At 40.0% G+C, this 1153433-nt stretch overlaps 3 protein-coding genes across 4 annotated transcripts; 1 reads left to right on the forward strand and 2 right to left on the reverse strand.

Moving 5' to 3' along the window:
- Positions 1-57667: 57667 nt before the first annotated feature.
- Positions 57668-96090, reverse strand: RpS25 (ribosomal protein S25). The gene is made up of 4 exons (XM_067135248.2): positions 96027-96090; positions 84448-84543; positions 73729-73912; positions 57668-57817 (listed from the first exon to the last, which is right to left on the reverse strand). Exons 1-4 carry the CDS (start codon positions 96027-96029, stop codon positions 57738-57740), a joined length of 363 nt encoding a protein of 120 aa, XP_066991349.1. The 5' UTR covers positions 96030-96090; the 3' UTR covers positions 57668-57737.
- A 173-nt stretch (positions 96091-96263) lies between these two features.
- Positions 96264-119766, forward strand: ZnT86D (zinc transporter 86D). 2 transcript variants are annotated; one of them, XM_067135250.2, is made up of 2 exons: positions 96264-96550; positions 111933-119766. In XM_067135250.2, exon 2 carries the CDS (start codon positions 111986-111988, stop codon positions 113036-113038), a length of 1053 nt encoding a protein of 350 aa, XP_066991351.1. In that variant the 5' UTR covers positions 96264-96550; positions 111933-111985; the 3' UTR covers positions 113039-119766. The 2 variants fall into 2 exon arrangements, with proteins under 2 accessions (XP_066991351.1, XP_066991350.1); XM_067135249.2 differs by lacking the exon at positions 96264-96550 and adding an exon at positions 96633-96802.
- A 115579-nt stretch (positions 119767-235345) lies between these two features.
- Positions 235346-726885, reverse strand: LOC136873743 (neurexin 1). The gene is made up of 22 exons (XM_068227470.1): positions 726873-726885; positions 726169-726318; positions 666046-666212; positions 592331-592357; positions 559458-559616; positions 503657-503809; positions 439678-439785; positions 412769-412961; positions 396043-396234; positions 376291-376434; positions 371635-371852; positions 364621-364729; positions 362194-362586; positions 354660-354908; positions 351308-351466; positions 331275-331394; positions 326501-326679; positions 326189-326360; positions 301735-301973; positions 290048-290162; positions 275872-276051; positions 235346-237799 (listed from the first exon to the last, which is right to left on the reverse strand). Exons 1-22 carry the CDS (start codon positions 726883-726885, stop codon positions 237192-237194), a joined length of 4047 nt encoding a protein of 1348 aa, XP_068083571.1. The 3' UTR covers positions 235346-237191.
- Positions 726886-1153433: the final 426548 nt, after the last annotated feature.

The following is a 1153433-nucleotide window of genomic DNA, read 5'->3' on the forward strand; positions in this document are numbered from 1 at the left end:
GGCTTAACGTCACCGTCCGACTCCATATGAGCACTGCGGACAGGTTTGGAATTCAATTCAGGCTTTTAGTACGCAATCTAGTGATTAGAAATTGTATACCACCATCACCATGTCTAGTCTAACTGAATTTAAGGAGAAATTCATAGCTAAATTTTGGAGTGAAGGTGTTCAGATTAGAGAAAGAGAGAGTAATATTTGGCAGGTATAATTCTAACGAGGGTGTTAGAATGACAGAATACTTTTTGGCTCACGTTTTGGTGTGAAGAAATTTGGAATGTATTGGACCTCAGATTGATATCGTTAGACTTATGGCAAAGCACCATCCCGATAGAATAAGATTTTTTTTTCTTTTTGCTAGGGGCTTTACGTCGCACCGACACAGATAGGTCTTATGGCGACGATGGGATAGGAAAGGCCTAGGAGTTGGAAGGAAGCGGCCGTGGCCTTAATTAAGGTACAGCCCCAGCATTTGCCTGGTGTGAAAATGGGAAACCACGGAAAACCATCTTCAGGGCTGCCGATAGTGGGATTCGAACCTCTACGCGCACGGCCAACTCGCCCGGTAGATAGAATAAGAGAAACCGTTTGTATGTAAAGAGCAGAGACGATTAAGGAAATGGAAATAATAGTAGGACATAAAATAGGAATGTAGAAGGAACGGGTAATCAATCTGATAATCAAGACAGGCCTATGTAAAATCGTAATTACAGAAGAGAATATCAGGAGAGACCTAACAGTAATTTTCAAAATTATCAAAATAGTTCGGAACATTTCAGAACTGGGAGACGTGAAAAAGTAAATACACAAAAAAACTGGGAGACGGGAGAGTACAGGATATAACAATCATAATAATAATAATTAAACTAGAGGTAATAGACAACAGGGGAGGCCGACTGAAGGGTGTAACCAACAAGTCGTAACCGAACCAAGTAGTTTACACGCGCAACGGGCTGTATAAACAGGTCACTGAGACAGTCCGAATATGGTGAGTTCACATATAAGGTACATAAGTCAGTTGATGTCGACCAGCCTATAGTTGTAAGTGAACATGATTGTGACCTAAGTAGCAATAATTCAAATGTTTTAAGTGACGACTTAATCGTAGAACATGAATTTTATAAGTGTAATTTAAATTTAGATATACGGCAAAATTCGTAAAGTGATCTAATTGTATGTCATGAGGATAATTTAAGTAGTTATTGTAACACCGACGATTGAACTGATGCAATGGGGCAGAAAGGTTAAGATTTTGTTGGACTCTGGAAGTGAGAAATCATTCGTAAATTCCAAGCTGTATGAGGAAGTACTGAGAGAGAAACATCAGCTAGCGGAAATTCCAGTGAGAAATACGTTCATCGTTACAGCTGTTGGAAACAAGTCTCAGAGGGTGAATAAACAAATTGCTGTCCCCATTATCATAAGCGGAGAATGTATTTTCCAAGCATGTTCAGTTGTACCCAATTTAGTTTATGCCGTTATTTTAGGTACCGACTGGTTAACGTGTCATAAAGGTAAATTAAATTTTGATCTACCAGGCGAGTTGGCGGTGCGTTAGGGGCGCGCAGCTGTGAGCTCGCATCTGGGAGATAGTGGGTTCGAATCCCACTGTCGGCAGCCCTGATAATTGTTTTCCGTGGTTTCCCATTTTCACACCAGGAAAATGCTGGGGCTGTACTTTAATTAAGGCCACGGTCGCTTTCTTCCCATTCATAGACCGTTCCTGTCCCATCGTCGCCATAAGACCTATCTGTGTCGGTGCGACGTAAAGCAAAAAGCAAGAAAAAATATTTTTGATCTATGTAATGTCAGTCTGATTTGGGAGAAGAGTAGCAGGGAAGTCAGGTTACCATATGATGTTGTGTCAGAAATTAGCGCGAATAAAGTGTGTTCCAATACCGATGGGTCAAATGAAGTTCCTAATATGAGGAAAAATATTTATGTCTGCCAAATGTCTATACAGAGAGATTCTAGAGATGAATTTTATGAGACAGTGGAGAAATGTAATTTAGCGGTAAGTCACAAGGACAAATTGTGTGACGTGTTGAAATCACATCGTGATGTTTTTTGTGACCGGCCCGGTAGAACACGTCTTTAAGAACACAAATTCAATGTTCATGACAGCTCAACTTTTGTAAAAATAAATTGAATGAATTTGAGCTTGGTGACAAGGTTTTACTAAGGGTACCACTTCCGTCATCTGCAGAGGCTGGTCAATTTTCTAAGTTTTTCTTATTATATCAGGGATATTTCAGCGTAGTGAAACGGATTGGTAAATGTGCTTATTCATTAAAAGACAAAGAAGGAAAGATTGTAGGCACATAAAATATAAGAAATCTTAAGAAATAATATATCATGTGAGTTTGTTGAATAATTCTCATTACTATGTTAATTCTCCATGTTTTGTGAAGCTGGCATTGTGAGCAGGACTTCAGTGCAATTAGCGTGTGTTGTGAGACAAAGTGAAGCACTACAGTGCAATAAACTCCAGTGTTTGGAGAAAGTGTATACAATGTACTGTCTACGAAAATGACTATTGGACACTAATGAAAGTTTTGGATTGACCAAATTGAAAAAGGGATGTAATCTCTTTATGTAAATAATATTGTATAATCAAGGTGAAGATGATATTTGATACATGTTTTTTAAAATGTGTAATAATGAACATCCAGGTGGATGATTCGAAGTATCCAATTTGTAAAGAGTGTTTTTATACATGTATCTATAGTGTACCCGATTTGAGGTAATGATATAAATATTTCATGAATCAATCGATTCATTTAATCGATTATTTAATGAGGGAGGCGATCTGTAACCGTACAACAAGGTTACAGATTTCATTCAGCATTTAATATTATTATTATTATTATTATTATTATTATTATTATTATTATTATTATTATTATCATTAATTAACCCGATTCAGTAGATTTTATATTCTGATTTTATAATTTAGACTCTAATATAATTATGTCATTTAACCATTGGATAAGGAAATTTTGTTTGTAATTATTCTGTATATTAATAAGTGAGATTTGTTGTTTTGAAACAGTTATACCTTAACTGGTAACTGTAGGCATATGAGCTAGCATGACATGTTGCAACCAAGGCCATGTTTAACCGAAGTGAAGAGGAAGAAGCTCTCCTTAAGAAACGGCTCTTTTCAGTGTTGAATTTTCAGTTGTTTAGTGAATTGTGATACTACAATTTGGAATAGGCCTACATTGTAATTGTAGACCAGGTCATACTACTACTATTACTGAGCCTCTGCCCAAGTGTGTACACTGCTCATTTAAAACAGCGCGTCAGAGTAGGGATGGAATAGCTGGAATACTATGATGAACCAGTGTGTTACGTACCAGCAGTATAAGAAAATGTATGAACCAGAGGAATGGCATGCTAAAAAAGAAAGTTATCTAACTCCCCAGCTATTTCCCGCCAATATTCAGCCAGGCTGTTATACTCGGTACGCAGCAGTATTCCCATCTATCGGAGTTGAGCGGCAGTATAAGAGACATAAAACACCACAACAAACAATGGTCAATGTAATGTTATTGTTGATCAACGTTATGTGCTTTCGATGTTGGAGGCCTTCACATTTAGTTTCCTTCCGACTCTGAAATACCACTCTTATCATAGTCGGTACGTAAAACTGAATAAAACATAAATGATAGGAAACTGTATTCCCTATAACTTTTGTTATGTAGTACTTCTCGATAGGACCAATAACATAGGTATTTAAAAATTAAAATTTAGGCGCCTTCCCCTAAACTACAATTTCAACCAGGGTGAATAAAATTGTTTATAGCCTAGACTGTAGTTTCTTATTCCTCGACTCTATATACCGATTTTCATTAAATTCTGTTAACCCATTTTCTCGTGGCTCGGCGTTGATATGGACTTAGTAACAAAAATACAATTTATGAATATCTGTGTTATCGTAGCCGGTACGGTAACAATCTATGACATAAATGATCGGAAATTTAATTCTATATAACTTTAGTTCACGGGTGGCTCAGATTGGTTGCGCAGTAGATGTTAGTTTTCCCTCGTCCTGCTCGTGACGTCATCACAGGAGCACCGTGACTGTGTAGCACACAACCGCACGTGTATCTTATTTCGTTGTCTGTCTTATAAAGAAAGGATTTCCACGTAATAACTATGCGTAATTTCTTTCCGCATATTGCTGTTGGTTTATATAGTGGCCTACTGTATTTTGCGTAATGTGTGTGTGTGTCGTAGTTCGTTTCTGTGAGATGCACTTATTTTCTTTTCGTTAGTTACGTGAACAGTGTAATAGTAGCTGGAGTGAAATTTGTGTGTTCATAGTACAGTATCATTGCGATAGAAAACTGTGCCGTTAATGATTCACCGGCCGAGCTCGATAGCTGCAGTCGCTTAAGTACGGCCAGTATCCAGTATTCGGGAGATAGTGGGTTCGAACCCCACTGTCGGCAGCCCTGAAAATGGTTTTCCGTGGTTTCCCATTTGCACACCAGGCAAATGCTGGGGCTGTACCTTAATACCACGGACGCTTCCTTCCCATTCCTAGGCCTTTCCTGTCCCATTGTCGCCATAAGACTTATCTGTGTCGGTGCGACGTAAATAAATAGCAAAAAAAAAAAAAAAAGATTCACCGCAATCTACAGCGACACCTGATTGTTCAGCAGAGGGTTTTCGGTACGGTACCTCGCCGGCTACATCGCCGACCGTGAAAGAAAATATGACAGTTCAATGCGAAGTCCCACTGCGGAAATGCTTTCCATTTCTTCTGGTACAGCCCCTGTGGGATGGATAGAAATGTTATCTCGGGGAGGTCTACTCGTTCCATCGTTAGAATGGTAAACCAAATAAAGGAATTTGAGTTAATTTTCAGGGACACTCACGGACGAGCTGAACTGTGACGCATACCTAATATTATACGCAAAGTGTCAAATAATTAGCAGTAAAGTCCCCGCTGTACCACCAGAAATATTAAAAATGTATGCTAGAACGAGCATATTTATACGCATACAACAAATGAACATTCGGACAAGAACTGAAAAATCCATAGCAGCTCATCGGCGAAAGGCACGACAGTGGATTTCATCTTCAAAAGCAACCACGTCATGACATCCAATCTCACAGGTAGGACAGTGTTCTAATGAAGTGTTTTTCCTATTCTTTCTTATTGTTTAATTTTTTTAAAGTTGACTATCTATGCGGAGCCTTCGTGGCTCAGACGGCAGCGCGTCGGCTTTTCACCACTGGATACCGTGGTTCAAATCCCGGTCACTCCATGTGAGATTTGTGCTGGTCAAGGTGGAGGCGGGACAGGTTTTTCTCCGGGTATTCCGGTTTTCCCTGTCATCTTTCATTCCAGCAACACTCTCCATTATCATTTCATAGCATTTATCAGCCATTAATAAATCACTTTGGGAGTGGCGACCCCATTGTAATAATAGCCTATATATGGTTCATTCATTACATCCCTGACCCGATCAAAGACTGGAAAACAGGTTGTAGGTTTTCCAGGACTATCTATGCATGGTTTCGAATATGAACTTACTTCTGCTGCTGTTATAATATGTGTTAAGCTTTAAACTCGATACCTGCGGAAGTGAGTCAGTATATCGTATGTTAACATACTGTAGTTCCATCACGGAATTTCTGCTGTAAAGATTTAATATGACAAAGATTTCATATCTCTTAAATATTTATGTTTACAGATTTGAAAGCGCGTAACCTTCCTCAAACTAAATAGAGGAACTTGGAAATGTTAATAAATTTCAAGCGTTGGTCAGTGTGCCATCACGTTACATTTACGCCTTATTCGTAATGGAAAATGATGCTGTACTCTTTTTCAATCTTATAACAGCAGTAATCTTTATGTCTGGTGTGCAATTAGTTCTGAGAAACGGTAATGTTTGCTGATATTATGAGATTCCTACTGATTTGCGCGCTCTGCGCTCGGCTGCTTTGCTCCTAATGTGACGTCATTTCGTTAACCAATAGCAGCTCGGCTCGCGTTGGGCCCAACCTTTAGTAGTGTTTAAGAACCTTGACTTTAGTTATGTAGTATTTATCGATAGGACCACTAATAAAATAAATATTTGAGAATAAAATTTTAGGCCTTCCCCTAAACTACCATTTCACTCAGCGTAAATAAAATGATTTATAGCCAAGATTGTAGTGGCTCATCCCCCGACTTCACATACCGATTTTCAATAAGTTCTCTTCAGCCGTTTCTCGTCATGCGTGTACATACATACATATAGACCGTTGCTTACGCTATTATACAAGGCTGGGAAATGAGCCATGAGATGTGGGGTCACGGAATTCAGTTTTCAGTTCTCTCGCTAGGATCGCCTTTCTTAGACACAAGTTTTAAATGTCTTCCTATGTTCAGCATGGATTTTGTGACAAGTTCTCGTGGAAATTCGCTAATATACAGCCAATTATGATACTTACGGAGAACCACGTGTTTTGAATGTTGCTCGTGATCCATTTTTGTTGTAGTGCAAATAATCCCGTCAATATGATATTAACGTGTCCTGTTAGCAAATTATTTACATCAGTATCCTGAGGTTATTAGTCGTCGTATTAAGGACCCACAGTCAACACGAATTTATACATATTTACAAAGGTGTTTTAAAGTGTTTGGGAAATATATAGTCAGTTTATACTCACGTAAAAGCTGTTACTTAAAATGTAGTATTTGTAATGGGTCTCCAGTTCAGAGTCACCATCACTGCCAAGCCTAACTTAATTCAAACACTTTTCTGTTCAAAGGTTTTCGGTCCAGATTCGGCATATTTTGGCACTTTGATGAATCATTCCTTGCAATTTTGTCCAACAAAGGCTTGAGTAATTTCTGCAGCAACAATAGTGGCAATGTTTCGTTATTGCAGGTCCTTCACATGAGTTCCCTTAAAAACCAGTTTTTCAGGTAGTGGGTACAGATCGGTAGATAGTGTTTTCTTTGGAGATAGTGTACTGCTTCAATAACGAAATCGTAAAACATTTGTATCACAGCCCTAAGGAAAGCGTTAGGGTACCTTAACCCGCGGGGACTTGCGCGCGGACTTGTTACGTGAGGAGTCGCGCGTGGTCTTAAGGACCACAATTACGCTTAAGTAAAATGCCACTTTAAAATGGGCTCATATTGATTTGTTCCTTTTTATAATATTTTGTTTTAGGCTTCTTTTGGTGCTTTTATGATATTTTACTTAATAATATTGTCTTTATTTGCCATTGCAACACACAGCATAAAATAAAGTAACATAAGGTACATAGAGAAATAACACAAATTAGATTAATCAGTATACAAACTAAATTAACAATGCTACATAAATTAAATCATCCCTGAAATTAAGGTGGATACAATAAATGAAATATATTAAAAACAGCTACATAAAACAAAAAAATTCTGAAATAAAAATGAACATAAGAAATTAAGTATATTGAAATGTACCGTAACTACTAAATAAAGCTTAAAATTTTCCAGACCAGATAGGGAAATATCTTTACATGGTACAACGTAACGTGTCGTCAAGGTAATATTAACACAGGAATAACCAAAAACTCCTCTTAGTCCTCTTCTTCGGGTTTTCCATTAGCACAGTCCAGACAAGAAAATACTGTGTGCTCCCTGCAAATGTAATTTGAACAATGCTCACACGTTGTTTTGGTCTTCCTGTTCTTTTTCCTTCCACAGTCAGCACACATTCCTCGATACTGCGGTTCTCTTTCAGCCGGTTTCGGTTCATTGACGATCCCTAGAAATTCCTGGATTCTCATTTTGATGCCCCGGGGAATGCATGCCAGTGATGCGCGATACTCCATGTAGTCTCTGCACAATCCAGTAGAAAGAGTCTTCAGAAACTGCCTTCGGTTCATCCTGTCGACTTTACTTCGGAGAATGACGTAACTGTTTATGCCTCCAATATTTAGAAGGGAGTAAAAAAGAGTTAATGACCAACGGTTGCTGACTCTTGAAACAGAGTAATTGTCCTTTAAATCATCAACGACGTCTACTCCGCCTTTCGTAAGGTTATAAAATGTCAACATATCAGGTTTATTGGCATCGCCTGATGAGGGGTCAATTGCGTCATCTCCATGCATGGACGAGTACAATAACACAACCTTGTTCTTTTTGGGGACGTATGATAATAAAACTCCTTCTTGGCCAAAACCAAACATACTGCTTTTTCCTAGTCTGTTCTTTGTTTCGAAGAAGATTGGTGGAATTTTCCGTTTATTTTTCCTGACAGTACCGACCAATGTATGTCGGTGATTGGTCAGCAGGCTCTGAGCAAGAGGAATGGATGTGAACCAGTTGTCTGTGGTAACATTTCTCCCGCTTTGTGAAATTGGTTCCACCAGCCTCTCAACCACACTTTGAGCACTGTTGTTCACTGAAAACCTTCCATCAGACTGCTTGCCTGCGTATACTTCCATGTTGCAAGTATAATATGTTCTTGCGTCTGCAAGGGCGTAGACCTTGGTGCCGTACTTCGCGGGCTTGTTAGCAATATACTGTCGAAATTGACACCTTCCCCGGAACCCCTCAAGTATCTCATCTATGGTGACGTATTCTCCAGGCGAATAATTTATTTTACAGCTGTCAACAAAACCTTCAAATATTTCCCGTATCGGAGCAAGTTTATCATCTTTCCTCCCTGGTATGGATGTCGTCAAACCGAATAGCTTGCAGAAGGAATTGGAATCTTTTCCGACTCATAGTAGTACGGAATTGTTCTACACCAGTTCCGTCCGTTGCCCATAAATCTCTCAAATTAGTGTGGGAAGATTTTAGTACCCCAGCTAAGTACAACAGTCCGATGATCGCTTTGATCTCGGCTCTGTTAGTATCGACAGCATCCCTGTCACTTTCATAATTTTCCCTTGCCTGCGCGATCCAAATATTGGTGTATGTAACAATCTGGTCCAGTAAACCATCCGGAAAAAAGAGCATCCAGGATTCCACAGGTGAGGTGACATCCTTAGCCCTGTTCGTAGGTCCAGGCAGGTCTGGTACGCCCGCGTCCACTGTTTGATCTGCAGTGCATGTCCCATACCGTAGTCATATCTCTTCCGGTATACTGAGGAATACTTAAGTGATTCACATTCAATCCATCATCTTCAGAGTCAGCAGATTCCTCGGTGTCGGTGTTGTGGTCACTACTCTCGACAAAATCTTCTACATCGTCTGCCTCTTCCTTCGAATAAAAGTCTTCGTCACTTTCACTTTCCTCGCCACCGAACAGATTTCTTTTCACTGCACCTAGTTCTCTTTCTAATTGATCATTACGTAACTCCTCTTTTTCAACACTTTCAAGCAACCTGAGAATGTTTTCTTGTTCAGTTGAATTCATGTTGGTAACAAATTATAGCACACGAGCACTCGCGCGTGGTCCAAAAGACTACAACATGCGTTAGGGTACGGCCATAGTGCACCGCTTCCCGCTTCCTGCTTTATCGCGGCGGGCGAGCGGGAAAGAAAAGATAGTGAAAACTGATTGGGGCGGCCATAGTGCACCCGCCTACCTGCGTTAACCAGCTCAAACCGCTTCTACCCGCTTTAACAGGAAATAATTTTTATTTCTTTTCCCCGCTTGAACCGCTTTACCGCCCAACACGCCCGGTCAGTCTGCTGTTTATCTTCCGACTGCGCACGTTGTTCTCACTCTTGCTTTTACAATATGGAAGCGGATAAAGATATTTTAATCTCCAAAGTATTTATGAAAAGTGTAATTTGGGACAAAAGGTTGCAAGCCCATGCCAACGTTGTTGACAAAGCATGGAAGGAAAGAGCTGCTGAAATGGGTGTTGAAGATGGTAAGTGAGAAATAGACAGTACTTTTATTATTATTATTATTATTATTATTATTATTATTATTATTATTATTATTATTATTATTATTATTATTATTATTATTATTATTATTATCAACAAAAATTAAATCGTCATTATTATATCAAACAACTATATTAGTAGTCACTAAACATTACTGCATTTCCCAGTAATGTGTTTTCAGATATTTCCTAATAGTTGAATAGTTTTGAACGGGACTTCAGATGATCAGCGAGTTATTAACAGTGTAAAACTAAGTAAATAATCAATCCATAAACTAATAATTCTGTTTGTTTTCTCAGATGGGGTTCTGAGGAAAAAGTGGAAGTATCTGAGAGAACAATTCGCCATAGAAATGGGAAAGTTCCCTCCCTGTCGTTCAGGTGATGCTGGCGGTCATCCAGAATCCAAATGGCCATATTCTAAATCACTGACGTTTTTAGTGGGCACCAAGAACTACATCGAGCAACTTGAAAAACAGTAAAACTCCAGCTCATCAGGAAAATAAGCATTCTGAAATGGTTGCTCACACTGCAGCTGGGTGTGGAGAGTATTCAGGAAGTGGAAAAAAAACCGCACAGCTCAGGAAACACAGCAGGATGAAACCATAGGCTTGCCAAAAAAAGGGAAGCGAGACGAACTAAGTTCAAAGTATAAGCTGAAAATGATACTGATTGAGAAAAAAACGCTTCTTTGTTGGAACGCGTCATACAAGAACGCAGATGTGACCGATGTGACGACAATGATGATGCATTGTTCTTTCGATGTGTTTTGGCTTATGTGAGCAAAATACCGCACCATTAGAAACCGCAACTCAGAAATAGAGTTCAGCAATTAGTTGACGAGTTCGTTTATCCGAATTTCCAGGATATTCCACACATTCCCAGCCCTAATTCCAGTCATGGTGGTACTTCATACTCAAATGAACAGACCGTTCAGACCGCACTTCATGGTGATGCATTTGAGACATTGTGCAACTGTTAGGTGAATTTGTGTTACGTTAAAAAGTGTAATGCTAAACATTTTCATTAATATTTACTTCGTATTCATACTCTAATAAAATTAGCTTTGAAAAAGTGTACTTTTAACGCTTCCGCCATTAATTTATAGTTTCAATTAAATGTTTTTATTTTGTTTTATAGGACGATTTACGTCGCACCGACACAGATAGGTCTTATGGCGACAATGGGACAGGAAACGTCTAGGAGTGGGAAGGAAGAGGCCGTGGCCTTAATTAAGCTACAGCTCCAGCATTTGCCTGATGTAAAAAGGGGTAACCACGGAAAACCATCTTCAAGGCTGCCGACAGTGGGGTTTGAACCCACTATCTCCTGAATACTGGATACTGGTCGCACTTAAGCGACTGCAGCTATCGAGCTCGGTAATTAAATGTTTATAGCCCAACTATTGTTATAAAATCCTGTTCAAAATTGCCACATCATCTCATTTTCCCTCTTGTATAAATAAAACAATCAAAACTAATAATTCAAAACTACTTTCCTCAAAGTTACCGTAAGACGTTCTTCTGGAAGAATTTTCTGTTGGTGAAAGTTACACCATCCTTTTCTTATCCGGTATTCGATTTTGTTCAAGATGTAGTCTGTTCATTCATTCGGAAATATTCGTAAAATTTCTCGGGGTGAGCTTTCAGTTGAGGTAACAAAGTACGTTATTCCCCTACTTTAAGGCGAGTTCTGTTTATTTCGTACCGCGCGAGTTGGCCGTGCGGTTAGGGGCGCGCGGCTGTGAGCTTGCATCCTTAATTAAGGCCACGGCCGCTTCCTTCCAACTCCTAGGCCCTTCCTATCCCATCGTCACCATAAGACCTATTTGTGTCGGTGTAACGTAAAACCACTAGCAAAAAAAGTGTTCATTTCGTGGACGTTTTTAATTCTTTCTTGTTTAATTTTATGATAAATAATATCTGTTGTCAACAACATACACATTAGATCCTCGCGTGACACCTCTATCTTGCCTACTGACAGATGCTTCCGGTCTTCCGCGAGCGGTGCACTATAACCACCACCAGCTAGAATCGCGCGGGTTCACCTCGCTGCTTGCAACTGGCGCGGTTTACGCGACAAAGCGAGAAGCGGGAAGCGGTGCACTATGGACGTACTGCACCCGTCCACCTCCCGAGTCCCAGACTAGCATTTATCTCAGGGGTGTCGGTTCATTATTTAAATCATCAAATATAAATATAACGGCATAATAGAACACGGGGATGAACGGAGCAACTTAAAAGGGGGAAGGCTCGATTGTAACTTGAATTTAAGGACTCCATGATAGGACTAGGAAGTGACTGTTACTTTAAAAAGGGCATTATCTAACTACAATAAAAAGATTATGAGAGTGGTTTCCTTTGAAATAATTTGCCAGAAGGAGCGGTTTATTACGCCATTTGACGTATAAAACTTTGATACACGTGGCAACAATATTTGAATTTACACACATGTTACATATATAAATCACTTGCCATACCGCAAGTGGTATCAATATCTTGCTGCGTTGCTTCTGAAATAAAATGACATTCGGAGGTATAATTTACGGATCGATTCCATTTGAATCGAACCGTCACTCAAAGATATAGCTTCCTTCTATCGGGAGCCCGAGCATAACCCATGTTACGGTCGGCTTCCCGATTTAACTAAGATGACGTACTCCGGCTATGTACATTTTTCCGAGACCGGTACTCGGACTGGGTAATGTTTCTCGTGAAGTGCGAAAACTGGATTCCACGGACAGTTCCTATCTTACGATATCCAGCTGATGCCATACCAATGAATTAGCATTTACATATTATTTACATGTGATCTGAATTGTTTCCAGTTAGCCTCAGTAGACTACTGACACAGATGAGATAACGAGAAGCGGTGGGAAATACCGTGGCCATGGCCCCCCTCGCATCGCGAGCGAAGTAAACAAACACGCAAGTATGTAACATCGTCCCATACGGAGACCGTACAATAAAGAGGTACCAAATGACTCTAATATTATCATTCTCATTGTTCAAACATACGAATAGAGGGATGTTGTCACCAAACAATTTAATCCACGAAATTATCATCCTCGAAATTATTATTATTATTATTATTATTATTATTATTATTATTATTATTCAACGGTTCCTGGCACTGTCACGTTTGATTAATATCATCATTATTATGCGGGATGCAAACACAAATGGTTATTACTGTTATTATTATTATATCCCTCTCGTGATTATTATTATTATTAATGAATAGGTGACTCAAGATATCATTATTATTCACGTCACTTAAAAAGGTTATTATCATTAATGAACCGGTCACTTCCGCCAAATTATATATTAAGATATCGGTCGCAATTACAAATTAATTCACTGATCAACCAACGACATCATTACAGTTATTATTATGGCAATTATTATTAATCTGACCGCGATGATTTAACATCGTCCTTACATTGTTATTATTATTATCGGTTGCATATTATCATTTAGATTCCCGTTTAACATCCTTATCAACGCTCAATTAATTAAGGCGGTCCAATCCTTTATCTGCAATATTTATTATTATTATTATCACGACATCATGATTGTCCTCACTCGTTAGTACAATGAATACAATATACGACCATTTCTGTGGAATCTGAACTCTCATTATCCTTAGATCCGTTGTATCTCAACGAATAACTGTGCAGTCTATTTATTTCGTACATGCTGTCACGGGTTCGAATTCTACCCGCTGCGTAACTCAGTATTTCTCTGTGACACTGCCCGTACATTTTACACTCATATCAATATCCTAAGTGTCTCTCGTACGGAATTTATTTTCCTCTCTATCTCAATATTCCTCGATTCATTTATTTATTCCTCACAGAATTATCAACTGACTTATTTATTCATTTCGGACATCGTACGACCTTTTATTATCTGACTGCAAATTCTTTCACATTTTCTATCTCATTTGGATCTATGCCTTAGTTCATTCTCCACAAATAATCGTAACATCTTGAAATTATATTTACCAAAATTTGACAATCATGGTCTCGTAATATTAGCACTACATGTTCCGGCTAATGAATCGCAACTTCAAAACGCGACATTTATACGTAAAAAAATATTGGACCGTAATTTAAACCACACGTTCATTAACATGTACGGATTATTAACACCGATCTACATTTCAATATTATTAGTCGATCAAATTAAATTATCACGCACTTTAATTCCAAATTAAAACGACCTCCCGTCATTAAATAATTCCCAATAAACTCAACACTTGATCACATAAATTATTATTATCTCCAAATCGTATTAAAAAAAATATCTTCACAAAAAAAGTAGTTATATTATTTATTTATTATTATTATTATTTAAAAAAAATAATATTTTCGCCTGTAACTCGGTAGTCCCCTCGTAATATGTTTAACGCATAACCCCTTTTACAAAGTCGATTTATTCTGGCACTAAACACTCCAGATATGATTTACTTGGAAATTATTATATTAATCGCATCTCACAAATTTAACAACTTCACTTTGAAAATATGACCATATTAATTTCAACAAAACACACTTGGTATGGCGAAGCTGGATTTTCCTTCCATGTCATTAAATGGCTCGTTAAAATGACAAAACATAAAAGCACATATCGGGTCTTATTTAACTAGCATAATCAAAATCAAATGTAAAGAAAATTATCGACTACAAAGAAAATATGAATGCATGCATGACTTAACGTACTACACTATATATACAAATTTACATCTCCAACAAACTGAATACATAAAAGACCCGATTATTTACATTATTATGATTTACTACTGTCCGTGCTACAAATTTAGGATGGGGTCGTTAAGCGACCCATCTTGTTACAGAAGGTAACCAAGTATGACCAAATTATTCCCATTTTTCCCATCACGATAACATTTCCCAAATATATTTTACAGTTTAGTACTCATCTTAGTTATCGGTATTCCATTGCAGCTTTGCAGACGAGAGGCTTCATCCAGCCCCTCTCTGCGTTTTACTCCTCCATCCTTGATGGCGTAGTTTCACAAAAGATTTCCTGGCACATTATTATTATTTTACACTCATATCTTGATTACCACAAACCTTCACCATTTACTACGTTAACACTGTATACTTTAATTTGGATACAACAAATTTCTATCCTAGACCCAAGAATTTAATATATTTACACTATTTAATCTTCGTCCACCTACCGCACAATGGACCTGGACACGTACGACGAGGTGTCAACTATTTCGCCCGTCGCGATACGCCCGATTTATACGGCATTCTTGACGTGTTCATTACATCGGTTCGGTATAGCTAAGTACAGGCTACTACTTCCTTAAAGTACTGTTCGTCACACAGTCTATTATGTACGTACTTATGGTGATATATTTTATACTACTCTCTTGCAGGATAATTACTTTACATCACTGATATTCACAAAGGACAAACACTGTCCTACGTTAACATTTTCTAATTCCTGATGCTTGAGCGCGATCACATTTTACAAACACCGGCGGATGCTCGCGCCATTAAATGACTGTACGTCCGTAGAATTCTAAGTTACCGGCGACCAACAGTTCAGCTCCCGATATTCAATTCACGTGTGCTGGCGACCGTCAATTCAGCTCCAACGATTCAAGACTAGTGGCTGGCGACCGTCAATTCAGCTCCGTATATATGGATGAAGCCTTTTTCCCGCGGATTTGTTGACGTCATGCCCCTTAGGGAGGGGGTGGATTTTTAATATCGGTACTTGCACTCCGAATTGGAAGTTAAAATTTACATCAAATTAATCCACTCCGCTAGCATATCTGCTGGATAAAATATGAACTCCAGGTGATCACAGATTTAGGAGATATGGATGGATTTCGCTCCTCACATTTCGCGCCTTCGTAAGCGTCCCTGACAACGTGGTCTCCTTTCAGCCAATGAGATTCAAGCTGTCCGGTTTCCAAGAAACCCAGCCTTCAATTTAATTAATTTGCCAATAAGTATTGATTATTTTTCCATGCGTGACATCTAATAAATTCAGTACATTCATCCGCGTACTCATATTAATTTATTACTGAATACTTTTGTAATTACGAAAATATCTCATCCATCATTCCTTAAGATGGTATCACTGAGTCTCCCATCAAATTTTTACTATTGGCCGGCAAGCGGTCACGTGATTTAAATCTCCACCTGCTCGAACTTAGGCTAGCGAACGTACACTCAGCCGCTGTAATTTTCCATGAGGTCATGGAATTTCCGTCCTACCAAAAATATCCCAAGGTCTTACTCATGTGGTGAGTTTTCTTTGTATGATTCTCCCCCTTCCTCTTTCTGACCAAGACTTATTTGTGGACTCTGTATTTCCTTGTACGCCAACTAATGATATTCCCTGCTGTGAAGTAGCTAAAAGTTGTCGGGTTGAGCTAATCCGTCAGGCTCCAGTCTGTCGTCCTTCCTTCGCTCTGATTTCGACATTACCTAAACGAAATATTTTCAAATACACTCCTCTGTATTTCAATAAATGTATCATATTACTTTACCGATCAAATCATGATTGATTATGGGCCTAAGTCACTCGGGTTCATCTTCCTCTTGCCCAGGTAAAAAAATCTAGTGAGCATCATGAGATTTTTTTTTTTATGATGTGTCCATATCATCACTATCATGATTTGACATTGGATCCTCTGTTCTGCGACGGCTATTGATTTCGTCTCTCAACATCTGGTTCCTGACCCTTAACTCCTCGTTCTGTCTTTCGATTTGATGGATCGTATTGACAAATTCCTGCACGTCGCTGTCTATCTCTCCACACTCTGGACATGGCCTTGCTTCAATTTGTGTATGGATTACTTGGACTTCTTCTTCCCTTCCGTCATCTTCTTCATCCTCTTCTTCGACCTCATCTTCTTCCGGCTCGTCATCTGCTTCCTCTCGTTCATCCTCTGCTTCTAGTCACATCTCTTTGTTTCCTTGTCCCGAATCGAACATCGGTGCATTCGGGTTCAGGTCGCTGCCCCCTTTCCTTGCTCTTTGGAATTGCAAGCTCTCCGCTCCTGTCGCTTCCTCATCACGGCCTCGATCATGGATCGCCTCCTTCCATTTTCTCTTGTTCAGCTCTTCTATATACCGCCTAGACTCTTGGTATCTGTCATCCTTCTCCTGACGAGATCCTCCCTGGTAATATCTCGGGTTCCCTTGATTCCTAGATGGATACGGCCTGTAATTACTTCTCTGGCATCCACGGTATCCCCTGTCGGCTCGAAAATTCCCTTGGTTTGTTTGCCGGTTGCCTTCCGCAAAATTCCTTGGTCTCGTCCATTGTCGCGGCTTCCACTCCGAATTATATGCTCGACGAGGTTCCGGATCCGTACTAGTTCCCTGGTTCTTCGTACTAGTGGTCTTCGGTTCGATTGTCCGTTCGATATTATTCACCTGTTGGTCCCTGCTCCTAATTTGTCTTGGGTTCGAATGATGCGTTGTGAGGTCTAATTGACGTAATAAAGCCTCCGCATCGACAGCTGTCTGGACATTTGACGCTATCATCATTCGTTGGACCTCGAATGGCAATTGCTTTCCAATGGCGCTAATCAATTCTGTTTCGCTCATTGGATTATCAAGCTCCCGTAGCTTGTGAAATTGTGCCACAAAGTAATCAGAGAATTTCGTTGGTGAAGATGTCGAATATCGTCTGGAGTATACTTCCAGCCTTAACTCCTGCTGTTCCTGAATACTCCAGAACTTTTGGAGAAAAGCCCGCCGAAATCCTTCAAAATCTTCAAAAGTATACAAGAAAGCCCTGAACCATACAGCTGGTGCTCCGTCTAGGAATTTCTCGACCGTTCGCAGTTGTCGCTCTACTGGTATTTTATTCTCATTTATATAACCGGCGATTTCCCGGATGAAACCTTTCGGGGTGACATGCCCACGGGCATCGAACTTTGGTGGCTTGTCATCAGACATCTTAATGACGTGTACCACCGATGTCGGGATAGCACTTGATGACGTAGACGACCCATCTCTGTTTTCAAACTTGAAACCGTGTGTATCAGCATGGGATAGGCCTCCTTTCTTATGAATCCCCTGGTTATCATGGGGTTCGTATTCGCGATATTGGAGGTTAAAATCTTGGCTAGACGCTGATGGTTCCAACCTAGCCTTCAACATCTCCAAGTCTTTTCGGATGTCATCCATTCCGTCGGGATTACAACTGGCTATTTCTTTTGTGCCGGAATTTTGCCCATTATACGCCTTGCGTTGTTCTAATAGGCGAACTTCCGTGTCGGCAAATGATTGGCCCTGTTCGATTAGATCTTCCGTCCGCTGGAATAACGCTAAGTTTGCGTCTTCGCACTTAGTTATTCTCTGGCTACGGTCTTCTAAATTTATAGTTAGTTCTTCGACTTTGTTTTTCAGTCCTGCTACGATGACAAGTGTCCGTGCGGCTTCCCCACGTAACTCGTTCATGCCCTTGTCATGCTTGTCCAAGGTGCCAGCTATCTGCGCGCATTTTTCTTCTACTTGTCCCCGGACGATGTCATTCTCCTTCCGACATTCATCCCGAATTTCCTCTATGTGTGATTCTATGTCTTTTCTGTCTGTTAATCGTAGAGCGGCGAGTTCCTTGACACTAGCGTTCAATTTTTCCTTAATTTCTGCGCGTTCCATTTGAGCCTCATCTCTAACGCGGTCAACCTTTTCATTAACGATGGTAATGTACGCATCCATGTGCACTTTTAATTCGTCTTTCGCGAAGTGACATGCTTCCTGGACTTGAGTTAATTGGTCCCTAAGTTCCTGTCCCATCGCTACGCTCGCGGCCTGAACTGCATCTATTTGTGCCTTGAGTTCTGATTTATTTATTTCACACGCAGCCTGTACTCGGTCGATCTTATTCTCTAGTGAAACACTCGCAGCCTGTACTTGATCAACTTTATTTATGATTTTGTCATTTGTCTGCTTAACTGACACGCTATCGGCCTGTAATTGATCTAACCTACGTTCCATGTTCAGAGTTAAGTTCCGCATTAAGTCCTCTAACGTGAGAGCTTTCATCTCTCCTTGTCCTTCTACCACTATGTCCTGGGATCGCTCCCCACCGTCGTCAGACATCATAACTTTTCTTGAGAAAGCAAAAGGGCCGATCGGCCTCTCACCTTGCTGCACACGAAGGAATACGCTATTGGGTCTAGGCCCTATCCTATAACATTATACCCCTACGCTAACTTTCATTTAACAAAAAAAATTTTGACTATAAAACTTGTTTACATTTGCCGGTCATTCAACTTGAATGCTGGCTTGCGCCTAAGATTTCACAATAAACCGCTCCAATATAACAACAACAACAACATTAAAAACAACGATGAAGTTGGAAATCTCCTGCCCTGAAATACGTTAATTTTAAATTTATACCATCTCAACCTCTTTTTAAATAATAACTTGAACTGGTGCTCAGTAAAATTTTTACCATCTCAAGCCTTCCTAAACACCTGTTTATAATATTCATCTCATGTCCAATGACATTTAAATGGAGTCCTGAATTACCAAAATAATATTAAATTTCATATGGGAAAAGAGAAACATCAAATCTTCGAGCTTACTGAATTTTGAATCATTGCCAAACTTGAAGAGATTAGCAATGGATTATATTAATACACTAGTCAAATCTAGCTCCGTTCGAAACTAACCTTACTCTAGCATGATATTACGTTACAAGTGAACACACACTTGACCGTGATGCGGTCATCAATTAATAAAAATCAAAAATTTAAAAATATAAAATTTTGAAAAAAAGTATAAAAATATAAAAATTGATTAGCAATAAAATTGGCCTCTCTGCCGTTCTTAAAGCAACACTTTGCCGTTCTTAAAGCCCCACTTTGGGCCAGCCATTTTGCACCCGTCCACCTCCCGAGTCCCAGACTAGCATTTATCTCAGGGGTGTCGGTTCATTATTTAAATCATCAAATATAAATATAACGGCATAATAGAACACGGGGATGAACGGAGCAACTTAAAATTAAAAGGGGGAAGGCTCGATTGTAACTTGAATTTAAGGACTCCATGATAGGACTAGGAAGTGACTGTTACTTTAAAAAGGGCATTATCTAACTACAATAAAAAGATTATGAGAGTGGTTTCCTTTGAAATAATTTGCCAGAAGGAGCGGTTTATTACGCCATTTGACGTATAAAACTTTGATACACGTGGCAACAATATTTGAATTTACACACATGTTACATATATAAATCACTTGCCATACCGCAAGTGGTATCAATATCTTGCTGCGTTGCTTCTGAAATAAAATGACATTCGGAGGTATAATTTACGGATCGATTCCATTTGAATCGAACCGTCACTCAAAGATATAGCTTCCTTCTATCGGGAGCCCGAGCATAACCCATGTTACGGTCGGCTTCCCGATTTAACTAAGATGACGTACTCCGGCTATGTACATTTTTCCGAGACCGGTACTCGGACTGGGTAATGTTTCTCGTGAAGTGCGAAAACTGGATTCCACGGACAGTTCCTATCTTACGATATCCAGCTGATGCCATACCAATGAATTAGCATTTACATATTATTTACATGTGATCTGAATTGTTTCCAGTTAGCCTCAGTAGACTACTGACACAGATGAGATAACGAGAAGCGGTGGGAAATACCGTGGCCATGGCCCCCCTCGCATCGCGAGCGAAGTAAACAAACACGCAAGTATGTAACATCGTCCCATACGGAGACCGTACAATAAAGAGGTACCAAATGACTCTAATATTATCATTCTCATTGTTCAAACATACGAATAGAGGGATGTTGTCACCAAACAATTTAATCCACGAAATTATCATCCTCGAAATTATTATTATTATTATTATTATTATTATTATTATTATTCAACGGTTCCTGGCACTGTCACGTTTGATTAATATCATCATTATTATGCGGGATGCAAACACAAATGGTTATTACTGTTATTATTATTATATCCCTCTCGTGATTATTATTATTATTAATGAATAGGTGACTCAAGATATCATTATTATTCACGTCACTTAAAAAGGTTATTATCATTAATGAACCGGTCACTTCCGCCAAATTATATATTAAGATATCGGTCGCAATTACAAATTAATTCACTGATCAACCAACGACATCATTACAGTTATTATTATGGCAATTATTATTAATCTGACCGCGATGATTTAACATCGTCCTTACATTGTTATTATTATTATCGGTTGCATATTATCATTTAGATTCCCGTTTAACATCCTTATCAACGCTCAATTAATTAAGGCGGTCCAATCCTTTATCTGCAATATTTATTATTATTATTATCACGACATCATGATTGTCCTCACTCGTTAGTACAATGAATACAATATACGACCATTTCTGTGGAATCTGAACTCTCATTATCCTTAGATCCGTTGTATCTCAACGAATAACTGTGCAGTCTATTTATTTCGTACATGCTGTCACGGGTTCGAATTCTACCCGCTGCGTAACTCAGTATTTCTCTGTGACACTGCCCGTACATTTTACACTCATATCAATATCCTAAGTGTCTCTCGTACGGAATTTATTTTCCTCTCTATCTCAATATTCCTCGATTCATTTATTTATTCCTCACAGAATTATCAACTGACTTATTTATTCATTTCGGACATCGTACGACCTTTTATTATCTGACTGCAAATTCTTTCACATTTTCTATCTCATTTGGATCTATGCCTTAGTTCATTCTCCACAAATAATCGTAACATCTTGAAATTATATTTACCAAAATTTGACAATCATGGTCTCGTAATATTAGCACTACATGTTCCGGCTAATGAATCGCAACTTCAAAACGCGACATTTATACGTAAAAAAATATTGGACCGTAATTTAAACCACACGTTCATTAACATGTACGGATTATTAACACCGATCTACATTTCAATATTATTAGTCGATCAAATTAAATTATCACGCACTTTAATTCCAAATTAAAACGACCTCCCGTCATTAAATAATTCCCAATAAACTCAACACTTGATCACATAAATTATTATTATCTCCAAATCGTATTAAAAAAAATATCTTCACAAAAAAAGTAGTTATATTATTTATTTATTATTATTATTATTTAAAAAAAAATAATATTTTCGCCTGTAACTCGGTAGTCCCCTCGTAATATGTTTAACGCATAACCCCTTTTACAAAGTCGATTTATTCTGGCACTAAACACTCCAGATATGATTTACTTGGAAATTATTATATTAATCGCATCTCACAAATTTAACAACTTCACTTTGAAAATATGACCATATTAATTTCAACAAAACACACTTGGTATGGCGAAGCTGGATTTTCCTTCCATGTCATTAAATGGCTCGTTAAAATGACAAAACATAAAAGCACATATCGGGTCTTATTTAACTAGCATAATCAAAATCAAATGTAAAGAAAATTATCGACTACAAAGAAAATATGAATGCATGCATGACTTAACGTACTACACTATATATACAAATTTACATCTCCAACAAACTGAATACATAAAAGACCCGATTATTTACATTATTATGATTTACTACTGTCCGTGCTACAAATTTAGGATGGGGTCGTTAAGCGACCCATCTTGTTACAGAAGGTAACCAAGTATGACCAAATTATTCCCATTTTTCCCATCACGATAACATTTCCCAAATATATTTTACAGTTTAGTACTCATCTTAGTTATCGGTATTCCATTGCAGCTTTGCAGACGAGAGGCTTCATCCAGCCCCTCTCTGCGTTTTACTCCTCCATCCTTGATGGCGTAGTTTCACAAAAGATTTCCTGGCACATTATTATTATTTTACACTCATATCTTGATTACCACAAACCTTCACCATTTACTACGTTAACACTGTATACTTTAATTTGGATACAACAAATTTCTATCCTAGACCCAAGAATTTAATATATTTACACTATTTAATCTTCGTCCACCTACCGCACAATGGACCTGGACACGTACGACGAGGTGTCAACTATTTCGCCCGTCGCGATACGCCCGATTTATACGGCATTCTTGACGTGTTCATTACATCGGTTCGGTATAGCTAAGTACAGGCTACTACTTCCTTAAAGTACTGTTCGTCACACAGTCTATTATGTACGTACTTATGGTGATATATTTTATACTACTCTCTTGCAGGATAATTACTTTACATCACTGATATTCACAAAGGACAAACACTGTCCTACGTTAACATTTTCTAATTCCTGATGCTTGAGCGCGATCACATTTTACAAACACCGGCGGATGCTCGCGCCATTAAATGACTGTACGTCCGTAGAATTCTAAGTTACCGGCGACCAACAGTTCAGCTCCCGATATTCAATTCACGTGTGCTGGCGACCGTCAATTCAGCTCCAACGATTCAAGACTAGTGGCTGGCGACCGTCAATTCAGCTCCGTATATATGGATGAAGCCTTTTTCCCGCGGATTTGTTGACGTCATGCCCCTTAGGGAGGGGGTGGATTTTTAATATCGGTACTTGCACTCCGAATTGGAAGTTAAAATTTACATCAAATTAATCCACTCCGCTAGCATATCTGCTGGATAAAATATGAACTCCAGGTGATCACAGATTTAGGAGATATGGATGGATTTCGCTCCTCACATTTCGCGCCTTCGTAAGCGTCCCTGACAACGTGGTCTCCTTTCAGCCAATGAGATTCAAGCTGTCCGGTTTCCAAGAAACCCAGCCTTCAATTTAATTAATTTGCCAATAAGTATTGATTATTTTTCCATGCGTGACATCTAATAAATTCAGTACATTCATCCGCGTACTCATATTAATTTATTACTGAATACTTTTGTAATTACGAAAATATCTCATCCATCATTCCTTAAGATGGTATCACTGAGTCTCCCATCAAATTTTTACTATTGGCCGGCAAGCGGTCACGTGATTTAAATCTCCACCTGCTCGAACTTAGGCTAGCGAACGTACACTCAGCCGCTGTAATTTTCCATGAGGTCATGGAATTTCCGTCCTACCAAAAATATCCCAAGGTCTTACTCATGTGGTGAGTTTTCTTTGTATGATTCTCCCCCTTCCTCTTTCTGACCAAGACTTATTTGTGGACTCTGTATTTCCTTGTACGCCAACTAATGATATTCCCTGCTGTGAAGTAGCTAAAAGTTGTCGGGTTGAGCTAATCCGTCAGGCTCCAGTCTGTCGTCCTTCCTTCGCTCTGATTTCGACATTACCTAAACGAAATATTTTCAAATACACTCCTCTGTATTTCAATAAATGTATCATATTATTTTACCGATCAAATCATGATTGATTATGGGCCTAAGTCACTCGGGTTCAGTACCCTTACGCGAGAGCACGCGCGTGGTCTAAAGCACCACAGTCTTAACAGTCTTCACTCCAGACAAGATTCCTGGCGACTGCTGTAACAGCAGATTTGCTTGGTAATACCCCCACCATGGATATCGTGCAGGGAGGAAACAATCCGTCAGCCGCACCAACAATGGCAGAGTAAAAGAGCCAGGATGTGGTCTTTTCCCCGCCGCGCGAGTCACCGCGGGTTAACCCTCCCCTGTCTTGAAAACGGATTATGCATACTGCAGGACTATCAGTTGAAGGTAAGGATATTATCTGTAGACAACTGTCACGGCTAATTTCTTCTGCTGCTACATGTATCAAATATCCAGCTGTCATCACCAGTGAAATTGATGACAGAGTAACTACAGATTCTGAAAACAGAAAAAGTTGTTATCACTGCTGAGTTAAGGATCAAATCATTTGTAAGCACTTTTAAAAACGTTTGTTTAATTAGCCTGTAGATGACCCGTTGGGCAGTAATATGCAGACCTTATAGTGTTCTCTCTGAATTTACACTTTTGTTTACAAAAAGCCTGAATCTGCTCAATCAAGAAATTTGCTTTTAAATCACCTTGTTCAGCTAGTCCTGTAATTTTATTTAGTTGACTGTCAAGTCCATGTTTATTTTTTATTTTATTTTTGAGTTGATGCGCCCTTTCTTTTAAAGTTGTAATAATATGTTTCTGCTTTGCTATAAGTGCTCTCTGTTTCCTAGATTTCCTGGCTATTCTTTGCAGTTTCAAACCTAATTTAGTGCAGTATAGTTTATGTTTAATAGAACACTGTGTGACTGTGGTTTTATATAATGGTTCACTGATAAGTACAGGTGGAGGGTCATTCTCTTCACTGGCTGTAGATGTGCTTGGTTCCACATGATGTTCAATTTTCTTGTAGGGTTTAGCTTCATTTCCCACTTCTAAAGCCTTCCTCTTAAGTGGTCTTCCTGTATGTGATTGTGTTTGTTTGTGTCCAGGAAAGTCTTGAAATACGGATGGAATGACGTTCGGAAGTAGGATTTTTAGTGCTGTGCTCACACTGTAATCTGAGTCCTTAAAATGCTTACTGCAAACAGTGGAATGTACACTAGGTTTCCACAGAGATCCCAGTCTATTTCGCTGACGAGAAATTGCCAAACACTATTTAGTTTTAAGTTTCTCGTCTTTCGAAAATCTATGAAATGAAATATCACACCCTTTGGAGATCTTTGATTTGCAATAAGGAACACTACAGTACACCATGTTTGTTAAGTTTATCCGATGTTCATATTACGTAAATACGGTGATTAATTCAATCACTCAATTATAATCACCCGCACTAGCACAAGAAGTTTCATAAAATACAAAAATACGCCTTGACACGCTCGTGAATATTTGAATGAGTACCTCGCCCGTGCAATTTTATGTCTAAGAAGAGCGCACCTAGCGGCAAAACGATGCGTTTCGCAAGCCCGAGCGGGAACTAGTTTCCAGACCAGCAAGGCCTTGTATTTCCCACCCTTGTATAATAGCGTAAGCAACGATATACACAGACAGAAATTACGGAAAAGTAAAAAGTGCATTTCCTTGTTACTGTGGACATGATCGACACAGAAATACTATTCTTTTCAAATTCTGAGCAATGTACAGACAAAACTCTTATTTTAAGATAAATGGATTCCTCTTCAGTGCAAAACAACTTTACAGTATATGTAACAATAAATGAAACTATGCCGGTACCAACAAAGGATAAGTTATTCCGACATGGACGGTCTGATTCCAATATATGTGAACATTGTCAACAAAGAGATACATTAATACGTCGTGTTAAGTCTTGTGTAAATGCGGACATATGGGCGTGGTCTTTTGCCAAAAATATGCAAAATACTTCACATGACTCCACATCCCATTTTCGAAAATCGACTCAGAATATGCATTCATCCCGGCCACGGTCAACAGCGCAGTTCTCTGGCTAACTGCAGCAACCATTCACGTCATTGTGGAACACCGGCGGAAACCAAGACAATTGAACCTTAGCCAAAGCCTGCTCACTCGCAGTGTTCTCTTCAGAAACATTGTCCGCCTGGCAGTGCGCGTCTTGACCGCTGCAGCGCTAGTATACCACCTCACATCAGCACTCAGTAGCATTGGTAACGGGAGTTAAAACCAGCACAAATTTACCTTTACACTATACTTCCTGTATATTATATTTTTTACTGAGCAGAATGAAGTAGAAAATAATAAATGTTCACCTTTTACCCCTAGGAGTTCAATTCAGCTGTGGATTTTTATTTCAGATAACACATAAAACTGTCGCAATTTATGTCTGGCATTTAAAAGGATATAAGTCTGCACTAGATATTTTTACTACCGCACCGTAGATTTTCAGTGAAAAGGGACGACTTTAACTATTTTCCTTGATATTTTCTTCTCATAAATTGTTTTTCTTCTCGAGAAGTATTCTCGGCTATATTCATCTGTCATGCCATTAGCGTAGTTAGTGACAGAGGGGTGCAGAAACTTCTGCAGTATTATTCTGCTTTGTTCCTCGGGATAATCACTTTTCCCACACTGTAGAATAGGATTTTTAGCAACACGTGGCAACAGTATTTCGGTTAATGTTTGCGCTATTCTTGGACTGCCCAGCGTTACCGATAACATTTCGTCCCTTTGCCCCAGTTTCATCAGCAGTGAAACAAAACTTGGCTTTGTATACCTGAGACGTGAGACCACCTCTGTCTTTGATTTTTATTAATGACGTTAGTGGAGATGGACTCTGGATCCTACTAATTTTATCAACCCACTCTTGACATGGCATGTGGTCTTCGACAACTCTTACCAAATACCCTCCAATATATACCATTGCAGCACTCGACGGAGAGGTCACTAGGGTTCCATAACTTATCCTTGGTACCACTTACACAACAGAATAAGAAAATTATTATCATAAGAACAGGAGCAATAATAATAAGTAACATAATTTTTGCCGTCACGTGGTCTGCGTATTTACTGTACCATACCTTGTCTGCTTATTGCTTTAATCCATAATTCCCTAGTTGGCTCTTGGCAAGGGAATTCATGGAAACTAGTTCCAGGAACTTTATTTCTAGAGCCTTGTTTACAACACGGTACGCAACAGTACACCATTGTAATATGATTGACGTATTTTAACAATACCCTTTTCCCATTTGGTCAGTGTGTGAATTAAGCCGAAAGTGTCAGGTTCCAATTCATCCTCAATTTACAAGAATTTACCCGTTTCACATCGGATGGTAAAATTATATTCTGCGACGTTTGCAGCAAGAGGTGAGTGAAACTGGTTTTATATTTCCCCATAACGAATTATTATCAATTTAGCAAAACCAACACGGTGTTTTAAATAATGCATAACAACGTTTTAGCACCTAAAAATCTGAGGTCTAGTAATCACTGTATCAACAAACACCAGTCCCCGAGCCAGAAGAATTAATTAGACGTGATTATAATCACCAATCAGGCTGGCAATCGAATCCGGGACATTCTGAACCGAAGGCCTCAGCGCTGACTATTCAGCCAAGGATTCGGACAAAACAAAATCATTTTCATTATTTCTATCAGTATTAACATTCAGCTTTCGTAGTAAACGTCACCAGTAAGCATACAACGTGTAGAAATACCGCCAACCAAGGTGTTCATGTGAGGTTGAATTGCAGCGCCTCTACCGGCAAATATAGAATCCACAGGGCGGACAGCTATGATTGGCTGTTGGGCAGGCTTTGTATTCCTTGTAGGCTAAGATTGAACTTACGATCATTTCAGCAATACATACAGATGGAAAGATGGACACACAAGCGCAACCAGATGTCAACAGGTTTTGGCTCATTATTATACCGTATCAGTTTTAATTCATGGCGTAACAGTGTTTGAGTATTGTAATTATTACACCAATATAAGGTGTAAATGTGACACGGAATACTTAATGAATTGACAATATAAAGAAAAAACAAAGTTAAAATGTGATCAGTGTTTGTAATATTTTTGTTTAGCATTAAGGACCCAGGACGATGAACTTCAGAGAGTGTATGTCATCAGTTTTTTGTATGCATTATACATGTTTATTGTAAAAGATTAATACGTTAACACAAAGTGTTAAAAATCACCTCAAAACACACCAAGACCTACATGTGATAAACGTAAACATAACGTCTACAGTAACACCAACAACTCCATGTTGCAATAGTCCAGCCGTTTACCCATATGTGACAATGTTGGCACAAAGCTCCTTTACGGCTGACAAAAGTATAACATGAAGTTATGCTGATGAGAAAACGTTTCCTCCGAAAGTAAATCCTCAAAACAAATTTGGGGATAAAAAATTCGCTATGATTGCCGATGAAATTCCCATGTTGGTGACATTGTGGGTGGTGTGGTACGGCTTGCCCTATTGGCGTGGGAAAGAAATTACAGTTGTGGGAGGAGAGAAAGCAGGAATTAAGTTGTGGTGGCTCCATCTACATCAAAACGACTCCAAAGACTTAGTGACCAATCTTTACGTTCTCTCTTTGCTCTTTTTAAATTTGTATAACCTCCTTGTGGAATGTATGTTTATGTGGGTTTGTTTATATCTGGTTGTTAACTGTGTGTGGTGCTGTCTTAACAATAAATCATTGCTTTTTACAGTTTTAATTCTTGAATAGCAATTTAAGAGCACGAGTCAAGTTAGCTTACTCTAACAGTGGTGACCCCGACGCGATGAAATAAAAACGTGCGCATTCGAGTGTTGTGCAGTGTAACCGGTGACTATTGTGTTTCTGTAAACATGCCTAACACTGAGAATACGGAAGGAACACTATCAACAGACATTTAGGAGAACAGAAATGCACATATCGCACGCGTCTCGGTAAAAAATACCACCCATTTGGCGAAAGAACGCAAAATTATGGCTAATGCAAATCGAAGCACAGTTCGCTACGGCTGATATTACGGCAGAATTGACCAAATTTAATTACATAATAGGATCCCTCGAGCCTGATGTCGCAAAGCTTGTAAGTGACCTTCTGAATCGACCATTATCCAACACACACATTTTACAGACCTCAAGTCTCGTCTTATAACTGAATTGGAGGAATCAGAAGGACGAAAGGTAACCGAACTTTTAACAGAAATCGAACTTGGTGATAAGAAGCCTAGTCAGTTACTCAGAGAAATGCGAACCCTTGCTGGAACACAAGTTCAGGATGACTTTTTAAGAACTATTTTCATGCAAAGGCTACCAGTACATTTAAGGTCTATATTAGCATCTTCCAGTGATACACTGGACAACCTAGCAACAATAGCAGACCGAATATTGGATTACTCGAGCCCTAGCATATCTGCTATTCAGTCGCAACCGTCAGCATCGCCCACCGATAGGATTTCTAGGCTTGAAGAACATATTGAACAATTAACATTATCAATAGTGTTCTGAATCGACCACAGTATCGTTGTCGCTCAAAGTCCTGTTCACCTCACCGTAAACATTATCAACCACGTGGTTCATTATGCTGATACCACTTCACATACCGAAAAAAGGCGAAGAGGTGTACTCCCTCTTGCAGTTTTACTCTTACTTCTTCTGATTCAGGAAATGCTCAGGGTCCTCGCTAGAGGCGGCACATAGTGACGTGGGCCATGTAAATTCTCGCCGCTTATTCATTACAGACCGCTCCTCTGGCAGGCGATTTCTGATCGATTCAGGAGCGGATTTTTCCGTTCTTCCTCCCACAGCACAAGATAAAAAGCGTGCTTGCAAACGTCTGTTATATGCAGCTAACGAGACACCAATCAAAACGTATAGCGAGCGCTTAATTCCACTTGACTTTGGTTTGAGACGATCATTTTTGTGGCCATTCACAATAGCTGATGTTCATCAATCTCTCCTCGGTGCTGACTTTCTTAATAACTATGGGTTGTTAGTTGATATAAAACACAAACGTCCCATAGATGACACAACTAATTTATCAACCCACGGACTACCAGTATCGTCCCCTGTCTCAGGAAGAGTACATTTACTTGACCCTCACAATAAATACTCTGTTCTACTCCAAGACTACCCAGGCCTACTTCGGGACAATCCAGCATTTACTGCAACCGACATAAATTTTTTCCAAATCATCTCCACAATCGGCCCACCATTCACTGCCAAAGCGAGAAGACTGCCCCTCAATAAACTTGCTCAAGCGAAGACGGAGTTCCAGAAAATGATCGACTTGGGTATCTGCAGACCTTCGAAGAGTCCTTGGTCCAGTCCTCTCCACAAGGTACAGAAAGAAGATGGCTCATGGCGACCCTGTGGGGACTACAGGGCCCTCAATGCCATCACTGTTCCAGACAGGTATCCTATACCTCATCTCCAAGACTTCAATACCAGATTATCAGGTAAAACCATTTTCGCCGGGTTGAGTGGCTCAGACGGTTGAGGCGCTGGCCTTCTAACCCCAACTTGGCAGGTTCGACCCTGGCTCAGTCCGGTGGTATTTGAAGGTGCTCAAATACGACAGCCTCGTGTCGGTAAATTTACTGGCACGTAAAAGAACTCCTGCGGGACTAAATTCCGGCACCTCGGTGTCTCCGAAGACCGTAAAAGTAGTTAGTGGGATGTAAAGCCAATAACATTATTATTATTATTATTATTATTAAAACAATTTTTTCAAAGATCGACCTAATCAGAGGTTTCCACCACATCCCAGTCCCAGAATACGATGTGGCCAAGACAGCTATTATAACCCCGTTTGGTTTATTTCAATTTGTCAAACTTCCATTTGGCCTGCGAAATGCTGCCCAATCTTTTCAAAAGTGCATGGGCTCCATTTTGAGAGATTTGGACTTCGTGTTTTGCTATCTCGATGATATCCTGATTGCATCTCAAAATGAAGAAGAGCATGGGCACCATTTAAGAATCCTCCTTGAACGACTGCATAAATACAGTATCAATGTGGATCTTTCAAAATGTGTTTTTGGTGCCTCAGAAATTTCCTTCCTAGGCTACAGTGTGTCATCTTCGGGCATTAAACCACTCTCCGACCGTGTTGATGCTATACGCTCATTCCCACAACCTAGTACTATTGCTGACTTGAGACGATTTCTTGGATTAGTAAATTTCTATCTCCGGTCCTTACCAGATACAGCTGCTACTCAACGCTTACTCTTTAGTCTTTGTAAAGACATACGCAAGCGTGATCGCAGAGAGGTTAACTTGACACCTGAAGCAGTACAATCCTTCACACAACTTAAGGCACAAATAGCAAATGCCACCCTTCTGACACATCCGTCAGGTGACTTACCGTTAGCATTGCTAGTTGACGCATCTGACTTCGCAATGGGAGCTTCATTACATCAAATCCGTGACACAAAGATGGAACCACTAGGATTCTTCTCAAAGACTTCCTCCTATACACAGAATAATTATAGCACGTATGACCGTGAATTATTGGCAGCTTATTCAGCTGTAAAGTACTTTCGTCACTTACTAGAAGGCAGAATTTTTACTATCTACACTGACCACAAACCTTTGACATTTGCTTTTCAACAACGCCTTGATAAAGCGTCGCCCAGACAACTTCGATATCTAGACTTCATTGGTCAGTTCACGACTGACTTAAAGGTACATACGTGGGAAAGACAATGTTACAGCTGACTTCTGTTCATGCATCTCATCCATTTCCATGCCATCACAACTATCATTTGATGAAATTGCCCAAGCACAGGCATCTGATGATGAACTTCGCCAACTACAACAATCCACAGAGTGGTGCAATCTAACGGGAACATTTGGAATTGTTTTTCGATAGGGGACTTGCTGGTCTCGTGCAACTCCCTAGGACCGATACTGGCGGGCTTGCTACCTCATGTTATACACTGTATACAGGCTTAGGCTTGTTCCTGATGAAATTAAATAGCGGCGCACTGTGCGCTAGGGAGTTGCCGTAGGAAAGTCAACTCCCTGAGTTTGATTCGAAGACGGCAGAGTTTAATGGTCCATTACGATGCTCTGTACATAAAACGACCAAAGATGGTTGGTTTTAACACATTTTAGAGTATATGTTAGACAAATGAAGTGTAAAATTATTGGGAGTTGTGCAACACTGCAACAATACTACGCACCGCCCTTGCAAGAGTGCAAATTCTCTTACCCAATTCTGATGTTTAAGGACATTTTATGCTATTTTTTCATTTAAACAATTTTTGTGAGGTTTAAGCAAGGTTTACGTCCATTTATACAAAAATAATGGATAATAATTGTCAAGTGTTAGATATATTTTGATTTAATAAATGTGTGTGCTGGAAATCGTATTACAAAACAAAGCCACAATTTCAATTTATATTCGTAACGCTGCTAAATCAGTACACTTTTTTGGATTCGTACTTTTTTCTTCTGATTTAAAGTAAACAGACCATTTGCCTAGCCAGTTCTTTTGTCTTGAAACTAAGTGTATGAAGAAATAAAATAAACATCACAAAGATTGTCACTTCGTACAAGTGTTTCATTATTCTAACAAGAGGACTGCAAAGTATTCATGCTTGGCTGTGAAGAGAGGAACAATTTGGTGATTCACAGTAACGGTGAGTATAAACTAGATTTAAAAACATTAGTTTTAACTAACAAATTATTATATTGTGTGTGCTATTCAAATTATTAGCCACGTCGAGGTTTAGGGATATTTCTACAGTTTACCATTTAACACAGGGATTTTGGGTTATTTCAAAATACCGGGTGGTCCACCAGCCACTTGCGATCCAGTTTTATGCATCCCTTCACATTTACTACAATTCTGAAAGACATCGGTCCCTCTCCCTAATCCGGGGTAATATAACGAGACGTGTGTTTACGGGCTAGGAGACAGCAGGAATCGTGAACGCCACTATTAATTAATTGTGGGTACCTCAAATGAACCCGTAAAACGAGTACAGATCCGTAGAATACGCACTTGAAAACAGGAGGTGGACGCACGGACCGGGAGCACGGTACTGTATATCAATAAATAAATCAATCAATCAATACTGGGCAGTCGCCCAGGTGGCAGAGATTCCCTATCTGTTATTTTCCTAGCCTTTTCTTAAATGATTTCAAAGAAACTGGAAATGTATTGAACATCTCACTTGGTAAGTTATTCCAACCCCTAGCTCCCCTTCCTAGAAATGAATATTTGCCCCAATTTGTCCTCTTGAATTCCAACTTTATCTTCATATTGTGATCTTTCCTACCTTTAAAGACGCCACTCAAACTTAGGGCCGGTTCTACCACCTACTGGTAAAGTAGCGCGTAACTTGCCCTCCGCGTAAAAGGATGTTTCCGTTCGATCACTCCCAGGTAGCGCTATCGGCAGCATAAATCGTAGTTACCCGGCGCGTAATTTATAGGCCACTTCGAGAGCCCGATAAGACTTTACCTGCCGGGCAAGTTTTGAAAGTTATACATTATTAGCTGTATTTCTGGTGACATACAACTTAAATTAGCTTAGTATACTGACAAAAGCATGATACCCTAACAGTGATCGATATTGTATCGCAGAATTTTGAACATGAATGATTCCCTTGAGTTGCAACGGTCACACCAGCCTCTCGCATCGATAGCGTATGGAACACATTTTATACGTCAAACTTTCGTAAGGAAACTTTAAAAGGATATAAAATCAAAATTATTTGGAAATCATTTCAAAAAGGCTTTAATTTTCTACTTTTTCAGTTTTGAGACACGAGGTATAACTTATTGTAAGCATCCTAACTATCGCAGATGTTCTCGTAGCGTGAAGGCTAACCCACTCGCTTCGTAATACGAAGTGCGCGGGTTCGAGTCTTTATTATGACGAATCATTTTTATATCCATTATTAGCGTTGTGTTAATCTGTATGCCTCTTTTCACACGTCCTTTTGTTAATAATATATTTCATTGAAATGTTTAATCACAATATTATGTCTAGTAGGAAATTGCTTTATATGTGTGCTACTTATAGAAAGTGATGTTATGATTAATATAGCATATAGGACTGTGGTCCAGGTAGCAGATTCCCTATCAGTTGTTTATATAGTCTTATTCTAAATGATTTCGAAGAAATTGGAAACTATTCCATTCCCGAATTCCCCTTCGTATGAATGGATAATTACCCCGATTAGTTCTTTAACAGTATCTTCCAACTTTATCTTCATAAAGTTAAACATTAGAATGAAATGCATTATCAATAAATGAAAGCATGTGGAACTAAACGAGGTCACTGAGCAAGTTGCAAATAGAGGATCGTGGAGATACTTAATCAATTCACAGAAGCCTGCAGATAGAAGGCTCAAAGGCTGTAAGTCCGTAAGGAAGATGTGTGTGTGTATACGTATATGGAAGCGCGTAAAAGTGAGTTAAGAACAACGGCAGGGAACGAAAATAAACTTTTAAATGTAAATTAGAAATACGATGAAAACCTGCGTACCTTCTATTACGGAGCGAGGACTTGACCAATCTACTACGAGAATACTTTTCAAGAACGCTGCCTTACATGACAGGTTATAACTGGCGTAAGAAAATGTAATCTCGAGATTTTAATCCCAATTAGGTATTGATATTGAAGCTCATAGATTAAATCACTTGACATAAATCGCTGTCCATAACTCTTAAGACTCCCCTTATTAGGCTTTTTTGGTGATAATTAGCAGATGCAAGAACAGGAAAATAAGACAATCGAAATGAGTTTCATACATCTGACGTCCCTCTGTGGGTGGGGGCGGTAGAATAACACCCACGGTATCCCCTGCCTGTCGTAAGAGGCGACTAAAAGGGGCCTCAGGGGCTCTGAATTTTGGAGCGTGGGTTGGCGACCACGGGGCCCTCAGCTGAGTCTTGGCATTGCTTCCACTTACTTGTGCCAGGCTCCTCACTTTCATCTATCCTATCCGACCTCCCTTGGTCAACTCTTGTTCTTTTCCGACCCCGACACTATTAGGTTTGCGAGGGCTAGGGTGTCTTTCATTTTCACGCCCTTCGTGGCCCTTGTCTTACTTTGGCCGATGTCTTCATTTTTCGAAGTTTCGGAACCCTTCCATTTTTTCTCTCTGATTAGTGTTATATAGAGGATGGTTGCCTAGTTGTACTTCCTCTTAAAACAATAATCACCACCACCAATCACTCATACATCTGACGATAGATAGCACCACACTCGAAAGCGAGGAGTCGCTGAAAATCAGTCTAGCCAACTCCGTATATCGGTGTCTAGCTCTGGGTAGCTACCTAGCGCTTGCGCGGAGGTGGTTGCACGCAAGCCGAAGTACCAGCCGATTTACACCCCCAGGTAGTTTGCCTCCCGGGCAGCTGTCAGCCACTTTACCAGCAAATGGTACTTTAGATGTACTGTACTTTAGATTTATTGAACATAACAGGCGAATTTGCCCCGATACATGTTCACATGGACAGCTCATTAAGACAAAATAAAATGAACAATAGAGGATAATAAAATAAAGCAAGAAATTATACAACCAAATACCAATAATAATAATAATAATAATAATAATAATAATAATAATAATAATAATAATAATAATAATAATAATAATAATAATAATAATAATAATAATAATAATAATAAACAGAAAACTAACTCAAAACTACTAATCTGGCCCTACCCTGACCTTGCATTCACCACATGACTGTACACTCCACATGACCTTCACAACAGATTATGCTGCAATAACCGCTGACTGTACATTACAACAGTTTCGGCTCACGCCCTTGTAATCACTACTGCTTACTCCGCATTATTTGTTTCATGACCTAAATTCCTCTGGATTCAAGTAAACCAAATGACAACAATTGCGTACCATCCTCCATATCGCAATCGGTAAGGCATCTACATTCCAAGATACCAAAACATTTACTCACTCACTACCTCGCCACCTCAACAACCTTTTTTATCACTTGGTCTTACTTAACCTCCATGCTCGAATTCAAACTACTTCACTATATCCACATCACTCACACTTCATTAACTTCTAAATTTTCCACAAACTCCAACGACTGAATATCCTCCTACTCTAAACCACTTCTCCTTTACATCCTGACATATCGTCCTATGCCCCTTCCTCTTCCATTTTTTCACACAGGAATTTTTCACCGCACATAAATACCTGTTCAGTTCTCCTCCGTTTTCCCATTCCTTAATAATCCACCTTATAATACCCTGCTCATCTCCTTTACCTAAAATTTTCCGATGTTTGGCACTCAGTAAACTATTTCTAATATTATTTGTTTCTTCGCACTCACCTAATAAGTGAAAATATCCGTTCTCCGCCCCACACAGTATACATACTACCTTATCCCTGGCTCTTAGCCACCCCGTATTTTTATGTAACCCCAACAACCACCACACCAACCCTCTCCTTCTCAACCTATCAACGTATCTAATATTAATCCCCGTTACTTCCTCAACTTTATTAAAAAGACTAAGGGAACTTCTTAATCTACTTTCGGTCACTAATTACTGCCTACCCAGATCTCTAATCCTCCTTACAGATAGAAGGGAAATGGGTCCTGCAGGGAGAAAGGTTGGAACAAGTAAGGAAGTTGGAATAATATGTAGTTATTATTAACAGCAAAGGAACCTGGAAGGATCAGATTAGTAGGGTGAAAACAGAGGATTAACAGCCCTTGCCTCAGTCAGAAACTTGCTAGCTAAATACACGGGTATTAGTTATAAAGCCTTGAGGCTAGTGTTAAGATCAGTGATTTTCGGGAGGGTATTGTATGGCGTAGAAGTTTGGGGGTTGGACGAGAAAAGAGGGGAATTAAGACGTATTATTAGTAGTTTTGGTATGGGTCTGCCGGGGTGCATAGCCAATGCAGGGGTGGAATTAATGTGTGGGGAGGATTTAGAATCGAAGGGTGTGAAAAGAATAGTTAAATATTGGATGATTTTAAAAAGACAGGAAGGTGGGAGGGTTTTACAGGCAGCGTATGAACAGCAACGTAAGAACATGTATAAGGGCGGATGGCTAGAAAAAATTAAGGGTTATTTGGAGATGGTAGGATTAGGGCATCTATGGGGGGAGATTTGGACGAAGACAGAAGTTAGAGGGACGAGGATGCCTGTGAGGAGGATTAGAGACATAGGCAGAAATTATTGGGGGAAAGTAGACTGAGAAATTCGCTGAATGTATTTATTAAAAGAGAGGAGGTAGTAGGGATAAATATTAGATACGTTGACAGGTCAAAAAGGTATGGGATGATGTGGTGGTTTATGGGATTGCATAGGAATAAAGGATGGTTACAAGGGAGGGACAGGACAATGTGTATACTTTGCGGGGCAGTGAATGACGATTTTCACTTATTAAGTGACTGTGAAGAAACGAATAAGATAAGAAATAGATTACTGAGTGCCGAGCATCGGAAACTATTGGGAGGAGAGGATGAGCAGTCTATTTTAAGATGGATTATAAACCAGTGGGAAAGCGGGGGCGTGTTGAACAGGTATTTATGTGCGGTAAAAAAGTCCTGTGAGAGCAAAATGAAAGAGGGAGAGTTAGAGGGTTGACAAGGGGGTACGTGTTTGGAATAGTGATGTATGTCTATGGGAAGCGTGTTTAATAATCGGATGATATGCAATGGATGGAGATAGTATGTAAAATTAATGGGAAGGGGCAGTGGCGGCGTGTGACTTTCGTCACTGGGGGTTCAACAGAAGAAAAAAATTGCACCCCCCCTCCACCTCTCCCGTCGTGGGCCGTAACCTCCCAAAATAAGATGACAGAAGTTTTGAAAATGTGATCGAATACGAGAGAAGCAGACAATAATGCCGATATTTACCACATGCAAAATTAGAAATGTTTCACAATCGACTTACCCTATGTAGACAGCTTATACAAAAAATCCATCCTGCGCTCCTTGAGGGATGCAAATTTATCTATAACTGCTTCGTTGAAGTCCACAGTGTCTCGAACCAAGTCCTTTTCAATTGACACCATAGCAAGAGCATTAAGTCTATCCTCGGTCATTGTGCTGCGCAAGAAAGTCTTTATTCTTTTCAGGGTTGAGAAGCACCTTTCTGCTTCAGATGTCGTCATGGGAATAGTAATAACTATATTTAAAAGTTTTATGCTTTCACCAAAGACACTCTGCAACTTATTTTCTAAAAGAAACTGCAACAAAGTCGTAGCCCCAGAAACAGTTCGAAAACCATTTCTCATGTATAATATTTCAAGTTCGATTCTCAGTTTCGGTTTGTTGAGAAATGGGTAGGCCTCACACGCTTTGTACAGAAGTGAGTGGGGAAACTGCTTCTCAAAGCTGCCGAAATTTTCAGCTTGAAACAAGTTTGCTGCAAGAAGGTGGTTTGTGAATTGAAACCGTTCCTTTGCTTGAAGAATGACTGTGTCACAAACTTCTTTTGCCGCAACTCGTTTCGAGGTACGCAGCGGCCCTCGTGATACCTTCACTGGCGGGGGCAGTATATCATGTTCGTCAGCGATGTGGTCAATTTTATTTTCCCGAACCATTTTTATAGCAGCCTCGAAACCTGAAAGTGCGCCTTTGACTTCCAACGGATCTGAATTTCGCTTTTGTAGCTGACTGTATAAAATGTCCACATGAGGCATTATCTGATGGAAAACAGCCAACCAGAACTGAAATAACGGGTGCTCCAATTTTAAACGCAAACCTCTTGCTTGCGATATGGTGTTAGGCTGTCGAGAGGTAGTTTCCAGTTGATCCAGGCATTCGATGAGGGTATCTCTGTTCTCGTAAACTACTTCAACGGTCCTTGATTTAAAATTCCACCTTGTGTTTGAAGCATGAGGTACTCTTCTACCAACTACTTCGGTCAATACACCTGATCGCTGCGGGGAGTTATTAAAGAAGCTGGGGATTTCACTTAAATCTGCAAAAAATATACGGACATCCGTATTCTGGCTTGTCGCTTGTGCCATGACTAAGTTCAAAGAATGGGCGTAACAGTGAACATAATGTGCATGCTTAAAATCTTCCCTGATGAGAGCTTGCACTCCTGAATGGCGACCACTCATTACATTCGCCCCATCGTAACTTTGTGAAATTATCTGGCCTATCAACAACATCGCTCAAAGAAGATTTTAAACACTCTGCTATTGTCTTAGCATCATGACTAGCGGGTGAGAGGAAACCCCAAAATCTTTCAACTGGCTTACCGTTGGGAAGAACGTAGCGCAGTACAATAACTAATTTTGCTGTAGTTGATATATCGGTGGTCTCGTCTGCGATTACCGAAATGAAGGGCGCAGTTGTGATTTCTTTCTTTATTTTCTCGCGACAATTTCAAACATGCACGAAAGCAGTTCATTCTGAATGTCTTTCGAGGTGCCTTTGAAAACAGTAGCTTTGGACAGATGGTCCTTTAATGCAACGTCAATTTCAGAACTAAAATTAACGAGGCCTCGGAATTTGCCAGGATTCGACGATTCACTTGTTTCGTCATGCCCGCGTAATGCCAACTCAAACGCGCCACAGAACTTTACACAGTCGATAATTTTTGACAGCACATAACGATTTTTCCGTACTTGATCGTTGTGTCTTTCAACAGACTGCCTGTAAGCACAATCAAGTTGCTGCCGGATATCGTGTTTTCCCAGAAGATCGAATTCTAACTGGGCAAGCATATGAGATTTAGAACTTTCGTGTTTCTTTATTTTTTGGGACAAATGTCCTAAATCTACCACTCCGACTTTGGTCCAAGTCCCTTCGCTTTCATCACTCACGAAGCATAAACACGGAAAACAAAACAACCTGTTAGTAACTTCGCACCCACAGATCCACTCGGTTCTTTTGTATATATCCATTCTGAATTTACGCACGATTTCTTTACTTTTACTTTTAGTCTGCCTCGTTATAACAAGATCAGGCATTGGGCGCCCGGCATTCTTAATCTCAAGTTTTCGCTCAAGAGAGAGACAAGAAAAGTTTGTCTTCTTAAGTATCTGGACACTGTTCAAACTCATTATGTAGCTCCTTACCTTTCCGGGGCACAAAGATTGTGGACGTAACTACAACGCACAAAAACACACACACGCACACGGACAAAAGATTGTAACTTCTTTATATCCTAAAAATTAAGTTTCAGAACGGCACAACGGTGCAGAAAAACACTCACACGCTTGCACAGCGTACAATAATGTTACGAATTATGATAATTGCGAAGTACAAACGTTTACAAACACTAGTTTCACACTTGAAAAACACGAGGAAACTATAGGAATGAATGTTCGCACTTTTCACAATGTTGGTAACTTAATTTTAAGAACTAGTGTGAGGTGGTCAATTAGCGTTTTCATTGGTATTACCTTCCCGCTACTCTTTGCCTCAATGATTTTTAAGCTATGTTTCTCTCCAAAAAAGTAATTATTCCAAAGAAGGCAAATGAATAGATGTTTAGTAAGTATTGATATATTTGGGACAAGGTATCAATTGGAATTTGGCAATTTAATATGACTTTTGGTAGTAATGATGTTGTTCAATACTAGCGCTAATTATGTGCACTATTCTCTGCTGCCTGGTTAAATTCCTGTAAGGGCAACAGATGGCAGGCACATACTATTATAGTTTTCTTACCCCAACAACACGACTTGCGACAGACTTGAGAGAGAGTGGCATACTGCGCATGCCTACACCACGGATATTCTTTTCTGCGATATCCAGGTCTTGCCTTAATGCTGACAGACTTCCCCCCGCACCTCACTGGTCCCTTCGCCTAAGTACGGACGGAGATGCCGCCTTGTATGGGGGTTCATTCCAGACGAGTCTCCAGCCACAGACTATGTGCAGCTCACATGAATTAAAAGCCAGTACGAGTATATTACGGACAGATGGGCTTAGCACGAGCTTTGAGAATGACAAGGGAATCGTGAAAATTAAGTAGCTGAGTACCATTTGATATAAACTGGAGGTGCATTGCTCCATTGCGCTATACCAGAAACCGCCACTGGGAAGGGGAGTATTGTGTTGAGTACATACTTAAGAGGGTGGAGTTGGGTAAATGATATGTGATTTCATAAAGGTAGGGACTTTTTGTTTGTGATATGGCTGGTTGGAATGTAATTGCTGACTGTCGTTGTTTTGGTATTGATCGGGAGTAGGTCAGGGAACAATGAATGTGACGCAAGTTGCTGAGCGCATAAGGACACGTGATGAGTTTGCTGGAACCATGAGTCGGTGACTGCTACAGCTAACTGTTATTATTTTTGTTATTATTTATTCCTATTATTATTAGAGGGGAAGGTGGTCATACAGGACGGGGTTGGAACATGGGACACATCAATTCCAGCTATTCTAATGGCGCAAGCATATTGTGGCGCCGCCATTTTGTTTCTGATTGTATATAGCCTTGTCAGAGAATGTAGCGATTCAGTCGCTTGAGAGCTGTTGTTGTGAGAGGAGGGTTTAGATTTTCAACGAGTTGAAAGTTTTTTCAGACGGATATTTCCGCTTGTGTTCTTCGGCGATTAGGTAAGGTACAGTTACTTCATTTCTGCTTTTGTACAGGGGATAGTAGCTTTATAGTTGTTACATGCTTTGACCTCTGAATAAACGTACGTTGGAATATTTTAAGGTTAAATACTCCTAGGCTATTGGTGGCATAATGGGACAGACAAGTCCCATATTACAACCACAATGTTTGTGTGCAGGTTTCGACCGCTCGCTGGTTCCAGTTGCCAAGGACAAAGTTGGGGCCTTCACCGAAGGCAATCCGTAAAAAGTGGAATGAAGACGACATAAAAGCAGCAATTACAGCCATGAGAACAAAAAAATTAAGTGTGCGACAAGCTGCTAATCATTACAATGTGCCAAGATCAGACAGGTGACATTGCTGTCAACGGATTCAAAGTCACAGTGATTTATCCTCTGGACAAAAGTGTTTTCATAGAATCTGGTTTCATTGATTGCCAACTCCAGTTCAACCAAGAATAGATCCTCAGGATATTGCACCTGTTCCCATTCTGAAGAACCAGACAAGTAACAGGGAACGGAAAGCATCAGTAGCCACAGTGATCACAGGTTCACCTTACAAGACATCACTTGAAATTTCTCGACAAAAGAAAAGTCCCAAAGATGCCCATCAAAATGCAAGACCTAGCACGTCAGGATACCAGATAACTTTGAACAACTCTTCTAGTGCTTCAAACAGGCAAAAATCAACTTCAAATGGAAACTCTGCTACATTGAAGATGAAGACAAGTAGACCTAAGCTACTACAACATCCATCCATCCATCCATCCATCCATCCATCCATCCATCCATCCATCCATCCATCCATCCATCCATCCATCCATCCATCCATCCATCCATCCATCCATCCATCCATCCATCCATCCATCCATCCATCCATCCATCCATCCATCCATCCATCCATCCATCCATCCATCCATCCATCCATCCATCCATCCATCCATCCATCCATCCATCCATCCATCCATCCATCCATCCATCCATCCATCCATCCATCCATCCATCCATCCATCCATCCATCCATCCATCCATCCATCCATCCATCCATCCATCCATCCATCCATCCATCCATCCATCCATCCATCCATCCATCCATCCATCCATCCATCCATCCATCCATCCATCCATCCATCCATCCATCCATCCATCCATCCATCCATCCATCCATCCATCCATCCATCCATCCATCCATCCATCCATCCATCCATCCATCCATCCATCCATCCATCCATCCATCCATCCATCCATCCATCCATCCATCCATCCATCCATCCATCCATCCATCCATCCATCCATCCATCCATCCATCCATCCATCCATCCATCCATCCATCCATCCATCCATCCATCCATCCATCCATCCATCCATCCATCCATCCATCCATCCATCCATCCATCCATCCATCCATCCATCCATCCATCCATCCATCCATCCATCCATCCATCCATCCATCCATCCATCCATCCATCCATCCATCCATCCATCCATCCATCCATCCATCCATCCATCCATCCATCCATCCATCCATCCATCCATCCATCCATCCATCCATCCATCCATCCATCCATCCATCCATCCATCCATCCATCCATCCATCCATCCATCCATCCATCCATCCATCCATCCATCCATCCATCCATCCATCCATCCATCCATCCATCCATCCATCCATCCATCCATCCATCCATCCATCCATCCATCCATCCATCCATCCATCCATCCATCCATCCATCCATCCATCCATCCATCCATCCATCCATCCATCCATCCATCCATCCATCCATCCATCCATCCATCCATCCATCCATCCATCCATCCATCCATCCATCCATCCATCCATCCATCCATCCATCCATCCATCCATCCATCCATCCATCCATCCATCCATCCATCCATCCATCCATCCATCCATCCATCCATCCATCCATCCATCCATCCATCCATCCATCCATCCATCCATCCATCCATCCATCCATCCATCCATCCATCCATCCATCCATCCATCCATCCATCCATCCATCCATCCATCCATCCATCCATCCATCCATCCATCCATCCATCCATCCATCCATCCATCCATCCATCCATCCATCCATCCATCCATCCATCCATCCATCCATCCATCCATCCATCCATCCATCCATCCATCCATCCATCCATCCATCCATCCATCCATCCATCCATCCATCCATCCATCCATCCATCCATCCATCCATCCATCCATCCATCCATCCATCCATCCATCCATCCATCCATCCATCCATCCATCCATCCATCCATCCATCCATCCATCCATCCATCCATCCATCCATCCATCCATCCATCCATCCATCCATCCATCCATCCATCCATCCATCCATCCATCCATCCATCCATCCATCCATCCATCCATCCATCCATCCATCCATCCATCCATCCATCCATCCATCCATCCATCCATCCATCCATCCATCCATCCATCCATCCATCCATCCATCCATCCATCCATCCATCCATCCATCCATCCATCCATCCATCCATCCATCCATCCATCCATCCATCCATCCATCCATCCATCCATCCATCCATCCATCCATCCATCCATCCATCCATCCATCCATCCATCCATCCATCCATCCATCCATCCATCCATCCATCCATCCATCCATCCATCCATCCATCCATCCATCCATCCATCCATCCATCCATCCATCCATCCATCCATCCATCCATCCATCCATCCATCCATCCATCCATCCATCCATCCATCCATCCATCCATCCATCCATCCATCCATCCATCCATCCATCCATCCATCCATCCATCCATCCATCCATCCATCCATCCATCCATCCATCCATCCATCCATCCATCCATCCATCCATCCATCCATCCATCCATCCATCCATCCATCCATCCATCCATCCATCCATCCATCCATCCATCCATCCATCCATCCATCCATCCATCCATCCATCCATCCATCCATCCATCCATCCATCCATCCATCCATCCATCCATCCATCCATCCATCCATCCATCCATCCATCCATCCATCCATCCATCCATCCATCCATCCATCCATCCATCCATCCATCCATCCATCCATCCATCCATCCATCCATCCATCCATCCATCCATCCATCCATCCATCCATCCATCCATCCATCCATCCATCCATCCATCCATCCATCCATCCATCCATCCATCCATCCATCCATCCATCCATCCATCCATCCATCCATCCATCCATCCATCCATCCATCCATCCATCCATCCATCCATCCATCCATCCATCCATCCATCCATCCATCCATCCATCCATCCATCCATCCATCCATCCATCCATCCATCCATCCATCCATCCATCCATCCATCCATCCATCCATCCATCCATCCATCCATCCATCCATCCATCCATCCATCCATCCATCCATCCATCCATCCATCCATCCATCCATCCATCCATCCATCCATCCATCCATCCATCCATCCATCCATCCATCCATCCATCCATCCATCCATCCATCCATCCATCCATCCATCCATCCATCCATCCATCCATCCATCCATCCATCCATCCATCCATCCATCCATCCATCCATCCATCCATCCATCCATCCATCCATCCATCCATCCATCCATCCATCCATCCATCCATCCATCCATCCATCCATCCATCCATCCATCCATCCATCCATCCATCCATCCATCCATCCATCCATCCATCCATCCATCCATCCATCCATCCATCCATCCATCCATCCATCCATCCATCCATCCATCCATCCATCCATCCATCCATCCATCCATCCATCCATCCATCCATCCATCCATCCATCCATCCATCCATCCATCCATCCATCCATCCATCCATCCATCCATCCATCCATCCATCCATCCATCCATCCATCCATCCATCCATCCATCCATCCATCCATCCATCCATCCATCCATCCATCCATCCATCCATCCATCCATCCATCCATCCATCCATCCATCCATCCATCCATCCATCCATCCATCCATCCATCCATCCATCCATCCATCCATCCATCCATCCATCCATCCATCCATCCATCCATCCATCCATCCATCCATCCATCCATCCATCCATCCATCCATCCATCCATCCATCCATCCATCCATCCATCCATCCATCCATCCATCCATCCATCCATCCATCCATCCATCCATCCATCCATCCATCCATCCATCCATCCATCCATCCATCCATCCATCCATCCATCCATCCATCCATCCATCCATCCATCCATCCATCCATCCATCCATCCATCCATCCATCCATCCATCCATCCATCCATCCATCCATCCATCCATCCATCCATCCATCCATCCATCCATCCATCCATCCATCCATCCATCCATCCATCCATCCATCCATCCATCCATCCATCCATCCATCCATCCATCCATCCATCCATCCATCCATCCATCCATCCATCCATCCATCCATCCATCCATCCATCCATCCATCCATCCATCCATCCATCCATCCATCCATCCATCCATCCATCCATCCATCCATCCATCCATCCATCCATCCATCCATCCATCCATCCATCCATCCATCCATCCATCCATCCATCCATCCATCCATCCATCCATCCATCCATCCATCCATCCATCCATCCATCCATCCATCCATCCATCCATCCATCCATCCATCCATCCATCCATCCATCCATCCATCCATCCATCCATCCATCCATCCATCCATCCATCCATCCATCCATCCATCCATCCATCCATCCATCCATCCATCCATCCATCCATCCATCCATCCATCCATCCATCCATCCATCCATCCATCCATCCATCCATCCATCCATCCATCCATCCATCCATCCATCCATCCATCCATCCATCCATCCATCCATCCATCCATCCATCCATCCATCCATCCATCCATCCATCCATCCATCCATCCATCCATCCATCCATCCATCCATCCATCCATCCATCCATCCATCCATCCATCCATCCATCCATCCATCCATCCATCCATCCATCCATCCATCCATCCATCCATCCATCCATCCATCCATCCATCCATCCATCCATCCATCCATCCATCCATCCATCCATCCATCCATCCATCCATCCATCCATCCATCCATCCATCCATCCATCCATCCATCCATCCATCCATCCATCCATCCATCCATCCATCCATCCATCCATCCATCCATCCATCCATCCATCCATCCATCCATCCATCCATCCATCCATCCATCCATCCATCCATCCATCCATCCATCCATCCATCCATCCATCCATCCATCCATCCATCCATCCATCCATCCATCCATCCATCCATCCATCCATCCATCCATCCATCCATCCATCCATCCATCCATCCATCCATCCATCCATCCATCCATCCATCCATCCATCCATCCATCCATCCATCCATCCATCCATCCATCCATCCATCCATCCATCCATCCATCCATCCATCCATCCATCCATCCATCCATCCATCCATCCATCCATCCATCCATCCATCCATCCATCCATCCATCCATCCATCCATCCATCCATCCATCCATCCATCCATCCATCCATCCATCCATCCATCCATCCATCCATCCATCCATCCATCCATCCATCCATCCATCCATCCATCCATCCATCCATCCATCCATCCATCCATCCATCCATCCATCCATCCATCCATCCATCCATCCATCCATCCATCCATCCATCCATCCATCCATCCATCCATCCATCCATCCATCCATCCATCCATCCATCCATCCATCCATCCATCCATCCATCCATCCATCCATCCATCCATCCATCCATCCATCCATCCATCCATCCATCCATCCATCCATCCATCCATCCATCCATCCATCCATCCATCCATCCATCCATCCATCCATCCATCCATCCATCCATCCATCCATCCATCCATCCATCCATCCATCCATCCATCCATCCATCCATCCATCCATCCATCCATCCATCCATCCATCCATCCATCCATCCATCCATCCATCCATCCATCCATCCATCCATCCATCCATCCATCCATCCATCCATCCATCCATCCATCCATCCATCCATCCATCCATCCATCCATCCATCCATCCATCCATCCATCCATCCATCCATCCATCCATCCATCCATCCATCCATCCATCCATCCATCCATCCATCCATCCATCCATCCATCCATCCATCCATCCATCCATCCATCCATCCATCCATCCATCCATCCATCCATCCATCCATCCATCCATCCATCCATCCATCCATCCATCCATCCATCCATCCATCCATCCATCCATCCATCCATCCATCCATCCATCCATCCATCCATCCATCCATCCATCCATCCATCCATCCATCCATCCATCCATCCATCCATCCATCCATCCATCCATCCATCCATCCATCCATCCATCCATCCATCCATCCATCCATCCATCCATCCATCCATCCATCCATCCATCCATCCATCCATCCATCCATCCATCCATCCATCCATCCATCCATCCATCCATCCATCCATCCATCCATCCATCCATCCATCCATCCATCCATCCATCCATCCATCCATCCATCCATCCATCCATCCATCCATCCATCCATCCATCCATCCATCCATCCATCCATCCATCCATCCATCCATCCATCCATCCATCCATCCATCCATCCATCCATCCATCCATCCATCCATCCATCCATCCATCCATCCATCCATCCATCCATCCATCCATCCATCCATCCATCCATCCATCCATCCATCCATCCATCCATCCATCCATCCATCCATCCATCCATCCATCCATCCATCCATCCATCCATCCATCCATCCATCCATCCATCCATCCATCCATCCATCCATCCATCCATCCATCCATCCATCCATCCATCCATCCATCCATCCATCCATCCATCCATCCATCCATCCATCCATCCATCCATCCATCCATCCATCCATCCATCCATCCATCCATCCATCCATCCATCCATCCATCCATCCATCCATCCATCCATCCATCCATCCATCCATCCATCCATCCATCCATCCATCCATCCATCCATCCATCCATCCATCCATCCATCCATCCATCCATCCATCCATCCATCCATCCATCCATCCATCCATCCATCCATCCATCCATCCATCCATCCATCCATCCATCCATCCATCCATCCATCCATCCATCCATCCATCCATCCATCCATCCATCCATCCATCCATCCATCCATCCATCCATCCATCCATCCATCCATCCATCCATCCATCCATCCATCCATCCATCCATCCATCCATCCATCCATCCATCCATCCATTCCATCCATCCATCCATCCATCCATCCTATATAAATTTCCCGCAGCGCACATCTCTAGGAGTTTCTCCCCCATAGCTGTTGATAATTTTATCCTCACTACTTCTACTTTTCAACATACACCTTCCATCCTCCCTATTCTAGCGTTCCAGTCTCCGAATAACAACATATCCTCTTCTCCTGCAAACTTCTCTCTTATCATACTAATATCGACCAATAACTCTTCAAAAAGATACTTATTTGCGTATGGTGAACTACTCGGATGGCAATATACGAACGCTAGATTTATTTTCTTCTTCTTTCTACCCCTCCCATATTCAATCTCAACCATATGGTTTCTTTCATATCTGTCTCTATATCCTCCACCAGTTCGCTGATTTCTTCCCTAATTAATATTATCATCCCTCCTGGTGCGCGCCCCTTAGTCCTCTCCTTTCTATATTTATATTTAATCACAAACCCCTTCCATGAAATCTCCCTTCCTGCTTCTAGCCAGGTCTCCAAGAGTGCCACAACATCGAAACTTTCTATTACTTCCCGAACTTTCTTATTTCCTAATTTGTTCATTAGTCCCTCAATATTCACACATCTTATTTTCCAATATAGTTATAAGTTTCCCTCGCTCCCTTCTAAGTTTCCTCCTCTAATCTTACTCCTTGTAGTTATCGACCCCTCATCCCTTGTCTCAATTCCTCCTTTCTTTACCAACCTATACCATTCCATGCCCTCCGTATCATCCATCCCTTTACATACTTTACCCCAGAGGTCTTTTAAACTCCTACTTCTTCCCTTGCTCATAACTGCTTTACCTTCCTGTCGATCAGTCTTCTCATGTCCTTTCTTGCTCACTAAACCACTGCACTCTGCTCTCACCATTTCTTGCTGCCCACTTTCACTCACTCCTTCACTGCTTTGATCTTCTGTACCCACACTGCACTGTCCGTTCTCACCTGAGTTGATCTCCTCTCCTTCCTCGTCTTCACTCCTCTTTATTGCTTCTTTCTTCCTTTCATTTCTCCTCTCACGGAACTAACGCATTCGTCCATCTCCTTTAGCTTCGCCACTGAGTGCTCCCTAACCCATCGCCCATTTGTCACCACCAAACTCTGACCTCTTATTCGGGCCTTTAGCCCCTGATTTCCCGCTCTCCATAGGTGTCTGTTCAAGATCTTCATATTTTCACTTCCTTCCTTTCCCATGTCTCTTTTCATCCCTATTTTCTGGCCCTGTAAATTATTACTGTTTCTTAACACAATTTCTGCCATTAGGGTTGAGAAAATTTTTACCCTAATTGGCCTCCGTCCTTTAGCTTTTCCCACTCTCTCCACATCGTCTATGTCCACTTCACTCAAGTTTACCTTCATCCTATCCCGTATAACCTCTACCACCTTGGATATCAGGTCAATCTTACCTTCCCTCTCACCTTCCTCCACACCATATAGAAATATGCCTTTCTTCATTCTCTCCTGCCTGTACCCCTCCGCTTCTCTCTTCATCGTCATCACCTCCTCTTCTAGATGTTTCACTTTCCCTCTTAATAACTCTATTTACTTCTCATTATTGCCCACTCTCCTGTTCGATTCCTCCGTCTTCGTTTCTAGCAATTTCTTCATGTTCCCTATCTCCTTTCTCTGCTCCTCCATCATGTCCTTTATTTCCTGTACCTTATCGCATTGACTTCCTGTATTACCTCACTCACTACCACCTTGAGTGCTGCCAAGTCCTCCATGCTAAATTTTCCGCTGGTATTTGGGCCTGGGTTTAATTCAACCCCCCCCCCCCCCCCCCAATAACCAGTAGCACCGCTATCACTGTCACTACCAGCACAGCTTCACCCATTTTTACTCCTTCTTTTCTTAACACCCGTCCATTCTTGGTCTCCTTCTTCAGCTTCACCTGCCATTTCCCAATCGCGGCCCGGTACTGCTCAATACCGACCATGTTCTCGGCACGCACTGCACCACGCGACTTCACTCCACGGCTGCTCAAGCCAGACTGTGCAGCAGATGGTAGAACCGGCCCTTATTCGTCTATTAATGTCATTCCACGCCATCTGTCCGCTGACAGCTCGGAACATACCACTTAGGGCCGGTTCGACCATCTACTGGTAAAGTGGCAGGCAGCTGCCCGGGAGTTAAACTACCTGGGGGTGTAAATCAGCTGGTACTTTGGCTTGTGTGCAACTACCTCCGGGCAAGCGCTAAGTAACTATCCGGAGCTACACACCGATATACGGAGTTGGCTACTGATTTTCAGCGACTTCTCGCTTTCGAGTGTGATGTTATCTATCGTCAGGTGTATGAACCTCATTTCGATTGTCTTATTTTCCTGTGCTTGCATCTGCTGATTATCACCAAAAAGCCTAATACGGGGAGTCTTAAGTGTTACGGACAACGATTTATGTCAAACTTTCTTGATTTTAATCTATGAGCTTCAAAATCAGTGACTAATTTGGGATTAAAATCTCGAGATTACATTTTCTTACGCCAGACAGGTCATGTAAGGCAGCGTTTTTGGAAAGTATTCTCGTAGTAGATTGGTCAAGTCGCTCGTTCCGTAATAGCAGGTACACCGGTTTTCATCGTCTTTCTAATTTACATTTATTTTCGTTCCCTGCCGTTGTTCTTAACTCCCGGTTTCGCGCTTCCATAGGCCTATACGTACGTATACACACACACACACACACACACATCTTCCTTACGAACTTACAGTATTGCCTTTGAGCATTCTATCTGCAGGCTTCTGTGAATTGATTAAGTATCTCCACGATCCTCTATTTGCAACCAGCTCTGTGACCTCGTTTAGTTCCACATGTGTCCATTTATTGATAATGCATTTCATTATAACGTTTAACTTTATGAAGATAAAGTTTGAAGGTAGGCCTATTGTAACTGTAAAGAACTAATCGGGGTAAATATCCATTCATAGGAAGAGGAATTCGGAATGGAATAGTTTCCAATTTCTTCGAAATCATTTAGAATAAGACTATATAAACAACTGATAGGGAATCTGCTACCTTGACGACAGTCCTATATGCTATATTAATCATAACATCACTTTCAATAAGAAGCACACAAATATAAAGCATTTTCCTAGTAGACATAATATTGTGATTACACATTTCAATGAAATATATTTCTAACAAAAGAACGCATGAAAAGAAGCATACAGATTTAATACAATGCTAATAGTGAAAATTTTTAAAAATCGCCATAATGAAGATCGCACCTATATAGCTCGTATTACAAAGCGCGCTCGTTAGCCATTGCTCTACGAGAACGCTAGGGTAAACGGAATACATACACAAACTTATACATAGCGTCTACAAATTGAAAAAGTAGAAAATTAAAGCCTATTTGAAATGATTTCCAAATAATTTTGATTTTATATCCTTTTAAAGTTTCCGTACGAAAGTTTGACGTATAAAATGTGTTCCATACGCTATCGATGCGAGAGGCTGGTGTGACCGTTGCAACTCAAGGGAATCATTCATGTTCAAAATTCTGCGATACAATATCGATCACTGTTAGGGTATCATGCTTTTGTCAGTATACTAAGCTAATTTAAGTTGTATGTCACCAGAAATACAGCTAATAATGTATAACTCTCAAAACTTGCCCGGCAGGTAAATTCTTATCGGGCCCTCGAAGTGGCCGATAAATTACAAGCCGGGTAACTACGATTTATGCTGCCGATAGCGATACCTCGTAGTGGTCGAACGGAAACATCCTTTTACGCAGAGAGCAAGCTACGCGCTACTCTACCAGCAGGTGGTAGAACCGGCCCTTAGTCGAGCAGCTCGTCTTCTTTCTCCCAAGTCTTCCCAGCCCAAACTTTACAATACTTTTGTAACGCTACTCTTTTGTCAGAAATCACCCAGAACAAATCGAGCTGGTTTTCTTTAGTTTTTTTTTCCAGTTCTTGAATCAAGTAATCCTAGTGAGGGTCTCATACACTGGAACCATACTCTAGTTGGGGTCTTACCAGATACTTATATGCCCTCTCCTTTACATCCTTACTACAACCCCTAAACACCCTCATAACCATGTGCAGAGATCTGTACCCTTTATTTACAATCCCTCTTTTTTTTTTTTTTTCTTTACGTCGCACCGACACAGATAGGTCTTATGGCGACGATATTTACAATACCATTTATGTGATTACCCCAATGAAGATTTTTCCTTATATTAACACCTAGATAGGCCTACTTACAATGATCCCCAAAAGGAACTTTCACCCCATCGACGCAGTAATTAAACCTGAGAGGACTTTTCCTATTTGTGAAACTCACAACCTGACTTTTAACCCCGTTTATCAACATATCATTGACTGGTGTCCATCTCACATTATCGAGCTCACCCTGCATACGCTCACAATCTTGTAACTTATTTATTACCCTATACAGAATAACATCTGAAAAAAGCCTCACCTCTGATTTCACTTCTTTACTCATATCATTTATGTATATAAAACATAAAGGTCCAATAATACTGCCCTGAGGAATTCCTCTCTTCATTATTACAGGTTCAGATAAAGCTTCGCCTACTCTAATTCTCTGAGATCTATTATCTAGAAATATAGCAACCCATTCAATCACTCTTTTGTTCAATTGCACTCACTTTTGCCAGTAGTCTCCCATGATCCACCCTATCAAATGCTTTAAACAGGTCAGTCACAACACAGTCCATTTGACCTCCTGAATCCAAGATATCTGCTATATCTTGATGGAATCTTACAAGTTGAGCTTCAGTGGAATAACCTTTCCTAAAACCGAACTGCCTTCTATCGAACCAGTTATTAATTTCACAAACATGTCGAATGTAATCAGAAAGAATGCCTTCCCAAAGCTTACATACAACGCATATCTGGGAAATGGACGCCGTTGGTCAAGTGCCGCAGTAGCTCACATGGCAAACGGACGGGCAGATATGTTATAGTGGATAGTGCTCGAGGTAGGAGGTTCGAATCCCACATGAGAATATTTTTTAACAACCAGTTGCCTGGGATGTGGTAAGGTTGCATACTTGACAGCTTACAAGGACTGATTTATTTGACCCTGTAAAAAACTGTATGTATCGTTGCATTGGGTATGGTGCTGGGTTGGACGAGGATGAGGGGATGATGGTGTGTGGCCAGTATAGGCTGGGAAGTGGACGCCGTAGGTAAAGTGTCGCATTAGCTCACATGGCTAGCGCGCGGTGGGATGTGTGATAGCAAAAAAAAAAAAAAAAAAAAAAGCTGACAGTGCTTGGGGGTTAGAAGCTTCAAGTCCCATGCAAGTATTTTTTAAGCCAGTTGCCTGGGATTTAGCAAGGCCGTATACTTATACCGGTATTTATCACAGACTGACTTGTTTATATGGTCCTGAAAAGGGCCGTTGGTATGGAGCTGGGTTGATAGAGGTTAGGAAACATGTGACAGGATTTCAGTTATCCACGTCCTTTAACGCAGCACCTGCTCGAACTGACGACGTCCGTGATGGATACAGAGCTGTGCGCGATGTTGTAAGGACCGTCTGGTCCATTGCAACATCACTGGCGAAACGGATTGGCATGCCTCGGTGATGAGCTAAGGTGACAATGACTGGCCGGCTCCTGTGCATACACCAGTTGTGTTACATCGCCCCACAGAAAAAAAATCAGGGGCATAAGATCAGGCAGGCAAGGGGGGCAGGTCCTCTCCATTCATCAGGATACGTCAAATGGTTCCGGACGACCACCGCTGCGTGCGGTGGAGATCCGTCACGTTGAAACCACATCCTACAGTGGTCAGTGAGTGGCACATGTTCCAAAAACGGTGGTAGTTCATCTTGGAGAAACAGCAGATTGCGTTGGCTGGTCAGAGGGCCCCTCCAAGAAATGGCGACCGATGAGGTGATCACCCATTACTCCACACAATACATTCCCGCCCCACTGTACTTGAAAAGCTGTCAGTCGCAACCGATGGAGATTATCCACACTCCAGTAATGCACGTTATGGCGATTAACGGTTCCACTGTTGTAGAATCGTGCTTCGTCCGTAAATAAGAGAGTCGCTAGAAAACCAGTATTATGCAGCCTTACCAGATCCCAGGCAACTGGCTGTTAAAAACATTCTTATGTGGGATTCGAACCTCCTCCCTCTAGCACTGCCCACTATCACATATCTCCCTGCCCGCTCGCCATATGATCTGCGACACTTTACGACCTACTGCGCCCACTTCCCAGCCTATAGAGTACCATGCTCTCACCTCGTAAGTACGTATTCTGCCTATCTGCATTCGTTTTACACGTTCATTCGAGGTACCTATAATTAATTAGTGGCGCTCACGATTCCTGCTGTCTCCTAGCCCGTCAACACACACCTTGTTACATTATCCCGGTTTAGGGAGAGACCAATATCTTTCAGAACTGTAGTAAATGTGAACGGTTGCATAAAACTGGATCGCAAGGGACGGGTGGACCACCCGATATATCCAGTTGTTGAGAAAATCGGCCAACTGCTTGATTTCTAACTTTTGGAAATACATGAATATTTTATTATTGATACTTTCATGGGCCTCAGTGCAAATGTTTTAATATTTGATGTATGGTATTTTACACACTGTTTAATACACTGTTATTTACTAATCCCCAGTGGAAAAGGTTTTATTTGTTGTCTTGTCTTTTTTACATCTATTAATATTCTCCTCTCATCTCTATAGAAATGATAGCCTTTATCTTTCACTGTACCCATACAAGACATAAAATGCACGCATGCCAATAAAGAGAAATAAAACCCAGGTCAAGTGTTTACATATAACTGTTAAATAATAATAGTATGGCCTCAGCTACCATTTGCAGACATTTCGATTTGACGCCATCTGGCTGTCTGCTCGTCAATTTCGACGTTCCGGTTTACTCCGTCTGCCATCTAGGTGGACCTAGAGTAAATCAGATCTCTCTTGGGCGTCTATGGCTGAGATTTAATTAATTTTGTCGGGTAAATACCAAATGTATCACCAGAGATCTTTTACATGCCGACATCGTACGACATGGAGTGTCGAATGGATTTTTTTCCGCCCTTCAAAAATCCGACTACCTCTGCCGGGTTTGAACCCGCTATCTTGGGATCCGGAGGCCGACACTCTACCACGGATCCACAGAGGCAGCTTTTATTTGTGTATTCAATAGTACATTTTCTCGCTTAACAATGTATCTTACCTTGTCCTCTGCAGAAGGATCCCAACGAGGTTTTAATGAATGAACTAACCTCTGAAATCAGCCACCCACTCGGTGCCGTATTTTAAGGTGTATCACATTCTTACTTAATTTCAATACATAGCATTAAAATTAAGCAACCGTTTATTTCAGCCTTTATTTCCAACAAGTTAACTACTACTATTGGCCACGTTTACACATTTTTTTTTTTTTTTTTTACAGAAACCGATTCTCTTTCATTTCAAGCTGTGTTTTCAAAACACTAGTTGACGAGAATTACTAATCGACACAGACATCGCCTTTGAGTTTGATCGTCGACAAAAGAGCTCACTTGTGCACGTAGGGAGAAAACTATACCGAAGATGATCCGATCCCTTTCAATGGTAGAATACCGCTTAACTGAAATGCTCTGGTAACACTGTATTTTAATATTTTGTTTTTACCCTCCCATTCTTAGCCGTCGATATTAGTAATACTCTTGCTATACGTGCCGCGAGCTACTAGGCAAACCCAATTTTAATATTATGATTTATGCCAGAACACAGTTTCTCACCCTCTAGTTCGTTCCATGATACATTTTTTCTTCAACAAGCAGGAATTTTTAATATTACTGTATTATTCGTCAAGAATATTATGCAGACAACTCCGACAATAGCAGCTCTGAGAATCAAGTTGCAGCAGATGATAGATTTGCATTAGAGGTAAGATTTATTTTGAATTTTTATTAAAATACAATACCACATGCTTTAATTACACTACTGTAATAAAATTACTGTATACAGTATTCAGTTCAGAAGTAACAAGTAACAGATGGCTTTGCGCTTTGTTAAACAAAGCAATGAAACTACACCAGTTGATGTACTGCTGATTAAACGGTGGCACAATGTAGCTGCACCAAGAAAATTCAGAAGAAAATCACTGATTTTATATGAGTGATATTATGAAAACATTTTAATGTTAATATATGGTATGCACCTTTGCTTAACAGATTTATGCATTTTTATTTCGACATTTAACTTTCAAAAATATTTGCCACGTGTCATAAAAAAAAAACAACGCACCAACCGAAGTGGCTCCGCCCCCTCTGTTTAGGATGAACGGGGTTCTAATATACAATAACCAACGCATAGTACAGAGTTTAATATAAGGATTCTCAAGGGACGGAAAAAATGGAGTTCTCGTTATATACCGTAGTCGCCATAGCGAACTTGTACTACATTTTTTTAACATGCAAAGGCAGTTTCGAATTAAAAGTCTGAATTTCGGTAATGGGACCAATATTGTTTTTCGAATTAAACAATTTAAATAAATGCAAAACCGTACCTCGTGTTTCTGGGAAGGAGTGCTTCGTCGAATTAGGCGAGATTTTGAATTAACTGATTTAGAATTATTGAGGTTCTACTGTGTTATTTTTTACAAATTAAAATATTGCACCATTCATTTTATGAATATGCACCCATAATCATAACAAACATGTATGGGGGGACAGAAACTTCAGGGTTCTAGTAAATATACTGAGCAAGAGAATGGAAATAAAAAACTGACAAAAAAGACCATAAGAATTTAATTACATTTTATTCCATACAAGAGAAAGTGAATAGCAAGTTAAATGTAACTTATGCTGGTGGATCATCACCCTTCGTAGTTCTGGTATAAATCACTTGGGCATGATGTTTAATTACTTGCTTGATGAGACCTAAAATAAAAAACACAATTTACAATTTATAAAATTCAACAGAATAGATATAAATTTTCCTGCAAAAGAAAGTGCTATTTTGGAAGAAATAATTCATTATTGTCAGGTCAGACATCTGCCATGACTAGAGATGTTAGTTTTCGTTAATGATAAAAAGAAAAATCAAATTTAGAGGTTAGGATGTTTTTTCCACATATTTGCATGTCCCATTGCCCAGGACTGAATTTAAATAGCGAAATATGCCAAATTTTCTTAACAACACAACACAACAATCTGAAAAATAAAAACATTTTAATAAATTTTTTCCCCTCATCACTACAAACATTCTTACCCACAAGCTGATATTTGAATTTCTTTGGTGTATATTCGAGAATGATCGACTACCGTTACACGAAGAGGCAATCAATACTATGACGTATTTTCAATGGTCTCGTTATACGGCGACTTGAGTATTGAAGCCTGTCTTGGATAGTAGTGGTGTGCCCGGTGGTGAACAGTTGTCATCTTGTGGCATGAATTGTTCGGTCGACTACCTCTAGAAATATATGCGATTGTTGATCCAATTGGGAACTACATTTGCCTCCTATTACACCGGTAGTGTGTAATTCGTAGTAGAGAATTCCACATAATTTAATAAAGTCTGAAAATTGTGCTTTACAATCCCAGCCAGTGCATTATCTGCGTGAATCAGTTGGCGATCATGTGTTCGTCGTGATAGTTCTTTTTTTTTTGCTAGGGGCTTTACGTCGCACCGACACAGATAGGTCTTATGGCGACGATGGGATAGGAAAGGCCTAGGAGTTGGAAGGAAGCGGCCGTGGCCTTAATTAAGGTACAGCCTCAGCATTTGCCTGGTGTGAAAATGGGAAACCACAGAAAACAATCTTCAGGGCTGCCGATAGTGGGATTCGAACCTACTATCTCCCGTGATAGTTCTGAGCTTAAAAGTAAGCAAAGATGTGACGAGATGTAATTTAAATATTATGAAAGGAATTCAGAAATAAATTTTGTGTGGTTGCAACTTTGTATGGTACTGGCACGAGACTACAATCAATCGTCTGATAACATTGTAAATCGCAGAAGCATTCAAAAGGCAGAGAAACTTTGCATCTTGAAGTTAATATTCCTGAAGTGGCCACATTGAATGAAACATCAAATGCTAGTCGCGTGAAAGCTAAATACCAGTAGAGAATCTAGACAATCCTACTACCGTATCCGTACTTGGCTTGATATGATCGCGAAAGTGGAGATTTACCATCAGCAAGTCGGATCAGTCCGAAGTACATCCCCATGATCGGCGAAAGGAGAGGAAAAAAAGGAAGAGCTAAAAGACGTTTCTGCTATGCGACATAACAACTTAAACTTTGTCCATCAGTACCATCAGCTGAAATGAACACCCGCCTGGCTGCCTCTGTTATTCTAGATTCTGCTGCAAAATTGCGCCAATGCCATATTAGAAACTTCAAATTCCCACGAAATTGAACAGGAGCATGTAGTGGCAGTAGTTACGGATCTGCATGCCACATGACAAAATGTGTAACTACTCTTCAAGAACTGACTGAAGCAGTAGGTCATGTCCAGTGCTGAGCCCATACACTCAACCTTGTCGGATGTATATCTGAAAACGAGGTGGCCAAACTGAACGTATAAAGAAAAAGAATACCTTTTTAAATACACAAAAAAAGCACCTACAATGCATTTCTAAAAGAGAAATATGAAAACACAAAACAAAAGGAAGAAATTCTGGATACAAGATGGAATTTCTGGTTTAAGGCTGCAATGTACATGGCCACACTTGAAGATCTGGTAACATCATTCAAGACACTGGAAGATTCAAATTCTGGGGTCAAATTTTTCCAACAAGCATTGACTTTCACAATACAAATAATAAAACTACAAGCAGTGTATGTTTCTGCTGTTGGAGCCTCTCTCATGGACTTGCTTAATTTCTTGGAGGGATCTATGTACCCAGCAAATTCATGTACTCGCTAGGAATCTAGATGACCTTGAGGTAAAACTCAAGCTATTAGGCAATGGTGGAGTATTCAATGAGACTATCCTCCAGCACTTGAAACAGATGATGATGGTTCAGTCCAAGCTTATGTGTGTTGCCCAGTTAACTCTAGTAAAAATAAAGACTTAAAGATCCACGAATCCAGCCAGGAAGGCTGTAGAAGCCATCGGGTCATTGATCCTCAGCATGCACGTAAGAATGCATCTCCTACAAAACTGCTCCAGTTTAAGAAGAATGCCCCATTCTTTTAATGAATGAACGAATAAATAAGAGGATGGGAGTCTCAAACAGTTTTTACAGGGTTCCAGCATTTACCTGACTGCCATCAAGAACCAGCAGCACCAAGAAGATTATGGGAATGTTCCAGAGATCCTCATTGGATAAAGGCTTGCACAATGCATTAAAATGTGTGTGGTACCCATGTTCAAATGTGGATTCTGATAGTTAAGTTTTCAAAATATAGTCTCATAGTACAGTAAGTGATAAATGAAATGTCGTATGGCTTTTAGTGCCGGGATATCCCAGGACGGGTTCGGCTCGCCAGGTGAAGGTTTTTCTATTTGACACCTGTAGGTGACCTGCACGTCGTGATGAGGATGGAATGATGATGAAGACAACACATACACCCAGCCCCAGTGCCATTGGAATTAACCAATTAAGGTTAAAATCCCCGACCCGGCCGGGAATCGAACCCGGGACCCTCTAAACCGAAGGCCAGTACGCTGACCGTTCAGCCAACGAGTCGGACACAGTACGTGACACGAGGCAACGATTGACAGCTGCAAACGTAACTTGTATTCATTTAAAATATGCATCGAGATGCTTCATGAAGCTAAACGCAAAATAAAAATATGACAAAGTGTTTTCTCATTCTTCCATAGCTACACTTAAAGGTTTACCTGCTATCTTGTTTTTTACTTTGTATTTTATTACCTTTACAAGTTTTTAAATGTACTTATTGTACAACACCTCTAGCCATGACAAATGAAGTAACAAACTTAGAATATAGCCTAGTTGAAAAATCTCTAGTTTGTCATTTCTTATATCAACGCAAGACATAAAATGAAATATTGCAATCACTTTTCAGAAATTCTCCCATGCAGGATTTTGATGAACAGTAGAGCCCTGGTAAAGGGAAGTACTCGATGGCAATACTACTCGAATTACCAGAAAAACGGAATTATAAGGAAATAAAAAAAATTAAGGGTAATACGTGAAAATGTGGATTTAATTTGAAAATGGAGCCTCATATTTGAGCAGCAATATGTCCCATCTTCTAAAAAGAATAGTATCAACAGGCATAGCTTTCACATGACTCTATGCACACTGTATCTAGCACTCTGTCAGTGTGAGTCATCACGTGTACAATCCCTTCATTGGTCAAGGTTAGGAGTAATGTACAGGAATGTGCACTACTGTTTGCCATAACACATCGCCTACCATAGACTAGTTATTTTTAGTGAAAACTACTGCTGGGTGGAGGCTATTTTTTTGAGATGAAAAACTCTTTAATCTAAAGGCAGCAGAACGTCAGTTGGTAAAAGGATGAACAAAAAATAGCTTGGGGTCTCCTAAAATCAGTCTAAAGTGCCCGCCAATCTGTTGTAGTGGTGTGGGGGCAAGGTCCGTTATGTACACACACTGGAGATGAAATATAGACTGCTCAGAGCAATCTTAACTAGCATTTTTCAGAACACCAAACAGCATAAACACCAATATTCACCACTTGTATGTTAACCCTTTGGGGTACAATTGATTTCCCGCCTCCATTCTGCACAGATCCAATTTGACATTAGGGAAGTATGCGAAGGAAATACTCATAAGTAAAAAGCTGAATTTTTACATTAACAATATGAACTGCAAATTTATTTATTATCAATCAAGTTAACCACATTATCAGCGATATTCTTTTAAAGTATGATACTTTGCAAGCATTTGTTCCTGGACAGGTCTAATTAAAAAATTTCTCCTTTCGCTTCCCTGTCATAACACACTGCACCGCCCTTGGTTTTTTTTGTCCTCATGAGCATCTAAGATGTGTAGCTTCCCATTCAGTCAAAATTCTTCGTCACAGCTGCTCCATCGGCCGCACTTGCAAGCATTTTTGTTCGTAACATCCCCAACAAGCCCCATAATAACTCGATCCCTGAAAGTCTTGTGATTCACCTCGGGCTTAATTTCTGCCCTTTGTTGCAAATTATATAGGTGAAAACTGTTCACCAAAGCTACCTCCAACATCCAGAAGTACAATTTCCTCCATCACTTTAGGCTTTTCACTATAAAATTGTAAGATGAACAGTAGTGATCAGCACGAACGACCCCTCCCATTTTGGCTGTGTAATCTACAATGGCAACAGGCTTCAAAATTCCTTCTCCTTGCCTATTCCAGTTGTATCTGACTACCTCCACCATTGCTGCGTTGTGCCATGTACTAAGAACTGACACAGTGCACGTTTTCCCACACAAATAGCATGAACTTCTCTTCCACAAAGCACAGACTTCATGCCTTTTCAGATTCAGTCTCTTACCTTTCAGCTGAGGTGGTAGTCCTGATTCAATAGCACAGTTCCATTTAGGTGAATTTTCCTTTGCAACAGTTCTCTTGCCAGTTCCATACTAGTATAAAATCAGTCATCATACATATGATAACCTACAGCTTGAGTAACTCGAAGTACATCTGTCACCAGCTGTAAAACCATTTTACTGCCAAATGTCAAACCAGGGAAATGTAAATTCAGCGTAGTAAACGAGTCAAAGTACAGAATCATGGACAAAACGTACCCATTCAATGCATAAGCGATAACATATACCGTATAATCTTGACGACCACCCCCACCGAATAAGACCCGCGCCCTTATTTTGAAAAAACAATTTTTTTTAAAAAAAGTCAAAATTATTAACATTCAAAAAAAATTTTTAATTTTCAAAATCTTTCTCCACTTGGAGGCTGCCAAAGACAAAGAATACACAAACAATTTCGTTCAAAAATAAAATAAGTAAATTATGTTTCAATCTGGCCAGTCTCAGTCTGGCGAGTATAGGTGGTGTCGAGTATCAAAAGAGAACCCCTGAACGCTTTCAGCCCCCAGTCAATGTACTCCTTGGTACTGATGTTAAAGATCTTCATCAGTTCTATCCTCTTCTTAGGGATTGTCCCTCTCGCACAGATCATGAGACCCCTCACTTCTATGTCGTCCAGTTCGTATTTGCTCTTATAATAGGGCACTGCAGGCTGGTAGATAGACTTCTTTTCTTGGTCCACTTCATCTGGTTGGTCAGAGTCTTTACTGCCACACATCAAATGATTAGAAAATACAAACAAGAATAAACAAACATTTCCAGAACGATATTCAACGAGTTCATTCATCATCATCACCATCACCTTCCCACAAAATGCCGTCATTGCTGCCATCCATAGCATTAGATATGCTACATTTCCTGAAGCTCTTCTGTACGAGGTCTCCAGGGATACAATTCCATGTCGTCAAAATCCACGAACAGAGCAGCCAAACTTCCGGGCGCTGAATGCGACCAGTTGGCGCCAGTGTGTGATTATCAGCCGCCATCCATTCTGTATAGAGCTGTTACAAGGCTGCTTTAAATGAACGGTTCACGCAGATATCCAGTGGCTGTAGCATAGAAGTCATCCCGCCCGGAATAACTGCCAGGTCGGTTTTCCCATTCTTGACAGGTTTCTTCACAGAGTCTGTTGTGTGGCCGCGGTAACTGTTGAGAATAAGCAAGCTATTTTGTCCCAATAATGCACTAGGGTGACGTTGCCAGACACACTTTACCCAGTCTTCCACAAGTGTGAACTGTCCATCCACCCAGAGTTCTGAGATCTGACGATAACACAAGTGGGTAGATTTCTAGGAAGCGTCTTTTGCTCGAGAATAATGATAGGCGGCAATTTGTTTCCGTCGGCGAGAATACACAACAATACCGTACACCGTTGTTTTTCATTACCACCTGTCCTAATGATAACACTTTTCGCACCCTTAACATTCACAGTCCTGTCGACTGGCATTTCAAAGTAGACTGGCGTCTAATCTGCACTGCCAGTTTGGGAAAGCAAATATGCATTTTCCTTCCGCAACCGAATTATGTGAAGCTGAAATGACATCTCATCATAGGCACCAGAAAAGGCTGTGAAATTGAGGTACGCCTTCGTACGCTCAACCCATTTCTTTTATAAAAGTTGCAAACCCATCCTCGGCTTGCCTTACAACCCTTCCAATGAAAGTTCCTTTGCGATCTCTAATGCCTTCAGCTGACACACCATATCCCAATTCCTGCCTTTCTGTCACATATTTATAAATATTTTTTCAATTTCTGGAAACTGTACACTGTCCACAAAAAGCTCTACGATCACCACTACATGTTAATAGCACATACACGTGAATACACAACTCATCAATAGCTATTTCCTACCAGCGGAAAGATTTCCAATACTTTTGGCTTCCAGAATTTCTTTCAGTTTCTCATTCGCAGTAAAAGATAGTAAACGCTTTGTGGAAATCATGTTGATGCTCCGAGAACATGCGTGAGACTGACGCAAGCGCGGAAGTAACTTATACTGAGAGCACTGTTGCCAAGCCATGCCGGCGATGCCCGATTTACGCGCATTCGGAAAGATAAATTTTCCAAAATTTTAAATAAGACCTGCACCCGATTTTGGAAGCGATATTTCCGAGAGAGAGAGAGAGAGAGAGAGAGAGAGAGAGAGAGAGAGAGAGAGAGAGAGAGAGAGAGAGAGAGAGAGAGAGAGAGAGAAAAACAGTGCGGGTGGTATTCGAGATTATATGGTATCCTAACCCCCCACTTTGTTAGTTTTTGTGGATTATACATTTTGAAAAGGACATGCCCCTTGAAGATTACAGTCGATTTGTCAACTGACAGATATTGACTTGGCCTATAAAATTCCAAGAATGACTTTCGTACATATTCTAAGGCACTTCTAACTTTACTTGTTCTTGTAAGCATTGTTGATACAAGTGACTGTGGAGGGGGGTGAAACATGAAAGCCCCAGAATAGCTGAAGAAATTGTTTCCGAGAAAAAATGTCCTTACGGAAAGGCCGATGAATAGACACAAGTCTGAAAAATGTTCTCTTAGAGTTTTCCTTTTTGTACGTGCCATATTCAGAAGAACACCATGAAATGTCATAATTTCAGCGACAGTAACATCGACCCAGTCCCACCATATGCATAGCTACCAATTTTTAGAAATCATTCTTGGATGTCGCCACATAAATTGTGCCAGGGCCCAAGTGAAAAAAAGGACAGAAAGGCATACATATCTACAGTCACAATGTGCATTGACCATTAACTTTACAATCTTAAACTAAAAAAACATAAAAATGGTTACAAGAAAATGTACCCAACCTCTCTCATTTATATGAAACATACCTACGAATAATACAGAAGAACCTCGATATATCAAACCTCCGTTACTCGAGTTTTCAGTATCTCGAAGTAAGTTTTCCGGCTGTCTGTCCTATTCTTCACGTGTATTTCTCTATTACTTGAAATTTGGTTCCACGAATTTTTCGAAGCAAACATTTCCTACCTTGCAACAAAAAATACTCTAACTCGAATTTTGTGCAACATTAACTGTGCAATATGGCATTTGTGGTGTGTGAGGAACTGTAAACAAGTATAGAAAGGGTTACACTGAAGCTGGGAACTAATATGACGGGGGAAAAAAAAACCGACTTCCTAGTGATCAGAAAATTGGCAAAGAAGGTCATTATTATGGTCTAAATCATCTGAAAATTCAAAGATATTGGCCTCATTCGGCCTTGAATATGGTCTAGTCATTGCGATAAAAAGATGACGCAAGCACGTGCAACAACGGAGTTATGAAAAGGAATAAAATTATAGTTAGCGAAGTACAGCGAACACACGATATACTAAAGAAACAAAATAAACTCTAAACTAAACTCGTAGTAAGGTCAAATTGTTGTATTCACAAGCCAACCAAAACAGATACACGCAATAACAACTTCAAATAACCATAACATACACATTCACGGTCAACAGATTTAATTTGTCGAAAATAAAAATATTTTGTAGGGATAGTGGATATATCTGTAGAGTAAAACGCAAATTCAATGCTTTAAGGTACCGTCACGATCAACAGCACGCAAACGACCAAAATCCCCAAGCAGGACAGAGCCGATGTATCGGCGCCGAGAGCTTTCTTGCCATAACCTCTCGCACAGATAGATCGGCGCACTGAGTGCGAAAGGGTTAATTATCGGTCATGTATGAAAGCAAGCCCAGAAGTCACGGATGACATCTCCATTTACGAAACTCTGCTGCGAGCATTGATAAGTTTCCACGTAAAGGGAGGAAAGATTAATCGCAACAAATAGAAGAGACTGACGGATTTTTTCCAAAGGCGTCAACGGAGCTAAGTTTCTTGTTTCACTACTGTATGCACTGTATCCGTCACTTGGCTCATGATGCCGAACTCATCACGTCGTCACAAGTCCCGCTCACATTTGATTATTTGCAAATCTTGGGAGTGAAACCAATTAAAGTAGTGTATTATTTAATTCTAAAATAGTCAAGAATAACTTTGTGTGCCCAGTATGTTCTACCCGTACATCCTTTCATTATAGACAAGGCTTTCTTTTCTTCCTTGTGGTGTACGCATTCTCGAAGATCCTGCATGAAAAGATGCTTTCTCTCAATCAGTAATCTGATTTGGAATGGTTGAAATGTTAACAGAAGGCAGAAGCTATGAATAACTGAAGCAAGATGCTAAGGACAGAGAACCATGGAGGCTAAATCCCCAGCCGTAAAGCACACATGCTGCTGTAGTGAGCAGGAAACACTATATATGAAGGCGACGGATGATACACTCGAAAAATAAAGCATCAAATAAATACGCTTGAAAATGAGCACATAAGAATTTATCCTTTATCGTAGGGGAAGATAATTTGACCGTACTGGAGGTTATATTGGTAAAAAATAGGAAGAATTAAGAATTAAAAATAAATAATAAATAAATTAAGAATTAAAAATAAATAGCAAAATCGAAAAAAGACGTAAAAAACGAAAAGTTTCCGGGTAAATCGGAAGGGTTGGCAGGTATACATGTGGAATGTTGCTCAAACGGCATACGTTTGTTAATACATCAAGATGAATCTACATCTGCATAATGCTGTACGAAAACTCGTACAGATTTCCTGAATTCGAAGCCGGTTAAGATATAGTCTATTATGGATCTGGTACCCCCAGCCTCCCATGTGTAGCGGTGAATAGCCTTATGCTTGAAGAATGTATTCGTAACTGCTAAATCCGTACTAGCACAGAGCACGGAAGTCCAGCAAACGCTTCCCATTCCCATTAGCTTCCATATCTTCCCCACATTTACCAATCACCCTTTCGTATCCTTCAGTTCTATTCCCAACTCTCGCACTGAAATCGCCCATTAGCACCATTCTATCCTTGCTGTTGACCCGGACCACAATGTCACTCAATGCTTCATAAAACCTGTCAACTGCATCCTCATCTGCACCCTCACATGGTGAATACACGGACACAATTCTAGTCCTAATTCCTCCAACTGACAAATCTAACCACATCATTTGCTCATTTACGTAGCTAACAGAAACTATGTTGCGTGCAATGGTATTCCTGATAAACAGCTCTACCCCAGACTCTGCCCTTCCCTTTCTAACACCCGTCAAGTACACTTTATAATCTATCTCTTCCTCGTTATCTCCCCTTACCCTAATTTCACTTACTCCTAGCATATCCAGATGCACCCTCTTTGCTGACTCAGCCAGTTCGACGTTCTTTCTTCCATAAGCCCCATTAATATTGATAGCTTCTCATCGAATTCCATTTCATTCGCCAAATCTGTCACATAACTGTTTCATAAATATCAGGCTCCATGCCGCGGCTGGTGGACACCATGTTGATAACGAAAGTAAACACAGCAGTGACATTAAGGAACTACCTCCAAAGAAAACAATTCACCTTAAAGAAATGAACAGCAGATGGCAGTAGGCAACAGAGAAATGCCAAGGCTGTATACTGCATGAAGCTCGGCGCCTTTTCTGTTTATTTTTTGCTAGTAGCTTTACGTCCCACCGACACAAGATAGGTCTTATGGCAACGATGGGATAGGAAAGGGCTAGGAGTTGGAAGTGGCCGTGGCCTTAAAGTACAGACCCAGCATTTGCATGGTGTGAAAATGGGAAACCACGGAAAAACATCTTCAGCGCTGCTGACAGCGATTCAAACCCACTATCTTCCGGATGGAAGCTGACAGCTCCGTGCCCCTAACTGCACGGTGCGCCATTTCTGCTCAAGCATACGAAACATATATGACCTTAAGGTTGTGTTGGACTAGGTCCGACATAGGGCGAACTGAAAATTGACGATGTCGGACCGAGTTCGACATTGGACCCCAAAGGGTTAAGTTCCCTGTGTCTATTCATTATACCTGGGGACAAAACATGACGACCTCGCTTCACACCACTACTCTTCAGTGGCAGCTCTATGTCTATCAGCGGCTTATAGGATTTACTACATCTACTGTAGCCGGAGTTGCTAAATCGTACACTGCACTCGACATCAAGAAAGGGTAAAGATTGGACACAGTGAAGAAAGTGGTCTGCCAACTTCTCCACACCAAACAAGGATCAATTAAAACTAGTTAACTCAGCAAGGTGCTGGCTTCCAGCTCTCTTCCAGGAACTGGGGCCGTAATGTTTTGTCCCCAAGTATACCTCTGTTGGTTTCCTTTGTTTGCGTCATAACATTAGCAACTTCACAATTGATTTCATTATAGTTTTATCAATGCCACGAGTTTAATCCAAATACCAGAGTTTGTGAAAGGTGTGTGTATAAAGTAAAATTAAAATAATCACATAGACTTTACGCGGTGTCGCCGAGCTGAAGGCGGTACTGAAGGTTACATTGGTGCTGGTATGTTAAGAAAACTGTAGTCTGGATGGGTTAGGTCCCGCTAGTGACAAGACCATTTAGCTAGGGACAAGCAAATGGGACCTGTAATAAAATTAACAGTGAAATTGCTAACATTATCAAAGGAAACCACCAGAGCAATAACCAACAAAGGTAAAGAATATTGAATAGACACAGGGGACTTACAGTGCTGTTTACCACATATACAAGTGGTGAATACCGTCAAGTGGGGTAGATTAGGCCATACAGAGTAAATCTGGCCATTGACAAATAGCAACACTTTCTTCTACCTTCTATAATGAAAAAGATGAACCACTTGCAACAACTAAAATGAACACACAATAGAATGCTCTATTTACACTCTGTAGTCCAAAGAACATTGGCAGGCTCGGCTATTGTCTTGTCTGGTAACAGCAGAAAACAAACTGTTCCCTAGCCCCAGCATTCTATTCTCCATTCCAGTGGCTTATGGGGTCAAAATGTAAGTACATCTGGTAAATGATCAACATAATTTGATGCATTTTATTTAAATAATGCAGGTTTTTCAGGGAAGAGTTTTGTGATAAAAGTTGTCCTCTTCCGGGGTCTTAGGCTATGATATAGATGTTGATTCCCATAGGGAATCTGAAATATTTGTCCTGAATGAGCAAATTTATAATACCAATATAAATGGTCCGTTATTGGACATTATAAATTTTCCAGCTAGCTCATTCTTGTTTGCCAGCGTTTCGCCCTCGTGTGCTAGGGTGGGCTCATCAGTTGGTACCTAGCACACCTACCAATACGCTGGCTAGTGCATACCGTGGAGGCCACTGCGTAGGCTAACTGGAGCCACCGGCAGTGCCAATGCACTATGAGACTTTGTCTCATCACTAAAAATTGATGCCTGCTTGGCCATCAGATGATATAGATGTTGAGCTAGCTGGAAAATTTATAATGTCCAATAACGGACCATTTACATTGGTATTATAAATTTGCTCATTCAGGACAAATATTTCAGATTCCCTATGGGAATCAACATCTATATCATCTGATGGCCAAGCAGGCATCAATTTTTAGTGATGAGACAAAGTCTCTTAGTGCATTGGCACTGCCGGTGGCTCCAGTTAGCCTACGCAGTGGCCTCCACGGTATGCACTAGCCAGCGTATTGGTAGGTGTGCTAGGTACCAACTGATGAGCCCACCCTAGCACACGAGGGCGAAACGCTGGCAAACAAGAATGAGCTAGCTGGAAAATTTATAATGTCCAATAACGGACCATTTATATTGGTCTTAGGCTATGTCAAGAACATACAGGAAAACATTATGCGGCTGTGGGTATTGTAATTACAAGCCTGTTAACATTAAAATAAGAATTAAGGGGAAGTTTATCCAGACAAGGAAGATCAAGACGGTTCCCATTTTCAATGATAAATGTGCCTGTAGACAGGCTACGATGCTGCACACATACCTGCCAACTTTACAAAATAAAAAATCAGGAGATTTGGATATGAAAATCAGGAGATACAATTGGTCAAAACTGCTTATTCTACATGTCTTGCGCAATACAGGAGTACTACTGGTACACTAACACCTATTGTCTCAAAACACGACTGTTGCTATACGAGGCTACAAGGTTAAAAATTACACATCTCTATTCCCTCACAGAAAGTATGTGAGTGAGGTGATCGACCTCTGATAACTCCTCACGCGATTATGCACAGCACTATGTTATTTTAGTAAGGTAAGGGTGTATTCTGCCCGAAGGCAGGTCCGAGTTTAAGTATGGAAGGGTGGCTAGTTCCTTTCCGCTCCTCCATTCCCTTACCCCCCTCCAACAATGCGTGGCAACCAATCCAAATCTTGACCACGCCCAATGTTGCTTAACCTCGGAAATCTCATGGGATCCAGTGTTTCAACATGGCTACGGCAGTTGGCTATGTTATTTTTATCAAGTAATACATTAAAATTCGCCAGAATTGTCTCTGACTGGCTCCTAAAATCTCTAGAAAAGTCACTAGTCACTATCCTTGAAATTCTGTCACTAAATTATTTAAAAAGACCCCAAACCTGGCGACTAATCTCTAGAATAGACTAGACTGATGTGAACGAACACGAACATAGTACGCGAGAACAAGAGATTGACAATCGATATACGCGTCGCGAAATACAGGCTTCAATAAACATCGCACATTCGGGCGCATTTCTCGTGCTAATAAACGCCGATATTTCATTTGAAAGCGGCAGTGAGCGAAGGAATTCCGGCCACTTGTATACAAAGCTGAAATGGCGAGATTTGAAAACAAACTTTTAAAATTCACAAAAAGGAAAAAAAAAGCTAAAATCGGGAGAAACAATAGAATAATCGGGTGGCGGGAAAAACTGTCCAAAATCGGGAGTCTGCACCCTAAATCGGGAAAGTTGGCAGGTATGTGCACAGATGGATATCAGTTAACATGGACGATACACATTTATTAACCTGACTGACGGCCCAGATATTTTCTGATTTAGAAGACAGTGTATTATGAGGAGTCTACAAGACTGCTTGTTTTTCGACCTTCATTTCCCTCCATGAAATTGGACTTGATGATTTTCGTACCTTTTATTTATTAGCTTATGTACCATTACAAGTATTTATGCAATGCAACATGTAATTTGTAATATCATACACTGCGTGTATGCTTAGGCTAAACAAAATAGTTCCTTTGGGGAAAAATGCGAACCGTTTGGAAATACAGTAAAACCTTGTTAATTCGAAGTCGTTGGGACTAAAAAAATCGGACTTCAAATTACGTGATTTCGAATTAACCGCCAATTCGCAATTCAGAAGTGCCAACCCTTGCCGCGTTACTAAATATTCTAAGGCCCGTTACTGCATGCAGTTAACCTTGATTCACAGTTTATACCTTTCAAATGCCATAAAAAAAAGAACTATTTCCAAAATGTATCCAAGAAGGTGCATTTAGAGTATTCAAATAATGCACTCGGATATCTCACTGGTAAACATAACCTCACGCAACAAAAGAAAGGAAAAAAAAAAAAAAAAAAAAAAAGCACGATTCAAAGACGAGGAGAAATCTATGCTGGCCCCCATGTGCAAATGCTTTATTAATCGGATTACTATACTGTATGCATTTTAGATGCCTTGTATTTACACAGAAAGTACCCGATGCCCTTAAAATCGAACTTTCCTATGACTCTATCCTTGTACGATTTCCCGCCATGGCACTTCTCTCGTACTTCAGAAATGTAAACACTTGCCGCATCAAAAAGTATTCTAAGACCCATTAATACATGCAATCACCTCGATTCACAGTTTAAACCTTTCAAATGCCATGGAAAAAACTATTTCCGAAATGTATCCAACAAGGTGCATTTACAATGTTCAAATAATGCACTTGGATAATTCACTGCCAAACATAACCTCACGCAACGAAAAATCGCACAATTCAAAGACAAGAATAAATTATGCCGGCTCCCCTGTGCAAATGCATTATCTTTTTGGATTTCTGTACTGTTTGCATTTTTAGATGCTTAGTACTGGCATGGAAACTGCCCGACGCTCTTAAAACATTGTAGCTTATCGAACTTTCCTATGACGAGGGGATAAAGTATCTCACGCCCACGTGCATTGCAACGCACTACTATGACCCCCATCCCTCACCCTTGTACGATTTTCCGGCTGGCAATTTCTCCTTTAAAACCATAAGACCGTTTGAGCTCGCATTAAAATAAAGCAATGCAGTTTTACCGGCAATGACAACATTGTTCGGTGCCTACGAATTTATTATATGAGCCACGTTTTTCGTCAACTGTCGGCATCGCCAGTGTACGCGGATTATGTTTACCCGCACACTGCCTGTTGCGTGATATTACGGAGTTCCTTAAAAGGTTGAATACCAAAGAATTCCGATTTCATTCAACTTAGCAATCATGAAGCGCACTGTAGACCCACCGAAGCGAGTGTAAGTGCGGAAAGCTACCCCTCCATGTTCCGGAACGCGCGTTCTATTATGAAGCGGAGAGGACAAATTTCGAGTTGAAACTACTCTGTAACATACTATTGTTTTAAAATGTAAAGGCAGTTTTGAATTAAAAGTCTGAATTTCGGTAATGGGGCCGACATTGTACTTCGAATTACAAATTATCCGTATTTCGAATTAAACAATTGAAATAACATGCAAAACTGTATCTCATGTTTCCGGGAACAAGAGCTTCTTCGAATTAGACGGGATTTTGAAGTAACCGATATTGAACTATCGAGGTTCTACTGTATCCTGTAAATATGATCACTATACATCTGTTTCACCACAAAGAGTTTCAATTTGTGATTGTTGATACTGGGTGTTCTGCAGGTTTATAAAAATCACTCACAGTGGCCGAAGTAACACTAAGGCGAAGAAAACTATTTCTTGAGTTATTTATATGGTGGATGAAATTACTCCAAACCATAGGGTAACTTTGGTCACTCTTGATAATCATAATTCATTACTGAATTAACAATTACAATTATGTTCATATTTAAAAATGTAGAATAAACATGACGGAAACTATATTTTTCAGAAAATCATAGGGAATACTTCAAGTTTAAAATATACAAAAAAGTGGCCAAAGTTTCCCCATTTTATGGTAACGAAGTTAAGCTGATCAGCAGATACGGACGTTTTGCTGATATGAAAAATGTTAGTTACGATAGTATTGCTCTGAACAGTCAAAATGTACTTGTGAGAAACACATTCAAAGAATGTTTAATTATCTTAAACATTAATTACACAGAATTTTAAACTAGCAAATTCTGCTGTAATCAGTTTTACCTTTCAGTACTAAAGAACAGTCTCTTAGCAACTGAACAGTCTCAAATTTAGTCCGAGCATTTTTGAAATTTTACCCCCCGTTGCTTACAAAGACAATTCAAGCCTGTTTAGAATGGTGAGTTATAGATGGTTACGAAAATTCAGTAGCACTACACAAATACCTTTCTGTAAGAGCTCATCCAAGGCCCTCCTGGCCAGGGAACCTCGGACCTTCAACCTCTCGCTGACAACAGATGGTGTGATCAGTTTATAAGCAGGAACCTCTTTCAGCAATTTCTCGTATGTTGCTTTGTCAAACAGCACCTGGTTGTTAAGTTTATCACGTACTTTTCCTTTGGACCACTTCTACAGACACAAAAAACAACTGGTATGAATATCAAAGAAAAAAACATCTGCATGAAATAATATGTTTTAGGATCCCATCAGCCTCATTAAATCAGTTTTCAACCATCACAGTCATTATAGCATGTACATTTATCATCATATGGGAACTTCAAATAATATTTATTCAACAAAATTTCAACATCAAAACCACTAAATTTCAATTACATAAATTATCTCTGAACTGCTGGTACGTGTAGAAAGTTCACTATTTGGGATAAACATACAGTGGATAATACAGGCCAGCTAATATGACATGTTGCACATAGTCATCAGGTAAGCATTCTTTCTGGTATTACGACATCTGCAAAATCACTAACTGGTTTGATAGGACTAGATAAAGAGGGTGATAATTTCTACAAAACAGAACTCAATTAGACTACATAAGAGAAAGATTACCTCATCCTGTAATGATTAAGGACCTGTATTACGATAGCCAGATAAAAGTGCGGTTTAAATTTATGTTGCAGTTTGCACATTTATCTGGACGTTCGGTTGGAAACGCATACTACGACTTTCACATATGTGCAATCTGGGAGAATATTCTCGAGGTTAGCTATGCCGAATTTGTAGAGGCAGTTAATGCTCTTATCTGGGACTTCGCTCCTATCGGGGACGCTACTGTAAAGAATCAACATGGCTACACATCAAGATGAATCTACATCTGCACGATGCTGTACGAAATTATACAATGTAATCTATGTATATATTTATAAACTATGTCATGCTTCCTGTTCAGCTATCACAGAATTCTTTAAAGATTTCCCAAGCTAGCAAGCTGTTGCTACTGCCTATATCAGTTGCACACAAGCAGTAGCCAGCAAGCTTCATGGGTAGGCGTGGTTGTTACGGCAACATCGTTTGCTGCTATGTAGTTTTTTGTGGGTTCGAGTACCAATAGTCTAAAAAAATTTTACCTTCTAAATGTTAGTCGGTAGGGTACTATAGGTGATAGTACATATTTCCTAATCATTAAAATGCGTGGGTTCTATTCCAAATCTATCCGCGACGCACATATGGAGTAAGGGTATACGATGTCGTTCACGGCGATTCGTCAGTCGAATGAGGTTGTTAAGGAAGTTATATTCCTTTGACTTCATAACAACTTGCTATTCAAGTATTTATGCTAATGTGAGATAAATGCTTGCCAGTTACTATTCTCACATTGTATTGAAAAGAAAGGAACTAACTACTTTTCAATGAGCAAACAAATTGAATTAATAATAAAATTAATGATGCTACGCTGCATCAGTGGCATTAATTACGAATATAAACTTTACTTTTGCCGTAACGTGCATCCTCGTAAATAGTACTAGACAAAAAAGATACATAACCTGAATCTTAACTTTAGCGTCCAGGTTTCATTTTCAGTCTTTTTATTTTCTATAACAGTTCCAGTTTCGTTATACAGTTAATTAATTTTAACATTCCTTCGTATGTGTATATTTCAGTCCTAATTCTGTTTTTGACCTGAACTTCCACATTATAGCTTAATAAGATTCTGATATTGGATTCTAGTAATACAATTTCAAAATGAATAGAGCTAAACAAACAAAAACACCAGGGAACACGTATACCACCGCGCTAAATTTCACTATATTTTCAGTAACTTTATTACCAACCAAATAAAAATGTTACTACATCTTCCACATTACAATACCGTCGTTAAAATCCATCGGTAGTACGCAAGAAACTATTTAACTTCTAGTTTGCAAAACTGCAGCCTACGTATCTGGCTGTTTACCTGACAGTCGTAGTACAGGCCCTAAGAGGGGCATTCTGCACCACAGTATTATTAAACTCTTAATATATTCATAAATCACAGTTATGGCATATTGTAGATCTACAGATCGTATGGCTTTTAGTGCCGGGTGTGCCTGAGGACATGTTCGCCTCGTCTGGTGCAGGTTTTTCTCTGTGACGCTCATGAGCAACCCGCATGTCTGGATGTGGGACGATAATCAGGTAGGGAAATGGTGAAACCCCGTGTCGGCATGTAGCCTACTCCTGTTGAATAACACCAAGGGATCTGCTCAAAGCTTTATGCCCCCATCCGACGGACAAATCACCATTTACATCATCATATGCCCTCACTCCATTTGAACAATGCGGAGGGGCTTGGAACTAAATCCCGGTGAGACGAGTTAGTAAAACACGAAATGATTCAACCATTTTAAACATGAACAACAAACATAACCATTTATTCTTTTAAAGATTCTATATATACATAGCAGGCCTATATCCAAGTTCCTGGAGCAAACAGTTCAATTATCTACATCCTCCCACCCCGAATAATCTCCATTGGGATGACCAGCTGCACGGGGCATGATCTCTGACGGCTTCTGGGAATACAAAGGAAAACAGTCCTGTTTTTTCATCCCTTCCTGAACGTAGTTCTTCCACAAGTCCCCTTGTCCACATGTGACATGGGCAACTGTCTTCCTCTAGTAGGGTCACGTTTCCAATGTGGAAATTAACTAAATTTCCGTTGGGTTGGTGGATGTAGTGGTAATTCTGCTGGTGTAGTATATAGTCTCTTGTCCATACTTTCCTGAAGTCTTCAGTGGCTTACTGCTGTAGTCTATAGTCCCTTTCCAGGTGCTTACTGGGAAGAGGTTCGGGCCTAGTTGGAAATGTGACAACTATTCCCATGAAGGAAGTATGCTGGTGTTGGAAAGGTAGTCTTCCTGCTGAAGGAAAGGACGGGAATTTACAGCGGCTTCAATACCGAATAGTGTGCTGAATAAGGTTTCTTGATCCACCTGTCTATGTCCAAAAAAACCTTCCTTACCTAGCAGTTTATATACCATAATACGCTTCCAACATCCTACCCACCAAGACGCCAGAGATGTGATGAATTTCCAGCGAATGCCATTTTGAGAGAAATATCGCAAAGTGTCTGTGCTTTGCAGAACTGAACAAATTTCAGGTAGTTCTCAGCGGTATGAAACAATGCTATTATCTGAATACACAGTGTGAGGTAGGCCTCTGCGGCTGACAAATCATTGAAAGGCCATATGAAATTGCTCTATGGACATGTCTGAAGAAAGCTCTAAGTGTACAGCTCTCATGCTATGCAGCTGAAATCAAGTAACTCTGGTTAGCTTCAATTTCCAAGGCTGCCAGTTCCCCGTTTTGTTTGTCATGAGAGAAAAGATTCTTTACCAAGTGAAGCAGCTCATTGTAAGATCTATATTAGTAAAAGGTTCATGAATAGTTACCACCAATGTCTGATGTGGTTTCTTTTCATCTGGAAGGGATGCAATATCAGTGTAAAGTTTTGCAGGCCAGCATTGTGGCAGATCGCTAAGCCATGTGTGTCCATGCCATCAAGTCATCTCAATTTTTAAATCCAGTGCTAGAACTCCTTTTGATAAGAAATCGGCAGGATTATCTGTCCCTCGACAAGGGAGGCATTGGGACGCGTATCCAACCTAGAGTGATGGCAGGATCGGTCCACTGTGACGACTTTGATACATCGATTCCTGTACTTTTGCAGAAGTAGCATGAAAGTCTTGAATAGAGATGGAAATTTGCCTATTTTATTCCTGTGTTCAGAAACATAGGCTTTTGAGATATAAATCTGTTTTAGGGTCTTTTTAGCTATATTTTGCTGGTTTTATTGTGCCTATAAATGCCTATTTCAGGGGTTTGTGCCTATTTGGAGTATAACTATTTGATGCTTTTTGACTGTATTAAAAAAAAACTATTTTATTCCAGTGCATTATATTGTAGCTAGTGTGCTCGACAGAATTATCTTCTCTTTTCACAAGATCTGTTTACCTCACCAACAAAAATGGGACTTCTCAGAAGTCACCAGAAAAAGTTCTAGGAAAATTTCCACCAGGAGAAATAAGGAACAATTTAACCTCGAAGCCTTCAATCCCTACAACCTCCTAAGACATATGCGAGAACCAGTCAACGCCAAATTATATTGCACAGCCCATATACCCTGTACCTCCCTTTCGATGCGAACTGTTGTACGTGTAAGCTTTATGTTCAGAACGTGTTGGGATTTATTGTGAAGTGAAAGAAGAAGTGTGTATGTTGTATTAGTCGTGAACTTACAATAATTTATATTGCTAAAATGTAAATAATCATTAAAAAGTACTGAACGAGGAGTTAGAATGCCAGTGGTCTCTTTTCGCAGAACGGATGAAAATTAAATCGGTATTTTCAACTATGATACATTTGAAAATAGTGAATTACAACTGAAACACAATTTTTAAAACTCCGTTTAAAAAATCGTGAATTCTATTACACTTCCGCTAAGCCTTCGCAGAACACAGGTAGCAGATCCAATGTAGCCCAGCTAGGATGATGCCACAACTGACTAAACCCGGTGAATAGAAACAAATAAAATGTTCACAAATCTGAGATTTATAGTGCCTGTGTTTTCATTCTTCTATATAAGTAAGAATACTGCGAGAGCCAGCTAGGTGTGTGCTTGGCAAGCATAAAGGACGGATCTCTCTTCTACGCTACTCCGGTATCGTTTCACATATTTTTTATTATATTTTTCACCCGATAAACTCGACACAATACTGCCAAAATATAACTGATAATCCTTGGGGGCATATTTCCATGTAAATTACCAATTGCCTTGTTCCTACTTTAAAGTTCTGTACTTCTAGAAACATCTCTAATAAGCTTATTGTATGAAACAAATGCAGGACTACCCATTATTGCTAACTAGCCCAACTGTAACAATTTAAGATGTAGGGACAATGCAATTTATGTCAATTTTATTATTTTTCAGATCAAATGTGAGAAAAATATAACATAGATCAACTTAGGAATACTGTGATGCATTTGATGCGAATACAGTCGCCCAGGTTGCAGATTCGCTCTCTCTTGTTTTCCTAGCCTTTTCTTAAATGATTGCAAAGAATTTGGAAATTTATTGAACATTTCACTTGGTAAGTTATTCCAATCCCTAACTCCTGTTCCTATAAACGAATATTTGACCCAATTTTTTTCTTAAATTCCAACTTTGTCATACTGTAATCTTTCCTACTTTTAAAGACACCAAACTTATTCGTCAAGTGATGTAATTACATGTGATAAAATTCATTTTTGGGTCTGTATTGAAAATTATTTGTATTAAATAACACTTATATGTTTTATTATTCATCTACATATTCAATACAATACAATTTTAAAAATTAGGACATTGTCCTTATCAAAATTGTTAACATAAAATTAATATATTATATGGTACATGTTTTGCCTATCAATAGTAGGCATCATCAGCCATATTTTTCACCTTAGGATAGATCAGGTACCTGATTGGAAATAATTTATGAATGCTGTTAAAAACTGTCATTTAAAATGTATTGGGGATTGTTAAACAACTATTACAATATAAAATGTAGTATGCTGTGACTTGACAATATTTGTGATAATATTGGAGTCTAAAAACATGATAATTATTTGAGGATTATGACATATTAAAAGATATTACAATAAAGATTAAAATCAGAAAACGCATTCCATTTAGTTGTCAGATGGCATATTGTTAAAAACTTATGGAAAGTTGAGCAACGGTAATGGTCGTTGGTTCTTGAAGTTAATAAATATCGATTTTCATTTACTTGCTTATAAATTTTGAAGAATTTTCATATGGCCTGGTTCCTTTTGAGATAATATTACTTGGAAATGTTGGTGCTGTAGGCTATATTGAAGTCTTTGTAGGCATCATTAGACCATCTTCTTTGATGTGGTAAGAGTTTGTAATGGGTTGGCTCTTTGCTGTTGGGCGTGTTGAGGTGAGCGTATTAGTTGGAAGGGAACGTTGTTGTCATTCGGTGGTTAGCCAAAGGTATGATGAGTTCTGTAATTAAAGAGTAAATTTGAAAATTTAATGAATAATCATAATTGGAATTAACTGGCAGTCGCCGAGCTCTTACTACGTATGTTGTATTTGTGAAGTCTTGGTGGAGGGGGTTGAGCTTGAGAAGGCATGGCTGAGGGCCCATTCGCTGCGCGTGAGGAGGAGTTGTCATCAGTGGGAGGAGGGGAGGGTGGTGGTGTGTGTGTTGGATTGATGGGCGTGTTTACTGATTTGGTGCTGAATATTTTGCAAAACTTATTTAGAAGGAATGGTTGTTGTAATAGAATTGAAATCTGTTCATAAAGAGGACTTTTGTTATCTACTACGTCATTTAAGTTCTTGTCTTTGTTAAACTGTTGATCTAAGATGATGTATAAATTTTCGTATTCTGTCATGAGCTTACCTTTTTCAATTCTTTTTAAAATTTGTAAATCCTGATCTATTGTAGTAAATTTGTGACCTGTTTCTTTCATGTGGTTACTCATCGCAGAGAACTTATGTTTTTGGGCGTTGTAATGTTCTGCATATTTAGTTGAAAAACAGTGGCCAGTTTGACCAACATTTAATTTTTCTAATGTTGGTTTCTTATGAATGTATAGAGCATACAAAACTATGTTGGGTAGGTGATAAATGAGCACGATTCATTTTTGATAACCAAGCTCGATATCTCTCTGGAGACTTCTCTAGATTGGGGAATCTGTGAAAACCTACACAGTCTTTTGAATTTTTCGAGCAGATTGCGTGGTTGCAACCATACACACCACAATAAACTCTGTTTTCACACAGGCATTGTTTACAGTAGTTAAATATGCAGAACCAACAGTAGCACTGTCTTGATTCTGCTACACCTACGAATGGTGTGAAGAAGGAACAGTGATGTCACTCGCTCAAATGATGTGGTGACTTTTAGCCTATATCTCCTGAACAAAATAAAATATAATAGGGTTTTAAAATTTAATCTCGCAGTGAATGAGTTAAGAAAATAAAACTCTAAAGTAAATTGCCTGGGTCTTTAAATACCAAATTTCATGAAAAGCCTCTATCCGTTTTTCTGCGATGCTGTAATCAACAGACATAGAAAAATTAAACTGAACCTGACACAGGTTATTTGCCCTGTCCAGCATAAAAACCAAATACAGTCAAAACTGGTTATGACATCCCTCTCTAGTGTGTTTCCCTGGTTATTAAGTCATTATTCCAGTCCAGTCCTATTAAATACATGCTGAAGACCTATGAATAGCACATTTAAGTCACTCTTTAGTACAGTGGAACTTCGATTATCCGTTTCCGGAAAATACGTTTTCTCGGAATATGCATTCAAATTACGTAGTCCTGCGAGCACCTTACTTAAATCACGCTGTAAAAGTTCCGCATTATCCGTTCCTCGAAGAAACGATTTCCCGGATAAACCGTCCAGAAATTCCAGTCCCATCAACGCTAAACCCTCGATCAATCGTTTTTTAATAAACTGTATCTCACGAAAGGACGGCTATGGCATACTTATGGATCTTGGTGTTCACGCCCCATCATTGCGATAATTAGAGCAAGTACTGTACGGCACAGGTACTGGAAAAGCGATCGGCAGTGAACTTGCATAAGGGATCATCTTAGCATTGCATTCGGGTAGTACTGTTCAGAGAATCTCGGAAAATCAAAGCAGAGAGTGGCCACAACAATTGTAACAAGACACGGTGCATTTCGACAGCTCTGCTTGAAGACGGAACAAGTTCCGTCAAATGTTCGCACTTATAAAACGCCCATATCATGTCTAGGGTTAGATGTGTATATTTTTACATTTTTTCGATCGTACTGCCGAACAGGTTTTCGGCACTTTACTCAGGGCACTGTAGAGTAACTGGGCTTTCAGGCAGGAGTCGAAACTGCTCCTTCTTAACACAAATTCAGTGTATTTGATATTATCGTACATGATTATGTTAGCGAGACCAGAACAGATGTTGCACCTTACATTAAAAAACAAAGCCATGGGAGGTCTTGGGATTGCCTATTACTGTTTAGGTCCTAGGTCCTAATGTAAGACTGGGAATTTTACGTTTTCGTGTTAAAATACCAAAAACCACAGTCATTTTATTTGCGCACGTTACATTTAAATGGTTGGTATCATTTCCAACTCGTACTGACGTGCAGCTAGCGCACTTTCCAGATGACCTCAAGGTCACAAATAACCGTAATTTCTGAAGTTTTGATGATATTTCTTTTATCTTTCTAATTTGATTGGATTTGTGACGGGCAGAATTGAATATAATGCATTCGAGAACTTTTAAGAATCGATACTTACATTCGAAACCATGTTTTCGAGTTCAACATAACCTTTAAAAGACAATGTAGGCCTAATTTGCGCGGTGCGAGATTTCCAGAAACTGACCACGAACAGTATGCAGGAGACCGAATTACAATGAAAGATTAAGAAATGAAGGGATTTCGCCATCATGTTGAGTGCTTTATTTTATTAGATGAGAGAATTAAAAACTACTTGTGGTCGATTGTCGTTTGGCTTGGCGTTATTAGATTTTTCGAAGAGTTTGGCTAGCCTAATCAAAGTTGCTGAACTGAAAGAAGTTTTCACAGGAAACTGACGAAGATTCCCCTGTAAAACTGAATATAAAGTATCGAGATTTTGAACTCGCGTACCGCTAATTAATGCGGTTTCGCGGTCTAACATGCCTGCCTCTCATCCAGAGGGTCTGGGTTCGATTGCGACCAGGTCAGGCAATTTTACCTGGATATGTCTGGTTCCAGATCCACTCAGCCTACGTGATTACCTTTAACTGTGGAGCTATCTAATGGTGAGATGGCGACCCCGATCTACAGAGCCAGGAATATCGGCCGAGAGGATTTGTTGCACTGACCATGCGTCACCTCGTAATTTGCAGGCCTTCGGGCTGAGCAGCGGTCGCTTGGCAGGCAAAGTCCCATCGGGGCTGTAGTTTGGTTTGGTTTAGGAGTTTTTGTAACATTATAACTATACAAATTTCATTTTTGTGATGTTTAGCCAAATTGTTGATGGTTTTCATTCATCCCCAGATTTTCCATTTCCCCGTGTTGTATGTTTTATTTTCATGGTCCGTCGGAAAATGGAGAATCGAGGTTTCACTGTATGTTCATAACTCCCACCATAAGAAATTTAAATTAGTGTTCCTGGCCACGTTGCACGCATGACGCATCAGCAAGCGACGATTGGCCTGCATAAGGATTTGGGAGAGAACTTAATTTCACGGCCCCAGAGCATGGCAGTGTGTCGGCCTACAGCTCCAGGGAGCATCAGTCTCAAGCCAGTCTTTGACGTAGCCGTGTGTTTGGATCGCACAATAGTAGCTCGTATGACGTGTTGCTTAATTTTATGTTCGTAAGTGAATTGTGTAACAACGTATGGAAATATTAGGCCTAGTCTGTACATATACAGCTGACGTGTTGGTGCTTAATTTCATGTTCATAAGTGAATTGTGGAACAATGTACATAAATTAGACCTACTTTACTTATGCACAGTGATAGCAGGTCATTCAATTATGGAGAAGAAGAAAGCTAGACAGTTTACAAATGATGAAAAATTGAAGTTTATTGAGAAAGTGGATGGAAATCCACACATGAAACGTGTGTAAATCGCCCAGATGTTGGACATTCCTATGACAACTTTAATAATTGGAAACAACGTGTATGGTTTGCATCTCTAAGAACATTTTCCCTTGTTTTACTATGTTGGTGTTCTTAAAATGTATTATTTATTTATTACATTAATAATAATTGTAAAAAACTTGTTTCTTTGTTTACTTCGTGGTTATTTTTACATTCAAACTCAACCTTAAATTTAACAGCATAATTGTTTTTCATTTTTTAAGCACCTTCCCTCTCTTCCCCACAAAAATGTCCTAATCAGTTTTGGTTGTATCAAGTTGATATTCAAGAAGTACAGGGAGTAAGATGATTTTACAAATATAGATCTATGGTAGATCTAATTCAGTTTAAAGAAATTCTGGGGCTTCAAAACCATACTGCAGATGAGTATACAATATTACACACCTATTCTCTGGAACAAGTGTGCAATGCATGATCAAAACGTTCATAATGTCAAGTTTTGCATACCATAAACTCGATCATGGGTACTGGAGGATAGTACTAGACTAAATTATGTTATTGGCTCTACATCCCACTAACTATTTTTACTGTTTTTTGGAGACGCCGAGGTGCTGAAATGTTTTCCGCAGGAGTTCTTTTACATGCCAGTAAATCTACCGACACGAGGCTGACGAATTTGAGCACATTCAAATACCACCGGGCTGAATCAGGATTGAACCTACCAGGTTGAGGTCAGAAGTTCAGCGCCTCAACCGTCTGAGCCACTCAGCCCAGTGACACTACTAGAATCACAGATGATGGCAAGGGTGTTGGGAAAAAAGAGTGTGCACAACCCATATTACACACAGAAACCTGAAACATTTTGAATAAAATTAAAAAAAAAAAAAAAAAAAGGTCACTACAGCTCCAATGTGCCGTGGCCTACCAAGTGATCGCTGCTCAGCCTGCAAATTATGCGATGATGTGGTCAACGCGCTGAATCCTAAGGGAAACTTCAAGAACACTGCAGTATAAAAAGATCAGAACACTGCAGTATAAAAAGATTACATGAAAATTTAAACATAAAAAGCATACCTTCTTCTTAGCTTTCCCTCCAGATCCTCCCTCTTTCTTTTTTTGGGTCTTCTGTGGTTGTTTTGAGGATGACCCCTTTGAATCCTTTTTGGGAGGCTGAAATAAAACACATTACAAATTATTACACAAAAATGAATGGCCAGAAATCAACCACCTTACAAATCACTCATCAAAAGACCCAACCATCAATGTCTCAGACTCATTAAATCAGTTTTTCCCATCACTGTCTTCTGGAAAGAGCTATCATCACAGACATTACGGTAATAGGGCTCTAGCAATGAAATTCATGGGAAAGGAATTTTTTAAAATAGAGACGTGCTTTCCTGTTTGATCCTGGCACTTAGAGAAGTCTAGACTACTACTCTGTTCTCAAGAGACTTGTATTTATAAAACAAATCATACACATTAAAAAAATATTTTTCAAACATCACTAGAGTAACCACTATGATTATCACTGCTGTCTTTGGCTTGCTGCTCAGCATACAGAAATCGACCTGTTGCTAAGAGATGTTGAACGGAATTTTCCATTTATGAATCTCATTACAGCTCCAAACTGTTACTTTTGGAAATTCCTCTTCAAAGAATCAAACTACGAGCTGACGCAAAGGTCACAGGAAAGCTGGAGCAAATTCAATAATTTATATTTTAAGAGTGCACAAATGTGCATTAAGTTTCACAGTATTCCAGAGAAGATTTTATTCTCTTGGTACATTTGCTAAAATGGTAATGTCCACAAAGGCTTTTACATAACACATATTGCACAAACAGCTTGTGATAACCTGCCCACATGTATATTTCATGATGAAAGCAGTGTGCTCCCAACCTGTTTAAGGCACTAATGTTATTTGATCCAGTCCAATATAAACAACCTGGAAACACTCCCCACCACCTCCTCGCTCAACGCTTTGCTGCAGGTAGACAGCCCGCTACAAGACTATTGTAACTGAAATGAGCACAATGGTGGAAGTATAGCAAAACCCACAATGCGCTTTCAGCACTATCCGCTCACTCCTTTCCCCTCCTTTTCAGTACTGGAGTAGCCTTCAACACTAACCCTTCACTACACCCTGAGCTTTTCAGTACTGGAGTTGGGCAGTGTTGATTATGTTGGGACACTATTTCTGTACACGCGTGTACATGGGAACAAGAATTCTGGTTTTCAGGTCTTCCAATAAGAAAGTCTCTGAAGCTAGTTCGTGAGCCAGTCTTGAGTGTTTGTTATAGTGGAAGACATTTCTTTTCAGTTTCAACACAATCTATGACTGTGAGCTGCTTCAGTCTGTCAAAATAAAGTAAATTCAGGATAAAATAAAATTAGAAAATGTCTGAAAAGAAAATCTTTATTAACAGAAGACTATGCCTGAAAAAGATAATTAAAAACAGCATGACCTGACTTGTTCTTGAATGAACACCAGATTCTATCACATCAAAACTTTAATTCAGTTAATATTAAAAGTGCGATTTGATACAATCTGATGTTCTTTCGAGAACAAAACATGTCATTATACATTTTTAATTAATGGTATTTTTTGGTATTATCCTTTATTAAATTTTTAATTTTCTAAATTTATTTCATTTCACCCAGTGGGTACGTATTTTACCACCTTGAGAGCAGCATTTTGGAGATCCCAAGCATTCTTTTAAGGAATCATCATCTGTAAATCTGCCAGGAGACAGATATAAACTGGACATCCTTCATGATTCTCTGTCCTGAGCACTTTGTTTCAGCTGTTGATGGCTTCTACCTTCCTCCTCTTCCATCTATTTTCCCCTCCATCACCCTCTATTGACTATTTCTGCATAGTATGTGAGCCAACCAGGACATTTTCATCTTATTTTCATTGGATGTCTCTTCTCTCCTATTCTTAGTACCTAATCATTTCTCACTTTATCTGTCCACATCACCTTTTCCATTCTTCTCCACAACCATACTTCAAAGCTTACCAAGTACTTTACATCTGTCATTCTTATACTCTGTATCTTTCACTCTTAACATCCACGTTTCAGCTCCATATTACACCACACTCCACACCAAATACTATGCAAATCTCTTTCTTAAATGAATAGGGATTGCCTTAGATATCACGGAATCTAGTTGAAACATTTTTCAATAGCCCATAGGTTGGACAATGTTAGATACTCCCTGATGAGTTCCAGCACTGGGAGGACCTCAGCATAAAAGAAAGTCACTGCCATACTTAAAGACAGTCTTGTATATTCCATGATGGCTGCCAAAGATCTCTCCCTTACATGGCTTCCGATATATAATAATGATATTTGTTTTACGTCCCACTAACTACTCTTTTGCGGTTTTCGGAGACGCCGAGGTGCCGGAATTTAGTCCCGCAGGAGTTCTTTTACGTGCAAGTAAATCTACCGACACGAGGCTGACATATTTGAGCACTTTCAAATACCACCGGACTGAGCCAGGATCGAACCTGCCAAGTTGGGGTCAGAAGGCCAGCACCTTAACCGCCTGAGCCACTCAGCCCGGCATGGCTTCTGAAAGGGCAAGTGAGGGTTGAAATGTGATTATATGAATGAATTCACAAGTTCTAGGTCCTCCCTGCCACACTGAATTCTGTCAATAGCCGTGATTCTTACCCCTTTTCGGAATACAATCCAAACAGTCTTTGTTTTTCTTAATTTCAAGGCTGTTGTTGATGGCATGTTTCTCAGTTTGCCCACTTAGTTTTGTAGCCCTTTTCTTTAATTACCAGAAATGACAGTCGATACAGTGTAACAAAACAAGAAAGAGGTCAGAGTGATAAAGTTAAAAGTAGGGGAAAATGCAGAGAAAGAAAAATAAAAGCACTAGGGAGGGGTACATTAGTGCAAACAGAAAGGATGTGGGAGAGGGAGTTTTTTTTAACAATCTGACTTATGTTGCACTGACACAGACAGTTCTTATGGCGACGATGAGACAGGAAAGGCCTAGGAGTGGGAAGGAAGGGGTCTTGGCCTTAAGGTACAGCTCTAACATTTGTCTGGTATGAAATGGGGGGAAAAGTGATACCTGGAACAGGGAAAATAGTGGTCATTCAAGGAATGATATTTTGAAATCTATGCCTAGCTATCCCACCAGCGACTGCTAAGACCGTGCAAAACTTCCTTTGGTCATAAAACTTGACCCAATGATATATGACATATACAAAATGTACAGCTCCAACGGGAAAATCTGAAGATTTTCAAGCAAAAACAAATGCATTATGTCATTTCTTTTAGCTAATTAACACAATACTTACTAGCAAATATGCTACCTCATTAGATAATGACCTTCCTAAAGGTATAAAAATGTGTAACGCTGTGAAAAACAATATGTCGGATAAGAAACAGCCCAAAGACTTGGAAGAGTGCAAAACATGTCAAACCCTTTTCCGATAACGACAGTTCAGTTGAATGCAAAAGTTGCAATTCTTGGTCTCATTGGAAATGCTGTATGACCAAAGGCGAGTTCGATCAGCTAATTAAAGACAAATGTAAACTCACCTGGTTATGTGACATATGCAAGCCCAAGATAAAAATAATAGGTGCCATGGAAAATACAATTCTACAACTAACTCAGAAAATGGATATTATATTAGAGCTTGTGACGAAGAATGATTCTAATATACAGGAAATAATAAATCGCACGATCCGAGAGGAACTGGAAAAATCCTCGCTAAAACCAAACCCAACTTTAATAGAAGACTCAAAATCAAACGCCGATTTGGTGTCAAATGACAGTCTCAAACGACCCGAATGTTTGAGAGGCACTAAAACTCCCTCGCACAACAAAAATAACCATCCATCTGAAATCAGACAACTTGAACCTCTCATACCGACACTGACGTGATAAATCCGGAAAAGCCCCAAGAACCTCATGAACCTGACAATGATCCAATGGCAAACGCCAATCAACTCTGGACCGTGGCCCAATCCAAAAGAGGGAAAAAACACTGCACACAGGCAGTAGTTGGAATGAAGGAAGTTGAGGACGGTCTACAAGCAGCTGACAAAACAGCGTGGTTATACGTAGGAAAACTAAAGAACAATGTCACCACAGACAAATTGAAGTCGTACCTTATCAAAAATGGTATCGAGGGACAAAAAAGCATGTGAAGAATTGAAGACCCTTGGCGAAAAGAAAGCCTTCAAAATTGGTGTTCCTTTCACTTACGTGGAAGAAACATCGGACCCACATTTCTGGCCTAAAGGAATACTAGTGAGGCGTTTTCGTTTCTCACGGAGAAGAAATGACGGGGCATCCCTGGAGTAAAACCAAGGCTCTCAATACTATGGAATGCAGAAGGCCTGAAAAATGCACTCCCACTAATACCACAAGAATTGATAAATCAAGCAGATGCACTGATAATTACAGAGACCTTCCTACTTCAACCAATAGACATCCCAGACTTTTATGGAATCCATGCTCTCGCAAAACCAACTGAAGGCAGACCAGAAGGGGGAGTTTCATGCTTTCTGAAACCTACAACAGGTAAATTAAAAGAAATATACAAAGAGGACAACACGGTAATAGGAAAAACAACTGACAACATAATCGGCGTTTATATCAGTCCTGAAAGTTCGTCAGGGGGCGTCAAAGAGAAACTTTCCACAGCTATATCAAAAACAAACACCAACATTATCATCATAGCAGGCGATCTAAACTGTCGTGTTGATAAACCGCTTCGAAAATCCGAGCTGGTTCTCAAAATGCTAACAGAAGGTTTTAATCTAATAAATAAGAGAAGAAAAGACCTACATTGCCTACAATGGATCAAGCACCATTGACCTCGTTTTCTATAAAGGGGATAGAATCGCCATAAAAAATCAAGAAGGACTGTAGACCACAGGTGCAGCTCGTTAAAGAAAACATATACCAATCGCAACAGATATCATTCTCCATTGTCCACAACAAACCTCAACATCAAGCAACAACAAGATAAAGTATTCCAGAAGAATAGATACAAGAATTATCAACCATGAAGACATTCTCAAGGCAGAACAGCTTGCAACTGAAGGACACGTAGATGAAGCACTAGAAATTGTAACTGACCAACTACATAAGGCATCACTACCAAACAGAAAACGAACAGCTCAACCTTGGTTCGACGAAGAGCGTTATCTCAAACAAAAGAAAACTCTAGAACAGCTACAGAATGCCCTACTGTTGGCTCAGACAATCACCATCTCTATGCACAAGGCAGAAGAGAGTACAAACAACTTCTACATTCCAAGAGATCTAAATATTTGGAAGCCAAAGCAAAGAAACAAGCTACAGCAGCAAAACATGACCCATTTTAGTCCTTCGAAAAAATATTGTACCAAGACCTCAAGAAATCCCTATGGATAAATGGGAAGAACACTTCAAAGGCGTCCTGAATCGGGAAAACAAAATCCAGGCGTTCCCTGCATTCAACAAGACTCAAGACTGAAAAATAATCCAGGTTACACCTGATGAAGTCAGAGAAACTGTGTATCAGTCGAAAGTCAAGAGAGCTCCCGGCCCAGATGGTATTCATACAGAACATCTCAAAGAAACTCAAGAAATGTTACTGCCTTTCTGGATGAACTTGCCTGTCTAAGATCTGGAACTATACCTGAGGAATGGAGAAGATCATCAGTGAAAATCCTATACAAGGGTAAATGACAGACAAATGAACCCAATACTTATTGAGGCATTGCATTGGAGAACAACATCCTCAAAATATTTATGATCATTACAAAGAAATTGCAAGATTCTGTAACAATCCCGGAATGCCAATTCGGATTTATGCCTGTAAGAAGCACAATTCACGCTGTAAAATACCTGCTACAGGAAATAGAAGAAGCATTAAGATTACCCAAAGGAAAATACTATGCAGTTTTCGTGGATTTCACGAAGGCTTTTGACTCTGTAAATCGAGAAATTCTCCTAACCAAGATAAAAAACATGATAAGCAAAGCTCATCCCGTTTTTAAGTTGCTAAATAACATCTTGATAGTGAACTACATAGAGATTGAATATGGAGTCGACACTTCGGACTCGATCAGACAAACAAATGGAGTACTGCAGGGTGACCCGATGAGCCCTTTACTATTCAACATCGCTGCCGACATTACGAATATAGTAAAATCTTCACCCGACACGACGGTCATCCTCTACGCAGGTGACGTGGTACTAGGGTCATCAAACAAAGACAGCTTACAAGCCTCCTTATTAGAGTTAGAAAAGTGGGTTAACGAAAATCACCTCACGATCTTCAGGAGACTGTGCAAATGACCTTCAGAAAAGGAGGGAGACTTTCTACAAAAGACACTCTTACCCTCTGTAACAACGATCTAACAGTAGTCAGCAAATTTAAGTACTTAGGAATAACTCTTCAAACCAAAGCTCTGTCCTTTAGTTACCACACAGAAGAAAGAACAGCGGCAACGATAAGGGCCACCTACAAGATAAAAGATCTCGCAGCACTATCTTTATCCACGGCAATAATGTTATTCCACACAGTAATATCACCTGTCTTGTCTTACGGATTGGAACTAATTTGGGACCATCTCAAACTCAGATCTCGAAAGGATAGAGAAAGTAAAAGCACACTTTCTTAAATGTACTTTACGAGTTGGAAAATCGGCTCCATCACGTCTAGTACAGTAAAACCTCCCTATAACGGACACCTTCGGGACCGAAAAAAATGTCCGTTATGAAGGGGTGTCCGCCCGCGAGAGGTTATGAAGCCGGTACCATTAAACATAAGTTGGAACACAATAACCCATGTATTGTATGTGTTAACAATTCTCGCAAATGTACCTTTAATTGTATACTGTATACAGTATTGTACAATATACTGCACTGTACTCACATGAGAAAGTTGTAGATGGGCTGCTGCAGCTGCGATGCACTGTATTAAAGAGACAAAAACACTTCTATGGAAACCTCTATTGAGCACACTGTACACTATTACCGTTTACCATGTTATTACGAAGAACGTATGAGTTTTTGAAACTTCAAATCAGTATGTAGATGTAGCAATATCTAGCACAGTACAGTAAAATATTAGCACTTGAAAAAATCCTTAATGTTCATTTGTTTTGTCCATTTCGGTTTAGCAATGATGTTTTCACTATGTGCAATTAAATCCTGGGTCAAATTTACACCTTTTTCATCGTTTTGTTTATAATAAAATTCTTTCAGTCGCTTAACAATGCCGAGAGCCTCACTGTACGAGGTTATTGGCAGCACATTCATTTCCGTATTTTCTTCAAAGTCGTCATTAGCATCACCTTCACTCCCGCTTTCGTCAGAATCTTCATTTTTGTCCTTCTTCCCTTGGATTGACTGAAGAATCGTTTTCGTGTCTCCACTCTCACACTCTGTTGGAATATCTGAATCAATTTCGATATAGGTGTTCACTTGTACACTGTAACCGGCTGCATTAATCAACTCTTGTGTTGTTTCCATGCTGTCAGGAAGGGTATCCGATTCTATTTTGGGATGTCCACCACTAGCGGGAAATCCAGCTTTCAGAAAGCAGTTACGAATTGTTGAGGCCGTGACGTTTTTCCATGCATTGGTTATCCATGAAATTGCTTGGAGAACATTCAGCCCCTTTGTCAGTGTTTGAAGGGTTACTTCATTCCCGTTAAGTTCTGATACTATGTGCTTCATCACTAACTGTCTGTACATAACCTTGAAGTTCTGGATCACTCCTTGGTCAAGCGGCTGAGAAACTGATGTTACATTTGGTGGGAGAAAGACTATCTTCACATTTTGCAACTTAATTGTATCCGGATGCGATGCTGCATTATCGAGGAATAATAACACTTTTCGCTCCTGGCGTATCATTTTTCTGTCCAATTGTCCTAGCCACTCTGTCATTATTTCTCTGGTCATCCACGCTTTCCTATTCGCTTTCCATTCAATGCCGAACTTTGTAACGTCCATATTTTTAAAACACCTTGGTTCTGCAGCTTTTCCTATCACAAGGGGCTCCTCCCGTTCTCCAATCATACTTGCACATAACAAGACCGTAAGACGTTCTTTCGCAACTTTTCCACCAGTACAAAGATTTCCTTTGAAACACAAAGTTTTGTCTGGTAAAGCACGGAAAAATAATCCAGTTTCATCGGCATTCAAAATATTTTCCGGAGCATACCCGTCTATGATTGAAGGTATTTTTTCTTGCCAGTTTTCAACAATCTCCATATTAACACTGGATGATTCTCCGCAAATCACTCTGAAGTTGATACCATGTCGCTTTCTGAATCTTTCTAGCCAGCCATTCGAGGCTTTGAAATCTGCAATACCTAATTCTGTCGCGAATTCTAACGCTTTTGCTTGTATCATTGGTCCTGAGACAGGGACATTCTGACTCTTATTTTAGCGAACCACTCTAGCATTGCCTTGTCAATGAGAGCTCCACTACCACTTTGAAACAGTTTAATGCGCTGTTCATTGCCATTTAAATGCCATTCTTTCACTAGTTCCTCTTGCTTTTTCACAATTTCAGCTGCCTGTGTCTTTCCAATCTTAAACACTTCGGACAGTTTACGCACACCACACTTCTCACGTTTATGATAGTCTATTATGCCTACCTTTTCTTTTAAAGTTAAAAACTTCCTCGGAGCCATGTTTACACACACTTACTAACGTAAAATTGAACACATCAAAAGCCCACGAGTCAATGAAACGTAACCTGACAGTGCAGGTACGAATTCCAGGGCTGTCGAGCATGTCAGATCACACAACTTCCGGAAGTGATAGCGTAGCTTAGTGTTGCCTTCCCAGAATGTGTACAGCCAGGATCAAAAGTTACGGTGTCTGTGATTCTTGGAAGTACCGGCTGTGCAAAAAGTAAGCGAATAGATACTGTACAGGACACAAATACAGAATTTTTTGAAAAAGAAAGTGTCCGTTAGGAGAGGTTTAATTGGAGTTTCTCGTGGCTATGGGGTGTCCGTATAAGAGGGGTAAATTACTCATACACAACATGGCATTTAATTACCGACCTAGAAAATCGCCCGCCAATGAGAGGTGTCCGTTAAGACAGATTTTACTGTATATGAATTGGCCAAAGAAACTTTTTACATTCAGGACCTCAGAATGAGACTCCATCTGCCATCTACTGGAGCTTACAACGAACATCTACGCAGAAGGGAAGAAAAGATAACGGAAATTGACCCCAACTTTTAATCCTCAGATGCCATGTTGGCGAAAAACTGGACCAAAGAAAATCAAGATCAAAGACATATCATAACACGACTTTCCATTCATGGTTTTCACCACAAGATATGCACAGTGAAGTCTTTTCATAATCCAGATGTTAACTGTATATACGTTTTGCGTGTCAAACAGTGTGACTTGCAACAAGAGAATCATGTTAAGTGAATATGGTAAATCCTAATGCCCATTCGGGTGCCCTTTCTAATAATAATAATAATAATAATAATAATAATATGAGCGATCGATATGAATTTTCTAAACCTTTATCTTAAGCCAACAACTGTGTCATACACACATTATAAAACATTTCTCGATGTGAATCTTGTTCCTAGCATGAATTCTATAGTTTGGCTTTGCTGTGTAAACAACAGTACTAGTAGGTAAAGTGTACGCCAGATGTCGCACAGCGATGCATAAGCGATTCATAGTTTGTGGTTCAAAGGTTGCCGATACGAATCTCAAAGATAACAGAGGTCAAGCGATTCAGCACTTGGATGTTTATGTATCGCAAAAAGGTGCGCATACTATAGTTTATGTTACCTTCTTATCTGTGTCAACACATTCACATCCTGGATCAGAGTTAGCTCACTACCTTCGATTTAAATTCTCAAGTGGAGTGCCAGACCTCATGTCAGCAGTTACAAGAGTATTTTTGTCAATGCATTTTGCGTGATCAGTGTAAGTAAAACATCTCAAATGACAGTTACTATAACTACAAATACTCATTTTGAGTACATTAGGGAACTACTAATGATAAATGTAGTGATATGGCTATCTCCTTTTGGCTATTGGAGATCACAGTCTGTAGCGCTTTCGTGTTGTTCAAGTTATACCATGAAAGCCCAGGTAACAAAAATTGAATGTTTGAAGTGTATAGCAAGTGATGAGGTGAAATGACATGTCAAAGAAGAATGATAAATGGGCAAGTTCGCAGAAAGATAGAGCAAGAATAAGCAACATTTTGCTCGCATGACTCTACGCCGCGATATGGAAGAAAAATTGAAGAAACAGCAATCTTGCCGTACCGGTACATGTCCAATATCCTTGAAGAGAAAGACAGCATATGCGTATTTTAAGTGGGAGTTGCCGATTTTTTGCAGTCTACTAAAAAGAATCTGCAACAGTTGCATCAAGGACAAATGAATATCACACCATCAATGCAGAACTTCAGTGCCGGAACGATAAGATTCCAAAGTGTGCTGCACATTTTCATTTATCATTATTTTTGTTTACGCTTGTGTTCTGTATCAGCGAAAAGTGATCTATTCGGTAAATGTATAATTTAGTGACTACAACGATCAAGGTGTAATTTAAGACTATATCTGTATACTGTGAATAAGAAAGCAAAAATATATCTGACTTTTGCATTATTAGATCCCACATATATGAGAGATTATTACGGTACATGCTAAATCAGATTAATCGAGATGGCTGTAAGTTTGCCAACCAGTTTTCATTTATACAAAACTTCTGCTAGTATAAGTAAAATAACACTAACAACATTTGCGTGGACATATCTGTTGGAGGACGAGAGATACTAAACATGACGATAACTGCACCGTTTATCGCTAGGGCTTATAAATTTGGATTTAAGTAACTTACAGGTAAATGTGGGGTACCAGAAACCGGCCATTAATGTCAACTACAGGATTCACTAGGCTATCGTATGGACTAATTGATCAAACACACAATTTAAATCCCAAAGATTTGGGCGAAAATTAGGTCTGAGTGTTTCGAAACTTTAAACCTAACATACGACGGAAAAAGAAGTATAGCAACTCGCTGTATCGACAAAATAAATCCAGATATTCTTGCACGAAAATTTGTATAATTCGGTGGCTTTTTTTTTCTTTTTTCCAATTAGATTTACGTCGCAGCGACATAGATAGGTCTTAGAGCGATGATGGGACAGGAAAGGGCTAGGAATGGCAAGAAAACAGCCGTGGCCTTAAGGGAGAGTCCCAGTATTTGCCTGGTGTGAAGATGGGGAACGGGAAACCATTTTCAGAACAGCCGACAGTGGGGTTCGGACCCACTATCTCCCGGATGCAAGTTCACAGCTGTGCGCCCCTAACCGCACGGCAAACTGGACAAGGCAATCATACACATAAATCTAGACATATTATGCTAAAGCCCTTCCCTACAACAACATTTTTGAGATACAAAAGAAAAGGCAAGGGTTAAAGCCAGAGATGCCTAGTATTCACATCATTACGATCACGTGGCGATACTATTCTTGTTACTACAATTCCAACTTTAAAACAACAGAGTCTGGGGAAATCATGAAATTATAGTTTAAAATGCATAGTGTACGCTGATTCAAGTTTCCATTAACACTAAATATTACTACTTCGACAGCAAATTGTAATCATAAAATTTGGCTAGCTACACTCACCATGATGGCAATTCACTAACAGAGGAACAGGAAACTCATGTGCTGCCCTCTTCAAAGCTCTACCGGCTCTACCTTTCTCGCAGTGTCTCGCAGCGCCCTCGCAGTAATAATGGTGACAACACCAGGCACAAAATTTTCCCCACTATAATTGCCAACATGACCACATATTCATTCAATTTCCCCCTCATTGTTGTTAAGTCCAATTATTAATCAGTGGATTTTGTTTATGAAATGCAATGAACTGAACATGAATTCGAGATATTTGCGAGTGAGGATATAATGGAAGATCTGTTTTAGTGTCCATCGTTGGTGGTACTTAAGTTGGCTGCGAAAATACAAGAAGTAACAAATGAAGCGCATTCATTTCCAATGTTGCACCCAAACTTCATTGTAAATGCCATGTGAGTGGCATGGCATATGGGTATTTAGGTAAATCTAATTAGGCACACACTGCTATGTCAAGAATGGAACAGATATATATGCACCTTTGTTCATACCTGTATAAGAGGACGTTACACAAAATGGTAGGCACAACCTTGAAAAAAAGTTACCGTTGAATGTCCTAACCATGTCAAGATGTGTCCACATCACACGTCACATTCTTTGGCAACAGCGGACAGCGTGTAATAAACATGGCTGCAAGTGTTACCGCTCGGGGACGGTAACATTTGTAAACATCTAAAATAATTGTTTTTATTTGTTGTAAATATTCTTGTGACATTTCTCATCCATACACCTGTTCTTCTTTTCTCACCTCTGGCGTCACACATGATATGGTATGATTCTCAATGTATATTATTTCGCTATAACTTTAAAATTCCTTTACTGATTGATATTGCAGGTGATATTAGTACTGTTATTTGCGTAATGCACGATTTACTTCTCTGCTTTCCGAAATTCCCATTTTCCCTTTCCAGCATCTACAAAGTTTTACGTTGTTTTACATGTTGATTGGTTCGTACTTGAATTTCAGTGATGACATATGCTTAAGACCTACGAAGAGAGGATCTTAAGGTGTGAAATAAGCGATGATTGCAATTGTCATACATCACTTCACCTTGTTTTCAAACATTGATTATTAGAATTTGAGAAATCTGTTGATCTACTTTAGGTTATAGTTCTTAAAGCTTGATAACTTTCCATTATTTTCTCATATGTCTGTATATGTATGATATTGCTCACTGATTTTCAATTCATGAAGGAAGCAGTGGCATTTAAATGTTATGTATGTTACAATCGTAGATACTAAAAGCCTGCCTCTGGTTAGACAGCATCCTATATATCCGCTGTAAGATTACTGACCTTGACCCATGCAAAAGATGCTGTCGACTGTCAAATCATCATGCATTATGGCTTATGTTGACTTGATAATGTAGGACTACTGTATTGTTAGCCCTGAGAGTGGTCATATGTTAGACTTAAGTCACCCAAAGCTTGATTTGTGATGCTTGGTTGTTTGACTAGTAATGAAGTATATTCAGTAAATTAGTAGGAGGCAGAAGTTGACACCATGCAATAATCACCACCACCTTTCTTATAAGGTTCTTACAGCTTTTAAAATTCCTGTCCATCTTCCAGCACATGATAGGATTGGAAATGAGATTCTGTTCCTCCTTAAGTGAGCATGATGCTGAATGCAGTCTTAGAATATATTCACTGTACTCCCAACCTCTTATAACAGATGACTTTAAGGGAGGAAACTTCCCTGAGGCTATCAGCCTGGTAAAGTTAGTTGATGACTACAATCCTTAAGCTGTGCTCCTTGCAGTCATCTTTTCCTACCTGACCTCCCTTGGTAAATTCTTGTTCTTTACCTAGGCCTATGCCATTGGCATTAAATTTACAAGACCTGGAGAGTCTTTAATTTTTATGACCTTCATGGCCATTCTCCTTCCCGTATGGCACTGGGTCTCATGGTTTTCTCGTATTTCATAGAGGCCGGCCAGCATTCACATCCTTTCAGGGGAACTGAGTGCACAACATTCTTGTAGACCTTGGCCTGCAGGTGATGAGGTACCTGGTGATCACATAGTAGTCCAGCAAACTTTCTGTATTTCAGCTAGCAGGCTAAGTAGCTCAAGCAGCAGAATGCTGGTCTTTTGACCTCAAGTTGGCAGATTCCATTCAACTCAGTCCGGTGGGCTTTGAAGGTGCTCGGATATGCCAGCCTTAGGTTGGTAAATGTACCAACAAATAAGATAACTCCTGCAGGACAATATTCTAGCACTTCAGTATCTATGAAAACTTTATAAATAGCTAATGAAACATAAAACTGTAATTCTTCTTCTTCTTCTTCTTCTTCTTATGTTTTAACCAGACTACTTTGACACATCTTAAGGCATCAGGCTGTGTGTTGCTTTCTGCAGAGTTGAGCAAGTCAAGATATTTGAAGTGATGAACTTAAATTTTGGCTGTTGACTTTGATGGATGTACATGCCTGGAATTCACACTTTGAGAACTCTATTTTTGTAATGTTTAGTCACAGTTTATTTTCTGCCAACTTAGCATCCCATTCTTGGACATGTTCCTCAAGACTGGCATTCTTCATTCCCCAATCAAATGTTGTCTTAAAGCTGCGCCCATGGGTATAATGCTCGAATGTCTCCCATCACCGTGTCCATAGAAAGAATGAAACATGCAGGCGAAAGAGCACACTCCCCTTCTTGATGAACACCAACATACCTGTAGAAAAGAGGTGAGCATTCAGGGAGACATCAAACCACATTGTTGGAGTTGTGGTAAAGGAGTTGTGTTCAGCAAATACTTTGTGCCCGCTGTGACTGGAGTATAGTGCCAGATCAGCTTGAGAGGGATCTGGTCTAATGCCAGACCTAAGAATTCAGTGTGAATTCGATTGGTCTTCCTCCAGTTCCTCTCCAAGAACAGTCATTAATGGCAGTGTTGTGTATTTTAACTTTAGCTACATGGTAACTATCTAGATGCTTGTACAACAAAATTTGTTTATAATAGAGTTTGATTAAGAATTATCTCAGTTCAAAGGCAGATATTTTGATGATACACATTTATTCAGAACTCAGCTGAACATGTACTAAGAAACTCTGATACCTGACTTTAAAATCTGGTTAGAGGGGTGAATTTCCACTCAGGCAAGAGGGAGATAGTAATTCCTCTTGTCAACCTGACAAAGATCATAAATATGCAGGAGACCTATTGTCTTATTAACTGTCCATGTAAACTGTTTGATAGGATGGTAAATCAATGATGTGTACGGTGTCTGGAGACAAGAAGACCTTTGCCTGAGTACCAGTGTGGCTTTCAAGCTGTTTGCTCCACAACTGACCACCTAGTACAACTGTAGAGTTCTATCCAGGATGCTTTTCTCCAAAAACAGCATTTAGTACCTATTTTCTTTGATTTAGACAAGGCCTATGACACCGCATAGTGATATGACATCCTTTCAGTCCTGCATAAGTGGTTTTTCTTGTGGAATTTTTGTCCCTCCATCTATTCCGTGTCCGAGTAGGGAGGGCATATTCACAATACCACGTTCAGGAAAATTGGGTTCCTCAGGGATCGGTTCTCAGTATCACTCTGTTTGTAGTCATCATAAATGGTATGGTTGCTGCTGCGGGGTTCAGCTGTTATACTATTCCTATGAGTGGTCTGACGAATCACGTTTTTGCCTGCATTCTAATTATGCACGTCCTCGAGTACACCGAAGATCAAATGAAACATTTCATCCTGGATGTGTGCAAGGTCGGCTTCAAGCTGGAGGTGGGTCTGTGATGTTTTGGGGGTGTTTTTCGTCCCGTGGATTGGGCCTGCTCACTAAGGTGACCACTAACGTGAACCAGCATGTTTCTTTAAACATTCTGGATGATCAGGTGTTGCCTTTCAGTCAACATCTGCATGATGAGTATGCTATTGATACCCCAGTTTTTCAAGATGACAACAGCAAAGTTCATCGGGCTGGACGCATATGTGATTGGTTTTGTGAACACCCCCACCCTATTACATCTTGATTGGCCTGCAAAATCACCTGACTTGAACCCCATTGAAAATCTGTGGGGCATGTTGGAAACAGCAGGTAAAACGCCAGCATCAGCATCCCCGCAATTTGTTAGAATTGCGCGATCAAATCCTCAACAAGTGGCTTAACCTGGGTGCAATGTACCTGCAAAACCTTGTTGACTCCTTTCCTAACTGAATCCAGACGGTTATCAAGTCTAAAGGCAGAGTTACACAGTGTTAAATGATCCTTTTAATGATTTCTCCAGGGGTGACTAATTTTATTGTCCGGTGAGCTTATGATGATAAGCAGGGCAGTGTTCTCCCCAAAAATTTTCATCAGCTGAGTGGCAAGAATGAGTAGCCAGGCAGGGTAAACAACATAAGAAATAAATATGGTAAAATTTAAATGAGTCCGCCTCTGTGGTGTAGTGGTTAGTGTGATTAGCTGCCACCCCCAGCGGCCCGGGTTCAATTCCTGGCTCTGCCACGAAATTTGAAAAGTGGTATGAGGGCTGGAATGGGCTCCACTCAGCCTCGGGAGGTCAACTGAGTAGAGGTGGGTTCGATTCCCACCTCAGCCTAACTTAAGGCCATGGCTGCTTCCTTCCCTCTTCCTTGTCTATCCCTTACACTCTTCCCATCCCCCACCAAGGCCCCTGTTCAGGTTAGCAGGTGAGGCCGCCTGGGCAAGTTACTGGTCATTCTCCCCAGTTGTAACCCCCAACCCAGAGTCTGAAGCTCCAGGACACTGCCCTTGAGGCGGTAGAGGTGGGATCCCTCGCTGAGTCCGAGGGAAAAGCCAACCCTGGAGGGTAAACCGATTAAGAAAGAAAGAAAGAAAAAAAATTTAAATGTATTCCCCGCTGGACATTGACAGTAATATCCGGCAGGTAAATGTTAACTGCATAATTCAACTATTTTGGTGTTATAACGAATGAGACATAACAGAGTATTTCTAGTGTTCCACAGCTCGTTCATAAACATGTAACACCGGGACTTACCACTCGGTTGCTGTGGAGTACCATACTGGTTTGAAACGTCATGCGGAATCGAGTGCTCACATGCGATTCTACGCTACTTTAGACATCGTTCGCGCACGACACAACGTGATAGTCAAGTTAAACTGATGCAATTACGCTGACAATAATGAAGAATTGTCATTTAAATAAGCCGTTTTACAGTATTTATGTTTTTATTTGGAACAGCCATTTACTCAAACATGCATTAATATTATGTACCGGCAACTGCACATATCTAGGTTATGTTAGCCGGGCGGTCTGTAAAAGTGGGAGGGCAGTGCGCCTTTTAAAAACGTCCTAGGGAGAACACTGCAGGGTTAAAAGTCAGGTTGTAAGTTTCACCCAGAGGAAATGTCTTCTCAGTGTTAATCACTACGTTGACACAGTGGAAGTACCTCGTGCGGATCACTGTGAGTACCTAGGTGTTGTTATAAGGAAAGATACATTAGGGTAATCAAATAAATGAAATTGTAATTAACGGTTACAGATCTCTTCATATGGTAATGAGGTTATTGAGGGGTTCCAGTATAGAGGTAAAGGAGAGGGCATGTAAGTCAATTAGAGTATGGGACCCTCAAGAGGATTACTTGATTCAGGAACTGGAAAAGATCCATAGGAAAACAGTAAGATTTGTTCTGGGCGATGTCCAATGAAAGGGTAATGTTACGAAAATATTGCTAGCTTCAGGATGGGAAGACTGGAGCAAGGAGACGAGTCGCTTGACTAAGGGTACGGTATGTTGTGATCTGTCAGCAGAGAGGTTGCGCGGAACGACATTAGTAGATGAATAAGCTTGAATGGAGTTTCTTTAAAAGTAGGAAAGATCAATATATATATATATATATATATATAAAGCAGAATGTCCGTCTGTCCATTCCTTCTACAAATCCATACTGTTCCACCAATCTGAACCAGCAGGTAACCTTGTCTACAAGAAATTTTAACAGCCCTCTCCGTTCCCTGTATTTAGGCCTTTAGGCACATTAACATAGGCTAATATATTACAAGTAACGGGCTTTAACAACTCCATTATAACATCCGTATTGACGTGAAATCAAGTTGAAAATATTTTAGAATAGACTCAAATATTATATTAAGGATCTGCTTGTGCAATACATGTTACCTTAAACTAGTACATGTTTCGTCTTGTAGAGGACATCATCAGCAAGAGTAATATACATACAGTATATACACCAGATACAAAAAATTAGATTTATAAAAATGGTGAGACAGGGTTTAGAAAATTCGATCGATCGTATTATTGATTCAATTCAGATTTCATTTCCATTCAGTTGGCATCAGATCATCAGAATCATCAGATAAAAACATAACATTTAAAACTGGATGATAAATTGCGAACGTTAAAATAGAAGGTCTAAGTCCACTTGTAGTTGAACTATGTTAGTTTTCATAAAAATAATCAATATTGGTGGATCCATAAAATTCTTGATTCGGGACTTGAAGTCTGTTGATTACATTAAGGTACTAACTGTGATGTGATGTTTACATTAGTGGTAAGAATAACAATATTGTTGATTAAATTTCTTCTGTGTTTAACATGTACCGGGTAGATGCTGAATACTCATACAAATAGCTTCTTAAAATTATTGTTGGGAAAACACTCCATAGGAATTTTAATATCAGTTTAAAGGATGAGTATCTTGTTCTGAAATCAAAACAAAATGTGTTGATAATAAAATGGGCCATGGCTCTTTGATCTAAGAGTGTTTCCTCTGTTGTTGGGCCCAGCGAAAAATGTGAACTCACCAATGTTGAGATGTGACTGAAGGGTGGCTACATTTCTAGAAAATAGATCCAGAGAATTATCTGATTTTGTAATTATAAATAATGGTTGGGGGGGGGGGTTGCAAGGCCGGTGGGTTCACCATTTTTCGTTGGGCCCAACAACAGAGGAAACACTCTCAAATCAGGGACCCACGGCCCATTTTATTATCAACACATTTTGTTCAACTACAGGAGGACTTAGAACTTCTCTTTTAATGTTCACAGTTTTATCATCCAGTTTTAAATGTTATGTTTTTATCTGATGATTCTTAGCTTGTATTTCACCATTTTTATAAGTCTCTTTTTTGTATCTGGTATATATATATATATATATATGTATGTATTATCTGCAAAACTTTTAGTGATACTTCAGCTCCCTAGTGCTGAATCGTCAGACCTCGGTTATCTTCGAGATTCGTATTGGCAACCTCTGACACAAACAATATGAATCGATTATGCATCACCATGAGACATCTGGCGGTATGATTGCAACACTTTAAATACTGTTGTTATTTACACAGCAAAGTCAAAATATAGGTTAAGCTTGAACCTGAGTGAGGAAAATCGAAGTACATCACAGGAACAACCTAGAACTCCTATACAGAAATGACGGTTTAGAAAATTCGTATCGATCGATCATACTATCGATTCAATTCAGATGATCATATATTTCATTTAGGCTTATCTCTTTCAAATTTTCTTCTTCAACTATTATTCTCTTCTAATATCAGCTTTAAATATTAAAGGGCTTCAAGAATTCTTTCTTAAATCCTTATGCTTTACTTTTTCATAAAAGAATGCAATTATAAGGCAAAAAAGTATGTTATTCTTCGTTTCACGACTAGAGAACCTTCTGACAAAAGCCATAAATCTGATGGGCGCACAGTACCAATTGGTGAAGGGACCGGCAAAGAAACTACAAAAGATCAACAGACTGTATATAATGGCTTCTCGCTCTAAACACCACTCATTGTTATTACTGAGTATTGAACTAAATTGTTGCCTTCTGGATGATCACATAGTTCATTGTTATCATTTCCCGTATTGTTCTGCTTGTTGGCTAGTCACAGGTCTTGTGGTATTGCTTTTCCCATAGAAGTTCTCTTTTTCCTATTATTTGCTTTACGTCGCACCGATACAGATAGGTCTTATGGCGACGATGGGACAGGAAAGGCCTAGGAATGGGAAGGAAGCGGCCGTGGCTTTAATTAAGGTACAGCCTCAGCATTTGCCTGGTGTGAAAATGGGAAACAACGGAAAACCATCTTCAGGGCTGCTGACAGTGGGATTCGAACCCACTATCTCCCGGATGCAAGCTCACAGCTGCGCGCCTCTAACCGCATGGCCAACTCGCCCGGTAAAATAGAAGTTCGGTTTTCTCAATGTATATGTGAACTACTGTACATATATGAATATTATGTCTTCCAGAGCAGAAAATATTTTTTTCTTAGCCGTAAAACATGGCAAAAATTAGTCTTGCCCAGATTTTTTGAAACTGTTGAATAAGAAATGTTCCAGCATAACAGGAATTATTCATAATGACAGAGGTGTTCATGAACCTCCTTAGAAAATGTTGCTTTAAGATGTTGAATAAATAGGCTGTGTAATTCTTTTAGAATGTCTAGCAGCCTGTGGAAGCCATTAAACTGGAAAATACTTTTCTAAGAAATTTTTGCCATCTTAGGCCAAATGCAAAGGTGAACCACAGATTAGGCATATTTTTAAGGCAGTGTCCCATGACATGAAATTGTCATGAAAAGACGCATGCCACACTTATGACAAGCTTGCTCTGGTCCTCATGGGAGAAAGAAAAGAAGACATAAAGGATCAGCTCCAGGATCACCATAGGGAAGCAAAAATTGCATATGAAATTAAATCAACCAATGAATGTTATTCAAGATGTGATTCAGAAAGGAAGTTGGTAGTTTTTCATATGAAGCACGGTCTGCTCACTCCTTCCTTGTTAAATTTTGTTGCATTTTGTAAGAAACAACTCTGGATATTCAACTTCACTATTCACAATTTTGATGAAGGTTAGGGTTTTTGTTTCATGTGATGTAAGGCAATTACCAGGAAGGGTGCAAATGATGTCAGCTCTTATCTCTGAATTTCTTGCCAACATCTTGAAGCTAGAGGTAAAACATAGGACCATGTTTTTGGACTCTGACACATGCTGCTGGCTAAAGGAAAACAGTTATGTCATAGCAATGTGTATGATGGGTTTGCAAGATTGTAAAACTCTTCACCCATTGATCATAAATATATTCTTTGTCCCCGGCCATATCCATATGGAATGTGACTGCAATCACGATATGACTGAGAAAATGAAGAAGAGGTTCATTGGAAGTATTGACAACCCTCATGATTGCCCCAATTGATTAAGCAGTCAGCCAATAAGAAATCTTTCATCGTAAAGGAATTCACCCGGGAAGATATTGTGAGATATCGCAGTGCTTTTGAGAGGTCCTCTGCAATGCAGAAAACGGAACAAAAATTGTAGTTGTCTAAACTGGAGTGAAGTTAAATGGTTGCATTTTGACAAATGTAATGTGGGCATCCTTCACTATGAAATAAAACTTGATGCCAGTGGCTTTCAAGAGGTCTTGCAGTTTGAGGAGTGGTAAGCATGCCAGCCTTTACCCACTTGTCGCTTACTACATTCCAGTGCCTATCTCTGACAAAAGGAAGAATGATTTAATGTATTTTCTCCAGTTCATCTTGCCATTATCCATAACCCCTATAAGGAGCTTCCCAAACTGAGTGCAATTGAAATGTGCACCCTGACACCCTTGATGATGGCAACAGTGAACAACATTTGACCAAACACCGGGGTTCGAATTACGTGTGGCTTATGTAAATAATGTGTTTATTAATATTGGATGTGATAATATTCATTAATAATAAAGTGTAGTGAACATAGGTTTTTGTGGCTCATTGTCATTCATTAAAATAAATACTATATCTGGATTAAAGCCACTTGATATTAACAAGTCTTAACAAAAAAGCCAATCCTTTAGCCAAGTTTCATTGGCTTTTATCAGGGCAAAGTATGTAAAAGTCTGCTGCTGACAGTACGCATACATATTCTTCAAGGAACGTGGAAGTCACAACCACATTATTCACGGCCCCCTATTAACTGGACTTGGAGATCGTGGCGCTGTGCTATGGGGAGTGGGGGTTAGTGATTCACTGCCCTCTGCTGACAGTTTCTGGAGTGTGTCGCGCTGTGTCATGGTGGTGTTATGCCTGTATTTCTGGAGTACCGGTCTCCATGTATTTGACAACTTGAAGTCATTTTCCCTGTTATTAAAGTTATTTGGGCACAACCCTATCTCTATGACTTCCCTCACAAGTTGAGCATGGAAGTCTTTTAAAGGTGTGATGACCCTCGCCTGGTCAAAGAGGATTTGATGGTCTGTACTGTAGAAGTGTTCTGCTATGGCAAACTGTCTTATAGCACTTTCTGTGGAAGATGAAAGAGTGACATTCTTCACTGATCTGATGTGTTCTTTCACCCTGGTGCTAACATACCTTTTTGTCATACTACACCGACCACAACCACATGGAACTTAACAAATGCCAGGTGTTTCAAAGGATAGTTTTTCTTTGAATGGTCAAAATGGGGATTTGAGCTTCGGGTCTGTGGTGAAAACTGGAATTATATTGTGTTTCCAAAGAATGTGCCCTATTCTGTCAGTTATACCTGCCATGTAAGGAAGGAATACTTTCTTCTGTAGTCCCGGTTTTTACTATCCCTGTTAGGTTCCTTGATCTTTATTGCTTGTGCTCTGTCTGCTGTTTATATTGCCGTTCTTCTTCATGGATGATGTTGGTTCTCCTAATGCAGTCAAGCGTTTATCAGCGTCTGCAACGTTATTCACCCTAATAAATAACGTTTGAAGGAGAGCTGCTTTTTGGCAGGAGTAATGGTGTGAGGACTTACGAAGGTATCTTTCAGAATGCATAGGTTTCTTGTACGTTGCATGAACTAGTGTACCATTGTTTTTCTTGTGCACTAGCAGATTAAGAAAAGGTAATTTATCTTCATTTTCTATTTCTGTTGTGAACTTTATCTTCCTGTTAGTGGAATTTAGGTGCTCGAAGAAGTCATCAGTACCATCTAAGCCACCATATTCTTGTACTGCTTTAAGAAATATAATCCACTTCATTCCTGGTCCAGCTCCAGTTGTGAGGAAGACAGAAACACATGTGGAATCTTTTGCTTTGTTTATGAATGATGGCCTGGGGAAAACAATGTATTATTGTCAACTACATGGAAGAATTTTAAAATTAACTGGAATCTGTTTCTGGAAAACATTTCACCAAACCATGGAATGTTCCTGGAATTTTTAGCCCAGTATGAAAATATAATAGGCCTACGAGTTATTCCCATTCCAAGAATAACTGCTACAAATGCCTTAATTTCTGCAACAATGACAGGTTGCCATTCCCTGGCTCTAGAATTAGGCGATAACTGCTGCACACAAGACATAAATTGACAGACATACCGGTTTGTTTCCTTGACCATCAGTTCCCACAGGGAGAGGGTGAAAAATAGATTAAAATACTGACTCGGTCTAGCATCAGAAGGAGGTGCATGTTTAGGGCCAGGCATCTCGAGGAATGTAGGAGAGGGTTGAGATTGTTCATTGTGATTGGACTGAATTTCACGGAAATCGGGAATCTGATCATCATCGTGATTACTGTCTCCGTCAACTCCATCATTATTCCCGTCACTAACGTCACTATCTGAATCGGAAATTTCATGCATCACTGTCACACGAGTAGGTCGGATAACATCACCACTATCGTCATTGAAACATTACCGGCATTATCATCACTCTCAGTATCATCTGAATCATCGCCTGATTCAACATAATCAAAATCATCACTCAATGAATTAATATACTCTACCGAATAATCATCATTTTCAAACACAATATGAGAACTCGTTGCCATTATTACAAACACATGGTCTACAGGTACGCGCCAAACAGCTGAAACAGAAAAAAATCATACATCAACACAACATGCCACACTTAGATTCTGGTGGTAGATTTAGAAACTACGTAGTTTTTACTACGGAGTAATGCCGACTGGAGCTGCCATCTGCCAGATATTAGCAAAGGAGCGCGATTGCGCTCCTGGCACTTTTCGCTAGCCTACAGAGGAGCGCGATCACTCTCCCCGGCACTCTAAGAGTTAAACATCATTTGCAAACAACTGGAGCCAAGAAGACTAGTGGAAGCCAGCAGATGTTTGCTGAGAAATCAAATTCAACAAACCAGGAGGGATATGGATAAGTACACCATTATTACTCTCAGTACTGAACGTTGGGCCTTGATAGACAAGATAACACATGAGCAGGCCAAGCATGTAAATGAGTATAGCAAAGCAACTCAAGGAAATAAATTTCAGAGAATGGTCCAATGTAAAACACCAGAATTAGATTATAGTAATGTCGTAGTGAATGTGTCTCATTACTAAACTAGAACTCAGTATTAGTGCTAAACACAGTTCTCAGCTCTGCTGTGGCACTGAGAATAATCCCAATAGAGATGATTGTCTGTGGGGTAGAGTGTACCTTCAGAGATTTACCCTTAAACAAGACGGAAGAAATTCGTTAAGATGTATGTTACGTGTTGAAAAATGCAAAACCACATCATCCCTTGACCAAAGGTGAACTTAAAGCAGCTGATGTGTTTCGCAAAGACGGTAGCATAATTGTAATTCCGGCTGATAAGGGTAATGTTTCAGTCATTATGATTACAACTGATTATGAAACAAAAATGAACAACCTGCTAGAAGAATAAACTTATAAGAAAGTAACAAATCTTACTAAAAAAAAATTAATACACAAGTCACTCGACTTGTTAAGAGCTCAACACTTCCAGAATACTTGCAGAAGATGAATTCAAATGCAGTACCTTCAGTCATTTATGGCTTTCCAAGAATACACAAGAATGATGTGTTACTAAGACCAATCGTGAGTGCTATTGGTTCTGTGACCCATGATTTAACCTGTTATATTTCATCACTGTTACAGCCAGAAACAGGTAAGACAGAACATCACTTTAAAGATTTGAAACAGTTCTTGCAGAAGTTACACGAACTATGGGTGAACGAAGGTGACATCCGGGTAAGCTTTGATGTTACGCTTGCTTACATCAGACAATACCTGTCTGTATACTTCTACTACTAAGGCGATTATTATGAACAGACAGAAGGAGCAGCAATGGGGTCACGTCTGTCACTATTGGCTGCAAACATTTTTATGAAACACTTACAGTCTGCTGCATTAATTACAGCGCCACTGGAACCTAAGTATTTCTGTCCTTGTGTAGATGACACATTTTTGGTCTGGCCACATGGAAAAGCAATTAAAGAATTCTTGGAGCACCTAAATACCATTAACAGGACTATGGAAAAAGAAAATGAAGGTAAATTACCTTTTCTTGATGTGCTAGTGTACAAGAAAAATGATGGTACACTAGTCAATGCAGTGTACAAGAAACCCATGCATTCTGAAAGATACCTTCGTAAGTTCTCTCACCACCACCCTTGCCACAAAGCAGCTCTCCTTCAAACATTATTTCCTAGGGTGAATAATGTTACAGATGCTGATAAATGCTCGAGTGCATTAAGAGAATTGACAGCATCCATGCAGAAAAACGGCTATACATCAAGAGACATAGCACAAGCAATAAAGATCAAGGAGCCTAACAGGGATAGTAAAAACCAGGACTACAGAAAAAGTATTCCTTCCTTATGTGGTAGGTATAACTGACATAATAGAGTGCATTCTTAGGAACCACAATATAATTCCAGTTTTCACCAAGACCGGAAGCTCAAATCCCTGTTTCGACCAGTCAAAGAAACACCTGGCGTCTGTAAAGGTCTATATTGGCATTACAAAATGGCTTGTTAGCACCAGGGTGAAAGAACAGACCATGGCACAGCGCGACACACTCCAGAAACTGTCGGCAGAGGGCAAGTGAGTCGGTAACTTCCCTCCCGACCCCCACAGCAAAGTGCGACGATCCCTGAGTCCAGTTAGTAGGGGGCCGTGAATAATGTGTTCTTGACTTCCACATTCCTTGAAGAATATGTATGCTTACTGTCGGCAGCAGACTTTCACATGCTTTGCCCTGATGAAAGCCAGTGAAACTTGATATAGATATTGATTCCCATAGGGAACCTGAAATATTTGTCTTGAATGAGTAAATTTATAATACCGATATATATAGTCCCTTATTGGACATTATAAATTTTCCAGCTAACTCATTCCTGGTTGCCAGCGTTTCGCCCCAGTGTGCTAAGTTGGGCTCATCAGTTGGTAAATAGCACACCCACCGAGACGCATGGCTAGTGCATACCGTGGAGGCCACTGTGTGGGCTACTTGGAGCCACCAGCAGTGCCAATGCACTACGGGAGACTTTGTCTCATTACCAAAAATTGATGCCTGCCTGGCCATCAGATGATATATTGATTCCCATAGGAAACCTGAAATATCTGTCCTGAATGAGTAAATTATTATAAATTTATAAATAATAAATTATTATTATATAATTTAAATATATATATATATATATATATTTATATAATATAATTTATTATTTATAATGTCTAATAACTGACCATTTATATGGCTATCAATGAAACTTGTTAAGACTCATTAATATAAAGTGGCTTTAATGCAGATATAATATTTGTTTATTTTAATAATAAAGTTTATTCATACCTATCTTACTGTACATGATTGCTTGCCTTATATTTCAGAATGTGGGCTTTAAAGTGCTTGAAGTTATAATTTATATGACACCTATTGTTTAGCTCCATAACTACTTGAATTGACAAGTTACCTCATCTTAGTGAACAGTATTATATTCTTCAAGACACATTTCAAATTACTTGTCTTCCTCTATTTTCAGTTTCTAATTGAACTTGTAAAAAGTTATTTTCTCAAAACTGACATATTGCAACTTAACACACTTTGCACAACCACCCACGGTATGCTATATTTGTTCTGTCGGGTAATAGGAATTGACTTTAGTAAATACTGATTTGTGATGGACTTAAGAATGGACTTATTGTTAACCATAAATAATGATTGTGATTTTTTTCTTACCTAAGAGATAAGAATGTTAATAAGGCACCCACCGACTTTGCTACTTGATAAGAACAGAGTAGACTGCTACAGATAATTATATGTAATGTTCAAGTGGCATCACTTGGCACCAAAAGAGTATTGTTTTTGGTTCAAGGAAAGCAACACAGCAAACTGTGACATTGTTACCCGTAAAGGGACTGAAGTTCAGTACCTTTAAAAATGGAAAAAAATATTGCTTTCGACCATCATTGAATGTCACAGCTTAAGGATTAACTAATATTCTTGTTCTTTAGTAGTGGAGCTAGCAGTCTCTTTAAACTGAAATATTGATTATCAAGTCAGTTGACTGTAAGCCTGCATTCTGGAGTTGGTGGATTCAAACCCTGCCATCGGCCAGTAGATATGGTTTTCATGGTTTCCCATTTTCCCACCAAAAAAATACTAAAGCCTGTACCTTAATTAAGACCATGGTTGCAAGATTCCCAGTCTTAGCCCTTTCTTATCCCAGCATTGTAAAAATGTAAAGGAAACTTTGTCATTGAAGCCATATGATATTTACTGTTAATGTCATGTTACCTGGCCTCCAATCTAGGGGTAGCATGCCTGCCTCTCACCCAGAAGCTCCAGGTTTAATTCCCAGCCAAGTCAATTATTTTTACCTGGACCCTAGGGTTGGTGCAAGATCCACTCAGCCTGCGTGCGTACAGCTGAGGAGCTATCTGACAGTGAGATAGCGACCCCAGTCTAGAAAACCTAGAATAATGGCCGAGAGGATTTTTCCCGCTGTCCATGCGTCACCTTGTAATCTGCAGGACTGGGCTGAGCGGCAATCGCTTGGTAGGCCAAGGTCTGTCTGTTCTGTAATGCCATGGGAAGGTTTGTTGTTGTTTGTTAATATCATGTTACTATTTTCAAATTTCAATTAGTCATCATAATAGTACGTTGAACCAACTTGTTCTTGTATGTGACTTTTATTTCAGATCTTCGTCTACTTCTGATATTTTGTTTTTTTATTTCAGGATGTGGCCAAGATTTGATATATTTCTACTAAAGAAGAGAAGTAACCGTCAAAATGCTTCCATTAACACGGAAGGATCCCAGCAGGTCGTTAGGGTCCCGCATCAAAGAAAAAGTGTATGGGTGGGTGCGGTTAATTTTCTCGGATAGAAATTCAAGAAATCTCTTTCTGTTCCTCCTACTTAATTTTTCATTTGCATTTGTTGAGTTAGCATATGGCATCTGGACTAACAGCCTGGGCCTTATATCAGATTCGTTCCATATGTTCTTTGACTGTACGGGCTTGTTAGCTGGTCTTGCTGCTTCTGTTATTACAAGATGGCGTGCTAACGAAAAATATTCCTATGGTTACGTCCGAGCAGAAGTTTTGGCGGGTTTTGTAAATGGTCTCTTCCTCCTGTTTATAGCATTCTTTATCATGTCAGAAGCTGTGGAACGTGCAATTGAACCACCAGAAGTCAAACATGAAAGACTCTTCATAGTATCTGTTCTTGGACTGTTTGTCAATTTAGTAGGTATTTATGTTTTCCAGCATGGCCATGGGCATTCACATGGTGGTGGAGGTGGACATGGGCATTCTCATAGTGGAAGTAGTAGCAATCATGGTCATTCTCATGACCACTCACACACTCATAGTCATGACTCCGGAGATTTTAATAGTGGTAATTCGCAAATAATGAAGGGGGTTTTCTTACATATACTTGCAGATACTTTAGGTAGTGTGGGAGTAATTGTGTCTGCTGTCCTAATGCAGATGTTTGGCTGGATGATTGCAGATCCTATATGCTCCATGTTTATAGCTATTTTGATTGCTCTAAGTGTTCTGGCTCTTATTAAAGAGTCTGTCATGATCTTGATGCAGCGTCAACCAGCTGCTCTGGACCATGTTTTACCTCAGTGTTATCAGAAAGTGATGCAGCTGGCAGGTGTATACAGTGTACAAGAACCACACTTTTGGACCCTGTGTAGTGACGTCTACGTTGGTGCACTGAAATTGGAAGTGTCTAAAGCAGCTGATCCAAAGTACATAGTAAGCCACACACACATGATCTTTGCAGCTGTTGGTGTCAAACAGTTGTACGTCCAGCTTGATTATGCCCCCATGTGATTACGTCAGAATATACAAGACACTACAATAATGAGCTTCTCTTCAAGACTGGTACCAGGTTTCCGATGTGGAGTTTGTCGCCATCGGTGGTCTGTTGTTGTATTTGTTTTTGCTGGATGTAAAGTAATTTTGAATGTATTAATCGTCCCCACCATGCATTTCATCTTATCCCTTCAGCGACACAGACTCCGGAAGTTGAAGACAAGGAATTATTTCAGTGGTGGTGCTATGGTTGTCTAAATATCTTTTTGCTCATTTGACAGTATTATAACATCTCTGGTTTCTATACAGTTACAGATGAAATCAGTTGTGTACATCTCATACATTCCTATAAGCATTTATTGTGGGAGATAAATGTGATAACGATTATTCAGAAAAAATGGCTTTAAATGTTTGTCATGACAGTTAAGGTCTCCTCATTGTGATTCTGCTTCTCTTCTTCATAGTGATGATTTGTGAACTGAAATTAAACTTAAAGAATTATTCTTTAAAAAAGAAAAGCAAAAGAAAGCTTCCTGTGTAAATAGTGGTATTAAAGTACTGTAATCCAAAGCACTATGACAAAAATATTGTTACAACTGAAATTATTGTGAGAAGAAACTAGTAACTAATTGAGGCAAGGCATCAGTATAAAAATAGATAGATATAAGAATGATAAAATAATATATACCAGTTTTCATTGGGAAAGAAAGCTTTCAATCCTGTATTACTTTCATTTAATCTTTCTTTGGTACTGTAGTTGTCAGTAAATTAAAATATTTGAAATATAAAGTGCCAGTTGTAAAATATTGATTACAATTCAGGATCAAGTACAGCTATTTCTAATGATACACCTAACTCCTGAATATTTTCTTACCGGTATGTATTATAATTACCTTGCTTTGCCTTAATAAATTACTTCTTTCATTTTCCTATTTAATTCTAAGTTTGTGTTTATTTTAAATACAGTAACTAAATTTGGGATTCACATATAGAAAGAAAATGTAGTTCTTCCAGAACATCACATGTGGAAATTTTTGAAATAGTTTGTAAGTTATTTGTTTTGTTTAAAACCAGTAACAGCTGCAGGAAGTTATATGTAAATTTAATATTTCATAGAGCTATTGGCATATAATGCAACACAAAGCAGGTTGTTTATTCTATGAATTCAATTTGGGTTGAATAATTATGAATGTTGCTTGTAACATGTAGAAAAACTAGAAAAAATATGTGATTTTCAACTTGCCAGTTTCTGTTTAAAAACAAAAAATGTTGGCATCGAAACGATAGTCATTCAAGTTTTCAATATTAAAACATTGATATCTGTGACGCTTAGCTGCCTGCAATAGCATTATTATGTTTGTAAGAGTAATTATTTGAGATATCACTGATAATGTTGAGTATAGTCTCTTGATTAGGACTTCAAATATTAATGGTATATGAGAGTTTTTTTTAGATATTCCGTCACATATTTTATGACTTTGATTCTTTTCAAGAAAATCTACATTTTCATATAATGGCATAGCAAGGAACAGTTTTTATTGACTGATAAACTACATGGACATTCCATTATAGTTATTTTAATGGAAGTTTTCTTCATATATTTTCACTTCACCTGTTCAGTTGGATAATTGTCTATGAACAGGGTGGGTGGAATCAACTGAGTAATAGGATGTAAAATATAATATAAGAATAAGCATTAATAACATAAGCACATATACATCATTTCCACTTTTGCCTCCTCGACTGTATAAGGCACTAGAAGAATTATGTATTTAATCTACTACCAAAGGAAATATTTTACTACCGGTGCTATTTCCCTTTTCCTTTCCATTTTTTTCTCCTAATATGTCCTGTCATTTTCATTAGTGATAACTGTTCTTTCATGCCTGCCCCATTGTCTAGGGGTAGCAAGCCTGCCTTTTACCCGGAGGCCCCAGGTTTGATTCCCGGCCAGGTTAGGGATTTTTACCTGGATCTGAGGGCTGGTTCAGAGTCCACTTTGCCTACATGAAAACAATTGAGGAGCTATCTGACATTGAGGTAGCAGCCCCAGTCTAGAAAGCCAAGAATAACAGCAGAGGGGATTCGCACTGACTACACGTGACCTTGTAATCTGCAGGCCTTCAGGCTGTGCAGTGGTCGCTTGCTAGGCCGAGATCTGTCAGGGCTGTTGCGACAACGGGGTTTGGTTAATGGTTATTTCAGATTATCGTACTTGTCAACTCTACTTCTTATTGTATGTGCATTTACTTATGCCGTATGTGTAATTAACTTCCTGTTATATATTTCTCCCTTTACCACTTCCTACTCATTTTCTAGTTGATTCCGACTATTCTGTATATTCATTACAGCTAAGAATGATAATTTTACTATAGGTAAACTTGTTGCATTAGTCTGAAATGCAAGTACTTCTTCACCATGCAAATATTGGATGAAAGTAGAAACAGAAGCTTTCAGCTACCTAATGGAATATATCTACTTTTCTTCTTACAAAATGACTGCAATATATTATCTGAATATTGCGGTCAACGGTGTTATTGATCATTGTAATTATTTCCCAGACGAGTTACTTTATGAAACCAAGTTCACAAAACTTTTAAGAAAGTAACGTATTGAAGAGAGATTTTGTTTTCATTATTAGAGCTGTGAAGTGGTGGTGGTGATTATTGTTTTAAGAGGAAGTACAACTAGGCAGTCACCCTCTATATAACACTAATCAGAGAGAAAACTAAGGTATTGACCAAAGAAAGAAAAGGGCCAGGAAGGGCGAGGAAATGAAAGACTCCCTAGCCCTCACAAACCTAATAGCGTTGGGGTCGGAAAAGAACAAGAGTTGACCAAGGGAGGTCGGATAGAAGAGATGAAAGAGGATCCTGCACAAGTAAGTGGAAGCAATGCCAGAACTCAGCTAAGGACCTTGGGGGCCCTTTTAGTCGCCTTTTACAACAGGCAGGGGATACCGTGGGTGTTATTCTACCACCCCCACCCACAGGGGGATCAGAGCTATGAAGCAGTGGAACTAGTTCTGTTGGCTTGTTTACAATATACAGTACTTCATGATCGTTACAGTGTAGTCCAAAAAAAGTCCCCATGTAAGATCAATTATTAGTTAGGTATAGTAGGCGAAGAAGTTGGGTATAACTTAAAATCTTTTGGTGATTGGAGTATGTGGTGGCGTGTTCTTTGCTGGGCTGAGTGGCTGGCTTTCTGAATCGAAGTTGGCAGGTTTGATTTCAACTCAGTCCAATGGTATTTCAAGATGCTCAGATACATCAGCATCATGTTGGTAGACATACCAGCATGCAAAAAATCATAGATATTTAGTGGGATTTCAAACCTGCAGTGTGATTATTATTTTTGTTCATCTTTTAAGGTAAGGGATGTGTAATTTGCACAATGTCTTGACCAGCCCTTACTCTTCTCTCATTGGAAGCCCCTCAGCTGGAAGAATTCCATAAAAAAGATTACAGTTAGCAAATTTTGCCTTTTCTTGACATTATAGATGAAGCTTAGGGTAAAACTGATTAGTCTCATCAGAAAAAATTACATTTTTGACAGGAGTCATATCTTCATTGTTGGAGCTCCTAACTCATACCATGGAACTTATTTTCATGTAGTTCCGTTTAGAAACTCTGGTTTATACAGGTCAGTGAGTATTTGATCACCTGATGTACATGAGATCCTTGGAGGATATGGAAAATGAAGTTCACAACTTAGTTGTGCTTGAGTTCATGTTGATACAACAGTTACAGTATTGATTGGTCATAGTGAAATCTCATTTTAAACAGCTGTAAATTAAAATTGGGTTTCACATTCCTAAATTTAATATAATTCATGTTATAAATTTCATTAAATTAATTTAATTGTATATGTAGTTCCTCTTTAGCTTTAGAATTCAAGAAGACCCTTAATGAAAATATTAATCTTTAAATCACAGAGTAATCCATATAGAAGTAGTGAAACTGCTGCAGCATCATTAGGAATTATTTAACATACTCTTTGTACTTATTCTCCAGTGTCAGAGAAAAATGTCCAAAACATAGGCAGCAACAAAATGGAGACCAGATTTGAAAAAAGGCCTTCCTTAAAAAGGTGGTGCCAGCAATTGTAACTTCGGTTTATAAAATGTAGATATTGTGTATGAAAAATCTTCCCTGAATGCTCTTCCTGATGCTGCTTGATTTTGGTAGTGAAAATTCAACATTTATAATCCAACAAGGATTTGAATCTCAACTTTTTAGATAGAAAACCATCGCCTAATCCCACTAAACACATACGATGAATGTGACAGTAAATTAACATAGATTAGTTTGATCCTACTAAAATTATATTGTGCAGATTAGTTGATTATTTCCTCACATTAAAAATAAACTTTATGGCCAATCTGAAATATCAGAAAGGTGTTTTTAAGATGTTACTTCCATGTACTAGGAAATATGTCCAGAACCTAATAAGAGTAACATGTTGTAGAAAGATCCAGTTTTCGTTAGTTTAGTGGTGAAACCTTATAGACATAGTTCTGGTGCCATTTTTTAACAAAACATTTCAGCATTCCTCTGAACACGGTAGAGGAAAAATAAAGAGGCTAAAATGTAAATTTGGTGATACGAATATCTAATGTTTTAATTCTACAACAATCCTAGTCATCATCAACTGGCATGAGATAAAATGAACTCAAGGGAATAGAAGAAATGAATATAGAAGAATGAGGATTTATGAGAGCAAACCAACCTAAAGACAACCACTGTAGAGAGTTCATTCTTTTTTGCTATTTGCTTTACGTCGCACTGACACAGGTAGGTCTTATGGCAACGACGGGGCAGGAAAGGCCTAAGAATGGGAAGGAAGCGGCCAGCTCCAGCATTTGCCTGGTGTGAAAATGGAAAACCATGGAAAACAGTCTTCAGGGCTGCCGGCAGTGGGTTCGAACCCACTATCTCCCGGATGCGAGCTCACAGCTGCGCGCGCCTAACCGCACGGCCAACTTGCCCGGTAGAGTTCATTCTTGTCCTTTTGGCTTTTCATATTCGTCCTTGTCTCCTCTTTCTCCCTCTTCCTGCACTAACTTGTCATTGTGTTGTGTGTTCCTATTCATTTTTCTGTTTTTCTGTGTATGACTTGATTTGTTACTTTTTTGTTCCATTCCAGTACATATACTGACAAATCAGATTAACTTGGCATGTCACAGTGAAAGGTGTATATATATATTTCAAGGTATGGCTTCCTTCCCAATTTGTATACATGCTGTACTATTTTTCATCCTAACAAGCCATGGTCAAAAATCATCTTAGCAATAAACCACTCATCTTCCCCAGTTATAATTTGATTCTAGAATCATAGGGCAACTCCAAGATCCTGTCAGTTATATGGATTACAGGAATGATTACTCTTGAAATCCGATGAAGAAACCAAACTTGCAAGATAAGCAGTAACTAAGAACAGCTGCTGTTGCTGAAACTAGTTTCAACATTGGTACATTAGAACTGGAGATGCCCTGATTTACCGTCTGAATATTGTAATCAGAACTTTTAAAGCATTAAATAGATAATAACATTAACAGTATTCTTCCTTTCTTCTTCCTTTATTCATTTTTTCTTCTTTTATACATCTTGAGAGGGACTTTCTATTCTCAGTTGTGAATAAAGTAAGCATTATGTTCCTATATTCTGTATCTCTGAAAACTATTTTGTTTACTTTCTTCTTTAATATAGCACATGAGAAAATCCGTATTTTGTGTAGTCATATATGAGTTTAAAATGCTTGGAAAAAGCTTAAAAGCTTCCTGTATTTGTGTTCAATCAGATATATGTTCATCAATCAACCATCTTAACATGTGATCCTAATTTTTGAATTATCGCTATTGAACCTACTTTATATAATGAGCAATTTGGTTTGACTATTACAAGCTTTTGGATGGAGAAGATTATCCTGGACATGCACATCCATAATGTGGTTGCCCTGATCAGGGAAAGAAGAGAAGAAAATAAACCACTCCATGATGGTTGCAAACTTGTGATGTTAAGGTACAATAAAAAAGGAAGGAGAAGAAATTACAAGCTTTACATAATTAATGAACAATTCATTTACCTATAAAACATAGGTGGGGCATTGTATTATTTAACTTTGATCTTCTTTCTTATGGTTCATCACCTGTGATGAAAATAATTTGCCAAATATCTTACATTTATCTTGTTGTTTCTTCATATAATTTTATATACGTATGTAACTGCCAGAGCAAAGCAAATGCAAATAATAACAAACAGTTTGTTAAGGAAGCATTTATGGTTTATATAAGTAAAAAAACTACTGGAGCAATCAATCACACTTTGTTACCTAAATAGTGCTTGATTCATTTTCATTCACCGTATGTGAAAAAGTTGTATGGTTAACAACAAAACATGGTTCAGGTACTTGACTTAGGGGAAATATATTTTTATTGTTTATAACTACCTCTACCTCTGCTTTATTGTATTTTTGAATTGGAAGAAAAATATATTCCGGCACTGTGTTCAAATATTTAGCTGTATACATCTTTCAGTATAAATTTGTCCATGAACTTTTAGTCTTCCTGTACGTCCAGTCTCTGTTTTCATCCATTATTTACATAGTGGAGTTTGATATTTATTTGATGTTGGTTATTTGGGGCTAGTGGTAACGTGTACAAACTATACCTTTTATATGTTTAGCTCAAGAAGAATGAGTGAGATTCCGTGTAAGGAGGTCCTGTGGTTTGCCTTTTTTTTTTTTTTTTTTTTTTTTTTAAGAGTGTCATAAGCATCTCTCATCAAAATATAGAACAGATTTCTAGGTACTAATTGAGATTCCAACCTTTTAGCATAGAGTCATCTTAATATCGTAGAGTTCTGAGGGGTTGTGCCTCCATTACTTCATTACTTACTTAAACTTTCCTACAGGAATGTAGAGTATGTGAAGGATCTCATAAAACTTTTTTGAAGAAGGTGGGAATTCACCGTAGTAGTGTGTGTGTAATATTCACTTCCTTGTCATAAGATATGAATTGAGTGAAGGTACGTACTGTCTGATATTGTCTTCAGTGTGATCTTCCGCATTCCTGTAAAACAGCGTGTTCATGTTAATTATCAATCAATACTGTCAATCAGTCAATACTGATCTGCATTTAGAGCAGTCGCCCAGGTGGCAGATACCCTATCTGTTGTTTTCCTAGCCTTTTCTTAAATTATTTCAATGACATTGGAAATTTATTGAACATCTCCCTTGGTAAGTTATTCCAATCTCTAACTCCCCTTCCTATAAATGAATATTGGCCCTAATTTGTCCTCTTGTATTCCAACTTTATATTGTGATCTTTCCTACTTTTAAAGACGCCACTCAAACTTATTCGTCTACTAATGTCATTCCACACCATTTCTCTGCTGACAGCTCGGAACATACCACTCAGTTGAGTAGCTCATCTCCTTTCTCCCAGTTCTTCCCAGCCCAAACTTTGCAACATTTTTGTAACGCTACTCTTTTGTCGGAAATCAAATCCAACAAATCGAGCTGCTTTTCTTTGGATCTTTTCCAGTTCTTGAATCGAGTAATCCTGGTGAGGGTCCCATACTCTAGTTGGGGTCTTACCAGAGACTTATAAGCCCTCTCTTTTACATCCTTACTACACCCCCTAAACACCTTCATAACCATGTGCAGAGAGCTGTATCCTTTATTTAGAATCCCATTTATGTGATTACCACAATGAAGATCTTTCCTTATATTAACACCCAGATACTTACAATGATCCCCAAAAGGAACTTTCACCCCATCAACGCAGTAATTAAAACTGAGAGGACTTTTCCTATTTGTGAAACTCACAACCTGACTTTTAACCCCGTTTATCATCATACCATTGCCTACTGTCCACCTCACAGCATTATCGAGGTCATTTTGCAGTTGCTCACAATCTTGTAACTTACTTATTACTCTATAGAGAATAACATCATCTGCAAAAAGCCTTCCCTCTGATTCTACTCCTTTACTCAAATCATATATATATATAAGAAAACATAAAGGTCCAATAATACTGCCTTGAGGAATTCCCCTCTTAATTATTACAGGGTCAGATAAAGCTTTGCCTACTCTAATTCTCTGAGATCTATTTTCTAGAAATATAGCAAACCATTCAGTCACTCTATTGTTTAGTCGAATTGCACTCATTTTTGCCAGTAGTCTCCCGTGATCCTCCCTATCAAATGGTTATACAGGTCAGTCGCGATACAGTCCATTTGACCACCAGAATCCAAAACGTGCTATATCTTGCTGGAGTCCTACAAGTTGAGCTTCAGTGGAACCTTTCCTAAAACCGAATTGCCTTCTATCGAACCAGTTATTAATTTGGCAAACTTCTAATGTAATCAGAAAGAATGCCTTCCCAAAGTTTACATGCAACGTATGTCAAACTTACTGGCCTGTAATTTTCAGCTTTATGTCTATCACCCTTTCCTTTATATACAGGGGCTACTATAGCACTCTCCATTCATTTGGTATAGCTTCTTCAACCAAACAATAATCAAATAAGTATTCAGATATGGTACTATATCCCAACCCATTATCTTTAGTATATTCTCAGAAATCTTATCATTTCCAGCTGCTTTTCTAGTTTTCAACTTTTATATCTTATTGTAAATATCATTGTTATCATACGTAAATTTTAATACTTCTTTAGCATTAGTCACCTCCTCTATCTGGACATTTTCCTTGTAACCAACAATCTTTACATACTGCTGACTGAATACTTCTGCCTTTTGAAGATCCTCACATACACACTCTCCTTGTTCATGAATTATTCCTGGAATGTCCTTCTTGGAACCTGTTTCTGCCTTAAAATACCAATACATAACCTTCCATTTTTCACTAAAATTTGTACTACCAATTATGTTTGCCATCATGTTATCCTTAGCTGCCGTCTTTACTAGATTCAATTTCCTAGTAAGTTCCTTCAATTTCTCCTTACTTCCACAGCCATTTCTAACTCTTATTTCTTTCTAATCTGCACCTCCTTCTAGTCTCTTACTGTCTCTATTATAATAAGGTGGGTCTTTACCATTCCTTACCACCTTTAAAGGTACAAACCTGTTTTCACGTTCCTCAACAATTGGTTTAAACCCATCTCAGAGTCTGTTTACATTCTTATTTACCATTTTCCACCGATCATAATTACTTTTTAAAAACTGCCTCATGCCTGCTTTATCAGCCATATGGTACTGCCTAATAGTCCTACTTTTAAAACCTTCCTTTCTATCACATTTATTTTTAACTGTGGCAAACACAGCTTCGTGATCACTAATACCATCTGTTATTTCGGTTTTCCTATAGAGCTCATCTAGTTGATTCTGTCACTTTCTGAATCAGCTGTCCTTCCCATATTAACTTATTTGCCATTTGTTGGTCATGCTTCATGTCGTTCACATTTCCTTCCCAATTGACATTTGGTAAATTAAGATCTCCCGCTACAATCACATTCCTTTCCATGTTGTTTCCCACATAGCTGATTATCTTATCAAGTAATTCTGAATCCATGTCAGCACTACCCTTTCCTGCTCTGTACACTCCAAAGACATCAAGTTGCCTATTATCTTTAGAAATGAGCCTTACACCTAGAATTTCATGTTTTTCGTCTTTAACTTTTTCGTAGCTTACAAATTCTTCTTTCACCAGAATAAATACTCCCCCTCCCACCATTCCTATCCTATCTCTACAATACACACTCCAGTTCCGTGAGAAAATTTCTGCATCCATTATATCATTTCTCAGCCATGATTCAACTCCTATTACAATATCTGGTAAATATATATCTATTAAGTTAATTCTATTCCTTTCTTTACAGTACTTCTACAGTTCAACACTAACATTTTTATGTCATCCCTACTTGACTTCCAGATCTCTGTACCCTCATCACCGCTCCCTAGACAACACCGTTTCCTTGAATGTACCTCCCTATTACCCTTCTAAACAAATTTCCTAACTTATACGTACCACTGCGATTTAAGTGAAGGCCATCTGAGTGCAGATCCCTATCTCCTACCCACCCATTAGGATATAGAAATTTCACTCCCAGTTTCCCACATACCCACTCCATAGTCTCATTTAAATCACCAATCACCCTCCAGTCAGTATCCCTCCTACACAGTATTCCAATGATAACAATCTCCACTTTCTTAAACTTTACCCATGCTGCATTTACCAGATCCCACACATCTCCAACTATGTTGGTACTTATATTAGCTTACCAATGTGAAAAACAACCACCTTCTTCTTCCCCTCCTCCTTCTCTTCTATTTTTCTCAGCATCTGCCTCAACCAAATTCCTGGATAACACTACCCTGGTTCCCTTTCCTCCACACACTTTCCCCACGTGTCTAACAATGGAATCCCCCATGACCAGAGCCTCAACCCTACCCACCTCCTTTGATCCCCTCCCCTCCTGGTCAGCCCTATCTTTCCTGATAACTGCAGAAGCTACTTCCTCCTCCCTTATCTTCCTCCCGTGACCCTGTTCCACCTGTCTTTTCCTATCCTCTACTCTCATTTTCCTTTCCTACCTTTTCCCTTCCTCCTACTTCCACACATCTCAGCAACAGTTCCCTGTTCCTCATCTTCCCTCTGTTGTTCTACCTGGAGTGGCTTGTACCGATTTCTAACAGACACCTGTCCTGAGTTCTGATCCTGAATAGAGCCCTTAGCCTGCAATCTCCTTCCCCTTAGAACATTAGACCACCTGTCTTCTACAGTTCCCCCTTTCCTTCCCCTCCCTCTTGTACACCTACTGTAACCTGTACATTGTTTGACGGAGTTCTATCTTCCTTCCTGTCTTCTGTGAAAATCCTAATTATCTCCTTCAAACTCTCCAACTCCTCCCTCATACCCCTCAGTGCCTCGCCACACCCACAGTTCCTACACTTGCACTCTTTAGCCATTCTTTACGGAAAAAATGAAAAGAAAAGGAAAAATAAAATAACTTGTTTTGTGCAAAAAAATTAATGAAAAGAAATATTGTCTACGTTAGTACTCAAAGATCACACGACAATTAGGTAATTAATATACTGCTACACTATTATACTACTTAGTCGTATTCTATCTTTATCCTACAACACCCTAACAGATAAAAACTACTGTTAATTACTGAATACCGAAAGGTATACACAAAAATTACACAATTCTATACTGCAGTTAAGCCTGTCTTAATTACAACAACAGAATTTTAGTAAGGGAGTTTCTACAGATACCTCTACTATACTACACAAAAATTTTACAATAATAAACTTTTTTTTTGCTAGTTGTTTTACGTCGCACCGACACAGATAGGTCTTATGGCGACGATGGGACAGGAAAGAGCTAGGAGTGGGAAGGAAGCGGCCGTGGCCTTAATTAAGGTACAGCCCCAGCATTTGCCTGGTGTGAAAATGGAAAACCACGGAAAACCATTTTCAGGGCTGCCGACAGTGGGGTTCGAACCTACTATCTCCCGAATACTGGATACTGGCTGCACTTAAGCGACTGCAGCTGTCGAGCTCGGTAATAATAAACTAAGCACACCTATTTCTAACAAGATATTCCTCGTATACTACTGTACAGTACACTACAATAATTTTAAACTAAGTTTAGACGTATCCTAATTACAATACCGGTACCGTATGTCACTACTAAGCACAAACAGAAATTGAAATTGCAAGTTTGAAATTTACATGAACTATTGTACTCGAAGATGACCAACAAAGCTAAATGCTTAGGCAAATTATTATTAGTACTATGCTCTAATAGATACACACACAAAGATACACACGAATATAGCAGGTAAGATACTGTACTGTCCAGATATACCATAACTGTACTACAATTCTAAACTGAAATGTGGTTATATGAATTTTACCGCTGATGGATTACTATTATTTTCCCTACTATGCGGGATGGAGAATTAATGTAAGAGTTTACTATTAGACCCTTTTTTTAAAGTGATTTATAGTCCAGTGATATTCTGATTGACTGTTTCTCTGATGGCTGAAGTACTGAGAGAGAATAATACATTTTGTAATAATGGAGTGGTGGGTGTATGATGTACAGTGGCATATTTTGAATTAGCTACTGTTACATATTTTCACCTTCTTCAGTAACTGACCAGTTTACAATTTTGCTGTGACGTATGATAAACAGGGAAGGTACCCTCTTCAGTCCAAAATATGCAACTGGAGGCATTTGGTACCATTATATATTGATAGTCTCTGTAGTGACTCGGCAGTTGGCTTGAGTACAATGGACAGTGACATGTGACTTTATGTAGCCTCTTCAATTGATTTCATAGAAGTAGAAACCTGAACTTTGAGACATATTAACATCCAGATGAACTCCTTTATAGAGAAGTATGAAAAACAATGGTCATGACAAAGGTATAATTTTCACAATTTATACCAGCTATACCTTTTTTATGTTAAGCCCCAAGAGAAATTGAGATTCCATGTAAAACTGAAGGTCTTCTCTTTTTTTAAAAGAGTGACGTAAACATTTCCCTTCAAATTATAGAGCTGATTTCTAGGACCCTCTGTACAAAATACTTTTAAGCCTAGCAGTGTCATTGTAGTATATTTTGTTGGTACAGTAAACACTCAATTTGATGGACTAATAGGGGTTAAGGGGGTGTCTTTTTTAAATTGAAAGTCTGTAAAATTGCATTTTTTAAAATAAGAGATATTCTGTAATATACTGAAATTATTAATATTAGCACCATAAAAGAAATTGTTTTACACACACTTTTAGATATATAAATTCTCCATTTTAGTGTGGTCAGCATTACTCACTACAGGATGGAGTAGAACGTACAGCCAGCAACTCAGTGCTGATTGTTTGGCGGAGGTAAATTACCCGACTCTAAAGGAGCCAATGGCTTTGAGTGGAGGAGCTCCTTTAGTTGGGTGCTGGTTCCCCAGAGGAGGAATTGCCACTGAAATAATTCTGTTCTCCAAGTTAGGGGCAACTTGTCTTTGGGTGTGGCGAACTCACTGGATGGAGTAGACCGTACAGCCAGTAACTCAGTGCTGGCAGCAGTAAAAAACCTGACACACTGAAAGGGCCGGTGGCTCTGGGTGGAGGAGCTCCTCTAGGTTAGTGCTGGTATTGCAGTGGAAGAAATGCCACTGATATCTAGCATGCATCATCTGTTTTCCAAAAAGTGTCTCTGTTCTCCAGGTTAGGGGTGAAATCTGGCAGTTAGATGTAAAATGGCCTTTGGGTGTTGCAAACTCACTGTAGTAATAGCCTATATGAAGTGTCAGAGAGTGGACCAGGACAAAAAGAAGGTGAAATGGAGGTCAATTATCTACAGTTTAATTCAGGAGCTTCCTAGATTAGTGTGGCAGAAGTTCTTTATATTGTTTGTTTCTGATAAAGTTTACAAATCGGTAATAATGACGCAACTTACTCGATGGATGAAGATTACTTTGAACAAGTAGGTTAGAAGAATAAATGGGTCTTCCACTGTTTCCCACTCGCAAGTTGTTTCTTAATAATTATATTGAACAAAACTGCCTAAAATGTTAATAATATCCTAGCACTTGTGGATCCAGAGATGCTCCTATCTACATGATATCATACATATGATTTCTAATAACTTTGGACAAAATGGAGCTAATTCTTCTTTGATATCATTGCAGTCTTCTTTCTTGCTCTGTAGAACACTTTCTGCTATCTCTTCTTGGCTTTGAATATGATAAACTGGATCACCATCATTACTGTCTAGCCATTCTTCCACTTCACTTTCACTAAGATCATCTCCTGCTGTCTTTATGATTACATGGAAAATCAATGTCACATAACCTTCAAAATCATTTTCAGGTTCTGTATCTTGCAACAAGTTTGTCCACCCATTGGCTAAAGTTGTGGTTTTCATCTCCATCCATGCAACAGGAAAATTAAAGATGACAAAATATCACATCTGCACAAATTTTGCTTTTCTTGACTCCTCTTGATTGTTTTCTTTATTGTCTTTGTTTTCCTACATGATCATCACCTCTTTTGTGCCTCCATAGCATTAGTACTATTAGCTGCCTTCCTTGGTGACCTGGGTTTTATTCCCATAGATTGAATGGCAGGAGGGCTGGTATGTAGCTAAAATGGTACATGGCTGTTCACCTCCATTGGGAATGTGTCTGAAAAGAGCTGCACCACCTCGGGATGAGGACACAAGTTTACTTCTACTTTATCACCTCTTCAAGAAACTTCTTGTATAACTGTTTGCAGGCAACAGTGACTCCCTGCTCTATCGGCTGTATTGCTGAAGTGGTATATTTGGAGGGTGGAAAATATATTTTGTTTTTTGATTCTGTTCCATCTTTTCAGTATTAGGATGGGTGGGCGCGTTGTCGAGAAGCAAAGCAGCTTTTATTTCTTGAGAGGGAATTTTGAGAACCTCTTCTTGATGTTGCTGGACTTCTGGTGCAATGCGATTGAAGAATCAGCAAGAGAAAAATACTACTAGACATTCCTCGGTCTTGAATAAATGACTGATGGTCGATTCATAATATTTTTTGAAGTACAAGGTTTTCTTGCATTCTAAACGATCATTGGCTTTAGACGATGGTACCATGAGCGGTAGCTCAAAGTAAGGTAGAAATGTGTTCCTTGTTCAGTTTATGACCTTGAATGTCGTAAGTTAGAGTATTTTCTGCTACAGCTCAAAAGAAAAGACTAGTCTCATCCTCATTGTAAACTGAGGTGAAATGAGACCCTCAGATTTAATTAGATTCTTCATTTACTATCTGAAATATTCACCTTGATCCATGTCTGTGCTTAGGAATTCACTGCTTGTTTTCCTGTTTGTGAAACTATGGTACTTACGAAAGCAATGACACCCGTGCCTGGCATACTATATCCATATCATTTGCTCATTTTTCTGTAGCCACTGGTAACTACGAACTATGATGCCAGTGGACTCCTGTTGAACAAACCACTTGTATGCAGCTTCCTCTAGGTCCTTATCCTGGGGTGACTTCACATGTCTTGTATCCCTCACTATGAAACCACTCTTTGAGCTTGTATCATAGTTGTATTTAAGTGAAAATTGAATCATTTTTCTTTACTTTTAGAAATGTCTGATACAGTTTGCTTCTTCACTTCAAAGTTCACAAGCACATGCAAATGATACACCACTTTCCAGGTTATCTATCGATTCCAGTTTCTGAGTTATGCTTATAGCATGCATTTTCGAATTGCTTGTTGTTTAATTTCATACTAACACATTGAAGGGTTTTCAGCAATACAAGGATGGAAAAGGGCTAGAATTGAGAAGGAAGTGGCCGTGGTCTTAATTGAGGTGTGTGAAAATGGGAAACCACAGAAAACCATCTTCAGGGCTGTTAACGGTGGGATTCAAACTCACCATTACGCGAATGCAAGCTCACAACTACCCAACCCTAACTGGATGGTCAACTCGCTTGGTGATGCATTTTCTCTTAACTCCTTCAGCTGTACCAAAATATCTCTACACATGTTGATTAAAAAAAAAAAAAAATGTAATGACAAAATGTGTAACAGTTACTGATGTTACAGTAGCAAACAGACCACAAACAATCCCAAAGATGAACAATGAGACTGAAGGTGCACATCAGCAGGTCAAGGAGAAGAATAGCAAGTATGTCCCTCTCCAATATTCTGTTTCCTATGACCTGTATCTGTTGCTGCTGCCATCTATCGATAACTTCATTCAGTTACTAACCAAGTGACAGCAATGTTCCAGCAGTAGATTTTTATAAAACATACATTTAGGGCTTCCTTTGAAGTTACAGGAAGAAAATAAACGCATGAAAATGTGTCCATTAAATCGAAAGTCCATAGAATCGAGGTCTGTCAAATCGTGAATTTACTGTGTATTATTTACTTATCTGTTGATATCGCTTTAGCAGAACACAACATTACTTTGTTGGGCAACGAGCTACCAAATTGGAATACTCTAGTTTGTAATGAGTGGTTAACTAAGGATGTCAGTAATTGAATTAGATTAGAGGAAGAACATCTGTAACAATATAGAATGAAATGGCCTTGGGACAGTCAGTAGAAAAAAGAAAATGTAAATATCTCTTGGATCACCACTTTACATCCTTAAACACGCCTCAGCACATTGAGAGAATTTACCATTTTTGTCAATTTTACAAGCTTGAGTTCATATAAATATATCTTAATATCTTCATTTAATCCAGGATGTAAGTTGAAGTATTCATCACACTTGTGCCATTAGCAACTGTGTATCTCATAAATTAACCATTTTAACAGAATTCCCACATTTTTTCCCCCTGGTTTTTCTCTTTGAATTTTCTATCTGTTCTTGTATTGTATATTTATTCCTGCAAATAACAAGTGTCACTTATGGTATTTGGTTCTAGTCTGTCATTAACTTGTCACTTCAAGTTTGTTATTCCCACTTCGATAGCAGTTCAGAAGAATGCCATGAATGTGTTCAGGGCTTTCCACAATCCAGTTATGCTCTGTCATAATTTTCAAGAGAAAAATAGGAATCCCCTTTAATATTAAAATCAATTATGTTATACTGGAGCAAAAGCTTGGTTGGGTTCATGATTTCTTAATTTCAAGATAATATTTTAAACTTTACAAAATCACTCGCCGACATATAAATGAGATTGTAATAATTTTCTCTTCAGACATGAGGGGGAAATCGGCAATGTCAGAGTGATATATAAAGTTAAAAACCTCCATGAACTCTCTATAAGAGCTGCCCTAAAACTATTCCATGCTATAATCAACCCTATTGCTACCTATAGTATTGAAATTATTTGGGAAAAAAGCTATCTTTGTCTGATCTAAGAACTGTCAAGAAAATAAAGGCAAGATTCCTAAAGCAAATATTATGGATGCTTTTGAATATGCATTCAAGATTAGCATATAAGCTCTGTAAAGTATCATTCTAAATTGAGGAGTTAAGACTACTCCTATCACTGCTATTCGCTAGGCCGAGTGCTCAGTTACTTGAAGTAAGGAGTATGAAATGGTTTAATGTATTGCTTGAATTCTATGCCATAAACACTCTAATAGAGCAGAAATGGACTGAAACAAGTTTTGAACCCTGACATGTAGTCATAAGGATGGCAGTCTGTGGATTGCACCATAAATTAGGTATGACACAGCTATTTCACAAAGCAAATGACAGTTGTGTGTGCTCTTTGGGGAAAAGTGTGATCGATATCGCAACGTGAAGTGAAAAAAAAAAAAAAATTAAAAATAACAACAAAATCAATTAATGAGACCAGTAAAGACCTGTAAAGTTTAATTTCTGCACATTTGTGTGCACTCCTTTTATTCATTATTAATTTCTGACTGCCAATAACCATTCCAAAAGTTAGTTTTATTCCACTCTTTGAATGTCTGAGAATGAAGGCTTCTTAATAAAAGTGTATAACAGTTTATAATAATGTCTACCTGACTGGAAAATGTGCACCTTGCATTGTTATTAGAAAGTGGATTAAGCTAATGATCCTGAATTAGATGGTAATGCAGCCTTCTAGTTCTAAAAGGTGTCTGTGCGCATGCTCCAGGCAGTGTATTAGTCTAGTTCAAATATTCACCATACATGACTTGCTCTATTAGTTGATCAAAGCAAGTAGAAATACAGTGAAGAGAATACAGTTTTTGATTATAAAATTGTTGTTTCATTGTCAGTTATGTATGAGACATCTGTAGAATTAAAATATTTAAAAATATTTTCAGCTCTGTAGCAATTTGACATTAAAATCCTAATGGTCATAATTATTATTTTATTTCCTCTCTGAGCAATGAATTCTTAAAATTGGTAATTAATTATTTCACTATTTTTTACTTTTTTTTTTTTTTTTTTTTCATTTCATTATGTACTAATCCACTGTCATGACAACTCTTCTCAGTACTTTACTTTTCTGCGTTATATTTCTGTGAATTACCATATCTGTCATCTGCAAGCTCAGTATAGCACTAGGAGCATGATGCTCCTTGGGACAGCAGATATTGTTCAAAGCAGTATGGTTGTGCATTACTTCAGAGGAGTTTACTATAGCTGCTCAGAAGCATACCACTTAAAATTTATTTAAAATACTGGTGTTGATGGAAAAATTCATACTGGAAGAAAATACTGGCAAGTTATGACCACGAGACAAAGAGTCTGAAAAAAATGGTGATAGGGTGTCATTATTGTAATGGCTGCAGGGTTTTGAGGGTTTTTTTACACTTATTAGAAATAAAAGACAAATATTTTGTGGATAATAAGTTTTATTCAATAGAACTTGGTACACTTGGAATGTAGGTAATAACTCTGTGTAGTATAAGTCTGATCCAATTGTGGAATTTTCAGATCCACTGGTTCACTTTTCTTGTCTTCTAACAAAATCATACTTTATGTAAATGCACCTTCATTTACTTCAAAGTAGTTACTTATTGTAAATTGTTTTCTCTGTTTCAATTTCTCATAGTAAATCCTATTACGCTCTTTCCATTTCATTTCTTTTATTCCTTCATCATTCACTTTTCTCATTTCAACTCTTTCTTTTGCCAGTTTTTGTTAAATCCTAATCAAATCTTTCTTTCCCATTATTAAATTTGTTATTCTATCCACCTGACCACGGCATGCTCATGATGATAGCTAACCTCCAACTGAGCGCGTGAGTCAACACAGTGCCATTTTATGACAGAGTATGCATGTGACATTACATATTTAGCACAAATTTCGCCTTACTTTGAAGCGCTATTTCATGAAAACATTTCAGGTATTACTTTTTTTGTAACAATTAGCCTCCTCTCTTATCTGTCAATTGTGATATTAAACATAATCGTAAATTAAATACTCTCAGCGACATGTGTTCTATTTTTTCCATGTACCCGTTGTTGAGCAACATAAGTCTTCATTAAAAGCAAGCATACCAGACCCTCAATTCATTGTAGAAAATTATATTAGAGTCATATTGTGTGTTGAAGGTGAAAAAATATTAGGAATGTCAGAATATTTGCTGTATTGGTTAGTCTCCTATTGGCATGGTAAATGGCACAAAATAGCCTGAAAAACATTTGTCAAAAGCAGAGTATAGGGAAAATTTAAAGTATTAATTTAACTGGGTAAATTAAATCAAGAACTCCAAAACCTTAAAATAAATAATATTGAAAATAATGTAGAGTTTGTTAAAGTAGAATTTCTCAGTTTTTCCTAGTATCCATTTGCTCTCTGACTTTGTTGTTGCTCTTTTTTCTGTGTGTGTAAATGATCAGATTTGACTCTGAATGAATACAATGCCTATTTTATTTTTTATTTATTTATTTATTTATTTTTGTATGCCAGCATTGCATTCTTACAGTGCTATCAGCCTCATCTTTGCCGAGGAAACAGGGATGTTTCACAAATTTAGTGGGGGGAATTTACTCTGTGTGTGTCACAAATTCTTACAAAGGAACACTTGAGATCTCGATAAAATGTTTACATAGGGAATAATAGAAGATCTCTGTGTGCTGTTTATAATATTTTATAAATATGCACAAAACATCTGTCAATTGGTTTTAATTGTGTAAGTTGTGGTATACCTTATACATATGCAACCAATCAATTACAAGCATTCATTTATACTGACTAAGACCTAAGGAGACTGGATGGGAAAGGAAAAACCATGACGCGAGTCGTGCTCACATTTCACAACAGCAAAATATTGTATAAATATTTACATTTAATTTATTTCACTTAAAGAAACAGATAGTGGTATTAGTGGTGATTGTTTTAAGGGAAAATACAGTGAGATAACCATCTCCTCAGATAAAGTCAGTAGCATAAACTTTGGGAACAGGAATATGATGTAAATTGTAACATGTAGCATTGATTGTAGTATAAATCTTTGCATATGAAATACATACCTGTGCATGGTATTGTAACTCCAGAGTAGTATAAGTAAAGTATAGATGCACATTGTAAAAGGTATGTACTGTAATGGCATCTTCCTCATACATTGTAGTACCACATCCAGAAGATACGGTAAGTTGAAATTAATGCACAAAATAATTTTGAAATGAATATTTAGGATATGGTTGCAATTTTCAGCCATAGCTATGCTTGTAAACACTACTGACTGACAAGTTCACCACTGTTGTGTCGTGGTGCCAAGTTCACCTTTTACTTCCTGATGGTCAGTACTCCTATACCAAAAGCAATTCTTCTTCTTCTTTTATGACCGCATAGGATCACTTTAGTCAGTCCATCGTTCAGATCTCTTTGAAGGGATTGTTCGGGCTTTGCGGTCCTCCCAGTACTTCTTCAGACGCTCCGATCTTTGTGCCCTTTCCTCGGTTATATATGTATAGTTATATATATAAAACTTTAACAGGTTTTGGACTATTGCTATCTTGATAGTTCAAAGTTGCTGGGTACTGGTGAGTGATGGGTTGTGCATATGTATCAGATGTTACTAAACAAACGTAGTTAACTAATGCAATGAAACAAATAATTTAAAATGTATTTCAAGTACGGTATCAGTGAAACATAATAAGCAAGATTTGAGCATATTGTATTGTTCACTGCATTCTGTCTTTTGAAGATATGAAGTGGTAAAGCCATAGAGATCCTTTATTGGTTGTTTTGAGAATATAAGAAGAAGAGTAGATGAAATGTGTGGAATATTTTTCTCTATTAAATTATTGAAAGAATATTGGCCAATGAAGTGTGTGTAATTAGTGTAAATACTACATGAGGCTATATAAACCATTTATAAAAGCCAGCTGCTGTTACTGTACTTTATTGCTAAAGAGATTTTGTAAAATATTATTTTCTATACTTGCAGTCTGTCAAGTAGATTCTTCTTATATGTTAGCTTTACTATAACTTGTTTTTCTGTTGAGTTTCCTTGAGTTGCATCTCTGTTGAATGAAGGGTTTTGAGTTGTGTTCATAGTTTGTTTTACTAAGCTGTGTGAGATTGTTATTCAGTATTTTGCATTTATGGGATGTGTGTGTTTTTGTTGCCATTGTTGTTATTAAAGATATTTGTTAAATTCAATCAAAATAATTATAATGACAAAATGTGAATTTGTGGAGAAATGTACATGTTACAGACTGTAGATTTCAGACATTTTGTAAAATCTGGAATTTTATAAAATATCTGATAAATTTAGGAAGAATATAGATTTTTGATTTATTTATGGAATGATTATTGTTATTACTTGTATGATTGCCTTGTGTATATCCTTCTTTAAAGTATTAGACTTCAGGACCATGATGGTCTAGACTTTCATAAAGAATTCTCATGATCATGAACATTGAAAAGTGTAGTCCTGCTTTATTTTACTTCTCTGTTTGTTGGATGCCATTCTTCAACTTCATTCCCAAGTGCATTTTTTAAAGTTAATGGCAGTGGTATTCTTTAAAATTTATCATGCAATACATGCTGAGTGACATAAATTATTATTCAGATCTAGAGATGCATACAGTTTGACCATTGTTGTCTTTGTTTATGTCATCCATTCTGTATTACCTACCTTTATTTTGTTATGGTACCAAGCTCACCTTCCTTCGGGGTGGGAAGAGGGATCCATTGCTTCTTATTCCATGAAAACAACAAAGCTAAAGTGGTATGTATGGGCATATGATGAGAACGGGAGAAGAGAGAGTGCCAACAAATGCTTTTTCATAGAAGTTAACAGGAAAGAAACCACAAGGAAGACTCCGAAAGAGGTGGACAGATTCAGAGGGGAGAAAAACCAGAAGACGTACTTAAAAAAAGGAGAAGAGTGGTGGAGAGACAGGCAGCGATGAGGTCCTTGATTCACAACCCGACCCAAGAAGCTGGAAACGGGAAATGAAGATGATGATGACCAAACTCACCTTATACTTCCTAATGGTCAGTAATCTTATACCACAAGCAAAGAATGGCTGAGAATTCCTGGAACTGTAAAATAAGAATCTTTCTTCTTAGTCTCCTGACATCTGGGTAATTCTTTCATCATTAGTATCTTTCTCTGTAGAGCATGGCATATGCAGTATATTGGTATAAAGTAATATCAGGAGAATAGTCCTGGTAGGGCAAATATAAAAGAATGAAGAGTGGTGGTGATCGTTGTTTTAACCCTTTTGCTTTCAATTTAGCTGATAGATGTGTGAAAACTGTCAGCCATATTTCAACACTATGCACACACTTCTTTTAAAATTACATGGAAGGCACACCAATAAAGATATCAACTTGAAAGTTTGTAAACTTATAGAGTATACATCACTTATTATCATTGCAAGTAAATAATGTCTCTAAACCAAAAGGGTTTATGGTTTTAAAAAAATGTGGAAACAAAGTTACAAGTTTCAGATTTTTAAAATTTTGAAGTAATTCTGGTAAATGATGTTCACTGCATAGGTTTGTGGTGATTTTAGTAGAAAGGCTATATTATTGTTTACTAGCATAATAAATATCAAGATTCTTTGTGTATTATATCCAAGGATAAATTAAAATGTGTAAAATGATGTATCACAGAAAATGTCGGCCATCTTTGCATAAAATAGGCCTACACATTTCGTACTGGAGGTGCTGGATTATCATCGTCATCTACACTTTCTCATTCAAACAATGAAACATCACCACTAGAATAATTGTCAAGATATTCCATGATATTGTCAGCTAAATGAACTCTCTTCGCCATGTCGCATGTAATAGGTAACTAGACCTAACCTAACTGAACTATATCTGATACTTCACTAACACTATGCACCTAATTACCTAAGAAAACTATTTAAATAATGAACTAACAAGTAAACTGAATATATTATCTATGGTATTGCTTAATAGCCGGTTCCATGGTGTAGGGGTAGCATGCCTGCCTCTCGCCCGGAGGCCCCGGGTTCGATTCCCAGCCAGGTCAGGGATTTTTCTCTCGACCTGAGGGCTGGTTCGAGGTCCACTCAGCCTACGTGATTAGAATTGAGGAGCTATCTGACGGTAAGATGGCGGCCCCTGTCTCGAAAGCCCAGAATAACAGCCGAGAGGATGCGTCGTGCTGCAGGCCTTCGGGCTGAGCAGCGGTTGCTGGGCAGGCCAAGGCCCTTTCAAGGGCGTTAAGTGCCGTAGGATTTGGTATTGCTTAATTTCACTATATAATCACCAACAAAAACAGAGAGAAATGCATGCAAGTTTTCTGCCAACTATGATGTAAACAAGACACAGAACTCCAGTGAGCACATTTGTCAGACTCTAAGAATATCGATAAACTTGGATTGTCGGCAGTTCCCGCGGATTATAACGCGAGTTAAAACTGTAGTTTTCTTATTCAATGCAAAATGCTGTTATCTGGTGGGTAAATAACGAAATAATAACAATAAAGGCCTGTAATGATGGATCGTTACCATGACAGTTTTTGGAAGAACCATGGGTAATGATCTATCGTACACCATGAAAGCTTAAGGATTAAGGATAGAAACATTAGGATCATTAAGCCCTCAAAAACTGAAATGGGTACTCAATTCTTGTAGCTCAAAGGCAACTATTGAAGCAATGGGTGAGTTACCTTAATTTTTTTTAATTATTGCAGAAGTTGATATATGAGGGGGGGTCAAATATAAATGGGATTTTATTTTTTATTTAAATTCATTTATTGAAAAACACAAGGCAATTACGATTCATTTTTTGACATAGTTTCCTGCTTTGGAAATGCATTTGTCCCAGTGTATGAGCAGCTTTCTGATGCCCTCGTCGTAAAAAGAACAGGGTTGTGTTACCAGCCAGTTTCGCACGAAGTCTTCCACACTCTCGTCATCTTCAAATCGTTACCCTCCTTGAGCTTTTTTAAGCGGTCCGAACAAATGGAAATCGCAGGCAATAAGTCTGGGCTGTAAGGAGGATGATCAAGTGTAGTCCAGTGCATTTCCTGTAGTTTAGAGACAGAGCTGCAATATGGGGCCGCGCATTGTCGAATCGGTTGGTCTCGTCTTTTGCGGCGATATGTAACCCTCGCCTTGTACAACAGCTTGCAGTAGTAAGCAGCATTGATTGTGCGTCACTCATGCAAAAAATCAATCAGCAAAATGCCTCATGTTTGAAAAAAAAAAAAAAAAAAATGGTTGCAAGAACCTTGGCAGCTGATAGTCGAGTCTTGGCTTTCACTGGTGCTGCCTCCCCTTTCCTCCTCCACTCCTTACACACGCATCCTTGACAATGTTTGATCATGGAACTGTGCAGTCAAATTCTGGCAAATTTCCGCTGCTCTAACTCCTTCACGAGCTAGAAATTTTATAATTATGTGTTGCGCAGTGGAGGGTTGCACCTGTTGCTCCGACATCGTGAGCATTACCAACGGAACGGCGGGAAATATCTAACAGCACACTCCCCCCTCTCCTAACGGTCCCACCTAAGCATAGCAGAAGCATTGGGCCAGTCCTACCAACTGTTGATGTCCAGGAACAAAAATCCTGTTTATATTTGATCGATCTTTGTACTTGTAAATAAAATTTAACATTTTTGAGTCTTGAACCAGGTGACTTTTGTGGAACAGCCCTGACCACATAAAGAATAAAAATGCAGTGTGCCACTGTGAGGGTCTTAACATTTGAAGCTCTAGAGAGAGAATGGCACGAGTTATATGAAGAACCCAAGGTACTGATAGAATGAAGACGGAAAGTTGCTCATTAACATTTTCTGGGGAAAGAATGCCATAGTTTCATATCGTTCATGTAAAAGAAATTTGTTATAGCATCCCCTTCGCTTCGATGACTGCAGCAGTGTGGCACGGCATGGAATTCAAAGACACTGAAAGCATTGGGGAGTCATATCCAGCGACGAGCAGAACGTTTAATTAACAGACACATCCCCTTAAACACAGCCAGGTCATTGCCACCAGTGAACTCGTTATGTACACAAATAGATGTAGCCTTCCTTAGGAAATCCCTGACAGATAACACACACCTCTCCCCTTTCCACCGCCTGCAGCTCAATTACCGCTCTGTTAAAAGAGGCCAAGGAGTTACTCTTGTCCCTCCCTTCGCTAGAACAACCTCATATTTGAATGGGTTTTACTCGAGGGCTGCTCGTACCTGGAACCTTATACTATCTGAGCTAAAGCTACTTCCTCCTCACTTCCTCCGCGAAGTAAAGAAAATGTATATGTAAATAGAAACATATATGCGATGTATATAACTTGTATAAATTAGAATTGTAAGAAGGATGGGTGCAAGTACAGATGTATGTGGGCGAATGTGTATGCGTGTGCGTGTGGGAGTGGTTGTGAATGAGTGTGTATACAGGGGTCTGAGTGAGAGTATAAATGGCTGGGTGTTCTTACTCTAATATTTTCAGGACAAATCAAGATAATTATTATTCTAAGGGTACAGTGTTTGTAGTGTAGATATGTAAATTTAAAATTGTCTACACAAGTTTGTATGTAAATATTCAGTAGAGTTTATGTACACATGTGGAGATGGAGGCACTTCCGTGTATGTGGGGCTTGCCCTTTCTCCATCTACCACCCCTAAATTGTACATGTACAATTTAAGGAAGATAAATAATAATAATTATAGCTACAAAGCCTCCCATAATCCACAGAGATTGATCGGAGCAAGGTCCAGCGTATGCACATCCCCCTTTCAACGACATCGTAGATGTGCTTAAAGGGATTGAGATCAAGGCTCCTCAGGGGCTAGACAAGCATCTCCACATCCATGGAGTGCTATCAAACCAATCAACCACAATTCAGGAGCAAAGGGCTGGAGCATTTTCTTGCTGTAGGTATAGGTCACATGTTGTGGTGAACAAAGGGGTGAACGTGATCTGCCAGTACATTCCTGTAACGTTTGCCGGTGAGGGAAATTTTCAGATATGGCAGGGTTCCCATTTCATCCCATGTGAACAGTTCCCATACAAGGATACCACCACCACTGCTGGCAGCCTGAACTGTACCCTGCTGGGAAGAGGGATCCATTGCCTCATGTGGTTGATAATGCACTCATACTCGGCCATTGGCGTGTACCAATTGGTACCTCGACACATCAGTCCAGGCAACCTTTTTCCATGCTTCAAGCATCCAATGGCAGTGTTCCTTTGCCCATGTCAGTTGTAGTGCTTTCTGGCGGGTGTAGAGGAGAGGTATCCTCATGGGATGCTTACTTCTGTATTCGATGGCGAGGAGATGGTTCTGGATGGTATGGCTACTCATATGTCGTCTTTGTTCAGCATTGAATTGATAAGTGATTTAATGCACCATGGCCTGTCTATTTACTCTTATGATGCAAGTTAGCCAGTGGCAATCCCTGTCATCAACAGTTCGTACACCATGACATTTGATCCTAGCGGCTGTGTTTTGCTGGTATCCACATACTCATGGTACACTCTTGATACGGTGGCCCTTGGAAAGTCCAGTGCCTGCATGACTTCAGAGATGGAATGGCCCATTCAACTGGTACGGACACTCTGGCCGCGATTAAATGCGCTGAGGTCTCATGTCTTACTCATCCTGTAGTTGATTGTTACTCATGCAGCTCATACGAGGGGTGCCGTCCTTGCTGTTATATGCCACACCCTCCTGTTACATTTCACCAGGCCAAGCACAGTGCATTTCCCCACTATGGAGGCTATCCGTAATTCAATTGCTCATCAGTGTAATTTACCAAGAATTGCAAGCAAAAAGAGCTGAGTGAGGTTTTCAAAAGGAAATGCTACTGACTGAAGAAAGTAGGTGTAATGTGCAGTGCAAGGGACTGGCAAGATTACTTGGAGAGAATGGGGAAATAACTGACTTTGTAACTTCACCCCATTTGCTCCAGCTTTAAAATTAATATATAAAATCATAGCCTCTACATTAAAGTTCAGAGATTTGAAAGCCTTTATGGTACATCAAAGTTTGGATAGACACAGAAATGAATTGTCCCAGCCTATTTGTTTTGGGAAGCATTGCTTCTTGTATAAATGAAAAAGCTACTTTGTAGTTCTAAGAAGTGTATCACTGCATTTAGAAAATAAGGGATCACTAATAGTCACTGTCTTCTCTAATTGTCTGTCAGAAGTGAATTGCTCTCTTGCACTTGTACTTGCCTATTAGGTTCCAGCATAATATTGCAGCAGATGAGCACTACCTGGAGGGAATGGTGTTCTTTAAAGGACAGTAGTCTTATTTCCTTTTAGTTGACCATACTTTTTAGTTCCCAGTATCTCATGCATGATCTCCAGGTTTAAACCACCTCTTAATTTGAATAATATTAAGAAACCGAGTGAGTTGGCTGTGCGTGCTAATAGGTTACGTAGCTTTGAGCTTGCTCTCGGGAGGTGGTGGGTTCAAATCCCACTGGCGTCAGCTCTGAAGATGGTTTCATGTGGTTTCCCATTTTCACATCAGGTAAATGCTGGGGCTGTGCCTTAATTAAGACCACGCCACTACCTTCTGAATCCTAGCCCTTTCCCATTCGTGCATCACCGAAAGCCTTCGATGAGTTCGTGCAAAGTTAAACCACTAGCAAAAAAATAATAATCAGGCTTTTGGTATGAATCTTTTCAGATGTGTAGGGCGATGATAAATAAATAGAGTCAGCTTCTAGCTAATTTTAAGATTATTAGCTGTTTCTGATTCCTGATTTTGTATTTCATATATAAACAGAGGCATGCATTGTGCACTCACCGCTCGTGCTAGCTAGTTCAGTTCTGGCAAGCTTGTGTTCATACAGTCACGTGCAACACAATACGGCAAGCTGAGTTGTAGTTCACTGAGCTGGACTAGCCTGTATGCATGGTATCAGAGCATCACGTGTTTGTTGAACTATGTAGTAGTCACACCACTCTACTTTGGTAGTAGTAAGAAAACGACCATCATCAAAATTGCTAAATTTTAGCAATCTTCTGCCAAAATAAATTTCAGCAAGGCAAGATGAAGTATCACTGGAAAAATTAGTACAATTATCCCTGAGAGTATAAACAAAGTACTAATCTGCAGTGGTTATATTTTTTAAAATATATGTCTAGGAAACAGGTGAAGAGTAGAGACTTACCATGTAAAAATGTGTGGAGTACACACAAAAGAAAGACATGGGTCCAAAATTTTTGGCTGTAGCCTTCATCAGTGGAGGATAGATTAATAATGGTAGTGGTCATTGCTGACAAGTATATGCTGTGTGAGATAAAGGGAGTGGGAAGACAGACAAGAGAATGGAAAACAAGAAAAAGAGCAGTTATCTAATGTTAAGGTCGGGTGCTTCCCCAAACCTGAGCATTAGTTGATTCCAACTCTGGGGTCTCTTAAGGGTGAGAGGGTGGAAAGTTGGGGGTAAATACTGTGTGAAACAATTATCAAACATGGTTTGATGGTGGTGGGTATGAATGGGGGACAGGAAGATCCCTGTTAGGGATTTTGCAGGTACTGTGGTGGTCACATATTTGTTTAGCTAGTGTGTTGTTAGTTAAGCCAGTGTAAGAAGCTGGGCAGAGTCTGCACTGAAGCTGGTAGATGTTGGACGAAGTGCAGTTATGACAGCCTTGTATGGCGTAAGACTTGTTGGTGATGCTGCTGGAAAAAGTGGTACTTGTTAAATGTAAACAGCAGGTTTTACAGCGGCTGTATTTACAGGGAAAGGAGCCGAAAGGGGGTGGAGATTGGTATGGTTCAGAGCGAGCAAGAATGTTTTTGAGGTTAGGTGCTTGCCTGAATGTAACTGAATGTAGCTGCTTGGAATATGATCATGGGTGTAAGGTGAGGATGAGAGAAGATTCAATGCTTGTTTTAAAATGTGATTGATTTTGTGTAGACCAGGATGATACGTAGTTATGGAGGGTACAGGTTAGTTATGATGCTTCGGGAGTCTGGAGACAGAGTTCATGGCCCAGGAAATCTAGCGGTCAACCAGTTGGATGGGGTAACTCATAGCAGTAAAGGTCTTCCTTAAGGTGTTATTGTAGGAGGCACTGCCTTTAGAGGTTGAACAAATCTGTTTGGTCCAGACGGCAAGGCCGAATGATAGAGATCATTTCATGTGATATGGATAAAAATTGTTTTAACGAAGATACTGTTCATGGTTGTTGGGTTTGATGTGTACAGAGGTTCGATTCTGCCATCCTGGAGGTGGAGGACAACGTCAAAGGAAGTGAGAGAACTGAGGGAGATCTGCCAAGTGATATTGTAATTAGAGTTGAGGTGGTGCAGGAATGAGTCAAGTAGGTTTGTTTCATGGTGTCACAGGAGAAAGATATTGTCAGTGAACCTACAACAGACAAGGGGCTGAAGAGGTTCAGGAGTGAGGAAATCCAATAAAAGTGTTGGTATAGGATGGAACATCTTAGTGACCTGTCACAAATCTGGTGGAATAATTGGCCCGTGAATTTGAAAATGTTATGAGTTACGTTGTATTGGGTGAGGTAAACAAGGAAAGTAGCATGGGGCAGAGCATTTGGGTTGTCATGTTTACAAGAAGGACTCGATGGTTCCTAAGTCCATCTGTGTGAGGAAAGTTAGTATGTAGCGAAGTGATGTCAGTAGAAACTAGAAGGCAGTCTGAGGGGAGGAGATTGGAAAGAGTGGCAAGATGTTCTAGAAACTGACCAATGTCGCGAGTGTAAGAGTCAAGGGAATGTATGAAGGGTTGAAGATATTAGTCAACTAGTGCTGAAATGGGTTCCGTGAAAGAACCTTGCCTGAAATTGGTGGGGCGTCCTGGATTATTGGCCGTATTTATATCGGGAAGCATGTGGAATTTAAAAATACGGGGCTGATCACTGTGTAACGCGTTCTTACACAATAAATTGCTGCTCTCCGTCTGTTTCCTAGACATATATTTTGCTCCTGCTAGCTTTCTTACCTGAGCATTAATGTTTCCTTTGTTTGTAAAATTATTGTTTTTTTTTTGCTAGGGGCTTTACGTCGCACCGACACAGATAGGTCTTATGGCGACGATGGGATAGGAAAGGCCTAGGAGTTGGAAGGAAGCGGCCGTGGCCTTAATTAAGGTACAGCCCCAGCATTTGCCTGGTGTGAAAATGGGAAACCATGGAAAACCATCTTCAGGGCTGCCGATAGTGGGATTCGAACCTACTAAAATTATTGTACTTCACTTTGATACTCATTTCTGCTGTGAATAAATGGCATATTCCTATAATAAAGCTATATGCACTGATTATTTTCAGAGTAAAGATGTGTGCGATAAGTACCAAAAACCTTCAGCTCACCCTAATTTTATTGTATTATGCCAAAAAAGGTGATGGAAATGCAAATCCAAGGAAGGAGAGGCCGTGGACGACCACGATTGAGATGGAAGGATACCATCCAACGCAGCATTATAGAAAGAAACCTGGACTGGGACACAGTGTTGGAGGAGGAGTGGTGGAAAGACTGAAGAAAGTGGAGAGGAACCATATTTGCCCCTACCTGGCTACAGCTGGATAAAGGGAAATGATGATGATGATGATGATGATGATGCTATAGCAAGATCACATTTGTATCTGAAATATGTTTACAAGTCAGAAAATATAAACATTTATAATTTAGAAAAAGGCTTTCTCCGTATCAACATCTAATTTGCAGTTCTGTTATACGAAGGGATTTCATTTATACAGAGGGACCCAGAAAAATGTAGACACTCTTTGATAGTTAATATCTTTGGAACAAAATGACATATTGTTGCTGTGGAAGCAAGCGGCCGTGGCCTTAATTAAGGTACAGTACATTTGCCTGGTGTGAAAATGGGAAACTATGGGAAACTATCTTCAGGGTTGCCAACAGTGGGATTCGAACCCACTATCTCCTGGATGCAAGCTCACGGCCAACTCGCCTGGTCTCTATTAGTTTTAACCCCCCCACTTCCACTTTCGTTTATGACATCTTTCCTTGAAAAACTGTCTCAAAGAAGGACTCATCCCTAATTTTTTATGCCACATCACAAGATTTAAAGACGTTTCATTAAACAATTTTAACATGTCCTCACCTTATTTTCAGTGTTTGTATGTGTGACTGAAGATGTCCCATAAGAGGATGAAACATGTATCACGAATATAGTCTAATGTAATTTCAATAAAGACAATTACAGTATTGTGAAGGTGGAATATTAAATTTAATTTTCACAAGTTGATACTTTTTGGCAATACAGGCTCTAATATGAACTTTATTATGTGCAATAAAAATGAGATGGTATATGTTTTGTTTGTTCTGGATAGGTTTGAAAACTACTGGACCAATTGACTTGAAATTTGGTAAGGATATAGCTTGAAATCCCGAGTCATGGAAGGGATACTTTTGATATTGATATATTACACGCAATCAGATTGATTAACATTGCTGCACAATAATATTTATACATTTATTTGTGTACACAATTGATGAGATACTAATCCTTTCTTACTCAAGTTCTTCTATATGAGCAAAAAGTGTAATTCTTTCCCAAGGGCTGGGCTGAGTGGCTCAGATGGTTTAGGCGCTGGCCTTCTGACCCCAACTTGGCAGGTTTGATCCTGACTCAGTCCAGTGGTATTTGAAGGTGCTCAAATACGTCAGCCTTATGCCAGCAGATTTACTGGCATGTAAAAGATCTCCTGAGGGACTAAATTCCGGCACCTCACCATCTCTAAAAATTGAAAAAAGTAGTTAGTGGGACGTAAAGCGAATATTATTATTATTGGGGTATTATCTTTCCCAGGGAGGGAATTCAACCCCCCCACATTGAGGACAGAAGGAGCACCTCGCCTACAGAGCTACACAGCTGTCTTAGCCACCCAAAGCAAGGCAACATAAGAATAATATTACTGTATTCATAATGTTGCATCAAACGTACAATTGTTACAAGGTACATGAGTACTGCCTTTAATACGTGGGGAATACTATGGATACATGCCTTCTCCTTTTCATAGCATATTATCATAACCTAACTCTTCTAATTTTATGGACAGCCATTATTCCCCACAAGATATATGCCAGTGACTGAATGTAGGAGTATATGACTGCACGTACCTTCATTATCAGTGTCATACGCACACCTGTCTGAGCGGTGCTTCACTTCATATGCTGTTTGCTTATCTGAACGTTTGTGCTGTAGCCCGAGTCAGACTCCGCCTTCAGTGACGTGATTGCTCGAGCTGCTTCGAACAGGCTTGAACCTCTGTGGGTAGCGGGTTGGCTCGATCCCGGGTATCGTTTGCCTGTCATTATCAAACAGTATGCTTGTGTTGTTGGTTGCATTCAGGACAACCCACTACCCAACGCTTGCTTTGTAGAACGCATACTGTGCTTCCAAGTTGAAAATCTTCAATTTAATTCTGAACAATGGAATGATGCGAATGCAGTGTTGAATTAGTCATTTTGACCTATCGTGGAAAATTACAAACGAAGGAATATAGCTTGGCAGCGGGAGTGGATCAAGGGACTCCTGCACTTAAAAGCTGTTTATGATAAAAAATCACCCAAAGACTCAGATTTTAGACTTCCGCACAATTGAATGACCTCGAATAATTATTTTGTTTATTTTTATTCAACATTATATTTTTTGCAACTGTTTTAAAATGAGAAACTGTTCGTTCTATTTGTTTAAATTATGACTGCTTTAAAATAAGAAAACTGTTCATTCTCTCTTATTTAAATTATGAGCAATTGGGTTATGTGATTGTGTACAATTTTTATTTAGATTTGCAAAACTTGCAGGATATGAGAGAAACATCTGAGGGTGAACCTAGGACATTAGGAATCAATCAATCAATACTGATCTGCATTTAGGGCAGTCGCCCAGGTGGCAGATTCCCTATCTGTTGCTTTCCTAGCCTTTTCCGAAATGATTTCAAAGAAATTGGAAATTTATTGAACATCTCCCTTGGTAAGTTATTCCAATCCCTAACTCCCCTTCCTGTAAATGAATATTTGCCCCAGTTTGTCCTCTTGAATTCCAACTTTATCTTCATATTGTGATCTTTCCTACTTTTATAGACGCCATTCAAACCTATTCGTCTACTAATGTCATTCCACGCCATCTCTCCGCTGACAGCTCGGAACATACCACTTAGTCGAGCAGCTCTTCTTCTTTCTCTCAATTCTTCCCAACCCAAACATTGCAACATTTTTGTAACGCTACTCTTTTGTCGGAAATCACCCAGAACAACACCTAATCTCTGGGCCCACTGCCCAGAGATTTTTTCACGCTCTCATTTGTACTTCACATTTGTATGGGCCAATGCAGAAAGTTATAAAACAGCAATTTCTATGGAAGATATATGGCTGCAATATCTAACAATGTAATTATTGAATTCAAACTTCAGAAGTTCTCTCCTCTCAGTTGTGTAACCAACACCTGAACCACTCGGCTAAAGCGGCAAGGGCAGGGTATGTATTTTTCTTTATTGCCGTCAGTTTCTTAAATGAGCCTATTTCATTGGTGATAAGTTTAACACATTATTTTATGTTGTACGGTAAGGAAAACAAACATCAAATAAGTCTTGTTAATTCTCTAACTGTATAAACATATAGACATGATATAGACTTTTGGGCTTATGCCGTGTCAAGAAAATAAGGTGAAATTCTTTACGTTTTGCAGAGAACTAAGTTCTGTGTCAGAAGAAAATCTTGACTGTCCTCGAGAAAGGCTTCTAGAACAATGAGCTTTGAATTTAGACCTTACCCAATAGAAGTGGAAATGGTACATTCATTCGTCACCAGATGGCTTCTTGGACATGATACAGTGCTAGTGTTCAAAGCGGAAGTTGATTGAACCATCAGAATCAGTCTGAGAGGGTCACATAACATAACAGGTGTACGCACATATGAAGGTATGACATTGATACAAGTCTGGAATGAAACATCTGGCGATGAGGAACGTACGAATTTGGAAAACACCAAAACGAAATAACAATAGCGAAGGGACAGGGAAGGGAACTACTTACATAAATTCTTAATGGCTGGCAACCAGATATTACTTAATTGATAGCCAGTGTCCCTGTTGAAATTGTTAGTATTTCTATGTATTTCTACAGCTTCCCGTGTAATCCTGGACCTGTAGTGTCTTGTGTGAGTAAGAGCTCGAGCATCTTGGAACATGACATCATGACCCGACGGTAGAGCATACAAAGCTATTGCTGATTGGTCTGGCTGGTTGAGACGAATATTACATTCATGTTCCTTGATATAAGTACCAATGGACTGGCATGTTTGGTAAATGTATACCTTACCCCAAGTACAGGGAATTTTGTATACCCTAGGATGTAAAAGTGAGGACAATTTGTCCTTGGTTTTACCCAGACTGTGAGCAGTTTTAGTGACGGTGCCAAACACTGTTTTTATACTATACACGAAACTTTTCTTGAGCCCGATTTTTACGGGGTGTGGAGTAAGGAGGGAGTGCTGACGGTTCCGGTTATGCCACCAACTGGATGGAAATGAAATCTGAATTGAATCGATAATATGATCAATTGATATGAATTTTCTAAACATTTATTATCTTACGCCAACAACTCTGTCACACATACATTATTTAACATTATATAACATTTCTCGATGCAAATTTTGTTCGTAGCATGAATTATATAGTTTGGCTTTATTGCTGTGTAAACAACATCAGTACTAGTTCGTAAAGTGTACGCCAGATGTCGCACAGCGATGCATAGTTTGTGTTTCAAAGGTTGCCAATATGGATGTCGAAGATAACCGAGGTCTACCGATTCAGCACTAGGGAGCTCAGGGGTCAAGAAAAAGTTCGCGTATAGTATTGTGTTTACGGAGGACTTTGGCAATTCATAAAACAATAAAGGTGTTTTATAATCCACCTATTCAATACTTTTATTTTCACTTATAGTGGTTACATAAACAGACTATCAGTTAAATGGGACATGATTTGACCTCAATTTAGGGCATCTTCAGCCTAAAAACAATCTTCAAGGGTACATCTAATATTAAATATGGAAGCTAAAAGTTTAGCCAGTTATTAAAATTCGCGATATAAAAATGTGAAAAATGATTTATTATACAAACATGTTAATGTATCATTTTTCACATTTTCAGTCAGGACAAGTTATTTTATATTATATAGATTAATCCTTCTAAAACTATATCATCTTTCATAAAACAGCATACATGCTTTCTCTTGAAATTACATTCAAATTTTTTTACTGTAAAATACCTAGAGTCAGGGCTATGAAGTTTTTAGGATTAATTCTTGACCGATTCCTCTCTAGGAGTGATCAGGTTTGGATTATCTATCCTAACTGACTGACTGACTGACTGATTCATTATCGCCGAGCCAAAACTACTGGACATAAAGAAATGAAATTTTGGGGATACATTCATATCAACATGTAGGTGCTCGCTAAGAGAGGATTTTTGGATATTCTGTCGCTAAGGATGTGAAAAGGGGGCTCAATTCTTAAAATGAGGATATCTATATTTCAAAAACTTAAAAGTTTACAGACGTAAAATTTGGTATTTGGGATCTCCTTTAAAAATAAAGAAACACGTATTTTTTTGTTTTCGTAAAATCCCATTAAGGGGTGTGAAAAAAGGAGCAAAACTGGTTGAATACCTTTTATGAGGAGACATATCTCAAAAAACAGAAGATGTTACAGTCGTGATAATTGGTATTTGGAAGCCCTTTTAAGGAACGGGTACTGTTTGTTTTAGGAAAATTCACTTGAATGGGGAGTGTGAAAGGAAGTAAAAAAATTGAATTCTTTTTCTCGAGAAACTTTTATCTCAAAACTGAAGGTTACAGACGTGGAAATTGGTATTTGGAATCTCCTTTAAAAATAAAGAAACGCCCATATTTCGGGTGGGGCGAAACCAACTTAACGGGCGGGGGTGGAGTGAAAAAGTATTTGAATTCTTTTCATGAGGATACTTCTATCTCGTAAACTGAAGATGTTACAGACATGATAATTGTATTTGGAATTTTCTTTCAAAGTAAACTTACTTACTTACTTACTTATCCGGCGCTACAGCCCTGTGTGAGCCTTGGCCTCTTCTACGATAGTCTGCCATCTACTTCGATCCTGAGTGGCTGGTCTCCATGGGCGGATGTTCATTGCCCTCAAGTCAGCTTCAACTTCATCACTCCATCTATTACGAGGCCTTCCTTGTCGCCGTTTTTTGTCTACTCGGGATTTAACTACTTTTCTTGGCATTCGATCTTCCTCCATTCTTTCCACATGGCCAAGCCATCGCAGTCTCTGTGCCTTAATAAATCTAACTGTATCCTCCTGGTCTAATATGTTTTGTATTTCAGCATTCGTCCTTATCCTCCAACCATTCTGGTCTTGAATTGGGCCATATATTCGTCTAATAATCTTTCTTTCAAATATCTTAATTTAATTGCGTCATCAACTAAAAGGTTCCAGGCTTCTGAGCCATATGTCACTACAGGTCTAATAAGGGTCTTATATATTTTGAATTTTGTAAGTTTAGACAATAGACGAGATTTAAATAATGTAAGATTAGCATAATAGGCCCTGTTTCCAGCTATTATTCTACGATGTATCTCCTCACTTATTCTATTATTATTTGTCAACATGGTTCCCAAATACTCAAAACTTCGTACATTCTCAAAATTATGGCCGTTTATTGTCAGATTATCTTGACTTCTTCTGCCCTCTATAACAGTCACATGCATATACTTAGATTTACTGTCATTCACCTCCAATCCCATCCGTTTTCGTGCTTCCTCCATTTCAAGAAACATTTCCTTCAAATATCTATCATTCCTGGCCATTAACACTACATCATCTGCATTTGCACAAATTTGTTTAGATTTATATACAATATTTCCTGTATCCATTATTTTTTCAAGGACTTGGTTAATTGCCAGATTAAACAAAGTAGCTGAGAGTGCGTCACCTTGTCTGACTCCTGTATTAAGAGCAAACTCATTTCCAATTCTTCCATCCACCATCACCTTTGCCCTTACTTCTCCTAAAGTGATTCTGAACATCCTAATCAGTTTCTGTGGTATTCCTATTGTCTCCATGTACAGTAGAGTCTCGATTATCCGACCTAAACGGGACCTGGAGTATGTCGGATCAGCGAAAATGTCGGATAATACAGAATTACTTTGAAACAAACAGGAAGGGCATACTGTAATACTAAAACAATAACATGTTTTACAGCACTCTATTTATTGAATTATCAATTCAATTGCACAGAACATGCAGTATTGAACGAAAACATTCCATATATCTTACGAAAAGAAACTTGCCAACAATCAAGGATGAAAGGAGTTTCCGCCTATATTTCCTCTTCAGTGTTTCGAGCACACCTTGGTCCACTGGCTGGCATAATGACGTCACGTTAGGAGGGAGGAACATGAATTTGATGTCACCACTTCTAAGTTGCTGTTCATTTGGGTGTGATGTAGCGTTGTCTAGTTGAAGAAGAGGTTTTCTAGGGAGATTGTTCGAAGCTAGAAATTTTTCTACATCTGGAACAATCTGTGTAACAAACCAGTCTTTAAAGATGTCAGCAGACGTCCAGGCAGCCTTCCGATTCGTGTAATAATAATAATTTCTTGTGGCTATTTCTAACCGAGTGCAGCCCTTGTAAGGCAGACCCTCCGATGAGGGAGGGCGGCATCTGCCATGTGTAGGTAACTGCTTGTTATTTATTTTATTTTTTTATTTTTTGCTATTGGCTTTACGTCGCACTGTCACAGATGGGTCTTATGGCGACGATGGGACAGGAAAGGCCTAGAAGTTGGAAGGAAGCGGCCGTGGCCTTAATTAAGGTACAGCCCCAGCATTTTCCTGGTGTGAAAATGGGAAACCACGGAAAACCATCTTCAGGGCTGCCGACAGTCGGGCTCGAACCCACGATCTCCCGAATACTGGATACTGGCCGCACTTAAGCGACTGCAGCTATCGAGCTCGGTCTGCTGCTTGTTATTGTGGTGGAGGATAGTGTTATGTGTGGTGTGTGAGATGCAGGGATGTTGGGGACAGCACAAACACCCAGCCCCCGGGCTACTGGAATTAACCAATGAAGGTTAAAATCCCTAACCCGGCCGGCAATCGAACCCGGGACCGTCTGAACCGAAGGCCAGTACGCTGACCATTCAGCCAACAAGTCGGACTCTGATTCGTTTAACGGACTGGAAGAGCATTAACAGAAATATTCTTAAGTGCCCTAGGTTTCTTTGCTTTACCAATCATAAAGAATTTTCCTTTTAATTACCCAGTAACATTACTACAGGCAAGAACAGTAAATATTTCCTTACTACGCTTGTAGCCATTTGCAGACGTCTCGGCTTGGGCTGCGAGAGTTTTTGATGGCAGCATCTTGAAATTTCGAGCAGTCTCATCGCAAATAAAAATATGATAACCGGTTAATCCTTCAGCAAGTATTATTACTCGATATTCCTTTATAAATTTCACAACCTCATCGGATGTAGCTGACAGTTTTTCTCCACAGATATTAAGCTGCCTAATGCCGTACCGTTTTTTCCACCGATGAAGCCACCCAGCACTGGCAGTAAATTTAGGGTCCCCTCCATTAAACTTCTTCTGGAAATACACCGCCTTTTCTTGCAGAATGGGGCCAGGTATTGGCAGGCCCTTTAGTCTCCACCAAAAGTTCAAAATTAAGTCTACCAGTGTCGGATAACACGGAATGTCGGATAAGTGAAGGACGGTTGAGCGAGACTCTACTGTATTCATATAGCTTATCCTTGTATATACTGTCAAATGCTTGTCTAAAATCTACAAACAACATATGTAGATCTATATTATGCTCATAGCATTTTTCCGTCGTTTGACGTACCACAAATATTTGATCTACTGTGCTCCTATTTCGCCTGAAGCCACACTGTACTTCATCCAATCTTTCTTCAGCATATGGAGTCAGATATTGTAATAGGATATTTGAAAATACTTTATAGATGATATTGAGTAGTGTGATTCCCCTGTAATTAGTGCATTCCTACTTATTTCCCTTCTTATATATTGGGAAAATTATTCCTGTATTCCACTCATCAGGTATCTGTTCTTCCTCCCAAATCTTAATAATCAGTTCATGTATCTCTCCTAGCATTTCTTTGCTACTAGTTTTAATCAGTTCACTTGTTATTCCGTCTTCTCCTGATGCTTTATGGTTATTTAATTTTGCAATAGCATTTTCTACATCTTTCAATGCATTTATCCATTGTTCTGGTCCATTCTGCTCCATATGCCGTTCACTTTCTTCCACATCTTCTCTTTCCTTGTTAAGGAGCTCTCGGAAATATTCGGTCCATCTTTCACTTATTTCCTCTTCATTCTGTAATAGCTTACCTTCTTTATTCTTACAGCCATTCAATCTTGGCTTATACCCTTTCCTGAAATAATTTTCATTATAGAATTCCTTTGTCCTCTTCTGTAACCTTTGTGTCTCTATACTCTCTAGTTTCTTTTTAATCATCTCTCTTTTCTTCTTCTTACAGATGTTATTAGCTTCACGTCTGCATTTCTCATAATTTTCCCGATTTGACTTTGTATCTCTCTGTAACATTTTTGCTCTTGCTGCATTCTTCTTTCCAATCGCTTCCTCACACTCCATATCGAACCAAATATTTCTTTTCTTTTTGGCTATACCCAGTGTTTCTTGTGCCGCATTTTGTATGCACTTTTGAACTTTTGCCCACCTTTCCTCTATTCCAGAAACTTGTCCAATCGTCTGTAAAGTATTATTCATTTTTGACTGGAATTCTTGTTTTCCTTCTGGTTGTTGTAGTTTTTCCAAATTCCATTTCTTTCTTTCCGTAGGTTGTCTCCTCTGTCCTATTGCCAATTTTTGCCTCACCATTGCTTTTACTAAATAATGATCAGAATCACAATTTGGCCCTCTTCATGTCCTTACGTCAATAATTGATGCTGCATGCCTCGTTGTCACTAGTACATGATCTATTTGATTTACCACATTGTTTCCTGGCATCTTCCACGTTCCTTTATGTATTTTCTTATGATCAAAGCAGGTGCTTTTAATTATAAGACCACTCATAGTTGCAAACTGTCCCAAGTAAAAACCATTCTCATTTGATTCATCATGTAGTGTATATTTCCCGGCTATTGGTCTCATACACTCTTCCTTTCCCACTTTGCCATTAAAATCTCCTAAAATAATAGTCATGTCATATCTTGGTCCCTCTTCAATGGTTTGTACTAACTCATCATAAAATTGTTCCTTCCTTTCCTCATCTGCATCTTCGATTGGTGTATGTGCTGATATAACAGTTATGTTCCTAAACTTCCCCTTAATCTGAAGCTTACATATTCTATCTGAGATCGGTTCAAATCCTATTACACTCTTCTTCAATTTCCCATGTGCTATAAATCCCGTACAGAACTGTCCTGTTCTTTCTTCCGGCCCACTGTAATAGAGGTTATAATCTTTCTTTTCAATACATCCTTGCCCTTTCCATCTTATTTCCTGAATCGCTACTAAGTCGTATCCAAATCTTTTTGTTTCATTTACAGTTTCTTGCATTTTTCCCGGTTTCAACATTGTTCTTACATTCTATGTCGCCATGTTTATATCTGCTTTCCTTACTCGTGTCCTTTTCCTAAGCTTTTGTCGTCTTCGATTTCCATCCGGTTTTCTCGTAGAAGTCTTCTGAACAATGCTTTTTTTACAAGGTGAGGCCGTTAACCCCACGCTCAACCCTATCCACTGGCTGGGGACATTGATTTTGGAGCATCCTACTCCTAGACAGGTTGTCTTCACCACGACTAAGGAGTCCCGTCTACCCCGTCTTACATCCTCAACTAATTAACCCCAGTGAGGATGGGTTGCCTCATCCGCCTTTTCCACCATTCCGAAGGTCTCCTTCTCTGCTGGATCCGCCGTTAAGGTCTTCACCCGTAACCCTGGGCAAGGGTTCCACGTTATACCCCGTGGGACTGGGTCCCCACCTGAACTTAGCCATTCTTTTACACCGGCCTACTGGAGTAGAGGATGCCCACCCCCGCAACGTGGATGCGCCAGGCAGGAGTTACTCAAGTGGAGAATAGGGAAGGTGGCCCTATCTCCCTTGAGTCGGGTTAATGGTTGTGTATGGTACCTCAACCAAAGGCCTTTCAAAGTAAAGAATCACGTAATCTTTTGTCTTTGAAAAATTCACTTGGGGGTGTGTGTGAATTAATTGAAAAATTACTTGAATTCTTTGTATGAGGATACTTATATCTCAAAAACTAAAGATGTTACCAACGTGAAAATTATTATTTGGAATCTCCTTTAAAAATAAAGAAACACGTATTTTTGCGTTTTTGGATAATCCGATGAATAGTGGGTGAACAGGAGTGACAAACGGGGTGAATTTAAAAAAGGACTATATCTGCAAATTATCTCAGACATGTAACATATTACAGATTTGACAACTGGTATTTGGAATTTCCTGTAAAAGTAAAGAAACATAAATATGTTTTTTCAGAAAATCCAGTTAAGGGGAACTGAAAAAGGGGGGTGAATTTTTAAAATTAGCGTATCTACAGTATATCTCAAAAACCTAACATGTTGCAGACGTGAACATTGGCATTTGGAATCTCCTTTAAAAATAAGGAGACACGTATTCTTTGGTTTTCAAGAAAAACCTTTAACGGGGGGGAGGTTGAAAGAATTGAAATATTAGTCAAATTATTTGTATGTGAATGTATATATACACCAAAAAATATAAAGATGTTACACATGTGAAAACTTATATTCGGAATCTCCTTTAAAAATAAAGAACCATGCATTTTGTGGGTGGGAAGAAACCAACTTAACGGGCGGGGGTAGAGTGAAAAAGAGTTGAATACTTTTCATGAGGATACTTATATCTCAAAAACTGAAGATGCTACAGACATGAAAATTTGTACTTGAAATTTTCTTTCAAACTAAAGAAACACATAATATTTCTCCTTTGGAAAATACACTTAAGGGGGAGGGGTGAATTAATTGAAAAATTAGTGAATTCTTTTTATGAGTATACTTATATCTCAAAAATTAAAGATGTTGCCGACGTGAAAATTAGTATTTGGATCTCCTTTAAAAATAAACACGTATTTGGTGGGGGGGATTGAACTTGGGGGTGGGGGCAGTGAAAAAGGAGTTTAATTCCTTTTTATGAGGATATATATATCTCAAAACTGAAGACGTTACATTCGTGATAATCATCATTTAGAAGCTCCTTTATAAATGAAAAACAAGTTTTTGTTTTCGGAAAATTCACTTAAGGGCGATGGTGAAAGGAAGTGAAATATTTAATTCTTTTTCTGGAGAAACTTATATCTCAAATACTTAAGGTTACACACGGGAAAATTTGTATTTGGAATCACCTTAAAAAATAAGGAAGCATGCATTTTTGGAGGGGGGGGGGAGGAAATCAACGTAACTAGCTGGGGTGGAAAAGGAGTTGAATTCATTTTATGAGGATACTTATATCTCAAAAACTGAACATGTTGGCATGAACATCTGTATTTGGAATCTTATTTCAAAGTAAAGCAACACATGTTCTTTTGTCTTCGGAAAATCCACTTAAGGGGGGTGAATGAATTGAAAAATTGGTTGAATTCTTTGTGTGAGGATACTTAACTAAAAATGTTAAAGACGTGAAAATTGGTATTTGGAATCTCTTTTAAAAACGAAGAATCACGCACTTTTGGAGAGGGGGGGAATCCACTTAACGGGTAGGAAGGGGGGTGAAAAAGGAGTTGAATTACTTTTATGGGCATACTTATATCTCAAAAACTGAAGATGTTACAGATGTGAAAATTAGTATTTGGAATCTCCTTGAAAATGAAGAAACACGCATATTTTTTTTTTTTTTTGAAAATCGACGTAAGGGGTGTGGGGTTGAAAATAAGTAATTAAAGAGTTGAAATATGTTTATGAGAATACTTTGTCTTAAAAACTAAAGCTGTGACAGACGTGAAAGTTGGTATTTTGAATATCCTTTCAAAATAAAGAACATGATTTTTTTTCTTCGAAAGTTCACCTAAGGCAGGAGAGGGGTGGGAAGAAGAAGAAGAAGAAGAAGAAGTTGAATTATTCTTATGAGTATACATTTATCTAAAAAACTAAAGGTGTTACAAACGTACAGACATGAAAACTGGCATTTGGAATCTCCTTTAAAAGCAATGAAACATGTATTTTTTTGGTTTTCGGAAAATCCAGTTAAGGGACTGAAAAGAATTGGAAAAGGGGGTGAATTTTTAAAATGAATACTGGTATATCTACATTACATGTCAAAAACTTAACATGTTAGAGACAAGAAACTTGGTATTTGGGAAGTCCTTTCAAAATACAGGAACCTGTACATTTTTGTTTTCAGAGAAAGCAGTTAACAGGAGTTGAAAAGAAGTGAAAAGTAGTTGAATTTTTTTTATGCAGATACTAAAAACCGAAGATGTCATAGAAGTGAAAATTGGTATTTGAAATCTGCTCTAAAAGTTAATAAACATTTATTTTTGTTTTCAGAAAATACACTTAGATATAGGTGGGGGAAGGACTGATCAAGGGGTTGAATTCTTATGTATATCTCAAAAACTATAGATGTTACAGTTGTGGGAATAAGTATTTGGAATCTCCTTTAAAAATAAATAAACACGTATTTATTTTTTCGATTTTTGAGAAGACTGGTTCTCACGTGTACAGTTCTATGTCGCATGGTCGTCTTAACCCCAAAAGGTAATAGCACAAACATGGTTTACAGAGATTTTCTGGGGTAAATGAAACTTAACTTTGTGGTGAGTTTTTATACTTAAGGAATTTTCAGATATTGTCTTAGTACAATGCCGAGGAACAATTACAGTACTTTGATCAAATTACGAAGTCCACGTGAGCGAAGCCGCGGGTAATTGCTATTATATATTAAAATAACATGTCCTGACTGACTGACATACTGATTCATCATCGCCGAGCCAAAACAACTATAGATAATGAAATGAAATTTTGAGGATACATTTATAGTACAATGTAGGTGCTCGCTAAAGGAGGATTTATGGATATTCCATTGCTAAGGGAGTGAAAAGGGGGGTTAAATTTTAAAATGAATATATCTGTATCTCAAAACTTTAAAAGTTTACAGATGTAAAAATTGGTATTTAAAATCTCCTTTAAAAATAAAGAAACACATATTTTTTTTTGTTTTTGAAAAATCCCAATAGGATGGGTGAAAAAGGGTGCAAATGGGGTTGAATGCCTTTAATGAGGATATTTATATCTTAGAAACTGAAGATATATAGCAGACCTGAACATTGGTATTTAGATCTCCTTTAAAAATAAAGAAATACTTTTTTGTTTGGGAAATCCAATTAATGGGAGGGTGAAAAGGGGGGGGGGGATATTTTAAAATGAGTGTATCTTTATCTCAAAACAGATGTAAAAATTAGTATTTAGAATCTCCTTTAAAAATAAAAAACACATTTTTTTCAGAAAATCCCAATAGGAGGGTTGAAAAGGGGTGAAAAAGGGATTAATGCCTTTAATGAGGATACTTATATCTCAGAAACTGAAGATACTACAGACCTGAAAATTGGTATTTGGGATCTCCTTTAAAAATAAAGAAATGTGCATTTTTTTTTGGAAAATCCAATTAATAGGGGGGGGGGGAGGTGAAAAAGAGGTGAATTTTTAAAATGAGTGAATCTATATCTCAAAACTTTAAAAGTTTACAGATGTAAAAATTGGAAGTTAGAATCCCCTTTAAAAATAAAGAAATACATATTTTTGTTTTTGGAAAATCCCAATGGGGGGGGGGGGGTGAAAAAGGGTGAAAAGGTATTGTATGCCTTAAATGAGGATACTTATATCTCAGAAACATAAGATCTTTTAGACCTGAAAATTGGTGTTTGGGACTTCTTTTGAAAATAAAGAAACACATTTTTTTTTTTAAAGATCTAATTAACGGGTGTTAAACAGGAGTGACAAATTGGGGTGAATTTTTAGAAAGACTATATCTACAGTATATCTCAGAAACATAAAATGTTACAGACATAAAAATTAATATTTGGGATCTCCTGTAAAAGTAAAGAAACATAGGTGATTTGTTTTTGGAAACTCCACTTAAGGGGAACTAAAAAGGGGGTGAAATTTCAAAATGAGCATTTCTGTATATCTCAAAAACTTAACATGTTACTGAAGTGAAAAATATTATTTTTTTATCTCCATTAAAAATAAAGAAATAGGTATTTTTTGTTTTCTGAAAAACCACTAGGGTGGAGGGGTAAAAATGACTGAAAATGGGGTTGAATTCTTTTAATTAGATTACTGATATCTCAGAAGCTGAAGTTGTTACAGACGTGAAATTTGGTATTTGGAATCTCCTTTAAAAATAAAGAAATACAAACTTTTTTGTTTTAAGAAATCCACCTAAAAGTGGGGGGCGGGGGGTGAATTGAAAAATTAGTTGAATTATTTGTATGAGGAAACTATTATCTCAAAAGCGAAAGATTTTACAGATGTGAAAATTGGTATTTGGAATCTGCTTTAAAATTTTAAAAACTCGAATTCTCGGAAAATCCAATGAAGGGGGAGGTGAAAGAATTGAAAAATTAATTTAATTAATTGTATGACGATACTTACATCTAATAAAAACTAAAGTTGTTACAGACGTGAAAATTGGTATTTGGATCTACTTTAAAAACAAAGAAAAAAGCGTTTTGGGGGAAATCATCCCAGTGGGGCGGGGGTGAAAAGGAGTTGAATTCCTTTTATGATGACACATATCTCAAAAATTGAAGATGTTTTAGAGTCATGATAATTGGTGTTTAGAAGATCCTCTGCTATTAAAGAAACAAGTATATTTTACCAGAAAATTCACTTAAGGGGGGGGGGGGGGGGAGAGTGTGAAAGGAAGTGAAAAAAGTGAATTCTTTTTAGGGGGATACTTATATCTCAGAACTGAAGGTAACAGACGTGAACATTGGTATTTGGAATCTCCTTTAAACATAAAGAAACGCCTTCTTTTTTTGGTGGGGAGGGTAAATCAAATTAACGGCGCTGGGGTGAAAAACGAGTTGAGACCAATTGATTTTACTGTTTATAATGTACTTATTCTGATCACAAACTGATCATTTTTCATCTTTCCTGGGTTCGTTTTCAAGAGCCATCTTTACCTTTGGAGAACATAAATTACAGTAGATTCTCCTGGCATATAAATAAAATTTTTAACACATTTGAAATAAACGATAGGAATTATATTGTCCATGCAATATAATAATATAATGATAATAACTATTTCAGATAATAACTAGAATAAGGTCAATAATGCACGGAAGTATATCATTCGTGTCGCCAGAAATCTCGCTGCAGTCACTTAAGTGCGGCCAGTATTCCGGAGATAGGTGGTTCGAACCCCACTGTCAACAGCTCTGAAGATGGTTTTCCGTGGTTTCCCATTTTCACACCAGGCAAATGCTGGGGCTGTACCTTAATTAAGGCCACGGCCGCTTCCTTCTCAGTTCTAGCCCTTTCCTGTCTCATCGTCGCCATAAGACCTGTCTGTGTCGGTGCGACGTAAAGCCAATAGCAAAAAAAAAAAGAAAACTCGCGCACTTGCCTACGTGTGACAATGGTGCTGGTCACATTGTCAATAATGACAATGGCAGCAGATGTAATTTACCACCAAGTAGCGGTCTTGCATCTTGCTGTGGGGTCTAGAACATCAATAATAATAATAATAATAATAATAATAATAATAATAATAATAATAATAATAATAATAATGTTCTGGACTGTCGTCAAAATGTGCGGACCGCGCTGGAAATGGGTCCTGGCCGGGTAATGACAACGATTGCAGTCCGGCCGCGGGTTCAGTACCGCCAAGGCACCCAAGATGACACCACACCGGATCTCCTTAAGGATTTGATCCATATTAAAAATGCTTATAGGAAAAAAATGGCAAAGATTTAATGACCCAACTGACCAGGTGGAATATCTGGTAAGTACGAAATCGATTGCTGGAAGGAAATATTGAAAAATGGGAGGAACTTTGCCGTAATCTCTCAGAATACGAGTCAGATCAGGAATTTTGGCGGATTCTCTCAGAAAACATGTCAGATCACAAATTTTGGCGAATTATATATAAAACATTAAGCATTCAATTATAAATTTCATTATAATACTGTTGCGAAGCACGGGTATCGTGCTAGTATGTAATAAAATAATACCATCTTGGCATTTAATAGACTTAAATACAAACTAACACATCATTAAATAATGTTAATCACGCTTTTATTCAAAGTCAACACTACTGGTATATATGGTAGATATTTGGGAATGTTGCAGTCAAGAGCTATTTCAGACTGCTGAAATTCTTCACAAGAGAGCATTAAAAGTAATATTTAAGCTACCTACATTGACACCAACAGCTTTTCTATACAAATATTGTAATATTCTTCCACTTGAGGCTTTAAGCCAAAAAGCTTCAGCTGTGACGGTCTATAAATTGAGAAATAATTTGGTTCTCTCCAATACTTCATGTGTGACAAAGAGTGACATTCATACAATTCTAGAGGTACTAATAAATTTCACATTGATTTTATTAACTCAACCAAATAAACAGCAAATCTGTATGGTACTACTCTGCACATGTGTATAACTCACTCCCTGAAAATATTTGACAGGCTGCTTTGTTTACTGTAGTTAAGGACATACTTGTAAAACATTTACATAAGATGCAATGAATATATTTGTTCTTTTAACTTTTGCAACTTAAATGCGGTAATTAAGTATAACTTACTTTCTGTTTTATTCCCTTGTAAAACATCAGTTTAGTGAAGATGATCTATTATCCCTTAATTCTGCTACTTGTGTATCTGATATATGTATTGCACCTATATGAGCCAGTTGCCCTTCACAGGAAATAAATAGGTTAGCACTGCCTCAGTGTTTATTGAATTCCATTAGGCCAACATGTTCTATTACACACTCAGCCTGTATTAAAGGATGATGTACCGCTATCGGAGGTAACTATGACATCACAGTACACCTGGTAGTTATTGCTTCCGCCGCTCAAATGTCACACTCCAATACTCGTGGGCCAAAGTATAGACTTGATGCCTTAATGAACATGGCCACCAGATAGGCTTTACCTTATGGTTGATGTTTAATGGAATCATGCATGAATCTTGGTGAAAGAAACACGCTGGTGAAGAGCATCCGTTGGCTTCAGTCCTCTTCCCAATACAACTAACCTATGTTTCTGTAGCTAAATTCATAATTCAATCTCTGTTCTGTGCAGTGGCATGCAGAGGTTTTGAAAAATGGGTATGCTGTCCAAAATAGGGTGCACTAATTATGATACTAGGTAATACAATTTAACGTACATCTATCTTTTATATATGAACAGAGTTTACTAAAAACAGCTTTGCTCCGTCCATCCGTTCATTCTACTGGACTGATTTGCTTCATTTTTGTTTTATTCTCTCCAGAATTAACTGCCAATAAAGCATCAGGCATTGATAGATTTCTAATTTAAGTCAACTTTGAGTAATCCTAAAAAAAAGTCATTAAATGATCACTCAGATGATTGCAGGAAAAGGCCTACCCTAGCCCGCAATACATTCTGTACCAGTGGTTTGCACACAGTTAAGGAACAAAGTCTTTACGTAAAGATTGGAAATGATGGTGCTCATAGGCAAACCAGCAGTTTAAACCAAACTGGGTACACACATGACTTAATACTATCTGTAGAGAAATACTGTGGGAATAAGACACGCCCAGCACCCCTAGGGGTGAAATAGGGAGGGAGTGACATGTAAAAATGCCGGCCCCATGGTGTAGGGGTAGTGTGCCTGCCTCTTACCCGGAGGCCCTGGGTTTGACTCCCAGTCAGGTCAGGGATTTTTACCTGGACCTGAGGGCTGATTCGAGGTCCACTCAGCCTACGTGATTACAATTGAGGAGCTATCTGACAGTGAGATAGCGGCCCCGGTGTAGAAAGCCAAGAATAACGACCAAGAGGATCCGTCATGCTGACCACACGACACCTCGTAATCTGCAGGCCTTCGGGCTGAGCAGCAGTCGCTTGGTAGGCCAAGGCCCTTCAAGGGCTGTAGTGCCATGGGGAGGGGGGATATATAAAAATAATTGGATGGATGGACGGACGGAGCGCGGACGGGCGGATCATAAGGGGGTGAGAAATAAAATGTCCCAAATGACCGAGATTATGTATTTATGTATGTATGTATGTATGTATGTATGTATGTATGTATGTATGTATGTATGTATGTGGGTTGTTCCAGCATAGCTGTTAGCCAAACTTGATACACGTATGACTTACTATCTGTAGCAAAATACTGTGGGGGTAAGACACCCCTAGCACCCCTACAGTTCGGAGATGGGAGGGAGTGACGTGTAAAAATCATTTAAAACTACCAATATTAGTGTCGAATCTATATTTTTGGGTCACTAAGATGAATTGTGACACGCTGGATGCCGTTTAAGTCCAATTTCAGCTTTCGTTGGCATGCAGGTTATAAGGGGTGAGAAATAAAATGTCCAAAATGACTGAGATCAATACTGAATTCACAGTTTTGAGTGTCTTTAAGCTGATTGGTGTCAGTCTAAGTGACAGTTGTTGGAATTATGTACATCATATCTGTAGCATGACATGTAAATAAATATAGTTATCACTTATTTTTATTATTTGAAAGGATCAATTACTGTACTTTCCAGACAATCTGGTTGACACAAGGACAAAGTTCTACACGAATCAAAGTAATCTAAAACTAAAACTTTAAATTAAACACCCAACAATATATCTAAACCTATAATATATACATAAATGTCATTGTATGTATGTATAAAAACTAACCAACCCTAATGGTACTACAGCCCTACAGCCTACCAAGTGACCGCTGCTCAGCCCGATGGTCTGCAGATTATGAGGTGTCGTGTGGTCACCACAACGAATCCTCTCGACAGTTATTCTTGGTTTTCTAGTCTTGTTTTTTTTTTTTTTTTTTGCGTCACACCGACACAGATAGGTCTTATGATGACAATGGGATAGGAAAGGCCTAGGAGTTGGAAGGAAGCGGCCGTGGCCTTAATTAAGGTACAACCCCAGCATTTGCCTGGTGTAAAAATGGGAAACCACGGAAAACCATCTTCAGGGCTGCCGACAGTGGGAGGATTCGAACCCACTATCTCCCGGATGCAAGCTCACAGCCGCGTGCCTCTAACCTCATGGCCAACTCGCCGAGTATTTTCTAGCCTGGGTATGTATGTATGTATTACATCTCCTCCTAAACCACTGGAGCGATTTACACCAAACTTGGTACACTTACGACTTAGTATCAGGAGACAAACCACGTGGAAGTAAGACACCCCAAGTACACTCTGGGCTGAGGTGGGGAGGGGGTTGGGGGCGAGGGGGGGGGGATATAAAAATCCTTGAAAGTAGTGTCGAATCCATACTTTTCAGGGTCGGTGAGATGAATAGTGACACTCCAAATTTTTTGTATCAGGTGACAAACCGCGTGGGAGTAAGACATCCTAGGCACCGTTAGGGGTGAGAGCGAGTGGTTATGATATAAAAATCATCAAAAGTAGTGTCGAATCCATACTTTTTGGTGCAGCTGAGATTAATAGTAATACTCCGGAATTTTTAAAGTCCAAGTTCAGCCCCCTTTTATGTGGGGGGCGAGGGGGAAGTGATATATAAAAATAATCGAAAATAATGTTGAATCGATAGTTTTCGGGGTCGCTGAGAAGAAGAGTGACACTCTGGATTTAGTATCAGAAGACAAACCGCATGGAGGTAAGACATCCCAGGCACCCTTAGGGGCAGGGGAGGGGTTCAGATATAAAAATCTCCGAAAGTCGAATCCATACTTTTTGGGGTCGCTGAGATTAATAGTGACACATAGTGACACTCCGGAATTTTTTAAAGTCTACCCCTTAGGGGTGATGGAAAAGTAATCGAAAATAGTGTCGAATCCATAGTTTTCAGGGTCGCTGATATGAATAGTGACACTTGGATTTTTTAAAATCCAAGTTCAGTCCCTTTTGGGGTGGGTGGCAAGGGGGGAATGCTATATGAAAATAATCAAAAATAGTGTCGAATCCACAGTTTTTGGGGTTGCTAAGATGAATAGTGGTACTCCGGATATTTTACAGTCCAAGTTCAGCACCCTTTGTGGTGGGGGTGAGGGGGTGTGAGTTTTAAAAATGAATCGATTATAGTGCCGAATCCATAGTTTTTGGGGTTGCTGAGATGAATAATAACACTACAGATTTTTTTAAAGTCCAAGTTCAGCCCCCTTTGTGGTGGAGAGCTCGGGGGGGAGTGATAAATAAAAATAATTGATAATAGTGTCGAAACCACAGTTTTCAGGGTCGCTGAGATAAATAGTAACACTCTGGGTTTTTTGAAATTCAAGTTCAACCACGTTTGGGGTGGAGCCGATGGGGGTGATGAATAAAAATAATCAAAAATAGTGTCGAATCCATAATTATCAGTGTCCCTGAGATTAATAATGACACTCCAGATTTTTTATAAGTCCAATTTCAGCCATCTTTTGCAGGGGGAGAAGAGGTAAAACAGAAATTGTCAAAAATGACCGAGATAATGGACGTAGCCTATGTATGTTTCAGCGTAACTATCAACCAAAATTGATACAAGTATGACTTACTATGTGGAGAAAGTACTGTTTAGGATTAGACACCCCGTGAACCTCTAGAGAAGGACGTGATTTATATATATAACTAAAGGCGAACAACAATAGTTTTCGGGACTACTCTGGAGCGATTCAAACCAAACCTGGTACACTTATGAGATAAACAGCGTGAGGGTTATGACAACCTTAGCACCCCTAGGGGTAGGTTTTAGAGGGGTTTTGATATAAGAATAATCAAAAATAGGGTCACATCCAAAGTTTTCAGGGTCACTGAAATGAATAGTGACACTCCAGTTGTTGTTTAAGTCCAAGTTGATCCCCAATTGGCGGGCAGGTGAGGAGTGAAGAAAACAATTATCGAAATGACCAAGGTTATTTATGTTTGTGTGTACGTTCCAGTATAACTGTCAACTGAACTTGGTACAAATCTGGAAAAAATACTGTAGGGGGCAGGGGGACAAAACACTCCTAGAAGCTCTAGATAAGGGGATGAAATATAATTATGACTAAAAATGACGAATATTAGTGTCGAATCCATACTTTTCGCGACTACGGGAGCGATTTCAAACAAACTTGGTCACTTATGACTTACTATCAGGAGACAAACTGCGTGGAGGTATGACAACCCTAGTACACCTACGAGGGGGTGAGATGTAGAAATAATTGAAAATGTTTTAGAAGTCCAAGTTCTGCCTCCCTTCGCATAGCGGTGAGAAAAGTGAAAAACAAAATTTTCAAAATAACCAAGATAATGGACGTATATGTGTATATTCCAGCATAGCTCTCAACCAAAATTGGACTTACTATCTGGAAAAAAATACCTTAGGTGTAAGAGATCCCTAGCCCCTAAAGTAGGGGCGAAATGTAAAAATTACCGAAAATAACAAATATTTCTGTCTAATCCATAGTTTTCAGAGTCGCTGAGATGAACTGTGACACTCTGGATGCTGTTTAAGATAAAGTCTAGTCCCAATCAGCAGGTTGGGGGGGGTGAGAACTGGTGAAGAAAAGAAAGTGGCCAAAGGGACAGACTTTCAGGACATATATGTGTATGTTCTAGCATATCTCTCAACCAAAGTTGGTATACACATGACTTACTGTATAGAAAACATTACCATGCAGGGAGGGTCAGATACACCTAGCACCGTAGGGGCGGGGTCAATGATAAGAAACACAGATGAAATATAAAAAATAATAGACAGCGAGAAATATTCGTGCACAGTCTATAGTTTTCGAGGTTGCTGAGGTGAATAATGACATTCCGGATGTTGTTGTTCGGCCCCCTTTGGTATGGACATGAGAAGGGGTGGAAAAGAAAATGTTCAAAATGACCAAAATTATGGATGTATGTGTGTTTCTTCCAACATAGCCCTCATACAAAATTGGTACAGGTATGACTTACTATCTGAAAAAAATACTATTGGGGTAAAACACCCCTAGCACTCTTAGGGAAGATGGTGAAATATAAAAATAAATGAAAATGACTGATATTAATGTCGAATACATTGTGGGTTGTCGTTTAAAAATAAGGGAAAATAACCTATATTAATGTTGAAATCCATTGCTTATGTGTCGCTGATACGAATTGTGATGCTCTGGATACTGTTTATGTCCACGTTTAGCCTCCATTGAGACGGGAGCTGAGAAGGGCTTAAAAGTAAATAGTCTAAAATGACTGAGATTAGTGCTGAATCCACTGCTTTTGGGGTCGCAAGACTGATTGTGACAGTCTCAATGACAGCTGAAATCATGTACATCATATGTAGTGTGTGATGTGTAAATACATAGGCCCTATAGTTATCACTTATTATTTTTTGAAAGGTTCAAATACTTCCCAGTCTATTCGAGCTTCCACAAGGACAAAGTTTCACTTGAAAATGAAATAATCTAAAACTTGAAATCAAATACATCTAAATAACTCTAAAACAACATAATAGGTCATAAAATCAACATCACCGGGAGGGTTGGCCGTGTGGATAGACTCGCGCAGCTGTGAGCTTGCATCCGGGAGATAGTGGGTTCGAATCCCACTGTCAGCAGCCCTGAAGATGGTTTTCCGTGGTTTCCCATTTTCACACCAGGCAAATGCTGGGGCTGTACCTTAAGTAAGGCCACAGCCGCTTCCTTCCCACTCCTAGCCCTTCCCTATCCCATCGTCGCCATAAGACCTATCTGTGCCGGTGCGACGTTAAACAAATAGCAACAACAACAAAAAAAATCAACATCTCAAAAAAGAATTCTATAATCATTCACTACACACTTAACTAACTGGTAATACAAGTATTAAAGGAATAATTCCAAAACTATCCGGGCAACATTGGGTACTACAGTTAGTAGTTCATAAAATTGGGCAAGTGGCTGCACAGTTTGGGTCAGATAGCTCTCAGCTTGCATTTGGGTGATAATGGGTTCAAACCCCACTGTCTGCCACTCTGAAGAAGTTTTTCTATGGTTTCCTATTTTCACATCAGGCAAATGCTGGGGCTGTACTTTAAGTAAGGCCACGGTCACTTCCTTCCCATTCCTAGCCATTTCCTATTCCATCATCGCCATAAGGTGATGTAAAACAAATTTTAAAAAGAAAAAAATGTTTGTAAATTATCAATCAACGTCACAATAAAGAAATCTACAAAAAATAATTAAGAGGTATACAACAAAAAAATATCAGGGCAGCAATTTTTTATCAAAAGACAATTTTTTTTTTTTTTTGCTAGGGGCTTTACGTCGCACCGACACAGACAGGTCTTATGGCGACGATGGGATAGGAAAGGCCTAGGAGATGGAAGGAAGCGGCCGTGGCCTTAATTATTAAGGTACAGCCCCAGCATTTGCCTGGTGTGAAAATGGGAAACCACGGAAAACCATCTTCAGGGCTGCCGATAGTGGGACTCGAACCTACTATCTCCCGGATGCAAGCTCACAGCCGCGCGCCTCTACGCGCACGGCCAACTCGCCCGGTAAAGACAACTTTATACCAAGGCATGTTATCTAATTTATTTATAATGAATACTGTAGAGCAGCACGGGTCCTCTTGTTATTATATAAAAAGAATGCAACCAAGCTGTAACAAAATTAAATGTAAGTGTAATCTCATGAAAATGAAAGGACTTCTAGCCAGAGAGCATCACGTCAAACACTTGGCTTTTCAGGAAACATAAAATACTTAGGTGGCAGAGAAAGTAAATTGAAATAATTTTTAAAGCTAGAATTACCCCATTAAGATGTATAAAAATAGTTTACTTTTCCTTAATGACAGTGCATAATCCGTAAAAAAAAAATGTCAAGTGTGACATGTTGCATTTATTGTCTGAAAATTGTGTTTATATATTAACTGTTATTAAGTTTCCTCAAGGCTGTACCCAGGGGGGCAGTTAGGGGCTCAATCACCCCTCCAGAATAAAAATGAACTTGACAAATAGACTGTGGTTCACTCCACCTACACTAAAAATGAGTACCAGGTTAATTCGTTGGACCAATGGTGGCAGGTCTTAGAGTTAACAGATAGTGGAAGTCTTTATTTCCACTCCCTCCAAGCGCCTACTTGGAATGTATGGAGACGACTTAATCCTGAATTGTTTTTGTGCAGTCAAGCCTTTAAAAGAAATTAATTATTTTTAAACAGTTCATAGTGATTATGAGGAAAGCAATGGAAAACTACCTCACTCCTCATCCTACCTAGTACGCCTCATTAGGGCTCTGCCGTTGGTTTTTGCGGTTTCCCTATAACTGCATAGCCATTGGTGGTGCTATTTGATGATCCAACCAGCCTCTGGGCTGATGACCGAACAGACAGACAGACAGACAGACAGACAGACAGACAGACAGACAGACAGACAGACAGACAGACAGACAGACAGACAGACAGTGATTACTAACAATTTTTTACATCATTTCAAATTTTCCTTAGAGTAATTGCATTTGCAAAACCCTTACCTAAGTCAGCCAATTAACAAAAGTCTTTTTCCTGATACAGGGTCAGGGATGAGATGAGATGAAATTATATGGCATGTTTTTATGGCCAAATGACTTTTCTGATGCCATCTTCAGTTGAGGATCTACTGAACATGGAATTAATGATGGTGAATGAAACTGGATGAGGAGATGGAAGGAATCGGCTGTGGCCTATGAATAGAAACTGTCCCGGCATTTGCCTGGAAGTGAATATGGGAAACCACAGAACTTTAGTGGAAACTCTTGGGAAAAATAAGGTAGAGTTACCTTCTGTCTTTCTTGACAGCAAACTGTCTTTATATAGGACTATGTTTGGCAATGGATGGGACAAGCTACTGGTATATTATGTTTCCGAGACATGCCCATCTAGGAATGTTCTTATGCTTTCGACAATGCATCATAGTGAGTTAATGGACAAGACTACAGACAAAAGGCTTAAGCCTGAGGTCTTCACCTTTTACTACTCTACAAAAGGTGGTGTTGTTGTTGATGGCTTACAAAGCCTATATACGACTGCAAGAGAAACAAATAGGTGTCCGCTTAGACTGTTTTTCATCCTGCTAGATATTTGAGCCTTGATCAGATATTTGATACTGAGGTTTAACTTAGGTGATGTAGGCCCAAGAAGAGTTTACCTGAAGACTCTCAATTGAGTTGTGTAAACCCTATACCCCATACGGTCAGGAGAGCAATAACTTGCCAGTTTTACTACAGCAGCAAATAAAGAGGAGAATAGCTCGGCCACTACAGGAAGCAGTTTCACAGGGAGCAGAAGGCCCTATTGGAAGTGGAAGGCAAAATTGTTATTCATGCCCAAAGAAAGGAAAATCAATAGACAGTCACGAAGTACAGTATACAACGTGTAACTGTCCAATTTGTAAGGAACACACCCTACAAGTTTACAGCAACTGTGGGATCAGACGACAATGAATTAACTATTCCAGTTGGAAAGAGAATAATTATGGTGAACTACTCTGGTTGGAAAAATCAGGATTGAAACAGTAACCAATATCTGTCATTTTCTTCTTAAGCTATAATATGTATAATTTTGATGGGCTATTTGTATTTATCATTTGTTCAGTACATGATTTTATTAACAGTTCCTTATATTGTATTGATTTATATTCTAGTTCTGTATTATTTACATTTGCAAAATAATAAGTCCACTTCAAGACAACAAATATAATACAAAAGAAAGGGGAAAAAAAGCAAGACAAATAACAAACGGAACAGATTTTAGCATTGGTTTTGAAGAGAGTGAAATGCTCGCCACACAACCACTAACATAACTGAACAAATGAGTGTAATGCTCATGATACGACACTTTTGTGTCGGAATGACACATCATAATTTTTAGACTGGAATATTATGCTGCAAAATAACGCTGTAATAATTGGTGAACTATTTGTGTTCATATTACATGATAAGGCACATCTCCATGAACACTTCCATAACATTAACAGATGCATTTCAGTAAACTGCTTATCATAAAAATATTAAATTTACCGGGTGAGGATAACCCTCAGACGCAATCACTAACAGCCACTACCGGGTGACTTGTACAAAGAACTGATTGTAGGTATCGTTGTCTGCTGTTAAACAAAATATAGTTCATGACTGCTTAATAAGAAGCAAATATGCTTATCAGGATAGCTACTGTCATTTCAAACCTCAGGTCTCCGGCCTTAATAATTTTTTATGCATCTTAAAAGCACTTAGTTATTAAGGTAGGTTATGAGTTAGAAACTTCTGACATATAATTTATCATCGTTCATGATATACCAGAACACGGCTCCCCTATACAAATATGCTCAGAAGGTATCCCTGAACAACCTTTGAACGTTTGTCAGTGGAGTTCGTGATCAGCTTGCATATGTACTACTTCAGCTGGGAACAAATAGAGCACCCAAATCCAGTAACAGAGTTAACCATGCATACCTTTACTACCTCAGCTAGGCAGCCCTGAAATATTATTCACAATGACTAAATTCTTGCAACTCAACATCGCCACAAAGAATCGAGACACCGGGCGAGTTGGCTGTGCGGTTAGGGGCGCGCAGCTGTGAGTTTGCATCCGGGAGATAGTGGGTTTGAACCCCACTGTTGGCAGCCCTGAAGATGGTTTTCCATTGTTTCCCATTTTCACACCAGGCAAATGCTGGGGCTGTACCTTAATTAAGGCCATGGCCGCTTCCTTCCCACTCCCAGGCCTTTCCTATCCCATTATCGCCATAAGACCTATCTGTGTCGGTGCAACATAAAACAAATATCAATAATAATAACAATAATAAAGAATCAAGACAGAGACTTAAAGTCTATTCCTAAGCAAAAGCAAAGAGTCGCCGCCTACAAGTCCACATACACAGGCTGAAGTCAAAATCAGATTGACATGCAAAAATTAGAATTGATCACAGGTTTACAGATAAAGATTGCATAGTCTCTGGCATAAGATTAACATCCTGTGTGAGTTGAAAATTATTTTCTATGCTAACACAGCCTGAAACAGTGTTTTCTTTTTTTATGAGGTTATCATTACAGATATAAACCTACTGCACAGCTACACACCTCAGAAGCAGACCAATGCTCGGGGCATGTGCTCAGATTATATTACGTCAGGATAAAATATGCAATGTCAGCATTCTGACCACCACATGTATGAAGACAGGATGTGCTGAGGAAGTTACTACCATGACCTTTCAATCACAGCTTCTAAGTAACCTATACAGACCTCCTGCTCTCCTGATACTGACGAGTTCCCTTAGTGTTGCACCTCCAAAACTTCAGGCAGGGCATACACGTCTCAACAATTCTTAGTTTCAGAAACTAGTATCCTCTCAACTTCCAATAACAAAATTATCAGAATCTAACAAGAATTGGAACTTTGAATTTGAGTCCAAAAACAGTCTTTGGCAGGGATCAAACCTGCAACGATAGATAAAAAAGGCAAACTGAGTGAGCTAACAATCTGAGGTATGGCATATGCACAGTGGTCATGTACTGCCTATAAGAGACTATAAGAGCAATGTATATGCATTAGCCTACTGTGCCAACTCCTCAGAGTTAGTCCTATATGAGCAATGTATAGTGCCCATGTCATTCAGTTGTCCTAGCACAGCTCCCTATGCCAGGTTCCTAAGCATATGCATTAGCTTACTGTGCCAACTTCCCAAAGTTAGTGCCATAAGAGCAATGTATCATGGCCATCTTCTTTAATATTCCTAGCATAACTCCACGATTCTGAGGTAGCTTTCCAGAATTAGCCCCTTAGGACCAATGTATCACCATTAGACCCTATGCCAGCTCCCTTGAGCTCGTCCGATAAGACCAGTAGGTCTTAAGTTACAATTTGTGAGACTCTGAAGTAGCTCTCTAGAGTTAGCCCCATAAGAGGAATGTTCAGCAGCCATATTGCCCAGTAGTCATGTGTCAACCCCTCAGATTTAGTCCAATCTAGTTGGCCTGACCCTCCCCTTCGAAGAACGGGATGAAAATCTGTCCTAGGGCCTCCACGGTATGCACTAGCTCCTCAGATTTAGTCCCATAAGAGCAATGTATAGCAGCCATCTTGCCCAGTAAGACAGTTAGGTTAAGCCTGGGATTGAATCCAAGCCCGTGAGGTTAAGCTTGCACTCTTATGCTGTTAGCCTTGGTGCCAAACTTGGGTCTATGAGGTTAGTGACCCTGTGAGGTTAAGGTAGGTTACGTGATGACGTCAGCTGTGATGTTAAGTTTCGACTCTTATGAGGTTAGCCTGGATGTTGAACTTGGCCTACCGGGTGAGTTGGCAGTGTGGTTAGGAGCGCGCAGCTGTGAGTTCGCATCCAGGAGATAGTGGGTTCGAACCCTACTGTCGGCAGCCCTGAAGATGGTTTTCTGTGGTTTCCCATTTTCACACCAGGCAAATGCTGGGGCTGTACCTTAATAAAGGCCATAGCCGCTTCCTTCCCATTCCTAGGCCTTTCCTGTCCCATTGTCGCCTTAAGATCTATCTGTGTCAGTGCGACGTAAAGCAACTAGCAAAAAAAAAAGAACTTGGCCTGTGAAGTTAGGGTTAGTCAAAGAGCGAATTCAGGCCTGTGAGATTAAGCTTACATTCTTCGTCAGCGTTAGGTTATGTTATCATAAGAGTTTAAGCTAGCACCCTTAATCAAAATATCATTGTTGAATAGCTAGCATGTATGGAAGTGAAGGCTGCCAAATCTGTACAAATCCACTATTACTATAGTTTTAAGCATTAATTTCACATTTTGCTATACCAGGTCACTTGAAACAATACACATATTAGACTGACGTATGGTAAATGATTGAAAAGATGTAATATGTTTTGAACGGTCTATAGTCACAAGGCAAGAATGATAATAGTGTTCAGATTTGTTTGCAGGATGTTCTTGCAGTGGATTAGTATCATATAGGATGCTAGGAGAGACATATAGACCTCACAATGATCTCACACCCTTGTTGGGCCACAAAATAATATATAGGTAGGGGCAGCTGTTTCACCTGGTGTAATGACTAGCCTCTAATATTTCCATATGACTGAGTTGAAAAATAGACATTATGTAGTTAACTTTCGATCATTTTAAATTTTAATTTTGGAAAGTGCTTTATATCTGACCAGTTCTTGCTCTCTAAACTACTTTATAAACTCAATTGAAATTTTTCTAATAATAATTTTGGGGGATTCTTGGAATAGGGTACTGGCAGTGATGGAATAGTATCAAGAAACAAAAATAAAGGAAAAAAACATTTATTAACACGTTTGGCAATGTACAATTATATCTTTTACCATACAGTATTCTTATTTTTTCAATTAAAGTAAACTATACGTTAATTCACATATTTGCACTCAACAACCTTCTAAAGAATTTTGTGTCAGACTCATTCATTATACAGTACTTCTTAGCTTCTGTATGTACTGGAAGAATATATATATATGATAGAAATATATGGCAACAGATTATGCCAACAATAAAAATAGGAATATGTAAATACATCCCTTGACAGTCTTCAAATTTTTTTGCCTTTCCCATGCTTTAAAATTTATAGCACACAAACTACTTGCGATTGTCGGTTTAAGATGGAAATGAAAGAAGAAGAATAAGAAAATTTTCTCTCTCTCACTACAAACCAATTGAATTGGTTAATGTAATGAATTTTTATAAAACTTTTAGTCTGATTTCTTGTTTTGAGTGTAGAAAGCACCAGAATATCCATTTAAGTTTTGGAATAGGCTACTATCTTTTCTGTTATCTATGTTTATTAGATAAACTGTTACCTTTATATGTTTTTCTCAGTTTTAAAGCTCAGTATTGTTGTTCTTAGAAAGCAGTAACTTATTACCTTAAGAGTATTGGTGGCTGACAACTTCAGTTGCTGATTGCAATTTCAGTTAGTGAAAGATAACCTTACACGATTCATTCACAGTATATATATTGTACGGTACCGTATAAAGAACATCTCATACATAGGACTATCCATCTCATAATTAAATGCATACCCATCATTCCTTTCTAGGCCATTTTACTAACAATTGTGATTTATATGTTTCCTTAAACTTCAAATTAATCACTTTTTTTCTTTCAAAATCACGTCTCTTTAGAGGATATATATACTGGACTGATGGATACCCATTTGTTTTAGTACAATACTGCCACGTTGGATTTTTCTTTCCTAGATCTTGTTTTAATTTCTTAACGATGTTGTTGTCAAGAGATTTTAGTTGGTAGACATTTGAATGTTTCACCTGAATGAGATTTTTACATTTGGTTTTTTCAATAAGGTAACAGAGGTGTTCTGTTTTTATACATACATATGTCCGGCTCCTTGGTGAATAGTTATCATAGTCACCTTTGGTTCTGGCTCCCCCCCCCCCTCCCCCCTCCCGGTTCCATTCCCGATTGGGTTGGGAATTTAAATCTTAAATGTTTAATTCCTGTGGCTTGTGGACTGAGTGTTTGTCCTGTCCCCAACATACCTGTAACTTATACATCACAACATAACACTATTCTCCATCACAATAACATGCAGTTTCCTACACATGGCAGATGCTGCCAACCCTCATTCAAGCGTCTGCCTTACAAGGACTGCACTATTTTACATCATATAGTATTATGCCTCAAGACTTAGGCTCTCCATGTTCTATAAACTAGTATTTTGATGTGAAGGCAATGTGAACACTGTAATCAGTTGCCATATGTATTCAACAAATGTTACAAAATTTGTTTATCTTCCTAAGGTCATAAATTTCAGCTTGATTTCAGTAAGCAAAACTTATGAGGGTTGTCTGCTCTTCATATGTTTGAGTATTGCTGGAGTCTAAGTTCAAACCATTAAAAATAGTGTTTGCTCTAGTTTCATTGTATTAATCAGAATTCTGTCATACTTTAGTACAAGTGCTTAACATGCGGTACTTAATTGTACATTCTATTTGCAAATTTTCTAAGTAAACCAAAGTGAAAAGATAAAAGAATGAATCTCGTAGTTCATAGCTATAGATATAATTAGGCCTACATTATGCTTCTTTTAAGAATAAATTTCAGAACTTTAACTTGGTTTTCCATTTCTGTGTATTTATTTGTTGTATTGTAAACTTGTGTTGAATTTTAGTCTTTGCTATATATTATTGCCATTTTAATTTGACATTTTACACTTAGGTAGGTTAATTAACCAATAGTTTGTTTTAGTTCAGAAACATGTCATCCTGCACTAAAGTTATAGCTTAACTTGCTGAATATGACAAGACCATGAAACAAAGGTAGACTATGGGCAGTATAGCGGAACCTTGATTACATGAGCCCTGAGTACCTACGGCTAATCTGAAAGGCTTCATTTCCAGACTGTTATTCTGAAAAGCTCTGCCATCAGTACTATGCCATCTTGAAAGCATAAATATAAAATTTGGTGATACTAATAAAAATAATCTCAAAGCAGTTGGTTCACATGTAATTAGTGATTCATTGTTTAGAGAAAAGCATTTTTCATAAGTCATTCACAGGCCAGGATCGTACATCCACACATCTTGACAAATAATGTAATGTGAAAATGTTTTATAATGCCTATTTCTACCCTTATGTTTGTTGTTGACATGAGCACTTTCATAAAGATGTGGCAAATGCCACGAAACATTTTCTTTGTAGAATAGTCAGTAGGAATATGAAGAGGGTATATTTCAATATCAGGACACTGCACCACAAGCCAATAACAAAAAGCACTTTGCCTAAACTTACGGATAAGAAGGGAAATATCCTAACAGGAATTGATAATGTATCATTGTTAAAGAGAGTTTTGAGAGTGTATCTGTTAGGTAGTGAAAAGGTTTTACAAAAATAAAATATTTTTTAAAAACCTTGCAAATCAAAGTCTGGTAAACTGTTGAACATAAGAAAACAATTACTATAATTGAAATTCATACAGTATATATCTGTAAACAATACACAAGGAATGAATGAATTAGTGATTCTTATTAAAACCGTCTAAGCACATTGCCCATGTACTAATGAATATGTTGCAGTACATGGAAACCTGCTTTGTCAATTTTTTCTCTGAAATGGAGCATGTCACAATTCTTATTCTGTCCTTCAAACTGGTTATATACCACCAATACAACACAGGTTCCAAGGATCTAGAGCGATCTTCTTGTATCAGGCTAATGTTTTTCATAGCAGAATGTAGTATGCTGAGATCTGGTCAGAATAGTTAGCAACCTTCTTTGCTTCATGATAGGATCACCTTTCCATAGTACATTTTCCAGAATTTTCCAGAGAAGATTACTATCCTCTATACCATGAAATTGCATGCACCACCAATGGTGCATGTGATTATCAAATGCTGCTGTATGCCACCGGTGGTGCACAAAATGTATGGTGTAAAATGTGTCTAAAATTGTTCTAATATGTACATTGAGCATTGGTCAAAAAGTTTTGTGTAAAAAAAAAAAAACAGGCTGCTTATAAAAAAAACTAAATGTCAGCAACAATGCTAAACACAAAGCAGTTTATTAGAGGTAATATTTTTAAATATGTACCACTGGTGGTGCACAGTGGGATGAATGTGTTAAGAGGGATGAAGTGGAAGTCTTAAGATGAATTCCAAACCTACTTATCAATCCAAATCAATCTCATGGCAGGCCAAATACTGCCACTGCACCGCAGTAGTAGGTCCTAAAATCTTACATTTATTTACCCACTCAAGGTCTCTATGAGCGAAGGTTCATAATATGCTGTTGAATGCTTGGCCCTCACTCCCACAGTGAGATAGAGAGGATTGAAATGAAAGGGAGGAAATTCCTTAGAAAGATCCCCAGCCCACATCACAATTCTGAGGGTGAATATCACCTGAGGTCAAATTCAGGGCTCTTATCTTTGAAAAACCCTCACTTGTTATGAGGAAGTGCCATCTTATCTTTTATGGTCATCTGTCTTGAATGCTTAACACCAGAACATTGTGAAGAATTCTTGATCTTCTCATGACTTGGAAATTTACCACTCCATGGACAACTGCTGTAAAGGAGGATCTGACCACCTCATTAAAGAAGTAAGTTCATGACTTGGGTACATGAATTAAAGGATCTTCCAGAAAGATTGAGAAGACAACCTGGTGCAGAGTGGTCCAGAGAGTGAAGAACTGCATTCTCCATCAAGATGGAGTAGTGGAAATCGAGAAAGGCTGATAAATGTTAACCATGGTCCTAAACAATATGTTTAAGATTTTTTTGTCAATTTTGACAGTTTGTTTTACACTGCCAGGTGGTAGAGAATACAGAACTTTACTGGGTTACCTATTCATGGATTGTAATTCATTTTGTTGGGTAAACAATGAATATGTCATTAGAGATCTTCCACATGTCAGCATAGTGTGGCATGGAGTGCTAAATGGACATTTTTATACCTTTCAAACATATACTGTATCTACATCTGCCAGGTTTGAACCTGCAATCTAGAGATCCTGAGACTGACACTCTACTGCTGATTCACTGGGGGAGCAACCCAGACAATGGGATTTTGTAAGAGGAGATGCAGGTACAGCTGTATTAAATAATAGATCATACAACTCATATCCTTTTTTTATGCTCAGAACAGCATTTGATGCTTAATGAGTGCTTATATCCTAGATATGGCTGGCTTCTAGACAAATACCATGTAATTATCAGTTAATCAGTTTACCTTATCATGTTGTAAAGTTGTGTGCTCCTGACTATGGTTGCCAAAAGTATGGTTTTACCCAGAACAATACATAGTTTTGTTATTTTGTTTCCGAGTATGGCGCGCCCTTTGAACTGTATGCTGAATGTTCCTCCTTTCAGAAAACAAAGTTATTGAAATAGTCAACCACCGGGCGAGTTGGCCGTGCGGTTAGGGGCACGCAGCTGTGAGCTTGCATCCGGGAGATAGTGGCTTCGAACCCCACTGTCGGCAGCCCTGAAGATGGTTTTCTGTGGTTTCCCATTTTCACACCAGGCAAATGCTGGGGTTGTACCTTAATTAAGGCCATGGCCACTTCCTTCCCAGTCCTAGCCCTTCCCAATCCCATTGTCGCCATAAGACCTATCTGTGTCGGTGTGACGTAAAGCAACTAGCAAAAAAAGTCAACCTGCTTTCTGGAGATGATGGTGAAAATCTAAGAGTAACTTTCCAAAATAAAATAATACCACAGATGGGTGAATTGTTTGTGTACGGAACTATGACAAGAATGGTAAGGAATTTTACATAAAAGTTTTGTTGAAAAAAAAAAATATGTTAAACATGGTATGTTCAAATGAGAAATATTTGTTAAGTATAACTTTACTAATGAACTAATTATTAGTTTGTAATAAATATTTTACACTGGTATAATATTATTTATTAGTTGATATATCCTTGATCCCTTCTTTCATTCATTAAATGGCTATGGTGTTTAGTTTTTGCATTCTAAGGTAAAGAAATCAAAGTGTCCCTTATTTGCCATCTGGAAATCTTGCTACCTAATTCCAAACACAGAGTAATAAATTCATCCATTTCTGTCTGTTCATTTGTCTTTGCCTATGTTTTGAAACAAAATATATCCAGAAGGAAAATGGCTGTGAGTATACACAGAGATTCATTGACATCTCTTTTTCCAATATGTGTGGTAGGCAGACAAAAAAAAAATGTTCTGGGGACACTGAAACAGTTCACCTAGCTCTGTGACAACTAATACATTGACCCAATGTTTTTCAAAAGAATATACTACTGGTAGACTCTCAGGCTGCCATCCAGGCAGTATCTTCCAGCACATACCTACTGATATCAAAATTTTAGAGTATTAATTTATCTCTGAAATATCTGAAATTTCTCCAGAAAAACTATAGTGCTCCAATGGACTCCAGCATTGAGTCTGCAGATATGCTAGCCAAGAAAGGCACTGAAGTCCCCATGGGTGTAAGTCGACTGGCTGTGTACTCTGCCAAAAGTCTCATATATCAGAAAATCTGAGAACCACTTAAAAAAAGAAGCAATAGAAAAGGCAAAAGAATAATCATTCAAGAACCAAGATCTACCAGACAGAAGAGTACATTATTTGTCATACTCCAGGTAGAACAATGGATACTTGTTATCTCCTACACAGCATTGGATAAAACCCTGTTTTTCAACAAGAGGCAAATTTAGCTGAGCTTTACTGGAATGTCAAAAAATATAAAACAACTGGAATAGATTCTAAGAAGTCATAGGCACAACATGTTTTGATACAGTTTACAATGTAACAGTCCTAATTTAATACCTATATACAGGATATTCCAAAACGTGTGGGAATTAATCAGGAGTTGGGTAGTACACCCCAAAATAACACAAAATGTCCCTATGAACATACATGCTTCAGTTGATCTTTTACGAGTTACAGTCTTTCCAACTTTATACAGGAAGTTTTGGTAATAGCCTTATCTGGCACATGCCATGTCGACTGGCTGTCGCCATATTGCTGCAGCAGCAAAGATATTACATTTTAATACAAGAAGTCCTCAAAATGTCCTCCATGCACCTGATTGCATGCCTGAACCCAAAACTCATTGATTGTCAGGCACATTCGAACACTCCAGGCGTTGTATGTATTCAATGGCAACTTTGTTCCACATGCTGGTAAAGTACTGCAGTGTCTATATTGGCATGCCTGACTCCAAACCTAACTCTAAATATCAGCTATCCCTTTATTCCAACTAATAAATAAAACAGGTGTAGCTCATAAATGATCAACTGTAGGGCATATGTCCATAGAGACCTTTTGTGTCCTTTTTTAGGGTGTACAAATCCACACGCTGATTACCTCCTATGTTTGGGAACATCCTGTTTAAGGGGCGGTCAAACGAAAATGGGTCACCAGCCAAAGTAATCACCAGAACTGTTAAGACACTGGGTGATGAGATGGTCAATCCAATTCTTGAAAAAAGTTGGCAGGCCGTCAACAAAACCACATCTGTACCCAGTCACACATGTTGTCGACTGATGCAGTTCAGTAAGTTGGGAGGCATAAGGGACAGGTGCTTTAGAGGGTAAGATTTTCAGTCCGAACTCCCAATGTGTCAGTAACCTATTTGCATAATCTGTGCAGTGGGATGATCTACTCTCGAGAAGCCTTGAGTAATGGAATATATAAACTAATAATCATTGCAATTTTGTTACAGTAAATATCATTTTATTTACAATATGTGTTCAAAATACCCATCCTCTTGTTCTGCTAAAAACATTGTACATCTCATAATGGTTTATTGTACCCTTGACGGCATGAAGGCTGTGACAATTTCACTTGCTACCCCAATCCTTCTCACAAGATTATCCCTGTTATCAGGTAATGTTGAGTAAATTATGTTGCTCTTGCAGCCTTACACAAAGAAATCTATTTCTTTGACTTTATCCATTCATATCCACCAACAATATTCAGTAACAAACAACATGCAATTGGAACAACCAGTATGCTACAAATACCTCTTCTCTTGTGAGCAATGCTTTAACCCTGATCTAGTGATCATAGAAAGACTTATTTACTTCTAATGTGAACCTGCAGCACACATAGAACAGAAAGGTTGTGACACCTTGGGAGTTTGGACTGAAAATTTACTTCTCCAAAGCACTTGTTACTTTAGGCCACCCAGCTTACTGAGCTAAAAGTACCTGTAGTACTCTTAACATTTTGGGGCTTCATTTCTCTTATGGTGACAAGTTACTACTTTCTGTATACATTTCCACTCTATTTTGTTTCTTCTAGATTACACTTCAGAAATCTACATCTAAACATACCAAACCTTCACCTCACCTTCCGCTCCAAATTGATTCTCATAATCAGCTGTTATTGGTGGAAGATACTGCTGCTCTTGATCTGTGGCTGCAAGGAGTGCAGCATCTGGTGCTGTTGGTTGGAAGCTCTTAGAGGCTTCCTCAAGCCTGTACTTCTCCCTCACACGACTCTTGTAGCGGAAGATGATCAGTATAAGTAGTATGATAGCAATCAATGCCCCAGTAATGACTGCAATCAAAAGTGTTGCTCTCTCTGCTGCCACAGCAGATGTAGCATCTGTTGGCTGAGCACTGCTTGATTTTTGGATGGTTGTGGGCTGCTTGCTGGTAGTAGTGACTGAAGTGACGAGAAGTGATGAGAGGGTTACTAAAGGAAGAAACTCAGTGATCATGTTACCAATTACAACAACACATGCATTAATAATCTCAAAACATTGCAAGTGATAGGGCTCTTAGGCAAAGGTCACATGCTAAAAGATTGTTGACATTTCATCAACGTATTGATTGACTTCCTCAAGAGGAATACTGAACTCAAGTCATACACAGAGAGATAGGAACATAAACGGAACATATAATAGGATGAATACAATAACAGGTCAGCAATAGAAAGAGGAGACAAGGACAAAAATGAAACTGCAAAAGAACAAGGACAATCTCCAAATCTTCATACCCTACTACCCTCAAACAGATAGGCTCTCCCCTCATCAGTTTGAGTTCTTCTACATCCATCTCTTCTCAGTGCCATCTTTCCATCTTCATCAGGACAGACTTCAGCACTCATTGAAGGGCCATCTTGATGGAAGAAGTGTAGGATAAGGAGAAACTCAAGTAAACATATAAAAAGAGAAGAAACATAAATACAGGTGGTAAAAGTTTAGGAGCACATAGCAAACACAAAAGGAGGAAAGAATTCCAATGGGAGAATATAAGTATTGGAAAGGAAGAAAAAGAGCCATGTCAAGTCATATACATTTTACAGAGAGATAGGAACATGTAAAGGAACACTTAATAGGATGAACACAATGACAGGTCAGTGTGAGAAAAGGGACACTTAGCTGTATGCAAAGTAAATAGTACTTCAATTTGACCTGAACCCAATAGCCCTGAAAATAATCACTTACCAGCTATTTACATCACTACATTAATGTTCCAATATTTATCATCATATTGTTGATAGGAAAGTAGAGGAGGTTATTACTTAGCTAGAACGACTGAATAAAATCAGAAAGTTTGAAATAATGATAAGGTGAAAATATTGTATATTTTCTTGAAGAAGGTCAAATGAGATTTCTTATTTGGAAGGATAATAATAATTTTAACTTCACATTATGCCAGGAATTGGATGAGCTTGTTGTGTGAATCGTATTTGCAGATGCACATGATAACATTAAACTAAATTAATAGAAGCCATTTGGAGGCTAATATTTATAAAGTGTACCGGTACTGTATGAAGATTTTTCCTTTTTTTCTCAATATGCCAGTCAATTTTACCATATTTTTTTAGAGATTTATGAATTCCTATCAGCTTATTTTCATACAAAATTAAGGAGAAATATAAATGAATTTGTAGTTTGACTCAGTGGCTTTAGAGGCAGTGCCTCCATGCCATGGCCCTATGCTTTAACTAAAGTCTTTAATAAACATTATAAAAATGTTGAAATTCCCCTTCTAATGATCATATAAAATTCAAATATCCTGCTAAATGCATCTATTCGCAATAATATGTATGGTTTCAGCCTTACTTCAATACAGTAGAAACTCTCCAATTCTCCGAGTTCTATGAACTGTGCCAAGTCTTGTTTGGCTTGGCTGAAGCTTGTTTTGGGCTGATAAAATATCAGCGAAAGAAAATCCTTCATGACGTGACTGTAAGACTTGTGCCGTTCTTCAATTGACACAGGCTGTCAAGCCAGATAGAGACCACCCACTGGGTTTTCAACCCTTGCAGAAATTCCTTAAAGTTGCAGCAATAGCTTGTAGATGGTAGAAAGTTATGGTTAGTCCTACTAGTACAACTTTAACTGTAAATAACTTCAGGGAATGAATGAATACATAGATTCTTTCTTTGCTGCATCCTTCACTGGTTTAGTTTGCTATTAGACTGAATGTGTGTAATGGGTTCTTTAGGGCACAGTGAATAATCATGAACAGTGTTAGTGGCTTATTAAGTAAACCTTATTCAGTGCTGTCATATGAAGAAATGAAGAAATGGTTGGTGACTGTAGCCATAGACAGTAGAGAAAATACACGACATCTCCCACTTTAACCTTGTTAAAATGGGAGACAATTCACAAGTAACGCTTGTAATTATGAGACTTGGTAACTTGCTGCCAAATTCGAAGTTCAAGTTTTTTCTGTACATCGCTCAGAATATAAAAAGAATGGTATTTCTGTATCGGTTATATCCACAGTAACAAGGAAATGTACTTTTTAATCTTCCGTCATCTCTAGCTATGGATGTATGTATGTACATACAAACATACTCGCATCACAAGAAAATGACTGAAGAGAATTTAATGAAAATCGGTATGTAAAGTCAGGGAATGAGGCACTAAAATCTAGGTTATAAATAATTTTAATCATGCTGAGTGAAATGGTAGTTTAGGGGAAGGCCTAAAATTTAATTCTCAAATATCTGTGTTACAACGAAAGTTATATAGAATGAAATTTCTGATCATTTATGCCTTATGCATTTTACTGTACTGGCTATGATAACAGATATTTATGAACTCCGATTTTTGTTGCCAAGTGCATACCAACACCCAAATATGAGAAAAATGGGTGAACAGAATTGAATGAAAATTGGTATTTAAAGTAAGGAAATAAGTCACTAAATTCTATGTTGTAAATATTTTTATTTACGCTGAATAAAATGGTAGTTTAGGAGAAGGTGCCTAAAATTTAATTCTTAAACACCTATGTTATTAGTCCTATCAAAAATTATTACATAACAAAAGTTATAGAGAATACCATTTCTGATCATTTATGACTTATAAAGTTTTACTGTGCCGACTATTCTAATAGACTTGATGAATTTAGACTTTTGTTGCTTAGTCCATATCAACACTGAGCATTGCTAACATTGAAATAGTGTTCAATCGTGATAACTGGTGACCGTTTTTGTCATGATTGTCTTAAGGTGTAAAATCATAGGGTCATCGGTCCATATCAATAAGGAAAATTGTGAACATGATTATAAAAATTATTTTTAAAATGTAAAGGAATGATCGCTTGAAGAATAAGACAAGAGGGAGTCATGAAAGAAGAAGGAATCCCTTTACATTAGATGCCTTCATATCACAGAGTTAGAATAGAACTAAATGTGAATACCTACAATATTGAAAGCTCATAAAACTAATCAACAATAACATTTAGAAGGCAGTTCAGGTTTAGGAAAGGTTATTCCACTGAAGCTCAACTTGTAGGATTCCAGCAAGATAAAGCAGATATCTTGGATTAAGGAGGTCAAATGGATTCTATCATGATTGACCTGTCTAAGGCATTTGATAGGGTAGATCATGGGAGACTACTGGCAAAAATGACTGCTATTGGACTTGACAAAAGAGTGACTGAATGGGTGGCTATATTTAAAGAAAATAGATCTCAGAGAATTAGAGTTGGCAAAGCTTTATCTGACCCTGTAATAATTAAGAGGGGGATTCCTCAAGGCAGTATTATTGGACCTTTATGTTTTCTTATGTATATAAATGATATGAGTGAAGAAGTGGAATCAGAGATAATAAGTTACAAGATTGTGAGCAGCTGCAAAATCACCTCAGTAATGTTGTGAGATGGACAGCAGGCAATGGTATGATGATGAACGGGCTTAAGTCAGGTTGTGAGTTTCATAAATAGGGAAAGTCCTCTCAGTTTTAATTACTGCGTTGATGGGGTGAAAGTTCCTTATGGGAATCATTGTAAGTACCTAGGTGTTAATATAAGGAAAGATCTTCACTGGAGTAATCACATAAATGGGATCGTAAATAAAGGGTACAGATCATTGCACATACTTATGAGCGTGTTTAGGGGTTGTAGTAAGGATGTAAAAGAGAGGGCATATAAGTCTCCGGTAAGACCCCAACTAGAGTATGATTCCAGTGTATGGGACCCTCACCAGGATTACTTGATTCAAGAACTGGGAAAAATCCAAAGAAAAGCAACTCGATTTGTTCTGGGTGATTTCCGACAAAAGAGTAGCATTACGAAACTGTTGCAAAGTTTGGGCTGGGAAGACTTGGGAGAAAGGAGACAAGCTGCTCGACTATGTGGTATGTTCTGAGCTGTCAGTGGAGAGATGTTGTGGAATTACATTAGTAGACGAATAAGTTTGAGTGGTGTCTTTAAAAGTAGGAAAGATCACAAAATGAATATAAAGCTGGAATTCAAGAGGACAAATTGGGGCAAATATTCATTTATAGGAAGGGGAGTTAGGGATTGTAATGACTTACCGAGGAAGATGTTCAATAAATTTCCAATTTCTTTGAAATCATTTAAGAATAGGCTAGGAAAACAACAGATAGGGAATCTGCTACCTGGGCGACTGCCCTAAATGCAGATCAGGATTGATTGATTGATTGATTGATTGATTGATTGATTGATTTGTCTCTTCTGCTGCCACTCATCTCCGATATATGATTACTGCTACATCCCGAGTAAAACAGCATGACTGAATATTGGCAGAAAGTAGCTGGGGAGTTAGATAACTTTACACATGCTATATTATTGTCCCATCAACAATGGTTACTACAGCTAGTGGATAAATCAATTATGTCTGGAAAGAAAGTGTTTTTAAGATATTAACTTCAAAGTTCCTAATGCAATATTCAATACAAGAATTATTTGGCAAAATATTATTTAAATACTGAAATAGGCATATTCAGGATATGAAATATTCTACTGTGGAAGGGCTTTATCTTTCATCGATACATTATTTTTATTTGTTTAGCTTCATGTCCAAAAGCTTACAGTTTGAGTTTTATTTTTCATAATTTAAAAAATGTTGTATCATGACATTAATCTATAAACAGATTGGCATATTTTTAACACAAATCATTAAACTGATCTTTATGGGCTGGGCAATCTTCCTTCTAATTTGAAGCCTACTATTAGAAATAACAATACATTTACTGTAGTCTCAAGAAGATTAGAAATTTTCTGATATGCAATACTTGCTGTTGCATTAGGGTAGAGAAAATCAGCATCATCAGACAGTTTTAACAAACTATGTACATTTCTTAGCACACCCATATATTCTCCCATGGTTGATAATTCATTATGGCATTCCAAATGGGGGTAATTTGGAACACAACCAGTACACACATATGCATATTTATTTTCCTGAACGAAATTGATCAATATCTTCACAGTTTTCTTCAGTGGCATTCCTTATAGGCAGTGAGAGTAGATATAATAGAGACTGTATATTTTATAAATCAGATTTCATTGGCAGCAATGTACTGGGATCTAATGTGTAATTACTGTCCTCTGAAGGGTGTAATAACTGATTTGTCATTTCTATCTTTAAGGCATTGACTGACTGAGCGAGTGGCTATCTGGTTTGGGTTACATAGTTGTCGGTTTGTGTTCACTGGATTCAAATTCCATTGTCAGCAGCTCTGAAGATGGTTTCTCTTCCGAAGACCATCACTTTTGAAAGGGGTGGTAGAATTCAAAGTTTTATTATTTGGGAGGTTTTGTGTTGGTACAGATCCTGGCTTTAATCATAGGAGAAGGAATAAACAAAAGAAAAGCATGGAAATGCTATCAGCAGTCATGTTTTGGAGAATATTTATGTAAATTTGAGCAAGAATTTAACATAACCTAAGTCACTGACTTAGAAATGAAGGAAAGACAGCAAATTTTTCTGTTCTTCATAGCAATTGCAGCCAAACACAGCACATGTTCACAATTACTTACTGATTTTAACTTACTCCAAATGTATAAATAATAACATAAACTTCACCTGCTAGTGCACACACTCTTATGACAGGGTAAGTTTCTCCATGTCCTACTGTTGGATAAAGCTGACATCGCTGTCCCTCAGTATCTTGCAGACTGTACTGTATTATTTAATATTTAGAGGATCTAGTTCTAGATCTGCACAAAGTTGCCTACAGGCCACTGAAATGAAGTTCCTTTGGTTATGTCAATAGAGTAAAACTAATGTATTATTAAGGTCCACCTTTTCAAAACAAAATGTACAGAGTTTAAATTACATATATGGTTAGGGACTAGTTTCAACCTAATAGTAGGTCATCATCAGCCTAAAGCAAAATAGAACATAAATACCGAAGAAATTAAACAATGTAAAGACACAGAAGGTCTCAAATTAAGGAATAAATAAAATAAGGAATGAAAGTATTCGGCAACAACTTGGGTTGAACAGGAGTCTGTTGGAATTAGGACCCCAAGAGCATACTATAAAAGGAATGTTGTTGGTAAGAGGTCCAGAAGGAGGCCTCGTGATGGTTGGGAAAAGCAAATTTTCAAACACCTTGCCAAACGTGATGTAAATTGGCAGCAAAAGGTAGAACACCAGCTGTGGTTGGACAGGATGAACTGGAAGAGGCTTGTAAACACCCACACCCAACTTGCTGAAGCGGATAATCGATGATGATGATGATGTTGATCAGAGGATCTAGTATCAAAATCTGCCAAATCTTTTACCGGTACTAGGCAACATCATGTTTATTTAAGAACATTCTAGCATCTTTGAGTTTAACTTAGGAGGTATGCTTGCAATTACTTCGGTAAAGATGAAAGAACACATCTCATTTACAGAACGACAAAATTCCTCTTCTATCCTTGAAAAGGAAATGTAGCAGTGTGACGATACATTCCCTTTGTGGCAGGACAACCTCGTGATTTTGTTGTGCCCATCCTGTTGGTTTTCAATTTTGGACCATTTTCCAGACATTAAAAGAAAATTTTGCAACATTTTGATAGCAGGTGGCTATGCAAAGTTTAATAACCTTGTATTATACATAAACTTGTTGGGTAAGAGAAGAAATTAGTTCTTCTTAAACTCCACCTTTTCTTTATTTTAGTGATTTTTTTTTTTAAATATCTGGATAATATTTTGAGTTGTGAATATTATTACTTCATCATGCTAATTTTTAATTTAATAGATTTTCTTGATATTTTGAAAAACAACATTGATATTTAACTTACTTTATAGTGCTGAAGGTTGGTGAATGATTTAATGTTGCTGAGTTAAGTGAAAAATTGTATGAAGACTTTAGCTCTTTGTAACTGAAAAATGAAAATAAATTACTTAGGACTAAGCTCTTTTCATGGTAACACATTAAAAAATATATTTTGAAAGATGCCTGTTTTGAACTTTCAGGAATATGTTCATCCTGAGTGTACTTGTATGTGGCAAACTTTATTGTGTGATACCTTCTAGAACATCCATTGTATGTTTGTTAAGCAATAATGAGATAGTTGTTTTACTTTTTGTGAAATGGTTATAGCAGAACCATGTAAATAAGTTTTTCTCTTTTTTCCTAGTGCATGTTTATGATGTCCTATGCCTTCACTTTTTATTTTCTTGGCCATAACCTCCATAATAGCTTGTATCTGCCACTGGTCTGACCCCATAGCTAAATGGTCATGTTCTAGTCTTTGGATTACAGGGATTTGGATTCAATTCCTGGCTGAGTCATGGGACTTCAACAGCATATGGAGCCACTGTGGCTGAGCTGGGTGTTTGTTCTGTTCCTAACTTATTTTTTTAGAAGTTGCTTTACATCGCACTGACACAGATAGGTCTTATGGCGACGATGGGACAGGAAAGGGCTAGGAGTGGGAAGAAAGTGGCTGTGACCTTAATTAAGGTGTAAAAATGGGAAACCACAGAAAACTATCTTCAGGACTGCCAACAGTGGGGTTCAAACCCACTATCTCCTGAATACTGGGTACTGCCTGCACTTAAGCGACTGTAGCTATCGAGTTCGGTTTTGTTCTGTTCCTAACCTTGAAACTCATACACATTTATTTGGCTTTCCTTTCATGGCAGTTTTACACTTCCTCATTGAATGGTCTGTCTTACAAGAGCTGAACCAGATTATAATAGCAGCAGATTATTTTGTCATTCATACAAATAAAATCAAGATGGGTTTTGTGGTTGTTCAGATATACAGTGTGATTCAGCAGCCCCTTCCAATATTGTTTGCTGCAGCCCAACTAACGTGAACACGGTTATAGGGGTGTTATTCCCCTGCAGCCGTACTGTATGGTACTAATGTTCAGTGAGCACATTTTGCACATGATTCTGAACCCTAGCGAAATGTTATATCATCCGTTCGCAAAACATGATGCCTTGAAATCATGTAGCAACGTCCTTTTACCATGTAACTATGTTAATGTGTCGTGCCTCATGATTGGGTGTAACAAAGAGGAGAATCAATGCATAAAACTAGGTAACAGTGCAGTAATTAATGTCTTAAACATTGAACCGGATGACGTATGTACTCTGCTCTCTTTGTACTACCAGCATGTTTCCAGTAATGTAGCGTAGCGGATGTGGTTAGGCATTCACCTAGCAATGGACAGAATATGTCAGCGGCGGTTCGAATCCTGCATCGTTAAAATATTTTTGCATCAGTATGATGTTTGAATACATAAACACAGGCCCATGTTTGCCACATTCAAACAGTAGAATGACACTGTTATTCATCTTGTGCCTGGTGCATACTCCGCTGGTTAGGGCCTAAATGTACTGTAATCTCTGCTTTCATTCGGCATGTTTTCCACAGAGGAATGCGTTGACATGCTCCTCATTTATGGGGAAGCAAGATAAAACTTGTGCGAGTCACTACGTCTGTACCAGGAACTGTATCCCGACAGGCGACATCCGGCTGCTGCGACATTCCGCCATGTTGAAAGACGCCTAAGGACAACAGGCATGCTTTCCAACCAGCCACCAGTTTGCGATAGGCCCGTTACATCGGGTGAAACAGAAGAGGTTGTTCTGGAGGCAGCTCGTAATAAGCCACACATCAGTACAAGGGCGATTGCACGACAGGTGAACAACAGCCAGCCGTCCGTTTGGTGAATACTGCATGAACATAAATTTCACCCATACCATCTTGAGCTACACCAAGAGCTCCATGGGAAGGATTTCAGAACTCAAATGGAGATCTGTCAGTGGCTATTAGGCAGGCTGGACAATGATGCAGCAATCGTATCGCATATCTTGTTCTCGGACGAATCGCACTTCCACAATAATGGGAACGTCAATCACCACAACATGCACTATTGGAGTCCAAACAATCCTCACTGGGTGCGACAGGTGGCCCAACAAGTATGATGGGGAGTGAATGCTTGGTGTGGAATCTTGGGGGATCGCCTGATTGGATCTTATTTCTTTGAGGGCCATTGGACGGGACCACGCTACCTTCACTTTTTGCATTAGGAACTTCCACTGCTTCTGGAGGATGTGCCCTTGCAAGATCATTTGACGATGTTTGCAACAGGATGGAGCACCCCCACATTTGACTTTGCCCGTTCGCAACCATCTGAACGAGGAACTGCCAGGGAAATGGATAGCACGAGGAGGCCCTGTTTCTTGGCCTGCCAGTTCACCGGATTTAACGCCATTAGACTTTTTCTTGTGGGGATATTTGAAGAACTTCGTTTACACTCAAGCGCTGGAAAACCCTGACCAGCTCTGGCAACTCATCACGGATGCCTGCCAAGCAATTACACCTGGAATGCTTCAGCACGCAAGACAATCTATTGGACACTGGAACCGAATGTGCATAAACCAAAATGGTCATCACATCAAGCATTTGCTATGATAAAACATTATCAGGGCAGTTGTGTTCCTATTATTTCCGGTCTGTATTTGTCTGGCCTGCTAACCAATCAGCCCTTCTTAGGGCCACAAACACATTTATTCACACACAGTTTGCATGAAAGCGGGTATTGAACTTTCAGTGTTTTATATGAGTATAATATTACAGTGTCCTATCATGGTGAGGCGGTAAATACCAAGATATCCAGTTGTGTTGTCTGAGCATACCAGCAGGGCAGATGTTTTCAGGAAGGAATGAATAAATATTATAATAATATAACAAATGCGCACATTTGTGCATTTTTAAATAGTTAGTTCTCCTTGCTGTACTCTATGAGAGATTTCACTCTTTTTGCACAACTGAGTAGATGGTATCTTGTACATGTTTTGTTGCTAAGTTCACATTTACACTTATCACCTGGCGTATGGAATGACTTGATCACCCATATTTTATGATGGAGGCCATTGACCGCGTAACGGGTTACCATATGCCTGAGCTCATAGTTTGCCATCGTCCAAGCTCTGTTCATCATGGCTTCAGTGCTGTAAAAATCTTCCTAAATACTTGATCTCTTTTCATATCTCTCTTTTATATGTTTCTCTGATGCAATCATGTATGGAAGTCCTAGTTTGGATTTGATATCCTCTATATAGAAAGACTCCTTTGCCAGTTCATATACCAGCCTCGTTTGTGTGAATTTTGACACGCACAGAGTGCGTTTGAAGAAGCTTGCTTTCACTCTTTCGATGACTGCCAGGTCTGCAGTTGTTAGATTATTCCATATGAATTGAATCCCGTATGTGATTATGGGCTTGGAAGATATGGCTGAATCACGTGGTATAGGTGGAAGTGGTGTTCAATAATAATAATAATAATAATAATAATAATAATAATAATAATAATAATAATAATAATAATAATAATAATAATAATCATAATCTATAATCCTTTCCTATTTCTAATTTTGTAATAATACAAAATCGCATGGTGCTACTATGTGCAAGCATTTTAATCTGATGCTATTTGGCTGCTTGCTCATTAGTTTTGTTGTTCTGTTTTACTTGAGGCCTACTAGATGGCAAAGTAAACCGAATCTCTCTTGGGCATCTATGGCTGAGTTTTAATGAACTTTTTCGGGTGAACACCAAATGTGTCACCAGAGATCTTTTACTTGCCGATATCGTACGACATGGAGTGTCGAATGGACTTTTTTCCACCCTTCAAAAATCTGACTACCTCTGTCAAGTTTAAATCCGCTATATTGGGATCCAGAGGCTGACACTCTCTAAGAATAGTAATAATTTTATTTTTTTACAATTTGCTTTATGTCACATCAAAACCAACAGGTCTTATGGCAACGATGGGTTAGGAAAAGGCTAGGAGTAGGAAGGAAGCAGCTATGGCCTTAATTAAGGTACAGCCTCAGCATTTGCCTGGTATGAAAATGGGAAACCACAGAAAACCATCTTCAGGGCTACTGACAGTGGGGTTCGAACCCACTATGTCCTGGATGCAAGCTCACAGCTGTGCGCCCCAAACCGCATGACCAACTTGCCTGGTTATTATAATAATAACAACCAGGTTATTATAATAAAACCAGAATGCTTATACGCCAGTGAATGCTTAGTACTCAATTATAAACTTGAAAGGTTTGAAGTACTAGAAAGAAGAATTATAAGAAAAATATTAGGCCCTCTAAAAACTACAAAATTTTGGAAAAGAAGTAATAACGAAATTTATCAGAACATAGAAAACATATCTATAACAGTACAGAAGAGGAGACTGCAATTTTTTGGACATATTTACAGAATGGATGACAATAGACTAACCAAAAAGATCTTCACATATCTTTGGAACAAAAAGTCAACAACCACCTGGATTCAAGAGATCAAAAAAGACTTGGAAAGAAACAACATCAGAGAAGAAGAAGAAGAAGTAACGGAAAGAGAAATTTTCAGAAAGAAAGTTTTAAATATGGAAGGATTCCAAGGGAGGGAGGCAAAGAAAACCTGCACAAAGTGGTCTGAAGAAAGATAAAAGAAACATAGTGAAACAATGAAAATATTCGAAGTATAGGAACAACAACAAAGGATGAAGAACTGAAATTGGAACATGGTCCCTAGTAAGCCCTAATGCAACAACAACAACAACAACAACAACAACAACAACAACAACAACAACAACAACAACAACAACAACAACAACAACAACAATAATAATAATAATAATAATAATAATAATAATAATAATAATAATAATAATAATAATAATAATAATAATAATAATAATAATAATAATACAACCACCAGATGCCCTATAACTGAGTCAGGCATTGGTTCCACTTACTTGTGCCACGCTCTTCACTTTAGTCTTTCTTATCTGATCTCCCTTGGTTAACCCTTGCTTTTTTTCAACCCTGATGATGATAGATATGTGAGGCCTATGGAGTCTCATATTCACATCCTTCATGGCCCTTCTCTTTCTTTTACTGATATCATTCTTCACAGCTTTAGACCTCTTCCTTTTATTCTTTTAATTACAATTAAAAGTAGTTGGTTCTCTAGTTGCACTGTCCTTTATAACAATAATCACCATCAACCTGGTGAGTGAATTCACTCCAGCAGATAGCAGCAGGTCATTTTGTCATCCATTCAGATAAAATCAAAAGAGTAAAGTGTTGTTCAGTCTAATTCACTTGTAATGGCTGCTTCCAAACATTCTAGACTATCACAAGGGCAAAGTTTAACTAAATAAAAAAAGGTAACAAAATTTAATCCGAACATACCAGGTGTATGCATCAGTTTTTGCCAGTTTTGTGGTAAAGAAAACACGTAATTTTCAAGGGAAATTAATTTTTTATTTATTCAAAATATTGGCCATCGGCTTCTACATACTTCGCCCATGTTTCAGGTAAGTTATGTATTTATTTATTTACTGCGCACTACAGGATTTCTAATTCCAATTACAGTGGCAACTGTTTACATGTGTATATTTTTCAGTGTTTTGAATCTGTCTAATAATCTCAAATCTAAACTATTCTAATATTATATTTACATTGAGAAATAATATTTCATATCTAAACTGGTCTAATATCCTAATATCTGAACTATTCTGATATTATATATACAGTGAGTTAGGAACAGTACCGTATTTAATATCTAATCTAATTTAATCATTACAAGAAAGAGTAAAAATAAAAAATAAGAAATGTAATTTTGTATCTAAACTCTTATTTTCCTCTAGTTGTAGCACTTATAATTGCATTTATAGATAGGGCCTTAATATAGAATGTTTGAAATATATTTTGTGGTTCAAATCAACATTACAAGTTATTTAGAGAGTTTTCATGGAGATGGTGAATTGTTGTAAAAACAGGTCTAGAGGAACAGAGAAGTCTAAAGAATTATTTTTCTGAACTGCACTGTTATAGATATTGCATAGCCTGTAGAATGGGGAATTTTTGTGAGTGGTTGTTCTGACTTTTTTAATATGAAAAGTTACACTTGTCCTTGCATTAAAGCAGGGCACGTGTAAGCTCTAGAGGCATAAAACGTGAGGGTTGTCAATTATGGAATTTACAGTTTTGTACAGAAACTTCATGTCATCTTTTTGTCTCCTCAGTTCCAAGCTTTCTATTTCAAAATTTAGGAGAAGTTTGTTGTATGCTATGTGTGGATAATTACAATTCTTTAAAAATATAAGCATTTTAAATATCTCTTTTGGATTTTTTCGATCTGTGCAATGTATATTTTGTTTGCTGGATTCCATATAATGCTTGTGTATTCTATTTTGGGCCTGACAAGATAGATCCTTTTCCAAAATCTGTACAGATATTCAAGAAGAGAATAAACAGGAACAGAGAAAATAAATGAAATGTTAGAGGGCATTCGACCAGTGCAGGTTAATGTAAATAAAAAATGTGTGTGAATAAATTACTTCCATCCCCTGGTCTAAGGAGTTTGGACAGCCAAAGTAGGGGACTGCCTGTAGGGGTGAAGTACAGTGGGGACTTCGAGGGCCCTGGGACCGCTACGGTAGCTGTAAAGGCCCATCAGGAACTCTGAAAAGTGATGGCAAAAGGGGCTCTGGTTAAGACGCAGCAGGTCGTTATGCTACTTAGGTTCCAGAATGGATAAAGAAAAAAGTAAATGTATGTAAATTTTAATCTTATACCAGTTGTATAGTATCATTAGAAGTAATTCCACATACTGTATATCAGTTGACTATATTTGTAAGTAGTACAGGAAATATTATAAGTAGAATTTTGTAAACAGTATAAATTTATTAAGGATGAGCTGTGTATTTAATAGAAAATATTGTTAGCGTAAATTGTATAATATTGTATTATAGCAAAATTTTCTTCTCTTGTTAATTTAATATTTAGTACTTGACAATGATGTATTTTAGTGTACCATTTGCCACCAAGGTAGACACCTCATTTGCAAATAAAGAGATTTTGATTTTGATACAGAGGTGTATACAGATTTTTAGGCGTTTACAGGGTTTTACATTCCTCATCACAAATCCTAATATCCTGTATGACTCAGCAACTACCTTCTGTATATGTGGGGTGAAGGTGAGTTCTCAGTCTAATAATATCCCGAGGTCTTAAACCTCATTTACTGGTTTCAGGTCATCGTAACCTAGTTTATAGTTAAAGAAAATACACGTTTTATTTCGGGTGAACGACATCGATACACATTGCAAGTGACTAATCTCATGTTTTAATCCGTATTGAAATATGTTATCTGTAATAACAAAGTTTTTATTCTAATCAACCTGTTCAATACATTATAATGTTGTCACATTTAAAATATCTTCATTAATTGAGAGCATCATCAGCCAGATCTGAATCTTGAATAATGGTATGTTCGTAAACAATGACTCCAGAACTATTGAAACATTTTTTCACAAACTTAAATCTACTCTATTAGAATATCATAAATTACATAAACCTTGATCATGCCTTATTAACATGACCTTAGTAGGAGATATACAATAAAATTGTGGTCGAATGAGTTACTCTAAAATACTTAAAACAAGTAGCATGTTTTACATCTTTGAAATAGGTGAAATTCAATCTTAAGAACTATATTTGAAAGTTTCTTTGTAATGAGATTTGGTAAAAAAGTTTGATATCCTTTAAGGATAAGAGTCAATAAAGATTCAAAGATCTCGTCAATTTTGAAAACAATGACTCAAGAACTATTAAACCATTATTTCATAATCCCAAAATTAATTTACTAGAGTATCATAAATCAGAATCTTTGGTGACATGTCTTAATAACTTGGGTTTAGTGGGAGAGACACAGTAAAATTGTAGTAGGATGAGTTGTTCTAAAATATTTAAAACAAGTACCATGTCTAACATATTAGAAAGACTTTAAATTTAATTTTAAGAACTAATTTTATAAATTTCATTGTAATGAGGTCTTATCCCTTATCCATTAAGCATAAGAGTCTATGAAGATTCAAAAATCTCGTTGATTTGATAATTGTACCTGTAGTAGGATAATATTGACCTTCATAAGATTTAAATGCTTGTCATCATTTGACCACAGCGAGTGCTGTTGAATAAATAGCTCTTGTTGATGTCGGTGACCATACGTTGAATTTGCAGATTTAAAAAGTGTGATTGAAAGGGATGTAAATCGATGATAGTGGTTAAAAGTTGTTAAGTAGTTTAGCTTGTTGTAATTCTGTAACAAGAAAAGGAATCTTGTAAGTAATCGGAAGTTGTGTTGCTAGTTAATTGTGTACTTCTCGAACTTTACTTAACCCTCCAACGGCCGTTTGAAAGTTTGGTGTTAGCTAAGGTTGTATGGCTATTACTTGCTCTTCTGTGTCTACTCCTTGAGTTGTATGAGTGAGGTGGTAGGAGTTGAGGGGAAGGAGTAGGGGTAGGAGGAGAACTGTTTGTAGGTGTGATTTTGGAAGGGGAATGTCTATTAGGGTTGCAGGGAGGGTTTGTGTTCTTTAGTGTTCCATGATTATTATTTGTTTTGGGGATGAAAACTTAGGCAAAATTGCTTTTTTCTAGATTAAGTGTTTGTAGAAGTTTAGGTAATTGTTCGTGTAAAGGATTTCTTATTTCGATTTTGTCATTTAAATTTTTAATTTTATTGAAATTCAGGTCTAAACAGATATAGATATTACCTAATTCTGTCATTAATTTTCCTTTTTCTATCTTTTTGATAATTTTTAGGTCTTTTTCTGTAGTTGTAAAATGGTGGCCTGATTCTTACATGTGAGCACTCATCGCAGAATGTTTGTTGTGTTTTGCAGCATTAACGTGTTCTAAGTATCTTGTGAGAAAGCTACAGCCAGTTTGGCCAACATAAGAACATTTACACTCTACACATATTAATCTATAGATGCCAGAATTTAGATAAGGGTTATTGTTAGAATTTATACTATTGTAGTTGAAAAAGATGTTTCTGTTTGTATTTTGTTTCTTGAATGCTATATTAACTTATAGTTTTTTAATAGGATTAGTTACGTGATAAACGGCTGGATTAGTGAATGTAAATGTTACGATTTTAGACTTCTTAGTTTTTTTGGGATTAAGATTAGTTGCTAACTTTTGTTTTAGTTTATCGATGATCCGACTGATCATATTTATTTTGTATCCGTTAATTGAGACTAGATACTTTATAAATTTGAGCTCTTTTCTTAAGCTAGTATCTGAGAGGGGAATTTTAAAGGCTCTATAAACCAAACTGAAAAAAGCCACTTGTTTGTGTGATTTTGGATGGAGTGAATCATTTTTTATCGTTAAAGGAGCGTATGATGGTTTTCTAAATATTTGAAGTTCGAACCTATTTCCTATTCATGTTACATTAATATCCAAGAAGTTTATTGAGTTGTTGCTTTCACCTTCTTTAGTAAATTTTATATTTGGATCAATATCATTTAAGAAATTTAGAATTTTTTCACTATGATTTTCTTGACTATCTATTATGACAAAAGTGTCATCTACATACCTGATCCAAAGTCCTTCTATGTTTGTTTTTATTTTGTTTTGCTCTAAATGGTCCATATATATGTCTGCCAGTATGCCCGATGTGGAGTCTCCCATTGTCAAGCATGTTTGATGATAAATCTTTTTATTAAATGTGAAATAATTGTTGTTTAAGGTAAATTTCAGTAAGTTAATGAATTCTTCTATTTCACATTTATTTAATTTACTGTGTGTAAGGAGATTGTGTTTGATGATATTGATAGTTTCTATAACCGGTATATTTGGATACATGTTAGTTACATCAAATGAAACCATTTTATGTCGTGGTTGCAAGTTGAATTTACTTAGTTTATTACAAAATTCTATTGAATTTTTGACTGTCAATTTGTTATTGAACTTGTAATGTCTTTTGAGGAAGTAATGTATAAATTTAGATGTTTTATACATAGGGCTATTTCTACTGTTAATTATAGGACATATGGGTACGTTAGGTTTATGTAATTTGGGTAACTGTTGGTAACTTTGGATTCATACTTATCATTTTTTTGTGTTCTTGTTCATTAAATAAAAAAGTTGAATTCTTAAGGATAATTTTTAGATTCCGTTGAATCTTATTTATGAGATCTTGGTTTACTACAGTGTAGGTTTTATCTGAAAAGAATTCTTCTGTTTTTTCAATATAGTCATTTTTATTTAAAAGGACTGTTGTTTCACCTTTGTCTGCTTTGGTAACAATTACGTTACTTTTGCTTAACTTTGTTTTTAGTGTCATTATTTGTTTTATGAGAGTAGGATTAGAACTTTCATTTATTTCCCTTACAAAATTTGGGAGCTTCTTTTTAACTTCAAATCTGATGTCATTTTGTAAATCTGGCATCAATTTATTTAAGTTAGATTCAACTTCTGCTACTTCATTGATCATATCTTCTACTTTTTGTGAGTTAGGCCAAATAAATTTTGAACCTTTATCGAATAGCTTCATTTCATTATCAGTGAAGTTTGTGTTTGATAGATTGATAGTGCTGGGAATGTTCTTTAGATCATAACTAGGATTATTTGCCCTATTGTTAATTTTGTTAGGAAATGGTTTGTTATCTTTTAAGAATATAAGTTTGTTATCTAGGGTTTTTGCTTCTTGTTTAAAATGTCAACAAGTTTTTCTGTTGTATAATTTTGGATAGACTTCCATTCTAAGGTAGACAGTTGTTGAGAAATTTCCAAGTGCATTTGGTATAATTGCAAGTTCAAAAATGATTTCTTCTTGTAGAGTGATTTAATTTCACTTTTCAGCCAGATCTCATTTATTTTGTTTTGAATATCAGCTACTTTTGAATTAGATAAGTTTTTTCTTTGTACAGACTTTAAAAATCTAGGTACTAACTTAAATTTCAAACATTATTTCAAGAACCAAATAATTTTGGATATCTTACTGATTTTAATTTTGAGATTCAGATATCTATTCTTTTTATTTGTATTAGCCTGGTTGGCTATTTCATTGCAAGTGACTAATCTCATGTTTTAATCCGTACTGAAATATGTTATTTGTAATAACAAAGTCTTTATTCTAATCAACTTGTTCAATACATTATAATGTTGTAACATTTAAAATATCTTCATTAATTGACAAGTTATTTGTGGGACATGTTTTGCTCCCTTATAGAGCATCATCAGCCAGATCTGCATCTCAAATAATGGTATATTCGTAAACAATGACTCCAGAACTATTGAAACATTTTTCCACAAACTTAAATCTACTCTATTAGAATATCATAAATTACATAAACCTTGATCATGCCTTATTAACATGACCTTAGTAGGAGATATACAATAAAATTGTGGTAGAATGAGTTATTCTAAAATACTTAAAACAAGTAGCATGTTTTACATCTTTGAAATAGGTGAAAATCAATCTTAAGAACTAAATTTGAAAGTTTTTTGTAATGAGATTTGGTAAAAACGTTTGATATCCTTTAAGGATAAGAGTCAATAAAGATTCAAAGATCTCGTCAATTTTGAAACAATGACTTAAGAACTCTTAAACCATTATTTCATAATCTCAAAATTAATTTACTAGTATAAATTCTAACAATAACCCTTATCTAAATTCTGGCATCTATAGATTAATATGTGTAGAGTGTAAATGTTCTTATGTTGGCCAAACTGGCTGTAGCTTTCTCACAAGATACTTAGAACACGTTAATGCTGCAAAACACAACAAACATTCTGCGATGAGTGCTCACATGAAAGAATCAGGCCACCATTTTACAACTATAGAAAAAGACCTAAAAATGATCAAAAAGATAGAAAAAGGAAAATTAATGACAGAATTAGAAAATATCTATATCCGTTTAGACCAGAATTTCAATAAAATTAAAAATTTAAATGACAAAATCGAAATAAGAAATCCTTTACACGAACAATTACCTAAACTTCTACAAACACTTAATTTAGAAAAAAGCAATTTTGCCTAAGTTTTCATCCCCAAAACAAATAATAATCATGGAACACTAAAGAACACAAACCCTCCCTGCAACCCTAATAGACATTCTCCTTCCAAAACCACACCTACAAACAGTTCTCCTCCTACCCCTACTCCTTCCCCTCAACTCCTACCACTTCACTCATACAACTCAAGGAGTAGACACAGAAGAGCAAGTAGTAGCCATACAACCTTAGCCAACACCAAACTTTCAAACGACCGTTGGAGGGGTAAGTAAAGTTCGAGTAGTACGCAATTAACTAGCAACACAACTTCCGATTACTTACAAGATTCCTTTTCTTGTTACAGAATTACAACAAGCTAAACTACTTAACAACTTTTAACCACTATCATCGATTTACATCCCTTTCAATCACACTTTTTAAATCTGCAAATTCAACGTATGGTCACCGACATCAACAAGAGCTATTTATTCAACAGCACTCGCTGTGGTCAAATGATGACAAGCATTTAAATCCTATGAAGGTCAATATTATCCTATTACAAGTACAATTATCAAATCAACGAGATTTTTGAATCTTCATAGACTCTTATGCTTAAGGGATAAGGGATAAGACCTCATTACAATGAAATTTTTAAAATTAGTTCTTAAAATTAAATTTAAAGTCTTTCTAATATGTTAGACATGGTACTTGTTTTAAATATTTTAGAACAACTCATCCTACTACAATTTTAGTGTGTCTCTCCCACTAAACCCAAGTTATTAAGACATGTCACCAAAGATTCTGATTTATGATACTCTAGTAAATTAATTTTGAGATTATGAAATAATGGTGTAATAGTTCTTGAGTCATTGTTTTCAAAATTGATGTGATCCTTGAATCTTTATAGACTCTTATCCTTAAGGATATAAAACTTTTTTACCAAATCTCATTACAAAGAAATTTTCAAATATAGTTCTTAAGATTGAATTTCACCTATTTCAAAGATGAAAAACATGCTACTTATTTTAAGTATTTTAGAATAACTCATTCTACCACAATTTTATTGTATATCTCTTACTAAGCTCATGTTAATAAGGCATGATCAAGGTTTATGTAATTTATGATATTCTAATAGAGTAGATTTAAGTTTGTGAAAAAATGTTTCAATAGTTCTGGAGTCATTGTTTACGAACATACCATTATTCAAGATTCAGATCTGGCTGATGATGCTCTATAAGGGCATGAAACATGTCCCACATATAACTTGTCAATTAATGAAGATATTTTAAATGTGACAACATTATAATGTATTGAACAGGTTGATTAGAATAAAAACTTTGTTATTACAAAATCGATACACATTTCTCTACATTTAGATGTAGTTGATTTTCAGTCGTCCAATGTAGTAAATTACTTATGAATTATGAATTATAAATTATGAATACCATGCCAGTAAATCTGCTTGTTTTTGCGGCAAACCATTCGTTGAGCCATTTTCCAACTTCCTCGAAATTGCTGAAGTGTTGCTCTTCGAGCGCTTGCCCCATTGATGCAAAGAGGTGATATAGTCAGATGGCGCCAGGTCAGGGCAGTACAGGAGGTGCGGAAGGACGTTCCATCCAAGCAATTTCAAGGTGTCTTTCGGTGGTTTTGCTGTGTGAGCCGGCATATTGTCGTGTAACAATGTCACTTTGCCATGTCTTTTGGCCCGTTCCGGTCATCTTTTGATCAATGCGTGATTTAAATTAATCATTTGTTGTTGATAGCGTTGTACATTAATGGTTTTGCCGGGATTCAAGAGTTCATAATACACAATACCATACCAGAGTGCGCACTGTCTTTCACATTGAAATCACCATGTTTAAATTGTTGAAACCATGTCTCACATGTTCTAATTGATGGAGTGTGTTCACCATATGTTTCTACCAGCAAACGATGACTTTCCACAGCCTTTTTGTTTCGATTAAATAAGAAAAGCAATGCATACCACGAATGTTCTTTTTCAGGCATAAACTTTAACATGATCACTGAACGATAGAACACAGATGCTTGTGTTTGGCGGACTCAACTTATGTATGTTGGTAGGTTAATGTCAGATGAACAAACTGACGTATGTATCAAATTTATATGCTGCGTACTGTTCACTGGCGCCGTCTCTTAGTTAAACCAGGAAAGACTTATGCATACACCTGGTATAATATTAAACATCATCTGGTAAATAACAGCTCTAAAAAACCAAAGACTAATAACACAATATATAGTCTACAGCATTAAAACATTGGAAATGTAAAAAGATCAAATAACAGTACATTTGGTATTAGACATATAAAAGGAACTATTGAGAATTTAGATGTGATTTCAAAATATACAAGATGCCCATAAAGTGGCAACTACCACAAGATGGATTGGAACTTCTTTAAGCTGAATCTGTTCCAGAAATGAATAAAAATTCTACTTATTGTGCCACTTGCCCCTGCCATAAAACAAAATACTTCCATCTCTCAATTTTAACCTCCTTAGGCTGGCCAGTGTGACTCCATTCTGTCTGTGGGATCAATTATATAACCTTTCTTACTGTCGTGTTTAAAGGCTGTCATGTCAGTTCTTCTGATACCCTCATTTGTTGACATGCCATGAACCTCTTTGTAAACAGTATAACCCTTTTCGATGAAGCTTTTCAGCAATGAATGATCTTACCCTCTCATGACCCTGCTCCACCTCCATCTTCCCATGTCTATTTAATACGTAGTCCTGTGAGTAAAATGGGTTTTCATTATTCTGTCAGAGCTGTGGAGTATAATACTCTTTGTTCAATTTTGGCTCTCTTCTTTTGTAGACCTTGTTCAGTTTGGCATCATCTCTTTCCATCATGTTTGAACTTCAAGATGGTCTAGTATTGTCAACCATGTGCATAAAAGATACCTTATAGCTTTCAAAGATTCTTAAAGAACCATTTCCCATTTTTTCAAAGTCTTCCACTTTAATTTCATCCTGCTATTCAAAGGAAGGCATCTGTCCTTTCATAACAAGGTGTCGATTAGATACAGGTACCTCTCTTCCATCAGATGTTTGAACATAAGATAATTAGGAATTACTTCTATAAATTGAACCTCCTCAACCAGTGGGTCAAACTTACTAGTACCAAGCTCGATAGCTGCGGTCGCTTAAGTGCGGCCAGTATCCAGTAATTGGGAGATAGTGGGTTCGAACCCCCCTGTCGGCATCCCTGAAGATGGTTTTCCATGGTTTCACATTTTCACACCAGGCAAATGCTGGGGCTGTACCTTAATTAAGGCCACAGCCGCTTCATTCCCATTCCTTGGCCCTACCTATCCCATCGTCGCCATAAGATGTATCTGTGTCGGTGCGACGTAAAGCAAATAGCAAAAAAAAAACTTACTAGTACAGTATATACAGTACATAAATATAAGGCCATTGTCAGCCATGTTGATGGGACAGTTCCATTTGCAGGGTATTTGGTGTGAGTAAACACACATTCATGAGGTGTTGTGTTAGTTGCTGTGCATAAAAGGTACCTTATAGCTTTCATAGATTCTTAAAGAACCATTTCCCATTGCATACCTGAAAGTTCTGGAGATTTTAAAGTCATTTCTATAGTTTTCCACGCTGTCTCATTATACAATACTTCTCAATGTATCCATTTTCTTGAGGAGTGTAAGCCACAGTATGAGTAGTAGTTACTCTCTGTAAACAAAGGTATTATTTAAGTTGCTGTGAGATGAATGCAGAACCTTGATCAGAATGGGAAAATGATGGTGTCCCAAATAAGAGAACAGGGTGTATAATCTTCTTATGGCATTCAAAGCCAAAATATCACTGCAAGGGAATGCAAATGGGGATCTTGAATATTAATCAATAATTTTGTAAGCAAGTTTCGAATACTAGTTTTTGAATGTAGCAATCCCTTGAAATCTATATTCAGACATTTGAAAGGTGATGTTAATTCAATGAGTTGGTCTTCTCTTTTATAGAAATGAGGTTTAATTTCTGCACACTCTGGGCATGATGCTGTCATCTTCTTGACATCTAAAGAATATGGAAAATTGTGAACAAAATGTGCCCTTTGCGTTACACGTGGATGATTGAGTGATTGATAAATCTAATAAAGGGTAGGAATTCTAGCAGATGAACAGATTCTGGACAAGATATCAGCTACTGTATTATCTCAACCAGCATGGTAGACAACATCAAATTTGAAATATGATAATTGTAACTTCCAGCATTTGATCTTCTCATTCTGAATTTTCCTATGCTTGCAATTAACATGAATGATGATAATTTTTGATCAGTTAACAGTGAAAATAGGTGCCCTACAAGGTAACGCTTCCATTTGTGTGATGGTTCAGCTATAGCATGTGCCTCTTTTTTTTCAACAGCAGAATGCAGATGTTCACTTTCAGAGAAAGTTCTAGTGAAACCTTAAGCATTGGTCTCAACCATGAATGGAACTTCTTCCTTGACGGCAGTTAAAATTGATTTTTCAATATTAGATTTTATCTGCTTGAAAGCAGTACACACAACAATAAGAATAGGAAATATTCTACATTATACTAAAGGTTGTATTTTATCAGAAAATATTTGCACCCATTAGGCAAAACGAAAGAACATCTCAGTTGGTCTGTTTAGTGATTGCTGATGCCTAGGAAATAGATAGATCTAGTATGAGTAAAGGTGAAATAAGATCAGAGTTAGATTTCATCACCATCATCATAATGAATTCCTTCCAGCAAGCCGGGTAGGATGTTTAAGAACAATGTGCCTCCATTTATTATGGTCCTGGTATGCTTTCTAGGGTATCCCATGTTTCTCTTCTCTTCTCTAGGTCTTCTCTTATCTGATCTAACTAACATTATCTAGGGTGTCCAATTGGTCTTTGTCCCAGAATGATCTTTTCAAGATACTTCCTTGCTGTTCAAGTCTCCTGCATCTGCTTAATGCATCCTAAGCACTTCAGGTTTGCAACACTCAGCATTTCTTCCATTGTCAGGTTCACCTGCAGGTCTCTTCATATCTGATCATTCCTAATTCATCCTTCCTTGTTTTCTGTACAGCTGATCTAAGGAACCTCATTTCATCAGCTTGCAGTGTTAGATTTGATGGCTTTGATAGAAAATTTACATATTTTCATTGAAAGTAAGATCATATTTCTTTACTGCTTCAAAGATTTTATTATGATCCATTTGGGTTGTACCGCAGACTGTAATATCATCTAAATAAGCATATATGCAATTGAGTTATAACATAATAAGAAGCTAGCTGAATCCCATCAAGACATGATGGTCAATGGGGTAAATATTTATTGAAGGATTGCCTCATATACAACATTCCTTATATTTTTTTATAATTTTCTTCATGTTGCACCAACACAGGTAGGTCTTATAGCAAAGATGGGATAGAAAATGTCTAGAAGAGTGGGAAGGAAGGAACCGTGGCCTTAATTAAGGTACAGACTCCAGCATTTGCCTGGTATAAAAATGGGAAACCACAGAAAACCATCTTCAAAGCTGCCAGCAGTGGGGTTCAAACCCACTATCTCCCAAACGCAAGCTGATAGCTTCATGACCTAAACCACGTAGCCACTTCCTCAGTGCATTCCTTGTACAATTATCTTTTGCCACTATTGCAACTTTATATCACTCTCTTGACATTGAAACATTTAACTGGCCATGGCTGGAAACTGGCTGAGATAAATAGAGACCTTCACGTCCAATGAGGTATTGATCATGATACAAAATGCCAAGCAAATTGGAAATTGATGTCTATTGATGTTTTATCAGACGTTGTAAATTCGATTCGAGGGATTAGAGCTCTCTGTCCAGCTTTATCTCCATTTCATATTTCCAAATCTAAACAGTTTTTGTACATACTTCTTAGAATTAGGCCCTAATTTGGGCTTCTGATAAGTTAACCTGCATACACCCCAGCATCATTGGGTAGGGTCTGACACATCCCACTCTGATGAGTCTAGTGTCAGACCTAAGACAAAATGCTGGTTAATAGAACAAATGCCTGAAAAGCCTTACATCTGATTTTTTATCTGATTTTTGATATGCTCTATTGGTGGAAAAATATCTAATTCCCTCAATGGAAATTTAAATTTCCATTCAGTTTAGGAGCCATTGGGAAATGTTCCAATTTCTAAGAAGCATAACTATATCTCCAATTTTTAGAATAAGAATATTTAGAGGCAAACCATTAATTCCAAGGAATTCAAGAATTATGTAGGAAATTGAAGTAGCTAGCTTTTGTCTTCAGTATTAATCTGTTGATGCTAGTGAATGGGTTTGAACCACCGGATATAAGCCTAATGACTTTCAAATTAATTAAGAATGGCAATTTTCTAGAAAATGATGACATCTTTCACAGAAGAGAACATTTTGCTGTGAATTTCAGTCATGATATCATCATGTGGTAAAATTCTGGCTGGTAGTTCAATAATATTAATATTTGAGCCATCACCATCTACAGAGGGGTAGTTGCCATTACCAATTTCTTGGGGAAAAATCAGTGAATTCTATTTTTTGTGGTTTTGACCACATATATTTATGTAAGCGATGTGTTTTGAAGAAGGGTTGAAAAGGAGAGTATTTAATACAATTATAAATAAATAATTGTTTAGCAATAAGCATGTGGCAAAACAGGCAAAACCTTTATGAAATCCTCCCCAAGAACAATCATTTTCCCACAAGAAGGAATGGAATGTTGTTAACTATGATACATTTTAGAAGACAATCCACACACATTAATGAATGACTATTTGCCATTGGGGCTTTATCCCCTATTGGGCCATGCTAATCGAATATTGTCAGCTGCTTTGGAACTTAATTTTTACCCAGACACCGAACACTCATTTAAATTTTGAAGAATTTTGAATGAAATGTGCACTGTTCAAGAAAAATATCTGACTGCGCAAGCATGCCTACTCCCTTCCACCTTCCCTATCGTGTTTCCTGCTCAGTGCTCTTACAGTTCAGGCGGCCTTGAAGTTCTGGTGAGCACTTAAACGAATCAGAATACTATAATATTTTAATACAGCAAGAAATGTTTATGCTTTTAAAGATGCTCTGCAAGTCTGCAGGCCAAGAGCTTTGATCAGAATGATTTACGATGTCAATCTGTTCAGCCGTTCTCTCAAAATCACGATTACAAAAATCAGGCTGGTGTTTTAAATACAGTATATAGATATGTTGAATAAATATTGTAATGATGTTACTAGTTATTCTAACCAAAATGTGGTTTTATTCAACATATAAACTCTGGGTGGTATAAATACATAAACAAAACTAAAGAATCAATTCATGTTATATGTTTACTGTATAGTAGAATCAATCATGTTAATAACAAATCAATTTAACTATCATAACTATTTTAATAATAATTCCAGGATCACGGCATTTTCATAAAAACATTCCAGATTGATGATGTGCTATTTATGCTGAAGGATGTACTGTATTTAAAAATGTTGGAGTTGTGAATTATTTCACATTATAACTGTAATGTCACTACAAAGTTTCTTTGTGAAACTTTCATAGAATCAGTGACAATAGGATGGCTATGAATTATTTGGTATAACATATTTTAAACAATTTTAAAAGCAGTAACTGCAAAGCCCTTGATTCAAGCACAAAAATGCTCTACAGTACAGCTAATCAAAGTACATAATATAATAAGCTTGTGAAGTAAAACAGAATAATATACTGAAACAAACTATGGTAATTAATATGTACTTACCATAGACGAGTTGAGAGTTTCCAAGGCCTACTTATCATGAAAAGGGGGTAACACACATATGAATTGAGTAAACTGAGATGCTATGGTGTCCGGCAACATATTTCATACATATGATCATCATTCAAGTATCTTTTAAAACACAAGATTTTACAGTTATTGATCTTTGAGGTGCTGTCAAGATTCTGAGATACCACAGGACCAGCATTTATATGTCCCCCTGTATATCAGGTTAATTGTAGATGATAAGTATCTAATGTACTTTGAAGATACGCTTTTCCTTAGTTTCCTTGTTGTTCTGCATTATTTTGTCATTCAAATTTAACTCTATTATTACCACCTTATCTTCAATAATACAACATAATGCTGTAGAACATCTGAATGACAGATGTTGGATACTTATTTTTGAAATATTTAAAATTTGAACAGGTTTTATTAAAGAGTTGAAAGTATTTTAATCTAAACATTTCTATAGCTAAAGGGGGGTTTCACTTATTCATTTGGTTTATACTGTCATATTGTTCAAAGCCAGCCCTTTGATATAGAGGTAGCATGGGTAGCATGCCTGCCTCTTACGCGGAGGCCCAGGGTTCAATTCTGGCCAGGTCAGGAATTTTTACCTGGATCTAAGGGCTGGTTCAAGGTCCACTCAGCCTGCATGATTACAATTGAGGAGCTATCTGATGGTGAGATGGCAGCCCCAGTCTAGGAAGCCAAGAATAACAGCCGAGAGGATATGTCGTGCTGACCACACAACACCTCAGAATCTGCAGGCCTTTGGGCTGAGCAGCAGTTGTTTTGTAGATCATGGCCCTTTGGGGCTGTTGCACCATGGGGTTGGGTTAGGTTTGGTTTGTCATATTGTTCAATCAGTAACATGTTAAACTGTATTTAGGAAATCTTAAATTAAACTTTAAATTCTGATACGGTATATCTGATGATTATGAAGTAGTACTGACATTATAAATTACATGTTTCAGTATTTTCTATCCCAAATTCACATGGCCTGGAAAGTTTATTGGAGACAAAGAATGAGAATCTCAAACCAAGACTAAAGTAACCAACACCTCTATGGAGAACTGGCTTGGTATAGTTACACCCATAGCTTAAAGCAATGTGTTTCTATGTGGGTTATACTAACCATCTCTTAGAGTTGTACAAGTAAATAGGCCTTCTGGAGGTTTATGGTTTATTAAAACTCAAGTAGGTACCTACTGAGATAGCTGGACCTCATAACATATCCCTGTGCTATATTATGTACAGTATATACTTCTTCAAAATGCTGTACTTATTTTATTTTTTATTTGCTGTCTCTTAGCGATCATCATGCTAGGAAACCGTCCACTGGAAAGTGTGGAAAACTTTACATACCTCGGCAGTCTAATATCTTGAGATAGACTAGCCACAATAAAGGTGGCAAATAGAGTGTAGAAGAGCTCTCACTTTTACCAGCAAGTACAGACACTCCTCTCGGATCCCAAAGTCCAACAAAATCAAAGCTGGTGATGTTCTATCAGTACTTCATGCCAATTTTAACCTATGGTATCAAAACCTTCACCCTCACTAAGAAGGAATCATCAAGGTTGCAGGCATCTGAGATGAAGTTCCTGAGTTCCACAATTCAAAAAACAAAACTAGAAAAGTTAAGGAATTGCATGGTTAGAAAGGAAGCTGGGATTGAGACAACTTTGTTAGGTCAGGTCAGCATGTCCAGATTGAGGTGGTTTGGGCATTTAATGAGGATAGAGCCAACAAGAACAGCTTGTGTTAACTTGGAGAGACATGTGGCAGGAAATCAGATAGTGGGAAGACCAAGAACCCACTGGATGGACATCGTAAAGATGGACATTGCAGATTGGGGAAGGACACCGGAGGACAACACTACCAACAGAATGTTCAATAATACAGAGTGGAACAGGCTCGCTAACAGTACCCGGGAAACTGGAACTGTAAAATGATGATGATGATGATGATGATTTGCTGTCTGTTATCTGTGTTATGGTGTCACTTAGCCACTAACACAGGCTAGCATACTGAAAGACTTAACAGTCAATAATGTGAGAAGATTTATGTTTAAATGCATGATTCATGGAATTTACTGTATGATACACCCATAATATAAGAAAGAAAGAATGCTTTTTAGCTTTTTATCCACACTGAATTTATAATGAGATATTTTGGACAGTTGATACAACTTTGGTTTTGATCAAATGCATACGTAGCCTTATATACCTTCTGATATTCCGCATAACATTTAATTGTCAAGAAATTAAATTTTATAATATTTTATAGATCCATTCATCATTTAGTTCATTAAAATATGATGCTAAGGAAGAAAAATCTACAATGTCAAAATAAGAAAAGGCCAAGCTTTTACTTTTATGCCCCCTTGTGGATGGGGTCGGTAGAATAACATTCACAGTATCCCCTGCCTGTCATACGAGGCAACTAAAAGGGAGCATGGGTTGGTGACCATGGGACATTTACCTAAGTCCTGGCAATGCTTCCACTTACTTGTGTCAGGCTCCTCATTTTCGTCTATCCTATCTGACCTCCCTTTGTTAACTCTTGTTTTTTGCTGACCCCAAGGGTATTAGGTTTACAAGGGCTAGGGAATCTTCTATTTACATACCTTTCAGGGCCCTTGTCTTTCTTTGCCAACACCTTAATTTTTTTAAGTGTTGGGCCCCTTCCATTTATTCCCTTTGATTAGTGTTAATAGAGGATGGTGGCCCAGTTGTACTTCCTCTTAAAACAATAATCACCATTACCTGCACTTTTATGCGATGGTTGATATTGTATCTTAGCTATGGGATCTCCAGTAGCAGGCTGCTGATTTCACACTACATGGACATGACTTTCCATTAAAAGAATCTCACATGCTTTGGCTGTTTTTTGAACCATGATTGCCTTGATGAGAAGCTAGTAACAATGTTCCTCAGCTTTCACATCCAACCTCAATGTCAGAATCACCTACCTGGATAAATAGTTTATTTGTAATCATCATCATCATCATCATCATCATCATCATCATCATCATCATCATCATCATAGAACCTGTCCAGCATGCCAGGTAGTGTGGTGTTGAATGAGTCTTCACCATCATTGCCTGTCCAGAAATGCCTCCTCTCTTACCGCTGACTCCTAATTCCCTCCTCTTCGGTCCACATTCACTCTCAGCTGGTGCAGCCATTTCTTCCAAGGTCTTCCCACTGGCCTTCATCCTTTAACCTTTCTGTCTATGCAAGCATGTGGTGTTCTTGTGCTAGCATTCGCTTTACATGTCCAAACCATGTTAGTCTCGACGTCCATAGCTTCTCTTCTATCAAGTTCACTTCCAGTTCCATTCTGATGGCATCGTTCCTTACACGGCCATGGCGTGTTTTTTGGAGGGTAGTTCATAGAAACTTTATTTTGCATGCCTGCAGTTTACTAACCTCTTTCTCTCTTTCAGTGTACATGTTTCTAGACTGTATGTGAGAAAGGACACAAAGTTTGACTTATACAGAGTCATCTTGGTTCTCGGGGACACAATTAACTTGTAATGTTGCTCACATTTTTTAAATGTTTGAGCTTCAATATTGATTAATTCTGACAACTGTGACTAACTAATATGAATAGTTATCCAAATGTGCTCACTTCTAACTCGGTCTTTATCACAGTTCCATCATCATAAATTCACATACTTAGTAGACTTTAGAAAAAAGGAAGTTAAACAAAAACTGTTGTAATATGTTCCATGTATGTTTAACACTATAATTTTTAATTGGTTGGGTTCTGATATGTAGGTCTTCACGGCTTTTAGTAAGCCTGAATTCACAATCTTGGACATTGATTGATTTATCCTGTTATGTGCTGCTACTCATATTCCTATCTTTCTATACAGACTATGCCTTGATTTATCACTTGTTTGTTTCATTTTCATTTCTTAAATTGACCCATTGGATTCCTTTTCTCTTTTTGTGTTTGTCCTGAGTTTTTACTCTTTAAGCACCTATATTCATCTTTATTCTTTCGTCTCTTCCCTTCTGCTATATTTATTCAGCTCTCATCTTATCCTACACCTCTTAATGAAGCCAGGTAGGAGAAACAAATTTTGTCAGAGTCGGAGAAGAAATGGATGTAGAAGGACTGCAATTAAGGACACTGTTACCTATTTGAAGACTGCAGTGCATGAAGATTGTCCTTGTCTTTTTGTATTTAATACTTATCCATGTCTCATTTTTCTGTTACTCTTTCTTCTGATGCTGACCCATCATTTTTGTGTATCCTGTTATATGTTCCTACTCATATTTCTGTCTCTTTATCTGTGACTCAATTGATTAATTCACTGACTGATCCAGAAAATTCATATTATTGAGCCCAAAAGCTCCACCATGAGATGTCATACATAACCTAGATGTCAGTGAAGAGGCATCATAGGGAAATGAGGAGTGAGGTAGATTTCTGTTACTTTCCTTACCAAACCAGAAGGTGCTGTTACATAACAGTATGCCAAGCTTGCTGAAGTGTATACACCAACTGACCCTATGGGGAACAATTTCACAACATTCATTAGAGGGATTGGCTGCATAAGCAATGGTGTTACTATCAAATTAATGTCATTATTATTTTTAAATTTTACTTATAAATTTAATATTTTCTTAAAAGTGAGGAAGTTTTTTTTATATTCACAGCCTGCACTGTTACTCTTTCTAGTTTTATACTTACTATAAAGTCATTATAAGAGTAAACTTTGACCTCCTTTTCTTTCTCTTATTCTGTACAGCTAAGTCTATTAGTCATGTATGTACTCCCATATTAGAGTTGCCAGGTTTTTCAGAGTGCAATATGGGACATTTTGGTGCTGTTACTGATTTGTGAAGCACAGTTTTTATGCAGAACTGTTAGCAAATGATGATTCATGTAGCTCTCTTCTCCTTGAGTAACAGAGAAGGCCCTGTTACAAACTGAATATTTGTCATTACAGGTATTGTATCCTGGGGATGAAAGACAAGAACATATTATTCCCCACTTCTCTCTCTTTCTCTCAAAGGAAAAAGCACACATAATCTCTTTGTTTATACAGAAAAGAATTACTCATTTTGATTAAAACTCTTCAGTCTCTGCATTGTAGTAAACACTACGCTTAATATTAGAGATTAACAAGCGAACAGTGACAATCGTCTCTGTATGAAAATTCAACTTCATTCTCAGTTTTTATAGTTTAATGTTTATATGTTGTCACTTAGTCATCTAGGTGATGCTATTAATTTCAGCTATTTGAAATACACTTTCAACTTACTAGGTTATGTTCAGTATGTTCAGTACATTTTGAAGAGATACTAAGTACGAAACCAAAATGGCCAACTAAGACACCGGGTGGATCTGAATGTTAAATATTCATCAATTTCATCTATGTTAACACTGACGCTTTCATGGCCCATACTTGTAGACATGATATGGGCTTTTGAGCTTATCCCATGTTAAAAAAACAAGGAGAAACTCTTCATGTTTTTCAGAGAACTTTGCTCCGGGTCTTCAAAAGAAAATCTTGACTGTTCAGAAACAATGCTCACGACACTCACCATGAGAGTAACACGAATTTGTGAGCCATCAAATATCCAGGAGGAGATGGGCACACTCATAGTCACATTCAAGGATAATAGTTACAACGTTGTACAGATTTATAGAGCCCTGCATCCCGGAGGGACAACTAAGCAAAGCTCACAGAAAGAAGAAGTGAAGGGAACTGCATACATGACTTACATCCATCATACCACAGACCGAATTGCCAAGGTGGTCCGCAAGCATAATATTAGAACCATGTTTGGCACCATCACTAAAATTGCCCACAGTTTAGGTAAAAGCAAGGACACATTATCCCCACTATTACATCCTGGGGTGTAAAAAATTCTCTGTATTTGCAGCAAGGTATACATTGGCCAAACATGCCTGTCCATTGGGACTCGCATCAAGGAACACCAAAGAAATATCCGTCTCAACTAGCCGGACAAGTCAGCAATAGCTGTGCATGCCCTCTTGTCGGGTTATGATGTCATGTTCCAAAATGTCCGAGCTCTTACCCGCACTAAACACTACAGGTCTACGATTATACTGGAAACTGTGGAAATACTTTAAAATCCTAACAGTTTCAACAGGGACACTGGCTATCAGTTAAGTAATACGTAGCCATTAGAGATTTACGTAGGTAGTTCTCTTCCCTGTCCTTATTCCATTCCGGTGTTTTCTAAATTTGTACATTTGTCACCACCAGTTGGTTCATTCTATCTATTAATGTCATACCTTCATAATGTGTGTACACCAGTTATGCCCCCCTCCCCCCTCTCACACCGTCTCACATCATCATCCTCTGGTTTTCTCCACGTACTTTCTTTCCATTATTGAGCTCTGTTCTTTTCTATCCTGGTGTCTTTCATTGCATTTTATTTTATTAGTTTCTATTTATTTCTTCTACCACATTCATCTCTGATTTATCTGATGTCCTCTCTGATACTTCTCATGCTCACACGGTGTGATAGAACATCTTAAGTGGAGCTTAATCTTGTTGTCAGCTCCCGCTTGGAGTGCTGTGCCAGCATACAGCTACGATTATACTGGAAACTGTGGAAATACTTTAAAATCCTAACAGTTTCAACAGGGACACTGGCTATCAGTTAAGTAATACCTGGTGACAAACGAGCAAAGTTCTCTGCAAAATGTAAAGAGTTTCACCTTGTTTCCATGACATGGCATAAGCCCAAAAGCCCATATCATGTCTACAATTTCATCTATGTTGTGCAGCCACATCCATGTAAAATAAAACTTGTTAAGAAAGTGCAGAAACACAGTTGTCTGTTACCACAAATACTGAATAATATGGTACCATATTTTTATCTTTGTCTATTCATCTTCAAAACATGACATGGTATCCTTACAATTTAAATGTGTGAAATAAATATGTGTGTGTGTTCTTTTTTTACTGGCTTTATATAGAGGACTTCCCTTACAGTACAGAACACCTGGTAAACCTGCTATCATTGTCTTAACTAACTTATATGAAACTATCCAAATGTGTTAACGCCTAACTCATCTTTATCTCTTCATATTCTAAAGCTTGACATCATAAATTCATATTGAGAGTAGGCTTTTTTTTAATAATAAAAAATGTGTTGTAATGTTTAACATTATAATTTATAATTGGCTGGATTCATGTACGTAGTCTCATACAGCTTTTAGCAAACCTGGATTTTATAAATTGAACAATAAAAGGGAAACCAATATCATTTACAAGTAATACTGATGCCCTACATCTGTAGGATTAAATGTCACAACAAATTGGTTACTGAAGTTCAAAATGTTGTTATAATTTTAAAGATTTTATCTGCTGATATTAGATCTCTGCCAATTTATAATGATCCTATAATATACAGGGTGATTCAAAACAACACCAACAAAGCTTAGTATATTATGCAGGTCTATGTGCTGGACAAAGCAGAGGCGAGACAGGTTTTTCTTCAGGTACTCTGGTTTTCCCTGTCATATTTCATTCCAGCAATACTCTCCAATATCATTTCATTTAATCTGTTATTCATTAATCTGTGTCCCAGAGGAGTGTGACAGGCTTCGGCAGCCGGCACAATTCCTATCCTCGCCGCTAGATGGGGCTTCATTCATTCCATTCCTGACTCACTCGAATGACTGTGGATTTTCATTTTCATATTGTGCGGGATACCAAACTGATCATTTATCAAGAGGGAGTCCATATCCAGAAATGCATGGTTTAGGCTCTGTGAGGTGTCAAAATTTGGCAATGCTTCCTCAGATATGGGGGTGGATTAGGGATGGGACAAATTGTTACTCTCCAGTATCATGTTCCTCTGCATCAGTTATACTGTAGTATTTGATATTAGGATATAAAGGTAACATAATACAAGTTGTAGGTCAGTGTTTGGGAGGAACAGTTACCGTACCTGTCTCTTGCAGCCACTACCTCACCTAATTAAGTACATAAATAACAGTACTCTATATCTTGTTTTATCTCTCCCACTGTCCCTTTAACCAGTTTGTCACCCACATTCTTAACTATTCCTAGAAAATGTTTGCAATGACCCGTTTACACTCCAAGACTAATACTTCGAAACCTTGATTTATAAAAAGCACTGTGACTGCTAGCTTGCTCTGTGTATTTCTAGATGTCCCAGGATCTGTAGTTAAACAGACACTGGGATTCCACATTATAAAATATGTTGATGAATGGGTCATACACTGTTCATATCCTGCTGGAATGAGGGATGAGAAAATAGTCCTTCCATCAGGCAAAATGTAAGCAGAGCTTAATCCAGTACTACTTTTTTGCTATTTTTTTTTACATCACACAGACTCAGACTGATCTCATGGTGATGATAGGATAGGACAGGACTAAGAAGGATGCGACTGTGGCCTTGGCCGAGGAACAGGCCCAGCATTTTTGCTTGGTGTTAAAATGGGAAACCACCGAAAATCATCTTCAGGGCTGCTGACAATTGGAGTTTGAACTCACTATCTCCAGAATACTAGCTAACAGTTTCGTGACCCAAACCATTTAGTCAACTTGTTCAGTAAATCCAGTATTAAAGGCTCCAAAATTTTCATCTTGGGAATATGTGGTAAACAGCCGTGTAAGTGGCTGTCCAGCATTGTTTTATGTATATCATTCAGTTTCTTTTGTACTGATAAAAATTGATAGCTACTGTTGCTGCACTGTCCCACAGGTTGCAGTCGATGACAACGTTTCAGGAGCGGTAGATACATGTGATGGCACTTGCATAGTTTTTCAGGTCCTGATATCTAAGTACCATGCACATTATCAGAACTACATGAACCAGTGGAATATGAGATTTAAAAAATTATTATTATTATTATTATTATTATTATTATTATTATTATTATTATTATTATTATTATTTAGCTTTTTTCAATGCATTTCTTCAAACTAAAAGCCATTTCCCTGTAATCGAGTTTTTGTTCACATAAATCATATCAGATCTTTGGTTCATTGTCCAGCATGAAACACGAGATTCAAAGAAGGAAGACTAAGAATTACACTTCTGTATGTATTACCACCAATAAGCCTAATACAATTCATTTCGAATAACTAAAGAATATCTGTAACTGGCCAGTAACAGAGTAGAAGTGCCAGAGTAGAAGTTGTTCACGCCTGTGCAGCTGCTTAAAGCGAGCTTCTATGCTTGCTGATATTTACTTTTGTATTTAGGTCTCTGGTGGAACATTATATTTCTGGAACAACTTACTGTGATGGAATAGGGTACATTATCATGTTAAGATATGTAACTCCCATTTCTAGGGTGGATGTGGACGTATATGCAGCAATGTAGTTAAAAAAAAAAAAAAAAAAAAAAAAAAAAAAAAATAATAATAATAATAATAATAATAATAATAATAATAATAATAATAATAATAATAATAATAATAATAATAATAATAATAATTTATAAAATCCAAGACGCTGAATTCAGGTTTGTTAAAAGCTGCATGAGCCTATATAGGCCTATATGAATCCAGCCAATTATAAATTATAATGTTAAACACACTGACTATGCTTATATATATTTTCACTTAACACAAATACAATAAGATAACATGTAGAAATATGAACAAAATAATTTACCATTGAGCTGCGAAGCAGTATCAGTATGTTATGACTGATCTACGATAGCTTGCAACATCATAATGTACCTGACAAGGGCATCATCCAAGGACTACAAGATATATGGGAGTGTTTTCTCCATTGTCTCTGAAAGGAATCCATGGGGTTTTAAGTGTGGGGTGCAAGTAAGCATCACTCAAGCTGTCCTCAAAGCAAGACAAACAGACAGTGCAATGAACCAAGGAATCCCCCTAGAGTGAAAGAGTGGTTTAATGCAGTTACGAGCCCTCAGACAGCAAAGAGGGGTTATTATATTTAGCGAGTGAACTCTCCAACCCCACGTTAAATAGTAGGACCAACTGTGATTTCTTTACTTATATTTAAATTTTCTCATTACTATGTCATGGGACATGAAGTCAGAAAGTTAGGATACTAATATTTGAATTTATAAGGACCCTTTACATGCTCTGTTGTACTACAAATGATGAGAATATGCATCTGTATGTTTATATAACATTGGAACTTTCCATAGAGCCATCTGTCAATTGTCCAACTGGCACTTCAGGCACAGGGGTTCACCTTGAAAAGAAAATGATGCTATGCTTATAATTCATTAATCTATGATTTTATTATTGTAAAATATTTGTGTAGTACTGGTGTAGTAGAGGTATCCGTAGAAACTCTTACTAAAATACTGTTGTTGTAATTAGGATAGGCTTAATTGCAGTTTGGAATTGTGTAGTTCTTGTGTATTACTTTCGATATTCAGTAATTAACAGCAGTTTTTTATCCTATTAGGGGTTGTAGGATAAAAAAAATAGAGCACGACTAAGTAGTATTGTAGTGTAGTCGTATATTAATTACCTTATTGTCGTGTACTATCCCAGACAATATATCCCTCCGTTCATTTATTTTTTTGCAAATAAGTTATTTTATTTTTAATTTAATTTTTTTCCCCGTAAAGAATGGCTAAGGAGCGCGAGTGTACTTACTGTGGGTGTGGTGAGGCATTGAGGGGTATGAGGGAGGAGTTGGAAAGTTTGAGGGAGATAATTAGGATTCTCACAGAAGACAGGAAGGAAGATAGGACTCCCTCAAACAATGTACAGGTTACAGTAGGTGTACAAGAGGGAGGGGAAGGAAAGGGAGGAGTTGTAGAAGACAGGTGGTCTAATGTTCTAAGGGGAAGGAGATTGCAGGCTAAGGGCTCTATTCAGGATCAGAATTCAGGACAGGTGTCTGTGCGAAATCGGTACGAGTCACTCCAGGTAGAACAACAGAGGGAAGATGAGGGACAGGGAACTGTTGCTGAGATGGGTGGAAGTAGGAGGAAGGGAAAAGGTAGGAAAGGGAAATGTAGAGTAGAGGATAGGAAAAGACAGGTGGAACAGGGTCATGGGAAGGAGAAAAGGGAGAAGGAAGTAGCTTCTGCAGCTATCAGGAAAGATAGGGCTGAACAGGAGGGGAGGGGATCAAATGAGGTGGGTAGGGTTGAGGCTCTGGTCATGGGGGATTCCATCGTTAGACACGTGGGGAAAGTGTGTGGAGGAAAGGGAACCAGGGTAGAATGTTACCCAGGAATTAGGCTGAGGCAGATGTTGAGGAAAGTAGAAGAGAGGGAGGAGGGGAAGGAGAAGGTGGTAGTGTTTCACGTTGGTACCAACAACGTAAGGCAAGCTGATATAAGTACCAACATAGTTGGAGATGTGTGGGATCTGGTAAATGCAGCACGGGTGAAGTTTAAGAAAGCGGAGATTGTTATTAGTGGAATACTGTGTAGGAGGGATACTGACTGGAGGGTGATTGGGGATTTAAATGAGACTATGGAGTGGGTAGGTGGGAAACTGGGAGTGAAATTTCTAGATCCTAATGGGTGGGTAGGAGATAGGGATCTGCGCTCGGATGGCCTTCATTTAAACCGCAGTGGTACGTATAAGTTAGGAAATTTGTTTGGAAGGGTAATAGGGAGGTACATTCAGGGAAACGGGATGGCCTAGGGAGCGGTGATAAGGGAACAGGGAACTGGAAATCAAGTAGGGATGACATAAAATTGTTAGTGTTGAACTGTAGAAGTATTGTAAAGAAAGGAATAGAATTAAGTAATTTAATAGATATATATTTACCAGATATTGTAATAGGAGTTGAATCATGGCTGAGAAATGATATAATGGATGCAGAAATTTTCTCACGGCACTGGAGTGTGTATCATAGAGATAGGATAAGAATGGTGGGAGGGGGGGTGTTCATTCTGGTGAAAGAAGAATTTGTAAGCTACGAAAAAGTTAAAGATGAGACACATGAAATTCTTGGTGTAAGGCTCATTTCTAAAGATAATAGGCAACTTGATATATTTGGAGTGTACAGATCGGGAAAGGGTAGCACTGATGTGGATTCGGAATTATTTGATAGGATAGTCAGCTATGTGGGAAATGACATGGAAAGAAATGTGATTGGAGCGGGAGATCTGAATTTGCCAGATGTCAATTGGGAAGGAAATGCGAACGACAGGAAGCATGACCAACAAATGGCAAATAAGTTAATATGGGAAGGACAGCTAATTCAGAAAGTGATGGAACCAACCAGAGGGAAAAATATCCTGGATGTCGTGCTGATAAAACCAGATGAGCTCTATAGGGAAACTGAAGTAATAGATGGTATTAGTGATCATGAAGCTGTTTTTGTTGTAGTTAAAAATAAATGTGATAAAAAGGAAGGTCTTAAAAGTAGGACTGTTAGGCAGTACCATATGGCTGATAAAGCAGGCATGAGGCAGTTTCTAAAAAGTAACTATGATCGGTGGAAAACGGTAAATAAAAATGTAAACAGACTATGGGATGGGTTTAAAGAAATTGTTGAGGAATGCGAAAACAGGTTTGTACCTTTAAGAGTGGTAAGGAATGGTAAAGACCCACCTTATTATAATAGAGAAATAAAGAGACTAAGAAGGTGGTGCAGAATGGAAGGAAATAGAGTTAGAAATGGCTGTGGAAGTAAGGAGAAATTGAAGGAACTTACTAGAAAATTGAATCAAGCAAAGAAGGCAGCTAAGGATAACATGATGGCAAGCATAATTGGCAGTCATACAAATTTTAGTGAAAAATGGAAGTGTATGTATAGGTATTTTAAGGCAGAAACAGGTTCCAAGAAGGACATTCCAGGAATAATTAATGAACAAGGGGAGTGTGTATGTGATGATCTTCAAAAGGCAGAAGTATTCAGTCAGCAGTATGTAAAGATTGTTGGTTACTAGGATAATGTCGAGATAGAGGAGGAGACTAAGGCCAAAGAAGTAATAAAATTTACATATGATAACAATGAGTTTTACAATAAGACACAAAAGTTGAAAACTAGAAAAGCGGCTGGAATTGATCAGATTTCTGGGGATATACTAAAGACAATGGGTTGGGATAAAGTACCATATCTGAAGTACTTATTTGATTATTGTTTGGTCGGAGGAGCTATACCAGATGAATGGAGAGTTGCTATAGTAGTCCCTGTGTATAAAGGAAAGGGTGATAGACATAAAGCTGAAAATTACAGGCCAGTAAGTTTGACATGCATTGTATGTAAGCTTTGGGAAGGCATTCTTTCTGATTATATTAGACATGTTTGTGAAATTAATAACTGGTTCGATAGAAGGCAATTCGGTTTTAGGAAAGGTTATCCCACTGAAGCTCAACTTGTAGGATTCCAGCAAGATATAGTAGATATCTTGGATTCTGGAGGTCAAATGGATTGTATCGCGATTGACCTGTCTAAAGCATTTGATAGGGTGGATCATGGGAGACTACTGGCAAAAATGAGTGCAATTGGACTAGACAAAAGAGTGACTGAATGGGTTGCTATATTTCTAGAAAATAGATCTCAGAGAGTTAGAGTAGGTGAAGCTTTGTCTGACCCTGTAATAGTTGAGAGGGGAGTTCCTCAGGGCAGTGTTATCGGACCTTTATGTTTTCTTATATATATAAATGATATGAGTAAAGGAGTGGAATCGGAGGTAAGGCTTTTTGCGGATGATGTTATTCTCTATAGAGTGATAAATAAGTTACAAGATTGTGAGCAACTGCAACGTGACCTCGAAAATGTTGTGAGATGGACAGCAGGCAATGGTATGTTGATAAACGGGGTTAAAAGTCAGATTGTGAGTTTCACAAATAGGAAAAGCCCTCTCAGTTTTAATTACTGCATTGAGGGGGTGAAAGTTCCTTTTGGGGATCATCGTAAGTATCTAGGTGTTAATATAAGGAAAGATCTTCATTGGGGTAATTACATAAATGGGATTGTAAATAAAGGGTACCGATCTCTGCACATGGTTATGAGGGTGTTTAGGGGTTGTAGTAAGGATGTAAAGGAGAGTGCATATAAGTCTCTGGTAAGACCCCAACTAGAGTGTGGTTCCAGTGTATGGGACCCTCACCAAGATTACCTGATTCAAGAAGTGGAAAAAATCCAAAGAAAAGCAGCTCGATTTGTTCTGAGTGATTTCCGACAAAAGAGTAGCGTTACAAAAATGTAGCAATGTTTGGGTTGGGAAGAATTGAGAGAAAGAAGAAGAGCTGCTTGACTAAGTGGTATGTTCCGAGCTGTCAGCGGAGAGATGGCGTGGAATGATATTAGTAGACGAATAAGTTTGAATGGCGTTTATAAAAGTAGGAAAGATCACAATATGAAGATAAAGTTGGAATTCAAGAGGAAAAACTGGGGCAAACATTCATTTATAGGAAGGGGAGTTAGGGATTGGAATAACTTACCAAGGGAGATGTTCAATAAATTTCCAATTTCTTTGAAATCATTTAGGAAAAGGCTAGGAAAACAACAGATAGGGAATCTGCCACCTGGGCGACTGCCCTAAATGCAGATCAGTATTGATTGATTGATTGAGATTCTTTACGGACTTATATTAATCTATATCAAATAATATGGGCTACCTAACCGCTGCACTATTTCATATGTAACATCCCGTGGATAGAGGTTACCCAGATTTGTGGATGGGTAATCGTCCAGGGTTATGCCATTTTTTCACCAATGTCATGCAAGGACCTTGTCACCCTTTCCAAAGACACTCAGCTATTCTACCTCGTGCGGGAGAGAAGTGTGACAGGTCTCGCAAACTTTTTCCTTTGTGAGATTAATTTATGGGGACATTGTGAGGGAGAAACATTATTTGAGTGATGCAAAATCATTAACCAGTACTGGTAAGGGAGTTGTATGCACAGAAGGATTAATTATTATTTTATCACTCTGAACAAACCATCCATACTGTACGATATTTGACAATATGCATTAATCTCTGCACCACAAATGTAGGTTTCGTAATCAAGTAGGAAGTCGACAATTTTGAATCTATTTTGGGATTTAATGCAAGATATGATGCTCTTGTTGTATTGGTGGAGATTTCTTGTCAAAATGTGGATCACACACCCTTCCCCATATCAGAGGTGTTACAAAATTTTTACACCCCACAGCGCCCAAACCATGCGTTTAGGGATGTGGGTTTCCACTTGAAAAATGATTCGTTTGCTGTCCAGAACAACATACTAATTGTTGTCAATGTTGCTTTGAGTCACACTGTATATTATGCAAGAAAGTAAGAACAGTTGCACTAATATTGAACATTAGGCAATCAGGATAAATAAAAGATTTGTAGTCATTAATATGGTTTTAGCTTGCCCAGTTTTAGAAAATAATAGCTAAACATGAACTGCAATAATGCCAACATTCAGCATCCACCATGCTGGCTGCCAAAAGTGGCAACATTGTGGTGATGGTGAGGTTAACCACCCACCATGGTAGCCCTGTAAAATGACTAGAGCCGAACTGTGATGATCATGAGATGATGACACTCACCACTCACCTTGAAAATAGGTAGCTGGTTAAAAGAGGACTTTACTTAAAATAGTCTACTTCAAAGCAATAGTCTTTTTAATGATGTTAAATTATTTGTATACCTTGTCATGGACACTACACTTTACTCCAAAAAATATAAAATGCTCTTTTTATCTGCCTGTCTACTCTTACTCAGCAAGCATTGACAGATATAAGGCACCTAGAATTAAATCAATGTTGAAAATACTTGTTGTTGTTGTTGTTTGAGTCATCAGTTCATATACTGGTTTGATGCAGCGTTCCATGCCACCCTGTCCTGTGCTAACCTTTTCATTTCTATGTAACTACTGCATCCTACATCTCCTCTAATCTGCCTGTCATATTCATATCTTGATCTACTCCTACCATTCTTACCGCCTACACTTCCCTCAAAAACTAACTGAACAAGTCCTGAGTGTCTTAAGATGTGTCTTATCATTCTATCTCTTCTTCTCATCAAATTTAGCCAAGTTGATCTCCTCTAACTAATTTGATTCAGTATCACTTAATTCGAGATTCGATCCATCTATCTCACCTTCAGCATTCTTCTCTAACCCACATTTCAGAAGCTTCTGTTCTCTTTCTTTCTGAGCTAGTTATCATCCACGTTTCACTTCCATACAATGCCACGCTCTAGATGAAAGTCTTCAGAAACATCTTTCTTATTCCTATATCAATGTTCGAGGTGAGCAAATTTCTTTTCTTAAGAAAGCTCTTCCTTGCTTGTACTAGTCTGCATTTTATGTCCCCCTTACTTCTGTCATCGTTTGTTATTTTACTACCCAAGTAGCAATATTCATGTACTTCCTTTAAGACTTCATTTTCTAGTCTAATATTACTGGGATCACCTGCCTTCGTTCAACTGCACTCCATTACATTTGTTTTGCAATTATTTATTTTCATCTTGTACTCCTTATCCAAGACTCCATCCATACCATTCAGCAACTTCTCAAGATCTTCTGCAGTCTCAGACAAAACAATAATATCATCAGCAAATCTGAGGGTTTTGATTTCCCCTCCTTGGACTGTGATTCCCTTTCCAAATTCCTCTTTGATTTCCTTTACTGCCTTTTCTATGTAAATATTAAAAAAGAGCAAGGACAACCTGCAGCCTCGCCTCACTCCTTTCTGGACTGTGAAAATACTTATAGTTTAATAATAATACTGTAGAACTTGGTTAATTTGAACATTTTAAATTTGAACTTGTAAATAATTCAATTTTTTCTTTTGATCCTTTGATATTCTTGTACCGGTACAACACAAAGTTAAAAAGGTGTTAAGTTTGAATATTGTTTAATTTGAAGAAATTATATTGTATTAAAACTCTCATATTAAGAAAAAAGTACCAATGATGGTGGAACACAGCCTGGATGGAAGAGAAAAATAGTGCAGAATTGTGTGGTGCTGGAAATGGAATTGTAGTTGTTCTGAAGCTAAGAAAAGGTTTAAGTTCTTTGCCACCTGAGGGTTTTCCTTGAATTGTCTTATAGGTAGTGAGTGAAATTTGAGTTTCGGTAACCAGTAAAATCTGCTTATTAGGCCTAAATTCACAACTCTACATGGAGTTGACAACTGTCAGCAGATTCCACTGGCTACTGAAGGCTTGAAGACAGTGCATGGGGATAATTGTTAAAATATCCACCATTAATTATAGATGTATTAAGTAACAACAGCTGTCTTTACTACTGACCCAAAACTAATAAGGAAATGTACACTGCTTTTGTTTAGACTACCATAAAGTGCTTGCAGTACAGTGTGTCACGTTAACATACTTGCTTTTGTTTTTCACTACACCATTGAGGCCAGCCTGGTTCACTTAAATTGTTGTGTTCTTGTGTTCAGAACTGTTTGCAAACTCTTCCATCATGTCTTGCTTAAAATTAAATGTGGTGAGCACAAAACACTTGTTCTAGCTTGAAAGGTCAAAGTTATAAATACAATGGGAAGGGTTAAAACGAAAAGCACAGATAACACAGGATATTATTGGCACTTCTCCAAATACATTATCGATGTATCTACACACTAAGAACATGATTTTGAACAGCTGGGTTGTGCAGGGTGTGGGAGAAAGGATATAAGTGAGAGGACCAGATAATCCTGTTATTGATGAATGTGAACTGAAATGGTTCAAGCAAGCTTTTGAAAACAACATTTCTCTTGTGGAACTCTAACTAGAGCAAAAGCTGAAGAATTTGATACCATACGAAATTAAGTTAAAGTGATTTTAAGGCCAGTACTAGTTGGCTTATTGGTTTTAAGAAACAAATTGCCGTAGTTTTAAGTCTGTTTTCATGAGCTCCTAAAAGATAGCTGCATGATTCAAAATGCATGGAATCAAGTTACATCCAAGACTATAGCCGACTGTTTTTGAAAAGCAGACTTTTGCTAGTTGCTTTACGTCACACCGACGGTCTTATGGCGATGATGGGACAAGAAAGGCCTAGGAATGGGAAGGAAACAGCTGTGGCCTTAATTAAGGTACAGCCCCAGCATTTGCCTGGGGTGAAAATGGGGAAACCATGGAAAACCATCTTCAGGGCTGCCGACAGTGGGGTTTGAACCCACTATCTCCCGGATGCGAGCTCACAGCAGTGTGCTCCTAACCGCACCGCCAACTTTCCCGGTAAAAGCAGACTTTTGGCACTCTAATGTCCAACCTGAATCTTTTTAAGATAATGGTGAGGAGATCACACTGTGTTGAATGCTCGGAGGATGTGTGTCATAATGTACCACATAAGGCTTTTGTAACATTTTATGACAATTTGGTTGTGGAGAGATCAGTGATGATGAAAGTTTGAATGATGCTGCCAATAAGATACCTGTGGTGCATTGGCTGATGAAGATACTGAACTGTCAGAACATCCTGAAGAGCCTTTTGCAACTGCTGCAGAAGCCTTGATTCATCTCTAGCAGGTAAGGAGGTTTATTGAGGGACAATAAAGGGATGTAATTATCTGTGGTGCTCCTATGAATGGTGAAATTAAATTATGGTCCTCCATTCGGAACTTAACTTTTGATTATGGAAGTCACTAAGTGGACGTACATTCTTCCCTAGTATACTATCACTGAATTGTACTTCAGAGGAGGCTTGCACTAGTATCACAATGGTGGAGAAGGGTGACATTGCAACTGATGTGCCCACTGCCACATTGGAGCTAAATGTTGGTTATTTCATGATATTTTTAATGTTTGTTGTTATTAAAATGATTGCTTAGTATTTTATAAATTTTTGAAATCATCACATCAAATTACATCTCCTGACTATTACACTCAAAATGCTACTGCCAGAATGAAAACATAATCAGATAATTTCATAATATTGGATTCATGTAACACACAAATGAAGCAAATTCAAAGTTATATTGTCAAAATTTTAACTTGCTGTTTTCAGCTGCAAGAATTTCAGTTTTCTATTTTGACCCTCCAAAAGTATGTCACCTAATTCATACTAAACACTGAACCACAAAGATAATTTCATTCTATAATCTGACTGGTTATGACAGTAACAAAATTAATAAGTAAACATGCATCATAAACACATGTTAAGCAAGTAGAAATATCTGTTTGTTATAGTAAAGAACTGTTTCCTTCAATCAGTTTGGTATATCAAAGTTGACTTCCTTTCAGGATTGAATATGAATTTGCTCATTCACTAATTTAGTCCTGGTATGATCCTGTATAGCCAAAATACATTTACTTCCATACCACTCTTTAGATTCTCTAGCATAGTAATATATTTTGTACTATAATACTAAATTTACAACATATTTTAATGAAAAATTGTTTTATTATACAGAATCAACATAATATAATAATATACAATAACGCTGTATATATCCTCCACAATTCTGGAAGGTCGGCACAACAGCTGCAAGAGAACACAGAATGATGCATGTGAGGTGTGTCATAGTATCAAGATGGGGAGGATGAGGGGTATAATTTAGAATGGGTTGGATGCATGGTGAGCAACTACTCCAAAACTATTGAGATTTAGTTGTTATGGACCTATGATTTTTAGATGACATATTCAAACCAAGACAATCAAATTTATGGGCGGACATTATATTTCACATACAATGTTGAAAAATTATTAGTTATCTGGTTGACTTTTAGGTTGAATTATATTAATCATAATAGTTGTTAAAGCTGAATTTATTTTTTCTTTTCATTATGAGATGGCACCTGCTTTTGCTTTGTAATGGAAGGGGGACAGAGGGTCAACAGTCATAGCAAGAAGGATAAGGCATTAAGGCTATATTAGGGAAACAAGGATGTTAAATACATGGCAGATCTAATATGTCAACAATTAAAACATTACTCTTGTCTCCTTACTTTAAGCAAATCACTTGCCATAATAAGTGATAGTTTGGTCTTATCGTTGCTTTTAACATGGAGTATTATAACACTTCTCTTCATTATAACTCACACCCATTCACACCAGCAGTTCAGTATACACTCACAACTTCTCTACTTCATAACATCCACCACAGTCAACAAGTTATTGCCAATTACTAGTTTAACATAGCTCTACAGGTAGGTGGAAATTTTTCTTCCAAGTTCTCTTACTGCTCTCTTGGAAATATCTACCTCCACACAATGTAATTAAAGTGGTCCACTTTTTTTACATCCCTAACTTGTGCTTTTATTTTCTTAAAAATGTAGTTAAAATCTTTAAGAACTGTTCACACCCCATAATAAACATATCTTCTATGCATCTATGATACATTTGCTTCCACAAACGCATGTTTTATTTGCAGAACTTAACAATTTTTTGATGTTAATCAGTTGCAGTGGTACCTGTAAATACAATGCCATTGAAAAGAGGAGCCTTCAAAACATTTTTAGGAACATAGTTCATCATCAGTATTTGGCATTTTTAATTTGATGAATCGAGTTTTCGTTTCTTCAAATTTTTATTAGTACAAAAGTTATAATCACTGGTTTGTCCGAATCATTGAGTTCATTAGCTTCATACACCACTGGTTCTTATATTGAACTGTTTGAATCTAGTTATTCAAGCCAAATTGAAATAAATTAACATTATAGAAGGAATTTCATGTACATCTTCCAATATAAACATTATATTGATCACAATTATTTTTTTTTGTAAATCATTAATTAGTGTAAAAGGCTGGGTGATCTGTTTCTTTCAGTACCAAAATGCAGCACTGTTGTTAGTGTAGTGAACATACACTCATCGTCAATTTTGATGACTCTATTAAATGAAACATAACAGTATACTTGGAGACAAAACATGACGACCTCGCCTCACACCACTACTCTCCAGCGGCATCCCGGTATCCATTATCGGCTTATAGGATTTACTATGTCTACTGTAGTGAAAGTTGCCAAATAGTCTACTGCACTCAATACGAAGGAAGGGTAAAGACTGAATAGAGTGTGAAGAGAGTGTGGCAACCTCTCCAGACCATAAAAAGATCACTTAGAAGTCATTAACCCAGCAGGGTGCAGACTGTGATTGACTGCTGGCTTCCAACTCACTTCCAGAAACTGAGACCGTCATGCTTTGTCCCCAACTATAACTGATACTGTAGTAAATATGTACAGAACTTTACCACATTATGATTATGCCCAAATGTGTTGTTCATGAATGGGCTGATTTAAACAAATTAGGGCTCCTGGATCTCTCTTACATTTAACCACATAAAGTATGCTAAAAGAATGTGTACATAATTTTATAGCAAATAGAACAGAAAAAACAAACAATAAACAGTAACTAAATGAAGTTACCAGGTAGAGTTAAACTTAAATTTCAGTCAATATGTAAATGCTGTAATATTAATATATTAAATCATCAGGGCTGAAACAACACTAGCACAATATACTAAATGTAAAAAAAAATATCCTAAATCCCTAAATGACCTAACCCAAACATATGTAACATTTGTTTAATATTTGAGGCTTGAAAAAATAAAATAATGATGATGATGATGTTTGTTGTTTAAAGGGGCCTAACAGCTAGGTCCCTAATGGTACAAGGTGCAACGAAATGACACTGTAATTAAAACTTCAAAATTTAGCCACTGACTAGAATCTAAAACGAATGATAAAAAATGTTCATGAAACAAAAACAATCAGTGGTTCCAGTTCACAATGCCTTAATTACTGGGGAAAATACACTTAAAAATGTTGTAATAATAATAATAATAATAATAATAATAATAATAATAATAATAATAATAATAATAATAATAATAATAATAATAATAATAATAATAATAATTTCGTGTGGCTATTTCTAGCCGAGTGCAGCCCTTGTAAGGCAGACCCTCCGATGAGGGTGGGCGGCATCTGCCATGTGTAGGTAACTGCGTGTTATTGTGGTGGAGGATAGTGTTTTATGTGGTGTGCGAGTTGCAGGGATGTTGGGGACAGCACAAACACCCAGCCCCGGGCCATTGGAATTAACCAATGAAGGTTAAAATCCCCGACCCGGCCAGGAATCGAACCCGGGACCCTCTGAACCGAAGGCCAGTACGCTGACCATTCAGCCAATGAGTCGGAAATAATAATAATAATAATAATAATAATAATAATAATAATAATAATAATAATAATAATGTTTGTTTGTTGAACCCTTGTCCTGTTTCTCTATGGAGTGAGATATGAGGTGATATGAAATCTGTTGTGGCAAATTTTTATGACCGGATGCCTTTCCTGAAGTCAACCTCATCAGAGGAATTAATGAGATGAAATGAATGACGTAATATATGATAGTAGGAAGGGAGAGGGTGAAGCCCAGTGCTGGCACATAGCCTACTCCTGTCAAATATCACCAAGGAGTCTGCTCAAGGGTTAACATCCCCATCTGACAGACAAATCACCATCAAGAACGTCAGATGGCCTCACTCCATTTGAACACTGTGGAGAGGTTTGGAATTTAATCCTGGCTTTTGGCACGCAATCTAGCGATTATAAATTGTATACCACCACCTCTTCTATCCTGCCGGCCAACATTCCGATGGTGAAAAATTTTCAACCAATGGGACTTGAACTGGCTAACCACAGTGTCAGACCATTTAGACTTCACAATGCCTTAACGATCATGGCCAATAGGCGGGCAATAATAATAATAATAATAATAATAATAATAATAATAATAATAATAATAATAATAATAATAATAATAATAATAATAATAATAATAATAATACATTATTAGTCATCAGCCTCATACACTACATGTGTACGTATATATTCAGTGTATCTAAATTATACTGACAAATAAATCAGGGATGATCTTTGTTTTTATAAAGAATGATGGCATGATCAGATTGGCAGAGAAAATGTTTATTTTTGAGAAAATGGGTTTACCATGTTACTTCCGGGCGCACGATTCAAATTGACAACCTCATTGTATTTGCTGTGCTAGAGCACAAACTGCTGCCCACCACTGTGCTTCAGGGAAGGGAGGGGAAATGGAGATAATGCTCGGTGCAAATGCACAAGTTTCTCCTTCATTTGGCGCAGTTGTTTCCCAGCTCCAATAGGCAGTATACAGCTGATTCTGTTCATATTGTCTACTAAGTTTGCAGTATAAATTGGTGAGAAAGGCTCCGGTTTGGTACACCAACAAAGAAATGGCTGATATGCACCTAGCCTATGGCGCAGCAAATGGCAAAGGGAGAGAAGCCGCACTAATTTATTATGTCCGGCACCCTAATCACCGCCAACCTCATCATTCAATCTTTGTGTCCATTGGCAGATGACTGCACGAAGAAGGGCAGAAGAAAACCCTCACATCAGTAGTGTGTACATTTCAGCATCAGTTTAGTGCCAATATTTGAGCCGGCATTGTTGGTGACTATTTACTAGCTTGGGCAGTACGTTCTTCCTCCTCGCCTGAATGGTGAGGAATGCTACTGTTTCTCAGTAGAATCACTACCTGGATTACTGGAAGATGTTCCCATGGGTATTAAGCAGTGAATGTGGCTGTGTCACAGTGGCACTCCATCGCATTTCACTCGCCATGTCATATGGTCATTTAAATGGAGGGAAATCGGTAGGCTATGGTGGGCCAGATAAATGGCCTCCATGCTCAGTCGATTTAACTCCCATGGACTTTTCTTGTTACATGAAGATCAAAATAGAAGGAGGGAATATTGAAGATCAAACCATTGGGCGTATTGTTTCTTTTGGTATTTCATTCCTTTTACAATATTGTGAGTAAAGGAATGCACGATTGTGTGACAGCAGTGATGCATCTTTGCGGATGTTAAATAATAAAGAACATTACTGAGACCAACAGACAAGAGCAGAAATGCTATTTGCTTTACGTTGCACTGACACAGATAGGTCTTATGGCGATGATGGTATAGGAAATGCCTATGAATAGGAAGGAAGTGGCCGTGGCCTTAATTAAGGTACAGCCTCAGCATTTGCTTGGTGTGAAAATGAGTAACCATGGAAAACCATCTTCAGGGCTGCTGACAGTGGGGTTCAAACCCACTATCTCCCGGATGCAGAGCAGAAATGATCGGGTACATTCCTTATCTGACAAGTGTGTCTTAATTACTGTGTGTATAATTATCACTGCTTAATAAACAAACTGTGGATGTCATCTTTAAGAGATAAGGGCAATTCTACATTAATCATAGGAAGAAACTTGTGCATTCATGCAGAGCATTATTTCTTCATACATCTCACTTCTCCTCCCTTCCCTGAACCACAGCAGCAGGCAGTGGTTTACACTCTTGCACAGCAAGTGCAGCGAGTTCATCAGTTTGAATTATGTGCCCAGAAGTAATAAAGTAACCTCATTTTCTTGAAAAAAAAAAAAAAATTTCTCCACCAATCTGATTGTGCCATTGTTCTTTATATAACATGAAGATCATCACTGACTTTTTTGTTGGTATAATTTAGATACACCCTGTATAAACTATCTGTATCATAGTGAGGATAGTAGTAGCATATGTGTGCATGTAAATAACTGGACTTAGGCTTGCTTAAATATCCTGGAGCTTGAAATAATGAGCATCATACAACAATCTGCCATTGAACAACAACAGCAACAACAACAACAACCATAAAAGTAGAATTTTATTCTACAATACAGATTATACTAAAAAAAATTCAGTTATCACTTTTATGCATTTTGTGACGAGCTTCAAGAGAAATTTTAAGAAAATTCTGCATAAAACTTTACATAAAATAAAATCATAAAATACTGCAAAACTGTGATTTTAAACCTATAAGAATCTAAGCCAATTCAAGGACTTCTACCTAGATCTTAGGAATGGTTTGAGATCCACTAAGGCTAAGTAAGAACAATTGAGGAGCTAGCTGATCGTGAAATAGGGCCCTGCTCTAGAAAGCCAAGAATAATGACCGAGAGGATTTGTTCCATTCACCAGGCATCACCTCATATTTTGCAGGCCTTTTGGCTGAGCAGCAGTTGCTTGGTAGTCCAAGGCCTGTCAGAAATGAAGTACCATGGAGTCTTCTTTTCTTTCAAACCAAAGCGCATAAAGGAAAGGTCACTCGCTGTTCTCTAGGATAAGGCTAGGCTTCATGCCTTTGGACAAATGTATACCAAAATAACCACTCATACTTTCACCAAAACTTAATATCTTTTAAAGAAATAATTTCTTGTATGATGTTTTTTTAGTGATGAATAATATCTTCTTATAAACTTTCATTAGAGGATTCAATTTTTATTTTGAATAAATTATTCTTTTACACTTATAAGTACAGACTCTTCTCAGACAGCAGCAGGAGTAGATCACTTAACAGGGTTCACACAGGACATGGAATATATACAGAGAACTTATTCAAGTGGGGTATCATTTTCTCACCCCAGTGCGACTGTACCAAGTACCAAGATCCAGACCATACAGTACACTGTGAAAGACAGCAAGCTGAGGGGCTGACAGGGATATCCTAGCAACTTTTATGCTGCCACATAAATGGCACTTCCATGGTTAGAGGGACTGGACATTAAACTCTAGTGTTTTCATTTAGTTCAATTTTGTTTGTTTAATATAAACAAACAAACAAACAAACAAACAAACAAACAAACAAACAAACAAACAAACAAACAAACAAACAAACAAACAAACAAACAAACAAACAAACAAACAAACAAACAAACAAACAAACAAACAAACAAACAAACAAACAAACAAACAAACAAACAAACAAACAAACAAACAAACAAACAAACAAACAAACAAACAAACAAACAAACAAACAAACAAACAAACAAACAAACAAACAAACAAACAAACAAACAAACAAACAAACAAACAAACAAACAAACAAACAAACAAACAAACAAACAAACAAACAAACAAACAAACAAACAAACAAACAAACAAACAAACAAACAAACAAACAAACAAACAAACAAACAAACAAACAAACAAACAAACAAACAAACAAACAAACAAACAAACAAACAAACAAACAAACAAACAAACAAACAAACAAACAAACAAACAAACAAACAAACAAACAAACAAACAAACAAACAAACAAACAAACAAACAAACAAACAAACAAACAAACAAACAAACAAACAAACAAACAAACAAACAAACAAACAAACAAACAAACAAACAAACAAACAAACAAACAAACAAACAAACAAACAAACAAACAAACAAACAAACAAACAAACAAACAAACAAACAAACAAACAAACAAACAAACAAACAAACAAACAAACAAACAAACAAACAAACAAACAAACAAACAAACAAACAAACAAACAAACAAACAAACAAACAAACAAACAAACAAACAAACAAACAAACAAACAAACAAACAAACAAACAAACAAACAAACAAACAAACAAACAAACAAACAAACAAACAAACAAACAAACAAACAAACAAACAAACAAACAAACAAACAAACAAACAAACAAACAAACAAACAAACAAACAAACAAACAAACAAACAAACAAACAAACAAACAAACAAACAAACAAACAAACAAACAAACAAACAAACAAACAAACAAACAAACAAACAAACAAACAAACAAACAAACAAACAAACAAACAAACAAACAAACAAACAAACAAACAAACAAACAAACAAACAAACAAACAAACAAACAAACAAACAAACAAACAAACAAACAAACAAACAAACAAACAAACAAACAAACAAACAAACAAACAAACAAACAAACAAACAAACAAACAAACAAACAAACAAACAAACAAACAAACAAACAAACAAACAAACAAACAAACAAACAAACAAACAAACAAACAAACAAACAAACAAACAAACAAACAAACAAACAAACAAACAAACAAACAAACAAACAAACAAACAAACAAACAAACAAACAAACAAACAAACAAACAAACAAACAAACAAACAAACAAACAAACAAACAAACAAACAAACAAACAAACAAACAAACAAACAAACAAACAAACAAACAAACAAACAAACAAACAAACAAACAAACAAACAAACAAACAAACAAACAAACAAACAAACAAACAAACAAACAAACAAACAAACAAACAAACAAACAAACAAACAAACAAACAAACAAACAAACAAACAAACAAACAAACAAACAAACAAACAAACAAACAAACAAACAAACAAACAAACAAACAAACAAACAAACAAACAAACAAACAAACAAACAAACAAACAAACAAACAAACAAACAAACAAACAAACAAACAAACAAACAAACAAACAAACAAACAAACAAACAAACAAACAAACAAACAAACAAACAAACAAACAAACAAACAAACAAACAAACAAACAAACAAACAAACAAACAAACAAACAAACAAACAAACAAACAAACAAACAAACAAACAAACAAACAAACAAACAAACAAACAAACAAACAAACAAACAAACAAACAAACAAACAAACAAACAAACAAACAAACAAACAAACAAACAAACAAACAAACAAACAAACAAACAAACAAACAAACAAACAAACAAACAAACAAACAAACAAACAAACAAACAAACAAACAAACAAACAAACAAACAAACAAACAAACAAACAAACAAACAAACAAACAAACAAACAAACAAACAAACAAACAAACAAACAAACAAACAAACAAACAAACAAACAAACAAACAAACAAACAAACAAACAAACAAACAAACAAACAAACAAACAAACAAACAAACAAACAAACAAACAAACAAACAAACAAACAAACAAACAAACAAACAAACAAACAAACAAATTTATTTTTACTGGTAGTAATATATGATGGCTTTAGTCAGTTATCTAACCCTGTATGGTTTATATCTCATTGAACAAAACCGTACACTCTTGTATGGAAAAATAGCTTACATCAAGGAGTACTTTACTATGAAAAGAAGACCTATGAGCTATGGACAAACCTCTAATCAAAGGTAAAGTAAGATAACCATTCTAGTCTGATGTATAAGAAAGTAAGATTTTATATTTTCTCTGAACCCTGGTGCTGAGGAGAAGGGTGCTGTAATCAGCACCATGTATGCAATTGGTCTTTATCTCTGGAGAAGTTTGTTGAGAAGGAAGCCATTCTCTTCCAATGTCAACTCAGACAATATAACCCTTAAGTTCTTCAGCCTGTTGAAGCATGGCATATAACGCTTAGAATCTAACATACCTGTATGAATGCATTCTTTTACAGGTATTTTAAAGTGTTCTAAGTGTTATATATTGTGTTTTGACAGACTGAGCAATTTGAAAGTTATACTCTGGAGAAGTGGTTTGAAAGAAAATCTGTAAAATTGTATTTAAAAAAATAACAAACTGAATTGACTCTCAGCTGTTTCATATTAGAGGACAAGGGTTAAACACCTTTAAGTCCAGAAGCCAAAATCACAAGTATACATTTTTTTGAAAAAGTTAGAATCACATTTAAAAAAATGAAAATAACTCATTTCTACATAATTTTGCTTGCTTTTATATATAGCATTATGTTTAAAAAAGTAAATACTACAGTTGACTATCTGTGCATTTGAATAACTTCCCAAACAGTGGACCGTATACTGTTTGATTGTGCCATATTTGGAAGGGCAAGATTTGATCTTCTATGTCACCTGAACAATTGTAATGTGAAACTCCCAGAGCCATTACACCATCTGTTCGGATAATCTTGATGTTACAAACAGTTCCTAAAATTCAGTCACCACATTTTCACACCTAATTTGGTTTAATCATTTTTTTTTGTTAAGGACAAATCATTTATTAACTGATTGTTCACCTAAAACCCTAATATACTCTTGTAAAATAAGGTCCAGCTGTTAGGATATTCAATAAATAAATCATTATAGAGACAATTTACTAATGCATTATTGTTGCTGTTATTTTCCAACTTAAGTTTTTAAACTTAATATGTGTGTGCAATTTACTGCAAATAGCAACACTGCTGTATTTTGGTACCAAAATTATAGGGTTGCCTCTCATATTATGGTAGGTTTAAATAAAACTAACTTATCTAATTTGCTGGAACATACATTTTAGTTTACTTTAATCTATAGGGCAAAAGTAACATCTGTGAATATATGAAAAGGAATGTCAATGTTATATTATCACTCCAGTAGTTTCCATTCAATCATTAGGGAGGGTTTTCAAAATAACTATCCAAATAGTGGTAATTTACTCACTTCAGCATCAATTTTTTGTGAAGTTATCAGTCACCACAAGTAACAGAGTAAGTGAGTATTACCATGTATTTATTTATTTACATTTTATGGCCTTCATTGGACCACTCTAGCCAATTACTATGTATTAGTTGATAAAATTTTCACTAAGGTAAATTTAGAAGTTGTGTATGACAAATTATGATAAAATTACATGGAATAATGGATAAATAAAACATGTCATGTCCTTTTCTTATTCACAGACTTCAAAATAAAATGTTTTCTTGTACGCTTATATGGGGCACCTTCAAGTTCTGCAACTGTATTCTTAAAGCTTGATTTTCTATTTTATATCAAATAATAGTATTAATTATAATAATAAAAATAATAATTATAATGATGAATTCAGTCTGATATGCTTCTAACGCAAGAGCGTTTTTGTACATGAGGTTTTTGAGGATTGAAGGTTACACGTACCACTCCTTAATATCTTTTATATCTCTTTTCTTAGTTGATTTATTTGCAAATTTATCAGCACCATTCTTGAGGTTACCATTCATTTGTTGTGGATGTGGTTGCCCATTCCCTGCTGCCGCACCTAGCAGGGCTGCATTCGGTCCTTGTGTCTGTTGATAATTTTTGCTTTCATCCACTTTATATGAACCTTCAGATCGGTTCTTAAACTTAAGAATAATTAGTATTAGCAATATAATGGCAATCATGGCTCCAGCAATGATACCAATGACAAGAGCTGTATTCTCAGCTGCTTCTGAGGAGATACGCACACGAGTGTTGTTGCGTCGTGGTGGACGGACAGTCTGTACAGGTGGAGGTGGTGGAGGAGGGGGAGGTTGATCTGTGATTTCACTAGTGACGACTGGTGTAGTAGTTGGGCTTGTTGTTGTTGAAGAACTGCTGCTATGGTTGGCAGCAATTACACCGGCTTCTGAGCTGAATGGAGAGTTGCTTGTCCCCGAACTTGCAATGATGATGCCTTCTCCTGTTACAGTACCTGGAGATTCTGATGTTATGGAATCTGTGATGTCTCCTTTGTTGGTTCCATCCGGGAATGTGACTGCCTCCGTTATTGGACCTTGTAGAAGATAACAGCATTTCACTCACTTTCTTATGTGCTTTTAGGATCATATAACTAATTAGTCATGCAGTTTTTGACATATCTCCAAATATATGCAAGAATTATTTGGTACACTTCATTAAGAATATTTCATGCATTATAAAGAGATTATCTGCTAACTTTGCTTATAACCCATGTGTTAAATTTATTTCTACATTTTAAACTGTGTATGATCAAGAAAAAACACATCTGAAAGATTTTAGTCATAAATATTACTTTTATGCCAATAATTTTTTCTGTTCAGATAAGAAATAAATCAAGAATTACATTATGAGCATCTATTAAAAGTATTCATGAAATACATTTCAGGACGCATATGATTTGGAGATAAATTTCATTTTCATTTTGTACACAATATAAACTAATGTGACGCATGCTTACGCAAGAGATGTGCAATGTTCTTGTTCTTCTTCTGTGTATCTGAAAGATTTTTGTTTACAGATAGTGCTGTGCTGTGCTGTGAAAGAGTGTTGCAGAAGGAAGAATACTTTTTGTAGCACAAACTTGTAGGCACATTCACGATTCGCAAAAGTTGAAAAAGGACGATGCTCCACTCATGGCAACATATTTTTATAATTTGACCAAAGAAGGTTACAGTGTGTTAGATGTACAGGTACATAAAAATATTATGGGTAAAATTAATAAAAACTCCTAATGAGGAATCACACGGGTAAAACAACACACATTCTATACTAATAATTGGGTTCTTGCTAGGAAATGGCCCAACTACTGCAAATTACTACTGAGATTAACCAATTATCTCATTTCCCCATGTTTTATTATTATAATAAGTTTGTCATTCCTAACTAAAGAGGACCACTTGTACATTCCTGCACCAGTAAAGTGTAAGGTTCTTTTTACAGTAATTGATCTTTACTGCTTTTAATTCATTCTTTCACTAAGATTTAAGTAAGATTAGAACATTTTGTATAGATTATAACTACTGAGGCTAGTAACTATTTGATAAGGAAAAAAAAAAGAAGGAAGGAAGGAAGGAAGGAAGGAAGGAAGGAAGGAAGGAAGGAAGGAAGGAAGGAAGGAAGGAAGGATATCACATGAAATTCTCTTAATGTTACTACTACAATCCCCCAGCATTCAAAATACCATAATAAAAGACTTTTCCATCAGAGTGTTGAGAACAATATTGTGAATCACTGATGTTAAGTGTTTATACATATATGAAAATACGTTTTTGGATACTGTTTTTATTTTTAGAATTTGCTTTATGTTGCACCGACACACATAGGTCTTATGGCTATGATGGGATAGGAAAGGGCTAGGAACAGGAATGAAGCAGCTGTGGCCTTAATTAAGGTGAAAATGGAAAACCACAGAAAAACATCTCCAGGACTGCCAACAGTGTGATTCGAACCCACTATTTCCTGAATGCAAGCTGACAGCTATGTGCCTCAAACCATACGGCCACTTGCTTGATATTATTGGATGCTTAGCTTGACAATAGATTGTAGGATAGTTTGTGTTATTCTGTTTGTTTGCATTATTGCCTACAAGCTTTCCCGGGAGATTGTTTGTAAAGATTTTTACTGCTTTTAATGATAAATACTCCTGTTAATTTCAAGGATGGAATTTGTCGAAGAGAGTCTGTAAGTAATAGAAATGAGACAAACAAATGTAAATTATCAAAGCTAGGACGATTGGGAAATATGTAAGGATAAACACAAGGATTGGCTAATGAGGGAGAAGGGAGGAACAGAAAGTAGAGACTAGAAAGACATGTAAACAAAAATCTTTCCCTACATATGGGTGGGCTATTCCTTCAACAAGCCCAGATTCTGCATATCTATTTTTTTCTCAGCTCCTGACAAGCTCATTTCTGCTTTCTAGCTTCATCAAGAAGGCAACCTTTCAACTAATTTTAGAGGACATTCTTGATATGGGAAGTGTTGTATTGGCCTGAATAAAAGACTAAAATTTTTACATTAAAATGTAATTAAAAATACCATAGTCAACTTATATGTGCAGCCTATTTAAAAAGACTCACTTTCATGAAGGTCTATTCATATCATTCCCAACTGTACTGGCTTATGCAGTGGGAGTCACCATGTATGTCACAGCATAGATCCAGGTTAGAAATCAATTAAAAGAATTCTCGAACTTTGATGAATTTTTCCTATTTGTGGCTTGTGATCTATTGGTGCTTGGCTTGGCTTCATTACATTAATGCATTCAGTTTTGGTCGCTATTCCACTCAAGGCAGATTGTGTGGAAAGGAAAGTATCTTCTTCACTTCAGTTAAATAAAGGAGAGATGAGAAGTTACGAAATATATTTCGAATGTCAGGTTTCACATGAGGTAAAATGCACTAATAACATATATTGGTATTTCCAAAGGTAACGCACAATTTAGGTAGGAAGATGAAGAAAAGTTTAAGAAGCCAGTACACCAAGAAAAGCATCCAAGAGGTCCAAAGACAAGAATCATCATCATCAGTTCTCTGCTTGAGCAAGCTGGCTGTGGATATTTATGAGCCTCCTCGAGGTGGTCTCGTCCATCCACAGCTGATGTTCTACTTTATGTTGCCAATTTACTTCACATTTGGCAAGGTCTTTGAAATTTTATTTTTCCCAATCATCACAAGGCCTACCTCTGGGCCTCTTACCAACAACATTCCTTTCACAGTCTTGCATTGTAGCATTGTAATCTGCTTAATTCTAAAGTTTCCAACAGACTCTTGTCCAATCTAAGATGTTGCTAGATATTGTCATTCCTTACTTCATCTATTTGAATACAATAACAGAGGAACTTCATCTCAGTGGCATCTAGGTGACTTTTTGCAGGTGCAGACAAAGTTACTGCTTCCAGTCTGTATGTTAGAATTGCTACAAGATATGTTTTGTAAAGTGTGACCTTTGAAGAATGCAGAAATGTGTCATCCCAAGAAAGGAATATTAAAAGAAATTGATTGGGTTGTTGCTGAGTTCATGCAGGAGAAACAAAACTAGGGTTATCCAATAAGTCTTGAGGTCATTAGAAGGAAAGTACTAGATGTGCCAAATAGTAGTTGAAGTTCTGGTAACTGAATTTAAGCAAGCTCGCATGGTGTAAATGAATGATGCAGTGTTTGGGAATGTGTTTACAATGTTGTACAACTATTGTGCAATCTCGACCAGCTGGTTACACCAATAAATTGGTCACCTATCATTATTACATAATGAATTTGAGGAAAGGCCAAAATTATCTCCTTGGTCAGATGGGAAATGTGGATCAAACTCCAGTATTTTTTTGACATGCCAAGAAATACTGTGGACAAAAGCAGTGATGGTTTAGATCTACTGGTACTGAAAAAGTATGTACTATGTTACAGTTGTAGGAGAGCTTGAATATGTGGTAATTATTTGCCTTCCAAGAATTCAGGGCAATCGTATACATGGGCCCATCTTATATATGGACTATTACAGTGTAGCATGAATAGAAAGATGGATAAATACAAGGAAACAGAGAAATAAAAAGAGACAAAAATACAGCTTTTAGAAAACGAGGAGTACGAGACAAACACAGAAGAAGAAAAGGGAATGCTCCCTCATTTTCACTTCACACACCGAAAAAGACAAATTCTCCATTCATCCAGATGAAACTGGGAAGCAGAAACAAGCTTGTCTTTGGCTGAGAAGAAACAGATCTGGAAAAACTGGGATTGATATGGGAGAACTCATGTATGAAAATGACTGAGTGAAAATGTGTAGTTTTTATTTTTGTGTTTTTAAACTCTGGCATCTATATTTTAGACCAGGTTTGTATTGTTCATGTTACCATTGTGTGATTTGCACCCTCCTCACCATACTTCACCTAATCCTAGCAGAAAGTTTCAGCAATACTTTCCCATAGTCTTGAAGCCCGCTGTTGCATGGTAAATCAAGTTACAAACAATTTATTTCAGCTCTAGTCTTTGGCATCATACATGACCTGTCAAGTTTTCCATTTTATGATGGATCCTGAAGAAGATAGAATTAGGAAGCTTTTAGAGAGTGCAGAAAAAAACATGAACACAACAGAAACATAGTGCTTATAGTTGAACAAGACAGAGTATGAGGGGAACTGTTCGATGTAGAACAAGAGGATGTAGGGCAAGAGCATGGTGGGGAGGAAGATTTCAGCAAATTTGAAGATAATAACAGTGAATGTTAAAAGGACAATTTGGATTGCGGTGAACAAAATACAGACTCAGAAGAATCATTGGATGAACAAGAATATGCTAACCTGGTGTATAATACAAATAAGGTACAGCACACAGAAAACATCCCATTTCTGTCCTTTACTGGAAGAAGTACCGGATGTCCACAATTAAAGTTATGGAATTCAGAATGGTACAGCACAGGCTGTAATGATCGCAGGAGTCTGAAATTTCACAAATATGCTAACTAAGCAATGCGCTTATGAATTATGCCACAAAAAATATTAGTTCCAAGTTTTGCCACCAGGCAAAAATATGGCACTGTAAGCAATGGTAGGGGTCACAGAAAAAGGCAGGAAAGATCAAACATGTGGTAACGGCAGTTCTGGGAAGTTTATTACCATTTATGGTTACAAACACTGTTCAATATGGCCTTTGAACACAGCAACATGCTGCATCCGTAACACGGCATGTTCGACAGTTGCCCACAGCATATCGGGTGAAATCAGAGTGACATTTCGTTGTATGCTAGCCTTTAGATCAGGCAGAGACCGGACATGTCCCTGATAGACATGATCTTTCAAATATCCCCACAACCAGAAGTCATGGAAAATTACTTGTAATAACGCGGTCATTACTGAAGGTTTCTCAAAGCAATTCTTTCACCTGGCGAGTGATATGTGGTGTTGCACAATCTTGCAAGAAAATAACAGTGTGGTCACAGTTGCGTTCCTGCAAAGCTGGAATCACGTGTTGCACAAGGAGATCCCTATAACGTACAGATGTCATTGTACACCTAACAGGCCCACGAGGGGTCATCTCATTAAAAAAAAAAAAAAAGTACCAGTAACGAAGGAGCTTGTAAAACCACACCAGTCACGTAAGCTGAATGCAATAGTTGTTCCTGCGCAATGTTTGTAGGAGTCGAACCCCATATGCGACAGTTCTGTGCATTCACTGTGCCTTCCAGAGTACAAAATATTCCCCGGCCACATGTTGTCTACTTCCATGCACGCCAGAAACCAAACAGCAATGTCATGGCATTGTGCAAAATCTTGGGGTTTCAATTTGTGAACAGTACGAAGTTTGTAAGGGATACCAGTGTAAAATGCGCCGCAAAATCTTGTGGACTGTTGTTCAGGGTAGCAACAATTCACGTGATACAGCTTGAGCCCTGGTTACAGAATTGGAAGAACGTGCTGCACGGTCTGCTACAGCTACAGCAACTTCATCAACAACATCCATGGTGATGGGCCGCTGTCCTCTCCCTGGTGCAACACCTGAATCACCTGTTTTCTCAAATTCCTTAATTTTTCTTAAGCCCGTTACTTGTCATATGACCTCTTCTGTGCTGTTTCTGTCAGTGATATTCCCACAATGCAGAGTTGCTATTGCTGTCATTCTGATAAAACAATCTCACTAGTAGTGCACAGTCTTTCTCTTCCCAATAGGCATTATGTTTCACATGGAAAAATTCAACTTTCTTATGTATAAATGAGGATTCACTTCACAAAAGGAATCAACATGTGTCACCAAGCAACAACCAAGGAACTGTCACAATGCAATTCTACCGGTAGGACATTATTTTTAATGTCAGAGTTACGGAATATTGCACGTACTGACCACTTACAGCGCCAGTTTTTTGCCTGGTAGCAAAACTTGGAACTAATACTTTTTATGGCATAATTCGCGAGCGCATTGATTAGTTAGCATATCTACAAAATTTCAGACTCCTGTGATCATTACAGCCCATGCTGTACTGCACTGAATTCCATAACTTTAATTGTGGACACCGGGTACATTTTATGCTGGTCCAGTATACATGGGTGAAGACGGTGGTACAACATGATGAGAACATCCCTCTCAACAAAGGAGAAGGATGCGCAGCTGAAAACAAATTTCTCAGCCACCTGGACTCAAAGGTGAAGTTCACAATGCCTCTCTCTCGTTTAGATCTTGGAGTATTTACTTTCTAGACTCAGAAATTGAAAAATTTGTAGCTTTTACAAATATGTGGATTGAACAAAGCAGAGAAAAAACTTCACATGAATGTGATACATGTTCAAGAAATGAAAGTAGTGTTCGGGCTGTTTTACCTTGCTGATATTTTTCATTCATCCCATCAAAATCTTGAAGACATGGATAACAGATGGGGCAGGTGTGGAGATTTTCAGAACAACAGTGAATCTGCCAATTAAGGCCAATATCAGGCACTGGAAGAAATGTGATTGTTGATGATCAATAACTTTATGTCCTATTCTTGATAACCACCCAGATCAGTAGTGATTGATTGATTGATCTAACGATGGTCAGAACTGTTCAAAAAAAAAAAAAAAATCAAAGAAGAGATTTCTCCAGTATTCGTTACTTCAAAAAAGCCAGTCAACAGCAGTATTTTTTGATTTAGTGATGACTATGTGTTACTTCGTTATGCATCCAGAAAAAAATAAGGTTGTCCTTTTTAATATTTACCTTCCATGAATTAACAACAAACCTACGTTGCTTCAAATTTCTGTTTAAAGTATGAGGTTTTGATTATATTTATGATGGAGACAAAAGAACTCAGTAAGATCGACTTTTTAAAATCCATGAGATATGTCAGGCTTTTAGACATGATACTGTATAGGCTTTTGGGCTTATGCCGTGTCAAGAAAATAAGGTGAAATTCTGTACGTTTTGCAGAGAACTGTGCTCTGCATCATCAGAAGGAAGCCTTTCCCATGGACAGTCGAGATTTCCTTCTGATGATGCAGAGCACAGTTCTCTGCGAAATGTAAAGAATTTCACCATATTTTCTTGACACGGCATAAGCCCAAAAGCCTATACAGTATCATGTCTGTAAGTATGGACCGTGAAAACATCAATGGCAACATGTCAGGCTTTTTTTGTTCAACAATGCTGTCAAGCATATTCACCTAGTGAATATTATACTGTTGATAAAATGCTGGAGTGGGAAATGCTTTTTATGGACTGCTGAATGTTACTGGCATAAACTTGCTCATCATCATAACTATCAGAAAACTGTATTAAATGATATTTTCTGAAGATGCTCTCCTTGTAACTACATTTTGAATATTTACAATTCTGAGAAATAATTGATGGTTTATCCAGAAAGATGAAGTTGAGGATACAGAGCATCATTAAAGAACTCAGAGAATGGGACCCATCTGCAGTGGAATACTAACAGCCTCCACTACTGAGGCTGGAAACAGGGCTTAGTTGTTGTGCCTACTGTGATTGGCGCAAACACAGGAAAACCAAGACACAGTGCAGCATAAGTCAATCATATGTCTGCAAGGAGCATACAGTTTTAACATGTGTTGCATGTGCAAGGAAAGGTGGTGATGAAGATGAATGAGTAGACCTATGAGGAACTGGAGTGCTTAATGTGTATGGTATACTTTTTGTGTTATATTTTTATTACAGTTATTGCTATACTTATTATTAGAAGTAGTTAATATGTTCACAGTATAATGAATATCCACTGACTTCAACCCTTCGTATCATTCAGCTAATTTTGCAATACATGAAATATTTTTTAAATTAGCAAAAATCATAAATTTACCATGTAAAATAAAATTAACAATAAAAATTAATTCAAAAACAACATATATATGTAAAAAATAATAGAGGACAAGTAAAAGTTTAGTGATGTATAGTAATGTCTCATTTGAAACAAGCTGGTCTAGAAGAGCCAGCACAACCTCTCACATCCAAGGAGTTAATACATTGTAGAGGACTGGGAATTTTTTTTCAGAATCAAAATTCTTTGTGAAAAGTCTGACAAGAAATCTGTTTAGCTTGGTAAGATATGAACAATCATGAATTCATATTTTTTAACAGTAGCAATACATGATATATTCTGTTTGCCAGATACTCTGCAAAGCATTTTGTAAAAGAAATCATGGGAGATTAATTATTGCATCTTTAAAATAATGAATATTAGCATGATTTTGAGAAACTAAAGAAATGAGCAATATATCTTGGTATGTAAGAATGTTAATGGATTTTCGGAATTAAGTCCTACATTAGAATGCAGCTCCCCCATTCAAAATAAGATATTTAAAAAATATATTGAAACTTGAACAACTACAAAATTAAGGACTAGTTTTTGATAAATATGGAAGTAAGGTTTCAAGACTGTGAAAAAGTGTAATTTATTTGCCTTGTTGACAACCATAGTATTCATATGTTTCATCTAGCATACTTGCAAGTAAGTTTACAGGAGATATTTGGACAGCTACTACCCAAATTACACTGCTTGAAAGAAAAACCTTGTTCTTTTGTGTGTTGATGAGATATACAAAAATATTTTGATGACAAAAGAAGAACTTGGCATCTCCTAGTCAGTTTGCACCTTACATACACAAACATAAGCTGACTTTCACTTGTATAAACATTATGCTAGGTTATTATGTATTCTAATGAACAGAGCTGCAACACTCAAACAAGTGGAGGGACCAGTGGTTTACACTTTCATAGCAATTGAAAAATTATTTCAGTTTTCTTTATTTGAAAAGAACATAGTAAAATAACAAACAACCCTAAAGAATTGATGCTACATATAATCTCATCTAATTGTTCTGAAATATAATTTGTTCCTTTAAAAATTTTTCAGATCATTGTCCTTTTCCCAATTCCCAATGTATGGGGAGAAAAATAATTTGCTTAGTAGATGGACCTTGAACCGTGTATGCATTCTTACAACAAAAAGTTTTCTATGTATAAGAGTTTAAATTTCAAAATGCATACAAATGCAATACATGCAACAGATATATGCTTGGATAGGAGACATACACAAGTGGTTATACAATATTTTCAAACTAGTAGATTCCATACAAAATATTAGACTGCAACACAGTGGTGCCCAAGACTCGCGCCCCTCATGCACTATTGCGCTCCAGGAGCGTGACCATGTCTGGCCATTGCTTCAGCTGACCCCCATCACTGTGATAATATTCAGTGATAGTGTGTAAGAGAGACAGACATATTCTGACAGTTGCTGTAGGTGGGGATAAGCGGGAGGTGTGTTTGTGGTGAATTTGGTCGGATGATGCAAAATCCATGTTCACAGCTTATGTAGCAAACATAATATGATGATAAAAATAACATTATGTACTTACAATAATTACACTTTGCATGTAAGCAAATGCATTAACTCTTTCCAGAAAAATAAAGAATGCTGTGGTTTGAGATGGAACGTGTGTTCATTCCTTTACATTTGGACTGTATAATATATTCTATGTTTAGAAGAAAGGTTTGCAATACAGTCAACGTCACAGAGTTGCACAGGTTAAAATCCATTAAACCTGGATGTAGCTAGGACTTGGTAAATTTTATAACAGAAACTGTTTGACCAGACCTGTGCTAATATAATGTATATTGACTATAGAACACCATAATTTGAGGAGTAATAGAACATAAGAAAAGTTCTAACTTCCTTTCAAATGGTTACAAATTATTTCGATGTATGAATGTCAGAGACAGGCAGTTAGAAATAAAGTTAATTTAAAATTTCAGTTGTATATTTGTAGTATTTGTTTAAACAGACTTGCAAAAGATAGTTCTAAAGTGTGAAAAACTGCAAAATAGCAATTCATAATTCTTTACTGAAGCAATTATGTTTTTGTTTCGTATTTCAGAGATAGCCTAATAAGTATCCCAATGCTACAGAGATCATGCTATATATACAACGTCCAGCAAAAAGATCAGATGGTTTCCTAGATAACAAAAGGAAGTATGTTGATATTTATTGGTTCATTGTAAAAAAAGGATTGTTGCAATTTAATAATGGCCAGACAGAAATGTCTTAGAACAACAAATAAGTTTTGAAAATAATACCCCCAAATTATGTCCATTGTTTCTCATGCACACCTTGAGCCTGCTTTGAAGTACCCCATAGCACACTGTACCATATCTTTTGGTATTGCCAAAATTTCTGGACAAATTGCTTCCTTGAGATCATTCATTGTGCAGGGTTTAGTCTTATAAACTCTCCCTTTAAGGTAGCCCCAAATAAAATAATCACATGCCCTGAGATCGGGTGAACGAGCAGGCCACGAAACATCACTATGGCAGGAAATGGCATGTGCAGGAAACATAGGCTTAAAACTGCCATTGAAGCTCTAGATGTGTGTGGTGTCGCACCATCTTGCTGGAACCAAACTTAACCTGTATCAGTATGGTGTCTGTGTAGTTCCGGTGCCAGAAGTTGCAGCTGGGAACTCGGCCATGTCGACTCACATTGAAATGTTGCACGTATCTTCGCTGCGTAACAGAGTCAGCCATCTTAAATATGTCTCCACAGCAAATGCCCGATGCATAGCATTCCACAGTTACATCATGTGTACAGTGGCATGGAGAGTGCAGTTCATCCCCTCCTCTACCATCTGCGTGCACCGTTCCTAACCAAAGCTACAGCCAGTCTAAAAATGTCAGATGTTTTTGCCGGGCCATGTATTATGTACACCAATCATGTGTGCTTGTGGGTGATTTCCCTCTGGATATAAATACTACAGAACGGGGTAACTTCGGCCATCCAGGGTAAATTCGGCCACTGACGCATGGCAACACTGATTTTCTCCTGCCTTCTATACTATAAAAGATGAATCACTTGCAACAACTAAAATACACACGCAATAGAATGCTCTATCAACACTTGCTAGTTCAAAGAATATAGGCAGGCTCACATTCGAGTAAAGTGATTTGTTTCACAGCACCAGTTGTTGTCTTGTTGGGTAACATTGGAAAACAAACTGTTCTCCAGCCCCAGCATCTGATTCTCTACTCCAGCGGTTTATGGTGTTAGAAAGTAAGTATGTCTGGTAACTGATCAACTGAATTTGATGCATTTTATTCAAATAGGTTTTTCATGGAATAGTTTTGTGATAAAAGTTGTCCTCTTCAAGGGTAACTTCGGCCATGCCAAGAAGATACAAGAAAGTTTTAGGCGGCCGCAGGTATTGTAATTACAATCCTGTTTACCTAAAACACACATTAGAGGAGATAAAGAAAGGCACAATAACGATTTGGCAAGCCTCGGAGAAATATGCTGTTCTGCGATCGACCCTGCAAGACAAGTTGAACAACAAGCACACGGGAAAAATAGGACGTCCATGCATTCTTTCAGCTGAGGTTTGCTTTGATGCTTATATGTATTCATGGACTTACTACGTGTGCTATATGGGGATATCTGGTTGAGGCACTGGCCTTCTGACCCCAACTTGGCAGGTTCGATCCTGACTCAGTACGGTGATATTTGAAGGTGCTCAAATATGTCAGCCCCGTGTTGGTAGATTTACTGGCATGTAAAAGAAGACCAGTGGACTAAACCATTTAGCCATGGAGCTGGACTATATAAACTGGAATTGCAGATAAGGCTTATAGTGAATGATTTTATACTGAATAGAGTAGTAAATAAGTTACAGGATTAGGAGCAAATGTAAAAAGACCTCAACAATATTGTGAGATGGACAGCAGGCAGTGAGATAATGGTAAACAGGATGAAAAGTCAGGTTGTATCTTTAACCAAAAGGAAAAGTCCTTTCAGTTTTAATTACGGTGTTGATGGGATGATTGTAATACGCCATGGGGATTATTACGTTAAGTGCTTAGGTGTTAACCCTTAATTACTCATACCTGGTCGCAGAGACCTTGAGTGTATTTTCTGTTATCCATTTTCTTTGATATATTATAATATAAATATTGCCAGTGCTATGTAATTTCACCTGCTTTTGAGTTATTTGTCATAGTGTGATAGGAGTCATTGTTGACAATCATTTCTTGCACATCTGCTGCTGTTATGAGATTTGACCAATGTTAGTATGTGTGTTCAGCTAGAAGATATATGTTGAACTGCCAAGAAAATTGGTGAACAGCTAAACAAATTCCTAATTTTATTCATAAGTGTTATTTTATGGCACAGCTGCAAGGCTAACAGGTTATAATACTGGCCTTTAGTCTGAGGATTTCCGAGTTTGATTTCCAGCCGGGTTGAGGATATTAACTTTCATTGGTTAGATTTTATCATATGTAGGATCCCATTTTTCACAGATGACCAGGTTTCCCATATTAGGTAACTTGAAATATTTGCATCAGGTCCCTCTAGAGGCCACATGCCAATATACTGTATATAAATATAAATAAGACATTATGGTATGTTTCTGTTGTTGTACATATTTTTCTCTTCCTTGCCACCATGTAAAGGATACAGCAGTTTCTCCTTATAGAATGCCAAAGTGTTTACTAATCAACAAAGAAATTATTATTCTAATTTCGATCTAGTAAACTCTTTAGGTAAAGAAACACTTCTAGACCAGGGGGAACAAAGAGGTACAGACAAACTTTCAGCAAGAGGGATCATGCAAAAAGAACTGCTTCCTAGTATGCAATCTGCAGTAAAACTTATCAAGACTCCACGATAAGCTTTTATTTTTTTCTTTGATGATCATGTTATAGATACCTTGACGATGTTTACAAATGTGTAATCCATTAATGTTTTCAGAGGAGTTGTGATGCTCAAGTGACAGATCGCGTTGGAATGAATGCATTTATAGGCTTTTTACTATTTGCCAGGACATGCAGAGCCTTCCAACTTTATTTCAAGGATTTATGCATCAAAGATGGTCCGGGGATTATTTCCATAACAAAGTCTTCTGAGAGATTCTTATTCTTACTTCGTGACGTATGATTTTATAATCTCAATACTAGGAACAACGAGATAAGTTTGGACAAACTGGCCACAGTTTGCGAAATTCTGACACTGTTAGGGAATAACTATGTAAAAGCAGAATATTTGACAGTTGATGAGCAACTTCATTGAAGCAGACCTGGCCAACATCTGGAAACTGCAGATGATGATTATGATGATGATGAGCAACTTCATCTGTCTTGAGTATTTTGTTGTTATTAACAAACTGAATGCCAGTAAGATGATACAACAAACATTTCTGCTATTTGGTGACCATGGGACAGGAAAGGCCTAGGAATGGGAAGGAAGTGGCCGTGGCCTTAAACATTCTGAAGAACCTTGGTGAACATTATTGAGAGAATGACTAACCTTCATACAGTATCTTGTGGAGCCTTAGAAATCAAGCTATTTCTAATGGACAGAGTTACTGAAGTAATAGTGAAACAGTATCAAAATAAACAAATAAGAAATGAACCCACACATCAAAGAAGGAAAAGATGTTATATATGCCCAGCACTGATGACAACAAGCATTCCACAAAATGTGCTGCTTCCATGGGACACAAATGCAAAATGCATAACAAAGTTGTCTGAAATGTGGAGAATGAGCAAGGAAAACATCACTGATAGGTTACTGAAAAGAAATACAGTAACATAGTTTTAAGATTTAAAGCTTTATTATTTTGTGTATTGCTGGTATGTAAACTTATTTAAATTAATAGTTCTGTGTAAGACTGTTTCACTCACATATTTCACCATTTTCCTCATATTTTTCCATGAAACCATGAATACACTTACATCTTTTCATTTGCAACTGTGGGTCAAAAGGATCCATTGTAAGTGTGTATGTATCTCTCTGTCATGCAAGTACTTAAGGGTTAATGTAATGAAAGATCTTCACTGTGGTAATCACATTAACTAGGTTGTAAATAAAGGTCAAAGATTTCTTCATATGGTTACAGTCTTCTGCATATTAATGTGAGCAAGCAGGTAAATTTAGTTTTGTAAGTAATAAAGAGGAACTGTAACAACTGTTTCCCACTAATTCTTAATAACAGTATGGATACCAAATACTTTAATACACCAATACCAGACAGCTTGCTATTTTCAGCAAGAAAGTTGATAGTGCTGCTACCTACATGTCTTGGTGTGATCAACTCTTCAATAACATACTGCCATCTGTATGATTCTTGGTGCACTGGCGTGTTGTTTATAATGTGTAAGTATTTGTTAATCAATTCTAAATAATCTTACATTGCAGTTATATTCCAAGAAAAGTGTTATGCGCTGAACAAATTACCCAGCAACATAATGGCATGGGAACTGATGAAGACCGCAAGTATTAAAGAAAAGGTAATGACCTCGCGAGGTTACATTCTATGCCCCTTATATTAAGAAATCAATTACTCTATTGAAATGTTAGTGGACATAAAACCAATAACATTAACAAATATGAAACTCTAGTACACTCAAACTTGAGGGTCCACATTGTTAAAGACAGTAGTACCATAAATTTCACAATTGAAAATTTGTGGACCTGTAGCATAATGGTTATCACGGTAGTCTTGAAATTGAAAATTGAAAGCCATGAGTTTTGAATCCGGTCAGCTTTTTCTTACTGTAAGAAAATAATTGTAAGCTTGTTTTTAAGTGATTTGATAGAATCTGAGGATGTTCTTGTAGAACGAAACATGTCATTCTTTGTATGTTAGTGTGTGTTTTACAGATATGTTTATAGTGTTTTAATTTACATTGTATTTGCTGTGTGTTTGACAGACTGAAAAGCCTTTGTTACAATTAACTAAGTCAACACTGGAAAACATGGCTTCATTTTTAACAAATTAACAAAATGTAAGAAAATAATAATAATATTTTTCTTTATGTTCCACTAACTACATTTATGGTTTTTGGAGATGCTGAGGTGCTGGAATTTAGTCCCGCTGGAATTTAGTCCCGCAGGAATTCTTTTACATGCCAGTAAATCTACCTACACGAGGCTGACGTATTTGAGCACCTTCAAATACCACCGAACTGAGCCAGGATCGAACCTGCCAAATTCAGATCAGAAGGCCAGTGCCTCAACCGTCTGAGCCACTCAGCCCAGTGTAAGAAAATGATTTCAGTGTATCATTGGCATAGTCTGTCTGGCCAGTTAATCTGCTATGGTAATAGAGTAAACCATACAGCCAGTGTCTCCACACCGGGTGTTGGGCAGCGGTAAATAGCCTGACCCACTATAAGGACCAACGGCTAAGGGTGGAGGAGTCCTTACAGAAGGGAAATGGGCCCTCAGTGGAGGAAATGCCACTGAAACTCCATATCAGCTGTAGCGTCTGTACTCCAGAGGAGCGGCTACAAAAGGCATCCATTCTCCATGTTAGGAGTGGCCTACAAGTTTCAGCTGGCAGTAGCTCTAAAATGCCTTTGGGAGTGGCAAACCTATCGTAATAAAAGCCTATATGATGACAAGCGTACTGAAGCCTCGGAAAATGCTAGGGCGTTCCCCACAAGCAATGTGCAAAATGCTAGGGCTTTCCCCACAAGCGACATGCAATTCTTGTGATGCTGGGAGAAATGTGAGAAATGGGTAACCAGCAACCAAATACATCAAGATAGCGACCATCAGTGTAGTGACACTAACAGGGAAAATGGAAGAAATTGTAGATTTTATGATTGACAAAGATATAGCATTAATGAACGTAAGTTTTCGTGGCTCATTGTATTAACATAAAGAAATAAATGAACTGGATTAAAGCCACTATATATATATTTATTAATAATAAAGCCAAGCTTTCAGCCAAATTGCACTGGCCTTCATCAGGGCATGTGAAGTTTTGCCTCCGACAGTGAGCAAAGAAATTATTTGAAGGAACATGGAAGTCATGCCCGTACTATCCACGGCCTACTCCACTAACTGGACTCAAGGATCGTGGCGCTGTGCTGTGGTGGTTGGGAGGGGAGTTACTGATGCACCGCCCTCTGTCGACAGTTTGAGTGCGTCCCGCTGTGCCATGGTGGTGTTATGCATGTATTTCTGCAGTACAGGTCTCCATGTATTTGATAACTTGAAGCCGTCTTCCCTGTTGATGTTATTTGGGCACAGCTCTATCTCTATGGCTTCCCTCACAAGACGAGCATAGAAGTCTTTTACAGGTGCTGGTCAAAGAGGATTTCATGGTCTGTACTGTAGAAATGTTCTGCTATGGCAGACTGGATTATAGCGTTCTTCGTGGAGGATGAAAGAGCGACATTCTTTACCGATCTGATGTGCTCTTTCACCCTGGTGCTAACAAGCCTTTTTGTCATGCCAACATATGAACATATGAACCAGTCAAAGAGAAGCCACGTCTTGAAACACCGGGCGTATATGAAATTTCATGTGGCTGTGGGTGTGGAAATTGCAAGAGAAGGAAATAAATGAAGAGTTCCAGGCACACATTAAAACAAGTATACCATACCTAAGGAAGACATTGGAAGGGTCGAAGAAGAATGGGCATACTTTAAAACAGTCATGGTCGAGTCTGCAGGAAAGACCTGTGGAAGAGTATCAGGAAGGAAGAAAGCTCAAGAAACTCCCTGGTGGAATGACAGCGAAAAAGATATACGCGACCAGTTACTGTCACCTACTATAAGACGTTTGCCTCTTATGTATGCTTTTAGTCCATAGTTCCTAGCTTTTACTAGGTGAAATCGCAAGACTCTCTGTTCCATGATTGTCTCTTTATCCATATCTCTTCTTACCCAAATCCTTTCTTCTTTCAAGTTCTTCCCATTGAGGATAATTTTGTTCGCCTTCAAAGCAGAAATCAACTTCACCTTAATAGGTCTTTTCCCATTGACTCTCCCCAGCCTATAGATTTCATCAATATCTTCTTCTTTGCAATTTATCTTTATGTGGTTATTTATGATATCCAACACTTTATTCATTAGATCATTCAAATCCTCCTTTTCCTTCTCTGGGATGCCGTATATGAAAATATTTTTCCTCTTAGCGTCTTGGATAGTCATTTTCTGTTGCCACTTTAATTTATCAGTTTCTCTTTCCATCTCCTTCATGTTTGACTTCAATAATTCTATTTCCCAAGAGTTTTCCACCACCTTTTCTGTCATAATTCTTCTCTCTTCTTTTATACAGTCTTTCATTTCTGTCATATCATTTCTCAGCTCGCAAATTAACTCTCTCGTTTGCTCACACTGGCAAGCATCTCTGACTATTTCTCTAATCTTATCTATGTCCTCCCAGCTCAATGAACCCGTTTGTCCAGGGTTCATTTCTATGCCTCCTATTATCAGAAGAATTGCCACCACTGCTGCTACCATCATAGATCCCTCAAGCCCAGATTTTCGTAAATGCACCTTATCACTTGGCGTACACACACACTTCACTCGCCCGTGCCATCGACCTATGGCCGCGCAATATTGCTCTATAGCAATATTCATACTTTTCACTCAGCACTCACTGCACAATACAACCTCACGCTTCGCTAGCTCGATTACAACTGGAAAAAGATATAGTTAAAAGGAAGAAACAAGCTTGGAAAAGATGGCTGAGAAACAGAACAACAGAATGCAAAACAGAACACAAGCACTGCAAGAAGGAGTGCTCCAAGGTGGTTCAAGAAGGGAAAAAGAAATGCTGGCAAAAATTCACTGAATCTCTGCAAGAAGATACAACCGGAAACAAAAAGATCTTACTCCAGTGGGTTAAAAAGAAGATAAACCCAGGTGAAAGTGCTAACTTCATTAAAAATGAACAAGAGGAAGTGATGACACAAAAGCAGGATATATTGCAGAGGTGGGGAAAATACTTTGAACAGCTTTACAATGTGCAAAATACCTTAGTACAAGGAGAAATTGAAGAACCAGATTTAGTGCAGATGGAAGAGAAGGAAAACGAGGTGTCTATGGCAGAGATTGAGTGGGCCCCTAAAAGAATGAAATGAGGCAAGGCAGCTGGAATTGATGAGGTCACCATAGATGTGATAATAGCAGCAGGAGTAGTTGGTTTACAATGGTTGTATAGACTCTTCAGAGTAATATGGAGAGAAAAGACTGTTCCAAAAGAGTGGACGAAAAGGGGTCATTATACTAATTTTCAAGAAAAGAGTTAGGAAGCAATATGAAAATTACAGAGGAGTGACATTGATATCTCATACAGCTAAGAACCTTAAGAATCTTGGATAGAGTAGAGGGAGACAGAGTAGAGGGAAAATTAGCAGAACACCAGTATGGATTCAGAAGAGGCAGGTCCACATTTGACCCAATATTTACATTGCGTCAAATGATGGAAAGGTATTGGGAATATGGAAAGGACATGGGTAGTAATGTTTCTAGATATTGAAGAGACATATGACAGTGTCTCAAGGAATTTGGTATGGAAAACATTGACAGAGGCACAGATTGGGAATGAAACAATGCAGATGGTAATAGCATTGTATAAAAATTGCAAAAGCTGTGTTAGAACCAAAGTGGGTCAAACTGAATGGTTCAGAGTTGAGACAGGCTTAAGACAGGGAAGTGTATTGTCTCCCTTACTCTTCATTATCATCATGGATAGAATTCTACATAATATCAAGGAGAAGATGATGGACGAGCAAATAAAGTCTATGCTCGTTGCTGATGACATTGTAGTTTGGGCAGAAAATGAAGAGGAAGTACAGACACAAGTTGATTAATGGAATAAGGAGCTAAGAAATTTTGGAATGAAGATTAGTACTGCAAAAAGTAAGACTTTGATTATGACAAGAGGTAACAGAAAATCCAGGGGAGTGATAAAAATAAGAAATGAACCTCTTGAAGTAGTGAGAAATTTTCAATATTTGGGCAGCGTGATATCATAAGATGGAAATTTGGATGGAGAAACTGATTTAAGAATACAGCAGTCTGCAAGTTTCTACCAGTGTGTGAGAGACATTGTATGGAATAAAGATATGCCAATGAAGTGCAAGAAGGTTTTATACTCGTCCTATTATAAATCTATAGACCTATACTTCAGCAATCTGGATATTAACTAAGTGGAACCAAAGTAAGATACACGCAGCTGAAATGAGGTTCTTGAGGAGCATACAGGGAAAGACAAAACAAAATAGAATATGAAATGAGGAAATAAGTAGAAGCGTAGGAGTGTGTAAACTTCAAGAAGAGATTGATATAGCAAAGCTTAAATGGTTTGGACACATGATGAGAATGCCAGGAGACAGAATACTAAAGAGAGCATTCATGGATACAGAGACTGGAAAGAGGCCTAGGGGACGCCCTAGAATGTGATGGAGTAGCACTGTTGTGGACTATATTGCAAATAGAGGAGTCGATAGCAATAAAGTACGGTACTAAAAGAGGAATAGTGGAAAGATCGAGTAAGGTAGAGGGCTTTGGTACACTACCCTACCCAGAGAGAATCTGGAAAAGGGAATAGAAGAAGAAGAAGAAGAAGAAGAAGAAGAAGAAGAAGAAGAAGAAGAAGAAGATGATTTGTATAGGCTTGAGCACCAGTCCAACTAATTTAATATGTATGGTAATTCTTCATGCATACATTTCTGAAAGAACTTCAGGAAATTCTGAACACTTCTTCCTTGTCAGGAACGTAACCCCAATATATATATAACTAGCAAGATACCCGTGCTTCGCTACGGTATTATACTGAAATTTATAATTGAATGCTTATTGTTTTATATATAATCCACCGAAATTCGCGATCTAACTCGTTTTCTGAGAGAATCCACCATAATTCGCTATCTGACTTGTTTTCTAATAGATTACGGCAAGTTTCGTCCAATTTTTCAATCTTTCTTTCCAGCAATCGATTTCGCACTTCCCGGGCTAGGTCCAGGTATTCCACCTGGTCAGTTGTGTCCCTAAATCTTTGCCATCTTTTCCTATAAGCATTTTTAATATGGATCAAATCCTTGAGGAGATCCGGCGTGGTGTCGTCTTGGGTGCCTAGACGGTATTGAACCCGCAGCTGGACTGCATTCTTGGTCATTACCCGTCCAGAACGCGTTTCCAGCACGGTCAACACATTTGACGATGGTCCAGAACATCATTATTATTATTATTATTATTATTATTATTATTATTATTATTATTATTATAGATGTTCTGGACCCCACATCAAGATGCAAGACCGCTACTTGGCGGTAAATTACATCTGCTGCCATTGTCATTGTTGACAATGTGACCAGCACCATTGTCGCGCGTAGGCAAGTGTGCGGGATTTCTGGCGATACGAATGACATACTTCCGTGCATTATTGACCTTATTATAGAGGTGAACAATTGGACGGTCAATCTCAATCCTATCGTTTATTTCAAATGTGTTTAAATTTTTATTTATATGCCAGGAGAATCTACTGTAATCTAAGAACGTTCTCGGAGGGAAAAGATGGCTCTTGAAAACGAACCCAGGAAAGATTTAAAATGATCGGTTTATGATCAGAATAAGTACATCGAAAATCTACAGCCAGTTTCCAGTCATTCGACAGGGTCAGGAATGTAATGAATAAAGCCCCCATCTAGCGGCGACAATAGGAATTGTAATACCAATATAGGAATTGTGCCGGCTGCCGAATCCTGTCGCACTCCTCTGGGGCAATGATTAATGAATGACAAATGAAATGATATTGGACAGTGTTGCTGGAATGAATGATGACAGGGAAAACCGGAGTACCCGGAGAAAAACCTGACCCGCCTCCGTTTTGCCCAGCACGAATGTCACATGGAGTGACCGGGATTTGAACCACGGAACCCAGCTGTGAGAGGCCGGCGAGCTGCCGCCTGAGCAACAGAGGCTCCTTATAAGTACATTATGAACAGTGAAATCAATTGGTCTCACCTCCTTTTACACCCCATCGCCGTTAAGTTTTTAACCCCCCCCCCCCCCAAAACAGGCATGTTTCTTTATGTTTAAAGGAGATTCCAAACACCAATCTTCACGTCTATTACCCTCAGTTTTGAGATATAAGTATCCCCATAAAAATAATTCACTTTTTTCTCACTTCCTTTCACACTACCCCGCCCCCCTAAGTGAATTTTCCGGCAAAAGATACTTGTTTCTTTAATAGTAAAGGATCTTCCAAATTCCAATTATCACGACTCTAACTTCTTCAGTTTTTGATTTATGTGTCCTCATGAAAGGAATTCAACTCCTTTTCACTCCCGCCCCCCAAGATGATTTCCCCCCCAAAACGCGTTTTTCTTTGTTTTTAAAGGAGATCCAAATGCCAATTTTCACGTCTGTAACAACTTTAGTTTTTATTAGATGTAAGTATTCTTATAAGTCAATTAATTTTTCAATTCTTTCACCTCCTCCCCCCCCCCACTTCATTGGATTTTCCGAGAATACGTGTTTCTTTACTTTTAAAGCAGATACCAAATATCAAATTTCACATCTGTAAATCTTCATTTTTGAGATATCAGTAGCCTAATTAAAAGAATTCAACTCCATTTTCAGTCACTTTAACCCCAACCCCCTCCACCCAAGTGGTATTTCCAAAAACTAAAAATACACTTTTCTTTATTTTTAATAGAGATAAAAAATGCTATTTTTCACTTCTGTAACATGTTAAGTTTTTTGAGATAGACTGTAGAAATTCTCATTTTAAAATTTCTCCCCCTTTTTAGTTCCCCTTAAGTGGAGTTTCCAAAAACAAATCACCTATGTTTCTTTACATTTTCAGGAGATTCCAAATACCACTTTTTACATCTGTAACATTTTACGTTGCTCAGATATTCTGTAGATATACTTTCAAAAAATTCACCCCTAATTGTCACTCCTGTTTAACCACCATGAATTGGATTTTCCAAAAAGAAAAAAAATACGTGTTTCTTTATTTTTAAAGGAGATCCCATATACAAATTTTCAGTTCTGTAATGTCTTCAGTTCCTGAGATAAAAGTATCCTCATTAAAGGCATTCAACCCCTTTTTCACCCCTCCTGTTGGGATTTTCCAAAACCAAAAAATTCATGTTTTTCCTTATTTTTAATGAAGATTCTAAATACCAATTTTTACATCTGTAAACTTTCAAAGTTTTGAGATATAGATACACTCATTTTAAAAATTCACCCCCTTTTCACCCTCCGATTAATTGGATTTTCCAAAACAAAAAGTACATGTTCCTTGATTTTTAAAAGGGATCAAAAGTACCAATTTTCAGGTCTGTAATATCTTCAGTTTCTGAGATAGGTACCGGTATCCTGATTAAAGGATTTCAACCCTTTTTTCACCCTTTTTCACCCCTCCTATTGGTATTTTCTGAAAACAAAAAAATACGTGTTTCCTTATTTTTAAAGACGATTCTAAATACCAATTTTTACATCTGTAAACTTTCCAAGTTTTGAGATATAGATACACTCATTTTAAAATTTCACCCCCCTTTTCACCCCCTTAGTGATGGAATATCCAAAAATCCTCTCTTAGCGAGCACCTACATCTTAATATGAATGTATTCCCAAAATTTCATTTCTTTATGTCTAGTAGTTTTGGCTCAGCGATGATGAATCAGTCAGTCAGTCAGTCAGTCAGTCAGTCAGTCAGTCAGTCAGTCAGTCAGTCAGTCAGTCAGTCAGTCAGGACAAGTTACTTTATATATATATAGATGTGTTCAGAGGTAAAAAAGAAAATTCAAAGTACAGCAAAAGCGAGATAGCAGTGTGAGGTGAGTTCCCCTGTGGAGTTCGGGAAGATTGGCCATACCAAAGAAGAAGAAGAAGAAGAAGAAGAAGAAGAAGAAGAAGAAGAAGAAGAAGAAGAAGAAGAAGAAGAAGAAGAAGAAGAAGTCAAAATAATGGACCAAAACTCTTGTTCCTTAATTACAGTTCCTCTTTCCTGAAATCTTAATAAATCATGGGTGTTGTTAAGTTACCTCCCCCCTCTGGCAGTTTGGCTGAATAGTTAGCGCTTCGTGGCCCTTCTCTTTCTTTTGACGATACCTTCATTCTTTGGAGTGTTGGATCTCTTCCATTTTCCTTCTGATTAGTGTTAATAGAGGATGGTTTTCCAGTTGCACTTCCTCTTAAAACAATAATCACCATCACAGAATGGTCGGCATATGGCCTTCGGTTCAGAGGGCCCTGGTACGATTCCCAACTGAGTCGGAGATTTTAATTGCGTTTGTTAATTCCTGTAGATGGGGGGCTACAGGTTTGTGTTTGTATTCATATGCATCTTCAAATATATACAACACATCACACGAGAAACAACCACAGAAACACTCAATAGTGAATATATATCCTTCCATGTATGATTGGTGTTAGGAAAGGCATCCGGCCACAAAACTATGCTAAGTCCATACAAAGTGCTGCACCAGGTAATTGGAAAAAGGCTTAAAAAAAAGAGAGTAGTTGTTAAATATTACTCCCAGAGGCGGGGTGGATCATCAGAAAAATTCTGCTTTTAATTTTTAAGACATACTGAAAGGCATCGCTAACACAATGCTCGTTTGAAGGTTTATGAAGGAGGCATTTCATATTTAAAAATTTCATCCTTAATTATTATGATTGTTCAATTATTTTAGCAAAAATACTTCCAATGAGTGTAGGTGATTCCTCTCAACTGTAGCACAGACAAGCATGCAATTCATACCAACACACCAGATGTCACCACCATCGCTGTTCTCACTCCACTCAATGCTGCTGAGATAGAGCTGTCCAGTATTGATGTATTCAAGTTTTTGTGGATACCCATTGTTGAGATAGGTAATTTTAGTTAATGCTCTTATTGTTTGTGTTTAAAAGTTCATACTTGGCATGTGTTTGTAGCTATTTGAAACAGCATTCAGTAAATTTTCCAGTGAGACCTCGCTGCTTGCCATGTAACGAGAAAAGTCAAAGACTTTATGATGAAGAATAGTTTTTAGTGTTTGGACTGGCCTGGAAATTCACCGGATATTAACCCTATAGAAAATCTTTGGGCAATTTATCAAGAAACAGATGAGGAAAATGGACTGCACTATCAAGGAAAGATGTTTCGTGACCAAGAAATTAGGAAAATATGTAAGAAACTCATTGACTATATGCAAAAATGAGTGAAAATGTTAATTAAGGGTGGACATATTAAAAACTACAAAAATTGTTTAATAAGAGGTAACCTTGATGATTTGTAAAATTATTTCAAAAAAATAAAAATGTATCTCTGTTCACATCAATATGCACAAGACTGTGTCAGGGTATTCAGGGGGAGGTTGTAAAGGGGAGGGAGTATAAATCTCTAGTATGACCCCAGTTAGAGTATAGTTCCAGTGAATGAAGATTACTTGTTACGAGAACTTGAAAAGATCCAAAGAAAAGCAGCATGATTTCTTCTGGGTGATTTCTGACAAAAGAGCAGTCTTTGTTTTGTTGTTATAATGGAAGCGATTTATCTTCACTTTAGACTTAGTTAATTTATAACTACTGGTATGAGGTTCTTCAGTCTACTGAAAATAATTCCGTACCTATAACAAAAATGAGAAAATACGTGAAAAAGAAAACCTTTATTGGCAGATTATACCTGAATTAATTAATGGTATCTTTCCCAGTATCTTTATTAGCAGACTCTTATACAGGTATAATCTGCTAATAAATGGTTTCTTTTTTCCAGGTATTTCCTAATTTATGTTAAACTGAATTAGTTAAGACTGTTTGAAGAACCTCATCATTAAAAAAACAGGAAAAGAAAAAAGGGAGTAGTGATAGAAAAATGTTGCAAACATTCTTTGAAATCATTTAAGAAAAGGCTAGGTAAATAATTGATAGGGAATCTGCCACCTGAGCAACAGTCCTAAATGTAGATCAATAATGATAAGAAGGATGAGTTTACTGATGTGTATATTTACTGAATGGTAATGATGTCTACATGTTAGAAACAGTGTAGTTGCTTGATAATGCTACAGCCCATATAGCAATTGCTGTCAAGGATTATTCGAGATGTAGGTTATAGTATTACATGGCTGATAGGCATCATAGCCACAATACCTCCAGTTTTATGTGGAATCTTAACCACAGTGACATGATTTTTCATTTAAAAAATTAAACATGCATTGGCTGAGACTCAAATTGTTGGTGAATATGCCACTTGGCTATCATACCATCTAGACTATTTACAATGCTTGAAGTGAGTAAAACTTGAGCACCAATCATACTGATTAGATCCTTTATGATGTGTCTATCCCTATGCTTATTTCAAAATTCTGGGAGTAACATTTTGTTGCCCAACAAAATGTGAAAATGTCTCTCAATTTTTATATTTCCTTCAGTACCTAACTAGCTACCTCAACAAATTGAGATTTGGTAGCAATATAGAATCAAACCATGTGATGCAAGTTTAATATATGTGGAGAAATGTGCCCATTTACTTAAGAAGTTTTCAGAAAATATCTCTATTCTTTGGATTTGAAAGCTAAATTAATTAATATGGATAATGGATTCTCAAAACCTTCATTATTTGTTTTCTATTCTCATGTTTCTAAATACAATTTAGCATTTAGTCAGATAATGTTTTTAATGAAGGATGATATAATTAACTTCATTTGGGACTGAACACTGCCTTTTGGATTATCCACAAAGTTCTAAAATTAGACTGAAACTACTATGATTGCCTGCTGTACAAAATGTTTGTTTCATACATGTGGAAGTTAATTACCCCCAGTTATGTTGAATGCTGTATTAGAAAAGGTACACTGTATTAATGTTTTTGTCAGGAAAAACACTATATTTAATTTTCTACCATGCACAGAAGTGCAAGGGAAGGGAATGACTAATGCAGTAAAGTATAAATCATGCCAGGTTTTAAGACATTTTGAGGTCCAAATGTGTGTTACAATCTATGATTTTCATTGGTACAATTACTGCACTGGTGAAGGGAAGCAAATTACATGCTAGGTCCAATTTCTTTAATAACAGTTATGATTATTACATCACACTACTATGTTCTGTGCACATGAATGGTGTGGAACAACAAATCTTCATAGGCTATGATTACTATACTACATTTTTCTTATTACAGTTGGCTTTACGTCGCACCAACACAGATGATGATAGGATAGGAAACGTCTAGGAGTGGGAAGGAAGCAGCTGTGGCCTTAATTAAGGTACAGTCTCAGCATTTTCCTGGTGTGAAAATGGGGAAATCACCACGGGAAACCATCTTCAGGACTGCCGACAGTGAGGTTTGAACCCACTATCTCCCGAATACTACACTACTAAAGGATGTATTCAGAGCGAGGTTGCATGAGTGAGTCTTCTCTAAGGCTTTGTTCTCTCATCCCCTGGCTTCACTATGTTATTTTAATACAGAAAAAGAATGAAAGCCACTTCCTGTTCTTTATGGAGTCATGAGCTACAAACCAATAGCTTATTTCTTGGTGCATTTGAAAGTATAATATGGTTATTAGGATACATATATATATATATATAATCAGTACCATTGGCAATGGGGGCTGGGCTCGCTACTGGGAGCACTGCTGATGTCGGCCTGGCTGGTGACGGGAAGTGCTAATGGAAGCCTTGTTCGCAGATGGATGTTAGTTTTACTATATGGAAAGTGTCAAAAGATGGAGCAAAAGGAGGACATTGAAAGTAAAATTGCATAACTAGCACTCTATAAATACCGGTGTAGGTATATAAGTACACTAAATTCTCATCAACTTCACTATGTCTGCATTAACAACACCTTCAAGCTGGATAGTGCAAGGCGCCAACCTGAGAGAGCTGTCGGTCGACGACCTCTCAATTCTGCTAAGAGGTGTTTCCCATCAACCTAACTGCAAGTTCGAAGTGCAGAGCGATGACACAGTCCTTTTGCACCTTCTGTACTCAACAAAGTGTGAGTCGATATATTATAAATTTGGTGAGAGGACAGGGTTCATCAGAGTGGTGCCACAATCGATTCACCTTCCAAAGGAGGACTCATGCTGGTTCCTGGAGCTGACATGGAAGCGACGGATTACCATGTCCCCTGAATCGGCGCTGGAGCAGCATCACCCTGGACCGTCACACCGAGCTGGGAGTACTTCGCCATCAAAAAGGTTCAAACAATATTCGTGGATCGTTAATTCGGAAGTACAAGGCAACGTCGCATAGTTTATTATATGATTTATGTACACCTGATGAGTGGACACTGATAACTGCACATTATTCTCAGGTTTTATCTAGGGAAATTCATAGTAAAATTTCTTGCTATATTAAAGAAAACCTTTGATAAGCAAGAAAGAATAGATTTCAGCATTTGTTAGCATGTGCTGCTGATGGCACCAGCTTTAGCAGAGATACAATATCTCAATTGTTTTATAGAAATAATATTGTTCCTATTAATTTTGTGTGCAACATTAAGAAAGTTCTTAATGAGGAACAACCAAAGATTAACTCGCTATTTGTCTATGGACCAAGTAACACAGGAAAGATTTTTATAGTTCAGTGCATTGCCGCACACTTCGTCACTGGTTATGCTTCTAATGTAGGTTCCCTCTCAGAGTTTGCTTTAGAAAATTTTCTCAATAAGTCACTTATTGTAATCGAAGAAGCACTCTTGGTAGAAACGACTTCTGAGGATATGAAATCTGTCCTCACGGGTGCACCCATGCTTCCATGTCAGCTCCGGGAACCAGCAAGAGTCCGCCTTTGGAAGGTGAATCGATTGTGGCACCACTCTGATGAACCCTGCCCACTCACCAAATTTATAATATATCGATTCACACTTTGTTGAGTATGGAAGATGCAAAAGGACTGTGTCATTGCTCTGGTTCTTATCAGTTTTGTGCTGGATAATTATTTGTTGTATCAAAGGTCTTCTCATCTTATCACAGAAAAGTAGTGAGGAAAAGCATGAATTCAGAGTAGAGATCTCCTCCACCAACTACCAAACCATATCAGTGGCTTAAGTCTTTTGTGCCTAGGAAATACCTAGATTTTGATAATATATAAGCCTTGAATATTTCTAGCATTTCAAATATAATTGTGATCTTCAAGTTCACAATTGTGAGACTTGAACCTAGGTCTCAAAATTCTAGTGAGCAATATTATCCATATGACCAACACTGACAGTGCCATATTATCAACTGAAGTTCAAAAGAGTAGGCAATAAGCATATCCATTATACAGTGCCACTAGATGTAAAAGAATTAACTTGTTACTGTTCCTATTCCTGGCCATTTCCCTTCACCTGCTTTTCTGAAGTGAAGTATTTTTTAAAGCTTTAATCATTTCAAGTTATTTACAGTTTGGCTATTGAAGAAATTCAGCATGAGCATAGTGAACAGAGAAAGCTTTGTGGAGAAGTATGTGCGCTGGCCATGTTAGTAAATTTTTTTCCCCGCCTTTCTTTCATGATGTTTAGCTTTTATCATTCAGTGTGAATAGAATAAGAGTGTTTAGTGTTAAAGATGTTTGGCTATTGTTGCAATCATTATTTAGATATAACTGTGTTTATTTCCTGCATTTAGTTAGTGTATTGTTTCTAATGGGTTGGGTCTAAGCCGAGGTATTTCAAATTGTGTCATAACTTGAGTTAATTGCTTGTAAATAATTTGTAAGAGTTTACCATTCAATTGTGTTATAACTTGTGTTCATTGTTTATAAATCATTTGTAAGAATGTAAGAATTTGTAAGAATGTGTTTGATAGGGTAGACCATGGAAGACTACTGGCAAAAATGAGTGCTATTGGACTAGAAAAAAGAGTGACTGAATGGGTGGCTATTTCTAGAAAATAGAAAGAGAATTAGAGTAGGCAAAGCTTTATCTGACCCTGTAATAATTAAGAGGGGAATTCCTCAAGGCAGTATTATTGGACCTTTATGTTTTCTTATATATATCAATGATATGTGTAAAGAAGTGGAATCAGAGATAAGACTGTTTACAGATGATGTTATTTTGTACAGAGTAATAAATAAGTTATAAGATTGTGAGTGGCTGCAGGGTGACCTCGATAGTGTTGTGAGATGGATGGTGGGCAATAGTATGATGATAAACGGGGATAAAAGTCAGGTTGTGAGTTTCACAAATAGGAAAAGTCTTCTCAGTTTTAATTATTGCATTGATGGGGTGAAAGTTACTTTTGGGGATCATTGTAAGTACCTAGGTGTTAATACAATGAAAGACCTTCATTGGGGTAATCACATAAATATGGTTGTTAATAAAGGGTACAGATCTCTGCACATGGTTATGAGGGTATTTAGGGGTTGTAGTAAGGAAGTAAGGAAGTCTCTGGTAGGACCCCAACTAGAGTATGGTTCCAGTGTATGGGACCCTCACCAGGATTACTTGATTCAAGAACTGGAAAACATCCAAAGAAAAGCAGCTCAATTTGTTCTGGGTGATTTCCGACAAAAGAGTAGCGTTACAAAAATGTTGCAAAGTTTGGGCTGGGAAGACTTGGGAGAAAGGAGATGAGCTGCTCGATTAAGTGGTATGTTCTGAGCTGTCAGTGGAGAGATGGCGTGGGAGGATTCAGTAGACAAATAAGTTTGAGTGGTGTCTTTAAAAGTAGGAAAGATAACAATATGAAGATAAAGTTGGAATTCAAGAGGACAAATTGGGGCAAATATTCGTTTATAGGAACAGGAGTTAGGGATTAGAATAACTTACCAAGGGAAATGTTCAATAATTTTCCAATTTCTTTGCGATCATTTAAGAAAGGGCTAGGAAAACAACAAATAGGGAATCTGCCACCTGGGTGACTACCCTAAATGCAGATCAGTAGTGATTGATTGATAGTGTGTATCTGCTAGATATTCCACGACCAAAAGCCATTTAAATTGTGCCATAACTTGCGTTAATTGTTTGTAAATAATTTGTAAGAGTTTATGTGAATCCAATGGAGGTAACAAAATAATTTCTGACTACGTTTCCCGTCATTAAAATTCCGAGGGATAATGCGGCACAAAGTACAACGTGGGCCCACTCTCGTAAGAAAGAAAGGCATACCTGCCAGAGGGTTAATGATAAGTGGTAGCAAACTTCCCCATAGCTAGTCTCAAGCCCTTGTTGAGGAAGGAGGATGGTATTAGGCTTGCACCTGAGGAAGCCATAGACTATTGTTCATCTCAGGAAGTATCTGCAATTGAAAGCTAGACAGAGAAGCAGCCAAATACCAAGCCTGTAGGTCATAAGGGAGCAGCCTTCCCATCAGGCTATGAATCAGTAGGCCAGAACCCCACTATTCAAAAACTAATTCAAACAAAAATAGAGAGAAAGCCAGACTGATTATTAAGATGATGAATTGGTGAGGACTATGGGCAGTGATTTTGAGGGTATGGAATGTTAGAGGTATAAATGGGGAAGAAATTGAACCTGAGAAGGAAATACAGAAAACTAGTGTGCATTATCTTGCTATGACAGAAACAAAGAAGAAGGCCAAGGTTAAGAGCAGTTTGTGGATGGCTTCCTCTTCTCTTATTGCAGTGTATGGAAGCATAAAAGAGTCAGAGCTGGTGTAGGTTTTGTCCTAACCAAAGATATTGTTAATGTGAAGAGCTGGAAATTCATAAAGAGAATAATGATAATAGATATTGAAGAACAGTAGAGAACATCCCTCATAAACACATATGCCTCAGATGATGATGAGAACAAGGAAGAGGGGGTTTAATTATTTTGGATACCTTCAGGTGTCACTGGATGAAGTTACCCATGAAGATATCATAATTATGGGTGATGTGAATGGAACAGGAAGGAAGGAAGGAAGGAAGGAAGGAAGGAAGAGGAAAGATAAAACTGAATGGTAAAATTCTGGAAGTGGTTAGAAGTTTCAAGTACTTGGGAAGTGTGATCACAGAAGATGGAAATTTAACTGAGGAAATTGGGAAAAGAATACAACAAGCAAACAGCTTCTACCAGAGTGTAAGGGGTATTTTGTGAAACCAAGATGTCCTGAAGAAATGTAAGAAAGTATTATATTCAACCTATTATGAATCCATACTAACTTATGCAGCTGTATCATAGACTACAACAAAACAAGAGGAGAATAGAATACAGGCAGCAGAGATGAAATTCTTAAGAGGTCTTGAGGGCAAGACCAGAAAGGACAGAATTAGAAATAAAGAGATAAGGAAAAGGACAGGAATAGTGAAACTTCAAGACAGGATAGAAACAACAAAGCTAAAGTAGTATGGGGCACATGATGAGAATGGGAAAAGAGAGAGTGCCAAAAAAATATTTTTCAGAGAAGTTAACAGGAAAGAGACCACGAGGAAGACCCCGAAAGAGATGGACAGATTCAATGTGGGAGTGCATAGAGAAGAGGGGAGGAAATCCAGAAGATGTACTTAAAAGAGGAGAAGAGTGGTGGAGAGACAGGCAGCAATGGAGGTCCTGATTCACAACCCGATCCGGGAAGCTGGAAACGGAAATGAAGACGATGATGAATGGAAGGGTGGAAACATGTAATTGAAAGAAAAGGATAGGACAGGAACAACAACAACAGGGAATGATCCTAATGAACCTAATTGCAAATTCCATCATAAGGGCATATATAAATATACTAGAATAATCAGTGAGAGAAAAAATATCAATAATTTATTACATCATCCTAAAGGAACATCAAATGAGGTTTGTCAGAGATGCCAGAGTGAAAAGAGAACCAGAAATAGAAAGCAACCATCTATTTTTGATTTTGAAATACATGGCTGAGAAGATCTGTAATCGGTGAGAGACAAGAAGTGTCAGAAGAAAAGAACACTTTTATTTTTTATTTTTACAAAATCCTGAAGAGTCTGAGGAAAGAGAAGAGATTAATGTCCTTTAAAATTCACCAAAGAGAGAATGGTGTACTGAGGAAAGGATTATGAACAGGTGGAATTTTGATAAACTCCTGGAACACACAGAGGAGCAGGATGGTAAAGAAATCATTGATGAAGAAGGAAAAATACCCGATATAACAGGTGAAATTATAAATGAAGGCCCAGAAATATCACTGAAAGAACTGAGAAAAGCAGTCAAAAAAGAGGAAACTTGGAAAAGCTGCTGGACATAATCAGATTACACCAGAAATGAACAAGTTCATGGGCGAAGTGATAAGTTTAGCCTGGAGAAGGGAGAAAATACAGAGTAATTAGATATGCTTTACTCTGGCACCTGCAGTGTTTTTCCAATGGGCAAACTCCCCGGTCATTCACTGTGCACAGGGAGGGGATAGCGCAGTATGCCATTACATGTTTTGTTCCTTTGACTCTGGCCTTTGTTTTGTGTGGACGCACATCCCTGCTAGTAGCCCAAAGTCAAGAAGAAGATGAGTACAATGATTATTGTACACATGTCCGATGCTGTAGTCGCATTTCAGCAGTTCCTATGTATATATGTTTTGTTCTTTTCTTAATTCTGTAATTAGTCATGAAAGGTATTATGACTCATGTGTTTTCAATGGCACAGCATGTCTTTATGTACAATTCATATCGATGGTGTGTTGCAAAACAGGCATTATCGACAATTTTGGCTATCAAGATATTACTAAGTTATCATTTAATTTGTTCTTGTTATGTTAATACAAATGGATTTCCAGAAAATTTCTGCTAATATTGATGTACAGAAAGTTGGTGAAATATCAAAAGATGATTTTGAAAACTTTTTGCAAAACACCATCGATATGTGTTAACTCAATCAAATCATGAAGTTCAAAGATTGTTCCAAGAAAGGTTCCCAGGTGTAGCTGTTCCAAGTCATAAAACAGTGCATGATCTTTATAATTCATTTCAGGAAACTAGAAGTATCCAGGCTGAGACACCCAAAAAGCAGCTTAGCATTCTTCATATGGGCCTGTGCAAAAGGTTACTAAATTATTATCTGTACTTAAAGCCATATAAAATAACTGTGGCACAAGCTCTTCAACTCTTCAACCAGGTGACCCTGTATGTAGGTGCACATTCTATGAATGAAATCTGGAAAATATATACAATGGAGAAATAGACCCACATTTAATACTTTTCTCAGATGAGGCCTAGTTCCACCTCCATGGTTATGTATGTACACAAAACAATATTTATGTGAATGCTGTTAAACTTGATTTCATATGTGATGCTCCTCCATGATGCAAAAATCAGTGTATGGTGTTTCATCAGTGGTGAAAGAATTATGGGACCAATTTCTTTTTTGATAATGTGGTTGATTCTGTTACCTATATGAATATCACACAAATCCCCTTCCATAGGGAGCATAATATTTTTTAACAGGATGCTGCCACTGCTCATACTACAAATAAGTCTATGAGAGAAATTCACAAAGTGTTTCCACTGATCAGAGTTATTAGTAGAGATTTGTGCCCTCTCAATTTCCCGATTTATCCAGTTGCGATTATTATCTCTGGGGTAAATTAAAAAATGCTGTATACAAGAGGAACCTGCAAATCATACAAAAACTGAAACATAATATTCACCAGAAAATTGTGAACTACAGCAAGTGATGAACAATTTTCTAACGAGGTGAAAAAAATGTGTGTAGAATGAAGACGGGCAGTTTCAACATCTCCTTTCAACACTTGGTAAGTAATGAACTTCTTAAAATTGTTTATCTTAATGTTGAATGGTTTAGGTAAGTAATGAACTTCTTAAAATTGTTTATCTTAATGTTGAATGGTTTACCATACCGCTACTGATCTTGGCGCATATGTGGCGAAAGGTGTGCACTTGACCATAGTGAAAATACCACACGCCAGAGTAAAACATATGTGATAACCCTGTATTTTGAGATTGGGAGCTTGCCATGATAATACCTATATTCATGAAAAGAGATAATAAACTCTGAGAGAACCTCTAGTAAGTCTATTAGGGAAATTATACTCCAGAATTCTAGAAATTAGACTGAGAAGTAAAGTAGAAAGCTATTTTGAAGGAGATCAGTGAGCCTTTTCAAGGAGGCAAAAGTATGCACGCCCAGATTTTCACCTTTCACTAGACATGTGAGAAGAACTTAGAGAACACAATAGAGATTCATACATCAGTTTCTTAGATCTGGTTAAAGCATTTAACAAAGTTCCATGGGAAGTAATGTGGGAGGTTATCAAGAACAGAAACATAGAACACTTGCTTCTACAAGCAGTAATAACCTTATAAAAAAGGTGCAGGAATCAGGAAAGGACATCCAATTGTAAGTCTGAAGTATTTGTAACAACAGCTGGAAGAGGGAATCTGCTACCTGGGTGATAGCCATAAATGCAGATATATTGTAAATGTAATGGAAAATAGACTGCATCAAGGAGACATACTGTCTTCACATTTGCTCATAGTCCTTTTGGATGAAATCATGTAGAGATGCAAAGAACAAACATATAAATTTAAGGTCAGCAATTTCAAGCTGAGTCCCGTCTACGTCACAGAGGTAGTATTTGCAGATGATGTTGCCATCTTAGCAAAGTCTCCTAGAGATCTTCAGTATAACCTGGATAATTAAAACCAGGAAATTAAAATGGTTGGTGCGGTTATAAGCATAGACAAAACAAAAATGCTGAGAAAAGAAGAGAACTGCACATAAACCTAAATGGCAAGGAACTGGAACAAGTATACACTTGGGGGCCACAGTCTCTGAAAATAGGAAGATGGATGCAGACAAAATAACTGCATTTCTGCAACAGGATGCCTTTACCATGCACTGTGTCACAGTTTAGTGAATAAGAGGGAAGTAAGCAAGAAGACCAACTGGCAATCAGCCTATGTGCCAACACTCACATACAGTTGTGAGTCCTGGACAGTAGGCACCCAACATCTAAGTAGGTTACAAGCTGCTGAGATGAGATATCTGCGGAGAACTGAGCAAAAGACCAGGAGGGACCGTGTCAGGAATACTTGGGTTGGACAAGAGTCTGTTGGACATCTTAAAATTAAACCAATTATGATGATATCGACATATGAGAAGGATACCTCCAATTAGGACCCTAAGAGCACACTATCAAAGGAATGTTGTTGGTAAGAGGCCCTGAGGGAGACTTTGTGATGGTTGGGAAAAGCAAATTTTCAAAGATCTTGCAAAATGTGATGAAAATTGGCAACAAAAGATAGAACATCAGCTGTAGATGGACAGGACAAAGTAGAAGAGGCTTATAAACACCCACACCTGGCTTGCTGGAGCAGAGAATTGGTGATGATGATGATGATGATGCTGATGATTGTAAAGTTATAAAGTTGATGAGATGGAAATAGCATATCTTTGAAGACAAAGATCTGCCTTCCTTCTTTATATGAATCAGCCCAAATTAAGGTGGGTTTTTTCCCTTTCTATATAGATTGAAATAGTCTGATCTCATTCTGCTTGAGAACATATACACTTAAATTTCTGCTGCATTCTAGTGGATGTGTGTTTCACTACACAATATTTCCTTATGTAAGATAAATCACAATATTTCCATTGATATGCATATTGACAAGCTCCAATGAGTATTTGGTTCTTATTTTTCTAATCAAATTTCTTAAGTGTCTGCTATTGCTAATGTAATGCTTTCTAGTAGACCCATGACTAACTACTTGAGAATTCAAGAATTCCTATAATACTTTCAACATCTTGAAACCATTTACAACTTTAATTACTTGCCTTGCTGACACTTTATATATGATATTACATGGCAGGATGCAGTCTGAATGAAAGTGAAGTAATCAAGTGTGAATAAATCAGATGATAACAGCACTACACCAGACTGAACTATTAAAACTAAGTTTATCCCCACTAAGCAAAGCGAAAGTGGATGCATAGCATAAGGAATGAGAGTGCATGGTGCGCGAGACCAAGAAATGTGTGATGAAACGTGCCAAAGTGCATGCCCTCTTCCTCATGAACTAATTGTCCCATTAACCTGAGATATGAGCTAAATGAATCTATGAACTATTGTTTTCAGTTCTTTTGTTCAAAGCTTCCAAGGTGGCAGTTACATGAGTTTTCATTGCATCGTGAAACAACCCAGGCAAATATAAAAATGTCACTATTATTCTGTCTGAAATATGACAGGTCTCTTCTCTATTAAGGAAAAAATAATATAAAGTCAATGAATGTAAACATAACATAATATTATCAGCTGCAAGTTATATAAAACAACTAATAATACTTAGGACTATACAAGCTATTGTAATAAGGGACTATATTTTTAAGTTTGTTATTTTCTACAATGTACCTTGTCCCATTTCTTTATGGGGTCGGATATGAAGTGAGATGAATCTTCGTAGTAAGTTTTTTTGACCGGATGCCTTTCCTGATGTCAACATCAGAGTAGTTAATGAGATGAAATGAATTACATGATACATGATAGTAGGAAGGGGAAACCTAGTGCCGGCACATAGCCTACTCCTGTTGACTGGCAACAAGAGGTCTGATCAAGGCTTAATGTCTGCATCTGATGGACATATGCCCTCACTTCATATGAACAGTGTGGAGAGGTTTGGAATTTAATTCAGGTTCTTGACACACAATCTAGTGATTAGAAATTGTATACTATCACCTCTCTTACCCTGCCGGCCAATGTTCTGATGGTGAGCTTTTATTCAATGAACAGGAGTTGTACCGGCTAACCATGGTGTCAGACCATATAGACTTGATGCCTCAATGATCATGGCCACTAGGCAGACTAGTGTTATTTTCTATAATGAAACACACTTTACAACCTTCAGTACTGTAAACTCTATATCTTTTTTATACCGGTACATAATTCTTTAATTTAAGTACCTATCTATGAGATATTATACGTAGGCAAGTCAATAAGTATCTGCAATTTTGCTCTAATTGTCTATAGGTTGGCTCTATGGCTATGTGTGCTCACCAGCCGTTAGATGGCACCATTGTCTACATCTGTGGTAGTTTTCAGTGTTATCAGATCAGTACAGCTTACGCTGTTGCAACATAAAGATGGCCACGCCACTCTCCGTTTACACCAAGGAAGAACATAGTTCCGTAATCTGATTTTTGTGGTCTGAGAGTGTACCAGGAGAGGAAATTCATAGAAGACTTCCAGCACAATACGGGGGACAATGTTTTGCCACAGCGAAGTGTTTACCAGTGGACTGAACAGTTCAAAAGTGGTCGCATGAGCGAGAAGGATGAGGAAAGATCTGGGTGTCCATCTGCAGCCGTAACTGATGCCAATATTGAACAAGTACGTGATATGATCCTGAATAACAAATGAGTGACTGTTGATGACGTGGCAAACCGTATGCTCTAAGAGTCCGTTGATTCAGATCCGATCAACAGGTGAAGGAAGCGGTGCATACGTGGCTTGTTGCACAACCAAAAACCTTTTTTGCAGAGGGTATCAGAATATGATGATACATATTTTTTGCAAGTGAAAAGTGGACAGTTGGGTTAAGCATATTATTTTGTCAGGAAGAAATTGTGTAATGCTGTGTAATTTCCACTGAAATAATAACCAGTGTAAATTTAGCTAACATTAATTTTAATTATGTGGACCATGTGTATTAAAAAGTAGGATGACTATGTTGAAAAATAATATCAATAAAAAGTATGTACTCTTTTTGTAATAAATTATAAAAATGAATTGACTTGCTTTCGTATTTGTTTAAAATACTTTTGAAATAATTCAAATTAATTTTAGCTAAATTTACACTGGTTCTAAGTTCTAAAATCAAGTAATTAAATGTTCATGGTATTGCTGCAAAGCTAAATTTATCTATGAAGTTGCTTTATCACAGAGTCACCCTATATTTGTAAGCAGTATCCATGTAGAAGCTGCAGAAATGTCAATTTTTGTTTGCTTCTTGTTTTCATTGCCCCTTCAATCATCTAGCATTTTTACTAGATGATGTAATATTTCAGTATTTTTACATGATATTCTTCTGAAGTTCTCACCAGTTTCACTAATTAATGTGGTTTCCTGGAGCCTTAGTAAATGTACTAAAGATGGAAATAAATTTTTAAATTCAAGAGAGAGAAATATCTTCACACAGGAAAGAAAAGGTATGTTCTATAATTATGAAGATTTACTATTAGTTTATGCCAAACTAAGACATCAGTCATGCAAGGATTTAAATTTAATTTCTATTAGCAATGCATTACCAAGGGCTTAATAAAGCAACATGCAAATCAACCTTCTAACTACGTTAGCTACTTGGGGTTAGGTGGATCATAAAAGATGCTGTTCTAAAGTGGTTCAAACATCAACAAGTTTGTGTAAATAATTGCATGTAATTTTGTTTGGAACACTTAATGCTGTGAGATGTATTTAGAATACGTGACTGAATAGTGCTCATAGGCCAGCATTCAATGTGCTGGGATATCTGTTGCAGTGCGTCATTTTTCAACTTTTATGATGATTACCTTTGACCCCACCAGTGGTAGGAGTATTATCCTCCGTTGAGATCTCACCTGACCCCGAGCCCGTGGATGGGCAGTCCTCATCATCGCAGGGCCGCTCAGTAGATTTTGGTGTTGTTGTAGTTGGTCGTGTTGGTGGCACATACACGGGAGTGATGAGATCATCTCCTCCTGAACATAAATATTTTTATGGTAGCAAAATATTTTCTTGGTCAGATTAAGAAATGGATACAGAAATATGGCATACTGGAGATAAATTGGAGAATGAACTGGTTTATAAGATGAAGGATAAAAGAGACCATATATTATGCTGCAGTTAAAAGTACCAACAAGACTACTAAGTTTTTTTTTTATACAAGTCAATAATATTCATAATATTCATAAATCCTTAGAGGAACTTTCACCACTATATTTTGAGTGATTAACCTTTCAAAGATGATTTATGTAAATGGCCAGCTTTCACTGGATATGAGCAGAACTTAAACAGGGCATTTAAATCTTGAGTATTCTAATGTGATATGCTCTTTAAACTGTTGTAGCTCTGGTGATGTTGGATGGATTTGGATTATTTTTCTTTCTTCTGCCAAAATTATATCACTCAGTAATTAGTATACATAATTATCACCATTTAGTAGAGTATGATGGATATAAATAAATATCCTATAATATAAATTCCTCAAATATGACCATCTTCAAGCATGAACATCATCTTCAAGCATGAACATTTGGATCTTTCAGTGCATAAATTAAGACACATTGAAATGCATTAATATAAATTAATTTTTCAGTTAATTCAGCTCATTCTAAAATGAATTTCCAAGTTAAAATGTTTCTTGTGATCACAGTTTCATAGTTTAGTGTTATGTACTTGGTACAAGAAAGCATTTCTGTAAATGAAACATGACTGTACCTAATATTATGAGGGGTACCTAAAATTGCATTTTAGACTGGTACACTTTGAAACAATTCTCCAAATAGAGGGCAGCCTTATAGTCAGGACACTAATAAACAATTCTCTTGTGAACTTTCTGCTGTTTTTATCTACATTAGGGGCTACCTGGCCGAGGCGGTAAAGGCGTGCTTGGTTTGCTTGGAAGGACGTGGGTTTGAGTCCCGGTCAGGAAGTCGTAAAATTTAAGAAACGATATTTCCACTTCTGGAGGTGCACATGGCCTTGAGGTTCACTCAGCCTACACAAAAAATGAGTACCAGGTTAATTCCTGGGGGCAAAGGCGGCCGGGCGTAGAGCTAACCACTCTACCTCATCAAGTGCCGAGGTTACAGATAGTGGAAGCCTTTACCTTCCACCCCTCCTAGGGCCTTCATGGTCTGTATGGAGATGACTTTGCTTTTTTATCTACATTGCCAATGAGGTCTTGTCTTCTCTGCTGGGGGAACCTTTCAATGAAGTATCATCCAGTTGACATGGCACAATATTGTGTGAAGAATGATGTCCTAAGACCTTTCTTTCTTCTTCAGACCCATGTTATATTAATAGGTGCTCAAGCATCACTTGCTCACTTATCATTACTTACAGGCACCATTTCTTAAAATGTACAAATCAAACTATTTCTTCTTCCTTTGCTTTAGTGTTTGCTCCACCTAGTGTATTGTAGAGTCTACTACAAGGGCGTGCTGTCTCCATTTCTTCCCCTTGGGGGCGATGTCAGGGTGGAGATTTTTTACTTTTGCAGTATTTATGTAGTGTATCAGCCCATCGCTGCCTCGGTTTACTAATTGATCTCTCTCCAGGAACTTCTAGGGTATGAACCTTCTTTGCAATGGTGTGTAATCCTGATTGCAGCTCATGCCCAAACCATTGTAAATGGCCCCCTCACATTTTCTCCTCGACTGGGAGAACACCAAATTGTTTCCTTTTCCTTTCACTGGAAGTGCTATCCATTCTGGTGATGCCAGCTGTCCATCTAATCATCTTCATCTTTCTGATGCCTAATAAAGATTCTACTTCTCTAGTGATCAGCCAGTATTCAGTACCGTGGAGTGCAATGTGATGAATGAGTGTACGGTAGATCTTTGATTTCAGGTGATCTTTCATCCGTTGATAACAGGTGATGCCCGTTATAATTTACCACTTCATCCATGCACCATGAATTTTTGTATTTATCTTTTCATCAGAAGTGGAAAATGCACTGAAGAGCGTGAGCAAAGGCAAATCACAAGGCATAGATAAGGTGAGTGTAGGCATGATCAAAGCTGCTTGGGTTCATAGACTTCAGTGGTTATACAGTGCTGAACATCATCTGGAAAGAAGGGAAGATTCCAGAAGACTGGACAAAAGGCATCCTTGTTCTCCCTCTTCAAGAAAGGAAGCAGGCAAAAATGTGGCAACTACAGAGAAATCACACTTCTATCACACAGACTTAAGTTGATGGAGAAAATTATGGAATGACTATTAAGGGCCATTATTGAGCCACAGCTTGAAGAGGAACAGTACAGGCTTAGAAACAACAGAACAACAACAAATCTTATCTTCACTGATAAGATGATAGTGGAAAAGCAATGGGAGAAGAGAATAGATATCATCTTTGTCTTCCTGGATATAGAAAAGGCATATGACAGCTTGCCAAGAGACAAAATATGGGAATGTCTGGAAAGAAGGAACCTGCCAGTATATCTTACCAACAAGGTAAAAATGTTGTACAACCACTAGCAGAGCTGTATCCAGGTAGGAGATTGTTCTTCTGACTGATTCACTACAAATAAAGGAGTGCAACAGGGCAGCACTTTTGTCACCTCTCCTGTTCATTATGGTGATGGATGTAGTAATGAAGAGAGTGAAGAATGAGGACTTCAATACATTAATCTTTGCAGATGATGTTGTGATTTGTGGAGGAACAGGGAAAGAAGTTCAACAGAAATGAAACACTTGGAACCAGCAGTTTAATCAGTTTGACCTAAAAATCAGCCACAAAAAAAATTTAGTGATGCCAGTCAGCAGGCAAGCCCTACAGGTTAACATTCAGCTGGACAGCGAGAAACTAGAAAACAATAACCATTTTCAATATCTTGGTAGTATTGTAACTAGTGATGCAAAGTCCTATGCTCAAATCACTAACAGAGTCCAAAAAGGAGCACAATTTTATCACCAAGTTAGGTCTCTTCTATGGGATAACCAAATACTTTTAAGTACAAAGAAAACCCTTTATCAGGTATATTTTGAGCCAATAACTACATATGCCCTTGAAACGTGTACGATCAACAGTAGAGATAGTAGCAGACCAAGTTCCTGAGGTCAGTGCTACAGAATACAAGAAGAGATAAGATCCAGAATGAAGAGATCCATCATAATACACCAACACAAGTGAAGCAGTTGCTAAGCAAAAACGTAAGAACATCAAGACTCAAATTGTATGACCATGTAAAAAGGATGGATCAAATGAGAATAACAAGAAAATGGCTAGAAAAGGAACTGGAAGGCAAAAGATCTAGAAGGCAGACCTACAAAATGGTGGATCAGTTAAGTAAAGTAGGACTTGGAAGGAAGAGGATAGGAATGGCACCAAGTTGAGAAGGAAGAAATGTACCTGGATAGACAAAGATGGAGAGTGCTCTTGTACCACAACCAAGTGACTGGAGACGATTAAAGGATGATGATGATGATGATGATGATGATCTTGGGTAAGTCAGCTATCATCAGTAGTTGAAGACTTCAGGTACCGTATGTAAATTTTGTTGTTTGCAGCACGTTCTCACTATCAGCCTGGATTGTTCAAATTTCTCTTTGATCTGACATCTTATAATTCATCATCTTTTTGTAAGCCCTGGTCCATATTTGCATAGCTGATCATTCCATTCCTGGATTTTATGTTGGAGACCCAGCTTGATTTTGGTGGCTAATATGATGTTGTCAGCATAGAGAATGGTCCAAGGTAAAGGTTAGTGCAGGTCTGCTATAAAAATATCGATCATAAAGATGTTGACTGTGACATGGAAGTTATTGGACACTCCTTCAGCAATTTGAATGTAACTTTTTTGTTCTGCATAAAGAGATGTACCCAGTTCATAAGGTATTCCAAGGTTGCCAGGTTGTCAGAGTTCTAATCCGATGAGGTCATGTGGTACATGATCAAATGCCATCTTGAGATCTAAGAAAACGAGATGTAGCGTCTTGCTCTTCTCATAACGCTTCCCAACTAAAAACCATGTGGTGTGGATTGCATTGTTGTTCTGCAATTATTCACAAATCTGGCTTGGTTTTTGGTTAACTGGATGATCTCATGATCTGATGGTCAAGAATGTTTCTTGAATTCTTTCATGGTGTGGTTCAGGAGTCAAATTAGGCAGTGATTGGTACTCTTAGTAGGACATCCCTTCTTTTTGTAGATAGGCACCACAATGCTTTGTTGTCAGTCATGTGGAGTTTGTCACTTTTTGTCTATTTGGTTGAAGAGCCTTGTCCATCAGTCCACTGCATCCCACCTTGATAGCACCACAGCTAGGGTTACCATAATCTAAAAGTCCTAAACCAGGACATTGTTGCAATTTAAGAGTCAAAACTAAGACATAATTAGCATGGCTGATATAAGGAAGTATTTATCACAAGTAAACAATATTAGTATGTTTCTATCAACATGTATTACTATAAATGCACTAAGCATTTGTATACCAATCATACTTCTTAGAGCAAAAAATAGAAGGAAAGAACTTGGTTTGGTTTACAATTGGCCCATGAAACTTAGGCCTACATGTTTCATTTATGGATAGTTCAATATTGTTTCCTTTGTTTTGACTTGATTGAATCAATCGATTACAAGCATTCGACTTACATCGAAGCTCTGTTACACTGACAGTTGTTCGTTTTGACTGACAATGCAGGAAGCACACTGGCTGTTGTGCTATGAGCCTGAATACTATATGCATGCACATGCCGATGACGTCACGGTTTATGCACAGATAACCTCCATGAACGAGGAACACGGTAACGTATGTGCCTTTCCATCTAAAACACCCTCAAACCAGAGATAGTATTACAGTTAACCACAAAGGTCCACCACCTCCCCAGTTACTGCTAACTAAAGCTTCCAGAAGTTACTATTGCAGTACATCGCCGAAAGATTTCGCCAGTAGGTGATTCTGAACAGGTGATCGTGATCGCGGGAAGAAGTTTGCTTTACATTATAGGTAGAGAATAGTTTTCAGTGAAATTAATTTGAGTATCGGTAAATGTAGTACCAGTATGCAAATATTTTTATGCTTGTTGTCATACCTAGGTGAACTTGGTGCTATGTAAAACCAAGAATAGTGTTCATATCTTTTAATATTCACTACAATAGCCTACAGCATTGTAGCGAAGTTGCTGTGAATTTTACTTTCACTGAGATGAGTAGCTTCAGGTAACAGTGGCCACGGCTTTACTGTGTCTTTCCAGGAGGTGGTGGGGTTGGTCTCCTTCTCCTGTCCGCTGTCCTGACAAAGGTTTTCCATACTCCTCTCCAAAGCGAATGATGAAATATACAACAGTTCCTTTTATAGGCCACGGTCGCTCTTTTCTCACGTTCTTCTCGCCTCAAATCACCGCAGCACCATCATGGTATGGAAAGAAAACCATTTTAGTAGTAATAATAATAATAATAATAATAATAATAAAACTAACTACTTTTATGGTTTTTGGAGAAGCCAAGGTGTCAAAATTTAGTCCCGCAGGATTTCTTTAATGTGCCAGTTAATCTGCCAACATGGGGCTGATGTGTTTGAGCAGTATCAAACCTGCCAAGTTGGGGTCAGAAGGCCAGCGCTTAACTGTCTGAGCCAGTCAGCCTGGCAGTGGTAATTTTAGATTTGTTGTACACTCACAGATTAATCTCAGAAAAATGCAGTGGTTGTACCATTATTTAAGTAAGTTGTTTTGTATTGATTTGCGTTCTACTTTGGTACATTTCAGGTGTGAACAAAAATTTTGCTATGAACCCCCTGAAAATTGTCACGAGCTGCCACTGGAACTACAAATAATTACTCCATTCAGGCCTTTTTCATCTCACATTTTCTGTGAGATTTTATAACACATCCCAGTAGTACCATCAATGAACAATTTGGAGACTGAGCCTAAGCAGGTTTTGAGGTGGTGATGTAGATATGAGTACCGGTTTATACATCCCATTCTATCACCATACTATCATGGTTTGACATAACATTTCATAGTTTAATTACTTTATGTACGGTAATATTTCATTACAGTCTGGCTCCTTGGCTGAATAGTCACCACTGTGGCCTTCATATCTGAGGGTTCCGAGTTTGATTTCTCTCTGGGTTGAGGATTTAAACTGTGTATGGTTAATTCCTCTGGCTTGGGGACTGTGTGTTTGTGTTTATATCTGCACACAATACACCACACCGCACCATTAACCCATTAACCCACACAGATACATGCAACATCAATTACATCCCATCACATAGGATTGGCATCAGCAAGGGCATCTGGCTGTAAAACCAGGCACCAGGCCAAATCCACACAAAGTGTCAACCACAAGGAATGAGGAAAAAGGAAGCAGAAGAGATGTAATGTTTCATTAACTTCACATAATTCATGAAATGTTAGTCCTCAGCCTGAAGACTTGTTGGGTACTCAATAAATCAGCATTTACTGTCGGGCATCAACCCCCTGTGGGGTCTGAACTTTGGAGCGTGGGTTGACAACCACAGGGCCCTTAGTAGCTGAGACCTGGCATTGCTTCCACTTACTTTTGCCAGGCTCCTCAATTTCATCTATCCTATCTGACCCTCCTTGGTCAACTCTTGTTTTTTTCCAACCCTGATACTATTACGCCCTTCATGGCTCTAGTCTTTCTTTGGCCAATACCTTCATTTATCGAATTGTCGGATCCCTTCCATTTTTTTACTCTGATTAATGTTATATAGAGAATGGTTGCCTAGCTGTACTTCCTCTTAAAACAATAATCACCACCATCACTGTCGAGCATCATGCAGAAATGAGGAGTGAGGTAGTTTCCCATTGCTTTCCTCACTGAGCCAGAAGGTGCTGTTATATATAAGTCTGCCCAGCCCACCAAAATGAATACACCAACTGACCTTATAAACAACAATTTCACTCTATTAATCACAGGGACTGCCTGCAGAAGAAATTGTGTTATCAGCATCATGATTACCTCAGTCACTTTCATATTATGTCAAAGCCAAGGATGAGATAGAGATGTTGGATTGAGTTTATTTTCTCATTTAAAAAACTATATATATATATACATCTTGTGTATTGTAGTTGTAAGAGATCTATATGAAGTTTACGTGTTGGTAGCTAGTGTTCATGTGTATCCATTGGAGTAGTTGAGAGTCATTCTTTTTTTGCATTCCTTTTTTGTACTGGTAACTATATGGAAAATAGTGACAATAAAATATATGTGAAGAAGCTATGGTGTTATTGTAATTCTTAGCCTGGAACTAGTATTTCATTGTAAAAATGAATAGAAATCAACAGGAGACAGACAAAAAATTGAACTAGGCCTAATAATCTTCATATTAAAATATACCACTGTTGGTATATGGTTGATTAAAAATTAATAAACCATTTCCTTTATCCCAATATTTGTATTTCAAGTCTCAGGCATAGTTTTGAGAGAAATTATCAAGAAATTATTTTTGATATTTTTTTTCAGTATTTAAGGGCAATTTTAATACTCTTAAGTACAGTTTAGAATGTGGGTAGTTAGTTATTTTATTTAATAGCACTCACCTACTTTACTGTCATGTAATTCTTGTATAATCCTTTCAAATTCATTACTTAATGTCAGTTTTAATTTCTGTTATGCTTTCTTTATTGTTGTTGATTGTCGTGTCATGTAGCCTAGACAATATTTCTTCCTTTTGATTTCTGTTTTTTAAATCGCACAATATGTTATTTTATTTTTGTTGATTTTCAATTTTTCTTAAAAGAAGAGTAAAGACTTGTTAAGGAGTGCAAGTATAGGTACCGTGGATGTGGGTGTGCATTAAGAAGTGTGATGGAAGAGTTGGAGAGTTTGAGAAAGATAATTAGGATTCCCATGGAAGACAGGAATCAAAGTCTCCCTCAGTGTACAGATGAACAATAAATAATTGTCACATCTCTAGGGACGTGAAATATAAGAAAGTCTACTTTGGCTATGTTTGGCTTTGTACAGTCAGCTGGATGCATTTTGCAACACGGTCATTAGTTCACACTCATTGTGTCAGTTGCTCTGACTCTACTCCCACCTCTCTCCCTTCTCTCCCTCCTCATAACATGCACTTACATACAGCACTATGAAATTATAAGCTTATGGCACGCTCCCATGTAGCGCAATGTGTCAGCTGTAGGCTAAATAATTTGTGCCTTACATAACAGCTAAGGTCTGAATCCTGGTGTGAATATTTTTTTTCTTTCACAAATGAATACACCACAATGACGTCAGGTAATGAAAACATCAAGACTGACTGAGCTAACTTTAATGCTAAATGCTTTACTCCATTCTGACATGGCACATTATTCACACATGTCAAGAATGCAAATTCTGGTTCTCATCCAACACAGCAATTTTAGGCAGTGATTTGGTGTGGCATTTTACCTAGGGCAGCTCAGAGGTTGATACAGCAGTGACAGGTGTCAGGGTTTCTGCTAGGGAAGAAGAAAACAGTTTAGTTAAAACTTCACAGGAGAACTTGCCCTTAAACTCGGTGGAGCTCATCCAGACCACCAATTTTCCTGGATATCCATACATGGTCTGTAAACAATTATGACAAGCCAGACTCCATTGCAGAAGAGCTACCACAAAAGTGATTCTCTCCGATGAACAGATGGTCGATCGGCGCACCTTTGCCAAGATGGAGTTAAATAGTAATTGGGGTCATATGATCTTCTCTGATGAGAATTCCTTCTATTGGCAGAGGTCAGGCTGGTTCATTTTTACAGATCACAGAGAGCCCGATGCGACAAAAGATATACAGCCAAGTGTTCACACAATGTCCGCATACCTATGTCATGTTATTGTCTGATGTGGCTGGAGTGCTTCATTGTTAGATGACCGTATCACAACGGACCAATTCTGGACATTCTGCAGAATATTGTCAGTTCCAAGTGTGAGAGAGCACTATCCAGATGAGGTAATACAGTTTGTGCAAGACAACTCCCCATTCCATGTGAGAAATCACGTTCAGGGCTGATTTTCTGAGCAGGATTACATTGATTACATTGGGCTCTTTGAGTTCCAGACTTCAACCCCATTAAAGGTGGAAACACCATATAAAGAAACACTGGCCTCACCTTCCCCCATGTTTGCATGATGCTTTGTGGGCCGTTAAGTTGAACACATAAGAGGTGATTGCACTCAACGAAGAATACTTTAGGAAGCTTGTTGACTCAGTTCCCCATTGGCTTCAACAAGTTGTTCTAGCTGATGGATACTGGATTGGGTATTAAGTCATGTCTCAAATAGTCCTTTTCAGGACTGACATACTTAAAAGCACAATGCCAGATTTTGCAATGAATACAAATACACACTAAAAGTTGAAGAAAAAGTAATACGCAGAGTAGGACTTGAAACTTGGTTCTCACCTTGACAGGCAAGTAAACTTCCTTGGAGCTGACTGGCACTTGCATGAACATGGTTAATATTGTAATGCTATTCCCTGCTGTGCATGACATGTAGCATATTTACATCTCTATAACAGTCCTTTGAAGTGATAATAAACATGTGCTCACTGCAAGCATTCAGAGTAGAAATTCAAAGACTGTTAAATGGTGCAGTTACATATTAGAGTAATGGAATCCACCAAAAAAAAAAAGGCCAATACCAGTATTCAAATCCTTGATCTCATTGGTTGTTAACTGAGTACTTTTCCCCTACACTAACAATTGTGCTTCACATTGAGCTTCACTTACCAGGTGTGTCCCCTCACTTCACATATTTATTTAACCATTGTGGCAGTATGTCATCCATTTCATTGGATTTTTTGTGTCATTCTGGTATGCAGACAATTGCATATTGTACTGACAGTCATATTTCATCAGGGACATTTTGTTAATAATAATTAGTGAGTTGCATCACTTTTTGTTATTGCTGCACTGTCTTAACCCAAGGACGATGTAACCCAATACAGGACTTTGAAACTTCTCGTGCATCAATTTTTGATTGTTCAACTCTACAGTAGCTATAAAGAGGTAGGGGAAAAAAGGGGGAAGTTGTAGAAGAAAGTTAGGCTAATGTTTTAAGGGGAGGGAAACTGAAGGCTAAAGAGAGTATTTAGAGGCAAAATTCAGGACAGGTTTTGGTGAGAAATTGGTATGAGCTACTGCAGGTTGAACAGCAGAAAAAAGATGAGAGAGAGGGAAGTGTTGCAGAGGAGTAGAGGATAGGAGGAAAGGGAAGAAAAGGTAGTAAAGGGAATTGTAGAGTAGAGGGAAGATAAAGGGAGGTGGAACAGTGTTATGACAGGGAGAAAAGGGAGGATGAAGTAGGCTCTGCAGCCATTAAAAAAGATAGGGGAGACCAGGAGGGGATCAAGTGAGGTAGGTGGCATTGATGTTAAATGTGTGGAGGAAAGGGAACCAGGATGGAGTGTTATCCAGGAATTAGCTTAAGGCAGATGTTGATGAAAGTAGAAGGGAAGGAGGAGGATAAGAAGAAGATGGTAGTTTTACATGTTTGTACCAACGATAAGGCAAGCAGGTATAGGTACCAACATAATTAGAGATGTGTGCGATCGGGTAAATGCAACATGGGAGACGTTTAAGGGAGCAGAGATTGTTATCAGTGGGACATTTTGCAGGAGGGGTACTGACTGGAAGGTGATCAGGAATTTAAATGAGACTTAAAATTTACAGTCTCCCAAGTCTTAATGATGATTAACTTTTTTAAAATATCAAACTTACCTCTTGAGCCATTTTTGCTCTCGTAAAAAACTTACTCGCTCACTGCGATTACTGAACTTCAGTTTCAGCATTTTTGACACATACCACTCTGATGAGTCTAGTGTCAGGCCTGGTTTTATAGAGAGCAAACGTCTGAAAAGCCTTACATGTAATAAATCTATGAGGGCAGATTGGAAAGTAACACACAATAATTTTTTTCCCAAAAAGTTTAATATGTACCAAAACCAAACAAATCAAAAATGAACTTACATCTTTGACGTACTTTTATACATAGTCACAAAGTTTCTCAACATATTTCTCCCATCGTGGTACCAGTTTCAATTTGCCTGTTCGTAGAAGTCCGTTTGGTTGGAGTATAGCTACCTGCGGACTGTTTATTTCACTTCCGCATTTGTCACAAGGTATTGGTCGGCCAGGAATTTCTTTCTGAGACCAAACAGATGAAAGTCTGACGGTGCCAGGTCCGGACTGTATGGTGGATGCTGGAGCACCTCCCATCCAAATTTGGTGAATTTCTCACGAACAGGAGCAACAACATGGGGATGGGCATTTTCATGAAGAAATTTGACACCGTCAGCATTAATATTGCGGCGTTTGTCATGAAGGGCATGATGCAACTTAACCAAAGTTTTAATGTAGGCTGCAGCATTCAGAGTGGTCCTGTGTTCAGCAAAGTCCACCAATAACACACCAAACATGTCCCAGAACATTGTCACAAGCACTTTCCTAGCAGACTGAGTCACTTTCAATTTTTTTCGGGTGTGTAGTGGTACACCCACAACTCATCACCAGTAACAATTCCTTTCAGAAAATCATGCCCTTCTGCAGTGTAACATGTTAAGTGATCCATGCTTGTCATCATTTGCTGGCCTTTATGGTTGTCTGTCAGGTTCTTAGGCACCCAGCGAGCACTAACTCCACAGAATTTCAACGTGTCATGAGCAATGTTGTACACTGCACCATATGAAATGTTGACCGTCTGCGATAAGGTTCGGAGGTGCTCATGCCGGTCGTTCAAAATTTTGCCTCAATGGTGCAGACATTCTGCGGACTTGAAGCAGCTGTTACTGGCTGTCTGGGGCGTGGTGAATCACTAAGTTTCATACGGCCCTCTTGGAAGACATTGCTATGGTCCAGACATTCGTCCCTATACACGCTGCTCATATCCCTGCGAATTTCACTCGGTGTATGCCCTTTGGCCCACAAATATCGAACTACACTTCTCTGCTCTTCACACGTGGACAACAGTAACATGCGCGCCATGTTTGTTTTGTGGTTCAGGCTTCTCTCGCTAGAGCTGCACATGGAAACAAAATACCCTCAGTAGCGCAAACTTCAAACTGTATCGTCGTGAAATTTCAACATTCCAACTGCAATACCAGGTGAGAAAAAATGATTGTGCGTTACTTTCCGATCTACCCTCGTATGTTTCGTTACAAGTTATGAATTTTGACTCCATTTGTATGATCCTAAAGTTCTTGGTGGACTGTGACATTAAAATTGTGGTCCTGCATATCCTACATAATTACCCATGAGGTGAACTTGGATACAGTGCAACACATTCCCACCTTTTCTGTCTGGATCTCATGAAAAAAACTAACAGAAATACTGTATTTCACTCCTCTGCCAATTTTCAGACTGTCAAATATCCTTTAGAATATATTATTCTGTTAATTATATTATTATGTGAACACCATGGTTGATGTAGAAGGGCATCCTAAATCAACATCATCATCAGCTGATTCTTGACCACTGACATACTATTTAGGAGTGGTTGCTTCATGTTTATACATATTCTTGTCTGTAAACGTTTCATCAAATTTGGTACAATATTTCGTATTGATACATTTCATATGGAAGTTACTCATTTCAAATTTTACCAGAATAGTTGTCACCATATAACATGTCTGTCTGGTATGACATAAAGTCAATAGCAAATGTATCAGAATGGTACAGTACTCAAGTCAACAATGAATGGTGAATACAACTCCCAACAGGCCCTCATCAAGATCAGACCGGCCAATCTTTCTTTTGCTATAACACTTGATTAGCACACAGTTAATAAAGTTCTGTAACATTTTAATAGGAGAATATACATCAAGATGTGTTCGTTGTCCAATATTTAGGGGTATGGGCATGATCTTTGCAGTACTGTTTGTTTTCTAGAAGTCAGTCTCCATGGCTAAATGGTTAGCATGCTGGCTTTTGGTCACAGGGGTCCGGGGTTCAATTCCTGGTAGGGTTGGGAATTTGAACCATCATTGGTTAATTTTTCTGGCACGAGGGCTGGGTGTATGTGTTGTCTTCATCATCATTTCATCCTCATCATGGCACGCAGGTCACCTACGGGCGTTAAATAAAAAAACTTGCACCTGGCGAGGTGAACCCATCCTGGGATCTCAAGGCACTAAAAGCCATACGACATTACGTTTCATTTTTGTTTTCTAGAATACCTTTAATTGAGCTACTAAATGAGACTTCAACACTGGTTAAAATGTTGAAGGATGATTGTAGTATTTAGTTATAATAAGTTAAAAGTGACTTTTTCTAATTTTTAATACTATATTTGGTCTGGACATTTCAAGCAGATGAACAGAGAAAGAATGCAAAAAGAAGCATTGGAAGGACAGATGATAGGGAGAGAGGGTGATGAAGACTGAGATCACGATAGATGGACTTTGTGAAGAATAGTGTAAGATAATGGAATCTGGACTGGAATACAATGTTGGGTGAGGAATGGTGAAGAGACAGAAAACAGGGGAGAGGAACCATATTTGCCCCCACCTAGTGTCAGCTAGAAAAGAAGAAATGATGATGATGATGGTGATGATGATGATGACGACGATGATGATGATGACGACGACGACGACGACGACGATGACGACGACGATGATGATGATGATGATGATGATGATGATGATGATGATGATGATGATGATGATGATGATGATGATGATTTGGGTCAATTATTCATTTCAGAAATATAAGCCTATAAAAATATTTTGTAGAACTCTGCCCTCTCCTCTTGTGCGATTACTCTTGTACAAATTATTTTTTTACCTATTCTATACAAACACTTATGCTGCATGCTGAACATATTAAAGTTAATTTGAAAGCTATTACTTCAGTCTTGTATCCTGGATAGTAAAGATATACAGCAACAATTCCTTGCAAGAAAGATGCGGATGAGAGAAGATACAAAAGAAATATCTTTCCTTTGTAAAGATCAACATCCACAACATCCCAAGCAAGGAGTCATGCTTTAAATCTCTTTACTCCTGTACAAGCTACTTGTGTAGTATATACCTGACCCACTGTCAAAGGCTGGAGTGCATTCATCCTCATCATCAGCATTGCATCCTGAGCCTGCTCCAGAAAACACCAGGTCATCCATGACACCAGGGTAGCGAGAAGCGGGAGTCTGTAAAACAGCAAATGAATTTAATAACTTATGCATATTTCAGACATAGAGTGGATAACATACCCTCATGCATATAGCTATAATTTCTATTCTACAAAGGCAGAGGTAGTAAATTAGTATGGTATTTAGGTTGTCATCTTGGTATTTACAAAATTTTAAAATATGAACATTAACAACCAATTAGTTTACAAACATGAAAAAGATCTGCACAATGAAATCCCATAATCCCATGTAATGCACACAGCCTGAAATTCAATTTAATCTTATTTGATACCATATTAGCATGCTAATAAACTAGTCTTAGGATTATTTCTGCCAGCATGCTGTATAAAATAAGGTAAAATCTCATTGAAATATGAAGGTCATTTCATATGTCACAGCAAACTTGTTATAGTCTATCTTTTGAACATTTAGGAACAGGATAAGTCCAATATACACATTTGATAACTTGTGTCATGGGTCACTGAAGATAGTCATCCACCCCTCGAATGAAAATAATGAGCTGAGCTGTGTCTGCAATGTCGGTTGATTCGTTGAGGGCGATAAAAAAGGATACAAAATTTGCTGCCTTCTCCATTAATTGCTGTTCCATATCAATGGCCATAACTTCTATTCTGTGAGCCACAGTTTGAAGAGAAAGAGAGATTTTGTCAAATTTCTCAACTTTCTCCGTAGGACAAATACATTCTGCCGCGTCCATTAGGCACTGCTTGATTAAATTCCCTTCCGTGAAGAGTTTCCCGGCTTTGGCAATTCACAGCAAACATTTGTAGCTTGCTCGTAAAATGGGTCCACCAACCTCACTCTTCTCAATCGCCTGTCAGATATGGCAAGTCACAATTTTAGTGTTCTTCAGATAATTCAATCATTTCTTCATTCCCGTTTGTAAACAAGCATTTTAAAATTAAAACAATAATACTTACAGAATAATGCTGCTTGAAATTTTCTTTCAATTCTTCCAACTTTGATTGGTGACTGGCATCTGTCAAATCACCGTAATCATCCCTGTGGTTGGCACTGGAGTGCCGTTCCGAATTGTGATTTTTTTAACACATTAAATCTTGGCGGCATACTAAACATTTGTCATGCCCTTTATAAGCTACACAGAAAAATGAAATTTCCCTTTCTGCTTTAAAGGCTGCTGCTTCACCACTCCTTTTTTTGTATGATGTTCAATCATGACAACTGCGAAACTGATTTAGTTACACGCTGTCAACAAAGTGCATTGGACTAGATTAGTGACTGATGGATCAGCTGCTTGTTTCAGCGTGGTGGGCATATCGCTTGGTCAGCCAGCCAAGCTCCTCCCACCACTACCAAAACTACCTTCCCCCAAAGCGCTCGGAGCACTGGCTTAGAGCGCGGCTAGAGTGCTAGCACTCGGGGAGCTGCTTTTTGGATGGCCCTGGTCTAAACCAACAAACATTCAAAAAGGTGAGAAAGTAGTTTGTATTACAGTTAACAATAGCTTAGAAAAGATGATTGCAATAACAAAGACAACAGAGTCTTTTAAGGTTCATAAATGCTTTGAACGATATAACAGAATCCAAGCTGATGGTGTTCTGTGGCTGATATTTGGTGCACTTATGCTAAAAATTATATTACAAGTATCACTCTTTGGATACCTAAAAAGAATGATTAAATACCGTATTTTAGTGTATAATAGATCAGAATTAACACATACTTGCAGCAGGAAATAGATCAGAAATCCAATAAATCTCAATTAAGTACCAGCTTCAAGAATATACTGTATAGAGAAATCCAGAGCTGAGTTTATAAACTTTTTGACATTAGTGTATATTTGAATATTACTGTTTGAATATTGAAATGTAGGAACATGAATAAGAACACATAACAGGAGTAATACAATGACAGGCCATCATTGGAAGAGGGAGCAGTAGGAAAGGATACAAGGAAAAACATGAAAAGACAAAAGGATAAGGGCAATCTCTGCATCTTCATACACTGCTATCTTCAAATAGACTGGTTCTTTCCTCATCTTTCTTAATTCTCCCACTTTCATATCTTCTCAACCTCCAGTGAGACAGTTTCTTCTTTGAAGCTTGAAAACTGTGATGTAAGGTGGGCAAAATAAAACTGATCCAGAAAATATTTATAAGACTGATGTGGAACTGACCCTTGTTAATGAACAGGAGAACTGCCCATCACAGAAAATGCTGGACAGCGTGATTTTGATGCACCAATTGGTTGCTGTCACATGTCTGCGCATGCGCATCTCTCGCATCTCCTGAGTACATTGGTATGTCATTACGTATGAGCGAGTGAGAGGAGCAGACGTGTTTAGTGACCGGTTGAATGCTACACAAAATGGTGCTCACGATTAAACAGTGCATATTGATTGTTGAGTTTTATACAAAGCATGATTTTATGGAAATCCTGTGCATAACTGTTTGCACAAGAGTTTAAGACTGAAAGTGTTTTGGCAAAACCTCCAGCAAAGTCTGCAATGCAAAACTTAGTGGCAAAACGGCATGAAATGGGCTCTGTGGCAAATAAGAACAGGAACTATCTGAAAAGAATTTGAACACCAGAAAACGTTGCTCCAGTGAAGAAAAGCCTGGAATGATGTCCAACAAAATCTCAACGCCATTTATCTGTGCAAGTGAGAAGTAAGAAATAGTCATGTTGAAACATTATCAAAAAGGACCTGTATACTTACAAATTTACTTTGTGCATGTGTTAAAGCATCTAAATAAACCTTTGCATGTTGAGTTCTGCCAGTTGTATCTGAGTGATGTGGAGACAGGACTTTTGGATCCTCAGTTTTTCATTTTTTTCAGATGAAACCATTTCCAGCATCTTCTGTCAATCCTGCATCGGTCCTATTGTAAATATTTTGTGGGGCAGTTGTATTTTGCCCACCTGGTATAAACATATGGAGATTGACCTTGTCCTGTAGTGTTTTCATGTTTGTCCTTGTCTCCTTTTCTATTGCTCCTTCTTTTGATGCTGACCTGTCATTGTGTTACTTCTATTTATGTTCCTATCTTTCTATATATTACATGGTTTTTCACTTGTTTGTTCCTTTTTATTACCTTTAAAATATCTGTACCATGATATTGGACATCCTAATTATTTGGTTATTTGGAAGTTAACTTCTAAGGCAACAACATATTTTCTTAGGGCTACTTTTTAGTGTAGGAGAAGGCAAGTGTCACTACTACCATGATTAGAAATGGAAGAACCAATTTTATCAGACCCTACCTGCATTTGCTTTCAGTACACTTTATTCGTAGGCTATTCTACAATTATACAGGAGTATACTGTGTATATCACATCAAATTTGATGAAATGCAGTGGATAGATTTATTTAAAACTAGCTTTTGCTTGCATCTTTGCATGCATGGAAATTCATATTTTGACCATTTATAGAACTGATGAAGACTGAAAAATGTATCAAAATGAATTCAATATATTTTTAATAATGTTGGAACAAGCATGTTTCTGTTGTGATGTTGGAATATTTTCTGAAAGAAGAGAGTAGGAGAGTAGGGAAACAATCACTTTGTTCTTGAGTCTGTCACCATCTGCACTCCAGCACTTTGACTAGGTAGCATTTTAATTTGAAATAGAGATACTAACTTTAACAAAGCATTTATTTACTACAACATATTAGGACACTAGAAAATAAAAATGTATTCTTTGATTTGAAATAGAAACAAAAATACTTTCATGAATTGGAAGATTGATTATATTTTATAGAGAAACAAACTACTTGCATGAATTGGAAGATTGATTGTATTTCATAGAGAATTGTTTAAAATATTATAACCTATCTTAACACCTTATCATGCAAGTAAAACTGTTTTACATCGCTTTGACCAAATTCACACACCATTCCATAAACTAGACTATTGCATGCAATAAAGGCATGCAGCATATTATGCATTTGTCTAAAAAAAAAGTTATGAGTAGGAACTACTTTTATCAAGGATTGAGGAAATTAGATCAGGACAGGATAATGTTCTGTTTTCTTGTTTGACTTGTGAGTCTTCCTATCCCAGTAGAAGTTTTGAAGGATTCTGGAGTAGTCTCAAAGAGATGCTCCTTTGTTTGCCAATTTCTTGTATCTCTGAAACTGTTCAAACTACCGTAGTGAATGCGTGTTTTACATGAGCGTGTATACTACAGTCCATCAGAAAGTAACCTTGATCAATGACAGAATTTAGTTAGCTAGGGAAACAGGCAGGAAGCATATATAAAATGAGAAGAGACCAACAAAGGAAAAAGAAACAGTTTTGGTAAAAAATTTACCCATTTTTTTATTAAAAGAATACTTCCTGGTTGCACAGATTGAATCAGACTGGTACACTTCCTTTTACAAATCTTCCCTATGATGACATAATGCTTATAGAAGAGTTTACTTAATCATTTAAGTCATTATTAGTATTATTGTCTGCTTTAAAGAAAGTACATATCCTCTTTCCTGAATCTACAGTTTTCAGTGAATTTAAAGTATGGTAATGCATTTGGGAGATAGTGGTTTTCCATGGTTTCCCATCCTCACACCAAGCAAATGCTAGAGCTGTACCTCAACTGAGACCACGGTCGCTTCCTTTCCACTCCTAGCCCTTTTCTATCCCATCATCGCCTTAAGACTTATCTGTGTTGGTATGACATAAAACAGCTTGTAAAAATAAATAATAAATAAAAGTATGGTAATGTTGAACAGGAAAACCTAACAAAAATCTTAAAATTCTTTCATATAATAAACTTCTGAATGCTTTCACCTTGTAATAATTTATTATATTCAAAAGAAATTGAACACTTTCAAGAAATTGAATCATATTCTTTGGTGATCAACAACCCATTTCACGGAAGCTTTTTCCCTGCTGTCTCTGGGTATATTCTCTGAGACTTTTTGACGTATGTAATGAACTCACTCTCTCCAGCATAGAAGATTGCATATCTGCTGTAACTATGTATACTTCCAAAATGCATATACGGGGTGTTACATAAAGAATGATTGGACAATTGGATTGGCTGAGAAAATGTTTCTTTTCAAGGAAATTATGTTATTTTGTTACTTCCAGGTGCACGATTCAAATTGAAGAACTCACCATATATGCTGTGCTAGAGCACAAACCATTGCCCGCTGCTGTGGTTCAGGGAAGGGAGAAGAAGTAGGTTGTATGATAGACAGAGACAGAATGCACAATTTTCTCTGTTTGACTTGTGTGGAATTGTCCTTGTCTCTTACAGGCAATATTCACAGTTTGTTTATTAAGCAGCCATAATTTCACACACAGTGCTAGAACATGCACCTGATCATTTCTCCTCTTGTCTGTAGGTCTCAGTAATGGTCTTTAATATTTAACATCTGTGAAGATGCACCGATGCCACCACATGATTGTGCACTTCATTACTCACCAACATTGTAAAAGGAATGCAATACTGAATAATAGAAACAATACACCCAATGATTACAGTAAATCTTCAATATTCAATATTCCCCCTTTTTACCTCTATCTTCATGTAACAAGAAAAGTCCATGGGAGTTAAATTGACCATGCGCAGACACCACTTAACTGGCTGACCATTGCCTACCCGTCTCCCTCGATAACGGTCATTTAAGTACCGTACTGCTTACTGGGGCTAGGAAGCGACTGCGCTAAACAAAGGAGAAACTTGTGCATTCACACAGAGCATTATCTCTGTCTATTATACACCCCACTTCCCCTCCCTCCTCTGAAGCACAATGGCGGGCAGCGCTTCACACTCTAACACACCAAATAGGGTTAGTTCATCCATTTGCATTGCGTACCCGGAAGTAACGAAGTAACCTGAATTTCTCAGAAAAACATTTTCTCTGCCAATCCAATTGTGCTCTTGTTCTTTATATAATACGAAGAACATCCCTGATTTTTAGGCAGGTATAATTTAGACACACTCTGTATCTCTAGCTAAAAGAAGATCTTTATCTGAACGGAAGTCTCCCTTATAACAAAGGGGAAATAAAAAATTTGGCTATTTAACTGACCCAATAAAGTGAATAACAACGAGATCACATGATTGACAAACTAGGATAGGACTTTTAAATGATGATTACTATGCCCATCGTTATGTTACTAGCCTGATGTAAAATGGTGAAATTTTATTAGTGAATTTGAATGTGTTTACTGTAAGCCTATTTAACAAGTGCAGAAATTTATAAAATTGTTCAGTACATATTCTGCAATAGTTTGTGAATTGAAAAGTATGAGTTTAGGCAGATGAAGAAATAAGTTCTGATATATATTTGTTTCCTCCCAAATATGGATAAAATTGTTTTCATAATTGCAGTGGCAAATGCTTATCATTACAGTACACAAGGACCTCATTTATCCAGCCCTCATTAATCCGGATCTCCGGTTTATCCAGATCAAAAATAATAAAAATATATTTTTACTTGTACAGTATTTCTTCTATGGAGTCAGCTCTTCTTGAGTATCTTTTCTGCCAAGGATAGTTCAGGATAGGAATTGGAACTAATTCTGCCATGGTCTATCAAAGGTACCATCTGGGTGTTCGCCTGGGATTGAAAATGGGAAAACCGAGCTCGATAGCTGCAGTCGCTTAAGTGCGGCCAGTATCCAGTATTCGGGAGATAGTAGGTTCAAACCCCACTGTCGGCAGCCCTGAAAATGGTTTTCCGTGGTTTCCCATTTTCACACCAGGCAAATGCTGGGGCTGTACCTTAATTAAGGCCACGGCCGCTTCCTTCCCACTCCTAGCCCTTTCCTGTCCCATCGTCGCCATAAGACCTGTCTGTGTCGGTGCGACGTAAAGCAACTAGCAAAAAAAAAAGGGAAACCGTGCAAAACCATTCCCTGGATGGCCGAAGTAGGATTCAAACCCATGCTCGTCTGAATGCAATGCACTATTAATTCACTGATGGTGAATTAAAAATGAAACTGATGCTCCACCAGAAGAAATAATGACTTATGAAGAGGCAACAATGCAACTGGACAAACTGATGGCCTATACAGAATCCTTGACTGAAACCACTACTGGCAGAACTGTTGTTAGTAAAACGTCTTCGTGATCATGTTGCAATATTTCCTGCCTGATATCATGTTGCACGCAAACACTATACAAATGTAAAACGGAAAAGAAACTCACACATTATTTTAGTGCATAAAACAGAGTCATAAATGTAAGAAAAGTGTTCTTACTTTTTTCTCAATTGTACAAAAATATATATTACTTATGTTAATAGATCATAATTATAACATGTACTGATTTTTTAAAGTTTTTTCAGATTATCTGGAGTTTCAATAATCCAGATCAGTTCTGGTCCCCCTTAATCTGGATAAACGAAGTTCTTGTGTAGTATAGTGTAATTTGTCAACTTTTGCTACTTTTATAAGGACTAAGAACAAGGGGAAGGTAAGTCAGATTTCTTTAATAAATGCATACTTTCTTTTAAAATGTATAATTTATCATTTGCTCATAAGTATGTGGTACATATTTTCTGAGTTTTGCTTTTACAGTCTAACGTACTGTAATAGAAATGATAGTCATTTGTATATATAATATATCGGTACCTCTCTTATTTGAAATAGAAATTTCTAGAGACACAAACTACACTTATTTCTGATTACAACATTTCTCATCCAGTAAATCTGGTATGTTATCATTCAATAATTTAATGTAATAGAACAATATACGAGGGGGGATCAAATATAAATGGGATTTTATTTTTTATTTAAATTCATTTATTGAAAAACACAAGGCAATACAGTTTATTTTTCCACATAATTTCCTGCTTTGGAAATGCATTTGTCCCAGCATATGGGCAGCTTTTTGAAGCCCTCATCATAAAAATAACAGGGTCGTGTCACCAGCCAGTTGCGCAGGAAGTCTTCCACACTCTCGTCATCTTCAAATCGTTGCCCTCCTAGAGCTTCTTTAAGAGGTCTGAACAAATTAAAATCGCAGGGCTGTAAAGAGGATGATCAAGTGTAGTCCTGTGCATTTCCTGTAGCTTGGAGACAGTTAGAGCTGCAGTATAGGGCCGTGCATTGTCGTGGAGAAGGATGACCTGCCGAATCGGTTGGTCTCATCTTTTGCCGCAATATGCAACCCTCGCCTTGTTCAACAGCTTGCAGTAGTAGCAGCATTGATTATGCGTCACTCATGCCAAAAATCAATCAGCAAAATGCCTTGCCGATTGAAAACAATGGTTGCAAGAACCTTGCCAGCTGACAGTGAAGTCTTGGCTTTCACTGGTGCTGCCTCCCCTTTCCTCCACCAATCCTTACTGGGTTGTTTGGATTGGGGAATGTAGTGGTGGAGCCATGCTTCATCGCAGGTGGTGATCCGACTCAAAAATGCATCACCTTCTTCCGCAAACCTTGCTGTAAGCCTCTGACAGACCTCTAAACATCTCAACTTCAGATTTTCGGTCAAAAGGCAAGGGACCCATCTGGAACACACTTTATGGAACTGTAGGTTGTTTGTGATGATTGCATGACAACTCCCATAACTGATTCTGACTTGTTCTGCAATGTCTGATATTCTCGCCCGTCGATCGTCGTCAATAATATCTATAACCTCACAAATGTTTTCGTCTGTAATACTGGTCCTAGGACAGCGACTGTGTTGCTGAATTTCCACACGTTCTCGTCCTTCCTTGAACTTTTTATGTTAGGCAAAAACATGTATCCTTGACAATGTTTGATCAATGAACAGTGCAGTCAATCTCTGGCAAATTTCTGCCACTGTAACTCCTTCACGAGCAAGAAATTTTATAATGATGTGTAGCGCAGTGGAGGGGTGCACCTGTTGCTCCGACATTGTGAGCGTTACTGACGAAATGGAGGGAAATATCTAACAGCATGCTCTCCCCACTCCTAACAGTCCTGTCTAAGCATAGCAGAAGCGCAGGGCCAGTCCTACCAACTGTTGATGTTCAGGAATAGTATGCACTAGCCAGCGTCTTGGTAGGTGTGCTAGGTACCAACTGATGAGCCCAACTTAGCACACGAGGGCGAAACGCTGGCAACCAGGAATGAGTTAGCTGGAAAATTTATAATGTCCAATAATGGACCATTTATATTGGTATTATAAATTTACTAATTCGGGACAAATGTTTCAGATTCCCTATGGGAATCAATATCTATATCATCTGATGGCCAAGCAGCATCAATTTTTGGTAATGAGACAAAGTCTCTCATAGTGCATTGGCACTGCTGGTGGCTCCAAGTGACCTACGCAGTGGCCTCCACAGTATGCACTAGCCAGCATCTTGGTAGGTGTGCTAGGTACCAACTGATGAGCCCAACCTAGCACACAAAGGCGAAACGCTGGCAACCAGGAATGAGTTAGCTGGAAAATTTATGATGTCCAATAATGGACCATTTATATTGGTATTATAAATTTACTCATTCGGGACAAATGTTTCAGATTCCCTATGGGAATCAACATCTATATCATCAGATGATGATGATGACAAATAACCTTCTTTCGATTCCCCTTTCTGTTGGCTCTAAGTTTTTTAACTAGTGTATTTTGTTGTCAAAAAGTTTGTTGGCTAGTTCAAGACTGATGTAATAATAGTAAGTAATAACTGTCCTTCCAGTATTCATCAGTTTTTCTGATAATTTCACATTAATGCTTGTAGGAACAAAGCTTCAAGCATCTTAATCTCTCTGCATACATCTTCATATTCCAAGTGTAAGCATTGTTGCAACAGCTTAATTCTGTATTTGTGAGTCTTCTGTGGCAGGTATTGCTTTTTGAGTAGGTGACTCCATGGTACTAATGATTCGTTGATGTAGAATTCAAGGCCACATGCATTCACATTTTGAAATTTCTCCATCAGAATGTCACCAAGCAGCTCTACTTGTATAAGCAATCACCTTCAGGACAAAGATCATTATCAGTGAAATGCCAGAACTTCAGTAACATTTCAAATCTATTTGTACTCATAATTTTAGAAACAATATTGTCCTTGTAAGAATTTTCTTTACTCCAACAATGGTGCAAACTCATATTCCCTACTTATCTGCATCTTCCCGCAAACATAAATGTGATAAACCAGAAATGTCATTATCTGAAGTAAGACACTGCATTGCATAAATATTAGTCTGATACACAATTAGGTCAAGGAAATTATCATCTATGAATAAAGAAACATAATCGAGTGGACTTCATTCTGGGAAAAGGGCAGCTGCTGCTGGCTGAACACCAGGTTGACCAGTGAATTAAAAATGTAAAATGATTTCCTTGTGGATCCAACCAACTAGCATAGGAACTGTTGTATTAAACCTACCAGAGCTTGACTGCCTATCATCAGTAGGTGAAGTAATGTTCATGGAAGTACTGCCCTTGAACATTACAAACTGAATGTTATGGTGTTCTCTTCTACAGAATAAGCAGAATATATTTCTTCAAAATAATAATTTTGTTATAGGTAATTTATAATGAAAGTTGGGTCTGCCACAGAATCAGTCTTCCTCTTCATATTCTGATTTGGATGAATCTAGGAGGAAGTGGATGTTCTGAATTTGATGGTTAAACACAGAGCACATGTTGAACGGGAGTGTGTACTTTGAATGTTGACAGCTGCCAGCTGTATTAGAAACAAATATGCTCTTGATTCATATTTTTTACAGTAATTTCCAAAATTCTTACCTGGCAATATTTTCATTGCCTTTTCCTTTGCCATTTCAACTACCGGTATTCTCTTGGAATGCTCAGACATTTTTATGATCACAATAGCACTAAATATCTGCAATACACAGAAATGCCATCCTTTAACAATGATTGCATAAAAGCGTGCGATTGCATATGACATGAAAGAACAACAATGATCTTATATCAGTACAGATGCTATCTTGCCAACTGATAAAGCACGAATGACCCAAAAATATTTAAATGTGAGGGAAATTTCCCCAGGCTGCTATGCAGGAATGCTGGTCCCAGCAGAATATTTTTTATCATGGGACCAACACAAACATTGTCAGATAAAACATATTATTTCATTTACGTGTATTTATACTTTAGCCCACAGTTTTGTACGGTCCAATGGGAACGTTTTAAAAATATTGTCTGCCATTCAGCGTGGTAAGATATGTTAGCTAGTGATTAAATTTTAATAATCATTAACTAGTAGTGTGATTGCCATGTACTATAAGTTTTAGCTAAGGTGAGTCCTCTCTTTCTCTTCAGCTGAAATTTCCCTAACATCCCCATTGGGGAAGTAAAGATATACATATAGGTCCTTGCCATGATGACTTCATTGATCTCAGGTTATGAGTGAATGTATACATGAGAGAGATCTGACTTTTCTTCACTTGTTCTCATATCTTCAATTTGGCTCATCATAAATTAAACAGCAAGAAGAATTAATCAATATGACATGGATCATGGTCATAAGACCATGTGAAGGAAACTAATACGGTACTGAAAATATATTACTGCACAATACGAAGCAATAACTTGGTGCGAAGCATTTACCTGTTGCAGTGCTGTCATACAGAACAATGTTATAAAAAAGGATGGGAGAGATACTTGCATCAGCGGCGGGTAAACAGGAAGCGGAGTTGTCTGTACAGGGAGCTGTCACCTGCTGCATCCGTTGTAGTGGCTCATGGATGCGGTCACGGATTCCACTCAGGAGCTGAACATCTCCTCGGACAGTTGTACGTGGATCCTTCTCTGCTGCAAGATCTAGAAGACGTTGTCCATTGAAGACTAAACCAGCCATCACACCAGAAAATGGGCGTTCCACTCGTTGTTTGGCTCGATTCCATTTTCCGCCTATTTGTATCTGTGCCTGACTGTTGAACACTGTTAGTTGATGGCCTATCAGAATAAATAATAGTACAGAATAGTAAGATCAAGGCTCCTCTAGACATTCAAATACAGGTAGATTCATTTATATGGTACAGATGACAAATCTTTTTTTTAAGTTAGTATAAAATTTAAATATTTTCAGTACAAAATTGATGTCTAAAATGAAAATGTTCAACACAACTTCAGAGTTTTTAAAAGTTCAAAATACAAAATGTGGGTCTAGTGAATAGACAAAACATTCAAACTAATTTTAAAAGAAAATCAGAAAAAGAATGAGTAATCTACAGTATGTAACCCCAAAGGAAATTTCATTTTTAACTGCTAATTTTAAATACTCATTTACTGCTGATGGGTTGTAATTATACTGCATATTTATTATTAATTTTTCTGCCAGAAATGACATGTTTCATTATAATGCAGAAATATTCAGGGTAGAGCAAATTTATTCTGTGTAACAGATATTTGAATTAAAGTTAATGTGAAATTTTTTTGTTCAATGTTCAATACTTTTTATACATGAAATAAATTTCATTTTGGATCTGTATTGACAGTTATGTTATATAAGTTGAAAAAAACTAGTATACTTGTTCCATCTAGTCAATACACACATGTTTATTTACAATTCAAAATTGTAAAAACGTCATATTAAAACAACAGTACATGTTTCAGACTCATAGGCCATCTTCAGCTGTATAGAAATAACTTTAACTTAAAATTAATGTATTGGAAATTGCAAAACATGCATAAAATCTACATTCATATGATGTATTTTAAAAATAAAAGAGGTGCATGCTAAAACATAATTAGATGAAAGAGATGCTTGATGTAGTATAATGGTAGTATAATGAAGTCAGAATGAGTCTGACATTTTACTGTTTTATGTAATAAATGACAATGATGATGTAATTAAAAGTTTCTTCTGTTCCTTAAAATTTGTTTCACGTAAAAATATTTACAGCTAATTTATTCATAAAAATTGTTGTTCCACTTCATATAAAAACTTCTAGAATGTCAAGTTTACAAATGTAGATTAAATTAATTTAAATGCCATCCAGACAGTTGAGTGGAAATGAACCGCTGTCAGGTCATGTTGCAAGATATGAAATCTAGAAGGAAACAAAAAAGATACTAAGATGAATATTAGAATGAGGGAAGCAAGAAAGAAGAACCATATAGACTAAAATATAGAAAAACAGACATCAAACTCATTTTCAACATCTCTGTGTTTGCATCATATCATGCCTGTGCGCTGGCTAGGTTGACAGTTAAGTCGGTAACACGTTTATCCTTGTGTGAGTGTAAGGAATGTAATCAGCAGAGCGGAGCGTGGGAGGGGAGTGGGAATGTGAACAAAGGGAGCGAGGTATAGAATACGTATGTAAGACCGACGTATAATATGGTGATGGCAATAAATTGAACTTATTATAAAAGTTTATGATTTCATCATATAAGACAATGACTTTCTCCAAAATTTCATTGAGGTTGGAGACTGCATTAAATCTTTGATCTAAGTAAATATGGATATCTTCCCAGATATTGAATAATTTGCCTTTCTGTAATATCTTCATTGTGTTCATGTCATTTTCAATGGAAGTATAGCAGTGATTGAAATCTTCCATGTATTTACTCATGGCAGAAAATCTATTGTATCTTTTTGCAGGAACATGTTCTCTGTAGTGGATATTAAAATTCCTACTTATTTGAGCTATATAACTTGCCTGGCATTGATTGAATTTCATTCTATACATCCCTGCATTTAGAAATGTATTATTATTATTATTATTATTATTATTATTATTATTATTATTATTATTATTATTATTATTATTATTATTATTATTAATTTATTAATTAAATTTGTCTTAAAAGTAACTTGAAGATTATGTTTCTTTAAAATATTAGCAACTTTTTTTTTTTGTTACTGTTGTACGTAAGTGTAACACACTTCTTTTTACTGTCAGGAGTATTTTTCTTTAAGGTGATGATAGGTTTATTTTTCACCTTGGTGATGATTTTATTCACGTAGTTTCTGTTATAGCTATTTTATAAAGCTGTTTCATAGATGGTATTAATCTAATAATTATACTTACAAACTGGAATATTAAAGGCTCTATCTATCAAACTATAAAAGAAAGTTTCCTTAAGAGAACTAGGGTGAAAAGAGTACTGTTTTATTATATTAATCATCTGAGTGGGCTTCCTATAGATGTCATAAGAAAGATGGTTGTGATTCCTAGTGATTTTATGGTCTAAATAATTCAAAAGATTTGTCAACTTCTGACTCTAATGTGAATTTAATGTATGGGTCTAAAGAGTAGAGAAAATTAACAGTGGCTTTTATCATCTGTTTTTTGTGGAAAGAGTGGAACAGTTTACCAGAGGAAGTGTGTGATCCTTTTCCAAAATCTGTACAGATATTCAAGAAAAGAATAAAAAGCAACAGAGAAAAGAAATGTTGGAGGGCATTCAACCTGTGAAGGTATTGTATATAAACAATTTTTGTGAATAAATTAATTCCATACTCTAGTCTATAGAGAATGAACAGCTAAAGTAGGGGACTGCCTGTAGGGGTGAAGTACGGGGGGGAGAGAGGGATTTCGAGGCCATGAGACCACTATGGCAGCAGTGAAGGCCCTTCAGGGACTCTGAAAGGCGGTGGCAAAAGGGGCTCTGGTTAAGACGCAGCAGGTTGTTATGCATGTTAGGTACCAATATAAATTTAAATCTTGTAGCAGTTGTATAGTATTAGTTGAAGTAATTCTATATACTGTGTATAATTTGATTATGTGTTTAGGTACAGAAGATATTATGAGTCGAATTTTGTAAGTAATATAAATTTATTAAGGATGAGCTGCGTGTTTAATAGAAAAATTGTTTGTGTAAATTGTATAGTACGTACTGTATATTAGGAATTTTTTTTTTGGTAATGTAAAATTTAATGCTTGATAATAATGCTTTTTCATGTATCATTTGCCACTGAGGTAGACACCTCATTTATCTATATATATAAAATAACATGTCCTGACTGACTGACTGACTGACTGACTGACTGACTGACTGACTGACTCATCATCACCGAGCCAAAACTACTGGACATAAAGAAATGAAATTTTGGGGGTACATTTATATTAGGTTGTAGGTGCTCACTAAGAGAGGATTTTCGGATATTCCATCGCTAAGGAGATGAAAAGGGGGGTGAATTTTTGAAATGAAGATATCTATATCACAAAAACTTAAAAGTTTACAGAAATAAAAATTGGTATTTGGAATCTCCTTTAAAAATTACAAAACATGTATTTTTTTGTTTTTGGAAAATCCCATTAAGGAGGGTGCAAAAAGGGGAAAAATGGGTTGAACACCTTTTATGAGGAGACTTATATCTCAAAACTGAAGATGTTACATACACGAAAATTGATATTTGGAACCTCCTTTGAAAATAAAGAAACACGCATTTTTGTGTTTTTGGATAATCTGATGAATAGGGGGTGAATAGGAGTGACAAACGGGGTGAATTTAAAAAAAAGATTATATCTGCAAATTATCTCAGACACGTAACATATTACAGATTTGAAAACTGGTATTTGGAATTTCCTTTAAAAGCAAAGAAACATAAATACTTTTATCTTTGGAAAATCCACTTAAGGGGAACAGAAAAAGGGGTGAATTTTTAAAATTAGCATATCTACAGTATATCTCAAAAACTTAACATGTTGCGGACGTGAAAATTAGTATTTGGAACCTGCTTTAAAAATAAGGAAACATGTATTCTTTGGTTTTTGAAAAAAAAGCCCTTAACGGGGGTGGGTGTGGGGTGAAAGAATTGAAAAATTATTTGTATGAGAATATAAAGGGTGAACCAAAATTCGCACACTCAGGTGTCGCAGCGTGACTCCTCACATGCCAACAATAAAAAAATGTCTCTCACAAAAGTTCGTCCTGCGAGTATATTCGGCATGAAAAGGACGTTAAAGAGTGGCAGTCTGGCAACACTGTAACCACATGTAGGTACAGTTAGTGCAGTGGATAGAGTTTTGGGTTAGCATGCAGGAGGTCAAGGGGTCGATCCTGGGTTGAGGCGTGTGTTTTTTATTTCGTAAATGTAGTCCAGGTGGTATGGTATCTGGCATCTTAATCGTCAACAGCGATTGAAGCGGATCCTTTAGAAACCATTTGCACTTACATACTACGATCCTAGAAACAGACGAACAATTGTTTTCATTGGTCAGCTTTGAAAGATGCCCTTTCCACGTCATGGGCCTGAAAATCCAATTAATGGGGGGGATGGGGGGGTGAAGAGGAGTGACAAATGGGGTGAATTTTTAAAAAGACTACTGTATATCTACATTATATCTCAGAAACGCAAATTGTTGCAGACATGAAAATTGGTATTTGGGATCTCCTAAAAATTTAAAGAAACTCAGATGACTTATTTTTGGAAAATCCACTGAAGGGAAACTGAAAAAGGGGTGAATTTTTAAAATGAGAATATCTACAGAACATCTCATAAACGTAACATGTTACAGATGTGAAAAATGGTATCTATTTAAGGGGGGTGAAAGAATTGAAAAACTAGTTGAATTCTTTGTAAGGGATATTTAAGTCTTAAAAACTAAAGATGTTGCAGACGTGAAAATTGTCGTTTGGAATCTCCTTTAAAAATAAAGAAACATGTATTCTTTTGTTTTCAGAAAATACACTTCAAGGGGGTAAAAGAATTGAAAAATTAGTTGAATTATTTGTGAGGATACTTATATCTTAAGAAAACTAAATATGTTACAGACGTGAAAATTGGTATTTGGAATCTCCTTTAAACATAAAGAAACATGCATTTTTGGAGAAAAATCAACTTGGGGGTGGGGTTGTAAAAGAAGTTGATTTTTTTAAAATGAGGATATGTGTATCTCACAAAATGAAGATGTTACAGTCATGATAATTGGTATTTGGAAGCTCCTTTATAAATAAAGAAACATGTATTTTTTGTTTTTGGAAAATTGCGTTAAGGAGGGAAGGTGAAAGGATGTGAAAAAATTGAATTCTTTTCTGGGGATACTTATATCTCAAAAACTGAAGGTTACAGACATGAAAATTGGTGTTTGGAATCCCCTTTAAAAATAATAAACATGAATTTTTGGGGGAGGGGAGAAATCTACTTAACAGGTGGTACATACATATCCCACGTCGTTCCATCTTAAGCGATGGGTCGGCAAACGAGGCTTCTCCACCAGTTGCGGTCCCTGAACTTCTGTCCTTCTTCAATGCTTTCCAAAGTATGTCCTCTCTGTTGAATGTCAATCTTCACCATGTCCTTGTACCTGAGTCTTGGTCGCCCTCTTGGTCTTTTGTCTTCAAGTTTTAGATCGTACATTTCTTTTGGTAATCTGTTGTCACCCATGCGTCGCATATGTCCATACCATCTCAGTCGCTGCACTGTTATTTTGTCCTGCAGTCTTACAACTTGAACCTGCTTGTGGATTTCCTCATTACGGACTCTGTCCCTCCGTGTTTTGCCGATCATGCTACGGACAAATTTCATTTCTGCTGCCTGGATTCTACTAACATCTTTGTTTCTCATGGTCCATGTTTCGCAACCATAGGTCAGGACTGGTACGTAATAAGTTTCATATATGACTCTCTTACATTTGGTTGGTATTTTCTTGTTCCATATTATGTCTTTAACTATTTTGCTACCTGCCTGAATTCTGTGGGAAATTTCCTTATCTATAGAACCAGTATCAGAGATAACACTTCCAAGATATTTGAATTGATGGTTCATCTGTAGCTGCTTCCCCTCCATTTCAATGTTTCCCATTAATTGCCCATATCTCTTCATGACCATAACCTCACTTTTCCCTTGGCTGAAGATGAGTCCATATTCTTTAGCAGATTCTGCCCAGGAGTTTATTTGTCCTTGAAGATCTTCTTTAGAGTCTCCCCACAAGCATATATCATCCGCAAACAATATAACTTTCATTTTCTTACCTCCAATGGTTTGGTGAACTTTTCTTTGAATCTCGTTCATCACAGTGATGAAAAGAAGAGGAGACAGAACACCACCTTGTCTTAACCCAGATTTTATATCAAAGGTTTCAGTCATTCCTACAGGTGTTTTGACCTTACTTCGGGTATCTTCATACAAATTCTTGATCCGGTGTATCATGTCATCTTGTATTTCAATTTTCTTCAGTGCTTCCCACACCTTCTCTCTATCCTCCTCAACTGTTCTTTCATCTGTCTTTGGTATCACTGTTTTGATGTTTTTTTGATATCCAGAAAGGCTAACCACAAATCTTGGTTTTGTCTTCCATGATTTTTCCATGATTTTCCCATTAACTGATGGACTGTAAAGATTAAATCAGTTGTTGATCTCCCCTTCCTGAATACATACTGTTCTTCGAAGAGGTTCTCTTCAATAAGGGGGCTGATTTTACGCTCTATAATCCTTTCATAAAGTTTACCAACTTGAGATGTTAAAATGATGCCTCTATAGTTGGAACATTTCTTTCTTCTCCTTTCTTGAAGATTGGAATTATGATGCCTGTTTTCCAATCGACTGGTATGTCCCCTTCTTTCCAGATCTTACGAAAGAGTCTGTAGATCCAATGTTTTCCAGAAATGCCCATTGCCTTGATCATTTCTCCATTAATTTCATCAGCCCCTGCTGCTTTTCCAGTTTTGATGTATTTCCAGGCATATTCTACATCATTCCATGTTAATTCTAACCTGTTGTCAGAGGCAGACTTGCAAGTAGTACTGGTACTGTCTTTTTGTGTAGGCTGCATGCAATTCACATTTAGTAATTCATCAAAGTAAGTCCTCCAAGTCTCTTTGATCTTCTCATCTTCAGTGATCAGATTTTCATTATCATCTCTTAGGTATTTGGAGTGTTCTTTATCTCTTTTTCTATTTTTCATCATCCCATATAACATTTTCTTATTACAACATCCTCTTTCAATTCATCACTCCACTTGTTCAACCACTTCTCTTGTTCTTCTGTAACAACTTTGCTTGTTTTTTAGCAGCCCTGTATAGTTCCTTACTATGATCAGTCCGATTCTTGAAATATTTTCTGAACATGTTGTTCTTGTTCAGGACAGCAGTTCTTGTTCTGTCATTCCACCATGGAGTTTCCTTCCATCTTCTTGTGCCACTGGTTCATCCACTGGTTCTCAGTTATCATTACTATATTTTCTTTCAGATCCTTCCATTCCTCCTCAACTGTTCTTTCATCTGTCTTTGGTATCACTGTTTTGATGTTTTCTTGGAACTCTATTATTCTATCATTGTCCTTCAGCTTCCAGGTCTTGAGTTTCTTTACCTGTGTGGTTCTTACTTCTTTTAACTTGTTAAACTTTAAGTATCCAATGAGGAGTCTATGATCACTTTCCAGGGAGACACTAGGAATCACTTTTACATTTAACAGTCTATTTTGTAGTTGTTTCTCGATCAAAAAGTAATCTATAAGAGATTCACTTTTTCCATCCCATCCATATCTTGTGACCTTATGGCTTTTTTGTTTTTGATACCATGAGTTCCCTATTATAAGGTTGTTCCTCAGGCAGAGGTCAAGTGGTCTAGTTCCTTCTGGGTTTCGTGGACCCCATCTATGTGCTCCTAGAATACTTTCATATCCATTTCTCACAGTTCTTACTTGAGCATTCATATCCCCTATGATAATTGTTCCATCTCCTCTTATTCTTTCCTCTATGTCTTCTTCAAAATGTTCTTTTTCTTCATTTTCACAACCAGTCTGTGGTGCATAGCACTGAATGATGTTGATGTTCTGGGAAGAATCCAATTTCAGCATTATGTGAAGAATCCGATCAGAAACATATTTTACTTCTACTACATGATCTTTCATTTGATGATCCATAACAACACCAACTCCATTTTTTGCTTGATCTCCACCTGACCAAAATAGATGGTATCCCTCTCTGAGTTCCTTTGATCCTTTTCCCTTCCACTTGGTTTCACTGAGTCCCAGTATGTTTATGTTCCTTGTTTTCATTAAGTCTACACATTCCTCTATTTTGCCAGTTAGTGTCAGAATGTTTAGCGTGGCAATTTTGATTTCAGTCTCATATCGAGTTTTGTGTGTTCTCCTCTTCGGTTGTGATGGAGCATCGGGTATTGAACCGTCATTAATATTATTACCAATGAGGGAACTAGAGTCATTATTCTGGTGATTACAATATTTCCATCCGAGGCCTCGTTTAGTTTTGAAAGCAATTCCAAATTATTCAGAAGCTGGCTTGCTGGGCCTATCACTTCCGAAGATTTTTCTGTCGGGGTTATCTCCCTTAGCCTTTAATAGTCCCCTGTCAACCTGCAAGGCAGAAGGCCCTGAGTCAGATCTCAAGGATCAGATATTGCCTCTTCCGCCAGCTCCGCCGTACCAGTGATTTTCACTTCCGCCTTCACTGCCGTTGAGGTCTTCACCCGTATCCCTGGGCATGGGTTCTGTGTTATACCCCACAGGACTGGGTCCCCGACTGAACTCAGCCATCCTATCACTCCTGCCTACTGAAGTGTAGGGTGCCCACCCCCGCGACGTGGACGCGCCAGACAGGAATTACTCAAGTGGAGGAAGGTGGTGCGGGGTGAAAAAAAAGGAATTGAATTCTGTTTATGAAGATACTTATATCTCAAAAACTGAAAATGCTACACACAGGAATAGATGGTATCTGTCTCTGAGTTCCTTTGATCCTTTTCCCTTCCACTTGGTTTCACTTGTTTATGGAAAATCCATTTGGTGGTGTGTGTGTGTTTGCGTGTGTGTGCGCGTGTGTGCGTGCGTGTGTGTGTATGTGAATGAATTGAAGAATTAGTTGAATTCTTTGTATGAGGGTAATGATATCTCAAAAGCTAAAGATGTTATAGATGTGAAAATTTATTTTTGCAATTTGCTTTAAAAATAAAGAAACACACATTTTTTTTGTTTTCAGATAATCGACCTAAGGTGTTAAAAGTATTGAAAAAGAAGGTGGATTTTAAAAATGAGTACCAGTATATCTACAGTATATGTAAAGAACTTACCATGTTACAGACGTGAAACATGGTAAATGAAACACACATTTTTTTTGGGGGGGGGGGGGGTGTACCGGGCGGTACACCTCCACGCCGCTAATTCAAAAGGTGCGCCAGTTGAAACTCCTCTGCTGGAGGAAGTCTGAACTTTATTGACGGTATTAATTTTCTACTTTCTCAGAAGATGTCACCACGTGGAAATTTTGGACTTTTTGAACTGTGTCATTTTTGATGTGTTTTTGTTTTGCTTGAAGTAAGAAGTGTGAACTTTCTCTTCTAGAGGACACTACTGAAGATCAACAATAGTGCACCCTAGTGCGAAGAAAAAGAACTGTTCTTTGGAGAAAATTTTATTTCAAAAGTTTGTTCTTTGTTAAATTTCTTTCAGTCATTGGTTAAGTTGGCAATATTACCCCTTTCTTTCCCCTTGTTTTAAATCTAGCCAATCCCGAATTTCTGAAATTAATTTTCCACCAATAATGTGTTTCTTCTTCATCTTGTGTAGGGGTTTCTCTTTATTCTCCAATAAAGTGATTGTGGGCGGGTGTTCTCATTCCCCCAACGCCTAGAACCTTCCGCGAGAGTATATAAACTGCTGATTTTAGGGTCTCTGCGCCACTTCTGTTCCATCTTTCAGTGTGTAAAGTACATAGCAGGGGGCGGGAAGCGCCTCTTTCTTCGGCAGCGGTCAACAACAAGGTAATGGCCAATTAATAACTTCTTTCTTTGCTAGCTCAGCAGTTTAACTCTCGGGGCGGGTCCGAAGCTTTTTCCATTATGTAACCTTCCTTAAAATGTAAAGAAACTTGTATCTATTTCATCTTTTAAACTGCATATCGGGATAGAGAGTGCTTAACCCTCTCGAGCTCCCAATCATATTGTTTTGAGGTGAACTTATTTTTCTCAACCTATTCTTCGTTAATATAATGTAAATTGTTCTTTTCTGAAGTCACCTCTGTAGTATGGGATTAGCCCTTGCATTAACGGCCTAGTGCCAAGTAGGTTTTAAATAAAGTGTATTAGGAGTGCGGAGAGCCTCCTTTCAAGTTGGTATTTTAGAGGCCATATAATTAACCTTTTCTCACTTAATAGGCCTCAGTAGATTGGGTATTTTACCCCTGTGTTTATGTCCGTTGAGGACAGCTTGAAGGTGGAGTTTGGTGTGGCCTGGGAGAGGCTTAAATTTGAGAGCGAGTGGCTCTTTTCCGGAAACTGAGTCTTGTATGCCTCGAGGAGGCTTTACGGTGTAATTTGGAGCAAGTGCTCTAGGGTTTGATTGGGGTCTTCTGCCCCGTTGTTGAAATTTGTATATCGTAAAGTTGGGCTAGTTGCTCAAGAATTGTGTTTACAGGGCTCGAAGCCCAAATCCTGTAAATACTGTAATTGTACTTTGTTGTCTTGCTACTCCGTACCTGCCATTCTTGTTATTTCCGAATTTTGGAAAGAAAATATAACCTTGTTAAATTTTACATTTAACTTTAACTCCGTAGTTGGAGACCTATTCACACCCGCACCTTCTTTCACCTCTACCTACCACGGAAATCTCCGTAACAGTTGGTAGCAGAGCGTGGTTGAATGGGTCTCATTTTAGCCCCTTTTGACGGCTAAATATTGTTCTGTTCCGAACTCTAACCATTTTCTCAGTTGTGGAATTTTTGAGGTTTTCAAAATTGTTCTGTCACCATGCCCGGCCCTCGCGATGTTCTCCATCTTAACTATTTGCGCAAAGAAGAGTTGATCTATGAGTTAACTATCAGAAATGTACAATCTGGAGGCACGGTTGCAGTAGACACAAACAAGCTTAGAGAGTCCCTAGATTTGCCCATTTCCATCCCCAATTTGGGAGAGAAAGAAATTGACGACTCTCTTTCCACGATCACGGAGAATACTACGGGGCTAGCTTCTGTAGTTAGTTTTTTTGATGAAAATTATCCTTCTCCTAATCAAATTAAGCGTGTGCAAGCTAGGCTGTTTCATTTTTCAAATAGAGTTAACGATCTGTTGTCTCTAAAGTTGAATGACGTTCAGAAGAAGGAAGCTAGTGCGCTGCTTGAAAATATTTCTGAATTATCTAGCAAGGTCACTCAATTGTTAACTGGGGAAGTTCCTCCCAAAACTGATCAACCCGCCACGATGAATGCTGGGAGTGAGGAAGAGCCTCCTAAGGGAGAAGTCAATAGGATAACCGTTGCTGCTCAAACTATCTCTGCCCCATTAGACAACGAGTCTGAACGTCGTAACTCATTGAATAATGTACGTTCTGAATTAACTTCTTTGCCACTTAAACCTTTACCGATTATGTCACCTGGGTTCAGTAGTTTGCCCCATCCATTGGCATTGTTGCTCAGGGGTATCTCTAAGTTTTCAGTTAATACCACCAGTGAAGTAATTTCATTTTTAAGATTTCTAGTTGAATTTCAGGATCATGCCCTTGTGTTTTCTCTTTCTCCATGTCAAATTTTGCAAATTATCTATCCTTATGCAATTGGTATTCTCTCTGACAAAATAGTAAGAGCCATAGCCGAACAGTCATCTATTGAAGATTTTCATGCACACCTGCTTGCAAATTTTATTCCCGCCCGCGCGAGGTCATCTCTGATTCAGAAGTACTATTATCGTGTACAGCGTTTGGATGAAAACTTGGCTGACTTCATCCAAGATATTAAATTCTATACTAGGGTGTTTGCTCTTCACTTTCCGGAGGACCAGATTGTACAAGCCATTGTGGAAGGCATTTCACCATCCTATAGGTCATATTTGTGTTTCGCGGCGTGCCCGCAAACCTTCTCTGAACTTGAGGCATTGGCCGTCTCAGCGGAAGGAGTTAGATACGCCGATTCATTGCGTGTCGCGAAAGAACCCCCGCCTTCTTTTAGTAATACTCGGCCTCCACCTCGCCGATCAGTCACACCTCGTAAATGCTACGCTTGCGGGTCGCCCGACCATCTTCGGAACAAGTGCCCATTGCTTAAGTCTAGTGGGACAAGGAATGGAGCTGGTTCATCACAAGGCTGTTTTAAATGTGGGGCTTTCTCACATATCGCCAAGAATTGTCCCAATTCGAATAGCACCCCCTCCTGCTCAACTTCTGGTGCAACTTCCAACAACAATATAAAGTGACTAGTGCCTTCGGCTGAGTCGATTAATCCATCTTCCCGAGACTCAGCCCCGGGTAAACAGATCGAAAAATCAGGGAAATTTCAATCTTCAAATCCATCCCTTGAATGCCCCAAGGAGTGTCTTAGGATTGCGGCGGATACCCCCGCACCGGTTCCTTTTCTTAAGATTGAGTTAAATAATGAACCTGTAACAGCTCTCTTAGATTCAGGCAGTGTTTGTTCGATTATTTTGGCTGAATGGTATTCTAAATTGAAATCTGTTTGTAAACTACCTGACTATGTCTCATCTCCTGTTCAATATGTTTCGGCTAATTCATCTCCATTAGAAATTCTAGGTTCCGTACTGGTCAAAATTCGTATTTTTAAATTTACATGGAAAACCAAACTGTTTGTGGCTAAGCATTTGTCTTGCCCCATCATACTGGGAGCGGACTTTATTTCTCACACTGGTCTTGTGCTCGATCTTCAGAGTAAGTCGTGCACATTCAAATTTGCGTTCAATTGCAAAATTCCCTTGTTAAAGTGTAATTCTGTATCATGCTCACCTATTTCGCCTACCCAGGATGAGATGTTGTTAGACCTTAGACATCTACCTGAGGAGCAGGCTGATAGTATTCGTAAATTATGTCAGTCATTTCCAGAGGTGTTCTCTGATACTCTTGGTGTTACTGACCTTATTGAATACAAAATCGAGGTCACGGATTCGATTCCTGTCCGTTTTCCACCTTATAGGCTTTCTCCACCTAAAATGAAGGCTCTGAAAGAAATCATCGATCAGATGTTGAAGGACGGTATTATTAGGCCCTCTAAGTCGGCGTATTCGTCACCTATCTTTCTAGTCCCGAAACCCCAAGGAGGCTTCAGGCCTGTCATTGATTATAGGGCTCTTAATCGGAAGGTGGTGTTGCAATCTGTGCCCCTTCCTGACCTTCATTCTTGTTTTTCATGGTTTCGTAAGGCCAAGTTCTTTACTATCTTGGACTTGAATCAGGCCTATAATCAAATTCCCCTTGCCGAAGAGTCTAAACATCTTACAGCGTTTGCCACGGACTGGAACTTGTATGAATACAACCGCGTGCCTTTCGGGCTCCCCACGGGAGCAGCTGTACTCACTAGGCTACTAGATAGGGTCTTCTCCGACATCAAATTTGAGTACTTATATCACTACTTGGATGATGTCGTCGTATTTTCAGAAACTTTTGAAGAACATCTAGATCATCTGCGAGAAGTTCTCGATCACCTTCGTAAGGCTGGGTTAACTGTCAAGTTGTCCAAGGTTGCCTTTGCTAAGCCCTCTATGTCATTCCTAGGGCATATTGTGTCACCTGATGGTGTAGCAGTCGATCATTCTAGAACACAGGCCATCCGTGATTTTAAACCTCCCAAGGACATTAAAGGTATCGCCAGGTTCATTGGTATGGTGAATTTCTTCAGGAAGTTTATTCCTAATTCGCTAATAGAGCGGCGCCCTTGAACCTTCTTCGTAGGAAAGGCATCAAATTCGAGTGGGGACCTTCTCAACAAGCCGCTTTTGAAGATCTGAAATTAGCTCTCTGTAATGCCCCTGTCCTTGCTATGCCTGATTTCTCAAAGAAATTCATCATCCAAACGGACGCGTCGTTGTCAGCAGTAGCTGCAGTCCTTCTTCAAGAGACTGAACTAGGGAAGGCGACCCATCGCCTATGCATCTAGGACTCTATCGGCTCAAGAAGCAAAATACTCCATATATGAGCTCGAAGGTTTGGCAGTCTTATTCGCCTTAGAGAAGTTCCGTCTCTATCTGGAACATGTCAAATTCGACCTGGAGACAGATAATCAAGCCTTAAGCTGGGTCTTAGGTAGGCCGCGTCGTACTGGTCGTATAGCCCGTTGGGCTATCCGTATTTCTGCCTTCCAATTCGATGTCAGGCATATCCGAGGTACCGAAAATGTTGTTGCTGATGGACTCAGCCGTATGTTTTCTAACGACATTGAGAACCATGAACCGGTCGATAGTTCATATCCTCCCGAGTCCATGTTATCTGATGTTAATGCCATCTTAACAGATGCCCCCATGCTTTTTAGGGATATCGAGAAATACCAACGTGAAGATCCAACGCTGGCTCCGATAATGGAAACCCTTTCTTCTGGGGAACGTGTGGTCCCTTATGTTCTGAGGAATGGTGTTCTATGTTGCCCTTCGAGGCAGGATAAGATGATGAAAGTTGTCGTTCCAGCTGTTCTTGTACCTATGATCTTCAAGTACTATCATGAGACCCCATTAGGGGGGCATCTTGGAATCTTTAAAACTCGTGAAAAGATTCGTGAATGGTTCATCTGGAAGGGTATGGACGGTGAAATCCGTGAACTTGTAAAAGCTTGTAAATCTTGTTTGCTTAGTAAACCCACCATGTCCACCAAGGTAGGCCTTCTGTCTTCGCATCAAGCGTCGCACCCCATGGAACGCCTGTATATCGATTATGTAGGACCCTTCCCCCAGTCGAAGGGAAATGCCAACAAATTCATCTTTGTATGTGTAGATGGTTTTACAAGATTTTCCTGGTTATTTCCGACTAAGCTGGCTACCGCTCAGTCCACCATTACTTGCCTAAATTCTATTTTTGCTTCTTTTGGTCTGTGCCAATATGTTGTGTCTGATAATGCTAAGGCGTTCACATCAAACCTTTTTCGTAAATTCTGTTTTGACTTGTCTATCTCTCATGTAACTACTTCTGCTTATTACCCTCAACCATCGCTGGCTGAACGGGTTAACCGTAATCTCAGGTCCGCGCTTATTGCCTATCATCATGAAGATCATTCCAGGTGGGACACGTCCTTGCATTGGTTAGCTTTTGCTTTGAATTCGGCGGTTCATGAATCACATAAGTTTACTCCAGCCTCTTTGATGTTCAAGTTTGTTCCCAACACGCCGCTCTCTAACCTCTGGTCTCTGAGTGACATTCTACCCGAGACAATAGATCCGGACAACATCAAAGATCTTTGGAAGAAGGCTAAAGCCAATCTTAAAGTCTCTCATGAAAAGGTTAGGGAAAGGTATGATCGTGGACGGAGACCCACCCCTTTGAAGGTAGGTGACCAAGTTATGGTCAAGAATTTTGTTCCCGCGGGCAAGCTTGCCCCCAGATTCCATGGGCCTTGTATCATTCTCGATTTCCTTACGCCGGTCACATTATTATTAAGTAATCCAGCCACCGAGAGGATATTTAGGGTTCACCTGTCCCAGGTGAAACTGGTGTAATTTCTGTGTTAACGTGCTTCATATTATCTTGAAAGGAATATGAAGGTTATATTTTTTTTGAGTTTTCACTTTTAAGGCATTCTGCCCCTTCTATAATATTTTCTATATTTAAGCATTTTTGTAAACCTCCCCCGATTCGTTAAACTGCCATTCTGTCCTTACCACGGCCATTACCACGCTCACGTCTCCTGCTATACACACTGTGGCTTGCTTATATTAAATGCCATGGATATCTGCACGCCGCTGGCCCCTCAACCTCTCCACAAAGTCTGTGCCCTCAAAAAGATGATGGTCCAACAATATTCTGCCGCCTAGCTTTAATGTTTCAGTGCCCCCGCAGCCGCGCGGCGCTGTGCCGCGACTGGGTTTGAGGATGGGCCCCCTCGACCCCAGCGAGGACGACATGTGCACGGCGAGCCGGAGCTCTCCTCCCGGCCAAGGCTGATGTGCGGCGCACGACCTGCTACTTGCCCGCAGCCTGTATATGTTCACCGCGGGCGCGGCGTGTTTCAACACCACTGCTCCCCTCATGGTGCGGGCGAGCGGTATCTCAGGGTACTTGAGGGGTCCGAGCGGTCTCTCCTGGACGCAAGCGGCAACGGCCGATCTGGCCATTCAACTTAGTCTACATCAACTACATGGACATTCCAGTTCGACATTACTACCTTCTCTTGGATTTTTCTGCAATACCTGGTGGACTTAGAAATATTTTTTTTTCTCAACTTTAAAAACTCAAGTTTATCTTCTGAATTCAACTTCTACAAGCATAAAGACTTTACTTCACCTGCAACAACAAAAATTTTGAAACTGAATCAAACCATATTAAGAAAATCTTAAAAATACTTCTGCAATTAATCTCCACATCTACATCAAAACTTGGACCTAGTTTTCAAACAAATTTCATGTGTCACCCCTGGAGGAACATTTGGGGAGGGAGGTCTGTACCGGGCGGTACACCTCCATGCCGCTAATTCAAAAGGTGCGCCAGTTGAAACTCCTCTGCTGGAGGAAGTCTGAACTTTATTGACGGTATTAATTTTCTACTTTCTCAGAAGATGTCACCACGTGGAAATTTTGGACTTTTTGAACTGTGTCATTTTTGTTGTGTTTTTGTTTTACTTGAAGTAAGAAGTGTGAACTTTCTCTTCTAGAGGACACTACTGAAGATCAACAATAGTGCACCCTAGTGCGAAGAAAAAGAACTGTTCTTTGGAGAAAATTTTATTTCAAAAGTTTGTTCTTTGTTAAATTTCTTTCAGTCATTGGTTAAGTTGGCAATATTACCCCTTTCTTTCCCCTTGTTTTAAATCTAGCCAATCCCGAATTTCTGAAATTAATTTTCCACCAATAATGTGTTTCTTCTTCATCTTGTGTAGGGGTTTCTCTTTATTCTCCAATAAAGTGATTGTGGGCGGGTGTTCTCATTCCCCTAACGCCTAGAACCTTCCGCGAGAGTATATAAACTGCTGATTTTAGGGTCTCTGCGCCACTTCTGTTCCATCTTTCAGTGTGTAAAGTACATAGCAGGGGGCGGGAAGCGCCTCTTTCTTCGGCAGCGGTCAACAACAAGGTAATGGCCAATTAATAACTTCTTTCTTTGCTAGCTCAGCAGTTTAACTCTCGGGGCGGGTCCGAAGCTTTTTCCATTATGTAACCTTCCTTAAAAGGTAAAGAAACTTGTATCTATTTCATCTTTTAAACTGCATATCGGGATAGAGAGTGCTTAACCCTCTCGAGCTCCCAATCATATTGTTTTGAGGTGAACTTATTTTTCTCAACCTATTCTTCGTTAATATAATGTAAATTGTTCTTTTCTGAAGTCACCTCTGTAGTATGGGATTAGCCCTTGCATTAACGGCCTAGTGCCAAGTAGGTTTTAAATAAAGTGTATTAGGAGTGCGGAGAGCCTCCTTTCAAGTTGGTATTTTAGAGGCCATATAATTAACCTTTTCTCACTTAATAGGCCTCAGTAGATTGGGTATTTTACCCCTGTGTTTATGTCCGTTGAGGACAGCTTGAAGGTGGAGTTTGGTGTGGCCTGGGAGAGGCTTAAATTTGAGAGCGAGTGGCTCTTTTCCGGAAACTGAGTCTTGTATGCCTCGAGGAGGCTTTACGGTGTAATTTGGAGCAAGTGCTCCAGGGTTTGATTGGGGTCTTCTGCCCCGTTGTTGAAATTTGTATATCGTAAAGTTGGGCTAGTTGCTCAAGAATTGTGTTTTCAGGGCTCGAAGCCCAAATTCTGTAAATACTGTAATTGTACTTTGTTGTCTTGCTACTCCGTACCTGCCATTCTTGTTATTTCCGAATTTTGGAAAGAAAATATAACCTTGTTAAATTTTACATTTAACTTTAATTCCGTAGTTGGAGACCTATTCACACCCGCACCTTCTTTCACCTCTACCTACCACGGAAATCTCCGTAACAGGGGGAATCTACTTAATGGGGGTTGGGGGGATGAAAAAGGAGTTGGATCCTTTTTATGAAAGGATATCTCAAAACTGAAGGTTACAGACATGAAAACTGGTATTTGGAATCTACTTTATAAATAAAGAAACACATATTTTTTTTGTTTTTAGAAAATCTACTTAAGAGAGGGTAAACAGGAGTGACAAAGGGGGAGAATTTTTAAAATGAGTATATCTACAATACCATATATCTTTTAAAAAAGTAACAAGTTACAGATGTGAAAATTGGTATATTGAATCTCCTGTAAAAGTAAAGGTGAACACATAATTTGTTTTCTAAAAATCCACTTTAGGGGAAGTGTTAAAGGGGATGAATTTTTAAAATGTTGATATCTACAGTGTATCTAAAAACTTAATATATTACAGACATGAATATTGGTATTTTTAGTCTGTTTAAACAATAAAGTAACATGCATTTTTTTGTTTTTGTAAAAACACTTAAGTGGGGGGAAAAGGACTGAGAAATGGAGTTGTATTACTTTTATTAAGATAATGATATCTCCAAAACTGAAGATATTACAGATGTGAAAACTGGTATTTGGAATCTCGAATGACTGTTGATTTTGCCACTTTTTGAGAATTTCACGAAAATGTGACATTGAATTGTCATTGAACTGATTCATCGCTCGCACTGCTACAGCCTTATTCAAGTGGTGTTCTTCTACAAAATTTTGCACCGTTTCCCACATTTTGCATTTCTCCCGAATCTCAGTTGTGGTGAGAGATTCCATTGACTTTCCCTCCTCCTCTTCCCTGGACGAGATCTCCATAACCTCCTCCTGTTGTTCGCGATGCAGATCCATCAGCACATTGGTGGTCAGTTCCTGGCTATGTTCTTCCACCAACTCTTGAATGTCCACGTCATTCACCTCCAGCCCCATAGTCTTCCCTAAGTACACAATTTCATCAACAATCGGCGGCTCATTGTCACCAACAATCCCCTCAGACTCATGTCCAAGAACACAGTCAGGCCACAGCTTTCCCCAAGCGAAAGTGAGACTTCTCTTGGTGACTTCATCCCAGGCTTTATCGATAATCTTCAGGCAGTTCATGTTGGGGAAATGATTTCTCCCAAACTCTCGGAGGGTAAGGTTTGTTTCTTTGGTCACTTCGAAGCATTGCTAAAATAGTGCTTTGGTGTATAGCTTCTTGAAGTTTGAAATGACTTGCTGGAGTAGTGGAGTAGTGTTGGGAGGAAGCAACTTAACCTTAAGGAACTTGAATTCCTCCAGTAAGTCGTCCTCAAGGCCTCAAGGCCTGGAGGATGAGCAGGAGCATTGTCCATGACCAGCAAGACTTTGAGCGGCAGATTATTTTCTGAAAGGTATTTCTTCACTACAGGACCAAAGACCTCGTATATCCATTCAACAAACGAACAGGGGAGGGTAAAACGTAGGCACACGTGACTCTCGTCGGAACATAGAAAGAATGATGAACTCTTCTCAGAAGAACTCTTAAGGTTTCACCTTACTTTTTCCTACCTGCTGGCTCTTTAGAAATATGTGCGCGTGCGTCTTGTATTCAGGAATCATTCAAGGCAAATATTTTCGCACTGCAAGTTGTGTGGTTAAACTTATTTTTAATATGTATAATTTTGGCTTTCTCAACGATGCATTTGTTTCTACATTCGTCCCTGCTTTTATCTCCTCGTAAGATGTGCATTGTTTAATGTAACACCTTGTGTAAAAAATTGGGTTAAATGAAGGAGTTATATTATATTCAAGATCATGCTTTCACGTCTCTGCACAATATTTAAAAATGAAATTTACTGTGGTCTTTATAGCTATTGTTGGAAGTGAAGGAGGATTTCCTGTTGTGCATGTTTATCAAGAACTCAAGGGAGACTTCATTAGTTAGTCGGAACATAAAAAATGATGAACTCTTCTCAGAAGAACTCTTAAGGTTTCACATTACTTTTTCCTGCCTCCTGGCTCTTCAGAAATGTATGCGCGTGTGTTTTGTATTCATGAATCATTCAAGACGAATATTTTCGCACTACAAGATGTGTGGTTAAGGTTATTTTTAATATGTATAACTTTCCCTGTTTTCATCTCCTTGTAAGATGTGTATTGTTTAATTTCCTGTTGTGTATGTTTATCAGGAACTCAAGGGAGACTTCATTAGTTAGTCAGATCATAGAAAGAATGATGATCTCTTCTCAGAAGAACTCTTAAGGTTTCACCTTACTTTTTCCTGCCTGCTGGCTCTTTAGAAGTGTGTGCGCGCGCGTTTTGTATTCAGGAATCATTCAAGGCAAATATTTTTGCACTGCAAGTTATGTGGTTAAGCTTATTTTTAATATGTATAACTTACCTTCTCAACGATGCATGTGTTTCTACATTCGTCCCTGTTTTTATCTCCTCGTAAGATGTGTATTATTTAATGCAACACCTTGTATTAAAAAACTGGGTTATATGAAGGAGTTATATCATGTTCAAAATCATGCTTTCACGTCTCTGCACAATATTTAAAATAAAAATTTTACCGTTGGTCTTTAGAGCTATTGTTGAGAGTGAAGGAGAATTTCCTGTTGTGTATGTTTATCAGGAACTCAAGGGAGACTTCATTAGTTAGTCAGAACATAGAAAAAATGAGGAACTCTTCTCAGAAGAACTCTTAAGGTTTCACTTTACTTTGTCCTGCCTGCTGGCTCTCCAGAAATGTGTGGGCGTGTGTTTTTTTTTTTTTTTTTTACATTCAGGAATCATTCAAGAAGAACACTTTCGCACTGCAAGATATGTGGTTAAGGTTATTTTTAATATGTATAACTTTTGTTTTCTCAATGATTCATTTGTTTCTATATTCGTCCCTGTTTTTATCTCCTTATAAGATGTGTATTGTTTAATGTAACGCCTTGTGTAATATAAATGCCTACATCTTGCCTATTTCCCACATTTTGGCTGATGATGACGCAAACACAGCGTCGAAACTAGTTCCAAGTGCAAATACATGTTATAAATAAATATAACATTTTTGTATTGAAAAGGTGGACAATTTTAAGTTTTTCCTAACATCCTTTCTCAGTTCAATACGGACAAAATGAAATTCCTATGTTTAAATGACTCTCGTATTGCGGAACCTCACTTGCTTATCAAGTTACAATTTATTTTAAATGTTTGCTCGTCTTGCAAAACACTCGTAGACCAAGTTACTTGCATTCCGAGGTTTCACTGCAACATGTATTTTGTTGTTTTGGGAAAACACTTCAGGAATGGGGTTTGTAAAACGGATTGAACAAGGGGTTGAATTAATTTTGTGAGGATACTTATATCTCAAGAACTGAAGATGTTACAGACATTAAAATTTGTATTAAGAATCTCCTTTTAGAATAAAGAAACACATATTCTTTTTTTTCAGAAAATCCAATTAATGGGGAGAGGGGATAAATGAATTAAAAAATGAGTTGAATTCTTTGTTTGAGGATACTTATATCTTGAAAACGAAGGATGTTGCGGACAAAAAAATTGGTTCTTGGAATCTCCTTTAAAAATAAAGAGACATATTTTGTGGCAAGGGGTGGAATCATCTTAAATGGGGTATAAAAAGAGTAGAATTCTTTTAATGAGGATACAAATCAGAAGTCAACTTAAAACAATACACCCCAGGGGATTTTGACTGAGGGGTGAGGAATGATGACAAAAACATGCATTTGTATGAAAGCGTTTGAATTATGAAGTTAAAATTTCAAATAATATCCTAGGTGTTAAATAACGGAAGGTTTGAAACAAATTTAACCACTCAGAGAGTTGAATGGGGTTAAGATATGAAAGTAAATATATTCATTCCTTCCTCTGAAACGGTTTAACGTACGAAGATAAAATTCCAAATAGTGGTATATAATTTTTCTAGGCATGAAATAGGAAATATTTTTTAATGTTCCATACCTAAAGTGTTAAATGTGGTTAGCTCCTTAAATGAAATTATTCATCCCTCCAAAATCGTTTGACATACAAAGTTGTAACTTTTACAAGAAGCGTTTTCTTTTATGTCCTAGGTATAAAATATTGTATACTTCAAATTATTTCTCCCATAAGGGGTTTATATGGTGGTTGACTCTCAAAAACATGAAAGTCATTCTTCTGAAACCATTTCAGGCACAAACTTATGAAGGGTGGTCTTCTATATCCTAGGTGATAATACAAATTAAAAACATTCATCCTTTAAAAAAGTACTCATTCCTCCATTACTATCTGACGTACAAAATAAAAATTTCACAGGTTGGTTGCTTTTACATCCCAGATGTTAAATAAGACAGACAAATTCTTCTGTGTGGGGTTCAAATGAGTGTTACATCAGAAAATAAATAATCATTCCCTCAAAACTGTTTGACGTACGAACTGAGGGCGTATTTTACAGGCTCAGCTGAAACTGGACTCTCCAAAATATAAAACTTTGAATAATAACTTTCAGTTTAAAACCATAGCAAAGCATGGGTATCTTGCTAGTTTGCAAATAAAGTGATTTTGATTTAATGTGATCAATGATTGTGAATATATTGTCCAAAAATCGGTAACAGCAAAAATTACCTTTGTATTTATTAATAATCTTGGTTTTTTGAAGTAGTCTATATTAATATCCGCAAGGATACCTGATGCTGTCAAGCCCCTTGGGATGTCCATCTTGTTGATATATGTGGTCATTGAAAATGAAAAAGTTATTCTCTAGGACAAACGTTTTGTTATGAATTCTTCAAATTCCAAGATTCTAAGAGTACTAAATGTATTCAAGTTATGTTTAACTAAATGGTGTTCATTATAGGTATATAGAATGCAATATTTGGCAGGCAAATTATATTGGTCAAACGGATGGGAATTTTAATATCCACTACCGAAGAACACGTCAATGCAAAAAGATACAATAGATTCTCTGCCACGAGTGAGCACATGGAAGATTTCAATCACTGCTATACTGCCATTGAAAATGACATGAACATAATGAAGATATTACAGAAAGGCAAATTACTCAATATCTGGGAAGATATCCATATTTACTTCGATCAAAGATTTAATGCAGCCTCTAACCTCAATGAAATTTTGGAGAAGTCAATGTCTTATATGATGAAATCATACATTTTTATAATAAGTTCAATTTATTGCCGTCACCATATTACACATCAGTCTTATGTACGCATTCTTTACCTCACTCCCTTTGCTTTCACGCTCCCTCTCCCCTCCCGCATTCCCCTCTGCTGATAACATTGTTCACACTCACACAAGGACAAACATGTTACTATCTTACTGACAACTTAGCCAGTGCACAGGCATGATATGATGCAAGCACAGAGATGTTGAAAGTGAGTTTGATGTCTATATGGTTCTTCTTTCCCTACATCTTTCTCCCCTCATTTTAATATTCATCTCTAGCTGCAGTCGCTTAAGTGCGACCAGTATCCAGTAATCGGGAGATAGTGGGTTCGAGCCCCACTGTCGGCAGCCCTGAAGATGGTTTTCCGTGGTTTCCCATTTTCACACCAGGCAAATGCCGGGGCTGTACCTTAATTAAGGCCACGGCCGCTTCCTTCCACTTCCTAGGCATTTTCCTATCCCATCGTCGCCATAAGACATATCTGTGTCGGTGCGACGTAAAGCAAAATAGTAAAAAAAAATATTCATCTCAGTATTTTTTTTGTTACCTTCTAGATTTCAAATCTTGCAACATGACCTGATGGCAGTTCATTTCCACCCAACTGTCTGGATGGCATTAAAATTAATTTAATTTACATTTGTAAACTCTAACATTCTAGAAGTTTTTATATGAAGTGGAACAACAATTTTTATGAATTAGCTGTCAATATTTCTAAGTGAAACAAATTTTAAGGAACAGAAGCAACTTTTAATTACATTATCATTGTCATTTATTAAATAAAATGGTTCAATGTCAGACTCATTCTATCTTCGTCATACTACATCAAGTGACTCTTACATCTAATGATGTTTTAGCACACACCCATTTTATTTAAAAAATATGTCATATGAATGTAAATTTTACTCATGTTTTGCAGTTTCCAATACATCAGTTTTAAGTTAAAGTTATATTTAAAAAATATGTCATATGAATGTAAATTTTACTCATGTTTTGCAGTTTCCAATACATCAGTTTTAAGTTAAAGTTACTTCTGGACAGCTGAAGATGGCCTAATGAGTCTGAAACATGTACTGTTGTCTTAATAGGACGTTTTTACAATTTTGAATTGTAAATGAACTTGTATGTATTGACTAGGTGGAACAAATATACTTGTTTTTACAACTTATATAACATTTCATCTTTAAGTACATTGCTCATAAATAATGAACAAAATGAGGAAAGACCAATTTTCTACTCTCTTTTCTCTCATGTTATCTCTAGAATATTTTAAGTCAGAAATGAGTTAGATAGTACCTGCAGGATGATTAGATTGGACATTGTAGTCATCCACTTGAATTGTTGAGTTGGCACCAGATCGAGTGAAGCGAACCACATGGTAAGCATTGTCATTCACTTTAATTCCTATTTCACCGATTGGATGGTCATTGGTGCCCATGTTGTACACCATGAAGATGTTTCCTTCCACCTATAAAGCAATACAGATTACTTGTTAATACTGGAAAGGAAATATGTTTTCTCTTTCTCTCATTTTAGTCAGCTATTGTTCACCTTCCCATTTCATATTACTGGTATATTTATTCTTTGTTATGCTCTGAATTCACTCACTATCTCAAGCTCCATGTAGTCATTTGATGTACCGCTGTCAACACGCAGAAGCACAGCATCTTCCTTGGTGGTAATAAATCCTAACGCTATGACATCACTCTTCATCTCAGGTCGTCTCTCTTCTGGGAATTGGAATGTGATGAGACCTCGGCTTGGACCAAACTCGTAAGCTATCGACTCTGGAAATATTAAATCAGCCATATTACTTAGCTCTGAAAAGCTGCAGAAGCAAGATAGTAATCCTACAAACCCAGATCTGCAGAACATATTCTAATATTCTGATGTGATGCACCTGACTTCTCTCAGCAGAGCATTATTTAGAAATGTTGGGTATTCAGGCCGAAGGTTGGTTTCATCCTCCACAGTTCCACCAACAGCTCTCATAGACAGCCTAGGCATCACTGAAGAGGCATACTAGGGAAACGAGGAGTGATGTAGTTTCCCGTTGCTTTCCTCACCGAGCCAGAAGTTGCTATTACATATCAGTCTGCTAAGCCCACTGAAATGCATGCACCAAATGACCCTATGAGTGACATTTTCACACCATTCATAACAGGGCCTGGCTGCATAAGGAATGGTATTACTAGTATCACACATACCTCGGTCACTTGCATATTGTCAAAGCCAAGGATAAGACTGAGACAGGTCAATGAAAGTAACACATTTGTTCTAGCCCATACCAGAAGACATAGTGCATCTTGCCAGCAAAGGCATTATTTAAAACTGTCACTTTTTATTTTCAATATGAAAAAGTTTTATTTTTACATTTTGACATGTTCTTTGCTTCTGGACCAACAGCCAAACATGAACTATCGATGTGTCAGGGTTGTATTTCAAATTTCTATGGGCCCTGATTCCCACACAGAGCTGTCCCTGTGTTTTTCCTGTTTATGTCTTTCTTTTCATGTTTCTGTCTCTCTATATATGAATGTCAGAGGTAAACTATTATAAATGCAAACCAATGATTTTGAAGTTTTCTTGACTTGTTTTGGTCGTGTCTTCTTATGTGTATGTTTTGCAGGAATGAAGATAAGCTTTCTGATACTGTTGTATGTGCAAAGAGAAAGTGACAAATAATGGTAAATAATCATGCAACAGATCAACTTTACGTTTGAACTCCCTCCCCCCCAATTCCTTATTGTATTAGCTCTTATGATAGTGGTAATAATGTTATTGTTTTTATGTCCAACTAACTACTTTTGACAGCTTTTGGAGATGCAGAGGTGCCAGAATTTTGTCCTGCAGAAGTTCTTTCATGTACCCGTAAATCTACCGACACGGAGCTGATGTATTTGCGCACTTTCAAATACCACCAGACTAAGTCAGGGTCGAATCTGCCAAGTTGGCTCTTACGATAGTTTACCTCTGACGTCCAGATATATGACTTTATTTGTCACTTGTTTGTTCCTTTCTAATACTTATATTATCCCATTGAGATTATTTTTCCTTTTGTGTTTGTCCTTTGTTCCTAATATTTTATCACTTGTATTCATTTTTATCTTCTTTGCATGTTTATCAATCTTATCTTTCCATCAAGACTGAAGATCAGTGAAGTTGGCCTCTTAATGGGTGTTATTGTCTGCCCTCCCTATGAAACTGAGAAGCAGAAACAAGATGAATGAGGCTGAGAAGAGTTGGATATAGAAAAATTGGGACTGATGGAGAGAGAACCTATTTGTTGAAGATGGCTATGTATGAAGATGTGCAGATTGTCCTTGGCTTTTCTGCTGATGCTCCCTTTCGCACACCCCAGTTCATTGTGTTCATCCTGTTATGTGTTCCTTTTCATGTTCCTGTCTCTCTCTCTCTCTCTCTATATTACTTGACGACAGGGAGAGTGACAAGGAAACACGACTGAGCTAGCTTGCTGCTGCATTGAGAGGACCGACAGGACATATTATCCCCTGTTTGTATTCAGGTGGCTGCTATCCATGACAGCCAAGTAAAGTGAACTAGCCATGATGGAAGCATCCTTTGTCAAAGACACATTCCAATTTTGAAAACCAACCTCTTTTGAATTTTTTTTATAGGTATAAAATGCTTAATTATAAAACTTTGTGACTGAGCTATGCTTCTGCTGCTTGATAAAATGTCAAGTTTAAGAAAAATAACTTAGGTTCCACAGTTTGCCAAAACTACTTTTGAATAAATACATTTATAAACTACCTGAACAAAGAAAACATATGGTAACAGAATTATACCTGAAAAGGAAAAAAACATTCTTTCCATAAATGTATTTATTCAAAATTAGTTTCAACACACTAACAAACCTAACAGTTATAACTGAAAAGAGATGGTAAAAAAAAGTCACTGTTAATTACATATTCATCTCAATTTGTTTTTGAAAATGGTAAGGAGTTATGGAAACACTTCAGTAATTGCCCTGTACAGTTCATTTATACCAGTAGAATGTACCCATCATTGATGAGGTGGTTGTTTGACCAACTGTGTAGTGGAAAAGAAACTTGACATCAAAACGTGGAGTGGTAAGGGAGAAGATAAAGTTAGAATTCATTTGGGGCAAATATTCATTTATAGGACAAGGAGTAAGGGATTGGAACAAATTATCAAGGGAAATGCTCAATTAATTTACAAGTTCATTGAAAATATTTAAGAAAAAGCTAGGTAAACAATTGACAGGGAATTCGCTACTTGGGCGACAGCCTGAGGGGGGAATTCAGGCAGGAACAAACTTTCTTTGGCAGAGAAGGGGACAATTTGTGCTGGAACTAAACACCAATAATAATTAAAATTTACACAATGCTGCATTATTTCAGGTCTTGGCATTCATGATAAAAAGTTATAATCTAAGTTACCAAATATACTCAGCACTTAGGCCTACATCTTTTGACTGTCCCAGACTAATACCAGATACTTCAAACTACAGAAATCTTAGACCAAATAAAAGTTGCTAAGAATTACATTAAAATTGTCTTTATTCTGTAATATTTCTTTGTAAACCCAATATCAAAGTGATAATTGAAATTTTTTGTTCCATGTTTTCTGCAAACCACCAGTCCATTCAATGATAGATTCAAGGAAAGATTTTTATCAGGGTAATCACATTAACAATATAGTAAATAAAGGTTACAGATCTCTTCATATGGTTATCAGGGTATTTAGAGGTTGTAATAAGGATGGCGAGGAGAGGTAATAGAGAAGGAAGGGGAAATATTGAAGTAAATGGAAGACTATTAGAAGTTGTGAAAAGCTTAGAATATTTGAGGAGTATAGAAGATGGGAAAATAAACAAAGAAATTGGAAAGAGAATCCAACAACTGGATGGGTTTTACCAATGTGTAAGATTTATAATGTGAGACCAGGACATCCCAGAGAAATGCAAGAAAATTCTGTACTCATTGTATTACACACCAATTTTGACACATGGACAATGATAAAACATGATGGAAGCAGAATCCAAGCAGCCAAGATGAAATTCCTTAGAGGGATATTATTGGGAAGACATGAAGTGATAAAATGAGAAACATAGAAATCAAAGAGAAAATTGGATTCCCTAAACTGCAAGACAAGGTAGAGACCAGTAAGCTGAAATGGTATGGAAACATGATGAAAATGGAAGAGGATAGAGTTCCAAAATGAGTATTTATGGAGAAAATAACAGGAAGAAGACAACAGGGAAGGCTTAGGTGGTGGATGTATATGATGAAGAAGAGTATAGGGAAGAGAGGAGTAGAAGTAGACAAAATATTGGAGGAAGGAATGGGGTGGTGGAGAGAGAGAAATCACCTTGATTCATTACTCTACTCAGAAGACTGGAAACTGGAAATGAAGAAGGAGAAGAAGAAGAAGAAGAAGAAGAAGAAGGAGGAGGAGGATGGAAAGGAAAGGGTGTGTAAGACACTGGTAAGACCCCAGTTAGAGTATGGTTCTAGTATATGAGACCCTTGCCAGGATTACTTGATCTGAGAACTAGAAACAATCCAAAGGAAAGCAGTATGATTTGTTCTGGGTGATTTTCCAACAAAAGAGTAGTGTTACAAAAATGTTGCAAACACTGGGCTGGGAAGACTTCGGACTAAGGAGATAAGCTGCTCGTCTAAGCGGTATGTTCCGAACTGTCAGTGAAAGGATGGCATGGAATGACATTAGTAGAAAAAGCTGCTTGAAAGGAGTTTCTAAAAGTAGGAAAGATCATAATGTGCAGGTAAAGTTGGAATTCAAGAGGGCAAATTAGGCAAATATTCATTTATGGGAAGAGGAATCAGGAATTGGATTAGCTTAATTTACCAATGGAAAACTTTGAAAAATTTCTAAATTCTTTGAAGTCATTTAAGAAAAGTCTAGGTAATGAATTGACAGAGAATCGCCCACCTGGGTGACAGATGTAAATGTAGTTGAGTGGTGACTGATTGATTGATGGCTGAAATAATATGTACAAAAAGGTATCTAAATTTAAAGTTTTGTTGAAATACAGGCAATAATTTTCTCATGCTAGAAACTGACAGGCACTCAGGTATGCAGGCAGATGAAAGGGATTAATTTTTTGGTGCAGTAGCTTTCAAACAGTCTGAAACATATAAAAATTGCCAAACATGGTGTTAATTCACAAAAATCAGACAAACATTGAATTTTAAATGTATGTGACTGCTGATATTATGATCATTTTGTGATCCAATTTTAAATGGATCCAAATTACAGCAGCGTGACTTTCCACAACTTGGTCAGGATTCAAACTACAGCCTCCTTGGTGAGAAACCCATGACATTACAATTTGGGTATCATATAGCAGAACAAACTTTTAACATTTACTTACCGTCTGAACATGTAGGTCCCGTATACGATGTCATGTCGCAGTCACATGCATAAGAGTTCCACTGTTGCACGCACACTCCCCTGTTAGCACATATATTGTGGCTACATTTTGTACTTGGACCTAAAACACAAGGATTTAAGATAATTTCTTCAACTGTGGAGACTATGTTGGTAAATTAAATTTGATTTTCATGAACACTTTAATTTTACAGAATATGATTAGCATATTGCTTAAACATGACATATATTAATCTCACTACACTGGCTGACTAAAGATGAATGCAGAAATGATGCATCATTACAGCAGGAAATGTAAACATAACTGGAAGAATTGCTTTATTGGTGCACAGTTTGAAGATACTGTAGTTTCCATCACAGATTGTCATCTCCTTTTGTGTATTGAATTGAGTCTTCTATCCTCCAAATATTTGATTACTTTATTATCTGCTAAACTGTCTTATGGTAGTAAAATAAAACTGGCCATGTCTTGCAATAACAGAATGAAAAGGGTGGGAAAAAATGAACATCCTGGTCAAAACTGGGAACTAACAAGAAGAGCTGCAAATAAATAAGCATGCAATGAGTTGGCTGTATGTTATGGTTTGTGTAGCTGTTAGCTATAAGCTATAAGGTGATGGTGGGATTCAAGCCTCACTCTTGGTAGTCCATTTTTTGTGGTTTCCCCATTTTCATGCAAAGCAGATGCTTGAGCCAGTGCTCTACCAACATACAAGTCCTTACAAGGGCAATTAACAATAAACTAAAACATTTAGAGAGATAATTGTAGAATCAACAGATTTGTTGAATCTATTTTTTTAAGACAACTTGAAAGTTGTATTTTAAAACTGTAAACTGAACATACCACTACCTTCCCACTCCTAGCACTTTCCCATCTCTGCATTGTCAAAAGTCTGCATGTGGTAGTATGACATTACACTATTGATTGATTGATTGATTGATTGATTGATTGATTGATTGATTGATTTAATTATTTACATTTATTTATTTATTTATTTATTTATTTATTTATTTATTTATTTATTTATTTATTTATTTATTTATTTATCACATGGCTTTTAGTGTCAGGAGTGTCTGAGGATAAGTTTGGCTTGCCTGTTCTATTTAACGGCAAAGGACAACCTGGACATCTGGATGTGACATGATGATAATGGGAAAGGGCAAGGGTGAAACCCAGTGTTGGCACATAGCCTAGTTGAATAACATCAAGGGGTCTGCTCAAGGCTTAATATTTCCATCCAATGGACGAATCACCATCAATAGCGTCATATGCCCTCACTCCACATGAACATGTAAACTGACCATAACATTTGCTGCAAAGGTGTCGACCTTGATTGTATTTTTCTTTTTCTGTATTTTAATGTTGTAGTGTACTGCAATCTGAATATCAACATAATTCACTTGTAGTGTCCGTATAATGGTAAGTCTTGCATACATGCATCATACACGCACAAGCACCTTCACTGTGTTCTATCATAATTTTGTACCTATACCCTCAACCCTATCATATGATCCTGGCTATGGGCGCCCATATGACAGTTTGTAGAGGGGGGCCCCAGACCTGGGGGTACATAGTACTTTTGATATTTTGGAAGTTAAATGGCGATTTGTATTCTGCGGCAGAATAACCCACGGTATCCCCTGCCTGTTGGTGGTGGATGGTATAACCGCTTTTACGTAATACTGACTTTTAAATAATTTTCTTGAAAGGAAAACACATGACTACACTAGATTTTTGCCTTTCCCTGAGAGCTAGAGGAGGGCCGCGGCCCCACCTTGCCCCCGGGTATGGGCGCCCTTGATCCTGGCTAAACTACTGGTAATTAGTGTGTACAAGTGGTCACTCATCCAGGTGCCCAATGTTGCTTAACTGTGAGCTTTAGTGATGAGAAATATGGAAGAAAATTTGAAATCCACGGAATGGAAAAGTGCATTTTAAGGTCATGTGATTATGGCTCATCTTGTGAGTGCCTCGGGGTTATGAATCAGTTCATCTGTGGTATGGGTAAGTGCAGATTATGTGTAAATTATAATAACGATGGTATTAGTTTTACATCTCACTAATTAGTTTTACAGTTTTATTACAAGTTGTTTTACGGCACACCGACACAGATAGGTCTTATGGCGACGATAGGATAGGAAAGGGCTGTGAGTGGGAAGCGGCCGTGGCCTTAATGAGCACAGCCCCAGCATTTCCCTTGCGTAAAATTGCAAAACCACGGAAAACCATCTTCAAGACTGCTGACTGTGGGGTTTGAACCCACTATCTCCCGAATAGAGGATACTGACCTGCACTTAAGTGGCTGCAGCTATCAAGCCTGGTGTTTTACAGTTTCCAGTGACACAGAGGTGCCGAACGTTTGTCTCACAGGAGTTCTTTTACATGTCAATAAATCTGCCAACTTGAGGCTGTTGCATTTCAGCAGTTTTAAATACCACCAGAATGAGCTGGTATCGAACCTGCCAATTTTAGCTCAGAAGGCCAGTGCTCTACCATCTGAGCTACTCTGCCTGCTGTGTGGATTATATTTGGTTCGTACGTATGTGGATGTTTAGGAGGGCTGTGAGTTAGAAGGGCTGGTTGCCAGTCTATAGGTCTTGGTTCTGTTGTTGACAGACTTAGTTTAGGTTTTGGAGGTCTTTAAAGATTAGTAAGTGTTTGGGTTTATGGTTCATGCTTTGCTGTCTGTAGTTTGAACTATCCCAGGGTGAAACCATTCTGTTTTCTTATTCTTGGGTTAATTTATAGAATTTTTCTGTCTGATTAATCATGTAGTCTAGTATGTACTGTGTGCAGGTGAAGTCATGTAGTTGTTTGATAATGGTCCTGTAGGGCATCCTAGCAGCTAGTCTTAACTTCCAGTTTTGTGTACGCTGTAACCTTAGAAGTTTGTCTTTGACAGCAGTGTTTATTGCAGTGAATATTGATCTAAAAAAGGTTGTGTGCATTATTTTAACCCTGTGGACTGAGGGTGTACTTTTAACATTGACCATGGAATATAGTAGTGATATGTGTGCCTTAGTTTTGTTAGTGTGTTGTGTCAGTACACAGTCTGGTTTTAAGCATTTCCCTAATAGGTATTTATGGTTGAGGGCCAATAGAATGTTGGTGTTGAATAATACTTTAAGTGCCAAATTGGCTATTTGTGGCTCTAGGTGAAGAATATGAAAATAATTTGAATGAGACTTGTTCATTAATGTTATTTGAATTCCAGTAACTTATTCAAGAGATCTTCATGAAATAGCAGAGTTGAATCATTTGATCTTTTCACGTTCTGGATACCAACAGCAACAGTATTTGCTTTACATACATCTACAGAAACTCTCTGTAGCTTTTCAAATAGGCCCATTGGTACAAATAAACACCATGTTATGAGTACAAAGCAGGTAAATTTATTTTGTCCATTTCCAGTTCCTGCATGAAGCAAACACTTCAGTACAAAGCTCAGAGTTCTTACTAAATGGTCTTCTTTATATTGGACTGTATTTCTATAATTGTAACAGTTGTGATACTTTTTCAGAAGACTATTTCTGTGTGATCCCAACCTGCTACGATCAGGTCCAAATCTAAAGACTACAAAATCTTGTGTTGTGGGGGAGCCCAGGTGCTTAGATGGCCCAAATGCTTAGGGATTTTCTAGGGTTTTATAGCAATGGCTTGTGGTTAGCTTGGACTTTTCCTATTTGCTGATGTTTTAGTGGATTTATTTCCGAACAGCTGGTCATATTGGAATTCATCTTGATTGTTTAGCTATAGATCAAATTTTTTCATTGCTGAGTTTCTTCCAATGCATAGAAGAAACCACATCAATAGTAAATATAACCAGCAAACAGAAATCCCTATGGATCATCAAGGAAGTAGTATGAGAGATTCAAAGGAGGGACCAATTGTAAAAAAAACAAAAAAAAAAAACAACAACAACCTCAGCCTATTATGAGTGGGGAAAGTTCAGGCTGGCTAGGAACAAGGCTAAACAATCTGTCGTGCTTTCCCATTTTCACACCAGGTAAATGCTGGGGCTGTACCTTAATTAAGGCCACAGCAGCTTCCTTCCCATTCCTAGGGTTTTCCTGTCCCGTCATCGCCATAAGACCTGTCTGTGTCGGTGCGACGTAAAGCAACTAGCAAAAAAAAAAAGGACATAAAAAACAAAAAAATGCAATCTGTCAGAGATTCCTATGATTCTTATATTCGCAGCCTCAACACCAACTCCAACGATCTGTGGGCTTTTCTCAGGAGTAAAGGTTGCAACAGATTTCCATCCATATTTAAGCATAATGGTACAGCAGTCTCACAGGAAGTTTAAAAATAACTTCTCCGCTCCATGTTCTATTCAAGCACATCTACCGCTCTCTTCCCTGCAACCAATCTGTACCTATTTCTCAACAAGTGAATGCAAAGAGAGCCTTCTGAAAACAAGACCACATGCCATGACTGGGCCAGATCGAGTGCCAGCAAGAATTCTGAAGAACGGTGCAGCCACCTTGGCACCCTCTCTTTGCATGCTCTTCAACCATTTTTCACATAAGTGGACTAACCACGGGGACTCGCACTATCCCGTGGTGTTCCTCACATAGTGGGTACTAATCATAGGCAAGGCAGAACCATGGTGTTGCTTATATAGTGTCGCACTGTTGCTACTAATCACAAACCTACTGTGTAACCAACATAGTGGTACTACGCACAAGTAAAAGCGACCCATGGTGTTTCCTGCGTGATAGTACTAATTAAAAGTAGTATCCTGGTTCTAATTTGATCATCCCTTGGTCGCCCCTTTTTAGTTGCCTCTTATGACAGGCAGGGGATACCGTGGGGGTGTATTCTTCGTCTGCGTCCCCCACCCACAGGGGTTGTGTGTTTGGTCCGCGAGAGGTATTTTATTTCCCTCAAGTTTGCCGGCAAGCCGGTTAGAACGTGCCCCTTGGGAGTATCACCTCTCCCCCTGATATGCCAGCGTAGTAGGTTCGTGGTGTCAAGAGATGGGGAAAAGGGCAATAAGCAAGGGGTTACTCAGTAGGGGACCGGAACGTGACCACCGAGATAACGGGGTCCACGGCCATAAACAGTTGCAAGCTTACAACGTCGTATCAGCTTTTGCACATCGGTTCCAGGAAACAACAATGTCCTAGGGATCCTGGGGTTGTGTCGTGGTTGAGAGATGTGCTGTGTTTAAGTTGCAGCATTGGGAAGACTGTGACAGGAGTGTGAGCTGCACGTTAGTTCCTCATTTTGTGCCAAATAAGTACCGTAACTTTTTTGAAGATGAACCGTTTTGTTATATAGAAGCCAAAACTATGTGCAGCTTCGGTAAGTTATGAACAAGTTTCTTTATTTTAACAGTAGCAAGACAGATCGCGGATGTGTGCCTAAGTTCTATAGGCAGGCCTACATATTTTGTCAAATGCCCGCGGACTGATTGGAACCTCAAATGGCACCATCAAAAGTGCGGGTAACTATTTTGTAATTAGCAGGCATGATAACCACTTTGGTACTACGCCCCGTGAAGGTGACTGCCTTCCAGGTCGTAGATATTTCGATTACGGGAGACTCAAGGCCAACTCTATTGCACCCATCCCATGCCTTTCTTAACTCTGTCAGTGCCAGGAATCGAATGTAGGATGCCTTAAGTCAAATTCTAAAACAAGGAGACCTAAAAGTAAACAGCCGGCACCGCGGTGTAGGAGTAGAGTGCCTCCCTCTTACCGGAGGCCCCGGGTTCGATTCCCGGCCAGGTCAGGTATTTTTACCTGGATTTGAGGATGGTTCGAGGTGCACTCAGCCCACGTGCTTATAACTGAGGAGCTATATAACGGTGAGATGGCGGCCCCGGTCTAGAAAGCCAAGAATATGGTGGAGAGGATTCGTCGTGCTGACCACACGATACATCGCAATCTGCATGCCTTCGAGCTGAACAGCGGTCGCTTTGTAGGCGATGGCCCTTGGAGGCTGTTACGCCATGGAGTTTGGTTTGGAAAAGTAAACAGAGAAGGAAGCGACATCCCTGCAAGGCTTTTTAGCTTCCAGCTACTGTAGTTCTTCCGTCCGGTCTCGTGCATTTAGGACAGTTGGAAAACGTACGCCTTAATACATGCTCCTCATAAAACCTTTGTTAAATACTAACTGCATCTATTTATAACAATAATGACAAATGACTCCTTTTCATGTGGCTCAGTTGGTTGAGTCGCTGTCCTTCTGAGCCAGAGTTCGCAGGTTGAAATCCCGGCCGAATCCACATGCGCGACCCCACTAGCGTGTGGAAAAAGTAACAGAAGAAGAACTGAAGACTAAATAAAAGAATATAATATATGGAATCGATATGAATGGCAACGCTACTTCTTATTAACCCTGAATAAGTTAGAACAAAAACACATCACATTACTGGAAATATCTTAATGGTGCTAAATTTTGCTTCTATAGTCGGAACTATTGATTTCCTCCATAATACACAGAGCCCTTGAATACGACATGATCAGTTACGTTTATAAACATGGAAAAAGAATTTCACGGTATATGGAGACTATTTTGTTCTTGACCACTCATGTAGTCCATTCTTGCTCTGAAAAAACTCCTGCAGAGTTCAGATTGCAGATTGACATCCATAGGCAGTAAGTGACCTGTGCTATCGGACGGCAGTAACGTTCCGTTACAAAAGAGAATAGTGAAGTGTATTTTTAATAATTTAAATGCATAAAAGCAATTTGTCATTTGAGGGCAACAGATACATTAAAATGTTACACCAAAAGATGTGCCAATCATGCGGGAGATAGGTGGTGTTGTTTAAAAAGATGGAGGGTGAAATATGTGAACTGTAGACACATTAACTACGATAATTGGAATTCTGTGAAGAATTAAAGCAAAATCTTAAAAGAAAAATCTAGTATTCCAAGTTTTAATTTCAAACAAGGATAGAAAACTGACGACTAACTGGTTTTAGGTTCAACCTTAGAATGACTTGCATGAGTGCTTTTCAAGAAAGAGTACAAAAGCCAAGAGCCTCCGTGGTTCAGGCGGCAGCACGCCGGCCTCTCACCGCTGGGTTCCATGGTTCAAATCCCGGTGACACCACGTGAGATTTGTGCTGGACAAAGCGGAGGCGGGACAGGTTTTTCTCCGGGTACTCCGGTTTTCCCCGTCATATTTCATTCCAGCAACACTCTCCAATATCATTTCATTTCATCTGCCATTCATTAATCATTGCCCCAGAGGATTGAGACAGGCTTCGGCAGCCGGCAAAATTCCTATCCTGCTGGGCTGAGTGGCTCAGACGGTTAAGGCGCTGGCCTTCTAACCCCAACTTGGCAGGTTCGATCCCGGCTCAGTCCGGTGGTATTTGAAGGTGCTTAAATACGACAGCCTCGTGTCGGTAGATTTACTGGCACGTAAAATAACTCCTGCGGGACTAAATTCCGGCACCTCGGCGTCTCCGAAGACCGTAAAAGTAGTTAGTGGGACGTAAAACAAGCAACATTATTATTATTAATAATTCCTATCCTCGCCAATAGATGGGGCTTCATTAATTCCATTCTTGACCCGGTTGAATGACTAGAAACAGGCTATTTTTTCAGATTTTCCGTAACCCAATTATGAAAGTCGCGTTTTAACAGGATAGGCCTATATGCCACTTACAAATATTGACAATTCCGAACAGCATAAAATTGAGACATTTGCAGAAAACATTAAGGCTGTACGAAGTGAGAAGACAGTGTGTAACATTTCCATATACCGTAAGAAAGCTTATCACTACTTTTCAAATCAAGAACTTCCTTGCATCCATACTCCTTTCCAGTTCCTTCTCTATTAACGCGTCAGGGCGCCAGTAGGAATTTCTACCATGTTGCAAGAGAGGCCGCGGCAGACCAAGAAAAAATATGGGCAGATGACTTCAGGCAGCTAATAGGACCACAATGGACCAAGAGAGCGCGATCCAGAACTGATGGGAAAGGGATGGAAAGACGGTGGTTCAGGTAAGATGTGGAAAGTGAAAGGGAAAAGTGGTAAAATAAGAGTTATGAAATAGATTTATAGACAGAAAACTTACATGAGTGTAGTGAATAGTATTGAAATAAGTACTAAATATAGAATTAGAGACGAAAGATCTCACAGAAGGGAAGGCGAAATGTTGAATGTAGATATAAGCTAAACCAGTGGAAAACGACTATAAAAATGTAGAACTCGGATTTCTATGCACTATTCTCAAAATATGCATGCATTCATGCACTATCATGTATCAAAACATGCACATTAAACTGGAAAATATGCACTATTAAAATTCAGTTCAATATGGCTACATTTTCAGTTCCTTTTGAAACATTGTACAACTGATTTCTTCTAATTGTCTTGATTTAAGCTCATCCGTTTATCTGTCAACATAGTCTTAACCTCGTCCCAAGAAGTGACAGGTGCATACTTAAATGAAGACATTTCGGCAAACTGAGGTCAAACTGTATGTCTTGCATTTTCACCATAATACGTCTTTTATAACCTTGATGAATTCAAAATCAGGATTTGAACGGACTACTTTGTTTAGCTTACCTCTAGTTGCCGCAGCTACTTTTCCGTGCGATGGTTTCAAATATATTTGAATGTCTTCAATATAACTGTTAACGATTGCCTGCTGCGATGACAAAGACGAGTGACGAGAGTACCGGGTAGGAAATTCCAGGATAACAACGGAAGAGGGTTCAGTTCAAAACCAAGTTTTGTAAGCTGCTATCTCGGTACCGCGGCGTCACAGAAGTATGATAGTTTTTTTCGTCTAACATAGACGAAAAAAAGGGCTGTCATTTAATTATGCACAATTTATAGGTCAATTTATAGCAATTTATAACTGGGACACTTTATTCCTAAAAAATACAGTGATTGACGTGAGGCCTTTCGACTTACGTCAATGTTTACTCAAGCAACAGATAAGAAAGTGCTTGGCTAATTGGATTATAGGACGTCTACCGTATGTACTAACTTTGGTTGTCAGTTAGGATGCCAGGAATACATTCTCTTTCTCTCCGTCTCTCAATAATAGACATACTGTGCCATCCAGTTTTTAAAATAAGCTTGATAAAAAGGAATTATATGAGTATGGGTTGTTTTTAAGAGCCTAGATTGTCTAGTAGTGTAACAGTACAGATGTTGACGGATGACAGTTAAGAGAAGACACCACTCAAGATGTGTCAAGATAGAAGACTGGTGGCTAAAGCTTGTGTTACGTGCTATCTCTCGCGCGCTCTGTTTAATGGCTTCTTTGAGGCTTTTCTCTTCTGCAGAGATGTGACAGAACACACGGGAAACATGCCATGAATAATAAACTAGATCGTTAATATTTCTACGGAAGACGAAAAGAACCTAGTGAGACAGCATTAAAGAATGAAGTTCGAGAATAGGCTGCTTTCTTCGAGATATATACCATCAGTGGCGGAAGACAGTTCATACGATATACACTGCAGGCTTTATGAAATAAATAAATAAATAAATAAATAAATAAATAAATAAATAAATAAATAAATAAATAAATAAATAAATAAATAAATAAATAAATAAATATCTTGCACCGTTGTCATTATATGAGCTGCTGAAGTTAGCCAATCAGATCGCTTCGCGGTTGAATTCAAATGGGCTCTTCGCGCACTGTTGCTAAATCTGTACGTGGCTTAACACCGACATGAGAGGACCAGTCGAGGGATAAATCTTCGCCAGGGGAGGGGTTTGAATACAGACCTCCGACCTGAGAGGGTCGTGCCTAAGCAAGTAACTACGGTGATACTGGCTGAAACCAACGGCGTGTTTTCTTTGATGCTGATTTCTCAGCATGGCTCTCAAGCGTTCTTACGCCATGTGCAGATTTAACAACACCGGCGCGCAAAGAACATTTGAATTCGCTCGCGAAGAGATCTGATTGGCTAACTTCAGCAGCTGATAACATGACAATGGTGCGAGATATCGAATTATTTCTTTCAAATTATTTCCAGCATGGCAAACCATCTAATGCCCATAAATACCCGGTTCACGTTGTGTCATGCGTGTGTGTGCACTAATTGGGTCATACCGGGCGAGTTGGCCGTGCGGTTAGGGGCGCACATCTGTGAGCTTGCATCTGGGAGATAGTGGGTTCGAACCCCACTGTCGGCAGCCCTGAAGATGGTTTTCCGTGGTTTCCCATTTTCACACCGGACAAATGCTGGGGCTGTACCTTAATTAACGCCACGGCTGTTTCGTTCCCATTCTTAGGCCTTTCCTTTCCCATCGTCGCCATAAGACCTACCTGTGTCGGTGCGACGTAAATCAAATAGCATCTTGAATTAAATTAGATCGATAAAACAATAAATATGAATAGGACAATGTTGTCATAGAAAATACTCATTGTTGCAAGTCGCTTTTACTTTGAATTCAAATAACATTTTATTCAAGAAAGTTATTATTAGAGGATGACTAATGCATTTTCTGAATGCCAATTGCTTCTCTGTTTGTTCACTATTGCAACTGTGGAAAATGGTTATGGAGGATGTTATCTCTTGAAATGACCGTTTAAAAAGAAAACTGAGCTGATAGACAGTTAGGACTAGAAGAATTTTTATTTATTTTTAGAACAATGTGCAACCCCTACATTCATTTATACAATCGTTGTTCTGTTAATAATGTACATTCCTTCGCTTCATTTTCGTTGGCATTCATTTGAGACTTTCAGTGTTCGGTGATGAATGTCTAGCGTTAACTGTCAACCCATAAGGCGCAATATTTGAAATCTTACAGTAGTTGTCTATTTACACAAACAAGTCACTGGAATTGACTCTTCCTCCATGGTCACCGCTCTCTCACATAAATGGTCTACACACAGTGCTCATAGAACAATTAATATTAATATAGAATATCTTTGTAAGCCAAAATACAGGGACAGTCAAGAAGGAAACGATGAACAAAATACATTTATTGGTTGGGAGGTCCCTAATATTATAAGTTTAGATTACATTACTTCAGCACTGCATCATTCTTAAAAAAAAAAAACAAAAAAAAACAACCCAGAGCGGACTTCTGTATGGAGGAATGAACGTCAAAGTACAGTAAAAACTGTATTAAACGGAATCGCAAGGGACGAGGACATTTTTCTGCTAAAGTCGCGTTTCCCTGTAATGAAGGTGTACTAGAAAATAGTGTACATTCTCCGTTTAGTCGCGCTATACACTTGAAAACACGTGAAACATTATCAGAATGCAGCAATCTGATCACTTTTCTCACCAGTAGAGAAGGCACTCGAATACAGGCCAAGCATTTTTAGAATACACAAAATTGATAAATTATCTTACCGGGGATGGAAAGTTTGGTAGGGATAGACAAGGAAGAGGGAAGGAAACGGCCGTGGCCTTGAGTTAGGTACCATCCCAGCATTTGTCTGGAAGAGAAGTGGGGAAACCACGGAAAACCACTTCCAGGATGGCTGAGGAGGGAATCGAACCCCCCTCTACTCAGTTGACCTCCCGAGGCTGAGTGGACCCCGTTCCAGCCCTCGTACCACTTTTTAAATTTCGTGGCAGAGCCGGGAATCGAACCCGGGCCTCCGGAGGTGGCAGCTAATCACGCTAACCACTACACCACAGAGGCGGACACTCGACTTCTACCAACATTAAAATACATAGCATGATTCAGCCGTCCCTTCCAATGTAGTTTTATGCAACCCAAAATATTCATTCCGTCCTGAAAACATCTGCCCTGCCGGTATGCCCGGACAACACAATGGATATCTTGGTATTTACCGCCTCACCACTATAGGACGCCGTAATTTTATACTCGTATTAAACACTGAAAGACATGCGTGCGCCTTCTAGATCATATGAACCTGACACGCCGGCGAAAGACTAAATTGATATTATGACCGCAGTAAACCTAATACCTGCTATAAGCTGCCCAGTGTGCCGTGCGGGACCGTAGTGTAGTTGGTAAAGGCGGAGCAGGATTGCATGTCAGGTGGGAGGTTCGAGTCCGGGGCGAAAATTACAAATTTTTGAAATATTGTTTAATACGCACCGCAAGCAATGTAAGTTCAATACCCGCTTTCTTGCAAATTGTGTGTGTGAATGAATGTGTTTGTGACCCAAAGAAGGGCCGATTGGTTAGCAGGCCGGACACATGCAGCCCGGAACTAATAGGAGCACAACTGCCCTGACAATGTTTTATGGCAGCAAATGCTCGATGTGTCCGCCTCTGTGGTGTAGTGGTTAGTGTGATTAGTTGCCACTCCCAGATCCCCGGGTTCGATTCCCGGTTCTGCCACGAAATTTGAAAAGTGGTGTGAGGGCTGGAACGGGGTCCACTCAGCCTCGGGAGGTCAACTGAGTAGAGGGGGGTTTGATTCCCTCCTCAGCCATCCTGGAAGTGGTTTTCCGTGGTTTCCCACTCCTCCTCCAGGCAAATGTCGGGATGGTACCTAACTCAAGGCCACGGCCGTTTCCTTCCCTCTTCCTTGTCTATCCCTTCCAAACTTTCCATCCCCCCATAAGGCCACTCTTCAGCATAGCAGGTGAGGCCGCCTGGGCGAAGTACTGGTCATCCTCCCCAGTTGTATCCCCAGACCCAGAGTCTGAAGCTCCAGGACACTGCCCTTGAGGCGGTAGAGGTGGGACGTGCCCTCCCATTAGTTCCGATTCCTATGAGTTCCGATTCCCACCAGTTCCGAATTCTTTCGCGAATTGGCTATCTGCCAATTGCACTACTTGAGCGAGTCCCGTCAGTTCCGAACACTAACTGAGCGAGTTTCAGCTTAGTTTTGTACAGCAAAATTGTATTAATTTGTTTATTACTGAAACAAATAAGGTCCATTGTTAGTGCCAGACGGGAGTGCGTGCCCTCTTTAATGAATTGGCTCCTTTAACAGAGGGGGGCGGGCAACGCCATGGACCGGTAGTCCCCATAAGCAGCTTTCGCCTTGTCAGTATCTGTATCAGCATGTGGCTCCGTCAAAATAATAATTTTTGAGTTATGTTTACGAAGTTCTTAAAATAGTATCAGCATGTCGCTTCGTCTTTGAACTTTTAAAAAAATCGTATTTACAAGTAACTTAGTAATCAGCACGTAGCTTCATAAAATTTATGTTTTAACTCAATTATTCTTCTCTTTATACTCTAATTAATATGTACAGCAAAAGGAACATTTCTTAAAAATACTGTTAAATCACCGGTCTCTTCAAACTGTTGAGTTGCTCTTTGGATTCTGCCATCTATTGCAACATACTCTCTTTTCCATTTTGTGGCTTGCAAATTCAACTCTGCCCGCATAATTTTTTCGTCTCAATTTTGGGACTCCTTCAAACACAACACCAAGTCTTTTACACGGGGATGTGGTTTTCCGCATTTCAAATTCAGCTTATGATTCCAACTCTGTACAGAGTTATTCGTTCTATGTCCCTTCCCACGGCAATTCCACATTTCAGTCGGAATATGCACGTTTTCAAGCCATTGCTCGACAAAGTAATTAAAAAACTCGATTAACTTTTTATTGTCCGGGACCGTGCTATGAATGTGCAGCCAACCGTCTTCTACTTTTTCTGGTTTGAGGAATACAAGTGCCGCACACTGCCTGCTGGTGTTTATGATTTCCTGGCTAGTTGTATACATACCCGAAAGTGAAATTTCTTGCACTTTTCTCCAAATACTTTGGCTTAAGTGGAAAAAACAACCTTGCACTTGGAATCTTGGAAATACTTCTTCTATCTCTTTGATAGCTCCAACCTCAAAATCCATGTTTACTGTTTCAGGTGACCATTCAGGTATTACATTAAGGATTTTTTTTGAAGAAGCGAACGTAAGTGGCTTTGCTCTTGTTTGGAAGCAGTGTGAAAACAGCAGGCGTTACATTTATCTCCTGTTTGCTGCTTCACATATCTACATGAATGGTGTACACTTTGCTACTGAGACTCTTAAATTTCCCATCCATTAAGAAGTGTTTTTGTTTTGTTTTAATATCTATTTGCCTCTACGGCTCGCAAATATCAGTAATCTGTCGCCTTCACAGACGTCAGGCAATAAGAAGTTTGTGACATCAGGCATAGCCTACATAGAGTTTCTTCAGCTAAATATACTTCATCTCGATACATTGGTTCTTTCTGCACTCCTTGTGCTTTACTCCGCTGTCTGTACAATGAACTCTTTAAACTTTGGAACTGGGGCATTCGAGTCACTAACTCGTATCCTGTCTGATGCAAGTGTTCGAATTCTTCGTCGTATATCTGAAAAAAAAAAAAAAAAAATACATGGCGTTAGAATGGTTCACTTTACCGCTTGTAATTATGTAATTCATTATTACAATAATGTTAATTTACAATAATTGTTAAATAATTAAGCATATCACATGAATAAGATCCCTAAGAATGATGATATTATTCCTAAGCATATAAAATGAAGTTAAATATTACATTATTTAATCATTGATGTTTTAATCTTAGCCTTATATTTAATATAATAATTTGAAGTGGCTCACAAGTCCAACAATCCTGTGTTCATTTTCTGTATTTGATTAATAAAATAGCTTGTAAAAATAAATAAAGAGAAGCAATAAGGAAGTTATATGAACCATCCTTACCTGTGAGACTGAGGAGTTATTCTTCTCGCGAGCTCTTTTCCTGGCCATGGAAGCTGCTTTGAACACTTCAACGCTGTCCATATCAGGAACAAAATCATGGTCCACTTCTTTCATCATTTCCCAATTTTTAAAAATAACTTTTCCGACACGTAGTTTTGCAGCACAAATCAACACTTCGCTTGATATGTTGTCACGTTTCTTATAAAAATGGTAACCATTAAATATAAAAATTTGGTTTCCTTTAACCCTCAACTGGTGACGTGGTGTCTGGCAGACTCCTTGTAGGAGATACATGTACACCCCTAAGCACACAATCGGAAGTGAGACTTTTGGTTTGCAGTACCTTTTTATCTCTCTGTCAACAAACGTTTCATCATTAGAAATTCGCCCTCCGTATTATCGTTCTCTCCTCAGAGTGTAGACAAGTTTCCAAGTGGCTTCGTAGACACCACGTCACCAGTTGTGTAACATTTTAATGTGTGGATTCTTAAGTTGTACGAAGTGAACTCATAGCTTTTTAATTTTTGTTCGTAATTCAACAATGGCAGACCGTGCTGGTCCATCTCGACCTATAAGGCCTGAAGGTCATGGGTTCGAAGATCAGGTAGCACAGTGGTTAGATACAGAATTTAGTGATGTTGAAAATGGTGTGGACAGTGACTTTGCTATTGAAAGTGATCATTGTACTGACTCGGAAGAAGGCACAGGTAGTGAAGGTGAAGATCAAGAATGCGCAGAACAGCATTATTACTATGGTAAAAAAACCCGTTATAAATGGTCCGCTAAAGAACCTACTAGAAATGTACGCACACCAAGTCACAACATAATTCGGTTACCTGCGTTACGTGCTCAAACAAGAATTGGCAATCAAATAGAACCTAAAACTGCCTGGAATTTTACATTTTCCAGGGAGATGGTGCAACTTATAGTTCAATAGACTAATGTCAAAATGCGGAATATGAGACAGAAATACAAACGCATGGATCGTTCCGAAATTGACGACACTGATGACATGGAATTTGAAGCTCTTTTAGTATTACTTCTCTACCTGCTTGTTTCAAATCAAACAATGAAGATATTTCTGCAATGTAAACAAGTTATCAAAAGTAATATTTCTGTTCGTTTACGAAGTTTCACAAGATATGTGTGGCATGTATATTGATCACTTCGTAATTTGAACACTTAGGCCACTTTTGCTCCAAAGGGTTCAGAAAAAGATAGACCCTATATGTATTTTCTTGAGATTAGTGAAAACATACAAACAAATATAATATGTGATTCGGGTGTGTACTGGACGAAAAAGAAATCAAATAAGACAAATTACAAATATTTGTAATATTTTTGAATATTTTGAAAGTGCAAAAATTAGTGCATTGCAGGTTTTTGTAGTTTCAGTGAATGTGTGATAAACTTAAGTTTTCTGAAATGATTATGTTTCAGTCTGTGTAGGAAAGTAGTTTTTGAGCCATTCGGATGCATATGAGGGACTATGATGCAATCTAAGTTGAAACCTAGATTTCTTCTTCATAAAGTGACATACACTTGGATTCAGAATTTTTTAAATTTTTTGGTGCAATGGAGTTGGTAATAAAATGTGTTAAACCATTCGTCAAGATATGCCTTTTCAATATAAAATGAATAAACCTCGCCTTAATGAAATGTGATTCCATTAAAAATGCTCAAATTATAGACGTCCCTCAGACACCATGTCACCAGTTATGTTCCTTCCGGAATACGTCACCAGTTGAGGGTTAATGCTAGTTTTGAACTCCATGTTTATCTGCTCCACTCAAAGACACCCTTAGGTACCTGGTGGTAAGGCCATTAACTCCTCAAGGTCGCTTCGTACTATTATCAGCCGGTCAAACCTCAGAACTGACAGCTGGGTTTTCCAGAGACATTCGGAACTAGTGGGACTCATTAGCTTATTTACTCAGGCGTGAATACGCGATAGGAACTCATGGGACATTTTTCCTAACCAATTTGTTTTCGGAACTCACGGGAATGGAATTCGTGGGACGGAACCGAGGTGGGATCCCTCGCTGAGTCCGAGGGAAAACCGACCCTGGAGGGTAAACCGATTACGAACGAACGAAATGCTCGATGTGATGACTGTTTTGGTTTATGCACATTCGGGCCCGATGTCCAATAGATCATCTTGTGCGCTACAGCATTCCAGGTGTAATTGCTCGGCAGGCGTCCGTGATGAGTTGCCGGAGCTGGTCGGGGTTTTCCGGCGCTTGAGTGTAAACGACGTTCTTCAAAAGTCCCCACAAGAAGAAGTATAATGGCGTTAAATATGTTATATGGCGGACGAAGGAACAGGGCCTACTCGTCCTATCCTCTTCCCTGGCAGTTCCTCGTTCAGATGGTTACGAGCGGGCAAAGTTGAATGTGGTGGAACTCCATCCTGTTGCAACCACATAGTCAAACTATCGTGCAAGGGCACGTCCTCCAGCAGCAGTGGGAGTTCCTGACGCAGAAAGTGCAGGTAGCGTGGGCCCGTCCATTGGCCCTCAAAGAAATAAGGTCCAATCAGGTGATCCCCCAAGATTCCACAATCATTCACTCCCCATCGCCCAGTGAGGCTTGTCCGCATTCCAATAGTGCATGTTGTGGCGATTGATGTTCCCATTATTCTGAAAGCGCGATTCGTCCGAGAACAAGGTATGCTATACGGATCCTGCATCATTGTCCAGCCTGCCTAGTAGCCACCGACAGAACTCCATTCGAGCTTCGAAATCCTGCCCATGGAGTTTTTGGTGTAGCTCAAGATGGTATAAGTGAAATTTATGTTTATGCAGTATTCGCCAGACGGACAGCTGGCTGGTGTTCACCTGTCGTGCAGTCGCCCTTGTACTGATGTGTGGATTATTACGAGCTACCTCCAGAACGGCCTGTTATGTTTCACCCGATGTAACGGGCCTATCGCGGACTGGTGGCTGTTGGAAATCACGCCTGTTGTCCTTAGGCGTCTTTCAACACGGCGGAATATCGCAGCAGCCGGGTGTCGCCTGTCGGGATACCGTTCCTGGTAGAGACGTAGTGACTCGCACGAGTTTTATCTTGCTTCCCCAAAAATGAGGAGCATATCAAGGTATTCCTCAGTGGAAAACATGCCGAATGACAACAGAGATTACAGTACATTCAGGGCCTAACCAGCGGAGTATGTGCAGGGCACATGATGAATAACAGCGTCATTCTACTGTTTGAATGTGGCAAACGTGGTCCTTTGTTTACGTATTTAAACATCATACCGATGCAAAATCATTTGAACGATGCATGATTCGAACCACCGCTAGCAATTTCCGTCGATTGCTAGGCGAATACCTAACCACACCCGCTACACTACACTGCTGGAAACATGCTGTTAGTACGACGAGAGCAGCGTACATACGCCATCCGGTTCTGTGTTTAAGACATTAATTACCGCACTGTCCGGCTCCATGGCTAGATGGTCAGCGTGCTGGCCGTTGGTCACAGGGGTCCCGGGTTCGATTCACGGCAGAGTCTGGAATTTTAACCATCATTGGTTAATTTCCCTGGCACGGGGGCTGGGTGTATGTGTTGTCTTCATCATCATTTCATCCTCATCACGACGTGCAGGTCACCTAGGGGAGTCAAATCAAAAGACCTGCACCTGGTGAGCCGAACCCGTCCTGGGATCTCCCGCCACTAAAAGCCATACGCCATTTCATTTCATTACTGCACTGTTACCTACTTTTATGCCTCTTCGTTACACCCGGTCACGAGGCACGACACATTAACATAATTACGTGGTAAAAGGACGTTGCTACCTGATTTCAAGGCGTCATGTTTTGCGAACGGATGATATAACATTTCGCTAGGGTTCAGAATCGTGTGAAAAATGTGTTCACTGAACATTAGTACCATACAGTACGCCTGCAGGGGAATAACAACCCTATAACCATGTGCACGTTAGTTGGGCTGCAGCAAACGATATTGGAAGGGGCTGCTGAATCACACTGTATAGGCCTACCAGAAGCTTACTGAATTAATTTACAACAGTTACTTAGATACTTGCTAAATGGCTACATTGCGTCATATGGACGAGTCAATTCATCTATCGACTCATTCTTGAATAATATAAATTCTTTTACGGATGATGTCGACTAGTAAAATGGTGGGCTCTGAACTGAGCATAATGTGTTATCTTAAAGTTATATAAATGCAAGTACAGATATTAGCCACAGTATGAAGTAAAATATTGACGTTACACAGGCGAGAATATTACCATTTTGAAATTCATCTCATCTCATCTCATCTCATCTCATCTCATCTCATACGAAAAACCTCACTTTCCACCTTATAATGTAAATAACGATCATGGTAGAGCATCATGGTTTGTAGAGGGTTGAGAAACGTGCCTTGCTGTGTCATGTCTCACCCAGACTAATATTTTTTATACTTCCAAAAATTTAAGAAAGGCAGGAGGGCTGGTATATGGTTAAAATGGTACGCGCAGATCACCTCCATTGGGAGTTTAATTGAAATGAGCTGCACAACCTCGGGGCGAGGATACGAATTCACTCACCTATAGAGGGAACAGCTTTGGAGTATTCGTATTATTATTTTCAAGTTTTTAGCGAACACTTATTTGATTGAATTTTCTTCTTAGTGAACACCATTTTGGAACATTTATTTGGGTTATTAAGCAACCCTACCTACTCTTCATTGCAATTTATAACACTATGCACTTTTAAGCGAAGTTCGATGATCCTACATATTTTCTCAGAATTTTTCCTTACTGATGCCTATGATGGTTCGTTCGCTTTTCCCCTTTTCATGAAGAAAGATACAGCATTTTACCAAGGAAACTTGTAGTTTTACGTGGATGTTGATATCGTGATCATAGCTACGGGACGTACAGTCTTAAGTGGAATTTGAAACATAAGGACATGACATTTTGTTTCAAAAATTTCACATACGTTGGCTGGGATACAAACCGTATCCATCTCGGTGAGAATCCAGTGGCTATACTAATTGGCTATCACTCCCCTCCCTGTAATAAAATGATGAATGTATCCCAAAATCCGTACCTAGGCACTAACAGCTTATTTATTGTCATTACGGTTATAATAATAATAATAATAATAATAATAATAATAATAATAATAATAATAATAATAATAATAATAATAATAATAATAATAATAATAATTTATTCACCTTTATTATTATTATTATTATTATTATTATTATTATTTATTATATAATTATTATATAATTTATTATTATTATTATTATTATTATTATTATTATTATTATTATTATTATTATTATTTCTTCTCCGATGATTTTCCGCGGAAACTTTAATTCTTCTCCTATCTAATCTAGATTATTTGGGAGAGAGTGTCTTTCATAATATTCAGCATTCATTTCATGACCCTTCATGCATGATACCAACCAACTAATATTTAAGAACCACTAACCTTCACAACCGACGGCAAGTTGAGTGCTAGGAACTACAGCGTCAACCAACAGGTTTGGTGATTCCCCGTTCAAATCGAGACTGGCCAGACAGCCCTCGTACCCATGTCTGGAATGGATCATCTTAGGGAGGGACTGATACATGTCCTTGCGTACACCACCTGGAAGAAAAACAAGAATAATTGTGGCTTTTACACATGTTTTGGTAGCAGTGCACAGGAGTGAAGTGCGTAACTTCGTTCTTCACGCAGAAGAGGAGTTTACTGCGCGACCAATCAGTTTATCTTGGCTTCTTGTCGATTGCCACCGTCTTTCCAGTGTACTGTAGTTGCCAAGAAATAGCAATACCGATCTAAACATGTTTGGATAATAGATAGTGTGAGGGTGGGACGGTTAATGCTAAGAAGAAAGCTCAGGATCATTGTTCAGATCAGCCAGAGATAGTTCCGCATTTTGAAATACTAGTGTCTCAGATTTAAACCCAGCAAATAAATATTTTATTGTACGGTTAGGTAAATCAGAAAGAAAACATTTCCAGACCCATGTTAGTAACATAGATGTTTATTTTTTCATATGAAGAGTCCGTCCACTGTTATTTTACGTTGCATGTTTCTCGCACTTGATACACTATACGCATTCCTTGCAGCTCAGTTAAGATTAAAACTAATGTTAATTACAGAGAACGGTTGAAAAGTTTACCGACAAATTTAGGAAGTGAATGAAGGTGACAGAGAGTGGCTTATGATTGTGATTCGGAGCCAAGTTCTCTGACATGACATACTGGGACGTCAAAGGAATTATAGCATTCTAGCGTATGCATGAATAGCAGGAAGCTATTGATCTGAAGAGACGCTAGAATGCTGGTATCTTCTCCGTCCTATTCCTTACCAATAGCTAAGTCTAACTGATATTATAGTCCGGTTTCTTGGCTGATGGCAGCGTAGTGGCCTTCAGCTCAGAGGGCCTCGGGTTAGCTTCCCGGCCGGGTAGGGGATTTCAATCTTAAATGGTTAATTCCCTTGCCTTGGAGACTGGGTGTCTGGGCTGTGTTTATGCTCACCCCACATCCATGCAACTCATGTACCACACACGATATTATTCTCCACCATAATAACCCGCTGCACCAGGTTAGCAGTAGCCACGCGAAATTATTATTATTATTATTATTATTATTATTATTATTATTATTATTATTAGTGGACCCATGCTGCTCCGCCGCATTCGTTATAAATAGGTCAGGTAACTCCTCTTGGTATGCCCGCCATAGTCATATTGTTTTGCCTGCCTTTTTCGATAGTTTTACGAACATTTAACGTTGGTACATAATTTCTCTTTCATCCTTGTTTCTCTCGCCCGTCCTGATGCTCTCTTCAGTTCATTATTCAGTTTCCTGTACATTCTTTCCCCTTTTTCAGTCGCACATTCTTCCACATTCTTCTTCCTTCCATCTTATCCAGCACGGTCTTCGTTATCCACTCTTTCCTTTCGGGTCTAGACTTTCATTCTCTCTGATTTCCTCAACTTAGTCACTAAGACATGCCAGTGTCGGTATGACGAGGTTTCCTGGATTTTTTGAAAGGCTTTCATATATTAACTTCCACTTTTCGTTTGCTTCTTCTTCGTGATCTCTTCCCTCCCAATGGGCCATAAAATTTCCCCACAAAACCTCAGTCTTACCTTTCTCTTTTAGAACTTCTAGTTCTATGTATCTCTTCCTTCTCAGTCTTTTCGGCTTTACACGCGCGTTTTTCACCACCAAGTTATGGTCAGAGTCTTTATCCGCTCCGGGGTATTCCTTTGCATTTTTCAAATAGTTTCTGAATCATGATATACAGTAGTCGATTTGGTTTCTCGATTCAGTTCATATGCCCGTGTATAATATCGTCTTTTGTGATGATCAAGCAAGGTGTTACAGTTCACTAGTGAATTTTATTTACAAAAACTGAACAATCACTCCTATCATTTCTCTTACTTAATACAAAGCTACCGACTGATTCACCATTTATTCCTTCATTCACTACAGAATTCAAGTCTCCCGAGACAAAAATATGTACACCTCGCTTTTCCTTCTTCAATATTCTCAAAGCACTACTCTACTTCTTCACCTCTGCGTTGACTAGTTAATATGCACATTTGGGTTGAAACTACATCTGTTCCCGATCTTTTTAGTCTCATCAATCTCTGATCAATATAACCCACCTTCAATATTTTACATTTATGCCACTTTCATATCGTTATTGATACTCCATTTATTCTACTCTTAACTTCTCCACTTTCCATCTCTCCAGTTCCTCCCCCACTTCAGTTTCACACGTTTTCAGTGTATCCAATTTATTCTTCCTCATCTCCCGTTTGGCATTTTCCAGCTTTGCAGCCTATAGTAGTGTGAGTACATTCCACCTTCCAATTCTTAATTTCTCTTCTTTTAGTTCTATTGTCGCTCTTTTTCCGTTATCTCCAGCTGATCTCAACGTAGTCCCTTCTCGGAGATCCGAAAGAAGGGGAGTTTTATGGACGGAATAATTTCGTTTCGCAAAGACATCCATTCCATGTTATTCTAAGGTGTCTAATGTGGTTGCATCCCGTTATTTTTCACACATCAGTTTTTCAGCTGGTTGCCAGCCCAGCCAACCCTGCTCATTTCTCATCATGACCTTAGGACCGGGGAATGGTGGAGGAAGTTCAAATTTCTAAATCAACCCCATGGAGAGTAACAAAGTAACTTATATGCGTTTGTTACGGCATTAAATTAGTGTGGAGGATAATGGGAACGGCCATGGAGTTAAGGGAAGTAGAGGATATCAACGATCAGTTTTTAATGATTTATTAATAAGAAGTGTGGATCAAAAGATGCCAGGGAACTAGTTGCAGATACAAGATTGTGGAGGCACTTAATTCATTCGCCGAAGCTTGCAGATTGAACGCTTGAAGGTATAACGGTCTATACCGATGATGTGCGTATGTAAATTGGTGTACCTCTCGAATTAAATGAAATCGATTTCTGAAGAAAGGAGAATTGAGTTTTGTAACAGATTTGATTGTCTTCTTCGCACCATATCTTCTGTGATAGTAAAAATCAAAACGCAAAGTCATCTCCGTACAGGCCATGAAGGCCCTTGGAGGGGTGGAAGGTAAAGTCTTTCAATATCCCTAACCTCGGCACTTGATGGAGTAGAGTGTATGTGATAGTGCAGAAAAATATTTAATTGTTGTTGTTTTACGCTGCAATGTATAGCAGCATGTTCACTGACCGTGTAGAAAGCTATTTCTCCGCAGTTGCGGAGGAGGTTTTCCACAGAAGGGCTTTCAACATCACATCATTCATACTCATTTGTGCACATAGTAGGTACTTACCAAGATAGAGTATGCCAGCTAGATCGAGGTTCTCATTGGTGCCCAGGCTGGTGACGATGGCGAAGTTGTCGTCCACCATGAGCGTGTGTTGCTTAGGACTAGGTCGACCGATAGTGACTGCGTGCCAGCGATTATCATTCAGGGAATTCCGTGCGTTATCGCGGACACGCACCGCGCCGTCCCCCAAATTGAAGATGTAATGAAGATGCCCATTCACTAGCTCCACGGCTAGAAAATCTTGTTCACGACCTGAAAACCGAACAGCAAAATAAATTAACAGCAGCAGAGTAAATACTCCTCGTGTTTGAAAGATGGTGGTGGTGTCTTATAGGACAAAATTACAATATTGTCAGTCCTAGAGAAAACAAGAAGAGTGAATAGATCAGCTAAAAAAATGGTGAGGACAAGAAAGTGCAGGAAAACTAATGATTTCCTGAAGCTCACAAATCTAATACCGGAGTGGTCAGAAAGGACGAAGAGAGGCCAGGAAAGAAAGATGAAAGTGGGGCATAGGCAAGGGGAAGCGGTGCCAGAACCAACCTCCTAAAACTCACTGGAAAGCAAAAACCTAGATAGACACACTATCACTAAAGTAGAAAGAGTATCAAACCACTTGAAAACACTAGAACTAAACGTAGTAGACAGAGAAGTGTGCACGGCTGTCTCAAGAAGCACCTGAATAACTCATGGGTCCATGGAGCTGCAATAGCACTTTCTAGCCCAGTGATGAAAGCAATGGTAAACTACCTCACTCCTCATTAATGACGCCACCACCGGTGTTTTGCAGTTTTCCCATAACCGCATAACCTCCGAGCTGAAGAATTAATATGACTTACAAACCATCTTTGTTTCTCATTGCGATATATGAATTATCTTACTTCAGAGTCGAGAAAACTTTTCTACTGAGGCCCCAAATAGCCAAACAAACTGACGCTGGTGTCCAGTTAGGCGGATTACTATTATCTCCACTACTTTTATAAATTAAGACAGTGCGAATTTTTGTCGTATCTCCCGGGATAATTTTCCACTTGAGTATTAGCCTCATCCATCAGTAAATAATAATAATAATAATAATAATAATAATAATAATAATAATAATAATAATAATAATAATAATAATAATAATAATAATAATAATAATAATAATATACATTTGCAGCTTAAATGGCCGATGTTAATGTCGACAAAGAACAGGAAACCTGATTGCGATCTAGGATCAAGTGGTGGCTACAAGACCATTACATGAAAGATTGTAACGCAACCGATGATCGTTGCTGCGCATGTAATATGGAACAGGAAACAGTGAGATACCTAACATCCAGATGTTCAGTACTAGTATCCATGGACTAAAAGGGATTCTTATACTCCGCACGGCCTTACTTCTAAATTGAAGTTTCGCAAAACAAATGAGCATCGCCTTCCCTCTGTTGCCAGCGCGCTACGCCTGCGAGAACAGCTGATGCAATATAACCGCGGTAAACAGCCCTTGTAAATTGTAATACAGTACTCAGAAAAACGAATGAATATGGATTGAAAACAAATTCACAAGAACTACACTTTCTAACAATATCTGGCACTAAAAGAGAATATAATATTAACAATAAAAGAGAATGAGGAAATAAGACATCACTAACGGCTAATGGCTGGCACAGAAAGGAGATTGTGGCCTACAAAGGGAACACACTACTGATCTCAGAGTCACTGGAACCCTCCAACAATATGAAAAACACACTAAATATTGAAGGAAAATGCAAAAGATCGCGAACCGTACCGAATACCACACACGCTGAGCGAGATAGGTTAACCACGTGGCGAATGTAAATATTAGAGTTGGCAACAAAGTTTCGAGATTGTGCTCTGCCGATATAAATCGATATGAATGGCAGCTTGGGATTGGTTGGATTTCTATGCTTCAGCGCATAACCACCAGACAGAGCTAAAATCTGCTAAAACGTCAATTTAGAAGTAGAGCCGTACGGAGTATAAGATTATACATTGTTCAGTTGCTATCAGATAAGGTTTGGTTTCGACACCAATGGAATTGTACTACTCGTACAACCGGATAACGTAGTAGAAACCTACAGAAAAGCTATATAGGGAAAAGAGCATCTTGACTGACAAAAATGTGACACATAATATACCAGACGTCACCTTATAGAACCAGACTGCCAAACACGTCTGGATATCGATTTTGCAGTGCCCTTTAATTGAAATACACAATTTTATGAAGAGAACATATAGAAACATGAATGTTAAATACCAGTGGTGAGTAAATGAAGCAACAGAGCTGGTGAATAACAACCTGAAACAGTCCTTGAAGAAGCTGCAGTTGTTCCATCTCATAGAAGACAGCCAGAAATCTGTAGTTCACAGCACGTGCAGAATTGTGCGCAAGTTTCTCCCAAAAAACTAGAATTTATAAAAATAGCCTGTGGTTTTATTTAAATATAATTATGCTTAAAATTATGTTATGTAATTATGCTAACGTACAAGATTTGAAGGCTACTACTACTACTACTACTACTACTACTACTACTACTACTACTACTACTACTACTACTACTACTACTACTACTACTACTACTACTACTACTACTACTACTACTACTACTACTACTACTACTACTACTACTACTACTACTACTACTACTACTACTACTACTACTACTACTACTACTACTACTACTACTACTACTACTACTACTACTACTACTACTACTACTACTACTACTACTACTACTACTACTACTACTACTACTACTACTACTACTACTACTACTACTACTACTACTACTACTACTACTACTACTACTACTACTACTACTACTACTACTACTACTACTACTACTACTACTACTACTACTACTACTACTACTACTACTACTACTACTACTACTACTACTACTACTACTACTACTACTACTACTACTACTACTACTACTACTACTACTACTACTACTACTACTACTACTACTACTACTACTACTACTACTACTACTACTACTACTACTACTACTACTACTACTACTACTACTACTACTACTACTACTACTACTACTACTACTACTACTACTACTACTACTACTACTACTACTACTACTACTACTACTACTACTACTACTACTACTACTACTACTACTACTACTACTACTACTACTACTACTACTACTACTACTACTACTACTATGAAAGGGGTGCAACTATATCTGCTGAGGAAAAGAAAGCCTCGAGGAACCAACTCTTACTAGACTGGCAAGACCGATGGGATGGCACAACCGATGTTGGCCAATGGACAAAAAAGCTAATACCCAACATAGGAGACTGGCTTAAATGTAGAGATCGGCAGGTAGATTACTATCTGTCGCAGATCCTGACAGGACATGGAAGATTCGGCGTATACGCCATGAAGATGGGAAAGACGCAGGGAGATGGTTGTTGGTACTGTTCTGAAAGGGATACAGTAGAACACACCTTTTTCTACTGTGTTCGATGGGAAGAAGAACGAAGAAAAGCCTGCCAACAACTTGGCCGACAACTCACGCCAGGGAATCTGGTTCAGATTATGTTAGAGAGCCCGTTTGCCTGGAACACAGTAAAGGCAATGGCGACAAGCATTATGGGGATGAAGGAGAAAGAAGAGAAAGGAAGAACTTAATAACATACATCACTCCATTCTGATGTCATGCCGACAAGCAGTTCCAGAATGGTCTGAGTGAAGAGGGCAGGGGTTTTTAGTTGGTGGAAATCCAACTCCCACACAGAGTGGTGTCTTTAAAAGATTTTCCCCTGCCATAACAAAAAAAACTACTACTACTACTACTACTACTACTACTACTACGTGGCTGGGAACTAACCTTAACAATTTCAGAATAAACTACATCTAAAAGCGTTTTTATATATAATATTCCTAGTAGTTCTATGAAATATGTCTGAAGTCTCTTGCAACATCCTTGGGGCTGGAGTATCCCAGTAATAGAATAACATGAATACAACGCCGAAGATGTGGGTATATTCCTTCTATTCTTATCGACTATTAAGGAGAGTAGTGAGCTGCTACACTTTTCAATTCCACTGTGGAAATATTATTCGAGATATAGGCGATACAATTCCAGGCTCTCTAAGTAATGAAAAAGTGTACACACTAGCACATGCGATCTCCTTCGGGAGACTGGGATGAAGGTACAGAGAAGTTCATAATCTTCTTGTTACTGCTTCCTGTGACGGAGTTGAAACATTGTGGTCTTCAGTCTAATGTGACTGAGAGAGCTGGCTGCGTGACATGCTAAAAACTTGTATTCGGAAGATTCTTTTTTTTTTTTTTCATAATCCGCTTTACGTCGCACCGACACAGATAGGTCTTATGGCGACGATGGGATAGGAAAGGGCTGGGAGTGGGAAGGAAGCGACCATGGCTTTAATTAAGGTACAGCCCCAGCATTTGCCTGGGGTGAAAATGGGCGGAAAACTATCTTCAGGGCTGCCAACGATGGGGCCACTATCTCCCGAATACAAGCTGATAGCTACGTGATCCAAACCGCACGCCACTTGCTCGGTATATTCGAAAGTTGGTGGGTTCGAATCCCACCATCGGCTGCCATGAAGATGGTCTCCATTTTCCCACCTGGAAAATGTGTATAATAATCATTATAAAGATTTGTAGAAGAGAAAACCCACCTAAATAAACTTACAGTTTATTGCCTACCTCTGCAATAGCATAGCAACAGTGAAAACAAGCAAACTTGTTGATTTACGTAACTGTTGATGTCGTGATCATAGACTCCGAACCTCCAATTTTACGTGGAATCCGAACCACACGGACGTCAATTTTCATGCTTTGGCCGGGATTCGAATCGGTGTGAAGACATCAGTGACTATGCACTTGGCTACCACATCCTCCTGTAGTAATGACTTTTTTCAACTACTCATAAGGATATTGCGTATCTCCCTATTCGCTCCTTCCTGGCGCAAAAGAATTAGCGAGAGTGCCGGTTTACTGAGTGTATCTGAGAAATTTAGTTGAATACCTACTGTATTTTATTCAAACCAATGTTGCAATGTAGCATTCATAAATTTAAGAATAACATAGAAGTACTCTTGGAGTTTCTCACACGCACTCTCACTGACTATGAGTCATATCCTGAATTTTCAGTTGCCGAAATAAAGATGTTCGAAGGAGGCATGCTTTCTTCTTGCAAGTGTTTTAACGTCGCACCAATCCAGTTAGGTATTTTGGCGACGATGAGATAGGAAAGGGCTAGGACTGGGAAGGAAGTGGTCGTGGCCTTAATTATAGTCCTGGCATTTACCTGCTAAGAAAGTGGGTGACCGTGGAAAACCATCTTCAGGGCTATCCCCCGAATACAATCTCACACCGCATAGCCAACTCTCTCGGTACTGCACATGTATGTGGGGTGCATTTTATATTCTAGGAAATATCTGCAGCTTCAGCTCGGCAGGATGAGAAATCTTCATGGTCTCTGCTTCTGCTGAGTCCTTTTCTTCATCACTTATCGAGTGAATTGGTCGTGCGGGTACGGACGCGTAGCTGAGAGACTGCATTCGGGAGACAATGGGTTCAAACCCCACTACCGGCAGCCTTGAAGATGGGTTTCTGTGGTTTCACTCTAGGAAAATCCTGGGACTGTACCATAATTAAGGCCATGGTCGCTTCCTTCTCACTCCTGTCCCATCGTTGACATAATACCTATCAGTGTCGGTGCGACGTAAACCAACTTGTAAAAAAATCTTCCTTCACTTTACTTTCCTGTACACTTTTGATTACTTCTGGTTAAAATCCCCTCTACTGCACGGCTTTCCTCAGTCAGCCACAGAAGCTCATCTCTGACAGTTGGATGCCAGATTACTGAGGAGCCGGACTATTTCATTTTTGGTGCATGAACATTTTTATTAATTCGTGCTGTAGTAGGACAAGTAGGATACTTAATTAGAGATGATCTGATGTATAATGTGATCCTAACTGCACACACATTTGTCATATGTATGTTGGGTATTCATCCCGAAGGCTGGTTGGATCTTCAACAGGTCCGCCATTAGCTGTCATAGATGGCCTAGGTGTCACTGAAGAGGCGTACTAGGGAAATGAGGAGTGAAGTAGTTCCCGTTGCTTTCCTCACTGAGACAGAAGTTACTATTGCATATCAGTCTGCCAAGCCCACTGAAATGCGTGCACCAACCGACCCTATGAGCGATAATTTCACACCATCCATAGCACGGACTGGCTTGCATAAGGAATGGCATTACTAGCATCACTCATACCTCAGCCACTTTCATATTGTCAAAGCCAAGGATAAATCTGAGACAGGTCAATGAAAGTAACAAATTTAGTGTAGCCCATACCAGAAAACATAGTGCACTGTAAACACTACATCTTGCCAGCAAAGGCCTCATTTGTCATAATATTCGTTAAAGTAATACCTATTATAATTGCCTATCTGTCGCTATTTCTTGAGGGGTACAGTATTTTTTCACCTACTGTATATATGGGCACAGACCAGAAGAAAATGCATCTTCCACTTAAGTCTCACTCTCGTTTGCGGCCGGTGCTGAGTAATGACGTTCAGAGCAAAACTATAGTAGTGCGTCTGAGTATTATGAAAGGCGCTACTCAGAGCGTCAGTCGTGCAGTAGTAATAATTTCTGACTCAGTAAGGAGGGGCGTGGCAGTCAAGTAGCAGAGTTATGGGCATCTCACAAAGATAGCCGTACTTCTATACCTGCCCAATGCACATGGGATTTTTGAAAATGAATAGTCACGTCTTTGTGGTTCGGATTCCACGTAAAACTAGAGGTTCTGTGCCAACGATCTCGATATCAACAATCAAAACCAAGCATTTCATTGCATTATATAATTACAATTTAGCGGTGGTTATCCACAGGCCCCATGATCTGCCTCGTGGTTTCGATTCCTTTTTCTTTTTGCTAGTTGCTTTACGTCGCACCAACACAGATAGGTCTTATGGCGACGACGGGACAGGAAAGGCCTAGGAATGGGAAGGAAGCGGCTGTGGCTTTAATTAAGGTACAGCCCCAGCATTTGCCTGCTGTGAAAATGGGAAACAACGGAAAACCATCTTCAGGGCTGCCGGCAGTGGGGTTCGAACCCACTATCTCCCGGATGCGAGCTCACAGCTGTGCGCTCCTAACCGCACGGCCAACTCGCCCGGTGGTTTCGATTCCTAGCTCTGTTAATAATTTATGACTGGTCTACTAGGCCGGCTCCCGTGGTGTAGGGGTAGCGTGCGTGGCTCTTACCCGGAGCCCCCGGGTTCCATTCCCGGCCAGGTCAGGGATTTTTACCTGGACCTGTGGGCTGGTTCGAGGTCCACTCAGCCAACGTGATTAGAATTGAGGAGCTATCTGACTGTGAGATAGCGGACCCGGTCTAGAAAGCAGAGAATAACCTCCTAATCTGCAGGCCTTCGGGCTGAGCATCGGTCGCTTGGTAGGCCAAAGCCCTTCAAGGGCTGTAGTGCCATGGGGTTTGGTTTAGTTTCTACTAGAAGTATTCACTGACCTGCGTTGTACATGATGAGCCCGCTGGGTTCTCTCGTCTTAAACTGGAAGTAGATGTTTGTAGCTGAGTATGCCTTTAGGACGGGAAGACCCACGAACGTGTGCTTGCTCTTGAAGGTCACAGGATGGTGTACGAGCTGGTGGTCCCGCTTGCCGAACTTGGCGGTAACGCGCAGTTGAGGTGCTGTGCCAGATGCCTGCTGGTATCCGCCTCCTGAAGAACGTGCCATCTCGAAGTAGGGAAGACCATTGAATGTGAACTGTTGCATAGAACCCACGAAGTTCGGGACGGTGTTCGTCATCTGGATCTCCTCTTCCAAGTGGAATAAGCCACCCACATGCATGGTCCGGAACTCCAGCACATTCTGTTTACCGAGATTTGGCTCCGCAGTCGCTGTACAGAAAAATTGACTTCATTAATATACAACTAATATAATGTATTCTTTCCTTCACTGATCAACATACCATTCAAAGAAATGCATTTTGCTCTGAAGTGACATCTTTACATGCAACACTCGTGAACAGGAATCTCTATTAAAATGTTTTAAAGTATTGTGACAATGAAAGCCATGAGTGCAAGGAAAGGAACAGTGGAAGACTACAATGCCGGCCCAGTAGTGACAAATGGGCGTGGCCGTCAGCGAGAAAATAAATCCACGGCAAATTATTGATGCTCGCGATAACGCAACGCCTTGGAAGAAGCTGGAAGCTAACAGTGTAGAAGGCATGTAGAATGATCCGGAAGTGGAAAGTGCGAGAATCTTCCGCTGGACTACATGAAGAGCGCAGCCGATAGTGAGTCAGTCTTCAGTCACCCGCGAGTAAATTACGAAACGGTCGCGAGTCATTAGGGAGTGCATCAGTAGTGACTAAGATCGTCTTCATTACGGGAAGTGCGGCGAGCTGTGTAGTGAACTGTTCTATGAAGGACCCTGAGCTTTTGAAAGGTCGTGTTGGAGAGCAGAAGTTCGATGGTCCATAGAACTGAGTGTTCGATTACGATCGTGGGAACAAACTGTGTCGAGTGGAAATCTCAAACGCGAGGGAACTTGTAAATATCTGTAAATAGTAGTTTAATAAATTTAGTGGGTAATAAAACACTTTCTTTTTCTCTCCGAGTAGTGATTTTACAGTTTTAAGGACTCCGATAACCCACACTACGCTATTTTAGTATCCCTACTTCTCTTTAAAAGGTCTAAGCCTTGTCTTTATAGCCATAGTTTCCTTTCATCAGCAGTCATTTTCATTTCCAAGTAGGAAGAACACTCCATCTCACTCATCATATGATGTTCTTGGTCGTCCCTTTGCTTTCCTTCCGAAGACATTGCCCACGAAAATGTTTTGAAAAAGAGTTTCATACCTAAGTAATTGTTAAATGAACTTTGCTTTGCGTCTTCCTATTACTTTAAGTGGCTGTCCTTTCTCTCCTATTTACTACATAACCATCTCACTGCTCTTTCTGTCAAACCAGCTAGTTCTGGCAATTCTCCTTCAAAATCACATTTCCGTTGCCTCGGGACGAGCTTTCTCCTGTTTTTCTAACGTCCAGGCTTCACATCTGTATTTTAAGACACTCCCTACAAAGTTTTTTTAGAATCTCTTCTTTGTGTGGACGATGTCCTACAAATAATCATACATACATCTGAACAGACTGATTTGAGAATCTGGCAGGGGCACACTGAAACCTTGTGAACATAACTGGCAAGCGGCTACTGTGTCTGTGTGTTATTTTCCGCTGACTTCTGCTTCAGCTCTGAGTGAATATCACGATGGAAGTGTATACCTATAGGGTATAACACTTCCTGCCCAATGGTACAAAATAAATATATTCCTTTAGACTTTCACGGCCCGTGTAATTATTCATGATGTATATTTTGGGTTTATGCCGTGTAATGAATTATATAAACACTCTCAACGCGCTTCAAAATGCTATTTGCTTTACGTCGCACCGACACCGATATGTCTTATGGCGACGATGGGACGGGAAAGGCCTGGGAAGTGGAAGGAAGCGGCCGTGGCCTTAATTAAGGTACAGCCCCGGCATTTGCCTGGTGTGAAAATGGGAAACCACGGAAAACCATCTTCAGGGCTGCCGACAGTGGGGCTCGAACCCACGATCTCCCGATTACTGGATACTGGCCGCACTTAAGGCTTCAAAATGAACCTTGCCTTTCTTGATCATGAGAAAACAAAAAATGAAACAAGATGCATTCTCTTAGCAATGAAATTCATTAAAACACTTTTCAGGAAAGTAAGCTGAGACACATTGCTGCAGAAACGCACTACTGAGCACACTGAATGGAATGGTGGAGGCAGAAGGAAGGGGACCATACACTATTACGGCATTCTCTTGAAATAATTAACCACTCAGTCATTTCAAGGAGTCCTCATCTAACTCAATGGAACGGGGGTTTTGTCAGATACTTACCTCTCGCCGGCGAGTCGTCATCGACCTGCAGTTTAAGACTGGCTCCTCTTCTGGAGAACCTCAATGTGTGCCATTGGTTGTCATTTAGCCCCTGACCCGCCGTAAGTACCTGTAAGAAAATATCAGTATATGTTTTATAATTATGTTTTGACAATAGCTTATCACGAGGTTTATGCATCTATATATTACAGACAGAGTTGACTATCATGACTATCCTTTCCCACGGAAGCTTGAGTTGATTTTGGATTTTGGATTGAGAACAGTATTTAGTTCCGCTAGTTCTGGTGTATAAGTTCTATTCATTTCCGACACCCCTTCATTAATTCGAATTTTTGGTCTTTCCTGAACCTGCAGGTGTTAGGACATCTGAGTGTAGGGTGCCTACGATTTTTCTGCCTTTCGGATAGATTCATTATTTGGGTGAGTGAAGACTTGTCTGTTTCTTCATCATCTACTAGGGGAGACTGAAACGCAAATGTTAAAGTTCATCGAAATAGGAGACTTATAGGACAGGATGCCTATCGTAGTCCACCTTTAGATGGTGCTTCCTGGGAACCATCCGCAGGAGTTCACAGCTGGTTCCTCAAGTGCTATAAGTAGGATGTTGATCTGAAAAGACAAATTCAGATCGGAAATTCATCAAGTTCAACGACTTCTGGTACCAAACCAAATCAAACCCCATGGTGCAATAGCCCCGAGAGGCCATGGCCTACCAAGCGACCGCTGCTCATCCCGAAGACCTGCAGATATTGTGTGGTAAGCACGACGGATCCTCTCGACCGTTATTCTTGGCTTCCTAGACCGAGGCCACAATCTCACCGTCAGATAGCTTCTCAGGTGTAATCACGTAGGCTGAGTGGACCTCGAACCAGCCCTCAGATCCAGGTAAAATCCCTGAACTGGCTGGGAATCGAACCCGAGGCCTGCGGAATACAATTTTATGTTCGGCGTCAAAGTTCCCACGCTCTTAGACCTGCATTCCCTATACTCATATTATACCTTCTGCCTTCGAGGAAAGTCTAAATCTTAGCAAGACAAGTTCTTTCGATTGGAGAACATGAGGTTTCTGTACTCACTTTGTTGGAATATTTTACTTCTAGAATATCTGAAATTAGAAGTTGTTCGTTTAATATGGCCGAAACAAGTCACATAGACACAGTAACATTTAACCCCTAAGTTACGTCTGTTAAGTATACTTAATGTAGAGAGACATAGGCACCGTGTAGAAGTCATCAATATCTGCATTTGACTTCCGACTGAGTTCTCTGAGAGGGAATTCTAAGGAAAGATTCTAGTCGCCACTGAGAGTAAAATTTCTTTGATGCTATACTACCTATTTCATTTTTACTAATTCCTTCATGTCCAGGATCCCATGCAGGCTGAACACCTGAGGTTTGAAGTTTAGACAAATCAAGAGGCAGCTACTGGTACACTGGGAAATTCTGAGGCTACTTCTGCCCCAGTCAAATCTGACTCTTGATTACACTATATTCTGCCTAGACTAATATTTAAACTTTCTTTGTGAATATAGCAGCTAGCCCCGCAGACTAGGGATAGAGCCAACTTCTTACCCGGAGGCGCCGGGCTGATTCCCTGCTGGTGTATTTTCAGATTCAAGCGTCCACTGTCAACAGAAACAATAACAACATGCATATCATCTTTCCAGAGGAACGATTAGCTCTAGTGTATAGACGGAGTTTTGTGATAATACAGGGCACGCTTGAAACTTAACGAACGTAATCAACATTCGATAACTATTCAACAATATGACGTTAGGTGTAACTTTGCCTATTTCAACGATGATGATTGCTGTCCCTTATTTGCACCCTGAAAGTGAAAATGAGAAACCACGGAACACTATCTTCAAGACGGCGGGCAGTGGGATTGAAACCACTCACCATCCGATTGCAGTACTGCAAACTCGCCGGAATAGCGTGGCTGCTGACAATTATTGCGCCATGCTGCTCGGGTTAGCCAGCCCGTTAATAACTAATACTATAGTGAGAACACAACTGTTTGGTTGCATAGTTGAACGGCTAGCTTAATAGTCTATGTCCTTGAGGCCCCGGGTTCGATCCCCGTCCGGGCCACGGATTATCACATTAACAGGTACATTCCTATGGCTAAGGGACTGGATATTTCTGTCGTCTTCAACAGTTGTAACGCAGCGCACAGTAAGACACGGAACTCACCACCATCACAATATTAGCCCACAGTTTTCTCCTCTAATGGTTGGCGTCAAGAAGGGCATCCAGTCGTAAAACTGTGCCAAATATTCTGAAAACTCTGAGCCCGCAGGAAAAACGGGATAAAATGGGTTGTAATGGAAATAATTCCAGTGGCATCACTGCTCACTTCTCACCAAGGCAGCCCGGGTTTGATTCTCGACCGATGCATATTGGATTTTCGAAAGAAAAGGTCACGTCTGACGGGTGGGATTCCACATAAATATGGAGGTCCTGTGGCTTATGATCACAAAAGTAAAGACCACTTAAAAACATATGCGTAGTTTACGTTTTAAACAGAAAAATGAGAACACGGCAAAGTGTTTGTGTAACGTTTAGAGAGCGAGATACAGATTGGTGCGAAATGATGCACATTGTTATAGCAGGTGTTCGAAAATGTCCACCATGGGTGGTAATACGTGCTCAGAATTTTCGGAGAAAATTCTCTTGAACTCGCCTCAGTACTAGTGGTTTTGACTGATGTCCTGAACAGCTTCCAAGACACGCTCCCGGAGCTCTTTCTTCACTGCGATACACCTTAGATTTCATTTTCTTTTTTTGCTAGTTGCTTTACGTCGCACCGACACAGATATGTCTTATGGCGACGATGGGACAGGAAAGAGCTAGGAGTAGGAAGGAAGCGGCCGTGGCCCCAGCATTTGTCTGGTGTGAAAATGGGAAACCACGGAAAACCATTTTCAGGGCTGCCGACAGTGGGGTTCGAACCTACTATCTCCCGAATACTGGATACTGGACGCACTTAAGCGACTGCAGCTATCGAGCTCGGTCCTTAGATTTCATACACCCCTAGAAGAGTAATCAGGTGTTTAGATTGAGGCTTCTTGCCGGTCAGCCGATAGGGTCCAAATACCCAACCTATCGCTGCGGATAGGTGGCGTCCAGATGGCAGCGCACTGCGTTGATAATGTGCAGGAATTCTCCATCAGTGTTGGAACCGCATGTGCCGTCGGGTGTGGAGTGGAACATTCTCTAGCAGCAGTGGTAGAGTGTCTTTCAGAAACTGTACATAAAATACGCCCGTCAGTTTATGAGATAATACCACATACCTCCCAACATCCCTTTCCATTAATGGAAAACCGAACCTGGTGGTGGGAACGTCTCATAGCACGGGGGTTGTTCTCCGACTACACATGCGTGTAGTGAAAATTGAAGATGGCACTTCTCGTAAACGAGGCATCATCTGTGGACAAAATGATTCACGAAGTCTTCGGGCTGACGATGGCCTCAGTCATAGTCTTCGTAGGTGCTGAACACAGTGCAGATGGTACGGATGTTGCTGGTCCTCCCGTTATGTTTGTAGGACAGTCCAATGGGACACTTCTACCACTGGGCGATTTGGCGAGAACTCCTACCGCGTTCCTCTGCAGTAAGTTCTAATATCCGGTCCTTTGCACGAAGATCACAGGCCCACCAGCTTCACGCCTGGATATGACATTTCCAGTGTCAGATATTCTCTGTATAGCTGCCACAAGACAAGGGAAAATGTCGACCTAGAGAGGTAAGACTCTATACTAGGACAGATAATATCATCTCATAGGAAGAGACGAGAATGAAGTGAATTTAATGATCTAAAACAGACAACTCTCATATGAGTAGATGAGAATGAAGTGAAACTATTCACCTAGAGATCTCGGACTGTGAACTAGGCTAGACAACCTCTGACTGTAAGCGACGAAATGAAGTGCTGAATAAAACTTGGGCAGGTGCGGTTCTTCACTACACTAGTTTATTTCCCCTTTCTATATTCCTTAGAACTAGTCTAAACTTGATATGGAGAGGTCGACTTTAATTAGGAACTAATATTTAGAGGCCCCATGAAGAAAAGAAGAAACTTGATATGAGAGTTGAGAACATTCGGCCGGAGCGAACATTAGTTAACGTGGACATCATTCACAGGGAGTCTTCTGTCCTCCGTACACTTCCTGTACACTTCTAGAAGGATTTTAAGATAGTCAGTACAGCTGGTATGTACATGTAGCTCACCTTCAATGGGGGAGTACCTGAAAAGTGCTAAATTACTTCGGGACAAGATTACGAATTTACTTTTGCGAAAATGTTGCAATCTTCGAGATGAAAATTTTGGGATTAAGGAGATGGGCTGATCGACTAAGCGGTATGTTCCTAGCTGTTAGCAGAGAGATGGCGTGGAATGACATTAGTAGACGAATATGACTGAATGGAGTTTTTGAAATAAGAATAATTATGAAGATAAAGTTGGAATTCAAGACGACAGTTTGGAGCAAATATTCGTTTATAGGAAGAGGAATTCGGGATAGGAAAAATTTACCAAGGGATAAATTCGGTAAATTTCCAGCTTCTTTGAAATCATTTAAGAAACGAGTAGGTAAACAACTGATAGGTAATCCGCGACCTGGACGACAGACCTAAATGCAGATCAATGATGACAGGCTGATCGTACGCTGAGACGGAGCCCTTCTTTGTGTAAATCGTTCAACGGATATCTCCGAAACTGTAAAGCATTCTGTCCTACTTCCCTGTAAAGTATAAGCATATCCAAATATTCTCTGGACGTGAACTTTGTCATTGATAAGCGATATGTGTTCATCAGCTACACGCTAGTCATATCCGGGTTGTATATACAGTCGCTCGCATAAGTATTCGTCCATGTGTCCTTTTCATATACTGAACACCAAAAGTGCATTGCAAGGCTTCGGATACGTTCAGAAACAAATACGCAGTGAATATGCAATATGTATGCACTATAATACCGGCAGAATATGCCTCTTGCACGTCACTACTCTTTAATAATGAAGAATGAGTGTGGTTGGGCTAGGATATGGCAACGCAGAAGTATTCGTCCGCCTTGTGCATTATCTTGTGTAAAGAACACAGCATTGAGGAAGGGGGACACATCATCAAGCTCAGTCCATCAGTGATACGGACAGTGTCGGTGAGACATCATCTAGTGCATGCCCCGAGTACGATGGGAAAGATAAGGAAACGAACTGTTGTTGAACGCTAATGAATTATACAACTCCACATACTTGGTAATTCGTGAAGAGTAATTGCTGAAAAACAGGAATACCGCGAACTATAGTCGCAAGTATCATTCAGCGATACAAGACCAGTGCAACTTAATCAATAGAGCAAGAACTGGGCGGTCGAGGAAGCTGACAACACGCGAAGAGCGAAGCATAATATGCACCGTCCATAAAAATCCCCATGTGTCTGGACCTGTGCTTCGAACAGAAGTACAAACCTCCACTGGGAAGAACATCAGCACCGACACCGTACGACGTGTGTTACACAGAGCTGGTTTGCAGGGGCGTACAAGTCGGAAGAAGCCCTGGATAAGTGAGGTGAACCATAAGAAGAGGCTGGCGTTCGCCAAACAGTACGTTATGAAGCTACCAGCATTATGGAAACGCTTGTTGTTTACGGACGAGAGCAAATTCTGTTTATTCATTTGCTCTGGAAAGCGACGTGTATAGAGAAAGAAGAACGCCGAGCTCCAAAGTCAAAATCTGCAACCAACCGCAAAATATAGAAGAGGTTCCATAATGGTATGCGGGTGTACGTCGGCGGCTGAAGTAGCCAACTGCCATATAATTCCTGAACGGATAGATAAGATGGTATATTTGAGTATATTAAAGCAACACATAACACCCAGCGTGGCAAAATTAGGTCTTAGTTGTGGGTACATCTTCCAGCAAGATAATGACCCTAATCACACTGCTCGTGTTGTTAGGGAATGGCTACTCTACAATTCACCTCATGTGCTGCAGACACCACTCCACTCCCCAGACTTAACCCCCATACATCATTTACGGGCGAAATTAAAATGTACACTGAGCAAGCAGCGTATTCCAAATAAAAATCTCTGAAGCAATACTTCTTGGAAGAATGGCACGAAATAGGCCCGGAAGTGACAGAAAAACTGGTGACATCCATGCCGAAAATCCTTCAAGCCGTGATTGGTTCCAAAGGACGTTGGACACACTACTGATATTTAGTAAACGACTGAACATTCCTTGACTTCTTATTGTGGACAAAAACTTTTGTAACGTGACTTTTCTGCAAGCAGTGTAATTGTTTTTCATTTGTTCCAAATGCCAGTGCTTAGGGTGCTATAAATTATGTCCTCAGATGTTCAGATGACAAATAAAACATACGATTACTTATTTGCAATTAACTTCTTTATTATATTGGTGCTACTGGCTATTGTCCTCACATGAAGAGCGCGGACGAATAATTATGCGAGCGGCTGTATTAGCCTTCAGATCGCTCCTCCCCTCCCAACGAAGCTGCTGACCTTGTGTACCGTTCGCGTCATCGCAGCTACGTTGCTACATGTTGTTTGCTACCATTCAATTCATAACATTTTCACCGCTTAACGCATCGAAATAAGACAAATAATCAATAAGCGTTTGTTCTTACACTTATTTCTAAGTATTTGTACGCTCCGTCTTCTTGCATTTCGAGCCATTAACCCTTTACATAACTGATTTCATTAAGATATTATTTATAGCGTAACGGTACCAGATACAGACCTGAAACTTGCGACATTGTCATCTTCTCCCCAAGATCTATTACTTGTGTTAATATGGTGCATCAGTTGCCTTCCATCCTGTAGATATGTAGTATTTTCAGCCTCAGCTGTATTTAACCTATCAATAAAAACAATTTAGATTTTCTTCCCTTCTTTCTAACATTCAACTACACAGTCTCACTCTCACTCTCTCACACACCTACCCCAAAACGCACACTTCTCTTCTTCAGAACTTACAGTATCTCGATCACTGCTCACCTTATCTCGATCCCCAAGCCGTATAGTCAGTCGCACTCTGCCCCCCGTAAGTGCCAGCTCCAGTCGGTCCACTGACTGCTCTGTACTCGTCGTCAACAGAAGCCCCAGAGGTCTCGTGGTCTGGAATCGCAGGGTCACATCTTCCGTCTGCGTCCGTGAATCATCGGGCATCGTGATAAGCATGTGCTGCGAGCCGTTGAATGTCAGTGTCGTCGCATCTGAAATATGTACATTAATTAACTGGATTTCATGCATGTAAACCAGATTAGTTATGAAGACTGTAAATAAATCTAAGGATAGGAAGGATATGATTTTATTTGCTATCTGTTAAACGTCGGAGACATACTTATATCCAAATTAAACAGTTTGAATTTCTTTGCGAGTGTACTCCAGTGGATCAGTTCCTATCTCACTGGCCGCCAGCAGTGCATACTTAATAACAACAATGAATATTCAAATTGGGGTACAGTTGAAGTAGGAATATAACAAGGATCTATACTGGGGCCCTGTTTTTCTCTTTGTATATAAGTGGCATACCTTCCGGATTAAAACATTGCAAATGCCACTTATACGCAGATAACTTACTGATGTATATAAACATAGTAAATCCGAAAACCTACAGTCAGAAAAACTTCACCTGAATGAAGACTTGATGACTATAGATGTATGGGCCAAAAAATCATGGATTAAAATTAAACCCAGCTAAATCCCAGGCAACCGAACAATGTTACCATAGTTGTCCATAATTGATACTCGCATACACTATAGCCAAAACATAAGGAATCTTGGTATAATATTTGACAAACGCCTGTTCTAGTCTGCCCAAACTATACCTGTGTGTGGAAAAATATACCGAACGGTACAATGTCTCAGTAAATTCACTTTCCTTTCTAGAGAAAGTTCTTGTTGAATCACTCACATTACCTCATTTTGATTATTGTTATGTAGTTTACAACAACGTAGGAGTAGAATGTGGAAGGAAAATAAATGTGCTCAGAATGCTTGTGTAAGATTTATTTGTGGGATTCGTTACGCTGACCGTGTCACACCGTCGTTCACGCGGCTTGGATAGCTTCGTCTGCAAGAACGATGCGCACTTCATACTCTTTGCTTTTTGCATAATATTCTTAAAACGTCTCAACCAGCCTATCTCCGTGATCGCATCAAACTCCTCTCCACAGATCATAAGAAAAATAACCGACCCTGCAGTACCATGTGCTTATCCTTTCCTGTACACAGAACAACAATCTACACGAAATCATTCACCGTTACCGCAGCCTGACACTGCAATCTCTTACCAGTGGACGTCAGAAGCATGTCCAGCAGCTAAGCTTTTAAACATGCCTGTGTCGAAATACTATGTAAACATGCATGAATAATCAAGTTTAGGCCTGAAAACACCTCCTCCTACTTCCTCTTCATCGTATTTTTCCTCTTCCTTTCACGGACCATTTTCTTCTTCTTCTTTTTCTTACTAAACCTTCTCTTCACGTCTCAATTGAAGGCGATATCGCCCTATCTTCTTGAAAAATATTTCAAAAATATGTACTAGATATACTAGTACTTATTATTCATGTATTTTTAATGTAATCTACGTACAATGTGTATTATATAGATCAGGGGCTTCCAAATGGCGGGGCCGCGAGGGATTTTAAGAAATGTGATTTTTTTTTTACAAAAAGCATTTCACAGCTTGTTCAAAACTGTATTAAGTTTTATACCCTTTTTAGACCCAAGTATGAACTGATTCATTCTTTAATATTATTTCCTGTTTTTAAGTATTCACTTGATCTGAATAGATTATTTTTATTTAAAAAATAAAATTCAAACTCCGGCGGAAAATGAGCCCTTACAAATGCCATTGCTGCGTCTTAACCATTATAGAAATAGCCATGGGATCCATACCAATTCTTGAAATCCGTGCAAACGTCGCTGTGGACATTTTATACAACGTAGCATGCAACGAATACCAAGAAATACAAGAAATACTTAAATTGCCATTGGTGCAAAACACGGTTTACATTCATCGTTCTTTTCTCATTGGCCGTACTGGCTGGTTCACAGTGCTGCACCATCGAAGACATTTTTCGTGCAGTACTCCTGGAAGTACCTTGCTGGAATTCTAGGCTCCTTCACTTGTATATCATTGTTCCGTACACACTACTCCCATTAAATTTTTCTTTAAGTTTTGACTACATTATTAATTTCAGTTTGTCCGTACGTTTCTTTACTTTTTAAGTTTTCATTGTCAAATAATTGAAATGAACTGACATTGTTGGGTGTTCTTCTTTCAAATTCAATTGTCCTGGGTATAATAGTGTGTATGCTTATTTCACTCTTTTGTGCATTTGTAAAATAGTGTTTTAAGCAAGTAAAATTATTAAACCTTCATTCTTATTGAACGATGCAGATTATTACATACTGGTACCTCTGTATTATTTGCGGAATTTTACAACAGTTTGCCTATTATTAAAGTGCGGCCCCCGATCATGCCTAAGGTTTCCAATGTGAACCTCGAGCCCTTACAAATTGGAAACCTTTGATATTGATGATATGATTTGTTTTTTAATGTATGATATGATTTTTCCTTAATATCACTAAGTTTGATTATTTTATTAATACTATTCCTGTTAGTCCGACTCGTTGACCGAACGGTCAGCGTACTGGCCTTCGGTTCAGAGGGTCCCGGGTTCGATTCCCGGCCGGGTCGGGGATTTTAACCTTAATTGGTTAATTCCAATGGTCCGGGGGCTGGGTGTTTGTGCTGTCCCCAACATCCCTGCAACTCACACACCACACACAACACTATCCTCCACCACAATAACACGCAGTTACCTACACGTGGCAGATGCCGCCCACCCTCATCGGAGGGTCTGCCTTCCAAGGGCTGCACTCGGCTAGAAATAGCCACACGAAATTATTATTATTATTATTATTCCTGTTATTATTGTTAATATTGTTTCATATTATTGTCATCAGTAATTATTACTAACAGTCATCTAGGTTAAGACTGGTAAGTGTAAGAAATGGAGTACATCATTAACTTTGCCAGAATAAATAAAATATATTATTATTGTTACTATTATAAAACGTCACTTTTCAAATTTCGCGACTGAGCCGGGAATCGAACCCCACTGTTGGCAGGCCTGAAGATGGTCTTCAGTGTTTTCTCATTTTCACACCAGGCAAATACTGGGGCTGTATCTTAATTAAGGTCAAGGTCATTTCCTTCCCACTCCTAGCCTTTCCTATCCCATCATCGCCATAAAACCTATCTCTGTCGGTGCGACTTAAAGCCAATTGTAAGAAAAAAAAAATTGAGCCAACTAGGAGAGGAGATTACGTCCACATAACCGGACTCCCATTGGCTCGAGCGAGTCTGCTCCGTGTTTATTTACTCCACTCTTTAGAAGGAGTACTTAGAAGATATGTTTTTGACAGGTTTCAGTTATTTTAAGAATAAAATTTTGTACAGGTGAATAATTATGGATTCTATTTTTAATTAAGTTGTACATTTTTCGTGTATAATTCTGTTAACGTATGTTGTATTTTTCAGATAGTTTATACATTTATTTATTCAAAAGTTAGTTTTGCAGACTGAAGAACCTAACAGCGGAGTCGAAACTGAAAACAAGTGGCTTCAAATGTCAATCGTTTACCACCACTGGGGCAGTAGATCTGCTCGGCCACCATAACTCTAGGATGCACCCTATAAACTTTCTAACGCTCGACATTGGTGATTTTGAACTACTTTTTGAAATTCTGACAAGCTTCTCTATTATTTAGAATGAATATCAGGTTGAAGCCATTTATTGTCCATATGTCGTGACATTTTGCGGAAGAAGAAAACGTTTCTTTTTTCAATTTTTCCCACCTCAGATTTCAGATGTTCCCAAATATCTTTCCTGTATATGTGCAGAACCAACTAAAACAAATAAAACGACACCTAACAGGATGTGCTACCACTCCGGAATCCAGAGGTACACTAACTGTTAGCCGCTCGGCACGGCTATTTCAGTACCTCAAGATGGCAGCAATATTACATCACCCAATCACGTCATACCTAGGTCGGGCTCTTGTTGCCAGATACAATGGTACTTCCTCTTTAAAATGAGATACCAAAGACTGTCATCACACACGCTGTCTAGAATACATTTCGATTCTAAAATTGTCATGTTTTTGGTAAAGCTCATAGGCCTAAATAGGGTTCTAAAACTACAGACAATTCTAAAATTATGAAAGAACAATAAATGCTTGAATGTTCAGTTGCGATGGTCCACAACGGGCGACTAACACACACTACAGTAGGGTGTTGGCTCATATTTCAGCCAAGAGAACAGAAATGACGAGGCCACCTTACCTCGATGGTAAAGAACCGGATGTGAAATCCGAAGGTTATGGGCTCGGTTCTCACCGGTATCTGTTTAGCCAATTTTGTTCTGTACTCAACACCTCTTTAGTATGCGCTATAGGTACTCGACACGACCTGGTAAGCTAAAGGCTCGTTTCAAGAGCAATAAATACTTTCAAGGGAGCAGCTAGACAAAAATGCTATAACACTCAAATATTCCGGAAGATATATTTACGAGTTGGGGCATAGAAAATCCGAATTTGGACTCAATGATGTTTCGTATTCATTTGTGAAGTATTTATTACCTTTGCCACAAGTGGGCCCGGTGAAGCTGGTGGCAGTACAATCGCAGATGAATCGGTTCCAGCCCTCCGTACAAATACCGCCATTCATGCAGGGCTGAGAATCACACTGAGGTAGTTGAGCATGACAGGATGGCCTTATCGCACCTGGAAAATAGAAACGAAGTTATCATTTGGATATGCAGGAAGGAAACGAAATTCAAATAACATGCTGTACAATACACGGCATTAGAAAACAACTTGAAAGTTCGTTTTAGTTTGTGGATTCATGGTATCAACTTTAGTAAATCAATTTGCTGCTTGTACATGGAATACTTAAATTTGAGGACAACTTGCTGTTGGGGCCAGGTATACATAACGATACATAGGAGCTTTAGGACAGATATATAAAATGAAAGCAATTAGGTCTCGTGTAATAAACTAGAAACATAATAGAATTAAAATGATTGTTAAAAGAAGGAACGAAATAGCAACATTTCATGACCATGTAGAAAATGTTCCGAGCATACTGCAACTCTCCAGAACTTGTACTGTCGGTCAATCAGCATTTAACTGCTCTATAATGTGTAAATGCCTTGGCCAGGAGATTACATATATGAACATAAATGCACTGTTAAAATAAAACAAATGTAATACCGTTGCACGAGTCTTTGCCGACGGGATTTGAGCGAACTACCAGTTGTCTGTGGTGTAGTATGTGTACTGTGAGTGATGATATAACGAAGAGTGAGTTGGTGGAACTTGTAGAAGCAAATAAACTGGCACCTGTGTATACTGTAGATAGGACATCCAAAGAGAGTGGGTTTACTGCTCTGAGATTACCTCCCTCTATCTCTGTGACCTAAATCGAAACGAAACGAAATCGAATCGAATCGAATCGAATCGAATCGAATCGAATCGAATCGAATCGAATCAAATCAAATCAAATCAAATCAAATCAAATCAAATCAAATCAAATCAAATCAAATCAAATCAAATCAAATCAAATCAAATCAAATCAAATCAAATCAAATCAAATCAAATCAAATCAAATCAAATCAAATCAAATCAAATCAAATCAAATCAAATCAATGTCTTCAATCTCTCATTGTCGGCTGTGAAATAATTAACATGCCGATGCATGCGAAAAGTGACCAAAGAAGATTGGATGAGAATAGCAAAAGTACTGATGTGTACAGCAATAAATGTCTGCCTGGCGTCAAGAACACTGCCATACGCACAGTAACGTATCTCCCCACTTATTCCTTGTCGTGCTCCCCTCCAAGGCCAGGGCCGCTTCCTTCCCAATCCTAGCACTTTCCCATTGAGTCGCCGAACACCTTCAATGTGATAGTGTGACGTCAAAGCACCACCAAAAATTAAACATTACCAAATAACATAAAGAAATATATATATATATATATATATATATATATATATGAAAAAATAGTGTTCATCGCTCCTTTCTAGTCCCCTGGCGTACCGCTACATTTCTGTAAACAGGCACCAGCGCGCTCAAAAGTAAACGGCAAAGACTATTTTAATAATGTCCAACTAGTTGGCTGAATGGTCAGCGTACTGGCTTTCGGTTCAGAGGGTCCCGGGTTCGATTTCCGGCCGGGTCGGGGTTTTTAACCTTCATTGGTTAATTCCAATGACCCGGGGCTGGGTGTTTGTGCTGTCCCCAACATCCCTGCAACTCACACACCACACACATATCACTATCCTCCACCACAATAACACGCAGTTACCTACTGTACAATTGGCAGATGCCGCCCACCCTCATCGGAGGGTCTGCCTTACAAGGGCTGCACCCGGCTAGAAATAGCCACACGAAATTATAATTATTATATTTAATAATAATAATAATAATAATAATAATAATAATAATAATAATAATTTCCTCTCCAAGGCAATTAAGCATAATAGAGAAATTAAATGCTGACGTGATGCGGAAAAGAAGAATTCTATGTTATGGTTACATAGCACGAATGAGCCCCATGAGGTTGACAAGTTGCCTACTTTCCGGGAAAGAAAACGAAAGGACTCTGGTTCACGAAAGTAAAAAGAGACTTGCAATAATTGGCGATTACACATGGCGATATCCGGGATCGTAAACCGCTTAATGAAACTCAAAGAACAACAGAGTTTCTAAGAAAAGCTTCAGCTTAAAACAGGCCAGACATGGACTGAAGGGAGGAAGAAACAACATCGAGGACGAATGTTAAAGCTCGAGGATTATGGTGGTTCATAGCTGGCAGAAATGACATTAATAATAATAATAATAATAATAATAATAATAATAATAATTTTTCAGCTTATTTATTTATTTATTTGTTTATTATTTCTTTCTTTCTTTCTTTCTTTCCTTCTTTCTTTCTTTGGGTCGCTGTAGCTCCTGGGTCAATTTCGTTTTTTGTAGGATGCCCTTATTAATACTATGCAATTTTTCAGGTAAAAATTCCAATCTAGGATTCGAACTTCGATTGTCCGGTTGGCAAGTCAGTACCTATGCCACTAACCCCACTACTACTACTACTACTACTACTACTACTACTACTACTACTACTACTACTACTACACACGACAATGAAACAATCCCTGGCACATACAGCTCATTTCTAGGCCTTATTTTCCCAAGACGTTTGCTGGTCAGCAAGATGGCAACGTCTTCAGTATACTGACATTTTCAGCCATATTCCTTAGCTTTCGTGACAGGGTTTGTCTCGTATTAGACAGATCGTTAGCTTATCTGATGAGTCTGCGTCAACCCGTTCTAGCCTTTAGAATACCCGGACCAGACAGGAATCGCATCAGGATCCTCCGGGTAAGAGGCAGGCATGGTAACCCTACACTACGGGGATGGTAATAATAATAATAATAATAATAATAATAATAATAATAATAATAATAATAATAATAATAATAATAATAATAATAATAGATACGAATGCGAATGCACCACAGCATTCAAAACTGTGGCTAACATATGCGTTTGGGTATAAATGGGTAGAATGGCTACATGCAATAATTACACTCATGTCCATAAGTTAATGGATCTTCGAGATCCACGAGAAATCATTTGTCATGGCGATGAGTTGCGGACTAATCTGTGTGTGGGCAACACGAAAACACGTGACAAATCTGGCACCTCAGTAGAAGACCGATTAGTGTGTCTGAAACAATCCGTGTGGGCAGAGGTCTTGGGTACAGTGGTTCTGACTGCCCGTTGTGTGCATTAGGCACTCCGTTTTCCAGTCGTAGGGAATTTGGATGGCATTACGCGTGGTCGGTTTATCGGCAGTTTAGAGGCCGGCCACAGTCCACGTCAAGTGAGCCAAGAGATTAAAGTCACTCGTAGTGTCATTTTGTGGCTGTGTAGAAGATTCTAGGAGGGGGGAAACATTCAACGGCAGGACAGGCAAGGTCGACCATGTGCTACAACCCAGCATTAGGATCGTTATCTTGCCAAGTGCCCGAAGATGTCAACCAGCACAACACCTGTAGTGGCAGAGACCTTGCAGCACATATGGGTCACACATATTCCATCGGACTATGTGTCACTGGCTTCGGGAGGTTGCTCTGTACGCTCGGCGACCCATCAGATGCATTCCCCTCAGAGAAAGGCACCACACGGCTCGTCGAATATGGTGTCTTGCTCATCGTGAGTGGAGTAGTATCCTGTTCACGGATGAGTGATTCTCGCCGTCTGTTGATCTTGCGCGCCCCTTGGGCACAATACAACCCGGCCAGTATTGCGGAAAGAAACCGACATGGCGGTGCCAGTGATCTCGTCTGCGGCTGCATCACGTTGGGAGCATGTACCCGACTGCATGTGTTTCCAATGGATACTTTGACGAGTGCTGTCTGTAGGGATGGCATCCTACGATAGCAAGTGCGATTTTTCCTTGGTGCATATGAACCTGGGTTCCAACTAATGGACGATAATGCCTGCCCACGCAGGGATGGCTTGGGGGACGAGTACCTGAGGACATCACACGTCTAGAGTGGCCATCTCACTCCTCGGACTTATATCCGTTTGAGCATGCATGGGACGCTCTAGGCCGAAGGATTGCAGCCCTAACACCGCCGCCATGGATCATTGTTAACCTCCAAAGGGCGCTTGTCCAGCAATCGGATGCATAGCCGCAAGCCATGCTGGATGGCCTGATCCAGAGTATGGAGAGCCGTTGTGCAACCTATATTGCTATGCGAGGTCATCATATTCCGTATTGACATTCTGTATGCTACAAGCGGAGAGACACCTGACATGGTCAGTAACACCCACTGTCCATGCCAGGTTTTCCTGTATACCTTGCATCACTATCCCTATGCCACGAATCACATTGTTACCAGGGCACCTTTTAGTGCAAATATTATCGCCGCGCCCCATGGTTTTCTGTGAAACTCAAGATCCATTAACTTATGGATAACCGAGCTCGATGGCTGCAGTCGCTTACGTGCGGCCAGTATCCAGTAATCGGGAGATAGTGAGTTCGAGCCCAACTCTTGGCAGCCTTGAAGATGGTTTTCCGTGGTTTCCCATTTTCACACCAGAAAAATGCCGGGTATGTACCTTAATTAAGGCTACGACCACTTTCTTACAATTCCTAGGCCTTTCCTCTCCTAACCTGTCTGTGTCGGTGCGACGTAAAGCAAGTAGCAACAGCAACAACAAACTTATGGATATGAGTGTATCTTTTGGTTGATACGTAATGAATGTTTTAGAGTTCTTACGAATGCAGATGTGTATCACACACTAACCCCTCAAATTCACATATTTTGACCAAATCATCAACAATAAAATTATATATTTTTGTATTTTACGAAACTTTCAGTGAACAATTTAGAAATCCTTTCAGTTGGGGGTATCACTTTTGTTTACTAAGGTATGAATTTGATGTTACGTCATAGCCCTTTCAGACCTGAAAGAAAACTGGCGGTGTGGATTTTTGTTTATACGTCAAAAACTGACTAAAATGCTCTTAAATACATATATTTTTAGTTTATTCTACAAAATGAAAATTAACATCTGAGAAAAAGCGCCCACATAATTGTGCGTGTCAGGAATTGATTAACTACTTACAAAAAAGAAAAATTACCTTAGTGCATGTGAATATACATATGTACAGTACATGATCAGATGTTCTATTTTACAGTGCGGAACCATTAAAATCTTTCTTCACACACAAGTATACATTATATTTTCTACACCGAGGGTGAGTTTTGCTTTTACAGCCTTTTTGGCAGCAGCACCTTTTTGTCAGACCTGAAAGAAAACTGGAGGTGTGAATTTATGTTTGTACGTCAATAATTTACTAAAATGCTCTCAAATACACGTGTTTACAGTTTATTTTATAAAATAAGAACTATCGTCTGAAAAATAGCACCCACACAATTGTGCGTGTTAGGACTTAATTCACTACTTACAAAAATGGAAAAAATTAAAAAAATACACCTCAGCACATGTGAATATCACATGTACACGATCAAATGTTCTATTTTACAGTGTGGAACGATTTAAATAAATTAAAATCTTGTACATTACATTTCTCACGTAGAATACGAATTTTGCTTTCGCAGTGCTTTTGTGGCAGCACCCAGCACTCCCGCATGCATTTATGTAGAAAACCTAGCCCACACAGTTGTGCATATCAACATTCAAAACCTCATGATATTGCGTATGATGTTATAAGTTCATAATTTTATGTTTGCTAAACAATTTACACACTTCATAGATTACATTCTGATATTCAGTGAAGCTTCTAGATTAATATGAATGCAATAAATAAATATTTACTTTAGGCTTTACTGGTTCCTGCCACCTTGCCAATGAACTGCATTTTTAAACTCTTCTTCCTGCCCCCTGGTGGCCAAGTACTAAATAAAAACAACTGAAGTACATGCTACGTGTCCCGCACAATCGCTTCAGTCCGGTCTAGCGCCAAGAAAACGTAAAATAAGCTCAGACGTAAATAAAATACGAACCCGCACAATTGTGCGTACACGGTCTGAAAGGGACAGTGCTATTTCTCTTAGAATTCATCACTTAGCGATTAAAATACAGTAATTCCTTTGTGGGTGTATTAAACCATATTTTGAATTTAACTAGCTTCTCAGTTTAAAGCAATGCACTTTGACTAAGCTGTTAGTGTAGTCAAATTTAGACGTATGAAGGCAAATAGCTGTGACATTCTCTTTGGGAAGCTCTAGGGTCTATGCACAAAGCATACCCATTATTGATTTCCCGTGGGGTGTATTGCAATTAGCAATAGCTATAGTGTACATTAGCTGCACAATACTCCTTCCAACCCAAGTAGCCAACGTAATGTTTGTCTTCGATAAAACATCTAGAAACGTCAACAGAGTAAATGTGTTATAGCGAATAAAATGATTAGGTAAACTTTTGCAATTGTTAAAGAGTTCAAAACTTTCAATTATTCCAAGATTTGAGACAGCTGCCAGTTTATTTACGGGATCAACTACTATAGTGGAAAAAACGAGATGGATCCATATTTTAAACGCTAGAAAGAGAAGTTTGAATAGTTTTTATGAAAACATCATCCGAAAATACGATGTTTAAATAACGAAACGAAGCAAACATGAACAGTCATTCAAGAAAATAATGAATGCATAATGCTTTGTAAGTTCCTTGCAGACGCACTTTTTCAGAAACATTTAAACACATAGATGTTTGTTATGGGTATCCACAGGTTGTGCATCTACTTGAGAGGTGAATTGTAATTTGAAAATCATTAAAATTAATTCTGATGAAGTTTTTTTTTTGCAATTTGCTTTACATTGCACCGACACAAATAGATTACACAGAAACGATGGGTTAAGAAAAGGATTGGACTGGGAAGGAAGCGACCGTTGCTTTAATTAAGGCACATCCCCAGAATTTTCCTGGTATGAAAATGGGAAACCATGCAAAATTATCTTCAGGGCTTTTGCCAATGGGGTTCGAACTCATTATCTCACAAATACAAGGTAACAGCTACGTGAATCAAGCTGTTTGTTACTTGCTCGGTCTGATGAAGTATTAAATGTGACGAACATACAATACGTTGCGTTGCGCTCATTCTTTTTTTGAAAGACGTAATATTATCCTACTTTATTAACTCATTTTTAGAGGAACTTTCTCTTATACAAAGTATCAACTATCAAGAGATTAATCTCGGATGTTATTGTTTTATTAATATTACAGTGTTTTATAATTATTATCACTGGACATTTTATTTAATTTCAGAGTGTTTAAAATGCACACAGATAAACGAAACTTGTAATGACTTACACAAATAGGGTTATTTTTTATTCTCTGAAATTTTACTGAACAAGGTTTGTGGTAACTATGATGATGGCATGCGCTGTTCGACTGTTGATACCACTGTCCATGTCACTTGTGATAAAGTAGTCCTCCGAGAAAGGGTATTCTACGTTAAATAGCTAACAAAGGAAATCTTCAATTCCGTTCAAAATTTACATTTTGATAACCGAGGTTCCGTTAAAAATTTACATTTTGATAACTGACGTAATTTACTGTATGTTCCTTGATCTTTTCCACTGTAGAATATAATATTTTTCAAATGCAGTAATAAATGTTGCGATGAACTAAAAGCAGGTGTTCGCCGTGATCTACTTTGGATAGGCAACTTCTCTCTTGGACTTGAATTGCGGGTTGCCTATTCAGTTAACTGTGTCCACTGCCCAGGGCTGTGGTAGTAGATACATTGGAATTTTTCGGGAGTATCGAGCAAGTGGCTGTGTGGCTTGAGTCACTTAGCTATCAGCTTGCATTCGGATGATAGTGGGTTTGAGTCCGACTGTCGGCAGCCCTGAAGATGGTTTTCTGGTGTTTCCCAGTTTCACATCAGTCAAATGCTGGGGCTGTACCTAACTAAATTAAGACCACGGCTGCCTTATTCCCACGCCCATGCCTTTCCTGTTCCATCGTCGCCATAAGACCTATCTGTGTCGGTGCGACGTAAAGCAAGTTGTAAAAGATAAATTAAAAATTATTTTTTTCAGGGACAAAATATTCTCCATAGTCGGTATTTATGTTGAGATTCTAACCACACATCATCTCAGAGTGCAGCTTCCCAGTCTTATAGAGGAACGTAACTCTTTGTAAGGAGGTAGGTAACTTGTTGCGATGATACTTCTTATATCGAATCCGTATCACATTCAATGATTGTACACACTGTTCACTTGCATCTCAAGAAGAGTATCTTTGTCAAGGAATTGATTGACTGATGCGGTAGAAAGGCCGGAAGTCTTTGCAGTAGCATAGCGATTTTTTTTGCTAGTGGTTTAATATCGTACTAACACATCGAAGGTTTTTGGCGGTACAAGGATGTGAAAGGGCTAGGATTGGGAAGTTACCGGCCGTGACCTTTATCAAGATACAGCTTCATCATTTCCGTGGTTTGAAAATGGGAAACCACGGAAAAACATCTTCAGGGCTGCCGACAGTGTTGTTCGAACCCACCATCTCCCAAATGCAAGCTTACAGCGTCGCGACCCTAACTGCGCGGGCGACTTGCTCGGTAATAGCATACTGTAACCAAATGCCTGATCCACAGAAAACAAAGTCAAGCGATATCACTTTGCAGTTTTCAATAAAACGATAGCTTTCGTATTTAGGTTTCTATCACTATCGTTCACTGTTAAAGCACAAAGGCTAGATTTAAAAATCAACGTTTTGTACGGCAACTTTATCACATTATTACAATCACGAAATTCCAAAATGGGTATTTGGTTCTTATCAATCTTTCCGGGTTCCTCGGTATGTCTTCCTTACATATTTCTCACTTTCTAATCTAAAACGAAAATGGATGGTTATTCGTTTGCTTTCTGATGTTTATTTCTTATTCCGAAATAAGTTCATACCAGGTTATATTTTTGGTGACGTTGATAATATGTTGTTTCAAGGGGCAAGGCAATATGATTATAGTGAAAAAATATTATTAGGATAAATGCAAGCAAAATATAAACAATCTGCCGAAAAGCAGAATTATCTCCGTGCTTTGGCTTACTACGGAAGCATTCATAAGCACATCATTTGATCACTTCTCTTTCAGTTATGATAACTTAGGAGTTTGAATATTCCTTTCCTCTGTTAGATATATCCGACCCATTACAAGAAGTGCCAACGGCCGTAGCCGTGTTGAAACACCGGATCCCGTGAGATCTCCGAAGTTAAGCAACATTGGGCGTGGTCAGGAGTTGGATGGGTTGCCACGCACTGTTGGTGGGGGTAAGGGAATGGAGGAACGGAAAGGAACTGGCCATCCTACAGCACGTAAACTCCGGCTCAGGAACACCTCTGCGGAGGTTCGGACCTGTCTTGGGGCAGAATAACCCTTACCTTACCTACCTATTACAAGAAGTAGGAAAACTTAATGATCTTCAATAGAGTCCACTCTTCATTTTAATAACCGCTCCATGCGAGTTCTTCATTGTTGAAACCAATGGTTTAGACGTCCCTTTTATGGTTTGCGCATGAGCTCAATCGCTTTTGCTTTCACTACACAGACTTGATCTTCGAAATCTAAAAGGAAACCTCTGTGGGCTACGTGTGGTGATATGGTGCATGCACCAGTGTAGAGATATTATACTTCAACAGGAACTTCTTTCAGACAATGCCTTGTGGCCTGGAGAAGTAGGAAGCTGTGTGTTATTGTGGTGGAAAATAGTGTTATGTGTGGTGTATGAGTTTCAGGGGTGTTGGGGACAGCACGAACATCCAGTCTCCGAGCCAAGGGAATTATACATAAGGTTAAAATCTCCGATTTGGCTAGGAATTGAACCCGGAACCCCCTGAACGGACGGCTACTATACTGACCATTCATCCAAGGAGCTGAACAAGTGGTCGATAATAACTGCAGAGACTAATGATATCGTAGTGAGCAATGATTAGACACTACAACACTGTGATTAAAACGGAATATCTGTATGATAGCGCGTACCTCCGAATGACTGGAAAGGCTGATTTAAAAGATGCTTAGAAGGTTGAGAGAAAAGGTCTTCGCAATATAATGGGTCCAAATATTGTAAATGGACAATATAGGTTAAGAGAAAATGAAGATTTGTATCGGAACGACTGAGGAAGACTATTAGGAAAATACGACTGAAATTCTAAGGACACCTCTTAATAATAAATGGAAAGCGATTGACAAAACTAATCTTTCAGATACTTGATAGTAGACCTAAAGTTTCTGGAAAGTGGTTCCAGGAGGAGAGGAAGGACTTCAGTAAGGCTGCATCAGATATCAGATCGAGCTCAGTACCAGTTACAAATTAACAAGGGATTACACAAAGAACAAACGCAGAACAGTGGTTGAACGATCGAAAGATGGCAGGCAGCCGAGGGGAAAATGCAGCGATTCTGGGCTTAAAAAAAGACTTCCCAAAATTGTGTAACAGTTATTTAACATGGTCTTTATTGGTCATAAACCAAAATATATAAATACATAAAAAGTAGAAAACAACATAAAACTGATTAACTGGTTTTATCTTTACGGCTGTAATGTTATTGATTGTGAATAATTTATCTGGCTGGTAGCCAAGTGGCACGGATGGATAATTATATAACCTGAGCATATTATATTTTAGTACACCGTATACCTTCTCCCTCTACTGTCCTAAGTCTACCACAATGCTACCTTTGTGTTGGGCATACGTTTCCTTGTTCAATGATACATCATGGGTCATACTTGACAAGGATATGAAGCAAATTAAGACATTTTCTCATTTTCGACTCAGCATAATGTAGTCTCTAAGAATCAGTGGTGAACGAGGATTTCTAATGATACCCCCACATGAACGGACAAAATTGATATTTAGACGGCCAAATCACAGATTGGGTATCAGAATAACGAATGTATCACTTACAATTTTCCACAACAATTTAAATAATGGTATTGCTTTTTACGTCTCGCTAACTACTTTTAATGGTTTTCAGAGACGCTGAGGTGCCGGAATTTTGTCCCTCAGGAGTTATTTTATGTGTCAGTAAATCTACCGACAGTAGGTTGATGTATTTGAGTACCTTCAAATACCACCGGACTGAGCCAGGATCGTACCTGCCAAGTTGGGGTCAGAAGGCCAGCGCCTCAACCGTCTGAGCCACACTGACCGGCGAACTGTTTTCGTAACGCTAACGGTAGTTGTAGTATCCTTCAATGTTGATCTACAACATTGTCCATTATGGGGTTATTCCACAGAGTGGCTTATGTGGGCTCCAGCGAGCAAATGAATTAATCACCGCTAAGGTAAACAACATGTTACGAAACCATAGATGCAGAAAACTGTTTCATATGATTGTGTGTGTCCACGAAGGAAACTGTTTGCTATCACATGCAATCGGATAGGGAACACAATTTCCTTTCTAGTCTATTTGAAAACAAGCTGAATGCAAATCCTTACGGAATTGGACTGCTTTAATACGCATTTCCTTTTGGCTCCGGTTAGACCACATATACGTCTCTCAGGGCTTTATTTAACTCGTAGTTGCGGACGATGAAATTGCCTTACACAGAGGCCAGTCTTGTGAGTGATTCTCATTCTGACAGATATCAATATAGTTCCATGAATTAAACCAGAATGCAAGGGCAATTATTCTGGAAAAAACATCTACTACTACTACTACTACTACTACTACTAACTCATAGGTCACATACCTCCTCAAGTAATACCGTACAGGGATGTGTTAATTTGATGTGGAGCAAATCATTACCTACCGTCTATAGTGATACATGCACAAAATAATAGGATTGAAAAGGAAGCTACACTAGTCAAACATTTACGCTTAATCCCTTTGTTATAAGAGCCTTTGCGTATTTACATCGAATCAAATATAGAAATATTAGAGTAAAGATAATAATGTCATAGGGCTATTGCTAGCCTGGTGCAGTTCTTGTACACCCTCCAAAGAGGGAGGATGGCATCTGGCGTGTATCGGAACTGCATTTTATTGTAGTGGAGGTTAATGTTGTGTGTGGTATTTGAGTTGTAGGGATGTTGGGTACAGTACAAATACCCAGAACCAGAGCCAGGGGAATTAACCATTTAAATTCTCCAACTCGGCCTGGAATAGTGTCCGGTATCTTTTGAACCGAAGGTGACTACGCTGACCATTCAGCCAATGAGCCGGACAGGAGAAAATATAGGAATACGTATTAAGGAAAGCACAATGACAGTCAGTGTGCAAATAAAGAGCAACAGTAAAGAGAGACAAGAAGAAACAAGAAAACACAGAAAGGACAAGGACATATTCGACGTCTTCATACACTTTCATATTCAAAGACAATGCCTACAGATCTGTTTCTTCTTAGCCCCCATCGAGCTCGCTCCATCATAGGGTAGACGTCGACTCTCGGTTGAGGGCGACTTATTAACATATCATCAGTCATGATGTGGTGAATGTAGGATAGCTCTCTCTCTGTGGATCACCGATAGAGTGTCAGCCTCAGGATTCCAAGAGTGATGGTGATTATTGTTTTAAGAGGAAGTACGATTGGGCAGCTATCCTCTATTAACATCAATTAGAGGGAACAAATGGAAGGGGTACGACACTTAGAAAAATGAAGATATGGGCCAAAGGAGGACAATAGCCGCGAAGGGCATGAACATGCACGACTCCCTAGGCCTCGTAAATTTAATACCGTCGGGAACGGAAAAGAACAAGAGTTGGCCAAGGGAGGTCGGATAGGATATCCGAAAGTGAGGATCCCGGTACATGTAAGTGTAAAAATGCCAGGACTCAGTTAAGGGCTCCGTGGTCGCCAACCCACGTTCCCAAGTTAACAGTCCCTTGGGCCCCTTATAGTCGCCTCTTGCGACAGGAAGTGGGTGTTATTGTACCGCTTCCACGCACAGGGGGAACGAGATTCCACGATTGCGGGGCTGAAACTGGTAAGATTCATTTTACTTTGCCATCTGGTAGAGTCAAATTGAACGTTGGCATTGACGCGTGGCAGCCTAAATGTCGTCAAAAATGCCTGCACACTGTAACTGAGGTCATAAGATTCTTCTTCTTATTGATCCCTCTGTGTATCAATGGTCGAGTGTCGGACTCCGGATTCCAAGAACATAGGTTCAAAACCGGCAGAGGTAGTCCGATTTTTGAGGGGTGGGGAAAAGACCATTAGATACTCCATGTCGTACGATATCTTCGTATTAAATATTTCTGGTGACACATTTGGTGTTTACCCTACAGGTCTATACAATTATTTAATACTCACCCGTAGATCGCCCAAGAGAGATATGCTTTTACTCTGCCATCTGGAAGAGTAAAACGGAACCTCGAGATTGACGAGCAGGCAGCCTACACTGCGTCAGATTTAAATGCCTGTACACCGTAGCTGAGGCCATATTATTATTATTATTATTATTATTATTATTATTATTATTATTATTATTATTCAGAGGGTGCTAAGATGAAAGTCAGTTAATAACAGGAAAAGTGAAATATCAAAGACAAAGGTTCACACAGGGTAGAAGCCTAGGGAGTCTGGACATCCAGAGAAACCTAATGGGTCAATTTCAGTGTTAGAAAGGGAATAAAAGTGACATATTTGAACAAAATTCTCGAGAATTTATTTGATTTGAATAAATAGACCAAACTCTCCCTCGTTTATGGAATATTTACCGTCGACAGTGGAAATGAAATATATAGATCTGCTGGCCTTCGATATTCACGATCAGTATTCAAAACACTGGTTGATTAAAATTTCGAATTGCTTACTGTTAAATTTAACGGATATTTTTGATGATAGAAGAAGAGATTTACTAAATAAACTTTAAATCAATCATCTAGAATCTCTCTATCTCTCTCTCTCTAGCACTAGTCAGATACACGCTGATGGGATACTGTCTGCACATCCTCATGTATCTTCGTCACGACAAGAAGCCTGATGAGAAATCTTGGACAGATACATGTGCTCTTGTGAAAGATTTCTTTTACCATAGCAGATGTCTTGTCTGATGATGACGGAGTGTTTTCGAGACCTCCGTAAGAAAACTCTCTACTTTTATTTACACTGATATATATCGAATTCACTGAGTTATAGTGCCTAATATAGTTATGGAGTGTCAAACTTGCTTAATTGTCTATTCGCTAACATTCAACTTTGTAATGTAAACAAATGGTCCTTAACAGAATTAACAGTGCTCTTCAGGGATCTTTTAATATATATTTTGATGTGATGATTGCAGTTTTAAGGGGCACACATCGTGGTCATCGATCTCAAGATAAGAACAGTTCCTCTTTCAACTTTAATAACTCTACAACATGCGGTTGGGATCTATTAACTGTAGTCCTATGTTAAGGTAAAAACATTTGATTATCACCTGAATTGAATTCCGGATTATATGTTTCATTCAGACTCACTGATATCGTGTCACTTTCAGGTCTTCCTCCATTACCATACTTCCTCCTACTCAGCTGAATTGAGCTTCATTCACTTTCATGAATTTATGATCGGTTCACAGGACTGGAATTGAGCAGCTTCAGACTCGTAAAATACGATTGGGTATAGAACTAACTATCGGCTATTCTGGAAGAACATTTTTCGCAACTATTTGGATACTCCTGATAATTGCCAGGAATGTAACTAATATATAGGTAGAGGTCATTTTTTCCCCTTATTCTCAGGCTAGTATACACAACGCATTAAAACAGACAGACTTGATACAGACTTAGTAGGATACACCTGGTGGTTGACTATCAAGTTCGAACAACTTTACTTCTTTCCTTCTGCCTTCGTGATCTATCCATAATTACTTGGGATCGGCACCAGATGTAGATTAAGCCCAGTTGCACAAGCCGATGGCCTCCCTGGCACCATCCCTACGTGGAGGGATGTATTCACTCTTGAAACTTTGAATAGGTCATTGCAGGAAGGTCATGAGTCACCTTTTTTCTTTACGAAAATTAGTCTTGTACAGGATATATACTCGCAAGGGTAGATCTAACAGCCTGTGTAGAAAGGTCGTGAGTAAATCATTAAATACACTGTAGGCTGGGTACGGCTTTTAGTGCCGGGAGTGTCCGAGGACATGTTTGGCTCGCCAGGTGCAGGTCTTTTGATTTGACGCCCGTAGGCGATCTGGGCGTCGTGATGAAGATGGAATGATGATGAAGACGACACAAACACCCAGTCCCCGTGCCAGCGAAATTAACCAGTGATGGTTAAAATTCCCGACCCTCCCGGGAATCGAACCCGGGACCCCTTTGAACAAAGGCCATCACGCTAACCATTTAGCCATGGAGCCGGACTGGGCCCAGAAAATCATGGTCCTTGCAGTGACGTCATGAGTCATGGACTGATGACCTTTCTACATGAAAGTTCAATGGTTCAAGAATATTAAAACTTGTATTATTGTCAATTATTGTTTACCGAAGTTAATACAGTTACCGGCATGTCTCTGTTTCTTCGCGGAAAGCGGGTGGAGATTGCAAGTCAGTTGTTATAAATAGTGCATATAATTTTAGAATTATTATGTTTTTAGTAACCTGGATTAGTTAATTTTCCTGTTTGATATTGTGGTTTTATGTTTTTCGGCTGCAAGAAAGGCTGCATTTCCGTATTGTATGACGGGACGAAGATGGAAATTATTGCTCACTTCAACAATTTCAATGATAAAGATCAACTAGACATCTATCTTCAAGGGATTATCGAAACAAATTAAGTGAAAACCAGAAAACCAAGGAAGGACAATCCTAAGGCGAGGAACATTAAGTTTTCTTATTTTGATAAGGAACAAAATACTAAACGTGTGCAAGGAAGCATTTATTAATTTGAATGGCATAACAGTTCGTAGACTGTGCATGTTGCTGTCTTTTGAGGAAGGCCCTCGAGATTTACGAGGCAAAAGTACGAAGGCTGATGTCATACCGGGAGAAATATGTCAAAAGATCTACGATCATACTGAATCATTACCTAAGAAAACAACACATTATTCAGGTAGAGAGTTGCATTATTTAGATAGCAGATTAGACGTAAAACAAAATGCACAATATGTTCTTAACGCAATATCCGGGGGATAATGAAAATGAAAACCTACAACCTGTTTTCCAGTCATTGACCGGGTCAGGGACGTAATGAATGAAACATATATAGGCTGTTATTACAATGGGGTCGCCACTCCCAAGGTGATTTATTAATGAGTGATAAATGCTATGAAATGATAATGGAGAATGTTGCTGGAATAAATGCTGACAGGGAAAACCGGAGTACCCGGAGAAAAACCTGTCCCGCCTCCGCTTTGTCCAGCACAAATCTCACATGGAGTCACCGGGATTTGAACCACGGTATCCAGCGGTGAGAGGCCGATGCGCTGCCGTCTGAGCCACGGAGGCTCTCCAGGGGATAATGTCAAGTAAAATGTTATTTGAAGTTCTTTCGGGAGAATTTTAACTTAAGATTCGGACGACCACAAGTTGACACTTGTTTGAAATGTGAAGAATTGTCAGCAAAGATAAGTAGTCCATATCTTTCCGAATCTGTCAAGAAAGCTGCAGTTGCAGAATTAATGGTTCATCGTAGAAAGTCAAATAAATTTTAGGGAAAAATAGAAAAAGTATCCGCTCACTGCAGAGAGGAAGACAATGCCATAGGCTTAACTTTTGATTATTTGAAAAATTTACCCCTGCCAAACATCCCTGTTCAGGAAATTTTCTACTTGCGACAGATCTCGGTTAATGCATTCGGTATACACAATCTACAAACAGGTCACTCCCGTCATTGTATGTATCATGAGGGTGTGTTTGAGTCATCACTCCATAGACTGGTTTGATGCAGTTCTCCATGCCACCCTATCCTGTGCTAACTTTTTCATTTCTACGTAACTATTGCATCCTACATCTGCTCTAATCTGCTTGTCATATTCATACCTTGGTCTACCCCTACCGTTCTTACCACCCACACTTCCTTCAAAAACCAACTGAACAAATCCTGGGTGTTATAAGATGTGTCCTATCATTCTATCTCTTCTTCTTTTCAAATTTAGCCAAATCGATCTCCTCTCACCAATTCGATTCAGTATCTCTTCATTCGTGATTCGATCTATCCATCTCACCTTCAGCATTCTTCTGTAACACCACATTTCAAAAGCTTCTATTCTCTTTCTTTCTGAGCTAGCTATCGTCCATGTTTCACTTCCATACAATGCCACGCTCCACACGAAAGTCTTTCTAATTCCTATATCAATGTTTGAAGTGAGCAAATTTCTTTTCTTAAGAAAGATCTTCCTTGCTTGTGCTAGTCTGCATTTTATGACCTCCTTACTTCTGCCATCGTTCGTTATTTTACTACCCAAGTAACAATATTCATCTACTTCCTTTAAGACTTCATTTCCTAATCTAATATTTCCTGCATCACCTGCCTTCGTTCGACTGCACTCCAATACTTTTGTTTTGGACTTATTTATTTTCATCTTGTACTCCTTACCCAACACTTCGTCCATACCATTCAGCAGCTTCTCAAGATCTTCTGCAGTCTCAGATAAAATAATAATATCATCGGCAAATCTCAAGGTTTTGATTTCCTCTTCTTGGATTGTGATTCCCTTTCCAAATTCCTCTTAAGTTTCCTTTACTGCCTGTTCTATGTAAACATTGAATGAGGGTAGGGCAAGAAAAACGTGCTAACGAAGTTTGCTCTTTCATTTATCATTACATTAAAAAACATCCTAGAAAATGTGACAGAGCTACATCTGTCCTCTTCCTCCCAAATGACAGAGATTTTGGCGTCGTAAATAAAGTTGTAGGGCACCCATGATAGGATCTACCTCCCTGAGGAGGAATACTGATGAAAAAAGAGCATCAAAGAACTTTACAGTTGAAGACATTGACACTATCCCAATATTAGACTTCAAAAATTGGTGACCTGCTCAGTGTAAGAAGGCATGTCTTTCAGTTTCAAGCATGGGAATAATTCCAAAGGAAATGAAAATATCGTTCTCCCCTTCCAAGTCGATGAGCTGTGAATACAACGCTCGCACACCTGGCCAAGTATTCACAGAAGAATTCATTGATGGTCTTAACAGAGAATACTTCCATCTCCTTCATAATATGAATGTGAAACCTACACTTCCTATTGATTTTGCACATTCATAGGGTACAGTGCCTATCAATATCAAGAAAATAGAGGGCATATTAAAATTAAAGGAGTACATAGTTTCAGAATATGTAAAATTTTATGAAGAAATTTTAGTGTGGCCAACAGAAACAGCTGATGATGATGATGATGGTGAAGATCAGATTTCCTTTCAGATGACTGACTAAATAAGTCATTCCTTAAAAATGTTGTTAACATAGATTTTAAGTTTGTTACTAGTAGATAGCAAGAATAATGTATTTTTAACATTTTTATTCAATTTTCAAGTATAATAAAGATTTTATATAGCATCTCATTGATATTTTACCTTTACAAATTGTTCGATCATTGCAGAAAGGACATGAGTATGTTATCAAAACGCGTTTGTAAAACTAAAATGATTAACAATCGAAAACTTGCAGTAGCTTTTGGTCCTTTGATGATCTTACACCCAAGAACATTGTATTGAGAAACAAATATCCATTTAAAAACTGCCTAAGCTGTTTTATATTTCCCCTGTAAAATTAAATCTTGTGATTCATGACCTTTCTGCAATGACAGAATAATTTATGTGGTAGTTGGTAGCGTGATGTATTGTATGTACATGAAAATGTGTATTAAGAAATCAAACACCTAGCCCCGAGCTAGGACAATTAACCAGCCGCGGCTAAAATCCTTGGCCCCATCGGGAATTGGACCAGATGCCAACTGAAATGGAGGCTAATAATAATGCTTGTGTACCTCTTAGTCCAGTTGTTTAATACGGTGTTGAGTATGACGTGAGATGAATTCAGATGGCAAGTTTCTATGGCCGAATGCTCTTCCTGACACCAACGTCACTTGAGAAGAGCCAATGAAGATGGTTGAAATTGGTGAGGAAGTGGAAGAAATCGGCAGTGGCATATGAACTGCAACTGTCCTAGCATTTGCCTGGAAGTGAAAATGGGAAACCACAGAAACCCATTCTCAGGACAACCCACACCCACGCGTCTCTCGAATGCAGAGCTTGGCTCCATAGCCTTAGCGTCTTAACAAGTGCGGTCGATATTCTCGTTAATAATAATAATAATAATAATAATAATAATAATAATAATAATAATAATAATAATAATAATCAGCTAGCATGTGAAGGAACTTTGGACTGAAAGGAGGTTGGTTAATATGGTAGTAAAGATTTTTTTTTTTGCTAGGGGCTTTACGTCGCGCCGACACAGATAGGTCTTATGGCGACGATGGGATAGGGAAGGCCTAGGAGTTGGAAGGAAGCGGCCGTGGCCTTAATTAAGGTACAGCCCCAGCATTTGCCTGGTGTGAAAATGGGAAACCACGGAAAACCATTTTCAGGGCTGCCGATAGTGGGATTCGAACCTACTATCTCCCGGATGCAAGCTCACAGCCGCGCGCCTCTACGCGCACGGCCAACTCGCCCGGTAGGTAGTAAAGTTACTAACACAGGTCTGCACTTTCAAATGCCAACGGTCTCTGTTGGGATTCGTTCAGGCAGCCTTCATTATAAAGAGTGTTTAACCAAGCAGGGTACACAGTTGGTTATCTGAAAATGACATTCTATTGATATATTTACGTAATGTACTGTACTCTAAAATAAGACACTAATTTTCAATTACTTGAAGTATGTCACCTTAAACAATAACCATGTCGGACTTCCTGTTCTTACCTGAGTCCTGTTGGCGAGCGTAGCCGGCAATATCGATAGCATTGCTGTTGATGACCAGGTCACGCATACAGCCGACGAAGCCGTAACGTAGCACTCCAGCCCAGACGACTGGGGGAACCATGACTGGAGCTGTGGGAGGTCCCAGACCACCGATATACAGTGGTCCTTCTAGGTCCAGTTGGTTGGAATCACCTGAAATATCAAATGAAATAAAATATTTAGTCTTCATGAGGAGAATGTATTACGTTTATGGCAATCAAGTCTCTCATCCTCCTGTCACTTTTACTGTACAATAATAAAAGGGTCACTTTCACGTATGTATGTTCAGTCTTCAGCCCTAAGGCTGGTTGGATCCTCAACAGCTCCACCATAGATGGCCTAGGAATTACTGAAGAGGCGTGCTAGGGAAATGAGGAGTGAGGTAGTTTACCGTTGCTTTCCTCCGCGAGCCAGAAGTTGCAATTACATATCAGTCTGCCAAGCCCACTGAGATGCATGCACCAACCGACCCTATGCGCAATATTTTCACACCATTCATAGCAGGGACTGGCTGCGGAAGGAATGGCATTACTGGCATCGCTCATACCTCAGTCACTTTCATCATTGTCAAAGCCAAGGATAAGACAGAGACAGATCAATGAAAGTGAAAGTAAAAAAAATGTTCTAGCCTATACCAGAAGACACAGTGCACTGTAAACACTAGGTCCTGACAACAAAAGCATACCAGAAGACACAGTGCACTGTAAGCACTAGGTCCTGACAACAAAGGCATAACAGAAGACACAGTGCACTGTAAACACTAGGTCCTGACAACAAAGGCATACCAGAAGACACAGTGCACTGTAAACACTAGGTCCTGACAACAAAGGCATACCAGAAGACACAGTGCACTGTAAACACTAGGTCCTGACAACAAAGGCATACCAGAAGACACAGTGCACTGTAAACACTAGGTCCTGACAACAAAGGCATACCAGAATACACAGTGTACTGTAAACACTAGGTCCTGACAACAAAGGCATACACTTTCAAGTAGAATCTGCTTTTTCCTCTACCATTTGGATACATGACCGGGGTAGATAATTTTCACCGACCACGTCCACGTTCTAGGGACTGCCTGTCCGAGGCGGTAAAGGCGTGCTCGGTTCATCCGGAAGGACGTGGGTTCGATTCCCGTCAGGAAGTCGAAAAATTTAAGAAACGAGATTTCCACTTCCGGAGGTGCACATGGTCCTGAGGTTCACTCAGCCTACACCAAAAATGAGTACCGGGTTAATCCTGGGGGCAAAGGCGGCCGGGCGTAGAGCTAACCACTCTACCCCGGCAAGTGTCGAGGTTACGGATAGTGGAAGCTTTTACTTTCCACCCCTCCAAGGGCCTTCATGGTCTATATGCAGATGACTTTGCTTTGCTTTTATGTCCACGTTATCCTTCTATTCTGCCTTTTTATATCGGTTGTATCAGGCTGTATTGGTTATTTCGGAAGATGTGACCGTAATAGGATGCTTTCCTACCTTTTGCGAGGGATAGGACTTTACATGAATTCCCAGATGTAGTACCTCCTTATTGGTGACGTAATCATGCAATTTAATGTCAATTATTAACATTTGAGTAGCGCTTGCTTGGTTCCAACGACTCTATACACGTTCACTTTTTTGCTATTGGTTTTATGTCGTACCGACTCAGAGAGGTTTTACGGCGTCGATGGGATAGGGAAAGGCTAGGAATTGGAAGGAAGTGGCTGTGTAAATAACGCACAGCTCCAGCTTTTTACTGATTATTTTTCGTGTCGAATCGTTGATGACCTCACAATACAGTCAATGGTCTACACAGAAGCGAACAAGCAATATCAATGCCTTCGTGATATCAATGACTTGAATGAGGTTTTGAAGTGTGCACTTCTTGGGATTATTCCTGAATCTTCCATTTGCACTCTTCAAGCGGTTCATCATTCCCCATGTTGGCCAGTCCAGCTAATGTCCAGGAAGTAGAGATTTAGAGGGCACCAACCACTTGGAGAGATTTTGCGTTCTTGCTCTTCACAACCCCCGGCGAGGGATAATTAAGGTCAATAGTGGTATTGGGGATTGCCTGATATAAATATGAGAAAGCACAAAAAACCATTTTCAGGGCTGCCGACAGTGGAATTCGAGCCCACAGTCTCATATTTAAACTCTCCAGCTTAATATTAAACAAGTTTGGTAGGAATCAAGATATGACGAATTTAATTTTTTAGGTATAAATGCAATGGCGTATGGCTTTTAGTGCCGGAAGTGTCCGAGGACACATTCAGTTCGCCACGGGCAGGTCATTTGATTTGACTCTCGTAGGCGACCTGCACGTCGTGATGAGAATGAAATGATGATGAAGACGACGCATACACCCAGCCTCCGAGCCAGCAAAATTAACCGATGATGGTTAAAATTCCCGACCTTGCCGGGAATCGAACTCGGGACCCCTGTGACCGAAGACCAGCACGCTAACCATTTTGCCATGGAGCCGATCAATTTGGTTATGAAACTGTTAGTAAATGAATTGTATAGTAATAATTTGTAGGCTAAATCTTCCTCTTACTGTAGATCTCTTAAATTTAAATGTCAATGGTAAATAAAGGATTCCTAAGATACACTAAATTACGGTTACAGGACATTAGCGATAAAAAATATCCTCCACAAATTTCCCTCGATCATTAATAAAGGCTTATCTAAAGCCTTGAAATACGAAGACAGCGGTGGCAACAACTTTATATTGTCTGTGATAATAGCGGTGATGTTCCTTTTATGAAGAGGGCAAGGTGGTTGGTTCAAGCTCACTCACTCTTTTTCATTAGCACAATGTTAGCAGTCCAGTTTTAATTGTACCGTTGTCGAGGACAAAGCGCAGAAGTGTATTTTTCTCTTCTCACAACTTGTTCATTAATCATGGTGCACGCAAGAGTTCGGAGCGGGCGTGTCTCAAGTACGTGTTTGTGGGGAAGAGGAAGGGAAATCTCCATGGACGCTCCTCCTTCCTCGGTCGATAGGGGGCAGCCTAAGGGTACGGCATGGTTAAAACTCTCTCCATATGATGCCGTGGCGAGAAAATTGGTCATACAAGAGCCACTCATGAGTAACGCACTCGGTATACTCTTTACCGTACTCTGTTGCTAAGCTTATTAGATTCGTCCCTTAAGAATGGAGACTTGTACGCAACATAAACGTGATTATATAGCAGACGGCAAAACTGTACTATATGTTTGAAGAAGAAAAAAGTGACTATTACAAATCTATATATTACAACATTTACTAAGAACAGATTTTTCCAGCCCGTCCGGCCATTCTACTAGACCGATTTGTATGTCTCTAAGTTCAGTCAAATTTGAGCAATCTTAAAATCAAATCACTAAATGACCACTCCAATAATTGCAGGTGGAGGTTTATCCTAACCCGCAATACATTATGTACTTATCAGGTTGCTAAGTGACTAACACTTTCATAAATATTCTGATGTGTGCTTTTTATCCTTAGTAATGTGATTGCATGTAACTATGTTTGATTACCACCTGTCAAGCCAAAGAGTTTACACTTCCTCGGATCATGGAAGAATACTATTCTCTGCTAGATACTCCTTGATTCTCTGACCTTCCCCAGCTTCTAAATATACTCGACAGATGGCAGAACGTTCCTAATAACTTACATGCTGCTAAGAGAAAGCAGTCGACTGACGCAGAGACGGGAAGTTATCTAGTCAACTAGCCTTCTGTATGACCATTAATAAAAATATTGAAAAATTAGGTGTATAGGGTAATTCCGGGAGAGTTGCCGCACTTTTTATGTCTTTTGTTATATCTCGGGATATTTACTTTAAAAATTGTTGAAAATTCATCGAGCATAATTTGAAAACATGTACATTTGATCAGGGATGAACAAAATATTGGCAATTGAAAGTAAATGGGAGAAAGGAGTGAACAAAGGAATTGTTGCATCTGCGGCGTCTCTCCCTGGATCCCGGTATAGATGCCGACTTTGCTCGGGAGAGATGCCGCGAGTAAAATAATTAATGACAATCAAATTTAAGCCAATTTCTTCAACTTTAATATAACCGAACACTAGAACGTACTACAAGACAATTATATCCACATAATATAATCATTCAATGGAAAAAATCTATCTGATAATTTACAACATTAAAATCATATTTTAATTTCGATTTACTATAAATGTGCATATGCTATGGATTCTTCACTGTGTTATATAAAACCCCACGGCACTTAACACCCTTGAAATGGCTCTGGCCTGCACAGCGACCGCTGCTCAGCCCGAAAGCCAACTATCAGGGAGAGACGCCGCCGCACCCTCCTGTTTTCATACCTCAAGGCTATCATGGCCCAAAATTAGCTTACTCTCAACTACAGTTATGTTTCTGACGTCTACTGTACTAAAAACGTCTGATTTAAGCATTTGAAGCCAACTTAATATACAATAAATTAACACACGCAAAAACTTTGTCAGGAGGAAACATGTATTCGCCTCATGATATCGGCTATAATTGGCGTAATATACGAGCAAATTTCGTCACACTCGCAGACAGTAGTTCTTCCTTAGAAACTGAAAAACCACACATATTGCCATCTAGCTGTAACGATGGGAACCTTTAGCTACAGTGTATGCGGCATCTCTACCGGGGCGGCATCTGTCCCGGATTTACCTTACTTACCCGAACCAGTACCATATTCTTTCACGGCCAATTGTACGTTGCACTATCTCGGGCAAGATTGTTTGAAAATGATAAGATCCAGATACTCCAAACTGGTCGAAGCATAGTGAATATTGTATGAAAGGAAGTGCTATAAAGTACGTTACGAACGAATCAATTATTGTGTGCCGGTATTAAATGTTTATACAACTATTGAAAAAGGCAGGCAGAGCAATATGACCACGACAGGAATAGCAAGACGAGTTATTTGACCTATTAATAACAAATGATGCGGAGCAGGACAGGTCAACTAGTTATATATTAAATTTAATTATGATGATATCAATTAGTACATTTTTTCATTTTACACTAATGAGGTATCTGTAAACAAGTGCAGGTTCTCAGATACGAGATTGTAGTGTTGATTTATTATAAGCTTTTCTATTAGATATTTTATTAAGAGGTCTACACATACAGGCACAATCAAATAATAAAACTATATTTCTAGTGAGGCATAATGCTTGCGTTGTGTCTTATGGATATGGGAAAGAAAACAAATTATGTCTCAATTTCATCTTTGTTTTTTTTTGCTAGTTGCTTTACGTCGCACCGACACAGATAGATCATATGGCGACGATGGGACAGGGAAGGGCTAGGAGTGGGAAGGAAGCGGCCGTGGCCTTAATTAAGGTACAGCCCCAGCATTTGCCTGGTGTGAAAATGGAAAACCACGGAAAACCATTTTCAGGGCTGCCGACAGTGGGGTTCGAACCTAATATCTCCCGAATACTGGATACTGGCCGCACTTAAGCGCATCTTTGGTTTTTACAGTATGAAAGTAACTGAGGTATGAGCAATGGTAGTAACACAGTTTCATACGGAGCTAGCTCCTGGTATAGACAATGTGAAATTGTAGCTCATAGGGTCATTTGGTGCGCGCATTTCAGTGGGCTTGGCAAATCGATATGTATTAACACTTTCTAGCTCGGCATGGCAAGCAACGCGAAACTAGCTCATTCTCTAGTACGCCTCTTCAGCGACGCCTAGACTGTTCAAACAGCTGTTGGGGATACAATTAGTCTTCGGACTGAGCATTAAAAATACAAATAATTAACCATTTACCTTCAATGGAAATCAGAGAAGAAAATGCAAGAGTATCTGGCCTTCAAGGAAAGGTATCGGTGAAAGAAAGGCAAGGGCCTAAATGGAACCGGTGCCCCTACCCTCCGTTGTGTAGCGGTGAATAGCCTTAAGCCTGGAGAATATATTCGTAATTGGTAATCCCATTCTAGCATAGAAGCACGGTAAACGCTTCCCATTCCTATTAACTTGCATACCTTTACCCACATTTACCCATCACATTTTGGTATCCTGCTGTTATATTTCCAACTCTTGCACTGAAATCGCCCATTAGCACTATCCTATCTTTGCTGTTGACCTTGACTGCGATGTCACTCAGTGTTTCGTAAAACTTGTCAGCTTCATCCTCATCTGCAGCTTCACTTGGTAAATACAATGGAACAATTCTGGTCCTAATTCCTCGAGCAGCTAAATCTACTCACACCACTCGCTCATTTACATGTGTCGAGCTCGGTAGCTGCAGTCGCTTAAGTGCGGCCAGTACCCAGTATTCGGGCGATAGTGGGTTCGAACCCCACTGTCGACAGGCCCGAAGATGGTTTTCCGTGGTTCTCCATTTCCACAGCAGTCAAATGCTGGGGCTGTACCTTAATTAAGGCCACGGCTGCTTCCTTCATACTCCTAGCACTTTCCTGTCCCTTCGTCGCCATAAGACCTATCTGTGTGCGTGCGACGTAAATCAACATGTTAAAACAATGATTTACATGCCTAACAGAGACTATGTTGTGTGCAATAATATTCCTGATGAACAGTCCTATCACATACTCTGCTCTTCCTTTTTTAACACCTGTTAAGAATACTTTGTGATCTCCTATCTTTTCTTCGTTACGTCCCCTTAAGTCCTAACACATCCAGACGCATTCTCTTTATTGACTGAGCTGGTTCTACTTTCTTCCACAAGCTCCATTAATATTGATAGTTCGCCACCGAATTCTATTTCTTTCCCCATGTTGCTTCCAAGGAGTCTCTGGCCTGTCACGTAGAAATGGGAATCCGTTACTTCCATAGGTCCGATGCTTGCTTAAAACGTTCTGAGTGTGCTCGGTGAAAAATTCTGTGAAGCAGCTTGATACTCTTACTTACACATAGTTGAAGTGAGGATCTCTCCTCTCACGGGTTAGGGGTCACAGTGGATTGTATAGTCCTAGCCACCTGAGCACAAGGAGGACCATCACTCATAATATGTCCGAGATGCCCACTTCCATTCCATAGCAACTGGTATCCCCACTCTCAGTATCACTTATGAGGCCACTCAGCCGTTGCCCATGATTTATGAACTAGGACGTGACTACAGTAACCCGCACCTCGAACCAGCCGTAAAACTGAGCCAAGTTCATATCAAGTGCCAATCCCAATAAACTGTGGAAAACTCCAAGAATAAGAATAAGAATAAGAATAAGAATAAGAATAAGAATAAGAATAAGAATAAGAATAAGAATAAGAATAAGAATAATAATAAGAATAAGAATAAGTTAAAAGCTCCTTTTCTGACGGATATACTGTCTCTTAAAATCGATAGCAAGTTTAGGAACGCTGAATACATAATGTAATAGTAAAGAATAACGTTGCATCTGGAATTATTACTCTAATGGCATTTTTCAACTTCACTTCATATGTCTCTATCCAAATTTAAATGTGTTTATCCATTAACTTCTCCTTGACAGTCAACACAATACCAGAAGTGGAACTGAAACTATTTTCTTTAAAGCAATGAAAAATGTAGACATTGCATCACATTTTAAATTACCACTCTACCTTTGGTTTGGACACCCGTAAGTTACAAAATATCTTATAAATGCTCTTATCCAAATATAGGTAGTCCAAGCTAAGAGCACTGTCGAATGTATTGGAGAAATATTATGAGTTGCTTGAAGGGGCTGCCTAACCGAGGCTGTAAAGGCGTACTCGGATCACTCGGAAGGATATGGGTTCGATGCCCTGTCAGGAAGTCGAAAAGCTAAGAACGTAGATTTCCACATCTGGAGCGGCACATGACCCGAAGATTCATTTAACCTAAACCAAAAACGAGTACCAAGTTAATTCCTGATGGCAAAGAACCTATCTATCCCACTATGTGCTAAGTTTAAGGATAGTAGAAGCCCTTTACTTTCCACTCCTCTTAGGGCGGATGCCTTTTGTGACGGCAACCCTATATGGAATGGTGTATTCACTTCTGTGTGTGCCGGGTTGAGTGGCTCAGACGGTTGAGGCGCTGTGGCCTTCTGACCCCAACTTGGCAAGTTCGATTCTGGCTCAGTCCGGTGATATTTGAAGGTGCTCAAATACGTCAGCCTCGTGTCGATAGATTTACTGGCACGTAAAAGAACTCTTGTGGGACTAAATTCCGGCACCCCTCCGGAAGCCACAAAAAGTAGTTAGTGGGTTGTAAAGGCAATAACATTATTGTTATTACTATTGTGTGTTCCTGTGGTGACAGGCAGTATGGTGTGTTGTAGAGAAATCTATTAAGACGAACACAAACACCCAGTCCCTAAGCCAGAGGAATTATACACACACCCTGACACTTTGATGGATGATGACATTGTTTCTAAGATTTTGAACATGATACATTAAACACAGACACTGTTAAAATCCTTGTTAAGAGTAGTTCCAGGCTTGTATATTACTTAATCCCACCGTTTAAGTCTCCGTACACCTGTATGTAATAGCAGCGTTTCGGTCTTGTTTAGACAAAGCTACCCCAAAATTTTTACTAAATTACAATTTTAAAAATATTTTCATGAAACATCATGCGTAGACAGCGCTTTTTTATAACACTGATGATGAGCTTGATGCTTGTTGTTTAAAGGGGCCTAATATCTAGGTCATCGGCTCTTATCATCATCATCCTTTAAAGCAAATTTCTCCTCATACCATGTATCAACTACCAAATGATTTAGCTCCGATTTTATTGGTTTATTAATATTGCATATCTAATTTACAAGGAGTCTCCGTGGCTCAGACGGCAGCGCGTCGGCCTCTCACCGCTGGGTACCGTGGTTCAAATCCCGGTCACTCCATGTGAGACTTGTGCTGGACAAAACGGAGGCGGGACAGGTTTTTCTCCGGGTACTCCGGTTTTCCCTGTCATCTTTCATTCCAGCAACACTCTCCATTCTCATTTCATAGCATCTATCAGTCATTAATATATCACTTTGGGAGTGGCGACCCCATCGTACTAACAGCCTATATATGCTTCATTCATTTCATCCCTGACCCGGTCACTGACTGGAAAACAGGTTGTAGGTTTCCATATAATTTACAATATTTGTAATTATTACTACTATTACAATTTTTATTTTCTTATTATTTTAAGAAGCAGTATAAATAATTTCATTTGGCCATTTCTGGGTTAGTGCAGCCGCTGTAAGGCAGACCCTCCGGTGAGAGGGGCGGAATCTTATTATGGCGGAAGATAATGTTGACTGTAGTGTATAGCTTGCAGGTGTGTCGGGGACAGCTCAAACACCCAGAAGCAGAGCCAAGATAATTAACCGTTTAAGACTGAAGTCATGTCTCGGTTGGGAGTCGAAGCCGGGTCCCTCTGAACCGAAGGACACTATGCTGACGATTCATCCAAGGGGACCAGCGCTCTAAAAGTGTTTAAAGCGCAAAAAAAGATAAAAAATCATGTAATATAGAAATAGGGTTATTTTTCACAGTCTGAATTTACACTTAATAACGGTTTGTGGTAACTACGAGCACGGCAGAGTACACACATGCACCACACGGCTGTCAAAAACTCTGCCCATGGACACCTTTGACGAATTAAGTCCTCCGACAAAACGTATTGTACGTTAAAATATTGTTGAGGGGAAAGACAGGTACAGTAACGCAAGCTTCTTACATTGTTGTGATTTACTAGCAGGAAATGACTAGTTTAAAATGTAAATAATGTGATACCTCTTGTGCATCACATCATGCATAGATGAAGCTATTAATTATTGTTTTAATGGTATATTCCCAGAAGAGTTTTATACATTCATTTCATACATAGAGAAGTCTACTTCACACTAGGGCCTAATGGAAATGTTTCCACCGTTATTGAGCGTCAGAGTACTGAAAACAAAGAAATGTATATTTTAGTCATTATATATAATAACATCAAATCGTTTAGAGGTAAACACTAGAAAAAAATAGAGATTATGGCATTCATATCTTCACTTGTGGTAACGATCGACTGGAACTAGTTAACACCTATATTTGGAAATAAATTTGCAAGTAGCTGGGGAAACCTTCACCAGGTACTTAGAAAAAAGATGTATGGCAGCGGTCAAGACCATCTATGGCACAGAGAACCTTCAGGAACTCTCATTGGCAATGAGAGATTTGTACCATTTTTTACATCATGCTAAGCGGTCAGTAAGATAAATGGATTTATCTTACCCTTACAAACCAGACTGAAAGCCTGTAGGACAACTCTCTGAAGACCGAGTTGCCAAAAGTTCCATATACGAGTCTACCAAGCAAGGTCAACATGTTTAACTTTTTGTGTAAATGATAAAAACTTCTAACGACAATTTTTTTTAATGTTTGTTATGCGCACAGTGTGCTTAATAAATCAAAATAAAAATGTATAAAATTGTATTAATTTTATGCCCATCAGATGATAAACCCGGACGTGTGCCTTCTGAAAGTGCGCAAGACCTTGCTATGTAGACGTTTGTGCAAATAATGCAACATTATGTAGAATTATAGACTATTAGTATTTTCTAATTTATTATTTATTTCAGTATTTTCTAATGAAGTGATATAAATAATCTTCCAGAATTCTAGAATAATCACGACAGAATATCTTTGTTGTGCTTTGGTAAGCGGGTAAAGTTATCGACTGTATGTTTTATTGTTTAAGTTGTCCAAATCGTTGGCTGAACGGCCCGCGCAGTGGCTGGGTGTTTGTGCTGTCCCCAACATCCCTGCAACTCACACACCATACATAACTTCATCCTCCACCACACGCAGTTACCTATTACATGGCAGAGGGTCTACATTACAAGGGCGGCACTCGGCTGGAAACGAAATTATTATTATTATTATTATTATTATTATTATTATTATTATTATTATTATTATTATTATTATTATTTAACTTGTATTTGTCTTGACTGCTTAACTGTTCCATTCAGACTCTACTACAATGAATTCATAATATTCATGTCTTGTATTCTTGTTCTGTACAAATCTATGTAACCCCATCACAAGTTCTAAACGTGTGTCGTACCAACTCGTTACTTTTCGTGGTGAAATTCCACAAAAGAATCCTGCTAAATAATTTAATTCCATCTCTCTTCGCATATGAACTTCTTGATCGTATGTTCATAATTTTCTTATAAAACCATATTTCCTGGCTTCTATTTGTTGGTTTTTATTAGTCATGAATTTCTTAAAAATTGCAATAGGGAGTGCAGTTGGTGAATACAGAGGACAAATACTTCAAGTTTCCTTTCTTAAAAAAAAACTTCCATCGCAGTCTGATTGAGTGTGTCTATCAATGGCTGCAGTGAATAGTTAGAACATCAGAGATCGTAATAAGATATAAGGCCGTTGTGCAATCACGGTAAACATAATTACATCAGAGGATGCACTTGTGAGTAAAACTTGGTTGGGTGTAGTTTAGAACATTCCAGGAAGTCTTGAATGTTATAATTGTTTAATTGTTAAGTTAACAACGTGCAACGATATTTAATTTCGGTGTCTCTCTCACTTACGTTACTTTTTATGTTTTAACTATTGCCCTCCACAAAATGCTACGCAATAGTTATAGATTTCAAAATATTCTTCCATTCTGTTTTCTCCTTTCATCGTTCATTGGTTGGTTTGAAACACATATCTGTTTTCTTTAATATTATTTATGATTTTCACCCTTGGACTTCCTTTATCGTTCCATCCTCCATCTTCCAATTGAAGAAGGTTTCTCATAAGAATAAGGAAGCAAGTGACGAACACGACTATTTATCTTCTGTTTAGGCCTTTAGGATGTTGTAAAAATAAGTATGTTTTTACAAGTTCAGAGAGCAGTTTCTCCTAGGGCGAAGAGATGGAAATTTGGCTGCTCTGGGTGCTGAACGTGATTCCTTCTAGTATCGACCATCATAACGGAAACTTTTAACACATCCCTCTGGAGAGAGAAGATAGTCCCAAGGGCGGCCATCTATTAATCTCCTTAATCTCAGATAGTATGTGGTATTTTAATAATAATAATAATAATAATAATAATAATAATAATAATAATAATAATAATAATAATAATAATAACCGTATAGCCTTAGCTCCTGTGTACAGGAGTTTCATTTCAACTCCATTTGGGCTGTCTCCGTGTAATTTTCAACGCTTTTTTTCTCTACCATATTGAAGAGAAACGAATCTCTGTGGAACCGTTTAAATTCTTTTCGGTTGAACATCAAATACGTCACGAGAGTTCCCTTACATGCCAACATCGTATGTCATGGAGTGCCGAATGGTCCTTATTCTGTCCTTCATAAATCAGACTACGCCTGTTTGATTTGAATTCTTGCGATTCATTGGACTACAATCCAACGTGATTCACCGAAGGATCTAAATATCCATATCCGCTGCAATTCTGAACATTTGATATTTAATAGAAAAGAAGCCAACGTGAAACACCGGGAGAATATATGGCAAACATAAAAAGTGACAATGACCAATGAGTGTTTCGAATCAAGCGAATTATGCTCCAGCAAGGAATATATCACATGTAAATCCATGTGAAGTACTTAGAAGAACTTTAGTAGGCTACAGAAGATGGATCAAGTGGATTTAATGTTTGACTGAGTTAATCTGTGTCAATTCTCCGACCGTTCAATGTGTCAGTAGCGTAGCAGTGAGGTATACAAGTGTTATTTATACCACAGCAATTGGACCACCAACGTTACAAGCCTAAATTATTTTGAAAATATCAGTATCTGCATGTATAGCTACATTAATTTTCTTTCAGGTTGAAATAGTGGTGAAACTAGATAGGAAAAAATATATTCCGAGTATGAAAGTCAATGATCAAAAGTTTGTTACAAATTGTACAAGAAATCAAGACTGAAATATAACAGAATGAATGGGGTGGCTGAATAGTTCAGAGGGTAGACCGCTGGTCTTCTGACTCCAAGTTGGCAGGTTCAATGTTGGTTCAGTCCGGTAGTATTTGAAGTTGCTGAAATACGTCAGGTTTGTATCGGTGGATTTACCTGCACGTAAAAATCTTCTGCGGAAAAGAAATCCGGTACCTCGGCATCTCCGAAAACCGTAAAAGTAGGTAGTGGGACTTTAAACCCAATAACACATAATAATAATAATAATAATAATAATAATAATAATAATAATAATAATAATAATAATAATAATAATAATAATAATAATAATAATAATAATAATAATAATTGTTATAACATGAAGCTGAGGTCCTCCTAGTGTTAGGTAACTCTTTCATCATGTTGCATTAATGACATCTTTTGGTGAAACGTTGGACTTTCTCAACATGCCTTTGATTACTTTATCCTACCTGTAGGTATCGCTTTTTGTTTGGGGTTACCACCTACGAGCCAGTGCTGGGACCTTTCAGCGAGAATTGTGAAGGCTAGGAGTTAGCATGCCTTCGTCCAGCCCTACCGCCCTGCTGGTTTTTTCCTACCCACTGTGGACCGCTACAATTATTATTATTATTATTATTATTATTATTATTATTACCTATATATTAACAACTTTACTAAAACAGCTTTGTCCAGTTCGTCCGTCCGTCCATCCGTCCGTTCTACTGGACCTATTTGCTTCATATTTGTTTTGTTCTCTCCATAATTACCTGCCGGTGAATCATTAGGCATTTAGGCATTGATAGGTCTCTAAGTTCAGTCAAGTTTGAGTAATCATAAAATGAAATCACTAAAATTACCACTCCAAGGGTAATAGCAGACGAAGTCTTACCCTAACTCGCAATACATTCTGTACTCAGCGGGTTGCACTCAGTTAAGGAGCAATGCTTAAAAATGACAGCAGCCATATGCAAACCTGCAATTTCAAGCAAACTTGGTACACACATGACTTAAATCTATCTGGAGAGAAATAGTGTGGAGTAAGACACACCTAGCACCCTTAGCGGTGGAGTGCTTAGGGAGTGACTTAAAAAATAATCGAAAACGACTTATGTTAGTGTTGAATCCATAGTTTTCGGGGTCGCTGAGATGAATAATGACACTTCGGATGACATTTTTGTACAAATTCAGCCACCATCGCCATTGAGAATGAGGAGGAATGAAAAAGAATATGCCCAAAATGACTGAGATAGTGTGTTTATGTTCCAGCATAGCTCTCAACCAAACTTAGTACATATGAGTTACTATATGGACTGTATGGATAAGAAATCTCTAACATCCGTACGGTTGCGGGTTGGTAGGGAGTGACACGAAAAAATAATCAAAAATGACCAATATTAGTGCTGAATCTCTAATTTTTGGGTTCGCTGAGATGAATAGTCATATTCCAGATGACATTTAATTGGAAGTACAGCCACCACTGGCATGGGAGTCGGGGTGGGGGTGGGGGAGACGTTGTGTGAGAAGGTATGTAAAAGAAAATGCCCAAAATGACCCAGATTATGGATGTGTGTAGATATGTGTGTATGTCCCAGTATCTCTCAACCAAACTTAGTACACATAGGATTTATTGTCTGGAGAAAAAATACTGTGGGGTAAGACTCCCCTAACACCCCTACAGTTAAAGGTTAGGGGGGAGAGACATGTAAAAATAATCGAAAACAACCAATATTAGTGTCGAATCAATTCTTTTCTGGGTCACTGAAATGAATTGTGGCACTATGGATGCCATTTAAGTCCAAGTTAAGCCTCCAGCCTCCATCGCCATGGCGAAGGGGGATGGGAGAGGTAAAAAGTAAAATGTACAAAATGATCGAGATTAGTGTTGAATCTACAGCTCTCGGGTTCGCTAGGCTGATTGGTGACAGTCTAGATGGCATATGGAATCGTGTAAATCATATATGACGCGTAAATACATATAATTATCATTTATTTGAAGAGATCAACTACTCCCTAGGCAATATGGGCAGCAACAAGGACAAAGCTCCATGCGAAGCAAAATAATCTAAACTAAAACATTTAATTAAACGCAGAACAATAAAACTACAAAGTAGTTCATAAAATATCAATAAACGTCACAATAAAGACATGTCCGAAGGCAGGTCCGAACCTCCGCAGAGGTGTGCCTGAGCCGGAGTTTACGTACGGTAGGGTGGCCAGTTCCTTTCCGCTCCTCCATTCCCTTACATCCCACCAAAAGCGCGTAGCAACCCATCCAAGTCTTGACCACGCCGAATGTTGCTTAACTTCGGAGATCTCACGGGATCCGGTGCTTCAACACGGCTACGGACGTTGGCATCCTAAAAGTAGACATTCAAAAAGTACCCAGGCAGCTTATGGAGCAATCCCATACCAAGATACAGTATGCCACGGAGCAGTACGGGTTCCATTATTATTATTATTATTATTATTATTATTATTATTATTATTATTATTATTATTATTATTATTATTATTATTATTATTATAGAATGAATAAAATGAAGGCTTATGCAAGGTGGCAATAATGTTTAGTTTCACACCTCTTTCTGGTTCTCAGAGTATCCTAGGGGTCAGAACTTTGTCCGGTAGGAATTCCTTCATGTGCCAGTAAATCTACCGATACGAGGCTGGTAGGCTCAAATGGCCAGTGCTCTACCGTCTAAACTACTCAGCCCGGTTTATCCAAGTCTTTATAAAACTACGTATTAAATAAATATTATTGATGCTCATTTCAATCCATGATTCATGTGTTACGTGTGCTCTATTCGTTGGAGGCATTTCCTTATCGTAAGAAAAAAAAACGATACTTGAAGGCAATTTGAAATTTGTTTCCAACGTGTACCGTTTACTCCAAATTTAACATAATAATAATAATAATAATAATAATAATAATAATAATAATAATAATAATAATAATTCCCATGGCGTTAAGGCCGCTATATCACCGTCAGATAGCCTCTCAATTGTTCTTATGTAGCATAAGTGGACCTCGCACCAGTGCTCAGATATACTATATGCTTATTTTAAATTCAAAATGACGCTCACAGTATTATAGTGCTTTGACAAAATTTAAACTTTTACCGTTTTGCTCAGTTATATTGGCGGTACATGGAGAAAAAATAAAACAATGTATGTAATTCCAACAATTTTTTTTTGCTAGGGGCATTACGTCGCACCGACACAGATAGGTCTTATGGCGACGATGGGATAGGAAAGGCTTAGGAGTTGGAAGGAAGCGGCCGTGGCCTTAATTAAGGTACAGCCCCAGCATTTGCCTGGTGTGAAAATGGGAAACCATGGAAAACCATCTTCAGGGCTGCCGATAGTGGGACTCGAACCTACTATCTCCCGGATGCAAGCTCACAGCCGCGCGCCTCTACGCGCACGGCCAACTCGCCCGGTAATTCCAACAATTAATATTTGGTGAGGTCTAACTAAACTTTAGTTTTGTTCAGCTTACTTTCAGTTAAATCAAGGGTTACAGGCAAGCTTTATTCAGACGTATATATTACGGGCATCTATCTGAGTATTGAATACATGAATGATATCTGGACTCTAACTAGTGCCCTTTGCTCTTTGAAATTGATTTCGCTATCTTTGCATTGACTGTGAAGAATCAAAATGATGTTCCCCAACTGCGCCCTGAGGGGCACGTCAAATGCTCACTAAATTCAGTTAAAATGTCCACTCTGGATCTAAAAATTCGCCTTCGAGTAACAAAGGCGATTTATTTTTTGTCTCTTTCGCCTTAGATAACGAACGCTTGGGAAAAGCTATCCCGTAGAGAAATTTCTTTGTAAGTTTCTAAAGAACTCTGAGAGATGACTTACCAGGAGTGACGAAGTCCGCTGCAGTACCGTCCACGGTGACACGACCCTCCTTGCCAATCCGCCTGAGCGTTGCCTCATGCCACTGTCCATCATCTACGCGCCGTGTCGTAGCCTTTACCTTGACAGCCCCAGAACCTAGGTCCAGATGAAGGTAGATGTGGCCATTGAGCAGTTCGAACGCCAGGAAATCCGCCTGTAAGATATGCAACCAATATGACTTTTCAGGGCAGTACATAATGCAGTCGCAAAGAGTAATTCGTGTAAAAGGCAAAAGAAACTCCTTGAAACAGGCATAGATTAACATGAGTTGTTATCATAGTCTTCATGAATTTCAAAGAGGAGAAAATCCTCGAGGGAAACTATACCTCCTAGGATCACAGTAAGGGATATACACTTGAAGGCTATCCGAAGACCAACATTTTCTATTAGATAATATTCTGGAACGGAACTAGTTGACTGCACGGTTCGGGTCGTGTAGTTGTTGGCTTGCATTTGGGAGATTGTGGGTTCAAAGCCCACTCTCGTCAGCAATGAAGATGGTTTTTATTTGTTATTTTCCATTTTAACACCAAGCAAATGTTTAGGGCTATGGTCGCTTCCTTCTCAAAAATCTGTCTGAGCTGGTGTTACGAATCAAATAATAATAATAATAATAATAATAATAATAATAATAATAATAATAATAAGCTGGACAAGGTATGCTAGTGTGATTAAGCTTCTGAATTTCGACTCTAAGAGAGCGAGGTTCGAATCTCGGTGACTGCAGGGTGAAATTTTCATTTGAAGAATTATATGGTTACTGGCAGGGGATCCGATACCAAATGAAGCACGATGGTTCCAGAGACACCTCATGTAATTAAAATAAACTGAAGATTTTCCTAATTCTGCACATAGCTGAGGACATTACATTCCTTACGTGAGAAAGCCTTAGCCAGGCGAGGACGAATTCATTTCTGAGTGAGGGGTATATTCTGAAGGAGACAGTGACATACCCTATACGCCATTTTTCACCTAATCTAAATAGTTTATCCCCACTAAAATGAATCCAAGAAGTTACTTGAGTGAGTTACCCCCTTGGATAAAATGTGCCTCATCCCCATCAGTTGACAATAACACAGATCTCTCTAACGGGAGATCAGAATCAAAGACATTATATACAGCACTCTCTTTGAAATCAGAATTACCGGTGCGGTGTTTATATCCCTGAAGAATACGTCAGAAAGCACCCGATAGGACCAAAGTAGTAATGAAGGTGTACGGGAGAACTAAAAAAAAACCTATGTAAAATACATATGACATATTGCAAGAACTGGGAAGATCATACCAAAGAATAACAAGATGAAATAATCTCGAAACAGACCCCATTATACCGGCCTAGAGAAATGAGATATATTGTAGCAACAGTTAAGAAATACGTAGGCAAGTCAATACGTATCTGCTGAGATGATGATGAAGCTTGTTGTTTAAAGGGGCCTAACATCTAGGTCATCGGCTCCTAATGGTACGAAATGCAACCAAATGGAATAACAAATTAAAAGTCCAAAGTCCTCCACTGACCAGAATTCAAAACGTGAGGACGAAGAATGAATGGATGGATATGAATTTAAAACAATCAGTGGAACCGACCCGCAATGCCTCACATTCACAGACACTGACGTAAAACAATAGTATTACTGACCAAGGGACTGCTTCTATAGCTTAATACTGAATCGATGATGCTTGTAATCTAGAGGAGTCCAAAATTCAAGTCAACGGCCCCTCATAATGGTACTTATCGCTAGGAAAGTAGAACCACGGTATTTGTCATGTTGCGGTACTAATCAAAAGTAGCGTAGACTGGCGGCATTCCACACAGTATGGTACTACTCACAGGTAATCAAATTCACACATGTAATACAGACCTATGGTGTTTTGCACATTGCGGCGCCTTTTACAGGCAACGCACACCTATGGTGTTCATCACATACGTGTACTAACCACAGGGACTCGCGCTATCCCGTGGTGTTCCTCATATTGAACCCATAATTCTACGATGAGAAAAATATTTTTTATTTTTCTCAACATTTATTTCAAATCAACAAGCTACTTTTATTTTTGAGGGCAGCCATGTTGCGCTCCTAAGAGACACGATGTCGCGTGGGAAAGATCTCACCCGCGGCAAGCTCGTAAAATACCGTGACACCTCGGCGGACTTCGAGTGCCCGATAATTCTTTAAATTCACGGAATTCTGCGTAACGAGGGATTTTGGCAATACAGTAAATGAAGAAATAAATAATTTAAATTATTCTTAAACCCTACGTGAAGACAGATCCCCCAGGGTAAAACATAAATGCAGTTAAGCCTAAGTACAAATCCGCGTCAGATCAGTGGACTAGCTCCACGTGCCAAGGTCAATGGATGAAAAAAACGCGCGAAACGCCCGGGCAGAAATAATTTATTTCACCTGTTGCGAGTGTGGTAAAATTATGAGATTAACATCTAAAATAATTACAAGCCTGCCCGGAATTCTGGGACAAGTCTCATAAAAATCGGTCTATTGGACGCGAAATTAGCAGATTACGCAATCAAGCTTAGTAGTGTGTGTAGCGTCCCTCCTAAGACTATAAGAGGAACCCCCCCCATTGCATATTAGTCAGTGTTGATCTGGTTTTTGAAGCGGCGGTAGCTTACGCCCGTCGTCAGCAGAAAATTGTACCAGATTGATCTACAAACAACTTAATACATGTTAGTGGCTGAGGTCCACCCAGTCGGTTAGAAAGGGAAGGTGACAGAAAATTTCTGAACTATTGCCGACAAACTGTGAAAGTATAGGCGTCTGTTAAAGTACACAGCAAATGTTACTGTATCACCTCATGTGCGTTTGAAAGTGGTAAGAGAATCGGGAAGCTAGTCAGAGTAGTTCTGATTTCGTTATCTGTTGAACACCTGGTGTGTTGTGGGAGACAGAGAGAGACAACTCTGGGAAGAAAGCAGACAGTCGCAGTTGACTGCAGAACAAGGGAGGTTCGTGGTACAAGTTATAACGAGGAAAGTGCGTGATTTGTGTCGTAATTTAATATCGTGTGAAAAAGGCAGTGTTTGTAAGATTGATATGTTGAAGAAGATGATGTTATTTGTACCAATGTACGGCTAAAGGCACGAGGTCATCTGGCTACAATGTAGCCAGAATACTGAGGATGACTCCATTTTGCAGGTCTGTCTATATTTGTATTATGTGGTAGTTAGATTTTATTGTTTTGTCCCAACAAATTTTTCAAGATGATTGTCGGGTTGATATTTGTAATTATCAGGCGAAAAGTGTTATAATTTTGGTCAGCGTGTGAAAATTTTAGTTTGTAAATTTCACGTCAAGAAACTGTAAAAATGCGGCGTTTAAATCTGGTGTTAATGTTCTATGAGATATTGTCAAAAGCGAGGAAATTTAGGAAAGCTATAATTGTAAAATAGTCGTGGCGAGTGTCTTAATTTCAAATATCAGTTGAATTCAGAAATGTTGGTCAATAATAATAATAATAATAATAATAATAATAATAATAATAATAATAATAATAATAATAATAATAATAATAATGTCTACCGCGGGATAAAGAAATTTTTCTATGTTAAAAGTGTATTTAACCTGTATATTTTACAAGGATCACAGGCACTTAGAAAATTTCAGTGAAATTCGATAGAGTTATATTTATTCATGGGAAGTAAAAATTTTGGGACATCGTGTATATCAATGATACGGAAAATCGCGGTGTGTTCTTGGATTCTCGAGGTCCGAAAGTCGTAGTAATAGTAAAATAAAGAGGTGTATTTTATAATGGTTGTTGTTTTCACTAGAGGATTGAAAAATGAAAAGGGTCTTGGAAATATAAGAAAAATGGATTGAGAGCGAAGAATTTATATATGTGGAGATGAGAGGGATAGGAATATTGAAGATGAAATGAAGCCTGGATTTTAAGTGATACCGCTGGGATAAGGCGAGGAGAATGAGTTTGAGACAGGCTATGTTTGCCGAGGAAGTATTTGTGAAACAGACTGTATTGTGACAGGCTGTAGAGTATTCCGCTACCAATCCGAAATTTGAGACGACTACTGTGTGAAGCACCGTAGATTTCTAGTAAGATCCTAAGTGAAAACGACTCTAGTAAAGGTTAAAAATCTTGGTAGTAAAAGTCAAGTGACCAGTTACGTAAAGCCCGTATGAATATTAAGATAATGTGACCTCAAGGATAAAAGAGCATTTAGAATACATGGTTGGTGTTGTATTGAATTTCGTTTCACTGGATATGTCATTGATATAAATATTTGGAATTGACGGTAGGCGATTTGAGAGTTTCTAATGCGGTAGTGATGATTATTATTTTGAATACATCCACTAAATGGTAGACGTGTGCTGGGAATTATCATTGCTTCCCTAAAACTTCATGGCACAGGCCGAGATTGTGTTTGAGTTGGAGAATTGTTCGTCACGTATATTTATTTTCGAGTTCACGTATTGTAACGAGATGGAGACTTACTGCATTTTTCGACTTGCATTCGTTTAATAGTAAGAAACGTGGTTCCATGTGTATTGAAATGTCAGAGTTGGTTTGAAATTGTTAGTTCGCCTGATATGCTAAGGGATGCGTAGTACGACCCATTTTTACGCCCGACCATAGAATTATTTTTTTTTTTTGCTAGGGGCTTTACGTCGCACCGACACAGATAGGTCTTATGGCGACGATGGGATAGGAAAGGCCTAGGAGTTGGAAGGAAGCGGCCGTGGCCTTAATTAAGGTACAGCCCCAGCATTTGCCTGGTGTGAAAATGGGAAACCACGGAAAACCATCTTCAGGGCTGCCGATAGTGGGATTCGAACCTACTATCTCCCGGATGCAAGCTCACAGCCGCGCGCCTCTACGCGCACGGCCAACTCGCCCGGTGACCATAGAATTAGGATGTCACATGTTATCCTTGGCGTTACTGATGATGAGACGTCCTAGTTCACGCCCGACGATAGAATTTGGAAAGTATCATGTACATAGAGATTAGTGTTAGGATGTACAGATTTTAAGTGAGCCCGACGATAGGTCTGGGATGTCAGCTGTACATACTCAAGTCTCAGATTAGATGTTTCTTTCGTTTTTGCGAAGTGACCTGGGCGAAGGTAGCATCTGCAGTAAAATATGAAATATGAAAAGGGTTGGATCGACAATAATGAGGCCAAGTAGTGCGTAGCTCCAACAGCTGAAGGGTGTTTCTTAAGATAACGGGGCCGCTATCGGTGAATGAGGGTTGCCCAAATATTGGATATCGACCTGATGGAGATTAAATATTTTTACTGTAATTCTCCATGCGTGTTGAGTTTTAATGACTTCGATATGTTATTTTATTTTACGGACTTTATTGTTTTGTCGTTCTGACGTCCGTTTCGTTTTGATAGTGTGCATATTGACACTCAGTGTATTAGTGTGAGACTTGAGTTGCGAATGCGGTTTCGATTCGTCAGCCAGTAATATTATTTTATTTTCAATCTTTGTCGTACTTTCATTTTATTCGTAGTTGAATTCGATTAAGTGATCATTTTATAGGTAGTGTGTTGGGACAGACAATAAGTAGATGGATCTGTAATGGTAGTCATTGTTTTTCAAAGGAAATAATTCCTTAAAGTTGTAGTATTTTTCAATGTGGACTGGTAATTTTATTAAGCGTAAGAAAACCATTTCTAACCTGAAAATCGGTTTGATAATAATACTTTTCAGTGATTTACCACTTCTTAATTAACTTCAGTGTTTGGCATTTCTCCTAAATGCGTGATGAATAAGTGTTTCCTGCATTTCGCAGTTTTGTTCCTTTAGAACGATGTAACGTAAGATCCTCGCGGATCATGTTGTTGTTGGTTCCTTCCGAACAGCTGTTTGGGTGATGCACATTTAGCATCGGGATTACCTTATCACTTAAGGGTGTCATGAATGAGAAATACATGGTGGAATTTTATTTCAATTGTGAATGATGCTGTTAACTCGTAGTGAACACCATGCTTTCCCATAATATTTCGCAACCTATCCAAAGCAACTGATAGTCAATTTGGTTCGATTAAGGGTCCATTCGGCGGATGTTCCGTATCCGTAAAGGGTATTCGACTGGTGGATAACCTTAATTGAGGGGAAATCAGGCGTTCTACTTGTTGAAAGTCAGATTTTCCACGGATCGTGTGGATTAATTCTCAGTTCTCGTTTGGAGTAATAGGTGCCCGGTTTTCAGGTCTTTCCTTTTTCAGTTTTTCAGTTTCGCTGTCCACTAATGTACTAATTTATCCGAAGCAACTCTTCGATATTGTGAGAAATCAATCAACGCTATGCAATGTGACTGCGTTTGAAACATTCAATAATAAATAATTTTAATTTTTTTCATTTCAAGGATTTATATTAAAATAATAATGTCGTGTCATTTCAATTTTAATAAAAGTTAGTAAGCACATATTTGCTCCTCATTTCAAGTAGTTAGGCTCTCTTCTGAACCCCATCGTTTGGTTAAGATCGTGACCGAATTTATTCCCGCAACGACCCATGATTTAAGAGTTCTATATTGTTCTACTGTAGCAGCCGTGGCCGACCAACGATGGAATGGTAAGTTCAAAGGTTCAGTATAGTAGATACTAATCACAGGCAAGCCAGAACCATGGTGTCCCTCGTGAAGTGGTACTAATCACAGGTACTGTAGAAGCCAGCAACGCACTCTGTTGCTGGTAATCACAAACCTATTGTGTACGTAACATAGTGGTACTACGCGCAAGTAAAAGCGACCCATGGTGTTCCCCGCGTGGTGGTACTAATCACAAGTAGTTTCATGGTTCTAATAAAATCATCCCTTGGTCGCCCCTTTAGTCGCCTCTTACGACAGGCAGGGTATACCGGGGGTGTATTCTTCGTCTGCGTCCCCCACCCACAGGCGTTATGTGTTTGGTCCGCGAGAGGTATTTTATTTCCCTCAAGTCCGCCGGCAAGCCGGTTAGGACCCCATATCCGCCACCCAGGACCTGGGAGTATCACCTCTCCCCCTGCCACGCCAGCGTAGTAGGCTCGTGGATAAGTATAAGCAATTTTGCTTTAATTATCTTTAGATTGGCTCTATGGGGTTGCATGCTCACCAGAGGCTAGATGGCACCGTTGTCGATGTCTGTGGTAGGTTTCAGCGTTATCAGACCAGTACAGCTTGCACTGTTGCGAGGTAAAGTTGGCCGCACCACTCTCTGTTTGCACCAAGGAAGAATATGTTTTTGTGGTCTGAAGGTGTACCAGGAGCGGAAAATCATAGGCGACTTTCAGCACAATACTGGGACAATGTTTTGCCACAGCAAAGTGTTTACCAGTGGATTGAACAGTTCAAGACGGGTCACAAGAGCGTGAAGGATGAGAAAAGATCCGGGCGTCAATCTCCAGCCGTTTCTGATGCCAATATTGAACAAGTGCGTGATATGATCCTGAATAACAGATGAGTGACTTTTGATGACGTGGCAAACCATACGCACATTAGCCATGGTTCTGCATATGAAATCATGCATAAAAGGATTAACTTTCACAAAGTCTGTTCGAGATGGGTTCCAAAACGACTCAATAAAGAGTAGAAGCGTAATCGTGTGAGAATCTATCAGCACCTACTGGACCATCATGCTAACGAAGGAGAAACGTTTCTGAAACAGATCATCACTGCAGATGAAACATGGGTTCACCACTTCGAACCGTAGAGGAGACGTCAGAGCATGGAATGGAAGCATTCGCTGTGGCTAAACATTGTCCGCGTGTTGTGCTGAAAGTCTTCTATGAATTTTCACTGCTGGTACACCCTCAGACCAAAAAGAACGGATTACGGAACGCTGTTCTTCCTTGGTGCGAACAGAGAGTGGCGCGGCAATCTTTACGTCACAACAGCACAAGCTGTACTGATCTGATGACGCTGAAACCTACCACAGGCGTAGATAACGGTGCCATCTAGCCTCTGGTGAGCATACATCACCATAGAGCTAACTTGAAGACAATTAAAGCAAAATTGCAGATACTTATTGACTTGCCCTCGTGTTTGATGGATAATGATAATAATACACTAGAGGAAATGGAAAATGTTACACCATGAAGTACCACTCCGATATTTATCAAACTTTGTGGAGATATTCATCACATAACAGGTATTAAATGTTCAGTCCATTCGGAAGAGTGCACCATCATCATCATTATCATCAGGACACTCACGGGCACGAATACACTGCGAATTAGTCTTCCTTCAAGAAGTACAAAATCCATCCTGTTGACAAATCCAATTGGTCCCCACATCACGATTCCAGAAGTTGGAGAGGTATGCACCTCGATAATCGCTGCTTCCTGTGACCTTTCACTAGGTCATCTACGGAAATGATCACGTCGATCTGACCGCCACAAACAGAAGCGAGGCTCATCGCTGAACACCACACAATGCCACTCGACGTACTTTGTCAGTTCATGACGGTTGCTGGTTGGAGGTTAGTATGACCGTACACCTCTAACCGTCACATCCCAGACGTGTTGTATGGGTGACAAATCAACGGACTGATCAGACAAGTCAAGGATCCATACATCCTCAAGGTATTTCTGGATTTATGTCACCAAACCAAAGACAACGAAGACTTGCATGGTGTAGAGCCAGAGTCAACTGGGACATTGACTGACATTCTGTGGTGTTCAGCGATGAGTCTCGCTTCTGTTTGTGGCGGTCAGATCGACGTGATCGTGTCCGTAAACGACCTGGTGAAAGGTCACAGGAAGCAGCGATTATCGAGGCGCATACTGCTCCACCTCCTGGAATTATGGTGTAGGGAGCAATTGGATATGACAACAGGATGGATTTTGTACTTGTTGAAGGCAGACTAAATACTCGCCGGTATGTAGGAAGAATGGTAAATCCTGTTGTTATACACTTCACGACGAGGGTACCATATTCCAGCAGGATAATGCAAGTCTCCCTTCAATAAGAACCAAATCCATCCTGTTGACATATTCAGTTGCTCCCCACACCATGATTCCAGGAGTTGGAGAAGTATGCACCTCAATAATTGCTGCCTCCTGTGGCCTTTCACGAGGTCGTCTGCGGACATGATCACGTCGATCTGATAGCCACAAACAGAAGCGAGATTCGTCGCTGAACACCACAGAATGCCACTCAATGTCCCAGTTGAGTCTGGCTCTACACCATGCAAGTCTCAGTTATCTTTGATTTGGTGACAGCGGGAAACAACGCATGGCAACTTGAGATCTCAACACAGCTTCCTGTAATCCGTTCCCGACGGTTCGTGGTGACACTCTGCCTGTAACCTCTACTCGAATTTCAGTTGTTGTCATCCATCTGTTCGTCAGAGCCAGCCGACGAATCCTACGATCTTCTCGTGGTGTAGTCCTCCTGGAAGGACCCGTGCCTGCTCTTCGTGCCACACTGTTGTTCTGAGTCCATCTCGTCATTACTCGTTCTGCTGTAATTACACTTCAGCCAACTGTCAGCGCAATCTGTCGGTATGATGCTCCCTTATCCCTCATGCCAATGATTTGACCTTTCATAAAGTCCGAAGGGTGACGATAAGCTGCTCTTGTACGTCCTCTAGGCATGCTGTGTTGCGATTTCTACCTGAAAAGAGACAGTAACGTTGGGCACACCCAACAGCTATCACGTACACACACCAGTCGCCATCTTTAGGAATGGCATTTTCCTGTACTAACAATTAACACGCAGGAGGATGAAATTTTAATCAACATATCTCACAGACATGGAAATATTGGGGTATTAGTTTGGTGGCATTCGGTCTGATTGTTCATGGTGTAACACTTTCTATTTCCGCAAGTGTAATAATAATAATAATAATAATAATAATAATAATAATAATAATAATAATAATAATAATAATAATAATGAAAACCTACAACCTGTTTTCCAGTCAGTGACCGGATCAGGGATGTAATGAATGAAGCACATATAGGCTATTAGTACGATGGTGTCGTCACTCCCAAAGTGATTTATTAATGACTGATAAATGCTATGAATTGAGAATGGAGTGTGTTTATGGAATGAAAGATGACAGGGAAAACCGGAGTACCCGGAGAAAAACCTGTCCCGCCTCCGCTTTGTCCAGCAGAACTCTCACACGGAGTGACCGGGATTTGAACCACGGTAGCCAGCGGTGAGAGGAGACGCGCTGCCGTCTGAGGTATGGAGGCTCTCCAATAATAATAATAATAATAATAATAATAATAATAATAATAATAATAATAATAATCATAATAATAATAATAATAATAATAATTGTGCCGGGCGGTACACCTCCGCTCCGCTAATTCAAACATTGCGCCAGTTGAAAATCCTCTACTGGAGGAAACCGGAACTTTAACTTCCACTTTAATTCTCTGAGTTCTCAGAAGATGTCTCTACGGTAAATTTTGAAGTGTTCTGAACTATGTCAGTTTCGATGTGTATTTGTTTGTTCTGTAGTAAGAAGTGTGAACATTCTCTTCTAGATGGCACCTCTTAAGAACTACAATTGTGCACCCTAGTGCGAAGTGAAGGAACCTTTTTTTTTGAAGAAATTTAGTATTTATAAGTTTGTTCTTTATTAAATTTCTTTCAGCCATTGTTTATGTTGGCAATGTTAATACTTTCTTTCCGCCAGTTTTGAAATTGGCCAATCGCAAATTTCTGTAATTAATTTTCCACCAATCCTGGTTTTCTTCTTCAGTTTTGACATGTAATCTTTTGGTCGTCCAATAAAAAGCTTGTGGACGGGTGTAATCATTCATGAAACGCCTCGAATCTTCCACGAGGGTATATAAACTGCTGATTTTCTGGTCTCCTCCCCACTTCAGTAACATCTTTCTTTGTGTGATTATGTAGCAGGGGGCGGGAAGCGCCTCTTTCTTCGGACAGCAGTTCAACCATCAGGTAATGGCCGTTTAATAACTTATTTTCTTGCTTGCTCAGCAGTTTAACCCTCGGGGCGGGTTCGAAACTTTCCTCATGTAACCTATATTTAAAATGTAAAAGAAACTTGGTATAAATTCTATTTCTTTAACTACAAATTGGGATAGAGTGTGCCTAACCCTCTCGAGCTCCCATTCATTTTGTTTTGAGGTGACTACGTTTTTATAACAGTTTCCCTTATACTCGTAATGTCATAACATTTTTCAATCGTGTCACCTCCGTAGTATGGGATTAGCCCTTGCATAAGTGGCCTAGTGCCAAATAGGTTTTAAAGAAGTGTATTAGGAGTGCAGTTACGCCTCCTCTCAAGTTGGTATTTTGGGGGCCATGTAATTGTCCTGTTTCCTTAATGAATAGGCCTCAGTAGGTTGGGTATTGTTAACCCTGTTTTCATGTGCTTGGAGGACAGCTTGAAGGTGGAGTTTGGTGTGGCCTTTGATAGGCTTGAACTTTGAGAGCGGGTTGCTCTTTCTGAAATTTGGTTTCTGTGTGCCTCGAGCAGGCAATGAGTAATAGGGAGCGAGTGCTCCTGGGCATAATTGGGGTTTTCTGCCCCTTTGTTAAACCTTGTGTATAAGTAAAGTTGGGCTCATTGCTCAGGGATTGTGTTTCTGGAACTCGAAGCCCAAAATACATTAATAAACTGTAATTGTACATTCTTATTTTGTTGCTATATAACTAAGTTCCTGTTGTACTTGTTATTTCTTGATCTCGAAAAGGAAATATAACCTTGTTGAATTTTAAATTAACTTTAATTTCGTAAGTTGAGACCTGTTCATCCCAGCACCTTCTTTCACCTCTAACTGCCACGGAAAACTCCGTAACAATAATAATAATAATAATAATAATAATAATAATAATAATAATAATAATAATAATAATATACAGTGTGTTTAAAAATGTACAGATTATTTTCAGGGCTGGATTCCTCACGTAAAGAGAAGAGTAAAAGTGCATATAAATATAGGTCCGGAAATGCGTATTTCCTTAGCCTCCAAGATCATCTGATCTCAACCCGTTAGACTTCTTTGTGTGGGGTTACGCAAAACCTTCGATTTACGCGAGTGGTTTGGAGGATAAAGCAACACTTCATGGCAGAATTGTATGGACCTTTTAAACAATACTTACAACACCGATATATTCGAGCATCTTCGTAACTCCATGTGACGAGCAGGAGCATGCAGTACGGCAGAAGGTGGGCATTTTGAACACCTCTTGCAAGGTAATGACCGCCAGTTAGGTTCTAGCCCACGACAGAGTCTTACATCTCGCAAAGTACGCATTTTTGCACCCATGTTTCTCTATAGGTGAGGGATCCAACCCTGAAATTATGCCATCTAGTGTTGAAACACTCTGTAGGTCGTTAGATTACTACTGCTGTATTTATTAGATGGAATTTCACAGAACAATATGTTATCAAAATGAACTACAGTACAATACGAAACGAGGGTACGGTGCTGATGACTACGAAATCTCAAGCTACTATGTGGAAAGATGAAACAATAATTAATTTATGAACAATGGGTGGGGGTGGGCGTGTTGAAGCCATGACCGCAAGTCTGTTGGACAAAGAATGCGTCCCGTGAGTGTTGGTTGGATGCTGGAAATAGTGAATGGGCTGAATATAGGTTTGGAAATATTTCCATTCTTTTCCTAGGCTCCCCTTTTGCGAATATTATCAAATCGCACTGTTTCCAATCTTAATTGTTTCGATTACATCTTCATGAGTGTCATCGAGCGTATCTAGACGAGAGCATTAGACGTCGGTCGGTCGCCTCGGCTATCTTACCTTCGTTCGTAGTTACCAGCCGTTCAACAACACTCGCTCTCAAATTGTCAAAAGAAACTCTCCTAAACATTTAAAGAACACGATTAATAATTTTTATCCCAGACAGCACTTTTTACTCATCAATAGATACTCGCATTTAAAAGTTAACTGGAAAGTAATAACGAATTAAGAGTTGTTTTGAAGCTACTGCTGGCCATCCCATAAACTGATTAGAGGATTAAAAATATGAATTGTATCAATGTATCATTGAATATCTTTCTTCTAAAGGCAATGTATAACTTTCCACCTGTATACATGGATACAGATTGTGGACAGAGGCAGTTTTACGGCACACCTTCAACTGTACAGTCAATTAAACACATATACCAGTGATGCGTTGTATTTTTTACAGAACATAAGACAAAACAGCCCTATAATCAAAGGTACTCCTTCCAACCCGTCAACATTCACGCTTACCAACCACCGCTTTTTTTTTTTTTTTTTTTTTGCTAGTTGCTTTACGTCGCGCCGACACAGATAGGTCTTATGGCGACGATGGGACAGGGAAGGGCTAGGAGTGGGAAGGAAGCGGCCGTGGCCTTAATTAAGGTACAGCCCCAGCATTTGCCTGGTGTGAAAACGGGAAACCACGGAAAACCATTTTCAGGGCTGCCGACAGTGGGGTTCGAACCTACTATCTCCCGAATACTGGATACTGGCCGCACTTAAGCGACTGCAGCTATCGAGCTCGGTACCGTTTATTTTACGTGGGCCCTCCCCATCACATTACCTCAGGATTCAAGAGTACCTCTGGTTCAACCTCAAAGAAATTACCGACCTACGGTCGTGCAAGTTTATTGCGCCTTGCAATACCTTACCTACCCATGGCCAGTAGGCAGTAATGTTCGGTCTTTAATGTTAAAAATCGTATATACATCCCATTATGGCACTCCACATCAAATACGAGTGTTAAGCTATTAACCCCAGTTAAGAATTGTTGGTATAACTAAAACAACTGAACGTATGTTGAATATTAAAGCTTGAAATTTTCTTCACCAAACGAAAATGAAAAATAATTCATGCAGTAGAGGAATATGGCGGGTTCATGCTTGATAATCTCATTTATTCCAGACCCCAAAATTTTATGCAGTAATAAGTTAGAGTGCAAACTAATTTGGTTATTGGGAGGTCTCGTTTAGGTCACTCTTCCCTATTGTAGTGAGAGAAACATTTTTTTTTTTTGCTAGGGGCTTTACGTCGCACCGACACAGATAGGTCTTATGGCGACGATGGGATAGGAAAGGCCTAGGAGTTGGAAGGAAGCGGCCGTGGCCTTAATTAAGGTACAGCCGCAGCATTTGCCTGGTGTGAAAATGGGAAACCACGGAAAACCATCTTCAGGGCTGCCGATAGTGGGATTCGAACCTACTATCTCCTGGATGCAAGCTCACAGCCGCGCGCCTCTACGCGTACGGCCAACTCGCCCGGTGAGAGAAACATAACTTATAGGGGTTCTGATAGGCCGAACCACAAATGTGTATGCAAACCTCATAGCATAATCGTAGTGCATATTAGTGTTATTCATTTCAGTAAGTTTGCATTCTAACTTATTACTGCATAAAAATCCGGGCTCTAGTCAATACTGATGGATGAATTTCACTTTCCTCCAAAGTAAATATTATCGAAGGTAAAATTAATAAGCCCGTTCAACTAAAACTTTATATATGCTTGCTTTCGCTTAGCCTCATTTATTTTGGGCTTGTTCCATTTCTTTTGACTCATTATTCTACTTGTTTACATTTATTGTCTTCATATCTTTATATTAAGATATTGAGACGTCCCCGAAATTTTCACGAAGTTCAGAATTATTTCACCATTTCTTACGTACCATCAAGTTTTCTCACAAATACTACTACAGAAGATATCGATAGATCCCTGCAGTACTTGGTCTCAGATCGTAGTTCCAGTTTTACTAATTTTACGGCATGCGTCGAGCTCTGATTTCATCACAAAATGGTGGATATTGCATGCCGCTCACTGCTATGATTCTGAATTTAGAAGCTTGGACCTTCCTCTTTTCAAGTCGGTTATTATATTTTTGTTAGTTTTTGTAGTTTTCAGATGATTGAAGGAAGTATGGTATACATCTTTCTGGGACCACGGATTATTTCTGAGGAACACAGTACAGGAACAAAACGATAGACATAATATACTGTACCATTACGTTACAGTTGAGATGGTCATTATCATGGACATGTAGCGGATAAAATGGCGCGGAGCAGCTTCAGACAGCGCAAATATATATGAAGTGTATCCATGTGGCATGTTGATCGTAATTAGAAGGCGGAGACTTATGAAGACTGGCGAGAATGAAAATAGTTTTTTTTTTGCTAGTTGCTTTACGTCGCACAGACACAGATAGGTCTTATGGCGACGATGGGACAGGAAAGGGCTAGGAGTGGGAAGGAAGCGACCGTGGCCTTAATTAAGGTACAGCCCCAGCATTTGCCTGGTGTGAAAATGGGAAATCACGGAAAACCATTTTCAGGGCTGCCGACAGTGGGGTTCGAACCTACTATCTCCCGAATAAAAGAGTTTCTTAGATAGAACAACTATTGTCCTTAAAAAATAATTGAATTCATTCTATTCTTAACTACTTTGTAAGAGAAGATCGCATTAAAAAAAGCCGAGAGATAATAAACATACAGCGATGAATTTAGTTCTTTACACCTGCCAAAATAACCCGAGACAAGAGGAAAACGTATATACTTCGTTTTAAAATATTGAAGTAAAGAAAAGCTACGGGCCAGTAAAAGATTGAGAAAGGAAGGGCCAGTCGCATTATAATAAGTGGCCGGAGACCGTCAGAAACTGCAGAGATATTATTCAGAAGCTCTAATCAACATTCAATAGGTGATTTATTTAACGAGAACAAGCTTATTTGGAAATTTAGAGCACTATCTTTGAGTATTAAGAAATACCAATAGCCATTCATACGTCCTAGAAAGCTTAAAATGGAAGATCTTGATATGTATTCTGCCCAAATAATGTTGTCTTCTTATTGCATGGACACCGGAGACATGATGAAACACGCTTAAAGTAGTGGAGGAAGACTACCTGAGATGCTTTAGCTCAAGCCAGACTGCCGAGCCCGATGCCCAGTTGTGACGTATACGGAGACCAAGGCTGATTGCTCAGATATGTCATAAGAAGCGAGCGGGAGCCAGCAGTTGACCCAAATGAGACGAGATAAGTAATAAGTTTCCAAATTACCAGTTCAAAATTATTTGTAGTTGTCGAAATATAATAGTAGGAGTGCAGAATTGCCTACAAATAAATTATATGTGGCAGTAAGTGAATGTCAGTGCTAGATTTTAAGAAGTAAACCGCAAGCGTGTGCCAATTTGAGTAATAGTTATACCGTGCTCGTAAGTTGATTTTAGGTTGTTGTAAGCACATGTGGAGTGTGAATATCGATGTTTATGTACCAATCTACTCGGAAAGATCATTTAGCGTTGAACTAGGCGAGATTAAGAAGAGAGACTGTGAATTACAGAGTAAATCCTGGATGTTGCAAAGGCCAAATCGGCAGACATGGCCATTATGACTGTATTATAAGAAGAAATGGATTAAATATTGGGAATTCGCTGTTAATAAGAAGAATTTGACGTCGATGGACGAGTAAACCGTAACGAAGAGGTTGTTTAGAAGAAATGAGATGAGAATTTATATATGCAGATGAGTCTGGAAGAAGAGATATATTGAGAATTAGGGAGTAATGATAGTATTGGAGAATAGTATTTGTTCATTGTGAGCAAAGGTTGGAAGATGATGTTACGGATTTATATGTTGTATGATAAATAAGGAGCAAGCAGCGAGGTTAGGTCATGCTCATATGAATGTAGAGATACAGTCCAGGTGATTAATGGTCGATTGGTAGTATAACTTGAGAGAGTATGCTAGGTTAATTGAATCTCACATACTTTATGGAGTAGATTTAGGGATATGAAGGCACATCGCCTTACAGAACAAATGCTTCACAATGTGAATATAGATTGGTCAATTGAATTATAACGTAATAATGGCACAGCGGTAAATGATATAAGAGTTAATTTTAATTGCAGTAGCACATAAATATGTAATCGTACACACGACCTTCATAGTTTGAACTGAATGGTTATTCTATTAATGGCACTTACTGATAAGATATTTGATTTATACTGGCACGTACGAATGAATATGATAAAATTTTGCTTGGTATTAGTATAGACATAGTAATTTAAAGTGTGATGACATTTTGAAACCATACTAGGAAACTTATTGATTATCTCGTATCTCGAAAAAGTTAAAAATCCAAACAAACTAAATATGAAGAAACCCTACTCCCTCCTGAAATAAAGAATCAATCCTAATTTGCCCCATGAAATATTTGTATGTAGACAAATGATCAACTGAGATGGTTCAACAAAGTGATAATGACAAGTAATGAATGAAAGGTTATAGTATATCCAGTCTCAACTATGTTAATGGAAATAATTTATGTATTCAAGTTAAAAAATGTAACATGACTGCATTTTCTTTTCTCTACAGACCTCAATTCGATTAAACTTTATTTGATATCATATTAGCATGCTAACAAACTAGAATTAGGATAATTTCTGCGTTTTATTTCCGAGAAAAGGTAATAATATGTAGCCATAAGGTAGTATAAGTGCCAATAGTAATAATCTATGATAAGATACGTGTGATATCATGGTTAATTGCTTGATTTTGTGGGGTTGAATGATTGATATGCGAATATCTTTACTCTTCAACGGAACCTGCGATTATATTAGCAGATTTTTATGGACTAAGTTGATATATTTTTACCCTGAGTAGCTAGCTGAAACATATACTTACTACCACCGTACATGATTTACGCAATTAACCCCCGTTCTTGAGAAGATTAATGAAATAATTGTAGGTAGAAGGGTGTAATACGGTGTCAAAAGTAACTAGTGCTGTTTTTGAAATATGTGATTTTAAGTAGGAGAGGAGCAGATAACATTGCGGTTCGTGGATGACCTATTCATGGTTTGTTATGCTGAGCGTCTCATGTGACGTATACAGAGGACAAAGTCACATGATGGAAGCTCTATGTACCATAGGAACTAAACGTCATGGTCTGGTCACAGCTTCGTTTGGCCACACTAAGTAAGGAGGAGATTAAAAAGGGAATTAATACGGGACTGTGGCTCCATCTGGCGGTATGTGGAAATGTTATGGAAATCAGCGACAGAAGGCCGAGCTTTTGTATAATGTGCAACGTGGTGGAACCAGAAAAGAGTGCACGACCACGCAACGGGAATTTTTAAATCGTCAAGGGAATGTACTGTCATTATCGCTGTTATTGCATGTGGCGGGAAGATAGTTCTCGGGGTAAGGAAAATAGAACAATATACATTATTATTATTATTATTATTATTATTATTATTATTATTATTATTATTATTATTATTATTATTATTATTATTATTATAACAAATATACATAGTTCAACATTGCCTTTCAGCGTTCAGTCTGCAAGAGTCTGTGAATGATTTGAGTGCCTCACAATGCCCTATTTACGACTAGCTCTATGGCCTCGTTTAGTTCTGTACCTTTTTTATAATTACAAAGTGAATCTAGCCATCATCGTCTTAGCTCCTTTCTGGTTTCCTTACTCTGCATGATTCCCTCCTAGGTGAGCTATCCTGCTCCATAGTATAAGATAAAATATCAGGAATGGTAAGATACATCATACATATGACATCGTAAAAAAATAACAATATTGCCAATATACAGAAAACTTACCGCAACATTTGTTTGATTAAAAAATTGACGAAATCAACACAGACTCGCCAATGGACGACTTAACACATTATGTTTGCTCAGAAACTTCAAGGGCAGACTAATAGAATTACATGCGAGAAGAAAATACGACAGAGAAAAATTTTATTTTTCACATTTGACTCTTAGTGAATTAGAATTGCAATCCATGAAATAGAATCAGAAGCTGCTGAATGTGACGGAATTAATTTTACACTAATTATAAGACTTTCTGAAATCTCACTCATAACAATAGCACATATGAGGTAAAAATCAGTCACGTCAGGAGTCGTTTTCCTACGAAATGGAAATGTACCATAATCTATATATATAAAATAACTTGTCCTGACTGACTGACTGACTGACTGACTGACTGACTGACTGACTGACTGACTGATTCATCATCGCCGAGCAAAAACTACTGGACATAAAGAAATGAAATTTTGGGGATGTATTCATATTAAGATGTAGGTGTTCGGTAAGAGAGGATTTTGGGATATTCCGTCGATAAGGGGGTGAAAAGGGGGTTGAAATTTTAAAAGGAGTGTGTCTATAGCTCAAAACTTTAAACGTTTACAGATGTAAAAATTGGTATTTAGAAACTTCTTCAAAAATAAGGAAACATGTATTTTTTTGTTTTCAGAAAATTCCAATAGGAGGGGTGAAAAAGGTTGAGAAGGGGTTGAATGCTTTTAATCAGGATACCGGTACTTATATCTCAGAAACTGAAGATATTACAGACTTGAAAATTGGTACTTTTGATCTCTTTTAAAAATAAAGAAACACGTATTTTTTGTTTTTGGAAAAATCCAATTGATGGGAGGGTGAAAAGGGGGTGAATTTTTAAAATGAGTGCATCTAAATCTTAAAACATTAAAAGTTTACAGATGTAAAAATTCGTATTTAGAACATTAAAAATAAAGAAACACGTATTTTTGTTTTCGGAAAATCCCAATAGGAGGGGTGAAAAGGGGTGAAAAGTGGGTTGAATGCCTTTAATGAGGATACTTGTATCTCAATAACTGAAGATATTACAGACCTGAAAATTGGTGTTTGGAATCTCCTTTAAAAATAAAGAAACACGTATTTTTTGTTTTTGGAAAATCCAATTAATGGGGGGGGGGTGAAAGGGGGTGAATTTTTAAAATGAGTGTATCTATATCTCAAAACTTTTAAAGTTTATAGATGTAAAAATTGGTATTTAGAATCTCCTTTAAAAATAAAGAAACACGTATTGTTTTGTTTTCGGAAAATCCCAATAGGAAGGGTGAAAAAGGGTGAAAAGGGGGTTGAATGCCTTTGATGAGGCTACTTATATTTCAGAACCTGAAGATATTATAGTCGTGAAAATTGGTATTTGGCATCTACATTAAAAATAAAGAAATAGAAATTTTTTCGTTTTTGGAAAATCCAAATAATGGGGGGTGAAAAGGGGGGTGAATTTTTAAAATGAGTGTGTCTAAATCTTAAAACTTTACAAGTTAACAGATGTAAAAATTGGTATTTAGAATCTCCTTTAAAAATAAAGGAACACGTATTTTTTGTTTTCTCTAAATCCCAATAGGATACATATATCTCAGAAACTGAAGATATTACGGAACTAAAAATTTATTTATGGGATCTCCTTTACAATTTTTTGTTTTTGGAACATTCAATTAATGGTGGTTAAACAGGAGTGACAAATTGGGGTGAATGTTTTGAAAGTATCTACAGAATATCTGAGAAACGTAAAATGTTACAGACGTAAGAAGTGGGTATTTGGAATCTCCTGTAAATGTAAAGAAAGATAGGTGATTTGTCTTTGGAAACTCCACTTGAGGGGAGCTAAAGAGGGGTGAAATTTTAAAATGAGAATTTTTACAGTATATCTCAAAAAACGTAACATGTTACAGAAGTGAAAATTGGTAATTTTTATCTCTATTAAAAATAAAGGAACGTGTATTTTTAGTTTTCGGAAATACCACTTGGGTTGGGGGGGGGGGTAAACGTGATTTAAAATGGTGTTGAATTCTTTTAATTAGGCTACTGATACCTCAAAAATGAAGATGTTACAGACGTAAAATTTGATATTTGGAATCTGCTTTAAAAGTAAAGAAACACGTTTCTCGGAAAATCCAATGAAAGGGGGGGGGGGTGTGTGTGTGTGAAAGAATTGACAAATTAATTGACTTAATTGTATGAGAAAACATACATCTAATAAAATCTAAAGTTGTTACAGACGTGAAAATTGGTATTTGAATCTCCTTTGAAAACAAAGAAAAACGCGTTTTGGGGGGAAAGCATCTTGGGGGGCGGGAGTCAAAAGGAGTTGAATTCCTTTCATGAGGACACATACATCAAAAACTGAAGAAGTTAGAGTCGTAATGATTGGTATTTAGAAGATCTTATACTATTAAAGGAACAAGTATTTTTTGCCGGGAAATTCACTTGGGGGTGGGGTGTGAAAGGAAGGGTAAAAAAGCGAATTATTTTTATGGGGATACTTATATCTCAAAGCTGAAGGTAATAGACGTGAACATTGGTGTGTGGAATCTCCTTTAAACATAAAGAAACACGCCTTCTTTTAATGTTTTTGGAGGGGGGTGTAAATGAACTTAACGGCAGTGGGGTGTAAAAGGAGGTGAGACCAATTGAATTTACTGTACATAATGTACTTATAAGGAGCCTCCGTTGCTCAGGCGGTAGCGCGCCGGCCCATCACAGCTGGGTTCCGTGGTTCAAATCCCGGTCACTCCATGTGACATTCGTGCTGGACAAAACGGAGGCGCGACAGGTTTTTCTCCGGATACTCTGGTTTTCCCTGTCATCATTCCAGCAACACTGTCCAATATTTCATTTCATTTGTCATTCATCGTTCATTGCCCCAGAGGAGTGCTCCGGGAGTCGGTACAATTCCTATTGTCGTCGCTAGATGGGGCTTTATTCATTCCATTCCTGACCCTGTCGAATGACTGGAAACAGGCTGTAGATTTTCGATGTACTTATTCTGATCATAAACCGATTATTTTTAATCTTTCCTGGGTTCGTTTTCAAGAACCATCTTTTCCTTCGGAGAACGTTCTTAGATTACAGTAGATTCTCCTGACATATAAATAAAAATTTAAACACATTTGAAATAAACAATAGGAATGAGATTGCCCGTCAGATTGTTCACCTCTATAATAAGGCCAATAATGCATGGAAGTATGTCATTCTTATCGCCAGAAATCCCGCACACTTGCCTACGCGCGACATTGGTGCTGGTCATATTGTAAACAATGATAATGGCAGCAGATATAATTTACCGCCAAGTAGCGGTCTTGCATCTTGCTGTGGTGTCCAGAACATCTATAATAATAATAATAATAATAATAATAATAATAATAATAATAATAATAATAATAATAATAATAATAATAATGTTCTGGACCGTCGTCAAATGTGCGGACCGCGCTGGAAACGGGTCCTCGACGGGTAATGACTAAGAATGCAGTCCGGCCGCGGGTTCAGTACCGCCAAGGCACCCAAGACGCCACCACGCAGGATTTCCTGAAGGATTTGATCCATATTAAAAATGCTTATAAGAAAAGATGGCAATGATTTATGGACCCAACTGACCGGGTGGAATACCTGGAACTAGCCCGGGAAGTACGAAATCGATTGCTGGAAAGAAAGATTGAAAAATGGGAGGAAACTTGCCGTAATCTATTAGAAAATGAGTCAGATCGCGAATTTTGGCGGATTATATATCTAAAACAATAAGCATTCAATTATAAATTTCAGTAAAATACCGTAGCGAAGCACGGGTATCTTGCTAGTAAGACATATAGAGAAAGGACAATTCAACAAACCCTGAGAATTTCGAAGAATTTGCCTACTTCCTTGACAGTAAAATATTAGAAAAAATTTCGCAGCAATATCATACATGACCTATAACAAAATTTACTAGACACATACCAGTCCAGTCAGGATTTAGGCCTAACCAAAGCATCACCACTATTCTACTGAACCGAGTGAGTTGGCCGCGCTGTTAGGGTCTCGCAGCTGTGAGCTTGCATACGGGAAATGGTGGGTTAGAAGTCGACAGTCATCATCCCTGAAGATATTTTTCAGTGGTTTCCCATTATCAAACCAGGAAAATGCTGGGGCTGTATCCTAATTAAGGCCAAGTCTGCCGCTTTCCCAATCCTATCCCTTTTCCATCCTTATTGTGTATAAATGATATACCTGAATACTACAAAACTCGTTAACACAATTTCTTACGTAGACGACTTCAAATACTACATCCAACTAGATATGATGATGATGATGATGATGATGATGATGATGATGATGATAATGCTTGTTGTTTAAAGGGGCCTAACATCTAGGCCATTGGCCCCCAAGTTTGATATTAGGTAAACTAAATTATGACTTAGGAAACGTAATATACTAGTCTACAACTAACTCAAATTATAAACCCATTCAAATCACAAGCAATCATAATAGGATCCATAATTAATCATTCCAAACTAAATTCCTCCGTTCCTCTTCCACGAAACACAAATTTCAATAAAGGAAGCTGGAGGAAACCTAGGTATTGTTTTCGATAAACATTTAACCTGGACAGACCACATGACGAAAATCTATCAGCGAGTTTCCTTTTCCCTGAATTATCTTAACATCCTAAGTTATCTCCTTCCATTAGGATGTTACTTATACAAAGTTTTATTCTGACCATCTTCGAATTTGGCCGTAGTCTCACTAAGAAGTAGGCGCGAGCTACTTTTGGATGAAATTCATCTCAAACTTTAAGGAAGTCCACGTGCGAAGCCGCGGGTGAACGCCAGTTTTAATATTTTTTAATTATTAATTTCAAAACTCGGAATAAACATGAGCATTACCATTTAATGGGGAATAGTTAGAAATAAATTAAATTGCTGCCGAACGTACGGACAAATGATAAAAAGCCAGGACATGTTAGGCAGATGACGGACGAATAGGCACCCAAAGTATCTATGTATATATTTCTGTCTCTGTTAAATATGTATGAACAGAGCGAACTGGCCACGTGGTTTGGACCGCATAGCTGTGAACTTGCATTCGAGAGATGGTGGGTTCGAATCGCACCGTCAGCGTACCTGAAGAAGTTTTTTCGTGGTTTCCCTTTTCTACCCCAGGGAAATGCTGGGGGCTGTACCTTAATTAAAGCCATGGGCGATTCCTTCCCAATCCTAGCCCTTTCCTATCCCATGGTCGTTATAAGAACTGTCTGTGTCGGTGCGACGTAAAATCGATAAAAAAAGAGAAAAATGATGAATGAAGATTGAGAAGAAAGTGTAATTTTGCACGGTTCTTTAATTATTGTGAATTTGTCTTGCTACCGAGTTTCATTCGAGGTTTCAGAGATAATAAAATTCCTTCCACAAACAGTCACCAGAAGAAGGAAGGACGACGACTTATGTGACAAGAGTTGACGCCAGGAATCTGTTAGATGAGCAGGGCTGCATTCCTGACATTGAAGCAGCTATTATAAATGTCATACCAAGGCAATGAATGCCAAGAATGTGCTGGGTGGTTTCATCTCGCGATTTTGTGGACGGAATCAAGAGGGAGCCATTTTAATTAAATCAAGAAGCAGTGGAGTTTCTAGACTAGGCTGCTCACAAGATCGTTAATTACACTTCAAGTTGGAACTCTTCGCTTCTTTAACGCCTACACTTAACAGTTAATATTCACAACTTATATTATGAATAGTAACTGAGTGAGGAGATAAACGCCTATTTTATTCATGGGAAAATAACATGGTGTCCCGTTCGTAAGTTCTGTAATATAAAATACTCTTGTTGCTTCGTTTATGATCTAGTGACATTGTTATAACTAGCCCCTGTACTTATAATACGTGTATATGGTGGCGATATATCTTACAAGGTAGAACAATGGGATGTATTAAAATATAAAATAAGAGTTTTGTCTGTACATTGTTCAGAATTTAAAAAGGGACCGTATTTCTGTATCGGTCGTGTCCACAGCAAGAATGAAATGCAATTTTTAATTTTCCATCATATACATCTGTATGCATGTACTGTATAAGCATCACGAGAAAATGCTTGAATAGAATTGAATGGAAATCGGTACGTATAGTCGTAGAATAAGGCACTGCAATGTAAGCTATACATAATTTTATTTAAGCTGAGTGAAATGGTAGTTTAAGGGAAGGCCTAAAGTTTAATTCTTAAATATCTATGTTATTAGTGGTCCTATCGATACGTACGGAAAATGAAAACCTACGACCTGTTTTCCAGTCTTTGACCGGATCAGGGATGTAATGAATGAATCCTATATAGGCTATTAGAACAATGGGCTCGCCACTACCAGAGTGATTTATTAATGATTGATAGATGCCATGAAATGATAATGGAGAGTGTTGCTGGAATGAAAGATGACAGGGAAAACCGGAGTACCCGGAGAGAAACTTGTCCCGCCTCCGCTTTGTCCAGCAAAAATCCCACATTGAGTGACCGGGTTTTGAACCACGGTATGCAGCGGTGAGAGGCCGAGCATCAGGCAAAGAGCCCGATGTCCAACAGAGTTGTTTCAAACGTGAAAAATGCAATACCAGTGCTGTCGAATGGGTGACTGCGGTCAAAATATAGTAATAAGAGGGCTATTTATGGAGTAAATTATTGAAATATGCACCACCCCTAGTTTCAGATAGATTTCTTTCTCTTTATGTGATAATCACATGAACCTACTCCTTAGTACATTTGTATTAGTTTATAACCGTAGTAACGCCACTTGACGGTGATGATAAATTGTGGCGGGGGTACACCTTCTCCAGCCAGTTAAACTGCGCGCCTTCTATAAGGCCATTTAGGTAATTTGCCTTGAAATGATGTTATGCAAGATACTTGGATTTTAAACCGCTAGATGTCTCTACCATCGGTTTAATTGGTCCCCTAGTGGGTCGAACTCTAATTAATTTATTAAGAAATGTGTATTTTCACAGTTGTCTAACCTGTTGTGTAACCTTAGTTTTTGAAGATTGTTTTATTCTTGTGTCAAGATTGTCAACACTTCTGCCCCCTCCAGCTCCTGTATCTATCAACCAATCAGAAATTTTGTGAATATTATCTCTAGCCAATTAAAATTGGGGGCGTGTACAGGCATCCAGCTTATTTGTAAAGAGTTCTGGAAACTTCCCCTTGAAATACTGTAACAGCTGGGCACTTTGGGGCTGTATCGTCACTTTCATCGCTCCAGTTTATTGTGTGCGGCGTGTTCTTCGGGGACAGGGACCGCGGTCGACGTTCAGAAGGCCCAGCAACTCCAGGTAATGGCAGAATTTTCTTAACATGTGATAGCTCCGGCAGATAGCTAAAGGGGAAGGTTTCAAACCTCTTTTATTTTATGTACATTTCTAAACTTGGTGGTCTAAATGTAAAATTTTCCCTACTGGGAAATATGTAATGTAAGGGAAAAAGAGTGATTACCCTCTGTTGATTCCCATTCAATTTGGTATGGGGTGACTAAAATTTTCTGAACCTCTAAAATCTGAACACTTTTGGCATTTAACTTTCCTCGTTTAGTCATCCCTCTGCAGAATAGGCTTAGCCTCTGTAACTTCGAGCCGTAAGCCTCCTTACGGTTTAAAGAGTTTTCTAGAAGGAGTGCAGGTTTTTCGCCTCCTTGCATCGTGCTGCTTTTTTTGGATTTTTCCAGTCCTATACATTGAAACCATACTCTAATTGTGATCTTACTAGTGACTTATATGCCCTCTCCTTTACATTCTTACTACGACCACGAAGTACTCTCAAAACATATGAATAGATCTGTCTTTACTTACAATGCCGGTTATGTGATTACCCCAATGAAGATCTTTTCTTATACTACATTAAGACGTAGGTATTTCCAGCGATCCCCATGAGGTACTTTCATCCTGTCAACACAGTAGCGCCTAATTAAAACTGAGATGTTTTTCCTCGTGGTGAAAGTCACAACCTGATTTTGACCCAATTTACTATCAAACCATGATCTGCCGTCCATCTCACATGATCGAGGTCTGTTTGCAGTCGCTCAAAATCCTGTAACTTATCGATATATATCGACTGAATTATTATCTTATAACCTAATTCTTCTCATATTATAATACTTCCTTAGTTCAGAGTAGAGAATCGAAAGACGAGGTAAAATTCAATATTTCCATCTCAAGTATAAGCGTTGTTAGTCAATATATTTTCATGTCCTGAGTTCGTGAATTAGGGATGCTGATGATCTCTATATATTTTACAGTGCTTTGATCCAATGCTTTGATCTGCAAGTTTTGGTGAAGAAAGGGAGGCTTGGCGAGAAGAAAAAAATGTTACTTACATGAGAAGAACTAGCTCCACTGCTGTACATCAGCAATCCATTGGGCTCGTTAGTTCGGATTTTGAAGGTGATTGAGCTGCTTCTAGTTGCATCCAACGATGGTAAGACCTATAACAAACAATGAAAGCACAGATTTAGTAAAGCGGTCCGCAGGGCGTGAATGAAGGACGGGACATATAAACGTGTTAGTCAATTAAGGGGGAAGTGATTCAGTTGATTACCCGTCCAAAATCTAAATAATTGATGTTCACGAACACGTTTATTGCTAGTGGTTTAACGTGGCACTGACACGTTATCGGCGGTTTTCGGTGGCGCGAGGATGCGAAAGGGCTAGGATTGGGAAGGTAGCGGCCGAGTCCTTACTTAAGGTACTGTCCCAGTATTTGCCTGTTGGTGTGGAATGGGAAGCAACGGGAAACCAACTTCAGGACTGCCGACGGTGGGATTCGAACACACCATCTCCCCAATGCAAGCTATCCGTATGGCTAATTCTTTCAGCATTATTTTTTATAAAATATTTTTGTTTTGTTTCGGAAGGTGAGCATCATATGAGGTGCTTAGTAATTAGGGATTTGGAAAATGATTACTATTCAGTGAAGTATTCTAAATAAACAAATTTGAAAATAGAGCACACATTTTTATGAATTATTGAAACCTAATTCTACCTTTATGAGTATAGAAGACTTGCAGGCTTGCACGCCGTAGTCGTTAATACTGTTATATGATTTTTAGTCCCACTAACTACTTATTTCCGGTTTTTGGAAACGCAGAGGTGCCGGAATTTAGTCCCACAGGAGTTCTTTTAAGTGCCAGCAAATCTACCGACACAAGGCTTACGTATTTGAGCACCTTCAAATAACACCGGACTGTCAGGATCGAACCTGCCAAGTTGTTGCCAGAAGGCCAGCGCTTCAACCGTCTGAGCCACTCAGCCCGGCTGAGGCAGTAGACAAATTGGGTTTGTAGGTCCCTCGTAGTACTGGTTTTCGAAGAAAGTGAACCCCTTGAAAATTTAGGGAACAGTTTCCAGTGAAACATCAGGAGCTACGAAAATAAAAAGAAACACGACTTAAAAGCCAGGAAATTAACTTGTATATTCGTAGAGAAGCCGGCCTTGAAATCCAGCTGTCCAGACGTCAATCAGCTCTACGGATAGGAAAGTTCTCATTCTGCCCCTCTAAGGACTATCGGAGAGGAGAGTTTCCTGAGAAAGTTTGAGAACTATAAACCCAAATCGACCACGGCCTACAATACGCATCGAGACACCGGATGTGAAAGCCAGCTGTTATTTCAAATAGTTCTCCGGTTGTTTCCAAACCTTGTGATGTTAAAAGTAAACTCGTGCCCTCATTCCGAGGTGGTGCAGCTCTTTTCAGGCACACCCCCATTGGAGGTGAGCTGCATGTACCATTTTAACCACATACCAGCCCTCCTGCCATTCTTAAATTTCTGGCAGTACCGGGAATCGAACCCGGGCCCCCGAGGACGGCAGCTAATAACACCAACCGTTACGCTACGGAGGCGGACACCTTGTGATGTTGATAGTGGTGTATTGACAAAGGCAGTGACTGAATTTTTGGTGGTGGTGGTGGTGGTGGTGGTGGGTGGACAAAAATAAGTGTATGGTAAGTTCAATTTCTTATTTTTTGTTGCGACACACAGAATGTTTTAGAGAGCAGTTGCATTTAACCATTATATATCCAGAACTACTCTAACATTTTCTGAAATAAGATATATTTTGCTAGTGGTTTAACGTCGCACTAACACACTGAATGTTTTAGTGATGTATGGGTGGGAAAGGGATAGGATTGGCAAGGAAGCGGCCGTGGCTTTAATTAAGCTGTAGCATTTGCCTGGCGTGAAAGTGGGAAACCACGGGAAACCATCTGCGGACGGCGGGATTCGAACCCACCATCTCTGAAATATATTTATTAGAGATTTAATGAATAGATTCTAGATTAACTGAGTGAAAGTGCAGTTTACATTGTCTTCTCTCTAGGAACTGTTGAAAGAGTTTCATTGAATCAGAGATGCTGCCTTTTGAGAGCAAGTTTGTTGGATCACTCACTCACTCACTCACTCACTCACTCACTCACTCACTCACTCACTCACTCACTCACTCACTCACTCACTCACTCACTCACTCACTTCCACATGGGACTCGGGTCTTATTTCTTGCTTTCTGGTTCCGTGGATGAAGTAGGGAATGCAATTAAAGCCTATCTGATAAAGACAAGAAACTGCATATTTAAATAGTCATCGAACCAGTAGTATAAGCAGGCTTGAAATTTAAGGGTTATTCAACTGAAACAATCCGACCGTCCTGGCATCTGTCCCAATAATTAACAAGTTCCACAATTCCCTCCACAAAGAAGAACTCTGGTTACTGGTTGAATTACTATTCCATAGTATCACGAGCCACTTGATCGGTGGTGAAACGCTTAGTCTTCAGGACTCTCTTCAGTGGACCAAAGAATGCGACTGTCGCAAGGGGAGAGATCTTGGCTGTAAAGCGGGTGATTCGTAAGATCCTACCGGGAACAGCGCCGAGGATCTATTGTTGCGTGCAATGTGTTGGTGTGCGTTACAATGGAGCAGAAACGTACAGTACTTCATGACAGTTTTCCTAGTAAAATCACCAACTTTGCACAAGAATTTAATCATGATACGTTGCATTCGTTTGAACGTAACCATTAAACACGAGTGTTACCCCAGTTCCTTCCTCTACTTAACGGACGCGTGTCTCATACTGACCACGTTCTGAACTGTTACTACAAACACCATACAGTGCTGCCGTAATGTTTTTTTGCAGGGTTGCCAGTTTCATCCGAAAAACCCTTACATTTAAAAGTTACTTAAGATATACATAAGTTGTTTGGATGTACAGTACATATCCAGAGATTACACGCCTAACAGTTTTACTTGTGCCAGTCTCCTTACTTTAACTTATCCTTGGTCAACTGTTGTTATTTTCCGAACCCGACAGTATTAGTTTGAGAGATCTAGGGAGACTTCGTGGCCCTTGCCTTTGTTTTTGGAAAATGCCTTCCTTTTTCCAAGTGTCAGACCCTTTCAAATTTTCCCCTCTGATTAGTGTTAATAGAGGATGGTTGGCCAGTTGTACTTTCTCTTAAAACCACCACCACCACCGCCATCATTACCTAATGGTAGTTAATGTGAATTAACAATATTTCGGACTAACGTGAGTTATAATTATCCGAACGATATCTCCACAGAGCAGTGACTGCGACGGTACATGTGGCCACGTTTAAGCCACTGCGAGCTCCGGATTGAGGATCTCTCGGCGGGCATGTGATGGATAAACAGCTTCCCGTTTGAAATCTACTATAGTTCTCCATTTATTATTTTATAAAAAGCAATATTGTACGACTCATTCGTGATGGTTTACTAGAGAACGATTGAATTGCTCAGTGAGTGAATATTCGTTGGTACTAGCTACAGTGCGCCAGGGAAGTTTCTCCGCAGCAGCTCCGCACTGGAGAGAGAGCACTAGTAATAACAGTTGTGCTGACTGCACAAACGGCAACCCACACGCAAATTTACTGTGAATTCTATTATGACACTGGTATTGCCTGAAGGTCAAATCTCTGAATTTTTAGATTTTACAAAACTGGAGAATTCCACATGTGACAGAACATAAAAGGCAAAGAGAAGAGAAGAGGAATGAAATCCCTGAAGATTTCTACGCAAAGGACGCCATGTTGAACAGAAGCTGGACAAGATTAAATCAAGAACTGAGAAATGCTATAACACTTCTAGCAGCACATAGTTTCCATCATAGATTCTGCACCAATACCTACTTTCATCAACTAAATGAAAAGTGCGTGTGTGACTTATGTATGAAAAGTTGCTAAATATATAATTTTGACAAATGTGAAAAACGAACCAAATCGGTTAGTGAATATGGTAAAGGAAAACAAGGAATCAGCTGTGCGTAATGGACCTGAGTACTGTAGTTTTGTATGGAACCAAAAATAAGTGTTCTCTTATTCTATCTCTGGCCATTGGATGTAAAAAATTATTATTACATAATCAGGAAATTGAAACCACGCCTCGTCCATAAATCAAGTTTTTATTTAAAGTCCATGTAGATTTATAAAACCCTGGAACCATTCACAATGCAGTAACATCTTCGCGTGATAGGTTTGTTTTAATTCTAAGCCAATTGAAGTTCTTTTCTTACAACTTCATTTGCTGTATTCATAGAGATTATGGATTCTTGTGCTAACTTAAGCGTTGAATTTGTAGGACTGCGCAACATCATATCCTAGATTTGATCAAGTTTGTCGGCCGTTGAAATTGTCGACCTGCCGCTTCTTGGTAGTTCGTGAACTGAACCAGTCGCATGAAATTCACGTATCAGATCACGTACAATATCGTATTTGGACATCTGGAGATAGGAAAATATGAACAATACTGTAGTTTAACATTTTTCATAAATTACCTTCGCGAAAATCGTTTTCCAGTATATGCTGCATTGTCACCAGTATTTTGTCTAAACGCACACAAACTGCACAGTTCTCTGTTCACTAACCTTTCCGAGATCATCTACCCTTTTCAATCCAGCGCCTTTGCCATTCAAGGCCATGCCAATGACACGGCCTGGCTGCCAGCTTAACGCTTTCTCTAACAGCAGACCATAGCTAGGCTCACTGCGGAGAAAATTCCCTAGCGCACTGTGTTAGGTAAAAAAAAAGAAAAAAGAAAAAACAATCGTAGCAGTACGTCATTAAATATATATAATGCAGAGAAATGTAAACTCGTGCCCTCTTCTCGATGTGGTGTAGTTCTCTTCACCCCAACTGGAGGTAGCTGCATGTACCATTTTAAGGGGAGTCGGAAAGCCCTATCTTGATAATGTTAATTTGACAGAAAAGATGCCCCGTTATCTCAGGAAGTATTACATTTAGAGCTTTGTTATTTTTAGTACATATATTTACACCCTTTCCATAAGTACTGAACCAGAATGGAATGGTTGGAGCAAACGATTGTAAAGTTATGAATTTGTTTAATAAGTTCCAAATTTTTAACAAAAAATGTCATTAAAATGTATGTAAAGCAGAAACTGTATATGTGAAGTGCTTTTATCTGGTTCAGTAGGTGTATCATGGCACAAGGTGACTCTCTGCAAACAATGAACTGCCTATTTACTGTAGTTTCTGGAACAACGGGTCAAACATGTGAAAAAAAAGTCATTTTTCAGAATATGATTTCAAAGTAAAACAAGATGTTCACTCACAGATTTACCCCGAACAGTGCCTAAAATCCAACTCTATTTAATAGAAACCAATAAAATGTTTGTTATCACGGTGCCGGAAACCTCTGCGTATAACAATCAGGAATAGAACACTGAAAACCACAGCCTTCTAGATTAAAGGGTTCCAGACATTTATATTTTCAAAAAGAAACATGTCTAAGTAGCACAATTTGACACTTGTGTATTGATCTTTAAAATATTTCTTTAAAATGCTTCTATGTGTCGTATTAAAATAAATTATACCCCATTTTAATCAGCAGAGTCCAAATAATTGAATGAGGCAACATTTGGAAAAAAGTCATTTTTTAAAAATATTTTTGTTTCCGACTCCCCTTAACAACATACCAGCACTCCTTCAAGTCTTACATTTCTGGAAGTACAGGGAATCGAACCCGGGTCAATGAGAACGTCAGCTAATAGTGCTAACCCTTACGCTACGTAGGAGGACTGTACAGAAATACCTTCGCGTGAGGTTTAGTTGTAGATTTTATAGCTTAGCAACAATCATTACAAATTTATGAAATATGTTTAGAAAATTAAATACCTATATCATTTGCATACGCTACATGATCCCATTTAATGATGAATGGAAAAAGTGGGAGCCATGCTCATAATTCACACTCGTACATCAGCACTGTACAATCAAAGGTAATTATGAATTCAAATGGGAGTAGTGTGAAATACTGTGTCATAAATCAGGGTCACTGTCCATCCCACTCAAATATTCTATGGCTTTTACAGCTTCTATTGAACTCACATAGGGAATTCTAAACAAGCAGCAGTCCACATTAGAAATATGGTACGATGCAGACACCCTGCCAGGGGCAGTCGAACTTTCAGGAGTTCTTTTGCCCCTACTGGCACCATATGTGTGGAAGCTGCGTGTATTATCGGGCTATTGCTCGTTGACGACACAATTAACCTAGCGACTTAACTGCCAGCTTCACACCCTGATGACCAAGATTAGTATCCCTATGAATGCACGGTTGAGTTTCCACCTAAAATATTCCGTGATTTCAGGAAGGGCTCCAGAATTAAAACCCTCACCAAGAAGGAAATGAGGCAGGGAGGCTTCAACAACCTTGCAAATACGTGTTACAAACTGAAGATTTGTTATCTTTTGGTAGTTGCAACAAGTGGGAAGAGCTGCAGAGGTTAAGCCATTTGGCTTGCTGTTTGGTTGTTCAGGAGTGGAATCCGGGCAAGGATGGGTGTGACAGCAGGAAGGGCTTGGGACCTTAAATCATCCAGATAAATACTAGGTGAAGACAGATGGTTCCATTTGTTTCAGTTCGCAACATTTATAACATAGGCTTGACGAATCTCATTCCTCCGGGACATATGAGAATAAAAGTAACTTCTGCAGAATATTCTTGGGACACTGGAGCCAGTCTAGTATGTTTTGGGTATTTCCCGAGGGTTTAAGACCGGACGCCCTTCCTGACTTACAAACTGATATCTACCAGGATTCAACCCTTGGTCGTACAAGTGGAAATTCGTCAGCTGTGTCAATTTGACTATCACACCCCCTCTGAGGAATGTGGGAATACAAGAAAAATTTTATAACCTAACACCGGACACTATGGATAGAGAAACTTCTATCGATCTGCGTCTACCTTGGAGCGGGATTAGGTCATAAAACTGTCATTGATCATTAAAGTGAATTTATTAGACTACCTTTGAAACACAGTAAGCTATTCATTTACCCTCATAAGGCTGATTATTCGAGGTACTCAAACTAATATTAAATTTATTACAGATCTTGGAATCAGACAGAAGTTGAGTCTAACGAACAGTTGGCTGCAACGCTAACCACTATACGGTAGGGCAGTTATTGGCAAATATGTTTTCATGAAACAGTCTCACACAAATTTGTGAAAACCTGTGTTTTTTTATTTTGTTAGAAATTTAACGTAGCGCTGACAAAAGTTTTCGGTGACGTGGGGAATAGAAAGTATTTGGAGCGGGAAGGTAGGTCTGCAGACAGTGGATTGAACTTGCTATCTCCTGAACGCAAGCTTATAACTACACATCATCCATACTGCGTAGCCAACTCGCTCTGTGAAAGCCTATGTAGACCTTCGATCAAATTTCATAATTAGTGGTTTTCAATGTATAATTTGACAGTATAGGTCTGGCAGAGCGGTAACGTTAGACAATGCATATTAGTCTGTGATAGGTCCCCACATTTCCCCTCTTTGTTCAGTTAATTGCTAATTTATTTCACTTTAAAAAACGCTATTTGTTTGGGGCGTCGACCTATGTAGATCTTTTGCCCCTACTGGCACCATATGTGTGGAAGCTGCGTGTATATGTAATGGCTGAAGTGTAATATGTTGAATGTAAGGAAAGGAATGTTAAATATGACACAAAACGCAGTCCCCAGGCCAGGGGAATTAATCATTACAATTAAAAACACTTCACCTGACCGGGAATCGAACTCGGGGCCACCGGGTGACAGGCGGTCGCGTTGCCCCCTATACCGCGGGACCGGACTTTATTTCACGTTACTCGAATTTTCATACTGGTTTTCAGTATTAAACATTAGTAAAACAAGAGTTATCCAACAATATTTACACTGGATTGAAGTTCTTTGAAGTCGAAAATATTAATTTTAATATACTCTTAATCATGCCACTTATGGTAGTGACTTTGTTTGAATTTGTATTTTCGGTGCATACTCACCAGTGTCATCATCCACCTCCCCCCCTCTCATTGGCGCTACTACAGTCCTGAAGGACCTATCAAGCGATCACTACTCAACCCGAAGACCTGTTAATTATGAGGTGATGCGTAGTCAACCCTATGAATTTTCTCAGATGCTATTCTTCGCTTTCTAGACTGGAGCCACTTTCTCACCGCCAGAAAGCTCGAAGCTCCACAATTTCTCTCACCACCACTCGAATCAGACGTGAGATCAGGTGAAATTTCCTAACCTGCCCGAGAATCGAAACTAGGGCCTCCTGGTAGGAAGAAGGCTCACTATCTCTAGATGATAATGTTGCAAAAATCACCATAAAATGAATGGTGATTCTTCAGTTTCTTCTAGACAATTCATCAAACGTTGAAATAAGACTGATATTACCATTACTTCCGGAGAACAGGTATCAGATTTATTGGCTAAAATAGTTATATACAAGGATAAAACTGAAGACACACAAACGCCAAGATGTAGCTACAGTGTGTTCATTTAATAGAGATCAAAACACCTGATTTTTATGTATAAGAAACTATCAGATTCATTCGAAATAAGAACAGGAGTACGATAGGGAGATATGCTCTCACCGTTGTTGTTCACCTATGCTCTTGACAAAGTAGTTAGAGAATGGAACAGAAATATAAAGAGTGGAAATAGACTGGGTTGCAAAAAGAAGAACCTTGAAATCAAATGTATTGCTTTTGCAGATGGTATGGCCTTGCTTGCTGAAACAACGGAGGAAACAAGGGAGCAAATCCTTGAACTAGGGAAACAAGCAGCTAAAATAGGTATTCACATTACCTTCGAAAAAGCAAAAATTGTGACAAACAACAAAAAAAACCAAACCCCATGGCACTACAGCCCTTGAAGGACCTTGGCCTACCAAGCGATCGCTGCTCAGCCCGAAGGCCTGCAGATTACGAGGTGTCGTGTGGTCAACACGACGAATCCTCTCGGCCGTTATTCTTGGCTTTCTAGACCGAGGCCGCTATCTCACCGTCAGATAGCTCCTCAATTCTAATCACGTAGGCTGAGTGGACCTCGAACCAGCCCTCAGGTCCAGGTAAAAATCCCTGACCTGGCCGGGAATCGAACCCGGGGCCTCCGGGTAAGAGGCAGGCACGCTACCCCTACACCACGGGGCCGGCGACAAACAACAAACACCTACATAAATAATTAGAAGTCCAATAACAAAAGATGGAAATGGTAAAATAATCCAAATATCTCGGAGAATGGATTAGTTGGAATGATGTTTAATCCAAAGAAATGGAATCCAGGAAGATTGAACTGGCTTTCCAACTAACAAAAGATACATACAACGAGAAATCCCTTCTATGGGCGTCCAAAATTAAACATTAAAAACAGTGATTAAACCTGAAGCAGCAGAAACACTAAACATAAATTTCAAAGGACTGATGGAGAAACTCGAGCTAAAAGAAAATTTTAAGAAAGTTTATAGGACCAAAATTTTAGGCTAATAAGATAATACACACCAAAATTGAAACATTCTACAAGGACATTGAAAAACTTTCAGATACTATGTGAAAAGGATTTTTACGGCCATCTTCTCACAACGAACTCTCATAGGTTAATCAAACAAATATTGGACTTCTTCCGTAACCACAAACAAAACCCAACTGGTTTAAAGAAACTAAAAGACCTAATAAAATTACTGATAATTCACTATTCGATTTGTGAAATGAAATGGCGTATGGCTTTTAGTGCCGGGAGTGTCCGAGGACAAGTTTGGCTCTCCAGATGCAGGTCTTTTCATTTGACGCCCGTAGGAAACCTGTCCGTTGTGATGAGGATGAAATGATGATGAAGACGACACATACACCCAGCTCCCGTGCCAGCGAAATTAACCAATTATGGATAAAATCCCCGACCCTGCCGGGAATCGGACCCGGGACCCCTGTGACCAAAGGCCAGCACGCTAACCATTTAGCCATGGAGCCGGACATTCGATTAGTAATAACTAATTAAAACGAAAATATAAGGTTACAAGACAAATTTACATTTTTTTTGCTAGGGGCTTTACGTCGCACCGACACAGATAGGTCTTATGGCGACGATGGGATAGGAAAGGCCTAGGAGTTGGAAGGAAGCGGCCGTGGCCTTAATTAAGGTACAGCCCCAGCATTTGCCTGGTGTGAAAATGGGAAATTTACATTAAAAACCAAACCTATTATCTCGGAAGATGAGAGGAAACGGAGATCAGAAAGAATGAAGAAATACTGGGCACTAAGAAAGGAACAACTCGCAGAGAAATGATCGATTCAACATACCCCAAAGAGGGTGAAACGAAGGAAGCAGAAGAAGAAGAAGAAGAAGAAGAAGAAGAAGAAGAAGAAGGAGGAACTAACCTGAAAATTTCATCACTTCTAATGTGGCTAGTAAAATATCTCTGCCTACACAGTCAAATGCCTTTGTAAGGTCGAAAAGAATTAGAACAATCATTTGTCCTTTATTCACTGCTAGCTGGATGTCGGTGGTTACTTGTACTAATGCTGTGGTGGTGCTGTAATTTAACCTAAACCCTGACTGATATCTGGACAGTATATTACGATGTAAGCGATAGTCTTCCATTTATTTGTGTATTAGTTTCTCCAGTACAATTCCTGGTATAAGGAGGACACTTACAGGATGGGGTGCGTTTTTTCCAGTGGGTCGCGAACTACTATTACAGAAAGCAAAGTACAACATATATGAAAGCGATCAATAGTCACGTAACAAGCACACAAAGCTGCAATATATAATACTGTGATATTAACATATTACGTCGAACATATTAAAGCTCAGTATCCATCTACTGCTGCTACAACAACTACGCTGATAAAAGCCGTGATGAATTTTGCTCCATGAAGAACGAGCGAAGGAGAGAAACAGAGCGATTTCGCTTCAATGAGTGCAATTATTTAGTGTCTGTGAGGGAAACATAGTGTGAGTGAGAGAGCTGCACAGATAATGGCTTACCACGAAAGACTCGGGGGTGCTGAATATCGTTGACTGCCATGCCTAATGGGACAGAAATAGAAAGCCAGTCAGATACTGTAGTTTCACTTCATTTAGTATTTCCAAGAAAAGTCTTGGATCGTAATACCTTGTTATTTCATAAATATAGATGTGAATAAAAATCAACAACACACACACTTTATCCATACACTCGCAAGGAGCTGAGGACACGTAAATTAGCGTTTCTTACTCAGAAACCTGCATATTTCCTAAAACAATTGTTTTGATTACTACTATTTCTCAATTCCCGAAATGTAAACGTAATTTTAATATTTTAGTTTAAAAATCAAATATAATGTATGTTTTAATTTAACTTGTGTTGGTATCTGTACAATGACAAACCAAAAACCAAACCCCCTGGCGCAACAGCCCTGAAGAGACCGTTGCTGAGCCTTAAGGCCTGCAGATTACGAGGTGTCGTGTGGTCAGCACGACGAATCCTCTTGGACGTTATTCTTAGCTTTCTAGATCGGGGCTGCTATCACATCGTCTGATAGCTCCTCAATTATAATCACTTAGGCTGAGTGAATCTAGAATCAACCCTCAGATTCGATTAAAAATGCCTGACCTGGCCGGGAATCGAACCCAGGGGTCTCCTTAAGAGGCAGGTACACTACGCCTACATCGCGGGGTCGGCATCTGTACAAGAAAGATGCATAAAATAAATCTGTTTTCAATTGAATGCTTGATTAAGTTAATCTATATATACATTAATCTATATATACACCGAATTGAATTGGGGATAGCTGCATGGTTTTAGAAATGGCGCTGTAGTTGAATCGGCGAATGTAGTTGTACAGCGTGATGCATGTCTGCGATGTCGTCAGATCTCGTACTGGCCGTACGAATAACAGGCTAGACACGAGATCTCAGCGTATTTGATGGCAGCTTGATCGTTGGCTCTTGACATACGGACCATTCTTTCTTCGAAGTCGTGCAGGAACTGAGTTTTCCACGGCCACCGTATCAAAAGGGCACCGTGAATACATGGATTCGTGATAAACCACCGCCGCCAGAGTCAACTGCCGTGGTGTACAACATTTTGATGACAAGGGTCGCCGTCTGCTAGCTCAGATAGTAAGAACTGATAAACGTGTCACAGTCCATAAGACCACTCGCGAATTCAATGCTAGAGAACAACGATGGTATAAAGAACCATGCCATTGCTCGCAATGGGGTACCGACTAGAGGACCTCTCTTCACCGCACTTCATAATGTACAATAACTGACAAGGGCAATAGGACATCGTCATTGATTTTTCAAGGCACGGCAAATGATTACCTGAATAATTGAGTCTAGGTACCAGTTGGTACACGCCGATGACAGGGTACGAGCAGGTAGCCAAGCACATGAGGCAGTGGATCCCTCTTGCCAGCTGGGTACAGTTCACGGTGGTGTTGATTGTATCCTCGTGTTGATAATATTCAAGTAAAATGTAGCTGATGGTATATCTGCCAACATCCCTTGCCGGCGAACGATACAGGAACCTGTTATCAGATAATATCCGCCAAATTCTTTCGCCTTCGGCGCCCTGCAGGAATGTTCACTCGCGTATCGCCCCGAATTGTGGCCAATTGCTTCCATTAACACACCATGGGTATGAGGATGTTTGCCTAGCCCTCACAGTCAACCCACCCCAATCCTATTGATCACATCTGAGATGCTGTCAAGAGGGATGTGCATGCCCTGGGCATTGTTAAATCTCTGTACATTCCGGGGGACTGTGCAGCGGTCGTGGATCAGAATGGCTCCTCAACGCTTCCTGTATCTTGTCGAGCCCATGCCACCCAACATTACCACCGTCATCAGGGCGAAAGGTGCTCCTACATACTACCAGCCAGGTATCTCTAATTCAGTTACAGATCAGTATATATTTAAAATACAAGGGTTTTCTTCGGACGGTCCACCCGCGGCTTCTACTGAAACGGATTACGTAATTCCTTTTAAAATTAAAGGTTTTTGTCTACCAGTGAATTATCACAATTTTTATTATTATTATTATTATTATTATTATTATTATTATTATTATTATTATTGATATTATATACAATAAATTGACATTTTTAATATCAACGCATGGTAGGTATTTACTTAGTTCGCCGATTGTCCAAGAGGTTACGCTCATACCTGTAAGTGCTAATGAGAGACTGAGCGTGTTATCTTAATTATACCAGGTGGCTCACGGACGCCGTACTTTCTACTTATAAATGTCCCACATGCATACGTGATGTGTGGGGTGTCTACCAACTGATTTTAACAGGGGAACTACTGCCAGCGGGCAGGTTACGTCAGAATATGAAGAGATAAGAAACAGAGTCACACTCGCAGCATGTTACTCAGCGCTGGCGGTCGAATGCACCCCTTGCATTAGTAAACATCGTTTTCGACCGCATAGTTCTAGGCTGGTGTATGGTACAGCCGCACTATATTTACTGTCTGCTTATCGCCAATGGCTAGTGTGTTCAGCAGCGACGAATACATAGACATTATTTTAATCTGGACAACCCGATCGGAATGCAACCGAAGCTCCAAACAGACGTATGCCTTCTACACAAGTATTTCACCGAACAGTATCGTTTTTGTTTCATACAAGCAACTCTTTTATCGAGTGGAATGTCTACACATGTATAAATTAACAAGTGATTAAATTTTCTTTTCTGCATCTTTGGCGTGCTGGGGCTGTACCTTAATTAAGGCCACGGCCGCTTCCATCTCATTCCTAGGCCTTTCCCGTCCCATCGTCGCCATAAGACCTATATGTGTCGGTGCGACGTAAAGCAAAATAAGTTAGTAGAATATTTTTTTACAATTGGTTTTACGTCGCACCGACACAGATAGGAATTATGGCTAAGATGAGACAGGGAAGGGCTACGCGTGGAAAGGAAGCGGCCATGGCCTTAAATACGGTACAGCCCCAGCACTTGCCTGGTGTGAAAATGGGAAACCACGGACAACCATCTTCAGGGCTGCCGACAGTGGGGTTCGAAACCACTATCTCCCAGGTGCGAGCTCGCAGCTGCGCGGCCCTAACTCCACGGCTAGCTCAGCCGGTACAATTAAATAGAAATACGGCATGATCATGCAATTAAAAGTTATTTAGTATTTTAATACACACTAAGGAACTAACAGACACTGAAGAGGCTACCGGACTGACGAATGCGTGCGGCATACCGGTGAATTATAACTCAGTGTTCACGACCTTGGCAAAAACATTATACCCCTACTACCCTTCCCCACAGCACATGCAAAGTCTCCACTACTTGCCGTAGCGCTATACAAATCGGTTAGCTGCGACGAACGGCATTTGGTGCTTATTTCCTCCAAAAATTATGTTAATAATTAAGGAATATAAAGGAAAGAATTAGCAGATAAGACACAAAGGCTTGTGCAGATAACGTTTCTTTTACAAATAATTCGCTGTGAGCTTGCATCCGGGTGATCGTGGGTTCGAATCCCACTGTGCGCAGCCCTGAAGATGGTTTTCCGTGGTTTCCCATTTTCACACCACGCAAATGCTGTTGCTGTACCTTAATTAAGGCAACGGCCGCTTCCTTCCAACTCCTAGGCCTTTCCTATCCCATCGTCGCCATAAGACCTATCTGTGTCGGTGCGACGTAAAGCAATTAGCAAAACAAATAATAATAATTCCTACTTTCAGGTGGCTAAAGTGAATATGTAATGTTTACTCTACAAAGTGGCGAGGGGCGGGGGCGACTTTCCCTTCACGCCCCACCCCCTAATCGCCGCTACTGTTTGTTAACACGCCAAAGATGCAGAAAAGGAAATTTTTAATCACTTGTTAATTTATACATGTGTAGACATTCCACTCGATAAAAGAGTTGCTTGTATGAAACAAAAACGGTACTGTTCGGTGAAATACTTGTGTAGAAGGCATACGTCTGTTTGGAGCTTCGGTTGCATTCCGACCGGGTTATCCAGATTAAAATAATGTCTATGTATTCGTCGCTGCTGATCACACTAGCCATTGGTGATAAGCAGACAGTAAATATAGTGCGGCTGTACCATACACCAGCCTAGAACTATGCGGTCGAAAACGATGTTTACTAATGCAAGGGGTGCATTCGACCGCCAGCGCTGAGTAACATGCTGCGAGTGTGACTCTGTTTCGTATCTCTTCATATACTGACGTAACCTGCCCGCTGGCAGTAGTTCCCCTGTTAAAATCAGTTGGTAGACACCCCACACATCACTTACGCATGCGGGACATTTATAAGTAGAAAGTACGGCGTCCGTAAGCCACCTGGCATTTCTCAATATTCTTCACCTCTCCGAGAATTACCGTGTAAACTCCTTCCTTTTCATACTGGATGCAGGTCGAAGATTCTGTTTTTTCCATTGTAATTCTTCTAGAACTACTGTGTAATCACAAAGTTTTAGGCTACGTATTATTTTACACTTCACTACGTGCTGTGAATCAAAAGAATCAGTAACAAGCACCAAACGTTGTATCTCCTTTATGGGATTGTTTTAGCATGGAACGGAATGTTATTACAATTTAAGGCGACGGTAATAGTTTATTTCATGGTGCTTCCCATTCTTTATTCAATACCGACAAGCATCATTGTGAAACATTGCAAACAGTCGAAAACATTACAAATGAATGAAAAGCGTATGCAGACTGCTGGCTCGGGTTCGATTTTAACGCTGCCACTTTGGACTCATTTGAGGATTGTAGGAGGCTGTACTCAGTTTGAGCTTTTGATTTTATAAAGTGATTGCTGCTGCTCAACCATATGGCCTGAAGATATTTCAGTGTCACGTGTACAAAGTTGTGACTTCCTCAGTAGGTTGTATTGTATGACTTTCTTGACCGGACCGGCTGCCTCTTATATTAGGCAACTCCTCAGTTGCCCTCATGAGCCTGAGTGAAACCCAATACAATCCTTAGTCCAGGATTAAAATCCTTGGGCGTATAGGGGGTCAAATCCAGGCTCTTTAATAATTAAGAAGGGGACTTACTACCCTACAAGACTCAGTCTACAAACTTCAATAGATGAGAAGGAAGAGGAAAAGGTGTTCCATAAAAAATTAGTTATACGTTTCTGTCAATCTTGTGATCATTCGTCACAGGATCTATAGTTTTACGTGGAACCGGAACCAGTTGGAAATGTGTTGTAACTTAAGAGATTGCATATTACGCTTTGGCCGAGATTCGAAACAAGTCCACCTTGTTGACAATCAAGAGACAACATTACTTGGGTATAAACCCTTCTTCCTGGATGGAAGTAATCTGCCGTAGTTTCCTCACTTCGGCTCTAGACGGATGCTGAGGTGATAACCTAATATACCCATACACATAAAAATTGTTTGCATGATGACGGTTCGAATGGAAAATAAACATACAGACTTTTCTCAAGGTTCCTACAATGTTGTTCGTAATTTTGTAAAGTTATGGAACAACCACGTATTTGCCTACTTTTGTGCAACCAATCGCCTGCACCATTTTCAGCTCTCTAAAGAGGAAGAGTAGGCAGTTCATGTTACGACCTAACGCATTCGGTGCATGCTGTCAGTCACTTATACACCGAGCTCGATAGCTGCAGTCACTTAAGTGCGGCCAGTATCCAGTAATCGGGAGATAGTGGGTTCGAGCCCCACTGTCGGCAGCCCTGAAGATGGTTTTCCATGGTTTCCCATTTTCACACCAAGCAAATGCCGGGGATGTACCTTAAGGCCACGGTCGCTTCCTTCCACTTCCTAGGCCTTTTCTATCCCATCGTCGCCATAAGACGTATCTTTGTCGGTTCGACGTAAAGCAAATAGCAAAAAAAGGAAAAGGTCACTTATACATGCCTAGGTGATCCGACACACCGTTTAACTCGGCATGAAACATCGTACTGATCCAGGAAGGCCTAACTCGGAGAGCAGTTGCAATCCGCCTTGGAGTCAGCCAAAGTGAAGAAGCAGGTATCGAAAGACACATTCAGTAACTGATCGTCCGTGGATAGGTCGTCCTCGGTCCACAAAAGCAGTCCGCTTAGTTATGATAAGCGCCGCGGTGCGCCCAATGGCTGACGCCACAGAGCTCGGGGCTGACCTGCGACGGGGATCAGAGGTAACAATAAATCATGACGCCACTTTCTGCCGTCAAGGAAAGGAGAGACTCATTTTGCGGCATTTATTTTACGACAAATGCTTGAATAACTGGGTGCTTATGTCGAAAAATAAACGAGCAAATGTTCATTATTGACATGCCTGTACTTGTTCAACTACAAATACTAGGTAAACTTACTAACTGAATTATTTTAAACGAATACAGTGGTTATGAGGCTGTAACCTTTGGGTAATCCTTCCTTTATGGTTGTTATCCCCTGTGTATATTACTTCCTGAAATTTTAAGAACGAACAGTTTTCTTTTATTTCTGACGAAGAAATACTCTAGTATGATGTTCTCACTTACTTTAAGTCAATTCAATCCAGTCTCAACATAATAATAATAATGATAATGATAATAATAATAATAATAATAATAATAATAATAATAATAATAATAATAATAATAATAATAATAATAATAATAATAACTAGCAAATGTACCCGCACTTCGCTACGGTATTTTACATTGTATACGGATATCGAATTAATTACTGTACATGGTGTGAATAAGATTTTTAAAATTGCATGTCTCTTAGCGTTATCCAGAAACAGCAGGGGGAGGTTCCCATACGTTGTTTCCAATGTAAAGTACGAGTTGCGGAGTTGTGATGATAACGGCAGGCTCACATACCTACTGTCATTCACAATTGAGTAGGTAAGCTTTCATTATAATGGGAGACCCCATTACCTACTGCGCGGTCACAATCCATTTGGGGAGTTTTCGTTAAAATGGCAGGCGCCTATTCCTACTTCCAGACAGATTACAGTTGAGGAATTTTTATTATAACTTAATAGCAGGCACCTTCCCTATTGCCAGTCAAAATTGAGTTGTGCTATTATCATTATGACGGGCCCCTTTTCTTAATAACAGTCGCACCGAGTTGGTGAGTCTCCATTATAATAGCAAGACCACTATGCCTAATGCCAGTCACATTTTAGTTGGGCAAATTTGTTTATAGTGGCCAGAACACTTGCCTACTCCCAAACACAATTGGTTAGGGGAGTTTTGAACAAAACTGCATGCTCACTTGACTTCCGCCAGTCAAATCGAGAAGGGAAATACTAATAACAATGGTAGTCCCTCCTTACTAATGTTAGTTACAAAGGAGTTGGAGAAGGATCCCATTCCTACTGCCAGTCAAAGTCGATGTGGAGATTAATGATTACAATAGCAGACGCCCTCCTGCTGAGAATCACTATCGATGTAACGTATTAATTATAATGGCAAACGCACCCTTTCTGTAACGCTAGTATTCGACTTCAAAGAATATATATATATAGGCCTATATATATAGATCGACATACGAAGTATATGCATGTTTACATATTGCAAACATTAATTTACAGATTAACTGTTGCTAAACGATGCATCATATCGACAAACGGATGTACCATAAGACGCCTCATTCAGCAGACTAAATGACTGGTCTTAAAATATTTTCTCCTGTCTCATCTATATATGGGAAAAATTGAGTTGGAAACGTTGAATAGGGTGAAATTTGGATAAGGTTTCCTCACAGTACATTACTTTTTGGTGCTAATATGACGGCTACAAACATAAAATTTGGTACACGTATGGATACTGGATGGGGCAATGTTAGTGTAGAATTAGACGATTCTACCTTTCGTACAAGTGATTCTAACTACGAATCATACGTGTCCAAAGCGCAAAATGTAGATATAATCGAGAAATAGAGACAAATTTAATATATAAGGAATAGAGATAAGACGAAACGTCATAGGAACGAAGTTTTAGATCACTCCAAATTAACTGAGATTGTACCATCCGTTTTGTGATACGACTTACCGTTTAGCCGTGAAATACTTCGAAACGAAGATCTGCACCGACATTAAAATTGTCTCAATATTCCGATAATTTTCGGGAATAAATAATGAAACATTTAAAGATCTTGGAAGCTTTCCGTCGGTTACAGGCTAAAACGTATAATTTTGCCTAATTTCGATTTTCCGCCTCGTCTGGCAGATTGTGCCGTAATCTTGATTTTGGGCGAGGGGGTATAATTTAGGACTTTCAGGAAAATATAGCTAAAAATATGCAGACGGTCATTATTACCCCTTAAACGGATAAATGAACGAAAATTTCACCGAAGTAGTCAATGCACAGACACACGGTCGTTAGATTTTATATATATGGATAATAATAATAATGATAATAATCGCTTCAATCCCTGGATGAAGATTTTTTCACTGTTGGTTTAGAAATGTGAATAATGGAAAGTGATGATAGCGAACGTAAAGGCAGACAGGAATAGGGTCATCAAGAGTAGTGGTTACAATGGGAGCATTCAACCCACTAGCTATAACGACTGGTAATTAAAGTAGAATTAAAATAAATAATAAATGCATTAGTAAAGCAGTAAGGATATAAATCAGCTCCGTGGTGTTTGGAATACTAACGAACGTTAATGGTGGGCAATTCTATTTTTAATTACGATGTTTATTAATTACAATTTACAGCCCTATATTGATGAAGCCATGGCTATCATAGGACTAAGGAGTTAGCCTCCTTTCTTGATTTAGGATGATTATTATTATTATTATTATTATTATTATTATTATTATTATTATTATTATTATTATTATGACTACGATGATTAGAATTGTTGTGATAAGGGGACTAATATGATAATCGTTAATAATATATACAGTATATGTATTACAAGTTGCTTTACGTCGCACTGACACAGATAGGTCTTATGGAGACGATTGGTTAGAAAAGGGCTAGGAGTGGGAATGAAGTGACCGTGAACTTAGCTAAGGTACAGCGCAGCATTTGTCTGGTGTGAGAATGGGAAACCGCGGAATACCATCTTCAGGGCTGCCGACAGTGGGGTTCGAACCTACTATCTCCTGAATGCAAGCTCACAGCTGCGCACTCGTAACTGTACGGCCAACTTGCTCGGTAATAATAATAATAATGATAATAATAATAATAATAATAATAATAATAATAATAATAATAATAATAATAATAATAATAATAATCAACCAATGCAGGTGTGGTAGATTGTGTTAGTAAGGAACGACAGCTGATCAACCAGACCAAGGTGTTCTAGAATGTCTTGCTGACTACATATTTCCTGGAATTTATTCAATTTCCTTTTAAGTCATTTCTCCATCTATATTTGTTTCCCAACCCAGGTAATCACACTTATTTTCTTTTTCTTTTCAATACTCTTTTCTTGAACGCCAGATCATAATGTTTACATATCTGGTGAAAAAACCCCGTAATCTTCTATATATTAAAAAAGTTTATTAAAACAGCTTTTTGCAATCCGCCTGTCCGTTATACTGGTCCGATTTGCTTCAGTTTTATTTTATTCTCTCCGGAATGATCTGCAAACGAATCACCAGGCATTGATAGGTCTCTAAGTTCAGTGAGCGTTAATAATTTCGTGCGGCTATTTCTAGCCGAGTGCAGCCCTTTTAAGGCAGACCCTCCGATGAGGGTGGGCGGCATCTGCCATGTGTAGGTAACTGCGTGTTGTTGTAATGGAGGATAGTGTTATGCGTGGTGCGTGAGTTGCAGGGATGTTGGGGACAGCACAAACACCCAGCCCCCGGGCCACTGGAATTAACCAATGAAGGTTAAAATCCCCGACCCGGCCGGGAATCGAACCCGGGACCCTCTGAACCGAAGGCCGGTACGCTGACCATTCAGCCAACGAGTCGGACCAGTCAGCGTTGAGTAACCCTAAAATAGTGTCATTAAATAATCACACTAGCCCGCAATACATTCTGTACTTACCGAGTTGCATACATTTAAGGAGCCATATCTTTACGTAAATATATCGGCTAAGCTAAACGATTAGAAATGACGGCGACTATAGAAAAAGCTGCATTTTAAACCAAATTTGGTGTACACATCACACAATACTATCCAGAGAGAAATGCCGTCTGAGTAAGGCACATCTAACGCCCCTCTGGGTGGAGTGGGGAGGGAGTGACATGTAAAAATAATCGAAAACGACTTATATTGCAGTGGCGGTTGGTGCAGGAAATCATTTGTATGCTGTACCCCATACCCTCTCTAAAAAGGAAAAATATTTAGAAATTTATGCGGTTTTCAAGAGCCTCTCCACTGAGTTTTCAATACTGAACAAACACGCAAACAACCCCAACACATATTCACATTCCTCATACAAAACTAATTAAACACACAGTAACACCTGCAATGACAAAACAATCACGAACTCAGAAACACTTGGTGTGAGCGCGCAAAAACAGATCTCATCAATGTTACCAAAATCAATGTAATAAAATCAGCAACGCCGTAATGCAAAATTACATGTAATGAAATTGATAAACAAGACATTTTGTAATTAAAGAAATCACAATAACATGTCCTTTATTTTGACAAGATAGAAAGTATATTTTTTGTAGTTCATCGATTTAAAAATGTAGCTATGGAATAGGCAAGTTGGAGTATTAAAGGACCTGGCGGGAACAGCTTGCGGTTTACTCTACAGTATTTTGTTTCCCCGTTTGCTTTGAGCGATCCCCTCTTAAATACTTAAATACTCAGGTGTGACTAGTGATGTCTCTCTGTGGTCGAACGAAGAATCGCTGTGAAGTGATGTCTTGGCTGTTGTTTCCACAGCACATCGGAAAAGCTGGGCACGCATGCGCAAAAGGCAGAGTTCCCTCTTTCTCGCAAAAAAGCTTTAAAATTCTCACTGAGCTGTGATCTGCACAGCACCCGGTGTGGAGCGCACGAATATTTAGTTACCTGGTTGTGAGGGGAGTTGAATGATTTCTTATTCTTTGGATGCCGTCTTTTTCAATGCAATTATTGACTGTAGATAATATTTTTAAAGTAATTTGTTTTTAGAATAGACAATGTGCTGCAGCACTTCAGCACAGAAGGTACGGCCGCCACTGCTATATTGGTGTTGTATCCATACTTTTCGGGGTCGCTGATGAATAGTGACATTCTGGATGACATTTATGTCGAAATTCAGCCACCATCGGCATAGGGGATAAGAAGGGGTGAAAAAAATTGTACAAAATGACCGAAATTATGTATGTGTGTGTTACCGCATGGCTGTGAACCAAACCTGATACACATATGACTTATTACCTGGAGCAAAGTACTGTGGGAGTAAGACACCGCTAGCACACCTACAGTTGGGGGTTGGGAGGGAGAGACGTGAAAAAACTAATCGAAAACGACCAATATTAGTCAGTGAGATGAATTATTGTGACAGAATTTTCACGATACTAGCCGTCATCTTCCACGTTTCGCTAGCTGGACAAACAATCTCATAGAGACCAAAATATAAGCATGTATATTTGTACGGCTTATACCTCTAATGCCGGCCCTGCAGTGTAGGGGTAGCGTGCCTTCCTCTTACCCGGAGGCCGCGGGTTCGATCGTCGGGCAGGTCAGGGATTTTTACCTAGATCTGAAGGCTGGTTCGAGGTCTACTCAGCCTACGTGATTACAATTGAGGAGCTATCTGACGGTGAGCTGGCGCCCCGGTCAAGAAAGCCAAGAGTAACGGCCGAGATTTTCGTCGTGCTGACAACACGACACCTCATCATCTGCAGGTCTTCGGGCTGAGCAGCGGTCGCTTGGTAGGCCAAGGCCCTACGGGGCCGTTGCGACATGGGTGGGGGTTATACCTCTAATGTCTGGCCCCTCGGTGTAGGGGTAGCGGGGCTGCCTCTTACCCGGAGACCTCGGATTCGATTCCCGGCCAGGTCAGCGAATTTTACCTACATCTGAGGGCTAGTTCGAGCTCCACTCAGCCTGCGCGATTAAAATTGAGGAGCTATCTGACGGTGAGATGGCGGCATCGGTCTAGAAAGCCAAGAATAACGGCCGAGAGGATTCGTCGTGCTGACCACACGACACCTCGTAATCCGTAGGCCTTCGGGCTGAGCAGCGGTCGCTTGGTAGGCCAAGGCCCTTCGGGACTGTTTCACCGTGGGGTTCGGTCTATACCTCTAATAATAATAATAATAATAATAATAATAATAATAATAATAATAATAATAATAATAGTGCTATTTGCTTTACGTCCTACTAACAACTTTTACGGTTTTTGGAGACGTCGAGGTGCCGGAATTTGGTCCAGTAAGAGTTCTTTTACGTACCAGTAAACGAACTAACGCGAGGCTGCCGTATTTGAGCACCTTCAAATACCACCGGACCTGCCAAATTAGGGTCAGAAGGCCAGCGCCTCAAGCATCTGAGCCACTCAGCCCGGCCCCTATACCTCTAACGTGGAGACTCTGTATATGAGAATCATACAAGTATACGTCCGACTCGTTGGCTGAATGGTCAGCGTACTGGCCTTCGGTTCAGAGGGTCCCGGGTTCGATTCCCGGCGGGGTCGGGGATTTTCACCTACATTGGTTAATTCCAATGGCCCGGGGGCTGCGTATTTGTGCTGTCCCCAACATCCCTGTAACTCACACACCACACATAACACTATCCTCCACCACAATAACACGCAGTTACCTACACATGGCAGATGCCGCCCTCCCTCATCGGAGGGTCTGCCTTACAAGGGCTGCACTCGGCTAGAAATAGCCACACGAAATTAAAATTTATACAAGTATACCACGTATCACACAAAACTGCTGTAGTAAGCCACCTTCGGCACAGTAAAAGAAGTGGTGACTGATTTTCTGTGTTCCGGTAAATACATTTTATTACCCTTGTAGCGAGCTTCTTCTGGATAGTAATGCTATCATTTTTGGATCTTTCTAGTTTTATTCTGCTTCTTTTTCTTTATGTAACTTCGTTTTTTATTTATTGGGCTTCCTTTTACAACGGATTGGATGTTTTTTTGTCCTTTATTGAACATTAGTTAATGGAATATAGGACGGATGACTGACTACCTCTGGATATATTGGCCTTCGTATGGTATTGAGCGAGTATATCTCGTGAAGCAGAGAGTGTTCTGGCCAGTTTTCTTACTACGTTTTAAGGATGTTAATAATAATAATAATAATAATAATAATAATAATAATAATAATAATAATAATAATAATAATAATAATAATATAGTAGTATTTTATTTATTTACTTCACGGCCTTCATTTCAGAGGATACCAAGTTCGATTATCCGGCCGGATCGGGTAGTAGCCGCGCCTGGTTAATTTCCCCCGTTCGGGGACTAGGCGTTTGTGTTTGTTTTAATAAGCTTCTCTTCATACTCACAGATACAGAACTCACCACACTATCAACCACCAGAGAAACCGTAATTGTGACTACATTCCTCCACATAGGGTTGGAGTCAGGGAGACCATCCGGTCGTAAAATAGGGCCAAGTCCACTTGTGCAATACAATTCACACGCGCGACCTAACCGGGCTGTGGAGAAAGTGGTTAAAGAAGATAACATGTATTTACTTACGTCTTCAAAATGTTTATATTTAGTAACTGTTAGGTTCTGAAACTAATTTTGAGTAATACGTTTATAGCCTCCGTGGCTCAGGCTCTTCATCGCTGGGTACCATGGTTAAAATCCCGGTCACTCCATGTGAGGTTTGTGCTGGACAAAGCGGAGGTGGGACAGGTGTATCTCCGGGTACTGCGCTTTTCCCTATCATCTTTCTTTACAGCAGCACTCTCCAATAACATTTCATTTCATCTGTCGGTCATTAATCAATGCCTCAGAGGAGTGCGACAGGCTTCGGCAGCCGGCACATTTCCTATCCTCGCCACTAGAGGAGGCTCCATTCATTTATTCCTGACCCGGTTGAATGCCTGGAACCAGGCTGTAGATTTTCATTTTTAAATTTCTAAACTACCTGAAAAAGAAAACATGGTAACAGTATTACACTTGAAAACGAAATAACTTAATTGAAATATAATTATTTTTTCAAGAGTAATACTGTTACCATATGCTTTATTTTTCAAGTTATTTATAAATTATTACTCAAAATTAATTTTGGCAGATTAAAGAATCTAACAGTTATAAATTAACTGAGTCAAAACTGAAAGGAGATGGCTTCAAGTATTATAAAATATCTTCAGAAAGTGACAAAATTCAGGTTCTTATTCCTCTTTTACATCTAGCCACTACCAGCACACCTATGGATGTGGAGATGGACTACATTAACGCTTTCCTCTGTTATCGTAAGAAGCGACAGGAAGGGGCTACTTCCTGGTTGTGTCAACTTCAGAGCATGGAGTAGTGACTACGGGGCCCCTAGCTGAGCCTAGCAGGATTCTCACCTTCACCTCTCCTATCCGAATACCCTCGGTCAGTCCACATCTCTCCGACTCCGAGTTTTGTGAAGCCTAGGAAGTCTTTCATAGCCCTTCTTTCACTCTCATTCTCATTCATAAAGTGCCGAATGTACTTTTGACACCCTCCAGAAATTCGACCTCCTTTACAGGGTTTAATCTGGAATCCTACACTCGGTCACTTGCCCATAGACGTATTTTAGTAAGAAACGACTTAGATTTTTTTTCAACTGACATCACTTTAATCTTGAAAATACGATTTTCTTTTGCTGCGTTTCTTTTCAATCCCACAGATAGGTCTACAGTGCAATTTTTCAACACAAGCGGCTATTAAAACGAATAATAATAATAATAATAATAATAATAATAATAATAATAATAATAATAATAATATACTAATAATATACAAATATAGCTAAATTATCAGAAGTATTACATACATAATGCCCTGATATAGCTTGACTGAGGTAAACATGCTCTGTCATGTGCGAAAAGTTCACTGCTCCTCATTTGAATATTCCCTTTATACAAGATTTAGTGAGGCGGCAACTCCGCTGTTGTGTTTCACTGATCAAGTATGATCAAGTCCGATGATTGATGTCGATAATAAATTGAAAGGCTTTACAGTGCAATGCCAGATGTATTGATGTTTGCAGTGGGAATGTAACATGTGCAGGCTTCATTGTTAGTTCAGGAATTTGGTAACGCACCTCAACGTACGCACAGCTCCACTACCGAGCTAATTAGCCATTCTCTTGTGCACACCCACTCATCCCGCTTTCACTAGCATGTGAATACACGTACATTCTCTAAATGCCATTCACAGACTAAGGAACACCATCAGCTAGTTGAATGTTATTCTCAATTTATAGAAAGAGCAAGGAAGGAGTATGCGTCGAGAATCGAGTCTTAATGACATAATAATAATAATAATAATAATAATAATAATAATAATAATAATAATAATAATAATAATAATAATAATAATAATAATAATAATAACAATAATAATAATAATAATAATAATAATAATAATAAAAAGTGTGGCTGCTTGGCTGAGTGGTCAGAGTCGTAGTCTTCGGTTCAGAGGGTTGTAGTTTCGATGTCGCATCTAGTTAATTAATCCACCTCGGGGATTGGAAGTTCGTGTTTGTTATATGCACGTCTATTCACATACACACAACACTCCACACAAAGAACCGCTACAGACACATGCAACAGTGAATACATTCTTCCACATAGGGTAAGCGACAAGAAGGGCATCAAGCCGTACAACAGCGCCAAGTCCACATATGCGACACAGTTTGCACTCGCAACCCCATCAGGATGAGGGGAAAGTGGCATAACAATAATGTTTTTGCTAGTGACTTTACGTCGCATAACGACACAGATAGGTATTATGGCGACGATGGGATAGGAAAGGCCATGGAGTTGGAAGAAAGCAGCCGAGGATTTAATTACGGTACAGCCCCAGCATTTGCCTGGTGTGAAAATGGGAAATCACGTAAAACCATCTTCAGGGCTGCCGACAGTGGGATTCGAACCCACTATCTCCCGGATGCAAGCTCACAGCCGCGCGCCTCTAACCGCACGGCCAACTCGCCCGGTAAATAATAATGTAACTTATAGGAATTATGAGGAATAATCCTCTATTACAGTATATTTCAGCACATAATCGAACTTACTCTCACACTCATCTTTGAGAAAAGCCCCACATATCACAAATACATTGCACGACTATTATCTATCTATCTATCTATCTATCTATCTATCTATCTATCTATCTATCTATCTAAAATTCCGTTATTTACACCAAGTTGCGAGAGTACTATACCGCCAATAACGATGCGAGATGTCTCATTCGATTCGTCATAAACTCTAGAAGTGTGAAAAATCGCTAGAAACTCAAAATGTTTCGTCATAAATTTAAAAATTATTATAAATATTGCGTCAAATACCACTCACAGGCGCACCCCCATATTTCTGACACCTCGTATTGTAAGAACAAATTTTACACAATAGTCGCCCTTATATGGTCACAAAGAAAGAGTTTGAAAAATCCACCCTTAAGGGATTGAAATGGGGGTTAAATCCACCAAAAATTGAGATATTATTTCATCCAAAACCATTTGCCATACTAAGTTGAAATTTCACATAGTTGTTCATCTTTGTGTTCGATGTTTATGTTTCAGATGTTCGATAAGACAGAGTTTTGAAACATTCCTCTAGTTAGGTGGCTACATGAAAGTAAAGACCCAAAACAAAAATATTCCGTCCTCCAAAGTTATCTGGTTTACAAAGCTGAACGTTCAAAATAACTTAATTCCTGGAGATTTCGAGGAGTACTGCGGTATTGACTCAGTCATCACCGATAGCCTAACGGAGAAGTTAAACATACCGCTAGAGTTTCTCAACCTCATTACACCTTCAGGAATACCAATGTGCAATTGTTTTTGATTGATTTTGAATTAAAGAAAATTGGTGCCTTTAATACTTTATTGAATATGATATGTATGTGTCTTGCTTATATAACACATAACTTGATTAAGAACTTGACCGTTACATGCGTAACAATATTGTCAACAATATATTATTATACAACCAATCAGAAATTGGCTCTAAAACTTCCAACTTCAAGTAACGAAATAAAGTTACAATAACTTAATATCTTTTCATAAATTGTTATGCTCACCAGAAACATGAACTTGGACTCAGGATTAGTTTCTGGAGTATCGGAAGAGTTTGCCATGCGGTTAGGCACGCGCAGCTGTGAGCTTGCATCCGGGAGATAGTGGGTTCGAACCCCACTGTAGGCAGCCCAGAAGATGGTTTTCCGTTGTTTCCCACCTTCACACCAAAAATTGCTGGGGCTGTGCTCTAATTACGGCCACGGTCGATTCCTTCTAACTCCTAGGCCTTTCCTATCCCATCGTCGCCATAAGACCTATCTGTGTCGGTGCGACGTAAAGCCAATTGTAAAAAAATGTTAGTGGAGTTCGCATGGTGGTACGTGACTTAATGGAAGGATGTATAAAATTGGAGGTTAATACAGGAACTGAAAAGGTGAACATTTTTTTTATGCGAATTAAATTCGTTTCTACTGTACAGTTCCCTTTAAGACTGGCATTTGCAATGACAATAACCAATGCCCAAAGAGAGACCAGGAAATGAGGAATCTATCTTCCCAAATCAGTATTCACACGCGGGTATTTAGCAGCGTAAACAGTCAAGTTTTTATTAAAAAATATGTAAACAAGGTGAAAATAGTGGTATTGTATGCACTAAAAATATTGTTTATAAAGAAATCTTACTACGAGATTTTGCTTCACAATACAACAGGTCTATATTTATATCGTCACATCCATCCACATGGCCCCTGTTCAGCATAGAATGTGAGGCCATTTGGGGGAGATACTGGTCCTCCTCCCGAGTTTTATCCCCGACCCCAATTCTCACGCTCCAGGACACTGCCCTTGAGGCGGTAGAGGTCACTCGCCGAGTCCGAGGGAAGAACCAACCCTGGAGGGTAAACGGATTAAGAAAGAAAGAGAAAGAAAAAACATAAACAGATTGTGCTGCCACAGGCCACTAGTCTATGTATACGCGTGAATGTTATTAAAATACCCTTTCTTTAGCACAAACAAGGAAAATGGTGGACCGAGCTCGATAGCTGCAGTCGCTTAAGTGCGGCCAGTATCCAGTGTTCGGGAGACAGTAGGTTCAAACCCCACTGTCGGCAGCCCTGAAGATGGTTTTCCGTGGTTTCCCATTTTCACACAAGATAAATGCTGGGACTGTACCTTAATTAAGGCCGCTTCCTTCCCACTCCTAGCCCTTTCCTATCCCATCGTCGCCATAAGACCTATCTGTGTCGGTGCGACGTAAAGCAACTTGCAAAGAAAAAAAATGGATTCCTGTTACGCAGTTTGTCACGGTGTAGACAACCTATGCAGCACGCAGCCTTGTTCTGATACACCATACTCCATTTCAAATTTCATATAACTATTACTATTTTTAAAGGGGATATAAATGGCGGAATGTTTAATCATTAACATGATTTCTTAACTGACCATCCTACAAAGTTTCAGTGCAATCGGTCTGCTAATCCAAACAGTTCCCTAATAGACTGTAGCGAGTTGGCCTTGCGGTTCGGGCCACGCAGCTGTGAGCTTGTATTCGGAAGGTAGTGATATTAAACCCCACTGCCGGCAGCTCTTAATATGTTTTTCCGTTGTTTACCATTTTCACACCAGGAAAATTTTAGGGTTGTAGCTTAATTAAGGCCGCGGTAACTTCCTTCCCACTCCTATTCCGTCGTCGCCATAAAACCTATCTCTGTGGGTGCGACGTAAAACAAATTGCAAACAAAGAACGTTCTGTAAAGGAAGCTTAACCCACAAATGGAATCGTGGAAATAGACTTTGGCTGTTGAAAGACTTATTTGCAGAAGAGGTTTGCTTTGTGAAACCATTCATTTGAAGCGGACATGAAGTTCAAGAGAATAATAAATGAGTACCTGTCGCGAGAACTGAACCCGTGTCTATTGATTTAACCTGACTTGTCATGTTATGTCAGCCTATTTTCCTTTAGAATTAGCGTTGGCTCTACTCAGACTATTTAAATGATTTATTACCCCACTTAATTTATTGCTCAACGTCAAGTGCGACAAAGAAAGAAATCAGCTCAGTGCACGTTTAATAAATTGAAGGAATTGCTGATAAAGTTGATGGTGTCGTTCAAAGAACAACTTATTCTGTCAGCTCGCGGAAGGTCCTGTTGAGTTTATGCACGATAGACGTTTGGTGCCATTGGGGATTTATCATATTCACTTAATAAATTATTCATGACTTCTAGTTAACAAGTAAAAAAGCGCAATATTCTTTGTCAACTCGTTAGAGTTAATAGCAAATGGGCATTTATATACGAGAAGTAATTCTTAATTCTGTAGCTATTTTGTTTGTAAGACTATTAGTTTCCCTATTATTTTAGTTTTCTTTGGCAAAGCAGTATGCGGCAACACACAGAAAAGTATCTTTTTCCTGGAAAACAGTTAGGGAGAAACGTCTTTTTTTCTCGAATTTGACTAAGTACACCAAATAGGCTCAATTCTTAACAGGACTAACAGTTTTAATTAGCGTATTAATTTTTAAGGCTCCCAGGTGAACATTTTCCTCTGACTTGCTTCATATTTCCTTTCGCTGACTTCTCCTCGTAATGGACAACGTGGTAATTAAGTAGCCCATTTGTTAACTGAAGGTACAAGCGTGCACAGAACTGGTGTCCCGACATAAACAATCAACACTACACCACTCCAATATTAAAAAGGAGGGGAGGAAGTGAAGGGGTAGTGTTGAAGGCCACTCCAGTATCGAACGGATAGGGCTGAAGGCATAGTGTGTGTATTGCTATGCATCGCCACTGTGTCCATTTCAATCACAAGGAAGTCTTGTAGCGGGATGTTTACCTGCAGCAATGCGGTAGGAGACGAGGTGGGGGACGTCATGCTTTGTTTATATCGGGACACAATTTCGGTGCACGCGTGTGCCTCAGTCAAGTTGCCTGCTATTCCTTGTGCCGTGTCTGGGCGAGTGGATGATGCACTAGCCGCCTGACCCATATAGCTCACCCAGTGATGTCACGGTCTCTGTTAATCTGCGATAAGCTTCAGTACAGCGTACAGAGTGACTGTTTCTTATACAGCGATAATTGATCGGTTTAGTGCGTTTCATGGCTTTTAAATTAAGTGCCGAACAGCGTCTTTCCGCGTGTTGCAGATGTTTAAAATGCAATTATTAGCGAAATTTTGAACATTTTGAACATTCATGAGACTGAATTGCAGACAGTGAACCGGAATATCATCACACACTACCGGCTAAGGCAGAGCATTTTCAACACTTACCGTATTGGGGGTACGTTTTATTGTTTTCCTATTTGTTTTTCAATCTGATAATAATCGAAGTTGATGAGTTTTCTGCCGGCGTACGGTAACGGTGTGACGGCAACCTGCGACATGCAGGAAAGACCGCAATCCTTGCGGGACTCGTATTGTATAAGCTAGTCATATTTGAACTAGATTGGTCTTGTAGTTATTACGTCAAAGAAAGACAGAAAGAAAAACAGTCAAAGAGCTCAACATTCAGATTGAATTATTAGTAAGTGTTCCCGAGCTCTTGAACGGTAAGGATGACTCTTCCATACATTTCTGCTAGATAAGAAAGGACGTTAAACTTACATTAGTTATCTGTACGGTCGTTTTAGCCATCATGGCGCAGTTTGAAATTTTACCGGAGCACTTCTCAACGTCGCTTTATTTTTATCAGTTGAGAATTCCATCTCACAGTCATTGGGATTCGAACCTCGGCCGTCAGAGTGCAAAAAGAGCAGTTAAGCTTAAATGCTCCTATTTCCTATACCGTTGTACACTTCTTTTACATACCTTGAAAATCACTCCGAAATTCTCGGAGACAAAGAACTGCAATCAATAGATTTTTCTTTGCTCCAGGGAATTGGGGCATTACTATAATCAACTCCATGTCCGTAGTACAAGAGTGAATTCTGTATGAATATCTGCCTCGGAGGAACAGTGGTAGAGTGTTCGATTTATGATCCCAAATTTACGAGTTCGATTTCGGCTGAAGTAGTAGATTTTTGAAGGACGCTCAGAGAAATATTGTTACTTCAAGTCTTTGTCGTTGATGTGTTAAAGATCTCTAGCGGCGCACCTAGTGTCACTCGACAAAATTAAATTGGTAGACAGGCCGCATAGATAGCACCACTACAACATTGCAGTCTGCGTCATACGATGATGATGATGATGACTATTATTATTATTATTATTATTATTATTATTATTATTACTATTATTATTATTATCTTTATTATTAAAGAATATAAGTGCACCTACCCAGTTTGGGTCACGCCACGGTCAGCTTGCATTCGGGAGGTAGTGGGTTCGAACCCCATTTTCGGCAGCCCTGAAAACGGTTTTCCATGGTTTCCCGTTTTCAAACCAGGCACCTTAATTACGGCCATGATCCCTTCCTTCCCACTCCTAACCCGTTCCTATCCCATCACCACCATAAGAACTATCTGCGTTCCTACGACGTAAAGCAAATTGAAAGTGCACCTCTTTCCTGGGAAATAGTAGTTTAACACCAGGAATTGGAAATCTCTATTTATTCGAGGTGTCGACCTAAGAAGATGTTTTATCCCTATTTTGTACCATTTTTTTGCTATTTGCTTTACGTCGCACCGACACAGATAGGTCTTATGGCGACGATGGGATAGGAAAGGCCTAGGAATGGGAAGGAAGCGGCCGTAGCCTTAATTAAGGTACAGCCCCTGCATTTGCTTGGTGTGGAAATGGGAAACCATGGAAAACGATCTTCAGGGCTGCCAACAGTGGGATTCGAACCCACTATCTCCCGGATGCGCCCCTAACCGCACGACCAACTCGCCCGGTTTGCACTATATGTTGTGAACGTGCGTATATTTGGAAATGGCGGAAGTGTAAAGTGTTGAATGTGATGAAAGGAACATTCAGGATGACACAAACACCCTGACCCTGTCGGGAATCGAACCCGGAGCCGCTGGGTGACAGGCGGACACGTTGCTTACTACACCGTGGGGCTGGACAATCTGTACGGTAATGTGCTGCTCTTTTTCGGTTGTACTTGTACTCGGATCATATATTGTGCCAGAACGAGTACACATCCATGCATAACTAGAGAACCCAAAGTTTTACTTTTTCATTCCATGTCAGCCAACCTATGATTCCGAGCAGTATTATAATGAAACTCCATTGAAACTTATTCCATCAACGCACACAGTACAAACTAAATGCGGAGGAGTTAGCGTGGGTGATATTATGGTAATGTGTCCCAGAACACTAAGTATAACCTCATTAAATACCGAGCAGATATGGTTATAGCTTTGAATGAAAGTTGAGTGTTAAAAATCTAATTCCGTCAGAGATTGGACGAGGTGGGTTTGAAATATCACATTTAATATGTATGAGAAGGCTTGGCAGTTTGAGTTGTCCAATCTCGCGCATCCCACACTGTCTGGCGTACTTCCAATGTTTTAGGAACCAGTCTTCCATATGCCATTTAATTTTATCCAACAGCTGCCTCTAACGATTGATGCATAACTTATGGATTTATATTCTATGACTAAAGACATGGCTGGTCATAACAGCTTGTAGGAACAAAATTCTGTCTTGCCATATGAAAAATGAGAAAACTTTTGATGTAATACCATGCATGCAGCCATTCAAGTTAACGACATGACATTCCGGTAAAGATTGATTTTCATCTTGCCCCTGTCCGGCTCCATGTCTAAATGGTCCAACGGTTCCCGAGTTCGATCCCCAGTAGGCTTGAGGATTTTAACCTTAGATGGTTACTTCCGATGGCTCGGGTACTGTGTGTGTGTGTGTGTGTGCACGCGTGCTGTTTTGAACATTAGAAATAATTTTAGGTAGGGGCCCCATTCTCACAGATGCGCAGGTTGCCTATAGGCGTGAACTCGAAAGACGTGTGCCAGGTCTCTCCAATTATTATTATTATTATTATTATTATTATTATTATTATTATTATTATTATTATTATTATTATTATTATAATATTTCCCATGATTTGAAAATGTATTTCTACACACCTAGTGAGCCGTGTGGTTAGGGGTGCGCAGCTGCGAGTTTGCATTCGGGAGACAGTGGGTTCGAACCTCACTGTCGGCAGCCCAAAAGATGGTTTTCCGTGGTTTCACATTTTTACTCCAGGCAAATGTTAGGGCTGTACCTTAATTAAGGCCGCGATCACTTACTTTCTATTCCTAGCACAAATTGTACACATTTCCTCAAACTTCATGGTATATTTACTTCAGTATCCAAACCCCATGGTGCAACGGTCTTTACGGATCTTGGTCTATAAAGCTCAGCTTGAGCATTTGCGAGGTGATGTTTGGTCAGCGCGATGGATCTTACCGTTCTTATTGGCTTTCTAGACCAGGGTTATTATCTCATTTTTAGACAGCTCGTAATTGGTTCTCATGTAGGCTGAGTGGATCTTGAACCAGCCTTCAGATTCAGGTTAAAATCCGTGCCCAGGCCGGAAATTGCATCCGGGCCCTCCGGCTTAAAAGCATGCTCACTACCTCTGGACCACGGGGCCGGCTGACTTACTTCAAAATCAGAATCAGTTAAATTTTGATCTTTGTAATGAATACCATTTCAGAGCAGAAACTGAAAACTCGTTCTTTTAAGTTTTGGGTTAGCAATGCTGATATAGTGAAGCTGGATGTTCACAAGCTACTGCCTTCCTCTTCTGTTTTGCCTTCTTCCTCTGACACCGTCCCTTCACAGAAGGTTGGCAACCATCATGGAGTAACTTTTCCTATTTTACGTTTCCTTTTCAAAGTTCCCATATCGTGGCTATCGAACTACTGTCAGAAGTTCGGCAAACAGGATAATCTTCTCCATCAACGTCCACTTTTCCCTACTATCTCGCTTTCTGTGGTCAGCTGTGTCCGGGTGCATCTGTCGTTTAGGAAGATATGATTGAAACAGGCTACTTTTCCTGTGTTTTATAAGAATTGGAAGTCAAGCAGCTCACATCAAAATCTAAGATCATATTATTGAAGAGTCCATTTCAAAAATATGTTAGATAAGGAGGAATACTATCACCTGTCATTTTAAATTGATCTTCTGAATTTAGGCGAGGTGGCCTTGTCTAACCTGGAAATCTCTAACATGTGCTACGTTGACAATTTGAAAACCTGAAAGTAAACCTTTGGGTGATGTGAAAACCATCTGACTTTGGATAGGAAGTCAATCTGTAGGAGAGACATTCTACAAAGTGATCGTCATCAGATAACAAAATGTTAAAAGGAGGCTTGTATCTTGCACGGTGAGCGGTGAATTCAGATGAAATATAAGCAATTATCGGGAAAATATCACTCCGCGTTGATCAAAAGTAAACTAGGGAACTCTTTGTTGTAAACCATTCAGGACGATTAGAGGTGTAACCACTGTTGAAATATGTACACTGAATCAGAACGCAACTGAAATATGAGCGACTTGAATGGTTTGCATCATTGAGAGAGTTTCTTTTAAATTCGCATGGTGAGAACTTCTGTAACTTAAAATGGCTCGTTCTTCTTTCGCAGTTCCTGGTACACGTCAAAGAGTCTCCCTTGATCGGTTTTGGAATATTGACAAGGACCACTTTATGTCCCTCTCCGTAGTGTAACGGTTAACACCATTACCTGCCGTCCTCGGGGATACGGGTTCGATCCCCGGTATTACCAGGAATTTAAAATTGGCACGAGGGCCAGATTGTGGTTAAAATGGTACATGCAACTCACCTCCATTGGAGGTGTGCCTGAAAAGAGCAGTACAACCTCCGGACGACGACACGAGTTTAATTACCACTTTGTGAAAAAAGTATCTCCTTTTTGTTCAGAGGCAGATTCCACTCTTACTAGAATGGGACATATTGTGAGTCATGGCCCTCCTTGTGCTCATGTGTCTAGGACTATACAATCCACCGGTGGTCCCTAACCTGTAAGAGGTGAGATCCTCATTAGGGCTATGCGTAAATAGGGTAGCATGCTACTTCGCATTTCAAGCAAGCCTTGGACCTATGGTAGTAACGGAGTCCCACTTCCATTTGACCGGCGATGGACTCTTTGGAAACAACCTTGCGAACGAAACGGAATCCGAAGGGAACTATCAATACTAATGGGGCTTACAGGAAAAAAAGTAGAACTGACTGAGCCAACAAAGAGGATGCGTCTGTATGTATTAGGAGTGAATGATATTGGGATAAGGAAGAGAGGTGAAGATTGTAATGTGTTCTTGGCTAGTGTTAAGAAGAGAAGGGCTGAGTGTGGGGTACGACTGTTCATCAGGAATACTATTGCAAGCAACATAGTTTCTGATCGGCACGTAAATGAACAAATAATAATAATTAATATTATTTCGTGCCGCTATTTCTAGTTTCTACCCTTGTTAGGCAGATCCTCAAATGAGGGTGGGCAACATCTGCCGTGTGTGGGAAACTGTATCTTATTATGGTGGAAGATAGTGTTGTGTGTGTGTGTGGGTTGCAGGGACGTTGGTGAAAGTACAAATACCCAGTCCCCTAGCCAAAGGAATTAACCATTTAAGGTTAAAATCTCCGACCCGGCCGGGAATCGAACACGGTTTCCTCTGAACCGAAGAACACTATCCTGACCATTCGCCCCAGGAGACGGAAAATGAGCAACTGATATGGGCAGATTTGGCAGCTGAAGGAATTAGGATGAGAATTGTCTCAGTAACGGTGCAGATGAGGAGAAAGTTAACTAGTTTTATGAAGCATTAAGTGATATCGTATTCAGGGTCAACAGTTACATGGGAGGGTAGGGGTACCAGAACCATAATAGTCTATATCTTAAATGACTTTGAATTCAGGAGATCTGTTAGGTATGTGCAAGTTTTACGGGTATTTTTTGATGATCCGGACCATTGCCTGATCTATAGTAAGGAGACCTACGATAGAGAAAGTGAAATTTGTCTGCAGACGAATAAAGGTAGAGAATCCTTAGGACGAGGGAATTAGATAGAAGTAAATGGATATGATCAGTGAAAAGTTTCAAACACTGGACAGTAAGCGGGTTCAGGATATAAAAAGATAATGGGTGGCATACAGGGATGCTGTAGTAGAAACAGGAACAACTGTGTGTTAAAATTGGGAAAAGCGAAAGATGAACTGAGAGCAGCTTGTAAATCTAAAACGAAGGCCTATCAGAAATGGCTCCGAACAAGGATTGATGAAGAGAAGGAAATGTACATAGACGAAAGAAACAGAGTGAAATAGTTAGTTATTGTGAATCCAAGAAGAAGTCGTGGGAACAGTTTTGTAATAACCTAGTGTTCCATTACGTTACATTAGTGGCCGTAAATGTCATGGAAACAGTGGACAAATATGGCGTACAATAGCTTCAGGCAATGTGCAAATGCACAGAATAGAGATATAGTAAATCGATATCGACCGGTCGCAGGAAAGAGTCTCAAGATGAAATAATGATGGAACATAAATTTTTTTGAATGGAACCGATTCTTGACTACCTTGAGAAAAAGTTACGAGTTGAAGAGGATCAGCACAACCTACTGAAGGAGAAGAAAAAGATTAGCGCAACGTTAAATATTAAAATAATAATATACAGACATCGTTGAAGACTTTATCTGCAAAATATCGGCAGGAAAAACGAAGATTTGAAGAAGAATATTTATTATTGCAACAGCCAAATTCAGAAGCAAAAAGAGACTACAGCGGAGTCGAACATTGCCGAAATCAATATTATAGCGGACAATTTAGGCGAAGGAAGATATAATTTATTGTTTCCAAGTGGGAAACAATATCTGTTTAGGCTAAAGAATTAACGAAAAATAGGCCGAGTTAAAGAAATTATCAAATTAAGAAAGATATTTACGACCAATACGAGAATCACAAGGCCATTAATACATATTGAATAACCTACTATTCACCAGTGAAATATGCATTCTACTCTGTATTTGTTGTTTTGTCATTTCATGAGAACTGGTGACAAGATGGAGTCAGCTTAAACAGATGGATTGATCGCTCAAGATGAAAATAGCTCAAGCCAAGATTCCCAGTCGGAGCCGCAGATGACGTAATCTTTGGACTGCAAGGGCTGCCTGTTCCAAGATGTCCTAGACCAGGAGAAATCCAGCAGCAAAATCCCGTTACGAGATAAGTATTATGAGTTGCATCGTATTGAATTTGAAATTAGTTGATGAAAAATATTTCGTATGAGTGCAGGAGTGCTAGAAGTAAGAGATTTAGTGCCAATGAACGGATACTAGAGTATAAATGCCAATTATTAACCGATGATATGTGCCATTTTCTGCAGTATAACTATGGTGCTTATGAGATAATTTTAGGTTAATGGAAACAAGATCGGATTGAGCACATGTGCATGTGTAGTGCTAATCTATACGAGCAGACCGTGAGACGTTAAACCAGTTGTGGTTGTAGAAAATGAATGCGAGATACGAGACGTAACCTAATATTTGAAGTCAATATGAGTTGCAGACATGGCCAGTACGATAGTTGTATTGTAAGAAAATGTTGAAATATTACGGAGTTGCAGTGTGTGAAAGAATATTCAGGCTATTAAGTATTTCTACCGTAACACAGAGGTTATTTAAATGGAGTTAAATGAATATGTTTTTTAAATATGGAGGTATATAAAGGAAATGGAATAATAGTATGGCAAGATATTGTTAGTATGAGGAGATACGTTTTCTGTTCGTTGCACGAGTAAGGGATAGCTGATTGAATTGCGAATTCCTGTGTTACATATAATATTTATATTAGAATTAGCACTGCAAGTGAAGGATTCAGGCCATGTTAAGTTGAGTGTATGACTTGAGCCAAACATTATATGTTTCGTAGTGACTTTCAAGCTGAAGGTATTGATAGGTTACTTGTTTATTATACGTTACGTAATATAAATATACAAGAATAAAATGGAGTTTCGCATATATATATATATTTGAAGTTCAGCGCGTCAACGCTAATATGTTTCTTTGACAAAATCTTGGCACAGCGAAGAGATATTTGAGAATATAAGTAAATACATTGGCATATGATTAGGAATTCGTGGCACGATTTTCACAGGTTAGACTGATTTACTATTATATCTATGGCACTCTGTAGTAAGGATATTTGGTTTATTATGTGCATATGATGGTGTGCAGTTTTAATTTACTCAATTTTAGCTATGATTGGAATGTTAATAACTGTATTGGTGTTTTTTGAACCCAGATTTAAACAACGTAATACTTATCTCGTGACGTGATGAGTCAGAAGTGAGAATCCAAACAAGTATCCAAATAAATTCAGACAAATAGACCAAAAGGAAAGATGAAAACCCAAGTGATGCCCCAAAGACAATCCCAAACAGTAATCACAGGAAGATATTCCACTCCCCCTTGATGAATAAAGTTTTGGTCCCTGCCTTTCCCCATAAATCAACTTAAATACTGAAAATATGAAATATTATTGAAGGTTAACGTAAATGTAAACGAATATAATGGTAATTTAAAGATTTTCAACTATGTTTATCTTAGAAGTCAAGAATTTAAGAATGATTTTGTGATTTCGAATGACTTTCCTTTCTTTATTGCCGATAGATGCATTGATATTCCACTTTATAATATATTAGCATGCTAATAAACTAGATATAGTATTACTATTGCGTTTCTATTCTTAAAGTAACTCATAGTACGTAGTAATAAGATAATATATGGATCAATTGAATTTGTTTATGCCGAATACTAAGCGTTGATCAGGCAATTACCTAAAAGTATGGATACTGAGTGACTGATTGAGCATATAGCTACTCTTCAACGGAACCTACGACTTATCTAGAGTATGTGGGAATACAATGGAAGTAATTTACCCTGAGAAACGAATATGCACCTTATTGTTATTGCTCTTGTTCATACATGATATCCCCGTTTTCATGTAAATTATCCATAAATAATGCATAGTCTAGGTATGATTCTTGACCCTATGTTGTGAATTTCGTAGCCGGAGCAATGTTTAAACAGGTGTATATTTAATTAATGCTCCAACGCGGCGCAATAGAGGAAGTCACCGCGGGAACATTAATAAACCAAACGGTGCACTAGAAAAGCTAGGTCAAGCAACAGGGAAACCTTTCTAGACAGTAACAAAGAATCTTATAAAGGTAGGAAAAAAGGAAAGGAATAGTGTTTTGGGGAAATCAGGTGAACACACAATAGATCCCTGGGAATCACTGGACAGGTGGAGGGAATATTTTGAAAATCTCAGCGTGAAAGGAAATCTTCCAGGGGACGTCGCGAACAAGAAGCCTCAAGGGGAAGACGACAATGATGTTCGTGAAATTAAGCTTGAGAAGTGGAAAGGATGGTAAAAAAAACTCCAATGCCATAAAGCGGCAGGAATAGATGAAATTGGAACTGAAATTGTGAAATATAGTGGGAAGGCCGGGATGAAATCGCTTCATAGAGTAATACGATTAGCATTGAATGTTAGCAAGGTCCGTTCTGTTTGGCCGAAAGCAGTATGTACGTACGCATGTAAGTTATGTTTCTCTACGACAGGCTTGTGCGGGCTTGGCAGGCTAGGACAGCCCGCGAGCAGCCACTTGCTAGTGCGTCAGCGGTGATCTGGGAGCTGGCAATAACAACCCGTACTTCCTCTCTAAGATCTTGAATTTGTCGATACATAGTCCATTTTGATAGGTTTACTGATTCATATTGTTTTATCAGATTGGACTAAATTTTTCCACTCCCAATTAAAAAAAACCTTCGATCATTTCTCCATCTAATGAATATCGTAATCGTTTTGCCAATTGAAGAGAAGTTCTACAGGGGAGAGAGACGGCTGGATCATTTATTTTTACAATTTAATTGTCCTGAAGGTAAAAAGATTGACGTAAACTTAACTTACCCTTACTTCAAACAATTCTTATATACGGCAGTTTCAGGTTTTAGTTTTTTTTAATAGTCATATCTGACAATGTGCAAATAATGCGTAATAGAAAGCCATCGTTGTAGTTAGTGCGTATTCATTTTAGAACCATATTTCATAGGCTAATTTGATTAGGCATAAATCTATCATAAACTCTGAAATATGTGAGGAACCTCTTGGTTGATCATTTCCTCCTCTAGTCGCTTTACTATTCGTGGGTAAATTTTGGTAATATCCTGGAAAAGCTAGGTCAAGCAACAGGGAAACCTTTATATTGATCGTAATCCGTACTATGAGAAACGATATGATGTCGTTTCAGGTTGGAGTTCTTCAATTGTTTCAAGGTTTTATGACAAATTAAATATTTTGCCATTCCTTGAGCGTACATAAATAAGTGCAATACTTCCCACTCATGTCGAAACGAGATTCTCAATTGTAATTTCTCGAGTTTTTCAGCTCCTTGGTAAAGAGTTCATGGTATTTTTCAGTTTTGGTTGTGTTTAAAAGATCCTAACACTAGAAGAATAAAATAACGTTTAAATTTGGTTTTCTAGCAAATACTTAATGATAATTCAAAACGTAATTGCCCAATATCTGAAGTCGTAATAGTGCAAACGTTTCTGTCACTGTCAAACGACAACGAAGTTAGGAGTCTCCGATTTGAACCTTCCGCAGTAAGCTCCATTATGTTAACTGAGACTAACTACGAATGCAACCTTCAGTCATACAGTGCATGAAAGCACAGCGGACTGTGACGTAACACCCCTTTGCCAATGCAAGGTGCCCGCTGACCATATAGCAGCTCGCTGCACATCACTGCTCTACGGGGTCGGGTATGAAATGAATCTTCGTAAGAGTTTTTACAATCGGATGCCCTTCCTGACGTCAACCTCATTAGAAGAGTTAATGAAATGGATAACGTGATATATGATAGGAATAGACAGGGTGAAACCCAATGCCGGCACATAATAAGGGAACAGGAAGGATTGCAACAACCGTCGACGTATTTCATTGGTCAGTATACCAGGCAAGGTGCTCACTGGAATCTTGGAATAGAAGGTGCGATCAGTGGTTGAGATTAAGTTGGATGAAAATCAGTGGGTTTCAAACCATAGAGGGGCTGTAAGGATCCGATTTTCAGTATGCGCCAGGTAATTAAAACTTACTGCGAGAAGAACAGACAGTTATGTTTCGTAGAACTGGAGACTAATAAAATCAATGAAAGGCATTTATGATGACAATTGGGCTGCAGTGAAAATTGATGGTAGAATGATTTCTTGGAAGGTACTTACAGTGGTTAGACAAGGCTGTAATCATTCACCTTTGTTACTCATAATTAAATGGATCATCTACTAAAATGTATTAAGTGGCAGGGAGGGATTCAGTTAATTGAAAATGTAGAATGTAGTTTGGTCCATACAGACGACTTGGTCTTAATGCTAGATTGTGCCGAAAGTCTGCAGTCTGATATCCTGAATCTTCATAAGAGATGCAATGACTATCATATAAAAATTAGCATTTCCAAGACTAAATTGATGTCACATAAATCTCAGAGAAATGAAAGTCACGTTGGAAATACAAAGCTTGAACATGCAGATAACTTCAAATATTTAGGACGTATGTTCTTTCAGGATGGTGGCATAGTAAGTGAGATTGAATCAAGGTGCAGGAAAGCTAATGCAATGAGTTCACAGTTGCGATCAAAAGTATTCTGTAAGAAGGAAGTCAGCTCCCGGACGAAACTAACTTTACACCAGTCTGTTTTCAGACCAACATTCCTCTACGGGAGTGAATGCCGCATGGGCTCAGGATATATGATTCATAAGTTATAAAGAACAGGCATGAATGTAGCAACAATGATTGTTGGTACAAACAGGTGGAAACAATGACAGGAGGGTACACGTAATGAGGAGAAAAGTCTAAGTTAATAATAAACTCTATGGATGAGCTGTTTGCATAAACCGGGATCAGGTGAGGCGAGTGGAGGAGGATAGGTTACCTAGGAGAATAATGGACTTTGTTATGGAGGATAAGAGAAGTGGAGAGAGAACAAGACTGCGATGGTTAGACTCAGTTTCTTAACGATTTAAGATAAGAGGTATACAGTTAAACGAGGCCACAGAACTGGTTACAAATAGAAAGTTCTGTAAGAAGGAAGTCAGCTACCGGACGAAACTATCTTTACACCAGTCTATTTTCAGATCAACTTTCCTTGCAGACTGAACGTGGATTGGATTGGAATGGGATTGGATTGAATAGAATTGAACTGAACTGAATTGAATTGGACTGGACTGGACTGAATTGAATTGAATTAATTGGACTGGACTGGATTGGACTGGACTGGACTAGATTGGATTGGATTGGATTGGACTGGATTGGATTGGAGGGTTGGATCTGATCTGCCTGTGTACCCATATAGGGTTTAAGCCGGCATTGTCCAGGAACAAGGACTTATATATATATACCAGAACGGTTTGGACCAATAGGATCTTAAACAGATCACAAACCATTGAGTAAGATTACATTAGGTTTAATATTTTAAGTGAGCGTTATGAGAATCTTGCTAATCCTGTCCGCGATAGACTATACGTAGAGACCGTATGGCAAGAAGGTCAAACTGAAAGGTCAAACTGACAGAAGAAAAATCACAATACAAATTTGTATGCTACTTTTTACTAAATAAATAGCCAACGGCCATACCATGTTGAATACACCGGTTCTCGTCCGAAGCTTTTCTCGAACTAAATAAACCTATATTGAAAAGTGAACTACCTTATGTAATCATCAGCCAATTAGTATTTCTAAACAAACATGGAACATTTTACAAACAGGTTGGTAATACATATTTATACAAGCATAGAGTTTAAAATGCATCTAGTGATGTTTAATTAATAGGCATGTAATTACGTTGGTGCTCATGGACGTTACTTCATTAGCAAATGATTGCTGTTAAAATGTTTAATATGAACATGAGCAGACGATATTGATTCTCTGACGTAATAATCACTGCATGTTATTGGAGAAAGAAATGAACTACACTATCACTGCGGGGACACTGCGCCATTGAAATTGATGTAGGAAAGTGCGTGTCTGGTCATTCTAGGTCAAGAACAGAGAACTCCTGTACAGTATCAGATTATGAACAATGTTGCAGTCCAGTTACACAGAAAATTCACATTATTCTTATAACTTTAACTTAGAGAACGCAACTATCGTTGACAGACTGATGGTTGGCGATCTCACTGACTTCTGTTTGTACCCTTCGTTGCCGCATAATTTTTAAGCAGAAACTCTCGTACGCTCTGGTATCCAATCTGAATTAGGACCTACCAAAAATCAGCCGATTACTCAGCCGAACAACACTCTGCGGGCGGGTGCTCTGAAACGCGTGCTTTAGCACATAAAATCTGATTTTTCCTAGAGAACCATTAAGGTTACAAAGAAAATGCATATGGTTTTCCTTACACACGTTGGGCTTTATTTGAATTTTTAGTAACTAATTGTTCATTTCATTTTAGCGGATATAAATTGCGCTAGTTTAGTAAATACATACATGTTAATGGCCGCCATTTCGAACTGGTTCATTAATGAAAAATTAAACTAGGCTTGCATTTGAAACACAATTCTAAAGTACAACCATACCAAATTTCAACTCAATTGGCCCTGTAATTTAGTCGTGATTGAGCGAGAAACGAAGATAAGCCATCTCATTTTAATCTATTGCGCACCGAGTGAGTTGGCTGTGCGATTGGGGTCGTGTAGCTGTGAGTTTGCATTTAGACGTTACTGGGTTCGCATCCCACCGTCGACAGCCCTGAAGATGGTTTTCCGTCGATTCCCATTTTAACATCAGGGTGTAATCCTTGCGTCACTGAAAACCTTCAATATATTAGTGCAACGTTATATCACTAGAAAACCCCCACAAAAATAACAAACAAACAAACAAACAAAAACAATTCAATTAAAAAAATATTTATCAAGTATTGGACTATATTTTCAGGTCAATATCTTGGAGCAAATTGTAGCGGGATGTACCCGTACCCGAAAAATTTGAATGCTGTATCAACTACTCTTCGAGTTTCTAAATTTCATATGTTGCTTTGATTGCTGCTATTGGTTTATCTTCCTCGTGTTTGGAGAAGGTTCTGGCTGTCCTTTGAAGTGTTGTCCCATGTTATTTATAGCCCTATTAACAATGGTTCTAAGAACAGGAGAAATAAGACAGAAGAAGAATGCATTCTTCACCCGTTGTACTGGCGAGTGTTAATACACAATAATTATCGTACCACAAACAACGTAGGAAATGATTGATATGGTGGTTGATGTGTGTTCATTACTTTACATAAAATGGACGTACCAAGCTTCAAATAGCGAAACTGGGTGTTATAAATCCTAAGCGCTACCGGAATGAGATAATCCTTCCCACTGTGAGTTTATTCAAGGTTGCCTTTGGAGACCGATTTACGTTGACGGACAAGAAAAAACGGATCTACTATACTGCAGGTACGTTTCAATGAATAAAATAACCCGTGGTCCAACATATCTTTGGGATCCTGGCTTCCCAAGGAAACTGCAGATACTAGAGTGCCACGTGGTCAGCGTGACGACGGATTCAGCCCTGTTTCTTGGCTATCTTGACAAGGCCCATTGCATCTGGTATTAGAAAGCTCATCAGTTTGTTACACGTAGCTTAGCAAACCCCATTATAGCCTACAGTACATAATTAAAATCATTGGACTGGCTGGGCATCGAACCCGAGGCCTCCGGGTTAAGAGGCAGGCACACTCGGGGTTGGCTTCTAATATGTAAAACCTACAGTAATTGTTTTGGTTATGTACGAGCTTTCCTTATACAGTCAGAGAAGCATGGAAACCGTGAAAGTATTAAGTTGTTTCAAGTTAGTTTCACACCGAGCTCGATAGCTGCAGTCGCTTAAGTGCGGCCAGTATCCAGTAATCGGGAGATAGTGGGTCCGAACCCCACTGTCGGCAGCCCTGAAGACGGTTTTCCGTTTTCACATCAGGCAAATGCTGGGGCTGTACCTTAATAAGGCCACGGCCGATTCCTTCCCCTTCCTAGGCCTTTCCTATCCCATCGTCGCCATAAGACATATCTGTGTCGGTGCGACGTAAAGCAAATAGCAAAGAAAAGAGTTAGTTTCATTATGTACGTATGTATGTTTAGTCCTCAGCCCGAAGGCTGGTTGGATCATCAACAGCTCCGCCTTCAGCTGTCATAGATGGCCTAGGCATCACTGAAGAGGCGTACTAGGGAAATGAGGAGTGAGGTAGTTTCCCGTTGCTTTCCTCACCAAGCCAGAAGTTGCTATTACATATCAGTCTGCCAAGCCTACTGAAATGCATGCACCAACCGACCCCATGAGCAATATTTTCACACCATTCATAGCAGGGATTGGCTGCAGAAGGAATGGCATTACTAGCATCACTCATACCTCGGTCACTTTCATTTCGTCAAAGCCAAGGATAAAGTTGAGACAGATCAATGAAAGTAACAAAATTGCTCTAGCCCATACCAGAAGACATAATGCACTGTATACACCAGGTCCCGCTAGCAAAGAAACAGTTTCATTATATGCACATTAAAATTTCTCTCGTCAAGGATTTAATTATGAACTCACTAATAAAAAACCTTTGGCTGGCTGAGTAAAATGAGAATACCGTTAATTAATGGATAAGAAGAGATAATGGTCGGGGCGGGGGAAGGGGTATTATACACAAGGTACAGAAGAACTTTGTTTCGTAAATTGAAGAAGTGTTTGATTGTACATATAGGCTACAAGTTTTTAAACTTAGGAACCACAGGTCTGCGCTGATTGCAGGGTCCAGGTTTTTATGCAGTTATAGGTTAGAATGCAAACTAACAGAAACGAGTAATAAGTATACTCTAATCTGCACAACGGTTATGCTATGAGATTTGCATAAACATTAGGGGTTCGGCCCATCAGACCCCTAGAATTTATGTTACTCTCACTATATTACGGAATAGTGGTTCTAGACGAAGCCAAATTATTTTGCATTCTAACCTGTTATTGGATAAACAACCGGAGTCTAGGTGATAGGCTTCGGCGCTACGCGTGCTTAAATATTTCAGATCGCCTGCCATCTTTCCAGGTGCTCGAATGTAAACCTGACACACTGCTTGCGTTTGGTTTACATTTTAGGTGTAGACAGTGAAAAGGGACAAACGGACAGTACCTCAAGAGCAAGTGTTCGAAATGTCTCCCTCCAACTTGCCGGCACAGTTCACATCGACGCATCAATGATTCGCATATTCCTTGGAAAATTCCCGGTGCTTTTCGGACACGATATTCAGGAGTGGTGACGGCCAGACGGAAGGACACAGGGAAGATAGAAGGAAAGTCAGGTGGACAGCGCATCATCGAAAAAAGTGTGGCTCGTTATCGCTCGAGCGTTTGGCAGCCAAAACTAATCGCCGCAGACCTTTGGTTCCTATGTCCACAATAGTTATATTTTAACATTCCTTTATTTTACAGAACAAAGTCTTTCTGTACCCTGTATAAAGCAAACAAGTACAGAAGTGAGTTTAAATCATTCTGCTGGCGTACGTTTGATAAATATGCTGCAACTGTAACTCTCACGTGTAACTAAACTTGTGGACTACACACCACTCAAGCTTGAAAGAAAATTTAATTGTAATGAAACACAAAATATAATCTCATATTAATTCATTACATGTATTCTTCTATGTGTCACAGTGCGTACTTATTACAGAGAATTAAAATTATAGGCTTTCACTAAACTTCCATTTCACTCAACATGAATACAATTATTTATAGCGCAGGTTGTAGCGCCTCATTCCCCGACTTTACATACCGATTTTCATGAATTATCTTCAGCAGTTTTCCCGTGATGCACAGACAGACAGACAGACAGACAGACAGACAGACAGACAGACAGACAGACAGACAGACAGACAGACAGACAGACAGACAGACAGACAGACAGACAGACAGACAGACAGACAGACAGACAGACAGACAGACAGACAGACAGACAGACAGACAGACAGACAGACAGACAGACAGACAGACAGACAGACAGACAGACAGACAGACAGACACCACGGACAATTAAACAGCGCAATTCCTTTTTACTGTGCTCACGATCGGTACAGAAATACCATTCTTTTAAAATTCTGAGCAATGTACAGACAAAACTCTTATTTTATATATACAGATGGATTGGTAGATAAATAGACGAAATATATAAACTCTGTGATTTATTTTTACTGATAATTAAATTTGCGATCACGAAAGCCAAGCAATACGGCTGAGGAGTTTGTAACTCTGACTGCGTGGAAAACATACAGACCATCTGGTTGGGCAGCAGCCATCTTGATAGGCCAAGGACCATAATGGGCTATTGCGGAACGGGGTTATTTCCTTATTTATATTAAATTTACAGCCACTGACTGGTTCACAGTGAATAATAATATTAATGATAAAACAAAGGGAAATTTGTCTCCAGCAACAGTGATGACTTCTCACTAAGGCGGCCACGGTTCGAATCCCGGACAATATACGTGGGATTTTAAAATGAAAATTCATGCCCCTGTGTTTAGGATTCCACTTCATACTAGTGGGCCCGTGGTTAAAATCACGATATCAACTGTCATTTGAAACTCCAAACTTCTTTTGCTTGCTTGAAACACAGTGAACAAATGAGTTTTCAGCACAATTAATATTATGTTTATATATATATATATATATATATATATGTTTATATTATGTTTATATATATATTTCGTCGGGCTCGTTGTCTGAATGATCAGCGCACGGGATTCGATTCCCGCGCGGGCCGAAGAGTTCAACTTCGTATGGTTATTTCCTCTGTCTCCGAGACTGGGTGTTTGTATTCGTTTCAAGACACTTCTTCTCTTATAGGTGCAACACACCACACACCACAGAAAATAGTAAATACATTCCTCCACATAGGCTTGCCATCAGGTAGAGCATCATCCGTAGCTATTATCGAGATAGGGACATTTTTATTTCCTACCATCTAATTTTAAAGATATTATTATTATTGAAAAGGATCATCACTTTTATCATCATTATCATCATCATCACCATCATCTTATTTTTCTTCCTGACCTCTTCCCAATTACTTGAGGTCGGCATTATATGTAGATATGGTGCAATTATGCGTATTGAGGCCCTTGTGTGTCCCTGTAGTAGTGTGTATATACAGTGGTGTGAATTAAGACGAGCATCAGCATCCAGGCCTCGGCCCAGATAAATTAATCAGACCAAACCCCACGGCACTTAACGCCCTTGATATGGCTTTGGCCTGCCAGCGACCGCTGCTCAGCCCGAAAGCCTGCAGATTACGAGGGGCCGTGTGGTCAGCACGACGCATCCTCTCGGTCGTTATTCTGGGCTTTCGAGACCGGGGTCGCCATCTCGCCGTCGGATAGCTCCTCAATTCTAATCACGTAGGCTGAGTGGACCTCGAAATAGCCCTCAGGTCGAGAGAAAAATCCCTGACCTGGCCGGGAACCGAACCCGGGGTCTCCGAGCAAGAGGCAGGCACGCTACCCCTACACCACATGGCCGGCTAAAATTAATCAGACGCGGCTAAAATCACCGGTCCGACCAAGAATCGAATCCAGGACGCCGTTCCGCTAACCATTCAGCTAGGAGAATGGGACGATGATAATGATTTGTTAATACTAGGGAAACAAATAAAATATAATATGTACATTCTTACTGCCGTATGATGTTACATTGATTTGCAGCCACTCCTTCTAGTTACAACAAATGCATTATTATGAATGGAACTTTGTTCTGATTACAACCATTGTATCGCCATACGTGTCTGAATGGAGGGGTCGCTCAGCGGAATTTATCACGGGCTTGCTCCGTAGGACAGCACACTCAAATGTCAATATGTTTACGGTAATGAAGGCAAACAGATCTAGTTAAATCCGTATATACTGCATGCGTCCTGTTTGTGCTTCCACTGAGCCGTGGGTGTACGAGACTGACCGGACAATTTTAATATCCTCCGCATTACGAATCTAAACTGCATATTATAATATTCTAATTACTGAGACGAATCGACAGTTCCGGTGGATCAGATGGTTTGAATTTTGGTTCCACCACCTTAGCCGCTAGTTCAGATCGACATCAAATTTGTATCATATAAAGTGGTGTAGGTTTTATCTTTCTCCTGAAATTTCTATTTGTGTCATTCCCTCTATGGCTTCATTGTATCATGAAAAATGCTCAGCCTATTTCCAGTCATTCGACCGCGTCAGGAATGGAATGAATGAAGCCCCATCTAGCGGCGAGGACATGAATTATGCCGGCTGCCGAAACCTGTCGCACTCCTCTGGAGCAATGATTAATGAATGACAGTTGAAATGAAATAATATTGGAGAATATTGCTGGAGTGAACGATGACAGTGAAAACTGGAGTAACCGTACAAAAACCTGTCCTGCCTCCGCTTTGTCCAGCACAAATTTCACATGGAGTGACCGAGATTTGAAGCACGAAACCCAGCACTGAGAGGCCGGCGCGCTGCCGTCTGAGCCACGGAGGCTCACCATTGTTGAATATACTGCTACTACTGTTTACTTTTTTTTTTGCCGTTCTTCCCACAACCTGCATATGATGCTTAAGTGGAATTGACCCAGGTTTACGACCCGATGATTCTTCTTATCTAGAGGGGCTGAAGAAGCAATCCCCGAGACATGAGAATTAATCAGACGTGCCTAAGGTATCCAGTCTGGCCGCAAATAAAACCCTAGAATCATTCACCCGAAGACCATCAAGAAGCCAGATAATAAATTTTAAATAATGTCCCTTGACAGGCTAATGACCTGAACAGGTGTCAAGTTGTTGGAATTTTGCGCTAAACGGATCCTCCGACACTGCTGTGTCTGGTTCTACCTCACATTCATGAACATTGCAGACCGACATTAAACAAACTGCGTGATGCAGCAGGTAATGGCATGTAAATCTTAAATTTAATTAAGAAATGTGCAGTTACGTAAAGGTTAATTATATGCCTATATTGTTGTTAAGTAGAACATTATTTACGCAGTAGTGGTGTTCCTTTCTTATGGGATTCATAAACCGAACGGTAACTAAGAATATGGAAGGGCAAACATCCAGATCTTGAACATGAAATGTACATTCCTTCCTTTGTTTACTGCATCTTAAATCATGCAAGAGTAGTTCTTTTAATACAATACCTCTGTGTGGTTATAGCTAGAACTTTTGATTAGCAACATATTCTTTAGGTAGGTATAACGTTAAGGAGTCGTTAAAAACCTTTCATTGCACAAAGGCTTCATAGCAGCTGTTCACCGTCATTAAACATGGTTATCATCGGAATTAAATTATCGCTTCCTGTGAGCTTGGTCTGCACCAGTAGCCGAGTAGCTTATTTTACAGTTCATTCTCAGCCAACTGCAACTTTTGGAACTCGTATTAGTTCTTTTTTTCATGTTAGTTTCCTATCAACAGTAGCTACTGATTCATTCACTACAAAAACGTACTAAGCCAGTCTTATTACTGTTCTTCTTCTGCCACTTTTTCCACACTCTGGTGGGATCGCGGGTGAAAATTGTGTAGCACGTGTGGTCTTGGCCCTGTTTTACAGTTGGATGCCCTCCCTGACGCCAACCCTCACCGGGTCAGAGCAATTAACCATACGCGATTTAAGTCCACAACCTGGCCGGAAATCGAACAGGGAACCCTACGAAGCGAAGGATACGACGCTAACCTATCAGCCAAAGGAAATTGGTGATGCCGTAGGCCCACTTTATTTAACTTCGTGGGGCATCACTTTTGACCCGATTCTGAAGCATAAATACAAACACCAGCAGAGGAAGCGAAATAACAGATGCTTTTTTCTCTCTCTCTCTGATGATGATGATGATGATGATGATGATGATGTCTGCTGATTTAATACATGTAGGTCATTGGCGTCCCTCTCTCTCTGTGATAAGGTTTATTGGCTATTCGTCCTTCATTTCATATATTTCTACTGTCGATTGTTACGTATCTTGGAAGAGATCAATACCACGGCGCCCGCACCCCTAACACACGCCTTCCAAAGCAAGTGACGTTTCTCAAGTGGAGAGTGGACAACACGGTCAGAGTGGGCAGCAAACGCAATACAAGCAAGTTCTAAACCGAACAAGTGTCATGGCAACAACGGGGATGGAACGCCTCATCGGCCGATGTGGTAGCGTATTGTACACGAGAGTTCTTCAAATTTGGGCCAACAACAACGAAGAAACAGACTAATAGAAGATATCAAAGAAAGAACGAGAAAATCAGGAAAGAAATAATAATAATAATAATAATAATAATAATAATAATAATAATAATAATAATAATAATAATAATAATAATAATAATAATAATAATACTGGTATTGAGTTCCATTAACAACTCAGCAAATAAACAATCACCGGGTTTTACAACAACAAGGAGCTTCGGGAGATTTCATTTGGTACCATTGCCACAGAGCTTGTGGTGTGGTCCTTCAGTGATCGTCAAACACGTAACTGTAAACCTTGATGCAGTCGGAAGACATCATTATTCTTGATGATGCATGTTGTTTAAAGAGGCCTAAAATCTAGGTTACCGAGCTCGATAGCTGCAGTCGCTGAAGTGCGGCCATTATCCAGTAATCGGGTGATAGTGGGTTCGAACCCCACTGTCAGCAGCCCTGAAGATGGTTTTCCGTGGTTTCCCATTTTCACACCAGGCAAATGCTGGGTCTATACCTTAATTAAGGCCACGGGCGCTTCCTTCCCATTCCTAGGCTTTTCCTATCCCATCGTCGCCATACCGTAAGACCTATCTGTGTCGGAGCGACGTAAAGCAAATAGCAAAGACATCTAGGTCATCGGTCCCTAATGGTACGAAATGAGACGAAATGTAATGACAATTTAAAAGTTCAAAATCATCCACTGACCAGAATAAAAAACGTGATGATAAAGAATGAATGGATGGATGGATATGAATTTAAAAGTATCAGTGGATCCGACCCAGAAACTATCATAAACAATAGTATTACTGACCAAGGAACTGATTCTAAAGCACAATCCTGAATCGAGGATGCTTGTTGTCTAAACCAAAATCCAGGCCAATGGCCCCGCATAATGGTACTTATCGCTAGTAAACTAGAACCATGGTATTCGTCATGTTGCGGTACTAATCAAAAGCAACGTAGAATCGCGGTGTTCCACACATTATGGTACTACTCGTAAGTATTGTTCGTTCCACAGATAACGCAGACCTATGGTGTTCCTCAGATAATAGCGCCACTCATAAGCAACGCAAACCCATGGTGTTAGTCACCTAGGTGTACTAATCACGGGCGCCGGTATTCCCGTGGTGTTCCTCATATAGTAGGTACTAATCACGGGCAACGCAGACCCACGCTGTCGCACATGTAGTGGTACTAATCACAGGCAACGTTCAGACCCGTGGTGTTTCTCGCAATGGTACTAATTATGGGTACTGCAAAACTCATACTGATTCACCCTCTGTCGCTACTAACCACAAACCTATTGTATAATGGTAATACTCTCAAGTAAAGGCGACCCATGGTGTTCCCCGCGTGATGGTACTGATTATTAGTAGCTTCATGTTTCTAATACAAACATCCCTTGGTCACTCATTTTGGCCGCCTCTTACGACAGGTAGGAGATACCGTGGGTGTATTCTTCCGGTGCGTCCCCCACCCACAGGGGCATTATTATACTTGCCAGGGAATGAATACCTATTCATATGATGATGATGAACATGATTACAGTACATCATTACCCTATCATATAGTGGTCTTGTTTTTATCCCAATTTTAATTTTCTGTGAACTATTGTGAAAATAGGCACCATCTCCTCCTGTTTCTATTTCCACATTAATTTGGTGCTGGGCACGTGTGCAATTTGCACAGGTACCCCTCTCAGTATCCCTCTGTCCTTCTGAATTCCGCAATGTTCGGCGGCTGTGGAGTCTGAGCAATGTGTCGTCGTTGCATTTGCTATATTAACAGGTCCTCTCAGGGTGCATGCACTGTGCACGGTGCAAAAGACGACTTAGCTTGGTTGACCAGACTGCAGACCCTCACTCCTCGATTTGGAGCAATAGCGCGGTCGCTCTCTTTTCCCACGCTTGTGTCGCTCGCTCCCCCTGTCTCCCTCTTCCTCACTTGCTGCGTAGCGCTCCAAATCCGAGCCGAATATAGCCGAGTTGCGCCGAGCATAGCCGAGTAGCCCAGAGACGAAGCGTTGGTCCGAGCCGTGCCGAGCGGGAGCGATGCACAGTGCACGGAGCTCTTGCGCCTCGATTTGCACGCGTGATATTTTGGGCGTTTGAGAGGCCCTGCGCTATAATAACGTTCACTTTTACTGTAATAATATTCCTCTTATTATTATTATTATTATTATTATATTATTATCATTATTATTAATTTATTCACTGGGGTCACTGAAGACGACGTTAAGTCTTGTTTATCTTTGCTTTCTTTTGAGCCCAGAGTTCCCTCATTTTTCTGAATGGGCCTTGAAGTTCTTCTTTGGTGTTTCTAAACCAAAGCATCGTGGTTTTAGGTTTTGAATCAAATAGGTGAAAGATCTGTTTGATCAACCTGTTTCCGTTCATTCGTTTGAAGTAACCATAAAATAGTGCCCGCATTTTGCGGATCGTATCTGGAATTTCCTCTATTTTGTTTTAGGCTTCCTTATTGGATCTTTTTCTTTTTGTGGATGCCATTCTTGTAGTTGGATCCCACGATTCCCTTAATTATTCTGCGCTCCTTTATCTCCAGTTCTTCGAGGAGTCTTTTATTGGCATTTAGCGGTAGGGTTGGCTTCAGAACCGTTTCATAAGTGAAATACCTTAGTATTTTGGGAAAGGCATATTTTGTTGTAGATCGTGCTATTATTATTATTATTATTATTATTATTATTATTATTATTATTATTATTATTATTATTATTCGTAGGTTTAAAAGAAAAAACTTGGCGTGATGGAATTAGGTTCATTGGAGTGACAAAAAGAAGCATAATTTCTGGTTCACGTAGAACTTCTCATTTAATACATTCCGTTTCAAAATAACTCAGTGAAACTTCGTCACTTATCTTGAATGAATCAGGCAGTCTTGTATACAAAAGCGCCAAGTTATCAGAAGGCTGGTAGGACAATAGACAATAGCTGTAGTAGTGGTTACTCGCTTTCAATCGTTGGTGGTACCCGAAGGAGCTCACGATTCAACAGGCTCGCATACGCTGTTAGTGATGTGGTCATATGAACAATGGTGTTCTGTGCGTGCTATCTGAATAGCAAGCGAGTAGCTAATTTAAACGCCTCCTCCCCGCTCCCGCTCCAAACTCTCACAGCATCTGTAGTATGTGTCGACTATGTTGACTCGTGACGAGGCTTCACAAAACTAAACTTAAGGGGCAATGAGTTCACATTCAGAGGAGAAAAGAAGCAAGAAAAACAAGCAAGCAAGTTCTTAAAATAGGGCAATCGATGCAGTAATAATTATTTTTATTTAGCGTGTGGCTATTAGTGTCGGGAGCATTCGAGAACATGTTAGGCTCGCCTGGTGCAGGTATTTCTATTTGACGCCGAGAGGTGACCTGCACGTCTGGATGTGAGATGATAACGAAGGGAGAGGGTGAAACCGGCGTCGGCACCTATCCCACTCCTGTCGAATAATATCAAGGGGTTTTCACAAGGCTTAATAACATTCATCCGACGGAAGAATTGCCATTAACAGCTCTCACTCCATATGAACACCGTGCAGAGGTTTAGAATTGAATCCAAGCTTATGGCACGCTTTCAACTTATTAGACCGGGGTCAGCCAACTGGCTGGCGTGTGGTGTAAGAGGGCCCGTGTGACGTCGGAGAGCACGTGTGACGTATGAGCGCAGAACGTGGGGAGACGCTGTCGTAGAGTGAGACGAAGAGACAGCCTCGCTTTGTAGTAAACACGTGCAGTGCCATACGTAGTGGTGGTGGTAGTGGTACAGTAAGTATGGATGAACCGGGCACATCACGGTGCGACAAGCTACCTACCCCTCCGATCTTTTTATCTTTATGGGAAGATCTATATTTATTTGTTGAAAATGATAGCAATGATACAGCTAAATGTTTTGTTTATATATGTAGAAATAAAGTTGCTTTATAACTCTTATGCTACTTCATAACAAAGTTACGTTACAATAAAATAGTTAGAGAGAAATATGTACTATACATACCGCATTGTACCTGCAAGCACTTGGGCCTCCCCCTACGAATGACGTTGTGTTTCCCCTCGCCCCTCCAGCCTTCACTTCTCAGTTACTCGTTTCGCTGCCCGAGCAGAGTGTGTGACGTGTTACCTGGCATCACATGTACACGCAGTTGGCTGACCCTGTATTAGACCGTATATACCACCAGCTCTTCTACCCAGCCAGCCAATATTCCGACAGTGATTTCTTTTTCCACCATCGGGATTAGAACCAGCTAACCACAGTGTTAGACCATGAATATAAAAGTCCTAGGAGTGGGAGGGAAGCGACCATGGCCTTAATTAAGGTACAGCATTTGCTTGGTGTGAAAATAGGAAACCACCAACATTGAGATTTGAACCCACAACTCCCGAATGCAAGCTGCCAGCTATGTAACGCAAACCGGGTAGACACGCTCGGTGTTCTAATGATACAAATTCGCTAATCTGCCTTTATGGTAATCTCTTTTTGTAGGTGAATGCAACAGTCCGCACGTGCGAGATCGCAATGACATTAACAGCAACATATCGTTGTCAGTAAAAGCATCAGAAATGAAACACCGGAATGCAGCATTTGTTTTATGAATTTTCTTCATTTGAGTGTTTTAATTGTCGGGACACTCAACCGCAGTAACACTGCCATTATTAAATAGTTAGATTCCTTTTGCAAGCTACACTCATGTTGACCCATTTATATCTATGCAAACTATAATCTCTACTTAGTATAAAATAAAAGTCCTCGATCCTGTCTGTCTGTCTATGAGGGCTAATTTCAAAAACAAGTGGACGGATTTTGACCCGATTTCCATCATTCTATTAAGACTTTCTCGAGAAAGGTTCATTTATAGAAACAATAATCTATATAACAAAAGCAAACTGAGCAGTAACGATTTCAGTGAAGCAAGTCGAATAAGAAACAGCCGTCCGAGTTGCTATACTGTTGATGCTTGTAGTTCAAAGGGACATGTAGGTTTTGTCTGTACATTGCTCAGAATTTGAAAATAATGGTATTCCTGCATCGGTCATGTCCACAGTAACAAGGAAATGCACTTTTTACGTTCCCGTAATTTCTGTCTGTCTGTCTGTCTATCTGTCTGTCTGTCTGTCTGTCTGTCTGTCTGTCTGTCTGTCTGTCTGTCTGTCTGTATGTATGTATGTATGTATGTACACGCATCGCGAGGAAACGGCTGAAGAGAATTTAATAAAAATCGGTACGTAAAGTCGGGAGATGAGCCACTACAATCTAGGCTATAAATTGTTTCATTCACGCTGAGTGAAATGGTAGTTTAGGGGAAGGAGAAATATTTAATTCTGAAATATTTATATTATCAGTGGCCCTATCGATAAATTCTACATAACTAAAGTAATATAGAATTAAATTTCCGATAATTTATGTCTTATACATTTTTACTGTACCGGCTATGATAACACAGATATTCATGAATTTGTATTTTTGTTGCTAAGTCCATATCACGAGAAAATGGGTTAACAGAATTCAATGAAAATAGGTATATGGAATCGGGGAATAAGAAACTACAATCTAAGATATAAACAAATGTATTTACCCTGAATAAAATTGTAGTTTAGGGGAAGGCGCCTAAAATTTAATTTTTAAGTACCTATGTTGAATGCCCTATAGAAAAGTACTACATAACAAATGTTATAGGGAATACAATTTCCGATCATCTATTTTTTATGATTTTTATGATTATGTTAAGTGTGGTATTTCAGAGTCGAAGGAAAACCAAATGTGAAGGCCTACACTAGCACATAACATTGATCAACAATAACATAGGGAATCTGCCACCTGGGCGACTGCCCTAAATGCAGATCAGTAGTGATTGATTGATGGGATTGATTACATTGACCATTGTTTGTTGTGATGTTCTTTGTCTCTTATCCTGCCACTGAACTCCGATAGATGGGATTACCGCTGCGTACTGAGTATAACAGCCTGACTAAATGTTGGCGGGAATTAGCTGGGGAGTTAGAAAACTTTCCTCTTTAGCATGCCATTCCTCTGGTTCATACATTTTCTGATACTGCTGGTACGGAACACACTGGTTCATCATAGTATTTCAGCTACCACACAAGCTGATTTTGGAAGTGCAGGTGCCTACTATATCGCTACGTATTCTACATCAATCGAAGGTACGCACTGGGACGCGATTGGTAGTGAAAACTTTGAAAAAACCATTTGATTGAAGCTGCTAATTTAACTGGCTGTAGGACATGAGCGGTCTTAATACCGACAATGTCTATGATTCCTTGAGATTTGCCTTTTGATTTCAAATGAGTTCAATTCCCGGTAAGAGTCTGCTTTTATATGACGATAAATAAAGTATAAGGTCAGACACTTAATAGTACTCGGTTAAAATTACTACTACTACTACTAGAATGCTTTCATTCCCCCCCTGAAGGGGGAGGCGGGCCTCCTAGACGATGACACGGTCTCTGAGGCCGGGAGATTTGTTCGGTGGAGATTTTAGGAGAAGGGGAGGGGGTTGGCGGCTGTGGTCTATTCTAGGAACTGTCCCGGCATTCGCCTTAGTGCAGGAGAATGGAAAACTATTCTCAGGACAGTCGACAGTTGGGGTCAGCCGTGAAGTCCAGCCCTGTCCCGTCTCCCGAATGCAGAGGCGTAGAGCCATGGTAGCCGTGGCCACCTCTCTTCTACTCCATATCACGAGAAAATGGGTTAACAGAATTCAATGAAAATGGGTATATGGAATCGGGGAATAAGAAACTACAATCTAAGATATAAACAAATGTATTTACCCTGAATGAAATTGTAGTTTAGGGGAAGGCGCCTAAAATTTAATTTTTAAGTACCTATGTTGTATGCCCTATAGAAAAGTACTACATAACACAGCTGTTGGACCACGGACCAGCCGTGGCCACTTACAGCATGTGCCGAGACCCACTCTGCATCTGCCGACCAGTTAAAAGTAACCTGCCACCTAAAATTGATAATTGCTTCTCTGCGAAACTGGGGCGAGTAGCTAATTAATTAATTAATTAATTAATTATAAATAAATAAATAAATAAATAAATAAATAAATAAATAAATAAATAAATAAATAAATAAATATCGGTTTTACGTCTCACTAACTACTTTCAAGGTTTTCGGAGACGTCGAGGTTTAGGAATTTTGTCCCTGAAAAGTTCTTTTATATGCAGGTAAATCTACCGACACAAACTGATTTCAGTACCTTCAAATACCACCAGACTGAGTCGGGACAGAACCCGCCCCAGGGGCTCTCAACTTGGGAGCGTGGTTGGTGACCACAGGGTCCTTAGCTGGGCCCTGGCATTACTTCCACTTACTTGTGCCAGGCTCCTCACTTCTATCTATCCCATCCTATCTGCTATTGCTGAATGAGACAAATGAACGCAGCTTTTTGGTGAGGTGAGAGAAAGAAGTTGTGCTGCTACACTGGTATTGTAAACGTTACATAGCTCCTTCTGAATATCAATGGTAGAGTGTTGGCCTCCGGATTCCAAGATCGCGGGTTCAAACGCGGTAGGTATAATAGCATTTCTGAATGCCGGAAGAAGGTCCATTTGATATTCTATGCTGTATGGTGTAAGCGTGTAAGGGATCTTTGGTGACGTATTTGGTGTTCACCCGATGAAATTAATTAAATCTCAGCCATAGTTCGGCCAACAACGATCCGGTTTCCCTATCATTTATGGTAGAAAACAGAACGTCGAAACTGACGCTTAGGCAACTTAAATGGCGTAAAATTGAAATGCCTGCTCAAGATAGCTGAGGCCATACAGAATGATGTTTTAAATACTACTACTACTACTACTACTAATAATAATAATAATAATAATAATAATACTAATAATAATAATAATAATAATAATGCTATTTCTCGTTTATCGGAATGGTCAGCGTACTGGTCTTCAGTTTCTTCTGTTCAGCGGGCCGGGGGTTTGATTCTCGGCCGGACCAAGGATTTTAATTGTGCACATATAATTCCTCTTGCCCAGGGATTTGGCGTTTGTGTTCGTCTTAATACACCAACGTCTGCTCCTATGCCCTACGATGCATCTTCTTATATTCCTAAGGAGATATCGCGCGTAGGAAATAGCACAGGCGCGGGCCCAGGTGGGAGATGACTCTCTCCTTACATAGGGCCACGCCAAATGCTTTGTTAAAGGATCAATTCCTAGAAACATTGTGACGTCTTTATAAACAAAGATAATAAACGAGGCAAAAGTCGCTAAGGAGACAAAGAATATAAGCAATATCACACTTGTCTCTCTTCATCTACAAACAACACACTACACTACCAGCCATTGCAGAAATACACAGTAATAAATAGGATTGACACAAGGAAGGGCATTCCGCTATAAAAATGGGACAAATATACATGAAGTGGCGACCCTAATGGTTTGGAGAAAGGCCAGGAAGAAGATGTAGGAGAAGAAGGAGCAGAAGAGGAAGATTTAACGTTATGGCTCATTAGATACCTTTCTGAGTTTTACTTTGGTAGTAAATTTCTAGAATTACGTTCTACAGATGACTTAATTATTATGACCAATTGATTCGAATTAATCCCTTTAGTGTTCCCTGTTTTACACGAGTATATTGGTGTGTGTTCACCCTACAGGTAATTAATTACTAAACCACATTGCAACATATTCTCTCGGGCTGCTTTTGAGAGGTTTATGAAACACTGATGCCTGGAGCAGATCGCTGGCCCTAGTTACAATAAATCAATATGATTAACGGCAGTCTAAAGCAAGTACTCTAATCCGCACTGCAGCAACTTACAGATATAATGGGGGTAAATGACTTTGTATTCAAGATTCATTGAAAGAATCGCAAAAATGAGGAATTAACTATAGCAGAAAATTAAGGCTCCATTCAAATAAAAAGCATAATAATAATAATAATAATAATAATAATAATAATAATAATAATAATAATAATAATAATAATAATAGAAAACATTGAGAAAAAGGAACGCAAAATCATAAGGATAAAACCGATTCGGAGGGAAACTGGATACCATACAATACACAAATATTCACAGTGGCCTTAGCAACGCAGATTAAGATTCTACAGACATATTGGAAGAGTGGATCCAGACAGACTTACAAAACAAATAGTCGGATTCTATGAAAACAGGAGTAAAGCCAAAATAGTCCGGCCCTGCGGTGTAGGGGGCAACGCGTCCGCCTGTCACCCGGCGGCCCCAGGTTCGATTCACGGCCGGGTCAGGGGTTTTTAATTTTAAATGATTAATATCGCTGGCCTGGGGACTGGGTCTTTGTGTCGTCCTTAACGATCCTTTCCTCACATTCAACACTTACACTTCCACGCAGGTGCAAGTAGGGGCAAAAGATCTCTAAAGGTCGATGCCCCGAAAAAAAAAGGCTAAACAGAAAAAATGAATTGGATTGGCGAAATCAAAACCGATCTGAAACGGGCGGAAATAATACCATCACATGTCCAAAACCGAGTAATCTTCAGATCCAAAATTCACAAATGGCAAGCTGACCAAGAGGAATGACAAAGAAGAAAACTGGAACAACCTGGTCTGAAGACAGAAAGGAAACCCACAGTAAAATAATGAAAGAAATATGCGCACAAAGGAAGGCAAAAGCACGTCCGTAAGTACTTTGTGTAGTCCTAGTGGACTTATTTCCTAATAATAATAATAATAATAATAATAATAATAATAATAATAATAATAATAATAATTTTCAATTACCTGTGGTTCGCTTCATACATGGATTTGACACGGTTCTACACGGAACCTGTGTGAAGGGACATATTCATTGCTGCCTGTTCTTTTGCTAGTTCAACATCGCATTAACTCAGACAAGTTCCTTTCCTTTGTTAAAGCGGGAAAGGAAATGGATAGGACTGGGAAGGAAGCGATTTTGGTGTTGATGAATGTAAAGCCGCAGTATTTACCTGGTGTGAAAATGGGAACCATGAAAAGCCATCTTCAGGCGTGCCGACAACTCACCATCCCCTGACTGCAAGCTAACAGCTATACAGTTCGAACCGCGCAACCAACTCACTCAGTTTTTGCATGTTTCTGTGGTGGTTGCTAAAGGAATGTGTTGTGTGAATATGAAGAAATGTCTATTAAGAACACGAACATCCTGTTCCCAAGTCACAGGAACGAACCATATTCGGCTAAACATCGTGGTCCGATCGGGAATCGATCCCAAGGACCCTCTGAACCGAAGGCCGCTTAGCTGACTATTCAGTCAAGGAGCCAGATAATAATGATGAAAATCCACAGCCTGTTTCCAGTCATTCGACCGGGTCAGGAATGGAATGCATGAAGCCCCATCTAACGGCGAGGATAGGAATTGAGCCGGCTGCCAAAGCCTTTCGCACTCCCCAGATAATAATAATAATAATAATAATAATAATAATAATAATAATAATAATAATAATAATAATAATAATAATAATAATAATAATAATAATAATAACCTTAGAATCGGCTAGTCATTGTTCCTCCGCAGTTTCGCTCCTGGTTTACCAAACTTACGCTTGCTTGGGGGATTTGTGTTCTGGTTCTCTGAAGAATTCAGTTATGCGGTCCTATCATCATTGCTCTAACTATTATTATCTGTTTACCCTCCAGGTTCGGTTTTTCCCTCGGACTTAGCGAGGGATTCCACCTCTACCGCCTCAAGGGCAGTGTCCTGGAGCTTCAGACTCTTGGTCGGGGGATACATCTGGGGAGTATGACCAGTACCTCGCCCAGGCGGCCTCACCTGCTATGCTGAACAGGGGCCTTGTGGAGGGATGGGAAGATTGGAAGGGATAGGCAAGGAAGAGGGAAGGAAGTGGCCGTGGCCTTAAGTTAGGTACCATCACGGCATTCGCCTGGAGGAGAAGTGGGAAACCACGGAAAACCACTTCCAGGATGGCTGAGGTGGGAATCGAACCCACCTCTACTCAGTTGACCTCCCGAGGCTGAGTGGACCCAGTTCCAGCCCTTGTACCAATTTTCAAATTTCGTGGCAGAGCCGGGAATCGAACCAGGGCCTCCGGGGGTGGCAGCTAATCACGCTAACCACTACACCACAGAGGCGGACACTATTATTATTATTATTATTATGCTAAAAGAGTGAATTATTCTAACTGCCCTAAATTACACACATAGTATATAACAATACTGATGTAAAATGAACTCAGGATCCGGCTCTCTGGTAAATGGTGAATGCAGCGGCTTTCGGTTCGAGTTCGATTCCCGAGAAGGCCAGGAATATTTTTGCAGCGGCTAGTTAATTCCTCTGACTCGGGGACAGGATAGTCCTGTTCGTCTTAATACACATCTTTTAATTTTATACTGTACTACCAACCACATAAGAAACAACGCTGTATTAAAGACATTGCACCGAATGGAGTTTGGTGTCAGGAAGGGCACCCGGGAGTAAAACTGGGCCAAGTCCACATATAATTCCGCTTAAGCGAAAAAAAAAATACCAGGAAAGAGAAGGAAAGAGAGATAGATGTAACTGGGGATAATATCATTTATATCTCTCACACTGTGTGAATCTATGTCAGAAACCTACAACAGCCACTCAATATGTAAAAGGCTATATCCGAGGAACTAACGATGATTTAAGACAATTGTAACAATAATTTAAGAAATTTCTGATCATTAATAATGACAGGAACTTCTCAGGTGGCCACTGGGCACAAAGCGAACAGAATTTAAGTGTATAAAGAATAAGTTACCACAAAAGTATAATAGAAACAATGAGGATCTATTCCAGTAATTCATGACAACACATTCTGTAATTGTACTCCTTGTTCACATAAGCTTGATAGTGCAATAATTACAACTTACCAGATTGGAATCTCTGGTGGTAAAGGTAACAGGATCAGCTGCTTCCACCTCCTGACACATGAAGTCTACATGTCCCTCCACTGTGATGAGATTGCTACCCGTGCGACCCAAGTCGATGAGATTCAGTTTGAGCGTATCAGCGGTAAACTCCACCTGCAAGGAAAAGTAACACTTGAGTTAACATAGTCAAGAAACACGATACAGTCTGTCACAAGGATGGGAATTATTCTCGCTGGAGAATCTCCAGTCAAAATTTAAAGTTAAAGCGAATACTACTGCTTTCCCTATGGGCGTGTGTGAATAACGCGCTGTAAACATTCCTCTCTTGAAGCACGGGACTGAAGCAATTTTAAAGGATCACATTTCCAGTTAATCTGTCGTAACATGTGGTATGTGCAACACCTTTTTAGAATGTCTTGCCTTCAGAGTATCGTGTATTGGATCTTCTTAGTTAATATATACATAACTACCATTTAGAAAAAACAAAACAATGAAACCTAGTTTAGGAACTTTTCCATAACATGTTCTTGAAAATGAACCCATACTTTCAAGTGCCGAGTCAGTTTAATATTTTTCAGTCTGTCGGCCACTAATGATAACTACAACCCTAAAACACACGTACAAGAATAGTGAAACTTTCTGATCATAGTTTATTGAATAATAATTTTAGCGTCTGTTGATAACTAGTGTTTCTTTAACATGCATGTTATAGTGTTGTAGGCGTTTGGCTATAATTAGCGTTCGGAAGACTGAAAATCATTAAAGTGGTATTATTCACAGTTAAATAGTAGTGTTGTTAAATTCCTCGATTTGTGTTTTCTCTTGTCTAAAATACGTATTTAACTGTAAAATAGTAACTAGGCCTATTTGTTCGTAAGAAAGGAATGAAGAAGAACAGAACATAGATTAAGTACATATGCAGCCTACAAAGTAGAAGAGATACTAGAACAGGGCCTCTCAGGGTGCATGCGCATGCACTGTGCACGGTGCAAAAGACGACTTCGCTTGGTTCTCCAGAGTGCAGATCCCCACTCCTCGATTTGTAGCAATAGCGCTTTCTCTCTCTTTCCCCACGCCTGTCTCGCTCGCTCCGCCTGTCTCCCTCTTCCTCACTTGCTCCGTAGCGCTCCAAATCCGAGCCGAGTTGAGCCGAGCTTAGCCGAGTAGCTGAGAGACGAAGCGTTAGTCCGAGCAGAGCCGACTGGGACCGATGCACTGTGCACAGGAACTCTGCGCCGCAGTTTGCACGCGTAAGATTTTTGTCGTTTGAAAGGCCCTGTACTAGACAATACTTGACTGCCTCGAAATGTCTTTGGCAAATCGTGTCTGGAGCGTTTTTACTTTCTAATACACAAAATAGTCTATTACATTACACTTCATTTACTTCGACTTATGTTAAATACTCCCAGGTTCATGATTTTCTCTTGGTAGCTGTCAATGTGGGCTAAAAATATTACTTCAGTAAATGATGAGTAGAAGGTTCGAGATCTTTCCCTGATACCCTAAATTGAAGACTCAGGCCCATTAAATGAAAGATTCTGCCCTTCGAGTGTGATAAATCAGACTTCCTACCACCTTTATTTCTGCCTGTACATACGTCTTTGCTATTCTCTATGAAGGGGAAGTGAAATTGACTCGCGCAGTTGACCGTGACGTGACAGCGTTTATCTTTACTAATATAACGAGAACTCCAGAAAGTATTGAGAGAGATTTTGGAGCTCGAGTTGTATTTATTTTGACTATTTAGCGAATGACTACAAAATTAAACAAGTAATGATTTTAAAAGTGCATAAACATAAATAAATCAAATACAAAGATATTCATAACCTATACAGAGAACAAATCGTTCAGCACAGAAATGTACTGTTTAATTTTGGCTGCAGATGACCAATATGTCAGCCATCGGCTTCATCGGAATAACACAGTTGCGTTCTATTCATTATGCGCTCCGTGGTCAAATGTATACTTTAAATACGTTTCGGTGCGCTGTTCTGATGAATTTACATAAAAGCAGAGTGGAAATAGGTGCGATGAAATTAAAGTAATAAAATGAAGACGATAAAATTGTGGTGATAATCAGCTGTTGATTGGTTGAAATTCTTGGTATTCATATACCGGATTGATGCCATCTCGGTGTACCGCGTGAAGTCAGAAGCGTGCTTGCTTTTTTTCGAATGTCTCGTGAGCCCTGTCTCCTCAACAAGACATCGAAACGTTCTCGAGTTTGTCGAGATATTCGATCTCGTTTCCCTTCTCTAGTCCGCCAGCACATTCTGGTAATAGTTACAATTATAGTTCACACCTGCAAGCTTGATTATATTTAATAGTTGCAGAGGATTATGCAAAATGAGGGACGATGACTGGAGGTATACAATATTATGTATTATTGACAATATTACAGCTCCAAGATATTCCTCATGACGTCACAGTTCACATTAGAGCTAGCACCGTTAATTACTATAATGGTAAACTAGACATTTCAGTGAGTCACAGATGGTCAACAAACAGGAGAGATGAATGGGAGTTATGTTATTATTACTATTACTATTATTATTATTATTATTATTATTATTATTATTATTAGTATTATTATTATTACTCAGGATATCTTATTCATAAGTTAGAAGTAACAGACATGAAAGTAGCAAGAATGATTGCTGGTACAAACAGGTGGGAACAATGGCAGGAGGGTACTCGAAATGAGGAGATAAAGGCTAATTTAGGAATGAACTGGATGGATGAAGCTGTACGCATAAACCGGCTTCGGTGGTGGGGTCATGTGAGACGAATGGAGAAGGATAGGTTACCTAGGAGAATAATGGACTCTGTTATGGAGGGTAAGAGAAGTAGAGGGAGACCAAGACGACGATGGTTAGACTCGGTTTCTAACGATTTAAAGATAAGAGGTATAGAACTAAATGAGGCCACAACACTAGTTGCAAATCGAGGATTGTGGTGACGTTTAGTAAATTCTCAGAGGCTTGCAGACTGAACGCTGAAAGGCATAACAGTCTATAATGATAATGTATGTATGTATGTATTATTATTATACACATTCTGTTAACACTTTGCAATTCAGGATCGGGTGTACATCCTAAGAGATATTATGTACCAAAATGCTGTGACCATGCATGTTTTGCTAACACTTTGCAATTCAGGATCGGGTGTACATCCTAAGAGATATTATGTACCAAAATGCTGTGACCATGCATGTTTTGCTAACACTTTGCAATTCAGGATCGGGTGTACATCCTAAGAGATATTATGTACCAAAATGCTGTGACCATGCATGTTTTGCTAACACTTTGCAATTCAGGATCGGGTGTACATCCTAAGAAAAGCCTTTTGATTAGCGAAAATACGAAGAACGACCTTGTATCACTTTTCTGTCCTACCAGATTACATTTTCAATTTTCCAATCGAGAATACATCACTTGCTATGAAAGACGTATGTCCCGCCGGGCTGAGTGGCTCAGACGGTTGAGGCGCTGGCCTTCTGACCCCAACTTGGCAGGTTCGATCCTGACTCAGTCCGGCGGTATTTGAAGGTGTTCAAATACGTCAACATCGTGTCTGTAGATTTACTGGCACGTAAAAGAATTCCTGCGGGACTAAATTCCGGCACTCGGCGTCTCCGAAGACCTTCAAATAGTAGTTAGTGAGACGTAAAGCAAATAACATTATTATTATTAAGACGTATGTCTGGCGTGCGGCCGACACGGTCAACCTATCGCAGTTGGTGTGTGATGTAATCATTGCCTTAATGTCCGGCTCCATGGCTAAATGATTAGCGTGCTGGCCTTTGGTCACAGGGGTCCCGGGTTCGATTCCCGGCAGGGTAGGGAATGTTAACCTTAATTGGCTAATTTCTCTGGCACGGGGACTGGGTGTGTGTCGTCTTCATCATCATTTCATCCTCATCAAGACGCGCAGGTCGCTTACGGGAGTCAAATCAAAAGACCTGCACCTGGCGAGCCGAACATGTCCTCGGGCATACCCGACACTAAAAGCCATACGCCATTTCATTTCATTTCATTGCCTTAATGGTCGCTGTACTGGGCTCTTCCAAGATACGGTACTGATATTTGTTCAACGGTCCTGCCATTTTCCTGTAAGTACTGTTCTAAGAGGCATTTTTAAACGTTTTAAGTGCCTTCTGTTTACAGTCAAAGTCTTTCATCCATTAAATAGGTTTGTACCAGAGTTCAGTAACACTAAAATAATTATGCGTTCAGTTTAGTTTTCACGACAGATTGTGCTTGCCACTCGGCTCTTTTATGAAGAATACTGGCACTACCTAGTCGGAGTTTTTAATCTTAGTTGAACATTTTCTTGGCTCAGGGACTGGGTGTTTGTGCTGTTCCCAAATTCCCTGCAAATCATATACCACACGCAACACCATCCTCCAATACAATAACACGCAATTTCTCATATACGACAGATGCTGCCCATCCTCGTTGGAAATTCTGTCTTACGAGGGCTGCATCAGGTTAGCGATAACCATAGGAAAACAAAATGCCGGGCTGAGTGGTTCAGACGGTTGCGGCGATTGCCCTCTGACCCTAACCTGACAGGACGATCCTGACTCAGTCCGGTGGTATCTGAAGGTGCTCAAAAACGCCAGTTTCGTATCTGTAGATTTACTGGCACGCAAAAGAATTCACGTGGGACTAAATTCCGGCACCTCGCCGTCTCCGAAAACCGTAAAAGTAGTTAGTGGAACGTAAAGCCAATAATATTATTAAAATAAGAAATTAGCATATTATATCAGGCTATGTTTATGAAAAATTGTGCGAACCTGGGATAATAATAATAATAATAATAATAATAATAATAATAATAATAATAATAATAATAACAATAATAATAATGGCGTGTCTTTCGAGTTTGCGCCGTACAGGCGACCTACGCGCCTGTGAAGATGAGGCCCTACCTAGGAGGAATTCTAATGTTGAAGACAGCACAAACATACTCAGTCCCCGAGCCAGACGAATTAACTAATGAAAGTTAACATTTCCGCGCCTCCTGGGAATCTAACACGTGACCCCTTGTACCAAAGACCGGCATAGTAACCATTTAACCGTGGAGCTGGTCAATCCGAGAATGAAACATAAATATAAAAGTGCATAACCAGCTAGAGGAAATTCATTTTGAGAATGTTGAACCTGCCTCACTCGCATCCTAATTACACGTATGTTTGGGTCAAGCGGGGAATATTTATACACCGCCAAGCTGCGTGAAAACTGACTTTCATCAACCAGAGTTTAGCAGATGGTCGCTCTAGATACTTCTCGCTATATTTAACATTATTGGTCCCTCAGCCATCATTAATAACCATTAGTCTCTCCTATCTCTCCAGGGGAAGTCCCACGTCACACTTGACCATGGATCGGCCTACATCTCACTAACCAACATTTTTCCCGAGCCCAAGATTTTTCTATCAGTTCCGTGTTGCAAAATTTCGTATATAATTGTGTGGCTGGTGAAGCAAGTAGAATGATACCTGAACATAGATAACCTACCGACCGAACGCTTTGATTGACCGATTCATACCATGCAATTGTTCGCATGCATTAGGGAGATAGTGGGTTCAAACTCCACATTTGCTTCTCTGAAGATTATCCTCCGTGGTTTCCCATTTTCACACCAGACAAATTCTAAGGCTGTACTTCAGTTAAGGCTATGGTCGCGGCCACGGCCTCAGTCCTACCCCGTTCGTATCCCATCGTCACCAACGACCTATCTAAGTTGGTGCGATATTAAAATACCAACAACGAAAAAAGAGAAATTAGCGAGGTAGTTGAAAACAGGTGGTCTTTGGTAGTCGAATTACAATTTATCTGAATAGATTCATTCAGCATTTCCACCAGAGTGATACAAGAAAGAAGAGATTTTAGCCATTATTTGCTGATAACGGCTGCGTTTGGGGAGATCTTGTAACAGGAATCAAATTTCTGTGAATTTACTTGGACAACTCACTGTTATGATAGAGGTAATATTTCATGAAAACTGTCGGACAAGTGCAATGAAAGATAAGTGAAGGAAGAGAATGAAGATAGAACAATTTGTATAAGAACAACGGTGAAATTGAATTCCAAAATTTCCACATTATTAGAAGCCAGTCAGTCATGCTTTAGTTCTGAAGAAGCGGAACAAGGTATTAGGAAAATATTTTTTAATGCTTTGAAAAATCTTGGCTCACATGACATAAACCAAAATGAATATAACGTCTATTAATAGTTTCTATGCAGTAGGTCTCTTTATGTCAACCATGATACACTCCAGAATGTCGTCATACTGGGAATCATAGACATGCCATCTTCTGACATAGGTTTAACACATTTAAGCACTAGGCGCTATGGCATTTCTGATTCTGAATGAATAAATAATGTCAGAAATTGTCAACCGACTACTCCATTAACAAACGCCTTTTTTCAAGTTATGTTCAGAACAAGTCACTGTTCTTATAACACTTTGAGCTAAGAGACTCCTCTTTGAGGTAGAACCTCCTTTTTCGTAGCCTTGGAAATCAATTTTACGTCAAACATCCTTCTCCGCATCCACATTCCAAACTCAGTATTTCATTTTTCTGAATAATCCAGATCCGAACAACAGTACACTACAGAAATAATATTTGGTCAGCTGTTTCCGTAATCCTAAGCCCATTCTGCTTAGTCGGAAGCCTTTATTTCTTTCTGAAAACTTCAGTTGATATTCCAACCCTCTTATTTCTGTTTCAGACTTCCACTTCTATGTCACAGGAATGCCATATCCTTCTACCTGCCCTGTCTTTCCAGGTACACTTTCATTCACTACTACAGTAATTCCCATTTCTCATCGCTTGTGTTATTTCCAGTGATCTTAAGCTTATATTTATCTTCAACTTTTACTAGCTTGTAGAGCATATCTAGTAGTTGCTGTATCTTGTTTTCTATAATAACGAAGAGGTAGATTGGTAGTTTTGAGAGAGTCACATAATCTACGGTGTAAGTGTAGTATGGTACCTACTGTACCTTCTATCCCACCGATTTACTCTTTTAACCATAACAATTCCATAAGCATTTTTCTCAATTCACCAATCAAAAGCTCTTTTTAAACTGTATGCTCTTCAAGATAATTTTTAGTTAAGCATTCAAGCTCTTTACTTCCTTAGGCCTTTTCAGTCGTGGAATTACTAGCGTTTCGTCCCTGTGTGACAGCGGGATTATTAGTTGAATTGCCACACCTTTCCAAGACGCTGGCGGCTAGTGCGTCGTTGAGATTCCACTACAAGACTCCTAAGTAGAACAATGCAGTGACAGTGCACTAGGGGAGATATGTACCTCCACTTGTATAAATGCCTGCCTTTGAATTTTGTACGACACTAACTTTTTAGATTTCTATATTGTTTACTTAACCTATTAATGCCATAGAATACTTCTAGATTTTGTATTATTCGGTTTCGTCTTTATATAATAATTATAATATATTTCCTTGACAGTCAAATAAGACAAAATACGAATATGAGCCTTCATATCTGGTGCGCAATTCGTCTTATCCAAAACGTTCTGTTTCGCTAACACCTCCTCCAGAATGCTGGAGTCGTAATGGAGAACGGACTGTAGGCTACTAACTTTCATTTACTGCTATATTGTAGGCTGATGCCGATGTCTTAGTATGATAGCTTCCTTCACGCTGGGCTCAGTTTCGTGGTTGTGCTGCTACAACTCTGGTTCGAGGGTGTGGAATGGGTTGCGCTCTGCACGCATCCTCCGAAACATAGCTAACAAGTGAAGTAGGCTGCCATCTCTATTCTAGAAGTGGCTTTTCGCGAGTTTACCACTTCAGCTTTGAAGGGAATAACACGATATTGGATGTACTCGGACCTAAGTAGGAAATTTGCAGGACATTTTTGTACCATAGACATTTTATATTAAACAACCACGTTTGACTAACAGGAAGAATTATATCCTGCTACACGGCCAAAACCACACTAGTCATGAATCTTTGGGCGGAAACTACACATATTTCTTCCATGTTCACCTTCAAAATAAGCTATTCCAAACGATCTGTTAAGAGCTGTAAAAATACGGTATATATAGCTAAGTGATCTGATACTATCATCATAGCAAAGGATGAATTCTTGTTTTAAGACACGGAAACGTTAGTTGAGGGTGCCGATAGCGTGAACACTTGCATTTAGTATTCGGAGCTGGACGATTTCTTCGGCAATTTTTCATGTATTCCCACAATATGTACGTAGTGTTTTGAGACACACTTGCTTATACAAAAATACCACCAAAATTTGCAATTGCCAAAACAAACAACCAAACAAACTCGCGGATGCTACAGTCATTTTACTCACGCGGAGAAGGAAGGAAAGAACATTGAAAGGAGTAAAAGAGGAAAGGTAGATAGGTAAGTAGGAAGGAAGGAAGGAAGGAAGGAAGGAAGGAAGGAAGGAAGGAAGGAAGGCGCTGTTTCCCATTAATATTATTATTTTGTTGCTTCAAGTCCTTGAGAAGTATTCAGTATTCATAACTTACGAACTAATTTCCAGAGAAGCAGTGTCATGATATTCATATTTTATGGATCCATAAGTTTCTGCTAACTCTGCATGTTTTCAGGTTGACTGAACTCGAGGTAATTGACCTTAGTCAACAGGGCGCTTGAGTGGACTTCCAGCTAGGAACACTGAAAATGCATTTAACGCTAGCTCCAGAATTTAAACAGATGAGATCCTTGTTTGCCACTCTACTGAATATTAATGGCAGTGTATATCGAATAAAGACAAGAAGCATCTCTTCTAGCACGCTGCAGAGAAGATCCACTTAAAGTACATCACATGGAGGCTTCGTTCTATGCCCCTACGTACGCAGTGTACAACGCTAATTTGTATGCTGATCAAATGAAAAATATTTCTCAAGAAGAAGAATTCCTCGTTTTAGAGCGACAAAGCTGAAGGATATTCTGATAATGACAAGCTTATTCTTCTTCTTGGATCCTCAGTTCGAAGTTTGGTGGGCACGATCCTCCTTCTCAACTCCCTAATTTATTCTGTCAGTAGTTTCATTTGCAAGGTAGGATTTTGTATTCACATTATCAATGATTTGGTGAATGAACTGTAATCCTGGCCTACCTCTTCCCTTTTCCCCTTCTACTTTCCCGTCCAAAACATCAACCATAAAGTCGTTGTGCCTGTTCATGTGTCCAATGAACCAATCTGATAGTTTCAAATGCTCACTCCAAAGACTTAGCAACTCCTCTTTAGTCTTTTTGCCGTAATTTATAGTAATTTGCATTTGTCTCTAATATTTTAATTTTTTCGGCCATAAAGAGTAACATTGCAGGTAGGAGTTTTAAAATGTTTTCAGTTATTTGGGTTCCTTAATGGTTAAAATGGAGCTTTTCCTTGTTGAATTCCAACTGGGCTAGGGTAATTCTGCTCTCAACATCAGATGTGTTTCAACAATCAGCAGTAATTTTGCACCCTATAGCCTATAGGTAAACGTTTTCGCTATGACGATGGTAGAGTACACGCATACGCTTACGGCTGTTGAAAGCACTGTTCAAGTGTTGCTTCTGAATAAGTAGGACCTCCGAAGTAACATATTCTACCTCAATACGTCACAATTGAGGTTCTTAGATCTCAGCTCTATCTGCAATGTAACAATCTGGGATTTATGCAAACAATTTTCGTTAATGGAAACTGGCGACACTGTTACCTTTACCTACCAAAACTTAGGCACAAAATATCATATTTGCTAACTTTTCTGCTGTTTATTTCACGTGAATGGATAAGTGACTCAAACGGTTAAGGAACTGGGTTTATGAGCTTAAGTTGGCAGGTTCGATCCTGTCTCAGTCCGGTGGTATTTGAAGGTGCTCAAATACGTCAGCTCTGTGTCGGTAGATTTACCGGCACGTAAAAGAACTCTCACGGGACAAAATTCAGGCACCTCGGTGTCTCCAAAAATCTTAAAAGTAATTAGTGGAACGTAAAACCCGTAACATCATTCTTATTTCATGTGTTTTTGAATAGCGTCTTTAAATTATTTAGGGTATTATTACGTGGGATGCAAAAGATATCACTTACGAATATACGTGTATAGAACTACTGTATATGAAGCTTTCACGATGAAGGTAAGACACTTTGTTAATTTCATTTTCGTGGCAACTAAAATTTTGACCAAGTGCTTGTATTGACAGTAGCTAGGCTTACTTATTCCTATGTGAGACAAGCATGTGTTACTGACAGTGCTGTTCTTATTAGTTCCTTTGAAGTTTTAGTTCGAGGAACAAATACTTCAGATAATTATGGGCCCAACATATGTTTTCTTCGTAATTATTTTTTCCTGAGAGGTTGTCAATTTGACAAATAACTTTCTTAAAACAGGAATTTTAATCAAAATACATCTGGATTAAAGTAAATATTTATATTATTTCCTCACTTTCTCAATTAGCTTCAATTGATACTTCATTAAAAGAACGGTCTTTTACAATAGCACAGTTTATAATGTAATTTCATATAACTTGCAGCATTTGTAAATATTTGCTGTTTGTACTTGCAACTTTGAAAGATTTACGTACAATTTTGACTTTTCTGGCACCGCCAATAGAATAAACCACCGGCCGCCATTGCATACCTAGGTACTGAACATCACTACTTTTTTTTTCCTGCTAGTGGTTTAATGTTGCACTAACACACTGAAAGTTTTCGGCGACACAAGGATAGGGAAAGGGCTAGGATTGGGAAGGAAGCGGCCGTGGCCTTAATTAAGGTACAGTCCCAGCATTTGCCTGGCGTAAAATTGGGGAAACCATGGAAAATCATGGCTGGCGACGGTCATATTCGAAACCACATCCGCCCCCCGAATGCAAACACAGCTACGCGATTCTACCTGCGCGCCATCTCGATTGGTATTTCATCACTGTTTTATAGGTTACAATAATTACTATGTACAGTGCATTCCAAAAGTACTTTACTAAATTAGCATAATTTAACTTGACTTGTAATTCACATAGAGGGAAGGCTTGATTTATATGAATCATCAACTCAAAAGGCTTTGCTCGGTTTACTTTATTTAGTTATTGAATAACTCTCTAATCAAGGTGTCAGAAGAATGTTTGGAACAGACTGGCATCTCCACTGGATGCCACTATTCCTCTCGGCCATCTATCCTCCATTTTCAGAACGTTGGATTGCAAGTGGCGGTCCGATTCCCTAACCTCATAGATCTGACATTACACCTCTGGAGTTCGTTTTCTTCTTTGGATGTATATTTGAGTTACCTTTCAAGACTGTGTTCCAGTCAAGTAACTATGAGAAAGACAGAGAGTACAGAATACCAGTGACGTATGGATGACCGAAATGGATGTTCAAAATGTCCTCCGTTAGCACTGATAGATGCACTGATGTATCCCTGCGACTGCGGGTTGATGCACGTATGAATGCTAACAGAGGACAATTTGAACATTTCATGTAAGAAAGAATTTCATGTGGTATGCTGGTACGTACTGTTACTCTGTGTTTCCCATGATTAATGTACAGAACTACGTAGAGTTGTAAAAAATGAGTTCTAACATGGACGGACATACAGCGTTTCCAGACTCATATCGATATGGCATATGTTCTTCTTCTATGTGTGAGGAATGTATTATGGAAGTTTGACCGTATCTTATTGTTACACCCAATATACATTATACATAATGAGTGGTTACTATGAAACAATACAATCCTAGGTAGTATATTATTAATATTAATACTATTATTAATTAATTTATACAGTTACACCTTGTTAGTGCGTTTCTCATTAACACGTTTTTTCGCTTAGCACGTCATAAATTAAAAGTCTCGATTCTCATCGTTTTAAATCTATATAAAAGTACCTCACTTACCGTGTCACGAATTTTCGTTATTACCCTACCGGTTAGTATGATCACATTTGTCCTAGTCATGAAAGTGCTATTTTTCATCCCTCGCGAAAGGAACGTGATTTCCAACTAGGGAAAGAAAGAGCCCCCGCTACAGTAAACGCCAGTTAAACTGCGCACCTTCTATAAGGCCATCTGTGTAATCTAACTTGAACTGATGTATAATAAGACATTTTGGTTTTCAACTGTTAGATGTCTCTACCATAGGTTTAATTGCTCTATTTTGCGTGGTAAACTATAATTATTTCATAATGAAATTTGTAATTTTTAGGTTTGTCAACCTGGTTCTTAGGATTGTTTTTTTAATGTATCAAAGTTGTCTACACTTCTGCTGCTTCCGTCTTCAATAGCTATCAACCTATTTGAAATTTGTAAATATTTTCTCTAAAAGCAAAGCAAACTTATCTCCGTACAGGCCATGAAGGCCCTTGGAGGGGTGGAAGGTAAGGGCTTCCATTATCCGTAACCTCGGCACTTGGTGGGGTAGAGTGGTTAGCTCTACGCGCGGCCGCCTTTGCCCCTAGGAATTAACCTGGTACTAATTTCTGGTGTAGGCTGAGCGAACCTCAGGGCCACGCGCACCTCCGGAAGTGGAAATCTCGTTTCTTATATTTTACGACTTCCTGACGGGGAATCGAACCAACCCCTTCCGGGTGAGCCGAGCACTCCATTACCGCCTCGGCCAGGCAACCCCTAAATATTTTCGCTAGCAAATTAAAAATGGGGGTGTGTACATGAATCAAGCCTATCTGAAAAGAGTTCTGGAAACTTCCCCTCGAAATGCTATAAAAGCTGGGCTCTTTAAGGGCGTATTGTCATCGTCATCGCTCCAGTTTAGTAAGTGTGGCGTGTTGTTGGGAGGAAGGGGCCGTGGCCGGCGTTTGGAAGGCCCAGCTACGCAAGGTAACGGCAGAATTTTCATAAACATGTGATAGCTCCGGCAGATAGCTTGAATGGAAGGTTTCAACATCTTTTATTTTATGCAAATTTCTAATCTGGTGGTTTAAATGTAGAATTTTCGGTCGTTCTGAGGACTCTGATCTATTACCTACTGAGAAATATGTGACATAAGGGAACAAGGAGTGACTACCCTCTGTTGATTCCCATTCAGCTTGGTATAGGGCAGGGCCTCTCAAACGCCCAAAATCTCACGCGTGCAAATCGAGGCGCATCGGTTCAAATCGTCTTAACTCGGATGGTGTAGTGTGCTGAGGCTGACGAAGCGTTCGGTGATAGACTGCTTGTTTATCAGTGAAATAGATAAGCGCAAGACAACAACATAATAATGGAGCAACCTGTTTCGAAGAAAGCAAAGACTTCCGAAAATCCTTTTCAATCGAACTGGGAACATTTTGTATTTTTTCTCCGTCGTGACGATGAAGCCAAATGCTTAATCTGTGGACAATAATTATGTGATAAGTTAATCAAAAAGATCTATTTTTCCAATACAAAGGCTTTGCTCAAATTCTACGAGAATTTGCCGAAGAAAGGTTTTCCTAAGCTGCTTCTGGAAGCAGCTAAGATTATTTCTATGTTTGGTTCACATGCATATGTGAAAGGTATTTTTTCCTGTTTTGACTTGTACGAAAACTAGATTGCGTGCGAGTAGAACTATTTCTGATTGTAATTTAAAGAAGGCTCTCAGAATTGCTGTCAGCCGGTCTCTTGTTCCAGGCATAACTGGTGTCATTGCAAAGGTAAAGGAAAAGAAGAGCTAGAGAAGATAAATTGTCTGCTCAAACCAAATTGAAAGAAGAGTGTTTTAACACCGGTAACGTTGTCCCATACAACAGTGTCACCGCTCACCGCACATAAACATTTCGCAGTGAGGGGAGAATCAGCGGGGAAGGTGGAGAAGGCGAAGACAGGCCGAACGGGTGAGACAGGTGTAGGGGAAGTGGAGTGGGAGACTGCACTCTGGTCAACCAAGCGAAGTCGTCTTTTGCACCGTGCACAATGCATGCACCAGGCGCATGCATTCTGAGAGGCCCTGGTATAGGGTGACTGAAGTTTATAAACCTCTAAAATTCGTAACACTTTTGGTATTTAATATTTATCACTTAGTCATCCCGTGTAGAATAGGCTTAGCCTCTGTATCTTTGGGCCACTAGCTCACTTAGTGTTTAGATATTTCTAGGAGTGCAGTGTTTTGCCTCCTTAGCCTTTTCTTTACGGCCGATTAGAAACAACCTTTTCTTGTTATATTAAGGCCATTTAGTATGGGCTCTCATTGTCCCTGTTCATGTATCTGGAACAGAAAGTGATAAACTGTTGAGCAATACATCAGCCTACCTTCGGGTACCTTATATAAATACCTTAATTAAGGACATCCGATGAGTTGTAAGTGCGTTGTTAAAATCTGGTGCCTCTGTGAGGCTGGACTATGATGTAGTTGGAGCTCAGACTCCCTTGTACCGAGCTCGATAGCTGCAGTCGCTTAAGTGCGGCCAGTATCCAGTATTCGGGAGATAGTAGGTTCGAACCCCACTGTCGGCAGTCCTGAAAATGGTTTTCCGTGGTTTCCCATTTTCACACCAATCAAATGCTGGGGCTGTACCTTAATTAAGGCCACGGCCGCTTCCTTCCCACTCCTAGCCCTTCCCTGTCCAATCGTCGCCATAAGACCTCGGTGCGACGTAGAGCAAAAAAAAAAATAATAATAAAAATAAAAAGACTCCTTTGTAGTGTGAAGGATAGGAGCAAATTGTGCTCTTGTAAATTTTGTACCTGCCAAGAGGAATCCAGCTCTGTTGTGTGAAAATTAGTATTTGTAATTCCCTCAAGTTCTATCTGATTTTTGGACTCTAAGTGATTGTTGTTGGAGCTGTCGAGCTCATTATAAGATTGTTATTCTTTATTCAGATGTTATATTTGTGTATGTGTATGTTTAGTCCTCAGCCCGAAGGCTGGTTGGATCATCAACAGATCCGCCATCAGCTGTCATGGATGGCCTAGGCATCATTGAAGAGGCGTACTAGGGAAATGAGGAGTGAGGCAGTTTCCCGTTGCTTTCCTCACCGAGCCAGAAGCTGCTATTACATATCAGTCTGCCAAGCCCACTGAAATGCATGCACCAACCGACCCTATGAGCAATATTTTCACACCATTCATAGCAGCGACTGCCTGCAGAAGGAATAGCATTACTAGCATCACTCATACCTCAGTCACTTTCATTTTGTCAAAGCCAAGGATAAAGCTGAGACAGATCAATGAAAGTAACAAGATTGCTCTAGCCCATAAATGAAGACATAGTGCACTGTAAATACTAGGTCCCGCCAGCAAAGGCATATGTTATATTAATCAAATTTTAAAAGTAAAGAAAGGAAAGAAATAAATTTTCAAAATTTAGTGTGTTAACTTATGCTCTAGTTAATTCCTTGTCAACCCATCCACCCCAGCAGCTTTTTACACCTCTGTGATCCACGGAAACCCTGGAATAATAATAATAATAATAATAATAATAATAATAATAATAATAATAATAATAATAATAATAATAATAACTGTGCCATTAGTTAGGCCTCTTCTAAAGTTTAAACTGCCACCGTATCGTCGACTGTGGTGTTATCTATTAAGAGTTACTTGAGCTATTTTATATCCAAGAAGGTCTAAGCGTTTGGACTGGAGTCCTCTAGCAGCAGGTTTCTAGTGCTATGTTTTGTTATGTTCTGTAACTAATTATCCAGAATGTTCATGTTTGAAGTTTTAGTAACCTGATTACTCTTCAGTTGTTTATTATTTTGGAGTTATTGCCACTGTTCTAAGGTTTTTTTAACCAATCAAAACTTGTCTTCTAACATTTAATTCTGCAAATTACAAATGCCATTACGTAATTGTTCCAGAACTATCAGGCAGCCCGCTGTAAATACTGAGAGGATTTTATTTTTTGAGCTCATTTGTTTATCTCCATCGTATCTTTGTGTGTTCTACGTGACCGAGGTCTCCCTTGGGAGATCCTGGGACGGGAGCTGGCGAAAGAAGTTGGCATCAAAAGGTAAAGGTAGAATTTTTAACTGAACATGTGAAGATTATCTATGTGTGAATAAAGGGAAGATTCCAGCGTTCCCCTCTAGCATGTAATTGTTAGATCGGCCTGTGTTTGCCTTAACTTTCATGCAGGGCTTTCTCTTTTGACTTCAACTTTAAATGTAGGTTTTTCTAGGCAGTCTTCGGATTTAATAGTATCAACCCTAATGGGGATTTTGTAAATGTAAGCATGCATGAGTGTGTACCCTCGTTTTCCTTCTTCAATTTAGTGTTTGAGTCACTAAAGTTCCTTATTTTATAAATTTTTCTACCTTCTTTTCGGACTTTAAATTTTGTTTTCTCCAGTAACCCAGTAGTATGGCTTATCCACTGCGTCACCGGACCTTATGCCCTGTTAGGTGCTTCTTTAGTCTGTAACGTCGGAGCGTTTGAGTGTTTCCGCCTCCGTTTTTCGTATTTTGTTCTCGGCCGTTTTACTTAAACGTTAAACTTTTATGACCGTGTAGTCTGGGCTCCGGTTCATGCGACATATGGATCTTTCAATCCATCTTCCTATACATAGCTTCCCCTTGATTCGGGGTTAACCAGTGTCAAAGTCGCTTTAAATACAAAGGGTGTATTCTGCTCTATGTAGTGAGTGATGTTAAATCCCGGGCCATAAAGTGCATTTATGAACTATAAAATGCAAATTGTTCTCAAGGTTGGAAACCCATCTAATGTAATGTAAACTGCAATCTGAGGGTTGGTTCGATTTTCTTCTTAGAACTTTATTCTGGAAGCCACGGCTTCTTCTGGATATAGAGTAATGTTCCAAGTTCCCTCTCCTATTGGACCTAAATTATTACGGCTTGGTTATTTCTAAAACTTTGTAATTTGGAAGACCTTTTGTCCAATTTTCTCTATTAGACTTGTAAGAAATGGGATCCTTACTCCCCCATTGTAATTTACCTTCTAAGCTCTCATTGTTATATATTCCACTTGTTAAATTTTATGGTCTTTTTCATATAACCCAAGTAAAAAAGAAAAGAAAGAACACGAAATTTCAGAAAATACTGTTGAGAAAATTTAAACATCGGCCCATGCTTTTTCCAGCCATTCACCCATCGCACTTCTTTCACTTTCTGCTCCGTGGAAAGCACGATAATAATAATAATAATAATAATAATAATAATAATAATAATAATAATAATAATAATAATAATAATAATGGGCCGATGACCTTCGATGTTAGGCCCCTTAAAACAACAAGCATCATCATCATCATCATCATCATCAATAATAATAATAATAATAATAATAATAATAATAATAATAATAATAATAATAATAATAATAATAATAATAATAATAATAATAATAATAATAATATGGGCTCGGACACCACCTGCAGGCATTTTAATTGGCGCCATTTCGCTGCCTGCTTGTCAATTTCGACGTTTCGTTTTAGTCAAGGCCTAGTAGATAAGAGAATAAACTGAATCTCACTTGCACGTCTGTAGGTGAGTTTTAATTGATTGTGTCGGGCGAACAGCAAATGCGTCAGCAGAGATCATTTACACGCATTCATCGTACGACAGGGAGTGTCGAAAGGAAATTTTTCACCCTTTGAAGATCCGCTTGTCTCTGCCGGGTTTGAACCCGCTATCTTCGGATCCGGAGGCCGACACTCTACCACTAATCCACAGAATGTAGTACAATAGTAAATTATATACATACGGATATTGAAAACTGAGTTATTAAAATATTGGGTAAACAGAGAAATAGCCTTCAATAAACTACTGCTTCAAACTGCAATAGATATGGCGGGTTTGAACGTCACGAATGCAAATTTCCCCTCATTCTTCCCCTCTACCAAAACTATCTCTGATCTCTGTCACGTCCTCAAGCCTTTCCATTAGGTAGCCATTTGATTACTTTTCAACTTAGTGTTTTACAGGATTGTGGAACAAAATTGTATGTGTGATATAGAGAGCAAATCCGCTTTTCGGATCAAGTTCAGCGCTCGTTCCAAACAACTGGTGTAATCCTTCAGAATCCAGTGTTATTAGCAGAGTGGCTGTAGGTGTACAGCCAGCAAGAAAATATTTGGATTTCAGATGTTACATAGAGTAGTCTATTATCATTATGCTCGTCCTATGTGAAATGATTATTCACATTTCTTAATCGGAAATAAGGTAAACGTAATCATTCGTGACATTATTAGTTACATGAAATTTTCTCCATCTCTCAATCTGCTTCCTGTCCTTTTTATCCTCTCAAGGAGTAAATTTCGGTTGAATTTATGTAGGAGATTAATATATTAGTGCGTGTTTACTGATTTGGGGATCATAATGCCGAGATAATGGGTAAAATAAATAGCCATTTCAGACGCCCAGGGAGACTCGCATCTTCCTACTCCTTTATTAAGAACTTGGAATCGATTGCACCAACAGTGTAGCCCCTGTTTATCATTACAATTTCTGAGTATGGAAATGGAATTACTACTAATAATACGAAATAATAAACTGTTATAATTTTTATATTCATTCCCGACATTATCTGGTGAGCCATTCCTAAATTAATAATAATAATAATAATAATAATAATAATAATAATAATAATAATAATAATAATGTACCCTCCTGTCCATTAGATCACAATGAAGAATATTTTATTATTATTATTATTATTATTATTATTATTATTATTATTATTATTATTATTATTATTATTAATATTATTATTATTATAGTGCAGAAGCCTCCGTGGCTCAGGCAGGAGCGTGCTGGCCTCTCACCGCTGGGTTCTATAGTTCAAATCCCGGTCACTCCATGTGACATTTGTGCTGGACAAATCGGGGGCAGGACAGGTTTTTTTCCGGGTACTCCAGTTTTCCCTGTCATCTTTCATTCCAGCAACACTCTCCAATATCATTTCATTTCATAAATATTCATTAATCATTGCCTCAGAGGAGTGCGACAGACTTCGGCAGCCGGCACATTTCCTATCCTCGCCGCTAGATGGGGGCTTCATTCATTCCATTCCTGATCCGGTCGAATGACTGGAAACAGGCTGCGGATTTTCGTTATTATAGTGCAATATTTTTAAATAGCCTACGGGTATGTATTTTTAATTCAAGAAACGCACTGAAGAATGATTTGGAACTTATAAATCACTTATATATCAGTGAAAAACTTCACATATGGGTTTATGGATAATGACCAAACCCGAATTTCCCGCTCTCTGGATGGATGCCTTAGCCGGCTCCGTCAGAGGGGGGAAAATTTGGGTTCGAATACCGCAGGTATTCATATTCTGTGTTCTTTCGTCATAGAATTATGACTGCTTTAAGATAAGTAATTCTATAAAGCCATATTAATACTACATTTGAAATTTATAAGTTAGTTCGGCTCTTTAGCTGAATGGACAGCGTAATGGCCTTCGGTTCAGAGGACCGCGGGCTCAATTTCGGACCGGGCCGAGGATTTTAATCTTTATCGTTACTTCCTCTAGATCAGGGGACTAGGTGTTTGTGTTCTTCTTAGTACATCTACATACAACACGCCATACTACTAACCAACATAGAAACACGCGATAGTTAATACATCCCTCCATATAGGGGTTGTGTCAGAAAGGGCATCCGCCTTGCACGTAGAGGCGCGCGGCTGTGAGCTTGCATCCGGGAGAGAGTGGGTTCGAATCCCACTGTCGGCAGCCCTGAAGATGGTTTTCCGTGGTTTCCCATTTTCACACCAGGCAAATGCTGGGGCTGTACCTTAATTAAGGCCACGGCCGCTTCCTTCCAACTCCTAGGCCTTTCCTATTCCATCGTCGCCATAAGACCTATCCGTGTCGGTGCGACGTAAAGCCCCTAGCAAAAAAAAAAAAGGTATCCGATCGTAAAAGTGGACCAAATCCATATCAAATACATACCCCAATAAATTGGGATAATGACTAGGAAGGCGACGAATTTTAAGTTTATCAGTGACATGTAATTCAAAGTTTCTTTTGAAATTAGAGAAGGCCTGTCATCCCAGTCTTTAACAATGAGGTATTAGGATCAAACCCATTGTCGGCAAAATCTGTTTTTCCGTGGTTCCCCAAATTCTCACCGGACAAATGCTGGAGCTGTATCTTAACCCTTTAAGGATTAGGTTTAAGACATCTGAAAGTGGCCTCTCTCCCGACATATTTTTCAAGTTTTGTAAAAATCATTTCTGTATGCCTAAACATCGTGTAATACGTTTGGTCACAACATCTATATTCTACAAAAGATACAAAATTATATTTCCATTGTCACTGTCCAAAATTCCACAACTGTTTTCTGGCAAAGAGTCATTACTGCTGTCATTTTAATCGATATCTGACTCGGCATTAATAAATCGTACTATTTCTTCATTCGTAGAAATGCGATGCTTGAGATTGCCATAGGCACAGCCATAGATATACGAATATATCGATGAATAACATCAACATTCTTGAACGTGCCGAGAATCGAAAGTCAGCCAATGAAATCGACCCTTTCAGAGTTACTTAAGAAGAAAGGTTCAATGAATTAGGCCTCGAGTAGCAATTGTAAGAAAGGATAAATCCACATCCACATGCTTATTCAGTTAATGAAAGTTTTAAAAGATTAATGCAATATAAATTTCAATGAGAACTAAAATTGAAAGCATAGGAAGAAATATCATGAATATTAGAACAATACGATAAACAGATATGATTTTCTTAAACCTTTAGTTTATAAACATCTCCCTAAAAGAAGATAAAAAGTAGTTAAAATAACAGGAAGTTGACTAAGTTTCTCCCTCCGAATCATTTATGTATTTTATGCTCAAGGTCCTCTATAAGAATTTTTTAACCATACCGGCGAGTTTGCATTCGGGAGATTTTGTATGTTTTCCCATTTTCACACATGGAAAATGTTGGAACTGTACCTTAATTAAGGCCACGGCCGCTTCCTTCCCACGCCTAGCATTTCCCTACCCCATCATCTATCTGTGTCAGTGCGACGTAAAACAAATAGCCAACAGTCCTAAGTCTGTTTGAACTGGGAAGAAAAATGTTTCTGCTTGGATAGCTTCGGCCGAATTTATGTTTTCATGGCGAGTGAATTTATTTGTAAAAATAATATACATTTACAGCTGAGTGGTCAATTGTATGTTCTTGTTGGGGTGAAATAAATGCGGGAAAGGGTAATTGGGCGCGAGTTCATAAAAACCCAATCGAGCTTAGCGTTTCTAGGCAAGAGGCAGAGACACGACACCTGTACCACGGGCTGGCTACATTTTGTATATTGTCGTTAGTTTTTATGAATATTAACACAACAGATGTTTTAAGTATGCAGTTTAGTTGCGATATACTAAGCTGTACCTGAGCTCTTTAGTATATTTATTAGTAAAATATTCTTAACAAGGACGTCGAGTTGCCCGGCATGGAAGAAAGATATTCATCAGCACGTTCGTGCGAGAGAATACCTAGCAAAGATTTACGCCTTGCAGTTTGAAACATGCTCTTGTTCTTAAGACAGCAGAACTACTTGCTTACTTGACCGGAACGTCTCCATTATTATCTGCTACTCCTCCTCCATCAATCTCTCAAACTAAATACTCTGAGATGCTATCAAGCTTTGCCTGGCACTGGTAATTACATTCCATTTGTTCATCACAGAAGCCCCGTCTTATTTGGAATTTATCATCGTCTTTTGTCTAGTATTCGTTTTAAGCCTTATTTCCAGAACGATTCCATTTGCTTGTCTTGATGGAAAGTCCATTTCAGCAAATCAACTCTTGAATGAAAATTGATTCTTTGAATCCCTATAATTAAAAGCAGAACTAACGAGCTTTAATGTGTCCTAGTTGAAGACGATGTAACGAAATGTCTCGCTGCCGTCACAGAAAGTAAACTGTGAAGCCATAGATCTCGACAAGTACTAAATTAAGTTCTTTTCTTTTTTTTGCTTTACGTCGCACCGCCACAGATAGGTCTTATGGCGACGATGGGACAGGAAAGGCCTAGGAATTGGAAGGAAGCGGCCGTGGCATTAATTAAGGTACAGCCCCGGCATTTGCCTGGTGTGAAAATGTGAAACCACGGAATACCATCCTCAGGGCTGCCGACAGTGGGGCTCGAACCCATTACAAATGAAGTTCTCTGGAATGAAAATATAGGCTATACTTCGAAATTCTGCATTGCTGTAGCATACATAGACGAAGGAGGTCACATATAAACGTTCATTTCAATCTAAGGTCAAATATGCAAGTCCCTTGCAACATAATTTACAGCCAGAGATAACATTACACTTTATTTTAATGAAATAATAATAATAATAATAATAATAATAATAATAATAATAATAATAATAATAATAATAATAATTGTTACGGAGATATCCGTGGTAGGTAGAGGTGAAAGAAGGTGCGGGTGTGAATGGGTTTCAAGCTACGAAATTAACGTGCAATGTAAAATTAATTTAAAATTTAACTAGGTTATATTTTCTTTTCAAAAACAAGAGATAACAATCATAACAGGTACAGAGTAGCAAAAATGTAGGTACAATATTACTGGATTCGGGCTCAGTGCCCTTACTTCATAACTCTTGGGCAATCAGCCCCGCCTTACTCCAAAAAAAATTTTAGCCAAGGGGCAGAAAACCCCATTCATGCCCAGGAGCACTGGCTCCAAACATTACACATAAAGCCTGCACGAGGCATACAGAAACAAATTTCAAAGAGCGATCCGCTCTCAAAATTGTAAGCCTATCACAAGGCCACACCAAACTCTACCTTCAAGCTGTCCTCTAAGGACGTATTCACAGGGGTAAAATGCCCAACCTACGGAGGTCTATTACATGAAAAGAAGGTTGATTACATGACCTCTAAAATAACAATTTGAGAGGAGGCGAACTTGCACTCCTAATACACTTTGTTTTTAAAACCTAATCTGGCTCTGGGCCGCTAACGCAAGGGCTAATCCCATACTACAGAGGTGACTTAGAGAAGAACACTTTACATTACATAAACGAAGAATAGTTTGAGAAAATAAGTTCACCTCAAAACAAATGTGAGTGGGAGCTCGAGAGGGTTAGCACTCTCTATCCCAATATGTAGCTTTACAAGAAAAAGATGAAAAGAGTAATTACATTTTAGGAAAAGGTTACATGATGGAAATGCTTCGAACCCGCCGCGAGTGTTAAACTGCCGACCTAGCAAGAAAAGAAGTTATTAATAGGCCATTACCTGGTGTTGAACGGCTGAAGAAGAAAGAGGCGCTTCCCGCCTCCTGCTATGTACTTAATACACTGAAAGATGGAACAGAAGTGGCCCGGAGACCCCAAAATCAGCAGTTTATATACTCTCGCGGAAGTTTCTAGGCGTTAGGGGAATGAAAACACCCGCCCACAATGTTTTTATTGGATAGGACCCCGCAACAGATACAAGTTGGGGGAAGATACACCAGATTGGTCAGAAATTACTAAAAGAAATTCGGGATTGGATAAATCTAAAACAAGGGGAAAAAGAGGGGTATACAGCCAACTAAAACAATAACAGAAAGAAATTTAACAAGAAACAAACTTTTGAAATAAAAATTTCTCCAACAAAATAGTTCTTTGACTCCGCACTAGGGTGCGCTATTGTTGATCTTCAGTAGTGTCCTCTAGAAGAGAAAGTTCACACTTCTTACTTCAAGCGAAACAAAAACACATCAAAAGTGACACAGTTCAAAAACTCAAAATTTTCCACGTGGTGACATCTTCTGAGAAAGTAGAGAATTAATAGAATAGATAAAGTTCAACCTTCCTCCAGAAGAGGAGTTTCAACTGGCGCAACTTTTAAATAAACGGTGTAGAGGTGTACCGCCCGGTACAGACCTCCCCCCCCAAAAGTTCCTCCAGGGGTGACACATGAAATCAGTTTGAAACAAAGTCCAAGTAATGATGTTGATACGAAGATAGATAGCAGAAGCATTTACAAGATTTCTTAATTCAGTTTCAAAATGTTGTTGTTGCAGGTGAATGAAAGTCTTTATGTTTGTAGAATTTGAATTTCTGAAGATAAACTTTTAATACTTAAAGGTGAAGAAAAATTTTGCAATGTCCACCAAATATTGTTGTTGAATTCCCAAGGGTAGTTATTGCTTATGGTGACTGTCCATGTAGTTGATGTAGATTGAGTCGGATGGCCAGACCGGCCGTTGCAGCTTGCGTCCAACGGAGGCCGCTCGGACCCCTCAAGTACCCTGAGATACCGCTCGCCCGCACTATGAGGGGAGCAGAGGTGTTGAAGTACGCCGCGCCCGCGGTGAACAGATACAGGCTGCGGGCATGTAGCAGGTCGTGCGCCGCACATCAGCCTTGGCCGGGAGGAGAGCTCCGGCTCGCCGTGCACATGTCGTCCTCGCTGGAGAGGAGGGGGCCCATCCCCCTCCCCAGTCGCTGCACGGCGCTGCGCGGCTGCGGGGGCGCTGAAACATTAAAGCTAGGCGGCAGAATTGTGTTGGACTATCATCTTCTTTGAGGGTACAGGCTTGTGGAGAGGTTGAGGGGCCAGCGGCGTGTAGATATCCATGGCATTTACTATTATGAAGCCACAGTGTAAGGTGGAGCAGGAGACGGAAGCGTGGTAATGGCCGTGGCAAGAACAGGATGGCAGTTTAACGGGTCGGGGCAGGTTTTACACAAGGCTTACATCTAAAACCAAAATATTACAGAAGGGGCAGAATGCCTTAAACGTGAAACTAAAAAAAAATATAACCTTCATATCCTTTCAAAATAATATGAAGCAAGTTAACACAGAAATTACACCGGTTTCACCTGGGACAGGTGAACTCTAAATATCCTCTCGGTGGCTGGATTACTTAGCAATAAGGTAACCGGCGTAAGAAAATCGAGAATGATACAAGGCCCATGAAATCTGGGGGCAAGCTTGCCCGCGGGAACAAAATTTTTGACCATAACCTGGTCACCTACCTTCAAAGTGGTGGGTCTCCGTCCACGATCATACCTTTCCCTAACCTTTTCATGAGACACTTTAAGATTGGCTTTAGCCTTCTTCCAAAGATCTTTAATGTTATCCGGATCTATTGTCTCGGGTAGAATGTCATTCAAAGACCAGAGGTTAGAGAGCGGCGAGTTGGGAACAAACTTGAACATCAAAGAAGCTGGAGTAAACTTGTGTGATTCATGAACCGCCGAATTCAAAGCAAAAGCTAACCAATGCAGGGACGTGTCCCACCTAGAATGATCTTCATGATGATAGGCAATAAGTGCGGTCCTGAGATTACGGTTAACCCGTTCAGCCAGAGATGGTTGAGGGTAATAAGCGGAAGTAGTTACATGAGAGATGGACAAGTCAAAACAGAATTTACGAAATAAATTAGATGTAAAAGCCTTAGCATTATCAGATACAATGTATTGGCACGGACCAAAAGAAGCAAAAATAGAATTTAGGCAAGTAATAGTTGACTGAGCGGTAGCCAGCTTAGTCGGAAATAACCAGGAAAATCTTGTAAAACCATCTACACACACAAAGATGAACTTGTTGGCATTACCCTTTGACTGGGGGAAGGGTCCTACATAATCAATATACAGGCGTTCCATGGGGCGCGACGCTTGATGCGAAGACAAAAGGCCTACTTTAGTGGACATGGTGGGTTTACTGATCAAACAAGATTTACAAGCTTTTACGAGTTCCCGAATTTCACCGTCCATACCTTTCCATATGAACATTTCACGAATCTTTTCACGAGTTTTAAAGATTCCAAGATGCCCCCCCAATGGGGTCTCATGATAGTATTTGAAGATCATAGGTACAAGAACCGCTGGAACAACAACTTTCATCAACTTATCATGCCTCGAAGGGCAACATAGAACACCATTCCTCAGAACATAAGGGACAGCATGTTCCCCAGAAGAAAGGGTTTCCATTATCGGAGCCAGCGTAGGATCTTCACGTTGGTATTTATCGATATCCCTAAAGAGCATGGGAGCATCGGTTAGGATGGCATTAACCTCGGATAGTATGGACTCGGAAGGTGATGAACTGTCGACCGGTTCATGGGTCTCGACCTCGTTTGAAAACATACGGCTGAGTCCATCAGCCACAACATTTTCGGTACCTCTGATATGCCTGACATCGAATTGGAAGGCGGAAATACGGATGGCCCAACGGGCTATACGACCAGTACGACGCGGTCTACCTAAGACCCAGCTTAAGGCTTGGTTATCTGTCTCCAGGTCGAATTTGACATGTTCCAGATAGAGACGGAACTTTTCTAAGGCGAATAAGACTGCCAACCCTTCGAGCTCATAGATGGAATACTTGGCTTCTTGAGCCGATAGAGTCCTAGATGCATAGGCGATGGGACGCCTCCCTAGTTCAGTCTCTTGAAGAAGGACTGCAGCTACAGCTGACGACGACGCGTCCGTTTGGACGATGAATTTCTTCGAGAAATCAGGCATAGCAAGTACAGGGGCATTACAGAGAGCTAATTTAAGATCTTCGAAAGCGGCTTGTTGAGAAGGTCCCCACTCGAATTTGATGCCTTTCCTACGAAGAAGGTTTAAGGGCGCCGCTCTATTAGCAAAGTTAGGAATGAACTTCCTGAAGAAATTCACCATACCAATGAATCTAGCGATACCTTTGATGTCCTTAGGAGGTTTAAAATCACGGATGGCCTGTGTTCTAGAATGATCGACAGCTACCCCATCGGGTGACACAATATGCCCTAGGAATGACATAGAGGGCTTAGCAAAGGCAACCTTGGACAACTTGACAGTTAACCCAGCCTTACGAAGGCGATTCAGAACTTCTCGCAGATGATCTAGATGTTCTTCAAAAGTCTCGGAAAATACGACGACATCATCCAAGTAGTGATATAAGTACTCAAATTTGATGTCGGAAAAGACCCTATCTAGTAGCCTAGTGAGCACAGCTGCCCCCGTGGGGAGCCCGAAAGGCACGCGGTTGTATTCGTATAAGTTCCAGTCCGTGGCAAACGCTGTAAGATGTTTAGACTCTTCGGCAAGGGGAATTTGATTATAGGCCTGATTCAAGTCCAAGATGGTGAAGAACTTGGCCTTACGAAACCATGAAAAGCAAGAATGAAGGTCGGGAAGGGGCACAGATTGCAACACCACCTTCCGATTGAGAGCCCTGTAATCAATGACAGGCCTGAAGCCTCCTTGGGGTTTCGGGACTAGAAAAATAGGCGAAGAATACGCTGACTTAGAGGGCCTAATAATACCATCCTTCAACATCTGATCGATGATTTCTTTCAGAGCCTTCATTTTAGGTGGAGATAGCCTATACGGTGGAAAACGGACAGGAATCGAATCCGTGACCTCAATTTTGTATTCAATAAGGTCAGTAACACCAAGAGTATCAGAGAACACCTCGGGAAACGACTGACACAGTTTCCGAATACTATCAGCCTGCTCCTCAGGTAGATGTCTAAGGTCTAACAACATCTCATCCTGGGTAGGCGAAATAGATGAACATGATACAGAATTACACTTTAACAAGGGAATTCTACAATTGGACGCAAATTTGAATGTGCACGACCTACTCTGGAGATCGAGCACAAGACCAGTGTGAGAAATGAAGTCCGCTCCCAATATGATGGGGCAAGACAAGTGCTTAGCCACAAACAGTTTGATTTTCCATGTAAATTTAAAAATACGAATTTTGACCAGTACGGAACCTAGAATTTCTAATGGCGATGAATTAGCCGAAACATATTGAATAAGAGCTGAGACATGGTCAGGTAGTTTACAAACAGATTTCAATTTAGAATACCATTCAGCCGAAATAATCGAACAAACACTGCCTGAATCTAAGAGAGCTGTTATAGGCTCGTTATTTAACTCAATCTTAAGAAAAGGAACAGGTGCGGGGGTATCCGCCGCAATCCTAAGACATTCTTTAGGGCATTCAAAAGATGAATTTGAAGGCTGATTGTTCTCTGCATTTACAACCTGTTTACTAGGGGCTGAGTCTCGGGAAGATGGATTAGTCGACTCAGCCGATGCCACTAGTCACTTTTTATTATTGGCATAGGTGGAATTTGCACCAGAAGTTGAGCAGGAGGGGGTGCTATTTGAGTTTGGGCAATTTTTGGCGATATGTGAGAAGGCCCCACACTTAAAACAGCCTTGTGATGAACCAGCTCCATTATTTGCCCTACTAGACTTGATCAGAGGACACTTATTGCGCAGATGGTCAGGCGACCCGCAAGCATAACATTTACGAGGGGTGACTGATCGGCGAGGTGGAAGCCGAGTATTACTAAAAGAAGGCGGGGGTTCTTTTGCCACACGCAAGGAATCGGCATACCTAACTCCTTCCGCAGAGACGGCTAATGCTTCCAGTTCAGAGAAGGTTTGCGGGCACGCCGCGAAACACAAATATGACCTGTAGGGTGGTGAAATCCCTTCGACAATAGCTTGCACGATCTGATCCTCAGGGAAGTGGAGAGCAAACACCCTAGTATAAAACTTAATATCTTGGATGAAGTCTGCCAGGTTTTCATCCAAGCGCTGTATCCGATAATAGTATTTCTGAATAAGAGATGACCTCGCGCGGGCAGGAATAAAATTTGCAAGCAGATGTGCATGGAAATCTTCGATAGATGACTGTTCAGCTATGGCTCTTACTATTTTATCTGAGAGAACCCCAATAGCATAAGGATAGATAATTTGCAAAATTTGACATGGGGAAAGAGAAAACACAAGGGCATGATCCTGAAATTCCACTAGAAATCTTAAAAATGAAATTACGTCACTGGTGGTATTAACGGAAAACTTGGATATACCTCTGAGCAACATTGCCAATGGATGAGGCAAGCTGCTAAACCCGGGCGACATAGTAGGTAAAGGTTTCAATGGCAAGGAAGTTAATTCAGCACGTACATTGTTCAACGATGTGCGGCGTTCAGACTCGTTGTCCAATGGGGCAGAGATAGTTTGAGCAGCAACGGTTATCCTATTGCCTTCTCCCTTAGCAGGTTCTTCCTCACTACTTACATTCACTATGGTGGGCTGATCAGATTTGGGAGGAACTTCCCCAGTTAAGAATTGAGTGACTTTACTAAACAATTCAGAGATAGTTTCAAGGAGCGTATTAGCTTGCTTCCTCTGAACGTCATTCACCTTCAGAGACAACAGATCATTAACTCTATTTGAAAAGTGATATAATCTGCCTTGCACACGCTTAATTTGGTTAGGAGACGGATCATTTTCATCAAAAAAACTAACTACGGAAGCTAGCCCAGTAATATTCTCCGTGATCGTGGAAAGAGAGTCGTCAATTTCTTTCTCTCCCAAATTGGGGATGGAAATGGGCAAATCAAGGGACTCTCTAAGCTTGTTAGTGTCTATTGCAACCGTGCCTCCAGATTGAACGTTTCTGATAGTTAACTCGTATATCAACTCCTCTTTGCGCAAATAGTTAAGGAGGAGAACATCGCGAGGGCCGGACATGATGACAGAACAATAAAAAAAAAACTCAAAAAATTCCAGCAACTGAGAAAATTGTTAGAGTTCGAATTAAAGCAATGTTTAGCCGTCAAAAGGGGCTAAATTGAGACCCATTCAACCACGCTCTGCTACCACTTGTTACGGAGATATCCGTGGTAGGTAGAGGTGAAAGAATGTGCGGGTGTGAATGGGTTTCAAGCTACGAAATTAACGTGCAATGTAAAATTAATTTAAAATTTAACTAGGTTATATTTTCTTTTCAAAAACAAGAGATAACAATCATAACAGGTACAGAGTAGCAAAAATGTAGGTACAATATTACTGGATTCGGGCTCAGTGCCCTTACTTCATAACTCTTGGGCAATCAGCCCCGCCTTACTCCAAAAAAAATTTTAGCCAAGGGGCAGAAAACCCCATTCATGCCCAGGAGCACTGGCTCCAAACATTACACATAAAGCCTGCACGAGGCATACAGAAACAAATTTCAAAGAGCGATCCGCTCTCAAAATTGTAAGCCTATCACAAGGCCACACCAAACTCTACCTTCAAGCTGTCCTCTAAGGACGTATTCACAGGGGTAAAATGCCCAACCTACGGAGGTCTATTACATGAAAAGAAGGTTGATTACATGACCTCTAAAATAACAATTTGAGAGGAGGCGAACTTGCACTCCTAATACACTTTGTTTTTAAAACCTAATCTGGCTCTGGGCCGCTAACGCAAGGGCTAATCCCATACTACAGAGGTGACTTAGAGAAGAACACTTTACATTACATAAACGAAGAATAGTTTGAGAAAATAAGTTCACCTCAAAACAAATGTGAGTGGGAGCTCGAGAGGGTTAGCACTCTCTATCCCAATATGTAGCTTTACAAGAAAAAGATGAAAAGAGTAATTACATTTTAGGAAAAGGTTACATGATGGAAATGCTTCGAACCCGCCGCGAGTGTTAAACTGCCGACCTAGCAAGAAAAGAAGTTATTAATAGGCCATTACCTGGTGTTGAACGGCTGAAGAAGAAAGAGGCGCTTCCCGCCTCCTGCTATGTACTTAATACACTGAAAGATGGAACAGAAGTGGCCCGGAGACCCCAAAATCAGCAGTTTATATACTCTCGCGGAAGTTTCTAGGCGTTAGGGGAATGAAAACACCCGCCCACAATGTTTTTATTGGATAGGACCCCGCAACAGATACAAGTTGGGGGAAGATACACCAGATTGGTCAGAAATTACTAAAAGAAATTCGGGATTGGATAAATCTAAAACAAGGGGAAAAAGAGGGGTATACAGCCAACTAAAACAATAACAGAAAGAAATTTAACAAGAAACAAACTTTTGAAATAAAAATTTCTCCAACAAAATAGTTCTTTGACTCCGCACTAGGGTGCGCTATTGTTGATCTTCAGTAGTGTCCTCTAGAAGAGAAAGTTCACACTTCTTACTTCAAGCGAAACAAAAACACATCAAAAGTGACACAGTTCAAAAACTCAAAATTTTCCACGTGGTGACATCTTCTGAGAAAGTAGAGAATTAATAGAATAGATAAAGTTCAACCTTCCTCCAGAAGAGGAGTTTCAACTGGCGCAACTTTTAAATAAACGGTGTAGAGGTGTACCGCCCGGTACAATAATAATAATAATAATAATAATAATAATAATAATAATAATAATAATAATAATAATAATAATAATAATAATAATAATAATAACGATTTTACTAAAACAGATTTGGCAAATCCGTCCGTCCGTTCTACTGGACAGATTTGCTTCAATTTGATTCTCTCCTGAATTACCTGCCAGTGAATTATGAAACATAGATAAAACTCTAAGTTCAGCCAACTTTGAGTAATCATAAAATCAAGTCATTAAATGATCACTCCAATAATTGCAGGAGAAGGCTTACCCTAATGTGCAATACATTCTGTACTTAGCAGGTTGTTGAGCGATTAACACTTTCATTAATATTCTGATATATGCGAGTTTCATCCATAGTGATGTGATTCCATGCAACCATGTTTGATTATTACCTGTCAAGTGAGAGAGTATACACTTCGTCTGAACACGGAATAATACTATTCCTTGCTAGATACTCTTTAATTATCTAACCTTTCCCAGATTCCAAATATATTCAACAGATGGCAGAGCGTTCCTAGTTACTTACATGTTGCTAAGTGAAAAAGTCTACGTACAAACAGATTCTCATCATTACATATCTTAAAAAAAAAAAAAAATTCTCTGCTTGGCAAGAAACACTCCTTCGAGACTAACCTATGAGCTCAGAAGACAACCGTTCTATACAGAAGAACTGCGATTAAAAATAGCATTGCCTTCTAGATACAATACCAAGCTTTACACTAAGAACTGAAGGATGAAAAAACCGAGTATATGGATAGATTTTTACCAAAAAGACGGCATGATGACGTCAGAACTAATGAATTCTGACTACGAACTGTGGCATACCATAACATGCTTCATATTAAATGTTCATAATACCATCGCAAAGGTCAGGCAAAACAATATGACTACAACAGGAATAGCAAGACGAGTTATCTGACCTGTTTATAAGAAATGATGCGGAGCAACACGAATATTCTAGTATAATAATATCATTATTTTTATTCTTATTCTCCTTTCTTCTTCTGATCATCTAAACTGTAATAAGTCCTTGACTTCATTGACAATTTGCCTCCCACGTGTCGTTATTTGACTCTTCATGCCTGTCTCCAATTGCTTCTAGATCAAATTCCACTTGCTGAAATCATCGTATTCGAAGTCGTTCCGGTAGCCTTTTAACATCTCGCGGTTTTCCTGCTTGCGGGTTTCTTCTTCATGTGTCCTACCTTCTTAGAACTATAACAATTGAAACACTGTCGGGTTCGGTACAGATTTTTCTTTTTTCGTTTTCATTAATAGAGCAAAAATGTTTCTCGAAACTTTGTTTTCAAAACTGTAAAACCCCGCTGCCTTTGTTCATATTTCGTCACCGGAGGTAAACTAGAGTAGGATGATAGTTTTTTGCAATTTAATTTTGTTTCGTAGTAGGAGTTTGCATGTCAGGATATTATTCAACGCGTAATAGTACTTATCACTGGTGAATGTTTTCGATTTGCTTTACGTCACTTCGACACAGATAGTTCTTATGGCAACGATGGGATAGGAAGGGGCTAGGAGTTTGAAGGAAGCGACCATGGCCCTTATTAAGGTTTACACCTCCAGCATTTGCCTGGTGCAAAAATGGGAAGGCATGGAAAACCGCATTCAGGATTGCCGATAGTAGGGTTCGAACCCATTATCTCCCGAATGCAAGCTCACAGCTGTGCGACCCTAACCGCACGGCCAACTCGCTCAGTACTGGTTACTCTGTGAATTATTTCTTGTTCGCTCAGATTCTGTTCGATTAAGGTAGGCAAGGTATTCAAACTGAGGTACTTGCAGAATTCTCTCTGAATGTTTCCGGAGTGTCGTGAAACCTTCGTCTATTTTGATTTACCTGGATTTATAGTCAGACCTTGGGTTTTGCCTCATCACTCAATGTTTTTGCTAGGTACCTAAGGTCATCATCCGATATAGCCACGGTGACCACGTCATCGGCTAGACAAGACATAGAATTTTGTACCGACAAGCCAAAGTCCCACATTACTTTCGCATTTTCTTTTAAAGTTTCCTCAAGTACGATTCTGAAGGGTGCTGGTATCTCCTTGTCTTGCACAACTGATCAACTTGAAACAATCTTACACACAGTTGCCCATTTCGATCCTGCATCTGGAATCCTTCATATATTTTTTTAAAATTAGTCTAATAATAATACTAAGCTCGATAGCTGCAGTCGCTTAAGTGCGGCCAGTATCCAGTATTCGGGAGATAGTGGGTTCGAACCCCACTGTCGGCAGCCCTGATGATGGTTTTCCGTGGTTTCCTATTTTCACACCAGACAAATGCTGGGGCTGTACCTCAATTAAGGCCACGGCCGCTTCCTTCCGCTCCTAGCACTTTCCTGCCCCATCGTCACCATAAGACCTATATGAGTCGGTGCGACGTAAAGCAACTTGCAAAAATTAAAAAAAAAATTAAAAAATATTATGTCCCATGAACTGAAAATGCTTATGAGAAATACCAGAGTGCAGTAATTTTGCCTTCGGAATATTTATTTCTAGAGTAAATCTGACATACGTCTCTGACGTTTAAACACTCTTAAACACCAACTGACTGCGCTGGAATTCGATCCCACAACCTTAAATATAACGATAAGATGACTTAACCACCTGCAATACACTGTTAATCTGATTATAATATGGATGTGTGTGCAGAGCCTGTATGAGAACATACGTTATTGATAGGACTGTGACGCTGTGTAATTGTAAAATTTGTAATTAGTTGTTCAACTATTAGGGAATGAGGATTAGAACTGAAGATGCTCAGAAATCACCTGGAATGACTGTGGAGAAACGTTGGGAAAAGCCTACCGTCGTTACCGAATTGGATCTCCAAAAATTGTGCAGCTTTCCATTTTTATGGTGAAACGCAACTTACTCAAAATCTGAAAAATGTTAGTGATGGAAATTGCAATTCTCACAATAACCATATTATAAGTCTGTTTATATTTCTAGCTGGATGAAGTATTTGTGTATCTGTCTCTGGGCACAGGCCAGGGCAAATTATGAGTTCCACGGTTTGGCTGTCAAGCTGCTGACATGCAGGGTAATGCCATTCAGAGGACAAGTATTGCGTTTGGATGATTTGGAAAGTGTTGGTCATAGGATCAGTCAGGTTAAAATAGCACTTCCTGATTCAATAAGGAAAGTAAAGGCAAACTACCTCACTCGTTATCTTGTCTAGTCATTACAACGCTACCATACAATTTTATGGTTCCCTCTAAACCCCATAACAACCATTGCTGTTACTGGAGGATCCAACCAATCTCTGGGTTGATAACTTGAAGACAGACAGTCATCTTATGGTAATCAGACTTGAAAGAGATCATTCGAAATCAATTATAATTGACAAGCTGCCTCCCCGCTCCACCACTCGAACTTCATTCGGTCTAACGACTACAAAGGTTCCAAATTTTCTGAAGTCCTTCGCCGTATAAAATAGCACATATCTTGCTGAATTATATTGTACAGAAGACTTGAAAATGAAATGCCATATGGTCATATGGAAGTAATTAAAGGAGAAATGATCTAACAGAGAGAAATACATCAAAAGCAATGAACTGAGACAGAACATAATAAAACTCCTTTTCATACATTAATGTGTATGGCGAATGAAAGTCAAATGAGCAGTATGAATCTGTGCTAGAACACAGACATAATTCTAATCGTACCGCTGTAAATGTGACGTCTGCAAGCAGAAGCACGCCTGATGATAATGCTGTAAGTGAGGCAACTGCCGGCTTCTTCTACGAAGGCAATGAACTGCGACGACACACAACAAAGCTCTTGTGTAAACATTACTGTGCATTGCATCTACAGAAGGAATTTATAGATTTCACCGAAGTTCCTTTGACTGTGATGCTGTTTGATATAGCATGCTGTTTGACATTACATGAAGAGGGCCATGGCCTAGGATCAGACCAGGTTTTGTTGGGGATATTCCTTCTATTTTTCGGCCATGTAATAAGAAATGAATTACTTTGGTGCTATTCACAATCATTATGGCAATGAAAGTATGTAAATGTGGATGCAGAAGCAATAGTATTTCGCCACGGAAGAGGAAAGGGAATTAATAAACTCCCTAAAGAACAACAAAGCATCTGGTGAGGATGGAGTAATAGCAGAACTGTGGAAGATAGCCAATGACGCCTTTATCACTGAAGCGATAGAACTGTTCCGGAATATTTGGGGAGACGAAAACGTACCAGAAGACTAGCTGGTGGCATTAATACACCCGCTACATAAAAAGGGACTGAAGCAGACGTCAACAACTACCAAGGAATATCACTTTTATCTGTCACGTATAAGATTTTTTCTAAACTGCTATTGAACAGACTGACACCGCAAGTTGATCACACGTTGGGAGAGTATCAGGGTGGCTTCAGGAGAGGGCGCTCTTGTCAGTATCAAATCTTGAGTCTAAAAATGATAATCAAATATTATAATGCAGGACCAAAGAACATCCTCATCTTTTTCGTTGACTTTCAAAAAGCATACAATTCAATAGATAGAGACACATTGATGGACATTTTGAGAGAATATGGCATCGATCAAAAAACACTCAACTTACTTAGGTTAACACTAATAAACACCATGCCCAAAGTGAAATTTCGAGGAGAGATCAGCAAACCCTTCCAGATAAAAACAGGTCTGAGACAGGGTGATAACTTATCACCAACACTGTTCAACGTGGTTCTAGATAAGGTCATGAAAATACTGTGGAAACAATGACTCAGGGGCTATAAAATCAACACTAACGAACCTGGAAAAACTACTAAAGATTGAAAGGGGAATATTAAGGAGGATTTACGGCCCAAGGGTGGTAGAGAAAAAATACAGATTACGATCAAATAAGGAGATATACAAAAGAACAGTAGGCCTGGAAACTGATGATGATGATGATGCTTGTTGTTTAAAGGGGCCTAACATCGAGGTCATCGGCCCCAGGCCTGGAAACAAAACTAAGGAAAAGACGGCTGCGATTCTATGGACACATGGTCAGAATGGATCCAGCAAGGTTAAATAAAGAATTTTTTTAAAAAATAATATACTACTTGAAGAGCCAGGGGGGGGGGGATACGCCAAACAGATGAAGGATGTCGTGATAGAGACTAATTCAGGAAAAGACTTTCCAACATAAAAGTTCTTGTGGAAGAAAAGAAAGAGCTCAGAGGGGGAAGACGGACTGAAGAGAGAAGAGCGCAACATTCTGAAAGAATGAAGGCACTATGGAGAAAGAGGAAGGAGGAAGGGATGATAAGAAGAAAGTGAAGTGGTAGTGGCGTGGTCCTAAGTTTGGCCGGTTCGCAAGAAACAAAAACAGTATTTCGTCACATTAACGCTATCTATGAGTTTAAAATATTTAGGCCTTAACAGGATCTCTTGCAAATAGCGAAAGCAACACTTTAGTGCTATTATTTTTTGTTTTCTTTATTTTGTTAGCAATTTGCTTTACGTCACACCGACACAGACGAGTCTTATGGCGACCATGGGAAAGGCCCGCCTCCTCCTTCAGGGGAGGAATAAAAACATTTTATGGAAAATAATTAACATTAATTAATATTATTTGAATTAGATGCTCCTCCTTGGTTAAATAGTCAGCGTAACGACCTTCGATTCAGAAGATCGCGGGTTCGATTCTCGCGCCAGAGATTTTAGCTGTGTTGGATTAATTCGTCTGAAGTTGAATTGGGTGTTTGTGTTCGCCATAATACATAGCTCTTCATTCACGTACTACACTCAAGTACCAACCATCAGAGAAATGCGTAGCTGTTGAATACAGCCTTGCGTATGAGGTTGGCGTCAGGAAGGGCACAACAATGTGAAACTCGGCCAAGTTCACATGCGCAACTATGATCGCACCCAAAATACCACCAGGTTGTGACAAAATCAGTGAATAAATAAATAAATAAATAAATAAATAAATAAATAAATAAATAAATAAATAAATAAATAAATAAATAAATAAATAAATAAATAAATAAATAAATAAATACATAAATAAATAAAATAAATAAATAACGAAGAAAGAAAGAAAGAAAGAAAGAAAGAAAGAAAGAAAGAAAGAAGGAAGAACATTAATCGAAGGAGGAACCAGAGATTTCACATCGGAATAATTCTTCCGGAGTAATGACGAACATAAATACAGAATGATTTATCTATATTTTCCACCTGTGACGAAAACAATGCTTATATGTGAAACTTCATAACAACCGGTAAAAGAAAGTTAAGTCATCTCCGTATAGGTCATGAAGGGCTTTACTACTACTACTACTACTACTACTACTACTACTACTACTACTACTACTACTACTACTACTAAAATGTTTTCATTCCACCCCTGAAGGGGGAGGCGGGCCTCTTAGACTGTGACGCCATCTCTCAGGCCGGGAGATTTGTTACGGTGAAGGAGATGCTCAGAGTAGGTGAGGAGATTGGCGGCAGTGGCCTATACTAGGAACTGCCCCGGCATTTGCCTTAGTGCAGGAGAAGGGAAACCACGGAAAACCATTCTCAGGACAGCCTACGGTTGGGGCCAGCCATGAGATCCAGCCCTGCCCCGTCTCCCGAATGCAGAGGCGTAGAACCACGGTAGAGTCGTGGCCACCCCTCCTCTGCTCAGTTGGCCGGTCAGAGTGCAGAGCTGTTGGACCAGACTGAGACTCGTTTCCAATTTTCTCGACTTCCTTACAGAGAATCGAACCAGACGGGAGAGTGAAAGGGGTTATAGTGATCGCAACTATCGTTCAGTGGTGGGCGAAATAGATGGCAGCACAGGTTTTATGATAGGCGATATGGAAAAACCAGGGAAATGCCTAGGAGCTCTGAGAGTTGAAGCCCAATGACAGTGTTCTACATAGGGGGCGTGGTCGTAAAGAGGCACGAGAACGCATGCTATTTTTTGACAGTCAAATCTGTCACTGCTCATTGAAGTGAATACGGTGAACGCAAATTGTAATTACGGGAATTTTCAGATGCAAACACTGTTCGACACGCTAAACCGTAAAAAAGATGCTTATATTTAGTTGTTGTTGTAGCTCTTACAATGTCGTATTGTGCATACGGTTGCTCGAATCGGTAATCCAAAAATATTCCTGGAATAACATTTCAAAGGTAAGATTCTAGGTATGGCTTGTAATATGTAGTACAGTATATTATATTACCTCCATTGTTATTGTGCATTTTGGAGTCTCAGAAGCACCGTCCACTTTTCGTAAGAATTTTTAGGTTAAACTTGTTGTTTATCGTCAATTTTCCTGATGTTTACTGTTCATGAAGCACTCGAGGCCTAGGTAGTTTTTCTTTTTCACGCCCTTCGTGGCCCTTGTATTCCTTTGGCCGATACCTTCATTTTTCGAAGTGTCGGACCCCTTCCATTTTCCCTCCTAATTAGTGTTAATAGAGGATGGTTGTCCAGTGGTACTTCCTCTTAAAACAATAATCACTACCACCACCTCTAAAATATGTATCCCTCTATGGGTGAGGACAGTAGAATAAGGTCCACGGTATCCCCTGCCTGTGGTAAAAGTCCCTGTGGAGGTGGAGGTAGTATAACAACACCCACGGTATACCCTGCTTCTCGTAAGAGGCGACTGAAAGGGCCCCAGGAGCTCTCAATTTTGGAGCATGGGTCGGCAACCACGGGGCCCTTAGTTGAGTCCTGGCATTGCTTCCACTTACTTGGGCCAGGCTAATTTTAATTTCATGTCCGACCTCCGATGGTCAACTCTTGTTCTTTTCCGACCTAGAGGTTATAAGAGAATTCGACTAGGGAGTCATTCATTTTCTCGCCCTTCATGGCACTTGTGTTTCTTTGTCTGATATCTTCATTTATCTCAGATTAGTGTAATAGAGTATGGTTGCCTAGTTGTACTCCCTCTTAAAGCAATAATCACCACCACGTGTCGTAAAAGGCGATTAATGGGGCCTTATACGCAAGGCTGTATTCAACTGCTACGTATTTCTCTGATGTTTGTTACTTGAGTGCGATACGTTAATGAAGACCTATGTACATAGCTCTTAACTTCGGAGTGTGGGTTGGCGTCCAAGGTGCCCTTAGCTGAGTCCTGCATTGTTTCCACTTGTGTCAGAGGATGGTTTACTTGATGGTTGTACGTCCTATTAAAACAATAATCACCGCCACCACCACTCCAAAATGTGTAGTAAGCAATGTTGCTAAGCCCAGTTTGGTAATTTATTGCGCATTCCCCTCAAGCATTCAGATTGCGGTATGCCCTTATCAATAGCCTACTCCTAATCTTTACTGATATTTGGTGAAGATTTGCATCTCCTGTTTTAAGATACTCTGTTTTTAGTACCGAGAGTCAACTAGCGAGAGACTAGGTTTAAGGCCATAAGAAACGTATGGCCATAATATGGCCATAAGGCCATAAGGTCATAAGAAACGCTTCCTTAGAGCTCAGTATAAAAGCATTAATAGGCCCTTTTGCAAAAAAAAAAAAAAGAAAGGTTGCAGTTAATCGCGGTGTTATTTTGAAAACGATTGTACTTAATTGAGCGATTCGAAGTTTCCCTACTCCCGAGAAAATGTCTTAGTTTGTATGAAATGTTAGAGGGCATTCGACCAGTACAGGATATTGTAAATAAAAAATGTGTGTGATTAAATTAATTCCATCCCCTGGTTTATGGAGATTGGACAACCCAAGTAGGGGACTGCCTGTAAGGGTGAAGTACAGTGGGGACTTCGAGGGCCCTGGGACCGCTACGGTAGCTGTGAAGGCCCTTCAGGAACTCTGAAAAGTGGTGGCAAAAGGGGCTCTGGTTAATACGCAGCAGGTCGTTACGTTACTTAGGTTCCAAAATGGGTAAAATATAAATATGTAAATAAATACAATGTTACTTTTAATCTTATACCAGTTGTATAGTATTATTAGAAGTAATTTCACATACTGTATATGAGTTGACTATGTTTGTAAGTACAGGAGATATTATAAGTAGAATTTTGTAAACAATATAAATTTATTAAGGATGATGTGAGTGTTTAATAGAAAAAAATATTAGCGCAAATTGTATAATATTGTATTCTAGGAAAATTTTCTTCGTCTCTTGTTAATTTAAAATTTAGTGCTGGACAATAATGTATTTTAGTGTACTATTTGCCACCGAGGTAGACACCTCACTTACAAATAAAGAGATTTTGATTTGATATCCACAACGTAAGAATTGCCATGTTTTGCTAACCATGGTGGGCGTGGCCGTTGGCTTCAAGCGATAGCCACAGAGAGTAGTGTAGTGGGCAGCTCAATGTATTCTTTACTCCCTGGGGAGAGAGAGACCGCCACTGTCACTCGGTGGTTATAGATGGCAGCACAGGTCTTAAGATGGGGGTATGTTTACGAATGAGAGTGCGTATTTTGAATGATGACAGCTGTCATATGGGCAAGAGAGTTCTTTAGATAGCTGATAGAGCGCAGTTCACGTCAAGGACGGCATTATGAACATATGTTTATGAGTAAGAGGGCGTGTTCTGAATATAGACAGCTGTCACATGGGCAAGAGAGTTCCTTAGAGGGCTGACAGAGTGCAGTTCATGCCAAAGATGGCAGTATGAACATGTGTTTTCGTAGAAGAGAGCTGTCAAAACCACATGTAAGAGAGTTCTTGAGAGCGCAGATCGAGTCTAAGATGCTCTGTTGTAACTGTGTGACGATAAACACTGGATCCATCGTCCCCTTTCCGTACTGATGTTCATTTACTGTAAACGACTTGCTCAGTCTCGTATCAATTATTGTACTATTTATCATACTAGCATTAGGCGTTCCATTAGTTTAATACCTTGGTAACTACCACAGAGTACCGGTAATACATATTTTTTTGTAAACAATGTAGATCTTTCTTTGGTTTAAATAATGATTTCCGATCTGTTAATGATGATTTAAGATGAACCTCAGTGTTAAATTTCACTGTAGTTGGTTTGGTGTTTCCTGGGATATCTTGAGTGAGTGAGTGAGTGATTGATTGATTGATTGATTGATTGATTGATTGATTGAGTAGTATGTTGTGTTCATTTCATGCAGTTTTAGGTTATTGCATGGCAATTACATACACTGCACTGCACTGCATTGAAGGTTGCTATATGTAAAACTGAACCAGATAGTCATGTTTAGGAAGGCCGATGTACAAACCTTGAATCATTTCCCATTTTCATGCAATTTCTTTAAAATATTTCTAGCGAGCGACTTGAGCAGGCAGTTAGGGTCGCGTATCTGTGAGCTTGAATTTGGGAGGTGGTGGGTTCCAATCCCACTGTCGGCAGCCCTAAAGATGATTTTCCGTTGCTGGGGTTGTGCCTTAATGAAGATTACGGCCGATACCTTCCAAATCCTAGCCTTCTCCCATTCTTGCGTCGCATAAAACCTTCGATGTTTTAGTGCGATGTTAAACCAGCAGCAAATACTTTATTTCTGGCCTTCCATGAAGTAGAATGCCTGCCCTTTATCCAGAATACCCAGTTCAATTACCAATTTCTCCACGGAATTTAATACTGGACTGAGGACTGGGATAAAGTTCATTCAGCCTCATGAGGTCTACAGAGGAGTTGTCGATACGTACGTTAGTGGACCTGGACAAGAGAGCCAAGCAATACGACTGAGGAAGTCGTTACGCTAACCACGCGACTCTTTAATATACTCATGTCATCGGCTGGACAGCAGACATTTATGCAAGTAATGAATATATCTAATGTTTCTTAATAATGGAGGTCTCTGAGACCCAAAGTGAGTATTTAATATGGAAGTCAGCGTAGGTGATGGTGGTAAATATTGTGTTAAGGTGAAGTGAAACTAAGCAACCATCCTTACTTCACACTAATCACGCAACAATATAGAAGAGTTTGGACACAGAATGAAGGTATCGGCAAAATAATAAGTGAGGCCTCGAAGGGTGGGAACATGAAATACTTCCTAGACCTCAAAATCGTAATACTTGAGATTGGAAGAGAACAAGAGTTGTTCAAGGAATGTCAGATAGGAAAGACGAAAGCCAGTGAGAACAATGCCACACTCAGCTAGAGACCAGAGGTACCGAGTTCGATAGCTGCAGTCGCTTAAGTGCGGCCAGTATCCAGTATTCGGGAGATAGTAGGTTCGAACCCCACTATCGGCAGCCCTGAAAATGGTTTTCCGTGGTTTCCCATTTTCACACGAGGCAAATGCTGGGGCTGTACCTTAATTAAGGCCACGGCCGCTTCCTTCCCACTCCTAGCCATTCCCTGTCCCATCGTCGCCATAAGACCTATCTGTGTCGATGCGACGTAAAGCAACTAGCAAAAAAAGAAAAAGAGGCCAGAGGTTACCAAACCACGCAGCCAAGATGAGGGAGATGTTGACTAGTATTTACCTGGAAAAATAATTACAATTCATTCATAGATCGCTCAACAGAATTACGGCTTCTCTGGTAGAGTAAAATGGAACGTCTAAATTGACACGTAGGTTGTTTAAATGGTGTCAGATCATAATTTCTGCAACGCGGTTGATGAGGCTACATGACAATTATATTACTTCACAGAATACTGTACACTGAACATTAAGAGTAACGGTCTATAATGAAAATGTATGCAAATACCTCCCTCACCATGTGATACCGATCACACCGGTACGATGTTTATGTATACTGTCATCTGATGCATAATGCAAGTGTGGCTGCCTGTGATATTTATGCAGTGACCCATGAATTGTAAGTGAAGATATAACAAAACAGTGTTTGATTTTGGTTCAACTGTGTTTAGGATCCATTATACAACAGGTCTATGAAGTTGAAAACTGTCAAAATACGTACGACTTTACGATCAATTGAGTCCGGAATGTCTGTATGAACAACAAAATGACGAGTTCTACATCTATACTACAGTACGCGGTAAAATAAACAGTACTAAAATTACAAACGTGCTCAGAATATCAGACAGCATTTCGGGACACCAGAGACCTGCCATTGCAACGACGATGGATGCAGCAAGATGGAGCTACAGCACGCACCGCGAGGGCGTCACTCGCGCTTTTGCAATGCTTTAGAGATCGGTTACTTTCTCGTGGTACGGAATTCCCTTGCGCTTCCCACTTCCTAGATCACGACGTTGAAAAAATCCGTTTTACGATCAGATGACCCACCTAGGAATCTTCCCTAATTACCAAGGAAAAACGTAATTTTCTGTCTCCCTGTAGCAACTTGTACTCGTCAACATATTCGACAGACTACTGCGCCGTTATGAACAATGCTCGAGACGTAAGGGCGCACATTTTGAACACATACTGTATCGACGCAGTTAGATCCCCGTTGCCGACGTCACCTTGCACATTATAATTGTACGTCCAGGACCCTTAAAAGTGAACCGATGTATGGATAATTAAAGAATGGAGGCCACCAAGTCCAATTCAAGTTCATTTTTGAACAAATATGCTCCAATGAATTTTCTTTTCGTAACTGTCGCAGTTCCGCCTGTTGCCATTTCTTGATGGATGAAGTATTTTTGTATCCGTCTCTTGGCACAGACTAGAGCAAAGTGTAGCTTCCACAGAAGTCGCAGCCTCATCCATGGCTGTGACAATATGGAAACTGCTGCGGTATGGATGGTGCTGAGTAATGACATTTAGTGTCTGAGTGTTATGAAAGGTGTTGCTCATAGGATCAGTTGTGCTGCAGTAGCACCTTCTGGTCCATTGAGGAAAGTAATGGCACACTACCTCACTCCTCATCTTGCCTAGTACGCTTCATTTGGGCTCTGCCATTGGTTTTTGCAGTTGCCCTATAACTGCATAGCCTTTGGTGGTGCTATTTGAGGATCCAAGCAGCCTCTGGGCTGATGACCTAACAGACAGAGAATTATCGTAGTTTCCATGGAAAATGCATTTCTGTTTTCTGGCGCTCGCTTTATCCGCTTTATCCAATAATTTGTTACTTTTGCAAACAAAATGACCACACATACTTGATTTAGAATTAATAATCTAATACAAAATTTCATAATGCGTTTTCTTTGTACCCCTAAGGGTTTTTCAGACAACTACACGTTTATGTGTTAAAGGAGCATTTCGAGCATGCGCCCCAGGCCCTCTCACGTCCAGCACAGAGTCTGAAAGATTGTAAGATAAATTCATAGTCAAATATTGTAGAAACCCGCAAGACATTCAGAAAATGATCTGCCTAGGTATTAATCAAGTGGCTACGCGGTTTGAATCATGTAGCTGTCAGCTGTACATCGTGAGTTCCAACTTCACAGTTTGCAGCCTTGAGGATGGTTTGCATGCTTTCCCATTTTCAAACAAGGCAAATTCTGAGGCTATATCTTAATTAAGGCCATGGACGCTTCCTTCCCACTCCTAGCCCTTTCTTACTGCATCGTCGTCATACAACCAGCCTGCGTCGGTGTGACATAAACAAATATCTGATATGCCTAGTAAACAATAGAATTTTTAAAATGATAAATAATATATGAAAAAATTGTATTTTCGTTCAGAAGTATCACTTTAGAAAACACTTGGGCTTCTAATTTTTTTTTAAAAGTTAAAGGTAAATATCATAGAAAATACATCATGTTAGTATCGAAATTATGCCATTTCTTTAAGCATGTAACATAAAAATTCTGTAATTTGTCATATTTTGGTAAATAAATATATTGAGAAAGAAGTGGTGACGCTCCTAATGTCACTGAATGTGGCGTTTAGCGTTCACCGGCGAAATAGCTGTTTATGGGCGGGTGGATGTGCCTTCCTTGTATCTTCCATCATATAGTGAAAATGCTAGTTGCACGTATAGTGGTACTGCGGAAATTGAAGTTGATTGTATTTGACACGGATAATAATAGTAATAATAATAATAATAATAATAATAATAATAATAATAATAAAAATAATAATAGTAATAATAGTAATAATAATAACTAGTGGACCCGTGCTGTTCCGCAGCATTCATTATAAATAGGTCCGATAACTCGTCTTGATATGCCTGTCGCACTCATATTGTTTTGCCTGCCCTTTTTAATAGTTTTACAAACATTTAATACCGGTAATTCAGTTTATAACGCTCCTTCGACCATTCGGCCGTATCTGGATCGTAACCTTTTCAAACTATCTTGCCCGAGGTAGTTCAACATACAATTAGCCGTGGTTGAATACTGGTTCGGATTAGTAGACACCCACTTTTTCAAGAGTTTGTCCCTGCGTTTTATTAATGGTCGTATCCGACTCGTTGGCTGAACGGTCAGCGTACTGCTCTTCGGTTCAGAGGGTCCCGGGTTCGATTCCCGGCCGGGTCGGGGATTTTAACCTTAATTGGTTAATTCCAATTGCACGGGGGCTGGGTGTATGTATTGTCTTCATCATCATTTCATCCTCATCACGACGCGCAGGTCGCCTACGGGAGTCAAATAGAAAGACCTGCACCTGGCGAGCCGAACCCGTCCTGGGATACCCCGACACTAAAAGCCATACGACATTTCATTAATGGTCATACAGAAAGGTAGTCGACTTGATACCTTCCCGTCTGTACGTAGTAGCATGTAAGTTATTAGGAACGTTCTGCCATCTGTTGAGTTATATTCAGAAGATGGGGAAGGTCAGAGAATCAAAGAGTTTCTAGCAGAGAATAGTATTCTTCAATCATCAGAGAAGGTGTATATTATATGGCTTCATAGGTAGTAATCAAACATGGCTGCATGCAATGACATTGCTAAGGATGAAAATCATTTACATCAGAATATGAATGGAAGTGTTAGTCGCTTGGCAACCTGCTAAGTACCTACAGAATGTATTGCGGGTTAGGATAAGCTTTCACCTGCGATTGTTGGAGTGATCATTATTAATGATTTGGTTTTATGATTACTCAAAGTTGGCTGAACTTAGCGACCGATCAATGCCTCATAATTCACGGGCAGGTAATTCCGGAAAGAATAAAATAGAAATGAAGCAAATCGGTCCCGTTGAACGGACGGACGGATTTGCCAAAACTATTTTTAGTAAACTCTTTTAATATAATTATGGATAATAATATAGTGGTGGTGGTGATTATTGTTTTAAGAGGAAGTACAACTAGGGAACCATCCTCTATATAACACTAATCAGACGGAAAAATGGAAAGGAACCGACACTTCGAAAAATGAAGATATCGGCCAAAGGAAGACAAGGGCCACGAAGGGCGTGAATATGAAAGACTCCCTAGCCCTCGCAAACCTAATAGCGTCGGGGTCGGAAAAGAACAAGAGTTGACCAAGGAAGGTCGGATAGGATAGATGAAAGTGAGGAGCCTGGCACAAGTAAGTGGAAGCAATGCCAGGACTCAGCTAAGGGCCCAGTGGTCGCCAACCCACGCTCCAAAGTTCAGAGCCCCTGGGGAACCTTTTAGTCGCCTCTTACGACAGGCAGAGGATACCGTGGGTGTTATTCTACCGCCCCCACCCACAGGGGGAGATAATAATATAGCCTCAACTGCCGCGTGCCAGCACCGCAATTTAACGCCTTTGCTCGTCTGGCTGCTTGCTAAGCAATTCGACGTTCCTTTTTACTCTAGGCCTACTTTTTTTTTTTTTTTTTTTTTGCTAGTTGCTTTGCGTCGCACCGACACAGATAGGTTTTATGGCGACGATGGGACAGGGAAGGGCTAGGAGTGGGAAAGAAGTGGCCGTGTCCTTAATTAAGGTACAGCCCCAGCATTTGCCTGGTGTGAAAATAGGAAACCACGGAAACCATTTTCAGGGCTGCCGACAGTGGGGTTCGAACCTACTATCTCCCGAATACTGGATATTGGCCGCACTTAAGCGACTTCAGCTATCGAGCTCGGTACTCTAGGCCTACTAGATGGCAGAGTAAACCGAATCTCACTTGGGCGTTTATGGTTGAGTTTTAATTAATTTTGTCGGGTTAACATCAAATGTGTCACCAGACATCTTTTACATGCCGACATTTACGACATGGAGTATCGAATGGCCTTCTCCTCCACCCTTCAAAATTCCGACTACCTCTGCCGGGCTTGAACCGATATCTTGGGATTTGGAGGCAGACACTCTACCACTGATCTACAGTAGTAGTAGTAGTAGTTACGAGCAAGTGACTGTATGGTTGAGTCACGCAGCTATCAGTTTGCATTCGGTTTGAGTGTCGGCCTTCAGATCCCAAGATAGCGGGTACAAACCCGGCAGAGGGAGGTTCAAATTCCACCGTCGGCAGCCCTGGAGATGGTTTTCTGTGGTTTCCCATTTTCACTCCAGGCAAATGTTGGGGCTGTATCTTAATTAAGGCCGCGGTAGTAGAGCTTGATATGTGCCGCCCATTTAACATACAATATTGATATTGATATTTATTGAAGAACATTACAAGCTTTCGGCCCAAATACATTTTCCCGCTATACATAGAAAATGAAAGTATGAATATGAACTAAATCTAACATGTGGACGCAAATTAAAAATAAACTAAGTCTACAATGTGGACGCTCACATGGGCGGAAAACCTACCCACATGCGAGCACCACCCTTATAACTACATTTAACATACAATACAACATGAGTCTAACTAACATAACCCCATGGCAATACAGCCATGAAGGTCCTTGGCCTACGAAGCGACCGCTGTTCAGCCCAATTGCCTGTAGATTAGGAGGTGTCGTGTGGTCAGCACGACGAATCCCCTCGGCCGTTATTCTTGGTTTTCTAGACCGGGACAACATGAGTCTACTGCCCTATTTTCTTCTCGACGTCCAGCCTCCTTTATAACGCGAACAATACAATGTTCAAATAGTCTACTGAATACTTATGAATGATATTATACCAAAGCACTGTGGATGAACCTTGTGCAGCACCATAGTGTCTAGCGCCAAGTCACATCATAAAAATAAAACCGTTGTAAGACACATATGCATCAGATAGTTACATAACGCATCGATCTGTTATAAGATCAGGTTACGAGGTCGCCCCATGCGATCTAGTACAGTGTGATTATAAAGTAACGCTGAGCACGATGGTACAAGAAACTAAAATGGACATAACTTGGCGAAACGGTTATGGATGTATATCAGACATGATTTGTAGCAAACTGGTAAGTCTTATCTGGGTTGCTCCGTGGGATAAGCGCTCAATTGGTTAAACATTCACTGACTATTTGGGGTTGGTTCTTCTTGTACTCTATCGCAGATAAATATTTTTATTCACACCCAGAGCTTCCATGATCAAACGCTGACCTGTTCTTGTCACATTAAGCCGATAGTACAGTGACTGACTGGGATATACAGTAGATGTTCCTTGACCTCACTCAGATGGTGTATTGTCTTAACAGTTCTGTCCATTACTTTGTGACTTCCCCTCGTGGAGAACAATCATTGAGCGAGAAATGCAACCATGCAAGCTAAGGGCGCCAAACTTTAAGTTGATGACTTAAAGATAAAAATTTATAATCAAGCTTGGACGGACTCTTATCACAGGGGTGGGGTGATAGTGCACTAATCATTAAGCAGGAGAATTAGAAATCAAAAGGCTAATTAAGGCAGATTGATTAAAGTGAACTAGGAAAATACTATTTATTATATTGAATATAAATGACGACGGTTTAACGAGAACTGCATTTAAAATAGGAAATGAATTTAACAAAAAGTTGAATGACTCTACTTCGCGAAAACTTGCAATATTTTTAACTCGCTTGCTCACCATGTAGTCTTGTTCTGCTGGTCCTTGGAAAGCTTCCATCCTTGTAGCTGGAACATCACCGGTCGTCTTTGAGATATCTTCATCTGCAGCTCATTACCATTCCTGCCTTGCTAAGTGCACAAACCACTAATTGGAAGATGGCTTCAACACTAACACTCCCTATTATGCTCTATTCCATATATTGGATATTAGCCCTAAGTCATAGTTAGAGAAACCTCCTTGGGTTATGTGGAGAGGATACTCAATTAATAATCCTTCCAACTTTACTGAAAATGTGCCCTGAAGTTTCATTTCTATCTAGTTTAATACTACCTATTGTCTTAGACTGGTACAAACCGGTCTAGTAGCCGAGCTGTACGTACTTCCTGATGAGAGTGGCTATACACCCCTCATTCAGAAATTCCTAAGTACCACGTCGTGGTAATGAAGTAATTAATGTAGAAGTGATAAACTATCACACTAGTCCACTATGGTACAACAACCATAAGACAAGTTCTCAGACCTACAGCGAATACAAGATCGAAGAATCAAGATGATTAATAATAACGAATGCAGAATCAAGAAGAATGAAGCCAAGAGCTCCAACACGCCCTTTTATAACCTTCTCTGGCGCTAATTACAGGTCGCTACACGTGGTCCAATCAGTTGACACGTCTCTCCCCACTCCAGATATTAGAGTAGATGGGTCCCAACCAAGATATCAACTGTTCTTCTATTAGCCCTTTCACTCAGTATCCATGGCAACATGACGCTCCTTTGAAAATATAGGCGGTGATCAGTTTGAATTATTCTGCTCGAAATACGGTAGTTGTCGTTACAACGCTTGAACACGTGCTCGCTTTTCCCAGAATTTGATGTCTAAATTTGTCCTTCCTTCTTCCTCAGTGATGTGGCAAGATAGAGGAAATCTACTGCAAGTTAAATTTAAACGAATGTCGCAAGAATCTAAGTGAATATTAGGATATTCAGCCCTCGTTTACAAGTCGTAGTTACAAAGTAATGAAATGATAGTGAGCAAATGATTAAACATGAATTATAATAAAATTACATACCAAGATAAATATCATGACGTTAAATTCCTGAATTAATTACACATAATAAAATTAACATAATTACACTGTGACGTCTGGAACGTTACAACTTTGCTTTGTATTCGATGAGCCTGAGCGTTGATAAGCTTCTCATCTACGATTCGAACACAACGCAAAACATTTACCAGGAGGGTTTTCGACATAAACGCCAAGCGACCGCAAATACCTTTAGTTTACTGAATGACGTTCAACTGCATCAATGTCTCGAATACCTACAGTTAGAGAGGCGTCTGTGACGTCCGGAGCTATGGTACAGGTTGTTTTGGATGCTATTCGCGGCGATCCTCACGCGTGTTGTCTACACGGGTGAATGCTAGCCGCCGAACGATCGCTGGATCCCTTGATGTCTCATTGCAGTGTCCTGCAGATTCGTTACACCTACCATGCTGCAACGTGCCCGAATATCTGTTCTGATTCGGGCTCAGATGTGAATTAATCAAGGCCGTCAGTTCGAACACTTATACTTGGTGTTCAGGTACTCGGATTCTCACCAACTGCCCATTATGTCCTCGTCGTGCTCTGTTTATCAAGCGGTACTTTCAGGGTTGCCTAAACGTCCAGCCACTGAAAATGTAAGGCAGCATTCTCAAAAAATAAGGAGAGATAAAAGGGGCACAAAATAGTTCAATCGGGGATTCAAACTTGCACCCACTTAATCCCTTACAAAATCCATGCCCATTTCAATTGAACTAATAAAATTAAAGACGTAGAGTGCCATTGGAAAATGAAAGCTGTGCGTTGACCCAATAAACACTTCTACATGTACAAATGTTTCATTCCCGGTTATAACAGGTTAGTGCGTGCATTCAGGAGCGCTATTAACAAGTTGCTTTACGTCGCACAGATACAGATAGGTCTTATGACGATGATGGGACAGGAAATGGCTAGGAGTAGGAAGGGAGCGTCCGTGGTCTTAATTAAGGTACAGCCCCAGCATTTGCCTGGTCTGAAAATGGGAAACCAGGGAAAACCATCTTCAGGGCTGCCGACAGTGGGGATCGAACCCACTATCTCCCGAATACTGGATACTGGCCGCACATAAGTGACTGCAGCAATCGAGCTCATTAGGAGCGCTATTTGTCCGCAGTACGCGACATGAGGGCTGCAGATCACCAAAGAGAGTACGCAGCACCATCCACATTATCCGAAGCAAGATCTGGTTTGTGAGTCGTCTCCAAAACAAAAGGACAGGAGATTAGTACCGTACATTACACGTGGACAAGCCTCTAGCAATAAGTAGTTATGTAAGACATGCCATGCAATGCGCGAACAATGTACGAATAGTTCGATGGTAAAATTTCAGAGGCACTAGGAAATGGAGTTGAATAAGACATGAGTTTCTGACCAGATCAGCTGAAATGTTCTCAACATACAATACACGCGTGCTATTGTCGAATGTTAAATATTGTAGGACTAATATTCGGCGTTGCAAGAAGTGTGGCAAGTCAGAGACTACAGTAGGCTTTGTTCTACAAACCAATCATATTGGGACCGGACCACAGAAAACCATTCTCAAGACAGCCGACGGTGGTGACCAGGCCCTCTCCGTCTCCCGAATACAGACGCGTAGAGCCACGGTAGAGCCCTAGCCACCACTCATCTGCTCGGTTGACCTGCCGGAGTGCAGAGCTGTTGGCCCATGGACCAGCCGTGGCCACTTGTGGGCCGAGACCCACTCTGCGTCCGCTGACGACCAAATTAATTTAGTTAAAATATAGCTTTGAGGGTGGACTCGCTGAATATTTGCACATTTTACGTTTACGAGCTTCCAGCATTTATCAGATGACCTACCTGCTGAGAATCCATTCAGCAAGATCAAGAAACCAACGAAATCAAATACAACCTCTCTATACAAAGTACAACTTCTTCACGATCCTAGTATTAGATGGCTCTACCAACGACGACTAGCTGAATTAACCCAATCAACTCCAATAGTAGAAAATGTTGAAGAGGAATGGAAACACCTAACAAAACAAGCAGCCCAAGAGAGCCTTGGCACCGAAATGAAATGGCAGAGGAACAGGGGACTCAGAATTTGGGATGAAAACATCAAATAAATAATAAAAAACAAACAGAAGGCCCACAGGAAGTACTTATGTACCAAGAAAAATGAGGATAAAATGGAATACCACAGAAAGCGAGCAATTACAAAGAAAGAAGTGCACAAACACCATAGTAGGAACTGGGAAGAATTTGTATCCCGTTTAGAAGATAACATAATCAGGCCTCAAGCACAGACTAACAATATTATGAGAAATTTAAATAGGGAAACTCAGAATCAACACAATCTCCTGCAACACTTGGCCAAATCACTTTCAAAATTTATGGTCACAGAATGTCTCACCTATTAAGACACTTCACTCAGATAATACACACATCAAACGCATTATAATGGCAGAACTAGTTGCAATCCTCAAAACACTAAAGTACAATAAAACACCTGGTGAAGATGGCTTAAATTTGGAGTTATTGAAATATTCATGCAAATCTTTCCAAGAAATATTCACCCAGTTCCCAAAATAGAATTTGGAAATGAGAAGACCCACCTGAAAACTGGAATAAAGCAATAGTTACACCAATTTTCAAGAAAGATGACAAAACATGATTGTGAAAACTACAAAGGCATATGTTTATTCAGTTCTGGTTATAAAATATATGCCAACATCATTAAAAATAAACTATACAAACACTATGTGAACATTCTGAGAGAGGAACAATTCGGCTTCAGAAAGGGAAGATCTCGCTGCGATGGCTATTTAACAATGAAAATCCTTCTAGAAGAACACAGGAAATTTAATGTAGAAACACATATTGCCTTTGTGAACTTCAAACAAAGCTTTTGACAAAGTAAACCGCAATGCCTTACGTAATATTTTAATATCTGATCACACCCCACAACAGATAGTGCAGAGCATAAGTAACCATTACACACATAACCTGATTTTGCGTAAAGGTCAACGATAATTTATCAGAGTGGAAAACAATAAACACAGGAGTAAGACAAGGTTGCGGTCTTTCCCCTCTCCTGTTCATAATCTATATGAATGCTCTCATACGAGAATGTAGAGAAACAAGCCATGGTTCCATCCGCATTAATAGAAATCTACAGCTGGATACAATATTATTTGAAGATGATTTAGTGCTGGTTGCCACCTCAGAAGATGATTTACAGCGTTAGATGTATAACCTAAACCTAGTTTCAGAAAAGCACTCAATGGAAATATCTCCTGAGAAAACTAAGATAACGGCTTTCTGTGGCAAGAAACCAGTAAGAAGCAAGATCTGCTTAAATAACAACATTTTGGAAAAAGTAAATGATTTTAAATACCTCCGCTACAAACTGTCTTTTTTTGAAGACCTGTATATATCCGAAAAATCTCCAAATTTAACAGATGTTTGGGAATCATCAATAAAGTTTCTAGACTATCATTAGTTCGAAATCACACCCGTACAAGAATCTACAAAACCTTGACAAGAGCCGTACTTTGCTATGGAAGTGAAGCGTGGACCTTGAGGAAATGCGATGAAAGAAGAATAAGCAAAGCTGAAATGAAATATATGGGGGAACAGCAGGTGCCACTAAGTGGGAACTCAAAAGAAATACAGAAGTGCTGAATGATCTTAAAGACATACCTATATTGGAATACATCTATGAATTATTAAAATTATAAATTCTTTTATTTACAACCACCTACTCAATACAATACAATACACTCACTGAATTATAAAATAATCATGAAGTGTCTTAATAATGGGACATGTTTCGTTCGGCATAGCGAACATCATCAGCCGTGACTGGTTCAATTTGGACTCGTACTATCCAATGAACTCTATTTCAACTTTGTTTTTGCATAATTGAAGGATCTCCATCCTCAATAATTAATCCACGCTTCATGCATTGACGTATATTTTAATGTCCACAATATCTATTTTTTACTTTAACAACCCCATGATTGCTTTTAACTTCACGGATTACTATCGTTCAATGTATTCCACGACAAATTCTCGCTGTTAATCTGCACATATTGTTACAATCTAAGTATAATGTTATATTATTACTTTTTGTTACGACATTGTTATTATTTTATTATGAGGACACAATTTTGATCATTTTAAGCTCAGGGCCCTGACCTAGTCTTTGTACATTAACGGCTGATGATGTTCGCTATGCCGAACGAAACATGTCCCATTATTTAAGACACTTCATGATTATTTTATAATTCAATGAGTGTATTGTATTGTATTGTATTGTATTGAGTAGGTGGTTGTAAATAAAAGGATTTTATATTTTTAATATATTATCTTCAATGCGGTTCTATTATGACATTACTTACATGTACGTCTATGAATACCAGAGAAATAATTGGCTAGAACACCTAAACAGGATGGACAGAAGCAGGATCCCTTGTCCCAGTGGGAAGAGATCTCTGGGGCGCCCAAGGAAGAGATGGAGTGAAAATGCAAATCTTTTGTATAGACCGTAACAGTTCTTCTATAGGACTAATACATGAAAGGATGATGATGATGATGATGATGATGATGATGATGATGATGATCGTAATATGAAGAAGTTCCAAGGCTACCATAAATTAAAGCAAGAGAAAGAATGAGTAAAAAAAGAACTGAACAAGCCCAAGATATCCGAGACTGTTCTAAGACAGCCTGCGTACAACGTAGAAAAACCGAGGCGGTAGAGTACCACGAGCCGCAACCAAGCAAGTGTTTCCTCATTGCTCTTGTCTAGCCCATGGAGCTAAACAAAACTCCCGGAGATTTAGTCAACGCAGATTGTTATAAGATTTCACAACATGACATGTCAGTGCGGAAAGGGGGAGAAATAGAAGGAAAATACGAGGGATAAGGACAATTTTCACGTCAGCGCATCGTGTCTCCTATGAGGAATGTTTAAGTCTACAGGTGCCTAGCGGCATTATTTCACCGCAAATGTCTTTATTAATTCAAATTAACTAATACAAAATTATGATTGGGAGTCTACAAATAACAGAATATTTTAAGATAGTAATAAAATTTATAATACATGCACTATGCTAATGAGGAGATTGTGGTTTCGTGTCGCCTACCAGGCTACTAAAATCACGGTTGAATGTGAAGATAGATAGTGGCAATGACCTTGATTAGCCGCCCCCTTTAGGAGAGTTTCTCGAAAACCAGTTTCAGTGAGGGCATATTCCATTTCGATACCCTTGCACTAGAAATTAATTCTTTCTATATTTCCTTCATTTGAAGATTTTAAGTATTTTTATATGTATTTTAATACCTGATTTCGGAACGGGTTTTCACTCAATTTCTATGAAATGAAATGAAATGTCGTATGGCTTTTAGTGCCGGGATATCCCATGACGGGTTCGGCTCGCCAGGTGCAGGTCTTTCTATATGACTCCCGTAGGCGACCTGAGTGTCGTGATGAGGATGAAATGATGATGAAGACAACACATACACCCAGTCCCCGTGCCGTAGGAAGTAACCAATTAAGGTTAAAATCCCCGACCCGGCCTGGAATCGAACCCGGGACCCTCTGAACCGAAGGCCAGTACTCTGACCGTTCAGCCAACGAGTCGGACACACTCAATTTCTATAAAGTAGTCCAAATAGTATCCTATTATTTGTTGAGGTTTACAATAACATGTAGGCCCCTACACTGAGTATATGCATGACAAATGTTTAAAACAGTGTTTAATTGCCAGGTCACTGCCTGGGATCGAACCAGGCATCCCTTTCGTTTTAAGGTTAGCGCCGACTATTCAGCTACTATTACACACCCTCATTTATCACCTACTACTGATACTACTAGTATTACTACTACTGATCTGATGAATTTCCCAACACAACCATAGACTCCTGCCTAGCCTAGAGCACATTCTACCATAGTAATTAGATATAGAATTATCAAGAAACTTGTACAAGATTATACAGTAATCCATCTCTAATGAATGAACAAATGCCCTCATCCTGTAGCTATGGATGACAAATAGGTAAGGAGAAAACATTCTCTATGTAGAAGGCTTGATTTCGCATGCAGTTTGTGAAAATGAGGTTGAATCTTACCTTCCTGAGACATCCAACAAAGTTGTTGTGTATTTTTGAGCCAGGAAGAGCATAAGTATTCTGACTTCCTCCAACGTAGACTCGACTTGAGGAAAGCATGGTAAATGAGCCAGCAATATGAGAGTGGTCTGTATACACACCGTCCACAACAGCCGACAGCTGAAACAGAAAGAAAATTGTTAAATAAAATTTGGACGAATAGTTACTAACAACATAAACCAAAGCAAAAAGAAAAACACCACAAAAATAAATTAGTTGTGTTATTACTGGTGTAGATATGGGTATGCAGCCTAGCAAGGCCTAGCCATCGCCGTACAGGTAATGAAGGCCCTTGGAGAAGTGGAAGGTAAAGGCTACAAGCTTGCTTGCTTGCTTTGCTTGAAATGACCTTAAAGAATTATTATTATTATCATCTTCCATTATACGAGATTTTATTTATGTTGACTAAACCTTCATTCTCAGTTAAGGGAAGACTATTATAGTGCTGTTTTAGTTTAAGACTATCTGTTATAGAATTTATGAAATGATGCAGGGCGAAAGTTTGATAGAAACTGATTCAAAGTTCGAAAAAACAATTCAAATTATCTGTTGTTTTAAATTGTAGATTATTCACTTTAGATAACATAAGAGGAACGTCCTGATAATCGTTAAACTCACAACAAATGGCACTCCCAATCCTTCACCGTAGGAGCAGTACGCGTCTGAACTTGATACCAAATGATTTACGGAACCTGACGTCAAGCTCGTCATTCAAAACCCAAGATATAAAAAAACGTATTATATGTAATATTTACTATCTAGTTAGGCAGGGTCAGTTATGACTGTTATTACTGTTCAAATTATTATTATTATTATTATGATGATTATTATTATTATTATTATTACTAATATACATTTCATCATTATTATACATCCTTTTTAATCATTCTCTAGTTGCTGTGAATAAAAATATTTTCATTTTTCTTAGTGGTTTAACGTCATACTAACACATCGATTGTTCTTGGTGACGCAAAGATGGAAAATGGCTTGGACTGGGAAGGGGGCGACCATGGCCTTAATTAAGGTACAGCCCAACATTTGCCTGGCGTGAAAATGGAAAAACCGGGCGTGTTAGTCGTACGGTTAGGAGCGTGCTGCTGTAAGCTTGCATCCGGGAGATACTGGGCTCGAGCCCCACTGTCGACAGCCCTGAAGATGGTTTTCCGTGGTTTCCTATTTTCACACCAGGCAAATACCAGCGTGTACCTTAATTAAGGCCACAGCATCTTCCTTCCCACCCCTAGTCCTTTCCTATCCCATCGTCGCCTTAAGACATATCTGTGTTCGTGCGACGTAAAACAGATTGTTGAAAAAGAAAATGGGAAGCCAGGGAAAAGCATCTTCAAGACTGCTGACGGTGGGATTCGAACTCCCTCTCTCCCGAATGCAAACTCACAGCTATGTGACCGTAACCGTACGTCCAAATCGCTCGGCTATTTTCGTGTTATTGTTAATCTAGATTTAGTGTAAGACTAGGTACACTTCATATTTCCACTTCTGGAGAGGCACCTGGTCCTGAGGATCACTCAGCCTACACCAAAATGAGTACCAGGTTAATTCTTGGGGATCGAGCGAGTTGGCCATGTGGTTAGGGTCGCGTAGCTGTGAGCTTGAATTCCGGATGTGGTGGATTCGACTTCCACCGTCGACAGTACTGAAGATGGTTTTCCGTGGTTTCCCATTTTCACACCACGCAAATGCTGGGGCTGTACCTTAATTAAGGCCACAGCCGCTTCCTTCCAACTCCTAGGCCTTTCCTCTCCCATTGTCGCCATAAGACTTATCTGCGTCGGTGCGACGTAAAGCCACTAGCAATAAAAGATCTTTTTAGAAATGCATTATTATTATTATTATTATTATTATTATTATTATTATTATTATTATTATTATTATTATTATTATTGTAGTACTAGTAGTAGTAGTAGTTAGGGATTTAAGTCCCATCTTTAATCGTCGCAGGAAGTGAGTTCGGATCTCGTTGGCATCTGCCAAGAATACGTGGGGTTTCCCAACGGCCACCGGATATCTTCAGTGTATTATTTTATTCTTTGTGTATGAGTAGTCTCATGTGTTTTATTTGTTGACTGAGTTCTTGAATGACGTTGGTTCTGACCCAACGGTCCATTTATATTATATGTCCAGAGTCATGGATTGATTGTAGACTCGGGGCATTTTTGATGGTGATGTTTATTTCTATATGGCAGTGTATATTATTCCGTAGGTTATCAAGTTAAATCTAGGTTAGGATTCACTCAGACTTGTGTGTAAGTTGTGTAAATATACCCCAGTGTTAATGTGGATAGTTTGAGTGAGTTTATTTGTTTAATATTCCGTAAATGCGGGATCATGGAAAATACATTAAATAACGGTTGTACTTTGTCTCGTCCTCAATATATATTTAAACAATCCTCAACATGATAGCAGTGACATTTGTAATATTTTTCTTGTATATACTCATCATGGTTATTTTGCATCAGGTTCCACGGTCATCAGGAGTATAATAAACCCTTTGATTTCAAAATTTTAAATATTGTTCTCATTCGATTTTAGTTACTTGACACCCGTATTCTCGTACCCTTTAAGCCGCTAAGTTGTATATATATTTATTATGCCAACTTGATTTTAAACCCTGTTAACGACCCTGTAGATTTATCGCCGGGGACCCAATGGGTAGGGGCGGGTGCACTACAAATTCTGCATTTCCATCATTTATGCATTAATGTGAATTACGAGTATTTTATTTCAGTTTAAGATTATCATTAAAACTTTTCTACCTTAATAGATAGCAATACACACATACTTTTCTAGAAAAATAGGTACGAGTAGAGATAATATTAACCAGCCAAAATTATTCGGCTACTAAGGGTTAGTTAATTCATTTATTCATTTATTTACTTAGTCTACCAACATCTACTAAGACCAAAATATTTCGTGAAAATATAGTTCGTACTTTTAATAGATTTTCTAGATGTTGCTAGTACATAACGTCCATATGCAGATGAGATATTAATGTTTTAAACTGTGTAATACTACCACTCATACAGGCTTGTCTTTGTGGTCAGTCATTCGTTTACAATGGTGTGTTTAAAACTTTGGTTAATTATAGGGCGCCTCTTCTTGCGGATGATGATCTCATTTAACTACAGATTGTAGTGCAGGGGGTTGAGATTAAGGCTGTCATACAGCAATTAGCAATGGAGATGGAATTAGATACATTGATATCCAGCCACATTTACGTTATCCTCGCCTTCTGAACTGGGAGAGATTTTTGTTAGAAGTTCTAAGATTCACTATTTTTTTTTCAACGTATACCATCATGATACAACCTATCAGTTTCAAATAATTTTGGAGTTCACTTTTATATCTTTCTCAAAATAATTGGAGTGTGGAGGAGCTCGTAGCTCGCTCCCCTTAAACTGTGACTAAGGAGAAGTGAGGGCCTCTCTGGATTTTTTGGGAACTCTATAACGAACTTCTCGAGAACTTAGCATACGCATGGACATTCTGGCGGTATACCGCTCGAAGATCCTTATCGATTTTATTACACTCCACTTCTTTAGTAGCGACGTCTTGTGACGTCCAGTGCACCAGCGGTATTCATAAAGTGCACTGGAGATCGAGCGTGATGAAGTGTTAAGCCCCATGCCATTAACAACTCTGGACGGAATACGAATAACGACTCCTGTCCATACAATGTAAGGTCGTCAAAATCTCGGGTGACCCTTCTCACTGTCATTTATTACCTGTGAATACCTATATTATTCGATACACAAACCTTTTGCTGATCTTCAGGGATTATTAGGTTTTGTTAGATCTCAATAGCTGAATCTCAAACCTTAGAGAGATCTATTACGACTACAATAAGCGCCAAGAAGATAAAATTTCTCTTTCCAGCAGAACGTTGTCAGACTAGAATCTAAAGACACTCTTCAAAGTGTCCATTAATTTTCATTGCCAGACGTCATACTACTCAGTATGCCTAATGTCTCATTGAGACGGTCTGAGTGGATCATACTGTTGAGGCACTGGCCTTCTCAACCCAAAATGGCAGGTTCGATCCTGGCGCAGTCCGGCGGTGTTTGTCAGCTTCGTGTCAGTAGATTTACTGGCACATAAAATAACTTCTGCGGGACAAAATTCCGGCACGTTGGCGTCTCCAGAAACTGTCAAAAGTAATTAGTGGTACGTAGAAAACAAAAATATCCTATCTGTCTCCTTGAAGTTAAGTACATAATTATGACTTAACAGAATGAACATAAAACTCTTAGCAATATACGCCACTACTTCTAGCGCCTGCTGCTCTTCCATGACGGATGCAGTAAATGTGCATGTCTCGCGGTACAGGGCAGAGAAAATGTAACTTCCACCAAAATCTCATTCACGTTATGTCTGTGACGGGATGGAAGCTATTGAGAGTGATGCTGAGTAATAGCATTTGGAGCACGACTAGGGCGACTGGATGTTACGAAAGGTGCTACTCATGGGAAATTAACTTCCTGACCCATGACAAACTAATGTAGCTACCGGGTGAGTTGGCCGTGTGGTTAAAGGCACGCAGCTGTGAGCTTGCATTCAGGAAATAGTAGATTCGAACCCTAACGTCGGCAGCCCTGAAGATCATTTTACGTGGTTTCCCACTTTCACACCAGGAAAGTGCTGAGGCTGTACCTTAATTAAGTTCACGGCCTACTTCTTCGCACTCCCAAGACTCTCCTATTCCATCGCCGCCATAAGACCTATCTGTGTCGGTGCGACATAAAAACAAGTTGCAAAACTGCAAAAAACTTACTGTAGCTCACTTCTCCCCATACCTAGTACACCTGCACCACCTACCTACCTATTTACTCTGGATCGGTCGAAACTGGCTAGAAACTGCCAGGAGCTGAATCCGGGCCTCTTACACTAGAGAAACAAAGTATAAAATGCATTTCCCCGAAGCAGAGAGGCAATAACGTAGAGCAGAGGTCAATTAAAACGAATAAGGTTTATTAACATAATCTTAGCAAGAAAACATTAAGATATAGGTAAAGAACATTTTTTTTGCTATTTGCTTTATGTCGCACCGACACAGGTCTTATGATGGCGATGGAACAGGAAAGGCCTAGGAATGGGGAGGAAGCGGCCGTGGCCTTAATTAAGTTACAGTCCCAGCATTTGTCTGGTGTGAAAATGGGAAACCACAAAATCCATCTACAGGGCTGCCGACAGTGGGGTTTGAACCCACTATCTCCCGGATGCGGGCATAGAATAAGCCAAATGGGGAAATACAGGGATTCGAGTACTCACATACATAGTTTGTGAAAATATATCAATCGCAATCGAGTCGTCGGACTCATCAAACTGGATCTCATGAAATTGTATACTCTCGCAACAGAGGTATCAAGAAAAAGACACGATTATATTCAATCATTTCCAGACAGTGGTAATTAAAACGTGATACGAGGTATTTCTTTCTTAGAGACCAGATGTCATAAAGAGGTGAAAGTAGCAGCTTTCACACAAGAAAAGTATTATCACGGTTACCCTAATAATGTGAAGGCTTTTATAAAAAGAAACTTGGCTCCCGACAATCTGTATCTCCAGAAATAAAAAAATGCCAGTGAAGCAATGCTGGCAGAAGACAAATACAGAGCACAAGGATGTCACGATAAGAATCGTAACAGCATGACAAGAATCAGTCGATGGCTCATGAGCTTGATCTGAAAGCACAGATCAGATATCTGAGTCGCCGATAATAGGCCTGGCCCACCCAGTCGACACCATAAGCAAAATAACTTACACTCTGCATGTTACACATTCATATCGCACATCAAGGCGAACATGAATTGTACAGCATCAGCGTTAAACCATGTTACAGAACATAAGCTTAAGCCAGACGTCGAATCCTAAGAGAAATAAAAGGTCTCCAATCAAAAACCGCAAACAAACTCATCACGCACACGAAACAATCGGATCGGTGCTACCTTTCGCTCAACGTATGAACGATGACATAATAAGCAGACATGAAGAAAAAGGAAGGACACTAAAATAGGTCTGCAGCAAATAAGTAAAAGAATAATACACAGAACAGGGATCACTCAGTAAACAAAACCAGCATAACTATGGTAAGCCAGGGAAGGGTAAATAGGATAAATACCTGGAGATTGAAGAAATTGATTCTAAGTAACCATATTCATTGACTCTAAACTGAGAGAGCCATACAAGGTAAAGTATGAATCTTTTTGAAATACCATTTATATGAGATGAAAAAATCTCGTAGACTAACGTCTCCGTCTTTTTTTAACCAAGCCATTATTGTCCCCAGAACAGAGAGAACATGAATCAAAGATAAGCTAGAAAGATATGCTTTGGCAAGCCTCCGTTACATGAGGTGCCATCTATCTAATCGGGATGAACTACACGTCAAATTAGGTATAGATAATACTAACCAGTCACAACTAACTGATCTAGGACATCGTAAAGAATGCGATATCAGTAAAGTAATATATGAAGGTAATGAAGTGTGGCACAGAGCTCATTTTGGAGCCATCAACGGTTTGTGGTTTCCTTACAACCGTATTTCCTCTGATTGTGCTATTTGAAGATACAACCAGCCTCCGGGCTGATGATTTAACAGAACTAATCTTAAGTAATTATAAGGGAAGAGGATGTACTGCTGTTATTTTATCTAGATTTCAAGGAATGTTGATCCTTCAATGACACGATAACACACCTTCTCTCTTGTCCTAGATGTTTACACGTGTAGCATGAAATTCATAGTTCCTCGCAAGCTGCCTGCGGCATTTTTGTGAGATAAGATAATAAACGACATGAAGTGAAAATCCACAGCTTGTTTCCAGTCAATGGATCTGGTCAAGAATGGAATGAATACCCCATCTAGCGGCGAGGGTAGGAACTGTGTCGGCTGTCGAAGCCTGATGCACTCCTCTGGGGCAATGATTGATGACTGACAGATGAAATGAAATTATATTGGAGAGTGTAGAATGTTAGATGACAGGAAAAACCGGAGTACCTGGAGAAAAACATGTCTCACCTCCACTTTGTCCAGCACAAATCTCGCATGGAGTTAATTTGAACCTCGGAACCCAGCGGGGAGAGGTCGACGTGCTGCCGCCTGAGCCAAGGAGGCTCTTAATAAATTACATAATATTTACAATTTTACAATTTAATTTACAGTTACATAATATAACATTAAGAGACACTATTATTGCTAAGTATCACCAATCTTTATGCCTCCCCCCCCCCGTACTACTGAGAGTAGTTCTCTCCTTATGGTTCTCGTTGCATTTTAGTGAACATTTAAAAGCAAATCATCAACAGCTTCTACCGCTGGTTCTGACTAATGATGTGCTCAGTGCTGGCTATAGATTCAATTCGTATAGTCTCCAGACTGTGGCTCAGGGCCCTTGATAATGTTCCTTTCTAGAGAGTGAATGGTTGAATACTTAAATTAGATGTTCTGTTTTGATAACGTTTTCGTACTCAGATACCACTTGGTACAGGGACACTGGAAAGCTCATTAGCGACGTGTTCTCTCTCTCTTTCTTTCATTGCATTTCATTTTACCCTTTTCTAGCCCCATTATGTCACGTTCTCGTGTTATCGCGGTTCTTATAAAGTGAGACATTGCTGGTTATAGCAGTCCTTCGCCTATTTTCAAAGTTTTATATCAATGAATAAACACGCTTTTAGTAGGGATGTATGGTGACTTCAGGAATGTAATTTATATTAATAGTCGCTCCTATTGATGATGCAAGTCTAACGGCTTATTGAAGCTGGCATTTATTATTTTCCTTAAATTAACAGATCATTTGGTATGCTCAGTACAATTGATCCCATATATACAGGTTGGCGAAATTACGCATTATACTTGAAATTTTCAGCCTACAATCAAAGACGCAACAACCTGTTGAATTTAGTCTTTAGTTATATCTTGCATTTCTTTTGCCTTAATTAAGTTACAGCACCGGCGTGTTGCTGTGTGAAAATGTAAAACCACGGAAATCCATCTTTATTGCTGCCGACAGCGGGATTCGAATCCACTATCCATACCATCTAAGATGCTGAGTAATGGCATCTGGAACACGACTAGGGCGACCGGATGTTACGAAAGGTGCTACTCATGGGAAACACACTTCCTGACCCGTGACAAACTAATGTAGCTACCGGGTGAGTTGGCTGTGCTGTTAGAGGCACGCAGCTGTGAGCTTGTATTCGGGAGATAGTGGGTTCGAGCCCCAACGTCGGCATCCTGAAGATGGTTTTACGTGGTTTCCCATCTTCACACCAGGCTAATGCTGCGGCTGTACTTTAATTAAGGCCACGGTCGCTTCCTTCCCATTCCTAGGCCTTTCCTATTCTATCGTCGCCTTAAGACTTATCTGTGTCAGTGCGACGTAAAACAATCCTCGATTATTAACGGCTTCCTTCGGAGCGCAACATCTTTAGAGACAAAACAGCTGTGTTATATTCCTTGATGTTTCAAAGATATAATAACGTGGGTCACGAAAACCTCAAAATTTTTCTGAATCGTATAAACATCTTACCAATATGAGAGACTTTGTGATTGACCTTATTTCAGGTAATAAGTAATGTCCAAAATGGCAAACAAAACACTAAGAGCAGAGTTTCAGAAAAAGTGTTCCTCTCAGATCTCCCATCTCCCCTCAGTTATGTAATCTAGCTGCTGACGTTACCATCGAAGAACTAACAAATGATGAAGTTGGTGAAACATTTCTTTACTAACTAGTCTCTGAAATTAACAACGTTACAGCTATGACTTTTCCTGATGATATTGGTTTGGTAGCAAAGGATGAAACGTCTGCTTAGTCGCTCTTAAACATAGCTGTTAATAGTTGATATGGCATCGGGCTTACTATCAGTCCTTTGGAAATGCAAAGTGATGGACATTAAAGAAGGACACCTTTGTCAAGGAATAGATATTATTTGTAGGATCAACTAGTTTGGAAAGTATAATGCCTGGCGAAACAATGAAATACCTTGATGTAACTTTCGAAGATGAAATTGTGTCTGATCAAACCAAAATTATGGCGAGTTCGGAAAAGGATCTGACTTCCCTAGCAGTTGTCTGCTTATTGAATCCAGACCAAAAATGAAATATAATTAGACCTACCCAGTACGTATGTCCAAGTTTGATTTAGCCACTTTAGAGTACACCTTTAAGTAAAATTCCATCACATTTTGTGTCAGATACTGACAAAGTCTGGCGATCAGCTGTGTGGGACATAATTGGGTTACCACATGACTGCCCCAATGAGATGATTTATGCACCAAGGAATGTCCAAGGACCAGGTTTAATTAAGGCCGAGTGGGAAGCGCATATACAGCAGTTCAACATGGTTCAAAGGCTGCACCGACTTGATAATGACAATTTGACCATTTGCAGAGATCTTCAAGCAGAAAAGGGAAATATATTGTGATACATGGACATTCCATTCAATGACGATATACTGCCAAAGCCCGAGCGTTGGATACGAAATGAGATGAGGAATCGGTCTTAAGAAAATGATGCAGACTCCCTCACAAACGGAAAGAAGTTGAACTTTATGGGAAACATATCAAGGTAGGTGAACAGTACGAAAGGTTTATCGTGCTCTCAATGGGTTAACTCCATCAAGATATCCTGTAACATCTCAATGGTGAGAGCGGTACCTGGAAGAAGCAAAGACACAAATATTATGCAGACAACCGGAGACACTGGGCCGTGTGCTCGGGAAATTCTCTTAAAGGAGCTTTGTCGAGAAACTCTCGCCATCAAAGAATGCCCTTCAGTAGCCACATCACTACGAAAATTGCACAGGGAAATTTAGGATGATGTGCTCTGTGTTTCAGAGAATATCAGTAATTGTAGAACTGATATAATCCGTATTAACAAGGAAGAACACTGAGGATTAATCTTATATTTGTATTTGTATTTATTAGTGAACAAAACAGGCGTTCAGCCCCGAATACATGTTCACAATAATAATAATAAATAACAAATAAGATTAATAAGAATAGTCCAACCTGAGCCACCCCTCTCCACTATATACTAAATAACATAAAATGAAATAAACAATACCGTCCCGGTTTTATACCAGAACCAACTCCATCTACATCAATTCACAACAGCCTGGTCAATGTTTACATTCTACTGCTGGTGTTACAACTCCATGCTTGTTATCACTCTCACGTACGCAACCTTCTTACTTCAGCATTTTCATCACCTCTATTGTTCCCTGACCTACTCCAGCATAAGCTGCAACAGCAGCATTACCAGGTTGCATTCCAAACCAGCCATTACATGATTGCATACCAAACCGGCCATCTTATTCCGTCATTACGTTCCAATCAACCATACCGCAACTTTTACCAATCTGCGTTAACATTGCTTCATTTCATTTCACTCCGTCATAACACTCCATAATAAAATTACCTCTCATCTCCAGAAATTTCGGCAATGAATAACAAATACCAATCACGCCTCCAAAAATTTTGGCCAGCAATACTCCAACACCACATTTCAGCAATACCACACCAACCCTACCTCATATACCACCTCTACTTCTTCTACAAATACACTCACCTTCTGCCATCCACCATCTTATACCACCACTTCTCCAACACCACATTTCAACCCTATAACATATCATAATTTAATACTTCCAACACCACACTTCAGCATACCAGCTCTACTCCTTCCACAAATACACTCACCTTCTGCCATCCACCATCTTATACCACCACTTCTCCCACACCACATTTCCACCCTATAACATATCATAACTTGCATTTACCATACACTCATACTCATCCTACCCGTCATAATTACCTACTGAAGACTCCATCTTCTACCAAACCAAAATTTACAAATAGCCGAGTTACATTACTACATCTCCATACCTTTCCAACACCACATTTCAACATATACCACCTCTACTTCCAACACCACATTTCAGCCCTAACACGCACTCGTCTGCCATCACTCAGCATTTATACCAGTCACCAATACAATACAAAATGATAATAAACTCACCTGTTTCCAGCTCCAAAAATTAAATAGCCATCAACACCACATTTCAACCCTATAACATATCATAACTTGAATACTAAGCCTTCAATACTTCCAACACCACACTTCAGCCTTCTTGTCTTCACTTCTTCTTTCTTCTTCCTTCCCTCCCAACCACCTATGCTCGCCCTGTACTGCTCTGTACCAATCATTGCCTGTAAGCACCTCGCTGACTTCCAACACTCCGCACTTACACTACCTTCTCCCACTCCAGGGACCCTCCACTCCGTACGTCTGCACTCGCCGGTGGCTCTAGGTGAACTGGATTAATCTTATACCAAACTGTGCGAATGGAAAAGGACAACCAGCAAGCAGTTCGCGTTGACGAGGAGAAGGCGGCGTTCTATCATCCATGCATACTTCACAAAGGCACTGGTAAAGGTTCTTCTCTTCAAAGCTCACGGAACAGCTTTCAAGCATTCGATAGCAGTCTCGAAAGAACTTGGCATCACTGAAAATGAAAGCGGTAATACTCGTAAGAATATTTTGAAAGAAACCCTTTATATTTTGTATTAATTTTTTTGGAATATTGTGTCAGTAGACTAACATTTTTTGGGTATTTAACTGTCTTTATGTATGCCAGTTTTTCTCTCGACCCTTGTGGTCACCTGGAACGCCAGACAGATGTTCTATTATATATATCAGGCTACTTAACTTCTATTGCAGTGCTTCTTATAAAAATGTGCCCTTAGTAGCTTCAGAAATTTTTTTAACGATGCAGTAAATGTTCATGTTTCTGATTAGGATGTCGCAAATGAATGTCTTCGCCTTGTGCCATTTCTTGATGTGTGCAGTATTTTTACGTATGTTTTCTGGCACAGGGCAGAGGAAAATGTGGCTGCCACCGAAGTCCCAGTCTCATTCATGGCTGTGACAATGTGGAAGCTGCTAAGGCATGGTGGTAGTGATTAATGACATTCGGAGTATGACTAGTGCGTCTGAGTGTTATGAAGGGTGCTGCACATAGGGCCAGTCATCCTGCAGTAGCACTTTCTGGTCCAATGAGGAAAGCAATGGCAAACTGCCTAACTCCTCATCTTGCTTAGTACGCCTCACTTCAGCACCGCCGACGGTTTTTGCGGTTTCCTTATAACCTTAAGTGATTCTGCCTGATCTGGGCTGATCACCTACCAGAAAATGAATACACATACAGTGCATACATACAACTTCATTATAGACTGTTATGCCTTTCAGCGTTCAGTCTGCAAGTCTCTGTTTGTAACTAGTTCTGTGGCCTCGTTTAGTTCTATATCTCTAATCTTTAAATCGTTGGAAACTGAGTCTAGCCATCGTCGTCTTGGTCTCCCTCTACCACCCTTATCCTTCATAACAGAGTCCATTATTTTCCTAGGTAATCTATCCTCCTTCATTCGCCTCATATGAATGTGAATGTCATGTTTAAATAATTTATGCCATTTATTTATCATTATTATCAATGTGTTATTTCAAAAATGAAAGAGTAGAAAGAATATAGTAGTGTTTCAGTGGGACATGACAGAATAAACTGAGGTTAGAGAAAGTAATGATTGCAATATTTATGATACAATTTAGGTATTACATGTTGCAAATTTCATGTCTGGTACGTATTGAAATGTATATCAGTTCAAAAAAGATTACTAAAATGTATTAGGATCAACCTATTCAATACAATAGAGTTTTGATAATAGTTTTTGCTGCTCTTGTTCATTGAGTAAAAAAGTTGAATTCTTTATTAGTGTTTTCAAATTTCCCTGGATTCTGGTGGTGGGATCTTTAGTAACTATTGAAAAAGTCCCATCTGCAAAAAAAGTTTCTGTTTTTTGTAATGTATTCTTTCCTGTCTAATAATATGGTGGTCCCTCCTTTGTCCGCTTTAGTTACTATGATGTTGTCGTTGATCTTGGTTTTCAGACTTTAAATTAGATTTGTGTGATTGGAGTCGGAAGTTTTAATTAATTCTTTGGTTACTGTTGGTATTTTCTTTTTTATTTCGTATCTGGTGTCATTCTGTAAATCTGAAGGGAGTTTGGAAATGTTGGACTCAATCTCTGCTACATTGTTGATCATATCATTTTCTTTTCGTGTGCTTGGCCAATTATGTTTTAGACCTTTGCTTAACAGTTCAATTTCTTTTTATGAAAAGTTTGTATTTGTCGTGTTAACCATGGCTGGTGAGTTGTTGTTGTTCTGTTGTTTTTTTAAAAAGCAATTTAGGTAGCCTGGGCTTTTTAACGAAACTCAAAATGTCCAGTACATGTTTATAATTTAGCATGTGTAATGGATCTTATGCTAATGTTAGTGTTGTTGATAACTGTGGTATAGGACGCCTTTATTATGGCCAGAAGTAATCAGGAAGTACCCATAACATTAATCGACTGTGCTATTTATCCAATTTCCTCTTGGCTTCTTTCAGTCTCCAAAACGTATTGGCAATCGAATTCCGTCTTGTCAGAAAATCCCTGACCAAGCAACTATTCTTCTGAGGGCATTTTTAATGTACATATCAATGGCTATGTAACACGAATACGTGCTGTGTAATCGAATAGATATCAAATTGTCACTTGGTGCTCATATGTGGGATAGTAGAAAGTACTTCCAAATCCAAGGAGAGTTTATTGAAGTCCTCCACAAGTCAGGGTAATTTCCACTGAGGGAATCTTTTATTGCTTAGTTGAATGGGGTGAATAAAACATTACTGTATATCTTTATTGTCCTTAAGTTGTTTGCACGAGATTATTCATTTATATCATCTGTCTTATACTTTCAACATTCCTACATTGACTTCTCGTAGAACTATTCGATACTGAAGAGAATATAAATTTACTGGAACATTTCAACGTGTTCTTTCTGTGAGTTTTCTCCATGCAGAATTATATTACGTTAACCAGGATTTCTCATATTCTACCAATGGAATACTCTAAACGGTATTAGATCCTGAAGAAATATCTATTTACATCGTCGACTCACGCATACTCGAGTAAAATATCGAAATGAAACAAGAGATAAATGTAAACGATAACTTAATTCATACCGGGAGACTCATTCTTGTCAATCAGTAACTTGCCACTGTCTCCCGTAGCTACTGGCGTCTTGGAACATGTAACTGAGCAGTGATGTTGATACGTAATTCTCATTTCAAAGCTTAAATTGATCTTTTCAGAAAATATACCACGTTTTGTGCACAAAACAAACAAAATACCAAATCGTTATAGGCTGCATATGTTAAAGAATTAATTAGCATTTAAGGTTTGTAACAACATGTCCACTCTCAAATAATAATAACTTAATAACGAATACAAATGTGATTGAAGATCAACGATCCACATTTTTTACTATCAAAACTGGAATCGAACCTACTCTCCTGGGATCAGAAGGAAAATGACCTACCTAATTCACCACTGGGGCTAATAATAATAATACTAATAATAATCATATTATGATTTTAAAAGAAATGGCCTTATGATACGCCAAATTGATGGATGTAGGAAATATCATAATATGAAAATAAAGCTGGAATTCAATAAGACAAATTGGGGCATATATTCATTTACAGGAAGAGGAATTAGGGACGGGAATAATTTATCAAGGGCAATGTTCGATAAATTTCCAAGATCTTTTAAATCATTAAAAAACGATGAAGTAAACGATATATAGGGAATCTGCCACTTGGGCGAGTCTTAAATGCAGACCTACTACTACCGAAATGTTGTTATTCCTCCCCTGAAGAAGAAGGCGGGCATCCTGGATGGTGACGCCGTCTCTCATGCCAGGAGATTTGTTACGATGAAGGAGATGTGCGGAGAAGGTAAGAGGGTTGGCGGCCGTGGCCAATACTAGGAACTGTCCCGGCATTCGCCTTGGTGCAGGAGAATGGAAAACCACGGAAAACCATTCTCATAAAAGATGACTGATTATAATCAGAGGAAGGAAAGCAGGAAAGAAGGAATCGCAAAGAAATTGGGAGAACGCCTTCTTCTGGTGCTAGAAGCTATACATCGATATAACTAATTATTTACAATTAGGAATTAATTAGCATTTACGATTTGTTAAGAATGTGTTCCTCCCCTGCGAACCATGTGACCTTGCCGCGGTGGGGAGGCTTGCGTGTCACAATGATGCAGATAGCCGAGCCGCAGGTGCAACCATATCGGATGGGTATCTGTTAAGAGACCAGACTAAGGAATGGTTCATCGAAAGCGGTGTAGCAGACTTTCGGTAGCTACAAGGGCGGCAGTCTAGATGATTGACTGATATGGCCTTGTAATAATACTCAACATGGCTTAGCTGTGTTGATACTGCTACACGGATGAAAGCAACGGTAAACTACAGCCGTAATAACTCCCGAGGACATGCAGCTCTCTCTGTATGAATAATGTACTGATGATGGCTTCCTTCCGGGTAAAATATTTCGGAGATAAACTAGTCCCCCATTCGGATCTCCGGGTGAGGACTACACGAGAGGGGGCAATCATCAAGAAGATGGATACTGACATTCTGCGAGTCGGAGCGAAAAATGTTAGAAGTTTGAATAGTTGTGGTAGATTAGAGAATCTGAGAAGGGAGATGGATAGACTAAAGTTAGATGTAGTTGGTATAAGTGAAGTACGTTGGCAGGAAGAACAGGATTTTTGGTCAGGCGACTACCGAATTATCAACACAAAATCAAACAGAGGAAATGCAGGAGTTGGTTTAATAATGAATAAGAAAACAGGACAGCGAATAAGCTACAATGACCAGCATAATGAAAGAGTTATTGTTGTCAAGATAGACACCAAACCAATGCCCACCACAACAGTGCAGGTCTATATGCCCACTAGCTCAGCGCATGATGAGGAAATCGAAAGAACATATGAAGAAATAGAAGATTTAATACAATATGTAAAAGGTGACGAGAATCTAATTGTGATGGGAGACTGGAATGCAGTGGTAGGCCAAGGAAGAGAAGGTAATACAGTAGGAGAATTCGGATTGGGACAAAGGAAAGAAAAATGAAGTCGGCTGGTTGAATTCTGCACTGATCATAATTTGGTCCTTTCCAATACTTGGTTCAAACACCACAGACGACGTCTTTATACGTGGACGAGACCTGGAGACACTGGAAGGCATCAAATAGACTTCATCATGATTAGGCAGAGATTCAGAAACCAGGTGTTGGATTGCAAAACTTTCCCAGGAGCAGACGTGGACTCTGACCACAACTTGTTGGTCATGAAATGCTATCTGAAACTGAAGAAACTGAAGAAAGGAAAGAATGCAAAAAGATGGGATCTAGACAAGTTGAAAGAAAAGAGTGTGAGGGATTGTCAAGGAACATGTTGCAAAAGGACTAAATGAAAAGGCTGAAGGAAGCACAATAGAGGAAGTGTGAACAGTCATGAAAAGTGAAGTCAGCAGGGCTGCTGAAGAAATGTTAGGAAGGAAGAAAAGATCAACTAAGAATCAGTGGATAACTCAGGAGATACTACACCTGATTGATGAACGACGAAAATACAAGAATGCTAGAAATGAAGAGGGCAGAAAAGAATACAGACGATTAAAGAATGAAGTGGATAGAAAGTGCAAGGTAGCTAAGGAAGACTGGCTAAAGGAGAAATGTAAGGATGTCGAAGGTTGTATGGTCTTAGGAAAGGTAGATGCTGCATACAGGAAAATCAAGGAAACCTTTGGAGAAAGGAAATCTAGGTGTATGAATGTTAAGAGTTCAGATGGAAAGCCACTTCTAGGGAAAGAAGACAAAGCAGAAAGATGGCAGGAACATATCCAACATTTGTATCAAGGTGAAGATGTAGATAATTTGGTTCTGGAACAAGAAGAGGCTGTCGATGCTGATGAAATGGGAGACCCAATTTTGAGGTCAGAGTTTGACAGAGCTGTGAGCTGTGAGCGCCCTAAATAGGAAGTACCTGGAAATGATAACATTCCCTCAGAATTACTGACTGCCTTAGGAGAAACCAGCATGGCAAGGCTATTCCATTTAATGTGTAATATGTATGCGACAGGAGAAGTCCCATCCGATTTTCTGCAGAATGTTGTTATACCTATTCCCAAGAAATCCGGTGCTGACAGGTGTGAAAATATTGTACCATTAGTTTAGTATCTCATGTCCGCAAGATTTTAACACGTATTGTTTACAAAAGAATGGGAAAACAAGTTGAAGCTGAGTTGGGAGAAAATCAGTTTGGCTTCAGAAGAAATGTAGGAACACGTGAAGCAATCCTGACTTTACGTCTGATGTTAGAGGATCGAATCAAGAAGTTCAAGCCACGCACATGGCATTCTTAGATCTAGAAAAGGCATTCGATAACGTTGACTGGACCAAGCTATTTAAGATTCTGAAGGTGATTGGGATCAGATACCGAGAACGAAGAATTATCTACAATCTGTATAAAAATCAGTCTGCAGTGATAAGAATCGAGGGCTTTGAAAAAGAAGTAGCAATCCAGAAAGGAGTGAGGCAAGGCTGCAGTTTGTCCCCCTCCTCTTCAATGTTTACATAGAACAGGCAGTAAAGGAAATCAAAGGGAAATTTGGAAATAGAATCACAATCCAAGGAGAGGAAATCAAAACCTTGAGATTTGCCGATGATATTGTTATTTTATCTGAGACTGCAGAAGATCTCGAGAAGTTGCTGAATGGTATGAACAAAGTCTTGGGTAAGGAGTAAAAGATGAAAATAAATTTTTTAATTTTTTTTTTTTGCTAGGGGCTTTACGTCGCACCGACACAGATAGGTCTTATGGCGACGACGGGATAGGATAGGCCTAGGAGTTGGAAGGAAGCGGCCGTGGCCTTAATTAAGGTACAGCCCACGCACATGGCATTCTTAGATCTAGAAAAGGCATTCGATAACGTTGACTGGACCAAGCTATTTAAGATTCTGAAGGTGATTGGGATCAGATACCGAGAACGAAGAATTATTTGCCTGGTGTGAAAATGGGAAACCACGGAAAACCATTTTCAGGGCTGCCGATAGTGGGATTCGAACCTATTATCTCCCGGATGCAAGCTCACAGCCGCGCGCCTCTACACGCACGGCCAACTTGCCCGGTTGTGAAAATAAATAAGTCCAAAACAAAAGTAATGGATTGCTGTCGAACGAAGGCAGGTAATGAAGGAAATATTAAAAATAGGAAATGAAGTCTTAAAGGTAGTAGATGAATATTGTTACTTGGGTAGTAAAATAACTAACGATGGCAGAATTAAGGAGGACATAAAATGCAGCTTAGCACAAGCAAGGAAGAGCTTTCTTAAGAATATAATTTTGCTCACTTCAAACATTGATATAGGAATTAGAACCGGGCGAGTTGGCCGTGCGCGTAGAGGCGCGCGGCTTTGAGCTTGCATCCGGGAGATAGTAGGTTCGAATCCCACTATCGGCATCCCTGAAGATGGTTTTCCGTGGTTTCCCATTTTCACACCAGGCAAATGCTGAGGCTGTACCTTAATTAAGGCCACGGCCGCTTCCTTCCAACTCCTAGGCCTTTCCCATCCCATCGTCGCCATAGGACCTATCTATGTCGGTGCGACGTAAAGCCCCTAGCAAAAAAAAAAAAAAAAAGAATTAGAAAGATGTTTTTGAAGACCTTCGTGTGGAGGGTGGCATTGTATGGAAGTGAAACATGGACGATAACTAGTTCAGAAAGAAAGAGAATAGAAGCTTTTGAAATGTGGTTTTACAGAAGAATGCTGAAGGTGAGATGGGTAGATCGAATCAGAAATGAAGATATACTGAATCGAATTGGCGAAAGGAGATCGATTTGGCAAAATTTGACGAGATGATATAGAATGATAGGACACATTTTATGCCACCCAGGACTTGTTCAGTTGGTTTTTGAAGGAAGTGTAGGTGGTAAGAACGGTAGGGGTAGACCAAGGTATGAATATGACAAGCAGATTAGATCAGATGTAGGATGCAGTAGTTAAGTAGAAATGAAAAGGTTAGCACAGGGTAGGGTGACATGGAGCGCTGCATCAAACCAGTCTATGGACTGGTGACTCAAACACAATAACAAGAATGTGTTTTTCCTCTGATTTTAGTTCATTATAAATGTAAAAGAAATGTAACTGAAAGTAAAATATTGTTGTTTATTATTTGTTTGCTGTGGTCTAAAATTCATATAAACCGTAGTCAGTACCTGTCAAAGAAACAACAATGACTACTGCACTAATGTGCTTGTGCCTCCACCTATCGGTTAGTTTCGAAGAACTACTGTAGGTGGTGTTCACTGGCTTTGAGGTTTGCTTATCTTATTTTTCGGAGTTTGCCCATACATGACGTAGAACAAGAATCAGTAAGGAAAAGCATTTCTTCAATATTTGATAAATATTGAAATAAGAATATCACGGGAAATATACTTAGCTTTCGTCAAAGAGGTAAAGCAGTGGTCTATTGTGAACATATTTATTCGTTAAACATCTTCCTGGAAAAGGTATATTATAAGGTAAAGCTGGTAATGGAGGCAGAAACCGTATTTCAGCTCGTCAGTGCCACAGGCACGACGCCATGAAATTGCTTTCAGTGTCATATAGCGTCCATGGAACGTCTGACATGCAGAATAGAGAAAGGGAAGGCGAAGAAAGAGGAGGAAAAGCAGCAAGGAAGGAAGAAATCGCAAAGAAATTGGGAGAGCGCTTTCTTCTGGTGCTAGGAGCTTTACATCGATATAACGGCTTAAGAAGTGTGATATTGACAGGCTGAACGATTATTAGAAGTGGCGTTCTGAAGAACGGGACAGGAGTTAATTTAATATCTCCTTCGGTCCATAACACAAAAAGTGCTTCCTGGGTGTGTTGTTGTTGTTGTTGTTGGAGGTTGTAGTGGCGGTGGCGGTGGCGGCGGCCGCAGTGTCGTCATCATCATCATCGTTGTCATTTCTTGTAAAAAAACTTTAGGCGTTTTCGTCAACAGATCTTTATGATAATTAGGTTTAATTGTGCCTGATGAACCTTGTTACGGTGGTGTCTGTAGTGAAGTGCTTATTAATAAATGTATCAGGCTGATATTAGGAAAACCGGGCGAGTTGGCCGTGCGCGTAGAGGCGCACGGCTGTGAGCTTGCATCCGGTAGATAGTAGGTTCGAATCCCACTATCGGCAGCCCTGAAAATGGTTTTCCGTTGTTTCCCATTTCCACATCAGGCAAATGCTGGGGCTGTACCTTAATTAAGGCCACGGCCGCTTCCTTCCAACTCCTAGGCCTTTCCTATCCCATCGTCGCCATAAGACCTATCTGTGTCGGTGTGACGTAAAGCCCACTAGCAAAAAAGATATTAGGTAAACCGGGCGAGTTGGCCGTACGGCTAAGGGCGCGGAGCTGTGAGCTCATATCCGGGATATAGTGGGTTCGACTCCCACTGTCGGCAGCTCCGAAGATGGTTTTCCGTGGTTTCCCATTTTCACACCAGGCGAATGATGGGACTGTACCTTAATTAAGGCCACGGCCACTTCCTTCCCATTCCTAGACGTTTCCTGTCCCATCGTCGCCATAAGACCTATCTGTGTCGGTGCGACGTAAAACAAATAGCAAGAAAAGTGTTATTAGGAAAAGAATCAGGTGCGTATGGTACCATTCCGTAGTTGGATTGGGCACTACGGATAGGTCTTTCATTTTCACCACGTTCGTGTCCCCTGCCTTTAATTGCTGATATATTCATTTATCGAAGAGTCAGACGACTTGTTTATCACTTTTGTGTTAAGAGGTGATGATCGCCTAGTTGTACTTTCCCTTCCAACATAAATCACCATGACCACAACTACCACCACTGAAATTTTAACTCTCTTCTGTACTAAATTGTGTTATATAGGACTAAGCACTTGCCATTTTAGTTGATAAAGCTAGTATTTAATTCTCGACAGAGCTGGGAATGAAGCTTGATCCAGTTGGGAGAGAAGTTGCTATGAAAAATGCTGTGACTGATGTGGCCTTAGAGCAGGGCCTCTCAAACGCCCAAAATCTCACGCGTGCAGATAGAGGCGCAAGAGCTCCGTGCACTGTGCATCGCTGCCGCTCGGCATGGCTCGGATCAACGCTTCGTCTCTGGGCTACTCGGCTAAGCTCGGCTCAACTCGCCTATGCTCGGCTCAAGTCAGCTTGGATTTGGAGCACTACGGCGCAAGTGGGGCAGAGGGAGACAGGCGGAGCGAGCGAGACAGGCGTGAGGAAAGAGAGAGTAAGCGCTATTGCTCCAAATCGAGGAGTGGGGTGTCTGCACTCTGGTCAACCAAGCCAAGTCGTCTCTTGCACCGTGCACAGTGCATGCACCACGCGCATGCACCCTGAGAGGCCCTGCCTTAGAGGCATAAATGAGAAGCGTATTCGATAAAAATATCATGTATATAATTGAAATGGCGTATGGCTTTTAGTGCCGGGAGTGTCCGAGGACATGTTCGGCTCGCCAGGTGCAGGTCTTTTGAATTGACACCCGTAGGCAACTTGCGCGTCGTGATGAGGATGAAATGATGATGAAGACAACACATACACCCAGCCCCCTTGCCAGCGAAATTAACCAATGATGGTTAAAATTCCCGACCCTGCCGGGAATCGAACCCGGGACCCCTGTGGCCAAAGGCCAGCACGCTAACCATTTAGCCATGGAGCCGGACATGTATATAATTGATTATTTATTATATTTATGGACATCACGGTAAATATAATTCTGCTTGGAGAAATTGTCTAAAGTGAGGCGAAAATATTGGTAGTTAACCTTATTTGAGTTTTGAAGGGCAACGGGGGTGAAGGTCTTAGCTTAACGTAGTGAATTCTATGCTGCTGTTCCACCCAGCCGCCTAAGATGGATCATCATCATCATCATCATCATCATCATCATCATCATCATCATCATCATCTTATTCTTCGCGTTTGTACCAAATGAAGCAGTATCCGCTTTTCTGCAAGCCAATCTCCACTTGATAGTTCCTAGGGTTAAATTTTCTTCTAAAAAGATTAGGTGACATCGGGAAGAGTATCCAGACGGAAAGCCTTGTCAAAATTCAAAATAAGCGAGAGTGTTCTTAATGGCGATAGAAGTAAGCAGAATAATCTGAAGAAAGTTCAGAACTGATGTAACAATTAGGCTCACTGCACACGGGGCTACTAATTACAAACGTGACTGGTTTGTAACCGGGGTCACAAACTGGTTAGTAACTGAATAGTGACTCGGCTCCACACACGAAGCTACTGTACGGCGAGGGATTCTTCCTGATTAGCCATTTGTAAAGTTTGTTGCGGACTCGCTACATCGCTTCTTAACTTTGCTAGAATGTCAACCACTGACTCAAGTGACGAAGAAGACATGATTGCGTTTCATTATTTCAGGAAAAATAAATAGAAGAAGGAATTGGGTTCACCCATATCTTGAAAAGAACATCCACTGCAGATTATTCATAGCAGTAAATGAGTTCGAACAAACGGATGCTAAATGTATTTCTTTATCGTATGACCAAACACAGTTATACGGACTTGGTGCAGCTTATTGCGCCTGCCATTCAACAGCGTAATACAAATATGAGGGAGTGTGTGAGTGCTGAGGAAAGAGTGCTAATAATTCTCAGGTAAGAAAAGTGAACTATATTTTGCTAGTTGTTTTACGTCGCACCGACAAAGATAGGTTTTATGGCGACGATGGGACAGGGAAGCGCTAGGAGTGGGAGGGAAGCGGCCGTGGCCTTAATTAAGGTACAGCACCAGCATTTGCCTGGTGTGAAAATGGGAAACCACGGAAAACCATTTTAGGGCTGCCGACAGTGGGGTTCGAATCTACTATCTCCCGAATACTGGATACCGGCCGCACTTAAGCGACTGCAGCTATCGAGCTCGAAAAGTGAACTTTATTTTTACAAAAAAATTAAAAAGCTTAGAAAATAATTCCATGCTTTCTCCGTAATGACCTTTCTTGCGTAATCCTTCAGCGTACAATTGTACAGTACGGGGTGTTTTTCGATTTCTCCCGCTAACTTTATGTTGAAAACTTGTTCGCTCGTCATCGTTAAAAGGTACTTGATCACTGGGAACTGAGAAACTAAACTCGCTGGTGACTGGCTCCGCGAGTCACCTGGAACTGATTACAAACTAGTTACTAACAGATTACTAACTGGTAGCGCCGTGTGTGGCTTTCCATTGAAATACACAGGAAGTGACACTCAAGTAATCGGCCGGAAACTTCAGTTGCCAATCAATTACTAATGAGTAGCCCCGTGTGTAGATGCCCTTAGGCTCCTTTCACACTACACGGTTTCGACCGTACGGCAAAAAAACCGTACGGCTCTTTTGCCGTGGATTTTGCTTTCACACTGTAACGGTTTTTTGCCGTACGGTTTTTTTGCCGTGGGAAGCTCGGTGCATGTCTTGATGCTAGTCATACAAGAGAGTCATTTTAATAATAGGATGATTTCTTAATATTAGTAGTTTGTGGCTGAATATTAAACTGTGAAATTGTATCATAAGTATATATTTGTGAATCTGTATTATGTAATAATATACACTGATATATATATATACTGAAAATACACTTAAGTTACCAAACACACTTTTTTCTTTGTCTTAAATTAGATAAAATCTTGTTTTATTTCTAAGTAAACTTCACGCCAGGCCTTTCTTGTCGCATTCCGATCTTTATAAATGCAGCAGCGGCGATTAGGGGGCGAGGGGGTGCGATCGCCCCCACCCCACTTTGTGGAGGAAAAAGACAAAGACACCCCCGTACAGGCCATGAAGGCCTTTGGAGGAGTGGAAGGTAAAGGCTTCCACCATTGTTAACCACGGCACGTGATGGGGTAGAGTGGTTAGCTCTACGCCCGGCCGCCTTTGCCCCAAGGAATTAACCTGGTACTCATTGTTGGAGTAGGCTGAGTGAACCTCAGGGCCATATGCACCTCCGGAAGTTTCTTAAACTTTACGACTTCCTGACGGGGATTCGAACCCACGTCCTTCCGGGCCGAGCACGCCTTTACCGCCTCGGCCAGGCAGCCCCTGAGTGGAGAAAACATTACATTATTATTCCATTTTAGGTGGCTGAAACTAGGACTTAATTTAATTATTTAAAAAGCAATTTGTACAAGCCCTGTTGTCTTATCAGATAAATCTTTCTTTTATTTTCTTTAATTACCAATAAAATTATTAGCGGGAATACGCAGAGAATGTAGTTTGTCGCGGCTAACCGATTTGTATAGCGCCATACCAAGTAATGGAGACTTTGCATGTCCTGTAAGGAAGGGTGGCAGGGGTATATTTTATTGCCAAGGTCATGGACGCTGAGGTATGATTCACTCGCTTGCCGCGCGTTTTCGTCTATCTCGCAAAATACTATCATGGTTCCTACAGTGAGACCGGAAGAAATGGTAAAAAATCTCCTGAAAATACCCATCTGACGTCTCCAAAATTCAGAACTAAATCATAAAGTGTGGCCTCATTGCGTATTGATCTCGTCTACGAAAGTAAATAGTTAAATAAAGACAATGGAGTTGCTGAGGATGATGATGATGATGATGACGATGATTGAAATAAGATTGGTCACTTCTTCTCCTTTCCTGGCCTTTCCCCAGTTATCTGGCGTTGACAATAATGCGGATTAAGCTCTGTTTTACGACCGATTGCCCTTCCAGACGCCAACCTTCTGTGCGTGTTGTGTTTCTGTGCTAGTTAGTAGTGTGGTGTGTTGTGTGTAGGTAATAATAATAATAATAATAATAATAATAATAATAATAATAATAATAATAATAATAATAATGGCGTATGACTTTTAGTGCCGGGATGTGTCCCAGGACTTCGGCTCACCAGGTGCAGGTCTTTTGATTTGACGCTCGTAGGCAACCTGCGCGTCGTGATGAGGATGAAATGATGATGAAGACGACACATACACCCAGTCCCCGTGCCAGGGGAATTAACCAATTACGGTTAAAATTCCCGACCCTGCCGGGAATCGAACCCAGGACCACTGTGACCAAAGGCCAGCACGCTAACAATTTAGCCATGGAGCCGGACTGTGTGTAGGTGAAGATGTGTATTAATGCGATCACAACCAAGCCGACTCCGAGCTAGAGAAATTGCTCAAACGCGGTCAAAATTCCCTGCCCAACCGGGATTTGAACCCGGGGCCCTATGATTCATAGGTCACCTCGCTTGCCATTCAGACAAAGAACCTGACAAATAACATGAGTGACTGAAGATCGCAAACCGAACTGAAAGCTCTTAATTCTGAGAAATAATAATTCCCGGGACTAACATCACACCTGACTGTAGACCTATTCAACAGCAACACGACTATAACGACATACACTGTAACGTCACTTTTCCACATAGTTTCCAAGAGACTCCAAACATTTCTGCGAACGCACAACCAACTTGTCCTCCAGCGTTCTGCAACCACTCGGAGACAGCGGCCTTTACATCCTCATCTGTCTGGATACGTCGACCTCCGAGCTCCGTTTTGAGCTTACCGAACAGATGAAAGTCACATGGCGCTAGGTCGGTACTGTAGGGTGGATGTTTGCCAGACCTCCCACTTGAAATGCTGCAGCAGTTCTCTCATTTGGCGGGCCTTGTGAGGTGTTGCGTTATCGTGCAACAAAATCACACCGGCGCTCAATTTCCCCCGGCGCTTCTCTTTAATCGGTTTTCGCAACCGGTGCAACGTTTGACAATACGACGCCGTGTTGATCGTCATTCCTTTCGGCATGAATTCCACGTGCAGCAAACCCTCCATGTCAAGGAACACTGTCGCCATAACCTTACCGGCTGAAGGTTGAACCTGGGCCTTCTTTCGTTGTGGTGATGAGGGGTGCACCCATTCCATTCATGTTCGCTTCGTTTCGGGGGTGAAGTGGTGGACCCACGTTTCGTCGCCTGTGATGATTCGCCGCAGAAACCGGTTGCCGTCTGCTGCATAGCGTTGCAAAAATGCCAGGGAGGATTGGAAACTCTGTCCCTTGTGCTCATCGGTGAGAAGACGTGGGACCCATCTTTGACACAGCTTACGATATCCAAGGTCCTCGTGAACAATGGCGAACACATTGCCATACGACATGTTCAGCTGCGTCGCGATTTCTCTCAGTTTAATGCGCCGGTTCTGTCTAATGATCGCATTCATACTGTTGACCTTTTCACGGGTCCTGGACGTTGCGGGCCTGCCTTAGCGATGGTTGTCCGTAATATCCGTGCGCCCGGCTTCGAATTGCTGACACCACTTTACGATACCTTGCCGGGAAATGGCCCGCTCCCCATACACAGCACTAATTTCACGATGAATGTCCGTGCAATTCTTCCTTTTGGCCCATAGGAATCGGATTGTCGCACGCACCTCATATTTGGAGTGAACGTCCAGTTGAAGCGCCATTGCATTTGGCCGCTATTCACACAATACTAGACGAGACACGACAGCGACCTGCCTAACAGACGTATGGGCAGTGTCTGTCCCTTTCACCGCTGTGCCCACGTTTGCGATACACAGCGCACTGCTGCGGCGCGTTAGTGCAACTAAGCTTTTGATCCACCTACGTATTTACCTGCTATCCGTCTGCACGTTGCAATGATGGCATAAAGATGTCATACTAGAACACAAGATGGATTTTCTAGCCAGCCTGTTAGCCATGCTGAGTTTCACGAGTTTCGCGGCTTTAGTGACCTCTGATTTGGGCTTCGTAGCGCTTCACAAGCCCAGCCGAGATGCCCGGCAAGCCAACAAGCCCAGCCAAGCTCACACAGCTTTCCGCTTACCGCTATCTGTCGAGATGATTTAGACTCAAGGAACTTTCTGAGGGAATTCCCGTCACGTGGGAGAGCCGTTCCTAAATGTTCTGCGTCACATGGCGTACCTTACGAATATACAGTTTTCACCACACAAAGCGAGTTAGCAAAGTGGTACAGGTTTCGCTGGTTTCGAACCACATCGTCGGTTTCCCATTTTCACAACAGAGAAATGCTGGCACTGAAACTTCTATTAGATAACAGTCGCTACCTTCTCAACGCAACCATAGATCGCCAACAGACTCCCGGATTCTCTGCTGCCCGATAGTGTAAACTGAAACATCGAAACAGACATACAAGCAGCCTAAATGGAGTCAAATAAAAATATCCTCAACATGCTACCTGACGCTATATTATTATTATTATTATTATTATTATTAGATCCAACGCTGAGGCTACAATTCATTGGCTTAAAATATTGAGTTTGTTCGTTAGTCACTCTCATTGCATTTAGAAAACATTCTGCTTAGTGTACGTAACATGTTGCACAATTTACAATTAGTACTACTTATCATGAGTACCTCCGTAACTCAGGCGGCAGCGCGCCGGCCTCTCACCGCTGGGTTCCGTCGCTCTTATCTCGATCACTCCATGTGAGATTTGTGCACAACAAAGCGGAGGCGGGACAGGTTTTTCTCCGGGAACTCCGGTTTTCCCTCTCATCTTTCATTCCAGCAACACTCTCCAATATCATTTCATTTCACCTGTCAGTCATTAATCATTGCCCCAGAGGAGTGCGACAAGATTTGGCAGCCAGTACAGTTCCTATCCTCCCCGCTGAATGGGGGCTTCATTCATTTAATTCCTGACCCGGTCGAATGACTGGAAACAGGTTATGGATTTGTACTACTTAGCATATTTCTTTTTACAAGGAAGCAACCTACACAATCATATCTAACATTCATATTTACACAATTCTGAAGTGTCGCTATAACATTCAAGGGACAGAGGTTTAGCACATAAACTTTAGAAATTTTTCCCCACGCTGTTCATTCATCAACGTTAAGTCATTTCATTCATGTCTGTTTTAACTCTTAATTATCTACCTATATCACCTCTTTATACAGCTCGTCGCACATTGTAGAGAGTTTATTAAACCAAGTTGATGTTACAATCCTATGCAGCATACTAAACCGTTCATCAGCATGCTGTACCGAATATCCCACGAAATATTACACAGTTCAACTAGCAACATGAATCCTAACTCTGATGGGAGTGTGTAACTGCTAGAAGCAATAAGCTTGAGAAAGTCTTACAACAGTTCCTGGAGCTTCGAGAACTCGCTCTGAGATTGTTGTGTTCTCAATCTGTGGGCTCATTTCTGCAGAAAACTCAAAAATGGCTTCGAAGTAGTAACAACACTAGAACACCTGCTTCATGCATAACAATGTCTTGTCGTTGAATGAATCCAGGATTTTGGCACGCAACCTAGTAACCTCTCCCATAGGAAATCGCATGCTAACCCAAACATAAAACAAAAGCTGCTCAAATGCACAGTGCTCCTTAGTTAAACGGAACTTGTAATAATCAGTTGTAACTAGACACGAAACAGTAACGTAAATGCATGCTTTTATAAGAACTTTGGACATAGCATCTCAAACTGAGTACTTACCCATTCCATTACTTTCCGGTTCAAAATACAATAAGTACATTTTCCGTGTATGTTTGTAAGTTTTGGCCCTTGTAAGATGGCGGTCGAGTAAGATATGAGGCACGGAGCGCTCCCGTTTGTACGTTGTTTACGGCCGAAATACCGCGAATTCGCAAGACATTTTTTGACTGGTGGGTGAAGCGAGTGCCATCTTTCCATAAGGTGATTCATAACTTACTGATTAAGACCAGTGTAACGTAGCAGTGTTTGAAATCCAAGCTAGTTTTGGAGTAGTGGCAACATGAGTGATAAGCGCAATTATTTCGCGAAGTACAAGAGTTAATGGACTGACTAAAATATTAAATTATTCTATGATAAATTCGTGTGACAGCATTTTATTTAGTGGGTATCCTTGTATTACGGAACGGACAGGACTATATTCGGGGTCCAAAGCAATGTGGAGTTTCTAACCTTTTGAAGAACGGGTTGCAAATCAACCACCCGAAAAACGAAACACATGCCGACCAGAGGTCTGGTACCTTAATGCGAGGGTTATTGTAACTCATTCAAACTCTCCGTAAGATGATAGTAACTTACTGACTACGATTGGTGTAATGAGACAGTGTCTGAAATTTAAGCTAGTGTTGGAGTAGCAGCACCACGAACGACAAAGCAATTATTTCGTGTTGTGGAACAGAATATACAGTATTCACTTAATTATTCTATGATTAATTCGTGCGGCAGCACTTTATTTAGCGAATATTCTTGTATTAGGGAACGGACAAGACATTATTCAGGGTCCCAAACACTGGAGTTTCTAACTTGTTGGAAGAACGACTTGCAAATCAACCACCTAACCAACGAAACCCATGTGGACCAGGGTTGTTGCAAGTCATTGAGACCCGAAGTACGCTGTAATGAAATTTGCTAAGTAGTGATTTAAAACGGTAGTATCGGTATACAGATAGAGTGGGGAAACGTGCATGTGTAAATTGAGCAAGTTATGATGTAGACAGGTGTTATGTACACAGGGTCAGGAAAAATAATAACATGACACTAACAGCTGATTACACGTTAGTGAGTCCTAATAAACAGAGTAAATCGAAGGAGGTCAAGATTAAGTTCGTCTCGTCGTACTTGGAGATTATTTAGTCAAGAATATGAAGATTTCTTTTGTGAACTCTTATCTAAGGGTCCAGGTTAGTCAACGAACACGAAAGTGTACACATACTGGAGAGAAATCGTCCCGCCGTGTCGAATGCAGTAAGGCGTTTACTACTAGGGGTAAACTCCGCTAACGTGCATAATGGCGAGAGGCCGTTCCGCTGTAAAAAAACGCTATATGGCGGCTTACAGAAAGGAGACTCTACAAAGACACGCAATTTTTTCATACGGTATTAAGGCAATTCCATTCCCGGAAATGCAATAAAACGTCTACCCAGCGAGGTAATCTACAAAAACACCTGTTTGCTCATAATAGAGAGACATCATTTCAGTGTCAGGAATGCAATAAAACGTTTGGTCAAGCTCGTCTGCTAAGCAACACCCCATGATGCATACTGGAGCAAGGCCATGCCATTGTAAAAAATGAAATAATGCGTTTGAAGTTAGGGATTCCGATTACACGCAGCTGTACATACTGGAGTAAAGCCAAACCCCTGCACGGAATGCAATGAAACGCGTCATCTACTTAATAATCTTCGCACCCACACGCTTCTTAATAACTGGGAAAGGCCCTTCCAATATCAGGATTTCAACAATTATTCGGTAGGAGAAGTAACCTCCGGCTACACATAATGATACACGCCCGGTGGTTGTATTACACAGTCTACGTATAGTGTCGATTTCAGTTTAATCGTACAGCCTTGGCAGGTAATAAATTGTACGAGCACAAGCTGATAAGGAAAATCAAATTAACTAATCGCAAAACTCGTTAACAACATCGTATTACATTTTACGACATGAAGACGAAATTCGCGAAAGCCAGTAACGAAGGAGCAGATTCTTCGAGTGCTGTAGATCATATTGCAAGCTCCCAAAATAATTTGAGTTCGAATGGAAAACCACGACTGCCCTGTCCCCACTCCGGCAAACACTACATAAAAATGAATACGCACATAAGTCGATCTCATCCTGATATTCATCGCAAAATAATAGTACACAGACAGCCTACCATAAACCACTCCGTCACTTCACAAGGTGATGAAGCATACAATAACGAAGAATTTCGCTCTCAAAACGAGAGTAGAAATCCGATGGGGCCAATAGACGAATATAAAAAGAGCTTGAACCAGTGGAATTGTAAGTTTTTATGATGAAATGAGTTCGACAAGTCCGTTGACGAATTCGCTGTTTTCTTAGCCGAAGCCATAGATCTCCTACCAGGCCCTAAACACACGGCAAAAATACTTTGAGGCAAGAAAAACAAAGAGAGATGAAAAGCTACAGAGAACTTACAAGCAACACTCAAATCCGCAGAGGGCAACAAACAGAGATAAAGAAAAGAGACGTAATAAGTACCGATACCAAGAAATGCAATATTTCTATTACAACCAGCGAAGAAAAGCCATCAGAAACGCTCTGAACGATCAAATGACACACTGTACGGCTGATATCGAAGACATTGAGAATAATTTTTCATCTACTTTTGCCACACCTAACAACTGTGAGCGCGAACATTACAACGACCTGCTGACTGAAACGGAACGCGCTGTACAAGACGAAACCTTCGATGTAAAGGTGCACAAGGACGAGGTAATCCTGGCTATGAAACGAATGGCTGTGGACACGTCATCCGGACCCGACAGAGTTCTAGTCAGAGCTATCAAAGGTGATATGGCATCAATTATCATAGCTAAAATCGCTACGATAATGTTACAGACAGGGCACGTTCCATCACTGTTCACAAAGGCGCGCACCATTTTGTTACCTAAAAATGGAGATCCAGCAGAACTATCAGACAGGAGGCCAATCACTATATGTTCAATCCTCCGTCGTGTCATCGAGAAGGTCTTCGATGCAAGGTTAAGGAGTTACATCCAATTTAGCGAACAGCAAAGAGGATTCACCAAATCACCTGGCACCATCATAAACACCGCTTTACTCAGATCTGTGTTAAACTCAGCAAAACACAACAAAAAAGATGTTACTCTGGTCTTCCTGGACATGAGCAAGGCTTTCGAAAACGTGGGCCATTTACACTTAAGGAAAACGTTAGCTTCGTCAACTGCGCCAAGCAAGCTGAGCAGTATAATTTGTAAGCTTCAGGACAACTCAGATCCAGGTCAATTTCAAGAAAACGAATCCCATTAAATTACGCCGTGGCGTAATGCAAGGATCCCCATTGTCGCCAGTTTTAAACAACCTCTCAATAGTTCACATTTTTCGAGAAATTGGCAAAAAAGAACTATGCGATATGCATGGCTACTCTCTTGCCAACAGACTGCAACCTTTAACAATGTGTTCGTTCGGGTTAAGATCTGGCGAGTTGGGAGGCCAGACCATCAATTGAAACATGCCACTATGTTCTTCGAACCGCTTCATCACACTCCTGACCTTGTGATATGGCTCATTATCTTGTTGAAAAATGCCACTGCCGTTGGGAAGCATGATCATCATGAAGGGATGTACGAGGTCTGCATCCAGCGTACGATACATTTCGGCCGTCGTGGTGCCTTGCACGAGCTCCACTGGACCTATGGATGCCCACGTGAATGTTCCCCAGAGCATAAATGAGTCTCCGCCAGGTTGTCTCCGTCCCGCAGTACAGGTATTAAGGTGCTGTTCCCCTGGAAACGACGGATTCACACCCTTCCATCAGTATGATGAAGAAGGTATCGGAATTCAACATACCATGCAAAACACCGTCACAGCGCATACGTCAAGTGACGATGGTCACGTGCCCATTTCAGTCGTAGGTGCCGATGTCGTGGTGTTAATATTGGTACATGAATTGGTCGTCGGCTGCGGAGGTTCATCCTTAGGAGTGTTCGGTGCACTGTGTGTTCAGACTCACAAATATTTCAGCATTAAAGTCTGATGTTAGTTCCGCCACAGTTCGTAGCCTGTCCAGTTTGACCAGTCTTTCCAACTTACGACATCAGACATCTGTTATGAGGGGTTGCCGCCCAAACCCTCGATGTTTGGACGTGGTTTCACCTTGGTTTCGCCACTTGTTGCAGCACGCTCACTGATACTACATGCACCGTGCGTGTGTCTGACTGGCAGTCATTCCTCGTCAAGTGACGCTGCTATCCCTGGACGGGTTTATATCGGTAGTAGGTAGGTGGTCATAATATTCTGGCTGATTAGTGTACATGCATCACATACTCTATACATTCTCGAAGAAAATATTTATTGTAATGTATATAGGTGCTTAGACCCAGTCCATACAATATTACTATCATGCACAGCTACGGATAGAATTTGATCTGTGTGAACATTTGATATACTCACCCTACAGAAACTTGTCCCTGATGATATCTGCAATAGAAGAAAAGACACATAATTAAATATAGTAATTTAAAAGGAAATAACATGAAACACTGCAGGACAGAGAGAGATTATACATTCATAAAGTACAGCAATAAATCGTGCAGATGATTGGTTGCTCATGACGTTCTGCAGTTCACAAACAATTCATATATAAACAACCAATACAGTTTTGTGTACACGAGAAATATTTGATCAAAATGATTAAACATATTTTCATTGACTGAATGATTAATGATTTATTTATCCTATCAAGATAAATACCATATAGTCATCTCTTACATATCACCAGGTTAGTAGACTTTACACCAAGTTGTTTATAATTAAATACTGTATATATGTATATAGGGGCTGCCTGGCCGAGGCGGTAAAGGCGTGCTCGGCTCGCCCGGAAGGACGTGGGTTCGAATCCCCGTCAGGAAGTCGTAAAATTTAAGAAATGAGACTTCCACTTCCGGAGGTGCATATGGCCCTGAGGTTCACTCAGCCTACACCAAAAATGAGTACCAGGTTAATTCCTGGGGGCAAAGGCGGCCGGGCGTAGAGCTAACCACTCTACCCCATCAAGTGCCGAGGTTACGGATAGTGGAAGCCTTTACCTTCCACCGCTCCAAGGGCCTTCATGGCCTGTACGGAGATGACTTTGCTTTGCTTTGCTTTGCTTTGCTTTTATATATGTATATAACTGAATACTTGATAGTTAAGACGATATATTTAAAAAACAGTGAATTATTAAAAATATCTACATAGAAACAACAACGCGTGAATATTGCACTGCTGCTAAACACGATAGTATGCACAATGCCAAAATAAGTAAGAAATAACGGATAACTAATTAATAACAAATAAATTCGATAATTAAAATAAAAGTTTAAATAACAAATAAACTTGAATAATGATAATATGAAAATTAGCCTGGGTCAGTGAGTTCAGAAAAAGAACCACTTTTATTAGTAAGATGGAAAGAAATCTAGTTACACAAGAACTACCACACATATGACACGAAAGCGTCTTAGAAAAGCCCTCATATTCTCAGGAACTTTACTCCATTCATGAGATGTGAAAACTGTGGTGGACTGGAGAACATGGCAATTACAGTAAGTGAACTGGTAAAAGGAGGACGATAATATGTCCTCGGGTATTTCTGTCGTGGTGTGAGGAGAGTTGGGCTGGAAAGGGATTATTATTTTATACTTAAGATGTGGTAAATATGTCGCATGCTTAGTCATAGTCAAAACGGAGGAGTATTGATTGCGATACATGATCGAAGTACCTCAAGTTGCAAATGTATCTAAACATGTGTTTCGCCTATTTTAATCCATTTTAGAGACTCAACCCGGCGTTTCAAAGAGATGCATAGAGTTATTAAGTCTACAAGCCATCAATGAATGTGAAATGAATATCATCTGTCAAGGTTAGCTGCAGTCGCTTAAGTGCGGCCAGTATCCAGCATTCGGGAGATAGTAGGTTCGAACCCCACTGCCGGCAGCCCTGAAGATGGTTTTCCGTGGTTTCCCATTTTCACACCAGGCAAATGCTGGAGTTGTACCTTAATTAAGGCCACGGCCACTTCCTTCCCAGTCCTAGCCCTTTCCTGTCCCATCGTCGCCATAAGACATATCTGTGTCGGTGCGACGTAAAGCAAATAGCAAAAAAAAAATAGTATTCTTGAAATTTAACATCTGTTCATTATGCTAATAATCAATATATGCGATATCAGTGTTTCATTTTCCCGAAGAAGATTTTCCACGACATCAGAAAATTGTGAAGGTGGTGGTGGACATTTAAATATGTGTTTCGGTAATGCAAGGAGGATGGTGTTACGTGCTCGGGTGTTTCGGTCATGGTGCGAAGAAATGGAACTGAAAGAATATCTAAGGTAGATGGATTGTGAAGAATTTGTCATCTCCAAGTGCGCCTTTCCTTGATCTACTAACAACGTTAGGTCTCCAGTATATAGGATACCCGGTTTTTACCTTAATATATATATATATATATATATACTAATACTAATCTATACATCTATACTAATATATAAAGAGGTAAAATTTGTTTGTATGTCATGGCTAATCTCAGGAACTACTGGACCGATTCTAAAAATTATTTCACTAATGTGAATATACATTATCCCTGAGGGAAATTGGCTGTATTTTATTTTCAAAACAATTCGAGGGGGAGGTGACACGGGGAAGGTGTAGAAATAATAGGCTAATGTAGGTGAAATATCGAATTTGTCTTACAAGGACGAGACAAAGCTCAATTTAAGTCCGTTGACGCAAAGAACAAAACTCGGTAAGCCCTACGGTCCCGAAAACCATGTTCTAAGGACCTAAAACCAACCGTTATGGAGATATTAGCACCACACTACCCCAGTTCTGGGAATCGGATAAAGAAATAAACGGCCGTAACCATGGTAACGTCAGGTCCAGGATTCTACAGCAGCGAAATTATCTAGAATGTATCACAAAAACCCAACATGTTATTGACATAAAATTTAAAATAAAAGAACAACATTTTTGTTTTCAGAAAATCCACTTAAGGGGTGAGGGGTGGAGGGCGGGGGCGAAAAGAAATGAGGAAGGAGTTGATTCTTTATATGAGGATACATATATCTCAGAAACTGAAGATGTTACAGAAGTTAAAATTGGTAGGCCCTACTTGGAATCTCTTTTAAAAGAAATGAACACTTTTTCTTGGAAAATCCACTTAAGGGGGGTGAAAATAATAAAAAGTCGGGTGAATTTTTAAAATGAGTATCTTATTCTTCTTCCTCTACCGGTTTTTCCACACCTGTTGGATGGCGGGTGTGAACTGTGTCGCACATGTGGATTTGACGCTGTTTTACGGCTGGATGCCCTTCCTGACGCCAATCCTATGTGTAGGGATATAATTACTATTACGTGTTCCTGTTGTGGTTGGTAATGTGGTGTGTTGAGTGAATATGAAGAGGAGAGTGTTGGGACAAACACAAACAACCTGTACCCAAGCCAGATAAATTAATCACACGCAATTAAAATCCCCGAGCCAGTCCGAAATCGAACCCGGAACCTTGTGAACCGAAGACCCCAACGCTGACCACTCAGCCAAGGAGTGGGGAAGTTTTTAAATTGAGTATATCTGCAGTATATCTCATAAACTTGACATGTTACAGGCGTGAAAATTGGTATTCGTAATCCCCTTTAAAATTAAAGAAACACATACTTTTTGTTATCGGAAAATTAAGCTGGAGACCGAAAATAAGAGAAGAAGAAATTTAATTCTCTTTATGAGGATACTTATATCTCAAAAACTAAGATGTTACAGACCTGAAAATTGGTATTTGGGATCCCCTTCAGAAATAAAGAAGCCTTTTCGACTTAAACGAGGATTGTTTCTCACATGTAGAGTTCCATGCCGCATGTTCCAGTTTTAGCTCTTCCAGTAGCTTGGTCATCTTAGCCCAAAAAGGCAATGCCACAAACGTGGTTTACAAAGAGGATCTGAGATAAATGCAATTTTTCGGTGAATTTTTATACTTTAGGGATTTTCGGATTATGTTTTAGTGCAGTACCGAGGAACAATTAATTTTTATCAACATATCAAATCCTCGCGAGCGAAGCCGTGGGTAAGAGCTAGTTAACTATAAAGTGTTTCTATGCTGTTTTCCTTGAACGAGGCAATGGAACAATATTCATTAGATTTTATACCAGTTCTCATGAATTTAAAATGAAGAATACTAAACTTATAAATTTGCAGTCAGTGAATCAACGTTGTATGATAATGGAATGACTATGCATTTGTCACCTCTCGGTCGTTGTCCCAGTTTCAAGAGATCCCCCGGTAGACAGTGAATTACTTGTGGAAGATGAATATCTCATTGCGCATGCAAAATCTTCTACATGATAATATTCTTGGAGAAATACTGACCCGCAGCACATAAACAGGGAAAGACTGAGAATTCCTTGACGAAATTCGCATAATATTGAAACTTAGATGACAGAACTTTACCGGCCAAATCAACAATTTCACATAGTGATTTTTGCAGGTGAAGCGACGATATATCTTGTCGGAATGGTCTTGTCCCAAGAATGCATAATGGTTATTGGAACTTGGTGCAAAGCACATATTCTTTGCTGGTCAATATTTGAAAATGTTTTAACTCTGTCTTGGACACTTTTCTGGTATAGGGATGTGGAAAATATTTCAGACAGCCTCATGAGAACCACGAACAAGCTATAAAATACGAGAAGTTCATATGGGAAGATGGTATTCTCGGAAATGATACGAAGGGACGGCAACTAGTCCAAAGGAAGGCAACCGTCATAGGTCGACCAAAGTGTTTGTTTTACTTTTATTTAGAAATTAGCAGTGAAATTAAAAGTTTATATATACCGCAGAACCTGAGATAAGGTACGATAATACAGAAACAGCAGATTGCAGGTGTGGAATTGTACCTCTAACATCTACAATTGACCTTTAAACAAGAAGTAAAAAATGGGGGCCGATGACCTTCGATGTTAGGCCCCTTTAAATAACAAGCATCATCATCATCAATTTAAAAATGTACAATTTGCTTTACGTTGCCCTGACACAGATAGGTCTCACGGCTACGATGAGATATGAAAGGGTTTGGAGTGGGAAAGAAGCGACTGTGGCGAGTGTAGTCTTAGTTCACTACAGAACGGATGTTGACTCCAAACTGGGTGTTTGCCGGGATAAGTAGCTCAGTAGCAGGCCTTCTGACTTCAAGTTGGCAGGTTCGTTCCTTGCCCAGTCCGGTGGTATTTGAAGGCACTCAAACTCTACAATCCGGCTAGAGGGCAGGCTAATCACTTGCACTGCCGGTGTATACAAATTTTGCGCGAATCACACGCATGTTGTGTGTGAGTACTGTGATTTTACACAGGTGCTCTTAATAATAATATTCCAGAGAACATTACATCAGCTGTTTACCATAAACTAAATTCTATAAATTCGAAGGGTGTTTCTACCGTCAGATTTTTTGCTAATGGCTGTGAAGGAAGACAAAAACTCAATTTTAAGCTCAACGTTCTCTTTCTGCTTTGTGAAAAATCCAGCCCTAAATATAAAATATGAGTGTATATTCGCAATTACAAATCATTCATTCCGACCTCCGGACAGAGTTTTAAATAATAATGTTATTGGTTTTACGTCCCACTAACTACTTTTACGGTTTTCGGAGACGCTGAGGGGCCGAAATGTAGTCCCGCAGGAGTTCTTTTACGTGCCAGTAAATCTACCGACACGAGGCTGACGTATTTGAGCATCTTCAAATACCACCGGACTGAGCCAGGATCGAAGACAGAGTTTTCGGTATCATTGAGAATTAAGGTGAAAAGAAACTTTATTCCAAACTGACGAATATGATAATATTCTTCCCCACTATGGAATACTTTTTCATGCTGGGAAAGACGTCTAGATATTGAGTGGAGAACTGAGACATAATCTATTTTCAAATCCTCCAGCAACTGATATTTCAAACTTTTTGTTACCAAAATGTTTATAGTACCAAAATAAGGAAAGGGAGCTACTCAGTCTTAGTTCGCCACGGAACAGATAAAAATATCAAAATCCACAGCCTGTTTCCAGTCATTCGACCGGGTCAGGAATGGAATGATTTGAAGCCCCCATCTTGAGGCGAGGATAGCAATTGTGCCGGTCGCCTCATCCGTTATTATTTATATTAATTTTATATTAGTATTTTGTGAAGGTACGCTAAAGCATTTTTGCACCTTGGATGCGTTTCTAATATGAACCATAACGCTGGTCATTCAACCACGAAGTCAGACAGTACGAGTATATGGCCCAGGAGTGGTAGGTTGTTCAAAATATAAATATGATCGAGTGTGGCATATTTACGTATCCAGCAATAGGGACGAAAAGTGTGGGGTTAAGAAAGGCCATAAACACGTGGATTCGATTCCAAGTCAGGAAGGTGTTACGAAACTGGCTATCTCCAAACTCAATATGTCAATATTTTCAATAAGTACATTCACAAAGTCCTCACAAACCCATTTGTTTAGATGGTATAAGTTTTAGCCTTTCCTGAAAATGTTGACATTTTGGAGACGTCTGCTTTTGCAAGTAGGTGACTCGAGTGGTCTCAAAAGGTGGAGATATCGATTCTACATTTCTCGCCTTCGTGACATGGAATCGAATCCACGCATGTATGGGCTTTCTTAAGCCCACTCTTTTAATCCCTTTTGCAGGATACATACGTAAATATGCCACTCTCTACCATAATCCTATCTTGACCAAACTACCATTCCTGCGCCATGACCAGCTTTGTGGTTGATTTTAGCCCCTAAACTGAAATCACCTATATCTTATGAAATAATTCGACTGCATTCCTTTATCTTTCATGTACAATTTACTTATGTTGTAATTACGTTATGAAATCCATAAATTTTCGTAACCGTGCGAGTTGGTCGTGCGGTTAGGAGCGCGCAGCTGTGAGCTCGCATCCGGGAGATAGTGGGATCGAACCCCACTGTCGGCAGCCCTGAAGATGGTTTTCCGTGGAATCCCATTTTCACACCAGGAAAATGTCGTGCTGTACCTTAATTAAGGCCACGGCCGCTTCCTTACCAATCCTAGGCCTTTCTTGTTCCATCGTCGCCGTAAGACCTATCTGTGTCGGTGTGACGTAAAGTAACTAGAAAAAAAAACTTCGTGTACTCAGATCGTTAAGTATTTTGAACTTTTATCAGCCTATTTCATTTTACTTTTAACATTTAAGTGTTATTTTCGGATTCTCTGGGAGCTATAAAGAAAGAGGAAAATAATTCCAGGTAAACAATTAAAAACGATTGCATTTGTGTACGTTACAGACGCACTACATAACGAATTAGCAGAGTCAAGCATTATAAAAAACGCCTCCACATATTTTACTTTCTCCACTCGATTTCCTATTCCTCACACAATAGCTTTTATAATAAAGCGAATTATAATCGAACATCAGTTACTCTTATCCTTCACCAATAGCAACGTTGTGCAGCCAACCATCGGATGAGCAAAGAAATATTTTATTTTCTGTGAAACAGGCATTGCTGCACAAACTTCGCCGTACATACACGTAAATTAATTAGTTATTCTACTGTATGTTACAGATATGTAAATCCACGTACCTAATTATGAAGTAATGATATCGCAAGTTTATTTCATGGTATTGGTAAAATATTATCCATGTACCTCGTTCCTGTATCTTCAGCGAACATAGCTCGGTACCATTGCGGTGATAGTATTCCTACTCAGGTAAGAGGTCATTCGTATTTCAAAATTGACCATACTTGAAATGATTTTTCATACCTTTTCTTTTCATCTCGAGACGAGTATAAGGATAACAGAATACTCTTAAGTCCCCGTCAATTTCTTCATTACTCTAAAGTCAACATTAATTCAAAAAACACCGGGTGAGTTGGCCGTGCGGTTAGGGGCGCGCGGCTGTGAGCTTGCACCCGGGAGATAGTAGGTTCGAGCCCCACTGTCGGCAGCCCTGAAAATGGTTTTCAGTGGTTTCCCATTTTCACTCCAAGCAAATGCTGGGGCTGTACCTTAATTAAGGCCACGGCCACTTCCTTCCTCCTCCTAGCCCTTTCCTACCCCATCGTCGCTACAAAACCTATCTGTGTCGGTGAGGTTAAGCCAATTGTAAAAAAAATATATCCAAAAACATGTCAATACAGAGTAATGCGAGTCATCGTGGAACGTACGCACACAGTGAATATATAGGAACTGATCGATTACTCGACTGATACAGCAATTCAGACCATTAGAGGTAATCAACATGTGATTCTTTATGGATATAAAATTATTATTATTAAATAAATAATACTAATAATAATGGTAATAACAATAATACACTGGCAGAAAAATATCCGAACACCACGAAGGGGTTGTTGTAGACTAACGAACGTTGTAGGCGTGTTTATACATCTGAAAAATGACGTTGATTCAAATTTTCCGCAAATCGCATTTGCGTGGCGCTGGTAGCGGCTTCAAGACGTTGCACATCAGGTTTGCTTTAAATGCGGGCAATACTGTGCGAGCGCGTTATTTACCTGTGAGGTTGTACGGAGTGACTGAGAGTGAGTCAAGAATGCCTTTACGACGATGAAGAGGCCAGTTTCACCATTTCCTTGCGATTGAACGAGGCCGAATAATAGGGCTACGTGAAGGTGGATGTTCCTTGCGCGCTATTGCAGAACGATTTCGCAGAAATGTCTCCACTGGGCATGCGTACTGGCAGCAGTGGTCAGGAGAAGGTACGCTCGCAAGAAGACCGGGCTCCGGACATCCTCGTGGCACCACCGAGAAGGAGGACCGCTGTATTCGGCGTATGCCTGTGATGCAGCAGACTGCGTCTGTAGCAGCATTTCGATCGGCAGTTGGCACCACAGTGACGCAACGAACTGTTCGAAATCAGTTACTTGAAGGACAACTCCGAGCCAGACGTCCTGCGCCGTGCATTCCACTTACCCCAAACCACTGCCGTCTGCGACTTCAGTGGTGTAAAGCGAGAGCTCATTAGAGGATGCAGTGGAGGTCCATTGTGTTTTCCTATGAAAGTCGGCTCTGTCTTGGTGCCAGTGATGGCCATGTGTTGGTTAGGAGGAGGTCAGGTGAGCGCATGCATTCCCCCTGAGTGTGGCATCGACACACTTACCTACACCGGGAGTTCTGGTCTGGGGAGCAATTTCCTATGGCAGCAGGAGCATTCTCGTGGTTATCGCACGCACCCCGACTGCAGATGTGTAGTCCGTCTGGTGATTTGACCTGTTGTGCTGCCATTCATGAACAGCATTCTCGGGGGTGTTTTCCAATAGGATAATGCAAGCCCCCATGCCGCTATTGTAACCCAAGCTTCTCTACGGAGTGTCGACATTTTGCCTTGGCCTGTTCGATTCCCCCGATCTGTCTGCAATCAAGCACGTACCGGACATCATTGGACAACAACTCCACCGTCATCCACAACCGGCATTAACCGTCCCTGTACTGACCGACCAAGTACAACAGGCATGGAAATTCATCCCACAAGCTGACATCCGGCACTTGTACGGCATCAATGCATTTACGTTTGTATGCCTGCATCAACAGTCAGGCGCTTACACCGGTTATTATTAGAACAGCAGGGCACATTTGCGATGGTTTTTCTCGCGCAGACATGAACCTGTAATCTTGTACCTTTGATCAATGAAAAATGTTACCTCGACAAATATAGTGCCAACATTTCCGTGTTCTAGATTCCTGATTTCATGGTGTTTGGATATCTTCTTCCGCCAGTGTAGATACCTGTACCTATTTACCATATTTACCAGGATATGCACTGATATTTGTACATATTTCTTCTCAATTTTGCACTCGCTGCTCCTTTGGTGTCGTTTACATAACCACTCAACATAGAGGATAAGAAATAATTAAAGAGAAATTACACAATTCCCACGCTGCTCTATAAAGAATACTAGAAAAAAGGAAATTTGGAGACAACGTTGAAATATAACTACAAGAAGAAGAAGAGGAAGAAGAAGAAGGAGGAGGAGAAGAAGAAGAAGAAGAAGAATCACTTAGCTTCGGAAGGGGAAGGTGACCTCGACGATATTAACACACTGTAGATATGTTTTTGGACTGGGAGTGTCTATCTGGAAATAGTATAAGCAATTTAGCGGGGACAATAATCAAACACCGCCGTAACCAGGCAACGAGTATATGTTACACGGATGGAAGAAAGACGCCATTTTGGTGGACGGATATACATGTTTTTGGAAGATTTTGATGTTGGATAATATATTATACCTATAAAGAAAGGCTGTAAACAAAGCAATGGGGAATAATGTTAACGTTAATTACAATTCTGCACACTGCGAAAGGAAGAGAAAATTATTTATTGGACATAAAATCATGCGCCCCAGATCAATAACAGATTAGGATAAATTTTATTTTCTCATAATGCCATAGTTATCTTCCTTGCAGCACTACCGTGACTTCGTGATTCCATCCACCAAAATGGTGTCGTTCTGTCATCCATTGTCTTTGATTGATATGGAGTAGTAAGCCGGATGACATATGGTCTGTACTCTTCATTCGACGATGATGATGAGGATGCTTGTTGTTTAAAGGGGCCTAACATCTAAGGTCATCGGTCCCTAATGGTACAAGATGGACGACATGATATGATAATTAAAATTTTAAAATGTTTCCACTGACTAGAATTTAAAACAAATTGAATTGAACAAAGATTGTGAATTTAAAATAATCAGTGGATCTAATCTTCAATACCGTATTTTCGGTAAAATGATAGATAATATATTATGGTAGAATAGGACATTGCCTTAAAATGAAATAATATATCATGCAAATTACTATTTAAAAACATTAAAATATACAAACAAAAACTAGAACAGAGTCAAATTAATAAAACGTAGTAAAAAATAATACAAAGACTAATACTAAACACTACGTTTATATGCGATAAAACAAACCACTATCCCTCACAAAATGGACGACGAGGTCTGCTGGCTGCTCGTCATCTCGCAGGATGAAAGAGATCGTACTACGGCGCAGATCGACCAGGTCCTCGCACTCCGTAAGGATGAGTACCACGGTAAGATGATCGCCGCAAGTACACACCAGAGGGGGTTCCCTTTTCAGTAAATAGGAGTGCGTTACTATACCGTGGCCGATCTGAAGACGATATAATACCACTGCTTCCCTCCGAGAAGTCCGAAGGGAAGTCCTCCATACCTTCGTTGTACCTTTTATCGCTCTCAGCTTATTTCGCAGTGGAGTGGCCTGCCACTTCATCTCCCAATGGGACATAACCAAAAGTCTCAGCTGAGAGCGAATATCACTTGCTGGAACCTTGCAAGGCAAGAGGGCAACGTGACAGCCTCCTTGGCAGCATTATCAGCTAACTCGTTTCCCTCTGGTGCCAGCATCTGAACACCCTGCCAGCAGGTCCTGGACCCGCTGCACCAGAGGCTGCCGAGGAAAACAAGTATCAATAGACTGTAGCGAAGTCAAGGAGCCGGTAAACAGCAGAAAGTGTCGGCGCTCATCGGACAGTGCGTACAGCAGAGCTTCACAGATAGCATAGAGCTCTGCTGTGTGCACACTACAGGTTTCCGGGAGAGAAAAAGATATATCCTTGTCGACAACGACAACGAACGCACAGCCACATTCGTTTCTGCCCTCGAACCATCCGTATAAACGACGACTGAATCTGGATACTGGCCAACAGCGGACAGGAAGAGCTTCCGATAAATCGAAGAGTCCGTGTTTTCCTTCGGGCCAATGTGCAGATCCAGGATTATTTCAGGTCGTCGTATTATCCACGGAGGTACCCCACTTGGTTGTCTGACAAGACAGGGAACTGAAAGTACATCAAACAATCTGTGACTGCTATCCAAGCGTATTCCAACCAGCCGCGTTGCTCGAGGATAGGCAGGGTACAGCCGACGGTTTCTACTGTGGAATACGAAGGATAGCTTGGGTAAAATGTCATCTGTCGTAAATTTGCAGCATAGGGCAGAAGCATTTGTTGGCAGCTCAGGTGTAAAGCGGGACATCAGATTCACCGACCAGGCTATCAATGTGGCTTGCTCGAAAAGCTCCCATTGCCAACCTAATCCCACTGTGGTGGATGCTATTCAGTTTCGTAAGGATGCTTTGCATTGCTGGGAAATCTATGAGCCCTATAAAATCGTAGGAGTACCGTGTGGTCAGCCCCCCAAGTAGTGCTGCTAAGACACTTCAAAATATACAACTTCTTAGTGCATTGCAGTTTTAACTGGCACAGGTGTGTCTCCTACGAAAATTTTCTATCGGAATAGAGCCTAAGAAATCGGTAAGTGTCAACTACGGGAAGAGCGACATTCCCTAAATAAAGCTGGGGATGCGAGTGCACTTCCGGCAAAAGTGTGCAACAGAGGTCTTTGCGGTTGAAAACTGAAAGCCATGTTGTAAAGTCCACTGTTCCACTCTCCTAATAGCTTGCTGTAATTGCCGCTCTACGACTGCCATATTGTGAGAGCTGTAATGCAGAGCAAAATCGTCCACATATAGCGACGGTATTACTGCCAAAACAGCAGCAGCGACAGTACCATTTATGGCAATCGCGAACAGAGTGACACTAAGAACCGATCCTTGTGGGACTCCATTTTCCTGAAGGAACATTGCGAATATGCGTTCCCTACTCGGGTATGAGATAGACGGAGCGACAAAAAATTCGCAATAAATACCGGCAAGTTACCTCGCAATCTCCATTGCTGCAGGACTGAAAGTACACCATATCGCCATGTGGTGTCACAGACCTTATCTAAGTCAAAGAAAACATCCACCAAATTCTGTTTGCGGAGAAATGCATCGTGGATAGAACTCTCTAGGCGTATCAAGTGGCCAGTGGTCGAGTGAGCGGCTCGAAAACCACATTAATATTCGGATAAATGTCAATTTTTCTCCAGACACCATACAAGTCGGCGTTTTACCATCCTCTCAAATAGCTTACACAAACAGTTCTTAAGGCAAATAGGTCTGTAACTTCCTGTATAACTTAGGATTTTTTCAGGCTTGAGGACAGAAATGACGATGCCTTCTCGCCACTGAGACGGGAACTCACCCTCAATCCAGAGTCGATTGAACCTACGAAGTGGATATAACAGACTATCCTCACTAAGGTGTTTCGACATCTGGTTATGGACATTGTCTCGTTCGGGAGACGTATCCTTGCAAGGCGCTAAGGCGCTGCGGAGTTCCCACTTCGTAAATGGCAGGTTATAGTCCTCGGAAGAATGAGTGGCAAAACTGAGGTGATGACGTTCTGCTTCCCACTTCAGAGTGAGGAAATCACGGTGGTAATTCCCGGAGCCAGACACATCCGGGAATTTAGCAAGCGATGATTAACAATCGAGAGTGGTTCAGTGATGATACTGGCTGCAATGGAAACTCCTGGTACTGAAGATGACCCATATATACCCGAAATACGTCGAAGTTTAGTCCATACTTGAGATTACGGTGTATGTGACATCATAGACGACACATATCTCTCCCACGAAGCTTTCTTACTCCGCCAAATATGACCTCGCGCCTTAGCAAGGAGTTTCTTAATGTTACTAAGTTGGACACAGTAGGCTGACTACGATAGCGTTTATGAGCGCGATGGCGTTCTTTGATAGCTGCTGCAATTTCTTCGTTCCACCAAGGAACGAGTTTTCGGTGAGGAGTCCCTGAAAACGATGAAATGGACTCCTCAGCAGCAGCAAGGACAAGCCTCGACGCATTTCTGTTGCAACAAAGTAAGAACAATGGGAAAATGGTCACTGTCACAGAGTTCATATTGTGTATTCCACCGAAACAGCAGAACCAACGTTCGGCTGCGTAGACTTACGTCTATGCGAGAGTATGTGCCGTAACGTACACAGAAATGAGTTGGTTAACCTGTATTCAAAATACATAAATACATAAAATCCAACTCCCTCCCCGTGGACCAAGGCGTTTCAGAGCCCCATATTAGGTGATGGACGTTACATATTCCCAATAAGAGGAATGGAGGTGGAAGCCAATCTATAAGATCGGTAACATAATTTATATTAAGTGGCTGGCCTGGTGGAAAATAAACATTACACACTGTTGCAAGGACAGGCAGCGGAACGCGAACTACTACAGTCTCCATCGGGGTTCTCAGTAGAGCCTCTTCGCTGTAGGTATCAGAACGGACAAAAGCCCGGTTAGCATAATGTCGTTCTGTCGTGTAGAGTCGAAAATTTTCAAGACCGCATGATGACCTGGTATGAGATTTGTTTCCTGAATACAGATTATACTCGCCGAATACTCACTAATGAGCAGGCGCAGCTCAGGGAGATGCCTAACATAACCGTTACCATTCCATTGTAAACCGTGCCATAGTGTGGGTGTGGACTTACGAAGTTTAGGTTAGAAGTAGCGGGATGCTACCTAACCTGCACACACATCCCCATGCGAAGATGGAGATAAATGTTCCACAACTTGAAATTCTTCGACGAATTCAGGGGGCGGGGTTTCTTCCTACGAGGGAAGCGCGCAGGTTTTCCGGGAGGAAATTCTGCTGACGCAGACACAGACCCTCCGAGAGGAGGGTGTGAGACCCCATTCGTAGAAGAAGTGGAAGAACGCCTTCTTTCCCGCCGTCGATTATTGTTTAGACGGGCTGAGAAGTAAATTCCTAGCCCTGGTCCACGATGCTGCTTCCACTGCATCCGCCGGTTGTGATGAACCCGCCTTCGAGTTTCTTCTCTTTGTGGCGTTGCTCAAAGGAGTAACTGCCACCTTGGGTGCAGCGAACGTCTAGAAAGGTGTTCCAGTTGTAAATGACAAACCTGGGAGGGACTGTGCTATAATCCTGAAGTCTAGTGTCTTGCCCAGGGCATTCAGAGAATTAAACTTAAGGCGGGCTTCCTGGCAGGAAAGACCACCAAGGGTCTTGATCTCCTCGATCTTCTTCTCGCTCAGGTATACCGGACAGTTCCAATTTCTAGGAGAATGAAGACCAGGGCACCTAGCGCACCTATATGGAGTTGTGCACTCTTCTGGGCCATGAGCTTCTCTTCCACACGTACCACACATAGAATGATTTGAACAACGAGATACCTTGTGTCCGAATCTCTGGCATTGATAGCACCGCATAGGAGGCGGGATGTAAGGCCTCACATCGCAACAATAGTTTGTTGCCTAGAATTTCTCTGGCAACACTGAAAATTTTAAGGAGACTAAGAACGGACCTTTGGCAACGTCTTCACCGTTGACTTTGCGCATGATGCGCCGGACGTGTGTCACGCCACGGTGCTTCATGTCTTCCATCAACTCAGCGTCAGTGTTCAGAACGAAATCACGGTGGAACCAGATCACTCCACGAACCAAATTCAAGGTTTTGTGCTCTTCCACTTTGGCGGGAATTTCGCCAACGTGGTCGCAGTTAAGCAACCGATCCGCTTGGAGCGCAGTGCTCGTCTTAACAAGCAAACCATTGCGCATTTTATTAAGATCCTCAAGTTCACCGTATACACCTTCGATGTGTCGACTGAAGAGGATCGAATTGACCACCTTGAAATCTCGCTCATCAGTTCTGGTAGCAACCAGGAACCTGGGGAAGCTGGAACCCAAACTAATACGCTGCGATTGTTCCCAGGGGGTTGTCTCTGTTAGGGAATCAAAAATTAAAGACTTGGGTAGTGAATTACCCGTGGCAGGCGGAAGTTGTTTTGAAGCCATGCTCGAATTCACCCCCCCCACCCCCGAATGCCACCCCGTCCGATCAGGGGCATCTGTAGCCGAACCAAGCAGCCAAGGTAACATCCATCTGGTCGTAGCAGGCATTGCCCGTGGTCCGATGTTAGACGATGCCTAATACGGAATGACTGAGGCAATGGGCACTAGGACTCCTTCGTCCAATCACCTGCAATAGCATGTACCTCATAGTGTGTACAGAGTAATAAATACAGAGAAAAAGTAAACGATTAATAATAATATGTCCTTCCGGCATTCGGCTGTGCGGGAACCTGTGTTGTCAGGAGGATACTACTGCACGGGTACATAGCGATCCCACCTGAAGTCTTTTCGGGGCCACCAGCGGGCTTTCGAGCGTAATCGCACACGTAAGAGGCCCATATCCGAGCAGCATGCACATCAAGAATTTTGAATCGGTCTACAACTAACCCTCATATATATAAAGAGGGGACCGATGGCCACATGACCCTTTTAGTCACCTTCTACGAATGTATTCAGCTCCTCCCATCCACAGGGTGTCCAACACATGGTACTAAACCACAATCCAAGTCCGCGCATTGGTCATCCCTTTTGGTCGTCTCTTACGACAGGCAGGGGGTGTATTCTGCATCTGCGTCCCCCACCTGCGGGGGCTGTTACCCTTTCAGTCGCCTCTTACGACAGGCAGGGGATACCGGGAGTGTATTCTGCATCTGCGTCCCCCACCTGCAGGGGGTGTTACCCTTTCAGTCCCCTCTTACGACAGGCAGAGGATACCGTGGGAGTATTCTTAGTCTGCGTCCCCCACCCACAGAGGACTCTTCTCTCCTTCAGGCAACATAATGTTCTTGTGCGACAATGATATGCCAGAACTTTGTCTATAAAGGCGTTCATTAATATGCTGGTAATTCTAGTAACACTGGTTTCTGCCGGGACTGAGTGGCTCCGACGGTTGAGGCGCTGGCCTTCTGACCCGAACTTGGCAAGTTCCTGGCTCAGTCTGGTGGTATTTGAAGGTGCTCAAATACCTCAGCCTCGAATCGGTAGATTTACCGGCACGTAAAAGTCCTCCTGAGGGACTCATTTCCGGCACCTCGGAGTCTCCAAAAACCGTAAAAGTAGTTCGTGATGTAACGGTTCAAATCCCGTTACAAGATATCTGTATTTTTATTATTTTATTATTATTATTATTGTATTATTATTATTATTATTATTATTATTATTATTATTATTATTATTATTATTATTCCGTATTATTATTATTTTATCTGTGAGATTACTATTATTTTGTTATAATTATTATTCAATTCCATTATGCAATGCTTGTCGCTTGCGTATTTGTAATTGAGTGTATGCATATATACGTATATGTAGACTAACATTAAATACCTGTACAGTGAGAGTTTCGATGTATCAGATGTGGATGTGACGTTGTTATATTGTGCCATACTGCTGACATTTCTGCCAAGTCATCGCTACGTCATGGCTACGTCATCGTATTTAGTTAGCACTGAGCTCACTTTCTTTGAGAAACCCAGCGAGCCGGCGGCGGTTTCACAACTGTATGTAATATCTGTCGCGTAGGTGGGAGTAGGTCATTGTTATTTCTGGAGATTACGTAGCTGTGTCAACCAATGGTTATAAATACGAGGACCAGTGCCTTATAGCGTCAGTCTACGGGAAGGAGAGGCCTCAGTCGGTCATAAGTCATTATTCAACTGGAAGCAGAAGCCATAGTTGGTCGGAGTGTGTACGAGATGGACTGGCTACAGTCAGTCATTAGTTAAACGGAAGCTGAACAGTGAAGAAGTCTACTAGATGAAGAGGCCTCAGTTGGTCAGTCAACGAGTGTGAACGAGAGATGGAGAAGACTCAGTGTGCCATTAATCATTGGTCATTGAGAGAGTGAGGCCAAAGTTGGTCGGTTACATAGTTGAAGACACGGACGCAAGGGCTTACCATGGAGTCAGAGAGGGATACCACCTGCCATGAGGTAATACCATATTGACTTACAAAGAAGTCAGATGATATGGAGAAGAAGCAGTCACAAGGATGTATCACTAAGTTAGGCGTGACACATCTACAGTAAACACCAGATCAAAGGATTACGTCGTAATTACACTCAAAGTGTTGAAGGTACAGTCAAGTGAATCAGTGAGGGAAATATTTCGTATAAATTGTTAAATGTCCGGTCAAGAAGAATTCAAATTCATGCCTAGTTTCTTTCAGTTGCAATGTCGTAATTTCATATTCTCATCTGTTTTCTCGCAACAAGACTCACTATTTTTTATATATATTATTTAAAGAATATGTTTTGTTCTATCAAACGAATTCATAGTTTTATTTCAATGACAGTAAAATATCTTAACCTCAAAATTAATGGGGAAACCGAACGCCAATCTCCTTTTCCCAGAACTTATATGGTATGTTGTCAAAAGTAAGCTTATTACCCCACACCCTAGAGATAGTCAAGATTCTCATTCTATTATTGCTGCACTGAGTGGTAGCTGGCGCCCTTCAAATAACGTATGTGTAAGTAAGCAGGTAAGAAGTAAGTGTGAGTCCAGGGTTCGACGATTGTGTATTTTATTTAATGAATATTAATTTTCATAACTTTCATGTTAAATGCAGATATTCAGATTTTTCAAGTTAAATGCAGTTTTATAATATATATTTCAAAAGGCAGTCAGCGAGTCACGAAGATGTTCTCAGTGGGACGTAAAGCAAAGTAAAATTACTATTAACATTAGTTTCTCATATTTAAACCCAGGTAAATGGCTATCTTCTAGATTCCATTCAACAACTTTCAGCACAGAACGTGACTGTTTAACCAATCTTGCCAAATAGCTAGCCTAATACGAAAAACAGGAACAACAATGTCGAAGACAACAGTAATAAAAACAAAACAAAACAACAAAATAAAACACTAACAACTACTGTGGAACGGGTTACGTTTTCAATTCGTGGAGTTTTTCTCTCCGTGCTTCTAGAGATAAATTGTTCTCGGAACAGCTTTAATTAAATTGTTTTCTTTGTTCCATAATGTACCATTAGCATTCGTTCCATTAAGTGACTCAAATTATGACTTCAAATGGAACATTTCCTTGGAAAGAGGTCATGTTAGTTTATTCCACTTGTTATAATAAAACTCTTATCAGCAACGTTTTAGATGTCCTACACAGTGGCCAACATGGTAGAGAGAAACACTAATTCATGATACGATCCCCACTTTAGAACTCACAGCCAGCAGACTGTTGCGTGATACTTCACAGCCTTTCATGTTGGTCAATGCTACGGCATCTTAAATGACACACAAGGTCAAGGTTTCATTTCCTCCAGCAGAGTAGTGAGGTACATACAAGGCATGATGCAGATGATGTAGCAACTTTAAAACAGAGCTTTGTCGAAATGTGCTTTATGATAAGTTTATGCTGTATTTTGCCATCCCATGTTACGTTTTTAAAATTCCTTTATTTACTCACAAAGCACAAGATACAGCTACATTCAGCACTTCTTACTTGTATGTCAACAGACGAACGTAAATTTAGGTAACAAAGTACAAGCATAATACATGAGAAACAATAATAATAATAAAATAATATTTTTTCTTTCTTAATTCGTTTACCCTCCAGGGTTGGTTTTCCCTCGGACTCAGCGAGGGTTCCCACCTCTACCACCTCAACGGCAGTGTCCTGGAGTGTGAGGCATTGGGTCGGGGTTACAACTGGGGAGGAGGACCAGTAACTCGCCCAGGCGGCCTCACCTGCTATGCTGAACAGGGGCCTTGCGGGGGATGGAAATATCGTAACGGATAGACAAAGACAAGGATAAGATGGTGTCTGTTTGTTTGTTTGTTTGTTTGTTCCGGATAGGTTCGAAAACTTCTGGACCAATTGAACTGAAATTTGATAAGGATATAGCTTAAAATCTCGAGTCACGCTATGGCTACTTTTGATTTTTATATATTTCACTGTTTTGAGTATTAAAATTCGCTTTACTTTGCACCGAGACAGACGGAAGAGGAAAGAGCTGGAGAGTAGGAGTGGTAGGGAAGTGACCGTGGCGTTGATTCAGGTACAGTCCCAGCATTTACGTGGTGTACAAATGGGTAACCACTGAAAATCATCTTCAGGGTCACCGTCTTGAAGTAGTTGGGATTTTACAGGGGCATGGACCAAATATGGGCAATTTTTGCCCTACATCATCGAAAGTTGACCCTATCAAAAAATGAAGTGTAACATGTGGCTCTGACAAGATATGTCATTTGCATTTTCTTAGTAACTCTAATGGACTTCAAGAAAATTGAGCTTTCTTGTACTTTTGGCTGTGGTCCACTGCGAAATAAGAAAAATAATGGGTAAACAGTTGTTTTATAGAAAAATGAAGTCCATCGTATGGCGATGAAATTAAATTTTCTAAAAGAAATGGCATACGCATTTTTCTGATAAATCTAACGGCTTTCGAGAACTTTCAGCTTTTTGTGTCTTTGGCAGTGGTCATCTTCACTAATGAATAAGCTACTCATTTCGCACATAAGAAAGTGTCACGTGAAGACATGTTCGCCATTATTCGTGTAAAATCGCGCCTTTCTCTGGAAAGTGTTTGAAGCTACAGTTGTATTGTTGAGAGTGCTAAGCCTGCTTATTCATATTTCAGAACTGCTGTTGGCTGTAGTTCATTTGTTCAGCCATTTTCATTACCATCGTCATTGTGTTATATTTTTTATATTCCGTGTTCCCACCTTTTTAATATTGTGTAAGATTCATGTTTATATTTCACATTTCATGTTGCATCACTATCATCATCATCGTGTTATATGGTATTCCATGTTTTAATCCTTTGATTATTGTGTCGATTGTGTGTTCATATTTAGTAAGTGCAGATTTCACATTTCTTTTGCGTAGTATTAGAATTCATATCACTTATTCAGTTACTTTTATTATTATTTACTTTACAGTCCCCATTTTAATTTGTAGCAAAATATTTCCTAATATTTTATTATGAGACATGGTGAGACGCATTTGAGTTTCGATGAGAAGGTCGTAAATACTAGCGTGTTGCAGGACACACATATACATACGGTTCGTCTTCATTTACCACTTTAATCCTTACTCATAAATCCGTAAGAAGACAGGTATTTTAGCTAGAAATATTAGTAAAAAAATGATGTTATACATTACTGAATTATTCAGAAACACAGGGAAATGCTGTTTAGGATTGCCTATGGACATTTGGACATTCTTCATAAATATTCAGATAGGTGTCGGAAAATTTAATGGATTGCTCAACATTCCTTCACACGTCCAATGCTACAGAGTTCCTGAATACGGTGCTAGAGACACAGTGCCGCCGCAACGTGTCGTGACGTAACGGCGCCGTGTATAGATCCGTCTGGAGCTTGACAAGCAGTAGGGCAGTGGGGCATTCCTTCACCTGTAGCACTATAGACAGTAAAATTTGTAATATTCTTCTGATACGTCTCTCGTGTCTTTTGCATTCTTCACAAATGTGGCATAATGATATACAGTAACGCCTGTGGCACAGTATATATCAGTTATATAGCAAATGTACTATATTTCTTATTCGAAAGCTACCCATTACACATATTTACGGTATTATTATTATTATTATTATTATTATTATTATTATTATTATTATTATTATTATTATTGTTATTATTATTATTATTATTATTATTATTATTACAGTTTTACGTACCACGGTCTTTAGGGATTCCAAGTTGCCAATGAATTATTTTACGTGTCGGTAAATTTACTGACTCAAGCCTGCCAGTCTATTTGACCAAATCCCAGTACCGCTGTACTGATCTGGGATCAATACCATCAACTCGGACTCCGAAGGCTGAAGTTCAGGGGTCTGAATCACTCAAATCGGCTATAATAATAATAATAATAATAATAATAATAATAATAATAATAATAATAATAATAATAATAATAATAATAATAATAATCCTCAACAAATACCCAGTACCCGAACCAGAGGAATTAACTAGACACGATTAAATCCCTAATCCACCTGGGATAGAACCTGTGACGCTCTAATTCGAGGGCCACTATTCATTTTTATTATTAGTCTAGTATTTTGCTAGTAGTTTAACGTCACCGTAACACATCGAATGTTTTCGGAGACGCTAGGAGGGATGGGGCTAGGATTGAGACGGTAGCAGCCGTGGCCTTATATTAAGGTACAGTTTCAGCATTTATCTGATGGGAAAATGGGAAACCACGGACAAGACCGGTAATCAAAGTTCTTCAAACTCATAATGTAGTATGATAACGTCTAAATCAACATGAACTGGGGCCGATGACCTTCGATGTTAGGCCCCTTAAAACAACAAGCATCATCATCATCATCATCAACATGATCTACTTTAAGAAGAGCCCAAGTTGGTGCCTTATTTTACAATCAACGAAAGACTTTTAGTCAACAAGGACTTCTGTGAACACTCTTATAAGCTTTACAGTGACAATACGGAAATATTATGTAAGTACTCACTTCACTTCTAGTCATTACCACATGCTTGGGCCAGTCGGGGAGGCGATTGGAGGCAAGATATTCCATTCGAATGAATATGAAGAATGAAGACGGTGCGGGAGTGATTGTGCAGACAATCAGACTTGTTTTTTTGTAACGCTAGAAGACTTACAATGAACGTAACGAAGACCACATAGAAAATTGGTACAGCTGTGTACCATTATCGCTTAATAAAATTAACTGAAAACATATTGAAGGTTTTAAATCTCACTCGCCGTCGTGGCGAACTGGTAGAGCATTACACGCCAAATCCGAAGGCTGGTGTCTGTTAGGCCAATTTTTTTCTATACTTTGGCATGAAGTACACTTAGGTGTACTCGGAAGGACCTAATAAGCTGAGAGTCTATTTAAAGCACAATGTACAGGGCGAGTTGGTAGTACGGTTAGAGGCACGCGGCTGTGAGCTTGCATTCGGGAGATCGTGGGTTCGAATCCCACTGTCGGCAACCCTGAAGATGGTTTTACGTGGTTTCCCATTTTCACACCAGGCAAATGCTGGCTAGGGCTGTGCCTTAATTAAGGGCACGGGCACTTCCTTCCAACTCCTAGGTCATTCCTATCCCATCGTCGCCATAAGGCCTATATGTGTCGGTGCGACGTAAAGCCACTTGCAAGTAAGCACAATGTTGTTGTTATCATTAGCGCCACACATCACCCTGTTCATATATGCAATATTCGCTTCTAATGAAACCTTGTCCACGGGAGAACGATGGTAAATTTATTTTTGTTCGACCATAATATAATAAGCTGATTAGATCTGACATAACTGTCTTAAAGACACCTAGTAAGTACTGCTTTTATTGCAACTATTGATTTCCAGCTAGCGATATCTGATATCGATTAATATCGTGCGCTATGAACAGTCTTCAAGTAGTCCAAAATGAATGTTGGAGAATGAAATTGGGTAACGAAGTGAAAGGAATCGGCTGTGGCCTACGAAATGGACCTGTCTCGGCATTTGCCTGGAAGTGAAAATGGGAAACCACAGAAAACCATTTTCATGTCAGCCGACGGAGGGTTCAAACCCACGCGTCTCTAGAATCCAGAGCCTGGCTTCATAGCCGTAGAGCGTTAACAACGGCGGCCACTCCGCTTGGTACATATCATCTGGGATAATCATATACGAAATGAGCACCAATCTCTCGGAGTTTGTGGTTATGGAATGTATTGATCTCTTTGGACATCGAAAAACCCATAACCAGCAACACTGATGCACTCTGAGGACAATTGCCAAGTTCACCAGCGATGGTGATACTTTATTATCGAAGTTTACCACAATAGAAAAGGTGTGTTTTTGAGGCTAAAACATATTGTTTTCATCAGCGAATTCCGATTTGGTGTGCCAAGAAGAGTTAAGTGTTATCGGTGCTGCTCTATGGAGTCGAAGACTGGACACTTAAGGCTTCGTCAGTTAACCGACTGAAGGCTTTGAAAATGTGAATAAATCGCAGAATGTTGGAGATCCCATAGATGGACCGCGTCACCAACGAGGAGAAACTCCAACGTACTGTACCGGGAACGCAGCTACGAGAGTAGTAGTAGTAGTAGTAGTAGTAATTTATTGAACATTACAGGCTGTTCGCCCAAGATACATGTTCACAGTGCCAGATTACAAGAAACAGAAAAAACCATTAAAATAAACGAAACTAAACCATTATAGACAGATCTATAAACACACCAACTAAATCTACTGAGCGGTCTCTTACATGGGCGGATGACCAGTCCACATGTAAGGGCCAACCCTGCAACCCTATAATAATTCTATTAAGTTGCCACTACATGAGACAGAAAGAACCATTAAAACAAACGAAACTAAACAATTATAAACAGATCTATAAACACTCCAAATAAATCAACTAAGCGGCCTCTTACATGGGCGGATGACCAGTCCACATGTAAGGGCCAACCCTGTAACACTATAATCTAATCCTAAAGTAAAAACAAGAACTAAAATTAAGAACATCTACCGCTACTGCCCGGTCGTGTCATCACCCCTGGTGAGAAGAAGCCGCCCTCCCGATGATGACACGACCGGCCCTATCCGTGGGGCCCTAAGAAAGACCCCCACAACTTACCAGATTACGAGAGAAGTCCGAAGTATGTTTGTTGAACTTCGTGCGAGGTGGAAGGTAGGCAGCCCGCCGGACGCAGTGACGTGCCCAGCGAGTGACGTGGCCGCCGTAAGCCAGCTATCCGCTACCATATATGGTAATGTTCCAGCTCATCCTCCAAAGTACATTTTGAGCTACTTTATCGCTATTTTGACACTGCCATCTTAAAATTCTTTACAATGGACGTCATCTGTTAAGATTTCAAGAAAATCCACCGAGTATTATAGAAGTTATAAGGGTAGACAGCACCCGAGTTCTAGACACTTCCATGCGAACGTGTATAAAAGGAGGACCACCCGACCTACGAATTCAGTGTCTGTCACTCCGCCGTCTCTGTGACACGGGTGACAGGAGAAGTATTGTGTGTGTCGAACTTCTAGTTGACAGTCTGCGAAATCCAAGTATTTCGGTATTTTTTCTTGAAGTGCCTGAATGGAACTTTATTTTCTGCGAGCATCGTATTGGAACTTTGTCATATTGACACATTGGAACTTTGTTTTTTTTTCGTGTGTCGTGATTGGACTTTGATATTTTCTTAAAGTGCGATATAAGAACTCTGTTATTTTTCTGAATCGTCTCATTGGAACTTAGTTATTTTCGCCAAGTGTCGCGATAAGACTTTATTATTTTCTTAAGGTGACATACTGGAACATTGTCATCGGAACTTTATTTTCTTCGAGTGTCGTGTTGGGACTTTAATATTTCGACACGTTGGAATTTTATTTTCTTCGAGTGTTGTGTTGGGTCTTTAACATTTTGGCACATTGGAACTTTGTTATTTCTACGCATTGGAACTTTGTTTTTTTTGAAGTGCCACATAGGGACTTACTTATTCGACGACGATTGAAAGGACTTTGAATTTTCACGAGTGTTGTGTACCGCATTGAACTTACGTTTCGAACTTATTCGAACTTGTATTTTTTGAATCAATTTCTGGAACATTGAAACTTTCCGAGCGTGTAGGATGAACTTGTGCCCTACCAACATAAACTTTCGTGTGGACGATGTGACTTGTTTTCTCAAGTGCCTCATTGAATTTACGCCTTGTAAAGACTATGAAACTTAGGGGACATTCAACATTACGTTTAATTGTGAAATATGCAATACTTTCCAAGTGCTGCACAGGGACTTATGTTTTGATTCTTAAAGACTGTGACAATTCAGAATACGCATATCGCGTTCTCCGAAAGCCTAGAACTTTCCAGTATTTTGAGTGATCCATAATTTATGAAGTCAGACTTTTTCTTTCAAATATTATTTTCTTTAATGGCTATTCACTTCGCCTATTGACGGAACAGGACAGTTTCCGAGTGCTACTTATTCAGTGCATTGCCAACATGTTTTAAATCTTCAGAACTATGCGTTTAGGACTGCAGTGACAGTAATCCTCTAGAACATTCTGACTTACAGTGAGCTTGCATTATGAACTTGCATTTCTACTAGTACTTGTTCTTCGAGTGATTATTCCAGAACGTTTTGATTTAATATCTAGAGTGCAGTAACCATAATTAGAAGGTCATATCTGTTCAGACAGTGCCCTGAATGTGTGGAGTGCCGTGCAGGAAATTCAAGTGTGAATTACGTCTCGAACCGAACCCAGGAACGTGTGCCAATCTTCGAGATATTCCAGAACGTCGGGACATTCCAGAACGTCGAGACTTCCAGAACGTCGAGACATTTCCAGAACGCCGAGACATTCCAGAACTCCTCATCCGAGCAGGTGTGGTCCCTGCCCAGTCGATGTCCAGCACCATCCCAGGACTTGGAGGTACCAACCAGCCACGACACTTCCACGCTGCTGTACGAAGGTGATATGAACTTGCTTTTGATGATCAATAAACTCAATTTATCAAAAGAAACTCTCAAATTGATAACTATACCTCTCTCTGTACCAGCTCCAATGATAAAGCCACTCCCTAGGTTCAGAATCATGCTCGTTAATTTAATATCAAGCGCCTTAAAGATATGAACACTTTTTACGGGTACAGTACCCTTTCAAGGGACGACGAGCTTGAAGCAGTTCGTGAGGAAAAGAAGGAACGTCTAGGCTGGACACATAACTAGGCATGTAATTCTACTGGCCACGATCTTGGAATGTTCTGTGGAGGGAGGAAATTATAGGGACAGATCTAGACTGAACTACATCGGGCAACTAACGGAGGAGCCGGGCTGCCAATCCTACATGGAACATAAGCGATTTGCTACAAGATTGGGACTCTTGTAGAACTGCTGCCAACCATCTTCAGGGTTGACAATCTTAGAAGAAGAAGAATTTCTGAAAAACGCGTATATCGGTTAGATATTCCGAAACGACAAATACAGTCTGGCATAACTGATCACAGAAGGTCAGATAGATTTGAAAAGTTGACGTGGGTAGAGAAGTTTATCGTGTGTGTAGAACTTCCGACAATGGTTCGACGTCCACCCTCATTTAAGAAGTGCGAAGCAGTAAGAATTATTCCTTGTTGGTAACCAACCTTCTACGAGAAGAAGGAGAAGAAGAACAACTTTGCATGTTGGTAGTATAATTGAGGGAAATGCTCAATGTGGATGAAGTTGCATTTTATAAATAAATAAATGGAGGAATACGTGAAACAATCTTGACTTTACGACTGATCTTAGGTGACCGAATTAAGAAGGACAAGCCAACGTATATGGCGCTCCTAGATGTATAAAAGACACTCGATAATGTTGATCGGACAAAGCTATTTGACAATCTGAGGGCGATTGGGATCAGCCTACCAGGAAAGAAAAAATTTCTACAATCCGTATGAAAAGCAGTCTCCAGTGATAAGAATCATGGGCTTTGAAAAAGAAACAGCAATCCATAACGGAGTGAGGCAGGGCTGCAGTTCCCCCCTCCTTTTCATTTATATAGAACAGGTGCTATCGAAAATCAAAGAAGAATTTGGAAAGAGAATCACAATCCAAGGAGAGGGAATCAAAACCGTGAGACTTACCGATGACACTGTTATTTTAACTGAGTCTGAAGGATATCTGAAGAAATTCCCGAATGGCATGGACAGTGTCTTCGGAAAGGAGTACAAGATGAAAATAAATAAGTCCAAAAGAAAAGTAATGGAGTGCAGTCAAAAGAAGTCAGGTGATGTAGAAAATATTAGATTAGGAAATTAAGTTTTGAAGGAAGTAGATGAATATTGTTACTTGGGTAGTAAAATAATTAACGATGGCAGAAGTAAGGAGGACATAAAATGCAGACTAGCACAAGTAAGGAAGGTCTTTTTTAATAAAATATATTTGCTCATTTCGAACATTGATGTTGAAATTAGAAATATGTATTTGAAGATTTTTTTAAGAGTGCTATTTGTTCGGGGCGTCGATCTATAGAGATATTTTGCCCCTACTTGCACCATATGATATGAACCTGCCTGTAATTGGAATTGCGGAAGTGTAGAGTGTTGAATGTGAGGAGAGGAACGTTAAGGACCGCACAAACATCCAATACCCAGGCCAGGGATATTAATCATTTACAATTAAAAACCCCTGACCCGGCCGGGAATCGTACCCGGGGCCGCCGGTTGACAGGCGGACAAGTTGCCCCCTATACCGCGGGGCTGGACTTATGACGAATTTAGTCTGAAGCGTGGCATTGTATGGAAGTGAAACATGGACGACAACTAACTAGCTCGGAAAGAAAGAGAACAGAAGCTTTCGAAATGTGGTGTTACAGAAGAATACTAAAGATGAGACGAATGAAGGGATACTGAATCAAATTGGTGAGAGGAGATAGACTGGTAGGTCACATCTTAAGACACTCAGGTGTTGTTCAGTTAGTTTTTGGCTGGGCGAGTTGGCCGCGCGGTGAGGAGCGCGCAGCTGTGAGCTCTCATCCGGGAGGTAGTGGGTTCGAACCCCACTGTCGGCAGCCCTGAAGACGGTTTCCGTGTTTTCCCCATGTTCACACCAGGAAAATGCTGTGACTGTGCCTTAGTTAAGGCCACGGTCGCTTCCTTCCTATTCCTAGGCCTTTCCTGTCCCATCGTCGCCATAAGACCTATCTGTGTCGGTGCGACCTAAAAGCCAATAGAATAGTTTTTGAGGGAAGTGTAGGCGATAAGAACGGTAGGTATGAATGTGACAAGCGGAGAGAGCAGATGTAGGACGTAACATAGAAGTGAAAAGATTAGCACAGCGTAGGGATGGCATGGAAAGCTGCATCAAACTAGTCTATGGACTGATGATTCAAACAACAATAAATAAATAAATAAATAAATAAATAAATAAATAAATAAATAAATAAATAAATAAATAAATAAATAAATAAATAAATAAATAAATAAATAAATAAATAAATAAATAAATAAATAAATAAATAAATGTCATTGCTAGTCTTCTAAGTTTGGGTATTTTTATTACTTCACTCACTGTATTCTCTTATCGGTGTTGTAAAATATCAAGGAAGACAGGTACACATGTGAAGGCAAACTAATATAAATAAATAAAGACATTTAATGGCATACCTTTTTATTTACGACCCTGTATGTATTTCCATTTCCCACTGACATGTGATATATTACTTCGCCTGTTTCTGGCAGGCGAGTGAGGTAGAGGACATACAATGTCCTACAATTTCGGTGTGAGAAAAAAATATTCTTGAAGCATTTGAGACACTTTTATTGCCTCGCGCAACATGCGCTCCAGTTAATAGAGGGTCCAAACTGATCGATGGCGTTATTGAAAGTTCAAGTGGAACAAACCCGCGTTAGGGAAGAGTGATTGAGCGTCTAAACAAAGTATTGTTTTTACTCTTCCGTCACGCTCCTAAACCGAATATGTCTAAATCTCTTTCAAGATGTTTCCATCTTTCAAAAAAAGCAAAGTCATCTCCGTACAGGCCATGAAGGTCCTCGGAGGGGTGGAAGGTAAAGGCTTCGACTATCCGTAACCTCGGCACTTGATGGGGGTAGAGTGGTCAGCTCTACATCCGGCCAACTTTGCCCCCAGGAATTAACCTGGTACTCATTTTTGGTGTAGGCTGAGTGAATCTCAGGGCCATATGCACCTCCGAAATTGGAATCTCGTTTCTTAAATTTTTCGACTTCCTGACTGGGAATCGAACCCACGTCTTTCCGGATGAACCGAGAACTAAGGCCAGTTAATAGCAGGATAACTATTTATATGGCAGATTGAATAATAGTTTCAATGGTGAAAAGCAAACGTTATTAGCAGGGGGTTGGCTACATGTAACATGTTATCAGTCATGCATGATCAAATAGGCTTAAGAGTGACCGATATACCCTAGGCTCCCACACATGAGAGCGATCGCGGTGGCGGTGAAATATTTCCTGCTGAACTTATGAACGCTTTCAGACAGGCAGCGATCTTACGGGCAGCGTTCCGAATGATGGAGCGTTCTACTCCACGATAGCGATCAGATGCTGCTTGTCGAGTTTGCCAGCTGCCGGCGTCACTGTGTGTTGGCATGAACGATGAGTACAATGAGTATGACAACAGAGCAATATACTGGAGAATTATTATTCGATTTCTTGCATCCTGATTATAAAAATATGAGAAAGAAGGACGAAGTCTGGGTACAAATAGGCCCTCAATTATCTAATCGATTTCTTATTATATAAGTTAATATATAATGCATAATTATATACAATATCACTTTAACGGGAGAATTACACACATTAATTACGTAAAGTAAGTTACATAAACACTGCAATAGTATTTTCTTCATATTTATATATTTGCCCTTGTAAATAAGTCTGGCATGTTCATAAAGGAAGACTACAATAAATGCAATATATGTACAGCCTTTTACATATTAAAATATGTAACAAATCTATCACGTATGTGAGCAGATAAGTTAGTTGCCCTCCTTCCTTCTAGTTGTAGGTTTCCAAGAGGCTCTAGTACTGCTTCTTCAGGTTCTAGTAAATGCTCGAGCCTCATACTAGAGTTTGTTGAACTCAAACAATTATGTAGGATGCGCGGCCTTTGCAACAGATGTAGTTTTTTTCCACTTTTACCGGTATTGGTCTAAGAAATATTCTCCGCCTCATCAACTATCGCCAAAAGTAACGCTTTTTCCAGATGTAGTCCTTACACGATTTTTCAAACTGATCGCTACCACCGCATTGTTTGGTGTGAAAAGGACCTTATCGCCACCGCCACTGCAATCGCTCTGGTGTGTGGGAGCCTTAAGACTGATACAAAACACGCGTCCACATTGCTGTCTTTTCGAGGATTATCATTGGTGTTGTTTATTGATTCTCTACGCAATTCTTGATAGCTCACAGAAGAAAGCAGTCGAGATAACAGAGCGCAGGTTTATAAACATCTTCACCCCCAGAGGCACCAGAACGCATTGACTTCTTCATTTTCAACAACTCCTCACGGTTAACAGTGCGAAAGGAGTTTATCTTCTTTGCAACAACGTTTCTAGTGGCCGCACGGTTCACTTCTTTTGTTAATCAGCAAGGCGTAGGCCTATGCCATTATGATCTTTCGGTTTCCCTTGCCACACTTGATAGAACATACGGTGAAAACGTCATGAGACCTTTATTTTAAATATAACTTGTTTAAACACAGCTAAATGAAAGCAATACACATCGGTTATCACCCACAGATGATGCAATACGGAGGTCTGCACCCAGCGACAGGTCGGTGGTTGCTTCGGCCTATAAGTGGCCACGGCTGGTCCGTGGTTCGATAGCTCTGCGCTCCGACCGACCAACAGAGGTGGCCACTGCTCTACCGTGGGTCTACGCCTCTGTATTCGGAAGACGAAGAGGGGCTGGTCCCCAGCGCCGGCTCTCCTGAGAATGGTTTTCCGTGGTTTTCCATTCCCCTCCACTAAGACGAATGCCGGTACAGTATAGACCACGGCTGCCAACCCCTTCACCTTCTCCGAACATCTCCTTCAGCGTATCATATCTCCTGGCCTGAGAGACGGCGTTACCGTCTAGGAGGTCCGCCGTCCCCTTCAGGGACAGAATGAAAACGTTTTAGTGGCAGTAGTAGTGGTATTACCCAGGGAATTCGTCTTCCGTCTTGCATGAACAAACAGCTCTCGGTCATCAATCTCCAGCCCACGGTCTTCAAAACCCCATTAAGTTTGATCTAAACATCATATTCGCTGTCCAGACGTAACCTTTTGAATGACGGTCGATAAAATTCTACTTGTAAACGGGCCTTAATGAAAATAGATTTATAAATGTAATAATAGAATTTTTCAGATTTTTTACAGTCACTTCTAGGATCGTGGAAGTCACCCTGACTATTTTGTTTTTGTTTTTAGCAAGTGTCCTTTCTAACGCCTCATGATTTTTGGGATTATTATTCAACTTCAGCGTCCACCGTTATTCGAATTTTGACCATTTGCTTTGAAGGACAGTAGCTACGACCCCATAGGGATTATGGAATTCATAAGAATTAATAGAACGCCAAAAGTTTACTTTTGGGAGTGCCAAGTGCAATAGGTAATTTAATAGTGTGTCTAGGAAGCTAAGCTTCCATCAAAATAATATTGTCAGATGTTATCCCATCATATTATGCAACATCAAATAGATTTACCAAGGATAGGATGAAAAGAAACAGAATGAAAATTAGGGTGGGGGGTAACACTGACGAGGGAGATAATGTTTCGTATAAATGTCTATAGCACGCTCCTCAAATCTACAAATTAGTACTAAACAAAGTCATGTTTAAATCGTCTGGCGGAAATTGAACCAATTCACTAGGCTAGTTAGCGTATTTGGGGCGTGAAAGACGAGTGGCACAGTTGATGGCGTCTTACCAATGCGACTGTAGTTCGAATCCCGACCAATGAGCGTGAGATTTAAAACATGAAAAGTATTGCTCCTGTGGTTCGAATCTACGCAAAACTGGAGGTTCAGCGGCTATGCCACGTTATCAGCAGTCACAGAAGAGTACATGCTTACTTTGCTTGTAAATCTGTCCATTAAAACTCGTATGTTTATCATGACTCTTTCATGGTATTCAGATATTTATGAAGAACAAAACATTTCTACACTGTTCTGCTCCATGGATTAATGGTCACCGTCCTGGCCTACGGCAGAGGGGGCCCCGGGTTGAATTCGCAGCTGGACCGAAGATTTTAACTTTGTATGGTTAGGTGAACTCCTCTGGCTTGAGGAATGGGTGTTTATGTTCGTCTTAATACACTTCACCTAAACACTATCAACCACCACTGTATCACGCAATAGTGAATACATCCCTCCACGTAGGGTTGGGGACAAGAAGGGTATCCGGTCGTGAAACTGGGTCAAATCCACATTAAGTGCCGATCTCAATAAAAAGGGAAAATGATCAGGAATAAGAAGATTTCTTCACTCACTGCACGATATGAATACCTTCTATACAGTTTGGAGCTCAGGTGAATAACTCTCTTGTAGGGAAGAGAGAAGGGAAGGAATAGAGAAACTCGCAATGAAATTTCAGGTTCTAGAGATAATATTCCTGCACAACCAGGCTGTAAATTCAGAATAATACAATTATCGAAATACAGACGTGATTTCTGCAACGTTTTGCAATCATATCCACATTAATTTTTCATAATAATATTACTAAACATAAATTATATCTTGAACCCAACGATAACGCTATAGGGAGAAGTCTCCCGTCACTTCAATGATTTTCTGCTTTATCATTTGATATTCTACGAAGTACGTGCACAGGAGCACATGATGAGCACCAACTAATCCACTGATAATATCTGTATCTTCCTGGTGCGGCAACATAATAATAATAATAATAATAATAATAATAATAATAATAATAATAATAATAATAATAATAATAATAATAATAATAATAATAACAATAATTGTACCGGGCGGTACACCTCCACGCCGCTAATTCAAATATTGCGCCAATTGAAACTTCTCTACTGGAGAAACTTGGAACTTTAATTACTGAACTAATTCCACGGTTATTCAGAAGATGTCACTGGGTGTTTTTTATTTGCCTTTTGTTTTTCAACGATTAAGAGGTGTGGACAATCTCTAACAGATGTCGCTACCCAAAACTATGGTAACACACTCTGGTGCAATGGAATGAACTTTCTTGAAGAAATATTGTATTCCTAAGTTTTATTTTTTCTAAATTTTGTTCTGTGGTTTGTGGGTTGGCAATATAAATCCTTTCTTTCCGCCCGTTTTGAATGTAACCAATCGGAAATTTACGTAATTAATTTTCCACCAATAAGGGGTTTCTTCCTCGTCTTGTGTATTAGTTTTTGCTGTTATCCAATAAAAACGAAAGGGTGTGTCTACTCATTCCTGAAAGGTCTCGAATGTTCCACGAGGGTATATAAACTGCTGATTTTCTTGTCTCGGTGCCACTTCAGTAACATCTCTCTTCAAGCAGCAGTTCTTCTACAAGGTAATGGCCTGTTAACATCTTCATTTCTTGCTAGCTCAGCAGTTTAACTCTCGGGGAGGGTTCGAAACCTTTAGTATGTAACCTACCTTTTTAAAATGTAAATTCTTTTCTGTCTGTCTATAAATTATAAATCTGTAAAGCGGGGATAGAGAGTGCTTCACCCTCTCGAACTCCCCTTCATTTTTGAAAAAGGAGGTGACTACGTTTTCATAACCGTTCTTCTCTTCTTTAATGTAGTAAAGTTTTCTCATACGTATCACCTCCCTAGCTTGGGATTAGCCCCTGTATGATCGGCCTAGCGCCACACAGGTTTTAGACAAAAATTTGGTTAGGAGTGCAAGTTATCGCCTCCATTCAATTTTGTATTTTGGGCCATTTACTTAACCCGTTTTGTTTTCCTTCCTGCGAAGGCCCAGTAGATTGGGTATTAGATACCCCTGTTTCACTGTATGTGTGCCTTGAGAGCAGTTAATGTAAAGTCAGTGTATGGCCTTTTAAATAGGCTTGAAGACTTTGAGAGCGCATCTGCTCTTTCTTGTGTGTGAAACGTGCCTCTAGGAGGCTTAACATGGTAATTGGGAGCAAGTGCTCCTTTGGCATGATTGGGGTTTTCTGCCCCTTTGTGTGAACTGGGTACATTGGTAAAGTTGGGCTCATAGCTCAAAGATTGTAATTGTGGGGCTAGAAGCCCAGATCTTGTATTATCCCCTAACACTTATAATTTCTTGGTACCTGATTTTGGCTTGTTGTTGACTTGTTAAGTTTTCAAATTCTATGTCACCACTGTTAAGTTTTGAAAATATAACCTTTGTTAAAGTTTTAAATTAACTTTAATTTTGTAGTTGAGACCTATTCCAGCCCGCACCTTCTTTCATCTCTAACTACCACGGATATCTCCGTAACAATAATATTAGTAATAATAATAATAATAATAATAATAATAATAATAATAATAATAATAATAATAATAATCATCATCATCATGGGTCCATGACCTTGATATATGGCTTTTGAAGCAAATATCATTAAGTGATGGGAAAAGTACAGCAAGAATTTATAAAGATGTTCTAAATACTGTATTTTGTTTTGTTCGTTTTGATTTTCAAAGAACACCAAAAGGAATTGGTTGTTTTTAACTTTATATACGCAAACAGCAATTATTTTATGATGTGTTTTAATTTTGACTTAAATGTCTTTGTACTGTTTTAATTTTAATTTGTACTTTTGATGTTAGCTGAAAATGGCCCATACAAGGACCAAAACATGAACTAATTCAAGATTAAATTGACTATTTATTATAACTAAATAGTTGCACAGTATTGAACAGGTGGATGTATATTTGAACAAAAAATTCCCAGTAGAAATTCTTTGATTATAAAATCCGCAATATTAGCTGTTAAAAGAAACTCTTACCCACATCGGAACGATTACACACTATAAACTTCATAATGTTCCCAAATTTTCACTGTAAAGCTTAAAAAAAGATTTCAAAAACCAAAATCAATTTAATTAAAATCAAATAGTAAATGTTTCGTCCTTGTATCGTGGACATCATCAACTATAGCTTAAATACCATTTAAAACTGAAAGATAAAGGTATCTATCACATAACAATAAATGGGTAAAATGTAATATACTGTAATTTATATTATGAAGGCTCAACAATCAAGTCCTTCTTGTTTAAAAGTCTTTCAGTGATTGTAAAAGAAGGCGCAAACGTTTGTTTGTGTGCATTTTAAATTTTATATAATTTTACCCATTGGTTTTAAATGGCATATAAGCTATAGCTGATGATGTCCACGATACAAGGACGAAACATGTACTAGTTGATTTTAGTCAAATTGATATTTGTATTGTAAGGTGGGACTTCTGTGAACTCTTTCATAAGCACGTCAGAACGGTGTAAAGTTTACGTTTGGGTCATGCGAAGAGTATCTGTCTCTAACCAGGAAGATGATCAATATGAGATAAAGTTCACAAAAAAGATCAAACTTTATATACCATGAACAGCGAATGAAGAACAAGTCACTGCAAGTTCAGTCCAAATAAAAATAGAACTCATTTAATGTGGAAAAGGTAAAGATTAGTATAACAATTATTCAGGATGACCATATTTTGTTTAGTGTGGTGACGTACGTGCTTTCCTTAAGTAAGGTCACACATCTGAATGAACAACGATCATCATCATCATCATCATCATCATCATCATCATCATAATTAATCTTATGCGTTTGCATGTTGAATATATTTTTACACCACGATTTCCTGTTTTGCTCGTACGTTGCAACTCTTCTGACATAAGTCCATTGCATGAAAGGCACATGGTAACAGCAGAATATAAACTTTTAGCAATTTATGGACAATAATCCGTCGATGAAGCACGAGTTCATGGGTTCTGAAATAGATTTTTCCAGGTCGAGCCAAAGGGGCACTTCGTCTATCCCCGCACTCAGACGACTACTAGCGATTCTGCTGAGTGTAATAAGACTGATTCTTCTCCTAAAAGTCTGCATTTACAGCTGTTACCTAATTATGAAAAGTATCTTATTTCAGTTAGAGATTGGTATAAAAAAAGGTTTTAGCGTTACGATCTGGTAGCAGTACACACATATATTCTCAGAGAAATAAGTACATGTAGAGTTACGGCTGCCTGTTACTATTTCTTGAAGGATACAGTATTTTTGATGTGTCCCTTCATACTAACCAGAACAGAATGTAGCGTCTGCTGAAATCCTAGTCTCATTTATGGCTTGACAGTACGGAAACTACTGAGGTATGGGCGGTGCTGAATAATCACGATTTCTTGTTTTGCTTGTACGTCATCCGCAGGGACTTCCAGAAGTTTGAAACTGGTATGATGGGTTTCAAAAATTCCAAAATAGGACAAAGCGTGTCTTACGTTTAGAAAGTATTTGTGAATGAAAATAATTGATTAAACTTTACAGAAAAGCATTTGAAGATGCATACTCCTTTTAAGATTGAAATAACAATAATGTGATTGGCTTTACGACTCACTAACTACTTTTCGGTATTTGGAGACGCCTTGGTCCCAGAATTTTGTCCCGCAGGAGTTCTTTTACATGCCAGTAAATCTACGAACGCGATGCTGATATATCTGAGCACCTTCAAATACCACCGGGCTGAGCCAGGATCGAACCTGCCTAGCTGGGGTCAGAAGGCCAGCGCCTCAATCGTCTGAGCCACTCAGCCCGACTGCGATTGAAATAGTGGTACATTTTCCGTCCCGGGATCACCACATTTCAAAGGCGCCGATGCGCTCTTTATCCTTTATCTTCATAGTCCACGCCTTACATCCATGCAAACCGAGCTCGATAGCTGCAGTCGCTTAAGTGCGGCCAGTATCCAGTATTCGGGAGATAGTCGGTTCGAACCCCACTGTCGGCAGCCCTGAATGTGGTTTTCCGTGGTTTCCCATTTTCACACCAGGCAAATGTTGGGGCTGTACCTTAATTAAGCCTACGGCCGCTTCCTTCCCGCTCCTAGCCCTTTCCTGTCCCATCGTCGCCGTAAGACCTATCTGTGTCGGTGCGACGTAAAGCAAAAAAAGAAAAAGAAGAAAAGAAAGGCGCTACTGATAGGGTCGGTCTTGCTGCTATAGCACTTTTCTGTTTTCTGCCCAGCAATAGCAAACTATCTCATTCCTCGTTATGCCTTGTTCATCGCACTGTGGTGGCTTTGCGGTTTTACATCATTTGGTTGGGCTAGTTTAAGAATCCAACCGGCCTCCGAGATGATAAAGTTATGTGATCAAACAAGCTCAGTCGAATGCTAAGGGTTGAGTATAGATTTTAAGATAAGTTTATACCAGTAATACTTATTTTATAGAACATCTTCAAATTTGTTTCCAAGACTGTATTTGCAACACGGCTGAAGATTCATTGCTACACCAGGAACTTTCAGAGGTTTGAAACTGGTATGATGGCTTTATCATATTCCAAAATAGGACAGAGTGTGTGCATTACGTTTAAGAAGTATTTGTGAATGAAAACAACAGAATACGTATTTCCAGGTAAATTTGTGTGGAGACAGACCTCTCTGCTAACACAATGCTAGTTAAATCAATATAGATCATCACACTGACTGACATATGTAGGCTGACATGTTTGATATGTGGACCAGCTGCTACATGACTTGTTTGAGATAAATCAATAACTTTCAACATTCCGACCAACACACGGCAGCCAGGTGAATAGTTAATAGAAACAGATATATGCATCTGAAATGCCTGTTGACGTAATTACCTATTGTCTAAGACAACTTTATCAAATGCCTTTTACATTTAGTAGCCTATTCTGCTGCTTCCTTGCCGGGCTGAAGGGTTCAGACGGTTGAGGCGCTGGCCTTCTGACCCCAACTTGGCAGATTCGATCCTGGCTCAGTCCGATGGTATTTGGAGGTGCTCAAATACGTCACCCTTGTGTCGGTAGATTTACTGGCACCTAAAAATCCTGCAGGACTAAATTTCGGCACCTCGGCGTCTCCAAAAAACATAAAATTTGTTAGTTGGACGTAAACCAGACATTATTATTATTATTGTTATTATTATTATTATTATTATTATTATTATTATTATTATTATTATTATTATTTAGCTAGTGGCTTTACGTCGCAGCGACACAGATGGGTCTTATGAGCGGCGATAGGATAGGAAAGGCCTAGGAGTTGGAAAGAAGCGGCCATGGCCTTAATTAAGGCACAGCCCCAGCATTTGCCTGGTGTGAAAATGGGAAACCACGGAAAACCATCTTCAGGGCTGCCGACAGTGGGATTCCAACCCACTATCTCCCGGATGCAAGCTCACAGCCGCGTGCCTCCACCCACAAGGCCAACTCGCCCGGTATATTATTATTATTATTATTATTATTATTATTATTATTATTATTATTATTATTATTATTATGTTGGTTCCTTCCATTGCCAGACGGTTGAGGCGCTGGCCTTCCGCCTCCAACTTGGCAGGTTCGATCCTGGCTCAGTCCGTTGGTGTTTGAAGTTGCTCAAATACGTCAACATCGTGTCGGTAGATTTACTGGCACGAAAAAGAATTCCTGCGGGACTAAATTCCGTCACCTCGGCGTCTCAGAAAACCGTAAAGTAGTTAGTGAGACGTAAAGCAAATAACATTAATTATCAATTATCCTTACATTGCTCATGTCTCTCGCAATACAAATGATTGTGTAAGACGAGAATACCGTGGATAGAGTACTTTGTCTCAATGCACTACGCAGTCCATTGCGATCTTTCCTTCTCATCAATGAACGCTGGAGGGATTCTCCTCTGATCATATTTACTTAGTCGATTTCTCGTTGAGTTGCCCATCCACGTGGTCTGGTGCTGTTAATTTTGCCCTGCATCGTAATCATTTCATTGCCCTCTCCATCTCGTCTCACGACATGGTCAAAGAACTACAGTAGCCTCGAAAGCCCGAATAGAAAAGTATTTGGTGATTTCAAATTCTTCTACGGTTGGAATAGTGGTACGTCTTACCGTCCCAGGGTCACGTGGCCTACTCCAGAAGGAGCACATTTCAAAGGCGCCGATGCTCTCTTTGTCGGCTATCTTCATAGTTCATACCTTACACCCATACAAGAAGACAGAGAAAACAAGAGCCTCTCCAAAACTGAGCTTTATGCTATTTGTGATGGCTCTGTTTTTCCCCATTTTGTACAGCTGACTCATGAGGACCTTTCCAAGGTCAATATTCCTTTTGATCTCCTTCTCCAAACTTTATTGCGTTTAATCAAAAAACTTAAGAGTGATTTGTACAGGTAACATGACGATTTCAAAAAAAATTTTACATAGAGATTGAATTCTTACTTTGTGCCTATTTGACATGAGGATGCCACGACAATGGCTACAACGAGAGTTCAATTTAAATGCACAATATTATTATTATTATTATTTTCGTGTGGCTATTTCTAGCCGAGTGCAGCCCTTGTAAGGCAGACCCTCCGATGAGGGTGGGCGGCATCTGCCATATGTAGGTAACTGCGTGTTATTGTGGTGAAGGATAGTGTTATGTGTGGTGGTGAGTTGCAGGGATGTTGGGGACATCACGAACACCCAGTCCCCGGGCCATTGGAATTAACCAATGAATGTTAAAATCCCCGACCCGGCCGGGAATATAATAATAATAATAATAATAATAATAATAATAATAATAATAATAATAATAATAATAATAATAATAATAATGACACCGCTACCGTGCCCGGGCGTTACCATTTGACGCAATTTAAACTATCTCGGACCGAGCTCGATAGCTGCAGTCGCTTAAGTGCGGCCAGTATCCAGGATTCGGGAGATAGTAGGTTCGAACCCCACTGTCGACAGCCCTGAAAATGGTTTTCCGTGGTTTCCCATTTTCACACCAGGCTAATGCTGGGGATGTACCTTAATTAAGGCCACGGCCGCTTCCTTCCCACTCCTAGCCCTTTCCTGTCCCATCATCGCCATAAGACCTATCTGTGTCAGTGTGACGCAAAAAAAAAACTATCTCGGTGTTAGTTTCGACGTTGCTATTTCCAGTCATGAATTCACTGTCGTTCCTCTTTTTTCATCCATTGCTTGTACAGATCCATGCCACCTTAATGTTCGAGCATGAATACGATTAGATACAGTTTCTTCAGTACCCATTTCTGTTCTTCCAAACTTGTTCTTAAGCTGACCCAGGTGAGCAGTTCTCATACTTTCCGTAAGCCATCCATTGGAACTACCTCAATTTTACTCCTTTATCTGCTGCTTGGTTTAAACATCGTTGCCATCAGTAACTATTAGGTAAGAGTTGTAATTCTGACATGTTAATTGTAGAACAGCCGTTCTTCAAGCTAAACGTACACTCACTCAGTCGTTACCATTCAGGATTATAGAATTAGCCAAAATGAATAATTTTGTGACTGCTATGCAGTAGTCATGTTATCATACGAGTCATTATCATAATTGCTTTTATTATTATTATTATATATACATCATACATATATCATCGTTATAGACCGTTATGCCTTTCAGCGTTCAGTCTGCAAGCCTCTGTGAATTTACGTCGCCACAATCCTCTATCGGCAATTAGTGCTGTGGCCTCATTTAGTTCTATACCTCTTATCTTTAAATCGTTAAAAGCCGAGTCTAACCATCGTCGTCTTGGCCTCCCTCTACTTCTCTTACCCTCCATAACAGAGTCCATTATTCTCCTAGGTAACCTATCCTCCTCCATTCGCCTCAAATGACTCCACCACCGAAGCCGATTTATGCGTACAGCTTCATCCATAGAGTTCATTCCGGGAGATAGTAGGTTCGAATCCCACTATCGGCAGCCCTGAAGATGGTTTTCCGTGGTTTCCCATTTTCACACCAGGCAAATGCTGGGGCTGTACCTTAATGAAGGCCACGGCCGCTTCCTTCCAACTCGTAGACCTTTCCTATCCCATCGTCGCCATAAGACCTATCTATGTCGGTGCAACGTAAAGCCCCTAGCAAAAAAAAAAAGTTCATTCCTAACTTAGCCTTTATCTCCTCGCTCCGTGTACCCTCCTGTCATTGTTCCCACCGGTTTGTACCAGCAATCATTCTCGCTACTTTCATGTCTGTTACTTCTAACTTATGAATAAGATATCACGAGTCCAGCCAGCTTTCGCTCCCGTAAAACAAAGTTGGTCTGAAAACAGACCGATATAAAGATAATTTCGTCCGGGAGCTGACTTCTTTCTTAAAGAACACTGTTGATCGCAACTGCGTGCTCACTGCATTAGCTTTACTGCAACTTGTTTCAATCTCACTTACTATATTACTATCCTGCGAGAACACACAACTAAATACTTAAAATTATCTACCCGTTCCTGCTTTGTATCACCAATCTTAAATTCAGTTCTGTTCAATTTCTTCCCTGCTGACATCAATTTAGTCTTCAAAAGGCTAATTTTCATACCATACTCATTGCACCTATTTTCAAGTTCCAAGATATTAGACTACAAGCTTTCGGCACAGTCTGCCATTAAGATCAAGTCGTCAGCACAGGTCAGACTGCTTACTATATTTTCATCTAACTGAACCACTACCTTCTACTTTATACCTTCCAGCGGAAGACCCAAGTAAACTACGAACAGCAAAGGTGAAAGATTGCAGCCTTGTCTAACCCCTGTAAGTACCCTGAACCGAGAACTCATTCTACCGTCAATTCTCACTGCAGCCCAATTGTCAACACAAATGCCTTTGATTGATTTTAATAATCTACACTTTATCCCATAGTCCCCCAGTATGGCGAACATCTTTACCCTAGGTGCCCTGCCATATGCTTTCTTTAGATCTACGAAACATAAACACAACTGTCTATTCCTCTCTTAACATTTTCAATTACCTGGCGCATACTGAAAATCTGATCCTGACAGCCCCTCTGTGGTCTGAAACCACACCGGTTTTCATCCAACTTCCTCTCAACCACTGATCGCACCCTTCCTTCCAAGATGCCAGTGAATAATTTGCTTGGTATACTGATTAATGAGTAGAAACGAGAATTTGCCTATTTGCCTATTTTATTCCTGTGCTCAGAAACGTAGGCTTTTGAGATATAAATCCGTTTTGGGGTCTTTTTAGCTATATTTCGTTGGTTTTAATGTGCCTAAAATGCCTATTTCAGGGGTTTGTGCCTGCTTGTAGTATAATTGCCTATTTGATGCCTTTTGCTGATTTTCTTCCATTGCATTATATTATAGCTAGTGTGTTCGACAGAATTATCTTCTCTTTTTTTTCAATATCTGTTTACCCCACGAACAAAAATCGGAATTCTCAGAAGTCACCAGAAATAGTTCTAGGGAAATTTCCATCAGGAGAAACAGGGAACAATTTGACCTCGAAGCTTTCAACCCCTCCAACCTCCTAAGACATATGCGAGAACCAGTCAACGGCGAACTATGTTGCACAACCCAAATGCCCTGTACATCCCTTTCGATGCGAAGTGTTGTATGCGTACGCTTTATGTTCAGAACGTGTTGTGATTTACTGTAAAGTGGAAGAAGAAGAAGAAGAAGAAGAAGAAGAAGAAGAAGAAGAAGAAGAAAGTGTGTTTGCGGCAATGCCCAAAGAAAAATCGTCGAAGTCCTACTGGTTGAAGCAGTGGATCCCAATTTCACTACGGATCTGTCAAACTTGCTGTAAGGAGGTACGTTCGTTTGTTACTTTTATCTTCTTTGTGATTGAGAACTATGATCGGATTTCATTGTAGCATATATAGGCCTATTAATTTATGTATTGTGGCAAGTTGTTTTGTTGAAATACTGTATTAGTCGTGAACTTTCAATAATTTGTATTGCTAAAATGTAAATAATCATTAAATTACTGAACGAGGAGTTAACGCTGGTGGTCTCTTGTCACAGAATGGATGAAAATTAAATCGGTATTTTGAACTGTGATTCATTTACAGTGAAAATAGGGATATAGAACTGAAATGCAAATTTTAAAGCTCCCTTTAAAAATCGTGATTTCTGTTACACTTCCGCTAAGCCTTCGCGAAACACAGGTTGCAGATCCAGTGTAGCCCGGCTAGGACGATGCCACAGCGTGTTTTACAAGGTTGCCAAGACTATCTTTACAAGACCAGGCCAGCGGAAAGACCGTTGGTCTCGATTGGTGAGGTCCGGTTAGTAACCGGTGTGCTTGGGAGGGGAGGGGGGTGGGGGGTGGAAGCAAAGAGAGTCTGAGGGGCGTAATCTCCCAGGTTAACAAGCCTCTAGCATCGCCTCTAGAGTCTTGCTAAATTGTGACAAAAATAAGGTTATGGACGCATGTCACGACAATTTCAAATTACGCGGTTTTAAATTTTCAGCGAGGGTGGCGGCCTTGTGGGCACACATGATGCAGGATCTATTTCAGGCAAAAGAAAATAGTTTTCATGACAGCTGACTCAGATGACCAAAGCCGGCGAATAAAAACAAATAAAATGTTCACAAATATGAGATTTATAATGCCTCCGTTTTCATCCTTCTATATAATTAAGAATACTGCTAGGGCCAGCGTGGTGGGTCCTTGGCAAGCAAAAAGGACGGATCTTTCCTCTACGCTACTCCGGTATCGTTTCACGTCCTTTTTATTATATTTTTCACCCAGTGAACTCGACACGATACTGCCAAATTATAACTGAAAATCTCTGAGGACATATTTCCATGTAAATTACTAATTCCCTTGTTCCTACTTTAACGTTTTGTACGTTTAGAAACATCATCTCTAATAGTCTTTTTTTAATGAAACAAATGCATGATATATACTAAGCATTATTGCTAATTAGCCCAACTGTAGAAATTTAAGATACAGAGACAATGTAATTTATGACAGTTTTATTATTTTTCAGATTAAATGTAAGAAAAATGCCACATAGATCAACTTAGAAATACTGCGATGCATCTGATGTGAGTACAGAAATCTGTATCAACGCAGTCTTTCTACCAATCCACTTTGGGCAGCGACCAACAACTATTTTCTTCAGACCTATGCACTGCGATGTAGGGAGCTAATATGCCCCTGCAAAAACCGGAGCATATTCAAAATTCAAGAAGCTGCCGGGAGCAATCACCAAGTTGGAGAAGTGTGGCATGCCCCTGGTGGAGTCATTTAGGATTGTGGAAGAAGTCACGGGAAGTTTGGACCGAACCTCTGGGAAGGCAGCCGCTGTGAGCGAAATAAAACCAGATGAAGTGACTTCATTGAAGTTTTGCCCAATCACTTCATGTGATGCTGAGAGATATTTCTCTCAGTACAAACATTATGCATGAGAGGAGAACGAGATTGTTGCCGGAAAACATTGAAACGTTGTTAGTAAATTCCTTTTAGCGTCATTAAGTGTGTTATTAAATTATAAGTAATTTTTCATGCCCATTTTGTCGCCTATTTTAACTGTTTTTAGTTCCTATAATTCTCGTCTCTATTAATGAGATACCTCGATAGTTGTTGCAATCCTTCCTGTTCCCTTGCTTATAGATAGGTGCAATTACTACTTTTGTCCAATTTGAAGGTACCTTACCAACACTCCATGCTAATCTTATACTCTATGAAGCCATTTAAACCCTGCCTTCCCACTATACTTCACCATTTTAGGTCTAATTTCATCTATTCCTGCTGCTTTATGAAAATGGAGTTTATTTACCATCCTTCCCACTTTCTCAAGCGTAATTTCACCATCATTTTCCTCCTCCCCATGAGCTTGGTTGTTCGCCACACCACCAGGAAAATTTCCTTTTTACGTAGAGCATATTTTCAGAAATATTCCCTCCACATGTTCAGTGATTCCCTCGGATCTATTGTGAGTTCACCTGAATGCCCGAAAACACTGTTCACTTCCTTTTTCCCTTCCTTCCTAAGATTACTGTCCAGAAAGGTTTCCCTGCTGCTTGACCTAGCCTTTCCAAGTTATTACCAAAATCTTCCCAAGACTTATTTTTGGATTCAACAACTATTTGTTTTGCTCTATTTTTTTCATCTACGTTCTGTATGCATCGGCCCTTGTTTGGAGCCATTTCTCATAAGCCTTCCTTTTACGTTTACAAGCTGATCTCACTTCATAATTCCAGCAAGATGTTCGCTTTACCCCATACTTACACACAGTTGTTCCTAGGCATTCCCTTGCTGTTTCTACTACAGCATCCCTGTATGCCATCCATTCTCTTTCTATACCCTGAACCTGCTTACTGTCCACTATTCGAAACTTCTCACTAATCATATTCATGTACTTCTCTCTAATTCCCTCGTCCTGGAAATGTTCTACCCTTATTCGTTTACAGACAAATGGAACTCTCTCCATTGTAGGCCTAGAGACACTTAGTTCACTACAGATCAGATAGTGGTCTGTTTCATCGAAAAATCCCCGAAAAACCCGTACATTCTTAATAGAATTCGAAGTCAGTTAAAATATACCTAGTCTATTATGGATCTGATAATCCAAACCTCCCATGTGTAGCGGTGAATAGTCTTATGGTTGAAGAATGTATTCGTAACTGCTAAGCCCGTACTAGCACAGAAGTCCAGCAAACGTTCCCCATTCCCATTAGCTTTCATATCTTTTCCACATTTATCAATCACCCTTTCGTATCCTTCAGTGCTATTTCCAATTCTCGCATTGAAATCGCCCATTAGCACTATCCTATCCTTGCAGGTGACCCTGACTACGATGTCACTCAATGCTTCATGAAACTTGTCAATTTCATCCTCATCTGCACCCTCACGTCGTAAATACACTGAGACAGTTCTCGTTCTAATTCCTCCCACTGCCAAATCTACCCACATCATTCGCTAATTTACGTGCCTAACAGAAGCTATGTTGCGCGCAATAATATTCCTGATAAACAGCTCTACACCAGACTCGGCACTTCTCTTTTTAACACCCGTAAGTACACTTTATAACCTCCTATCTCTTCCTCAATTATCTCCCCTTACCCGAATATCTCTTACTTCTAGTACATCCAGATGCATTCTTTTTGCTGACTCAGCAATTTCTACTTTCTTTCTTCCATAAGCCCCATTAATATTCATATATCCCATCGAATTCCATTTCGTTCGTCAAGTTGTTTCCAAGGAGTCCCTTGCCTGTCAAATGGGAGTGGGATTCCGTTACTCCCATAGGTCCGAGGCTTGCTTAAAATGTTGTGAGCTCGGTAAATTCATGAAGCAGAATGCTACCCTACTTACACATAGCCCAAGTGAGGACCTCTCTTCTAACTGGTTTAGGGACCACCGGTGGATTGTATAGTCCTAGCCACCTGAACACAAGGAGGGCCATGACTCAGAATATGTCCGAGATGCCCACTCCCATTCCATAGCAACTGGTATTCCGACTTTCAGGACCACTCACTACGCCACTCAGCCGTTGCCCATGGTTCACGAACTAGGACGTGACTACAGTAACCCACATTGTTATTATTATTGCTGTATTGTTTATTAGTTGTAAAATGTTATTTATATTTTATTTGTACATGCAAATATTGCACACGTGAAATCTTGTATGTTCTGGTTAGATAGATCGAGGAGGTGTAGTGGGCATAATTTTGCCAGACAAAATAAATCTATTCTATTCTAATATTCAAAATCCAACTTTAGAATCCCTGAGATAATATATTTTTGATTACTCGTACAAACTAAATTACGATTATCACAAAATATACTATCATAATAGGGTCCGTTATTAGATAGAGTTATATTGTGGTGAGTGTCAATGTCCCAAATTCCTGAAAAGCAGCAAATATCAGCGGACCGTAGTTAATAGAATGAATTAGCTTCCTTGGTTTCAACACATGTTACCTCGAATATCATAAACATGAACCACGGTCGCAGAAATAATAGACACCCGTAGGGACTATTGTCTTCCTACGAACCTTTCTGTCGTGACTACGTCGTGCTCGGGAAATGAGGTGATAAATTATGTAACTTCCATTTCAAAGAGGAGCTGTTGCGACATGCTGCAGTATTTTAATCTCTCCGAACTCCACAGGCTTAAATCCCAAACAGATTGTCCGGAACTTATAAGTTACGTTCGTAAACCCTAGATTGAACACAGGAATGTGTGAAGTGGTACTGAAACATTGTTTTTGTCGTTTGTGAATCATTTTAGACATATCAACGGAATTACTTGCAATGTACTTGAAAATTTTCTCATGAAACTTCCTTGAAAGTATTTTCCATATAATTTTCTATTTCTGTCTTCCTTTTTGTTAATATCACATCAGTTTAAGGAGTTCTACTTGAGAGGTGAACGAGCAGTTCCCTCCTCTGTCATTTGGTATAGCTCATCATCATTATCAAGATCTTGATATTAAATTTGTTCCTGTGATTGTGCTTCTTCTACACGTCCGTTGAATAGCATTCCATTATTCTAAGAGCATTATTATTTTGAAGATTTTATGGATATCGAACATGGTTATTCTAGGCTACGCCGGACTGAAATTATGTTAGCAACCTCAGCAGTAGAGCGCCTGGAAATAATAATAATAATAATAATAATAATAATAATAATAATAATAATAATAATAATAATAATAATAATAATAATAATAATAATAATAATAATAATAATAATAATAATAATAACGATTTTATGTCTCACTATTTTTTACGGTTTTAGGAGATGCCGAAGTACCGAAAATTTTGTTGCGCAAGAGTTCTCTTACGTGCCAGTAAATCTACGGACACGACGCCGGCGTATTTGAAGACTATGGCACGGAAATTATGTAATCTCTGTAACGATATTTATAATTCTAGACTACTATAGAAACTACCAGATGTAAGTGGGGAAGGGGGGATTTTCTTAGTGGCTTAGTTACTGGCTTCCCGCCCGGATGGCTGAGGTTTGAATCCCGGTCAATCCCGGGTATGAGTTTAGACCTTAACATTCACGTGGTGTCAGGTAGGGCATCCGATCTTAAACACCCGGTCAAAACTAAAATGACCGGGCGAGTTGGCCGTGCGCGTAGAGGCGCGCGGCCGTGAGCTTGCATCCGGGAGATAGTAGGTTCGAATCCCACTATCGGCAGCCCTGAAGATGGTTTTCCGTGGTTTCCCATTTTCACACCAGGCAAATGCTGGGGCTGTACCTTAATTAAGGCCACGGCCGCTTCCTTCCAACTCCTAGGCCTTTCCTATCCCATCGTCGCCATAAGACCTATCTGTGTCGGTGCGAAGTAAAGCCCCTAGCAAAAAAAAAAAAAAAAAAAAAAAAACAACTAAAATGACCCTGAGTGGCTGCAGCGACCCTAGAATAAGCTATGGACAGGGACAGATACTACTAGAGATCATAACACACAGGCATGTTACAACTTCGTCCTGAAAGAGTAATTCTACTGGCTCGCGTCTCTCGCGTTTAACTTTAAATGTCAAAGGACTGCGTTTGAAATTCAATCCAGTAACCTTAAGCATAGAATGAAAGAAGAGAACTAAGTTCGGAACACTGCCGGAGGATGGCATTTCAATTACCTTCATAATTTAGCATTAATATCTTTATGCACGCAAGCAATCATTGTTATGAAATGAATGACTATATTTGTAAAGAAAAATTAACAGGTGGTTTGATGTAGCTACCGTTTAGTAGAAAATTGATCATCAATGTTAAAAAGCTTTCGCAACCTTAACATTCCTTAAAGAATTAATGATGTTTCGCTGAATGGTCAGCGTAGTGGTTCTAGGTACTGAGTGTCCTGTGTTCAATTCCTGACCGGGTTGGAAATCTTAGCCATGTCTGGATAACTCCTATAACTCAGTGAGTGGGTGTTCGTGTCTACACAAAACACAAAACTACCAGTCTCCACGAAAACACGGATTGATACATGGCTTCAACAGAGCATCCAGATGTAATACTCGGCCAAGCCCCCATGTGCGTCACAGATCGCACCCGCGATCACATCAGACTGTGGTAAGGGAGGTGGAGAAAGAATAGGAAGATTGAATGAATGAATGAATGAATGAATGAATGAAGTCTGTGAATTTAGTTCCTAATGTTTTAGGGGAAATTACTGCTAGTAAGCCGTCCCCCCCCCCCCTCTACATCTAAGCAGAACATAAAACGGAAAAGACCCGATCCTCTTAAGAATGACAATAAAGGGCTCCTTGGGATTCGCAGATCTTATACCGTCAGGGTCGGATAAAATAAAAGTATAACAATGTATGTCATAAAAAATGAAAGTGAGGAGACTGACACAAGTAAGTGAAAGCAATGCCAATCTCAGCTATGGGTTTGGGGGGCATACTACCCAAATCGCATTCTGAAGTCGAGAGACCCTGGGAAATTCCCCCATTCAGTCAGCTCTTGAAGCAAGGCAGAAGAAATCAAGGATGTACCTCTAGCCATAGGGTAAGTCTTCTCTTAGCTCGTAACAACAGGTGAAGTCGCTCGCACCGTAGCGTGAGACAAGTCTTAATTCCGTTATTAATTTCCACCTGAAGATTCCTCGTAATCCGATATCCGACATTCATCAGGTACAATAACGAAGTCACTCGTGTAGGACGACGAGACACGTCACTTCCAAAACCCAATGAATCTTTCTCTCCTTCACTTTCTCTTGTAAAAAAGAACTTTCGGATTTCATTAATGGCTAGAAATTTCCTGTTTTGCTTCGGGGAGATAACTTTTACATCTCCCTAGTTGAGTTGTTTGATATTTCCTGAAATCAGCAGAATGAATTAAAATTAAAATCCTCACAAATATTCACTCATGCCCTTACTTTAAATCATATAAGCATTCATTCATTCATTCATTCATCTGTCCGAAGTTTTGTTCGTATTTGTTTTGCGTTTTATTCATTTTTTCTTGTGGCTTTACGTTGTACTATCATGAAAATATTTTCAGCTACGATGGAGGAGGGAGGGGATAACACTGGGAAGAAAGCGGCGGAGGTCTGAATTAAGGTACACCCCAAAAAATTTTTCTGATGTGAAAAATGGAAAACCAAAGACAACAATTTTCAGGGCTGCCGACAGCGGGATTCCAACCCACCATCTCCCAAATACAGGCTTACAGCTACACAGCATCGTATCGCGCAGCTAAATCACTCGGTTTTCATATTTGCTATAATACTACACAAGAAGTTAGCATATCGGTTAAAAAGAAGTGCGGTTCGAACCCCACTGTCGGCAGCCCTGAAAATGGTTTTCCGTGGTTTCCCATTTTCAAACCAGGCAAATGCTGGGGCTGTACCTTAATTAAGGCCACGGCCGCTTCCTTCCCACTCCTAGCCCTTTCCTGTCCCATCGTCGCCGTAAGAACTATCTGTGTCAGTGCGACGTAAAGCAACTAGAAAAAAAAGAAGTGCCATACACAACACTTATCACGCAAGCGACACATAATAATAATAATAATAATAATAATAATAATAATAATAATAATAATAATAATAATAATAATAATAATAATAATAATAATAATACTTTCGTGTGACTATCGCTTGCCTGATGCAGTCCTGGTAAGGCAGACCCTCCAAAGACCATTCAGCAAAGGAGTCGGACACAGGCATGCTACAATATCGCCCTGAAAGAGTAATCCTACTGGCTCACGTCTCGCGCGTTCAACTTATGTGTCCAGCTCCAGGTTTGACACCCGGGAGGGTTGGAGATTTTAACCGTAAAAGGTTAATTTCCCTGGCTCGGAGTATGTACTGTCCCTAAAATCCTTGCCACTCATACACAACACTATCCTCTACTAAACACGCAGTTTCCCACACACGGCAGATGCCGCCAACCCTCATTGAGCCGCAAAATTTTCTCTTAATTCTTGCTGTAATGCACACGATCATACAAGGATTGGGGCAAAAGTCATGGCAACTATTTTTTTTCTTGTAGATATGTGAACGGATCACACACGTATATGTGTCGTGTGGAAGTCCTGCAGGCATAGTGTGTATGCAGATCAACAGATGGCTCTGTGATAGCTGGTAGTAGCGCAGCGAGGGCTGTGAAATCAGTCAGTTGGTGAGTGTCGTGCGAGATGGAAGTAACCCGTGTTGAGCAGCGCGCTTAGATCAAAATAGCCGTTCTCCGAGGGAGAAATGCGATTGAATGTCACAGTGAATTAGTGGAAACATTTGGGAATAATGCCCTACCATACCGTAGAGTAGCACGGTGGGTATGAAAGTTTCAGTAAGGACGTGTGTCAACCAGTGATGAGCAACGTTCGAGACGACCTGTCAGTATGCGGACCGACATGGCACGTGTCGTCATCGAGCAGCTCTCGGATGAAGACAGACGATGGACGCTACTGGAGTTAGAGAGGGCAAGTGGCATTGTGAAACGCACCGTCCACAGGATATTGCGTTATGAGCTGCAACTGCGCAAAATCGCATCTCACTGACGGAAGTTCAACGGTGGGTACGCTATGCAATATGCTCCAACTACCTTGCACGCTGGCAACAGGACGGCGATCAATTCTTGTCACGAATAATCGCCATCGATGAATTTTGGGCCAGGGCATACGAACCAGAACTGAAACGTCAGTCCGAGGAGTGGCGACATGCTGGATCACCAAGGAGGCAGAAGGTCCGTCAGAATCCTTCCCCAGTCAAATTGGTGGTGATTGTCGCGTATGATGTCAGGGGTGTCATTGTTTGCCGCTTTGTTCCACATGGCAGAACAGTGACCGCACAGTACTACAGGGACTTCCCGGTGTAACAGGTACGATGTGGCGTTCGGGAGAAACGTCCGGATCTTGTGGACAGTGCAATAATCCTGCACGACGATAAAGCACCACATAAAGCAGAGTGTGTAGGGCAGCTACTGCGACGTTGGGGATGGGAAGAATTGGAGGACCCACCGTACTCTCCCGACATTTCGCCCTGTGACTTTGATCTCATTCGAAAGATTAAGGAACCACGACGTGGTAGGCAGTTTGCAACACGAGAGGACATTGCTAATGCTGTGCGCTAACAGGTGGCCCGATTCACACATGGTGCGGCAAATGCTGAGGCAGATGGTATTCAGCACCTCCCACATCGTTGGCAGCGTATGGTGTCAGTAGTAGGGGACTACTTTGAGGGTCTTAGGCCCAGGTTTGTCTTGTCAACTTTATGTGTACTGTGTTGTCATTCTTTTGCACCGGGAAGGCCATATTGCCCTGTGTACTACCGTAATAAATTAGTGTGCTACGATATTTCAGTGCTATTCATTGTCCACACATGTAGTTAACACCTTGTCCTTTCGTCTGTATATGTCACATTTTCCAACCGGACTGGTATCTTCAAGAAAAAAAAGGTTCCCATGAGTTTTGCCCCAACCCACGTATAAGTACATACAATTTGAAATTTCCTGAATTATGTTACTTAATTATATGGCTGGCTACGTTTCTGTCATCAGATAGTAAATACAATGTTCATAGAAGTGTGTTATGGACAGAATTTAGATCTTGAAATGATAAATCGGGCAACTATATGAACTGACCATATTACTATTTTCCAAATCTGAATTATGTTAATTAAAATGCGCGTGTATATTAATAAGCACAGATATGCTCATTTTAGACATCATTAATAAATTTCCTTTAATATTCTAGAGCTGTATACAGTCCGTTATTGAAAACTAACATCAGTTAAAATTTCTATTACTAAATACAAACGCTGATGTCTCTCACAAGAGCAGGTCCAGACTAGCATAAAATAGGCAGCGATACGATATTGCTAAAATAACTTAAAACAATATCTTCTTACACTGAATTTAAATTAATAAAATTGCTTTTCGACAAGCATTCTACTGCTGTACACTACAGTAACTTATGCACGTGGGACACGCTGTCTGGACCCATGGCCTAAATTTCCATTCTTATGATAATCTTCTACGCTATACGAGTAATGATGGAGTAATAATATTAATAAAACCTGTTATTCTTCCCAAATTTTACTGACACTTGTACAAATTAAATTTGTAAAGAATTTTAGAACATGCCAGATTCATCTTATAAAAGGCCAGGTTGTCTTCAAATAAAATAATGACAGTAATCCCAGAGTATCACCCTACAAATACTAGAAAGAACCCCGCAAAATCCTCATGGGAAGTAGTTTTGGGCCAAAATTCTTGAAACTATACTAAAATAGAGTCCTTAGTGTGCAGATCAGTGCTGTCACGCGGTACAAAATAATTCCTTTTCGAATTACAGCTGTGTGAAGTTGACAATTTTTGCAACTCGCAAAAGAATCTTTAACTCTATTATTTGAACGGAAATATATTAACGTAATAAAACACTTGAACGCTCGCGTATGTACAGACACCGTATGCGATTACTCGTCGATGTAGTCAGACACAGGTTAGTGTAATTTAAAAGCTTTTCAATCTGTTGAACACACATATTAAATCTAAATATGCCGGGCTGAGTGGCTGAGATCGTTAAGGCGCTGGCTTTCTAACCCCACTTGGCGGGTTCGATCCTGGCTCAATCCGGTGGAATTTGAAGGTGCTCAAATATGACAGCCTCGTGTTCACTATTTGGAAATAATGCTTATTAGGCACTAGAGATGTGGGTATGGAGGAGAACAGAATGAGTAAAATGGGAAGACCGGGTAAGGAAATCTAGTTGCTTTACGTCGCACCGACACAGGTAGGTTTTATGGCGACGATGGGACAGGGAAGGGCTATGAGTTGGAAGGGAGCGGCCGTGGCCTTAATTAAGGTACAGCCCCAGCATTTGCCTGGTGTGAAAATGGGAAACCACGGAAAACCATTTTCAGGGCTGCCGACAGTGGGGCTCGAACCTACTATCTCCCGAATGCTGGATACTGGCCGCACTTAAGCGACTGCAGCTTTCGAGCTCGGTAGGTAATGAATGAGGAGGTATTACGAAGAGTTGGAGACGAACGAAGTATGTTGCAAATCATTAGAAGGAGAAAAATGAACTGGATCGGACATTGTTTGAGGAGGGACTGTTTAATGAAATAAAGAATAGAAGGAATGGTGAAAGGCAAACGAGGAAGAGGAAGGAAAAAATATCCAATGTTGAACAATATCCAAGGAAATAAATATTCGGACACGAAAAACTTGGCGCAGGACAGGCAATAGTGGAAGAGGTTCATCCCATGACAAGACCTGCCATAAGGCAGAATACCTAGATGATGATGACTGTCCAAACACTTAAGAATCTGAAATGTGGAACTTACCTTATTGATCTCCTGCCTTGCACCAATTCCAACATACCCTGCAAGGTGTTTAAAAACCGTTGATCCATCAGTGGTTCCAACCCAAACGGCTGCCAGACCACTGCCCTCTATTACGTCACTCCCCCAACCTGATAAAGTCAATAACACGCTGTACTTCCCTTTCATGTGCTTTACCCCTAGTGTTCCCTCAGTATTATCATTGTAATTATTATTATTAATCTACACAACTTGTCACCATCGAACGCCAAAGATAACGCGCTGTTATAACCACGTCTCCTGCAGCAGTCAGGCAATCTTGCATTTATTTAGATCGACCTACCATGGCTGACATGTGTGTACTTACGCGAACTTTCAAGTATTTTGTTAGGTTTATACCTTTTCGTTAAAATGATAGTGCATGAAACTCATTTTTCTGCGAGATGCGAAAGTTGTCCATCTCAAGTGGTTATAATTCTAAAACTGTACTTTTCTGAACTATGTGCCCCTGGACACTTCTGAGAAACATATTAAGTACCATTACTGACCAAAGTTTCAAGAATTTTTGGCGTGAGCCATTTCCCGGAAGGATTCTACGGGGTAGTTCGTAGACGAGTATTTATCATAAAGATAATGAAATGGAGAAATCTGTGCTCGCTACGTAATGTGTTCAATCACCAGTACGAACTAGTTTAAATGGTTTGATATAATAATAATAATAATAATAATAATAATAATAATAATAATAATAATAATCTTATTTACAAGTCAAGACGATGTGTTTTCTAGTAGATTTTGCAGAATGCCGTATCGGCCTGTTGACGTTAATGGTAAAGGAATTTTCCATGTTTCTATGAAGAACAAATAACTATGTTATACTGCTCTTCTTTTTTAATACTTCGTTCGCATACTGACTATGCACTTTAATATCCGATAATTATCTATGACGAAGTATAAAACCTTTCGAAATTATCTACATTGAAGATTAGATATGTGGCGCTTTATCGTTATCCAAGCCGAAAATAATATTCGAGAGTTTCATCATTGAACTACCAACGTTCCAGTAGTGCGTTAGTCTTGTTCTCAAACCACTTTACTTTACTTCACTTTTCTTCTCAGGTTTGGACAACTGGTCCGGGTTCGATTCCCCGCCAGGGCAGAAATTTTTATCTGGATCTCGATGTTGGTTCGAGGTCCACTCAGCCTACGTGACTGCAATTGAGGAAATATCTGACGGTGAGGTAGTGGCTCCGGTCATGAAAGCCGAGAATAACAGCAGAGAGAATTCATCGTGCTGATCACATGGAACCTTGCAATCTGCAGACCTTCGGGCTTAACAGCGTTCGCTTGGTAGGCCAAGGTGTATCAGGGCGGTTGTGCTACGGGGTTAGCTTTTTGCTTTCTTGGACAACTGTTGGCAAATACAGGTGAACATATCATTTAAATAAAATGGTACCAAAACTTCACTTATGTATAGCCTACAAGTATATTCGTTCTCTAAATATACTACTTTATTTCATTCGTCCGGTTCCTTGACTGAATGGCCAGTATAATAGCCTTTAGTTGAGAAGGTCCAGGGTTCAATTCCTAGCGCGTTGGGTATTGTTATCAAGTCTGGTAATTCCCCCTGCACGGAGGCTGGGTGTTCGTGTTCGTCTCAATACACATTTTCACTTACATCACACTACCAACCACCATACAAACACGCAATAGTGAATACATCACTCTAATTAGTGTAGCGTCAGGAAGGGCACCCGGTTATGAAACTAGGCTTAATCTACATTTCGTGCCGACTCCCAATAATTTGGAAACGACCAGGAAGAACAAGAAGTGAAGAAATACCGTAATTTTTCGACTCAAAAAGTGCTTTTGCTACATTTACTATTATTACCGTCATCATCACCATCATCTTATTTTTCTTTGCTAAGCACTAATTCAGACAGATTTTTGGTGAATATTGGATAGGATTCGACAGTGACCTTAATTAAAGTCCAGCCTGATGTGAAAAATAAGAAACTTCGAGAAACAATTTTCAAGGTTGCTAATAATTGCGCTCGAACCTAACATCTCCCGAATGCAAGCCAACAGCTACATGGCCCGTCCGAAGCCAATTCACAGGGTATCATACTCATCATCATTCCAAAATTGTATATTAGATGGAAGAAGATATTGAGTAGACTAGAATTAGCGTGGTGATTGTGTTCTTTTGTCAGCTGTTTCGAGAAATGTGTGCTCGGGACGCTTAATGCCTCATTTTCAAAAATAGCGCCCTGTTTCCAAATATTATTTAAAAAATATTCTCTGCCAAGCAAGTTGGCTGCGTGGTTAGGGTCGCCTAGCTGTGAGGTTACATTCGGAAGAGCGTGGATTCGAAACGTACCGTCGCGTCGGCAGGCCTGAAGATGGTTTTCTGTGGTTTCCCCATTTTACACCAGACAATGTACCTTCATTTTCTTTACAATTGGCTTTATGTCGCACCGACACAGATAAGTCTTATGACTACGATGGCATAGGAAAGGGCTAGGAGTGGCAAGGAAGTGACCGTGGCCTGGTGTGAAAACGGGAAACCACGGAAAACCATCTCCAGGGCTGCCAACAGTGGCGTTCGAACCCACTATCTCCCGGATGTAACCTTCCTGCTGCGCGGCCCTTAACCGCACGGCCAACTCGCCCAGTGTACCTTAATTAAGACCACGGCCGCTACCTTCACTATCTGTCTCTTTCCCATCCTTGCGTCATCCAAAACCTTTGATGTGTTAGTGCGATGTTAAACTACTGGAGAAAAAAAACCCGCACGAAAGTCAGTTTTTCTACATAATTGCCCCACACTTTCCCACTCTTAAAAACAGATGTGGATGAAGGCATTGTATCACTAACATAAAAACCAAACACGTAAAAATATAAGCCTAGCAGTCACAATGCCTTTCAACAATGCCAAACTAACGTGCTTTTAAAACATGTACGGTAGGTTAAGAAATCAATTAAAAGAATTATAAACTCAGACTTATAGATTAAACACAAAACAAAACTGTGATGAACTGCATAACATGATGTATAAACAACAAACAGAACAGCTGTTAGAGAGAGCGACCACAGCGATGATGATGGACAAGATCGGTATCAGTTTGAAGAAGGAAACAAAACCGTGATATGTTCCTTTCTTCACAATGACGAATATTTCCAGTCCAATCACACCAGTACGGGAGTGGTTTTCGCTCCCTTTTTATAACTAAGAATGAGTGTCTGTATAAAACACACGCTTGGTAGAAAAAATGAATTTCGATTTTTTTGGCACTTGTTCCCTTCTTCAAACTGCCGATTCAATGTGATAATAGGTAACATGTTTTTGCTAATATGCCTACTTATTCTAATCAATATTATGTTTGTTATTTTGAATAAAACTGTATATTTGTTACATAAACGCACAGTAATAACGAATATTTACATAAAATATTAATGATCAGCTTTAAATAGTGTCCAGTTTTTCTAATTTGGAAATATGGTCACCCCGCACTAGATGACCGACTTTATCGAGCAAAGTATAACTTGGATTAATGCCCTTCGGATAATAATGCGGCCTGTAAATACACTGGTGCTACCTGTGAACGTAATATTAATCTAGAAAGTCGCATCAGAAGTAAATCAAGTAGCACTACTGCACTTGGGAGTTAATTGCTCATAATGGTTGTATGACCGGGCGAGTTGGCCGTGCGGTTAGAGGCGCGCAGCTATGAGCTTGCATCCGGGAGATAATGGGTTCGAAAACCACTGTTAGCAGTCCTAAAGATGGTTTTCCGTGGTTTCCCATTTTCACATCAGGCAAATGGCTATTCCTTGCCACTCCTAGGCCTCTCCTATACCATCGTCGCCATAAAACCTATCTGTGTCGGTACGACGTAAATCAGGTTCTAAAAAAAATGGTTGTATGCGTCAGCGCAGGGAACTGGAAAAATACTCGAGGATGCAGGCTTGCAAAGGAACTGATAAAAGAATCAAACAAGAAGTATACTAAAGAACTATTGAAACTCAGCAGAGAAAATATAGGATGGGTAGTAGGATTGCTGACAGGACACTGCCATCTGAAGAAACACCTACAAAGAATTGGAGTAATAAGAGACAACATATGTAGCAAATGCAATGAAGCAGAGGAATCAGCTGAAGACATACTTTTCTTCTCCACTCTAGGACAACCAGGTGAAGAGAAAGAAAAAATCCAAGAAGACCCAATAAGAACAACCTACAGCTTTGTGAAGGGAGCAGGTATATCTAGGTGGGAATGAAGGAAAAACATGGTAGCAAAAGATCTTAGAGGTCGACGCTAATTAGGAACTAATATTTAGAGGCCCCATGAAGAATAGAAGAAGAATAATAATAATAAGAAGAAGAGATGCGTCAGTGAAGGGGAATAGATTAATTCTTATTGGTTAAAGTAGGCTTATTAACGTGAATACATCGGAGGCAGTACAGAGGCCTTGTGTCCTTGACACTTAGCCTGACCTCTTTTAAATTCGCGGTCATTCATTTCGCGACTGGACAACAATTCTCTTTATCACGCAATTGAGCACATACAGGCGGTAATATATGCAGTGTAACACAAGTAGAAGGGAAATGACCCCTTTTGTGTGCTGTGTAGTACTAATTCTACATCCCTCGGTTGTAAACTTACTTCACACGGACTGCATACCCCATTATCAACCCGTACGAATTCATTAGCTGGGAAGTTGGAAGGGGAAATTATATAGGCCTATTCTATGTTTCATACCTATACTAATCCAGGCGTATGGAAGTGCAGTGATGTATAAAAGTAGGTATAAAAATGTGAATAGACGTGAATTAATAAAGCACTTTCAGGCGCCCTATAAAATAATTTGGTGCCAGAGAATCTGATATCCACGAAATCCCTAGAAACATCGTGAATTCCCAAACTTCTCGATGGGCCTAAGGTAAGCGATTTAATATTGGGACAAAACAGCAGTACCAAAGTGTAAGCGTTCTTTTCACGCAGTGAAAAATATTTTTCTAAAGTACCAAACACATTGAAATCGGTTGTTTAAGAAGAGAACCTGTGTTCCTAAAACAATGCAAATGTTAAATAAATATGCACCGAGTTCGATAGCTGCAGTCGCTTAAGTGCGGTCAGTATCCAGTATTTCTTCCTACTGGTAGCACTTTCCTATCGTATCGTCGCCATAAGACCTGTTTGTGTCGGTGCGGCATAAAAACAATTATTTAAAAAATAAAAATGGGCCTATATCTGTTTATTTTTGCTATTTTGCTTAACGTCGCACCGACGCAGATATGTCTTACGGCGACGATGGGATAGGAAAGGTCTAGGAAGTGGAAGGAAGCGGCCGTGGCCTTAATTAATGTACAGCCCCGGCATTTGCCTGGTGTGAAAATGGGAAACCACGAAAACCATCTTCAGGGCTGCCGACAGTGGGGCTCGAACCAACTATCTCCCGATTACTGGACACTGGCCGCTCTTAAGCGACTGCACCTATATCTGTAAAAGGTTGAATGTCGTAATATTCAACGCTTATACTTAAGACTGTTAAACAGAAGAAGGTGGTATTATGCAGAAATGAATATCGTCAACCAATTTGTTTTCCTAAGATAGGTATGATTTAAAAATAATTACTCATTTTGTTGTTGTCCTATTTCACATACAGGGCCGACATCTTGTAGTGAGTTGTCAGGGTCCTTAAAACTGAAACGACTACACAGAGAGGTAGCGTGTTTTACTATCCACTAAATTTATTAAACGACTATTTACAGTTACCGTAAGGGCTGTTTTATCCGATACCTTCGGGACCGGGGGATTGCTGGTTATCATAATTTTCCGGATATTAGAACGTCCTTTCATAATTAATTTCGTAACATTCCGTGAATGATCGCTGATCAGTGGAGTTAACACCGGAAACCGGTGGTATACATACCACCAGAGGTACTTGAGGTGTTATCGGATGGTATCCACCGAGATGGGTGGGTAAACATACAAAATATATTTAATATTTTATTATTGCAAAGTATTCTGTTTGGAAAAAACTAACTTCTGCATGGTGTCAAATATTTATCGGGAAATATTCATGTCTGCCCTTGTTGGCAGGTCAGAAAATTTGGCTTCCTGTCTCAATCTGCTTGGAACATTCATACTCCTGCCACTTCACGGTGGCCTTGCAAGTTGCAGTTAGTGATTGAGTCACTTTATTTCTTCCTGTTCCTCAATAGTTGTCATATACTGAATTTTTGTTGTAAAATTGAGAAAAGCTTATCATGTACTGCTTCTAAAGGACCAAGAATCAGTACCGCAAGTGGAACATCTGGATGAGATTCCGTGCAAAGTGTATTATTCAGAATACGATTCAGACTTTAAACATTAACTTTCCTTATTGTCTTTGGAATCCGTGCCTGGTCTAGTCCCGGTTGGGGACTGGTTCTGAATTGAGTAGGAGCCAGTCAGTAATCTTCAGGGAACGGGCTGGGATGGGGGACCTCAACCTCGACACGGCGCGTCCCAATGGCTGATAGGGGAAGTTCCTATAGATATGCAGGGCAGGTGTGAATAAGGTTATACCAAATAAGCACCCGAGGATCAACTGAGGCAATCCACTGCCTTGTGGATAGGGTTTTGACCCAAAGGTTATGGGATGATACCCAGAAAATGTCAAGCAAGGACAGAGGCTTTAAGGGAGCAGCCCTCTCACTGTCCTAGCTCCGCCACAGGGTTAACCACCCGTACGGAGTGAATTTTAAAACAATTCAGAGGAATATCAGAATTGAAGCCGGACGGACCACAAGACGACGAATTGGCGAGAAACGGAATATGAGAATCGGAACCTGGAATATTATCTCTCTGACAGGCAAGCATCGCTAATATGTTCTCTATCAGTCAACATATTCCTCGTAACTGCAAAGCAAAGCAAAGCAAAGCAAAGCAAAGTCACTTCCGTACAGGCCATGAAGGCCCTTGGAGGAGTGGAAGGTAAAGGCTTCCACCATTGTTAACCTCGACACGTGATGGGGTAGAGTGGTTAGCTCTACGCCTGGCCGCCTTTGCCCCCAGGAATTAACCTGGTACTCATTTTTGGTGTGGGCTGAGTGAACCTCAGGACCATATGCACCTCCGGAAGTGGAAATATTGTTTCTTAAAATTTACGACTTCCTGACGGGGATTCGAACCCACGTGCTTCCGGGTGAACCGAGCACGCCTTTACCGCCTCAGCCAGACAGCCCCTACTCGTAACTGTATCCCCTGAAACCAAAGAGTTCCTCACTCTTTAAAAAAAACGAATAAAAAGGAGAGAGTTATACAGAGATACCATATCAGCGTTCTTTACCGCAAAACAAGAGCCTGTACAATAATGTAGCTTTGCTATCTCAGTTTGAGTTTACTGAATACAGCGCACAGCAGTACCGGATAACATGTCTCCTTGCATTGATGCATACGTGAATTCGTCTTGGCACACTGTCCACTAGTTTATCAATGTAATGTTAGTCCAAATTGTTCCATTCGTCAGTGGTGGTTCGGCGTATATCTCGCAGAGTGGTTGTTTGGTCGTGACGTTCACAAACAGCCTTAATTTATCCCAGGCATGTTCGATATGATTCATGTCCGGATGACACGGTGGATACTCTAGTCGTGCAATATCGTGATCACGAAGGAAGTAATTACCGAGAACTGCACAATGGATGCTCGCGTTATCGCCCATTAACACAAATTCTCCTCCAAAATGCTGGTGATACGGCGTCATTATATGTCGGATGATATCGTGCCTGTATCGTACAACATGACATCGCCCTGCATCATTAGGAGTTGCATATAGTGGCCCCACATAATACCACCACAGGACTTCCGAGAACGCGCTAGACAGTGCGTCTGAGTCGTAAAGCCTGGCCAGATTGCCTCCAAACACGTTGCCGACGATCGTCAGGAACAAGGCTTATGCGACACTCAATGCTTAACAGGACTTTATTTAATTCTGAGGAGACAGTTCAGCATAATGTAGGGATCACCTGTACTGCCCCCCCATTATAACCAGGTTTGAGAGATGGGCCTCGGCATGGCGTCAAGAATGGGGATGTGCCTCGTGCAACCTGTTTCTCACAGAATTGAAACACTGCGACCTGTGTCCGTCCGAAGTCATTATCCAGTGTGGTGGCATTGCGTTTAGGGTGCCCCCGAGCTGAAATTCGAAGGTAATGGTGATCGAATGCAGTCGTAGCCCTTCGACGACCTATGCGAGACAAGCCATCAACAGTCGCCGTCTCCCTTCAGCGCTTCCATGTTCGAACCACATCACTTTCATTAAGGCCCAAACGTTGACCAACCACCCTTGTTGAACATTCTCCTTGAAATCATGTGACTATGCGTACACGTTCACATGTGCACATTGCAGGTCATGCCATGCTAGACGCGCACTACATTGCTTAGAACACACCTCTTAAATAATAATAATGTTATTTGCTTTACGTCCCACTAACTACTTTTTAAGGTCTTCGGAGACGCCGAGGTTCCGGAATTTAGTCCCGCAGGAGTTCTTTTACGTGCCAGTAAATCTACCGACACGGGGCTATCGTATTTGAGCACCTTCAAATACCACCGGACTGAGCCAGGATCGAACCTGCCAAGTTGGGGTTAGAAGGCCAGCGCCTTAACCGTCTGAGCCACTCAGCCCGGCAGAACACACCTCTTAAGCTTCTACACTAGTTCTAAAACTTCAACTGTAATGCTGCTTCGTATTTTAGCGTGGCGTCCTGCCTGTGGGTTGGGGTACATTAGTTGTGTGTTTACAAACATCCTACGGGACGTCTTTCCGGTCTACATTAGAAAGACCTAGATAGCAACAAAGCTAAATGACACATAGGGGTGTTGCACCGAGTGAATTGGCCGTGCGGTTAGGGGCGCGCGGATATACTGGGTTCGAACCCGACTGTTGGAGTCCCTGAAGATGGTTTTACGTGCTTTCCCATTTTCACACCAGACAAATGCCGGGGCAAAGACCACGGCCGCATCCTTCCCACGCCTAGCATTTTCCTATCCCATCGTAGTCAAAAGGTCTGTGTCGTTGTGACGCAAAGCAACGTGAAAAAATAAACACGAGCAAGTGACTGTACGGTTTGGCTCACGAAGCTATTCGGGAGATAATGGGTTCAAACCCCATTGTCGGCAGCCTTGAAGATGGTTTTTCGTGGTCTCATATTTTGACACCAGGCAAATGATGGGGCTGCACCTCAACGCCACGATCGCTTCCTTCCAATTCCTAGGCCTTTCCTATCCCATCGTCGCCATAAGACCTATCTGTGTCTGTGCGACGTAAAACATACTGTACAAAAAGTGATAACTTTTTTTTGAAGTATGTATATTTTCCAGTATTTTATCCTGCAAACATCAGAACAGAAGGCGAGTTGCACACCTAATGAAACTACGTGGTAAGTTGACTCCCAGTACACATCATTGGTATTAACGAGAATGTATCTCAATATTAGGAAGTTACTGCAATTACATCCTATACAGTAGGCGCCCTCTTAACCGGTCCCCTCGCAACCGGATCTTTGACTGGATATCGAAAAGGTCGGTTAAACCGACAATAATAAAATAAGGATTTGTTCCAATTTATAGTACTCTAGGATAATTTCAGATCTTTTAATACTATTTCGAACATATTCACAATATGAAACAAGTTGCATTCTATCCGCGAGCAGGTTAGGTGGGAGGAAGTGGGGGCGTTCGCGAACGTGAGATCCCGGAAGCGACATTATTCACCGAATCGGCCAGTTAATCTGATGGCCGGTTAACCCGAGGCAGCTAAGAAAGGTCTGCCTATCACTCTCATGTTAAATGTTTAAAAATTCTGTCACATTTCACACCAAATATATTTCGGTTAGCCATTTGAAACTTTCAATGCATATTAGCACCCTTAGTGCTAATAAGGAGGATTATTTGCCAAAACTAAATACTTTTTTATATTCGTTTTCAGGAGATGCAATTTTTACCTGAAAATGTGCTAAAATTTGTCTAATGTTTGCAGGCATTACTTACAGAAAAATCCCTTCTTATTGTTCCTAATTAGAGCCATATTGATGCGCACAAGAATTTCAGAGACCTACCATTACAAATTTCCTCGTAAATGGTACCAGAGTGCGAAACTATATAACGATGCTAATTTTTCACTTCAGACAATTCTTAGAATATTCCTGACCCGTACCCTGTATTATTTTTATACTCCGATAATATATTTGGCTCTACTTTTCATATGTTCCATCATTGATGAAAATTAAATATTTTCTTTGAAGAACTTGGGTCAAGTTCAAGTTCCACACGTCCTGAGTGGATGGCGATGTTTTCTGTAACATTAACCGCTATCAAATTTGAATCATTCGCATTTTCACCCAAAATAACACAATTTACGTGGCGAAATTTCCATTTATAGCGATTTCCCTTATATTTTCTCTTACCAGACGCTTTTGATCTAGCTGTTGTAAGCTAGGAAAACACATCACAACACCGCAATACATAAATAGGATTTTGTAAATTACAAAAAAACGATATCAGATCTTTTCATATTTACCGACATAAATAATTGCACTTGACTGAGTAGAATGTAAGCGTGTTCAGAAATCTATCTCTAAAAGTTTAGAAATTATAGGTTCAAATATAAAAATGCAAGTCCACCTTCGTGAATAAAACCTCCTTAATTACTTATATTTCATAATAATGCCATTTTTCAACGTATTTGTGTCCTCTATATTGTAAATATCTAGAAACGTCAAAAATTTAAATTTTGATTTTTTTCACCTATTTCGTACCTAAGAGTGGTTCATGGTGCGGGTTACTGTAGTCACGTCCTAGTTTGTGAACCATGGGAAAGCCTGAGTGGCCTAGTAAGTGGTCCTGAGAGTTGGCATACCATTTGCTATGGAATGGGAGTAGGCATATCGGACATATTCAGAGTCATGGCCTTCCTTGAGCTCAGGCGGCTAGGACTATACAATCCACTGTTGGTCCCTAACACGTTAGAAGGGGCATCCTCACCAGGACTATGTGTAAGTAGGGTAGCATACTGCTACATGAATTTACCGAGCTCAGAACATTTTAAGCAAGCCTCGGACCTATGGGAGTAACGGAATCCCTCTCCCATTTGACAGGTGAGGGACTCTTTGGAAACAACTTGGCGAACGAAATGGAATTTGATGGGGGGCTATCAATATTAATGGGGCTTATGGAAGAAAGAAAGTAGAACTGGCTGAGTCAGCAAAGAGGATGTATCTGGATGTGCTAGGAGTAAGTGATATTCGGGTAAGGAGAGATAACGAAGAAGAGATAGGAGATTTAAAGTGTACTTAACAAGTGTTGAAAAGGGAAGGACAGAATACGGGATTGGGCTGTTCATCAGGAATACTATTGTTCGCAACATAGTTTCTGTTAGGCACGTAAATGAGCGAATAATGTGGGTAGATTTGGCAGTTGGAGGAATTAGGACGAGAATAGTCTCAGTGAATTCACCATGTGTGACGGTAGATGAGGATGAATTTGACAAGTTTTATGAAGCATTGAGTGACATCGTAGTCAGGGTCAACAGCAAGAATAGTGCTTAGTGCTAATGGACGATTTCAACGCTAGAATTAGAAATAGAATTGTGGGATATGAAAGGGTGATTGGGGAAGATATGGAAGCTAACGGTATTGGGAAGCCTTTGCTGGACTTCTGTGCTAGTATGGGTTTAGCAGTTACGAATACATTCTTCAAGCATAAGGCTATTCACCGCTACTCGTGGGAGGGTAGGGGTACCAGATCCATAATAGACTATATCTTAACAAATTTATAATTCAGGAAATTTGTTAGGAATGTATGGGTTTTTCGGGGATTTTTTGATCATACAGACCACTATCTGATCTGTAGTGAACTAAGTACCTCTAGGCCAAGGTTAGAGAAAGTGACATCTGTTTGTAAACGAATAAGGGTAAAAAATCTCCAGGATGAGGAAATTGGACAGATGTACATGGATATGATTAGTGAGAAGTTTCTAACATTGGACAGAAAGTAGGTTCAGGATATACAAAGAAAATTAGTGGCATACAGGGATGCTGTAGTAGAAACAGCAAGGGAATGCCTAGGAACAACTGTCTGTAAAGATGGGAAAAGACGAACATCTTGGTGGAATGATAAAGTGAGAGCAGCTTGTAAACGTAAAAAGAAGGCTTATCAGAAATGGCTCCAAACAAGGGCCGATAAAGACTGGGAATTGTACGTAGATAAAAGAAACAGAGCGAAACAAGTAGTTGTTGAATCCAAAAAGAAGTCTTGTGAACATTTTGGTAATAACCTGGAAAGGCTAGGTCAAGCAGCAGGGAAACCTTTCTGGACAGAAATAAAGAATCTTAGTAAGGGATGGAAGAAGGAAATGAACAGTGTTTGGGTAATTCAGGTGAACTCATAATAGATCCCAGGGAATCACCGGAGAGGTGGAGGGAATATTTTGAACATCTTCTCAATGTAAAAGGAAATCATCCTGGAGGTGTTGTGAACAGCGAAGCTCATGGGGAGGAAGAAAATTATGTTGGTGAAATTATGCTTGAGGAAGTGGAAAGGATGGTAAATAAAATCCATTGTCATAAAGCGGCAGCAACAGATGAAATTAGACCTGAAATGGTGAAGTGTAGTGCGAATACAGGGATGAAATAGCTTCATAGAGTAGTAAGATTAGCATGGAGTGTTGGTAAGGTACCTTCCGATTGGACAAACAGTCTCAATCGAGTAAGCAGTGAGGACGGATGTGCTGAGTGTGTGCTGAAGTATGGGGATAGCGCTAGAGCTCTATCGAGTGAGGATTGGGAGTTGGCAATGCAGGAGGAAGAAGAAAACGGACTTGAGTAAGAGGATGAAGGGTGAGGAAGTAGGGGTGACGACAGTGCTGCTGGAGGCGGTGGTGCTATCAGCGCTGCTCATAATAGGTGGAGTGGAGTTAAACCCAGGGCCCGGCACAGGCCCAGGCCCGATTGGACAAAAGCAATAATTGCACCTACCTACAAGCAAGGGAATAGGAAAGATTGCAACAGTTATCGAGGTATCTCATTTATTAGTATACCAGGCAAAGTATTCACTGGAATCTTGGGAGGGAGGGTGCGATCAGTGGTTGAGAGGAAGTTGGATGAAAACCAGTGTGGTTTCTGACCACAGAGGGGCTGTCAGGATCAGATTTTCAGTATGCGCCAGGTAATTGAAAAATGTTATTGAGACGAATAGGCAGTTGTGTTTATGTTTCGTAGACCTAGATAAAGCATATGACAGGGTACCTAGGGATAAGATTTTCGCCATACTGGAATTAGGTGTAGATTATTAAAATCAATCAAAGGCATTTATGTCGACAACTGGCCTGCAGTGAGAATTGATGGTACAATGAGTTCTTTGCTCAGGGTACTTACAGGGGTTAGACAAAGCTGTAATCTTTCCCCTTTGCTGTTCGTAGTTTACATGGATCATCTGCTGAAAGGTATAAAGTGGGAGGTAGGGATTCAGTTAAGATGGAAATATAGTAAGCAGTCTGACCTATGCTGACGACTTGGTCTTAATGTCAGATTGTGCCGAAAGCCTGCAGTCTAATTTCCTGGTACTTGAAAATAGGTGCAATGAGTATGGTATTAAAATTAATCTTTTGATGACTAAAGTGATGTCAGTAGGTAAGAAATTCAACAGAACTGAATGTCAGATTGGTGATACAAAGCTGGAACAGGTAGATAATTTTATTTAGGTTGTGTGTTCTCCTAGGATTGTACTATAGTAAGTGAGATTGAATCAAGGTGTAAAGCTAATGCAGTGAGCTCACATTTGCGATCAACAGTGTTCTTTAAGAAGGAAGTCAGCTCCCGGACGAACTTCTTTTTACATCGGTCTGTTTTCAGACCAACTTTACTTTACGAGAGCGAAAGCTGGGTGGACTCAGGATATCTTATTCATAAGTTAGAAATAACAAAGTAGCGAGAATGTTTGCTGGTACAAACAGGTGGGGATAATGGCAAGTATCTAAGTTAGGAATTAACTCGATGGATGAAGCTGTACGCATAAACCGACGTCAGTGGTGGGGTCATGCGAGGCGAATGGAGGAGGATTGGTTACCTAGGAGAATAATGGACTCTGTTATGGAGGGTAAGAGAAATAGAGGGAGATTAAGACGACGATGTTTAGACTCAGTTCCTAACGATTTAAAGATAAGAGGTATAGAACTAAATGAGGCCACAGCTCTAGTTGCAAATCGAGTATTGTGGCGACGTTTAGTAAATTCACAGAGGGTTTCAGACTGAGCGCTGAAAGGAATAACGGTCTATAATGATAATGTATGTATGTATGTATGAATGTAAGCATGTATGTTATTACCTAAGAGAGCGGCCGTTGTACTCCAGACAGCTCACGAATACGCGCTTTCAGAAGAATTCCCCGTACAGAAATTCACGGGATTTTTGAACAAGTTCTAACCTCCTAAAGTGAATACAGCAACAATGAATATGTAGCTTTACATATTTTTTAAATTTTATGGAGCTATTGCCAGCCTAGTGCAGCTCTTGTAATGCAGAACCTCTGACGAGGGGGTTGACATCAGCCGTGTATAGGAAAACTGCGTATTAGTGTGTTGGAAGACAGTATTGTGCGTAGTGTATGAATTGCAGTGATGTTGGGACTCCAAAAACACTCATTCCCAGTGATAAGAGAATTAGCCATTTGAGATAAAAATTCTCAACAAGATTGCCCCAGGGGTTCGTACCTTGGGAGCGTAGCAAACACGGGATCATTAGCTGAGTCCTGGCAATGCTTCTACTTGTGTCAGGTTTCTGAATTTCATCTAACCTGTCCGACCTCCTCTGACCAACTCTTGTTTTCTTCTGATCCGACCATATTACAGCATTTTAGGCCTAGGGTGTCGTTCATTTTCACGCCCTTCGTGGTCCTTGTCTTTCTTTTACCTTCTTTTTTCGAACTATGTAAAGTAGTAAAGAGGGTAAGGGTAAGGGTGTATTCTGCACGAAGGCAGGTCCGAACCTCCGCAGAGGTGTGGCTGAGCCGGAGTTTACGTACGCTAGGGTGGCCAGTTCCTTTCCGCTCCTCCATTCCCTTACCCCCCACCAACACCGCGTGGCAACCCATCCAGATCTTGACACGCCGAATGTTGCTTAACTTCGGAGATCTCGTGTGTTCCGGTGTTTCAGCGCGGCTATGCCCGTTGGCTGTAAAGTAGTCTTAATCGATAATTAAGTGAAAATTATTAATACTGCTGCTAATACGAATATTTCACAATTTCTGTGTAACCCGCATTCACAGTGGATTTAAGTTTCTCATTTGACGTCGAATTTCCAGTGTGTCGGTGTGTCTGCATTTCTGGTTTTCAAATAGGAATTCCTTTCTAAATAGCGCCCAACTTCTTAGATATGCGTTATTCATCTTAAGTAGAAAATATAAATAACTGCATGGTTCTTAATTCCAGACGAAAATAGAAAATATTTCATACAGTGGAGATTGTAGGTCTCATAATGTACTACTCCGAAAATTCGGCCATGAGTGAGGAAAGGTGAACAACGTTATTTAAATACAAGGGCCACACGCAAGCCTCGTATCACGCTACACCTATACTCGTGATAGGAACTGCAGGCCTTCATTATGATTACCTAAGTAACGGGGTTAAAGAATTTGTCAACGTCACCATCACGATTGGTTCTCGCGATAATGAAGGCTCTCGACCCGCCAACGCCCTCATCCAATTTCCATCAAGACATTGCTGGTCCTAACGTAACTATTTTATACCTATAATAAAATAATTGTAATATTTGCTCATTGTGCGAATAACTCTAGGACTTAAAGCCCAAGAATCGAATACAATTTCTGTTTACAAACAAAATACCATCCTCGAAATGTATCATAGTTTTAGGTCCTTCTCGGTATACGTGGCTGGCTTCGTGGCTTTCTGAACCGCTTCTTGGCCTTCAGGCTTTGGGGGTCTTGATTCTATTCCCGGCCGGTTCATGGGGCTTAAATCGCCAACGGTCTCTTGTCTACACTACTTGGTGTTTGCGCTGTCCTCAGCATTCCTGAGGCTCATACACAACACGGCCCACCTCCTCACCACCACGCACTTTACTACGCACGGCAGACATCACCCGCTCTCGTCGGAGGGTCTACACAAGAAGGGTTGCACTAGGCTGGTAATAGCTACACGAAATGATTACTTCAAAATTCATAGTGTAAGTTCAAGTCACCAAGTTTAAAAAAAAACATGGTCGCTCAAGTAACTTTGAAAAGTCAAGGTTACTAGTTTTCATTGTCGTCACGTGTAGAGATAAATGCACCCAGTCCAGCGTAATCGCTGAAGAGGAACCCCCTGTGAGTGGGAGCGGCAGAATAACACCCACGTTATCCCCTGCTTGTCGTAAGAGGTGACTTAAAGGGGCCGCAGGGGCTCTTAACTTGGGAGTGTGGGTTGACGACCATGGGGCTTTGAGCTGAGTTCTGGCATTGCTTACAGATACTTGTGCCAGGCTCCTCACTTTCACATATTATATCCTACCTCCCTTTGTCAACTCTTATTTTTTCCGACCCCGACGGTGTTAGAGCACTCGAGGCCTCGGTAATTTTTCATTTTCAGGCACTTTGTGGCCTTTGCATTTCTTGGGCCGATACCTTGATTTTTCGAAATGTCTAATCCCTTCTATTTTTTCCTTATGATTAGTGTTATATAGAGGATGGTGGTCTTGTTGCACTTCCCCTTAAAACAATAATCACCACTACCACCATCGCTGAAGAAGCTCACAATTTGTAAGTGCACAGTAATAGACATTATTTCAGGTACCGGTACTTGTGACAGATTCCTCTCATTCTACTGTGGTAGAACTGAAAAAGTTATTTATTTATTTGTTTGTTTATTTCACACAATAGGACTTGGTGCCTCAATCATAGTGGCAACTACGTTATAAAAACTACAATTAACATCTAAACTATATTCTAATTTTATCCAACCTAATCAGCTATAATATAAAATATCAAAATATTTTTCTAAAAAAGAAAGAGCCTTATGGTGAAAAACAGACGGTAAAGTATAACGACAAAATAAATGATGCAATTCCCGTACAAGTATAATATTACAGAACTTCACCTTAAAATACATAGTTATATTTTCCCTATTTTTATGAATTAATACAATTCACACAATTCATCTTCATTATCATCTTCATTAGGTTCTGCTTCCATAAGATGTATATAGATTACGGGAATGTAATGATTATAAATTTTAATTCAAGAAGTAAAATAGAGCAAAACTCTTATATTTTGTAAAAGCTATCGATTACAAGTAAAAATTACTACTAAATACATATTTGTTACAAGTAATTCGATTTTAATTTTGCTCAATTACTTCCCATCTTTAGTGATAATATGTCCTGCAAAATCTTGTGTAATAGCTGTAGAAATGACTGCTATTTGTAAAGTATTTTATTGCTGCAACTTTTTCGGTGCTGAGCACATCGTTTTCAATATACTCGTTTGCTGACTGATGTGTATGAAGAACGTCTGAGATTCTATACTTGACCTAGAAGTGGATGCGATTCTTTATTATTCAGAGGCTTGTCAAAGTTTAATACTTGTGAGTATAGAAATGTATGGTAATATAAACTTTTATGGGAGCTATTGGGTGTAACTGTTCCTAGAACTTCTAGTGGTTCCTGGTGTTTTGATGTTTGGCAAAATATTTGACGAGCCATGGCCAATCCAATTTTTACTGAAGATGTGTGAAGAAAACGTACAGCATTTTCACGTCTATAAACAGAAATGGCAGTGTATAAATATAATTTTTGTGCAATCCGCTAATCAAAGAGTTACGAGCATGAAACAAGCACCATAGAGTTATTAAATTATTATTCCCTTAGTTTCTAGATGCCGTGATATCAGGAAATTTATTCCACTCTATTACCTTTAGACACGTGAAACATGGTTTGATGATTACACACTTTGTCATAAACTCACATTAAAATTCAGGAGGCAACTCTGATTCGTGCTTCTATCATTATCTGAGCAAAGTCCGTTGAATAAACCTCGATTAATGAGAGATAATAATAATAATAATAATAATAATAATAATAATAATAATAATAATATATGATTTGAGGGCGTCAGTTCACAGTGTCCAACGTACAAGACAAAAATGTTGAAGTACTATGCTATTATAAAATGCTTATTAATAGGGTCCGGCACCATAGCTAAATTGTTAGCGTGCTGATCCTTGGTCCAAGGGATTCCGGGTTCGATTCCCGGCTGGGTTAATTCAGATAATTCGGGGACTGTGTATGTCGCCTTTAGCATTAGAAAACATGATAGGTAGTGTGCCATTCTCACAGTCGCGCGGGTCGTCTATCAGGCGTCAACTCGAAAAACCTGCACCATGCCTCTTTGGAGGTCACACGCCATTATTAAAATTGGGTAAAGTCGGTGCATATGTCATAATGAGAAACTATACATTGTGTAAAGTATGGAAGAGTGGATTGAAAAACGGTAAAATATGAATTTTGTACATAATAATTGTACAGTCGCTAAAAAAAAAACCCGAGTTAAATGGTACTGTATAGGTTCTCCATTAGTATACTTTTCTCAGAAACAATTGAACCTACAGATATAATGCTCCTTGTGGGTACCCACAGGGGCTGTATCTACATGGGACGCGAATTATATTTTTATAATCATTTGATAATTAAAGTTACGTGCAGTAGGGAAGAAGTGAAGTCATACTATAAACATTTTCACAAGAAGTTTGATCATCGATCTAAGAATTATAGATAGGGAAGCTATATTAACCATGATTTACAATAGTTTTACCCATGGTAAGTAGCAAATTGGGCAACGAGATTTTTTCAGTGACTTCTATTCTGCCACCGGTTTTTCTGCCTTATTCCAATAGGCACACATCGGGGAAAGATCCTTCGCAGATATTTCACAACAGATAGTGCATGTTCTTGTTCATCCCCCGTGTCTTTCTGTAAGCACCCACATGAGTGCAGTTTTTGGGATCCCCTCATTATCCATCCGCAGAACATGAGCAGCAAATCGTAGTCTTCTTTCGGCAACGATTTGTAGAAACTGCCAAGACTACTTTAGCCCAGGACTTCTTCATTCGTAATGCCATCATGGTAGCTTCCTTTCAAGATTCGTCTGAGGCTATGAAAGACGGTGAGCTTACGCGGTGATTTCGCTGACCTCACATGCATATAGAGACATCAGTATAGTAACAGACGTATAAAGCTGGAACTTCATGGTTGTGGAAAGTGGCGTTGACAGCCAAATGCAGCTCATACGTAGGAAGAATGGGGTGGCTTTTCCAGTTCTGCTGTTGATATAGACTTCCGCGTTGTTGTTGCTGGAAATAATACTCTCGAGGTACGTGGATCAATCAACATCTTGCAGCCTGCGCTGTTGTACTGTATGAGTTAGGTAACTTAGGGGAATTTATATGCATGATACGAATTTAAAGTGCAAAAAATATGAAGGCGAAGGATTAATTTGAGCATAACTAATTCCGGAGTCGCAATAAAGACTGGATAGAAGAAAAGTCTCGGTTTTAATGTGTATCATGACTAGTACCCTAAAAACGTAACGAGTGCGAATAAATTGGATCTGATATAGGACCATTAGAGATGACCTTGTTTGCAATCCCAGGTCTATTTAATTAATTTATCGGTTATTAATGATATTCTAGTTCTATTTGTCGATGCACCTGTTAAGTGAGTTCAATGGAACCAAAGTGAGTGATCATATGTTAAAGTACACATTGATTTGAACTTACCTCCTGAACCTTCCGATGAACTGTTACTTTGTGCCACTGATTATCGTCAAAGCGAACTCGGTTAGGCTTTATCTGCATCTGCATTTCCATCTTCCCGTTTCCGAGGTTCATGGTCAACGTCACACCACCATCCTTGAGGGCCAGGTTCAGGTAGTCGTAACTGTGACCTGTAACATATTAAAACATGTTCATGTAAACTAGGTTCAAGTTGACCTGAAACGAATTAATAATTGCTAAAAGGTAGAACAACTAGTCAACCATTCTCTCGTAACGTGAATAAAAAATGAAGTAGATGAAATGTCGTATGGCATTTTTAGTGCCGGGATATCCCAGGACGGGTTCGGCTCGCCAGGTGCAGGTCTTTCTATTTGACTCCTTTAGGCGACCTGCGCGTAATGATGAGGATGAAATGATGATTACAACACATACACCCAGCCCCCGTGCCGTTGGAATTAACCAATTAAGGTTAAAATCCCGACCCGGCCGGGAATCGAACCCGGGACCCTCTGAACCGAAGGCCAGTTCGCTTACCGTTCAGACAACGAGTCGGACAATGAAGTAAATGAAAAAACGTGAACGATATAAATTCAATTGTTAGACACTTATTGGACAATAAAAAGAGAAGCAAGCAATCTGACACAGTACAGTGGGAAGGAAGTGCCCTTATTAAGGTAGAGCACCAGCATCTGCCTGGTGTAAAATCGAAAACCACGGACCACCAACTTTAGGGGTTCGAACACACTATCTCCAGAATGCAAGCTCACAGCTGCGCGACCTCAATCCCACGGCCAACTCGCTCGATTATTATTATTATTATTATTATTATTATTATTATTATTATTATTATTATTATTATTATTATTATTATTATTATAGTGGGTTCGAGGCCCACTGTCAGTAACCCTGAAGAGAGATTTCCCATTTTTTTAAACTTTCAAAAATAAATACACATCCTAATATCAATTATGAGCCCATCGTTACACTTCATTTCTGTGAAAACGGCACATCAATAGCACCTTCCATTTCAGAAATATTTGGAGTGTAAGTTTTAAGTGCTTCGCCCTGTGTATCTTATATACAGAGTATAATGGCGCGTGGCCTCCGAAGAGGCATAAGGAGGTTTTTTGAACTGACGTATATTCACGACTTGTACGTCTGTGAGGATGGGCGCCTGCCTGTAATGAAGTCTCTTACTGAAGACGACACACATACAGTTCTAGAGCCAGAGGAATTAACCAATGAAGGCTAAAATCTCCGATCCAGCCACGAATTGAACCTGGGACCCGCTGGACCAAAAGCCAACACGCTAATCATTTAACCAAGGAGCCGGACAAACTCATGTCCTCGTTCCGAGACGGTGTAGCTCTTTTCAGGCACACCCCAAATAAAAGTGAGCTGAATGCACCATTATAACTACATACGAGCCCTGCTGTTATTCTTAAATCTTTAACAGTGCCTAAAATCGAGCCCCCCGTGCGTGTAGAGGCGCGCGGCTGTGAGCTTGCATCCGGGAGATAGTAGGTTCGAATCCCACTATCGGCAGCCCTGAAGATGGTTTTCCGTGGTTTCCCATTTTCACACCAGGCAAATGCTGGGGCTGTACCTTAATTAAGGCCACGGCCGCTTCCTTCCAACTCCTAGGCCTTTCCTATCCCATCGTCGCCATAAGACCTATCTGTGTCGGTGCGACGTAAAGCCCCTAGCAAAAAAAAAAAAAAAAAAAAAAAAATCGAGCCCAGACCTCCGAAAACGGCAGCTAATAGCACTGATCTTTACGCTACGGAGGTGGACGTGTACAGGTGAAAAAGAATGTTGTACTGCGATCATATGGGATAGCAGAGAATGATATTTGCAAGTCATACTTGAAAATCTTTTTATTTTTCGGATATAATGTAGGTACTGTGATGGTAGGTTGTAAAACACAAAACTTTTATGTAAGGTAGGTAATAGAGTAGATAAGGATGCGCAGCGCAGTTTAGTGGTTTATTTCTGTCTGCTATGAGTTACAGCAGAAGCAATGACAAGCGATCTGTTGTGACAAACACAACCCACCTGGACAAAGGTCAGAGTAGTAAAGTGAATCACAAGCATACGAACTGGTTGATGTTTACAAACACTCGTTGTTTGTCACAGACACCCTGGCAGTCACCCTGTGCCACGCGTGTGACATCCTTCTGGCTAATAACAGAACGTTGACAGGCGTGCCATATTGTAGGGAATATACTTCTTATACACCACTCACGTTTTCAGTATAACTTTCTCTTACATCCTGCACAGCGTTGACATCAGGAAGGGCATTGGTGTGGTAAGTCATTAAATGAAAACTGCAAGTTGCTGGCACACTCGGTAAAAGTATAGGCCTACTACATGGAAAGGAAGGGGACGTGAGCTGATCTACATGGACATAATTTGTTTTACAATTTGTTTTACGTCACACCGACACAGATAAGTATTGTGGTGACAAGGGGATGGGAAAGGCCTAGGAGTGCGAAAGAAGCGGCCGTGGCCTTAATTAAGGTACGGACCCAGCATTTGCCTAGTTTGAAAATGAGAAACCACGAACACCATTTTCAGGGCTGCTGACAGTTGGGCTCAAACCCAGTATATCCCGGATGCACGCTCACAGCTGCGCGCCCCTAACCGCAAGGCAAAGTCACCAGGTATGGACAGAATTTCGCAGCATTCGTCTTGAAATGAGGTGAGAATTAAGGGAAGAACATTTCTAATTTCTGTTTCTAATAAGCAAGTGTATGACAGATTGGGAAGAGCAACAGCGATAGTCTGTAGGCCAAGATGGTGGCCACTACTCAAAGACCTAACATATTTCGTAATATATTGAACCCTCCAGATATGTGTGCAATGTTGTCTCCTATACTACTGAAGTACTGAAATGGATAGTAAGATTCGTCAGTTTTGAAATGTATGACAATTTGCATACATGAATTTATTTATAAAGCAAGCAATTTTTGAGTATTGCATGACTAATAATGTCCAGTTCTCACAGGATGAGTAGTTTGCGGGGAATGTTAATCAATGAGTTGAAATGAAATGTCGTATGGCTTTTAGTGCCGGGATATCCCAGGGCGGGTTCGGTTTGCCAGGTGCAGGTCTTTCTATTTGACTCCCGTAGGCGACCTGCGCGTCGTGATGAGGATGAAATGATGATGAAGACAACACATACACCCTGCCCCCGTGACATTGGAATTAACCAATTAAGGTTAAAATCCATGACCCGGTCGGGAATCGAACCCTGGACCCTCTGAACTGAAGGCCAGTACGCTGACCAGTCAGCCAACGAGTTGGACATCAATGAGATTATCATGTTAGAAATGTCGATTGTTGACTACGGGAACCTGAGATGTCTCTGAAATTACTTTCAGTCGATGTTTTTTTCCTATTTTGATTAGCATATATTCCTTGGCTCCCATGGATAACGCTTCCTCTCTTCCGCCGCTATCAGTGTTGTGTTTGCGAGGCTTAGCGTACCTTATTTTCGCCGACCTGCGTGGTTTAGACGGTAGATTGCTGGCCTTCTGCCCCTCAAGATGACCTGTTTGATCCCTGTTCAGTCCAGTAGTATTTAAATGCTCAAATGCGTTAGCTTCGTTTCAGTCGATTTATTGGTAGGTTAAAGAACTCCTAAACAAGGACGTTTTTGAAAACTGTAAAGCTGATTATTTGGACGAAAAGCCAAATAACATAATTTGCTTCTCATTTCGCTTTCTTTACCTCTTGTAGTAGTCCGACTCGTTGGCTGAATGGTCAGCGTACTGGCCTTCGGTTCAGACGGTTCCGGGTTCGATTCCCGGCCGGGTCGGGGATTTTAACCCTCATTGGTTAATTACAATGGCCCGGGGGCTGGGTGTTTGTGCTGTTCCCAACATTCCTGCAACTCACACACCACACATAACACTATCCTCCACCACAATAACACGCAGTTACCTACATATGGCGGATGCCGCCCACCCTCAATGGAGGGTCTGCCTACAAGGGCTGCACTCGGCTAGAAATAGCCACACGAAATTATTATTTTTTACCTCTTGTAGTGGGGAGCCTGAATTGCTGACTACAGGTCACGTAGCAGAGTCTGGCATTACTTCCAACTGCGTGCTTTCCTCTCCTACCTGCCTTCGTCAATTCTTCTTCTCTTCCGATTCTGACGTTTTCAGGCTTCTGTGGTTTACGGAGTCTTCCGTACCCACGGCCATCATGATCCTCTTCTTCGAAGAATCGAATCTTTTTCCCTTTATTCTGTGATCAGAGGTAAAGAGTGTTGTGGTATTTCCCCTTAACACTATAAAGCGTCCACTTCCGTAGCGTAATCGTTAGCACCATTAGCTGCTGTTCTGAAAGGCCTGGGTTCAATTCCCGGTAGTGCCAGAGATTTCAAAATGGCAGGAGGGATGGTAAGTAGTTAAAATACCACTAGGGATGTGCCTGAAAAGAGCTGTACCGGGCGAGTTGGCCGTGCGGTTAGGGGCGCGTAGCTGTGAGCTTGCTTCCTGGGAATAGTGGGTTCGAACTCCAGGCACATTTTGGGGCTGTACCTTAATTAAAGCCACGGCATTTCCTAATCCCATCATCGCCATAAGATCTATCTGTGTCGATGCGACGTAAAGCAAATTGTAAAAATAAGACGAGCTGCACCACCTTGATATGAGGACACGAGTTTACTATATACACGATCACTCACCACACTGGGAAATGACTTTTCATTTCGGAAGCTGCTCCGTGTCTAAATGGTTAGCTTGCTGGCCATTGGTCACAGGAGCCTCGGGTTTGATTCCCGGCAGGTTAGAGAATTTAAACCATAATTGGTTAATTTCGCTGGCACGGGGGCTGGGTTTATGTGTCGTCTTCATCATCATTTCATCCTCATCACGACGCGCAGGTCGCCTGCGGGAGTCAAATCAAAAGACCTGCATCTGGCGAGCCGAACTTGTCCTCGGATACTTCCGGCACTAAAAGCCATACGCCATTTCATTTCGGAAGCTAGTGACGCAGTCACTTACATAATCCACAAACACACTGCAGGTGAGAGAATAAGTAAATATGTACACACAGCATCCTGATTGTTTTCGATGCAATGCAGCAGCAAAATATGATTTAGGCCAACACAAAACGGGTTGGAGTTTCTCTTCTGTCCATTCCACCACCTTCTTTTCTTCTATATTTCCTGCTCCACGGCTGAATTGTGAGCATCTTGTTCTTAGGTCCTCAAGACCCTAGGTCCTATTCCCGGCAGGGAAACGGTTAATTCCATCGGCTCGGGGACTTGGTATTTCGTCGTCTCCAACATTATTACAACTCTCACATCACATACAACACTTTCCTCCATCACACTAACATGCAATTTCTCGTAAACAATAGATGCCCGCCACCTTCATGGAGAACCTATCTTACAAGGACTGCACTAGGAGAGCAGTAGCCACATATTATTATTATTATTATTATTATTATTATTATTATTATTATTATTATTATTATTATTATTTCCTTTCTCTACTCTTGTAATTACCGGACGCGATGGTCAGATTTCGGCTACACGTGTACTCTTAATAGCCCTGGCTTTGGAGGAATCCCTTTTTTGCGGTTGAGGCATGATAAATGTGATTGCATGCAGTGATCAGCTCCCGCTGATTGAGTTTATGTCGTAATGAATTCCCTTCGCTGCAATTAGCCTTGGCCTTTTGTGGCCAAACTCTATTTCCTTGGTCGGCACGAGCTTTCATTGATTAGCAGCAATCTCATTACTCCACGGGCTACTATATTGTAAAATATCTACATTCAATTACTTCCGCTAACAGACAAGCATTTTTCTCACAAATTACCCACGTCTATTCATCTATGGGCGTGATTCAACACATTTGTTTTAGACGTAATAGTCACATTGATTTGACTAACTACTGTGCTGCCTACCAGGTGGATCACCTATCAAAGTTTTTCCCATTCTTTTCGGAACGTCACATATGAGGTGGTTCCCCTAGATCCAGATCAATATGTGTACGAATGAAAGTTACAGTAAAATATGCTGAATTACTCCTAATCTAATAAGGAAGTGTTACGGAGTAATCCACGATAATCTCGACAGAATTTTCAGGTTAGTATAATAATGGTTCTAGGGCAGTAGGCCTATGCGTAAGTTATTACGTTTCGCAACTGACTGTTGTTCCCGATGCAGTGATCGGAAGCTGGGGTGGGGGGAACTTGTAACATATATATATATTCAAAAGCTATTTATTCGGGGTGTCGACCTAAGAAGGTCTTTTGCCCCTACTTTGCACTATATGTTGTGAACCTGCGTGTATTTTGAAATGGTGGAAGTGTAAAGTGTTGAATGTGAGGAAAGGAACACTAAGGACGACACAAACACCAGTCCCCAGGCCAGGGATGTTAATCACTTACAATTAAAAACCCCTGACCCGGCCGGTAATCGAACCGCGGGCCGCCGGGTGACAGGCGGACGCGTTGACCCCAACACCGCGGGGCTGAACTGTAACATAAATACTGAAGATGCCGATAAAATATATAACAGAATTATTTAAACGTTATATTTTTGCTATGGGCTTTACGTCGCACCGACACAGATAGGTCTTATGGCGACGATGGGATAGGAAAGGCCTAGGAGTTGGAAGGAAGCGGCCGTGGCCTTAATTAAGGTACAGCCCCAGCATTTGCCTGGTGTGAAAATGGAAAACCACGGAAAACCATTTTCAGGGCTGCCGATAGTGGAATTCGAACCTACTATCTCCCGGATGCAAGCTCATAGCCGCGCGCCTCTACGCGCACGGCCAACTCGCTCGGTAAACGTTATATTGGAATCCGCCTTGTCAATACACTTATTAATGAAATAAAACTATATATTTAACCATAACCATACTTATATAGTTTTCTTTCATTAATAAGTGTATTGACAAGGTGGATTCAAATATAACTATTTTAAATAGTTCTGTAATACATTTCAGACTAGTCAATATGGATCAAACAACCATATTATCCTATCATGGTTACGTTTATCAACAGATGCCGATATATGTTTGAGAAATCGAAAGTGACATGTGTATACAAAACATATATACAGGGTGTCCCAGGAGAAATGGTCAACATTCAGCGATATGACAGGGGCGATCATTTGAAGCAAAAAAGCCTCCATATCGACATATGCTCTATTCGGAATGGTTTTCGAGATAGGACACATTTAATGTACACTGGTTTTTAGGCCAGTGGCGCGCACGTATGTGTCTTACCCACCCAACTTCTTCGACGTTTTATTCTAGCCCAACCTACCCCGTTGCTTTCTGCCTCTTTGCTCTGGATGTCTTTCTGCCATTAAACCCCGTTGGAATGAAATGAAATAGCGTATGGTTTTTAGTGCCGGGTTGTGTCCGAGGACTTCGGCTCGCCAGGTGCAGGTCTTTTAATTTGATATCCATAGGCGACCTGCGCGTCATGATGAGGATATACACGATACACACACCTAGTCCCCGTCCCGGGGGAATTAACCAATTATGGTTAAAATTCCAGACCCTGCCGGGAATCGAACCCCGGATCCCTCTGACCAAAGGCCAGCACGCTAACCATTTAGCCATGGAGCCGGACAACTAGCCCGTTGAACCCGTAGTTGTCCATTTTGTATTGTGAGTGAAGTAGTGCGAGGGACTGAGAGCGTATCAGAGAGAAGCATCACCTAATTGTGTTTGTACACGTGCTGGCTAGAATGCCACACATCTACACATATGAAGATTATGCAGATGCGGTGTATGTATGGTATTGCTCCTGTTGCTATAGAGGAGTACCATCGGCGCTTTCCGAAACGTCGAATTGTTGATCGTGCTTACCAAAGTTTTCAGCACATTGCGTAAAACATGTATTCTTCTAAAGTTTCCATTTTGCTTCTAAAGTGTAGTTCAACAACCAATGCAGAAAAGCAACATATTGTTGTAGCGTAGTGCTACTACCAGCACACGGCGATTTAATGCACGTATGGGTGTTCCACGAACACGTGTATGGCGAACATTGTACCCATTTCAAAACATCAAAGAGGTAGGGCGGGTAAGAGACGTACGTGAACGCCACTAGCCTAAAAACAAATGTACTTTAAATTTATATCTCGGAAACCATTCGGAATAGAGCACATGTCCATATGATTTTTTTTTTTTTGCTTCAAATGGTCGTTCCTATCATATCCCTGAATATTGACCCTTCGTCTTGGGACACCCCGTTTGATATACAGGAGGTTATCAAAACACAACGGCGAAACTTCAAGAACGAATTACTCATCTAGATATCAATATAAAGGTAAGGTAAGGGTTGTTCTGCCCGAAGGCACGTCCGAACCTCCGCAGAGGTGTTCCTGAGCCGGAGTTTATGTGCGGTAGGGTGGCTAGTTCCTTTCCGCTCCTCCATTCCCTTACCCCCCACCAACAGCGCGTTGCAACCCATCCAACTCCTGACCACACCCAATGTTGCTTAACTTCGGAGATCTCACGGGAGCCGGTGTTTTAACACGGCTACGGCCGTTGGCTATATCGATATAAAAAGGGCATGAAAATCGATATCCAAAATGCATAATTACAGAGTTATCCGATCTTTCAGTACGGACAGTACAATCCGACACATTCGACACTCACTGTTACACTGAATACGTGTGTAACGCCAGCTGGAATACTCCCGTCACGCATCAGATGAGACGTCTAAAGTAACCTTCTCCTGCCTGAATACGGGCTCCATTTCTTCTTGGTTCGACCCCAACTGTCGGCAGCTCTGAAAATGGTTTTCCGTGGATTCCCATTTTCACACCAGGAAAATGCTGGGGCTTTACCTTAATTAAGGCCACAGCCGCTTCCTTACCACTCCTAGCCCTTTCCTGTGCCATCGTCGCGACCTATCTGTGTCGGTGCGACGTAAAAGCAACTAGCAAAAAACCTTTCGTCTTCGCATTGAGTGCCGAACATGATCAAAAATCCCAGGTGTAATGCGTATTGTTGGACAGGCTACTTTAATAATATACATTCGGAGAGCATTATCAACAGCATTCGTATACAGGACAGATTTTACGTGTCCGGAAAGGTAAACGTTCAGGGGATCCAAATCAGGAAATAGTGGTGGCAAAGTAAAGGTGGAATAACTCCTCTGCAGTTATGTGCTTCCGTACCTATGTTGTCGTACCCTTTCTTTCTTCTCTGCACATGAGGAATCCATTCTTCAAATTTGGCCGTTGAGTTTCAATACACCCTGTAATGCCGTCGGTTTGTATCATTCTGAGGTTGTTTCAATCTCATATGGTGGAGAATGCATAACGTGGTAATATGTTTAACATAATATGAGCCGGTTTCGCTGTAAAGCACACGCCAGGCTGAGTAGCTCGGGTGGTAGAGCTCTGGGCTTCTGAGGTTAACTTAACGAGATCGATCCCGGCTCAGTGGTGTTTGAAGGTGCTCAAATAGGTCCTCAAATAGGTCCTCAAATAGGTTCGTGTTGCTAGATTTACTAGCATATCAAAAAGCTCTTGCGGGCCAACATTCCGCAACCTCGGCCTCTCCGAAAACCGTAAAAGTAGTTTGAACCCTTTGAGTATTACGGGTGCAGTAAACACGCAAGATCATCACGAGGAAAACACACTCGAATGCACAGTAACAAACCCTCGCAATACTTTTCTCGAGGTTGCACACAATATTTTTATGAACACATAAAACTAGTCTCAGTATTCCTGACAAAAACGCACAACAACGAGGTCGACACACTTTCTATCAAAGACTAACATTACAGGTACCGCAGAGTTCTGAGAGGGTGGCTCTACTGCGAGCCGCACAGTTGGTAAGTGCGAACTCTCCCGAAGTTTCAGCCTTTTTCCAAGGGCTATGGACGGTTACGAAACGTAACATTTTGTGTATTTGGACCCGCTACCATTATCTTTTTAAAAACAATTTTTCTTTACGTCGCACCGACACAGATAGGCCTTGCGACAACGATGGCTAAATTTAGACAAAAATAATGATAGTGGGTCCAAATATACAAAATGTTACATTTCGCAACCATTCATAGCCCTTGGAACAAGATGTGAAGTGTTCAAAAGGATGGTGCTAAATGCTCAATTTAACACGATGCGGTTACTGATAGCTATGGACAAGGAACGTGTTAGCGCTACTGATAGGGCAATTGGGAGCATGGAAATGTTGGCAGGATACAAGACAAAAAGTACAAAGAAAAATCCGGAGGAGGTGTTGGCTGAAGATGACGGTAAGTCATCACACACTGCTGGAATATACTAAACGTTTATATCGTATTTTATCGCTTGATTCCCTTAAATATACTTTTTGTTAAATAAAGTGTACTTTTTCCCAGGGAATACTCAGTATAGACTGCTGTTTGGAGAAAGTTAGTGACTCAGAAGCATTGGTCTTAAACACGCCCAAATCAGAGGACGAGTGGAAGAGCAGAACCATAATAAGTGATATAAATTGCGGAGACATGGCGTGCACGTAGGCCCAGCAGTGCCCTCCTGTGTGTGACCGGCCAGGGCAGTGTTACGTAACGCTCAGTCGTTGCGGAGCCGTCATACGAAGTGGAAACGTGTACCCAAGTGCCACTATGTCTCCGCCTTCATCACAGGGCGGAATATCAGCATGTGAGTGCCTTTGAACGGGGCAGAATGATCGGGCTCCGGGAGGTGAGTCTGTCGTTCCGTGACATTGCGAATCGTACAAGGCACGCTGCTTCAACAGTGGGGCGTATGTGGAACCAGTGGAGAGAAGTAATAATAATAATGTTATTTGCTTTACGTTCCACTAACTACTCTTTTACGGTTTTCGGAGATGCCGAAGTGCCGGAATGTAGTCCCGCAGGAGTTCTTTTACGTGCCGGTAAATCTACCGACACGAGGCTGACTTATTTGAGCACCTTCAGATACCACCGGACTGAGCCAGGATCGAACCTGTCAAGTTGGGGTCAGAAGGCCAGCGCCTTAACCGCCTGAACCACTGAGCCCGGCGGTGGAGAGAAGAGGGCCGTACACAGCACCAATAGGGTACTTACTGGACGACACAATGTGACCACAGCGTGAGATGACCGCCATATTCTCCGCTTGGCCGTAACGGACAGAACAGCTTCGTGCACACTGTTGGCTCGACGTTGGAGCACTGCAACGGATGTGGACATGTCTGAATCGACGGTTTGACGCGCCGTCTTCTGAGGGCTGGACTGGTGGCATGAATGCCATGCCATTGCGTCGGCTTCCATTGACCAGCTACCAGCGTTAGACGCCGCTGTGGTAAACGCAATCGTGTAGACTGTATCGTTGAGCGGCATAGCGGACAAACGTCAGTTGTGATAGTTTGGGATGCCATTGCCTATAGCATGCGATCTCGCCTCCTACGTCTTGAGGGCAATCTGAACCGCTACCGATACGTCGGGGAGATTTTACAGCCCGAGGTACTACCCCTCTTGCAGGCCGTTCCACACGCCATATTCCAGCAATACCATGCCCGGTCGCATGTGGTGAGGAATATTCAAGCCTTCTTCAAAGAACGACGGGTATAACTGCTTCATTGGCCTGCGTGTTCGCCTGACATGTTACCTATCGATCATGTCTGGGAGAGGCCTATGGTCGGTCGGCAACTTGCTCGTTCAGGTCCTCCTGCAGCTACTGTTGATGGTTTGTGTACGCGCCTACAAACCGCGTGGCAGAGTATTCCCCAGCAGCATATTCAGGCGCTCTTTGATTCCATGCCATGACGTCGTGCAGCGCGTGGTGGCGCTACGCCGTATTGAAGTTCCACAGTCACCGTGCATGTACAGGTCTGTAATTGTAATCATTTGTGTCTTGTCACGTCCCTAATCTGTGGAATAAATTACACTGTGTTCACAACTCTCGGTTTTGGTGTTTCACTTTCTCCAAACAGCAGTGTATTTGTTCCATGTTATCAGCTATAATTATCGTCATCCTCTACTGAATAACGCGAATAAACACGTCCGAAATATGAAATATTTATATTAAAAAAAGTGTGCCAGAAAAATTATGCAAGATTATTATAAAAGAAAAATCATACATTGTGAAGAAACGTACCGTATATGCTTAAATAGCCTTCATTAAGTTAGGCCATTCTATTGTATTCTATTGTAACCTTTAAAAACCATTCTCTGTGTATTCTGTTTTAGAACTGGCTATATAGAATTGGCAGGAGTCCCTTATTACTCTACATGAGAATATGAGTCAAAGAGATAAGAAACTAGATGTGAAACCAATATAATTGAGAATCGCTACACTGCGCGTGTCAGTGTCGTAACATGATATTACCTTTCTGCTACAATGCTATCACTTCAATTGCCTGAACATGCAAAATAATTGCTATTCGTTTCAACAAGGGAAATCAGAACATTAATTTGATATTTTGACTGTTATATAATATTAAAGTAATTAAAATTAGTTTAGCTCTGGGAAATTATTGGTTATCAAGTTCCGCAAACAGTATTTAGAAACATGATATGAATGATATCTGCGGATATTATTTTAGGTAACTCTCATTAAACCTATACACACATTTGCGTTACGTTATATATGACAACTTAGATTTTCACGGCCGGCATCTCAATGATAACAGAAGGTTCTTGGGCTTATGGGCCGCGATGCAGTTGGATATAACTCCTTAAAAATGCCGAATGTAGGTTTCGGTGTCCACCTCCTTATTGTGAAGGCTCGAAAAAGGACAACAATGGCTGCTACATCTAGGACTATCTGACATCTCTGCGGAAAATTCTGTGCTTCCCGTATTTGGCTGTTCAGTCACCTACTGTCTCACAGATGAAGAGGAATTCTGATTGGAAGACCAATCTACTCGTTTTCGAGTATCTGCTATTGATGATTGATTGTGAAGGCTAGCGCAATTAGCTTCCATCCTCGGATGGACGGGTTTGATTGCAGGTAGTGTCAGGAATTTAAAATCGCCACACGTTTGGAAAAGTACATGCAGCGCACCTCCTTCGGGTAAACATCAAGTGTCTCAAGATATATATTTTACATGCCGACGTAGTACGATATAGAATGTGAAATGGACTACATCCCACAAACTCTGCTGGGTTTGAACTTGCGATCTTGGGACCTGCAAACCTAAACTCTATCACTGATCCACAGAGGGCTTTTCACGAGTTAGATGATACATTTATATGTTGGATAAAATGTGTAATATAATGTGATGATAACCTAATGATAGTAAACGGTGCGGCTATATTGTTATACTGACCTCACACGTGACCACACGGTCATTTCTCTGATATATAATCGCATTTTTCAAGCCAATGGGGGAACGTAAATGAACTGCTGATCATACTGCAAATATATTTCAGCTCTGTGTATCTGATAAGAGGTAGCGGCCGCTGATCAAGTCACCGTCGGTCCTGGCTCTCGTATGTATTTTTTGTACAAGTGCTTTACGTCGCACCGACACAGATAGGTCTTATGGAGACGATGGGATAGGAAAGAGCTAGGAGTCGGAAGGAAGCGGTCGTGTTCTGGTATGAAAATTGGAGAACACGGAAAAACATCTTCAGGGTTGCCGACAGTGGGGCTCGAACCCACTATCTCCCAAATACTGGATGCTGATCGCAATTAACCGACTGAAGCTATCGAGCTCGGTCCTCGTACTTATAGGGCCTAAAGTAATTGGGACATGTATTCTTTGAAGAAAAATTGATAATATTCATATTTGTTGTTTTTTATCATGTAGAGGCAGCCAACGAAATTCGTTTTAAAAGCATTATGAAGGAACTTCTTCAGAAATTATATAAAATTGTAACCCGTAAATAAGGGGTACAACGGATGGTCAGTAATACATTAGTCTCAATGACGTTAAAATTATCTCTACCTAAGCATCCATCACGAAGGAGCTTCTAAGATTTTGCAATAGTTACATCGATATGATCATGAACTTGTCTAAGTGAGATTCGTTATCCTAAAATACACTCATGTTCCTAATAACCAGAACACCTTGAAAGACTATAGATAGGATGTTCACATTCACAGGACATGTGCATTAGTATGTTCTGAACGACCGGGTGAGTTGGCAGTGCGGTTAGGAGCGCAAGGCTATGAGCTTGCATCCGGGAGATATTGGGTTCGAATCCCATTTCGGCAGCCCTGAAAGTGGTTTTCCGTGGTTTTCCGTGGTTTCCCAATTTCACACCAGGCAAATCCTGGGGCTGTACCTTAATTAAAGCCACGGCCGCTTCCTTCCAACACCTTGGCCTTTTCTTATCCCATCGTCGCCGTAAGACCTATCTGTGTCGGTGCGACGTAAAGCCACTAGCAAAAAAACAACATGTTCTGAAGAAATGATTAGCATTTGAACCATGTCGGCCCTCAGGTTCAAGGTCCATATCGATATCTCGGCACTTGACCACCGACTGGTAAAATGTGCCTGCGGATCTCGTTGTCGCTATAAACCGAAGGTACTGGATCAGTGTGACTTGAGCAGACGTGCAGGATGCCTCGCTGACGTATGCGAGAACCGTACTGTCTAATGAGTGAGTTTGAAAGAGGGCGCATTATTGGCATGAGGGAACGCAATGCATCTATCCGGGAAATTGCTGCTCGTGTGGGACGAAGTGTGTCGGCAGTGCAACGGGTGTATGCAGAATGCTTCACAGAAAGCCGTAGGTGATGAAGAGATGAGTCTGGTCGCACCACCCAGACAACCCCCCGAGAAGATCGACACCTCATCCGAATGGCATTGCAGGACAGATCTGCGTTCTCCTCGACTCTGGAGCAACAGTGGAACAGTGTTACACGTCATACAACATCAGGAGTGACAGTCCGTCGCCGCTTATTACTTCTGGGTTACCGACGCGTCGTCCACTTCTCCGCCTACCTTTGACTAATGTGCATAAATATGCTAGACCGCAATGGAGTATGTAACGACGTCACTGGGGGCAGGAATGGAAGCAGATAGTGTTTTCTGACGAATCCATGTTCTGTTTGTTTGGAAATAATGGCCGCATTTTGGTTCACCGCAGACAGGGTGAGAAGCATCACATTGATTGCATTCACACAACACGTACTGTGCCAACTCAAGGCCTTATGGTACAACCTCAAATCACAGTTGGTGCGTGTCCAGAGCACTGTGACTAGTTTGACCTACGTGAATGACATCCTGTGGCCCGTAGCCATACCCTTTCTGCACGACACCCCAGACGCCATATTTCAGCAGGACAATGCGCAACTACATGTTGCTACACGAACAAGTGCCTTCTTATTGTCACAGAATGTCAGACTGTTCCCCTGGCCCACCCGATCACCGGATTTGTCACTAATAAAAAATGTGTGGGAAATGGTGAAAGGACAGATGCGGTGCTGTGACCCAATGCCAACCATCAAAGATGAGCTGTGGAACCAGGTGAATGCTGTATGGATGGCTATACACCAGGACGCCATTCGCGCTTTATACACGTCGATGCCCTCATAAATGGAACAAGTTATCTGTGACCATGTTGCCTACTAGGCAACAGGACACATGCTGAACCTAGGTAACTGAAATGCTTATCGTTTCTGCAGAGCATACTGATGAACATGGCCTGTGAATATGAATTTCCTATCTCTAGTCTTTCAAAGTGTTATGTTTTTTATGAACATGAGTGTAGTTACCTATGTTGACTTATTTTAAATAAAATACAGGCCTGGTGATGACAGGATGTAATTAAACTAAAATGTTAATTTAACAAAAGGCTTCAGGAGGAACGAGATACAAACAAATAATTTAATTACTTGTCTCACATCCGTGGTATGATATGATTTATACATTTAATTAAAATTAAAATCATGCATCTGTGAAGAGGCTGCCTGGCCGAGGCGGTAAAGGCGTGCTCGGTTCGCCCGGAAGGACGTGGGTTCGAATCCCTGTCAGGAAGTCGTAAAATTTAAGAAACGAGATTTCCACTTCCGGAGGTGCATATGGCCCTGGGGTTCACTCCGCCTACGCCAAAAATGAGTACCAGGTTAATTCCTGGGGGCAAAGGCGGCCGGGCGTAGAGCTAACCACTCTACCCCATCACGTGCCGCGGTTAACAATGGTGGAAGCCTTTACCTTCCACTCCTCCAAGGGCCTTCATGGCCTGTATGGAGGTGACTTTGTGTTTTTTTACATCTGTGACATCGACTGAAAATTTAATGTACTTGCTGAGTGCTTTATATCCTGGAAATAAGAAAAGCACCCATGAATATGCGTAGTTTTGTATAAACGACGAGATCTGAACAGGTGCGATGAAACTGGAAATCCAAGCTTCGAACAATGATGCAATGGCAGTCTTCTTAGAAAGCATTTACCAAAACTATCTCGAAAAATACAGATGTCAACCCTACTAATAGGTTCCGCATTATGCAAGAGAAATGTTACTTCCTTGTACTTCTTACACGATGAATAATAATAATAATAATAATAATAATAATAATAATAATAATAATAATAATAATAATAATAATAATAGGTCTACATAGGTCCGTCCTAGGACTACATGTTTCAGAGGTAATCTTATCACGTTTACGTCATCGGACCGGGGGGAAAGCTGTACTGCGAACCTCTGATTTCGAATGGTCAACTACGCTTCGAACAGCTGTAGCGAGTGCACAGCTCATCTGATCGGAGGAATTCTGGTATCAGTTTTTACGTAAACGAACAGAATAACTAACACAATAACCAATAAAGATGCATAGTGCTTTCCTAATAAAAATGTACATTTTACTTACAGGTTAGAAGCCAAATCGGCCATCTGAACAATGAAATATCAATTTCGGCGCCCATGCCAGGTATCGATAGAAAGTTGTCTCTGAGCCCGACATGATAGTACTACATAGTCTGACCTGTGACTTTTAGATTCGAAGTTGAATTTGGTAGAAAATGCGAGAATGTATTAAGTTGCTTTCTATAGAATTCTCACTATAAATCCCGACTCATGACGTGTCTATCATTAAATAGAGATTCTTATGCCTGACACAATGGTACCATTACGATTTACTTAGGACAATTACTGTAGAAGTTACATGGTTTTAGACTTCCATAAGCAAACGTTCCGACTAGTACGGTGTAATTAGCCATTTGTGTCTCTAGGTGACCAGTCAAACAATTTAGTTCACAACGGTATGGAAATGCTCGCGTTGTGTAATTCACCATCCGTGCTGATAGGCGACATGCCAGAAAAGTTAGTTCACAATAAATAAACAGTGTAAAATTGTGGTAAATAAAACTATTAAAAATGCAATAGCCAAGAAACGTAAATAACAAACGCACAAAAAGTCATAAAATATTTATACACACACAACTGCAAGTGCGTGACGTCATATGCCATCGTGGACTCCGACACCCTCCCTATGCTTTGCGGAGATTTCATGTCAATATCATCACTAAACACGAATTCTTGACATTCGTCAAAGACACCTTCAACCCAGAGTAAGCTAGTCCTGACGACTTTGAAAAGCACTTGCGTGGATCTCGCATTCGCCAGACACATCACCCCCGAGAGTCTGTGCGTCATATTCTACTTCTCGTACCATCACCTGATAACTCAATCGTTTCCACACCACCGCTGCACTCCCGTTAAATGCCATTAACAAATAAATTGATGCTGTCAAACTCACACAGTGTCTCATTTTCTCCCACCGCGTATAGACATTGTCACGCACAAGCACCTACGACCGTTTGGACGATGCGGTCTACCCTGTGCTTTTTAAAGTAAGTTGCTATAACGTATTTGGTGAGAAGAGACACGCGTTCCACTCTTCTTCTCAAACGGTTGTTAGGCAACGGGTGAGCGGAAGGCAATAGAAACGAGTGGTTTCGAAATTTGGTAAACGGTAACACCGCTCGAATGCTGCTAGCTAGCATATGGTTAGCATAGTTCTGTAAGAAGAGATTAGGAAAGTCCAAGACCAAGATAGTGGGAACAGGCAGTTTTTACATTTCCTGTAGGTGTAAAAGTGTCTTCAAGATCATTCGTTCTCAACTCCCAGCCGCTGAACTACCAATAACTTTAGTCGGGAAGAGTATGTCTACTCGCCAAACACTAGAGTTTCCCTCTTAGAAGTACCTACTGTTCATTGTTGAAGATAGTCAGCGTAAACAATGTGATCAGCGGCTCACTGCCAGCTTCTGTGACGCCTAAAACTATGGCATCATGTAACACTTGCTAGGAATACATTATATGCTACTTGGTTATCGGTTATACGGGGCTGACAACGCTTAGTGTGTTGCTACGGATGGCATATTGACCATTTTTCAAATACATTGTTTGGGCACTTTGGGGCATCATGTTTGACAACGCTTTTGGTATGGTGAAGGACATGCATTCCACACATTGCCAAGAAACATCCACCAACAACAAGAACATTACATCAGGGATAAAATTACGAAATGGTTTCGAAAAGCCGACCTCCAACTTGAACAGAGCCTACATTGGCGGTGCAGAGATTGGTGAGCATGGTCAAGGGCGTTATTGTTCAGGGCACTGTAAAGGTTATGGTATACGAGACTCCTGTATCATCAAAGCAGGATTTTATTGCACGAATCCACGCAGTCACTGGAATACTCAACCACATGTCTTTTAACATGTTCGTTAATCTTTACACCACCGATACACGTCCTATGATGAAGTTGAAGGTCGAAAATTTGAACCCCTTTTGTAAAATAATGCAAGATGCGATGCTCTTCTCTTGTTGGTGCAGGTTTGTAAAATATATATATATATAAAGCGCTCCCATCTCCATATCTGAAGCGTGGTCGAATTTCGACGCTCCACAGTGCCCAACAACGCATTTCCTGACATGGTCCCGTATAGAAAAATGATCAGTTTTCCATCCCACACAACATACCAAGCGTTGTCGGTGTAAAATTTTCAATCAATTTCTATCGGCATCGTCTACATGAACGTGCTGGAATGGGAAGGTGCAGGAGGAAGACTGGTGACTCTGCACCCTACAGTCGTAGACTTCTCAGTAATGGACTGTAGATATGCTTTTTGGTTGGAGTAAGGACGCTGAAAGCGGATATAGGATTTAAAATTCTGCTTAATAGTGAGAGAAGATTTGGTTTCTATAACAATGAATTAAGAGAAAATCTTTTAAAGTGGCTATTTTTGTTCTGAACTGCATCATGCGACCGAAGTTGTGTTAGTTCATTGTGCCAGAATATCACCCCTGTTTTAAAAGGAAGTATCATTTGCGATGATTTTATATTCGTTGTTAAATTCGTCACATATAATGATGATAAAAGAACATTTTCGAGCTTGAAAACCGTCGTCTAGTGAGATCCGATGTTCCGGACATAAAACAAGCTTGAATTCACAAACCACTTGCCTATAGTTAAAAGTGGAATACTAATTATTTGGATGTGACTATCGATTACTGAATGTATCTATTCCATTAGCTGGTATTTGACACGAGCGTCCTAAATGGCTAAGTAAAATCTTGTCCTCGTTCCGTGGTGGTGTAGCTCTTTACAGACACGCCTCAAACAAAATTAATTAAAAGTCAGCCACAGATCGCCAAACAGAAAACCGGTTTACCTATTAGAATAAAACGGAAGGTCTAAACTGAATTGGGGGTCATACGATTATTATTACTTTTTATTATTAAAAGCCCTTATTTAAATTGATAATCTTAAATATATGCTCTGAAAATGAATATCGGTGGAGTATTGTAAACTTAAGAATATTGTCACGGGTTATCGGAGTCTTTAAAACTAAAACTACTGCACAGACAGGTGGCGTGTTTTACTGTCCACTAATTTATTGAACTGCCATGTACAGGTAATCACAAGTTCATTCCCGTTTAAGTTTCCCACTCGACATAGTTTTTAATCACGATCGTAACGCACGCTATCACACACATGAACAACAGTGTGTCGAACTTCTGTTCGCCACACAGCTTCTTACACGCAGTAATAATAATGGCGTACGGCCTTCGGTGAGGCTTAGTGCAGATCTTTTTCTAGAAAACCTGCATGTCTGTGAGGATGGCGCTCTAGCGACCCAGCCGGGAATCGAAACTGGGACCTCTGGACGGCAGGCCAGAACGCTAGCCATTTAGCCATTTAGCCAGGCTCTCACGCAGTGTCCTTCCAAACCAGTTCGCAGCCGTGGCGGACTCACAGACTCCCTCCCCGATGGGAGGTATGTAGAGTAGGAGGCAGGTGTCACGGCAGAGATGCGCAGTAGCAAAATGAAGCTGTGACGTCACCCGGGACCAACACGCTGAACCAGGTAGAGGTAGTTCGAATAAGAATCGCTGTGTACGCGAGAATAGCGTATCTGCGGCATAAAAATCCGTGTGTTAATTTTCTGTGATACACCGTTAAAGCAGTGATAGTGTACAGTTTTCAATATGGTTTGGTGCGCCATCGTAGGCTGCACAAATCTTAGCAGACATGCAAAGGAACGAATCCTGCCGACCTCGGCAGCGGTCGAAGTGGAGATGTGACGATGGATGGTGGAGGGACCCGGTCCCTAGTGAAGGCACGCCCGACCGGGTGAGAGCCCGTGCTCGGCGGCCTATGAAATTTAGTTGGCGGCCACTCGGTCGGCCAACGGAGCAAAGCAAGTCTGTGTCCCGCAGGCCGCACTCGTCGGCGGCGGGCTACGACGCTCGGTTTCGGTTCTCGAGCCAGCCAGCTCCCTGGTTGATCCTGCCAGTAGTCATATGCTTGTCTCAAAGATTAAGCCATGCATGTCTCAGTGCAAGCCAAATTAAGGTGAAACCGCGAATGGCTCATTAAATCAGTTATGGTTCCTTAGATCGTACCACTTTACTTGGATAACTGTGGTAATTCTAGAGCTAATACATGCAAACAGAGTCCCGACCAGAAGTGGAAGGGACGCTTTTATTAGATCAAAATCAATCGGTCGGCTCGTCCGGTCCGTTTGCCTTGGTGACTCTGAATAACTTTGGGCTGATCGCACGGTCCTCGTACCGGCGACGCATCTTTCAAATGTCTGCGTTATCAACTGTCGATGCTAGGTTCTGCGCCTACCATGGTTGTAACGGGTAACGGGGAATCAGGGTTCGATTCCGGAGAGGGAGCCTGAGAAACGGCTACCACATCCAAGGAAGGCAGCTCCTAAAGACACTGACCTAAATAAGAGGTGGGTCCATACTTGCAAAAGACGTGATTCGTATTCAACAAATATTGCAAGTGTTTGTTTCGAACATTTCGAAAAAAAAAAAAAAAAACACGGGAGTGTTACACAGTGCATAAAGAATGCTGATATGGTTTAAATAATATTATCTTGCATCCGGGAGATAGTAGGTTCGAATCCTACTATCGGCAGCCCTGAAGATGGTTTTCCGTGGTTTCCCATTTTCACACCAGGCAAATGCTGGGGCTGTACCTTAATTCAGGCCACGGCCGCTTCCTTCCAACTCCTAGGCCTTTCCTATCCCATCGTCGCCATAAGACCTATCTGTGTCGGTGCGACCTAAAGCAACTAGCAAAAAAAAAAAAAAAAAAAAAAATATTTCGACACGACGACCTCTCAATTCCCACTCGCGCAGATAAAGAGCGATGAGATAGTTATGATTTCTTATTCGCTACAGAGCTCGTTTCACGCCGTTCTGCATATCAGACTTCACTGGAGCTTTCGCCAAAACACTTCCAGTCTTAAACTCTTGCGCAAATATTTCCGCACAGGTTTCCCACGAATCGTGCTTCGCATAACACTCGACAATGTGCATGCGCTCTTTTATCATGAACACCATTTTGTGTTGCATTGAGATGGTCACTAAACAGGTCTGCTCCTCCCACTCTCTCACACGTAATGACTCGCAGCAACTGATTGGTGCGTCGAAATCACGGTTTCCAGCAGTTCCTGTGATGGGCAGTTTTCCCGTTCATTAACAAGGGTCAGCCAGTTCCACGTCAGCCTTATTAATATTTTCCAAACCAGTTTTATTTTACTTACCCGGCGCATACACTAGAGGGAGGATTCGGAGGGAGCCTCCTTATATGCATCTATCTTACGGTTGAAAAAAAAATGAAATAGCGTATGGCTTTTAATGCCGGGAGATCCCAGGACGGGTTCGGCTCGCCAGGTGCAGGTCTTTTGATTTGACTCCCGTAGGCTACCTGCGCGTCGTGATGAGGATGAAATGATGATGGAAACAACACATACACCCAGCCCCTGTGCCAGGGAAATTAACCAATGATGGTTAAAATTCCCGACCCTGCCGGGAATCGAACCCGGGACCCCTTTGCCCAAAGGCCAGCACGCTAACCATTTAGCCATGGAGCCAGACCATCTTACGGTTAATGTTACAGAAACATTTCCCATGACAAAAATTACTTTTGGAACTTATTTAAAAATATTTTGGCCTAAACATTTTCCATTGGAGTGAAAAATAAATATCAGGAGTTGAGTCTTCAGAGGGCGGCCTAAAACATATAACTCGATGTATCTATCATACGAGTGGTTTTGGTTTTAAAGGAAAATTTCTCATTACAGAAAATGTTTTGGAACTTATTTACATTCATTTGTTCTATACCGTTTTCCGAAATATCAGTGGTGATCACGTGGAAAAGCGATAACTGCTATTTTGTTTACAACTTGCTTTACGTTGTACCGACACAGATAGGTCTTAAGGCTACGATATGATGGGAAAGGGCTAGGAGTGAGGAGGAAGTGACCGTGGCCTTAATTAAGGTACAGCCCCAGCATAAGCTTGGTGTGGAAATTGGAAACCACGGAAATTCATCCTCATGGCTGCCGACATCGGGGTTCGATCCCATTATTTCCTGAATGCAAGCTGATGGCTACGTGACCCAAACCATGCGGCCACTTGCTCGGTGGTGGTGGTAGTAGTAGTAGTAATTAGTAGTAGTAGTAGTGGTGTTAGTAGACGTCTTTCATTCTTTCCACCGTGAACAATTACAAATTAATATTAGTTTGTACGCCATTACTTCAAAAGCTGTCACGAAGTTTTACCTTATCTTTATGGGATTACTTCTTTAAAAACTTTTCTTTTAAAAGAATAAGCTACTTTATTAAAAATAAGCTGGTCTCGACGAAAATATGCGTGAAGCGTACCCTCTATTAATCACTTAGCCGCTACCTCGCGGTGCAACATTGCAGGGAAGAGAAGAAAGTAATTTCATTGACATTGTTATCTTACTTCTTATATGTCTCGGTATATACGGTAGAGACTTACGACTACATTAGTATTCCTTACAATCTTCAGTATTTATCTCTCTCTTACAACTGAATGGGGATGTAAATACGTTCAGAGAATACTGAAAATCTGCTTTGCAGTGAAAAGTACTTTTACCTCTCTTTTTGACGTCGCAGTAAAACAGACAGGTTTTTCGATGACAAATGAAATAGGAAAGGCCCAATGGAGAGATGGTACGGGTGAGGCTTAAGTGAGGAACAATTTCGGCAAAATATCTGCGAAAGGATCTTCGGGGCAGCCGGCAATAGACTAGGATTAAAACGCACCATCCTTCGAACATAATTTATAGCCACAAACATGCGCCTTGTAATATACTCTCAGAGTACATTTTATTTCCATCTTATACGGAATTCTTAGACAAACTTACTCAAGAATTCCGTCGAAGAATGAGAGACTTTCTTAAGAAGTCCATGGAAGATATTTTCGACGAATTCTTGAGTAATATAACAATGAAAGATAATTCAATAATGTTACAGGTTTTACATCCTAATTACTACTTGCGCCGGAAATGTTGTCCCGCACGAGTTTTCTTTTTCGAGCCAATAAATAGCCTATTTGAGCACCTTCAAGTACCAAGCCGAAATTTAACCCCCCAAACCGTTTGGACTACTCAACCCAAACAAAATGTCTTGTAGGGGGAAATGAACAGATTTTTGGTCTGCAAAATTTAAATATTATAATCAAATTATGAGGTTAAGCCTGCATTATTAGCTAGCGTTTGAGTTATGTTAGGTTAACGCGTGGTTAGCCTGCACTCTTCGCCAGCGTGAGAGTTGGGCTAGGTTAGGTTAACCCTCCTCAGCGGAGGCGGTGAGCGTGTGGAAGACGATGCTGCCGAAACCCTCAAATTTACCTACTAGAAGAAAGACATATATTAATTTATTAAATTAATGAAGCGTTCAAAACTTTGTATTCATCTACATACCACTTTCGTTATAATCTGCAGAAAATGGGGAATTTTAGATTCTACATTGAAGGTGCGAACTAGATGTATAGTTCAGTGGTGCTGTTTCTGAGATAGTGAAGTTTTTCAAGGTTCTTTAATTACGACAATTCCCCATCACTGGCTTCTTGCACAATCAAGAACCAGAGAAGGCAAAATTCCTACTCAAGATGAAGATGGTGGCGATGAGTATGATGATGATATCGTGTGACTTCCGAAAAGGACCGGTGTAGGTCTTTATAATTGATGACTAAGGTCGAACTGCACGTCTAGGTATAAAAATGATGTTATTGATGATGGTAGCTGCTGGAAGTGCCTCCGCTTAAGCCCTGGTGTTGTACACAGTTATGCAATATTGACTCGATCTCTATATTTGTAATTAAATTTATTTATTATTGATTATATATTAACACTTCCTCAATTTAGAGGTTGCCTAAAAGACAAGGTATACTTAATACCATCTGATATTGTGTAACAGAGAAAAATACATAGAAGTGTATTGAATGTTAAAGCAAATCACCGAAGATGGTTTCTTAAACTACTTATCGATGATTTAAGACAAGAAGTCCGATATCAACACTCAAAGATTTTGGCAAGTAGAATGCCTTGCAAAACTCAACGAATTTTCTAGGTAACATGCCCCTACTCCCGATTAGAAAGCCCATGACTTCGATCATTTTTAGCTGTTTATTTAGTTAGTTATATTAGATTAATTGGTATTTACACTGCTCTTAATACTCAAGAGAATATTATAAAACAATTGAACAACGTAACTTGTTTTAAAGTGGACTGTCTCGTTATCTAAATGTTTTTTTTTTTTTTTTTTGCTATTTGCTTTACGTCGCACCGACACAGATATGTCTTACGGCGACGATGGGATAGGAAAGACCGAGGAAGTGGAAGGAAGCGACCGTGGCCTTAATTAAGTTACAGCCCCGGCATTTGCCTGGCGTAAAAATGGGAAACCACGGAAAACCATCTTCAGAGCTGCCGACAGTGGGGCTAGAACCCACGATCTCCCGATTACTGGATACTGGCCTCAATTAAGCGACTGCAGCTATCGAGCTCGGTATCTAAATGTATAATCTCGATGAACATTCCTTTCCGTTTATGTCCTCTACCGTTCAATTCTTGGAAGTGATGATCGTGCTTGAATATCTCGTATCACAGCCCGAATGTTAGCAAACAGCTTGGCTTTCAGAGAACGTCCTACAACTTTCGACAAAGACTAAGGCATTACTCTTACTGCAAAGAAAACACACTCGTTCATGACTTGCTGAGAGAAATAATAACAGATTGCGCAGTAATGCAACCCGAACTGAAACAGTCACAGTGACGCAAAAATACACCGAACGGGATTCACGCCGATAATACGTGTATTCACTCCAGGAAACTATAGGGTATTAATAAAATAAGTAGGAAGCAAGTTTGCAGTTTTACTTATATTTCTGTCTTTCTTAACGGGACTTCAAATTTCATGTGGAAGCCGGACTCTTTATTTCAAATACCCTATATGCATTACCCGCGGTTCAAACCGCAGTGACCTTGATTGTACGCCAATTCCAATGTCACTGGGCTAGCAGGTTCCACAGGAAATTACCAAGGAACAATCTATTGAATAATACGTCATTTTAACACTTTGCACTACAAATTGCCTAGAATGTATTAAAATGTTAGAAAGGAGGAGTGAAAGAAAGAATGCGGCATGCTAAATGGAAGTCATAGAATATATTTACTCCGTACTGCCACGGACAACCGAGAAAAATAATTATGTTAACAGTTTTATGCCCCAATAACTACTTTTATGGTTTTTGGAGACGTAAAAATGTCGGAGTTTTGTCCCAGAGGAGTTTATTTATGTTACGGTAAATCTACCATCACAAGTCTGGAGAGGAAAATACCACCGGCGTGAGCCGACATCGAACCTGCCAACTTGGGCTTGGAAGATCAGCGCTTCTACCGCCTGAGCCTCTCAGTCAGACTCAGAAAAATAAAAATAAAACTCTTGCATACAGGGTCTGTCTTATAAACTAAGACCGATTGCACGGTGTTTGTACTCTGAGCTACGGTAGCTGCCTCAGCCGAATTTATGTAACCCGCGGCCACCCTGCTTTTAAGCGTGTATACAATCTTTATTGAAATGTTACTCTATGAAAGATGCTGGAAGTTTCGTCCCTCCCGAGTTATAGAGGCATTGTACCTAGTAACCACATTCTGGCTGATGCGAGTGAGTTCTGCCGCTGTAATGTTTGTGATTTCTTTCGTAATGTTTTCTTTCAGTTCCTCCATCTTGTTGGGATTTGTTCGATACACTTTTTCTTTCAATTTATCCCACAAGTAAATGTCATACACTGTTAGATTTAGAGGACGAGGGGGAAACAGACCAGCACTGACCACTCTGTCTGTAAACACTTCCGAGATTGTAAGAAGCGAATCTGCTGATGTATCAGCAGGGGCTGAATCTTGTTGAAACCACCCACGCGACTTTTATTTTTCCGTTAACTGATAGAAGAACGGCGTCAAAGTGTCATCTTGGTAGCTCTCTGCATTTACTGTCGTCTCGAATTATTCGTCTTGCACTAATAGCACAATAAACACCAATCTTCCTATCATAATGAGGGACTTTCTGCACACCAATAGCTAGAGTTATGACTGTTCACACGACCAATAAGATGAAACCTGAACTTTTACATACGAAAATACAGTGTTTCAGTGATAACTGTGTCACCATGTTGACAGCTGAGATTCAGACTGGCAACTGATGCTTGCCGGTTCGAACACGTGCAAGCTGATTGCAAGGTCAAGAACTATGTGCGCGCCTCCCACACTGCAGCTTACGCATTGCAGAGTAAAAACGCCGCTTCGACGGTCTTAGTTTACATGAGAGACCTTCCATGAGTGGGCTCGGGTGAAATGGACGACTCTTCTCAATATTATTTCTTTCTTTCTTTCTTTCTTTCTTTCTTTATTTATTTTTTATTCTGTTTACCCTCCAGGGTTAGTTTTTTCCTCGGGCCCAGCAAGGGATTCCACCTCTACTACCGCCTCAAGGGTAGTGTCTTGGAACGTGAGACATTTGATGTGGAGGACCGTACCTCGCCTAAGTGGCCTCACCTGCTGTGCTGGACAGGAGCCTTGTGGGAGAATGGGAAGACTGGATATGATAGATAAGGAAGAGTCAAGCAAGTGGCCGTGGATTTAAGGTACCATCCCGGCATTTGGAGAAGAAGTGGGAAACCACGGAAATTTCTTTCAGTTCCTCCATCCTGTGGGGATTTGTTCGATACACTTTTTCTTTCAGTTTACCCCACAAGTAAATGCCACACACTGTTAGAGACGGATCTCAATTCTGTTACTAATCTAAAAGTGTCATTTCTAGGTCCTAATATCCCTGGATCATAGCTATATATACACTCACTGTAAAGAACATGCTAGTGTTCAACCGACAAATGAAGACGTTCGGGAAGATGCCTTGGTGATGAACCGAGAAGAAATGTTTTAGCTGTAGTACAACAGCCATTCAATGGTACTAATAAGCACATAGGCGTAAAATCACTGCCCATATATCTTTACGCAAAACTATTTCAAACAATTTGAAAATAATATTTTAATATCTATTTTCAATGAACGTACTAAAATTTTAAAAGCGTTCTACTAAGCAATCAATTTTTTGAGTTGCAGTACTATAGAACAGAGCTATCGGTACCAAGTAAAACTGAGGTTGAATGCATACCGTTCCAGTTCCTGAATATAAGATTCGAACTCAGAGCTACCATGTAGGAAGTTTATAGGCGATCCCGTAGACCATGATAGCGGATACAAATTATTTAAAGTCTTTCCATAATACTAATTACGACACGTACTAAATTGGACAGCGAAACACTTGTATAAGAAAGAGGTGACAAGCTGTAAAATTACACTTCATGCTCAACATAATAACGATGATACTATTTTTCAGTTAATAAGCGAAATTGGTGTGAGGAGATCGATTTGGTTAAATTTGACCAGATGAAGAGATAGAATGACTTCACCCAGGACTTGTGCAGTTGGTATTTGAGGGAAATGTAGGCGGTAAGAACGTTAGTGGTAGACCCAGGTGTAAAAATGACAAGCAGATTAGAGGATATGCAGGATGCAGCAGTTATTTAGAAATGAAAATGTTAGCAAAGGATAGGGTGGCATGGAGAGCTGTATCAAATCAGTCTATGGACTGATGATTCAAACAACCACCACCACCACAACAACAACAACGACGAGCGATACGTTCGAACTATTCTGAAATTACGTATATAACTACGTTCTCGTGTCTCAGAATTGTAATCGAATTTGAGATGGTAAAAATTAGGCGGCATTTTCAGGTACTAAGCTATCAGTCTACTCGTTTTATTATGAAAAGGAAAAAGTTAAATAAAGCGTCGTGAAATTCTTTCTTTTCCACGTTATCTCAAATTCGTATGTTTACACTTTTCAAAATAATGTTTAAATTTGAACTTAACGACACTGTAGTTACTCGAAACATACCACCAACAACATTTTTCAGTGCATGTAAACCAGTTACTTATTTAGCAGATGGCTACACTGTGTCATGTGGGAGGTCGGCCCTAAACTGAGCGTAAAAATCTTGAATGATACAAATTATTTCCTGGATGACAGCCCTGAATTGAGCACAGTAATCAGTGAAGGGCAGACGATACCCGTGTTCGAGTGGGTTCGAGCCTGTTCGAAGGAAGCTCGAGCAGTCGTGACCGAAGGCGGAGTCTTGGCTCGGGCTATAACGCGACTGTGCAGATAAGCAAATAGCATATGTGCTGAAGCACCGTTCACACAGATGTGTGTATGATATTGATAATGAAGGTGCGTGCTGTCATATATTACCACATTCAGTCATTAACGTATATCGTGTGGGGAATAAAGGTTGCCCATAAAATTAGAAGGTTTAGATTGTGGTAATATCCTACGAAAAGAAAAAAAGCATGTATGCGTAATATTCCCCGCGTATTAACGGAAGTATTTCCTACCAAGGCAGTAATTGTATTATGAAACAACCGTTTGACGCAACATTATGAATACGGTAGTATTATTCTTATTATTCTTACGTTGTCATGCTTTGGGCGACTAAGACAGCTGTGTAGCACGGCAGGCGAGATGCTCCTTCTGTCCTCAATGATGGGGTTTTTAAATTCCCTCATTGGGAAATAATTACCCTTTTGTTCGTATAGAAAATTTTGAGTAAGAAAGGATCGTTGTCTGATAAATCGCGTATATAAATAAATTTATAAATATTATTAGGCAGCAAAGTTAAGTACATGTATCAAAATCAAATGTATCCCTTCCGTGACTCGGGATTTCAAGCTGTATCCTTATGAAATTTCAGGTCAATCGGTCCAGTAGTTTTCGAGCCTATCCAGTAAAAACAAAACAGACGCCCTCTCATTTTGGCAATAGTATCGGTGATTCGGATGAACTGATGACAAATATATCAACAACTGTAGACAAAATATCATAATTTTTGAGACTTTTAACCATTCAAATATACAACTATTTCGACAGGTGTAATGTTAAGACTTTGATTTCCTTTTCTGTATTTATACAGCTCAAGCAACACATTTTAATAGGCAGTTGGTTTCTGATGGAGGCATTTGTAACAAATCATCGAACAAACAAAAATTATGTCTCCAATATATTGTACCAGGAATGCCTATGGCCTGGCACATCATATTTATAACTCATCACTTGTTAAAGAATTGCTAAGCTTTAACATTGGAAACAGCCTTACGAACGAATGTTCCCGATTCAGCTGCTTGCTATAGGAGTGAGAGAGAGACGTCATAGGGCAAGGAACCGGCTGAGTGACGTAATCACCACGTGCTGTAGACCCACCTATCTGGAATGATATGGAAACATTCTAATATCTACCAAATGGCTTAAGTTACAAAACTATGAGATTCACCAGCATGAAGCCCGCATTTAGGAAGGGATGTAACCAAAATTTGAAGTACATCCGTCCAATAATTGCAGAGATATCGAGGTGGAAATGAAACCATATTTTCGTCGCTTCGAGCAGCGAGCCGGTCAGCCACCAGTATAAAAGGTCAACGACTCGCCGAGTATAATCAGTTGAAATCTGCAACTCGACCATGTAAGGTGATTATACCGTCGTGTCGCGCTACGCGGAGTCGGAGTGTGAAAGTCGTGTCGTACAGAAATAATTAGAAGGTTCGGCGTTTAAGAACGCGATACTTGTAAATTTCAGTTGCGTCGTGGACTTGTGAAAATTTCAAAGTTCATCTAAGTCGAACTCTGTGTAAGACCAAACTTAGGAATTTTCTACCGAGTTGTGGACTTGTCAATTTTCAATGTGCATTAAATTCGAACTCTGTCATTCTTAGATACAGCACTACGAACATTGAAAAGACTATGAGTGATAATTTGAACTTGTTATTGTCGATACATTTCTAAATTTAAAGACGCTTCTACGTGTGTTCTCACATTTGAACTGTTTAAAGTGTTGTAATAGTCAGAAATTAAGTGATTATTAGGATCGAATATGGACAATTTTCACATATTTAACTAATGTTTGAACAGTGCTTTAGGCTATTGAGTGAACCTTAAGGACATTTTATGTCGTTTATAGGAATTAAGGCTAACTTACACTGAAAATTCACTTAAGACGTGTCTTCGAAATTTATAGAGACTGTTAAATGCGTCGTGTATGGACTGAATTTACGTTCGATATTTTCATAATAATAATCTTGACAGTTAATTCTGAATTTATTACTACGTGTTCTAAATGTCAGGAGCGGTGTTCAGTGTTAACATCTCGCATTACGTGAAATGTGCATTTAAAAACACTTGTGGTTAAAAAAGTGAGAATATTTTACTGCTAATACTTCAAACAGAGACAGGTGTTTCTAACATTATAGACTGTGCTAAAAGCCATTATTATTTTGAGTATTACATTAAATACTGTGTTACGGTGTGCAAATTATGAACTATGATTGAAGACTCACATGATTCTTAAGTGCAATACTAGTCACTCTTAACCTGCTAACATCCAGTTAACAGACAGTGCTACGTTTGCATTCGACTGCGTCAATTGAACTTTCTAGTATGCCCGAATAACAGAAGAATTTATGATAACATAAGGAGGATGGTATCCTTTGTGTTTCAAGTTCATTTAGAATCAACTGTCCGTTATTTATCAATTCCTCACATTCTTACACTTCTCCTATATGCTCATATTTCTATAGTATCAATTCTTTTTCAGTCTTCAGCCTTAAATTCCCCCGTTCCTGCGTGATAAACTGGAACCACTACGGTCTTTAACACTTAGTTCCGTGAGTCAAATTACAGCGCGATATTTTCAGACGCACTGAGTTGGAATACAGAATTTCTTGTTGGTACAGTTCTCTTTCATGTGCCCTGCGTTGAACCTCCATGTGTACCAACCATCGAGTGTATATAAATGAATATATCCATCTTGCCACACCACACGGTATCCTTGCTTTCTAATAAATCAGCTTTCAAAAGCTTTTACTCTTCTATTTCTACCACACACACATTTCCTGATTATATATTCCCCATGCATGATCAACGCAGCTCTAACATTTTATGTTTTTAAAGTAGATTTAATAACGAAAGCTGTATGTATTCATTCATAATTAGAGCGAACATTCCTTATTAATGTCCAGTTTTACACAGGAATGGAACTACTCAGCGTTCACCCAGTGTAGCTTTGTCACGCGTCTCATAACTCGAAGGGGCGCGTTCTTGAGGGCTCTGGCACTTTTGTGAATACTGAGGGTGGTTGGACCTGCGGTTATCATCTAAAAGTTTCCCTGCAACAACTATGCGAAATTCCAGTGTTAGAAACGGTGATTATGAAGGTGGCTACAGTTGTTGGAATGTTCAGAATATCATCAGTGGAAATGTTTGACATCCTAGATACGAAACTATCATTAGACTTGTATTGATGTGTAAATATCCTGAAGAAGCATAATCGCAAACTGGATTAACTTTTTTCTTTTATAAAGTTAAGTATGAACTTACCTATGATTATATGACAGACATTGAAACACGAAGGGAGATGTTTGCTGCAATCTCCTGGCGATTAAAGCTGTGTGATAGGTCGTGTCTGCGTTCGTAATGTGGACGTGAGTGACGTGTTCTGACTGTGAAATTGACCCACGCAACGGAACGGGAACGGTCTATTACAAAACGTTTGGAGATTTAAAATTGGTCAGGGGGTAATATCTAGGAAAATATATTTTCCTCGATGACTGCTTGATTAAGCTTGTCTGTACTTAAAATGGAATTAATCAGTATAGCCGTGCCTACAATGACATATAGGTGCCTGCGTAAAATGTTTTGTTCTTTGATGAAGCCATTGTCCATGCCCCTTCTCTCCCAAATTTTCCCACCTTTTAAGTTGCTGGTATTCCTCAGCACTATTTCGACCATCAGGGTTGATATTAACTTAACCTTGATCGGTCTCCTATCCTTCATTTTTCCCCACTCTATATACATTGTCTATGTCCACTTCACTAAAGTTTATCTTCATTTTACTTTGTATTATTTCTACCACTTTAAATACTATTTCCACCTTGCTTTCGTTGTCTCCTTCCGGCACAATATAAATAAAAATGTTTTTCCTCCTGAGCTCTTAGTTATTCCTGTTTTCAGACGACTTTACTTGACTCAGTTCCTCTTCTAAATCCCTGACTTTGGTCTTCAGTCGTTCTACTTCTTCCGTGTTATGAGCCACTCTCTCTTTTATCACATTCAACTCCTCTTTAACACAATGTTTTTTCTCTTCTATTTCCTAATTTATTTCCTTAGCTTGTTCCCTAATTAGGTCTCTTGTTTGTTCATCCTGACATGCTTCTTTTATCAGTTCCTTAATCATTACGAATTCTTCCCATCCGATTGCACCAACTGGTTCAGGCCCCGGGTTTAGCTCAACTCCACCAATTTCTAATAAGATTGCTATCACTGCGGCTACCAACAAGGTTACCAATACACTCATTTGATGCCCATTTTTCATCTCTCCTCTCACTTTTTCACATTTCACTCCACCATTCCACCTTCCTAGAGCTGCCCTGTACTGCACTAGTAAATCGCCCATATTCAGCACTCTACTCAGCACATCCGCTCACTCCACTGTCTCACTCACGGCTGACATATAGGAAAAGGTCGACTAAGTTGTTCAATTGGTTAGATAACCAGTCTTTCTTCCTACGTTGTGATATGAAATCGAGTAAAAGTCAGTTAGCTCAAAGAGTGCTTAAATGTAACAGGCCTCTGTCAATAGATTTACGGCACGTTGAGCAACAATTTCTGTGGAAATACATTTTGTGGTCTGTTGAGACCAACAGATAATGATCATGATGTTGATTTTTGAATAAGATGACCAAACGAGCCTGGATCACCGAGGACTTACGCGGTCGGGATCACACGTGTGGACATCCTGAAACGTGATCCTCCTTAAAAGAAAATTGCAGGACACAATGTTTTCCTGGAATAGCCCAAACTGAAAACAGGCAAGGAGCGTGAGTCGTTTGGGACGGTCGTGTGTTTATTTACGTGAATACCAGGGTCGTTTGGAACGGTCAGTTTAAAGAGTCGTGCGTAGGGTGTTCTGAATAACAGAGGTCGTTTGGGAAGATCAGTTTAAAGCAGGCTGTTCCAAATCAACGAGTTCGAGTATGCGTACACGCGAATACACAGCAGTGTTGCTCGGAGCACTGTTGGAGGAGGACTGGGGGAGAAGCGATAGCCAATATGTCACTGGGCGAAGGTCATAGCACAAGTGCATGCGCTTCCTGCCAGTCTTGATGTTGCGTTGTTCCCCATCACTACATAACATAATATTCTGTCACTACGTCAAGCCGGGAAGGCCCTTTGCGTAAGACATGGTGACTATTCACTCTTTTATTCACCAAGAGGCACTTTCTGCCGCAACAGTGGAAATACAATATGTTACGAAAGTTGTAGTGACGTGTGTAAATTTTGTCCGGCGTAACGGCGTTAATTATCGTAAGTTTAAATGGTTTTGAAATGATCTCGAAGCGGCTTACGTAGATATAACCTCGCACAGCACTGTTCGCTTCCTAAGTCGGGGAAAAGTTATTGACGTGCTTTTTGCCATTCGGTAAGAATTTTGCTCTTTTCCTAGAAATGAAAGGACTGGCAGAGCAATGTCTGTCTGATCCAACATGGATTGCAGACTTGGCTTTTCCTGCAGATATAACAATGCACTTAAATTATTTGAATGAATCATTGCAAGGAAACTATCTATTAATCGTAGATATATAACGGTAAACTCAGAGCGTTCGCATAAAAGCTCCGTTTGTTGGAGCGGCAGATTTGAAATAGAGATTTAACGTTTTTCACTCTTCTTGCCTCTTTAGATATGCCTCTTGAGACCTCTTTGGACAAGTATCTAAAGAAGATCATAAGACTTCTCCAGTCTTTTGAAATTAGGTTCCAAAAGATCGATGTTTTTGAAAAAGAAATGCTATAATTCAGAACTCTTTTTCTCAGTTACCCGTAATGTCTATCCACTGTCAATGAAGTTGAAAAAGAAACCTATGACGCAACAGCCCCACAGGGCCATGGCCTAACAAGCGACCAGTGCTCAGCCCGAATGCGTGCAGATTATAAGGTGTCGTGTGGTTGGCACGACGAATTCTCTCGGCCGTTATTCTGGGCTTTCTAGACCACGTGGAAATAATAGACTTACAGAATTCTACCCTACTAATAGACAAACACTCCGGATCTGTCACGATGGTATCGTTCACTGCTCCAAGAAACCTTTCCCAGTCTGCACAAGAACGCAGCACAGCTAATGTGCATGTTTCGGTCCACATACCGTTGCGAGTAACTTTTCTCGGCCATGAACCTAATAAAATGCAAAGACAGATCAATGCTCGGAGATACAGCATTGAAGAATGCTCTGCGCATCATGTCAGCAAATGCATTGAATTCCGATATATCAGCACTTGTGTCGACAGTGAACCTTTGTACCTTCTGGTACTCAATAAACGTATTGTATTCTGTATCTTGAACTTGTCTTACGAATATCTCCTACATTCCCACCTCCACAGTGATGCAACCCCATTCAGCAGTATTCTCCGTCATAGGTCTCCGCCAGCACCCACCACGCCGTGATGCCGGCTTACCCCAGAGCAGAACTGTACTGCATGTTGCAGGCTTGCTCACGCAATGTGGCGAGGACGCCGCTACTCACTGGCGAGCAGCCCGGCTGGAACAGCCTGGTTTAAAGGATCGTGTGTTGGATTACCTGAACACTAAGTCGTTCGAATAACAGATAACTCTCTTACACAAACAATGCTAATAGTCTAATAGCCAGTTTATGGGGTGATAGCTATAGTTTAAAATGGAGGTTCCTCCTATAGAACACGTATTGACTACAAAGGGGACAAAAGCTTGTGTTGTGGCTTAAGATTTCAGACTAAGTAAATGTTGTGAATTAAAAGATGGAGAACTGGGTGAGTGGGCCGTGTGTTTAGGGGTGCGCAGCTGTGAGCTTGTATCTGGGAGACAGTGGGTTCGGACCCCAGTGCCGGAAGCCCTGAAGATGGTTTTCCGTGATATCCTATTTCTCACCAACCAAATGTTGGGGCTGTACCTTAATTAAGGCCATGGCTACTTTCTTCCCAATCATAGGCCTATCTCATTGTCCCAATAAGATCTATGCTTCTCGGTGCGATGTAAAACAAATTTTAAATAATAAAATAATAATAATAATAATAATAATAATAATAATAATAATAATAATAATAATAATAATAATAATAATAATAATAATAATGGAAAGGTGAAGTTTTGTTTACACGAACGAAAAATGCAGTATAGTGACTCTAACCTTCCAATCACAAACCCATGGCAACAGAGGAAATTTCTTTCGAAGTTTTAGGGAAGCTGAAGAAGGCGTATATTCTCGACCGAACAAACTACTAACAAGAAGCAGTATGAAATCAACATAAAATGAGATAACCAAAACCTAGTTATGTAATGACATGTCAGTAATAAGAATCCTGTGTAAGAAATCTCTACCTACAATTCCGAAAAGTAGGAACAAAGCGATACATCAGTAGTTGATAGTCAAAATGTAACATTATTTGAAAATGGGCATTATTTTTCCCTTATCATATGGTTAAATGGGACACAGTACTAACCATCTCAGAGAAAATATATAGTGTATACGCCATCCCTTTCCACAGTGTTGTGATGGTATGCAGCGGTAAAGTGTGGCCACATCAATGTGTGCAATGCAGTTCGCACCCACGACCCTTCTAAACTGAGGTATAAAATCAGCAAAAGAAGAACAATTTACCGTATAAATGGAGAGCCTTAGAATCAAACATGATAACAACGCGCCAAATGGCGCAGTACATTCCGTCTTTTGTTTTGTTTTGCGAAGGATCCTCGCTTCGTCGAGAAGTACATCTCAGGTGAAGACTTAGATCAAGATTCTCAAACCAACATTTCATAGACTTCCTGATGTCTTAATGGGAGTAAATAGTACTTTATAAACCTAGCTCCGAAGAATGAATGCGGATGACAACGCAGTAACACAATATATTAGGCAACCTTAAAGATCCATACCGGCTTTAAATATAATTGAAAACCACCTAGTTTGTGTCTGAAGTGAATCAATACCTGTACTTTTTTGCTAGTTGCTCTACGTCGCACCGACACAGATAGGTCTTATGGTGACGATGGGATAGGGAAGGCCTAGGAGTGGGAAGGAAGCAGCCGTGGCCTTAATTAAGGTACGGCCCCAGCATTTGCCTGGTGAGAAAATGGGAAACCACGGAAAACCATCGGGGCTGCTGACAGTGGGATTCGAACCCACTATATCCCGGATGCAAGCTCACAGCCGCGCGACTCTAACCGCACGGCCAACTCGCCCGGTGATACCTGTACTAAAGAAGACACCGACGGAAGTGGTTTAAAACTATCTCCAAATTATTTCATCGTATTTATTAACAGGAGTGAAAATAGGATAATGGAACGCAGTGTTCCGGTAGAAATTTTAAGCTATCTTTAAATTATCGCCATTATATTGTAAAATAGAATTTCCGACACAGTTGGAAACCCGGTATACTCCAGTACATCAGTGTAGCACGTAGCGGAAACCGAAGTAAAGCATCAAATGAGAACGCTGGTGAAGGGAGCAATTGTTTTGTTACGGAAACGCAGCTACACGTCCTGCACAGTAATGTGTTCATCACATCTCGTGGCGGTATCTCGTTCTTTTAAAGTGACGGAAATATTCGACACAAAGTGAGTTTTTGTCAAATGACGTAGATACAGACCTTTTCTGATCAGAATAGAATAACTAATTAAACTTTAGAACTCATGCATACCGCAACAAAGGCTTGGAATACCACAGGTTTGACTAAAATGATACGTACTGGCCTTCGGTTGAGAGGCCATTTGGATCGACTCTCGGTCGAGCCAGGGATATTAATTGCGTATAGTTAATTCCTTTCTCTCATTTTCACATTGATACTGATTAAATTAATAGAATGAACTCACAAACAGTTCCACATTCTTGACTAATGAGAGAAACAAAACGAATTCTCTATTGCAGTCATGTCTTCAAAATGCAAACTTGTGGGATATTACATTAAGTCGTGATTATCTTGCATTAGTCATTAATGTGTCCTTTTGGCTCATTGGCTGAATGCTCAGCGTACTGGACATCGATTCAGAGGGCCTTGGGTTCGACTACCGGACGTGGCAGGGATATTAACTGCGTATGGTTAATCGCTTGGAGAGTGATTGGTTGTGTTCGTCTAATGTATTTCTCTCCATCTATATAAAATATCACATAACCAACCACCACAGAAACACGCAACAGTTGTTTGGCTTCAGGAAAGGTATTTGGATATAAAAGCGGGACGTGCAGTTTGGGTCACGTAGCTGTCAGCTACGTTCGAGACGCTCTGCCGGCAGCCTTGAATATGGATTACAGTGGTTCCCCATTTTCACACCGGGCACATGCTGGGGCTCTACCTTAATTATTTCCACGGTAACTCCCCTCAGGTTCCTACCCATTTCCTATCCCAATGTCGCTATAAGACCTGCCTGTGCCAGTGCAACGTAAAGCAAATTGATTGAATTGAAACCCACGTCCAAAGTCGACCTCAATAAACTGAGGAAAGGACGACGGGGAGGAAGAAGAAGAGGAAGAATATGAAGAAGTGATAGGTGTATCCTCTTCGTGCACGAATAAGATCCTGAACCCTATCGGCTATGTTCTGTGTGTCATGTATCAGTCCTCTATGGCAGATTCGGTGAATTCCAGAAGAGTAGCAAGTAGGATTGTACACCGTGGGATTGTTATTTTCATGTCACATACATACATACATACATACATACATACATACATACATACATACATACATACATACATACATACATACATACATACATACATACATGCATACTGCACTTCTCCCGCGCTCGGCAGGGCATTGATTATGAAACTAAACTTCATGAATAAATACTCGGATGGAAATCTTCTGGATGAGGAACTAGGGAAATCAATCCCGGGCACCGAAGTCCCATCCTCCCTACTTTCATTGGCACAACGGCTAAGCTCAAGAGCATACGGATCTATGGTATGTTAGCAAATAAGTGGGCACTTAATCTAAATATAGTGAAAGTAGGGTGCTCTATATTGAAAGAGGAATACGCTATCCTATAAAATAAGAAGAATGTTTGTTACTAATTCAAAATATAAAGGTTAATCAACTGATAGAGTCACATAGAAATCGATACACACGAGAAAATGCTATATTATTAAACACACAAAAAGTTAAATTAGATGGGAAATGCCGTTAACGTCCATGTCAATCTATATTATTTTCTGAGTATCATTTTGACTTTCCCGGATCAGCTTATATTAACACTGTACACACATATCCTGCACTTCATAATAATTAGTAATTCCTAGTATCAGTACCCGCTAGTATCCGCTATATTAATACCTAACAACACATACATATTCTCGTGATAACAAGATTATTTGACAACACTCATCATGGTCATGATATATTTTTATAAGCCACAATTTCGCATACTTCCATAACCATGGAAATCATGAAGCCGCTCGTCGCAAATTGAGCCTAATTGATTACATTAATTATATATCACTTTTCGCATATAAGCGTTTCTCCGGAGTGTTATCTTATCCTACTATTTTACAAGGTGGACCCATACAACGTTGGTATCCCATAAGTCGCCATAAATCACCATATAATGATATAATAGCTAAATAAACACGTGACGAATTAAGCAATCACCTGTAAATACACCAACATACGATACAATTCACCCACGTAAATGCTTTCTGACATTGTGGCCCTTTACAGGTCTCCTGGTCTCGATCTAAGGCTGTCGATACCGCACGGTATCGAACCCGTGTTAGTTAGATCTCGAGGTGCAGCTGAAAACCCTATTACGGCCTCATTTGAATATAAAATTGGGAGGATTACATCACCTAACTGATCATGAACATACGACGTTGATGGTAAGAAAATATTAGCACGCGAATAACCAATACCGTACCAAAGTGAACTTCTTATGTGTTTCCGGCGAGCAATGTGACAGGGATAACGGGCCAGCCTCGAAGCTTGGTCTCTGCACCCTCCTATCCTACATTCTGAGGGTCCATAAATCTCTTCCTCTATACAGCAGTCTGCTACCAGCTGAGAAGAGATACTTTCATTTAGTCACGAGAAGTAAATACGTATTTCTCAATTTTGTTCTCTCGTAATTCTCCCAGCAGTTCATCATTCATGGCTATCTTCAAATATCACTTATTAATGTTTCGACCATATTCGACCCTGTTGTCACCACTGTGGTTATTATTATTATTATTATTATTATTATTATTATTATTATTATTATTATTATTATTATTATTATTATTTTCACTCTGTCATCTTAAACACTTTCACACATATCGTTTCACCCTTCACTTTACACACGTGTATCTCATACCCACGTTACATACGCATTAAGATTACTCTAAGTCGATAGGTAATTTAATTAGCATTCACTCGCGTAACTATATAAGTCATGATTGAACCTCGAGTCATTATCTCCAGTTGTCAGCATCCTTATGATTTAAAAGGGGGATAGCTGGACACATGTATTGAAGCATTGAAATAATATACGCTTGGAAATTTATGAAGATCCATCTCAGTTAATTAACTTCGAATAAGCTATGAAGTCTGTTGAAGTACCAGTTCCACATTTAAAATGTTTCACACAAGCACAAACACTATAGGGCCTTACATACTAATTCATGTACAAACATCCCCGGAATAAATTCGCGATTATCCATAATCACAGATGAAACTCATAAAATAGACTAATAAAACATGTACCCCATTGAAATATGCATATTGCATCACCTACACATTATCAAATTATATGCTGGAAATTTATATATTTACACAGTTACACTTACTGCGCCCTTATGATTTTCATGCCTAGAAATATGACGGATTGCACTTATCATTGCTGCGAGTAGCCGCGCCGTCATAGAGGGCCCACCCATGGGTTTAAGCCTCCATCACTGACGCCTCGTTATCTTAGAGTCCTAGGTTTATCTTCTTTGGGGCCACGTCTAAGATGCCTTGATCTGCAATCTCCTACGGTCGGAAATTCTGGATGATACCTCAATGAAATACTGCAGTCACAATGGAGCGTCCTGGTTGAGTATAATCCAACACTGCAGGCACAATGGCACGCTCTGGTAAAGTAGAATCCGGGGTTCGACGAACACTCACATACATATGGACAAATGGGAAACTGGTTATTGAAGTACTGTTTATATGCCTTAATATAATATGCCTAGACTCACTCCTAAGCTCGAATGTACTACCCGAGATCACTACTCAATTCCCCTTTCATTGTAACACAACACGATTACTGACTTCCAATATTCTTACGTGAACGTCACTTGTTCAATTACACGTCACTTCCTGGATAATCTAACACTTTCCATTGGTTAGAATGACGTCTCCCATTACTGAACATAGCTTAATTACGGCAAAATAATTATTGGTGGAATATAGTCCATACTCACTAGCACCTTGGCGATCATTGGAATTTCACCCGTTCCTTGAATATTATTCGTGTGAGCCGATACTAACTTTACTGTTCTGCATACTCTCTATAGATATTGGGATTAGAAGCACCTATATTCACACACCACAATTATTCTTTTCACACAACAAATATCGCATTATATTATACGTGTATTGGTCTGACTTGGAACAGAAATCTGTCTAACACAATTATTTAAACGCTGAGTAACACAGAGTATTAACTGAATAGCACTGAATCACAATGACTGAGCAACACTGGTTCACAATGAATGACGAAGTCTCAGCAACGAATGAATACAGAATGGAATACTAAGGTCTTATTTGCGTTTCTTTTACAGTAAATCCGTGTCGTTGGCTGGAGAGAGGTTAAACTCCGCCCACAGATGAAAAATTGCTCCGTTAACAATGGTCCTTCAGAGTAGTGTGAATATTCATTTTGTAGCTCTTGAAGTCTTCTTTTCACTGATCTAGTTTCATGTCAGTAGCATCGCTGAATCTCTAGTAATCTGCAAGCTTCCTTTTGGAGATTTGTACGCGAGCCAGTATATGATGAGTACTCCCTTCTTTCCGCCCAAATACGCGCGCGCCCAACATCTGGTTTCTGTTATGTACATCTGTCTGGTGTGCGTCATTACTATTACGTTCTGACATCATTAAATGGTGTAAATTATGCTGATTCCAATGAGTCATTACACGTAAATTTCTAAAGCTTGCACCAAAAATTATATAATTAATGTTCTTGACGCGCGAAAGTGGTGAGTCGGTATCCTCGAATATACAGGGAAATTCCTGAGAATCTCCAACTCTCAAGTTAAAATCCTGTAAAACAAACTCCCCCCTTGACCCAGGCGTTCTCTTGCGTGGCGTGCTATGCCTACCTCGCTTACTGAATAGAGAGCGTAATGTCAATGTTACGCTGTACTGATCTCTCTCTACCTCTGTACGCGTAATTAGAGCTTCTCCCTCCGAGGTAGCGCAGCGAGCGCCGCTCGTATCCCGCAGCGGGCGAAGAATGCTTATTAGACCAAATATGTCGTAGAATGACGCGGGAAACGGCGTACATTACTTGTTGGGCCTCATGACACGCCTATTAGCATGGTATTGAGCGGTTACAGTACATACGCCATTATTCTGCAAGAACGTTCTAATAATTTATATTTCAACACTCTATAATCAGAAATGGCTAATTGAGGGTGACGATTGTGAGCGTCACTGATCTGCTGAAGAACGAAGGGATTAGATCTGTGAAACAAGTACAGTTCGGGAAAGATTCATTTTGTTCCAGCCTCATGGTGTACGAGTAGCATGTATGTCTCATAATCAGACGCCCTGAATTCGATTATTGGATCTTCTTAAGGATTTTAATCCTGGACTGAGGGTTAGGGCTTAGTTCATCAGTCAGGTGAGATTAGCCGAGGTGGTGCTTGAATAGGATATAGGGGATCCTGTCAAAGGAACCGAACAATGCGGATAAGGAACTCATCACGCTAACAATGTGACACACTAACACCTCCAGACCATATGGCTGGGCAGCAGTCATCTACACTGACTGACAGAGCAAATGCAACACCAAGGAGGAGTGGTTCGAAAGGGATGAAAGTTGGGGAAAAAACAGAGTCGGCACGGAAGAATAATTGATGTTTATTTCAAACCGATATGCAGGTTACACAATGCGCACGGCATCGACTCAGTAAGATGTAGGACCACCGCGAGCGGCGATGCACGCAGAAACACGTTGAGGTACAGAGTCAATAAGAGTGCGGATGGTGTCCTGAGGGATGCTGAAACTGAGCATTGGGCAGCCTCTGAAGGTACGGGAGTGCCACCGGCCGCAGCACATGCTGCACGTAGCGGTGGGCATTTAACGTGCCTTGAATACGCACTAGAGGTGACGTGGAATCATACGCAATAGCGCCCCAAACCATGATGCCGCGTTGTCTAGCGGTAGGGCGCTCCACAGTTACTGCCGGATTTGACCTTTCTCCACGCCGACGCCACACTCGTCTGCGGTGACTATCACTGACAGAACAGAAGCGTGACTCATCGGAGAACACGACGTTCCGCCATTCCCTCATCCAAGTCGCTCTAGCCCGGCACCATGCCAGGCGTGCACGTCTATGCTGTGGAGTCAATGGTAGTCTTCTGAGCGGACGCCGGGAGTGCAGGCCTCCTTCAACCAATCGACGGGAAATTGTTCTGGTCGATATTGGAACAGCCAGGGTGTCTTGCACATGCTGAAGAATGGCGGTTGACGTGGCGTGCGGGGCTGCCACCGCTTGGCGGCGGATGCGCCGATCCTCGCGTGCTGACGTCACTCGGGCTGCGCCTGGACCCCTCGCACGTGCCACATGTCCCTGCGCCAACCATCTTCGCCACAGGCGCTGCACCGTGGACACATCCCTATGGGTATCGGCTGCGATTTGACGAAGCGACCAACCTGCCCTTCTCAGCCCGATCACCATACCCCTCGTAAAGTCGTCTGTCAGCTGGAAATGCCTCCGTTGACGGCGGCCTGGCATTCTTAGCTATACACGTGTCCTGTGGCACACGACAACACGTTCTACAATGACTGTCGGCTGAGAAATCACGGTACGAAGTGGGCCATTCGCCAACGCCGTGTCCCATTTATCGTTCGCTACGTGCGCAGCACAGCGGCGCATTTCACATCATGAGCATACCTCAGTGACGTCAGTCTACCCTGCAATTGGCATAAAGTTCTGACCACTCCTTCTTGGTATTGCATTTGCTCTGTCAGTCAGTGTATAAAGACCAAGGTCCCTAATGGCATTTTATGCATACTTTTATTCTTCATATATAAGGGGCAGTCAGGCAGCTCCGTTCGACGGCCGTACAGTTCTAAATCGGGATGCCAATCAGGCAAGATCTCCGCGAGCATTGAGGCACTCATACAAGCGACGCACCAGATTGAAGATCCCCGTGTAATGAAACACTGTGTCCTGCTGTGTGAAGAAGTCTGTAACCGCCTGCTGCACAGCATCGTCCGACAGGAAGCGTCGACCCTTCAAGACCTTTTTGAGGTCACCGAGGGCGTGATAATCACTTGAGGAGAGATCAGGACTATAGGCCTCATCCACCCCCACTTCTTGTTGTCCGTAACGGATGAGGCTGGCCTCCCATATCGACCGGCGTCTTGTGTTGAAATAATGTCCACCGGTGCTTGTCCTTCGGCAGCCAAGAACTGAATAACTGCACGTCGGTCCTGTTTGGACGCATTTGGTAATAACATCGCTATATTTCATGTGGCCGTTTTTAACGCACGCGCCTCGGCAAGACACGATTGCCTCACTAATCCCTTTGACTACATGACTGGGTTTATATACCCGCATCGGAGTCGCACTACATAGCATGTCCACTGCAGCAACGCTCTCAAACGGAAAATTTTTGATTCGGCCTTATATGCGCATATCCTTCACTATGGAATGTTATGTCTTTCAGCATTCAGTGACTCAACAATCCTCTATGTGTCAACGAGGTGTTTCCATTCGCTAAAACTGAGCCATCGTTGTCCTGGTCTCCTTCTGCTTATCTTACTCTCCATTGCCAAGTCCATTACATTGCTAGACAGCCACTCAGATAACCCCGTCAACTAAACTAGCTCTCTACTACGCTTCATTCACCGAGTTTGTTCGTAACATAGCATCATTCTTCTCATTGCAAGTGACCTCTTGCTCCACCTGCTCGTGTCCGTAAACATCCCCACAACTTTTACAGTACGTCTGTTACTTACGAATAAGATATAGATTTTCCACTCAAATGTCACTCTCGTATAGCAAAGTCAGTCTGAAAACCGTAGTGCTCTTCGGTTCTTCAGGTTCGGGTTTGATTCCCAGGTGGGTCGGAGATTTTAGCCTTTAATGGTTCATTCCCATGGCTCGGGGATTGGTTGTTCGTGCTTTCCTCAACATCCTTGTAACTCACACACGACACACAACAATACCCTCCAATACAATAACACGCAGTTTCCGATACATGGCAGATGCCGGCCACGCCCGCTGAAGGGTCTGATTTACAAGGGCTGTACCCGGCTAGAAATACCCACACGAAATTATTATTTACAGTCTGAAAATGCAGCGATGTAAACATACCTAATTTCGTCCAAGAACTCGGTTCATTTTTACGGCATTTCAATTAATTACACATTTAAGCTCATAGTATTTGCTTCGCTACACATTGATTCTATTTAATATCCTGACAGAGTGCCCGCAAACGTATACTAACTCTCTAAATAACAATATATATAGCGTTTAAAAACAAAGATGCACGTTTAATGGTGAAAATGAAATATATTAAATAATACAATTACATACAGAAATTTAAAGTTAGCAAATCCGCGAAAGCATTTAATAACGCTAAGAACTGTTTCACACGAAATTGCGAGGTATTGACTCTCCATTGCCTATTTCAACTCCTCGAATGTTGGGAGCTTGGTGCAGGGAACGATATTATTGAGTTATTCCAATAAAAACATATATGTACATTTGTCGACTACACGGAGAAGTATAGAATCATAGATATGTTTTTGAGCTTAGAAGACAGAAGAGCGAGTACAGATAGTGTATAGTATTCGGGAGATAGTGAGTTTAAACCCCACTGTCGGGAGCCCTGGGATGATTTTCCGTGGATTTCCCATTTTAACACCAGGAAAATGCTGGGGCTGTACCTTAATTAAGGCTACGGACGCTTCCTTCCCACTCCTAGCCCTGTCCTGTCCCATCATCGCCATACGACCTACCTGTGTCGATGCGACGTAAAGAAACTTGTCAAAAAATGATAATGCATCCTTTCACTCCACCGGCTCCCTGGTTATCCGTATGTGCATTTGTCTCCAAAGAGATAGGTGCTATGTGACGTACCGATAGCGGTGTACCCATTGTCGCTCTTCACTCGGTCTGGGTAGATGTTTAAACGATAGTGTTGTTTGTTATGTTTTACTGTTTCAGGTGTGATGGAATGTGTTTATGGTGTGATTTTATGTGTGTATGTTGCGAGAGGTCGTGTGCTATGGCTGACACAGTAATCTAGTGGCACGGTTTGGCAGTCCGGAATGGTGACCCATCCAGGAACTGATCACGCCTGATGTTGCTTTGTGAGATTAACGCTACTTTTTAATTAATGTTAATAAGTTATTGCATCTTTTTATAGACATGATATAGGCTTTTGTGCTTATGCCGTGTCAAGAAATGTTAAGAATTTCACCTCATTTTATTGACACGGCATAAACCCGAAAACCTATATCATGGCTATAATTACGGACTGTGAAAGCATCAATGGTAGCCTATTTTTAGTTTCGCAGCTTTATGGTCTTGGCTGTGCCCGGGTTCCAGTGCTTTGATATTTTACAGTTTGGAAAGTTGAGGAAGTGAGAACTTGTGTGGTCTTACTGGACTCGGTGGGTGCTGTGTTATTTGGGTGAAACGTGTGGGTGGGGGAGGGGATCTGATTAGGCCTGTTGGTTGGGGTATTGACTAAATAGGGCTGGGGGTAGTGGTGTGAATTGGGTCGGGAGATAAAGAGTTCCGATAAATCGAAAGAAGTAGTGCAACAATATTTATAAGTAATTGCATAGGAATTCACACGAGGTGGTAAAGGCGTGCACGAATCAACTCTAAGGGCGTGGGTTCGACTCCCCTTCAGGAAGTCAAAATATTTAGAAATGAGGCTTTCCACTTCAGAAGAGGCGCATGGTCGAAGAGTTCACTCAGCATACACGAAAATTGACTGCCAAGTTAATCCTGGGGAGGAAATATGGTCAGGTGTAGGGCTAACCATTCTACCCCATTTTTTTTGCTAGTTGCTTTACGTCGCACAGACACAGATAGGTCTTATGGCGACGATGGGACAGGAAAGGGCTAAGAGTGGGAAGGAAGCGGCCGTGGCCTTAATTAAGGTACAGACCCAGCATCTGCCTTGTGTGAAAATGGGAAACCACGGAAAACCATTTTCAGGGCTGGCGACAGTGGGATTCGAACCTACTATCTCCCAAATACTGGATACTGGCCGCACTTAAGCGACTGCAGCTATCGAGCTCGGTCTACCCCATTTAGCGCTGAGGGTACGTATAGCGGAAGCCTTTACTTCCCACTCCTGCAGGGCCCTTCATGAACTATTCGGAAATGCCTTTGCTTTTCCTGAAAGATGATGCGGGAACCATCGTCTTTCAGGAGGACGAATATTATTCTAACAATAATAATCCTGACTAGGGGCCGATGACCTTCGATGTTAGGCCCCTATAAACAACAAGCATCATCATCATCATCATCATCATCATCATCATCATCATCATCATCATCATCAATAATTCTGGGGCGAAGCAGAAGCGATGACACAGAAACAAAATAACTGATAGCAATGTGGAATATATTCCACACTCTGTGTGTTGTAATTAAGAGAATGTGGTTCATAAGCTTCACAAATTCAATTAACGTGAGCGAGGTTGTAAATTGAAAACAGCGCATTCAGATCACTAGATGGTCAAACAAACAATATCTGTTGTTTAATTATCAAATGTTGGGATTAAGTCGGGCGGAAATAACTTGTCGTTGTTTTCAGCCCAACTGAGGCCGAGGAAGAGCGGGAACATCACAGGGGTTGAAATTCTTGCTCTTTCTCGTTTCAGGATTTTTTTCACAGTTTACCAGCATGAATGTTTACAGTGTAAGTGTCCATTATCACTCAAGAGACTTTCTATAAAAATTTATGAAAAATGAAGTGGCGTATGGCTTTTAGTACCGGGATGTGTCCGAGGACTTCGGCTTGCCAGGTGCAGGTCTTTTGATGTGACGACCGTAGGCGACCTGCGCGTCGTGATGAGAGTGAAATGATGTTGAAGACGACACATACACCCAGTCCTCGTGCCAGGGGAATTAACCAATTATAGTTAAAATTCCCGACCCTCCCAGGAATCCAACCCGGGACCCTTGTGACCAAAGGCCAGCACGCTAACCATTCAGCCATGGAATTAGACCTTGAATATGTATGATGTTTCAAGAATAATTCCAGTCTTATTATTGTTATTATTCGTGGCCTTTCCTCCCAGTTTATTGGAATCAGCACTTCATGTCGATTTGACCTAGTTTTACGGTCGAATGCCTTTTCTGACGCCAAGCATATGTGGAGAGTTAGTCACTTCTCAGTGTTTCTATGCTGGTGGGTAGTCTAATGTGCTAGATGTAAAGACATGTATTATGGTGAACACAAACTCGCAGTCCCCATGCGAAAGGAAATAACGATGCGCAATTAAAATACCCGACCCTGCTATAAATAGAACCCGGGCCTCTGAACCGAAGGCTACTATGCTGACCATTCAACCAAGATGCCGAACAAGACGAGCCTCAATATTCTGCATATTTTTGTAAATTTCTATGTATGATGGTGTTACATTTACAATGTTAAGCTAGTAGTAAGTCACTCTACCACTCAGTATGTAGTAATTTCTTTATTTAAGATCCCTTAAAAACCTTATAATAGTAACTAAATTCCCAAACGTACCGTAAACATGAATTCACTGTACCATTAAGTCTACTGTAAATGGTAGTGTTAAAATACTGGAAATATTTAAGTTGTCTGTGAGCTTGTACTTTATTACGGCTACACTAGTTGTAAGAGTATATTATTAGTTACATTTTATAAATTTTGTCTTAATTCCTAGGTGGCTAATTTTTAATTATCTTGTGAGACATAAGAGAATGTTCGACGTTATTTTGTGCGAAGTTTCGTGCGTATTCCTATGCAATTTCCTATAAGTATTGTTGCACTACTCGTAAATAATTTTTAATTTTAATACATTTTTCTTTTTGGTTTTAATGTATTTCTATTTTTTGTTTGTCTTCCGTTACCAAGCAACTCCTAGCTTTTATATATTTTCTTGTAATGTTTTATGCTCATGTAACTGTTTCTTATACTTTATCGTTACGTAATTCATGGTAATTCCGTTGATTTAAGCGAGGCTGGCCACCGGGATGTACCCAAATTACAATGAATTTGTTAATAAAAGTAATTTGAAGTAATTTATGTAATTAAGATTGCTTAAAATCTACATAATAGTAACTCCATTCCTAATCGTACTGTAAGCGGTAGCAGTTAATGACTTGACTATTTACTTTGTAACTGACTAGCCGAAATCCATCGGAATATAACGGTCAATGAGGTAAATAATTAGTGAAGAATTTCAATATATAAGACATTACTTGTACAATTAACGTTTTGGCAGCATTGCAACTTAGAGGACGTTAAAAGTTCGCACTCTTGAAATTGCAACATGGAGGCCGAGGTAAATTGAAACGTGCACGTTCGAGTGTTTCCTCTTGAGCTTTATTGATCATGATACAAAATGCCAAGCGATTTGGAAAATGGTGCTACTTAAAAGAAAATGGAAGTGTTTTATCTGGTGAGTTAATCATCTCGAGGGTTTATAGCTCTCTGCCTGCTTTGAATGTTTAGTGCACTGGGTTTTGCTACGAGCACAATAACGGCCAAATGACTCGTTGGCTGAACGGTCAGCGTACTGGCCTTCGGTTCAGAGGGTCCCGGGTTCGATTCCTGGCCGGGTCGGGGATTTTAACCTTAATTGGTTAATTCCAACGGCACGGGGGCTGGGTGTATGTGTTGTCTTCATCATCATTTCATCCTCATCACGACGCGCAGGTCGCCTACGGGAGTCAAATAGAAAGACCTGCACCTGGCGAGCCGAACCCGTCCTGGGATATACCGGCACTAAAAGCCATACGACATTTCATTTCAACGGCCAAATCAGAATTAAAAATCGACACATTAACAGTACGCTCATAGTAAAGGTACAATCCTTCTGCTTTCCATGACAGTAGACAGGGAGGATCGACTCACTTTCCTAACTACCGAAGTGGAAGGAGTTCACAGCCTTAGTATTACAATTACGACATGGAGAAAAAGGACATTTACATTTCTCAAACATCACTTCAAGCTAGCTAAAACAGCGAACGCTACAAAGAGAGAGTATCATTGTGCTGAATAGCTTGTTCTCTACTGAGCGACTCTCTGCAACACAACACAGACTGGAACAGCTGACCACGAAGACGTCCGACTGCGCATGCGTGCTTGCCCCTTCCATCGCCCCTCTCGCGTCGTATGGCACAGCGCTCCCACAGTTTAGCTGGCCTTGAAGTACTAGCGAGCGCTATGGCCAATAAGAATGCTACATTTTCCTTAATAATTTAAAATACACGGCAAGATAATGTTATGCTTTTAAAGACACTCTGCAAATCTACAGGCCAAGAGATTTCGTTAGAATGCTTTACGATACCAATCGGTTCAGCTGTTCACTAAAACTCGCTGTAACAAAAATCAGCTTAGTGTTTTAAATATATATATATATATATATTGGAATGAAATCCTCTGAGTCTGAAGATGACTGCTTGATGACCAAAACATGTGACAAATCTTAACATAAGATGTGGAAGACACGGAGAAAGAATGATCATGGGCACATAAACTTAATTTTATGGGATGAAATTTGTAATTTTTGAAACCATACAACTCTTTAAACATACTAATTTATTTTTCCTTGACACTTTTAAAGCATAAAAGGCACTGCTTGGTGTCATATCCACATTAAAGAACATCAGCATCACGAGTATTATTTCTTTTTTACAACATAATGCACTGATTATGATCGTTTCTTGACGTAAAACTTCATGCAAACTGGGGTTGTGTGTAAATTATTTTAAAGTAAAAGGATGAATGTATAGGATGTGAGCACGGTAGCTGACCTAATGGACAAGACTTTATCACAGGATAGTCACAAAATTACAAAAAGACACGTTTCTGATAGTCGAAAGGCACTTGCTGTCCCCTTGTAGCTTGGCATGTAGATGTTATGTAGATGTCAGTTAGGTCAGAAAAGACAAGAAAAATATTTTTAAATCGTGATTAGAAGAAATATTCTAGGTTTTGTGACTGAAACTAGATGCATTTTGGCATACTTCACAAAAATGTCCAAATATGACTAATAAGCGGATAAAAGCCTTTCCAAAATAGGGGCAATAAGGGACTGAAGTAGATCAAAATGAAATATGTGAGGAGATAGCTACGGGAGCTTCGTAAACTTGAGCCTGCAGTGCTGCTCTCTTGTAAAATCAATGACAAATTACATGATGTTGTAAAACATACATCTCTTACTTCTAACATTACTCATCATAGTTGAATAACTTTTTGATAATTGCTAAAAATGTACAAATAAAAATTTGAATAAATAAACAAAGAAAACGACGCAAAATGTCAACTTGTTTAACATTTCTAATTACAATACACGAAGGACATTTCACATAAACTTACCTAACTGTAGAGCCAATATCTAGTTCCGCCTACCACGTATTTCCTCTGTGGTTAACTGGGAAGAATATACTAAAACTTCATGAATTGTAACAAAAATAATTCCATATTTATTTATGAATAAATGTGATTTCATAAGAAAATTTCAGTTCCGAATTCCAAGGTAGGAAGTAATAATTATTTGTTTCCTTTCACTGTTAGATCACCCTTGATATACCGTAAATTCACATTAATACAGCTATAGAGGATTATAATTCAGATTAGGTCCAAGACGATGAAAGCATGATCATGTTTTTAACCAAATTTGTTAATAACGTTTACAAGCAAATATGTAATGTGCATGTTAAATTTCATAATTTTTAATTCTTCCTGGCATAGGAAGTCCTAAAATTCTGAATACATTCCATTTAAATTAAAATATCTTAAAATGAAGTTACTAACATGCTGCTACTTATATTTGAAAAAGGAACTTCCCTAAATATTTTGGAAAATGTCTGGCAGAGGTTGTCCAAATTGTCCAAGCCTGAGAATGAAGTGATTGTTGAATTGTTTAAAATTTAAAACGTTACATGAAGAGTGTTAATCCAATGTTTTAGCAAGCTCTAAGCCATATTATTACCTTGACAATTTATAATAGCAAGATTATGTTTTGTTTCATGTATTCTATATTATTATTATTATTATTATTATTATTATTATTATTATTATTATTATTATTATTATTATTATTATTATTATTATTGTATGGATTGACAAGAACATGTGTCAGGTAAATACAAGAACCAGTAAAAGATCAATATCTATGTTTGAAAACCAGATTTTTGTATTTCGTGTCGTACTGCGAAGAATCTCCAAACCTTCTCCGAATGCTGTAACGGGGCTGTTCTCTCCAAAGTGCGTCATCGTTTGTTCTTCTGCCCCCAAGTCACGACAGGCACTGTGTTTGAATCCCCTGTTTTAATCATAAAACCATATAGACCATGGACTGTTCTAATGTGGTTCAGTGCACTCAATTCTTGGCGAGGACGGATGAAGTCCGTTTTTCAGAAAGGATTTTTGATAAGGCGGGCATTTTTAGGTAGGAATTTCGAACGTTCTACTCAGCTTTCAATGCCTAAAGTTTATTCCATGGTGGTTTACGCGATTTTAATAGCATCTGTGGCGAATCCTGTAAAAAAAAAAAACTGTATGAGTGAGATTTTATGGGAGACGGCCTTCGAGAAAAGATTTGTCTTGGATGCTTTTCTTCTGATATGGAGGAACAATATTGGATAAAACGTCCATAAATTATATTTATAATTTTACGCTTTTAGTTTGTTTCCACAACTGATTCCCTGTTGCTGTGGGTGGAACTTTAATATTAACTATAATTTGGATCTCACATTAGATGATTACTGTTACGATGCGAAGCTGATATTATTTGACCCTGTTAGTGGACTTTGTTAGAAACCGGGAAAACAGTATAAATTATCGGAAAATAAGTGGCTGTTAATGAAAAATTAGTTTCAAAATTCTTCACGGAAGTGTCACTCAACGTAATAATGCTGGTGTGCTTCGGTGTCCTCTTCACAAAGTCCTGAGAGGTTTAAAAATGATTGATCAATTTAATCCAAACCTTGTTCACCAACAATACATTAAGGCGTCATGAATTTCAGAATATTGGGGCAAATCAGCGGAAAATCTGCCCCATGAATAGTGCAGTAGGCTTGATAAAGCGGTAATGGGAAACACGAGATGTACTAGTTCTGAAGGGCTCTACTGTGCACCTCAGCATCCATTAGTGGTCAGGGCATTCAATAATGTACACACCAATCATTAGTTTAGAGCTGCTTTTTGAATCCTCGGCTTAGAAGCTGTCTTTCCTGTACGCTGTTGCTCGCGTTACAAATTAAAGAGTGATAGTTATCGAGTGATATAATTACTAAACCTGTATAAACCTAGATTTTTGAATCTCGTAGATTAAGTTGTAAATGTACTGTATCACTTAATAATTAGGTGCATCCATTATTATGATCTTAATGAGTGCGCCAATTTCACAAAATAATTCAAACCGTTTTTGTGAAAAACATCAGGCGTAGAATACGTTTTGATAACAGGGAAACGGCAAAAAATAATACATTAAAATTGTATTTATAATATTTTACTATATGACTCTATTCACTACCTTTTAGAGGAACTTTCACTTAATCCGAGTATCAACTAACAAGGGATTACGTTCGGACGTTATTGTTATATTAATATTATAAAACTATTTACAGTGATTTTATAATTAATGCTATTATTATTGTAATAGGCACGCCTCTGTGGTGTAGTGGTTAGTGCGATTAGCTACCACCCCCGAAGGCCCGGGTTTGATTTCCGGCTCGTCCACGATTTTTGACAAGTGAAACAAGGACTGGAATGGGGTCCACTCAGCCTCGGGGGGTCAACTGAGTAGAGGCAGATTCCTTTCCTCTTCCTTGTCAATCCCATCCAATCTTCCCATCCCCTCACAAGGCCTGTGTTCAGCCTAGCAGACGGCGCAACTCGGCGAGGTACTGATCCTCCTACCCAGTTGTATACCCAACCCAAATACTATAGGGAAATGCCCTTTAGGCAGTAGAGGTGGAAACACTCGCTGAGTTCGAGGGAAACACCAACTCCGAACGGTAAATGGATTAATAAAGTAAGAAAGTCTTCTAATATACAATTATTATTTGCCCTAAAATGCACACATAGATAAATAGGCTACCCTTATTTTTCACGGTGTGAAGTTATACTTCATAATGATTTATGGTAAAAATGACCGCAGCAGAGTGCACGCATTCGCTGCATGGCTTTGATAACGCTGTCCCAAAGTCATTTTTGTCGTGGTCCGGTTCCGTGGATAAATGGTTAGCATGCCGACCTTTCATCCGATGGATCCCTGGTTAGGTTTCCTGTCGGGTCGGGGATTTTAACTTTCATTGGTTATTTCTTCAGGCTCGGGAACTGAGTATTTGTGCCGTTTTCAGAATTAAAGTTCATCTTAGGTAGGGCCCCGTCCTCAGAGACGCAGAGTTCGACTACAGGCCTTCAAATCGCAAGACCTACGCCAGGCTTCTGGGGAGACGACATGCCATTATTCATTAACTTTTGTGGGCCAATGACCTTAGGCCCCGTTAAACAACAAGCATAATAATCATCGATTAACGTGTACTTTATGTTAAATGAACGAGGCTACCATTACATCAATGGAGCAAAGATGACATTTATATTCATATTTTAGCATGATTAATAGCCATTATTTACTTCGGAAAACGCGGGGCAATTTTAAACGAACTTAAAATTTTTCTTCGGTTTGTCCGATTTCACACGGCGTGAACCCTCATTATTACATTCATAACAGAATAATTTGTGAGAACTTAAGCTGTTGAGAGCTTGCCTCTTTATTTTCTCTACGCTGTTGTGAATAGGTGGTATCTAGTATTAAAATTAAATAGCTTAGATAACTCATCTATATAAATAAAATCGTAAAGACCATGTGTATGTACATTGACTATTTAAGCGAAATTTTCATTCTGTTATCCGTTTCCGGTGTAATAATGATCATGTGCATATTTTGCAGCTTTGGTGTCTGTTTGTCTGTTTGAGTTCTTATAACTTGAAAACTACTGGATACATTTCTACCAAACTTCATATTTAGAATAAACCTGTCCTTGGGTAGGTTTTAGGGGCAATATTGTTTTTAAATCTCTGAGTTGACTGGGAGTTTATACGATACCGAAACCGTGATTTTGCACTCCCACAAAATATACACAACCAAACGTAATGGAAATCAATTTCTAAACCTATTTTCTCATGTGCATCATTTCGATATGAGTATTAATAAGGGATATATCATTAAGGGACCGTTTTCAGTCTAAGTTCGAGTGGATTTAGCCTAAAAGCGGGTGTGTGCAAAGAATATTTCTTATAACTGCAAAACTACTGGAAATAATTTAACCAATCTTCATATTTAGGATCCAACTGTCCAAAGGTAAGTTTTTAGGTCCATACCATATCAAATTTCCGCAATGGACTGGGAGTTTATAGTGATACGAAACAGTGATTTTACTCTCCCACAATATATACAGTACAAGACCAACCTAACTGGAAATCGACCAACCTTGATGGAAATCCATTACTAAAACTTTTCTCACGTGCATGTTTTCGCTAGGAGGATAATTAAGGGAGATATCATGAACGATCGGTTTTGCAGGCTCAGTCCAACGGACATAGCCCAAAAGATGTTGTACGTTGATCAGATTTCTTGTCTATATATATAAAATCGTAATGACCGTGTGTTAGTACACTGAATATTTCCGCGAAATGTTCGTACTGTTATTCGTTTCAGGTGTAATAATGATCATCTACATATTTGTTAGTTTTAGTTTCCTGAAAGTCCTCATTTTTACCCCTCCCCCCAAAGCAAGTATGCGGCACAATCCGCCAGACGAGCTAGAATATTGAAATTTGGCAAAATGATATGTGTTAGCCTGCAACCTACGGAAAGCTTCTAACATCTTTAAATATTTCACTTTCTACCCCCAAATCATATCGAAATATTGAGGCAATTTTAATGTTGGTGCAGACCTTCGTTTCGAGGTACTTCGTGGCTAAACGGCAAGTCGTTCAATTCTACACGAACATTGGCCCACCCAGCATCCATACGTGATCTACAACTTTGGTCCTATTATTTTGTCGTATCTCTCTTTCTTAAACGTTAGATTTGTCAGTATTTTCCGATTGTACGTACATTTTGCACTTTGTAAACGTACAATTCATAGTTTGAATCACTTATACGAAAGATAGAATCATCTAATTCTACACGAACATTAGCCCACCCAGTATCCATATGTGATCTACAACTTTGGTCCTATGCTTTTTTGCCGTATCTCTCTTTCTTAAATGATAGATTGGTCTATATTTCTCGATTGTACGTACATTTTGCACCTTTTACACGTATAATTCATAGTTTGAATCACTTATACGAAAGACAGAATCATCTAATTCTACACGAACATTGGCCCACCCAGCATCCATACGTGACCCAAATTCTATGTTTGTAGCCGTCACATAAGTATCCAAAACCTTACCCAGATTTCACCCTATTCAACTTTTCTAACTGAATCTTACAAATAAATATATGAGATAGGAGAAAATATCATAAGACCAGCCATTTAGACCTCCAAATGAGGCGTCTTATGGTACAATCCGTTTGTCGATATGACGTATCGTTTAGCAGCAGTTAATCTGTAAATGTAGGTTTACAATATTGGAAACATGCATATACTTCGTTATGTCGATCTATATATTTTCACTGAAGTCAATTTGTAGCGATGTAGAAAGGCTGTGTCTGCCATTATAAATAATATTTTACAAATCGATAGTGGGTCTCAGCAGGAGGGTGTCTGCTATTGTAATCATTACTCTCCACATCGGCTTTGACTGGCAGTAGGAGTGGGAGCCTTCAATTCCTAACTGGCATTAGTAAGGAGGAACTACCATTGTGATGAATAATTCCCTTCTCGATTTGACTTGTAGAAGTCAAGGGAGTATGTCATTTTGTTTAAAACTCCCCTAACCTATTGTGTTCGGGAGTAGGCAGGTGTGCCCTCCATTATAAATAAATGTACCCATCTAAAATGTGCCCTCCTATTATAGTGGAAACTCGCTAACTTGGTGTGACTGACATTAAGAAAAGGGGTCTGTCATTATAATGATAACAGCACAACTCAATTTTTATTAGTAATAGGGAAGATGCCTGCCATTTTAATAAGAACTCCTCAACTGTCATCTGTCTGGAAGTAGGAAAGGGGCCCTGCCATTGTAACGAAAAATCCCCAAATCGATTTTGGCCGCGCAGTAGCTAATGTGGCCTGCAATTATAATGAAAACTTCTTTTCTCGATTTGAATGGCAGTAGGCAAGTGAGCCTGCCGTTATCATCACAACTCCAAACCTCGCAGTTTACATTGGAAACTGTATTCACTGCATGTACAGTAATTTACTTCGATACCTGTATACAATGTAGAATACCGTAGCGAAGCTCGGGTATATTTGATAGTAAATTAATATGCTACTTCGAACTGGGAAGGAAGTAACCATGGTCTGCATGGTAGTGGGAGTTGAAGGTTGAAGGAAAACCTTATTTAGAACGACTGACTTCTCGGATCAGTGTTTATCCTGAGACTAACGCAATCAACCTCAGTTCCTCGAGTCCGTCTTAAATTCGTGAATGTGAGGTTAGTGCCCGAGCAAACTAGGCGGGAAGCTACTACCCCAAGATCTACACCTTGGCAACAGACTAAGTCAAAAGTAGTTTTTTGTTTAATTTCTCCATCTGGCTTGTAGTGAATGGACAGCTTGGCACTCCCTCTACCTTGTGTTCTCAGTGAAAATTTTACGATAACTATTTTACCGGGTAGATTCGGATTCGATTTTAAGTCAGGCAAGTTCTTTCAAAATAATTATTAGGTTAATGAATAAATGTGCTACGAAACCGAATTGATTTTAATTAGTCACATGACATGCACACTGTTATTTATCCAAGAATAATGTAGTAAAATGAAATTTAGTGCCGGGAGTGTCCGAGGACAAGTTCGGCTCGCCAGATGCAGGTCTTTTGATTTGACTCCCGTAGGCGACCTGCGCGTCATGATGAGGATGAAATGATGATGAAGACGACACATACAACCAGTCCCTGTGCCGGCGAAATTAACCAATTAAGGTTAAAATTCCCGACCCTGCCGGGAATCGAACCCGGGACCCCTGTGACCAAAGGCCAGCACGCTAACCATTTAGCCATGGAGCCGGACAATAATGTAGTGAAGTTGATTCACTTTGGCTTAACGGAGCGTTGGCGGCGTGTGCCACAACTTCGTCTCCCCTCTTTCTTGTTCTGTTCAAGTATCACTGCAGTTCTTGAGTGGAGCACATTCTCCACACGGCTGAGCCAACCATCATTCATACACTGTCTAATGACATTAACAACAGACACTCTTGAGAAGACGTGTGCCTTTAGGGTTTATAATTCTTCTATCTACGTCATTATGTCATATGCATCAAGTTCCTTACACTCTCCTATCTGACCTCTCAATAACTAGAACTGGGAAAAGGTAATCATGGTCTGCATGGTAGTGGGAGTTAAAGGGGAAAATTTGCGACCTCGACGATGTTGGATTTACGACGCCTAGGGAACTCTTTTACAGCTACTCCTTTAGTTCCTCTGCTCGTTTGCAGTTTACATTAAAATAGGATGGTTATCTCTTTCCATTTACCATGAAACCAATAACCTACACCACCACTCATGTGAAGAGTCGTAATTGTGAATAGAAGTGCCATGCACGAGCTGAATGATACTCTGCCATTTTATGTACCCACGTAGTGCGTATGTATGCTTGCTTCTTTGTTTGGTTAGTTGGATCCTCGAAAACTTCAGGCGTCACTAAAGATTTGTTCCAGGAAAACGGGGAATGATGTAGTTTCCTGTTGTTTTCCTGACTGAAGTAGATTGTACCATTACCATCCAGCCTGTAAAATCCACTGAATTGTACATCAATATGCCCTATGAGTGACACGTTCCCTGTATTCATCGTAGGGACTGCCTGCATAGGGATGGGTATGTATTGCTCTCCTCAATGATATTTCAGTCAGAAAGAGAAAGAGAAATAGAGAGAAAGAGAGAGTATAGAAGCCCTGTTCCAGACAATATCCGGAGACATAGTGAGCTATTAACACTACTGTACTGCAGACCTACACCTCACCAGAGATGGATCTTTGTCTTAACTGTGCCATTACGGTATAGTTAGGATAGATAAGAAGGGAAAGGCCACTGTATGAGCCTGCACTGCGACCTAAGGTATAGTTAACGTGTAGATATTTCATTGTTGTTATCGTTAATTCATGTAAGGGGTCTGGATATTATTTGCTATCTCCATTTAGGTGATATAACTTAACACACACACTGCACATCATCTACACCTTAGTACTATTTCCTGATACGGGGTCGAGGATGAGCAGAGATGAAATTGTGTCATGTTTTTACGGCTGAATGCTCTTCCTAATGCCACCCTCACTTCAGGAGCTAATGAAGAAGAAATGTATTATGGCGAATGAAATCGGATAAGCAGATGGAAGGGGAAGGAATAAGCTGTGGCCAATGAATAGAAAGTGTCCCAGCATTTTCCCGGAGGTGAATATGGGAAAACATAGAAAACCGTTTTCAGGACAGCCGGCATTGGGGTGTTCGAATCCAATTGTCTCCCGAATGCAGAGCCTGGCTCCATAGCCATAGCGTGTTAATACGAGCGACCACTTCACTCTGTTTGACACAGACTGTATCTACACGAAGCCGGTGATAATTTTATTACCACTATTTCTGAATATTCTTCCTTAAAAATGCGAGAGCCTTAATTTACAAATTAGTGTTTCAGTCACAGTTCGGGAATAGAACATATCTCTCATGATTCATAAATTCCTTACTAGGGAACAGAAGAGCCTTACCTGTGTAGAAGAGGAGTCCTGAAGGCTGCCTTGTCTTAAATGACAGGGTTATAGAGTCCTGGTTGCTCACAATCGGCTCCCCGCCCGTCCGGCTCAAGTCGTAAGACAGAAACTCGCTTCCTCGGAACGTCGCCTCCGAAGGCGCTTTATCTGAAACAAATAGTAGTTCATTATCACAAAACAAATCTCTCTTTCATAATTAATATTCAGTTCTACGAAGCGTGTCAAAATCAGGAAACAAATAAACTGCCTACAGGGAACTGATGCAGTACAGTGGGATAATAATGCAAATACAGGATAGCTTAGTGCGTTGAAATCCTGATGATAGTGCCTCTAATCATAGATTCACTCGTCTGGTGCATTTGATTTGAATTTGATTTATTTTGATTACTTTAAGTTCTAATTCGAATGATTTTGTATTTGATAAGAAAGCATATTCACCTGTCATCTATATATAAAATAATGGAAGTCGATTTTTAGTGATCTATATATAGACTATGTACACTAAGGTATAAAAAAATAGACACCAATTAACGGGGCACTTCTATGAACTTAAAAACTTATAAAACTTGATACCAGAGAATCTTATGACGACAGGATCCCTAGAAAAATCGAAAATTTCGAAAATTTTCCGAGAGCACCAGGCTGCGGGCTTTTAGATTTGAGGCTTATCATAAGAACGCGAGTGTGAACATTTCTTTTACCAGCCGGATACATTTTCCTAAAGCGATGAACTAAAGCTTTCATGGGCTTAAAATTTTCCCGCAAGTCCAAATTTTTTAACGTCAGGCCCAGAGGAAATGCTGAGGGAAATGTTCGAGATATTAAGGATACTAATAAATGGATTTCGATGTGAAGCGATTTCTACAAAAGTACAAAATAGCATGAGTTAATGTGGCACTTCCCGGCATTATACAAATTTAAAACTTGGTACCAGAGAAATAGATGCCGCTATTGGGACCCCTAGAAAAATTGCAAGAATTCCCCAAAGGGGCCAGGTTGGATGGGAGTTTCGAAATTGGGACTCAGCATAAGAAAGCAAGTGAAAGCATTTCTTTCACCCAGTCAGATACATTTTTCGAAAGCGATGACTTATAGTTTTCGTAGGCTATAAGCTTTCTTGAAAGTACAAATTAATCTTAAATTAAAAGTGTTGAGGGAAATTTTCGAGATATTGAGGAATAAATGTAAGTCGATGTGAAGCGATCTACATGTAAACATTTAAAAATAGACATTAATTATGAGGCACTTCCAGGCATCATACAGACTTCAAACTTGGTAGAAGGAAATTGAAGCCCTTGGGTTTCGTAGAAGAAACGAAAATTCCTAGAAATCCATATACAATAGAGAATTCCGTAGAGAAGCACTGGTACAGTAGAAAGGTTACTGTGCCATTCCACTATTCCAGAAATAAAGTTAAATCGAATTAAGCCGAACGCGATTACTAGTAATGAAGTTAGACACAATGAATAAATTATATATAATGTCAAGGAAGTTGAGAGTAACGCAAAGCGGAATGAATATGATCGCGGTGGCAGTGGCCAAGACAAAATACGTATAGATATTCGAATTGTTAAGCGACCAGTGGCGTTGGTGTTATGTTGAAGTCAAGAGGGAAATTTTTTCCTTGTTGTAGGCGTTATTATTTGACTTAAGCCGTGCACGTAACGTTCTCTATTTACAATTACTGATATACAATCTTCAAAAACCGAGTCGGGGAAGAATGCTGGGAAATAAACGCTGTTACAAACTCCAGCTAACTCAAATATAAGAGAGATGACCTATTGCACTTTATTCTTGCATTTGTATTGCGACTGTCAGAAATTTCTGTATTAATAACAATGCTATTGGTTTTGCGTCCCAATAACTAATTTTTTCGCAGATGCCGAGGCGCCGAAATTTTGTCCCACAGGAGTTCTTTTACATGTCAGTAAACCTATGGCTGACGTACCTGAGAACCTTCGAATATCACCGGACTGAGCCAGGATCAAACCTACTCAGAGAGCCAGCACCTTAACCGTCTCAGCCATTCAGCCCGGCAATCTTGTGAATATTATGTACTTACATGTGACTGAACTAATGAATAATTCCCATTAAGGAGTAATTTGTTTCTGTAATATACAGATAGTGATTTTTTAAAATCTAAACAGTATAACGCAGTCTTTACGTCTCATTTCTGTAATTCGTATCACTCGTACGCCTTATTTTAAATGAAGTTTAATGTGAGAGAAAGTCGGACGTGCGACCACCATTGTTACAATTGTCTTTTCAATCGAGATTTTGAAAGAAACCATGGCTTGCTAAGAAGATATGAAGTCGAGTGTCTGAATGATTCCGAGCTTGACGGACATGGCAGAGATGACCGCTCCTCTAGTCGAATCAAAGGATTCGTATGAGTTCGTGCGTCCTGTGTGAGAGGTTTGCTGTAATTTGTACTGACTGTGGTTTTTTCTAATTGGTGAATACCCATTGTTTGTATTTAAGAAAAGTTTTAGATGTATATTTTACCACTAATTTCTTTCAAGTCGGGGACTTCTAAAACTTATCACAGTGAGCAAATACCACAGAAAGCGACATATATATATATAAAATAAGAGTTTTGTCTGTACATTGCTCAGAATTTGAAAAGAATGGTATTTCTGTATCGGTCATGACCACAGTAACAAGAAAATGCATTTTTAACTTTTCCGTAATTTCTGTCTGTCTGTCTGTCTGTCTGTCTGTCTGTCTGTCTGTCTGTCTGTCTGTCTGTCTGTCTGTCTGTCTGTCTGTCTGTCTGTCTGTATGTCTGTCTGTCTGTCTGTCTGTATGTATGTACACGCATCACGAGAAAACGGCTGAAGAGAATTTAATGAAAATCGGAATGTAAAGTCGGGTGATGAACCGCTACAATCTAGGCTATAAATTATTTTAATCACGCTGAGTGAAATGGTAGTTTAGGGGAAGGCTTGAAATTTAATTCTCAAATATTTATGTTATTAGTGGTCGTGTCTTAATGAAAATCGCTAGACAAAGATGGGAAATAAGTCGCTACAATATAGGCTATACACGCTGAGAAAAATGGTAGTTTAGGGGAAGGCCTAAAGTTTAATTGTCAAATATTTACTTTATTAGTGGTCGTATCTTCACGAAAATTGGCATGCAAAGTCGGGGAATAGGTCGCTATAATCTAGACTATCAATAATGTTATTCGCACTGAGTGAAATGGTAGTTTAGGGGAAGGCCTGAAATGTAATCTATATATAAAATAAGTGTTTTGCCTGTGCATTGCTCAGAATTTGAAATGAATGATATTTCTGTATCTGTCAGGTCGACAGTAACAAGGAAATGCATTTTTTACTTTTCCGTAATTTCTGTCTGTCTGTCTGGTTGTCTGTCTGTACTCGCATCAATGGAAAACGGCTGAAGATAATTTAATAAAAATCGGTATGTGATGTCGAGTGATGAACCACTGCAATCTAGGTTACAAATTATTTTCTTCACGTTGAGTGAAATGGTAATTTAGGGGAAGGCCTGGAATGTAATTCTCAAATAAGTTATTTATGTTGTTAGTGGTCGTATCGATAAATACTACATAACTAACATAACTTTAGTTATGTCGTAAGTTAGTAGTAGTTATGTAAGAAGTTATTAAATTTCCGATCACTTATGTCTTATACATTGTTACCGTACCGCATATAATCAGAGATATTCATGAATTTGTATTTTTGTTACTAAGTCCATATCAGCGCCGAGTCACGAGAAAATGGGTATACAGAATTGAGTGAAAATCGGTATGTAAAGTCTGAGAATAAGGAACTACAGTCTACGATATCAATAATTTTGTAAGACACCCTAATATCACAGAGTCGAAAGAAAACTAATGTGAAGGCCTGCAATATAGAAAGCTCATAAACTTTATCAACAATAACATTACATTGACCATTGTTTGTTGTGATGTGCTTTTTGTCTTCTGTTTTCTCTCATCCCCGATAGATAGGATTACTGCAGCGTACCGAGGTTTTTTAAATTTGCTTGACGTCGCACCGACACAGGTAGATCTTATGGCGACGATGGGATAGGAAATGAATAGTGGTGTGAAGGAAGCGGCCTTGGCTTGAAGGTACAGCCTGGTGTGACTGATGTGAAAATGGGCAACCACGGAATACCATCTTCAGGGTTGCCGGCAGTGGGGTTCGAATCCACTATCTCCCGGATGCAAGCTCACAGCTGCGCGCCCCTAACCACACGGGCAACTCGCCTGGTCGTACCGACTGTAACAGCCTGTCTGTATATTGGCGGGAAGTAGCTGGGATGTAAGACAACTTTCTTCTTTAGCATGCCATTCCTCTGGTTCTTACATTTTCTTACACTGACTGACAGAGCAAATGCAACACCAAGAAGGAGTGGTTCGAAAGGGATGAAAGTTGGGGAAAAAACAGAGACGGCACGGACGAATAATTGATGTTTATTTCAAACCGATATGCAGGTTACACAATGCGCACGGCATCGACTCAGTAGGATGTAGGACCATCGCGAGCGGCGATGCACGCAGAAACACGTCGAGGTACAGAGTCAATAAGAGTGCGGATGGTGTCCTGAGGGATGGTTCTCCATTCTCTGTCAACCATTTGCCACAGTTGGTCGTCCGTACGAGGCTGGGGCAGAGTTTGCAAACGGCGTCCAATGAGATCCCACACGTGTTCGATTGGTGAGAGATCCGGAGAGTACGCTGGCCACGGAAACATCTGTACACCTCGTAGAGCCTGTTGGGAGATGCGATCAGTGTGTGGACGGGCATTATCCTGCTGAAACAGAGCATTGGGCAGCCCCTGAAGGTACGGGAGTGCCACCGGCCGCAGCACATGCTGCACGTAGCGGTGGGCATTTAACGTGCCTTGAATACGCACTAGAGGTGACGTGGAATCACACGCAATAGCGCCCCAAACCATGATGTCGCGTTGTCTAGCGGTAGGGCGCTCCACAGTTACTGCCGGATTTGACCTTTCTCCACGCCGACGCCACACTCGTCTGCGGTGACTATCACTGACAGAACAGAAGCGTGACTCATCGGAGAACACGACGTTCCGCCATTCCCTCATCCAAGTCGCTCTAGCCCGGCACCATGCCAGGCGTGCACGTCTATGCTGTGGAGTCAATGGTAGTCTTCTGAGCGGACGCCGGGAGTGCAGGCCTCCTTCAACCAATCGACGGGAAATTGTTCTGGTCGATATTGGAACAGCCAGGGTGTCTTGCACATGCTGAAGAATGGCGGTTGACGTGGCGTGTGGGGTTGCCACCGCTTGGCGGCGGATGCGCCGATCCTCGCGTGCTGACGTCACTCGGGCTGCGCCTGGACCCCTCGCACGTGCCACATGTCCCTGCGCCAACCATCTTCGCCACAGGCGCTGCACCGTGGACACATCCCTATGGGTATCGGCTGCGATTTGACGAAGCGACCAACCTGCCCTTCTCAGCCCGATCACCATACCCCTCGTAAAGTCGTCTGTCTGCTGGAAATGCCTCCGTTGACGGCGGCCTGGCATTCTTAGCTATACACGTGTCCTGTGGCACACGACAACACGTTCTACAATGACTGTCGGCTGAGAAATCACGGTACGAAGTGGGCCATTCGCCAACGCCGTGTCCCATTTATCGTTCGCTACGTGCGCAGCACAGCGGCGCATTTCACATCATGAGCATACCTCAGTGACGTCAGTCTACCCTGCAATTGGCATAAAGTTCTGACCACTCCTTCTTGGTGTTGCATTTGCTCTGTCAGTCAGTGTATATATCTGGTACGTAACACACTGGTTCATCATAGTATTCGAGCTATTCAATCCCTTCTCTGAGGCACCGATTGGAATGAGTAGTGTGCATATTTAACGGAATCATGACAGAGGAGTGTTCACGGCAGTCTGCGACCTGGTTATTCCAGCTCTGGAACTTTGGACTCTTAGATCAGTACTGTTCGTTGAAAGTGAGAAAGTGTGCGGTTTTTCATTTGATAGAGTATTTATATGAAACATTGCTTTCAATCCCTACATTCCTACTGACGTTTTTGTAATGACCTATGTTGAATTCAGTTAGGAAAACCACCAAGTCAGTCTTTCTGAGAATCCCGTAGCGAAGCACGGGTACATCAACTAGTCTCTACTAAAACCATTGCATATTTTGTATTGAACTGAATTGTTAATATACGTTATTAAAGTTAGAAATAAAATAAGAGAGAAATACAGTGTAATCAATTAAGATAAAGTCAAAAATAGTATAAAAGTTATAGACTTCAACTAATTTACTAATAACCGAGCATGAAACTAACATACAAAATAAGGAAAGAGAAACGAAAAAAAAGTTAAAAATTAATATCTAAAATATATGTAAGTTGTAGTGCCTCTGGAGTAGCACCCGACTAACCTAGAAATTTTACAGAAGGAAGATAGGGACATTCCTGAGCAGTAGATTTGATTGATTGCCTTGGAAATCCATATTTGCATATGTTGGATACAAGAATTTCTGCAAATTTTATAAAAGCTCTGTACAAGTACGATGATTTATTTTGATCCTGTCCATCGTCGACCGCGTTCTACAACGCTAATTCAGAGCATCGGGTTTAAAACTGCATCTAAGAAAACTATGCATTTATTAATCCATTTTTAATTCTAGGCCAGACTGATATAGAAGTTAGTGCCTGCCGGGTTTTAGGATGCCTACAATGGAGGTGGTTTATTTCAGTGCCATGAATACCCTTATGGATAACGAGATTAGGGTTGGCAGTTTTCTTCTTATGCTCTATGACTAAAGCATGTTTCCTTCGTGGGTGAGGCACAGGAACTAGAATAAGGGTTAAGTAGATAGATGACACACCCACAATTTCATCTACGTGTCGTATACGGTTTTTGGTAAGTCGACTACATCAAGGCCGAAAAGGAGCCTGAATGTGTTTCTTTAGAAAATAATTAGGCCTATAAAATTGATCACAGGTTGTGATAATATCACTGACTTACCAGTCCCCATACCGCTCTGACCACCAAGGTTTAAATTACAATGGGTGGGGGTGAAAACTTCAACTGAAAAATTATGTAGTGTAAGGAAGGACATCCGACATTAAGCAGTGTCCAAAATCCAAATAAACCAGGGCAGTTCCAATTAACTCTTATATATGGGGTGACCAACTCTAAATTTTCAAATGGAGGACAGACTCTTAATTAAAAGAGGGATTTTCATGAAAATATTCTAAAAATAGAGGAAAATGGAATTTTAATATTTACATACAAAATTTAGTATTACATACCTTATAACTGTTATGTTGATGAAGATGCTGAAGTTGTAGCTATTTTATGCTAATACTTATCGATTGCACCCACTTTCTACAGCAAACATGAATTATTTTCTTGTAAAATTAATTGTAAAACTCTTCACATGACATGTTTTTAAAGTTGTACTACACTATTATAATACCCTTAACCGACTCGGTCAGCAAACGGTTTCTTTCTCCTGACCACTGTGTATTAAACAGGGAAAACACTCTTTCAACGGTTGAATTGCAACCTGGAATAGCGAAATAAAACTGACAAATTTTAAGCAACTCACTAAATGTTTCATGTCAGCTCTATAGTTGAAAAATAACACCACTGCTCATCTAATGTTGTATGTTTATCAATTTCGGAACTCCCAGTGTAATTCTGAACATTGCAAAATTGGTCAAAAAGTTTAGAATCGTCTATCTCCACACCTTTAGACTGCAAATATTCGAGACAAGGAAGAACATCTTCAAACTAAATTTCTTTCATTCTATGAAGCTTCATCCACTGGAAACACTTAAATTCTTCCATCATAGGGTTACACCACTTTAACAGGTATTGAATGCACGTTTGATACAAACCAACAACATGTTCTACAAATGGAATGCATTCTCTTTCAAATCCATTTTCAGTGAGGGACTTCAGAGACTTTTTGACTTTAAGAGTTATGAATTAATTTTCCATCCTGTCACTTAGTGTCCAGAGTTGAACCTAATATATCACAAACTTCTGCTATAGAGAGCGTTTCTTTTACAATGTATGAAATTTTGTTGTGAAAAATGTGCATAGAAGAATGAACAAACCACAGGTAAAGCCCTGAAATCTCGTTTTCAAAAAGGGACCTAATTATAGCAGGAACAGATTTTGAAGGCTGAGAAAGAAAGTACGACTTTAGAGCTGCAAACAGTTTTAGCATTCTTTCTACTGGAGGAAAAAACTTAACCACCTTGTTTTGCTGTGACACAAAAGCTGTTCATAATTGATTTCAACAAACTCGCAGAATTCTTTGAGTTGTTCAGTGTGAATTGTACAGATATGGAAATATTTGAAGACTTTGAAAATTATACTCTCTACATCAACTGGCAGTACATCAGCACCTTGTTATAAACAAATATGCAGTACATGTGCTGGGCATCCAACCCGATTATATGTTCATTTAATTTACTTTTAAGTGCTGAAAATACGTGTTTGCATTCTCTACGATTAACCCCTCCAAAATTTACAATTGCATTGTCTCCACTAAAAGCAACGCATTTAGCAGAAATATTATGCTTCTTTAAAGTCTCGGAAACATAATTGGATATTGTCTCTGAAGTTTCATTAGGACATATTTGTAGTTCTAAGACTAGTTTGAATACCATTTTCTTTATAGTCGAAATATTGTATAACAATAGGAAAAAGTTTCAAAGCCGCATGTTTGCTAGCATCAGTACTCACTCCGAACATAGGAATACTATTATTCAATGTTTTAGTGATAATGTCAATGGAATGAGGGGCGATTACATTATTTATGATAGCTTCAGTTTTGGTTCTAGCGCATGATATTTTGTTAGCAATCTCATAATCTGCAAACAGCACTTTATCCAACTTTGATGTGCAGTCCATAGACCTATACGACTGATGGTGAGAAACAGTGTGATATGCAAATGTTGCCTCTGTTGTCGGAACTCTCCTGTCTAGTGCAGAATGTTTAATCGGGAAAAATGAATCAATATTACTGCTAGAAGAACTGCTTCTAATAGTTTTTCTATGGTTTTCTATGGTTTTCACTGGTAATATGTCTCTCGAGATCACCTGAAAATTTGTTTCCAACAGTTACATAACAGTCACAAATATAACATTTCGCCTCACATTCGTTACGTTCCTCTCTAAAACACGGGTACTTCTGTTTCAGTTTCTCCGAGAACTTACATTTCCTCTTTTGTACCTCGCCACTTGTGAGTGATGACATACTGATATTATTCAAATTTCATAATAAAATCACAAACACTCCACTCACTCAGAAGGTCCGAATCCAACTAGCACAAAAACAAAACTACGGAATACCGCAGCCAGCATTACTTGACTGGTGAATCCCCGCCGAGAATTCCCCGGCCCCGACCGAACACGTTCAGATCACGTCAGGCGGTGTCACCACTTCGGTGACAGGCCCTTCAGACAGCTCTAACTTAAGATATGATTTATTATTAAGTGAGTAAATGACATAGTCTGATAGGGGTATCCAGAATATGGACTGAGGTAGAGGAAGTGCAACAAAAATAGCTTTGCAACAGAGAAAACAATAAGGAAACTGAATTACTAAGAATACAATATGCAAAAAGCCGGGTATTTAATAGCAAATAAGAAATGCCTGACGGACAGAGGACAAGCATGTAAAAAGGAGGACATGTCCGGCAAATGCCGGACGGTTGGTCACCCTAATATATCGTCGCTGCATCGGCAAAACCTCGTAATGCCCTTCCTATCCATCATTCTCCTTAAGACTGGTCACACCTCCCAGCCACATACGGATATACAGTCCATCAGAACAATTTTTGTTGTGTTCATTTTCGTATGCCAGTGTGTAAAGGAAAATGAACCTTACTGTACTGTTCTGTAGGAATGTATGTATGAATGACGTATTTACACACCAAGGTTCATTTTAGTTTACCCGTCAGCATAGGAAAACGAACACAACGAACATTGTTCTGATGGACTGCGTATCCATATTTGACTAGTAGGTGTAACCAGTCTTAAGGAGAATAATGGATAGGAAGAGCATTGTGGAATACGAGGTTATGCCGGTGCAGCGACAACATATCTGAGATAAGCAAAATTCATCACAGATCGAGGACCAGTTCTTGCTTTTTAATTCATTCTGCAATAATGTGTTATTCGCCTGTTTGGTTTTGTAGTGTACACACTGATAAAGTTGATACATAACAAATGGCAGACATGAAGCGTATATATATTTATTCTTTTGGTGCTGACGATAATAAGTAAACTTGGCTCTAAGTGACTCACTGGTTTACACAAACAGCCGGAGGAAGATATTATCTCCTTACGAATCTTGTTGATCCTCGTTTAAAAAGGGTTGGTGCTTTCCCCTAGAACGAATAGTTCCCAGCATTAAAGTGAAATACCGGGCGAGTTGGCCGTGCGGTTAGGGACGCGCGGCTGTGAGCTTGCATCCGGGAGATGGTGGGCTCGAACCCCACTGTCGGCAGCCCTGAAGTTGGTTTTCCGTGGTTTCCCATTTTCACACCAGGCAAATGCTGGGATGTACCTTAATTAAAGCCATGGCCATGCTATCCTTTCGTCACCATAAGACCAATCTGTGTCGGTGCGACGTAAAGCCAATTGTTGAATAAAGTGAACTAGCAGCCACGTCATAAAACGATTGAATTACGCTGTAATGTAGCTACAATATCTGATCCCAGGGACGGAGAGCGTATCTGTAAAGGATGTCTGCACTCAGTGGCACCATGCATTATTAGGGTCTATATCTCTGGGAATCGGAGTGGTTATTGGACCGACGACCTAATTGTCTACATGAGATAACGAGGAAACACTAGAAAAATGATCATTATTTTCGATACTGCAATCTGTTTAGTAGATTGTGAACCAGAAACAGTGAAAGAAGTTTGAAACTTCACTTAATTTTTGATACCGTCATCATAGCGAAGCGACCTCCGAACCACGTGAATAAACTTTTGATTATCGGACGGGTTGGCAGTCTGGTTAGGGGCTCGCAGCTGTGAGCTTGCATCCGGGAGATAGTGGGTTCGAGCGCCACTGCCGGCAGCCCTGAAGATAGTTTTCCGTGTTTTCCCATTTTAACGCTAGGCTGTACCTTAATTAAGGCCACGGACGATTCCTTCCCACTCCTAGGCCTATCATATTCCATCGTCGCCATAATAACTATCGGTGTCTGTGTGACGGAAGGCAAATTGTATATAGTATACAAACCTCTTGATTTCAACAGCCCCATACATATTGGTCGGGATTAGAACCACGGCTACCAGTGACTATGTCATTTACGATCATGGCCCTCAGTAATAGTTAATTCGTCTGTTCACATGCGGGAAGGCTTCTTCGAGGCCCAGTTGTGAAACCGAGTTCACCATGGGCCATTATTTAACTTTTTGGAGGGAATCAAAAGTAACACCATCAAACAGTAAACCCGTAAGACCTTTTATCTTACGTCGATTTTTGTTGAAGGGAAATTTTATCATGCTTGAAACGAAATCGTATTTTCTTCATTTAGTGCTCCCAGCATGCATGGAACATCTCTCCAAACTAGACTAGAGAGCGTCAAGTAATTACAAAGACTGTCCTCAAGAGATCCGCTTTCAGCTGTTGTGTTGATATGATCCTCTTCCGTTGGGAAGAATGAAGACTGCAGTTAATTACAAAATCTCCGGAGAATAGAAGTATTGTACTTGAGAAAATTTTTCTTCAGAATTGTTGAGATGTGGAAGACAATTAGAATACACGAGTCTCCAGAGTCTTTTCTTATTGCATAAGCAGTTTAGTTCGTATTTCTGCATTACTTCTCTGTTTCTTTCTGTGCTTACTCCTTAGAAAAACAAAAGAGAATATTAGAAGTCGAGATAACAAATCTTCCTTCAATTCTGGCGTTGAGTCTCCAGTTTCTTAGTTAGATGTGGTATGGCAAGACTTTGAACCCAATGGTAAGTAGTTCGGAGCCACTCTTCGAACTTGTAATGACCATTTTGAGCGTGACTTTTCACTAAATTTGTCCATCTACCCACATATTTTCTAGAGAGATGCAGGAAGTAAATGTTTAATTCGGTGAATCATTTAAATTCCTAGCTAATACAGAAATTTCAATACTATGTATATGCTATAGCAGACCCAACTTACACAGTAGTCATTTTTAATTTTATTTTTATTTTTTGAATTTGCTTTACGTCGCACCGACACAGATAGGTCTTATGACGACGATGCGATAAAAAAGATCTAAGTGTGGGAAGAAGCAGCCGTGTCCTTAATTAAGATACAGCCCCAGCATTTACCTGTGTGAAAACGGGAAACCACGGAAAACTATCTTCATGACTGCCGACAGTAGGGTTCGAACCCACTGTATCTCGGATGCAAGCTCGCAGCTGCGTGTCCCTGACCATACAGCCAACTCGCCCGGTCAGTACAATCACAAGGATGGACGTAAGGAGTTTTCCAGCTCTTAATCAGAGAAAATGCCGGTGAACAACCACAATCTTTGTTTAGATTTCATCTTTTATAACACTGAGCACATACTATTTTCCTAAAACATAAAGCTGTGCTAATGCCTGCTCAAGCATGCATATTGGTGGTCTTTCCTGTGTCTTCAGCTACGCCGCGGCCAGCCATTCTCGACAGAACATGCGGCAATGTGGTTAATTCCTTTCGCTTCTTCTCTAACCAGCAATAGGTACGTGGACTTCGCAGTATGTGCTCACCATTCCCAGTGCTGCTTAACGTTGAAGATCTCACGGGATCCGGTGCGCCAAAATGGCTACGCCGTTGACGTTAACCAAATAGAAGAAAAAATGTAAAAAAAAGGCACCAGCGAGTTGGCTACGTGGTTTGAATCAAGTAGCTGCATTCTGGACATAGTGAGTTCGAACCCCACTCTCGGCAGCCCTGAAGATGGTTTTACCAATTTTCAATCAAGATAAATGTCGGGACTATTCATTATTATTATTATTATTATTATTATTATTATTATTATTATTATTATTATTATTATTATTGACAATTTGCTTTACGTCGCACCGACACAGAGAGGTGTTATGGCGACGATGGGATAGGAATGGGAAGAAATCGACTATGACCTTGAATAAGGTACAGCCCTTGCATTTGACTGGTGTGAAAATTGGAAACCACGAGAAAACATTTTCAGGGCTACCAACAGTGGGATTCCAACCCTCTATGTCCCGAATGGAAGTTGATAGCTACGTAACTCAACCCGCGCAGCCCCTCACTTTGTGTGCTCCTTAATTAAGGCCACGGTTGCTTCCTTCCCAGTCCTAGTCCTTTCTTATCACATCGACGCCATAATACCTATGTGTGTTGATGGAAGGTAAAAAAGAAACCAAGAAAATAGTTAGAAAGGATAAATAAGAAACCATGTTATTTCACAGTATAATTTGTTTCGTACAATCAAGCTGACACCTTCAGCTTATACAAATAATATCAGATTTGAATCTTTCATTAACTTGTTACATGATCTTGTGAAACAAGCCTTCATTGGTCATAAAACTCAGAACTTCACAACGAACCACATACACTACTACACGTTGCGAGTCGTGTAGCTGTAAGGTTGCATTCGGGTGATGGTGGGTTTGAATCCCACAATCAGCAGTCCGGGAGACGGTATTCGTTGGATTCCTATTTTCACACCAGGTAAATCCTGGCACTGTACCTTAATAATTGCCACGGCCTTTCCCATCTCTGACCTAGCCCTTTCTTATCTCATTGTCACCATAAGACCTATCTGTGTCGGAGTTACGTAAAAAAGTAGCAAGTAAAATGACGATGCTTGTTGTTTAAAGGGACCAAACATCTAGGTCATCGGCCTCTAATGTTACGAAATGAGACGAAATATAATGACAAATTAAAAGTTCAAAATCCTCCACTGACCAGAATTCAAAACGTGAGGACGAAGAATGAATGGATGGATATGAATTTAAAACAATCAGTGGATCCGACCCGCAATGCCTCACATTCACAGAAACTGACATAAAACAATACTATTACTGACCAAGGGACTACTTCTATAGCACAATACTGAATCGATGATGCTTCTAGTCTAAAAGGGTCCAAACTCCAAGTCATCGGCCTCTCAAAATGGCACTTATCGCTAGAAAAGTAGATCCATGGTATTTGTCATACGTCGGTAGTATCGTAGACTCGCGGTATTCCACACATCATGGTACTAATCACAGGTAATGAAATTCGCACATGTAACACAGACCTATGGTGTTTCGCTCATTGCGGCTCCACTTGCAGGCAACGCAAATCTATGGTGCTCATCACATAAGTGTACTAACCACAGGGACTCGTACTATCTCATATAGCGGGTACCAATCATAGGCAAGCCAGAACCATGGTGTCGCTCATATAGTGGTGCTAATCACAGCTACTGTAAAAGCCGGTAGCGCACTCCGTTGTTACTAATCATAAACCTATTTTGTACCTAATATAGTGGTACCACGCGCAAGTAAAAGCGATTGATCGTGTTCTCCGCGTGGTGGTACTAATTACAAGTAGGCTCATGGTTCTTATTCAACCATCCTTTGGTCGCCTCTTTTGGTCGCCTCTTACGACAGGCAGGGAATACCGTGGGAGTATTCTTCGTCTGCGTCCCTCACCCATAAGAGGTTAGCAAAATAAAAGACAAAGGATAAATCAAAAATCATTCTAATCCACAGTATAATATGTTTCGTACAATCAAGTAACATCACATCGCAAAATCGCATTAGACCTGAACCATTCAGTAAGTCCAAATACAGTAGAGACAATACGCGACACTGAGCGAGATATCGAGGGACAGCTATTGGAGCTCTCTCTAGCGAGTAGACCTAAAAACTACTGATTCTGTCATAAGAGCACGTGTATTTTTGTGTGAAGTTTTTGGTGTTATTTATGCGTTTTCAGTGAGTTGACATAATTAAGTAGTAGCGTGTGCCATTCCTTGATATCTCCTCTCAACATGAGGGGAAAGGTGTGTGCTGTGTTTGGCTGCAGTAACTATGAAGTAGAGAAGAATGCGCGGTCGTTCTTCAGGTTCCCTCGTGACAAGAAATTGTAAGTAATATTGTGTTTGCATATATATTCTTCCAGCAACAAAGATATTTTTATAGTACTTCATAATCTTCTGACCTGCTCGACCCATATTTTAATTGGCTTAAAACATAATACGCATATTTTATTGTATAGTGCAGCAGATAACCTTCAATACCGATGTGTTGTTGTAGGCGTGATCTGTGGGTTTCGAAATGTCACAGAAGTGATTTGGATAAGGTGTACAAGAAAGAAGGGACGTTACACTTATATAAGAATTATAAGATCTGTTCAGATCATTTCCAGGCCAGCGACTTTAGAAATCCTCGACAATACAGCCAAGGGTATGTTACATTTTTACTCTAATTGTACGTAAATATTCCTCAATGCATCACTATCGACAACATTTTCATACTTTTCTTTCTTTTATCCCTCTTCTCAGATTAAAGCCGGGATTTTAAAGATTTTCTTTCTGTTAGTAGGCTTCAAGTTAAGAGGAAAATGGTCCAGCTTTTAAATGTTAATTCATTGCTTCATGTGTGTAAGGAATGTGCCGATATTTTTATTGACAAGTGTCTTAATGTGATGATTAATGTTTTTTTAAATGAGAAAAAAGACAAATCCAACCGTAAAAGTTCAGGCATGAATGCTAAAGCTAAAAAAGTAATGCATAAATGAAAGATCAAACCATTTCACAGCAGTCCATTTCACATCTTGTTTATATGTCTAATTTCAGTCTTTAAATAATAATCTTTTAAATAATTCTTCGTTCATTTATCCAGAATTGCTTTAGAAAATTCGAAGTTAATATCTCAATAACACTTTCTTTCTAGATGTAATTTATTTATCCATTTCCGGATATACATTTCCATTAATATTTGAATTTAGCGCGATTTTTTCAGGTGAAGTTACTAGGAGCACCACCGTCGAATTGTCTCCCATTTTTAGCAAGGCGAAATCCGTAAGCGTCGCGTATTGTCTCTACTGTATTTGGTAAGTCTCTACATGATCTTGTGAAATAAAGAGTAACTATGTAACAAACCGCCATTGAACATAAGACTCAGAACATCACGAAAAACACTAGCACATGCTGCGGTCATGTAGCTTTAAACTTCCATTCCAGAGATGGTAAGTTTTAACTCAGCCACTGGTAACGTAGAGTATTCGTTAGATTTCCTTTTTCACACATGGGAAATCCCGGCATTTTACCTGGATTAAGGCTACGGTCCTTACCTGCTTAGTCTTACCCAATCGTCGTAAAAGTTATATCTGTCAGTGAGACATTAAACCAGTAGGGAAATGCTCCTGATACGACAGGCATGTTGGATTTCATACCAGGGTAGTCAATAGAACTAACATAGTTCTGCAAATGATATGGGATTACTAGACACATTGACAAAGGGTTCAAGCTGATTGCTAAGTCCCTCACATTAAATATAATTTGAAACAGTTCACCACAGACGCAGAAATTGCGTTGTAATTTAAAGAATTTGAAAATATTCACATGTGTGTACGAAATATGTAATTTTCTCATTAATAACACCAGTTTTATTTGATTTTATAACTTAATTTTTATGAATTGTGTTCAATGCACTGGAAAATGTTCACATTTTCACTGTCAGTAAATCGATACTGAAAAGTATAACGTCTACCCAATTATAAATTTGATGGTCAAAGGTATCTGTAAGATTGTAAATGATGCAGTAACAATTACGGTATATCTGGTAAGTTAAAACTGGAAGTAGTTTTATAATCAGTGACCAAAATGTACTCACGAATGGGCATAATTTTAGGATACAAACAAAGAAACAAAATTTGTTGTTCTATATAATTCGTAGTGAAGAGATACCAACGTCACAACCGATTCCGTGGAACCTAGAAGGGCACAGTACGTCTCAAGTATTTAGGAGACGCCTGCAGGCTGCGACTGATGATCGTTGGACAATGCATTCCAACTGGTTTTTATTCACGTTTAACTCTCGTGAAAGGGTTGCATTCTTTCAATGGCAAGCTTCTTCCTAACACAACTGATGTGATACTCTTTAGACCTGTATTCCGTGGTTCATTACTGCAACACTGCAAGCAGTAGCTTGCCATTCATGACTGCTTTTCATCACAGCACCTCTTGACTGAAGGCTGTGCAAACACACTAACGTGACGTTAAGCTTGAAGACTTCAGGGATTTATCTCCTTTGCCGAGTACTATTTCTTCTGATCCCTCTCTTACCACAGAGTTTCATTGGTGTAATTAGTGTATTCATTAATTATTTCAATTACTGTATAATACTTATACGTGGCGATGTCGTGTAATTAGTGTATTCATTAATTATTTCAATTACTGTATAATACTTATACGTGGCGATGTCGCTATGTCACTGATTACAGCAATTCAGAAATTATCGTTCGTCAATGGAGAGTAACTAAATGATATATAAATAAATAAAACGCTGTAAAATAATCTGCCTACATAACCTTATATTTCTAACCGTTTAATATGACATGTCTGGTAGACCACACAGGTACATCGTCAAGTAAGTTACATTCATGGTGATATAGGCTTGCTTTCATGAACAGCTCTACAACAACAACAACAACAACAACAACAACAACAACAACAATTGCTGTCGACAATCCTGTTGGAATTTGCCTACAATCCAGTCTGGAGAACATGGCATTCCATTCAGATTCTGAGAGGGATTCGACGGACCCTTTCAGCTTACATTAAAACCGAATAAACCCATTAAAGCCTAAGTAGTCTGAATTGTGTTGACTTTTCCATTATTATTAGACTACTTCGATACCTTAAAATATATAGTTCATAGAATTCTGACAAATGATTAAAATACATGCGAATACTTTGCGTTCAGATATAGGCTACAAGGATATTCAGAATGAATGCGACAACGCTTACCATGTTGTGCGAGACGGCGAACTGATAATTTATGAAGAGGGCACCCGTGTCCAGAAATGCATGGTTTGGACGCTGTGGGACGTCGAAGTCCAAGAACACTTCGGATATGGTGATATGTGTGCGTTTCACATTTTATCAAGAAACCTTCGCCTATCGAACTGAGCATCACAACTTGCATTATTACAAACGAAGTTCGAATTATTGACCTCCGGACTCTGACACAACCCATATCGTCAATGCAGAGACTGGCACACGTCAAAGGTGCATATGGCCCTGAGGTTCACTCAGCCTACACCAAAAATGAGTACCAGGTTAATTCCTGGGGGCAAAGACGGCCGGGCGTAGAGCTAACCACTCTACCCTATCACGTGCCGAGGTTAACAGTGGTGGAAGCCTTTACCTTCCACTCCTCCAAGGGCCTTCATGGCCTGTACGGAGGTGACTTTGCTTTGCTTTGCTTTTTTACTATCAAGAGTACGGTGTGCGAGACTCCTATTTAATAATAATGCTATTTGCTTTACGTCCCACTAACTACTTTTAAGGTCTTCGGAGACGCCGAGGTGCCGGAATTTAGTCCCACAGAAGTTCTTTTACGTGCCAGTAAATCTACCGACACGGGGCTGTCGTATTTGAGCACCTTCAAATACCACCGGACTGAGCCAGGATCGAACCTGCCAAGTTGGGGTTAGAAGGCCAGCGCATTAACCGTCTGAGCCACTCAGCCCGGCAGACTGCTATTTAATCAACGGATGAATTTATCGTAAGAATCCACACAGCGACTGAAATACTGTAAGTCTTCGGTTAGTTTCATTCTTACTTATCGTCCACGTCCCAAGTTTTGGTAAAATTAAAATATATATATATATATCAGAAATAAACCGATTTATGTAGCGCTACAGCATTTTTATGCTAAATAAACAGCAAAAATACACTGACTGACAGAGCAAATGCAACACCAAGAAGGAGTGGTCAGAACGTTATGCCAATTGCAGGGTAGACTGACGTCACTGAGGTATGCTCATGATGTGAAATGCGCCGCTGTGCTGCGCACGTAGCGAACGATAAATGGGACACGGCGTTGGCGAATGGCCCACTTCGTACCGTGATTTCTCAGCCGACAGTCATTGCAGAACGTGTTGTCGTGTGCCACAGGACACGTGTATAGCTAAGAATGCCAGGCCGCCGTCAACGGAGGCATTTCCAGCAGACAGACGACTTTACGAGGGGTATGGTGATCGGGCTGAGAAGGGCAGGTTGGTCACTTCGTCAAATCGCAGCCGATACCCATAGGGATGTGTCCACGGTGCAGCGCCTGTGGCGAAGATGGTTGGTGCAGGGACTTGTGGCACGTGCGAGGGGTCCAGGCGCAGCCCGAGTGACGTCAGCACGCGAGGATCGGCGCATCCGCCGCCAAGCGGTGGCAGCCCCGCACGCCACGTCAACCGCCATTCTTCAGCATGTGCAAGACACCCTGGCTGTTCCAATATCGACCAGAACAATTTCCCGTCGATTGGTTGAAGGAGGCCTGCACTCCCGGCGTCCGCTCAGAAGACTACCATTGACTCCACAACATAGACGTGCACGCCTGGCATGGTGCCGGGCTAGAGCGACTTGGATGAGGGAATGGCGGAACGTCGTGTTCTCCGATGAGTCACGCTTCTGTTCTGTCAGTGATAGTCACCGCAGACGAGTGTGGCGTCGGCGTGGAGAAAGGTCAAATCCGGCAGTAACTGTGGAGCGCCCTACCGCTAGACAACGCGGCATCATGGTTTGGGGCGCTATTGCGTATGATTCCACGTCACCTCTAGTGCGTATTCAAGGCACGTTAAATGCCCACCGCTACGTGCAGCATGTGCTGCGGCCGGTGGCACTCCCGTACCTTCAGGGGCTGCCCAATGCTCTGTTTCAGCAGGATAATGCCCGCCCACACACTGCTCGCATCTCCCAACAGGCTCTACGAGGTGTACAGATGCTTCCGTGGCCAGCGTACTCTCCGGATCTCTCACCAATCGAACACGTGTGGGATCTCATTGGACGCCGTTTGCAAACTCTACCCCAGCCTCGTACGGACGACCAACTGTGGGAAATGGTTGACAGAGAATGGAGAACCATCCCTCAGGACACCATCCGCACTCTTATTGACTCTGTACCTCGACGTGTTTCTGCGTGCATCGCCGCTCGCGGTGGTCCTACATCCTACTGAGTCGATGCCGTGCGCATTGTGTAACCTGCATATCGGTTTGAAATAAACATCAATTATTCGTCCTTGCCGTCTCTGTTTTTTCCCCAACTTTCATCCCTTTCGAACCACTCCTTCTTGGTGTTGCATTTGCTCTGTCAGTCAGTGTATATTTCTGTTCCTTCATATCCAGTTCATATTCATCTTCTTATCTATTTTATTGTATTTAATTTCCTTCCAGACAACGTTCTGTAATCATGCAGTCAAATCTCATAAAATATATAATAATCACTCTCTTCCAAAGCCACTTTCATTTTTATGAACGTACTAATTCAGTATTTGTTGCTTTCAAAGTGAATAATAATAATAGTAATAATAATAATAATAATAATAATAATAATAATAATAATAATAATAATAATAATAATAATAATAATAGTTGTTTTACGTCCCACTAACTACTTTTATAGTTTACGGAGACGCCGAAGTGCTGGATGTTTGTCCCGCAGGAATTCTTTTTCATGCAATAAACCTACCGACATAAGGCTGACGTACCTTTGAATACCACCAAACTCAGCCAGAATCGAACCTGCCAAGTGAGGCTCAGAAGGACATTTCGTCTACCGTCTGAGCAACTCAACCAGGCTTTCAAAAGTGATAAGGGGAACATAATCATGTGGTATCAAATGTTGAATTTTGACATTAGAAATGCACAGTAAGAAGTGAGTACTAACGCGTTAGAATGAACTATTCTTGAAAAGAAAGAAAGTAACTTTTGTGCCCAAAAAGAATCATGCGGAAACCTTCGGACATAACCTAGGGACGTTTCATCAAGTGGCAGGTAAACTGTTCTGTATTCACATTCTATCTCCGCCACTTTTCCCACACTCAGGTGAAGTCGTGGACTACTATCAGTTTCATATATGTGGATTTGTCCCAGTTTTAAGACGAGATGTTATTCTTGACGTAAATCCTGTATGGGAGGATGTATTCGAAGATTGCGTGTTTCTTTGGTGTATTGTGTAGTGCGTCATTTAAGAAATATGCATTAAAACAATCATGCAACCACTAGCCAGAGCAAATAACTATACATCAACAACGTCCACGATCTGGTCCGAAATCGAACCCGGAACTGTCCCAACTGAAGGTCGATATTCGGCCAAGGAATGGGACGTAAATCATTCTGTAGCGTAAAATAGAAATGAAGCCTAATAAATAATTAGATTCTTGGATGTCTGTAGAACACATTGTAATCCAGTACAAATCTCTTGACTAACAGACAGAATATTTTATATAATGACCCAACCGAATTACAAAGAGATATTAAAGAGTACAAAAATTTCGAACAACTGTCTTCTTTCTGGGTCATAACGATAATCTGACTAATGTACAATTCTGAAAGCAGGAAGGATTACAACAAACACCAGTGCATTCCTTCCATCAATATTGCAGACAATGACTTTGTAGCATAGTAAACACCTTCTTATAAATGTTGGGGAGGGAGAGCGGGACTCGCATACACACGTAAATCGTATATTATTAATCTTATGAGCACGTCAACTCCTTCAATTCAAATCCTGAACCAAGCTATTGAAAACACGCAACTTTGTGCTGCAGAATCACTTTTACAAATTTTTAATCGATTAATGATAATTAATGAAATATTATAATATAAAGGTCAAAACCACCTTATTCCGCAGATGTTGACCTACCGATAACTCTACAAATAAGCCTAACTCTCATAAGATGGACGTATGTATGCTAAGTCCTTAGGTCGAAGGCTAGCTGGATTGTAATGAGCTCCACTATCAGCTGTGATACATAGCCAAGGTGTCACTGAAGAGACGCACTAGGGAAACAACGAGTGATGCATTTTCCCGTTGCTTTCCTCACAAAGCCATAATGTGCTATTGCCCATCAGTCTTCCAAGCACACTAAAATGCAAATACCAATTGACTCTATGAGGGACATGTTCACACAACTTACTCAGGGAATGGTTGTAAAAGGAAATGGTGTTTCTAGCTTCACTCCATCACAAGCGTTTTCGTATTGTCAAAGATGAAGGTTGAAGTGACCTATTTTGGTAGGGTAAACGATAAGGTGAAGCCATTGCTACAGTGCAAAGGGATTTACAGATCTCCGATGAAGGATGAGATTGTGGGAACAGAACAATGTGGATGTAAGGCTCGCAGCGTTTTTTTGTTTTTTGTTTTTGTTATTTGCTTTACGTCGCACCGACACAGATAGGTCTTATGGCGAGGATGGGGCAGGAAGGGGTTAGGAGTGGGAAGGAAGCGGCCGTGGCCTTAATTAAGGTACAGCCCCAGCATTTGCCTGGTGTGAAAATGGGAAACCACGGAAAACCATCTTCAGGGCTGCCGACAGTGGGGTTCGTACCCACGATCTCCCGAATACTGGATACTGGCCGCACTTAAGCGACTGCAGCTATCGAGCTCGATCGTAGCGTTATTATAGAATATAACGTTATTCGTGAGGCATCGCCTAAGTTACGTCTTTGACATGTTCTCTGCAACAGCTGACCTCTCCTTGGCTTTGGAATAGTTAGCTTCAGATTCTTGTAACAGTTTGTATTTTAAACATATTATTTTTAAACATCTGGAATATCCTTTTAAAGGCCGACACCCGTCCCTTTATAAGTCGAGGGGTGAAGAAAGTGACTTCGTCCCTACCCGCCATGTCAGTGTCTACGTTTTACAGGCATTTTGAAGAGTGAGATGAAGGAAGAACTGTTCGCTTCAGACAACTAATTTATGTTGAAGGCCATATTTTCAGTATTGCACCAAGATAATGAGAATTGCTTCTAGACAAATAGGTAGTTATATTTATACCTTTTATCTAGAGACGATGTGAGTTACAGCTTCAAGGGATATGACGTTGACATAAAGGAATTAAGATATCAAAGGTAGGTTTATACAGACAACCGATGTTACCAATCAGGCTGTGGTGACATTTGTCAATAAAATGTTCTGTTTTGCTAGTCACATTAACTCAGTTTTTCGATGACGATGTGGCAGGAAAGTGCTGGGAATGAAGTGATCGTGGTCTTAATTAAGGAACAGCCCCAGAATTTGCGTGGTTTGAAAATGGGAAATCATGGAGAACTATCTTCAGGGCTGTGGATTGTGGTATTCGAACCTATCGTCTCCCGAATGCAAGCTTGCATCTCCATGGCCCTTACCATTCAACTAGCTTGTTGATGGTAGACCGAGTCCTTGTCTCAATGTAGCTACAGAGATCAGAAAAAAACTGTAATTTTTCACTCTGGTGAAAAATCTATTTTTCTAAAGTATTTTTTTTCGTGTGGCTATTTCTAGCCCTTGTAAGGCAGACCCTCCGATGAGGGTGGGCGGCATCTGCCATGTGTAGGTAACTGTGCGTTATTGTGGTGGAGGATAGTGTTATGTGTGATGTGTGTGTTGCAGGGATGTTGGGGACAGCACAAACACCCAGCCCCCGAGCCATTGGAATTAACCAATGAAGGTTAAAATCCCCGACCCGGCAGGGAATCGAACCCGCGATCGCCTGAACCGAAGGCCAGTGCGCTGACCATTCAACCAACGAGTCGGACTTCCAAAGTATGACAACGATGAATAATGACCTCTTTGGATACTTTAAACCGCTTTCTACGAGTCCTTCCTCAGTAACTGACTTCTGTCACACAGATATCGGTTTTAGACTTGCCTAGTTTGTGGCACATGACTAGTTGGAGGCCGAAAATTGTCACCGTTTTAAGAGCGGGGGTGGGGGGTGGCTAACGGGTGAAACGTATTACAACTTGATAGACTTTTATCTAACGAATGTCATTTGAGTGCATCATCATCCTTACAAGTGGCAATGATGAGACTGCTGTCTTGTTAAGTTGGAGAGAATGACGTGTTGGAGAATATGCAGGGTGGTCGGAAACAACATGAACCGGGTATACGAGCGCTAGAGGGTTGGTCATACTGATAAGTAATTTGAAAAAAATTACGTCAAAATCTCGCGCCGTTGTCATCTTATCAGCTGCTGAAGTCAGCCAATCAGGGCGAATTCAAATGGGCTTTGCGAGGCGGTGTTTTTAAATCAGCACGTGGTTTAGAGCCGGCTTGAGAGCCATGCAGTGGGTTTTAGCCAGTACCTTGTTCAAGTCCCTCACCTGGAGAAGTTTACTTCTCCTATAGGCACTCTCAAACCGGTTATAAGCCAAGTGAAGGTTTAGCAACACCACCTCATAAAGCCCACCTGAAATAGCCCGCGAAGCGATCTGATTGGCTAATTTCAGTATCTGATAAAACGAGAACGGCGCGAGATATCTAATTACTTTTTTCCAATTATTTAGCAGTATGACCAACGCTCTAACTCTCATATCGTCGTTGCCGGGACAAAACCTCCTATGTGATAATATTTTTGGAGATATACTGACCCGCAGCACATACATTATGAAGAGCGAGAATGCCTTGACAACATTCACATAATATAGCACCATAGATGACAGAACCTTACCGGCCAAAGTTCTAAGCTAAAATACTTCACATAGGAGGTTTTGTCCCGGCAGCGACGATATATTCTGTTCACGTTGTCTCCGACCACCCTGTGTACGGACTTTGATTTGTGATCATAAGAGCGAGTGGGATATCGAATTCTGATTCAGTCATTATGTTATGATCATTTGGAGAAATGTGCAGTAATTGCATCCTATTGCACGTTAGTGTGAGAATATGTAAATACTTGTTAGCTAGTTCAGGACAGCATCACATCCAGAGGTGATAGTTCTGAATTGTAGTGATGACCATTCTGAACTCCTTATGCCCCAAGTTATCCACACCGAATTATTCTGTACAACTTGCTTTACGTCGCACCGACACAGACAGGTCTTATGGTGACGATGGGAAATGAAAGGTCTATGAGCGGGAAGGAAGCGACCGTGGCCTTAATTAAGATACTGCCCCAACATTTTCCTGGTGTGAAAATGGTAAACCACGAAAAACCATCTACACGTCAGCCGACAGTGGGATTCAAACCCACTATCTCTCAGATGCAAGTTCACAGCTGCGCGCCCCTAACCACACGGCCAACTCGCCGGTCCACACCGAGAAATTTGTGATCTCATTCTTGCCAAAAATCATTCAAAATATTAGAGATACATATCTGCCGCAAATAGCCAGAAGCTATGTCTACATCATGCAATTTTGAAATTCATTTCATAAGATGGTGATGATCAGTATTCTGGCTTTTAACCATGAGTGGTTGCTCGTTGTCGGACTAGGAGGGCCGCACATCTAACTAACAGCGGATGCCTTTAGAGCTGGGATTCCTAAGCTCTAGTAGGTTATAGAATAAAAACTTATATAAGCAAGTAGCAAGTGTCCTCTAGCTTGCACAACATTTATGCAGTGAGATTTGAATAAATATTAGGGACGCAGTCCATTCGAACCAAATAAAATTTATATAGCTCACCTATGTAACTTAAAAGCGGGCTACTTGCCATTTGCTACTGGATTAAATAAGTTTGTGCTCTAATCTATTAGGCCTTATTAATTCAGGTTCTACGCCTATGGATAATCTTTGTCATGTGTCACGGGGCGAGTTGGCCGTGCGGTTAGGAGCGCGCAGCTGTGAGCTTGCATCCGGGAGATAGTGGGTTCGAGCCCCACTATTGGCAGCCCTGAAGATGGTTTACCGTGCTTTCCCATTTTCACACCAGGCAAGTGCTGGGACTGTACCTTAAATAAGGCCACGGCCGCTTCCTTCCAACTCCTAGCCCTTCCCCATACCATCGTCATCATAAGACCTATCAGTGTCGGTGCGACGTAAAGCAACTTGTAAAAAAAAAAAATTGTAATGTATCATGGTAAAGATCTGCGCGCGGTACTCCCAGACCCATCTGGAGCGGCCGGCGCTGTGCATAACCCATTGCTGCCCAATTGTGTCGATCCTTTGATTGTTGTTATTTGGTTCGTTCTAGGTCTTGAAATGATGTGTAGTTTAAAGTTTTCTGAACAACCGATGATTAAAAAAATTACGTAGGTGCATTTTTCGTTCGGATAAGATGAATGACACAGCTATTGAATTAATAATTGTTTATTCCTATATGCCCTATATCTTCCAATTTTGGTTAAACCTTCAATATCCGTATGAAACAAGACTAATTATAGTATGTTGCTCTTGGAAAATATTTTAAATAAGCACTTTATACTATTCACTAATTTTGATATTAACAGATAACAGCCCATAAAGGGACTTGACGTGCCAGTACGACTGCTGACCACGCAGATGGTCTGCATATAATAGATAATAAATCCATTGGTTTTAACTTCCCACTAGCTACATTTTTATGATTTTGGGAGACGTCGAGTTGCCAGAAGTTTGTCCCACGTGAGTTCTTTTATGTAGCAGTATGTATGTACACGATGCTGACGTTCTTGGGCTCAGAAGGCCAGCGCTCTACCATCTGAGCTACCAGTCCGGCGCACATATTAGAGTGTCACGTATGATTGTTAATAATGGTTTTTAATATAGCCTTTATGAATTTTCTTTTGCTACGATTTAATGCCAATGGCGTAGGTATGTTGATATATTGAATTCCGTAAAATATTCTAAATAGCGTCGGGCGTGGTCACTACTTACATGGGTAGTTCACGTGCTGTTGACTAATAGAGGAGCGGAAAGGAACGAGCCCTCCTATCGCAAGTAAACTCCGACTGACGATTCCTGATCAATTATCCGTGGCCTAATTAGGGTCAATGACTAGGTTAGCAGCTTCCAGGTGTGGATAAGCCACTTCATTATTTTATATTTTATGTTATCAACGTCTCTCTGACTCATGTAGGTGTTTGGTGACAATTGGGTAGCAAATCGACAAGTGGGAAACATATAGAGTAGTTTCTATTCCTCTGGGCCTAAGTAAAGTAAACTCATTCCCCCGTCCTGAGGTAATACAGATCTTTTCAGGCACATCCTCATGGAGGTGAGCTGCATGTGCCATTTTAATCACATACCAGTTCTCCTGCCATTCCTAAATATCTGGCAGTGCCGGGAATCGAACCCGAGCCGACAATTTAATAGTTCTAACCGTTACAATACCGAAGCGGACGCCTCTGGGCCTAGAAAGGCTTAAATGAAGTGAGGCCCCAAGGACTTCACCAGTCTAATTAATCCAGACACTGAAGACACTTCAGTAATATTGTACAACTACATGTTACCACCTTTACCACTGCGCTTGTTTAGTACTGCAGCACCTAGTTGTCTTTATTGCTACCCTGAGACAATCAAGATGTGTGTATGGAAGCTTCTTTTGTTCTAAAGTCTGTGGGAAGCACAATACTGTGATACATGCTTGGGGAGCCAGCCTTTATATAGTTCATTTACCGAGTACTACTGTGTGCATATCGATTCCTTCAGCTTGAATGAGTACATTACTGCAGCTCATGCTCAAAGATACGGATCCCTTCTGCAATGCTGATAACGATAGCATAATATCTACGTTCACTCAGAAATCAGGCCATGAAACTTGAAAAGCTGTTCCACTGATAATTTCTGCGCATGTCCTAAGCAAGTTACGAGAATGTTAGCTACGTCGAAGGGGAATCTACTTGAGGATCGAAGAATTTGGCTGGAAGGTTCGGGGTGGGGAGCTGTTAGCTTGCATTTGGGTGATGATCATTTTGAATCCCGTTATCAGAAGTCCTGAAGATCGTTTTCCATGGTTTTCGATGGTTTCACATTTTCACACCAGGTAAAGCTCGAATTAAGGTCACAAACGTTTCTTTCCCAGTCCTAACCCTTTCCTATCCCATCGTCGCCAAAGACATGTCAAGTTGATGTAACGTTTAACTACCAGTAAAAAATGAATAAGTTGAGGACATCAGTGTTCAGGGAACAGCTCTCTTAAGTCAGTGATATTCACCTAGATATAGCTAGATAACCAGACAGTCTTTAAGTACAGAAGAACCGAGCATAAATGTAACAGCGACCATTAAATCGTGAACTAAACAAGTTTTACTCTATTATAAAATCTCTCTCTCTCTGCCGTAGCCGTGTTGAAACCCCGATCCCGTGAGCTCTCCGAAGTTAAGCAAACACTGGGCGTGGTCAATATTTGGATGGGTTGCCACGCGCTGTTGTTGTGGGGGGGGGGGGGATTAAGGGAATGGAGAAGCTGAAAGGAACTCTGCAGAGGTTCGGACCCGCCTTCTTGAAGACTAGACCCAGACAGGAGCGAGCAAGATTTTGAATAGAGTAAAACTTGTTTTTTTAATATATAGTACGAGTTTTGTCTGTACATTGCTCAGAAAAAAAAATAATGGTCTTTCTATATCGGTCATGTTCACAGTAAGAAGGAAATGCAATTAATAATTTTCCGTCATCTCTCTCTGGTGTCTTTCTTTTTGTGCTTTTCGTTTATAATTTGTCTTTACGTCTCACCGACACAGATATGTCTTACGGCGACGATAGGATAGGAAAAGGCTTGGTGTGGGAAGGAAGTGGCCGTAGCCCTAAGGTACATCCCCAGCATTTGCCTGGTGTGAAAATGGGAAACCACGGAAAACGATCTTCACAGCTGCAACCAGTAGGGTTCGAACCCACTATCTCCCGAATGCAAGCTGACAGCTACGTGACCCAAACTATGCGACCAGTCGCTGGGTATATAAAGGAAGATATTCGTGATTTTGGTCTATAAACTGGGCTGCACTGTTGGAAGTCCCTAAAACTAATTATCAGTAACATTACACTGATTGACCGTTGTTGAGCAATCATCAAACAGGTGCCATCGTTGTAGCGTAGGAGTAATTTTTTCTACCTCTCCCCAGAAGATCCCGGGTTCAGTTCCTTGCTAGCCTTAGGGATGTATAGTACTGAACTGAGATCTGGAACAGGGTTCACTATCCTCACGAGTTCAACGGAGAATATTTCTGATATAAGAGGCATGGTAGATTAGTCAAAGAAGCCAAGCAATACATCTCAGAGAGTCGTTACGCCGACTATGTGACACTCCCGTAGCCTATGTTCAAGCCGTCTAGCTGGGCAACTACCGGGCGAGTTGGCCGTGCGCGTAGAGGCGCGCGGCTGTGAGCTTGCATCCGGGAGATAGTAGGTTCGAATCCCACTATCGGCAGCCCTGAAAATGGTTTTCCGTGGTTTCCCATTTTCACACCTGGCAAATGCTGGGGCTGTACCTTAATTAAGGCCACGGCCGCTTCCTTCCAACTCCTAGGCCTTTCATATCCCATCGTCGCCATAAGACCTATCTGTGTCGGTGCGACGTAAAGCCCGTAGCTAGCTGGGCAACTAAGGCGCTTAATAGACTGGAAATGCCACTGAGACAGGATGATGACCAATTACACCTATATTACCTTTCTTCATCATCTTACTATTGCCGGCGAGAAAAATAAAGGAAAATGTTATTTCAATCCGTCTTGGCCCGCTTGTCTCCTGAATTTTTAGGTATGTCGGCAGTATATCACCAGTGATATTTTATGTGCCGTCATGGACTGCCGAATGGTTTATAGTCCTGTCCTTCAAAAACCTGACTACCTCTGATTGGTATGAATCCACATCTTGGAATCCAGAGGCAGACAATTTACCACTGATCTACAGAATGGTTTACTCACGTCATAGGACGATGTAGGTTATATTGGATATTTAAATACTAGTTTGTTAGGGATACGGAGGAGCCTAAATTTCAAACAAATCATGTTCATTTTAAATTTTACTGTAGGCATATCTTTTCAAGGCAATGGATTACTTTTGTTACACCATCTACGTCTCTATACGGCTTAGTCAGCGTTCTAATTCGTAGAAGGCCAGCATTCGGTACTATAGAATGTGACTGGGCGGAAAATTGTGCGAAAGATCTTCTATTTAACGTGATAAAAAAAAAGAAGGAATGGCGTATGGCTTTTAGTGCCGGGAGTGTCCGAGGACAAGTTCGGCTCGCCAGGTGAAGGTCTTTTGATTTGACTCCCATAGGCGACCTGCACGTCGTGATGAGGATGAAATTATGATGAAGACGAAACAAACAGCGAAATTGACCAATGGTGGTTAAAATTCCCGACCCTGCAGGAAATCGAACCCGGGACCGCTAGGTCAGCACGCTAACCATTTAGCCATGGAGCCGAACATTTAACGTGGTGATCATTGCTGACACCCGTCATTACTCCACTCTTAATTCAGGCTACATTAAATATCGTGCTCACTTCTTCTATAAGCTGGCAATAATCGGCAATAAAGCTGACATACATCTGAAACAAGAGACATTCATTTTTCTTTTAGAGAATTATTCTGGTTTGTAAAATATGTATACTTTCATTCGTTTTTTTTTGAACGGGGTGGAACATTTTTACTTTCTTACTGCAAAGAACTCTAGACTGAAAAGACGGGCTTCAGTTGAATAATGTGTTATATTACGGAAGAGACTTCCAATCCAGTGTGACCTACATGCACCCTGGATGTACGAATCAGAATTACAATTTGATTCTTTATCAGACAGAAGCCAGTGTTATAGGATTCGTAGTAAGTAACTTTTCGACCTGATTTGAACGTTTGAATGTAACAGCAGTACAGTCGTGTTTCACGTTCAGTCGTGTGTAGAAGTGTCTGTCAGAGGTCACGTTAAGATGTATAGTAATAATAGCACGCTCCACTTAACCACATTAGGGAACAACGGAACAAGTTTTCAGTAGGGAATAGCCTGTATTCAAAGAGACATTAAGTCTTTGTTTGAACTAGCAGAGGATGCGCGGAAAATGACTTGGTGATTAATCTTCATTGTAAGATGTGTCAACCTCAAAGGATGGCGGCTGAATTCCCCGAGCGGAAAAGCTTACCACGCCGTGCGACAGTCCACTAGGGAACTGAAAGGACAGGAAACACTGTTGAAGAGAGAATAGTTCCTGACAAGAAGATGTGTTCTGCTGTTCTTAGTTACAAAAAAGTATGTATTTCACAGGCTGCGCACAAGATATCGATTGGCTGCAGGAAGTTTGGGCCTAAAGGAACGGCACCAGCCAATGTACGTGGGTAAGTCAAAAAGTAAGTTTACTGGTCAGAAACGAAACTCGCTCCAACTTATGTTTCCAGTAGTTTGTAGTCTTTCCGGTAGATTGTGCACAGGTGTACAAGTGTGCAAATCGGGAAACCAGAACGTTGGCTCAGGGACAACTGCAATATGATGAAGTTACTGAATGAGTGGTGATCGGAAGAGGTCGGTACAGCGGTCGTATTTATGCAGGAAAAGACGTAGTCCCTGTCAACGTTTACAGGAGGTATATAATTTCGTGTGACTATTTCTAGCCGGGTGCAGTCCTTGTAAGGCAGACCCTCCGATGAGGGTGGGCGGCATCTGCCATGTGTAGGTAACTGCGTGTTATTGTGGTGAAGATAAGTGTTATGTGTGGTGTGTGATTTGCAGGAATGTTGGGGACACTACAAACTCCCAGCCCCCGAGCCAATGGAATTAACCAATGAAGGTTAAAATCCCCGACCCGGCCGGGAATCGAACCCGAGACCCTCTGAACCGAAGGCCAGTACGCTGACCATTAAGCCAACGAGTCGGACACAGGAGGTATTGCGTGTGGACGAAGGGAAAAACTGATTTCTGTCAAGCAAGTGTGAAAGTGGTGCTGAGAATTTCTAGACAGCTGAACGAATGTGTTAGATGAAGAGCAGAGCGGCCGTCGATAAGCATCAGATGTCCAGCTCCATGGCTAAAAGGTTAGTGTGCTGGCGTTTGGTACAAGGATCCCTGGTTCGGTTACCGGCAGGGTCGGCAATGTTAACCTTTATCGGTTAATTCCGATCATGGGTACGACTCCATCCTTAGAGGCGCGCAGGTCGCCTACGTGGCTTCAAATGAAAATATCTGCACCAGGCCTTTTCGAGGGCTACACGCCATTATTATAACATTAAATGAATTATCTTATGCCATTGATGAGAGAGAACATACAAGTTCGAGGTGTTCAACGAACAGGATGCCACTTTCTATTGTCAAGGGAAGGAGATGCTTATTAGGCTATGACAAATCTACGAAAAACGTCGGTGATTATGTCTAAAAAAGAAGGAAGTGATTCCAAAATAAATCAGTTCAAGCACAAAAAATTAGGGAGAAGTACTTTTTCGGTAATTATCACACCAGGCAAGTGTTACGACTGTATCTCAATTAGGACCACTGCTGATATATTTCTGATATCGCTTTAAGTCCTACGAACTACCTTTACTGCTTTTGGAGACAATGAGGTGCCGGAATTTTGTCCTATAGGAGTTCTCTTACATACCAACTAACGTACTGACATGAGACTGGCGTATTTGAGCAACGTTAAATAATACCGGACTGCGCCGGCATCAAGCCCGGCAACATGACTCAGAAAACCAGCGCTCTACCGTCTGAGCCGCTAAGTTCTGCTGTGCACATCAATAGTTGTTACAAATATAGTATTTAAGCCCCTGCATGTATAATTTAAATTTAATGTTTCAGTGAAATGAAATGGCGTATGGTTTTTAGTGCCAGGAGTGTCCGAGGACATATTCGGCTCGCCAGATGCAAGTCTTTTGAGTTGACTCCCGTAGGCGACCTGCGCGTCGTGATGAGGATGAAACGATGATGAAGACGACACATACACCCAGCCCCCGTGCCAGGGAAATTAACCAATTATGGTTAAAATTCCCGACCCTGCCGGGAATCGAACCCGGGACCACTGTGGCCAAAGGCCAGCACGCTAACCATTTACCCATGGAATCGGACAATGTTTCCGTGCTTCCTCATTATGCATACATAATTAATTATATGGGTACATACTGTATGTATGTACGCACATACAGTCACACAAGAAAAAAAGGAATGAACGTATGTAAGTATGTAGGTAAGTTCTTCACAGGTACATTTTTCTCACAAATAATTGAACCGACAGATATAAAGTTTGTTGTGGGAATCCAAAAGATTATTATCTACACGGACATTGAATTATATTTTGATAACAATTCTGATAAAATATTAAATATCAAAGTCGAGAAACGTACACTAAGATACACTCATTTTCTTGAGCGATGATGTATGTATAACAAATAAAGTTACCGTGCGGTTAGAGGCGCGCAGCTGTTAACATGCATTCGGGAGATAGTGGTTCGAACCCCACTGTCGACAGTCTTGAAAATGGTTCTTCGTGGTTTCCCAATTTCACGCCAGGCAAATGCTGAGGCTGTACATTAAGGCCACTGCAGCTTCCTTCCCACTCCTAGCCCTTCCCTATGCCATCGTCAGAATAAGACCTATATGTGTAGGTGCGACGTAAAGCACATTGTTAAAGTCTATACTTATATATTATTTGCTTTACCTACAAATATCTATTTTTACGGTTTTTGGAGACACCGAGGTGCCGAAATTTAGTCCAGCGGGAGTTCTTTCACCGTCAATAAATCTACCGACACGAGGCTGATTTATCTGAGCACCTTCAAATGCCACCGGATCGAACTTGCCAAGTTGGGGTCTGAAGGCCAGCGCCTCAACCGTCTGAGCCACTCATCCCGGCGATAAATATACCGGTTGGTACGGCTGCCCCTATTTTTCCCAAATATATGCAACCAGCTAAGAATTATTTGTCGCTTAGTCCTATCTTGCGCAACATCTTACAGCAATTGTATGTGCATTTAGTCCGATACAGACTTCCCCGCACAATGGAAAAACGGTTCAAGAGGCAGTAAGTGAGGTAAATCTCAAAAACACTGTACCATTTTATGTAGAGTATAGTCCAATACTCCAGTCATTTTTACGAAATGTTACTGTACTGTATAAACCATACACACCCCTTTAGCTGTCGGTAGAGAATTGCGCACCTGATTGGTTCAAGAGGCCATTTTATTTTGACAGTAAAGAATGGTCACGGTATCGTAGAAAACGTGATAGATTAGAACCAATTACGGACATGCCAATTCACCGCCATTTTGTACAGTCTCATCACATCGAAATTGATAGAAACGCGTTTTCAACAGTATTTTATAATCAATGGAAAGCAAATGCTGTACAGCAAATGTGATACCTTACGCCATTTAATTACTACCATTATAGCGTTCAATGAAGTCATAAAACTGGACCATATGGCTGTAACACATCAGTAACTTTTCGAAGCAAGAACTTTCGCTCCCCTCGTGAATACAGAGTTGTAAGACCGAGACGTTCAAGCAGGAAGTAGCTGAGCGGAACCAGTCATGTTAGCTGTACGTGGATAAACTACAGGCAACAGCGAGGGTTCGAAACGTTATTGAGTCATGCCATTTTAAATTTTCATTTCGTACTCTTCCACGCATCCTTTACGAAGACTTGAATTTTCTAAAGTCATCATCATCATCATCATCATCATCTGTTTACCCTCCAGGTTCGGTTTTTCCCTCGGACTTAGCGAGGGATCCCACCTCTACCGCCTCAAGGGCAGTGTCCTGGAGCTTCAGACTCTTGGTCGGGGATACAACTGGGGAGAATGACCAGTACCTCGCCCAGGCGGCCTCACCTGCTATGCTGAACAGGGGCCTTGTGGAGGGATGGGAAGATTGGAAGGGATAGGCAAGGAAGAGGGAAGGAAGCAGCCGTGGCCTTATGTTAGGTACCATCCCGGCATTCGCCTGGAGGAGAAGTGGGAAACCACGGAAAACCACTTCTAGGATGGCTGAGGTGGGAATCGAACCCACTTCTACTCAGTTGACCTCCCGAGGCTGAGTGGACCCCGTTCCAGCCCTCATACCACTTTTCAAATTTCGTGGCAGAGCCGGGAATCGAACCCGGGCCTCCGGGGGTGGCAGCTAATCACACTAACCACTACACCACAGAGGCGACATTTTCTAAAGTCTCAGATATTATTCTAAGGAAGTTATAATAAACAGACCTAATAATTATCACCACGTAAGCACTGACTACGGGCATATTCATTGTGAATACCACCTCAATGATAATGCTGGATTCATTTGATAAAGTAATAGCTACACACTCTGCTCGTAGGGAATGGTTGCAACTATCTGGGCTTAAGAGTGATATGATTCTTTAGCACGCTTTGGTGTTTGCAGCAAGGTAAACCTGTTTGCACATTCGAGTTCAGAACTTGTAACACTACAAGATCAGTTTCGAAGCGATAGCGTACATTATTCTATTAATACACAGATACGAGACTAATTATTCATCACGTGGAGGGCTACATGGTACTAATCGCAGCCAGCGTGTGATTTTTCCGACGGATTCAGAGTTCGAATCTAGCTACGAACTTTTATTTTTTATTTTCATACTTTTAAGGCATTCGTAGTTAGGATTTAACTTATTAAGGTTTAAAGTACTAAGTCTCGAAAGTCACTTTTCACCTTTAGAAAGAAAGCATACAACAGAAAGGAATAATAACATGCGACTTTGATATGGCAAACCACTACAACGAATGAAGCGCACAGCACTTACTGTCAGCATTTTGACACACCCATTCAACCAAACAACCACGCACGTTCGACTCGAACGACGACTGGACTTCATACGTACGGCACACGAAACAACACATTGAAATCTTTACAGCAAAGTGCAGGCAGGTTCCACCACATACGCTGCAGCAAGCAAGAATGACTCACCTCTACCGTACTCAGATATGAATTAACGAAAGAGGTGGTCATTTTGAACATTTCCTTCATTGATCGAATGGCCATACCCTAGCTCATTGCACCTCTGTCGGTAATAGCTTATTTTACTGCAAACAGCTCTTTTAAGAACTACTTAGAAATGATCATAACAGAGTACCTGCAACATGAGAACTTATCATGACTTAGATTTGTCCTCAACAACGCGACTCACATGAACATTTAACAACGAAATAAAAAATCGTCCTATATTGGACTTGAAACTCTGACTAATGAGCAGCACTTTCCTCCTCGGCTATCACGAGCTGTCGTTTGCCACCGTTATATCAACACTACTTCTAGTCATATTCTCTGTACATAAAGTTTATGTGATTCAGAATTTTCATAATTCTTTACAATCATTCGGTATTTGTTCGTTAATGTTGTTTCGTTCACACGAATAAACGAATTATAGAAAGCGTAGTAGACAAGACATCGCTGTGAGTAGCCAAGGTCAATGTTTTTAGGTTTATAATCTGCGGGTTGCATAAAAATGAGTGAGTAGGGACAGCTGTACCACTTGGTATTTAGTATACTGTATCATCATCATCATCATCATCTGTTTACCCTCCAGGGTCGGCTTTTCCCTCGGACACAGCGAGGGATCCCACCTCTACCGCCTCAAGGGCAGTGTCCTGGAGCTTCAGACTCTTGGTCGGGGATACAACTGGGGAGAATGACCAGTACCTCGCCCAGGTGACCTCACCTGCTATGCTGAACAGGGGCCTTGTGGAGGGATGGGAAGAGTGGAAGGGATAGGCAAGGAAGAGGGAAGGAAGCGGCCGTGGCCTTATGTTAGGTACCATCCCGGCATTCGCCTGGAGGAGAAGTGGGAAACCACGGAAAACCACTTCCAGGATGGCTGAGGTGGGAATCGAACCCACCTCTACTCAGTTGACCTCCCGAGGCTGAGTGGGCCCCGTTCCAGCCCTCATACCACTTTTCAAATTTCGTGGCAGAGCCGGAAATCGAACCCGGGCCTCCGGGGGTGGCAGCTAATCACGCTAACCACTACACCACAGAGGCGGACTAGTATACTGTATACTTATTTTAACTATGGATTCTGTCTACAAATTATTTCATATGTCTCATTTCATCATCATCTGTTTACCCTCCAGGTTCGGCTTTTCCCTCGGACTCGGCGAGGGATCCCACCTCTACCGCCTCAAGGGCAGTGTCCTGGAGCTTCAGACTCTTGGTCTGGGGATACAACTGGGGAGTATGACCAGTACCTCGCCCAGGCGGCCTCACCTGCTATGGTGAACAGGGGCCTTGTAGGGGGATGGGAAGATTGGAAGGGATAGGCAAGGATGAGGGAAGGAAGCGGCCGTGGCCTTAAGTTAGGTACCATCCCGGCGTTCGCCTGGAGATGAAGTGGGAAACCACGGAAAACCACTTCGAGGATGGCTGAGGTGGGAATCGAACCCACCTCTACTCAGTTGACCTCCCGAGGCTGAGTGGACCCCGTTCCAGCCCTCATACCATTTTTCAAATTTCGTGGCAGAGCCGGGAATCGAACCCGGACCTCCGGGGGTGGCAGCTAATCACGCTAACCACTACACCACAGAGGCGGCATCTCATTTCAGAGGTATAACACTCGTCTCACCTGCCTTTGCCTCTGACCTGGAAATCATTCAACGCTGAGTCCTATGGTGCGTATACATTAAGGAGAATGTAATTTAATATGTTTTTGAGGTTATTGCGGGCTCAAACGCCACTCGTTCCGATTGGATATAGAAGTAGCTTCTTACTAAGAGCACAAAGGCATTCGTTCGTCATCATCATCATCATCATCATCATCTGTTTACCCTCCAGGTTCGGCTTTTCCCTCGGACTCAGCGAGGGATCCCACCTCTACCGCCTCAAGGGCAGTGTCCTGGAGCTTCAGACTCTTGGTCGGGGGATACAACTGGGGAGAATGACCAGTACCTCGCCCAGGCGGCCTCACCTGCTATGCTGAACAGGGGCCTTGTGGAGGGATGGGAAGATTGGAAGGGATAGATAAGGAAGAGGGAAGGAAGCGGCCGTGGCCTTAAGTTAGGTACCATCCCGACATTCGCCTGGAGGAGAAGTGGGAAACCACGGAAAACCCCTTCCAGGATGGCTGAGGTGGGAATCAAACCCACCTCTACTCAGTTGACCTCCCAAGGCTGAGTGGACCCCGTTCCAGCCCTTGCACCACTTTTCAAATTTTCGTGGCAGACGACCTCCGGGGGTGGCAGCTAATCACGCTAACCACTACACCACAGAGGCGGACGGCATTCGTTCGTTCTGGCTGAAATGTCGCTTGTAAGTGTCCCGCGGGTGAGTTTTCGAATTGATTTGTCATACGAGTGTGCTTTGTAACACGTCGATATTTAAAAAAAAAAAGAAAATCTAAGGAGTTTCATTATTTCATAAAAGATCCTGAAGATAGATATAGGGAAGAACATTAATATTTGCTGAAATACAGAATTGGTGCGTTTTACTTAATTATTAATTTGCATCATCACCATAGAGGCTATAGTGCTTTCTTTTTTTGAATTAGAAATGAGGCACTACACAAAACTATCACCGTATACTTGTTGAGATATATGCCCTATGACGAAACTGACTACACTGAATTTTCTTGTAAACTTAACAACTAGGATTCTAATAATTATGAATTTAAACATTTTAATAATACACATAAAACACATATGCACCAAAATGTCAAAATATGCAATAAAATATGCAAAATGCACTGAAAATAAACGTTAATCTTATGTCAGTTAGGTTAATATATATATTTACAAAATTAAATAGCACACTTTCTGCTTTCTTTCTTTCTTTCTTTCTTTCTTAATCAGCTTACCTTCCAGGGTTGGCTTCTCCCTCGGACTCAGCTGGGGATCCCACATCTACCGCCTCAAGGGCAGTGTCCTGCAGCGTGAGACATTGAGTCGGGGGATACAACTGGGGAGAATGACCAGTACCTCGCCCAGGCGGCCTCACCTGCTATGCTGAACAGGGGCCTTGGTGGGGGATGGGATGATTGGAAAGGATAGCCAAGGAAGAGGGAAGGAAGCGGCCGCGGCCTTAAGTTAGGTACCATCCCGGCATTTGCCTGGAGGAGAAGTGGGAAACCACGGAAAACCACTTCCAGGATGGCTGAGGTGGGAATCGAACCCCCTTCTACTCAGTTGACCTCCCGAGGCTGAGTGGACCCCGTTCCCGCCCTCGTACCACTTTTCAAATTTCGTGGCAGAGCCGGGAATCGAACCCGGGCCTCCGGGGGTGGCAGCTAATCACACTAGCCACTATACCACAGAGGCGGATATTTTCTGCTTTACCAAAGTAAAAAGTCCTGACATACCACAACACATTAGTTCATTTTCCCGAAGAAATTGACAAGTTATAACATTCAGAGCGTCAGAGGGTAAGTCGTGTTACTACACCATTTCGGGGCTTGGTGAGGTAAACAAACTGGTTCACTCTGTATCTCTCGTAGTACGCCTCAATCTTACGTCACCAACGTTTTTTGTGGTTTTAATATAACCGCCAAAACCTTCAGCGTTGTGCTGTTTGAGGATCCAATCAGCCTCCAGGCCGATGACACGATAGACGAATTTCAATTTGAATTACTACACACATTCATTCTTTCGTCAAAATCTATTCAGTATTAATTGAGTGATGATGAAACAGTTCAAGGCAGTACTTCAAGCTCCCCGAAGGAAGTACAGTACTTGCAGCAGCTACAAATAAATAAGAACATTGAACATGAAGTAAGCAAAGCAGCGAGCATACAGAGTTAAGTATATTTGATGTCGTGATCCAAACCCTGAGACCTCCTGTTTTATATGGAATCCGAATCGAAGGGACGTGACTTCTCATTTCAAAATTTACTCATACATTGGTCCGTATTCGAACTGCTGCTGTTTTGGTGAGAAGACAACGTTAATATTACGCGTTTATCATACCCTTCTTCATCAATAACAGTTGTATGAAAAGTAAGATAATGATGAGTGAATGAATATATATAGATGAGATATATCTTCATTTCTGCCGGGCTGAGTAGCTCAGACGCTGGAGCGCTGGTCTTCTGAGCTCAAATTAGTGGGTTCGATCCCGACTCATTCCTGCCCCGTGTCAGTAGATTTACAGTGACTACTGTGGAATAAATGTTTCATCACTTCAGCATCTTTGAAAGCAGGAAGAGTAGCTGGTAGGATGTAAAACTATTCTTTTCTTCTTTTCTTCTTCACTTTCTTATTCCTTCTCACCATTTAGATACCGGCAAATTCATAGCATGGGATTTTTGAACTGAAAGCCATGTTCCAATGGCTGAAATTCCACTTAAACTGGAGATTCCGTGACTACGATCAAGATATCAAAAGTCACGCAATACTATAAGCTTCCCTGCTTGCTTAACGGTACTTCTTTCACGCTCTGTGTAACAGCCTAGTCCTAATCAAGCATAGGAAAGGAGGAAAGAACCTTTTTTAAACAACAATTCTTGTATCAAGTGACCTATTGAAAGTGATAGTGAAATCAGGAAATATTTTTAACTTCTTGAATGGACGGGAAAGGAGTACTACCATCATCTTGCTAGCCTCACTCTATACACTGGCGCATGCTCTTGGCATAGGCTCTATTAAGTAGGATATTGAGCACATTCCGCACGTACCATATTACAAACACAGGCAGTAGAAGAACCCCTATTAGAAGGCTGCTACATTCAATTTCCTTCCTAAACTCTCTTCACACAACCCTCCCTGTTGTCCCTCGTATCGACTCTGCTCCGTTCTCATAGGGAAGAAAGTACGTAACATTCCTCAGTCCCTTAGTGAGCCCTTGGAGTTCTTCAGGAGAGATATCTTAAAGGGGCAATCGACGAAGCATTGCCAATAATAATAATAATAATAATAATAATAATAATAATAATAATAATAATAATAATAATAATAATAATAATAATAATAATAATAATAATATAAAAGGAAGTGTTTGTCTGTCTGTCTGTGCGCGATGCCCAGCAAAATCTACAGCACGTAGAGATCTGAAATGTTGAACTTAGGTAGATGGAAAAGGGTCCGAATGCACCTCGAAGCCGGAATTTTCATTTTCGCTTTCGTTGGTGAGTTATGAACGAAAAACCATCAGAAAACGTGCATTGGGATATGACAATCCAACGTGCTGTCACCAAGATTAAATGCATAGAGTCGCTGTCGCTAGGCAACGTACATAAGATAGGTAGAGAACACAATATTCAAGGAGCCATTTTACGTCCAGGACATAGGAAGCTGTTTTTGGTCTTATATGGTGTGAGGGCATATGACGGTGTTGATGATGATTCGTCCGTCGGATCGGGACGTAATGTCTTGAGCTATTCGAGAGGAGTGGTATATGTGCCGGCGCCGGGTTTCATCCTCTTCATTCTTGCTATTATATATCATGTCATTCATTTCTTTCAACAAGCAACTTTTACAACAATTACCCGATGTTCTACACAGTCGCAAGTCTATCGACTACACAACAGAGCTTCGAAAGACTTGGAGTCACCTGGAGTACCCTCGAACATCTTAGAGCGGACGATTGTGGCACCAATTTTCCTTCTTAAGAATAAGAATCCTGCCCTCTGCAATGAACACGACTCCGAAACTGCTGACTAATATTATTGAAGCCATTCTCATGACTGGGCATGCCGCGAGCGAAGTAATATTCATTCCTCGGATTCGAATAATTTCTTCGGATATACAGTTTAAGTTTAGATCTCTGCAGTGTTCAAAATAAAATTTCTCTATGTAATAATAAAGCAAGCATAATCTTCTTCTTCTTGCTATATATAAAATGGATGTATGCATGTATGTGTGTGTGTAAATGACACATCTCCTAAACCACTGGAGCAATTTCATCCAAACTTGGTACACTTATGACTTACTATCTGGAGACGAGCACTGTGCGGGTAAGCCATCCGTATCTCCCTTAGGGGTGGGGGGCCAGGGGGCAAGGTATAAAAATAATCGAAAAAAGTGCCGAATCCACAGTTTTTGGGGTCACTGAGATGAACAGTGACACTCCCCATTTTTCAAATGCCAAAATTCAGCTCCTTTTCGCATGGGGGGCGAGGGGTTCAGATAAACAAATTAACGAAAATACTGTCGAATCCATACCTTTTGGAGTCGCTGAGATGAATAGTGACACTCCGGATTTTTTTAAAAGTTCATGTTCAACCCCCTTTGGGGTGGGGGAGGGGGAGTGATATATTAAATTAAACGAAGATAGTGTCGGATACATAGTTTTCGGGGGTCGCCGAAGTGAATTGTATACTATGGATTTTTAGTATCAGGAGACAAACAACGTGGGGGTAAGAAAGCCCAGGAACCCTTAGGTGCGGCGGGGGGGGGGCGAGGGGGCTGAGATATAAAAATCATCGAAAATAGTGTCGAATCAATACTTTTCGGGGTCGCTGAGATGAACAGTGACACTCCGGAATTTTTTAAAGTCCACGTTCATCCCCCTTCGTGGTGGGGGGCGATGGGAGAGTGATATATAGAAATAATAATGATATATATGTATACATAGTCGCTAAGGTGAATAGTGACACTCCGAATTTTTAGTATCAGGAGACAAACCACATGGAGATAAAACACCCCAGGAACCCTTAGGTGCGGGTGGGGGGTGCTGGGCAAGGGGACTGAGATATACAAATCATCGAAAGTAGTGTCGAATCCATACTTTTCGGGGTCGCTGAGATGAATAGTAACATTCCGATTTTTTAAAACTCAAAGTTTAGCCCCCTTTAGGGGTGGGGGAAGGGGGAGTGAGATATAGTAATCGAATATACTGCCGAGTCCATAGTTTTCCGGGTCGCTGAGATGAATAGTAACATTCCGGATGTTTTAAGTCTAACTTCAGCCCCCTTTGGCATAGGGGGATAGAAAGGGTGAAAAAATAAATTGTCAGAAATGACCGAGATAATGGACGTGTGTATGTTCCAGTATAACTTTCAAGTATGACTTACTACCTGGAAAACGTACTGTGGGAGTAAGACGCCCCTAGAACCACTAGGGAAGCAGGTAAAATATTATCCACACTAATAAATGGATGTCTGTTTGGTGCGATCTATATATACTGTACTATATATATATATATATATATATAAATTAAGGCATAAAAATGAAAACAGACGTAAATTAGTGAGACCAGTACCAGACAACCTGATGACTTCAGGATCCCTAGAAAAATAAAAATCATCGAAAATAGTGTCGAATCCATACTTTTCGGGGTCGCTGAGATGAACAGTGGCACTCCGGAATTTTTTAAAGTCCACGTTCATCCCCCTTCGTGGTGGGGGGCGATGGGAGAGTGATATATAGAAATAATAATAATGATATATATATATACATAGTCGCTAAGGTGAATAGTGACACTCCGAATTTTTAGTATCAGGAGATAAACCACATGGAGATAAAACATATTCCCATAATTCTCTGAGGGGTACATGCTGGGAGTTTCAGACCTGCATAAGAACACAATCGGTGGTATTTATGCAGAACCTACAGGTTTTATGGGCTTAAAAGTTTCCCTAAAGTCCTGATTTTTAACCCACTCCCCCATATCAAGATCGCAGCACAATCTCCCAGACAAGTTAGAAAATTGAAATTTTGCAAAATTATAGCTTTTAGTATGTAACCGACGGAAAATTTACGAGATGTTTAAAAATTTTATTTTTTACCCCCGAAAAATATCGAAACATGGAGGCAATTTTAATGACGGTGCAGTCCTTCCTTTCGATGTATTTCGTGGCTAAACGGTAAGTCGTATCACAAAACGAATGGCACAATCTCCGTTCAATTTGGAGTGATCTACAACTTCGGTCCTATGACCTTTTGTCGTATCTCTATCCCCTATATATTAAATTTTTCTCTATTTCTGGATTTACCTAAATTTTGAACTTTGTACACGTACAATTGATGGTTTGATTCACTTATAGGAAAGATGGGATCATCAAATTCTACACGAATATTAGCCCAACCAGTAGCCATATATGAGCCATATTCTATGTTTGAAGCTGTCGCATAAGCATCTGAAAAGTAATACACTGTGTGAAAATCTTATACAAATTCCACCCTATTCAACGTTTCTAAAACATAATGAATTGTAGTAGACAAGTGCACCTGTCGTTATCATCACAACTCCACAACTCGCACTTTACATTGGAAACATCGTCTGCGGACCTCACTATGCTTTTTCTCGGATAAAGCCGATTTACATGTAATTTAAAAATTATTATTAACTTCATGTACAGTAATTTACTTCGATATCCGAATACAATCTGGAATACCGTAGCGAAGCACGGGTACAATTGCTAGTAATATATAAAACGCTAAGGTGTATGTTTCACAAAACTCAAGACCCTAAACAAGAGGGAGTTAAAAGGTTCAGTTTCTAACAAAATCTTCCAAATCGTCTCAATAGTACAGGAAAAATATTACATTTCCTGAAAAGTCAACGGATATACAGTAGATTTATTTTAATTCATTTAATTACAAAGCCGCACCAAGATCTGGATCGACCTTGATGCATAGATTGTCGTTAGGCGACAGCGATTTACTACGTATCATGATAGTCCGGTAAGAAATGCTGTATATAGGAGGATGGGAACACGCCGCCATGTTTTATGACGTAGGGCCTACCTTTCTTGCTTGGAGGTTCATGTAACCAGGTAACTCATTGCCTGGTATTTGGAAATACCAACACAACATGCCGTGTTCGAGATGTACTTTCATGTAACTAGGCAAATCATTGCCGAGGAATCTGTTCAGTGTTGCACCATGTGGGAAAACAAAGAATGCAATGTATCAATTCGCGTTGCAATGAACATTTTGCATCATGCTAATAAATCGCCATTTATGTAAGCAAATAGAAATAGTTGGACCAAACTAATCGACATAGGAATCTAAAAAATAGAACATATTTACAGTAATTATTTCTTTGTTTTGTAAGTGAAATTTCAAGTAAATGCAATAAGAAAAAATATAAGTAACAAAACAACCAAAATTAATGAAAAATGTTAGTAATAAAAAATTGCATAAAATAGAATTAATTAAAAACTCCTTTCCTTTATTGAGGCGTAGCAGCGCACGCCGTGTATCAACTAATAATAATAATAATAATAATAATAATAATAATAATAATAATAATAATAATAATAATAATAATAATAAAGGTATAATAAAGGTGTTCGTTATTAGGAGCTAGGTTTCAAAGTAGGAATAAACACAAACTGTATCACTCTATGTAAAAATGGCTGTCTGTCTGTCTGTCTATCTATCTGTCTGTCTGTCTGTCTGTCTGCCTGCCTGTCTGCCATACCAAACATCATCTCTAAACCGTGGTCTGGAATTTCATTAAAATTTTCAAAACTATTCTCATAGGGTTCTGTCTTATGACTAAATTATGTTCTATTTCAAAACATAAACCTGAAAATTATGTGTGAAATTGTTTGCGAAAAATCGCCTAATACACAGTTCAAGAAATTAGGAGGACATGTTATTGAACGTATGTCATGCTCCACAAAACAATACCTCACACCCAGGTATATTACCAACTACACCTTTATTATTTACCGTTGAAAGTATACAAAAGATCATCGATGGATTCGCGTGCATTTTCGGAACACAAACGGGAATGTCCAAAGAGGGGCGAAACAAAGTGATGACAGTCCACAAGGGTGGATTTTTATCGCAGTTGGAGAGTTTCAGTATCGTGTATATCCTCCACGAGCATTTATCACAGCTTGGCACCTATGCCGCATGCTCCATATAATGCGACGTAGGTCACGATGCAGTATCAGGTCCCATTCATCAATGAGAGCCTTTTCTTTACAAGTTGTTTTACGTCGCATCGACTCAGATAGGTCTTATGGCGACAATAGGGCAGGAAAGGGCCAGGATTGGGTAGGAAGCTGCCGTGGACTTGCCTGGTCTGAAAATGGGAAACCACTGAAAACCATCTGCAGGGCTGCCGACAGTGGGGTTCGAACCCGCTATCTCCCGAATATTGAATACTGGCCGCACTTAAGCGACTGCAATTATCGAGCTCGGTCAGTGAGAGCCTCTTCGAGGTCTTGGAGAATCTGTTGTAAACCAGGACGCGCAAGAACACTTCTGTCAAGCCTATCCCACACAAGGGATTAGAGTCGGGACTCACAGCTGGCCATTCCACCTCTTGAATGTCCAGTTCTCGCAAGACAGGTCTGGTGATGCGCGCTACATGAGCCCTGCCATTGTCGTGCATGAGTACGAATTCAGGGCCAACACCGTATGCAACAACCAACACATGCTGTGGCACATCTGCTCGATGTACCAGGCAGCGGTAAGATTACCACGGACGACGGCAAGATCCGTACGGCCATAAATAATGATACCACCCCACACCATCACAAAGCCTCGCCCGAATTGGTCGCCTTCCTGGACAACATTTGAGATGTACTGCTCTCCACGACGTCTACATACACGTTGACGTTCATCACGCTGAAAAAATGAAATGCCGTATGGCTTTTAGTGCCGGGATATTCCCGGACGGGTTCGGCTCGCCAGGTGCAGGTCTTTCTATTTGACACCCGTAGGTGACCTGCGCGTCGTGATGAAGATGAAATGATGATGAAGACAACACGTACACCCAGCCCCCGTGCCATTGGAATTAACCAATTAAGGTTAAAATCCCCGACCCGGCCGGGAATCGAACCCGGGATCCTCTGAAACTAAGACCAGTACGCTGACCGTTCAGCCAACGGGTTGGACGTCCATCACGCTGTGTCAGGGGAAATCTGGACTCGTCTGTGAATAACACAGGTCTTCATTGGCGGAGTTGCCAGTTGGCGTGAGTACGGGTAAACAGAAAGCGAGCTGCGTGATGTTGCTGCGTTAAGAGGGGCATGAGTACAATCAAATCAATCGTTCATCCAACAACTTGAAAGCTATTCTAGAGATAAAATACGTATTGATTACGAATTTAAAAATTAACGGTCTGGTTAAGCCGCAGGGCCTCTCAAACGCCCAAAATCTCACACGTGCAAACAGCGGCGCAGAGTTCCTGTGCACAGTGCATCGGTCCCGCTCGACTCGGCTTGGACCAACCCTTCGTGTCTGGGTTACTCGGCTAAGGTCGGCTCAACTCGGCAAAACTCGGCTCGTATTTGGAACTCTACGGAGCAAGTGAGGAACTGGGAGACAGGGGGAACGAGCGAGACAGGCGTGAGGAAAGAGAGAGGGAGAGAGCACTATTGCTCCAAATCGAGGAGTGGGGTCTGCACTCTGGTCAACCAAGCGAAGTCATCTTTTGCACCATGCACAGTGCTTGCACCAGGCGCATGCACCCTGAGAGGCCCTGGATTAAGAGCACGAACTTATCATTAAACTCATAAGATCATTTTGCATTGTAGGACAGAAAGCAAGCACCCTACCATTCCGCTAAGTATCACTCAAGATCCACGTTATGAATGCTTGCACATAACACTTATCGAGTCGGAAAGTTATTGACTAGATATTTCTGTCTCCGAGTACAAGCAAGAGTGAAACAAAGGTTTATCTGCATTTTTCCAATCAAAAAGTGTTCTTCTATGTTTTCAGATCAATTTTGCATGATAACATTGACTATAAACTAGATAAACGGTGCTAGTTACTTCCCTAACACAACATAGCAATTCAAGTTTCTTTGAAAAGTATGTATTGGACTTACGTATAAGGTGCTAGAATTATTTATCGCTCCATAGTGAGCAGCGGTTGTGCGAAGTCAACCGGTCGGAAAGTGGCTGCTGCCGCGCACGCACGTACGTAGGTAGGCTCGAGGGAGCGGTGAGTGACACGCGATCAGAGTTCAAAAACACGAGTTTTTACCGCATTGACATATCGGGTTTCATAAAAGATAAAAAGTAAAGCATTCGCGGGAAGTATTAGTGTTCTGATGCCTTTGCTGGCGGGACCTAGTGTTTACAGTGCACTAAGTCTTCTGGTATGGGCCAGAGCAATTTTGTTACTTTCATTGATCTGTCTCTGTCTTATCCTTGGCTTTGACAAAATGAAAGTGACTGAGGTATGAGCGATGCTAGTAGTGCCATTCATTACGCAGCCAGTCCCTGCTATGAATGGTGTGAAAATATTGCTCATAGGGTCTGTTGGTGCATGCATTTCAGTGGGCTTGGCAGACTGATATGTAATAGCAACTTCTGGCTCGGTGAGGAAAGCAACGGGAAACTACCTCACTCTTCATTTCCCTAGAACGCCTCTTCAGTGATGCCTAGGCCATTTATGACAGCTCATGGCGGAACTGTTGGGGATCCAACCAGCCTTCGGGCTGATGACTAAACTAAACATACATTAGTGTTCTGCTGAAAAACACCGTTTTATTAATGAAGATCTGCGGGAATCATGCGCTATCGGAAACAACTTACAGAGATTGGTTTCGACGCTTCAAGGGTAATAATTATGACATGAAGGACGAAGAGAGTCCTGGTTAAGCAATTCTGGAAGATGATTCGTGCCAGTGACTCAAAGAGTTGTCGGAATCACTACATTATATGCCAATGAGTCAATAGTCAGCGAAACTTTAAAAACAATCGAAGTGATCCAGAAGCTCGGAAACGGGGTTCCACATGAATTGCGGGAAAGAGACAGTGCAAAACGTTCAACTAATTGTGAATTTCAACGGCAAAGACGACAGAAAGAGGTAAGTTATTTTTGAATCGAATGTGTTGGCTGGTGACGAAAAAGTAGATTCTTTACAACTATAAGTGCCTCAGTGAGTCATCACTCTCAACGTCAAGTCGGTGTTATGTATTATGAGCTACTGATGCCAGGAGAAACCGTCAATGTTGAACGGTACCGACGATAGTTCCTTAAATCTGAAACATGCACTCTCCGAAAGACGCCCACAGTACGTCACAAGACATGGCAAGACTAACGATCTTCATGATAGCGCTAGATCGGACGCCGGTAACCCCGTGAAGGATATCCTACAGGCACCCGTCCTATTCATCGGACGTTCCTCCCTCAGATTACCGTTTGCTTCGGACGCTACAACATAGTCTTCCCGAGCAGCAATCCTGTTCCTTAACGGATATTCAAAGATGGCTCTATGACTGGAACGCCTCAAAAAATTTGCATATTTCTACTGCGAAATCCATTTGTTACCCGAACGGTGGGGAAAGTTTGTAGTTTTCTAACGACACTACTTTGAGTAAGGTATCACGTACCATTATTCTGTAATAAACATGACTTTCTGTGTCGAAATATAGTGAAAATTAATTCAAGCACTCTTTATATTAAAGATTAAGTCAGGAAATATTTTATTACAGGGTTTATACACTTTGTAAGTTTGACGGTGATTATTTTTTATACGACTCAATCGTATCCAAAGCAAACAAGCTTGTAGTTTTATCTAACTGTTCATACCGTGATCATAGACACGGAACCTGTAGTTTCATGTCGAATCCAAGCTACAGAATTTGACATTGTCCAGTATTTGAGCAGTAGCCTCTTGAGAAGAAGCAAGTGACGATTTCACTCGGTTATTATGCCCTCGCTCGGTACTTGTGTCAAGAAATTTACAGGAATTGTAATAAGTTGCTTAACCACCATCAGCACAGTAATTAACGGAGGGCTATATACATCTTATATATGTTTCTCATTAAGATTTGTATGTACGTTATATCTACCCCTATATACTCCTTAATCAGTTTCGTGATGGGGGTCGGAGATATGGTGAAGTGAATTTATATTATATGTCTACGGCTGGATGCCCTTCCTGACGCCAATCTCAGTTGAGGAGCTAATGAGTATGAAATAAAAGATGGCGAATGAAATTAGGGCTGGAGATGGGAAGGAATCGGCTGTGTCCTATGAATAGGAGCTGCCCCTGCATTTACCTGGAAGTGAAAATGGGAAACGAAAAAAATTCTCAGGACAACCGACTGTTGGGTTCGAACCCACTATCTCCCGAATTCAAGCTCACAGTTGCGCGCTATTAACCGCACGGCCAACTTGCTTGGTACTACCAAGGTCATAATTCTAGTTTTGTGATACTATGTTGCACACAGAATAGATGTTGAATAGATGTAAGGGTAAAACGAGCTGAAACTGCAATCACTTCAAAACGTTCACTTGCTACCAGAGATGCTCAAGCGGAAGTCAAACAAGAAGAAAATATTCTCCACACTCGGAGGTTTATTTCACACTAGAACTTTCTCTTCCAATAGGCCAGTTTAGTCTCGTTTTAAAAATTATCTCTCTTAGTCCAAGTTTTATAGTGAATTTTTTTTTTTTTTTGCTAAAGGTGCGGTTTCCTATGTGCAGCGATCGCTTGCGATTGCTGCATGCAGGGGCCGCATGCGTTGGACGCATGGCCTTGGCAGTTTCCATCGTGCAATTGGTGCGCGCGCCTCAGAAGGGCTAGTCTACTCCAGCAATGGCGAGTGTTGTGACACAAGCATGGTTGTACATTTTAAAACAACAGGAAATGGAAGACAGTATCATGATGGAAACAGAAAAAAAGAGAAGGTAGATAATATGTATTTAAGGAGAAAGGGGGAAGGATATCATTCCAATTTAATTTCCAAGCAACTATTGGACGATGAAATAAAGTTTTTTTTTTTCGTTAAACGAGATATCAGTTTCAATTTGTATCGTCTGCAATTAAAAGTGACATAGAGAAACTTCCGTCTAAAAGAGTGAGAATAATTTCACCCGAAGAGAAACTTGCCGTGACTGAGGTAAGACATTTTAATAAGAGAATACATTATTTTAAAAGTCACTACCACACGCAATTAACCCAATATTATCTGCTTTTATGTCCGACTCGTTGGCTGAACGGTCAGCGTACTGGCCTTCGGTTCAGAGGGTCCCGGGTTCGATTCCTGGCCGGGTCGGGGATTTTAACCTTAACTGGTTAATTCCAATCGCACGGGGGCATTGTGTATGTGTTGTCTTCATCATCATTTCATCCTCATCATGACGCGCAGGTCGCCTACGGGAGTCAAATAGAAAAACCTGCATCTGGCGAGCCGAAGCCGTCCTGGGATATTCCGGCACTAAAAGCCATACGACATTTCATTTCATCTGCTTTTATTTATAGAATATTCAATATTAGACATGTTCATAAAAACATAAAATCGAATTCATATCTCAAAGAGTTACAGTTATACAGTTGTATGACAATAATTTGTGAATTAATTATATCTGGTGATGACTTCTTTTATATTTATAATTCATTGTTTTGACAGGAGTTGGAATTATACGGTAAATAATGAAATTAGCATATTAAAATTTAACAAATATACTTATTATTGACTCGTTGAAGGGAATATAATAACACCATTTTTGGTAGGTGCCCTAGCTTTAGTCTCTAGCTCCATCACCACTTGAAGATGGCGTAACATGGCTTCAGACTGTAAGTAGTCTGGCCGTTTTTTTACTGAAAAAGCCAAACTTTTACAAAAGAGGTATATTTCGTCCTCCTTTTGCATATTGTTAATAGACTCCAGTAACTGCAGCCTTTCTTTACGCGAGTGGTCCAAAAAGTTCTCAAAACTACTCCTCTCAGTTCTTGGCCGTTTTCTTTTGTTTTTGCCACTACTCGGTATTTCAAGAGACGGATCTTGGTTTGGTGCAGATTGCACGTCTTCTTGGAATGGCCTTTTCATGTTCTCCCTATCTTCGTAATCTGCAGCCTCAATGCTTCCAACAGTCATCCTTTCCGACTCTACAAATTTAAAAAAAAATCGAGAAGTGGAGCCAAATGCCACTTCCGCTTTGCCTACGCCCCCGATCCCGTTCCAAACATCTCCTTGTTCTGCCTCTTCCAGGTATCTCGAATGGATCGCCACCTCTTCTTTCAGAATTCACCTATAAAGCAATAAATAATACTGCATACCGGTAACCTCTTTGCATGCGTAATTCTAATTTTCCGTAATTATGTTTCATTTCATATCATGTGTGATTGCAATTCTTATTTATGAGCCTTTACCTTTATTACCTATTCAATTCTATTTTACAGTTACATGAAATGTATTTGAATTAATAATAATAACAATTAATAAAGCAACTATTCTGTAATTTTATCCTCTTTTCCAGATACTTAGCAACAAGAGAAGCCTTCCATTCCCTGAAGTACGCTTTTAGAATTTCTCATAGTTTAATAGCTGAAGAGGTCTTTTCTGCTATTTGTACAAGAATGCTCAACTTCTTGATGCCGCCACAAACAGAAAGTATTTGGAAGTCGAAGGCCACTGAATTTTGGGAAAGATGGCAATTTCCTAACTGTGTCGGAGCAATTGACGGGAAACATATCCGGATTGTATGCCCTTTGAAGTGCGGGTCTTTGTTCTTCAATTACAAGAACTTTTTCTCCATTGTTCTTTTGACAATCGTGGACGCGAATTACAAGAACATATATTGATATGTTGTTAATGTTTTCTTTCGTAATTTTGCGGGGTTTTTTCCGAATGCAATGCAGAAACGAAATATATATAAATATATATAATATACTAATTTCTGTTTCCCACTATTCATAAAATGCTATGTGACTTTAAAACTTATGTAAATAGGTTGTGTAAACATTTTATAAAAATGAAACTGTGGGGCAATTAAAAATAATCACCCACCTGTTTTATCATTGAATTTGGAAGCAATTTCTTCCCAGATTTTGTCTCGGAGCACAATATTTTTATAGTCCTGATGGGAGCAGTCATATAGTTTCCGTTCTCCGGAAACAAACTCGATGAATCTCGCCTCTTCGTCTTTAGAAATGCTCATCTTGAGATAATACACGCACGCGTCCGCTGCACCCGACTGGTATACTCAGCACTGCCTGCGTCTACTGCATGCGATGGTTTCTAGGAGCTGCATGAAGGAAACCAGTCCTACAGCAATCCATTGTAGGAGTCAGGGAGGGGATGGATGCAGTAGCGGTCGGCAGCAGACGCAACCGATCGCTGCACATAGGAAACCGCACCTTAAGGGCTTTACGTCGCACCGACACAGATAGGTCTTATGGCGACGATATAGTGAAATTAACAATATAATAACTAGCCTATATACTTTAATACCGGGTATGATATTATTTTGGAATTATGCCTCTTGATGCGAGATAAATCACAGGAAAATAACGTTTCACGAAGGTCTTGTTTTTCTTCCTTGTAAATTATACACATGCCTTTGCTGGCGGGACCTAGTGTTTACAGTGTACCATGTCTTCTGGTATAGGCTAGAGCAAATCTGTTACTTTCATTGATCTATCTCAATCTTATCCTTGGCTTTGACAAAATGAAAGTGACTTAGGTATGAGTGATGCTAGTAATGCCATTCCTTATGCAGCCAGTCCCTGCTATGAATGGTGTGAAAATATTGCTCATAGGGTCGGTTGATGCATGCATTTCAGTGGGCTTGGCAGACTGATATGTAATAGCAACTTCTGGCTCGGTGAGGAAAGCAACGGGAAACTACCTCACTCCTCATTTCCCTAGTACGCCTCCTCAGTGATGCCTAGGCAATCTATGACAGCTGATGGTGGAGCTGTTGAGGATCCAACCAGCCTTAGGGCTAACGACTGATTATACACATACAAATTATCCATAACTGTTCTGAGATGTCGAAAATTTTGCATTAAAATTCACTGTTTCTATATCGATGAAATGGTACCCCCGTTCTTCAACAGATGGCCCGCTATGCAGCATGACGTATGTGCAACGTCAAGTTTCACTGCAATTTGTCTCGTTACACACGACAAAAATAAAATAAGCAACGCAGTCTAGGTTATTATGTCTTTATGTAACATTACTTTCCACTACGGGTGGGGGCAGTAGAATAACACCCGCGGTATCCCCTGCCTGTCGTAAGTGGCGACTAAAAGGGGCCTCAGGTTCTCTTAACTTTGGAGCGTTTGGGTATTGTTCCCGCTTACTTGCGCCGGTCTCTTCCTTTTCATCTTCCCTGTCCGATCTCCCTTGGTCAACTCTTGTTCTTATCCGACTCCGACTCTGCACAGTCAGAGGATTCGAGGGCTATGGAGTCTTTCATTTTCACACTCTTCATGGCCCTTGTCTTTCTTTGGCTGATATATTCGAAGTGTCTGATCCCTTCCGTCCTTTTACTTTGATTGGTGTTATAAATAGGGGATGGTTGCCTATATTTGTACGTCCACTTAAAACAATAATCACCGGGCGAGTTGGCCGTGTGGTTGAGGGCGCGCGGCTGTGAACTTGAATCCGGGAGATACTGGGTTCGAATCTCACTGTCGGCAGCCCTGAAGATGGGTTTCCGTGGTTTCCCATTTTCACACCAGGCAAATGCTGGGTCTGTACCTTAATTAAGGCCACGACCGCTTTCTTCCAACTCCCAGGCCTTTCCTCTCCCATCGTCGCCATAAGACCCATTTGTGTCGGTGCGACGTAAAGCCACTAGCAAAAGAAAAAGAATCACCACCACCACTGTAACAGTACTTGTGCGCATACGATGTTCACTAATTAAACCATACGAGATCACCACAGGGGTAAGAAAAAAGGAGGATATAACACATAGTCGCAGCGGGAGCTAAAAACGCACTATAATTCTCGACGTTAAGTGGTTATCGCACAATTTTTATAATTCAATCATTAAATTATTTATTTATTTATTAATTAAACTACGCACGGTGGACCACTATAATTTTTAGCGATCTTCTAGAACGACGGTCCGAAGAATAATCTATCTCTCCAGGTAGTACGACGTACCAAACTCTCGTAATGATGTGTTTCTTTCGGAATTATATATAAGGATAATATATTCATGAACCTAAACATTGTTTTTGTTACTAAATCTTGTATTTACATCTATCCACCTCTGTGGTGTAGTGGTTAGCGTGATTAGCTGCCACCCCCGGAGTCCCGGGTTCGATTAACGGCTCTGCCACGAAATTTGAAAAAGTGGTATGAGAGCTGGAAGGGGTCCACTCAGCCTCGGGAGGTCAACTGAGTAGAGGTGGGTTCGATTCCCACCTCAGCCATCCTCGAAGTGGTTTTTCGTGGTTTCCCACTTTTCCTCCAGGCAAATGGCGGGATGGTACCTAACTTAAGGCCATAGCCGCCTTTTTCTCTCTTCCTTGCCTGTCCCTTCCAATCTTCCCATGCCCCCACAAGGCCCCTGTTCAGCATAGCAGGTGAGGCCGCCTGGGTGATGTACTGGTCTCCCGCGCCAGTTGTCTCTCCCGGCGCAATGTCTCGCGCTCTAGGACCCTGTACTTGAGGCGGTAGAAGTGGGATCCCTCGCTGAGTCCGAAGGGAAAGTCGACCCTGGAGGGTAAATAGATTAAGGAAAAGAATAATTAACATCTATTAATTAATACCCTAATTCTAATGTACATATGTCAGTTTCCATTAAGACCCAGTACTAGTATTGATTGTCGGCCCCGTGGTGTAGGAGTAGCATGTCTTCCTCTTACTTGGAGGCCCCGCGTTTGATTCCCGGCCAGGTCAGGGATTTTTACCTGGATCTGTGGGCTGGTTCGAGGTCCACTCAGCCTACGTGATTAGAATTGAGGAGCTATCTGACGGTGAGATAGCGGCCCCGGTCTGGAAAACCAAGAATAACGACCGAGAGGATTCGTCGTGCTGACCACACGACACGTAGTAATGTGCAGGCCTTCGGACTGAGCAGCGGTCACTTGGTAGGCCATGGCCCTTCAAGTTCTTTAGTGTCATAGGGTTTGGTTTGGTTTTACTAGTATTGATTCAGTAAGTAGTAATTAAAGAAAAAAGGAAAACAAAACAAAACCACTGACCAATAGATCAATCCTTCTCCCTACCTAATTCCCAATTACTTTTTTGCCAGCATCTCCTACTATCAAAACTTCCACATTCAGCCCCCCTCCCCCCCTGTTTCCGGCCAGAGAAAGGGTGTTAACCACAAGGTGGCCTACCCTATTCTTCAGGTAAAGATTGACATGCTGTAGATATATTAGATGTATAAAACGATAAAATTTCAACCGAAGTACAGGGAATTTATCACATTAATCAATGTGATAATATTATCATTGCCAGTCTAGCTCATGGTGTTTCATTATGCGTGTCCTGAATAGACAGTAAAGTGCACGATATTCAGTAGATAGGAATCTGGAAAGTGGAACATATCATGAAATATATCATAATTCAATGTTCGGAACTGTTTCAGGTCTCGAATTCGAAAAACCAAGTTAGAAACCAGATGCACTTAGCGCTTTGCATCAGTAAAGTACGGGAAACTAATATTGAAACTATGCATGTACAGTTGTCTTCTTCACATGGTGTATTCATTCTTGAAGACACATACTGTATTGGAAGGGATCGTGTTGAAATCCTGTGGAAGTGCAATATTATATTCAAGTCAATGTAATGCACAAACATAACAACAGGTTCATCTAAAACATTCATTCCCCGATATTCATTTTTTTTCATATATCAGTAACTGTTATTCTGAATATTTATGAGTTTATGGAACATACTGTGTTAAAATAGGCAATATTTACAGCGTGTCTGATTTCACGACGTAAACTGTATTTATCATGAATTCTGCAAGTATAATTTACGAGGTATTATTACCAGTCATTGATTTTAATATAAAGTGTTGCCGTCTTTAGCCTGACACCCCGTTGGTGAAGAAGCTATTGTGTTAAAATGAGAAAGTGGAAGAATAAGACGAACAAGACCACAAGGAAGCTCCTTTAATGAATACAGTACGCCAGATAACGTTTAAACACTGGTGTTTATTTTAATTTATATTCCTCTGCTATTACTACTATCTTCCTTCTTCTTTTCCTTTGTAAGAGAAATTTATATTTTTCACACGAAAAACAAACTAAAAGAGAACACTAAGTCCGGAGTGTACCGCATTGCGTCGTAACAGCGATTTCCATTAACACAATTTACCTGGACTGACAAGTTTGGGTTAGACGAAACTGATTACGGTGAAATTTGGCAGGATGATCAAGACTCATAAACTTAATGATCATTCTGCCGTAAAATAATATGAACATACTTGAAAACAGTAATTTATTGCTGAAGTTTTAAAAGGAACGTGGTGTATGGAAGCCACCAACTACAATGAAATTTGGTGAAATTATCAATTAAGACGCCAGAACATCACCGCACACCCACATCATAACGAAATGAGTGATTCTGAGCAGGAATCTGTCAGTAACTTTGTTTATACTAATAGGATATTACATTTAAATCATGCACATGTGTACATAAATGACCAAGATTTCATAGTATATAATAGCCGAGCTGAGTGGCTCAGACGATCGAGGCGCTGGCCTTCTCACCCCAACTTGGCAGGTTCAACCCTGGCTCAGTTCGATGGTATCTGAAGGTGCAATACGTCAGCCTTGTGTCGGGAGATTTACTGACACATAAAATAACTTTTGCGGGAGTAAATTCCGGCACCTCAGCGTCTCTGAAAACCTTAAACGTAGTTAATGGGACGTAAGGCAATAATAATTGTCATAATATAATAGTTTAGCTGCAATTATAAATGATATACAGAGGTGTTAAAACTCTTTTATTTCGCTAGTGGCTTTACGTCGCACCGACACAGATAGGTCTTATGAAGACAATGGGATAGGAAAGGCATAGGAGTTGGAAGGAAGGGGCCGTGGCCTTAATTAAGGTACAGCCCCAGCATTTGCCTGGTGTGAAAATGGGAAGTCACGGAAAACCATCTTCAGGGCTGCCGACAGTGGGATTCGAGCTCACTATCTCCAGGATGCAAGCTCACAGCCGCGCGTCTCTAATCGCACGGCCAACTCGCCCGGTCTTAAAACTCTTATACTTTGATATATTCATATACTGTACACTCAATCGGAGAATAATTGACGATACCAGAAGATAAAAAATTAAAAAAAATAAAAGATAAAAATTATTTTAAAATCCTCAGGTAGTAGGATTCCAGGTATCATCTCTTCGGCCACCGGCTAGTATAAGATGAAATATTTCTTTGCCGGTCAATTTTTATGCGGTTGAGTACACATGTTAATAAAACAGGTTTGTATAGCGTGAAATTCAGTTCGTGCTGTCAAAGTATCATTTTCGGTTAAAAGTGTTTTATGTAACTTTAAAACAGTATTATCGGTGTACAGTATTCCTACTGTGCATACACAAGGCCATTCTACGTTGCCATCAGCTGCTTCGAGCCACACAGCTGTTTTTCAACAATTAATTACAATATTACCGTCGGTTTTATTGTAAAATGCGTATTACCATTACACACAGGATATGTTATTTGGCCATTTACCTACGTTTTATTGAAATATATCCGTTCCAACCCAAACAGTTCCCTTGCGAGTTCCCTCAGCCATTATCGTCTAACGTGGGACTGTTGTTGTCGTCGCTGCAGTTACTGCTACTTCATGTAAGGTGCTTGCGATGATCTCATCATCCTTGCTATATACTGTACGTAGTGTTTTCATGAGTACATATATGACCACCGATGTAATATCATTTCGGTTCTGATACTTGTATAGCAAAAACTGTTGGGGTGTGTACAGGGCAATGAAACAATGAAGAAATTCCTAATAAATATAGGTCCGAAAACAACCGTTCCTGAGATAGGACGTAATCATATTTGAAGCCGTTATCAATGCAGTTCTTGATTTACGTTCCAGGTACCAGACTCCTTACTGGATTCTAACAGCATTTGCAGCGCTACTTGAATCAGCTGTCTTGGTATCTTACACATTTTCCTAACGAAAAGTGACATTATAACTGCTTCAAATGACGCCGCCGACTGCCAGTATGGAGCATGGTATCTGTAACAAAGCATGAACAACGTTGTAACAGTCACAAATGTTATTACGCCATATCAGTTTCCACACCTACGTTTTTTTTTTTTTGCTAGTTGCTTTACGTCGCACCGACACAGATAGGTCTTATGGGGACGATGGGACAGGGAAGGGCTAGGAGTGGGAAGGAGGCGGCCGTGGCCTTAATTAAGGTACAGTCCCAGCATTTGCTTGGCGTGAAAATGGGAAACCACGGAAAACCATTTTCAGGGCTGCGGATAGTGGGGTTCGAACCTACTATCTCCCGAATACTGGATACTGGCCGCACTTAAGCGACTGCAGCTATCGAGATCGGTACACACCTATGTTTATTATGAATGTTCCCTTCTTTCGTTACCCTGTACATATCTCTGCACTTTGTAGCACACGTGTAAAATCGCGATTCTGTCAGTGCTTTTTTGAATATTAACCTGATACTGGATTTTCATACCGGACAGGACACATAATGGCTATATCAGGGTCTTTGTCTGTTATAGCATCACGGCGTTGGGTGGGAAACAGATAGGTGGATTTTCATGAAATTATATATTTAAGTTCAGGATAAGAGCGAGAACGATTTTAGCCACATGATGTTCAAAAATTTCAGAGAGAGCCAGACATAAAATTCTCTTTCTTACGTTTGGTTTTTCAGCAAATTTGAATGACAGAAATGTTGAATACCACCTACAAACACTTCTGCTTTATACCTTTTCCGTATACAGTGAAAAATAAGGGAAACATCACTGGTGGTCGTGCGAAGGTTCATGTCTAAGAACCGGTAACTACTGTAGCTCAATGGGGAGTTGCTATAGAGATCATCCCACCTTTCAAAGTGTTTCCACATCTGTCTGTACATTTTAGTATTAACCTGATGCTTCATTTTAATGTCGTAACTTTACAATCTGCATGAAAAGGAAGGAGGACGGACGGGAAAGCCTGAACACGAAGAGAAACAAATGTGCTGATATCTCATTTTATAATAATATTATTATCGTGTCTATGTTAAGTGACGGGGTATAAAATTCTACCTTTAAACATCAGCCTCATGGCGTATGGGTGGCATACCTGCTTCTTATCCTTGGCCCCGGGACCGATTCCCGGCCAGTCTAGGGATGCTATTCTGTAAAAAGGGATGGAACGGCTTTCACTCAGCCTCATGAGGCCAACTGAGGAGATATATGATATGAGATGCAGTGGACTCCGTCAAAAATCCAACCAATACGGCTAAGGATATCATCACTCTGATCACGTCGCACTGCAGTAGGCCTACCTGAATATCATTTGGCTCGACAGCAGTCGTCTTGGCAGGCCAAAACCGTAATTGACTGTTGGGCCACGGTGTTTTTGCCTGACATCGCGCTGGTAATGAAGTTATGTTAGTATGAAAAACTGAAAGAAAAATACAAATAGCACTAGCACTGGGAAGGAAGTGGCCGTGCCCTACATATTGAAGCTAAAACAGGAAAATGTTATAATAATATTGTAGGACTGATGAGATGGGTATTATTTAACCGTTCAGGTACTTGAGTTATAACACACTTCATCTTCTCCAAATTTCCCACTTCTACTATTTGTGACTACGTGAAACCAGTTCTACTCTATTCAGTCCCGTGGCACATGTAGCCGGTTTTTAGACCTTGCCTTGCGAAGAAGACTGCTACCCAAGAAAATGGCCTGCAGTTTTGAGAGCTCCACCTGGTCACCGTGACGCCATTCTCAGCCGTACTGACTCGCTTTCGTGACCGGTCTCGCTGCTCAATTCGTCTCAGGAGGCTGGATAGTGAATGCACAAGACTACTGGCCAGCACATATTCAGTTCCGCAGAAGTAAATTTTCATTATCGAAAATATAAATTTGTATTTCTTCATCGTTTAGTTAATAATAATAATAATAATAATAATAATAATAATAATAATAATAATAATAATAATAATAATAATAATAATAATACAGAGCTCGATAGCTGCAGTCGCTTAAGTGCGGCCGTATCCAGTATTCGGGAGATAGTAGTTTCGAACCCCACTATCGGCAGCCCTGAGGATGGTTTTCCGTGGTTTCCCATTTTCACACCAAGCAAATGCTGGGGCTGTACTTTAATTAAGGCCACGGCCGCTTCCTTCCCACTCCCAGCCATTTCCTCTCCCATCGTTGCGATAAGACCTATCTGTGTCAGTGCGAAGTTAAGCAAGTAGCAATAATAATAATAATAATAATAATAATAATAATAATAATAATAATAATAATAATAATAATAATAATAATAATAATAATAATAATTTATTTATTTATTTATTTATTAATTTATTTATTATCGTTCCGGCCATAATAATAATAGATCAAAGGTTGCATACGGTACATAACCTAACACAAGAATTGCACTTCGGTTCCAACCTATCCTAATCTAAATAGGTCAAGCGGCACATCGGATCACAAACAGTGGGGGAAAGTGTGCTAAGCTGCCATTTTTAAAGGTAGGCCTACATATTTTATTTGAGGTACTGAACTGTCGCGTTCTATTTTTGTAAAGAGCTGTACTGATTTACGAATGTGAAAAAAGAATTATTGGCAATAATGTCATGCCGTTTTGCCTAAAAACAACCCATACTAGCGAAACCCAATCAAGCACCAATTTGGAATTTAAATCCCTTGGCTGAAAGGGCATCGAACTCACAGCCTCGGAGGATGAGGCAGGCAAACTACCCCTACACCATGGGGCTGGTCAAATTTTACTCTATTCAACCAGTCTTAAATTCGTGGTGGAGTCGTGACCTTAGTTTCCTCAGCATGAAAAAACATGTTAAGAATTCTCTATAAGTACCCATAGTTTTACATTACAGAGCAGTAAAACACAGAAATGCTCACAAGTGCTAGAAAACCTCACTGTGAATACTTAGATTATTGCATCCTAGCGTATATTGAGATCTTTGTAAGTGGAGGGAGTATTTCATTAGGATAATTTAAAAAACTTAAGATTCGTATCTCCTTAAAACTTAAAATATTTGGTGTGACGTAAAACCAGTAACATAATTAGGACGTGAATTCTTCCAGAATTATAGCATAGTAACATAATTAGGACGTGTATTCTTCCAGAATTATAGCATCGTAACATAATTAGGACGTGTATTCTTCCAGAATTATAGCATAGTAACATAATTAGGACGTGTATTCTTCCAGAATGTAGTATAGTAACATAATTAGGACGTGTATTCTTCCAGAATTATAGCATAGTAACATAATTAGGACGTGTATTCTTCCAGAATTATAGCATAGTAACATAATTAGGACGTGTATTCTTCCAGAATATAGCATAGTAACATAATTAGGACGTGTATTCTTCCAGAATATAGCATAGTAACATAATTAGGACGTGTATTCTCCCAGAATATAGCATAGTAACATAATTAGGATGTGTATTCTTTCAGAATTATAGCATAGTAACATAATTAGGACGTGTATTCTTCCAGAATTATAGCATAGTAACATAATTAGGACGTGTATTCTTCCAGAATTATAGCATAGTAACATAATTAGGACGTGTATTCTTCCAGAATATAGCATAGTAACATAATTAGGACGTGTATTCTTCCAGAATTATAGCATAGTAACATAATTAGGACGTGTATTCTTCCAGAATTATAGCATAGTAACATAATTAGGACGTGTATTCTTCCAGAATATAACATAGTAACATAATTAGGACGTGTATTCTTCCAGAATTATAGCATAGTAACATAATTAGAACGTGTATTCTTCCAGAATATAGCATAGTAACATAATTAGGACGTGTATTCTTCCAGAATATAGCATAGTAACATAATTAGGACGTGTATTCTTCCAGAATTATAGCATAGTAACATAATTAGGACGTGTATTCTTCCAGAATAATAGCATAGTAACATAATTAGGACGTGTATTCTTCCAGAATTATAGCATAGTAACGTAATTAGGACGTGTATTCTTCCATAATTATAGCATAGTAACATAATTAGGACGTGTATTCTTCCAGAATTATAGCATAGTAACATAATTAGGACTTGTATTCTCCCAGAATTATAGCATAGTAACATAATTAGGACGTGTATTCTTCCAGAATTATAGCATAGTAACATAATTAGGACGTGTATTCTTCCAGAATATAGCATATTAACATAATTAGGACGTGTATTCTTCCAGAATTATAGCATAGTAACATAATTAGGACGTGTATTCTTCCAGAATTATAGCATAGTAACATAATTAGGACGTGTATTCTTCCAGAATAATAGCATAGTAACATAATTAGGACGTGTATTCTTCCAGAATTATAGCATAGTAACATAATTAGGACGTGTATTCTTCCAAAATATAGCATAGTAACATAATTAGGACGTGTATTCTTCCAGAATTATAGCATAGTAACATAATTAGGACGTGTATTCTTCCAGAATTATAGCATAGTAACATAATTAGGACGTGTATTCTTCCAGAATTATAGCATGGTAACATAATTAGGACGTGTATTTTTCCAGAATTATAGCATGGTAACATAATTAGGACGTGTATTCTTCCAGAATTATAGCATAGTAACATAATTAGGACGTGTATTCCTCCAGAATTATAGCATAGTAACATAATTAGGACGTGTATTCTTCCAGAATTATAGCATAGTAACATAATTAGGACGTGTATTCTTCCAGAACTATAGCATAGTAACATAATTAGGACGTGTATTCTTCCAGAATTATAGCATAGTAACATAATTAGGACGTGTATTCTTCCAGAATTATAGCATAGTAACATAATTAGGACGTGTATTCTTCCAGAATTATAGCATAGTAACATAATTAGGACGTGTATTCTTCCAAAATATAGCATAGTAACATAATTAGGACGTGTATTCTTCCAGAATTATAGCATAGTAACATAATTAGGACGTGTATTCTTCCAGAATTATAGCATAGTAACATAATTAGGACGTGTATTATTCCAGAATTATAGCATAGTAAAGGTAAGGGTGTATTCTGCCTGAAGGCAGGTCAGGACATCCGTAGAGGTAGGGTGCCAGTTCCTTTCCGCTCATCCCCCCCCCCGCACAACAGCGCGTGGCAACCCATCCAAATCTTGACCACGCCCAATGTTGCTTAACTTCGGAGACCTCACGGGATCCGGTGTTTCAACAAGGCAGTGGCCGTTGGCATAGTATAGTAAGGAAACTGAATATAAGTGTACAAAATCTAATGCAGAGTTGTGATCAACAGTATTATGTAAGAAGCTTTAATTTTTACTAGTTGTTTTACGCCGCACCGACACAGATAGGTCTTATAGCGACGATGGGATAGGACAGGGCTAGGAGTGGGAAGGAAGCGGACGTGGCCTTAATTAAGGTACACTGGGCTGAGTGGCTCAGACGGTTATGACGCTGACCTTCTAACCCCAACTTGGCAGATTCGATCCTGGCTCAGTCCGGTGGTATTTGAAGGTGCTCAAATATGACAGCCCCGTGTCGGTATTTTTACTGGCACGTAAAAGCTCCTGCGGGACTAAATTCCGGCACCTCGGCGTCTCCGAAGACCTTAAAAAGTAGTTAGTGGGACGTAAAGCAAATAACATTATTAATTAAGGTACAGTCCCAGCATTTGCCTGGTGTGAAAATGGGTAACCACGGAAAACCATTTTCAGGGCTGCCGACAGTGGGGTTCGAACCCACTATCTCCCGGATGCAAGATCACAGCTGCGCGCTCCTAACCGCACGGCCAACTCGCCCGGTTATGTAAGGAACACGAGAGCTCTTGGTAGAAAATATCTTTAGACCGGTCTGCTTTCAGACCGATTCTGCCGTATGGGTGAGAAGCGTAGGTGGACTCAGAACAATTTATTCATAAATTGCAAGTAACAAAACATAAAATTGGTGATAGTGATTGCTGGTACAAACAGGTAGTAACAATGGCAAGAGGGGACTCGCAAAGAACTACAGACTAAGTTAAGAAAGAACTCCTTGGATGAAGCTGTATTTACGAACCGTCATGAGGTGATTGAAGGATACATCACCTAAATAACCAAGAAGAATAACAGACTTGGTCATGGCGGGTAAGAGATAAGAGGGAAACTAAGACAGCGATGGTTAGATCCAGTTTTTAACGGTGAGAGATTTGGAACTAAAGGAGATAGCATAGTTAGTTCCAAATAGAGGATTATGGAGGTCCTTGGTTTATTTCAGAGGCTTGCAGACTGAACACTGAAAGTCAAGTCTATAATGGAAATTTATATAATGTATTTATTGTGACCGTAACAGGACACGAGCTACAGTTACAATGTCCACGACAATTATTTTTACCAACAGTATACGGAAAATAATTAAGAAAGGTATTCTTTAAATTAATCACTGAAACACAATGACGTTTAAACACCATGAAAAACACGAATATCTAATCACGACCCAAGATATCACTATTAACTAATAAGAAAGGCTAAGGCGTAATATCATTTTCTAATTTTTTTAGCAGGATATTTCTCTTAGCGTATTATGAGGAACAATATTTACAAAATTTATAATGAACTATTTAAATGTCTTTGTATTTATTAAACTACACTCAGAAGTACAGAATTACATGCAGAAGTAAGCGTAGTTAGTCCACCTCTGTGGTGTAGTGGTTAGTGTGATTAGCTGCCACCCCGGGAGGACCGGGTTCGATTCCCGGCTCTGCCACGAAATTTGTAAAAAGTGGTATGAGGGCTGGAACGAGGTGCATTCAGTCTCGGGAGGTCAACTGAGTAGAGGTGGGTTTGATTCCCACCTCACCTGGTTTTTCCCTCGGACTCAGCAACGGATCCTACCTCTACCGCCTCAAGGGCAGTGTCCTGGAGTTTCAGACTCTGGATCGGGAGATACAACTGGGAAGGATGACCAGTAACTCGCCCAGGTGGCCTCATCTGCTATGCTGAACAGGGGCCTTGCAGGGGGATGGGAAGATAGGAAGGGACAGACAAGGAAGAGGGAAGGAAGCAGCCGTGGCCTTAAGTTAGGAGGAGAAGTGGGAAACCACCGAAAACCACTTCGAGGATGAATGAGCTGGAAATCGAAAACCTCTCTACTCAGTTGACCTCCCGAGGCTGAGTGGACCCCGTTACAGCCCTCGTACCACTTTTTAAATTTTTTAAATTTCGTGGCAGAGCCGGGAATCGAACCCGGACCTTCGGCGGCGGCAGCCAATCATGCTAACCAATTCACCACAGATGCGGATTATTAGTAAGCACTGTGTGAAACATGCGACACCAGCCTACGATACCATCAGGCAGGATAGGAATTTACAGAAGGCCACAAGCATATGACCGCCAGCGGAAGAAGAAATGGGCCACTTCATATAAAGTAATGCTTCGACACACGGTACACAGTTGCAGACGTGAATCAATATTTCCGTTGATGAACAAATAGTACGCAAGAATGAAGACAGGCAAACAATCAGACAGGAAGGAAATAAACATAGCAACAAACGAACACTACGTTACGCTAGACTTCGCTCAAAAGAGTCTCCGAAGTACATGATAAACGCTAGGAATATGAAAGCTAGAGCTTATCGCATGGAACAGCCTCCAAAAACCAGTATGCTGTGGGAACAGCATTCAACACCACAACGTTTTCATCATATTTCAAGATATTTTAACAACGTAGGCCTACATGTTGGAAAGCTTGCTTAATACGCAAGTAAATACAAATTGCCAACTGGTGAGTTTAAACACGAATGTGAAGGGTATATGAGAGAAGTTTTCGTTCGTGATGAATTTGTTAAATAATGAAACACACTGCACAAGTGTACTTGTGAAAATTCAGACTTTGTTTTTTGGTCATTAATCAATTCTTTGTTAGTGGTTTAACGTCGAACCAATTCAGGTAAGTTTACATTAATACCCTGCCACCCTCGTAAAATCAATGACGTCCGGTATGACGTCATAGACATATTTAGCGCGTGCTCTACAAATCGTATGTAGTGCACTATGCAATAATAATCCTGGTGATTGTACTAGATCGAAATATTTTTCCATCTTGTCTCATCGTTCATACCTCAATAAATATGGCTAATAGTATATATTCTAAAAGTGGCGAGAATTACATTAGCAGTGATCGAGTTTTTTACTCGCACTGAGCAATATTCCTCATATGATCCATAAAATTAATGGTTTATTCTACACCGTAAAACATGATCTACTTAAACTGGGATTCGATTATTAACGTTCGGTGATTATTGTTTTCCTTTCTTTTTTACTATTTGTTTTACGTCGCACCGACATGGACAGGTGTTATGTCTACGATTGGATAGATCTGGAAAGGAAGCTACAGTGGCCCTAGTTAAAGTAAACCCCCAGCATTTTCCTGGTGTGAAAATAGGAAACCACAAAAACCCTCTTCAGGATTGTCAATAAAGGGGTTCGAACCCACCATTTCCCGAATGCACGCTCCATGCGCTGCTACCTCACTCGTTGGTATTATGGTTTTTTGTTTTGCTATTTGCTTTACGTCGCACCGACACAGATAGGTCTTATGGCGACGATGGAACAGGAAAGGCTTAGGAATGGGAAGGACCGGCCGTGGCCTTAATTAAAGTACAGCCCCAGCATTTGAATGGTGTGGAAATGGGCAACCGTGGAAAACTATCTTGAGGGCTGCCGACAGTGGGGTTCGAACCCACTATCTCCCGGATGCGAGCTAACAGCTGCACGCTCCTAACCGCACGGTCAGCTCGCCCGATAAGAGGTAAGACTATAACAAACCTCCCTCAACTCTAATCAGAAGATGAAAAGGAAGACGTCGGGTTGTCTGTAGAATTAAGATTTTGACGAAGACAATGGTATGACCCTAGCAACGAACAGGATGAACAACGAGTTATCTATCGTTGTTATCATTTTTTAGAGCAGTATATACTTTATATTTATGTGCTTACAGTCAACATGGTATAATATATTCTGGAATTTATTCTTGTTCGAGAGGATATAGTCGTGAATATATTTTGTTATTACTTCATTGTCTCTTAAAAATAATACGAGAAGAAAAATGGAATTTATCTGACGTTTTGAAAAATGAGGGTACTGCCAAAAGCAAGGGAAAGGGTAAGAAGATCTCACAAACCTAATACTGTTGAGGTTAGAAGAGAACAGGAGTTGACCAAGAAAGATTAGACAGCAATAATGAAAATGAGGAGCCTGGCACAAGTTAAGTGGAAGCAATACCCGACTCTACTATCACTGTTCCACGCTCTTGAAACAAAGGGCATAAATTAGTTATTTGAAAGTTCTTATTTACTGTTTTGTAGCACATGATTGTAGGTTCACTCACTGCTTTCCTAGCAACGATGCATTGAAAATTGAAGATCCATATCTTGTGAATAAACAAGCACACTAGCGGCAATAAATATACTGAAAATTTGCAGGTTCTGTTCCACTGCTCACTGCACTACTGTAGTAGTTGATAAGTAACGATGAGCAATTGTACCGCAGCGAATACATGGCTTGTTTCCACCTACAACAAATGAAATAGAGAGCTGTGAAGCTAAATGAATTGGAGAAAAATGGACATCTCGTTCACTGTTAACCACGTAACAAAATATTCCACTTTCGTAACTTTTAGGGTGCTATACACAACACAACATCACAGTGAAAACAGAATTCTTTCGTTCGACATGGCAAGGGAGTCAATAGACTAATATTATTTAGCTGAATATTATAATAATAGAACCTTAAAATGCTTTATGAAAGGTAGAAAACAATACCCATACTTTTTACCTTAGGAATTTGTATATAATTTTACAAACATGATGGCGATTATTATGTTAACAGGAAGAGTAAATAGATAACCATCTTCTGTAAATTCTAGCCAGAATATAAAAAGGAAGAGGTCAGACCCTTAGAAAAAAGGTATCGGCAATAGAAATTGAAGGGCACGAGGGAAATGCTATACAGGTACTGAAAGACTAATATTCTTGGGGTCGGAAAGGGCCAGAGGTAGACCAAGGGTGGTCAGATAGGTAGGTTTACCGGTACGTGAATGAATTCTCACGGGAAAAGTTCTGACAAGAGTTACCTAAATAGTTCCACATTGTTTTCTTGACACGGCATAAGCCCATAAGCCCGAAAGCCCATGTCATGCCAGCAATGACATAAGTTAATTGATATGAAGGCGAAAGCCGACGTATTGATTGTCTATAGTTTACCGAGCATGGTGAAGGTACATCGGCTTGTGTAGAGGTTTCCTTCACCAAAACCCAAAACATTCCTTAGAAAATTATCATTCTTAAACCATCTCAGTAACAGGGGAACTTCAAGAGCGCTTAAATCTCGAAAACTTCTCAAACGTTTAGTAGAAACGAAAGGGAAATTGATATCTTGATATCAGTATATTGGTTTAACGTAGCACCAATACATCGAAGGATTTCAGCAACGCAGGAATGAGAAAAGATAGATAGTGGTCGTGGCCTTAATTAAGGTACATCCCCAGCATTTGCTTGGTGTGAAAATGGGAAACCATAGAAACCTATCTTCAGGGTCGATGGTGTGATTCTTTTTTCTAGTAGTTAGAAGCTGCACTAACACATCAAAGGTTTTCGGCGACACAAGGAGGGGATAGGGCTGGGCCGTAATTACGGTATAGCCCCACTATTTGCCTGATGTGAATATGGGAAACCACGGAAAATTTCTTCAGGACTACGGTGGGATTCGAACCCATCATTTGCCGAATGCAAGCTCACAGCTAGGTGATCCTAATAGTGCGGCCAACTCGCTTGGCTGTTATATTTTTTGCATATCTCTTTAAATTCGAACCATCTTACATTCGTACAGTTACCTGGGTGTTTTTTCTTTTTGCTAGTTACTTTACGTCCCACCGACACAGATAGGTCTTATGGCGACGATGGGACAGGAAAGGGCTAGGAGTGGGAAGGAAGGGGCCGTGGCCTTAATTAAGGTACAGCCCCAGCATTTTCCTGGTGTGAAAATGGGAAACCACGGAAAACCATTTTCAGGGCTGCCGACAGTGGGATTCGAACCTACTATCACCCGAATACTGGATACTGGCCGCACTTAAGCGACTGCAGCTATCGAGCTCGGTAGTTACCTGTTTTAGGTCTAATAATGACCATCTGCATATCGTTAGCCTTGGTGTTTTTGGTGTGTTTGTCTGTTTGGGCTTTTACAATAACAGAACAGATAATAAGGGAGGTTATCATCAACGATGGGTTTCCTGAGTCTTCAGCCAGAGAGCCACTTCAGTGGTCAGGAAAGCAACAATATGTAACGAGGAAGCAGGGAGACTTTCGCACAACTTTGGACCTAGAGCTGTACCGTACAATACTCTCTGAGATCATCCTCATTTTTTCTTGACCTGGTCCATCTTTATCGTACTTCATGTTACTACCACGTTCTTTCGTACAGAAATATCAGTTTAACATGCTGTATAAAAGTTTGAATACAGGCATGTAAATTCGCATAAAATGTTCAAGGAAACATGTAATCCATTACAAATTCCCGTGCGGAGAACGGGTACAAATGCCAGTTTGGAATAAACTCGATGGATGAAGCTGTAAATATCAACCAGCTTCGGCAGTGGGGCGATGTGAGGTGAATGGAGGAGGCTAGGTTACTAAGGAGAATAATCGACTGGACTTTAAAGCGTAAAATCCTATGTGGGTGGGGGAGGTATATACATGCACAGTATCCCCTGCCTTTTGTAAGAGGCGACTAAAAGGGGTCCAAGAGGTCTCAACTCGGGAGCAACGGTGGCAACTACGGGGCCCTTAGCGGAGCCTATCATTGTTTCCACTTACATTTGCCAGTCTCTTCAATCTTTCCTATTCGTCCTTCGCTTTCTTTTACACTCAACTTTATTTTTCGAAGGATTGTACTTCTCCTTTGTTTTTCTCTTTGCTTAATGTTAAATGAGGATGGTTACCCATTGGTACTTAAAACAATAATCACCACCACCACCTTTAGAGCGTAAGAGAAGTAGAGGAAGAAGGCGACAATGGTTTGACTCAATTATATGAGGTGTGGAACTAAACAGTAGTACATTCAGCTATATTTTGAAAATATTGACCTAAAATGTAATATTTCTAAAGTAATTTAAACAAATCACATAATAGTTTTAAGTCAGATAGTGTGTCTTCATTTCTCGCTCAATCACGCCTGAACTACTGGAACACTTTTTTCTTACAATTTGTTTTACTTTGCACAGACACAAATAGGTCTTATGGCGACGATGGGATAGGAAAGGGATAGGAGTGGGAAGGAAGCGGCCGTGGCCTTAATTACGGTACAGCCCAGCATTTTCCTGGTGTGAAAATGGGAAACCACGGAAAACCATCCTCAGGGCTGCCGACAGTGGGGCTCGAACCCACTATCTCAAGGATGCAAGCTCACAGATGCGCGCCCCTAACCGTACGGCCAACTCACCCGGTTCAAATGAAAGCCATTTTAATTTTTCAATAAAAAACTTTCCTAAGTTGCGCCTATTAATCATTAAGCGTTTACTGAGCTTGCGCGTATTCCAGCATGAGGACTTAACATTCAGTTATCAACAAAGGAGGCCGTATGCATTTTCTTTGTAAATCGAATGGTTCTGCGATAAATAGGCTATAGCGCCCGCCAATCAAGGGCTTTTCAGCTGGGCATCGGACAATTTCTTGGTTGGTGCTTTTAATTCAGACAGGACACCAAAGTGTGCGAAATTTACTGATAAAAATTATACATTAACGAAGACTACAAGTCGAAGTCACTGGCATCACAAACTGTCGGTCCATCGAGGAGGGGCACATTCTGCTAGTCTGATAATATAATAATTTTGCAAAATATTTGTGCTAAGGAAAGAATCAATTATACTATCGTAAGGAGCAGAATTATAATTGAGAGAAAAAGTGCCAACATTACCATATTTATTACAGAAGGTGGCCAAGTTACAAGACAGTGTGATACCCTTATTCCATTACTAACTTATATGTTGCGTTACGAATCAGAAATGTTGAATGAAGTACAGATTCTCATAGCTATTTTTAAAAAATCCTTCTCATACTCGATCCTCTTCTATGACCTACCACCGTAGATATGACATTCGAACAATTACTGCAAAAACTACGATAGTGTTATGTTTATCTTTAATTACAACTGTTAATGGTAATAATGCGTTTCAATTTTTTTACTTTTTTACTTTTAACTTATTATCAACCGACTCAAACGAAACATCTGCCATTAAATATTACGAGTGTGTAAACTCCATCGATATATAACGCTGAATTTCACAAACATCTGATAATGTTTCATTCCTACGGCAAAGCACAAATATCGTAGTATGAAAAATATCCCCCCCCCCCATTCAATAACGTTCTTAAAACTGCAAGCGATATCGTACAACGAAGTTTTAACAGTGTAATTATGATAGGGAGCGTAGTCGTTAAAATTAATTGTATTGCGGAACTATCCATAGCACAGTCAGCTTGTTGCATGTAGCCGGAGTGACCCAATAAATGGGAGCTACCACGAGATCACGGAAATACTTGTTCGTTCGTGAGTCGGACCGCAAGGAGGGGTGATTGGAGGCTAGAGCCACGCATTCTAGTCACGTCAAAGAACAGTGCACAGCACAAAACAGGTCAAATATCATGTTATAGGAGAACAAGTGAAATAATAGTCCCTTCCCTGTAGTTGTCAAAACGTACATTTCCTAGAATATAAGAAACGAAATCGATCAACATTATAATTAAACTTCTATTCCTCAAACGAGTTTTTGAATTAATAGTTTGTAAACTGAGTTCATTCTGGATTTCCGAAACACAATTCACCGTATCCGTCTACTGTATTTTTTTTAAATCTCCCAGCAGTATTAGCAGGTTGCGTTGATGACGAAGTGTATGGTACCCAAGGGCATCCACCAACCGTCTATTTCCGGCTCATTGTCGTACTTTCATAATCACCTTGCAATTTTTAACATAATTTATGCTTCAAGAACTTTTAAACAAATAGTGTACACTCTAACTAGAAGGGAAATAGACTGAAAAATCAGATATGAAAAGGAACAGTTTTTAGAAAAAAACTATTACGTTGAAGACACACGAAGAAATGTCCTCGTCGACATTTTTTTAAAGTGTCTAGGTAAGGTAAGGGTTATTCTGCCCGAAGGCAGGTCCGAACCTCCGCAGAGGAGTTCCTGAGCCGGAGTTTACGTGCGGTAGGGTGGCCAGTTCCTTTCCGCTCCTCCATTCCCTTACCCCCCCACCAACAGCGCGCGGCAACCCACCCAACTTCTGACCACGCCCAATGTTGCTTAACTTCGGAGATCTCACGGGATCCGGTGTTTCAACACGGCTACGGCCGTTGTCTTAAAGTGTCTAAGAAGCGGTAAAATTACTGTATTGGTATCAATAAATCATATTATTTTAAAAGTGGACAAAATGACTGAAATATGTTAAAACTCACAGGCACAGTTCCTAAATATGCAAATAGAACATTTAAGTACTGTTATGGTAATCGTGTTTATGAAGTATTTAGTGTGTCCAAACCATACAGAAATTTATGGACGATTCCTCTGCTTCCTATCATTAAGCTAATCATAGTCATCAGCTCAAGAAAGTGTTTTTCTCGAAAGAGACCGACTACGTTTTCGTATGCTGACGTTGACATTTTGATAAGCACAACACAATTTTCTCTCTTTGATATCGATTTAACGTCGCACTATTTCATACAGATTCCTGGACACGACGAGATACAAGGATAGGACCAAGAAGAAGATGATCGTGTCTTTCACTGAGGTACAGAAACAGCATTAGCCAGGTGTGAATATGGGATACCATGGAAAACCCTTTGCAAAGCTGATTCGAAACCCTCATCTCCTGAAAGTAACCTTATGGCTTAGGGGGACCGTACCACGCCACAAATTCGCTCGGTGCAACACAAATATTTGATAATTTTGATGGTAGGTAGGTGAATGTTGAAGCTGTAAATGTATATCAAAATATAGTACCGGTATATTAATTTATTTCCGAAGAATTACATTTCTCTAAGCTCTACAAGGAGGACAACTGGTTCATTACTTGGTGTCATACAGATCACCATTCAGTTTTAATATAATTTACACTTCAATAAAGCTTTAATAAATACAGGGTCTCTCATATGAACTCAGACCGAACTCAGGGTGTTTGTACTCTGTGCTACGGCAGCTCCCTCAGCCGAACTTACGTTCGCGCGCGGCCGCCCTGTTTTACAATACCGGTCAGAAGTTTAGGACCACGTAAAGAAATCACGAAATGTCATCTAGAACCTAAAATTGTGCCACGAGATATCTGTAATTTTTTTTTCTGAGCTCTCACATCTAATAGGATATATGTCGCCTGATTTCATTGAGTTAGTCGAAATAATGTGGAAGTTATGAATTTTTAACTTTTGACGGTCACAACAAAAAATCAAAAATTTTGGTTATATAATGTACTATACACTCTAATTGGTTGCAAGTATCACCACCAAGATTTTTTTGTAGACTTAGAGATAGGTGGGGGCCATTTTAGTATAAATATAAAACTTCCAAAACTATGCGGCACCTTTTTTTGCGTGTTTTATTTTTTTCGAACCTGGGCCAAAATGGTTGATTTTTCTTTGCCTTTGTCATGTATGGCCCAAGGTCTCAGGACGAGCTATCGGCATGAAACTTATCTGCCCTGATAGTTCCATTTGCACTTTGTGGATGGCAACCAAGAACACATTTCTGATGACGTTAGCTCACACTGAGACCTCTGACAAGAACAAGGAAAAACTGACCATTTTAGAGCTGATTTGAAAAAAAAGTAAAAGCACAAAAGTCCGTGCCGCATTTTTTCGGAATTTTGCTATTTATACCAAAATGACCCCCGACTATTGCTAGGTCTATAAAAGAATCTTGTTGGTGATACTTGAAGCCGATTAGAGTACATAGTACATAATATTTCCAAAACTGTTGACTTTCTGACGTGACCTTCCAACAGTCAAAAATGTATAACTTATACACTACTTGGCGTAAATCACTGAAATCATGCGACGTATATCATATTAGATGCGAGAGCTCAGGAAAAAGAATACAGAGGTCTAGTAGCAAAATTTTAGGTTGTAGATGGAACTTCATGATTTTTTAATGTGGTCCTAAACTTTTGACCGGTACTGTAAGTGTGTATATAATCTTATATGAAATCCTACACTACAAAAGATGCTGGAAGTGTCGTACTTCGTGGGTTATACAGGCAATGTATCTAGTAACCACATTCTAGATGACGCGTATGAGTTCTGCCTCTGTAATGTTTCTGATTTCATTCGTAATGTTTTCTTTCAGTTCCTCCAATGTGAGATAATTTTTCAATTTTTTCACCACAAGTAAAAATCACACACTGTTAGATGTGCAGAACGAGGGGGAAATAATCCAGCACTAATCACTCTGTTTGCAAACACTTCTGAGGTTGTAAGAAGGGAATCTTCTGTTGTATGAACAGGGCTGAATCTTGTTGAAACCACCCACGCGATTTTTCTTCTTCCATTGACTGATAGAAGTACAGCGTCAAAATATCATCTTGGTACCTCTCTGCATTTACTGTCGCCTCGAAGAGAATAGGCCCAAATATTCGCCTTGCACTAACAGCACACCAAACAGCAATTTTCTTATGATCATGAGGGACTTGATAAACACCATTAGGATTTTCTGCACACCAATAGTGAGAATTATGATTGTTCGCACGACCTTTAAGATGCTTTTTTTTTCTTTTTGCTATTTGCTTTACGTCGCACCGACACAGATATGTCTTATGGCGACGATGGGATGGGAAAGGCCTGAGAAGTGGAAGGAAGCGGCCGTGCCCTTACTTAAGGTACAGCCCCGGCATTTACCTGGTGTGAAAATAGGAAACCACGGAAACCATCTTCAGGGCTACCGACAGTGGGGCTCGAAAGCACGATCTCCCGATTACTGGATACTGGCCGCACTTAAGCGACTGCAGCTATCGATCTCGGTATCCTTTAAGCTGGAACCAGAACTTTTACATATGAAAACATGGTGTTGCAGTGATAACTCTCTCACCATGTTAACACCTGAGATTCAGACTGGCGACTGATGCTTGAGAGGTCAAACACGTGCAGGCTGCTTGCAAGGTCAAGAACTATGCGTGCGCCTCTCATACTGCAACTTACGTATCGGAAAGTAAAGCTGCGACTTCGAAGGTTGTAATTTATACGAGTCCCCCTGTAGTGTGTATTTTAACTGGCAGAAAGAAGGAAGATTGAAAATCAGATTTAGAAAGGAATAGTTTGGAGAGAAATAATTAAGTTAAAGACAGACTGTGAAATATTATTGTTTGAATGCTTTAAAGTAGCATATTTTAACTATTTAACTCATGAATTATTAAACAGCCTTCAGGAAAAGTGCGCAGATTAAAAACTAGTAAATGTCTGTTCACTAACTATTAAAACAAGGTAATTGAAATTAATAAAAGTATTGAATCAAGTATTTGTCCAGTTCCTTGGCAGAATGCTCGTCATCACAGCCGTCGGTTTAGAGGATCTGGGCTCGAAACCAGCCAGGTCGGGGATCTCAGTTGCGTCTGGTTAATTTATTTCACTCGGGAACCGGGAACTTCCGTATCAATTACATACCCTGCCATATATACACAACATAATACATCACGTTACCAAACATCAAATAAAAGTTAATGCATCCCTGGACATAGGGTTGGCAATAGGAAGGGCATCTGGCCATAGAACAGGGCCATGTCCACATGCGAGAGGCTGTTCGTACTCGCGAACCCACAAGGGTGAGGGGAAAGTAACAGAAGAATAAGAACAATAAGAAGCCGAAGAAGATTGAATCAAGTTGTGTGTGTTCTAAATTCCTACAATAATGAAACGGATGTAACAACAACGCTAATTCATTACGAATGAAGGAAGGCTTCATGTTGAATTCGGAGGAGTTGGGAATTACTTAGTAAAAGGAAAGTGAATAATGTATTTGAAGGATTTTGTCTAACGATCCACACACCTCCAAATGATGGTCCCGGGTAACTCTTATAGACTAGCCAAGGAAAATATATACCGTATATAAGGAAATACTCAACACTCACCGATAACCAGTTTAATTTATTTGAATCCGTTTCTTCTCTGGGATCCAATTTACAGGATGTTTTATGCCTGGAATCCAATTTGCCGAAAACGTGCTGCACAGCTAGGGAAGAAATGTATCCACAATAATGGACCCCAACATTCCTGCTTTTCTCCAGACAAGGTTTATTTCGCCGATGCGGTTGTGTATGTCCTTGAACTTCGTTACCTCAAGAATCAGACGATGTAACTACAACGCTGTTTCAAGATCAACGGTTGGAGTCTTCATTTTGTGTTGAAGAGGAATTGTAAGTAAAGAAGTAACGAAGTAAGGAAAGGCTAGTATTCAGATATTTAAGGTTACATTTTCTTAAATTTTCTTCTTTTACCTGTTAGCTATTTCAAGTATACATGGTTCATTATTAATGTTTTCTTCCTCTATATGTGCTTCGTAAATACATATATTATATATTGTACAGTGCTTTGCTATACGATATTATTGTCCTTAGTTTGTTTTAAATTTGAAGAATTGGCATGACTTTTGAAATATCAATCCACTGGACTGGATCACATAATCTTCAGCATAGAAGTCAGCACCTAATAAAGTGTGCAACTAAACGATTCAAATATATTTCTGCGACCATAGTTAGAAAAGTACTGTAATTATAAAGAAAAACGACGGAGACATCCTCCGCGTGACTCGTTTTGTGTATTTTGTGTAATAAACTCTCTTGCTGATATTTGTATTTTTGTGTCCATCTCCTCGGCTGAATGGTCAGAGTACTGGCCTTCGGTTCGGAGGACACCTGGTTCGATTCTCGGCCGGGCTGAGGATTTTAACTGCGCATGGTTAATTCCTCCGCCTTGGGGACCGGATGTTTGAGATCGTCTTAATACAGCTTTCTTAGTCCACGGTACATACAACACACTACGCCACACTCCCGAACACCACAGTAAACTCAATAGAGAATACATCCCTCCACGTAGGGTTGACGTCAGGAAGGGCATCTTGGCGTAAAACAGAACCAAATCCTCGTCAAGTGACGAACCCGATGCATTAGGAAGGAGGTCATAAATAATCATAATAATAACAATAATAAGATAACTGTATTTTTATGGTTAAATGTATTTGTCTTTTTTCTTTTTGCTTTTGCTTGTGGTTTTACCTCACACTAACTGAGAATTTTTTTTTGGGCAATTGTGAGATAATGAAGGACTAGGACGAAAAGGACCGCGGACTTAATTAAGGCACATCCCTAGCATTTGCCAAATGTAAAAATAGAAAAGTACGAAAAGCCATTTTCAGGGCTGCCGATGGCTGAGTTGGAAGCCACTATCTCCTGAATGCTACCTTATAGCTACACGGCCGCTGTAGGGCGTAGCTAACTCGCTCGGTTGCAATATTTCGAGACCGCAATGGGAAGATTGGAGGTAAGATACCGTTTCATTATTTTTCCTACGGAATGTGGCACTTGAGAAGGTATGATCCGTATACGTTGTGGAAGTTTCAGGATCTGAAGTAGTTCCTCCTGACTTATAATGATTGATTCGCATTGATTATATCAGAAAACGAACGAGGAATCTATCCCAGCAGGCCATCGACCCTTTTGGTATAAGTAGTTTTAGTAGTGGTAGTAGAAGTTATTCTCGGAGTTCTGAACGTCATATATGGAAGTCAACCGAACGCAAGATTAATATAGAACCAATTTATACATTTACACATCTAACAGTTCCAGTCTCCATTAGTTTAAACAACTTGCTGAGGTATAAAGAACGAACTCGTCACAAGAAGACTAAAAATTACAACAAACATAAATATTAATGATAATCTGGGTGGCTCAATGTATAAGTAATAAACGACAGGATATCGTCTAGAAGAGATTGATAAAAATTGTATCCAATGCCGTCAATCAAAGGTATTTGCTTCAGAAGCAACGTGTGGTGGACTGCATGTTGTATCTCCTTGTGGCCAGCTCTCTTAACCGCGCGGAGACACATGTCCACCATTAAACGTGTGACGCGTGGAATCCTCCACAACAAACTGCCTGTAACAAGCTGTCCTCTTTGTGCTATCTGCTTCTTCCCACTCCCCAGAGCTTTAAAGGAAGTTCCAAGAGTTTTGCCCTTCATTACACAGCGTAAGTGAACTAATATGTTACGAAGATCACCTGAGCGTTACCTTCAGAAATGAACAGTGGAATGACATCACTGACATATGATCTCTTTCCTAACGTGATCAACCGTGTAATAATAATAATAATAATAATAATAATAATAATAATAATAATAATAATAATAATAAAGGATTAAAACGAAATCAGGTTCTATGAAATGGATCGGCTGAATCAAACACGACGATAAATTGGTAGAAATCACACTCGAATACATCAAGTACATGGAGATTTTTAGATCAAAAATTCACAAATAACAAGATGTCGAAGAAGCAAACCGGAGAGATAGGAAAAGCTTGGACTAAGTAAAGAAATGAAGGTCAAGCAAAATCATGAAAGAAATATGGGCACAATGGAAGGCAAATAAACGCCTCTAAGCAGTCGGCGTAGTCCTAAATGGAGCTCACTTTTTACAACTACTACTACTACAACTACTGTTTAACATCTCATCAACTACCATTGGTTTTAAGAAACGGTGAAGACAGATGAATTCTACTACAAATATATTCTAAATATTTTTAGACTTTTCCAGAATTCCATTCCCAAATTTTGAACTGTAGAAACGAGTGTCTATCCAAATTTGCAACTCAGGTGACCAGAACAGAAGACATTCACATTATTCTTTCACACCTTGCGTTATTGATATCTGCTGCATTTATGCATTTGTTTTTATTTATGGTTTCATCATTTCTTAAATCTTTCTTTATTTAATTCATATTTCAGTTGCGGGTTACTGATTGGCGGAAAGAAGGAAATAAATTCCTGACCTTTCCAGTAAACATTTAGGTTAGGAAGTAATAATAAAAATACCGGGCGAGTTGGCCGTGCGGTTAGGGGCGCATGGCTGTGCGCTTGCATCTGGGATATAGTGGGTTCCAATCCCACTGTCAGCAGCCCTGAAGAGGGTTTTCCGTTTTTTTCCCATTTTCACACCAGGCAAATGCTGGGGCTGTACCTTAATTAAGGCCACGGCCGCTTCCTTCCAACTCCTAGGCCTTTCCTATCCCATCGTCACCATAGGACCTATGTGTGTCGGTGCAACTTAAAGCCACTAGCAAAAAGAATAAACATTCTTCCCATTGATACATATTTTATAAGATACCGAGTTGTCGAAAATTTCTCGCACAAAATTTTTTTAACGTTGTGGAACCACAACGAGAAGTAGTTGTCACATATAAGCAGACTCAGATGCCACGGACCTCAGTATGTATCGAACCCGCTATCTTAGAACATAAGGACGATTAACCTCCTTCGTCACTGAGGTCAAGTGTTAGGCTAGTTGCTTTACTTCGCACCGACACAGATAGGTCTTTTGGCACGATGGGATAGGGAAGGCCTAGGAGTTGGAAGGAAGCGGCTGTGGCCTTAACTAAGGTACAGCCCCAGCATTTGCCTGGTGTGAAAATAGGAAACCATCGAAAACCACCTTCAGGGCTGCCGACATTGTGATTCGAACCCACTATCTCCCGGATGCAAGCTCACAGCCGTGTGCCAACTCGCCCGGTCTACTGTTAGGGAGGAGTTGACCACGACAGGTAAAATGTAAGAATGAATAAAATAATTCTTGAAGTCATAAAAGAACAGTAGCTTCAGGATCGAGCGTATACGTGGTATAACAAACGATTGCCTGAAAACTGAAAGACGAGAGCCTGCTACAAGGAAAAATAAACAAAGAACAACACTCTGTACTCATCTGTACCTCTCAGTCAATATCTGGGGGACAACCATTGAACCGTATTCATTGTTTTGAGTACTGTCACTTTATAGTAATCTACACCAGCAGAAGTCATATTAACCCAATCAAACTCAGTGTTCTTAACTACTTATGTAACTCATTGTATCCTAGATCTTCTCCGACTTCTTGCCACTTCTATTACTAATATACCCACAACAGTCTATTACCTTCTATGCCAACACTACAATAAATCTCCTTACTCTGTCCTCTCTCCGAACGCATATCCGATCAATACGCAATATATGTAATCACTGTCAGCTCACTGTAACGTTTGTAAAACTTGCTCCTTTTCGACATTGCGCGCCCGAGATACAACACTCCCATCTCTTAATTAACATGGACCCAGCGGGGGTGATCCTTGCGGATGTGGTGCGGTCCTGCCCTGTGGGTTCCCTTGCGGGTCGCGGTTCCCCTGCGCCGGACTCCTTAACAAATATATTTCCGTATGTACTACACATACTGTACACTCATTCTGTATTTTATCCAATATATCTATTCATTCCTAGTGGCCAAAGAGCTGCTTAGTTCAGCTGGTGGCCCGCCTCCCCGATCGGGGGGGAATGAACCAACATCGTGATCAGTGTTCTTTATACTGTACGCCTGTGGGTGGGGACGGTAGAATGACATCCACGGAGTCCTCTGCCTGTCATAAAAGGTGACTAAAGTAGGCCTCAGGGACAATTGGGAACGTAGGTTTGTGACAACATGGCCCTTAGCTGGGACCTAGAATTACATCAATTTACTTGTGCCAGGCTCCTCACTTTCACCTGTTCTGTCCGACCTCCCTTGCTCAAACCTTGTTCTTTTCCGACCCCTGCGGTATTAAGTCGCGAGGCCTAGGGAGTATTTCATTTTCATGCTCTTCGTAGTTCTTGTCTTTGTTTTAACGATACCTACATTTTTCGATGTATCGGTCCACCACCACCCTTATACTGTACTTCACTTCTTGAATTTCTGTATAAGGTTCTGCCTTAGTTTATAACTTTTGAAATGTCTTGGTTGTGTTCATGGACTATACTATTTCTTAATAAGGAAAAACGAAATCCCAACTGCTTCCAAACATGGCTGGCCATCCAACAGACGATGCATTTCCAATGTTCTTGAATAAAAATATTTATTTAATTTCCTAGAACAGACATCAATCTTGGACATAATGTATGAAAATATATACAGCTGTACATCTGTAAAAAAAAGATGCAATGCAAGTTTTCCGAAAACATGGAAACGCCTTAAGTATCATTAAATATAAATATTCATATATCTATTAGTTTTCCGGGCGGAGTGCCCATGCGTGTTAACGTGCTACGACTAAGGAGCCATGATCTGCACTCGGGAGAGAAGTGGGTTCGAACCCAGCATGGCTGCCCCGAGAGTGATTTTCTGTGTTTTTTCAGTTTCACTTACAGGCAAGAGCCGGGACAGTTTCTATTTTAGGTCACAGCTCGTTTACTTCCACCTCCTTACCCAATGTCATTCATCGTTATTCATTGCAACTGAGTTGGCGTCAGACAGGGTCTCCGGCCGTAAAACATGCCATATAATTTCATCCCACCTCACGTCCGACCCCGTATCAGGAAATGCTTAGCTTGTATTTTTCAAGAGGATAAATTTAATTGTATTCTATCCGCGGTAAAATATTTGGTTCTGAAAGGGTCATGACTTGGTGGTGTTCACTAGATAATCCTAGTTGTGTAAGAAGTTCCAAATTTTCTAGCAATGAAAATGAAATATCCACTTTCAAGTTCCATCACGCTATTATTAATAATGGAAGACAGCATATTATTCATTAAATATTTGCTGGCATACCATTTATATGTATATCTGGAAAGCTTGTTTATCCATGTCACTTACTCGTATTCTTATTTTACGTTAAGTCCAATTGTCCAATTCTTACAAACAAAATTCTTCCAGTGTCTTTAGGTTGTACATAATTCATACATCGTTAATGAATTTCCATATAATGATGGATCATTTTGTTATTGTAAAATACTCCACTTTCTTGGAGGGCTGCAGAAAGAGTATCGAACGAGAATACAGAAATGTTCTAATACCTGGAATGTCAATCGATTAACAATGCTTAAAAGAATCGACTAAAAATTAATACCACACAAAACATCTATTGAGGAAGACTCTACAAAGTATTTTTTTCTGAAATGCTCGTAGTTATAAATATATTGTAATATTTACCCTTTTTAGTTATTTAGTATTTTTAATATCGTATTATTATTACTATATCTTATTGTTATCATCACCATCCGACTCATTGGCTGAATGGCAAGCGCTGAGTCCTTCGGTTCAGAGGGTCCCGGGTTCGATTCCCGGGCGGGTCGGGGATTTCAATCGCCTTTGATTAATTATTCTGGCCCGGGGCTGGGTGTTTGTGTTCGTTCCAACACTTTTATCTTCATATACAAACAACACACTACACTACCAAAAGCCACAAGAACACGCAATAGTGATTACAACCCTCCATACAGGGTTGGTGCCAGGAAGGGCATCCGGCCGTAAAATAGTGCCAAATACGTATGTGCGACATAGATCACACAGGTGTGGGAAAAGCGGTAGTAAAAGAAGAAGAAGTACTCATACTTTATTATGATTTCTTTATTAACACAGATATCTTTTGAAGTTGGCGCCCAACTTTACTGTGCCTTGCGGTAATAACCTAATCTAGACCAAATATTAAGTACTAACCATAAACTGTTTGAAGACCTAGCGACTTGTTACATCCTCTCACTTTACCGAACCCTTTCAAGTGTAGCTGAAAGTCACCGAAGTTAATGTTAGCGAGTGAGCAACCATAGCGGGTTCGCACGCGAGGGCTCACGTCGTTGAAAGCGGTCGTTGAAAACGTTACTTTTTGGAATTGAAATTAATTCTAAACATTTAGCATTTTTAGATACCTTTTTAACACATGAATGCTGTAATTTAAATCGTTAATTTTATTTCAATATTTTAGTTAGGCAGATTGATTTAGATGCTTCTATAGTAAATATTGGAGTCGACTTCAATATATATCGTTTCATATTGAAATCATAATAAATTATAGATACTGACGATAATAAAAATGCAACATTCAAAATAAGAAAAAACTGAGTAGTGTAATTATTACAATCTATCGCAGCTACAAGCGCTTTAGAAAAAAATATTTTTTTATTTTATATCGGCTATCTCAATAGATTTTGTGTTATTTCTTTCATCATCATCATCATCTGTTTACCCTCCAGGTTCGGTTTTTCCCTCGGACTTAGCGAGGGATCCCACCTCTACCGCCTCAAGGGCAGTGTCCTGGAACTGCAGACTCTTGGTCGGGGGATACAACTGGGGAGTATGATCAGTACCTCGCCCAGGCGGCCCCACCTGCTATGCTGAACAGAGACCTTGTGGAGGGATGGGAAGATTGGAAGGGATAAGCAAGGAAGAGGGAAGGAAGCGGCCGTGGCCTTATGTTAGGTACCATCCCGGCATTCGCCTGGAGGAGAAGTGGGAAACCACGGAAAACCACTTCCAGGATGGCTGAGGTGGGAATCGAACCCACCTCTACTCAGTTGGCCTCCCGAGGCTGAGTGGACCCCGTTCCAGCCCTCGTACCACTTTTCAAATTTCGTGGTAGAGACGGGAATCGAACCGGGGCCTCCGGGGGTGGCAGCTAATCACGCTAACCACTACACCACAGAGGCGGACGTTATTTCTTTGAAGCCGATTATTGTTTGTTATTAATCTATTTTTGCCCTTTAGTACTTTACGTATAGATATAGATTCCCTGATTGATTAATACTCTGTGCACACTATTTTTTAAGGAACTTATTCCTTTATAAGGAGGTGTCTTACACTACTGAACTTACATTTCAGAAAATATTCAAGAACTCTGTAACTGGTCTGTGTATTTTCTTGTAATTTGACTCATATGTACTATTTGTATGTTTTGAAGGAAGCTGATGTTGTACGATTCGTTTAGTTATTAATAATTTTTAAAATTATATTCCACTATTCGAAAAACACCACAACCCGAAAAGTAAGGCAAAAATTGGCAATTTTTTCACATCTCTTAAAACCAATGGCTTTGTTGTAGGGTATGAAGCACCATGATAATTTTTTACTATTTGCTTTTTTAAATTTTTAATTCTCACCTTTAGTTCGATACCTTACGCAATTTCCTGGTAGATTTTGACATTTTCCCTGATCTCATTTCCTTTCGGAGTTCCTTCATCTTGAAGTAGAAACGACACTTCATGTAGTGAACCTTCAGGTTTGGGGTGTAATGGGCAACATGACATGGGGACTGTAACAAAACTGATATTTCACTATAAAGAATATGACTCCCTAGCTTTTCTTACACATGCTATTCTCCCATAAGTATACACATTATTCCTTTTTTTTCTTGCATGATGGTTAGTCTATGGTGCACTTAAGATGTTGGCCTACATAACTTTGTGATGTGGTATTTTATTCGTATCCTGTTGATTTGCATCCAGTTTCCTATAATTTCTTACATACTGTCGCATCATCCTTATTCTAACAGTATTGCTTTTGCTTAATGAAATGCCTGTGTTATTGTTCTTATTTATCAAGTGAATTCCATCAGTACTTATACTTAGGAGCCAGTTCCCTCAAGAACAAACTTCCCGTACGGATTTGATAATTTGATTTCAGGTCACGAGAGGGTGATATTTGTTGAACTTCATTTACTATTCATCTGAAACTCTTGATATCATCATCATCATCATCATCATCATCATCATCATCATCATCACAATCTCAGTTCTTTCACTTGTTGAGACCTGTATGAAGTGTAGCTGCTCTCCCTGAGTTATTGAACAATATTAAGATATTACTTTCTCTAATGAAGATTAAATATATGTGACTGCGTATGTGTACATGTGTGTTGATACGTTGTAATAATTATATTTCAGGTTGGTAATATTTGCTTTCCGCTTCCAAAAATGTTGTGTTTAGGCCTAGTTTTAGATTATGATTTCTTTTTGCTAGTGGCTTTACGTCGTACCGACACAGATAGGTCTTTTGGCGACGATGGGATAGGAAAAGCCAAGGAGTTGAAAGGAAGTGGCCGTGGACTTAATTAAGGTACAGCCCCAGCATTTGCCTGGTGTGAAAATGGGAAACCACGGAAAACCATATTCAGGGATGCCGACAGTGAGATTCGAACCCACTATCTCCCGGATGCAAGCTCAGAGCCACGCGCTCCTAACCGTACGGCCAACTCGCGCGGTAAATGATGACGATTTTGTCTTGAATGTTTGTTGCCATGTGTGTCTGACAAAGATACCATTGTCGAAACTAGACTATTATAGTAGACCAATATTAATTTATATTAGGGCACAATAAAGGCAGTGGAGATGTCGAACTTATTAGCGTCAAGGAGGATCTATTACGGTGTTTTAAGCAAAACAGTTCGCAAGGTTTTAAAAGTTTCGTAAGCGCTGGAGCTAACTTGAAGCCAAGGTCGGACCCAGCGCTGCGCTGCGGTGGACCAGGCGTACTACGCCAGTGATATTACTTCTTCTTCTATTCGTTATGACCTAGAATTCGTAGCTCATAAGCCTAGGATGTTTTCAGCATCGAGGTACTTGCTCGAAGGGCTAGAATTGTGGATTTTTATATAACTGGCAGTTGTATCAGTGGAAAGGTTAGCTCCTTTTTAGTGAACAGAGATTAATTAATTCCTAACACTGAATAATATCATGAGGCCCCGAACAACGGCTACAACGCTCACATAATCGCACAGACATCACAAACGGTTGCACTGGGATCTTGTTCCGAGTAAGTGAATTACGCTGGCAATAGTTGTGCACAAAACGTTAACAGACAAACTTGAATAGGCTCCCCGTGAATAATCTTAGTGAAGCGTAGCGTTTTACACTAACTACTCGTAACGGGGATTGTGTCTGCCGTAATATTTCAGTATCACAAAGTGAGAGATCGACATTTTTGACCGAATCTTGCCTTTGTACTACACTAGTTGGAATGTGAATTCTAGATTTTGTTAATTAAAAAAGTCTATTTCTACAGGTTGATTCGCCTCTGCTCCTGAGATGGTTTCATGTCGAAGCTTTCTTCGCCCTATGGTTTTATGTCCGGGGTGTTTTCTCGACACACGATCTGCTCGTTAAATAACATCCTACCGAGCGCCATTGGATGGAGACGACCCATGACTTTTTTGATACTTTCAACGATAACAACTAAAGGGTCTTGATCATTGTGACTGTTCCTATTATCGCTGCATTGCGAGAAAGAGTAAATTGCTACGGAAGTGTTTTGCTCCAAAAATAATTAGGGTCTTTCCTTATTGATATCTGTCGACATTAAATAATTCACACGAAAAAGGAAGCTGACAAAATTCTTGGAAGAAGTAGATGGCGCTATGGTGAGACAGAAGATCCATAGATCTGTGGGTATATTTCCACATCCTAGCTAAGTTGATCTCTCTTTCCTTCACTGTTACGTACTTCTGAAATCAGCCGCTACGATACAGCTGGTTATCACCCAGGTTATATCTCAATACTCGTGATAAGCACACTGTTATTATGGTTAAGTTCATTACTCGTAATTGAAGCAATCCTCATAAAACAGATATTAGTTTTAACTTGCTAGGAATTTATTTTTGAATAGGAGCAAAACCCTCTAAGAGTTGGAGCAATGCATTTATTAAGGGTGAGCACTGGGCGACGATGGGATAGGAAAGGACCAGGAGTGGGAAGGAAGTGGCTCTAGCCTTAATTGAGGTACGCCGGGCTGAGTGACTCAGACGGTTGAGGCGCTGGCCTCCTGACACCAACGTGGCAGGTTCGATCCTGGCTCAGTCCGGTGGTATTTGAAGGTGCTCAAATACGTCAGCCTCGTGTCGGTAGATTTACTGGCACGTAAAAGAACTCATGAGGGACTAAATTCAGGCACCTTGGGGTTTCCGAAAACCGTAAAAGTAGTTAGTGGGACGTAAAGACAATAACATTATTATTATCACCTTCATTAGGGATCGGCTAATCAGTTCCTTCCAGCTCCTCCTTCAGCTGACAATACGCAGTTTACTTACTCAGTGCTGATAATTTTAATAAAGATGTTTTCACGAGATCCAGTGTTTCAACGTGGATATACCTTTGGCCCTAGAAAATGATACCGGGACCAAAAGATGAATGTGAGGAGCCTGGTAATGCGTACGATCGTCTAACTGTACAACTCTAAGAAAATTTACTACCACAACTAGCCTGATAAAGCAAGGGGAAGGAATAGCATACTCAGCTGTGGTGTTGTGGTCACACAAATTTGCAATTTTTGAACCTCTAGGGGTAGGGTAGAGGACACATTACTTTTAAGAATAATTGCCAGTAATTTAATTTACTGGTTACTCTCCACTTGTCTTACCAAGTATGACAACATGAAGTGCAAGATTTGTGGTATGTTTTAGTTTTGTAAGCCTCTAATTGAACTATAACTGGAAAGTGTTCATCAGAATTCTCCAAAATTTCATATATATATATGAGCAAACGTTTTCCACATTTATCTCTGGTGAAATATGGTGCTTTCAATGCACGAAGTCTTCTAGTATGGGAGAGATCAAGTTCATTACTTTCATTTGTTTCTCTCAGTCTCACCCTTGATTTTGGCAGTATGAAGAGACCAGGAAGAGCAACGCTACTAAGGCAATTCCTTCTGCAGCCAGTCTGTCTGCTGAACGGTCAGAAAATGTCGATCATAGGGTTAATTCGTGTATGCTTTAAATAGCCTTGGCAAACTCATATGTAACACTACTTTCTTGCTCACAATCAGCCGGCAAGCGCGGGGAGAAGGGAAACGTGCGGTGGCGAACCAGAAGTTGTGGCGGAGGTGTGTAGGGTAGGAGGTGTAGAGGAGTGTCCCCAGGCACGCAGTGTGCCGGCTTAGCATTGGCCAGCAGGTATTCATCGCTGATCGCGCGGAATTTGAAATGTCGCAACTGTTAGGCCCCTTAGTTAACGCCCTAATGAATGTTGGGACCCAAAATTGATGCCTACATCTTTCTTACGTGTACCTCAATGTGTTTTCCAAGTTTCATCGCGATCGGCGACTTAACCATTGCCGATGTTTCCTTGTTAGAGGAAAATGTAACGATTAACTCTTATACTTCTCATTTAGTAGGCCTTTTCACTGAACGCTAGGCTATTATGACAGCTGGTGTTTGATTTAAAAGGGATCCGTAAAAACTTCGGGTTCACTATACGTAAGTGATATGGGTGATGAGAGTTGCAGATGAAAATGAAAATGAAACTCGTAACCTGCTGGCATAAGTGCTTCGGCTTTGTTCCTGACAACAGAGAAGACCGTGTACTTCTTGAGAATGGGAGGTTTAATGAAGGATGCGGTGAGACGATTTTGGTGTTTTAATTAAACTGAATGGGTAAAACGAAAGGCAAAGACACGGTGATATTAACACACTAATGAGAGTATCGATCGCATTCAAACGCAGATAAAGCCCTAGGCTAAATGCACTGCAATGCAATTTCCTTCTTTATTTGTATAAGGAATACGTTGAAAAATGTCGTAACCGACAAATAAGATATTCTAGTACCTTGAGGCACCAACAATTGAAGTCATAGGTGACACATACAATTCCGAATGTAGCTGGGGACAAGGATCCATCTACTACATGTTAAGTGGAAGTACAGTAGATAAACATATCTTTTAACATTAAAACGTAGATAAAGGAAGAATGGCTTCGAATCTTCAAAGAATGAAAGTGTTGGTTTGTAAGGAAAAGAAGGGTTCCGGAGTCGAAATTAGACCGACGCCTCCAGGGACTTGTGGTACCAAACCCACGCTCCAACTTTTATTAGCATGTTACGACACGCAGCGTGAACCTGTAGAAGTATACTATTGCCTGCATGTGCGCGTGATTTTCCATCTAGGAGGAACAAAGCTAGGTTGGACAGAAATCTAGGAACGAGATGGCTGTCACAGATAATATGTTATGTATTTAACGCCTCTTAATGGCTAGAGATTTTATTGGTCGTCAGAGTGTTATCCAGAAAACACGATTCTTAAACGCGACCTTCAGTCTACTGATATTGGTCTCCCATATGTCTTCTCCTCCGTCTGTTTCTTCTTTCTGGCCTTTTCCTAATTACCAAGGTCCGGCACTACTTGTCGATTAAGCCCATTTACGATCACCATTTCTTCCTGCGGGGGAGTGTGGTAGAATACATTCAGAATATTAGCTGCTTGTCGTAAGAGCCGTCTAAGGTGAGGGCTCCCAAGTTCGGAGTGTGCGTATATGACTATGGGATCCTAGCTTCGTCTTTCACGTTTTTGTCACGCTTCTCACTTCCATCTTTCCTATCTGATCTCGTTCTCTTCTGGCAACGACTATTGGTTTGCGAGGCACAAGCAGTCTTTCATTTTCATGTCATTCGTGGTCCTACTCGAACTTTTATTTCTTTTTAATTTTTCCTCTGATTCAGTGATGTTTTGGGAACATACTTATCACCCCAGGTGCAAAATGTTTAAAAAAATATATAAACATTGGTAGCCCCACAACACTCTCTAAAGTCAACATTACCATGTTAGAAGGCTACATTTTTCGTGGAAAGGTCTACTGAGAAAGATCTTTCAAGAATATTTTCAAAAACACGCTCGCACATACTTCCAAATTGATATTCACGCCAGTGGCGACACCATCACAACTTAATCTACAGCAGATTTTAAACAATGTACCTACAGTTTCATCCGGTGGTAGTACAGGCATGGTTTTCTCAAAAGTACACTGAGACTAACTATTTGTTTTTTACTTAAAAAGCCTAATCTAGACTAATCAGCAAATTATAACTGGTATTTTACCGTCGTTGAAATTTTATAGTTTCACTCGCGTACTGAGTGTACGTGCATCAACGACAAACGAGAGAAAATATTTGTCACGACGTATAACACACGTAATATTCATGCAGAATGCCATTGAACTCGAGAAACCTTCATCTATAATCCAAGAGGAATACTACCAAAATTCAGTAAATACCACCATCGCAGACAACCATTCGCGCTTAACTCTGTGTTCATGCTGGGCAACCTACATATTTTTCTGCGGCTATCGGAACACATATTCTACACGTGCCATCAATGAATTACTCGGAAAAAACTGTATAGGGCCTACATGCCGAAACCCAAGACTAAAATATATTCTTATATTACAATTGATTTCATATACTGACTCTATTTTTATTAGCAGGGCGATGTAGAAGTAGCTATACTGTTAAGATGTAGATATTTTTCTTGCAGGCTCTAGTGTGTGGCGCTGAAGTCTTAGAGTGTCAAGTATTAAAACTAACACCCCTTACGTAAGCTAGCTGGCCTGCCGCCGTAAATTGCTGTCGGGGGAGGGGACACAGCTCCGCCTTGAGGAAGCTTCAAGTGTATGCGTCACCCAAGCGACCTTAAATATCGCTGAGGGTAGCTCTCTATCGCGCCGGCGAGGAAACCCAGCTCACTGGAGAAGCTGAACTGCGGTAGTGCGAGCGGATTGTCGAGACAACTGTACTTGGCTTGGCTTAGATGTTCGCAAGTTTTTAAACATTATAAAAGGCGTTCTAAGGAATAATTAGAAAATGTTAATACAAAGTTCTTTACCTCAGCAGTGCTGGGGTAGGTGGGGTTCAGTGCACGCCACTGCTCTGATGGTAGTGTTAAGAGAGGATAATTACCTGTTGCAATTCCTCTGAAAATAATCACCACCACCACTTCCCGATGTCAACCCTATTTGGAGGGATGTATTCTCTATTAGGTATCTCTATGGCGGCAGGTCGTGTGGGGTATTATGTGTATATATGAATAGGTGTGTGCTAACACGAATTGATACACCCAGTCTCCTAGTAGATGATTTAACCAGACACGGATAAAATCCACGCCTCGACCGAGAACCAAAACCGGGAACCTCTGAACCGAAAGTCTCTACACTGACCATTCATGCAAGGAGTCAGACACTGATTTTCCACATTTAAACTATGTTAAATGCTAATCGACTGTGCTGGAACAACTCCCCAATATTTATTTGGCACAAACAGAAGGAAACAATGGCATCAGGGCATTGTAAATGAGGAGATAAGGGTTCGGCTTCGGAGATATGGTCATATGAGGTGAATGGGGGAGAACAGAAATCTCAATTATGAAGGAGAATAGAAGCCGGGGAAGACCAGGGTAACGATGTGTAGACTCAGATTTAATGATTTCAAGGTAGAAAATTAAAGTATAACTTGAAAGAGGTTTGTGTAGGTATTGACTTTGCAGACAGAACAGTCTAAAATAAAGATTACTGTCTGTCTATCTGTCTGTCTATAAAATGATGGGTGTCTCTAAAGTTCGAAGCTACAGTAAAATGTGTGATATATACTGGTTGGTATGGAGTATGATATCCCTGTCATCACTTTTATCTTAATAGAAGTCTAATAGTAAACGGCAAATTTTATTTTCCGATGCAGAATTTTAAAATTTATTATCTACGTCTGTAATACCGTCTGCGCTCAACTCTTCTGACAGATATGTTATACATTCAAATATTACCGTTTCATTTTCCGTAGAGCAGCTGTGGTTTCCAATATACCATCTGACGCTTGTGAAACATATGTCTACCTCCATTTTGTCACGATCCACTGTGAAGTGTATTTGATGATAACTTACTGCAGGTTCGTGATTCAGAATGATAATACATGACAGGCATACTTTGATTCTTGAAAGCTGAGGAGTGGAGGAGTACAGTATTGATCAGTTAATCATTTGATGCGGCTGAGAAGATGCAGCCAAGCAGTTTAATTAATTTTCTTTATTATTATTATTATTATTATTATTATTATTATTATTATTATTATTATTAATTATTGTCTGAATCCATACCTTTTCCTTCGGGACTCGGGGCCCCGGGTTTGATTCCTGGGTAGGTCATGGGATTTAAATCGTAAATGGCTCATTTCTTTGGCTCGGGGACTGGGTATTTATATTGTCATCAACATTCCTGTGACTCACACAACAAAATGGCGGACGTTATCCCTCGCTATCGCAGGGTATACACTGCAAGGACTGCATCTGGCTGTAATTGTTACATTAAATTCTTTATTATTATTATTATTATTATTATTATTATTATTATTATTATTGTTATTATTATTATTATTATTATTATTATTATTATTATTAGTAGTAGTAGTAGTAGTAGTAGTAGTATTCAGTTTATTACTTCGGTTACGTGACCTTAACGTTTTATGGTCGATTTCCAAATGATTTTTGAATTATTTTACTGATCAAAATATAAGAGCAAAGTGAATGGATATAGGAATGAAGTCTAACTGGTTAATCTATATGCAGCATCAATAATGGCATTTTCATCTATACGCAGGTAATTTTGGTGTAGCGTACTAGTAGATTCACCGAAACATGACGGAATTCATTTAGAGTGAAATTATGATAATGCTGTGATGCTCAAGAGATGAAGGAAGGATAAACAAAAATTAACTTCATCGCTGCCTGACCAGCATGCTGTAACAAATCGCCTGAATTCCAGCATTATTCATGTACGACGGACTATGTTCAAAAATATTATAATTCTTCTTGAGAGAGAGAAATGACGATTTGTTGGAATTTTATGCTGACCATGAAGATTGATTCGGACTTGATCGAAATTTCACTTTCCTTTTACAAATTAACGTATTAAAGGAAACCTCAGGATGAATTTTATATTCCTGCATATTACCGTGTTCAAAACGAGATCATTGGGACAATTTTGTGATGGCAAAACTCCCCTGAGGAGTATGGGAAGGTGGTACTAAACAAGTACTTCTTTCTCGCCACAAAGTTTTCTCTGGCAGTTTCATTGTTGATTTCGGTGTGCATCACCGGTGGAAACTGAGCACAGTTTTGCTCGATGAGCATACGCGATTGTAAGAGCACCAGATAATGCCACTTTTCTTCTTACATCAAATCCATAATTACTACTATCAATTAAACGGGTCTCTTTTTCAAAATCCCATTTACAGACGGTATAACTGAAGTTAAACAAACATCTAATCATATCAAATACATTAACTAAACATGAATGCTTTAAAACCAACATAGAAAGCCGTATACACATAATTTACAGTTATAAGCTTCCTAGCATCTTCAGCGGCCGAACAATGAAACACTTGTACTGAATCTCCAAGTTCAGGGAGTCCATCGCCATCAAGTTTTGACAGCAGTTTCCACCGGCTGATGCTCTACGTTTTGACATTATCACCTACTATGTATATGTTAGTGTAAATCCTGTGTAGTATCTTGTGTAAAGTTAATTTGAATACTTAACTGAAATAACGTAGATGTCTTCCTCAATTTATTCAGGCAGTTTTCGGGTCGCCGAAGCTACCCTGGATTATTTGGGTAATTAATCCTTGGACTTAAAGCTCTATCTCCTTCCTGTCACCAAGGAGTTTCAGATGAAAATATCACCCTGTGATCCAATGGAATTTGAATCTTAGGTTGTGAGTGGAAAGCCAGTAACTAAGAAATCGAAATTTAGCTTGCTGGTGGAAAGGTTGATGATGATGATGCTTGTTGTTTTAAGGGGCCTAACATCGAAGGTCATCGGCCCCAGGTGGAAAGGTAGCAGCTAAGATAATGTAATAACTACACACTATGGTGCTTAAAATAAAGTTCTATATCTGAATTGCTAAGGAGGGAGCGTTTCAAAATCGTGAAAGATGTTCATTATAGTCACAGGAAATAAACAAACTAACTGAACTATACCTGTGGCTTATACAGCCAGTTAAAGTGCCTTGGATCTGGCAAAACTATACCAGGTATTAGAATGTCACGTGGTGAGTGGGACCTTGCTCAGATAGATTACGTCTGTTTCGTGAACGAATTCAGAGCCTCTTACATCTGATAACTTCTTAATTAACCTACAGAACATCTAATGCAAAACACTGTAACTCTGTCTGATATTTAATGCAATAAAGTTTGTATTTCTTATTCTTCTTTTCTTCTTTGTTGGACTTTTCCTAATTAACTGGGGTCGGCACTTACGCGGATTAAACAGAGTTTTACGGCCGAAAGCCTTTCCTAACGCCAAACTTATACGGACAGATATACTCACTGCGGTCGTTGGTATATTGTGTTGAATGTATATGAAGATGTGAATTACTACGGTCAAAAGCACCTAGTCCCCGAGCTAAAGGAGTTAATCGGACTCTGCTAAAATCCCCGGTCCATCCGGGAATAGAACGCAAATTCTTATCAACTGAAGGTCCCTACAATGACCTCTTAGCCAATGTTTTAAATTTAAATACGGATAAGGAACACAACTCAAAAATATCGGTGCCTGGTATACAATACGGGATATTAAAATTCAGAAACACACCCGTCAACTCTTCAGGCTTATTAACACGTAGATAGCGTCGTCGTGGCAAGCTAATGCGTGCTGAACCCATCATTTAGATTTCGACATGACGAAAAGGGTTCATTACCATGATGTTAAGCTTTACAGCGTTACCATGTATTGAAGTTCTGACCTTTTATAACTCGTAAACCAGGCAAAATCGGACATTTTCATTTACACCAACATGGCTTCATGTTCGATGTAGAATGCCGTGGTGGTATGCATCTTCACGAAATATTTCTTCTCACCAACAATACGCACATATACATTGTATTGCGTAACTCACATATTTGAGTTGATCAAATTTTCTTATCATAATTATTATCAGACAAATAAGGATTTACAGGCTTCGGCTGAGTTTCGACGGTGCAACATATCCAGCTTTGATCTGGAATTATTTCTGACGACTGCATTGTCCAAGAGTGTAATAATTGTTTGAGAAATATAACATCCGATATTGATAAACTTTTTTTAAAAAGTCCGAGTTGGAACAGTTTAATTTAATTTAATTTCATGTGGCTATTTCTAGCCGAGTGCAGCCATTGTAAGGCAGACCCTCCGATGAGGGTGGGCGGCATCTGCCATGTGTAGGTAACTGCGTGTTATTGTGGTGGAGGATAGTGTTATGTGTGGTGTGTGAGTTGCAGGAATGTTGGAGACAGCACAAACACCCAGCCCCAGGGTTAGTGGAATTAACCAATGAAGGTTAAAATCCCCGACCCGGCCGGGAATCGAACCCGAGACCCTCTGAACCGAAGGCCAGTACGCTGACCATTCAGCCAACGAGTCTGACAGTTGGAACAGTGCCAAACGTACCTTGATGTTTGGTTCCACCTCCATACAAGCGATGTTATAAGGAATTCAATTTAGAGAACATCCTAAGTAGACACCTCTGAAACTAGAAAGTACGGCTCGAAGAGTCATTCCAGGGCTGCATATCTCTTGATGTTCTTGGAGGGGTAATTTAACTGTACTCTGTGCAGCTGGAGTGTGTCACACAGCATTAGTTTGCAGTACTGCGGGTATCCCCTGTCCACCCACGCGGTGCTAACTCCTACGTTAGCTCAAATGAAATTGGCGAGCTCTGTTACAGTCTGTGAAAACAACGGCAAACTGGAGGAGATATTACCCTCCCACACGGCTCTATTAGACAGAATACGTATGAATATGCCAGTCGCAAAGGCTTCCCACGTGTATAATATACTGTCGATTGTAATAAACATTGAACACGTTCTCTTAAAACACAAATCACTACCTCCACCTCCCCATACCTTACATGTAGACTGCAATGCCACCGAGCTTTCTCTAAGTCCCCCTGTGGGCGGGCGCGGTAGAAATAACACTCATGGTACCCCCTGGCTGTCGTAAGAGGAGACTAAAAGGGACCCCAAGAGCTCTTAACTTGGAAGCGTGTGTTGGCGACCACGAGGCCTTTAGCTGAGTCCTGGCATTGCTTCCACATCTATCCTATCCTACCTTCCTTGGTCACTCTTATTCTTTTCAGACCCCGACGGTATTACGTACGGAGGCCTAGGGAGTCTATAACTTTCATGTCCTTCTTGGCCCTTGTCTTTCTTTGGCTGATATCTTCATTTTTCGAAGTATCAGACCCTTTGCACTTTTTATCTCCAATTAGTGTTAATAGAGGAGGGTTGCCCAGTTGTACTTCCTTTTAAAACAATATCACCACCACAATTTTCTGTAAGTTTCTATGAATGAGCTAACTGCCTTAACAGCCATTTACTTGCATCAAGACCGGGCGAGTTGGCCGTGCGGTTAGGGGGCGCGGGGGTGTGAGCTAGCATCCGGGAGGTAGTGAGTTCGAACCCCACTGTCCGGCAGGCCAGGTGTTTTTCCGTGGTTTCTCATTTTCACACCAGAAAAATCCTGGGGCTGTACCTTAATTAAGGCCACGGCCTTCTCCTTCCCATTCCTAGGCCTTTCCTATTCCATCGTCGCCATGAGAGGTAAAGCAAAAAAACTTGCATCAAGCATTGTGGGTTTTCCTAGATCTACAGATGTTATCTTGAAACAATCAAAAACGAAGAGTAGAGATCTTCTGGTATATATCTCTCTCTACTTCACTTACCGTAAATGACCGAGGACATCATTACCTATCCTCTTCCATTTGCACCATCAGGGAGACCGTTTCATTCACACATCTTAACTTAGCCTTTATCTCCTTATTGTGAGTGCCTTCCTACCGTCATACCACTTGATTATATCAACAATCATTTTCGCATCGTTGAATTATGTAAGCATATCAAAGTCTAGTATCTTGGCCATATAAGGATAGGTTCGCCCGTCTGCTGGCCATGATCAAGACGTTAAGTCTATATGGTCTAACACCGGGCTTGGCCGGTTCTAGTCCCGTAGCTGGAAAACGAATTCACCTTCAGAATATTGGCCAGGAGGGCAGGGTAGGAGAGATGGTGGTATACAAGTTGTGATCACTATATTGGGCGCCAAAAGCCCGGGTTCAGTTCCAAACTCCTCCGCAAAGAGATCCTTTGAGCTGTTGGCGTTCCCCCGGATGGTAACGTTAAGTTTTGGTGTTATTCCACAGGAGAGGCTATGTGCCGACACCGCGTTTGACACTCTCCACAGCTCATTATTATTATCATCATCAATCAGTCACTACTGATCTGCATTTAGGGCAGTCGCCCAGGTGCCAGATTCCCTATCTGTTGTTTTCCTAGCCTTTTCTTAAATGACTGCAAAGTAATTGGAAATTTATTGAACATCTCCGTTGTTAAGTTATTCCAATCCCTAACTCCCCTTCCCACAAACGAATATTTGCCCCAATTTGTCCTCTTGAATTCTAGATTTACCATCATATTGTGATCTTTTCTACTTTGAAGACACCCCTTAAGCTTATTCTTCTACTGATGTCATTCCACGCCAGCTCTTTACTGACAGCTTGGAACATACCACTTAGTTGAGCAGCTCGTCTCCTTTCTGCCAAGTCTTCCCAGCCCAAACTTGGCAACATTTTCTGTAACTCTACTATTTTATCGGAAATCACGCAGAACAAATCGAGCTGCTTGTCTTTGGATTGTTTTCAGTTCTTAAATCAAGTAATCCTGGTGAGAGTCCCATACTCTAGTTGGGGTCTTACCAGAGACTTATATGACCTCTCCTTTACATCCTCACTACAACCCCTAAACGCCCTCATAAGGGTGCAGATATCTGTACCCTTTATTAACAATCATATTTATGTGATTACGCCAATCGCATCTAGCTATTTACAATGATCCCTAAAAGGAACTTTCACCTCATCAACGCAGTAATTAAAAGAGGGAGGACTTACCCTATTTGTGAAACTCACAACCTGACTTTTAACCTCGTTTATTATCATACCATTGCCTACTGTCCATCTCACAGCATTACCGAGGTCATTTTTAAGTTGATTACAATCTTTTAACTTATTTACAGTATTACTCTGTACAGAATAACATCATCTACAAAAAGCCTTATCTCTGATTCCACTTCTTTTTTCATATCATTTATATATCTAAGAAAACATACAGGTCCAATAATACTGCCTAAAGGAATTCCGCTCTTAATTATTACACGATCAGATAAAAAATTGCCTACTCTAATTCTCTGAGTTCTATTTTCTAGAAATATAGCCACCCATTCAGTCACTCTTATGTCTAGTCCAATTGAACTCATTTTTGCCACTAGTCTCCCATGATGCACCCTATCAAATACCTTACATAAGTCCATCGCTCAGGTCTTCTTACTTGATGCCCATGAACGAACTGGCCGTCTGTATGATAGAGTCCATTTGACTTCCTGGGTTCAGGAGAATAGAAAACTCCCGGCACTAAAAGCCATACGACAGAAATAATGAAGTGAAAAGGTTTTCTTTGCCGGGAGTGTCTGAGGACATGTTCGGCTCGCCAGATGCAGGCCTTTTGATATGACTCCCCTAGGTGACTTGCGCGACGTTATGAGGATGAAATGATGATGAAGGCGACACATATACCCAGCCCCTGTGCCAGAGAAATTTACCAATGACGGTTAAAATTACTGACCCTGCCGGGAATCGAACTCGAGACCTGTGTGATCAAAGGCCAGCACGCAAAATATTTAGCCATGGAGCTGGACGATAGAAATAATAATAAAAGGGTACAAACTCACTTCCTTTTTACAAGATATCATTGATCACAACTGCGAGCTCACGGAGTTTCCTAGCACACTGATTCGATTTTACTTAGTAGATGAACCTCCTTAGTATTTCAAATGATACAACTGTTCCGGTTTCGTGCTCCTCACCTGTCATTCAGTTCTCTTGGATTTCTTTTCAGCTAACATCACTTCAGCCTGATTTGACACAGGCTTCTATTTATTTCTAAGTTAAAATCAGTGTCTGGGTCTAAGCAAACACTCTTCCCAGGCATCACATTAATTTTCCTTTCTTTTCGTGCAGTTCTCCCTCTTTCGTCTTCAGAAAATATCTCCTTTTCAACAATAGTTCCAAAAGATTTTCCCCAGACATTTTGGGAATCAATTTTTACACAACTGCAATATGGCAGTTTATTGAACACCTTCTCTCTAGCATAAAACACCTGCGATGTTGATTCTGTTCATACTTTGCTTCAAAGCAAAGGGAACACTTATTTTTGTACAGAACCCCGGTAATGTGAAAAGTATTTTAAGTATTGAAAGTTACTGATGGATCATTTCAAAATCCACAGCCTATTTCCAGTCATTCGACCGGGTCAGGAATGGAATGGATAGAAATTGTGCCGCCTGCCGAAGCCTGCCGCACTCCTCTGGGGCAATGATTAATGAATGACAGATGAAATGAAATGAAATGAAATGATATTGGAGAGTGTTACTGGAATGAAATATGACAGGGAAAACCGGAGTACCCGGAGAGAAACCTGTCTCGCCCCCGCTTGGTCCAGCACAAATCTCACATGGAGTGACAGGGATTTGAACCACGGAACCCAGCGGTGAGAGGCCGGCGCGCTGCCGCCTGAGCCATGGAGGCTCACTGAAAGTAATTGATAAATGTTGGTCTTAAATGTTGATATTCTTCTTTCTTAATCTGTTTACTCTCCATGTTTGCTTTTTCCCACCTCTACCACTGTGTGGGTAGTGTCCTGGAGCGTGAGACTTTGGGTTGGGGGTATAAAATTGGAGAGGAGGACCAGCAACTCGCCCAGACGGCCTCACCTGTTACGCTAAACAGGGGCCTTGTGGGAGGATGGGAAGATTGGAACGGAGAGGCAATGAAGAGGCCATGGCCTTAAGTTAGGTACCATCCCGGCATTTGCCTGAAGGAGAAGTGGGAAACCACAGAAAACCAATTCGAGGATTGCAGAGGAGGGAATCGAACTCCCCCCCTTTACTCAGTTGATCTCCCGAGGCTGAGAGGACCCCGTTCCAGGCCTCGTACCACTTTTAAATTTCGTGGCAGAGTCGGGAATTGAACCCGGGCCAGGAGTGGCAGCTAATCACACTAACCACTACATCACAGAGGCGGACAACATTGGTACTCAGATAGTAAAATAACGAGTGATCGCAAGAACTAAAATTAATATAAAATACAGACTGGTCAATCGAGGAAAACTCCTCTGAAGAAGATATACTTTCTCATCGGTGTCACAGATCTATTTATTTAAACCAATCAAAGGTTTTTGGAATATGGCTTTATAAGTAACAATGGACAATAAATGAGAAAGAGATACTATATCGAGCTGGTATTAGAAGGGAGACCGGGCGAGTTGGCCCTGCGGTGGGTTCGAATCCTACTATCGGCAGTGCTGAAAATGATTTTCCGTGGTTTCCCATTTTCACACCAGGAAAATGCTGGGGCTGTACCTTTATTAAGGGTGCGTCCGCTTCCTTCCCACTCCAACCCAATTAGTCAATCACTACTGATCTGCATTTAGGGCAGTCGCCCAAGTGGCAGTTACCCTATCTGTGGTTTTCCTAGTCTTTTCTTAAATGACTGCAAAGAAATTGGAAATTTACTGAACATCTCCCTTGGTAAGTTATTCCAATCCCTAAATCCCCTTCCTATAAACGAATATTTGCCCCAATGTGTCCTCTTGAATTCCAACTTTATATTCATATTGTGATCTTTCCTACTTTTAAAGACACCACTTAAACATTCGTCTACTGATGTCCTCCCACGCCATCTCTCCACTGACAGCTCGGGACATACCACTTAGTCGAGCAGCTCGTCTCCTTTCTTCCAAGTCTTCCCAGCCCAAACTTTGCAACATTTTTGTAACGCTACTCTTTTGTCGAAAATCGCCCAGAACAAATCGAGCCGCTTTTCTTTGGATTTTTTCCAGTTCCTGAATAAAGTAATCCTGGTGAGGGTCCCATACACTGGAAGCATACTCTAGTTGGGGCCTCACCAGAGACAAATATGCTCTCTCCTTTACATCCTTACTACAACCCCTAACCATGTGCAGAGATCTGTACCCTTTATTTACAATCATATTTATGTGATTACCGCAATGATCCCCGAACGGAACTTTCACCCCATCAACGCAGTAATTAAAACTGAGAGGACTTTTCCTATTTGTGAAACACACAACCTGACTTTTATCCCCGTTTATCATCATACCATTGCCTACCGTCCATCTCACAACATTATCGAGGTCATTTTGCAGTTGCTCACAATCTGGTAACTTATTTATTACTCTGTACAGAATAACATCATCTTCAAAAAGCCTTTCTATGTGGATGCGATGTAAAGGAAATTGTATTAATTATTATTCCAGCAGCTATCTAGGCTGGTCGATTCATGAACTCTCCTATTGTATGTGGCTGTGTGCAGGACTGACGCCCCACTTGCAATTCATTATTTTTCCCCTTAATATGGCCAGGAATGATGCCTCATTAATTTCCAGTTATTAAAATGTAGTAGGTAGAGACGAGTGTTAGTTACTCAATATAGTCACTGCAACAGTGACCGACATTTTATGCAATATCTGTGGATGTTACTCATACGTTGTAATTATGAAAGTAGGAAATAGCATACCGTATGTCCAGATTGGTTAATATCTCTGTATGAATATTCATTACAAAATATATTACGAAAGTTATTTTTTCTTTTTGGCATTTCATGTTGATTTTCTCTCTTCTGCGCTCTTATTTCCGTAATAACTAACATTCCCCTCACTCTGTTTTTTTCTCTTTAAATCATGTGGCTTGTACCCAGTGAATCATGAATCAATGATTGTAAATGTTCGGCACGGAGGACTTATATTTTGCTTTGTTGTTTCTGTTGTTTATCATTGAATACGAGTGAGTAACTACTGTACCAGAATTGCACATTCAATACAACATGTATCATTAGAATCACAGCCACCAAGCGCGTTGGCCATGCGGTTAGCGTCCGGTAGCTGCGAACTTCCTTTCGGGAGATGGTGGTTTTCAATGACACCGTCGGCAGTCCTGAAGATGTTTTTTCCATAGTTCCCTAATTTCATACCAAGCAAATGTTGGGTCCGTACCGTAATTGAGGCCGCGGCTACTTCCTTCACAATTCTATCTATTTTCCATCCTTGCATCGCCGAAAACTCTTTAATGTGGTAGTGTGATGTTAAACCACTAGCCGAAGTGCCAATTTGAGGTTCCGCTGAATGAAAGATATTAAATCTAGACAAAAGTTACATCGTGATACTTACACGTATTCTGATGTCGTTCTGTTGCTGTAAAGAAGAAGAACAAGTATAAAAAGACTCATTAATAGGTTATACACCTATTTTTATATTTACCTAAAAGCATTCGAAGAGCAAGCAAGCTTGTTTTTCAGTTGACTGTTCATATAGTGATCAGGAACATGGGTAACAGCCCTCATATAATAAAAGTAGACCTACGTGCACCGTAATTCAGTTATTTATAATTTTTAAGTTATTTCATCCCATGGTTGTGTTCTTTATGGATCAATAAAAATAAAATAAAATAAAATAAAATAAAGTAAATGAATAAATAAGTAAATAATAATAGCTTCTGTCGACAAACGTGAAAAATTAACTCTCAAAATGTGTTAAGTACCATCTTGTCAAACCTGTGGCTAGTGTTTCTAGAGTATCAGGGACATAGTGGGTTCGAACCCCACTGTCGGCAGCCCTGAAGATGGTTTTCCGTGATTTCCCATTTGCACCCCTGGCAAATTCTGGGGCTATACATTAATTAATGCCAGGCCACTTCCTTCGCACTCACAGGGCTTTCCTGTCACATCGTCGCCATGAGACCTATTTCTGTCTGTGCGACGTAAAGCAAATACCTCAACCTCAACTGTTTCTAGAGTACCTGTGGTGATATTTATTTGTGGCGGTGTGTTTTGAAGCTTAAATTGTCATATGAAATGGGTGGATGAGGAAGTACGCTAGCGCAGTAGCCTACGTGCTTGGGCGGAGAGAAGAAGTTTTGCGACCAGAAAGTTCTAGGACGAGTTGAGCAGATTGTGAAGAGCAGTAAATACTTGCCGGAACACAGGATCCTTGAATCATACATACATACATACATACATACATACATACATACACACACACACCTAACATATGCTACACATTGTGGCTATAATTAATTTTTAAATACATTATTGCAAAGCTGATTTATGGATTAATGAAAATAATGGAATTGGGAAAAATGCATATTGGACAGAATTATTCTAAGGAATGATGTTTTTTGAGGAAAAATTGTCCTGGAGGAGAAACCTTTCCCTATAATGACCGGGTCCGTCCATATTTATAGTAAAATCGACTATCTCCTCAGCAACTTAGTTGTTGAAAAGAAAACTGAGAAAATGTAAAGCTAATTGAAGTGGATGATATTTCACTGATTTTACGTAAGCTGAGTTTCTTTAACTTCAGTTTAAAGAATGATATGATTCCTTTTGTAGAGTTGAGGATATTTCTCAGACAATCTATCTACTTCTCAGTGAAGGTTATTCGGTTGTATGAGAAGCGTGAGTGAGATATGAAGATGTACGATATTGCATGTTCTATTCTACATGAATAATAAATTTGCCATGGTGTGTCTGTGAAGCTTTATCATAGTCACAAACAACGACCGAAATAGATATTGATCCATTTCTAAAGGTAAAAAAAGGAAAAGAATAAAACTGGAATATGACACTGAGTGTATAAGAATTTAAGCCTAATGGCTCCACCTTGTCGAGGTAAAGGAAGACATGGAGGTCAGTACACCTAAGTTTCCTTGCCTCTCACCAGAATTGGATATCAGCCAAGTGAAGACAACATTCTGTGTGAAACTCGACAGAGAAGAAAAATGTCTATATCCAATAAATTCTACTTCGTAACTCTACAGGGACACTATGGACGAGAGAGTTCGTGCATAAGTTCGTTCTTTAGAAATACTCCAGTCTGAAGAACGACAAAAGAGCATCCAAGGCTGTACAGCACGTCTTCGTGTGGGCAGACATTTCAGTCACACGTGGGTTTGATTGCTGTCTTCAAATCATGTCAAAGGAGCATGTGTGCTTAATATTAGAACATGCATGTACTTGTTATTGAATTGAAGTTACAGGTGAAAATTTGCCACTGAGAGAAATGAGTTCTTTTATGTATCGTCTAGCGATCGAATTGGCTACGTGGTTCGGGTCACGTAACTCTGTGAATTTGCATTTTCGAGATGGTAGATTCGAATCCCACCGTCAGCAGCCCTGGAGATGGTTTCCATGGTTTCCCATTTTCACACCAGACTGTACCTTAATAAATGCCACAGCCCTTTCCCTTCCTCGCGTCACCGAATGAATGCAATACATAATTATCTCAGAAAGTTGAAAAGATAATAATAAGAATGCTATTGATTTTTACGTCCGTCTAACTACTTTGGCGGTTTTCGGAGACGCCAAGGTTTGCTAAAAATTTGTCCCGCAGGAGTTATTTTAGGTGCCAGTAAATCAACCGAAACGGGGCTGACTTATTTGAGCACCTTCAAATATCACCGGACTGAGCCAGGATCGAACCCGCCAAGTTGAGGTCAGAGGGCCAGCGCCTCAACCGTCTGAGCCACTCAACCCGGGAAGTTGACAACAAATATTAAAAATCTTAAATACTGTATATAGTTATTAAATACAAGAACAGATTATTTAAATTAGAAATCTCATTAAGTAACCCTAACTAACACCCATGGCACTACAGCCTTTGAAGGACCTTGGCCTACAAAGTGACCGCTGCTCATCCCGAAAGGCTGCAGATTGCAAGGTGTCGTGTGGTCAGCATGACGAATCCTCTCGGCCGTTATTCTTGGCTTTCTAGACCGGGCCCGCTATCTAACCGTCAGATAGCTCCTCAATTCTAATCACGTAGGCTGAGTGGGCCTCAAACCAGCCCTCAGGTCCAGATAAAAATCCCTGACTTGGCCGGGAATCGAACCCGAGGCCCCGTTTCGGTTGATTTGCTGGCACCTAAAATAACTCCTGCGGGACAAATTTTTGGCAATCTTGGCGTCTTCGAAAACCGCCAAAGTAGTTAGACGGACGTAAAAATCAATAGCATTCTTATTATTATCTTTTCAACTTTCTGAGATAATTGTGTATTGCATTCATTCGGTGACGCGAGGAAGGGAAAGGGCTGTGGCATTTATTAATTGCTTTTAATACTAGGCAAATGCATTTGAGGCTGGAAAAGAAACATTTTCCAACATTTATTTTATTTTCTGGACTTGGTATACAAAGTTACTTCATATGGACTGTTACACCATCTGAAAGTATAGATTGTTGTTGATTTTGAACGCTTATGGCCTTAGTTCCCTATTTACAAGGTAGAGTACAGAATTTAATTATGAAAAACACTGAATTGCTGTTCAGTAACCTCGCCGTTCAAAGTGACCCCACTTTACGGTACCCCACGGAAAGCGCTTTAAAATTGTATTTGACAAATTCTGCTATTTCATGTATAGAGGAAAACTCTATACCTCACTTCCACTGATGAGCGGGAGTATCCTCCCAAAATGTAATATTTCACGAACAGAGACTGGAAATATGGAGTTGTATTACATGCATACCAGATAAACTCATATACAATTTATCCTAACATTCATGTGCGCTTATATGCTTGTAATGTGTAATTTTAACGCAACGGTGACATATTCCTATTTTCTTCTTTGAGTTTCAAGGGTAATGACCTCCTTCATTACATGTAACCATGTTCTTTTCTTGATACATGTAGAGATACACTCTATGAAACAGAACTTCCAATATCTCTTGCCGTAAAGAAACGGTGCCGGCCCCGTGGTGTAGGGATGGCGTGCCTGCCTCTTACCGAGAGGCTCCGGGTTTGATTCCCGGGCAAGTTACGTATTTTTATCTGGACCTGAGGGCTGGTTCGAGGTCCACTCAGCCTACGTGATTAGAATTGAGCAGCTCAACAACCCCGAAGGGCCATGGCCTACCAAGCGACCGCAGCTCAGTCCGAAGGCCTGCAGATTTTGAGGTGTCATGTTGTCAGCACGACCAACCCTCTCGGCCGGTATACTTGGCTTCCTAGATCGAGCCCGCCATCTAACCGTCAGATAGCTCCTCGATTGTAATCACGTAGGCTGAGTGAACCTGGAACCTACTGTGAGATTCAGGTAAAAATCCCTCAGCTGGCCGAGAACCTAATCCAGGCCTTCAGGTAAGAGGCAGACACACTACCCCTAGACCACAGGGCCGGCACTTCATTCTTTTCTACGACCTGTTTTATCGGTCTTGTGCCTTTGTGGCTGTCGTTCAAAAAGTTGTGAGCCGCTGTGGACGGTACGTCACTACTTCGGCCTATCAAGACGTTACAACCAGTTGCTGACATCAGTTTCTTACTTCTTTGCATTAGTCTCTAGAACGTCCTTGTATCGCTTCTGATGTTCTCCCTCATTGCGTTGTCCATCCTTCAATTGAGAATACGATAACAACCGGTTATTTGGATGTCGTGCGTTAGGCATGTGGATGACGTGGCCAGCCCAGCAAATCTAATGTTTGATAACTGCTGGTGGCATTGGCCTCTTCCAAATTACCAATGTTTGTTAAAAGGTCCTGCCACTTTACACTGCGTAAAACTAATTGCATTATTATTATTATTATTATTATTATTATTATTATTATTATTATTATTATTATTATTATTATTATAACATAAGAGCCTCCGTGGCTCAGGCGGTAGCGATCCGCCCTCTCACCGCTGGGTTCCGTAATTCAAATCCCGATCACTCCATGTGAGATTTGTGCTGGACAAAGCGGAGCTGGGATAGGTTTTCTCCGGGTACTCCGGCATTTTAAGTTTTTTTTTTGCAATTGGCTTTACGTCACACCGACAAAGGTAAGTCTTTTGGTGACGATGGGATAGGAAAGGCCTAGGAGTGGAAGGAAGCGGTCGTGGGCTTAATTAAGGTACAGCCCCAGCATTTGCATTGTGTGGAAATAGGAAACCACGGAAAACCATCTCCAGGGCTGCCAACAGTGGGGTTCGAACCTCCGGCTTTTCCTGTCATCTCTCATTCCTGAATCTCTCTCCAATATGATTTCATTTCAACTGTCAGTCATTCATCTTCGTCCCAGAGAAGTGCGACAGGCTTCGGTAGCCGGAATAATTCCTATAATCGTCGCTAGGTGAGTGCTTCAATCATTCTATTCCTAACCCGGTCGAATGACTGAAAACAGGCAGTGAATTTTTTCATTATAACATAACTTTGATATCTATTTTAATTTTTACAATGAGACCTAATTCCGATGGATTTCAGAAATATCAACCAACAAATTGCATTGACGCTCGAATAGAAGCGCCGATTTGCGGGACACATTATAATAATTTTAAAGGTATTGTAGAGGACTTTTTGTCCGAAATAGAGATAAATCTCCTGTACTCTAGAACATAGTGTGAAGTGTTACTACTAAGCTATCGAATTACGCGAAAGCCACCTCTGGCTGAAGATAGACGCATTCTACATTGTACAAATAATTCAATGTTGAATTCCCCAGCTTCCTGCCTGTGTTCGGTCCAGCACAGATGTAGATAATTGAATGTGAGGCTGCTGAAGCTATGACACTTAGCCACCCTCCTCATTATTTCACCCAAATTGCTTTCTCTCCTCTTCCCTCCCAGACCCTTTCTTAGTTCATGAAGCATTTCCATTAGCACACTGCTCGTTCAATCTTCTCGTACTAACAGGGCGTTTATTAGAGAGAAACGAGAGGTCAAAGATAATGTTTACGTCACAATTTATGACATACTGTCAACAAACAGACAACGATATTGAAAACCAACAGCTTCTGCTTATACACAGGTTATATTGCCGATTTTACTTTGACTGCCTTTGTGCGCTTGTTAGTTTGCTTGCTTTCTTCCTTCTGGTTTCCCTGGAATGGACTTAAATTTTCGATATTTTTTATGATTCAGTTTCTAACTCCAGATATAAGCCGTCATACAAGGCAACGATTAGACAATAATATTCCAGTAAATGGTTGAGGCACTGGCTCCGTTATGTTATATCAACCTTCATTTTTTATTCCTCTTTTCCTTTCTTTCACTTCTCCCTATTTACTTACATTGTCCTCTTTTTCAGTTTACTTCCCTTTGTCTCACTTAACTGAAAGAAATTGTCCGCGTAAATTGCACATTTTCCATCTTCCTCACATTTCAAGGAGAATTGTTTTTGTATGTGTATTTATAGAAATATACATTATTATGAATCCTAGCACGAAATATATCACCAATAAGATGGCTTATGAGAAAAAGACCAACAGTTAAAATTATTATTTTTTCACTAATCTGCGAGAATGCTACTCTGAACCCTTGCTTATATGACAGCTTATAACTGGTGTTTGGAAACTGAGAGGGTAAAATCTCGACAAAATCAGCATCAGCCACATTATAGACTCCCCTTGTCAGCATTATATACAGTAGGCCTAAGTTTAAATATAGCACAAATTGCTGTCCAGATCTGATGATTGTTCACAGTGCACTATGTCTTCTGGTATGCGCTAGAACAAGTTTGCTGCTTTTATCGTACTAACTCATTCTCTTCTTTGGCTTTAACAATATGGATGCTGGGTCTGCGATGCCGGTAGAATATAAAACCTGTAGTTTTACGTGAATATGATAATAGCCAAATTTATTTATTTGGCGTATGATGAATACAATATTATATACAATATATTCAACTACCATCTCAAGTTCATAACTAAAGTTCCATGTCAAAATTTAATAGCCAGAGAAGAGCTTCGTTTGAGACACAGTTTAAGTCCTCTATATAGCCTCTGTAACCACGCAAAGGACACTAACATTGGCCCTTCAATGAAAATATGCCAGCTTAACATCGAGGTCATAAGCAGAGCAAAGCCAAATGAACTTCAGTTTTATGTGGGATGGGTTTCCATGAATGTTGCTTCTGTTTTCAAAAGTTCCATGTGCATTGACCGGGATTCAAACCTTAGTGAGAAGTCAGTGACAAAGTCACTCGGTTATCATCCGCTCTGAATATAATTACTTCTTCAGCCTGTGCCTGTTTTTGTGTGAAGGCGTCTCTGATAGGGTCAATTGGTGTAAGTTATATGTTTCGGTGGACTTTGAAGACTGATATGCAATAACACATTCTGGCACAGTGGGGAAAGTAAAGAGAAACTACTTCGCTCTTCATTTACCTACCACACCTTTGCGGTAACGTCAGGATTTTCAATGGCCCGTGATGATGAAACTTCTGGGGATTCAAACAGTATTCTGGTTGAAAACTCAACATACAGCCCATTCAGAGAGCAAAACAATAACAGCAACTCGTTTCAGCCTTTTAGCTCGACACCGCACGTTCCATTCGTAGATTCTCTGAGGATGGAAATGGGTAACATTCAACTTTGTGAATGCTAAGGAATGCTTGTAGGTTTACGTGATAAAAGAAAAAAGTAAACTCGTTTCCTCATCCCAAGGCGGTGCAGCTCTTTCCAGGTACCTACGCCACCAGTAGAAGTGAGCTGCATGTACCGTTTCAACCACATACAAGCCCTCCTGCCATTCGTAAATTTCTGGCAGTACCGGGTATCGAACCCGGGTCTCTGAGGACGGCATCTATTAACACTAACCGTTACGCTGTGGAGGCGAACGGTTTACATGATGATTGATATTGATATCATACCTATAGGATCTCCAGTTTTATGAGAAATCGAACCACTCGAATGTGATTTTTTATTTCAAAAATCCCACATACATCTTCTAGGCTTGGAACTGCGGCCATGTTACGAAGAAGCCAATGATTATACCACTCAACTAACATGCCCCGCTTTTTGAATGCAATTGTGTTTTTTAATGTGAGAAGCAATGCACCCTGTTAAAATGGTAAACAATTCGTCTCGCTGATCAGACACCATTTCAATATCTTCAGGTCATTCGGACAGTCAATACTAATTGAGCAGGAGACTAGGACTCCTTAAAGGTTGTCAATCAATCAATCAATCAATCAATCAATCAATCAATCAATCAATCAATCAATCAATCAATCAATCAATCAATCAATCAATCAATCAATCAATCAATCAATCAATCAATCAATCAATCAATCAATCAATCAATCAATCAATCAATCAATCAATCAATCAATCAATCAATCAATCAATTAATCAATCAATCAATCAATCAATCAATCAATCAATCAATCAATCAATCAATCAATCAATCAATCAATCAATCAATCAATCAATCACCACTGATCTGCATTTAAGAGTGTCACCTACATGGCAATTCCCTATCATTCGTTTACCTAGTATTTTCTAAAATGATATCAAATAAGTTGGAAATGTATCAAGTGTCTTCCTTCGTAAATTATTTCAATCCCTAATTCCTCTTCCCATAAGTGAGGCATGAGGTTGCACAGAGAGATTCCCAAACTATGAGAACGAACTTACAGTGGTGATTCCGATCAGGACAAGTAATTATAATGTTCTGACTGTATACACCCATGTTTATAAAAAATAAAAACAGAACACCATGAAAGACTAGAGATAGGAAGTTCATATTTACAGGAAATATTCATTAGTATGTTCTGAAGAAATGATTAGCATTTCAGTCACCTTGGTTCAGCATGTGTCCTTTTGCCTAGTGGGCACTGGGTACTTCATGAGCACTGATAACTTGTTCCATGCGTGATGGCATCGACGCGTATAAGGCAAGAGTGGCGTCCTGGGGTATACCCATCCATGCTGCGTTCACCTGGTTCCACAGTTTACCTTTGGTGGTCGGCATTGGGTGAAAGCGCCGCACCCGTCTTCTTACCATATCCCACACATTTTCGATTGGCCACAAGTCCGGTGATTGGGTGGGCCAGGGCAACAGTCTCACATCCTGTGACAACAAGAAGGCACGTATTCGTGCAGCAACATGTGGTCGCGCATTGTCCTGCTGAAATATGGCGTCTGGGGTGTCGTGCAGAAATGGCATGTCTACGGGTCGCAGGATGTCATTCACGTAAGTCGAACTTGTAACACCAGATGAGTTAGTCGTGCGGTTAGGGGCACGCATCTGTGAGCTTGAATCCGGGAGATAGTGGGTTCGAATCCCACTGTCGGCAGCCCTGAAGATGGTTTTCCGTGGTTTCCCATTTTCACACCAGGCGAATGCTGGGACTGTACCTTAATTAAGGCCACGGCCGTTTCCTTTAAACTCCAAGCCTTTCCTATCCCATCTTCGCCATAAGACCTACCTGTGTCGATGCGACGTAACGCCACTAGCAAAAAAAGAAACTGGTAACAGTGCCCTGGACACGCATCAAATGTGATTTGTGGTTGTACCCAATAACACCTCACACCATAAGGACTTGAGTTGGCGCTGTATGTCTTTTGCGAATGCAGTCAGTGTGATGCCTCTCCCCCCGTCCGCGGTGAACCAAAATGCGACCATCATTTTCAAACAAACAGAACCTGGATTTGTCAGAAACACTATCTGCTGCCATTCCTGTCCCCAGTGACGTCGTTCCATACACCATTGCATTCTAGCATGTTTATGCACATTAGTCAAAGGTAGGCGGAGAAGTGGACGACGTGCTGGTAACCCAGACCGTAATAAACGGCGACATACTGTCACTCCTGATAGTGTACGATGTGTTAAAGTGTTCCACCGTTGCGCCAAAGCCGAGGAGGACGCAGATCTGTCCTGCAATGCCATTCGGATGAGGTGTCGATTTTCTCACGGGGTGGTCTAGGTGGTGTGACCAGACCCACCTTGTCATGTTCTACGGCTTTCTGTGAACCATTCTGTACACACCCGTTGCACTGCCGACAAACTTCGTCCCACACGAGCAGCAAGTCTCGAATGGATACATCACGTTTTCTCATGCCAGTAATGTGCCCTCTTTCAAACTCACTCATTTGACGGTACGGTTCTCGCATACGTCTGCGAGGCATCCTGCACGTCTGCTCAAGTCACGAGGATCCACTACCTTCGGTTTATAGCGACAATGAGAGCCGCAGGCGCATTTTATCAGTCGGTGGTGGTGCGCCGAGATATCGATGAGGACGTTGAACCTGAGGACCCATATGATTCAAATGGTAAGAATTTCTTCAGAACGTACTAGTGAACATGTTCTGTGAATATGAACTTCCTATCTCTAATCTTTCAAAGTGTTCTGGTTTTCATGAACATGGGTGTACGTTAGAAGTTGCACAGAAATCAATTTAAAAAATCTCCTTAATACATTGCATAACATAATACTGCGGCATACGAAGATATTCCCAGTGCCAATAGAGACCTGAAATGTACCTCACCGGTCTCAATTAAAGTACGTACACATCTCTGCATAGATCAACGGATCCTTTCACATGTTTCGGTCAGTAACATAACGGCGTTAAAGGTGGTATGCATACGCTTATTCTATTGCAGGGTGTCGACTCCAGAAACCATGCCAGCGCAGCGTGCACGACACTTTTCATATGGGAAGAGTCTAGGGAGTTCTGAGTTGACGACAGGGTGGGCCATGTTACAAGACCTATTAGATCCATCTGGTGGAGGAGACGCTGATCAGATACAGATGAACGGTAAAATAACACCTAGACCTGAACGTCAGGCATGTGAAATGCATGATCCAATTGCTTTTAAGAAGGTCTGACAACATGGCTGGTGCTGACATCTATAGCTGAAGACATATTTTTCAGGCTGTTCTCACAGAAACAATTTTGTCCCTTGTTCTGGCAGGAATCATCACCTTAATTCTTCCTCATATATTGGAAACACTCTGGACTATATATATATATATAATAATAATTTCGTGTGGCTATTTCTAGCCGAGTGCAGCCCTTGTAAGGCAGACTCTCCGATGAGGGTGGGCGGCATCTGCCATGTGTAGGTAACTGCGTATTATTGTGGTGGAGGATAGTGTTATGTATGGTGTGTGAGTTGCAGGGATGTTGGGAACAGCACAAACACCCAGCCCCCGGGCCATTGGAATTAACCACTGAAGGTTAAAATACCCGACCGGGCCGGGAATCGAACCCGGGACCCTCTGAACCGAAGGCCAGTACGCTGAGCTTTCAGTCAACGAGTCGGACACTCTGGAGTAAGTATGTATGTACAGAACGTTCCTATACTGAAGGATTATACTGATGATCTTTTTCGAGATCTGTATAGCTACTAAGCCGTGCTCTTGGACCGGGGCCAGCGGGTGCCAGTCACGTGAAGTCGCGTGCGAGGCGCAACAAAGGTCAGCCGAGGGGTTAACCTAGCGTGCTCACAAAGCGCACGTTGTAATCTCAACTATTTTCAAACTAATGAATGAAATCATAAGAGCATAACTACTACCTACCGGTTAGACTCGTTACATGTCACCGGTGGGCACTGACCTGCCTGCTGATACCGCACCGTATGATCAGCGGTACACGACTACGAGAAGACACTAAAGATGAGATGGGTAGATCGAATCACGAATTAAAAATACTGAATCAAATTCGTGAAACGAGAACGATTAGGCGGAGTTTAACCAGATGAAAAGAGAGAATGATAGGACACATCTTTAAACACACAGGGCTTGTTTAGTTCGTTTTGAGAAAGTGTGGGCGGTAAGAACGGCAGGGCTCGACCACGCCATGAATACAGATCAAAGTAGATGTAAAATGTAGTAGTTACGTAGAAGTGAAATTAGTACAGGATAGGGTGCCACTGAGAGCTGAATCAAACCAGTCTAAGGGCAAATGACCCAGGAGGCAACAACAGGTGTGTCTTATCTTATCATTAATAATAATGTTATTTGCTTTACGTCCCACTAACTACTTTTTAAGGTCTTCGGAGACGCCGAGGTGCGGAATTTAGTCCCGCAGGAGTTCTTTTACGTGCCAGTAAATCTACCGACACGGGGCTGTCGTATTTGAGCACCTTCAAATACCACCGAACTGAGCCAGGATCGAACCTGCCAAGTAGGGGTTAGAAGGCCAGCGCCTTAACCGTCTGAGCCACTCAGCCCGGCTATTTTATCATTATTAAAATTTCAAGTTGTATGTCCTGTTCATCTGAAACCATTATAGAAAAACATTGAAATATTTAACTTGTATCTTTACTTTCTATTGTAGAATTAAGTAATCATTATGCCTTGAATAAGGTTGATGGCTTCTGGTTTATGCATCATTTTATAAGGAAAATAAAATAAGAGTTTGGCTGTACTTAAGTCAGAGTTTAAGAAATGGCATTTCTACTTCGGTCACGTCTAGAATAAAAATAAATGCAATTTTTAAATTTCGGACATATCTGTATGTGCACATGGCATCATTATTAAACGGCAAACAGAATTTTATGAACATCGGTATTTAATATGAGAGGAGAAGTCGCTGCAATCTAAGATATAATTGATTTTATTCACGCTAGGTAAAACAGTAGTTTAGGAAAGTTTTAAAAATGAATTTTCAAATATCCCCCTTAATACTGGCATTCTTTTTTGTATTTGTTTTAAGTCGTATCGACATAGACGGGCCTTATTATGACAATGGGATAGGGCAGGGCCATGGTTAGGATGGAAGTGATATTGGCTTAAGTTACAGCTCCAGAATTTGCCTAGTGTGAAAATAGAAAACCACGGTAAATCATCTTCAAGGCTGTCAATAGTGGAGGGGGGGGTTCGAACCCGCTATCTCCCGAATGCAAGCTAGCAGCTACCATACCCAAGCCACACTGCCATCTCGCTCGGCACTGGTCCTACAATCTGAGCGATACTTACTAATCGTGTAGAGTGTGTGCGAGCCTGAGTTTGAAGCAGAATATCTGCAGAAGCGCCCGGTCGATTTTCACGAAAGAATTTAAAAATTAAACTACACATATGTTTATTAACAAACTGGAAATAATTTGTTTGATTTAGAGCGAGTTGGCTACGTCGTTTGCATCATGTTCACTTCCTACCCACTCCTAGAACTCTCTGAGCCAATCGTCACAATAAGACCTATCTGTGTCGGTGCGACGTAAAACAAAAATGAAAAAAATACTTTTTAGAAACTTAAAGTCATACTTTTCGGTCGAGAATGAAATAAGAGCGTATTCTTTTGTCTGTTACGAGCAAAACTGAACTTTGGGAGACAGTTATAAACAAACGGCGAGAACTGTCGTTATCGAATTTTAACAGCATATGCCCACAAAATTCATTCATGATTTATTAAAATTTATCACTGATAACTTTCATTTTGAAGAAGCAGTTCTTAATTTTGTGGAACGCCAATATCTGCGGACATAGTGGTCCAAGAATCAAGCGCTTCACATCGTTGGCGTCGCAAAATGTTTCGTACAACGATTACAGGCTACTCTTAAACGTGAAGTTAAAGACATAGTTTACAGTGCATTTTATTTGTGTCAAAAACTTGTGGTTTGCTGAATGGTCCGTGCTGGCTGGCAAGCCCGAAACGGAAGGAGAGAGTTTGTGAAGCTAAGCCAGGGGAAAATTCCAGAACTATCGTTATGTTCGTGGTACATTTATAGTAGAGATGCAGCTTTAGTGTATGTTGTACACACTGGCGTCACCACACTGCCAAAGTTGAGTGACTACTTAACATCGCAAATAAATTGATGTGATAATAATAATAATAATAATAATAATAATAATAATAATAATAATATGGCCTCAGCTACCGTGTGTGCAGATATTTAAATTTGACGTCATCTGGCCGTCTGCTCGTCAATTTCAACGTTCCGTTTTACTGTAGACCTACTAGATGGCAGACGGAGTAAACCGAAACTCTCTTGGGCGTTTATGGCTGAGTTTTAATGAATTTTGTCGGGTAAACACCAAATATGTCACCAGAGATCTTTTACATGCCGACATCGTACGACATGGAGTGTCGAATGGACTTTTTCCCGCCCTTCAAAAATCCAACTACCTCTGCCGGATTTGAACCCGCTATCTGGGAATCCGGAGGCCGACACTCTACCACTGGTCCACAGAGGCAGCTAACTGATGTGGTGAAAGGTAGTGATAGAAAATATTCTTGTATGAAATGTTTTCCGTATAGTAAAACGTTTTCTACTCATTCTATAAAATGCTCAAGCAGATATTTTACCACGACCCGTATTATACCACGGGCAGACGTGGTGATCTGTAGAAGACCAAAATTTATAGCAACAAAGAAACCAAAGCGATTGGCTAAATGCTAGAAAATGAATAAAGAAATCAAATATGGTTAACCTACGTCATTGATTCTTTTCTTGTCCTCATTCTGCAAATATGCATTCAAGGTAGTAAAGTTTTACTGCCCCATAAATTTGGAGCTCATAAAAATAAAACGGGCAGACTTCCTTCCCTTTTGTCACGAAGATTGTCAGTTAGGACGAGGTATCGCTACATTGGTAGAACAATGATCAGCCTTAACGAGCAAAATGTTGTTGTTTTGCTGTACGCATGCAAGGGGCTTCGTGTATTTGTAAGTGGAGGTCACCGTCTCCATTCAAAATTCAGGAGTTTGTTTTATGTCAAAAATAAACAGAAGTGCCCAATGGTTTGTACCATTGGTTTTTATTTAATAGGAGAACGGGCGTTTAAAATTAAGAGCGTGTATACCTGTCGGTAATTTGAATGTGAATATGTTTAGCACCGCTGGTCTAATGGTCATTGCTCTCGACTTAGAAGTGGGCGTCCTGGGCTTGTCTTATATTTCATATTTCCTTTTTCTTTCTTCCTTTCTATTTTACCTTTCATCTGTATTTATCAATGTACAAAAGGAAATGCCTTGATTATGTTCATGGAAAGAAAGTGTTAATTCACTGTGCAGGGGACGCTGTGGGAACAGATTGTCCACAATCAATTGCTAGACTCACCGGCCGGTAACCTCTGTAGCAACGCGGGCATTCAGTTTCATTATGGGAGGCCTAAATTACTGATAAGAGTTAATAATGAGTGAAGGTGAAAATTAATGTAGATCTATCCTTTCATCAAAAGAACTGTTGAAACTGATGTTCATCGTTCTCGATACAAACATTGCATTGGCGTAAAAATTTACTAAACAATCAATATTCGTATCTGAAATTTCACGTATCAGTCGGCTGATTTCATTCTCCAGGGCTTCAAGTGTACGTGGATTGTTCTTGCACACTTTCTGTTCTGAAGTTCCCCACGAACAAAAGTCACTGTCATTTAAATCAGGGGGAACAAGCGGAACTAAAGTCCACGACTAATTATTCGCTAAACTAAAAATACCATACGTCACCTTCCTGATATTTGACACAAATTACTTTCAACAAAAAGTGTAGGAATTCAACACCACTCACGATAATAACGTGCGCTCAACAAGAACTCGACTCGTAAACATTCATTCCGTATGCTTACCGCTAGCCATGTTCGCTGCGCTGCTTGACCGTGCACTCTATTCCGACCACTTGGGAACAAAGTAAGAATTTTCGCAGTCCACTTGCGCGGCAGCACCGGATAAAGTACTGGACATTTTCCACTGCGTCTCCCTGCATAAGCTTTATCAGAAACTCGTTTTCTATCGTCCCGTCTTACTACTCACAGCATGACAAATCTTCGCTTTTTCTGTTATTTTTAAAACAACTGCTGCACTTATGACAAGAGATGAAGAGTGGATCTTTTTACGTTTCTTAACAAACATAAGTAAATGTAAGAGTGAGCACTCATACTATGAACTGTTTTCAGGAAGATTTATTTACAATGTTATTTAAACAAGTCCGTCAAAATGTTTCTTGGGAATTTGATAATCACTTTCTTTCCAGCAGAACAAATCAGTGTGGGCTAACGTTATATGATATAGCGTACCTATAGCCACTACAGTCGAGCGATACTGTGAACACCAAGAAACGAGAACTACACACATTACTGAGAACCACACGATGGACGCACCCATTTTCGTCCATTAGGACGAAAATTCTCCAAAATTCTGGTGATTAGGTGGCGATGTATTACCTTTATTTATCGGTATTGCATACACATGCTACGAAGATATTTACAACATTAGTACAAAATGGCGAACCTCAGCCTCGATGCAGGGATAACAACATCGCTGCAATTTCTGGCGTATCTGTTTGAACAACTCTGGCATCCTTTTAACGAGGTTACAGGCAACTCGGATTCCTCTTCAGTCCCTATAAGTTTTTCGGAGATAACACACACTACATTATCCCGTAAGAGAAAAACACCTGGGGTGAGATCAGGCGAACGAGCGAGCCACACAACAGGACCTCACCTTCTTATCCAATAATAATAATAATAATAATAATAATAATAATAATAATAATAATAATAATAATAATAATAATAATAATAATAATAATAATAATAATAATAATAATAATAATACCGGGCGAGTTGGCCGTGCGCGTAGAGGCGCGCGGCTGTGAGCTTGCATCCGGGAGATAGTAGGTTCGAATCCCACTATCGGCAGCCCTGAAAATGGTTTTCCGTGGTTTCCCATTTTCACACCAGGCAAATGCTGGGGCTGTACCTTAATTAAGGCCACGGCCGCTTCCTTCCAACTCCTTGTCCTTTCCTGTCCCATCGTCGCCACAAGACCTATCTGTGTCGGTGCGACGTAAAGCCCCTAGCAAAATAATAATAATAATAATAATAATAATAATAATAATAATAATAATAATAATAATAATCATAATAATAATAGTTTCACGTCCTGCTAACTACTTTTATGGCTGTCAGAGCAGCTGAACTGCCAAACTGTTGTGCCGCAGGAGTTCTTTTATGTGCTTATAAACGTACCGAAAAGAGGCTTGTGTATTCGAGCACCTTAAATACCACCGGCTCCAGCGAGCGTCGAACCTGCCACCTTGTAGTCAGAAGGACAGTGTTCTATTCCCTGAGCTAATCAGTCCGGCTCTTCTTACCCCCTTGTCCACGAACGTTTGATTAAGATGGTCAGGAGTAACATGTTAAAAGTGGGCCGGAACTCTATCATGTTGAACTCACATGCGTTGATCAATCTATTACCAGGGAAACACTCTGTATAAGCGCCGCATAACCAAGATGAGATTGAAATAATACATTGCCTTGTCGTGACTGAGGCTTGGTCGCAGACATTTGAATTTCTGTTATTTCAAGTCCGTACGAGATAAACTTTCCGACGATCCTCCTCCACATTTCAAAATCTTAATCGAAGCAATATTGCAAATTGAGAACTTACCTAGCGTCTATTCGTGCAATGAAAATACATTTGTATATTCTAATTGAGTTGAAACTGTTCTGCTTTTGAACTCTACATTCATTGTGCTACTTGGGAGAACGTTTGATGATCATGATAATAATATATAGTAAAAAATGCACTGTCCGCCTCTGTGGTGTAGTGGTTAGCGTGATTAGCTGCCACCCCCGGAGGCCCGGGTTCGATTCCCGGCTCTGCCACGAAATTTGAAAAGTGGTACGAGGGCTGGAACGGGGTCCACTCAGCCTCGGGAGGTCAACTGAGTAGAGATGGGTTCGATTCCTACCTCAGCCATCCTGGAAGTGGTTTTCCGTGGTTTCCCACTTCTCCTCCAGGCGAATGCCGGGATGGTTCCTAACTTACGGCCACGGCCGCTTCCTTCCCTCTTTCTTGCCTATCCCTTCAAATCTTCCCATCCCTCCGCAAGGCCCCTGTTCAGCATAGCAGGTGAGGCCGCCTGGGCGAGGTACTGGTCATACTCCCCAGTTGTATCCCCCGACAAAGAGTCTGAAGCTCCAGGACACTGCCCTTGAGGCGGTAGAGGTGGGATCCCTCGCTAAGTCCGAGGGAAAAACCGAACCTGGAGGGTAAACAGATGATGATGATGATGATGATGATGAAAAAATGCACTACAAGTTCCAAATTCATTTTTATCAAAACAATTCACGATAATACACCGCTATTTATTAATGTACATTCTTTTCAAACTTTGGAATCAAAGCGCACATATTCACCCCCATTTTCTTCTTTACCTTGATCCTCGTTCGATTCTCATTATCGCAATGACTGTCACGAATGCAACTGCGCATAGATGAGAAGTCGCAAATTAAATTAAAAATTGCTCAGAAAAAAAGAACCGCGCATGACGAGTGCCATTATACGGACAATGATGCAAGTAAATTGTGTTGATATTAAGACTGCAAGTACACTACAAACTCTTACATTAAAATGCAGAACAAGAACAATATGATCAAGGTCAACACTTTTACTGCGGATGGTATGTTCAGATTAAAATCTAAAATCCAACTTTTGAGTCTTCTTAGAAAATAGATTCAAGAGATCTCTTGGTTTTGAAATTATGTCTCTGTGAATTTTCAAAAAAAAAAAAAAAGAAGCCAATTCATTGAGTCGATTTTCACTTGTTTATTGTCAGTTTATGTTTATTTTCTTTTGTAAAATTCCCACTGGAGGGGGTTCTAACCGTGAGTAACACCCCCTTGGCTACGCGCCTGGTTAAGCATAAACCTTTTCAACCTTCCCTGGTTATTTTCTCAGTTATTTGGGTTTGACACTAATGTGTATTAATCCCAGTTTTACGGCCGATGCCTTTCCTGATGCCAACGCTATGTGGACGGATGTATTCACTATTGCGCCGCGTTTCTGTGGTGGTTGGCAGTAAATTAAGATCTGTATTAAGAACAAACATCCAGCCCCTAAGCAAGAGGAATTAAGCAAACGTAGCAAAAACGTAGCCGAAGGCTACTGTACTCACCATTCAGCCGACTATTTAATTGATTTAATGTCCGAACTTTAAATACAGGCCGCTCATCATTGGCAGTTATTTATATATAAATACAATGTATTGATATATTTCCGTAACCTACAGAAATAACAATCTAGAAACGTTGATATTTGTTGTAGAACACTGTATAGTTATGATTTTAGCAGAGGTATTTACAGTAATAGTTGTGTTATCGGTTGCAATTTTTCTGCATCCTACCACATTTTTTTTTTGAAGCTGAAATAAAATTAAAATATTTCTTGGCGCTCCAATAAGACACGGCTCCCCGGGGTACGGCGGCTCATACTTTTGGGAACTATTGCATTATAGCCTACTGTAGAGTCCCAAAACAAGATTTGATCATGAAGCTCGGGCAAGAAGTTTCCATATCTGACTACCTTCGGGAATCTGTGGTCAATTACCACGTCTTATAAATGTTCGGTGCCGTGCATATACCTTTCTTACCACTCAGTCGCTCTAATGAGTTTATTGCGAGGTATGAAACTCTACCTTTTGTTCATCATAATTATTATCGCGATAATATGTGATATAATTCAGTAGTTCGAGATATTCCATGTATGGGTTAGGAACGTTGATTATTATGCTTCAGAATCTCATACAGGAGGACAATCGTCAGAGGAAATCGTCAAAGAGAACCCATATTGAGTATAACTTTCCGAACGTCGAACGTATACATATTTTGTGCTCTTTCATGACGTACGAGTATGATAACTGAGTAAGTCGCTTTTATGCATCGAACTTAAGTGTCGTTCCTCATAGTAACTAGATGTGCTTGTCATGGTATCGAGCCGTAAAATGAAACTCTCTCTTCCTCCTTCCTTGGTATTTATTCAAAGCCACATCAGGAACTACAGACAAACTTCACAGTACCATCCATTATTTAGTTTGTAACATGCAACAGTTTGCCTCTCAACTGCCAAATAAATCTTAACTTAATTTCAACTTTGCTTTAGACTTTGACACTCGCTGTAAGTGTGCTCTATAGTTTAGTAACTAGTGTAAATTCCTTCAGTGGATGACAAGAGTAACACTTCGATATACATGGAGTGTGTTGGTTGGTTGGTTGGTTGGTTGGTTGGTTGGTTGGTTGGTTGGTTGGTTGATTACACATGGCACGTGGTAGTAATTTTCTTAGTTATTTAATTACATCGAATGGTGTGGGTTACAGATTCTTAGCTTCACCAAGAAAGCAGACGGAAAATGATTAAGTAGAAACGCATGATCTATGATTTTGAATAAGGGAATTAAGATATATAACAATATTATTGGTTTTATGTCTTACTTACTCCTTTTACGATTTTTGGAGACAATGAGGTGCCTGAACTTTGTCCCGCAGGGGTTATTCTACGTGATAGAAAATCTTACCAGTACGAGGCTGACGTATTTCAACAATATAAAATACCCCAGTTTTGAGCCGGTAGCCTATATAACTCACCAATTTCCAGCACTCTACCTTTGGAGCCACTCATCTCGACAAGAACTGACAGCGAAGTATTCGCAAGATCACGTCAAACGTGTCACCGTTCGTCTGAAAGTACATCGTGACAAAAAGTAATCTATTGCCTTCCTTCGAATAGTAGCGGGTGTCGTAAGGTCGATTCTAAACCCACAGCTGTTATTAACATCAACTTTTCGAATTACATAGATTTTTGTAACCTTTGTCAAGCAAAGTCAATTCTATTCCAAATCCTTATATCAATGAAAAATTCATTGAAAGTTTAAGTTGCGAATCTGAAACCACAAAAGCTGGCCATGAAGTCAGTGGGAATTCTGAGTTAATTCCCAGTGTAACCGTCCAGGCTTCTCCAGCCATACTAATTTAGTGTTAAATCCTTTTACGCGATATCAAGATTATCAAGATTATCCGCCATCGGCAATTATTCATTTTTTTTTGCTAGGGGATTTACGTCGCACCGACACAGACAAGTCTTATGGCGACGATGGGATAGGAAAGGCCTAGGAGTTGGAAGGAAGCGGCCGTGGCCTTAATTAAGGTACAGCCCCAGCATTTGCCTGGTGTGAAAATGGGAAACCACGGAAAACCATTTTCAGGGCCGCCGATAGTGGGATTCGAACCTACTATCTCCCGGATGCAAGCTCACAGCCGCGCGCCTCTACACGCACGGCCAACTCGCCCGGTGGCAATTATTCATATGACACATTAAGTCAGCTTCAATAATTTGTAAATAAGGCTTTTGGAATCATATATTATTAAATTAATGTATTATGTAGGATAGGAATTCATTATGTATTGTAAATATGGTCAATGTTGAGACAGAGTTGGTGTCATTTCATCTCATACTTGTGTACACGGGAAAGTTATTCTTGAAGCGGGGAAGTTAGATGACTCACGGGTTTAACTCATGAGCAAAGGTAGTATACAGCGACCCGCGCGAGGCTAACAAGCCGGGCATCTACATCATCGCCACGCCTACTGGTTACTTGTGAACAATGAAGAGAGGGAGATGAAAATGCGATCTACGAATCAGATGCTTCGTTGTATTGAGATTTGGTATTGAGCTGCTACCAAGAGTGGGAAGAGCCCGGTATATTGTCTAGCGCGGAGCAACCCTAGACACACCACCAGAACTACAACTACTTTATTATTTTTGAAACAGTGAGCGGTCGCTTCGAGACATGGTTATTTTTCGTACAGTGAGTTGTCGCTTCAAGACACAGTACTTAGCAGTTGTGATGCGCTCGGATCAGGGTGAGACGAAACAAGCTTACGGCTTGTGATATATTCAGTAATTATTCTGGACGAATAACTACGTATAGTTCAAGTCCACGGAATTTGGTACAAGTCTGTATTGTATCAGTAGAATAGCTAAGCTGGATTGAGATTTTCTGTTAACATGGAAAAATTCATAACTCTGAATTTTCTCCTCCTACGATCAATGGTGATCAATTTTCACAAGTATAGGGCCAATGTCTAATTTAAAAACTAGGCAATTAGGGAGTGCTAGTCCAGATAACCCAAACCATATCACATATCTCCATGGAGAAAATTCTACAACGAGAAGAGGGGAACGAGTAACCACGGAATATAGATGACCTCAACGGAAGCTGCAGTTGGTGAGACTCAATTAGATAAAGCAAGCGACAGTTAATTTCAGTAACGTAAATTCTAAAATCCCTCCAAGCTTTAAGGAACTTTTCCAATTCATCTCATTTTTGTTTAATAAATTAATTTTATTTTATATTGCGTTAATTTTCTTTCTCAAGTGATATTTAATGTTTAATTATTTAAAATCATACCCCTGTGATTTAAGTATAAGTCTCTATGCTAGTAAATATAAATTTTGCTTTACAGTCTTGTTTAAAACTGTAACGCTGGCGCCCAAACATTACATAGAGCAATGGGAAACCATGGAATGATAATTGATTCTATTTGCGCGGCAATCTGCGGCCAAGCCACATATACGTTATATTCATGTGTCCCCAAGTATTAACTTTCGTCTCCGCTAATGAGAAGCTTAGGAGAGTGAACATTTACACCAGTGCTCATGGAATATTTACTTGCTGAACAAATTTAGGGACAAAGACATCATGTCATCTGCTTTTAATATTTGCTTATAATATTTTGTACGAGACCGGAAATATTGCTACGTGGCAGCCCTGTGATAGCCCCTTTCAGTACTTCCTGGAAGGGGCTATCGAGTCAGATAATTCGGGATCCTACAGCCGGCCTGTAGGATGGGGCCGGTCTTTTCGTGTATTGTTTTCGTCGGTTGGTTTGCCTGTGCGTTTATCGGAGATGCAGAAGGAATGTTCCGTCTCTAGCCACATCACGAATATTCTAGTACATGTCAACGGAGCTATAAAGAGGAGGCTAGCCGCGGCCAGTTACTGTTAGAGTCAGTGTGGGACTCCGTAGTCGAGTCAGTGTGGCACTCAGTGTTAGATTCCGTGGTGGAGTCAGTGTGGGAGTCAGAGTTGGAATCAGTGTAGGACTCCGTGGTGGAGTCAGTGTGGGACTCAGGAATGGAGTTAGTGTTGGACACGCTGTGTTAGGGTTCGGTGGCTGGGCCGAGGACGGCATTGAAGGGGGTTGTCACTAGTGTCTTACCGAACGAGGGGTGGTTGTTGTGTCGGAGTGTCCAGTGAGTAGTTGGATTGGGACGGCTATTGTCTGCCGTCAGTGTCCTACTGGAGTCAGGGAATCGTCGCGTTCGGAACGGAATACTGTGTGTACTGCCTTAGAGAAATGCATGTGTGCTTCTGTGGACTGAGTCAGCGACTGGAGCAGCTATCGTGAGTGTAATTGAAACAGTGTTAACAGTCGTTTTGTGAGAAGTATTATTCTACTGCTCAGCACTGGTGATTTGTTGCTGTTTAGTTGTGCATTCTATGCGACTGTGTATATCACTAGAGTTGAACAAAGGAACCGTCATCGTGTGTAGTGTGGCCATTAGCCTGTGTTCAAAACAAACTGTCTGCACGCTCCTGCGGGGTAGGTGACTGGACTGGTGAGCACAAGTGAAAGACCCGTCAATCAGGCTTATAACATCCTTCAGGTAAATACTTTATGTATTTTTTACAAGTTGCTTTACGTCGCACCGACACAGAGTGGTTTTATGGCGGCGATGAGATAGGAAAGGGCTAGGAATGGGAAGGAAGCGGCCGTGGCCTTATTTAAGGTATATCCCCAGAATTTGCCTGGTGTGAAAATGGCAAATCAAGGAAAACCATCTTTAGGTCTGCCGACAGTGGGGTTCGAACCCACCATCTCCCGAATGCAAGTTCACAGCTGCGCGATCCTAAACACACGACGCACTCTCTCGGTAAGGTAAAGACTATCCACCTGGAGTGCTATCCAGAGAGTCTTGTAAATAGGCAGCAATATTAGTGAGTGTGGTCATTCATGGTTGAATAGACTGTGTGCGCGCATTTATGGTGTTTTTCGTAACAATAGGCTTACTGTATGCAAGTTGTAAAAACGAGTGTGAGTTTAATTAGTGGAACTCTAAACTGAGTGCAGATGTTCCATACCTGAAATTTGATTGTGCCAGTACAGTGTCTTGTGTCTACATTACCATGACTGCGAACAACAACAAAATCAATATCCTTGAAATGAGCTCCAAATTAGTAATAAAATGTAGATAATATCCGTCAACGGAAATTTAAATCTTTCTAATGCTTATATTTTCAGTATAAAAATTAATGTATAATTAACTGTGTATAGCTTACGGTACGTTGTGATGAACAGGTACAAGTTATTAGTAATGATGTAGGCTAATTATACATTCCATTTCCTATTACAGTGCAATGATATCACAACTACAGGAAATACAGTTTCCAGGTGTTGGTTTCATGCCAATAAACCCATAATGCAGAATTACAGCAAAAACATAGAAAAATATAGAATTAACACAGTATAGACTACTTTCAGGAAATTCACGTAACTTCTTCTTCGTCTTCTTGCCAGCCATTTTCCCAATTCGTTGGGGTAAGTACCTGATGTGCATTATGTCCAGTGTTAAGGCTTGGCGCTTTTCCTCACGCAAACATAGTTTGGAGGGATGTGTTTACTGTTAATGTTTCTGTGGTGGTTGATAGTATGGCGTATTGTACGTAGACGAACCAATATATATTGAACCCTTTTGGTCCACTATGAAGGATACCTACCTTCCTTACCTATCAGCAAAGTTCATGAGATCTGTCTCTTGGGTCGTATCGGGGTCTTCGTCACTTGCTGAGGTAAAGGTAGGGTTCAGTAATTCTAATCTCTCTACTCAAACGAAAGGTCTGTTTAAGATAATCCTATTTATTCAAGTAACTCCTGAAGAATTTATGATTTATCGACGACATCATTGAACTCAATCGTGTCCACTGGACACCACAATCATTTTTACATAGAAGGTAAGAACACTGGTGTGAGCCTTTGACGTAACTTCCTGATGGGCATTCTTACTAGAAACCATTGTCTCAATTATTAATTAAAGAAGGGAAAGTCTGGAAATCCTTAAATTCGGCTTCCATGTGAGACTACATGTACCCTCATAGTGATTCTTTATGGTCCAGCCCTCGTAACACGAATAATTAATTATAATATAATTAATAATATAATTAAGGCAGTCCAATCGGTGTGTAACACACAGTGGTTATACGGCATGGACCCTTAAGTGAATCGATGTGACCTGCGACTATGTCATGGACCGACATCTAAACTTCTCAGTTACTTTAAAGTCATTGTGGATGATGACCGCAAGGAAAATGATTCTACGGTGGCATATGGCCCTACTCTAAGTCACTGAGGTTGATGACCCCATAACCATCCAAGTTTCTACGCTAAAGGCTAAATACAATTTACATCGATTGATGACCGGAGTTTCTACTTTACTAACCCCAGCACCTTTGCTGCTCAATCAATCAAAGTCGAATAATGCAACAACCGCACAATGCTCACAATACTTTGTGGCAGTAAAATCAATTACCTTCGGATATGACCCCTTCATCGTTACGTTAACATTCACATATACCCCAGAAAATAAGCTACGATTTCAAGAATGCATCTTCAAGTTATTCGCTTGAATTAAACTTATTTCAAAATACGGTTTTCACTGAATTTAATAATTAAATAAATTTAAATGATTTAATGAAATCTTAAAAAACAACAAATTCTATTTACACGGACGAATGGTTTCTTCACAAGATCCTACACAATTCTTGACATAATTTATTTTAATCATGTTTGATGTTTATCTGTTGATTCCTGTTGCTGGAAAAGAAATATAACATCATTCATATCCAGTTTATATCTTGTTTTATGACCTCACACTTTAAATCTAATCTAACCCTAGCCATTATTAACACTTGGATAACCCTAATAATTACGTACAAACCAAAAGTAATTTGCCGTATAATGTAAGCCAATTACGATGTCATATCTCGTCATAACTTTTCATAAAGTTTGCGCACCCCTCACAAACAAAACTATCATCGCTACCACCGCTATATATTCTGTACAGCCCTGAAATTGACTACCCTTACTCATTATACTCTAAGTTCGTGGTCTCAAATGTACATTACGATCTCAATTAAACAAATTCACAGTATCCAACAACTCGCACGTTATTCCCGGTTGGAAATTTCAACTAGATTCCGTAATTATTTATCTCCTTTACCAAGAATGCAATCTCCATCCTACACGTAAACCACTACACATTCCGTTATACAAAACTGTCCCCCCTTCGATCAGCTGGCGGTCTCGGCACAAATGACCCTTCTCTGTCATTCTCGATATGAAACATCTGTTCATCTTGCCTGACTGACCTCAAAGAATGAAACATTTAACTTCGCAAAAAGACTAATTACAAAATACGATATATTCTGACCAACCAAATATGCACATAGATCTACTTTTAAACGTTCCACAATCATTTTTACACGTCGCAAATTAATACCGGCGCGGATTCTCGTTTTCTGCTTTCCATTCCCAATATTATAACATCTTCCTCGGGCTCCCACAAGTCCCGGCTTCATCGACAGGTTTCCAAACACCTGATTCACAAATCCTATCTCGACTCACACGACAAAACTAACCTCTGTTTCCCAAACTCACGACTATCACTGACAAAAGAACTGGAATAAAAATCCTTACTAGAATCCACGACGTCTAATAACGCGCAATGCATTAAGAATGAATAACTTCGCATAAAATGATATCGTATTTTAATAACTGGATTTTCGCGAAAATGACTGACAAATTTCCTGATATTATTGTCACTCAGACACGGTTTAAACGGACATAGAATACATTACACTCATAAAAAATTCACCGACATGCGTTACTCAACACTAAGTACAGCGCTTCCATCCGATTGAAAATGGGTAAACACGGATCCCTTTTGCACCAACTCCATCAAAATTCCAACTGAAAATTTTACGTCGAATGAACATCTTAATTTGACATCACAAAATATAGGCAATAAACACACGGAAATGACGATCTACATTGGACGTGATATCACTTCGAAACCCTATTTAATAACTTTATACAACATCATACGGCACTCGCAAGACTTCAAAAATTTATCCAACATAAAACAAATGAGGCTTTTTCGTCGTATTCTGACATTTACAAAAATCACATAGGAGCGACCAACTGCGTCGTATATACCCCTTTCAAATACATATGAGTTAGACATCATGAAACAAGATATAGTAGGTGGTAATATGATAAGTCACATACCTTAAGTCACGCCAGCATTCATCTTAGGGCTCACCTGTGACCCTGGCATTTTCATTTAGCCATTTTTACATTTCTGGCTGTACAGATCATTTTATCCTCCGGTTTCCTGGAAATAAAGCATATACAAAAAAGAAAATGCCCTTCACGTGTCGTTCTTGTTGATCGCACACGACGGATTGTAATTATTTCCCGCACACGAATTACTTTCTTTACCACACACAATTTATACAAATTTCTTCGTTACCTTGACCGTCCCTTTTGTACAATTACTTCCACTCAAGAAAAACTATCTCCACATGGAGTCAAGACCCCAGCCACATCGGCTAAAATCTGTTGGTTGGACTTAGTCTACTTTTGTCGTTCGATTTTACAGAGCAGTTCAACCCTCCGTCTTCAGCCTCGTGATACAAAATGTAGGGTTTTCAACATGGCGCCCCTCGTATATTCATAGCCATTTACCCCCTCTCTTCAGGCATTTTCTCTTGCCATCAAGAAAATTTCCGTAACTTTTCTGAGTTAACTGAACTGTAATTAAAAGAGTTTTGAAGGTAACCACATACTTGCTACATTGCTGGCGGTAGTGTTCATGGACATTTAAAATTTATACATATTAAATTAGTTGAATAAATGACCTCATTTGATAGGCACTATATTTTTGTCGACTTTGCGTGGGTACGCCATACACACACGCTCTTCTGAAATCACCCACCAAAATGGCTTATCATTCTCAAACTTTCTTCGGTATCCTTCCACGTACGGCACGTGCGGATGACGTTACGTATCCCAGAGCGTGGGACGGAAAGTAGCTATCCCCTTGCCATGTGTCACTCCCGTGATATCGAGAAATCGAACTTTATATTCCTGTTGACAATTTAATACATAATATTCTTAGGGCACAAAGGTCATGGGTTCAATATTAAGATGAAAAAAACATCCACTCAGTGCAGTATAGGAATTAACCATATACGGTTAAAATTGCCAGCGTGGCCAGGAATCGAGCCCGGGATCTCTGAATCAAGGGCCAGTATGGTGAGCATTCAGACAAGAAGCCGGGAAATTTCATTCAATCCGATAATGAATTCCCAGTATAAATTTGTAAGCCTAGATTTAATTTGCTGCAGATGACCATACATCTTCCCCAATACCTTGTAGCCTTTGTTTGTGGAGTGGCTGTAGTTTTTTGATCTCCCTGAGAGTTTGGTGGTGGTGGTAGTGGTAATTGTAATGGTGTTGATTATTGTTTAAGCAAAAGTACAACCAGGCGACAATCCCCACGTAAGGCCAATCGGAATGAAAAGAGAGCGAGGTCGAACCCTTAGAAGAATGGAGGGCCACAAAGGCCATACAAATAAAACACTGCGTTCCAAGACATATTCTGCTTATTTTTTTTGTATGTTGCTTTACGTCGCACCGACACAGATAGGTCTTATTGCGACGATGGGATGGGAACGGGCAAGGAGTGGGAAGGAAGCGGTCGTGGCCTTAATGTACAGCCCCAGCATTTGTCTGGTGTGAAAATGGGAAACCACGGAAAACCATTTTCAGGGCTGCCGACAATGGGGTTCGAACCCACTATCTCCCGAATACTGGATACTGGCCGCACTTAAGCGACTGCAGCTATCGAGCTCGGTCTGCTCAATTTTAATGATGCCAAATTAAGTGTAAAGTAAAATACGGAGATATAATTATTGTATCATTCACATCGATGTAAGTCAGAACATACCAAATTCTTCAAAATAGGAGGTGTTTAGTGTTTGTTAGCAAAGAGTCATGAAAGCAAGTCAAATAACTTCGAAACAGATTGAAGAGCAATTCTATACTTACAGAGTGTACAGCGTACCTCAGAATTTGGCTCTCATATACACTTTCCATCTTATAAAGCCAAATCCACAGATATTGAATAAGAACTTCCCGTCAACCAGAATATTCAAGGTTTTTGTTTGTTTGTTTGTTTGTTTGTTTGTTTGTTTGTTTGTTTGTTTGTTTTGCCAGTAGGTCTTAATACATACACCACCGTACAAAATCAATACGAACATTAAAATGCGTATGTAATGAAATTAAATGTCTTATGGCTTTTAGTGCCGGGATATCCCAGGACGGGTTCGGCTCGCCAGGTGCAAGTCTTTCTATTTGACTCCCGTAGGTGACCTGCGCGTCGTGATGAGAATGAAATGATGGTGAAAACAACACATACACCCATCCCCCGAGCCATTGGAATTAACCAATTAAGGTTAAAATCCCCGACCCAGCCGGGAATCGAATCCGGGACCTTCTGAACCGAAGGCCATTACACTGACCGTCCAGCCAACGAGTCGGACATGGCATTGTACTGGTGCCATATATTTGCTTGCAGATAGCCAACGAGTCGGACATGTGACTGCTTATACACCATGATCAGAACCACGGCACCGCCAATTTTACGTGGAAACCGAATCACAGATAGTGTGATTTTACATTTCAAACAGGCCTATCCCACATGCATTGACAGGGATTTGAACTGCGGATACCTTGATGATAAACCAGCTCACTTGCCTATCACGCCTTTTACTGTAATTACTTTGGAGATTACTATAGACGTCAAGAATTTAGTTTATTCATGTCTTTTCTACCCATAATGGACGATGGAGTGTGTATCATTCATGGAACTTTACATTACAAATTGTTTGCAAATGTTGAATAAGGGGAATTTTTGATATCTTCACAATATCTTCACCCATCCAGATCTTGACTACGCCCAATGTTGCTTAACTTCGGAGATCTCAACATTGGGCGTGGTCAAGATCTGGATGGGTTGCCACGCGCTTTTGGTGGGAGGTAAGGGAATGGATGAACGGAAAGGAACTAGCCAACCTACCGTACGTAAACTCCGCTTCAGGCACACCCCTGCGGAGGTTCGGACCCGCCTTCGGGCAGAATATACCCTTACCTTACCTCACAATATATTACTATCGTCTCTGCGCGAGCATATCCATGTGCGACTGAAAGGCGTGACCAGTCTTAAGGAGGATAATGGATAGAAAGAGCATTGTGGGATACGAGTTATTGCCCCTGAATCCACAATATGTTTTTAAATGTACTCTAATTCTGCGTAATCCTACTTCATTTGTTCATATTTTTATATATGGTATATTTGAAACTGCTAAAGTTTGGTACGACTTAATTGTTAAATTTTAGGTGTTGTTTCAAAACTCTGGTATAAGGGAGGTTCCAGAGCACGTTCTAAAAATGCTTGGGCATTTACTGGTTGAAAAACGTCCAGCGGTTCTTGACCTTCACGGAAACTGCAAGAGATGGTACTGCGGAGTTCAATATTCGTTTGACCGTTGACCTTTTGTATCACAAACCCGAATTACAGTCACTAGCAAGCAGTGTCGCAGTTCACTTGAACAGTCGCCATGACATATTGAAAGTGAAGGAAATAAGCACCTAAAAGCAAACAGGTTTTCAGCGTTTCCAAAGACGACAACGTCCTTTGTTTTCAAAAGTGCTGATGAGATAATTATATAATATAATTATATAATTATGATTATATATTATTGAAATAAAGCCAAATTTTTAGTGAAATAATGGCAAATGTAAATTGAATGTAAGTAAAAGAAAAGTCCTGTAATTAGACTGCGATCTAAATTTGACTAACCATGTTTGATTGTAATTTGTGTCACCCTTACTATTTAGTTAACCCTAGACCACATCCGGCTCCACAGCTAAATGGTTAGCGTGCTGGCTTTTGGTCACAGGAGTCCTTGGTTCGATTCTCGGCAGCGTGGGGAATTTTAACCATAATTGGTTAATTCCCCTGGCACAGGGAATGGGTGTGTGTGCCGTCTTCATCATCATTTCGTCCTCATCAGGACGCTCAGGTCGCCTACGGGTGTCAAATCAAAAAACCTGCACCAGGCCTCTCTGGAGGCCACACGCCATTATTATTACCCAAGACCTTGACTCTTTTTTTTTTTTTGCTAGTTGCTTTACGTCGCACCGACACAGATAGGTCTTATGGCAACGATGAGATCGGAAAGGCCTAGGAGTTGGAAGGAAGCGGCCGTGGCCTTAATTAAGGTACAGCCCCAGCATTTGCCTGGTGTGAAAATGGGAAACCACGGAAAACCATCTTCAGGGCTGCCGATAGTGGGATTCGAACCTACTATCTCCCGGATGCAAGCTCACAGCCACGCGCCTCTACGCGCACGGCCAACTCGCCCGGTACCTTGACTCTTAACAGGAGCAATCGGAGCTATGGTGAGCAAATGTTTTAAAAGTAATTATGTCAGGGGTCAACACACCGAACATCTGCTGGTGGAGCGAAAAATATATATTATTGAAATAAAGCCAATTTTAGTGAAATAATGACAAATTTAAATTGAATGTACTGTAAATAAAAGTAAAGTCTTGTAATTAGACTGCGATCTAAAGTACATATGCGCCATAATCAGTATTTGTCTAAATATCCGCAGCCACCCTCTACTACGTGGTGTTTGTTGGCTGGTCAACTGGTTCATTGTTTTCCCATATATTCTCTAAAGTCATACTTTCCAGAACCTCGCCTTAGCTACCTTTAAACTTGAGGTTATTCTTTCTCATTGCTGGTATGGGTAACTCAGTTGGCCTTCTGAGATCAAGTGGTGGATCGATCCCCGCTGGAATTTAGTCCCACTTAGTTTGATGGTATTGTTCATGAACGTCAGCCTCAAGTCGGTAAATTTACCAATGAATTAAAGAAAATTCTGTCACCTTGGCGTCTCCAAAATCGTAAAATTAGTTAGTGGGACGTAAAACTATTATTATTATCTTTATTTCTTAATCCGCTTACCCTCCAGGCTTGGATTTTCCCTCGGACTCAGCGAGAGATCCCACCTCTACCGTCTCAAGGGCAGTGACCTGGACCGTGAGACATTGGGTCGGGAGATACAACTGGGTAGGATGACCAGTACCTCGCCCAGGCGGCCTCACCTGCTGTGCTGAACAGGGGTCTTGCGGAGGGATGGGAAGATTGGAAGGGATAGACGAGGGAGAGGGAAGGAAGCGGCCATGGTCTTAAGTTAGGTATCACCCCGGCATTTGCATAGAGGAGAAGTGGGAAACCACGGAAAACCACTTCCAAGATGGCTGAGGTGGGAATCGAACCCACCTCTACTCAGTTGACCTTCCGAGGCTGAGTGGACCCCGTTCCTGCGGGAATCGAACTCGGGCCTCCGGGGGTGGCAGGTAATCACACTAACCACTACACCACAGAGGCGGACATTATTATTATTATTATTATTATTACTATTATTATTATTATTATTATTTTCTTTTCTAAAGTGTGACCTTGAATATGCATGATCAGCACGAGTGCACCGAGATCATACTGATTTGCCGCAACTGTAATAATTCATCTATTGCTGCAGTGTTTCTTCATTTGGCACATGCACGCCTTCCAGTTAACTTGAGGTAATCTAGCTAGTCTAATCGCAGACCATGAAGTGCAAAGAGAAGTTCATTTACCACAGACAGCGTTCAACGAAATGATTTGGGCCTATACATGAAAGAACGTCAGTGCACGATGAATATCTTCATCTGATCAACGTCACATTGAAGGAAACTACTGTACAGTGAAGAGGTTGGATATTTTTTTTAAATATGTGAGTACTCAAACGAAAGCTAAAGGTATCGTATATCATATTTTTGATTTAGAGGTAAAACTCACTAAGTGACGTTTTCATGGAACTGAGATAATGGAATTTTCGTTGCAATAATTGAACTTCTAAAATAAACAATAGGATGGAGCCTTCCTATGCACTTCATAACCATTTCATGAGACAGAACAGGAATACGTAGCTCTGAAACCATATATCTCAACTTCACTCAAAAGTGCACTGGTTACTTTAACCTCCAAACCAACGATATACCCACGATCTGTAAGGAGCGAATAATAACGGGAAGATGTTGAATACCGTCAGATGTAGAATATGTTCATATTTAGGCCATGGGTTCAGCTCAATTCGGGTCATAAATTCAGGGTGTTCTAGCTGATATTTATAACAAAATTAGAAGGTCAGTGAGGGAAATTAAGATGGTCTTAATAATATATAATTTCGTTGGCTATCACTCGCTTGGTACAGCCCTTGTTACGCAGACCCTCCGACGATGGTGGGCTGCATCTATCATGTATGGAAAACTTCGCGTTAATGTGGTAGCGGATAGTATTTCTTGTTGTATGAATTGCAGGGATGTTGGAGATAGCTCAGTTACCCGATCCCCAAGCCAAGGGAAATTGATCATTTAACATTAAAATCCCTGCCCCAGTCGAGAGCTGCAGTCGGGACCTTCCAAAATACGCTGACCATTCAGCAAATGTTTTCTTGTTATAGGCTACGCTATTGTGGTAAGGGGAAGTACAAGTACAGAAGTGTAAAAGGAAGAGGTCCAGTCCTTTGAAGAATGAAGGTATCGGCAAAAAGGAAATACCTTTATTGGTTAATTCCAATGGCCCGAGGACTGGGTGTTTGTGCTGTCCCCAACGCCTCTGCAACTCACACACCACACATAACATTGTCCACCACAATAACACGCAGTTACCTACACGTGGCAGATGCCGCCCTTCGTCATCGGAGGGTCTGCCTTACAAGGGCTGTACTCGGCTAGAAACAGCCACACGAAATTATTATTACTACCCCACAAGTTCCAGTTTGAGAACCCTTGAAAAGAGGAAGAGGCAGACGGCAAATACCTTGGCTGCAGTATATAAGTGATGCTAGACACGAAATGTATTCAAGATTGCTTCGCTGAAGACTGGAAGAAACTAGCCAGTGTAACTGGCAGCGTTCAGGAAAAGAGGGAGAAATTACATCTCTAACCAAACTTATTTGCAATGGACATTCTTCCTAAATTTGCAGCTCACTAATGATTGCTAACGATTCATACATAAACGAAATCAGATTAAGCAACTCAGAGAGGGAACTGGCATAGAGTTTCATTTAAAATTACGGTAGTCAAGTAAGAGTAATTAGCTTGCGATATGCGATCAGAGAAGAACATGATATTAAACAAAGTAGCGTCTTAAGCCGCCGGTTAAGACTTGTTTGTCTTCTTCAATCTCCTTAATTACCTGTACCAGGCGAGTCACTTAACAAACAAGACGCTGCTCGCTTGTTTACAGAGAAGGCGGGGTCTGCAGCTGCAACCGGTAAGTTTCCAAAACAAAGCTGAAGAATAGCAAACGCTCCTTAAGCTGAATGTGTTCTCTGTTACTTTTTCACATGTTTAAATAAAGGTCATAAAACTGGATCCGATGGATCATTTAAGGGGAGGTACAAAAAAAATTACATTTTTCGATTTTCTTATAGAATATGTTTGTTACATACAATACCTCTTTATTTTCGTCTGTGTACTGTGCCACGCGTAGGATTTCAAGCGTCACACGGGAGAGTACAGTAAGTTCGGCTTCATAACTAATAATAATGTTATTGGTTTTACGTCCTACTAACTACTTGTTTATGGTTTTCGGGGACACCGAAGTGCCGGAATTTAGTCCCGCAGGAGTTCATTTACGTGCCAGTAAATCTACCGACACGAGGCTGACGTATCTGAGCACCTTCAAATACCACCGGACTGAGCCAGGGTCGAACCATCCAAGACGGGTGTCAGAAGGTCAGTGCATCAACTGTCTGAACCACTGAGTCCTACAGGCTTCATAACTTTGAAAATATAAATTATATATAAAAGTTGAAGGGTGAAAATGTTCTTTGAAGTAACTTTCAATAATCAGTGACGTTATGGCCCATCACTATATGTTAAAATCGAGATTGTTGCGATGCAGAAAATACAGCATAGCTCGCGACTCCGTGATGCTAGAATGTTGCAAGTAGTATTGTGGAATTGCACTGCCTTCAACTATTCTCTCCGGAGGGCACTGCGTGTTTGTAAGGTCTTCATGGCCTGCTAGACCTGTCTTTCTTCCTCACGCTTGCTGTCTGTCTCTGCCAGCTTGACAACTTTCTTAGCTCCGCTAGAGCAATCCTCCACGCTACCTCCTAGGATGTGGAATGTAGTCGCAGTGTATTTTTAAATTAGTACAATTCGTAGTCATGTGCGGACATGTTAACTACTGAAAAGTATTCCTCTTACGAGGGGAATCCACCAAGTGTAACAACGCTCAGAGGAAAAGCGGTCCGAATAACCAAACACAAGTTTCGGCTTATCCGTAGAAACACGACAGTTTCCGAGAAAATAATGGTCGAATTTTCCGTCATGCTTTATGAGCTTGCATCCGGGAGATAGTGAGTTAGAATCCTACTGTCCGCAGCCCTGAATATGGTGTTCCGTGGTTTCCCATTTTTAGACCAGGCAAATGCTGGGGCTGTATTTTAATTAAGGCCACGGCCGCTTCTTTCCCATTCCTAGGCCTTTCGTATCCCATCGTCGCCATAAGACCTATCTGTGTCGGTGCGACGTAAAGCAAATAGCAATATATATACATATATATATATCATAGAAATTAACTTTGTTCATCATAACTTTCATAAATTGGTTACCAGGTCAGTTGAGAAGATGGAAGTTGTGCAAAATTTGCAAAATATTCTAAATATCTTGAGTTTAAATGAAACAGAAACTACCGCAAATGCTTTAAGGAGGATGGAGAGAAATCTAAGGAATCGAGTGAGCCCAAAAAGTGTGCAGCAGTGTGAACCAGAGAGTACAGGAAGTGGAGGAATCCATATAGCGCATCGGGACGTACAACCCAGCACTTCTACCTCACCTGTATTTTAGGTCATAAACCTTGTGGCTGTGTGGCTGACATAGACCGTTCGTTCTTTTTCCCTTTAATTTTCTTTCATTCTTTCTTTATCCATTTACCCTCTAGGGTTGGTTTTTCCCTCGGACTCAGCGAGGGATTCCACCTCTGCCGCTTCAAGGGCAGTGTTCGGGAGCGTGAGACTTTGGGTCCAGGAAATACAGCTGGGGAGGAGGACCAGTATCTCGTCCAGGCTGCCTCACCTGCAATGATGAACAGTGGCCTTGTGGGGGATGAGAAGATTGAAAGGGATAGACTAGGAAGAGGGAAGGAAGTGGCCGCGGCCTTAAGTTAGGTGCCATCCCGGCATTTACCTGGAGGAGAAGTGGGAAACCACGGAAAACCACTTCGAGGATGGCTGAGGTGTGAATTGAACCACTCTCTACTCATTTGATCTCCCGAGGCTGAGTGGACCCCGTTCCTGCCCTCGTACCACTTTTCAAATTTCGTGACAGAGCCGGGAATCGAACCCGAGCCTCCAGGGATGTCAGCTAATCATCACGCTAACCACTACACCACAGAGGTGGACTTTCCGTTAATAACACGAAGAAAATGTCATATCGTTGCGCCTGGGAAAAACCACTGTGTGAACTATTTCAGCTTAGAACTTGGGCTGGTAAGGATCTCTCATCTAAGGCTCAAGACTTCAAAGGATTCTCGTTCTGCGGATCAGTTCTTCAACAACTTCGTCACATTGGGTTTTCGCGGGCAGAACGACGATGTGTTAGTTGTTCAGTTCCAGTAACTTTCGTTTCTACATCTGGTTCAGGATCTGTTGAAGATATTTTCATGAGAGTTTGGATGAATGGTAGTGAGCTTTATTTATAACAAAAGTGCGCTCTAGGCCTTTTCTATGACTGAACTAATTTCTGGTAAGTTGGTTTTAAACAATTGGCGGTGCAAAAATGAAAAATATTATATGAAAGCTAACCATTAAGGTAAACAAATACAAATCATAAAGCAGTAACTTTGGGAAATAAACCTAACACCTATGAAGAGATACGTGGAACTGGAAGGCGCTGAGCGTGCAACAGAAATGAGTACCTAATTCACTATGGGGAACAAAGGCATGCGCGTACAGCACTTGATATCGAGGCTAAGGTTAGTGGTAGGATTTATTCCACTCCTCCAGGACCCTTTGAACTTTACATCTAGATGACTCTTACTCGTTTTGACTTGTTCACCAGTTGTCAACAGAGTATGAAGTTTGGGAGCCAGGGATCTACGCCTTCTGTAGACTTGTGCTGAATTCCGTCTTCACTAGCCTAACTTTGACAACAAGGGTTGTTTTGGAGTCATATTTTCAAGTGTTGCCTCCGTAGAGTTAGGTAATAACATATGCTCTTCATACCACATGTGACTTCCCCTCTCGGAGAACAATCATCAAACGAGAAATGCAACCAAGCAAGCAAAGGGCGCCAATCTTTAAGTTGAGGACTTAAAGATAAAATTTATAATCAAGCTTGGACAGACTCTTATCACAGGGGTGAGGTGATAGTACACTAATCATTAAGTAGGAGAATTAGAAATCAAAAGGCTAATTAAGGCAGATTGATTACAATGAACTAGAAAAATACTATTTATTATATTTAAGATGAATGACGACGGTTTAACGAGAACTGAATTTAACATAGAAAATGAATTTAACAAAAAATTGAATGACTCTACTTCGCGAAAACTTGCAATATCTTTAACTCGCTTGCTCACCATGTCGTCTTGTTCTGCTGGTCCTTGGAAAGCTCCCATCCTTGCAGCTGGAACATCACCGGTCGTCTTTGATATCTCTTCTTCTGCAGCTCAGTACCATTCCTGCCTTACAAATTGCACCCACCACTAATTGGAAGATGACTTCAAAACTAACACTCCCTATTATGCTTTATCCCATAGATTGGAGATAAGCCCTATGTCACAGTTAGAAGAACCACCTTGGGTTATATGGAGAGGATACTCAATTAAGAATCCTTCCAACTTTACGGATAATGTTCTCTGAAGTTTCATTTCTATCTAGATTAAAACTATCTATTGACTTAGACTGGTTCCAACCGGTCTTGTAGCCGTGCTGTACGTACTTCCTCATGAGAGTGGCTATACACCCCTCATTCAGAATTTCTAAGTATCGAGACGCAGAATCAAGTAGAAAATCAAGTAGAAGCCTCGTAGAAGATCGTAGAATAATGTAGAGAGACTCGCAGAAGCGAATAAGACGTTGTAGAGAGAGCCTCCAGGAGCTCCAACACGCCCTCTTATAACTTTCTCTCGCGCTAATTACAGGCCGCTACCACGTGGTCCAATCAGATGACACTTCTCTCCCCACTCTAGATTTTAGAGTAGATGGGTCCCACACAAGATATCAACTGTTCTTCTATTCGTCCTTTCAATCAGTATCCATGGCAACATGACGCTCCTTTGAAAATATAGGCGTTGATCAGTTCGAATAATTCTGGTCGAAATACGGTAGCTTACGTTAGGACGCGTGAACACGTGCTCGCTTTTCTCAGAACTTGATGTTTAAATTTGTCCTTCCTTCCTCCTCGGTGATGTGGCAAGATAGCGGAAATCTACTGCAAGTTAATTTTAACCAACTGTCGCAAGAATCTAAGTGAATATTAGGATATTCAGCCCTCGTTTATAAGTCGTAGTTACAAAGTAATGAAATGATAGTGAGCAAATGATTAAACATGAATTATAATACAATTACATACCAAAATAAATATCATGACGTTAAATTCCTGAATTAATTACACATAATAAAATTAACATAATTACACTGTAACGTCTGGAACGTTACACACACAGCTTGTGTGATAAGAATTAAAATTATAAATTCATTTTTGAGAAACCTAGGAAGCCTGAAAATAACAAACGTCAGACTGTACCTGACAAGAGATTAAGATTGGAGATGAAACACAGAATGACAAAATAATTCAGAGAATGTGTACCGTATGTGTTTTAAGTACAAACAGCCTATTTTCCACTAGCGTAATGATATTTCCCTGTAGGCCCCACAACTTGAGATATGTGTGGGGGCCAAGAGACCGCAGCTCAGTCGGGCTTGTGTCCAGCTGAATTATTTCTGTCGGTCATCTCCTTTTCATTGGGTTTTTGTTCACTGTGGACAGCGATAGCATTAGGCTTGCGAGTTCAAAGGAGCCCGACATGTTCTCACCTTTCACAGATCTTCCCTTTAACTAATCGGCATCGTTGTCAAAGGTTTAGAGCACTTTCCCCTCCTGAGACGGGTATAAATGAAGAGATTAATTTTACAGTTAAAATAACAATCAACACAAAATGAAATAAGTGAAGAAGTCATAATGTTTTGAATTTATGATTTGTGTATTTGAATTAAATCATTCTGGCGTACTGTAAAGAATCGGACAGCATCCCTTGCTCGACCGTGGAACACGTAATGGTAGTCTGTGCAGGTGACGGTGGGTGTAACGATTTAAGGTGAGGTGAACTAGATAAACATCGCCATGTAACTCTGATAAGAAGAGGAAGGCAGTGCTAACTCTAGAGGAAATATGCGAGAATATCGAAAAGTATTCCTGTTTGGAAGGAAGGATTGCTGAAGAACTTCGACTTCGGATATTGAATTTTCACGACCGCATTGTAATCGAAACCGACTTTCAACCTATTAGGTCGTGTTACGTACATTTAGTACGTGTTGAAGAGATGTTAAGTACAGAACAAAAATGGCCTACCGGACACCAGTGAGATCCGAACACACAACCTCCCGATTTTGTTCTGTACTTAACATCTCTGTCCGCCTCTGTGGTGTAGTGGTTAGCGTGATTAGCTGCCACCCCCGGAGGCCCGGGTTCGATTCCCGGCTCTGTCACGAAATTTGAAAAGTGGTACGAGGGCTGGAACGGAGTCCACTCAGCCTCGGGAGGTCAACTGAGTAGAGGTGGGTTCGATTCCCACCTCAGCCATCCTGGAAGTGGTTTTTCGTGGTTTCCCCACTTCTCCTCCAGGCGAATACCGGGATGGTACCTAACTTAAGGCCACGGCCGCTTCCTTCCCTCTTCCTTGCCTATCCCTTCCAATCTTCCCATCCCTCCACAAGGCCCCTGTTCAGCATAGCAGGTGAGGCCGCCTGGGCGAGGTACTGGTCATACTCCCCAGTTGTATCCCTCGACCCAGAGTCTGAAGCTCCAGGACACTGCCCTTGAGGCGGTAGAGGTGGGATCCCTCGCTAAGTCCGAGGGAAAAACCGAACCTGGAGGGTAAACAGATGATGATGATGATGATGATGACTTAACATCTCTTCAACACGTACTAAATGTACGTAACACGACCTAATAGGATGAAAGTCGGTTTCGATAACGACTTCCTTCTTTTAGCAGCGGTGGTTTCGATTCTATGTACAGCATGGAAGTCAGATACACAGTGAAGCACTTCCATCATCCAAGTTTCCTTAAAACATAGGTATCCGAACATAAGTTATTGTACACACATATCATGATTAGCACCTGTAACAGAAACACATGCGATAGAAATAGAATACAATCGAACGTTAACATTACGTATCACATTCATTTCTTACGCTCAGCTGGATTATTTTTTCTCATTGGCCACTTGTTTATTTATTGTTATACCTTCAATTCTATTTCACTGTTACAATTTGCATGTTTGTTGTTGATGGACGTAACTTTCTATTGTAAAAATCTTATCCTCATTGACCGAGATTCAATGTAGAACCAACTCGGATATTTAGTTTGATCACCCTCCTAAAGTTATTTCACGTGTTCACCGACTGAGTAACCTACATTATTTAACTCTGACCGCTCGAGCTGGCCGTGCGTTTCGGGTCGCGTAGCTGTCAACGTGCAGTAGGGAGATTATAGATTCGAGTTCTACCGTTGGCAGCACTGAACAAGGTATTCAGTGGTTTCCCATTTTTACACCAGGCAAAAACGGAGGCTGAACCTTAATTAGGGGCAAGGCTACTACCTTCGCAATCCTAGCCCTTTACTATCTTAGCGTCACGGAAAAACTTTGATGTGTTGGTGCGACGTTTACTATCAAAGGAATAACCCTCACAGTCTATTTCACAGGTCATTCAACTTCTTTACTTGTTGTTGCAAATTGGTGACGTGGTCGTCACTACTAGGTTCTTACGTAATATATTCTTCTCCACTGTCGAAGTTGTATTCTTGAGTCGATTTGTAATAATGACTTAATTATCTAACGGGGCTGAGCGTCATTTGTTTTCAAATTATGATTTTTTTTTTGCTATTTGCTTTACGTCGCACCGACACAGATAGGTCTTATGGCGACGATGGGATAGGAAATGTCTAGGAGTTGGAAGGAAGCGGCCGTGGCCTTAATTAGGGTACAGCCCCAGCATTTGCCTGGTGTGAAAATGGGAAACCACGGAAAACCATCTTCATGGCTGCCAACAGTGGGATTCGAACCCGCTATTTTCCGGGTGCAAGCTCACAGCTGCACACACGGCCAACTCGTCCAGTAAAAAATTGTGATTAACCTTTCAAAGTATCAACAAATGACCCTAAAAAGGTTTCTGTATTGAACTATACTGTATATGTATAAAATCAAGAAATAATAAGGCAGAGAAACCGAACTATACTGGGCGACCTCTTGCTGCGTTTTGAGTAATTTTGTCAGGTAAACATCGAATGTGTATAACCAGAGGTCTTTGTAGGCTAGCATTGTACGAAGTTGAGTGCTGAATATACTGTTTTGCGTTCTTCAAATGCCTGACTACATCAGCCACATTTGAACCCGTAATCTACCCGGAGGCCGACACTCTACTATCAGTCCACAGCTGAAGCTTTCACACCCCTTTGGTGTTAAGAAAAGTATTTCATTAATTATTTGACAAATAACGACACACTAAACTAACCAAAACCAAACCAAACCCCATGGCACTACAGCCCTTGAAGGACCATGGCCTACCAAGCAACCGCTGCTCAGCACGAAGGCCTGCAGATTACGAGGTGTCGTGTGGTCAGTACGACGAATCCTCTCGACCGTTATTCTTGGCTTTCTAGACCGGGGCCGCTATCTCACCGTCAGATAGCTCCTCAATTCTAATCACGTAGGCTGAGTGGACCTCGAACCAGCCCTCAGGTCCAGGTAAAAATCCCTGACCTGGACCGGAATCGTACCCGGGGCCTCCGGGTAAGAGGCACGTACGCTATCCCGTACACCACGAGGCCGGCCACACTAAACTAACACTAGTTCCAAATGAACGTTCCTGTCTTTGCTGAGAACTAAAGAATTACTGGTAGTATGGCACATGGATGGAGCACATTCATTTTTTTAAACTTCTTATCACCGCATATTTACAACATAAGCAAAAACTTTCCATACATGTAAGAACTCAATACTTTGAGACACTTCCAGCTCGTTTTACCATTCCAATTCGGCTTGGAATGCACATTCATTCCCATCTAAAAATTAAATTTACGACCTTTTGTTTCACCACCCCAATTTTTAAATTAATTATTGATAAGAAAATTTGAACTTAGACTAGTAGTCAGTTCTCGGAAATTTCAGTAGCCGTGGCTATAATCACGATATCAACAATCACGTAAAACAAGCTTTATTGCCTTGACAATTAGTTAGAATAAAGCCTACGCAAGTTTTCAGATGATGTTCAATTGTCATTTGACGCAATACGTTTGCCCTAAAGGGTTGACGGATTGAAATACAAGCGTACACCGAGCAGATCACGATTTCACTCTTGTGCGTAAATTCTATGGTGGAGGTTAATCCCAGCTAGTAAATGGACGGAACGTTAAGCCTAGCTAGGTATTAGCGATGCTCCTTTCGCGCTGGCGTGTTGTTGACAATTAGAATACCTCCTATATATCGTCCTTTCGGCTTAGTAAGGTACGAAGCAGCTAACACTTTCACCCTCCCCCGCCTCCTCCTGTTGCGCCTACAATCGATAGTTTGACTCAGTGCAGAGAAGGGTTTCATGGTAAAAGAAAGAAGAACTCTGAACACGCAATGCTTCTTCCTCGTTTTTCTTCTTTACTTTTATACTTCGCGTTAAGAAACTTCGGTAACGAGTGCACTTTAGTGATGTCCTAGGTTCAATTCTACGAGAAGTTCTCCTTTTTCCTTGCTGACGTTTGCTCTTCTTCTCCTCACTCGGCTCAAATTAACCACCGGTGAAATTTTCCCTCTTTCCCTCACTCACATTCTATCAGTTTCCTTTACAACATATAATGATATACCGAACTTTTAAACAGTTGCACAGTATACCTTGTGTTCGTTTTATAAAATTTTCAAATTTATGGCATTTATTACCCTAGAAATGAAATATTCAAGTCATCGAGGAATTATTCATCCTTAGACTCGGTTCTACAATCTACTGATGGAGATGCAGGTAACCTACGAGCTGTATCCGTCAGATGACTTCCAGGTAACGTTACTGGCAGCATACATTCTGTCTATCTGAAAGGTAAATTATCGGATATTTCGAGGTGAGATCAGACTTTACCTACCAGGTGTTTCTCGACGGCTGAAAGTTCTTGCCGTATTTTATAGTGCATACAACCTAGACCAACTCACTCTGAAGATAAAAATAAAGATCAGCTCCGGAATACATTTACGTTTGCAGGTTGCAATCTACTGTAGAATTACTCTCTTAATATAATTGGTATTTTCCGTGATGGTCATGGAGCTAGTTAAACAGCTATCGGAGGCTGCAACATTAATATTAGTAGAATTGTAAACATCATCATATTCATATTATATTATTGTTGTTATTATTACTGAAAAAGTTATGAAAACCATAGAAAAATATTTCTAGGATGACCGAAAGTGAGATTTGAACCTAGCTGTCTTCTCAGTTGCCTTCCTAAGCTATTTCGTTTCATACCCTCAACCAGTTCGAGGCAGAGGTGGTATTCAAATTAGGACCATACCGACGGCAGTAGTTCGATTAAACAGATATGTTTCTTCATGAACAACTCATAGATAATAATAATAATAATAATAATAATAATAATAATAATTTGAAACAAAATGTCCATAACCTTCAACGAAAGAATGTCCGGCTCCATGGCTAAATGGTTAGCGTCCTGGCCTTTGGTGACAGGTGTCTGGGGTTCGATTCCCGGCAGGGTCGGGAATTTTAACCATCATTGGTTAATTTCCCTGGCACGGGGGATAGGTGTATGTGTTGTCTTCATCATCATTTCATCCTCATCACGATCTGCAGGTCGCCTACGGTAGTCAAATCAAAAGACCTGCACCTGGCGAGCCGAACCCGTCCTGGGATTTTCCGGCACTAAAAGCCATACGACATTTCATTTCAACGAAACACTCAAGACATTATTGAAGACCAGAGGTTTTTTTGCTACTGGCTTTACGTCGCACCGACACAGATAGGTTTTATGGCGACGATGGGACAGGAAAAGGCTAGGACTGGGAAGGAAGCGGCCGTGGCCTTAATTAAGGTACAGCCCCAGCATTTGTCTGGTGTGAAAATGGGAAACTATGGAAAACCATTTTCAGGGCTGCCGACAGTGGCGTTCGGACCAGACGCTTTATACGCAGCGGAATGCCTTGATATGAACAAGGAAGGTTTGATAGAAAAATTGGAAATTGGTCTTCTGGGCCCAGCTAAAGGCAAAGATGAATATAAACGCCGGCATAACCATGAGCTGTATAATCAAGTCCAGAAGATCTCTGATGTCATGCGGAGAAGGAGAATTGTATTTTTTGGCCACTTGCTAAAAATGAAACAAACACGTTTAATAAACAGTATCTTTACCTATTTTAAAGATAAGAAGACTCAGCCGACTTGGTTCAAGTAGGTGAAAAGGGGCCTACAGGAGATGGGAATCACTGATGATGATATACAAGAACGCAACCCACTTAGGAGGAAACTAAAAGACCAAGAGGATTTTCTAGAAAGGCCAAAGTTGAAGACGGGAAAGAAGTGCGTGGAGGAAAGAAAAGAGGAACACTGGCAACGAATGGAGGAACACTAGACAAAGCCTAGAGAAATCAGCTGAAATAACATTATCCTTAGCAGGCCGATGCCTAAAACAAATAATAATAATAATAATAATAATAATAATAATAATAATAATAATAATAATAATAATAATAATAATAATAATAATAATAATTGTACCGGGCGGTACACCTTTACGCCGCGATTTTAAATCTTCCGTCAATAAGTACTCCTCTACAGGAGAAAATCTGAACTTTAATAAAAACTGGATCAAGTTATAAGTTTTCTCAGAAGATGTCACTACCGTATATTTTGTGATTACGAAGTTGTCAGTACTGTGTGGAGTTCAGCTTGTTTTGTTGTCTATTGATCTAGAAGTGTGGACATTCTCTGATAGATGTCTCTACAAAAAAAACTATGACCATGCACCCTGGTGCGAAGTGGAAGAACTTTATTTGAAGAAATTTTGTATTCATAAGTTTGTTCTTTACTAAATTTCGTTCTTTCATTTGTGGGTTGGCAATATTAATCCTTTCTTTCTGCCAGTTTTGAACTTAGCCAATCCAGATTTTCTGTAATTAATTTTTGACCAATCGTGTCTTTCTTCTTCGATTTGCATGTGTAATTGTAAGCTACCCAATAAACGACTGTGGGTGTGTCTTAATTATTCTTGAAAGGTCTCGAATCTTCCCCGAGAGTATAAAAACTGCTGATTTTCCTGGCTCTCGGCCACTCGAACAACATCTAGCCTAGTGTATGGAAGTGTAGCAGGGGGCGGGTCGCGCCTCTTCCTTCGGGCGGCAGCTCTTCACAAAGGTAATGGCCGTTTAACATCTTTATTTTCTTGCTAGCTCAGCAGTTTAACCCTCGGGGAAGGTCCGAAACCTTGTTATTATGTAACCTATCTCTTAAACATGTAACATTTTGTAAATCTTCATATAACTTTAACTGAAAATCGGGGACCGAGAGTGCTTTACCCTCTCGAGCTCCCCTTCATTTTGAATTCGAGGTGACTACGTTTTCGTAACCGTTCTTCTACTCTTCCGTAATGTATTAAATTTATTCTGTATACGAGTCACCTCGATAGTTTGGGAATAGCCCCTGATTCATCGGCCTAGTGCCTCTTAGGTTTTAAGAAGCTTCGTGTAGGAGTGCAAATTTACACCTCCATTCAGTTTTGCATTTTGGGCCAATTACTTAACCTATTCTTTTTCAACAAAGGCCCAATAGGTTGGATACAAGGTACCCTGTTTCATTGTAAGTTGTGCCTTGATGGCAATCATGTGTAAAAGTCTGGTATTATCTTTATAAGCTTGAAAAATTGAGAGCGGGTTAGCTCTTTTATTTGTGGTAAAAGTGCCTCAGAGAGGCTTTATATTCGAAGGTGGGAGCAAGTGCTCCATGTTATTAGGGGTTTTCTGCCCTTTGGTAAATATGTGTTTGGGAGCTGAGAGCGCAGAAAATGTAAAGTGAAGGCTTGAAGCCTAAGTTCTGTTATACCACCAAATCTTGTCGTTCCTAGACTTAAATGAATTCTAATGTTGAAAATGGTACAGATATCCAGATCTCGAGCCCGAAGAATTAATTTATTCCGCGATTCGGCTGGGAATCGAATCCTGAACCCCTTGGACTATATTGAATAATAGTGTATATTTTTCTACTAATGTGTATCCATAAAATAAAGTTCCCGGGAGAACTCTTTTTACCTTATTTTTGAAGCTATCTTTTATATTGCTTCATATTCATTATTCTTTCGTTATTGCTACATTACCAAGTGTGTACCTTTATCTCGAGCTATCTATCTTGCCGTTCAGAGATGTGCGAGGATGAGAAAGAAAAGTTGTTGCTTACACCAACATACATCTAAGAACAAATAACATATTCGGATCACTTCTCGGAAACATCCGTCCGTGTCTTCGCAATGCGGGTTGTGTCTAAGGAGGGATAGTGAGCGATCAAGGCAATTTAACAGAATACACGTTGCAAATACCCAATTGCTTTCTATCGATTCAGGTCACAAGTGTCAGCACTCTGTCTTGTACTGAGCTGAATATGCGAGTATGTATTTGAGAGTGCGATCCACGAGAAATGACTTGCCTTATTAACAAGCCAAATGATAATACTTTGTGTATCCAATTAGTGGACATCAGATAAAATGGCATCAAAATAATAGTAATAGTAATAATAATAATAATAATAATAATAATAATAATAATAATAATAATAATAATAATAATAATTTTATTACAATTTAATGCATTCATTTAATACTGATTCGACATAAATATACAGAGTATGCTAGCATAATACCTGGGGGAGTGTAATACGCGTAAAGGCTTAGTTGCTATCTTTTCACATGGATGGCTGAGGTTCAAATACCAGTCGATCTCAGGTTGGACGCTTCATCTGAAAAATCAACCTGCGTGGCTTTAATTTTAATAACCTGGTATATATATATTTTGTTATTGACAAATCCATAGCCATTGGGAAATATGCGTAATTACAGTAATGTAACAGTTAAATTTAAACATAAGTACGTTATGACAAAACAATTACATGTACACCAACTGAAAATGAAAACCTACAACCTGTTTTCCAGTTATTGACCGGGTCAGGGATGTAATGAATGAATCATATATAGGCTGTTAGTACGATGGGGTCGCCACTGCCAAAGTGATATAGTAATGACTGATCGATGCTATGAATTGAGAATGGAGAGTGTTGCTGGAATGAAAGTTGACAGGGAAAAGCGGAGTACCCGGAGGAAAACCTGTCCCGCCTCCGCTTTGTCCAGCACAAATCTCACATGGAGTAACCGGGATTTGAACCACGGTATCCAGCGGTGAGAGGCCGACGCACTGCCGTCTGAGCCACGGAGGCTCTCATGTACACCAAATATTACAAGTTATTATATCTAAACAAGACATTTCACGATAGCAAAAGAAGAGTAAAAAGAAGTATATTAAAGCAAGAAAAACAGACAATCAAATTGACAAACAAGTAGCGTAACGTAATTGAACTATGAATTGTTATCATTGCATAATAGGTGGGATTTTATAGGGTCATTCTCGATACATGGTCCCAGTAGTTCCATTATTGTTTTTTTTTACTTTCAAACAACTATTGGAGTAAAGGAAATATGTACAGTATTCGCTTGACATCAAAAGGTGGGTTTGCAACAGAACTGTAATTTAAACTGTTGTGACAGATGTTTTAGAGACATTACAAGAGATATTTGGGTTGCAGACATCATTACTTTCTCCATTATTAAAAAAAATATGAGTTAGAGGGTGGATTCCTGTTTTCATTTTACTTTTCCCTAATCTCCATTATCACAGCCCTGAATGGCATTTTTTGTACATCCTACATTATAAAAAGGATGGCCGTATAGCACGGTCATTACTGAATCTTTTTTATGGCCTTCCCTTACCTCATTACATCCTTTCTTCTCAGTTGTAAGATACATTGTATAGCTACTTAAAGTTGTTATATTTCACAATATTTTATTTTTCCTTGGTGATTCTCCATTGTCAGCGAGTGGTGCTGGCAAACAATGTGTTTTTACAACGTGGGTGGTTTTCATTTTTGCTTATCCCATACGGGGGTGCTTCGCGTTTCCTGGTAGTAAAATCGATGGAAGCGGAGAGGCTTAAGAGGATCATTACATAGTGGAATGCCTTGATATGCTCCATCCCACAGGATTACGGGATTATCTGGCTAAGACCCTCAGACGCGAGTCATGATTGCTATATATGCTGATGTATGAGCAGGTCATCACGTTTACTATATTCTATCTGAAATATTAATATGACTTGTTCGTAATATGAGTTTTTAAATGTTCGGGCAATTAAGTTAAGTTTCGGCCAAAATAAAGTCTTAGAGGAAGATTTATACAAATGACAAGAAACCACGTGCCAATAGACTGTAACTAATGTATTTGAAGGAATTCTTCACCATTGACCATTTGATAAAATAGTAAATTGAATTCTTAACCTATTCCCGATATGGTGCAGCTCTTTTCAAGGCACACCTCCAATTTTAACAACAGACCAGTCCTCGTGCCATTCTGAAAATTCAGAGTGTACCGAGAATCTAACCCAGGCCTCCGAGGACGCTATCTATTGGTGCTAACCGTTACTGTATGGATGCTGACATCATTTAATATAACGTGATTCGATATGCCAATCTAGAATTCTATAAAAATATTCACAGTAGTACGAACAAAGTTAAAACGAAAAATCAACAAATGCTTTCATGAATAATATTCCCGGTATGAAAATGTGTTTCAAGACACGTTTTAGGAATAAAATACATGTAAATAATATGTTTTTACATTTTATTATCATTTAAGGACAACATGTCTGCTTCCTTTTCCCTCTAGTGGTTTAAGGTCGTACTAACATATCCAAGTTATTCGGCGACGTAAGAATGGTAAATATCTAGGATTGGGAAGGTAGTGGGCGTGCCTTTAATTAAGGTACAGACCCAGCATGTGCCTGGTATGAAATGGGAAACCACGGAAAACCATCTTCAGGGCTGCCGACAGTGGGATTCGAACCCACTATGTCCCGGATGCAAGCTCACAGCCACGCGCGTTTAACCGCACGGCCAGTTCCCGACACAGATAGGTCTTATGGCGACGATAGGACAGGAAAGGGCTAGGAGTGGGAAGGAATCGGCCGTGGCCTTAATAAGGTACAGCCCCAGCATTTGCCTGGTGTGAAAATGGGAAACCACGGAAAACCATCTTCAGGGCTGCCAACAGTGGGGTTCGAACCCACTATCTCCCGAATCCTGGATACTGGCCGCACTTAAGCGACTACGGTACATCTTAGAAAGCTCAAATTGCATATGTTATATGTACTCTCTGCCTAGATGTTGTTGGATATTTCTTCCAGTCTGAGTCTTTGCCCAGTCCTTCTAGCCTCCAAAGTTGAGTTTCTTACGTTTTTCATCGGAATCTACCTTTCCCTGCTCGAAATTGCACAAAGCTTCCAGAGTATTCTTCCCAACTTTGATTCCCAGTGCCTTCAGTACTTATAGGCTACTGATATCTCCATCATTAAAACTGGCCACTGCACTGCAGGTTGCTATTTGAACAATTTTGTTACCACTGCCTGATGTTTAGGGACATTTGGACCTAAATTTATAGTTTGATGATTCCTTTGCATTTTGGTTTCTCCCTTTTAGAAATCTTCTCTGTAACTCTGTTTTGCTAAGATCTTTGAAAACAGGCTGTATGGTATACATTACAGGTTTGGGAATGGGACGTGGGTGCTTTTTGTAAGTACTAACTGTCCCCTCTAATTGAGCTCGTCGATACCAACACCAAGATTATAGCCCTTGTGACGAAAGGTGACCTAACTTCTGGCACAAGTTTCCTCGCTGATGCACGATACTGGTTACCTCAGTAATAACATTGCCATTATCACTTCTCTCCTGACTGGAAAAGCGATTTCCAGCAAATCATCTCTATCTCCATCTTATCACATTCCTTTTCTTAGGCATTGTGATCACAATTCAAAACACCTTATAATAGAAAGTTTTAAAATAAACTGCTGCTACTGCCAAGGAGAACACAACAGAAAACTTGGAAACAGAAGCTCAAAGCTGTCCACCTCTCAAAGACAACTCAGTAAACTATGGATACAGGCATGGCCTATGCGTACACTACCCATGCAGCCAGTGTAATAAGAAATTGACGAAGAGAGAAACCATACAACCGTCTACTGCTCTACATTTGCATCCATTGCCACGTTGCTACGGCCATCGTAATGTTCAAGCTGTCACTAATACTAGAGGAATGTTTACATAAACATTCGTATGCATATTTAGAAAGTCACAACCTTTCGTCTGAGATTAATTTTTTTCAATGACATTTTTTAGCGTGGTCTACTGTACGAGCCCCCTCAAATAGGTACAAAGAAAGAAATAATAACACTTCTGAATTATTGAAAATGTTTTTCTTTTGCAGAATTCGGTAGTAGCAAGCAAAGATTCGATCTGGAATTAGACCTCGTAGTATTTTTTACTAGCGGTTGAACATCGCCGTAACGCAGGTTGTTTCCGGTGACAATGGGAGAGAAAAGGGCTAGGACTGGGAGGGAAGCAGCCGTGTCCTTAATGAAGGTACAACCCCAAAATTTGCCTGATGTGAAAATGAAAATCCACGGGAAATTATATTTGGGAGTGGCGATAGTGGAATTGGAATCAACCATCTCCCGAACCCGCCACCGACTTGTGTTTTTACGTCTCTCCAGCTGTAAATTCTTATGGGAATAGTGTGCACTGCTTCTAGGGGTAAGTTATAAAGTTTAATAATTTTACAACAACTTACAATGGTACAAGCTACTGTACATGCTTGTTGTAATAGTGACTCACATCACTTCTCCTTAGAAACGTGTTTTAGGTAGTTTGAAAAAACTTGTTATATGCTCCATATAATACATGAGCTTTGGTCTCCTTTCTTGTACAGTATCTAATATGCCGACATTGGTCAACTTCCTTGCACAGTATCTAAACATCACCATTGGTTATCTTTCTTGTACAGTATCTGAAATACTGGCATTGGTTATCTTTCTTGTACAGTATCTGATATACTGGCATTGGTTATCTTTCTTGTACAGTATCTGATATACTGGCATTGGTTATCTTTCTTGTACAGTATCTGATATACTGGCATTGGTTATCTTTCTTGTACAGTATCTGATATACTGGCATTGGTTATCTTTCTTGTACAGTATCTGATATATCGGCATTGGTTATCTTTCTTGTACAGTATCTGATATATCGGCATTGGTTATCTTTCTTGTACAGTATCTATTATACTGGCATTGGTTATCTTTCTTGTACAGTATCTAATATACTGGCATTGGTTATCTTTCTTGTACAGTATCTGATATACTGGCATTGGTTATCTTTCTTGTACAGTATCTGATATACTGGCATTGGTTATCTTTCTTGTACAGTATCTGATATATCGGCATTGGTTATCTTTCTTGTACAGTATCTGATATACTGGCATTGGTTATCTTTCTTGTACAGTATCTGATATATCGGCATTGGTTATCTTTCTTGTACAGTATCTGATATATCGGCATTGGTTATCTTTCTTGTACAGTATCTATTATACTGGCATTGGTTATCTTTCTTGTACAGTATCTAATATACTGGCATTGGTTATCATTCTTGTACAGTATCTAATATACTGGCATTGGTTCTTTCTTGTACAGTATCTGATATATCGGCATTGGTTATCTTTCTTGTACAGTATCTGATATACTGGCATTGGTTATCTTTCTTGTACAGTATCTGATATACTGGCATTGGTTATCTTTCTTGTACAGTATCTGATATATCGGCATTGGTTATCTTTCTTGTACAGTATCTGATATACTGGCATTGGTTATCTTTCTTGTACAGTATCTGATATATCGGCATTGGTTATCTTTCTTGTACAGTATCTGATATACTGGCATTGGTTATCTTTCTTGTACAGTATCTGATATACTGGCATTGGTTATCGTTCTTGTACAGTATCTGATATATCGGCATTGGTTATCTTTCTTGTACAGTATCTGATATATCGGCATTGGTTATCTTTCTTGTACAGTATCTGATATACTGGCATTGGTTATCTTTCTTGTACAGTATCTGATATATCGGCATTGGTTATCTTTCTTGTACAGTATCTGATATATCGGCATTGGTTATCTTTCTTGTACAGTATCTATTATACTGGCATTGGTTATCTTTCTTGTACAGTATCTAATATACTGGCATTGGTTATCATTCTTGTACAGTATCTAATATACTGGCATTGGTTCTTTCTTGTACAGTATCTGATATATCGGCATTGGTTATCTTTCTTGTACAGTATCTGATATACTGGCATTGGTTATCTTTCTTGTACAGTATCTGATATACTGGCATTGGTTATCTTTCTTGTACAGTATCTGATATACCGGCATTGGTTATCTTTCTTGTACAGTATCTGATATATCGGCATTGGTTATCTTTCTTGTATAGTATCTAATATACTGGCATTGGTTATCTTTCTTGTACAGTATCTGATATACTGGCATTGGTTATCTTTCTTGTACAGTATCTGATATATCGGCATTGGTTATCTTTCTTGTACAGTATCTAATATACTGGCATTGGTTATCTTTCTTGTACAGTATCTATTATACTGGCATTGGCTATATTTTTGTTCAACTTCGTTTCTGCACTCGGCACCAGCACTATAGCATGGGATTGAAATGCTAGGAGTGAGACCTTCGGGTAAGAGGCTGATATGCTACATCCAAATCATCAAGGTCAGGGTACGTCAGAAAAGGTGCAGAACCAAGAGATTTATTTGGGAAAGATAAGATATAAGTGCCTATTTAATACGGTAAATAAACGGTGTTACAATACTGGTACTGAACCTCTTTGAACAACCATATCCCTTACTCACTAGCTGTAAGAGCCTGAATGTTTAATACACAGAGCTTGATGAAATGGACAGTACGCAGGTGGACTAGGGATACTCCCGCAAGTTAATTGAATGAGTATTCTTTCTGATTGTTTGTAGCGTACCAACTGGATTAACGCGGAAGTAACATAAATATGTACATTTACCATTGCTCATCTGTTGATGAAAGGCAGGTAATCATTGAATTATAGCAGACAGACCGTGCTGTATAGAAGAGAACACAATAGACCAGCCCGCTGACAATGGGAAATATTAATATCCTTCTTTATCATCAAGGTACTGTGTTTCACCGGATAGATGGCATTCATAAATCAATTTAATATGCTTTAGAATGAATAAAGCGACCCACTGGGTCTATTGAGGTACTTGACGAAGTTGTAAAGCTCTATTTACGGGCTAGATTCATAGCCACTCCTAGTATTTTATACTAAAGATTCTGATAAGAATTCATTAATTTAATCTACATAAATAAAATCTTAAAGACCGTGTGTCTGTACATTGATTATTTTGGCGAACTTTTAATTCAGTTATCCGTTTTAGGTGCAATAATGACCATCTGCTTTCGTGTGTGTTTGTTTTTCTGAGTTCTTATAACTTGGAAACTACTGGATATATTTCTATCAAACTTCATATTTAGAATTCACCTGTCTTTGGGTAGGTTTTATGGCCAATATGATTTCTAAACCCATGAAATGACTGGAAGTTTACACGAAACCAAAACCGAAACCATGATTTTGCACACGCAAAAAATAAACACAACAAAACTTAATGGAAGTCTACCTGCCTTAACGGAAATCAATTTCTAAAACTTTTTCTCATGTGCATCATTTTGATACAATGATTAATAAGGGAGATATCATTAACGGACCGTTTTTCAGTCTAACTTCGAGCGGATTTTTTAAAAAGATTTTTTGTCGATTTTTCTGCTTGTCCGTTTGTTGACTTCTTATTACTGGGAAATTACTCTATATATTTCTACAAAACTTTATATCTGTCCTTGGGTAGGTAATAGGGTCAATATTATTTCTACATCCCGGATTGCTTTGGGGGTTTACAGGAAGTAGGAACAGTGATTTCACCCTCCCACATAATATACATGACCAACCTTAATGGTAAACTACCAGCCTTAATGGTAATCATTTTCTAAAATGTTTTTCTCATGTGCACGTTTTCGATAGGAGGATAACAGGGGAGTTATCATTAATGGATTGTTCTACAGGCTGTCGTGTCATTTCAGGTCGGGTTAAACGGTTTAACTAAAGAACCATTTTACTGTTTTCGATAGAATAGATAATAAGGGAGGTTATCGTCAACGATTGGTTTCATGATTCTTCAGCCACAGTACCACTCCCTGTTTCAGATGAACAACAATATGTAACCGAGAAGTGGGGAGAATTACGCACAATATCCTACCAGGTAGGCCTACTGTATCGTTCAATATACTCTGTGATCGTCCTCATTCTGTCTCCACTTTGTTAATCTTTATCGTACTTTACGTTACTGCCATCTGCCTTCGTAGAAGAATATCGGTTTTACATGCCGTATTAAACATTTGAATACAGGCGTGTAACTTCGCATAATTTCATTAAGGAATCGTCAAATCGATTACCAGTTCCCATGCGAAGAAAAGGTACATATGCTAATAATAATAATAATAATAATAATAATAATAATATGGCCTCAGCCCCACTTACAAACATTTTAATTTGACGCGATTCAGGCTGCCTGCATTTCAATTTCGACCTTCCGTTTTAGTCTTGTGCATAGTATAGAAACCGGATCTCTCTTGGACGATCAGTGGCTGAGTTTAATTTATTTGGTAGGGTAAACACCAAATATATCACCAGGGATCTTTTACATGCCGACTTTTTGACAAAGAGCAGAGAATTGACTTTAATGCACCTTTCAAAAATCGGGCTACCTCTACCGTGTTTGAACATCAGATTTTTGGGATACGGAAGCCGATACTCTACTACTGAACTTCAGAGGAAGTATAATAATAATAATAATAATAATAATAATAATAATAATAATAATAATAATAAAGCAGGATAGAGTGGCTTAGACGGTAGAGCGCTGGCCTTTTCGGCCGAAGTTAGTGTTTTCAATTAATTCTCAATTCAATGGTGTTTGTGGTGTTTGAAGGTACTCAAGTACACCAGTCTCGTGTCAGTATTTACCAAGATGTACAAAACTCCAGTGAGACAACATTTCGGCATCTTGGCACCATAATAATAGATCATGGGACTTAGAAATATTACTATTCTTTTTCTTATTAATCTTGGCTGTTGGAGACGTGCGAACCATTTGATTATTACAACAGCTATTAAAATAATACTGTAATCACATGTAGGGTAACTATCTGTGTCAGCACATACTAGTCCTGATGTACAGTTGGTGCAGTGGATAGAGTTTTGGGTTGGCATGCAGGAGTTCGAGGGTTCGATCCTGGGTTCAGGCGCACTTGTTTTATTTGCTAATTTCCATCGGACATTGCATACTGTAATACAGTAAGACACCGTTTCTTAGGTCACATGTATCCTACATTTACAAAATTTAGTAACGCTGAACACGTTGTAACGCACCTAGTAGATGAAATAAATTCACGCCTACGACGTGGAAAGGGCGTCTTTCAAAGCCGACCAATGAAAACGAATGTTCGTGCCTTTCTAGGATCGTAGTATGTAAGTGAAAATGGTTTCTAGAGGACCTGCTGCAATCGCTGTTGACGATTAAGATGCCAGATACCATACCACCTGGACTACATTTACGAAATAAACAACATACGCCTCAAACCAGGATCGACCCCTCGACCTCCTGCATGCAAACCCAAAACTGTATTCACTGCACCGACTGTACATGACGACTAATGTGTGCTGACAGAGGTAGTTACCCTACATGTGGTTACAGTGTTGCCAGATTGCCACTCTTCAAAGTCCTTTTTCTCCCGGATATACTCGCAGGACGAACTTTTGTGAGAGACATCTTTTTATTGCTGGCATGTGACGAGTCGCACTGCGACGCCCGAGTGCGCGAATTTCGCTTCACCCTGTATAAACATATAGGCTAATACTGACAGAATATTTTAAAACATATCGTATTTACATAATAATAATAATAATAATAATAATAATAATAATAATAATAATAATAATAATAATAATAATAATAATAATATCATGCAAACAGTGACGTGGTTTTTGCGAAGTTCTATCAGTGAATGAATGATCGGCAGTTGAATTCAAATTTGCACCGTTATGTCTACATTGTTCCACACAAATTTCCTCAGTTAACACACATGTGAGAGTTATGCTCAAAACCACTGTATTTATAGACATGTATGTATGTACAGTCTTCATCCCTAAGGCTGGTTGGATCCTCAACAGCTCTGGCCATCAGCTGTCACAGATGGCCTAGGCATCACTGAAGAGGCGTACTAGGGGAATGAGGAGTGAGGTAGTTTCCCGTTGCTTTCCTCACCGAGCCAGAAGTTGCTTTTACATATCAGTCTGCCAAGCCCACTGAAATGCATGCATCAACCAACCCTATGAGCAAAATTTTCACACCATTCATTGCAGGGACTGGCTGCACAAAGAATGGCATTACTAGCATCTCTCATACCTCAGTCACTTTCATATTGTCAAAGCCAAGGATAAGACAGAGACAGATCAATGAAAGTAACAAAATTGCTCTAGCCCATACTAGAAGACATAGTGCACTGTAAACACTAGGTCATGCCAGCAAAGGCATTTTATAGACATATTGCAACTAAACACAAGTGCCTAGAATAATACAGAGTGGCGCACGAATAGTTGACACATTTGATAAGCAAACATACAATGCATCTTACGTACTATGTTGTTAAAATTTCGCGCTCACCTTCCCTGTTTTATGGAAATTTCTCTACAGGTGACACTGCTGCTTTGTCTCCAAATGCCTGCATTCCAGTGAGCTTTCCGCCATGACCGACCACTGCCGACTCTCCATTCAGCAGCGCGCCAAAACAGTTATCTTTTATTGCGAATCAAAAAGTGTTACAGCGACACAAAGGAAATTTTGAGCTGTATTTTCGACTAGGTGTGCACGAGCAAGGAACACCGTCCTTCGCTTATACAGTAACTTTGAAGAACAAGACAGTGTGCAGGAAGAAATGCGACAACGTGCATCAGCAGTTCGGTCTCCTGACAACATCGCTGCGCTGAGGGTCGCTATGCAGCGCAGCCCACACAAGTCAACACGGGAAGGTTCAAGAGAAAGTGGAATATCGCGCCATTCAAGAATGTTACACGGTGACCTTCAATTGTACCTGTAAAAAATGACTACTACACAAGCTAACAGAAGAGTTTGCAGTACTCGTTATGGACTCAAGATAAAGATGAAGTACTGTTCAACAGTTGGTTCTCTGATGAAGCATATTTTCATCTCAACGGGGCAGTTAATAAACAAAATGTGCAGTTTTGGGCTAAAGAAAAACCAGACATTATTCACGAAAAAACGACGTATGGGGAAGAAGTGATTCTGTGTGTAGGTGTGTCAAGACATGGGTTAACTGGACCATTTTTTCTTCAGTCAGACAGTTATTGCACAGCGATAAAAGGACATGCTGGGGAATGAATTCATGCCTCAAATTCTTGCTATCCCTATTCATACGCAGTGGTTGGTGCAAGATGGTGCAACACCTCACACATCTAACGATGTTCTTAATATTTTGAGGGGAGTATTTGCTGATCGTGTAATGTCACATCGTTACCCTCAGTACAACGATAATGGCGGATTCTTCTGGCCTCCTTAAAGCCCATATTTAAATCCTTGTGTTTTCTTTCAAGTGGGCTATTTGAAAGAAAACCTCTTCGCTTCAAGACCTCAAGGCCGCATGGAAAAGCGTGCTCGGATCGTGCAACTCTGCAGTGAAATTCACGAAGACCTGTGCTGCGAAGTCATCAGAGACACGCTTACTCGTCTCGAAGAGGTAGTCCGCCGCAGTGGAGACCGCATTGAACATGTGATATAGTGAAATGTATTTCCATGGTCCAAGATGCCTGTGTCTAAAATTTCATTAGTGTTCTGTGAAAAATACAGTTGTTATTCTAAAATTAAATGTGTCAACTATTCGTGCGCCATCCTGTACATTTTCCTAGGTAAGAACATCCTTATGTTAAAATATTATCTGAGAAAAGATCAGAACACTCTTGTGTGGATTTACAGGTTTTCAATAAAATCCACATATTGTGAACTCGTTGGAGGAAATTTCCTGTAAAATCGTTGTACCTTCTCCATTAACCTCATTCTTCTAGGTGTCCATAACCCTCCTTTAAGGCTCTCCACATTGTAATAGCTACTCATATAAACTCTTCTCAAGCTATTAAGATCTTCGACTGTAAGCCCGAGATACGACTTCAAAGAATCTCTCTAAGCCACATCTGCAAAGAAAATGGCTTACTTGTCGTCAGAAAAATGAGGTCACCTACGACAAGTGTTTCATCTGTGGTGTTGGAATACACACGCTCCATCACTACCGCAGAGATCAATACTCGCAGTCCAGAGGACACGGGCAATCGCCATGTGGAGGAACTCTGACTCATCAAAACCTAGGAACACAGAAAGATGGTATTATATATCCGAGGTTCAACTGGATACATACCTCGCAGGGGTCAGAATAAATCTAGTTCATTATTTAAATAAAAATTCGATCAATATATATATATTTTTTTGCTAATGGCTTTACGTCGCTCCGACACAGATAGGTCTTATAGCGACGATGGGATACGAAAGGGCTAGGAGTTGGAAGGAAGCGGCCGTGGCCTTAGTTAAGGTACAACCCCAGCATTTGCCTGGTGTGAAAATGGGAAACCACGGAAAACCATCTTCAGGGCTGCCGACAGTGGGATTTGAACCCACTATCTCCCGGATGCAAGCTCACAGCCCCGTGCCCCTAACCGCATGGCCAAGTCGCCCGGTGATCAATATAAAATGTCAAGGCAAGTAAACATGGCTCCCATGAGCACAGCGGTTGAAACAGAAATAAAGAATCATCACCATTATCTTATTTGCCTCTGAATTTTCTCCGTCTTCCTAACCTTATTTAAATTACTTGAGGTTGTGGATTAAGTCCAGTTTTACGGCTGGATGACATTCCTAACTCCAACCCTACGTGGAGGGAAGTAGTCACTATTAGTTTCTGTGTCGGTGATTAATGTGAAATGTGTAAAGGAAAATACTAAGATGAACACAAACACCCAGTCTCCAAGCTAGAGGAATTAACCAGACGTGCTTAAAATCCCCGGCCCGGCCAGAAATCAAATCAGAGTTCCTGTGAGCCGAAGTCTACTGTGGTGACTATTCACTCAAGGAGCTGGATATTGCAACAGTTGCCTGTGCACAATGACTTCCCTTCTTGGTGCACTAACATACTGTAGGTACGCCTGTGGCGCTGAGCTCGAAATGAATAAGGGCTGCGGCATTATTTACGGCGGGACTGTCCAATATTTTCATGTACTTGGGCACAACTGACTCTTGGCTGTGGAGACGTGGGAAGCATTTGATGTTTACAACAACTATAATAATAATAATAATAATAATAATAATAATAATAATAATAATAATAATAATAATAATAATAATAATAATAATAATATATAAACATATAGGCTAACATTGACAGAATATTTTTAAACATATCGTATTTACATAATTATCACTCTTCATGTTCACTGCAAGTTGAGGAAAATGCCTTGTGAAGCTGAAACAGACTGCTCGTAATGCTTACGAGTATGTGAGGCAGGATACGACTTCATTTTTTATGATATTCATTGACGAGAACGGGACCTCGCATAGGCATGTAAAACGAAAGCAAGAATATATTTTCATACCCACACTAAGAACTTCAGAATATTTATTTCTGTCCACTAAAGTTCAGAAAATGTTACACGCAGTATAGGAGGATTTAAAAGCAATGTCCTCTTGGAGATTTAATATTTCTAGTTCTTGAACATGATACTTTTCAAAAATTTCACACACCGAGCACGCAAGTTTACTTCGACAGAAGTGCATGGACTTTTATTGAACATTAACACCGGCTCAAATTTGAAAACTGCATAAATCTATTACTAAGCCTTCTCACAAGGTTTCCAGGAATGCTGGTTGCGTGGAAACAGAAAACATGTACCACCTCTGGTATTTTCCACAATTGATTTTAAGCATGGAAAGTATGAAAGTGAATTAATATTTATATGAGGAATCCATAGTTTGATTTTCATTTGAAAAGCATTTAATGAATTTATCATGCATGATACGCCACTATCATTCGTTTGCGATTCGAGATTCACCTTGTTTAATGTAGAAGTGATGCCTGCTAAGAAAGGTAAATCTAGCACCCTTACCATATCACGTTCCTAGTATTATCCGTGATATTACTTAAGAAATTTTCTGATCTCATCTAGCAGACCGCAGAATCTCTCTAGAGTTTTTCCTCTCTTACGCCTCCTTACTTCTGTATAATTATATCAGCATGTTCGGTATCTGACGTGTTTAAAGGCTTCTTGAAAAATCGATGACGAGTGGTTGGTGATTTGATGTAGTTTACAGTGCATGCAATCACTTCCATAAAATGCTTAAACTTAGCACCGTAGTGCATAAAGCTTCCTGTCGAAAAAGTAAGTGATTCGAAAGACTCTGGATATGGCTCATCCTTAACACAATGAGCAAGAAACCCACTGTTTTTGCCAGCCATTACAGGTTACCCTTCATTTGTTATACGAACATACTTTTAAAGCTGTAATTTATTATCCTTCACAAATTATAGTAATGAATAAATGTTTTCTCCCCTAGTACGTTCATGAAGGAAAATTAGTGTAAGGAACTCTTTTTTCACTGTAAAATCAGCAAATACCATTTTCAAAAATATACACATCTGTGCAACATCATATGTGTCTATGCTTTTATCAAACTTAAGTGAAAAATATTCACACTATTGTAAGTAACTACAGAACAGAGATTCCAAATCATCAGAAATAACCAATCCTTCTATCAGCAGTTTGGTGGGACAAATGAGAATTTGTCGAATTTGATTATAGTGGAGAGTTAGTAAGAATATTAGTAACGCAACATACAAGTCGTTTAGCATAATTATACTATTGGGATTACGTTCCATTAAAAAAATTCAGAGACACGAAGGGGCCGGAAGTTCTTTTGCATAAGAGTTATGCGCCGATAAATCTACAACATGAGGTTGATATATTTGCTAGTTGCTTTACGTCGCACCGACACAGATAGGTCTTATGGCGACGATGGGACAGGAAAGGGCTAGAAGTGGGAAGGAAGCGGCCGTGGCCTTAATTAAGGTACAGTCCCAGCATTTGCCTGGTGTGAAAATGGGAAAGCATGGAAAACCATTTTCAGGGCTGCCGACAGTGGGGTTCGAACCTACTATCTCCCGATTACTGGATACTGGCTGATATATTTGAGCACGGGATAAAGTTGAAATCCACTCCGAGAACTTGGCCTCAGAAGGTCAGTGATCTGTCACCCGGGATATTAATTCCGACTATTTTTATTTACATCACATGAATATTGAATGCTATCAGACATTATAGCCGGTCCCGTGGTGTAGGGGTAGCCTGCCTGCCTCTTACCCGGACGCCCCAAGTCCGATTCCTGGCCATGTCAGGGATTTTTACCTGCATCTGAGGGCTGGTTCGAGGTCTACTCAGCCTACGTGATTAAAATTGAGGAGTTATCTGACGGTGAGATGGCGGACCCGGTCTTGGAAGCCAAGGATAACGGCCGAGAGGATCCGTCGTGCTGGTCACATGACACGTCGTAATCTGCAGGACTTCGTGCTGAGCAGCGGTCGTTTGGTTGGCTGTTGCACCATGGGGTTTGGTTTGTATCAGAAGTTATAGATTTACTATCTCCCAATACGATATTTACAGAGGTACCGTTGTTAGAAAATGAATATTTAATATTAACTTTTTAATCCCTTTAATTGTAATAGATATTAAGGGGCACCTTCGTGGTAGACATTTGTCCCACAGGATTTCCTTATTATGCTGGGAGCTATTGAGACGCAAATTTTGCCTTTAAAGACCCTTAAAAGTCACCGAACTCAGTCAGGCAAGAAGCTGCTATCCTAGGGTTAGAAAGACAAAGAACAACCGACTGCGCAAGCGAGGTTGGCTTGGAATGTAATTTTGAAACTAAACAATTCATAACCCTATGGGTATTTTCATTTTGTGGGTTTGACTAGCAAACAAATTTAATGGAATTCATGTCTCGAGCAAGTTTATTCAACTCTTAAGATGAAAAGAAATAACTATGCGGTAATAACACTGGCGGAAAAAATATCCAAACACCAAGAAGTAGTTGTGCTAGATTAACGAATGTTGGTAGGCGTGTTTATACACCTGAAAGATGACGTTGATTCAAATTACACACAAATCGCATTATCGCGGCGCCAGTAGCGGCCCCATGACGTTGCACATCAAGTTTGCTTTAAATAAGGACTGTACTGTGCGAGAGCGTTAGTTACCTGTGAGATTGGACGGAGCGACTGTGAATGGGTCAAGAATGCCTTTACGACTACGAGGAGGCCAGTATCAACAGCTCCTTGCGGTTGAACGAGGCCGTATAATAGGGCTACGTGAAGGTGGATTTTCCTTCCGCGCTATTGCAGAACGACTTGGCAGGAATGTCTCCACTGTGCATGCGTGCTGGCAGCAGTGGTCACAAGAAGGTACGCTCGCAAGAAGACCGGGCTCCGGACGTCCCCGTGGCACCGCCGAGAGGTAGGACTGCCGTATTCGTCGTATGGCTGTGGAGCAGCGGACTGCGTCTACAGCAGCAATTCGAGCAGCCGTTGGCATCACAGTGACGCTAGGAACTGTTCGAAATCGGTTACTTGAAGGACAGCTCTGAGCCATACGTCCTGCGGCGTACATTCCACTTACCCCAAACCACCGACGTCTGTGACTTCGGTGGTGTGCAGAGAGAAATCAGCGGAGGATGGAGTGGAGGTACGTTGAAAGACGGTTCTGGCTTGGTGCCAGTGATAGCCGTGTGTTGGTTAGATGGAGGCCAGGTGAACGCCTGCATTCCACCTGTCTGCGACGTCGACACACTGAACCTATGACAGCAGGAGTACACGCACCCTGACTGTAGATGTGTACGTCCGTGTGGTGATTCGACCTTTTGTGCTGCTATTAATGAATAGCATTCCCGGGGGTGTTTCCCAACAGGAATAATGCATGCCCTTATGCCGCTCTTGTAAACCCAACGTGCTCTACAGAGTGTCGACATGTTGCCTCGGGCCTGCTCGATGCCCCGATCTGTCCCCAATCGAGCACGTATGGGACATCATTGGACGACAACTCCAGCGTCATCTACAACCGGCATTAACCGTCCCTGCATTGATCGACCAAGTGCAACAGGCATAGAACTCCATCCCTCAAGCTGACATCTGGCACCTGTACGACACAATGTATACATGTTTGCATGCCTGCATTCAACAGTCAGGCGATTATTAATGGACCAGCATGACGCATTTGTGATGGCTTTCCTAGCACGAATTTTAACCTATAGTCTTGTACTTTTAATCAATTAAATATGTTGCATCGCCAAATATATAGCCAAAATTCCGTATCCTACATTCTATATTACATGGTGCTTGGATTTTTTTCCACTGGTGTAGTTCACGGTGGCAGTAGATGGTATTTCACTGCTTGGAGGAGAAGGGAATCCCAAACACGCTTATTGGATTTATGGCTTTCAGATACAATTCTCAAAGGAATACTTACAATCTACACTAGGTTATTATTGATATGGGCTAGATGTTCATCCAAATAAGTAAGGTCTTCATCATTCCAACATTTAGGGCAGCGTATTTGAGAGGAGTTGCATTTTCTTTCTAACCATACACATTAGGTTCATTATAACATTTCAAATTAGATCCGATCTCATGGAGCAGTTCTGATAAGCTATCGACATGGGCACCGAGTCAAGTTGCTACTCGTGTGATTGATTTTATAGCTTAAGGGGTTTACCATCTAGGCCATCATCTCCTGCCACCCTGACAGCAGTGCCAATACTCTCAGTAATGCCTGATACAACATAAACCAAGTGTCAAACAGTAAGATTTCGTGTGACTTTCGGCGTCAGGATGGATTTTACCTGAATTGTTTCGCAATGATCAGTGGTAAATTTTTGCAGTGGTAAATTTATTCGAAGTTCTAGGATGTAGTACTTAATTCAAAAAATGCACAAGGACGTGACCTTAGAGGTTTAGCATCTGTTTCTTCCTGCCTTTTTCCTCAATTTTCTAGGATCAGCATTGTTGTGGATTAATGCCAGCCTTATGGCCGGATGCCCTTCCTTACGCCAATGCTATGTGGATTGTTGTATTTACTACTGCGTGTTTCTGTGGTCATTTGCAGTGTGATGTATTGTTGTTAAGTGAAGATGTGTATTAATACGAACACAAATACCCAGCCCCCGAACTAGAGGGATTTAACAAATATGGCAAATCCCCGGCCCGGTGAAGAATCGAACCTAGAGCCCTATGAACCAAAGGTCACTATACTGACAATTCAGCAGAGGAGCCTGACTAAGCTTAGTCGATAATGTGACTTTTAACCTGTAGTCAAAACCCATAGAGCCTTCAATTTTAAGTGGAATTGGAACCACTGGGGCATGATTTTCCATTCTGAAATGATCACTGAGCCTGTAACATTCTCTTCACGATACACTGAGCTCGAAGAAAGCTGAAAATCCTTAGTTCTTTAAAACTCAAGCAGAGGGGGGTGTGGCTAAATATCCTGCCACGACGATCGTGCATGAACTTAGCCGATGACGGCTCCTGAGTGTCAGGCGCTAGAACAAAGTCCCTTTCCTTTACATTCCCGCCAGAGGTCTCCCAAACTTTAGCTCATCTTTCCGCTGATATGTTCCGTATTTTTAGCAAGATATTCAGGATCCCCCCCCCCCAAATCCGCTTGCAACTATATTTCAAAAAAAATTCTGTTGTGTATTTTATCTGGTGTTATGGTTCCTTCCTGTATATCTTTGTGCACCTCGCCCAGAAAGAGTGGGCCTCGACTCTTAATACCGTCCGCGTCGGAAAAGGACAAGTGTTGGCCAAGGGAGATCAGATAGGATACATGAAAGTGAGGAGCCTAGCACAAGTAATGGAAGGAATGCGAGGACTCAAGTGACGGCCTCGTGATCACCAACCCACGTTCTCAAGCAGAGAGCCCCAGGGGCCTGTTCTTAAGACTGTGCGGATCTCCTTTCCTTGACTCCTGAGTGACGGCAGGACAGGCAGTTTACTTAGCAAGTATTAACTATCCTTACCTAGTAACCGACCTCAATAATTTTTTAAAATCCTTTGTCACGATGCGTACCAGTTTGCAATGATGAATACTTGCTAATTAAACTGCCTGTTCTGCCTCGTAAATTTCATGTCAAGACACTAGTCATCTAGTCTTTTGTGGGTGACATAAGGTCCTCAATATTCAGTCTTAAATGTGGACGTGTCTTGAACCCTCGTCCCCTTTAGTATGAAGGCGTAATAGTCGAGCGACCACATCCATTGGTTTTCACTAAGTTGATCATGTTTCGTAAAGGTAGGATGGGGCCTTCAGTTTGAAAATTTTGTGCGTTGCAATATCTACTGAGATTTTACGACGTTCATGTTGTTTCAACCATTGCAGCTTTATGTCATAGGGTGGTATGTGTTCATCACGCCTAGCATTTGTCACGTAATGAACACATGCGTTTCGTACCCTCTGTAGTTCAAAGTTACAGATAAGTCGTTGTATACGACTGAACCATAGTCAATGATTGGGAATATAAGGCTTTGAACAAGTATTTTTCGCATGAAAGGTGGTGTACATGAGACGTTACGTTTCAAAATATGCATGGATGACATAATTTTTCGGATCACATTTGACGTATTACCAGACTAGGATAAAGTTTTGTGAAAAATTAGACCTAGATTGTTAACGGTATCACTGTAATGGATATCTGAATCTAGAATCGTTATTGCTGCGAGGTTTTCACGAATTTTGTGTCACTTATGCAAATAAGCTAGGTCTTTGCCGTATTTAATTGGAGGTTATGGTGTGCGCTCCATTATATGAATCGAAAAATGCCATGATTAAAGTGCATTATACGAGAAAATGCGTCAGTGGTACTAAAGTATAAGTGAGCTTGCAAGTCATCAGCATACACGTGAACGGCACTGCTTTTAAATATTCAGAGAAGTCATGAATATAAATATAAAAACATAATGGACCAATGACCGATCCTTGTAGTACGTCACATTTTACTGATTCCCAGGTGGAGGATCGTCATTCAACGAACGTGACTCTTTGTGATCTGTGACAGATGCACGCACACTAAGTGAATAGCTAGCTTAATCACAATTGTAAGAAGGACGTAGATAATTATGTTTCAGGGGTAGTAATCCGTAATTATGAATGTGCCAATTGTAACTACTGTCGTTTGATTTCATTATACTAATTGGACATGTAATGGAAGATTACAAATATACGGCTATTCGCTCACATATAATTCAATCAGTAATTTTGCGCAAAGAGGCTGGTTGCGAATAACTTAAATTAAATAATGTTTTCGCTCATTACAAGCTTTAATGGTATTTGGCGTGTGTTTCAGTTATGTATAATACTGTGCGTTTTCAATTGTCAGAGTGTTGGCCTTCATGTTAGAATTGAATAACTGCTATTTTGCCGAGTAATAACGAATTATGTGTAAAGACTATTCAGTTTTAGCTAGCAAATGCTTATTTACTATGTTTATAATGAGATACCGAGACATGTATTAAACGAAACAGTATAATCGTGTGACTACTGCCAGCCTGGTACTGCCCTTGTAAAGCAGACCCCTCTGAGGAGTGTGGGCGAGTCCTGCCGTGTAAATGGAACTTTGTGTTATTGTTGTGGAGGGTAGTATTGTGTGTGATGTGAAAGTTGAAGGAATGATGGGGACAAAGTCCCCGAGACAGACAGTTTACGACATCGAGACACTGGCCAAAATAAATTCATTGAATGATAAAAAAGAATGTTGCTCAGGATGATATTAGGGACCAAGAAAGTCTCAGAAGGGAAGGCTGACCTTTTACGACCATATGAAGGGAATGAACTAGGAAAAATAGCATATAAGAAATTTACGCTTCGGGAAAAATAGAAAACCCGCCCACGCTTTCTGGGAGAGGTGCACAAAGATCTACAGGAAGGAACCATAACACAAGGTAAAATTCACAACATTATTTTTTTTGGAAATATAGTTGCATGCAGATTTGGGGTAAAATCCTGAACCTTTCTAAAATACGGAACATATCACTAGAAAGATGAGCTTACGTTTGGGAAACCTCTGGCGGGAATGTAAAGGCAAGGGACTTTGTTCTAGCGCCTGACACTCAGGAGCTGTCATTGGCTAAGTTGGTGCACCCTCCCTCTGCCTGAGCTTTTCACAACTAAGGATTTTCACTTTCCTCGAGGTTAGTGTATCGTGAATAGAATTACAGACTCGGTGATAAAATTTAACGCTTACAATGCTATTGCGTGCCCAGTTTATAATCGGTTCTAATGCTACTCGCTATGCATTCATTATTTCTAACATAAAGAGAAAATAACCGGCTAATATTATTATGAAAGACGCAAATCTACTTACAAATAGTCATATGATCATATCTTAATGATGGAGGCCTGTATACTATTGTAGATGCAGAAGTCACATGTAAATATCACTGCTTTACAAGAATATTTTGTCTTAAAATGATGATCCAAGATTTTTTTCTATAATTGAACGATGTAGAACATATTGAGCACACCAAGTTATTCATAACTTCTTAAGAACCGAATATTATACTAGCTTAATTAATAATTTTACTCCAAAATTCTTAAGGAAAAAACGCAAGTCCACGTTTTAACAAACTTCATCTGACTACCGCAAGTTACAGGATACAGATTGAGAGAATGAGATATTCGGGAATGCATATACTACAATAAAGGAAAGGAAGTCAGTCTATAATTAAAGCATGCAGTAGTAGAACATACTGGGCACACAAAATTATTCATGACCATTTTAGAATTAAACACGATACTATCTTGATTAATCATTTCACGCCAAGATTCTCGAAGAATCAAAGTTGAACGGGGCTTGTAACGACACGATGCGTTCGACACTATGAGCCTAGTGACGACGAATATAGCCGATGGCGGCTCCTGAGTGTCAGTCGCTAGATGGAAGTAGAAAAAGGTGTGAGCCTAAGGTCGAAGAAAGGCCTGTTACGGCTTGTGCACTTGTAGCCCTGAGATGAACGAAGAAAAATAAACCCGCTGATTGCTCCACATTTTATAGGTTGCTAAAGGTTATGCACATGTTATTCTTTATTTATCTACAGCTTTTCCCAGACTTGTGGGGTAGCGGGCGCGCACTGTTTCACACATGTGGATATGGCCCTGTTTTTCGGCAGGATGCTCTTCCCCAAGCTAACACTCTATGGAGGGATATAATCACTATTGCGTGTTGCTGCGGTGGTTGGTGGGCGTTGCGTTCATTTAAAACCTGCCCGCCGAGCCGAAGTCGCGACGTGTCCCCTCGTGTTATCCCCGCTCCACTGAGCGAGGGAGGTAGGTACTCAATGCCGAACGTCTGCATCGTAGGAGACGCGGCCACGCGGACCGCGACACTCGCGCTGTCGGCGACGGGTGGGGCCGCTGCTTACAGAGTACGTACAGGACTCGCCTGAACTCGCAACAGCGGGCTCGGCAGGAGTCTCGCTCCTCGAGGAAGCCTCGCCGGAGGAGAGGACCGCACGGGGCCGTCCGACTCCTTCTTCTCGAAATGTTTTTTGATAAAACAATTTCGGTAATGATCCTACCGCAGGTTCACCTACGGAAACCTTGTTACGACTTTTACTTCCTCTAATAATCAAGTTTGGTCATCTTTCCAGACCCATCGGAAACTGCGCGAAGCAGATCCCGCGCACCGGTCCGAAGACCTCACTAAATCATTCAGTCGGTAGTAGGGACGGGCGGTGTGTACAAAGGGCAGGGACGTAATCAATGCGAGCTTATGACTCGCGCTTACTGGGAATTACTCGTTCATGAGGAACAATTACAAGCCCCAGTTTCTAGCACGAAGGAGGTTCAACGGGTTGCCCGGTCCTTTCGGACTAGGAGGACACGCTGATTCCTTCAGTGTAGCGCGCGTGCGGCTCAGAACATCTAAGGGCATTACAGACCTGTTATTGCTCAATCTCGTGCGGCTAGAAACCGCCTGTCCCTCTAAGAAGATGTGTTGTCGCCGGTAGCACGAACGGATACCGGATGTGACTATTTAGCAGGGTAGAGTCTCGTTCGTTATCGGAATTAACCAGAAAAATCGCTCCACCAACTAAGAACGGCCATGCATCACCACCCACCGAATCAAGAAAGAGCTCTCAACTTGTCAATCCTTCCTGTGTCCGGCCCTGGTGAGGTTTCCCATGTTGAGTCAAATTAAGCCGCAGGCTCCACTTTTGGTGGTGCCCTTCCGTCAATTCCTTTAAGTTTTAGCTTTGCAACCATACTTCCCCCGGAACCCAAAAGCTTTGGTTTCCCGGGAGCTGCCCGCCGAGTCATCGGAGGAACTTCGGCGGATCGCTAGCTGGCATCGTTTATGGTTAGAACTAGGGCGGTATCTGATCGCCTTCGAACCTCTAACTTTCGTTCTTGATTAATGAAAACATACTTTGGCAAATGCTTTCGCTTCGGTCCGTCTTGCGACGATCCAAGTATTTAACCTCTAACGTCGCAATACGAATGCCCCCACCTGTCCTATTAATCATTACCTCGGGTTCGGAAAACCAATAAAATAGAACCGAGGTCCTATTCCATTATTCCATGCACACAGTATTCAGGCGCAGCCGGCCTGCTTTAAGCACTCTAATTTGTTCAAAGTAAACGTGCCGGCCCACCTCGACACTCGACGAAGAGCACCGCGGTAGGATTTCATCGGGGTTCGCCTACGGCGCGCAGGAACCGCACGCGGATAACCACGGCGGCCGCGCGCTTTCGACTCACCACCACCGGCAGGACGTCCCACGAACCATGCCAGTTAGACACCGACGAGCGATGAACCGACAGCGAGGGACACAAATCCAACTACGAGATTTTTAACCGCAACAACTTTAATATACGCTATTGGAGCTGGAATTACCGCGGCTGCTGGCACCAGACTTGCCCTCCAATGGATACTCGTTAAAGGATTTAAAGTGTACTCATTCCGATTACGGGGCCTCGGATGAGTCCCGTATCGTTATTTTTCGTCACTACCTCCCCGTGCCGGGAGTGGTAATTTGCGCGCCTGCTGCCTTCCTTGGATGTGGTAGCCGTTTCTCAGGCTCCCTCTCCGGAATCGAACCCTGATTCCCCGTTACCCGTTACAAGTATTAATATGAAGAGGAAAGTATTGGGACAAACAGAAAAACTCAGTCCCGGAGCCAAAATAATTAATCACAAGCGATTAAAATCCCCGACCCGGCTGGGAATGGAAGCCGGGTCCCTCTGAACCGAAGGCCTCAACGCTGACCATTCAGCCAAGGAGTCGGACGTCATGCACATGTTATTGCCGTCTCGAAATTCCTCCAGCAATAAAGTAGGAGACGAACAGAACTGAGATGACAGGTTTTTTGTTTCAACTTCAGGCAAATATTGCAACGAAATTTTTCATGGTTCCACGACTATTTCGTTTCATATTTAAATAATAATTCATTGCGAGTTCCCACGCGGCATAGATACCTCGTTGTGTAAACCAGCAGAAGTTACACATACACGCACAAGAATGGTGACCATGGCGTCCTAATTCTCTAAATGAAGTAACAAATACGTGCTGCTATTGAAGATATTCCTGGGATGAGATCTGGCGACGATGGGGTAGGAGAGGCCTAGGAGGTGGAAAGAAGCGACCGTGGCCTTAATTAAGGTACAGCGCTGGTGTAAAAATGGGAAAACACTGAAAAACATCTTCAGGGCTGCGGACAGTGGAACTCGAACCCACTATCTCCCGGATGCAAGACTTAATATTCTATCATTATTTTAACTTTATACAGGGTGGTCAGGAATAAGGTAAATCGGGTACATGAGCATCAGACGTTTGGCCATACTGATAAATAATTGAAAAGAATAGATATCTTGTACCGTTGTCTTTTTATCACCAGCTGAATTTAGTCAATGAGATCGCTTCGCAGGCGACTTCAGATGGACTTTGTGAGGCGGTGTTGCAAAATCTGCATATGGCTTATGACAAGCCTGGGAGCATCAATAGAAGAAATAAACTTCTCCAGGGTAGGGACTTGAACAAAGCCCTCCCTGCTGATAGGCTCGGTCCATAGCAAGCACGCTACGGTGGCATTGGCTGAAACCCACGGTGTATTCGTGTTTGGTGCTTATTTCTCGTCATGGTTCTCAAGCCCGACCAAGCTACGTGCAGATTAGCAATACCGCCTCGTCCAGCCTATTTGAACTCGCCCGCGAAACGTTCTGATTGGCTAACTTCAGCAGCTGATAAAGAGACAACGGCGGGAGATATTGACGTAATGTTTCCCACTTGCATATCAGTATGGCTAACATTCTAATTCCCTAAACGAAGTAACAAATACGTGCTGCTATTGAAGATATTCCAGGGATGAGATATGTTCATGTTGTTTGCGACCACCCCGCATAGGCCTACATTATCACTAGTGTCTTAAAGCCATAAATTAATCCACTGACAACTGATTATTTACCTGGAAGGGGATATTATCATAAATGAGGAGTAGGATGTTTACACAACTGCAATATCGATAAGGTGTTATGAACAGAGGGTCAAGAAAGGTAGGGTAAGGTTTATTCTGCCCGAAGGCAGGTCCGAACCTCCGCAGAGGTGTTCCTGAGCCGGAGTTCACGTGCGGTAGGGTGGCCAGTTCCTTTTCGCTCCTCCATTCCCTTACCCCCCCCCCCACCAACAGCGCGTGGCAACCCATCCAACTCCTGACCACGCCCAATGTTGCTTAACTTCGGAGATCTCACGGGATCCGGTGTTTCAACACGGCTACGGCCGTTGACGGTCGAGAAATATCAAATGTAAAGAAGAATAGGCAACTTTCTGTATGGCTTGTGAACTGTTGAATTGAAATTTTTAATGTCCGATTAGAACACTGAAAACAATTATGTCACTCAGCAAGACCAGTACTAGTGAAAGTGATAGATTCAATAAAGTTCGGAAGATGGTATGAAATGTCGTATGGCTTTTACTGCCGGGATATCCCAGGACGGGTTCGGCTCGCCAGGTGCAGGTCTTTCTATTTGACTCCCGTAGGCGACCTGCGCGTCGTGATGATGATGATGATGAAATGATGATGAAAACAACACATACACCCAGCGCCCGTGTCATTGGAATTAATCAATTAAGGTTAAAATCCTCGACCCGGCCGGGAATCGAACCCAGGACCCTCTGAACCAAAGGCCAGTACGCTGACCGTTCAGCCAACGAGTCGGAAGATGGTGTATATACTTTATTGATTCTTCCAAAAGTACTCCAGTGAGGAATGCCGCAGTCGGCAGAACTCCACTTAAATGCCAAAACTTGCTGCTGAAGCGTGTTCGGTAAGTGTTTCAAATGTATCGCGTGTATGCAAGGAAGCTGAAAAGGCAAAAACACAGGGTGCCCAGAAATTGTTCGTCTCGCCTCGAAAGCACATAGAACTTGTCTGGGCATAAATAAAAGAAAAACACTACTTTCAGATTTGCACGCGTAAAGCTTGTAAACGATAAAAATAATTCAACTAGGGAAATTGGATTTATTACGTAAAACGCGCAGAGAAATTGCAAAAGGATGATTTTCGAAAGAAATTGGTCGACTTGAAATTGTGTAACCCATTATAAACTTAGAAGACAACAGTGATACTGATGACGATAAAGACAGTGATTGTGACGAGGAGAGAGAACACACACCTTTAGCAGTAACCCTGAAATAGGAAATTATGCTTCAAAAAGTATGTTGTTAAAACTATTATTCTTAGTATCATTGTATATTTCTAGAGAGACTTTTATAGATACATTGGGAGACTTTTATAGATACATTTGGAGTTGTTGCTGGTCATGAGTTTTAGAAAAATCTCGATGGGATATTAGAACATGTTTCCTGGTATAACTATTTATTTAAACGAAAGGGAAAACGACTGTATTTAAGCCCGTCCACTACGAATTTCGAGACGGCAACAACCTGTGCATTATCCTGAAAATTGATTACATATTTTTCTTTAACAAAGGGAAATTGTGAACCATGCAACATAAGAATATTATTTTTTCCTATGTGTTAATAAAATGCCCATCCTTGTAAACTGCACTCGAAATACCATAAGTGAAATATTTCGCCGAGTGATCGCGGTATTTGTTCTTGGTTTACAAGCGGCGAGACAAGCTGTCCGCATGACAATGCAGCTCTGCTCTCTAGCATACACCGGCTCTGTAACATGACAACGTCGTGCTTGCTACCCGCGCCACTGGTGCCCGCGAAACGTCAGGAGGTTTGAGCCCCGCTTTACCAAAAGGAAAAAGCTACCACGCTACCTATTAAGTCACCCAGCCTGGCATGTCAACGTGTTGAAAATGCAGTAGTTGCTAGAAGCCGTGTCCATAGCACTCCTACAGGAAACAGATTATAGTGTTGTAGTCTTCATGTGTGGATGGTATTCAGTGAAGCTATACTATTCAGTGTCTCAGCGTGGTTTTAATTTTGTGATGAAAATTAAGGGGAAGTGGACTGGAATTTCATTCGGTAGAAGGAAAAATAAACTTGATGTGAGTCGTTTCCGGCCCGCGATTAAACACCAACTAATGAACATGTGATTGCTATTCGACTATTATATCGACAGAAAGTAATACACATATGCTTATGCAAACGAAACAGTTACAGGGATGAATGTTGTTAATGAAGAGTATGTTATTAAACGAATAGAAATATAAAGGAAAAAATGGGTAGGGAATGGTCTAGCCCCTCGATTCCCAACCAAAATGGCTCACGTTGGAAGTTTTATGGGGCGTTATATCCTAGACTATAACCAAGACAGCAGCGGTTCGAATCCAAGTGGAAGTGTGCGGGATTTTAAAAATAAAATGTCACGTCCCTGTGATTCAGATTTCTCATACAAGTGGAGATCTCTTGGCTACGATCACCATAAAAACAGCCTCACAAATCTAAACGCTTGCTTGCTTGTTTTGAATTCCTGTGACTTCAGGTGGGATTCATCCATATTCGAAGTCCCAAAAAAGGAAAGTTTTCAAGCACATGGTATAAGGCGGGACTAGACCTGAGAAGGAAGGGGTCGATGAATTAATATTAAGGTAATAACGAAAATAGGATACAACTGTACTGCAAATGGTTATCAACTCCAACTCAACTGCCACATTCATAATGTTCTTGTTCTACACGTTGATGTCCAGATCCTTGACGGCATGGTTGGCGCAGTGGCCTTTGGTTAGAGGGGCCAGGGTTTGGCTCCCCACCACGTCGACGAATTTAAATATTTAATTCCCTTGGCTCGAGGAATGGGTGTCTACACTGTCCCTAACATCCTTCCGACTCATACGTCGCACAAAACCCTATCTCCCTCCACAGAGCAACACAGTTTATAATACAAGACCAGGCGCCACCCACCTTCACCGAGAGGGGGAGTGAGTTCTGCCCTACAAAGGCTACACCAGGCTAGCAATACCCATATAAAATGACTATTGCTATATTGATGACTTGTGTACAGAAATGTCAGGCGTGAAAACGTGAACATGGATTTTCTGCGTTTTACTTTAACCGAGCCTGAGACAGATTTAAAAAAAACTAATGTGGTCACCTTACGAATGAAAGATAGTTGTATACAAAGTTGACAACATACTGCAGCTTGAAATAATTCGTCGAAGAAAAGTGATTGTGATTTGTGGGTCAAGGTCTACGGATAGATAATTAATAATTCGGAGAGCAGCGGGTATGAAGGTACCTCCAGACGTATACAGAAGAAGAGTAAGGCCACACAACACCTGGCAGCAAGTAGTCTCAAACGTTCTCTCGCAGAACGCTGCCCTCCGATCATCTGTATGTTAAGTTCTAAGCCCGAAGGTTGACGGGATTCCCAACAGCTCTACCATAAGCTGTCATAAATATACATAAAAAGATGGTAATGAGGACTAGGGTTTTTTCTGGTATCGATGAATAGACTTTGCGGCATGAACTGCTGCTCTTGCCCATGGCGTCTGGGCAATCGTCTCATATCCTGGGTTAGCAAAACATCGACATTTCGTCAGGTGAATCTGTGTGGACAAGAAGAGGTAGTTTGTAGTTGGTTTCTCTACTGATCGAGAACATACCATTATTAATCTGTCGGCCAAGTTCACTGAAAAGTCTACATCAATCAACCATTTGGGCGACAACTTCACAGTATTCAGGAGAGGGACTAACTACACTAGGAATTATATTACCAGTGACACTTATACCTCTGTTTCTGTAATGTATATTTTTATATATATTTTAAAATTTTTCATCACATAATCTGTAACTGGGACATCCTGCAGGTTATAAATAAATATATTCCATTCTATTGTCAAAGTCAAGGATGAGACTGAGATAGATCAATGAAGCTAACGTCATGTTGTTCAATACGTGTTGATATTAATTTATATTCGTGATTTATTACTTTTTGTATTAATGTGGAATATAAGTTACGTTAGTCATGAATGTAGGAAATATAATTAAAAACTAACAGTTATTATACTTGAATGTGTACGATTTTCCAACAAGAAAATAGGATATTTATTTTGATTTTTGTTTTTATTTTATCTAAATATATATATACAAATTTGTTTGAGTCCATATTACACTGCATTGCACAATCATAGGTTGATTTTTTTAATAGTGGCAACAATGCCGTAGCAGCACCGTGAAACGAAGCTAAACAATGTCATTTATACCACAGGCAGGTTAAATGTCTACCCTCCTTCGAGGAAATGAACACGCCCTTCCCCCTCAACGTACGCACGCAGTGATCAGGAACAGAGCAATTATGAACGAGTGGTCACGGAATACAGTCCCAATCTTTTTTGAAGCATCAGCAGGTGAGCTGGATACAAATTTGAATGTGCTAGATTCACTATGGGCTGTAAGAGGCTTGCGGTGCATCTGTATTACCTTACCGAACAGTGGCGAGGTGGCTAAGAGAAGGGCACGAAAATATGGTAAATGTGCCTCGGTCTGATCATCCACCAGTACGATACGACGACGTGCAGACTGTGTTCGCATTAGAAGAGATGGATCGGAACTCCACAATTCGTTAGTATCCAACTGGTGCCTTCGAATGTGCTTCACATCCCAAAGAACAACCTGGAAATGCGAAAATTTGCCTCAAGATGGGTCCCATATGATTTAACGGAAATGGGAACGATAAGACGCTGCTCGTACTCACAGCGTTATGAGCACGAAGGGAAGCCTCTCTTACGGAGGATCATTACCACTGGTGAAATCTCGGACAGATTTTACGAACGAAAATTGAACAGCCATTTGTCCGAGTGGCGACATTACAGCTCACTTCAAAGAACAACATTACGGTAGAACCCAAACCAATGTGAAAGTTATGGTGATTATCGTGTGTAATTGGGATGGTGTTATCGTAAAACATACCGTTCCCCCCAAGGCTTACAGTTAATGTGGAGTACTACTGTTCATTTCTGCAAAACAGTCTGAGAGCAACCCCGAGAAGGAAGCAACGATAACCCACCCTTCAGCAAGACAGCGCAAGGGCGCATGCAATAGGAGTGGTGTCTGATTTGTTCAGTTACTGTTCTACCACCCTCCATACTCTCCGGATCGAAGTCCCTGCGACTTCGACCTAATCCATACATATGAAGACATTCTGCAGGCAATCGATCATCCAGAGCTTAGGAGGCAGTCTCTACGGTATCCAAAGGCTTTCGCGTCACTGTGAACACTTCGTACGCAACACTGGTGGCTACATCGAAGGCCTTTATAACCTACAACCCTGTACATATGCTATGTATGTAGAAAATAAACGTTGCCACTACTAAAAGTCAAGCAGTACTACATTCTACCACAAATGGATCTAGATGAAGCAGAAAAACCAGTGATGGATGGGTTTTGTAGGAGAAATATATTTGTTCGATGCATTACTTATCATGGGAAATACTAAGATTTATGATCTGATGAAGCGTATTGCAAACAATTCTCCTAGCAAATAGTGAAATACATTCCTATCAAACTAAGTTTTATTTCTGACCTCATAATAATAAACGTTATTTTTTCCCACTGCAGTTTCACAGTAAACGAGTTTACTAAAATAGTTAACTAAAAATTGTTACGATCACCACAATCAAAGTTTAAAAATGGGCCTGTACAATTTGAACCTGCTGCGAAAGTGATTTAAATTTATACCACTTAATTAACTGAAGCGTGAACTTCATGATTTAAATAGCAGCAATTTCCGGATTTAGTTTCCACCATGTTGTATATTAGCTTTAGCATTACTTCTTTGTCAATACCTATATATCATTCTAGAAAGGGCTGATACTATTTTTTAGAAACAGGACTAAGGGAAGGCAAACAACCACAGCTAGATAATACTTTAGTTGCCATTCCGAGTGCCGATAGAAAGAAAGAGATAGTTGTATGTCTGACCTTATACTCACAGCTTTGTTGTCGACTTCATCTCTTACTTCCAAAGATAAGCCACTTGGTAATGAATTATAGTTCCCATCAATTCGACATATTTCACAGCATCCACGGATCCTGTCTGTGTCCTAATGTCATTACTCTGCATCACCCCATTTCTTTTTAATGATATTTATTCGGGGCGTCGACATAAGAAGATATTTTGCCCCTACTTGGCACCATATGTTGTGAACCTGCGCGTATTTGAAAATGACGGAAATGTAAAGTGTTGAATGTGAGGAAAGGAACATTAAGGACGACAAATATCCCCAAGCCATGGATATTAATCATTTACAATTAAAAATCCATGACCCGGCCGGGAATCGAACCCGGGACCGCCGGGTGACAGGCGGACGTGCTGCCCCCTACACCGCGGGGCCAGACAAAATGAAACTGAGCCAACGGCACGTGGTGTTCCTAAGCGGCCACCACACCCATTGTTGCTTAACTGCGGTGATCGGACGAGAACCGGTGTATTCAGCATGGTATGGCCGTCGGCTGCATCACCCCTACCTTAGAAGCATCGCATATCACAGACAGAAATGAGACTGAAGCATCAGTGAAAACTATATTTTCTAGCCTATATGAAGAGACATATGAAAATATATTGTAACCATAAAGAGAGGCAAAAACAACCCACTATTAGGTATAACATTAACCTGTAAGGGTCTCAGAAGTTCATTTCGATCAATGACAGATAATAAACCTAGACAATGGAAGACCATACTAACAATATTGAAGCCAACGGAATAGGAGGAACGAAGGAAGGTCAAGTTGTTCGCAGCGTGTGCTCAGTACTACTGCTGATGCGGCAATAACACGAGTAAGTGATGAAGAGGAATGAGACAATAAAAGCGGCGCCCGTAAAATTTTACCGACAAGCACTGCAAATAAAACCATCTGTATTGTGTTATACAGCGTAATATTCTGAAACTAACTGAAGTATCTCAGTCGGCAACTGTCTTTCCATTCTGTTTCTTATTATTTGAAACGAACAACTTGAATTGAACTAATAGTGTTACTATGATTATTGAATAAACTTCAACCTTTCATGTTCGACATGCACGCATACAAATGAGGCTCGTACCCAATCAAAAGTAATGTATTGCTAACGTATTACATGGAGATGTGAACAATTTTCATGATAGTAGGGCATTCAGTGAGGTACAAAGTGATTTGTATCTTATTTATTTTTCTTCTAGATCATCATGAAAAGGGGCAAGGGCTTAGTGATTTTTTATATTTTTCTGATTATTAACGTCGCAAAAACTCACGATTTAATGTGCAGGAAATGGTTAAGACTGGAAAGGCAGCGGTCGTAACCTTCATTAAGATAAAATGCTAAATTTGCCTAGTATCAGGCGGGAAACTAAGGTAAACCATCTCCAGGAATGCTAACTGCGGGGTTAGAACCTATCACTTCGTGAATCCAAGATTCCCTATCCTCTTTCTGTCATTATATTATTACCTCCCGTGGCCATAAGAATGGTGCTGCATATTCTATTTAAAAAAATCAACACAATCAGTGAGACTTCAAATAATCTTAAATAGAAAACGTACGTTTATCGAACAAAATATAAGAATACAAATTCATTTGGGGCCGTATAAACATTAAAATTAGTCGCTAGTGAATCAAACATTTACCTTTTTCCTCGAGTAAGTATGCCATAGGTGACCTTATACAGGGTATCTTGTATAATATGCTAGTTTTCTTTTTTGAGCTTTCTATTAAAGTTGAAGTCATTTTAAGTTTCGTCCCAGATAACATATAACCTTTAAGTTTTCCAATTTTCCAGAACTAATGTATGATTAAACACTAGAAAAATATGAAAAATAAGCGTTTAAAAACGTTTTTCAAAAACGAAATATTCTGTTATTAATTAAATATTTTTTTCCCACATTTACCCTTTTATTAAATATACGTTTCCAGTTATTTTCTAATATTTCTTTGTTTCGACAGATTTGATACTTTCATGGTTATATGTTTGTATGGTTTTAGTGCAATTAATACAGGTATCAAGTAAAGATCAAATCCATCTACTTCCTTCCACTGTCCAAAGAGCTGTGTGTGTTTTAAAAAGAGAGGGAGAGACTTTTGTTCACTGGATTTGTACTTGGTCTACCTGTGCAGGCTGTTTATCAAAAGAACCGTAAATTGGCTAAAACTGAAAACAAATCTCGACCTCATGAGGACAATTTACAAACAAGGTAAGGGAAGACTGGTCAAGGAATGGCTGTGGAACTCTTGCTCTGTTCTTGCCATTAAACGATATTGTTATTGGATTGCTCCTCCAATAGAGGGCTGTAATGCCACGGGACTTGGAGCTGCTCTTGTACTTCATTAGCACTCAGAAAATAAACACACCGAGACCTAGGAACGATGAACACGTGTTTTTGTTTGCATAATTTTGGTAGAATATTTGTAGATGACTGGTTATCCTTGGGAATATGTATACCCATGTTTTAGTTATTTAGTAAAACTCTGCTTTAATCTGTACTGTTCGAACATCCAAAGTTTGATTACCGGCGTTGATTGGGATTGTTATTATACATGATTACTTCCACGGCATAATAACAGTCACTTACCCAGAACTGACAAATATGGTTTCTGTATATGGTATGCTATGGAAATCGTAGGCTCGTGAACAGAATCTGTAACCTGTATGATTCCTTACTGGAGGTCTACCTTGCTGAAGGAACAAATGTGACTTGGTTGACGCGAAAGGACGTGTGTTCCACTTCTCTTCAGGAAGCTGAGAAAATTATGAAACGTTCTTACACGTCTGATGGAGTATGTGTTCCTTGAATTCGCCCAGTTTATGTTAAAAGTAATTAGCCTATTAATTATTTGTAGTTCATTGGGGGCCATCGACATGACAATATAGTAAAAATACCAGTTAGAACGTTGGTAGAGTAGCCCTTATTTCATATCTTGGAACCTATTTCAGTCATCCGCCACCATTGTTTAGGAATAAGGGTAACGGCTACGTGCATATTCAGCCTGGTTCGATTCCTACCTCTATCAAGAAGCTGAGGCTTAGCAATGAGACGTACACTGATTTTCTTTCCTTTTTCTATTTGCTTTACGCCGAAACCGACACAGTTAGGTCTTATGGCTACGATGGATAGGAAAGGCCTAGATGTGTTAAGGAAGCGGCCGTGGCCTTAATTAAGGTACAGCCTCAACATTTGCCTGGTACGGAAATGGGAAACCACGGAAAAAGCATATTCAGGACTGCAGACAGTAGGAATCTTCCGAATGCAAGCTCAGAGCTACGCGACCCTAACCGTACGGCCAACTCGCCCGATGACGTACGCTGAGTAAGGTAACACAATAGAGGATGTACCCCAAATAAAACCTCGGTCTTTGCCAGGCTGAGTCCTGTTTCTTGATGTGGGGTTGGGGATGAAGCGGAATCAATTTATATGGCAGGATTTTGTGGCCGGATGCCCTCCCGAACACCAAGCTCAGATTCATCAATATGTTCAATAATCTTCAGAAATGTTACGAACAATGTGTGGCACGTGATAGTACACATTTCGCACCAACGCAATTAAATAACATTTTGACGTTTATTTTGTCGTATACTGTATAAGCAAGGAAGGCAAGGCGGATGACAATAGACACTACAGCCCTTTATACGAACCAATAACAGCACCTTCTTTTGGCGATAAGACCACTAATGTGCCACGAACGAAGTTGTAATACCTGGTTTGTTTTGATAGTGACTACACGATGATTTATTACCATGTGGCACTTAGAGTCTGGATTGTGGAGCATTAGCGGCGTAGTAGCAGACTCGAGACAAGTACATGTTATGACATATTATAAAACAACTACTTTATGGCCGTTGAGACTTCCTATTATCGAGCCAGTTGGCTGAGCGGTTGTGGTCACGTCCCTGTGACCTTGCAATCCAGAAATGGCGCGTTTAATCCCAGTGTCGATATTTTTTTGTACCGGTACTAGGCAAATACTGGGGCTGTACTTCAACTGAGGCCTCCACCTCTACTTCATAATCCTAGTCCTCTCCCGCCTAGCGTCCCTGAAAACATTTCATGTTTTAGTCCGACTTTAAAACAGAAGCAAAAGAAATGTACACTAATCGATTCCAGCAACGAACTCCTCGCACAATACGTGGTATAATACTCACTTGGGATAATAACAACAAAATATTAGTATTATATTATTATTATTATCATTATTATTATTATTGGTTTCACCTACCAATAACTATGTTTAAGGTTTTCGGAGACGCTGAAGTGTCGGAATTTTGTCCGAGAGGAGCTGGCGTATTTGAACACTTTAAAATATTATCGTACTGAACCGGGCGAGTTGGCCGTGCGGTTAGGAGCGCACAGTTGTGAGCTCGCATCTGGGAGATAGTGGGTTCGAATCCCACAGTCGGCATCTCTGAAGATGGCTTTCCGTGCTTTCCGTGGTTTTTCATTTTCACACCAGGCAAATGCTGGGGCTGTAACTTAATTAAGGCCACGACCGCTTCCGTTCCATTCCTAGGCCTTTCCCCTCCCATCGTCGCCATAAGACCTATATGTGTCGGTGCGACGTAAAGGAAAAAAAAAGAAAAAAAAGCATCGTACTGAGCGTAAGTGGAACCCAATAGCATGAGATAAGAAGGTGTCCGCCATGCGAGTCACTTAGTCCAGTTCGATGGTGAGAAGGTGATAAAGCCGTGTAATGCGTGGTGACTACTCAAGTCTTCTAGGTTTAGAACGCAGTCAACTGGGAGAGATTTTCTATAAGTGGGAACAGTAAAGACATCCGACCTTGTATCACATACGAAGGTCCTATGTTGCTTAGCAAACTCACAGAAATAATTGACATGAATTTAATGAATACTCGAATATTATGTTACCCTATCTGTCGTACCCGCCTTCGCTTGACCTAAACGATTACGAAGACTCCGAATTTTCAGAAGTCACTCGAATTGTAAAATAGCACATACCTTGTCAAATAATATTATACATATTTCAAAATTAGATGCCACCGGTTCATGTGGACATAATTAAAGTAGGAATGATCCAACAGGGAGGTCGAAACAGGCTGGGAAAATGGACTGCGACAACAAATAATACAGATCCTATTCATACATTAAGGTGTATGATAAAGGGTAGTTAAATGAGCAATATGAAGCTCCCTGATAAAACACAAACAGGTCTGATCGTATTGCTGTAAATAAGACCAAGTGCAGGCTTCTTCCATAAAGACAAGGAGCTGCGACAGCTCACAGGAAAACTCCTATATATAATGTAATGGGTACCACTTCTACAGAAGGAGTTTATACAATTCAATGAAGTTCCTTTGACTGTGATGGCGTTCGATATACCATGCTATTTTATATTACATGAATAGGGTCACGGACTACGCTAAGACCAGCTTGAGTTGAGGGTATTCCTTCTACATTTTGGCCTTGTGTAAATAGCGAAAGCAATATTTTGGTGCTATTCACAATTATTATGTTGATGAGAGTGTGGAAATGTGGGTCGAGAAACAACAAGACGTACCGCCGCAGTTTAACGCTACCTAAGAGTTTAAAATATTCCAACAGAATCTTGACCTTGCCTACACTCATACACATGCCTACTTCGAACACCATACCTGTACTCTAGACCTCTTGCGCTGACATCGCCATGGTTACGGACGGTCATTTCTTCATATGATTCCTACAGCGAGGGTAGTGTAGTGCCAATATATCAAAAACGGTACCTCAAAAACGGTTGGTTTTAGGAACTTAAGACGGGGTTTTCTGTATCTCAAGGAACTTGTATGTTGTATGTTGGGTGTTCAGCCCGAAGGATGTTTTGATCCTCTGCAGCTCCGCCAACAGCTGTCATAATAGCCTAGGCGTCACTGAAGAGGCGTACTAGGGAAACGAGGAGTGAGGTAGTTTCCCGTTGCTTTCCTCACTGAGCCAGCCGTTGCTATTACATATCAGTCTGCCAAGACCACTGAAATGTATGCACCAACCGACCCTATGAGCGATATTTTCACACCATTCATAACAGGGACTGGCTGCATAAGGAATGGTATTACTAGCATCACTCATACCTCAGTCACTTTCATATTGTCAAAGCCAAGGATGAGACTGAGACAGGTGAATGAAAGTAACAAATTTGATATAGCCCATACCAGAAGACATAGTGCACTGTAAACACTACATCTCGCCAGCAAAGGCATTTATCTCAAGGAACTTATCAAATGATATTCTTTGCGTCGTGAGGCTTAACATGAGTTTTTTTCTCGTCCTGATAAGACAAATACGATATCTCGCCTATATTACCGTATGCTAATGTGCCACAGGGCCTAAATATAGGTAATGGAGATGGCTGTCCAAACTTATTCTGTACAGTGTTGAGTATCCTAAACTATTAGTATATCAAATTTGGTTCATTTTGGTAAAACGTCATAGGTTTTTATAAGAAACAGACAGACTTTCTGTTTTATATACCGTCGTTGCGCCTAGAAAAAGCTTAGTACTATGACCAGAAAACGTTTTGCCATCTAAGGATCAGAATTACATGAACTATATCAACGAATTTTCATGTGATACATGTTCTGCGGGACGGTATTATTCACCTCAACATCATCACATAACGGTATTTCGAGGCGCAATGATGGTATATAGATTTTGATCAGTACATATCAAATTAAATATTTGTTTATAATATGCGGTATTAAAATGAAGTTGATTCTTATTCATTATGAATGTAATTATAGTTCCTTCGGTTGCTATGAATTTTAAGACACAATATAGAGGCTGAAATTTTATCTTTATACCAGTTCTTTATCGAGCCAATAATATTATAATGCAGTCTTTCGTGTTATTGACTCTTAAATATCAACAAACAAGCCCTGAATTTGAACCCGTAAAGTTGAATATAGATGGTAGAGCGCCACACAGTCGTTCATCGTAGCACAAGTGCTAAGGTGTACTCTGTGGGACTTGAGAAGACAGTATTTGTTATACGTTGCAACATTCGAAATACTTATTTCTAAAACTATTTTCTATGTAAATACCAACTACAGTAGTATATACTAGTGAAAGAATTTCGTAAATAACTTAATTAGTTTTGATGTTATGGACTAAAAAGCATGAAACTGAATTTTAGCAGTTAGTGAAAGGCTAACTTCTTAAGAGCGTGCATGAGAAAACTTCATCGCTTATTTCTTGTAAACAACATTCTTCATACCTCTCCTCCTCATAACAGCTGAACTAGATAGGACAATTAAAATATAAGAAAACAAATATATTATTAAATGACCAAGCTATTAATGAGAAAATGAGCATCGACGTACAAAAAACCGTCATTTTTCAATTATTAACTTATATAATTAGTTCGATAACGGTCCAAAATTTTTAAAAAGGTTATTCTACTGTATATTGTTAGGAAAGCAAATAAATTAGCTATTTACTGAAATTGTGTGTCGTTAAACATCAAACCTGTTATGTAACATTCGATTTTTTACTGCATAAGGCAATTCGTAGTGAAGGCTTGTCAACTCATTGATGATGCTGCAACGCAACCCGCATGCCAAGTAATGAAGGACATACAACGCAACCCGCATTGCACGTCAAGGCAGTCCACTAACCGCAACCCGCATTGCATGAAAAGGAGAGGACGTACAGTCCAATGGTCGGAGCAAAGCATTTGAAGGCGGGGACGGACAGTCCACTGTTGAGTACAAGTGTGGCATTATTAAAATGAAGGTTAAATTCTAACTTTATGACGACCAGCCCATTAGCGAGTGTAAATCGCAATTTTAATCGCCAAATATTGAGACAATAAAGGGAATCGGTAACCGTTCTAATTATTGTAAGCTTGTTGATATTTAGGGTTTAAATTATGAAGTTCTCCTTTCAGTGGATACCCGGAAAGTATTGGAATCGCACATTCATCAAAATAATTTGGAATGCTCTGAGTTAAATTATACATTCTTTAGATTGTTCCTTTTCTCAAGATATAAAACGTATTGTAGTCAGTTAAAATGATTGGGACAGTTATGCGTTCTAGTACCATAAAGACTATTAAAAATTATCTTCGTGTACTTACTCATTCAGTCTGTTTCCTTGTCTATAGATATAATTGGCTCACCTGCAACAGAAGGACAGGAAAGCAATGAAATTAACTTATTATCATCAATAACTAACGTTAAGATTTTATCAAGAAATGGAAGTATGTTTCCACGAAAGAAAGCTTCGTAGAAGCTTACACTTACATAAGAATATTACCAACATCAATAGCACATATTTTTATATGTTTTCGATATAATATGAGTGAACTTACAAGAATTTAACGGTGAGGTGCAGGCCTCATTAATGAAGTAAGAATAGAGGAAGGGAAGGATAAAGAAAGAATAATTGAACCAGAACAATTAACTCTAACTTAACTAAAAACTGTTCTCCATATAACCAATATTTAGTTTATTACAATATCAAATACGAAGCAACAATTACAATTATATTATTATTATTATTATACAAAATGCAGGATCTCATTTTGTTTTTCACTTTCTCTTTCAATTTCATTCGAAATTGGCAGCGAAACCAATTATTGCACTTGGAGACGAAACTCTCTTCACAGTTATAAGCCTAGCGTTGTTTTTCGGGATTAAAAAACCATTACCCCAGAAAAATACGGCTATGAATTGGAACGAACTACAGGCATGACGTACATAACCTGGACTGTATGCAGGAAGAACTACCAGTTCTACCAATTTTTATTCCAAAATTTTCCGGAGGTATTACATGTGCAGCGTAAGCGTTTTGCAGCAGTATAGTAGACTTCCCGTTGATTAAAGCCTGGTCGCATCGTCTTGAATCTTCGTAATTCGATTCAATTGTTCACAGTAGAACTCAGAGTCAAGTACACAGTCATACTAGACCAATTCTGAGTGGGAGCGCACCTTCGGATAAGGAAGCCGCTATTCCCGGTTCACATGATTACGAAGGGTGTACTGAATGAAGCCTGTATTCAAGGTTAATATCTCCGCTATTAACCCGCCTGAAACAATTTAACATTGTTCTAATTGCAGGCACTCTTTCACATTCTGCCTCGCAGATTTCTTGGGCTGCTGACTGCGTATTCAGAATATCTCACCAATATAATCTCCTTTGCCATTCGATGATATGTAGCGGAATAGAATATACAGAATGCCTTGGACATAGTTGTTTCCATTAAAATATATACCAATCCATTTAATCTTTGCGCATTGAAATAGGTGACGCGGAATTAATAATAATAATAATAATAATAATAATAATAATAATAATAATAATAATAATAATAATAATAATAATAATAATAATAATAATAATAATAATAATAATAATAATAATGTGTCCAAATTTCCATCAATATATAGATTTTTGAAAATTTAAAATTACTGTATATTTTCATGAGAAAGAATAATTTAACCTTGCATTCAATTTGGTGATATGCATCTTTTCTATTCGAGTCCTATTAAATGACAACGGACTGTGCCTGCATTCAGTCCCACTCTTTGAACATAGAAAGTAAATATCTAGGGTCGGTTAGTAAAATAGGTTACATGACGGGACTCGTTCATAGTAGATGAACAGTGCTGTTGGCAAGAATGGCCCAGTGATAAAGCAGTAACAATTAATATATCGACTACAGTACCTTTCCAGCAGGATTAATTTTACAGAATTTCTGCTGTGTAAAGTACTCGTACAGGTTATCTCATCAGCATTTTTTAAATATTTTATTTGGAAACGTACATCAGAAGTGGAGAGGAAGATTACACAGAATGAGTCACTGTCGGATTACTAAGTTTTCCTTTAATTATTAATCTTCTGGCGTGATCTCACCAAATGACACTATCAGAGACTGTGGGTGTAGCTGATCAAAGGAACCACCACCTGCAACAAAACAGGAGAGTTGTGAGATGTGGGAGGATGAGCATTGTTCCTGGCGGTATGATGTAGGACAGCACTTGGAATGAATGGCAGGTCATCTCTGAGTGAACTGAACCCGTCTTATTAACGAAACCTTATAACCTGGTATGTCCTTATGCCTTCGAACATAAAAACCATTCTACAACAGAAATATACACACCGAGGACATGTTCGGCTCACCAAATGCAGGTCTTTTTGTTTGACACCCGGTCGCGACCTGCGCGTAATTTTCCTTTTTTTTAAATTTTTTTATTTGTTTTACGTTGCACCGACACAGATAGGTCGTATGGCGACGAAGAGATAGGAAAGGTCTAGAAGTGGGAAGGCAGTGGCTGTGGCCTTAATTAAGGTACATCCACGGCATTTGCCTGGTGTGGAAATGGGAAACCATGGAAAACCACTTTAGGGCTGCCGACAGTGAGGTTTGAACCCACTGTCTTCCTGCGCGTCTTGATGAGGATGAAATGATGATGAAGACGACACATACACCCAGCCCCGTGCCAGGGAAAGTAACCAATTATGGTTAAAATTCCCGACCCTGCCTGGAATCGAACCCGGGACCCCTGTGACCAAAGGCCAGCATGCTAACCATTATCCATGGAGCCGGATATTTATTGTAATCCTGTAGTTCTACGTGATTGTTTATATCCTAATCGTGTAAGCAGAGAAACACACTCCGTGGATAAATGGCAGAGTACAGGTCTCCGGTTCAAACCAGGCAGAGATAGTAGGCTTCTTGAAGGGCAGAGATAAATCCATTCGACACTCTATGTCGTACTGTGTTGGCAGGTGACACACTTAGCATTAAACTTACAAAACTAAAAGAAACTCAACCACAGTAACTTAAGAGAGATCCGGTTTACTCTACTATCGGTTGGAGTCAAACGGAACGACAAAATTGGCACGCAGGCAGCTCATGGGGTGTCAAATTAAAATGCTTGCACATGGTTGCTGAGTTTGTACGATTACTAGTCGCTTTACGTCGCACCGACACAGTTAGATCTTATGCCGACGATGGGATAGGAAGTGCCTAGGAGTGGGAAGGAAGCGGCCGTGGCCTCAATTATGGTACAGTCCCACCATTTTCCTGTGTGAACATGGGAAAACACGGCAAACCATCTTCATGGTTGCCGACAGTGGGGTTCGAACCCACTATCTCCCGAATGCGAGCTAACCACACCTCCAACTCGCCCTATACTAATATTATTAAACAGATAATATAAGAAAATAGGGAGAACAGAATAGCTTCTTAGCAGTATGAGGAAATAAGGGAAAAGAAATACAAGGAAGATGGAAACGGAGAAAACGCGTGTATCTAGTAGTAAGGATATGCACGATGAGCAATCGTAGAATACGTCTTTCCTTCTTCGTTTGCAGCTTTTCATGCTTTACGTAGCGTCACTCTTTATATTGAGTCTTCTCCACTGTTCACTGTTTTGGGTATCTTTAACCACAAGTTTCTTCTCCGTCAGCTTTTCATCGACAAACTCCATCCACCTTTTCTTTGGTCGTCCAGGCTTCTCTCCCCCTGGAAATCCACCTGTATGAACTTCCTTTCCACATACTCATCCCACCGAGCTCGATAGTTGCAGTCGCTTAATTGCGGCCAGTATCCAGTATTCGGGAGATAGTAGGTTCGAACCCCACTATCGGCAGCCCTGAAAATGGTTTTCCGTGGTTTCCCATTTTCACACCAGGAAAATGCTGGGGCTGTACCTTAATTAGGGCCACGGCCGATTCCTTCCCACTCCTAGCCCTATCCTGTCCCATCGTCGCCATAAGACCTATCTGAGTCGGTGCGACGTAAAGCAACTAGCATACTCATCCCTTCTCGTTACGTGTCCAAACCACCTTAACTTCGCCTTATACATATGCCCGCTTCTATATACAGTAGATAACGTTCACTGTTCCCCGCACATAGTCATTCCTCAGCCTGCCCTCTCTGGTCACTTCGCATATCCGCCGGAGCATTTTCATCTCTTCTCTTCCCATTCGGTTTATATGTGCTTTCCTCGGGGGGTACTGTTTCAATAGCATACGCCATCACTGGTCTTATTACAGTTCTTTCACCAGTTTTTCAACTCATATCTCACTCCATTCTATACATCATCATATTCTACAATTTTTTTTATTAAGTTAATTTAGAGTCACTTTAACCCTAAGGTCTTATCGTGACTTCTAACTGTAGAATTTACATTAAATTACAGTAGAATGAAGGATGAAAGGAATATAAACTATTTTGATATTTTTAACTGGACAGTTAAATTTTTGAATACAGACCAGTGTCTTTGAAAGACGTGATAATTTGTTTACACAGTGAAGGAGATGAGAGTGCCCCCTTAATATCCTTAGGTATACCGTGGTACTGGCGCCATTTGTCATACAGTGGAGTGGCCGATCCGTATTCTAGATAATAGGACGATCTTGCCCGTGAAAGTTGTGAAGATAGTGTTGCACTGTAGATTCCGTTGTTACTTTGTGGAGTTTTCTGTTTGAAGTTTGAAGCCATTTCATCTTTCACTGTTGGTATAATTTCGTTTTAGCATAGGCAATAATGTCAGTGTGAGGGGTAGCTATTGTTTGATCGCCTAGCTGTAGGTCAGTAGCGTCTTTAGCTGCTTGATCAGCAGATTCATTGCCTTGAATACCTCTATGAGATGGTACCCACACAATTATGACTTGTTTGCCTTCTTTCATGATGTTGTTAAACAACAGTTGTATTTCTTGTACAAGAATGTGTTTCGATGATGGACTTTCTATTGCGTTTAATACACTTTTTGAATCAGAAAAATGATGGCGTTATTGCAGGTGCTGATTTTCAAAATATGTAGCATAGCCTGCTTTATTGCGTACAGCTCATTAGAGAAGACTGTATAGTAGTCAGGCAATCGGTATAGCATGGTACGTTCAGGATATATAATCCAACATCCATTTCTTTCCTCACATTTTGATCCATCAGTATAGATTGCAGTGTGCCTTGGGAATTTATTAGACATTTCAAGAAATAATTTATGGTAGTGAGATCTGTCAATTTCATCTTTGACACTGTAATTTATTTCAAAGTTAATTTTTGGAAGGGTAATAGTCCATGGTGGGACATTAAGAGAGTTGTCTGCGAGGAGTATTGGAGGGATATTTAAATTTAATTCTTCAAGAAACTTGGCTATTCTGATATTGAAGGGCTGTGGTTGTGATCCTGATTTAATGTGTATACCTTGGTGCTTGTTAGGAAAAGCATACAACTTAATTCTTGATTCACTCATAGTTGCTACCTTGAGCGCGTAAGTCAAACTTAGTTGTCTACGTCTAATTGTGAGTGGTGGTTCATTTGCTTCTATTTGAATGCTGGCTACTGGACTGGTACGGAAGGCTCCTAGAGCAATTCGAAGAGTTGTGAACTGGATGGAATCAAGGATTTTGAGTGAAGACATTCTTGCGGAATTGTATACAATGCTGCCACAGTCTATTTTAGCCCCAATAATGGCTTTGTACGTGTTTATTAGCACTTGGTAGTCTTCCCCCCAGTTCTTTGCTGCCAAGATCTTCATTATGTTCAGCCTTCGCAAGCAGTCATCTTTAAGGTTTTTCAGGTGAGATATCCAAATTAACGCAGTGTCGAATAAAACTCCTAAGATTTTCATAGTTGTTACTATTTCAGTGTTGTGATTGTCCATGTACAGCTCAGGGTCTTGTTCATTATGTTTGGTTTTGGAAAACTTGAACCCTGTAACTTTAGCCCATTTTTGGATATTATCAATTTATTCCTGATGTATCTGTTGAGTAATTAATTTATTTCTTCCTGCACTTAGTATAGTCAAATCATCGGCAAAAAGGCAAACCTTTACTGGTAGGTGAATGTTGGAGACAATGCCATTTATTGCAACGAGGAATAATGTGACACTGATGACTGATCCTTGGGGGGAACTCCATTGTCAATAGTTACTTCATGTGAAAGAGTTCCATTTGTCCTGACTTGAATTCGGCAATCTTTAAGGAAATTTTAAATGAAGTAAAGAATGTTTCCTGAAATATTATGTTTCGTCAATTCAATTAGATAGTCTTTCCACACCATGTCATATGCCCGACTCGTTGGCTGAATGGTCAGCGTACTGGCCTTCGGTTCAGAGGGTCCCGGGTTCGATTCCTGGCCGGGTCGCGGATTTTAACCTTCATTGGTTAATTCCAGAGGCCCGGGGGCTGGGTTTTTGTAGTCCCCAACATCCCTGCAACTCACACACCACACATAACACTATCCTCCACCACAATAACACGCAGTAACCTACACATGGCAGATGCCGCCCACCCTCATCGGAGGGTCTGCCTTACAAGGGCTGCACTCGGCTAGAAATAGCCACACGAAATTAAAATTAACCATGTCATATGCCTTCTTAGTGTCTAAACTAACAGCTATGAGGTGCTGATTATTCAGGAAAGCTTCTCGGATTTCTGATTCTAAACATATCAGAGTATCTGTTGTTGAACGTGCTTTACGAAAACCATTTTGTGCATCACTAAAAAAGTGTATATGTTCCAAATACCAGCGTAATTTCTTGTTAACAATTTTCTCCAATAGCTTACACATTGTATTTGTCAAGGCGATGGGACGATAATTATCTGGGATCAAAATGTCATTTCCTGGTTTGAGTATAGGCACTACAACAGCACAACGCCATTGATCTGGAAATAGTTTGGAACTCCATATATAGTTGAAAATAGCAAGTGTATAATTGAGTGCACTATATGGAAGCTGTTTCAAAAATTCATATGGAATGGTGTCTGGGCCAGGACTAGATCTGCCGCATTTGTTGAGTTCTGTAACAATTTCTTGTAACTGTAAAGTATCATTATAAGCATAGTTCAGTGTAGGTACAGTTTCACTTCAGTTTATTGGATCTCGAGTTGTTTTCATGTGAAGAAATTCAGGTTCATAATTGTTATCGCTAGAGATGTTTGAAAATGATTTAGCCAGTTGATCAGCTATTTGTTGAGGTTCATTTACAATTGACCCAGCTACTGGATCTCTTAGAGAAGTAATACAGAAATTATTTTATTTACCACTCATTCTTTGGATTTTATTCCACATAACTTTTTGTGAAGTTTGGGAGGTTAAGCAGGAGACGAATGTTAACCAGGAGATTTTCTTACTTAATCGAAACTGACTTTCAACTTAGGTCGTGTTACGTACATTTAGTACGTGTTGAAGAGATGTTAAGTACAGAACAAAAACGGCCAACCAGGTTGTGTGTTCGGATCCCACTGGTGTCTGGTTGGTCATTTTTGTTCTGTACTTAACATCTCTTCAACACGTACTAAATGTACGTAACACGACCTAATAAGTTGAAAGTCGGTTTCGATTGCAATACGGTCGTGAAAATTCAATATTAATTTACTTTATTTTATTTCGTGCATTTGCTCGATATTTCTGAAGATATATTTTATTTTCAGGCGTAGGATTTCTTTTGTATAGGTAGTAAGCACGGTTTTTATTTTTGATAGCCTCTTTACAGGAGTCATTCCACCATGGAACCGCTTTCTTGAAGGGCATAGGAGTTGTTTTTGGGACACACTGGTCAGCAGATTTAATTATTACTTCAGTGAAGTCTTGAACAATATCATTGATGTGCTTAAAAGGAAATTTATTTGTTGGAGTTAGATCATTTAAATAGTTACTTACAGTCTTTCTAAATGATTGCCAAATTGCCTTATTTAAATTCCATTTACAGTATTGGGGTTTTGATCTGTTGTCTGGAGAACTTTGATCATCGTTAATTATGATGGGGAAGTGGTCACTTCCTTGTAGAGTTGAATAAATGGATCAGTTAAATAGTGCAGTTATGTCTGGCGTACATATAGTTAAATCTATACTACTGTATGTACCGTGTGCTATATCAAAACGGGTTGGGGCAGTTGAGTTCAATAATACTAGGGTAAATTCATCTAGTATCTTCTCTATTTCTTTCCCCCTTGCATCAGTATTGTGACTATCCCATAAACTGTTGTGGCTATTAAAATCTCCCATCAAAATGAAGGGTTTGGGGAGTTGGTGTATTAGGTTTCTTAAATCATCAGCGTGAGATGTACTATTTGTAGGAAAATAAACATTACATACGCACATAGCTTGTGGTAGGTATAATAAAACTGCGACTGCTTCTAAATCAGTAGTTAAAGGAACCCCTTGATGGTGTAAATTATTTTTAACATAGGTAGCTACGCCTCCACTTGCATTATTTGGATTAATTCGTATTTTATAATGTACGTTAAACTGTCTTAAATGGGAAACAGAGTTGTCTCTAAAGTTAGTTTCTTGTAGACAGACAATTGAAAGCTGATGTTTATTTAGTAGAAGTTATAAATACTCTTGCTATGATCGAAAACTGTTGAGGTTCCATTGAAGTTAAGTTATAGTCATAAGAATGACGACCAGGTGTGGAGGGAATTTTATAATTATGTGAGGGAAGCAGAGTCATCGCTGGAGTAATTTGGAACTAAACTGTTAATTGCTTCATCTCGGTTTTCACTGCTAGCCTTAAGCAGTTTCTTGATTATTCCAGTACTCCTGTTCGTAATGGATTTTTCAGTATAGTATGGATATAGTTTTTTGAAGGGCTTGGGCTAAACCCTCTAGACCTTGGGTGTAATTGGAAGCTATTGTTGCTATGTCATTAACTCCAACACTGTTTTCAAAAAAGGATTGGAGTTGTAAGTAACTGAGGGGAAAGGACTGAGGGTTGGCTTCTAGAACTTGCTTAATTGGCTTAAGCATATCACTAATAGTTGTGCTTTCTTTTTCTGTCTTTGGTTTCTTGTAAGTTTGTTTTGTCTTGTTTCCCTGCCTGTTCACTTATCATAGGTTCAGTTGTCAGAGGAGGTTTCTTAAAATCAAGGTATTTTCTGCCTGTAGTTTCACTGGGATGGATAGTGGTGTTGGTCTCTTTGATCCAGCAAGATGAACACATGAGAGTTTTTTGAGGACATTCCAAAGGAGAGGTTAGAGTCGTTTCGACTGAGGGTAAAGGCCCATAGTTTTGATTTTGAGAACACTGAATAGATGTAGATGTAGCAGTTGTCTGAAGGGTAGTTTGTGAGGGAGTACAGGTAATATTTTCTTGACAATTTGTTTTCAGTTTTTGTGTATCCTCTACTAGTTGGGGAAATTCCGCTAGATTGATCTTGCCACGAGAATGACTGTTTTTATTTAATGAGGAGCCTTCATTTATTATTTCATCATTATCAGGACAGTTTCTAGCTAAGTGCCCCTCAGTTTTACAAAGAAAGCAGGTGGGTGTGTCAGAGGATAAATAAATCCAGTAATTGGTACCCTCATATTCAATTTGGAGTGAGTCTGGAAGTTTGGTAAAATCTTCATTCTGGACATAAATCTGTCTCCGAAAACTGAGAATGTGAGCAAATCCAGGGATTATTAAACCTGCTCTAATAGGTGATATCTTTGATATTGGTTTAATGCCGAGATTGAGAAATTCTTCTTCAATAACTATATTAGGAATCACAGGGCAAACATTAGATAGAATAACTCGTTTGTTTTACTTAGGAGAGGTCTTATTTCCAAGGAAACATTATTTTTTAGAATCTTAGGATATTTTGAAATTAATTCTTCAACACACTTTTTACTTGCAAGGAAGATACATATTCTTCTATTAGATACCCGTGAGACAAATCGGATGTTACTAGGGCCAGTCACTTTTCCAATTGCTAGTATATAATCTCGGATACTAATACCATCACAAGATTCAATAACGATAGCTTGATATTTGGTAGGATAGGATTGCATTGCTGCAGAGTAACTTAACCTTGGATTGTTAGGAGATTGATTAAGTGTGGTAGGAACAGTAATAGAGGTGGTCATGAGGTTACCTGGTTCCCCGGTACGGGTGGGAATTATGCTCTCTTTATCCTGTCGATTTATGAGGTTACTTGAGACTTGCTGATTTTCATTATTTAGATTCAGTGAGTTAGAAAAATCTTGCAGACCTCCATCGGTTAGCTAACAGGATGAGGTTATAGTTATGATATTGATCCTTTAATGAACACTAATCTCCACAATGTACTACAAAAGTACTTAGCAGCCTTACTCTGGTGCTTCAGACGGTAAATTTTAGCTTAGAATTACCGATTATTCAATAGTTCCAAGTGGCATTATTACACGCGAACATCATGTAAGTCACTGCCATCTTGATCTCTGTTCTACAATTTGATCCAGGTACTTCTTGATAGAATCTCCGTTTAGTTCCAGGTCCCTGAAGCACTTGCCTTTACCAAGTAGCTTTTGTGCTCGGCTCATCTTCATGCCACTTTCTTCTAAGATTTCTACCAGGTTTTTAAAGTTAGTTTTCACTAGTTGTCTAGATTTTCAACACAGTATTCTGTCATTTGCATAAAGCGTTGTCTAAGGTACCTGTTCTCGCAGTTCCATAATTACATAAATGATGACATTGAGTAAGAGAGAACATAACGGGAATCCTTTATGTTATCCTTTATGTTGAGTGTCTCCTAAGATACACGGCACAACCTTTCTCCTTGTGTGCGTTTACAGTCAAATATTCCGCCTGCCTCCATAACCTCTTAGCTAAAAATTATCAACAACACATCATCACGCTAACATACGACGACCTCTATTATCGAAATTTTAATGGAACTATTACTTTTTTCAACAATTTTAAGTTCATTTCAACAGAACAAAAAACGAACTCCAGAATTTTAAGAACATTATTCAAATTTTATCATGTATTTTGACGATTCGGTAACCCGAATCGTATTTTAATGAGCATTTGTGACCTTGTCTATTTTACTCATTTTACAAGTATTTTCGGCTGATGATGTCCAAAAAAAGGACGAAGCATGTCCCGACACTTGTTAATGTCACCCTAGTTAAACATAATATTTTTGTATTGTAAAGGTGGAATATTTGATTGTACCTTTATAAAGTATACTATCGACAATACGAGATTTGCATTAACATTAATTTTATGCAATAATCTCTCTTAAGGGTACTTGATGTTTTTCATTATCAGGTAGCTTCAAACATAAGGTAGAAATTGCTCGCACGGTTTAATTTTATTTTACAAGCAGATATAAGGATGTACAGTAGTCGGGCACTGGTATAGTATTACTATTCAAAAAGTTACGGGTACCATTATTGTCCAGGCACTTGTTCCAACGATACAACAAGGCAGCGTTGACAACCCCTTGAGATGGTCAGGATCGTAGAATAACACCAAAAGGAACGCATTTTTTCAAGAGAGGATCGTATAACTTAAAATAACGATTAAAATATTCGCTACAACTCTCTTTATAGATGCAGTAGCTCACTTAAGCAGCAGCTTGCTTCTCAGGAATCTGACTGGTACAATTATTGATTATTATTATTCTCGTATCAGAAACATACATGTTGTACACAGTTATAATTACTATATTGCATGTGCCCAAAACTTGGCCACTTCCAATGCATTTTTTGATGCTTGATATAGTTCATCTTCTGTGCAGGAGGCTGGATATAGACGACACTGGAGCATATGTTGGACGGTCTGGTCTTCTCCGCAGTCACATTGGATTTTTTCTTGATCTGTGTAATCTTGTCAAATTAACCTTGGATCTGCCAACTCCAGATCTCAGTCTATTCAGGGACTTCCAGGTCATCCATTCTTCATCGTAGCCAGGAGGTAGAGTTTCAGAAAATCTTATCCAGCCAGGAGGAAGGTAGGATGTAGCCCTCCATAATTGCAACCTGGCTTTTTCAGTAGTGGTTCTAAGTTCCTTTGAAGTTCTGAGAAAACTCTTCCCTGACTTTAAACGTTGCAGATGCGGTTCATGCCCATATAGAGGATGGGTCCTTTCCTGTTCCACTGTCTTTCTTTCCTTGTTCGCAGCTATTTCTCTTCGAACAGAAGGAGGTGCTATTCCTGCAAGGTGGTAGAGCCATTCAACTGGAGTGGATTTCAAACAACCTGTTATAATTCTGCAAGTTTCATTGAGAGATATATCCACCTGTTTGGCATATGTTGAATTATACCGGACAGGACACGCATACTCTGCCGCAGAATAGCATAGTGCCATTGCAGAAGTTCGGATGGTTTCAGGTTGGCTACCCCACTGTGATCCGGCCAGTTTCCGTAAAAGATTGTTCCTGGTGGAGACTTTCGATTTGCAGTTCATGCAGTGCTTCTTGAAAGTAAGAGATCTATCAAGTGTCACTCCTAGATATTTTGGAGACTCGTAGTGTTCCATTTCGACTCCTGACCATACTATCTTTAACTTGCGAGTAGCTTCCCTGTTTCTCAGATGAAAAGCACACACTTGTGTCTTTGAGGGACAATTATTGATTAATAATATGATATTTCGAAAATGTCGAGAGCTTTTACCTCCGGTTCGCGCCAGACGTAAAATCCCACGTTCCGCGGATTACGTATAACACGACAGCTAGGTGTCTCACTGCCACAAATCCACATTTAAACAGGTTAGGATGGAAAATAAATATACGTCATTGTGCTGATATGTAAGATTCAGTGTTAAGGATACGAAAACACATTTTATTTAGATTAATCATGAATAGGAGAATTTGGAAAATAGTAGTGACATATAAAGTAATTTGATAGTTGGAAACTGTCATTATCATCTTCTTCTATGGAATGTCTAGGCACATTCGCAGCAGAAGGTTCTGAAGTACCGGTACTTGAGCTTGCTAGTTGATTATACCACTGTGCTTTAGTCATCCTTCTAAGCATGTTCTCTGACGGTTTGAAATATTTAAACGTACCACTGACTCGAACAGACTGACTGGCCTGCAAGCATACATTCACTGCAGAAGTAATTCGCCTATTCCTGTTTTTGACTTCAATGAGATTAATTTTGCTGAATATTCTTTCACAATCAGCATTCGAGTGAGAGGGTGACAAAACAGAGAGTAAACATTATGGAAGTGCGGGAAAATCACATTCACCAAACGTGTTTTTCACTTCCTGTTACTTAGCCCATCATTCATTTACTTCAGAGCAGGCTTTAATATCATCGTCGATGTTGACAAAGAGTAATTCCCTCCGGTCATCGTCACTCTGCTGAAAGCGAATGCTATGATTTACTGGCGTGAGACCATGAAGTAACTCAGAAATGAAAGAGCCCACTCTTGGTAAATTCCCTTTGGGAATCTATTATTCGAAAAGCCTTTCCCTCTCATTCAACTTGTCATCTATGACGGAACATAACTGGCACGAATAAAAGAAGGAACAACAATCTACGCATTTTAAAAAGAAACAAGACAAAATTTACTATAGGTCGTAGGATCGTACAATAGGCGTACGATTCGCGGGTTCGAAAGTATGATAGTACACAGCAACGAATTACCGTACATGTACGATCCAAATCGTACGGTTGGCAACGCTGCAACAAGGTACTGATGACGGCATGGAATCATTCTACGTCCAGTCTTTGACGACACGTCATGGTGGCATATTGAACGGCTGTATCGGCGTTGAATTGCTTACCACCCAGATGCTTTTTCAATGTCCCAAGGAGATGGAAATCACTGGGTGCCATGTAGGGGCTGAAGGGAGGATGTGTCAGTACGTCCCACTGGTAGCGCCGTAACAATCCATGCGTGCTGTTGGCTGCGTGTGGTCTAGCGTTGTTGTGGAGCAACAAGTCACCTTGGTCGTTTCCTTAAATGGCTATCTGTAATTGCTCCAGTGAGTCACAGTAACCGGCAGCATTCACTGTAAATCCCCCAATGAGGAAATCAACCATCCGGACCACCATCCATATAACCCTGATCTGGCACCCAGTGATTTCTATCTCTTCGACCCTTTCAAAGAACACCTGTATGGTAAGCGATTCAACGATGGGGCCAATCAGCATGCCGTCATGATGTGGCTTCAAGGATTGGACGCAGATTTCTTCCGTGCCGGCATCGATGGCTTGGAGTAGCGTTGGAGAACATGCTGGGACAAGAATGGCGACTACGTTGAACAGTAATGCATATCAGGCCCTAATAATGCTTGTATCTTTCTGTAAAATGAAGTTTCTCCGTGTGAGCTTATTTTTTGAAGTGCCTTTGCATGTACGTATGCAGTTATTGGATTAATCTGACATACTTCTCCAGAACCATTCCCCGAGTCACACCAAGAGCTCTTGTCCGGACACTCTGTCGTACGCTTTCTCTATCCTAGACAAAACTCTTTACATTAATTTGTCCATAAAATAACGCAAATGTCTGTTTGATTAATAATTCATTTGATATGCGTCCAGGAAAAAGTTATTGATTGTACAGTGTTATTCAACTGAGATGTCTACCTCAAATAACTCCAGAATCGTTAAAGATATCAACGTTCTGTTTTGACTTCCAGTAATGGTACTAGCGGTCTTATAATAGGGCTTTCAGTACTTTCTTATGTTGTTAATAACTGTGCTTTGTTTCTTAAATGGAACCACTCCCTTCTCTTAATCTATTCAAACGTACTTCATTTGCAAGCTAGTAGATGACCTATTCGATTAGCTCCACGTATTAAACGTGAGCTAGCTATTGCCATACAGAATTTATTTCACCTTCTTCTTACAGATGGATATTCGCTCTACTGTTTACATCAGGGCCTCTCAAACGCCCAAAATCTCACGCGTACAAACAGCGGCGCAGAGTTCCTGTGCACAGTGCATCGGTCCCGCTCGGCTCCGCTCGGGCCAACGCTTCGTCTCTGGGCTACTCGGCTAAGCTCGGCTCAACTCAGCTCGGATTTGGAGCGCTACGGAGCAAGTGAGGAAGAAGGAGAGAGGCGGAGCGAGCGAGACAGGCGTGGGGAAAGAGAGAGACAGCGCTATTGCTCCAAATCGAGGAGTGGGAGTCTGTACTCTGGGCAACCAAGCGAAGTCGTCTTTTGCACCGTGCACAGTGCATGCACCAGGCGCAATGGTAAGATTCAACACCTTTCGTGTCGTCGTACATTAACAGGTAAAGGAAACTTGGATATGTGACGGTTTCTAAAGGATTATTATCCGGACGTGACTTTAAACTACACAGGATAAAACGGGCTGGCCCCGCGGTACAGGCCGTGTAATAATTAGCTCGCGTCCGGTAGATGGCAGGTTCGAACTTCATCATCGGCAGCCCTGAAGATGTTTTTCCGTGGTTTCTCACTTTCAAACCAGGCAAACGCTGGGGTCTTACTTTAATTAAGGCTACGGGCACTGTCTCTACAGTCCTATCCTACTGTCACCGGAAACCTACCTGAGTTCGCGCGATGTTAAAACACTAGCAAAATAAGAACATACAGCGTTGACTTCAGATAGGGCAACGGCCGTAAAACTGCGCTAAATACACGTACGTGTACGTGTGTGTGCGTCTGGGTGAGTTTCCTGGATCACGACAGCATCCTCTTCAAAGAAACAAAAACTAAGAAACGAAAGGAAAAGCCAGGTATTAATAAGAGTAGTTAACACTCCACAGAATGATGAGATCGGCTGAAGATGGGAATTAGTGGCATAAAATAATGCCTGTAACTACAGAATTGGTTCATTTTACGATGCTCGAATGGGGTAAAAAATACTTTGGATGATTGTCATTTCGTTACTAACTCTACTCTGAGTTGGTATACTACCTAGTACCTAGTGATTAGCAGAATAACACCGCCATTTAGACTTCCGTAAGGGAAAAAAATAATGAATCAATAACTTTGGAAATTAGCTATACGAACACTTGGACGAAAAGACGGAGATCAGTTTGAGAGTAGGAGGAGCAATATCTACTTTTGAAAAAATGAGACACTTTCTCTGCTGCAGAGACCTGACATTTGATATAAAAACTAAAATAATTAAATGTTACGTGGTCCCTGTGCTTTTGTGTTGAGTTGAGTCCTGTACATTGACCAGAAAATCTGATTTACCGTAACAACTTTACTTTCCGAATGGAAAGTGCGAGAAGAATTACTATCCTCCAGACAATTTACACCCGTGTATATTCTACACACCCTGCTATTACGAAACATTATTGACGCTCTGGCACCTTCATTCATAAGCCGTTATTGAGGTTACCGCATAAGATTATTATGGCTTTCAACTGGGATTTACGTTCAGTACAAAAGGATTCTGGTGATGAATAGAACAAAATTTGCGTCATAACGTTGCGGTACAAAGAGGAGTGCGTGTTTAGCAATAGGAAACAAGGTTTGTGCGCTGGTGTGAAACGATGAGGGCGCCGAGGGGGTATATTCCGGCCCTGCTGTTGACTCGAACGCCGGAATAAATGTCGCCATCACAAATCACACTCGGTACACATACAGGTGCGTCATCAATTAGAGTGGTTATTGGATTCTGGGCGGTGTCACCTTCATGCTGTATTCAGGTGTGCCCATTGTTAGTTTACCCTCTACATAATTCGAGTACGACAACAATCTTAACTACAGTACTGTTCCATAAACGTAACATTCAAATTTAAAACACTTGTTATCTTAATATATGTGTGAAGTATTGGTGGTTATTAATATCTATAATACTTTTTTTGCTAGTTGCTTTACGTCGCACCGACACATATAGGTCTTATGGCGACGATGGGACAGGAAAGGCGTAGGAATGGGAAGGAAGCGGCCGTGGCCTTAATTAAGGTACAGCCCCAGCATTTGCCTGGTGTGAAAATGGGAAACCACGGAAAACCATCTTCAGCGCTGCTGACAGTGGGGTTCGAACCCACTATCTCCAGGATGCGAGCTCACAGCTGCGCGCTCCTAACCGCACGGCCAACTCGCCCGCTATCTATAATACTACACACTCCTGTGTATGTTCAGTCCGTCAGCAATGCCGCTGGTGGGATCCTCATCAGCTCTGCCATCAGCTGTCATAGATGGCCTAGGCATCACTGAAGAGGCGTACTAGGGAACTGAGGAGTGAGGTAGTTTCCCGTTGCTTTCCTCACCGAACCAGAGTTGCCATTACATATCAGTCTGCCAAGCCCACTGAAATGCATACATCAACCAACCCTATGAGCAACATTTTCACACCATTCATAACAGGGACTGGCTGCATAAGGATTGGCATTACTAGCATCGCTCATACCTCAGTCACTTTCATATTGTCAAAGCCAAGGATAAGACAGAGACAGATCTATGAAAGTAACAAAATTGCTCTAGCCTATACCAGAAGACATAGTGCACTGTAAACACTAGGTCCTGCCAGAAAAGGCATTACACACTCCTACTCCGATAAAACTGATCAATGAGTTAATTCAGAATGTTAGGTATGCTGCTATTGAGTGCATAAGGTAGTTCGATAGAAGCTCATTTATGATGTATTTATAGTTGCAAGAACGAATCCTTGCACAATCGGTGAACATGCAGAATTATATAAGTACACACACACACACACACACACACACACACACACACACACACACATGACATTAGAATTATGAATACGTTGGAGAACTTTTCGTGCGACACTTCTGGGCGACCTTCTAATCCAACAGTATTTGAATGGGCATTAAACGTATATAGAGTTACGATCAATTGTAGAATATTACTATATCGGGTAGCAATGCTCCTGCTAACTGTGAGTTAGCCACGATAGGACTGCATTACTTAAGCTTTAATGATTTTAACGTTAAGGGGAAAACAATAGAATATTATGCCATTTTTAACATTACAGGTAAAGAGGAAAATGGAAAATCAATCTCCGTACAGGCCAAAACGCCATTGGGAGACCTGGAATAGCAATCCATAACCTATCTACTAAGTGGGATAAAGCAGTTATCCCTATTCCCAGTCGCCTTTGCCCCCCAGGAAGTAATTCAATATTCATTTTTGGTGAAGAGTGAGTAAACCTCAGGCCATTGTGCATCTCCGGATGTGGAAGTCCCGTTTCTAAAAGTTAATGATGATTGGGAATCGAACTGACATCCTGTTAGATTAACCGCAAGATTACAGTTATGTCAGGCGTAAGGTACTCTATTCAGTGATCCACAAGTCGTGGGCCAGAATTTATATTCAGAAGTAGATTTGTAGAATATTTTCACATCTTCGATCCTGTACGGCTGTATTCCTCAGGGTCGAGACCCAAAAGTGTGTTCTAATAGTATTCCACATGAGAGAATGGAACTGATATTATCTTAGACACTCAAATAACAAGTTTTTCAAATAGTTTGACAGACATTTTAAAGGTTTCTAGTTACTTATTATCAAATTTTCCTTGTATTCGATGTGAAGTCGATTATATTGGTTAGCCTGGCTATTTTTCAAGAAAATGAGACAGGAATAATTGAATGCCACCTTCACTCGCTTCAGTGCTCCGAAGTGCACATAGTAGAGAGTTCACGCACGATGCCCAGGTAAGAAAAGGTTGCATTTTTGCGCTAAATTTATCATTGTGACATTTAGCTGAGCTAGAATTTAGGAAAAGTATAATAATAATAATAATAATAATAATAATAATAATAATAATAATAATAATAATAATAATAATAATAATAATAATGCATCGTAATAATTCGAAAAAGTAATTACATTTCTTGAACAGTCAACGTGATTTCTCCCTAAATGAATCAAATATTATCTTAACTCTTTGATGTCTAGAGACATGAACTGATTTACTGCCTTTAGCCAGAGCTTAACACGGCTGACAAGGCGTTCTGAAAATTATCAAGTGGATTCAAATTCATTCCAAGTGCAGCAAATATCTCCATGGACAACTAAGTCATCATCAAAGAGCCGAGTGTGATATTGTCTCCCGCTCACCGCTATACCAGCGCGAATGGTTAACGAATCCCCCTACCCCTGGTAGAAAGGAGTACGCGGAACACGTATCATGTTGTAAGCTTGCATTCGGGAGATGGTGGTTTTGGCAGCCCTGAAGTTGGATTTAGATCGCTTCTCATTTTCACAGCAGATAAGTGCCTTTTTTCCATTGAACTACTCAGCCTGGCAGGTGGGTTCAAATCCCACCATCGGCAGATCGGAGGATGACTTTCCATTGTTTCTCATTTTCCACACCAGGCTTAATTAAGGCGACACTCCGGAGATAAAAATATATTTTTACCTAATTCATGGATTTTCACGAAACTTTGTGGGAATGTCACCTATATAAAAGTAGAGATATCACAAACATTTCATTCATATACAATTAATAGTTTTTCCAAAACAAAACTGAAATTTTAGAAATTTTTAAATCCATTGTTTCATGAAATTTAATTAACATATAAATTTGTAATTTGGCACATAACACTTCTTTTAAAAGCACTACGTATCGATTTTTCTGTACACAATTTATACAAGGAGATATATTATAATAAAATTTATGGAATGAAAAATCTCTACTAATTGAAAAAATCTGCAATCGAAAATTCCATACGTAGGTTTCTCAATATAGCTGGGAAACATATACCATACAACGTTTGTAACAATTGGCTCAATATTATGGGAGTAAAATGGGTTTTAATTGTAAAAATTGCAATTGGCGGGAAAATTAAAGCAAAGTTCAAGTGAAGTTTTCTTCCTGATTCACTGCCTAAAAGTCACCAGAACCGTATGCTTTTCCTTCCTTCCCTTCTTTCTTAGAAGCTTCTGTACGAATATTGGTAACTCTGGAAGCTTGTTACTTCTTCTTCTTCTCCTTCTACAAAGAACGGGAAATGATTCGCCTGCATTTTATTTTTCACAATGTAACCTTTCCTGAGCCGAAGTTATGGGGATTGTAGTTTCCTGTCATGTCATAATTGTTGGGTATGGGTGCAGGGCTTACATGGCTTGAAGTAGATGCGATACTTTCCTGATGAGAACAATCTGATGCCGATAACATTTCATGACTTTTTGTCCCTGACTTCTTCAATGGAGACTCCTGTTGGGTAATAGCTGATCCCCATCACTTTCCTATCAAAAGTTCAGCAATTCGTCGCTTAGCTAAAGCTGATTTATGTTTACGCATATTATTTATTCCCTTCACTACAAGATTTCGGTTATTACAGTACGCTGCCTTTCAATAATAACAGTATGTTGATACGTTACTTGAGCGCGTACTTCACAGAAGATGAACTTCGATGTTAGGCCCCTTAAGACAACAAGCATCATCATCACTTCACAGAAGTAAACAGACTGGCTACCACCACAGAACCCCACAAAAAATATTAAATATACAAGAATAACAAAACTTATAGTTGTCGGGACTATTGTAGTACCATCAGGAATACAAATACAGGCATAAAATGTTGCTCAGTGATAGTCGAGTACAGAAAAATTAGTCCGTAACAGGCTTTATAAATTCATCCAGAAATATGGTAGATCTTACAGCTTGAATCTGCATAAATATATCGGGTGAAGGCGGGGGGTGGGGGAGGGCTTTCGGCCCATCCCATGGATGCGTAATTGCAAAGAACAGGCATATGTAATCGAATGGAAACATGGCAATGTCATCATTACCTAACAAAGCGGTTCAGCAGATGCCAAGCTCATTTCTGCTCTGTGCAATCTGGCAAAGAAAGCATTATTAAAGTGATAATTGTTTGAATTCAATGAAATAACTTTTGTGACAAGAAAGAAGAACCTCATCCCTTCCAATATCAGTCATAAAAATGCCAAAATGACCAAAACATCGATTTTAATTTCCGGAGTGTTGCCTTAAGATAATAAACGTCTCACTTGTCTATTTTTACGGTTTTCTAAGATATTAAGATTCTAGAATTTCATCCCACATTAATTCCCTTAACGTGCCAGTAAATCAACCAGCACAAGGCTGGCATAATTCTGCACATTCAAATGCCACTGAACTGAGCCAGGATAGAACCCACCAAATTTGGTTCAGTACGTCAGCGCTCTACCATGAGCCACTCAGGACGGCACTGAATTAAGGACACGATCACTACTTACCCAGCTCTTTCTCACCTTATCTTCAATGCCAACCTGTATGGTAGTTCACATAACAAAGAAGAAGAAACAAGCAAGTTTGAAGTTTTTCGGGACTTCCACTTTTACGCAAAATTTGAAGCAGGAAAATGACACTTCATTTCAGATTCAGATTCGAGTACCAAGGATTTCAGTTCTTTCAGCTTAGGTAATGACCGCTCTATGAAAAGCTACCCTGTAAATCCATTTCAAACAAACAATGTGCGTGAGGTTTCTGCTCAGAATCGTGATGTAACTTCCACATACGAAAGAAATAGTCAGGTTGAGCATGTTTGAGAGATGATACACTTTTCAATCTCTGCAAATATAAATAGAAAATCCTCACCCTGAGTACAATGGTGGACAGAACTTTCATTTCTGAATGGCTAGCTAGATAAATATAAATAGAAAATCCTCACCCTGAGTACGATGGAGGACAGAAGCTTCATTTCTGAATGGCTAGCTAGATAAATATAAATAGAAAATCCTCACCCTGAGTACGATGGAGGACAGAACTTTCATTTCTGAATGGCTAGCTAGATAAATATAAATAGAAAATCCTCACCCTGAGTACGATGGAGGACAGAACTTTCATTTCTGAATGGCTAGAAAATCCTCACCCTGAGTACAATGGTGGACAGAACTTTCATTTCTGAATGGCTAGCTAGATAAATATAAATAGAAAATCCTCACCCTGAGTACGATGGAGGACAGAACTTTCATTTCTGAATGGCTAGCTAGATAAATGTAAATAGAAAATCCTCACCCTGAGTACGATGGAGGACAGAACTTTCATTTCTGAATGGCTAGCTAGAATATATATAAATAGAAAATCCTCACCCTGAGTACGATGGAGGACAGAACTTTCATTTCTGAATGGCTAGCTAGATGAATATAAATAGAAAATCCTCACCCTGAGTACGATGGAGGACAGAACTTTCATTTCTGAATGGCTAGCTAGATAAATATAAAATCCTCACCCTGAGTACGATGGAGGACAGAAGCTTCATTTCTGAATGGCTAGCTAGATAAATATAAATAGAAAATCCTCACCCTGAGTACGATGGAGGACAGAACTTTCATTTCTGAATGGCTAGAAAATCCTCACCCTGAGTACGATGGAGGACAGAACTTTCATTTCTGAATGGCTAGAAAATCCTCACCCTGAGTACGATGGAGGACAGAACTTTCATTTCTGAATGGCTAGCTAGATAAATATAAATAGAAAATCCTCACCCTGAGTACGATGGAGGACAGAAGCTTCATTTCTGAATGGCTAGCTAGATAAATATAAATAGAAAATCCTCACCCTGAGTACGATGGAGGACAGAACTTTCATTTCTGAATGGCTAGAAAATCCTCACCCTGAGTACAATGGTGGACAGAACTTTCATTTCTGAATGGCTAGCTAGATAAATATAAATAGAAAATCCTCACCCTGAGTACGATGGAGGACAGAAGCTTCATTTCTGAATGGCTAGCTAGATAAATATAAATAGAAAATCCTCACCCTGAGTACGATGGAGGACAGAACTTTCATTTCTGAATGGCTAGCTAGATAAATGTAAATAGAAAATCCTCACCCTGAGTACGATGGAGGACAGAAGCTTCATTTCTGAATGGCTAGCTAGAATATATATAAATAGAAAATCCTCACCCTGAGTACGATGGAGGACAGAAGCTTCATTTCTGAATGGCTAGCTAGATAAATATAAATATAAAATCCTCACCCTGAGTACGATGGAGGACAGAAGCTTCATTTCTGAATGGCTAGCTAGAATATATATAAATAGAAAATCCTCACCCTGAGTACGATGGAGGACAGAACTTTCATTTCTGAATGGCTAGCTAGATGAATATAAATAGAAAATCCTCACCCTGAGTACGATGGAGGACAGAACTTTCATTTCTGAATGGCTAGCTAGATAAATATAAATAGAAAATCCTCACCCTGAGTACGATGGAGGACAGAACTTTCATTTCTGAATGGCTAGCTAGATAAATATAAATATAAAATCCTCACCCTGAGTACGATGGAGGACAGAAGCTTCATTTCTGAATGGCTAGCTAGATAAATATAAATAGAAAATCCTCACCCTGAGTACGATGGAGGACAGAACTTTCATTTCTGAATGGCTAGCTAGATAAATATAAATAGAAAATCCTCACCCTGAGTACGATGGAGGACAGAACTTTCATTTCTGAATGGCTAGCTAGATAAATATAAAATCCTCACCCTGAGTACGATGGAGGACAGAAGCTTCATTTCTGAATGGCTAGCTAGATAAATATAAATAGAAAATCCTCACCCTGAGTACGATGGAGGACAGAACTTTCATTTCTGAATGGCTAGCTAGATAAATATAAATAGAAAATCCTCACCCTGAGTACGATGGGGGACAGAACTTTCATTTCTGAATGGCTAGCTAGATAAATATAAATATAAAATCCTCACCCTGAGTACGATGGAGGACAGAACTTTCATTTCTGAATGGCTAGCTAGATAAATATAAATATAAAATCCTCACCCTGAGTACGATGGAGGACAGAAGCTTCATTTCTGAATGGCTAGCTAGATAAATATAAATAGAAAATCCTCACCCTGAGTACGATGGGGGACAGAACTTTCATTTCTGAATGGCTAGCTAGATAAATATAAATATAAAATCCTCACCCTGAGTACGATGGAGGACAGAAGCTTCATTTCTGAATGGCTAGCTAGATAAATATAAATATAAAATCCTCACCCTGAGTACGATGGAGGACAGAACTTTCATTTCTGAATGGCTAGCTAGATAAATATAAATATAAAATCCTCACCCTGAGTACGATGGAGGACAGAACTTTCATTTCTGAATGGCTAGCTAGATAAATATAAAATCCTCACCCTGAGTACGATGGAGGACAGAACTTTCATTTCTGAATGGCTAGAAAATCCTCACCCTGAGTACGATGGAGGACAGAACTTTCATTTCTGAATGGCTAGCTAGATAAATATAAATAGAAAATCCCCACCCTGAGTACGATGGTGGACAGAACTTTCATTTCTGAATGGCTAGCTAGATAAATTTTGCTTCGGAAGACATGTTTAATTACTATATTTTAAGGTTTCAACTGTATTTGAATCGTTTTTTTTTTTTGAAACAGCACATGTCAATAAATCTTAGTTTGGAGATATCCACCTAAAACGTACGGTGTCAGTGACAAATGCTGTTTCTCCAACAAACTATTATTGCCAGGCAGAGCTACCGGATAAAGCAATGCAGTGACGTGTGTGGTTTCTGCAGAAAACGACAGATCTATACTTAAAGACTGTATTACTTGCCTTAACTCAATTTTGGCAAAATCTTGACATGTGTCGTTTCAAAAAAAAAGATTCATTTATACTATTCCTCTTTGAGTTTGTGATACAAAAATAATGTACAAAAACGACAAAATTACTTCGAAACAGCATAGGTTATAACGGAACTAAATATTTACTTATATAAACTGAACATTAAAATCTGTATTTGTTTTTATTTTATTTATCCTATTATTAAAATATTACAAAAGGGACACGTTATTATATAAATGTATTATATTCATTTGTAATTGTAATTAATTTTTAGTCTTGCGTACCTCTGTATTTAATAAATGTGGATCGGGTGATAAACAAAACAAACATTTTCGAAGGCGTGTATTAAAGTTAAATTACTGTACTGAATGTTCACTCCATATCATGAATGTCGACTGTCAAAATTAAGTGCTGGAAACACAAATGTTTCTCGCTCAAAGAACATACAATAAATACACCGTCTTCATATTTTGTAAGTAAACAGCTTGTACTTGTTTGAGAGTCATTAGGATCGTAAATTCACACTATCATAGCGGTAAACAAATACATTTGGTGGACTGCGTATCAACTTATCAAACACGCATAACATATTTCTTCATTTCCTACTTACTCTTAGATACCATCAGAACCTCCGCGGCTCAGGCGACAGTGAGGCCGGCCTCTCAACACTGGCCTCCGTGGTTCAAATCCCATCTACTGCTTATGAGATTTGTGCTGGACAATGCGGAGGTGGGGCAGGTTTTTCTCTGCGTACTCCGGTTTTCCCTGTCATCTTTCATTCCAGCTACACTATCCAATATAATTTTATTTAATCTCTAATTCATTAATCATTGCCCCAGAGGACCGCGACAGGCTTCGGCAGCCGGCATAATCCCTATCCTCGCGGCTTGATGGGGGCTTCAGTCATCCCATTCCTGACACGGCTGAATGACTGAAAACAGGCTGTGGATTTTAATTTCTTAGATAGCATTGCAAAACGGAGGACAACGCCTTAGTTACTAATACATATATCTCTTTCAACTGTAAATATCATCAAAACTTTACGCAATTTCCTTGTAAGTTGGAAAAAACATTGGGACTATTCAGGCATTTAGTTTCCAAGCATATTGCTCAGACTGTACATCGTGTTGTTGTAAGAATTATTTACCATTCCGTAAACAGCAATGGCCGAAGAGTTAAAAATAACGTAGCGAGAACCTACAGTACTCACCGCTGATTACACTAGTTTATAGGTGCCCATCGAGTGTAACGTTTGTCCTTCTCGGACCAATTAATGTTCGATCAATGGTAATTTATTTCAGGAGCTTTGTACGACCTAATGCATCACAGACCATTATTAATTGCTCTTCTATTATGTACTTTGATCATCGAATGTATGTCCAATAGATTCATTGTATAGAGTTTGTTGACTGATAGATAGAACAATTATCACCATTTCTTCACGGCGAAAATCACACAAATATTGTTCGACGTCATTTCACAGGTGCATAAATAATAAGGCAATTATACTTCATTTAGATACGTAGACAAACGTTTCACTTGTAACACAACCAGTCTACTCGTATACACCTATCTACTTGTACGCGTCGGTTTGATCAGGATATAAATTCATGGGAAAGTTTATTAGCCTATTATTATTGTTATTATTATTATTATTATTATTATTATTATTATTATTGTTGTTGTTGTTGTTCAAAGCAAGATAAATGACAGTAGTGAGAGTGATCGCTGGTACAAACAGGTGGGAACAATGGTACGAGGGTACTCAGAATGAGGAGGTAAAGGCTAAGGTAGAAATGAACTCGATCGATGAGGTTGTACACATGAACCAGCTTCGGTGGTGGAGTGATGTGAGGTGAATGAAGGAGGATAGGTTACTTAGAAGAATAATGGACTCGGTCATGGAGGGTAAGAGAAGTAGAGGGTGACCAAGACAACGATCGTTAGATCCAATTTCTAATGATTTTAGTGTATGCCGTAGAACTAAACGAGACCACAGTGTTAGTTACAGATAGAAGATTGTGGCAGAGTTGAGTAAAATCACAGAAAGGCCCGGCTGAGTGGCTCAGATGGTTGATACGTTGGCTTTCAGACCCCAACTTGGCAGTTTCGATCCGGGCTCAGCCCGGTGGTATTTGAAGATTCTCAAATTCGTCAGCCTTCTGTGCGTAGATTTGCCGGCACGTAAAAGAACTACAAAATTAATTTCCAGCACCTTGCCGTCTCCAAAAACCATAAAAAAAGTACTTACTGAGATGTAATAATAACATTATTATTATTAAAATCAAAGAGTGAGCTTGCATCCGGGAGATAGTGCGTTCGAATCCCACTGTCGGCAGCCCTGAAGATGGAATTCCTTGGTTTCCACTTTTCACACCAGGAAAATGCTGGGGTTGTACCTTAATTAAGGCCACGGCCGCTTCCTTCCAACTCCTAGGCCTTTCCTATCCCATGTCACCATAAGACATATCTGTGTCGGTGTGACGTAAAGCCACTAACAACAAATCGAAGAGGCTTGCAGACTGAACGCTGAAAGGCATAACATCGATGATGACGTATGCGTGTGTATGCTATAATAATAATAATAATAAGAAGAAGAAGAAGAAGAAGAAGAAGAATTTGTGGCACAAATACGATCTCCGCTGTACTTAATCTATCCTTCTTGCTTGTATTATGCGCACGTTTAGCACCACGCCTTAAAAACTTACAGAGCTATAATAAATTTAGTTTCCGTTGCTGATACCCCGTCCTGAATTGTTAAGATGGTAGTAACTATGTACAGTGTCCGACTCGTTGGCTGAATGGTCAGCGTACTGGCCATCGGTTCAGAGGGTCCCGGGTTCGATTCCCGACAAGGGTCGGGGATTTTAACCTTCATTGGTTAATTCCAGTGGCTCGGGGGCTGGGTGTTTGCTGTTCCCAACATCCCTGCAACTCACACACCACACATAATACTATCCACCACCACAATAACAGGCAGTTACCTACACATGGCAGATGCCGCCCACCCTCATCGAAGGTTCTGCCTTACAAGGGCTGCACTCGGCTAGAAATAGCCACACGAAATTATTATTATTACTGTGTACAGTCAGCTAACAGTCGGCTGCCTATAAAAAGGCAATCCAGTTAAAAAGTAGTCGTCTTCATCCTCTCTTCGTGTGAAAGTTGAGGGCAAACTTGAGCGTACTGCTACGTTCGACGCGACTCCTCTATTGGTTGAGGGAGATATCTTACAAGTTTTAAATTGTAATATTACTGTTATATAACTGTTAGGGTAGGATCTTTAGGTTTCTTTCTGAGGTAAATTATGTGGGGAATTTGTGTGAGATTTAATGAATCAGAAGGAAGTGTAGGTTCACCTAATGCGAGTTCGCCATGCGAGGATAACATAACCAAGCAATGTAATTAGGAAGTTCTAGTGATTTACTCTCGGTGTCGTCCTCTTGTTTCTCTTTCTGCGACTAGATTTTCCAAAATTTAAATCTTAACCGTTTCGGATTCTATCTTTCCTTCTATTAGTCAGAGCATAGTTTGCGCTTATCCCTTAATTATGTCTGGCACTTGTGTCTTAGTACCGCGTTTTCTTGCGTTAATATTTAGGAATCTCCGGTGTTTTCGACATCCCTCTCCTTTTGCTATTTCCGGCATATTCTAAATTTAGGATTTCTTCTTTTGGATTATCGTGTTATAATCTAGAGGTTACCCCCAGTATTATTGGGAGATCCATCTTGTTGCCGAGTGTTTAACACTCGTACCTCACAAAAGGACGATATTTTGTATCTAGCTAATAAAATGGGGCTGTGCGCACTCATTCTTCTTACGTTAGATATATCTCAGTGCTCTCAGAACACTAATATTGTTAATTAATCTTCAGAAACACACTATTAATTACTATATTTTCTAACCATTGTTAAGATCACTTTACTTAATTACCTTCTGTGTATATTTTATGGACTTTTATGTAATATTTAAGAAAGAAAAACAGAGGATCATAAATACGATATCTAAATTTAACTCTCTGTTCTTTTCGTAAATATCTCGTCCAGATCTGAGTCCATGCCGTTTACTTAAAACCTACCCTATGCTGTAATAATAATAATAATAATAATAATAATAATAATAATAATAATAATAATAATAATAATAATAATAATAATAATAATAATAACATACATACATTATCATTATAGACTGTTATGCCTTTCAGCGTTTAGTCTGCAAGCCTCTGAGAATTTACTAAACGTCGCCACAATCCTCGATTTGCAACTAGTGTTGTGGCCTCATTTAGTTCTATACCTCTTATCTTTAAATCGTTAGAAACAGAGTCTAACCATCGTCGTCTTGGTCTCCCTCTACTTCTCTTACCCTCCATAACAGAGTCCATTATTCTCCTAGGTAACCTATCCTCGTCCATTCGCCTCACATGACCCCACCACCGAAGCCGGTTTATGCGTACAGATTCATCCATCGAGTTCATTCCTAAATTAGCCTTTATCTCCTCATTCCGAGTTCCCTCCTGCCATTGTTCCCACCTGTTTGTACCAGCAATCATTCTTGCTACTTTCATGTCTGTTACTTCTAACTTATGAATAAGATATCCTGAGTCCACCCAGCTTTCGCTCCCGTAAAGCAAAGTTGGTCTGAAGACAGACCGATGTAAAGATAGTTTCATCTGGGAGCTGACTTCCTTCGTACAGAATACTGCTGATCGCAACTGCGAGCTCACTGCATTAGCTTTACTACACCTTGATTCAATCTCGCTTACTATATTACCATCCTGGGAAAACACACAACCTAAATACTTGAAATTATCGACCTGTTCTAGCTTTGTATCACCAATCTGACATTCAATTCTGTTGAATTTCTTACCTACTGACATCAATTTAGTCTACGAGAGGCTAATTTTCATACCATACTCATTGCACCTATTTTCAAGTTCCAAGATGTTAGACTGCAGGCTTTCGGCACAGTCTGCCATTAAGACCAAGTCGTCAGCATAGGCCAAACTGCTTACTACATTTCCACCTAACTGAATCCCTCCCTGCCATTTTATACCTTTCAGCATATGATCCATGTAAACCACAAACAGCAAAGGTGAAAGATTACAGCCTTGTCTAACTCCTGTAAGTACCCTGAACCAAGAACTCATTCTACCATCAATTCTCACTGAAGCCCAATTGTCAACATAAATGCCTTTGATTGATTTTAATAATCTACCTTTAATTCCATAGTCCCCCAGTATAGCGAACATCTTTTCCCTCGGTACCCTGTCATATGCTTTCTCTAGATCTACGAAACATAAACACAACTGCCTATTCCTCTCGTAGCATTTTTCAATTACCTGGCGCATACTGAAAATCTGATCCTGACAGCCTCTCTGTGGTCTGAAACCACATTGGTTTTCATCCAACTTCCTCTCAACGACTGATCGCACCCTCCCTTCCAAGATGCCAGTGAATACTTTGCCTGGCATACTAATCAATGAGATACCTCGATAGTTATTGCAATCCTTCCTGTTCCCTTGCTTATACATAGGTGCAATTACCGCTTTCGTCCAATCTGAAGGTACCTTACCAACACTCCACGCTAATTTTACTACTCTATGAAGCCATTTCATCCCTGCCTTCCCACTATACTTCACCATTTCAAGTCTAATTTCATCTATTCCTGCTGCCTTATGACAATGGAGTTTATTTACTATCCTTTCCACTTCCTCAAGCATAATTTCACCAACATCCTTTTCCTCCTCCCCATGAGCTTGGCTGTTTGCAACACCACCAGATGATTTCCTTTTACATTGAGAAGATGTTCAAAATATTTCCTCCACCTCTGCAGTGATTCCCTGGGATCTATTATGAGTTCACCTGAATTACTCAAAACACTGTTCATTTCCTTTTTCCCTCCCTTCCTAAGATTCTTTATTACTGTCCAGAAAGGTTTCCCTGCTGCCTGACCTAGCCTTTCCAGGTTATTACCAAAGTCTTCCCATGACTTCTTTTTGGATTCAACAACTATTTGTTTCGCTCTGTTTCTTTCATCTACGTACCAATCCCTGTCTGCCTCGGCCCTTGTTTGGAGCCATTTCTGATAAGCCTTCTTTTTACGTTGACAGGCTGCTCTCACTTCATCATTCCACCAAGATGTTCGCCTTCTCCCACCTTTACACACAGTTGTTCCTAGGCATTCCCTTGCTGTTTCTACTACAGCATCCCTGTATGCCACCCATTCACTTTCTATATCCTGAACCTGCTTACTGCCTACTGTTCGAAACATCTCACTAATCATATCCATGTACTTCTGTCTAATTTCCTCGTCCTGAAGATTTTCTACCCTTATTCGTTTGCAGACAGATTTCACTTTCTCTACCGTAGGCCTAGAGATACTTAGTTCACTACAGATCAGATAGTGGTCTGTATCATCGAAAAATCCGCGGAAAACTCGTACATTCCTAAAAGATTTCCTGAATTCAAAGTCTGTTAAGATATAGTCTATTTTGGATCTGGTACCCCTAGCCTCCCATGTGTAGCGGTAAATAGCCTTATGCTTGAAAAATGTATTTGTAACAGCTAAACCCATACTAGCACAGAAGTCCAGCAAACGCTTCCCATTCCCATTAGCTTCCATATCTTCCCCACATTTACCAATCACCCTTTCGTATCCTTCAGTTCTATTCCCAACTCTCGCATTGAAATCACCCATTAGCACTATTCTATCCTTGCTGTTGACCCTGACCACGATGTCACCCAAAGCTTCATAAAACTTGTCAACTTCATCATCATCTGCACCCTCACATGGTGAATACACGGACACAATTCTTGTCCTAATTCCTGCAACTGACAAATGTACCCACATCATTCGCTCATTTACGTGCTTAACCGAAACTATGTTGCGTGCAATGGTATTCCTGATAAAGAGCCCTACCCCAGACTCTGCCCTTCCCTTTCTAACACCCGTCAAGTACACTTTATGATCTCCTATCTCTTCCTCCTTATCTCCCCTTACCCGAATATCACTTACTCCTAGCACATCCAGATGCATCCTCTTTGCTGACTCAGCCAGTTCTACCTTCTTTCTTCCATAAGCCCCATTAATTTGATAGCTCCCCATCGAATTCCATTTCGTTCGCCAAGTTGTTTCCAAGGAGTCCCTCGCCTGTCAAATGGGAGTGGGACTCCATTACTCCCATAGGTCCGAGGCTTGCTTAAAGTGTTCTGAGCTCGGTAAATTCATGAAGCAGGATGCTGCCCTACTTGCACATAGTCCAAGTGAGGATCTCTCCTCTAACGGGTTATGGACCACCGGTGAATTGTATAGTCCTAGCCGCCTGAGCACAAGGAGGGCCACGACTCAGAATATGTCCGAGATGCCCACTCCCATTTCATAGCAACTGGTATCCCGACTCTCAGGACCACTTACTAGGCCACTCAGCCGTTGCCCATGCTTCACGAACTAGGACGTGACTACAGTAACCCACAAACTTGAACCATTAATGATAATAATAATAATAATAATAATAATAATAATAATAATAATAATAATAATAATAATAATAATAATTGCAACACCACGGTTGTAAAAATATTGTGCATTTTAACCCTTCAAAGACGAACTCTCAACCATGGGCTATCATGAAGATAGCACTAGAAAATCAAACGTAAATGGTCCAAACTGAGTCATGACAACCAAAGGAGTCCAATCTAGCGTGAGAAGAGATATCTCCCAGGGTTTGTCACATTCATGTCAGGAGATTAACCTACTTGAATATTACTGCAGTTTAAGGCAAATTACACATTTACTTACGCCAATATAGCCACAATACTTGCGTGGTTCAGGGAGTTAGACGGCAACTCTTTACATCTGCATAGTGAGTTGAAATTCAGGTTAATTTTGAAATTTTCAAGATGGCACATTCCTATGTATTAACACAACTTTGGTTATTATTCCCCTAATCCAACGTCTGGCTGAAATTCACGTAACCCATAGACTGATAGCGTAGCCCGATATTAGTCCGTCTATAAGGAACTTGAAGAACTAAAGAATGTTGGAACTTTTTTACACAATACTATTACATTCGTTCTCAACGGGGAACTGCACAACGGATTTATTGCAAAATGTTATGATAAAGCTGGAAGAGATCAGAATATTTTACATCGATCTGAAGTTTGGATTTCCATTGTATGCTGGTCATCTGGCTGGTCATCAGACATATCGGTAAAGCGAGGCTCTTAATGAGCTGTGTGTGTCACTGGCTCTGGTTTGGTTTTTAAAGCTTAGAATTTGATATGCGCTGTTAAAAAGCTATCATTATATGCAGTACCGAAAGTGTACAAGGACATTTTTTCTATCAATATAATGTTTATTCATGATATTCATGATCATCTTGTTTTTAGACCTTTCTAGTTTTAATTGAGTCGGCATTTGATGTAAATCTGGCTCGGTTTTACAGCCAGATACCTTTCCTGGCTCCACACCATTGTGAAGGGAAGTATTCACTATTGCTTGTTTCTGTGGAGCTTGATATTGTGGTGTACTGCATGCAGACGAGGATAAGTATATGGAGACGACCGCATATATCCAGTTCTCGAGCAAGGGGAGTCAGCCATTCACAGTTAAAATCCCCGGCCCAGCCGAAAATTGAACCTGGAGCACTCTGAAGAGAAGATGGGTACTATTGCCATTGATCCAAGGAGCCCGACGATATTTCTAGCATGTTCGGGCTAAAATGTTTCAGCCAAAAATTGCCACGATGAGATTAGTCCAAATTCTGTAATGTGGAGTCATCACACAGCTATTGTAAAAGTGATATAAGGCTAAGATAATAACATTTTAAAACACTTATATCGTCGTTACGCCTAGAAAAACCGCTATGTGATAATATTTCAGCTTAGAACTCTAACCTGAAAGGTTCTGTCATCTAAGGTTACGTACTGCATGAACTATATCAACGAAGTTTTTCGTTCTAACTCACACATGTGCTGCGGGTCAGTATTTGTCCTCTCAACATTGTCACATAACGCTATTTCGAGGCGCAACAACGATATGATTTGTAGTAGGTATAGTATTTTCATGAAGAAAAATGCTTCTACTGAAACTTTATATATTTTTTTACTAAAACTCTTTTGCCAAGCATGCAACCGGGTGAGCAGAATAAAGCGGAACCGCTCCATCCCGTGCGCGTGAATTCTTGAGTGAGTGACTGAGTGAGTGAGCGAGCGAGCGAGTCGGCCGGTGACGAAATATAGTGCCGGATATACTCAAGGCCACGCTACCAAGCCAGGTTTCAGTCTTTGTTGAACGTTTGCAAATGTGGCAGGTGTTTCGTTAGTGACGTTAGTACAGTGTGTAAATTCAGTGAAATGGCTCAAGAGGCTCAAGTCAGATATCGGTATTGTGTTCCCCAGAGAGTATTCATTTACGATTCATACGCCCGTTCAGAAAGTGTGAGGGCCGTAAGGAGATTATTTCGAGAGAAGTTTCCTGGTGTTCACGTTCCAGGTCGGACTTCGATTCATAGATTAGTAAATAAACTACTTAAAACGGGAAGTATTCTTTGGAAGGAAACGTAATAGACCAGGTACAGTACTCACACAAGAAACTGCACGTAACATTGGTAACGCTCTGAAAAGGTCTCCTACAAAATCACTTCGACGATTTGCTCAGCAAATGGATATTAATTTTGGTTCTGTTCGAACGGGTACAATGTTACTGCGAGTTATCACTAACAACATATAGCCTACTCGATCCCCCGATTTAACCCCCAATGATATTTATCTCTGGAGGCACTGAAAGAGAAAGCGTACAAAACAAATCCACACACTTTAGATGAACTTCGACATAGCATTCGCCAAGAAACTGCTGCCATTTCTCAGATGGAACTGCAGAGGGTAATGAGCAATTTCCTAAGCAGGTGCTAGAAATGCTTGAACAACGTAGGGAGGCAGTTTCAACATCTCCTGGCGTGATGAGTACTGTTATTTTGTTTGTTTGTTTGTTTGTTTGTTAGAAATTGCTGACGCGACAATGTATTTACTACGGACTTCCTGTCAAGCACGCAGCTCCCTTATGCAGGCTGCGCTGCCGGGCTGCGGGACTGGTTTCGCTTTGTGTTGCTCACCCTGTAGATTTATTCATGCCATATCATGCTAGAACATTCTCTGAAAGATAGGAAAGTGCCACTATATTGCACTGATTTGAAATTTTCTGGATTAAATACGTTGTTAATAGCTAATATGTGAAGAAGATATATATTACATGCATTAACTAAGGTATGCAGGCATGTATTCATGTTTATTCATGACGTAGCCTGGCGTAACATATACTGAGGTAGGGAAAATGGCATCACAATTTTACATCGAATTGAAATTTGATATTTGCATTATTAAAAGAAAATTTGTGGATAACATAGAAATTATATTCTGAAATTAAGTTGCCTAAAAACATATTTACTACCGTACAACTAAAAATCGTATGCTTGTTCAAAAATATAAAACATACAAAATAATAATTTTAGCAGATATAGTAGTATAACTGCTTGATTTTTAAAAATTATTTTAAATATCAAAATAAAAATTAATTTATTTCAGAGAGAGATGTAGATATTTGGTTATCACTTAGTATAATTAACGTACATAAAAAATGATCTACAAAACACCAGTATAGGTCATCTACACTAGAAAGTTAATCAACCGCTGTAAAAACTGCAAGTCTAATTCAAATTTCAACACTTAGTTTGGAAAGTATCCGATTCCAAATGAAAGCCTAGGATATTTGTCGGTATCTCATTATTCCTTTGATTTCGCGACGCAATTTCTAATCTCCTCTCATTTGACGGAAACAAGAAACTATGCTTGCTATTGTATGAAGCCACCCGCGCCAATAGCACGTAGTTACTGGGTATGTCCTAATTGGACAGTGTTGCCAGGGTTCACCTCGCCTCGCTTCATGTTTTAAAGCGAGCTTCCAATTACGAAAAGCAAACAGTGGGCTTAATGATGGCTTCCACGCTGCAGTAGAATAACAACAGCACACACATACACGCACACCATTGTAAGACGCTAAGATTAAGGACCTACTTTATCCAGTTAAATTAATTACCTACACAAAATTAGAGCACAGTTAAATAAAAGATGCAGCAATGCGAGGAAGTTGAAGGTAAGAAATGAAACGTTGAGCGGTGGCAATGCAGGCAAATGTATGTGTTTAGCGTAACTGAATTACAGAGGAGGACTACAAATACTTGACAAGAACATTCTTCGAATTAGAATAAACGACCGGCCGCATTAGTCTTGCCTGTAAACTCATTGTTACAAAGAGGGCAATACATAGTTCAATCCTCAGCCCTTCAACTTCCGAATTCTTGTCAAAGTGCATATCATTTAATGTGGTAATCGCCTAATGCAAATGCTGAAGCAGAAACATGTTTTATTTCATACTAGATCGAATTTTACATTTAGTTTACTTTCTTCAAAGTAATGTGGAAAGAACTTTAAGATACTGCGTTACTTACCACACCCAAGTTCTACCAAGATAATGACATAAGATCAGACACTCTTTTCAGTGTATCAAAATAGTTACACTGCTGGCTACACTGCGTCATGCAGGCGAGTTCGACCCTAAACGAACTGAGCACAATATTCTTAGACAATATCGACTTTTTCTAGGATGGCCCTGAATTTTGCATCATAATGCTTGAATGGTAGACCCTAAATGAACTGAGCGCAATGTGTTCATTCAACACAATATGAAATCAAATATTAGTTTCACTGGTGGAAGTGTTTACAGCATTCATTTCAAAATTAGTGGCGAACCGCGTAGATACCTAACAATGAATGTATTATGTATTATTAAACTACTGCATAACTTGCTATTATCCAGCTTCATGGCTGATGGGTCAGCGTAGATACTCTCGATTCAGAAGCTCTTGCGTTCTATTCTCCTCAGGGTGACTGATTACTTCTACTCGATCCAAGATAGCCTAATCATTCTGCTCGGCTGACTATAATCGTTTTTGAAACGCTGGCAACCTGCACATAATATATGATACATAAAACAACGACACGATCCAACTCGAACGAAGAATGTAATGGTAAACTTTTAACTACAGGGTGAGTCACACAAAGGTTGCCGTCCTTCCTGCATTTACGTGTCAGTAAACGGGAGAGCAGTCGCGGTCACACAGTATCTTGTACGCCCCTAGAAACCCCACAAACATGGATTAATGGATATATACAGATTTGAAAACAGACAGAAAAAGAACTTAACGTCTCCCTCAGCCTGCAGACAAGCACTGTAGCGTGCGATGATATTCTCTTTCACTCTCTGTTATTCAGTCTCATTCATCTTCAACATTTCTGTGCGTACTGAATTTAAAACTCTACAGCACAAGAAAATTCGCTGTTGAACACTTAATTTCAGAAGCCATGAAAAGCATTAAATCGGTCAATTACTGGTACATAAGAAGCAATAAAGCTGTACGCTGTACGTTAGGTTATCGCAGACCATATGAGACCACATCACTAGGCGATCGATAAGATTCAAGCGTCTGTTGCATCATCCGCTCGCCCAGACACGGGGCGGGGAATAATCAGCAACTCGACTGAATCTCACACTGTATTTAATACCACTTGTAGATCGGGCATCAGTAAGCAGTAAATAGACTCTCCTGAGAACAATAGAACGCAAGCTTGTAGTTTTGTAGATTTCGTTGATACCGTGATCATAGCCACTGGATATTCTATTATACAGTACAAGCAATCTTAACTAATTGGACGAGATATTTTGTTAAGAACTCCCACATGTATTAGCAGGGACTTGAAACCAGTGATTAAACCATTTGGTTGGCATGATCCCATTCTTGAGAACGATTGGTGAATCATTTCAATACGAAGGGTGCAATATATTCTGGTAAAAATTTAGCAGACTGCTAGGTTGACCTTGGTGCACGTCAAGTCATTTAGTTGCAGAAAATGAGTCTGGGACACTGATATTCTAACATGTATTGTCTTTAATACAGACAGAAAATCAATGGAAATCTGTATACATGTTTATTAGTATCACTGCTCTCCGGCTCCATGGATAAATTGTTAGCGTGCTGGCCTTTGGTCATAGGGATCCCGGGTTCGATTCCCGGCTGGGTCGGAAATTTTTACCATCATTGGTTAATTTCGCTGACACAGGGGATGGGTGTATGTGTCGTCTTCATCATCATTTCATCCTCATCACAACGCTCCGGTCGCCTACGGGTATCAAATCAAAAGACCTGCACCTGGCAAGCCGAGCATGTACTCGGACACTCCCGGCACTAAAAGCCATACGCCATTTCATTTCATTTCATTTCATTTCAGTAACACTGCTTCTTTTCACTGCATTATTATTTATTTCGTCCACCTGTGAGGTGTAGTGGTTAGTGTGATTAGTTACCAGGCCCGGATTCAATTGCCGGCTCTGCCACGAAATTTGAAATGTGGTAGGCCTACGGTATGAGGACAGGAACGGGGTCCACTCAGCCTCGGGAGGTCAACTGAGTAGAGGGGCTTCTATTCCCGCTTCAGCCATCCTCGAATTGGTTTTCCGTGGTTTCCCACTTCTTACCCAGGAAAATGCTGGGATGGTACCTAAATTAAGGCCACGGCCAATTTCTTCCAACTTTCTTGCCTGTACCTTCCAGCCTTCTCATCCCCCATAAGGCCCCTGTTCACCATAGCATGTGAGGTCACCTGGGCGAGGTACTGTTCCTCCTCTCCAGTTGTATCCCCAACCAAATGTTTTACGCTCCAGGACACTGCCCTCGAGTTGGTAGAGGTAGAATCTCTCGCGGAGTCCGAAAGAAAACTAACCCTGCACTGTAAACTGACTCAATAAAAAATATTATTAATTTTAGGAAGCACAAATCTGTTTTTAGTGAAACCATTATATTATAACTTAAATGGATAACTACAAAATAGGCCTGAGAACAATAACTGAATTACTGATGCTAAAAGTACGGAATGTGAATCAGGATATTGTAAGGGAATTCATTAATTGACGAATAAATTACGAATATTTTGTTATTTACTGATAGGCCTAATCATATTTATAGCGAAAATGGCATCAAACATCTTACTTCATACCATCCAGTAATAAACAGAGTAAATATATTTTTGTGACTATAAATAGATTAGTGCAGCCCTTCTAATGCAGATATCTGATGAGGGTGGATGGCGTCTGCTAATTTACTAATGGAGACTTTGATATTATTTTTTAAAGAGGATCAAAGCGCTGTTTTCAATACAGGATGTCATCAGAGTGTATCAAAATTAATGAAAATTGGCTAATTGGAATACACGAAAATCATACTTGAAACTCGGGTACTTAGAAATGTAATAATAATAATAATAATAATAATAATAATAATAATAATAATAATAATAAAGAAATGAACATTTATCAGGAGTTGCCAGTCGTAAAACAAGCAGAGTTTCATCCCAGCGGAGGAAGAGGACTCATTAATTTGAATGTTACATCTCTCCGAACACCCTGGCTAGTACACTGACGAGACACCACTGCAGTATTATTAGACTTACGTCCCGCTAACTAATTCTACGCTTTCCGGAGATGACAAAGCGTAGGATGTTCATCCCGCAGGAGTTATTTTACGTGCAGGCAAAAAATCGACACGAGGCTGATGTATTTGATCATCTTCAAATATCACCGGAATCAGGCAGAATCGAACCGGCCAACCTGGGCCAGAAGCCCAGCGCTCTACCATCTGAGTCGCTCAGCCTGAGTCCTAAATTAAGCACCTCAGAGTCCATGTTGGTACAATGTCTTGTTTTGCTCTGTATATTAGGAAACAATTTTGCTTCGTATTTTTTTGTTACATCCTGTACATGATGACATGTCTTTCACACATGTTGGCACAAATGATCACATATAATTTTAACGCCTTATGTATTTAGTTTATCTGATGCACATTTTTAACGTATGTTGATTGGATATGATGAACATAATATTAAAAATACAGTAATGTCAAGTTTGCAATAAAATTACAGTTCCATTTAAATATATATATATATATTGTGGCTATTAATAGATTAGTGCAGCCCTTCTAATGCAGACCTCTGATGAGGGTGGACTAAAGAACTTAGTTACGAGGTCAAGGTCTGCCACATTACTCTGGAAAGCTCACTTACGACACTCCAACATAACGCGAGCCATAGTTTGGACTTAGTCACCGCGGTGGTATCTGTCATCGCCATTTCGACCAGTCCTGACTCAGGTTCGTGTCCACCACGACGCATGGGTGAATAGAATCCAGTAGGACGTATGCCTAGGTTGTCAATGATAAGGGCAGTGTTTTATTTCCTTTGTTGTTTCAGTGCTTCAGAGGTGCTGTGCCATAATTATTACCTGGATTTTAATTGTTTCCTGTTGATACTGTTATACCGCGGGGATCGGTAGGCTATGATTCTTCTCGACTCTTTTCTATGTATTCACCGGGCAATCCGGCTTTCTTAACTGTGTTGGTGTTGGTATGCCAGTGTATGTTTGTACGAGGGTTGTAAATAAACTATCAGCAATATTGATAGAACGCAATGTTTAATGAACTAACATGTACAATTGCATTACATTCCTTGAATTTAGTCACCCGAAAAGTCTATTACCATTTGCCGAATGTCGGAAGCGGTTTGGGGAGTTGGCAAAGCGTTTTCTGTTGATGACAACAATGGAGTGCCCTACTGCGTGGCGTAGAGTACGGATGCCACATCAGGAAATCAGTGGCCTCGGAAGGGTCCTTTCAACATCGGAAACAGGTCGAAGTCAAAGGGACTCATGTCTGGTGAGTACGGAGGGTGTTCCAAGACCTCTCAATGTCACCGTTGTAATAAGAGCTTGACATTGTATGCGGCATGACAACGTGCGTTGTCATGCAACACGATGGAGCGATCGTCTCGCAATGAACGTGGATGTTTGCGCCGCATAGCCGGACGCAGATGCGAACGCTGATCACCTTTGGATACATGCTTAAGAGTGGTGAAATCAACACTCTTCACTTCAACGCCACACAGCAACAACACTCCCAACTGGATGCTCGTCAAATGGACAATGCACATCTACAACAATGCCACCTGACCACTCCCATACCCTATCTGCTCATGCCCGATCTTCTGCGAGTGACTGCTCTACCTTGCCACTACTGTATTTACAGCCCTCATAGGAAGAACGAATCCTACAATGTTTGCTTCAGTTGTGCATCTATTATTTTGGTATGGCTGATCATTAAACATTTTGAGGAAAATTACCCAGCCAGGAAGTGCCCAAGAAGTTGATCTGAGATCGACTGCAGTGGTCGTCAGGAAGTATATCGTAGTTTTTGGATTACATTGATCCCTTTTCTAATCAATGACTCCCAAAAAGTTTCAATGAAGACTCCAGACCAAAAATCATGAACTCCTTTAAACTTAGTCCGGTAGCTGATCTGGAAAGTCCATCTTACAATAGTTCAGTTCGGAGATCTAAGGTGAGGAACTTCACACTGACCGGACTATCGTAAAAGCAATTTCCCTGGAGATCTAATACATTAAAATAGAGCAGTGGTATATTACTTCAAGTACAACGGCTCCAAAAACCAAATCTAAACCCAATAATCAGAATTTCACATTGTACGCTTCATGATGACACCTGTCATTCGGATTCTATCCACACATTCATAATCTGAAAAATGAAATTCCCAATTATTTGTTGTTGTTCCTATTTTGCTTTACGTCGCACCGACACAAATCGGTCTTATGGCGACGATGGGATAGGAGAGGTCTAGGAATGGGAAGGAAGCGGCCGTGGCCTTGATTAAGGTACAGCCCCAGCATTTGCCTGGTGTGAAATTGGGAAACCACAGAAAACCATCTTCAGGGCTGCCGACAGTGTGATTCGAACCCGCTGCGCGTTCCTAACCGCACGGCCAACTCGCCCGGTAAATTCCTAATTATTAACATGGCTTAAGAACAACTTGAATTGATGCCTCAGGCTGACGTCTTAGAATCAGTGGTCTGTCAAGTTATCAGCCGAGTGGCTGGATGGATCCTCAAAGAGCACCACTGCAGGTTGATTACTTATAAAGAAACCGCAAAGTAAGGTATACGTAGCTTATCATTGCCTTCCTTACCGAGCAAGGAAGTTCTGCTGCAGCACAATTTACACTTATCATAGCATCCAGACGCACTAATCGTGCTCTAAATGTCAATACTCTGCACCACCCAAATCTCAGTAGCTTCCATAACGTCATTACTATCAATGAGAGTGACTTCAGTGGAAGCTGCATTTCGTTCTAGCCTGTATCAAGAGACAAGTACAAGAATACTGCATATTTCAAGAAATATCCACAAACGGTTAGAATAATAAACTCATGGTAAATGGAAATTCGTGAACTTTCTTTGCCAATGAAGATTAATATGTCAAGATATCTAGCATTTATACATTCACTGGTCCTGGGCCAATACCTTACTTGAGGATCCTCTAGGGTGAACACAAATGCTCCCATTACCATCAGTAGCATACCAACTTTAAAAGCAATACATTCAAAGCATCTCTCTTATGACGTAGAGAGCTAGCTTTCTTAGTCTATAGCCGTCTGAGTGGGGCTCAGCATGAGCTACGGTAAGTTATAAAAAGCTCATGAACATGCTCGTTGAGATGCATTAATCGAATCCGATTAGTAGGGAGGTAGGTCTGAGTAGGGGTGGAGTGGAGGGAGTCTAATGGCAAGTGGCCGGAAGAAGGTATCGTCGGTTACACAAGAAATATCCACTTTCGTCCCAACGAGTTGAACGCTTCGATGTTGAGCGGATTGAGTTGTAGTAAGCTACCTTTTATACTTCATTTATAGTAGACTATAATTTTATTAAATTTTTTGCTAGCGGTTCAGCGTCGCATGAACTCTGAAATAATTTCAGTGACGATAGTGTATGGAAGGATTAGGATGGTCAAGGAAATAGCTTGGCTTTATTTATGGTACAGTTTCAGTATTTCCCTGTGAATATGGACAACCAAGGAAAAACACCTTCAGTGCTGCTGACCGTGGGTTTGAAACACATCTTCCGATTGCAAGCTTACAATTACATAGTCTGTAAAGAGAAACTAACTAAATCTGTGATATTTATTGTGATATGTCCGTATTAGTATATGTATCTGTCGGTACATATAGATAGGATTGGTCTACAATTCTAAAATAATGAACTATCCAAGCAACTTTCCTCCAATTACTATGAAAAAGTTAAGACAAGCACCAAACACCCAGTTCCCAGTTAACCATACGAAGCCGGCAAACCAATCCTCTGAACCCAAGGCCCACTATTCAGTCAAAGATGCGGGTAACACACACGCAAAGTAAAGGTAACTGTTTACTACTATTTACCATATGAGAGGTAAGAATTACTCGCTGTTGACAAGAAACAGACTTAGGTATTTCTTTGAATGCAGTTTAATCCTCTGCCAATTTTAAGTATCCCTAGCTTTCAAGAATCTTTTGGTTAACTTCTTCTATTGATGTTCCTTCGGCTCTGTGTATATTTTCATATACCTAGAAGAGTAGCGACGACCTAAATTTACAGCCTTCATTTGTTTTTCTCTTACAGATTTAATTCTCGACGTCATGTGGAGGCCAGATGGATCCTTGCTTATGTCACTCCGATTACGCAGCTTCCCGAAAGTATGATTATAAAGGGCGTTTGTTTATTTCTTTATGGATCACTACAGAAACCTTGAATGTATTCTAAGATCTTTGTTAGTTTGGAGTACGGTACTAACAAGATAAGTTTATCATAAATGTTTGTTTAGCTTTACAAATGAATGAATAAGTGAATGAATGAAATAATAACATTGTAACTCAATTAACATCCTTTGATTTGCAAGTGTAAGTGACGTCTAACAGCCGGAATATTCTCCTACACGAGTTCTTATACGTTCAACAAGCCAATGTCATGGAGTCGTCGATTTAAACATCCTGGAGTGTTGAACCCTCTACCTTGGTTCAACATGGGGTCAACGATTCTTCATAGACATGGTCACTGAAGTTGGAAAATAAATAAATAAATAAATAAATAAATAAATAAATAAATAAATAAATAAATAAATAAATAAATAAATTCGGAGGTATAAATGGATGAGGGAATGGTTGAGTTAACCATTAGTCTTGAGCTGAAGTTCACCATGTCGTGTGAATCGGCGGTCAGTGTTATGGCTAAAATTCAAAGCAGTGAATTTAAATTAATTAAGAGAAATGGGCTCACTTCGAATGTTTGGAAGAAATATCTGCTTGTCTTCACTGCAGACAATCAACAGACAGGGTATGATTCCTGTGAATCTTGCAATGCACTGTTAACATATAAATTCGGTACAACTCATTAAAAACAAAACACGTTTGCAAATTTAATGCTGGCTCTCTTCGCCAAGTACTGCACGGCAATACTAAGCAAACCATAACCATCGCGAGTGTTTCCATGTGTGTTACAGATTTTAGACCGTTTAACACTGTTTCCGGAGAAGGCTTTAAACAATTAAGGCAAGAACTAATTCATATCGGTGCGAATTTTGGCAAAAGTAGATATTATTGTTGTGTTACCCCATCCTTCCACCATTAGTAGAAACGTCCAAGCAAAGGCACATGAAATGCAAAGTGAAGTAATGCCTCTGACTTATTCTGCCATGCACGACAAATGTTGGCTTGGCTACTTTTGATGTATGGACTGACCATGTCCATTATCTGACTCTGGATATGCAGCGTATAGACAGAGAGTTGAAGCTGTTCAGTAATGTGTTTTTACTGCAAAATTTTCAAATACAAGGAAAACAAATGAAAGTATAACTCAGGAAGTTTACGAGTTAAAGATTCCACAGTGTGGTTATAAAGACATGCTTTTCGTAACAGATCAGGTTTAAAATATAAAGAAAGATTTTGAAAATCATACACGTCTGCCTGGTGCTGTTCACTGCATAAATAAAGTACATGCGCACGTACTTGATGCGATTTATTATGGAAGATGCACAGTATGTGCAAATACAGTAAACGCCACAAAGGCTATGGTGAAGTACCTGAACAATAAAGCGGTCTTGCTGCCCAGCTTCAAAAAACTTTACAGCAAGAAGTAATTACGTGGAGGAATCGTCCCTATACGATGTTACAGTCTGTTTTCAATCAGTATGGTTCTATGCAGTGAATAGCACAAGGCAGTTGTCTATGATTTTTGAAAGCTTTCATTATGTTTGGTCAGCAGTATGTTGCAAAATCATAAGGTCTTCCAAAAGTTAGATGGCTTCAGTTATGAGTTTCAGAACAGATGGTAGCTTTCCATAAACCAATCACAAATGACCTGAACATGAAACAGCACCAACAATTTACTCAATACTCTTGTGGTTCCATAAACGGCGGCAGCACTGCTCACTCAGTGAATCAGACTGTGAAGTATTTATTAATGGCTGACTTATGCAGTTTATCACTGAAGTAATAGGCATATACGAGTAGTCATTACATTAATATTATATTGAACCTTGATTTTGCATTCAGGAAATCCGTAAGATAAAGATCAGAGCTCACAAGCTCTTAAGTAAAATAGAAACGGAAATGGTGTATGGCTTTTAGTGCCGGGAGGTGTCCGAGGACTTCGGGTCGCCAGGTGCAGGTCTTTTGATTTGACACCCATAGGCGACCTACGCGTCGTGATGAGGATGGAATGATGATGGAGACGACATAATACACCCAGCCCCGTGAGAGAGGAATTAACCAATTATGGTTAAAATTCCCGACCCTGCCGGGAATCGAACCCGGGACCCCTGGGACCAAAGGCCAGCACACTAACCATTTGGCCATGTAGCCGGACAGCTCTGTAGTGAAAAGGTACAAGTCTTAACTGTACAAAAATTAGCCACATTATTAGGCCTCCGTTTCGCCACCTGAAGATGAAAGGAAGGCCGTAATGGACGAAGTCATTCGCATCTGAAGAACAGATCTGTATATCAGGTTCGTAACATAAGTTGAGTCCGTCTCTGTGGTGTAGTGGTTAGTGTGATTAGCTGCCACCCCAGAGGCTACGAAATTTGAAAATTGGTGCGAGGGATGGAACGGAGTCCACTCAGCTTCGGGAGTTCAGCTGAGTAGCGGAGGTTCGATTCACACCTCAGCCATCCTTGAAGTGGTTTTCCGTTGTCTCCCACTACCCCTCCAGACAAATGCCGGGATGGTACCTAACTTAAGGCCACGGCCGTTTCCTTCCCTCTTCTTTGCCTAACCCTTCCAAAATTTTTATCCCTCTCAAAGCCCCTGTTCAGCGTAGTCAGGTTAGGCCGCCTGTCTGAGGTACTGGTCCTTCTCCCCAGTTGTATCCCTTCGAAGCAAAAGTTTAACTTTCCAGGACACTGCGCTTGAGGCGGTAGAGCTGGGATCTCTCGCTGAGTCCAAGGGAAAAATCAGGGTAAACGGATTAAGAAAGAAAATATAGTTTACTGTGTGGGGGTAGTGACTTAAGTAATTGTATCTGAAAGTCCACCAAAAAACTTGTTTAGTTAAAATGTGAAATGAAGTGTTTGGTCTCTTTGTAGATCCTTCATGTCGCACTGTGCATGCATATACCAGTCTACAAGAGCCTCCAAAGGAAAATAACAATTCAGTGAGTGAATAAGCGACGACTGAGCTACTGGTGACGAAGTAGAAATGTACTGCGATATGAATGGTAGTGAAGATGACGACTTACTTCGCTGGTGGAAGGAGCATTAAATCAGTCTACCCACTCTGTTAGTAATTGTTAGACGTACGTTGTGCATTCCAGCAAGCAGCGGAAGAAACTTTAGTAAGCTGGAATGCTTTTGTACGACTCGAAGATATCAGATAGACACAGACCAAGTCAATGACTTCTTATCAATTCATAGTAATCGTAACAATAAATAATTATTTTGGAATTCATTCCAGGAGCAAAGAGGACTTTTTCCATTAATTCTGAGGTCTTTATTTAACTTCATGTCGTATAATGGCATTAATTTGCACAGTTTATACGCAATGTCTTTGGTATGGCAAGTAGCGAAATATGGCGTATGCATTAATGATGGGTATTTAGTTTCCGTAATTAGAGCGGTAAAGTATTCTAGCCAAAAGGTATACACGTAGCAGCACGTGAAATCCATAACACATTTCTCGCAATGTAGTGTAGAAACATAGTAAACAAAAATGAGTTTAATTATTGACAGTTTCGTGCCCAGCCATGAGTCCACCATTGACGCGTAATATTTCGAGAGATGAAGGTACGCGAGACAAAGAACAGAGTACGGCTAAGCAAGGACGGAGGGAGGCGAACAATTCTACCTGTGACTCAAGACAGCAATTCTGCTTGGACCAGCGTGCGTCAGGGCAGCTAGAGAGCTCTCGAATCAAGTGTACCGTCTAACGAGTCTGTTTTTACTTGTGTGTGATTACCTGATAAACTCTTGAGAGTGGTGACAGATACGGTTGTTCAAGATATCTATGTGTTTATGAATAAAAGATCATCATAATAGTGGAAAGGAAGAACACGATTGTGATAAACTTCATCGAAACAGACACGCCCCGACCAGCCCCATACGAAGTGCATGACTGGATTTTTGACACCTTGAAGGTAGAAGAAAGTGATATCGAGATGATCCAGCTTAATGGCAATTCGCGGCAAGTGTATATAAAATGCTAGAAGCAGGAAACAACTGAAAAACTGCTACAGGATTATGCAGGTGAGCATTCCTTCTTACACAGTAATGGGTTCCGTAGCAAAGTGACTATTCTGCGGGTCTTGCTACAAAGTTGGTGCGAATTTTTAATCTTCTGATGGAGATACCATATAGAATAAATGTGGAAAAAATAATAATTATGGGACCGTTTTTTCTATTCAGAATGAAACATTGAGCTCAGGTTTCCGGTACAAGCTTCATAATGTTGAACGGGCAATTCGGTTAATGTTAAAGCAACATGTACCGTCTTACTGGCTCCATAGCTAAATAGTTAGCGTGCTGACTTTGGTCACAGGGATCCCGGGTTCGATTCACGACAGGGCAGGAATTTTAACCGATATTGGTTGATTTCACTGGCTGGGTGTATGTGTCGTCTTCATCATCATTTCATCCTCATCACGACGCGTAGGTCGCCTACGGGTGTCAAATCAAAAGACCTGCACCTGGCGAGCCGGACATGTCCTCGGACACTCCCGGCACTAAAAGCCGTCCGCCATTGCATTTACCATCTTACTTAGATATTGGTGGACATAAAGCCCTAATCAGTTACGGAAATCGTCTTGTAATGCAGTGGGACACTTACGGGGTCAATGCCCATGACGTAAACAACCTGTCCAGTTAACCAAACAACCTGCTAGTCCCACCTGGGTGACCTTGGCGAGTGGGAAACTGCCGACACAGCGCATCTCGTTGCAAGCTACGCAGTTGACTCCTGAAGACAACTCACACAGTTCGTCACCTAGTGACTTACATGAAGCTACACAGGCAACACAAAATGATCACCAGAACACTATGCAGGCCACTTCTGTGACGCACAGGGAGACAGAGTTGTTAGGTCAACAGGTGGGGGATCTGATAACTGAGAAAGAAAATTGTGATAATAATAATAATCAAATACCGCAACCGGAAAGGCTACCTGCGATTGAGTCAGATGCATTACTGCCAGCACAACTACCCCAAGAAATACATCATAATCAGTTACAGCCCCCACTAAATCAGGATATGAAAACAGAGGGCGGAGATGTATTGACACCACCAACATCCGTCAAAGACAGTAACATGGAAAGTAGGGAAGAGCACAATATATCACAGACCTTCGAGAACGAGAGGCCCTATCGGTAGAGAAATGGAAACTACGGAATAAAAACTACCTCAAGTTAGCCACAGGGATCCTAGGTTAAAGCAGGCGGTAGATGACAATGGCAAAAAGGAAGGCACATGTTCCGAATGAATAACTTCAGCACTCGTCTCCATCTCCAAACTAATCATTATGATTGGCGCTGTGTTATTTTCCTTTAACATTCTACTTCTTCATTCCGTAGCATCACTTAATATAAATTGCCTGAGAAGTCGCAGCAAACAGGTACTACGAGTATTACAATAATTCATTAGAGATTATGACGTAGATATCCTTTTTCTACAAGAACTTTACGTCTTTATTTTGCCTTACCTTGGGAACAATTACCAATAAACTGCCAATCCTGGGGAAGACTCGAGAGGTACTGAAATTATATACAGATCTGGATTAAATATTAACATTTGTGAAACACACCCTAGTGGGAGAATCGCGTCAATGTTATCAGAAGATACCAAACTGTACAAAAATATTTACGTGCACTCTGGAACACATCGTCGCCACGAGCGAGTATAACTTCGGACCACACAACTACCATTCTATTTACGACATAACAACAAAGACTTAATTTTCGGTGCGGATTTTAATTGTGTTTTACACGCAAGAGATCAGAGAGGAGAATTCAATGCTTCTCCAGCGCTTGAAAGGATATGCCAGGTCTTACAGCTTCGCAATGAATGGGAAAGTAAACACGGCAATTTCGTACAACTTATATTTTATCCAAGGAGCATCTGCATATAGAATTGATTGACTTTACGTAAACAGAGACCTAGCACTCAATGTACACTACATCACTGTTAAAATTGTACTCTTCAGTGATCATCACGCTGTCCTACTGAAGATTCGTACCACTCGGAAAATACCTGTTATCAGAAAGGGATATTGGAAACTAAATAATGCGTTGCTGGATGACGAGAAAGTGAAAGAGAACTTCAGATGTGATCAGATATGCTCAGTCGTTTCAACAAATAGGGACCTTTAACTGTACACAAATGGTTGCGTAAGGTTAGACCGGCGATTCAAATTTCTTTAAGAATCATGAAGCAGAAAAAGCAAGTAACAGACGGAAAACTCTACACTCTTGCTACATTATAACAACTGACCTTCTAGTGCGTCAACAAGCAGGTTACAACGTCAACAGTCACATAGCTACAGTTAAACGAAGAATAACAGCCATTCAGGACAACATCCTACAGGGTTCCTTAGTTCGTTCGTGTTCTAATTCACTCCTAATAGAAGAAGAAGCACAGCTTTATAATGTAGCCAATGAAAAAATAAACGGTAAGAGAAAAATAATATCTACTCTTCATACAGATGACAACAGCCTGTTCTTGTCTACTAAAGACTGTTTAAATGAAACTGAGAAGTGCTTTAGAGAAACGTTCCGGGACTGTGAGAATTCCTCACTAGATCAATCGACCATTCTGTCCTTCATCGAACAACAACTCAATGATAATGAAAGACAGCAGCTCTTCCGTCCAAGTGAAGAAAGTGAACTATTCGAGGTCCTACGAACGGCCAGAAACAGATCAGCTCCAGGCCCTTATGGTCTGACTTATTTTTTTCTACAAAAAGTACTAGAACATCATGAAGACAACCCTTTTAACACTGATGCAAATATTGTTCGCTAATCTACAAGATTATACAGGCGTTAATGAAGGAATTATAATCCTTATACCCAAAGTCCCCGCACCACTAACTGTATCGTATTTCCACCCGATAATCCTTCTCAACAACGATTATAAAATATTCATGAAAATACTGGCGAAAAGAATACGAACCTACGTTACTAACATCATCAAAGTAGGGCAAACATGTGCTATTCCCGAAATGAAAATAACCCACATCCTGGAGGCAGTAAGAAATGCAGTGTTACACTTTGAACCAGAACCAACTGAAATGGAAGCGATTCTAAACCTGGTCTTCCGAAAAGCTTTCGACAGAGTACTTGTTAGCAGTGTTGCAATGCATGGGTCTCCCAACAGCAATATGCAACCTTTATAGTTCGGCGCATTCTCGAATACTTCTTAATTGACACTTTTCCAGACAAATTTCCATTAAAATATCGCTACGACAAAGATGTCACCGATCAATGATTCTTTTTGCTTGAAGTATTGAGCCCTTTATGCGGACAGTCCACTTTTTAATGTGCACTATTCCCAAAACCTCATAGCCTGTTCATGGTTGCAGTCTATGCTGATGACGTCACGATATTACTGCACACATCAACCGTTTCCCAACAGTTGAAGTGTATAATGACAATTTACAAGTAAGCCTCTAATGCCCAAGTCAGTTATAAAAAATCCGAGATATTACTGCTTAGTAGCTGGTTTCAAGGGACGACAATAGCGTCAGTACCTATTAAAGGTGTAAGATTTTGGGATTAGTGTTCACTCCTAATATTGCCCAAAATATTGACAAACTGGAAAACCATAGTTTCAAGGGTACGCGCCACATTGTCAATCAGTTTGTGTCGAAACCTGATCATCATCCAAAAGGTGTGGCATATAAACTTGTTTGTCTTATCTAAATTGTGGTATGCGGCACAAATTCTACCCATGCCGGTAAAAATAAACTAGCGAGTTGAACTATGTGTTAGTTATTATTTATGGTGAGGATATATGTTTCGTGTAGCAATATCACAAGTGAGAAAATCAGTACAGAAAGGAGGGCTGGGTCTTATAGCAGTCAGTGAAAAATGCCAAGCAATTTTAATGCGAGAATTAATGATTGAAAAGACAGCAATAGGATCTGCTCATCATACATATTTTTGGAATACAAGTTAGCAAAACCCAAAGTTTTCAGCGCCGACACGATGTGCTGCAAGCGATATATACAATACGAATGACAGGAAACAACGTACCTCCTACAAGAGTAGTATACAATCATCTACTAGAGAAGAACGAAACACAACCCAAGATCACGGAGAAGTACCCAAATAGGATATGGACTGAAATCTGGAGAAATTTTAAAGATCCTCATACACAAACTGACTGCAAAGTAGCAGCATCTAAAGCTATAAACGAAATGATTCCAACAGAAGATAAAAAAATCCGTCATATCACCCAATCCCCGCTCTGTAAAAAATGTCTGGAGGTGGACAAACAGAGGTATAAACTTACTACCTGTGTAAGTGTCAAAGTTGTCTGGAAATGGTTTTCTTCTATGCTGAGACAGATGAGAGTATCAGATAATTCTAATGCAGCTTACAGAGCAGCTTTAGAGCTAGGTTTTGGTATGGAGCACTTGAAATTTGCGCAAAATTGGCTTGTCATGGAGTATGTCTAGTATGTCCAGAAAAACAAACAGTGCTCCCTGAACACATTCATCCGAATTCTAAAAGATGCCAAATAAACATTATTGAAACGTGTGCCATCGACAGAGAAACATCACGTTAAGGAACTCGAGAGTGTTTTGTATAACAGTCGAATGGTCGTGCTTTGAATAGTGCAGTCTTTTTTGCGCAATGTGATTTGCGCCAATGTGTTATTCCTTTTTCTTTTTTTCTCAGCTGAAATGATAATTTTACAGAACATTACGATAAGAGAAAATGTAATGTTTTGTTTGTTTTGTTTTCCAAGGACAGAAGGACATGTGACAATTGAACATTATACTGTAATAATAGATTGAGTGATTTGCTTGTTGTGTTACTATTTTATGTTAATGCTGTATCTTGTCATTTGTTAGAAATAAATCAGTTACTTAAGAAAGTATCAAGGGGCAAGGTCGAACGAACCTAGCTCGCCTCGCATTTGAGACGCAAATTCGGTCATAGCCAAACTTAACAAGTATCAACCGACACTACTACAAACATCAGTCGTGACAGATAATGCGAGCTCTCAGAATCAATGCATATTCATTATCGAATTTTTCACTATGCAGTACAGACAGAAAATGTGTAACTAAGTCACAATTGCACTACCACTTCGAAACTTCACGACAGCACATGAGTTCGCAAGAGAAACCACGCACAGGACACATGTTTATAGTCAGGCCTTGAGACTTGAGATAGGCGCATGCGCGGCAAACATGCTTACCCCTTGCACCTCCCACCCCCCAACCACGCACGTCTCGTCAGCAGACCATAGGCGATCAGTCCAAGGATTTTAGTTCTTGACTGAGGTCCGGGATGAGGTTCAGTCAGCCTCCTGAGATCAACTGAGGAACTGTCTAATTATTATTAGTTCATGTCAGAGCACTGACGACATTCATAATTCAGTCAATGTTCTTACGGTATCCGCCCAGAAGCGCGCAACATCAATACTCTCTTCAGTGACTTGAGTGAGGTCTTGAAGCGTGCAATTGACACGACAGAGCCGACACTTACACATATACGCGATTGTTCGCAGTTCCACCAATAGTCGCAGTTCAGACTTTACTTCCAAATAACCACACTTCTTGAGATTTCCCCTCGCCAATCTTCAAACAGACGAGGCGGATGAGAGGTGGAGACTGAGAGGGCACAATCCACTCGGTGAGATTACGTGTTCATACTTGCAACAGGTCCTCATCGAACTGTTGTTGGTCGTTTATTTAGGACAATGTAGGTGTTATGGAAACTTTCCCTTGACATCAGTTTCTTAAGTGAAGTTCGATTATCAAACAGTATTTGGGTCCACTTTCGTCTGATGTGAGAGACAAGGTCTCTGGTTACGAAAGGTTAACAATTCCAATGAAGATGTTTTCACGCTAACCAGCAAATGCAAATGCAAGGCATTTGAATAAGGGGCAGGGGGGAGGGGGTTAGGAATCGTCTAACCAGTTGAAGATCCTTAAGAGGCTATTTATTCCACGCGCTATTTTATTTATAGCAATATTATAACCATGCACCCTTAATAGTATTTTAAATATAGAACCCATCAATGTCATCTCCAACATTAATTGTGGGAATTGATCACATAACTGTGCATAGTAGTGAGACCAAACTAGATGCGATGATTATATATTTAAGACTTGGTAATTTCGTGTGGCTATTCCTAGAAGGGTGCAGCCCTTTTAAGGCAGATCCTCCGATGAGGGTGGGCGGCATCTGCCATGTGTAGGTAACTGCTTGTCATTGTGGTGGAGTATAGTGTAATGTGTGGTGTGTGAGTTGCAGGGATTTTGGAGACAGCACAAACACCCAGCCCCAAAGCCAATACAATTAACCAATGAAGGTTAACATACCCGACCCGGCCGGGAATAGAACTCGGGACGCTCTGAACCGAAGGCCAGTACGCCGACCATTCAGCCAACGAGTCGGACTTTAAGACTCGTTGAGCACAAACATTGTCACACCTAAATAAAATGTAATTTGAAAAATTTCAAGCAACGCTATCCATTACTTTCTGTTCATATTTAGGCCTAGGGGAACGTGCACAACTCAAAATAACCCCTCGGTGTGCAGCATTTTCGAGCGAAACAACTTCCTAGTCGTTATCATAAGCTTGAATTAATCTACCAGTCAATCTAGAACTCTGGTTATATCTGGAAATGCAAGCCAATAAATCACTCTTTAATTAATTAATTCATTCCTTCCTTAATTCATTCACTGACAATTACTCGCAAGCAAGTATGGTAGTCTCCTTACAGATGTGTCTTCATAGGGCTGATCTACCGCAATGGTGACGTATTAGCAATGTATACTCAGTATACTCCTAATTTCTTCTCCCAATGAGCTGTTCCATTGCAGTACGTCTCTCTTTGATGGTCGCTATTTCTCCAGGCTGGGCGGTCCAGCGCACATGTTTTTCAATTGTCAGTATAGATCAGGGGTTTTCAAACGTTCGCGGCACACTGTTTCGCTATGCTGGATATAGTGGTATACCCCAATGTACAAGTAACTATGCCTGGTGTAAAGAAATTTTGAACGCTACAGAGTAATCCCGAAAGATTGAGAACCATAGCGGAGGGTACACGAACCACTGAAACGTTAGTAGAGAAACATGTCGATCACTCCCGAACCCTAGTGGATCATATATAAACCAATCAACGGTGACCTGCAGTCAGTTCAGTAATTCAATTGGAAACGGAGAGTTGTTTAAATCGGTGGTTTAAATGTAATACACACTTTGTGCAATTGATTCTTGAATAACTCGCAATATTTGGTGTTAGTGAAGTAAATATAGGGATATTGTGTTGTATAGCAGTGAAGAACATCAGAGTGAAAGTAGAACAAGTGAATCTCCTGGTTCAATTGTCAGTGAGAAGCTACTTCCTCAGCAGAGCAGCTCATCGTCTGATGTTGTGTGCAAGAATCACGATTCTTATTTAAGCTTTGGATTTATTGGATCTGGAAATCGTGAACTTCCTGAATGTGTCATATGTGGCGAAAAATTATGCAATGAATGTATGGTTCCATGCAAACTAAAGTTACACTTGAAAACGAAACGCAGTCACTTGGAAAGTAAAGAAAATAATGTTATTGGATTCACGTCACACTAACTACTTTTACGGTTTCCGGAGACGCCGAGGTGCCGGAATTTAGTCCCGCAGTAGTTCTGTAATGTGCTAGTAAATCTAACGACACGAGGGTGTCGTATTTGAGCACATCCAAACACCACCGGGCTGAGCCAGGATCGAACCTGTCAAGTTCAGCCCGGCGAACACATATATTTGTGTTTTCCGTTGTTCCGTGAATGATTATACATATAACAACATGTATTTTTATAATTTCTATTTTAATTTCCAGGGCTATTTTAAAGACATAAAAAGAAAATCTGGACCTGTAAATAGGTTTTGGTATCCCGAAGTACCGAATCTCATTACATTCATTGAGATCTTCTACCCGGGCACGTAATTCTTTTAAATAAAAATATGTTCAACGTTTTTAAAGGTGGGTGATATGTTTAATAGTGGGTGATTTAATTTAATTAATTTCATTTTTATGACCATTCTAAAGGACACTACCGACAGCTTTAATGTGTTTGTAGAAGTAAGTAATAATTTAAGCGTAGGTCGGACGCTGTACCCCATCTTACGTTTGACCAAACCCGATGGTGCTTAACTCGAGGTTGTACCCATGAATGTGACAACTCATCGCAAATAGCAGGAATGAAAGTATTAAAATATGGGCATATCAGTTTAGGTTATTTATTATTATTATGTGTAAAAAGGAACGTTATTTAAAGGATTTCAATAATTATAATACGAAAAGAAGCTAAGTATAACGCTGGTCCCGTTCAACAGCTAAGCAGACGGGCAGGCGTGGGGAGAAGGGAAACGTGCGGCGGCCAACCGGAAGGAGGGGGTAGGGGAAGAGGAGCAGAGGTGTGTCACTAGGCAGACAACGTGCCGGCTTAGCATTGGCCAGCAGGTATTCATCGCTGTTCACGCGGAACTTGAAATGTCGCAACTTTTAGGTCACTTAATGCCATAAAGAATGTCGGCACCCAACAATGATGCTGACACCTTTTTAACGTGTTCCTGAATGTTTTTTCCAAGTTTCATCGCAATCGGAGACTTAACCATTGCCAATGTTCCCTTGTTAGTCGAGCAGCCCGTTTCCTTTCTCCAAAGTCTTCCCAGCCCAAATTTTGCAACATTTTTTAACACTACTCCTTCGTCGAAAATCACCCAGAACAAATCGACCTGCTTTTCTTTGGATTTTCTCCCGTTCTTGAATCAATCCCATACACCAGAACCATACTCTATTTGGGGTCTTACCAGAGACTTAGTATGCCCTCTCCTTTACATCCTTACTACAACCCCTAAACACCTGTATGACCATGTGCAGAGATCTGTACCCTTTATTTACAATCCTATTTATATGATTACCCCAATGAAGATAGTTCCTTATATAATAATAATAATTTTGTGTGGCTGTTTCTAGCCGAGTGCAGCCCTTGTAAGGCAGACCCTCCGATGAGGGTGGGCGGCATCTGCCATGTGTACGTAACTGCGTGTTATTGTGGTGGAGGATAGTTTTATGTGTGGTGTGTGAGTTGCAGGGATGTTGGGGACAGCACAAACACCCATCCCCCGGGCCATTGGAATTAACCAATGAAGGTTAAAATCCCCGACCCGGCCGGGATCGAACCCGGGACCCTCTGAACCGAAGGCCAGTACGCTGACCATTCAGCCAACGAGTCGAACTTTCCTTATATTAAACCTAGGTACTTACAATGATCCATAACAGGAACTTTCACCCCATCAACGCAGTAATTGAAACTGTGAGGACTTTTCCTATTTGTGAAACTCACAACCTGTCTTTTAACTCCGTTTATCATCATACCTGCTGTCCATCTCACAACATTACCGAGGTCATTTTGCAGTTGCTCACAATCTTTTAACTTACTTATTACTCTGTACAAAATAACATCATCCGCAAAAAGCTTTGTCTCTGATTCCACTTCTTTACTTATATCTTTTATTTATATAAGGGCGAAAAATACAACCTTGAAGAATTCTTTTTTTAATTATTACAGGGTCAGATAAAGCATCGCCTACTCTATTTCTCTCAGATCTATTCTCTATGAACATAGCAACCCATTTAATCACCTTTTTGTATGGTCCAATTGTACTCATTTTTGCCACTAGTCTCCCATGATCTACCCTACAGGTCAATCACGATACGGTCCATTTGACCTCTTGAATCCAAGATATCTACTATACCTTGCTGGAATCCTACAAGTTGAGCTTCAGTGGAATAACATTTCCTAAAACCGAACTGCCTTCTATCGAACCAGTTATTAATTTCGCAAACATGTCTATCAAAATCAGAAATAATGCTTTCCCAAGGCTTACATGCAAACGATCTTGACCCTCTAAGTGATGGTGTTGTGAGAGGCTAGGATGGCAAGGCTCATCATGAATTTCATCATTTATGTCATGGCAATAAGGCGTGTTCTATATCCCCGTGGCTCTGCGCAAGAGCTGCAGAGACTTTCAAAAGCATTTCTGGATGCATATATAAAGTGCGCAATAATGCTAATGTTTTCCACTCTTCTAAACTTCCTCTTCTCGACACAGTGCAATTATCATAGAAACGATTTCTCTTTTCCTTCCTCCCTTAGTGGGGTGGAAACGAGGGTTTACAAAATGTCCGCACTCTTTCGGCAACGTGCTTCCTCGGCTAATTTAAATGCAGCATTTCGTAGATTTAAACACTCCATTTCCGTCAGTAGAACCCCTCTATGACATGCAATTACATAACTTAGAAGCGATTAAGATTATATATACGTATGACCTTGTAAAGTGGGTTATTTGCTTCTTAACTCTTTACATATTTGAATGTGGAGAAGCATTGTCTGACATAATAATAATAATAATAATAATAATAATAATAATAATAATAATAATAATAATAATAATAATTGTTACAGAGTTATCCGTGGAAGTCAGAGGTGAAAGAAGGTGCGGGCTGGAATGGGTCTAACTACAAGTTCGAAAGATGAATTAAAATTTCAACAAGGTTATATTTTCAAAACTTAACAATGGTGACATAGAATTTTGCGCGTACAACAAATAACAACAAGTTAAATCAGGTACACTACCAAGAGAAAAATTTAAACATTTTCCACTAGGAGGAAATAACAAAGAAAGTCAGGTACAATGCCGCTTTACAAGAAGGCACTAGTTAAGTGGTCTTTACAAATTCTGGGCTACTGGCCCAAATTCATCAATACTTGAGCTCTCAGCTCACAATCACAAAACACCAAAGGGCAGAAAACCCTTAATTACATGGAGCATTAGTTCCCAACCTTACATTTCAAGCCTCTATAAGGCACTTTTACCATAACTCCATAAAGAGCTGACCCGCTCTCGATCTTTCAAGCCTATAAAGGCAATAACAAACCTTTACACAAACTGCCATCAAGGCATAATAAAGAAACAGCGGTATCTCGTACCCAGTCTACTGGGCCTTAGTGTGCAAAACCAGGTTAATTTAAATGGCCCAAAAAAGGATGGAGGCGTGAATTTGCACTCCTAAAACTACATTTTAAAACCTAAGTGGCTCTAGGCCGATACACAGGGGCTAATCCCAAGCTAGGAAGGTGACTCGTATGAGAAAACTTTAATACATTAAGGAAGAGAAGAAACGGTTACGAAAACATAGTCACCTCACTTTCAAATGAAGGGGAGCTCGAGAGGGTAAAGCACTCTCTATCCCCGAATTAAAGTTCAAGAAAACTGAAGTTTACCAGGAACAGGGTTTACATGTTTAATAGTTTACATATTAAAGGTTTCGAACCTTCCCCGGGAGTTAAACTGCTGAGCTAGCAAGAAATAAAGATGTTAAGAGGCCATTACCTTGTAGAAGAACTCCTGTCTGAAGAACGAGGCGCTTCCCGCCCCCTGCTACATATTCACACACTGAGTTAGATGTTATACTAGTGGCCCGGAGACAAGAAAATCAGCAGTTTTTAAACACTCGTGGAAAATTCGAGACCTTTCAAGAATGAGTAGACACACCCCCTCAGTTTTATTGGTAGACAATGAATTACACATGGAAATTTGAAGAAGAAAGCTATGATTAGAGGAAAATTAATTACAGGAATTACCGATTGCTTAAATTCAAAACAGGCGGAAAGAAAGAGTTAATATTAGCAACCCACAAACCACAGAACAAAATTTAGTAAAGACAAAACTTATGAATACAAAATTTCTTCAAGAGAGTTTTTGGGAGAGACATCTGTTAGAGAAAGTCCACACTTCTTGATCAATGAGAAACAAAAGCAAATCAAAACACACAGTGACATCTTCTAATAACCAGTAGAGTTAGTTCGGTGATAAAGTTCCGGGTTTCTCCAGTAGAGAAGTTTCAATTGGCGCAAGATTTGAACCTGCGTCGTAGAGGTGTACCGTCCGGTACAATAATAATAATAATAATAATAATAATAATAATAATAATAATAATAATAATAATAATAATAATAATAATAATAATAATAATAATAATAATAATAATGTTACTGACTTTGCGTCCCACTAACTAATTTTACGGTTTTCGGAGACACATAGGTGCCAGAATTTAGTCCCGAAGATGTTCTCTAACGTGCCAGTAAAACTACCGACAAGAGGCTAACGTATTTGAGAACCTTTAAATATCACCGAACTGAGTCAGGATCGAACCTCAACCGTCTGAGACACTCAGCAGGCCAATATTGTCTGACAAATAACAGAAGTACAAATATATTGAGAGACTTCACTCTATAGTTGATCACAGTTTTAGTTTATTATAGAGTGGTGTTGATCATTTTCAGCGTGGTCCAGTGGCGGCTCGTGGCTGTAAAGTATGGTGAAGAGCACAGTGTCCTGGAGCTTCAGACTCTGGGTCGGGGATATAACTGGGGAGGATGACCAGTACCTCACCCTGGCGGCCTCACCTGCTATGCTGAACAGGGGCCTTGGTGGGAGATGGGAAGCTTGGAGGGGATATACAAGAAAGAGGGAAGGAAGCGGCCGTGGCCTTAAGTTAGGTACCATCCCAGCATGTGCCTGGAGGAGAAGTGGGAAACCACGGAAAACCACTTCCAGGATGGCTGAGGTGGGAATCGAGCCTACCTCTACTTAGTTGATCTCCCGAGGCTGAGTGGACCCCGTTCCAGCCCTCGTACCACTTTTCAAATTTCGTGGCAGAGCTGGGAATCGAACCCGGGCCTCCGGGGTGGCAGCTAATCAGACTAACCACTACACCACAGAGGCGGACAAGATTTAGGAACTACGTGTTGTTTTTGGTTGTTTTGTACTCGTACCTGTGACAGGCGGAGTGTCCAGCACGTGACCACGATTTATTGAATTTAATGTTTCGTCATGACCACGAAAAGCTAGTTCTTGCTTACTTAAATAGAGCACTGCATCAATTACCAACTGAAGGAAAAGCCTATTCAAAATGTACATTTTCACTGAACTGTACAATTACAATATACAGTCTGGCATTTTCCTTCAGGACATCAATGATCGTATTTTGGTTTGTTTCCAATGTCATGAAATCTAACTGCCGTATTTCATGTTCTGCAGAGTCTGAGTGTTTATGTAAAGAACGTGTTATGTTCAAAAGGGCTGAAAATCCTTCTTTATTCCAAACGTTATTTTTATTGATAAAAGGCAAGCAGGCCCAACAAAACAACTTCTGTAGAGCTGGAGAGGAGCACGACCATGGAAATTCCTTAAACCACGATCGTTTGAAACTAAGATTGTAAGATTTACCGGAATGTTTCACTTCTTTTGTAGCACAAATTTGCAGGGATTCAGTAGGGCGATCAAAACGTAGAACTTCATTCTGATCTTCGTTTCTCCAACGTGAAAATGGTGTTTATAATGAAATACACACTATGTCATAAATATGATACATATTTAAATAAAACAGCACAACACTACGAATAAACCACGATACGTAAGCACTCGTACTTCACACAGGATGACGCAGGGAAGACGAAACAATCCGCTCTTCCGACAACTTCACTAGCACATTCCGCTATGTGGAAAGTACGCGGGTGACGTCGGGGTTGTCATGGCAACCGCCAAGGCCAAGCGCTAGGAGGGAGCACTAGGCAGCTGCGGAATCTCGCTTCACTCAGTCTTACGCGCCGTACTGCGGCCGACTGCCGGCACTTTCGTGAGTTCCCCTGGTTCTCATCAGGTGATGAGGTGCTCCAAACGCCGTGCAATAAAATATTGTCTTTCCGTAAAACCAACAAATGTCACAAGAAAAATGAAAAGAAGTAATTCATTATGGTAAAAATAAGTGGTGAAGTGGCACTTCACCTACTTCACCTGAAAAGCCGCCCCTGGCGTGGTCATGAATTCAATTCCCGTGTACATTCTTCTTTCTTTCTTAATCTGTTTAACGTCCAGGGTTGGCTTTTTCCTCGGACTCAGCAAGGGATCCCACCTCTACCGCCTTAATGCCAGTGTCCTGGAGCGTGTGACATTGGGTCGGGGGATACAACTGGGGAGTATGACCAGTACCTCGCCCAGGTGGCCTCACCTGATATGCTGAACGGGGGCCTTGGTGGGGGATGGGGATGGGAAAGTTGGAAGGGATATACAAGGAGGAGGGAAGGAAGCGGCTGTGGCCTTAACTTAAGTACCATCCCGGCATTTGCCTGGAGGAGAAGTGGGAAACCCCGGAAAACCACTTCCAGGATGGCTGAGGGTGGAATCGAACCCACCTCTACTCATTTGACCTCCCGAGGCTGAAAGGACCCCGTTCCGGCCCTCGTACCACTTTTCAAATTTCGTGGCAGAGCCGGGAATCATACCCGGGCCTCCGAGGGTGGCAGCCAATCACACTAACCATTACACCACAGAGGTGGACTCTCGTGTACTTAGCTTATAAAATACTTCAGTGTGGCGTTCGAAATAAGGTAACTATCGTCGCCATAAGACCTATCTGTGTCGGTGCGACGTAAAGCCCCTAGCAAAAAAAAAAATAAGGTAACTAACGATTGATATCTTCGATATAATAACGCCTGTGAAAGACACATTGATGTTATTGACATTAGGTAGCTCCACATTGGACAACTGATAAAAAATACTGTCCCAGACTTTGTGTTCTTTCAGGACAGCTGTGTCTCCTGTTTTTTTACAACTTGCTTTACGTCGCACCGACACAGATAGGTCTTATGGCGACGATGGGACAGGAAAGAGCTAGAAGTTGGAAGGAATCGGCCGCGCCCTTAATTAAGGCACAGCCGCAGCATTTGCCTGGTGTGAAAATGGGAAACAACGGAAAACCATCTTCAAGGCTACCGACGGTGGGGTTCAAACCCACTATCTCCCGGATGTAAGCTCACAGCTGCGCGCCCCTAACCGCACGGCCAACTCGTTCGGTGTCTCATGTTTTAAGCAAGTTTATCTTTCCTTACTTTTATAAAACATTTTAGTTTTAGATGGCTGTTGATATCGCAACCACGGAGCTCGGTAGCTGCTGTCGCTTAAGTACGGACGGTATCCAGTATTCGGGAGATAGTGGGTTCGAACCCCACTGTCGGCAGCCCTGAAGATGGTTTTCCGTGGTTTCCCATTTTCACACCAGGCAAATGCTGGGGCTGTACCTTAAGACCACGGCCGCTTCCTTCCCACTCCCAGCCCTTTTCTATTCCATCGTCGCTTTGTCGGTGCGACGTAAAGCAACTTGTAATAAAAGATGACATCTTAACCATAGCCACGGGACCTCTAATTTAACGTCAAATGCCAATTTCCATTGCGAAAATAGCACATAAGTTTATTCGGATTCGAACCTTGGCCACCTTGGTAACATGTTTGCTACTTTCAACAAGCTGTATTACAAGGGAACTGTTCCGGTTGGACAAGACAAATTTAAATGAAACCTAGGCAAACGACCCATAAACATATTTTAATTATGCGATTCAGCCCCAGAGCATAACTACACCACCGCAGTACTGCAATGTAAGATGCAACAAAAAATAAGTTTTGTTTGCGAACAATTTTAGTACAAACACGTGGTCTTTCTTATGCAGTACCCTAGGTAATTTTCTTACCATTATAATATCGTATATACACATAAACACATTCCAATATAAATTCAACTCCAGACACAGGGAAAATACGAATACAACGTACATAGTATTTTCTCGGCAACGATAAGGAACAGGTCGACAAGGGCAAGCACTTTTTACACAATAGAAACTCATTAAAATGCCGTGTTGACTAACAACGAAAGATCAAACTACACGGAATGGTGCTAAAGTGGGTGGTATCTCACCAAAAAGTTCGTTGAGTAACATTTATTCATCACAATTATTATGAAAAACTCTGAATAGTGAGCTGGCGTTCGTCATAGATTCAGCCGTTGAAAATGCATAAACATTAAGCAGTGACCTTTGGATTGCCTCTGCTTCCTTCTGTGTGCAGGTCTGAAGCACTATTTTCAGTCAAGGGAATATCACAGGAACATTCACAAATTCACGATCTTCAAAAACTAAACTGAACCTTGGTGGGCAATACGAGGTACTGCATTAGCAACTATTTCGGCTAACGACCGCCACGCCACAGTTTCAGCCAGACGCCGCGGTGCTTGCCGCAGAAAATGGCAAGTGTACGGGCGCGAGGAGAAATGATCACGCTTTCTCTTCTATACGCTATGGCTGAAGTATAACTGGAGGGCTTGGAGCAGTTAGTTGATGGTCTTACTTTGGTATTGTAGATATATACCGATTTCTATTTTAAACACATAAAACACCTTATACCTAAAATGAGATTTTGACAACACGAACAGAATTCCACGCTCTAGAAACCTATTTTGCTAACACTAACAGTATGTGAATATATCAAACTACCAGGATTTCAATCTGTACCATCTAAAAAAAAAAGCTAAAATACTATAAAATATTGGTCATCTGTCTAGGTCCGACTCGTTGGCTGAATGGTCAGCGTACTGGCCTTCGGTTCAGTGGATCCCGGGTTCGATTCCCGGCCGGATCGGAGATTTTAATAGCTTCTTATTAATTATTCAGGCTCGGGGACTGGGTGTATGTGTCCGTACCAGCACTCTCCTCATAATATTCAGACAACATACCACACTACCAATCACCACAGAAACACACAATAGTGATTATATCCCTCCATATAGGGTTGGCGTCAGAATGGGTATCCGGACGTAAAACAGGACCTAATCCACATGTGCGACGCAGTTCGCACCCGCGACCCCATAGGCGTGGGGAAAAGCGATAAAATAAGCAAGCATTGGGCATCTGTACAGGGTGTAGGGTGATGTTACACCAAAACGTGAGGGGTATGTGGGAAGTGTATTTGCTACAACATGGTACAGCTGTCAACGTTCTGTTATTGTTCAAAAAAGAAAAAGAAAAACAATGTTTTCCGTTTTATTTAACGCGACACGCATGGCAAGTGATTATAAACACGTACACACACGGGACCGTCAGACGAACAACATCCCTGGTGTCTGTGTCTATCACACCCAGCGAGTATTTTTAAACAACAAATTACATACTGAGGATGCTGACGTTCGCACAGACAACATGATACCCGATGGTGAAAATACTAGGGGAGAGTTCCAAATAGGGACGTCCAAGCTACTCGAGTAGGTGACTGACATATCCACTTGCAGACAGTCTTCACACCGACAAACGCATGATGCCTGAGCATGTGTTACACTTGAGGGAACGCCTCTATAGATTGCGATGCAGCAAAAGTAAGTTAGTGGCGCTCATATTCCGTGTCGAATTTACTTGCATATACCAGATTTTTTATATGACCCCATAGATAAAACTCCAGCGGATTTAAATCAGGAGACCGAACTGGCCACCTCATTGCTCCATTGCGCCTTATCTAACGGCATGGAAATGTACGACCGAGGCATCACGTTCATCATGGCTCAAATGCACTATCATGAAGAAAGTGAATGTTCATGCGACTTTACAAAGGTATTCTCGAGACAAGGCGGTTATTCATCTCTGAGATTGTTAGGTAACTTGCATCTGTCAGACGCGTGGATAATGCATGGGACCCAATTAGGTCAATGATAAAACGGGCCACATCTTCACCTTAAATCGTACTGAAAATGTCTCTGCCGAATCGTATGTGGGTTTTGGATAGCCCGTGTATAGGCATTAGGGAAATTGAACACCTCATTCCTTTAATTTCTTTCTTTAAAATTTGCCTTACGTCGCACCGATACATATAGGTTTTTTGGCGATGATTGGGAAGGAAACGACCATGGCCGCAATTAACGTACAGCTCCAACATTTGACTGGCGTGAAAGTAGGAAACACGGAGAACTATCTTCAGGGCTGCCAATTGTGGGGTTCGAACCCACTATCTCCCAAATGCAAGCTGACAGCTACGTGATCCAGACCTCATTCTTCGTGAGAGGCTTCGTCTGTGGCTAGCACTTGGAAGGAGAACAGTGGCTGTTATCCGTTCTTGTTTAGAAACTACGTACAGAATTCCAGCCTTTGGGAAAAATCCTAGTCTTGGAAAATCATCGTTTTGAAGGCACCGTACATTCCTCTCAAGAATGTCAAGAACGTCGTCTTCTATGGCTAACACTTGCCACGATCTTTGCCGACCACAGTCTCGACAGACGAGTATAGCCTTCTCTCCGATACGCAGCAACGAGCATTCGCCTCTTGGCCTTTCGTGAGGAGGAAACACAATAATAATAATAATAATAATAATAATAATAATAATAATAATAATAATAATAATAATAGTGGTTCATGTTTGTGGATTACTGTAGTCACGTCCTAGTTCGTGAACCATGGGCAACGGCTGAGTGGCCTAGTAAGTGGTCCTGAGAGTCGGGATACCAGTTGCTATGGAATGGGAGTGGGCATCTCGGACGTATTCTGAGTCGTGGCCCTCCTTGTGCTCAGGAGGCTAGGACTATACAATTCACCGGTGGTCCATAACCCGTTAGAGGAGAGATCCTCACTTGGACTATGTGCAAGTAGGGCAGCAACCTGCTTCATGAATTTACCGAGCTCAGAACACTTTAAGCAAGCCTCGGACCTATGGGAGTAATGGAGTCCCACTCCCATTTGACAGGCGAGGGACTCCTTGGAAACAACTTGGCGAACGAAATGGAATTCGATGGGGAGCTATAAATATTAATGGGGCTTATGGAAGAAAGAAGGTAGAACTGGCTGAGTCAGCAAAGAGGATGCATCTGGATGTGCTAGGAGTAAGTGATATTCGGGTAAGGGGAGATAAGGAGGAAGAGATAGGAGATTATAAAGTGTACTTGACGGGTGTTAGAAAGGGAAGGGCAGAGTCTGGGGTAGGGATCTTTATCAGGAATACCATTGCACGCAACATAGTTTATGTTAGGCACGTAAATGAGCGAATGATGTGGATAGATTTGTCAGTTACAGGAATTAGGACTAGAATTGTGTCCGTGTATCACCACGTGAGGGTGCAGATGATGATGAAGTTGACAAGTTTTATGAAGCATTGAGTGACATTGTGGTCAGGGTCAACAGCAAGGATAGAATAGTGCTAATGGGCGATTTTAATGCGAGAGTTGGAATAGAACTGAAGGATACGAAAGGGTGATTGGTAAATGTGGGGAAGATATGGAAGCTAATGGGAATGGGAAGCGTTTGCTGGACTTCTGTGCTAGTGTGGGTTTAGCTGTTACGAATACATTCTTCAAGCATAAGGCTATTCCCCGCTACACATGGGAGGCTAGGGGTTCCAGATCCATAATAGACTATATCTTAACAGACTTCGAATTCAGGAAATCTTTTAGGAATGTACGAGTTTTCCGCGGATTTTTCGATGATACAGACCACTATCTGATCTGTAGTGAACTAAGTATCTCTAGGCCTAGGGTAGAGAAAGTGAAATCTGTCTGCAAACGAATAAGGGTAGAAAATCTCCAGGACGAGGAAATTAGACAGAAGTACATGGATATGATTAGTGAGAAGTTTCAAACAGTAGACAGTAAGCAGGTTCAGGATATAGAAAGTGAATGGGTGGCATACAGAGATCCTGTAGTAGAAACAGCAAGGGGATGCCTAGGAACAACTGTGTGTAAAGATGGGAAAAGGCGTACATCTTGGTGGAATGACGAAGTGAGAGCAGCTTGTAAACGTAAAAAGAAGGCTTATCAGAAATGGCTCCAAACAAGGGCCGAGGCAGACAGGGATTTGTACGTAGATGAAAGAAACAGAGCGTAACAAATAGTTGTTGAATCCAAAAAGAAGTCGTGGGAAGATTTTGGTAACAACCTGGAAAGGCTAGGTCAAGCAGCAGGGAAACCTTTCTGGACAGTAATAAAGAATCTTAGGAAGGGAGGGAAAAAGAAAATGAACAGTGTTTTGAGTAATTCAGGTGAACTCATAATAGATCCCAGGGAATCACTGCAGAGGTGGAGGGAATATTTTGAACATCTTCTCAATGTAAAAGGAAATCATTCTTGTGGTGTTGCGAACAGCCAAGCTCATGAGGAGGAGGAAAATGATGTTGGTGAAATTATGCTAGAGGAAGTGGAAAGGATGGTAAATAAACTCCATTATCATCAAGCAGCAGGAATAGATGAAATTAGACCTGAAATAGTGAAGTATAGTGGGAAGGCAGGGATAAAATGGCTTCATAGAGTAGTAAAATTAGCATGGAGTGTTGGTAAGGTACCTTCAGATTGGACAAAAGCAGTAATTGCACCTATCTATAAGCAAGGGAACAGGAAGGATTGCAACAACTATCGAGGTATCTCATTGATTAGTATACCAGGCAAAGTATGCACTGGCATCTTGGAAGGGAGGGTGCGATCAGTAGTTGAGAGGAAGTTGGATGAAACCCAGTGTGGTTTCAGACCACAGAGAGGCTGTCAGGATCAGATTTTCAGTATGCGCCAGGTAATTGAAAAATACTACGAGAGAATAGGCAGTTGTGTTTATGTTTCGTAGATCTAGAGAAAGCATACGACAGGGTACCGAGGGAGAAGATGTTCACTATACTGGGGGACGATGGAATTAAAGGTAGATTATTAAAATCAATCAAAGGCATTTATGTTGACAATTGGGCTTCAGTGAGAATTGATGGTAGAATGAGTTCTTGGTTCAGGGTACTTACAGGAGTTAGACAAGGCTGTAATCTTTCACCTTTGCTCTTCGTAGTTTACATGGATCATCTGCTGAAAGGTATAAAATGGCAGGGAGGGATTCAGTTCGGTGGAAATGTAGTAAGCAGTTTGGCCTATGCTGACGATTTGGTCTTAATGGCAGACTGTGCCGAAAGCCTGCAGTGTAATATCTTGGAACTTGAAAATAGGTGCAATGAGTATGGTATGAAAATTAGTCTCTCGAAGACTAAATTGATGTCAGTGGGTAAGAGACTCAACAGAATTGAATGTCAGATTGGTGATACAAAGCTAGAACAAGTCGATAATTTCAAGTATTTAGGTTGTGTATTCTCCCAGGATGCTAATATAGTAAGTGAGATTGAATCAAGGTGTCATAAAGCTAATGCAGTGAGCTCGCAATTGCGATCAACAGTATTCTGTAAGAAGGAAGTCAGCTCCCAGACGAAACTATCGTTACATCGGTCTGTTTTCAGACCAACTTTGCTTTACGGGAGCGAAAGATGGGTGGACTCAGGATATCTTATTCATAAGTTAGAAGTAACAGACATGAAAGTAGCAAGAATAATTGCTGGTACAAACAGGTGGGAACAATGGCAGGATGGTACTCGGAATGAGGAGATAAAGGCTAATTTAGGAATGAACTCGATGGATGAAGCTGTACGCATAAACCGGCTTCGGTGGTGGGGTCATGTGAGGCGAATGGAGGAGGATAGGTTACCTAGGAGAATAATGGACTCTGTTATGGAGGGCAAGAGAAGTAGAGGGAGACCAAGACGACGATGGTTAGACTCGGTTTCTAACGATTTAAAGATAAGAGGTATAGAACTAAATGAGACCTCAACACTAGTTGAAAATCGAGGTTTGTGGCGACGTTTAGTAAATTCACAGAGGCTTGCAGACTGAACGCTGAAAGGCATACCAGTCTATAATGATAATGTATGTATAATAATAATAATAATAATAATAATAATGATAATAATAATAATGATAATAATAATAATAATAATAATAATAATAATAATAATAATAATAATAATAATAATAATAAAATATCTTTTAAAACTGTAGTAATGTTTGTCCTGATCTTAGTATTACGTTATCGAAATCTTTGATCACCGTCGAAAATATTCCTAAGAATACATTCTAGAGAAACACTAGCATGTAAATAAATTGTATTTTGGCTCAATATTTTTATAGTCTCATTATTGTTCGCTGGTTGAGGATTTAATTTTAAACCGAAAATTGAATTTCAATCACAAATTATTTTATCCCCTGGTTTAATTAAAATTACTGTACAGGATATATGAATTAACAATAGTCCATGTTTCAAATTATGTTGTGCGTTACTCTTATTCACTTTAATAGTACATTTCAATGCATCATGGATATAACAATATTTTAGTGCGAGAAAAGCTTCGTTTGTGGAAGAGTGGTTGAGTGTTAGCCCCTGGATCCCATGACAGCGGGTTTAAACCTGCGAGAGGTAGTCGGATTTTTTTTTTTTTTTTTTTGCTAGTGGCTTTACATCGCACCGACACAGATAGGTCTTGTTGCAACGATGGGATAGGAAAGGCCTAGGACTTGGAAGGAAGCGGACTTTATTAAGGTACATCCCCAGCATTTGCCTGGTGTGAAAATGGGAAACCACGGAAAAACATCTTCTCACATTCATACAAACTCCCTACAAGTGTGCTTATAATAATTGACACTACGCCATCATACTCTTTCGCAGGCGCTTCTAAAACTGCTACTGTACATTCTGCTATCTCTATTAGAGCTGTTGGAGAGTGGGATGAAGAGACCATACTTTTTAAATAATTGGATGAATTCATCCAGCCATTTCTTAAGCTATTTCACTCTGTCATTTTAGCCACTTTTAACAATATTTTTAATACGTTTAGCTGCTGTTTGTATTCGTGAGTTGGCACCACTGACTGGAAGGCTGAGAAAGGTGAAGTGGAAACTATACCAAAAGCAGGTTTCTCAGGCGGAAAATACATTTTTAATACATGCTGTCTAAAGCAGTTTATCTCTCTAAAACAGTTCCTTTTCCGACTGATAACGGCCTAAAAAATTGCATTTCAGTAGCAAGACAGCCGAGGTGTTCACAGCAACCTTCCAGTGGGCTCTTGCCCGTTTCTACACCTGCCAACAAGCGAAGCGAATTTCAATATCATTGCTAAAGATGAACTTGGAACTTGTGCCACATTGTTTACTAAACATTATCACCAACCGAAGTTTCTCCAAGTAGCACAATTAGTGCAGAGTTCAAAAGCAGAATAGTTCTAACTCAATTAGAACTTACAAGCAAGCACATTCTCATTGACTGATCAGACCCAAGTTAAGTTCTCTACTTGCAATATTGCTCCGATTGAGATTTGAAAGATGTGCAGAAGGATCATGGGAAAGATTCTTTCTTGCCTGAACTGACATAAATTGAAAAATCGTCGACCCAGTCTCATTCACGAAAAACTAATGTGTTATTTCAAACTTATATCAGAAACATATTAACATTCCCAATCAAGTACCATGATCACAACCACAAAGATCACCATCGCATTTTGAAGTAACGACGTAATTCTTTTGAATAGTCCAAATCATGTGCGAACTCTAATTTAAGCGATAATGAGCGTGGTTAATACTCGAATGGGTCACCTCCTGACGGACAGCGTATTATTGGCTGCCTGATCAGGTGAACATCATCAACAGAATTACTTTTCTGTCCTATAAGACGTTAGAGGAAATGTAATAACAGGAGTTTGTCACTTATATGCACAATTTTTCAACATTTGGCGTTTTCTAGTCAGCCAGATATCAGGAGTTTTGGACTTCAAATCCTGAGGCCGATCACCGGTTTCAATTCATTCCTAGCTTCGAAATTTGTGCCTTAACGGAGACTATCCCATAAAATAATTTCTGATTCCGTACTGTAAAAATATTCCTGATGTTCAAACACCTGAGTGTGCTTAACTGAAACACAATATTATACAACAAGTTGCGGATGTGGAACTGTAAAATAAAATGTCAACCTTGGGACCGCTGGTCCTTTTCGGTATAAAGTAGTGTCTTGGGAATGGATACACTGCTCTCATTTTTCAGAGTCAACATGTTAAATTAAATTTCTTAAAATATCAATTATAATCAGAATTCAAGAGAACCGATTCCGTAAAGCCACCTCTTATGTTTGTAACATATTTACTGAAAATTAATTTGAAGGATCTTCGGTAATCTTCTTCTTCTTCTTTTCCCAACCCTATATGGAGGGATATAATCACTATTGCGTGTTTCTGTGGTGGTTGATAGTGTAGTGTGTTGTGTGAATATGAAGAGGAGAGTGTTGGGACGGACACAAACACCCAGTCCCCGAGCCAAAAGAATAAATCAGAAGCGATTAAAATCCCCGACCCTGGCGGGAAACGAACCCAGGATCCTCTGAACCGAAGGCCAGTACGCTGACCATTCAGCCAACGAGTCGGACTGAAGAATCTTCAGTAATATGGAAGATCAAATATTATAATAATTATTTGGGTAGTGAAACAAACACGAAAAGCAAAACTTTAGCGTCGAATCCAGTGCTTCAATGCAAAAATTATATTTGTCTAAGTAGTACATAGAATATATTTTTACAATTCCATTCCTGGAACGTATAGGGTATGATTTTGTGCTGTTGTTCATTCATTGAGTGTTGGTGGTGGTCTGTATCAGTGATGATCGTTCTAATGGAGTTAATCTGCGATCAGAAGTTGTACTACTAAAACAAACCGGATTTTCTTGCTATCCGACAGCAAGTTGGTGCAGCAGCTGTCGGGTTTCAAACACTCAACAAGTTTAAATCGCTTCCCCTCATCCCTATTTAATTGGTTAAGCTAGTATAAGCTGATTAACTCCGCCACACACTATTTAAGCTATTTGTCTCCAAGTGTACTACGATTATAATCAATATCCAGGTTAGGCAACATACGCTAACCTTTATCAGTACAATCACTGCTACGCGGCAGAAAGGGAAGGCGTTGTTGAATATGTAAGTTATTAATGGCATCTACATTGAGAGAATGATGCTCTATTTATTTGTGTAACAGGCTTCCAATGAGACGATAATTTTAGGACACTACCTCCATTATTGTACATAATTCAGTAGTGGAAGTTGAGCAGATTGATTTCAAGACCTATTTTCTTCAATTTTGAATACGGTTTACCCCCTCTCACGTAACTTCATAAAATTTGATCAAAAGTGTCAAGTCCTTGAGTTGGTTTGAAAGACTAGCTTTTTTTTGCTACTTGCTTTACGTCGCACCGACACAGATAGGTCTTATGGCAACGATGGGACAGGAAAGGCCTAGTAATGGGAAGGAAGCAGCCGTGGCCTTAATTAAGGTACAGCCCCAGCATTTGCCTGGCGTGAAAATGGGAAACCACGGAAAACCATTTTCAGGGCTGCCGACAGTGGGGTTCGAACCCACTATCTCCCGGATGCGAGCTCACAGCTGCGCGCTCCTAACCGCACGGCTAACTCGCCCGGTGAAAGACTACCTTTGTGACAGTTGAATTTAAATATAATAATAATAATAATAATAATAATAATAATAATAATAATAACTAGCATATGTACCCGTTATTCGCACGGGAATTGGTAATTGATTTCATGATTCCTTCATGAATATATGCGGTTACATGCCTGTGTTCAAACGTTTAACACGTCATTTTGAACTTATATATTTCTACGAAAGCCAACAGCCGTAGCCATGTTGACACACCGGATCCCGTGAGATCTCCGAAGTTAAGCAACATTGGACGTGGTCAAGAAGTGAATGGGTTGCCACGCGCTTTTGGTGGGGGGTAAGGGAATGGAGGAGCGGAAAGGAACTGGCCACCCTACCGTACGTAAACTCCGGCTCAGGCACTCCTCTGCGGAGGTTTGGACCTGCATTCGGGCAGAATACACCCTTACCTTACTTCTACGAAAGCACGTGGCAGTAACGTGATGTACGATAAAACTGAACAAAGTGGAGACAGAATGAGGACGATCACAGAGTTTATTGCACAGTACACTTCCTGGTCCGAAGTTGTGCGTAATTCTCTATACTTCTCGGTTACATGTTGTTAATCTGAAACTGGTAGTGGCGCTGTGCCTCAGTACTTATGAAACCAATAGTTGACGATAACCTCTCGTATTATCTGTTCTATCGAAAAGAGTAAAATGGCTTTCTACGTAAACACTTGAATCCACCTTGAAATGACTTGACAGCCTGTAAAACAGTCCGTTCATGATATTTCCCTTATTGATCCTCGTATCGAAATGATGCACATCAGAAAGAAGTTTTAGAAACTGATTTCCATTAAATTTGTTTGTGTATAATTTGTGTGAGTGCAAAATCACGGTTTCGGTTCCGTATAAACCCTCAGTCAATTCAGGAATTTAGAAACAATATTGGCCCTGAAACTGACCCAAGGATAGGAGGATTCTAAATATGAAATTTGGTAGAAATATGTTCTGTAGTTTTGAAGATATAAGAACTCGAACAAACAGACAGCAAAGCTAAAAAATATGCAGATGGTCATTAGTACACCTGAAACGAATAACTGAACGAAACTTTCGCCAAAATAGTCAATGTACATACGGTCGTTGCGATTATATAAGTTATAAGAAATCTGCTACACGTGCAACACCTTTCGGTCAATGTCCACTGCGACTTAGCCTGTAAATCCACCCGTTAATTACATCTCCCTCATTAATCATCCTATCGAAAAAAAAGCACACAAGAAAAATGTTTTACAAACGGATTTCCATTAAGGTTGGTTGATTCCCATCCTACAAACTCCCAGTCCACTCCGAGAATTTGAAATGCTATGGACCTTAAAACCTAACTTTGGACAGGGTAATGCTAAATATGAAGTTTCGTTAAATTATTTCGAGTAGTTTTGCAGTTATAGGAAATATGCTTTACACGCACCCGATTTTAGGCTAAGTCCACTCGAACTTAGACCGGAAAACAGTTCGTTAATGACAACTCACTTAAAATCCTCGTATTGAAATGATGCACATGAGAAAAAGTTTTAGAAATTGATTTCCATTATGGCAGGTAGATTTCCATTAAGTTTGGTTGTATATATTTTATGGGAGTGCAAAATCACGGTTTCGTTCCCGTATAAACCCCCAGTCACTTCAGGAATTTAGAAACGGTACTGGCCCTTAAACTAACCCTAGGACATGTGGATTCTAAATATGAAGTTTGGTAGAAATATATCTAGTAATTTTCAAGTTATAAGAACTCAGACAAAACAGACAGACACCATAGCTAAAAAGTATGCAGAAGGTCATTACTACATCTCAAACGGATAACTAAACGAAAACTTCGCCATAATATTCGGTCGTTACGATTTTATTTATGAAGATAATTATATTAATTTTGTTATTGGTTTAACGTCGCATTAACACAAGGAAGGTTTTCACCAATGCAACGACAGAAAAGAGCTAGGATTAGCAAGATAGTGGGCGTGGCCTTAGCGCCAGAATTTGCCTAGTGAAAAAATGGGAAACCACGGAAGACAATCTTCAGTGCTGCCGACGGTGGAGTTAAAACCCACCATCTCCCGAATTCAAGCTCGCAGCTATGTAACTCGAACAGTGCAGGAAACTCGCTCAGTATGACAATCTAACATAATTTAAGGGTGTGTGGGTGTACTGCATGAATATGCAGGGTGGTCAGAAGTAACGTGAACTGGGTACATGAGCATTAGCATGCTGGTCATACCGATAAATAAATTGAGAAAATATCTCGATATCTCCCGGCGTTGTTATTTTATCAGTTGGTGAATTTAGCCATTCAGAGCGCTTCGTGGGAAAATTCAAATGGGCTTTGCGAGTCAGTGTTGCTATATCTGCACGTGGCTGAAGACCGGCTTGAGAACACCAGAACTTTCGCTAGTGGAGGGATGTGAACACGGACCTCCGGGCCAACAGGATCGCGCCATAGCAAGCACGCTACCGCGACACCGGTCGAAACCCACGGTGTGTTTGTGTTCGATGCTGATTTCTCCGCATAGCACTGTAGCGGGTTTTAAACCACGTGCAGATTTTGCTACACCACCTCGCAAAGGCCATCTGAATTTTCCTGCGAAGCGGTCTGAATGGCTAAATTCAGCAGCTGATAAATTGACAACGCTGCCAGATATCGAATTATATTTTCAAATGATTTATTAGTATGACCAACCCCATTACGGTCATATATTCGGTCTCGTTGATTCCGACCAAACTCAAAGTATTTTTATTATTGTATTTTAATGTTTTGCTACTTGTTTAACGTTGCACTAACACATTGAAGACCGGGCGAGTTGGCCGTGCGGTTAGAGGCGCACGGCTGTAAGCTTGCATGCGGTATATAGTGGGGTTCGAATCCCACTGTCGGCAACCCTGAAGATGGTTTTCTGTGGTTTTCCATTTTCACACCAGGTAGTTTACTTTAATTAAGGCCAAGGCCGCTTCCTTCCCACTACTAGCCCTTTCCTGTCCCATCTTCGCCATAAGACCTATCTGTGTCGGTGCGACGTAAAACCACTAGCAAAAAAAGATCGAAGTTGTTCGGCGACGCAAGGGTGGGAAAGGACTGGGATGTGGAAGTAGCGGCCGCGGCCTTAATTAAGGCACAGCCCCGCATTTGCCTGATTTAAAAATTGGAAACCACGGAAACCTACTTCAGAGCTGCCGACGATGCCATTCGAACCCACCATCTTCCGAATACGCACTCTAAGCTGCGGACGCTAACCGCGCGGCTAACTCGCTCGGTTATATAAATTATCTAGGAGGAATCACCTAAGACACTATTCCCTACTCTCCACTAGGAAACGTTTTAAATATATTTTATGAGCATTCCTAGAGTTGGAAGGACTGGACAGAGAGACTCAGATGGTTGAGGCGCTGGTCTTCTGAGCCCAATGGCTGGTTCTATCCTGGCTCAGTCCGGTGGTATTTGAAGGTGCTCAAATACGTCAGCCCCCTGTAGGTAGATTTACTAGCACTTTAAAGAACTCCGACGGAAATAAATTCCGGCACATCGGCTTCTCCGAAAACCGTAAAAATGTAGTTAGTGAGACGTAAAAAAGTGCCGACCCCGTGATGTAGAGGTAGCGTGCCTGCCTCTTGACCGGAGGCTCCGGGTTCGATTCCCGCCCAGGTCAGGGATTTTACCTGGACCTGAGGGTTGGTTCGAGATCCACTCAGCCTACGTGATTAGAACTGAGGAGCTATCTGACGGTGAGATAGCGGCCCCGGTCTAGAAAGCCAAGAATAACTGCCGAGGGGGATCTTCGTGCTGATCCATGGCCGACTTTGGCCATGGTTGATCACACGACACCCCGTAATATGCAGGCCTTCAGGCTGAGCAGCGATCGCTTGGCAGATCAAGACCCTTCGAGGGCTGTAGTGCCATGGAGTTTGGTTTGGGACGTAAAGAAACAATAACATTATTATTAGAGTTGGAAGGTGTTACTACTCATTATACTAAATGTGATGATAAAATGCATACAAATCTGTTTTTTTATGCAACTTTCCGCAATCTAGATATGGCATTTCGAATGTGAGTTGAACTACGTACGTACTATTAAAATAAGAACGAAGTTAGCTGCTGTAATGGTGATGGACAGCGCACGTGTTCACGTACTAGCCATAAGGTTCTTCTATTGGCTCATAAAGCGTTGGCCGGATATGAGGTGAGATCGTCCGTCACCTCTAACTGCACCAGCCGTGTAATGAAAATAGTCATCAAGATTTCCATCACACTTGTAACGAGTGCTTTAACAAATACGAGGGTGAGCTATTTATTGCGCGATGTTCTTACGAACTACCTCAGGGGCAGTGACACCACAGGGGCTTTCAAGTTGGGAATGTGGGTTCACGACCTTCAGTCTCTTAGCTGTGTCGGACATTGATTCTACTTACTTTGCCAGGCTCTTCACTTTCATCTTTGCTATCTAACCTCCCTTGGCCAACTCTATAATTTTTTGACCTCAACCGTATTATGTTTGTGAGGCCTCGAGTGTCTTTAATTTTCACCTCCTCCACCTCTTTAATTCGCGAGTATTCTCATTTTTTAGAAATGTCGAAACACTCCAATTTTCTTCCCTGATTTTTATTAAGAGATGCCTCGTTGTTCTCCATTTTACTGTTCTGAATTAATAATAATGTTACTGATTTTTCGTCCACTAATGTTGACGGATTTTGGGGACGAAATGGTGAGGAAATTTTGTCCCGCAGGAGTTCTTTCACGAGCCAGTAAATCTACTGACACGAGACTGGTGTATTTGAGCAACTTCTAATACCATCGAACTGAACAGGGATCGAACTCGCCAACTTGAGCTCAGAAGGCCAGCGATCTACCGTCTGAGGTACTGAGCTCAGGTGTGATATTGTTATTCCTTGTTGCCATATCACCATTCTACAAAAGATCAGACCTCACATATTTTTATATTATACTTTCTTTTGAAACAAAAATCACTACTTCCATCACCAAACGAAGCAATTTCGCTTCCCAATCTGATAGCAAAATATGTCTTACGGTGCACAACCATTAAGGTTGCTCGTATGAAGTATATTATTGTTGCTATTTCTTGATGGTTGTAGGAGGCCAGAATAAAATGTACCTTCCTCAGAGGCCTCAGTCCATTTATGGCTGTGGAGGTGTAGAAGCTGCTGAGATATGGTCGGTGCTGTGCAACAACATTCAGAGCACGACTAGTGTGTCCAGATGTTATGAAAGGTGCTACACAATAGGGCCAGTCGTCCTGCAATAGCAATTTCTGGCGCAGTGAGGAGAGAAATGACAAACTACCTCACTCCTCATGGCGCCTTGTAGATCTCATTATGGCACCGCCATCAGTTTTTACAGTTTCCCTTTAACGTTTGGTGGTGCTATTTGAGGATCAAACCAGCCTTCGTGCCGATTACTTATCAGACACATAATATGAAGAATACATAAAGCATACACCATGATTACACCTGGTTCAAACGCAATTTAGATTATAGGTATATTGTCCATTCTTAGGACGTGGGTACTGTTTATTCCTGGGTATGCATAGTTCAGAGGAAAGGACATTGGTTCAATTCCTCGACTTCTTGAGAGGAATATGACCCTATACTTCTATAATTAGTCTACAATAGAAATAATTTCGTAATATCATTAACCTAAAACGGCAGTGTATTGAGTGTGTTTGGCGAGTAGACCGATTCTCCCTTATTAACTTTGAAGGCAGTTTGGGGGTGGGGGTTGACCGTAAACGACCTAGAAGACATTTTTAGAGCTACAGGAAGTGTAACAAATGCCTGCCTTATCGACTTCGTGTCCTGGACTTTATCAAACCCTTCTTGAAAACCTCTGCTGGCCTGGCCTGGCAGTATTAGAACCGTGTTAACATTGACTACGTTCCGAAATTACGGATTTCTGTTCCCTTCCCTTCAACCATCACGTGGCAACCGTTGGAAAAGGAGAGCAGAAAGAGTATCTCTTCTCGCTACACAAACATTTATCAAATAATATACCCCCTTAATGCCGAGATTATGAACAATAGAAACTTTTGTGTTGCTCCACAGCACGTTACAGGAATAATCTTGATTATTTATGGAACTATCACCATTCTAGACGAGCAGTCCACGTTACGACTGGACTAGTGGAGATGGAGTGATTCGATCCTATCTTTTGGTAACTGACAGTCTAAACAGTTCGCAATTTCTCCCAGCGATTTTCACTCACTCCACAATCAAACCAAAGCATAGCGAGCTTGTGGTTTGACATGACTTGATGTCATGCTCACAGCCACGGGACTTACAGTTTTACGTGGAACTCAAACAACAGGGAGGGGACTTTTATTTGGCTAGCCCAGGAAAAAATCCAAACAGTGACTAGTACGTATACTCTTAATCAGTCTACACAATAAATTTCAAATCATCCCCTTAAAAACATACGTGAATTGTGTGAGCTATATCCCAATAGCTTGAGATTCCGTCATTTGGCTGGATTCATTGTAGCATTAGCCCAGTTATGAAATTTAAATGCACCATGCATTTGGTGATTATTTGTCATTTTTATTCTTAAAATTGGCTTTACATCGCACCGACATGTATAGTACACTGCCTTATGAAACGTATCTGGACACCTCTATGTAGTGCGGAATTGAAACTTAGATGTCACGAGAGGTGGATCCACCAGTATAAAAGGAGGCGGGCAGTATTGTGCTATCAGTAGAGAAGCAGTAGCAGCAGGAGAGCTCAGTAACTTCAAACGTGTACTAGTCATTGGATGTCACCTGAACAACAAATCCATTAGGGACATTTCAACCCTTCTGAATCTGCCCACGTCGATATTGGTGATGTGACTGTGAAGCAGAAACGCGAAGGAACACACAATGTTCCAGCTGCTACTCATACGCCAAACATTTCTGTAGTCAATGCTAAGCGACGCTTGAGGTGGTGTAAATGGCGACGCCACTGGACAGTGGAAGACTGGACACGAATTATTTAGAGTGATGAATCACGCTATAGTCTGGAGCAATCCGATGGAAGGGTTTGAGTTTTGCGAATTCGTGGAGAGCCTTACCTGCATTCATGAGTAGTGCCAACAGTGAAGTACGGAGGATGTTTCGTTATGGTATAGGGGTTCTTTTTCGTGGTTAGGGCGCGTTTAAGAAAACTCTAAATGCGGAAGGATATGAACACTTTTTAAAGCACTGTGTACTGCCTACAGTAGAGGACCAGTTCGGAGACGATGAGTGTTTCAGCAGACAATGCACCCTGTCATAAATTCACATCTGTGGGCAGTGGTTTGTGGACAACAACATTCCTTAAATGGACTGGCCTGGCCAAATTTCTGACTTGAATCCAATGGAACACCTTTGGGATGAGTTGGAATGTCGACTTCGCTCCATACCCCAGAGTCCAACATCGCTGCCTTCTCCGGTTTCGGCACTTGAGGAAGAATGGTCTTCCATTCCTCCACAGACATTCAGACACCTCATTGAAAGTGTACCCAACAGTGTTAAAGCCGGCATAAAGGCAAAGTTTGAACCCACCCCATATGAATGTCTAATAACATGGAACGTAATACGGCTAAAGTCTACATGCAATATCAGATAGATGTCCGAATACGTTTGATCAGGTAGTGCGTGTACCACTCGAGAAATTTGAAAGTAAAAACTTATAATTATAGGTTTGTGCAATATGTACAACTTGCCGGAGGTAATTACAAATCACAATTACTCAAGTTCTTGAAGCGGAAAAGAAAATAAGTATGAAAAGTGTTCTTGGTGTTCATTAAGCGGGATATGGGGCTGTTACCTTTACAGTAGATAGTATCACATCCACAGAATATAAGGATACTAGATGTGAAACTGTACCCATAAATCAACATGACACTTTCTTAGGGATTTTGGAAGATAATTATCTGGAAAACATTGAATTTGATGAGCCTAGTGTTTTAAAAATGAGTATTTTCAGAGACTGAATAAGGAAGAATTTTTGGTACGATACCATTTGATATCGTTTTGTTGATCGTAAAGCATGAAGTGGAAATCGTATAAACTCTTGTATCAGAAAAAGTATTAAAGCATGTTTTAGCTTTATGTAACCAGACATACATTCTTCGTCATTTAAGTGGAATGGAAGACCAGAATGACAAAATAGTAACGAGTTTGCTCCAATAATCTTGTTCCTGTAGTACCGATTGCTTGAATTTTGTAAGGAACAATAAAAATAACCAGCAATGTGTTGCTCAATAATTACAGTATGATGAGAAAGGAACTGAGTCGGTTGAAAGATGTAACAACAAAAGTAACATGCTTATTGTGGCCTAAAGTGTCATTGTTGAGAGTTTGGAACACATGCTATTTGTTGTATACAAGGAATCGGTATACAGAAACACAACATAAATTTATTGCTTCAATAAGTTTTTACACAATATGTACATAAATATAACTAAACTTTTCTTGAAGCTGGATGAACTTGTACGCCATTAATTATAATATTAACAGTAGACTGAGGGTCTGTTGAAATATACACTTTATACACATGAGAGTTCTATATACACACGAATCTATCTTGAGGAGATAGTCTGTCAAATAAGGGAGAGTTCAAGATAGTCGAAAACTATCTGCCTTGTAGAATTACTAGTGTAACTTGCAATGAAAGTTCGTACTAACAGAATGCTAGTAATTGCCGTAGGCTTGTCAGGAGCTGACATAAATATTCACAATTAGTAGAATACTAATGTTGATGTCGGAGCATAAGTGAGGACTGTGGAATGAGTAGAATACTGACATTCTGGCTCGACGTGGTTACAGGAAGCGGGAGGTGAGGCAGTGTCTAGAGGTGAAACCTCACAACCAGAATTCAGTCCACCTGTTCGATGCACATGTTTAAGAGGGATAGCCTCCGTGTTCGACTTGCAGTGTAATCTGGCGTTAGACACTGGGGAGTCCTGGGAAGTAGCGGAATGCTGCTCCTTTTATAGCGCTGGCTGACGTCACAAGCAAGCGCACTGCAGTAAGGCTCTATAAGATGGGTATGCTTACCCGCCATTTTGGTTCATACATGCGCAATGTACCAAGTGATCAAACATTAGTTTCTCCTACGAGCGCTCGCTTCATCACATTGAACGTATCGCTATAATCACCACGTGCATGGACAGAATAGTGCTATATTTGTGTGTATATTTATTTCATTATGGTGGGTTGTTCTGCACCTAATTGTAGTAATGTCTCTAGTGCGGGATACAGGTTGTTTAAATTCCCTTGTGAAAATTCTAGGAGAGTAATCTGGCTTCAAAACTGTAGACGTGACAGGTGGAAACCAACATCAACTTCGAGGATTTGTGAGGTAAGTTATTTCACATTAAACATTGGGTTAGAAGTACTGTACCTTTTTAATGATTAATGCTGAGAGTTATTTATTTTTTTAGGGCTATCACTTCTTATGCATGGACATTCTGATACAGCTTTGGTCTGATCAAAAAGGGCAGACTACCGGCAATAGCCGCATAGATTTAGTAGAAAGGCTGTCTGTATGAGAATAATGTCTGATCATAAAATACTAAAACTTCCTTGTAATATGCCTAATTCAGAATAAAAGTATATTAGGCCTATATGCTGATGAATAGCATACTTAGAAAGGTCATACTTCTGTCCACCCAAGTAAAGATTTGAAATTTTACTTACCGTTTAAGCAATATTCCATTAAAATAATGTCTATGCGTACGTTACCACTATGATATTTTAAATATTGTCTCAATAATCATAAGCCCTTAATAGTTTTGATGTGGAGGTAGGTAAGGTGTAAATGTTTGAGGTTTTGTTTTGTTAATAAATAGGCCTACACTTAAGATTTTGAGGTACCTGTGTAACATGATTGCAAATTTTAATTAGGGCTAGGAAATAAAAACTGGTACCTACTTCAAATCAGTTACAAAATTGTAGGTACCAGTTCAACAATAATGTCAACAGATATGAGTACCATTTTAGGTATGTGCATATATTTGCAAAAATGAGACATTTTGAGCATTTTAAAATTCTTTACTGTAAGGTTCATCTCTGTAATGATGGGCATCAGTTATTATAAAACTATCATAGAATGGTACCTATTCTAAGCAGAGAAGGGGAAACACTGTATCTCCCTGCTTAATTGTATTCATCTATCTAGCAGAAATGTCTGATATGAAATGACCACAGTACTAGGACTCATGACATTGTAAAACGAACATAGAACGGTAGGTCTATTGCCATGTTTCTGCTTAAAATATTGAAATTCATGGTTTCAGAACAAGAACATGAGTCGCGTGATGGAAAAGCCATTGTAAGTTGGTTCATGACCTTTTGTAGTACTTTACCTGATTCAATTGAGGTTCCAGTATTATTTACAAATGAGTCCAAATTAATCTTTCATTGCAGTAGACACATCAATTCATTGTAGCAATGATGGTAATAAATTTATTCATAAAGGTGAATTTTCTTTACCAGGTTCAGAGTGAACATGATAATGCAGAGCATGGTAAAAAAAATACAGAAAACAATGAATTTCTCTGCTTTCCCTCTTAAAATGAAATATTGGATAGGTCTGTTTATAGTGGATGTACTGGTGCACTAGTAGGTACAATAACTAGGTGAACATTATTTGCATTGATTCATAATGTGTAAATCCACAGATATAAAAACTTGTACTATCTTGTATGAGAGATGCTAACTTGAAATGCAGGGCAAGCTTCTTTCACTTGGGGATCAAGATTCATAATCTTCATGTGCAATGTTTTCCATTTTAGGTACACTTTGAGAAAATCAGTGAGAACATAAGAGAGCAGATGGTTGGAAAAAACTGAAGCCCAATGCAATTCCTACATTGTTTAATGTCCCAAATCCCCCCAGAAGACTTTTATCTGCCAGAAAGTCTCAGTATAAGGTATGTATAATAATATTTATTCTTCCTCAAATGACTGAGGTTGCCAAACTGACAAAGAATACCATAAAATATAAATTTTGTTCAGAGTACAGAGCAAAAAACAATCATTCTATTGATAATGTACAGAAAACGAAGAAGCAGCAGATAAATTACTTTAAATATTTTAGCACAGATATATTGTTAATATTATTAATTATAAATATAAATGTGTAATTTTTCTGATTGCCTAAAATGAGCCAGTCTTCAATTATTCTTACAAAAGGAATGCCTAGTGGAAGGAAGATATGTGAGATCACTTTTAGTTCAGATCCATTATGTGCTTCCTTGTAATAATAACATTTATATTCTCTTCCAGAAGACTTCACAAGATGAAAATAAGCATTCAGAAGAGAATGTTTCTGAACAACAGCTTCAGAATGAAGAAGGCTGTTCATCAAATAGTGAAGCCTTTGGACCTTCTACTAGTTCTACAATAGCAGAGTTGCAGGAAGAAATCAACTCATTAAGAAGTGAACTTCACAAGAAAAATGCATTAATGAAGATGTATTAGACAGAGTGTGTACTCTCTCCATTGATGAAATGGAAATAAGTAAGTCAATTTATTTTAATAAGCATGAGTATTTATTTTGTGGAAATATTACTCTTGGTGATACTGAGTCTTTAAGTAACCACATTACTCTTGTTCTAATCAGAGGTGTAAAAAGTGCTTGGAAATATGTAATAGCATGTGAAGCAACAGGCCCTTCAACCAAAGGTGTTTTACAAAAACAACTTATTGAAAGATGTATTCATTTTTCAGAGCTGTGTGGCCTTCGTGTTATCTCTATCTCTTCAGATATGGGTAGTAACAACAGAGCTATGTGGGCTGCTTTTGGTGTAGAGGTGACACGAAATGAAAGTCGAAGGAATGTCAAGTTCAGTATTAATAATAATGACATTTATGTAGTACCAGACATTTGCCATCTCCTTAAAAACTTGAAAAGTGCAGTTTTAAATACAGGTCTTCATCTCCCTCAGTCAGTTGTAGGAAATGAAGGGCTTCCGAATAGCTTTGTGTCTGGAAAATGTATTGTACAGCTATGGCACTTGGAAATTAATAAGAACAAGGAATTGAGATTACTTCATCATTTGCAGAGAGCTGATGTGGAGCCAAGTCATTTTAGTAAAATGAATGTTGGCTCAGCTGTTCACTTCTTTTCAGTAAAGACAGCAGCAGCACTGGAGTTGGCTGTAACGTTAAAAATGTTGTCCCCTGAAGCATTAACTACAGCATACTTTTGTCGGTTAATTGCACAGTGGTTTTCAATGTGTTCGTCGAAAGTTGCAAAGGCAGGTGTGACTGGTAAAAACAAAAATGTAAAATTTCAATTCCTTAGTCAATTTGTAGAGATCTTTCAAAATATTTCAATAAGTAATGGCTGGAAACCTCTGAATACAGGAATGATTATGTCAACATTGTCATTGTGTTCAATTTCAGAGCAACTTTTAAATGAAGGATATAAATTTGTGCTACTGCACAGGTTTACTCAAGATGCTGTTGAAAATATTTTCTCACAAGTTAGGAGAAAAGCTGGTTCTTGGCCCTCTGCACTACAGTGCCTCAAAGCATTGAAACTTATAACAGTTTCCCAATTTATCTCAGATGTAAAGAGATCTTCCTATTTTAGTGACAGTGATTCATTCTTAATTGATCATATACCACAAAATATTCCATCTGCACCAATTTCTGCCTCAGTTCCTATACCACCTATGCCCTCTTTCATTGACAGTACTGCATTTTCTTCTGAAACTACAGTATTTAATTCTACTTCCTCAGACATAACTTCAACTTCTGCCTTTAATTTGCATCCCATTGATGTCACTGCACTAACTTCAACTTCTGTTGATCAGTGTCACACTCCCATTGACATTGTTGAACCCATTTCTCCTTCTGTTATTGATCTGCATTATGCCTCCACTACCTCTGCTACACCTTCTACTTCAATTGCTGATTTAAACCTGCATCCAACTGCCACTGACATTACTGCACCCCTTAATACAGTCACTGTGGATCATTCAATATTCAGTTCTGCCCCCAAAGTCCAGCAACAAGAGTTCAGTATCCAAACTCCTCAGTTACAATATTTGTCAAAACTAACTTCATATGACGGAAATAATTTGTTCAACATCGGTGGCAGTACAACAAATGCATTACTGAAAACCAAGATCTGTAGTATATGCAGTTTTTGAACTATGAGCTTTCTGACTCAAGCTCTGAAACATTAATAAATTTTTTAAATTTGGGTGGTCTAAAGAAACCAAATTGTGAAGTTATGGATTTAAACTGTCACTGTCAGATTTCCTATAGAGACTATAAGCATTATATAATGCAAAATGGTGCAAATCTTGTAATAGAGAATATTTTGAGTGATAAATGTACCAGTACATGTTTTCCAATGTGTTGTAATTTTAAAGAAAAAATTGTTAGACATTTCTTCAAAATTCGATCCTATGCTGTTGTGGACTTTAACAAGAATGTACAGAAACGAGGTAAAATGTATGGGACTGCTTCGGAAAAGAAGAGAAAAATGTAAACAAGGAATGTTATTGTTTTGTAAATACTGTAATAAAAGGAGACAGTAAATTTGTAAAATATTACTTAAATTTCATATTTTTTTAAAAATGTGCTGCCTGAGCAAGTTAACCAATGTTGCAACCCTTTGAAATTTAACAAGGTGAGTTGTGTTAAGAAATCATAATACTTCTCCTCAAACCAGAGGAATCTCTGTAAAAAAAAAAAAAAAAGAAACAAATGCTACTGTTAACTTTGCCTAAGTAAAAAAATTCAATATTCTCCACAGCTCGTGAGTCACTCCCCTTACAAGTCACTGGTAACTGATTATCAGTGCAATACTTCAGGCTGGGAGAGAAGATTCAGCTATAGAAGTAGTTACTCCATTCCTGTTTTCTTCCTGAATGTAATTTATAATAATATTTGTTTCATGAATGTTCGGTTGAATAAACTAAAATCCTCTGTTAATTACAACTGCGGGCCGATGACCTTCGATGTTAGGCCCCTTAAAACAACAAGCAAGCATTACAACTGCATAAGCTGATGAGATGCATAACATTCACTAAAAAATTTTATTTTGGACATAGAATGTCCTTTTTTAAATACTGGTAAATAAGAAAAGGGGTCCGCCTCTGTGGTGTAGTGGTTAGTGTAATTAGCTGCCAACCCCGGAGGTCCGGGTTCGATTCCCGGCTCTGGCACGAAATTTGAAAAGTGGTACGAGGGCTGGAACGGGGTCCACTCAGCCTCGGGAGGTCAACTGAGTAGAGGTGGGTTCGATTCCCACCTCAGCCATCCTGGAAGTGGTTTTCCGTGGTTTCCCACTTCTCCTCCAGGCAAATGCCGGGATGGTACCTAACTTAAGGCTACGGCCGCTTCCTTCCCTCCTACTTGTCTATCCCTTCCAATCTTCCCATACCCTCGCAAGGCCCCTGTTCAGCGTAGCAGGTGAGGCCGCCTGGGCGAGGTACTGATCATCCTCCCCAGTCGTATCCCCCGACCCAAAGTCTGAAGCTCCAGGACACTGCCCTTGAGGCGGTAGAGGTGGCATCCCTCGCTGAGTCCGAGGGAAAAACCAACCCTGGAGGGTAAACAGATTAAGTAATTAAGAAAAGGGACTAAATTTTAGAAGAAAGAAATAAGCCTAAAAAATCCCAGTTACTTGAGTGTGTTCGTCTTCATACATCATATTTCAGCGTTATTTTTGTTCGATGAATCAGTTTCACGCAAGTATGAAATACCGACTGAGATCATATGGTATCAAAATCTTCTATCACAATTTATGTATCTTCGACACTGGCCGATTATCACGTCAAATTCCACGACTTAGGAATGACAGTAGTCTATATCAACACCACGGTGTCCCTCATTTCAGTTGAAGGTACCGCGGCGCATAGGTTACGAACAACCTGTTCTACTTATCGATAATATAATAATAATAAACCGATTTATTAGTAAGCTATTTTTCCAAATATTTCTCCAGTGAGAATATATGCCTAGTTTGTTTTTAAAAGCCAAATTACGAGTATCAACGACTTTACTTTTACGGTCACCGTCTCGAGTAAAAATTATACAATAATGTACGAAATATGGTAACATTTATGTTCAGTAACCGTTTGAGTAATACAGAGAATGAGTATTTTTACATTATGTTAGTTTAGTATTATTTTCAGGCTTGGTAAACAGTAAAAAAGAGGGATATACAAGGCTGGATCGGTCAACTGCCTTACCAACGTAGTACAGGAATGAACCAAAATGGCGGGCGAGCATACCTAGTCTTTAGAGAGCCCTACACTGCAGTACCTCGTAGAGTCTGGAAAGATCCGGGAAGCGGCGTGTTTGCGGAGCTACCAGGCGCAGAGCTGAGATCGCGAAGGACACACAACACTATTTCTATTCATACGCCTAGTAATAATAGGATCTGCTTTGTTTAGTAGTTCACCAATTCTTTAAGGTTTAATAATGAAGTAAACATACATGCACATTATTGATTTCATAATGAACACAGGATCATTATACGTCTCGAGATAATCTAAAATACAAGACATTACAGTTAGTTCCTGTTGCCAATAAATTGTAATATAAGCTTTCATTACAAAGAGCGCGTAGGTTTTCGTTCTCTCATAGCATGTCAGGTGACTGCCAAGATGGCGTTGCTGGTTCGAACAGCGCGGTCTTATTCTATGGTTCAACACTGACTCAGTTCGGCACTATTTGAAGATGCTCAAATACGCTAATGTAGTGTCGGCAGATTTAATGATAAGTAAAACATCTTCTGCAGTACTTCAAAACACGAAAAATTTCAAGTAGTTAGCGCCCTGAGCAAACAATATTTAGCCGCCCGCCCCTCTGCTTGTTTTCCTGTTCCTCTAGAAAATAAATGTTTACAAATTAAATATTACAGTTTTCAAGATTACAAGTTCTAAAACAGCACATTATGCAAACACAGTTAATTCTTATAATTAAACTTATCAATCCAAATAAAGATAACAGCCAAATAAGAATGAGGCTGTTTTTATTTTTATTTAAAAAGCCGTTAGTTCCGTTTGATAGTTTGTATGTAAGTAAATAATTTTAGAAATAAGACACATTTTCTTCATAAAATCTATATATATAAAAGCAAGTCGGGCTGGAGCGATGTATATATAAATATTTAAAAATGAAAAAAGACGTGAATTAATGAGGCACATCCAGAAATCTCAGAAATTTGGAACTTGGTACGGAGGAAACTGATGCCCCCAAGATCCCTAGAAAAATCGGAAATTCTCAAAATTCCCTGAAGGGGGCACGCTGGGGGGGCTCAAATTTTGGGCTCAGCATAAGAACACAGTCGTATAGTATATCCAAAACGATAACCTATAGGTTTCGTGGGCTTAAAAATTTTCGAGAATTTCCTCATTTTTATCCCCTATCCCCCCAAATCAAAATGGCGGCACAACCTGCCAGACGAAGTAGACAATTGAAATTTGGTGAAATTATAGCTTTTGGTCCCTAACCGACGGGAAAATTCCAAGATGTTCAAATTTTTCACTTTTTACCCCCCAAAGATATCGAAATATGGAGGCAATTTTAATGACTGTGCAGACATTCCTTTTGAGCTATTTTTTGGCTAAACGGTAAGTCGTATCACAAAACGGATGGCACAATGTCCCTTCAATTCGGAGTGATCTACAACTTTGGTCCTGTGACATTTTGTCGTATCTCTCTCCCTTATACGTTAAATTTGGCCGTATTTCTGGATTGTTCGTAAATTTGGTGATTTTTACAAGTATATTTCATTGTTTGACACACTTATAAGAATGATAGGATCATCACGTTGTGTGCGCACATTGGCACGATTAAGGGACATATGTGTACCAAATTTCATGATTTTAGCTTATACATAAGTAGGCAAAAAGTAATGTAAAATGTTAAAAATGCACCCAAATTTCACCCTATTCAAAATTTGATCTCAATTTACCCCCTTAATATGGGAGATACGAGGAAATGGTTTAGAAACAAACATGTAGAGCGATAAATGAGGCGTCTGATGGCGCAAACCGTTTCTTAATATCATAAACCGTTTAGGAGATATGAATCTCGAAGTGGAAGTCTGCACTTTTCAACGTGCTCATGCTTATCTGTCATCTATATATATAAAAGCAAGTCGGGCTGGAGCGATGTATATATAAATATTTAAAAATGAAAAAAGACGTGAATTAATGAGGCACATCCAGAAATCTCAGAAATTTGGAACTTGGTACGGAGGAAACTGATGCCCCCAAGATCCCTAGAAAAATCGGAAATTCTCAAAATTCCCTGAAGGGGGCACGCTGGGGGGGCTCAAATTTTGGGCTCAGCATAAGAACACAGTCGTATAGTATATCCAAAACGATAACCTATAGGTTTCGTGGGCTTAAAAATTTTCGAGAATTTCCTCATTTTTATCCCCTATCCCCCCAAATCAAAATGGCGGCACAACCTGCCAGACGAAGTAGACAATTGAAATTTGGTGAAATTATAGCTTTTGGTCCCTAACCGACGGGAAAATTCCAAGATGTTCAAATTTTTCACTTTTTACCCCCCAAAGATATCGAAATATGGAGGCAATTTTAATGACTGTGCAGACATTCCTTTTGAGCTATTTTTTGGCTAAACGGTAAGTCGTATCACAAAACGGATGGCACAATGTCCCTTCAATTCGGAGTGATCTACAACTTTGGTCCTGTGACATTTTGTCGTATCTCTCTCCCTTATACGTTAAATTTGGCCGTATTTCTGGATTGTTCGTAAATTTGGTGATTTTTACAAGTATATTTCATTGTTTGACACACTTATAAGAATGATAGGATCATCACGTTGTGTGCGCACATTGGCACGATTAAGGGACATATGTGTACCAAATTTCATGATTTTAGCTTATACATAAGTAGGCAAAAAGTAATGTAAAATGTTAAAAATGCACCCAAATTTCACCCTATTCAAAATTTGATCTCAATTTACCCCCTTAATATGGGAGATACGAGGAAATGGTTTAGAAACAAACATGTAGAGCGATAAATGAGGCGTCTGATGGCGCAAACCGTTTCTTAATATCATAAACCGTTTAGGAGATATGAATCTCGAAGTGGAAGTCTGCACTTTTCAACGTGCTCATGCTTATCTGTCATCTATATATATAAAAGCAAGTCGGGCTGGAGCGATGGATATATAAATATTTAAAAATGAAAAAAGACGTGAATTAATGAGGCACATCCAGAAATCTCAGAAATTTGGAACTTGGTACGGAGGAAACTGATGCCCCCAAGATCCCTAGAAAAATCGGAAATTCTCAAAATTCCCTGAAGGGGGCACGCTGGGGGGGCTCAAATTTTGGGCTCAGCATAAGAACACAGTCGTATAGTATATCCAAAACGATAACCTATAGGTTTCGTGGGCTTAAAAATTTTCGAGAATTTCCTCATTTTTATCCCCTATCCCCCCAAATCAAAATGGCGGCACAACCTGCCAGACGAAGTAGACAATTGAAATTTGGTGAAATTATAGCTTTTGGTCCCTAACCGACGGGAAAATTCCAAGATGTTCAAATTTTTCACTTTTTACCCCCCAAAGATATCGAAATATGGAGGCAATTTTAATGACTGTGCAGACATTCCTTTTGAGCTATTTTTTGGCTAAACGGTAAGTCGTATCACAAAACGGATGGCACAATGTCCCTTCAATTCGGAGTGATCTACAACTTTGGTCCTGTGACATTTTGTCGTATCTCTCTCCCTTATACGTTAAATTTGGCCGTATTTCTGGATTGTTCGTAAATTTGGTGATTTTTACAAGTATATTTCATTGCTTGACACACTTATAAGAATGATAGGATCATCACGTTGTGTGCGCACATTGGCACGATTAAGGGACATATGTGTACCAAATTTCATGATTTTAGCTTATACATAAGTAGGCAAAAAGTAATGTAAAATGTTAAAAATGCACCCAAATTTCACCCTATTCAAAATTTGATCTCAATTTACCCCCTTAATATGGGAGATACGAGGAAATGGTTTAGAAACAAACATGTAGAGCGATAAATGAGGCGTCTGATGGCGCAAACCGTTTCTTAATATCATAAACCGTTTAGGAGATATGAATCTCGAAGTGGAAGTCTGCACTTTTCAACGTGCTCATGCTTATCTGTCATCTATATATATAAAAGCAAGTCGGGCTGGAGCGATGTATATATAAATATTTAAAAATGAAAAAAGACGTGAATTAATGAGGCACATCCAGAAATCTCAGAAATTTGGAACTTGGTACGGAGGAAACTGATGCCCCCAAGATCCCTAGAAAAATCGGAAATTCTCAAAATTCCCTGAAGGGGGCACGCTGGGGGGGCTCAAATTTTGGGCTCAGCATAAGAACACAGTCGTATAGTATATCCAAAACGATAACCTATAGGTTTCGTGGGCTTAAAAATTTTCGAGAATTTCCTCATTTTTATCCCCTATCCCCCCAAATCAAAATGGCGGCACAACCTGCCAGACGAAGTAGACAATTGAAATTTGGTGAAATTATAGCTTTTGGTCCCTAACCGACGGGAAAATTCCAAGATGTTCAAATTTTTCACTTTTTACCCCCCAAAGATATCGAAATATGGAGGCAATTTTAATGACTGTGCAGACATTCCTTTTGAGCTATTTTTTGGCTAAACGGTAAGTCGTATCACAAAACGGATGGCACAATGTCCCTTCAATTCGGAGTGATCTACAACTTTGGTCCTGTGACATTTTGTCGTATCTCTCTCCCTTATACGTTAAATTTGGCCGTATTTCTGGATTGTTCGTAAATTTGGTGATTTTTACAAGTATATTTCATTGTTTGACACACTTATAAGAATGATAGGATCATCACGTTGTGTGCGCACATTGGCACGATTAAGGGACATATGTGTACCAAATTTCATGATTTTAGCTTATACATAAGTAGGCAAAAAGTAATGTAAAATGTTAAAAATGCACCCAAATTTCACCCTATTCAAAATTTGATCTCAATTTACCCCCTTAATATGGGAGATACGAGGAAATGGTTTAGAAACAAACATGTAGAGCGATAAATGAGGCGTCTGATGGCGCAAACCGTTTCTTAATATCATAAACCGTTTAGGAGATATGAATCTCGAAGTGGAAGTCTGCACTTTTCAACGTGCTCATGCTTATCTGTCATCTATATATATAAAAGCAAGTCGGGCTGGAGCGATGGATATATAAATATTTAAAAATGAAAAAAGACGTGAATTAATGAGGCACATCCAGAAATCTCAGAAATTTGGAACTTGGTACGGAGGAAACTGATGCCCCCAAGATCCCTAGAAAAATCGGAAATTCTCAAAATTCCCTGAAGGGGGCACGCTGGGGGGGCTCAAATTTTGGGCTCAGCATAAGAACACAGTCGTATAGTATATCCAAAACGATAACCTATAGGTTTCGTGGGCTTAAAAATTTTCGAGAATTTCCTCATTTTTATCCCCTATCCCCCCAAATCAAAATGGCGGCACAACCTGCCAGACGAAGTAGACAATTGAAATTTGGTGAAATTATAGCTTTTGGTCCCTAACCGACGGGAAAATTCCAAGATGTTCAAATTTTTCACTTTTTACCCCCCAAAGATATCGAAATATGGAGGCAATTTTAATGACTGTGCAGACATTCCTTTTGAGCTATTTTTTGGCTAAACGGTAAGTCGTATCACAAAACGGATGGCACAATGTCCCTTCAATTCGGAGTGATCTACAACTTTGGTCCTGTGACATTTTGTCGTATCTCTCTCCCTTATACGTTAAATTTGGCCGTATTTCTGGATTGTTCGTAAATTTGGTGATTTTTACAAGTATATTTCATTGTTTGACACACTTATAAGAATGATAGGATCATCACGTTGTGTGCGCACATTGGCACGATTAAGGGACATATGTGTACCAAATTTCATGATTTTAGCTTATACATAAGTAGGCAAAAAGTAATGTAAAATGTTAAAAATGCACCCAAATTTCACCCTATTCAAAATTTGATCTCAATTTACCCCCTTAATATGGGAGATACGAGGAAATGGTTTAGAAACAAACATGTAGAGCGATAAATGAGGCGTCTGATGGCGCAAACCGTTTCTTAATATCATAAACCGTTTAGGAGATATGAATCTCGAAGTGGAAGTCTGCACTTTTCAACGTGCTCATGCTTATCTGTCATCTATATATATAAAAGCAAGTCGGGCTGGAGCGATGGATATATAAATATTTAAAAATGAAAAAAGACGTGAATTAATGAGGCACATCCAGAAATCTCAGAAATTTGGAACTTGGTACGGAGGAAACTGATGCCCCCAAGATCCCTAGAAAAATCGGAAATTCTCAAAATTCCCTGAAGGGGGCACGCTGGGGGGGCTCAAATTTTGGGCTCAGCATAAGAACACAGTCGTATAGTATATCCAAAACGATAACCTATAGGTTTCGTGGGCTTAAAAATTTTCGAGAATTTCCTCATTTTTATCCCCTATCCCCCCAAATCAAAATGGCGGCACAACCTGCCAGACGAAGTAGACAATTGAAATTTGGTGAAATTATAGCTTTTGGTCCCTAACCGACGGGAAAATTCCAAGATGTTCAAATTTTTCACTTTTTACCCCCCAAAGATATCGAAATATGGAGGCAATTTTAATGACTGTGCAGACATTCCTTTTGAGCTATTTTTTGGCTAAACGGTAAGTCGTATCACAAAACGGATGGCACAATGTCCCTTCAATTCGGAGTGATCTACAACTTTGGTCCTGTGACATTTTGTCGTATCTCTCTCCCTTATACGTTAAATTTGGCCGTATTTCTGGATTGTTCGTAAATTTGGTGATTTTTACAAGTATATTTCATTGCTTGACACACTTATAAGAATGATAGGATCATCACGTTGTGTGCGCACATTGGCACGATTAAGGGACATATGTGTACCAAATTTCATGATTTTAGCTTATACATAAGTAGGCAAAAAGTAATGTAAAATGTTAAAAATGCACCCAAATTTCACCCTATTCAAAATTTGATCTCAATTTACCCCCTTAATATGGGAGATACGAGGAAATGGTTTAGAAACAAACATGTAGAGCGATAAATGAGGCGTCTGATGGCGCAAACCGTTTCTTAATATCATAAACCGTTTAGGAGATATGAATCTCGAAGTGGAAGTCTGCACTTTTCAACGTGCTCATGCTTATCTGTCATCTATATATATAAAAGCAAGTCGGGCTGGAGCGATGTATATATAAATATTTAAAAATGAAAAAAGACGTGAATTAATGAGGCACATCCAGAAATCTCAGAAATTTGGAACTTGGTACGGAGGAAACTGATGCCCCCAAGATCCCTAGAAAAATCGGAAATTCTCAAAATTCCCTGAAGGGGGCACGCTGGGGGGGCTCAAATTTTGGGCTCAGCATAAGAACACAGTCGTATAGTATATCCAAAACGATAACCTATAGGTTTCGTGGGCTTAAAAATTTTCGAGAATTTCCTCATTTTTATCCCCTATCCCCCCAAATCAAAATGGCGGCACAACCTGCCAGACGAAGTAGACAATTGAAATTTGGTGAAATTATAGCTTTTGGTCCCTAACCGACGGGAAAATTCCAAGATGTTCAAATTTTTCACTTTTTACCCCCCAAAGATATCGAAATATGGAGGCAATTTTAATGACTGTGCAGACATTCCTTTTGAGCTATTTTTTGGCTAAACGGTAAGTCGTATCACAAAACGGATGGCACAATGTCCCTTCAATTCGGAGTGATCTACAACTTTGGTCCTGTGACATTTTGTCGTATCTCTCTCCCTTATACGTTAAATTTGGCCGTATTTCTGGATTGTTCGTAAATTTGGTGATTTTTACAAGTATATTTCATTGTTTGACACACTTATAAGAATGATAGGATCATCACGTTGTGTGCGCACATTGGCACGATTAAGGGACATATGTGTACCAAATTTCATGATTTTAGCTTATACATAAGTAGGCAAAAAGTAATGTAAAATGTTAAAAATGCACCCAAATTTCACCCTATTCAAAATTTGATCTCAATTTACCCCCTTAATATGGGAGATACGAGGAAATGGTTTAGAAACAAACATGTAGAGCGATAAATGAGGCGTCTGATGGCGCAAACCGTTTCTTAATATCATAAACCGTTTAGGAGATATGAATCTCGAAGTGGAAGTCTGCACTTTTCAACGTGCTCATGCTTATCTGTCATCTATATATATAAAAGCAAGTCGGGCTGGAGCGATGGATATATAAATATTTAAAAATGAAAAAAGACGTGAATTAATGAGGCACATCCAGAAATCTCAGAAATTTGGAACTTGGTACGGAGGAAACTGATGCCCCCAAGATCCCTAGAAAAATCGGAAATTCTCAAAATTCCCTGAAGGGGGCACGCTGGGGGGGCTCAAATTTTGGGCTCAGCATAAGAACACAGTCGTATAGTATATCCAAAACGATAACCTATAGGTTTCGTGGGCTTAAAAATTTTCGAGAATTTCCTCATTTTTATCCCCTATCCCCCCAAATCAAAATGGCGGCACAACCTGCCAGACGAAGTAGACAATTGAAATTTGGTGAAATTATAGCTTTTGGTCCCTAACCGACGGGAAAATTCCAAGATGTTCAAATTTTTCACTTTTTACCCCCCAAAGATATCGAAATATGGAGGCAATTTTAATGACTGTGCAGACATTCCTTTTGAGCTATTTTTTGGCTAAACGGTAAGTCGTATCACAAAACGGATGGCACAATGTCCCTTCAATTCGGAGTGATCTACAACTTTGGTCCTGTGACATTTTGTCGTATCTCTCTCCCTTATACGTTAAATTTGGCCGTATTTCTGGATTGTTCGTAAATTTGGTGATTTTTACAAGTATATTTCATTGTTTGACACACTTATAAGAATGATAGGATCATCACGTTGTGTGCGCACATTGGCACGATTAAGGGACATATGTGTACCAAATTTCATGATTTTAGCTTATACATAAGTAGGCAAAAAGTAATGTAAAATGTTAAAAATGCACCCAAATTTCACCCTATTCAAAATTTGATCTCAATTTACCCCCTTAATATGGGAGATACGAGGAAATGGTTTAGAAACAAACATGTAGAGCGATAAATGAGGCGTCTGATGGCGCAAACCGTTTCTTAATATCATAAACCGTTTAGGAGATATGAATCTCGAAGTGGAAGTCTGCACTTTTCAACGTGCTCATGCTTATCTGTCATCTATATATATAAAAGCAAGTCGGGCTGGAGCGATGTATATATAAATATTTAAAAATGAAAAAAGACGTGAATTAATGAGGCACATCCAGAAATCTCAGAAATTTGGAACTTGGTACGGAGGAAACTGATGCCCCCAAGATCCCTAGAAAAATCGGAAATTCTCAAAATTCCCTGAAGGGGGCACGCTGGGGGGGCTCAAATTTTGGGCTCAGCATAAGAACACAGTCGTATAGTATATCCAAAACGATAACCTATAGGTTTCGTGGGCTTAAAAATTTTCGAGAATTTCCTCATTTTTATCCCCTATCCCCCCAAATCAAAATGGCGGCACAACCTGCCAGACGAAGTAGACAATTGAAATTTGGTGAAATTATAGCTTTTGGTCCCTAACCGACGGGAAAATTCCAAGATGTTCAAATTTTTCACTTTTTACCCCCCAAAGATATCGAAATATGGAGGCAATTTTAATGACTGTGCAGACATTCCTTTTGAGCTATTTTTTGGCTAAACGGTAAGTCGTATCACAAAACGGATGGCACAATGTCCCTTCAATTCGGAGTGATCTACAACTTTGGTCCTGTGACATTTTGTCGTATCTCTCTCCCTTATACGTTAAATTTGGCCGTATTTCTGGATTGTTCGTAAATTTGGTGATTTTTACAAGTATATTTCATTGTTTGACACACTTATAAGAATGATAGGATCATCACGTTGTGTGCGCACATTGGCACGATTAAGGGACATATGTGTACCAAATTTCATGATTTTAGCTTATACATAAGTAGGCAAAAAGTAATGTAAAATGTTAAAAATGCACCCAAATTTCACCCTATTCAAAATTTGATCTCAATTTACCCCCTTAATATGGGAGATACGAGGAAATGGTTTAGAAACAAACATGTAGAGCGATAAATGAGGCGTCTGATGGCGCAAACCGTTTCTTAATATCATAAACCGTTTAGGAGATATGAATCTCGAAGTGGAAGTCTGCACTTTTCAACGTGCTCATGCTTATCTGTCATCTATATATATAAAAGCAAGTCGGGCTGGAGCGATGGATATATAAATATTTAAAAATGAAAAAAGACGTGAATTAATGAGGCACATCCAGAAATCTCAGAAATTTGGAACTTGGTACGGAGGAAACTGATGCCCCCAAGATCCCTAGAAAAATCGGAAATTCTCAAAATTCCCTGAAGGGGGCACGCTGGGGGGGCTCAAATTTTGGGCTCAGCATAAGAACACAGTCGTATAGTATATCCAAAACGATAACCTATAGGTTTCGTGGGCTTAAAAATTTTCGAGAATTTCCTCATTTTTATCCCCTATCCCCCCAAATCAAAATGGCGGCACAACCTGCCAGACGAAGTAGACAATTGAAATTTGGTGAAATTATAGCTTTTGGTCCCTAACCGACGGGAAAATTCCAAGATGTTCAAATTTTTCACTTTTTACCCCCCAAAGATATCGAAATATGGAGGCAATTTTAATGACTGTGCAGACATTCCTTTTGAGCTATTTTTTGGCTAAACGGTAAGTCGTATCACAAAACGGATGGCACAATGTCCCTTCAATTCGGAGTGATCTACAACTTTGGTCCTGTGACATTTTGTCGTATCTCTCTCCCTTATACGTTAAATTTGGCCGTATTTCTGGATTGTTCGTAAATTTGGTGATTTTTACAAGTATATTTCATTGTTTGACACACTTATAAGAATGATAGGATCATCACGTTGTGTGCGCACATTGGCACGATTAAGGGACATATGTGTACCAAATTTCATGATTTTAGCTTATACATAAGTAGGCAAAAAGTAATGTAAAATGTTAAAAATGCACCCAAATTTCACCCTATTCAAAATTTGATCTCAATTTACCCCCTTAATATGGGAGATACGAGGAAATGGTTTAGAAACAAACATGTAGAGCGATAAATGAGGCGTCTGATGGCGCAAACCGTTTCTTAATATCATAAACCGTTTAGGAGATATGAATCTCGAAGTGGAAGTCTGCACTTTTCAACGTGCTCATGCTTATCTGTCATCTATATATATAAAAGCAAGTCGGGCTGGAGCGATGGATATATAAATATTTAAAAATGAAAAAAGACGTGAATTAATGAGGCACATCCAGAAATCTCAGAAATTTGGAACTTGGTACGGAGGAAACTGATGCCCCCAAGATCCCTAGAAAAATCGGAAATTCTCAAAATTCCCTGAAGGGGGCACGCTGGGGGGGCTCAAATTTTGGGCTCAGCATAAGAACACAGTCGTATAGTATATCCAAAACGATAACCTATAGGTTTCGTGGGCTTAAAAATTTTCGAGAATTTCCTCATTTTTATCCCCTATCCCCCCAAATCAAAATGGCGGCACAACCTGCCAGACGAAGTAGACAATTGAAATTTGGTGAAATTATAGCTTTTGGTCCCTAACCGACGGGAAAATTCCAAGATGTTCAAATTTTTCACTTTTTACCCCCCAAAGATATCGAAATATGGAGGCAATTTTAATGACTGTGCAGACATTCCTTTTGAGCTATTTTTTGGCTAAACGGTAAGTCGTATCACAAAACGGATGGCACAATGTCGCTTCAATTCGGAGTGATCTACAACTTTAGTCCTGTGACATTTTGTCGTATCTCTCTCCCTTATACGTTAAATTTGGCCGTATTTCTGGATTGTTCGTAAATTTGGTGATTTTTACAAGTATATTTCATTGTTTGACACACTTATAAGAATGATAGGATCATCACGTTGTGTGCGCACATTGGCACGATTAAGGGACATATGTGTACCAAATTTCATGATTTTAGCTTATACATAAGTAGGCAAAAAGTAATGTAAAATGTTAAAAATGCACCCAAATTTCACCCTATTCAAAATTTGATCTCAATTTACCCCCTTAATATGGGAGATACGAGGAAATGGTTTAGAAACAAACATGTAGAGCGATAAATGAGGCGTCTGATGGCGCAAACCGTTTCTTAATATCATAAACCGTTTAGGAGATATGAATCTCGAAGTGGAAGTCTGCACTTTTCAACGTGCTCATGCTTATCTGTCATCTATATATATAAAAGCAAGTCGGGCTGGAGCGATGTATATATAAATATTTAAAAATGAAAAAAGACGTGAATTAATGAGGCACATCCAGAAATCTCAGAAATTTGGAACTTGGTACGGAGGAAACTGATGCCCCCAAGATCCCTAGAAAAATCGGAAATTCTCAAAATTCCCTGAAGGGGGCACGCTGGGGGGGCTCAAATTTTGGGCTCAGCATAAGAACACAGTCGTATAGTATATCCAAAACGATAACCTATAGGTTTCGTGGGCTTAAAAATTTTCGAGAATTTCCTCATTTTTATCCCCTATCCCCCCAAATCAAAATGGCGGCACAACCTGCCAGACGAAGTAGACAATTGAAATTTGGTGAAATTATAGCTTTTGGTCCCTAACCGACGGGAAAATTCCAAGATGTTCAAATTTTTCACTTTTTACCCCCCAAAGATATCGAAATATGGAGGCAATTTTAATGACTGTGCAGACATTCCTTTTGAGCTATTTTTTGGCTAAACGGTAAGTCGTATCACAAAACGGATGGCACAATGTCCCTTCAATTCGGAGTGATCTACAACTTTGGTCCTGTGACATTTTGTCGTATCTCTCTCCCTTATACGTTAAATTTGGCCGTATTTCTGGATTGTTCGTAAATTTGGTGATTTTTACAAGTATATTTCATTGTTTGACACACTTATAAGAATGATAGGATCATCACGTTGTGTGCGCACATTGGCACGATTAAGGGACATATGTGTACCAAATTTCATGATTTTAGCTTATACATAAGTAGGCAAAAAGTAATGTAAAATGTTAAAAATGCACCCAAATTTCACCCTATTCAAAATTTGATCTCAATTTACCCCCTTAATATGGGAGATACGAGGAAATGGTTTAGAAACAAACATGTAGAGCGATAAATGAGGCGTCTGATGGCGCAAACCGTTTCTTAATATCATAAACCGTTTAGGAGATATGAATCTCGAAGTGGAAGTCTGCACTTTTCAACGTGCTCATGCTTATCTGTCATCTATATATATAAAAGCAAGTCGGGCTGGAGCGATGGATATATAAATATTTAAAAATGAAAAAAGACGTGAATTAATGAGGCACATCCAGAAATCTCAGAAATTTGGAACTTGGTACGGAGGAAACTGATGCCCCCAAGATCCCTAGAAAAATCGGAAATTCTCAAAATTCCCTGAAGGGGGCACGCTGGGGGGGCTCAAATTTTGGGCTCAGCATAAGAACACAGTCGTATAGTATATCCAAAACGATAACCTATAGGTTTCGTGGGCTTAAAAATTTTCGAGAATTTCCTCATTTTTATCCCCTATCCCCCCAAATCAAAATGGCGGCACAACCTGCCAGACGAAGTAGACAATTGAAATTTGGTGAAATTATAGCTTTTGGTCCCTAACCGACGGGAAAATTCCAAGATGTTCAAATTTTTCACTTTTTACCCCCCAAAGATATCGAAATATGGAGGCAATTTTAATGACTGTGCAGACATTCCTTTTGAGCTATTTTTTGGCTAAACGGTAAGTCGTATCACAAAACGGATGGCACAATGTCCCTTCAATTCGGAGTGATCTACAACTTTGGTCCTGTGACATTTTGTCGTATCTCTCTCCCTTATACGTTAAATTTGGCCGTATTTCTGGATTGTTCGTAAATTTGGTGATTTTTACAAGTATATTTCATTGTTTGACACACTTATAAGAATGATAGGATCATCACGTTGTGTGCGCACATTGGCACGATTAAGGGACATATGTGTACCAAATTTCATGATTTTAGCTTATACATAAGTAGGCAAAAAGTAATGTAAAATGTTAAAAATGCACCCAAATTTCACCCTATTCAAAATTTGATCTCAATTTACCCCCTTAATATGGGAGATACGAGGAAATGGTTTAGAAACAAACATGTAGAGCGATAAATGAGGCGTCTGATGGCGCAAACCGTTTCTTAATATCATAAACCGTTTAGGAGATATGAATCTCGAAGTGGAAGTCTGCACTTTTCAACGTGCTCATGCTTATCTGTCATCTATATATATAAAAGCAAGTCGGGCTGGAGCGATGGATATATAAATATTTAAAAATGAAAAAAGACGTGAATTAATGAGGCACATCCAGAAATCTCAGAAATTTGGAACTTGGTACGGAGGAAACTGATGCCCCCAAGATCCCTAGAAAAATCGGAAATTCTCAAAATTCCCTGAAGGGGGCACGCTGGGGGGGCTCAAATTCTGGGCTCAGCATAAGAACACAGTCGTATAGTATATCCAAAACGATAACCTATAGGTTTCGTGGGCTTAAAAATTTTCGAGAATTTCCTCATTTTTATCCCCTATCCCCCCAAATCAAAATGGCGGCACAACCTGCCAGACGAAGTAGACAATTGAAATTTGGTGAAATTATAGCTTTTGGTCCCTAACCGACGGGAAAATTCCAAGATGTTCAAATTTTTCACTTTTTACCCCCCAAAGATATCGAAATATGGAGGCAATTTTAATGACTGTGCAGACATTCCTTTTGAGCTATTTTTTGGCTAAACGGTAAGTCGTATCACAAAACGGATGGCACAATGTCCCTTCAATTCGGAGTGATCTACAACTTTGGTCCTGTGACATTTTGTCGTATCTCTCTCCCTTATACGTTAAATTTGGCCGTATTTCTGGATTGTTCGTAAATTTGGTGATTTTTACAAGTATATTTCATTGTTTGACACACTTATAAGAATGATAGGATCATCACGTTGTGTGCGCACATTGGCACGATTAAGGGACATATGTGTACCAAATTTCATGATTTTAGCTTATACATAAGTAGGCAAAAAGTAATGTAAAATGTTAAAAATGCACCCAAATTTCACCCTATTCAAAATTTGATCTCAATTTACCCCCTTAATATGGGAGATACGAGGAAATGGTTTAGAAACAAACATGTAGAGCGATAAATGAGGCGTCTGATGGCGCAAACCGTTTCTTAATATCATAAACCGTTTAGGAGATATGAATCTCGAAGTGGAAGTCTGCACTTTTCAACGTGCTCATGCTTATCTGTCATCTATATATATAAAAGCAAGTCGGGCTGGAGCGATGTATATATAAATATTTAAAAATGAAAAAAGACGTGAATTAATGAGGCACATCCAGAAATCTCAGAAATTTGGAACTTGGTACGGAGGAAACTGATGCCCCCAAGATCCCTAGAAAAATCGGAAATTCTCAAAATTCCCTGAAGGGGGCACGCTGGGGGGGCTCAAATTTTGGGCTCAGCATAAGAACACAGTCGTATAGTATATCCAAAACGATAACCTATAGGTTTCGTGGGCTTAAAAATTTTCGAGAATTTCCTCATTTTTATCCCCTATCCCCCCAAATCAAAATGGCGGCACAACCTGCCAGACGAAGTAGACAATTGAAATTTGGTGAAATTATAGCTTTTGGTCCCTAACCGACGGGAAAATTCCAAGATGTTCAAATTTTTCACTTTTTACCCCCCAAAGATATCGAAATATGGAGGCAATTTTAATGACTGTGCAGACATTCCTTTTGAGCTATTTTTTGGCTAAACGGTAAGTCGTATCACAAAACGGATGGCACAATGTCCCTTCAATTCGGAGTGATCTACAACTTTGGTCCTGTGACATTTTGTCGTATCTCTCTCCCTTATACGTTAAATTTGGCCGTATTTCTGGATTGTTCGTAAATTTGGTGATTTTTACAAGTATATTTCATTGTTTGACACACTTATAAGAATGATAGGATCATCACGTTGTGTGCGCACATTGGCACGATTAAGGGACATATGTGTACCAAATTTCATGATTCTAGCTTATACATAAGTAGGCAAAAAGTAATGTAAAATGTTAAAAATGCACCCAAATTTCACCCTATTCAAAATTTGATCTCAATTTACCCCCTGAATATGGGAGATACGAGGAAATGGTTTAGAAACAAACATGTAGAGCGATAAATGGGGCGTCTGATGGCGCAAACCGGTTCTTAATATCATAAACCGTTTAGGAGATATGAATCTCGAAGTGGAAGTCTGCACTTTTCAACGTGCTCATGCTTATCCGTCATCTATATAAATAAAATCGTAACGACCGTGTGTCTGTACGTTGATTATTTTGGCGAAATTTCCGTACAGTTATCCGTTTCACCTGTAATTATGACCATCTGCATCATTTTTAGCTTTGGTGTCCGTTTGTCTGTTTGTTTGTCTGTTTGTCTCTTTGTCTGTCCTTCTATAACTTGAAAACTACTGGATATATTTCCACCAAACTTCATATTTAGAATCCACTTGTCCTTGGGTAGGTTTTAGCGCAAAAAATAAAATCGTAACGATCGTGTGTCTGTACATTGATTATTTTGGCGAAATTTCCGTACAGTTATCCGTTTCAGGTGTAATAATGACCATCTGTATCATTTTTATCTTTGGTGTCTGTTTGTCTGTTTCTCTGTTTGTTTGTCTGTTTGTCTGTCCTTCTATAACTTGAAAACTACTGGATATGTTTCCACCAAACTTCATATTTATAATCCACCTGTCCTTGGGTAGGTTTTAGCGCAAAAAATAAAATCGTAACGACCGTGTGTCTGTACATTGATTATTTTGGCGAAATTTCCGTACAGTTATCCGTTTCAGGTGTAATTATGACCATCTGCATCATTTTTAGCTTTGGTGTCCGTTTGTCTGTTTGTTTGTCTGTTTGTCTGTTTGTCTGTCCTTCTATAACTTGAAAACTACTGGATATATTTCCACCAAACTTCATATTTAGAATCCACCTCTCCTTGGGTAGGTTTTAGCGCAAATATCGTTTCTAAATCCCTGAACTGAGTGGGGATTTTTACGAAACCGAAACCGTGATTTTGCACTCCCTCAAAGTATACACAACCGAACTTAATGGAAATCAACCTGCCTTAATGAAAATGAATTTCTAAACCTTTTTTTTCTCATGTGCATCATTTCGATAACAGGATTTAGTAAGGGAGATATCATTAACGGACCGTTTTTCGGTACAAATCCCAGCGGGTGCGTCTAAAGCGTACTTCTTACAACTTGAAAACTAACAAGATATTTGAACCAAATTTTATATATAGCATCCATCTGTCCAGGGGTAGGTTTCCTTGGTGTCTGTTAGTTAGTTAGTTAGTTAGTTTGTTTGTTTGTTTGTTGGTCTGTTTGTCTTTCTCTAACTTGAAAACTACTGGATATATTTCCACCAAACTTCATATTTAGAATCCACCTGTCCTTTGGTGAGGTTTTAGGGCAAATATTGTTTCTAAATCCCTGAACTAATTGGGGGTTTATACGAAACCGAAACCGTGATTTTGCACTCCCTCAAAATACACACAACCAAACTTTATGGAAATCTACCTGCCTTAATGGAAATTAATTTCTAAACCTTTTCTTCTCATGTGCATCATTTCAATCACTTACAGGAAAGATAGTATGATCAAACTCTACACGAACATTGGCCCACCCAGTACCCATATGTGAGCCAAATGCTATGTCACATAATTATCCGAAAAGTAATGCAATGTAAGATATTCTTACACAAATTTCAACCTATTCAACGTTTTTGATTCAATCTGACCCATGAATAGATTAGATGCGAGAAAATATCATAGGACCAGCCATTTAGATCGCTAAATACTGCGCCTTACGGTACAATCCTTTGTCGATATGACGTACCGTTTAGCAGCAGTTAATCTGTAAATGAAGGTCTGCATTATTGTAAACATTCATATACTTTCGTATGTCCATCTGTATATATATTCATTGATGTCGATTTATAGCGATCGAGAAAGGATGTGTCTGCTATTGTAATCAGTACTCCCTACACCGACTTTGACTGCTGGCAGTAGGAATGGGGTCCTTCTCCAACTCCTGTGTAACTGGCATTAGTAAGGAGGGCCTACCATTTTAATGAATAATTCACTTTTCGATTTGTCTTGCAGAAGGCAAGGGATCATGCAGTTTTGTTTGAAAGTCCCCTACTCTATTGTGTTTGGCTCTAGGCCAGGGTGCCCGCCATTATAAACAAATGTTCCAATCTAAAATTTGACTAGCATTAGGCATAGTGGCCTGCTATTTTCATGGAAACTCACTAATTCTGTGTGACTGGCAGTAAGCTGGCTAGCAGCAGTAAAAAGGGACTGTCATTATAATGATAACTGCACAACTCAATTTTGACTGGTGGTAGGGAAGTTGCCTGGTATTATAATAAAAACTCCTCAACTGTAACCTGTCTGAAAGTAGGAAATGGGTCTGCCATTGTAACTAAAACTCCCCAAATCGATTGTGACCGCGCAGTAGGCATTGGGGCCTGCAATTATAATGTAAACTTGCCAACTCGATTGTGAATGGCAGTAGGCAAGTGAGCCTGGCGTTATCATCACAACTCCGCAACCCTCACTTTACATTGGAAACAACGTACGGGGACCTCCCCATGCTATTTCTCGGATAAGGCTAAGAGACATGCAATTTTAAAACAATCTCATTTGCTGCACGCACAGTATTTACGTCGATATCCGTATGCAATGTAGAATACCGTAGCGAAGCACGGGTACATTTGCTAGTTTAAATATATAGGTTAAATTCAGGTTTAAAGTGTTTTATATAGTCTAATAAAATAATTGGAATAATTTGTGGAATGTAAAAGTAATTTGAGTGTAATGAATTTAAGACGTAATTCACGCAGGCCATCATAATTACTCGATCCGCCGGCCGCCGCCTCTCAAAAACTGGCGCCCTGGGCAAATGCCCAGTCCGCCCATTTGTAAATCGGGGCCTGACGATCCCGCGTCCATGGTGCAGAACTTCATTATAAACATATTATTTTAATGTAAAAACCGAAACAACATAAAGTTCTATTGTATGCTTCTGACTAGAGTAAACAAATAAATACTGACGGCCGACCCCGCGGTGTAGGAGTAGAGTGTCTGCATCTTACCCGGAGGCCCTGGATTCGATTCCCGGACAGGACAGGGATTTTTACCTGGATCTGAGGGCTGGTTCGAGATCCACTCAGTACACGTAATTACAATTGAGGAGCTATCTGATGGTGAGATGGCGGCCTGTGTCTAGGAAGCCAAGCATAATGGCCGAGAGAATTCGTCGTGCTGACCACACGACACCACATAATCTGCAGGCTTTCCGGATGAACAGAGCTCGCTAAGTAGGCCATGGCTCTTCGGAGCTGTTGGGCCATGGTGTTTGGTATGGTCGGCACTGACGAAGTCGACGTACAAGCAGATTTGCGTCTCTTAGATGACGGAACTGACCTTCTTTACAGGACAGCGTCTTAAACCAAACGCAATGCTTCATGCACCATTCAACCAGGTGATCCGGCAGTAACCCAGTGGCAACCATTCAGTGAAGAATGAGTGGGGTAAGCGCGTCTAACAATGCACCTTACAGTAAAGATATGTGACTAAATTTTACTGAAATTAGGAAAAACTTGCACAGGACTGTTTAAAGAAATGCAACAGTTTATGGTAGAACACTTAACTTCTGTTTCATGGAACATGCCTTGTTGACAGCCTGCGAAGAAGCTCCAAAGTCCCTCTGTGTGCTTTATAATTGTACCAGGATTACACATTCCCCGGCTATTTAAATTGTGCGCCTTCTCTACAATGGCCTTCTCAGGCAGTGATTACGAACTTTTAAGACTTTCTAATACTTTCTTCTCCGATGGATAGATGTCTCAGGCATCTGTTTTCTGCCAATCTCTCGTGGGCTAAGCCCCAGTTCATCGCCAAAGAAAACTAATTTGTTAGAGTTGGTGAACCTTTGTTCTGTATTTTTATGTTGCGAAGTTGTCAACACTTTACTTGGTTCCTCCTCTATTGTAATCGGCCTATCACATGCCTGTAACTAAGTTCTCAAAGCAATTAGAATTTAGCTTAGTGTATGGAAATGTAGCCAATCAGTGCTCTGGATTCTAATATAGTCTAGAACGTTCCCCTACGGATCTATTTAAGGGGAGCGTTTTAGGGCCGTCCTGTCTGGTTTACCCCAGTGATTATGAGTGCTACTTGACGGAGGTTAGAGGGGGGTCAGGAGGCAGGAGGCAGGAGGGAAAGGGTGGCCGGCTTGAAGAAGATCCAGCGCTAGCAGGGAAAGGCAGAATTTACCTAAATATGTGATTGTGCCGGCGTGCGTTTTGAGGGAAAGATTTCGGTGGTTTTCCTTAAAATAGAATAGGCAATCTTTCCATTTATCGCTGCTCAGTCTTCGGAATTAATTTATATTCCCTACTGTGGAAATATTTAATGTAAGGGAGCACAAGTGGTGACACCCGCAACTCTCCCCTTCCAATTTTAACCCCTAAAATTTGGAAATTTGTTTCGGCCTTTAAGCGTGCCCCTTTTACTCACCCTTTTTAGCATGGGATTAGCCTTAAGCCTACTTAGGTTCTTGCCTTTCCAGAATGTTCTTCTAAGGAGTGCTGGTGGTTCACCTCCTTTCCTTTTGTTAATGGCATATATTTGCTGCAACTTTTTGTTTCATTCTTAAGGCTTAGTAGGATGGGCAATATGTTCCTATATACTAATTAAAGTTTTGCGGGTAACCGTGGCTACAATTAGGTTCCCTTGGGGATCAGCACTTCTCCACCTGTGAAATGTTGTAATTGATAAGCCCACCATGGGGCCATCTGTGTATGGTCAAGATGAAGTTGGGTCACCCCATTGGTTAACTGAGAATATAACAAGTGACACTTCACTTTATTGAGGCTAGCTTTTATGTATTTGGAGCTCAGACTCTATAATATTGTACCTGTTAGGAGCAATCATGCTCTTTCATAATGTTGTGCCTGGTAGGAGCAATACATTAAATGCTCTTTCATATGTAGGTTAATGACTGAGAGTTTCTTCAAATTACACATGTACCTGATTAATAACTTTTAAATTCAACGTATTGTTGGAGATGACGAACTCGTTGTTAAATGTGAATACTCTCAAGTAATTGTTCAACTAATTGTTAAATCATCAAAGTACTCTATTTGGGTTTTAAGAACGGAAAAAGAAGAAAATTTCCAATTTTTTAAAAGTAAATTTTTGCTCAAAGTGATCCCCTGTCCAGCTATTCACCCCACGTGCTTCCTTACCTCTGCCTTCTACGATAAATCCCTGTAATAATAATAATAATAATAATAATAATAATAATAGTAATCATCATCATAAAATAATTTTACTGTTTTTACGTTTCATTGACTACGTATTGACGGTTTTCGGAGACGCCGATGTACTGGAATTTAGTCCCGCAGAAGTTTATGTACGTGCCAGTAAATCTACCGATACGAGGACTTTCAAATACTACCGGACTGAGCCAGGATCGAACCTGCCAAGTTGGGGTCAGAAGGCCAGCGTCTCAACTGACTCAGTTACTCAGCCCGGCTGTATGCTTGAACATACACTCTAATCTCCAAATGTGGCTCCCCTAAATCTTTTCAGTTTCGTGCATTTTTCAGACATTCAGGATATCCAACACGCTGTAATCGAGAAAGTGAAGGAGGTTCTTACTGAAGACTACCACCAGGCCTTCAAGATAGCAACATTCAATTTCTTGCCTTTGTATAACAATTGCTATTCCATCACTCAATGGGAACACTATGTATGTGATATACATTTCAAATTCTTCTTCCTGCTGAATTTCGTCAAAGATATGAAAACATAGCTCGTATCTTAGAACTAGCTTTGAAGTTGAAAATAAATTACGGTATGAGGTATTCTTTCTAGAGTCAACTTCATCAGTATAATGCATTAACCACCCAAAGCGACCACAATTCTCTTACTTTAACCCACCATTGGTTTGTGGCTACATATATAGTCACTGCCTTTTCTGTGTGAGCTCGAATTAATTTTTGTCTCTGTTCTATAAGGTATTGTGTTCATGCAGTCAGAATGGGTGTAATTATGATTATATGAGTTAGTGTGTTTTGACTGCCTATCATCTCAGTTGTCCCGGTATTGGATGGCTAATATTTAGTCACTATTCATCTGTGTTCGGTACATGAAAGGCGGCCAAATATACCATATGTGTACATAGAGTCCTCATCTGTATCCGCCAATCACTAAACACATAAGGAGGGAATGAAACAACGTGAGCATTAAGAAGTTAAATTTTCATAATCATACTGGCAATGTACAAACTCATAACTCTATTTCTGTCCGGATACTTGGCTGAATGGTCAGCGTAGTGGACTTTGGTTCAATGGGCTCTGGGTTCGATTCCCAATCGATTCGGGGAATTTAATCTTAAATGATTAATTCCTGTGACTCGGAGATCGGGTGATTTCACTGTCCCAAGATATCTGCAACTCACACACCATATAACCCTATGCTTCACTATAATCACAAGCAGTTACCCATCCATGGAAGATGCCGCCTACCACGTACATGCACTGCACCAGGTTAGCATGTGACGTTATGTGCAACACACTTAAACCACTAAAACGAGGTCTGTGCATAGGGAACACTGCAGCGAGGAGTCGATCACATAAAACAAGAAAGCAGCAGAGTGAGCAGAAGCTATACTGGGGGAGGGATAGTAGGAGAGGTTTACCGTGGATGGTACCAAAAAAGAAAATCAAAAAAGAACACCACGTTGCTAAAAATTTTTAAATGACCAAGTGTATTGGAAACAGCAGCTTTAACGAGAATACAGCACACATTAACATTTTTGGAAAAAACAAGATCCTCAAATATACTCTGGGTATTGTAGGAAATAATCAAAGGGATAATTAAGCTAAAACCTACAGAATAAATTTGACCAATATATATATATATATAATATGCACCTTGTTAAACAAGAAAAATATAGTCCGAGAAAAAAATCCCAGGCATTGATTTTTACAAAGACAAAACAGCTCGGGTCCCCGTTTTAGACAGGGGACTAACCCTCAGACAAAAAATTTAAAAAAAAAGAAAAATCGTTACAATAGAATCACTGTGTCAGCGTGAATCTCGGCCAAAACCAGTTTTCTCAAATATTACCATTTATATTTTGAATAGAGAGGTGTCACACACACAATCACCTCAGAAAGATATTTCTAAATATTATTAACTGATCAAATTTCGAGACAACAAGTAACAGTTTTTACCATGAGGATCAAGAAAATATTTGGCCACACTAAAAAACCCAAATACGCCTCCAGGGCGCCCTAATATAAAAAGTATACACACCTAATAAAAGAAAAAAGGGTAGGGTAAAAAGGAGGATCAGTACAATAAGGACAAGTGAGGATGAAAAGAAAGGAAACTCCGACTGCGTAATGCTGGAGAATGTCTGATCTGCCAATAGATTTTTTAGAATCGTCTAAAGTTGTGAAAATTTTCTGCTTGACGATGTTTAGGCTCAGTCCACATCACCAAGTATTCAGCACTAAGAATCAATCAGTTTTGAAGGTGGCAATAAATTAAACTCGAAGCCAAGGCCTTGAAAGTTTTCATAGCATGCCATCACTCAACATGCCGAAACAGGCCGAATATTAAAGTTTCCAAAAACAGGTATAGCAAATGATATGTTTAGCTCACCAAAGTCCTTTCAGAATAATTCCATCAGCTCGTAGGGAAGAAAATGGCGCAGCACACGGCAAGCCGTGCGAGGTCCGTAGTCCCTCCACACACACACACTATTTACAAAGGATGATGCCAGTCTGCCGAAGACGGGCCAAGCAGTCCAATATATACACGCCCGAAAGCGAAGACTAGTTCATTCGAGAAAGATCAAGTGACGTAGCAGATGACGTAGTAGGTGCGAGGCAGACAGAAAGACAGCGGTCAGTGTGTCGAGAAAGGTCGGAGGGTAACGACAGGTGAGCAAAGTAAGGTAATTCTGATGATAGGAAGAAGTATTGATAAGCAGAGCAGACAATAATAATAGCATTATAGTCTTGTAGAAACATAAACTTGTAGAGTATGTGGAGATGTACATGCGACGAAGTTTGCAGAAACTCGTAGAACGTCGATGTAGAGGTTATGGCAGTAGGACGTTACAAGCAACAGCCACACGAAAAGTTTACACTCTATTTCTGTGACAGATTTATGCTCATCGAAGAGCAAAATTTTTAGGTTCAATTTCCACTGCTTTAGAGTATTAACAAAGCATGTTTTAAATTGGCATGAACATCCTATTCAAGAAATATCTTGGGCACATATGTTAATCAAAAGACAATGACTACAATAGCTACCACAACCTCAAATGAATAAAATTGTACTAACTGTTATTCTGAGTTCGTTCACTTGACTTCACACGTAGCTCGTGGTATCTCAATTATCCGGATATCACGAAGTAATAACATTGTAAGAAAAAAATATAAAGGCAAGTTTGATCACCGGGGTAGAAGTATTGCGTTCGAGTTCTCCAACAATTCTCTCTCAGTATACCTCCAAATTATCGTTACTAGTAGAATTCAAGCTCTGAGAAAAACTGGAGCATGGAGAGGGAAGCAATTATAGAGTTGTTAAGATGGAAACAGCCAGCCCATGAAATGTGCGAAACTACTGCTCCCAGCCAGATGGCCTGTATGTACAATTCTGGAATACCGACTGAAGTGTCACACCGTCGTATTGCTTAGCTTTGGTGATCAGCTCCATTGCTTGTCAAATTACAGAGTCCCTCAGTTTGTTTTTTGAGACTGAGTAAACCACGTTCCAGTCCTCAGACCAGAATTAAATTTTTTTTTTTTTTTGCTATGGGCTTTACGTCGCACCGACACAGATAGGCCTTATGGCGACGATGGGATAGGAAAGGCCTAGGAGTTGGAAGGAAGCGGCCGTGGCCTTCATTAAGGTACAGCCCCAGCATTTGCCTGGTGTGAAAATGGGAAACCACGGAAAACCATTTTCAGGGCTGCCGATAGTGGAATTAAATTATTTGAACTAGCTGATAATCGAACCCTAGACCTCCGGGTGAGAGGTAGGCACACTACCCTTACACCACGTGGTAGAGCACATTTCATTTAACGGAATATTAACGTTTATTATTCAGTATGTTTCGAGCGGTAGAATGAGGAATGTCTGTAAGTTTGTCAGGTTTTATCATGTCCAAGTAATGCCTTTAGAATAATGTGGCACTCAGAGGCGTGAGAGTGGAAAGAATACTTGTTTACTCTTAGTTCTGTGGTAAACAGCGAGTGTTTTCAAACAAACACGCAAGTGTCGTCTCGTTCATCATTTCCTTTATCCTACCTTTCAATCAACAGACAGAAAGGAACATGTCGTCATGAATTACCTTAGAATCCATTCCGCAAACTTGGGTATCATTTCCTCATCAGCAAACATTCAGAATAACAAGATTCCATTAAGATAATAAGATTCTCCCTTACGATAAGACCTCATTTACATATAATGAGGTACTGTGGGATCCCTGTACTGATTACCACGTGGAACATATTACCATTAGAAAATGATCTTCCTGCCTTGTACGATCCTTCCTACGAACTTGCTGTATCCCTGGTATGAGACAAACCTTTCGAGTTGATAAGGTAAGCTACTCAAGAAAACCTTACATAAATGTTAACCATTAATGTTTTCTCTTAGTCTCACTGTGTAGTGATAGCTTTTCTTACTTGGAGGCCCGGGTTTGATTCCCGGCTGGTTCGAGGTCACTCAGCCTGCTTGAGAACAATTGTTGGAATATTCACGGTGAAATAGCGGCTCCTGTCTACAAAGCCAAGAATAATGGCCCAGAGTATTGGTCACACTGACACGCTTCGCCTCGTAATCTACAGAACTTCAGGCTGAAGAGCGATTGCTTAGTAGGGCCTACTCCAAGGTCCGTCATGTCTGATACCCGGGAGGGGGGGGGGAATAATATATTCTTGATTCTTGATTTTGTTGCCGTGGTCTCATGATAACTTTGGTCATCATATCCCGCTTGAATCTAAACTTGGAACAGATTGAAGCTTCAAATAATGTCTGCGGCGTGAAAATTATTATACTTTTCGTGCAAATGCACTATATCCATGAAGTGATCATTATTACAACGTTATGTCATGAAAACACACTTATATTTATCCACCGACAGATCGGCTCTCTGTATTCAAGTGATATAAACGTGCTGCTGAACATTTGTATAACAGGGATTAGATTTCTATTATATTTCGTATGCTTATCTTGGTCTGTTTTTACAAACTTCAGTTAAATTAAGCACATTACTAGCTTCTGTGAACTAGTGATTGTAAATGCATACCTTACTCTTATCATCAAGTCATATTTTTGGTTATATTATAATAGTCCAGCTGATGTACCAGTATTTCGCTATGGAATTTTAAATGACGTACTTTACTCGTTGTGAGTACGATTTTATTAAATTGTAAAGCTCTTCGTGTTATCCGAGAAACACGACGGTGAGGTCGCCATACGTCGTTTCTCATGAAAATACCGGGTTGCCTAATGCCAGACGCAATCGAAGTGGGGAGTTTTCATTATGATGGAAGTCCCCTTCACTACTGCCAGTCTATTTGGATAGTTTTCAGTATAATGGCGTTAGTGGGCGCCGTGAATCACCCACGATTATGCGTTATTGTTCTGGAATTTAAAATTTAAAGGTGCATTATCTGCCATTCTGTTACGTATTTTATTCGTTCAAAGTAAGGACATCACACTCCAACCTTCAAAACTATACGCCAAAACGAGGAAAAGCGTTCTTTTCTATGAATTTTTTAGAATTACGAAGAAAATTCATTAAACAATTCTGGCAAATTGAATTTTAAGTACACCTGCTCTGCTCCAGTGTTTAATAGGACTAACCATTCACTTTAAAAGGTCCCAGGCGTACGTTTTCCTCTGACTTGCTTCACGTTTTCCTTTCGCTACATGGCCCACATAAGAGATAGTGTGATGGTAAAACACAGAAAAGCATATTTTTGTGGAAAATTATTAGAATTACGAAGGAAATGCTTACATACCTTGTTGTAGGATATAAAATTTTAAGTACACTCCCTGACGCCATTATTTAACAGAACTAACCGTTTAGGCAGGATATTCACTTTTTAGGACCCCGGCGTACATTTCCCTATGACTTGCTTCACATTTCATTTCTCTGGACGGACCCCTTAAGACGCATTGTATTAGTAAAAACCCTATATGCTAACTAAAGGCTTGCCGAATTTGAGCATAGTCCGTCAAAGAGATTTTACGTAAAAGGAAACAAAGACGGGTACCAAGGATGAAGCATGTGCCAAAACACAGGAACATATTATTTTTCTAGGAAACTGTTAGACAACTGTTAAATTATCTCTTTCTCACTCGTCTAGTTTCCGTATTGCAAGCTACCAATAGAAGAATAATTATCTGACACAATGAAAATATTTCTGTGTATTTTTGGAAAAGCTTCAAGGAACATTTTAGCTATAGGAGCACTTCAGGTATAAGTAGAAAATAGATGTTATTGGAATAGTGAAACACTGTGGGACAGACTGGTTTGGTAGCAATCTGGAAAGAATTGGAGAATTATAAATATGTAAAAGATAATATTTTCCTGCACTGAAACACCAAAATAACTACAGAGTTAACTTATATTTCATACAAGATACTCACTTGATTTCTCTTATGTCCATATAATTTGAAGTATGTTGCTTACCTGAAACAAAGAAAAAGAACACTGCTATAACTAATGGTAACACCGAATAATTTTTTTTAAACATATAGTGAATAAAAGTAATGAGAGTCGTTGTAATGATTAAAGGAGAATAAACTGGTCTGAAATAGCAACAAAACTGAAGAAATGTTTCGTGTTTGTAGAAGAGATGTTGAGGTATTTTCTCATTACGGTAACTTTCAGATACAGTTTTTACACCACATTAATCCCATTCAAGAACTTAAGTTTCGACTTTATCGAAAGTCATCATCGGGTTACAAATTCAACTGAAAAACATGTAAAGTTTTTGCTACATAAGTACAGGCTCCATATACTCGTAGGTTATTTAATCTTACAAAGTATGTTACATTGCAATATAAAAAGCATCAAATAAAAATAAAAAAACATACCTTCTGCAGAGTGAAAGTTATTAATCACAGAGTCATCAGGGAAGAAATGTCGTACATTTATACACGTTTCTTGGTTATTTTTGACACACTTTAGTATGTTTATTATTTCTAAAGAATTTGATATTCAGGCCTTGGTTTCAATATGAAGAATTTTGAGGTGCTGATCCGGTTTGAAGAAATTATTGTTTGTTATAAGGTGTTTACCGAGCTGCGACTCTGCAGGATTACGGTATGTAATGTTCATGATCTAATATGTTATTTCGTGTTGTTTTGAAGGCTCTTGCTGTCTGACAGGCGTAAACGGTGTTATTTTTTTTTTTTTGCTATTTGATTTACGTCGCACGGACACAGATAGGTCTTATGGCGACGATGGGACATGAAAGGCCTAAGAGTGGAAAGGAAGCGGCCGTGACACTTAATTAAGATACAGCCCCAGCCAGCATTTGCCTGGTGTGAAAATGGGAAACTACGGAAAACCATCTCTGGCACCTCGGCTGCCGACAGTGGGATTCGAACCCACTATCTCCCGGATGCGAGCTCACAGCTACGTGTCCCTAACCGCACGGCCAGCTCGCCCGGTATAGTCAAATTTAAGAAAGAACTGTAATGTATATACTCTTCTTTTATTTTATTCGCTGAGGGTGTCGTTGGTTTTCGATAACTTTGAGAAATAAGAATGGCATTTAAACGATATAGATGAACCATTCTTTTTAGGCGAGTTCCTAGGTTTTCGCAAACTGGACCGTAGAATGGTAGAACTGCCCGCTTTTCCTCTCATGATGGAGTGATAAGTACACTGAAATCATTTTTATTTCTTCTGTTTTAAGTACGTAATTAATCAAGGGTTCATCTTGTAGGCCTAACCGTTTTTCACTGCAATTTATTTAATAATCTGGAGTTCTTTATCGAAATGTAACTGATTTTGGGATACCTAAAGAAGTCTATGAATCATGATATGGAAAGCAGCGAACTCTATTGTAAGGGTGGCATGAATTATCCGAATTATTAAATCCATAGAAGTGGGTTTCCTGTAGATGCTAAAGGTGTGGATATTTTGAGAAGTCAGTAGGTAAATCAAGAAAAAGTAATTTGAAGTTTCTTTCTGTTTCCAGAGTAAACTGCAAAACGACGTTAATGGAATTTAGTAACTGACTAGCTGATGTACCCGTGCTTCGCTACGGGATTCTCAGAAAGACTGACTTTGTGGATTTCCTAACTAAAGCCTGCATACGTCATTACAAAAACGTCAATAGGAATGTAGCTAATGTTATCATATAAAATACTCGATCAAATGGAAAAACTGCATATTTTCTCACTTTTAACGAACGGTTCTACGGTGCCGATCTAACAATTCAAAGTTCCAGATCTGGAATGACCAGGCAGCAGACAGCCATGGACACTTCTTTGCCATTATTCCGTTAAATATGCACACTTCTCATTCCAATCAGTGCCACAGAGTAGGGATTGAATAGCTCGAATGCTATGATGAACCAGTGTGTTACGTACCAGTAGTATCGGAAAATTTATGAAACAGAGGAATGGCATGCTAAAGAAGAAAGTTACCTAACTCCTCAGCTACTTCCCGCTAATATTTAGACAGGCTGTTACACTTGTAGGACTGGGCGAGTTGACCGCGTGGTTAGGGGCGCGCAGCTGTGAGCTTGCATCCGGGAGATAATGGTTTCGAATTCCACTGTCGGCAGCCTTGAAGATGTTATTCCGTGGATTCCCAGTTTCACACCAGGCAAATGCTGGGGCTATAGTTTAATTAAGGCCAAGGCCGCTTCCTTCACACTCATAGCCCTTTCCTATCCCATTGTCGCCATAAGACCTAACTGTGTCAGTGCGACGTAAGGCAAATTTAAAAAAATACTCGGTACGCAGCAGTAATCCTATCTATCGGACATGAGTGACAACAGAAGACAAAGCACATCACAACAAACAATGATCAATGTAATGCTATTGTTGATCATTTTTATGAGCTTTCTATACTGTAGGCCTTCGCATTTAGTTTTCTTTTGACTCTGTGGTCTTAGGGCGTCTTATAAAATTATTTATAGCGTAGACTGGAGTTCCTTATTCTCCGACTTTATATACCGATTTTCTTTAAATCCTGTCTACCCATTGTCTCGTGACTCGGCGCTGATAAGGAATTAGTAACAAAAATCCAAATTCATGAACATCTCAGATCATAGCCGGTTTGTAAAAATGTATAAGACATAAATGATCGGAAATATAATACTCATCGATAGGACCACTAATAAAATAATTATTTGGGAATTAAATGTTAGGCCTACCCCTAAATCACCATTCCGTTCAGCGTGAATAAAATTATTTATGGCCTAGATTATAGCGACTTATTCCCCGAATCGGCATACCAATTTTCATTAAGATAGGACCATTAATAACATAAATATTTGAGAATTTCACTGTAGGCCTTCCCCTAAACTACCATTTTTCTAAGCGTGAATACAATTATTTATAGCCTAGATTGTAGCGATTTTTCCTAGACTTCCCCTACCGATTTTCGTTAAGATATGACCATTAATAATAAATATTTGAGAATTAAATTTTAGGCCTTCCCCTAAACAACCATTTCACTCAGCGTGAGTAAAATTATTTATAGCCTAGATTACAGTGACTTATTCCCCAACTTTATATACCGATTTTCATTAAATTCTCTTCAGCCGTTTTCTCGCGATGCGTGTACATACAGACAGACAGACAGACAGACAGACAGACAGACAGACAGACAGACAGACAGACAGACAGACAGACAGACAGACAGACAGACAGACAGACAGACAGACATTACGGAAAAGTAAAGAGGGGATTTCCTTGTTTCTGTGGGCACGACTGATATAGAAATACCATCCTTTTAAAATTCTGAGCAATGTACAGACAAAACTCTATAGCCTATGCTATAGCCGGCTATGATCAGAGATGTTCATGAATTTATATATATATAGATGTAGTTTCTCAAGTTGACGGGCAGGGCTGTGTGGCTCAGACGGTTGAGGCGCTGGCCTTCTGACCCCAACTTGGCAGGTTCGATCCTGACTCAGTCCGGTAGTATTTGAAGGTGCTCAAATACGCCAGCCTCGTGTCAGTAGATTTACTGGCATGTAGAGGAATTCCTGCGGAACTAAATCCCGGCACCTCGGTGTCTCCGAAATTAATGCGATGTAGGGGAGACTGGGCAACATTGAGCCATGGGGCACAACGAACCAGTGGCACTTTGAAATAAACTGAGAAATATCATTTGACAGCTGATTACACTTGATTTCCGCGTATTATACAAGTTTTGTAGTGGCTGCCATCATGCATTGTTTGTGAACTTCGTTCGGGCTGAAGCAGAGGAGGTAAAGTAAGTTTTAACATCCCCTTTGTTGTTTCATTATTGTTAAGGGTATAGACTTCCTTCGACAGAACTCATATTCCATTTGTTGCATAATCAACCCCCATAATCAACCTAATTTTTAAACTGTTACATAACCTGAAAACGGCCATGTGTATAATGGACATTCGGGGTAGAATGGACCACTAGTACCTTGGGCACACTGAGCCACCAGTTCACTGTGGCCCACGCTATTTCTCGTACTTATAATCACGCAATATTATCAAATAAATGCATTTTAATATATCCTTTAAACATTATTTCCTTTTATGAGAGTTCACTGTTGGAGTACATAAACGGAAGACAGGAAGGTGAAATGAGGAAGAGACAATGAAGGAAACTGTGTTATCAGTTAAGAATGGGCTCACTATTCGGAAAGCAGCTTTACGACACGGTATACGGAGGCATGTGCCTAAGGATGTATAAACAGCGAGGTTTGTCCCAGGAGGATATTTACAATAAAACAAGAGAAAGGACTAGGGGCTGGATGTGTTATAACAGCGGAATTTTGAAGGACAGGAATTTATCCTTTTGATGCAAACATATGCTCTGACTCTGATTTCCTTTCAAGCAAGTGATCCGCCCACTGAAAATGAAGATGGTCAGCAGCTTCAGTGCACAAATGGCATAGTTCTCAACTGAAGATTCGATTAATGATGGTCCAGTGAATGAAACTGAGTCTGATAATTTTGACATATCAGCCGTGAAAGAAGGCCATTTTGTGTTTGCCTCATTTAAGGATAATAAGCGTGCAGATAAGGAATTGATTTATGTTGCACAGGTAATAAACGGAAAAAATAGTGAGGGAGATTTTGAATTGTCGTACATGAGGATTTCAAAGTTGATGGGAAGTTTCTTCTTTCCAAATGTGCCAGATATTACCTCATTATCAGAATGAGATATCAAAATGTTGCCTGAACCTTTGTTCCACTGCACGACCAAGTGGCTGCAATATTACATGTCTTTTAAAATCGATTTTTCAGGCTGCTAATTCTATTAAAATTATCATTGTAGTTCATTCTCATATGAATTTTTATATTCGGTTTTAACACTCAGAAATGAGTTATGGGTATTTATTATAAGCCCACTGCTAATAAGTAAGTGTAAATTTGTGATTATTTGGTATTGTGAACACATTTTAATTGGTGGTTCAATCTGCCCCACATGTGGGGAACAATGAACCGGGGAACACTGTCAGTTATTGTAATTATCATCATGCAAATGATAACACCGCTTGATTTTGTGAAATTTTCCAACAGTGGCTAAGCCATGTGTGTAAGTTAAATATTGAAAATATGTTACATGTGTCAAAAATAATTCCTAAAAAAAGTGGTTCAATGTGCCCCAGTCTCTTCTAAAGCAAATAACATTATTATCAAGTTGGTGGTTGGTGACTTCATACAAGCAGATTATATCATAAATGTAACGAAACCAATAAACAATATATTTAATGAGAGGGTCTGCTGAAGAAAGATGATTTCTCTCGACATTTTTCATAAATATCTCAGTAATTAGTGAAAACAGGGGCTTTTTTGTAGTATTTTCCATTAAATTAAAAAAAATATGTTTCGTACAGTTAAAAAGAAAATTATACAACGCCACTTTTTCCATGGAAGGCATCTGAGAGGTATGGTATAAGTTTCCAGCAAGAGATTGGAATATTCGTGAAAAGTTTCTTAACAACATAAGACTAGTTTATGATAAGATTGGGATGGAATATTATGTATTTTAGAGATGTACTCTATGGTGTTTTTGATGATGTGTTTAGGTGTGAACTGAGTTATCTCTCGGAAGATAATATCCACTCCGGTAATATTGTAATTAAACTATTTATGTTTCTTCATAAGTGCTTGGACGAGTGATGTGCACTTAACTTCTAACGCTAGGTAATGGTTATGGATGAAACGAGTGTCTATGTACCCAGTTAATCTTTATTAGGAACACTGCCCCCCGAACCCCATTTGAATACATCCGCGAAGCGATCTGATTGGCTAACTTCTGTAGCTGATGAAATGACAACGGAGCGAGATTTCGAATTACTTCTTTGAAATTATTGATCAGTATGACCAACTGCCTAACTCTCATATACCCGGTTCACGTTGTTTCCGACCACCCTGCATGGTCCGGCCCCATGGCTAAATGGTTAACGTGCTGGCCGTTGGTCACAGGGGTCCCGGGTACGATTCCCGGCATGGTCGGAAATTTTAACCTTAATTGGTTAATTTCGCTGGCACGGGGGCTGGGTGTATGTGTCGTCTTCATCATCATTTCATCCTCATCACAACGCGCAAGTCGCCTACAGGATTTCAGTCAAAAGACCTGCATCTGGCGAGCCGAACTTGTCCCCGGACACTTCCGGCACTAAAAGCCATACGCCATTTCATTTTTACCACCCTGCATGTTATTTTCTAACGATATGTACACAAACTAGCAAGAAACATTCGTCCATACACGGGTTTTAATTAATGCAGCCTTTCATGGTAAAATCTATTCTAGCATGCAGGGAGGAATATTTGGCATCGTAAGATACGTATTCAATAAGTCGTGATTTAAACAAACCTTCGCATTTGCTGAAAATGGTACGTTTAACAGTAAACTGCTCAATAATATTCGAAAAACTGACGTCCACCTTTCACAAAAGCTCCTTTATTAATTTCTCTACACATTCAATTATCAATAGTCAATAGTCAATATATATATTATTTTGCTATTTGCTTTTCGTCGCACCAACACAGATAGGTCTTATGGCGACGATGGGATAGGAAAGGCCTAGGAGTGGGAAGGGAGCGGCCGTGGCCTTAATTAATGTACAGCCCCAGCATTTGCCTGGTGTGAAAATGGGAAACCACTGAAAACCATCTTCAGGGCTACCGACAGTGGGGTTCGAACCCACTATCTCCCGGATACAACTCACAGGTGCGCGACCCTAACCGCACGGCCAACTCGCAAGGTATAGTCAAATTTAAGGAAGTATTGAAACATTAGGGTGATAAGGTGCCACCGGCAATCAGAACATGAATTCAAAGAAGCTTTTAGCCTACTGTCGGATTTTTTTATTATGGATACTCGAGTTTAGGCTTTAATTACAAACGAACCAATAGGCCTATTGAAATTCGAGTTGTACCAATATTTTCCTTGTTTAATTCTACATTAGCTTATATAAGACGCATTGTTTTCGACGTTTATTAAATATTTTTTATTTGTGATTGTAATAAATATTGCCAGGGTTTTTGGCTTCTTCTCTAGGAAGCGTTCACTTAGGAATATATACAAGGAAAACGACTTGTCTGATTCTAATGAAATTTTTATATGTCATAACCACATGTATTTGTAGTGTAATACTCAAGTTACAATTTTTTTCAACGACCCTGAAAAAAGTTCTTATCATTTTTCTAAAGCAATTCTTTCTCAGCCCAGGATAAACGTACAGCAGCAAACTTGGGCTAGTTTTGAAGCACTCAATCATGGTTGTCAGAAACTACAACAACTGTAACCGTACAGTGTGGTACCGAATTTATGAAGAGTAATATTGAAAGGAGGTTTTTGTGTACGCTGGACCGTGCGATTAACAGTAGGCCTGGTGGTGAAATCGGGCGCAGTGTTGCCGCGTTCAGTAGTACTCACGCGCGCAACGAACGCAGCTTTTCGTTTACTTTCATTCGTTTACTTTCAACCTTTAATTTTATTTCTTCTTATAAATTCCACTTCCCATCACCTCTTCTCATAAGGGCTTTGGACCTTCAACGACAGGTTTAAAATGGTTAAATTCCTAATTTAGAAATATCACACTGTACAGTACAATTTTGCAAGAGTTATCTGTATTATTATTTACATAAATATTTACGGTATTTAATTCTATCAATTTTCTTCGTCTGAAAAATCACTGTTTTCCGAAGAATCGGTGCTGCTGTCATTCATGTTGATCATGACTGACTCGAAATAAGGGATATTTGCAGACAGTCCATTTTTTTCCCAGTAGTGGTCTTCAATTTTCTCCGCGTGTTTAATACATTGTTTCCAGAGTTCAGGGGTCACGGTAGTAAGGCTTCTCGGCATAAAGCATGAATTGCTTCCATTTTCTAATGTGTTAGCCACATTTGTTTTTGCTTTTTTTCCCTTTTACGTAAGCCCAAATGAGCTCGATTGAATTAACCTCGCAATGGGCCACTGGTAACCAAATAATGTGTACATCTGGTCGAAGTCGTTTAGTCAGTTGTTCCAGCTTTTTTACCGGCGTTTGAAACTAATCACCTCTGATTTAATTAATTTGTTATAATCGTCAACTCCAGGTGGTAGTGAAATATTCTTTGACGTTATCCAATGTATAATTTCACGTTTCAGCCATGACATGTTCGGCTTTTTAGATGAAGGATCGACCCTCGTATGATATGGAGCTTGATCTATAACGACAGCCGAACTTTGAGGCAATAAACTCAGGACTTTCATGAACCATTCTTCATAATGAGTCGAGTTCATCTCATTCTGGTAATCACCACTACTTTTCTTGCCATTAAAACAAAGTTCTGCACCGTCAAGAAATCGTTCTTCACTTCCCATGTGTCAAATTATGACCTGGATGACGTATTTCCATCATTCTCCTTTGAAGCGGCTCCTAATCTCTTCACAGACGACAGCGATAATCCAAGACAATCTGCCATCTTCTGGTACACAGGGAACCTCTTGTCCCCTACTTTTTCCCCCTCGCATTGAAAGAAAAAGTAGCACTCAAAATCATTGCAAACCGGGCGAGTTGGCCATGCGGTTACGAACGCGCAGCTGTGAGCTCGCATCCGGGAGATAGTGGGTTCGAACCCCACTGAGGGCATCCCTGAAGATGGTTTTCCGTGGTTTCCCATTTTTACACCAGGCAAATGCTGGGGCTGTACCTTAATTAAGGCCACGGCCGCTTCCTTCCCATTCCTCGGCCTTTCCTCTCCCATCGTCGCCATAAGACCTGTCTATGTCGGTGCGACGTAAAGCAAATAACAAAAAACATCTTGAAGTGACGTGGTCAACATGCAGAACATAGGAAAACTGAAAATAGCTTCCGGGCAAACCAAGGTCACGGGCATTTCGTTTCACAACTGCCCGGGGCGAGTGTACTGTGTTCGCTGCGCGCGTGATTACTACTGAACGCGGCAACACTGCGCCCAATTTCACCACCCGGCCTGCTGTTAATAGCACGGTCCGGCGTGGACAAAACCTCCCTTCAATATTACTCTTCATAAATTCGGTACCACACTGTACGGTTACAGTTGTTGTAGTTTCTGATAACCATCACTGCGTGCTTCAAATTAAGCCCAAGTTTGCTGCTGTACGTTTATCCTGGGCTGAGAAAGAGTTGCTTTAGGAAAATGATAAGAACGTTTTTCGGGGTCGTTGAAAAAAATTGTAACTTGAGTATTACACTACAAATACATGTAGTTATAACATATAAAATTTTCATTAGAATCAGACAAGTAGTTTTCCTTGTATATATTCCTAAGTGAGCGCTTCGTAGAGAAGCAGCCAAAAACCCGAGCAATATTTATTACAACCACAAATAAAAAATTTAATAAACGTCGAAAACAATGCGTCTTATATACGTTAATGTAGAATTAAACAAGGATAATATTGGTATAACTCGAATTTCAATAGGCCTATTGGTTCGTTTGTAATTAAAGCCTAAACTCGAGTGTCCATAATAAAAAATCCGACAGTAGGAACCAAGCTACCAACGACTTGCTTGTAATAAGAAATACCAAATACGGGACTGAACGAGTTAAATAGTCTCTAAGTTGTTATGAGACGGCAACGTCAAACTAGCTGCACAACTGACGTTGGCTATTAAGTTCACAGAACTAACGACCACGCTCTTCAGAGCTCCTAAACTAGAACAGAAGCAACATTTATCACAATTCGTAGGTCTAAGAGATTAGTAGGTTAAATATTTTAATTTGTATCGATCATTGCGGAACTGATATCGCAGTGACATCGTGTGATACGGGGCCTCATTAAGGTCATGAAGTATATGTTAGCATTATAGTTGGAAGTGGCTGAACCCGACATGCAGCAGATTAGCGACAGTAGACTTCAGAAAGGTAATCAACCGCATATGCCCTAGAATCGATTGAATGGAAGGAAATATGTTGAAATCCTATTACGTCCGCCTGCACTGGCTCAGGAATGTTAGGTTTTGGATTGAACGTCACTTGCTGAATTTCACACCTCCCTCTCCGTCTCTCTCCTATAATCCATCCGTTAGTCATCGATCATTTTATTGACAAGTCAAAGCGTGGCTATTTATTCTACTAGCATGAGCAACCGTCCTTCTGCTTTTCTTCCCAGGCCACTTCTTCCTTTAGCAGTTTATGCCGGCTGGAAATCGCTCATCCTGGATCGAATGGTAAACAAAATGTGTATTTTCAGAAGACCAGCGAATCTCTGCCTAAATTGCACATACAGTTCATTAATTGACAGGTGATGAAGACCTCGAATTTAGGCTCCTTGAAACAAATAAATATCATGCAGTTGTGATAATAATTAATAATATACGTTATACCACAGTGCTGTGAGTTGAGTCCTTGTTTCAATATTTCACCATCAGTGAAAACAGAAAGCCTAGATGTCACTGAAGAAATATGGATACGGCCGAAAGGTGACATAAAATATCAGTCTTGCAAGGTTGCAGAAATATTCAGACAAACCGACCTTACAAGCAGAACATTATTTCACACTAATCGCTGGTTACTAAGAAATGGTGGACACCCATATCTTTTCCATTTTCAATTGTGAGGGTGAAATATGAGACTAAAACAGACAGACAGACAGACAGACAGACAGACAGACAGACAGACAGACAGACAGACAGACAGACAGACAGACAGACAGACAGACAGACAGACAGACAGACAGACAGACAGACAGACAGACAGACAGACAGACCATACTACCAGGTAGTATAAAAACCAGAACTTCCCCGGGTAATCTATGGCTGAGATTTAATTGATGTTGTCATGTTGTCACTAGAGACATGAGACATGTAAGACATGAATTCCGCCCTTCACCACTGCGACTACTTCTGCTAAGTCTGAACCCACGATCTTGGGATCAGGAGGCCAACATTCTAACCCTGATCTACAGTGGGAGCTATCATTAAATGACTATAATGTGAGCCTCAGATGATAGACTGATGCCTTTACAAGCCCGAGATATTGGGTTTGATGTCAACTAAGTCTGACGGTATTTGAACACGTAGCTAGCCAGTAAATTTAACAGCGTATGAAACATCATCATTTCTGGCATCTCGGTGACCCCAGAACCCGTAAACTGGGATATTTAATAATAATAATAATAATAATAATAATAATAATAATAATAATAATAATAATAATATAATAATTTACCGGGCGAGTTGGCCGTGCGGTTAGGGACGCGCAGCAGTGAACTCGCATCCGGAAGATAGTGGGTTCGAACCCCACTGTCGGGAGCCCTGAAGATGTTTTTCCGTGGTTTCCCATTTTCACACAAGGCAAATGGTGGGAGTGTACCGTAAAGGCCACAGCCGCTTCCTTTCCATTCCTCAGCCATTCCTGTCCCATCGTCGCCAAAACACCTATCTGTGTCGGTGCGACGTAAACCAAAAGCAAAAAAAAAAAATAGAATAAAAATTATATAATAAATTTAAACTATTTAATTAAACTTTTTATATTATTATTATTATTATTATTATTATTATTATTATTATTATTATTATTATTATTATTAAACTGCAGAGAAAGTAAATGAACTGCCCCAGTTCTTCACATAAAAACTCGTTTCTTACTATAAAACGAAAATAGATACTAAACATAAGTATATATTAATAAATTCAATCGTAATTTTAATGCAGTTTCTGAAATAATTTTACTATATTTTTGCACCTTGGCAAGCTTGAGCGTTAAGGGGTGTCCAACGCAATTTCGTCGTCAGAAACACACGGTTCGATCCTTTTATGAACTACTTCTTAATAAAGACTTAAAAGTACTTGAGATAATAGTTTATACCATTCATTACTTGTCTGCAGACATGTTCTAGAACATTCCGGACTGGAGTTTTGGAGTGTGTCCTCAACCCAAGCAGAACACAATGAATGTGAAGAGGTCCCGACCCGAGAAATTACATAGCCTCAAGAGGTCTCGTGATCCTTGACCCGAACTGCAGGACGCCTTGCTAATGAGGACGCCACAGGCTTCAAAGGCGGATTACTTCAGAGAGGCAACTTTGACACTTAATGACAAGGGTAGGTTCCATGATTCGTGCCCTGACAAACGAAAAGGTTTAGTGACAACAACTGAAGAAGTGGTCAGTTCTCCGTCACTTTCTTTTAAAATCATTTAACAGCCTTTCCTTCTTTTTGTCGTGAAAGCATATTATAGTTCAATTTTGTCCCTAAGTGCACTACAGCACGAAGTCTTGACGCTAAGGGTGGTGGATTCGATCCCCCATCATCGGCAGCCCCGAAGATGGTTTACCGTTGTTTGACACACCCGGCAAATGTTGGGGCTGTACCTCGAGTAAGGTCATGGCCGCTTCGTTCCCAAACCTATTCTATCGTCAACGAAAACCTATAAGAAATAGTGTGGCGTTAAACCGCTGAGGAAAACAAAATCTTGGCACAGGACTCGGGATTCCCTTCAGGTGCACTGAAAGCGCGCACTACTTAAATAAAGAATGAGGTTTGCCCGTTGGTTTCCTCACCGAGCCACACGAGGTCACTCTGCCAATTCCTCATGAATATACATGGTGTATCAAAACTATATCGAGAAGAAAAGTCGGGGATGCTTTTCGTATTATGTCATGAACAAGTGTACGATTGCACCGATGTTTCAACTACTGTACATTGCAGTATTCTCTATCAAGGTGACTGATCCCAGTGTGGAAACAGCGGTGGTAGAGGTAGTAGCGGTACCATCTTCTTTTAGCGGTAGACTAGGTTATATATACAGTAGAACCCCGTTTATCCGAAATAAAGGGGGCAGAGTCACTTCGGTTGACCCGTTTCTTCGGATGACACATGGTAAATATTTTCGGAAGTCTTTTTTTTTTGCTATCGGCTTTACGTCGCACCGACACAGATAGGTCTTATGGTGACGATGGGATAGGAAAGGGCTAGGCGTGGGAATAAAGCGGCCGTGGCCTTAATTAAGTTACAGCCCCAACGTTTGCTTGGTGTGAAAATGAGAAACCACGGAAAACCATCTTCAAGGCTGCCGACAGTGGGGTTCGAACGCACTATCTCCCGAATACTGGATATTGGCTGTACTTAAGCGACTGCAGCTATCGAACTCGGTCGTTTAGGTTTCATCCTATCGTATATCATTCTACAAAACTATTTCTTCTGATAAAAGAAGTTGAATGTAACAAGTTTCATAGTTATTAGAAGTCATAAAATGAACCATTATTTTGACAATTTCTGAGAATGTAAATATACTAGCAGGAAAATCAGATCTGCCTCCATAGATGATAATTATAAAATGAATTTAGAACGTAATTGTTTAATTAAAAATACAAAGAATCTTGTTAATCTTTTTCAAAGATTTCAAGTAAATTTAATCACATGTAAATAGTAAAAGATTAAAATCAATACTTGTTAACAAGTCTGCGATAATATATTGAGCCCCTATGTCAGCGTTCAATAAGAGTAATTTTATACGAACAATTAGAGATAATTACAAACTTTAGTTACGAAGTGCCAACAATGATAAGTATGTAGGTCCGTAGAAAAGGTGAAACACAATTTAGACTGCCTGACAAAAAAAAAAAAAAAAAAAAAAAAAAAAAAAAAAAAGCACCCAGAGAGCGAGGAGCAAACGAAATGGAACTTCATGTATTGAGAGGATATGTGATGTTATTTCAGTGATTACAAAATCGAGTCAAATTTACAAAGTACTTTGCAGCAGGAGCCCGCTTATCGGTATGACATGGCACGCCCTCTGGCCTGGTTGCATGCACTTATTCGGTTGGGAAGCGTGTCATAAATCCGCTGCATCCTCTCCTGAGGCAAGCTGGTTCACAACTGTTCTAACTGGTCCTTGATATCCTGGATACTGGCAGTGGGACGGAGTTGACGTCCAAGCTGGTGCCACACATGTTCTATTGAGGATAGATGTGAGGATCTTGCTGGCCACGGGAGCACCTCAACATCACGCAGACAGTACATAGAAAGATGTGCCGTGTGTGGACAAGCATTGTCCTGTAGATAAATGACACCACGATACTGTCGCATGAGAGGTAACACATGAGGATGCAGGATGTCCGTGACGTACTGTTGTGCTCTCAGAGTTCCCTCGAATCACTACCAGCCTTGACCATAAGTCATACATGCTGCCTCCCTACAACATGATGCCAGGAGTAACACCACCATGTCTCTCCAAAACATTGGAAGAATGGGAACTCTCCCCAGGTCGCGGCCGTACTTGCAGACGGTGGTCATCCGGGGTAGTGCAGAACCGTGATTCATCGCTGAACACTATGCGATGTCATTCATCAGTACTCCATGCTTCCCGGTCACGGCACCACACCAAACGCAGCCATTTGTGTTGTGGTTTTGATAGCAGCCTATGTAAGGAGACGGTAATGCCCTAGTCTGGCTGCTGCCAGTATCCGACCAATGGTGTGGGATGGCGCAGAATGATGCAGGGAGTCCATTACGTGTTCGCGGATAGCAGCCACAGATGTGAAGGGGTTACAATGTGCACAATACGCTGCTCCTCCTTTGTGGTGTTCGGATGTGGTCGACGGGAACCTTGACGACATATATTGTACCATTCTGTTAATTATAAGAATGGATATTTAACGCTGATAAAATAATGCGCAGCAGGACGCTAACTGCAAAGGCGTGATGCTATACCAAGCGCGGGAACTGAAGGGGATTCCCGAGGCAAGGCGTGGTCATGTGTGACGAAGAAAGAATATGTGAGGAAGAAAGAGAGATGGGATTTTGTCTGGGGGAGAGACCTGCCATCTTAACAGAGATTTTCAGCGGGAACAGACAGGCTCACCACGCTACGGAAATTGAGTCGTAATTCCTATATTTGAAGGTTTTACAGGAAAGTAATAGGATGGAAATCAGTGCCAGAATTTTACGAAGCCATAGGTACCTCAAAGTCTATTAATATATAATCGAATAAATAACTACGTGGGAGGCCGACTGCCGTGAGAAAATGTTTCGAGGCCACATGCCAATCTCAAGTTGTTTCCCGGGACTTCCCAGCGAGTCGCGTGGGTTCCTGGATTCTATAAGAGCAGAGAAATGTAGAAGGAGGTATTCAGTCCATGATAAGATGCTGTCCGTGCGTGTCGCGTTTCTGCTGATATTCGCGCCAGAAACCTTTGTCTAAGACAAAGATTGTGACTAATAAGTGTTGTGGCGATAATTTGATTCAGTAGCTTCGAGATTTGTAAAACTCCCGGTAGCAATTTAAGAGAATGACAATATGTAGACGTGTGCGGTGAGACCGCGAGTGTTTATGTATGTGACGCAAAGAGTGCTACCTGTGTAGACTTTCAGTATGAGGCGATGAGAGAGGAGTGGCGACGGGCGAAAGTATACCAATAACAATAAGCTAGGATAGTTGGTATTATTCCGGTCAGAGGTAGAAGACTAGATTAGTGGAGCAGGAATAGTAAAGTCAGTTTCGAGATTCCAGATATCCAGTACTGATTCCCATGTCAAAGGGAATAAATAGATCGGGAGGTGCTGTGCTGTGAATAAACTGAGTATTTCATTTTAGTGAAGAGCGGTGAGGTGTGCAGGAGACTGGTGTTACGAACTGCCGTCCACGACCCCAAGAAGGCGACCAACGGGCTACCCAGGCGGAAAAGGACATCATGAACATGGTACACTGGAAGACGGGACCTAAGGGATCGATCAGGGACAACGCTGCCGCCATGACTGCTTAAGCATCCGCAGTCAACCCGGACGGTGAGGAAGAGGTCTCCAAGATGATAGATAAGTGAACAATAATTAATATATATGTGTAGGGTTGGGGGTTGTTATGCAGAAATACGGTGATTAATTTGTAAATATAGTAGGGAATATGATTACGGCCCATTAGGCCATTTATTGAGGTATTTTCTTTATATATTTTAGGGTAAGGCATATACATTTTTATTTTATTTTTATAGAAAGCAAGGATTAAGGTAGTTTAAATGATAGTGTTACTGTACACATAGTCGTAGGGAAGCTTAAGTACGAGCTTAAATCAATGTTTCTTAGTGCCCGGCATCAGACGATATCTGCTTGTAATTATGGGTTATTAATGATAGAGTACCCTTATGTTGGGAAGGGAATCTGTCTGCATAATGTAGAGCACGCATGCGGCCTGGATTTAATTGTTTACTTCGTGTTTGTATTGAGTTTGATTTGACTGTGAATGTAATGAAACTACACCGTAGGTTATGTCACGTATATTTGCGACCCCTCGTACTCTGCCAAGTAAGGGATTGAACCCTAGACTTGAGGGTTAATAGGAACACGTCGCATTGGGTTGACGGCGAGGTTGATGTGTATAACAGAGTGTAATACTCCATATGGTATAATCGAGACCCTGGGCGGTCTGTCACGGGCGTTGGACAGTTACAGAAATATATGTGATTCCTCACTCATTATGTGGCGATCTTCGTCATGTGTAGAAACAAGGTTGAAGCAAGAGCAGAGCTCTGCATGCTTGGAAACTAGGCTATGTTTTTATTTTTTTTTGTGGTGAGGGTGCGTTTCACGGCCAAGACTTGGAGGTCGTTTCCCCTGCCTGCACAGCAGGGAGCCTCGCAGCCATTTTTAAATAGACGGGGGTGTGAGGAATTCCTTCTCGCAGGCGAGACAGGCATGCGACGGCGGTTTCATTCATTCTTTCTTTCTCTCTTACTTTCTTTATTTTGTTTGTAAATTGTGGTGCGTTAGGTAGAAACTGGGCACTAAGAAAACTAGCTTAATCAGTACATTTTGTAGATTTAACGTTTGTTTTAATGGACCTTGGTTCATATCCATAAAATATATATTTCATGCGAGATTAGAAAGGATATGCCTGTAGTTGTAGGTTCAAACTATTTTTGTGGTGTGCATTTTTCCCAGATATGTGTGGGGACCTTTTAGTGGCTTTATTTCTGCAGGACAATTTCTCACCTTGGCATCATATACTTTATTTGTAGGTACAGCGATGCTGTTCCGTGTAAGGACACATTTGTTTCCTTGGTTCACTTATCGACTTCCACACGACATCAACCAGCTAGTGTATATATATTTTTTTATGTTTATCTTTGGATTTATGATGTGAGCCTTTGGGGCATTCATTTTAGCACTATTAGTGCAATCAATTGTAATATAAAAGAAAAGAAAATGTTGGTTTAAGAATACACAACTTTGGCTCAAAATGTTAGTAAATGCGTTTGTGTTCCTCATTTCGTAAGCATACGTATAGAACAATTTTTTTTAATCTCCCTACTCTCGTTCGCAAGAACCCTGTAAACGACCTTTTCCTGCCGACTGCAGTTGGGCTGGCGCATTCATCAAATAACAAGTAAGAAGGTAAGATCGACCTTGCAGTGTTGTTTATGCCCTATAGAGTACAATATGCCTGTCCTCACGTTCCTATGCAGTCCAATATCGAGCCACAGTCACATCCGAATGCCCCACAAATTTGGATACTCCACAATTTGACAAGCCAGCCAAATAGAGAATCACATGAGGCCCCTTTCATACTCTCGTCAGGTGCTGATAACCCTGCCTCAGACGAGTATGCAGCATCTCCGTGTCCTTCAGAGAGATCACTCAACATCTGACACTGTTCACGGCCCATTATACTGTATAACCTATCAGGCCTGGTAACAACACTAAACTCGATCAACATTAATGCACTCTGGTGGCCGTTCTACCGGTGGCGTGCCAGATGCGACCGTGCCGCATGCAGCCCGTGCCACTAGCGACCGCATAATCTGTGACCGTGCCGGATGCGACCGGCGTTGACAAGCAAATTGTCATTTGATAAGTTGTGTCATCACCCAAGATAAGGTAAGCTAAACGAAGTGTAATGCCATTTCAATAAAGTCCTATAAGCAGCTACTGCCCCTACTTTACATAACACTTCTGGGGGAAATTCGTTTTACAACACGAAACATGGTGATGCGTTTACGTCTTTTCCCACCGGGCGAGTTGGCCATGCGGTTAGAGGCGCGCGGCCCTGAGCTTGCAACCGGGAGATAGTGGGTTCGAATCCCACTGTCGGCAGCCCTGAAGATGGCTTTCCATGGTTTCCCATTTTCACACCAGGCAAATGCTGGGGCTGCACTTTAATTAAGATCAGGGCTGCATCCTTCTCATTCCTAGCCCTTTCCTATCCCATCGTCGCCTAAAGAGCTGTCTGTGTCGGTGCGACGTAATGCCACTACCAAAAAAAAAAGATCCTAATTCTCTAAAATTATTTACGACTTAGGCCTACTTACTTATCGTATCCTATTAGTACCAGGAGTGTCCGAGGACGTGTTCGGCTTGCTTGGTGCAGGTCTTTCTACCTGACGCCCGTGGGCGGCCTGTGCGTCTGGATGTGGGATTAAGATAATGAAGTAGGGAGAGATGAAACCCGGTTTCGGCACGTAGCCTACTCCTCTCGAATAATACCAAGGTGTCTGCTCAATGCTTTACGTCACCATCCGACGGCCGAATCACCATCAACAGCATCATATCCCGAAAAGGTTTGGATTTGAATCCAGGCTTTTGGATGCAATCTGGTGATTAGAAACTGTCTACAACCAACTTTCCTGTCAGCCAATATTCTGATGGTGTTTTTTTTCATCCAGGCTAAGTGGCTCAGACTGCTCAGGCGGTTGAGATGCTGGTCCTCCGACTCCAACTTGGCAGGTTCGATCCTGGCTCAGTCCGGTGGTATTTGAAGGCGCTCAAATACGTCAGCTTTGTGTCGGTGGATTTACTGGCACGTAAAATAAGTCCTGCGGGACTAAATTCCGGCACCTCGGCGTCTCCTTAAACCATAAAAGTAGTTATTGGGACGTAAAGCCAGCAACATTATTATAACTTTCTTTCGGCCAACAGCACTCGAACCTGTTAACCACGGTGTCAGACCTTTATTTTAGAAAAGACCAAGTTAGCTACTTATAAGCAATCTGCCACTTGGTGACAGCCCTTAATGCAGATCAATTGTAAGTGATTGATGGGTCGCATGCGGCACGATGCTTATCCACTCGGTCGCTGTTAGCACGATAATGGCCTGGTCGCATCCGGCACGGTCGCATCTGGCACGTAACCGTTCTACCTGTCACAGAGAATTGCAACTCTAATCTTTTACATACTCGCCGATGGCGTGTACGTGTAAGAAGTTACATTGACATCCAACCATTTCTTCTAGGTGCTTCAATTTCTTTGTCAGGCAGTGTATATAAAACTGCAGTGAACTTCACAATCAAGCGAATTCCTTTATTGTGTCTGGACAAGCAGCGATGTGATTGTGAATCAAGAAGGCGGTGGACTTGTGTGTTAAGTTTGAAAAGAAGACCAATGTCATTATTGTGCTTTGTGATTCCTGTAAAAGTTAATTGCATCTTTAAATATACGGTTGAGAATTTCGGGAAGGAGTGAAACGGGAAGTTTCATTGCAGTTCCAAGAACCCTTCTCATGACTTAATAGCCATATTTACTCCACGTCCTCTTTAGTGAAATTAATGTCAATTATTTATGATAGAAATGAATAATCTTGAATAATAATATTTAATTGACCGTTTATAGAATACTATAAGATATACTATAAGCAAAGCAAAGGCTTTGTAATAACTTGGAAATAAGACAACATCAAAGATCTTAATCAGTGCTATCACTTTCACTTTTATTTGCGACAATTCACACCAATACCTTAGCAGCAAAACAGTACAGTAATTGTATAATAACATTTTGAAAGGAAGTGAAAATGATTATATATGAATTTTTTCACCGGAAATATTTTAATTGATGGTATTTAATCAAGGGACAAGGGGAAACGAGAGGCAGACTAGAAAAATAAATACTAAAAATGTTCGCCTCTAGAAGAACATTTCGTTGTGGTACAGAGGTAAAAGGAGGTGCACTTCGAACAAAATACCCGTATAAAATTCAGAATTTACCATCTCTATCTACCATGTAAAGAACAAAACGTATGACATTTGCTCCACAAAGGTCAATAAACTTCTACTCTTAGCGTAAATAATATTAAGAAACAAGCGAAAAGTAGAGTTACAATACAGTAGTATGGATATCACAATAACAAACTATAAGAAAATATTTACGCTTAGTGAAACTTATTTGTTAAAAAGGTGGATTGTACACATTATTTCGAACAAAAATAGGCTTTCTAGTGTAATTAATACAAGGTTCCGGGATCCTATCCCTGTATTTCCGCCTGCTATGTTTCTAGTACCAGTCAGTATGGTACAGAATTTTATACGTATCCAGAACATGAGATTACTAAATTATTTGAACATGAATATACATTAAAATTGAGTGGATAATAACATATGAAACCCAATGACAGTGATAGATACAATAACAAAGTGCAATTAAATGTGCTGCAATGCCCAGAATTCAATAGTCCTGATAGACTTCCTGTTAACAGGTCATCCAATATGCAGGTTTCTTCTAGCTCTCCGAAAATCAAATGGTGTTCCAGATCCTCCTTGATTCCACAAATACAAAGCTCATTTGTTACTAGAAAGCTCCACCTTTTAAGGTTGGTTTTACAACGAGACAAACCAATCTTGCGTCTGTTCAACGCCTTTTAAAGTTGGTTTTACAACGAGACAAACCAATCTTACGTCTGTTCAACGCCTTTTAAGGTTGGTTTTACAACGAGACAAACCAATCTTGCATCTGTTCAACGCCTTTTAAGGTTGGTTTTACAACGAGACAAACCAATCTTGCGTCTGTTCAACGCCTTTTAAGGTTGGTTTTACAACGAGACAAACCAATCTTGCGTCTGTTCAACGCCTTTTACGGTTGGTTTTACAACGAGACAAACCAATCTTGCGTCTGTTCAACGCCTTTTAAGGTTGGTTTTACAAGGAGACAAACCAATCTTGCGTCTGTTCAACGCCTTTTAAGGTTGATTTTACAAGGAGACAGACCAATCTTGCGTCTGTTCAACGCCTTTTAAGGTTGGTTTTACAACGGGACAGACCAATCTTGCATCTGTTCAACGCCTTTTAAGGTTGGTTTTACAACGAGACAAACCAATCTTGCGTCTGTTCAACGCCTTTTAAGGTTGGTTTTACAACGAGACAAACCAATCTTGCGTCTGTTCAACGCCTTTTAAGGTTGGTTTTACAACGGGACAAACCAATCTTGCGTCTGCTCAACGCCTTTCACGTTGTATATGTTAGGTTATAACCAGAAGCAGGTTCCTCTTTGCATTCCTCCAGTCACCCTCGTGTACGTAACTGCACCACTCTTCTACTCGGCGAACTCCAGATGACGATGGAGGTGACTGTGTCGTCCGCAGAAGACTCCTTCTTGAACTCAGTCTCGAGGTTTGAGGTTCATATCCGAACATGGGGTGACGAGCATCGTTCGCTGCTTCTTCTTCTTCTTCTTAACTTCTGCTGCCGTTCTTCGCCTAACGTCAGGAGGTGCTACGCCCATCAAATAGCAAAGTTTGTTGACAGGAGTTGGTATCAAACAGCCAGTTACAATACAACTTTTTTCACTTAAGGAAACATCAAATCTTGCGTGAGCGGAATTTTACAATACTCAGCAGGAGAGAAACACAAATCAACAGCAGATGTGCGGAAAACGCTTGGTCGTGCCCCCCACATATTACCAGTGGCTTTCTGGATGCTGGTGTTCCGGGCACACATTGTAAGTTTTGTATCTACACAGTGTTCTTTGAATGAGAGGCTCCATTATATTTTTAATACCCGTTTTGTCAGAGCATCACAGTGGGAAATATGTTGGCCTCTTCAGGTCAGCTCAGCTTTCTCCATGCTTGTCTGTTTCTTAGGTGGAACGCACAGACTAGAGTGTTTTCAGGGTTAGGTTTCAGATGGTTTGTATCATAATGGGCAGCTAGATTATCAAGCGCTGTTGACAATTTCCTTTCAACTTCCTCAATGGTTTTGGCTCGAATAGCAGTGGCTGTATCTTCAGCATAAGTAAACGTCTTTGTATCAGGTCTGATCGACTGCTCATTTGTGTAGATGTTAAAAAACAATGGAGCCAGCACGCTGCCGTGAGGGAGACAAGGTTTCTGAGTTCTCAAACAACTGCTCCTGTTGTCCAAGGTGGCAAGGAACCATCTATTCTGCAGTAAACACTGAATTAGCTGCATTAAGCGGTAATCTTTTGTGATTGTGTATATCTTTCTAATCAGCTTATATTGGTAGACCTCGTTATAGACTCCAATAAGAACAATGAATGCTACACCTGTGATCTGCCCAGTTTCATAGCTAACTTCGATATTGTATTAGGTTCAGTAATTGGCCAAAACGCGATCTTACTGGCCGGAAACCTGCTGTGCGTTGACGAGTGTTTGGTCGCCACAATTGATTGAAATAATTCTCTCTTGTATTTTAGAGATGACAAAAAAGTGACACAGGTAGGATGTTTCTTTGGTCCCTAGGTTCTTTTCTGTGATTCAGTAGTGCTACAACTTTTGCTTTGCGCTATTTTTTGGTATCTTCTGTCTTGAGACACAAGTGTTCATTAAATTTACAATTCACTCCTTCGTGCGAGGCCCGAATATTTTTATCCGTTCTGTTCGTAGATCATCTAGCCTAGCAGTTTTACTACTCTTCATAGCCTAGATGACGGTCTCCAATTCTGCTATAATGAAAAGGGTACCAATGTCTTAAAAGTTACAAATTCCTCTTCTTAGGTTTCAGTTCAACACTAGCTGGTGAGCTATTTGGTCAGGAATTACTTTGAACACGCCAGGATGAGCACTTGCCGAGTCATTGTAGAGATAATTCAGAAGTTTCCAAGCCTTACGACTGTTTACTTCATATCTGGCTAAGATACTAAATGGCACCATTTTTCTCTTCTGTTTTTTTTTTACAGTAAGTATCAGATTTTCACCAGTCTGGATTGTTTCTTCGGAGAAAGGATCGTTTTCAATTTCTTTTTCATATTTGTCTAAAAGCACCTTCGAGTCTTTACCTAAACCTGGAATGTAGCACGTTCTGATGCACCTAGTATTGTGCTTTCGTAAAATAACTTTGACTGCTTGAAGAAAATGATCGTAGTTCTCTGAAACTGGGTTAATTTCTGGAACTTATTGTCGAAAGTCAAAGTGAAGCTCTTCGACTGTGCATTCTTGAAAATAAATTGTACTTCATACTTCGCAGTCTTAGGTTTTACAACTGCTTCTATAGCACATATTATGGTTCTATGCTGTGTACATGGTAGTGCCTCTACAAGTTCCTATTTTACCTGGTGAGAAATTGGTTCACTTAAAAAAAAAATATCTGGGTAGTTTTTCCGGATGTCTTGGTCTATTTCCTTCAGACGGGTTTGATCTTGTTTTAGTTTTTCTGCTTTAACAATTTTGGATGTTTCTTTCCGTACTTTAAAGGAATTTTTGCCATTTGATTTCAAATTTATGAGAGTTCCATATTTGCCATGTTCTAATACTCACTTCTATTGCTATGTCACATGTGTCATTCCACCACCTGTGTTTCCGTTTTCTAGGCGGTGTGCCAATTTTCTGGATGCCTTGCTTACCATATTTTTTAGATTATTGATGGAAAATTTGCAAGGACACTTTGGGAGTTTAATTTGAAAAATTCTGGGTCAATGGTCTCATTTTGGACCTGTTAAGCTGAAACTTCACTTTTACTAAGGACAAGTAATGATCTGAATCTATAATTCCTTTTTTGGCTTTAACATCCATGACTGCCTTTTCGTTTTGCCTGCTGATGGCTACATGATCAATTTGAAATTCGCCTAGATATTCATTATTATTATTATTATTATTATTATTATTATTATTATTATTATTATTATTATTATCTCGGTTGTACTAGTGATGTCAGCTTCCAAAGCTGAATTAAGGAGGCATATTTTGGCCATGCATTATCTTCAGTACCATGTGTTCTTTTTTTGCTATTTGTTTACGTCGCACCGACAGAGATAGGTCTTATGGCGATGAAGGGATAGGAAAGGCCTACGAGTGGGAAGGAAGCGACCGTGGCCTTAATTAAGGTACATCCTCAGCATTTGCCTGCTGTGAAAATAGGAAACAACGGAAAACCATTTTCAGGGCTGTCGACAGTGGGATTCGAACCCACTATCTCCCGGATGCAAGCTCACAGCCACGCGCCCCTAACTACACGACCAACTCGCCCGGTACCATGTTTTCTACCCAGTTCTGAAGATTTTCTCTAATGTCTACTTTCCTGTATCATTAAGGTGTACCGTGGCAGTTGAAGACACCCATAACCAGTGATTGAAAGTTGACTGGTTCCTTGGAAACTATACTCTGTGCTTGGAGGCTTATATACTGGTGCAACTGTGCGCGGCTAGATTTTGACAGTCAGGATTTCACTGTTGTCCTCTGAAGTCTGATCATCTGAAGGTCTGATTTGACAAAAATTGCACATCCATACTGTGTATTTGTTATATCGATGATTAGCTTCATTCCGTTGTGTTTTTGGCTTCCGATCATTTGGACATCCGTGTGTCTTTCGAATCAGCAGAAAGTCGCGCTATTTTTATTAATTTTTTTTTTTTTTTTTTTTTTTTTTGCAAATATCAGATAATAATTTTTTCCTCACGAAAAATTTCTTCAATACTGATGGAGGCTGGCATGAGAGCTTTGCAAAAAGCCGTTTTGAAATTGAAATCGCTTATTGTCCTGCTGGTTAAGGGATCTGGTGCTAGGATAACTCCTAACGTTGCCCAAAGTACTCCAGATTGTTGAAAGTATAATTTCTTCGTTATACCTAGAAAATCCGCTATGTCATATTTCATCTTCACAAGCCCTTTCCCGTCCTTTCGTTGCCGAACATCTTCGGATGTGTTAGTGCGGTCTTAAACCTCTAGTACATATGCACACATAAGTCAGCCGCCGTTGTGGTTATCTTTGTAGGTAAATAATCAGTTATTTTGAGTTCCATTCCTAGCCGTATCCTGTAGGATTTTAATCCCTAATAGTATAATGATAATGAATGAATGCAGATATTATTATTATTATTATTATTATTATTATTATTATTATTATTATTATTATTATTATTGTTACCGTGTTTTAGCGGTAGTTATGCGTAAAAGAAGGTGCGGGTGTGAATGGGTTTCAAGCTACGAAATTATAGTGCATGTAAAATTAATTTAAAATTTAACAAAGTTATATTTTCTTTTCCAAAAACAAAGCAATAACAGACATGGCAGGTACAATGTAGCAAAACAAGGGGAGTTACAATATTTACAGGTTTTGGGCTTCACGCCCTGACTTCAGCGATCAGCTCAGTTTTACCACAAACACAAGTTTTAACAGAGGGGCAGAAAACCCCATTCATCCCTAGGAGCCCCTGGCTCCGAATTACACAGAAAAGCCTCCACGAGGCATATGACACTCCATTTTCAAAAGAGCGATCCGCTCTCAAAATTTAAGCCTCTCAAAGGCCACACCAAACTCTACCTTCAAGCTGTCCTCTAAGGACGTATTCACAGGGGTAAAATACCCAACCTACTGAGGTCTATTACATGAAAAGAAGGTTGATTACATGACCTCTAAAATAACAATTTGAGAGGAGGCTAACCGCACTCCTGATACACTTTGTTTAAGACCTACTTGGCACTAGGCCGTTAATACAAGGGCTAATCCCATACTACTGAGGTGACTTAAGAAAATAACAATTTACATTACATCACGGAAGAATGGGTTTGAGAAAATAAGTTCACCTCAAAACAATATGAGTGGGAACTCGAGAGGGTTAGCACTCTCTATCCCAGTATGTAGTTTAGAAGATAGGATAGGTACCAGTAGTCTTTACATTTTAAAGGAAGGTTACATGGTGGAAGGCCTAGAACCCGCCCCGAAGGTTAAACTGCTGAGCAAGCAAAGAAAGAAGTTATTACTTGGCCATTACCTGGTTGTAGACGCCGCCGAAGAAAGAGGCGCTTCCCGCCTCCTGCTATGTACTTAATACACTGAAAAATGGAACAGAAGTGGCCCCGAGACCCTAAAATCAGCAGTTTATATCCTCTCGGGGAAGATTCTAGGCGTTAGGGGAAAGAAAACACCCTCCCACAAAATTTTTATTGGCTAGGGAAAAGAAACCCCTACATAGAGGAAGAAGAAACACATTATTGGTGGAAAAATTAATTAAAGAAATTCGGGATTGGCTAGATCCAAAATAAGGGGAAAAAGAGGGGTATACAGCCAACTTAAACAACGACAGAAAGAAATTTAACAAAGAACAAACTCTTGAAATAAAAATTTCTCCAACAAAATAGTTCTTTGACTCCGCACTAGGTCGCACTATTGTTGATCTTCAGTAGTGTCCTCTAGAAGAGAAAGTTCACACTTCTTACTTCAAGCGAAACAAAAACACATCAAAAATGACACAGTTCACAAACTCAAAAATTTCCAGGTAGTGACATCTTCTGAGAAATTAGTAGATTAATAGTGTAGATAAAAGTTCAGACTTCCTCCAGAAGAGGAGTTTCAACTGGCGCAACTTTTAAATAAACCGAGTAGAGGTGTACCGCCCGGTACAGACCTCCCCCCCCCCAAAGTTCCTCCAGGGGTGACACATGAAATCAGTTTGAAACAAGTTCCAAGTTATAAGGTGAATATGAAAATAGATTACAAGATTCTCAGAATGTTGTGTGATTCAGTTTCACAATTTGTTGTTGCAGGTGAAGCAAAGTCTTTCAGTTTGTAGAAGTTGAATTTTTGAAGATAAACTTTTAATACTTGAAAGTGATGAAAAATTTGGCAATGTCCACCAAATATTGTTGTTGAATTCCCAAGTGTAATCATTACTTATAGTAACTGTTCATGTAGTTGATGTCGATGAAGTGAGGTGGCCAGACCGGCCGTTGCAGCTTGCGTCCAAAGGAGGCCGCTCGGACCCTCAAGTACCCTGAGATACCGCTCGCCCGCACTATGAGGGGAGCAGAGGAGTTGAAACACGCCGCGCCCGCGGTGAACATATACAGGCTGCGGGCAAGTAGCAGGTCGTGCGCCGCACATCAGCCTTGGCCGGGAGGAGAGCTCCGGCTCGCCGGGCACATGTCGTCTTCGCTGGAGAGGAGGGGGCCCATCCCCCTCCCCAGTTGCTGCACGGCGCTGCGAGGCTGCGGGGGCACTGAAACATTAAAGCTAGGCGGCAGAATTGTGTTGGACCATCATGTTTCTTTGAGGGCACAGGCTTGTAGAGAGATTGAGGGGCCAGCGGCGTGCAGATATTCATGGTATTCATTAAGCCACTGTGTAGAGTGGAGCAGGAGACGGGAGCGTGGTAATGGCCGTGGCAAAGACAGGATAGCAGTTTAATGGGTCGGGGCAGGTTTCACAAACATGCTTACATAAGAAACAAAATCCTATAGAAGGGGCAGAATGCCTAGAATTTGGAAACTCAAAAAAAAAATATAACCTTCATATTCCTTTCAAAATAATATGAAGCAAGTTAACACGTAAATTACACCGGTTTCACCTGTGACAGGTGAACCCTAAATATCCTCTCGGTGGCTGGATTGCTAACTAACAACGTAACTGGCGTAAGAAAATCGAGAATGATACAAGGCCCATGAAATCTGGGGGCAAGCTTGCCCGCGGGAACAAAATTCTTGACCATTACTTGGTCGCCTACCTTCAAAGGGGTGGGTCTCCGTCCACGATCATACCTTTCCCTAACCTTTTCATGAGACACTTTAAGATTGGCTTTAGCCTTCTTCCAAAGATTTTTAATGCTGTCCGGATCTATTGTCTCGGGTAGAATGTCATTCAGAGACCAGAGGTTAGAGAGCGGCGAGTTGGGAACAAACTTAAACATCAAAGAAGCTGGAGTAAACTTGTGAGATTCATGAACCGCCGAATTCAAAGCAAAAGCTATCCAATGCAGGGACGTGTCCCACCTGGAAGGATCTTCATGATGATAGGCAATGAGTGCGGACCTGAGATTACGGTTAACCCGTTCAGCCAGAGATGGTTGAGGGTAATAAGCAGAAGTAGTTACATGAGAGATGGACAAGTCAAAACAGAATTTACGAAATAAATTTGATGTGAACGCCTTAGCATTATCAGATACAATATATTGACACGGACCAAAAGAAGCAAAAATAGAATTTAAGCAGGTAATGGTAGACTGAGCGGTAGCCAGTTTAGTCGGAAATAACCAAGAAAATCTTGTAAAACCATCTACACATACAAAGATGAACTTATTAGCATTACCCTTTGACTGGGGGAAGGGTCCTACATAATCGATATACAGGCGTTCCATGGGGCGCGACGCTTGATGCGAAGACAAAAGGCCTACCTTGGTGGACATGGTGGGTTTACTAAGCAAACAAGATTTACAAGCTTTTACAAGTTCACGGATTTCACCGTCCATACCTTTCCAGATGAACATTTCACGAATCTTTTCACGAGTTTTAAAGATACCCAGGTGCCCCCCCAATGGTGTCTCATGATAGTATTTGAAGATCATAGGCACAAGAACCGATGGAACGATAACCTTCATCATCTTATCATGCCTCGATGGTCAACATAAAACACCATTCCTCAGAACATAAGGGACGACATGTTCCCCAGAAGAAAGGGTTTCCATTATCGGACCCAGCGTCGGATCTTCACGTTGGTATTTCTCAATATCCCTAAAGAGCATGGGAGCATCTGTTAAGATGGCATTAACCTCAGATAGTATGGACTCGGGAGGTGATGAACTGTCGGCCGGTTTCTGGGTCTCGACGTCGTTAGAAAACATACGGCTGAGTCCATCAGCCACAACATTTTCAGTACCTCTGATATGCCGTACATCGAATTGGAAAGCAGAAATACGGATGGCCCAACGGGCTATACGACCTGTACGACGCGGCCTACCTAAGACACAGCTTAAGGCTTGATTATCTGTCTCCAGATCGAATTTGACGTGTTCCAGATAGAGACGGAACTTTTCTAAGGCGAATAAGACTGCCAAACCTTCAAGCTCATATATGGAGTACTTTGCTTCTTGAGCTGACAATGTCCTAGACGCATAGGCGATGGGTCGCCTCCCTCGTTCAGTCTCTTGAAGAAGGACTGCAGCTACCGCCGACGACGACGCGTCGGTTTGGACGATGAATTTCTTCGAGAAATCGGGCATAGCAAGTACAGGGGCATTACAGAGAGCTAATTTAAGGTCTTCAAAAGCGGCTTGTTGAGAAGGTCCCCACTCAAATTTGATGCCTTTCCTACGTAGAAGGTTTAAGGGCGCCGCTCTATTAGCAAAATTAGGAATGAACTTCCTGAAGAAATTCACCATACCGATGAACCTGGCGATACCTTTAATGTCCTTGGGAGGTTTAAAATCACGGATGGCCTGTGTTCTAGAATGATCGACTGCTACTCCATCGGGTGACACAATATGCCCTAGGAATGACATAGAGGGCTTAGCAAAGGCAACCTTGGACAACTTAACAGTTAACCCAGCCTTACGAAGGCGATCGAGAACTTCTCGCAGATGATCTAGATGTTCTTCAAAAGTCTCTGAAAATACGACGACATCATCTAAGTAGTGATATAAGTACTCGAATTTGATGTCGGAGAAGACCCTATCTAGCAGCCTAGTGAGTACAGCTGCTCCCGTAGGGAGCCCGAAAGGCACGCGGTTGTATTCATATAAATTCCAGTCCGTGGCAAACGCTGTAAGATGTTTAGACTCTTCGGCAAGGGGAATTTGATTATAGGCCTGATTTAAATCCAAGATGGTGAAGAACTTGGCCTTACGAAACCATGAAAAACAAGAATGAAGGTCGGGAAGGGGCACAGATTGCAACACCACCTTCCGATTGAGAGCCCTGTAATCAATGACAGGCCTGAAGCCTCCTTGGGGTTTCGGGACTAGAAAAATAGGCGAAGAATACGCTGACTTAGAGGGCCTAATAATACCATCCTTCAACATCTGATCGATGATTTCTTTCAGAGCTTTCATTTTAGGAGGAGACAGCCTATAAGGTGGAAAGCGAACAGGAATCGAATCCGTGACCTCAATTTTGTATTCAATAAGGTCAGTAACACCAAGAGTATCAGAGAACACCTCGGGAAACGACTGACACAATTTGCGAATACTATCAGCCTGCTCCTCAGGTAGATGTCTAAGGTCTAACAACATCTCATCCTGGGTAGGCGAAATAGATGAACATGATGCAGAATTACACTTTAATAGAGGGATTTTACAATTAGAGGCAAATTTGAATGTGCACGACTTACTCAGAAGATCGAGCACAAGACCAGTGTGAGACATGAAGTCCACTCCCAGTATGATGGGGCAAGACAAATGCTTGGCCACAAACAATTTGATTTTCCATGTAAATTTAAAAACACGAATTTTGACATGTAAGGAACCTAGAATTTCCAATGGAGATGAATTAGCCGAAACATATTTAACAGGAGATGAGTCATAGTCAGGGAGTTTACAAACAGATTTCAATTTAGAATACCAATCAGCCGAAATAATGGAACAAACACTGCCTGAATCTAAGAGAGCTGTTATAGGCTCGTTATTTAACTCAATATTAAGAAAAGGAACAGGTGCGGGGGTATCCGCCGCAATCCTAAGACACTCTCTGGGGCATTCAAAAAAAGAATTTGAAGATTGCTCATTCCCTGAATTCTCGACCTTTTTGCCCGGGGCTGAGCCTTGGAAAGCAGAATTAGTCGACTCAGCCGAAGCCGCTAGTCACTTTTTATTATTGGCATAGGTGGAATTTGCACCAGAAGTTGAGCAGGAGGGGGTGCTATTTGAGTTTGGGCAATTCTTGGCGATATGTGAGAAAGCCCCACATTTAAAGCAGCCTTGTGATGAACCAGCTCCATTCCTAGTCCCACTTGGCTTGATTAGTGGACACTTGTTGCGCAGATGGTCAGGCGACCCGCAAGCATAACATTTACGGGGATTGACTGGTCGGCGAGGTGGAGGCCGAGTGTTACTAAAGGAAGGCGGGGGTTCTTTCGCGACACGCAAAGAATCGGCGTATCTAACTCCTTCCGCTGAGACGGCCAATGCTTCAAGTTCAGAGAAGGTTTGCGGACACGCCGCGAAACACAAATATGACCTGTAGGATGGCGAAATACCTTCTACAATAGCCTGCACAATCTGATCTTCAGGAAAGTGCAGAGCAAACACCCTAGTGTAGAATTTGATATCTTGTATGAAATCAGCCAAGTTTTCATCCAAGCGCTGTACACGGTAATAGTACTTCTGAATCAGGGAGGACCTGGCCCTAGCCGGGATGAAGTTAGCTAGCAAATGGGCATGGAAATCCTCAATAGATGATTGCTCGGCAATGGCTCTTACGATTTTATCAGAGAGAATACCAATAGCATACGGATAGATAATTTGCAAAATTTGACATGGCGAAAGAGAAAAAACAAGAGCATGATCCTGAAATTCCACTAGAAATCTTAAAAATGAAATTACATCACTGGTGGTGTTGACGGAAAACTTAGAGATACCTCTAAGCAACATTGCCAATGGATGAGGCAAGCTACTGAACCCAGGTGACATAGTCGTTAAAGGTTTCAATGGCAAAGAAGTTAATTCAGAGCGGATGTTACCCAATGACTCACGGCGTTCAGATTCGTTGTTCGATGGAGCAGAGATAGTTTGAGCAGCAACGGTTATCCTATTGACTTCCCCCTGAGGAGGCTCTTCATCACTACCTACATTCACTGTGGCGGGTTGATCAGTTTTGGGAGGAACTTCGCCGGTTAGCAATTGAGTGACCTTATTAGACAATTCAGAAATAGTTTCAAGGAGCGTATTAGCGTCCTTCCTCTGAACGTCATTCACCTTTAGAGACAACAGATCATTAACTCTATTTGCAAAGTGATACAGCCTGCCTTGCACACGCTTAATTTGATTAGGAGACGGATCGTTTTCATCAAAAAAGCTGACTACAGATGCTAGCCCAGTAATATTCTCGACGATCGTGGAAAGAGAATCATCAATTTCTTTCTCTCCCAAATTGGGGATGGAAATGGGCAAATCAAGGGACTCTCTAAGCTTGTTGGTGTCGATTGCAACCGTGCCTCCAGATTGCACATTTCTGATAGTTAACTCGTATATCAACTCCTCTTTGCGCAAATAGTTAAGGAGGAGAACATCGCGAGGGCCGGGCATGATGACAGAACAATTTTGAAAAACTCAAAAAATTCCAGCAACTGAGAAAATTGTTAGAGTTCGAATCAAAGCAATGTTTAGCCGTCAAAAGGGGCTAAATTGAGACCCATTCAACCACGCTCTGCTACCACTTGTTACCGTGTTTTAGCGGTAGTTATGCGTAAAAGAAGGTGCGGGTGTGAATGGGTTTCAAGCTACGAAATTATAGTGCATGTAAAATTAATTTAAAATTTAACAAAGTTATATTTTCTTTTCCAAAAACAAAGCAATAACAGACATGGCAGGTACAATGTAGCAAAACAAGGGGAGTTACAATATTTACAGGTTTTGGGCTTCACGCCCTGACTTCAGCGATCAGCTCAGTTTTACCACAAACACAAGTTTTAACAGAGGGGCAGAAAACCCCATTCATCCCTAGGAGCCCCTGGCTCCGAATTACACAGAAAAGCCTCCACGAGGCATATGACACTCCATTTTCAAAAGAGCGATCCGCTCTCAAAATTTAAGCCTCTCAAAGGCCACACCAAACTCTACCTTCAAGCTGTCCTCTAAGGACGTATTCACAGGGGTAAAATACCCAACCTACTGAGGTCTATTACATGAAAAGAAGGTTGATTACATGACCTCTAAAATAACAATTTGAGAGGAGGCTAACCGCACTCCTGATACACTTTGTTTAAGACCTACTTGGCACTAGGCCGTTAATACAAGGGCTAATCCCATACTACTGAGGTGACTTAAGAAAATAACAATTTACATTACATCACGGAAGAATGGGTTTGAGAAAATAAGTTCACCTCAAAACAATATGAGTGGGAACTCGAGAGGGTTAGCACTCTCTATCCCAGTATGTAGTTTAGAAGATAGGATAGGTACCAGTAGTCTTTACATTTTAAAGGAAGGTTACATGGTGGAAGGCCTAGAACCCGCCCCGAAGGTTAAACTGCTGAGCAAGCAAAGAAAGAAGTTATTACTTGGCCATTACCTGGTTGTAGACGCCGCCGAAGAAAGAGGCGCTTCCCGCCTCCTGCTATGTACTTAATACACTGAAAAATGGAACAGAAGTGGCCCCGAGACCCTAAAATCAGCAGTTTATATCCTCTCGGGGAAGATTCTAGGCGTTAGGGGAAAGAAAACACCCTCCCACAAAATTTTTATTGGCTAGGGAAAAGAAACCCCTACATAGAGGAAGAAGAAACACATTATTGGTGGAAAAATTAATTAAAGAAATTCGGGATTGGCTAGATCCAAAATAAGGGGAAAAAGAGGGGTATACAGCCAACTTAAACAATGACAGAAAGAAATTTAACAAAGAACAAACTCTTGAAATAAAAATTTCTCCAACAAAATAGTTCTTTGACTCCGCACTAGGTCGCACTATTGTTGATCTTCAGTAGTGTCCTCTAGAAGAGAAAGTTCACACTTCTTACTTCAAGCGAAACAAAAACACATCAAAAATGACACAGTTCACAAACTCAAAAATTTCCAGGTAGTGACATCTTCTGAGAAATTAGTAGATTAATAGTGTAGATAAAAGTTCAGACTTCCTCCAGAAGAGGAGTTTCAACTGGCGCAACTTTTAAATAAACCGAGTAGAGGTGTACCGCCCGGTACAATTATTATTATTATTATTATTATTATTATTATTATTATTATTATTATTATTATTATTATTATTATTATTATTATTATTATTATTATTATTATTATTTGCCCAACCCTTGTCCCGTTTCCCTACGGGGTCGGGTATGAGGTGAGATGAATCTGTCGTGGCGGGTTCTTATGACCGGATGCCCTTCCTGACGTCAACCTCATCAGAGGAGTTAATGAGATGCAATGAATGACGTGGTATATGATAGTAGGGAGAGGGTGAAATCCGGTGCCGGCACATAGCCTACTCCTGTCGAATAGCACCAATGGGTCTGCTCAAGGCTTAACGTCCCCGTCCAGGCTTTTGGTACGCAATCTAGAGATTAGAAATTGTATACCACCACCTCCCCTACTATGCCGGCCAACATTGAAAATGAAAATATTTTCGACCGACGGGACTCGAACCGCCTAACCTCGGTGACAGACTGTTTAGATTTCAGCGCCTTAACGATCATGGCCACCAGGCAGGCTTATTATTACTATTATTATTATTATTATTATTATTCGAATAACCCTTTTAAGGGTACGATAAATCAGCATTGGTTACTTTCTTTGCATTTAACTTTCTTCGTTTTCTGAGGATGCTTTTCCTTTTCCTCTTGAGTCCATTTTATTCCAGTTGATATCTTTCTCTGCCAAAATTCTGCTTTTCGTGTTACTTCTATGAAACGTGTTCTGTTTTCTATCGTATGTATCTTAATTTCAGCGTTTTTCATATCATTTTCATTATTATTATTATTATTATTATTATTATTATTATTATAGTAAATGTGCCGTCTTAAGGCACACTGTAGTGTCGGAATTTCCCTCTGGTGTATTTTATGCAAGTAAATATATGTTGCTAAGGCAATCACAAACCCCCAATCCCTGGGCATGAGAAATTAATCAGACGTAGTCAATAATCACCCGTCTGGCCAGGAATCGAACCTGGCGCTCTCTAGACAGATAGTCACTGCATTGATCATCCAGCCAAAGAGCCGACAACATTAATAACACAGGTTAATACTGGTGATCCCAATTCTTTCTAAAGTAATGTTTTGATGTACGTCGATCATACCCGATGTCTTGTAAATCTACTGTAATATCAACCAAGTTAACATCCAATTACCAGTAGTTTTATGTAGTACTGAGTATTCACCGTGGTATCTATTAGGAAAGTACATGCACTTGACTTGGCAACTTATTCCAGTACGTACTAATGGATCATAATGCTCTAAAGCATTACTCATTACAATGAAGGCAGCACACAATAGGACAGACTCGTTAGCGATTGATTTTGTGTCATGACTGCACAAGCGAACAGGGAACAGGAGGGAATCTGGATTTAGCCTTGGCACGCCTGTTATTCTACACCATCATTAGACCCTGTTTATATGAAAGTGTTTCTGTGGTTCGCAATCAACTACGGAGAGGTCCAAACGATACCTTCATCATAAGGACCCTATTTGACTTTAACAGTATAAATTAATTATTACCAGGCGAATTGACCGTGCTGTTAGTGGCGCGCAGCTCTGAGCTTGTATCCGGGAGATAGTGGGTTCGAACTCCACTGTCGGCAGCCCTGAAGATGATTTTCCGTGGCTTCCCATTTTCATACCAGGTAAATGCTGGGGCTGTACCTTAATTAAGGCCACTGCCACTTCCTTTTCACTCCTAGGTCTTTCCTATCCCATCGTCGCCTTAAGATCTATCTGTGTCGGTTATCAGAATTATACAGTATATAACTTCAATTTTCAGCAACGAAAACATTAGGCTACAGTAGATGGCAACTTAGAAGAGAGTAGGGCAGTTGCTTAGTTTCGTTTTCTCTGTTTCTTGAACGCCATGCCGTGTTTCAATTGATATAAAGCAAGCAAAGTAAGTTTGTAGAATTTTGTTAAGTGTCTAATTAGGGAAATTCAGATTTAAATGAACTCCGAATGACTAGAACTTAAAGTTTCATTCCGAAGTCTCACTTGAATTGACCGGAATTGAACGCACTGTTAGCAGTGTACGGGTAGCGTGCCTGTCTCTTACCCGGGGGCCTCGGTTTCGATTCCTAGCCAGGTAAGGGATTTTTACCTAGACCTGAGAGCTGGTTCCATGTCCACTCAGCCTACGTGGTTACAATTCAGGAGCTATCGGACAGTGAAATGGGGGCCGCGGTCTAGGAAGCCAAGAATAACGGCTGCGAGGATTCGTCGTGCTGACCACACGACACCTCATAATTTGTAGGCCTTCGGGCTGAGCAGCGATCGCTTGGTAAGCCATGGCCCTTAGAGGATGTTGCGCCATGGAGTTGGGTTTGTTTTCCGAACGTACTGTCCCCTTGGCGACAGACTCTGATATCCAATCGAAACCCTAGTTTTTCACCCCTGTAGGGTGTGGGCATAAAATACATAAACGGTATCCTACTTGTCGTAAGAACTAACTAAAAGGGGTGACTCCTCAGGGGCTCCCAATTTGGGAGCGTTATTGGTGACCACGGGGCCCCTAGTCGGGTATTGCACTATTTTCACCTACTTGTGCATCGCTCCTTACTATATATTTTCCTATTTGATCTTCCCCGATTACATCTCATTCTGTTCCGAGGGTCAAAAAAGCTAGAGTCATTTTCACGCCCTTCCCTGCCTTCATTATTCTGATTACTGTTATGTGAGAATAGTTGCCTAGTCCTACTTCCCCTTAAATTACGACTGACCCTAGTATCCATCATCGGAGACAAGCATGATCCTAATCATTTGTTTCGAAAGGAAATATGTCCGTAAAACCCATTCGATTGTCAAAAACCGTTAAGGTAATTAAATAATTTCCAGAACAGGATTAATATTTCGTTAAGCAAGTTAAGTTAGACTCAGCACTAACTTTTGAACATTTCAATTGTCGCATTTCCTACTACTTGCCTGCTCAAAAAGTCTGTTTGTGCTTCAGTGGAGCTCCTTCACTTTTTACCTGTCTGTTTAAAGTACATTATATAACACAAGTTACATCTTCTTTCCATTAAATCAATGACGATATTAAATCCCAATGTTGAGGATTTTAAATTTCTCTTTTGAATGTAATTTGACGTAATGGAATTACATGTAGTGGCTCTGTGGTGTTTTAATTTACTCTAACGCTGGTGTAATTCGCTGTGCTTTGTACCAGTTACTATCGAAACTCTTGCAAACTGACGTAGAATTAGTAACATGAAGTTCCACAGCCTGTTTCCAGTCATTCGACAGGGTCAGGAATGGAATGAATGAAGCCCCCATCTAGCGGCGAGGATAGGAACTGTGCCGGCTGCCGAAGCCTGTCACACTCCTCTGGGGCAATGATCAATGAATGACAGATGGAATGAAATGATATTGGAGAATGTGGCTGGAATGAAATATGACAGGGAAAACCGGAGTACCCGGAGAAAAACCTGTCCCGCCTCCGCTTTGTCCAGCTGTCCACTGTCCACTGTCGGCAGCCCTGAAAATGGTTTTCCGTGGTTTCCCATTTTCACACCAGACAAATGCTGGGGCTGTACCTTAATTAAGGCCACGGCCGCTTCCTTCCCAGTCCTAGCCCTTTCCTGTCCCACCATCGCCATAAGCCCTATCTGTGTCGGTGCGACGTAAAGCAACTGGCAAAAAAAAGCTTTGTCCAACACAAATCTCACATGGAGTGACCGGGATTTTAACCACGGAACCCAGTGGTGAGAGGCCGGCGCGCTGCCGCCTGAGCCACGGAGGCTCTCCAATTAGTAACATATCGAACATAAATAAGCTCAACGTAGTATTTAAAAAATATGAGTAATAGATATAGTATTTCACAAAGCTTAGCAAGTCGGATGAATATTTGACTGAATGATAGAGAATTCCATGGAAACAAGTAGAAAGACAAGTGAGGGCAAAAACTAAAACTAAGGAAATTTAACTTTCTGCCTTCTCCTTTGAGTCTAATAACTTTCACACCTCCCTATCTTTCTACTAATTGAAATAACCTAAATAGCTTATCAAATTAGATCCTTTGATGTTCTTGTCAAAGTAAAGGGTTTTTAAGAAACCGCTGCAGCATGAACATATCAAGGCTGTATTAAGTAAATCTCGTCGTAGTTTACTTCGTTTCTTAAATACAGCGCTGTTTGTTTTGCCAAGAAGTCATTTGAAATGATTTCATTAGCCTTCTATATTATCCATACTGGCACAAAGAGAACCACGTTTGAGCAAACCATCTTTGTAATATGAAGCTAAAAAAGTAATTTTTATTTATTAAGAGCAAACAAACATTTTGAAATAGTCAGTGATAAAATAATTTTGTCTTTACCAGTGAGTGGCTGCCCGGTTTCGGTCAAGTAGTTGTCAGCTTGATTAATTTTACATATGCTGTAGCTTCCTGAATAGCGGTTACTTTCGTATGAGCATAGGACCTGTAAATCGTCTGTGCTCAGAAGACATTTACAGTTTTCAATATTTGATGAAATATCTTCTTCTGTCCGACACTTTGGCTGAATGGTCAGCGTTGATGCCTTTAGTTCAGAGGGTCACGTGTTCGATTCTCGGCCAAGTCGGGGATTTAATCGCGTCTAATTAATTGTTCTGGGTTGGGGACTGGGTGTTTATGTTCATCCCAACACTCTCCTCTTTAAATTCAGACAATACACCACACTACCAACCACCACAGGAACACGCAATAGAAATTACATCCTTCCACATAGGGTTGGCACCAGGAACGGCAGCTGACCGTAAAACAGGGCCAAATCCACATGTGCAACATAGTTCGCACCCGTGACCCCACAGGTATTGGAAAATCGATGGAAGAAGATGATGCAATATCATCATCATCATCATCATCATCATCATCATCATCTTCTTCTTCTTCTTCTTCTTCTTCTTCTTCTTCTTCTTCTTCTTGTCAGCTTTTTCTCATTTACTCGGGGTCAGCACTTTGTACGGACAATGTTCAGTTTTATGGTCAGATGCCCTTCTCAACATCAACCCTATGTAGAGGAATGCATTCACTATTGCGCGTTGTTGTGGTAGTCGGTGTCTGAGGTGTGCTGTGTGCGAATGAAGAATTGTATATTAAGACTAAAATAAACTCCCGAGATCTCCGAGCGATTGGAATTAACCAGACAAAGCTAAAATTCCCGACCTGGTAGGGAATCGAAACCGAAGCCCTATGAACCAAAGGCCATTGCATTGGCCATTCAGCCAAGGAGTAAGGACAAGAAAGAATTCTAAATGCTGTAAATATTATGTCATCACAACTATGACCACGGCAATTCTGATCTTCTACTCTGAAAAATACATTTAATGTATATGAGTTCACCCTTCTTTGTTTCTGAGTGCCACCTATGGAGTTGAATTACTGTATGTAACATAGTTGAGAATTCCTTCTGTATTGACATAGCACTGGGCTACAGTCTTTTGTTTCTAAGGCACCACTACAGTCTGGTTATGTCATTATCAACCAATCTGCCTTTCTTTCTTTCTTTTTTTCTTTCTTTCTTTTCTTTCTTTCTTTCTAAATCCGTTCACCCTCCAGGTTTGGTATTTCCCTCGGACACAGCGAGGGATCCCAACTCTACCGCCACAACTTAGCCTGGAGAGTGAGACTTTGGGTCGGGGGGATGAAACTCGGGAGCAGGCGGCTTCACCTGCTATGCTGAACAGGATCCTCGTGGGGGGATAGCAAGATTGTCCTTTTTACGATTTGTTTTACGTCACACTGACACATAGCTATTGTGGCGACTATGGGACAGGAAATGCTTAGGAGTGGGAAAGAAGCGGTCGTGGCATTAGTTAAGGTACAGCCCCGGCATTTGCCTGGTGTGAAAATGGGAAACCACGGAAAACCACCCTCAGGGCTACCGACACTGGCGCTCGAACCCACATCTCCCAGGTGCAAGCTCACAACAGCACGCCATTAACCGCACGGCCAACTCGCCCTGTATGGGAAGATTGGAAGATACAGGCAAGGAAGAGGGAAGGAAGCTACCGTGGCCTTAAATTAGGTAGTCTACTATTTGCCTGGAGGAGAAGTGGGAAAGCACGGAAAATCACTTCGAGTATGGCTGTGGTGGGAATCGAGCCTTAGTTGATCTCCCGAGGCTGAGTGGACCCCGTTCCAGCCCTCGTACTACGTTTTGAAATTTCGTTGCAGAGCCAGGAATTGAATCCGGCCCTCTCGCGCTGGCAGCTGATCACACTAACCAATCTGTCTACTGCCTGTTTGTCATCATCAGCCTATCAACACCAAGCTCGTAAATACAGTAAATTTGAACCTTATGTACCTATGTTGATCTGATCTTTGAGCTCTCTTCCCAGGAGACGACGACGAGGTTGGGGCGGTAGCGGTACGGGTAGGCACAACTTTGAACTAACATGTAAACTTATCCTTTAATGCATCAGAGAGAGAAGCCGGGAAATATTGGGCCAAACGCATGGAAGCTCTGTAAACGCAGATCGATATCATGATTACTTCAAAGTAGTACGTCCTGGAGATTTATACTCTATGTCTCTGAGAACTAGACTCATTTTCAAGACGGTGAGGAAATAAAGAAGATAAAAGAGAGGAAATTATTACGAAAGACCCTTGAACCACGTCAAAATTCTGAGGGAGAATTTCGCTTAAGGTTGAATTAAGACCTGTACTCTAACAAAACCCTCCATTTTTATGGGAAAGGGCCATCTCACTTTGCGCGGTTCCCTGTCTAAATCAGAACATCACAAATAATTCTTGAACGTCTCATTAGTTGGAAATGTACCACTCCTTGGGGGACTGCAGTGAAGGAGGATCTAACTGGTGCCTGTGAAACACTGGTTAAGTAAGCTCAGGACAAATATACAGGATACGGGGTCTTTGAGAAAGAGCGAGAACAAGACCCAGGGCATGTGATCTGAAGAGCGAAGAAATATTCTCCACCAAGATGAGCGATTACGCGAAAACCAGAGAGGCTGGCCAGTGTTAACTGTGGTCATAGGTGGCCGGAACGATAAGTCGAAAAGGAATCTCTATTCATCGCTAACTGCCCTTTGAAGTTCGGTTTCCGCTCGAACCTTCCCTTCTCTCCCCTACCTGCCATATAAACACCAACATTACACTGCCAATCACCGCCCCGAAACTAAGCATGGTACTTACTGTGATCGCCCTGTCAACGACAGGTAGGTTATTCTTGTATTTACTCGTAACTATAATAACACAAGTTATCATTTATTGTGTGGGAACTCCGAGATGTCCAATTTCCTACCCTGAACTAATAACAATTACTGGGCATGACGACCACGTTTCGAATTCTGGAAAATGCATGTGGGAATTTTGAAACTAATGTTACTTCCTCATTGTTCCGATTACATGAGAAACTAAAGGTGCCGTAGTTAAAATCACGATATCAAAATCAATAAAACTGTTATTGTACTCCAACAAATTTGTCACAGATTAGGATATTACGCGTTCGTTTCTGGGCTGATGTACCGGTATAGAAATGTTCTGTGTGGGCTACATGTAAGTTGAGTGGCCATAAACCATTAGGTCATTACTAAATAAACTCGTTCGTCCCGAGCTCGGTATTGCCCTCATTATCCAGCTCTCCAATGCCACTAATGAGCATCCAAGATCACTTGCACGTCTCTCCATCACCTACTTTACCATTGCTCTCTGAATATCCATAACCATTCACGATATCTAAGAATTTATTATTCAGTGTAGAGAAGAGATTCCAGACTACTTTTTCTTTCTGATCATTTTCCCAATTTATTGGGGTCGGCGTTTAATGTGGCTTTGACGCCGTTTTATGCACGAATGCTATTCCTGACGCTGTCGTATGTGGAGGGATGCAGCATTTGATGTGGATTTGGCCAAGTTGTACGGCTGGATGCCTTTCCTGACGCAACCCTATGTCAATTGCTATTCAAAACTATTTAAAATAGTATGTGCTTAGTCCACCTTGCCAATACACTTTTATAATTTAAGATCATTTTTCAGACATGTTTCAGGAACATAGTACATTCCCTTCATCAGTGAAGTCCTACCAAAGAATAAAAACAATATAACACATTCTTTTGTTTAGCCCAAATTTAAAGAAGTCAAAGACAAAGACACCTCCGTACAGGCCATGAAGGCCCTTGGAGGAGTGGAAGGTAAAGGCTTCCACCATTGTTAACCGCGGCACGTGGTGGGGTAGAGTGGTTAGCTCTACGCCCGGCCGCCTTTGCCCCCAGGAATTAACCTGGTACTCATTTTTGGTGTAGGCTGAGTGAACCTCAGGGCCATATGAACCTCCGGAAGTGGAAATCCCGTTTCTTAAATTTTACGATTTCCTGACGGGGATTCGAACCCACGTCCTTCCGGGCGAACCGAGCACGCCTTTACCGCCTCGGCTAGGCAGCCCCTAAATTTAAAGTAGTAAACCATAATTCACCATATCAACGAATAAACATTAGTGATATATTAGGAAAATTATCATTATATAGATGATGTTAAATGAGAATACGTAAATAAATTTTTCTTCAAGTTTGTCTTTTTTTCCTTCTTTTTCCTTTTCTTCCTTAAATGATGAAACGCCAGTTTTTTACAACGGATTCCCATCTGTACTTCTTTCACTCAAGCTTGATTGAAAGTGACTGACTTTTTGAGCAAGATAAATTTCTAAAGTTTCTAAAACATGAATCAATTTTTCCTTTTTGGTCAAATGTATTAATTCCATGTGTATTGACAAGGTGGAACAAGCTGATACTATTTTAAATAGTTTTTAATAGCTTTAGACAAGTCAGTAGAGGAACAAATGCAAATACCTGTTACGGTTAAGTTTTTCAACAGCAACACCTTGTGGAGGGATGCCTTCACTACTGCGTTTGTTGCTGCTTAGTAATGTATACGGATGAAGATATATGTATGAAGACGAAAACAAATATCCAGTCCACGAGCCAGAGATATTAGCCATACATAGCTAAAATTTCTGGCCCCACCAGTACGGTAATCGAAGTCGGGGCTCTCAAGTGAAGGTCGGTTTGCGGACCATTCTGTCAAGGAGATGTATACAGAAGAGCTTTCAATGGTACATATGAATTTAGAGGGAAGATTTATATTCATATTTATTGCCGCGCCGGAATCCAGTTACTGTTCTCGCCAACCAAACCCTAAATAGATTTGTTGTTGTTTCATATAAGGAACTTGGGTCATTGAGGTCGACAGTATTTGCTGTTGCCAGGAACTCTTCCTAATACCAAGTCGGGGAAGCATAATGTTGTTGACCGAGCTCGATAGCTGCAGTCGCTTAAGTGAGGCCAGTATCCAGTAATCGGGAGATAGTGGGTTCGAATCCCACTGTCGGCAGCGCTGAAGATGGTTTTCCGTGGTTTCCCATTTTCACACCAGGCAAATGCTGGGGCTGTACCTTAATTAAGACCACGGCCGCTTCCTTCCCACTCCTAGCCCTTCCCTGTCCCATCATCGGCATTAGACCTGTCTGTGTCGATGCGACGTAAAGCAACTAGCATAAAGTTGTTGAGGCGGGCTGAATGGCTCAGACGGTTCAGGCGCTGGCCTTCTGACCCGACCTTGGCAGGTTCAATCCTGGCTCAGTCCGGTGGTATTTGAAAGTGCTCAAATACTGTATGTCAGCCTCGTGTGTGCAGATTTAGTGGCATGTAAAAGAATGACTGCGGGACAAAATTCCGGTACCTCGGCGTCTTCGAAAACCGTTAGTGGGATGTAAAAATCAATAACATTATTATTATTATTATTATTATTATTATTATTATTATTATTATTATTATTATTATTTTAACAACAACAACAACAACATAATAATAATAATAATAATAATAATAATAATAATAATAATAATAATAATAATAATAATAATAATACTGACTTGTCACACATTTTTCGATTTGGAAAAATATAGCCTATCTTAATTAGCCTGGCTGAGTGGCTCAGACGGTTGAGGAGCTGGCCTTCTGACCCCAACTTGGCAGGTTCGATCCCGCCTCAGTTCCGTGGTATTTGAGGTGCTCAAATATGACAGCCTCGAGTCAGTAGACTTACTGACCCGTAAAAGAAATCCCGCGGTATAAATCCCGGTACCTAGGCGTCTCCAAAAGCCGTAAAAGTAATTAGTGGGATGTAAAATAAATAAAATTGTTATTATTACTAATAATAATAATAATAATAATAATAATAATAATAATAATAATAATAATAATAATAATAATATTAAAAATCCACAGCCTGTTTCCAGTCATTCGACCGGGCAAGGAATGGAATGAATGAAACCCCCATCTTGCGGCGAGGATAGGAAATGTGCCGGCTGCCGAAGCCTATCGCACTCCTCTGGGGCAATGATTAATGACTGACAGATGAAATGAAATGATATTGGAAACTGTTGCTGGAATGAAATATGATAGGAAAAACCGGAGTACTCGGAGAAAAACCTGACCTGCCTACGCTTTGTCCAGCACAAATCTCACATGGAGTGACCGGGATTTGAACGACAGTATCCAGCGGTGAGAGGCCGGCACGCTGCCACCTGAGCCACAAGGGCTTTATTATTATTATTATTATTATTATTATTATTATTATTATTATTATTATTATTATTATTATTATTATTATATAAATATTTACTGTGACACTGCAGTAAACCTGTGTGACCGATAGAGACTTAATGATTGAATAAGTAAATATAAATAAATAAATAAATAAATAAATAAATAAATTCCATCGTGCCGATGATAGCGGTGAAGATTTATCATCATCACCATCTTCATTATGAAGTCAGCTAACGGTTTTACTCCTTTTTTATCGAAGAATTTGATATTCTTTTTCTCCTTCTCCTTGTTCATATTGTTATTTTACCGTATTTCCGCGGGTGGAAACATGTCGCACATTTGGATTTGGTCTTGTTTTACGGCCGAGTGCCCTTCTTGACACAAAACCTATGAGGAGGGGGATATTCACTATTGCGCATTTCTGTGGTGGTTGGTAGTGTGGCGTGTTATCTGAATATGAAGAGAAAAGCGTTGGGACAGACACAAACATCCAGTCCCTGAGTGAGAGGAATTAACCTGACCCCAATTAAAATCCCCGAACCACCCGCGAATCGAACCGCGATCTTATGAACCAAAGGCCACAACGCTGACCATTCAGCCAAGAAGTCGGACTTACGATTTCAGTTATGACATGACCCAAAACAATTTTTCGTGTTGTAGTACAATCCACGGTGTAGTTTAAAATAAATACGGATGAAAATGTTCATGCCAAACTTAAATTCTAATTCATTAAACACGGATTAAAACGATAATTAAATTCGGAATGAGATACGTGTTCTACATGGCAAAACTCTGACCAAATAGTAAATTAAAAATATAACTTTTAAAATTAAGTGGATTAACTAGCCGACTGTTTGCTTGCCAGTCGAGCAATCCTATTAGCAGGGAAGTACTGTAGTCAGCACTCTAGGACATGAGGATATGCCAGGTGGACTGGTGGCTAGCAAAGCTGTCTCGGTGACCATGGAGATGCTCTAACATAACAATGCTCTCCACCACAATGAGAGAGGTTTGAGGTGTTCTGAAACTCACAAATGAGACAACACTCTATAATATTTGGAAATACCATTCGTTATAAACAGGAACAGTCAATAAGGACGTCCGCCTCAAATACTCCAGATTCGTTAAAGACATACTTACTGCTGTCGTATTCCTATATGTCCGACTCCATGGCTGAGCAGTCAACGTCTTGATCTTGGGTCCTAGAGGCCCCAGGTTTTGATTCCCGTGTGGGTCGGTGGGTGGTTAGTTCCCTCGGCTCGGGGATCGAGTATTTGTGATTTATCTAATATTCCAGCAACTCTCATACTACATACAATACTATCTTTCACCACACTAACACGTAGCTTCCTGTACATGGCATACGCCACCCACCTACGCCGGAGGGTCTACTTTATTAGGGCTGCAACAAGCTAGCAATAGCTTAAATGACATAAAGGAGCTCGTGAAAGAGTACACCCTTGTTTCTAGTGAAATTATTGATAATAGAGGTATCGAAATAACTTTATGTTTCTATAACGTGGCTATGAAGGTTTAATTCCACCAGTAGAGCAGTGCTAAATTATGCACGTTCCTAGGCGTAGAGGTTTTCAATGTGCAATCCTTCCTTTCGCAATAAATCAGAGTTCTAAATGTTACCATTTTCAAACGCGGTGCGTATGTTCGATGTTACCCGGCAGCGGGAGGTCGTGCTGGGTAAGCATGAGTCACGACGTGTTCATAAACATGTGGAGAGAAAAAGTAATTTAGTTCGTTTTATGGCTACAAAAACTGAAGGACTCGTTTATCCGAGTGTTATATTGAAAGGTAAAATTCGCAACATTGGCAGCGAATTCGAATTTCAGGAGCAGGTTTCCTGTTTTCCACGACTGCTGATATTGTGGTCGGCAAATTTTGAGAACTGAAAAGTCTATAGCACACCATGATTTTATGCCAGCATTTGAAAACACACTCGTGAACATAGTTTTTAGATGTCTATACGGTGATAACCTCTCGGTGTTCTGATCTCTCAAATAGAATTGGTGACTATAGGTATTTATAATAAGCATTTCCCCCTGTAGATCAGTGTTTGAGTGTCGGCCTTCGAATCCCAGGATGGTGGGTTCAATCCTGCCAGAGGTAATAGGATTATTGAAGGGTAAAAGAAAAGTCAGTTGTGGGTTTGGATCCCACTGGTGTCCGGCTGGCCATTTTTGTTCTGTACTTAACATCTCTTCAACACGTACTACATGTACGTAACACGACCTAATACGTTGAAAGTTTCGATTATTATTATTATTATTATTATTATTATTATTATTATTATTATTATTATTATTATTATTATTATTGGGTCCATGATTAGCTGAGTGGCTTAGTTTACGGCTATCCACCCGAAAGCCTGAGGTTCGAATCCCGGTCGATTCTGGGTCGAGATTTTCATCTCAAGAATCACGTAACGTCAGGAAGGGCATCCGGTGTTAAACCCCAGGCCAAAACCAAAATGAGCCTAAGTGGCTCCAGCGACCCCAGAAATAACTAGGATAAGCTGATGAAATTATTATTATTATTATTATTATTATTATTATTATTATTATTATTATTATTATTATTATTATTATTATTATTATTATTATTTACGTTTTTCGGAGACGCCGAGGTGCTGGAATTTTGTTCCGTATGAAGTCTTTAAAGTGGCAGTAAATCTACCTAGGTTGACATATTACAGCACCTTCAAAGAACTCCGGACTGATCCCGGAGCGAACCTGCCAAGCTGGTGTGAGAAATGAGCACCAACACATTACGGAAATCTTCATGCAAAATTTAACTTCACACTGTAGGGGATGTGATCCATCAGTAAGCCAATGGATTTGGGCTTAGTTATATATATATAGATGCCGGCCCCGTGGTGTAGGGGTAGCATGCCTGCCTTTCTCCCGGAGGCCCCGGGTTCGATTCCCGGCCAGGTCAGGGATTTTTACCTGGACCTGAGGGCTGGTTCGAGGTCCACTCAGCCTACGTGATTAGAATTGAGGAGCTATCTGACTGTGAGATAGCGGCCCCGGTCTAGAAAGCCAAGAATAACGACCGAGAGGATTCGTCGTGCTGACCACACGACACCTCGTAATCTGCAGGCCTTCGGGCTGAGCAGCGGTCGCTTGGTAGGCCAAGGCCCTTCAAGGGCTGTAGTGCCATGGGGTTTGGTTTGGTTTGGTTTTTTATATATAGATAGATAGATATTGTAGTTTACCGGTATAAATAATTTCCTCTGGCTATCTCTAGCCGGGTGCAGCCCTTGTAAGGCAGACCCTCCGAGGAGCGTGGGCGGCATCTGCCATGTGTAGGTTACTGCGTGTTATTGTGGTGGAGGATAGTGTTATGTGTGGTGTGTGAGTTGCAGGGATGTTGGGGACAGCACAAATACCCAGCCCGCGAGGCAATGGAATTAACCAATGAAGATTAAAATCCCCGACCCGGCCGGGGAGCGAACCCGGGACCCTCTGAACCGAAGTCCAGTACGCTGACCATTCAGCCAACGAATCGGAGTAGATTAACGGTGATTATGGATTAAGTGCCCATTTCAAGGGTAATATGATTCAAAGTTTATCTTAAAATTTACCCTAAGTGGGGATTCATAAAATGCCGGTGATTACTTGAACGAGCATCTTAAATGTTTGCACCCTGGTACAGGACCAACTGCTACAGGATTCGAAGAGCAATTAAACGAATATACAGCTGGACCGCACAGCTGACAGATGCTTAAACACCGACTCCTCGTCTTGTATCCCGAATGTAAACAGACTAAAATTAAACCTATTTTCAACGTAACTTACCTGCGTTTTGCATAAAGTTCTGAAATATAATTAACTAACACGCAGCAGTAACTTAAAATAATTGCAACCTAGTCCAGCTCCATGGCTAAATGGTTAGCGTGCTGGCCTTTGGTCACAGGTGTGCCGGTTTGTATTCCCGGCAGGGTCGGGAATTTGATTGGTTAACTCCCCTGGCATGGGGACTGAGTGTATGTGTCGTCTTCATCATCATTTCATCCTCATCACGATGCGTCATAGGACGTGCACCTGGCGAGCCGAAGTCCTCGGGCACATCTCGGCACTAAAAGCCATATGCCATTTCATTGTAACCTAATATCAAACAGTACCGCTTCAAAGCAAAAATATTACGTGAAATTATCTTACATTCTAAGATTTGGCAGCTTGTCACTCAGTTTCTTTCATGACGAATACTGTATCGACTGAACAAATATGAAAGTTAACCTGTAACTTTACTGTGGATATGAGTAATACGAACTATCATTTCTGCTCCGGATGACATTATTATTAGGCAACTTGTTTCAGCACCAACAGATATCTACAAAGGACCATGAATAAATGATGTGGACAGTGAGTTTGTCTTGCAACCCAGATCCCGGCGTCAGCTGTATGAATAAAACATTAAGAGTATTGGCTTGTCTCAAATATTGATTAACGAACTTGTGCCCGCTGTTCTTTTGAAGTTGATCTCAACTTTTATCCGAAATATAGGAAATAGAAGGAAATTAATCAAATATTAAAATCATTTCCAAATATAGATAAACTTGGAAATAATATACTGTATGCAGAGAAGAGCATGCGTGAGTAAGTTTAAATATACTCCCTTACAATTCTGTTTATTTTCAGAAATGTCACTGTACCTAATTATTGAATTCTTTACAGCCATTAGATAATATTTATATCAGTGCAGGTTCGATACCGTCAAAAGTACTGCATTTTTTAATTTAATTTTTAATTAATCTCGACATATCGTGCTTAATTGTTTGTGTGTTAAGACCACTGGGGTATTCAGTGTCTACCCGACAATATTAAATCACCCTAATGAATCATTCGTTTCTCTTCTATAGTTTAAAGGTTGCATTAACAAATGGCATGCTTTCAGTGGTCCAAGAATGGGAAAGGGGTAGGTCTGGGAGGACTTAATTAAGGCACAGTCCCAGCATTTTCCTCATGTGAGAATGAGAAACCACGGAAAACAATTTTCGGGGCTGTGGACGGTGAGAGTGAAATACATCATCTCCCTAATGCAAACTCACAGCTATCTGACCCGAACAGTGCAGCCAACCCGCTTGGTCCTGCAGAGGAGTAGCAGTAGTAGAAATTCGACTACTGTGAGTGTAGAGACCATTTCAGAGCTAATCAGGAGTCCTATTCTGTGTACTAGGAGATGTTGAGTAACATTAGATAACACCTGCTGTATGGGGCAGTGAAGTTTCCATTGGTGTTCATCAACCTAGCTGAAGAGTTTTCAATCGAATCCCACTACATTCCATTGCTATTATTGTGAAATACCAGCCAAATTAGACTGTAGAGGATTATATGATGCAATATTCATCCAATGACACTCCAAGAAGAACTGTGAGGAAAATTTTCTCAGAACTAGTTTCCATCTGATACAGGGAAAATTGATAAGTATCATGCATATAAGCAAACACTGATTCATTGATATAGTAAAATAATTTCCAGAAAAATGTAACGTTAATATCTTGAAAATATATGCCTCTGATAGATAATTTGCAAAATGCCAATAGCGGCCGCTAAATTTTACGAACAATTAGATTAGATTCGTACGTGAATACTACAATTTTCGTTGCTGGTGTAGCATATCACAAACGCCCCGTAACTAAAGAGACAGATTTGTGTGTACCCATCTGGGAGAATGTCCAGTACTTAATTTCGGCTTGTAAGGAAATGGAACTCTGCAGTTTGCGATGTTGGATTGTGTTGAAGGTAAACTCAACCGCACAAAAACTGGCCGTCGCAGAAGATGAATTTCTTTCAGAATACTCTTCTTTGAAATATGATAAACATATTGCGCATGTGGTAGGATTCCAAGTATCAGCTCTTTGGTCACTGGTTGAGCGTACATGGACAGATACTCCTCTCGGTGGAGGTGTAAATGCTCTTAGGTGAGTAGTTGGCAGTCAAATGACTGGACCACGTCAAGAACGAAATAGAGACGAGGACGGTGGGGGAAGGGTTAAAGCTTTTCGGTCAGGGTATGGCGGGTCTCCTAGACGATAACGCCGTCTCTCAGGCTAGGGATACTTGTGTTGATGATGTGATGTGATGCGCGGTGAGGATAGCATGGGTGCGGCCGCAGCCTAATATAGGAACTGACCCTGCATTCGCCTTAGTGCAGGAGAATGGAAAACCGCGGAAAACCATTCTGAGGACAGCGGCAGTGAGGACCAGGCTCTCCGACTCCTAAATGCAGTGCTGCAAGGCTAGTCAAAGCTAGCCGGTGTTACCCCGAAGCCTATTCTACTCGGTGTCGTAATGGACATCATCAGCACGCTGCTACCAGAAAAGATGATGAAATTGAGGATGCTCTGGTGTGAGCATGCAGTCATAACTGATGTGGAGCCTCGCGAAACTGGGACAAGACTAGCCGAAAGGCAGACTCCGCATGTTGACGTTAGCAAGAAATGCCAACGGCCCTATTTATCTCATTTTAACCTCTTAAACTGCAAAAGAGTTAATTCTTCACGCGCAATAAATTACCTTCAAGTGGATGGCGAGATAATTCGTCCAGCACATTATACGCGTATGTGTAGCCTACGCGAAAGGCAAGTTTGCTAGTCCCGTCCGGTTTGATTTGTATTTCATAATTTAAATCGTAAGTCGATGTTTTGTTCGAATTCTTTCAGTAATATTGTAATGAGAGTAATCCTGACACTAAATAAAAACCAATCATTGAAATGAATGCTGTTGGCCTATAATGCTTTACGTTGTCATTACACTATCTGAATGTATCTTATGACAACTGTAGTTGCTTTACGTCGCACCGACACAGATAGGTCTTATGGCGACGATGGGACAGGGAAGGGCTAGGAGTGGTAAGGAAGCGGCCGTGGCCTTAATTAAGGTACAGCCCCAGCATTTGCCTGGTGTGAAAATGGGAAACCACGGAAAACCATTTTCAGGGCTGCCGACAGTGGTATGACAACTGTAAAATTATAATAAAACGACTAAAAATTGTGAAGGCTGTACATTAAAATACATAACAATTAGTAAGTTTGCAATAGTCCGCCTCTGTGGTGTAGTGGTTAGTGTGATTAGCTGCCAACCCTGGAGACCCGGGTTCGATTCCCGGCTCTGCCACGAAATTTTAACGTGGTCTTCAGGTTAATTGGAACATTCTTGTTGGTGAGGATGAATCTTAGTTTTCGGAATGCTGTCCAACTCATGCCTATTCTGCGAGGAATTTCTGCACGTTGGTTGTCTTTTCCAAGTTGTATCTTGTGTCCAAGACAGATGTACTCATCAACAGCTTCTATATATTGTTTTCCCATTTTAAGTGGTTGACTGTCTGGGCTTAGTATTTTTATTTTATTAATGTTCATTTCCAAACCAATCTTAGCAGAGGCAGTTTTTAATTCTTGGATCATGCTTTCTAGCTCATCTAGATTTTCACTTATGAGCACAATGTCATCGGCAAAACACAGGTGGTTCAAATATAACCCCTTGATTTTTATTCCTTTATTATCCCAATGAAGGGTTTTGAATACATCTTCCAAGGCAAGGGTAAACAGCTTTGGAGAGATTGTGTCACCTTGTCGAACTCCTTTGCCAACTGGGATTTTATTGGTGATGTGGTCTTCGTCCACTCTGACAACCACTGTTGCTTGATCATAAATGTTTTCCAGGAGCTTTATATCTTGAGTTTATCATGGCATTTTGAAGTGCCTTCATGATTGCCCAAATTTCCACTGAGTCAAAAGCTTTTTTATAATCAATGAAGGCCAGATGAATCTTGATGTTGTACTCAGTGGTTTTCTCAAGAAGAAGACGAATAGTCTGGATGCGTTCAACAGTTGAGAAACCTTTACGAAATCCCGCTTCCTCGGCAGGTTGATAAAAATCCAGTTCTCTTGTGAGGCGGTTGGTTACAATTTTAGTCAGGAGCTTGTAAATGTGTGATAACAAACTCACAGGACGATAGTTCTCTAAATTTTCCTTATCCTAGCCCTTTCGTATCCCATCGTTGCCATAAGACCTCCATCTGTCGGTGCAGCGCAAAGCAGATTGTTAAAAATAAATATAGATATAAACGAGAAATTTAGCTATATGTTCCCGATGTATAGGGGCTGTGTGCATGTGTTGTCTTAAACATTAGAAATCATCCTAGAGAGGGCCCCATCCTCGTAAACGCGCAGGTCACCTACATGGCGTCAACTCGAAAGACCTGCACCAGGCCTCTCAGGGGGCCAGACGCTGCTATTATTATTATTATTATTATTATTATTATTATTATTATTATTATTATTATTATTATTATTACAGGTTTTCCTACAAGAAAGCGTACGACGTCGGCATGTAAAACTCTCGTGATACATACACTATTTAAAAATCTCAACCGAGCGAGTTGACCGTGTGGGATCCTGCAACAGGGAGATGGTGGTTTTGAGTTCCATCAACGCAGCACTGAATTTTATATCAGTCCAATGCAGAGGCTATACCTAAATCAAGGCCACAGCTGCTACATTCCCACTCTCAACCTTTTTCCCAACTTTACGTCGCCGAAAACCTTCGACGTGTTAGTGCGACGTTAAACCACTAGATAAATAAAAAATCTGGACAATAAGAACATTCAAAAATGCTTGTAAGAGAGTAAAGCAGACCGCAGATGATGATGTGTATTATTATTATTATTATTATTATTATTATTATTATTATTATTATTATTATTATTATTATTATTATTATTATTATTATTAGGTACTGAATTATGTCTCACCTAATGTTGAACCTTACCGTTACGTTTAAAAAAACCTCTCCAATGGGGTTCATTTGATAAAGCCTAATAGAAGGACCTTGAATGTTTGCGTTGGAAAGATGAAAGCAATATTTCTAAACAGTAATAGCTTCAGATTTCGACTAGCACAATGTGGGATTCACTTCACGTTCTCTATTTCTCGCTAATACAATATACAAAAAAGAATAAGATAGCAGGAATGTAGTGCAGTGAGGAGACTCAACATGGACTACTTAAAATCCACACCAACGAAATAATTTTTTTCTCAATATTTATATCGAAACTGAATTGACGGTATAAAAGCTTTTATTACTGCAGGCGTTTATCTCTACACTAGCTGCTTTTCTGACGCCCAGTTATATGCTGCCTTCTCACGGATTAACCGTACCAAACAGCATTCTTGATTAAAATGCTTTTTTGTTTGCGCTATTGACTATTGTTGTACATGAAGAGGGACTGAAATTATTTCAATCACAAAAATAGCATTCCCGAACTTTGCCCCCAAAGTACATATGATAACTACCAAAACTAAGTCAGCGACATCGCAATCGGTCCATCAAAGACGGGGTCGTTATGCCAGTGTAAAATCTTTTCGTACTAGGAGTTGAAACAACGAAATATACAGAATCTAGTTCAGTTCTGAAGCCATTTATTTCCCTAAGATACGACTTCATTAATTGCCTGGCCTAGATCGAGAGGAATTCTCTCTGAAATCACTTAGTTTAATGAGGTCATCTAAGAGTATCTGAAGATAAACTCCAGTTACCAGCCTCAAGTGGCCCAGCTACTCTGACAAATAGTGCTGCCGTAACTTCTGACAGATTGTACTCTCCTAACCAGAAACGATTTATTACCATGCTGAAGACTAAGTTGATAGTGTTGCCTTCTGTTGAGAATAATGAACTACAAGCTCGGAGCTTGTTACACACTCTCCTACTGTCGGATTTTTTATTATGGACACTCGAGTTTAGGCTTTAATTACAAACGAACCAATAGGCCTATTGCAATGCGAGTTATGCCAATATTTTCCTTGTTTAATTCTACATTAGCGTATATAAGACACGTTGTTTTCGACGTTCATTAAATATTTTTTATTTGTGGTTATAATAAATATTGCCCGGGTTTTTGGCTTCTTCTCTAGGAAGCGCTCACTTAGGAATATATACAAGGAAAACTACTTGTCTGATGGTAATGAAATTTTAATATGTTATAACCACATGTATTTGTAGTGTAATACTCCAGTTGCAATTTTTTTCAATTACCCCGAAAAAAGTTCTTATCATTTTTCTAAAGCAACTCCTTCTCAGCCCAGGATAAACGTACAACAGCAAACATGGGCTTGTTTTGAAGCACTCAGTCATGGTTATCAGAAACTACAACAACTGTAACCGTACAGTTTGGTACCGAATTTATGAAGAGTAATATTGAAAGGAGGTTTTGTGTACGCCGAACCGTGCGATTAACAGCAGGCCGGGTGGGGAAATCGGGTGCAGTGTTGCCGCGTTCAGTAGTAATCATGCGCGCAACGAACACAGCTTTTCGTTTACTTTCAACCTTTAATTTTATTTCCTCTTATAAATTCCACTTTCCATCACCTTTTCTTGTAAGGGATTTGGACCTTCAAAGGCAGGTTTAAAAATGGTTGACTTCCTAATTTAGAAATATCACACTGTACAATTTTTACAAGAGTTATTTGCATTATTATTTATATATATTTACAATATTAATTCTATCAATTTTCTTCGTCTGAAAAATCACTGTGTTCCGATGAATCGGTGCTGCTGTCATTCATGTTGATTGTGACTGGCTCGAAATAAGGGACGTTTTCAGACAGTCCATCTTTTTCCCAGTAGTGATTGTTCCAGAGTTCAGGGGTGACGCTACGTAAAGCTTCTCGGCATAAAGCGTTAATTGCTTCCATACCTCTCCCCATTTTCTAATGTGTTAGCCATAGTTATTATTATTATGTTGTTTTTTGCTATTTTCCCTTTTACGTAAGCCCAAATGAGCTCGATTGGATTAAGCTCGCAATGGGCCACTGGTAACCGAACAAGCTGTACATCTGGTCGAAGTCGTTTAGTCAGTTGTTCCAGCTTCTTTACCGGTGTTTGAAAATTAGGCCTGGCAAGGACAATCAGCTCTGATTTCGTTAATTTGTTATAATCGTCAACTCCAGGTGGTAGTGAAATATTCTTTGATGTTATCCAGGATATAATTTCAGGTTTCAGCCATGACATGTTCGGGTTTTTAGATGAAGGATCGACCATCGCATGATATGGAACTTTATCCTATAACGACAGCCGACTTTTGAGGCAATAAACTCAGGACTTTCGTGAACCATTCTTCATAATGAGTCGAGTTCATCTCATTGTGGTAATCACTACTGCCTTTTTTGCTAATAAAACAAAGTTCTGCACCGTCAAGAAATCCTTCTTCACTTCCGATGTGTAAAATTATGATGCGTTTCCCAGCTCCAGACGGTGTTTTGAACCCTCCACGCCATCCATAAATTTGCTGAATGTACCCTCTGTACAGATTATAGTTGTCAAAGTTGCATTCTAAAGCTTCAATCACGTTTTCTTGCCACCCATATTTCATAGTATGGTTCTGTCCGCACCAGGTCTCGTCTGTAAAGATGATCACGTATCCCTGTGCCCTTAAGTCTTTAATTCGTCCAAGGTAGGTATGTCGGGATGCAGCAACCGTCACAGATTCAATTAGCACTGGTTTCATGTTTAGTTTTTTGAATCGGGATCCCAAGCTTCGAACTACTTTCAAAAGCGTAGAAATTGACATATCAGGAAAATCCGGCATATTTTCTAACAGTTTCATGCGGAGGCTTTTAATTGTGGGAAATATCTTATTCATATAAAAATCGTGCATATTTCTTCGTATTGTGCCCAAAGTAAAATCATCGAGATGGATTTTCGGACGCCCCTGTCTCACACACTGCTTCTTTCTTGACCTGGATGACGTATTTCCATAATTCTCCTTTGAAGCGGCTCCTACTCTCTTCACTGACGACAGCGATAATCCAAGACAATCTGCCACCTTCTTGTACACAGGAAACCTCTTGTCCCCTACTTTTTCCCCCTCACATTGAAAGAAACAAATATCACTCAAAATAATTGCAAGTTCACCCTCTGATAACGGCGGTCTCGGAGGCATCTTGAAGTGACGTGGCCAACATGCAGAACATAGGACAACTAAAAATAGCTTGCGGATAAACCAAGGTCATGGGCATTCCGTTGCACAACTGCCCGGGGCGAGTGTACTGTGTTCGTTGCGCGCGTGATTACTACTGAACGCGGCAACACTGCGCCCGTTTTCACCACCCGGCCTGCTGTTAATCGCACGGTCCGGCGTACACAAAACCTCCTTTCAATATTACTCTTCATAAATTCGGTACCAAACTGTACGGTTACAGTTGTTGTAGTTTCTGATAACCATGACTGAGTGCTTCAAAACAAGCCCATGTTTGCTGTTGTACGTTTATCCTGGGCTGAGAAAGAGTTGCTTTAGAAAAATGATAAGAACTTTTTTCGGGGTAATTGAAAAAAATTGTAACTTGAGTATTACACTATAAATACATGTGGTTATAATATATAAAAATTGCATTACCATCAGACAAGTAGTTTTCCTTGTATATATTCCTAAGTGAGCGCTTCCTAGAGAAGAAGCCAAAAACCCGGGCAATATTTATTATAACCACAAATAAAAAATATTTAATGAACGTCGAAAACAATGTGTCTTATATACGCTAATGTAGAATTAAACAAGGAAAATATTGGCATAACTCGCATTGCAATAGGCCTATTGGTTCGTTTGTAATTAAAGCCTCAACTCGAGTGTCCATAATAAAAAATCCGACAGTAAGTAAGATAGTGGCCACAACTGACGTTTCTATTACAACTTCCATCCTGCCACTTACCGTATAGAGAATAGCTGAATGGACGAAGTAACCCTTTGTTCGAAATTTCATATTATTCATTTAAAATGCTCCAACTGAGATCCGCAATATTCTGAAATTACTTCAAAATACCAAACTGAGAATAATAATAATAATAATAATAATAATAATAATAATAATAATAATAATAATAGTACCGGGAGGTACACCTCAACGCCGCGCATTCAAAATTAGCGCCTAAATGAACTCCTCTATCGAACTAAGGTGGAAACTACTACAATAGGAACTTAGAACTTTAATCAGAAGATGTCACCACCGAAATATTATGTAATTTTGTTATGTGCAGTTTCCTGACCTGAGTGAATTTCTCCTTGTTTTGTTTGCCATTTATCAAGAAGTTTGGACATTCTTCCATAGATAACTCTACCAAAAACTATGATCATGCGCCCTCGTGCGAGGTGTAAGAAGTTATCATTTAAAGAAGCTTGGTATTTCTAGGTTTTTGTAACTGATTGATGATCATTTATTTTTGGGTTGGAAATATTTCCTTTTCCTTTCCGCCAGTTTTGAGTTCAGCCAATCACTAATTTTTGTAATTAATTTTCAACCTATCACAGGCTTCTTGTTCGATTCTGAGTGTAACTTTGAAATTGACCAATTAAATTGAGAGGGTATGGTTGATTTAGTCTTGAATGACCTCGAACCTTCCCTGAAGGTTTATAAACTGCGGCTTTTCACGTTCCTTGGCCAATTGATCGTCGTCTTTTTGAGAGTGTGTGTGGTTAAGCAGGAGGCGGACGGCCTCTTTCGTCGGCAGCTAGAACATCTATAAGGTAATGGTTACTTAACTTCATTCTTTCTTGCTACCTCCACAGTTTAATCCGAGGGAAAGGTCCGAATCTTTAGTTATGTAACAAACTCTTCTAAAACGTAACTTTCTTCCGGCTAATGTAAAAATTTCATAAAATCTTTAACTGTAAATCGGGGATAGAGAGTGATGTACCCTCTCAAGCTCCCTTTCATCTTGGTTTGAGGTGACTACGTTTTGTAACTGTTTTTCCTTCTGTAATGTGTTAAAGTAATTTCTATACTAGTCACCTCAGTAGTTTGGGAATGGCCACGGTTTCGTCGCCCTAGAGCCCCTTAGGTTATTTTAGTGTTCACATCTAGAAGTGAAAGTATACGCCTCAATTCAGTTTGTGTTTCGGGCCATTTATTTAACCTGTTCTTTCCCGCAAAGGCCCTGTAGGTTGGGTACTAGATACCCCTGTATAACATTACCTTTCAATTTATAAGTTGTGTCTTGATGGGCGATTGATTATAATTTTCTGATATTGCCTTGAAGAGGCTAGAAGAAACTGAGAGCCTGTTAGCTCTTTTCCAAGTTTTGTAACTGTAAAGTGTGCCTTTGGGGAGGCTAAATATTGTGAGTTCGGGAGCAAGTGCTCTTGAATTAGGGGATTTCTGCCCCTCATTAAATAATTCCTCTTCCTTTTGTAAAATTGTAAAACTAGGGGCTTAAAGCCCAAAGTGTTAAGATTCTGTATCTTGGATTTTTCCCAGTATTGTTTAATGATTGCTACTTGTTCTTGTAATAATGTTTTAAAAAATGTTACGTTGGAAGTTCTAAAGAAATATAGCCTTTGTTAAAGTTTTAAATTAACTTTTGTATTGTAGATAAACCTGTTCACCTCGGCAACTTCTTTCACCTCTTTCTGCTCCACGGGTGTCCCCGTAACAACAACAACAACAACAATAATAATAATAATAATAATACTGCTGTTTCAATTGTGAGAGATTTTGTGGGACATTGGAAAGCCGTAATTCTGTCCCAGGAGAGTTATTTAACATATAAGGAACCAAATGCAAGGCCTAGACACTTATGAACACCCTTTAAATGACACTTTCAATAACAATTTAAGAACTATAAAACCATAAAATATTGAGAAATATCTTGAAGAGGAAGAGCCCAAGGTACGGTCTAAATATCTTTCAAAGTGAGATAGCGTAGTAGTGAGCGCTGCGTCAGACCTCGTACTGGCCGTGAGAGTAACAGATGAGAACAGGATGGTTAAGACATGAGATCTCAGACAGATTGTTGGTGCCATTCGTATTGACTATTCCATCTCCGGAGTAGTGAAGGCTTTTGCAGGGCCATCATGTCCAGGTGAACCGTGAGTACGTACATTCGGGCGAAACCACCATCGTCAAATTGGACTCAGAAGCCAGCACTTCTACCGTCTGAACCACTCAGCCCGGTACGTAATGACGAATAGGAAAATGTATAGGTAAACCATTTCTGATATCCTAAAGTAGCGATGAAAGTATTCATGATTCAGCGTAATGGTTTGTATTGTCAACGTAGTTGATTAGGTATACGCCTCCTGTATGCACAGTTGTGGCAAAACTGGTTAGCATTTAAGGATACATAATACAACACTTCTGTGTCACTGTTATTAGGGAATGAATTTGCACACGTGGAAATTAATTTCCTGGCAATTTATATAACTGATTAACTCCTGAAAATTGTATCAGAATTCGTTCAATATATCTTCACTAATTTTGAAATATGCTGGTGTCAGTTGATTTGTTCATAGAAATTGAGAGGGAGAATAATTCAATTCATGGAAAATCACAGAAAGTGGGCATATGACACCATGATAGGGAAGAAACTCGAGTACGTACGCCTCCCAAAGCTTCACCACTGAAACTGAGGTCATGGAGCAAAACGATGAATGGTACTAAATATGAATGTAATCTGACTATTTTGTTTGGGTTGGCAGGGATTTCCGAGTGAGTGGGGGTGGGGGGGAGGGAGGTAGTTACAAGGGTCTTCTCTTTTGAGAGCAATTTGCGACCACAAAATTATTGCTAATATTCTCTATCTTAATAAATGTCAACCTCTGTAAAATAAAGAACATTCACACTGAACTAAAATGTAGATCTAATTCAAGTGTATATACCTTACATGGCCTGTTTTTATCCGTAAAGGTAAAAATCAAGCAGACAATATATACAAATAACAAATTTTCTTTATTTTACGTAATCTGATCACACCGTATTTTTGCACCAAATGAAGTCTTCACTTTCTATTTGAATTAAAAGTAGGCCTAATTATTACTTTTGGAAACGCAACATCAGTAGGCGTTTTGATAGTCAGAAAGCCTGCTGAAGCTGAAACGACATTTTAGTTAGAATTTCGGGTGAGAAGGTAAAATTGAACAATAATAAAAATATTTCTGTTAACATTAGGGCCTATAGGGGTAGCCTCAATTTTAAAACGATCATTTTGCTTCAGCGAGCTAAATTAAACAGAGTAACGAAAAACGTACTGGTAAAATCTGCATTTCTATGTCTGTAATATTACGAAAATTGTATTTCCTTCAAAATATTTGGGGGGGGGGGGGGGGGGCGCTTGCCACCGGTGAATTGCGCCTATGGTACTAAACAATGTACTTCGTTCGGCTGGCTTTGGATTCCACAGAGCAAGCACAGGGCAAGAAGGCAAAGAACAAAGCCGCCACTTTTAGTCAGAAACCAATAACGGACCTGGACTTGGTATCGTCGGTGTCCCGCGAGGGTATTTACTAACTCACTGTTCACTTCTTTATGTGTGAAATGTGGTATTCTCGAGTATAAAATATTATGTGTCAACTCCTACTCAGCGGATTGAGATAAAACTAACTGCAGGGAAACTTTAGATATCTCTAGACCTATTTTCATAGCGGAAAACAATAGGTTAGCTAGTTTTGAGTTGATTCAATCTAAATGAAGCTGACGGACAGACAATCAAACAAACAAGAGCATAGCAATTGAACAAAAAACTACCTTGAAAAATTATAGACATCACCTCCGCACAGTATATACCATTAACCATCTCAAAATTGAGACAAAAGAGCGTATTACGAACAGACACTACATTATTATTATTATTATTATTATTATTATTATTATTATTATTATTATTATTATTATTATATTATTTTGTAAATTTTTTTGAACATCATGCCTGTTTCACCCTTTCTCCACACCCTGGTCGTAAGAGCGAACCACCATATTTGGCACATTCGGACTGTTTTACGGCCAAGTGCCTTTCCTGATGTCTACCCTATCTGGAAAGATGTAGCCTATCCACTGTTGCGTGCTTCTACAGTGGATTGTAGTATGGTGACGTGTGAGTGTAACGGAACAAACAAAAACCCTTTACAGGTAGTCCCTGTGTCGTATAGGGTATTAAGTAGTGCCGGGTGAGAATCCAAACCAGGACCACCAAGCGAGTTGGCTACGCAGTTTGTGTCACGTAGTGTACCCGTGCAGGATGGGCCATCTCATCATGATTTGATATGACTGATATGATATTAAAATTCAGAAATACATATTGGGAAGCTGTGGTGTTCACTTGGGAAATATATTACCACACCTGCAAATACACTCAGGCGGACCGAGAGCCAGTCGGTTTGTATGGACAATAGAAATAACATATCCGTTGCGAAGCACCACGGCTAGTTAAGTTGTTTATCTCGGCAGAAATCATACGAAGTGCCCGTTCCCTTAACTACGAGAGTGGAAAAGGGAGAGCTAAGGCATAAGTCACTAATTGCTACCAGGAACAGAATACCGATATTTCTGTTCAGTGGGAAGTGACACAACGCCAAAAGTTCTTAGAAATGAGGAAGCAAAATTCCCCAGCCTGTGGGCATATAGCCGTAAGGTTCGATACGGGAAGAATAAGCAGCATTTAATAGGCCCGCTTTACTTCTAGGCCAATGACAAATTTCTGGCGACTATGACGAGCTTTTATAGGTGTACCAGGTGTGAATCTGTAAATATAAAATCTGACTATCTCTCCAATTAATCATCATCATCATCATCATCTGTTTACCCTCCAGGTTCGGTTTTTCCCTCGGACTTAGCGAGGGATCCCACCTCTACCGCCTCAAGGGCAGTGTCCTGGAGCTTCAGACTCTTGGTCGGGGGATATAACTGGGGAATATGACCAGTATCTCACCCAGGCGGCCTCACCTGCTATGCCGAACAGGGGCCTTGCGGGGGGATGGGAAGATTGGAAGGGATAGACAAGGAAGAGGGAAGGAAGCAGCCGTGGCCTTAAGTTAGGTACCATCCCGGCATTCGCCTGGAGGAGAAGTGGGAAACCACGGAAAACCACTTCCAGGATGGCTGAGGTGGGAATCGAACCCATCTCTACTCAGTTGACCTCCCGAGGCTGAGTGGACCCCGTTCCAGCCCTCGTACCACTTTTGAAATTTCGTGGCAGAGCCGGGAATCGAACCCGGGCCTCCGGGGGTGGCAGCTAATCACACTAACCACTACACCACAGAGGCGGACTTCTCCAATTAATAATAAATAAAATATTCTAATCACAGAACTTCAACAGTGAGGAGTTTAGAAGATCGTCATCGTGATCATTAATTTTGCAATAAGTTTAATAATTTAAGGCATCAAATTCTAGGAATTGACGCCTGCTAGACTGCTATTGGCCAATAGCGACGCTAGAAACTCGCGAAACATGGAAGACGGAAATCTATTGATATCTTATAAATCCACGATCGATTCGTGATAAATTTACGACGAGTGAGTTAAAATTATCAGACCGTTCAGGGGTAAAAATTTGAACCGATTCAAGAAGACCCATCCCCTCCCTCGGAGCGGACCTCAGATGAACCAAAGCCGAGGGCAGGAAAGTATAAATCCGATACTCTTGAACAGTCAGGCGAGGGCGGAAGTTCTTCCGCTTATCGCAAAATTAAGTTATCTACAGCGAATATTCCGAGAACTTTGAGTTCGTATTGGTTAAAGCCACAGTGATAAATTCAGTTTGACAGTTATCATGATTCTCGTCACGTAGGCTGTAATTTAATGAAGTATAAATTACCGCCATGCGCCGAAAGCAGTTGTAACGAAAGCAATGTGCCTAGCCTGCAGTTATCAGTCTGTAGACTCTGTATAGACATGCGAAGGGACATTTCCAGCATTCGCTTGGAAGTGAGGTAGGCTATAGTCTTAGTAAAGACAAGCTAGCCGTAATATTTCGAACGGTGAGACTTTGTCATCTGTAGGGGAAGACTGAGTCAGCGTTGCGAACACTAGACGGTTTAGACAGTAACAATTTCCGAGAGTGCCGCGTTCGATACTCGTGAAGCGCGTCGGGTCCCATTTATGATACTTCGTCGCTTATTATGAATGGTTCCTAGTTCGGGAGGCAACGAAGACAATTCAATGAATGCGTAGATAGTCTTAGGCACCTAGAAGTCCGAATACTTGTATATTCTTGTGTAAAGTTTAGTTTAAGATGTGGGTGATGTATAAGTGCATAGGATTAATTCAGCTCTATGTCCTGAAGGCCAGCACCATGTCAGAGTAAAGCGGATGGAGGGCTGAGCTCTTTATCCGTCCAACGCCAAGAAGCCTACAAAAAGATGAGTACCGTAATATGATTAATTATGTAGGAATGTTATCCCGTTAAAATGGGAAAATAAGTATATTAATAATGGTTACTTACCGTAACACATGGACCGCTTCTCGGTTCCATGATTTAGTGTTGTACCATTTCACTGTTAGTAGTGAATTGCGTGGAACAAAAGTGGACGCTATGCCGCGAGAACATTAAAAATAAGACGCAAATCTAACCGTAAATGTCGAGATCATACCTTTATCTGGTACAAGCCGAGAAATAATTTCTAGAAGGCGGTGGAAAAGAATGAAAGAATATTGTTACAAATTTATTATTATTAAAAAATGCATTCGAGAAGGAACCAACGCAAGCAGATCGCTACGATATATATTAAATCGGAAAGGAGACAACATTCATAGAAGAAGGTTTTAATTGAGAAGAAATAGAAATATAGAGCAGGGAAATTGTGAGAGACAACGGAAATATCGCATACTTGCAAATTAATAAACTCAAATAGAACAATTGGTCAGAATCGTTACGTAACCAGCTACGTCACGAGATACCAAGTGAAAGAAATACGCAGGATCATAACTTGCTCACAAGAAGAGAAATACTACAACAGTTCAGAAACAACTATAGGAAGTTAAATCACAGTATAATTGAAATCTTTGTAGCCATATTAGTAGTATGTAAGACATTATTAGCACGATTCGATTGAAAGAAGCATTAATATCAATATATTTCTAAATCATAGAAGGCTTTGTACACTAAGATGACGAAACTGTCCATCCTAATCTATATTTAATTTATAATTGCGCAAGAAATGACCAACATCATGTGCTAAGAAGACCGAGGCAAGGCTGTCTGGAGATGGGGACTTGAAGCCGATAAACCTATTCCCAGATGACGGAGAAGGAGGAGAGACCTACCCAGATGTTTCCCGAAGACTAACACGATGTTACAGTCGTATTGACATGTCCTAAGCATTTGGACACACAGCAGCGAGGAAAACAGGAAGAAAAGATAAGTTTATTGAAATATCATTACCATAATGAATTTAAATAACATGTTTTTGAGAAATGCCATTTTCTATTTGTATGAAATAATATGTGCAGTGCTGTCGTGAATTTGTATTCAAGAGAAGTTATGTTAAATGTTGAAAGGCAATCGATTTAACAACATAGGTTATTAGGTAGTCATCTGACCAAGAATGACAAGTTCTTTGAGTTAGGATATATTTAACCAGTGGTAACCAAGTCATGCGTTCGTAATGCTATCAATATTGAGTAAAGAGGTTAACTTACTTCAACTGTTGATATGATACGACATTGTGGTTCGTGTTATGCTTACATAACGATATTATACTACGAAATGGAGGTAATGTAATGCCATATACAGGTTATATCGAGGTCATAGGAAGACATATGAAGAATTTGAGAGGAATCTGAAGAAAATTGAGAAGGAAATAAAATATATAAGTGGATGAATAATAATTATGAAGTCATATGCGTCAAGTTAAGATAGATCATTGTGGTTATTGTAATGAAGGATGAGATATGATATGAGAAATACGAAGCAGATGATGCATATGTGAAGAATGGTCGAGTGATAAGAAGAATAATGATGGTGATTATTATTTTTTCGTCGAGACTGAAGAGATGGATATATTTTATTGACGATGTTAAGTTAGTTGACGCAATTTAAGGTTGAGAGTAGATGTATTCGACTCCATAACGCATATTAATCCTTCAATATTCCATATATAACACTAAATACGATCCACGTAACTTGCATATAATACCTATAGATCATCAAACACGAACCCATATAGGGAAGTTAAAATGAACTTAACTGGAATTATCCTAAATTCTTAACTACAAATGTGTTTATTCGAATAAATAGAGTTAGGAGGCTTGTTTGCTCATATTAAATGGTATCACTGTAGAGTAACTGAATGATAATGGCATTGGTTGTTAGAGTCTTCTTAAATGACAGACCTCAGAATTTCCAGAAATAATGTTAAATAAGATATCAGGAATAACTGTTAACATGGTGACAGATCACATATATTTAGTTGGCACTTAAATTAATCTAGGAAATTTATATTTATTTTTGATGAATGACTTAAATAATAATCAGTAATGGTAGCTTTGTTTATTATGAGAGTGATGTGATAATTCAGTGACTTATCTTGTCTTTTCTTCCTGATATATATGAATGTAGGGACAAATATTTTGAAATACTCGATACACAAGCGAATGAGGGAACGAATGCTTTCCTTATATGAAGGTTAACAAACGTGATATAATTGTAATAATAAAATGCTGACAGATAAATGCAGGCAAGACAAAAAGTTATGTACAGATTTGCAATGTATTGTGTATAAAATTAAGAGCAGAATTTAAGAAATTAGGTTGTGTGAAAAGAAAGAAAGAATATGAAACGTGATTTCAGTTCAATAATTTATAACAAATAATGAGCATCTGATTCATTTTCTATATCCCACAAAAATCATGTATATAGCAAGAACTTATATTCTTCATTTCAGATCAAAGGCTTTTAGATCATCTATAAATATTAATCAGGTTAGTTATGTGATGAGATAACTAGATTTTCTTCATGATATTCGATTTTCATACCAATTTCAAGATCTTTTAATTTAATAAAGACATGTTAGATAAATTTATTTATTCTTTCAATGGCTACTTAGGTTAAGCATATACTTATATGAGTATTCATAGGCTAAGAATGATAGGAATTTATGATGATATGATTAGAATCGGGAGATAGAGACGTCCAACGCGTTGATATAATACAAATTCATCCGTTTGTTTCATTCGGAGATTTTTCTATCAGAACTTGCGACCCCAAATCGACACTGAATTGAAGGTTGATGATAATATTGAGCTAGTCTGGATATTTTTTGCGACTCGACCTGGACGCGGGAACGGCGCAGTATAGATAAGACGGAGGGACATGATTAAAGTAACTGTAAATATTGCTTAAATCATTTAATGAAAGCTTGTTTGTTGTATATAAATTTACTATCCGTTTATCCTTTATTTACTGCCGTGTTTCGGAGAGTGTTACGCTCACCCATGTATTTAAATGAATTTCTTGACAGCTTTGGTCAATGTTATATTTTAGTATTAGGAATAATGCATGTTGTTACATTAAATCCAGAGATATGAAATTGCCAGTGAAATTAAATGTGTGGTTTACGTACGTAAGGTCAAATAATAATAATAATAATAATAATAATAATAATAATAATAATAATAATAATAATAATAATAATAATAATAATAATAATAATAATAATGAGTTGCCGAGATTTTGCCGATGGTTATAAATGGATTTAAGTTTTTGGATTTAATATACGATGTTCAAATGTAAACATTAAAATGTGAATTTTAAATGGATAAAATGCTAGGATGACTAGGAACCTCTAAGTCATTATAAAATATCTGGTTGGGTTCCAAATGATGTGTTAATTAAATTTGTGTTAATGAGTCAGAATGCTGTCGCCAATTATAATGAATCTTAAATATTGGTCTAAACTTATTGTTTAAATCGCGGTTCTAATGAATTATAAACAATTGTAAAAATTCTTATTCCGCAAATAGTGGTTTGGAACGACGTAATAATTACATATTCACGATTGTTAAAAGTAATCTATATATATATATATATATATATCTATATATATAAAATAAGAGTTTTGTCTGTACATTGCTCAGAATTTTTAAAAATGGTATCGTTCATGTCCACAGTAACAAGGAAACGCACTTTTTTCTTTTCCGTAATTTCTGTCTGTCTGTCTGTCTGTCTGTCTGTCTGTCTGTACAAGCATCACTTGAAAACGGATGAAGAGAATTTAATGAAAATTGGTATGTAAAATCGGGGGATGAGCCACTACCATCTAGGCTATACATCATTTTATTCACGCTAAGTGAAATGGTAGTTTAGGGGAAGGCCTAAGATTCAATTCTCAAATATTTATATTTTAAGTGGTCCTGTCGATAAATACTACATAACTAAAGTTACATAGAATTAAATTTCCGATCATTTATGTCTTATACAATTTTACCGTACCGGCTATGATAACACTGATATTCATGAATTTAGATTTTTGTTGCTAAGTCCACATCAACGCCGAGCCACGAGAAAATGGGTGAACAGGATTTAATGAAAATCGGTATAAAGAGTCAGGGAAGAAAGAACTGTAGTCTAAGCTATAAACAACTTTACTGAACCTGGGTGAAATGGTAGTTTAGGGGTAGGCGCCTAAATTTTAATTTTTAAATACCTTCGTTATTGCTCCTACAGAAAAATACTACATAACAAAAGTTATAGAGAATACAATTTCCGATCATTTATGTTTTATTCAGTTTTACCGTACCGACTGTAATAAGAGTAGTATTTCAGAGGCGGAAGGAAATTAAATGCGAAGGCCTACAATATGGAAAGCGCATACCATTGATCAACAATAACATTACATTGACCATTGTTTGTTGTGATGTTCTTTGCCTCTTATCGTGCCCTCAACTCTAATAGATGGGATTACTGTTGCGTACCGAGTATAACAGCCTGACTCATTATTGGCGGGAAAGAACTGGGGAGTTAAAAAACTGTTTTCTTTAGCATGCCATTCCTCTGGTTCATACATTGGCTGATACTGCTGATACGTAACACACTGATTCATCAGTATTCCAGCTATTCCCTCACTACTCTGACGCGCTGTTTTGAATGAGCAGTGTGCAGATTTGGCAGAGGCTCATTTAGTAATAGTAGTATGACCTGGTCTAGAATTACAATTTAAGCCTATTCCAAATTACAGCCTACAATTCATTAATAATTCAAAATTCAACCCTGAAAAGAGACGTTACTTAAGAAAAGCGTCTTCCTCTTCACTTTTATTAAATTCTACATTCATTTTGTTGGAAATTAGCAGTGAAGAGGGGTTTTCTTCTCTGGCTTGGAGGAAAAATTTGCCTCCAAGTCAGATTTTTCCGCCACCAGTGTAGTGAAATGAGATTTTCCGACTCATTGGGTACTCCTAGGAAAAAGATTAGTGAAAGGGCATAGATTTGTCCTCCTGCGACACTCCGCTATACGACCCCCCCCCCTCCGAACGAAAAAAGACGAAGAGTGTTCACGGATCAAGGCTGTGCGGCTAGGCCATTCTAGCTCTGGAACTTTGGACTGTTAGATCGGCAGCGTAGTTCTGTTAGTTAAAAGTGAGAAAATGTGTTGTTTTTTATTTAATCGAGTATTTCATATTGCTTTTAATCGCGCCATTCCTACTGACGTCATTGTAATGACCTATGTTCATTTCACTTGGGAAAACCACTAAGGCAGTCTTTCTGAAAATGTAAAAAAACCAGGTGAAGAGTGAGTGTCTGCCATTATAATGAAAACTCCCCAACCTGATTGTGACAGAGTACGCAAGCAAACCTACCATCACAATGAAAATTCCCTCACCCAGTCTTCATATGAGAAAAGACGTTTGGTGTCTTCCCCGTCGCATTTCTAGGGTAACGTTAAGAGCTGTGCAATATATTACAATCTTGCTCACAAGGTGTACAGTACATAACATAGAATTCTGTATACAATGTAGAATTCCGTAGCGAAGCACGGGTACATCAGCTAGTGGGAATATAAAGTTACACCATTACGATAATGCGTGGAGACTAACCTCAGAAAACAAATCAAGTGTAAAGGGGGAATTTAGGAATAACATGCAGTTAATGAATAAGTCTATTGTGCTATGTCGTCGATTGAATAGAATAATCAGTAGTGGACTCTGTGACCAATAATTGAGGAATATTACTCTGGTATATAAAGAAGGAAGGATTCACTCGTCAGGGATATTTATAATGAGGCTACGATCAACTATGATGAAATATAGAGAAGTCTACGAGAAACACAGAGAATGTTAGTGTCCGAGTACTGGAAAATGGAATTATCAGCCCGTGAGATGCAGGCAGAGTAAGACTGAGTTACGGAGAGTCCAGGGATCGCACCCCGTTATAGTACATACGAGAAGGATGGGCTGCATGCGTAGTTATTTGAGGTACTACGGCCCCAGAGGTTAGAGAGGAAGATAGTCCGCATTAATGACCGTCAGGTGTAATGATTAATCATGGCAGATTAAACAAATTTAAATGGGAATAATAATAATAATAATAATAATAATAATAATAATAATAATAATAATAATAATAATAATAATAATAATAATAATAATAATAATAATAATAATAATTGTAGTCGCCGTGAATCGGGTTGGTTTTGACCAACAAGTTAGGCTTCCCTTGGATGCCTAGGTTCATAACACTATGAGTGAGACCCCGGCTGGTAAATGTCAGAATTATATGAAGTTTTTTACAGTTTCCTTCCGATACTTTTATATGTCGCATTGGCAATGGTAAATATTAAACTGAGCCTAAATTTTGCGAGCTATTACTTGCATGCTCGTGACTCTGGATGGTTAGGCTACGGTCCTTCCGTCTATATCTCTCCTTTTGTTACGATCTTATTTCTAGGTTATAATTCCGGGCCATCTCATATGTGAATAACCCGGAGGTAAGTCATCTAATGGAACGTGGAGGCGACCTCAGGGCAGATTGTGCTCGTGCCCGCGTCACCTAAAATGGTTTCAGGTTTACGTGTCTAAGTACACAGGTCATTGGTTCGATCCAAAGGGATCGGGTGTTCGACCAATTCAGGCTTACATGTACAAGCATACGGGTTGCTGTTCGACCTCATATAATATTATTCCCACCATCAAAATGGTAGGATGGTTAAAACACAAGTTGTAATTTTTTCAGGTTTATTTACTGTCGTATTTGACATTATGTCATAATATAAGATTGCCTAAGTTAATTAAATTGCTCCTTTTTGCAACTTCCAAAGGAATCAGTTTCATTATATTTTTATTGTATATATTTAGTCAAGCCCATGGTAATCAATTCTGTCATTTCCTAGTCCTATTGTGGAGCCTTTCACTTGAGTGTGTACGAATGAGCCCTTCCCTCTATATAAATTTCCACGCCCCGTTCATCCCTGTACTTGAGCGCCTTGTTTGAATGCATTAGTTTGTTTTGGACATTAACTAAAGAACCGATCACCCCCGAGATAAATGCTAGTCTGGAACTCAGAGCGTGAGCGGGTGCAGCAGATGTAGGCTTGCATTCGGGAGACGGTAGGTGCCTACTCAACTCTTGGCAGCCCCGAAGATGGTTTCCGTGGTTCCTATTTTCACTCCAGACAAATGCTGGAGCTGTACCGTAATTGAGACCACAGTCACTTCCTTCCTAGCCCTAGTCCACTGTCACCATAAGACCTGTCTGAGGCGGTGTGACGTAAAATGAATAGAACCCGAGAACCCTTGGAACCGAAGGCTTCAACGACGCCATTTCAACTAAGAAGCCAGCCTAGATTATATCTGAGTCGCCTGGATCGAAAACTGCCCATGTTCATTTTCCTAAAATACTGGCCACACTACCATTCAGCACATGCCTTCTTCTGTTTGTTGAATATGAAATTTACGTGCATAACAGGCCAGTTTCTGTAAAACACCTTCCAAAAATCCACTTAGATTCAACACCTCTATCTCAAATTCATGTGCATAACTTGCTTCGTCCCTTTCCTCAAATCACTGTGGTCATGTGACTTCCAGAACTGTATTTAACACAAAGTTCAATACTGGACTTGGGTGTTTATTCTACACACCTAAGCATTCTGGAAAGGAGAAAAGCTTCAAGGTACGTTGTAAAGAAAGCTCAGCTTATGAGTCCGAAGAGACTTCACAATATTATAGTTGAATGTTAAAATGTCTTCGTGTATACATGACTTGAAAATGAGAGTATGAAGGGATCTAATGAAATAAGTTGTGCTCTTCATCATCTTCTGTGTCATACGAACTTGCAGGATGTAAAAACTGTGAGACTAGTTGCCGATGGATGGCCTGAGTAAAATAAGAATGTGACGGTCATCTCAGTGCTATGCCATATACCTCAAATGTAAACAGAATTGAAGTTACTCATTCTATCATTAGACATTCATTCATGCTCCTAAGGAATTGAACCCTGTGAATTCTACAGTATACTGAATAATTAAGAAACTTTTCACAAACTAGGTAGTAACTGGAAGGTGGATGACTGGAAACAGACTATTCAAGGTATTACGTAACCTGCCACGGCATTGCACTTTTAGATATCTAAGATATATAAAAAATAAAATACATGTTGAAGGAGAACCTAATTGCAAATCAGAGGTGCACGAGCCAACAGGATTGTGCAGACGAGGAGAAGACTATGATAAAATCCTATCTACACATCAACTGTGATTGTAACCATCTATGAACAGAAATTTCAGGGTGTTTCAAAACTCCTTGAAAAGCACTTTGGTGAATCATGTAAAAGCCTCTTTCGTGGTATACGAAGTTGCTAGGGTCAAATGAACCTGTATGATTGGTTCAGGATGAATTTTTATTAAGAGAAGATCAAGACAACAAGTACACAAGTATGTGATGATGACGTAACTTCAGTACTGTATATACTGTTCACATTAAGTATTTGCTGAAATGTTCACAAAATTCACACCCACCAGTTTCTGCGCATACACTCCGAAGAATGTAGTGGGCTTGAAAACTCTCCAAAAGTGGAAGTCTACAGAATGAGATTCAAAAGCATCCTATTTCACTTTTATTTTACATACATCTCCCATCGATTGAGGGATTTGTTTCATATTAATATTTTAATTGATATTAAATAATTTCATATTCTATTGTAAAATGCATATTTCCGTCGTTTGAGAAAAAATATGTTCATATCTTTCTCGAAATCAGTTGTAGAGGACATCAACAACTTTGTATGTAGGCGACTCTAGGTACATATGTTCCTTCTGAAATGTGATCTTGCTGGATGTATGGTGTGTTATACATTATCAAAGTAGGTTTCATAACCATTATTAAAGTAATAATTTATGGCGGATCAAGCAATGAGTCTAGAAGACAGTGAGCGAGACAGTAGCAATAAAATGAGAAGTCATACGGTGTGCTCCGCATAATATCCCTTCACTCGCTAACTGGTTGCTAGCAAACGACAATGTAACAAGTATAATGGAAATAGTAGAAATAATGTGGTCGGGTGAACTCATCCCTTGGTGAGACAGCAGCGAGGTTTAATCAAGCAAATGGCGAGGAAGACGGGCGTCCTCTAGAAATTAATGCAGGGAAGAAGTGTCTCGTGAACTCACGTGGGTGCATTCCTACAGGATGTTCACAAAAAATCTTCGGCAACATTTCAGTTATATTATGAATAATAATAATAATAATAATAATAATAATAATAATAATAATAATAATAATAATAATAATACATCTTCCTCAGGCTTTTCTTTCCGCCGCTTTTCCCGCACCTTTGCAGGACTGCGACTGCAGACTCTGTCGCGCGTGTGGATTTGGCCCTGTTTTGTAGCCGAATGCCTTTCCTGACCCCAACTCTTTGTGGAGGGATATACACGTGTTTCTATGCTGGTAAGTAGTATGGTGTGTTGTGCGACTATGAAGAGTGGTGGATTTTGACAAATAAAAGTCAGAGGAATAAACCAGACACAGTTTGTATCCAGTCCCGGCAGGGGGCTAAACTCGGGAGCCGCTGAAGCGGAGACTTCGACGCTGCTTATTCAATCAAGGAGTCGCACAATAAATATTTATCAATTAATACATATATATCTCTTCCTACATATTGGGTAGTAATGACATGAAATGTTAAACTAAACCGATAAAGGAGGATCCTGTAATTGGCAGCAAGACCACATAATTTATTCCCGAGTTACTAAATTTCTGTAGGGAGTACGAATTAGAAAATTCGTTCATCAAGCAAACGATCCTGTATACACTTACATATGGAGGCTAACGTTGAATGTCATTTGTATGGCACTCAATAGGAAATATAGTATTTTTTGATGTCGCATGGATCATTTTATGTTCAAAAAATTCCCTTATTTTGGATATTTTCTCTAACTGTAGCCTAAGTAATTTCTGTATCCTTGTGACAAATAATAATAATAATAATAATAATAATAATAATAATAATAATAATAATAATAATAATAATAATAATAATAATAATAATAATAATTTATGTATTGGAAGAATGGCAGATGGAGGTTTCGTAATCTTGGTGCCAAGGGGAATACAATGGTCAGCGCTATGCGTGATCGCTTTCACAAACAAGAATTAATTTAAAACTTATTATCTATATATTACAAGAGTTTAATAAAAACAGCTTTGGCAAATCTGTCCATCCGTTCTACTAGACCTATTTGCTTTATTTTTGTGTTATTCTTTCCGGAATTACATGCCGGTGAATCATGAGACATTGGTAGGTCTCTAAGTTCAGCCAACTTTGAGAAATCATCAAATCAAATCATTAATTGATCACTCCAATGATTGCAGGTGAAGGCTTATCCTCGCCCATAATAAATTCTGTACTTATCAGGTGTCATTGCATGAAGCCATTTTTGATTACTACCTGTCAAGCCAGAGAGTATACACTTTCTATGATCACGGAAGAATACTCTAACCTTTCAGAGCTTCCAAATATATTCAGCAGATGGAAGAACGTTCCTAGTAACTTATACGCTGCTGAGAGAAAAAAAAATTCTACTTATCCTATAAACAGACGGAAAGATATAAGACCAACTACAATCCCTATATTAGACCGTAATGCAGAATCCAACATGGCGATAGTCTTGGGCCATTGTCCTTGGTGTACATTTGCAGTCTGCTGTGGAACAAGAATAAAGCGATGGACGTACGTTCTAGATACAATTATTAATGCTGATAATGTTCATAATTTCCGTAAAGAAGAACAATTATATTCAATATTAAGTGCGTTTACATATTTCAAATCAAATCTTGATCATGAGTGTGTACGTTGTTTCGTTGGAAGTAATCAGTAAAACGCGGAATGATGTGAAAGCTTCTTTCTTCTACACTGTTGTGGTTTATTTGTAAACGTTAATGATTTTCATGTTTGCTAGGTATAGGCCTAATGTTATGTACATGCATGCCTTCAGATCTGATAATGATGTAGTTGGTCTTGAATGATCATTTTCATGGAAACGATATATTTGTTACAATACTTATATAAAAGTATCGATAGTCCAGAAGGAGAGTTAACCCGAGAACGAGTCTCTTTTCAGATCCATGCACACATATAACAGTATCTTTATGCCACTCTATTTTCCATTTTCTTCAAACCATGACACTATTTGACGTGTCGTAGAAGAAATAGTTTCAATTTATCTTAAAAAAGTACGTCGCACTCTTCATTACTATTTGTTTCACATGCTGATTCGCCCCCCCCCCCCCCGCCCCACCGAACCATAGGAACTAATCAATGCATGCCGGGCTGAGTGGCTCAGACGGTTAAGGCGCTGGCCTTCTAACCCCAACTTGGCAGGTTCGATCCTGGCTCAGTCCGGTGGTATTTGAAGGTGCTCAAATACGACAGCCCCGTGTCGGTAGATTTACTGGCACGTTTTGGTGGTAGGTAGAGGTGAAAGAAGGTGCGGGCGTGAATGAGTCTCAAACTACGGAATCAAAGTTACTGTAAAATTTAACAAGGTTATATTTTCTTTTCAAAATTAAGTAATAACAAAGAACAGGTACTTAGTAGCCGAAACACAATTTGAAATGTACAATTACAGAGATTACAGAATTTGGGCTTCGAGCCCTGAGTTCACAATTCTTGAGCAACTAGCCCAACTTTCCGATATACAAATTTTAACCAAGGGGCAGAAGACCCCAATCAAACCCTGGAGCACTTGCTCCAAATTACACAGTAAAGCTTCCTCGAGGCATACAAAAATTGAATTCCCAAAAGCGCAATCTGCTCTCAAAGTGTAAGCCAATCACAGGCCACACCAAACTTCACCTTCAAGCTGTCCTCTCAGGACATATACACCGGGGTAAAATACCCAACCTACTGAGGTCTATTGAATGAAAAAGAAGGTTAATTAAATGACCTCTAAAATGACAATTTGGGAGGAGGCAAACTGGCACTCCTAGTACACTTTGATTAAGACCTACTTGACACTAGGCCGTTAACACAAGGGCTAATCCCATACTAAAGAGGTGACTTAAGAAGAGAACACATTGTTTTACGTTATCGAAGAATAGGTTGAGAAAACTAAGTTCACCTCACAACAATATGAGTGGGAGCTCGAGAGGGTTAGCACTCTCTATCCCAATATGAAGCTTTAAAAGAGAATATATAAAAGAGTAGTTACATTTAGGAAAAGGTTACATGGTAGAGCGCTTAGAACCCGCCCCGAAAGTTAAACTGCTGAGCTAGCAAAGAAAGAAGTTATTAATCGGCCATTACCTTGTTGTTGACCGCTGCCGAAGAAAGAGGCGCTTCCCGCCCCCTGCTATGTACTTAACACACTGAAAGATGGAACAGAAGTGGCCCGGAGACCCAAAAATCAGCAGTTTATAACCTCTCGTGGAAGGTTCTAGGCGTTAGGGGAAAGAAAACACCCGCCCACAACGTTTTTATTGGATAGGACCCCGCAACAGATTCAAGTTGGGGGAAGATACCCCTGATAGGTCAGAAATTAATTAAAGAAATTCGGGATTGGTTACATTCATAACAAGGGGAAGAAAGGGGTAAATATTGCCAACTTAAACAATGACAGAAAGAAATTTAACAAAGAACAAACTCTTGAAATTAAATTTTCTCCAACAAAATAGTTCTTTGACTCCGCACTAGGTTGCACTATTGTAGATCTTCAGTAGTGTCCTCTAGAAGGGAAAGTTCACACTTCTTACTTCAAGCGAAACAAAAACACATCAAAAATGACACAGTTCAAAAACTCAAATTTTTCCACATGGTGACATCTTTTGAGAAAGTAAAGAATTAACAGCGTAGATAAAGTTCAGCCCTCCTCCAGCAGAGGAGTTCCAACAGGCGCACATTTTAAATTAACGGAGTGGAGGTGTACCGCCCGGTACAGTTTCACATGCTGATTCGCCCCCCCCCCGCCCCACCGAACCATAGGAACTAATCAATGCATGCCGGGCTGAGTGGCTCAGACGGTTAAGGCGCTGGCCTTCTAACCCCAACTTGGCAGGTTCGATCCTGGCTCAGTCCGGTGGTATTTGAAGGTGCTCAAATACGACAGCCCCGTGTCGGTAGATTTACTGGCACGTAAAAGAACTCCTGCGGGACTAAATTCCGGCACCTCGGCGTCTCCGAAGACCTTAGAAAGTAGTTAGTGGGACGTAAAGCAAATAACATTATAATTATTATTATTAATCAATGCATGCTAACCATTTAGCCATGGACACGGACAGTGCCCAAGTAAAATGCAGGAAGTACGTAAGTTGACTGTCAGTAGATTATAAAGAAGTGGGCGTAACGTCGTTAGTTGATCAGCAGACATAGTCGAGGGATAACACTGTCCCGATTCAAAATTCGAGATAGCATTATGAGACACGAACTGCATCAGTTGCTCAGAATGAAATGAAATGGCGTATGGCTTTTAGTGCCGGGAGTGTCCGAGGACATTTTCGGCTCGCCAGATGCAGGTCTTTCGATTTGACTCCCTTAGACGACCTGCGCGTCGTGATGAGGATGAAATGATGATGAAGACGACACATACACCCAGCCCCCATGCCAGAGAAATTAACCAATTATAATTAAAATTCTCGACCCTGTCGGGAATCGAACCTGGGACCCCAGTGACCAAAGGCCAGCACGCAAAAAATTTAGCCATGGAACCGGACAATTATTATTATTATTATTATTATTAGTGGAAACTCCTACTCTACGGCATCCGATTAGTTATGAAGTATCCCACACCACTTACTGTCCTCGGTTATTGTGCTACAACGATTCCCGAACGTTGCAGCTTCCCTGTCCTACCGTAGACTGAGAGTTAACGCGGCAATTAATGAAGGTGGACGGAATAACGTATTGCCTTGCTCTTCTCCTCCATGTAAAACTTGATCTTAATTCTACAGATAGTTTCAATGTCCTGCTACGTCGTGTAACCAAATGTAAATACATTTCACCTTACGTTAGTAAATATTCCCATTTTGTACATAACGTTCATACTGAAACTATAGAGAAATAGTGTACATAGCTGCTGCCATAGATTCTTGAAGAACACTTGATATAGTATCCTAACCTGGGAAATAACTGGCGCGTTGTATTTCAGTTACAGTGGGTACATGATTGGTTAGTTTTTAAATGGCTCGTATAACCAGAGTACTCATTGATTCTCTGAGCAGACTCGTGCAGTAATGAATTAACAATACGAAGAAGGAAATCCAGTTTCACGACGTAATTAAACACGCAATTAGTGGACGCCGGTTTGTTTAATGTGTTTTTACGCGAAGAGGAAATATTAATTTACGGGAACGTGCACAAAGGATATTAAGGGAAAAGAACGTCGTTTAGTAGGCTGGAAATGAAAATCCTTCTTTCCTTAATTGTGCATTATTCCTTTCCAACATATGGTAGACAAACATGTCCATTATAATCAATATAAAATATCAAAGCCATCTTATTAACAGTGTTGATGGTAGTACTTAGTATTATGATTAATCATAGACAGTCGTGCCAGCACACTAAATGTTATTTCAAAATCGGTTTTCGGACTCTAAGATCCATCATCGATGTTTAAATTATTTTAAAAAATTTGATTTTACATTTTTACCTTAGAGTCCGAAAACCGGTTTTGAAATGTAATTTTGTGTGCTGATACGACTTTGTATGGATAATTATAATATCATATGGTAGACTAACAAGTATACCATTTGATATAGATGATATAGACGTTGATTCCCATAGGGAATCTGAAATATCTGTCCCGAATGAGTAAATTTATAATACCAATATAAATGGTCCGTTATTGGACATTATAAATTTTCCAGCTAACTCATTCCTGGTTGCCAGCGTTTCGACCCCGTGCGCTAGGTTGGGCTCATCAGTTGGTACCTAGCATACCTACCAGGACGCATGGCTAGTGCATACTGCGGAGGCCACTGCGTAGGCTACTTGGAGCCACCGGCAGTGCCAATGAACTATGAGAGACTTTGTTTCATTATCAAAAATTGATGCCTGCTTGGCCATCAGATGATATAGATGTTGATTCCCATAGGGAATCCGAAATATTTGTCCCGAATGAGTAAATTTAGCTGGAAAATTTATAATGTCCAAAAACGGACCATTTATATTGGTATTATTAAGTATACCATTGTTACACCGTTATAAAGTAAAGACAAATTGTCGTTCGAACGATACTGTTTTTAATGACTTAATAAATAATTAATACTAGAGGATCCGTACTGCTCAGCAGCATTCGTTACTAAAAAAGTCAGATAACGTGTCTTGATAAGGATTTCTCCATGCGTTGCCCAGCTTTTTTGAAAGTATTAGAAATTATATTACTTGTTAATTATGAGACGTTAATTTTTGCAGATTTATTTATTACGGCGTTCATTGATATTTTACGAACTATTCTGTAGTTTTAGAGTTATTGCTGTGCATTTAATATCATATTTGCTTCAGGTTGTCCGCCTCTGTGGTGTAGTGGTTAGCGTGATTAGCTGCCACCCCCGGAGGACCGAGTTCGATTCCCGGCTCTGCCACGAAATTTGAAAAGTGGTATGAGGGCTGGAACGGGGTCCACTCAGCCTCGGGAGGTCAGCTGAGTAGAGGTGGGTTCGATTCCCACCTCAGCCATCCTGGAAGTGGTTTTCTGTGGTTTCCCACTTCTCCTCCAAGCAAATGCCGGGATGGTACCTAACATAAGGCCACGGCCGCTTTCTTCCCTCTTCCTTGTCTATCCCTTCCAATCTTCCCATCCCTCCACAAGGCCCCTGTTCAGCATAGCAGGTGAGGCCGCCTGGAAGAGGTACTGGTCATTCTCCCCAGGTGTATCCCCAACCAAGAGTCTGAAGCTCCAGGACACTACCCTTGAGGCGGTAGAGGTGGGATCCCTCGCTGAGTCCGAGGGAAAAGCCGACCCTGGAGGGTAAACAGATGATGATAATGATGATGATTTGCTTCAGGTTTATCTGTTAATTGCTGCAGTTATTTTCCACACTGCACGGAATAAAGGAAAACATCAATATAAATTTGAAACACTCATAGTTCTGATAAAAAGTCATATTTGGAATTATTCATTACATTCTTTAAATAAAATATATTTTATAAAACTTATTGATTTTCCTGCACTAAAAATGACATTTTCACAAACAAACTGTCCGACTCGTTGGCTGAATGGTCAGCGTACTGGCCTTCGGTTCAGAGGGCCCCGGGTTCAATTCCCGGCAGGGTCGGGGATTTTAACCATCATTGGTTAATTCCAGTGGCTCGGGGGCTGGGTGTTTGTGGGTGTTTGTGCTGTCAATTCCCGGCAGGGTCGGGGATTTTAACCATCATTAATTCCAGTGGCTCGGGGGCTGGGTGTTTGTGCTGACTCCAACATTCCTGCAACCCACACACCACACATAACACTATCCTCCACCATAATAACGCGCAGTTACCTAAACATGGCAGATGCCGCCCACCCTCATCGGAGGGTCTGCCTTACAAGGGCTGCACCCGGCTAGAAATAGCCATACGAAATTAATTATATACAAACAAACTGTCTGAAAAACATTATACTCACGAAGTTTAAATTAACTATTTCATTACTCAACAACCAGTTTTCAATTATTTCTATTCTACTTTCGTTAGTTACAAAACCAAAACGAACCATTGTGTTGGCTGTCATTTTGTTCAATGCAACCTCAGTGTTAACATGAAAGTAGCCGGGCTGAGTGGCTCAGATGGTTAAGGCGCTGACCTTCTGACCCCAACTTGGCATGTTCGATCTTGGCTCAGTCCGGTGGTATTTGAAGGTGGTCAAATACGTCAGCCTCGTGTCGGTAGATTCACTCGCACGTAAAATAACTCCTGCGGGAATAAATTCCGGCACCTCGGCGTCTCCGAAAACCATAAAAATGTAGGTAGCGGGACGTAGAGTCAATAACATACATGAAACTTCTGCGGTCAAATAATAGGCTACGATCATCGTTTGCTTCTCAAAGCCTTTCAAACGAACGATAAAACTATTAGGAACCAGCCTGACTTGACATTAATGCCATCTGGTGTTTTACAATAAACCTAAGTTTAAAGTCAAAGACCACCGAGCTCGATAGCTGCAGTCGCTTAAGTGCGGCCAGTATCCAGTTTCGGGAGACAGTAGGTTCGAACCCCACTGTCGGCAGCCCTGAATATGGTTTTCCGTGGTTTCCCATTTTCACACCAGGCAAATGCTGGGGCTGTACCTTAATTAAGGCCACAGCCGCTTCCTTCCCACTTCCAGCCCGTCCCTGTCCCATCATTGCCATAAGACCTATCTGTGTCGGTGCGACGTAAAGCAACTAGCAAAGTCAAAGACCGTCTCTCAGAAAAAAAAGATCGCACTTGATGAAGCGGCTTACCGTCTCCCTGGGAGGGTTAATGTAAAATTTGCTTTAGATATTTTGTTTCGCGTGGAAATTTTCATTGTTGCAGCCCATATTGTCCAGGAAATAGTTCGTCCTGTGAAATAAAAAATAATGAAATGTCAATAGTCAACTCAGCCATCCCGAAAACTATGGCTTTGACACTAATATCGGCCGTTTTCGATTATTTTTCATGTCACTCCCCCCCCCCCCCCAATCCCCAATGACAGAGGTGCCATGGGCATCTTATCCCAACAATTTCTCCAAAGAATGGTTGAGAGCTGTGCTGAAATACAGCGCATACACCCATAATCTCGGACATTTTGTACATTTTCTTTTAATCACTTAAACGGTGTCCGGAGCGCCATTGTTTATTCCAGCGGCCTCTATTTGACACTAACATTGGATGTTTTCGATTATTGTTTCATGGCACTGATTCCCAATCGCCAATCGTAGGGGTGCTACGGATGTATTATCCCCAAAGATTTTTTCCAGATAGTAATGAAAATGTGTACCAAGTTTGGTTGAGTGCTTTGCTGGAACACACACACATACACCCCTAATTCCGGTTATTTTAAACATTTTCTTTACCACTCCTTCTCACCCCTTAATCCGATGGTGGCTGAATATGGACTTATATGTCATCCGAAGTGTCACTATCCATCTCACCAACCCAGAAAACGTGGATTCAACACTAATATAGATCGATTTCGATTAATTCTACACGCCACTCCCTCCTCTCTCCGCGCCTTGGAGTGCTAGGCATGTCATAATCCCCAAAATATTTCGCTCTAGATAGTATCCAATCATATGTGCACCAAGTTTGATTGAAATTGGAGGTTTGCGTATAGTCGCCTGTTATTTTTTATCGTTCGGATCTCCGATACCTTTTCGTTAAGATATTGCTGCATTACTGTATGCAACCCTATTCATTTTCATATGTCTCATGTTTTCCTGTTATTTACATATTTATATATTAGATGTATTTACATTAATTTGTTTACATGGTAATATGGTGTTTCTCCATTAAAATGTAGAAAGTTAATTCGATTCTGATGAATATATATACAACATACAGTAATGAATAACATATTCACAATGATAATGCAATGCAACAGCTTTGTATCGTACATAATAATAATTAATAAGGTAAATTTCTTAATTACAGGCTGCAGATTCCATCTGGCATGATTTATTCTCTTGGATTATCAAATGACTACCATGATACCCATTCGGAGACTGGGAGGTGGTTGCCATGGGCATATGGATCTAGTTTTCTTGAACTCTGATGAGTTAGGATCCTTTCGTAGAAGATTGTGTTTCTATAACGCTTCAAGGAAAAGCAGTAATGGCTTACATCAATTATCTGGTGGGAAATTTTAACGGTGAGGTAGCTCCTTTCTCACCTTTTACCGGTATGTAAGCATTCGATTATCTATCATCGTCTCTCACAACAAATGCCCATGAGACTTCGGAAGGTAGTGCATCTATGTTGAGCTTTTTCGAGTATAGGACGATGCGATATTCCGAAAAGGAGGAGACCGGGGCGTGTTCTGTTAACCTCCTCATCCCCAAACAGGTAGTATTGCGCGCATCGTATCATAAGAGTTATTAGATCATTTTCCCTTTACTGTTACTTTGACAGTGATATGTTCGGCTGTTCTAACATGCTAAAATATGTCTTAATGAAGTAATACATAGCAATATAACATTTCCTCACACTAGTAGGTAAATTCATGTCCTCGTCTCGAGGTGGCGCAGCTCTTTTGAGGCACATCCTCAACGAAGATCAGTTGCATATAGCATTTTAATCACATAGCAGCCCTCTTGCCAATCTTAAATCACTGACAGTACCGGGAAACGAGCCCAGGCCTCCGAGGTCGTCAGCTAATTAGCGCTAACCGTTATACTACAGAATTCGAATTCCTCACACTTGTATCCATTCTTCCTGGTTGCATTGTATTGAATGTTTCGCACAATGTCGGTGGTTTAAAAGTTGCACGAAATGGTTTACAATTTTTCCATTCTCATATTTCAGAACATCCTATATGAAAATGCGCACATTTGGCTACAGTACACAAGTCACGTCTCACTTTTTGTACTTCTACACCATGCGTTTGGCCTATTAAAACCTACTGATCGGAGAGTTTCTTTTTCCACTGCTTCCTAGAATTTCATAGCTTTGCATCTTCACTCCAAATTGAACAGTTGGTTTTTTTTTCAATTGCTTTTGAGGCCAATATAAACACCTATTCGGACATTCTTGATAACTTCCGTTAAAACATAGATACTGGGATGTTGAATGTTGAATTTCCTCCCAGGGCTTTAATTGGCTATTGCACCACTGGTTTCCTTTAGTAGTAATGCACATAATTCCAAATAACAAACAAAATAAATAATTAGCTAATGAAAGGAATAGGTATTGAACGAACGAATGAATGAGTGAATGAATGAGTTAGTTGGTCTGCTATTTCCAGTTTTAATAATAATAATAATAATAATAATAATAATAATAATAATAATAATAATGAAAAGTAGAAGGAAAAGAAGAATATAAGGTATTATAAGGTATTCTCGGATACCCTTTCAATTGACATTACCTGTATATTTTTCTCGTCAGTTGTGGTATTCATTTTTTGCTAACAGTCTGCGTGATTGTAGCTACCCATTACGCAGAATTCTGTGTGGATAGGTTAGAATGGAGGAGGAATGTGCACCTTCTTTCACACGTCGGTATGAACGAAAAGGTATGACTGTAACCTTTTCCTGTCCTCAGAACTGCATCGAATGCGAGCGAGGTCGAACCTGCAAATTTGAGTACAAGTACCTTCAACATCTGGGACTGACATGAGGAAACTATGTCACGAATATATTATATTTTTTCCTTACTAAAGATTCAAAGAGAAGTCGACATCTGCTCGGATTACAAAGTGAATTCTCACTCCAAGAAGTAAAGTATTAGCTTCACTGTTAATTCCTAACAGATTCGGTGTGGTCCGCCAGGCAACGCAGATTAAGCTCTATAGAGGAGCACGTCTTAATCCAGATTAAAGTTTCGCAGTTACCTTCTTTGTAAGTAAATTAAAGTCAGGACAAAAGACTATTCATATTCATGACTAAATACAGCAGTTCCTGCTTACAACACCACCCTTCCCCCCCCCCTCCCCCTTCTGTCGACAAAACCACGCAGCAACGACTGAAACTCTTCCTGGAGATTTCCATTAATCAAGACTCTTTAACATTTTCCTGTAATTAATATTTTTTTTTGCTAGTGGCTTTACGTCGCACTGACACAGGTAGGTCTTATGGCGACGATGGGATAGGAAAGGCCTAGGAGTTGGAAGGAAATGGCCGTGGCCTTAATTAAGGTACAGCTGGTGTGAAAATTGGAAACCACGCAAAAACATCTTCAGGGCTGCCGACAGTGGGATTCGAACCCCACTATCTCCCGGATGCAAACTCACAGCCGCATGCCTCTAACCTATAATTAATGTTAAATTTAAAAAGTGTAAAATGTTCCAGAACTGATAACGTACAAATTACTGTCCATTTTTGGTAAGTTGATGGTACAGAAAACTTGAGTGAATGTACATTGAAAAGTTCCATGCTGACGGCTGACATTGAATATGTAGCTTATGCTTCGTAGGCTGTTGATCAAATTATTAAGCATATGTATATACATTTAATACATTTTTGTATCTGTAACATTAATTACCTCTGGTTCTTACGTGATTAAACGTTTCTGGAAGGTCCAAATTAATGTTTACCATGAAACTCTGAGGGCGTGTTTTGGGAAACTTTCAAGGTATTGATTATGGTTGCCCAACACCACCAATTACTCATATAGCTTTTTTTTCCTAACAACACGCATTATAATAAACCATTTTTGAATGAATGAATGAATTAATTAATTAATGAATGAATAAATAAGCCTGTAGTTTCCCATGAAGGGTGAAGGCGTCCCTCGATAGGAGGAGTTCTGTACGAGTTGTCGCGAAGTGTTTAACCTCCTCGTCTGATAAGAATCATCGGACTCCTAGGTGATCCTCTTGTTGTCTTGCATCAGCTCCTCCACGCGAGCTGTGTTCAAATCTGTTGATGCCGTGCTGGGTAGGTCACTACAATTCTCGTCGATGACGTTTTCTCTATCGGCCACAAACTTTCGAGACCATTCTGCGAAACACTGACGAGATATTATACTCTCTCCGTAAACCTCTACCAATTGCTAATGAATGTTAGCCGCGGTTAGACGTTTCGCCCACAGAAATCTAATAACTGAGTGGATTTCTTCGCGAGACGAGTTTTTCCAAGCGAGTCAACATTTGTATTTATCTGCAACTAGCGCTGTAGGTGGCGGGTGGCTGAATCATTGCACAGTTGCAAACCGCATGTTTTAGAATTACGCCATACTACTAATTTCACTATAACAGACGAAACTCCAGGAATATCGGCCTTGTAACCCTAGTTTTTGATCATCACTCGTATTATCACTAGTAATTACGCTACCAACGTAAAAAAAATCGTGTACTTGTACCAGTTGTGCATTTCCGATTATTATTCGGAAGTCCTTCCCTAAATGGTCAGTGTAATTACTTTCGGTTCATGGGGCCACGGGATCGATTCGTGACTGAGTCGGAGATTTCAGCCGCGTCCAGTTCATTCCTCTAGCACAGGGGCTGGGTGTTTATGTTCAGAGTGCATGTATTCATCACACTACTGACTACTGCAGAGACGCGGAATAATGAATACATCCTTCCTCATACAAGTGGAAGAGTATATAGTCATAAAACTGGACTTAATACACATCTATCGTACACCCCAAGTAAGTGGGAAACAGGTAGGACTAATAATAACAAAAATAATGACAAATTTCTTCTTAAATATCCTTAGTATTAAATAATAATAATAATAATAATAATAATAATAATAATATAACAATAATTTCGTGTGGCTATTTCTAGCCGGGTGCAGTCCTTGTAAGGCAGATCCTCCGATGAGGGTGGGTGGCACGTGCCATGTGTACGTAACTGCGTGTTATTGAGGTGGGGGATAGTGTTATGTGTGGTATGTGAGTTTCAGGGATGTTGGGGACAGCATAAACCCCCAGCCCCCGAGCCATTGGAATAAACCAATGAAGATTAAAATCCTCGACCCGGCCGGGAATGGAACCCGGGACTCTCTGAACCGAAGGCCAGTACGCTGACCATTCAACCAACGAGTCGGACTGCTTGGTGTAGTGAACAAAGAAGATACAATAATAATAATAATAATAATAATAATAATAATAATAATAATAATAATAATAATAATAATAATAATAATAATAATAATAATGCCAGAAAGGAATTCAGTTCGCATAAGTTCACATCCAAGAACCCAACAGCCAGCAACTTGAAACTCGAAAACGCTTGGACACTAGATAGAAGACAAAGCCATTGTGAAAGGGTAAGGAAGTTTATGGAAGATAATAAGAACAAGGAGTCCAGTGCTAAATAATGGTTCTACGTGCTCCTTAAATGGCAAAACGCATTATGTATAGACCCATATAATTATAATGCGATGTACGTTGATATAAAGTTTATTTTAGCGAACTATTAACTTGCATGGAATGTGTAAACAGATTTTATTTAACACTCACATCCCACAGCTTGTGCAGATGAAAGGGAAGAAAAGAAAGCCGTAGGTTAACGGCTGTAACAACTCTGGAGTCACGTGGTACCACAAAAACCAATGATGGCCGGTTTACGACTATGTCATTTAATGGGTAATTTCTCTGGCTCTTTTGTTAGAGAACTGCTAGAGGGTCGGCACTAAATGCCTTTTGCAGAGCCGAGTATCAGCCCCCGGATCAAGGCAACATCAGGGATTAGAAGAGAACACGTCTCTCACCAGCTTTAACACACACTCTTTGTTTCGCGGAACTTGGTGAAAATTGAAGGATGAGAATGGCTCAATCTGAATATAAATGTAGTATCCAAGTAACAACAAATCGATGTATTATTTTATATGTTATCAATTTCATACTAACACAAAAATATACCTCATATTTTAAAGGTCAAATACAGATATTGAAATAAAGCAATGCAAAGTCATCTTCGTACAGGCCATGAAGGCCCTTGGAGGGGTGGAAGGTACGTAAAGGCTTCCACTATCCACTTCCACTTGATGGGGTAGAGTGGTTAGCTCTACGCCCGGCCGCCTTTGCCCCAAGGAATTAACCTTACTCATTTTGGTGAAGGCTGATTGAACCTCAGGGCCATGTGCAGCTCCGGAAATGGAAATCTCGTTTCTTAAATGTTTTACGACTTCCTAACGAGGAATCGAACCCACGTCCTTCCGGGCGAACTGAGCACGCCTTTACTGCCTCGGCCAGGCAGCCCCTAGATATTGAAATAATATTTTGAATTTCGAATTTCACAATTTACTGCTTCAAAAACAGGTTATAATAACAAAATCTCTCATGAAACGTACACACACAGACTCTTTTACTATCTTAGGTTTACGAAAAAATTCTGTTGCCGACTGCAACCAACGTTGAGATGACTCCAAATGGAAGAGGTGATTTAGAAGCCTGTTCACTTAAAAGAGGGAAATTAAGCAATTTAATGTTATTCCAAGAGAGCTCGTGAATATTGTTTTGAGAGTAAATGCAGCGATATAATAATATCTTAATGTTAATAAGGAAAGAAAATAGAAGAGTTTTGAGACTTCAGAAGAAAGGGAAGGGTCACGATGTGCGTGAGGAAGCTTGATGCCGTTGGGATGGGAGGAGGATAAGAATTTACAGAGGGAAGTTGGATGGAGAAGATGAAAGAGATGAGTCTGGCCTAACATGTGAAGTCAACATCAGCCTCAGTTATCCATGGTCACCAGTTTAAAATCCCTAGTTGAGTTCTCTTAGGGAGTAATTTAATAAGGCATAAAGTACACCCGTGGTTTCCCATTTTTAGACCCGCCAAATGCTGGGGCTGCACGTTAATTAAGGCCATGTTTATTTTGCTAGTTACTTTACGTCGCTACGACACAGGTCTTATGGCGACGATGGGACAGGGAAGGGCTAGGAGTGGGAAAGAAGCGGCAGTGGCCTTAATTAAGGTATAGCCCCAGCATTTGCCTGGTGTGAAAATGGGAAACCACGGAAAACCATTTTCAGGGCTGCCGACAGTGGGATTCGAACCTACTATCTTCCGAATACTGGATACTGGCCGCACTTAAGCGACGACAGCTATCGAGCTTGATAAGGTCATGTTGGCTTCCTTTCCAGTCCTATCTCATCATCGACATAAGAGCTATTTGTGCCTGCGCGACTTAAAGCAAATTGTAAAAACAAAGCTACCGTACACGAACATATACAGTCGCTCAAGAAAGAACGAGCGCATGATATTGTGTTTCTTCACTTAAAAGTTTCTCAGAAACAATTCAGCCTATAGATACAATGTTTGTTTTTGGATATCCACAGCTTTTGTATCTACATTAGAGGGGAATTATATTTTCATAATTAAAATTAAATCTGACGAAATATTAAATGCGTGCGACATACAATACCATTCGCCCATTGTTTTTTCGATTGATTTTACATTTATATAAATAATTATTATGAATTTTAAGATAGATACTTTTATATGAAGAATTTTCATAGAAAGCATAGAGTAAGTGTTGAAAATAAAGGTGTAGATAAACAGAACCGTCATAGAAAGTAGTTAAATAATGTAAGTTGGGGCTGATAATGAAGCGAAGTTTTGAGCGAAGAGCTACTAGCTTTATTTTGAACCTTAAAAGGAAACAAACAGGACATGAAATATAGTGTAGTGTGACCGTATCGGCACAATTAATATTTATTTCAAAGGATATGCTTGGTAAGGAAGCAGGCAGCAAGCTTCTTTGTGTGGATGTTGGGAGAAGCATCAGATTGTGCAATAGGACGCCCGCCAGCGCGGCGCCTTACACACCCACTGGGTGGCTTAAAGAATCCCCGAACTAAGCACACGTCATAGAAGAAGCAGCAGAAGAACACTATTTTAGCGACTCCATATTGGAAAACAAATGCCAGCGTACAGCGATGCCAAAGCGATCGTGCCAATTTGAATGTATTTTCGGTGTAAATAAGGCTTGGTTAACAAAAATGCATCCGTCAGAGCGGTAGAAATAATATTGGCAACCATCTAAAATCAGTAGTTATAGTAGAAGAGATTCTCCAAGGTAAAAGCACTGGAGAACAGCATATGTATTTGGCTTAGCGTACGGACGCGATGGGTGAAACCAGATGTCTTTGGGGATTCACCATTTCCCCTTCGATCTTGTTAATTAATTACGGCAGATCCGCCGAACATAATCAACTCCGCATGGCATAGCGCACTTGTGCATAACATAGTCACACAATCTAGCGTATTGCTGATTTCGACAGGCTGGTTTATCCAGGAGAGGTCAGAATAAGAGTGGGGGAAAGGGCCCGCTAGCCACCCCTATTCCCGGTTTGGCTATAAGTTGTTGCAGTTTCTTGGGGGAGTCAGCAGTCGAGAACGAGCTTCAGAGGTGGAACTACGGTCGGGTCGCGAGCGACATCTACCTCTTCTTTGTCTGAATAACTGACACAAAGAAACGGGAGCGAAGTTCGAAAAATGTTTTCCAGTGTGCAGTGATGGTAGAAAATGTAAGTATATGATAAAGATATTTGTGCGACATCCGATCGCGAAGTAAACTCTGAATACTTGGCATTGTGTCGTAGGTAGAGACTGTGAAAAGTTGAGTACGCCGTGGGGATCAAACTCCGGACGGAGAACGCTTATCGCGAGGTTGAGGTCTGTAGCAGTGAGTGAGCTCATTTTTCGAGGAATATAACTTTGGGATTTGGGAAACTCTGTTTTCAAAAGAAAAGCAGTCGTCCTGTGAAGAAATACTATAAAATAAATCCAAGTAAAATTGAGAATAGGATTTCAGGACCAAATTATCACACTGAGTCACGGGGAGTGATAAGTGCAGGATCTGAACGATCTAGACAGAAAAATTAGGAGAAGGACGGTTGATTTATATCACGGAAGTAAGAGGCGATAGACTTGAGAAGGAGGAGATCATGAATGTTCAACTCGCCTAATTTAAAATGAAATAGACTAGCTGAGATATCCATAATAATTAGCATCACGTAACTTGCATCGGTCATAGAACGATAGAGGGGACGTTTGATGGTGTCGAGTGATCAAAAAGTGTGCAAGATTGTGTAAATATAATTTCAGTGAGCTGTTTATCGGGAAGATGGATTACGCCAGAAATGTCATCAAACTCCTAGAACCCAGGACTGCACGAGCCAGCGACATGGAGTGAGCACCGATGGCAGGCCCCCGAAATCTCCGGATGGGGCTAGAAAAACACCAAAACTGTTGAGTAACGAGCTATTTTCTTCCAATGTTAGTATTTCCCCTTGTAAATAGAGTTAATGTAAAGATAGGGTTAATGATGATGTAATTGATAGGTTAATTACCTGGAGTGGTCGGATGACCCTTGTTTAATTTGATTTATGTAAGCAGATATGGGAAGGAAGTGAACCAGGAAGGATGTATAGAGTTTGGGACCCCTTTTAGAAGCTGCATGCGCATGCTATATTATGTATTTTTGTTATGAGTGCTGAGAAAGATTTGCGGGGAAAATAAGTAGAAAATTGAACAGGTTAATGCCATAAATTTCATCTGCGTGACTGCATAAGACGAGCAGAGATTAGTAGGTGACAGGATCATTAACATGTGCCTATATAGAAGTTAATGTGGAATAGTGACAGCACTAAATTCATAAAAGTAGAGGCAGCAGTTTGTTTTGCATGCTAGTGTATAAGTTTGGCTGTAACTGAAGATGTTCGAGAAGATATGTGCGAAGGTTCGAACCCGGACCCCCCTACACATTAGTTAGGCTAATAAAGTAGAGATTTACTAGTTGAATTTGATCATGTCTGATTATTATTATTATTATTATTATTATTATTATTATTATTATTTTCTTAATGTAATTTGATCGGTGTTTTTTATACCGATACATTTCAAGCAACAGGTTAGAGGATTATTATTATTATTATTATTATTATTATTATTATTATTATTAATATTATTTTCTTAAAGTAATTTGATCGGTGATTTTATACCGATATATCTCGAGCAATAGGGTAGAATATGACAGGTACACAATCTCGCCTCAGAAGGCAGAGAACTGGGAATATTGCTGTGGTCAGTGGCTGACGTATGGTGAATATTAGGAAGGAGAGTAGATACGAGTCGAACTCCAGACCTCCAGAGATATGAGAGAATGTGATGTGCGTTAACGATTGAATTTGAGAAATGATTCTCGTGTATTGAAAGTATGTGGGCTGGCTTGAGCAATGAATAGATTGCGCCAGTTTCTAACGTATTAAATTTTATAGACACCATGTCTTAGCGTAAGCCGGCTGGTTGGTGTTTTTAGCTTCCAGACAGTGGAAAGAATGACCGCTGAAATTTACGAGCCAGGAGGAAGGGAGCGACTTGCAAGGGTAGGTCCCGGGCACGGGCGAAGTAGCTGGTCGTGCTAACAGGATGCCTTGCCCTTGGAGAAATAATGACAGTAGAGTTCAGTAATTTCCACATATGCCGTGAGCCACGAACCACGTAGCAATATAGATGTTCCCGTTGTATGACAGTGTTCACATGATTAGGGTAAATTAGGGTTTGATTGCAGGATCTTTGATGGAGAAGAACATTGTCTCCAGTTCGAACCTCGACTGCACATAGACAGGACGACTAGGCCTACTCGCACAAGTAGCGGGTGCTACGAGATGAAATACAGCCATTTATATTTTGTGTTGTTGTATAAATATGTGTTTCTTTTTCAGGGTGTTATCTTGTTTTGTGTTAAGTACTTTTCTGCGCGAATTTAGACTTCGAGAAATTTCACTGATAGTTGTTGTAAGTGACGAGTTCGTTGTCGAGCCTGTGTTCGTTTGATTTTTATTTCATTTGTCTTCTAATTAGTGGAGACGCGTAACCTTATTTCTTTCCCATGATTTAAGTAAAGCATATGATTATTTCTCCAGTATACTTTTATTCACGTATAGATATTTGGTGGCGGTAGATGTAAGCTAAATGACCACTCTGGGGTAGTTGAGTTAGTGTAAGTAAATTTTAACTTAATGATGTGGGATTCGGTCCCAGGGGATACTGGTATTTGGAGGAAAATGGTTCGTAATTGTAACTGTAAATAGGTAATATGTGTTATATTTTGTTTTGTGTAACACTCAACAGTTTAATGTTCAACGGATGATAGACAAACAAAAACCAGAGGTAGAAACGTAGTATGTCTACGAGTGCGATCATCCTTTGGGGATGTGTATTTTTTTGTTCTATGTAAAATTAGGTATCCATCAGCTTGTTGGTTCGGATGGAAGTTTTTCCTTCATCTGAAATATTATTAGAAGCTGTGGTCATCCACATAGATATTCTAATGGAATGTGGATGAAGTTAGCTGATGGATGGTGGCACGGATTTTACCGTTGCTAAGTAATTGTCTTCATTTTGTCAATTTATATTACTTTACCAAGAATGTCATAGTGTTTGTATAGATTTCAACGAGCGCCTTAGTAAATGGGAAAAACTTATTTGTGCCTATCTTTTCCGAAAAACAAGCATCCAAGAACCTCTTCCGTTCATTGTAGGCCTTTAAGTTAGTTTAATTTTAATAGCCTCTACATGCCGCGAACGGTCTTCGACCCTGAGGAGTCCGTGTTCAGACCTCAGGAACGGGAGAGTAGCTCTGACCTGGCTGTGCTGTATGGCCGATAACTTCTCATGTGAGTGGATTAACGATACAATCCCAATGAGGGGAAATCGGCACAGGCCGAATAGGTCCCTTGACTATCGACTTCCGTGGAGCATGGTCCCATGTGTTCGTGACCCGAAAGGGTTGGTTTGTTGTCACATGGTCCCATGAGTCATGGGGGACGGTGGGAAAGGTCCCAGTAGATAAGCAGTGGAAAGCCACTTTCTAAAGAAGGTAAATTTTAGTCACCTCAATCATAAATGTAGGTATTCTTTCAAAGCGCGGCAATGTAAGGAAGTGATTCATGGGTTATGAGTGGCGAACATAAAAAGGAAGGAAGGAAGGAAGGAAGGAAGGAAGGAAGGAAGGAAGGAAGGAAGGAAGGAAGGAAGGAAGGAAGGCAGGCATGTTGGAACAGAATCTTTATAATTGTTTGTGGTACTACAATCTGATAGTTGGATAGATTAGATCACATTCTTGTTGGTGAGAAACAGCCTATATCTGATTCATTCATTACATCCCTGACCCGGTCATAGACTGGAAAACAGGTTGTAGGTTTTCATTTTCATTTTTTCTTGTTGGTGATAAATAAATATTCGTAGAAATTTAACAAAATATAATATATAATATAATGTTTTTTGCTTTACGTCCCACTAACTACTCTTTTACGGTTTTCGGGGACTCCGAGATGCCGGAATTTAGTCCCGCAGGAGTCCTTTTTCGTGCCAGTAAATCTACCGACACGAGGCTGTCGTATTTGAGCACCTTCAAATACCACCGGACTGAGCCAGGATCGAACCTGCCAAGTTGGGGTCAGAAAGCCAGCGCCTTAACCGTCTGAGCCACTCAGCCCGGCAAATTTAACAAAACAAGAGATAAGATAGAAAAAAAGACATTTTTCATATCCTTTCATCTAGCCTGAAGAGATGAGAGTGCTGTAAGAATATCAGGGAGAGGCTAGGATTTGGAGAGAGAACGGGGATTAGAATGAATTATGGGCTGCAGCAAAATATTGGGCACTAAGATGTCGACCAAGTTAGTACGTGGTCCGAAGGCAGTACTAAAATATTATATTGAAGTAATAATTCGTTAGTGTTTGTACCGGTCGTCTGAGACCGTAGACCATAACTATCAAAGATGCTGGTCACTACGGGAGAGTTACGGCAAGAACATTATTCATGACAAAAGGCTACTGGTGAAGTATTTTATCCTGTGTTAGTGTGGTGTTCACAAAGATGTCTCTACAGCATAAACTATGAACTTGGGATTCTGATATACGAAAGTTCTCGAGTTCAGTTTATGGAATATATATAAAATTAGAACCAATATGTTCCACATAATAGGATGCCGGAGAAACTGTGATAATAATGAAAAAATGATTCGCCCCAATAAATAATCGTTATGAGGGTATTTAGAGGTGGTATTCCGAATCTGAAGGAGAGCGCGTATAAATCACTGGTAAGAGCCTACCAGATGGATGTACAACAAGAACAAATACTAGGATATACGCAGTATCATTTTCACAAGGTGTGCAATGTTGAAAAGCCTGTCGAGAGGTTCTAGAACCTAACATTAAGCACAAGGTGTTTATTTGTAGACCAGGTAGTGCATGCTGTTGTCTTAGCTGAACTACAATTGGTAATTGCATTTCACAGCCCGGCGAGGAAAGTAACGGCAAACTGCCAATAACCATTTCCCTAGTGCTTCCCATTATTAACACCGGGGCGTTCTAATACAGCTGATGGTGCAACTGTTGACGATCTTCTTTCGGAGTGAAGACTCAGCAAATAAATAAATAAAGATGTATATCAAAAAATGCAAAATTACGACACTACAATACAGTCATCAAACCAGAGGCACTTTATGCATCTGAAACACTGATCATTGGCGGCAGGTCACAAATGAAAAGCATTGAGAAACAAGAGAGGGAAATTCTCAGAAAAATCCTAGGACCAAAGTTCGAAAATGGAATTTGGATGAAAAAGAAACCACACGAAATTTTTCAATTCACAGAAAAAATCATAGATACCATCAGAAAGAGACGACTAAAATTCTACGGACACCTACACAGAATGGATAACAACAGGCTGACAAAGAAAATTCTAAATCTAGCTCTAACCCTGAAAATCCGCAACAATTGGTTAGCAGAAATTCATGAAGATCTACAAGAAATGGGTATTGAAGACGAAACCATTCAAGATAGAATGAAATTTAGAAGCTTAGTAAACAAACATAAATTTGCAGAGAAACCAACAAGAAAAAATACAGGCTGGACAGAAACACGCAGAAAGGAACACAGTGAAAAAATGAAGAGATATTGGGAAGAAAAGAAGAAGAAACATTGTGCAAAATAAGTTCAAACGCGCTCCACAGCTGGGCACAACGAATCAAAAAAAATACATACATAAATGCCTCTGAATGTCTCTTGATGACTAGGAAGAGCCCACTCAGGAAATTGGAGCTTAAGGAACGGAAAATCTTAAGGAGGATTATAGGATGCATAAGAGAAGAGGATGACACTTATAGGATAGGCACAACAATGAGCTTCATGATAATCAGCAATATAATCGCATCCATGGGGCAAAGGTGACTAGCCTTCTACAACAACTTTACTGGCATGGACTACGGCAGGCTCAACATCTTCAGCACAATAGGTGAAGGGAAATGGATTACCGCAGTGAAATCGGACCCAGAACAATTAGAAATTCTACCGAACGTCATACAGGACCGATCTATATTCTGATGGATTACTATTCAAGGTGTCTTCCCAATGTCCCTTACCAGCAAGAAGAACACAGGGACCACCAGACCGAAGTGGACGGAGAAAACGAAACTAGCACACAACCTGACAATGAATGCTTTCTGAGCCAAAGAGAAGCAGACGACCCATATGAAAGGGTAAAATTTAACCCCGTCGTCCTAAGCAGGCCTAAACGAAATACGGATAAAATAAATAAATAAATAAATAAATAAATAAATAAATAAATAAATAAATAAATAAATAAATAAATAAATAAATAAATAAATAAATAAATACATAAAACAAGTTTCAAATAGAAATCACTGGCATGTTTCATTTCGTATTACCGAGCCTGTTGGCCGTGCAGTTAGGGTCGCGCAGCTGTGAGCTTGCATTCGGGAGATAGTGGGTTTGAACCCCACTGCCGGCAGCCCTGAAAGTGGTTTTCCGTGGTTTCTCATTTTCACACCGAGAAAATGCTGGGGCTGTACCTTAATTAAGGCTACGGCAGCTTCCCTCCCTTTCCTATCCCATCGTCGCCTTAAGATCTGTCTGTGTTGGTGCGACGAAAAGCAAATTGTAATAAATGAAGTGACGTATGGCTTTTAGTGCCGGGAGTGTCCGAGGACAAGTTCGGCTCGCCAGGTGCAGCTCTTTTCATTTGACACCCGTAAGCGACCTGCGCGTCGTAATGAGGATGAAATGATGATGAAGACGACACATACACCCAGCCCCCGTGCCAGAGAAATTAACCAATGATGGTTGAAATTCCCGACCCTGCCGGGAATCGAACCCGGAAACCCTGTGGCGAAACGCTAGCAAATTGTATTATATAACGTATATATACTTTGAAACAAGTAACACTGTTGCTTTTCGTTGTTCACCTTTCAGTGTGACATATTTGGTTTATTCGGAGATTCTCATAATTGTATTAATACAGGAGATGAGTGGCTCAGACTGTTGAAGAGTTGGCTTTCTGAATCCATACTGGTGCGATCGATCGCGGCACAGTCTGGTGGTATTCTAAAAATGATTTACTGACATAGGGAAAAATACTTGTCGGACAAATTCAGGCACCTCGGCGTCTCCGTAAACCGTAAATGTAGAAACCTTTAACTTTTTACCTTGATTATACAGGGTGTTTCAAAAATGAGGGGCATCATTTCATGTATGTATTTGTTATATGTAGATAATCAAAATAGTTCATTACAACATGTGTCCGGAAATGCTTCATTTCCGAGTTATGGCCTTCACAACACTGAACTTCAACGGAACGTTTTTCTTCCGCAGGTCATTGTCATTATAGAAGATGTTCAAAATGCCCACCTCCTGCTTGAATGCAGACCTCACATCGATGTCTCATTGACATTGATCGAATGTTTCCTGATCGATGGATAGTTAGAGGTGGCCCAATTGCTTGGTATCCAGGCTCACCTGATCTGAACCCTCTCGTTTTTTAGTTGTGGGGCCATTTAGAATCATCGGTGTATTCGTCTCCGGTGCCTGCTGTGGAAACCCATCGGAATGGAATTGTGGCATCGTGTGAGGACATACGCCATACTCCTGGAGTTTTGGGATCATGTTCGCAGGTCAATGAGACATCGATGTGAGGTCTGTATTCAAGAAGGAGGTGGGCATTTTGAACTTCTTCTGTAATGACAATGACTTGCGGAAGAAAAACGTTCCGGTGAACTTCAGTGCTGTGAAGTCCATAACTCTAAAATGGAGCATTTCCGGACACATGTTGTAATGTATTATTTTGATTGTCTACATGTAACAAATACATACCTGAAATTATGCCCCCTATTTTTGAAACACCCTGTATTAACAGACTATTTGCACTACTGTGCTAGATAACATATTTAATGCAGTGGACCGCGTAATTTGACAATCTTAGCTTCAAACGCATTTGAGTGTTTAAAGTCTTTATGGTTTCAAACTTCACCTTGAAACCGCTTTCGAGAAATGGTCATATCAAGTCTTGTTTTATTTTAGATTAAAAAGTACATTGTGACACTAAGACGACACCTTGAACTTTACAGACGTGACAGTAAGACAAGGATTTTTCTCTTTTGTAACTTTCTAAGTTGGTAGACATATTCTGACGTGAACTACACAACTTCAGCTTTCTTCTCGTCAATGTTTCAGGTGCTCCTTGTCTTCTTCCACTTCTCTTCACAACTGACGGCGAATGCAAGTTTAATTCCCTTTGTTAAAAGAGTTCAAGGCCTTCGTCGCGCAGCGCAAAGAGGCGCACGAGGCTAGAAACAACGAAATGTTGCAAAAGACGAAAAATAAATAACTTGAAATTTAAAAATTACCAAAACAAAACAACGTATATCACTTGAATTGGGACAACTATTTTTTCCTATTTTTGAGTCCATTTGGTTGTCCAGGCCACGAGATAGGAGAAGTCAGATTAATGTAACAATGTTCTCAAAATACAATGAAGGTATTAATAATTTTTTTCTTTTTTTGCTATTTGCTTTACGTCGCACTGACACAGATAGGTATTATGGCGATGATGGGATAGGAAAGGCCTAGGAGTTGGAAGGAAGCGGCCGTGGCCTTAATTATGGTACAGCCCCGGCATTTTCCTGGTGTGAAAATGGGAAACCACGGAAAACCATCTTCAAGGCTGCCGACAGTGGGACTATCTCCCGATTAATGGATACTGGCCGCACTTAAGCGACTACAGCTATCGAGCTCGGTTTAATAATAATAATAATAATAATAATAATAATAATAATAATAATAATAATAATAATAATAATAATAATAATAATAATAATAATAATAATAATAATAATAATAATAATAATAATTTCAGGATAATAAGATAATATCCATCAAGAATGAAACACTATACAAATAGCCTACTGTACGAATATGAAGAATACATTTTTAGGGTCACCTTCTCAGAATGAACTCTAATAGATTAACCAAACAAATCTCTGACTTCTTCCGTAAGCGCATAACAGAACTCAACTGGTTTCAAGAAACTGAAAAATACCTAGTAGAATTAAAAATGCACTATTCGATGGAACAGCTAAAGTAATATGATGCTTATTGTTTAAAGGGGCGTAACACTTAAGGTCATCGGCCCTCTAAAGTAATAACTAAAGAAGAAAATATAAGGTTCGAAGACAAATCTACATTAAAATCCAAACCTATTATCTTGGAAGATGAGAGGAAACGAGAATCACAAAGAATGGAGAAATATTGGGCATTAAAAAAAGAGCAACACACAGTGAAATTATTGATTCAACGTATCCCAAAGAGGGTGAAACAGAAGAAGAAGAAATGTAATTTGTTTTACGATCAGGTAAAACATCTACTGTACTTAGGGCCTATATGGTTTTCGGTGACACCGAGGGGCTGGAATTTTGCATCGCACGCGCTTCATTTTAATTGGTTTTATGTCACACCGACTCACGTAGGTTTTATGGCTACGATGTGGCTAGAACTAGGATGGAAGTGACCTCCACTTTAATTAAAGTACAGCCTTGCCTGGTGTGAAACTTGGAACCATGGAAAACCAGGTCTATTGACAGCGAGGTTCAAACCCTCAATCTCTTGAACGCAAGTGAATACATCCACGGCCCTAACTGTGCACCCAACTCGCTTGGTGTATCGCAGGTGTTATCTTACGTGCTGGTATATCTATTGGGCCGATGACCTTCGATGTTAGGCCCCTTTAAACAACAAGCATCATCATCATCATCATCATCATCATCAGGTATATCTATTGACACGAGGCTGGTGTATTTCAGCACCTTCAAATACAACTGGAATGTACTTGGATCAAGCCTGCCAACTTGGGATCAGAAGGCGAACCTACTGACATAACATTGTAAACACCAACATCTACAGGGTCTCCCTTATAAACCCAGACCTAATGCACCGTGTTTATACTCTGCGCTACGCCAGCTGACTCAGCCGAACTTTTTTCGCACGCGTCCGCCATGCTTTGAGTGTGTATACAATCTTATATGAAATCTTACCTGCCGGGCTGAGTGGCTCAGACGGTTAAGGCGCTGGCCTTCTAACCCCAACTTGGCAGGTTCGATCCTGGCTCAGTCCGGTGGTATTTGAAGGTGCTCAAATACGACAGCCTCGTGTCGGTAGATTTACTGGCACGTAAAAGAACTCCTGCGGGACTAAATTTCGGCACCTCGGCGTCTCCGAAGACCGTAAAAGTAGTTAGTGGGACGTAAAACAAATATTATTATTATTATTATTATTATTATTATTATTATTATTATTATTATTATTATTATTGTACCGAGTGGTACACCTCCACGCCGCTAATTCAAACTTTGCGTCAGTTAAAACTCCTCTACTGGAGGAAGCCTGAACTTTAACTACAGTGTTAATTCTCAAGTTTATCAGAAGATGTCCCTACTTGTAAATTTTGAAGTTTTCTGAACTGTGTCGTTTTCGACGTATTTTTGTTTTGCCTGCAGTAAGAAGTGTGGACAGTCTCTTCTAGATGGCACTACTGAAGGACTACAATTATGCACCCTAGTGCGAAGTGAAAGAACTGTGTTTTTGGAGAAATTTTGGGTTCATAAGTTTGTTCTTTGTTAAATTTCTTTCAGTCATTGTTTAAGTTAGCAATATTAACCCTTTATTTCCGCCAGTTTTGAATTTGACCAATAAGGAATTTCTGTAATTAATTTTCCACCAATAAGGTGTTTCTTCTCCATCTGGTGTAGTAGTTTTTGCCATTAACCAATAAAAGGCTTGTGGGCGGGTGTTCTCATTCCTGAAAAGTCTCGAATGTTCCGCGAGGGTATATAAACTGCTGATTTTCGGGTCTCCGGGCCACTTCAGTAACATCTATCTTAGTGTAAATTATGTAGCAGGGGGCGGGAAGCGCCTCTTTCTTCGGGCAGCAGTTCAACCACCAGGTAATGGCCTTTTAATAACTTCTTTTCTTGCTAGCTCAGCAGTTTAACTCTCGGGGCAGGTCCGAAGCCTTTTACCATGTAACTTTCCTCTAAAATGTAAAGACACTTGGTATCAATTCTATCTTTTAAACTACAAATTGGGATAGAGAGTGCTTAACCCTCTCGAGCTCCCACTCATATTGCTTTGAGGTGAACTTATTTTCACAACCGTTTCTTCCCTTCTAGTGTAATGTAAATCGTTTTCTTATATAAGTCACCTCTTTAGTATGGGATTAGCCCTTGCATTAGCGGCCTAGTGCCAGGTAGGTTTTAGTAAAGTATATTAGGAGTGCAGTTTTGCCTCCTCTCAAGATGGTATTGTGGAGGCCATGTAATATTTCTGTTTCTTCACTGAATAGGCCTCAGTAGGTTGGGTATTTTTACCCCTGCGTATATGTCCTTGGAGGACAGCTTGAAAGTGGAGTTTGGTGTGGCCTTTGATAGGCTTGAACTTAAGAGAGGGTTGCTCTCTCTTCAAATTTGTTTCTGCGTGCCTCGAGGAGGCTTTACTGTGTAATTGGGAGCAAGAGCTCCTGGGCATGATTGGGGTCTTCTGCCCCTTTGTTGAATCTTGTATATCGTAAGGTTGGGCTTATAGCTCAAGAATTGTGTGTCTGGCTCTCGGAGCCCAAATCCTGTAACACTGTAATTGTACACTCTCGATTTGGTGTTGTTTAGCTACTGAGTACCTGTTATATTTGTTATATTTGTTATTTCTTGATCTTGAAAAGAAAATATAACCTTGTTAAATTAACTTTAATTTCGTATTTTGAGACCTGTTCACCCCAGCACCTTCTTTCACCTCTGCACATCCACAATACTCCGTAACAATTATTATTATTATTATTATTATTATTATTATTATTATTATTATTATTATTATTATGAATCTTACCTAATAAAAGGTACTGGAAGTGTCATCCTTCCTGGGTTATACAAGCACTGAATCTGGTAAACACATTCTGGCTGACACGAGTGAGTTCTGCCACTGTAATGTTTCTCCAATGCGCGAAGATTTGTTCGATACACTTTTTATTTCAGTTTACCCCATAAGTAAAAATCATGCACTGTTAAATCTGGAGGACGAAGGGAAATAGACCAGCACAGAACATTCTGTCTGTAAATACTTGCGAGAGTGTAAGAAGGGAATCTTCTGCTGTATGAGCAAGGGATGAATCTTGTTGAAACCACACACGCGAATATTCTTCTTCAGTTAACTCATGGAAGAACGGCGTAAAAATGGCATCCTGATACCTCTCTGCATTTACTGTCGTCTCCAAATATATGGCCCAATATACACTAAACACCAATCTTCCTATCAGAATGAGGGACTTCATAAATACCATCAGGATTTTCTGCACACCAATAGCTAGAGTTATGACTGTTCACACGACCGTTAAGGTGAAACCAGAACTTTTATATACGAAAACACGGGTTGCAATGATAACTGTGTCACCATGTTAACAGCTGAGATTCAGACTGGCGACTGATGCTTGCCAGGTCGAACACGTGCGGGCTGCTTGCAAGTTCAAGAACTATGCGTCCGTCTCCCATACTGTAGCTGCCGTAGCCCAGAGTACAAACACTGCGCGTTCGGTCTGGTTTTATAATAGAGACCCTGTATATATATTACAGTAAATACAATTACAATGTTGCCAGTACACTTCAAATAATACTTCGTTTATGCCTCGGGTTAGGTATACAAAAGTCGAAGTGGTTTCAATTTGTATATACTTGTATGGAAAGGGAATCACAGTCCAAGGAGAGGAAATCAAAACCTTGAGATTTAACGATGATATTGTTATTTTATCTGAGACTGCAGAAGATCTCGAGAAGTTGCTGAATGGTACGGATGAAGTCTTGGGTAAGGAGTACAAGATGAAAATAAATAAGTCCAAAACAAAAGTAATGGAGTGCAGTCGAAAGAAGGCAGGTGATGTAGGAAATATTAGATTAGGAAATGAAGTCTTAAAGGAAGAAGATGAATATTGTTACTTGGGTAGTAAAATAACTAACGACGGCAGAAGTAAGGAGGACATAAAATGCAGACTAGCACAAGCAAGGAAGAGCTTTCTTAAGAAAATAAATTTGCTCACTTCAAACATTGATATAGGAATTAGAAAGATGTTTTTGAAGACTTTCGTGTGGAGCGTGGCATTATATGGAAGTGAAACATGGACGATAACTAGTTCAGAAAGAAAGAGAATAGAAGCTTTTGAAATGTGGTGTTAAAGAAGAATGCTGAAGGTGAGATTGATAGATCGAATCACGAATGAAGAGATACTGAATCGAATTGGTGAGAGGAGATCGATTTGGTTAAATTTGATGAGAAGAAGAGATAGAATGATAGGACACATCTTAAGACACCCAGGACTTGTTCAGTTGGTTTTTGAAGGAAGTGTAGGTGGTAAGAACGGTAGGGGTAGACAAAGGTATGAATATGACAAGCAGATTAGAGCAGATGTAGGATGCAATAGTTACGTAGAAATGAAAAGATTAGCCCAGGATAGGGTGGCATGGAGGGCTGCATCAAAGCAGACTCAAACAACAACATACTTGTATGTATGTTTGTATGCATGTATGTATGATCATCACGGCAAAACGGCATGACATAATTTCTTGCTTTTTTTTCTATTAGCTTTACGTTGCACCGACACAGATAGGTTTTATGGCGACGATGGGACAGGAAAGGCCTAGGAGTGGGAAGGAAGCGGCCGTGGCCTAAATTAAGGTACAGCCCCAGCATTTGCCTTATGTGAAAATGGGAAACCACGGAAAACCATTTTCAGGGCTGCCGACAGCGGGGTTCGAACCCACTATCCCCCGGATGCAAGCTCACAGCTGCGCGACCCTAACCGCACGCCCAACTCGCCCGGTCATAATTTCTTGGAACTCGGTATTTATTCTTAAGAATCCCAGATAGTGTGCTAGGCTATTTTTATTCGATTAATAAATGGCGACGCACAGTGTGTCGAGAATATTGGAGTAGTAGACAAGAATCAAAATTAAGCTTTTATCGCGTTTTTATTCTTTTAAGGCACTTACTGGTCAATTAGATCGAATCAAACATGTTTGTCGTTGTAAAATTTTACAATTGTGCAGTAAGTATACAGAATCTTGTCCGATATACCAGTAACAAAAAAAAATTGAGTTATAAATTCAAACGTTTCGTGCCACTTGCAAATACTAGCGCAAACGAAATAAAATTACATAACATTGATAAAATAGTGAACATCAGTGAATAAAATGACTTCTAACATTTCTATATTTTATTCAGATCAGTCATCACCAATACAGTCTAAAAAATAATCGTTTTCCATTGACGTATGGGGCTTTGAGGATATCATAGGGCCAAATACACTAACTACAGTATGTGCGTCATCTGGTCTAAACAATTATTGGATTGAAAACTATTCCACGTACACCCCCTCGCATAAGTATTCGTCCGCGCACGTCATGTGAGTACAATAGCCAACAGCACCAATACCATAAAGAAGTAAATTTTAAACAAAGAACACTATGTTTTATTTGCCATATGAACATCTGAGAACATAATGTATAGTCCCCTAAGCATTGGTATTTCGAACAAAAAAGAAACAATCGCACTGCTTGCTGAAAAGTCACTTTCCAAAACTATTCCCCCACAATAAGAACTCTAGGAACGTACAGTCATTTCCTAAGTATCAGAAGCTCGTCGAATGTCCTTCGGAAGCAATCAGGGCTTCAAGAAATTTCGGCATGGTTGTCAGTAGTTTTCTGTCACTTCCGGGCCTATTTGCAAGTGTAGGGACTGTGGGTGTGGTGAGGCATTGAGGGGTATGAGGGAGGAGATGGAGAGTTTGAGGGAGATAATTAGGATTCTCACGGAAGACAGGAAGGAAGATAGGTCTCCCTCAAACAATGTACAGGTTACAGAAGGTGTACAAGGAGAGGAAGGAAAGGGGGAGTTGTAGAAGACAGGTGGTCTAATGTTCTAAGGGGAAGGAGATTGCAGGCTAAGGGGCTCTATTCAGGATCAGAATTCAGGACAGGTGTCTGTGCGAAATCGGTACGAGCCACTCCAAGTACAGCAACAGTGGGGAGATGAGGAACAGGGAACTGTTGCTGAGATATGTGGAAGTAGGAGGAAGTGAAAAGGTAGGAAAGGAAAATGTAGAGTAGAGGATAGGAAAAGACAGGTGGAACAGGGTCATGGGAAGGAGAAAAGGGAGGAGGAAGTAGCTTCTGCAGCTATCAGGAAAGATAGCGCTGACCAGGAGGGGAGGGGATCAAATGAGGTGGGTAAGGGTTGAGGCTCTGGTCATGGGGGATTCCATCGTTAGGCATGTGGGGAAAGTGTGTGGAGGAAAGGGAACCAGGATAGAGATTTATCCAGGAATTAGGTTGAGGCAGATGTTGAGGAAAGTAGAAGAGAGAGAGAGGAGGGGAAGGAGAAGGTGGTAGTGTTTCACGTTGGTACCAGCAACGTAAGGCAAGCTGATATAAGTACCAACATAGTTGGGGTTGTGTGGGATCTGGGAAATGCAGCACGGATGAAATTTAGGAAAGCGGAAATTGTTATCAGTGGAATACTCTGTAGGAGGGATACTGACTGGAAGGTGATTGGGGATTTAAATGAGACTATGGAGTGGGTATGTGGGAAACTGGGAGTGAAATTTGTGGATCCTAATGGGTGGGTCGGAGATAGGAATCTGCGCTTAGATGGCGTTCACTTAAACCGCAGTGGTACGTATAAGTTTTTGGAAGGGTAATAGCGAGGTACATTCAGGGAAATAGGGTTGTCTAGGGAGCGGTGATAAGGGTACAGAGATCTGGAAGTCAAGTAGGGATGACATAAAAATGTTAGTGTTGAACTGTAGAAGTATTGTAAAGAAAGGAATAGAATTACGTCATTTAATAGATATATATTTACCAGATATTGTAATAGGAGTTGAATCATGGCTGAGAAATGATATAATGGATACAGAAATTTTCTCACGGAACTTGAGAGTGTATCGTAGATATAGGATAGGAATGGTGGGAGGGGGAGCATTCATTCTGCTGAAAGAAGAATTTGTAAGCTACGAAAAAAATAAGGATGAAAAACACGAAATTCTGGGTGTAAGGCTCATTTCGAAAGATAATAGGCAGCTTGATGTCTTTGGAGTGTGCAGACCAGGAAAGGGTAGCGCTGACACAGATTCAGAATTATTTGATAAGATAATCAGCTATGTGAAAAACGACATGGAAAGGAATGTGATTGTAGCGGGGGATCTGAATTTACCAAATGTCAGTTGGGAAGGAAATGCTAACGACAGGAATCATGACCAACAAATGGCAAATAAGCTAATATGGGAAGGACAGCTGATTCAGAAAGTGATGGAACCAACTAGAGGGAAAAATATCCTGGACGTTGTGCTGGTAAAACCAGATGAGCTCTATAGAGAAACCGAAGTAATAGATGGCATTAGTGATCATGAAGCTATATTTGTCGTAATTAAAAATAAATGTGTTAGAAAGGAAGGTCTTAAAAGTAGGATTATTAGGCAGTACCATATGGCTGATAAAGCAGGCATCAGGCAGTTTTTAAAAAGTAACTACGATCGGGGGAAAACGGTAAATAAAAATGTAAACAGTCTCTGGGATGGGTTTAAAGCAATTGTCGAGGAATGTGAAAACAGGTTTGCACCTTTAAAGGTGCTAAGAAATGGTAAAGACCCACCTTATTTTAATAGAGAAATAAAGAGACTCAGAATGAGGTGCAGATTGGAAAGAAATAGAGTCAGAAATGGCTGTGGAAGTAAGGAGATATTGAAGGAACTTACCAGGAAATTGAATCTAGCAAAGAAGGCAGCTAAGAATAACATGATGGCAAGCATAATTGGCAGTCATACAAATGTTATTGATAAATGGAAGGGTATGTATAGGTATTTTAAGGCAGAAACAGGTTCCAAGAAGGACATTCCAGGAATAATTAATGAACAAGGGGAGAATGTATGTGAGGATCTTCACAAGGCAGAAATATTCAGTCAGAAGTATGCAAATATTGTTGGTTACAACGATAATGTCCAGATAGAGGAGGAGATTAATGCTAAAGAAGTATTAAAATTTACATATGTTAACAATGACATTTACAATAAGGTACAAAAGTTGAAAACTTGAGAAGCGGCTGGAATTGATAAGATTTCTGGGGATATACTAAAGACAATGAGTTGGGATATAGTACCATATCTGAAGTACTTATTTGATTATTGTTTGCTTGAAGGAGCTATACCAAATGAATGGCGAGTTTCTATAGTAGCCCCTGTGTATAAAGGAAAGGGTGATAGACATATAGCTGAAAATTACAGGCCAGTAAGTTTGACATGCGTTACATGTAAGCTTTGGGAAGGCAATCTTTCTGATCATAATACACATGTTTGTGAAATTAATAACTGGTTCGATAGAAGGCAGTTCGGTTTTAGGAAAGGTTATTCCACTGAAGCTCAACTTGTAGGATTCCAGCAAGATATAGCAGATATCCTGGATTCAGGAGGTCAAATGGACTGTATTGCGATTGACCTGTCTAAAGCATTTGATAGGGTGGATCAGGGGAGACTACCGGCAAAATGAGTGCAATTGGACTAGACAAAAGGGTGACTGAATGGGTTGCTATGTTTCTAGAAAATATATCTCAGAGAATTAGAGTGGGCGAAGCTTTATCTGACCCTGTAATAAATAAGAGGGGAATTCCTCAGGGCAGTATTATTGGATATGTTTTCTTGTATATAAATGATATGAGTAATGAAGTGGAATCAGAGGTAAGGCTTTTTGCAGATGATGTCATTCTGTATAGAGTAATAAGTAAGTTACAAGATTGTGAGCAACTGCACCGTGACCTCGATAATGTTGTGAGATGGACAGTAGGCAACGGTATGTTGATAACCTTACCTTACCTATGGCGCGACGGCCCGTCCCATTTTCTGGTCATGGCCTCCCCAGTTGCTCTCCGCCAAACTTGTCGATCTCGTGCAGCTACTCTCAGTCCATTTCCTTTAGCTTAACTCGTCGTCTATTAAATCCACCATTCCGAGGCATATTCTGGGGCTTCGCAACAGTTTGTTTTCCGGAGCGAGTTTGTTAGCCTTGCTCCAACCCCCAGCAATCCTGGAGGACCGATGTTTTCTGTTAGGGTTGTCTCCCTTAGCTGATTGGTCCCATTTAAGCGTCGGGAACTCGCTTTCTGCCCTTACATGACTTAGCCGTATACCTTAAAGAATGTACCCGTTGCCCAGAGGCAACGGGTACATTCTGTGCATGTATCGGACTTGGTAGGAATAAATGGCATTTCCTGTGTTTTGCTAGTGCACTCCCATCAGCAAGAAGTGCACCCACAGGACCACATACTACCCTTCGACCCCACGGTATGTTGATAAACGGGGATAAAAGTTAGGTTGTGAGTGTCACAGATAGGAAAAGCCCTCTCAGTTTTAATTACTGCGTTGATGGGGTGAAAGTTCCTTTTGGGGATCATTGTAAGTATTGAGGTGTTAATATAAGGAAAGATTTTCATTGGGGTAATCACATAAATGGGATTGTAAATAAAGGGTACAGATCTCTGTTCATGGTTATGAGGGTGTTTAGGGGTTGCAGTAAGGATGTAGAGGAGAGGGCATATTTTTCTCTGGTAAGACCCCAACTAGAGTATGGTTCCAGTGTATGGGACCTTCACCAAGATTACCTGATTCAAGAACTAGAAAAAATCCAAACAAAAGCAGCTCGATTTGTTCTGGGTGATTTCCGACAAAAGAGTAGCGTTACAAAAATGTTTAAAGTTTGGGCTGGGAAGAATTGGGAGAAAGAAGACGAGCTGCTCGACTAAGTGGTATGTTCCGATCTGTCAGCGGAGAGATGGCGTGGAATGACATTTGTAGACGAATAAGTTTGAGTGGAGTCTTTTAAAGTAGGAAAGATCACAATATGAAGATAAAGTTCGAATTCAAGAGAATTGGGGCAAATATTCATTTATAGGAAGGGGAGTTAGGAATTGGAATAACTTACCAAGGGAGATGTTCAATAAATTTCCAATTTCTTTGAAAACATTTAAGAAAAGGCTAGGAAAACAACAGATAGGGAATCTGCCACCTGGGCGACTGCCCTAAATGCAGATCAGTATTGATTGATTGATTGATTGATTGATTGATTGATTGATTGATTGATTGATTGATTGATTGATTGATTGATTTATTGATTGATTGATTGATTGATTGATTGATTGATTGATTGATTGATTGATTGATTGATTGATTGATTGATTGATTGATTCTTCTATAAAGTATTGTTTCAGAGCTTTACATTTCAATTCCGCCCATAAATGCTCTATGGGGCTTTAAGTCTGGGAACTCGTGTGGTGTCTGCAGGACATGAGGTGTATTGTAGAGTAGCCATTCCTTAGCAACCGGAACAGTGTGCTTAGGGTCATTATCTTGCTGGAAGAAGTACCCACTATCACGACCTAAGTATGCTACACTGGGGGTTAAGTGTTGCTTTAATGTATTCAAATACAGCATCTTATCCATCCGTTCGGGTATTATATGACTGTTACCTACCCCATCGCCGGCATACACCCCCATACCATTATGCAACCACCTCCTTATTTTAAGGTTGATTGCAGATTTTGACTTCGGAACTCGGCGTTCTTCTTTCTCTATACACGTCGCTTCCCAGAGCAATCAAATAATCAGAATTTCTTCTCGTCAATAAACAGCACGCATTTCCAAAACGCCGGTGGCTTCCTAACGTACTCTTTGGCGGACGCAAATCTCTTCTTACGGTTCACCTCACTTCCCCAGGGCTTCTTCCGGCTTGTACACACGTCATACGGTGTCCGTGCTGATGTTCTTCCCAGTGGAGGTTTGCACAGGTCCAGACACATGGGGTCTTTGCTGGACCGTGCGAATAATGCGTGCTGTCACCTTCCTTGACCGATCAGTTCTTGTTCCGTTTCATTTGTCTTGTATCACTGAATGATACTTGTGACTGTAGTACGCGGTGTTCCTTTTTTTCTGAGCAATTACTCTTTGAGAATCACCAAACTGGTGGAGTTGGATAATTAATTCGCGTTCAACAAAAGTTCGTTCCCTTATCTTACCCATTGTAATCGGGGCATGCGCTAGACATCGACTCACCGACACTGTCCGTATCACTGATTGACAGCTTGGTGATGTGTCTGACTTCTTCAATGCTGTGATCGTTATACAAGCACAAAGCGGACGAATACCTTTGCGTTGCCATTTCCTAGCCCAGCTATACTCATTACGTTTTATTCAAGAGTATTGACGTGCAAGAGGATATATTCTGCCCTTATTGTTGTAAGTACATATTGCATATCCACTGCATGTTTGTTTGTGAACATACCTTAAGCTTTGTCATGCATTTCTGGCGATCGATAGATGAAAAGGACAGATGAACGAATACTTTTGCGAGCGGCTGTATGATTGAGGATAGTTTGGCCGAAGATTTTGTGGAGGGCTTCTAAAGCCTCCGAAAAACTTTCCAACGGGTAACTCTATTCCATGGACTAGCAACGTATGTAAACTGCTTCGCATGTAATGCCACTTTCATAACGTTAGGTACAATTCTTTCGTATCACAAAATAGAACTTTAAACTTGTCTGCATAAATGACTCCGCCATTAGCCACCAACCGTAAATTCACATATCGATGGCTTTATTTAAAAACCTCGTAAGTCCGAATACTCTTCCTATCCATTATATTCCTTAAGACTGGTCACGCCTCCCAGTCCCATATTTATATGCAGTCCAAAAGAATAATTTTCGTTGTGGTCATTTTCCTCTGCCAACTTGTAAAGGAAAATGAACCTTAAATAAATTATACTGTAGGAGCGTGTAAATTGGCCATGCAATCAACATCCCTACAATACGGTACGTTAAGGTCCATTGCTACTTTTGCTATTTCGATCCTTCGTTTTATTTCATCTTTGGAACCACCAAAATAGGACAATAAGGCGCCTAGATATACGTACTGACTTACAACCTCGCATCCACCAATCTGCTGGATATGTGGACTGTTCTGTCTGTTAGTTCCATCTAAAGTGTGTATACAAAAATTATGCCTTTGCTGGCAAGATGTAGTGTTTACAGTGCACTGTGTCTTCTGGTATGGGCTAGAATAAAATTGTTACTTTCATTGACCTGTCTCAGTCTCTTCCTTGGCTTTGACAATATGAAAGTGACTGAGGTATGAGTGATGCTAGTAATGCCATTCCTTATGCAGCCAGTCCCTGCCATGAATGGTGTGAGAATGTCACTCATAGGGTCGGTTGGTGCACGCATTTCAGTGGGCTTGGCAGACTGATGTGCAGTAGCAACTTCTGGCTCGGTGAGGAAAACAACGGGAAACTACATCACTCCTCATTTCCCTAGTACGCCTCTTCAATGACACCTAGGCCATCTATGACAGCTAATGGTGAACCTGATAAGGATCCAACCAGCCTTCGGGCTGAATACCCAACACACACATTCAACAATTATACAAACTTTATTTTTCAGTCTTTCATGTCTGAAGCACTTTTACCGTGGGAGATAAAATAATGGAGATATCCACGAATTTAGATTTTCAGTGCCAAGTCTATCAAGAGCGAGCATCGCTGACGTGGAAATATTGTTTACTTGTCAAACATGAGGGGTTAGGAGCCTATCAAATTCTTTCATATCACTGAGCAAGAATTAAACATAATTTAACGGCCTTCCATGTCGAAAGTCCCTAAATTTTATCAATGGTAAGATTACGCTGATTGGCCAGTTATTTGAGGTGTGGTTTGTCTCTTCCGTTCCTACTGACTTCTCCGAGATGACATTGCTGCTTCAATTGCACACAAACTACTCTGTCAATGAACTATAAATAACAACAATCCATGTGAGATTTGTGCTGGACAAAGCGGAGGCGGAACAGGTTTTTCTCCGGGTACTCCGGTTTTTCCTGTCATCTTTCATTCTAGCAACACTCTCCACTATCATCTCATTTCGTCTGTCAGTCATTAATCATTGTACGAGAGGAATGCGACAGGCCTCGGCAGCCGGCACAATTCCTATCCTCGTCGCAAGTTGGGGGCTTCATTCATCCCATCCCTGACCCGATCATTAACTGTAAAACAGGTTGTAGGTTTTCATTTTCCACAAACTCAACAAAACATTCTTATAACATAAATTAATTATATATTAAGCAAGGAGCCTATGATGGTATTCATTAAGACGCGAATTTCATCATTTTCATAAGAGCGTTTTAGTTACCATTACAGGCAAAAAACAAAATGTATACGACTGTTTTCTTCAACCACAATTAACTGTCAATATTTTAGATTTTTGGAGTTTTACGATATAACCTGTCTTAACTGGTTACTTCCTTCATAATGAACGTTGATCATTCTGTTTTTCTCGACTACTACGACAGATGGCAGGCATGATATACAGTATATTGACGATGAGTGTTCCTACTACTTCAATAGGTGTAATGCACGGAGTAGGGCTAGAGTTTGGAGATTTGACTCTCAAAGTAACTCAATTTTTCTCCAGTCCATACATACATCTTCCTTTACTTTTACGGTAATAAATTGCAGTAAAATTCAACGCTTCTGTCGTAATATCCTGTGACGTTGGTAATTCCAAATCAATGCCACCTTCAAAACTCCCATTTGCCATTTTGGAATGCTGCGATTGCTGCCTTGAACCCTTGAGGATTCTTTCGCATACGATATTAATCGATATCAGATATTGTTAGTAGGAAATTGATAGTTCGAATAACAAAAAATGCCGGTAATTTAATGAATGGCAGTACTGTAATGTATGTTATTAAGATGTAGTGACGTCGCATGTAATTATCGTATTAGCGTATGATCGAACAAAAAATATCGATCTCGTCAAACCAGCCTTCTATTGTACTCTTTTCACCAGTATATGGCCTATTCGACTGAAACATATTAGTACTTAGCTCATCTCAAATATTCATTAAGTCACAATGATCGTCTGAAGGTGTCACACGATGTCACGTATCACAAAACATCATATAATTTACTTTCTGGTGTCACCGACTGAATTTTTCCGTGAAGACTAGCTTCTTTACCGAGCGAGTTAGCAGTACGGTTAGGGTCGCAGAGCTGTGAACTTGCATACGATAATGGGTTCGAACCCCCACTGTCGGAAGGCCTGAATGTGGATTTCCGTGGTTTCTCACATTCACACTACACAAATGCTCAGGTCGTTCCTTAATTAAGGCCACGGTCGCTTCCTTCCCACTCATAGCCCTTTCCTATCCCATCGTCGCCATAAGACCAGGCATCAGCGAAGAGGCATTGAGGGGAAATTAGGAGTGATGTACTTTCCCGTTGTTTTCCTCGATGAACTTTACGCACCAGCACACCCTACGACTGACATTCTCGCACCATTCATAGCAGGAAATGGCTGCATAAGAAATGGCAATTTTAGTTTCGTTCATACCTCAGTCACTTTCATACTGTCAAAGACAAGCATGGGACTGAGACAGGTCAACGAAAGTAAAAAAGAATTCTAGCCATATCAGACGTTCTAGCCATATCAGACGACAAAGAGCACTTAACAATACGCCCTGCCACCAATGGCATGTAGAACAATTCACTTTCCATTACATCGCCTAGAACAGGGCCTCTCAAACGCCCAAAATCTCACGCGTGCAGATCGAGGCGCAAGAGCTCCGTGCACTGTGCATCGCTGCCGCTCGGCATGGCTCGGATCAACGCTTCGTCTCTGGGCTACTCGGCTAAGCTCGGCTCAACTCGCCTATACTCGGCTCAAGTCAGCCCGGATTTGGAGCGCTACGGCGCAAGTGGGGCAGAGGGAGACAGGCGGAGCGAGCGAGACAGGCGTGAGGAAAGAGAGAGTAAGCGCTATTGCTCCAAATCGAGGAGTGGGGGGTCTGCACTCTGGTCAACCAAGCCAAGTCGTTTTTTGCACCGTGCACAGTGCATGCACCACGCGCATGCACCCTGAGAGGCCCTGGCCTAAAATAACAGGTTATTATGCTGCAGTGCTCGTAGAACACTGTTTCTCAATTCCTGAAAGGATATTTCAAACGTAAATAACAAATTCTGGGAAATAATAAACACAGATATTTACTGTGAGCTCCTTTTTCTTTCTTTCTTTCTTTCTTTCTTTCTTTCTTAGTCCGTTTACCTTCCAGGGTTGGTTTTTCCCTCGGACTCAGCGAGGGATCCCACCTCTACCGCCTCAATGGGCAGTGTCCTGGAGCTTCAGACTTTGGGTCGGAGGATACAACTGCGGAGAATGACCAGTACCTCGCCCAGGTGGCCTCACCTGCTATGCTGAACAGGGGCCTTGTAGAGGGATGGGAAGATTGGATGGGACAGGTAAAGAAGATGGAAGGAAGCGGCCGTGGCCTTAAAATAGGTACCATCCCGGCATTTGCCTGGAGGAAAAGTGGGAAACCATGGAAAACCACTTCCAGGATGTCTGAGGTGGGAATCGAATCTACCTCTACTCAGTTGACCTCCCGAGGCTGAGTGGACCCCGTTCCAGCCTTCGTACTTCTCAAATTTCGTGGCAGAGCCGGGTATCGAACCCGGACCTCCGGGGGTGGCAGCTAATCACACTAACCACTACACCACAGAGACGGACTAAATTTATTTTTTATTTTAATAAATTAACTTAATTTTTATTTCACCTGTAAAATTACATTTGAATTCCCCTTATTCACTAAATCTCCGAAAAGTAACATCTTTGAAGTTGACTTTCCCTGAATGCATAAATTATATACATGGGGCATTAATTCTGGAATTAAGTCCGGCTTCATGGCTACATGGTTAGCGTGCTGGCTTTTGGTCAGAGGGGTTCCGGTTTCGATTCCCGGCAAGGTCGGTAATTTTAACCATACGTGTAATTTGTTAATTCCGCTGGCACGAGAGCTGGGTATATGTGTCGTCTTAAACGTCTTTTCGTCCTCACCACGACGCGCTGGTCAACTAAGGCCGTCAATTCAAAAGACCCGCATCTGGCGAGCCGAACTTTACCTCGTATACTCACGACACTAAAAGCCGTACGCCATTTCATTTTTTTTCTGGAATTACGATTCGTCAGTAGATCAGAGAGTTGAAAATCGAACGCAATTCGACATTGTAAGCAATATCATGGTACTTTAAACATTGAACATGAATAGCTAACCTGTCAGTAATCAGTACCTTGATGGTATGTGATATAACACACATATTCTATGAAAAGAACCAAAGCGCCCACTCGTGTTAAGAATGTCCAGATTCCTACTAATGACGTACAGTACATCACTTAAGTCTCATGTCAGAATGAGATCAAGCAGATGTCACAAGCCTACTCTTTTTATCTCATCTGACAAGTTAAAGAGCTTTACATTAACACACACACAAAAGGCACAAGATGTATCATGTTCGCTTAGTTTGTTATTTGTTCAGAGCTAGGCTGAACTTGACCGATAAAGCCTCCTTAATACATTACATCTGTCTGAAGACGTACCTTGGTAACATCGGACCAGTCTGTTTATTTTTACACTGCGTGCAATACTCTGACTGATACTAGAATACCAGATAGCTTCGATAATTGTTAAATGCTCTTATAGTGGTCAGTTTCAACGGATATGAAAAATAAATTGATGGTATTAGAAATAAAGCTAATAGTAAAGTGGACAAATAAATCTTTGATCTTAATATTTCAAGAACGAATTCCAATACCGTTATGTCCCTCGTGAAATGATAAATACTATGAGATTAGAATCACAAGAATAATTACAAATTCGTTTCCAAATAAAAGTACGTGTTTCATTTTTAGGGCATGTTAATGTTCCCTATTTAATAACATTAATTTTATTGTTTATACGACACACTAACTACATATTGACGAGTTTCGGAGACGCGATGATGCTGGAATTTCGAACCGCAGGAGTTCTTTTATGTGCAAGTAAATTTGCCGATGTCCGGCTCCATGGCTAAATAGTTAGCGTGCTGGCCTTTGGCCACTGGGGTCCCGGGTTCGATTCCCGATGGGGTCGGGAATTTTAACCATCGTTGGTTGATTTCCTTGACACGAGGGGTGGGTGTATGTGTCATCTTCATCATCATTTCATCTTCATCACGACGCGCAGGTTGCCTACGGGAGTCAAATCAAAAGACCTGCACCTGGCGAGCCGAACATGTCCTTCTACACTCCCGGCACTAAAAGTCATACGTCATTTCAATTTACCTATACGAGGCTGGTGTATTTGAGCACCTTCAAATATCACCGGACTGATCCAGGATCGAACATGCCAAGTTGGGGCCAGAAAGCCAGCGCCTCAGTCGTCTGAGCCACTCAGCCCGGTGTTCCGTTTTCCCAGCCCTCATCACAACGAGACATTTTTAAAAATAAAAAAAATGTAAGGGTCCGTCTCTGTGGTGTAGTGGTTAGTGTGATTAGCTGCCACCCCCGGAGGTCCGGGTCCGATTCCCGGCTCTGCCACGAAATTTGAAAAGTGGTACGAAGGATGGAACGGGATCCACTCAGCCTCGGGAGGTCGAATGAGTAGAGGGGGGTTCGATTCCTACCTCAGCCACCCTGGAAGTGGTTTTCCGTTGTTTCCCACTTCTCCTCCAGGCAAATCCCGGGATGGTACCTAACTTAAGGCCAAAACCGCTTCCTTCCCTCTTCCTTGTATATCCCTTCCAATCATCCCATCCCACGTAAGGCTCCCGTTCCGCATAGCAGGTGAGGCCGCCTGGGAGAGATACTGGTCATCCTGCCCTTTTGTATCCCCCGACCCAATGTCTGAAGCTCCAGGACACTGCCCCTGGGGCGGTAGAGGTGGGATCTCTCGCTGAGTCCGAGGGAAAAACCGACCCTGGAGTGTAAGCAATTTAAGAAAGAAAAAAATTCAAGAACATTTTAGCAGAAGCCTACTAATTATAGGCCTACATACTTATCTTGGTATTTCCCTGATTTAACGGCAACTGATTGAACAAAAGTAGTCTGTTAATCATTCATATTTCATAACATAGTAACACTGAATTAAATTATGTATACTATTAACAACAGTATGACGGACTGTGTACGAATGTTTCGGTACATGTGTTGAGAAACGAATGAACAGGAATTTTGCGGGAGGCTAAGCTGTCGCCAAAATTGATGGATTAATATATGTAGGCCATCGTTGGAATTTACACTCGCTGGTAGTGATTCAAGGAACTACTAAAATCTTTTCCTACGCACTGTGCCTTATCTCAGTAAGCAGCGGCCTCCATGCCTTAGTACCGAGCAAGTTGGCCGTGCGGTTAAGGGAGCGCAGCTGTAAGTTTGCATTCGGGAGTGGTTTCGAACCCCATCGTCGGCAGCCCTGAAGAAGGATTTTCGTGGTTTCACATTTTCACACCAGGTTGTACCTTAATTAAGGCCACGGCCGCTTCCTTTCCACGCCTAGCCCGTTCCTCTCCCATCGCCGCCGTAAGACTTATCTGTTTCGGTACAACGTAAAAAAAAGTCATGTATTGAAACCTAAAGATATTTTGGAATCCTGATGAATTTTTGCTGCCGTATGCTGCTTTTTTATCCTGACACGCTTTACAATGCAAATTTTCATTTGAATTAATACACCAGCAAATCAGTTCATATATTTTTTAAATTTGTGGTCACGTCTCATTGGAGGGCTATCCGGCTCCATGGCTAAATGGTTACCTTGCTGGCCTTTGGTCACAGGGCCCCGGGTTCGATTCCTGGCAGGGTCGGGAATTTTAACCATCATTGGTTAATTTCGTTGCCACGGGGGCTGGGTGTATGTAACGACTTCATCATCATTTCATTCTCATCACGACGCGCAGGTCGCCTACGGGAGTCAAATCAAAAGACCTGCACCTGGCGAGCCGAACATGTCCTTGGACACTCCCGGCACTAAAAGCCATATGCAATTTCATTTTCATTGGAGAGCTGGACGGTCCATCATGTGTAAGGTCCAACGGTCATCGCTTTAATAAGCGATACGAAATACGAGGAAGTACAGTGCGCTGTATTAATAATCATAATCACTAATGTAGATCCTTATTAATAATAGGTATCGAATTAGACAACTCCTGATTTCTGATTGGCAGGTGGACTTTTTTCTCCTGTGTGCGCGTTTGCTCATGAATAATGAATGAGCTCTCGCCGTAGTAGGTCGAGCGTCAGCGGTAGCTGAGTTTAGTGGCTGAAGACGTATCGTGACAAGACAAGGAAATCAGATCTCTTTATTGAATTGCCAACATTAGCAATGGCTTGTCACGTTTAAATGGAAGCGTCCCATCTGGGATGCACGTCACGTCGGCATCGTTCCATTTGCCGTGGCGTAGACCCTTGGGAACTAGCTGATGGACATGGAGTGGCCACCAGAGGGTATTGGGTCAAGGGCAGGAGGAAACATGTGGAACATTGCTTATTTGGATCGCTGAGATACGGCAAACCACACACAATTTAAGAGCGTGCTTGTAAAAGATATGGGGGAGTACGATAGGTGGTGGTAATGCACGAGCTACCAGGTTTCATTTGATTACTTTTCACGTTCTACTCCGCCGCCACATCCTCTTCTCCCAGACGCGATCGTGCATCTTGAAAGACGTGAATGATAACCATATCATTCGGAACTAGGAACAATGTCACTGCTTTTACATCGCACTAACTAGGTACCTACTTTTACGGTTCTCAGAAACTTCGATGTTTCCCCTTGTGTGTTGGGGTGGTAAAGCACATTTACTACATCCTCTGCCTGCCATAATAGACGACTGAAAGGGGTAACCCCCAGATGTTATTGCGTTGGAGCGTGGGTTGGCAACTACGGGTCCCCTAGCTGAGTTTGACATCGCATCTACTTTGAGTTCCTCACTTTCATCTCGTGTTCCATTCCTACCCCGATGGTTTTAGGTTTGTGAGGCCTGCGGTGTTTTCCATCTCCATGTCCTTTGTGCTCCTCGTATTTCTTTTGTCGTCCGTCTCCGTAGTGTAACGGTTAGTGTAATTAGCTGCCGCCCTCGAAGGATCGGGTTCGATTCCCGGTACTGCCAGAAGTGTATGAATGGCAGGAGGGCTGGAATGTTTTTGAAATGGTACATGCAGCTCACCTCCATCGGGGGTGTGCCTGCAAAGAGCTGCACCACCTCGGGATGAGGACACGAGTTTACTTTATTTCTTTTGTCGATACCTTAATTCTTCGTAGTGGTGTACCTCTTCCTGTCCAGTAATACTTCCTCTTGTCCGGTCCCGCGGTGTAGGTTGCAACGTGTCCACCTGACACCCGGCGGTCCCGAGTTCGATTCCCGGCTGGTTCAGGGGTCTTTAATTGTAAATTTTTAATATCCCTGGCCAGGAGACTGCGTGTTTGTGTCGTTCATGACGTTCCTTTCCTCACATTCAACACTTTACACTTCCGCAATTTCCAAATACACGCAGGTTCATAACATATGGTGCAAGTAGGGGCAAAAGATCTTTCTAGGTCGACGCCCTAAACAAAATGAATTTTAAATTAATTAAAAAACCAAACACCAAACGTATAGGTTCCAAAAAAGTATATCCTTCTTCTCTTCATGTTTCTTTTTCTCCAGTGGTTAAGGTCGCACTAACTCAGGAAAATTTTGGTGACGATGAAATAGAAAGGGCTAGGGCTTGAGGGATAGTGGCCATGAACAGTGAAACGACGGTAAAATATCTACAGGGGCCAATGACCTGAGATGTTAGGCCCCTTAAAACATCAAGCATCATCGTCATCATCATCATCATCATCATCATCAAACTATTTACAGGGCTGCCGATGGTGAGGTTCGAGCTGACCATCTCTCGGATACAAGATTTTGTCCCGTAGAAGTTATTTTATGTGCCCTTAAATATATCACCACAAGGCTCGCAATTGCCACCGAATTGAGCCAGGATTGAACGCGCCAAGATGGGCCTTACCAACTAAGCTCTCACACCAGTTATTCAAAAATATTTCTGGATATCGTCCATCAACATTCTGTTCAATTTCTCATACTTAACTAACCTTGTTCCCTTCTTATACCACCTCAATTTTAATATAGGAACTTAGAAAAGTCAAAGCTAATTGCCAAACTCATACAGAATATTCACAAGCATTTACGCAAGAAGAGGTTAGTACAGCACTTAAAAGCATAAAAGTTGGGAAAGCCTGCAGGTTTGATGGTATACATAATGAATTCCTATTGAATACTGGCCGCAAGCACCGTGGAGTCTCTCATCTTGTCTGAAGAACGGATTGAAAATCAACCACCTGAACAACGAAACCCATGTGGCCCAAAGGTCTGGTACATTACTGCAACGGTTGTTGCAAGTCATTCAAACTTTCTGTTAGATGATATGTAACTTACTGATTACGACCGGTGTAATGTGGCAGTATTTGACATCTAAGCCAGAAGGAACGAGCGAACGTACTTGAACGGCATTCAAGTCCGCGACTTCCAAGATCTAAAATTCATCTGCAACCCATAGAATCAGAATGTTTAAAATCCTATATGATTTAAAATCTAGGACATGGAAATGACCAACATATGAAATTTTGACTTTGTACTGTAAGTGCAATATAGCAAAGAAAATGTGGGTTGTTGTCGAAATGGGAATACTGCAAGTGGCTACCGATTATGGAGCAGCTGCACTTCATCAAATGTGAGTCTGGACCTGGAGAATCACCCTCATTTGCCACAAGTATTCAAAAACTGGCCAAGGTAAAAGCTGAACCTGATCGTGGACCAAAAGAAGAACATTTAGCTGAGATTCGAAAATGTTGCCATGCAAAACAAAGGTACTTCTGAATAAATACTACAAACTGACGAGAGGATGCAGAATTGCACAAAATGCACTCGGGTACATTGCTGCACAGTGTGTAGCAAGACTTTCTCCCGAAGAAGTACCCTAAAAACACGTATGTATACACACTCTCAAGAAAAATCGCACCGGTGAACGGAATGTTCTAAACCCTTCTCTCAAAGGGTTCAACTGAAAACACACCTCCTAAAGCACTCAGGCGAAAGGCCATATTCTTGTAACGAATGCGGCAAAACCTTTTCTGTGTATGCTAAACGGAAAATACACATGTTAGCTCATTCTGGCGAAAGACCATACCAATGTAACAAATGCGGTAGTAGCTTTTCTCGCAAAGGTAACCTAACGGCACATAAACTCACTCACTCGGGTTGCATACCGCACTTCTGTACAGTATGCAGTAAAACCTTTTCAGGACGTTCCAAGCTCAGAATACATATGTTAACTCATTCCGGGGAAAGGTCGCATCGCTGCACCGAATGTAGCAAGTCCTTCTATGAAGTCCCCCACCTGAAAAGGCATAACCCTGCGTGAGACACTCAACTCCGACACGGCGCGTCCCAATGACTGATAGGGAACGTCCTGTAGATATGCAGGACAGGTGCGAATAAAGCATGGTCAAATAAGCACCCGCGGACCAAATGAGGCTAAAAAGAAAATGGTCAACGATCTCTAAGGTGGAAGAGGAGATCTCCCAACGGCTTGAAGGGCGGAAGAACTAGCCCCAAGTATCACCAAGTTGGTATTATTCTTGGATAAAAGATATGGACCGAATACCCCCCGGGATAAGGGGGCCCCTTTTACTAAGTGCCAACGGCCTCCAAGGAGGGCGGATGAGCGGGTATAGGGTAGGGCACTCTCTTGCCCTTGGAGTGGGAAACTGCTCCTAAAGGCGGATGAACCAATAGGGTCAACGGCATAGGATGGAGAAGGCCAGAGGGAAACCACTCCATTAATGATCCACTGGATATGCCTTACTATGCAGCAATGATGGTGGGCTTTGGAACTAAATGTAATTCCGGAGATAAAATAGTCCCCAATTCGGATTTCCGGCTGGGGCCAGGGACAAAGCGTGGAAGAAACACAAGATATATTATTTTAGGAACTTGGAATGTACGATCTCTCAACATTTGTGGTAAGCTAGAGAACTTAGAAAAGGAGATGGCTAAACATGACATAGACATATTAGGACTGAGTGAAATAAAGTGGCCTGAGAAGGGGGACTTTTGGAGTGATAACTTTAGAATTATATACTCTGGAGCCAAAGGAAGCCATGCAGGTGTAGGAATAGTATTAAGTAAAAACGTAGGTGTACGAGTTCAGAGCTATGTACAATACAGTGATAGAATAATTACGGTGAGAATAGAAAATGAACCAGTTGACATGATAATAATACAGGTGTACATGCCAACAACGAATCATACAGATGAAGAAGTGGATCATGTATATGATCAGTTAGAGGAGTTGATGGATACAATTAAGGACAACGAGAAACTCATTCTTCTTGGAGACTGGAACGCCTCTGTTGGTGAAGGAAAAGATGGGAAGGCTGTAGGTCAGTATGGTCTCGGAATAAGAAATGACAGAGGACAACAACTAATAGACTTTTGTAAAGCAAAAGGACTAATAATTACAAACACCTTGTTCAAACAGAACAAAAGAAGAAGGTACACCTGGACTGCACCTGGAGATAAAGCGAGATACCAAATAGATTATATTATGGTAAAGGAAAGATACCGTAACCAAGTCAAACAATGCAAAAGCTATCCAGGGGCTGATGTAGCGAGTGACCACAACCTAGTATTGTTAAAATCTGATTTAAGACTAAGAAAGAAGAGAAAAGACGCGAAAAAATATTGCAGATATAATGTGAGGAAACTAAAACAAGACATAATCAAGGAAAACTACCAAACACTGGTAAAACGGAACGTCGCAGAAATACCCAATGGCACAATAAATGAGAAATGGACGGGCCTTAAACACTCTATCATAGAAGCTGCACATCAGGCAATAGGGAAAACGACGAAACAAGCACGAGAACCATGGGTTACAGATTATGTGCTTGAACTCATAGAGGAAAGGAGGACATTTAAAAACTCAAAGAGTGAAGAAGGAATCGCAAACTATAAAAGACTCCGAAACCTAGTCAACAGAGAAGCAAAGAAGGCTAAGGAAGAATATATAATGAGACAATGCAAAGAAATAGAAGAAAGAATGGAGAAAGGAAACATGGAAACTGCTTATGAATTGATTAAGAAATAATTCAGGACAGTCAATGGCCGTAGTAACAGCATATTAGGTGAAAATGGGAAACTGTTGTCTGAGAGCAAAGAAGTGGGAGGAAGATGGAAGCGATACATAGAAACATTATATGAAGATCCTACTGACATAAATGAACTTGAAAATGAAGACAACATAACAAGTGACCAAATGGGACCCTCTTTAACAAAAGAAGAATACCTCAAGGCTGTGAAAGAGTTGAAACCTAATAAAGCGCCAGGATGCGATGAAATAACTGGAGAAATTATACAGAGACTAGATGATGAAACACACGGCTATATTTTTAAACTGATCACGGAAATATATGAAACCGGAGAAATTCCAGAAGATTTTAAAAAGTCTCTCATTATCCCTATACCAAAGAAACCTGGAACTGTAAAATGTGAAGAACATCGCACCTTGAGTCTGTTGTCGCACATGTCAAAAATATTGACAAAAATAATATATAACCGAATAAGCAATAAAATTGAACCACACTTGGCTGAAGATCAGTTTGGATTTAGGCGGAATAGAGGCACACGAGAAGCTATTCTAACACTACGACAGGTTATAGACAAAATGCTAGACGTAAGGAAACCTTTGTTTCGTGGATTTAGAAAAAGCTTTTGATAATGTGAACTGGAATATGTTAATGAAGATTATGACTAGTGTTGGTTCAGATTTTAGAGATAGATGAATAATATACGAACTCTATAACAACCAAAGAGGCATCATAAACATAAATGGTGAAGTACGGGAAGCTTGTATAAAGAAAGGAGTACGACAGGGATGTAATTTGTCACCAGTGCTGTTCAACCTGTATATTGAGAAAGGAATTTAAGAATGCAAAGAAAAAATGGAAGGGATAAAGATAAATGGAGTAGAAATCAAAATGATACGATTTGCTGATGACATAGCTGTCATAGAGGAGAACGAAGAGAAACTACAAAGTGCATTAATAAGAATGAATATGATATTGAGAGATAAGTATAACATGAAAATTAATACAAAAAAGACCGAAATTATGGTATGCAACCGCCAGCATATTGCAGTCGACATCAGAATTAGTGATATACCACTAAGGCAAGTAAATGCCTTTACCTAATTAGGAAGTAAAATCACTCCAGATGGAAAAAGTTCAGTCGACATAAAGAGCAGAATTTCCCAAGCAAAAATTGCTTTTTACAAGAAAAGGATACTACTTACATCAAGGAATTTAAATGTGGAGACCAAGAAGAGTTTTATTAAGTGCTATGTCTGGAGTGTGGCCTTGTATGGTTCAGAAACGTGGACTGTTAGTGCACGTGATAAGAAACGTTTGGAAGCATTTGAGATGTGGTGCTGGAGGAGGATGGAAAAGATCTCATGGACAGAAAAACTCACCAATGAAGAGGTTCTTCGACGAATAAGTGAAAAAAGAACCTTTTTAGCAACAATAAGAAAAAGAAGAGACCAGTTAATTGGCCATCTGTATAGGCACAATGGATTCATAGTTAATGTCATAGAAGGAAAGATTCAAGGTAAAAGAGGAAGAGGAAGACCTAGACTGCAATATGCAAGACAGATCAGAGATGACGTAGGAACAGGCTCATATGTGGAAATAAAGAGATTAGCGGATTACAGAGAAGAGTGGAGAAGACGAATTGCTGCCAACCAATCTTAGGATTGAGAATTAAGAAGAAGATGGATATCTTGCAATACCATGTTAAAGGAATTCGCAAAGTGATGATTGACTTAAATGTGCTCGTCTTGCATAAGCTACTGTCCATTGTGTTCACTC

The sequence above is a fragment of the Anabrus simplex genome, chromosome 1 (assembly GCF_040414725.1).
Source record: "Anabrus simplex isolate iqAnaSimp1 chromosome 1, ASM4041472v1, whole genome shotgun sequence".
NCBI classification, from domain to species: domain Eukaryota; kingdom Metazoa; phylum Arthropoda; class Insecta; order Orthoptera; family Tettigoniidae; genus Anabrus; species Anabrus simplex.

Bases quoted from the DNA above. Each gene is read 5' to 3' on its own strand.
- RpS25 (XM_067135248.2), bottom strand. The intron at 73,913-84,447 runs GTATGCTTTTTA...TTGTGTCTGTAG, and splicing joins GAGGGAAAGCTAAGAAGAAG to AAGTGGTCCAAAGGAAAAGT. The intron at 57,818-73,728 runs GTATTTGTGTAG...TTTTTATTTTAG, and splicing joins GGATGAGCTCTTACAGAAAG to GTCTCATCAAGCAAGTAATT.
- ZnT86D (XM_067135250.2), top strand. From the start codon at position 111,986: ATGCTTCCATTAACACGGAAGGATCCCAGCAGGTCGTTAGGGTCCCGC.
- LOC136873743 (XM_068227470.1), bottom strand. The intron at 326,361-326,500 runs GTGAGTGAATTC...ATTGCTTTATAG, and splicing joins ACTACATGGAGCTTGAGATA to GTGGAAGGAAACATCTTCAT. The intron at 301,974-326,188 runs GTACTATCTAAC...TTATTCTGATAG, and splicing joins CCAATCTAATCATCCTGCAG to GCCATCAACTAACAGTGTTC.